This window comes from Drosophila mauritiana, chromosome 2L (genome assembly GCF_004382145.1).
Source record: "Drosophila mauritiana strain mau12 chromosome 2L, ASM438214v1, whole genome shotgun sequence".
NCBI classification, from domain to species: Eukaryota; Metazoa; Arthropoda; class Insecta; order Diptera; family Drosophilidae; genus Drosophila; species Drosophila mauritiana.
In genome coordinates, this window is record NC_046667.1 from 4,282,650 (window position 1) to 5,385,483 (window position 1,102,834).

General features: G+C 44.7%; 138 protein-coding genes, 4 long non-coding RNA genes and 2 other non-coding genes across 251 annotated transcripts; 75 read left to right on the plus strand and 69 right to left on the minus strand.

Annotated features, from left to right (window-relative positions):
- The first annotated feature begins 2,027 nt into the window (after positions 1-2,027).
- On the plus strand, positions 2,028-2,936 carry LOC117146609 (cytochrome b5 domain-containing protein 1). Its single transcript, XM_033312938.1, has 3 exons — positions 2,028-2,247; positions 2,302-2,667; positions 2,727-2,936. The coding sequence occupies exons 1-3, from the start codon at positions 2,101-2,103 to the stop codon at positions 2,859-2,861; spliced, it is 648 nt and encodes a 215-aa protein (XP_033168829.1). The 5' UTR covers positions 2,028-2,100; the 3' UTR covers positions 2,862-2,936.
- An 8,092-nt stretch (positions 2,937-11,028) lies between these two features.
- LOC117150411 (TNF receptor-associated factor 4) lies at positions 11,029-29,643 on the plus strand. 2 transcript variants are annotated; one of them, XM_033317282.1, is made up of 3 exons: positions 11,029-11,821; positions 12,249-12,315; positions 27,824-29,643. In XM_033317282.1, exons 1-3 carry the CDS (start codon positions 11,607-11,609, stop codon positions 29,015-29,017), a joined length of 1,476 nt encoding a protein of 491 aa, XP_033173173.1. In that variant the 5' UTR covers positions 11,029-11,606; the 3' UTR covers positions 29,018-29,643. The 2 variants fall into 2 exon arrangements, with proteins under 2 accessions (XP_033173173.1, XP_033173183.1); XM_033317292.1 differs by lacking the exons at positions 11,029-11,821; positions 12,249-12,315 and adding an exon at positions 20,977-21,541.
- LOC117150425 lies at positions 13,031-14,291 on the minus strand. The gene is made up of 2 exons (XR_004460763.1): positions 13,551-14,291; positions 13,031-13,453 (listed from the first exon to the last, which is right to left on the minus strand). It is a non-coding gene; the product is annotated as an uncharacterized LOC117150425 (long non-coding RNA).
- LOC117150403 (zinc finger protein 668) lies at positions 29,624-31,735 on the minus strand. The gene is made up of 2 exons (XM_033317270.1): positions 31,671-31,735; positions 29,624-31,617 (listed from the first exon to the last, which is right to left on the minus strand). Exons 1-2 carry the CDS (start codon positions 31,676-31,678, stop codon positions 29,700-29,702), a joined length of 1,926 nt encoding a protein of 641 aa, XP_033173161.1. The 5' UTR covers positions 31,679-31,735; the 3' UTR covers positions 29,624-29,699.
- A 178-nt stretch (positions 31,736-31,913) lies between these two features.
- On the minus strand, positions 31,914-35,059 carry LOC117142291 (vacuolar protein sorting-associated protein 53 homolog). The gene is made up of 4 exons (XM_033306181.1): positions 34,870-35,059; positions 34,303-34,809; positions 33,073-34,247; positions 31,914-33,012 (listed from the first exon to the last, which is right to left on the minus strand). The coding sequence occupies exons 1-4, from the start codon at positions 34,963-34,965 to the stop codon at positions 32,127-32,129; spliced, it is 2,664 nt and encodes an 887-aa protein (XP_033162072.1). The 5' UTR covers positions 34,966-35,059; the 3' UTR covers positions 31,914-32,126.
- A 152-nt stretch (positions 35,060-35,211) lies between these two features.
- Positions 35,212-35,998, minus strand: LOC117142302 (probable DNA replication complex GINS protein PSF2). Its single transcript, XM_033306192.1, has 2 exons — positions 35,749-35,998; positions 35,212-35,690 (listed from the first exon to the last, which is right to left on the minus strand). The coding sequence occupies exons 1-2, from the start codon at positions 35,991-35,993 to the stop codon at positions 35,324-35,326; spliced, it is 612 nt and encodes a 203-aa protein (XP_033162083.1). The 5' UTR covers positions 35,994-35,998; the 3' UTR covers positions 35,212-35,323.
- A 1,316-nt stretch (positions 35,999-37,314) lies between these two features.
- On the plus strand, positions 37,315-41,764 carry LOC117146854 (alpha,alpha-trehalose-phosphate synthase [UDP-forming]). The gene is made up of 5 exons (XM_033313427.1): positions 37,315-37,840; positions 39,159-39,699; positions 39,785-40,677; positions 40,743-41,364; positions 41,434-41,764. The coding sequence occupies exons 1-5, from the start codon at positions 37,707-37,709 to the stop codon at positions 41,671-41,673; spliced, it is 2,430 nt and encodes an 809-aa protein (XP_033169318.1). The 5' UTR covers positions 37,315-37,706; the 3' UTR covers positions 41,674-41,764.
- Positions 41,765-41,778: 14 nt separating this feature from the next.
- On the minus strand, positions 41,779-42,868 carry LOC117146860 (protein YIPF6). The gene is made up of 5 exons (XM_033313441.1): positions 42,766-42,868; positions 42,495-42,708; positions 42,255-42,426; positions 42,036-42,193; positions 41,779-41,982 (listed from the first exon to the last, which is right to left on the minus strand). The coding sequence occupies exons 1-5, from the start codon at positions 42,781-42,783 to the stop codon at positions 41,870-41,872; spliced, it is 675 nt and encodes a 224-aa protein (XP_033169332.1). The 5' UTR covers positions 42,784-42,868; the 3' UTR covers positions 41,779-41,869.
- Positions 42,869-43,240: 372 nt separating this feature from the next.
- On the plus strand, positions 43,241-49,109 carry LOC117138602 (transmembrane protein 94). 2 transcript variants are annotated; one of them, XM_033300806.1, is made up of 9 exons: positions 43,241-43,528; positions 43,584-44,217; positions 44,275-44,989; positions 45,049-45,211; positions 45,849-45,945; positions 46,008-48,113; positions 48,176-48,338; positions 48,393-48,639; positions 48,700-49,109. In XM_033300806.1, exons 1-9 carry the CDS (start codon positions 43,377-43,379, stop codon positions 48,770-48,772), a joined length of 4,350 nt encoding a protein of 1,449 aa, XP_033156697.1. In that variant the 5' UTR covers positions 43,241-43,376; the 3' UTR covers positions 48,773-49,109. The 2 variants fall into 2 exon arrangements, with proteins under 2 accessions (XP_033156697.1, XP_033156706.1); XM_033300815.1 differs by having other exon boundaries at positions 45,049-45,166.
- A 1,037-nt stretch (positions 49,110-50,146) lies between these two features.
- Positions 50,147-52,126, plus strand: LOC117150542 (extensin). 2 transcript variants are annotated; one of them, XM_033317472.1, is made up of 3 exons: positions 50,147-50,316; positions 50,377-50,810; positions 50,910-52,126. In XM_033317472.1, the coding sequence occupies exons 1-3, from the start codon at positions 50,147-50,149 to the stop codon at positions 52,124-52,126; spliced, it is 1,821 nt and encodes a 606-aa protein (XP_033173363.1). The 2 variants fall into 2 exon arrangements, with proteins under 2 accessions (XP_033173363.1, XP_033173364.1); XM_033317473.1 differs by having other exon boundaries at positions 50,377-50,738.
- Positions 52,127-52,277: 151 nt separating this feature from the next.
- LOC117142780 (thioredoxin-like protein 4A) lies at positions 52,278-52,992 on the plus strand. The gene is made up of 2 exons (XM_033306972.1): positions 52,278-52,439; positions 52,535-52,992. The coding sequence occupies exons 1-2, from the start codon at positions 52,362-52,364 to the stop codon at positions 52,883-52,885; spliced, it is 429 nt and encodes a 142-aa protein (XP_033162863.1). The 5' UTR covers positions 52,278-52,361; the 3' UTR covers positions 52,886-52,992.
- An 864-nt stretch (positions 52,993-53,856) lies between these two features.
- Positions 53,857-90,669, minus strand: LOC117142677. 3 transcript variants are annotated; one of them, XM_033306837.1, is made up of 5 exons: positions 90,352-90,669; positions 88,245-88,393; positions 57,646-58,434; positions 57,266-57,576; positions 53,857-57,190 (listed from the first exon to the last, which is right to left on the minus strand). In XM_033306837.1, exons 3-5 carry the CDS (start codon positions 58,415-58,417, stop codon positions 55,199-55,201), a joined length of 3,075 nt encoding a protein of 1,024 aa, XP_033162728.1. In that variant the 5' UTR covers positions 58,418-58,434; positions 88,245-88,393; positions 90,352-90,669; the 3' UTR covers positions 53,857-55,198. The 3 variants fall into 3 exon arrangements, with proteins under 3 accessions (XP_033162728.1, XP_033162710.1, XP_033162720.1); XM_033306819.1 differs by having other exon boundaries at positions 88,245-88,532; XM_033306829.1 differs by lacking the exon at positions 90,352-90,669 and adding an exon at positions 90,117-90,138 and having other exon boundaries at positions 88,245-88,532.
- On the plus strand, positions 60,217-60,907 carry LOC117142762 (C-type lectin 37Da). Its single transcript, XM_033306947.1, has 2 exons — positions 60,217-60,304; positions 60,372-60,907. Exons 1-2 carry the CDS (start codon positions 60,217-60,219, stop codon positions 60,824-60,826), a joined length of 543 nt encoding a protein of 180 aa, XP_033162838.1. The 3' UTR covers positions 60,827-60,907.
- Trnaw-cca lies at positions 68,033-68,104 on the minus strand. Its single transcript has one exon. It is a non-coding gene; the product is annotated as a tRNA-Trp (tRNA).
- On the plus strand, positions 83,101-83,654 carry LOC117142794. Its single transcript, XM_033306998.1, has 3 exons — positions 83,101-83,287; positions 83,346-83,469; positions 83,529-83,654. The coding sequence occupies exons 1-3, from the start codon at positions 83,191-83,193 to the stop codon at positions 83,629-83,631; spliced, it is 324 nt and encodes a 107-aa protein (XP_033162889.1). The 5' UTR covers positions 83,101-83,190; the 3' UTR covers positions 83,632-83,654.
- On the plus strand, positions 83,675-84,211 carry LOC117142801. The gene is given in 4 exon segments (XM_033307011.1): positions 83,675-83,801; positions 83,853-83,877; positions 83,879-83,956; positions 84,025-84,211. Coding segments are annotated over 4 exon segments (309 nt in total). The 5' UTR covers positions 83,675-83,698; the 3' UTR covers positions 84,128-84,211.
- LOC117142816 lies at positions 86,940-87,395 on the plus strand. 2 transcript variants are annotated; one of them, XM_033307037.1, is made up of 3 exons: positions 86,940-86,984; positions 87,047-87,196; positions 87,251-87,392. In XM_033307037.1, exons 1-3 carry the CDS (start codon positions 86,957-86,959, stop codon positions 87,319-87,321), a joined length of 249 nt encoding a protein of 82 aa, XP_033162928.1. In that variant the 5' UTR covers positions 86,940-86,956; the 3' UTR covers positions 87,322-87,392. The 2 variants fall into 2 exon arrangements, with proteins under 2 accessions (XP_033162928.1, XP_033162937.1); XM_033307046.1 differs by having other exon boundaries at positions 86,951-86,984; positions 87,092-87,196; positions 87,251-87,395.
- A 595-nt stretch (positions 90,670-91,264) lies between the features above and the next one.
- LOC117142789 (protein FAM32A-like) lies at positions 91,265-91,850 on the plus strand. The gene has a single exon (XM_033306985.1). It carries the CDS (start codon positions 91,356-91,358, stop codon positions 91,710-91,712), a length of 357 nt encoding a protein of 118 aa, XP_033162876.1. The 5' UTR covers positions 91,265-91,355; the 3' UTR covers positions 91,713-91,850.
- LOC117142711 lies at positions 91,727-93,542 on the minus strand. Its single transcript, XM_033306874.1, has 2 exons — positions 93,318-93,542; positions 91,727-93,259 (listed from the first exon to the last, which is right to left on the minus strand). Exons 1-2 carry the CDS (start codon positions 93,459-93,461, stop codon positions 91,928-91,930), a joined length of 1,476 nt encoding a protein of 491 aa, XP_033162765.1. The 5' UTR covers positions 93,462-93,542; the 3' UTR covers positions 91,727-91,927.
- A 41-nt stretch (positions 93,543-93,583) lies between these two features.
- On the plus strand, positions 93,584-95,618 carry LOC117142702 (elongator complex protein 3). The gene is made up of 4 exons (XM_033306862.1): positions 93,584-93,679; positions 93,742-93,983; positions 94,040-94,905; positions 94,964-95,618. The coding sequence occupies exons 1-4, from the start codon at positions 93,658-93,660 to the stop codon at positions 95,490-95,492; spliced, it is 1,659 nt and encodes a 552-aa protein (XP_033162753.1). The 5' UTR covers positions 93,584-93,657; the 3' UTR covers positions 95,493-95,618.
- A 92-nt stretch (positions 95,619-95,710) lies between these two features.
- On the minus strand, positions 95,711-97,564 carry LOC117142721 (solute carrier family 17 member 9). Of its 2 annotated transcripts, none has more exons than XM_033306896.1 (3): positions 97,206-97,564; positions 96,752-97,153; positions 95,711-96,697 (listed from the first exon to the last, which is right to left on the minus strand). In XM_033306896.1, exons 2-3 carry the CDS (start codon positions 97,091-97,093, stop codon positions 95,834-95,836), a joined length of 1,206 nt encoding a protein of 401 aa, XP_033162787.1. In that variant the 5' UTR covers positions 97,094-97,153; positions 97,206-97,564; the 3' UTR covers positions 95,711-95,833. The 2 variants fall into 2 exon arrangements, with proteins under 2 accessions (XP_033162787.1, XP_033162778.1); XM_033306887.1 differs by having other exon boundaries at positions 96,752-97,139; positions 97,206-97,560.
- A 212-nt stretch (positions 97,565-97,776) lies between these two features.
- Positions 97,777-98,402, plus strand: LOC117142829. 2 transcript variants are annotated; one of them, XR_004459578.1, is made up of 3 exons: positions 97,777-97,856; positions 97,912-98,070; positions 98,312-98,402. It is a non-coding gene; the product is annotated as an uncharacterized LOC117142829 (long non-coding RNA). The 2 variants fall into 2 exon arrangements; XR_004459579.1 differs by having other exon boundaries at positions 97,783-97,856; positions 97,903-98,070.
- LOC117142691 (PHD finger protein 14) lies at positions 98,110-101,785 on the minus strand. Its single transcript, XM_033306851.1, has 2 exons — positions 99,528-101,785; positions 98,110-99,144 (listed from the first exon to the last, which is right to left on the minus strand). The coding sequence occupies exons 1-2, from the start codon at positions 101,701-101,703 to the stop codon at positions 98,297-98,299; spliced, it is 3,024 nt and encodes a 1,007-aa protein (XP_033162742.1). The 5' UTR covers positions 101,704-101,785; the 3' UTR covers positions 98,110-98,296.
- Positions 101,786-101,964: 179 nt separating this feature from the next.
- LOC117142734 (tRNA selenocysteine 1-associated protein 1) lies at positions 101,965-103,211 on the minus strand. Its single transcript, XM_033306907.1, has 2 exons — positions 103,084-103,211; positions 101,965-103,023 (listed from the first exon to the last, which is right to left on the minus strand). The coding sequence occupies exons 1-2, from the start codon at positions 103,117-103,119 to the stop codon at positions 102,049-102,051; spliced, it is 1,011 nt and encodes a 336-aa protein (XP_033162798.1). The 5' UTR covers positions 103,120-103,211; the 3' UTR covers positions 101,965-102,048.
- A 206-nt stretch (positions 103,212-103,417) lies between these two features.
- LOC117142810 (NADH dehydrogenase [ubiquinone] 1 alpha subcomplex subunit 2) lies at positions 103,418-103,967 on the plus strand. Its single transcript, XM_033307024.1, has 3 exons — positions 103,418-103,585; positions 103,647-103,753; positions 103,815-103,967. Exons 1-3 carry the CDS (start codon positions 103,488-103,490, stop codon positions 103,895-103,897), a joined length of 288 nt encoding a protein of 95 aa, XP_033162915.1. The 5' UTR covers positions 103,418-103,487; the 3' UTR covers positions 103,898-103,967.
- LOC117142744 (probable pseudouridine-5'-phosphatase) lies at positions 103,951-105,572 on the minus strand. 3 transcript variants are annotated; one of them, XM_033306929.1, is made up of 4 exons: positions 105,478-105,572; positions 105,141-105,275; positions 104,612-104,830; positions 103,951-104,497 (listed from the first exon to the last, which is right to left on the minus strand). In XM_033306929.1, exons 2-4 carry the CDS (start codon positions 105,202-105,204, stop codon positions 104,085-104,087), a joined length of 696 nt encoding a protein of 231 aa, XP_033162820.1. In that variant the 5' UTR covers positions 105,205-105,275; positions 105,478-105,572; the 3' UTR covers positions 103,951-104,084. The 3 variants fall into 3 exon arrangements, with proteins under 3 accessions (XP_033162820.1, XP_033162810.1, XP_033162827.1); XM_033306919.1 differs by lacking the exon at positions 104,612-104,830 and adding an exon at positions 104,869-105,087; XM_033306936.1 differs by lacking the exon at positions 104,612-104,830 and adding an exon at positions 104,869-105,087 and having other exon boundaries at positions 105,474-105,572.
- A 358-nt stretch (positions 105,573-105,930) lies between these two features.
- Positions 105,931-107,104, minus strand: LOC117142770 (60S ribosomal protein L27a). Its single transcript, XM_033306960.1, has 4 exons — positions 107,045-107,104; positions 106,493-106,810; positions 106,130-106,264; positions 105,931-106,040 (listed from the first exon to the last, which is right to left on the minus strand). Exons 1-3 carry the CDS (start codon positions 107,045-107,047, stop codon positions 106,136-106,138), a joined length of 450 nt encoding a protein of 149 aa, XP_033162851.1. The 5' UTR covers positions 107,048-107,104; the 3' UTR covers positions 105,931-106,040; positions 106,130-106,135.
- A 574-nt stretch (positions 107,105-107,678) lies between these two features.
- Positions 107,679-108,331, minus strand: LOC117139349 (39S ribosomal protein L27, mitochondrial). The gene is made up of 3 exons (XM_033301601.1): positions 108,193-108,331; positions 107,975-108,138; positions 107,679-107,915 (listed from the first exon to the last, which is right to left on the minus strand). The coding sequence occupies exons 1-3, from the start codon at positions 108,254-108,256 to the stop codon at positions 107,712-107,714; spliced, it is 432 nt and encodes a 143-aa protein (XP_033157492.1). The 5' UTR covers positions 108,257-108,331; the 3' UTR covers positions 107,679-107,711.
- A 217-nt stretch (positions 108,332-108,548) lies between these two features.
- On the plus strand, positions 108,549-110,478 carry LOC117142397. Its single transcript, XM_033306347.1, has 2 exons — positions 108,549-108,792; positions 108,863-110,478. The coding sequence occupies exons 1-2, from the start codon at positions 108,637-108,639 to the stop codon at positions 110,216-110,218; spliced, it is 1,512 nt and encodes a 503-aa protein (XP_033162238.1). The 5' UTR covers positions 108,549-108,636; the 3' UTR covers positions 110,219-110,478.
- Positions 110,453-111,676, minus strand: LOC117142419 (transmembrane and coiled-coil domain-containing protein 6). The gene is made up of 2 exons (XM_033306379.1): positions 111,284-111,676; positions 110,453-111,223 (listed from the first exon to the last, which is right to left on the minus strand). Exons 1-2 carry the CDS (start codon positions 111,603-111,605, stop codon positions 110,469-110,471), a joined length of 1,077 nt encoding a protein of 358 aa, XP_033162270.1. The 5' UTR covers positions 111,606-111,676; the 3' UTR covers positions 110,453-110,468.
- Positions 111,677-111,679: 3 nt separating this feature from the next.
- Positions 111,680-113,135, plus strand: LOC117142406 (zinc finger and BTB domain-containing protein 14-like). Of its 2 annotated transcripts, none has more exons than XM_033306359.1 (3): positions 111,680-111,733; positions 111,791-111,993; positions 112,054-113,135. In XM_033306359.1, exons 2-3 carry the CDS (start codon positions 111,974-111,976, stop codon positions 112,949-112,951), a joined length of 918 nt encoding a protein of 305 aa, XP_033162250.1. In that variant the 5' UTR covers positions 111,680-111,733; positions 111,791-111,973; the 3' UTR covers positions 112,952-113,135. The 2 variants fall into 2 exon arrangements, with proteins under 2 accessions (XP_033162250.1, XP_033162258.1); XM_033306367.1 differs by having other exon boundaries at positions 111,791-111,947.
- Positions 113,136-113,230: 95 nt separating this feature from the next.
- LOC117138313 (oocyte zinc finger protein XlCOF6.1-like) lies at positions 113,231-114,647 on the plus strand. Its single transcript, XM_033300330.1, has 2 exons — positions 113,231-113,404; positions 113,459-114,647. The coding sequence occupies exon 2, from the start codon at positions 113,464-113,466 to the stop codon at positions 114,502-114,504; it is 1,041 nt and encodes a 346-aa protein (XP_033156221.1). The 5' UTR covers positions 113,231-113,404; positions 113,459-113,463; the 3' UTR covers positions 114,505-114,647.
- A 97-nt stretch (positions 114,648-114,744) lies between these two features.
- On the plus strand, positions 114,745-117,620 carry LOC117138307 (polyphosphoinositide phosphatase). The gene is made up of 3 exons (XM_033300316.1): positions 114,745-114,919; positions 114,979-116,602; positions 116,660-117,620. The coding sequence occupies exons 1-3, from the start codon at positions 114,839-114,841 to the stop codon at positions 117,529-117,531; spliced, it is 2,577 nt and encodes an 858-aa protein (XP_033156207.1). The 5' UTR covers positions 114,745-114,838; the 3' UTR covers positions 117,532-117,620.
- Positions 117,619-126,602, minus strand: LOC117138291 (sodium- and chloride-dependent GABA transporter ine). Of its 4 annotated transcripts, none has more exons than XM_033300285.1 (10): positions 126,526-126,602; positions 123,916-124,893; positions 123,260-123,551; positions 121,558-121,736; positions 120,576-120,710; positions 119,433-119,562; positions 119,272-119,364; positions 118,261-119,212; positions 118,019-118,195; positions 117,619-117,956 (listed from the first exon to the last, which is right to left on the minus strand). In XM_033300285.1, exons 2-10 carry the CDS (start codon positions 124,559-124,561, stop codon positions 117,729-117,731), a joined length of 2,832 nt encoding a protein of 943 aa, XP_033156176.1. In that variant the 5' UTR covers positions 124,562-124,893; positions 126,526-126,602; the 3' UTR covers positions 117,619-117,728. The 4 variants fall into 4 exon arrangements, with proteins under 4 accessions (XP_033156176.1, XP_033156165.1, XP_033156186.1 ...); XM_033300274.1 differs by having other exon boundaries at positions 126,433-126,599; XM_033300295.1 differs by lacking the exon at positions 126,526-126,602 and having other exon boundaries at positions 123,916-125,792.
- A 424-nt stretch (positions 126,603-127,026) lies between these two features.
- Positions 127,027-221,237, minus strand: LOC117150272. 5 transcript variants are annotated; one of them, XM_033317081.1, is made up of 77 exons: positions 221,179-221,237; positions 217,708-217,936; positions 217,533-217,634; positions 217,332-217,448; positions 210,596-211,105; positions 210,029-210,385; positions 202,099-209,376; positions 201,243-201,551; positions 199,286-201,094; positions 199,132-199,224; positions 194,907-195,704; positions 181,761-181,904; positions 181,625-181,702; positions 180,875-181,492; positions 180,356-180,577; positions 180,055-180,237; positions 179,314-179,799; positions 176,818-179,250; positions 176,128-176,751; positions 175,741-176,058; positions 175,121-175,444; positions 174,605-174,922; positions 174,209-174,541; positions 173,816-174,142; positions 173,272-173,589; positions 172,557-172,883; positions 172,167-172,490; positions 171,338-171,967; positions 170,942-171,280; positions 170,568-170,876; positions 169,904-170,230; positions 168,237-169,826; positions 164,926-168,117; positions 162,977-163,303; positions 162,598-162,918; positions 162,195-162,539; positions 161,835-162,131; positions 161,478-161,780; positions 160,776-161,423; positions 160,404-160,721; positions 160,011-160,346; positions 159,327-159,941; positions 158,627-159,271; positions 158,258-158,569; positions 157,857-158,195; positions 157,485-157,793; positions 156,480-157,424; positions 156,105-156,416; positions 155,700-156,044; positions 155,340-155,639; positions 154,323-155,273; positions 153,900-154,217; positions 153,504-153,836; positions 153,131-153,445; positions 152,769-153,074; positions 152,065-152,712; positions 151,688-151,999; positions 151,274-151,612; positions 149,952-151,214; positions 149,573-149,887; positions 147,911-149,509; positions 147,533-147,847; positions 146,825-147,472; positions 145,796-146,758; positions 143,720-145,708; positions 143,339-143,644; positions 139,919-143,260; positions 139,211-139,861; positions 137,968-138,627; positions 136,963-137,901; positions 135,028-136,713; positions 134,489-134,689; positions 134,233-134,427; positions 133,176-134,171; positions 129,887-133,114; positions 129,400-129,825; positions 127,027-129,342 (listed from the first exon to the last, which is right to left on the minus strand). In XM_033317081.1, exons 1-77 carry the CDS (start codon positions 221,230-221,232, stop codon positions 129,101-129,103), a joined length of 55,923 nt encoding a protein of 18,640 aa, XP_033172972.1. In that variant the 5' UTR covers positions 221,233-221,237; the 3' UTR covers positions 127,027-129,100. The 5 variants fall into 5 exon arrangements, with proteins under 5 accessions (XP_033172972.1, XP_033172970.1, XP_033172969.1 ...); XM_033317079.1 differs by lacking the exons at positions 139,211-139,861; positions 139,919-143,260; positions 143,339-143,644; ... (10 more) ...; positions 174,605-174,922; positions 175,121-175,444 and adding an exon at positions 183,066-193,850; XM_033317078.1 differs by lacking the exons at positions 139,211-139,861; positions 139,919-143,260; positions 143,339-143,644; ... (10 more) ...; positions 174,605-174,922; positions 175,121-175,444 and adding an exon at positions 183,066-193,853.
- A 3,376-nt stretch (positions 221,238-224,613) lies between these two features.
- LOC117150273 (chromobox protein homolog 1) lies at positions 224,614-225,873 on the minus strand. The gene has a single exon (XM_033317083.1). It carries the CDS (start codon positions 225,062-225,064, stop codon positions 224,711-224,713), a length of 354 nt encoding a protein of 117 aa, XP_033172974.1. The 5' UTR covers positions 225,065-225,873; the 3' UTR covers positions 224,614-224,710.
- A 4,827-nt stretch (positions 225,874-230,700) lies between these two features.
- Positions 230,701-233,775, minus strand: LOC117150274. 2 transcript variants are annotated; one of them, XR_004460760.1, is made up of 3 exons: positions 232,733-233,767; positions 231,715-232,663; positions 230,701-231,639 (listed from the first exon to the last, which is right to left on the minus strand). It is a non-coding gene; the product is annotated as an uncharacterized LOC117150274 (long non-coding RNA). The 2 variants fall into 2 exon arrangements; XR_004460759.1 differs by having other exon boundaries at positions 231,715-233,775.
- Positions 233,776-280,944: 47,169 nt separating this feature from the next.
- LOC117142335 (vegetative cell wall protein gp1) lies at positions 280,945-282,308 on the plus strand. Its single transcript, XM_033306253.1, has 2 exons — positions 280,945-281,040; positions 281,099-282,308. Exons 1-2 carry the CDS (start codon positions 280,963-280,965, stop codon positions 282,128-282,130), a joined length of 1,110 nt encoding a protein of 369 aa, XP_033162144.1. The 5' UTR covers positions 280,945-280,962; the 3' UTR covers positions 282,131-282,308.
- Positions 282,309-282,545: 237 nt separating this feature from the next.
- Positions 282,546-286,463, plus strand: LOC117150464 (basic proline-rich protein). The gene is made up of 2 exons (XM_033317359.1): positions 282,546-282,631; positions 282,688-286,463. Exons 1-2 carry the CDS (start codon positions 282,584-282,586, stop codon positions 286,378-286,380), a joined length of 3,741 nt encoding a protein of 1,246 aa, XP_033173250.1. The 5' UTR covers positions 282,546-282,583; the 3' UTR covers positions 286,381-286,463.
- A 409-nt stretch (positions 286,464-286,872) lies between these two features.
- On the plus strand, positions 286,873-287,726 carry LOC117150495 (ELMO domain-containing protein C). Its single transcript, XM_033317399.1, has 3 exons — positions 286,873-286,974; positions 287,031-287,140; positions 287,202-287,726. The coding sequence occupies exons 1-3, from the start codon at positions 286,897-286,899 to the stop codon at positions 287,692-287,694; spliced, it is 681 nt and encodes a 226-aa protein (XP_033173290.1). The 5' UTR covers positions 286,873-286,896; the 3' UTR covers positions 287,695-287,726.
- Positions 287,727-291,234: 3,508 nt separating this feature from the next.
- LOC117150494 (trypsin-1) lies at positions 291,235-292,628 on the plus strand. Its single transcript, XM_033317398.1, has 3 exons — positions 291,235-291,449; positions 291,521-291,912; positions 292,174-292,628. Exons 1-3 carry the CDS (start codon positions 291,251-291,253, stop codon positions 292,525-292,527), a joined length of 945 nt encoding a protein of 314 aa, XP_033173289.1. The 5' UTR covers positions 291,235-291,250; the 3' UTR covers positions 292,528-292,628.
- Positions 292,629-313,332: 20,704 nt separating this feature from the next.
- LOC117150236 lies at positions 313,333-315,442 on the minus strand. 3 transcript variants are annotated; one of them, XR_004460756.1, is made up of 4 exons: positions 314,798-315,442; positions 314,373-314,732; positions 313,741-314,314; positions 313,333-313,679 (listed from the first exon to the last, which is right to left on the minus strand). It is a non-coding gene; the product is annotated as an uncharacterized LOC117150236 (long non-coding RNA). The 3 variants fall into 3 exon arrangements; XR_004460754.1 differs by having other exon boundaries at positions 314,373-315,442; XR_004460755.1 differs by having other exon boundaries at positions 313,333-313,692; positions 314,373-315,442.
- Positions 315,443-315,752: 310 nt separating this feature from the next.
- Positions 315,753-320,006, plus strand: LOC117150234. Its single transcript, XM_033317030.1, has 3 exons — positions 315,753-315,878; positions 315,934-316,010; positions 317,496-320,006. The coding sequence occupies exons 1-3, from the start codon at positions 315,769-315,771 to the stop codon at positions 319,976-319,978; spliced, it is 2,670 nt and encodes an 889-aa protein (XP_033172921.1). The 5' UTR covers positions 315,753-315,768; the 3' UTR covers positions 319,979-320,006.
- On the minus strand, positions 316,007-317,388 carry LOC117150235 (early boundary activity protein 1). The gene is made up of 2 exons (XM_033317031.1): positions 317,355-317,388; positions 316,007-317,296 (listed from the first exon to the last, which is right to left on the minus strand). The coding sequence occupies exons 1-2, from the start codon at positions 317,355-317,357 to the stop codon at positions 316,208-316,210; spliced, it is 1,092 nt and encodes a 363-aa protein (XP_033172922.1). The 5' UTR covers positions 317,358-317,388; the 3' UTR covers positions 316,007-316,207.
- A 321-nt stretch (positions 320,007-320,327) lies between the features above and the next one.
- On the plus strand, positions 320,328-321,773 carry LOC117150814 (early boundary activity protein 3). Its single transcript, XM_033317875.1, has one exon. It carries the CDS (start codon positions 320,471-320,473, stop codon positions 321,608-321,610), a length of 1,140 nt encoding a protein of 379 aa, XP_033173766.1. The 5' UTR covers positions 320,328-320,470; the 3' UTR covers positions 321,611-321,773.
- A 100-nt stretch (positions 321,774-321,873) lies between these two features.
- Positions 321,874-323,483, minus strand: LOC117145448 (protein ovarian tumor locus). The gene is made up of 2 exons (XM_033311116.1): positions 323,399-323,483; positions 321,874-323,346 (listed from the first exon to the last, which is right to left on the minus strand). Exons 1-2 carry the CDS (start codon positions 323,439-323,441, stop codon positions 321,884-321,886), a joined length of 1,506 nt encoding a protein of 501 aa, XP_033167007.1. The 5' UTR covers positions 323,442-323,483; the 3' UTR covers positions 321,874-321,883.
- Positions 323,484-327,557: 4,074 nt separating this feature from the next.
- On the plus strand, positions 327,558-354,982 carry LOC117150547. Its single transcript, XM_033317479.1, has 6 exons — positions 327,558-327,839; positions 338,043-338,400; positions 344,835-345,001; positions 350,277-350,413; positions 352,331-352,507; positions 352,858-354,982. Exons 2-6 carry the CDS (start codon positions 338,314-338,316, stop codon positions 352,968-352,970), a joined length of 681 nt encoding a protein of 226 aa, XP_033173370.1. The 5' UTR covers positions 327,558-327,839; positions 338,043-338,313; the 3' UTR covers positions 352,971-354,982.
- Positions 333,325-333,830, minus strand: LOC117150548 (transcription initiation factor TFIID subunit 12). Its single transcript, XM_033317480.1, has 2 exons — positions 333,639-333,830; positions 333,325-333,578 (listed from the first exon to the last, which is right to left on the minus strand). Exons 1-2 carry the CDS (start codon positions 333,828-333,830, stop codon positions 333,354-333,356), a joined length of 417 nt encoding a protein of 138 aa, XP_033173371.1. The 3' UTR covers positions 333,325-333,353.
- A 10,034-nt stretch (positions 354,983-365,016) lies between the features above and the next one.
- On the minus strand, positions 365,017-367,112 carry LOC117150836. Its single transcript, XM_033317904.1, has 2 exons — positions 366,911-367,112; positions 365,017-366,859 (listed from the first exon to the last, which is right to left on the minus strand). Exons 1-2 carry the CDS (start codon positions 367,029-367,031, stop codon positions 365,085-365,087), a joined length of 1,896 nt encoding a protein of 631 aa, XP_033173795.1. The 5' UTR covers positions 367,032-367,112; the 3' UTR covers positions 365,017-365,084.
- A 126-nt stretch (positions 367,113-367,238) lies between these two features.
- LOC117148101 (neural cell adhesion molecule 1-A) lies at positions 367,239-426,081 on the minus strand. Of its 2 annotated transcripts, XM_033315321.1 has the most exons (8): positions 425,692-426,081; positions 405,748-405,759; positions 370,846-371,040; positions 370,157-370,267; positions 369,927-370,064; positions 369,621-369,773; positions 368,468-368,959; positions 367,239-368,382 (listed from the first exon to the last, which is right to left on the minus strand). In XM_033315321.1, the coding sequence occupies exons 1-8, from the start codon at positions 425,732-425,734 to the stop codon at positions 368,162-368,164; spliced, it is 1,365 nt and encodes a 454-aa protein (XP_033171212.1). In that variant the 5' UTR covers positions 425,735-426,081; the 3' UTR covers positions 367,239-368,161. The 2 variants fall into 2 exon arrangements, with proteins under 2 accessions (XP_033171212.1, XP_033171219.1); XM_033315328.1 differs by lacking the exon at positions 405,748-405,759 and having other exon boundaries at positions 368,162-368,382.
- Positions 395,159-396,880, plus strand: LOC117148117. Its single transcript, XM_033315340.1, has 3 exons — positions 395,159-395,264; positions 395,382-396,399; positions 396,460-396,880. Exons 1-2 carry the CDS (start codon positions 395,232-395,234, stop codon positions 395,769-395,771), a joined length of 423 nt encoding a protein of 140 aa, XP_033171231.1. The 5' UTR covers positions 395,159-395,231; the 3' UTR covers positions 395,772-396,399; positions 396,460-396,880.
- Positions 426,082-426,666: 585 nt separating the features above from the next.
- LOC117137553 (U2 small nuclear ribonucleoprotein auxiliary factor 35 kDa subunit-related protein 2) lies at positions 426,667-428,612 on the plus strand. Of its 2 annotated transcripts, XM_033299058.1 has the most exons (5): positions 426,667-426,733; positions 426,791-427,609; positions 427,872-427,975; positions 428,093-428,249; positions 428,313-428,612. In XM_033299058.1, the coding sequence occupies exons 1-5, from the start codon at positions 426,720-426,722 to the stop codon at positions 428,590-428,592; spliced, it is 1,374 nt and encodes a 457-aa protein (XP_033154949.1). In that variant the 5' UTR covers positions 426,667-426,719; the 3' UTR covers positions 428,593-428,612. The 2 variants fall into 2 exon arrangements, with proteins under 2 accessions (XP_033154949.1, XP_033154957.1); XM_033299066.1 differs by lacking the exon at positions 428,313-428,612 and having other exon boundaries at positions 427,872-428,004; positions 428,123-428,215.
- A 1-nt stretch (position 428,613) lies between these two features.
- Positions 428,614-433,830, minus strand: LOC117137579. Its single transcript, XM_033299088.1, has 3 exons — positions 433,730-433,830; positions 431,696-431,828; positions 428,614-429,655 (listed from the first exon to the last, which is right to left on the minus strand). Exons 2-3 carry the CDS (start codon positions 431,826-431,828, stop codon positions 429,093-429,095), a joined length of 696 nt encoding a protein of 231 aa, XP_033154979.1. The 5' UTR covers positions 433,730-433,830; the 3' UTR covers positions 428,614-429,092.
- An 11,100-nt stretch (positions 433,831-444,930) lies between these two features.
- LOC117137568 (short-chain dehydrogenase/reductase family 16C member 6) lies at positions 444,931-447,786 on the plus strand. Its single transcript, XM_033299077.1, has 4 exons — positions 444,931-445,437; positions 446,678-446,795; positions 446,931-447,531; positions 447,588-447,786. Exons 1-4 carry the CDS (start codon positions 445,282-445,284, stop codon positions 447,688-447,690), a joined length of 978 nt encoding a protein of 325 aa, XP_033154968.1. The 5' UTR covers positions 444,931-445,281; the 3' UTR covers positions 447,691-447,786.
- On the minus strand, positions 446,547-450,130 carry LOC117137544 (probable ATP-dependent RNA helicase DHX35). The gene is made up of 5 exons (XM_033299045.1): positions 449,932-450,130; positions 449,776-449,867; positions 449,615-449,708; positions 447,809-449,556; positions 446,547-447,750 (listed from the first exon to the last, which is right to left on the minus strand). The coding sequence occupies exons 1-4, from the start codon at positions 450,058-450,060 to the stop codon at positions 447,835-447,837; spliced, it is 2,037 nt and encodes a 678-aa protein (XP_033154936.1). The 5' UTR covers positions 450,061-450,130; the 3' UTR covers positions 446,547-447,750; positions 447,809-447,834.
- A 3,582-nt stretch (positions 450,131-453,712) lies between these two features.
- Positions 453,713-460,688, plus strand: LOC117150281. 2 transcript variants are annotated; one of them, XM_033317099.1, is made up of 5 exons: positions 453,713-455,170; positions 457,442-457,545; positions 458,285-458,401; positions 458,464-458,939; positions 459,011-459,407. In XM_033317099.1, exons 2-5 carry the CDS (start codon positions 457,444-457,446, stop codon positions 459,405-459,407), a joined length of 1,092 nt encoding a protein of 363 aa, XP_033172990.1. In that variant the 5' UTR covers positions 453,713-455,170; positions 457,442-457,443. The 2 variants fall into 2 exon arrangements, with proteins under 2 accessions (XP_033172990.1, XP_033172991.1); XM_033317100.1 differs by lacking the exon at positions 453,713-455,170 and having other exon boundaries at positions 457,444-457,545; positions 459,011-460,688.
- Positions 460,689-461,191: 503 nt separating this feature from the next.
- On the minus strand, positions 461,192-462,508 carry LOC117150282 (protein farnesyltransferase/geranylgeranyltransferase type-1 subunit alpha). Its single transcript, XM_033317101.1, has 3 exons — positions 462,282-462,508; positions 461,853-462,213; positions 461,192-461,792 (listed from the first exon to the last, which is right to left on the minus strand). Exons 1-3 carry the CDS (start codon positions 462,418-462,420, stop codon positions 461,297-461,299), a joined length of 996 nt encoding a protein of 331 aa, XP_033172992.1. The 5' UTR covers positions 462,421-462,508; the 3' UTR covers positions 461,192-461,296.
- A 161-nt stretch (positions 462,509-462,669) lies between these two features.
- Positions 462,670-466,925, minus strand: LOC117150277 (ionotropic receptor 25a). The gene is made up of 9 exons (XM_033317088.1): positions 466,752-466,925; positions 465,970-466,119; positions 465,632-465,907; positions 465,129-465,567; positions 464,960-465,074; positions 464,657-464,902; positions 463,831-464,423; positions 463,248-463,763; positions 462,670-463,192 (listed from the first exon to the last, which is right to left on the minus strand). The coding sequence occupies exons 1-9, from the start codon at positions 466,825-466,827 to the stop codon at positions 462,799-462,801; spliced, it is 2,805 nt and encodes a 934-aa protein (XP_033172979.1). The 5' UTR covers positions 466,828-466,925; the 3' UTR covers positions 462,670-462,798.
- Positions 466,926-467,578: 653 nt separating this feature from the next.
- LOC117150279 (etoposide-induced protein 2.4) lies at positions 467,579-469,857 on the minus strand. 2 transcript variants are annotated; one of them, XM_033317095.1, is made up of 5 exons: positions 469,709-469,857; positions 469,469-469,506; positions 469,102-469,400; positions 468,350-469,024; positions 467,579-468,097 (listed from the first exon to the last, which is right to left on the minus strand). In XM_033317095.1, exons 2-5 carry the CDS (start codon positions 469,481-469,483, stop codon positions 467,593-467,595), a joined length of 1,494 nt encoding a protein of 497 aa, XP_033172986.1. In that variant the 5' UTR covers positions 469,484-469,506; positions 469,709-469,857; the 3' UTR covers positions 467,579-467,592. The 2 variants fall into 2 exon arrangements, with proteins under 2 accessions (XP_033172986.1, XP_033172985.1); XM_033317094.1 differs by having other exon boundaries at positions 469,705-469,857.
- Positions 469,858-470,190: 333 nt separating this feature from the next.
- On the plus strand, positions 470,191-473,373 carry LOC117150280 (major facilitator superfamily domain-containing protein 1). Of its 3 annotated transcripts, none has more exons than XM_033317096.1 (7): positions 470,191-470,242; positions 470,850-471,360; positions 471,428-471,955; positions 472,015-472,492; positions 472,559-472,677; positions 472,734-472,833; positions 472,992-473,373. In XM_033317096.1, exons 2-7 carry the CDS (start codon positions 471,153-471,155, stop codon positions 473,047-473,049), a joined length of 1,491 nt encoding a protein of 496 aa, XP_033172987.1. In that variant the 5' UTR covers positions 470,191-470,242; positions 470,850-471,152; the 3' UTR covers positions 473,050-473,373. The 3 variants fall into 3 exon arrangements, with proteins under 3 accessions (XP_033172987.1, XP_033172989.1, XP_033172988.1); XM_033317097.1 differs by lacking the exon at positions 470,191-470,242 and adding an exon at positions 470,308-470,399; XM_033317098.1 differs by having other exon boundaries at positions 472,734-473,373.
- A 622-nt stretch (positions 473,374-473,995) lies between these two features.
- LOC117150278 (eukaryotic translation initiation factor 4E-binding protein Mextli) lies at positions 473,996-479,060 on the minus strand. Of its 4 annotated transcripts, XM_033317093.1 has the most exons (10): positions 478,979-479,060; positions 477,388-477,962; positions 477,000-477,321; positions 476,834-476,905; positions 476,520-476,580; positions 476,106-476,431; positions 475,966-476,039; positions 475,518-475,908; positions 475,320-475,438; positions 473,996-474,231 (listed from the first exon to the last, which is right to left on the minus strand). In XM_033317093.1, the coding sequence occupies exons 2-10, from the start codon at positions 477,787-477,789 to the stop codon at positions 474,118-474,120; spliced, it is 1,881 nt and encodes a 626-aa protein (XP_033172984.1). In that variant the 5' UTR covers positions 477,790-477,962; positions 478,979-479,060; the 3' UTR covers positions 473,996-474,117. The 4 variants fall into 4 exon arrangements, with proteins under 4 accessions (XP_033172984.1, XP_033172982.1, XP_033172981.1 ...); XM_033317091.1 differs by having other exon boundaries at positions 475,966-476,431; XM_033317090.1 differs by lacking the exon at positions 473,996-474,231 and having other exon boundaries at positions 474,466-475,438.
- Positions 479,061-479,435: 375 nt separating this feature from the next.
- Positions 479,436-481,245, plus strand: LOC117147279 (collagen alpha-1(I) chain). Of its 2 annotated transcripts, none has more exons than XM_033314118.1 (2): positions 479,436-479,465; positions 479,604-481,245. In XM_033314118.1, the coding sequence occupies exon 2, from the start codon at positions 479,615-479,617 to the stop codon at positions 481,073-481,075; it is 1,461 nt and encodes a 486-aa protein (XP_033170009.1). In that variant the 5' UTR covers positions 479,436-479,465; positions 479,604-479,614; the 3' UTR covers positions 481,076-481,245. The 2 variants fall into 2 exon arrangements, with proteins under 2 accessions (XP_033170009.1, XP_033170018.1); XM_033314127.1 differs by lacking the exon at positions 479,436-479,465 and adding an exon at positions 479,492-479,512.
- Positions 481,191-482,180, minus strand: LOC117147290 (28S ribosomal protein S2, mitochondrial). The gene is made up of 2 exons (XM_033314140.1): positions 482,087-482,180; positions 481,191-482,029 (listed from the first exon to the last, which is right to left on the minus strand). Exons 1-2 carry the CDS (start codon positions 482,109-482,111, stop codon positions 481,260-481,262), a joined length of 795 nt encoding a protein of 264 aa, XP_033170031.1. The 5' UTR covers positions 482,112-482,180; the 3' UTR covers positions 481,191-481,259.
- Positions 482,181-482,498: 318 nt separating this feature from the next.
- Positions 482,499-484,390, plus strand: LOC117150730 (vacuolar fusion protein MON1 homolog A). The gene is made up of 3 exons (XM_033317756.1): positions 482,499-483,091; positions 483,156-483,307; positions 483,362-484,390. Exons 1-3 carry the CDS (start codon positions 482,499-482,501, stop codon positions 484,201-484,203), a joined length of 1,587 nt encoding a protein of 528 aa, XP_033173647.1. The 3' UTR covers positions 484,204-484,390.
- A 76-nt stretch (positions 484,391-484,466) lies between these two features.
- LOC117150727 (probable G-protein coupled receptor 158) lies at positions 484,467-506,768 on the plus strand. Of its 6 annotated transcripts, none has more exons than XM_033317749.1 (15): positions 484,467-484,775; positions 486,150-486,481; positions 496,728-497,668; positions 501,881-502,120; positions 502,181-502,239; positions 502,524-502,643; positions 502,705-502,785; positions 502,863-503,211; positions 503,272-503,340; positions 503,401-503,802; positions 503,952-504,146; positions 505,268-505,449; positions 505,508-505,619; positions 505,989-506,009; positions 506,327-506,768. In XM_033317749.1, exons 3-15 carry the CDS (start codon positions 496,886-496,888, stop codon positions 506,522-506,524), a joined length of 2,811 nt encoding a protein of 936 aa, XP_033173640.1. In that variant the 5' UTR covers positions 484,467-484,775; positions 486,150-486,481; positions 496,728-496,885; the 3' UTR covers positions 506,525-506,768. The 6 variants fall into 6 exon arrangements, with proteins under 6 accessions (XP_033173640.1, XP_033173643.1, XP_033173641.1 ...); XM_033317752.1 differs by having other exon boundaries at positions 505,322-505,449; XM_033317750.1 differs by having other exon boundaries at positions 486,187-486,481.
- A 1,845-nt stretch (positions 506,769-508,613) lies between these two features.
- Positions 508,614-514,391, minus strand: LOC117150731 (chorion transcription factor Cf2). 6 transcript variants are annotated; one of them, XM_033317760.1, is made up of 4 exons: positions 514,180-514,391; positions 512,543-513,811; positions 511,645-511,823; positions 510,272-510,547 (listed from the first exon to the last, which is right to left on the minus strand). In XM_033317760.1, exons 2-4 carry the CDS (start codon positions 513,709-513,711, stop codon positions 510,372-510,374), a joined length of 1,524 nt encoding a protein of 507 aa, XP_033173651.1. In that variant the 5' UTR covers positions 513,712-513,811; positions 514,180-514,391; the 3' UTR covers positions 510,272-510,371. The 6 variants fall into 6 exon arrangements, with proteins under 6 accessions (XP_033173650.1, XP_033173653.1, XP_033173649.1 ...); XM_033317761.1 differs by having other exon boundaries at positions 511,729-511,823; positions 514,180-514,390; XM_033317759.1 differs by lacking the exon at positions 511,645-511,823 and having other exon boundaries at positions 508,614-510,547; positions 514,204-514,390.
- Positions 514,392-514,620: 229 nt separating this feature from the next.
- Positions 514,621-516,970, plus strand: LOC117150729 (serine/threonine-protein kinase RIO3). The gene is made up of 3 exons (XM_033317755.1): positions 514,621-514,901; positions 514,960-515,653; positions 515,705-516,970. Exons 2-3 carry the CDS (start codon positions 514,961-514,963, stop codon positions 516,821-516,823), a joined length of 1,812 nt encoding a protein of 603 aa, XP_033173646.1. The 5' UTR covers positions 514,621-514,901; position 514,960; the 3' UTR covers positions 516,824-516,970.
- Positions 516,971-519,535: 2,565 nt separating this feature from the next.
- On the plus strand, positions 519,536-522,634 carry LOC117150732. Of its 2 annotated transcripts, none has more exons than XM_033317765.1 (4): positions 519,536-519,632; positions 519,702-519,869; positions 520,119-521,598; positions 521,660-522,634. In XM_033317765.1, the coding sequence occupies exons 3-4, from the start codon at positions 521,308-521,310 to the stop codon at positions 522,416-522,418; spliced, it is 1,050 nt and encodes a 349-aa protein (XP_033173656.1). In that variant the 5' UTR covers positions 519,536-519,632; positions 519,702-519,869; positions 520,119-521,307; the 3' UTR covers positions 522,419-522,634. The 2 variants fall into 2 exon arrangements, with proteins under 2 accessions (XP_033173656.1, XP_033173655.1); XM_033317764.1 differs by having other exon boundaries at positions 519,598-519,869; positions 520,119-520,515; positions 520,768-521,598.
- A 671-nt stretch (positions 522,635-523,305) lies between these two features.
- Positions 523,306-535,076, plus strand: LOC117139693 (sialin). Its single transcript, XM_033302203.1, has 7 exons — positions 523,306-523,789; positions 525,463-525,525; positions 532,644-533,159; positions 533,224-533,594; positions 533,659-533,791; positions 533,857-534,098; positions 534,167-535,076. The coding sequence occupies exons 2-7, from the start codon at positions 525,486-525,488 to the stop codon at positions 534,344-534,346; spliced, it is 1,482 nt and encodes a 493-aa protein (XP_033158094.1). The 5' UTR covers positions 523,306-523,789; positions 525,463-525,485; the 3' UTR covers positions 534,347-535,076.
- A 115-nt stretch (positions 535,077-535,191) lies between these two features.
- LOC117139700 lies at positions 535,192-538,108 on the minus strand. Of its 2 annotated transcripts, none has more exons than XM_033302224.1 (4): positions 538,060-538,108; positions 537,068-537,178; positions 536,122-536,208; positions 535,192-536,062 (listed from the first exon to the last, which is right to left on the minus strand). In XM_033302224.1, exons 2-4 carry the CDS (start codon positions 537,135-537,137, stop codon positions 535,452-535,454), a joined length of 768 nt encoding a protein of 255 aa, XP_033158115.1. In that variant the 5' UTR covers positions 537,138-537,178; positions 538,060-538,108; the 3' UTR covers positions 535,192-535,451. The 2 variants fall into 2 exon arrangements, with proteins under 2 accessions (XP_033158115.1, XP_033158106.1); XM_033302215.1 differs by having other exon boundaries at positions 538,005-538,094.
- Positions 538,109-540,054: 1,946 nt separating this feature from the next.
- Positions 540,055-558,373, minus strand: LOC117137456 (P protein). Of its 5 annotated transcripts, none has more exons than XM_033298928.1 (11): positions 554,532-554,681; positions 552,119-552,638; positions 544,026-544,132; positions 542,995-543,139; positions 542,853-542,913; positions 541,742-542,785; positions 541,358-541,687; positions 540,954-541,301; positions 540,752-540,899; positions 540,602-540,695; positions 540,055-540,541 (listed from the first exon to the last, which is right to left on the minus strand). In XM_033298928.1, exons 2-11 carry the CDS (start codon positions 552,193-552,195, stop codon positions 540,457-540,459), a joined length of 2,439 nt encoding a protein of 812 aa, XP_033154819.1. In that variant the 5' UTR covers positions 552,196-552,638; positions 554,532-554,681; the 3' UTR covers positions 540,055-540,456. The 5 variants fall into 5 exon arrangements, with proteins under 5 accessions (XP_033154819.1, XP_033154809.1, XP_033154794.1 ...); XM_033298918.1 differs by having other exon boundaries at positions 554,516-554,681; XM_033298903.1 differs by lacking the exons at positions 552,119-552,638; positions 554,532-554,681 and adding an exon at positions 558,095-558,373.
- Positions 558,374-558,519: 146 nt separating this feature from the next.
- Positions 558,520-563,081, minus strand: LOC117137448 (P protein). Its single transcript, XM_033298892.1, has 7 exons — positions 562,210-563,081; positions 561,630-562,031; positions 561,393-561,565; positions 560,965-561,310; positions 560,521-560,909; positions 560,137-560,463; positions 558,520-560,084 (listed from the first exon to the last, which is right to left on the minus strand). The coding sequence occupies exons 1-7, from the start codon at positions 562,760-562,762 to the stop codon at positions 559,410-559,412; spliced, it is 2,865 nt and encodes a 954-aa protein (XP_033154783.1). The 5' UTR covers positions 562,763-563,081; the 3' UTR covers positions 558,520-559,409.
- A 481-nt stretch (positions 563,082-563,562) lies between these two features.
- Positions 563,563-566,235, plus strand: LOC117150545 (mucin-5AC). The gene is made up of 2 exons (XM_033317476.1): positions 563,563-563,613; positions 563,680-566,235. The coding sequence occupies exons 1-2, from the start codon at positions 563,586-563,588 to the stop codon at positions 566,175-566,177; spliced, it is 2,526 nt and encodes an 841-aa protein (XP_033173367.1). The 5' UTR covers positions 563,563-563,585; the 3' UTR covers positions 566,178-566,235.
- A 1,153-nt stretch (positions 566,236-567,388) lies between these two features.
- On the plus strand, positions 567,389-569,044 carry LOC117139070. Its single transcript, XM_033301184.1, has 5 exons — positions 567,389-567,707; positions 567,774-568,043; positions 568,111-568,511; positions 568,566-568,751; positions 568,811-569,044. Exons 1-5 carry the CDS (start codon positions 567,615-567,617, stop codon positions 568,995-568,997), a joined length of 1,137 nt encoding a protein of 378 aa, XP_033157075.1. The 5' UTR covers positions 567,389-567,614; the 3' UTR covers positions 568,998-569,044.
- LOC117139097 (probable 39S ribosomal protein L24, mitochondrial) lies at positions 569,017-570,102 on the minus strand. Its single transcript, XM_033301228.1, has 4 exons — positions 569,954-570,102; positions 569,688-569,841; positions 569,238-569,627; positions 569,017-569,179 (listed from the first exon to the last, which is right to left on the minus strand). Exons 1-4 carry the CDS (start codon positions 570,035-570,037, stop codon positions 569,064-569,066), a joined length of 744 nt encoding a protein of 247 aa, XP_033157119.1. The 5' UTR covers positions 570,038-570,102; the 3' UTR covers positions 569,017-569,063.
- A 241-nt stretch (positions 570,103-570,343) lies between these two features.
- On the plus strand, positions 570,344-573,107 carry LOC117139060 (geranylgeranyl transferase type-1 subunit beta). Its single transcript, XM_033301172.1, has 4 exons — positions 570,344-570,444; positions 570,665-570,776; positions 570,834-570,984; positions 571,721-573,107. The coding sequence occupies exons 2-4, from the start codon at positions 570,667-570,669 to the stop codon at positions 572,639-572,641; spliced, it is 1,182 nt and encodes a 393-aa protein (XP_033157063.1). The 5' UTR covers positions 570,344-570,444; positions 570,665-570,666; the 3' UTR covers positions 572,642-573,107.
- On the minus strand, positions 573,098-574,611 carry LOC117139079 (F-box/LRR-repeat protein 15). 2 transcript variants are annotated; one of them, XM_033301202.1, is made up of 2 exons: positions 573,674-574,611; positions 573,098-573,335 (listed from the first exon to the last, which is right to left on the minus strand). In XM_033301202.1, the coding sequence occupies exons 1-2, from the start codon at positions 574,447-574,449 to the stop codon at positions 573,170-573,172; spliced, it is 942 nt and encodes a 313-aa protein (XP_033157093.1). In that variant the 5' UTR covers positions 574,450-574,611; the 3' UTR covers positions 573,098-573,169. The 2 variants fall into 2 exon arrangements, with proteins under 2 accessions (XP_033157093.1, XP_033157088.1); XM_033301197.1 differs by having other exon boundaries at positions 573,244-573,547.
- Positions 574,612-574,702: 91 nt separating this feature from the next.
- On the minus strand, positions 574,703-575,529 carry LOC117139091 (serine protease 1). The gene has a single exon (XM_033301215.1). It carries the CDS (start codon positions 575,509-575,511, stop codon positions 574,735-574,737), a length of 777 nt encoding a protein of 258 aa, XP_033157106.1. The 5' UTR covers positions 575,512-575,529; the 3' UTR covers positions 574,703-574,734.
- A 1,449-nt stretch (positions 575,530-576,978) lies between these two features.
- LOC117150742 (serine protease 1) lies at positions 576,979-577,864 on the minus strand. Its single transcript, XM_033317776.1, has one exon. It carries the CDS (start codon positions 577,847-577,849, stop codon positions 577,019-577,021), a length of 831 nt encoding a protein of 276 aa, XP_033173667.1. The 5' UTR covers positions 577,850-577,864; the 3' UTR covers positions 576,979-577,018.
- Positions 577,865-578,805: 941 nt separating this feature from the next.
- LOC117139714 (serine protease 1) lies at positions 578,806-579,663 on the minus strand. The gene has a single exon (XM_033302234.1). The coding sequence runs from the start codon at positions 579,655-579,657 to the stop codon at positions 578,857-578,859; it is 801 nt and encodes a 266-aa protein (XP_033158125.1). The 5' UTR covers positions 579,658-579,663; the 3' UTR covers positions 578,806-578,856.
- Positions 579,664-580,052: 389 nt separating this feature from the next.
- LOC117135209 (SWI/SNF-related matrix-associated actin-dependent regulator of chromatin subfamily A-like protein 1) lies at positions 580,053-582,798 on the plus strand. The gene is made up of 7 exons (XM_033295297.1): positions 580,053-580,860; positions 580,919-581,409; positions 581,468-581,618; positions 581,688-581,852; positions 581,911-582,193; positions 582,255-582,449; positions 582,513-582,798. The coding sequence occupies exons 1-7, from the start codon at positions 580,097-580,099 to the stop codon at positions 582,726-582,728; spliced, it is 2,265 nt and encodes a 754-aa protein (XP_033151188.1). The 5' UTR covers positions 580,053-580,096; the 3' UTR covers positions 582,729-582,798.
- A 98-nt stretch (positions 582,799-582,896) lies between these two features.
- On the plus strand, positions 582,897-590,059 carry LOC117135208 (cilia- and flagella-associated protein 44). Its single transcript, XM_033295294.1, has 11 exons — positions 582,897-583,077; positions 583,132-583,294; positions 583,347-585,163; positions 585,221-585,865; positions 585,917-586,024; positions 586,305-586,932; positions 586,997-587,989; positions 588,042-588,464; positions 588,522-588,746; positions 588,802-589,128; positions 589,185-590,059. The coding sequence occupies exons 1-11, from the start codon at positions 582,983-582,985 to the stop codon at positions 589,770-589,772; spliced, it is 6,012 nt and encodes a 2,003-aa protein (XP_033151185.1). The 5' UTR covers positions 582,897-582,982; the 3' UTR covers positions 589,773-590,059.
- A 123-nt stretch (positions 590,060-590,182) lies between these two features.
- LOC117135214 (DAZ-associated protein 2) lies at positions 590,183-590,852 on the plus strand. Its single transcript, XM_033295303.1, has 2 exons — positions 590,183-590,292; positions 590,351-590,852. Exons 1-2 carry the CDS (start codon positions 590,206-590,208, stop codon positions 590,741-590,743), a joined length of 480 nt encoding a protein of 159 aa, XP_033151194.1. The 5' UTR covers positions 590,183-590,205; the 3' UTR covers positions 590,744-590,852.
- LOC117135211 (eukaryotic translation initiation factor 3 subunit I) lies at positions 590,833-592,266 on the minus strand. The gene is made up of 3 exons (XM_033295299.1): positions 592,163-592,266; positions 591,496-591,985; positions 590,833-591,440 (listed from the first exon to the last, which is right to left on the minus strand). The coding sequence occupies exons 1-3, from the start codon at positions 592,163-592,165 to the stop codon at positions 590,953-590,955; spliced, it is 981 nt and encodes a 326-aa protein (XP_033151190.1). The 5' UTR covers positions 592,166-592,266; the 3' UTR covers positions 590,833-590,952.
- An 87-nt stretch (positions 592,267-592,353) lies between these two features.
- Positions 592,354-593,403, minus strand: LOC117135213 (protein SCO1 homolog, mitochondrial). The gene is made up of 2 exons (XM_033295302.1): positions 592,909-593,403; positions 592,354-592,842 (listed from the first exon to the last, which is right to left on the minus strand). The coding sequence occupies exons 1-2, from the start codon at positions 593,300-593,302 to the stop codon at positions 592,481-592,483; spliced, it is 756 nt and encodes a 251-aa protein (XP_033151193.1). The 5' UTR covers positions 593,303-593,403; the 3' UTR covers positions 592,354-592,480.
- A 52-nt stretch (positions 593,404-593,455) lies between these two features.
- LOC117135210 (DNA-directed RNA polymerases I and III subunit RPAC1) lies at positions 593,456-594,671 on the plus strand. The gene is made up of 2 exons (XM_033295298.1): positions 593,456-593,680; positions 593,742-594,671. Exons 1-2 carry the CDS (start codon positions 593,541-593,543, stop codon positions 594,601-594,603), a joined length of 1,002 nt encoding a protein of 333 aa, XP_033151189.1. The 5' UTR covers positions 593,456-593,540; the 3' UTR covers positions 594,604-594,671.
- On the minus strand, positions 594,578-595,943 carry LOC117135212. Of its 2 annotated transcripts, none has more exons than XM_033295301.1 (2): positions 595,526-595,943; positions 594,578-595,250 (listed from the first exon to the last, which is right to left on the minus strand). In XM_033295301.1, the coding sequence occupies exons 1-2, from the start codon at positions 595,766-595,768 to the stop codon at positions 594,669-594,671; spliced, it is 825 nt and encodes a 274-aa protein (XP_033151192.1). In that variant the 5' UTR covers positions 595,769-595,943; the 3' UTR covers positions 594,578-594,668. The 2 variants fall into 2 exon arrangements, with proteins under 2 accessions (XP_033151192.1, XP_033151191.1); XM_033295300.1 differs by having other exon boundaries at positions 595,559-595,865.
- Positions 595,944-596,181: 238 nt separating this feature from the next.
- LOC117139002 (KIF-binding protein) lies at positions 596,182-598,190 on the plus strand. Its single transcript, XM_033301095.1, has one exon. It carries the CDS (start codon positions 596,314-596,316, stop codon positions 598,114-598,116), a length of 1,803 nt encoding a protein of 600 aa, XP_033156986.1. The 5' UTR covers positions 596,182-596,313; the 3' UTR covers positions 598,117-598,190.
- Positions 598,191-598,368: 178 nt separating this feature from the next.
- On the plus strand, positions 598,369-599,658 carry LOC117139020 (39S ribosomal protein L28, mitochondrial). The gene is made up of 3 exons (XM_033301119.1): positions 598,369-598,519; positions 598,639-599,462; positions 599,515-599,658. The coding sequence occupies exons 1-3, from the start codon at positions 598,499-598,501 to the stop codon at positions 599,576-599,578; spliced, it is 909 nt and encodes a 302-aa protein (XP_033157010.1). The 5' UTR covers positions 598,369-598,498; the 3' UTR covers positions 599,579-599,658.
- Positions 599,659-599,662: 4 nt separating this feature from the next.
- LOC117139010 (GDP-mannose 4,6 dehydratase) lies at positions 599,663-601,378 on the minus strand. The gene is made up of 3 exons (XM_033301107.1): positions 601,119-601,378; positions 600,580-601,015; positions 599,663-600,521 (listed from the first exon to the last, which is right to left on the minus strand). Exons 1-3 carry the CDS (start codon positions 601,287-601,289, stop codon positions 599,941-599,943), a joined length of 1,188 nt encoding a protein of 395 aa, XP_033156998.1. The 5' UTR covers positions 601,290-601,378; the 3' UTR covers positions 599,663-599,940.
- A 281-nt stretch (positions 601,379-601,659) lies between these two features.
- On the plus strand, positions 601,660-602,917 carry LOC117139309 (mannose-P-dolichol utilization defect 1 protein homolog). The gene is made up of 2 exons (XM_033301556.1): positions 601,660-602,047; positions 602,110-602,917. The coding sequence occupies exons 1-2, from the start codon at positions 601,960-601,962 to the stop codon at positions 602,778-602,780; spliced, it is 759 nt and encodes a 252-aa protein (XP_033157447.1). The 5' UTR covers positions 601,660-601,959; the 3' UTR covers positions 602,781-602,917.
- Positions 602,887-603,705, minus strand: LOC117139320 (inosine triphosphate pyrophosphatase). Its single transcript, XM_033301567.1, has 3 exons — positions 603,486-603,705; positions 603,116-603,425; positions 602,887-603,047 (listed from the first exon to the last, which is right to left on the minus strand). Exons 1-3 carry the CDS (start codon positions 603,607-603,609, stop codon positions 602,906-602,908), a joined length of 576 nt encoding a protein of 191 aa, XP_033157458.1. The 5' UTR covers positions 603,610-603,705; the 3' UTR covers positions 602,887-602,905.
- Positions 603,706-603,882: 177 nt separating this feature from the next.
- LOC117139302 (UBX domain-containing protein 7) lies at positions 603,883-605,817 on the minus strand. The gene is made up of 2 exons (XM_033301544.1): positions 605,745-605,817; positions 603,883-605,655 (listed from the first exon to the last, which is right to left on the minus strand). The coding sequence occupies exon 2, from the start codon at positions 605,537-605,539 to the stop codon at positions 604,049-604,051; it is 1,491 nt and encodes a 496-aa protein (XP_033157435.1). The 5' UTR covers positions 605,540-605,655; positions 605,745-605,817; the 3' UTR covers positions 603,883-604,048.
- A 127-nt stretch (positions 605,818-605,944) lies between these two features.
- On the plus strand, positions 605,945-616,768 carry LOC117139225 (UHRF1-binding protein 1). 5 transcript variants are annotated; one of them, XM_033301454.1, is made up of 18 exons: positions 605,945-606,408; positions 608,081-608,282; positions 608,348-608,974; positions 609,077-609,788; positions 610,082-610,111; positions 610,208-610,300; positions 610,360-611,432; positions 611,502-611,583; positions 612,222-612,363; positions 612,421-612,978; positions 613,040-613,154; positions 613,695-613,715; positions 614,609-614,751; positions 614,813-614,936; positions 614,996-615,143; positions 615,211-615,385; positions 615,448-615,565; positions 615,864-616,768. In XM_033301454.1, the coding sequence occupies exons 1-18, from the start codon at positions 606,365-606,367 to the stop codon at positions 615,912-615,914; spliced, it is 4,458 nt and encodes a 1,485-aa protein (XP_033157345.1). In that variant the 5' UTR covers positions 605,945-606,364; the 3' UTR covers positions 615,915-616,768. The 5 variants fall into 5 exon arrangements, with proteins under 5 accessions (XP_033157345.1, XP_033157329.1, XP_033157320.1 ...); XM_033301429.1 differs by having other exon boundaries at positions 605,946-606,408; positions 611,502-611,661; XM_033301438.1 differs by lacking the exon at positions 613,695-613,715 and having other exon boundaries at positions 611,502-611,661.
- Positions 616,769-618,441: 1,673 nt separating this feature from the next.
- On the minus strand, positions 618,442-633,935 carry LOC117139254 (reticulon-1-A). Of its 8 annotated transcripts, XM_033301491.1 has the most exons (7): positions 630,690-630,796; positions 628,912-629,072; positions 628,471-628,506; positions 619,151-619,358; positions 618,875-619,083; positions 618,706-618,811; positions 618,442-618,644 (listed from the first exon to the last, which is right to left on the minus strand). In XM_033301491.1, exons 2-7 carry the CDS (start codon positions 628,985-628,987, stop codon positions 618,575-618,577), a joined length of 705 nt encoding a protein of 234 aa, XP_033157382.1. In that variant the 5' UTR covers positions 628,988-629,072; positions 630,690-630,796; the 3' UTR covers positions 618,442-618,574. The 8 variants fall into 8 exon arrangements, with proteins under 8 accessions (XP_033157382.1, XP_033157365.1, XP_033157413.1 ...); XM_033301474.1 differs by lacking the exons at positions 628,912-629,072; positions 630,690-630,796 and adding an exon at positions 632,414-633,935; XM_033301522.1 differs by lacking the exon at positions 628,471-628,506 and having other exon boundaries at positions 630,690-630,794.
- Positions 633,936-634,157: 222 nt separating this feature from the next.
- On the minus strand, positions 634,158-634,682 carry LOC117151037 (zinc finger HIT domain-containing protein 1). The gene has a single exon (XM_033318254.1). It carries the CDS (start codon positions 634,654-634,656, stop codon positions 634,201-634,203), a length of 456 nt encoding a protein of 151 aa, XP_033174145.1. The 5' UTR covers positions 634,657-634,682; the 3' UTR covers positions 634,158-634,200.
- A 2-nt stretch (positions 634,683-634,684) lies between these two features.
- Positions 634,685-635,063, minus strand: LOC117151047 (general transcription factor IIH subunit 5). Its single transcript, XM_033318267.1, has 2 exons — positions 634,954-635,063; positions 634,685-634,896 (listed from the first exon to the last, which is right to left on the minus strand). Exons 1-2 carry the CDS (start codon positions 634,986-634,988, stop codon positions 634,710-634,712), a joined length of 222 nt encoding a protein of 73 aa, XP_033174158.1. The 5' UTR covers positions 634,989-635,063; the 3' UTR covers positions 634,685-634,709.
- A 252-nt stretch (positions 635,064-635,315) lies between these two features.
- On the plus strand, positions 635,316-636,364 carry LOC117151027 (thioredoxin reductase-like selenoprotein T homolog CG3887). Its single transcript, XM_033318243.1, has 2 exons — positions 635,316-635,560; positions 635,637-636,364. Exons 1-2 carry the CDS (start codon positions 635,415-635,417, stop codon positions 636,085-636,087), a joined length of 597 nt encoding a protein of 198 aa, XP_033174134.1. The 5' UTR covers positions 635,316-635,414; the 3' UTR covers positions 636,088-636,364.
- LOC117151013 (collagen alpha-1(IV) chain) lies at positions 636,361-651,426 on the minus strand. 2 transcript variants are annotated; one of them, XM_033318223.1, is made up of 9 exons: positions 651,337-651,426; positions 651,023-651,207; positions 642,720-642,902; positions 642,612-642,656; positions 639,828-642,438; positions 637,815-639,732; positions 637,637-637,751; positions 637,350-637,573; positions 636,710-637,283 (listed from the first exon to the last, which is right to left on the minus strand). In XM_033318223.1, exons 2-9 carry the CDS (start codon positions 651,113-651,115, stop codon positions 636,710-636,712), a joined length of 5,763 nt encoding a protein of 1,920 aa, XP_033174114.1. In that variant the 5' UTR covers positions 651,116-651,207; positions 651,337-651,426. The 2 variants fall into 2 exon arrangements, with proteins under 2 accessions (XP_033174122.1, XP_033174114.1); XM_033318231.1 differs by lacking the exon at positions 651,337-651,426 and having other exon boundaries at positions 636,361-637,283; positions 651,023-651,115.
- A 2,366-nt stretch (positions 651,427-653,792) lies between these two features.
- On the plus strand, positions 653,793-661,279 carry LOC117139219 (collagen alpha-1(IV) chain). The gene is made up of 9 exons (XM_033301417.1): positions 653,793-653,899; positions 654,229-654,329; positions 654,868-654,916; positions 654,981-655,916; positions 656,006-656,502; positions 656,634-658,084; positions 658,147-659,118; positions 659,201-660,345; positions 660,619-661,279. Exons 2-9 carry the CDS (start codon positions 654,310-654,312, stop codon positions 660,877-660,879), a joined length of 5,331 nt encoding a protein of 1,776 aa, XP_033157308.1. The 5' UTR covers positions 653,793-653,899; positions 654,229-654,309; the 3' UTR covers positions 660,880-661,279.
- Positions 661,280-661,990: 711 nt separating this feature from the next.
- LOC117150756 lies at positions 661,991-662,941 on the plus strand. Its single transcript, XM_033317792.1, has one exon. The coding sequence runs from the start codon at positions 662,289-662,291 to the stop codon at positions 662,922-662,924; it is 636 nt and encodes a 211-aa protein (XP_033173683.1). The 5' UTR covers positions 661,991-662,288; the 3' UTR covers positions 662,925-662,941.
- A 316-nt stretch (positions 662,942-663,257) lies between these two features.
- Positions 663,258-664,786, plus strand: LOC117150755 (SPRY domain-containing SOCS box protein 3). Its single transcript, XM_033317791.1, has 3 exons — positions 663,258-663,897; positions 663,959-664,177; positions 664,270-664,786. Exons 1-3 carry the CDS (start codon positions 663,268-663,270, stop codon positions 664,324-664,326), a joined length of 906 nt encoding a protein of 301 aa, XP_033173682.1. The 5' UTR covers positions 663,258-663,267; the 3' UTR covers positions 664,327-664,786.
- Positions 664,770-667,354, minus strand: LOC117150752 (reticulocalbin-2). 3 transcript variants are annotated; one of them, XM_033317789.1, is made up of 4 exons: positions 667,153-667,354; positions 666,684-667,078; positions 665,842-665,989; positions 664,770-665,692 (listed from the first exon to the last, which is right to left on the minus strand). In XM_033317789.1, exons 2-4 carry the CDS (start codon positions 666,904-666,906, stop codon positions 665,035-665,037), a joined length of 1,029 nt encoding a protein of 342 aa, XP_033173680.1. In that variant the 5' UTR covers positions 666,907-667,078; positions 667,153-667,354; the 3' UTR covers positions 664,770-665,034. The 3 variants fall into 3 exon arrangements, with proteins under 3 accessions (XP_033173680.1, XP_033173679.1, XP_033173678.1); XM_033317788.1 differs by having other exon boundaries at positions 666,684-667,075; positions 667,149-667,354; XM_033317787.1 differs by having other exon boundaries at positions 667,149-667,354.
- A 1,294-nt stretch (positions 667,355-668,648) lies between these two features.
- LOC117150759 lies at positions 668,649-670,729 on the plus strand. The gene is made up of 3 exons (XM_033317796.1): positions 668,649-668,900; positions 670,107-670,210; positions 670,460-670,729. The coding sequence occupies exons 1-3, from the start codon at positions 668,819-668,821 to the stop codon at positions 670,655-670,657; spliced, it is 384 nt and encodes a 127-aa protein (XP_033173687.1). The 5' UTR covers positions 668,649-668,818; the 3' UTR covers positions 670,658-670,729.
- A 120-nt stretch (positions 670,730-670,849) lies between these two features.
- LOC117150758 lies at positions 670,850-671,343 on the plus strand. Its single transcript, XM_033317795.1, has one exon. It carries the CDS (start codon positions 670,873-670,875, stop codon positions 671,278-671,280), a length of 408 nt encoding a protein of 135 aa, XP_033173686.1. The 5' UTR covers positions 670,850-670,872; the 3' UTR covers positions 671,281-671,343.
- Positions 671,344-671,383: 40 nt separating this feature from the next.
- On the plus strand, positions 671,384-672,664 carry LOC117150757 (ankyrin repeat domain-containing protein 39). The gene is made up of 3 exons (XM_033317794.1): positions 671,384-671,511; positions 671,578-671,784; positions 671,841-672,664. Exons 1-3 carry the CDS (start codon positions 671,409-671,411, stop codon positions 672,074-672,076), a joined length of 546 nt encoding a protein of 181 aa, XP_033173685.1. The 5' UTR covers positions 671,384-671,408; the 3' UTR covers positions 672,077-672,664.
- Positions 672,147-675,465, minus strand: LOC117150750 (serine/threonine-protein phosphatase 6 regulatory ankyrin repeat subunit A). Of its 2 annotated transcripts, none has more exons than XM_033317785.1 (3): positions 675,293-675,465; positions 673,079-674,305; positions 672,147-673,020 (listed from the first exon to the last, which is right to left on the minus strand). In XM_033317785.1, the coding sequence occupies exons 1-3, from the start codon at positions 675,375-675,377 to the stop codon at positions 672,665-672,667; spliced, it is 1,668 nt and encodes a 555-aa protein (XP_033173676.1). In that variant the 5' UTR covers positions 675,378-675,465; the 3' UTR covers positions 672,147-672,664. The 2 variants fall into 2 exon arrangements, with proteins under 2 accessions (XP_033173676.1, XP_033173675.1); XM_033317784.1 differs by having other exon boundaries at positions 674,995-675,368.
- A 61-nt stretch (positions 675,466-675,526) lies between these two features.
- On the minus strand, positions 675,527-677,111 carry LOC117150754 (eukaryotic translation initiation factor 3 subunit H). Its single transcript, XM_033317790.1, has 3 exons — positions 676,985-677,111; positions 675,973-676,650; positions 675,527-675,906 (listed from the first exon to the last, which is right to left on the minus strand). Exons 1-3 carry the CDS (start codon positions 677,063-677,065, stop codon positions 675,649-675,651), a joined length of 1,017 nt encoding a protein of 338 aa, XP_033173681.1. The 5' UTR covers positions 677,066-677,111; the 3' UTR covers positions 675,527-675,648.
- A 44-nt stretch (positions 677,112-677,155) lies between these two features.
- On the plus strand, positions 677,156-678,925 carry LOC117150751 (UDP-galactose transporter senju). The gene is made up of 3 exons (XM_033317786.1): positions 677,156-677,515; positions 677,573-677,690; positions 677,749-678,925. Exons 1-3 carry the CDS (start codon positions 677,431-677,433, stop codon positions 678,710-678,712), a joined length of 1,167 nt encoding a protein of 388 aa, XP_033173677.1. The 5' UTR covers positions 677,156-677,430; the 3' UTR covers positions 678,713-678,925.
- Positions 678,926-679,368, minus strand: LOC117150760 (gametocyte-specific factor 1). The gene has a single exon (XM_033317797.1). It carries the CDS (start codon positions 679,304-679,306, stop codon positions 679,025-679,027), a length of 282 nt encoding a protein of 93 aa, XP_033173688.1. The 5' UTR covers positions 679,307-679,368; the 3' UTR covers positions 678,926-679,024.
- A 471-nt stretch (positions 679,369-679,839) lies between these two features.
- Positions 679,840-680,697, plus strand: LOC117143378 (histone H3.3A). The gene is made up of 2 exons (XM_033308060.1): positions 679,840-680,227; positions 680,311-680,697. The coding sequence occupies exons 1-2, from the start codon at positions 679,946-679,948 to the stop codon at positions 680,437-680,439; spliced, it is 411 nt and encodes a 136-aa protein (XP_033163951.1). The 5' UTR covers positions 679,840-679,945; the 3' UTR covers positions 680,440-680,697.
- Positions 680,698-680,951: 254 nt separating this feature from the next.
- LOC117136905 lies at positions 680,952-682,049 on the minus strand. Its single transcript, XM_033298027.1, is given in 3 exon segments — positions 680,952-681,061; positions 681,064-681,636; positions 681,639-682,049. Coding segments are annotated over 3 exon segments (1,053 nt in total). The 5' UTR covers positions 682,009-682,049.
- Positions 682,050-682,142: 93 nt separating this feature from the next.
- LOC117143369 (26S proteasome non-ATPase regulatory subunit 14) lies at positions 682,143-683,562 on the minus strand. Its single transcript, XM_033308048.1, has 3 exons — positions 683,422-683,562; positions 682,578-683,351; positions 682,143-682,422 (listed from the first exon to the last, which is right to left on the minus strand). The coding sequence occupies exons 2-3, from the start codon at positions 683,340-683,342 to the stop codon at positions 682,261-682,263; spliced, it is 927 nt and encodes a 308-aa protein (XP_033163939.1). The 5' UTR covers positions 683,343-683,351; positions 683,422-683,562; the 3' UTR covers positions 682,143-682,260.
- Positions 683,563-684,583: 1,021 nt separating this feature from the next.
- LOC117145153 (protein Hook homolog 1) lies at positions 684,584-693,945 on the plus strand. 11 transcript variants are annotated; one of them, XM_033310695.1, is made up of 8 exons: positions 684,585-684,741; positions 686,384-686,838; positions 690,342-690,718; positions 690,778-691,705; positions 691,775-691,873; positions 692,565-692,657; positions 693,500-693,702; positions 693,756-693,945. In XM_033310695.1, the coding sequence occupies exons 2-8, from the start codon at positions 686,386-686,388 to the stop codon at positions 693,841-693,843; spliced, it is 2,241 nt and encodes a 746-aa protein (XP_033166586.1). In that variant the 5' UTR covers positions 684,585-684,741; positions 686,384-686,385; the 3' UTR covers positions 693,844-693,945. The 11 variants fall into 11 exon arrangements, with proteins under 11 accessions (XP_033166596.1, XP_033166609.1, XP_033166586.1 ...); XM_033310705.1 differs by having other exon boundaries at positions 684,584-684,741; positions 693,500-693,945; XM_033310709.1 differs by lacking the exon at positions 692,565-692,657 and having other exon boundaries at positions 684,586-684,741.
- A 498-nt stretch (positions 693,946-694,443) lies between these two features.
- On the plus strand, positions 694,444-695,296 carry LOC117138038 (60S ribosomal protein L37a). Its single transcript, XM_033299889.1, has 4 exons — positions 694,444-694,462; positions 694,535-694,589; positions 694,660-694,788; positions 695,021-695,296. The coding sequence occupies exons 2-4, from the start codon at positions 694,587-694,589 to the stop codon at positions 695,165-695,167; spliced, it is 279 nt and encodes a 92-aa protein (XP_033155780.1). The 5' UTR covers positions 694,444-694,462; positions 694,535-694,586; the 3' UTR covers positions 695,168-695,296.
- Positions 695,297-695,809: 513 nt separating this feature from the next.
- LOC117137768 (polypeptide N-acetylgalactosaminyltransferase 5) lies at positions 695,810-717,018 on the minus strand. Of its 5 annotated transcripts, none has more exons than XM_033299768.1 (10): positions 716,902-717,018; positions 716,339-716,360; positions 702,000-703,109; positions 701,775-701,941; positions 701,335-701,653; positions 701,096-701,273; positions 699,218-699,398; positions 697,939-698,078; positions 697,647-697,880; positions 695,810-697,585 (listed from the first exon to the last, which is right to left on the minus strand). In XM_033299768.1, the coding sequence occupies exons 3-10, from the start codon at positions 702,524-702,526 to the stop codon at positions 697,439-697,441; spliced, it is 1,893 nt and encodes a 630-aa protein (XP_033155659.1). In that variant the 5' UTR covers positions 702,527-703,109; positions 716,339-716,360; positions 716,902-717,018; the 3' UTR covers positions 695,810-697,438. The 5 variants fall into 5 exon arrangements, with proteins under 5 accessions (XP_033155659.1, XP_033155323.1, XP_033155496.1 ...); XM_033299432.1 differs by lacking the exon at positions 699,218-699,398 and adding an exon at positions 700,651-700,831 and having other exon boundaries at positions 716,902-717,014; XM_033299605.1 differs by lacking the exon at positions 699,218-699,398 and adding an exon at positions 700,651-700,831 and having other exon boundaries at positions 716,339-716,363; positions 716,902-717,014.
- A 451-nt stretch (positions 717,019-717,469) lies between these two features.
- On the plus strand, positions 717,470-718,930 carry LOC117140016 (4'-phosphopantetheine phosphatase). Its single transcript, XM_033302742.1, has one exon. It carries the CDS (start codon positions 717,595-717,597, stop codon positions 718,678-718,680), a length of 1,086 nt encoding a protein of 361 aa, XP_033158633.1. The 5' UTR covers positions 717,470-717,594; the 3' UTR covers positions 718,681-718,930.
- A 747-nt stretch (positions 718,931-719,677) lies between these two features.
- On the plus strand, positions 719,678-722,602 carry LOC117140009. The gene is made up of 5 exons (XM_033302727.1): positions 719,678-719,960; positions 720,294-720,484; positions 720,806-720,920; positions 720,979-721,303; positions 721,361-722,602. Exons 1-5 carry the CDS (start codon positions 719,911-719,913, stop codon positions 721,655-721,657), a joined length of 978 nt encoding a protein of 325 aa, XP_033158618.1. The 5' UTR covers positions 719,678-719,910; the 3' UTR covers positions 721,658-722,602.
- Positions 722,603-722,677: 75 nt separating this feature from the next.
- Positions 722,678-723,451, minus strand: LOC117140021 (NADH dehydrogenase [ubiquinone] iron-sulfur protein 6, mitochondrial). The gene is made up of 3 exons (XM_033302755.1): positions 723,276-723,451; positions 723,003-723,179; positions 722,678-722,940 (listed from the first exon to the last, which is right to left on the minus strand). Exons 1-3 carry the CDS (start codon positions 723,405-723,407, stop codon positions 722,869-722,871), a joined length of 381 nt encoding a protein of 126 aa, XP_033158646.1. The 5' UTR covers positions 723,408-723,451; the 3' UTR covers positions 722,678-722,868.
- A 2,596-nt stretch (positions 723,452-726,047) lies between these two features.
- LOC117150514 (nesprin-1) lies at positions 726,048-828,832 on the plus strand. 9 transcript variants are annotated; one of them, XM_033317430.1, is made up of 32 exons: positions 731,890-734,233; positions 740,643-740,704; positions 744,952-745,224; positions 745,704-745,870; positions 745,930-746,206; positions 746,314-748,920; positions 749,106-762,293; positions 762,636-762,950; positions 763,056-764,198; positions 764,588-764,794; positions 764,928-765,165; positions 765,278-768,060; positions 770,225-770,530; positions 771,896-772,047; positions 777,659-778,628; positions 778,729-778,941; positions 778,996-779,256; positions 781,819-788,320; positions 788,384-789,450; positions 789,754-791,899; positions 794,303-808,371; positions 809,990-810,100; positions 810,501-810,665; positions 810,729-817,799; positions 818,389-818,694; positions 820,176-820,433; positions 821,626-824,585; positions 825,057-825,095; positions 825,408-826,034; positions 826,739-826,880; positions 827,130-827,197; positions 827,402-828,832. In XM_033317430.1, exons 1-32 carry the CDS (start codon positions 732,355-732,357, stop codon positions 827,643-827,645), a joined length of 60,816 nt encoding a protein of 20,271 aa, XP_033173321.1. In that variant the 5' UTR covers positions 731,890-732,354; the 3' UTR covers positions 827,646-828,832. The 9 variants fall into 9 exon arrangements, with proteins under 9 accessions (XP_033173388.1, XP_033173351.1, XP_033173360.1 ...); XM_033317460.1 differs by lacking the exons at positions 731,890-734,233; positions 781,819-788,320; positions 788,384-789,450; positions 789,754-791,899; positions 794,303-808,371 and adding an exon at positions 726,063-726,861 and having other exon boundaries at positions 827,402-827,645; XM_033317437.1 differs by lacking the exons at positions 781,819-788,320; positions 788,384-789,450; positions 789,754-791,899; positions 794,303-808,371 and having other exon boundaries at positions 732,109-734,233.
- A 588-nt stretch (positions 828,833-829,420) lies between these two features.
- Positions 829,421-830,373, plus strand: LOC117150389 (probable cytochrome P450 28d2). 2 transcript variants are annotated; one of them, XM_033317253.1, is made up of 3 exons: positions 829,421-829,741; positions 829,808-830,068; positions 830,127-830,373. In XM_033317253.1, exons 2-3 carry the CDS (start codon positions 829,816-829,818, stop codon positions 830,288-830,290), a joined length of 417 nt encoding a protein of 138 aa, XP_033173144.1. In that variant the 5' UTR covers positions 829,421-829,741; positions 829,808-829,815; the 3' UTR covers positions 830,291-830,373. The 2 variants fall into 2 exon arrangements, with proteins under 2 accessions (XP_033173144.1, XP_033173143.1); XM_033317252.1 differs by having other exon boundaries at positions 829,421-830,068.
- Positions 830,374-831,517: 1,144 nt separating this feature from the next.
- LOC117150387 (probable cytochrome P450 28d1) lies at positions 831,518-833,497 on the plus strand. The gene is made up of 6 exons (XM_033317249.1): positions 831,518-831,756; positions 831,810-831,948; positions 832,013-832,120; positions 832,250-832,880; positions 832,940-833,209; positions 833,270-833,497. The coding sequence occupies exons 1-6, from the start codon at positions 831,563-831,565 to the stop codon at positions 833,434-833,436; spliced, it is 1,509 nt and encodes a 502-aa protein (XP_033173140.1). The 5' UTR covers positions 831,518-831,562; the 3' UTR covers positions 833,437-833,497.
- On the minus strand, positions 833,446-835,838 carry LOC117150388 (TBC1 domain family member 19). The gene is made up of 7 exons (XM_033317250.1): positions 835,369-835,838; positions 834,888-835,074; positions 834,741-834,834; positions 834,435-834,687; positions 833,910-834,379; positions 833,772-833,853; positions 833,446-833,719 (listed from the first exon to the last, which is right to left on the minus strand). Exons 1-7 carry the CDS (start codon positions 835,636-835,638, stop codon positions 833,546-833,548), a joined length of 1,530 nt encoding a protein of 509 aa, XP_033173141.1. The 5' UTR covers positions 835,639-835,838; the 3' UTR covers positions 833,446-833,545.
- A 439-nt stretch (positions 835,839-836,277) lies between these two features.
- On the minus strand, positions 836,278-837,619 carry LOC117141847 (lipase member I). Its single transcript, XM_033305525.1, has 5 exons — positions 837,547-837,619; positions 837,395-837,497; positions 836,765-837,342; positions 836,534-836,702; positions 836,278-836,480 (listed from the first exon to the last, which is right to left on the minus strand). Exons 1-5 carry the CDS (start codon positions 837,572-837,574, stop codon positions 836,342-836,344), a joined length of 1,017 nt encoding a protein of 338 aa, XP_033161416.1. The 5' UTR covers positions 837,575-837,619; the 3' UTR covers positions 836,278-836,341.
- A 1,673-nt stretch (positions 837,620-839,292) lies between these two features.
- Positions 839,293-840,131, plus strand: LOC117150197 (troponin C). Its single transcript, XM_033316986.1, has 3 exons — positions 839,293-839,400; positions 839,494-839,911; positions 839,974-840,131. The coding sequence occupies exons 1-3, from the start codon at positions 839,398-839,400 to the stop codon at positions 840,000-840,002; spliced, it is 450 nt and encodes a 149-aa protein (XP_033172877.1). The 5' UTR covers positions 839,293-839,397; the 3' UTR covers positions 840,003-840,131.
- Positions 840,132-840,171: 40 nt separating this feature from the next.
- Positions 840,172-892,356, minus strand: LOC117150194 (bone morphogenetic protein receptor type-1B). Of its 3 annotated transcripts, none has more exons than XM_033316980.1 (4): positions 865,183-865,276; positions 861,929-862,066; positions 842,491-842,678; positions 840,172-842,427 (listed from the first exon to the last, which is right to left on the minus strand). In XM_033316980.1, exons 1-4 carry the CDS (start codon positions 865,274-865,276, stop codon positions 841,120-841,122), a joined length of 1,728 nt encoding a protein of 575 aa, XP_033172871.1. In that variant the 3' UTR covers positions 840,172-841,119. The 3 variants fall into 3 exon arrangements, with proteins under 3 accessions (XP_033172871.1, XP_033172874.1, XP_033172872.1); XM_033316981.1 differs by lacking the exon at positions 865,183-865,276 and adding an exon at positions 892,263-892,356 and having other exon boundaries at positions 841,120-842,427; XM_033316983.1 differs by lacking the exons at positions 861,929-862,066; positions 865,183-865,276 and adding an exon at positions 857,091-857,753.
- On the plus strand, positions 861,512-861,583 carry Trnad-guc. The gene has a single exon. It is a non-coding gene; the product is annotated as a tRNA-Asp (tRNA).
- Positions 875,732-886,876, plus strand: LOC117150193 (probable cytochrome P450 4ac1). Of its 5 annotated transcripts, XM_033316975.1 has the most exons (9): positions 875,732-876,039; positions 877,848-878,221; positions 878,437-883,988; positions 884,237-884,349; positions 885,114-885,216; positions 885,271-885,474; positions 885,533-885,614; positions 885,671-885,771; positions 885,831-886,876. In XM_033316975.1, the coding sequence occupies exons 3-9, from the start codon at positions 883,721-883,723 to the stop codon at positions 886,769-886,771; spliced, it is 1,812 nt and encodes a 603-aa protein (XP_033172866.1). In that variant the 5' UTR covers positions 875,732-876,039; positions 877,848-878,221; positions 878,437-883,720; the 3' UTR covers positions 886,772-886,876. The 5 variants fall into 5 exon arrangements, with proteins under 5 accessions (XP_033172866.1, XP_033172870.1, XP_033172868.1 ...); XM_033316977.1 differs by lacking the exons at positions 875,732-876,039; positions 877,848-878,221 and having other exon boundaries at positions 878,334-883,988; positions 885,271-885,315; positions 885,379-885,474; XM_033316976.1 differs by lacking the exons at positions 875,732-876,039; positions 877,848-878,221 and having other exon boundaries at positions 878,335-878,477; positions 878,545-883,988.
- Positions 887,277-889,385, plus strand: LOC117150195 (probable cytochrome P450 4ac2). Its single transcript, XM_033316984.1, has 5 exons — positions 887,277-887,551; positions 887,610-887,813; positions 887,873-887,954; positions 888,010-888,110; positions 888,312-889,385. Exons 1-5 carry the CDS (start codon positions 887,347-887,349, stop codon positions 889,253-889,255), a joined length of 1,536 nt encoding a protein of 511 aa, XP_033172875.1. The 5' UTR covers positions 887,277-887,346; the 3' UTR covers positions 889,256-889,385.
- LOC117150196 (probable cytochrome P450 4ac3) lies at positions 889,444-891,277 on the plus strand. The gene is made up of 5 exons (XM_033316985.1): positions 889,444-889,692; positions 889,746-889,949; positions 890,000-890,081; positions 890,142-890,242; positions 890,304-891,277. Exons 1-5 carry the CDS (start codon positions 889,491-889,493, stop codon positions 891,242-891,244), a joined length of 1,530 nt encoding a protein of 509 aa, XP_033172876.1. The 5' UTR covers positions 889,444-889,490; the 3' UTR covers positions 891,245-891,277.
- Positions 892,357-892,726: 370 nt separating the features above from the next.
- LOC117139488 (blastoderm-specific protein 25D) lies at positions 892,727-899,508 on the minus strand. 6 transcript variants are annotated; one of them, XM_033301822.1, is made up of 8 exons: positions 898,902-899,508; positions 897,914-898,158; positions 897,461-897,680; positions 897,239-897,319; positions 894,966-896,721; positions 894,146-894,536; positions 893,971-894,082; positions 892,727-893,908 (listed from the first exon to the last, which is right to left on the minus strand). In XM_033301822.1, the coding sequence occupies exons 1-8, from the start codon at positions 899,155-899,157 to the stop codon at positions 893,658-893,660; spliced, it is 3,312 nt and encodes a 1,103-aa protein (XP_033157713.1). In that variant the 5' UTR covers positions 899,158-899,508; the 3' UTR covers positions 892,727-893,657. The 6 variants fall into 6 exon arrangements, with proteins under 6 accessions (XP_033157713.1, XP_033157703.1, XP_033157741.1 ...); XM_033301812.1 differs by having other exon boundaries at positions 892,728-893,908; positions 894,146-894,572; positions 898,902-899,507; XM_033301850.1 differs by lacking the exon at positions 898,902-899,508 and adding an exon at positions 898,225-898,310 and having other exon boundaries at positions 892,728-893,908; positions 894,146-894,572.
- Positions 899,509-900,128: 620 nt separating this feature from the next.
- Positions 900,129-903,928, plus strand: LOC117143343 (probable serine/threonine-protein kinase fhkB). Its single transcript, XM_033308012.1, has 3 exons — positions 900,129-901,312; positions 901,370-903,034; positions 903,119-903,928. The coding sequence occupies exons 1-3, from the start codon at positions 900,428-900,430 to the stop codon at positions 903,842-903,844; spliced, it is 3,276 nt and encodes a 1,091-aa protein (XP_033163903.1). The 5' UTR covers positions 900,129-900,427; the 3' UTR covers positions 903,845-903,928.
- Positions 903,929-927,034: 23,106 nt separating this feature from the next.
- On the plus strand, positions 927,035-932,289 carry LOC117137210 (uncharacterized protein DDB_G0283357). The gene is made up of 3 exons (XM_033298569.1): positions 927,035-927,499; positions 928,899-929,246; positions 929,360-932,289. The coding sequence occupies exons 1-3, from the start codon at positions 927,358-927,360 to the stop codon at positions 931,054-931,056; spliced, it is 2,187 nt and encodes a 728-aa protein (XP_033154460.1). The 5' UTR covers positions 927,035-927,357; the 3' UTR covers positions 931,057-932,289.
- Positions 932,290-932,612: 323 nt separating this feature from the next.
- Positions 932,613-936,057, minus strand: LOC117137221 (carbohydrate sulfotransferase 11). The gene is made up of 4 exons (XM_033298579.1): positions 935,863-936,057; positions 934,612-935,170; positions 934,493-934,548; positions 932,613-934,396 (listed from the first exon to the last, which is right to left on the minus strand). The coding sequence occupies exons 2-4, from the start codon at positions 935,103-935,105 to the stop codon at positions 933,615-933,617; spliced, it is 1,332 nt and encodes a 443-aa protein (XP_033154470.1). The 5' UTR covers positions 935,106-935,170; positions 935,863-936,057; the 3' UTR covers positions 932,613-933,614.
- Positions 936,058-936,993: 936 nt separating this feature from the next.
- On the minus strand, positions 936,994-947,886 carry LOC117135246 (histone-lysine N-methyltransferase 2D). Of its 2 annotated transcripts, none has more exons than XM_033295391.1 (6): positions 947,122-947,886; positions 945,893-946,073; positions 944,516-945,826; positions 939,700-944,397; positions 939,130-939,630; positions 936,994-939,072 (listed from the first exon to the last, which is right to left on the minus strand). In XM_033295391.1, exons 1-6 carry the CDS (start codon positions 947,134-947,136, stop codon positions 939,011-939,013), a joined length of 6,768 nt encoding a protein of 2,255 aa, XP_033151282.1. In that variant the 5' UTR covers positions 947,137-947,886; the 3' UTR covers positions 936,994-939,010. The 2 variants fall into 2 exon arrangements, with proteins under 2 accessions (XP_033151282.1, XP_033151281.1); XM_033295390.1 differs by having other exon boundaries at positions 945,893-946,076.
- A 503-nt stretch (positions 947,887-948,389) lies between these two features.
- On the plus strand, positions 948,390-949,072 carry LOC117150704 (cytochrome c oxidase subunit 6C-1). The gene is made up of 3 exons (XM_033317716.1): positions 948,390-948,455; positions 948,672-948,845; positions 948,911-949,072. The coding sequence occupies exons 2-3, from the start codon at positions 948,676-948,678 to the stop codon at positions 948,972-948,974; spliced, it is 234 nt and encodes a 77-aa protein (XP_033173607.1). The 5' UTR covers positions 948,390-948,455; positions 948,672-948,675; the 3' UTR covers positions 948,975-949,072.
- Positions 949,073-949,103: 31 nt separating this feature from the next.
- On the minus strand, positions 949,104-950,020 carry LOC117150703 (acylphosphatase-2). The gene is made up of 3 exons (XM_033317715.1): positions 949,718-950,020; positions 949,401-949,527; positions 949,104-949,336 (listed from the first exon to the last, which is right to left on the minus strand). The coding sequence occupies exons 1-3, from the start codon at positions 949,779-949,781 to the stop codon at positions 949,222-949,224; spliced, it is 306 nt and encodes a 101-aa protein (XP_033173606.1). The 5' UTR covers positions 949,782-950,020; the 3' UTR covers positions 949,104-949,221.
- Positions 950,021-950,928: 908 nt separating this feature from the next.
- LOC117145749 (protein Turandot M) lies at positions 950,929-951,603 on the plus strand. Its single transcript, XM_033311517.1, has 2 exons — positions 950,929-951,025; positions 951,087-951,603. The coding sequence occupies exons 1-2, from the start codon at positions 951,003-951,005 to the stop codon at positions 951,457-951,459; spliced, it is 396 nt and encodes a 131-aa protein (XP_033167408.1). The 5' UTR covers positions 950,929-951,002; the 3' UTR covers positions 951,460-951,603.
- On the minus strand, positions 951,585-959,131 carry LOC117145727. Of its 4 annotated transcripts, none has more exons than XM_033311505.1 (5): positions 959,114-959,131; positions 952,834-953,922; positions 952,620-952,772; positions 952,375-952,558; positions 951,585-952,311 (listed from the first exon to the last, which is right to left on the minus strand). In XM_033311505.1, the coding sequence occupies exons 2-5, from the start codon at positions 953,524-953,526 to the stop codon at positions 951,980-951,982; spliced, it is 1,362 nt and encodes a 453-aa protein (XP_033167396.1). In that variant the 5' UTR covers positions 953,527-953,922; positions 959,114-959,131; the 3' UTR covers positions 951,585-951,979. The 4 variants fall into 4 exon arrangements, with proteins under 4 accessions (XP_033167396.1, XP_033167388.1, XP_033167381.1 ...); XM_033311497.1 differs by lacking the exon at positions 959,114-959,131 and adding an exon at positions 958,916-958,982; XM_033311490.1 differs by lacking the exon at positions 959,114-959,131 and adding an exon at positions 956,806-957,065.
- A 1,125-nt stretch (positions 959,132-960,256) lies between these two features.
- Positions 960,257-963,365, minus strand: LOC117145718 (medium-chain acyl-CoA ligase ACSF2, mitochondrial). Its single transcript, XM_033311467.1, has 3 exons — positions 963,113-963,365; positions 960,639-962,091; positions 960,257-960,570 (listed from the first exon to the last, which is right to left on the minus strand). The coding sequence occupies exons 1-3, from the start codon at positions 963,181-963,183 to the stop codon at positions 960,313-960,315; spliced, it is 1,782 nt and encodes a 593-aa protein (XP_033167358.1). The 5' UTR covers positions 963,184-963,365; the 3' UTR covers positions 960,257-960,312.
- A 1,682-nt stretch (positions 963,366-965,047) lies between these two features.
- Positions 965,048-984,646, plus strand: LOC117150329 (serine/threonine-protein phosphatase 6 regulatory ankyrin repeat subunit A). 5 transcript variants are annotated; one of them, XM_033317168.1, is made up of 18 exons: positions 965,048-966,029; positions 967,208-967,309; positions 970,779-970,880; positions 972,241-972,357; positions 973,865-973,957; positions 974,812-975,025; positions 975,240-975,535; positions 975,590-975,892; positions 975,951-977,378; positions 977,440-977,976; positions 978,047-978,253; positions 978,328-979,021; positions 979,408-979,494; positions 980,635-980,846; positions 982,429-982,557; positions 983,086-983,194; positions 983,575-983,792; positions 983,912-984,646. In XM_033317168.1, the coding sequence occupies exons 1-18, from the start codon at positions 965,658-965,660 to the stop codon at positions 983,915-983,917; spliced, it is 5,226 nt and encodes a 1,741-aa protein (XP_033173059.1). In that variant the 5' UTR covers positions 965,048-965,657; the 3' UTR covers positions 983,918-984,646. The 5 variants fall into 5 exon arrangements, with proteins under 5 accessions (XP_033173059.1, XP_033173058.1, XP_033173064.1 ...); XM_033317167.1 differs by having other exon boundaries at positions 983,575-984,645; XM_033317173.1 differs by lacking the exon at positions 980,635-980,846 and adding an exon at positions 981,244-981,473 and having other exon boundaries at positions 983,575-984,644.
- A 13,113-nt stretch (positions 984,647-997,759) lies between these two features.
- On the minus strand, positions 997,760-999,565 carry LOC117150890. The gene has a single exon (XM_033318026.1). It carries the CDS (start codon positions 999,459-999,461, stop codon positions 998,610-998,612), a length of 852 nt encoding a protein of 283 aa, XP_033173917.1. The 5' UTR covers positions 999,462-999,565; the 3' UTR covers positions 997,760-998,609.
- Positions 999,566-1,022,457: 22,892 nt separating this feature from the next.
- On the plus strand, positions 1,022,458-1,034,576 carry LOC117147849 (T-box protein H15). 2 transcript variants are annotated; one of them, XM_033314927.1, is made up of 6 exons: positions 1,022,458-1,023,355; positions 1,024,960-1,025,423; positions 1,025,729-1,025,862; positions 1,030,947-1,031,232; positions 1,031,920-1,032,164; positions 1,033,285-1,034,576. In XM_033314927.1, the coding sequence occupies exons 1-6, from the start codon at positions 1,023,049-1,023,051 to the stop codon at positions 1,033,823-1,033,825; spliced, it is 1,977 nt and encodes a 658-aa protein (XP_033170818.1). In that variant the 5' UTR covers positions 1,022,458-1,023,048; the 3' UTR covers positions 1,033,826-1,034,576. The 2 variants fall into 2 exon arrangements, with proteins under 2 accessions (XP_033170818.1, XP_033170826.1); XM_033314935.1 differs by having other exon boundaries at positions 1,025,732-1,025,862.
- Positions 1,034,577-1,078,953: 44,377 nt separating this feature from the next.
- Positions 1,078,954-1,084,143, plus strand: LOC117148251 (T-box protein H15). Its single transcript, XM_033315558.1, has 4 exons — positions 1,078,954-1,079,406; positions 1,081,120-1,081,573; positions 1,082,520-1,082,805; positions 1,083,201-1,084,143. Exons 1-4 carry the CDS (start codon positions 1,079,220-1,079,222, stop codon positions 1,084,017-1,084,019), a joined length of 1,746 nt encoding a protein of 581 aa, XP_033171449.1. The 5' UTR covers positions 1,078,954-1,079,219; the 3' UTR covers positions 1,084,020-1,084,143.
- Positions 1,084,144-1,102,834: the final 18,691 nt, after the last annotated feature.

The following is a 1,102,834-nucleotide window of genomic DNA, read 5'->3' on the forward strand; positions in this document are numbered from 1 at the left end:
TATCCTATTTGTTTTGTTTGTTTTTTGCCGTGTCAGCGGTTGCGACTGCGCGTGACGCACGTGGTTCATCGTGGTTTGGTGGTGCGTAGGGGTTGGGACCTCGCTTGGGGTTGATTTTAACCCGCAGCACTTCCAGCTTCGATGGCTAATGGGACTCGCCTGCATTGTGCCCCTCGCTTGTGCCTGCCACACGCATTCTTGACCCAAAATCCGAGAGAGAGAAAGGGGCAGCTGCAGCTGCACCAGCAACTCCTTGGCCAAAGACCGAAGATCAAGGCTGCCAGCAGTGGCGTGTCAAATGGCCAACCAGCTGTTGCCATCCCACTAAATCAAAACCAGTCGGCGAGCAAACAATTGGGAAATGGGAAACCCATCCTAGAGCCATTGTCCTTCCTTCGTCGACATATGTGCAGCTTCACAGTTGACTTGGGTGCAATTAGCAGGACTCGCACCCTCGCTTTTCACAGTTTCTAGTTTCCACCCATGCAAATGAGCTGAGTGCATGTTGATTACAATTCAACCCACTATCGAGCCCTATTTTCTTATGGGTCACCACCAAACTGGCAGCTGGTTTTCAGGACATGGCTATTTTTAACATTTTGTAGACCCTTTTGTGGGCTACATTCGTCAACAATTTGTTGTTTCTACGGGGTGTTGCACATGGTTAAGGTGTGTTAACTTAAGGTAAAGCTTGAGGTACTTTAAACAAACTCCAAAAATGTTTTCACACATCATCCATTCAGTCGATTCTCTGTCTATCTTCCCCTATATTATACAATGTTGTGGCTTGCGTGATTAATAGCCATGTTTGCGGCTGTTATTGTGAGTCCTGCTGTTGCCATTTGTCTGGTTGGTGGGGCATTGGCAAAAAGGATGCAGCTTTCTCGGGACAAGGCCAGTTCCAATTCCGATCCCAAAATAATTGCCGACTGATGGTGTCTGCGGCCATCCACCAACAGCTGCTGCAATCACGCAGTCTGCTGACTTGCAACAGAAAGAAAGCAAATATTAAAAACCACTTAGGGCGACGCGTGGCGAGCAATTAAAGTAAACACCCAGCATCGGTAAATCCTTTTAGCACTATGCCCTATAATTGCAATATGAGATGCCACTCGACTATGCCCTCTGCTAGGCAGCCACCGCAACCCCTTGCCACCATGTTCTGTGTGTGTTTGGGCCAACTGGGAGTTGCCATGGCAAATCCCTCGAATTCTGTGTCTGCGCATGCGCGACGCAAAGCGGCAGCTGCGAGCTGTGCGCCTTGGACTAACTGAAAGACAACCAGGTCGGCGACTTTGTAATCCTGCGGAAGTTGATTTTATCACGTGTGTCCATTAGTTACCTTTTGGTTACCTGGAGTCCGGTCGACGGGTTCAAAGTTCAGACTCAAACAGAAAGGAAACTGAAACCATTCGGCGGAATGAAAAGGGTTTTATTGGTATAGTTTTGAATGTTGCTCGGACAAACCCTTTTTCAAACAGCTGCTGCTAGAAGAACTTTGTTCCTTTTTAAATGCCAAATAAATTAATTTAAGTTGAATTGAAAAGCGCTTTCAATAACTGTCAACCTAAACAGATTGAAAAATCTTCCCAAATTAATCAAGCTCTTAAGAATGTTTTCTATTCACTTGAAAAAAGCTGAATGATCTCGGAATAACCGGAGGCAAATATCTCAAAGTGCAGTGCTCCCTCAATAACTGCTGACAGAGTTTCCATCAATTGGAATGTCTTTCGAGTGTGTGTAACCTCGGAGGTTAGACCAAAAATGCCATTAGTCATTAATCTAATTTTTTCTATTTATGGCAAACGATTGATGGGCTTAGACCGTCGACTGCCGACGACTTGACAATTGGCGGCTAATTATGCAATGGCATCCCGAAAAGCCGGCCAGGAATGGGAACTTGGGCATCTCGGTGGCAGCTGGAATTAATTGGTCTGCCAACCGGCGATAAGATCCGCTCCCGGAGACCTCTGAAACTGATGATGAGCAGTCGGCACCGCCGGAAAACTCAGAATTAATGGGCCGAGTCAAGGGGCGACAGTTTTGTCGAGAAAATCAAATTACACTTCATTCGTTTTGGTTGCTATGTAAATCTGTGAAATGGAGCGGCCGATTAACAAGATGCGATACTATCTCAAGGATGAGGTGGTCCCGCACAACAAGAAGGACGACTGCTGGGTGATCATACACAGGAATATCTACGATCTAACTCCCATGCTGAAGGATCGCTTTGATGACTGGAATCGCGTGGGTTACAGGGTTGAATTAAAGAAGCATTATTAAATTTGATAATACCCCCAGACACTGGACTATTTGGTGGCCCATGCTGGCAAGGACCTCACACATTTATTCCATGAGAACGGAGAGCCTCGCACGGAGATCTCTCCCAGCACAGGGCGGCCTCGTGTCCTATTCCCTCCCATATTGGAAGTGGCCATTTCAGAGTTTTGTAAAACACCGGGGGAAATGTGGAGCCAGGATCCATTCTATCACATGGGCAGGGTCACAAAGCGTGCACGGCTTATACGAATTGTTAATACCCTAACAGCGCAGACGCAGTACATGACCGTTTGCAACGAGGACAGCATCTACGACATCCAACAGAAGTACAAAGAGCGATACAATCACCATGCAGGCAGCTACGAGTGGCGAAAGTTCTCAAATGGGGTAAGTCCTTTGAAAATGAAATATAGAATACTGCAATATAATATTTGAAATTTTACCAGGGCAAAAGCTGCGGTGTTCTGGACCTGAATGGCACCCTGGACGAGAATGGACTGACGGACGACGTGGATAGCAACGTGGAGCTACCACCGCCTTCAATTTGGCTCTACTACACGGACGACATAACAATTGCTTGATCTCGATTACTATTCTCCCTATGATTAATTGTTATTGGAAATTCGTTGTGCAAGTATAGCTCATTTCAAGCTAGAGTGGAGTTGGTTGGTTGTTCGGGTAGTTTACAGGCATTTTAGGCAAATTTCAACAAATGTCATGGTCCACAGCAGGCGGTAATAAGTCAAAAAAGTGCAGCAGACTTGTTCAGGGTCGCACTGCCTAGTATGCACACTATATAGTATGCGCCTTATTGCTCCTGATCGCGGCTCTAATTTATGCGGGCCGGTGGAGCTGTGAACTCGTGTATGACGATCAGGGTGTCTGTTTTTAGGTATTTTCAGTTTTTAGGTGCCTTTGAGTGGGGTACAGCGCCTGCAGCTGCCCAGTTGGCACGCGTTACTTTCCGGGGGGAGTGATCACTGAACTGTGAACTTTGGGTGTTTTTCACCGAGCCTTTCGCGGCCAGAGTTATGGTGCTTGGTTCTGGGTTCTTGGAAGTGCGGCCAGAAAACACAGAGACGCCCACTTTGCTTGGATCCCCACTAAACTGGGGGCTTCGCTGGCTGCCGCTGTCTTATCTTGAGCGCATAAATAATTAATTTCAGACTCATTTTGCTTAATAATTTTTTTAGTTGTTTAATTGCAAACCTGTTTGCGCTGGCTTCGCTCTGCCTGCTTGGGCTTTGTCTTGGGGCCAGGCCGGACCATAAATGGTCTGTGGCTGTGTTCTTAATTTACATTGCGCCAAAAGAGGCTAAGAATCTGGCACTTGAACAATGTTGTGAAATATTTTAGTCGCCAAGCATGTGGGATTTTTGACAAGCCAAGGGGTTTGTCAGCAGAAGGTCGCCGATATGTGTGCCTTAATCGCGATCTTGGAAAAAACAAATTGTCTAATTAACCTCCGGGAGTCGCAAACAACAAGTACCTAGGAGGAAGTAAACCAGTCACGGGCATAAAATGAAATGGTCTCAACTATGGTTACTTTTATACAACACCACAATATTGCCAATACTTATCTTAATCCAAAACCATTCCGGCCATCTAAAGACCATACCCTCTTCACTGGCAAAAGGAAGTCAAAGGCAGACCGAAATGAAATCCGCCAAATCGAATCGATACCCAAGAACGTCTGGGCCAAGACATGCAGAATCTTGTGAAATTCTCCTACCTGTTTAGTTCTAAAATCTCAGTGCCTGGTACCGCCACCATGATCGGATGACTCATCCGAGTCTGCGAACACGTTTGCGCCTGTCAAAGCCTGGGAAAAAGGAGCAATATCGAACCCATGGAGAAACTGCCGCGGTCAGGAATCTTTGTTAATGTGGTGGGTGCAAAGGGGAGGGGGTTTCCAATGAGTAGAAGACTTCAAATCCATTGCAATGCCTGGCTCCAAGGAATTGCGTTTATCGTTTGGCCAAACCTGTTTTGGCATTCCACATCATTCACCGCCCCCCGCACTAGAGCGAGTTCGTTGCCTAAGTCTTTTGTTCGAAGCGCCGCAGAGTTCATTGCCTGTATAGGTAAACAAAATGCATTTGTGTATTAAGCTATATTTGTGAACTCCGGTAGGTGATAGGCCAGTGTGCACTGGGTTGTTAATTAACGGGGGAGAAGCTGGCATTGGCAATTTGCATAATGCTGGAATGCACAATTGGCCACATGCTGATGGGCTTTTAATTTAAAGTAAATTATGTAACAGGAAGTATTTGCATGGGATTTTAAGCATTACAGGATATAAAAGTTGGCTCCTTTAAAACACTATTCTTAGAAATTAAAGGCATTCACTTGAAAATACATTGCTTGGAATTTTAGTTGATGTACCCGGTGACATCTTTCCAGATCCATTACATAAATTTCCGTGTTCACGCGACATTCCTCGAGCGGCACGGGACTCATCGTGAACCATTGACATCACCCGCAGTAGTAGAACATGTAACCCACTTCGCTGGGGACTTTGGCATCCCATTCCCACCCATTCACAAGGCTGGTTAAATCTGAATTCCATGCCGGCCGCATTCTTTCCCATCTCCCAAAGCCAGGCGGAAGTCGAGGCTCTGGTATGCGAGCATTCTTCTTCTGCTCCAGCGTCTTTTCTCCAGCGATATTCCCATGCTAAGCGAGCTAATTTAGTGCTTAGCTCGACATAAACTGTGTGCGGTTCCTGTTTGGCTTGTTAATTGCGCGGACTTATGCAGATGAGCTTCGAAATAGAAAGCCTGTCGAGCGGGACAATCAAAATTATTTGGCATGAAGGTCAAGTCGCGGTCACACCACTCCCAAAAGGAAGTAACCCACTCCAACGCCTCCGAAAATGGGCAGCTTAGATCCAACATCCGTTATGGCTCAATATCATTTACTTTTACTGTTTTTAGTTCTTAACTGGCCTGGCCGCTTGGCCTGGGACTCCTCCATCTATTGTGTTGGCTGCCACGCCCATTTCCACCAATAGTGTTTTGCATTTAGCATACAAAGCGATGACCGCTGCATTTGGCACTTGGCATTCCACACCAAACAGCCACGACAAATTAAATAATAAATTTACGAAAGGAAAAAAAGGAATGCGACAACGCAAAGCGGAACCAAATTAGGAAGTGGCCACACCACAAAGTTCCCCAACACCTTATTCGGGGGCTCACTGTACCTGACCAACTGTCGTTGGCATATTAATTGTGGGGTGATTGATATGGTGGCTTCTTCAATGGTTAAGTTAAGTTTTACTGATTTAATGATATATTTACTTTGAATTTATCAAATTGTTACTATGTCAGTCTATGATAAGGAGTTTACTGTTCTGTAAATCCTTTAAATTTTTAAATTTCTGATTGCTTAGCATATTGAACCCTAAAAATCAAGATAAAAAGTGTCAAATTCAAGTTATTTCCTTTCTTCGATGCGCGATTCTCTCCCGCCAAATTGATATGCCAGTTTTGCACCTCACTTGCCTTTGTGATTAATCATAAATTATTCAAAGCCCAACTGCTTCCGTTTTGACTGGAGTGTCTGTCAGTCTGCCAGTCAGTCCGTCACGCCGCCAATATAAATATATGTCTTCTTGGATGTCTGGCAGATTGACAAGGTTCGTTGGGGAGTGGGACTATCAGTGGCCAGTGGGTCAGCGGGGGGTGCTGCATTTTCTTGTGGTTTCGATGCCTGTGTCCAGCTGCTCGTATAAATATCCATTGGCAATAAGAACTCCAAGCTTATTTTACATTTTATTGTATAATTTTCGGATGTGGTTGCCAAAGAGTAGCTGGAAAAAAGACGAGGTCCGTTCTGACTGGCATACATTAACGCGTGCAACTAAATGAAAATAAATAAATTTCGTATTTACATTGGGGTTCTGCTCGGCTGCCCATCAGGTATGTCGCGAAGATCGGCAGACAATGGGGCGGTTTTCTCAGAGCACTATGCAAATCGAATGGCGGCTGGCGGCTACAAGGGGTTAAGGTTCGGGCAGGCCTCAATTTATGGTTATTAACACAATATTTGTTGTCGCTCCCTGGTTAATTAGCGGGCGCGGTCTTTCTGGGAAACGGAATCAAATGGTTCCCATGCAAATCGCCTGGCCAAAAATCAATTAAAAGCGCACGTGACGGACGTTCAACTACCCACATCTGCATCCTTTCCCGCCTGCTTGTCATTCAACTTTTGTGTTTTTTAGTTGACCAAGAACTTCCTGTCCCATGGGATTTCCCTGGGAGTCCGTTAGCTGGCCTTGTGTTTCCTCTATATGATTATAATATCTAAAGCGAAAGGGCGTGGGAGCCACTCTGACTTTCAAATCAATTTCACTGGCTTTAAATTCTATTGATTTATGGGTCTGCGGGTTTCAATTGATGAGTTTTTTAAGAGGGCGCAAGGATTATCAAACTGTGATCTATATTTTTTGGTGGTTAGGGTGGCTAGAGCGTTTGCCAAATTGAATTGTTTACTTGGGATGAGTACTCCTCAGCCATTAAATTGGATTTGATTTATGCGAGACAAGTGCCTAACTGATCTTGTTAAAATTTATGAAGTCCTGCGAAGGGTTGCAACTGTGTGAACTGAGGGCGGCAGGGATTATAAGGGTTCGCATTGGTTGGCTTAAATATTATTTCAAGATACACTTTTTGTCACACGCACTGACCACAGTCAAAAGTTTTGAGCTGAAATCGAAAACCACACATTGATGAGACAACAAGAAGTCTTCAATCAGGTCTACGTTATCTTTTTCCTGACCATTGGGTACTCGTGTAACTCGTTTCTAGAGAGGAATAATAAAAACAGGTAGCTTCACTTTCTAACAATGATTGGTGGGCAACCTTTTCTTTTCAGTTTCTTCCTCTGAGGAGTAATGAGCGCTTTTTTAAGTTGATAATTACGATGAAACAGCAGAAACAGGGGCAGAAACAGAAGCCGAGATTCAGGAATACAATGGCAAGCACAGCTCATTTGGTTAGCCCCAAAGGCCTGGCCAAGATGAATTGTGTTTTCTGGTCAAAAACTTCAGGGGCGAGGAGGCTTAGGTAAAACATTTGTTTACACATGAAAATACCAGTAGCCGATTGCTTCAAAAACACAAAGATCTGCTGCGAGGGATCCAAACAGAAAGGGCGGCTAGAATGAGTGATATTCTGGGAGCAGCGTGGGAAACGCCTTATGTAACTCGCTGTAAGGTGTCCCTCATATTCCCAGAGTCTTATTAAATACCATGATCTGGTTGTAATTTCTAAGCTGATTTGGGGGCACCCCTTTGCGAATCAATTAAGGGCACAGAGAATCGCCTTTGACACCTCAATTACACATGCAAATGCAGAAACATTGGCAAACAGAACTACAAAGGGGGTAAAATTGGAATTACAGATATTTTTAGAAGTGTGTGTGTGTGATCTGCAGTAATGGGAATAAAATATTGCTGACTAATAATGATCTAATAATGACGGAAAAGTTATCACCAGCTCTTTCCTTCACACCCGCATGCAATATTATTTTAAAGAAATTTTCATAAATCACTTAATAAATGAAAAACCATAAAAGTAGCAATTAAAAGCTGTTTCACATTCATAATAACATGAAATTGTCTGTTAATTAGCAATTATGAGGGCACACTTTGCCGCTTGCCAACAGATTAAGATGTGGTAAAGCCCATAAGCTCTTCAGCAGATCGCTGCAGAGCAGCCCTCTGAGGCATTTGGCGAATCTGATGGAGTAGCTGGAACCCACTGGCCAGGCCATAATCCAACCACCATGCCATGGATCGCCGGACCAAGCCCGTCGCCCGCACTTAGTCGCACCACACACTCTTGCTTTCATGTCGGGCTGCCATTATAATTATGGCGACGAGTCTGCCGTTTCTTTCTCCAGCTCTTCGGCATTTTCCAGAGCTCTTTTCATTACATTTAATGCCACAAAGGAATTTGAAAAGCATAACAACAACAAAGCAATACGTCGCTGCTGACGTCGCATTGGTCGGCCAAGTAGAACTTATATATATGCACCGGCCAAATAGTTCTTTTATATAGTTTTATGAGTTTGGCAAAGGTAGATAACTTTTCTGTTTCTTTAAAAAACAGAATTAAATGTTGTTTTTTAATTTGCTCTTAAGATATATCCCTTTTTCTCTCAGTGTAGGATGTGGACGCGCTCGGTTGACTTTCATGGATCAGTTGGGGCGGGCAGCTCGCAGCTCCACAACTCCAAAGCGATAGCATGTTCCTCTGTTTTTGTTGCTGCGCGCTGTTTGTTCTGCCATATACTATACTATACTATACCCATACTATACTATACCTATACTATACTATATAGTATTTGTTGCTGTTGTTGCAGTCATTACCGGCATGACAAGCACAAAAATGCGTCGTCGTTCGTGCGCAGACGTTGCCGCTGCCCGCAAAAAACCAAAGTTGCATTTAACTAGTCGAGGCATTGGAATAGGGCTAGGCCATTTTAGACCCTAGTCCAGCGCTAGTTACTCCAACTATGCAGTTTCCATCGATTGATGGAGTCGGAGTGAACTCGGTTGAACCGCCGGCTTGGACAACACGTGTCTAAGTCGATGGCCGGACGGGAGCTGATTTCCATATCTCTATCTGGCGGACGAACTTGGGTAGCTTGGATTGCAGATACAAGTACTTAGAAGTAATCTTCCTCCTCTAAATGCAGCCAGGCGTTTCAACAGAACAAGATCAAAGGGGCTAACGAAACGAGCCACTAATTTGATTCGTTAACAAAAAATTGGTGCTACTGGTAGTGGGATAGAACAGATATGATCCAAGGGGTTTGTCTGAATATCTGACAAAAAGGCTAACTGTTTTAATTATCCCACAGTTGCCGCAGAAATCTTTTAAATAACATTTAGATATTTCAGAAATCATCATCTTCTCTGCCCAAAGGTTATATCAATAAAAATCAACTATAATATTCTATCCGAAGATCAACTCTCAAAGCAATTACAGCCTTCTAATAACCTGAAATCTAAGCCCAACTATATTTGGCAATCATCGACAACATGGGCCGCACCCCGTCCCAGTTGAGAATGCTTCGAGTCCGACAAGTGGTCAGGTTTCCAGCACCGAAAGTTCCAGAGATTGTTGCCGGGCCAGTGAGCAGCTTTAATCTCGGATCTGCACACTCGAATGGCACACGAGTATAGAGTTTAAGATTTTGTGAATCTGGCTAGCTGTTAATCATAACCATGATACTCCAAAATACTGCAAAAAAATTTACAAAAAATGTCGAAGAAAATGTTTTTGACTTCCGTTCGGCCAAATCATCCTGGTATCCCGATCCCCATCTCGGGTTTCCATTCTCTGAGGCTGGACAACCGCAAAGTGGAAACGGAAGTGTCGCCGTCCGAACAGGTAGATGATGCCCCCATTAATTGTGACCTTTAGGACTCGTCGTCTGGCACAGAAACCCCAGTAATGCCACTGCAACCAACTAAAATCGAGTCTGCAACCAGTTGCAATGCTGCTTTTTGTCGCACTTCGGATGCAGTTTCTTCGTGGATCTGGTGCCTGGTGACCATTTAGCAGCAAAAAGGCAGCTATGAATGGTAAATGGCAGTGCGGGCCACTCTGCAATTACATGACCAGCTGCCAGCAGTTGGTTTGCACTAGGAGGAGGGGATTGGACTAAGGTAGTTGCACTCATCACGTATTGGGAGGTAGCATACATGGGCATACTTAAGGAGCAATAATGTGGTTTATCAGCAAGTAGCCACTGAGTTCGATACGGGCATGTTATGACAAGGATGAGATGTGGACAACTGGTTGACAGTACTCCTTCTTCGCTCACAGGGAAGCTCTAATTCAGTGATGTTGAGGTGGGCAGGATAAATCATTTGGAAGTGCTCTTGGAAAATAAAAAGATAAATGATGAAAATTCCAAAAATTACTAATAAATATATAAAATACCATAAAAAGTATTGCTTTTAAGCCTAGATCAAAGATATCTGATATCGAAGCTTAAGTAGCGAAGCCCTTTTTGTTACCCGAATCTCGCCACTTCCTTGAAGATTTCCATCTATTTTTTTCTGGAGTGTAGTGCCCTGCAGATCATTAAGACGCCAGACCAGAATGAGCTGGCCAAACGGAGAGGAGATGGCGAGGCAAAGTGCACATCCGTAGAAGGACATCTGATCGCTTTTTGTCGTGGCATTACACAACCGCAAAGTATCCGGGTGGAGGGGGAGGTAGGTGATAAGGGAGCAGGGGGGCATTGGGAGGAGCTGCAGCTTGGGGAGGGAGTGCAAAGAAGAGCTAAAGATGAAAGTGCAGACAAAGCACTGACTGAGTCCCCAAGCCGAAAGTTGTTGTCTCCACTATTTCTTTAGCACTGAGCGAAAGTAGTAGCAATACTAATTAGATACTTCTCAGCTTAGATTCTTAGGTAATAAATAATCGTATATAAAGACATCGATTTATTTGAAAATCCGCTTAATATGAATTAAAGTGTCATTAGCTAAACTTTCCTCTTTTTTCTCCCAATGCACTTGTGGCTTCCTGCAGCTTGCGACGTGTGACGACATGTAGAACTAATTGTCGTCCACTCCGGCAGGGGAACCTCGTCGTGCAGGAGGAGCCGGTGGGGGGTGGGGCACAGAGGAGCGAGCAGGAGGGGATCGGGACTGGAACCGACTTGGCAGCAACTCCGACTGCAATTGGCTGCACCGTTCGCCTTGTGACAGGCATAAATCAGTTTTGTTTCAGTAATCGGCGCAGCAAGAAGTCCAACTTGAAGTCGAAGTCAGTTGAAGTCGAAGTGAGCACCTGTCGGCGGCTGAAAAGCATGGTGATCTTGAGATTTTCGCGTGTGTTGCGTCATAATTGAAAACGATCGCGGTGTGACACCTTAAAAGGCATCCCCCAGTGGTGGCAGACACTCTGCTTTTTTGGCAACGCAACAACTTCGCCAACGAGTTAATTAGAGTTCGGGTCGTGTGCTCGGGCATCGAATTGTTTGGCTGATTTATGTTGGAGCGCTGGACAGTCATTCCTTGGCCAAAAAAGGCGCAGTCTAGCGCTGCGAATAAATAAACCAAAAATTAGCGACATTTAGTTAATGCACATAAATAAGATACGAGGCGCGGGTATGCGATATTGCGAGACTCCAAATTGGGCAAGTCGCTCGTGTGCCGAGATACCGTGATCCCAAGATCCCAACATCTCCAAGATCCCGTGTGGGCAGCAGTCTAACAAAGTAACAATCAAACAAACAAACAGAAAATAAATGACGAGTTTAAATAACTCTAACAATCGGCTTTGCTGAAGCTTTGTTGGTTAATGAGCGCAACCATATTTGGCCAGATCGAAAGTCGTCTCAAGATGCCCGCCCCGCCGGCCACAGTGAAGCCTGCCACTGGTCACACGACCAAGCTCAACAATGGCAAATCCAGCAACAGCAACAGCAACCACACATTGAGCAACTCCATCGCCCAACTGAGCGACTCAAGGACCAATCTCACTGTCAACACGCCCACCACTTGCCAGCGACTAAGGTATGACACTTTTTAGCAGCTCTTCGATTTTGATATTCGAACTAGTTTATCGGGTATGAGAGTTCCGAAAAGTTCCCTCCGATTGTAGTGTTCATAAATTATACCATGGCGTGGGTCTTCGAGGGGCTTGGGTAGGCACTGTGTGTTAGGTTCCATCTATAGAGTTTGGCTAATTGTGTGTCTGTTAACAAATGGAATTTGTCAGTGTAAATTATGGCAGAACGGATTGTTTAATTCGTATTAGTCACTGCCAAGTGAAAGGTATGTCTGCGTAGAATAATATTTGTATCTTTTGATCAACAATATCATCTGATCCACTCCGCAAGTAAACTTGTGGCGGAAAGGATATGATAATTTACATATCATTTGTTACACCAAATTATAAATGCGGAAAATGTTTCAATGGTTAATTGTCTTGTTTCCACAGCGAAATGTTTCGGCGTTCGATTGCCAGCAGCACTCAGTCCAGTTCCAGGGAAAATACCTACGAGGAGGTAAGACAAATATACATATGAATAAAAGATCATCCTTCGATAAGACACTACGAAAAGGAACTATTATAATTACAAATGTAGATCGGGAAATTATTAATGAAGTGCTGCGCGTGAAATATCTGGGAATTCAATGGGGAAGCGGCAAAAATTAGGGAATTCAAATCAACCCCAGAGATGGAAAACTGATCGTTTTTACCTGCCATAAAAGTGTTTTGTTGAATGCCCATCACAATTCAACTAATTAATCAAACAAAATGCCAAGACGTACGTTTTCATGAAAGGGGAAAAATTCCTGCTAAGTTTCCGTTACCCCTAGGAAAAACTCTCAAATTTCCAGGCGTTCCGACTTGATTTACTTTTCATAATAAAATCTTTTGGCAAGCCCATCAAAGGAAAAAATAATTTATAAACATTTTAGGGGAGCGCGTCGGCGACTGCCTACTGTGTATATGTATCTATAAGTACGCGGTGTGTAATCCGAGATACTTTCGGGATGGCATGGAGTTCTCGTCCAGGAGCAGTAGATCGATTTATAAACAGGCCGCGCTCAAGTGTGCCAGCTGCCGCCCGGCATCGTTGTATCTTCGAGATACCTTTCCTATTTGCTAAGAAGCTGTGAGCCAGGACCAACGCATCGAATCCTTAAAGACGGCAGGCATTGACCTGCTTCGGAATGCCAAGCGAAAACATCTGTCGTCCTCAAAAGGGATCGTCGTCGTCTTGGTAGATACTATATATTTATGGGTCTGGGTGTCCTTTTCATGTTATTACAGGCGTCGTCCTCGATTTGGCGCGCTCATCGGTCTGCGCCTCAGTTCGTTAGCCCAAGGAAGATCAGGTCGATGCTTGATGGAGCTGCATTCCATACAGGTTTTCGGCTCGATTGCCTGACGCCTCTGTCCGGAGGATTGAAAACATCTGCCTGGGTCGTAAGCGGGTCCTTGCGATAGCCAGTCCAATAATTGAAAGTAATTTCCCTGCACTCCAATGATGGCGGCAAGGTGATAAGCCAGTTTAGTCGACAGTATCCTGCAAGGATTGTTCACAGTATCCGGTTGGGGGTGTGTCCTTATAGCCAAACCAAAAATCTTTTGATCCGAACACTGTAGAAGGATCGTAGTTGAGATAAAGAGTTTTTCTGTAATCCAGACAATTTAAATGGAGTTATGAGAAGTATGTACTAATTAACCCTATAAATACAATATTCTTTGATTTTTGTAGTAAACATCTCTTACCTTTATTAATGCTATAAGAATAAATACCACCATTTTATTAGACCTTCGTTTTTAAACTCCGCATTACACAATCAAAGTGTCAGGCCAAAAGGTATTTTCTACAAGTTATTCGATACCAAATGACCACAAGCTCCAGGTTCTGCTGCTTGAAAATGTATCTGGCAGATATGCCTGCCATAGATACATATTTGAATAGAGTGAGGCAACGCGTGTAAAACGCATAAAATTGCAAATTACCCCGCTCGAATGCATTTCATATGACGATTTCAGAGCTGCAGCTTTGATTCCATTTCATCTGAAACTTGGAAACCACAAAGCCCGGCGGAGCTGGAATCTGAGACGCAGTTCAGTCGGAGATGCAGATACGAATGCAGATGCAGATGAAGATGGAGGCGATCGCAGCTCAAGTTGAGCGTGTGGCAGGCAGACGACGATCTCTAATGGGCAATGGCATCATAATCATCATCATTGACAGCCGGTCTCATGTTGCATTTAGCTGGGGGCACTGATAGATGATAGATGGCAGTTAGTGAACCCCAACCCAGACCAAGTTGCACTATGATACTTGCTCGGTTAATCTGTGTGGAAAGTGCAAGTGAGTGCACTCTAGTCAAACATTTGCCTTTTATTGCAGCGCCCTAATCACAAATCAAATATTTTTGTTCGCCTCGAAGGTTTTATGGCCTATGCTCCGTTGCGGTTCATCGTCTTTGGATCTGGATCGGAATGGGATCTGGAATGGGACTGATTCGGTCCCCTCAAATATTTGACAAGACCCAGTGCATTCGACTTCTGTATCCGACTGACTCCGGCCGGATTGATAGCCTCTAATCAGTTGCTCTGTTTGCCTTCGAATGGGTCCCATAAATTACACTACTTTGCATTCTTTCTCAAGTGCTCAGAAAGGGGGTGATGAACCGTCTTGAAATGTTTTTAATTTTAGTGCTTAATTGTTTGATTTATGGCTAAGAAATTGGAAAGCTGGAATTTAACTTAAGAATTTCATATTTGTAGTCCTTATAATATTCTGAGATTACTGATATACACCTCACCACTTTTTTTCAATCAATAACTGTTCAATGTTCTTTAAAGTTTTCCGACATGATCCCACGGATTTTTCACCCCTTTCCCTGTCTGATTTCCCACTTGGCTAAACCAAATAAGTGTCACCTTCAACAACCGAAAAAGGTTTCCAATTGAAGAGATATCACAAGCCAAACATGCGATGTCTGCCTGGACTTGGGTCATGTGCCTTTCATTACCGTCTACTTGGGGTATCTGTCTATGGGGCTTCTTGCGACAATCCGCAGCCCCCGACCTCATTGAAATGCAAACAGCTACGATATGCCCGGCCCATCAGCCCGATCCTCCGCTGATCTGACCATGTTATTATTAAAGACACCTAAGTGGGTCGCCAAGAAGTGGGGATGGATCGGGTCGTCGTGTGTCCGTGTGCTTTGTAGTGCAGCACGTACAATAAATTAGTGACATTATAAAAAAATTAAAACGTGAGCTCCTCTAGCTGAAAATATTTTGACAATAATAAGCAGCTTTGTCCGCTGCCTTCTTGTTTTTCCACATACATATACATATACCATTTCTCGAGAGCCGCAAATTCACAACGCAAACAACGTGACATGGGGATCGGGATGGGTTTGGGTTTTTCGTCTTCGTGGGGCCTGTGAATTCATTTTGTTTGCCTTTGCCTTATGCGTTTTTATGTTTTATAGGCCTGCTCATTAGCATGCCGATCACGAGAAGCTTATAATTTTGAACTCTCCGTTCTGCTTTTGGAGTGGAGCGACTAGGACAAGGCACAATTGTCAATAAAATTGCTGGTCCGAGTGACAGCACGCACTCGCAGCCATTTGAGGCATTTTACGGCGGGCCAGCAATCCGTATCTCAGCTCCAAACAATTAACGAATTGAAAAGGCCGTTCGGCTGAGATCCCACGCTTTTTCTTCCGAGCGGCGGGAAATGTGCGGCATTTAAATAATTTTTCGATGCCAACCCACACCAACCAGCCGCAAGCTGATTATTTGTACACATTTTATTGCCGAAATTTATATGCGAAAATGCACATGCGAACGGAGATTCATTCACAAAATGTTGGCGCATCTGTAAGTCACTTTTTTATCATAATCGTATACAGCGGAAACGAAGAAGACACAAAATGCGAGATACAAATACATGGAATCTACCTGAATCTCAGAGATCTTAGCCCGCTAACTGGTGAATGAACTGAGAAAATATCTCGCTATCTCTGTTTAACTGGGATTTTTCTAAGCCCCGAATCTCTGGGCCATTAGCAGCTTTTAGCCGGAATTAGATTGTCTCGGTGGATGCACTTGACTTTATCTGCGCCCAGCATGTTTGGGAATGGAAAGTCCTGGGATCCGAACATGTTTTGCACACATTTCGGGCTAATCCTGTGTGGCCTCTGAACTGCAGGTGGTCCTTGAATGAAGGCTGCAGTTGCAGAAACCCTAGAGAATGGCAAACCCAGCTCAAATGGTTTTATGATCCGCAGTTGGGTCTATTAGAACCGATTGATTTATCAGCTGAAGAAATTATGGAAAGATTATTTCGGTCACAAAGGTACATTACTTGTGTAAATAAGTTGTCATGCTTTTTCATTACTTTGAAATTTATTTCACTAAATCTGTAAAACTCAGTCATAAGCTGATTACCCACTGACTTCTAGTAGATAAAACAACTTTCTATTGTGACTTTCCTCCGTTTTTTTTCAGCCAAAAGAAACAGCAAAATTCACAGCATTTCCTCATTAGTTTTTGTTTGTGGCACAATGGAAGTTGGTCCAAGTTGCCACTGTCTCCTTCACTGATGATAATTAAATCAGCGTTGCATGACACAACTTCATCAAAACAGAGCCAAACTGAAAGTGAATTCGGCTGGCAAAAAAGATACAGATACGCAGATCACAATTGAGGTCAACGAACACAGTCCAAGTTGTCAACCGGCACTGTAGGCAGAACCCATTACTGTTTCTTTGGGGCTTTGAATAGTTTCCCCCCGAAAAAAATAGAAACGAAACAAAACAACACAAAGCCTTAGCTTTGTATCTTTTTGTCTGCTGCTTTTATCAGCCCATTTACGTGCCAAATCAGCGGGTGAAAGTGTTGCAAAATGAGCAGAGCGAAATTACCCCAAGGTGAAAATTGTTTTTCCTCGCTGCGCAAGGAAGGAAAAATTCCAATGCGAAAAATTGCACCCAGAGCAGACGCCTCCAGTTCGCCTGGAGTTTTCCCACACTTTGCAGGTGGACGTGTCTGAACTTTGATTAAGCAGCTCGCGTTTCCAACGAGTTTTTCACTGAGTTTTCTGGAGCCGGGTAATAAATGTGTAACATTCTGTAATGGCTGACTATGTCTATGGTGGCATGAAAACCGATCTCTGAGTCACGCTCGATTAGTCAGAAGAATTTTTCGGACAAGTGAACGGCCTCTTTGAGTCACTGCAACCGCCAGAGGTTTCCATTTCCATTTCCCGCGCTCCCGAGGAAAAACTAAGCGTGTTCGCATTTAATGAGTGTCGCGTTTATCGATCGCGGTGGCACCTGTTTCCGTTGCATAAGTTCGCTGTCCAAGCCCCAGAAACACACGAGTTCCTTCCTCGGGTAACCAAAATATTTACACATTTCGGTGGGTAAACGAAACCCAGGCGCTAGTTCTAATGAAGTTGCGAGGGAGTGTGGCAGGTGTCTGCTGCCAGATCTTGCGGGCCATTTGTAACCCAATAGACCCAGTTTACACTCTAATGAGGGATCAGTAGATACAACAAATAACTTAGCTGCTAATGGGTAAATGGAACTAGCAAACGGCATGGAAAATGTGCATAATAAATGCCTTAATTGGGTTAAAAACACAACTTTAGCTACCTGAGAACATACTTTTAATGAATTGAATAACTTTTATGATAGCATATTTATGGATTAGACTTATATAGATGAAAGTATTTTATCTACATTTAAGTAAATTTATTTTGATGCACTATGAAGTGCAGCAAATGACTCGATCAGCAGCACTCTTTGAAAAGAAAACATATACGTGTATCTTCAAAGAAGCCTTGACTAATAGAGCCACAATGGAAGGCCCATAAATCTCGCTACCATATCGCAAGATTTGCCTTGAGCTCTGCTTCCCAGAAGTGCATTTCGAGTACATCAGACGGCGTATCTCGTGATTTTCGTCATTTTTTGCACTGCTAACCATCCGCAACTAATGCGGCAGAAGGAGATACAAACGGAACTGCATCTGAAGGATCTCCCAGGGACGGAGGGCCCGGCGTGTGCGGTTGGCCAGGCTGCCTATTGTTGGGAAATCATAAAAGATCATAAATAAATAGCGGCAGAGCAGCACAGAGATTTGAATTTGTCGGGTCTGTCGAGGGTCGGTCACACTTTAATTGCTGCAGATAAAGCGAGTCTAAGCGGATCTCTTGGACTGGGAAACGTACACAGAGTGCGGTCTATTCGGGTCCAGTGATTCATGCTGATCCATCTCGTTCCGACCGCATCTCTACCTATGTGTCCATCTCGCTCTGGTAATTGATACCCGAGGTGTTGATTTGTAAAACAAAAAACTGTTTGCTTATAAACAAAAGGCCTTGTTATGTGCACGAGCATCAGCAGCAGTAGGAACAACAACTGAATTTTCTGGAATTTAGATAAGAAGCGAAAATGTTTTCATCCGAAACTGGGAACAGATAAAGCTGGGTCACACCCAATGGCCAACCAAGATCCCAGGCCCCCACCCAGTATGCAAATCAATGAACCATTAGTTTTGGGAAACTATGAAGAACTCGGATTCCCCTCCGAACCACCGATGTGGGTCTCCATCTCAGTGACTGACAGACTGATTGTGGGTCTTCGGTAGTAACGCACCCGACTCTTTCACTACCAATCTGTTCCTTGATAAGCTGACTTATCAGCGAGGGTCTTTAAATATTTAATCTGCCTGTTATGATTTCTTGTACAAACGCCAATGTTTATGCAAGATTAATGGTCAGGCGCACGCCTTCCTTCCTCGTAAAAAAGCCCTCATCCCGCGCCGAACAAGAGGTTCATATACATATTACCTCATCGCCGACTTTCCTCTGATCTTGAACTATTAATTAGGCAAATTTCATTTTGATTTGTGGGCTGGCTTAGCAGCGGATGTAACTAAGTGGAGATCAAAATGGGAGTATAACCTGAAAATTTTTGAAATAGATGTAGATGTTAAGAAAATGCTAAATTAAATATTAATTTCTATGACTAAGCCAGATATTCAAATGTAAACATTTGTTTGTTTATATTTATAAACAGTAAAACAAATCAAGGTCCATTTTTTATATGTTTACAAAATCCATTCAAGCTAAAAGGGAACATGATCTTATGCATCTTAAAAGATGTTTATCTATTCGAGCCCAAAAAGCGAAAAATTTCTTTATAAAAAATGTATCTAATGAATATAATAGAATCCAAATTCCGCTGGGTACATGGCACATTTGTCCGGAAATCTGCACACAGCAATGGACATATTGTCAAACATCGGGCATGAAGGATCCTTTTGCTACGAGCCTGATCCTCTTTTGTGCGACACCTTTGGGAAACTGTCAATAAGCGAGGGCATTGTTCGACCTCAGCCAAATGCAGCTGCCTTTAGCCATCGAACTGCGAATAATTTCCTTGGCCGTAGAACAAAGCCAGGCAACAGGACCCGTCAGCAAGGACATGTGGCTGCCAGAGGACAGCTTATTGGCCAGGCAGAGAAAACACAAAACGATCCAGAGCATCTGCATCTGTCATGGCCGACATGTGCCCACAAGATGAGAATGATTTTTGGCGGTAAAATGGAATTAACACAGAATTTTTGGTATGGAAATATAAGAAAAGGGGATGGGTATTACTAATTACATAGTTATTTGGCAGACCAAAATTTCCACTTAACTCGCTATTACTAGGGATTTTATCCTTTTGCTGGGATGTCAAGGATTGTTTTAAAGAATTAATTTAATTTAAATAAATACGATATTTAAATCTTCTGAAGATCTGGCTACTCTGGGGAACCTTTTCAGCTGGAACCGAATCTAAAGCTGAATGAACTCATTTGCCATTGCTCATGCTAGCTCAGCTTCTAAGCGGCTTTATGGCTTTCTGGCCATTATCAGAGCGAAGAGAGAGCCAACTCTTGGCTCTTTCTCTCGTCTTGGCCAGAAAAAGAAGCAGCAACATCAACGGCATCAACTTTTCTTGCTGCCGCTTGGTTTTATGGCTCTTTTTTTCGGCAACATGCTCAGTCAACCTTGGCAAGGCCGTTGTTGCCGGTTTTTATGCTGCCTGTGTGCGTGTGAGTTAGTATCTGTGAGTGGGCCCCTCTGGCTGTGTGTTTTCGCGTGGGCTTCCTTTGGTATGCGGCCAACGGAAGTCGGGAATGGGTCATAATCGACATCCCTATTGCTCTGGCCCCTCCGTTTGCCCCTTATTCCACATTTCCACTCCTGGCCAACAGATGTTGAGGCCCTTTGGATAATTGCACTTGGCAATGGCTTGTTGGCGTCATTAGAGCTGCGTTTGGGTAAATACAGCAATTACAGTATCCGCAGTATGTCCTTTTGCCAAATTGAGCGGAAAGCCCATAGAAAATGGAAAATGACAAAGGAAATCAAGTGACGAAATTAATAGTAAAGGATATGGTGTATACGGCAGGCACCATCAAGGAAATGTGATGGAAAATAATACTACTTTTAACGAGTTACTCGGTGTTTTCAAATGGCAGTTTTTCAAATATAAAGTTTCTGAATATCAAGAGTATTGAAAAACAGAAGTACATACATAGTTAAGAATATTATAAAAAATTAGTACCCCAGCTTGCGATCTTTTAATGATCCTTTTGTGAATAAACCGAGTGCAGTTTCAAAGAGAGTTTCAGTATTTTAACCAATCAACCACTTTTTGGCACTTTTCAACCACCACACAGTGGTGAGAAGTTAAAATAAATTAAAAACTATTATTATCACATATAAAATGAGCTCAAAATGAATACTATATAATAGAGGATATTACTTATACGACATGTGGGACTTCTTAAACAACTTGACGAGCAGCTTATTTGATAAATTAATTGGTATATATAAGCTTATAAGAAAATTATATTATGTATATGTTCAATGGTATAGGAGAATATACATATGTATATGCTAGCGTTGTGTTTTAAACAGGCAAAATCAACTATTGCCCACTGTGCACTCTCGCTCACAGACACGGACACAAAAGCAGTCTCCGTCTCTCTCTAAAGTGCATTGCCAGAGCAGATCAACGCCTGCTGTCTCCCTTACACAACCCCTACGCCACATCCGTGAGAGCGTCAGTGAGCGAGTGCGTTTGAGAGAGCGGGAGTTTCAGAGCGGCTTGGATGTTTCTGCCGTTTCTGCGTCACATCAATTGCTTTCGAGAAGTCGACGCAAGCGGTTCGTATTCGTGAAGTTCGCATCTGTATCTGAATCTGAGTCTGAACGGAAAACACAAGACAAACGATGCGCGTGCGCCGTGTGAATTTCGCCAAGTTTTGAAATAACCAAGATCTTTTCTGAGTGATGTGCCAATAAACTAAGTGCAATTGCCCAAGCAAAACAATCAAAGAACCCCAAAAAACTTGCCAATTGAAACACTTTTGGATTAGTTTCACGACAAGCAAATAAACAACAGAAAAACATTAACAATATGGTTCGAAGTTTGGCCCAGTGGACGAAGACGCTGAGCTTCCCCTCGCGTCTCTCGCCCAATCGCAATTCCAAGGACTGCTCCACTCTGGCCAGTCCCGTACCGCCACCCACTCCGCCCCGGAACAAGACGACCTCCGGCAGTGGAAACTGCGCCACATCGCGCTCCTCCTCGTCGACGGTGTCCTCATCGCACTCGTCCTCACACAGTTCACCCACTCCTGGGAACAACAACAACAACATGCCCATCACGGAACTGGAACAGATTGTAAGTTCACCAAGATAAAGTCGGGGCTCCCTAGAATGAAGGAGGGCAATGCACCAGATATGTGATCTTGCAGAGTACATAACTTGCTAATGCTGCACATTTCATATCTTTGGTGTATGGCGTATTATACATAAAATTACTAGTCATAGGACTACTAACAAAAAAGCTTAATATAAACAATAGGTAGTTTCAAGAAATTCAGTTAAATTTATTAATGATATTCAGAAGTGCGTAAATAGGGGTTACACACAGGGATCGCATCCGTACGCCTTTGGAGGGGACTTCCTGTTTTGGCGAGCCAGCTGTGCAAACATTTAACAACTAAAGCCCGCATATAATTGCCACGACCATAAAAGCGACACGAGTGCATTCCATTCTACTCCATTCCCGATAAAGCTCATTGACCCAATTGAATGGGGGGCCCTAAACCAGCGGCCAGATACTAGGGCTTAGCCGCCACTTATCATTATCAATCAATCAGTTTCGTAAAGCAAATAGGGCCATCTAGAGCGTGGGGACGTCCACTGATAGCGGATTTCCACACCCGATAAGCGGGCTGACAACTATCGAATATACATACATATGTATGGGTTTTCCGCACCAAATCGGGTGCAATTAAGCCCCCACCGTTTGACGGCCAAGTTGAGAGCAATTTGCCAAAGCTGCGCGACAGATTGCCCGCCTCACACACATGGCAGGAAAATGAAATTAAAAAAAAAATTCCGAAAGAGATTGAAATAAAAATCCGAAAGGCAAACAGGATGTAGACGCGCTTGAACTGAGGATGCGATGGGAATTTTTTGTGCAGGGATACAGACAGTCCCATCTTGGGCGACAACATATGGGCACAACGTGGACCGATTTCTAGAAATGGAAAGAAGAGCCGCATCGAATGGGGAAATAGGGTTTATTGAGAGGCATAAACAAGCTGCAGTTTGAAGGAAAAAATAAATTTTACCAAGAAACTAAAAAAGTAAACTGTTATATGAGCAATCGAATTTTAAACAATAAGGTGATAGTTCCAATTAGCTTGACTTTTTCTGCCTCCGAAGACAAATTTTCCCACCGACTAAGCCCATTTCAATGCGGATTCGAGTCTGCCAAGTAATCAGAATTCCCGTACTTCGATTTCGCTGGCATTTTTTCGCAATCCGCTTCTGACATTCTCTCCCTGGTCAGTGGATTCCGCAGACGAGTGCTGCATTCATTTGCAGACCCAGACCCACTGCGAGCCACACCCACGCGGCACGACCAAGTGGCGCTGCTTGGCTTAAAAAAGAAAAATAAAAACATAAATAATGAAAATCAAGCAAGACGACGACGCCACGAGCATGCCACAGTTTTCATCGGCGGCCGGGAAATGGATAATCGTGACCAGTGGCGACGAGGCGCCGCCGACGCATCTGCGGCAAATGCCAAAGTTGAAGAGCACTCAAGATACGGGAGTGCAACGCAACCGTTAGCCGAAGGAAAACCCAGGTGGACCTGCGCTTATGTAAGGCAGGTTCGCATTTTTGCCAACAGAAACAATTCAGCAAACGAGTTTCTTGTTTTGGTTTTGGTCTTAGACTAGCGAATCAGTCGGAAAAGTTGCCCAGCCGCTTTTCAGCTGTTGCTGCGTCGGTGCAAAGTACAAACATCCTTGGCCAAAGGTAAACCAGTTAACCAGTTCCAGTTGCCAACTGCTGACGGGGGCGTCTGCCCTGTTTTTTGCCTCCTCCTGGACTGGCATTCCTGGAATCTTGCAATTATGGTGCAACCCGTTAAGTGGCGGAATGGCGCTTCCGTCTGAGAGAATGGTTCCCACCAATCCAGAATTGCATTTCCCACACGGGAAACCCAATTAGGATATGGTCAACAGATTAGTGTAACAGGAACTCAAGGTCTACAATATCTGCTTTGGTCATTGGGAATCATTATGTTATCATGGAGTTTCTATAATGAGGAACTAGTAGATATTTGATTCAATTCATTAAGGCCAATATTTTCAATAACAAGTTGAAATTGGAGACCATATTATAGAACGTGCTGAACGTATATTTTGACAAACATTTCGCTTTCGATTAGCAATCAATTAACATATTGCTGGTAATGACACATTTCGCACCGCCTATGGCCGGCTGACTCAACGGATTTCTCCCATTCGCCGACTTTTGGGGACCTTGTCAATGCGAAGTATTTTCGCTAATGCCAGCAAGAATTTGGCCCAAAGTCTGACGACCCCAAAATGAACAAAAACAACTGCATTTCCTGTCGCTTTTCCAGACAAACAGCTGCCAACCAGGCCAACATAAAGGTCAGACCCGCACGAAAAAAGAGCCACAAAATGTGGCAGCTGCAACAAAGTTCACCTGCGTTGAGGTTTGGCAACCAAGACGGTTTCGTAATAAATAGTGGCAGAAACTAGAACATCTGATCACCGGGGATCAGCGTTTCAAGTCATAATTTAACCATTTCTTGGGGCCAACGCATGCAAATTCATCACCGTGATTAAGAGTGGCAAAAAGCAGCATTTAACATGGGCACAGTGGATATATTGCGATATGGCCATATTGCAGGTGCAGAGGGAGCAGCAACATGTTGTTTTTACCTGTTTAGAAATCAGCTGCTCTGCTCCGCTTTGTCCCCTCATTTTCTCGGGTGAAACCAGTTTCTGGCTTTGGCCATGTTTTGTTTTCATTTTTTTCCTCTCTCTCTCGCTCTCTTTGCCTTGTTTTGGGTTTTGTATTTTGCAGCTGTCTGAGCTCAGCTCGCATCCACATCCACATCCAAGCATTGTTGCCGCTGGCTTCGCTGGCTATTGCTGAAATTACACACTTGCTGGAGTATCTTTGAAACTGACAAAAGTGCACATCAGCTGTTTCAGCGGTTTCCTTTATGGCCAGCTTGTTTGGCTCACCAAATCGCCAGCGTTGCACTTTTAAATCCGGCATCGATGCACTTTACTGGGTCACCCGTGTTGGCCATAACTTTGGCAATCCCTGCGACTGTGGGAAGTTTTGGCCTTAGGCAAACACCTAGCCGAAAAAGCGATCTAATTAGTGCTCCAGCTGCGGGTAAATATCAGAAGCATTTAGCACAGTTTTCATAGAGCTTATAATGTTGATACTGTAGCCAGCCCCATATGAACGTTGAGAATTTCTTGGGCAAACACAGACCGCCGAGTCTGGAAATACATATAAAAAGCTATAATGCCAATGCTCACGTACCAAATAAAAAAGCATGCCAGGGGCGTTTTTTTTTAGGGGGATATTTGGACAGCAGACCCATGCCAAGTTCCCCCCACCAGCCATGGCTCTGCCTTTTGTGCATTACACAAATGAACGTCAACATATTTTGGTTGGGAATATTTTGTGTTAACTGAACAAACGGAAGTTCTCCCAGCGGGGAATGGTTTACCAATAATGGAAAGGTGCTAAGTCCCCTTGCCCCAGAATCTGATGATCTTTTGGTTAGCAGGTCGGGAAATCGTGCTCCAGAAGAATAATGGAACACTCTGAGATCATAATGGCTGCATTCAGATTTAGTTCGAAATGCTTTGTTTGGCATTCGCCTATCAGAAATATGAAATAATCAAGTCGATTTCCATCTAATCAAGCTGTGAAGTCCATTGTGTTTATGTGGGAACATGGGATAATATTTTTTTCTAGACTCAATTATATTATTATTTGGTGGGGGGAATACTTAAATAGACTCGACCAGATACCGCATGGCTTGAAAACTCATTTGGATAATCGGACAAACAAATCAATGTATCCCAACGGACTGCAACCCTTCAAATTAAAGTGCCTCCCAATCAAATTGTCTATTAATAAAGCCCCAAGAGAAACATATCTTCCAGAAACATGGCCGAACCCGAAGTTTTGGCCGCCCCAAACTTTCAACAGAAGCATAAACAATGGGATGTTGTCTGATTGAAGCCAGGCAGAGCCATAAAATCAAATAAAACAAACTTCTTCGCCTATGAGCGCCTTGAACTTTAAGGTTGGGGCAATTCCAAGTAGGAGGCACATGTCTTACGGGGCATCGAATCGAATTCGATGTCTAAAATTATAAATTTGTCTTCCTGCCTATTCCTAACTTCATTTTTATGATCCGCCCTTGCCCGTTGCACCGCGCAACCATGGAAGTGCAGTTCCAAGTGGAGTGGGCCGGTTGCCACTCCACTCCAGGAGGCTCTAGGTTGAGCGTCCCATAAAAATAAAACAAAATGCGCCAACAACTGCTGTTGCTCATAAATAATGCGTTGTTCGCTCACATTTCTGTTTGCTGTTTCCACTTTCATTGGCCTGAGCATTGATTTTGATTTGGTTTCCGTCTTATTCATTCGGCTTTATGTTATTTTTTAATTACCGAAGCTTGAAATTTGGCCACGCTTTCGTGTCTGAATCGGAATTTCAATTGGTTTTGACTGCGGCTTTACATCAGAACCAATCAAACTGAATGACTCGGAGCAGTTGAATAACAATATTCTCGATTTCCTTGCGTTTTACTCCTCTTTTTTTGGCATGAGGAAAAAAGCAAAAGTTGCCCTAAGATCGCCTAATTATATAATCATCCGCCGAAATGTGGCAAACGACCTCCATTGCCATTCCATCTTTGTGTGGTCCCCGATGTGGAAGTCAGAGTAAATTAACCTTAGCAGAGCGGCAAGTAATTGCCACTAAAAAGAAAAAAGTTTCTTCAGTTTTTTTCTTCTGCCGTTCGGCCCATAATTGTTTTGGTTTCCCCGTAAACATTTGGAGTCGGTTGACAAACAGTTGGACGGGGCCAGCTTTTGATCTCTGATCTCCTCGGATGCTGGTGCATGTTCTTCATTAATCCATCCACTACGTGATGCGGAATTTGTGTAAACATCGCCCGTTTGTTTACGCCATCTCCGATTGAGTGGCGGTTACTTCCTGAACGAACTCCTTGGTGGGCGGTTCGATTCCACTTGCAAGTCCAATTGCCCAATTGGTCCATGGCCCCATCGAGAGTTCAACCGCGGTTCACCACTTTTAAAGTGACATTTAACGGCGGAGCGGAGCGGAGAAGAGAAGCACCAAACTCGTTTTCACGTTAAATGAAATGAAATTACCAGCAAGAGGCGATTCCATAGAAATAATATTTTATTTTTTCCACTACGCCCATTTGCCGGGCACATGGGATCCGAATCCGAGTCCGAATCCGAACTCAACCCGCTCCCTGCTCTTGTGTTAATTGCTTATTATATCTTCGTTTTTATGCCGCCTCTACGAGTCTGTCTCTGGGACCAGAACCAGATGCAGCGACATGTTCATTTATCAAAAGTCAAGCCACGCTCTTCCAAGCCCCCTGACCTTCCCCTTTTCCCTCTGGCCCCTTTTACGCATACATGCTGCAGATAAGGTCAATTAAAAGAGTCAACCGGAAATGTCGCGACGCTCGGTTAGGAGCCACATCTCCCCTGCCACATCTATCTATCTTTATCCCGACTTCGAATTGTCTGCTCATCACTTTAATGGTTTGTCAAACATCATCATCAACGGATCGAACAATTACCATATCCAAAAGTGGGTGGCTGGTCATTCGAAATGGGGGCGTTTTAATTAGATTAGACCATCGCAGGCAGTCATAAATATTTTCGCACAACGGCGCAATTTATTATTTTAATCTACCGGATGCAAAGTCGCACTCCTCTCGCAGTCCCCAGCAATTAAAAGCATACGACTGATGTGCATGGGGAAAAACTGGGGAGCAGAACCAGAAGCGGGTGCAGTTCTTCAAAAACCCGAAGTACGAGTACAAGTATATGGGCAAAGGCAGTCAAGCGATGGCTGGAGAAGTGGGAGAGTGCCCAAAAAGAACGTTAGAAGGTAGGACAGGAAGTGCCTGTCTCTGGGTGTGCCTAGGAACATGAGCAGTCATGTGTGAAAACCCCTCGAGGGAAAATGTGCGGCGAAAAGGTGGCGGGCAGGTAGCTGGAAAATCAATATCTGCGATGCACTGGATAAACAACAGGTCAAGGGGATCGGAAGATAAGGAAAGAAGTGCCATCTCCTGTCTATCAGCTTGGGAAAGTAAATCTGGAAAACCTTTTAAAGGAAGGGATCTCAGGGATCTTATTAGTTTCAGTTCAACTTCCGCACTTGTAAAGTCAGTTCACCCTCATGGGTTTGTGAAAACGCATTTTCACACCAAATACTGCAAAACGAACTACAAGCCAAGTAGTGCATAATGTTTTACATTTCTATTTCTATTTGTTATATAGAAGTTCTCACTGATCGTTACTTACAAATTCCTTATTTCCCTTATTTGCAGATCTATCCCGGTCCCGATCCAAAACACATCATGGGCTCGCTGGTCTTCTGCATTCATCACAAACAGGGCTGCAAGTGGTCCGATGAGCTGCGAAAGCTGAAGGGACATCTCAATGCCTGTAAGCACGACGCCACCCAGTGCCCCAACAAATGTGGAGCGCAGATTCCCCGGATCATGATGACCGATCATCTCCAGTACACTTGCACGATGAGGCGTACCCGATGCGAGTTCTGCCAGAGCGAATTCTCCGGTGCTGGACTGGAGGAGCACAACGGAAGCTGCGGCCAGGAGCCGGTTTACTGCGAGGCCAAGTGCGGCCAGCGGATACTGCGCGGCAGGATGACCCTTCACAAGTCCAAGGACTGCGCCAAGCGACTCCGTCGCTGTGCCCACTGCCAGCGGGAGTTCTCGGCTGACACGCTGCCCCTGCACGCCGCCCAGTGCCCAAGAGCTCCATTGGCCTGCCCCCAGAGATGCGATGCTGGTCCGATTCCCCGGGGTGAGCTAGAGGCGCATTTGCGTGATGAATGCCAGTCGCTAGCCGTGTCCTGCAGCTTCAAGGAGGCGGGATGCCGCTTTAAGGGTCCCCGCCAAATGCTGGAGGCCCATCTGGAGAGTAACGCCGCCGCCCATCTTTCGCTGATGGTGGCCCTCAGCTCGCGCCAGGGTCAGCAGATCCAGATGCTTAAGTCGGCGGTGTCCAAGCTGTCCATCAACTACACAGGCACTCTGTTGTGGAAGATCACCGACTGGTCGGCTAAGATGGCCGAAGCGAGGGGCAAGGATGGCCTGGAGCTAGTCTCACCCCCGTTCTACACCTCCCAGTATGGATACAAACTGCAGGCGTCGATGTTCCTCAATGGCAATGGACCTGGAGAAAACACGCACGTCTCCGTCTACATAAAGGTCTTGCCGGGAGAGTACGATGCTCTCCTCAAGTGGCCATTCTCGCACTCCATCACCTTCACGCTGTTCGAACAGGGCGCCCAAAGTGGCCAGGGAGGCGTGGCGGAATCCTTTGTGCCCGATCCCACATGGGAGAACTTCCAGAGGCCGTCCAACGAACCAGATCAGCTAGGATTCGGCTTCCCGCGCTTCATCTCCCACGAACTTCTGCACAGCCGACCCTTCATCAAGGGCGATACCGTGTTTCTGCGCGTGAAAGTGGATCCCAGCAAGATAGTGGCCGTCTAAGGAGGACCATTAGTACCGTAGACATTTACTCGACTTGTGTAAATACTGTGTATTTAAATTTATGAGTAAATTCCCCCTAGCCTAGCGTAGTCTAGCCTGTTCAGTCTCAGCGGCAGCTTCGGGCGATGTTGGCCGGCAGGCGCTAACTGGCCTTGGAATGCCGACCGCTGGGCCACTGCGTCATAGTCATATTCGATTCGTTTAGGTTTTTGCAGTGCTGGAATTAAACCAAAGCATAATTACGCATAGAAATACATTGAGAGCTCATACAATTCATCCATTAAAGTACGCCTAAGTTTGTGTCTTAAGTCTTTTGTTTAGAGATTTGTATTATTGCGCGCGATGCGATCACTTTCAAAAGATCTTCAAACTAGACCATACGCTCAAAATCACTTAGACCATAAGTTGCATGTAAATAGTGTTAAATTCGGAGCAGCCGCAGCGACCGCAAACCTAGTTTAAGTTGTAGCACGTAGTTAGTTGCTTAAGCGAACGCATAAGTCATTAGTACCATGAACGCGAACATAAACATGAGAATCCAACTTTCAACATAGTCAAATAAGTTTATGTTTAAATGTTAAGAAGTCAAACATACAATAAATGAAGTAACAAAATACAAATTCAAACGGTTTTGTTTATTTGGTTGCGGGAGTTTTCTTATAGAGATATTATAATATTTATGCTATGGTTCCAAATCACTTTCGTTGGACTCGTCGCATTCGTTGTATTTCACATTAAGATTTCTGCGCCCCCTTCTCCCACTTAATTGTTTACTGTGGGTACAAGTGTGCTGCTTCAGAAGATATTTGCTCGTAAAGGACATTGGGCAGTGGACACACCGGTTGTGACTCAAAATGTGCTTGGTAAGGAGTTTTTTATTTTGGTAGGACTTTTCGCACTGTGTACAGTTGTGCTTCTCGATAACAGTCTTTACTTTCTTGTGAGTGGCGTGGTGCATTTGATAATTGGCTTCTATGCTAAATTTTTTCGGGCATTTGGGACAAGGGAATATTTGTCCAGGAGACGTACTCCGGAGGAATTGTACGCAAACCTGCGAACTGATGTGTTCTTTAAGAGCGCTTCTTTTTTCAAAAGTTTGTTGGCACTTTATGCACTTGAACGGACCTTTCGTCGTGTGATTTTTCTTGAAGTGATAATCTAGGTAATTTTGACTTTGAAAAAACTTGGAACACTTGTGGCACTTGAAACGAGTGTGAGCACAGTCGTGACTCTTTAGGTTGCTTTCTTCTTGAAAGGAAACCAGGCAGAGGGGACATTCGAACGTTCGTTGTTCCGCGTGGGATTTTACGTGGTCTTTAAGGCTGGACACGTCTGAGAATACCGCTGCACACTGCGCGCAGTTGTACGATGACTTCCGAGAGAGTCTGTTGGAGACATTCTCATGTGTCTGAATGTGAATTTTAAGAAAGCTGGAGTAAAGGAACACTTTTGGACAGTGCGGGCACCTGTACGGAGGCTCCAACTCTGATTCTCTTTCATCATAGGGCCTATGAATCCACATATGGGCTTCAAGACATCCGCGTTTCATATATATACTTGGACACTTAGGACATTTCAGCCGTGGAGGCTCTGTGGTACGCGTTTCATTATGAGTCCGAATGTGATCTTGAAGTTTGGCGGCGAGTAAGAATATCTTTGGACATTGAGGGCATCTGTGCGGTGGCTTCCCAGTAACTTCATAATCAACTGACTTGTTTTTTACTGGTATTGAATCTATGTCAATAATTTCCTCTTTAGGTTGTCGGTACATCTGGATGGTATTTTCTTTAGCCTGTAAATCATCAAATGCATTTTTCACAACATCCACACAAGTTACACAGATATATTCAGAAAATGAATCGCCTTTCTCAACTGGCATTCCTGTGTACTGAGAGAGTGTCGTGGCAATCGGAATTCCGGACTCCTTCGCGTCATCAAATATATTGGTTAAATTGTCAGACTGTTCCAAGCAAACGCGGCAGCTTCCGATTGCTGGCTCTTCCAGACATTCTGTTATTATAAAGTATTCTCCCTGCATGTCTTCCACTTCAATAGCCTCCTCCTTAATTACGGGGAGCTCCTCCTCAGCGACGGAATCCTGTATGATGATCACGTCGTTATTTGCAGGATGATCCTCAAGAATTACCTCCTCAGCGATGGAATCCTGTATGATGATCACATCGTTATTTGCGGGAGGATCAAGAATTACCTCCTCATCGAAGGAATCCTGTATGAGGATCACGTCGTTACTTGCGGGATCATTCTCATGAACCTCTACGTCCACTATGGGGCGTGCTCCTATGACCTCCTCATTATGTATGTGGTTTTCCTCGATAACCTTCTTCTTAATTAGAGCGTCCTCCTCCTTAACTACCAGCTGCACTTCTGGATATAAAGGATGCTCCGGCAGGCCGTCTTCGGAGGAGGGTTCTACGTGAACCGTCTCCTTAATTTGGGTTTCGCGGCTTGGTACCTTAGGCTTGGTGCCAAATGTGTCCAAATGCAGGCACTGCAAGCAAAGGGTTTTCGGAAGCGAGCCACCGCGTTTCACCGACAAGCCCGGACGTAGCTTGCAGCACTGACACAGGTTCTCCATCGCCCTGGAATCATTTAATCGTATAAAACGTTGGTTAAAATAATTTTTGTAGCTTACCTAGTCATTTGTTTACAATGTTCAGGGCTATCGACAATCTAATATGCAGGAGCCACCCTGTTTCCAGCCTCTTGTTATCGAGATGTTATCGATACTAAACAACAAGATACACTGCAATCGACTATCATGCTATAAAATACCCTTTACGATACAAATTTAAATGCTCATATATGTATGTATTTACTTTATTTTTGCAATAAATGCCAGGAGCCTTTCATAGCAAGCAAAAAACGTTTCCATTTTGTTTAACAGAAGCCAGACATTTAATTAAAATATTTAAAATAGTCGGATGGATTGAGAATAATACAAAATCTAATGTTCTATAGCTGTCTCAGAACATAAGAACCATATAAACCGCATAGACCTACTAAATTAAACAACTAAGCGTTAAAAGTCATATAGTCAAATTAAAGCTAACTTAATGGAATGATTTCTCAAGATGTAGTTGCATATTAACTAGGGGAAGCGCTTTTTCAGTAGGTTTTCCAGCTTTCTAATGCCCGTCTGGGAACTTCCATCAGCATTTTTATCTGCGCTTCCCGTAAAGCTACCCACGCTGAAGATAAAGGCTCGTTTGGGAGTTGACGAAGCTGCCGTTGTTGTTTCAGTTGGTACTGCTGAGGTTTCAGCGTCGTCTGTGGTCCCCGAAGTTGCGGCTACTGTTTCTGCAGCCTGGGTCTCCTCTTCTCCAGTAGTTGGCTCTATTAAGCCACTCACAGCCGCTGCAGAAGCCGTGTGCTTGAAAAGATCAATCAGTTGCAGTTGATCCACACGTTTGACCGCCTTCATATCCAGAATCTTTTGGTACTCCGCAATGGTAATGTCTGGCAGCAGCTTAAGCACTTGCTGGGTGAAGTGCGCCGGCGGCTGGACCGGCGTCATCACCACCTTGATGATCATCTCGGCCCGAGTCATGTCCTTGACCACAACTTTGGTGTAACTGGTGGGCGCCTTGCGGTTCACACTGGATCCCACAGAAGGCAGCTCTAATAAGGCCGTCTTCAGCGAATGGGTGTCCAACAAAAGTTGCTCACACCCCAGAACATTGTTGGAACCATCCGAGAGGGTCAGTTTGCAGCGATAGAGCACATTGATGAACTTCGGTATAAAGGCGGCGACGAAGCGATGGCAGAACTGGGTAAAATACTTCCGCGAACTGGCTAGCGTGTCCCTGATGGTAGGCACTGTCTGTTTAAAGTTGCCGCACAGGCTGCTGATGAAGGCGCTCTGGTCGCCCACGTTGTTAATGTGTTGCCACTGCACCTTGGCCATCGCCTGCAGTGAAGCTTCGCAGCCAGCCTCTAGATCTTGAACCAAAAGTTGGATACAGTTGGAAATGATTCTATAAAGGTTACAAAAATTAATAAATTATTTTATTAAAATGGACAAGGTTTTTACTCACCGATGAAAGACATCCTTTTCCTCGCTCATGTCAATCTTGCTGACATATGCAGAAGTCACCTTTTCCTTCAGTTTATCCTCCAGTTGTTGGACCGTCTCCAAACAGTACTCACCCGTGGTCAGAACGCAACAAATGCGCACCAGATCATCTCTTGCAAATCGCTGCGTATCGCCCTCCTTGAGGAAATTGTGGAACACTTGACCAGCGGCAGTGGATAGATTCTGCATGTCGCGCGTGAGTAACGAAACACTTTTACCGATGGAGCTGCTGGTGGTGGCTGGCACAAGCTTGGGTGTGCTGCCCTCGAGCACTTTGGAGGCGTACTCCCGTAGATATTTCTTGAACACCAAAGCCAGATCGTGCATGGGTTGTTCGTTGCTTAGCTGGTTGCACTGCACCATGCACTTCTTGTAAAAGACGAAAAGATCACCGGAGCTGGGGTACACGGTGGTCTTGGCCTCGGCAAACTTGTATGGTTCCCGAGACATCTCCACGAACTTGTCCATCAGCTCCGAAAGATTGCGGTCTATGCTGCGTATGTAGATGTCCAAGTGCGGCTTAAAGCATTGTCCGATTTGGTCGTGGAAAACGGTTAAGCCCACAGCGCCGTCCGTCGCCGTTGGTTCAGCAAGCACTCTTGCTTTATCCGTCGGCTGTGCACCCAGTGTAACGCCCGTGAAGCGCTTGGAAAGCAGCTGTTCAAATGCCTGCGTCTTGTTGATGGCGAACAAAAGTAGTCTCACGTCGATCTCGTTGGTGCGTTTGGCCATGATTTGTGCCAGCTGTTCGCGTGTCTGCCGACAAAACTCTACAGTAATTCGCTCGGAGACCTCCCAGTCCAGTGGAAACACCGGTCCATACTTGTCCTCGAAGTCTAGCAGATGCCTTTTAAGCCAGGCATAACGCTTATCAATCTTGTCCAGCCAGGCAATATCCTGGTTCTCGTGAAACAAGTGCGTGTACTCCTCAAGCTGTTGTGCAATAAACCACTTAAGCAGCTCCTTCTTCACTTTGGGATCCAGCACGGACATCACTTTACAAGCATCGGCCAGCTGATTAAGACCCAAACGGTGTTGGTTTTGTGACGATGGCTTTGCTGCAAACGCCTCCTTGAAATCCTCTGTGATTTGCTGAGCTAGAGTGACCTGGATCTTATCCACGCTTTGAGAGAGATTCTAAGCAAAAAAACCGACATTTAAGTCAACGATTTCAGATAGAATCCAAACCAACCTTGATTTCCTCGATGTCGGAGAACTGCTGGAAGTGCTGGTTAACTTCGGTAATGGCCTGGAGGGGATTAAGGATTTCACCATAGGATCGCCGCTCGATCAATTTGTTCAGACTTTCGATTCCGCCCACCAGCATGTGCAGGTGATTCAGCGTGGTGATGGCAGCTGTTAAATTGCGTTTGGCGCAGTCCAGCTGCTTGATATCCCGGGTTATCTCCTTGACCATTTCCTCGGTGCGCTCCGCTCGGGTCTTCACGTCGATGATGTGGCTGAACAGGGAGCTGATAACCTTTTGAGCCTCGCACAGTGCCAGTTGTCCATCCTGGCCGGTGTTCGTTTGGCCACGAACCACGGAGCGAATGTTGTCGTCAATCAGGGACACCTCGCACTGCATCTTTTGGATGGTATCATCAATCCCGGCCAGCGATTGTTCGTTGGGGAAGAGCTGGTTGATGTAGTCCACAGTGTTGAAGTCCGGCGCATCCATGGGATCGTCCGTTTTGAGAACCTTTTATGGAGATTCGAAGTGGGTTGGTACTTGCTACGAACATATGTTCCACTGACTCACCTTGTCGATGACCTGCTTCACCTCCTTGGAGAAATGTATCTTGTTGTTGGCAACCATCCTTTCTTCCGCCTCCACCGCTACCGCAGACTCGCTCATCTCGCTTTATCCTTAATTATTTGTATAAAAAGTTATTGTTATTCTCTTCGTGGAAAACCAGGGATGCAGTGCAATTATATGATAGCAAGTGCTGTTAAATTTAAGTCGTGCTGTAATGCGCAGTCCTGTTAGATAAGCACATATCGATAAATAAATGTATCTGAATTTGAAATGCCTTATCAAAAACTTCTAATTACTTATTTAATTTTCTGAAAGCATTTCTATTTAATTTTAAGTATAAAGGTATTTTTGAACTTTTGAAAGGTTTAATGACTACAGGCTACATAAACTCCTGATAATAGCTCCTAATAACTATATCTATCATCTTGAATGTCCTCCACAATGTTGTTTGGAAAAATCACTGAGAAAACAGAGAGTTACTGTTCGGACCCGAACTGGAGCCTGCCATGGATGCACTTAGCATAGAGGTGTCCCTTTGAGAAGCGGTGGCCGTGCGCTGGTAACGTGCTATGTGGTCCAGAGAATAGGGCAGGATGGGTCGCACGCTGTGGATCTCCAGTAGCGTGAGGTTATCCAACTTCGCATATGTGCCCTCTCCCTTGATAAAGGCGTCGATCGATGTGCGCAGCTTGGACTCACGTATGTCGAAGATGTCCTTGATCACAGTGCGCAGCTCCTCACAACGGGGAACGTCATCCGGGGCCGTGCTCATGACCAACTGGGCCACTACCATGTAATGCTCACAGGGCATTTTGGTAAAGAACCTATGGGCAGGCGGAGAATAAGATGTGTCTTCCATGGGCATTCCCATATCATACATACTTTGAGCGCTTTTCCTCTTCCTTGATTTCCTCCAATATATCCATGTCCATCCATTCTGGAGGCACAATCCGACACTTTTGTTGCTTGCGCAGATGCGTGGCCATCCACAGGGGCACGAACACGGGAAAACCGGCTCGGAAGGGGCCCACAGGTCCGTATATCAGGTGCAGAGGCTCGTTGCTGAAGTTCGGTATTATACTGATCATGCATTTTTCGCCAATAAATTCAATAATTGAAGGATCCATAATTACTATAAACAAACAATAAACAAATGCGGGAGAATATATGGTCACTCAATCGGCCAGTGATGACACCTGTCCGCTATCGATCTCAATGCTATCGGCCCAGTGATCTCTGCAGTCTGGCAGCCCAGCTGTGCTATCGACCGTTAATAACGGTGTTCTTTTCCAAACAGTCTGCTTGCATCACGAATCTTAGGCCTGCGGTCTTTGCGTCAATTTAATCACGTCAAACTATAGACTTCTGCGACATAATAGCCATAGCTCGCCACTATAAAATTGCCAACCGTAATTCGGCGACCCTTGGCCGGGTTATCTCACCTTCATTACCACTATCGCCGGCCGGATCGGATCGCATCGCATTGCTGCACCGATGCAACCAATGGAGCTGACTAATTTGTGCTCCCGGTGCGAATGTGTTATTGCAGATTCCGGCTAGAGCGACGACAACTATCAAGAATCACGTAAAACGGCAGCCGGGCGTCGTGATAAGCGCATGAATGCCAAACATGATCAAGCGTTCAAGTTCAGCCAAGTTTTCCGTTCTATAATATATAAGCTGCCTGGGCGTAATCCCTTGCACCACTTCGCCGTAAAATCCGAGACTAAAATGCACTAGATAGCCTTATCGGTCTTGTATCTTTCCGGGCAAATAAAACTATACGCCCGGTAATGAACTCCAGAAATGGCGGTCACCACAAGGTTAGATCTGCATTAGCTGGAATCACAAACTGAGCAGATTTCAACTGCAATCTGCAGACAACTTCGATAGAGAAACGAAAATAGAAATACAAATCTTCTGTGTACAATTCGGATGTTCTTTATAAGGCTGAGCCCGAAGCGTAAACAACAGCATCGATTTGTTGACTTATCGCATTGAGAGACAACATCGATGAGATGGAATGGGATGGGCGGTCAGGGGGAGGAGGCTGAGGATGATGAGGCTGTGGCCGTCGTTGCCGTGAAATGTTCCCTAGCTGATAATACCAGGCACGGCCAGTTAATTCTAGAAAACTATCTGCGGTGTGTAAACTGCGGTACCGATAGTTCAGATCACATCACCGTGACATCCAACCCCTTCAAGGATCAATTAGGTGACCACTTGGGCAATAGCCCAGGACAGAAACGGTGATACTCTCCAGCGCAGGTTTCGATTCCCCCACATCCACTGGGAAAAAAGTAATCAGCGCGAGAGGAGCAGATGCCGGACGATTTTCTGATAAGCCGGAGAGTGGACTGTGGAACCCATGATGGAATGGGTGGAGGGGGTTGGCTGGCTGACATTCATTTTTAGCAGAAAAGTGCGACTTGATCGGCTAGTTGGCTTAGTGCTTGTCTATTTTCGGCAGGGTACGGAGCTGCTGGCTCTCGCGACCATCGAAACCAACGTAACCGAATCTCCGCCAATCAGCTAGGAAAAGTGCCTGCCATTTCCACGTCGAATTGCATCTGAGAGAAGCTTCGATAAGAAGGCAGTGATTGACTTGGCTTCGGGCAGTCTTCAGTCATCGATCAGCGCACCTCAAACCAAAGTCGGCAACGGTCGCTCTCGCTTCGGAAGAACGAGTCCCATTGATAAGCCTGGATTTGAACTAGACGGTTGTCTAACCTCCACATCCGCGAATTTTCCCATTCATTGTTGTCAAAAATTATGTGCTAGGCTTGACCGCAAGAGAAGATTCGTACAACTCTTCTACAGCTAGTTTACCAAGGATCACGATGCCCGACACGGAAATCATCGTTACTAATGCCGGGGAGCCCTCCACCAAGGCGAGTCTCATCGTGGTCTCCAATCGGTTGCCGTTTGTGCTCATCCGGAATCCGGAGACCGATGAGCTGGAACGCAGGGCCAGGTGGGTACATTAGAAAAAATGACTTATATAATCCAGTTTAACAAATACGTGTTCTAAATAAAACTTTTCAAACGACAAAGTTTTAAAACAAATTAAAAGAAAGCAAAAGCAAAAAAGCAAATCCGTGTATAAATCAGGTTAAAAAACCAAAAGTGATTTCAATTAGGAACGATATTAAAAGGTTTTCGAAGCCCAGTTCTTAAAAAAACATATACATATAAGCGAAAATCTCTGGATTTAGGAAAATATTAAGAATAGGTGGCCGCATTTTTTAATCTAATAAGTCTAAGCTAATAGTCATTTAAGAACATTCCAAACAAAGGAATTTTTCGAATAGCCGTGTTCAAATAAATCGATCGAGTCGTAAGCTCGTCGCTTATCAATTCTCCGGAATCGGAAAGCCAAAGCCTGACCAGGGCGAATTTCCACGTTCTTCACACTTCCGAAAAACCCAAGTAACCCAGTTCGATCCTCGAGCCCACAATTTGCATTAAAGATAAGCCCCGCCCGACCGACCAAAGGCCCCCCAATCCCAAGTTACCCAGCTCGCGAGGCTCGATTCAACTATGTGACATACCTATGTATATGCCAGTTCATCTTGAACCACGCTCATCTCAATCTTATCAGTGCAAAACATACAAAGCGGGAGGGAGGCGAATCTAGTAGATGTTCTGGACCAAGCGAAGTCTGGACTGCGAGTTAGAAAACAAATTCAATAATAATGGCGAGCGTTATCAGCGAGGCTCGTTACGCGTTTTTGACCCATTCGACAGTCTGGTAGAAGGGTCAATACTAGAGGCGTTATGGCGAGGCTGTTGTCGCCCAGTGGAACCTGAACCTGACACTGAAATCTGGAGTCACGTGAATCCGATCGCAACGCGCTGGAGCTCTGGCTCCCCGACCTATGCCAGGAATGCGAATCATTTTGGGCCTCCGCTCTTCCAGCTTGTCTCCGGGATTGATGGCACGGCACGGGATGGACCGCAGCCGGGTCCAGCTCTTGTTTACAATCGCTTGCTTAATGGGCATCTGCTTATCAGGCCCCGGGTGTCATGCACTCTGCACAAAATGGGCTGGGTCCTCACCAACACACATCCCGCTCCGTTCAGTCCAGTAGCTTTGGGGCACCTGATTACATCTTTTATATGTAGGTTGAAATATGAGATTAAATCGTTACATCACATGGTTTTTCTTTATACCGCCAGATGGTGCGGAGTTGGAGGCGTTGCTATAGGTCATGAAATCTCATATCTAGCTAAACTATAGGAAAGCATTGTCCCACTAACTTTGATATTAATAATATATTTTTTGCCTTCAGCGCCGGTGGCCTGGTGACTGCAGTGTGCCCGGTGGTGATCAAGGGCAGTGGTCTCTGGGTGGGCTGGTCGGGTATCCACTTGAAGGATCCTAACGAGGCCATTCCCGAGTCCAATCCCAACGATCAGACGCCGACTGCTGGCCTCAAGTCCGAGCAGGTGGTATCCGTGAACATCGATTCGAAGATCTTCGATAGCTACTACAACGGATGCTGCAACAAGATGTTCTGGCCACTGTTCCACTCGATGCCGGGAAGAGCCAACTTCGGAGGCGAGCACTGGCACGACTATGTGACTGTCAACAAGCACTTTGCCGTGCGGACCATCGAGGCTTTGGAGAAGTGCCTGGCCAAAAACCAGGGCAGCGAGAAGAGTCCACCGATTGTCTGGATCCACGACTACCATCTCATGCTGGCTGCCAATTGGGTGCGCGAGCACGCCGAGGAGAAGAACCTGCCCTGCCGACTGGCTTTCTTCCTGCACATCCCATTCCCACCATGGGACATCTTCCGCCTGCTGCCCTGGTCCGATGAGATCCTACAGGTGAGCATAACATTCACATTGCACACACCAAATAGAATATGGAAAAGCAAGGACGCAGTATCATCGTTTTTTACACTTTTTCTAGGGTATGTTGGGTTGTGACCTGGTAGGCTTCCATATTCAGGACTACTGCTTGAATTTCGTGGACTGCTGCCAGCGCAATCTCGGCTGTCGTGTGGACAGAAACAATCTGCTGGTGGAACATGGCGGGCGCACTGTTCGCGTCCGTCCGCTTCCCATTGGTATTCCCTACGAACGCTTCGTTAACCTGGCCAATAGCGCAACCAGGGTGCTGAATACATCCAAGATGCAAATCATCCTGGGAGTGGACCGACTGGACTACACCAAGGGCCTCGTCCATCGCCTTATGGCCTTTGAGGCCCTGCTGCTGAAGTATCCGCAGCACAAGGAGAAGGTGAGCCTGCTGCAGATCTCGGTGCCGTCGCGAACCGATGTAAAAGAGTACCGGGAGCTGAAGGAGGAAGTGGACCAGCTGGTGGGCCGCATCAACGGCCGCTTTACCACCGCTAACTGGGCGCCCATCCGCTACATCTACGACTATGTCAGCCAAACCGAATTGGCTGCTCTGTACATGGATGCGGCTGTTTGCCTGGTAACTCCACTTCGCGATGGCATGAACCTGGTGGCCAAGGAGTTCGTGGCCTGCCAGATCAACGAGAGTCCCGGCGTGCTGGTCATCTCACCGTTCGCAGGAGCCGGCGAGATGATGCACGAGGCGCTGCTCTGCAATCCGTACGAGGTGAACGAGGCCGCCGAGGTGATCCACCGAGCACTGACCATGCCCGAGGATGAGCGCGTCCTACGTATGACTCGGCTGCGCCGTCGTGAAGCCGAGTGCGATGTGAGCCACTGGATGCGTTGCTTCCTGAAGGCGGTGGGCGCTCTGGAGATGGATGATGTGGGCACCACCATTATGCAGCCAGTGTCCGTGGACGATTTCGATGACTACTTACTGAAGTGAGTAGATAACTACATTACAATAATAAAAGAACCCTCAAATATTCTGGTTATCCATCCCACAGATACATCGGCTATAACCACAAGTTGGCTCTGCTGCTGGACTACGACGGCACCTTGGCGCCCATTGCTCCTCATCCTGATCTGGCCACGCTCTCGCCCGAGATTAAGAATGTACTATATAAGCTGTCCAATCACTCGGACGTCTACGTGGCCGTCATCTCGGGTCGCAACGTGGACAATGTGAAGAAGATGGTTGGCATCGAGGGCATCACCTATGCGGGCAATCACGGTCTCGAGATCCTTCATCCGGACGGCAGCAAGTTCGTACACCCAATGCCCATGGAGTACGAAAAGAAGGTCAGTGATCTGCTGAAGGCTCTGCAGGACTCCGTTTGCCGCGACGGCGCTTGGGTGGAGAATAAGGGGGCGTTGTTAACGTTCCACTACCGAGACACGCCCAATCACCTGAGGGGAGCTATGGTCGACAAGGCGCGCTCTTTGATCGAAAAGTACGGCTTCAAGGCCACGGAGGCGCATTGCGCTCTGGAAGCTCGTCCGCCGGTGCAGTGGAATAAGGGTCGGGCCTCGATCTACATCCTGCGCACATCCTTCGGCGTGGACTGGAACGAACGCATCAAGATTATCTATGTGGGTGACGATCTAACAGACGAAGACGCCATGGTGGTATGTTATCTTTAAAGGATTCCTTTCAGCTGCCTGGGATTTAATTATTCCCATTATTTATCCCCACAGGCACTGAAGGGTATGGCGCGAACTTTCCGTGTGACATCGTCGGATATTGTGAAGACCGCTGCGGACCATCGACTTCCCTCCACAGACTCCGTGTACACGCTGCTGAAATGGGTGGAACGACACTTCATGGGACGCAAGGCGCGCGCCAATTCGCTGACCTACAGGCCCACCAAGGGCGACGGCGTCCAGATGCAAATGTCCCTGGAGGTGGCCGCTTCGGCGAACAATCTGGAGGTGTGAGCCCAGATATCAATGCATTACCTATGTATGCCTCGTAACTCAGATAAATTTTAAGATTTTAAGAATAAAGAAAACGGATTTGTAGCTTAAAGAAATGTACAATTGTTTTCGATTTTTTTTTTTTTTTTGGTTACGCTATGGAACGTGCATTGTTTTCTTTACGAACTAATCACTAAACGAGGCGTCACAGGTTGAACTAATTGTGGGAAAGAACCAACCACGAGATGATAAAGAAGAACAGAAAGATGGGGTACACGGCAAGTGCTTTTCGATGGGGAGGCTGGCTCTGACCCAGGAAAACAAAGGAAGCTAAAGGAACGCCAATTAGTCTTTGTTCTATTAAATAAAATTGATATTCATACCGTAAGTGGCCCAGGCAAAGCCCATTGTGGTGGTCACAAAACGCAGAAAGAAGAGCAGCCGCGTTTGGGTGGCAAGCAGGATTACCCGGCACACTATTAAGGATATGGCCACCGGCGTAAGGCAGTAGCCCAGCACGCAAACAGATTGGAAGAATGAGCTGATGGGGATTAAGTACATTATGATCATATAATTGGATACCAATAATAAAAGATGCTTACATATTGCCGCCCAGCAGCTTGGAGTTGAGTGTGACTACAGCCGCACCTATCCAGACGATAACGAAGACCTGGGCGAACTCGGGTCCGTTGTCGGACATGCTGTCGGCGGAGGAGGAGCCTTGTAGTATGGTGGCCATAAAGGTGCACAGCACCAGTGGACCCCAAAGGTCCCCTGAAAGACGGGTAAACACAATAAGAAAACTGCATACGAATGCAGAAGCAAACTAGATGATGACGTACAATCGCGTAGCAGGCTGGACTTCTCCTTGGGGTACAGGACATGGTAGAACTTAATGCCTACGGCCCGAATGTCCCTCAGCACTGTCTCTCGGATGGGCTCGTCCAGAGTATTGTAATCCGGCACTCCGCTCGCGGACGTTGCAGTTGTGGTTCTTTTGCCCGGAATCGACATGTCGCCCTCCAAGGAAGGCGACGTGTTCACGTCCTCGAACATCTAGAGGGGTGGAGCACATATTAGAGATTAAATTTTTGTTAAAAGCTCCTGACTCACATCTAGTTTGGAATCCATCGGTATTATCTGCTAAGTTTAATATATAAACGTTTACATCGACAAAAAAATACGTAGTAGACAGTGTGACCGTGAACTGAGACCCACAAATTATTCACCCATCGATAACGGTCATCGATAACTAGCAAGGCAGCTGAGACTGTAATTTCTATTTAAAATACGGATAAATTAACAACAATAAAGCTTAAAACTTCTTTTCAGTTGACGCCTATTGGCTAATTAATTATTATTTCAATACATTTACGTATTTTTGTATAGAATAAATAATTTATTGAAAAGATTCCCAGAAAACTTAATTTCTTAGGATAAAAGGCCCAATCGCCATCTACCGTCATTTAGGGACGAATTACATCTTGTATATTGACGACACCTACGCCGCCTAATAATTCGAATGGATATGGAGTGGAATCCGATTTCTAGTGGGTTACCTGTTAGAATGGCCAGCCCTGTTCTAGAGTGACCGTACTCGCCGCCGACGGCTGTTGCGAACACTTGATCGCCGTACCCAAACCTAAACAGACGCAAATTTTGTAAACTATGCTGGAGGTGGAGGCGAATTCTTGAACTGCAGCCGCAGGAGCACGTCAAGGGAAATGGCAGCGAAGCGGGCGGAAAGTCCGGAGAAGCGGGCGAGTCCGGAGCCCACACAGCGTGGTCTTACCACGAAGTTGGCGCTGCGGCGTCTGCATGAGGAGATTGAAAAACGAGTGCAACTGGAGTACGAGCGGCAATACGGAGCGGAGAGGTGAGTCAACCCATAGCCGGTGGAATGTACTGATAATAGCCAATCCCTTTCCTAGCTCCTATCGAAAATTGCGGGCGGCATTTGTGAAGCGGTACGATAGCCCACTGGGATGGCTTTCCATTGGAAGCAGTTTGCTGGCCAGTGGAGCGCTGCTCGCAACAGGAATGCTATGGCCCGCCTTGTGCCTGCTGGCCATCCTATTGCTGGACCTATTTGTGGTGGTCCGGGAGAACAACCTGCGGCGCACGGAGATCTTCCGGAAGGCACGACACGCGCTTTCGGAAATAAAACTAGCGGAACAGCACTTCAGCGACGATTGGCAGCCATCGAACTATCCGCACCTGAGTAATCCCATGTCGCCCTGCGTTTCCCTGCAGTGGACCTACCGAGATGGAAAAATTGTCAACTTGCCGTGGGCGCTGTTGGTGCGCGGAGATTACATCGTTCTACGACCGGGACACATTTCACCGGGACCCTGTCACGAACTGGATACAAATAAATTCTTTGCGGCTAATGAAATATATGGAGCTGCTCCTCACGGAGATCCTCCAGTGAAACCTGTGGCAAGACCTCCGCTACCCGATCTTGTTTGCTGTTTGGAGAGCACACCTTACCTGGATAACCTTACTGTTTGCCTCAAAACTTCTCTGAAGCGACCGCCGACCATCTACAATCAGCAGCGCTATCTGGTAAGAAGATCTTTAAAAGAAATTGGAACCCGTTGCTATCTTTGTTTACGTCGACAGCTGGTCACCAAGTATATACATCAGTGGGGCTTTATTAGTGCCCTAGTTATCACACTCATCTCGGGGCTTCTGCGCCTCCATGGCTATGGCCTGCCTACCGATGAAAAGCACAACTGGCGCTTTGTGCTCGTCGAATCCTCGGCAGCGGCCATAGTTCCCCTACTACCGCTTATCTTTCCGCTCATGTGGATATCGATGAACCTCTGGGGAATCGCGAGATTGCAGTGTTTTCTAAAGACGCCTCAGGCTGCCTTGGAAAAGAGTACAAGCAAATCGTTCGAAGAGGATCTGGACACGCCCTCGTACGACTATCAGAATATGTCCATGCTTCGTTCCAGTGTGCTCCGCATCTGGATGCAGCTGTGGCGTGGTGACAGTGAACTCTTGCCGCGCTCAGCTAATCTGGTACAGGTGCTGGGCTCCATTTCGGCGCTGTGCTGCGTGGACAAGAAAGGTATCCTGTCGTGGCCCAATCCCACCGCCGAAAAGGTATTCTTTCTGCACAACACAGACGAGGAGGCTCGCGAGGATGGAGCTGGCAGTCAGTCTTCTTCGCAGAGCGAGAGCGACGACGTACCGGATGTGGATGAGGACCACAAGGAGCGCGGCATAGTGGCTGAAGTACTGGACCTCACGCACGACCAACACTGCCCGTTTCGGCTGGAGTTCGACGATCACGAATGGAAGGCGCACATCAAGTCCTTGAAGCCACTGGGTGACACCTGACTGTGAACTTAGTCTGGTAAATTCTCTAACGTATTTAAATTTTTCTAGGCCTCGCCATTCTGCTAAATACCTGTTCTCCACTCACCCACGAGCACTACGCACAATTCTGCGGTCATGTAACCGCGGTGGCTATGCTCGACAAAGATCTGGTACCTGTGACTAATCGGTATGCGTATGCACTCATTGAGTCCAGTAAAAGCTTTTTGCATGGGTACGTAGTTCATTGCCATACTCATCGTTAGTTTCTGTCTAACCAGTCATATATATGGTCGATTTCATCGACCGCAAATATATTACTTATATAGTCTAATGATTTTCTCCAAAATAATGGTATTGAATACCATTGCATCCAAAGCCAGCCCGATAAAATTAGTCTTTTCTTTGGGTATTTTTGATTTTTGAATCCAATTGGACGATTTCCCTACAAAACAAACACAAGAGATTGGTAAAGTTTAAAAATTACAAGCGTAAGAAAAAGTATTTTTGATTTCCAGTAACTTGCTATTCCCTAATCGTTTTGCTCTATAATTTCCCATATCATTGAAGCCTAAAAACTAATTGCAATTTGGACATGCAAACTTGTATTTATGTATTATTCTACTTCTATTAATTTGTTCGTACTCGTAAATCGATCTCCTCGCCTCCTCGCCCCATCCCCATTGGCATGCTATTTTAAGTAACAGACATTCAAGAACGCTTAAATATAGTCGCCCCATTCCCGCCACCGAAACCGCCCCATCCGCCGACCTCCGTCCGCCGCCACGCTTGCCTGCATGCTCACGCACCACCGACGCATCCCATCCAGCGGTAGTTGGAACCAGTTCTAATCGGTTGTTCTCTATAAACAGACGCTGCCTTTGCGAACTGGCCAAGCAGATTGGATTCACCGACCATGCCACGGATCGGTTCGCGCTGGAGGGTCAATTGGCTAGCTATCGACACTTGGTAAGACTCGGAGACGTTGTAAAATAGTTATCTAGTTAATTCTTAAAATATCTTCATTGCAGCAACCTGATGTTGTGCGAAGAGACATTCGTTTCGCCCGGCAGCTCCAGCTGTCCTCCAAGGTGAAGGTTCCATTCCCGCACTCTTTGTCCGTGGTCATGCGCGAGAATCCAGGCGGCTATTTATCACTTTTCACACAGGGAACAGCAGATATTATCCTGGACTGCTGCGATGACTTTTGGGACGGCATTGATCTGCGACCATTGTCCGCACAGGATCGCAAGCGTGCATTGGACTTTTATCAGCGCAGCGCGCTGACCTCCTATTGCACGGCGTTTGCCTATCGCCCTCTAAGGCACGGCATCCATGGAGCTCTTAGCGGTCCTCAGCGGAGTGGAGGTGACTGTTTGTATCTGGAGCTACCGCCGGAGTCGAAGCTGCGCATGCAGCACGTCGACAAGACCCATTGCGACTTCCAGGGCGGACATCACGTCAAGCTGAGCCACAGCATTAGCACGGACTCATTGTTATTTTCGGAGAGCAAGGACGAGGAGTGTAACGATGTGGAAGGCTGTTTCGAGATGCAGTGCCATCAGGTATTCATCGGCATGGTGACAATGCAGTACCAGGCTCAGAACGATATCGTACGACTCGTTGAGCACCTCGAACAGGCCTGTATACGCTTTGTCCACTTCAGCAAAGAAAACGAACTGCGCTCGCGTGTCTTCTCTGAAAAAATGGGTCTAGAGTCCGGATGGAACTGCCACATCTCGCTGCTGAGCGAACCTGAGCCGGATAGTGAAAAGGAACGTTTAAGTGCCAAGCCTAAGGAGTTCCCGGAAAATATTGGTAAACCCCAAGCCACCACCTCAACCACTGCCACCACCACTACAACAGACCATGAGATCAACCATCATCCCAGTGCCAAAGTCATGTACATATCGCCCCCCGCACCCGCACCTGCCACTGCATCTGTATCCGATTCCATATCTGCAGCTAAAACCACTGAAATTGTAGGTGACGGCCCAGAAATTAGTTATCTGTTGGGACCGCCAACCAATCTGGAGTCGTCAAAGACCCTCAGCTCTTCAGCTCCTGGTGCCATTTCCAACCCGGATGAGAATCCACTTAACGCCCTCAATAGTGGGGATTCCCATTCCCCTGATAGCGAGGGCAGTAAGGAGAGCTCTCAGGATAGCTCCACAAAGAATAACCCACCAGGCGATTCTGAGTTGGAGGCGGAAACCGAGGCGAACAAGCATAAGCAGCGCCATTCGCTGGACTCCGCCATGGACGAGAACTGCCGTTCCTTGAGCACACTCACTGAAAGCACTGATCAGAGTGCACCCATCAACTTCGATATGTCTAATAGGGCAAAGCTGCCAAGAGGCATTGAAAACATTCGGCCACATTTGGAACAGGTTGACAACGTCCCATTGCAAGTCTCGCTTTTCACGGACTGCTCAGCGGAAGCCACGCGTCAGATGCTGGACATCATGCAATCCTACGGCGAGATCGTTGTCTGCCTCGGAAGTTCGGCCAGCAATGCCAATGCGGACATTTTCCTGCAGGCCGACTGCAGTATAGCCGTGGAGCCACTGTATCCGCAAGTGTGCCAGGATGTGGACGCGTACACGGAAGCCAATATCCAGAACAACAAACTGCTGTGGCAGCGGCATTCCGGCAAGTCAAAGGGCCACGATGATGAGGAGCTTCTGGAGGGCGGCCTTCAGGGATGCGCCATGCAGTCACCAGCTCACACCATCTCGCCACTGTATTTAAGCCGGCTGCTCAACTCTCTGCCCTGTTCCATTGCCGTTTGCCGCGACGACCCGCTTTCACTGGTGGCCATAATTGAGCTGTCACGTCGCTTCTCTCTCGGCCTGTGGAACTGCATCCAGTACTGGGCTTGCTGCGCAGGCTCTATCTCCATTCTGAACGTGCTGTGCGCGTGCCTCTCGCAACCCCCGCTCGTAACGCCGCTCCTCGGCATTTATCTAATGTGTGTGCCGGTGCCGCTAATAGCCATTTCGCTAGCACACATCGATGTGGATCCCAAAATCATGAATCGGGCAACAAGCAAAAAGCAGACGGACTATGATTCACGCGCCTTTGCCTTTGTCATGTGGTGCTACGGCTGCAAGTTTATCGTACTGGTCGTGTCTCTGGTAAGTTGTGTTGGCCATAAACGTTAGGAGGAAGTTAAGGTCTCGATCATTATTTATTTTAGCTTGTTTCCTATTGGATGCTCTTACCAAACACTCAATTGAATCCCGCTGAACCAGCCACTGAGGAATCCGTATTGGAAATCGACGATGATGACGACCCGGAGTTTTATCAATTTCTTTACATTGCTAGAAGCTCAGCGCTGCTAGGCATAATCCTACACTTCGGTAAATTAACTGGCCATACCTTCAATAACACCGACCATAATTGTATCATTCCAGTTTTCATTTCTGTCACCTTTGTGCATCGTGACCACGCGCTCTGGCAGCGCAATCCATTTACCAATCGTATATGGGCTTTTACATGTTTGTTCTTAGTCCTCATCCATGGTATTATTTGCTTTGTGCAACTGCTGCTGGAGGATTTCTGGGTTCAGCTGCCCAACCAGTGGGTTGCCTTGTTGATCTTATTTGGTGGCAGCTTGCTGAGTATGCTCGTCAGCGAGCTGGCAAAGTTCCAGGAGAACAAGTAGGTGCTAGCTGACCATTGTTGTATGCCTTTATTAATTGTTTGCCTTGTTTAATTTAGGGTTAACGCGCGCTATCAGCGTCGGGCGCGCCTTGACTTCGGTACCAAATTGGGCATGAATTCGCCCTTCTAAGAATCCCGGCTAAGACTTAGCAAGCATAAAGACGCCAAGGCTGTATATAACACCACCACTCGACACCACCAACAGTCTGGGTATCCATAGACGAAGTTGTTTCTGTCAGCATTTGCTTAAACTGTTCTTAGGTGCGACATCGTTATTTTAGCCACTAGTACTTACACATGTTTATTTTAGTTTGTGACACCCCCATCGAGTAACGACCACACATTTGTTATTCTTGTTTCTAAAACGGTTTGTTTCGAGTTCCTTGTTTCAATGAGAAAAACCTTTGTGTACTAACATGTAAAAGACTTGCAATTATTGTATAAAATATATGTATGGTTAAACTGAAGTCCCATCTTTAAACAAGTAAAAGTTGCAGGCATTTTCAATAATTAAATTGGGAAAGTGGCACTGGTTCTCCGCAGATACTTTAATACCAAGATGATAACTGCGAGGGGCAACACTATATAGCATGCCCGAACAGGTGCTAATCCGGAGAGGCACGCCGCATCAAATGCCGCAGTTACTGACCCACATCCGCGTCCAGGAAGTTGACAGATATTTATGTCTTTACTTCACCAGCAGAAATCGTTTAATTTGGGTTACGCATGCTATTAGATCCTGATGTGGAATTATTTGTGTTTTTCATTCATGTGTTTAAAAAAGATACTAGAATAATAATAAAAGTTTTTGTGTTTTGTATTTTGTAGACGTTAATTAGAAGTAATATTTACATAGGTAACTAACACGCATGTGGCACCTCCGAAATCAAATATTTTTAATAAATTACGAAATTTTTCAAACTATTTGTATGGTTTTTTCTGTTTAACCTGAACATGTAGAATGTGCAAATACATCCTCATGTTTCATGACCATTTGAAATGTTACTAAGAAGATGCAAAATTGGAGCCACACGCCCAGTACCACATGAGGTATTCACCGAATAGCCACGGATTCAAACTCTAGTTACACTCCACATGCACAAATCCCAGGCGGCCGGGAGCACATAACGGAAGATGCCATCAGAAATGTGGAGTAACAATCAATTAGCACCTGCGATGTCGACGAAATGAAAGTGCTGTTCTGCCCGTTCAGATCGCTGGTATATAGATCACTTCTAGTAGCACCTTCTGCCCGGAATCTGGGTCATGAAAAAACGAAATCACGAACTTGCCCAAACGGAGTCGAATAAAACCAATGGTCAGCCCAGCGCTCCGTTGTATTCGAAAATTTCTCGCGACTCGGTGCGGTAGTGTTATTTCCGAGCTCCGGCGGACATGAGGACAGTATAGCCCCCAAGGATACTTAGTGATAGTGCGAAGCTATAATTATACATATTTACAAAGTGTTCCGAGGTGAAACGATATTTAGATAGAAATTCAAAAGATGCGGCTAGAAGGCGCCAACTGGGCGCTGGTGGTGTGTCTCAGTCTTATCCTTGGATTGGGAAGGGTACAAGCCTACTCTCAGGTTTTGGTCAGCGGCACTGGAGCTGCAAACGATCAGGGACCCCGCATCTTCAAGGCTCTTAATACGGATTTGATATTTCCGAGGACGTAAGTTGCAAGTGTTTACGAATCGGTTATCAAGTCTCCTGACACTTCCTGCTCGCGCAGCTTCAACTCCAGTGACAATGTGGTATCCACCACTGAAACTCCAGTGATCACATCGACATCCACGACAACTGCACCACCCATTCCCTACAACCATCAAACCGAGGGAACAACCAGCTCCCCACTGTTTGTCACCCCGTTAGTTGTCACGGAGGCGGAGAAAGCCGGTGATCCTGCGCCTTACTCTGATCCTGCTCCTGTATCCGAGGAGCAAACAGATCCAGTCGTACAAGGAGCCTCCACAGGACGAGCCGTGGACTACAGGACCGCGTATCCCTTTGGCCAACTGATAACTCCGTTGCTGCGGGGCGGCAAGCCACAGCAGTACAACTCCCGACCCTCGAAGACACGTATTTACCCGCAAGGTATACCATCCTACTACTCTTCATCATCACGAAATCCATCCCGCTATCAAGCGAGGCCCAGCTATAAGAAAGGTATCATCATCGCATTAATTGAGTATACATACAAATCAAAACAGATCTTAAATTCTCCAACACATATTTTTTAATTATTCATCTTTGTTTTCTCCTTAGGAATCGCCGATCGCTTTGCTCCTGGCGAGGGAACCGCTGCTGGTCTGTTCAAGGGTCACAATCATGATCACAGCCACGACCACAGTCACGATCATTCGCATGGACAGGATGGCAAGGTGGCCGCCGGCTCCAATTCGGTGAACTCCTATGTTTCCCCAGGCGATACCTACTCCTTTCCGCCGTTGAACACAAAGTATCCGTCTCCGTCCCAGGATCCCAAGGCTGCATTGCCATCGGATACCGTGACCAGTTACCTGCCACCCGCATCTGGAGGACTGAGCAACGCTGGATACATATATCCGGGGCCATCTTCGAATGGTTACAAATATCCCGGTCCAGTGCCCAATAGCAATGCCGACAAGGATACGGCGGCCAGTATGGCGAGTGCTTCCCCACCGGCTGATGATGACCCCGGTAATGATGATTCCATCGGAACCCTGCCAGCTAGTGCACAAGACAACATTCCTTCAAAGGATCAGGACAGTATGAGCGGTGCTGCTCCTGCAGATGGCATGGATATGGGATCTCCTGCTGATGGTGGAGATAGCGGTGGCGGTGGGGGAGATGGGGACATCGGCGGTCTGCCGTCGTTGCACAATGATGGTTCAGGTCCCGACGACGATCACAAATACGATCCCAACATGGAGTATGCCACACCACCGCCCGGTTGGCTGCAATCTCACCCAGAATCTGCGGCTCCCAAGCCGGATGATCACGATCACGACCATGCACCCGATCATGATCACGTGCACGATCACCACCACGATCACTATCCGACTCACTTCGACTACCAGCCCTCGTATCCGGATGATTCCTATCCGGATGTAATTTACGATGATCATCCGCACCACCATCACCATGTCCATCACCCACCGCCTCCTCCTCCACCTCCACCACCGCCGCCGCCACCGCCGACGGAACCACCACCACCTCCTCCTCCGCCACCAGAGCCACGTGTGAAGAAGTACAGCTACTTCTACATTGGCCGCAAGCTCTGGTACATTCCGCTTTACTTCACCGTGTGGTTCAGCTTCTACATCCTGTGGCTGATCATCAAGTCCATCGGTCGCCACAAGGTGAACCTGCCCAATCACTACGTCTCCCGACGCAGTGCTCCCGATCCATTCACCGAGCAGGGACGGGACGAATATATCAACGAGATGACGGTCAGGGTGCTGGAACACATAGATAGCTTTAAGCAGAAATACTTGAACTGATAAGGACGCTACTAATTACTAAATGGCTATTAAATACCGAACGATATTCTACTGGTTTTCATTCGAAATATAATTTTTTTGAAATTCGATAGCAACATGGTCCCGTTTCCGCTGGCAGCTGTCATCGATATGTAATCGATAATGTACAACTATTGTTGTTAGTACATCACTATTTTGTGAGACTTTGTTTATGTTTTAATTTTTCTGCGGTAACTTGAAATAAAAACGCGCCAGGATGTCGTATATGCTCCCCCATTTGCACAATGGCTGGCAGGTGGACCAGGCCATTCTCTCCGAGGAGGACCGCGTAGTTGTGAGTAATCGGAGTCGGGTTAAAAAGATACTGCTCCGTGGAGCACCACTTGGTCGCCTATCAGACATGAGTAACCAGCACTGATTCCCTTCCAGGTAATACGTTTCGGTCACGATTGGGACCCCGCCTGCATGAAAATGGATGAGGTCATGTACAGCATCGCCGAGAAGGTGAAGAACTTCGCCGTAATCTATTTGGTGGACATCACCGAGGTGCCGGACTTCAACAAGATGTACGAGTTGTACGATCCCTGCACGGTGATGTTCTTCTTCCGCAACAAGCACATAATGATCGATTTGGGCACGGGCAACAACAACAAAATTAACTGGCCACTGGAGGACAAGCAAGAGATGATCGACATCGTGGAAACGGTGTACCGAGGTGCCCGTAAGGGCCGTGGTCTGGTGGTTTCGCCCAAGGACTACTCCACCAAGTACAGATACTAAGGTGGGTCGCGTACCCCGCCGACTTAGTTTAATGTATCCCATTTAGGCGTAACAAATTGATGATCCCAAATAGAAGCGGCTGTCTCTTGGCAACTTGTGTATATGTATTTTCTTCTGGTTTATTTTTCACTTGTCACATTTCTCATTAATATCGCTAACATGTACATCAATTTCTTGGTTTTTCATATATAACATTTAACTAAGTTTGTTCTTTAATAGCTCATACTTTTAAAAATTTTAATCCGTTCTTTAAAGTAAACTTGCATTAATAATTCTTGTATTTGCGCGTTAGTAGTACACATATTCGTTTTAATTTCGAATTGCTTTCATTTACCAATTTGATCAATTATGCTTTGAGTTTAGCTAGAGGTACATATAGACATCGATCGAGTTCATTAACATTATGGAAATTAGGTCGGACTATGGAAAGGGGGGCGTTAGTACAAAAGTATAAAAGAAAATATCGCAACGAAACATTCGCGGAAAAAGGAAAGAAGTCTTTTCTAGTAAAAACACTAAGTACTTTCGAAGTTCACAAATTGAATGGCCTACGCATTGGCGCCGATATCCAAATGTTGTCTTCAACATTGTTATTGTTCATTTAATACAACAGCTCAGTTTTATTACAGATTTATTATGCTTAGGTTTAACAATTGGTTCCGCTACTCTTTGACTTACACAAGTTAGGTTTGCTCATTGGTTTCATTAAATATAGGTATGTATATTTATCTACGTTATTAGTTATATGTATATGTTTGCTCATTTGAAACAAATCAACGCTACAATTACAATATTTTCATTTACGAATTTTCATTTACGCTTACGTTCTTCAGCATATAACCAACAATTAAATGTTTGTGTTTCGGAGATTTTCCTTTTGATATACCATTTCCATTTCCTAGGCGCCTTTCGAGTTGATCTCGTCGTACAAAATACTTACTAGTATTAAAAAATATTCAAATAGGGCTCGATTTATACATGTGTGGTGTATATAAATATATACTTATGCATAGGATAGGTACAAATCAGGCTCAGGCTGAGGCTCAGGCGTGTGAGAAAGTCTCTGGGGGGCTGGGGCACCTCAAAATGCAGCTCTATCATATTATCTCGCCTTTCGACCACTAATTATGTATTTTGATTTGAGTAATCCGAGTTATTTGATTCATTTCCCTTCCCTTGGCTTTAGCTTTTCATAGAAAAATAGAGATGCGTAGGTGGGATGAGTTAGGAAATTGTTTACATACATGTTCGTCATTTTTCTATATTCGCTTTCTAACTTTATATTCTGACAACAACTCTATTATATATCCAACAACAATTCGTTTTCAAACAAGCAGGAGTGGGGAAATGCGAAAATGTTCCTGGAAAATCGGCACCTTTTGTCTAGCTACGCGTTAAGGACATTTAGGCATCTTCGGGCGGACCCCTCGAGGTCCTTAAGGTCTTCTGTCAGAGTACTTTTGTTGCAAGGATAACATGACATCGCTCGATTCGATGCGAAGTTGCGGTGCACTCTATAAAATTTCTAAATTACAATACTTTAAGTATTTGGCTGCTGGTTAAGACACTAGAAGAGTTTTCATTCCGTAAGAGGGAGAGCTATAGATAGAGATAGAAAGACCGATATATGGTGGCGACTGGCGATATATCTATAGAAATATATGTATAAACTTTCTCTTCAGTATGGCGCCGCATACAAATATATATATTCGTACGCCTGCACTTTTGTTTTACAGATAAAGTGTGAAAAATAAATCCGAGTATCACTACTTAACTTTTAGAGTTCTATTAACAATAATAGACAACAGTCTCTAAGTACGAATACGTTGTTGTTCATTACCCACTTCCTCCTCCCGATCGGTCTATGCATGATTAGTAGGCATCTACTACTGTACTGTGACTCCGTGTGTCAGACCGAACTATCTTATGTTTTGACTAAATGCGCTTAATCTAATCCTTCTTACCTATACCTAAATACTCATCAATACTCGCGTTTCATAGTTCCGGGTTCCGGATCTCGAGCAACCCAGGAAGTTGGTTGCCAGACCAGGCAACAACCTGAGTTACAGTGAAAACTTCCATGAAAAAGAATATTTTGAATTCTCGCTTTTCATTTAAAAAACCTTTTTTTGATCGAAACTAACATTTTTTAAACTTCTTCGAAGTACTTAAAGAAGTAATGAGTCCATGTCCTTCTTAGGGAAGTTTTCACCGTAGCTCCCATCACCATACGTACAAAGTCAGTTGCTAAGCTCTTAATTAGTGGCCCGGCCCAGGGAACTGCCTTTGTTGGAGCAGTGGAAACCAGCTGGGCTAGAAGAGTGTCTCCTTGGACCATTTTCTGGAAGTGCCGGGCAGGCTGGGATCGCGCTTTTCGCCGTCCAAGCCACCGTCGTCCCGTATCAAGTGGGCCCGATGCTCCTGCTGCTCCTCGTTGTCCTCGTTAGGCAGCCGGATCAGGGGAAGCTCTAGCATGACGGCGGGCGTTGCAGTCGTTGTGGCTGATGCAGTGACTCCAGCTTCGCCGCTCAGATTGACAGCACTGCGACTGATACCACTGGTGGGAACAGTAGCGGGACCCGGTCCCGATCCCTTGCGCAGGATCAGATCCTTGAGGGAGGCGGGCACACAGATGCTCTGCTGCCGGGTGGCTATCACCGAGTCGGACACGGACGAGGGGCAGGGATCGTGCACCAGCCGGATGGCGTTCGTTGGCAGTTGAGCTGGCTGCTGCGTGACTTGAGTGGCGGCATTATTGTCCATCCGGGTGGTTAGACCTGGAACAGAAACGGGAACGGGACTGGGCGTGGACCGACCCATGCTGATTACCGTGTTGAGGCTGCTGTACTGGGTGTGTGTGGCAGACTCCGCACCGCCGAGAGTTACTCCAGACGCCTCCACCAACCCCAGCTCTGTATTCAGGGTGGAGCAGGTGTCCTCCTCCGTGGTGGTGGTCGTTGTAGTCGTCGTCGTCGTCTGCGGATCGCTGTACTGCTGCAGCAGAGGTCCCCGTCTGGGGGGACTCTGGCTCACCACTGCTCCAAAGTGGGTTTCCAGCGGAGGCGCCTCCGACTGGATGGGCAAGCCCATGTGGAACTGTTGCAGAGGCTGATTGATGAGAGCCACTCGGCCACTGGAAGTCACGCTGATGGTGCGATGTCGCTGGAGCAGTGGTCTCCGGGGCCGTGCTCCTCCACCACCACTAGTCAAGGCAGCGCTCGTCAATCCCGCAGAGGGCACCGCACTCAGGCTCATTCGTTTTACTGGCACGGCATGCAGCACGGGATTGGGCTTGGTCTCCCCACTAGCCCGGATTGACGCGGCTTGTGCTTGGGCAGCCTGGGCTGCTGCCTCCTGCTCCTCGCTGTCGCTGCTGAGCTGCTGCATGTCATCATCCGTGTCCGCCGGACTCTCCAGCCCAAAGACAGAGTCCTCGTCCAGAGAGCGCAGCTCGGAGTCAGGACACTCCAGCGAGGAGATCTTGAAGGAACTTAGTGAGGCCAGCGGCGCTCGCTTCTCCGGATTGTTATTCCCCAGCGGCGGCAGTTTGTTGGACACGGAAATGGTGGCCAGGCTGGCGCTTCCGCAGCTCCCCGCACCATTTAAACGCTCCAGACTTACCGGAGTGCTGTCAACGCTGATACTACTGGAGCTAGCTGCGGTGACCGCCGCTCCGGCCGGAACCGCTGCATTGGCCGTGTACGGAAAGCTGTTGTTGTTGCTCTCGTTGCGCTGCAGCTCCACCAGCGTGAGCTTCCGCCGGACACCCAGACGCAGCTCCTCGGATGGCGAGTCGCAGAAGTGGAACGCCTGGTGAGCACTGGTGGGCGGGGCAGACTGCACGGGCTTGGGAAGTGGCAGAGCCAAGGCCAGGTCCACGGAACTCTCCTGGTTGTACGGATACACGTCCACAGTGTCCGCGCTGATCGAGTGGATCTGCTGTTTCCGGCCCGCCTGAGCACTGTGCGGATCATAGGACACGATGCTGTGCTTCCGTTTGACATTAGATGCACTAAGATTGGAGGTCCGCGATCCGTTCGCAGAACACGATCCCGATCCTTCGTGGACACTGCGCTCCGAGGGACAGGGCGAGGCCTTGGGCGTCGGCTGTATCACCTGAATGTCCGGGTAGTAGTAGTCCCAGTTCTCGATGCTCGATGTACGCGAGGCAGTCGACAGCTTCCGTTGCAGCGTGGGCGGCAGGTTGCCCATGCAACCGCCCATGTAGGCAGACGTGCGCCGCTCCAGGTAGGAGCTATCGGTACTGCAGCAGGTCATGGCACTGCTCCGCCGCGAGTCCTGACCCTGTTGGGTTATAAGACGGATTCATTTCAGTGTGGTTTCATTCCGGAGAGGTCGAACCGCTCCATTTTCACTCACCGCCATCGGTACGGACAGAAATCCCGGCTTGCTGCGCGTAGAATCCGTTCTCTGGTGCTGGTGATCAGGTTCATTCGCGGCACCTGGCTGCATGTACTCTTCCGCATCCAGTTCGTCCTCCGTCTCCACGAAATAGTCGTCCGTGCCAAAGCTGCCGCCCATTGGATAGTTGCTGAAGATGCGCGACGACTCCGACCCACTCTTGCGACGTCCCACATGACCTCCTGCGCCGGACATTGATGAATAGGAGAAGCGACGCGGTGGCTCCAGTAGGTAGCTATAGCCCACTGGAACGCCCACACCAACGCCACCTGAAATGAAGGCATTTCACTTCGTTGAAACCACTTACTGGAACATGTTATCCATTTTAATGGACTTACCCATCGAACCACATCGGTATCCACGATTCAGCAGCGGCGGAGCACTCACATTGCCCAGTGAGAGCATCCGCTGCCGACGGTAGACCATTGCATCGTACTCATCCGGATAAATGGACATGCCCGTGGCCACGATGGCGTCGTGGATTTCGCGCTCCTCCTCCTCCTGCATGCATACCGCCGCTACGGCAGCCATTTTGGGATCCTTGAGCACCTTCATCGTCTCGTTGCTGCTGCTGCGACTCTTCCAAACGATTAAGAACACCATCAGACCGAAGAAGCCGCCCAAAGTGGCGGCGATCCTAACGCCCGTCATCACGTCGTACGTGGCAAAGAACTCCTCCCGTATCCTGGCCCGCTCCGCTGCGTTTTCCGCCTCCGTCAGATTCCGCTCGCCCGGCGGCAGTAGCGGCATATAGGGCGTGGCCGTAACGTGGGCATGGGCGGGTGCTGTGGGCGTGGCAGTGTTGCTGTTGTAGCTGCTGTTACTGCTGCTGCTGCTGTTCGAAAGCGCCGCCGGTGTCGGTGATGGCGGTGGATTCTCATGCAGGACATCAGGACTCGTGTCAATGAGAGCCGCTGCCTGGACTCGATTGCTGTTGCTGGCAGCACGACGTGTGAGCCGTTGCTGTTCCTTATGATCCTGCTGCTCCTCTGCTTGCTGCGTGGCATGACTTGGATTGAGTGATGTGGAGCCAGTTGTTGCAGTAGTTGCTGTTCTTGCTGTGGAGGGCGTTGCTGCAGACGACGAGGCACGTCGTGAAAGTTTGGCCATCTCTATAAAGACATTTTCTGCAAGCAGAAGATATAAAACGGGCTATATATTTAAAGCATGTTTGCAAATTCTTAGTCTAAGAATAAAATCCACTGTACACTGTTCAGCTCACAACTTCACCGAACCATTCTCTGCAACTACTTGCCACATCTCCGCGCATTTGACGAGCAAACTGCGGCAGCTTTATGCTCCTCCACTGGACGTGGCTAACTGCCCATGAAAGTGTTGGTCACGAACAAATTGGCCATACAGTATCGACGTGACTGCCATTCCAGCCAGCTGTGAGCTGATGTTGCGAATGGCCAATGAAATGAACGGATCTCCACTTGTGGGAGCTAAATAATCAAGTAAAAATAGAGTCCTGAAGATTTATTGCCCTTGAAATTCTATTAAATTGGGATGATGAGATATAAAACTTCAGACGTTTACACTCAGCTACTTCTCGTTTCCTGCTCGTATAAAACCAAGAATTTCACTGATTGATGAAAGGAAATTGAAAGTGCAACAAAATAAATGGCAAAGCATTATTGATTTCCAAGGACACCCTTTGAAATATTCTCCACCACGCGCCAGCACCTCTCTCCTCATGGGAATGCCATCCTCAACCCATTAGGACGCCATAAATCCATCCACATTTCTTGGCGCATTCTTGGCAACCGCCTCAAACTTTTTAATTGTTTTCAGCGCTTTTCCGGCTACCCTTGCGCTAGGCAGGCATTCCCGTGGGCAAATAACTTGGTAAATTTTTAACATTTCGTTGAAATGAGTAAATTAAGGTGCCCCGCCCACCCACACACACACACACACCTAAGACTGAAGTTGCCTTTGCCCACAGCTTCCCCTTTCGTCGGTATCCTTGGATTTTCAACAAGTTGCACGCTCAATAATTCAGAAGGACACTGTAGCCTGTTGCCGTCGTGTGGGTGTGAGTGTGTGCCATTATACATTGTCATTGGCAGCTAGTTGGTCAGCTCCTGGCCATCCAGCTTCGCCCCTCCCCTTGGAGACACCATCCAGCAATTGTTCGTTTTGTATTGACAGTCGCGCAATTGCGGAGCTCCGCTCAGCTGAATTTTTCTATCTGAGCTGTTCTTTCCTTCCACAGGATTTTTCGTATTTTTGTTTTACACAGCGTTTTGTGTGTCCTGCCAGCGCTTTTGTGTCCTGCCAAGGACAGCGGCAGTCAGTCAGGGAGCGAAATGATTATTGCAAAAGTTTTCGTCTAACTCTCGTGTTCCACCTCAAGCTCCTGCACCTTGGCATTTTTCGGTTTGGTTTTTCATTTTCCATTTCCCATTGCCATTGCCATTGCCACTGCCATTTCCATTTCCCGCCTTTCCATCCTTCAAGTTGGTGGGCAAACAAGAAAGTTTTAATGGCTATTATACATTGGCCATAATTCGTGTCCAACTTCCGTGCAAATAATGAGGCAAAAAATGTAAAACACAATTTGCAGTCTAAGCAGTTGGGAGTGATTTTTAATGGCCCCCCAGTTGGCGGATTCTTTTCCCGGGCAATTATATTTGAATTCCGCTAATGGCAGCGAAATTTGTCTCCTATCTTGAATTTGGTTGTTCATTATATCTTATAAGCTTAACGGAAATGTTAATCTCTTTGTTTGCCCATCGATAATATTGTAAAATAAATAATAATTTCAGTTGAAAAAGTGAAATGCTTAAGCTGTTGAATCGCTTATCATTTACCTTATCTTTTTTAAGTACTTAAAGTATCTGTCGTCGAGAATCAAGAAATCTATATAAAAGGGCACTGTTCAACAATAATCAAAACAGTCTTTAACAATGGTTACTAAGCTAACTGCACTTAGTGCCTTTCTGGCCATAATTTCCCTGTCTGCGGCCTACCAAATATCCACTAGTGTTATTGAAGGTGGGTCTTCAACGTATATTTACCAATTATTTGTATTAAAGAGTAAATTTGTGTATCTTTAAACTAGGTGTTGCTTCATATCTGAATACACCCACAGCGCCATTCGTCAAGATCGGAGATAGTTTTTACTTTATTGAAAATAAGGTTCATAGAAACTGGTATGATGCCTTCGAGGCTTGTCGCCAAATGAACGCTGACTTGGTCGCATTTGAAGACCGGAAGGAACAGAAGCTGATATATCAATACCTTGTTGATAAGGAAATGGATACGACTTATTGGACTGCTGGCACCGACTTGGCCAAGCAGGACTCTTTTGTGTGGTTTTCAACTGGTCAGCCCGTGGCTTCGGATTTGTGGTGTAATGATGAGCCAAATAATGCTAAAAATGAGGAGCACTGCGTTGAATACAAGCCATTGCACCCGGAAGTGAAAATGGGACTGAATGACAGGATCTGTACCTTTAAGACAGGTTATATTTGCAGGGCACCGCAGCCAAAAACAGTTTCATTTATTGTGTGGTAATCCATTGTATGGTAATCCATCTCACGTTCCAAAATATTTTGCAAAATGTCTTTGAAATACAAATTTTAATTATCCAAATCAGACTTATCCTTAAAGGATAATTTGTTCTTCTAGGTTATTAAATACTTCTAATAAGTTGCAGCTTCCGTTTGGCACACAATGGAGCACGTACAAATGCTCCTCAGATCCTGCTTCTCCAAATGAAGACAAAGTGTTGAAGCTCCCGTGGAGTCCTGTTGATGGATTAGCACACTCGGGGATGGGTCCTGCTGCCAGGCAAGGATAATTGCCTTTGGCTTAGTTCAAATACGCGTGGGTGTGTGTGGGCCAAAAGATGGAATGAGCTGGGCAAACAATATACGTACATTAACAATGTCCGTTCGATGAACGTGTGTATCAACGCCATATCGATGTCAAAGTGGGCGTATTTCGGGGGGAGTGATGGCTATGGAAAATGAGCGGAAAATGGGGGCTCAAGCTGGCGACCGACCAAGCAACCAACAACAAGAACAATGTGTTGCTTGTTGCGCCTTGTTGTTGCTGCATGATGAATGATTGTGGCTGGGCCAGTGGACAAATGGACAGCGAACAACGGACAAACATGCTGACAAGCGGCCTCGGCTTGGTTTTGAGTACACGGTGCGTATGCGTAATGCGTGAGAGGAGTGGGCTGGCGAGAGCACGAGGGGAAAATAATAATTCATCATGCCCGGGGCGAGTCTGGCCTATATATGCATATGTGTACATACGCAAAAGTGTATCTGCCTTATTTTTGGGACTCGTATTTTTACTTTGGCAAATGAAATTGACGGCAAATCAATTGAAATTGTGTACAAATATATAAGCTTATACAACAATGCCTTTGTCGGATTTTGGGCCACCTCGATTTGACTTCACCGCCAGTCAGCCAAAAATGAAATCATTCATGTGCATTGAGGCGTATGCCGTAAATACAGAAGCCAATGTTTAAATAGAATCAGCTCAAAAGAACAGTCTGGATTGCTCAATTTGTTCACTTTTACAGTTCTTAGTCCTGTGAAGCGAAAATCGAGTTATGATTATGATTAAAGTACTGGAAATATATTAGAACATTTTTCATAGATCGATACAACCGTTCGATTTGGGATTTACTTCTTTCAAAGTAACATAATTCACTCGAAAAACAAGTGCAAGTCCCTTTTCGATTCTGTTCAAGTGGAATGACTGGTGATTTATTGATGAAATTGATTTCGTGCCATTGATTTCTTAACACCCAATAAATCCCTACTTAAATGTCCATCATTGTCATCAGAAAGTTTCGTTGAGCAACTTGAGAGTATATATGTATATTTACAAAAGAGACCACATATAACAACCTAAGCGGCTTAAAGGAGCATTAGGCAAATGAAAATACTCAATGGCAACAAATGTGTGGCCTTCTTTCGATTCGATTTGTTATCCTTAAGCTTGGCCCCCTTTCATATATTTTTTAATTAGCTAAAATGCACACACTAAGCTGTAGAATTCAATATTTTAAGAGCTTAAACTAAGAGTGAAGGCTTTAAAATAGGGAGAGCACAAATGGAAAGTGGTTTCTGTGAGTCTGGCTGCCTTATTAGTGTCTGCTTTGTCTTCTCCAAAGGGACCAAACAATGCCACACAGTCGCCCCAAATAATGAGAATTATGGCATTCCACAGCCGCGCCTACAGAAAGTCCTGCCCTCCACCTCCGCTCGCTGCCGCCATCACTCGACGAACTCCTGCCCCTGAAACGCAGCCGTGCGCCATTTAACAAACATTCCGTTAATCTGCTACACTTGGCAGCGCCATGGCCACGAGCCTGCCTCCCACATCCGCTCCTTTATCCTGATCCTGCGTCTGTACTGGTGCCACCTTCGGTTTGGTTCGGCCCGCTTGGCTTTTTAGCCGACAGAGAAGCGGATGGCGGGAATTTTGTACTAACCAAATTGCAGATCTCACTACAAATGAGAGGATTCCAAGGATACAATAAAAGTTAATACAGGTATCCTTTGTTTTTCCACTTGAATGTCAGGAGTACTTAACTGGTAATACTAAAAATTCAATTAAAATTGCACTCCCTGCTATTGTTGTAATAATTTCCATACCATTAAAAGCATACTTTTAAAGTGTATCTAATGTAAAAATGGCGAACAATGCGTTGTGCCAAAAACGTGTTTTGGTTCTACCAATTGTATGCAATTCTATTTTAGCCAAACATTCAGGTACCTCCAGGTGTTTTAAATGTTTGATGTGGCTTTTTTTCGGATGTCAGCACTGGTGCTGTGTGTTGTGGGTGTGTGTGGGTGTGTTACCTCATGCAGCAGAGCCCGGTGATGTTGTCCTCGTTGTTACTGCTTATTGTTGTGCTTTTATTGTTATGGCCATGTTTTTTTTCCCCAGTCCCGCGCCTGCTCTTTTCTGTTTGCTGTTTCATTTGGCGGCATTGTTGCTTCTACCAAAAGCCCTGGCCCTGCCACGCCCCTCGCCCACATTAATGTATATGGGTGTGTGTGTGAGCTGCCTTTGTCTTTAGTGCTAAGCGTTTTACGTTTATGATCCCAACTCAGGCGCAGACACAGAAACCGAAACCGAAACCCAGGAACAGACAGACGGAGCCCTGAATTCCGCTCCTGACCCCGCCCACGGGCTTATGTGGCGCTTACAAATGACTTTTGAATTGCATTCCGGTTATTGCCACTCATTCGAGCGCAAATTATGCACTTAAGGTCCTTTTTTTTGACACCAATACCCTCAGAGCGTGGGAATTGTCCTGGCTAAAAGGGAAAATTCGATTATTTTGCCCCCTTAAATGTGTCACGTTTTGAGTTTGTTCTACTTCTAATATTTGCTCAAATATTTACCAGGATTACGTGCCTGGCCTTGGTAAAAGATGTCCTGGCCTGGATACCAGCGATTAGATCTTTGGGTTCCCTAAGCTGCTCCCGTAGCCCCAGCTACTTCTCCATTTTCGACGTTAATAATTTACTGTCAACTTGTATATTTATTGCTTAATCACTCGGAAGACCACAGATAATGCGGCAAAATGTGTGTGCTTGCTGGTGGCCTCTCCATAAATCAAACTCATTCGCCAAATGTAGTCAATTTGTAGTCAAAAGTCAGTGGTAATAGAATCAGTGATGTCCTTTATTGAATATATTGCAAGCCTTACCATAATATTCTTGAATAGTAATATCTAAATGTCATTCTGAATTTTGACTGTGTAGAATATCTCTAAAGCACACACAAAACCCATTTTACCCATGGCAATCAATGGGGATTAGGCAGAATTAAAGTCAGAGAAACTGAATCAGAATGCAAAGGGAGAGGAATTGCTACATTTAATTACTTTTATGCCCATTTCGTGAGATAATCACTCAGTTTTAAATTCATTTAAAGTCCACTAGAAATGTAAGCCTTGAAGTAAGGATTAACACTACTTTAAAGAGTACTTTCAACGCTCTTTAGGTTTTAAGTTAAGCTAGAGCAGTTTCTAATTGCCCTATTTTTAATATGGTCTAAAGGATATAAAACAGCTTTCCTTTTAGTGTCCACCAAGCCAATGATTATCCTAGCCAAACCATAAAAAGCGCCATTAGGCGTCTTCTATGGTCAACCACTTTGGCAGCTGGCTTTTGCCAAAAGCCGGCAAAGTAGTTAAATTAACAACTAATTTAAAACAGTTTTTATGTGGCAATCACACAAATGGCCCGCTCCACAGTGCACAAATAGCCATGTCACTGGCTGTCCAAGGACTGACTTTTGTGGCACTTTGGGTGGCGCGGGTGCTGTTGGTCGCCTGTCATGCGAGTGGACAGCGATGTCTAGACAAATGTATAACGACTGTTGTTATCCTGTTGGCGGCATTCGGCGAAGGCAGCTTTACGCAGCGGACATTTAATTTTGACACCAGGATTGACAATGCTGGCGGGGTTTTGGGTCAGCTGCCAGGGCCATCAGATGCCGCATGGCGTGTCATTTGTGTCAGTGAAGTCAAGTGTCAATTAAATGCCCGGCGGGCCACACTTTATATTGCGACCACTACGACCGCCACATGGCGTATACGTAATTTACTTCACCGCATTCCGCCACAACAAATGACATTTAAGGGGAAAGCCCTCTTCAGTGCTCCTTTCCTGCAAGCTGACACTTGACTTGTGCTTCCTGTTGGTTTTTGTTCGCATATGTACCATCTGTATCCTTTACAGCTGCGTTAAAGTGCCAAGCAAAGAAGTATAATGAAAGCGCCACAAAGTATGCAACTGAAACACGCACACATGAACGGGAAATAAACGTCGCTTGAGTTAACAATTACTGACACCATTAAAGTTGCCTGCCACGCCCACCGCCCACCGCTCACACAAGAACGCCCAGCGCCCTCAAGTTTTTTGTTTCGCAACGGCTGTGTTTATACACGAAAAGAACGCAATACTGCATTAAGTTAAAGTAGTTGGGAAAAAATTCAGTTGCACTGTGGTAATAGGAATATATTTTGGACACGGATGTTGACCGGAAATGCCTATTTTTGGGTACCTTTTCTTGTGTGATTTCAATCCTTAAGGTATCCAAGTTGTCCATATATACCACTTAGCTACTATGTAGGACATCTTCGTTTTCTCGCTGTGCAGTCTTCTGGCAGCTTCATCTCCATTATCCTCAGCCTGCCTCATTGTTGCGCCTTGCCTTTGTCTTTGTGTGTCGATGCATGTGTCGGTGTGTTGGCGGGGGTGTCACTGTACAGTGCACACAGTACAACTTGCTACGTGCCCGGCTCAGTGTTTGTGTGCTTGTGACATGTGCCTGGCACAGATTGCGCATTGTCTGCAGCAGGCAGCTCACATTCTCTGTGGTCCTGCAACTTTTTGTCCTGCAGCCCAGCGACAGCGAGGATGCAACGAGCATTTTATGCAAACGACGGCAAACTTTTGCCACAATTGAGCAAATTGCTGTCCGGAAATGTGCTTTGATTCAATAGCCATGGGCCAGGACACAAGGCACAGGACGCGTCCGAAACTTTGGCCCACCAAGTAATTTAGAAGTCCATTCGCCCCCGAAGTTGCAGCGGCCGCCCCGAAAGTGTATTTATCATAATGCCAATGGCTCTCGCCACTCCAAGCTGCAACATTGCCAGGATGAATGGGGCGGGGCGGCAGCTGGCGCCATTAACCCATTAAAAGCCCACAACAAGGACCGCATCACGTAGTTGCCGGGCATCGTACACCAAACGGAAATTTCTTACAATCTGAGGTTTAACTTTTACAATTCCTACGTGCTAACTCGTTAATAAAGCCAATTGACTTATAGCAAATGTCGTGTGTTCCATAAAATTTAAATCTTAGTGACTTAATGTAGCAATAAATTTTATTTGAATATTGTTTCTATTTTTCGCACAGTGCAGCAGACTGCATCAGGTATCCGGATGGATCTCGAGCGCCGCAAACATAGCACGTAGCCACTTCTGTTGAGCACGGCCAACCCGACAGATACGAAAGGGTTGAGGTTGTGGCGGTGCAGGGGCTACAGGAGAACTCAAAGTGGGTTGAAGGGGAAGAAGAGCAGTTATGTTCGGTCGAGCACACACACACACACAGAGACACTCACGCACACACAGGCAGTGGCAGGTATTGCATTGTGGCCATTAAATCAGAGTTAACAACTGACTGTTTCCCTGCGCACAATGGGCCAAATAAAAAGGAGATAAATTCTCGTGTTTATAACAGATAATGTGTATTGTCATTATATAACAGTCTCTGAAAATAACCACTCACTATATTTTTAAGATACTTGAAGCTCATTAAAGTATGCTTTCAAGCAACATATAGTTTCAACTATTTTAAATAATGTAGAAGAAATGACTACTGAAAATACTTCCCATACATCGTAAGCAGTTTGAATGTCATGTAACAAATATTGTGTCCCTTTTAATACTGCACAAGTCAAGCTGGGGAAACCCTCCGGCTGGCAATGCTTTCAAGGATCCGCCAGCTCGGCTCCACTTCCCCACTGTATGCCATTCACCTGACCTGTTTGCATTAGCCCCGCGCTCCTGGAGCAGCTGCATCCGCCAGCCTGCAGCAGTTGAAATCACGACGACGAAAAAAGATTAAACTGCGGCAACAACTTTGGCTTTATTTGCAAAAAAGTGCAGCAGCGAGCTGGGTGGTTGGATGGCTGGTTGGCTGGCCAAAAAACAATTATTTGTTTAAACTGCGGAGGGGGGCAAGTGGGTAGTGTATATTTATTCTAAAGCCAGAGGCACCCGGCCACGCCCACGCCAACGCCCATCCACAAGGACGCATGGCGTGGACGTGGAGAGGGGCGACAGGGAGGAAAAAACAGTGACAGGCGAAATAAATTGAGGGAGGTAAATGCCAGCAGACGCCACCTAGCGGACGGTGTCAGCGAAACGGCAACATATGCGGGGGCCACCTGTTGTTGTAGTTATTTCTGCCGTCGCTACTCCCCTCGCACACCGTTTCCGTCCCTGTCTGCCACTGCCTTTCATTTTGTCCCGCAGTTTTATTTCATTTCACTTTTCCATTCGCTTTGTTGGTTCTCCCACCACCCTCCGCCTTGATTTCCCCATTTTCCCTGCATTTTTCTAGCATTTTCCCCTATTTTCCCAGCAGTTTCATCTCTTTTATTTCGAGCTGTGTTGTTTTACGTTTTGTAATTGAATACTTTAAGTGATTTCTGCTTTGACTTTTCGCTGCTTAATTGACAAAAAACAAAACTAGTCTTAGCATAGGGCGCATCAACTTATTTTCGCTTTGAAAAGCGTCACTTAGGCGAATTGAAAAGATTTATTTGCAAATCAAATGAAAAGGTTTCCTAACAGATTCAGGGACTCAGAGGACCAGGGAGATCATTTCGGCCCACTGAGTTGTAAATAGATGAGTAATTGGTGACATTGGTTTGATTTATTCGTTCGCTGGCAGAGGAAGCTGAAATGAATTCCCAGTAATGGGCCCAAAGTTAACGAAACAAATTCGTGGTAAATTAGAAATTAGAAATGTCCTTGATTTGCTTAATTTGAAAATGGTTTAGTGTTTAGTTATCATCTGATGATTTATAAAAGAAAATAATGAAAAGAATAATATAGGGATCAGTTTCCTATAAGTGATCAAATACATTTACTATCACAATGTATTTGACATTTCCTGCAGTTTACAAGGAATTAGGAATGTTGGGCAAAAAAAACTTCTGAACTGACCCCGACGTGATTTGAACACGCAACCTTCCGATCTGGAGTCGGACGCGCTACCGTTGCGCCACGGAGTCTACGTGAAAAACGCCACCCGAAACAGAAATATAATGCTCTATTGCTAATACTCGCGTGCCTAAAAATAATACCCTACTAAATAAAGTGTACCGACTTTTCCGTCGTTGTTGTAGTTGTTCGCAGCCGACGTCATTGCGTCCGTTCACTTTTACCGCCCCCCAATTGCCACCCACCCGCAAATTAGTTTATCTCGTAAAATAAGTTGCTTTCGGCTTTGTGTTTGCCTTCAGCCAATATAATACCATTCACAATTCACTAGAATTTCTTAATATATTATGTATATAGAATGCATATGATGATTATATGTTGAATTTCTTGAAGCAATTTATATGACATAATATTTTTGTTCTTTACTTCGTTATATTATGTATTGATAAATATTAAATCATAAATATAAACGCTGTTAACGTAGATTAGATTAGAGCAGCCATGACGTCGACTGCGCTGCCAGTTTTAGTGCAGCAGAATTATCAGCTTAGCCAACTTTTAGCGACTTTGGTAGGTCATAATATGAAACTGGTTTTGCATGCAGTTAGATCACTGGTAACTTGTTTGTAGCAGCAATCAAGCAATAGCCAACCAAAATCAATTTGCGAAATTCTACAATGACTTGGCCACAGTACAATAAAATCACAATATAGTTTCCTTGCTTAATATAATTGCTTAAGCTATGGATGAGCAAATTAAAATTTGATCTGTTGGCAAAATCACCATAAGTAAGCATGCTAAGAAAACCTATATTCCAAGTGTTTAGGCACATGCAAAATTATTTAATATCATCTCTTTAAAGATTCCAGATTCCGTGCCGTACATTTCAAGCTTTTGAATATTTAATTTACTCGCCACTGGCGAAAAACATAAACATAAAAAGCTGATTGAGATCTCCAGTACGCCGAGTTCATGAAATACCAGAAAACACCTGTATTCATGGGAACTGGGCTCCTATTTATAGGTTCTTGATTAGTTCGCCCCGAACTTTCCACTGCGCACTTGAATATATTCGCTATAATGGTATTCAAGCGCAAATCCCCTGGGGAGCCACACGAGTCCGCCGTACTAGACCCCACCAGACCCATCCAGACCCGAAACATACCTCCTGGCCCACGACCCCTGCCCTCCACACACACACACACATACAAAACCATTCATGCTTATGGGGCACACTAATAAATACTCAACAGTTGCACATTTGAAAATTTTTGTGGAAAATGAGCGGCAAAAAGGGCCTGGCGAAAAGTGAAACTAAATAAAAAGCGAGATATTCGTTTGGCCTTCAGTAGCTTAGTCGTAAGTTTTTGAATACCCTGGTAAGGTAATCCTAAAATATACGAAAATGTGTAAATCAAATGAAATAAATTTTCCCTAAATAGCTTAACTATATAGTAGCAAAGCTAAAGACTTTGTTGGATATTAAACTGTTATAATCAGCTGCTTATTCTATATTATTTAAAGGATATGTCTTACTTCGATTCCTTATTTCAGACCCGTCCTTTTAGGTTTTTTCTCAATTCAGACGCAAGCTTTTCCAGCTCGTCCTTTCAAAACGCCGTCTGTAATTGTGTGGTGCAGTGTGTGCGTGTGCGCGTGTGTGTGTGTATGCCATTCGTGTGCCCCTCCGCTATCCTGATTGTTTGTATGTGAGAAGCGCATGGAATTGCCAGCCAGGCGCTCAGATAGCGACGTAGGCGTCCTGGCAGCTCCACGTGGAGCAGGCCATCCTGGAGCAAAGTGGAAATGTGGTGGGTAAAACGAGGAGCGCTGGGGTTTTGGGAGCCGAGGGGGCAGAGAGAGCACTCATTAATAAGTGAGCAGCAGCACAAAGAGAGACGGAGAACAGGAGGAACAGGAGCAAGAATCAAGGATGAACACAAAAACACAAGCACACACCCACACACACATAAGCTCGCATAAAATCGGAGAGTTAATGGCAGCCCGGGTTTTTGCTCAGTTAAGTAGTGACTACTGGGAGTTCCTGCATAAGCTCTACCTAATTCGTTTAAGGACAACTCATGTAGCTTTTGCCCGGCCACCCAAAAATCTGAAAAACTAACGATCCTGTCTAGCAAATCCTGGCTGCCAGAGCGTGAAAAAAACAACAAATAAATGGGAAACACTTGCGCCAAGTCCTTCTTACCAAGCAGACTTAAATGAAGTTACGATTTAGTCAGCTTTTGGTTAGTCAACCCATATGCAAATGTATGATTTCATGTCCTTGGAAGGAAAGAAGCGAAGTGAAGAGCAAATTAAGTAAGCATACAAATAGGTAATTTATTATTTAATCGATTGCAAGGAGTATGCAATCGTGCTATATTACTTCAAATAATTAACACCACCAACTCAAGTGCATAAAAAATTGTTTGTTTGACTTAGTGTGTGAATAAAACTTCATTAATGGCTCCGATGGAAATTTATAGGCGAAAAGATAGTCACCAATAGAGATAAGATATGACTATGAAAATCTATAAATATTCGCGTGGCAATAAAAGTAGGATCGATGGGACAAGATGTGCTTTATGGATGGTTAAGTGTGCGCCCACTCGTGGATAAATAAATCATCGCTTTCTAGCCAATTTGTCTTTGATAATCCAAATCAATTTAGCAGCCAAGTCAAGCACTCATAACTTTGCCCATCGGCACGCCGAGAACTTTGGCTCAACTTGGTTAAGTGGCTGGAATATTTCCCAAGGTGCTTTTCCACTTTTCCAATTTCATCCTTCGCTTTCGCTTGTTTACACCGCACATCCTGCATGTGTGGATGTGTCAACAGTTCTTCTTTTTTAATTAACTTTACAGCATCGACGGCAGTTGCACAAACTTATTTAATTAAATTTCGCCATTGAAGCAGCTAATTAGATTTTTAAAATGCCACCATTGTGCTTGCTCTTCATCTCGTTGTTGTTGTTCCTGCCTCGGATGTTAATGATGATGTTGTTATTTTGTTGGTGGCTCGTTGCTGCCTGTTTTTACTGCCCCGTGCTTAACATAATTTTTGGCGAGCTGGCCATAAAATAGTTACAATTATGTTTGCTCAGTTGGCTGCGGGCCGTTTTCGGTTCGGGTTCCCATTCAATTTTTTTTTTTTTTGGCCCAAGGACTCGCCGGATCCTAGCCAGCATAAATTTGCATACATTTTGGGGCTCATTTTGGGGCGGCTGAGCGGCTGAAAATCGATACGAAATTTACAAGCGAATGGCAACAAATTAATATGATTAATTGGCACGTTGCTGGTGCGTGGCAGCCACCAAAAAGGGGAAAATAAAATTAGGGTCGACAACTAGGCGGCGAAGTACCGTGCAACGCATTGTGGTACCCTCCATTTACTTGATCTTAAAGAAATAACATCTTTGTATTACCAATTCCAAAATCTTTTAAAGAAAATTCCAATAAAATACTGTTTCTGATTTAAGCTATGTATATTACCGCGACAATCTAATTATTTAAGACGAAGGAGCTAATATACCCTGCACTTTCATCAATACCCTATGGTATTGTGGCCACTGGCATTGGGAGTTAACCTGGCACTGGGATCTCACCTAGCACCCGACGTTCGCAGCACACAAAATCAGAGGGAAAAGCTCGCTGACAGCTGGGTTTTCCATTCGGGGTGGAGGTCAAAGGGCAGTGGGCGGCGTTTGAGGTTACGCGCGAACGCCAACTGGACAGAGGTGGGGCTACTGATTGACAGCACGTGTAAAAATTGATGTCGGAGGTCAGTTGGGGCAGGGGTCACACGGCGGTCGTGGAAATTTGATAAAAAGTGTGTGCGCCCAAAAAGGGATTTCATTGGTTCAGTTTAACTGGGTGTTAAATTGACCAACAACTGCGGCAATAGAAAAATATCGAATATCGCACCATACACTTTGGAGCAGGTGTAAAATCAATAGAGAGTATACATCGTAAATACAAGCTAATTGTTTAATTGAGTGATTTGATCATGAATAAAATTAAAAATACAAATGCAACGAATTGTAAAATGAAATATGAATATTGTATGTAAACCATCATAAACATAATAACAAAACTTACTTAAAAAGTTCGCGCTTAACAACGCAGAACTTGAAAAAAATATCCTTCTTCATAAATTTTTTTTTGGGAATAAAGATGATCTGCTTATTTTTCTCGTGCTTCACGCCTACTCGAATTGTTTATTTTGGAAATGATTTAAAAAGAATTTCCAACTTTCCAGGTGTCTGCTCATATAAAGCTTTATGCGAGGAATATATATACAACGCTTTTTTAGTTCTCCCAGAATTTCTGCGAAAAACTCATTAAAAACAGTTGGCAAAGCCATAATTAAATTTGCTTCAGCAAATCCGAAACCAGTAAAGTTGTCTTACTTTCTGCATTCTCTGAAATGCCAACGAAACTTTGAATCTGCGGATCCCAATCGGCCATTTATCCCGAAAAGTTGCCAAGCGAGTATTTTTGCATAACATTCGGAATTAATTCAAACCAAGCTTTCGGCATAGTGAACTCAATAATTGCGCTTGTTAAATATTTAAGAGGCAAATGCACACAACGGCCCGAGAAGAGACAGGAGCAGCAACAGGCAGGCGGATACAGACAGGACTTTATATAAGCAAGGACGAGCGTGGCCAGGATGTTGGCTGGTTGGCTGGATGGCAGGCGCAACTATAAAATTCATTGAGAGCAAAGTTAAGCGCAAACTAAAGCAACAAGTTATGCAATGCCACGGGGGAGGCAAAATGCGAAAAGGGGGCCGTGATGTCGTGCCGTGTAAGCGTCACTTAAAATGAACCGAAGCCGTTGCTAAAACGTGCTCCGTGCGCACTTGAAACAAGAACAGATTTAAGTGCACGCCCCGCCACACCCACACACACCCAAACATACACCCACATTCACGTACACGTTCACATTCAGCCAAGGCTGCTCCGATATTTTTGTCACTAAGCATTGGGACCTCCTGCTCCGATCCGCCTGCTGACAAACACTCGGGCGTATACGTAATCTGGCTGCGAGGGCGGGCCAACGGGGCGTATACGTGCGCGTGCTTAAATGAATGTGCTACTCTGTGTGCGATAAGAAGCCGTTCTGGATCTCTGGGTCTGGTTCTGGTTCTGGTTCTGGGTCTGGGTACCCGATAATGATGAGTATCATTAACTGCCTGCTGTTGACATTAAGTTGCCTGGCCCCATTGTCCTTAAATTCCCCCTACATGGTACCTCACCTCCGATCCCTTGTTGTGCACTTTAAGGCGATTTTCCTCACCGCCCTCAACCTTGACGGACGCTTTTTGCAATTCTCTCAATTTTCCCTTTATGCCAGCCATTTTGTGACATTTCCCGTTTTGGATAAACGCATTTCGCGCAGCCTTCGTCGACCAAATAAAAAAAAGTCATACGCAACCTTTGACACTTTTGCAATCAAGGCAGCAAAATGCCCTGCAAATGCACCTGTATGTGTGTCATTGTGGCAGGCGAAAAATAAAAAGGACTCTCAGCGAAGCTTTGGGTTGCATAAATGCATTATGCTGAGCTCACATATTTTCCCCTCCATCTGCAGGAGAAGCTCTTCTCTTTAGTTTGCAAAAGAAAACATATTTTGTACAAGTTTATAACATCACTTTGAGTCCAGCTGGCTACTGACATAATTCTACACTTTTAAGATTATGATCTTGAGCACACTTCACACTATGAATGAGAATGGTATTTTCATCTGTCATATGAAATGTTAAGGATTATTATTGCGGGCATTTTCAAGTGAAACACAGCTACACAATAATTCCTTTCAAAATATGAACAAAATATTCAATGAAATTATAAATATTTGACAAAGCAAATAAATCAAAATATTATTATAAATCTAATACAATTTTATTTAGCAGCATGGTAATTTATTTACCACTTTTCCTATACTGCAAATTTAATTAATTTTTAATGTAGCTCTCAGTAAATATTTAATATTTAGGCCAAACTATGCCATTCAGACTGTAAAGCCCGAGGCAATTTGAGTACAACAATTGGAGAAATCAACCAGAAATGCGGTGGTGCAAATGGCGAGCAGTGGAAATAGACCAACTATCAAACCGCATTTGTTGGCTTTGGCTTAACGCAGTTCTATCGATTTGCCATGTCAGTTATGCTGCACGCACACTCACAAGCAGACACGAATACATAGAGCCTCACACACACACACACACACAGATTCGCTGATTGCTTTGCCGCTTTTGGTCTGTTTTTTCAGGCTGCCTCTATTTTTTCCAGTCATTTCCTTTCATGCTGCCATTCATTGATATATGTGAGCTATGTGTGTCCTGCGTTTGTGCCGAATATCAAGGCAAAATTTCCGACTCTGCCAGCTGCAAACTGCACTTGCTTGGCAGAGTTTACACGGTTATCTGATAGCTTAATTTGATTTGCTGCTCACAGATACTCACTGGCACACAAAAGGACTTGCACTTGCACCCAAACAATGCCACTTCCTGTCCCTGTATCTCTTTTCCCGCCTGTGGTTTTCACTCTCGATTGGCGCTGCCTTTGATTTTCATTTCATTTTTCATTCCTCCGATCAACCATTTTCGGTGCAATTTTTCATTGCATACTTTTGGGAGTATCGAGTACTTGGGCCCTTGTTTGCATGCAAGTGCTTACAATTGATAAATGACCTGCTTTCTAGCAAATCATTGGCAAATGAATGCATTTGAGTACACATTTCATGTTGCCAGGAGTGTACTTAAAGCAATTTACATGTCTATCAGACAACTAGCTTAGCCATTCGCTTGTATGTTGTCAAGGATTAGTTAGCCTGATTAAAATAGTGAAGATTTGTAGTTAGCTGCATAAATTTCGGAAATTTATTCAATTCCAAACTAGTCTGACTTTCGAGTTATATAGAGTCTGCATAAAGTTTATTACACATTTATTTCGTGCCATTTTCACGTCGCCATGCCACGCAGTTCGCAGCTTTAAATTAACATTTTTTAATTAAAAACAGAGCCGAAGAGACTGGCAGACAGACAGGAGAACAGGCAACAGAGTGCGCTGCACGTGGCGTATGAGTGATGTGAGTTTGGGCCTCAGCTTGGATGTGGGCGTCCATCACCTGGAGCATTTGTTTCGCTGCCGGAAAATTATTCTCGGCTATTAAGCGCGTATACAATATGGCAGATGGCTTTCAAGATCCCTTTAAATATATTTCCCCTTATTGCTGGGCATAAATTATTGAAATGGCATTTCCATTTGTTGTTTCCAGCTGTCCTCTGGCACGTGTCCATAGCCCATTTACAAGTCCGTCCGCTGCATGCAGGCACACATCCGGTCATCGAACGTGCCGCCCATGGTCTCCTACCCGTTTCCATTTCACGGCGATGGCTTTGGGTCCGCAGCCTTGGGCAACTGACCCAGAATTGCAATCGCCGAGGAAAGATAATTGAGAGACGGCGGAGGGTGATTAATTACATCTCCGCAATCTTCGAAAAAAAACCATGTAAATGAAGGACGCAATGGTTAAGGAGCGAAGCTTACAGCCTTCGAAAATTGAGAATGGACTTAAGAATGAAGGTACTACATAGCCGCAATAACAGCGAAGTATAATCATGGTTTAGCTTTAAAGTGTGGTAAAATATGTGTTTGTGCTTCTAACAAATTTTAAAATTCCAGCACCTTAATCGACACTTCTTGCAACTTTATACCTTGCATCTTTCATGTTTGCAAAACAGCCACTGCCCCTCCGTTTTACAGGCATGTGGCCCCCGAAAACGAGCGGAAATATGTGTATCAAAATGTATGTACATAAAAAATAAACATTACTTATGCTCGACACGTTGCCGTTGCCCGTTGACGATGGGCTTTTGTCGCTGCAATCGAAGAGCTCGCCCGTTCGCCAGTTTCACCTGGTCGTGCGCATTTCCCTGCGTTTGTGTTATCGTTTACCTGTCTGTACAGGTGAGAGCCTGCGGGCGGGAAAGTCAGAGTCGATGGCGATAAAAGCACATACATATACGCATACAAACAGGCGCACACAACACATCCACATTCAAATTGTTTGGGCCCTGGCATTGGCAATTTGCTATCACAGTGCTCTGTGGAAATCGCAAATTGAATACGAAATTGAACTTTCGCCTTTGGGAGATGGGGGTCATCGGAAATTTGCCATAATTGCATTGAATGTCGATGACATTGAGCACAGGAAGCAATTGCAGCAGGCTCGCGATGGAAAAAGTTCAATAAAATAGAACATATCACGAGGGCCAACTGTGATTTGTGACTAGCAACTTATTTGTGGCAGTGTAGCGTAAAGGAATCCATTCTTATCGCCTCGCATCAGACACAATCAATAAACATCGCGTATACGCAGCGTGGCCTGCGAACAAACACGGCGCACAATTCATAAATGCCACGCCTGGCTGGCTCACCTGGCCGGGCTGAGCAGTTTCTTTTTTTTTAACGGATCAATATTTCCCAGCAGCAGCACAGCCCTTGGCTAAGACGTTGACGTGGCAGCTGTGTGTCCTTGCAAGGACAATTGTGTCGCCACGTCCCGCCTCCTTGTCCCACATTTCTGTCCTGCGAATGTGTGAATTTGATTTTTTCTTACTGCTTTACTGCCTTCTGTTTTTTTTATTTTTTTTTTTGGGTGCCAAGGCCCGACAAAGGACTCGGCTTTGACCCAGTCCCAGTTTTGGGATTCCACTCTCAAGTGGCAATTAGTGGGCCATGCCACGTGCCGCAAAATCAGCCAAAAATGTCAATGAATACACTTAGAATATATTCATTTGCCGAATGCTTTGATTTTAATTCAATAACTATAATTATCACTTTGAATGCCAAGAGAAAATGGCATTTTTAACCTCAGTATATAGCAACTAGTATAGACGTTTACCTTGAACGTAACCAATCAGAAGACCCAAACAAATCGAAATTATTTAACGAACACCAATGTAAATATCATCATCATCATCGGCGAGCAGCTAAAACAACAGAGAAACATGTTAAAATAGGCCACATTGTTTACGAATTGCGAAAACTACTGGAGTTTAAATTACAAAAGTTCAATTTATGTCCAAAGGCTGCAAATGCCAACGAAATTCCAATTCGAAGCGGAAAGAAGATGTCAAACGCGATACAAAAATAAATGCAAGACTAAATAGGGGTATTTTAAATTTAAATAAATTTAGATACCCATTTTAAACAAAAGTATATTTATTTTTTAAATGTTTACATATATAGTTTCAAAATAGGTATATATTTGCCCCAAAATGAGCAGTGCATTCGAGGTGGGGTATCTAAAACGGCAACCGCAACGTTTCGCCAACCGCAAATGTGGAAAACGTCTGGCAAAAAATTGGCTCAGCTTTGATTAATTAACTTAAAACAGCTATTGACATACGTGTGAGACAAAAACAAACACAGCCAGAGGCCAGCAGCACACGGACATTGGCATTGGCATAAATTTAATTGAATTGTGTGGCCCGGTGGAAAGGCAGGGGAGTAGGTGCCACTGCAGTTGCACCGACTGTCCATTAATGAACTGGGCCACCACCGAGTGTCCACATGCTGGATGGCGGGGATCGGAGGAGGTGCACAGCCAGATATACATATATCTCTTTGTTCTGGACATCCCCGACTATATGAACATGCCTTAATTCGTATGGAAAACGCTTCTGCGCTGGCTTGTTCAACTAGCAAACAATTAATGAAAACGGCAAATATTTATCCGATCAATATGTGCTGGTCGGTCAGGGAAATGCTCATGGTCAGCAATAAAAAAACCATTAAACAAATATTTTCAAGTGATTTTAATTCAAATTTGGATTGTATTCAGCTGCCTGAAAGTCTAATGGAATTGAATTGCCAAATAAAATACTAGGAGGATGCTTATTCAAAAACTTGTCTCCTTAGCAAAATAAGTTATTAATATTTCTTTGTTTTCTTAGAATATCAGCCAGTGGTTGTTCTATTTCTGAGGCATTTCTATTTTAATTTTGAGCATGTGTTAAAAGCATTTGGATCGATTGGGCTTCGAGTCCATTAGGCAGCACTACTCACAGTTCCTGAGAGCCCATGGCGCGTAATTGTTTCGTTTCGCATTGTTTGAATTTGGTTTTGGCTTTGTTTTGGTTTTTTGTGTGCAGGCGCCTAAAAATAGCCAACAAATCGGCACGAGCACGTTGTCTATATGAATACATGTGTACAAGCCAAACAAACGGGCCAGATTCGTATACTATACTACATATTGGGAAGGCATTTAGCTGATGACTACACACATAAAAGTGAAATTGACCAAAGCCAGCAGAGGCGAGCCAAACGAGCCATCAAAATTGAATGTGAATCGAAATCTGGCTCCTCGGGTTTCTCAGGGGTCTCGTATGGGGACCAGGTCCTGGCCAACAGAACTGGAATCCTCTCGGTGTCCACCTTCCCAGGTTTCTTGGGCTCTGGGCGTTGATTGGCCAGCCCACATGCAAAAGTCAATGGCAGACAAAGTTCCGGCCACCTTGGGGCGTTCTGCCCTTTGCCAATCATTCGCAGGGTCAGAACAAACAAAATAAAAGGCGAAAAAAATTAAATGAAATCCCACTGAAACCGAACTCGAAGCCCATTAACTGCGCTCGAGTGGATAACCTTTTTGTTTTCATTTTTACTTTTTTTTTTGGGCACCGACTTCGAGTGGAATTTTTAATTGCGTGAAGGAAAATTGTTCCTCGAAACTCATTTCAAAGAAATCACTTCCTTCGAGAAAGGTTCGGGTTCCGAAAAATATTACTGGCGCGCATCCTTCGCGTCCTTGACCACCCACTTGTTAGCCTTGCGCCTTCATGGCCAGCAAAACAAAGCCAGGTCGACCGGCACTGTTCACAAATTGGGTGGCGAAGTAGCCTAAGGTGATATCATAATATAAATAACAATCATGATATTATTAAGTCATAAGATACGTACTCGAATCACTAATATACATTATTATTCCCAACTTTCAGTTCATTACTTCCGAGCTAATTACTTCTTGAACACCTTTTTTCTCAGTGTAGTGGAAGGGCAAGGGCGCTGCTGTGCCACCAAGTGCTGCTTTGCATTTAATTACGCTTAAAAATTAATTAATTTCTTTTTTGTGCGGAGTGACTCGGGTCTCGACTCTCGAGTCGTGAGACATAATCAAGCTGCCGCTGCCAAAGAGGACTTTAGTGGCGGCGTCGCCACCGACGCCTTAATGTATGCTACATTGCGGCCACTTTTATCTGCTTGGCATTATCCTTGTAGTTGATGCTGGGTGGTTGGGTGGTTGGGTGGTTGGGCGGTGCGCACTTGTGTGTCTTAAATAATTCAACAAGCGCAGTTTCGCGGTTTCCACCAGCAGCAGCAAAAACAACAGCAGGGCGCCAGGGCAAGTCAAGCATTGTTAAATGCCAAGGATAAATTCGCAGGTCTGGGTTAATCCGAACTGTTTGGTCACACTCACACACACACACAGACAGATAGCAGCCACAAGTCTATTATCCTGCGACTTACAACGTTTTGATATCGCTTTGATCACAGATAAAAAACTCCTTAAAACAAATGGTGGAAGTTGGAAAAGGGCATAGCTCTTGTGAAATTCATTTAAATATTTTAGGAGCCTAATTAATTAAGTGAAAATGTTATTACAGAACAGAAATTAGAACCAGTTGAGTGTAATTGAAAATTTTAATCAATCTCAACCTTCAAATGTCTTTGGGAATTAATTACTCACTAACTATAATACACCTTATTCGAATGCAACTCACCTGCAAATAAAGGAAAAAAATATTCTAAATTATTTTCTCATTTTCTGATTTCTTCAGTTTTGCAAATATATTAGAAGGGTTCTTCTGAGTTCCAAAATCACACACAAAATTATTTATGGCTGAAAAGTGCATTTCTTTTCTCCCCCTGCACAGCTCTCAAATTGTTTATAATTGGGTTTTCCTCAGTCGATGCCCCTGCATTTTTGGACACAAAGCAGAGATCTATTTTCGAGAGTATTTCGTTGCTCGAAGTGAAACAAAGGCTAAGCGGTTTATAGACTGCAATTGCAAAGCAAATTTTAATAACTCAGTGTGCTGCTGTGAGGAACAATAGCAGCAACTGCAACACGACGAACAAACAAACAAGCAAGCTGGAAAACTGGAAAACCGCATTTTCAAGGTCGTTTGCAGTGGATGCTGCAGTTGTTGCAGCCTTTGCTTGGGCCATAAAAAATGCACACGAAGAATAAAATGCTATTCTTAAATTAAAAAAAAAAAAGAAACATTTAAGAATTTTAGTTGTTATTTCTAAGTGTATTTCTAAATGCAACATTTCAACAAATTAACATAAAATTTCCTATGTAGAATTTACTTTGAGCACACAGAGTAATAAATTTGAACTTGAAAAGGCTAAATTTTAGCGAGTGTATCGGATTCTGTTGTTCTTCAGCTTAAATTTTGTTTACTGCACTTTATTCACTCAGTGTGCGTGCATTGTGTTTGAAATTTTTAGTTGTTTTTCGTTGGTTTATTTTTGGTCCATGAATTATTCAGTGAAGCATAACGCAATTGAATATTTCATATTCGCAATGCAATAATATATATAATTCGGCTAACAAAGTGTAAAGTACTGCAAATTATTGCTACAATGTGTGTTTGTTCGATTCGAATTGGGCAAACAGTGCGTATACTTATTATGAATGAAATCGCGTCCGTAATTAGAATATATATTTAATTTGATTGAGAAATACATATGATTGGAGTGCTGATTATGACGTCAGAAAAGCAAACAGATTTATTGCTCGGAAAATGTAATTTCGTCGAGAATTCTTTTCCTCTTGTTTGGCCCAACAAAATGATTTTCTTTCAGGTGAAAACTGAAAGCAAACTTTTCCGCACGAAACATCCGCCTGACCTTCAGGTTACACATGCCTACGCCTAAGTCATATCTGTTTTCTCAACTATAAAAAATACATACGTGAAAAGCTAGAATTACAAATACACACATAGCTAGGTATGCAGCCGTAAAAAATGCGTGTGTTTGGATGAATGACTTTGGCTAAAAGCATTCCTTGTATCGCATATATATATATATATTTCTCGCCCTTTTTTTCGAATCTTGCTGCCAGCAAACGTAAATAAATGCCGAATAAAACACATGGCCGTTGGCCTTTTAACGCAGACGTTTCACTGGGAGACTGGGACAGGAAGCAATTTGTATGCGAGTGTGTGCCCAAATGCCCAGTTGCCCAGGTGGGCAGGTGGGCAGGTGAGGTGGCGAACAGGTGAGCTGGTGAACTGGTGAGCACCTGGGGTCAGCGGGCGGGCGTCACAAGAATTAAAAGCGCCCAAAAAGTAGAGCAATAAAATAAAGCATTTCGCTTGTATCTCATTCACTTTGATATGGCCCTTAATGTCATTGAAATTATAATGATGTGTGTTTTTATGTGCGACCATAAAAAAGGAGCCAAAATCCAGCCAGAAGTCGCAGGCTCGATGGCCATCTCTGTTTGAAGGCCTCAGGACAACCCCAAAAGTAAAAAGGGGAATACTTGAACGCTTCAACGCCTCTTATTCCCAAAAAAAGAAAAATATATATAGAAATATAAAAAAAATAGAGGATGCCTGGCCGAAAGTTGACCCTTATTTCTGGACACCTCACCTCAATCGAGGCCCATTCCAACTCACAGCAAAATGCGTTCACCTGGCCAATTTGTTATTTATGCCACATATACGTGTTGATTCTTTATATATGCAAATACCTTAGCCAAAATGCGCGTGTACATGCTTCTATTGCTCTATCGATCGAAACAATTTTTGGCCTTTATGTATGCCAAAGCGGAAACCGGAATTCGGTGGCTCAGGTGTAGAGAATGATGTGGAAAAAACATAGAGGGCTACAGCCGAAATGGAAATCCCAATAATTGGTATAAACTATTTTTCTAGGTAGCAACATCTAAAAAAAAGTTTTAGGTCCTCCAGAAAGTATTTTGTTTGAATGATTAAAATTGATACTAATCAGGCAGAGGAGGCAGTTCTTGAAATCAGCAATTTTTGATGTACTTTTGGTATGTAATTCTTTAGCTAAACGCCTTTAAGACGATTACAATTTCAAAGGGCTACTAAAACACTCTAATACCCTCGTTTCTTCGCTTAAGCCATCCACTGCTCGGCGGTAAATTCAGCTGTGCTTCGAGTGGGTCGGTTAATTAGCCAACCACTGGGGTCGAGATGAGTTCATTGAAGTGCATATTTCAGGCCCAGCTGAGGCCACTCGATTCAATTAATTTCAACTGGCGAACAATGGAGGTCGCTTGCTAATTGGCCAGCCAGCCGGAGGAAAGGTAATCAAAACAGCACACCAGCTAGAATCGCATTTACTTGGCTCGCTGCTGGGTGACCCCAAAAGCAGACCAAAGATATGTGATTGAGTACACAGCTGCATCAATTAGGTGGCCCACAAATTTGTGGATTCGAATGGATTTGGCTTGGGTCCCCCCACCGACTGTTGGCCCACCAACAATCACAATTTACGGAAGACAAAGGACAGACGGGCCAATAAACCAACATTTACATTCTCCCGTAGAAGAGCAGAAGGGTCGAAGAGGACTTGATGCTCTGGAGACAGCGTCAGTTAATCGAATTATGCAACTACATCAACAGATGACACACAAGGCGAATGCAGCCGCAAATAAGTGCATTAACATATTCGATAACTTCATCAGCATATCCCCAGCATATCCTCGCCGCCTGTCTGTCTGTCTGGCTGCATTTTAATTAAAATGCGCATATGGAATCGACAGCGAGGCTGGGCAGGAATGGCACTTTATGGCCAGACAGCTGGGAAAATCGAATCTTTTAGTCAAATTTCCTGCAAAAGCCAACAGCGACAAACACACACAAACACAAACAGGATCAGGATGAGGATGCCGCAGTGCAGAGTTTCCACTATCCCGGCAGTAATTATAATCATTCATGGCGTTTTGGCTGCCATTGAAAAGTAATTAATAACCGACTTTCCACTATGCTTAAAATTTTGGGCTTACGTTTTGCAAAGTTCGTCAAATTTAAAGTAAATTATAAAAAATATACATTAAATACATGAAAGTATCTTTATAAACTTTGGCATAAATTTTTGAAGAAGCGATGGCCGCAAGCACTTGTGTCCTTTTGGCTATGCTCCTGTGGATCCTTTTTGCCGCGGTCCAGTCGGCGGAATGGGAGGACATCCACTACGATCCGAGTGGGTGCAGACAACCGCAACTGACAGCTCCACTTAAAGCTTCAATTTCCATCCGCAGACCATCCTGGTAAGTGCACCATCAACCCGGGACTCGTCCTCAATCCGGGGGTTAGCATCAAGGATCCCACGCACGAGTGCCGCAAAATCTTGTGCGGCCTCAACGGACGTGTCGTTTACCACAGGTGGGTTGCTTACTTTTGCGAAGGACTGAAATGCTAACAGCCCAATTGTCCATTGGCAGCTGCGGAGTGAGCATCCTGTCGCCTCCTTGCCGCTACGGTGACTACATCAATCCGGATCTTCCCTATCCTGACTGCTGCAGCAGGACCCTACTTTGCAACTAGGCAGGCCAATCGTGCGTTTTCAATTGGGATGGGATGTATTTCATATTTCTTTTGAAATCTGTGCAAAATGTCCTTTGTTCCAGAGACCTTTATTATTTATGGCTTTTTATGGAGCTTGGTGGTTTTCCCAGCTTTCGCTTATATTTCCATTAACAACTACGGGGATTCAGGTAACTTAAATACATTAATTTCTAGATTTTAATCTATAAAATTCATTTCAGCCTATCCCCATCGCTCTGTTCTCGATGGGTCAGACATTTCGCCTAAAATCCCTGCACTGCACCACAATTTTGTGCATTGGCGATGGATATGGAATGCTGTTTACGTGAGTAATAACCCTTTTTTAGACCAAAAAAAATCTTAAATTTTCTAATTGTTTGTCCATTTGTATAGGTGTGATAAAAAGGAACCACCAGAGCACTGTCACTTTACGGATTATTTGAATGCGGATGCCAATTATCCAGATTGCTGTAACCGCAAACTTAGGTGCGACTGAAATTTCTAGTTAGACACATTAGGTCAATGTGCATTTTTCGAAATATAGAAAGCTTCCAAAAAAGTTAGGAATAAATCAATTTTAGACACAAATTATGGGTAGCAGTTTTATAACCAGCTAGCTAAACAGATTTTATAGGTTTTATTCTTTCTTGTTCCTTGGCGAGTTGCTGGTCGAGATTTATGGAACGCTGGCCAAGGAACCAGATCCGGATGCAGACCGTGACCTTCAATTGCTCGATGGCTTCCCGGGGGCATGGAATTGGATTGGGATTGGGAATGGGAAGGGGTCGGAAAGAGCCGGAAAGATAAAAGAGCGGCGTGGAGAAATTGAAACCACAGCAACAACACTAATTGACATTTGAATGCGACTGTGGGGCAGATTAAGCCCCGGCTGCATTGCGGGTCAAATGTGACGACCTCGACAGTTGCTCCCAATTGCACAGCCATCTCGGTTTAAGGCCAATTGCCCCCCGATCCCCCGATCTCCATCCCGTGTCCCCGTATCCACTCCCACCATCAAAAGGCCAGCATTTTTGCCCAGCCGTGTAATTTTCCACAGCCTGCGAATGCAATCAAAGTCGCATCTCAATTATGTGATCGATTGCCGCCGAACAGTTGTTCGCTGTCCACTGTTTAATTATTGAATTCGATTTACAACCATCAAATCAACATTTAGTGACAGAGATGCGCAGTAGCAGATTATGGTTTTGGAATTAAATCGCTGAATAATTTAATTGTATAAATAGTAAACAAATGATAAACAGGTGGTTAGAGTTCTCTAAATTATTATATATATTTACTTAATTTTTTTATTTACATTAGTATATTATTTATGCCACCAATTTCTCATATCTAAAACGCAAATCAGCACGATAAGAGGTGCTTTAGCTAATCCGCAAAACAGAAATTAATTCGGTGGCCGTGTTAAGCGCATTTAACTGGAACTAATTTGCGCAGGTGTATGTATTGACAGCGGATTTAATTTAAACCTACACGCATACCATTTGCTAGTTTTGCATTCAAATTAACGCTGGCTAATCAGACGCCCTAAAATGCCTTCGATTGTGTAGGAATTTCCACGAGTGTGCGAGTGTGGCTATTAACCCAAATTCAAGTGGAGGACCGACCAGAAAAACACGCCACAAAAGTTCCAATCCTGCAAGGACTAACTGGGCAAAGAAGTCGGACATTCTTTGTTTGCCCAACCGAAACTTGACCATGGTGCCGCAAAGTTTCGAGAAATGTTGGAGAAATGTAGGAGAAATTTACACAGTACGGGGACCGCAGCTGGTTTTTAGTCGCATGCGAGAAACGCCGGACTCAGCATAAAAAGTGAATATTACACTTTTCTTCCTTTTTTTTGCCCACTTTTTGTGGCGCTTTTTGGGGTAGAGGGCCAAGTTAAAGCCTTGTGAAAACACATGTACATACAGCATTTATAAATTGGCAGGGAATGGTGACCTCTCCGTGTGTGCGAAAGGTGAAGGTTACCTTGGGTGTGGATGGGGATGTGGATCTGGATGTTGGCCAGGCTACAAATGTGTACATAAACGGAAACTGAAATAAAAGTCGGCGCAGAAGAGGCGAAAAATTCGGGGGCTCAGAAACTCAAATTCAACCGCCGCACGGCATATAAAATGTAAAAGGTGCAAAGGAGCAGCTAAAATATGCAAACGCACAAACACTCGCACCTTTTCAGAATCCATATATACCCACATCCACGTGGGCTGGAAAATCTCAAGCTCCTCGAATGGCGAACTACAGACGAACCTTATTTATTCATTACGTTTCACGCGCTGTCTTTGGTTGAATAAAAAAAAAAGAAAAGAAAGTTCCATTCACAAAAGCTAAAACGAGATTTTGAATTCCCGGCTTAATTTAAAGCTGCTCTAAAATTTTTGAAATATTTATACGCTTTACTCTAGTATTGCGCTGAAATAAATGAGCTGTAATACATGAGCTCTAATTTAATAAAATCGAAATACAGCAATTCAAATTTGTTTATTTACCAAAAGACATAACTTAATATCAATAAACATTGTTTAAATTATTTATATAAATTTCTTTTTTCAACCCTTTATAATCTACTACCACAAAATGTACAGCGTTCAATTCGAATGTCAATCAATTCTAGTATTGCAATGCCATAAATCAGATTATTCGCGGAAAATAACACGCTTTTATATGCGAAATCAATAGAGTTGTCATATTGTCACGGATCTGCGCCATAAAATACTATTATTTCCACAAATTTGTACATTTTTATCGCCTTACCATCTAATTTTCAGTGGCTGCGAGAAGTGGTAACTCTACATTTTGCTCATTTTATTTTTTGCACAGAACGAAGCTCTGGCTCCCAAAAATATCCTCTGAAATTGAATTTTTCCCCTTCAATGCTCGGTTTTTTTTTTTTGTTTTTGTTCGCCTGAGAGGAGTGTGCGAGTATCCTTGTTGTCCTTCTTGTTTTGTTACTCGAATGAGTCTGAGTGTGTGTATGCAAAATAAATTATGAGCGTAAGGCACTGCGGACTGTTGCTCCTGTTTTACGAGCTGTTGCCAAAGATGGTTGCCATAAAAATTTTTCGGAGGTCGGGCGAATTTTATTCGCCATGATTTGTAGTAGTAACCTAATGTAATGTTGGCCATGAATTATGAACGAGACACTTTCTGACCCATCTGCTTTTTTCTTACTCAATTGGAAAGCGTGCATTGTTATAAAAAGCATAGTTGAATACATTTCATGCTTGAATGCATTGTATATTCTCTATTTATAAATTAGTAATGCCAATTTCTCAGGCATAACTCAGTCGACTCGCACGGTTCAAAAATGAAGTTACTCTGGCTGCTGTTAGTGGGTAAAAAAAGAGAAACAGCACACATACTTTTTGTTACCTAAAAATATTCCTATAAATAAAAGGCGTTGTTGCCGGGCAACCTTGTGATAAGCTCTGTCCCATCACAGATAACTTCGGATGTGTCAGCAAGGACAATAAATGCTTTTATACCGTTCGCAATACATGTATTTTGAAGGCCATTAACTGCTATCGGAAATCGAAGAGCTTATCTGGTAAATATCGATCACAATTGCTAACTATAAGTGGCCTATACTTTTTGCTTTTAGCTCTTAAGCCCATTTTACGCAGCAAGTGCACCAATAAGGAAGTTCCAGTTTGCGATAATATCAATAAATAGTTACATTAATGTATAAATATATACATAAACTATAAAATTGCACTATTGATTATGGCTATTAACAAACAAAAATCGTAGCTAAATCTAATAAAGTTGTGCAGTGCATAGGATTTGGAAACCAAGTTACGTATACGCCCCGTTTTCCCCTTCGCTCGGCGCACAAAAGTAGGCAACATCGTGGCCATTAGCCAGTAACTAGTTTAGCTGTAATAGCCGGTCACTGTTGTCTAATTATAACAAACTGTTGCCATTACACGCCCATTATGCCACGCCCAGTCTGCAGAGTGTCCATATTTATGGGCGCGTTTGGGGTGTTAGCTATGTCAATCTCAGTCTAAAAAGTCGTTTATCCACGTATATGGTAGCAAGCCCGACGTGACTCAAATCGAAAAGTTTATTGACATTTTCCGCTGTTTCGATGTGTGTGGCTCACCTTCGTCATCGCTTTTGCCGGTTTTTCTTTATACCCAATAGAAATATTTTTATTGTGAGACGAGAATTATAGCCAAATTCAAAGCAAATGTCGATTATTTAAGACAAAAGCGTATACATTTAGCCTCAGAAGCTGATTTGGTTTTTGTTAACCGAATAGTTTTGATTATTATCGTTTCTCGCCTCATGGTAAATAATAAAAAATTGTTCTCATAAAAAACAATGAGCTGACTGCCAAATTGATTTAGGTGCTTTTATACGCACCGCAAGCAAATCAAACAATTTATCTTAGGGGCAAAGAAAATACACATTTTTTGAATAAATTGTCGATGTGGGCAGTTTACCAATCAAACTTTAATTATGTGTGTTTTCTGCTGGCCTCGCTGCTGTAGCTTTTTATGCGACTTAATGGCTTATTTAAGTTGGAGCTCAGTTAGGGAATAATCGATTGAGCGAGCAAAATGACGAAAAAAGCGAATGTTTGCACTCACCTTCAGAGTAGGCCACCAACTAGAATCTGCTGCGCCAAGGATTCGGAATGAGGATAAACGAGGGGCCGCGCCGCGGAGGAGAGCCAAGAACAACCACAGTGGCCAAGTAGATGGATGCCTGGGCGCTCGGATGTTTGGATGCGCGGATGCTGCAGGATGTTTGGGTGGTTTATTCTTGTCCAAGGTAACGCAGACACACGCGTGCTCCGGCAGGGCAAACACAAACAAAAACGGAATCAACTCGCTGTAAACGACCACGAAATGTTGCAGTGTTTCTTTTTTTCCGCGCTGTTGTTACGAAAATTCACGCATCAGCAGAAGGCAATCTTCTTGGGCTTTGTTTCGCTTGCCCTCTCTCTTTTAATTAGGCCAAACTAACTGGCATTATCTGCATTCGTAACGATTATGGCCAGCATTGTTCCGCCAATATTAATGTAAATCTCGGGCCAACTGGCATAATGGCCAGCACAGCACGCGAATAAATATTATCTCAATGCCAGATTGCGTATACGCCGCGTCGGCGCAATGCCAATCGCACGATTTTCGCTAATGGCATTTCAATACGAAAAGCAGGAAAAACGGCTGGCTGACCACAGTGAAGCCTTTGCATGAATAATTCACGCTTTTTTATTACACCGCCCAAACACAGACATCATGTGTGTGTTGAATAATAGAAAAGCTGGCGCTTAATAATGCACCGCACTGGAAAAGGCAGCGTGGGCGGTTGTGCCAGGACCTGTTTTGCATAAAGGTCATCCAGTATACGACAAACTTCAACTTGATGTGCAACAGTAATGAAAAAGTTGGCGACTTTTCCGCCAGCCCGTTGCCCTCTTCTTTGCCACTTAACTTCGGACATTCAAAAAGAGATTTGTGCGAACTGGACAAACTCTGGAGCAACATGTGCTGGCCAAAAGTTGTGCCATTCTAATTTAAACATGTTCTCGGAGACCTCAAACATGTAGAGTTTCTTATTCGTAGCTAAACTTTTTATGTATAAAATATGATATGATATATGATTTATGATTTTTAAAATAACTTGTATTACTTAAGTTCTTGAAATCGTTTATATACGATTCCATTATTTTTCTGTTTATTAATTGATTTCCACATTAGTTGAAATTCAGAGATCAGAAATCTACTTGAAAGTTATTTCCATCATTTACATCCTTTCATGACATTGAAATGGCTCTTTGTGGCAACTGTTGTTATTGACGGAGCGAGTATTACAGGACCTTCCACAAAGGAGGCTCGGAGAGCGAGAGAGCGACGGAAATGCAAAAGCGAGACAGGTGTCAATTGTGTTGTGTTACCTGTTACATGCCCTTGGCTACCACTGCGTGTGCGTGTGTGTGTGTGTAGTTTTGAGGAGGTTGTGCGGAAGAAGTCGCAGCCTCCTTGGCAGACTTAACCCGTAGGATTGTGCGTTTTGGAGGCTACGGTAATCGTAAATCGTATGCAAATGCCCTCGTATTGTAGCGTTTGACGGCGACGCTCGCATAAAACTAAGTGACAAAGAAGGACATTAAAGTTTGTGGGCCAAAAGAACCTGGTAGACACACATACACACAGCCACACACATAATATTATCCCTTGCCATGAAAATGTGGACGATGATGATGATATTTTCTGATATTGTTCATTACATTGTTGTGCTTTTACGACTGTTATCCTTGAGTGAAGAACTTGCTACAGGATGCTAACACGGGCACACACACACACACTCGCACGCTCAAGCAGGCACCCACACTCTCTCACGCACACGCATGTGCGGAAGGAGCGAGCTTTTACGGCAGTTTTTGCCTAAACCGTTAGTTTCCGCCAGCAAAAAGAGAGAGAAAGAGCGAGGCTCGGATTGAGCATAATTTTCACCTTCGCACTTTCAACTTTATTCTTTTATTCAACTTTCAAACTTTTATATATGAAATGCATTTGTTATGATTTTATTTAATAAATTTTCTTTTGTGTGTATGGACACATAACACGACTTTGGCTCACACCGTTCACTTTGAAACCACTCATTCGAAATCACTTCGCTGCAGGAATTTCTCGCAGTGTTTTGGCCTGGGCCGTTTATGAATATGTTTTTCAATTTTTAAATATTTACAGTCGCGCCTCCAGCGAACACAGCACACACGGTATGTTGTTCCGTCGCCCGTTGGATTAGAACTGAATCTGAATGCCAGCGAAATGCTAACAAGTTCGTTCGGGAGAACGGCCACAATTTCCGCCGAGCTTTTCCTCGGCGTGGGTGGCGCAAGAGAGGCGAAAGAGAAGGTGACGCGGCTTAAGAGAGAAAGCCCATACTGCGTGGCATTTGAATAAGAGCACCAAAAACCTTACACACAATATCGACATATAAAAGGATAGTCACTCAAATTATTCAAAATTTGCCTTTCAAGCTGACAATGAACAACTTTGTACAACAAATCTTATACACCTTTACGGACATGAATTATATTTCGGCTGAACTTCTTCACAAATATAAGAAATCTGAAAGATGCAATTCCGATCGTTAATTCCTGGCACTTTGTTCGATCTCAAATCAGATCCCAATTCAACGCAATGCCAATTCAATCGTCTAAAGTTTCAAGAGTGATTAATTCCGCTTGTAGTTGTCGACAAGTTCCGTAGGCAGCAAACCAATATTTTTTAAGTTTTCGTTCAATAAGATAGTAACTGCCTCCGATCCTAACAAATGTTTCATTAGTTGTCTCAAGCACCTCATGAGCTCCTATTAAATAATCAAAAGTCAGCCTCCATTGAATTAATTTATAACTTCATTAAAAAAAAAAATCTCACCGGCAACATTTCTAGAAACCTCAAACAGAAATAGTGTTACCAAATTTTTTTTATATTAGAGGTTTTTAAGTTATTCCTGGTTAGATTAGGAAGCTTACCACGAGTGACAACCAAAAAGTAACGTATTTGGAACATGTTCAAATGTATTCGATAAGATGTCATCGATATATTTCTTGCAAGGTAAGAATATCGAATATCAGAAATTATGTTAAGATAACAACGTGCCGTAGGTGTAAACAAAAACCAGAAAAACCTAAACAGATCGGGTTCATTACCGATCCATTTCCAGATAGAAAACCCATTGAAGAAATGTCCGACGAGTACGCCTGTGTGGCCAAGGGCAAGCTTAAGTTAAAGAACGATTCGGATCTCAAGAAGAAAAAGAAGAAGCACAAGGGCAAGGACAAGGAGAAGGAACTGCAGAAGGCGTTCGTGGAGCAGCAAATAGCGGAATCGGGGGCAACATCCACTTCCGCCACCAGTGGCTACGAGCGGAAGCTCACCAAGGCCGAGATGGCCAGTAAGAAGCAGCAGGAGAAGATGCGCAACAAGCGAATCATGGACAAGGCACAAACCACCCACAAGGAGCGCGTGGAGAAGTTCAACGAGCACCTGGACACGCTCACCGAGCACTTTGACATCCCCAAGGTGTCTTGGACGAAGTGAGGAGACGCCGCTCGTAACTTAAAGCATACATTTATTATAAGGTTAAGTAATTTCGACTACGTTTCAACCTGGGGCGCAGGAAAAGTGAGAGGGGAGGCCAAAATAAACAATCCAGATGGCACAACTAAGCTAAATACACAGACATATGTAGTTACAACGTAAAGAGGGGTAGTTTCCAACTTTCAGTCCATTGTCCTTGGAGGGCTTTTGATCTTCTAGCGCGGTGCAATTAGCTCATACATGGCGTACTTCCATGTCCACGCGCGCACCAGTTGCTCGAACCGTTCGCGCTCGTGCTCATAGATGTATCCAAGTTCCGGCTCCATGCAGACCTCGGTATACGGATCGGTCAGCAGGCTCTGCACCGAAAGCAGCACCTTAGCCACGTTCAGCGCGAGAGACCAGTTGTGCTGCTGGAAGATGTCGATGCCCACATCTCCATGCCGCGACACATTTGGATGCAGGATTTTGGTGAGGAAACGTACTGTGGGTGGTGTCATCGGATATCGCTCCGGGAAGTAGATGAACAGGAAGAACTTGCCGCCTTCGTAGGGACTGCCCGGTGGCCCCAGGATTGTCGCCTGCCAGTAGTTGTTTTGTCGATCCAGCGGTATGGCCGATATACCCTCAGATTCGTAGCTGTTCAACAAATTTGCTTCACCGCGCAGGAAGTTGTTGCGCATTACGTTGCCCGGCTCCCGGTCGCCCAGCTGTGGATCTGCTTCCTGTGCGTCCTGACCCCGACCGCCCATCTCAATCAGGCAAGTGCGACAGAAGCAGGAAGACATCAGTGCCCCGTACAGCCGATACCAGTTGGGATTGTCCGCCAAACTGTCGAACAGCGGCCAGCGCTGCTTGATATACGCCTTCCACATGCTCTGGGCCGTGTTTTTCCCGACAATGTGGTGCCACTGCTTGCAAACTTCACTAGCCATCCACAGCGACATGTCGTCCAGATAGGCGAATATCTTCAGCATCACCTCGACGGGTATTATGTTGACAATGTTTCTGCTGCTGCCACTTGCTCCGCTTCCGCTGGCGGCGTTGTATTCATGCACTCGCGCCCTTCCATCGGCCAGCTCATGCATGTAATGGGGCAGAGCCAAGGGAGCCGTGGCCCGCGGACGCTTAATGGGTAGCAGGAAGGGATTTATGGCTCTCTCGTGCTCGAAGTCGCGCTCAGGAGACTCGCGTCGTGGTGCCGCAGCCTCCGGCACCGGCTGGGGCAAATCTATAACTGGTTGGGCTGGCTGTTGATCCTGTGGCTCCATTGGTGGCTGCGGATTTGGATGTTGTGGCACGGCTGCCGGTTGGGGGTCCTCCAGATCCTCAAAGCCCATGATGTCTACGTCGTTTTCGGTCTCCTCATCCTCCTGCTTGTCCTTGAACGGCGGCTCGTCGTTCCCAGAATCCTCGTCGTCGGATAGCTCCGTGAGCATCTCCTCCGCCCGCTGTGCGTTGTAAAGGAAGGCGTGGCAGGCGCCACACAACGGTTCCCCGAAGTTGGGCCCATAGTAGCCGTTGCACACCCAGCAGGTGTTACTATTCTGATAATTGGAAAGGCTATCAATCGGCCCGCAAGAAACTAGCTTGTTGTATACACACCGAAAAAGAGAAGGTCGGCTCTACCAGCTGGTGGTGTTCCTGGTCCGGATCGTCCGGGTCGTCCATCTCGTCGCCACTGCTGGCCAGTTCCTTTAGCAACTGCTCCTGGTCCTTTTGCTGCTGCGCTGGCACGCAGCTAGTCATTTTATCCAGAACTCCCGAGAAACTGGTGCTAAAACAAATAAATAATCGACAAACGATAGACCATCTAAAAGTGTTACCAAGTGTTGTTTGCTTCAAAAACTGGCAAACAGTGTTGTGGTTATCGGACTATTGGTCGGTCGATAACCGAATCAAAACAAACGTCACACGTGCAATTTATGTGAAATTCATCAGCAAAATGAAGGCAAAAAAGAAGTTGGGTAGGTAACGTCGCTACGAAAGTAATTCTTTTAACGCCCGTTTACCCCGCCAATTATTCCAGGCGTGGGATTGAGCCGCCAGGAACGGCAGGTGCTCGTCATCGGGGAGATCATTCAGGAGTTGCTAAAGGCGCACGAAGCCAAAAAGGATGTAAACCTTAACCGGATGAAATCATTGGTGGCCTCCAAATATGGACTGGACAGTTCGCCGCGCCTGGTCGATATCATTGCAGCCGTGCCGCAGGACGCCAAAAAAATTCTGCTTCCAAAGTTGAGGGCCAAGCCCATTCGCACAGCAAGTGGCGTAAGTCGCACTTTATTACACAAGGCGAAATATTTATTTCAATTATTTTAATCCAGATCGCCGTGGTGGCCGTCATGTGCAAGCCGCATCGTTGTCCGCACATCAACATGACCGGCAATATATGCGTCTATTGTCCCGGCGGACCGGACAGCGACTTTGAGTACTCGACACAGTCGTACACAGGCTACGAGCCGACCTCAATGCGAGCCATCCGGTCGCGGTACGATCCCTTTCTTCAGACCCGACACCGCGTTGAACAACTAAAGCAGCTGGGACACAGTGTGGACAAGGTGGAGTTCATAGTAATGGGCGGTACGTTCATGTGCCTGCCGGAGGAGTACCGCGACTACTTCATCCGCAACCTGCACGACGCCTTATCCGGCCACAGCAGCGCCAATGTAGCGGAGGCCGTACGATACTCGGAGAAGTCACGCACAAAGTGCATTGGCATCACCATAGAAACAAGGCCGGATTACTGCCTCAAGCGGCACATATCGGATATGCTTAGCTATGGTTGCACCCGGTTGGAAATCGGTGTGCAATCGGTTTACGAAGACGTAGCCAGGGATACGAACCGTGGACACACGGTGCGAGCGGTGTGCGAGAGCTTTCAGCTAGGCAAAGATGCTGGCTACAAGATCGTGACGCACATGATGCCTGATCTTCCCAATGTGGACTTCGAACGCGACATCGAGCAGTTCATCGAGTACTTTGAGAACCCTGCCTTTCGCTCTGACGGCCTGAAGATCTATCCCACGCTAGTCATTCGCGGCACTGGTCTCTACGAGTTATGGAAAACCGGGCGGTATAAGTCATATCCGCCATCCATGCTTGTCGACCTAGTGGCCAAGATTTTGGCCCTTGTACCACCATGGACGCGAGTGTACCGCGTACAGCGCGACATTCCCATGCCGCTTGTTAGGTGACTTGACCGATATAGCCGATGTATTGAACATACCTGACATATTTCTTCTTTTTAGTTCCGGCGTGGAGCACGGAAATCTCCGCGAACTGGCGCTGGCCCGCATGAAGGATCTTGGCACCACTTGCCGCGACGTTAGAACCCGCGAAGTTGGCATTCAGGAAATCCACAACAAGGTGCGCCCTTACGAAATTGAGCTAATTCGTCGGGACTATGTGGCCAATGGCGGCTGGGAAACGTTTCTCTCATACGAAGATCCTGAACAGGACATTCTCGTAGGCCTTCTTAGGCTGCGAAAGTGCTCACCGGATACCTTCCGCCCGGAACTGAAGGGCGAATGCTCCATTGTGAGGGAGCTGCACGTATATGGCTCAGTCGTGCCGGTTAATGCTAGGGATCCCACCAAGTTTCAGCACCAGGGCTTCGGTATGTTGCTGATGGAGGAGGCAGAGCGAATTGCTCGAGAGGAGCACGGCAGCACAAAACTGGCGGTCATATCGGGAGTGGGCACCAGGAACTACTACCGCAAAATGGGATACGAACTTGACGGACCCTATATGTCAAAGAGCATAGAAGAAAATAACTAAATCTAGCGTTAAATGACTGTCCTAGTGGTATGTTGATGGATTAAACATTTGTATTTATCACGCTAGGAGCAGTAAGATTTCGCTACTTAAAACTACTTTCTTAAATATATACATTAATATATAGAATGAATCGATTTATTGGCTAAAACTCACAGGGTCCTTTCAAGTATCAATGATACCACATATTTTTGGCTTTAACATCTCACAAGAACAACTAAATGATCGTCAATCATAAACGTGTATACTAAATAATATAATCTGCATGAACATAAATCGATCCACTCCAATATACCCACACATAAATAAGTTAGTTTCTGCTGAGGAAAGTGTGCAAGAGAATGTTAAACGATGGCTTCCGCCGAACCAAAGACCATAAATATGATCCAGCCAACCAAATTAATGCCAGCAGCTGCGCTGAACACCATCGGCCAGCTTTGTGTGAGCTCCAGAATGTGTCCGGCCAAGTATACTCCGAGAAAGCCAGGAATCGCGCCCACTGTGTTCATCAGGCCAAAGACGCTGCCCGAATGCAGAGGTGCCAGGTCCTGGGGATTCACGGTTACCGCGTTGTTGTGGAAGCCCGTTCCGCCAATGATAATAGTCATGCAGATGAGCGCCGTATGGAAGTCCGAGGTGCGGCTCATCACAAACAGGGCCAGATTCTGAGCGGCAAAGCAGCAGCTTTGGATGAGCTTGCGCACCGTCGTCGTGTGCCATTCGCGAGCGAGTAATCTGGTGGTCAAGTACTTGGCGAATAGCGTGCACGGTGGAAGGGCAAGCCACGGGATCATGTTCACAACCCAACCCTTGGCGTGTGGAAAGCCGTCGTGGAAGTAGGTGGGCAGCCAGGAGAGCAGCACGAAGAAGCAGTTCATCTCGCAGGCGTGGGTCAGCACACAGGCCCAGAAGGACAGCCGACTAAAGTATCGCAACCAAGGCACGGCTGTCGTCTCTGCCGGACTCTTGTTCGCGCAGAGTCGGGACGGCGTGGCAATATTAATAATTCGGTTTCGCTCACCGGCCATTGCATAGTAGCGCAGCACAAGCGCCCATGCGATGCCCATCAGTCCTATCACCCGGAATACATACGACCAGCCGAAGTAGTCCAGCAAAAACGATCCCATAATCCCAGTCAGAAGAGTACCCAGAGCCGATCCCGCTGTGAGCAGCCCAAAGAAGCTGCTTCTCTCATTGGGGCACAAATTCTGCAAACGATTAAGTTATAGTTTATGCGTAAATTTATAAACTGAGGTAAGCACCTGACTGGTTAGACTAATCATGCTGGGAAAGTGGACGCCCTGAAGAGCGCCGTTCAGAATTCGAATGGCAACAATGAACGGAATAGCGTAACTCTTGATGGAGCCCGCCGTCCAGATGATAGTGGGCATTAGGAATGTGATAAGCGACCAGCCGATGGCGGCGAACAGAATGACTCGCTGGCCTCCAAAGCGGTCGCTGAAGTAGCCGCCCACAACCTGCGTAAGTGTGTAGCCCCAGAAGAAGGAGCTGAGCACAGTGCCCGAGTCGGTTTTGCTCCACTTTTGGGCGGATGCCACGGCCGGCACAAGAAGTGGCATAGTGGTGCGGGTGGAGTACAGCATGCAGGTGCCCGTTATCAGGGTGATGAACCAGACGCGCTTCTCATGCCTGCAAGGATCCGACTGAGGAGTTGTACTTGGGGAGGTTTAGTGAGCCGTATGCTGTGAGACTCACCTGGTCCAAATGCTCTGCGTGTCCACCAGTTCCCCGCGCAGCAGCGAATATTTCAGCTTCTCGTCCATGGTCACAAACTGGGTCCGGAACTATTGCCACTGCTTCACGTCACATATCAACTCCAACTGCTGCGTCGCTTGCCGCTGTGGCATATTTTACTGCCCTTTGTTTACTTTCATTCACGTTGGCGACTAGACACCCCAAGTATTTGCGCCTGTCAAAATTATGTTTTTACGTGGCCGTTTTTCCAACAGCCGCTGGACTAGAGCATAGTGCGGCTTGGTCGACTTGGCTATAGACTTCGCTCTAGAGCATATTATCTTTTCAACAATATTGTATCGAAGATAAAACATATACCGTTGGTAGTTCAAGCCAAATAAAAATGTGAAACTAAAACATAAAGGTTATATCTCCTTTAAACTGACTATAGGTTACAAATATATAGAAATAAATTAACATAAGTACTGTGTTAATATTCTCTACTAACCCCGGTGTAGGGGAAATCGAAAAGAACATCGATTTTGTTGTTTATATGAAATCGAATGCCGTGAATCGATTATCATTCGATAGCACAACATGTTATTGCTCATTTACCGGAAATACAAGTGCAATGCCGAAAAAATACAAATCCAAGCTATTTGAAAGATAATCGTATGAATAATTATATATTTGGTACTTGTCCATAACTCTGATTAAGTGTTTTCAGTAATATGATGGAAAAATGCAGAGTTTGCTTGCTAAAATACCAAAACATGGTCAACATTTTTAAGCAATCTGTGGAGCGTGAGATTTCCTTGGCTGATATGATTGTGCAGTCCACCGGCTTTTCAGTTCAAAAAGGAGACCCATTTTCCGAATTTATTTGGTAATATTTTTATGGTTTTTATTATTATATGTATTTATAAATATTTTAAATAACTGAACCGAACAATTCAGCGAGTGACATATTACAATTTGGTCAATATTTTATTTTTAATATGAATGTAAATCTTACTTTAATTTATTTTGTATATTCAATTTTAGTTTTGTAAATATCGCACATACCTAATGATATTAATGGTACAAAATCTACCTAAAAATCATGTTTGCTTCTATTTCTTGGGCAGTGCATCTTCGTCCGTGGGATCACAGTCAGCACAGTGCCAGGAGTAGCCGCGAATCTTGGGCGACTTCTTGAGCGGCGGATCGAGGCAGGCGAAGTGGTAGTGCCGGTGGCACTCGTCGCAGGTCACCACCTGGTTGGACTTGCCCGTCTGGCTGCACACGCAGCAGCTGATTTCCACAGTAGGCTTGGCGTTGGACACCCGTGGTCGACCCACACGTGGCTTCCGGGGACTTGCCTTTCGTGGACTGACCTTTCTTTTAGGTGATGGTGTGGGGTTGACGGAAGCACTGGCCGCAGTCTCCTTGGGCTCCCGAACCTTTTGCGGCGACGCTGCCGGCAGCACGATGGGTGCCAAGGCTTGCTCCGCTCCCTGGACGCTGTCCTCGACTGTTTCAACTGAGGTGGGGCGCGAGGCTTCGTCCACGGAGCGCACCGCATTGGCCGGCACGTAGAAATATTGAGACTCGGGCGCATCCTCGCCGGGTAAACGCAGAGCCTTGAATATAATCTTTATGGTGCTGCCCGAGGTGTTGCCCACGGTATCCAAGTGGGTGGAAGACTCATCGAGGTGGGCGCGCTTTTTTCGCTTCCGTTTATGCTCCTTGCCGATGGATTTCTCTGTGTCCGACGACAGGTTGTGTTTGTTTTTGTGCTTGTCCTTACGCTTACCCTTTCGCGATAATTTTCCACTGGAGTCGTCAATCGAGTCCTCGCAGCCAGATAGGTTAATGACGATAGTATTAGGCGTGGGCAGAGTTGGAGCTGCCGCAGGAGTAGCCGCCGAAGCAGCGACTGGAGCAGCATCAGTTGTGGGAGTGACATTTTCGGTAGGAACTGGCGAAAGAAGATCCGTGTCATTAGTTTGATCATTTATTATTTATTATTAAACATACCTGAATTTACGCAAGTTATATTTTTTTTTATTTTTAGTTAAAAAAAAAAAACAATCTTATATAAAATACTAATTTGTTATTATTCAATAAAAGTAAACAAAGGTCAATGGTTGAGATCGTTTTGATACCACTTTGTACAGGCCAAAATGAAACAAGTGTAGTGAAAATCAAGATAAAACAGAAAACAAATTTTTTCATAAATCATAAATTTCTCTAACCATTAAGCGAAAAATGCATATTAAAAAAATAAACCAAAAACTCAAAATCAGCAATAATAATCTAAACAGGTATTGTGCCAAATCGCATTCTTTACAACGAACTCACCATTAATTGGTGTTTTACATGGGGATTGGAGTTTAGGCCGTTTCGGCGACTTAGTTAGATCTTCTATATATTCCGGAGCAGGAGCTGGCAGGGATTTGTTGAGCGCTCGCTTGGTGTGTGACTCCTTGGGTACACTGACAGCGGCCACTGGAATATCGTCCAGCGAATATCGATCCACATAGACCAGATGGCCATCCTTATTGAAACGAGTGCGTGACTTTCTCGGGCCCGATGAGATCTCCGTGACGGCATCCGAACCCTCAGACTTGTCGCAGCATTCGGAGCACTGCCAGCCATACTGTTTGGATTTCTTTGGGGGTCGTGTGAGCGGCGGATTCAGGCAGCCCAGGTGGTAGTGCAGATTGCAAGTGTCGCATTTGACCAACAGATGTTGATCCTTGCTTCTTTTGCAGATGCCACAGGACACAGAAGGGGCTGCCTCCACGGATGCCGAGGAACTGCTGTGTTTGCCCTGTTTGGCATGAGTACTGAGCATGCGTGACGAGTCCATTTTACTGCCCGGTGGCCCCAAATGACCCAACGGAAAGCCCACGCCCATTTTCAGGGCAGCTGCCGTAGGCACCGAGATGGGTCGCTGGGGAGGAGTCGGCGTACTGGTCTTTGGCGGCGCCTCTGGCAGTGGATGCGCTATAAGATCCACGCTCGGCAGCGTCATGTTGGGTGCAATTTGGGCCAAAGCCGTGTGCAGAGACTTAATGCTCGTTAGCAGGGAATCCTTAGTGGCCTTCACCGCCTTGCGCTCCTCCAACGCGCTGTCGTATTGAGCTCTCAGCACGTCCTGATCCTTGGACAAGATAGCGTTGTGTGAAATAAGCTCTCGCTGCTGCTGACGGAAGTCATCCATGCGGACTATGCGGTCCATGTAGTAAGCAGTGAACTCAACGCTGAATGCCGGCGCAATGTGCCACTTCTTCCGAATGTCCGTCAAGGCGTTGATATGCGCCTCGCGCTGCTCCAGATGCTGCACATCCACCGACATAATCTCCGCCTTGGCCAACAGCCGACGACAGGCGGAGGCCGAGGTGGTGAGCAGGCGTGACATTTTCTGGGTTGGCACCCACGGCGTGGGCTTAAGCTCCTTGTGCCTGGCATACTTGTGTTGTATCTTGAGCAGCTTACGCTGAATACGTGCTTGGGCTGGATTCAGGTGAGGAGCAGGTGTCTCATGTTCGGTAGCTACCGCCTCTTTTTCCCTCGCACGTTGCATCATATTGAGCCGCAGTGTGTGGTAGTTCCGTCGTCGCTTCTTGATCATCTCCTTCTCCGAGTGCACCTTGCAGTGGGCGTAGAACGGATCGGCGGCATCGTCCTCGTGGTGCGCTTCGATAAGAAAGCCGGCCACCTGGGCGCAGGTAACGTGAAAATAAGTCTTGCACATGCCTGCATCACAACCAATGCAAACGCCCGTGCGAGCGAATAGAGCGTTATCGCAAAGCGAACACACCTTGGCGCCCCACTTGCTGTACTGCATCTCGAAAAGCGTCACCGAGGACAGCTGCTCCACTTCGCCAAAGGCCACGCCGGGCACATACAGAGCGCAGATGAGGTGCACCCACTTGCCCACGTCGGTCTCCTTGTAGATGCCGCCCTTGTTGGGACACAGCTCGCAGCCCGGTTCCGAAACCCCAGCACGACAAGCCTCGCAGAACCACGGTTCCGTCGAGCAGGTGGAGTTGGTACTGGATATGCTCACGTTGTCGCTGACGCCATAGCATCCTTCGTGGACAGATACGCCGCAGGAGTCGCACTCCACGATCTCGTTGACGTCGTCGCTGCGTTCGCCCAGGCAGACGCAGCACATCCGCTTGGCCGGAGCACTGGACAGCTGGAGAGGCACACGAGGCACTGGTGCGGCCGGGGAGGAAGCTGCACAGTGGTCCACTCCATTAATCCCGTTCTCCAGTGGCGACGGTTCCGTTTCCGCCAACAGCTGCCGGAGCTGCAGTGTCGAGTCCTCGCTCTCCGCATCCGAATCCGAATCAGAATCGGAGCCACCACTGGCGTCGCTGCTGCTCCCGTCGCCATCGCTCTCGTCCTTCGATCCGTCCGAGCAGTTGTCGATGTCCGGCAGGAAGTCGCTATCCGAGGAACTCTCGCCCAGGTCAAAATCGAGCAGGGCCTGCGTGGTAATCTTCGGCTGTCGCGCTCGCTTCATGATTCAGCGCTTATTTAGTTCGAAATTTTCTGCACAATACCCGAAAGTCTCGGGCCAAGAGGGAAACTATCGACAGTCGATAGGCCAACATGGCGATGACATGGACAGAATGATATTCCGTCTGTATATCGATAAAATAAAATATATCTGTTATAAGGATATTAAGGACATTTTGAACAAATTTAACCTTTATTTTTAAACTTTTATGTAGAAATGTTGATTTAGGAGCATAAAAGTAGGCCCATAAACAATAATGAAATATATACGCTACAGTCAGGCTTTTGTATTTTTTGTTAATAACTAAGCTGTAATTATAGTAAGCTATAAATATAGCAGATAAGTATCCTAAAAGACCTCCAGCTGCTCAATCGGCAGCCACTTAGAGCTCTCCAGAGCATCGTACAGACGGCGGTCGGCATCAATGGCCTCGCGGTTCAGTTTGTCGACATCCAGGACGAACTTGTGCTCCACCAGTCCGTACTCATCCTCAGCTCCATTGGCGGCGGAAGCGGTTTGCTGCTGCTGCTGTTGCTCGTACTGGGCGCTGCGTTGTGCGCTCCAGGCCTCGGCGTGCTGGGCCAGAGTCTGCGGATTAGAGTGCGACTGCGACATGGCCTGCTGGTAGTAGGCAGCCGCATCTGTGATCGAAGCACCGGCCTGCTCGTAGTAACCCTGCCAGGCCTGGTATCCCTGCCAATAGGTGCTGGTGGGGTCGTAGTACTGCGAGTAGTCGGTGCCACCTGCTGCGGTCACACCGCTTCCATAGCCATAGTTTGTGCTGCCTTCGCCCACAGCACCCCCCAACTCGGATTTGGGTTTGGGCACGGCATTGCAAATCTTTATGGGCTTAGTTCCCAATCCGATGTACCCGTTCATGTCGTACAGCGCTGACTTCTGCTCATCCTCGATACCAAATCGCACAAAGCCGTAACCCTTGGAAAAGCCCAGGCTGTCCAGGATCACCTTGGCGGTTTTGATCGATGTGAACTTGCTGGAGAACACCTTGTACAGCTGATAGTCGTCCACATCCGAGCTGAGGTCGCCCACCCAGACGCTAAATTCGCGCTCATTTCCGGGCAGTTTATACGAGTTGCTGGCCGAGTTGAGACGGAATCGCACGATGGGATTGGTGCCCGGAATGGGCTTACCATTTAGCTTGTGCATCGCGTCCAGCGCATGGTCATCGGATATGAAGTTGACGAAGCAGTAACCGGCCGGTTCGCCCGTATACTTGTTGCGCATCAGGCGCACCGTGGTGGGATCTTCGCCCATCTTCCGGAAAGCGGCGATTATAAAGTTCTCCGTCATGTAGGACTCCAGCTGAAATGGCCATGCGGGTTTAAGGGTCATGTGTCTGGGGTAATGCACGTTGCTACTTACGCTTCCCATCCACAGTTGACAATGCACGGACGCCATAATTGCTCAAATACGTGATCAATTGAATATTTTCCAGAGACAAATGATGTTTACCAAAACAAATGAGTGTCTGACTGGCCGTCAAGCATTTATCGATACTTATCGATGTGGGCAAATCAAATGCTGACCTGGTGTCATCCCAGACAACATCCCTGGTTGTTGTCTTTGGAATGGATATTCAAACGACGCATTTAATGGTTCGAGTCTCTGGTGAGTTAGACGTTATTTTAGCTTGACCCAAAAGTAATGTTTTAAAAAAAACAATAATACCAATATGTAATCCAAGACAATTTGACAACCCTGTGTAGTAACGATATTTAAATAGACTTACTTCCTGAACATTTCAAAATCGCAACAGTGGTGCCAAAATGCGTATTACTCTGTCCCGGTTGGCCAGCTTCACTCCAAAACTGAAGGAGCTGCGGATCATACTGGATCCCAAAGGAGACACTTCCAAGGGAGCCAGGTGAAATTGACATTTTCCGCTTTTAAATTATATAATTTCCTAAAGCATTGTTCCTTTACAGGGAATACGTGGAAAGGTTCTATCCGAACCTGAAGAAGAGCAATCCCGACCTGCCGATCCTCGTGCGCGAGTGCTCTGGCGTCCAGCCACGGCTATACGCCCGCTATGGTAAGTAGATGAGCATAATGTGTGCTGCTAGGTTCCCCCACATCGATTCCCATGTCCGCAGGCAACGGCAAGGAGGTGTCCCTCTCCCTGGCCAACCAGGCTGCTCCTGACATACACAAAAACCTAGAAGCGGTTGGCAAATAGAACTTACGCTGGGAAACTATGTAGATAAGACACAAAATAAAGGCAAAGCCAAATGCTATGTGCACACATACGTATACGTGTATATCGGATAACATTTACAGTTAAATTCATTTTCTTGGTAGGTACATCGATTTCCAATTACAGCAATAGCATCTCTTAGCTACAAAAAGTACGTCAGCCATTAAGTTCAATCCGTGAAGGCGGGCAGTCCGAACTGCTCCGGCTTGAAGTCCGTCAGGGAACCCAGCACCTGGGTGGCGTGCGAGGTCTTTTCCTGAGACAGTCGTGGGTCCGGCACCATCACCACCTGCATTCCGGCGCTGTTGGCAGCCGTCACGCCGTTCGGCGAGTCCTCGAACACCAGGCAGTCGGACGGTTTGGGCGGCACACCGAATCTGCCGGCGGCCACTAGGAAAATGTCGGGCGCAGGCTTGCCATTGACCACCTCCTTGTCCGACGAGCCGCAGACCTTGTGGTTAAACAGGGAGAACAGCTCCCGATGCTGGGCTGTCTTCAGCTCGACCATGTCGGCGCCGGAGCTGGTGGCCAAGCAAAAGGGTACCTTGTTGGCGTGCAGGTGACGCAGCAGGCGCTCAGCACCTTGAAGAGGGAAGGGAGCACACGATTAACAAACGGCTTTGATCACAGGATAGTAATTGAAGCAGAAATATTTATAAGGGAAATGCCGATTAGTTTTCTGGTCGTGGTGCTAACCTTCCAGCAGGGGTACGTTGTGGAATCGCTCGTGGCACATTTGCGAGTACCGTTTGAGATAGTCTCCGGTGGTGATGGGCAGCTGGCACTCGGTGATGGCTATCTCCGCCGAGCGCTGGTCCGTGGTGCCCATTACCCGGAAACGCACTTCCACCGGATACGGGCGGCCAAAGGAGGCGGCTATTTGCCTGGTGACCTCCTCGTATATCCTCTCCGTGTCTGAAACGTGACGGCAAAGCGAGAACGGGTATTAGTACCTGGCATCAATTGGGCGTTCCGCATCAGGATCTCGGTGTTGGCGCGCTGCTGGCGTGCGTACTCCTCCCACGATATCGGCAGCTCGTAGTGCTCGACAATGAACCGGGCCAGCGGTTCCGTCTGCAGGCCCATGACCTGCTCCTTGATCTCAAAGGGATATGCCTTGCCGTAGGGCTCGAGGATCATTTCGGTGGCCACCGTATAGAGGCGTTCGGTGTCTGTTCGGCAAATAGTTAACACAAAAACCAGACACAAGCACGGCAGCACTCACCCAGCAGCAGGCCGTCCATGTCGAAGACGCAGTGCGTCACCTTTCGCAGCACTTTGTTGGCCATCTCGCAGCAGTTCTCCCCACTCTGGGCTCCCGATTATGTAATGTTACGAAGTCAACAAGTTCGTTTCCTGGCTGCAACACAGAGGTCATAATCAAGTTACTTTGCTTTCACTGGAACATCCCCCGCCCACTCAGGCATGCCCCCACTTTGACTACGTTTCCTGGATTCGGTGCCTCTTGTTCGGTCGTGTCCTTGACCCAAGGTTGCCGCACCCCCTCACCCACAGCAAGGTCAAAGATGGGAGTCGCCCTCATCCCTGCGGCCTTGACCTACACGTAATCTGCTTCCGCCTTTTGCAATATCGCGCGTCTCGTACTTTTCCGCCTCTTCCAAATTTTTCCGCGAGCTTTCTGCCCGGCGCTGTGTGACCGTAGCTGCAAAGGCGCAAAAAGCCTAGTCGAGAATAGTGCTAAATATGGAGGGACTAACTGATATTGTGCACCGACTCAGTTATACTCTTTAAATACATTTTACTTCTTATCACCTATTGGTGTTCTTTTTTTGTTACAACAACAATAGGCACTCTTTTTATATTTTCGAACTCATTTAAATTTTTCCATTTCTTGGTAATTAATTTAAATTATATGTTTTCCTTTGCCACAACAAACTAACAACATAGAAATATTTCTTTATAAAAATATAAAGGAAAGTTTCAGCAGGAATAGAATTCAAAGTTCTAAACAACTTGTGCCAAACGAGCCCCAATACCTTTTAGTAAACACCACATTTTGTCGGAATAGCAGATACTTGTTTTTCTTTTAAATTTATTAAAAAACAAATACATTTTTGATGGTCGAATGTAGTCCACTTGCTTTTTTCTTCTGTAGAGGAGGAATCTGCAAGGAAAGCAATGGCAATTAGGTACTGCACTTCATAGCTTCGACGACGAATAGATAAGGCAGCTAGCCTTGGAACACAAGCTTACCTTAACTTAGGCGCTCAGCAAGCAAACACCGCCGGCCTTCTTGATCTTGTCCTCAGCCTTCTTGGAGAAGTACTTGGCCTTCACGATGACGGGGCGGGCGGGCAGGTGACCACGTCCCAGCAGCTTGTAGTAGCCCTGTGGGGAGATGAGAATAACACCAGTCAATACAATGGGTTACAGCAGACGGTGGATGGTTGCACATCCTCTGCAGGAACTGCTGGCTTTGATCTGAAAGGCTGTCCTCTACACGGTGAGAGCAATTGTACGGTCGCATTCTGTCCGCCCATCGCCTTGGGTGTATCTTCATGTTGAAAGCGGCAGCAGAGTTCGCGTAGCAGGGTGTGGAATTCGGGCGAAACTTACGAATTTAACCAAGTCGATGACGGGAGCCTTGGTGCTCTTCTCCTTCTCCAGCTCGGCGAACTTCTCGGCTCCGACCAGGGACCATAGCTTGTCCAGGTTGATCTCGGGCCTGAACTTGTGCTGGCGACGCAGATGGAAGTTCCTCATGCCCACCTTGCCGAAGTAACCAGGATGGTATTTGTCGAAGTTGATGCGGTGGTGGTGCATGCCACCAGCGTTACCGCGACCTCCGGGATGCTTGCGGTGCTTGCCGATACGGCCGTGACCGTGGCTCACATGACCACGCAGCTTCCTGGTCTTCTTCCGCTTGATATTCGACTGTAAGGGAGGAGATCAGAACAGAAACGTGTTTTCATTGACCATTCCTCAATCATTTTCACCCACGTGCTGGAGGTTATGTTTACTTGCTCCAGTCGCTGTGCTCACTTGGCCATTGCAGTCAGTGGGCAGGCATGCTGCTTCACTTTAAGTGAGCTCTTCATTTTATTCCACATCATTCGCCTGCCCACAAACCACATTTTAGGTGCACCACATTTACCGACGTCCACTCACCATCTTTAAAATTGTAGGAAAGAAAGAAGCGAAGTTGGCTGCGGTTGTAGCAGTGTGACCGCCCGGCAGCGATAACAAAAAATACGAAATACCATCCGGCCAGAAAATAAATACCCCTAACTACCATTTCAAATATCACGTACACACTATTATATTTAAAATTAATTTAAGCTTATATTCATGACGAAAATATATAATCAAACATAATTTAACGTGTTATTAACTATAAACCCATTAAATTAAATTTCACAACAAAAATATTAATAAGTTTTTACATTCAAAGATAAAAATTGAGCACCTATTTTCTGTGGAATTCTGTAGACACATATCTTTATGCCATAATGCCCATAATTTCATACATCCTTTTTACCGCATCAAATTATACCTAATGATGATTGTAGCTTAGTTATTTTACAAAAAAGAACAAGAAGAAGTGTTATTGCAGTTCGCAATGTAAAAAGTTTTATTGAAAACTGGCTATTAACTGAATTCATTTTAAATTTGAGATTTGTATTCGATAGTTGGTTCAGAGCACTGCTAAATACAGTGCTGTAAAACGGTTGGGCTGCCATGTAAATATAACAGGTGCTGTTAAGAACATCGATGTTAATCGCCAAAAATTCAAATATTCTCATTTCCATTTGGTTTAAATTTTGTATTTAGCAACCTAGATTTCCTCAACTAAACGAAATCGCTGATGCTGATTTTCGGGCACAACATTAAAGAACTTCTTGTAGATGGGCTGGCCCTGGCGGCCGGCGTAGTTCCGCTGAATCCAGGTGTGGTCCCAGTTGGGATCGATGGCCTCGCAGGTCACATAAACCTTGCCGTGCTCCATGGCGAACAGGGTTCCATTGCGGCCAAAGCCCACCTTTCAATGGGAAAAACAATAAAAATAAACAAGGGCTATCTACTTCCTGCGATACTTACATTCAGGCCTGGATGGAAGCGCGTGGTGAGCTGGGTGGCCAGTATGGTGCCCTCGGAGACGTGGTGGCCATCCTGGACGCGCCATCCGCGATGTTTGGGCCTCGCATGGCCTTTTTTGTTCCTCGTACTTCCGCCGGTTTTCTTGCTGGCATTGCGCACGGTGCCTGAATGGGATTGAATCGATTAGAATCTGTAGCCGGCTCGTGGGAAGCCCTTACTCATCAGCGGTTGGTCCGCCTTCAGGCACTGCATGGTCAGCTTTTGCATAATATTAAACGACATATTTGTGATTTTATTCCAGTAACGAGGTTTGTTTATGCAATTCCAGATGGGCACCAGTGTGACCCCCCGAGTTCAGCTAGATCTAGAGCATTAACAGACTGTTGGCCACTGTTGCCAACTGGTGTTAATAAAATCTAGCTTTTATTTTGAGCAGCATTATTTATGCTATAAACTATCGTCTTAGTCGTTAATATATCTGTCACGTATTTAGCTAATAAAAATTAATATTCAAAAAATTTGCTGTAATCCTGTTATAGCTAACTGGGCATCACTGCCGCAAGTGGGTGGACTGTGGAGTTTTGAACCTTCAGTGGTAGGGCAACACTCGCCGAGTGTTGAAAATTATCATTGTTTATTTTTTCCGGCATAAGCAAACAAACATGACGTCGTGGGGCAATATCTGCCGCATCTGCAGCAGCCCCGCAGACTACGAGATATTCGCCAAGATTCCCACGTACTTGCACGGCTCCACAAACGAGTTTCTCAACTGGCAAAAGCCCATAAACGTTCTGCTGGAGGAGACGACGGGCCTGAAAGTAAGTGATTCCATTGTCCAGTAGTCAGATAAATGTTTATATAAATGCATCCTCTTTCGACCGAGCGCAGAACTCCACGGACGATGGGCTGCCACGCAACATATGTGCTCCGTGCATTTCCTATCTCAAGCATGCCGTCACATTCCGGGAGCAGTGCATCAAGAACGCACTGAGCCTCAAGCTGGCGGAGCTCTACCAGCAAAAGAGGGTCAACGTTTCGGATGCGAACAAGATGGACAAGGAGAGCGCCCTCTTCACGGCGGAGGATCTGCATTATGTGGAGCAGAGGCCAGTGCACAATCTTCTGCTGAACAACAGCGCCAACAAACTGGAGTCCTCCAAGGACAAGGTGCACAAGCGACTGCTCAATCAGACGACTCCCCAGCTGGACGGCAATGCCGAGCAGAAGATCCAATACTTAAACGTGCTGTTCAACAAGCAGCAACCTTACAATAGCAATCCCAGGCACCCGCGGGATGGCGAACTGCCGTCGAGCAGTGTCCAAAATGACGACGAAGATGACGACTATGCGGTTGCCAGTTCCAGCGATGACAACGAGGAGGCGGCCCTGCTCCGCAAGCACAAGAACTGCTACAACTACACCGAGACCAACTTCGAGGAGGACGATCCCATGGAGCAGGATCAGCTGCAGCTGCGCGACATCAAGGTGAACATACCGGAGCCCATGTGGAAGGAGCGAAAGTGTCCGGCATGCTCCAAGCGCTTCATGTTCGAGGATTCGCATCAGTCGCATCTGGACAACTGCGTCGAGTACCAGTTCGTCACGTTTGTGACCGAGGTGACCAAGTTGCTCGAGATTAGGCGACAGAAGATGGTCTCGCCGCACGAGTTCATCCGCCGCATGATATTCGCTCTGCACAAGACCTGCGCCTGGCTGCAGGAACATTCCATAGACTCGCTTCTGGCCGAGAAGCTCAATCAGGTAAAGGTGTCCAACGGCGAGAAGATAGCTGAGCCGCCAATTCCCATAGATATACCCGATCCCCGCCCGGTGCAGGAACCATCTCTATTCGACTTTGCCAGCGGAACGACGACTCCGATCACGGAGGAGAACAACGTGCTGTACGCCATTGAGCGCTCTGCAAGTTGCCATTCCCAGGGCACGCCCACGGTGAAAAAACCCATTCCCATTCGCGGAAAGGCGGCGCTGGGAATCGGCCTGGACAAGCACAGGGAGCGGGCCACGTTCCTCGAGAAGCTGCAACGTGCCGCAGTCTCTCCTGGCACAGTTTCGCAGGGTCCAGCGCCCGTTTTCTCAGCCCGCTGCGGGCAGTGCAATTTAGAATTTGACTCAGTCTACGAACTGGAGGTGCACAACCACAATGCCCACAGGGGCTGTGCACTGAACGCCGACGACGAAGCCAAAAGGCGTCAGATAATCGCCCTCTTCGAGGATGATATTTAGGTTTTCCAAACTCCTGTTTTTAATGCAGGTGGCTCAATCAAAATAGTAATCATGTTGACCACATCTGTATGCATCTGTGTTTTTGTCCGTATTGTATTTATTTATTTATTTATTTTATTCTGTTTCCATTAGTGATTTAGTTTTGCTTAGCGGCAATCCATGTTCATTTACATTCTCGCGTACTCAAAAGCCCGTGGCTTTATATTTATATGTACTCCAAGACCAATAAAGAGATTCACAAGACTTATTCTTAACCACAAGCCTGTGCGTATATTTGCAAGCTATCCAGCAGTACCAGGTTGGAATCTGCTACCTTCAAGTGCAGACAGTTCTTGAGCAAGCGCATCGCGTCCAGGCTGAGATCTGGATCTCGCAGAGCGAAGAGCTGGTTTAGGGTTTTCACAAGATTCTGCGGGTCTGCTAGTGCTCCTATTAGACTTGGGTCACCTAGGGCCACCAGATTGGCCATTACACGCACGCCGTAGACCAGACACAGCCGGTCGGCTGGCGATGCTAAGGTGGCTTCAAAGAAACGCACCAGGCATTCGGCCTGTTGAGCACCTATCCTGTGCTCCTGTTTCACTATTTCCAGTTGGTGCACTATGTACATGAAGTACTCGCTGGCGGGCTGGCTGAGGAGCTTCTCAGGCAGGTTCTGGGCAATGTACCTTCGATCCTTGTCACTCACATGCTGCGGGCAGTGGGTGGCCACCAGGGAGAGGCAGATGGCGGCATCTTCTTGGCAGCCACTGGGCTCACTGTAGAGCCTCCACAGCTTGGGTACTAGCTGCATTTGCAGCAATACTCTGCCGGCCTTGTCGCATGTGCCCAGAATGTTGGCCAGTGTCCACAGGCAACTGCGCTTGAGGCGTTCGGCCTTGCCATCAAGGTAGGTGACCATGTAGCTGCCCGCCAAAGTGACAATCTTTTCGGAGACATGGGCCTCGCCCAAGGAAAGATTACACAAGCACTCCACGGCATCTGTCTGTCGCTGAATGTGCGGTCCTGAAAGTCGAGACCATCTTTCTGTATAAAACTAAATCTAATGAAGGTGCAGTTTGTTACCAGTGAGCTCCTTAACCAGGACCTGAATGGCGCCAGGAATAGCTGCGAATGCATTGATGTTGTCATTGCTCTGGAGGAACCCCAGCGACAAGCGGCACAGATCCTCGGAGGTGGCGTGCTTGCGCCGCTTGATCCTGCTGGCCATTCCAATGACGTCCTTAGTGCCCATCTCAAGAGCCGCCACTTCCTGCTTAACCTGTCCAAGTCCAATGCGCAACGAGTCCTTCGCCTTCATGCGGCACTCAACACGGTGATCCCTGGCATATTCCCGAATCTTGTTTCGCAGGAAACTTCCCTCACCCGTTGTCGTCGAAGAGTCCATTTGTTTTTATTTTATGGAATCCTTAGCAAGTGAGCAATATTCCGATACCTTAATAACAGATTATCGATAACTATAAAAGATTAACTGCACTTGAGTCAAGTCAGCTGTTAAAAGTGTAAACAAAAAAGGTAAGCACTTTTTTGTTTATATTTGATTTGGAGTAAGTAATGCTTATTTAATTTCAGGGCAATGGTAGCCTTGTGTCGCATTTGCAATCTAAATCGGAATCGTGGATAAACATATTCAGTGGCACCCAAGAATCCGATTTTCCGTATGTGAATGTGGTTCCTTTTTATACTGGCAACCACCACTTGGACTGACCACCACAGGGTGACCCAGCAGGTTTGTGTTTTTCTCAGCTGTTAAATATGGTAAACAGAAATATTTGGTAAGTTGTTGGTTTTTAAAGCTACTACCTTTTGCATGAGTTAACAGTATTACATTTTAGGAAAAACAGAACATGTCGCATTTGCACGAAAAGATCGAACTTTGTGATAAACATTTTCGATGGCCCATCGGAAAGCGGGCTGTCCAATGTGGATGTAGTCTCCCACTACACTGGCCTACCCGTTCGGCGGGGCGACTCCCTTCCTGAAACAGTTTGCTCGCTGTGCCTCGTGGATGCGCGGATTGCCTTCAGATCAAAGACATCCTCTCGGGAAAGTGACCAACTGGATATCCAAGCAATGGAAGAGAATCTAGAGAAGTTGGGAGCGGATATAAAGAAGGAAGTCACAGGGTTCTGCGAAGAAAGACCAATAAAGAAAGATGTTCTCGAAATACGGGAATACGAAGTAAAGAAAGAACCACTTGAGGATGCGGAGTGCATATTGCCGGACTACTCCGGTACAACTCCTTTGCTGCTCCATGTGAAAGAGGAGCCCATCGAAGATAAATTCTTTAGTGATGAACAAAAAGTTAGTAAGACAACATTCCACTGTGATGTTAGCTATTTTGCAGCACATTCTGCTCTGGACACGCACATTCAGACTCACGAATCCTTCCCGACTAAGCACACCTCGTCAACCCAAAATCCCCTGAAGGGCGTGCCACCATATAAGTGTCACAAACGCTCTCCCCCGAAAGTATTCTTTAGGTGCTCCTTCTGCATGATGTGCTTTAAGCAGCAGTCCGATTTGGACCTGCACATGCTGGGTCACTCTGGAGAACGGTTCACTTGCACTGTTTGCTCCGAGTCGTTCGCATTTGAAAACGATCTGAAACGACACATGCGTAGCCACAACACCAATTTGATCAAGTGTCCCAAGTGCCCAAGACTGTTTCAACACAAAACTGGTCTTAAAAATCACGTGCTCAAACACGGATTTAAATTTCTTACTCCCTAAGAGTACGTGCAATGAAACTAACATTATAAGGACTTATATTCTTATATTATATATTTTTATCTTTGTTTATAGCTTTATCCCTTTGTTTAAATAAAATTTGTTTAATCCATTTTTTTAATATATGTAAACATCTTCTTAAGCATCATAAAACGAATTAATAAAGTTTATAACTAAGAAGACAAAACCTTAGTTTCAAAAATGTTAATTTTGATATTTAATTTGAATTTCGAACATCGATAATAAATCGATTTAGCATATGGCCCAGAGCATAGGGTGCCCAGTGTACTGTGCACAATGTGAAGTTTTGCTTATTATTATTTTGAATTGTTAAACAAAGCAAGAGCATTACCTTTGAATTAATTGGGTTGCACGAAAAGGATTCCTAAACTATAAATGATTGTTTTTCCAGCTATAAGCTATTAAAAACATAAAGTGATTTAGTATATATATCAGGTAAGTGATATTGTCCCTCATAAAGTTCAGCTTATTAAGTATTGTTTATTACAGGGATAATGGCGAAAATCTGCAGAGTTTGCATGGATATTTCGGATAAACTCGTTAACATATTTGACGCCAGACGAAAGACTAGAGTTTCCATTGCCGAGATGATCGCGCAGTGCACCGGATTCGAGGTCAAACGTGGCGATTTGTTTTCGGAAATGATATGTCTACCCTGCTTTGAGGACGCAAAGAGCGCGTATGGGATTAGGCAAACTTGTGAGAAAAGCCACCAGTTCTACTGCAAAGTTCGCGATGAAGGCATCGAGGATGCTTTATGCGCCTTGCTCGAAGAAGAAGACTGGGAGATTTCGGAAGACGAAGATGCGCGGATCGATTCTGCATCCGATGCTGATGACGATGGGAAAAGCGACAGCAAGAAGTTTGCATTCGAATGTTGCGAATGCCACAAGAAGTACCAGCGAAAGGGAAGTTTGCTGAGGCACATGAGAACTCACACGGACGGACAATCCTTCCCATGCCCCTACTGCAAGCGGAACTTTAGACTAAGGGTCACTCTCAAGGCGCACATGAAGACCCACAATGTATCGAAACCCTACGAGTGTTCCCACTGCTCCAAGACCTTTGCGCAGCAGTCCACTCTGCAGTCGCATGAGCGAATTCACACTGGCGAACGGCCATTCAAGTGTTCAGAGTGCTCCAAAACCTTTATTAAATCATCCGATCTCCGGCGACACATCCGCACACATGGCAGCGAAAGACCGTTCAAGTGCTCCAAGTGCACGAAAACATTTACGAGGAGGTTTCACCTTAAAAACCATTTCCGTTCTCACACTGGTGAACGACCATTCAAGTGTTCCCACTGCCCCACGGCCTTTGCTCTCAAGCAGCACCTCAAGGAACACAGTCGCCTGCACTCACCAGATCGTCCATTTCGCTGCTCCCACTGTCCCAAGACTTTTCGGCTGAGCAGCACTCTCAAGGAGCACAAGCTCATACACAGCGTCGAAAGGACCTTTAAGTGTCCTCACTGTGCCAGTTCCTATAAGCAGAGAAAAACACTTGGTAGACATATCCTCGAGTTACACGAGTGACCACTACTTTAAAAACACTTGAGATACACTACTTTAAAATGGACCAAAACGATTTTGTTAGATGATAAAATACACTAACATATTTATAGTTATTGTAATAATAAGGTATACAATTGGTTTGTAATGAATATGCATATTTTGATATGTTTTATGATGGAATAAAATGTTATTTACATTTGATTGTATCAAAACAAAATTAATTAATCGACTCTCTCTCACGCTGCCAACACTGGTCATTTTGCGCATATCCAACTACAGCTGATCAGCTGTTTGTTGTTTATGTGGGAGCGGCCTGAGAAATTGTTACAAAAAAAATTCGGAAAAGCTGAGAAAAATGAACAATGATAATCCGAATATAGTTTTCAATCCCCTGATAAGCTCCATCCAAAAAGTAGTGCTCTATGAGACACGAGCGGTAAGAAATCACCTCCAGCTGAGCTTTTTCTGACTAATCACATATATCGCCATTTTCAGCGCCTCTATTTGGTGGGCAGCAACAATCGGGAGACTCGGTTCCGCCTCCTGACCATAGACCGACTTGCCCACAACCGGCTCAGTATCGAGGAGAATGCCAACGAGTTCAACAGCCTGGAGATCCGACGTTTTGTCGCCTCCCTTACCGGTTCGCCCAAGGTGACGTCCGCTTACGGGGTCCTCGGATTTGTGCGCTTCCTCGAGGGCTACTACCTCTTGCTGGTGACAAAGCGCAAATGCTGCGCCCACATCGGCCGCCACCTGGTCTACACAATTAAGGACACGGTGATGGTGCGTGTGAACGAGGTGACCTCGCAACGACCACCGCATCCGCACGAGGATCGCTACAAGCGGATGTTTCAGAATATCGACCTACGTAGCAACTTCTATTTCTCATACTCCTACGATTTGACGCGCACGCTGCAGTACAACGAGTCCGCTCCTCGCTACGTTGGTGCCAAGGTAGATCTCGACCGCGATGAACCGCTTCCCGATTGGAATACGCTAACCAGCAATGTGGACAAGGCCCATGAGCGTGTGGATTACGCGTTTCGCACCGATTCCCGCAAGCGCTTTGTCTGGAATGCCTATCTCCTGCAGCCCATGGAAGGCATAATGCTCAAGGACTGGCTTTTAGAAGTTACTCACGGGTTTGTCAGCCAATCCTGCATCAGCATTTTTGGGCGGCACGTCAATGTTTGCCTGGTGGCGCGCAGGAGCTCACGCTTCGCCGGTACCCGTTTCCTTAAGCGTGGAGCCAACTTTCAAGGGGACGTGGCCAATGAGGTGGAGACCGAACAGATCGTCAGCGATGGTCAGAGAATCTGCGCCTTCACCCAAATGCGAGGCTCCATACCGTCACACTGGTCCCAGGATATCAGCAAAATGGTGCCCAAGCCGCAGATTCAATTGGACATTTGCGATCCATATGCGCAGACTCCGTCGCTCCACTTCGAACGGCTGCTCTTCCATTATGGTGCGCCGCTCATTATGCTCAATCTGGTGAAGAAGAGGGAGCGGCGCAAGCACGAGTCGATCATCTCCAAGGAGCTGGAGTACAGTATCCGCTATCTCAACCAATTCCTGCCGCCACCGCACCGCATGAAGCACATCCACTTCGATATGGCGCGACAAAGTCGCCTGAGCGGAGGCAACGTCATGGAGCAACTAGCCATTCATGCCGAAAGTATTGTCCAAATGACGGGTATGTTTTTCAAGGCGGCTGGAAGTGAGCCCGGCTTGCAGACTGGGATTGTGCGCACAAACTGCGTAGACTGCCTGGATCGCACCAATTCGGCTCAGTTTGCGATTGGAAAGTGCGCTTTGGGTCACCAATTGGAGCGTCTGGGTTTTGTTAAATCCGCTAAGCTGGAGTTCGACTCGGATTGCGTGACGATGCTGGAAAACCTGTACGAGGAGCACGGCGATACACTGGCCTTGCAATACGGCGGGTCGCAGCTGGTGCACCGGATTAAGACATACCGGAAGACGGCACCCTGGGGATCTCAGGGTAGCGATGTGATGCAGACCCTCAGTCGGTACTACAGCAACACGTTTAGCGACACCGAGAAGCAGCACAGCATCAACTTGTTCTTGGGCATATACAAACCCAGTTTGACAAAGCGTGAGTACTAAACTCTTTGATTTTTAAGTTAAATTATTTAATATAATTTTCATGCAGAGGGTCCACCCATTTGGGAGCTACAGACGGACTACGACATGCACAACGCATTCGTGCCGAGAGCGGATAGCAAGGCCATCACCGATTGGGTGCGCCACAAGGTTCGCGAGTGCCTACCCTATTCGTGTGCGGACTCCAACAAACTGGTCAAGGAGCTATTTCGCGTTCACAGCAGCGGCCTGGAAATGATCGATGCCTACTCCAACTACCATCAGTCCTTCAAGTGGACTGATTTCAGCGAGCACATTGCGTTCGAGATCAGCCAGCTGGCACTGCGATACATGCCCACATTCCGCACTAATTTCAGTCCGTTCCAGAGGCAGATTCAGACATCGCGGAAGGCCCGTCAAAATCCCTCCATGACAGGGCAAAGTTCCACGGGTTCTATGAACAGCAATTCCTCAAGTTCCAGCGAGGGTGACGATAGCTCCAGTGACGAGGAGTTAAGTGCAAGTTTTGCCGAGAAAGAGGCAAACCAGACGGAATCGACCGAACCAGCCGCCGCCACTCTGGCCACAGGTCTGCCCTCGATGGAGGAAATCTATGGGTGCACCATCAATCCGCCCTCCAAGCAGAGCATGGCTGTTTATAAGAAGTACGTGCAGATGGGCAAGCTGTCCAGTGGAGGTGCGAGGCCGGCTCAGACAGCCGTTGCTCAACGCGATCAGGAGCTGGCCAAGATTATGCGTGGCATTACCCTGCGACCACTCAGTGACTACGGCACCGACTCCTATCTCAGCGTGCGTCCGCCGGTCGTTCCTCGCAAAAGTCTAACTATCTACGCCGAGTACTGTCGCACTCGCAGCACCTTTAATGCCGTGCCCAAGCTAGAGGAGTTCGATGTACTCTATCAATATGTGCAAAAGCTGTAGTCATTGATATGTAATGTCAACTGATATTTTAGTTTGTCCCAAATTGTATTATATATTATAATAAGTTAATTAACATCGTTAATCCAATAGTCTCGCTCTAGAATTTATTTAAATACTTTAATTTCTGCAGTTAACTTACAAAAGTGATTCGTTAAAAATACTCGGAAATGGCTATTGTTGGGAAAGGTTCCTAACAGTTACTGGCCACATGGTCCTCCTGCCTCCGCATGTGAGGGTGAGGCTTGCATGGCGTTGTAGCCGCACTTCTGGCCGAGATGGAGCAGGTGTGGGTTCGTGGGCTTGTACACGGTGGCCATTTCCTGGGCCAGCATGAACTGCTCCTGCTCCGGAAAGTCGTGTTCGCAGTGGTGTTCCCCGCAAATCTTGCACTCGTAGATGTTGGGTCTCAGCGTGTTCCGGATGCGCTGCGAAATGAGTTCAACATCGGGTTAATAATGGGGCTGGGAAAATGCTAGCAGCAACATACTTCCCAAAAGGTATCTCCAGTGGAGCGCAGGAAGTTGATAACCGCATATCCAGGTATGCAGATCAGCGAGAATGAAGCGAACATCCAGCCTATTCCATAGGCCCAGTCCGGATAGGTATAGCGTCCATTGTGGTAGGTGGGCTCGTGGTAGTTGATCAGACTCAACACCCAGATGGCCTGCATTCGCGAAAATTACATGCTTTTAGATGAATTCTACATAGTTTAGGCACGGTGTGACTTACAAAGAGGAGGCAGGGTCCCAAGACTAGCCAGCAGGATCTGAGATAGAAGGAAGGCGCCTTTCCGGTCATTTGTTTGACGTTCTTCGAGAGCCTTCCCGTGCCGTAGAACCAGGCAATGGCGATCATTTGACAGAAGGCCAGGAACATGATCGTCACGGAGGCGGCGTAGTGATCCATTAGCTGGAAGTAGTAGATGCCACCCTGTATGATGTTGGGCATTCCGAAGAGACATGAGATGACGCAGACGAACAGGACCACGATTTCGTGATAGCCCAGGTGCCGCTTGATCCACCGCGGAAAGCCATCCTGTATGGACGTGACCACCACCTCCACGATGGCGAACTGCGAGTTCAGACCGAGGCAGAGCAGCATGAAGAAGAACATGACCGCCCAGAGCTGAGCGTACGGCATCTTAGCCATCGCCTGGGGATAGACCACGAATATCATGCCCGGTCCATCACCGATGACGTCCCTCACATTGGTGTTCTGCTCCAGCGCCAGGTTGCCCAGCGTGGAGAAGGCAAAGATGCCCACCAGGAGACTGGTGATCATATTCACCGCACTCACTGCCACGGTATCCCGCAGGATATTGTTGTTGTACTTGTTGTAGCTGGCAAAGGAGATCATGGATCCGAAGGTGATGCCCAGCGAGTTGAAGTTCTGGGATGCGGCGTTGATCCACACATTGGCGTTCTTCAGCTCCGACCACTTGGGACGGAAGAAGAAGCGCAGACCCTCAGCAGCTCCATCCAGGGTCACCGCGCGCACCATCAGGATGATGATCAGCACGAACGGAAAGGTGGCCGTGAAGTAGCGCACCTTCGCCGACGACTTAATCGACTTCCACGTGGCGAAGTAGACCATTAGCCAGGCGCAGATTAGGCAGGCGAATAGCTCCCAGCGCATCATGCCCGGATACTCCAGGCCACCGCTGATTTGAAGGACCTTGTTTCTACGGAAGGGAAATTATGAATATAAGACCACAACTTATAAAAGTTTGCTATATGTTACTCGAAGAACTCCTCGGATGGAGTGCGAGATGTGTCCGGCGCACTGGCATTAATCCCCTTGCGCTGTGGCACCCAGCAATCCGGCGTGTTCCACCTGGAAATCATGTATGGAAATCCACATAAGATGGAACCATAAAGGAATAGGATATATACAAAACCCACCTGTTGTTGCAGTCGATCCAGGGCATCTCCGTTTTGAACGACGTAAAGAAGTAGTAGATGGAGTAGCCTATGATGACACTATAGTAGGTGGACATGAGGAACGAGACGACCACGCTGGCGAGTCCGGCTCCTGAGAAGGCAGAGAAGAAGCCATCGGTAAGTAACCCCGTTCGCCCAAATCAGTCGGGAATCTCCAGCTGCAGCTCAACTTTATGGCATTGCCAATTGCAATGAGCTGAGCATACGCAAAAATTAGACTTAATTAGGCCAGATGATAGTCGGACCGGTTTCGTATGGAATCACATGTCTAGACTGGCACTCATCTGCATAATTGGCCATGTGCCGGCCTCATACGGCGACAATTGGATCCGTTCGAAGTCGCTCGCCAATCTTGGTTAAATAGTTTTTACACGTTATTAATATTTATTAGCTTGCCTCTGCGTGGGCGTGGCTTGTTTGCAAAATATTGACAGTAATTAAGCGTTTGGCAATGGCAAAAACAGCTAAATGCATTGTATGCAGTAATGACGATCTTGGTGGCCTGTGGATGGGGGCATTTTCCCGGCTTGCCTTCGGGTTTTCACGCCACCTCCACAACACAATGGCCCAGCTAATTAGCTTCCGTCCGTATGGAAGTGGAGCATCGGAATGAGAGGTCTGACTACGGTTGTGATTACCAGGTGTAAATCACAACGCAAAATAGAGCTCGACAAGCTGGCTAAATATGGGATTGACCTTGGCCATGGACTTGGTCATATCCCAGAGCCCTCTTTTATGTTTGTCATGGTGGTTGGGCAAGCCTGGCTTTCAATTGTTTTGATGGGGGTTTTTCAAAGTTATGAAAAGCATGACGCATTTGCAAATTACAAATGACGCAATAGGAGTGTGCAAATTATGTATAATAATAGTAAGAACAATTTAAATCGCCTATAAGATTTATAAGAATATACCATTATCATACGGACCGAATTCACAAACGTTGGTCTTGACAACAGGCTGCATACGTAATATATATTGATAATTATTACGTATACGACCCGTTTGCAGCTTTGTAAGTAAGAGCGAGATATAATAAATTTGATAGCTTAGACCAATGATAACTAAGTGTAATGATAATAAATTGAGTTTTAAACCTTTACTCACCCTTGAACAGTGGACACAGTTGACCCAGGGCCCCAATGGGTCCTCGACCGGTGTATTGGCCAACGGACAGCTCCATGAAGAGCAGCGGAATGCTGCATATGAACAGTATTATGCAATAAGGTACTAGAAAAACACCTGTAAACAACGAATAGCAAAACATTTAAATATGTACGTGTAGCCATGGAGGAGAGCAGCTAAGCAAATAATTTAAATTAATTATAAATATTTGACTTAAGCAAATGCAAATGGCCTGAAACTACTGTCTATCGTTGTACGCGTCATTAGCAGGAGGTCGTGTGCCCGTTTCTACACTGTCACACCAGCTCATTACGCCCACATTTCCATGCCCGATCCCCTCGAGAAACGGGCAAGCTAAGCAGGGGCCCAGCTCCGGGTATCCAAGTGCAAATGAAGATGGACGCGGGCCTCCGAGCTCGCGTGATCGAGAAACACCGGCCAAATGATGACAGTGACCGCTCTATTCTCTGTTCCCGCTGCTCTGAGCTTAAACAAATTTTAATTTATGGCTTTTAAACGCTTCAGCGGAAATGCCGCTTAAAGTGCAAAATTGTCAAATGTTTTTAGAGCAACTAAAACAAACAACTAAACCCCCATATCTTCCCGGTGCCGTCGCACGAAATCAAAGTAACTATCTCAATATCTGCCTTATCGCATGTGCAGGTTTTTTTGGCGGCACTCTTAGTCACTTGCTGGACTCTCACGAGGCACTTCCGCCCAGCGTTACCCGGAAAATCTCGGAATTGCCTACGACTGACCCCTTTCTTAATTCCCAATTGAACCGCAGATCTTTTTCGGAGGCACAGATAAGCGTATAAATAGTATGGTGCAAGTATAGCTCAGCCAAATTAGTAATTAAATAAAGAATTATGTGTGATATATCTATAGAAATCACCATTATAATCTTATCGTAAATATACATTAATGCTATTCAATTTATAGCTTTGTACATATGGGAACTTACCACCGCCACTCTTGTAGCACATGTAGGGAAATCGCCAGACGTTGCCCAGACCCACCGAGTATCCTATGCAGGCCAGGACGAACTGCATCTTGTTTGCCCAGTGCTGCTGGCGAGGCTTCAGGTGTGCCGTCTCATCGGACATGTCCATGTAGCTGTCATCGTCATCCACCCCCAAGGGTCTAAGAAGAGAAGCAGAAGGAGGATTCAGAAATAACCATATAAATTAGTTGATGCGTCAAATGGCTTAATTGCAGTAATCACACGGACCCGAACCCACCAACTGGGGTCTGGCCATTCCATTGGAGGTGCCAACTGGCGTTGCATTGTGCCCGCCGACGAGAATCTGATCCGGTGATCTGATCGTGTCATGGATGGCTGCAGAATGCTGGGCAATTGGTGGTGTGGGTGGAGGTGTCGCCGATTTAAACAGCCGTTCGTGTCAGTTTTTCCCCCATTTGAGTGTTTTGATTAAATCGGGGAAATATTGAAAACATGCAGTTGTGCGTTGCATGTCGACAACACGGCGCTTTTAATAATACACATGTGTTTAGCTATAGCGAATTGTACTAATTGTGGATCACTGCATTGTAATATTTAATGATAAGTTAATTTTAATAATAGACCAATAAATCTATATCCTAGTTTCTGTTCAGCAAATTGACCGATATTACATATTATTAAAAAAAAAACTCAAAAACTCTTGATATATCAACACTTTGTAGGTAGCACAGTAGCACTATATATAGGCAGATATCGAAGAAAAACGTATATTTGCTATCCTTTGTGGAATAGTGCTAAGTCGGGTATAAACAGTCTACTTAACAATCCAGTTATCATTCATGTTTAATCAGCGCTTTATCGCTAATGTTTATGGCAAACAAATCACACGATCACCATTTAATGGCCTGATTCGAGACGTTATGCAACTGGAATTTTTCCCCTGGGCTCTTACACTTTGGCCACCCGGTTGAAGCGGAAGAAGGACTGCTCCGAGTGCTTCGAGGACTGGGCATCGTAGTCCTGGCGGTTCGGCATCTCGACTTTGGCTTACTCCTTTGGCTTATTCTAATCTTGTATTCAGGAGTTACTTCTAGTGCAGTCTTTGAACTATGAAGGTATCCATGGATGGCAAGGATACGTGGAGCAGGAGACGCGGGCACTGGAGGAAACTGGGAGTGGCAACTGATCGGCTTGTGGGCTAGCGCGCTACTGACTACAAGTCCGGCAATTTTCAGCCGGGTTTTGGCCGCAGTCCCGGTGTTTATGGAGCACACAATGGGGAGTGGTAATTGGAATGGCCAACACAAACAGATAAATCACAAAAACGATCGAACCGATCTATTGATCTCGTTAAGGAACGTTGCTTAAAAATAGCTGATGCGAGATCGGCACGTTTCGGGGGCGGTGGGCAATCATGTGGACCCCGCGCCCAAAGATGCCACAAGGGTGTTAAAATCCACTGTTTGCCAAATGCTCAACAATGTTATTCCTATGCTAAGGTGCCAAATGCTGGCCAAATTTGCCACAAATGTTAGCTCGTTTTATCGCCGCCCCTTTGTCAAGCTAATGGCCCTAACTATACACAGAGAGAAACTGCTAGCACAAATTTCAATAAAAAAGTGATTTGAAGTAAAACGCGCTTCTTTACTTCCAGGCTGTTGAGTACTGATTTTGAAGAATTCGCGATTCGAATAACACTTACGGTGGCGTCTGCGGATTGACCATGTCGAACAGCTCGTTGGCGGTGGTGGGCACTCGCCGGATAACCAGCTTGCGCCCATCCGTCGACCCAATGCCAATGGAGGCCAGCGAGCGAACGGAGGTCACATCGGAGTAGATCTGGTTGCCGGCCAGTTCGTGGAAATGATAGGAACTGCCGCTCAGCGAGGCCTGTGGTTGCATGTAGAGCGGATTGGGGGCCTGTAATCCGGAAGTGGCCATCGATACGCCTCCAACCAGATTGCCGCTACTGTCATTTAGGCCCGGAAGATAACCTGCAGGGGATTTGGATAGATAAGCGCATTATAATAGTAACAAGTAAAAGATCTTCTCGGAGACAATCATATGGTACTTCATTGCCTATCAATATCATAATTAATAATTCTACATACGGATTTTATAGTTAAAATGGTCAATTTGAAATTAAATTTGCTAGCTGTTCGATTTATATAGCTTATTATGAATAACTTAAAGGCAGACATTTAATTATTAGTAGGACAACATTATCAACAACCTGTTCAAGTATTTCGTGTAATTAAAAGATTAAGAGGCGTTTCCAAGCAAAGCAATTGAGTACATGCAATTACATACGAGCACTTGGAAACTCAATATGCGGGCGAGGGTTTGAGGGTCACCAACCTGAGACCACGGAGCGCATGCTGCTGTGATGGCTGCCTAACCGCGACTTTAGCTCCATGCTGAGCGGCGAGACGGCCACCGAATCCCCGGCCATGGTGGTGGTGGTGGTGCAGGTCAGGGTAGCCGGCGTGGGTGAGATGGCGGGCGTGGTCACGGGAACTGGAACTGAAGCTGCAGCAGGAATGGCCGCACCTTCTTCATCGCAGTCGTCAATGGTGAAGGTCACCGTGGAGGTGGATCCTGCTGCCGTTGGCTGATGGGCCAGCACCTGACCAGGTTGCAATACTTCCGAACTGGGCCTGGTTCGCACCGACGCCTGGCGCAGTGGCGACTGTTTGTGCAGCGCAGCTGCCATGGCCGCCAGCGATGTGGTGGAGCTGGCCTGGCGGAAGGGAAGTGGTCCTGCTACCGCACCGCTTCCCGGCGGTGTTCCCGGCGTGGCCGGTATTATGATGAACTTGTGGGCCCGCGACGAGGACGACCGGATCAGCCGTGCCTGCTCGTCGCCCTCGTAGCAGCTCTCCGCTCCGCTATCAGAGAGTTGGCTGTGCCTCAAGGGCGCTAGGCCGGTGAGTGGGGCGCGGCTGGTGACCACCTGGTCGGGTGTGGTGTTCAGCACCTGGCTGGCGTCTTTATTGTCCGTCATTTGGAAGGTTGAGGGAGGGCCTCTCTGTGGGAAATTCGTGTGGCTGCTGCAGCCGTGTTGCTAGTTGACACTTGATGTGTTGCAAGTTGCCAGTTGGTGTGTTGCTAGTTGCTTGTTGCTAGTTGCTATTCGCTAGTCGCTGTATCATAAAACCATTTTGAACGCCGACTGTTGTTGGATTTCGCACTGGTTCGCTGATGCTGGGGCCGCTTTCATATCTATCATTTTGAATGGTCGCAATCTGCGATTGCGGGTACTGGTTGACACAATTTTAAATCACATTTAAACCTTGAGTTGCACAATGTTGTTGCTGCTGGCCGCGTGAGTTTGAGCTTTTAAATCAAAATAAACTAAATCATGTGAAAGCCAGCACCAGTTATCTTTATTTGCTTTAATAGAGGTGATTACTTTCTTGAAAGTTGCTCTTTAACCGTTTAATAATATTTTATTTAGGTGTTTATTGTCTGCCTACTCCGCAAATTGTTATCACTTTGTGGGAAATTCACTTTCCCAACTCAGAGTGCACCCATAAAACTGACTGATTTCTTCTTTACCTTTTTACGCACACTTCATATATTTCTCTCGTATTTGTTTATATAAACAAACAATCTGAAGTTTTGTCCCATTTTTTGTTATATTTTATCGCCGTCACAGATAAACCAGCTCGAGCTCTTCAGCCGCACACAGGTGAACAGCAAGTCGCACTTGATACTACAGATACAAATTTGTATCTTATCGGCGATGTGGCCCTAAAAGGTTGCACCCGACCACGTCGCCCACCTCTCACGGTCGCCTTCTTGGAAAGCATTTCTCGGACTGCTTTCGTTTCGTTGCCTTCGATTGACGCTTTTGCCCATATCGGGCTCTTTGAATTTGAAAGTTTTAAAGTGAGCAGGAAACAGAGGCACTACGTCATTGGCACGCGATCTGCTCCAGTGACTCTCCGGTCAGCAGCGGACCACGAAAGGTCAGAGTGCTGGCTCAACTGTGCCGTAATTAATAATTACGCATCTTGCCGCACACATATCATATATCATGGCACGCTAGTGGCTTTCGTTGTAATATGAAAATCAGCCACATTCAAGTAGTAAAAATGTAAATTTTTAGCCACAGCGCGAGGCACGAATAAAAACCGATTAAACTGAGCTCGAAAACATTCTAATTGTGTTTACATAACTGTGTACGAGTAGAGTAAGCTTCTTAAAATATCAACTGTTGGCTATTTGGGGCTTTCGTTCAAGCCCTCACACCAAAAAAAAAACCTGATTGATTACCTTTGTCGGGCAATAAATCACTTATGGTGCGATGTGTGAATTCAATTCGCTTTGCTGCTGAAGCTGAGAAAGCTGAGCCCTGAGAAGTGTTTTGGTAATTGCTTACTTGGGAAACAGCGTGACATCGTATAAGACACCTGTACCTCATTGTAAGTCGTAAGCCGTCTGTAGAAAGCTGCGGCATCAACAGATGTTCTATTCCGGGCACATCCCTTGTATCGCACTGAACTATAAAACCAAATTAGCACTCCGACATGCTAATGAAAGCTGTGCCCATCCAGTGCTAAATTCCCCATTATACAACATGTTTGTTTGCCCAGTTGCTGCCCCCAACAAACAGCCATTAAATGCGGCTTTGCTGCACTAGAAGAGCAAACAAACAAAAATATTTAACACCTAGACCGAAAACATAATCACACACTTTAATGATGGCAATCGGAGCGACGGCGATCGACACTAATAATGGTAATTTCCTTCACTTTGATTCACTTGTTCCTGCAGTTCAATTTAGATTCGAGTGTGGGGCTTCTCATTCATTCATCCGCCGAACAATGCCCAATTTCAATCATAATAAACGTAATAGAACAATCAACGCACATCAAATTACCCGACAACGGCAATCGAGCGGATCAAGATAACGCCGCGTATACTTAATGCCCAGCGTAGTGCTAGGTGCTCAACTTTGCGTACCGCACTTTCGACGACCCAATGGACTAACCATGAGTCCGTGGAAGAGGCCCCGAAAACGTGCCAACACGCGCGCCGTCAAATGTCAACTGATCCAATCCCCGTGTGCGAATATCGTTTGCACTTGCGACCGCTGCTGCGGCATACCACAATCCACAAACCCGATCCGCTCTCGCTCTCCACATACAAACATACACATATGCATATAGTATCTGTGTTTGTGTGCCGCTCTACCCATATCTGGCCCGACCAGATATCTCTCTGCCGGAGAGCGGATCCAGTATTATAAGTGGGGTCTGTCTTGAGAAGCATTACGGGTTAGGCTTGTTCCCGCTCCCCAAAATGCTGGAATATTAATGCGGATTATCTGGCCACCAAGAAGAAGCTACAATTTGCGACACATATGTGAGCACTTGAAGCGCCTAAATGGCCAGATTCAAGTCGAGTGCAAGTGGAATGCTGGCGGAATACTTAATTTAATCAAGTACGCCATCAAACTGATTGTTGATTTATATTTATTTATTTATTTATTTATTAGTTTACAATAAGCGATTACAAGTATGTTCGTTTCTCGTTATTAAATACACGTTTTATAAGTACAATTTAACTATTGCTTTCTTTTTACAATAAGAGCCATTCTTATTCCTTATTATTTTCTCATTTATATTTGCTGCCAGTGCAAAAGTTTTGTCTATGTTCAATGTAACTCTATTTAGGGTACGATTTTGAAGCGGTTCTTGTGAAGAAAAATAAAAGTGTGTGGTAATTGTGAACGAGGCGGTTGCTATTTTTGTGCACTTGCTTGCATATGCATATTGGCTATGGAATTAAGAAAATAATTTTATGCCTGGCATGGGTTAGGGTTAGCCTGTGATTTAGTTCGGATTTGGGAGTCGAGGTGCTGAAACCTATACACAATAATGCGCTATTTAAAAATACCATAGAGTTTGCCTGTGTATTATTTACAAATTCTGTCTCTTTGTGTACGTGTCTGAGTGCGAGTTTATTTTGTATGGTATTTTACTATAAAGAAAATTCTCTTTCTTCTTAAAGTAGTGACTATACATTTTGTTTACGTTTAATAATATTAATTTAAAACTTCATTTTTAATAATTTATTTATCCAGGCCCGACTCCGCGAACCCGCCCTCCCACCACCTATAATCGCATCGGGAAAAGACATGCTCTGTGAAACGGGCGCCGGAAACGGAAATTCGCTGCATAGTTTCCGGCGCGTTGACAGCTGCGCGCTGTTCCCGATTGAGAATGGCAAAGGGGGTTGGGGCAGGGGCGGAGACAAGGGCGCTGGTTCGTTGCCTTTTTAAGTACGCTCTATACTTTTGTCTCTACATATTAGTAAGTTAGTGGAAGTATCTCTTTTGCATTAAAAACAATCACAACAATTTAATATTAATTGACTATAAAACTACAAAAATAATGGTTAATCATAGTAGAGTGTAGTACAAGTAAGTGGTCGAGGGACAGTGGTCAAAATCAAATCCTCCATTAGTCGGTGTTGCGATTAAAATTAAAACAAACCTAGTATTTCCTATGCAATAGATAAGTATCATTTGTGCGCTGATGACGCCTCAGTGGCAGTTATAGTTATGTTCCCTCAACGAGTTGGTGCCTAGATCCAGATGAAACTGTTCCCACGTCTATAAGCCGGTTAGAGTGGTCTGATTTCTTCGAGATTTGTGTGTGTGTGTGTGTTTTGACTCTTGAGCTTGTCTACAACCCAACTGGGACAATCGTTGGCATATTGTCCAGTGGTTATGGATGATAGACGCGGAAAAGTATCTTATTGACCGAGGCCCAACGATCTCTTACATATATTATGCTAGAGAGTATTCTGGGGTGCATTGTTCGTTTTTCTTGTTGGAAATCAAAGGCAGTTTTCAATTTTAACGGGCGAGTTGAGTTGGTATCTAAATTACAGGAAGTAGTTGCAGTTGTGTGTGCGTGTGTCTGTGCTATAATACAAAGTGTTGTTGCTACTACCCACACCCTAAATATTTATAGGAAGTCTTTAGTTATACATATATAACAGAATTAATATTGGTACTCGACTAATGAAGAAGTTGTCGTTAGAGGACGAGAATTCGTTTGTAGCTGCACTCTCTATGGGTGAATTCCCTCACATCTGTTTTGGCAGTTGGTGGTCTCTATGGGGCAGCTAAACGTACAAACACTACGCGGAATTCTCATGTTAGTAGGAAGGAGAATACTAATCGTTATTACAATTAATAAAATTATTTTCTTAAGCTACTATATTACTTTCGTGCATTCTTGATGCGATTCTCGCTTCGTCTTTTTTGCTTTTTACAATAATTCAATCTTTCATAGTTTCGTTTTACGGCCAATGGAGCCGACTATACTTTCAGCTCACAACTTTACTTTTGTTTTTCTTTTCTTCAATCTTGATAATCTTTCGCGATTTAATCTGTATTGCATAATTCATAACCTTTTGCACTTGCCTTTCAAATATTCACAATGTTTTCTTTTTCATTTTCATTCGATTCTCTTACATACTAAAGATATAGCTAGGTGTTGTGTATCAGTGTATTGTTACGTTACGTTTAGGATATGTAATCCGGCGTTGGCTCGGGCACTGCGTCGGGATTGGAGAACAGCGGATTGGGGAACTCTGGCGGATGGGGCAGGGGCGCAATGGTCTTGGGCCTCCTCCTATAGGCCATTAGCCAGCAGGAAACTGCCACGGCAACGGCCACAAGAGCCAACAGTGCCGTGATGACCAGCGCAATGATCAGTCCCACCATAGACACGCAGATATCCTCGACCCTTTGAGCCGCCGGTTTTACTGTGGGAAAAGGAGTTTGTTATTTTTAGGTTTTTGATCAATTTCAGGAATACTCACTGTTGGCATCATTGAGACCTTGACCGCTGCGCTTCTCGAATGTCAAAATGGCATTTGATGAGATTGTGATCTCTTCGCGCAGTTGACCCTCCACACCCGAATTCGTGGCAATGGCGGTCGCATCGGTGGAGTTGTCCGCAATGGAGCGGCGACGTCGCCCGAAGGCGTTGTAGCCACCACAATTGACGGGTTGACAGCGTCCAAAGCAGACTCGTATGTTGCACTGGAAGCGGATGTTATCGCTCGATGGGAACTTGAAGGCATTGAAACTGGCCAGCAGGCTGTTCGTGTCCGGATTGTACTCCCAGTTTCCAAAGATACTGGTATCCGTGGCACAGCCATTCTCATCCGTGACCAAATACTCGTTCTGTACATTGTCCTCCATGGTTTTGGCAATACAAGAGCGGGCGAAGCCTCCATAAATGGCTAGATGTGAAAGATACAGATTAGCATACATTTTAATAGGTCCTAACAATATAATTCTTACTGGCTGGCTCCACATCCACTTGCAGCTTGAGATTGTCGCCGATCTCTGCAGAGTTGATCTCTTCGCCTTCGTTGGTGATGATGCGCATCTGGCAGATCGGCGGCGGTCCTGTGTTGGCAATTGTTCCGGCAGTCGTCAGCATGGATACGTTAAATCCTAGGGTGACATTCTTCTCGCCAGTCTGGTAGACACACTTGATGTTGTAGGCCTGGGCCTTGTAAGTGACCAGCTTGGGATGCTTCTGGATGACCAGCACGAAGCTTGCCACATCCTTTACAGCCTGCATGCCACAGCTACCGAAGTGGACACGGAAGATCTCGGTACGAGGAACAGTCTCGCCAGCCAGGTTGACCACCCGACGGCACTCCTCGTCCTTGCTGTGACCCTTAACGTATAGCACTCCGTTGAATCCTGGCTCCGTAATGTGGATTTCTACTTGAACGCCATCGGCAAGACAACTAACCACCATATCGGGTCGTGGGAAATCGGTGCGGAAGTTGGTGTGGTTGCAGTGTAGCTCCGGATTGCCCGTGTAACCGGTGATGCACTGGCACTGGGCTCGGTGATTCACCGCGTTACAGAAGGCATTCACTCCACACACCTTGGTCAGGCAGGGATCTTCACAGGTTTTGGTGTCTAGGTTGCAGAATCGATTGTCGGCGCACTGATCATTGCTCGTGCACTCTGGCGGCTCCTCCGGCTGGCATTCGCCACGTGGAGTCAGACGGTAGCCCAGATCAATGGGGCAGGTGCAACGGCCGCGCTCATCAATCACCATTCCGCGCTCCAAGGCGCACACACAGTGACCACTCTCGTCGATGCGGAAGCCTTGCTCCTCTCGGCATGGGGTGCAGTATTCGTAGATATCCAAAGCGGTTCCAGGTGGGCAAACACATTGTCCATCTACATCTCGAACGAAGCCCTTCTCGATGACGCACAGCGAACGCTTGTCGCACTGCACGGCTGGGTTGCCAGTGTAGCCTTCAAGGCACTCACAGATCATCGTTCTCACGGGCAATGTATCACGGACACTGCAGAAGGCATTGACTCCGCATGGTTGGGTGGCATTGCAAGGATTCACACACTCTCCGCGCAGACAGGCTTTCTGGCTGGGACAGTCCGCATCGCTTATGCAGATGGGAATGTGTCGCTCCGATTCGCAGCCATTCTTTCCGGGCACGGTTCCTGGTGGACAGGCGCACTGTGGTCGGTGATGATACACCTTGCACAGCTCGTCCTGGGCACATAAAGCTGTTGTTGTACAAGGATCATTACATTTGCCATTGACGCACGCCTTGTCCGTTGGACATTCGTCGTCTGAGCGACATCCCAACGGAGTACAAGCAATCCTGGCATTTCCACCATGTCCTGGGATGCACTCGCATACCGCATGATGCTCGATGGCCAAGCACTGGGCATTGGATCCACACTGTTCACCCTGACAGGCAGGAATGCAGAGCTGGTTGCGGCACACGTGAGTACCCGGGCAATCTGAGTTGATACTGCACTCGGTCTTGGAGCACTCAAACTCTGGGTTACCCTCAAATCCTTGGCGACAAGTGCATACGGGTTTATGGTCCTTAATACGGCATTCGGCATTCAAGCCACAGTTGCAAGGATCTCGGCAGACGCTGTTCAGGCAGGACTTGTCTGCCGGGCAATCTGAATCCGAGATGCAACCTCCAACCTCCTTGATTCCTGGCGTAGGCTTACAGCCTCCCTTTCCTCTGCTGACATAGCCATCCGGACAGATACATAGCATCGTACGCACCGGTGAGGTAGGAGTCACCTCGCAGATAGCAGGCCGTTGGCACGGTTCCAATACAACGCATGGATCCACGCACTGTTCGTTGATGCAGGCCTGGCGACCGGGACAATCAGTGTCCAACTGGCAGATGGGTTGTGGCGGCGGTCGGCAGTCCACGTATGGATTGCCCAGGAATTCGGCAGGACAGCGGCACACGGCCAAATGGTTCTGTGCCCTGCACTCCGCACGCGGGGCACACGGGTTGTGGTAGACGCAGGGATTCACGCACTGCTCGTTCTGGCAGGTCTTGTCCGTGGGACAGTCGTTGTTGCTGCTGCAGCCAATGACACGACAACGCTCGTAGGGATTTCCTCGATAGCCACTCAGGCAGCGGCACTGGGCACGGTTCGATTGCACGTAGCATTCGGCGTTGGGTCCACAGGGATCGTTGATCAGGCATGGGTTGATGCAGTCACCATTGATGCAGGCCTTGCCCGAATCACACTCACCGTCCACGCGACATCCAATGGATCGACAGGAGGCATAGGGATTACCCTCAAATCCGTCCTGGCAACTGCATACGGCGCGATGTTGAGTGACTTGGCAGACGGCGTTAGTTCCACAGTTGCATGGATTGCGGCACTGAGCGTGTATGCAGGCCTCTTGGTCGGGACAGTCCTGGTCGCTCTCGCAGCCAGGTTGCCTGGGCGGCACCATCTTACGGCACGCTCCACTGGCATCGGGCACCTCGTACTCGGCACACTCGCAAACCATAGTTCGTACTGGAACGCTATTGAGGACACTGCACTGAGCAGTTGGATGGCATGGTGAGAGCACAGCGCACGGATCTTGACACTTGTCGTCGATGCAGGCCAGTTTACTTGGGCAATCTCCATCATCTCGGCAGACGGGCTCAACAGGTCTGGGTTCGCAATAAGCGTACGGGTTACCCAATGGCAACTGATCCGGACAACGGCAAACAGCGCGATGCTGCAGAGCCTGACAAATGGCATTCTGGGCGCACGGATTACGTTGACCACATGGGCTAACACATTCGTTTGACACGCAGGCCAGGTTCGATGCACAGTCGTAGTCCGAGTGGCATTCCAAGCGCAAACAACGCACAAACGGATCACCCTCCAATCCCACGGGACAGCGGCAATTGGCGCGATGGTTACGTCCGTAACACTCGGCATTAAGGGCACAAGGATCGCTGGCCAGGCAGGGATTGATACATTCGCGGTTCACACATTGCTTGTCTCCGCTGCACTCGTCATCCGACTGGCAGCCAATGGGTGCACATCCAAACTGGGCATTTCCGGAGAATCCAGGCTTGCAGTAGCAGATCGGATGGTGATTCTTCACCGTGCACTCGGCATTGGGTCCACAGTTGCAAGGACTGGCGCACTGGGTGTTGATGCAGGCCTCGTTCGAGGGGCAGTCGGTGCTAGACTTGCAGCCTACCAGTATCACATCGGAAGCTATGGAGATGGAATGGAAATTAGTATTGCAAAAATGTGAAGAAAGTTAAGGAATACTTACGTGGCAGGCAGCGCTCTTGTGGGTTACCGGAATAACCAGGTGGACAGCGGCAGATGGCCTTTCGCTGCTGCACATGGCAGTAAGCACCAATTCCACAGTCATCCGCGGCACACGGACTGATGCAAATCTCGTTGCGACAAATTTGGTCCCTGGGACAATCGTCGTTGCGGGAGCAGCCAGGATTGGGGATTCGTGGTACATCAACTTCTGTAGTGTAGCATTCGATGCGGGGATTGCCTTGGAAGCCCTTAGGGCAGTTGCACTGAGCATAGTGATCCCGAGCTGTACACTGGGCATTGACGCCACATCTCTCCAGTCGGCAGGCATCCAGACAGTTTCCATGCGAACAGACCTCGGTATTGGCGCACTCAGAATTGTGCTGGCAGCCGGAGATGACCTTTGGTACAGTGATGGGCACGCAGTTGCGTGAGATATCCGTCACTGTATCGCCGGGGCACTTGCATGCCATGGCTCGCTTTGGAAGGGTATCCAAGACCGTACAAGTCTGCTGCGGAGTACAAACATGAGGCGTGGCGCAAGGATCTGCGCAGCGCTCATTGATGCAAGCCAATTTCGATGGACAGTCCGCATCCTGGATACACTGGGGCTTGGGCGTCTTCACTGGTATATCGCACTGCACATGTGGATTGCCCTGGTAACCGGGTCGGCACTCGCACTGCGGCTGATGGCGACGACCCACACAGATGGCGTTTAGGGTACAGGTCTCCTGATCGCAAACCGGTCGGCAAACGCGATTCAATCGATCGCAGGCTTCGTGATCCGCACAATCCTCGTTGTACTGACAATGTCCAGTGATGCAGGAGATGAAGGGATTTCCCTGAGTTCCGGTTGGACAGATGCACACAGCTTGGTGGTTCTGAGCCAGGCACTGGGCCCCATTGCCGCAGCGCACTTGGCCATGAGTGCAGGGATCTACGCAGTTTTCGTTCAAGCAGGTCTTGTCATACGGACAGTCGGCGTTGATCTTGCATTCAGCTGTAGGATCAAGGATTACATCAGTCTATGTATTTAAGGGTGTTTCATTCGGAGTACTTACGTTTGTAGCATTGAACTTGTGGGTCACCACCCCAACCAGCTGGACAGAAGCAAATAGGTCGGGAGTGCTGGACGCGGCACTCGGCATTTCCGGCACATGGATTGGCCTCGGCACAAGGATCCTGGCAACGCTTATTGATGCAGGCCGTGGTCGGCTGGCATTCCGAATCGTGGGTGCAGCCAGTCTTGATTTCAGCTGGAAGTATAACACATTATTAGTGGATTCAGTTTTATCCTCATTATAAGTGGTAGCTTACGTGGCTCGTAGCAGTTGGTGAATGGATCTCCCTGTGTCCTCTCGGGACAGCTGCAAATGGCGCGATGTTGTTGGGCCAAACACTGGGCGCTTCGAGCGCAAGGCGATGCATCCAGGCAGGGATTGACGCAGTTTCCGCCACGACAGGCTTCCGTATCCTGGCACTGATCATGTGACGTACAGCCCTGATCACGTGGGGGTTCTGAGCAAAAAAATCATGGATTAGAGTTTGTTCCAAAGTAAATGTATGATTGCTAAATGTTTATGTGCAACAGTTAAGAGTTATAGAGTGCAGTCAAAATATATATAGGTGCAACTGTTCAGGATAATGGTTTTGCATCACTATAAATGGGATTGTAATTCAAGATAAATATTTGTAAAAGCACTTTATAAAAAACCTGCTGCTGCAATGAGAAAAGCAAACTCAAAAATAAAGCGTATTTAAATAAGCTGAAATGAGGAGTTCCAAAAGCTAGGGTGGGTTGAGCTAATCAACCCACTCTAGGGCTTCATGTGATCTTTCCACCAGCCATATCTTACCTTTGTGACATCCAATGTCGGCTTCACCCACATAGCCAGGTAGGCAGCTGCACATCATGGTGCGCAGAGGCAGTGTGTCGACCACTTCGCAGATGGCATTGGCGCCACACGGATGCGTGACATCGCACGGGTTCTTGCACTCGCCGCCGAAGCAGGCCAGTTTGCTGGGACACTCCGCATCCATGGTGCAGCCCTCCGGTTGTGTTGGCACAAGATCACATCTTACGGTCGGGTTGCCACTGAAGCCAGCTGGACAACGGCACTGAGCACGATGGTTCTCCACGCGGCACTGGGCTCCAATGCCACAATTGCACGGGTCTTCGCAACGTTCATTACGGCAGGCGAGGTGGAAAGCACATTCGTCATCGGATCGGCACTCTGGACGTTCGCAACGCACCAGAGGATTACCGCGGTATCCCTCCAGGCAATGGCACCTAGCTCGGTGATTGAAGTCAGCCCGACAAATGGCTCCCGTTCCGCACTGTGTGAAACCACAAGGATCAACGCACTGCTGGTTAACACAAGCCTCGTTGGCGGCACATTCACCGTCCGATCGGCATCCCAGAAGGTAGCAGTTCTGCAAGGCGTTTCCAGTATATCCCTCATTGCAGACGCACAATGGCCGGTGGAGCTGGACATGGCAACGCGCCTGTGGGGCGCAGATGTTCGATTGCTCGCATGGATTGCGGCAAACTTGGTTGATGCAGGCCTTGTCATTGGTGCAATCACCGTCACTGATGCATTCCGGTTTGGGCTCTGGCTCCGGTAGCTGCCTCAGACACTGAGCGTACGGAGAACCGTAGAACTCCGGTGGACAGCTGCAAACAGCCTTGTGGTTGATGGCCCGACAGATGGCATTGATGCCACAGGCATTCAGGCAAGGGTCACGGCACTTTTGGCTAACACACGCCCTGTCTCGGGAACAATCCTCGTTGATAACGCATTCCGGATAACTGCAGGTGGCAGCTCCATTGTAAACGCGACAGATTCCGTTGCTTCGGCACGGCGAAGGCTGGCAGGGATCGATAGGCTCAGCCTGGCGTGGTTCCTCGCACTGGACGAACGGATTGCCCACCATGTTGGCAGGGCAACTACACACCGGGCTGTGGTTGATCGTCTGGCAAACAGCTCCGAATCCACACTCTCCCACGCAGGCATCCACGCACTTGGAGTTGATGCAAGCCCGATCCTTGGCACAGTCCGAACTGAGGGTGCACTCAGGGCGACATCCTTGGGCCAGCGGATTTCCAAAGAATCCGGGCAGGCACTCGCACACGGCCTTCTCGTTCTGAATTCGGCAAATCGAATTGGGACCACACGGGGACGGGTAGCAAGGATCCGAGGGAGGAGGTGGTGTTACCTGACGGGTACACTGTGCAAACGCGTTGCCAGTGTAGCCCGGCGGGCAGGAGCAGATCGGTATGTGGTTGTTCATGGTGCAAATGGCCTCTAGTCCGCAAACTCCTGGACAAGGATCCTGGCACTTGCTGCGGATGCAAGCCTGATTGGCCGGACACTCGGAGTTGCCCACACATTCGGGGCGACAACCCTCGTAGGGATTGCCGATGTACTCCAGTTGGCTGCACTCGCAGACGTAGTTCTCTCCTTGAACGCGGCACACGGCATTGGTTCCGCAGGGCGAAGGGTAGCAAGGATTCTTGGGAGTTGGTGGTGGCTTTGGTTCGTCTGAAAACGTTAATATTCATATGTTAGGATGCTATATAAAAATAAGATATTCTTAACAGTGGGCCCTGCCTAATTACAATATGCAAACTTGTTTGGGGTTCTTAAATGTTAAGAGAAACATTTATAAATTGGCGCAGGGGGTTTATGATTTTTGGGTAATATTCCTGTTTAAAAGGACACTCTGGACTCTGGTTTTAAGATATGGAGTTAGATTCTGGATTTGGGTGTCGTTACTTGGTAAAATCTTACCACGTGGTTTGGGCAGGCAAATTCGGAATGGATCACCCGTCATGCCCACGGGGCACTGACAGTTCGGAATGTGAAGGCTGACCGTACACTGGGCACTCTGGCCACAGCTTCCGGGACAGGGATCGCGGCACTTCTGGTTCATGCAGGCCAGGGTATTAGCACACTCATCGTGGCTTACACACTCCGGTCGGCAATTTGGCGGGGTACCCTGGAACTCCTGCAGACAGCGACACTCCGCTTGTCCATTTACATTCGTGCACTGCGAGTTGGGACCACAGGGTGAGGGTTGGCAAGGATCGCGCACTGGTTCTGGTACTCTGGGAACTGGAATGGGGTTGCACCGCACAAACGCATTTCCTGTGTATCTCGGGACGCACTCGCAATGGGCTCTGTGCTGGATCGCCTGGCACACTGCATTTAGACCACATTTGCCTGGACACGGGTCCACACACTTGTTGTTAATGCAGCTGTGCACTTGGGAGCAATCAGAGCTGGAGTAGCACTCCAAACGGCAATTGGGCGGCTGACCAAAGTATCCGGCTAGGCAAGAACAGATGGCGTTGCCATTCCTCTCTAGACACTGGGCATTTGCTCCGCAAGGCGAGGGTTGGCATGGATTGGATATCGTTGGAGGTGGTGGATCATCGCGAATTGGCTGGCAGGACACGAACGCATTGCCCGTCATCCGCTCGGGGCAGTGGCACATGGCAATGTGGTTAACGGCATCGCAGAGAGCATTGAGACCACAGTGACCTGGGCAAGGATCAACGCACTTCTGGTTGACACACGCTCTATTCCTGGGACAATCAGAGTTCAAAACACATTCGGGACGGCATCCAGTGTAAGGATCACCATGATACTCTGGCAGGCAAGAGCACTGGCCATTGTTGCACAGAGCATTGGCTCCGCAGGGCGAAGGCTGGCAGGGATCGGAGGGAGCTGCAAGAGAAATGGGGCCTAGCTTAGCGAAATCTTCTTGGCTTTCAGTTAAAAGGTCGGGCATACTCTTCGGAGGCGGTGGTGGTGGCAGAACTCGGCAGCTGGTAAACGGATCTCCAGTGTAACCAGCGGGACACGAACAACTGGGCGTATGATTGATGACACTGCACTGGGCAGCAAAGCCACAGGCTCCAGGACAAGGATCGCGACACTTCTCGTTGATGCAGGCCAGATTACTGGGACACTCCGCATTGATGGTACATTCCGGACGGCAGTTGGGCGCCGCTCCCACATAATTGGGAAGGCAGCTGCAACTAGCTCCGCCATTAACCACCCGGCACTGGGAGTAGGGTCCACAAGGTGATGGCACGCAAGGATCGCGGATATCATTCGATTTCGGCGGTTGTGGAGGCGGTACTGGCAGACAGCGGGTCAGAGCATCTCCGGTGAATCCGGGCTGACACGAGCACAGCGGACTATGATTGCGCACATGGCACTGGGCATTCAAGCCACATGCTCCTGGACAAGGGTCCTGGCACTTCTGGTTAATGCACGCTCTATCCGCTGGACACTCGGCGCTGATCACACATTCCGGACGACACGAGGGCGGTGTGCCCACAAACTCCGGGAGGCAGGAGCAGATAGCCTGCCCTTGGGACTCGCGACACTGAGAATTGGCACCGCAAGTCGACGGCTGACAGGGGTTTACGTATTCCGGTGCAGGGGCTAAAGGAAGTCAAAGGTGGGATTTTTAAAATTTGCATTATAGCGGGCCAAAAGCGAAGCATTGTTAAAGGCAACCAAAAGCGAGATTAATTATTTCTAAAGCTAGCATATTGTCACTGAGCATAATCGATGGAAGAGACCAAGGAACACTTGATGGTTTTATATTTAAACAAATGAGGTAGCTAAAAGGTAATCGGCAGTAGTATTCCGCTATTGCTTAAACACAATATTTTTTTAAGATTTCAGCATAATATCACAGAACATTAATGGTCACGTTGAGATCAAAGCATAGAGATCAAAAATGTTTGAGGATTAGGTCGTAATGGGTAGATTAGGGCACTTAAAAGGAGAAGATAACTGAGGCAGAGAATTGAGTACAGCGTTGTTGTTTGCAGCATTAGGAAGTAGTCGGATTTAGTTCGGCATTGAAAAGTTCTCCCAAAATATGACAGAATATTATCAATGGACTTATATGTTCCATGTAAGACAGAGCAGAACTATTCGAGTAAGGCGTTGTTTTTTAGAGAAGAAGTTCGCATTAGGGTCGGTTTTAGATAGCTGAAGTAAGGAGATTTTTTCTTACGTTCACGCTGTGGTATGTGACAGCTGTGATAGGGATTGCCCACATGGCCCCTGTGACATTCGCAAACTGGGCTGTGGTTAATGACCTGACAGAGGGCATTAAGACCACAAACGCCGGGACAAGGATCGCGACACTTTTCGCTCATGCAAGCCATGTGGCTTGGACAGTCCGAGTTGACGGTGCATTCGGGTCGGCATATCTCAGAGGGATTGCCATAGTAACCCGGCAGGCATTGGCAAACGCTCAAGTCGTTGTGCGGCTGACAGAATGCGTTTACGCCACAGGGACTGGGATTGCAAGGCAGGATCACCACGGCAGGTGGACTCGGCTCTGGTCGAGAGCAAAGGCTGTAGGCATTGCCCACATAGCCCTCGGGACAATAGCACACGGGACTGTGGGCCACCGCACGACAGAGAGCTGAGAAACCACAGCTGCCGGGGCAGGGATCAATGCACTTGTAGTTACGGCACGCCTTGTCCGCCGGACAGTCAGCGCTGTTCACGCACTCCGGCCGACAGAAGGGCGGGGTGCCATGATACTGGGGTAGGCAGGAGCAGCGAGCTCCGCCGGACGTGGCTTGGCACTCGGAGTTCGGGCCACAAGGCGAGGGCTGGCAGGGATTCACTTCATCGCGCTCTACAGGGGGAATAACTAAAACAGTGTTGTTAGATAAGTGGTCTTTTTGCTTGGGCGATTTTTCTGGTATACCTATGGGTTGACAGGCCAGTAGGGGATTACCCGTCAAATGGGGTGGACACACACACAAGGGACCGTGGTTCTGGACATGACAAATGGCACGAATGCCACAAGCTCCGGGACAAGGATCGCGACACCTGAGATTCAGACAGTATTTGTCGAGGGGACAGTCCGAGTTGGAGGTACACTCCGGTCGACAGCCTGGTGGCGTGCCAATGAAATTCGGCAGGCAGTAGCAAATCGCTTGCTCATGATAAGCTCTGCACTGGGAATTGGGTCCACAGGGAGTGGGCTGGCAGGGATTAATCGGAGCACGTTGTGGCACGATTGCTGGCAAGGTTGTAGGTGCTGGCGGTTGGGATTGAGGCTTGGGTTTTGGATCACATCTCACAAAGGCATCGCCCTGCATTCCTTCCGGACAAGAGCAGCTCGCCACATGGTTGTACACATGGCACAAGGCCTGTAGTCCACAAGTGCCTGGACACGGATCCTTGCACTTTTGTTGAATGCAAGCCTTATCCCTGGCGCAGTCTGTATTGAGAACACATTCTGGCCTACAGCCAACATAGGGATCTCCTCGATATTCAGGAATGCAGCTGCACTTTCCATTATTGCACACAGCGTTTGGTCCGCAAATGGATGGATAACATGGATCCTTCGCCTCAATCGGCTCACGTTGAATAGGAACTATAGGTGTACGTTGACAGGAAATAAATGGATTTCCGGTATAGCCCGTCTGGCAGTAACAATTAGGCACATGTTCATGCACACGGCACACGGCATTGTAAGCACAAGATCCTGGACAAGGATCTCGGCACTTTTCGTTAATGCAGGCCAAAGATGATGGACAGTCCGAATTAATTACGCATTCTGGTCGGCAATTCGGTGGAGTTCCTCTGTAATTGGGCAGGCAAACACAGGCAGCTACTCCAAAACGATTGTGACAATGAGAGAAGGGACCACACGGCGATGGATAGCACGGGTTGAACTCGAAATCTGGTTTGGCCACATCGTAATGGGGGCGACCTGGTGTTGGCTGTGGAACGGATGGAACATTAACCACACCGGGAATTGCTTGTGGCTTATGAGTATCGTGATAAACCTCTTGCACAGGATTTTGGGGTGTTGATGGTATAGGCTCCGGTATCGAGGGAACGTTGATGATGCCAGGCTTTGGAATTGGTGCTTGATAAGATGGCTCTGAAGGCAAATTAATCACTCCAGGAGTCGATGATGGAACAGGCTGGGGCACCGAGGGAATATTTATAATTCCAGATACTGGAGGCTTTGGCTGTACTGTTGGGTAACTGACATCCTGGTAAGATGGCTTTTGAGTTGGATACGTAGGTTGTGGCACAGATGGAATGTTGACAACTCCAGGAGTAGGCTGGGGTCTCTGGGTTTCATATTGAACATCCTGTATAGGATGCTGAGTGGTTGGAGTTGATGGTTGTTGTACCGACGGAATGTTTATAATTCCGGGCTGCTGAACCAAAGGTGGTGGCGTTGGTTGTTGCGGAATATTGATCACACCAGGAGTTGGCGATGGCAACGATTGAGGCACTGAAGGAATGTTAATAATTCCAGGTGCAGGAGGAGTTGGGAACGGTTGAGGCACTGAAGGAACATTAATAATTCCAGGTGAAGGAGGCTGTGGCGTTGGTTGCGGGATCGATGGAATGTTTACAATTCCTGGAGTTGGTACTGAGATCGGTGGTGATTCTTGCGAGGGAATATTTATCACTCCAGAAGTGGGTGTTGATACGGGTTGAGGCAGTGATGGAATATTTACTATTCCTGGTACAGGAGGACTTGGTTGTGGAGCTGGGTAAGTAACATCCTGAATCGGTGGATTACGATGTGGATATGTTGGTGGAGGCACTGATGGAATGTTATGAATGACTGGTCTTGGAGCTGGTATATGTAGAACTGGTGCCGGAACGTAGATCGGTTGCTGTGGCACTGGGTATACGGGTCTTGGTGGCGAAGGAATATTGATCACACCCGGTCTAGATGGCGGCGGCGGGTAGTACACGTCATATATAGCAGGCCGTTCCACAACCGGAGATTGATGCGTGGGATGCACGGGCTGCGCCACTGAAGGTATATTAACAACCCCTGGTTGAGGACCGGGAGTAGAATGTGCTGGTGATGGTACAAACACGGGACGTTGCGTGACTGGAGGCGGTGGTGGTGGCACCGATGGAATGTTAACTACTCCAGGTTGGTGTGGTATTGCAGATGGAGGTGTTGGATAGTGAACGTCGTAAACAGGTGCCTGTGGCGTAGGATAAGCAGGTTGTGGAACTGAAGGCACATTTATAACTGATGGCCCGGTGGTTGGTTTCGGTTGCTCCTGGGATGGTATATATATAGGAGGTTGAGGAGTCGGTGCCACTGGCGTTGGGTACGATGGTATGTTAAGAACGCCTGGCTGTTGAGGAACTGAAGGCGGCGATGGATAATTAAATTCGTGGACTGGTGGATTGGGTGCAGGATGCACCGGCTGCGGTGCTGAAGGAATGTTTACTACTCCAGGCCTTTGTGGAATAGGAGACGGTGTTGTTGCATAATTGACGTCATAAAAGGGAACCTGCGATGTTGGGTATTCTGGTTGCGTTACGGATGGAATATTAATTACTCCAGGCTTTGGAGCTGGTGACGGGCTTTCAGGGGACGGAATAAAAACGGGAGGATGTCGTTGTGGCGTTGTTGGATGCGGCGCAGACGGTATATTGATAACTCCCGGTTGAATTGGTTTCTGAGGTGATGGTGGCGTTGGATAGTTCACCGGCGGATTTGGAGCAGGATATGCTGGACTTGGCACCGATGGAATATTAACTACGACGGGTTGTTGGGGAATAGGACTTTGAGTAGTAGGATAGTTTGCATCATAAATGGGGCTTTGCGGCGTTGGATATCCAGGTTGTGAAACTGAAGGAATATTAATAACTCCAGGTTGCGATGTGGGTGATGGGTTCCCGGGCGATGTTACAAACACAGGTCTCTGAGATGTCGGAGGCAACGGTCGAGGTGCCGAAGGAATGTTCACGATTCCGGGGTGTTGGGAAACTGGCGTTGTTGGGTAGTTGACATGGTAAACAGGTTGTTGAGGTGATGGGTAAACTGGTTGTGGCACAGACGGTATATTCACAACTCCCGGTTTTTCGGGATTCGCCGGTTGCGGAGATGGATAGTTTACATTGTATTGTGGTGACTGGGGCGTAGGATATATCGGTTGAGGGGCAGAGGGAATATTTACTATTCCCGGTTGTTGTTGTTGCACGTACACCAGATCGGGTATAGCGACCGGATATGGAGGAGAAGGCGTGTCATATATTTGGGGTCGCACAGCTGTTAAAAGTGAAATATTGGCAATATTTATATTAACTGATTTTTGAACTCCATAAGAACTTGAATTAATATTCTTACGTTTTGGGGTTTCGTAGCACCGTGTGAATGGATCACCCGTATGCGAAGAAATGCAATAACATATGGGACTATGATAGTGCACGCGACACTCCGCATTAATACCACAAACTCCAGGACAAGGATCAACGCACTTGTGATGGACGCAAGCCTTATCATAAGAACACTCCGAGTTTAGAGTACACTCGGGTCGACAATTGGGTGGGGTTCCATAGAATTCGGGTAAACAGGAGCACACGGCCTCATTAAGCGACGGATGACACTGGGCATTGGGTCCACAAGGTGAGGGATCACAGGGGGTCAAGGGAGCTAAAAGGGTTGACGCAAACATATGATTTGGATTATCTAAGTTGGTGGCGGGTTTGTCATTGCATTTATGCTTACATTCTTGGACTATTGGAACAGGCGAGCAGTACGCCAAGGGATTTCCAGTGTACCCACTGAAACACCTGCACTGTGGCAAATGATCAAGGACATGACACTCGGCATTCAGGCCACAAGTTCCGGGACATGGATCGCGACATTTCTGTTGTACACAAGCTCTACTTGAGGGACAATCGGAGTTCAAAATACACTCGGGTCGGCAGGCTTCGTAGGGGTTGCCAAAATAGTCTGGCAGACAGACGCAGGAGACCACTCCTCTTCGCTGATTGCATTGCGCGTTTGCCCCACAAGGATTTGGTTCACAACCATTGATGAATGGTTCCTCGTACTGCAGCACTTGTATGGCTGTTGTGGGAGGTGTTGATGGAATCTCAGGACGTGTGGGGGGCAGACAGGAGTTGAACGGATTACCCACCAAACCAGGAGCACAAACGCAGTTTGGCTGGTGGTTGTACGTTCTACAAATGGCATTGTACCCGCACAGGCCGGGACATGGATCCTGGCACTTCCGATTAATACATGCCCTGTCACTGGGACACTCGCTGTTGGCAATGCATTCGGGTCGACAGTATGGCGGTACTCCCAGGTATTCCGTCAGACATCGGCAAACTGCGTTGCCTCCCTCATTACTGCATTGAGCATGAGGACCACAGGGAGATGGCAAACAGGGATCAATTGGTTGACGCTGAACTGGTGCGTAATCCGCCCTAATCAAGTGGCACTCGGAGTACGGACTACCGGTGTATCCAGCAGGGCAAACACACTGTGGACTGTGGCTAATTACATGACATTGAGCTAGGTGACCACAAGCACCGGGGCAGGGATCACGGCATTTCTGATTTACACAGGCCAAACTGGGTGGACACTCTGGATCGCTGACACATTCGGGTCGACATGCTGGTGGGCTGCCATAATAACCGGGACGACAAGTGCAAATGGCCTGCGAACCAACTTCCTGACACTCTCCATGGTGTCCACAAGGTGAAGGCTGGCAGGGATGTAGCTCCACGGGTGCTTGAAGAGGTGTCTGCTGGCACAGGACGAAAGGATTGCCTTGATAGCCAACCGGACACTGACACATGGCCACATGATTGTGTACCTGACATGTGGCTCCTGATCCGCACGTTCCGGGACACGGGTCCAAGCAACGATTACGGATGCAGGCCTTATCCCACGGACACTCAGTACTTAGTACGCACTCTGGGCGACAGCCCACATAGGGATCACCCTGGTACAGGGGCAGACAACTACAGACACCGTTAGAACACTGTGCATTGGGACCGCATGGTGAGGGCTGACAAGGATCATCCGCTACGACGGTAACTGGTGTTGGAGGAGGCGCGGGAGCAGGGTAACAGCGGTAGAAGGGATCTCCTACATAACCATCGAGGCATGAACAGCTAGGCACGTGATTGAGCACATCACAGCGCGCGTTTAGACCACAAGCTCCGGGGCAGGGATCCACGCACCTTTGATTGACACATGCTCTATGGCTGGGGCAATCTGAATTCTGTGTGCACTCGGGTCGGCAGTATGGTGGAGTACCATAGTAGGAGGTAAGACAAGAGCATACCGCTTGTTCGTACTCCACGCGACACTGAGCAAACTGACCACAGGGCGAGGGCACACAGGGGTCTCTATAGATTACTGGTGAGTCCCTAATCAGTTGGGGCGGAGGCAAGGGCTGGCAGCGCATGAAGGCATCACCTGTATAACCAGGATGACACGAGCAATAAGCTCTGTGCTGATGCGCTCGACAAATGGCATTCTGACCACAAGCACCCGCGCAAGGGTCGGTGCATCTTCTGCCCACGCAGGCTTTATCATTGGGACATTCGGGATTAGTGGTGCACTCGGGTCGACAAGCAGGTGGGGAACCATAGTAATCGGGTAGACAGCGGCACACTGCTTGACCCTGAGACTCTGTGCACTGTGAATTGGGACCACATGGCGAGGGTTGGCAGGGATTAAAGTGCACAACTTGGACGGCTAAGGGGGGACATAAGAGTGCAGATTGGGGATAAATTGGTTGGTTAGTGCAAGTGTTAAACGACGGACTGGATAAAGACTGCTTACGTTCTGCCTGGACCACATGGCAATGGCGATAGGGATCGCCACTATATCCAGGATAACAACTACAGCTGGGCACGTGATTGACTACTTGACATTGGGCATTGCGGGCACAACTTCCTGGGCAGGGATCTCGACAGTGTTGATTGAGGCAAGCCAAGTGGCTTGAGCAGTCCGAGTTAAGCACGCATTCGGGTCGACATCCTTCATACGGGTTACCGTAATATTCCGGTAGACACTGGCACGAAGCAACCTCTCCACGCTCTCTGCAGACCGCATTGCTTCCGCACGGGTTCTGGTAGCATGGATTGATTTGCTCTCGCTGAATGGGCGGCCGGGCATAGCATCCCGTGTAAGGGTCTCCAATATAGTCCGCAACGCAAATGCACGAAGGCACGTGGCTGACAACTTGGCAGGTGGCAGCGGTTCCACAAAGTCCAGAACAGGGATCCTTGCATTTTTGACCAATACAAGCCAGCTGAATCGGACACTCTGATGACGTTATGCACTCCGGTCGACAGTTGGGTGGTGTTCCTATGTAGTCCTTCAGGCACTTGCAAATGGCCTGTTCATTCTGATTTGTGCATTCTGCATTGGGTCCGCATGGCGATGGGTAGCATGGGTTGATCGGTTCCAGTTGGACTGGTGGTGGAGGCGGTAACCGATGGCACAGGAAGAAAGCATTGCCTGAGAAGCCTGCAGGACAACTACAGTGCGGCACATGTCGGATAACCTGGCATTGAGCGAACTGGCCGCAAGCTCCAGGACAAGGATCCCGGCACTGTTGGTTCAAGCATGCCAGATGTGGGGCACAGTCTGAGTTAATGGTGCACTCAGGACGACACTTCGGTGGAACACCAAAGAAGCCGGGTAGACAAGAGCAAACGGCTTGATCGATAACCTCTCGGCATTGGGCATTGTTTCCGCACGGCGATGGTTGACAAGGGTTTAAGGGCACCACGGGTGAAGCTAAACAAAACAGGGAGTTGTTAAATAAGGTCTCCACAGTTGGTATATTCTTAGTTTGGAACCTACATTGCACAAGGGTACACTGAACGAAAGCATTGCCCGTTGTTCCGGGTGGGCAATTACACGTGGGAATGTGATTGCGAACCTCGCAAACGGCTCCAATACCACACGCTCCGGGACAAGGATCGGTGCACTTGCTGCGCTGGCAGGCTTTGTCTCTGGCGCAGTCCGTGTTGAGGACACACTCAGGACGGCAGCCCACGTAGGGGTTGCCATCAAAGTCGGGCAGACACGAGCACTGGCCTCCAGAGCTGCAGATTGCGTTGGAGCCACAAGGTGAGGGATTGCAGGCATCGCGAAGGGGCGGAGTCGGCGGTGGAGGGGTTCGTTGACAGCTGACGAAGGGATTGCCCTCATAACCTGATGGACAACTACAGATCGGTGTGTGGTTTATGACACTGCATTGGGCCTGCAGGCCACATGAACCGGGACATGGATCGCGACACTTTTCACTGATACACGCCAAATGGGAGGCGCAGTCCGGGTTTATTGCGCACTCCGGCCTGCAATTTGGAGGTGCTCCGTAGTAGCCAGGAAGGCATGAGCATATAGCCTGGTTGCCTTGAGCACGGCACTGTCCAAAGGCTCCGCAGGGGGAGGGGACACAGGGATCGCGGGGGGTCTCTTTGGGGACATCGTGAGTAATTGCGGGTGCTGCGAAGGGTTTGAAGTTAGGAAAACTAAAGAAGGAATTCACCAAAAATGTAGTCTTACGAATCCGTTGGCAGCCACTAAGGGCATCACCCGTGAAACCAGGCAAGCAACTACAGTGAGGACTGTGATTTATGACCCGACACTGGGCACTATTGCCGCAGACACCGGGACAGGGATCGACACAGTGTTGTTGAACACAAGCCAGGGTCAAATCACATTCACTGGAGATGGTGCACTCGGGTCTACATGCAGGTGGGGATCCAATAAAGTCGGGCAGACACTTGCAAATTGCCTGGTTGTTCGATTCCCGACACTGAGAGTTTGGACCACAAGGTGACGGCTGACAAGGGCGGGAGGGAACTGGTTCAGGCAGGGCTGTCGGTATAAATACAGAATAAGCATCTGGTCCAATAATGTTTCTTTCCAGGGTTAGCTTACGATCACGCAGAACACTACAGTAAACGTAGGGATTTCCCTGATATCCCACATGGCAGTTGCATTGGGGCAAGTGTTCGCGCACTTGACATTCGGCGTTGGTACCACATGTTCCGGGACACGGATCGCGGCAATGCTGGTTGAGACAAGCCAAGTGGCTGGGGCAGTCCGAATTGAGAACGCACTCCGGTCGGCAGCCTTCATAGGGATTGCCATAGAATTCCGGAAGGCATTGACAGGCTCCGGCCCCATTTTTCTCAGAACAGAGTGCATTGGCTCCGCATGGACTGGGCACACATGGAGTTTGTGGCTCGGGAACATCACGCACCACTTGACAGCTTACGAATGGATTGCCGGTTTGTCCAGAAAGACAATTGCACATGGGTGAATGGTTAATCACATAACATTCAGCATTGGAGCCACAGACACCTGGACAGGGATCTCGGCACTTCTGATTGAGGCAAGCCAGATTCGTGGGGCAATCCGAGTTGGATACGCATTCGGGTCGGCAGTTGGGTGGTGTTCCGATAAAGCCACTTAGACAACTGCATTGAGCATTGCTTCCCTGGACACGACATACCGCATTAGCTCCACATGGCGATGGCTGACAAGGATCAATGGGCTCATGCTTAATCGGTGGCGGCGGTGGCCGGTGACAAGCCGCAAATGGATTTCCCGTAAAGGAACCAATGCAATGACAGTTCGGGCTGTGGTTTATGACCCGGCATTCGGCATTCAGGCCACAGACTCCGGGGCAAGGATCTCGGCAATGTCGTTGGAGGCAAGCCAGATGAAGTGGACACTCGGAATTACTAACGCACTCTGGCCGACATGAAGGTGGAACTCCGATGAAGTCCCGAAGACATGAGCACACTGCTTGTCCGTTGATATTGCGACACTGGGCATTTGGTCCACATGGCGAAGGCTGACAAGGGTCTATAACATCGCGTACCGGAGCTGGTGGCAAGGGTCGGCATTGGCTGAATGCATTTCCAGTCATTCCCGGTGGACAATGACACATGGCTATATGTCTGTGCACCTCACATATGGCATTGGATCCGCAAGTTCCTGGACATGGATCGATGCACTTGTTTCTCACGCACGCCTTGTTCCAGTCGCATTCTGTGCTCAACACACATTCCGGACGACATCCAACTAGTGGGTTGCCCACAAATTCAGGCAGACAAGTACATTGTCCCTGATTGCAAACAGCATTGGAGCCACAAGTGATCAGATCGCATGGATCAATTATTTGAGGTGAGTCCCGAACAATTGGAGGTGGAACATGACAGGATGTAAAGGCATTGCCAATAAATCCAGGAGCACACTGACACGTCGGATTGTGATTAACAACTGTGCACTGCGCATTGAATCCACAGGCTCCAGGACATGGATCGCGACAACGCTGTTGTTGGCAGGACAAATGAGATGGACAATCGGGGTTTATCGTACACTCGGGGCGACAGTTGGGCGGGGTGCCGAAATAGGAGGGCAGACAACTGCACGTGGCAGTGCCCTGGTTATCCCGACACTCTGCATACTGGCCACAAGGCGAAGGTACACAAGGATTGCGGTATACATCCAACTGCGGTGGTCTCGGGGCTGGAAGTTAAAGGAAGGACGGGTAAACTAAAGGTTGCGCGCATCCTAGAGGTAATATCTTACGTGGCAGGGGTAAGCAGCGGGAGAAGGCATCGCCTGTGAATCCTGCACGACAACTACAAATAGGAGCATGCTGGATAACACGGCAATCGGCATTTGAGCCACATACACCGGGGCAGGGATCACTACACTTTTGCCTAATGCACGCCTTGTTATGAGGACACTCTGCACTGGTCACGCACTCAGGTCGACAATTGGGTGGAGCACCGACGTACTCGGGGAGACATGAGCAGATGGCCTGCTCGTTGTTTTCACGGCACTGCGAGTTGGGGCCACACGGGGAGGGCTGGCAGGGATTGACATATTCTTTAAGGACAGCTAAAGGTATGAGAGAGGAATTGGTTACCATATGAACGCTGAGCAAACGAAACACACAACTCACGTTTCTCGGGAATTTGGCAATAGCGGTATGGGTCACCAACAAAGCCATTCTGACAATGACATGTTGGTAAGTGATTGATCACGCGACACAAAGCATTGAGGGCACAGACTCCTGGACAAGGATCGCGACACTTCTGCTGTTGACAAGCCTTGTTGGATGGACAGTCGTTATTCGTTACACACTCCGGCCGACATGTCTCGTATGGGTTTCCGTAGTATTCGGGAAGACATTGGCAAGATCCAACATGGCCCTCCTGGCGACATACAGCATTGGCTCCACAAGGATTAGGAGAGCATGGTTGAACGATCTCAGCCTGCTGAATCACTGGTACTTGGACACAGGAAGTGAATGGGTCCCCTGTAAAACCTGGTAGACAGTAGCACATGGCAGTATGACTAATTACGTGGCAATTGGCGTTGGAACCACAAGTTCCCGAGCAGGGATCGCGACATCTTTGGTTTAAACAGGCCTTGTCGAAGGAACATTCCGAATTGGTTATACACTCCGGGCGACAACTGGGCGGAGTTCCAATGTAATCCGGCAGACAACTGCACTGCGCCTGATCGCCTACGGATGTGCACTTGGCATATGGACCACATGGCGAGGGCTGGCACGGATTCTTTGGAATCACCTCATCGCGTCGCACGGGTTCCGGGAAGCATCCCAAGAATGGGTTTCCATTATGCTTTGGTGGACAACTGCAAATTGGTGCATGGTTCACAACGTGGCAAAGGGCATTAAAGCCACAAGTTCCTGGGCACGGATCTATACAATGCTGCCTCTGGCACGCCAGTCTAGGCAGGCAATCTGAGTTATGCGTACACTCCGGTCGGCAATTTGGTGGGGTTCCAATGAAATCCTCAATACAGGAACACACAGCGTTGTTGTTGAACACACGACAGCGACTGTTCGGACCGCAGGGCGATGGGTAACACGGATCTGGAGGTGCCAGCGAGACTGGCGGTGTTTCACATTGGATGAAGGCATTGCCTGTCATACGCTCTGGGCAACGGCACATGGCAATGTGGTTAATCACATCGCAGATGGCATTCGGTGCACACGTTCCCGGACACGGATCCACACACTTATGGCGAACACAAGCACGATTTCGCGGACAATCCGCATTTAACACACATTCCGGTCGACAGCCGGTATAAGGATCTCCTTGGTACTCGGGTATACACGAACATTGACCATTTTGGCACACTGCATTGGGCCCACAGGGGGAAGGATTGCAGGGATCATCGAGAGCAACGGGTTTGGCTAGGGTTAAGGGTAAGTTTATACTTTGACCAGTTACATGCGCACTTTTATATTCTTACGTGGTGGCTGGGGTTCAGGGTGACAGTTGGAGAACGGATCACCCACATAGCCCACTGGGCACTGACAACTGGGCACGTGATTACGCACATGGCAAATGGCGTTGTAGGCACAGGAGCCAGGACAGGGATCCGCGCATCGTTGATTGATGCAGGCCAAACTGGACAGGCACTCTGAGCTTTGAGTGCACTCGGGTCGACAATTGGGTGGAACACCAAAGTAGTTGGGTATGCAGGAGCAGATGGCTTGACCTTGGGATTGTCTACATTGAGCATTAGCTCCGCAGGGAGATGGTTGGCATAGATCGCGTGCGTAATCATGGACAATATGCGTAGGTGGAGCTGGACACATGTGGTAGATGATTAGAAATGAAGACTCAACCATCTCTATAAGGTTTTCCACCTTTGAACACTTACGGGGAATTGGGTAGCATCGGGTAAATGGGTCTCCTGTGTAACCCGCTTGACAAGAGCAGAGTGGAGCATGGTTCACAACCTGGCAATTGGTTGAGCTGCCGCAAGCACCAGGACAAGGATCCAGGCACTTGTGACGAACGCAGGCCTTGTCAAGATTACACTCAGAGGATACCGTACACTCCGGCCGACATCCCGGCGGAGTGCCCACAAATTCTGGCAAGCAAGAGCATGTGGCCACACCATTCTGTTCGCGGCACTGAGAGTTAGGCCCACAAGGAGAGGGTTGACAGGGGTTGACATATTCCCGAATGGCTGTAAAAGAGTATATGATGTGTAGAGGCATGTGTCGGGGCTTCAATAGTGAGGTGAGTGCTTACGTTTCTGTTCGATGTTACAATACCGATATGGGTCACCGACATAGCCACTGAGGCAGTTGCAAGTGGGCAGGTGATTGCGCACAAAGCATTCGGCATTTTGGCCGCAGCTTCCGGGACAGGGATCCCGGCATTTTTGATTGACACAGGCCAGCTGAGAGGAGCAATCAGAGTCAAGTATACATTCAGGACGACATCCTTCATAAGGATTGCCGAAGTACTCTGGTAGACACTGACACGATCCGACTCCATTCTGCTGACGACACTCGGCAAACGCGCCGCAGGGATTGGGGTTGCACGGTTGCACTATCTCAATCGATTCTCTTTGGATGTGTGGTGCACAGCGGACGAAGGGGTCGCCGCTGTAACCCGGCTGGCAGTAGCACATAGCACTGTGACTTATCACGCGGCAGACGGCATCAGTTCCGCAGAGACCCGGGCACGGATCCTTGCAGCGATTATTCGTGCAGACGTGCACCTGACTGCACTCGGAATTGGAGACGCATTCAGGTCGACAGTTGGGCGGAGTGCCAAAGAAATTGGACAGGCATGAGCAGGAGGGTGTTTCTCCTACGCGGCGACATTCGCTGTTTGGACCACAAGGTGAGGGTTGGCAAGGATCTTTGGGTGTGATATCCCGCTGTGGCTCAACTATAGGTGGCGCATTATATAAAAGATGTCCTCTTAAAATGGTTATTTTAACTTACTAATCATATGACATTGGACAATGGGATTTCCCGTATAGCCGGGTCTGCAACTACAGAAAGGACTGTGGTTGACTGTTCGGCACTCGGCGTATGCGCCACAAGCTCCAGGACAAGGATCGACGCAGCGCTGATTCTGGCACGCTAAGCTTGGGGAACAATCGTAGTTGGTGCTACACTCGGGTCGACACGAAGGAGGTACCCCAAAGTAGTTGGGAAGACAACTGCATACCGCTTGACCGTTCTGCTCCCGACATTCAGCATAGGAGCCGCATGGCGAGGGATTGCAAGGGTTACGGTATACATCAACTAAACAATGGGTAAGAAATGAGCTGGTATTCATGATATAAATGGAGTTAACCTACGCTGCACTGGAGTACATTGGACAAAAGCATTTCCGGTCATTCGATCGGGACAATGGCACATGGCAATGTGGTTGATCACATCGCAGATAGCATTGGTACCACAGGTTCCTGGACAAGGATCGGTACACTTCTGTTGTATACAGGCCAGATTTCGGGGACACTCCGAACTGAGAATACACTCGGGTCTGCAGGCCACATAGGGATCTCCCTGATAGTCGGCCACACATTTACACTCGCCCTGATTAGAACAGATGGCATTGCTGCCGCATGGACTGGGGTTGCACGGATCGCGGGGCTCTTCACGGGATGGTGGGGCTGCAAAAGGGTCCTGGTCTTAGTCCCAGATATGGAATTATACACTGAAAACTCTTACGTGGTGCCGGGTGGCAGGCCAGGAATGCATCGCCCACATAGCCGCGTAGGCAAACGCAACTAGGAACGTGACTGATCACACGGCACTCGGTCTGTTGACCACAAGCCCCAGGACAGGGATCACGGCAGCGTTCGCCAATGCAGGCCAAGTGGCTTGGGCACTCTGCATTGATGGTGCACTCGGGACGACAATGGGGCGGAGTACCGAAATAGTTTGGCAAACAAGAGCAAATCGCTTGGTTCTGTTGGTTCCTGCACGACGCATACAGGCCACATGGTGAGGGGAGACAGGGATCGCGATAGGGAGCTACATCCCTCAAGGGTGGCGGTGCAACTGGCATCGAGTAAAGGCGGTTAGGTTTGATCGTATACACACAAGACATTTTCTTTTTCTTACTTGTTGGTCGGGTTACGCAGCGCACGAAGGGATCGCCTGTCATGGCGGTGGGACACCTACAAATTGGACTGTGGTTGCGTACCTCGCAGATTGCTTGCTGGCCACAAACACCGGGACAAGGATCAACGCATTTTTGATTGATGCACGCCCTGTTGGGGGCGCACTCTGAGCTCGAGGTGCATTGTGGCCGGCAGTTGGGTGGGGCTCCCTCAAATTCGGAACGGCAGGAACATACTGCCTGTTCATTAACCTCGCGACAATTTGAGTTCGGGCCACAGGGAGACGGTTGACAGGGGTTCACATACTCATGGACAATAGCTAGTTATGGTTAGGAATACAATACAAAACAATTTTTGGAATTAGTAACTACATCCACTACTACGGCCATTAGTACGACTATGTGAATAATTGGAACTCGCTTACGTTCTGGCGGTTGGCTACAATAGCGGTACGGATCGCCAATGAATCCAGCGAAGCAGTTGCACATGGGTGTGTGGTTCACCACATTACACTCGGCATTCTGTCCACAGCTTCCGGGACAAGGATCACGGCACTTCTGCTGCTGACAAGCTCGGTTCGATGGGCAGTCCGAGTTCAAAACACACTCCGGTCGACAGCCTTCGTAGGGATTTCCGAAATAGTCTGTGAGACACTGGCAGGCTCCGGCTCCATTACGTTGTATGCACTCGGCATTGGCTCCGCAAGGTGAAGGCTGGCACGGATTAATAATCTCAACATCCTGCACAATGGGTTGACATTGTGTAAATGGATCTCCGGTCAAACCAGCATCACAAATGCACATTGCTGTGTGAGAGACGACGCGGCAAGTAGCACTTGAACCGCACAATCCAGGACAGGGATCGCGACACTTTTGATTGATGCACGCCAGGTTCGAGGGACACTCTGAATTGGCCACGCATTCGGGTTTGCAATACGGCGGGGAGCCGACAAAATCAGCAAGGCATGTACATGTTGGTGTCTCACCAACGGCGCGACATTCAGAGTTCGGCCCACAGGGTGACGGTCGGCACGGATCCTGTGGCACAATATCTTGACGTGGTGGCTCAATAATCTGCTGACAACCCACGAACGGATTGCCAGTGAACCTTGGCAAGCACGTACAGAAGGGGTTGTGGTTAACCACACTGCACTGGGCATTACGGCCACATGAGCCGGGACAGGGATCACTGCACTTTTGGTTAACACATGCTAGGTGTGACAAACACTCCGAGTTCGACGTGCACTCCGGTCGACAGAGTGGCGGGGTTCCGACATATCCTGGCACACAGGAGCAAACAGCTTGCTGGTTGACTTCGCGGCACTGAGAGTTGGGTCCACACGGAGATGGTTGGCAAGGCTGGACAAGGACAGGGGCTGGAAGGAAATCGTTGAGTTGGGTATCGTTGTGCTTTGAACACGGCCTTAAGGGGAAATATTTACGTGGTGTGGGTTTACACTGCACGAATGCATTGCCATTATATCCATCCGGACAAGTGCACATGGGTACGTGGTTAAGGACAGTACAAATGGCATTGGGGGCACAGGTACCGGGGCAAGGATCGAAGCACTTGTTCCGCGAACAGGCAAGCTCACGTGAGCAATCCGCGCTGGTGATGCACTCTGGTCGGCAACCGCTGTAGGGATCGCCATGGTATTCGGGAATGCAAGTACATACTCCATTATTGCACTGAGCGTTTGGACCACAGGGTGAGGGATTGCATGGATCATCAAGCTTAACGGCTGAGGAAGGAGGAATGGTTTGAGTCCATTTTACACTTTTCGGTTCGTACTGAGTCTTACGTGTTGGAGGCGGAGGTGGCAGGGGCTGACACTGACTAAATGGATCACCCGAGAATCCTGGTGGACAGGTGCAGCTAGGCGTGTGATTGATCACATTGCAAATGGCACCATAGCCGCAAGAGCCGAGGCAAGGGTCTCTACATTTCTCATTAATACACGCTTGGCTGCTAGGACATTCCGCGTTGATGCGACATTCCGGTCGGCAATTGGGAGGGGCTCCTATGTAGCCGACCAAACAAGAACAGGCGGGGGCATCTCCCTGGGATCGGCACTGGGAGTAGGGGCCGCAAGGAGTGGGCACACAAGGATCAACCGGCGTCTTTTGTACTGGTGTTGGTGGTACCGCTTTTGAAACATAAAAACAGTTAGGACTGGGACCCACGATTTGGAAATGACAGGACTTACGGGGCTTGGGGAAACAGCGGAAAAAGGCGTCGCCGGTGTAACCGGCACGACATGAGCAAATCGGACTGTGGTTCACCACTCGACAGATCGCTTGATCTCCACAAGTGTTTGGACAAGGGTCAACACATTTCTGGTTCACACAGGCCTTGTCCGCCGGGCACTCTGAAGATATCGTACACTCAGGACGACACACAGGCGGAGCTCCCACATATTCCGGAAGACACGAGCATATGGCTTGTTCATTCACTTCACGGCACTGAGAATTTGGACCACACGGCGATGGCTGGCAGGGATTGACATATTCCTTGACCGCTATAAGAGTAGGTAATCCGTGAAAGATTACAAAATTTGACGAAATCTGAACATTAGTCTTACGTTCTGGCGCACACGAGCGGTAAGGATCACCGGAATATCCTGATATACAGCTACAACTGGGTATATGATTCAGGACATTGCAGAGAGCATTCTGACCGCAGGTTCCTGGACAGGGATCCTGACATTTTTGCTGTTGACAAGCCTTGTTCGATGGGCAGTCCGAATTAAGAACGCACTCAGGGCGACATCCCTCGTAAGGATTTCCGAAGTAATCTGGGAGGCACTGGCATGAGCCGACATCTTGGCGGGAAGTACAGCGGGCATTGATTCCACAAGGACTGGGACTGCAAGGGTCTAGCTGGTCTAGTTCCTGAATTCTCTTTTCCTTACATAAAGTGAACGGATCACCTTCCATGCCTTCGGGGCAAATGCAGCTTGGCGTGTGCGAAAGGACACGGCATTCCGCAGATTGTCCACATAGTCCTGGGCAAGGATCGCGACACTTCTGCTGAATGCACGCCTGATTCGTGGGACACTCCGAGCTAGTCACGCACTCCGGCCTACAGTTAGGTGGAGCTCCAATGTACTCTGGCAGGCAAGTGCAAGAAGGTGATTCGTTAACTTCACGACATTGGGAATACGGTCCGCAGGGTGATGGCAGGCATGTTTGCCGCGGTGGTGGAACCGGAGGTTCGATGATCTGCTGGCAACTCACAAACGGATTACCCGTGTAGCGCTCTAAGCAGCGACAGAATGGACTGTGGTTAGTCACATGGCATTGGGCACCGCGACCACAGACGCCAGGACAGGGATCACTGCACTTCTGGTTGCGACACGCCAAGTTCAAGGGGCACTCCGAGTTTGTAGTGCATTCAGGTCGGCAGAATGGCGGACTTCCAATGAAGGACGTAATGCACGAGCAGATTGCTTGTTGATTAACAACGCGACACTGTGAGTTTGGTCCGCAGGGCGAGGGTTGGCACGGATTCTGTACGACGTCGAGCTCTGTAAGGTTGCCGAGTTTATGGTAACTGGGAATAGGGACTTTGGTCAAAATCTTCTTACTTGGAACTGGGCTGCACTGGATAAAGGCATTGCCTTGCATTCCCTCTAAACAGCGGCAGTTGGGTATATGGTTCAGAACCTCGCATATCGCATTGGTGCCACAAATACCGGGACAGGGATCAACACACTTGTGACGAACACACGCTCGACTACGGTCACAATCCGTGTGCAGAACGCACTCTGGACGACATCCCGTGTATGGGTCACCATGGTATTCGGGCAGGCAAGAGCAAACTCCATTGTTGCATTGTGTATTAGAGCCACATGGTGATGGGTTGCAAGGATCCTCCAGTGGCAGTGGGTCTCGAACTGATTTATTAAAATGTAAGTTATGATTTTTGAACTTCAGCCTTGGTGGATAATGCATCTTACTTTTCTCGGGTATTGGCTGGGCGTTGCAAACGCTGAATGGGTCACCTATATAACCAGCGAGACAACTGCAGATTGGCGTGTGGTTGATGACACTGCACTGAGTGTTTAGACCACAAGAGCCAGGACAGGGGTCTCTGCATTTTTGATTAATACAGGCCTGATGACTGGGACACTCGGCATTGATGGAACATTCCGGGCGGCAATTGGGCGGAGTACCCAAATACTGCGGAAGGCAAGAGCAGGATGGTGTGCCGTGAATTTCGCGGCACTGGGAATTTGCTCCGCAGGGTGAAGGAACACAAGGGTCAAGGGGTTCACGTTCGACAACTGGAGGCGGAGCTGAAATTGATTTTATTTTATGGTATCGAACGGACCTTTTATATTCGTGACTGGTTTCTTACGCGGCTGACGATAGCAACGGGTAAATGGATCACCAGTGAATCCACTTAGGCAAGTGCAAATGGGATTGTGGTTACGAACGCGACACTCGGCCTGCTGACCACAAACATTTGGACAAGGGTCCACACATTTGCGGTTCACACAAGCCTTGTCGGCGGCGCACTCCGAGCTACTGGTGCATTCCGGACGACAGGCAGGAGGACTGCCAATGAACTCTGGCAAGCAGGAACAAACTCCTTGCTCGTTTACTTCACGGCATTGCGAGTTTGGACCGCATGGAGACGGCTGACAAGGGTTCACATAGACGCGTTCAGCTGAAATAAGACCATCGATGGTAACGGTGTTCATACGCAGAAGAAAATCTATCTTACGCGGCTCATTGACTGTGATGCGGCATATGCTGTACGGGTCACCGGTGTATCCAACCAAACAATTACAGGTGGCCAAGTGATTGACCACTTGGCACTCGGCGTTTTGGCCGCAAGTGCCGGGACATGGGTCACGACATTTCTGGTTGACACATGCCTGATTCGAAGGGCAGTCAGAGTTCAGAACACACTCGGGACGACAGCCATCATACGGATTTCCGAAGTAATCAGGCAGACACTGGCAGGATCCTGCCCCACCACGTTCCTCGCACTTGGCATTGACGCCGCAGGGACTGGGGTTGCAGGGCTGCAGAACCTCAGGAGGACTATCTCTTATTGGACTACACTGACTAAACGGATCTCCGGTGAAGCCACCGTCACACAAGCACATGGCACTATGACTGAACACCCGACAAATGGCATTTTGACCACATAATCCTGGGCAGGGGTCCACACATTTCTGGTTGATGCAAGCCTGGTTTGTGGGGCACTCCGAATTGGATATACACTCGGGTCGGCAGTTCGGCGGTGCTCCCACAAATTCGGGCAGACATGAACAAGACGGCGAATCTCCAGATACACGACATTCGGAGTTGGGACCACAAGGAGAAGGCTGGCAGGGATTTTGAGGTCTTTCATCACGTATAACTGGAAGAACTTCATACTTGAGCATGGGCCGTATATAAAAACTATGATGTCTTACTTAGCTGCTGACAGCTCACGAAAGGATTTCCGGACATGCCAGTGGGGCAGCTGCAGAAGGGGCGGTGATTGACGACGTTGCACAGAGCATTAAAGCCACATGTACCAGGACACGGGTCGCGACACTTCATATTCTGGCAGTCCTGATCGGCAGGACAGTCAGAGTTGGTTACACATTCCGGCCGACATTGCGGCGGACTGCCCACGTAGTTAGCCAGACAGGAGCAGACAGCAGTTTGTTGCACCACGCGGCACTGGCTGTTCGGGCCACATGGCGACGGCTGGCAGGGATTTTGAATCTTGGCAGGCGGCACGGGTCGACACTCGAAAAAGGCATTGCCGGACATTTGCTCTGGACAACGGCAAATGGGGATATGGTTGTTGACCTCGCACAAGGCGTTTACCCCACAAGTTCCAGGACAGGGATCGATACACTTGTTGCGTACACAGGCCCGATCCCTTGGGCAATCGGTGTTAAGCACACATTCAGGACGACATGAGACGTATGGATCCCCTTGGTATTCAGGTATACAAGAGCATTGACCATTTCGGCACTGAGCGTTAGCTCCGCAAGGCGATGGATTGCAAGGATCGTCGGCAACTGGTGGCGCTGGGGCTAGAAAAGTAAAAATGATCGAAGGGGGTAAACAATCACCGGATCTGTAAGATCTGTCGAGACACCTACGCTCTGGAGGTTTGGGGTTGCAGTTGGTAAATGGATTTCCTATGTAACCATCGATGCAGGCGCACAGTGGCGTATGATTGATGACACTGCAAACAGCGTTTTGACCGCAGGCTCCTGGGCAGGGATCGCGACACTTTTGGTTGATACACGCCAGCTGACTGGGACACTCGGAGTTGATAGTGCACTCGGGACGACAATTTGGTGCCTGGCCAATGAAATTAGCCAGACAGGAACAGGCAGGCACACCATTGATATTACGGCACTCGGAGTTGGGACCACAGGGTGTTGGTATACAGGGATCCCTTAAAGGTTCGTCCTTGGTCTCAATAATTGGCGCTGTGGTACGGAAGGGCTTACTATGTTTCACCCCTGGGTAATAGAAGTTGGGCTTACGTGGAATAAGGAAACATCTAGTAAAGGCGTCGCCTGTATAGCCGCTAATGCAACTGCAAATGGGGCTGTGGTTTCGAACCCTACATATGGCATTATTTCCGCATGTATCTGCTGCACAAGGATCCACACATTTCTGATTAACACAGGCTCTATCAGCAGGACACTCCGAGGATATGGTACACTCGGGCCGGCAGGATGGTGGAGTTCCTACGAACAGGGGCAGGCAAGAGCAAACCGCCTGCTCATTCGAAACGCGGCACTGGGAGTTGGGGCCACAAGGAGTTGGCTGACATGGGTTTACATACTCGTTTTGTGGTGCTAAAATGGGGCGCTTGAGTAGGGGGAAAGTATTTGTGGTTGATTCCGGCTTACGTTCTGGAAGTCGATTACATTGACGGTATGGGTCACCCACATATCCGGTCAGGCAAGTACAGGTTGGCAAATGGTTCACCACTTGACAGTTGGCATTAAGTCCACATGTTCCTGGGCAGGGGTCCTGGCATCTCAGCTGTTGGCAAGCGCGGTTGGACGGACAGTCCGAGTCAAGCATGCACTCCGGGCGACAGCCTTCGTAAGGATCTCCAAAGTATTGTGGCAGGCACTGGCAGGATCCTACTCCGTTGCGATCGCGGCACACAGCATTCGGGCCACAAGGACTCGGGCTGCACGGAGTGCGGATTTCATTTTCATATGCGATCTCCGGTTTGCATTGCACGAACGGATCTCCGTTGAAGCCCTGCTGGCAAATACATTGCACGGCGTGGCTAACCACAAAGCACTCGGCATTAAGGCCACAGCGTCCTGGACATGGGTCGACACACTTCTGGTTCACACAGGTCAGTTGACTGGAACAGTCCGAGCTGGTCACACACTCAGGGCGGCAGTTTGGCGGGCGTCCAATATAGGTCTCCAGACAGGAACAGGCCGGGGCCTCACCAACTGGGCGACACTGGGAATAAGGTCCACAGGGAGATGGGCGACAGGGATCAACGGGCACAACATCACGAACGGGAGGTTCAACTGGGAAAGGTAACTCTTGTAAAGAAGACTCTTTTTCCGGCATAGTGGTCTTACTCTGGGGCTGGCAACGAATAAATGGATTACCCGTAAACCTCTCAGGACATGTGCAGAAGGGGCTATGGCTGACAACAGCGCAATTAGCACCCACTCCACATGTTCCGGGGCAGGGATCTCCACACCGTTGATTCAGGCAAGCTTGAGTGGGTGCACACTCCGAATTCGAGGTGCACTCGGGTCGGCAGGATGGCGGAGCTCCAATGAAGCTTGGCAGGCACGAACACACTGCTTGCTGATTAACCTCTCGGCACTGCGAGTTTGGACCACAAGGTGATGGTCGGCAGGGATTAGATACTGTAACTATGGGGGCAAGTGTTAGAGGAGCTTTTGAGGGAGGTAACAACATCGACGTACTCTGCACAGGAGAGCAGCGGATGAATGCGCTGCCAGCGGTGCGTTCGGGACATCTGCACATGGGTATGTGATTGATGACATCGCAAATGGCATTCTCGCCACAAGTTCCTGGACAAGGGTTTACGCACTTGCTGCTACGGCAAGCCTTGTCCCTGGGACAGTCTGAATTGAGAACGCACTCGGGACGGCAACCAGAGTAGGGATCGCCATGGAATTCGGCCAGACACGTGCAGGTTCCTGCGTTGCATTGGGCATTCGGCCCACAAGGTGATGGGTTGCAAGGATCCACATATTCGCCTAATAATTCAGTTTTTTTGTTTAGCTGCAACAACATGTTCGGATATTTTTCCAATTTCTTACTTTGTGTGGGCTCTGGCGGCGGCGCTGGACGACAACTGGAGAACGGATCACCCGTAAAGCCAGCGGGACAGACGCAAATTGGCGTGTGGTTAACAACACTACACTCGGCGGCATAGCCACAAGAACCGGGACAGGGATCTATACACTTCTCCCGTATGCAAGCGAGATTTGAGGGACACTCTGCACTGATTGTGCACTCGGGCCTACAGTTGGGCGGTGCCCCCAAGAAGTCTGGGAGACAGGTACAGGAAGGCACCCCTTGTACATTGCGGCATTGACTATTCAATCCGCAGGGCGATGGCAGGCATGGATCACGCTCAACTCGTTCGATCACAGGAGGCGGAGCTAGGTTGAATATAAGCATTTACAGGATGTTCGATGCGAAAAAGAATCAATCTCTTACGTGGCAGGGGATAACAACGGGTAAAGGAATCACCGGTAAAACCTTGACGACACTGACACAGAGGACTATGATTACGAACCCGGCACTCGGCATTGATGCCACAAGTGCCTGGACACGGATCCTGACAACGTTGACTGATGCAAGCCTTATCGGTGGGACACTCTGTGCTCAGCACACACTCCGGTCGGCAGTTGGGTGGCAGACCGATGTAGAGCTCCAGGCAGGAGCACACGGCCTGACCGTTCAGTTCGCGGCACTGGGAGTTGGGACCACAAGGTGAGGGGCGGCAGGGTTGAGATGGTTCGGTCACTCGGGCAGGGACTAGAAAGGGTCGAAGGTCAGGGACGAAAACAAGGTGCTTTCAAGTGGGTTATCTTACGCTGGGGTGGTTCCACGTGGCAGTAGCGGTACGGATCACCGGTGTATCCAACGCGGCATGTACAGGTGGGCAGATGGTTTGTGACACTGCAGTCCGCATTGCTGCCGCAGGTACCTGGGCAGGGATCGCGACACTTCTGCTGTTGGCAAGCCTTATTGGAGGCGCAGTCCGAGTGGCGTACGCACTCCGGACGACACGACTGATACGGGTCACCAAAGTGATCGGGCAGGCACTGGCAGGAACCGATGCCATTTCTTTCGCGGCACACAGCATTCGAGCCACAGGGATTGGGTTCGCAGGGAGTCACTTGCTCATTGACAATGCGTTCTATGGGCGGGTAAACGGATTAAATCCGAAAAGAGAGGGATAGAAATGTGGACAGATATTTTCATTAATTTGATCTTGAGTGAAACGGGTTTAGTAGAATACAACACACCTGGCGTTGGTTTTTTGTCAGCTGATTAATCCGATTGCAGTTGTGGTATTATTGTGGCAGATTAGAGTACAAGTACAAGTTAGGTGTTGGCATTAATCGCTCCAATCGAAGGATATTGCGGTTCAGGTGCAGCGGTTCGTAAACCGCACTATTTAGTTTTGTTAAACTCGGTGTGCTAAGTGCGTTGGCAGTGTTTTGTGAGTGCAATGTGCCAAGTGAATTGGGTTGGAGTTATGTTTTTGTGTCGTAAGTAAAACAAATGTTCTTTTGCGAGGTTATATCATTTCATTTATTGATCATTGTTAAACAATACGCTACAGTTTTGTTAAATCATTTTAATTAGCTAATTAATTGCTAGCGCGCTTTTTTTCTTTGGTCTACGACTAGTATTTGATTAATTTCTTTGGGGATCCTAAGGCAGAATTTTGGTTGGGGGTCAGGGTCAACAACAACAACAACGCAGTACTCAATTTCGGGTAGTGGGGTTAGGGTTTCCATTCAATTTGGTGTAGTAAGCGATTGGAGAGACATGGTCATTTGAGGTATCAGGGCCAAATATCAAATTAGGTAAAAGCATTTCACGGGAATTATCCCCCAAATCGAATACAGCAGGGACGCGAGGTAATACGTTTTGAGGCAGCAACGATAACGTCAAGGGTTAAGGCAATAAATTTTAGGGCAACAACGATATCATCAGGGGTTAAAGGCAAAAATCAAGGCGGGTGATTTGGTGTAAAGGCATTAAAGGTTGTTTGTATATAAGGAAGCAATAAGGCGTGGCAAGTTTGCATATTGTAATTAAGGCATTAGGGGCAATAAAAGCAAGTAAATAATTGATTAAAACTAATCAAAATCTTTGACTTTCCCAGCACACAGACACTTCCAATGGCACATCCGCTCAGACAACTCGTACAGAGTGTGTGCCAAATTGAAATTTGCATTTCGCAACTCGAGTGCAGTGTGATTTTGTGTATAAAAACATTGCCGGAACACACTCATTAATTTGCAATGCATTGTGCCTGTGCGTGCGATAATCATAGATTTTAATGGATGTAAGTTGTGGTATAAAAAAGCTGCCTAATAACACATTAGAACAAATCACGCGGTTCAAGTGAAACACAGGTGCAAACAAATAGTGCAAAACAAGAAGGAAACAATTGCAACGATTGCAATTGGTTTTCAGTGATGATTGTTCTTTTATTCTAATGTGCGTTTACCGAATGTGAAACTTTCATTAGAAAGGATTTTAGATTTAGGGTAACAGGGGAATTTCACTGAGATTTAAATAATTTTTTTGATTGGCCAATACTGAGATATCTTCTATAGTTTCACATTCTTTTTACTCTTTCAAGACGCAAACAATTGTTTTGGCTGTGCGGCATTTTTGTTTGATTTTTAATAATAGCAAGTGTTTTACTGGGCGTCCAGTAAGCAACCAAAACCACAAATTAGGTTTTTATAAGCTGGTTTACGTCTTGACCTAACCACTAAGCAAATGAAAACGGGGTCCTACCTTGCTCCTTCTGGCAGCCAGTAAACGGATCTCCAGTATAGCCCACATCGCATGTGCAGATGGGTTGATGATTGGCCACATTGCAGCGGGCATTAAATCCACAGGCATTCACGCAGGGATCCGAGCACTTCTGGCGGATACAGGCCTTGGTTGGCGGACATTCCGGATTGATGGAGCACTCGGGTCGACAGCTTGGTGGCGTTCCAATGAAGGTGGCCGCACACGAGCAGGCTGCGTTTCCATTCAGCACCTTGCACTCGGAATTGGGTCCGCAAGGAGATGGCTGGCAAGGATTATCTGGCGTCGTCTGTGGTTTTCGTTCCTCCTGATAGCATCGGGTGAACGGATCGCCAGTGTAGCCTGTGTTGCATGAGCAAGACGGGTTGTGGTTGATCACCTGGCAGCGAGCAAATTGCCCACAGGCTCCGGGGCAAGGATCCACGCACTTCCTGTTCACACAGGCAGTGTGCAACGAGCACTCGGAGCTGACAATGCACTCCGGTTTGCAGGCGGGCGGTGAGCCCAGCATTCCCGGTTGACAGGCGCAGACAGGTCCTTGTCCGGATATGTGGCACAAGCTGTTGGGTCCGCATGGGTTTGGTTGGCATGGATCCTTGGCCACTGGCGTCTCGTGGCGGCAGTGAACGAACGGATCGCCCGTGTAGCCCTGCAGGCAACTGCAAATCGGTATGTGGTTTGAAACATCACACTGCGAGTTCTGCCCACATACTCCTGGGCAAGGATCAACACACTTCTTGTTTAAGCAAGCCTTGGTAGGTGCGCAATCAGTACTCAATGTACACTCTGGGCGACAGCCGGTGTAGGGATCTCCCTGGTAGTCCGCGAGGCAGCTACAGATGCCGTTTCGGCACTCCGCATTCGATCCGCATGGCTGCAGATCACAAGGATCCTGTGTGAGTGGCGGTGACTTTGTGGTCTCTTCGACGAACTCGAAGCAACGAACAAACGGATCACCAGTGAATCCTCCACGGCAAGTGCAGATGGCCAGGTGGTTCTGAACACGGCATTCGGAGTCAACTCCGCAGGATCCATCACAAGGATCACGGCACTTCTCAGCAATGCAAGCTTGGTCCGGAGAACAATCCGTGTTTACTACACATTCGGGTCGGCAGTTGGGTGGTGCTCCTATAAAGTTGGGCAGGCAAGAGCACGAGGCCTGATCGTCCCGTACTCTGCATTCCGAGTTCAATCCACATGGCGATGGTTGACATGGTCTCCTAATGGGCTCATCCTTGGGTCCTGGTGGCGGCGGTGGCGGAGCTGGGTAGCAGCGAGCAAATGGATCACCAGTCATGTCCAGAGGACAACTGCAGATGGGATTATGGTTGATCACTTCACACTTGGCATTCAGGCCACACGTCTTGGCGCAAGGATTTGCGCAACGGAACTTGTGGCACGCCCTATTCGAAGGACACTCGGCATTGACCGTGCACTCTGGTTTGCAATTTGGTGGGGCTCCAATGAATGTATCCAAGCATGAGCAAACGGCTAAGCCATTTGCAACCCTACATTTGCTATTGGCTCCACAAGGAGATGGAATGCAAGGATCCGAAACTGGTGGTGGAGTTGTTACCTCAACTCGGCGACAACTGGCGAACGGATCTCCAGTATAGCCATCGTTGCAGACACAGTTGGGCACGTGGTTCACAGCATAGCACTGGGCGTTCAATCCACAGATGCCTGGGCAAGGATCCTGGCACTTGTTGCGGATGCACGTCTTGTCCGTGGGACAATCTGAACTCAGTACGCACTCGGGACGACAACCCTCGTACGGGTTACCCTGGTATTCATCAATACATTTGCAGGCAGCGGCTCCGTTACGTTCAATGCACTCGGCATTTGGACCACATGGCGATGGCTGGCAAGGCTTCGGTGGCTCCTCTTGCTGCGGCACACACTGAACGAAAGCGTTGCCGGCGTATCCCGTTGGACAAGAGCAGGACACAGCGTGTCCAATGACACGACACTCGGCATTGGTTCCGCATGATTCTGGGCATGGGTTGCTGCATTTGTTGTTGATACACGCCTGTGTAGATTGACAGTCCGGATTGATGATGCACTCGGGTCGACAGTTGGGCGGCGAGCCAAAGAATTCTGGTTGGCATTGGCAGACGGGGCCGTTCCTATCATTCTTGCAGATCGAGTTGGGTCCGCAGGGGGATGGCACGCAAGGATCTTGAGGAGGTGACTTTACGTCTGGAACAGCAATCGGTGGCAGGACAACGCATTGCTTGAACGGATCTCCAGTTCGGCCAGGTGGGCAGCCACAAATCGGACTATGATTGATGACCTCACAGCGGGCCTCCAGACCACAAGCAGCGGCGCATGGATCTACGCACTTCTTGTTGACACAAGCTTGTAAGGCGGAGCACTCGCTGGACACCACACACTCGGGACGACACTGGGGTGGTGTTCCGATATAACCTTCCAGGCAAGAGCAAACTGCATGTCCGTTAACGTCGCGACACTGACTGTTGGCACCGCATGGCGATGGGGAGCAGGCCTCAATAATAGGATCCTCCACGACAGGTTTCACACGGCAGTTGACGAACGGGTCACCTTCGTAACCCTTGACGCACGAGCACACCGGAATGTGGTTCATCACCTCGCACACGGCATTGGTACCGCAGATTCCTGGACAGGGATCCACACAGCGGTTTCGCATACAGGCCTTGTCCCTAGGACAGTCCGCGGAGAGCGTGCATTCCGGACGACATCCCTCGTAGGCATTGCCTTGGTAGTTATTTTGGCAGCGGCACTCTCCGGCAAAGCAATCCGCATTTTGTCCGCACGGGCTCGGGTTGCACGGGTCATTCGGGAGTGGAGGAGATCTATCTTCTTCCTTCTTGGTGCAACGCACGAACGGATCTCCCTCGTAGCCCTCAATGCAGTTGCAAATGGGCAGGTGATTGAGCACATGGCACTTGGCCTCAAATCCGCACGATCCAGAGCAGGGATCTGCGCACTTTTGGTTTATGCATGCCTCTGTGGGTCCACATTCCGAGTTCAAGACGCACTCCGGGCGACAGCGAGGCGGAGCCCCGATGAAGTTCGGCAGGCAGGAGCATGCCGGACTATTGCCCACGATCTGGCACTTGGCATTGGGTCCACAAGGCGAAGGCACACAGGATGCTGGAGCCGGCGACGGTGTTGTATTGTCATTGGTGATTGCTAAAGAAATGATTATAGATGATTTAGGTAAGGATAATTACAGTTCCTCGATTTGTATAAATACAGCTTAATTTTTGCTAATTACTAGTCCTATTTTAATAATATATTTAATCACTTACCAACTCTAGTGCACTCAACGAAAGGATCTCCAGTCATTGTCCGGGGACACGTGCAGATGGGGCTGTGGTTTTTGGTGGTGCAGATGGCCCGGATGCCGCAGGTATGCTGACAGGGATCAACGCACTTTTTGTGTACGCAGGCTTTTTCCGGAGCACATTCCGCACTGACCACGCATTCCGGTTTGCAGTTGGGTGGCTGGTTGATGAATCCTGCCTGGCAGGAACACACTGCCTGGTTGTTCATGGCCCGACAATTGCTGTTGGGTCCACATGGAGATGGATTGCATGGGTTGATCGGAGGACGCGGTGTGACCGGCACGGGTTTGCAGCTGAAGAACGGATCTCCAGTGTATCCAGGCGGGCAGTCACAAGTGGGCACATGTTTGTCGACTGTGCAAATGGCATAGTCTCCGCAGATATTGTTGCATGGATCGACGCACTTGAATCGAGAGCAGGCTTGGACAGCAGTACAGTCATCGTTATTCTCGCACTCTCGTCGGCATCCTCGTTGGACATCGTACGGATTACCCTCGAATCCATCGTGACAGTAGCAAGCTCCAGCTCCATTCCTTTCCCGACACTCGGCATGAGGACCACATGGTGATGGCTCGCAGGGCGAGGATGGTGACTCTGTGGGCGTCACAGCTGGAATCAGCTGACAACCAAAGAGTGGCTCTCCCTCGTATCCATCGGCGCAGGAGCATACAGCATTGTGCTGCACCACCTGGCAGATGGCGTTGCTACCACATGAACCGGGGCATGGATCCACGCAGCGCTCCTGCTGACAGGAAAGATGGTTCTGGCACTCGTCATTGTTTGTGCATTCCGGTCGGCAAGTGGGTGGGCGTCCAATATAGCCAGTGTTACAGGAACAAGCTGCCTGGTTTCCAATCTGTCGACAAACAGAGTTGGGTCCACATGGGGACGGCACACACGGATTCTCCACGTTCTTGACTTCAGGCATGGGCTCACATCCCGAAATCGGATCACCTGTCATGCCAGGCTGGCAGGTACAGATGGGGTTGTGGTTGACCACTTGGCATTTAGCATTATTGCCGCACGATCCTCGACAAGGATCCTCGCACTTCTGGTTAATGCAAGCCCTGTTTTGTGGACACTCCGAGCTCACCACACATTCCGGTTTGCAGCTAGGCGGTGCTCCAATGTAGCCCTCCAAGCAGCTGCACACCGCATGACTGTTGGTGTCCAAGCACTGGCTGTACGGTCCGCAGGGTGATGGCTTGCATGGCTCCGGTCGAATGGTGACCACCTCGATCAACGAGCACGAGCGATGCGGATCTCCAGTGTAGCCATCGAAACAGTTGCAGTTCGGTCCGTGATTCAAAACTCTGCATTCAGCGTTAATGCCGCAGGCTCCGGGACACGGATCCTGGCACTTGTTGTTGATACAGGCACGCGAGCGGTCGCAGTCGTCGTTCTGGACACATTCCGGTCGGCAACCACTGTACGGATCACCAAAGTACTCGGGCAGGCAGGCGCAAGAGCCAGCTCCATTGCGCTCCCGGCAGATGGCATTTGCTCCGCAGGGGCTAGGATTGCAGGGATTTCTCGTCTCGTCCGGCGGGGCAACTAGAGAGAAGATGGGAGAATTGGATATGTAAATTAGTAGGGAATCGCAGATTCGTTAGCAGGTAGGGTTATATTACTTTGCTGTACGATCGCACAGTCTGAGAAAGGATCTCCGGTGTAACCTGGCACACACTCGCATGCCGGTCGGTGCTTGATGACCGTGCATACGGAGTGCAGGCCGCAAGCACCGATGCATGGGTTCGAGCAGCGCTGGTTCACACAGGCCAGGTTTGCCGGACAGTCGGCACTACTGAGGCACTCGGGCCGGCAGTTTGGCGGACGTCCCAGATAGTCGGGCAAACAGGAGCATGCAGGCGAACCACGGACATCGAGGCATTTCGAGTTGGGTCCACATGGTGATGGGATGCAGGGATTACCAGACTTTTCGGTGGGTGGGGGCTCCACTACATGCCATATAGCCGTGCCAGATAGTTGAAGTAGGTACATAGCACATTCAAAACAAACATACATAGGTTCATAGGATAGTAGAGTTGGATAGTGGTTTTACAAAGTGTACATAAAATAAACATAATAAGAAAGGGAAAATCAAACATTAAATAGTGTATATACATGCAGGAGGTAGAAATCTTGGGTAGGACGGCAGGCCAAGTGGGGGGATAGATTTATTATCGTGCTTTTGGGAATTAACTATTTTAAGGTGCTTTTCTACTCTCATAAGGTAAAGAATTTAGTTTCCCCATTTGGCTTGCAATTCTCATCCGTTGAGCTAATCATGCTTACACAATATCTTGGTGCACCGGTTGAAGGGATCTCCGGTAAAACCTGGGGCACAGGAGCATGCGGGATAGTGGTTAATGACCTGGCAGCGCGCCTCGATGCCACACGTGCCCGGACACGGGTCCACGCACTTTTGGTTCTGACAGTTAAGATTTTGGGCGCAATCCGAGCTAATGATGCACTCGGGTCGGCAGTTGGGAGCCGATCCAATGAGGCCCTGAAGGCAGGAGCACACGGCATGGCCGTCGACCTCGCGGCACTGACTATAGGGACCACAGGGAGATGGTCTACAAGGGTTCTCATCCCGTTCGGCTGGGAAAGGAGGAGGTGGGATCAGTTGGATTGTGTATCTTTTACAGGGGTACTCGTCAACCTACGTGGTGGGGGCAACTGTGGAATTTCACGGCACGCGCTCGACGGATTTCCAGTGTATCCAGCCAGGCATGAGCAACTGGGAATATGATTGGACACACGACACTGGGCGTTCAAGCCACAAACACCTGGACACGGGTCCACGCATTTCTGGTTGACGCACGACTTGTCGCGCGAGCAATCACTGTTCACCACGCATTCCGGACGGCAGCCGCTGTACGGATCACCGAAATATTCCGGCAGACAAGTACAGGAGCCGGCTCCGTTGCGCTCACGGCACTCGGCATTGGGACCACAGGGGGAGGGTTGGCAGGGAGTCAGACGTTCATCGGGTATGGCTGGAGCTGGGGGCCACAAAGCGGATTAGGACTAGTTCCAAGAGACACTGAGCTAAAGCTTACGTTGTGGGTTACAGCCGGCGAATGGGTCACCTGTGTAACCAGAGTCGCAGGTGCAGATAGGCGAGTGGTTTACAACACTACAGAAAGCATTAAAGCCACACGATCCCGGACAGGGATCCTGGCAGCGCTCATTGATGCATGCCAGGTTGGCAGCACACTCTGTGTTGATAGTGCACTCTGGGCGGCAATTTGGCGCCCTGCCCACGAAATTAGGCAGGCAGGAGCACACGCCCGTCTCGCCCACGACACGACACTGGGAATTGCGTCCACAGGGACTGGGTACACAGGGATTTTCATTGGACTTGGGTTGCTCCGGTTCCTCCTGCCACGGCGCACAGCGAACGAATGGATCGCCGCTGTAGCCGGCTGGGCAGGAGCAGATTGGGTTGTGGTTTGTCACTTTGCAGATAGCCTCATTGCCACAGGTACCAGGACATGGGTCCGCACAGCGCTGGTTCACACATGCCCTGTCCTGAGCGCATTCGGAGCTAACCGAGCACTCCGGACGACAAGCGGGCGGTGTGCCAATATAATTGGTAACGCAGGAGCAGACCGCATGTCCGTTGACCTCGCGGCACTGGCTGTAAGGGCCGCAGGGCGAAGGACGACATGGTTCAACGGGAGCGGGCACTAAAATCAGGGTGATCGTTATTAAGCCTGTTTGAGCAATGGGGGACACTAAGAGTGGGCCAATTTTTAAGGAAACTCAATATTTTCAGTGCTTACACGCACGTTATGATCAAAATATTCTGCTAAGATACTTTTTTGGAAACTACAATCAGAAAGTTTCCTTAAAATTCGACCCACCCAACGTGAAAGTAGTTCCTACATCTTGGTATCTCCCGACAAAATTGCGAGGGATTGCCAGTGAAACCGGAAGGACAACTGCAGCTGGGGGCATGGTTGATCACGTGGCACTCGGCAGAGACGCCACAGACTCCCGGACAGGGATCGCGGCACTTGTTGTTGAGGCAGGCGCGGTTCTTCGAGCAGTCACTATTCAGCACGCACTCTGGGCGGCACTCTGTGTACGGGTCTCCATTATACTCCGGTAGGCAGGAGCAGGAACCGACTCCATTGCGCTCTTTGCACACAGCATTGGCGCCGCATGGACTCGGGTTGCAGGGCTGTGCCACTTCCACTGGGACATTGACTAGGGATGGGGGAAAGGTCAACGGTTTAATATGTGTCTGGATACCGACGCTTTCGGAACCCTTACTCTTTGGACTACACTCTGAGAATGGATCGCCTGCATAACCGTCAATGCAGCGGCAAATGGGTCTATGATTATTTACAAGGCAAGTGGTCTGTATGCCGCAGGTACCGACACACGGATCCCGGCAGCGCAGATTAATGCAGGCCAAATTGCCGGGGCACTCGGAATTGGATGTACACTCCGGCCGGCAATTTGGCGCCCTACCCACGTAATGCTGCAAGCATGAGCAGACAGCCTGCTCATTGGCGGCCGACACCCGGCACTCTGAGTTGGGCCCACATGGCGAGGGTACGCACGGATCGATGCGGTCATGGGTAATGGGCGGCCGCTCTACTTTCACCATTTATAACCATAACATTACACCAAGTACGATAATCATCATGCACCAAAATAAGCCATACATAGAGTACATATAAAAGAAATAAACATAATGGAAAAGATATATATATATAGAATGTGAATAATGTCAAGCAGTGATGAAATGGATCGAGTGAACAAAGCACTCTTGGATGACGAAATGATTCGGTGAATAGTTGGCTTAAAAACCCCTGCAGTTGAGTTGTACAATCTCAATTGAGTATCTAGTTGATTGCAGAAGAATTACGGATAAAAGGGCAATCTAAGCGCTTTCATTAATTTAGAGAAATAACTCTGCAGGGGAATTTAAATCTCCGGCTGGCCGAAGCTACGTTTTCGCTGACTTCTTGCCGATGCTTACTCTCTTGTGGGAAGCAGCGCACGAAGGGATCACCGCTGAAGCCGGGACTGCAGGAGCAGATGGGGTTGTGGTTGACTACGCGACAGAGCGCGTTATTGCCGCAGGTGCCTGGGCAGGGATCCTTGCAGCGCTCGTTAAGGCACGACTTGTCCTGCGCGCACTCCGAGCTGCTCATGCACTCGGGCCGGCAGTTGGGAGGAGAGCCGATGTAGCTGGGCACACAGGAGCAGACTGCGTGGCCATTGACCGGACGACAGTTGCTGTAGAGGCCACATGGCGAGGGTTGGCAAGGGTTTTCAGGCACTATTGGGTCGGGATCTACAGGCGTGGTAAAAGCAACAATTATTGAAAAGCCTAACTGAGGGCCTACGTTGCAGTGACGGAATGGATACCATGGTAGAGTGGATGTTTTGGAAAGGCCATATCAAAAACTATGGTAACGAAAGATGGGTATTTTAAGCAGCTAAATTTTAGGTAATCGTTTGAGACCGACTATCTACCTAGGTACATCCATCACTGCTAATACGATGGATTGAGATCTTACAGCGCGGACTTTCAGGGACTATGTGACAACCAACGATGGGGTTGCCCGTGTAACCAGGAAGACACTCGCAGTTAGGTGCGTGGTTGAAGACGGCGCACAGAGCGTTGTGACCACACATTCCCGGACAGGGATCCACGCACTTTTGATTGACGCATGCTCGCGACCTGGGACAGTCCGAGTTGATGACGCACTCGGGGCGACACTCGACATAAGGATCCCCAAAGTATTCCGGAAGACACTTGCAGGCGGCGGCTTGATTCCGCTCCTCACAAAGGGCATTTAAGCCGCAAGGGCTGGGGCGGCACGGTTGGATTACCTCAATCGGGGCTGTATAGACGGGGCAAGCACGGGAATAAGTATCTATCGACTCAAAAAACCCTCACAAGAACCTACTCTCAATAATCTTGTAGCAGCCGGAGAACGGATCGCCGGAATATCCGGGCTCACACATGCACACCGGCGCATGCAGGCTGACATGGCAGAGTGCGTTATTTCCACATGATCCGATGCACGGATCGGCACAACGAGCATTGATGCAGGCCATTCTGGCCGGACACTCGGAATTGATGCTGCACTCTGGCCGACAACCAGGTGGTCGTCCTATGTAATTGGTTACGCAGGAGCACACTGCTCCACTGCTTGAAACCTGGCACTGAGAGTTGGGTCCACAAGGTGATGGCACACAAGGATTGGGCGGAACAATGGGATCAGCTATTGGTGGTGGTTCTACAATTACGATAACCTCAGTTAGAACCTATATTAGGCTTATTCTTTCTACAGGAAACCTACTTCTTTCAGGAACGCACTGGTGGAACGGATCACCAGTGTAACCATCGTAGCAACTGCATATTGGCGAATGATTCGTGCAGCGACAGCGGGCATTGTAGCCACATGTTCCGGGACAAGGATCTTTGCAGCGCTGGTTTATACACGCCCTATCCGAAGGACACTCGGCACTGGTCATACACTCGGGCTTGCAGTTGGGCGGAGCACCCATGTAGTCTGGCAAACAGGCACACACAGGACGATCCCCAACTACATGGCAAGAGCTGAACAGGCCACAAGGCGACGGTCTACAAGGGTCTTTGGGCAAGGGTAGGTACATATCTATGTGAGGAAGTAGGAGTTAGGTCAATACATCTGATCTATAGGGTGTATAACGAGTTGGGCCGAATTGTTTGGATGACAAATCTGACATCAAAGAATTAGATCGAAAAACTTTAATTTAGGCAAAATTGTAAGTAATCCGAGTTGTATATGATTGGCTTTCCAAACAGGTCGGCCCATCCCAGGACAAAGTCATACTTGAAGGCCTCTCGACGCATGCGCGCAGTGGATTGCCTGTGAAGTGGGGTTCACAACTGCAGACGGGCTGATGATGAGCCACCCGGCAAATGGCATTAAATCCACAGGCATTGGCGCAGGGATCGCGGCACTTCATGTTTATACAGGCACGGTTATTGGGACAATCGCTATTCTGGACGCACTCAGGGCGGCAGTTGATATAGGGATCACCGAAATAATTTTGGATGCAGGAACAGGAGCCGGCTCCGTTGCGCACGCGACAAATGGCATTCGCACCACATGGCGATGGGTAGCATGGATCGGTGGGTGGGTCTAGCACCACGACTGTCATGGTCATGAAAATAGCAAGCAGGCAATGCGGATGCATACAGACGATTGTACAAACATAATAGGCTTAAGACTAAGTAATAATAAATGAGGTAATAATAAAATAGGTAGATAGATACATAGATGAAGACCATAAATATGTACACAATACGAGGAACATGCATAAAATGTACACCATAATACCAATACTTCTAGAGCACCACTGAAAGAAACATTTAACATTAAGGGCGAGCCTGGAGCACATATCGGTGCTCTTGGAAAGGATAGCAAATAGTCAAAGGTTCTGTACTCACTCTCACGCATTCTGCAGGCGGTGTACGGATCACCCTCAAAGCTTTCAATGCAACTGCACTTGGGCTGGTGGTTCTGCGTGGAGCACACGGCATTGAAGCCGCAAATGCCAATGCAAGGATCCTCGCACCGCTGCCGTATACAAGCTCGATTTGATGGGCAATCCTGGTTAATCACACATTCTGGTCGACAATTAGGTGGTGCTCCAAACATTCCTGGGGCACAAGAGCACTCTGCCCTATTGTTCACATTTCGACAAATGGAATTGGAACCGCATGGGCTGGGCAGGCAAGGATCCACGTTGCGATGTGGTTCTGCAGCTGCAAAAGTTTCGAAATAAATTAAATACATAATTTTTCATTTAAACTTAAAGGAATATTGATACTTACGTTTGGGCACACATTGCTCAAATGGATTTCCCTCATAGTTGGCTGGACAGGAGCAAATAGGGTTGTGGTTGTTGACTTGACATTTAGCGTTGAATCCACATGTGCCCACACATGGATCCATACACTTTTGGTTTATGCAGGCCAAATGCTGCGCACACTCCGAGCTGACCACACATTCGGGTCTGCACTGCGGCGGAGCTCCGAAGTAACCGACTTGGCAACTGCACGTGGGATGTCCCTCTACAGAGCGACAAATGCTGTTCGGCCCACAAGGATTGGGCTCGCACACGGTTTCGGGTCGGACAACGACCACCCGCTTGCATCCGTCAAACGGATTACCCTCAAATCCTCTGGAGCAACTGCAAGAGGGCAAGTGGTTGACCACCGTACATTCGGCATTCGCTCCACAAGCAGCCGTGCAAGGATCGCGACAGTGCTGCTTGATACAGGCCAGTGATGAGGGGCACTCAGAGCTGTAGATACATTCCGGTCGACATCCGGTACTGTAAGGATCGCCATTGTAGGGCTCAATGCAGGTACAGCGCGCGGCATTATTGTAAGGCGTGCAAACAGCGTTCTCGGCACATGGGTTAGGGTAGCATGGATCAATGTGATCACCGGGCCCTAAATGGGAGTATAATAAAGAAATATATGAATAATGTGTACTTTAGTAGGGACATAAATACTTACTTTCTGTAATCTTTTTAGAGCAACCAATGAAGGCATCTCCCTCGTAGTCCTCGTCGCAACTGCAGTGGGCGGAGTGGGCGATGACCGTACAACGGGCATTGTGTCCACATACGTTGGCACACGGATTCTGGCACTTTTCGTTGATGCAGGCCTTGTCCGATGGGCACTCACTGCTCAGCGTGCACTCCGGTCGGCAATACGGCGGGCTGCCGATATAGTTGGCCACACAGGAGCAGACTGGTCGGTTTTGCTTAATCTGGCATATGGAGTTGGGTCCGCAAGGAGATGGCACGCACGGGTTCTTTGGCACAGGGATGTCGCGACCTGGATCCTGAATGGGTGAGCACGCCACAAACGGATCACCCTCGAAGTTGGCTTCACAGGAGCAGATGGGGTTATGGTTCAACACTTCGCAGCGAGCTCCACCACCGCAAATGCCTGGGCATGGATCTGCGCACCTCTGATTCAGACATGCCTGGTTGGGAGCACACTCCGAGCTAACCACACACTCTGGCTGACAGACTGGTGGAGCTCCTTTGAAGTTCGGCAGGCAGGAACAGGCTGCATAGCCATCAGGGGTGGCCTTGCATCGGGAGTTTGGTCCGCATGGCGATGGCTCACACGGATGAGGTCGCTCTGGAGGTGGCAGGTAGAATGGATTGCAGGCAATAGAGGCGTCTCCACTATATCCCTCGGCACATATGCAAACTGGCGCATGGTTAACCACACGGCAAACGGCATTAACGCCACACACTCCTGTACACGCTTCCACGCACTTTGAGTTCAAGCAAGCCTTTTCAGCGGGGCAGTCACTGTTAAGAACACATTCTGGTCGACAGCCAATATGTGGGTCTCCGAAGTAACCCTTACGACAGACGCAGGCCAGACCGCTGTGCTGACGCTTGCATTCCGCATTGGCACCGCAATGGAGCTTAGCGCAGCTGGGTTGTGGTGGCGTCTCGACCACCGACTTAGTTGTGCACTGTTCGTACGGATTACCAAATAGTCCTGTGGGACAAGCGCATACGGGGTTATGCTCGTAGACATTACATATAGCATTCCGGCCACAGGATCCGGGACAGGGATCCAGACAACGCTGGCCCAAACAGGCGCGATCAAACGGACAATCCGAATTGCCCACGCACTCGGGTCGGCAACGGGGATTCTGCTGGGCATTAGGTCCAAAGCAGGGATCACAAAGGGCCACTCCATCACCATACACTGAACAAACGTCGTGAGGTCCACAGGGCGACGGTGCGCAAGGATCCCGAGAAACGTTCTTCAGTATTCCAATAGGAACGCACTGCAAAAAGGCGTCGCCGACGAAGCCGTCTAGGCAAAGACATACTGGCGTATGCTGGCGCACATTACAGATGGCATTAATTCCACAGATCGCTCCGGCACAGGGATCCACGCACTTGTGGTTAATGCAAGACAAGGTATCACCACAATCCGAGTTAATGTCGCACTCAGGCTGGCATCCCGATTGAGGATCGCCCAAGTAACCTGGGATGCATGAACAAACAGCGCGGTTATTCAGCAACTTGCACTCGCTGTTTCGGCCACAAGGGCTTGGAACGCAAGGATTCGTCTTAGGATGGTCCAAAGCATAGCAGCGAATTCCGGGGTTGCCAGTCAAACCGGAGTTACAAGAACAAACTGGGTGATGTTCCTCCACTTGGCAGTGAGCGCCTTGGCCACATGCTCCTGGACAGGGATCGTAGCAGCGGTAGCCCATGCAGGCCTTGCTGTTCGGACAATCGGCATCCACCTGGCATTCGTAGCCATGGCAGCCAATAACGGACGTGGGATCTCCTGACAAACCGTCAGGACAAACGCATGCCGTTTGTCCGTCGCCAGCCACAACGCAGTTGGCATTGGGTCCACAAGGATTGGGGTCGCAAACGGTGCGACTCGGTTCACGGCATCCCTGGTAGGCATCTCCCACATATCCTGAGCGGCAGTAGCACTCCTCTCGATTTCCAGCCACATAGCACTCGGCGTTTCGGCCACATGGTCCTGGCTGGCAAAGTTCAATAGTAACTGCAGGTTTGTCGCATAGCCTGAAAGGATTGCCAATCTTGTTGTCCGGACAGTAACACACGGGCTGACGTGATGAATCGCAGATTGCACCAGTTCCACAAGGGTTCGGGTCACACGGGTTAATGGGTTCAACACATCCACGGATGGTGTTCGGACTCTCCACATAGTTCGGCAGACAGGTGCACTTGGAGAAACCGTTGCTGAGCACAGAGCATTGAGTATTCGGTCCGCAAGGCGATGGATCGCAGGGATTCGAAGGTAGCTCACAAGGAATCGACGGTGGTTGACCCTCATATTCCGGTAGGCAGAAGCACACCGGGTTTCCACCTACCCGACGACATCCAGAGTTGGGACCACAGGGATTCGGTGTGCACTCATCTCCCTCAGGAACTAAATCATGGTTAAAGTAAGTTTTAACTTTTAGAAATCTTTTGTAATAAAGATAATACTCACTGCAATTTTTGAACGGATTTCCGGTAAGACCCTTCGGGCAGTAGCAGATGGGGTTGCCATTGTCCAGTTCGCACAAGGCATTTAAGCCACATGGATTGGGGTCGCATGGATCTTGAGGCGGACTGCAGCCCACCTGGGGATTTCCGTTGTAGCCTGGAGGGCACTTGCAAACACCACGATGATTAACCACATCGCAGAGGGCATAGGCTCCACACTGGCAGGGCGATGAACACTTTCCGTTGATGCAGGCCTGACTCGAATCGCATTCGGAATCGGAGCGGCATCCCTGGCTAGGAAGACACTGCACGTAGGCATTGCCCAGGAATCCGGGCAGGCAGCGGCAGTCAGTGCCATGGTTCACGGGTATGCACTCGGCATTCTCGCCGCAAGAGTCCTCTTGGCAGGGACTGATGCAGCGGCGGTTCAGGCGATCGCAGAGCTTCGTCGGTGGACAGTCCTCGTTGTATTGGCAGACATGAGAACGTGCTGTGGTTTTGGTTAGGATAACGGTGCGATTCGGTTGGATCGGTGGGTGTATTTATATATTTTTTGTTGGTTGGTTTTTAGAGTTGAGTAGGTGTCGGGGCGGTACAAGTTTTATACATGTGTCGTGGTGTACGGGGATTTGTACAGTGTATGAAAGAGAGAGATTTTTAGAAACGAGACATGGTGACACATTAGCAGGAGATTTCTTGAAGGACAACAGAGGTGCGTCTTCGTGTTGATCAAGGGTATACTAACCTGGCTGACAGCCAACAAATCCATTGCCCTGGAAGCCATCCGCACAACTGCAGTCAGCTGCGTGGTTGCTGTTGATGCAAACAGCATTGGTCGCGCAAGGATCGTGGACATCGCAAGGATGCTGGCAAAGTTGGTTGATGCACGCTTCCGTGACACCGCAGTCCGAATCGTCGGTGCATTCAACTGCAAGTTGGTTAAATATTGTTAATCAGATAGGAAAAGAAGAGTCCTTATGGTCAATTATTGGTAGTGTATCCAATGCATTAAATGAAAGTTGTTGATTAATTGATTAGTGCCTTACTTGAGGTTTGAGTGGTTACACATTTGACCATCGGATTGCCCTCATGGCCCTGCGGACAGGTGCACACTGGTCGATGACTCTTGGCCGTGCACTTGGCAGTCGCGGCACAGATCTTGGCAAACTCACAAGGATCCTGGCACAGACCCATGTAACAGGCCTCGCTCTCAATGCAGTCGTTGTTAGATTGACAGGGTTCGGGTGTTTTCGGTGAACCCGGCGGTTCTACTTGTTAGAAAGGATTTAGTGAGTTTAATAGTTAATTAAATGATGGTGATTTCATTTTTAGCTAAATTTACCCCAAATATGTACAAGGGCTATCCTAAATATGTACAATTTTTACAACAAAATTAGTTTGTAATGCCAGAACATAGCCCTATACATACGAGTTTATGTACAATTAAATAGTATTAGTGCCACTTTGGGAAATGGATTTGTTCCAATTAAAATGACTTGTTATTTAGCCAATTAATAGGATGGAATCCCAAAGTGGCGTGCATTTCACATATAAACTGAATATACCTTTTTTACGGCAATGGCCCAGCTTGCAGTGCTCGTTAGGGGCACAATTAGTATCTACTGTACATGGGTTAATTAATGAGGTGTCAGTGGTGTTGACCACCGGGGCAATCATTGTGTTGTAGACTTCCGTGGTGGTGCCCTCCGTGGTGGGAAGCTCTATCGGCCACGGCGATGTGGTATCTGGTACCTCGTTGGAAGTATCCAGCCGGGTGGTCTTCATTTTGGGCGTCGTAGTGGACCGCCTCTGACTGTCACCCATGACACCTTCGCCTCGCAGCGTGGTAGTCTGGATCGTGGGCCTCGGTGTCGGAGTATCGGTGATATTGTTCTCACCATCGCGATACCGCCTCGTGGCATCGGTGTGGGAGGTGGTGCTTTCAGTGTCTGGTTTTTGGTTCTTACTGGTCTGGTTAGTAGCGCTTGTGATTGTGCTCGATTCAGTGCTAGTAGAGGAAGTGGTAGTAGTGGTTGTGGTCGTGGTGGTATTTCTTGTGGTGACCCTTGTGGTTGTCGGCGTCGTTTTGACGCCTGTGTTTGGGTTAGCTGTTGTTCTTGGTTTCGTTGGTATCTTGGTAGATGTGGAGTTCTTGGTAGTAATAGTTGTTATTGTTACATTAGCTAAGGAGAGAGATGTATTTACACGGGTGTAACGGGAGGTTAATTTTAAATTAGAATATGTACACATTGTATTTACACTTAGAGCTAAGAGTTTTAGGTTGATTAAGGAGAAGGACTGACAGTAGAACTTACCCTTTATACAAGCACCGGTTGTTGGATCGCAGTTCGCGCCTGGTGGACAATGCTCGCATCCAGGCGTGCGACCATGCTCTGCGGGATTAGAACATTAATAATTTGAGCCAGTTATTCATTTTTTATGAATACTCACCGGCTGAGCACAATGGCTGGTGGTTGAAAACTCGGCAATCTTCATTACGGCTGCAGGGATTGTTAAAGGTGCAAGGATCCACACAAAGAGCATTAATGCACGCCTGCTGGGACGGGCACTCATCACTCGATGCGCATCCAATCTCTGTTCATGCGTTCAAAGCAAAGGACATTATGGCATTAGTTGGGGTAAAAAAGATTGTGTTTTTATCTAAGCACTATCGTGCGTGGATATAAGGTCGTTATAATTAAAGTCATTCGCTTTAGGTCAAGAATCCTGTTCGGTAGGTAGTTTCTTTTTCATTAATTTTTCAATGCAGTTAGTAAAATTTATATACTCTAACTTTTTAACTCCAGAGTCAAGCTATTTAATAATATTTAGCAGGCTTTAGCTACGGTTAAATATAGTTTAGTTTCAAGCAGTTGCGTAAAACAACATATACACATGCAAAAGCGTTAAGTGAGTTAGTGCTAGGGTTTTATACTTAGTTACCCATAAACCGCATGCAACTTATTACACTTAAAACTATTACACTTACGATGCATGAACAACGAATACGAGTATGCACTAAATACAACAAAATCAACACAGATTTGAACACATTTGGAAGGTGTCGCGCTGAGATATGTAGAAAACATGCGAGTTGAGATCATTCGAAGACGCAACGAGAAACATTCAAAGTGGGGTGGAAAATGGCTGAGGATTTGGTGATGATTCTTGCAGCAGGCATTCAGGCAGACAAAAAGCAGGCAACTAACATGAACGAAAAACATTGCAACATATATATCGACATGCAAACGACAGCAGTACAGATCGAACTCCAAGGGACAAGCATTCGATCAAAAGCTTTTTTGGTGGACACACGGAGTTCAAACATCTCTTGTGCTGCTCGTGGTGTGGAGATCGGTGGGTGAAGGTGCGGGTCTTCGACGGAGTATAGCCGGAGAAGCAATAAGGAGAGGGGAAACAGAGACATATGAATTTAGAAATTCGAGAACGAAAAACACACGGGAATTGCGGGAAGTAATCCAAATGATTGCATGCAAGGTGCCCGCACTATTTGAATGGGTGGTCATACATATATATGTGCCACAAGAAGGATAATGGCTGGAAATCCGAGAGAGGAGAAAGATATCATGACATCAAACTGAAGTAGTCACTACGATTGGCCAGCTATGTGATTGGCGTTGAAAGTAGTCGGCTATGCCACGATGCCAGGAGTAACCGCAACCCTGTGGTTCCTTGCAATTCATTCATTATGATTCGATAACAAGACTTACAACTTATATACACAACTTTAGTTACCTGCTTTCATAGAGCAATCGGGTCTATTTACATCATCGTCGGTATCACAGTAGCACTTTGTGGTGTGGTTCAATGTACGACAAATGGTCAGATTCTGCACAGTGCAGAGATTACTGAAGTATTCACAGGGCGATATGCACTGTCCGCCAATACAGGTCTGATCGTCCAAGCAGTCATAGTCTGTTTTACAAGTCGGTACAGGTACTGTCGTTGGGCTATCTGTCACTGTAATGCTTATCGTAGTTGGCAAATTATCCGAAACGGGTTCCGAATTGCTGAAAACGGGTAAAACAGTCGTAGTTGACGGAATATTACTTGGCATAGTACGTTCCGTCACTTCGTCCCTTGGGCGTCCAGTCGTTAATTCGCTGACAGATTTGGTAGTCCGTTCTGTCACTTGTCCTCGTGGTGTACCACCAGAAGTAGTTTTGGTTGTTTCTGCGGTTAATGAAGGAACGGTCGTGTCCCCTGGGCTCACAGTTGGTACTGCCCTAGTAGTTTCTGTTGATTCTTCACTGGTTAATCTAGTGCTTTCATCCGGTCTCTCGGATGAAATTGTTCTGTCCGTTGATCCAAGTGGAACTGTTTGGTCAGTATACAGTCGAGTAGTTGACTCTAAAGGTACTCCTGTGGATGGAATAGTTGTATTGGGTAAAACTGCAGGAAGAGTAGATTCCACTATAGTTTCAGTTGTTCTGACTTCGCTAGGAGCTGTGGTAGTCTGTTCTGTCACTTGTCCACGTGTTGAACCGATCGGAACATTTGTAGTAGCTTCTGAAGTGATTGGTGGAACAGTAGTTTCCAGAGATGCTCGACTGGGAGTAGATGCCTCAAATGGCCGGGTGGTTGGAACGTCTCTAGTAGATTCAGTTGTTTGTTCTGAGTAAGTTCGAGTAGTGGTGTCTGAAGGTAATGTTGTGGGTGTCTCATGACTTTCGGATGGAGTAGTTCTATCCGTTGACATTGAAGGAAGTGTAGATTCTTCAACACTTGTCACTTGCCCACGTGTTGAACCGATCGGAACATTTGTGGTGGTTTCTGAAGTTACTGATGGAACAGTAGTTTCCAGAGAGGCTGGACTGGGAGTAGAAGCCTCAAATGGCCGGGTGGTTGGAACGTCTCTAGCAGATTCAGTTGTTTGTTCTGAGTAAGTTCGAGTAGTGGTGTCTGAAGGTAATGTTGTGGGTGTCTCAGGACTTTCGGATGGAGTAGTTCTATCCGTTGACATTGAAGGAAGTGTAAATTCTTCAACACTTGTCACTTGCCCACGTGTTGAACCGATCGGAACATTTGTGGTGGTCTCTGAAGTTACTGATGGAACAGTAGTTTCCAGAGATGCTGGACTGGGAGTAGAAGCCTCAAATGGCCGGGTGGTTGGAACGTCTCTAGCAGATTCAGTTGTTTGTTCTGAGTAAGTTCGAGTAGTGGTGTCTGAAGGTAATGTTGTGGGTGTCTCAGGACTTTCGGATGGAGTAGTTCTATCCGTTGACATTGAAGGAAGTGTAGATTCTTCAACACTTGTCACTTGCCCACGTGTTGAACCGATCGGAACATTTGTGGTGGTTACTGAAGTTACTGATGGAACAGTAGTTTCCAGAGATGCTGGACTGGGAGTAGAAGCCTCAAATGGCCGGGTGGTTGGAACGTCTCTAGCAGATTCAGTTGTTTGTTCTGAGTAAGTTCGAGTAGTGGTGTCTGAAGGTAATGTTGTGGGTGTCTCAGGACTTTCGGATGGAGTAGCTCTATCCGTTGACATTGAAGGAAGTGTAGATTCTTCAACACTTGTCACTTGCCCACGTGTTGAACCGATCGGAATATTTGTGGTGATTTCTGAAGTTACTGATGGAACAGTAGTTTCCAGAGATGCTGGACTGGGAGTAGAAGCATCAAATGGCCGGGTGGTTGGAACGTCTCTAGCAGATTCAGTCGTTTGTTCTGAGTAAGTTCGAGTAGTGGTGCCTGAAGGTAATCTTGTGGGTGTCTCAGGACTTTCGGATGGAGTAGTTCTATCCGTTGACATTGAAGGAAGTGTAGATTCTTCAACACTTGTCACTTGCCCACGTGTTGAACCGATCGGAACATTTGTGGTGGTTTCTGAAGTTACTGATGGAACAGTAGTTTCCAGAGATGCTGGACTGGGAGTAGAAGCCTCAAATGGCCGGGTGGTTGGAACGTCTCTAGCAGATTCAGTCGTTTGTTCTGAGTAAGTTCGAGTAGTGGTGCCTGAAGGTAATCTTGTGGGTGTCTCAGGACTTTCGGATGGAGTAGTTCTATCCGTTGACATTGAAGGAAGTGTAGATTCTTCAACACTTGTCACTTGCCCACGTGTTGAACCGATCGGAACATTTGTGGTGGTTTCTGAAGTTACTGATGGAACAGTAGTTTCCAGAGATGCTGGACTGGGAGTAGAAGCCTCAAATGGCCGGGTGGTTGGAACGTCTCTAGTAGATTCAGTTGTTTGTTCTGAGTATGTTCGAGTAGTGGTGTCTGAAGGTAATGTTGTGGGTGTCTCAGGACTTTCGGATGGAGTAGTTCTATCCGTTGACATTGAAGGAAGTGTAGATTCTTCAACTCTTGTCACTTGCCCACGTGTTGAACCGATCGGAATATTTGTGGTGATTTCTGAAGTTACTGATGGAACAGTAGTTTCCAGAGATGCTGGACTGGGAGTAGAAGCCTCAAATGGCCGGGTGGTTGGAACGTCTCTAGCAGATTCAGTCGTTTGTTCTGAGTAAGTTCGAGTAGTGGTGCCTGAAGGTAATCTTGTGGGTGTCTCAGGACTTTCGGATGGAGTAGTTCTATCCGTTGACATTGAAGGAAGTGTAGATTCTTCAACACTTGTCACTTGCCCACGTGTTGAACCGATCGGAACATTTGTGGTGGTTTCTGAAGTTACTGATGGAACAGTAGTTTCCAGAGATGCTGGACTGGGAGTAGAAGCCTCAAATGGCCGGGTGGTTGGAACGTCTCTAGTAGATTCAGTTGTTTGTTCTGAGTAAGTTCGAGTAGTGGTGTCTGAAGGTAATCTTGTGGGTGTCTCAGGACTTTCGGATGGAGTAGTTCTATCCGTTGACATTGAAGGAAGTGTAGATTCTTCAACACTTGTCACTTGCCCACGTGTTGAACCGATCGGAACATTTGTGGTGGTCTCTGAAGTTACTGATGGAACAGTAGTTTCCAGAGATGCTGGACTGGAAGTAGAAGCCTCAAATGGCCGGGTGGTTGGAACGTCTCTAGTAGATTCAGTTGTTTGTTCTGAGTAAGTTCGAGTAGTGGTGCCTGAAGGTAATGTTGTGGGTGTCTCAGGACTTTCGGATGGAGTAGTTCTATCCGTTGACATTGAAGGAAGTGTAGATTCTTCAACTCTTGTCACTTGCCCACGTGTTGAACCGATCGGAACATTTGTGGTGGTTTCTGAAGTTACTGATGGAACAGTAGTTTCCAGAGATGCTCGACTGGGAGTAGATGCCTCAAATGGCCGGGTGGTTGGAACGTCTCTAGTAGATTCAGTCGTTTGTTCTGAGTAAGTTCGAGTAGTGGTGTCTGAAGGTAATGTTGTGGGTGTCTCAGGACTTTCGGATGGAGTAGTTCTGTCCAATGACATTGAAGGAAGTGTAGATTCTTCAACTCTTGTCACTTGCCCAAGTGTTGAACCGATCGGAATATTTCTGGTAGTTTCTGAAGTGATTGGCTGAACAGTAGTTTCCAGAGATGCTCGACTGGGAGTAGATGCCTCAAATGGCCGGGTGGTTGGAACGTCTCTAGTAGATTCAGTCGTTTGTTCTGAGTAAGTTCGAGTAGTGGTGTCTGAAGGTAATGTTGTGGGTGTCTCTGGAGTTACGGATGGAGAAGTTCTATCCAATGACATTGAAGGAAGTGTAGATTCTTCAACTCTTGTCACTTGCCCACGTGTTGAACCGATTTGAATATTTCTGGTAGTTTCTGAAGTGATTGGTGGAACAGTAGTTTCCAGAGATGCTCGACTGGGTGTAGACGCCTCAAATGGCCGGGGGGTTGGAACGTCTCTAGCAGATTCAGTCGTTTGTTCTGAGTAAGTTCGAGTCGTGGTGTCTGAAGGTAATGTTGTGGGTGTCTCAGGACTTTCGGATGGAGTAGTTCTATCCAATGACATTGAAGGAAGTGTAGATTCTTCAACTCTTGTCACTTGCCCACGTGTTGAACCGATCGGAATATTCCTGGTAGTTTCTGAAGTGATTGGCTGAACAGTAGTTTCCAGAGATGCTGGACTGGGAGTAGATGCCTCAAATGGCCGGGTGGTTGTAACGTCTCTAGTAGATTCAGTCGTTTGTTCTGAGTAAGTTCGAGTAGTGGTGTCTGAAGGTAATGTTGTGGGTGTCTCAGGACTTTCGGATGGAGTAGTTCTATCCAATGACATTGAAGGAAGTGTAGATTCTTCAACTCTTGTCACTTGCCCACGTGTTGAACCGATCGGAATATTTCTGGTAGTTTCTGAAGTGATTGGCTGAACAGTAGTTCCCAGAGATGCTCGACTGGGAGTAGATGCCTCAAATGGCCGGGTGGTTGGAACGTCTCTAGTAGATTCAGTCGTTTGTTCTGAGTAAGTTCGAGTAGTGGTGTCTGAAGGTAATGTTGTGGGTGTCTCAGAACTTTCGGATGGAGTAGTTCTATCCGTTGACATTGAAGGAAGTGTAGATTCTTCAACTTTTGTCACTTGCCCACGTGTTGAGCCGATTGGAACATTTGTGGTAGTTTCTGAAGTGATTGGTGGAACAGTAGTTTCCAGAGATGCTCGACTGGGAGTAGATGCCTCAAATGGCCGGGTGGTTGGAACGTCTCTACTAGATTCAGTCGTTTGTTCTGAGTAAGTTCGAGTAGTGGTGTCTGAAGGTAATGTTGTGGGTGTCTTAGGACTTTCGGATGGAGTAGTTCTATCCAATGACATTGAAGGAAGTGTAGATTCTTCAACTCTTGTCACTTGCCCACGTGTTGAACCGATCGGAATATTTCTGGTAGTTTCTGAAGTGATTGGCTGAACAGTAGTTTCCAGAGATGCTCGACTGGGAGTAGATGCCTCAAATGGCCGGGTGGTTGGAACGTCTCTAGTAGATTCAGTCGTTTGTTCTGAGTAAGTTCGAGTAGTGGTGTCTGAAGGTAATGTTGTGGGGGTCTCTGGAGTTACGGATGGAGAAGTTCTATCCAATGACATTGAAGGAAGTGTAGATTCTTCAACTCTTGTCACTTGCCCACGTGTTGAACCGATTTGAATATTTATGGTAGTTTCTGAAGTGATTGGTGGAACAGTAGTTTCCAGAGATGCTCGACTGGGTGTAGACGCCTCAAATGGCCGGGTGGTTGGAACGTCTCTAGTAGATTCAGTTGTTTGTTCTGAGTAAGTTCGAGTAGTGGTGTCTGAAGGTAATGTTGTGGGTGTCTCAGAACTTTCGGATGGAGTAGTTCTATCCGTTGACATTGAAGGAAGTGTAGATTCTTCAACACTTGTCACTTGCCCACGTGTTGAACCGATCGGAACATTTGTGGTGGTTCCTGAAGTTACTGATGGAACAGTAGTTTCCAGAGATGCTGGACTGGGAGTGGAAGCCTCAAATGGCCGGGTGGTTGGAACGTCTCTAGCAGATTCAGTCGTTTGTTCTGAGTAAGTTCGAGTCGTGGTGCCTGAAGGTAATGTTGTGGGTGTCTCAGGACTTTCGGATGGAGTAGTTCTATCCGTTGACATTGAAGGAAGTGTAGATTCTTCAACACTTGTCACTTGCCCACGTGTTGAACCGATCGGAACATTTGTGGTGGTTCCTGAAGTTACTGATGGAACAGTAGTTTCCAGAGATGCTGGACTGGGAGTAGAAGCCTCAAATGGCCGGGTGGTTGGAACGTCTCTAGCAGATTCAGTCGTTTGTTCTGAGTAAGTTCGAGTAGTGGTGTCTGAAGGTAATGTTGTGGGTGTCTCAGGACTTTCGGATGGAGTAGTTCTATCCAATGACATTGAAGGAAGTGTAGATTCTTCAACTCTTGTCACTTGCCCACGTGTTGAACCGATCGGAATATTCCTGGTAGTTTCTGAAGTGATTGGCTGAACAGTAGTTTCCAGAGATGCTCGACTGGGTGTAGACGCCTCAAATGGCCGGGTGGTTGGAACGTCTCTAGTAGATTCAGTTGTTTGTTCTGAATAAGTTCGAGTAGTGGTGTCTGAAGGTAATGTTGTGGGTGTCTCAGGACTTTCGGATGGAGTAGTTCTATCCAATGACATTGAAGGAAGTGTAGATTCTTCAACTCTTGTCACTTGCCCACGTGTTGAACCGATCGGAACATTTGTGGTGGTTTCTGAAGTTACTGATGGAACAGTAGTTTCCAGAGATGCTCGACTGGGTGTAGACGCCTCAAATGGCCGGGTGGTTGGAACGTCTCTAGTAGATTCAGTTGTTTGTTCTGAGTAAGTTCGAGTAGTGGTGTCTGAAGGTAATGTTGTGGGTGTCTCAGGACTTTCGGATGGAGTAGTTCTATCCATTGACATTGAAGGAAGTGTAGATTCTTCAACACTTGTCACTTGCCCACGTGTTGAACCGATCGGAACATTTGTGGTGGTTTCTGAAGTTACTGATGGAACAGTAGTTTCCAGAGATGCTGGACTGGGAGTAGAAGCCTCAAATGGCCGGGTGGTTGGAACGTCTCTAGCAGATTCAGTCGTTTGTTCTGAGTAAGTTCGAGTAGTGGTGTCTGAAGGTAATGTTGTGGGTGTCTCAGGACTTTCGGATGGAGTAGTTCTATCCGTTGACATTGAAGGAAGTGTAGATTCTTCAACACTTGTCACTTGCCCACGTGTTGAACCGATCGGAACATTTGTGGTGGTTTCTGAAGTTACTGATGGAACAGTAGTTTCCAGAGATGCTGGACTGGGAGTAGAAGCCTCAAATGGCCGGGTGGTTGGAACGTCTCTAGCAGATTCAGTCGTTTGTTCTGAGTAAGTTCGAGTCGTGGTGCCTGAAGGTAATGTTGTGGGTGTCTCAGGACTTTCGGATGGAGTAGTTCTATCCGTTGACATTGAAGGAAGTGTAGATTCTTCAACACTTGTCACTTGCCCACGTGTTGAACCGATCGGAACATTTGTGGTGGTTCCTGAAGTTACTGATGGAACAGTAGTTTCCAGAGATGCTGGACTGGGAGTAGAAGCCTCAAATGGCCGGGTGGTTGGAACGTCTCTAGCAGATTCAGTCGTTTGTTCTGAGTAAGTTCGAGTAGTGGTGTCTGAAGGTAATGTTGTGGGTGTCTCAGGACTTTCGGATGGAGTAGTTCTATCCAATGACATTGAAGGAAGTGTAGATTCTTCAACTCTTGTCACTTGCCCACGTGTTGAACCGATCGGAATATTCCTGGTAGTTTCTGAAGTGATTGGCTGAACAGTAGTTTCCAGAGATGCTCGACTGGGTGTAGACGCCTCAAATGGCCGGGTGGTTGGAACGTCTCTAGTAGATTCAGTTGTTTGTTCTGAGTAAGTTCGAGTAGTGGTGTCTGAAGGTAATGTTGTGGGTGTCTCAGGACTTTCGGATGGAGTAGTTCTATCCAATGACATTGAAGGAAGTGTAGATTCTTCAACTCTTGTCACTTGCCCACGTGTTGAACCGATCGGAACATTTGTGGTGGTTTCTGAAGTTACTGATGGAACAGTAGTTTCCAGAGATGCTCGACTGGGTGTAGACGCCTCAAATGGCCGGGTGGTTGGAACGTCTCTAGTAGATTCAGTTGTTTGTTCTGAGTAAGTTCGAGTAGTGGTGTCTGAACGTAATGTTGTGGGTGTCTCAGGACTTTCGGATGGAGTAGTTCTGTCCATTGACATTGAAGGAAGTGTAGATTCTTCAACACTTGTCACTTGCCCACGTGTTGAACCGATCGGAACATTTGTGGTGGTTTCTGAAGTTACTGATGGAACAGTAGTTTCCAGAGATGCTGGACTGGGAGTAGAAGCCTCAAATGGCCGGGTGGTTGGAACGTCTCTAGCAGATTCAGTCGTTTGTTCTGAGTAAGTTCGAGTAGTGGTGTCTGAAGGTAATGTTGTGGGTGTCTCAGGACTTTCGGATGGAGTAGTTCTATCCATTGACATTGAAGGAAGTGTAGATTCTTCAACACTTGTCACTTGCCCACGTGTTGAACCGATCGGAACATTTGTGGTGGTTTCTGAAGTTACTGATGGAACAGTAGTTTTCAGAGATGCTGGACTGGGAGTAGAAGCCTCAAATGGCCGGGTGGTTGGAACGTCTCTAGCAGATTCAGTCGTTTGTTCTGAGTAAGTTCGAGTAGTGGTGTCTGAAGGTAATGTTGTGGGTGTCTCTGGAGTTACGGATGGAGTAGTTCTATCCAATGACATTGAAGGAAGTGTAGATTCTTCAACTCTTGTCACTTGCCCACGTGTTGAACCGATCGGAACATTTGTGGTAGTTTCTGAAGTGATTGGTGGAATAGTAGTTTCCAGAGATACTCGACTGGGAGTAGATGCCTCAAATGGCCGAGTGGTTGGAACGTCTCTAGCAGATTCAGTCGTTTGTTCTGAGTAAGTTCGAGTAGTGGTGTCTGAAGGTAATGTTGTGGGTGTCTCAGGACTTTCGGATGGAGTAGTTCTATCCATTGACATTGAAGGAAGTGTAGATTCTTCAACACTTGTCACTTGCCCACGTGTTGAACCGATCGGAACATTTGTGGTGGTTTCTGAAGTTACTGATGGAACAGTAGTTTTCAGAGATGCTGGACTGGGAGTAGAAGCCTCAAATGGCCGGGTGGTTGGAACGTCTCTAGCTGATTCAGTCGTTTGTTCTGAGTAAGTTCGAGTAGTGGTGTCTGAAGGTAATGTTGTGGGTGTCTCTGGAGTTACGGATGGAGTAGTTCTATCCAATGACATTGAAGGAAGTGTAGATTCTTCAACTCTTGTCACTTGCCCACGTGTTGAACCGATCGGAACATTTGTGGTAGTTTCTGAAGTGATTGGTGGAATAGTAGTTTCCAGAGATGCTCGACTGGGAGTAGATGCCTCAAATGGCCGAGTGGTTGGAACGTCTCTAGCAGATTCAGTCGTTTTTTCGGAGTAAGTTCGAGTAGTGGTGTCTGAAGGTAATGTTGTGGGTGTCTCAGGACTTTCGGATGGAGTAGTTCTATCCATTGACATTGAAGGAAGTGTAGATTCTTCAACACTTGTCACTTGCCCACGTGTTGAACCGATCGGAACATTTGTGGTGGTTTCTGAAGTTACTGATGGAACAGTAGTTTCCAGAGATGCTGGACTGGGAGTAGAAGCCTCAAATGGCCGGGTGGTTGGAACGTCTCTAGCAGATTCAGTCGTTTGTTCTGAGTAAGTTCGAGTAGTGGTGTCTGAAGGTAATGTTGTGGGTGTCTCTGGAGTTACGGATGGAGTAGTTCTATCCAATGACATTGAAGGAAGTGTAGATTCTTCAACTCTTGTCACTTGCCCACGTGTTGAACCGATCGGAACATTTGTGGTAGTTTCTGAAGTGATTGGTGGAATAGTAGTTTCCAGAGATGCTCGACTGGGAGTAGAAGCCTCAAATGGCCGGGTGGTTGGAACGTCTCTAGCAGATTCAGTCGTTTGTTCTGAGTAAGTTCGAATAGTGGTGTCTGAAGGTAATGTTGTGGGTGTCTCAGGACTTTCGGATGGAGTAGTTCTATCCATTGACATTGAAGGAAGTGTAGATTCTTCAACACTTGTCACTTGCCCACGTGTTGAACCGATCGGAACATTTGTGGTGTTTTCTGAAGTTACTGATGGAACAGTAGTTTCCAGAGATGCTGGACTGGGAGTAGAAGCCTCAAATGGCCGGGTGGTTGGAACGTCTCTAGCAGATTCAGTCGTTTGTTCTGAGTAAGTTCGAGTAGTGGTGTCTGAAGGTAATGTTGTGGGTGTCTCAGGACTTTCGGATGGAGTAGTTCTATCCAATGACATTGAAGGAAGTGTAGATTCTTCAACTCTTGTCACTTGCCCACGTGTTGAACCGATCGGAACAATTGTGGTAGTTTCTGAAGTGATTGGTGGAACAGTAGTTTCCAGAGATGCTCGACTGGGTGTAGACGCCTCAAATGGTCGGGTGGTTGGAACGTCTCTAGCAGATTCAGTCGTTTGTTCTGAGTAAGTTCGAGTAGTGGTGTCTGAAGGTAATGTTGTGGGTGCCTCAGATGTGGTAGTATTTTTTGGTTCATTTCCTGGCGTTGGACCAATCTCCACATTTGTGGAGGATTCTGGGGTAATTAATGCGACAGTGGTTTCTAGAGGTGATTGTCTGGGAGTGGATCCCTCGATTGGTCTTATAGTGGGAATTTCACTTGTAAATGCAGTCGTTTGATCAGTAAATGGTCGAGTAACTGAAGGTAAAGTTGTGGGTGCCTCTGTTTCTGGGTTAGTAGAAAGTTGCTTAGTCGTCTTGTAGGACTCAGTTGTGGTTGTGTAAGGACCTGTTGTTTCGTTTTCGGCTTCTATATCGGTAAAGCGGGTTCTCATTTCAGTTTGATTTGCCAATTGCATTACAGTGTATTTTACGTTAATAAAGTCCGTTGTCGGTTCAATTGTTTGCGTTGTAGTCTCGACTGTTATGTCTGTCGAGGTGCAGTTCGAATCTGTGTTGTTTGTTAAGGTGGCTGGACAAGTACATACAGTAACCCTATGTGCTAATACAACACACTTAACTCCGCCTGCACAGGAAGTGAGGCAGGGGTCGATACATTTTCCCGACGATCCACATTGGTGCGTTTGACTGCAATCTTCGTTTGAGGTACAGTTGCCACCTGGCTTAGCTGCTTCAAAATTTCAGGGTTTGGGGTTTTTTTTTACATAATTTTGGGATATACGAGCGGAGTATTTTGTACATATTTCAAAATAAATGTGTAAGATTTAAGAAATAAAAAAATACGTTAAAATATTTACAAATATATACCAAATATAGGATAGAAAGTGTAAAGCTACAACAATAGGGAAGGTGCACTATATATACAGAAGGGTGTACCTAGGGATATACTTTTGGAGGTGTGGATCTAACTCTCTTGCGTACGACTGCAACTGTAAACAAATATCGGAAGCTTCATAAACTATTTTACGGTTAATTAATTTCAAATTAGGAACGAACGCCTTTACTATTAGTTAGCTACATTTTGGTGTTGGATTGGTATTAATTAGTATTAAATCTCTTTACCGTTTATTTAGATTCATAGGTTAAAATTTCATAGTACAAATATTCAAGAGGCATTTGATTAATAAATTGATTATTATAACTGTGAGCATGAGCGTGTGTGAATGTTCTGAAGAGTTTTCTTGTAATTGTGTCTTCATGTTATTGGTATTTTTGGTGGCTTCAAACGATCGTTCCGATCAATGTTTGGACAACTCTTTTCATTTAAGTGCTTTAGCCCAGTCTCTGTGCTTGTAGCGTAAAGCGTAAAGCATCTGACCATAAGGTTAGGAAGTCGCAGGACTTGAACTTGGCTTGTAACTAAGCTTTTGGGAAGGAAAGTTGACCATATCAATAGGCGAAAGCTTGATACGGCTACAGGCTGTTAATTTCTCAGACCTATGTACACTTCCACAAACCTTGCGAGGAAACAGATTGACAAGGCCCAAAGGACTAATCGGGAGTACGGGGCTTTGGTCAATACATTTCGTCGGGCAAATTGGCTTGTGTGCTTTATCGCTGATATATTTTGGTGTTTTGTAAGGGGACAGACAATAAGACAGAGCTAGCAAAAGGTGAGAGCGTGTGTAAGAAAGAGCAGGAAACAGAGATATTCGAGACGGAAACATAAGACACTTTCACTCGACAGAGAGCTGAGTGACAGAGAGTACTTTTGGTGCTTTACCTTTTTGACATCCATTCTTGGCATCGGCTATAAATCCAGCTGGGCAGAATTTACATATCGGCTTGTGATCCTCGACAATGCATGGCGAGTTGGGTGCGCATGTGGCAAACTCGCACGGATCGACGCACTTGAGCTTCCGGCAAGCCTGGCTAGCCGGACAGCCGGCGTCGCGCAGGCAAATCGATATGGATGGCTGGCAGTCGCGCATGCAAATGCAGACTGGCTTGTGGTTCTGCACCTCGCAGGACTTGTTCTCGGCACAGATGGCGGCTCGGCCCAGGGGCACGATGCAGGGATTGCGGCACTTGCCATCGGAGCAGGCCATGTTCGAGGCGCAGTCATCGTCGCGATAGCACTCCCGCTTGTCCGGGGCGCACGTCAGTTCTCCGTACTCATTCACTATGAAGCCCGACTTGCAGATACAAACGGGCTGATGGCGTCGCGTCTCGCACTTCTTGTTGCTCTCGCAGATGAAGAGCGGATTGTTGCACGGATCTGTGCATTGGCCGTACTGGCCGCACTGCAACGTCTCTGGACACTCGGAGTCGGCGGAGCATGGGATCTGCTCCTTGGTCTTTGGATCCGTGTCCTCGGCCACGCACTTGGGATCAGACTTGCACTCGATCTCTGGCCGACCGATGTGGCAACTGGGGCAGGAGCAGCGCGGTCGATGCAGTACGGTTTTGCAGAGAGCATTCAAACCACACACGCCACGCATTGTACAAGGATCGCTGCAGTGTCCTTGGAGGCATGACTTTTCACTGGGACAATCCGTATCTGAGTAGCATTGTTCGGTGTCTATAACATTATATCCAGGGCAGGGAAGAACGAGAGAGAGATAGACAGGAGTTGTTTGGTTGTTTAAATGTTAATCGTTGGTGGGTGCATTCAACTATTCGGTGGCATAAACGGTACAGTACGCTACTAAATAGATATATCTTTTTGTGGGTATGGAAACACATAGAAACGAAAGTGCGACATTGAAATCGTCGAGTCAAAGTTTGGACTTGAGCTTGATGGACAAAGTCTATGGTCTATATAGTCTGGTGGAAGATTCAGATTCAGGGCTCGTTGGGATATTGCATAAGACAGTGTAAACACAAAATTTTGGAAACATGAAGTATAGGTGACTCGGATAAGACTTAAGGCTAAACGTTTCTAAAAACAAAAGGAGAAAACTTAAACGACAAAATATATAAAAAGTATTTTTCAGTTCTTTTTTTATAATGGTTGATTTGGGATTGGGCCTTTGTTGCTTAAGTGTTGTGTGTTTTATTTTCTTGGGTGTTTTTGGGTTGGGTTGTGTGTGTTGCTGTGGGTCGGCTTCTGTGTTCAATTAAGTGTAAGTGGGATTGTTGTGGACTCGATTTTGGGGTTGCGGGTTTTGTGCATGGGGTTTGTTAAAGTAAGTGAAAAATTCAGCGGGGATTTTAAACGAGTTAAAAATTAAGGGGACGGTGCGTTCAGAAATCATAAGGTAACTGAAGGAAAATAAAACTGAGGAAACTAAAAAGTTTATAAAGTTTCGCTTAAGTGGCTAACTTTAGTCAATTGGTGCAGTTAGTTTAGGCAGACAACTATAGCGAAGGCTGATTATTATTTGGTTTGTCTTAATCAAATTGTAGAACTGTGAAGGGAACATCTCACAATAACTAGGGTTGTATGTTTCTATAGGCAGGCCAAAACAATGCTTATCAATAAGATTGGCTGCTTTTAGTTTTTGTCATTGGTAGGTAGGTATAGGTATGAGTTCGATCGAGGTTATCGATCAGCGTACAAGTGAGCGAGTGGGGGTAGCAGTAAAAAATCGGGTGAGCATAGTTACAATTCTTGATGATTTACCATTTTGCGAGCGAGCATAGAGCCTGTCACTTTCCCAATTCGCCCAAATTAATTTGATGCTGTACTAAAGGCAGGCTTAGTTGAGCAATGAATTATCTCGGGATTAATGCGAATTCGAGCTAATATATATTTTGGTTTATTGTTCAGTTTGAATAATGGCGAAAATTACACGACATCCAACACATGCGCTCTGCCCTCACGAGAGACACGTTATTGGCGATTGGATTTGTGAGTGAGTGATTGATTCAGAGTTGAGATATAGAAAGATCTATTGGAAGAGCAGGAAGTGTAGGTACAAGTCTGGCAATAGCAAGTTTAGCTGTGTAGAAGGGTGCTTTAGTAGGAACTTGAAAAGTAAGTAGTAGTTGAAAATCGATGGGTAAATACAATTTTGAAAAGTTCGTTAGAAGTATACGTGTCAAACTAAATTTATTCGGGTTATTCATAATTCACAGTTTTCAAATTTGGTTTATATTTACAGATTGTATTCGGTGAGGTTAGTTTGATTGGCCACCAAGGTGCGACCTATTCGATTACGAATATATGTACAGGTATGTACAACTTGCTGTATATACAACTTAATCACTAGTCAAACGTACCAAAATATAATTGAAATGTTAGTTAAATTTAGTTACAATTTATATCAATTCGGGTTGTTGTTTATATAGATTTTAACCAATAGACGATCTATGCAGAGAGTGGTAGATAGGGAGGAGCTTTCTTAATACGTATTTTAGAAGGAGCTTTTTACACAATAAACGGTTGGTTTAATTTCGGTTATTCAGTAGACTTGCTTTAAGGATGCATTGAAAAGTAGTAGTAGCTGTTGATGTTGCTTTTGTTTTGGTAATCGTTCTGTACACAGTTGTAATGGATCTTAACTTGATAACTATGTTCCTCAATTGGTTTCAAATTGTTTCAAGCATATGTGAACTATGTGTGAGAATTGTCCCGTCCACAGTTCCCAATCTGAGACTTTGTTCATTTAAGAAATGTGACAAAAGGGCATTAGCAAAAGGATACGACAGAGCGATAGGAAAATATCATTTGAGGTTCAAAAGGGGTGGACAGAGCGGAATTGGAGTAAGGATGGGAGTTTTCGGGTCAGGATTTCGTTCATTTTCTTTTGTTTTCAGTATCAAGGATGTGTTGAGGATTGTTGTCTATATGATAAGCGTGGCATTATGTGTTGTTTTCTTTTTTTTGTTTATATATTTTTTTTAATTTTTGTTTAGTTCTAAATTGTGTGCCTTCTTTGCACATTTCCTGATTAACCAGTTGTTTCAATTTTCACTACAAATTTTATAGACTACATATCGCTATCGCGGCATTTGTCATTAGACTAAATGTTAAATAGGGATGAACTAACTTGTTTACTGTTCTGTGCGTTAACTGTTTCCAAGTTTTAATGAATGCCGCATAATTAAGTGCCAATACAGATGGTTATTGGAAGCCAATTGTATGGTAACTAGGGATAGATTTCAATGAGAACTTAGCTTTATGAAAGCCGAATGAAATGAGATGGCAAGCTTCAAGCTAAATGGGAACTAAGATCAATTCTTGATATTTTTATTTAGGGAATGCACTGATTGTGAATGTAATTTTAGTAAGGTAATTTTAACTTGCTTATGACTAAACTTAATTTTGTTGCGTATTTCTTTAAGTAATGTGTGTTTCAAAAATGAATTGTAGGCACAGATTGGGTAACCGCGATAGCGACAGCAACATTTCACGAATCTCCATATGCGTTGATGGTATTTTAAACTAAAGTGCTTAAAAACTAGTAAAACTCAATTAAAAATAAAACAAAATTGCAAATAAGAACTGTGCACTGTAATATATTCATCGGCATGTCTGTTACTTAAAAAGCAACAGAGTTGCCTCTTGGGAGTTGGTTGTGTAGGTGGTTTTTGGCTTTTTGGTTTCTTAGCGTGTTTTTTGTACGTGCGGGGAATGTCGATATTAGACTAATACCTGAAACTTCGCACATGTGTATAAGTTGTTAAGAAAAAACTCAAAATGTATTAGCATTTGTATTTTTAAACACACACTACACTGAAATCAAATTGGTTTTGGGCAAATGTTCTAGTCAGCCGCGAGGGCCGATAGATTAGTGGAATTAGCTAATTAGCTGGTTTAAGTTTTTGTGTTTAAACAACTCAAAACTATGTGATTAAACCAATAATATTATAACAATTTAAAGTCAATGTCAATCAGTTACTAACAAACTTCCAGTTATATTGGTAGGGGTAAAAACTTCAACGATATAACGCTTACTGATTACAATAACGATAACTTTTAAGAACGCTGGTTAACATGATTAGCATTAACGGTACGGTATGGTCTAAAACACTCAAAACCTGAACATAAACTGGGGACTTACCCTGCTGGCAAACGTATTCATAGCCCTGGCGTACACAGCCGCCGACTTCGCATCCTAGGGTACGACAATCCTGCTTCGGCGTAGTCAAGTAACCTGTATTCAAGGAATAATTATTAATCTAACTCATATATCCTCATTTATCAACCACACTTACATTGGACATAGGCATCACCATTGGGGAAGTCCTCCGGGCAGTAGCACTCGGCTTGATTGTTTTCCAATACGTGGCAAGCGGCATTCAGACCGCACGGTTGATCGCGACAGGCATTCACTAGAGGTCCGCCGCAAAGGCAGCCCTGGTGGGCATCTCCAATGCAGCCGTCCATGCAAGCGCATTCATAGCCTCCGGGCACCTCAGTGCACTTGGAGTTCTCACCGCAGGGTTTGCTAGAGCATCCTCCTTCCAGCGGTCGGCACTCACTAGTCGGATTGCCAAAGAAGTCCGGTGGACATGAACATTGGGCCTTGCGACCGACCACTCGGCACTGAGCATTCGTTCCACAAGCTCCATACTCCAGGCAAGGATTGCGGCACTTTCCTTGGTCGCAGCGCTTATTGCTGTCGCAATCGGTGTCCACACGGCACTCGAACTGCACGCACTCCTTGCTGGGCTCGCCTTCATATCCATCCGGGCAGTAGCAGAGCATCCGGTGCTCGGACACAGTGCAAAGAGCATTCCGTCCGCAAGCCTTCTCGTTCGCACATGGATCGGAGCACTTTCCATTGACACAACTCTGGTCGGCGGCACAATCACCGTTGGACTTGCACCCGGCTATACATGCGCCTCTCTCGCAAAGCTGACCCACCGTACACTGGCGCTTGGGTCCGCACTTATTCCGGCACTTTCCTCTGGCGCACTGTTGTCCACAGGCGCAATCCTCGGTTCTCGAGCACTTGGCGGCACAATAGGCTCCATTTTCGTCGCATTCACAGCCAGGGTGGCAGCGTTCCGGCGGTAGTTGACAGCCAGTCAAACCGTCGCCCATAAAGGCGGCGGGACACTGGCACTGGACTCCATGGTTGACCACAAGGCAGTCGGCACACTGGCCACATTGGCCAGGTGTGCGACAAGGATTTTGGCACTTCTTGTTCACGCAGGCCTCGTCGGTGGCACAACTCAAATCGGTACGACATCCAGTCTGGCACATTCGATTCTCGCAAATCTGTCCCTGAGCACATGCCTCGTCGGTGTTGCACACGGTTCTACATGTTCCTCTCATGCAACGCTCATCGGCCAAGCAGTTCTGGTCGTTTCTGCACTTTCCTTGGCAGCTGCCGGCATAGCATAGCTGATTCGACTGGCAATCCTCGTTCCTGCCACAAGCAATGCGAGGCACCTTGCAGGCCACATTGGCATTGCCATCAAGACCCTCTGGACATAGGCACTGTTTCCTGTGATCGATCGTTTGACAGTGGGCATTGGTACCGCAGGCAGTGGGATCTGCACATGGATCCACGCACTGCTGACCCACGCAGGACAAGTCCTGCGGGCAGCCCTGATCGGAACGGCATCCAGGCACGCAGTTTAGGCCCAGACAGAGCTCTCCATGACCGCACTCATTGTCGTGGCGGCAAAGGGGCTTGCAAACTCCCTGCTGGCAGCGCTCGTTGGTCAAGCAGCCGGCATCGTCGGCGCATAGAGGTCGACATACCGACTCGAAGCAAGCCAGTCCATTTCCACAGTCGCGATTCTCGCGGCATTCCAAGGGGGGAGAACGGACGCAGCCCACCTGGGGTGTGGGATTGGGCACCATACTCTCCAGACAACTGCAGCTAGCCCGGTGGTTGGACACCGAGCAGGCAGCATTCGGACCACAGGGATTTTCCAGACAGGGGTTTACGCACTTATCGTTGCGACAAGACTCTGAGGCACTGCAGTCATCGTCCACATGGCAGCCATACACGCACTTGTTGTGCAGGCAAACGTGACCCAGGAAGCAATCGTTGTCCACCCGACAGGTCACTAGAAAAAAATGATTATTATTAGATTGGTGGGACTAGCGAACAAGAAAGTTGGCACGAAATTAAATCGAAGTCTGAATCGGTTTATTGGTGGTGCCCACCCTCATAATATTCTTCGATGAATTATGATATATGACTAGACTACTTACGCATACAGCTGCCCTTCAGGCACTTTTCGTTGGAGGCGCACTCCAGATCGTTGTGGCACACAGGCAGGCACATGGAGTCGCGGCAGTTATATCCAGGACCACACTCGCCATCGCAGGCCACTGGCACACGCACGCACTCCTTCGCTGAGTCGCCAGTGAAGCCCTCCGGGCAGTGGCACTGTTTCAGATGATTCTGCATCACGCACTCGGCATTCTGGCCACATGCCTGCGGTTGAAGGCAGGGATTGAAGCATTGGCCACCTTGACACACTTCAAATGCTCCACATTCGGTGTCCAGAACACAGGCAGCTGTTTGGATGAAGATGATAAATTAATAACTTACTTTAAAGGGAATGATCATAACATTTATCCCGGTTGGCGTTGCGGTCTCGATTTGTTCGTGGCGTGTAGTCAAATGTGTAATTTGTTGTATATTCATTTTAGTTTGCGTTAGTCTTAGTTATAAAGTAGCAATAGGTTAAGTTCGTAGGCCTTAAGCCAGTCAAAGGTTGCGTTGTAGTAGTAGTGCTAATGCTATCTAATACAGTCTTTTCAGTTCCTTATAAAAAGAACTCTAGTAAATATAGATAATAGGGAGTTTTTTTTTTATATTTCATATCACAAGTTGTAGATTAGCAAGTATTGAAACTTGGTCTTGCAATGTAAGCTTCATCAGATCATGAGGATCCTTACTTTATTATTGTTTCAAGGTTAAGCTCCTGTTTAGTGCCATAACAGCATAGGTAAGTTAAGTGCTAGTTTTTGAGTACTAAAAGGTTGTTACAAGGTTGATTAGCCAATTCACGTTGTCTGGTAGTCGGTTTAGGCCCGGTGCTGGGTGGGTGTTAATACTTACGTTTGCAGACGCTATCCGAGCAGTATGTGTTGGTCGGACAGTCGCCGGTGACCTGACAGGGAGAGGGCAGCGGCTTACAGCCGGCCACCCGGTCGGCGGGTTGGCCATCGTAGCCGCTGCGGCATGCACACTGCGCCACATGGCCCTTCGGAACACATTCCGCATTGGGACCACATTGCAGCTGGGCACAGACATCGCGGCACTTGGCCACCCCATTGGTTTTGGTGCATGCGGCATGCGGGGGACAGTCCTCGTTGGTCTCGCACTCAACAGAGCTGCGACAGCCCTCGTTGTACGGATCACCAACGAGTCCCGGTGGACAGGTGCACTTGTACGACCCCCTCGCGTTTCGGCAACGTGCTCCGGGTCCGCACGGAGCATCCCGGCAAAAGTCTATAACATCGCAACGAACCCGCGGATCTCCAGAGAATCCTGGCTGGCAGTGGCAAACCTGCTGGTGGTGTTCTGTGGTGCAGAGGGCATTCTCTCCGCACGGCTGTCCAATGAGGCAGGCAATCTTGCACATGTGGTTGTCGCAGCTCTTGTCATTCGAGCAGTCATCGTCGCTGGTGCACTCGATCTTTCGGCATCCAGACTTGGCGTCCCCGAAGAATCCCTCCTTGCAGAGGCAATCGGGAGTATGGGAACGAGCCACACATTCTGCATTCCTACCACAGGCAGCGCGACCAAGACAAACGGATTCACACTTTGCACGCCCATAGGCATCACTCAGACAGGTTTCGTCTTCGCCACACTCGCTATCGGATCGGCACTCCAGCTCCTTGGTGCAAATGTTATTTGAACAGAACTGGAACTGGGGACAGCTTGAATTCGACTTGCAGGTTCCCTGACAGACGCCCTGCAAGCACAACTGTTCCGAAATACAATCGCGGTTGGTGCTGCATAGCGGACTGCAAATTCCGTGGGAGCATATGCTTCCCTGGGCACATTGTCCGTCCTGCTGGCAATATTGCAGCTGCACACAGCCCAATTTGGCATCTCCGGTACTGCCCGCTTCGCAGGAGCAGACGCCGATGTGATTCTGCACCGAGCAACGAGCCAAAGCTCCACAGGCGTTGGGCAGCGAACAGGGATCTATGCACTTCGAGTCCAAACATGCTTTCTCTCCGGAGCAATCGTCGTTGTCGGCGCACTCAATGTGCACGCACTCGATGGTTGGATCTCCACGGGAGTTCAGAGGACAAGTGCAAATGGCTTGATGGGCCTGTGCCTGGCAGTTAGCATTTAATCCACAAGCATTTTGCCGCTCGCAAGGACTACGGCATCGGGAATTCTGGCAACTAGCTGAAGCTGGACAGTCCGCATCACTCAAACACTCATTGGGATCCCGACAACCGGCCTGCAGGGGATCTCCGATCAATCCCTCCGGGCACTGGCAATTGTAGCTTCCTGGAAGATTGTTGCAAAAAGCTGTGCTGTGGCATGGCTGCGACAGACACTCGTTGATGTCCTCACATACTCCGTTGACTAATTGATATCCTTCGTAGCAAGCACATGTCGCCTTGTGATCCTTCACCTGGCAATTGCCCTTTCCGCAACTGGTCAGGTCACATGGTTTAATGCATCGATTGGTTTCCGCATCGCAGGCACGATCTCCGGCGCAATCCACATGGTCGATGCACTCCACCTTGAAGCATCCGACTCCAGTGTCGTTGGGGTCTCCCAAGAATCCAGCTGGACAGCTGCACAGCGCTTCGTGTCCTTCCGACTGGCAATTGGCATTAATGCCACAAACAGTATGTAGACAAGGATCCGTGCACTTTCCATGTATACAGGCCAGATTATTGGCACAATCGTCTGGTTTGTTGCATTGCCTGGGCTGCGAACAACCCGGCTGGGAGTACCCATCGCCGACAGTACCTTCGGGGCATACACAACGATAGGATCCCGGGAGGTTCTCACATCGAGCACTGGCATGGCAGGGCTGTTCGGTGCATTCATCAATATCCGAGCACCCGAAGGGTGTTCCTATAAATCCGGTGGCGCACTTGCACTTTCCTGTCAGACACAATTCGGTGGGTGGACAATCGGCATCTGAATCACATCCTGGTTGGCAAGTCCTGTCCGAATTGCAGATCTCTCCAGCCAAACAGTTGTTGCTGGTATAGCACACTTTGCGGCAGACTTGTTGGTAGCAACGTTCTCCAACTGCGCAGGAAGCTGTCTTGGTGCAGGGAAGATTACACTGATTTCCAATGCACATGTGTCCGCTGGGACATTGATTACTGGCTAAGCAGGGAGCCGGAACTCGCACGCATCCCTGTTCCGGGGTAGGGTTGCCCTCGAAACCTTCCGGGCAGCTGCACTGACTATGGTGCTGATCAATGCTGCACAGCGCATTTGGACCACAACTGTTGGCAGACTGGCAGGGATTCAGGCACTTGTTTTCAATGCAAGACTGATCCTGCTTGCACTCCTTGTTGCTGCGACAGCCGATGGTGCAGTGGCCCTCGACACAGGCAAGTCCACTAGCGCACTGACTGTGATCCAGACAAGCAACCACACAGACGTTCTTCAAGCAGCTCTCGCCATCGGAGCAATCTTGGCTGTTCCTGCAAGCAATCCGGCATTGTCCATTGTAGCACAGTGCTCCTCCGCAGTCGACATCTGTGAGACATTTAGATATGGTCCGGGCACATCCATCCTTGGCAGTATCAGAGATAGGCTGGAATCGCAGGGGACAACTGCAGACGGGTTTCCTATTGATAACCTTGCACTCAGCATTCGATCCGCAAGCGTTGTCGCAGGGATTCTGGCATACTCCTCCGGCGCAGATGGTATTGGCTGGGCAGTCGGCGTCTCCATTCGGGCACTGACCATCTGGGCGACAGCCACCTGACTTCGGGTCGCCCACAAAAAGCGGAGGACACTTGCAGACAGGACCTTCAGGAGTAACCTCGCATATTGCCGAGGGGTGGCAAGTTCCAGCGGCACATCCGCCCTGCTTGGTGCAGGCCACTTCGGGTAACGGATCTCCCTTAAATCCAGGTGGACACTGGCAGACGGCTCGGTGATCCTCAGCCAAACAAATGGCATTGTCACCGCAGGACTCCTCGTCGCACACATCGAAGCATGTGTGTGTCATCCGGTTGCACATCTGGCTGGGTGGACAATCATGGTTGTAAACACAAGGAACACTCTGGCAGCCATTAAATGGATCGTATGGATCTCCGGCGAAAGGTCCCGGTGGACACTGACACTGCGCCTGATGATTGTTGGTGACGCAAACGGCTCGTGGTCCACATTTCACCGTATCACAAGCTGGACGGCATCCGAGAGTCTGGGTAGATTCATCCTTAATGCAGGCTTCCGACTCCTGGCACTCGGCGTGGTTTCTGCAGTGATGTTTCTGGGCCGGCTGACAGCCGTTCCTATCGTTGGGGTTACCCACGAACCCGTTGAGACAATCACAGCGTCCTTGGTGCTGACGGGCCACGCAAACCGAGTTGGCCGGGCACGTGAAGGCATCACAGATGGCGACGCACTTAAGGACTCCCAAGACATCCGGTCGACAGGTAGAAGCATCCGGGCAATTAGCGTCACTGGTGCAGTCTGGCAGCGAAGGCTTTTCGCATGAAGAGACCACTGGGTTCCAGACATAACTCTCGGCGCAATTGCAAATCGCATGCCCAGCTGGGTTGATCTTGCACAGCTCGTTGGGTCCGCAGACGACATTGGAGCACAGATTAATGCACTCTTTGATGCCGTGAACGCTGGCCTGACAACCGTATCCTCGACTGCAGTCCTGATCCGATTTGCATTTATCCTCTTCCTCGGGAAGTGTTCTTTCCGGCTGGCATCCCACCTGTAGATTGCTTGGATTTCCGAAGAATCCGTCAGAGCATATACAGGAAGATCGATGATCCTCGGACACGCAGAGGGCATTGGGACCACACTGAATCTTGGAGCATGCGTCCACACATTTGCGCAGACCCTTGCCTAACTGGAAGCAGATCTCAGAGTGAAGGCAGTCCGCATCATTGCTACACTGACCGCGAATGCTGCAACCCTGCACTTGGTCATGAGGATCCCCAATGTAGCCCATGGGGCAGATGCAGTTTCCGGCATCACAGATGGCCCTTGGGCCACAAGAAGCCTGGGAGCAGAGGTTCTTGCACTGTCCTTTTTGGCAACTGTAGCCATCTGGACACTCCATTCGTTCGTTGCATTTGCACTTGTTCGCATCCTGACAGAACTTGCTCTCGATGGGTTGACAACTACTGTAGGGATTTCCGGCGTGTCCCGAAAGACACAAGCACTCGAATCCTCCGGCTCTATTCAAACAGGCAGCATTAAGACCACATGGTTTGTTGGCACACTCATCCACATCCTGGCATCCAATGTAGGGATTACCACTAAAGCCCTGCGGGCAAAGACAGGAGATGTGGTTGCCCACAGCACGGCATTCGGCATTGGGTCCACAGCTATTCGGCTGGCACACGTTCTTGCTCTGTGCTCCACAGCCTTCATAGGGATTTCCGAAGGTTCCCGGGTTACAGGCGCATCGGCTCTGACCCAATCCGTACTCGCAGTGAGCGTTCTCTCCACATCCTGGAGAGCACTTGGCCTGCTCGATGGGTGGCATACAGATCAAATCGGGATTACCCACAAAGTTCGGCTCGCAGATGCATTTTCCATTGTTTCTATCGCACGTGGCTCCGATGCCACAGACCACACCCTCGCAGCGCTCCTTGCATCTTCCATTGATGCAGATCTGCCGTTCGCCACAAGGTCTGGCGGCTGAGCACTGATCCGTGCTGCAGCTGCCGCCAGGGAAGGGATTGCCGAGTTGTCCTTGTGGGCACTTACAGGTGGGTCCCTCGCTGGTTGGAATGCAGAGAGCTCCATCGCCGCAGATCACGTCCTGGCACTGAGACACGCAGTCCCCATCGCCATTTTTGACGTATCCTACACGGCAGCGACACCAGCCAGCATGTTGCTCCGTCTCACAGTAAGCATTTGATCCACACAGAAGACTGCTGCATGGACTTACGCAGCTACCTTCCAAGCAGGCTAGATTACTGGCGCAATCATCGTTGCTCAGGCACTTGCTCTTGGGTGTGCCGCTTTCAAAGATGCAGCCACTCTTGTACGGATCTCCGGTATAATCCTTGGGGCACACGCACTGGTATCCGCCCTTCTTGTTTACGCAGTAGGCTCCATAGGCACATGGGAGATGGGAGCACTCGTCTTCATCGGTGCATCCCAGCAGTGGGTCTCCCTTGAATCCAGCCTCGCACATGCACTGTGGAGGATCCGAGGGCGTACACTTAGCATTGATGCCACACGGGAAGCGTTCGCAAGGGCTCTTGCACTTGTTGTTGTCCTGCGGGTCCAGGAAATAAGGAGGCGGGCAAACACACTCTCCTGGCTGGATGCATTTTTCGTTGGTAGCGCACTCCCTATCGGCAGCGCATTTCCTTTGTGCGAGTGCACATAGTCCGTTGTAGGCATCTCCCTTGTAATCCTCGGGACAGTGGCAACTATAGCTTCCTGGCTTGTTCACGCACTGAGCGCCAAAGGCACACAATTGAGCCCCCCGTTCTTCGCACTCGTCGACATCCACACAGCTTCCATCCGGTTGGGTTTGGTAACCCTTGGGGCAGGCACAGTAGCTAACACCTCCAGCTATGGAGATGCACTCAGCTCCGCTGGGACAGGCCTGTCCACTGGAGCAACCGGAGAGAACACAACTGTTTCCAACAAGCTTGTATGGTGATTGACACTGGCACTCCGGCGTATTGCAGATCTCGCACATGATGAAGGGATTTCCGTTATGACCCTGTGGGCACCGGCACTCGTAGCTGCCAGGCAGATTCTTACAGAGAGCATTAAGTCCACAAGCGGGCTTTCCTCTTTGCACCGAGCACTCATCCACATCCTGGCACTGGCCGTTCTCGGGATTTCGCTCATAACCCTGTCGACAAATGCACACGCTGTTGCCCGTGTATGAGTCTTGGACGCAAGTCTCACCAGTCGCGCAAGGATTGGCATCAGAGCAGCCCACCGTCTTTGAGGTAATGCACCCCTCGCGGTATGGATCTCCACTGGATCCACCTGGACACTGACATAGATAGCCTCCGGCTGTATTCGAACAGATTGCCTTCTCAGCGCAGGGATTGGCACGACATTCATCGATGTCATTACAGCCTCCTGCAAGGGCAGAGTTTCCTGTGTATCCGGGAGCACACAGGCACTGAGCCTGTCCGTTGGCCAGCATGCACTGGGCATGTGCTCCACAGTTGAGGGCTTCGCAGGGATGACGGCAGTCATTACCAATATTCGGTTCCGGACACAGGCAGCGCTTTGTGGCATCACAGATGGAGTTACCCGGGCAGTCTTCGTTAGCGGAGCAGCTGACAATGGGCACACACCTTACACTAGGATCCGGATCGGCAATTGTGTTCCCGGGGCAACGACAGGTGTATCCACCACCGGGTACGTTCACACACTCAGCTCCAGCTCCACACTTGCTGGCTCCGGTTCGGCACTCATCCACATCGACGCATTTGGAGTGCGGATCTCCCGAGAATCCAGGAGGGCAGGCACATGTAAAGCCTCCAGCACTGTTTGTACACGTGGCATTCTGGCCACAGCTTCCGAAAGGTCCATGCATCACATCGCACTCATCGATGTCCACACATCCCGCAGCGACATCGCTCGGGTTGTAGGTCCATCCATCCTCGCACACGCAGTAGGCTTCATTCTGATCCGGTTTGCAGTAGGCATGGGCTCCACAGCGAACATCCTCGCATGGCTGCTTGCACGCCATTCTTGGCGGACTGCCCACATATCCCGCCTCGCATTCACAGCCGTACGACCCTGGCGTATTCAGGCACTGGGCATGGGGACCACACACCTCGGCGTGGGTGCGACACTCATCGATGTCCACACAACTGGATCCAATGGGTTCGAATCCATCCAAGCAGAAGCACTGATTCTCAATGCACTCTGCATTGTTGGTACAATCGAAGTTACTGCTGCACAGTATATTGACATCCACCTGTTCGCAGGCCACCTTGGGATCGGGTTTGCCATCATATCCTTGCGGGCACTTGCAATTGTAGCCAGGAACGGTATTTTCGCATACCGCATGCTGTCCACAGGGCTTATCCAACGCGGTACACTCATCGATATCCACACATCCGCGGAACGGATCACCGGTATAGTCAGGTTTGCATGTGCACACGAAGCTGCCAACGGTGTCCGTGCAGATCGCATTCTCCCCACACGGATTATCCTGACACTCGTTGATGTCTACGCGATTTCCAGTTGGTGCAGGGACAGGGGTGATGTTTGATTGGAGTAGGGGCGCGCGTGTTCGTTTGCGGGTTTTGGGGGTGAGTTAAATATATTATAATTAATTTAATTAGTATGCAAAACAATACAAAATCGGATGATAGGCGAGGGAGCACAGCGTGAAGTGGGGGAGCGGGATCGGGCGGGGTTCACAGATATAGAGAAGAGTACAGGAAGATGGGACTACGGGAATACAAAAGGAAGCTGTCTGAAAAGCATGCATCTGCTGGAAAAGCAAATAAGCCAAGCTGGAAGCTTGCAAAACAGCTAGGTGGTGGAAAGCAGGGGGGGAAGCAAGAAACAAGGCTGGCAAAAGTAGTTTAAGAATCTGGGGGATTTGCCAACATTGTGAACTACTCAAATGCATGGGCTCTATAAACAGCATGATTTGCTTAAATTTAAGATACGTTTTCGATAGGAATTTAATAAAATCGTTCAAACAATATATGTTAATTTTATCATATCAAACTCTATGCTACTTTCTTCATATTTTAAAATAGAAATAAATTATTTAATTTTATGGGCTGTTTAACAGGATACTAATTTTCTCGAATTTCAAAGCACTGTTTATAGAACCCAGGCAAAGGCAAAAAGCAGGCAGGATACTAACTCTCGCAGTGCAAATAGCCTTGTCCTTGGAATCCACTGGGACACAGGCAGCGGTATGAGCCGGGGAAGTTAATGCACTTGGCATTGGTGCCGCACTTGGCCACTCCGTCCGGCTGATTGCACTCATCGATGTCCAGGCATGCCAGACCGGCGCCCGAGGTCCTTTGATAGGGCGCCACGTCCGTGGCCCCCGGCCCGTAGCCCAATTGTTGGGTGTTCAGCGGCTGGGGCAACTGATCCGCGTGCGGATCGTGCTCCAGCACAAAGCCGGAGGGACAGCGGCACTGGAAGCTACCGCCCAGGTTCACGCATTCAGCACCCAAACCGCATGGATTGTTAGTGGCGCATTCATCGACATCTGCCGGCGTTAGGCATTAATTGTTGTATTAATGTTGCATGTTGCGGTGCATTAATGTACGATAATAGTAATAATAATGTGTGTGTGTAGGTGTTTGTTCGTATGTTGAAGGTGCCGCCAATTCAAGTTCAAAAAACAAAAGTGCAAAAAATAACCAAAATGGAACAATGAGCTTATATAAATTCCATAATCTCTAGCTACTCTACTTACCCTCGCAGCCGTTCATGGGATCACCACTGTAGCCGTCCGGACACAAGCAGCGGAAGCTGCCGTCCGTGTTCAAACAATCCGCGTTCCGGCCGCAGGGCGTCCGTGCGCACTCATCCTGGTCCACGCAACCGGACTCCGAGCGTCCATCTCCGTCGTATCCCGGCGGGCAGTCGCAGCGATAACTGCCCTCGAGATTCGTACATATGGCACCGGGTCCGCAGACATTCGGGTACGAGCACTCGTCCACATCCTGGCATCCCTCCCGATACGGATTGTTGCCCACATAGCCCTCCGGGCAGGAGCATGTGTAATTGCCCGGCGTGTTGGTGCACAGGGCGTTAGGACCGCAGTTCTCCGGATTGCGGCACTCGTCCACATCCGTGCACAGAACCTCGCCGTCGCCCTCGTATCCATCCTTGCACTTGCAAAGGAAGTGCGCCGGCAGGTTGCAGCACTCGGCGTTCTCCACGCATCGCGCTGCTATCGCGGGATCTTGGCATTCGTCAATGTCTATGGGAGAAGGAGAGCGGAGGGCGGAGCTTTGATTAATCGAATGTGCCACGCAACAAATGACAAGTAATTAAAATCCGAACGCAGGGCATTTATCTCCACCTCCGAGCATACACTCAAGTGAAAGTTTGCTCACTTGGGGCTTTATAATGAAACGGTTAGGGTAGAAACTTCTAGTATTTAGAAACATAGTTTTAAAACTTATAAATCTAAAATATGTTTATATTAATATTTAAAATTTCTTTGTTTTTTCCTATCAAATCCTACATTTCTGGTTCTATTGCTTCTCCAAGTGTAGTTACCCCCCACCGACAGTCGGACAGACGCAATCTCAGCCTCATTCTAAAGCTCTACGCATTTTGCCGCTTCAATGCGCTTTGCTCGCTTTGCAGCCGCACTTGGAGTTGGATTCACTGCTGCAGCTAGAACTGCTGTGGAAGCATCCGAGATTTGCATGTTACGCATGACATTTCAGTGTCGTTTCAGCGGCGTGGCAGCCACTGGTTGCAATGTCACAGCACAGGATGCACCAGTTGCATACGCTTTGCATGCCAATTGGCTGTGTGGTCAATGTTAATGGAACGAACCATTTTCGTTTGGAATTTTCAAGCGAAATACATCTCTAGTTTGAGGAATTTTTAAATTCTTTCTTTTCTTTTATACTCTGAAAAAAAAAAGTTTGTAACTAATAAGAGGCAAGCCTCAGCCATAGTAATAATATTCCTATAGAATAATCTACTTACAAGACCTTTTTGAATAAGTAGCCATATCAGCATTAAGTTTAATACATTCACAAGAATTCTCGAATTGCATAAGCCGGCAGTCGACAACCCATCTAACCTTTCAGCTAAGCCCAGCTCAGCCGCATTCTCTGGGTCTGGATCCGAATCCAAAGCTCAACTCAGCCGGAAGACTGGCTTAGGATGAGCTGGCGATCAAAAGTTTCTGCTCCAATAGCGCGCAGCGCATTGAGAATTCAATATCGCAGACGGTCGTAGCCAATGGAGCGGCAATTCGGCTGGATGGGATGGTAGGACGATGGGGAGGAGGAACAGAACCAGAGGGCAGGCGGAATTATGGGCATGGGCAGCCGCTCCAGCGCAATCTGGGCCCATTAATCATTGGGCCGGCGAACAGGCAAGAGTTGTACATTTATAGCTAATATGACATAAGTACAAAAGTTGGCAAAAGCCAAAGACAAGGATCCTAGAGTGGGAAAAGGGAAGAAAAAGGGCGAGCGGGTGCGCCTTATAATTACAAGCAGAACGAGTCGGCCGTTCAGTTATAATTACTAGTTTTTAGCTTATAAATTAAGAGGATCATCACTCGGCTGCGGCGGGGACGAAACTGGTATTTGCTCTTTACAACCGACTGATATGACAGCATTCCATGTTTGCCCCGACATCGCCGCGCTGTGTGTTGCAATTGCAAACTCTGATTACTCAATGTCATCATCCTCGTCGACTCGACTTGGTCCCATGCCACTCATGGTCTCCTCCAAATGGCAGTCCAAACCAGGAGTCCTCTTCCAGAAGCAGGAAGCGTTCTGTGTTCCTCTAAGTTTCAATGTCAGTTTAATTACTTTATGCAATCCGACTGCAAGACGACAGCAGGCCAAGGATGGATCTCGCATCCAGGCCTATCGGGCCATTGACCAAAGGCTGTCTAATGAACTTAGCACGCCCATTGCATCTCCTGCCACGAATGATATTCTCACAGCCCGTTAAACCGTGAATCTCGAATCTCGACTGGGATGTGTGGATCTAATTTAACTTCCACTCAGATTATGTTTTTCCAGCTTTCGCAAAATCTGAATCACTTTTTGGCAAAGCTCTGTTTTCAGTAGGTGTTCTAGCCATCGGATTTGACCGCTTTAAAAGCAATCAAATATGCGTGACTCGATGTGATTAAGTCGAATGATTGCCTGAAATGATGCTGACATAATTCTCGTTGGCTGCCTTAAGCAGGGTCGTCTTCTTGGGTTTCCTGTTCTCGTCTAAATGCTAACCATAATCGTCAGAACGAGACTTGCTTCAAGTTCCAAGTAGCATTTTAAAAGGCAGTGATCTGGTCATTAAAACCATACACACGCACGAATGCAGAATGGGGGAAATGCTTAGAACATTATTATATCTATCTATTTCGCATTGGATTTGAAAGAAACTTCTAACTTAATTTCTGTTTCGCCTGAAATATATATATATATAACTCAGAGGTGATTTAAATAATACTCAACTGTTCGCTGGCCAATCAAAGTGCAGCGCTGCTCCAATTAAAACTAATTATCAATCAGACACAAAACTAAACCTAATCTCTATACATGGGCAGCAGTCTGGTCCGGTTGGCGTCTATCTAATAAATTGTGTAATTGTGGGACTAATTAGCATTCGCTGCATTTGTTGCATTTGTGTGCAAAACATTTTGAATTATGACATTCGTGCCATATAGATGAGATAAAATTTACGAGCGGACATGACTTTCATGCTCCACCGCCGGGCAATGTTGATTAGCAGCTCGAATAAATAACAATAAGCCAGCGTAGAGAGCCAAAAGTGTCTACAACTAAGTTGGGACAACCGTTGAACTTGAACTCGAGCAAAAACAAACACAATAATCATAACATAGATAGTTATAAAGAAAACGCAAATTAGTTAACAATTTGCTACGCAATTATGTGCCAAGTCTTTCCATGCCACTAAGTATACTCTAAGATCAAGGTCGGGCCGCAAGTGAAGTCAGCCGGATACGGATGCGGGCCACTGGTAAATCCGAAATCCAAAGCCATGGGTGGCTCTCCTCCAGGTAGCCGCCCCTCATTTGTGCGTAAATGTGGCAACACACGCGCGTATAATTAGGCGTGTCAATGCCGACGCTTAAAGCCATTTTCATGCCTTATCAGCGCCGGCTTCGACATGAGAATTAATTGCTGCCATTTTGATATGCAAAAAGTGCAAAGTACCTGGCGAAACAAAAAAAAAATTGCACTACAAAGAGACCTAAAATAAGGAGCCACAGCAAACTAAAAACAACAAAGGAACAAGCCGTTTTTAGGATTACTCTAACAACTAATTTAAATTATAGATACACTTTCCACAACATTATCATATTCAATCAGTTGATAGGTTTAAGGTATCTGACTTAATAATCTTCAAATAGAGCGTTTTTGCTCATGGTCAAACGTATTAAGCTCATTCTTGTTGAAACCCTAATACCCTCCTTGAAGGGTATTAAGAAAACGTAACCAAAAAAACTGGCAACGCTTATCAACTGACGCTGATCTCCAACTGGTGCGTCGCCCGGCCCAAGTCGGCAGTTTGAAGTTGGTGTCGGTTTTTGGCTTTGGTTTCGGCCTGGGAGCGGGATCAGGAGGCGGCAATGGAGATGGAGATGGAGCTGTTGTCGGAGCAACAGTTGGAGATGGAGGCAGTGCCGTTTGGGGCTTTTGAGGACAGGCGGCATTAAGCGCCGACAACGCTACCGCCTCGTATCCCAAACCCCGGCCTGAGACTGTGACGATGGCGTTGCTACGTGGGCACAATCTATTTTATCCGTTTTAATGATCTGCCCCAGTTAGCGAAACGAAAGGGAGCAGCCGCCGTTGGTGAACGTGCCTGGCTAGCTAAGCCGGAGCGGACCAGCGAGCACCAGTCGTCGATTCAACTCATTGCTGTATTTGCGCCTTCTTGTTGTCTTTTGGCGCTGGCCAAGTGGAAATAAATTTTAGCACTCGGCTCGAGAGGTTCACTCCATTTTTATTGCGAGACAAATGCATTAGAAGGATCGATGGCTATATGTATGTGCAACCAGACACACTCTCTCTCTTGCCGCGTGTGTATATTTCATTTTTCAATAGTCATTGCATAACTGGACTTTTGCGATGCGTTAACGAAGCCATCGCCATCGCCATCGAACGCGTTTGAGTTATGAACATGAAATAATGCGCCACGGAGTCTGAAACAGGTGTTGCCACAAACCACCGTTAGATGCATAAAAAGAAAAGAAATGGCCAAATGCGAAACAGGAAAACAGGTAGATCCACCTGTAGCCAAACACACCACTGCTGCAACACGCAAAATGTGTCTCTGAGCCGGCAAAGAGTGGGTTTGTCAGGCCAAGAGCAGTGTGATTTGTTGCTAAGTTTATTGGGTGAACTTCAGGCAGAAACTGGATTTACATAACGCCAGAGGACACCTCGTATCCCATTCAAAATCTGGGCGTTGCAGGATGACGGCCAGACTTTCCAGCTCGAGAAGATTTAAGACTGCCATTATCACTACTACTTGTAATGGGATCGTAAATAGTGTCTTCACATTTCTTTGGATTTTACGAATATGCAAGCAAATTAAAAGTACAATTATCAAAAGACATGCTGGCGCAATATCTAGTATATATGGTTTATATGTAGAATTATGCAATCAGCTACTGGTGCTGCGTACACTGCAGTGTGTATTTAAGAGCATTCGCCTTGGGAAATGGAGTGCGTGCCCCTGATGAAGTCTCAACTATTCCACGCAAATGGGCAGATGCCGAGTGAAACTTTCTCAGCGCATTTAAAACTAATTCAGTTGATTACAGACAATTGGAAGAGCTGGCTGCTTCGGGTTTGGTTTGGGTTGTTCTGGGTCTCTCGAGAAGGGCCCTGTCCCCAATGCAACATGGCGAGCGCAATCATGCCATCGTGAATAATATGCGAGAAAAAGTTCTATAGAAAAAATTAGATAATGCGACTGAAATGCGATGCCGGCGTTACACGTCGCTGCTCAGAATTTATGCATGCCTGCCGCTGGCTGGGATCTTGCCATTTTGCGACTGGGACTCTGCTCCCGGCTCGTCCCGTCTCCGCCACATCACTCGTCACATGTAATCTAGAATCTTGGCAACGTCTTCATACTTAGCGGGGTAATGTCAGAGTGTCTGTGAAATTTGCGCTCGTTATCGCATTGCATCGAATGCAGGTGGGGCGTGGCATGGCATAGCGCTCACCTTCATCCTCCTCCTGCACTGGGAGTGTTGAAAGTTCTGGCGTGTCCATGTACGGGGTCAGATTACATGACACTGATTCCCCGTCTAACAGACAGCCACGACGATGTGTGTTGCATGGCGCGAAAGCATTGCCACAAATGCTGTGGCTTTTATTGTTCGGTTTCCCCATCGGTTCCATCCGCATCATTATCACCGCCATCATCATCTCCTCCTATTGGTACTGAACTACTTGCGATGGGTTCAAAATGAGTTGGAGGAGGTCGGGTTGGAGAGATACTTCTTTGTACACTTTCCTAGTTATTATTGCTGCTCTCGCCCGTTGTTCTTGTTTTCGATTCGTTCTTCTTTGGGTTTTGTGATGCCGTAATGTGTTTTTATTACGTAACATTAGCCGAAGTCCAATTACGACAGCCGGTTTCTCACTGTCATATACTCTCCTAGTCGTAATCGCACTCGCTCACATGGAGGAACAGGTGCTCCAGCACACGTTGAGTTCTATCTTCTGGCTTTTGGGGCCCCTGCTGTTCGGCACTTAGTCTAACGAGCAAATGGAACCGACCCCAGGATTAAAACTGTAGCACAGATCGACGGAAACTGATTGAGATATTTCGGAATTCGTTTGGCCAAGAGATCCAAGGCATCCAGATAGCTTCAACCTGGGATTAGTTTGGCCGCCCGTGGCTCTCTGATCCGCTCCAGCCTTGCCACAAAGCACTCGAGTGTAATCGCTACACGGTCATTATTATTACCTCGCAGATAAGTATAACCCTATTCTGGCTGCGAAAGCTTTCATATTATTGTCTGGCGCGTCTTTTGTTACATTTTCAGCTTTGGTTGCTGGGCACTCGAGACGCCTTTTTGCTGGGAATGGCACAAACCGTTAGGCCAAACTACAAAAAGCCTTTAGTCTGGGCTAAAAAGAGACGTTGACGGAAGTACAAAACGGCAAACAACAATCATCTGTACGATGCTTCGTTGGCTGGTCAGTCATTATGCTAACTAATACAATGAAACTAAGACTGAGGCTGTGTACTAAGGTTACACGGAGAAAATCAGCAGTTGAGTCTTTCTTTTGATATAAAGCAAATGCTCAGATGAAGGGTAATACAGATGGAATACATTTGTTAGAAAATGGAATTTGATCTATCCATTTAATGGGCTAAGAGGTCATAAGAGGTCCTTGCCTAATATCACTTGTTGAATACATATGCACTCCATTCAAATATCTCAGTGTAGAACTTACCTTCACAATGGAAACCATTGCCGCGATAGCCCGGAAAGCAGGTACACGTGAAGCTGCCCAGTGTGTTTGTGCAATGGGCGAACACGTCGCACGGCCGCTGTTTGCATTCGTTCTCATCTGGGGGCAGCAGAAATTGGGGAGTTAGCAGGGGATTTTAACGGTTATGTAAGTTAAGACCAGAACAGACACAATCAGACTCACCTTTGTCCACGCAATTGCAGCCGCCGTAGCCGTCATTGCAATGGCAGACGCCGTTCAAACACGCGCCATGTGTGCACTTGGTGCCATCCTTATCACAGTCATCTGCGTAAAAATACACGAACCCGAGGTTAGGCAAACCCATTAGGCTTTTAGCGATTCGCGCTAAGATACTCACTTGTGCATTTGAGCTCTTTGCTCAACTCATCGGCACCCAGGAAGCAATCTTGGGTACCGTCGCATAGTTTCGATAGGTTGAATAGCTGCAAATATTCGGTGGACTCGTTGACTTGGCAGCCAAAGTAGCCATTCTCGAGGTTCAGGTAGAAGACCTCGCCGCGAAACCGACTATTCGCCCTCAAGTTCGTCTTGAATGGTTGCGGTTGTTGTGAATATTGTGAATGTACCTGCAAGCACACGATACAAATAAATTAGTTAATCACTGGCAATAAAACAAAAAGTTCTACGCACTCACTGCTATTAACCCAATTTAAACGGGATGTTTATTTGTATCATTTGGAAAAGTTTTAGGAAATACACGATATCATTCAGAGGCTATATATGAAAGTGAATGCTGAATAAGCTATATACAAATTTTCTAGAAGAACAGATAGTTACATCCCCATATCTCCCAACAAAGGGTTAAACCTTTTCCTAATGCCAACCTTCGCTGCAACCTAATTTCGTTGATGATAGTATTTAGGGTTCCCCAGCTGGCTCGCTAAACTAATTTAGATTCAAATTAGATACAGCGAGCTTAGCAGGCGTAGCACCGGCAGCGCTTCTTCAGATTTCACAACCCGATGTGGTCCATATGGGCACGATCCGATCGTACAGGTACGAGTATTATATGTAGATACACCGGTCCGTTCTCCATCACACTGTGTTGTTCCGCCGCCACTTAATTGTTACACTTGGCTGATTTTACTTTTAGCGAAACAAAAGTTGTTCGCCGCTTGCCATATTTTCTTGGCCGAAACTCTGGCGACTGGCTGGTTTGTTTTTGTGTTTCTGCTGGCAATATTAGATAGAGCTGGCTGGGAAACAAGTTTGTCACTTAAGACCTTTTTGTGCTCCAGCAAAAATGAATTAAAACTAGTTTCTATACATGTACCACCTATTGTCGCATTGCCGTTGTGATACATATGTGATCGTACTTCTATTTTTGTAGCCTGTTCAGTTCGACTTCCTACGCTCAAATATAGTTATTAAGTGGTTGGATCAGATTTGGAAACAGCTTAGATATTTGTACAACAAGATTGGTTGAGATTTCTTCAATAAATAACCGAATGAGTGCCCAGAGTTCATGCACGTCTCTTCTAGTGATTACTATTGAGCAACTAAAGTTTATGATATGATTTATTCTTAGAAGTTGGTATTTTAATGATTGAACCATCGAGAACGATTGCTTTATTGAGCTTGTCCATTTATATTTCAAACATTTGTATTGCTTTATAGTACCCTGTATGCAGATAACTTAGAGCTTTCTATCAATAAATTAATAAATATTTATACCATCGATATGGGCTTAGGTTTTACGTTGCCTTATAATCATTTCCTTTTTATGCCATTGAATGCAGAGTTCAGTGTCTCAATTAAGTAGAAGGTTCTTTTCTGCTGCTATTTTTCCCAGTTTCCTTACGTAAGGCCAATTTTCTGTGCCTTTGTTTGTGGGCGCCTAATGAGCCCAGTGAGGCCATAAAAAGGCAGCTTAAATTGCTCTACGACCCCGCCATGGAAGGTGTGAACATGAGGCACTGGCTGTCAAGTTCAAGTTTAGCCGCGAATTGTTTTAGGCAGATTCTTATCGGGAGGAAGACGCTGGAGGCGGGCTCTCTTGTAGAACTCCATGTGGCTGTGGCTTTTCAATTGCTTTGTACCCACTTCACTTCAATTCACTTCGCTTCACGCCATGCAACGCTAACGGCCTTGCTAAACAATAGATTCCGCCGACTCTGCGACTTTTATCAATTGACAGGCGGCACAATGAGCACCACATGCACTCAACTGAGGCAGCAATACTCGCAGTGTGCTGCAACAATTAAAGGCGTGCGAGCAAAGATGTGCGCAGCCGATGGGGATGCTGATGCTACACACTGATCCAACTGATGCCACCTCTGATGCCTACTGAAAATGACGATGATGATGATGACGATGCGGCTGCTGAACGCCAAAAGCTCCCATGACATTGAGCGGCATATGCCAGCGACTACAATGCGCAATTTTTCGTTGCCAGGCTTGTTAACAGGCGCAATGACAACGGCAGACAGATGACGACGTTGCACGTCAACGCTCAAGTGCACATCCGTTATAACTGTCAATGGGTATTAACTTGGCTGTATTTGGAAAAGAAAATTCAAACTGCTGCTATATATTTACTTTTTCATTTAAACGCGATCCTAACTGAACTGAACTTTTAAGGAGAATTTACAAACATTTCACCGAATTAAAGATTATTTAAAAAACGTGTTTACTAAGCAGCTTAACCTTTTTGTTGTTTATAAATAGGGAGTGGTTTTAAGTTCGCACAAACCATTCGCAAATATTGTCCTCACATCAACAAAGTAACCGTCAACCGGCAAGTTCGTTGCCTGAGTCTTTTGTTTGCGAAAAAAGAGCATTCTCGAAGTTCACAATTAATTATGATCCCATCTAGCTAATCAAATGAATTATGACTGCCTCGCATAAATCAAGTTCCAACGCACAAAGGAAAGCAAATATCCGTAAAAGAACCTCGCCATGGAGCCATTGACAGAGTGTCGCAAAGAAAACCACAAGCGAGAGAGAGGAGTCAATGAACTTGGCTTTCGGCTTAGGGAATTCTCTTGGCCAATTTCTCAAAGCCCCTCGGAGTTCCCTCATTCACACCGGACACCCTTTCCCCGCCTCTCGCCGGCTGCATAAATCGATGACTATCAAAGCGTTTTTACAGCTAATGCGGCTATTTTTATTCATTACGTTTTCTCGGCTTTCTTCCATCGATTGGCTCCGTTTGGCTGGGTTCCTCGGCCAGTCGTTGACCGCAGACGGTGTGATTCTGCTCTTCCGCTGGCCCTATCATTACTAGTCAGTCTTTCTAGCCTGGTTTTCTTCAGTATGGCTTGAAACTTTTCTCTGGCTGCCAAATTGTTTGCCCAGCATCATCGTTTCCTCTCACTCTCGTGCAGATTTCACAGCTAGCTGTTAGTTTTAATAAACAGATATATGTATACTCGCTATGCCCAAGTCATTTTGCAGTAACTTCTTTTAATGGCTCATTTGCATGAGACCAGTTCGAATACCGTTAGGTCATCAAAGGTTCCAGCATCGTTATAATTTGTTTCCTCTGCTTCGCGTTGGGATTCTATATTATATGGCTTCAAAATAACATTTGTTAATCATTGGAGTTCTTTCACTTCTGGGATCTCTCTTGGCTTATTTGCTCAGAAATTTGTTTCATAATGAGGTGGCAGCTCGTAAATTTAATCATTTTTCTTTTCTTTTCACCGACTTTTGTTTGGGCCTTTCGAGAACCCATAAATTAATTATGACCCCTGCGCTAACTGCCGCTGGCCTCTGCCTCTGATCTAATCCCATCGATATTCAGGTTTAAGCCCGTCAACTTAACACTAATTAGCTTAATAACGAATGATGTTTATGGGGTACTTACTGCACTCGAGAGTAGTAGCACTATCCACGTGACTAGTGGCAAAAATATTTTCATTTTTGCTGCAAAGAGATCAAAGAGAAACAATCGCACATTAATAACCATTGAAAAATCAATTATAGCATGTTGGGTAATAGAAAATAAATATAATTAAGGCCACCCGGCAATAACCACTTGAGCCATAAGACGCTTTTCGGCTCTGGCCGAAAGTAAAACAAACAAAAATAATTAACTTAAAAATGTTGGGCACGCACAAACAAAACACAATTGGCCTGGTCATCTCGAACAGGTGCCAAAAAATAACAATGAAGTAGGGACCAGAGACAAATGCCCAGTCGGGTAAATGACACTTGAAATTTATGCGCAAACACGAGTCCGGAGGCCCAGTCCCAGGCTTATCGCTTCCTTCGCCTTTCCCTGAAAAAACTTATCCAACAACGGGACCGGCATAAAAAATATAGTAATGCCCGAACACCTTTGGCGAAACAGAAAATGTTTAATGGCCGCAATATTCATTGTTCGCTACCTGTTGGCGATTTTCTCACGCATTCGTTTTCCACTTTCAGTTTTGAGTTTTCAGCCCGGCGACTGATTTTCATCAGACTTTGGTCTTGGCAACGAGAAAAACATCAAATGGGCATGGACTCCCTCTGCGTGTTAATTGGGTAGAATGACAGAAAACTGTTTTCCCCCGACGACGCCCGGGTTTTTTGGGATAACGTAATCATATTGTGTGAAGTCCGATAGCATCTTCATATGGCATTCGTGATTATGACATAAGACAGCCGGTGGCGGAAGTGTCTGGGAAGAAGGCGTTGTTGGTCTGCAGGTCACAAATGCACAGTTGAGTTTTCACAGCACAACAATTTGCATGATTATACAGAAAGGTGCTGTTATTAAACAGATTATAAGATTATAAGATTTTCCAGTTCAGCTTAAGCGGTTAGGTTTACCTTATGTTACTTCTAGAAAAATCAGCCATTCGGCTCTATCGAGGGCCCACTGTAACTGCAGAGGGGCGTGAACAAACAACTTTCTTAGCCCGGCGTGAATGCTTTAACGTGTGTAAAAGTATTTGCCATTATCTATCTGCGAGTGGGGGAAACTGGAAAACAGCGCCTTGGGTTGGCCATAAAGCCTTCAACGGGCTAAAGGTAAAAGGCAGGCCAAGGATTGTGTTTCCCTTTTGGACCACGATTTATCTATTTCGGTTTATCAGCTAATAAACGCTTAAATAAAATACACACTCTGAGCCAAATTACATGCGCTTTGCAGTTCGCCAAGTTAGCAGAAGGAAGTGGCTAACTCTGGCAGTCGCGGTTTCGCATCTTGTTTGCTGACTTGGCCATAAAGGGCATTGTGGCCCGGGATCCGGCTGCAGAGATTTGCTCCATTCTAACGACATTTGAAGCCCGGGCAGTCGGGCGTCTTCTAATCTTGTTTTGGCCGTTTCCAGATCCAAGTCCGCGGCCCCTGGCCATTTGTGTTTGCCCATGTTCATGATCACTTAATTAAAGCTGGGCCCCCAGTGGTAGTTCTCCAACTCGGCCTTATGTTTATTGTGCCCCGGCTGCGGAAAGTACTGTGTTCTCTGATGCCCGATAAATTTATGTGGCCGCGAAATGAGCGTAATTTGGTGGGTTCGGGTTCGGATTAACTGGCCGGGATTGGGGTTTCCTGGGCAGCTCCCTTTGGCTGACAAGCTGATATATGTGCGTGATAAATGTGGCAAATGCGGTTTCTTGTTTTTTCCACGGATTGCAAATCACGAAGTGCAACGCCGCGGCGCCTCCATCTGCAGCACGTATTTCAAAATTCCAAATTATCGGCAGCCACGGCAAATCGAAGGAACTCCTATCGCAGATGCTCTTAATGGCTTTCTTTCTGCTTTTTATTGTAATTGCCGTCTTTTTACGCTATATACAATTGGACAGTTGCACAGTGAGCTTAATTGAGCAGCGATGGTAATTGGTCGATAACGCACAGGAAAGTGCGATAACAGCTGGAGTGTTGCATACAACAAGTGAGGCCTTGGACCAATCGGAATGAAACAGGAAGCATATTTTGAACGCAAAATTGCGAGTATACTAAGTTATTAAGCTAAATTATTACTCAGGGAACTCTTCCCCCAAAACTCTATCCGAAGCTAACGGCACCGTTGATTTCAAATCTACGCAAGAGTGTCCGTAGATCTTATCAAAATATTTATACAATGTCAAATCATTTTTGAATGAAGGCCAAACAACCGCCGGTGACTTGAGTTTTATAAGACTTGGCCGAAAAATTCGTTAAATCTCTAGATCTGAGAAACGAGAAACTGGCTGTTCCCCTGCCGCGATCTCCGCTGTTGCCATCCCGCTCTGATGCGGTGGCTGTCAACGCTATCAACGTCACTGACGCCATCCCCGTCTCTTTTCCACGCTGGGGGATGATCTCATCTCGCTTTAACCTGTCTAGCCACTAAATCAAAGTCAAAGAAGCCAGTGACACATTTTTGCCCCATCGACCGAACAACAAAAAGAAAAAAAACAGCATTCTACACCAAAACACACAGACGTAAAATTAATGATGGCATCTTTATTAAAAATAAATGCTGATAGCTTGAAAAATGGGTTTCTCGCAAAGCAAACACTTCGTGCATCAGCTGAAAAGTGTAGAGGGCTAGTGTGAACACACCCAAAAAGATTGCGACCGGATGCAGACGCGTCATCGATGTCGATTGCATCCAGTAGTTGGGAATTTTTTGTGCACTTTGCATGTGAGTGGCAATTGGGCTTTGATTGATTTCGAAATGCCAGGCGGCGCCCCATTTTATTTCGCCTCTTCTCTTTCTTGTGCGCTTTTGTCATAAATCTTGCATAAATCGATTTAATCTGCCCGTGGCCACGCCCACCTGCTGGTGGGCCCCTCAATTAATTATACTTTTTCAATGTCAAAATGTCGCTGCAAGAAAGGTGCGCCGGCGATTTAACCCTTTTTTATGTACGTATTAGTTGACTGCGTGAATCTTGAGGCGCCTGCAACATGGAATCTGTAAGCAGCGTCTGATCCTGCGGCTTAGCCTTCTTTTCTAATTGCAGGTTTTCCAACGCCCCGATGTGAAGGTCACTGACAGCATTAAGTGCACTGGAAAAAGTTTAATAAGGTAAATGCACCATGTATAAACTGTTATTTTAGAAACTTTCAAATACCCATACCGACTTTTCGCTCGGTGTATACATACACGTATAATTTCGCGCCCGGCAGATAATGCCGCCGGCCTGTCTCCAACATCAAGCTGCGGCTAGGAGGCGGAGGGCGTGGCTGGGCCGAGCTAAACTCACTTATTCACCTGCCCGCATGCCAACAAAGTGCAGCATCAGCAACCAGTTCGCATGAAAATGCATAATCAATCACCAGCGACAACGGCGACCAGAAAATGAAGTAAACCTTGTGGCAGAAGAGTCAATACTCTTTATTGGCGGTATTTATACATAGATCCGCAATGTCTTCGGTGCTCAACAGTAAGAATCGTTTTGTGTACTTGTTTTATGGACTAGGCACTTGGTGCCCGTTTCTTCTTGGGACTCGGAGTGGTCTCATACCCACAGTCCGAGTCCAAGGAGTCTTCATCGCAGTCATCCTTGAACACAATACGCTCCTCGTAGAACGCGATGACCATTTGGGGGCACCGATTGTTGAGCACCGTGGCGGGCACCAAGCCCGCTTGGTCGCAGCCCTTCCACTGCATCAAAAAGGTCAGCTCGCCGGACCAGTCGCAGGCTCCTAAGATCCGCAATGGTTCGAGCCCAAGATCAAATCCATTTGGTTGCTTCTCCGGGGAAGGAGTAGGGGACGTCAAAGTGGAGTTGGCCTTATTCCCTTTGGTCTTAGACTTCGTCGGATCCATTTTAATGTATTTTTTCTTTCTTTTTGATACTTCAATAGTAGACAATTGTAACGTTTCGTCAAGTGTGTACACACCTAGTATTATTTTTCAGTTTCGATAACTGTATGTATCGACATGCTTTGGTGTGGCAGCCCTAAATATTTAATTTGAAAAGCGTTTGAGAGAATGGAAATAGAATTGTACACTTCCCTTGAGTGGACACATTCTTTCAGATTTAGTTAGGGTATTGTGCATTCCAACGCCCATTGAGCGTATCATTGTTGCATCTTCATCTGTCATTTCGCACGACTCGAATGTCAAGGCGCGATGGCCGGCGATACTACTTGCGATATTGGCCTTACGCGGCTCCACTTGTTAACTTGAATTCGTGTAAAGTGGCCGCTCATTAAAAACTCATAAATCAGGGCGGAAGGGAGGAGGGTTTTCGGTGGCACCGCCGCCAGTAATTGCCGTTGCTGGCCCAGTGTCAAAATAAAGGCAAAATAAAGGAACCCAACTCGTCGGCGGAAATGATCGGCCACCAGGTGATGGGTATGTTGGGAATGGGGCATATGGAGACTACAGCTAGATGCAAGTAATTTCCGCATATTGGAAGTCTCGTACTCTCGGATGGGCATGTGATTAATGATTAATCTGCTCGGTGCATCCGCCGCTATGACATTTAGCCAACGCCGCCTGAGAACCCGCTTCAGCAACAAAAAGAATCCGATTCGGAATCAGAAACAGAAGTAGAAGTCGGTGGCGGGGTGGCCAGTTAGAGCCGAGGTCTCCGGTCGCCAGTTGGAGCCATTAAACGCCGCTGGAGCTGCTTGGGCGCACAATTTAAAGCAGCAACTAACGCAGTTAGACAACAAACCACTTTCAAGAGCTGGCTGGCAAACAGGGAAAACGGCTTTCAACTCGTTTCGCTGCCCGCTCAGTTGCAGTTGCATACACTGAGGAAAATAAAACTTGAGTTCGTCAATTAGTCGAATTTTTGTCTAATAATATAATGTATCTAGTAATATTTGTCTAGCCCATAAAACGGCTAGAAAAACATTTAGTTTCAGAAGTATTCATTGATACCATATAATTGATACTATAGCACAAAACTTTTATATTTAAGAACATTTATATTATTATTTTTTCATAGGAAATAATTTTCCTTCTCAAATAATATATTTTTCAAGTGTACTGCCGTTAACGCTGCTGCTGCCGTGGGTGCAGCCGTTGAATGTTGCATGCTGCAGTACGTTCAACTTTTGCAGTTAACAGTTAGATTTTGAAATGGCCAGCAGCACTGGCATCGTCGTCGGCATTGGTATCGGTTCTCTGGGATTCCAGTTTTCTGGCCACGGCCTGAGAACCCGGCGATCAAGATGCGCAGCTACACCACGACGGAAGGAAATTGCCGTCCGAGGCGAAGTCGCAGCTCCGATCGCAGCATTGCGCACATCAAATAAATACTTGTACTTGGCAATTTTTGTGTTAAAACAAAATTAAAGCAATGCCAGCCATGCTGCTGCGGTGTAACATTAACCCAAATACATAATTCCCGCTCATTCCCGCCTCATCGGCATCGGACAAGGATCGGCGCATTAATCATTGGACAGGCAAGGGGGACAGCTCTTGGGAAGCGGCAGCATATTTGGGTTTATGGGTGAGCCCCAGTATCCTAAGCAGGAAATCATTAGAGTGCGGTCCAAGGAATCCGCAGGGGTTTGGCTCATGCATACATACTTATACGTATTTCTTGGGAATTTTTTGTAGATCTTGGCTCTGCCTGATGGTCGGTTTCTAAGCCTTCAAGCGGAGATCATCGCGTGACTGGCCAACAAAAACCCATTATAAATTCCTCACATTTATGATGTATCCTTCTGTCAGCGGTGATAAAAGATCCTACCAATCTGTTCTAGTCTAGTCTTGTTTTGGTAGAGATAAATATATATTGATCGTGAGTAAAAATAAGCTTGCCAAGAGCTGTTGGAAACTATTTGTGCAACATATCCAATTCTAAGAAGGTAGGTTTTCGCATGGGCATGTGAAAATATTAAAAAAAAGAAGAGCTTAGCCCTTTAAACAAAATCTCCATCTTATCCCCTTATTTCGCAGATCTTCACTTCAATGGTATATTGATATATATGCGACCAGGCGAGTGAGACATTACAAGCGATGTCCGAGAACAATGTATATATCTTGTCAGCAGGGAAGCGGCTCGATCGGATTGACTTTAGCTGACTGTTGACAAGTTTCTGATAAGATTAATATGCCGCACGAGCTTAAAGGTTAAGCATGCAAATCAGGCGGTGGCGATGGCAGTGGTCCAGCGGGAAGCATTGACCGCTCAGAAGGACATGCCCGGCTGGCCAGGGAAAGGATGAGGAATTCTGGAGGAGCTGGAGCAGCAGGAGGCTAGATGGCTGGATGGTCCGAGCTACTAAATCTCTTTATTGCCCAGTGGCAACACAATGGGGGAACTGAACTGGAGACGCCGACTTATTTGTAGTAGCTAAGCCACTACGCACCGTATGCCTGATGTATTGTTTTTATAAGGCTTATCCCCCCTTTTTGTATTTATTTATTTCTTTTTCAGTTTGGTCTAGTCCCCTTGTTTATGGTGTGCTGGTGTACTGTTTTGTTTATGCACATGCACCCAATGAGATCAAGTCGATACGTTTCGATTTGTTAAGAGATGGCACCTAAGAGGCGGCCAAGTTGGTCCAGCTGGTCACTGGTGTCGCATTGACATAATTGAGACATTATCGATGGCCTCATTGGAGGACTCTATTTGCTGCCAAGGGAAGAAATGTCCAGCGATGATCGGCTGGAAATGTCAAGGTTACATTGCCGACCTTTGGCCGCGCACGAAACAATTTAAATGCAATTTTTGCTTAAATAAGAAATAAAATCCCCAGCAAGGCAAACATCTGCAGAGCTACAAAAAAATAAAATAAAAAAAGAAGAGAAGAAACAAATATTTGCTAATTTATCCTGTACGTGTCCTCCAACTAAGTGCACAGGTTTTGGGCCTTAAGCCGGCACGTTACCGCTGCGCTGACCCTCATCCTCCTGCTCCTGCTCCTCGTCCTCATCCCCATGTTGGCCTTTTAGGTCTTCTGGTTGTCTTCTGGCTCTTTGGGCCGTGTTGATTGTTTGCGCTGGACGCTGGCTGTTAAAATGCCTTTGATCTTCTGATATTTCTTGGCCCTGGCCTGGACTCGCGTTGCCCAGAGAACCCAGAGAGCCCAGCGGACATGCCAAAATGACCAGTCCCCCATTCCCGACGCACGGCGGGCGTATTTAACTTGACTTTGACTGGCTCCAACTGCAGCTCTAGGCCCTTTTCTGGTCTCTGCGGGCAACTTGTTAAAAAGAATGTCGACTCCGGGCGACGCATGTTTTCTTATTTTCCTCCCATTTTGTTCTTTTATTTGGCCTGACTGGAGAACTACTACTCTTTCGGCGGACTCTAAAAATTTCGCTTTCATTGCCGGCCATGACGGTGTTCTTTTCGTTTTTTCCCCCCACATTTAACCCAGAAATTAGCCGCTAACCCAAAGATGTGGTGGCAACTCTTTAATGCAACTCAAATGTGAGGAGCTGGAGGTGGAGGAGGATTGGCATATCCGAAGATCGGTGGAGGGACAGAGGTGTTAATTAGGCTTTTTATAGTCTACGAATCTCTGTGCCACATTATTGGCAAAGCAATCTTCTGCGAAGCTCGCTAAACATAAATGTCAATATTTATTTACGCCGCTGCGGTCGCAATTTATTTCCAGTTTTTAATTGAAAAGGCTGGCCTCCGATGGGGATTCTGGATGGCGGCCACATTTTGCAGCACAATGTGTCTAAGCCGAGCCTCGTAAACGTCCAGACCGCCGTAAATTGTGGCCCACACTGTGGCGAATATCGGCTACAAAGTGCATATATATGCCAAGGACATGCCCTTTATAATGGGAGAGGAGATCTGGAAACTGGTTATTCTATTACACCCAGGCAGAGTCAATATTTTGGCTTTCGCAAATGATTACCCATCCATTCCACTTACTTGTAAGTGTTTTCGCAAAGCGGTAATAAAATAAATCTATGAAAAGGGGATTGTAATTTAATCAGGTTTTATTTTGACAGCTCAGAAATAATACCTTACCAATAAAGTCGGTTTAGTAATTCCGTTCGAATTCGCTTACACTACCAATTTGATTACCAAGAAATTTGTTCGTAATATAAAATTGCACAACGTGAGCAAAGCATTGCAGCTTCTGCTATGGCGAGCCTATTAAACAAATTGAATAAATGGCAGCCATAAAAATTCAGATAATCTGTAATATATTTTTCCCATTTCCAATTACAGTGCCTGCTGCACTGATTCCAAGCTGACACACTTTCTTGGAGTGTACAATGTGGCGACCACGGCCCACATGTGCCCGTTTTTTGTGGATTTTTGTTGGTTTTTGTGTGTGTTTTCGTGGCATGCAGACCTGACCTCCAATCGACAGAGCCCGTGGCGCCTTTGATGGCTTTCCAAAGTGCACACTTTTCGCCTACGCCGGGTGAAAGAGTCTGGCCGAGTTGGAGCAGGAGTTGGGCTGGCCAGACCATAAATGGACACACACGATCTGTGGAGTGCAGTACAGACTGCTGCAGTCGAAAAACCCCATGTGGCCATAAATGGAGCTGGCCATTAGAAAGGTAAATTGCAGTCGATTTAATTCAATGCAGGAGAGCCAGTCAGTCAACTCTAATTACCGTCGGTGGTGACCTTTCGGACGCTTCGATGATTTGGCTAAGTGCCTTGGACACCCTCGGCCCGTCGGTTCTTTAGGTTACATAATGATGACTATGAAGAACCGTGTATGGGATACGCCGGCAAGCAATCAATCATATAAGGGCAGTGGCTAACGGAAATACCCAGAAATAATGTAAATTCAAGAAACTGAATAATCGGAGAAGGTGACTGGTTCTTCATTTTGGTTTTCGGAGTCAGCACTCCAAGTTCGGTTTTACCACCATTCTAATTTATATGATTTTTACGTAGCTATCCGGCGGAAGTAAACCTCGGCCGGTGTTGCCGACTTGCCACTTCGACTGCTTCTGCCACTGCCACTTCTTGGCCATGTTTATTTGTGTTGTAAATTGCGAATGCGCCCCACAGCAACAACAAATGGGGGGAAAACATAACGCGCAGTCGCGCACTTCAATAAACAACAGGAGGAACACCACAACAGCCACAACAACTATATATACTTGGGCATTAGTTGCCTCTGGCATTGCGTACGTGCCCGGACCCGGCGTCGCCATTTTCATGCACCGCGAAAAAATATTCATTTAATGGGATAAACCCAAGAAATCTGCATAATCCCATATGAAATCGTATATGAAGTTTCTTTCTGTGTAGCCATCGCCAACGAATGTGGATGGTTTCTTTGGGCTCACCACTGACAAAGACGACAACCACGCATCGTAAAAAGAGTTTTATGCAATTGCCGCTTTGGTTTTGGCCCGAATGCGTTGTGGTTGTGTTTGCCTATTGTATAATAGCCCCATGTGTGTGCGTGTGCGGTATGTGCTCTGCATAATTTTATGATTCGTCCGACAGTTCCTGCAACGCGGGCCAACTCGAAAAGCCATGTCCATTGGCGATTTCCACTCGAGGCCTCTTTTCTTTTTCTTTTTTTTTGATTTTGGTTTCCTTCGGAGGACGCGTGGGCGATGGAGTGCATGTGCATGTGGATTTGATGCATTGATTGAATTTAACGCAGCACAATTTGGCCCCAACGCTCTTGGCCAAAAGGGCCAAAGTCGAGCCACAATGGCCCAGCGTGAGTCAGGCGGAGATGTGCGACTATGTGACTGGAATCGCAATCGTAATGCCGCGACGGATGAGCCGCGGATGGTGGATTGTGGATGGTGGATAGTCGATGGTCGTTGGTAATTGTAAATGGCCGGACAGGTCGGTAGCTGCCATTCAGTGTTGCCAATTTAGCCAAATTTGGCATGTGACTAGGTTTTTTGTTAAAGAGCGTCTCGTAACTGCTAGTTTATCCGACTCTTGTGGAAGATTCGACGGATTTTATTCAGCTTAAAATGGTCGAAAATCTTATAATAACAAAGTGGGACGAGAGCAAGATCTGTCGGTGGAAAAAAGTTAGGAAATAGTGTCATCACGCTATCATCAACTCTCTGGATTCTTATTCTTCCGTTTACATTTGAAACTTTTTTCTTCGAGAAATCCAGTCATTAGGAATGAATTTGCAGAACTCCGGTTTTTTATCCCATAATATATTTCCACCCCACAAGTTAAAGCCACTTTGTATATCCCCACTTCATCTTGATTTATTTAGTTGGCTTTAATTTATGACTCGACTTCAAAGCGATATTTCCAACTAATCCTGGTCGCAGCATTCCTGTTTAAATTATCGCCGCCTGTACTTCTGATCCAGTGGCTGGTTACAAGGAGGGAACCTTGAAGCATCCCGAGTACAAGCGATTTAAATATACGAAAATAACTAAATCTAGACATAAAAAGCGACAACAGTGCCGCAAACAAGAAGTCTTGTAAAAATGCAAATCAATAAGCAAAGGTCCAGTTTGCCTGCCTGCAATAAAATAAATGTAAAAAGCGAGCCATTAAAACCTTCAACAGGGAACGTCCAATACTACACTACCAGTACCTTTTGAGTTGGCCAGTTTTTGTCTTTTGTCGCATCTGGCAGACGCCGATGCTGCGGTTGCAATTTGGTTTAGTACCTAGGTGTTAATTATCGCTAAAAGTCAATGGCGGCCAATCGGCGAAATCTGCACAGGGGCATCGCATCGTGCTTTGCATCTGCCCCTAGAGAATACTTAGAGCTGGAGATGGAGCTGGGATTGGGGTTTCGAGCGGAGCAGCAGGTTGCACTCGGACAGCTGTACAAGTGGCCACGATAATTAATATGAAAATATGTGAGGATGGCGCAGGACAACTCCACTCTGGCGCGCAGAAATGTTTGCTGCTATTTTTAGCAGGCCATTTTTAATGAGCCCTGTCCAAAGTCGTGCCCATGCTGCAGGGGGAGTCCGAGAAGACCAAAGAATCCGTGGGGCCACCCGGGCGTCCTAATTATGCTCTCATTTCCCTTCCCTTTTATGAATTATTAAAATCAGCATTGCCGGCATTAATTGCTTTATAATAGAGATGGCGGCGATCATGGCCCAAAAGAGCGACCGCTGCTCGGTTTCCGTTGCTGTTTTGAGACTTTTTGCCATACTCATATTTCTATAATTTATTGTAATGCACTTGGGGCGTGTTTCATTTCTCGCTTTAAAATGGCATAAATTTTTAAGCCGTGCCCCGGCCCATTCTGCGTCTGCGGCTATTTAACAATTTATTGTCTGTATACATATAGCCGCATTTATACTATATATATATATATATTTCTTCCTTTTATTTTCATTTTTTCTGTAGTTGCATTTTGTCTGAAGTCGACAGCGGCCACGACCACCTTGATGTTCATGTCCCGAACCGACAACAACGACGATGACTCCAACGACTGGGGGCCAATTTACTTTAGTTTTCATTCATGTATGTCGGAGTGGTGGAGAGGAAAATAAGAGAAAAAATCGCTGGAAAAAAACTGTAAGCTGCGTTCATTACACGTTGTTATTTGTTGTCTGCGGTACATTATTGCTCTTGTTCGCTGTTTTGCTCACCAATTAGCTGCAGTCGGCCAAACGAAAGACTGCGACCACGAACTTGACTCGACTGCTGTTCGTTCTGTTCTGAGTGAGCAAGATTACAGACGACGAGGGCTTTTGTCACGTACTTTCCACGGTCCTAATCCACTTCTATTGCCTGGAACTTGGTTCTTGGCACCGGCAACTCGAAGAAGTCAAAGAACTACCTCGATTTTCTTGCTGACGCACCACCATCACCAACATCATGCTCATCCTCATGACGATTATGATCGGCGAGAGGGGCTCACATCAATCAAATGCCTCATTGTACACGGCTCCCATATTCTCTTTTTTTCTTTAACCCAGGGCCGCCACTTGAACTTGACATTTGGTGTAAGTGACCATTAAGGAAGTGCCTTGGGATGGTCCGAGTCGGAACAACTTGGAGCCAAGCCTGTGGCAATTAGCCGGGAATATCAATCAACGCACCATTTGAGTGTGAAAACAGCTCAGCTTTTAATTACAAAAGCTCTTTGTGTGTGGGACTCAGAAGTCGACGCAGTTGAAGGCCTCCCATGTCCCCGCCCACGGTCATTTCAAAACGCCTCTGCGCGATGTTTGTTGCCAACTGGCAACTGGCAACTGGCATTTGTTAGAACCGCATGCAAACCGGGTCTGTTTTGCCTGTCTTAGCTCGGATCATGGGTAATAAGCCAATTGGCGTCGGCCAGGCCACACTACATTTTAATCAAGCCAACTGAGTTGTAAAGCCCACGCACCATCAAAGCCAAATATGTTCCCCGTCGGCGTTGCGAGACTCGCACCACATCCAAAGTGTCGCCAGCTGTCGACCTTCGAGGCGTTGTTGAGTTGAGTCATGGCTTATACTTTTGGCCATAACCGACAACTCTGTGGATGGCAAATTGATTGTGAAATTGTGTAGAGGAGCTGGGAGTGTTAATATATCCGGGATGCAAATTGCATTAAATCGCACTAAAACCCAAAAAATGTTAACTGAGTACTATATGCAAATTCAGACAGTATTAAGCACTTCTACTCTTCAATATTCTGAGAACCAATGAAAGATACTCATCTTATGGAGAATACTTAAGGTCTCAACAAGGTAGTGAATAACATTACATGGGTGATTAGATCAGAGCATTTCTTCCTCAATCTGATCGTCACCTGGGTGCCATCAAAGTGTCCACACTTGGTTAAAGCTTCCTTTGCGCACCGACAATCATCCAGCCTCCTCGTTCCGGAGACGAATCAAATACCGATAGTTACGCCCCTTTTAGCTGGCGAGAACAGACTGTCAAGCCAAATTAGCAGTGGCTACTGTTGGCCATACCATATCATTTACCTGGGAGCACTGGTCACATACATATACCGACTACCAAGACCCCTCGCCAATTCGATTAGGCCGCGCAAATGTAATTTAATAATTGCGGTTGCCCATGTTGATTAGCGTGTGCGGTTTTTGCAATTTACGGCCAGTGGCGATCCGCAGGATATGAGATGGCACTATGACAATGACAGGATGCATCAATGCATCAATGTGCGGCACAGAGCCACCGCTCCTCACATGGTGGCGACATGGAAATGTTTATGGCTTTGTGCTCGCCTGCGGTGGCAACTTCAAATGCAGCGGTAATTGAATTTTAAATTGTGGTGGTTGTGGGCTGCTCTACGTGCTGCTCCTGTTGGCCAGATTAATTTAAATGAAGTTATTAGCCAGCTAGATAGCTCGCTGACAGGGCGCAGAAAGGCAGCAAAAGACAAAAGACCATGTAGCTCCCACTCCTGCTGACTCCAAGTGCCCTGATATGGGGATACACTATATGTACCAGTGGAGCTGCCAGGCTCCAACGGGTTTTCCGATTTAACTGCTCTTGCGGGCTGCATTTGAAAGTTAAATTACGGTAGCGATATCGGAGCAGACATTCCGTTAATTGGCCGCACAACTTGAGATCGAGCTGATGGCTTGGTTTTGCATACAGGCCTTTAGGATACTCTATTTGCCTGTGGGGCCTGGCCAAGAATGAAAGAATGGGCATGCTACTCCAGAACTCCGTTCGCCATATATTGGAACTTTCTAAACTTGGAACTTTTTTCTAAATGAAAAATCCTTAATGGCTTAATAAAGCTGTATCCTAAAATATTTAGTACTTGCCAAAAGCAGTGCCCTCCCTTAGATCAGCAATTGTTATGGCTGGTTTATGTGTTTCCTAGTCACTTAATTCATTTAACTTGGCTTTTCCTACTCGGCGGTTAGGCGAACCAAACCTGAACTAGATTTTGTAAACCGTGAAGCTCACAACTCAACCCATTTTCCTGCTGTTTTTGGAGAGTGTAATAAAACTTCGTTGCGCCCCAGCAACCTCGCCTTCTTGATGCCAGTTTTGCAATTTTTTTGTTTTTGGCTAAGTCTGCTTTACAGTTGCGGCAGAAATTGTTGCAAATTGCAGTTTAAAAAGTTTCCGTGTTGCTTTTTTTCCGGCGTCGGAGTCTGCAACTAATATGAGTCATAAATTTAAAGGCTTAACTCGAGGCTAAGGCGAGTGCAACTGCAACCGAACCTGGAGCTGTGCCGCTGACAGGGACTTTTAAAATGAAATAAATAAACGGCATTACGGCTAGTTATATGCAGCGATCAGGGTCTTGAGCGGCATAAACCACGACGACAAAAACAAAAAAAAAGCAACTGTGCCACGGAGTGTTGGCGTGGAAGCTGAAAGTTGAACTGAATGTGAACTTAACTGGGCTGGGCCCAAGTCGTCCGGTTACTTTTGCATTTGCAGCACGGTTTCTTTATTCTGCACGAGACGAAGCCATTTTATTGATACAGATACAGCAAATTCGGGTCTACCAAAAATAAAAAAAAAAAACACTAAAGTCTGGCCGAGTTTTTTTGGCAACCCGCAGCATGACATCATTTTGAGTTACTGCGAATCGGAGTTCGAACCGCTCTTTCAGCTGCAGCAGCCCTGCAGCCACAAAAAACCCAAAAACTGGTCGCTGTTTTACTTTCGCTTTATTCCTCGAAGTATTTCTTATTTCCTTTCGGCCTGTGTTTTCAGTTTTTTTTGGGCAAAGATGCTTCATTATTTTTTGGGTCATCTTGAAGAAGTACGTTCGTATATGGCAATGAAAATGAAACCGAGTTCTGGTGAAAGTGGGCTGCCCATCAGCGAATGGAAATCGAAAACGCATAACAAGTGCATGGCTTTCGAGATCCGTGGACCACATGGTCGGGCCTTGGCGGATCGATTGTGTCATGGAGCGTGGGTCGTTCGCCCACGAGGCCTTCTCAAAAAAGCCTCCACTGGCCGAAACTAATGATGTTAGACGACGGGCACAGGTTGGCACTGAGGTACAGACTGCTCCGCTTTGGTCTCGGTTTCGTCTTCATCTGTTCATCTGAATATCGATTTGTATGCGTTGCCCACACACTGTAGCTCTTTTGGGATTTTTTGCGGCAGTTAGAAGAGATCAATGCAAAAAGTTTCGCGAGCGCGAAATTAATTAGAATTTTGTGGCTTTGAATGGCAGCACCGCCGTTGGTGGCTGGGAAAAGACCTTGAGCGGCGGTTCAACAGACTGTGTGGGGGGCTGCAAACTAGTTGAGGCAACTGAGTCACAATCTTGAAGCTCCAAAAGAGCATCCAAATCGCGACCAGTCTTTGGAATTTGCCCATAATAAATCTGTCTGCAGGCTGATGGCACTGAAGACGCACAGCATGACTTACGAATTACCCGTCAAATCTATGGAATCAATCTACCGATTTCGCCAGTTGCTTTGGCGTTCGACGAAAGTAGCTAAATCTCTTTCCCACGAGTTTCTCTGGTCATTAGGCAATAATAAAACTCGAGTTTTATTTGCATTCAATAAAGGTTTCATTAGCTGACGTTGCGTTTGTGTCCGCAGTCTTTTGTTTTTGCCATGCAATTTATCAGTGCCAGGTTTTGAAAATATAGTAGTTTGTTTCCTAAGTCTTTTGATTCCGTTGTACAAATTTTTGCAAACTTCGGGTTTTAACTTAAAGTTTTCAAAAATTAAAAATAATATCCAGTGCGTGACTTAAGTCTTTTTATCTAGCTTATGTACCTTGGAAAACAGCAGTTTTTGCTTTAAGTCTTTAGATCTGGCTCATGAATTTTGCAATAAAAATATCTGAAATTTCTCTTGTGCAGAATGTGAAAGACATTTCGCTTTACACTTGCGCCATTTATCTCTGCAGAAGAATCGCAAAACAGAGCATTCACTTTGGGTCCCTTGACTCATTTAATTGCGTCAATTTCTTTCGCCCACGCAGAGTGGATCAAGCGCTTGGCTCATAATTTATAGGCATTATTATTGTAATTTCTCCCGACAGACAAACGCAGCAGCTCGCACGCAAAACAATAATACATAAAGTGAAAGTTTTGCACCTTTTGCCGCGCAGACAACAAACCAGCGGCAAACGCATCAGCATAAGCAGCTGAACAAAACAAAAATAGTCAGTCAGTCGGTCGGTGAGATGGGATAAGATGAGACACGAAGCAACCGTTCGGGAAAAACAACTTCAACCAAAGTACCAAAACCCACGACGAGCAGAAAAACAATGGCTTACAAATGACTGCCAGCTAGTCTAAACCGAAACTGGCTGACAAATGAGATGGCGCCGGTAGCTTCACTTGTGTCTTGCTTTTGACCAAAAATGCTGCAGCCACAGATCTCCCATCTTCATCAACGAAACCACAAATTTCGCCAAATCCGCCTGCGAAATCTCCGAAAATATCAAACAATCACCGAAAGAGATTTTTTTGACCTCATCTTTGTTTTGGAACACTTGTGATTGCTTGACAAACTCTTTCTTCGCGCCTACTAAAAAGTGTGTCAAGCGGGTATTTGAAGCAATTATTTGTCATATTTTCTATTTGCGTTTCGGTTTCGTTACATCCAAAATGAGATGCAGAGAAAATAAACAGCATTACCAAAGAGTCAGTGACAAGGCGTCTTTGGACCCGTTTCCATCTGCGTACTCATCATCTTCGCCTTCCAACTCATCAAATCTCACAATGACTTTGGCCTGAGATTTTTGCACCAACGAAAGTGAACGTTTCTTTGTGTCGGCGCTGTTTGTTATTATTATTATTTCTTTGCCACACTAACAGTTGGTATTTTTAAGCTTGTGTCTGCACTTGGGTGGAAAAAAACGGAAATTTGTCATGTAGATTTTGTGTGCCAACTGTTTTTATGCTCGCTGATTTCAGTCCATTTAAAATTAGATTTAATGGATCTTTTATTTTGTTTGCGTCGTTAATGGAAGAAAAGTTTTTATATTAAACTTATAAATCATATCTAAGAGCCATGAAAAAGCACTTCAATAGAAAGAAATTTGATGTATGTATTTAAATGTGTGTATTTTAGTTGGCTCTTTTTAAAGGTTATAAATTTTATTATGTTTTTTTCTCTTTACCATTTGCCATAAAATTTTTGCCTGTTTTAACCACCCGAAAATACATCTAATTTCTCTTAAAATAAAAATGTTTTATATACCACTTAAAATTTGCACTTACTAGAAGTGGAAAAAAATGTGCTCACCATTTTATTCATCAACTTTCGGCCAAAATCAGTTCATACTGCCAACAGCTGCCAACGAAGATCGACGCCAGCAAAAAAGCCTTGTTTCTTACTTGGCTGCTGCCAAAGCAGCTGCCAAAAGCGATTTGCCGTCAAAAGCGCAGAAAGACACACACACACACACTGCGCGACGGCTTTGGCAGACTCACAGACACTTGAATATTTGTATTAAAACGTATTGTTGTACTTAACAATATTAAACGCTTTTCTTATGAACACTTTGGATTGCTTTGCGCGCGTTTGGTTTTTCGGAATTTTCACAGGGTAAAAAAGCTGAAAAATGCCCGGCAACTTTCACTGCAATTAGGCGATGGATGTTAGATTCCCCGCCTATTCAAATAAGGCAACGATCTCCGCTCAGATGATCTATCCGGACTGCTGGAGCCGAACTTAACACTTAACACACTGTCCAGAGAGAAGCCCACTTGGCAGAGAACCGCACCGCACGCGCGCTGAAAACGAACTGAATGTGCGGAGCTTGAGCCGCCGATCGCGAGCCCCACTGGTTACCTGTATTGCCAAGAGTTACCTGGCTCCAAACCCGAGAGAGTGTGTGTATGAGCCCCGATTTTGGTGTGAGTGCGGCTGGCTGTTAGGCAACTTTGCTGCCCACACTTTGCTTGGCAAAAGTCGCCGCTCTGCTGGTCCATTTTTGGCCTGGACCGCTCAGCAATAATTTTTTCTCTCCTTTTTGTTGCTGTTGTTATTTTGTTATAACCAAGACGCCTTTGCAGAAATGTGAAAAAGAAAAAAAATGTAGAGGCTAACCTATACGATTTGTGGCTTCCAAGTTGCCAGTTGTGCTTTGACTTTTGATTGACGTAATTTCTGCGCTTGATATTCACTTGAATTTCTTGTATTTCCACATTTAACTGTTTTGGTGTCGGGCGCACATTACACGCCCACCACACCCGCACTCACACACGCACACACACCTCCCGTGTGGGCGTCTCATTTCTGGAAAACATTTAAATTTATTTCATACGTTTTGTTTCATCAGGAGTTTCGTGAACTTTCGCTCGCCACGGAAATGAATGGAATATGTGGGAGTGCTGAACCGACCCTATATAGGCTATATAGTGCTTGACTCACTCGATTTGCTTGGCTGGCTTGCTTATGCTAATTAACCAGCTTAAACTTTGGTATTCAAGCGTTTCCCCCGAAACGAAAGACTTAAGCAACGAACTCGTCCCAAATTGCTGAAAAACTTTTGTGGCTCACAGCCGACCTTGTGTTATACCTCCGAAATGAGGTCCTTATCGCCAAGGAATCTTTATTGCAATGAAGTAATTTCCGCATGTAATGGGGAGATCGATAAAAGTTCTCGCATCTTACGGTAACCGTGTTTTTTTTGTACCAACATTACCTTTTGGTAACGCCCTGCTTGCACATTAATTTCTACGCCCCGCAATTATTTCATGCTGCAAATGGAGTATGAAGAAACATAAACGAAAAACGTGTCCCACATACTAAGATAGGTTAAAGCATAAAAAGCGAGCCACTAAAAACAATAAAAATTAACAAGCATAATTAAAAATGCACACGATGGGAATGGCAACGGAAAAATCTCAAAAAGGGATGAGATCTGTGGACCGCTGAAACCGAATCTTTTCGCCTTAAGCTCCAAGTTGCGGGCGTTTAAATTTCGGAAAATACACGAACCGAAGATTGAAACGCACTAAAAGACTTTATGATGAAACGTAAATTTTTGGCAAAAACGAAAGCCGTAAAGACATCATGAACATAAATCCTGAAAATATCATGGTATCATAGGTCCCAAAAGTATTTAGTGTTATATAGGGAATAACTCAAGGTTAAAATGTTGTCGTGCGTAAATAAAAACTTTACAATCAAAATTACATATGAGAAATTGGAATTAATTAATGCAACATTTTCTTTGTAAGTACAATGTAAGTGCTTTGTAGTATGTCAACGTTAAACAACCTAAATAGCTAATAGGAAAACTGGTGGGTTTCACCTAAGTGTTTGGTATGTTAATTATACCCATTTGAAGATGAGTAAAGTTCCCTGTAAAAACAGGCACTTTATGATAGCCACTTGAGTGAAGGAAAATTCCGAGTGCAACTCTAAAGTGCATTTTGTTACCTATTTTCGCAGCCTAAACAAACCGGGCGTTCAAGTTGGGTTACCCGCTCAAGAGACGTGCATTCCTGAATTGCTAAAACAAGCAATACCGCAACAGCTGCAACAAGTGCGGCTAATTTGATGCAGCAAAGCCAGCAACGCAACGGCAGCGGCGAAAAACCCACACGCGTCGTCGTCTACACTTGGCATATTTAACACATTTAATGAAAAACCAACAAAACATCAGTATTTATGATGCAGCCGGGCGATCTAGGCCCAGCTCTCCAGGCGCCAGGAGGCCCTGTCCGCCGGCAGGTTGTGGCTTTATTAAGTTGCTGTTGTTGTCTGTTTTTATTAATAAGTCATATTTTTATATGGTTCAGCCGAGGAGCAACAGAAGCAGCAACTTGATAATTTATGTTGTTTGCGAAGCTCCGAGCGGGATGACAAAAGTTGCAGATGAAGCTGTTGGACCAAGGGCAACTGGAGCCAGGGGCTCCCACATTCATACGTGGGCTTATTCATAAGTCACTCACTCACTCGCTCGCTCGCCATTCATTCATTCATAAAGTTTAAGAAAAAAAGCTCGTGGAGCGAAGCTTATTTTGTGATTAATTAAATGCAACTTGGCTGGCTTGTTGTTTTGATTATTATTATGGTTGCTTATGAAAAAGTGTGCCACTGCAAGAGACATGCAACAGGTTGCAGTGATGCAAGTGTTTATGACCATTTTCAAGTTTTTTATTGCTCTGCCGACCACTAATCTGATTTTCGTTGAGTTTACCTATTTGGTTAGCAGTGGGCGAAAGTTTGTTGCCTAAGTCTTTCGTTGTGATGCACTTTGCACCTGACCAACAGGTGCGCCAGAAAACAATTCAGACGTGGCCGATTGGCCGCGTGATATCTCCTAAAACTGTGTCAAATCACTTAATACACTAAAATTATTCGCTCATTTGTGCGAAAATGTGCAAAAATATAATTGCAGGAAAATGGCGATGAAAAACGATGGAAAAAAAATTCGCAAACACCGTAAATAGTTCAAGCATTACGTAATCGCTTAAACATCTCATTTTTGCTTCAGTTTTCGTGATGAAAAAAATGAAAAAGTTGCATGGCGTCAACGAATTAAGCAAATAGCGATAGAAATTGCTGTTAATTTCAATGCGAGTTTTATTTATTTTTGCACTTTTTGCCGGCACAGTTTTCACCCAGCGCCCACACACAGCTGTTCAAACGCCGGAGCATTGCTCAAATATGATCTGGAGAGGCGGGGAGATCTGTATCTGGAGGGGATTACGGGAGGATCGCGCACCTTAGCCACAAACGAAACGCAACCGATCGGCGGATAAAATTATTGAGCGAAGTGCACACAACGCGGTGCGCCGGCTGACTGAATGCGAGAGGATAAACCCATGCATTTGTTGGCCAAGTTAGTTGGCAAACAGCTGACGGACTGGCTCTCTCTCTAACGACCAAAACTAGTTTCGTTTAATTGTGGCCCGGTCTGGCATTTGAAAATCAGTTTGGACGTATAACAGTTGGCCGGCGTAACTGTGCTACCCGCTGAGAAACTGAGTAAAACTGAGAGAATCTGAGAGATTTATAGAGAAGTATGGGCAAACCCAAAACGAGAGAATCACAGCGGGCTGGCATCGTCTAATTTGTTATTGTTATTGTATTTGTCAAGTCAACTGATAAATTGACTTGATATTGAAAATAAATTAATTATATCTCCGAAAAATGGAACAACTCGAAGTTGGCTTTCGTGGGATTAGGCAATCACCGAAGCTGGCAGAAAATGCAAGCGGATCTGTACTCGCAAAAAATATGTATAAAATTATAGTACTTGAATAATAAAAATGAGGTCACAGCATGCGTCATGGGAGATTTTCATAACAAAATATAGATATGAATATTTTTTATTCATATAGATAACCCGATTTAACTTGATTTTTATTATATATATATTTGCTACAATGACTCACACATCCATTCTGAATCGCAAGACAAATTGTGGCAAATTAAAATCAAGTTATCTAATTGATTTCAACAATATTTCAACTAGAACTTGCTATGCAATTTTTTATGATCTTTTTCCATTCTTCCTCAGTTCAAAAGAAGATCATTAAGTCTGAGCTGCCTTGTAAATGGAGCCAAATTCTTATCATAGGAGATATCGAAGAAGTAGGCCACTTGTGGTTATCTGACAGTGGGAGATAATTAATGATGCACTTTATGTAGAAGACCAAATTCATCAGATATATGTGCTTTCTGTTACTATTATTATAAATTATAAAAGAAAAGTCAAAGGATTTCCATAAGAAGCGGATAAGTTTAAAGGTAACTTATTTAATAAAATGAAACAATGAATCACCAACAATTTTATTTTCAAAACGAGTTTTATATGCCCTTAGCTTTTGAATTAGTTATTTGCTTTTTTCCTTCTGCTGTCTTTTACTAACAATAATTTGAAATGTTTATAGCGCATTCGCCTGCAAAATGTAAAATGTGCAGCAAATACGTTTCACTCAATTTAAGTGACTGCTCACGTTTTATATTTTGTCCAAGATCTTTTTGAAGATATACGAGTCTTATTTAGAGTTTACTTTTGGCCAGTTCCAAAGTCACGTTGCGCCCATAGACGCCACGTACGCAGTAACAGTCGCGAAGTCAGTCACAGTCACATTTTAATGTTTATGTTATTTGCTGCCTTGTTTACTTATGTTTTTGCACTGCTAAAATTATTGTTGCAGCCGCCATGTAAGCGGCTTAACTCAAATTTTGGGAGCAAAAAGTTATGTTTTTGGGACCACGGGGGGAGATTCACAAAAGTACAAGCAATTGGCTGGGCCAAGGTGCTCATACATAAGCCTCTATTTGCACCATTCAGCTGGAAATATGATTTATGCTGCCCCTGCGTTGCATAAGTTGCACACGTCAAGAGCGATGACGTTATGCGAAGCGCGTGCTGAGTCGGCTGACCCAAAAAGCAGAAAGCCACTACGGTAGTTTGACGCCAACGCGGCCGAGGCGACATTTGGCTTAAATAGAATGCAAAATACGAAACGCAAAAGCTGAAACTGCAACATAGAGCTATAGTCTGGTAGATGGTAGAATGATCTATACTCTATTTGTTAGACATGTGAAAGGAAATCATAAATACCCACATTGCTTGGTCTACATATGTGTGCACATAATATATATCTTATAAATTTAATGTAAGCGATCGTAAAAAAATATTCCATTGACTACCTTTTACTGAGTCTAGCCAACTTTTAAAATATATGCCCTAGTTGATGGCACCACCTGCAGTTAGGGTGGACCAACTGCCGAGAGCAGCGAGCGTAAACAAGTTGGCGGCTGACAGCGCAGTTAGACATTAGATGGCTAAGTGATGAGCCTGTTGAGCGCGTTGCTTGCCAGCTTTTGCAAATTGGCTGGGTTCGGTTGGGGCCGAAAAGATCGCCGCCAGGCGGAGTACCGTTGGTTGCCACACCAACCTACATAGCACATGGCACCGAGCACATAGCACATAGCACATGCCACCGCTCCAAAGACGCGGAATGCAATTGCAACTGCAACAGCGGCCGATGATGTTGCCGTCTATGAGATAATTGAAAAATGCGTAAGTCGGACCCTGATGTCAACCGGACGAAAGGGGTTGAGAGGGTCACGCCGCTGTGCCAGAACTGCATGCATTTTCCACTGATTTTCCTGCACGCACCTTCTTCTGTGTTAGGTTAGCCAAGAGAACCGAGGGAAAACTGGTTTCGCGCGTTGTCTATTTTCCTGTCGCCGCTTTTCCCCCTTCGTTGTTTGTTGTTTGCGCTCAATTTCGTTACGTACGGAAAGCAAAAGGCATGGCAAGAAGATACTAGAAGAAGTATCTACGAGCTGGATGTTGTGGTGTTTTGGCCATTAGAGGGGATACACTCGCACAGACACACACACACACACGCGCAGGGAATGCTAGCGGTTATGGAAATTCCTTTGAAGCACGCACACACCGATACACATACATAAAATCATGGCCAACGAAGGATGTGAGGAAGCATTGAGGGAAAAGAGGCCCAAACAATGAGGATCTCCCGTAGTGTTGTTGCTTTTGGCACTTGGCTATGGCCATGGAAAATTGGCCGTTTTGCTGGCATAGATACAACACTTGCTCCTCGGGGTATCATCAACCTCATCATTGGGATCGGGATCGGGATTCGGTATTCGGGATCGTGTTTGTCTGGTAGCAACTTAAGGCATGACATTGCCGGTTTTCCACAGTCCCCTGCTACAATCACTTCTTGCCAATGGAAATTCGGTTAGAATTTGTTTGTTTCCCAGTTGAAAAATGCCTAATCAGCGTTTTATTGTTACGAGTATAGTGCCTCTGCTACCGACGGGCGACTCTAACAAGCGGAGAGTGAGAAAAAGTAGCGTGACTTTCGATGGAAGTGCCTGCATAATTAGAATATAAATGCCCACTTTGTTGTGGGATCTTCGGGAATGCACGGCAGTGATTATGTGGATCATGTAATTACCAGTTAAACCCGGCGCATTTCCTTATGGCCAAAACAATGCAAAGACTTGGCCAACGAACTTGTGAAATGGGAGTTTTATGGGAAAAGTTTGTGTGGGGGCTATAAAACGGTTTGTGAATCAAAGAGTAAATACGATTTTCAACAGGAGTAGATATGCGTTTCCTTCCAACTTTGCAAACACAAAACCCATCAGCACTCAAGATATTGGCTTAGTAAAAGAATAACATCCACTTCCGATGTAATAGACTTAAATTGCTGAAATGACTTGGCGCAAAACCGCTCTTAGAACAGTTAAAGAACAAAAGACTTAGGCAACGAACTCGAATAAATTTACAGACGACTGCACAATTATCAGAAAGAGACGGAGACAGCGTGCAGCATTCTTGGCTCCTTACCAATTAATCAAACGGCTAGAGAAACGGTAAACGAATTATGTAACTAATGCAGTAACTGCGCTCTGACTCCTCAACGCCCCCGGGGCCACGCCTTCTGCTGGTAAGCATCTTCAGCGGAGCGTTTGACGCCACTAAACTGTACAACATTTCAAACACTTGCCTCGAGGGCAGCGAGCCACTTGGTTTTGGGAAAACTAAAACTGGTAACGAGAAACTGGTAACTGATATGCATGCGCAGAGCGTGTAAATAATTAGAACCAAGCACTTCCAGCCAAGCAGAGCTCCCCAAGAGACAAAAACCGCAGCATGATTAAGAAGTTTTTACACTGAGGTTCAGGCGAGGGTGTAACAGAGAATAGGAACTAGAATGTTCCTCAGAAATATGAACAATAGATAATTATACGGTAGATTTCCGAAAAACCTAAAAGCCTTAACTTCAGTTGGTTAAAAAAAAATAATTATACATATTTTATGACGTTTGATCATAAATTGTTAAATATTATATATAATTTTCTGACTGTTCTTGAAGAGATATATAAGTCAATGGCGTAGTTTTCAATTAACTTAAAGTATTCCGAGGTTCATGGAAAAATGACTTCCCATTTTTAGGTATTCAACATTTTTCCCAAGTATGCCTGGAATGAAATAACCCCACACCAAAGAAACCTTTATTTCCCTCATAATACTTTGGGTATCTTGTCTTCTATCATCAGCGTAAGTTCTTCTCGCTGGCCTTCGCTTAGAAACAAAAAGGAATTTAACTGAAGCATAACTCGAGCGTCGTGCAAAGTTAATTTTTATGGTTATAACATTCATTTGCTGGTAATTATGAGCGTTGAGTGAAGGCGCAGAAATGGCTTAAAGGCAGAAAAGGCGTAGAAAAGCGCATTTTGTAATTAGACAGCCAGCCAGCGGCAATCCTTTGCAATGGGCCAATGAACTGCGGTGTCCAACGAACTGGATTTGCTCTGCGGGCTTCGCTACGATGGTGCGTATGCAAATGGATCCGCCAAAAAGGTCAACCTGGGACAACAGACAACGGCGGCAACAATTACAAAATATGCGTTAAAAATGCAGGGCCTGAATCGAACACGACGACCACGGACAACGTAGGCAGGCTACGAGCAACAAAAAAAAATAAAAACAAAAAATCTGAAAAAAGTACTGAAATAATATGGCCACAAATCGTGATAAGCAATGCCGGGGCAAAAACTTATTGGCAAACATTGCCAACAACCGACAGCAACAAAAACAGGCTTGGCCCGGCCAAGAGCAGCAACAACAATCAAATGGCCCAGGACGGCAGGCACAACGGCGGCAGCATTTTGTGAACCACTCTATTTATCAGATTGAGGAGGGCGGGTGCTGGGGGGCCGGGTATATTGGTGGGTTCCCCGATCCCCAGATCCTCGGTTCGGGCCAACTAGTTGGCTCAATTGCTATGGCCAGTGTACATATTATTGAGCGATTTTTAGTGCTTCTCTCTCTCGTACAGCAGCACTACGCTCATATTTTTTTTGATGGCGCGCTGAAAGTCGCGGCGATATCTCCCCTACATGTGTGTTAGTAGTAAAAGTTGTTGCACATCCAGCTGAGGCCGCGGAGTGAACGACCATCAAGGTAAGACTGCAGCAAACAATGGCCAAAGCGGCACGTCGTGCCCAGCTCCAGGTGAATGTGCGGCTGAACCCAGTTCCTGCCCTCCATCCGCCAACAGCCATCCGCCGTCCCACAGCCACATTCTCCACCCTCTTCTGGGTGTAGCCGCAATACTGCCCGCAGAATTGTAACGCGTTTTGGCCAAGTATTTGCCGAACCCGGCACTCGCCACTCTTATTGTTTTTGCTTATTTGTTTCTACGTATTAATAACATGTTCGGGCCGCAATCGCGCGCTGCCTGTTTTAAAAATATGCATACAGTGTGCTGGGTTCCCTGTTCTTGGGTTGGAAATATGAAAGGATTTCGATGCGATCCCACAGGCTCGGCGTGCGTGTAACCGCCCTGACTGTCTGTCTACTAATAATAGTAATACACGGCCAATAATAAGTTTTAATCATCGTGATAATGGTGTGCTTATGGTAAGATTCCTTCCCACGACTCCGCTCCCCAGCTGATGTCTCCATAAAAAGCCCCATCCTGGATTTTAATACATTTTTGCTTTTAAGCCAACAGGTCCAAACCGCTGACTGTTGACGTGGGCGTCATATTTGGTTTAGATGACCAACACTGCATCTGGCATCTACTAGAAAAATCCATAAACTCATTGCCATATTTTTATGAGCTTTGGAAATCTTGATATTGAAAACAGGAAATTCCCATAGACATTCCAGTAACATCGATAGGTTTCCAGATAGCAATATAAGTTTATTCGATTGCAGTGTAAAATGTTAAGAGGTTTAATAAACACAACATCTCTAACAATCTCTAAAATGAGAAAATGAAGAGCCACTTATTTAAAAGGAATTTTATTGATTTTATTTCTTTTTCCATATACGAGTTTTTAATTTTTTTTTTATTTTTGCATTACAATTATTGTGAAATTGAAATCCAAAAATGTTTAAGAATTGTATCATCACCAACTTTTCAAATTTGGAAATATCAAGAAATTTAACTGTATATATTCCTTAATCCCCCGTCCAGCAAAAAACTTTACAGTTACGATTACGATATGAGGTGGGTGGATATAATAAATACCATATTCACTGTATACTTGAAAAATGATCGCTATTAAAACGGTGCCAATGAAGGCTTTGTTCCGTTCGCAAATGTCAGAACAGCCGAGCGAGAGTAACTGGCCAAATGCCAAACTGGTTTTGGCCAAAAACAAACATTTGCATATAAGAAACGAATGAAATCAATGCACACACACTGGCCAGAGACAGACCCCCAAAGTTGTTTGCCTTGAGTGGATTTTATAACCCGAGAGTGCACACGGAGCAACCAGCAATCCGTGCGCACATTAGAAGCCAGCTCAGAAACAGCTGACCAGGTTACTGACGCATCTGCCGAGATAATTAAACAAATGCGAACAGGTTAAGCTGGCCATAAGTGATTTAATCACATTTTCGGTGACCTTAATTATGCGCAGATGGTACGAAGTTCGAGGTTGATTTTGCAGACAATCGAAAGACTTAAGGCACAAACTTGTTGAAAGAACTTTCCTCGGGCACGAAGGCAGCATAAAACTTTATGACAATTTAATTAGTTTAATCGATGCGATGAGACACAAACGGCGGGTGAGGAAGCCAGTGGCTCCAGCTGGACACTGGTCACTGGACTGCCTGCTTGGATATTTATGGAAAGCATAAAACTTAATTGTTGCATAAGTTACCTAGCAACGATGGGATCGAATAGGGCTGGTCCGGTCAGGTTCGCTGGCGTTGTTTAAGCTGCTTTAATAGTTTGCTTTGGCTGGCCTATGATTAATGCTTATTGCCCATTGCCCTTTCGGCATTCTGGGCCCTCTCACACATAACTGTAAATCGCTAGTGTTATTAAACGCAATTACTGTCAATAGTATTTCAACTGTGGCTGTGATGAATTGCACGAATTTCGCCAAAATCAAGCCAAACGAAAGTTCAAAGACACGCACAAGGAAAGATTCTTTGGCAACGGGGGTGCGAGTTGTTGTTGGCCTGTCATTCATTTTCCATTAACAAAATGTGTACGTATTATTTTTCGTATTGTTCGCATAGCCAACTTATCGAAAGCTTTTAATAGGATTGTGTATTTTACATATGTCTCGTAGCAACTCGAAAACGTGAATGGGCTCAGATCGGGCAGTTAAGATCCGATTGCCATGATGCGTGCGGAATAAATTTGATGATCTCATGACGCTTTGAGCCGAAGTCGAAATACTTAAGGTGACATAAAAATTCCTGTGAGAACGCAGACTCGCAGTGATGAGCAGCCTAAGAACTTGCTCTTGAAAAAGGAAGTTTGGCTGTAAAATGTTTATAGCCTGAGACAAAGTTTTTATGTTAGGGTAGTCCACAGCAGTAAATGTTTAAGTCGGGGGAGTTTTACTGCTTGGGAATTAATTTAATTTGTTTTCGCGCTAGCCATAAGACCAGATGCATACATTTAAGATGTGATCTCCTTAATCTATTTCTTGGAGTCATAAAATAATGCATTATTCGGAGCAGACCGTAGAAAAGTGGACAACTCATATCAATTGCATTTTGGGCTGGGTACCCAACCAAATTATTGCATCACTTTTACTCCACCAAACCATTTCACAAATTCATGAAATACTTGAGATACCCATTGCGTTTGGCTGCGAAACGCATGGACTTCCTTCGAAATATTTTTACAAGCGACAAGTTACCAAAAATAGTCAATTAGCAAATGATTTCGAGTTGCGGTTCGGGTTTATTTTGATTATTTATTGACAGTTGCCTGTTATGTGCTTAAGAAAACAGAAATGCGGCGAAGAAGCAAAAAACACGGACTACAGACGGTTTCGTAAAGAGCCCAGCCCAACAGCTTTCACTTGACTTGTCTCCATGTAAGCCACACGATTTATATTTCGAATGCCGTGTATTTTTCTCCCCCTTTATTGCGCCGATGTTAAGCATTTATTTGTTTAGTTATATTTGCGGGCATGCAGGTCGATTTAAGCCAGCTGATTTGCCACACTTTGGATTTGAGCACGTCAAGTTCGTGCCTCGAGTCTTTCGTTTCGCTTGCCTGGTGGCCCGTTGCCCCGATCCCGAACCCGAACCCGAACCGATACGATATGGTATGGGATGGTTTGGATTGGAATGGTATACCCCTTTGTTGTGGCTGTGCCTCGGGTTCAGGCTGCAGTTGCTGCCGGGGCGTATGGTAATAATCATTTTGCACGGGCCATGTTGGCGGCATGCGACTTTGTAGGTAAATTGCGCTTAATGATTATGTTCAGCGAACTTTACAATATATATATATATGCGAGTGCAAGTTCCCAAGTCTGGACCCTTCGAGGTGTTGAAAGTGATGTCTCTCTTCCTTCGTGACCTAGCAGGAGGCTGTGCTAAATTCAATTAGTTGGCAGCCGCTGTAATTTATTTTAATACACTTACTTTTGAGGCCTCTCATAATAAAATTACTTAATATTGGGTCGAACCTCTACACGGCTGCTGTGGCTATTGCCGTATCGTGCCGAGCCCCGATTAGCTTTACTTATATATATTTTTTGTGATTTATATTCAAGGCTGTGGCCATTCAGGCGTCACGGCAAACATTTGTTTGCAATTTTCTGCGACGCAGAATTTCGCTAGCTCTTTGAAAAGATTTACCGAAAATTAAACGAATGCGGACATGACTTCGGGGCAAAAATGAATCTGTGTGAAATAATTTTTAAAAATAAGTGGAAAACCGAAAAACGTCAAGAGCAAAAGCCGATTGCAAATTTTAAATGCTGTCGAAGCGAGTTTGGCAAATATCAACACGCCTTGGAATATTTTATGTTAAATAAAACTAAATAGTTAACAAAGGCAGTCATGAGCAAAATAAATTAAAGTTTGCTGTAGCTGAGAAACAAATCGTAAAAAGATAAATATCTTGACCCAGACGCTTTTTCCCTTCCTATTCATATAAAATCCCCACTCAACAACGAAAATAATTGTTTTGTCGAAAATGGATAATTAATAATGGAGCTATAAAAAACATGCAACTATGTATCTCATTTGCCGCCCTCAAGTATTTCGCTGTTGCTGTTCGACCTTCGATGGGCGGTAGACATTACCGTCTCACATCAATGAACAGCAAAAGCTATAGCAAATACATATATCTATAAGTATATGGACTTAGGAAGCATGTGAATCTGACTAAAATTGTAAGACTACGGCACAGCTGATGAGCAGAGAAAAAACTTGAATATATCTTGATTGAAAATAATGGCTTCAGTAATTAAATAAATGAGTCTTGTAATCAATGAGATCAGATTCTTCATGAGATAGCTCATTTGGATTGGTTCTGTGGAGCTTAACACGTATGTTTCTAAATAAATAGTAAATTTAACTCTCCTAATTTGTAAAGTAACTGAAAACCAAGACGGGAAAAATCACTTTATTCTAAGAATCCAAATTAGCCGTAAATGGGGCGATACTAATTAATGTCTGTTATTACTTCAAAGTGTTTGCTAAGCTTATTGGCTAAAACCACAGTGCTGAAAATACCACAAAGCCAATCAAATCTGAATTAGGCAAAATGAAAAGCAATAAATATATTGGCAATCGAAGTACACGTATACCAAGGCATTTGAAACTTGTTTGTGGTTAATTTTCGGCTAAAGATTCCGTGATTTACTTACCAAGAATTTGTTGTTACTCATTTCTCCGCAAAGCAAAAGGTGTTGGCCTGGTTGAGATGGGTGTTTCGTAGCTTTTCAGTTATGTTTTGTATTATTTGTCACTACACGATATGCACTATATATATATATATCTATTTGTTGTACTTAGAGTGCACAAGGCACTTGGGCAAGAACACACACACACTAGAAACCCAAGTACTGTGCCAACTCTGATATTGGTTTCAGGCAGTTTTCTCCACTTCTCGTTCTCTGTCTCTCAGAGATCTGCAAATAGGATGAATTGTTGGTTGTGGTTATGCAACGCCAACGCAGGCAAAAATCAATTGCACTCAATTGGAGTGGCCATAAATAAGCGAGGGGCGAACATTTATCATTTGAGTTTTCTGGCCATCAGATCTGTAAAGCCCCTACAAATTGCACTGGCCCGTTGCCGCGATCATTTGTTGTGTTGGCGTTTAATTTGCCAATTGTGATGAGTTATAGCCAGTGCCAGAATTGCGCTGATCTGTTTGCATTGGCAAATTCAGCTCAGCTCCGCTCGGCAGCAGCAGCTTCATTAAGTGCTAAATTTAGACAGGTCTAGCTGAAGTAGTACTCGCGGAGCCCTCGAACCGGATATGGCTTAATGCCGAGGGAACACCGATATCCAAGATCTGGCCACTGTCCACCAGGCGAGATTTTTGTAGCCAGCATCACCAGCAGCAGCAGCAGCAGCAGAAGCAACAGCAGCGCTTAACTTTATTTAAACACAATTATTTGCTGGGCCAGGCCAAGAGCAAAGAGCCCTCTTTTGCTGCTGTTCACTTACACATAAATTTGCATGCCCAACAAATTTGCTGCAGCTTCGTTTTCGCTGCTGCTGCTGTTGCTGCCGTTGATGTTGATGTTGTAATTTAGTTAATTTTGCCTATTCCAAGGTGGCAGGAGTCCAAAGAACAACCCATGTCAGAGCTCGAGCCCCTGACTCAGCCTCAGCCCCAGACTGAGATTCAGATGCAGATTCAGACTTGGAGGAGGCTCATGCCAAAAGGCTCGTGCTCTGTCTGGTTGGCTCGCGTTTTTATTCTGTTTTCGTTTCTTTTATAGAGTTGTTGGCTTTTGATTGCGTTGGCGTTGTGTTTCGATACTGCAGGTTTTGCATGTTCCCTTGCTGTTGCACATTTGTTTTATTGCTGCCAATTTGGCTAATTGTATATAGGTAGCGACAAAATGTTGCCTTAAACGATTTCGTTGAAGTTTATTATTTAAGCAACTTTTTCTTGTTGTTTATATTTGTTTTGCACTCGCTTATTGCAAAAATGTTAAAAATTGGTAGCCAATAATAATAACATTATTTTAATTATAAGGTGGCACATTTTAAGTTTATAAAAAACTGTTATCCTTGATTCGATCACTATTGAATTAAAAATTCCGAAATAGTAGCATTATACCACTTAAATAGTCTTCATTATTTTTAAAGTCACAATTAAGTAAATATTTAATTTTATTGTATCGTGCATATTTGTAATTAAACAATTATCACTTTACTCTTAATGAAATTAATTTAAATGTTAAAAACTTTGCAGAAGTGTAAGTATATATTTTCAAGAAACAATTTGTGGCTATAACATCCAGTCGTTTAAAACCGTTTAGATTTAATTATTTTAATTAAATATCAGTTGTTGTTATTGGAAAACTTTTAGTAAAGCGCGCACACGAGAAATTATTTCCTTGCAAGACGAGATTTTCCTTTTAATTTTTTTTCCGTGCGACGATGCGCGCAGACGACTTGGCTGGTTATTAAGCGCGACTCGGAATGCGGCAAGTTGTCCAGGCACTGCCCCAACAAACCCAGCGAAACCCCCAAAGAGCCCGAAACGTAAGCGACCAAATGACGTAAACGGCGGTCAACGAACGACGGACGACGTAAGCGGGTTGGAGCGAGATGCCCTGAGTACTTCAATGGGAGCTGTCCACTCACAAAATCCACAAAAGGAACACAGATCGCTAGCGACGATCACACCTCGCACGTTGAAGTTCGCAGCCAAACTGAAGCGCGCGCGCCTTCGAGCTGAGATTATAAGTTGGGGCAAACCGGCGAAAGAAACCCACCACTCAGCCACCACACTTGAACTTGACCAAATGCACAAATTGCAGAGGCGGCCTCCGCAGCACGTGAGTCGCCGGAGAGCCAGCGCTTCGCTCTCCCAGGTAAACAAACACTTCCAGCTGGAAAGCTGCGCTCGCCAAAACAGGTTTCACTTGGCCACAATCACGTGGCCGGCATCGGTTTGTTTTGGTTTTTCGAGTGTTGTTTACAGCCGTGACGTCACTATTTTGACAATTCCAATTGGCGTTACGCTCTCGCGTTTTCTCTCACTCTCCATTGTGGTGAATTTGCCCGGCCTCAACAGAAAGACTTAAGCAACGAACTTGAACGAATAAGTGCTTGTAGAAAAATAATGGAATTTGCAAAAACGATTATAACTTAAAAAGTGTTAAAAATGTGAAAATTCGCTCAACAAAAATATTATGTAGAAACCTTTTAAATCAAATCATTGGTTCGAGAATTTCGTTTACATTTTGCCCCACCCAGACGAAAGACTTGAGCAACGAACTTGACTCTGGCGCTGACACAACAAAAATGACCAAAAAAAGCTTGAGCAAAAAAGCATATTGAATTTCGCTTTAAGTCGCTGGGCGTGCAAAACTCCGTTCTTTCGTTAAGCCGCACATTTGTCTGGCTTTGAAATCAGCTTAAAATCAACGCCTACGTGGGTGTCCGTCCACCGCCACAGAGATGCCGCCAACATAAATAACCATCTGCTTGCGGACCGTGTCTGTGGCAAAATTCGGCATTCGATTTCATTCGAGGTATTTACAATCGATGCCATGACATCACACTTGACTGGCAGATCATTAAATTGCATTAGACACTGCAAATTCGCAAGTAAAAGAAACTGCATCGCGCTAAGTTGTTGCGGTTTTGCTTCTATTTAAGCTACACAACATGACTCAGTCAGTAGTTTTTACTTATGGCAAAGTTTTAATGACTGTCAAGAACCATCAGCGGGTGGTCACCAAATAAAAATAATTTGGAAAATTTGATTTGTCATTACATGATTAATTCGAGGCGGAGAAACTTGTAAGTAAAAAATGTAATTTTGTGAAGGTTACTTCACGTGAACTTGACGCACCCAGTTAAATGTGTTGTACTTGTTTAAACTTTACTTTTATTGATTGACTCACCATTTTAATCTAAGCTAGATTAGTAAAAAAATATACGAATAACAATGATACGTTTATATTTTTTATTACTTCAAATATTAAACCCACAGAAGGTGAAATTTTTAATGAGCAGTACATGCAGAGGCTTCAAGACCACCCAAACAACCTGGCACAAGACCTGCTGGACACCAGTCAACGCACCAGGAGGCTGCACCGATCACACCCTTTGGACCTCTCTGGGATTAGACACGCAAATTAAATTAAATTATATACATACATTATTATATACATCATACATACAATATCGACAGTTATTGTATAGTTTCGCAACAATTTATGTAATCAATTAATTCTCTACCGTTAAGTTTAGTCATCAAATTTAATGATTGTCCGCGAAGGACAGTTTTAAATTAATATATCCAAAAAAAAAAAAAAAAAAAACCTAGAACAGACTATGAGGTCACCAATCGTCTCAGAAGAAGACTGAATGGTGAGACATAAGTTAGCAACGAAACCAGTTAAGCTAAAAGGAAGATATTCGCACATAAGACGAAACAGCGTAATTTTAAATATTAAATATAATTGTGCACTAATTTGAGTGCACCAATTTCAAGCTGCGGATACGTGAAATCTTTCTCGGAACTTTGAGAAACACATTTCGCAACCCACTAAGTGCTGCGCCAGAGGTAACTATTTTCGCAGCTCTTATGCGGAGTCAGTTGATGGATTGTTTGGGCGTTCGGACAAGGTGTTCATCATAGTCAGAGCTTGGCGAATCGTGCCACTGTTGACCTGGTTGCATAACCGCCGGACCACTTCCTACACCTCCACGTAGACATTAGTCAAATGCAAGCGAAGGCACCGACCAAACAGAAGCCACTAAGCAACACACAACACTTGGCTCTCATTTGCGCCTGTTGAGTGCCTTTGTCTAATTGAATTAGCGCCGTTTGCAAATATTTTGCAACCATCGAGGGGCCTCCCCCTTTTTATGTGCATTTAATTACGGATTTGGCATTGAAGTTGGGCAGGCAGGAATGGAATTAAATGGAGGGAATGCGATCTGCAGAACGCATTTTTATGACTTTGGCACTGTGTTTTATTAGCCCAGACAATGTAACTAATTTCCAGGGATTCTGTTTTTTCCCATCTTTCTTTACGACCATCCAAGTGGCCAACCAAGTGGTCATCCAAGGACCCACTGGCCGCTGATGAGCGGTGGTGCGAGGTGGTGCGTTGACAAGCGACTGGCGGTGTGAAGTGCAAGTGGAAGTGGAAGTGGTGCGTCGTGGCAGTGGAGAGCGAAGTGCCCTGGCGAAGATGTCAGTTTCAATTTGAATGCTCAACTTAATCCGCGCGTCAGGCCAACTCATCTCATCTCATCTCATGGCATCTCTAGGATTCTGGTTCTGATTCTGATTCGGACTCTCAGCCCCGTTCCCATGGCCGGGAGTTGATGCCTCGGCTAGGCAATTTGCGCGGCGGCTCGGCTTCAAAAGCGTCCGTGTCCAAGTCAAGTGCCAGCATATATTCAAAATTAATTTCAACCAGAGCTAAAATTTTTTAATTATGGGTTCGCAGTTACACTGAGATCGGTTCGTGGCAGTGCTGGGGGCTGGTTCGATTCACGCAGGATCCATTTGGGGCGGCTTAATTGAGTTCCAGGTAAGTTCCCGTCATCTAGGCTCTCCAAGCTCCTGACACCAGTGGCCCAGTGTGGTCCTTTCGATCCGGCGATGCGATGCCAAATTGATTTGTTTACAACGACCGGTGGATAACGTGTTTGTTTTTACAGTTAACATTGAAAAATGAAACTGTTGCATGTCCACTGCCAATTAAAGATGAGTCGTCCCTTAAAGCCCCCTTCCTAGGTAGCCGCAGTTTAAGTAGCTTTAATGAAGGGTCTGCACCGGCTAAGCTGCCGCAAGGCCTTCGGCCAGGATTGCACTCTGGCCTAAACAAAGAAACAGACAAATTGATGTTGGCTCTCGATCTGGATTACACTTGAAACAATATGTACTAAATGCTAAATTTTCATAGACTTCTTTGAATGATACCTTTACAGCTTGATACAAGTGAACTTTCTTGCGCTATTATAACAAAACAGCTTAAAAAAGTTATTGTGAACCGGTCAAATAACAGCCAATTACCAAAAAAAGTTTGGTTTGTGCCTACAGCTTATATTGTGTGTTATTTGGGGTACTTCTTCGAAGGAAACTTGGCTTTAAGATCGCTACAATAGAGCTCGATCGGTCCATCTGTCAGGTGAGTTGCGCCTCGCTTAACGGTAGCTCAGCGAAATGATTGATCGGACACCCACCAGAGACAGCCAATTAAGCCATTGACACACTTTCATCTCCTGCTGCCAGATCAATCCGAGTGCAGCCAAGCAATTACCAATCGCTGAAGATGTCTTCGGGCAACCGCTCGTTCACACATAACTGCAAATTCATGACCGAATATTAAATTGGAGAACTCATAGATTTGCAGCTCCATCGGGTAGACTTATGGAAACCAGTTGCGCTGTTTGCTCATCGGTCATTTGACTGCTTAAGTGTCGTCTCGGTTTTGGCCGATTGCCAAAGAGGCAAGTGAATTCCCGGCCAGAACGGAGTACAGCGATCCGAAAGCCATTAAAAATGGCAGGCACACACTCGTCCAGAGAGGAGGAGCAGCTAAGAACCGCACCCATCCTAGAACGGCTCAGTTCCCGAGATGCTGATTAGGCAGACGACTCCGAGTCGCCAGGGATGACAGCTCAGATCTCGTTCCCCTGCCCACGTACAGAGTCCTTGGCGCACGTGTGCTCTGGACTGGCATTTGAATGTTAAGTGATTGGTTAATTTGCGCTTGATGGCCCAGCTTTGAGTGGCTAAGACCATTAAATGGTTCTGCATAAAGGGCCAAGAAATGTGGTGTCTTTAAGTACTTTAGCTAGGCTGTGATTCGATAAGTGAACAGTTGACAGAGGGCTCATATATTTGCTTGGATGAGAAATTCTTTCTAAAGCGGTTCAATAAGAAATAGAGTCATCAGTCATTACTTAAAAGTAAAGAATTTTCACCAAGACACGATTAAGCGAAACTAAAATCTTCTAAAAATAATGAAATGGACATTTACCCCACAGTTTGACAGTCAGCGCATTTTAAACGCACTTCTATTACCATAAATGCCTGAGCCTTGGTACGTGCAAACAGTTGGCTGAGCCTCGGCCAATACCTTTGGGTGACAAATTAGCAACTCCACTTGGCCGACTGTCAGCACTCGAGTTCCTAATGAGCCACCAAAGCCACCGAAGGGCTCTCGAAACGGCAGCCATTTGTAAATGCTAATTAGAAAAGCAAGTTGCCACTGCAACTGGGAGTTGCATTGGCAGTTGCAGTTGCAGCTACCAGTGCCAGTCATAAATTGCGTATGCCAGCCTTTCGTTTCCCTCTGCCCCTTTTTGGAGGCGCAGACTCCGGGCAGCAAATCACATAGGCAAATGAACTGTCAACTGGACTGTGTGTGCCCCAAGTTGGCCATGACTGAAAGCCAAGTTGGTGAAGCAGCCCAAGCATGATCTACGGCTGGGGCGTGATTCTGTGTGAGCCAAATAACGCACGCAAATAATAAATCAGCAGGGGCTTTTGGCCAGGTCTGCAGCAGAATCTAGACGGTGGTTAGAAAACATTTTCCCTGCCATTTTACTTTTTCTTTTTGCTGCCGAGAGGCGCGAATTGCTTAAGCGCCTGTCTTACCTCATCTGCCACGCCCACACATTTTTTTACGCTCGCACTCCGGGTGCTAAAAACTCTTTGGCCATGCCATTTCTAATGAGCCCAGTTTGTTTGATCTGGCCTCGAGTGGCGACTGGTGTCAATGGACATTGAGGCGGGTTGAGTGCCTCACCTGGGATTACCTTAGCCCCCATCCCCCATAGAAAGAATGCCCGATCAGAGAGTTCGGTTTGTCGGCCTCTTCCAATTTAGCGCAAATTGCAGAAATATACAGAAGAAACAAAGGCAGAAAACTCATCCGCAAAACAATCATAACACTGACCTCAATTTCCTGCCAGCCGCAATCACATTTCCTAGCCAGTTCTCTTGGCTCTGTAATTCTAATCAGATGCACAGAACGAGCAGCGCCGCAATTATGATGGACGTTCTATACAGAAGGTACAGTGGTATGCTTAAATTGAAGATCAATAAATAATTGAAACCTTAAGGAAAACTTATTTCCAGATTTATTTCAAAAGATAGATGTCAGAGATTTTTCTAGGGTTAAGTAATAAACCTCTTATAAAATCATTAAAATCGTGGAAAAGTTTATTCAAATTTCATATTCTCCAACCACTGTAACTTCGGTCGGGCCAATTGTAAGACATGAAAAATCAATAAAACTATGGAGAAATTTCTTTTGGCTGGAGGTAGCGGTGTGTACGTGGAATGGCATTTCTATTTTGGCTGATGATTTGCTTTTGATGATGCGCACGAACAGGAACGGTTCGTCGAAGAGAACAGAGTCAGAGACCCAAGAAAAAATAGAACTGGGAATATTGTGGCAACCGGAGACGATGAAAGCCAAAAAGTAGCACAGCAATTGGCACAGAAATGGAAATAATTTGCATTTAATGACGACCGCCGCGTGGGCCGCATATGGCCATGGTGGAGGTGGGCCCCAGGAGGAGGTTACCCCAATCCTCAATCCCTATGCATTATGCACTAATGTCGGTCCAAGTTCAAATCATTAGGTATGGCATGGTGTGTCTTTCGGCAGCGACTGACCATCGCAGTCCGATGGCTGGATGGCTGGATGGTCGAATGGTCTGATGGTCCTGGGCAATTTGCAGAGTGCGCTGTCACGATTAATAACGCTGTCATAATAACACTTTTCTGTGATTGATTTAAGACAATTACAGAAAAGAGGAACACAGCGCTCACGTTTGATGATGAGGAATGGAGCTGGAATAGAGTGTTCGCCAAGGGTTGCGGCTTCTCGGCCCTGAGTGATTGGCGCTGGCCGCAGCGCTTAAGAAAGAGATTATCAAGTTGCCAAATGGGCACGTCCGTCGAGGGAATGGGAATGGGAATGGGATTGGAACTTGCACTTGGACTTGGACTCCCTGGTAATATGGGCATGGGCATGGCGATCGAGGGCGACTGGCTGCGAAAAGTGTTGAGCCGCGCAGACATGCTAAATTAAGCTGAAGAAGATGGCTATCAACACCACCAACACCGCCAACGAGTTGGTGGCTTCGCCTCGGCTCAGTTCACTTCTTCTGGCTGGGATGGCCTGGCAAAATCGCTTGATGTTGATGGCTTACAACAAGTAATTGGCAGCATCCACATGTTGGCCGCAACAACCACAGCCCAACTTCGTTTTGTGCCCATCCGAGCGTCGCTTGTGTCAAAAGGTTTAATTTTTTTACCCTTTTTCATTTTGTGTTGTATTTTTTAGTTGTTTTTTTTTTATTTCTGTTTTGATTTTTGCAGGTTATGGGTACGGATACCCCGCTCCCGCATGTAATAACATTTCAAGCTGTGCTCTTTGGTCTTCAACTTGAACCTCTTACACGGCTGGCTGCCCTGCTCACAGACCTCAAAGGCAGCCCACATTTCAGATCCCACATCCACGGGCCAGGGCGTCAATGTCAGAGCTTCGATTTCGTTGCCAACTCTCTCGCTCTCTCTTTGGTTATTGTTATTGCCGCCGGAGCTGCCGCTTCTGCCTTTGGGCCAGGTCAAGTTCAAGGCTTCCCATTTTGCGAATTTTATGCGTTTTTTGCCGCTTTGGCAATACAAAAGTGCCCTAGACTCGGCACACGACTATCTGCCGGCAGAAACGAGGATCTGCCTTGGGCTTTGGGCCAATTTTCTGTTGCGAAATCTAAGTTATGTGTGCTATGTCAGTAGGGATAACTAGTTATGACCAGAATCGGGGAGAATCGGCGAGGAGTATTACGAAACAATCAAATTGATAGTTGCACCTTGGAAATCATAGTATTTCTAATATATTGTAAGGCACTTTTATTATGCCTTATTTAAAATGAAATCCTTTTTTTTTTGAGTTGTTCATACCCCTTGTTCTGTACATTTCCGCTTGGCATAAGTCAAATCAACCAGAAATCTCTTGCCGGTTTTCGATCAATGGGTAAAACGCTCTGCAGCAAAATTCAGGATGGGTTTGGGGGGAAAACGACCACATAGTTTCGTTTTTATGGTATGCAATGGGTATAAATTCGTAATATTTGCTAAATGCCGCAAAGTGCCTCCTTAACTTACATTCTACCCACCGCCGAATGCCTTTTTGCGGCTTAGCTCTTTAGCTCTCCCCTTTCATGATGGACAATAATAATTCTTGGCAAGAGCCATTTTCGTTTACAAATTGCCGCATAAATCGCATATTCGATGAGAGTTCTTGGGCTGCAGAAATGCATAAAATGCAAAGAAGAGAAAAAGCCAATGTTAGCAGCATGCAATTTCTTCCACCGGCTCGGCGCTCGACTCCCAAACAGGCAACCGGCCAAAACCGTTAACTGAAAACTGCAAAAAAGAGCCAGTCAGTTGAAATAAAGCAAGTCGAGTGCATATAATTCGTTATGCTTTATTACGAAATTGGATATCCATAGAGTGGGTCGTCGACGTCCCCCGAGTTGGGCATGAAATTACAGCCGAATGCCGATTCTGGATCTGTGCAGTCTCGAGGAGTCTCTGGAGTCGCGGTAGCCGCCAAATGACATACTTCTAATTTATGGCCACGGCTGATCTCCATCTAGCGGAGATCACGCAGCTGCGAATATCCCCCGAAAAATGCCGCCAGATCAGCAGCGGATCGCCCACGGAAATGGCTGAAAACTACGCGAAAAAATTACAGCAGAACCGCTAGATTCCTTGGCAGGCACATAATTAGTGCAATGTGTGGACAGGCCACCGCTCCCAGCCCATTCCGCCAAAGAAACTGGAGTCTTAGTCAAGTGCACTGCACTGAAAACAATATATGTGCACCTTACGAAAATGCCAAAAGATCGATGGGCGCGAATTTGTAATATTTTTAGAATTTTCAAAAGCGAGCACAAAGTTCTACTTTTTAGTTAACACAACTTTCAGGTTACCTATCTTGCAGTAGTAACCATTTTTCCTGTGCATCATCCGCGAGTGCGAGTGCATTTCTGGGCGATCGTGATACGGATACGCGGCGGCTGCCAGTCGTCAATGATTTTATCTGGCTGCACTCGGTTCCTCCTCCTCCGAATCCCAACTCCCGGCATCCAGGTAAATAAACAACGGCTGCTGCTGCTATCACAATCCGCTGGCGGCTTCTTCGTTGCCCGATATCTTGAGGATACATTGGGTATAATGAACTTTGGATAAGTTGGACGCCCCGGCACTAGTGTGAAGAATTCGAAAATTGCTCTGATGTGTATGATTCTGCTGAGAATCTAATGGTGATCTTCCCGAAGGCCAAGCCGGAAGTGTTTTCCTCCTTTTTCCATTTACAGTACTGACGTTCCATATAACGCAAATTGTAATAGATTTTAAGTTCATAATTTCCTTGAAGCTTTCAGATACCGGTTTATTATTCGACTTTTGAACACACTTGTAGAGGTACCAACGAATTCGATTCACCAACCTACCGTTTTTTGTTGTGTTTTTTCGCGACCTGAACGACCTGAAATATTGTCGCTTCAAGTACAGTTAGCCGTTACATATATATTAGCCAGCTGCTGCCGACATGGCCAAAAAGTGCTCTTAGCCGCTTTTGGCGGCCAATGTCAGGGTAAGTTGTTTATTGGCGAGTGGGTGGCCAGCTGTTCTGCGCTTTTTTCCGCTGTTTTCATTAACACCAACCGCAAATTAGCCGCTCTGGTTGGACCAGTTGTGAAGATAACTCAATCGAAATGAAAATCTCACTTGGCCTGGCCGGCAACAAGATTGCTGAATCTTGTTTACCATGCCCAAGTAGGACGAGACGCATTAGAACCGGCAATCGATCGGGATTCGATCTCGCCTAATCAGATCAAGTCGCTCCATTTGGTCACAAACACTTAGGCGCCAATTGAGCATCTATGGCATTTCGTCTAATTAGATAGAAATACCTCGAAACCCGCTGAAATTCTCGGTTTGAATGCCACGCCTTATAGGCGGACAAGCCAGAAACTTCACCATCGCCTTCTTGGTGGCTCCGTCACACGCATATGTTGTCCAGATTTATGAGCTACCCACCGAATCCACGAATCGCTCAGCGGGATCATCGCGGATTGACTCCGAATTGCATTCGATTCTGGATCGCTCTTCCTGTTGAAATAAAAGCAGCAGCAGGCGAGCAATCGTTCTGAATTTATGTGGCCTCCATCGCGAATTTTTAAATTCGGGCATATGGGTTTCGTTTGGCAAGAGGGAGCATCAAGGAAATTGAAGTCTTGCGCTTGGGGCTCAGAACATCCGTTTGTGATATATGATCTCAACAGCAGGTCGATTTAGCACACCAAATTTGAATTCACATAATAATTGGAATACGATTTATGATATGTTTGCGGAAACTTAAGCAAAGGAGAAAAAACAGAATGTCTTGCTTATGAAATTTAAAATTAAATGTTTTTTCTTCACAAATAAATAAAAGGGGATTTACTAGTGCTAAAGAGCCGATTCCAGTTGCACCATCTTACTCTTATTATTTATTTTAAATTTAAATTATACGCTTGCCTTGAGAGAAAAGTGCACGGCGCTATGTTTAAAACATTTACTTTTGCTGCCCCGCCGGACAAGGGGTCTGGAAGGGGGGCGGGGCAGTGGCTATATCTGCGGCTCACAGTCCGACTTCATGCACGATTGGCAGTTGCAATTCAAAGATATTTCAAATTCTAAAGCCAAAGCCTTGGCCCGCAGGCGATTGCTCTGCAGTTGCTGCATGCGATTTGCATTCGAAATGCCCATGCGCTGGCTGCTCGAATTTAATAAAAAATGTTTTATTAAGTCATAAAAATATTTTAATATTTTGCTCATCGTCTGGGGAAATATGTGCAATTTGCATAAGTAAATGCGCATTGCAATTGTGCAATTTTGCGAGCACAGTGCAACCAGGAAGTGCCCCGTCGATTTTCAAGCACTGGTGAGTGGCGAGTGGATGGGTGGGAGTTGAAGGGCCTTTGGCCAGTTTTGTGCACCATCTTAGCCAAGAATCCGGGCATTGACTTCCATAGACTGGTCCAAAGACACAAACTCACTGGCATCACGCACCATCAATTAACGTATATCTGGCTGTCACAGTCCTTGTCACAAAGGCGGATTCCTGCAGACCCGCCTCTTCCACTCCAAGGGCAATTACACGAATTCCAGGGCATCAATGAGGAGCGACTATTGGCATTCAAGCCGCCACATCACAGCGACAACATGGCGTGCCGATCTCACACAAATCCCACAATCCTACTGCTCAATGGCAGCCCATTGACCCGCAAATTTGTCAAGAGATTGGGTAGATCTGAGCCCCGATTTTGGGTTAATATTCAATTACCATCAATGTCTTAACCACCCAGGGCTGGCACTAAGTGCAGGCTCATTAGCAGGCCTGAGAACCGTTCTTACCCTCTTGGCCACTCAGAAAGATGTTATCGTTAAATTACCGCAATTTGCATGTAAATGTTGTTTATCAATTTAAACGCTAAATGCTTTAGAACTAATGACGGGTGCTGGGGCTCCAAAAGAATGAAGAAATTTTTTCACCCTCCAGCTCTGGACCGACTGGTAACGGTTCAGGTTGAGGTCCAGGTCCACCAGGTTCAGGTTCACCCATCAGCCAAGTGGCCATCGCCAGGTCCGCGATACCCGAAGCAAGTCCATGTTCATGGCCAAACACGATGTGAGTGCGAGCGTACTTGCGGCTCACATTGTAACAACAATATTAAGGTAATGACGTGTCATTAATTTTATTACAAAATGTGTATGTGAATGGTGCGGCCAGTTGGTTCGGAGGTACAGGCGGCGCAGCGGCCAGCTCCATCATGAATACCCAATACTCCATTTAGCCCATTGGCGTTGTTTTATTGAAATCTTCGCCAGACTGCCGGTCTTCCGCGTTTGATGACCAGGCGTACCGGTGAAAGCCAGGAGTTGGAGATTCTAACTGGAATCGATCCAAGCGTCCTGTCGTACATAAAAGAGAAGATATGTGTGCTACACTCGAAAAAAAGCGACTTTATAAATATTTTTCATTAAAAAAGAGCAAGCATTCAAAAAATTTTAAACAAAGAATGTTTTACCCACTTTGAGTAGTAGATCATTAAATGTAGAATTATTTTCATATGATTAATCAAAGCCCAATCACGCGGCACTGGGGAGAATAGTTTACATTGTGATGAAATATATATAACAAGGCGCACTGGGCTTTTTCTGGCCGATCTTTGTGAACAGAGCCGAGTGGGGAGATATATTCTATGAACTGTTGACTGCATAACTCACTTGCAGCGAGGCGGAGAGGAGGCGATCCCCAGCCGATTGGGCTCTTCCGATCCTTTCCAGCAGCAGCAGACTGACACTGAAAAATGCAAACAGAAATAAAACAAAAGACTTAAGCAACAAACTGAGTGATTGCAATTGCTGCGGTATGTGTGTGCCGGTCGCTATTTTTAGCCGGCTAAATAGTTGCCATTGCCATGGGCCCAAAGGATGCGAGGATCCGAGGAGCACCTTGCCTTATCCACATCCGCACCCCGTCTGCGAATCGTCTGCGGATGGCGTTGCCATGGCAGCATATTATTTTATAGCCGCTCGCATAAATCTTGCAAACGCAGATAAAAAGAACGCTTTATAGAAAAATAAAAATAAATAATACGATCCGGGCAAGGCAACCGGATCGGCAGCCCTCGCATTGATGGAAACAATTTATGGCAAAATTAATGATAGATTATGGTGCTGCCAATTAAAAACCAACAAACAAGCGCCCAGTTTATGGACGTGGCATCAACTGGAGTGTACTCCCATCCCAGCCCGCGATAGAAATGGACATGGAGATGGATATGAAGATGAACATGAAGGCGGCAATGAAGATGGCGCGAGTCAGCCAACAGTAGAAGAGTAGGTGTTTAGACGGATTGTGGTCATTGGCATTGATTTGCTTGGTTGCTGTGATGAGTGACAAATTACCCGGCTGGATGGGGTGACATCATACCGAACATGGCCATGATTCCAGGCAATTAAAATACAATAAAGGGAAAGATGCGAGTTACCTCTTTGATTAATAACCTATACCAAGTCGGCTATAAAAATCAGTCAAGCGCAATTAGAACAAAGCGAGGCCAATCTGCGTGTTTCCTTTCGGGGGAAGTCGAAGAACTCGAGTCTTGAGCGGAATTCTGCAAGCCTGATTCTTTTGGTCAACAATGAGATCACCTGCCTAATCGGCGACACAGTTTGGCAGTCACTGGGCGGGCATTCAAATGCCACTCAGAGATCTTTGTCGGACTTTACTGGTATTAATTAACTGGAAAGCAAATCTGGCTTAGATCTAATCTAGCTCTAACCATCTTTAAAAAGACTAACATCACTTAGTTTAAATAAGCTTACCAAATTATACATTTTGTACATTATTCAATGGTCTAAAGACCGAATCAAATTCGAGTTATTAACACCTTATTCCCTCAGGCCTATTTTTTTTCTTAGCTACCATTATGCAACGACCCTTCAACTGAGAGCAGCGAAATACCTTTCCAGAACTTGAAAAGTGATTGAAAGTTAATTAAGTTGCCCTGTTGTTGGCGTGAGTTCAAGGAACTGGCACACGCTTACCATCCGAGCTGAGTCAAAATTAGAAATCCAAAAGAGTTGGCCAGAGGGGCACCAAGTAAAAGTCGCCATCAACACCAACGGTGCGGAGGCTCAGACCACGCAGGAGAATACGGGGGGCACGCAAAATTAATGAAACCACATTGAAGAAATCATAATTCTTATTGGAGCTACAGGCACGGATCGCGGGGAATCATTAAAATCGTGTGTAGCGCTCTTGTCAAACACAGGGCAAAGCAGGAACAAAATGCCAGCAGTGCGGGGTAGCAAGTGCTCGATCAGCACGCGATTTGTAAGAACAAGATAGCAACGACATGTACATTGAATTCAAGAATCGAACAGCAGACCAAAAGGGAGCGGTGCCGAGAACGGGCCACAGTTATGAATCATTATTCATATGCCAAGTTAAAAATCGAACAAAACGAAGAAAGCTGTTGAAGGCTAGATACCCGTATAAAAGTCTACAGCGAGATACCCTATATCAACATAATAAACTTTTTCATCCCAATTTAAACAGATTGCTTTAGCATTTTCTCATTCCACAAAAATCGCTTAACCTCAGTTAGGGTATGGGATTAGGAAGAAGAAATACGTTAGGAACCACAAGCCATCAATGGAGGCACTTTGAATTGGTCTCTCGATTATCGATTGGTCGGGATCTGTTTGGCCAAATCAGAGCGGTGAATAATGTTGTTTGTTTCTCTATGGCACTCTAAGCACTCCAGTTAGTTTTGATTTGTGCTCTCGGCAGCGCCCCGAGCGCCAATAAAATACATTTAAGTAGAAACTGTGCCGCTTCTGGTCCGCTCGCCAACCCGTGTTACGCGTCGGAGTTTCTGTTGGGGATCGGACGTGGTCTCAGTCCCGGTCCCAGCTCATTAAATCATCGTAAAAGTGTCCGCTACCGAGTTGCGGATTCAATATTCTGCTCACATACGATCGTTTAGCGAGTTTGCTCAGCGGCTGTTTCGACATGAGCTTTTGCCAGTGATCTCAGCTTTGCTTTACATGGATACTTGGACATGGGCGTGGATTGAACTGGACTGGACAATCGGAGATCGTGTAGCACAGATCCGTCAATCAACGGATCAGTAGGCCTTATTTATATAGTATATGCCATTTCGATTGCGCAACGCCAACTTTCAGCACGTGATCGTCGGATAGCCAAAAATTTCCTTCGGATTGGGCACAATGAACTTTAAACCGGAGGTGGAAAAGTACAATGTAATTGCTTAAGCTTTGGAATATGTTCAACATACTTCTTATGATCTAAATTACTTCAGCAATGATCATTTATTATATGGTAGTATTGAAATATGAGGTATTTATATCGAAATTAGGGATAATATTTCCTAATGCGCTTCGTTATTACTTGAATAGCTATAGTTTAACTAAAGTTAAGTGTCTACCTTGACTGGCACATTAATTTGTTTATTAGTGAGCAGCACCCCAATTTGTTAACAATTTTAAAAGTTTGCTTGTGACATTGCTGTCCAGGCACAACTGACATCTTTTTTAAGCTAACTAAGTAATTGTAGCTTAAAACCAATAAATACTAAGGACATGAGATCAACATGTATTATGTTTCCCCACCCGCTGTTTTGCTGTCGGCAAGATTAGCAGGGGCTTATATACATTGTTGCCAACAATTAAATATCTGGCCATATATATCTTGATGCATACATCATATAATGTGAAAATTGGCTGACGTTGTGTGGCTTTTGTTGGCGGCAATCAATGTTTATGTGAGCGCTATTCCATAAGGCAAATCTTGATGCTAATGAAGCAATGAATCTGCCCATCCACAGGCAACCGGCTAGCCTTCCGCCCAATGAGGGGTCTTGGGCATCCAGCCAAGTTGGAGTGCCAGATGCTATATCTATACTTATGCGAAGCTACTAATCGACAGGCGACAGATGGCAAACGTTTAGTGAGTGTCTAATTAAAAATGCCATCAGCAGTAAGTATAATGCTAACATGGCTAAATGAAAATTAAATGCCTTTTAAAGCTAAGTAAGTGCGATTCATTTTGCATAGATCCCAGCACTGGAAGATACCTACTTCAGAGTGTGTTTGACAAATAGAATCATGCAACCTCCAAAGTTGCCGAATTCGGAGAATATTAAACAAGTTAGAATGGACATGGAGATTTCATACCTTTTAGGTATTGATTTATGTTAAATGACTACTTAAAAAATATCAAATGGGGAATTATAAATTCGCCAACTCATAAATGGATAACCCCATTTTAATACCCACCATACTTAAAGTGACACGGATATCAATGACAAATTTTCATTGTTAGCCATTATTTGCATTTGCTAATTTGCCAAAAACAATATTTTGTTTGCAAAATATTTTCAAGGTCGCTGTGCCAACAAAAAGCCAACGGTCAACAGTGCATGAAATTTTCGCTTGACCATGTCTCTGTACAATTTATATAATTATTTGCACTTTTCATTATGCTCCGTGATTTGATGATCTGTCATCGCTGCAGCCATAAAAATGCTGTTAATACTTTTATTGGAAATAAATCTCCGCCCCTGCGTACAAGTCATGGTGCCTAAGACGATTTTTTCGAGATATTTCTTGGCGCTTGTCTCACAACTGCATACTGCATTCTACTTCCTGTCATAACGAAAATATTTCTCTAAACGCACTCAGGTGCATCAGAAAGCTCCGTTGTGTCGGCAAAAGGCGATGAGATGTTACGGCCAAGTGGCGAGAAAAGTGTCGGGTCTGAAACAATGGGCAACTGTAGATCTTAGAGAATAAGCCCGACAAATGAAAGCAAGAACAACGGCAGGCGGCAAAAGCAGCGATGATTTGGCGTAGATAATTTTTACATTTTTCCCCAGCCAAGTGCAGCTAAAAGCTGCAAATGCAACTAGAGTGGAAGGTGAGGCACAATTATATACTTACTAATTGTTTTGGTTTACTACTTATATAAATATTATATAGATTAATTAAATATTAAATTAAATTAAATTGTATTAAATATATTTTCTATTATTCTACTTCTCAAGAATTAACCATCTAAGCCCTATAAACTTTTAGTTACAGGGTATGGCCATTGCACGCGACAATTGAGAAATTAACATTGCATGTTGGGGATGGGTGGAAATATTTAACTGAATTGCTCAAAAAGCGAAAACATTTTCAGGGCATTTAGGTGCAAGTGTAACTAGAGCAGTTGAGTTAGCAAACTGTGACGATTAAATGAGCTTTGCCAAGTTTTGGGCGACAATTAGCTATGAACTTGGTAGCGAAATTACAAATTTTATTATTTTAATGCATCGCATTAAACTGTAAAAGTATTCTTTACATAGTTGGTATAATTATATTAAGTAACATATATGCTAGCATTTGTTCAGTAACAAAGTAAAACAATTAACTAAGATTTTTATGTATCTACGACCTTAGTTTGAGCGTTGGTCATAAATTTTCGGGTCCAACCCTAGGCGGATTTGAGTATTTGCGCTGATTTGCATGTGACATTTGTACACGAATCTTGCACAGATCGGTTGAGTTGAAAAGGTTTTCCTGTCACAGCTCATTGAATGCCTGCTGGGAAAAAGCCGCAACAAATCAATTTGACATGTGCCCCACTAGTCGATACCTTGGGCACCGAGTCGAGTGCATTTGGGTTAATTTGGGGGCGTCGCTAATCCGTTGAAAGTGCACACACAGATGGACTATCATCATCAACTCCAGCCGGTGATCCCGCACTCTGCCTGCGCAATAACACTCAATCGTAATTACCTGTTAATTGCAATTTAATATGACGATCTGATGCGTGTCATTTATTGCAATGCACCGCCCCCTCGCTCACTCCCTCCCTTCACAAGGTCGTCCGTTCGACGGGTGCGTGCCGCTGATGATGAGCTCATGGTGCCCACATGGCCTGGTCGCAGTTGCACCTGCTGCTGTCTGTTAGCCAGCTACCAGTTGGAAGCCAGCTAGTTTGCATTTCAATTGTCCCAAGGCACTGTGGAATCAGAGCTATGCATTTCAGTTCATAAGAGAATGCCTAAATATGATCCACATTTTCATTTATATTAATCAAAGAAATAGTTAAAAAGAAAATCGAATTATTTCTTTGGAACACCAAAGCTCTTAAATTGGGTAGAGAATATTATTTGTCCATTTAAAATCGTACCCATAAGTAGCTTGGCATATACCATACACTTTCAGTTAAGTAAAATTTAAACACCACAGTGCATTTGCAGCAGTTGGCTGCCCAGTCATTAATAATATTTGCTGCTATTAATAGCGAGAGGTGTTTGAAAGTTTTGCACACTTCACAATCGGCATGGGGCATTGGGTGTATGCATACATAGAACGTGGCATGGAACATGCATCATGATGCAGCGGACCCAGTGCCGCCCCTTGCCATTGCCCCGTTTCGTTCCGCACACATGAAAATGGATGGGCGGGAAAAAACGGCCGACACAAGCCATACTAACTTTTTGCAGTATTCAGTGGCTTTACCTATTTTATTTAATTGAGTACTTGGCCAGAAAATAAAACAATCAAGTCCAAAAACGAAGAGCATGTCACGTTTGCCAGCATCGTATGATGTGCATAATGACGGCATTGTCATAATCATATAAAGCCTGTAATCGCAAATCAAAGCAATAAACGCAAATCAAACAATGAATTATGCATTGTAATGCCATAAAATACCTGTCCCAGGCGCCAAATATTAACATTAACTGGTTTTACTCCTAAAGTACATGTCTAAGGTTATTTCCACCGATCGGTCGATCAGCATTTGCATTAATTAAATGGCCTCACGCTTATTAAGATGTATCAATCACAGTTTTTTATGCAACTGCATTGGTTATTCTGTAAATGGTGCACAGGATTTGACTTTGGTATTGATCTGTAAATGGTATTATAGCATGGCTTTGCTCTAAGATTTATCAGATTAGGATTGAGATAAGTCAAGTTAAGGTTTCGATAGTTAAATAAATCAAACAATTTTCCCGCTCGTAAAATCTTTATGATTGCGGTTTATTAGCTGTTCATTACTTGAAAACGTACCGAAGAAGATTAAAAAACTTAATGATTAGTTGGCATTAGAACAGCTAAGCTATCGATACGATGCTGACCATCTCTGTCCCCTCTGCGCTGCAGCAACATTTCAATCAACCATCTAGCTAAATTCAGCCCATCAAATCCTTTCAATTATCCGGACTTTCTGCCCATCTAGCGATTAAGTGGAACAGCCCGCAGGGCATATCAAAGTCTGGCATTATTCTAGAGGCCAGCCAACGTCGTGCCCACATGCTTTTGATGTTGCAATTTAATGCTATTAAGAAGATAAATTGTTATTTACAAAGCTGCAAAGATGCAGCTCGCCAGATGGCAGATGCCAGCCACTTTCCACAGAGAGAGAGAGAGTCATTGATGGCAGCAACACCTCCTTCTGCCTGGCCACTTAACACTTTGACCAGCTGACAGTCAAAGTCGTTAGCTTTGACATGTTCATAACAATTGCCCAAAAGGCCAACCAATTACCGTGGCCACGGGCACAGCAATTTTGCAGCACAGGTTGCCGTTGCCACCACCCGATGAACATCTTCCTTCGAAATGATTTCCCCTTAACCTTAAGGCCAACTGTAGAAACAGAAGAGCCCGAATAAAAAAAGCTTTAGAAAAATAAACCCGTTTAGCATATTGGCAAATGTTTAGTATTTACGAAAACCGACAACTTCCTTGACCGCCCACTTCAGTCAACCAGCTAGCCACATTCATCTGACTCCGACTTTCGAGCTTCCTCGGAAAACTGAAAGAGCTGAATAGAAGGGTTGGGACCACAACAAAGACCAAGTCCAAGATGATGATGACGATGATGGCTCAGCGACCTCTGCTTTCGTGTTGGCCCATCGGACGACCAGCGAAATGTTCAACTTTGTGCAGCTGTGGCCGCGGCTCTCCTAAGTGGAGTAATGAACTCTTGGTTCGCGATGTTGTTTCTGGCCATTACGTCAAATGCGCTGCATGCATGCAACTCTTGTTTGACCGCCTTGTCGCCTTGCCGCCCTCTGCTCCTCTGATTTTCAACAAATTTACAAATGCAACAGGCCAGCTGAGGGGCCATCGGCGGGTTGCCCGGCCTCTGATTGCAAGTTTAAGGTTAAGGTTTCGATTTTGTTTTTGTTTTGGCCAAGCAGACGAAAACAAGGAAGTAAACTAGTCGCCCACCGTTGGAAACACCCATTGACTTAAAGGAAAGCAGGGGTAGATCAGTTTGCTGAATGATTAAGGTGCCAAACGAAATTCGAATTTTAAGGGAATGGGAAATAAAGCGTAACTTTTACTTTTAATGCAATGTAGAATATATTATATTATATAAAATATCAAAAGGTACTGTTTAGTTGATCATCTTTTGTTTTGCAAATACCATTTACCAATTTAAGGCCCAAAAGTTGGCCGTCTTCTTGGCGATTGCCGCCTAAATGGTAATCATAGTGATTCGTTATTGAAATTTTCCGCTGACTGAGCCGGCAAGTGGAGTCAAATTCTGCTTCAGCTTCAGCTTAAAGTTTACTGTTAAGAATTCGGCCCAATGCGTTGGCTGGCGAGCAAGTTCGTGTCCTAAGTCTTTTGATTTCGAAGGCCTTGGGGCCCGCCCGCGCACATCTTTGCATATTTCCCGATAGAATTTTCCCATGCAATTTGCCACTAATTGCTGCACGCAAACCCTGTACTGCAAGTGGAAGCTTTTTAGGCCCGAATCTGCTTTCTTTCTTGCGCCCAGCACGAAGCAAGTGACCATATTACGTGCCAGGCCCAAGACTTTCATGTCCCAATTCTGGCCGTTTTCCTGCATCGAATCGGCTGGGAAAGCCTTGTGGGCTTCTGAATAATCTTGTTTGTTGTATGTGGAAGTCAAATTCTAACTATAGTAAACTCTGAAGATAGTAATATAAAAATTTACTTCGTAATTCACAAATAATAGTGGCTATAGTCCAAATATTTATGTTCGACTGAAGCTCAGAAGGATTGAAAAGTCGATGGCAAAGTCCGCGTCTCGATTTACCTGGTATTTCTGTTCCTGGCCTGGTGGTCAAAGTTGTCACCGGTCGTGTCCGCCTGGGTCGGCACTGCAAATCAAAGTGGCCATGGCCATGTGACAACAACCTACCGCGTTGCTGCAGGCGAGCAGCCAAAGAGTCGAGGAGCTGAATTTGCTACAGTTGGAGCTATTTTAATGGGTTCTTTCGCTTTTCGTTTCGACTCGCCAGCACCGGTGGATAGCATCAAGGAAGCCAGTTTGGCCCGGCTTCTGTTTCTCTAACGCTGTCGTTTAAATGGAAATCAACGCGCAGGATGCATAAAGTTGGCCAGTCTGCTTCTAATGAAAGGGTCAGCCTGGTGCTTCTGCTTTTGCCTCTGCTGCCGCTTGCTATGAATTATATGCGCTTTGTTCTGGCTGCTCTGGCTGCAGTGCTCTGCACTTCTGTTCTTGTGGCTACTGCACGCGAACTGGCCAAAGCAAATAATAAAGTGAGAAGAACAATGCCAATACAATGTTCAAAGTCAACGAACCTAAAAAGTCCCATATTTCCCTGGCACAGCAGCGGCAACAGAAGCTGCAGCAGAAGCCGCAACATCAGCAGCGGCTGCGAAATACAGTCCAAGTGGAGGCTTCGACTGTGTCCAGCTCAACATTTTTTCGCTCCATTTCATTTTTTCCAGGCATGACGCAAAATTTGTTGCCAGCTTTTCCACACACAGCCTCAGAGTCTCAGCATTTTCACAACCTTTGCACGTACAGCCAGCAACTGCAACATCGGTGGCGGCAGCAACTGCAACATTGGCAACAGCAACATCAACGGCAATGGCCCTCCATGGCATGCACGTAAAAAGTGCAATGGCCTTAAGTGGAAAAAGCAGTAATAGAAAATAAGCATGGACAAGGCATGGGGGCAAAAAAGCAGCAGAGAAAAGAAAAGAAAACAGAGAAGAATTGCTGGCAGTCAGGAGAGTCTGCAAAAAGCTGCAGATCTCCGTTGTTGTTGCTGCTTGCTGCTATTGCTGTTGCTTAGTTGTTGCTGTTGTTAGTTGGCTGGCTGAACGACCTCGCTGGGATCGGATCATTAGAAGTGGTGCTGCGGTGCAGACACAACAACACTGGGAAGAAGCTGCAAGTCGCAGTCTGCAGACGAAACCAAAGTGCTGCTACGTGCCCAGGAATCCCAGACCACTATGTACTATGTGTTGTGTATGTGGATTCTGCAATCGAAATAATAAACCCAACTGTTGGACAATTTCCTAGACGTGAGCCTCTGCCAGCCAAATGGCCACAGAGCCCAGCCGTTTGCTGTTTTCTGTTTGTTATGAAGGCAAAACATGGCCAAGTTGTCACCGCAGCCGCTGACAAACCAATTGACCTTTGCCCCGAAACGCCACGGTTCAATGGACTCAATCAAGCAATCAATCAATTGTACCAAGCCGAAATCATTAGTGCCACACAGAAATTCCGGCCATGGCTTGACCCACAGCCCACTTAAGGCAAAACTTGTTGAGGCCAAAGCCTGGATGTAGTTGCACTGAAATAAATTGTTTAAGAAAAGAATAATCTGGAGAACCTATAGAAGAATCTATTGAGTTTCAATAAATCTTATGTTATTATGTTATGTTATGTTTTAGATAAATATAATCCGAATGCAATTTAAACTTACTAAGCCCATCACCATGTTTGTTTCACAAATTTTTCCACACTGTAGTTGCCCAACGCTGCAGTTGATGCTTTGGCTGTTTTGGATTTGGGCAATCAAAGCACAAGTACCGCCGTCGCCAGAACATGCGCCATGCGAATCGGAATTGGAGTCGAGTCTCTGTCTTTGGCATTGGCCATGGCGATATAGGTGGCTGGGTTGGGGCCAATGAAGAAGCCTGGGTACTCGGCCAGGTCTATACACAAAATGTTCGTGAGAAATTCGCACGCTTTTTTATCGCAATTGTTTACGGCGGCATCAGCAACATACAGCATTGCTGTTGCTCTTGCAGTTGTTGCTGCTGCTGCCGCCGCTGCTACTTCGTTGTCAATAGCAACACCAAACAAAGCCCGACCCAAAACAACTCGGAATGGGCAACGTGACTTACATATTTGCCACCTTCATCTGCATCTTCTTCTGCGGCAATCGGCTTTCCTTGCATCGCCCCACCACTTCGATTGTGGGTGACTCCAAAGTTTGGATGATTGCAGTTACCCAGGCCATTGCGGCAGTTGTTGTTGTTGTTGTTGCGAAAATTAGAATTTCTAATGGTGGCCATGTCTTGGGTCTGCACTTACCCATACCTTTGCCTTTCCGGTACCTAGAAGTTGTTGCACCAGCAATTTGCGCGTGTTAAATGCAAACGCCGCTGCAACATTTAACTGTTAAACGCGCACTCCGGACCCGAGACTCCATCCAGACTGCAGTGCCACCTTCCTGTTGTTGCCCTGAGTGTGCCAAATTATAGTCAATGATTGAATTAAATTTGCAATTGAAAAAAGCCCGGCCACGGGCAACGCCAGTTCGGGTTTGGCCTGCGAGTAGGCGGCAGTTAAGCCGATTTGGTGGCTAACGGACAAAGGCAATAGATAGGAACGTATCTGGGAAGGCTCAGGCCCATAACATCGATGATGCAACAGTCGCTGGCAGGAAGATTTACTGGTGATGTCATACCCAGGCAGCCAATTGATGTTGCTTTTGTTCCCTGGCTGGCACGTGAATGGGCATTTAATTGCATGTAAATGCAAATGGCTAGAATCATTGGAAGAATAGAAAACACATCGGTTTATTAAGTTTTACCCCATGCATTTCAAAGTTTTGCTGCTGCAATCACACTGCACGAAAATAAGCAACAATTGCGAAAAAAAATAGATCGAAAGAGTAGTTTGATATTCAAAAATTTCGAAGCGGTTATGGCTGATAGTGATATCTTGAGCCACTAAATAATGTATGCATCGTAATAATAAATATTTGAAAATATTTATTTTCAGTTAGTCTTGGATAGGTGTATCATAGTTTGAAGTCTGCTCATCCTAACCACTTGTGGCAAGTGCATCGTTAGAGATTGTGTGTGCAGGTAGGTTATAAATTATTAAAGCAAATTTAGCTAGCACAGCATCAAGGGAATCTATTTTTAGTGGCATGTATCAACGCCACGAAGATGAGCACATCAACTTTGGAGTGGGATGATGATACATAGATAACCCGGCACGTAGGCGATTCCATCGATGACGTCGTTGATTGTGAAATACGGCTATAGCGGTTACTTATGCAAACGGATGTATATTCTAGGGTGATTAACATAGCGCAAGTGTAAGTGGCTAATAAACACTATAACCTTGAAAAGTACTTTTAATTGGCGCAGAGCCAAGTCTCCAGCTGCTCCTGTTATGGCCATCTTTCCCAGCCATTTTTGCATATCCTGGCTAATCAGCCCTCTGGTAACTTCCGCTCTACCTTGGCATTAGCTTTATTTTAGGGGCATTAAAATACGAAAGAAAAGGGTCGACAAGCCCTGAACAGATCGTTAAATTCGAGAATCGCCAACACGAAGGGCATAAAAACGTAGACTGGCATGTAGATCGCAGTTGATTTAGTTGTTTCATTGATTTGAGAGCCCTCATTTGAATAGGTACTCCTACACGATTTTTCCATTCAGCGAACATTAAACATAGGTTTCTTCAGGTGTCTAATGGATATCGTAAAGCTGGCCAGGGAGCCATCGTTAAAGCGTATTAAATGTGGCTTTAACAAGATTTGAAATGTCGAACATCTAAATTAGAGACTAATTATTTCAAAAATTTGCCTTCTATATCTTTTAATGCACAGTTCTAAAGAAGCTCTCCTTATTACCCCTTAATCCTGAAAGTATGCAGAATATTTTTAAGGTCTCTGAAGCTGTGACTAATAAGTGACGATAATGTAAGATTTTAGTCAGACCTCCCAGTTTATAAGCTCTTAAGCTGGAACCTTTCTGATAGATGAACGTATTCCTGCTGGCCAAAAGGCAAGATTCTCCGCACTTAAAACAATAGTAGCCCGTTTAAAAAGCCAGCTGCAGGCCAGGCATAATGACTTTCAGTCTAGACCAGACTTACGATACATAAACTGCCCTACAGCTAATTAGAGGTGCCCACTATCCAACTGTAACAGTTCCAAATGCGATCGCAGCTTGAAACTAATTAGCCAGCGGTTCTCATGGCGGAATAAGATCAGCCGGCTGGCTCGGTTGGCTAATTAAAATCGCCAAAAGGCTGTCTCCACCTTAACCATGCTGGGCGCACTCATAAAAGCGTACATTTCTGTAATAAGCATGAAATGCAGCTAGGACCATGGTGTGGAACCGGAGGAATCCCGACGAACTGGCAGCCTGGGACGGGACCCCAACCCATACCCCGATCCCATCGAAGTGCCCACTGCCCGGCGAAGGTCCCGGCCAAAACTATAAATAACGCCATGTCTCCACGAGACTATGACCAGCCACATGTATTGATGTGTGTCCTGTCCACTGCTTTTTAAATCAAATGATAATAAATCACCGCCAGATATCATAAAACATGTTGCTCATAATCATCGGAGCTGAAGGGATCGCTGGATGGGGGTCTTGGGGGCCTGGGAGGCAGGATCTTCTAGGCCATGACACAAAAAGTTCAGGCCACGAGGCAAACGGTTGGTCTTTCGGTCTGGTGGGAAATTTGCGCCGCTGCTTAGAAGTGGCCATCGATCGGCTTTTGTGGCTCCTCCTCCTCCTTTGCTGCTCCTGCAGCAGCTCCTCGAGAGCCATTGCCGTACTCCTAATTTGCATAAATGACAATGAGAGTCATAAAACATGCGTCGTTGTTGTCGTTGCTCGATTGTCTTGCCGCTCGCTTTTGGTCTCCACTTTTTTGTTTGGTTCATTTTTTATTAAAAAATATTGCTGGCTGGCTGCCGCATTTTCATCATCGTGCAACATGTTGTATGTTCTTGTACATTGCATAAATTAGATTTCGCGCTGATCTACACTTTTGCTGGCACGACGAAGAAAGTGCAACCCGAAGCGGTTTCCCTCTCCACCAGAAAGAAAGAAGAGACCAGGCCAGACCGGACCAGAACTGAACGGAGCAGAGCCAACTGCATCAGCATCAGCAGCCAAAGAGATGCTGAAGAATTTATATCGGCAAAATGACGGTCAAAAATGTTAAGGGCCAAAAGCGTGTCTGGAAGTTCAAATACGAGCAGAACAAGCAGGAAGCGGAGGCAGTCATGGCATGCCACTCAGTCGATTTGGAGGAGGATGAGGATGAGGATGGGTATCGGGATCGGGCTGGGGATGAGAGGATGAGAGTTTGAGGCCCAGAGGAGGCAGCGCTGCCTGCCTGCTGGCTACTTGTGCGGCATGGCAAGGTGAGGCTTGGCCTTCCTCCCCAGCCATTTCATTTCATTCCAAGACACTTCAACTAACACTCAACAAAAATGCATTCCATTTAAATGTGTATCTTTACAAAAAAAGATATTCTATTCTATACAGCTAACAAATTTCTTTTCGATAACGAATTCTTCAGTAAATTAGAGATAGTGCTGAATATTTTCTAGAACTCGACCAATCTTATACCCAAAGTGGTTTTCAACGTGTATCTGATCTTCGCCAGCTGGCGGGCAATCGTCGCCTGCTCCATCCTCACGGGCCAGACCATGTTGTTGCCCTTTTTGAAATTTATCTAAGCTTCACTTGACACTTGTCGTCGTCGTATTCGTTGTCGTTGCTGCACAGTTCCATGGCCACAGAGTCATCCGCTGGCAGCTGCGAAGTTTCCGCAATCTCGCGCCTTTAAAGTTCCAGCAGTTATCATTAGCGAGCGGCTGGGCTTTAATTTTCCACACACATATGTATGTGCCCCATACCCATTCCAAACTTTATTCCTTCCTGGCAGATTGTTATTGTAACCTCCGGTCCACATCTGCAGGCTATTCGCCTTGTATTTTCCACTGGACCATTTGACGCGCGCCTTTTTTTCCACTTTCGGCCATAACTGGCAATTGCACGAAGTATTTGCTGCCTTTTCCTTAGGACTTAGGATCTGTCGAGGGCTTTCATAGTTGAGCATGTGACTGTGGTGCGCTACTCTTATATGTTGAGGCATATGAATCCTTGGGAAATTGGCTAGTACACACACCCAGCTATTATGTCTCATGGTATCATAGTTTTTATATAATAATCATTCCTTTCTTTAGATGTATCAATGAAATCCTCATAACCTTTCAGTTTTCAATGATCAAAGCAAGAGTAAAGAATCAGAAGAATCCTCCGATCTTTAGCCAGAACAACAACACCCTCGTTCACCAACTTATCTCAATATCTCATGAACACCTTATTTACTTTTAATGAAGTGTTGGTCGGCAGTCGCCATTCGGTTTCTTCTGCGGATCACTGTGGGTAATTGATGTTGAAGGTGCTCTAGAGGCTCTTTGGAGCTGTCAATTTGTTGCACCACTTAATAAGCAGCCCATAAATGCGATATGCAACGCATTTCTCCCCCAACGCCAGTGCCAATTTGAGGAACTCGACTCAATTCAGCGTCTGGCAGATGCGTTGCGCCAATTTGTTGCACCCAAATGCAAGCTAGAGCGCATGCCATGCCATGCCATGCCATCCATGCCATGCCACATAGATATGCGGTGGGAGTGGAAGCTGGAGAGGATCGGACATGACCATGGGGTAAGCCCTTTTTGGGGTCCCGGCAAATCATTGCGCACGCTGCGATGCCGAGATTATCTTGTCCGATTGCGTTTACAAGGCATCGGAGGCCTCGGGTGGACTGCGTCCGGCCAGTTCTCTCGCCTGGCCATAAACGCAATTAGAAGAACAATTGTTAGACATGCAAAGCGGGGACGTTGCCCACAATCCACGGCACAGCCCTTTCTGGGCAGCCCCGATTGCCATCTCTGGACCGGGGAACTGGGAGGATCCCAGGGGTTCTGGGTTCCAGCAGCGGCTGTGTGCGTGTTTATAACTCAAATGAGCAATTACCTTACAAAGGATTTTGTGTAGGGGACGGCTGAGAACAGCCGCTGTTGTCGTGGCATTTAATAAACTCTTCACGGTGCCAACATCGCTGCACAGTGGTATAAATATCCAAGTCTATCACACAAAAAGGCATGCAAGTAAGCAACTCACCTTAAATATTTTCAAGATAGATGTCACTAAGGTGACACTGTAACTATGTAATCTAATCCGTCTTTCGTCAAATATGACAAATTAATTATATATTCCCGGTAATGCATTCGTTCTACTTTTAAATGAGCCACATGCCCCAAGTCTAGACCCAAATACATTTTCTGGAATCATTTCAGTTCTGGCAATTGAAAAGCCCACACAAAATGTGGAAGTGGATAATTAATATTATATTATTATCAGTGGTGCAAGCCAGCAAAGAAGTGGATGGAAAAATATCTCCAGTAAGAAATTTAGCAGCGAGTAATTCTTATTTCTAATGGTCTGTACCAAAATCCGCAGAGAACAACTTTTCAAAAAATACTTCAGCCATATCTGTGTAATCCCCCACATCCAATAAGCCAATATTCCCAAAAGTATCCAAGCCCAGGATACCTTTGTTATCCCCAAAATGAAATTAATAAATACCTATGGTACCCACCGTGGAGCCAATGGGTAGTACAAGGATATCCAACAGGAAATGGATTATACGCACAACTTCCGACGGGATCTCAGATTTTACCGTTCCAGCAACCCAACTATCAAATTCCTCTTGTTCAACTTCCCGCTCAACCCGCACCACCAAGCTTAAGCCCATCTTCTTCTTCGATTCCTTCCCACCAATTTCCAGGATTAATCGCACCACCATCTTTCGCTCAACCTCCAGGATTAATAGGACCAACAGTCTCTAGTCCATCGAGAATTCCAAATCTTCCCGGGACACACGCCTCTCCAGGTTGGAGTTCTCCTGGATCTTCGTTTCCTTCCGACCAACTTCCAGGATTACAACTGCAACCAGGCTCAAGTCCTGGTCCTCAAGTCCTCCAACCTCAAGGTTGGAGTCCACCTGGAACTTCGGGTTCTTCCTCCCTAACGCCGGGACTACAAGGACAACCAGGCTTAAGCCCAATAGGATCTCCTAATCTTTCCGACCAATCTTGGAGTTCACCAGGATCATCTTTTCCTCCCTCTCCCCAGCTAGGACCTGCGGAAACACCAAATTGGAATCAATTGGGGTCTGCCAATCGTCCCGTCTATCCTCCGGCATTGCCCGTACCACCAGTTTGGAGTTCACGTAGATCTTCGATTCCTTCTGCCCCACTTCCAGCATTACAAGACCCATCACTGGGATCTCTTGGACCCTCCCCCCTACCTCCAGGGTTACCAGCGCCACCTAGCTGGAGTTCAATGGAATCTTCAAATCCTTCTGTCCAACCTACAGAATTAATGGCTCCACCAAGTTTGAGTCCATCTGGATCTTCGAATTCTGCCCTTCAGCCCTTGCCCACAAAACCAAATTGGAGTTTATCGGGATCCCCGAATTCGCCCCCTTAGCCTCCAGGATTGCCCGCACCACCAAGTGGGAGTATACCTGTTATTCCCCCAAATCAGGGTGATCTCCCGGATCACTGCCATGGGTGAATAAAAATCTAAAGGTATAAAACAACAGTGCCAACAATGAAAAACAGCAATTGGGCTAAGTAACCAAATAGCAACAATCAATAAGCTGTATTTTTCTCATTAAAAAAATATAAAAAAAGAAACTTATTTTACGTTTTATAGCTGGGAATGAAACTTTATAATTTATATAATCTTTCGAAAATCGCACACTTAATTTTAAGCTTTTTGTTAAACTTATTCGTAATGGTTGTCGGACTGAAAGCGTAACTGTTACTAATTTCTTTAAGGCGTTTATAATTAATGAATTCATAAAATAGTTCAACAAAACTGAGGAAATTAATAAATTTCAGTTTATTTTAAAGTTGACCATATAAGAGACTACACTAAATGTCCAAATGGAATTATATGGTATTTGTGATTTTCCTCTCTGTGCCGGTAAGTCCGACTTTTAAGCACATATAGAAAATCAAGTTTATTTAATCCAATTTAAGGGGAATATGGAAAGCAGTTTCGATCGGCTACGTTTCGGGGAGTCATACACACCATTTCATTTTCCCTATGTTCCCGATAGCTATCCCACAACTCCGGCTCCTGTCCCTCCACCAAAACAACGTCCGCCACCACCACCTCCACCTCCACCACCTCCACCTCCACCACCTCCAACTACAACACGTCCACCACCTACAACACCCACACCAACTACAACAACTACACCAATTAGGTCACCTCCACCGCCTCCACCCTCTGTTCCACCACCTCCTGGTCCAGCGCCTGGAGTATGGTATCCGCTCCCCATATATGGGAACCCACCACAATTTGGAGATCCGCCTGGAACGAACTTGCCATCCAATTCACAGACCAATTCAGGATTCCTCCCTCTCCCAGCGATCTGCAATCCGCCTTATGAGACACAGAATCAAATTGGACATCCACCAGAATCACAGACGCCACCCAATTCAGGATTCGTTCCTCTCCCAGCGATCTGGAATCCGCCTTATGAACCACCGAATGAAGATAGACATCCTCCTGAAACACAGACGCCTCCTAATTCAGGAATCGTCCCTCCCCCATCGATCTGGAATCCGCCTTATGAACCACCGAATCAAGATGGACATCCACCTGAATCACAGACGCCCTCCAATTCAGGATTCGTCCCTCTCCCAGCGATCTGCAATGCACCGAATCAAATTGGACATCCACCTGGATCACAGAAGCCTCCTAATTCAGAAATATACCCGCCATCCACGGGCTGGATTCCGCCATCTGGGCCAATAAATCAAGGTGGACATCCACCAGGGTCACTGTCGCCTCCTAATTCTCGATTCCCACCGGGATCTATTCCGCCTCTTGGATCACCGAATCAAATTGGATATCCACCAGGATCACAGAAGCCTCCTAGTTCCGGTATATACCCACCATCAACGGACTGGACTTTGCCGTCTGGGCTACCAAATCAATGTGGAAATCCACCAGGATCAATGGTGCCTCCAATTTCTGTATTGCCACCGGGCTCTATGCCGCCTCTTGGATCACCGAATCAAATTGGACATCCACCTGGATCACAGATGCCTCCTAATTCAGAAATATACCCGCCATCCACGGGCTGGATTCCGCCATCTGGGCCAATAAATCAAGGTGGACATCCACCAGGGTCACTGTCGCCTCCTAATTCTCGATTCCCACCGGGATCTATTCCGCCTCTTGGATCACCGAATCAAATTGGATATCCACCAGGATCACAGAAGCCTCCTAGTTCCGGTATATACCCACCATCAACGGACTGGACTTTGCCATCTGGGCTACCAAATCAATGTGGAAATCCACCAGGATCAATGGTGCCTCCAACTTCTGTATTGCCACCGGGCTCTATGCCGCCTCTTGGATCACCGAATCAAATTGGATATCCACCAGAATCACAGAAGCCTCCTAATTCCGGTATATATCCCCCATCAACGGGCTGGGCTTTGCCATCTGGGCTACCAAATCAAGGTGGAAATCCACCAGGATCAATGGTGCCTCCAATTTCTGTATTGCCACCGGGCTCTATTCCGCCTCTTCGACCACCAATTCAAGGTGGACATCCAATAGGATCACAGAAGCCTCCTAATTCCGGTATATACCCCCCATCCACGGGCTGGACTTGGCCATCTGGGCTACCAAATCAAGGTGGAAATCCACCAGGATCAATGGTGCCTCCAATTTCTGTATTGCCACCGGGCTCTATTCCGCCTCTTCGACCACCAATTCAAGGTGGACATCCGCCAGGATCACAGAAGCCTCCTAATTCCGGTATATACCCCCCATCCACGGGCTGGACTTTGCCATCTGGGCTACCAAATCATGGTGGAAATCCACCAGGCTCAATGGTGCCTCCGATTTCTGTATTGCCACCGGGCTCTATTCCGCCTCTTCGACCACCAATTCAAGGTGGACATCCGCCAGGATCACAGAAGCCTCCTAATTCCGGTATATACCCCCCATCCACGGGCTGGACTTTGCCATCTGGGCTACCAAATCAAGGTGGAAATCCACCAGGCTCAATGGTGCCTCCAATTTCTGTATTGCCACCGGGCTCTATTCCGCCTCTTCGACCACCAATTCAACGTGGACATCCACCAGGATCACAGAAGCCTCCTAATTTTAATATATACCCCCCATCCGCGGGATGGACTTTGCCATCTGGGCTACCAAATCAAGGTGGAAATCCACAAGGCTCAATGGTGCCTCCAATTTCTGTATTGCCACCGGGCTCTATTCCGCCTCTTCGACCACCAATTCAAGGTGGACATCCACCAGAATCACAGAAGCCTCCTAATTCCGGTATATACCCCCCATCCACGGGCTGGACTTTGCCATCTGGGCTACCAAATCAAGGTGGAAATCCACCAGGCTCAATGGTGCCTCCAATTTCTGTATTGCCACCGGGATCTATGCCGCCTCTTGGATCACCGAATCAAATAGGATATCCACCAGGGTCACAGAAGCCTCCTAATTCCGGTATATACCCCCCATCCACGGGCTGGACTTTGCCATCTGGGCTACCAAATCAAGGTGGAAATCCACCAGGCTCAATGGTGCCTCCAATTTCTGTATTGCCACCGGGCTCTATTCCGCCTCTTCGACCACCAATTCAAGGTGGACATCCGCCAGGATCACAGAAGCCTCCTAATTCCGGTATATACCCCCCATCCACGGGCTGGACTTTGCCATCTGGGCCACCAAATCAAGGTGGAAATCCACCAGGCTCAATGGTGCCTCCAATTTCTGTATTGCCACCGGGATCTATGCCGCCTCTTGGATCACCGAATCAAATAGGATATCCACCAGGGTCACAGAAGCCTCCTAATTCCGGTATATACCCCCCATCCACGGGCTGGACTTTGCCATCTGGGCTACCAAATCAAGGTGGAAATCCACCAGGATCAATGGTGCCTCCAATTTCTGTATTGCCACCGGGATCTATTCCGCCTCTTCGACCACCAAATCAGGGTAGACATCCACCAGAATCACAGAAGCCTCCTAATTCAGGAATATACCCACCATCACCGGGCGGGATTTCGCCATCTGGGCCACCAAATCAAGGTGGAAATCCACCAGGCTCAATGGTGCCTCCAATTTCTGTATTGCCACCGGGATCTATGCCGCCTCTTGGATCACCGAATCAAATAGGATATCCACCAGGGCCACAGAAGCCTCCTAATTCCGGTATATACCCCCCATCCACGGGATGGACTTTGCCATCTGGGCTACCAAATCAAGGTGGAAGTCCACCAGGATCAATGGTGCCTCCGATTTCTGTATTGCCACCGGGATCTATTCCGCCTCTTCCACCACCAAATCAGGGTAGACATCCACCAGAATCACAGAAGCCTCCTAATTCAGGAATATACCCACCATCACCGGGCGGGATTTCGCCATCTGGGCCACCAAATCAAGGTGGAAATACAGCAGGATCACAGGTGCCTCCTGGTTCTGTATTGCCACCGGGATCTATTCCGGTCCTTGGATCACCGAATCAAATTGGCCGTCCAACAGGATCACAGATGGATGCTAGTTCCAATCTTCGTCCTCCACAACCTTCTGAGCCACAAAAGCCTATCAATGTGCCCAACCAGCCAGATAAAAATCCACCTGGGGGAGGCAACTTTAATGTAAATGACATAAGCGTCGACCGGGCCAATTAAAAATTGTGCAACAAAATTGAAAAAATTACCTTTTACTTTTTCAATTGATGAACTAATAAACAAGCGATGCTCGTAAAAATGAATATTTGACATATAGTTTTATTTAGCTCTATTTAACTAATTTTTCCAAAGTGCTAATGGGAATCACCCTATACGAAGATAATCTCCAAAACTAGATATCTCGCAGCGCCGTCGAATGTAAATCAGTAATTAAAGATATCAGGAGTTTGAAATATTTTTTGATTAAACAGTTTGTAAAAAATCGTATATCAAATGTTTTTAAAAATATTATGTTTTACTTTATAAAATAGGATAGAATGTTACGTATTGGCTATGTGTTGTTTATAATCAATAATTAAAGTAAATATATTACATATTATTTGCACGTCAAATCGCTTAATAAAAATTGTCAAGCCGATTCGTTTTAGTATTAACCATACAAACTGCATTCCTGACGATATATTGAAAATGAAATTTGGTTCATTTACGAACAAGCGTATTCAGAAACCGCACTAAATGTGCAAATGGCAGCATATCTTCGTATTGATTTCCTTACTGCCACGTAGACATGGACTTGAGAGGCGGGATTCCTTGGTAAGACCGTAAGATAAATATATACTGTATCGTTATTAACAATATTCTTGGAATAGCTCGGTAAGCATTTACCTTCAGTGCCTTTTGATAAGGTCGATAAGCTATTATCGGAAATAGAAACAACCCATAGAGCTCTCCGCATAAATCGGCAGTCATGTAACAACAGGTAAAAGGTATACAATTCATTGATCATATACATATATATTTAATTTCGTAATACTTTTAAGCTCAATTCAAGTAAATGGTCTGGCCAACGGTTCCTCTTTACTGGAAAGCACAGAAAAGCAGATACTGCTTTTGACACGACTTTTCAACACCAGCTGTCCAAATGAATATCATCGGGAAATCCCGAGAGCACGCTCGGATTATAAATCATTCCATTATCCATTTGTACCAGAATATGAATATAATCCGAATTGTCCTCAAAACACAAAACCTTGCAAGGGATTAAGCCCTACTACTACTACTCCTGCTACTACTACTACTACTACTACTACTACTACTACTACTACTACTACTACTTCTACTACTACTACTACTACCACCACAACTACTCCTACTACTACTACCACCACTACCACTCCTACTACTACTACGGTGCCTACAACTACTTCTCCTAAAACTATTCCATTTGTGGATCCTACCTCCACACCAGGCCCCACTGGCTCAGACGAGGAATATGTGATACAAAACATAAACTTTTTTAGAAATGATGTATAAATAGTAATTATAATATTATTTTTAGATATTAAAAATATATATTTTACAATGAAAATAAAAAACTCAAAGAATGATAAGAAGAATTAGTTATATGATTAAATTAGCAGAGTTTACAAATACTAATACCACAAAATTTATTTGGCTGGGACGTTAAAGGAATATTTCAAATTTGTTAACCACGTGCTATTTAGTTTTTTGAGTACTCCACGACCACTGTGCGATCCTAGAGTGTCTCGCGTTTGGCGTTGACTTGTGAGAAAGCTGGGCGAAATATTTTAGAATTTTCACAACACGTCACACGACAGCAGGCCCAGCAGCAGAGGGCATACGTGAATGGTCTCGGACCTGAGGCCCTTGGCAGGCTGAGGGATTGGGAACTGCAGATGGAGGGTCGGAATCTGAACCTGGATGACTGGATGGCTGGAAGCTGCGCCGGCACCCGCACGCTCATGGCTTGTATTTGGCTTGTTAACTGCGCTTGTTTACTTTATGTTAAATTAAGTTGAGAATCGTGCAATGCAAATCAGTGCGCAGTGCCAGCCGGAAAAGTCAGTCCAAGTCCAAGTCTGAGTCGCAGTCGAAGCTGCAGTCCGATCTGCAGCCGCATACAATTTTCCAACTCTTTTCTAATTGCCAAGACCAAGACCAAGACCGAGATCGGGACGACGAGCGGGTTCTGGAGGAGAAGAGTTCACTGATTGCTTTGCATACGAAATGAATTAATGTCATTGAGGAAGAAGATGTTGCCAGTTGGCACTGCAGGGGACGATTCTCCGGTAGCAGAAGACGAGTCTTCCACACCGCTCCTCTCTTCCTTTCTTCTGCTCGCTCTTTCTCCTTTTCTTCGTGCCGGCCTGTTACTAATTTGAATTGCAGTGCACCGGACTCGAGACGAGCTTCCTTTTCATTATCTAAGGGTCTAAGACTTCATTGCTGGCAGTTATCAAATGCAGCACATCAGGCGAAGCCACACTGCAGACTCCGAGTCAGTCTGAGAATTCAAAGACAGATGTCTGCCAGACTGCACTCGAAGAAGAATTCCTAAGTGGAATAAGCTTAATATAAACCATATCAATTTGCAATCAAATAAATATTCCACAATGTCAACCAATTTCTAATAGTGCCGACATCTAGTCTCCTAATTGTGGGGTTTAATTAAGTTTTTCTTGCAGTGTACAGTCAATTCTCGACTCTCTCTCGAGTTCTCACTCGACATCTTTCTCTGGGTTCTTCCCAGCTGGAGTCGTCGTCGCCGTCACACACAATAATTAAAATCTTTGCCTTTGCCATGATTGTTTCCACCGCCGAGATAAGTGCGGCAACAACTGCATCTGCAACTGCAACTGCAACTGCAAACTGCAAGCTGCAACTGCCGCTTAGATAATGCAATTCAGTGTTCTTATGCAAATTTATGAGTGACTGACTGAGTGACTCTGACGGGCAACTGCCACCGGGCGAAAAGCAAAGAGCAAGAAGCAAGTGAATGGCATGCCATTCAACCTTTCTAACTTGGCTTACAGTTTGGCATGCTCGCTCTCTTAGCCCGTTTGCCATTGCCAACCTGGTTCAATGATCTGCATCCTATATGCATACGTACGTGGTCATAAGTGATTCCTGCTGCGTGTTTGTCACTCAGCCACGCCCACCAAAGAGGGGGGCGGAGGTTGTGGTATTTATTCATGCTGAAAACATAATGACCATGCTGAAATCTGCGATGCGATCTTTTCATTGTTCTTTTTCTGGCAATTACAATTGCAACAATTAGAGGTGAGTGCAATTTGCATATCTCTGATGCTTTCCATGATTAAGTTGTGCCTTTAAGTAATGAGTCTGGGCCAAGTTTGTGGCACTCTGCGATCTGCTTTTACACATTATGCTAATTTTGCGAAAAGAAACAAATTTCTAAAGCTGCCCACATTTACATGCGCTTATAGTTTGCATAAGAGTAAAAGTTATTTATGTTGGGAAGCCAAGCCAAACAAGGCGAAATGTAAATATAAGTCTATTAGCTTTTGGCGATTTTTATATGCGTAGCACAGACTATATTTGATATATGAAAAATCTATCAATTTTAATGGGTTTCTGGCAGATTTATTATTGTTATAGTAGGTCAGCCAGAGCACCCTAAATTGTGACCTTAAATATTGCGAGGCAATTTGTGTTCTTGTATAATTTATTTTGTGGAGGCATGCATGTAAGTGCCACATGTTGCATAATTTCAAACTGCACGCAATTTTTCAACGCGCTGCATTTATTAATTTATATTTTTTGGGCGTTTGGATGGACGACACTGAGCCGCAGGCGAATCAATTTCGTTGCCAATCCATGTCCAGGAATAAAGTGGAGGGCGACGACGACGACATTCCATACAAAGAAATACGATCGAGGAGCCAGCAGAAGGAGCTGGGCGAATAACTTGTCCCTGGTTCTGGTTGCGTTTTGTAAATTATGCCGAAAAGCAAACCCCTTCGCAAAGCCATATAAATTATTCCCCATCTGCGGCAGCGTGAAAGCGGGCGTTTGCCTCCGGTTAATGATGATACCGGATAACCGGCACTTAAAGGATATTTATGCTGCAATGCCGATCGCTCAGATGGCATTTCGCCATTCGCCATTCGATTCCATTCGATTCGATCGAGTGGCGCGGAGAAAGAGACTCTCGAGTGGGCCAGCAGGAATCCGCCAACTCAGCGCCCGAGTTTATTTTGGCCAGGTCCGGCGGGTCAGAGGCGCTGCTGTCGATGACGATGCCTAAGCCGCTCCAGATGCGCATTAAAAGTCCATTAAAAAAGCGGCGGGAGGTGGAAGCGGTGAGCCCGCTCTTGGGTTTGCTCCACTTTCATGAATATGCAAAGTTGTTATGGCAAAATCTGACGGAGGTTTGGCGAACTTTATATACTCTGCATAACTCAAAAATAACTTTATGTATAGTAGGGATTTCTTTCAGAAATTTGTTGTTATTGATCCAAAATACAATATAAAATAGCAATAAATTTGTTTTATTACAAAAAGCTTCTTCTGTAATAAGCCTTCTTCTGTAATAATAATATAAAACCTCGGCCAGTCATTTGATGATCTTGCTATTTCCTAATTGTTAGCTTTTAAGCCTTTAATTCATCTCTGATTGACCCTTCCCAATAGCCCATATTTCTGAGCATCCCACACTTAAAAGCCTTAATTGATATTAAAAGTTTATTTGGCCATTCGGCAAGTTGTTCTGGATGATGAAAACGATGATTTGTACGGAGCCAAAAATACAAAACCCTCCGCACTCGAGAACCGCAAGGTGTGCGTGTGTGCGGCGCTATAAAGTGTTATGCAAATAAGCTGCTGCCAAACAAAGAAAGCGGAGAAAGAAAGAAAGAAAGAAGAGCACGAGGAGAAAGAAGAAAGAAAGATGCGCACGCAGCTTATACAAGCAATAAAACATTCATATTTTTAGTTTTATTAAAAAACCGATTCGAAATGATGGCCAACTCAAGCGTTTGGGCCCTATAAGTAGCCGGTGTTTGGCAAACCACTCTGTCACTTTCCTCAGAAGTCAACTCCGGACAAGATGCGCGTCTACCTGGCCCTGCCGCTCCTGCTGCTGGGCATCGGCCTCAGTTTGGCCCAGTACCAGTACCAGGCGCCCCACCAAACCCTCGCCCAGCAATTCGCCGACGTGGTGGATGTGGTCGATCCTGCAGAGCAATCTATCAAAGCAGTGCGACCACCGAAGAGCCGCAATCAGTGCACCACCAAGCAGAACTGCTGTGAGTACCACATAATGCTCTAGAGAAAGTAGTTATCTCATACCTAATCCCTTTAATGTTGCATCTTCCAGTCTGCGGCACCCCGAATGTCAACCGAATTGTGGGCGGCCAGCAGGTGCGCTCCAACAAGTATCCTTGGACCGCCCAGTTGGTCAAGGGTCGCCATTATCCACGCCTCTTCTGCGGCGGTTCCCTGATCAACGATCGCTATGTGCTGACCGCCGCCCATTGTGTGCACGGAAACAGGGATCAGATCACCATTCGCCTGCTCCAGATCGACAGATCCTCCCGGGATCCTGGCATTGTGCGCAAGGTCGTCCAGACCACTGTGCATCCCAACTACGATCCCAACCGGATTGTCAACGACGTGGCTCTGCTCAAGCTGGAGTCCCCTGTTCCGCTGACTGGAAACATGCGTCCAGTCTGTCTGCCCGAGGCCAATCATAACTTTGATGGCAAGACCGTGAGTACAAGTCTTGATTTATGTGCCAAACTGTATTTTCTTTTATGTAGGCCTGAATAGAAGTTTTCAGGGCGTACATAAAATATTTACGAGCCTATAAGAAAACATCTAAATCTGAAAGTTCTTAGCTGAGTCAATCAAGACATTCGAATTTTATGACTAAAAATCTGACCATTAGACCTAATATTACCAGTAATATTATTGGTAGTTAGTAGTTATAGATATTTAAAGCATAGTCACTGACTTCTAAATACCTTCCAGGCTGTGGTCGCTGGCTGGGGCTTGATCAAGGAGGGCGGCGTCACCTCCAACTATCTGCAGGAGGTCAATGTGCCCGTCATCACCAACGCGCAGTGTCGCCAGACGCGCTACAAGGACAAGATCGCCGAGGTGATGCTCTGCGCAGGATTGGTGCAGCAGGGTGGCAAGGACGCCTGCCAGGGCGACAGTGGTGGCCCACTGATCGTCAACGAGGGGCGCTACAAGCTGGCCGGCGTGGTGTCCTTCGGCTACGGATGTGCCCAGAAGAATGCGCCGGGTGTCTACGCCAGGGTGAGCAAGTTCCTGGACTGGATCCGGAAGAACACCGCCGACGGCTGCTACTGCCAGAGCTAGATCATTTCGCTGGAAGAACTCATTTGCTTGCCTCATTCCTAAGTTATTCTAAATTATTGAAAAAAGAAGTTCACATCAAATAAATCCATCAAATGCTTTAAGTCTGTTTCGTTTAACATATATAATATTACTTGCGAGTCAAAAACATTTGATTTATGAGTGAAGAGCCACAACTAAATGTTCGGCTACCCAGAATAATAACCTCTTCATAATCCGCTCTGCGTACGATTTAAATGCCTGTCGCATCCGGCGGAGATCGCAATCGAGCAATCGAGGAATCGAGGAGCATTCCTTCGGCGGCATTGCTCCACCTTGTGGCACTTTCGGGTAGAACTCCATGGGACCCACCCTCGTACTTGACGGCCATGATTAATGCCTCGAAATTGTTGCCGCTGATGGAAATCTTTTTGGCAGCGTTCACATCATAATCGCTCAGCAAGAACCCCCCATCCACCAATGCAACGCGGACTGCTGGTCCAGTCGAAAGTCGAACTGCAGTCGCTGTCAATCAGGCCCAAGTTGGCTAAAAACCTGCGAGCGGCATAATTTGTTTTGACTCATTTTCATGCGCAGCTCATAAATTCCGCCAGGGAATGGGGGACTAGAGATGCAGTACGGAGCATGGAGCTTGGAGCTTGTAGTATAGAGTATAGAGTCCCTAGCCAGCACCTCGATTATGATTATGATGATGATGCATGTGGACAGGACTGGGCAGCAGCCCATCTGCATAGAGTGGCCATTGATTTACTATGTGAACACTTTATGGCTGTTTAAGTTGTTAAATTGAATTAAGATGAAATAAATTCTCGGGCAATTTTTATGTTTGTTAATAAATTTTGCATGCCCTGCGATAATTTGAACGGCTCCTGACCGCCGATCATAAATCGACCGGCTTTATGGCCACTCTAAAAATAATGCAGCGCGCAGACAATCGAAATAAATAATTCATGCGACTGCGAATGCGAATGGGAGGGGAGTGGGTATGGCCCGGGTTAGCTGGACATGGACGCACATCCTCCTCGCCGCGCCGGATCGCTTTCCGTTTCAATCTTGGGCCTTCAGTGGCTTTTTGGCAGCGCCCAGGGGAGCAACTTCAAATGGACTGCGGATAGAAGCCACATTGTTGGCCATTTGGTGTTTGCATTTTAGATTTCTTCACACCTGAACGTGGCGGTGGGTCCTCGTTCAAAGCAGCCGCCGCCGGCGACCGACAGAACCAAGGAAATGGTGAACCTGTCCGCGTTCCTGGCACTTGATGCTGCAGTCTGGGGAGTCACTGGAGTCCCGGCGGCCGGAGGAGACGCAGGGATCACAGTTTATCTAATGCCCAACCGATGTCGAGGTCTTACCAAATTTGGCTCTCAAACGTCCGGTCCGACTGTGGACTAGCCTGCGAATTTGTCGTGACTTGTTAATGATACATTTGGCCAGGTTGCAAGTTCCCAGTTCTGGGTTCTAGCTTCCAGCCTCACTGGCTCTGGGCCTGGTCAAGTGTTGGCATGTCGCTTAAATGGTACATGGTGCCATCTTTGGAGCAACCCACAGCGAGAAAAGTGGGCTGGTGAGCAGGTGAGCAGGTTTTTTCAATTGATATTCAATAGCGGGCTATATAGTAAAAGTAGTTTTAAACAATCATTCTTACATGTATTAGTCTCTCAAATTGTCATGATATCATTAAGTTTCTATTTTTTTCACATGTACTATAAGACCTTCACTTCAGACCTTCTAAAATTATTAAGCAGAGATTCCAATTTGATTTTTTCCAGTGCAGCGGCAAGTACCTTAGTGGTACTTAGGATAGGGCCAGCGTGGAGCGGACTAAGCCCAAGCTCATCATGACTTGGCCGCCACGGCCCGGGGCTATCAGTTTTCATTGATTTGAATAGTTTTCCAACTCTTTTTCAATTTACACGGCGATGCAGAAATATGTTGCCCCGGCAGCAGCCGTCAGCCGCCTCTTGTTCTGGCCACAATTTACGAGCTGGAGGACAGAACAGGCCAAATCTCGGCTCGTGATAATTAAACTGCGGCAGCAGCTAGAGTGAAAACAAAATGATTTACTGGTGGAACCCTCAAGGCCTTACTTGCACTTCACTTACTACAGTCGTGTCAGAGCTCACTTTTATTTTTGGCCTCCGCCAGTTGGCCGGGCCTAATCTCATTTGTCTTAGTCGCCGGCCGACTTGGCGAACTTGGCCGTCGATGCCTTCTAAATAATGACCCTGTAATTACGGCTGTTTAGCCAGTTTAGTGGCCAAGATGCGCATAAAAAATCAACTTCATTAGCCGATCTTTATTGGTTGGCATTAATTTCGCCAACATGGCGACAATCCCAAGGCTTTCGCTAAACCCATTAGAAGATCGCTCACTTTTATAGAACCCCCTTTGCATAAATGCCAGGTGAGGGCTTTTCGCTTTACCCTCTGGCCGCGGAAGTGTGAAAAGCCTCTTAAAAGAGGTATGGCAAGTCGGAAGAGTATTCAAAACTTTAAATCATTTTTAAGCCTAATAAAGTGGTAAGTATGCATCTGAACAAAAGGTAAGTGCAACCAGGCAGTTGTAAAACAACACTTTTATTACGGACTGAAGACTTCAAATAGTTTATTTCAAATTGATTTTTTTATGTCTTCCCTCTTCTGCAAAAAGCCAATTATGATTCTTCTCAGCCCGAACCATTTGTTTTTCATTTACTTTTGTAGGTTCTTAAAAGTTATCATGTAAGATAATAAACTATTAACTTTATGAAAATCTATTTTTGCAGCCTGCATCATTTGAACACAATTATAATATGCAAAACTAATTTCCAGATGATGCCTCATCGGGATTTCCACGTACAGTCCGTCCCGTTGCCATATGCATAAATCAGTTTTTTGCCGGCCTTACTTTTCGTTTCGTTCCGTTTCGCCGTATTTTGGCGCTGAACACGTACCAGTTTTACTTTCGGTTGGGGTCTTTGGCATTTTTGCACGTTGCACATTTATTTTAATTTCTGGCCGATCTCTTAGCAAATAGGCTGGGCTTTTTAGCCATATCCGAGCACGATGCACGTCCGCGTCGGGGACTACTTTATGTAGATAATCTCGCGGATGAACTCCAGCGGGCTGGAAGGGGTGGTTGCAACTTGGTGGACTTGGCTACAAACTGCTCATTAGTTTATTAATTAAGTTGTGCTCGTCGATCAGTTTCCCAGGCTGCAGCTGCTTCTGCTTCTGCTGCTGCTGCTCTTTCAGCTTCAGCTGGAGCTTCTGCTCTGCAGATTTATTTCTGTCCATTATGAAAATTGTCTATGGCATCGCCATCGCCATCGCCATGGCCCGTTTCTGGACTGCGATGGCCGCTGCTTCTTTACATTATTATGCTAGTTGCTGTAGTTATTTTAAATTGTTTTGTCTGGCCTAATGATACCCTACACGGCAACGGGGCAGCGGCACCTTAATCGACAGTAGTTGGGCTTTAACGCCCTGCCCTCAGCCCGCAGATAGCGACTGGAAGCTCCCAACTCCCAACTGCCAGATCCCAACTCATTTTGGGCTCCAAGTTGGAGCCGCTGGGCTCCGGTTTGGTTAGCGGCCGCTAAGTGGAAGGTGTTGAGAAAATGCACAAAAATTAATCATTTTATAATTGCTAAATTGCCGGCGGCCATTCAATTGCCCACAAAGCCTGAGAAACTCCGGCTCATAAATTAGAAATTTGATGAGGCGCTAAACCAGAATAGAATATGCATTAACAAATGGCCAGCGTGGGCAACTGAGGTATCATCTTGTCGCGGGTTAGTCACTTTTTTTGGGCCTAAGCCATATAAGAATATCTTGACATATTAGCCATGAGTTTGGGTACACAGAGAAAATGGGGTTAGCTGTATTCGAAAAATATACAATTTATTAGATTGGTTTTTATAAAGGAATAATAAAGAATTATTTTCCTAAGTGTAGTTTAGGCAATTGCCTGCCGCTTTTGGTGTCTAATACAATATTTTTGGAGCTACAGCTCGTTATGCACAAAACGCTTCAGTAATTTCTTTGTGTGAAATTCTAAGAAAGCTTTGTTTGCCCCATCCAATGAATGGAATGGGGTCTTGCCCCACGATGACGTCATCGCAGTGACCTTGGAGCAGCAAAGCGTGTGCGACTGGAGCTAATCAGAGCGTCCAGACACCTTCGGATCTGCCAGTTTAGCCCTAGAATTCTCTGGGCTGGCCAGGCCTGACGCGTTGTCTACATTTTTCTCGCTTTACTTTTAGATTTGCACGCGTCCCAGCGGGTTTCCTTCGCTGGGCTTTAGCTGGTTTCTTCGTTCCGTTTTTATTTTGTGTCCATTCTGATGAGTTTGTTTAGTTTGAAATATGTTTTCTATACGTGCGTCATGTTTGGACGTCCCTGGTCGCGAGTCTTGGCGGGACGGGCACTATAATTAAAGGTATTGGTAGGCGTTACTATTGGCTCAGTCCACCGAAAGGGACAGGTATGCGGCTAGAGGAACTGGAGCTACAAGCTCCATGCGGAGCGACAGCAGACGGTCTTGTCTAGGTGGACATTGCATCAGTTGGAGTCCGAGAAAAATCTACAAAAGACTCGCCGCCGAGCGTTGCAAACAGTTATGTAAGCTTTCTGCAGAGCGATCTTCTTCTAAATTCGTAGGAAATTGCCTTAGCCACAGTTTCGGCCACAACTGGCAGTTAATTGCCGACTTGAAAGTCGACGGATGTTGGTCTACAATTTGCGCTATACTTCCAACGCCTTCATCTGCGCATTTGTGCCGCTTTGCTCAGCTTAGCTCAGCTCTGCTCTCGGAATTAATTAGCACTCTTGGCTCAAAATTAATTACTGCAAATAACAAGTTACACTCGGTGATTCTGGCCATCTTAAGAGCTTCGCCAAAGACCTGCTGGTTTCGAAAGCGAAAATCCGGGGGGAATTTCAATAATTTGTGGCCGACTCAAATTGATTTACATTTTTATTCGTTTATTATGCTCAGCAGTTGCCCAAATGGAAGTTGCAAAATGTGGCACAAGGTGAGGAATACAAATCCGTTCTAAGAACTGGGTTACGAAGGTGTACTCAGTTTTACTAGCAAAATATCAATGTTTCACTTGAAACGAATATTAAGCTTTTCACATAATTTAAGGCAGTTTTCCCCGAAAACCCATAAACCTTCATTTTGAAATGGAATAGGCTACTCAAATTAATTACTATAAATTTAAAAACCTAGTTGAATTCAAAAAGGGGAAGAAAAGAGCCATTTTTTAATTACAGACATCTAAAAGAGTGCAATTTATTAAAGGTATTTAAAATTACCCAAAGCAGTGGGCCTACGGCCATATTTCCTGGTACTCCGTAAACATGATAAATGAATAACATTTCTCATAGCTCGGCCAAATTTGTATCCCAGCCAGTCGGCAATTGTTAACCATTACTTATAGAATCCACGAACCGATCTTCTTTCGCATGCTGTCACAGCCATCCATCGCGATTCGCGATTGTATAACCGCACAATGAAATTACAAAAGTCGGGTTTTCTCAACTGGCGGATAGAGGAGCAAGTGCTTACCGCATTAACAATTGCAAATCTTTGGCCACAATTTTTATGACTTTAATTGTTTGTTTTGCCGGCATGACGGAGAACCCGAAGAAGATCAGATCGCGGCCGAGAATCTCGTACTTCAGCTGGAAGGCAAGTTGAGTTAGGGAAATCAAATCGCAGAACTCGAGCGTTGAGAAAGCCCCGTTAATGTGACCCGACGTGCGCGGCAACAGATAAAAATGCCCAGCCGAGGAAAAGATACAAAAAAAGAGACAAAAAGGCACAAAACGAGGCAAGACAAACATTTCAGAGACAGTCGGGTAGTTGGATAGTTGGATAGCTGGATAGTCAGATAGATAGATACGTTGAAGTTGAAGTTGCGGGCGGACCACCAACCGCAGAAACTTCACCTCTTACCCGTTTTTCCCGGCCAAAGGCGGAGGAAAATGATGACCTCGTGCGGAAAACTAAGTCACACGAAGTGAACGACCAGCGAATCAGTGACTGAAAAATTGCCAACAAAATGTGGCGGATGGCAAGACGATGATCTCAGCCAAAGTCACTGGGTAAAAGGGGTGCCCGTGCCCCCAAAGAAACCGGCAAAGTACGAAGAAACAAACAGAAAACATTGCCAAGGCATTGACACAGCTGGCCAGGCCCCCCCAGATAAGCTTTTGGCCATTTTGGGAGCAGTATCGAAACCAAATGCCGGGTATCGTGCATAAACGTTATCCTACGACCATGTCCAAAAAGTCCACAAGTGCTCACTGATTTGGGAAACGGGCAGCAGTGCCCACTTTCGACCACCTTCAAATGCCAAACGGCATTACCAAAAATGTTTATAACGCATCACGTTTATGTGGATGCAACGTTAATAGCAAGCACTCTATAGATGACCTTCGACGGTGCTGAAATCGGTGGGTATAAGCTTACTTAACCAATCTGATTATTCTTAAGTGGACTTTTCCACTGGAACTTACCGACCTAATCCCCGTTTCAATGCCACGGCACTGGCCATGAACCATATCGTATCGGTTGTCACATTCGGAGCGCTCCTCCACTGACACTGACCGCCAAAATGGAAATGCGTTACAAATCTGGCCGCAAGACAGGCGGCAGCCTCTTTGCCCCGCCAGTCAGTTGCAATTTCAATCAAGCAGCTACAGGCTAAGGGTTGTCCGGAGGCAGGAGGATCCCGGTTGGAGGGTCTGGAGGGCAGCACTACGAGTGTAGCGGACTGGAGCATCGGCTGGCCATGCAATTTTATTGGCAATCTTATGGTTATCAAAATAAATGAAGTGTTACAGCAACAAGTTGCGCGGCGCGGAAGCTGAGCTACGTGCCTGCCTTCGGCCGCTGATTGCTTGGCCGCACTGTCACAAAAAAGGGCTACTAGTTGGGATATAATCATCTTAAAACTCGAGCTTCGTTGTCTAGAAGCTGATTCTCCCGATATCTTCCTTCCCGGAGTAGCCTGAAAATAACATAATTTATTTATTTTCCCTAAAACAGGAGTTTACTGAAATGGAATTAGTCAGCTTGATTGTAAGTTAATCTCCCTAATTAAGCCCATAATTTATGTAATTTTTCCCACTGCAATGGCTGACGAGTGCAGGCTGAGATGCAGGACTTAGGCACCAGCAGCCGAGGGAAGTTGGGCGGATAGTAGATTTTCAATATACAAATACATGGCATCCTGGCCGGCGTGGGCATGCTCAACAAACGCTGCCACAAATTGAATATTAAGCCGGCGAATCGCGGATCGCGAAACGGAAATCTCGATTCGGACTGCTGACCACTGGGCGATTCCACAGCAGATAACAACGATCGCGATAAGCGCCCCAGAAGGCGCTTCCTGCCGCTCCAAAGTGGCCCGCTGTGGCGTTTGTTTGCCACACGCAATCAATGGTTGTGGATGTGGTTAGGGATTGAGTTGGAATGGGCATATAGATGCCCCTTGGACCCGATCCCAAGCTTCAGCACTTTGATCATCATTTCGACTAATCGGCCCGCTGTGCAGATCCCCAGCTCCAGCTCTAGATTCAGATGCAGATGCAGATCCAGATGCAGATGCAGATACATGTACGAATACGAGTTCGAGTGCATCTCATGCATCCACATCCACATGCACATGCATATGCACATGCGCATCTGCAGCTGTGGCTGTTTATCTAGCTGCGATTGTCGCTGCGCAGTCACTTGGCCATGTTGTTAGTCATTTGTTATGAAACAAGTAAAAGGGTCTCTGGTCGGAGGATCTCCCATGTTGTGCATATGCATGAGACCCCCGTCCGTCGCACGTCCCATGTCCACTGTCCATTTTGCTGCCGCTGTGTGGCATCTCAACTGCCGACCAGTTGCCATGTGCGGAATTTCTTAACACGTGTCACCCTGCCGCATTTGCCTTCCACGGCCGATTGGTCGGGGCAACAGCCTGCGATGGTATATTAGGTATATTCCTCGTTTGCTGAAAAGGCTGTAAGTCTTTAATGAGATGCTGGCAATCTATTTGCTTATCTGCCGTTAGCTCATAAGGCTTTACGATTCAGCGAAAAGAGAAAGAGTTAATTACTTTTCGAATTTGCCAATTTGTCTAAAATTACATCATATACAATATAAATACGATTATCTTTGTTAAAGCCCAGAATCATGGGAATAGAAAAGCACAATTTTAATTTAACAACAAATAAAAACGTTCTGATTTTGTATGTTATCCGGATTTATTATACAAATATTAAGCAAGACTTTAAATATACTTAGTCTCCCTAAAGTGGGCTTTATATTTTCGCTCAAGTACATGTGGCGCCATCTATGTTTTAAGACGCCTCGAAAGCTTATTCGAGTTTTGAGACTCGCTTTGCTTTTACTATTTGTAGAAAGCGAATGTAAAAAATATGTAACAAAATTTTTAGATATGTAGACTGTCGAATGTGAAAATATTTTTGAATTAAAGTGTACTGACTTGTGTCACAAACAAAGAATTTAAAGGATTATCCCATATGATCCCTAATTTATCCCAGAGTAGCTGGGATTTCTCCCCGATTTTTTCCATTAAAATAATGTCAGATAATTCGAAAAACATCTAATGGCTTTCTTTATTACTACATTTATGGAAGCCTTCAGCTTTAAGTCATTAAATCGCTCGACTGTCTAATTTGGTGACCGACAAGATACTTAATTATAGGCATAAAAATTCCACAGGGGACTGGGTCAGACTGGAACTACATAAACAAGGGCTATTAGAGAGGACAGGTGAACGCCGGACGTTTTTATTTATTTATTCTTCATTTTATGAGAAGCAGTCGCTTGCTATAGCTGAGGCATTCGTATAAATTTGCGGTGAAATACATTTGGCAATGTCACCTGTTTTCTCCTGCTTTTCCGTTTAAAAGCAAATTAAATTAGGCACACCGCTCAAAGGGAAAAAACCAGACCAAAAGGGAAAGCCATTGAGGTAAATGCAAAGTAAATAGGGGTAATACCAGGTACAAATCCGTTACCTCTTTCGATGCCCTTCCTCTAACATTTAAGTGAGCATGTAAAGTTGGTTTAAATTTCATACGTACATATATATTTTATAAAATAATAATAAAATGGTTTATATTTAGCAAAACAAAGGGAGATTGTCACCGAAACATATCGCAGGAACTACCAACAAATCAGGGCTATATAAAGAGTATCCAAATATCGCCCATGCGCTTGTCCAAAGGGCTTGTGACCTGTCGCCCTTCCATGGACGTCGGTCTGGCTTCGGTCGGGATGCAGGGTTGGCTGGGAAAGCGCATTCATGGCTGGTGGTGCCAGCAGTCAAATGGGAACGGGCATCAGCCAAATGCGACATGACAGCTGACTCGTCTCCCTGCCCTCTTTCAATTTTTCCCTTTTTTTTGGCCTGGAGTGGTGCGACTTAGGCGGTGCTTAAAAACGCGTGAATGGCAGCCAGTCACATGCTAATTTGCATGCCCAACCATCTCCAGTGCCTCGAAAAACCCATGTGCCGGGCCAGCTAATCATGCCGGTGCCAGTGGCACTAAAATGTCAGACAATCTGCCATGAGAAGTGACGCTAATGAGCTGACATAATCCTAGGACCTGCGTTGGCGTTGCAATTAAAAATACTTAATCATTATTGGCAGACGCCAGAAAGCCATCGTTTGATTTTTTTCTCCTCGTCTCATTTTGTTTTTAATATTTTGTGAAATATTCCTGGTCGGCGGTGACAAATTAAGCCGATTGAGTGGGACTTTTGATCCTCTTTTTACTTGCGGCCTGCGTTGAAAAGTTTCCCAGAATGAGTTTTAAATGCGGAGGTAAAAAAAATGAATTCTTTCGACCAGCTTATCGCCTTATCCCGCTGCCAGGGAAACTTCTGAAACTCAGAACAAAATATTAAGACCCACGCTAGACCAAAGGTCCGACGTCATTGGCATGCTAAATGCCTGTTTCGTTTATTCATACGCCCCGTTGGCCGGCCTCAACTTCGACCCCGAGATGGCCGGCCACTCGCATAAAAATGCTCATTACAATCGAGCCAAATTTTTATTGCTGCATACATTTGCCGGCGCACTTGAACTGGCTTTTGCTGGACTGGCCAAAAGCCGGAGCAGAACTTATTTATGTTGTACACATATTTGCCAGCAATTTGGCAAAATACATACTGCTATATACAAGTTAACTGCCGGCAGTCGGCCTTTGTCTGCCGAAATGATGTTCAATGCCGAAATGGCGGAAGGCCGATAACCTCATTATTCAAACTCCTTCTGGCTGATTGTTGTACTTTGAATATTTGATTAACAGCCCACAGATTTTTTATTGCCCGCCTATTTGGCTTCAGTTGAAGGAAAATGGTAGATTAAAGGATAAACACCTTACATGTTTGAGGAAATATTCAAATTAACATGCTGCGGAGGTTTTGAATAAACAGAATGTGCAGATCTAATAAAATCTGATTAAATTCCTTATGACCTTCATAAAATATTGCTTCTATTATTTCGAACAATACGATTATCAGTGACAAAGGAAGTGGACCTGACTAACCCTTTTCACAGAGCAATTGTTAACTGTGGCAAAGTAAAATATAATGACCCCTGACCCCAATTCACCTTTTCTGTGCTCAGTTAATAATTGAGTTGAATTTGTCCATTTGCTTTTCACATTTTGGACAGCTCATGTCGGGCAAATATTTCCATTGAGGATATTTCCAATTATTTTGCCACTTTTGTGTGTCAAAAGGGTTTCGCCATGTCTTATTCTGTTTGCCCAATGTATTTCCCCGCTGGCAAAGTGAATAGCAGACGAGGTATTGTTTAGTCGCAAACAATAATTTTCCGGGCAAACAAGATTTGAAGGAATTGAAGGATTGGTACAAGCGCTTAAAATAGACCCTACAAATTACTAATATTTTGGCATTGCCCAAGTACTACAAGTACCCCTACAAACATACAGCTGCTACCCATTTTGCTGAGTGCACTACCGTGAGACCTAGATTTCTTTTTGCATAGTGGCATGCACATTAATTGAGCCACTTGGGGCATAGCCTAATCAGCACACGCATAATGAGCACAATTAAAGGACAAACATAATTACAAGTGAGCACTGCCCACACACAGCAAATAAAAGGGCAAAAAAGGCAAGGACCCAGGCCAGCAAAGGGGCAAACAAAGAAAGGGCTACCCTGGCCAGGAAAAAAAACACGGAAAGAAAACGAATCCTGTGCAAACTGGGCAAATGAAATTAACAAATTTCGCTGGCGCATGCACAATAGGCGAATGAATCCTGGAGGCAGGACTTGAGCCCGAGTCCTCCTTATTTACGTATGTAAGTCACACAAAGCGATTTCGGCTCGGCGCTCGATTACACACCAGATTGGGGTTTGCTTGGGGTTTCCTGGCCCAGTTGGGGGCTCGGGCTGTTAAATGCGGTGATAAATGAGTCAAGGTAATGCGTTACATGCGATGATACTCCCGGGAAACCCCGGCACGCGCTCCCCTAATGAAATCATTTAAATACAACCCACACGAGCGAGCTGCCCCTCGCCCAGCATCACAGCCAATCCAACCAACCACCTACAGTCGTCCGACTTTCATTTTCGGAATAGGATTGGTACCTACCGCAAAAACGTGCCAAAGCTCTTAGTCCACGGAGTGTTCGTTGGGTCATTTCGAGGCGCTTGAGGTTGAAACCAGAAGCATTTCCCACTCAAACTAACTTGTTATCGCCAAAACACAACTTTGAAAACTTAGCAGGCAGTATGAAAACTCAAAAGAATGTTGAAGTTGAAGAACTACCAACTCCATTTAAATCCGCTAATTAGACGCATTCACAATCTATATGGATTCATGTAGACATAACTTCTTTTTAATGAGCTACTCTTTTTTTTTTAATTTAACAAAAACATGAATACTAAATTCTTGAATAAATCCTGTATTTTGTCACACGAAATTCTGTGCATCTGATATGCTGCAACATTCGAACTTGGCCACATCTATCATCGGGATTCGCAAGGATCCTTCCATCTCCGGCTACTGTAGATATCCATAAGCCAGCGCCTCAGTGAGGACACAATTTTGAACTATTTTAGTGCAGACGCAGCTGCGTTTAGGATACTCCCCGGCTGTTGGCTTCGATATATCCGAGGGCGAGTGTCAAGCAGCGTGTTACTTTGTTTAGCGCAGAGCATCCTCATGGATGCGCAAACACTTGTACATTCTGCGAGATATAACATTTCATTTTTTACGGCCAGCAGCACTTACGCACCAGCGAGCAAAAGGGCTGGGTGCCTGGAATAAACATTACTGCAGTTGATGGTTTTCCAAACTCTGGGTCGCTCATAAAACAAAAAAGCCAAGAAACTTGGCAATATGCTAACCAGGCGCAGATGGAAGCGTCCTTTTCATTCCCTTGCCATAAATTGCAAGGGAGAACGCTATAGTTGAGTATGGGTCTTTTATAGAGAGTGCTACGGATGCGACAGCTGCTGTTAATTTGCCGTGTCATTTGCAACACTTTTATGATTCAATACCGCCGACAGTGTCTCATCACATAAAACGCCAAAAGCCTGCATACTATATATGCACAATCCTTCCGAGCAGGCGTGCCAATTAAGCCGAAGCGACATCAACTTTAAACCCAAACTTCAGGACTTAGTCAACAAAGAATGAAGCCACAGTTGGAAAAAAATGGTTGAAAAAAGCGATAAAAAAGAGCTGAGGAAACCCCGAAAGATTCAGGCGCACGGAAAGGGGTGAAATGTTTGAGCTAAAGATAAACGCGCTACGGGCCAACAGAGCACTGGAGGCTTTGCTTGCGTTTCCGCTGCATTTTTGCATTTGCGGGCTCGACCACGCCCCCTCGTCGCGCCCCTGAGCCACAGTGGTTTGCAATGCAAATGTTATCAAGTGGCGTTTAAGCGGGATTGCATAAATTGTGACTGCCATTGAATTATGCGATCCTGTGACTGCATTATGCAGCGGGATTTAATTTTAATCAATTCCCCCAGCACTTTTATTTATTTAACATTAATCATAGTTAAACTGGTGCCACTAATTCATATATTATAGCTGTCATCGTTTTAAACTATAATTAAGGCGGCCAGCCGGCTGCCAAATTGAAAAATGAATCGGGCGAATGCAACACTTTACAATCCGCTTACATGACCATCGACATTCATTGGGAGTGGGTAATTGCAAATGCAAGTGGAGCTTGTCGTTGCATTGAACGAAAAACATACATATCTGTTGGACTCATCATTAAATTATATTCAATTTCGCTTTCAAAGTTTGCTACATGGTTCGGACATTGAAAAAGACCTTTCTATAAAATTTGTATTGTGCTTGCACAAAAAAAAATGTACTGTCACTGGGGATTTAACTTGGTATTTGTTCGATGCGGAAACCTGAATCCAACTAAAAAGCGTTTGAATATAAAGTTGCTTTTTCGTGTAAAAAAACCAAGTTCTTTAAGCTCAACCAGAGCGTGAAAAGCATTAATAATTTTGATTTTGTTGCAGTTAAAGCAAAGCTTACTACATCTGTAATCCCTTTTGAAGCGCATTCATAGGTCTATCAGGACAATTAAAGGGATCCACGTATTTTTTTAACTCATTTGTGCCATTCGAAATCCCCGAGCAACAGAACCAAAAAATGCAACATAAATTAACCCAAACGAGGGCTTCTTTTGCACAAGGCGAACACGGCGTATGCGCGATATTTTCTGAGCGAATGAGGTAAAAGTGTGCGCTCCGTTGATTGAGTTGAATAAATTATGGTTGCATGTGAATTAACTGCAGCCCGAACATTGGTAATTAAGTTGCGGACTGAAAAGTGGCCAAAATTAAGCTGAGTAGGGAGCGAAAGTTACAACTTGGGCATTTTCATGAGCTGTCAGTAGTTATTAGGGCAACATCGCCGCCATTTTAACCATTAATAGTCGTAAAGTAGCTTTGTAATGTTGAAGCCTGACCAAAAATCACCCAAGGGTGTAGTATTTAAATATAACTGCAAAGTGCTGGGCAAAATTAATGTGTCAACTTAGAATTGTTTGATGTAAAAGCGTTTGGCAGCCGCAGGGGGTTTATGTCGAATTGACGTTAATAATTAAAATCCTATGCATAAGTAAGTACTTGTAAAATATGTTTAATGTCGTTTTAAAATACCAATTAGGCCCACCCTTTCTCTCTCCTTTTTTAATGACAGTTCAAAGAGCGATTGATGCTTACTAGTTGACCCATAAGAGCTTAATTCAATTTCCTCAGACACCTTTATTGTTTTTACCCTCATGGCTGTTCCTGACATCTCCAACAAAGGAGCTCTATCTTCATCCATTTCCGAGAAGTAAAATAGTCGCTGACACCTCACTTGATTGCTATAAAATCCGTTGGATAATCGATCGATATGCACATGGATTATACAGAAGTCTCCCTTGGTCCCCAGAATTCTTGGCCCCAGCTCAACTTGCCGTCGATGACCTGGTGTTGAAAAATTCATATAAAAACATCCTGCTGCCGAGGATGGAGGAGGATACTCAACCCCTGATGCATTAAACATTGACACCTCGGAGATGGGTTCCAGGTTAATCAACTTAACGCACTCGCATAATACGACGAAAAGTTTAATTAAAAGCTTAATTAATGAGGGGGGTCGCAGACGACAGGACGCGGCGTGTGACCTGTCAACCCGCCGGCCTTGCTGCCACGCACATGCTGGCAATTAAAATTAAAATTGTATGCTAAACTAAGTAGCAACTCAAGGCAAGAAAACGAGACGTTCGCCTAAGCTTCCGTGCATGCGGCTGGCAGCTAATACCGCTCGGCTAACGGGGCGTATGTATAATAATGCGAATTTCTCGCATCCTTGTGCCACAGGTCGCTTATGTGATTAATATTAATTAGCCATTTGCATGCAAACATTGTGTTGCACTCGGCTCATATAAATCATACCCTTTGTGGCATAAGAAATGTATATAACATTGAATATAAAATTTTATAGAACATTGAAGTTTCGCTTTGTGTATGTGTAATTTGTTTTATTATCTTCATATGTCTTTAGTTTTCTTTCAACTCACAGTGTTTTTTGCGAAGTCAATCTACCAGAAATATTCCTGTACTGCTTGTATATTTTTTGCGATGTTGGTCTGTGAATTACTACATCAGAATGTTTTTATTGGCTAAATAAATGGCTGAAATTCCTTTATCTCATCTCCCGTGTATCTCAACAGAATGTCAACAGGGAAAAGAGCAAAAAAAGACCCAGAGAAACTGCATGTTTTGCCCTTCTGGGACATTTTTGTGTATATTTGCACGGATATTGAGTTCACATTGGAATCGAGTTGGGTCAGCAAACGTATCTGTGTCAGCTCAAGAGGCCGTCTGTCTGCTCCCTTCATTTTGACCAAACTTTGCGCCACACTCTCGCAGGACAAAACTAATTTTGCTCCTGGCATGTCGCGCAAATCTCGTTCTCCAGGAGCTTTCGATTCAGGCCCAACTGGAGCGTAGCGTATACGACGTGTTGTTCGAGCGAAACGAACAGTTTTTACTTAAGTTTTTTACATTTCTTGTCGGAGCGCCACAAATGCCTGTAGTGGGATGTGTTTTGCTTGTTCTCAACCGGGCTCTTTTCCATTTCGATGCTGACACGTCCTTGCTGTCGCCTCCTCATCCTGCTGAAATCCTCAAATTGCTCCTGCACCCGCTCGTTATTTGTTACTAGTGCTGCTCTTCACTTGGATCTGTGTTTTCAGCAATTTGACGTTTTTGCTGCGCTATTCTTGTCTGTTTCCCATCTCTGAATGGTTGTTATTCTAAACCTAATAGATTATTTGCCGCCTTGCTGGAGAAATAAGTTTCAAATAAGTTTCCACTTTTTGTCGCACAGACCTTGAATTATGTTGTTTCGACTGTCAGGAGTTGAGTACACTGGCAAAGTTTCCGCATACAAGAAGTATCTTAGAAGCCATTTACTTTATTTAGCTATATAGAAGCATTTTATTTAATATATATTGCACTTATTCATTCGAACTTAAAAAAAAACTTAAATATATTAATATTTTAATTTTGCAGATTTTTCTTTTAATTTTTCCCGCGGCCATCTGTTTTCGACACAAATGTCTGCGAAGTTTTTGCCTGGCAAGCGGGATTCGATGAGACTTCCTGGTGCACATCTGGGCCACGTCTCCCCGCCATTTCTGCTTATGCGATGCGATTTCGCAGTCGAAGCTTAGCCAAGCATGCTGGGAGGGCCAAGATTTAGAGCCATCGGGGCCACGCCCACCCGTTGAGCAGCCGATTCCGTGTGCAGCCGCCCAAATTAATGGCTAATGAAGCGCACGGAGCGCAGGTGATTGCAGCCGAGTGCCATAAAAGTCAAGTATCCGGGCGGAGTTTAACCGAGCAGCTTCCTGCGTTCGCCTGCACGCCTCATTTGCTGCACAAATACTCCAGGCCACGCCGATGCAGTTATCCTGCCGAGTTCAAGGCCGGAAAAAAGGGGAATGTAAACTTGAGCAAATAAAAATCACATAAATTTTTGGCTGCCATCGGCAGCAGAAATTGCAAATGCAGCGCACTGCAATGATTTGTATCGATGTGATATACTACTCAGTGTAAACACGTTTGCCCCCCAAGACCTGGTAAATTTTCTTTGATTTTTACGGTCACGACTTGGCATTTATTTCGACCCAGACAAAAAGTTCATTCAGCTCGATATTGATCAAGTTGAACTTGAAGTGCAAAGTTTGCTTTGCAGTCGACACTCGGCAAAGCTGGCAGAGAAAGGGCCCACTGAGTCGTGACCTGGAGAAATGCAAATATATTTACGAACATTTAGGAGGAAATCAATCAATTTGTGTTGCCTCGACAAGCGACAAGATCAGAAAGGAGATACGAATATAACGCTATTTATTGGAAAAAAAACTAGTTGGGATGTTGGCTGCGATAAGAAACAAACTATAATGGAATGTAAATAATGTGGGCTTTAATTGTTCATGCTTAGCTAATTTAGAAAATAGATTTTCAAAGGTCAATGGAATAGATTACATTTAAATCGAATTTTTCGAATAAAATCAATCACTTGAACAAGCATAATTTTAATACATTCATTTATCACTGTTTGCTTCCTCGTTTTCACCGCCCGTTTAATTTCATTTACAAATCAAACGTCAAATCATTTCACATATCAGTGCATTCCATCAGGCTCAAATGTTGTCGTTTTGCCTCGTTATAGCCCTCTCAGTATGTGTACGCCCCCTGGGCCTTTGGGCATTTTGTCTTCCATCGATATTCAAATATGTCAGGTCGCCTCTTATTGATTACATTGCCAAACAATCCGGAGACACATTTGGAGCCATTGTTGCGCCCATTTTGCGCTTCATTTAACATCGCCTGCTTTTGGGTACGGAAAGTGTTTAAATGCCGCTTCCGACTCGTTTTTCCCTTCGGCCAGCACTTTCAGATGATTTGAGCAAGATGTCTTGCATGTGCCAGTTTAATATTTGAAAACCTACACGAATTGTGCGTGTTTTATTGATTTTCATTTACCCAAGTATTCATAAAAATTGGTTTCTGATGTGTTTTTTATGACTGCGTATACCTCATAGGACATCTTGTTTCGGATACCTCGTAAACATTTTTATTTGAAAGTGACAGTGGGTCAATAAAAAAATGTTCATGTTCTGTCTGTCTTCTATAATATCAAATATCCTGATAAAAAACAATGACTATCTTAAAAAGTTAATCAAAACACCACAAGTTTGGCAGCTGTGCTAAAAACACTTTTTAGTAGTTTACAATTTGCAATTATTCTTAGAATCAAACTAATTTCGTCCACCGTGCTCGTTAGTCGCTCGACTTCGAAAACGATGCCTTTTCAGACAAATTAAATGCATTAATAATGCATGAAAACATGTTACAAAAATATTGATAAAGTCGCGCTTAATTTTGGCAGCATTTCCCACAGCTACCAGAGGTGGTTTTAGCACTTCAAATGTGAGCAATCGCACGTGGCACATGCGGCGTATGCGTAATTTTCGCATAATCATGCGGTGTCCCAAGCTATTGAACGCACTTGCACACACACACAGCAATAAACCTGTCAGGGCGGCATTAAAAGTAAGTCTCTAAATGTTATTTACACACACACACTCAAGGACAATCAGCGGAAAAAGGAAGAAGACAAAAGGATCTGCAATGGAAGGAGCATCCAAAATATTACACAGAAAGAAATTATCATTTTCTTTGGCTTATGACTGTTTGCAGCTAATCAAGTGTACTAAAAACAATTATTTGGAAGTTGTTTGAAAACTGTGTCTTATATTTAAAAGCATTAATATCGTAGATAACTAACTTTTACGTGATAGCTTAAATCAAAACAAAATGTCCATTGTTTGACCCATTTTAAAGAGACTGCGATTTGGTTTTATTTTTGTGCCGCCATCAGAAGATCGTAAAAATTAAAATGATTGCCCAAACTTGGTCCGCTGCACGTGTAGAAGTTTTGTCATTATGTTGAGTAGCGCTGTCGTTAATGGGTTTCCATGTGGAGGCGAAACTACAGAGCTCCCTGGAAAAACCCATCTCCAATTGCCATCGAGCTTTAGTTTACAGCAGCGAGCAAATTGTCGACATTCGCCTGTCGGTGGCTCAAAGCAATTGTATTGCCATAAATCAAAGGTCCACAAAGTATTCCCAACTATTTTTTTATTGTTCCTTGCTGTGAGTAAAAGCGTAGTTAACTTAATGAACACGTTCCATTTGCAGACAAAGCCAAGCAGCAAATGAACTTTGTTTTCAAACAATGCAGTGACGATATAAAGCGCTGGTTTGTCCCATAGACTGAAATGTTGTCTTTCATTTTAGGCATCGGCATCAGTGGAAAATCTGATGGGCCGTGAGTGATGTTAACGTGGCTCTGTTGTGCGTATGAGTGATGTTAGTTAACAGAGAGTAGCTTATCCTTTGTATAATCTTAATATATTATTATTAGTATCAATGTAGTCCGCCCGCATATTGCCTCCGATTGGGTCTAAATATGTATAGCAAAACTTTTGTTTCATACCAGCATCTTTGTGCTGTTAAACAATAATTTCGCAACAATCCCCCTTGGCTTTTGAAATTAAATGTAGCATGGCCCGAAACCAACCATTTCTCATTTCCCGTTTGGCCAACATCCACAAAATTTCTATTATAATCGAAACTTTTTATCGGCGCAATACGCACTTGGCGAAACTTTGGCATTTCGCACGAGCTCAAAATTACTTTGTCCTGGCGAGGAAATGTCCTGCGGCCACTTGACGCATTAGCGAACTACGAAAGCGTTACATTCGCATCATAAAATTCCGTAATTGAAACCAGCTTTGTTTGGCAATACAGGGCATTTGCCCCAATCCAATGAGGATTAGTCTTTTGTTGCGGCAGCTGATCAGATTTTGGAGGATAGCAGCTTACCAGCCCACTAATTACGCTAATTATCTTTACGATTACCTGGCTAACTTTGCGCTTTGTGCGCTCCTCGCATTGGCGAATTTATTATTCAGAAAATCTACTCAAAACTTTGGCACACTTTTCCATGGTTCATGCCGAGCAATTTTGTAAATTTTTAATTCATTTAATGTAGCTGGTTACTTTTCTATATTTTTATATAAATTGTTAAACTGAATGGACCATCTCTCTTGCTTTAGCCGAAACTACACAAACTTTTTAATGAGCCTTTTGGAATTAACAAATCGATTTATACTTTGTTGGCATTTTTCTTACTTACCAGAATGCAGCTTAAGCACATACTATGAGCATTTCGCCTAACATTTAACAAAACTGCCACCCAGCGATGGATTCAAATGGAAAAGTTGACTCGCTGGCATGCAAGTCGCCTGGAATGACTTTCCTCTGTGGCTACACGGCAAAAAAAGGGGAGTCCCAAAATAACACGGAGCCCAACCGACGGTCCCATAGAGTAAACACAATTCAATTAACTCGGCGCTCGTTGTCGGTCGGTTTTTGGGGGCATTGTTGTGTAAAGGAGCAGGCACCGTCGACGCTAAAATAACTGAAAGCGACAAGCCGATGATGGCACATTGCCAAGGGCGGAGGAACAGGAGCTGCACTGCAAAAAAAACGTCCACATAGTCGATGGTATGAACTGATTTTAAGAGAAGTACATTTTTGTAAGAATTAAAAATATAGGAATTCTATAACTGTTAGTGCAAATATTTCGATCTGTTTGGGAGTTTCGGATCACTTTATCCCAGTGCACATGCTGCAATTACTAGGTGCATGCAACAAGCCACAAGAGCAGCGTGGCTACAACAAAGCATTTGCATTATTAAAATTTTCATTTGGCGGCCTCTCTTGAAAATAAAGAACCGGCTAATTGAGGAAAAGGCAATCTTTAGCTGCTCTCAAATTGAATCTGGTCTGGTTAAAGTTCAAAGTAATTGTTGCCACAGTTTATAAACAGACTTGAGTACCATCAGCGAGTTTTTCCCTTAATCACTAGCTCACACTGTTTTGACAAGCCAATGGCGACAATAACTATTGTATGCTTAATGAGCTAAATGCTGAAAAACTTTGACTTAACCGAGCACAACAGGCGTCAACGTTGCGTATACTCATTCATCATCTGCAAGAAATTTAAGCAAAGCAGCAGCTGAAGTGTAAATGTCACTGTCAGCTCGGCTGGGTGAGCGAAATCGAAGGCAGTTGGTCGTCCAGGGGGAGGTTAATCGTGTGACCTTTCCCACACTCTACTCTGTTACTTCTTAACCCATTAAAAAGACCTCCGGCCAGCTTCTCTAAAAATACAATTTATGAAACGAACTTTAAATAACTGGTAATATGCACTTGGCGATATTACAACCAAAACTAACAATAACAATTTTTAAGCCAACAGGCAGGGTATTCAAGTCTGTACTTAAACTCGTCGGCCGTCGTTACTTGTGATCCTTATTGCTTCTTTTATTGTGCGACACAGTGGTTGGGTGTAGTCATCGTCAGAGGAGCAGGACATTCAAGGGATGCGATGCGTGGCTGTGGCACGGAGATGGAGTCGCACGACTGCCGTTGACACGTTGGGGAATGCGGAATGGTCGGGAAAAACTAGGGTTTACCGAAAAGGGTAAACGGCGGAGCCAAGGTTCCGGTATCTGTGGAGTGTGACTTTGATTTTTGGCTAGGGCTGAGGTGCACACTTCGACGACGACTTACCTTGGAGTAATGACTTCATTTTCCGCCGCATACATTTCCAGCAATGTCACGCATGGCCGCGGCGTCTTTGTTTTCTTTTTCCAGCCATTGTTTTGTTCCTTTGGCTTTAAAGTTGAAGCCGCAAAGGAAAATCCAGCACTTATTTTCTTCCTTTGCGGGAGATCGGGCTTCGGCTAAAAATAACTTGGCAATTCCTTTAAATTTGATACGTTTTTTTTCGTCGGCCTCGTGTTGATGGTGTTTTATTTTTAAGGCCAATTTGCCGAGTGGGTGGTTTGCGGGCTGGCCAGTTTTTATACAATGTTTCAATTTGCCATCACACAGACGCAGATACCATTGTGTGGGCGGTTGTGTCCGTATGATTGATATCAATTTTGCTTTGATGAACGCTCCAAGGAATTGGTAGAGAGTTTATTTATTATAGTTTTGGGTCGCCTATTCCAATTCCCGTCCTTCGTTGCGATGAATTGTTTGGGAAGCACATTTTTATACAATTTCCCAGCCGCTTGCCTGCTGTTTGTGGTCCAAGAGTGGTATAACTTACAAATATATATGTATTTAAATCAGCCGTCATCTGCATATGAAGATGTGGAATATCAGAGGAAAATCAAATATTTACATACTATACATACGTAAAGAAATGGTGAAAACATTGACACACTGATGGCCAGAGCGACAACCGAAAATTGATTATTCCATTTATTTTCCAACACAAATGCCTCGGGCTGTGAGAATTACTCATCCATTTCAGCGTCTTGGGTGCATGTGTGAAAAATGGTCCTTGAATATTGTGAACTTCCATGCTGTATTGACTACTCGATGGGCAAAATAAATAACACACTGTGTCTGGAGGGGGCAAACCGAACCAAGCCCAACCTGCTGATCGTGGTCTTCGCATATAAAATAGTAACTAACTTAAAATTGCTTATAAACAAAAAGTTCTTTTTTCAAATACTTTGAAGATTTCTTGCCGTTGTTAATGACCAAGTGCTCTAAAAACATGGAGTACACCAAATTATAAGAACAGGTAATAAATGAACTATTCTTGCCCTCTCACAGTTGCGAGATTTTTCGATGAGACTGCGTGAAGGACGGAGATGCCATAGAGGTATCGCAGATCCTGAAGCTCCGCCATGCTTTTGCAAATAGGGCAATCCATTCTGTGACCCAAGTAAATGCGGATACAACTGTCCCCGAAGAGATGGCCGCACTTTAGAGAAACGATACGGTGGGATCCCTCCGCCTCCCAAGGTGAAAAGCAGATGGAGCAGTTATTACTCTCCCGAATCTTGTCCATTGCTTCGTTGGCAAAATCTATTTGCCGTTTAAGCTCAGAGATGACATTATTGTTTCTGACCTCCTGCTCCTGTAGGCGGCAACCAACGACGACATCCATAGAAATATCTTGTTCCAGAACTTGTTGACGCAGGGCCTCGTTCTTGGACACCTCTTGTTGAAGCTGCTGCAGCAGTGCGTCCCTCTCCTTAATCAGTTCCTCAATCGTATGCTCGTCTTCAACCAGAAGGGAATCCATTGCGCAGTTGGTTGGCTCAATCTTCACTGAGATGGGAGTATTTTCGTGTATTTTAAGCAATATTTTTTATTTATTTTTGTAACAGAGCCGAAATAATAGAATAGGAAAGAGTTGTCACATGTTTGGTTAGTTTCCCTAGAGGAAAACAATCGATATATCTGGGGAAAACGATGTCTATTAGAAATCGATTCTTAGGTTAGGCACGACGTGCCTCAAGAAATCAATTTTGCATTATAGAGGTCGCATATTTTTATTTATTTCCTAAATATTAACTTTAAGCTATGCATGTTTGTAATTCTAATGTCTGTGCCCAAACTGAGTGAAACTAGGAAATGTCACAAGTGTGAAAGCAACGTTATCGAAATGCGATGCTGTGTGTAAGATAGCATTTCCCTAACAATGTTGCCACATGAAAAATAGAAATGTGAAACAAATTATGTAAAGTTTAGACAATCAGAAACGTTTTCTTTAGCATAGTCCAAATTATTTGTTATATGTACTGTCCAATGAGTGCCACGAACAAAGAAATCGGCGAAGCGAGCTTGACAGCAGAGCGAATTAGACACAGACACCAATATGATTTCCTCATAATGTTATTAGAAAGGTAAAAATAAAACGTTCTCCAGTAGTTTCTGCAATTCCAGAACGTGTACTTTCAGATGCGACAGTTCCCCAAGGGAGACGAAAAGCGATTACTCCATGACCCGCATCAATTTCAATTCCACGGGAGAGTTGGGTAAGAAAGTCGGTTTCTTTATTCAATTGGTGCACTGGCTGTTATCGGCTGTGCCGGGACTTAGTATACTGTAGAATCAGAATTAGAGGTTTAAAGGGTAAATGGACGCACTATCGGGGATTCCACAATGAATTATGTTCAATGATTTAAAAAATGAATGAGGAGGTCTTTCCTAGGGAATCTCCATGGAAAGTTTCCTACTTCGATTTGCGCTGCATTCGCGAGCGTAGCATCTTGTTTTCATCCGCACATTTTGTGGTGATGGCGGTGCGCACTTCCCGCGGAGTCATGTCGAGGCTGTTGGTCATCAGATAGACTAGATCGGCCACCTTGAGCGGATCCAGCTGCTGTTTGCTGGGGCGGGCACAGTCCCTAAATGCCGGCGATGGTTTTCCGGAGAGCGTATGATGGGCCAGTGTATCCCGATCGAAGATCTCGCAGAGCAGCTTCCTCGTGATCGAGGGTCCGGTCATATCCCAGTTGATGGCACTTAGGCTAATGCGGGAAACTTCGGTGCCATTGGGACCGATCATCACCATCGGCGATTCGCCGTCCAGGTCGAACTCAAAACCGGGACACCGCCGTTTGGCATTCGGAGTGGACGTCACCGGTTTCTTGATACGCTTCCTCTTGTTTCCTATTGTCTCTTCTCCGCCTGGCACATAGTCCTCATCGTCATCGTCCAAACAAAGATCTTCGTCGTTTGTTTTCGGCGTCGAGGTGTTGTGATCATCGGCTCCATCGCGAAACACATCAAAAGGCTCCGAACTCTGCTCCTGATCCTGGTCCGGCTCATGGGCCTGTTTGTGCTCTTGCTCCTGATCCATTTCCTGGACCTTTTCAATTTCGATGGTGAGGAGATCGAGAGCCTTGCGCTTACTGCGCTCCCATTGCTGGAGAAGCTTCAAACGCGCCTCATTTACCGCTTGGATGGTGTTCCTCATCAGCTGCGAGTCCTCCATATCCTGCACCATGTCATCGAAATCCTGATCCGGCGGACGCTGTGTCCTTAGCAGTCTCTCAGCAGCAAGTGTGAGAGTTTCCAGAGTGCTCAGCTTGCCACTATCGGACATTTCGATGTGGCGCATGGCGGAATCGGCAAATTCATTTGCTTCTTGAATGCGCCGCACCTTGCAGTCATCGCTCTCCTCCTCCGTAAGGGAGTCATCCGTTCGCAGGCGGGCGATGATCGCCTCCACTTTTTTCTGCGTCTCTGACAACTGAACCGTTTCGGGATCATAGGGCAATAGGGTCAGGGCGAATTCCAAACGCTGGCGGCGGTTAATCTACGAGGAAACGATTTTTTATTTTAAAATACTTGGCATTTGCTTCTATTTAACTCACCATTGTGCTGCTTGTTGTCCACTTGCAAACTGAATTACTGCTAATAAGTCAACGCCTTATATACCACCAACGCGAAAACCCTTACAGGTAGTTTCTTCCAAATACTTATTAATCCTTTTATTACCCTTTGTAATTTTGTAGATGCTTCCATGGCCGATTCGCTGCCCACCAGGTCGACTGTGACTCGCCTACCTGCGGGAGCAACTTGCAGCTGTCGTTCCATTTCGGAACGCTCGGAACCCGCTGCCATCGTCTCGGAATCAACCCAAACCATCGCTTCCACTGAGGACATGGGCACTCAAACCGGCTTCCAGACGGATCCCAATGAGGATTTCAATTTCGGCCAAGATGCATCCACGCAATCTATGCTTAATATGCAGGATGCAGAAACACAATCGATTCCAGTATCGACCGAAAACCTTAACAGCATACAAACACAAACGGAATATAAAGAACCAAAGACTTTCAGATTTCCGTCGAAAAAATATTCGAAGACTGTGCATGAAGAAGAAAAACCTAGAAAATCGTTGCGCAAATGTTTCTTTAAGCGCCCACTAATCGTAGTTAAAGGCGACACTCTTATATCTCCCGATTTTTTCCATCAAAGTAGAATGGAGAACGTATCAGGCACTACTAGAAAAGAAGATAAAGAAACCCAATATAAAAACCATTTCGGGACACAATCAAATAGTTCCGACGATAAGCCTTCAAATTCATCGACGTGTTCAAAAATCCTCGATAGAGTACAGAAATTGGAAACCATAATGAAGAGACAGGAGCTTTCTCTAAGGGATCTACAGGGCTCTGTGAAATCGTGGAAGGACCAGGAATGCAAACCCTCTGATTGTAGGATCATATTTCAAGGTCAACCGCAAGCTTGCGAATTGCCAAAAAAACTAGAAACATCTGACCAGGCATCCCAGATAAACGATATAAACGAGGAACGCAAATTGCCAATAAAACCGGAAGTTTTTAACCAGGCATCCCAGAAAATATATACAGCTCGTTCCGAGGAACGCAAATTGCCAAGAAAACCTGAAAAATTTGACCAGGCTACACAAAAAAAAGATACAGCTAGTTGCGAGTGCAAAACGCTATCCAAAGAATTTCTTCAAATATTTTTGAAGCCTGAAACTGCTGAAGACGAACAGAAATCAAATAATTCTCAACGCACCAGGGATACCCCAATAAACTCGGAAAAATCAACTGGTCTACAATGCAGTAGGGAAAGCAATGCAAATAATCGGAGGTGTTCTAAGGCGAATGAACATGAAGTATCTCTGAAAGATGCCCAACTCCCAACTGCTACACAGTACTTGAAAGATACCGAAAATTTGCTGGAACAATTTAATCGAGTTTTTGCTAAAACAAAAAGCGAAGAAACAATTTGCGACAAGTCTAGAAATATTTCAGAATCTAAACATCTCGGAAGGCCAACATCCGCAGATCCCACGAAACAAAATGATACTGAACAAAGGGTTGAAAACTTACTGGATGAATTTGTTAAATTTGTTAAAGAACCCAAAGACGATTCACTAGGTGCAAGAAAGGTTTCCTCCACATCTTGCTTGGAGTCGAAAAGTTCCAGACAATCCAATAAAACTGAGGAGAAAGAAGTATACAAATCCTTGATTGAGCAGCTTATAAGTCATTTCACAAAATCCAAGTCGTGTGAAAATAATCAGGCGCGGAAGGCCCAATCAGAGTCCTCCTCATTCGATCGCTTACTGGCGGAATTCGTAAAAATGTTTAAGAGATCCAACAGCCTGGAGGAGGACAGACCCAAAAAGGTGAGCTTCAATTGTTCGAAAGCTCCTCAAAATGTTAAATCCACTGCAATGCAATCGGAACTTAAGATGTCGGATATGGAGTTGGATGCGAACGGACGTAGCGGTTTCTGTCAACTAGAAGGAAAATCTAAGCCAAGTGCAATTTTTAGGAACACCCAGAGGATGGATAAGTCGCCGCCACGTGGATGTCAATACTGTGGCGATGACAGTCTGCCCATTCTGGATTCCTTGATGGATGAAGTATTTCGGCTGATTGGGCCGAGGCCCTTCGATGAAGTGGTCCTGACCATACGGCGTCAAGAGGAAAATGTCTACCACATCAAGGTGCGTGAGATGGCTACCGGAAAGGATCTAGGCTGCATTCTGGGAAGTCGAGGGGCCATCAACCAAGCTATCGCGATAGGATTATTCGAGGACATTCACACGTTCTGTGAGCTGGACAAAAACAGGCAGTACGATCCCAGGGACTGTCCACTGGGCTCCAGTCTGGACGAACTTTGCCGTCGACAGTGCGGCGGTGAGATTGCACCAGCTGGAAGTGCCGACAAGCAAAGAGTCATCGAATTTTGCACTCGTGTGCTGGGTCTGCCCGCTGGTCAAGCGGACCACTTCTTCTCCGTGACCAACGCCCTAAAAATGGACCCATCATTTGATTTCTCCAGTTCATTGCTCCGTCATGCCGGAAATCTAGAACTCACTGGCCAAGGAGCGGATTTGAGCGATGTGGTCAAGACATCCAGTTTATTCCTACGCATAATTTCTGGCCAGTGTAATGACGTTCAAGATGATGAAGAGGATTCATCATATGAATTCGATAGCAATAATGCACCTTAGCTTTGTTACCATTTAAATTTCCCATAAGACTTTGTAATAAAATTTTTCTAGAATTTTTTAATTAAAATATATTGTCTTATTTTATTAAAATATTTTCCTAGGTAGTGTAGAAATGTCGCAAAGTTGCAATTCGCTTTTATTGCCACTAAGCAGCTGCACATTGGGAAAATCCGCTCAATCAGCGTCCTTCGCAGGTAATACACAATTAGAACAATCCCAGTATGGGCCGGACCAAGTTTTGATCCCTTCGCACTGACAGATGTTAGACATTATGAAAGCCTAGATAAAATTACGGAGATTACGGCAGGTAGAACAATTTAACTATACCCTATTACATCTATAAAATAGCTTGCAGCGAAGAAGAGTTCATCAGTTTGCCAAGAACTCTTTACCTATCAAGACATTCAAGCAAGACGCGTAGAAAAGAACCAAAGCCAAGCCAATCATATCAATCAAATCTTTTCCGAACATATTTAAAACACATCCGCCATCATGAGCAACATCAGCAACGACAGTGGATTGGATGACTCCGCGAACAGTGGAGCCGTTGTGAGCGCCAATGGACCCTTGGCAGCGACTCGGTTATCCTGGTTCCTGGCCGAAGTCGATGACGGCTTAATGAAGGATGGGAAGCCAAATGGCCGGCGCCGACTCTGCGTTCTCCATTCGATGGAACTCCTGGAGTCAGATGTATCGGACAAGTACATGACCCGATTCGTTGAATTTCGCGTCAATGGAATGGTGCTGGAGGCGAAACTCATACTGGCAGCGGATGAGAGGCGCCTGGTGGATGCAGCATTGCTGTCCATGAGCAAGGAGGAGAGGGAAGATGCCGGAGGCCAGCAACTGTTGGTCCAGTACACTGAGAATGAAAAGGCGGGCGAGCGCCTCATCCAGAAACTTGTTTCTCCAAACGATGTGATGTTGCTGAGCACCAATCCCGAGCTGAAGGGTAATCCTCTGGTGAGCTTGGCTCCCGGCTGCATTGCCCATATCCTATATGCCTACGAAAGCCGTGATTATATGGAAAAGATACTACTGCACCTGAAAGCGCGCAGCTTTGATCTCGCCTTCGATGATAATTTGGAAGCTGAACCAGAGGCCATGAATGATGACACTTGGATGCTGGTGCAATACAGTCCCGAACCGGAGATGGTGGTATACCAGGTGGTGCAGTACAGACAAACCGTGTGGAGGAAAGAGAATCTCTTTAAGGACGTGATTGCCTACATGCAACTTCCTGGTAGCGACATCGTCCTCCAGGCGGTGGTCATCAGCTATGGCCAGGACAAAGAGGTCCTGAACGCGAAGTACGAGGAGTTGCGACGATTCCCATTTGATATTGACTTTCCACTGCCCGACGAACTGGAGAAGCACCCCGATCACATGACGTCCACCGCCCTCTTCTCGCGAACCAGCTTGTACCAGAAGGCGGAGCAGCGGGACACTACTGGAGAGCACAAGGAGTTGCGAAAAAGTCTGGAACAGATGAGTGAGAAGGCGCAGGGCGAGGCCCAAATGATCATAGATGCCTTCGACATGGTGGACAATATCAACAAGAATCTGCAGAGTCGTTTGTCCGGAGAGGTGCGATCGGTAGTGGAGGTCACATCCGGAGACGAACTTCATTAGTTGGCAAACACATCACATTTACTTTATATATAGTCAACTAAGTTTCGTTGAAAGTTAAAAACTTAAATGGTAAATATTATTAGGCTAGAATTAAATACCAATTGTAAACTATATATTAAGGAAATCTGAATAAATATATAAAGATCTGCAAATGATAAACGTATTAATATTTCTATTGGTATAAACACGTTTTATTCTGATTTTCGACATGTTAAACATGTTAAATATAAAGATTTAAATTGACATATTTGTAAAAACAGGAAAAAAAATATATTAAAATGAGTTGAACTGTGGGGCAGGCGGGTGGGGGCCATAACCAAACTCAAACGTGTTGTGTTCAACCATTAAAAACTGCATCATGATCGACAGCGGACCGACTTGTGTTTGTTGAACGAATGTTGTCTGACGAATCATCAAATAGTTAGGCATCAACGGCTGGGTGGGTTCCATCCATCCAGAAGGCCCGAAAAAAGGTGGTGGTGGCATTGGGGGAGCCATTCTAGGCATCGGGTCTGGGACGAATCCTTGTTGAAGGTGATCAACACCGACTGGTACCGACTGAACATCTACCGATCTGAAGTTTTGACGTGGATCTGACTGACGTGAATGTGGACGCGATGTGATTCCCATCTGAGAAAACTGCCTCTCCATTCGGCTCATGGAAAGCCGCTTTTGAGCAAAATCCCAGGCCTTGAATTCATCCGGTGGCAGTGGATGTAGATTATCGTAGGGCACGTCAACCAGTTTTCCCTGCTCCTCGACAAACACTTGACAAACGGAGTTCTTCTTATCGATCGATTGGATGTAACAAACGCTAAGCCGATCGCGTCTATTGGTATCCAACTCCACCTGGCACTTGGCTCCCACCTTGAAGTTGTAGTCACCCATGTAAATACCAAATTGATACGCTTCACGACAGGCTTCAATCGCGCTAGTCAGCTCAACGTTGCGATACATATAGGGATGCATTGACTTAGCTACCGAATAGGGGAAGGGCTTCTTGCCCTGCTCCAGAAGGATCCACATGCAGGACAAGTTGTCAAACTGTCCGCCCATTGGTAGCCTGCGGCTATGAAACGGGCATTTCTGGAAGTTTTCAAGCAAGCAAATGGTGTTCTCGGGGCGATCCAGCTCGAAGCTCCGTCCGTTGCGGCACAGCAAACGGATGGCACGGCCGTGCGAGTCGAACTCATAGCTAATGCCCATTCTGAAGGTATCTGGATACAGCATCCATTCCACAGCGAGATTAACATCCGGCAGGCGGAACACGTGCTTGTAAAGCATCTTGAAGGACACGGACTGGGAAACGGCGGCCACATCGACGTCCTGCATAGTCAGCACGGATTCAAAATGCCCCAGGCCGTTCATAAAGATACGTAGGATCTCCTTATAGTCCTTGCTGTATGTGATCATCCGGCCCATATCGAAGGGTTCGTAGATGATGACATTCCGGCGGTACAGGTGGCATAGGGCACCCAGTTCCAGTATGGTGCCCGCTGTCTTGGTCTTGCCCAGCTGCCACAGGTACTCGTCGAAGTCTCCACTCACAAGTCGCCGGTAAGTCTTCCATTTCGCGAACATATAGCGAACGCACTCCATCCTCACTTCGTAATGAAGCATCTGGGTGTCGTACACCTGCTCTGCGACCACTCGAAACAGACTCGAGGCATCCACTTGCATATGCTTTCGGAAGAGTTGACGTCGCTCCAGGTACCGATCCATGGGATCTGTTGCCTCTGTGGGAAGACTTGGTTATATAATTGTGTAAGATGAAAGTCAGTGACCTACTTCTACTTCCAATGGAAATTAAACGCGGCAATACATCGGACATTATTGTTGCTTAAAAAATTTTACTACTGGGTACTTAAATAAAAGTTAAGTCAAGTCGTAACCAATAGGAAAAAGATCAAGAAGATCCACGCGGTTTCTGCGTCGTTGCCATATGGTCGAATTCGGCACTTCCATTATAAGCGTTAAAAGTGGAACGCTGGAAATGAACACGAAAACTTGAAAGTGAAGTCTACAGTTGTTCTAAAAGTCAATGGGAAACATTTAAAACTCGTGCTATTCTATTATTGTGCACATCGATTTTTGTATTACCGTTACACATTTTCAGTTATAAGCATAAACCTTTTCTCTTTAAACTCCTGTGTGAAAGCGCTATTATCCTGGAAACAAAATGACCTTCATCACTTGGTCAAAATTGTAGCTAAGTGGCAAAACCGTTGAAGGCAAGCACGTGAGAAACATATTAGCCAAAAGTTCATAGCTTGGCGCCCTTTCCATTTAAATTTGAAATTTCGTTTCTGAACATATATATATTTTAAATCGCATAAACTTTAAAATGTGGCACATATCTCAGCATTGATTTATTACGCTTTCGAGTGGAGCTATAAAACATGAAGAAAATAATAGAGCACATAAATAACTACATAAACATTTGGAGGCAAACGGCTCAAAAATGCAGCAATGGCATTCAATAAATTCAAAAGCATTTGACACATCAGCAGGTTGGTAATTAATTGATAGACAGAAATAATCGAGTGATTTATGTTCGTATAATTCGATTTCAGCACGTGTCGCCATCAATTTCTAACGAAACGAACACCATGTGCGATGCCCCACAATTAACTAAGCGCTTTTCCATTACTTGGCAATCATGGATCATTCATGGGATTAATTCCGCCAACCGAGCCACTTCATCATCATCGCAAATTTCTGGAGAAGTGAGAGTAAGACTGTCTCGATAATGAAGTGTACGGAAATAGACAAAGATTTAGGGGTTTCTTCCGCTCCCCATCGGGATATTGACTTGCTGATTATTTTTATTTGGCCGGGCAGAGCGCTTCAATTGAGACATAAAACTATGCCAACACACGAGCATAAACATTTATACACACGATTAGGAGTGCTGTTTGTTTTTATGTTTGGTTTAGCGCTTCCGTTTGGGGCCAACAAGAAATGCCAGCACACACTGCGTATACGCATTAAATGGCCCAGAATGAGATACAAACAAACAGTGGGAGAGAAAAACAAAAGCGAAAATTGGGAAAGCGAAGGGAGCCCAAACATTTGGCGCGATTAAAGTGTGCACTTCTAGTTGTATAAAACATGGCCCATAAATCAATGAAAAACTAATCTGAAAATCAAAAGGAAAACACTGGGGGATTTGTTTGTGCGAAATGAATTTGGCTGAATATTGTATCCTTTTTGTTGAACTTGTTGAAATCCACTAAAAATGCAAATCAATTAAATTAAGAGAACAACTTTATTTTTTCAACTTCGTACGATTTGGGAAATACAATTTATGCAAATGCAACAGCAGTAGCTGTTGTAGAAAATAAAAAATAAAATTCATGCCAAGCCGCAAGCTTAAATGCTCATTAGTGTTCCGAAGCGAGAAAAAAAAACAAAATAAAATAAAATGAAATAAAATTGGAGCCCCAAAACTAAAATCAAGAGGGAGCGCAGTGGAGCGTATTTTTGTCGCCTGCATCGCATTTACATTTTCAAATCCAGCAGTACTGTGCTGTATACTTGTGAGTTAGTACATAAGGACAAACATCTCCGCCATATAAATGCAAAGCTCCTTGGGAATGGGATGGCCTTAAGTTACCGAATTGCAGGCAATTAATTGGGACTTATGGCCGAAATCCAAGGCTAACTTTGACTTTGGCTGAAACAGAAAGATTTCGTTGGCTGCATTGTTATGCGCTCTTGCGTGAATTGATCCCCTTTTAATGATGCACTCCAGTGGCGAAAATAATTTGCCTGTGACAGCCTTTGAGCCTTCTGCTAATGCTTTGTTTTAAATCATAGTTATTTCAGGCGACTAAGCCCTGCTAGCTTCTGTGCTCCTTTATTCTCCTCTAAATGGTAATGCGTACTGCCATTGATTTCGGCACACAAATGCAATTTAGTTGCTGTGCACGGAACATGTTAAGCATACGCAGCGTTGCCCCGGCAAAAGTTTGTGCATGCAAATTTGACGATAAACTCGAACTAATTAAAAAGTTGCGCTTAATTCCGGAGACCGCAAAGGTTGTGCATTATTTTTCCGTCAGAAGGTTTTCTCATCTCGTCGGCTGCGTGGCGGGTGTGTTGACAAATTGACATATTGTGGCTACAGAAAGTTGCAGTTGTAAGTCGTTGCCATTTCTCTTGCCACATGTGGCACAGCGGGAGGTGTGATACTTGCGGCTAATTCCGAGTTTGTTGCTCTAAGCCCGAAGCATCTAGCATCGTATCTAGCTTCCTGGCCCTATGCTCAGCTCACACAAAACTGATGGCCACACGATAAAACGGGGGCCCAAACAAAACCACACACAAGCTACCAGCGGTTTACTTGCCCCACAGCGATTGCTGTTCGAAAAAGGTGGCACTGGATAAAAAGCATGTTGAACATTCTGCTCTGGCCAAAAACTGCGGGAGCTGCAGTTCAAGAAATGCAGCCACTACTTGACTGGAGTTCAGTTAAAGCACACTTCGAGTTTACTATCGATAACTTATTTTATTTACTTTTAAAGTGCTTCTGGCTTAATCTTTATTTGTGGCTTATTTGCCTGGCTAGTGTGAGTATTACTTTGGCTTAGTTTGAACCTGCTTACTTGTTTATGTGATAAATCTTTTTGCCCAAAACCTTATCTTTAGCAGTTAAAATGGTACATATAAAGAAGAAATTTAATGTAAAATGAGTAAAATATAAAATATTTATTCATTTAAAGAATGAAATATTTCATAACTTTTATAAATTTTAATTTGTAAAACCGATATGAATTTTCAGTGATAGCTCCACATATCGGGTATCACAGAGTCGGACTCGTTGGAGCATTTATTTTTTATAATTCACTTGAGCCTTGTTAAGACCGCTGGTAGAGCATGGGTAGCATGTGTGTGTTTATGGGCCACCACCTCATCATCAACTCGTGTCCGTTCCCGTGCCCCACACTTCTCGCACCACTTGCAACCACTTGAATTTGGTGCGGTTGTTGCTGCTGTTCGTATTTGCCATGCCATTTGCTGGAGAAATTTTTCTTGATTGCCTCGCCCCCAGCAGTTTGCTTGTTTTTCGTTTATGCGTCGTCATCTTTCTTCCGCAGTTTCCACGGGTTTTCCCTTTTCCCTATTATTTTTTACTCTACTTTTTGTTCTCCTAGCAGACAGTGATTTTGACATTTCACGCGCATTTGTTTGTTATGCTTCTCTGGCCAGCAGCATTGACAGCGCGGGAAAGGTCACTTCCATTTTTTTTGCATATATTAGTGCGTAAGGCCATGTATTCATAGAAATCGTAGTGGGCCATAATAAAAATAAGGGCTGTGGTAGTGGCACGCAGGCTCATTAACATTTGCGAGGCACGTGGCGGGAATGACGCTAACTCAGTTGCTCCCCAGCGTCGCATTCGGCTTAGCCAAATTGATTTTCCGTCCTGCCAACAAAACAATCTGGCACAGCGAGAGAAAAAACATAACAATATCAGTAGCAGTCACATACCCATTGCCAGTTTTGCATAGCCTTTTCAGTTCATAAGCCAAGGGTTTTACGATCACCAGTTATCCGAAATTCGGCCAATTCGATTGCTCCTCTTGATGTGGAAAATATTTATGAATCGATACGTTTATAAAATATAAAGCACATTTATAAATATCTTTATCTGAGGAACGGAGCCTTCTCTTTTCCCTTTCTAGTTCACAAAACTTAGGGCTTACTTTTTGGAAGAAATACATATTTATTTATGCACACAATTTTTCTCTGTATTCCCGAAAGAGGAAATAAGCAGCAGACCAACACAGAATTCCACTCGAAACAATTATGAATGAATGGCCAAAAGAGCGCTCAAACCAGTTAACAGAGTAGCTGTTGCTGTCGAGTCCTATGTTAACGCTTTCAGTTGGCCAACAGCCGCAGCTTCTGGCAAGTGTTCTGGCTTTTAGTCCCACAACAGACGTCGAGGCGAGAGCACGCGGCCCAAAAGACGTGCGCATGTCAAGTTGCGAGCTGCGTTTGATTTTCGATTCGAGCCACATGGCGTATACGCGATACGGTCTGTGCCACAACCACTGCCACTGCCTGCATTGAGTACTGAGTCAATAATGGTCGGTGGTCAGTGCTGCGGCTTTAGTGCGTGCTGAGCTGAGCAGCGGATAATGTGTCAATAATTGAACTGGGCAATCGGCATTGCTCGATCAGTATGTGAATAGCCGACACTCAACTGGAAAGTAACTTCGATGTAAGCATAAATAGCTCCCAGAAAGGTTAAAACATTTAATAGAGTCATTAAGTGTTGGTGTCGTAAAAGTATGAACTTAAAGCAACATGGTTGAAATATGTGGTAGTTTTCTGTTAAAGTGAACTGAACAATATTTTCTGCTTTCGATTAAGATAGAGCACTAAAGTCAGCTTTTTTTTTTAAGAAAAAACGACATCAGTAAAGAGACTATAATTCAATTTCGGGACACAAAGGCCCCTTATTTCACTTAACCCAATCAATTAGATCATATAAAATATCAATACGAAATAAAACAAAATAGGGCACCGCACCGAAGCAATTCGAATAAATAAATGCAAATGAAATAAGTTCAAATCGGATCAGCAGAGTGACGTATTTAAATTTCACCAGGGGCAAATCGAGCCGCCACGTAGTTCGACATTCGAGCCGTCATAAGCCGGAATTCGGGGCGGATTGCATTAGGGAAGTTCTTACTTTCTGGTGCCGCTCGAATTTCCCCGAGGCACTTGGGATGCACGTGAGCTCTGTGCCGATGGATTTTCCATTCCCCATTCACCCCGTTTTCCCGCTCCGATACACATTTTTTGCGACGTTTGTCAACGCCATTTGGCCTCTATTTGATTTGCATATTGCTACCTGTCTGGTTTTCCGAGAAGCCTGCGAACGTGCGTGAAAAGTAAACAGGGGATAGGATGGGAAAAACAAAGGGACGGCAAACGTGATAAAATAGACGGAAAAATAGCGGATAAAAAATGAAAACATTTGCCGGAAAACAAAGAAAATTATCTGACCAGATGCCCGGGCTTTCCGTTCTCTCTTCCCGGGGGAGGAAAGTTGTAATAAAAAATAAAAATAAAACCCGGGGTCGCCAGTGACAAGTGACAGGTTGCTTGTTTGCCGGGCCGAATAATGTGGTCAGGTCCGTCTGATATGGCCGCCTAATTTGGGCGACGCTTTTATTGTTTGCCCACGGACATGGCGTCATTATCTGCTGGCATTTCTGTGCCCGCCCCATTTGTTTACACGCACTTTTAACGTGTTTATTCGGCCGCAACGCAAACTAATTGAAACACACCGGGCGTATACTTATTGTAATGCCCGTGGGCGTGTCACGTTCCGCGTGCAATCAGTGGCCGCCTTGAAATCCACTCGTCTGCAATTGCAGTGCACTCGGCACCCTGCCACGCCCCCCGTTTGCTCTTTGAGGCTTTCACCCGCAGGTCCCACTGTCATTTGGCCCTCAATGCCAGCAGCCGAAACAACAGCTCACTGCTTCCACTATCCACTAGCCGTAGTTCGCGTCCTCGTCCTCATCCGCCACATCGTCATCATCATCGCCAGTCGCGGGCACGGCGTATTCGCTCAGAGGTTCACGCCGAGGTTGAGGTTGAGCCGAGCCGAGTGAGTAAGTGAGTGAGTGAGTGCCATGGGCGGCAACTTGTTTACCTGCCTGTGTTTTAATGAAATGCAAATGCAAACACAGCCGTGAAGCACCATGGGCTCCATAGGCTCAAAGTGGTCCAAAAATAGGTGAAGGATTCTCTCTGTATGTTTGATATTTTATTAACACCTACACAAAATTGCATTCAAATCATTTCTTTTAGAGCTAGCTCACTAAATCTGAGTTTTTTTTTGCAGATTTTCATTTAAGTTAAAAACACAGAACACACACAGCAATTTAAGTGGCGAATGTTGTGATTGGTTTGCTGTATAAATTTGAAACAGCAGTGTTTGTTTTCATAAGCCCGCTCGATGGCTTCGCAAGATTGATTGCATCCAGAGAATAGATCGAAATAGACTATAGACTAGATCTATCGCCGAATCTGAACGTAAACACGCCACAGTGCGCACCTGTTTCCGCCAGGTAATTTTTCCTGGTCCTCTGCAATGGCACTTAGCGGTAATGGGGTTACTGCCAAGGAGCCGCACTCGCTTGAGAATGTCCCTGATTTTGTACGCAAACACTTCAATTTCCGTGACAGATGACAATTTGCCACAATTGCACATTGCAGTGCAATTAGATTTAGTAAATTTTCAAATCCCATTTGGCTGCCATTAGTTTCGTATGTAACACAATTTCGTTCATGCCAGTTGGCATTGGCCTTCTTGTCCTGCATTCCCATAAATAAATTGGCAAAAGATTCCCTTACGGCCAAGGGGGATGATCTTTAGCCAGCAGTTTGGTCCTAAGTTCACATTGCCATCGGGGTCGTAAAAGCAGATTTGAGCGCCATTTCAAAATTGCCTGGGATTGACCGCCATTGCGCTGGATTTTGACTTAAAGTGCCATTTGGGTATGCATTAAATTTATGGCAATGCATTAAACTAAATACTCCTCATCGAAGCTATCAAAGGTGCCGCAGCGGAAATTGAACGTGACAAACTTATGAAAAGCGCTAAAACATGTTGGCCTAAGACTTTTTATGACAGATACTCAATTTCCTAATGGCACCGAGGTTGGTAAAAAAAGCAAGCAGATTTGTATCTAAATATTGGCATGACATGCTCGACAAGTTTAAAGTTTTAATTAAACTGGCACGACGAGCTAATTACTCCATTATGATAAACTTAACAGAAAGAGCACTTTAAACTTTCAGCTAACTTTGAAATAATGTCCAGGATATTACGCTAAACATAAATATTATGGCGCACTTTAAGTTAAATACACATTAAAGTTACTTGCGCATTGAGTTTTAAGCCCAAGTCAAACCGTCAAGGATAACGTCAAATACTCGTGTCCTTAAGCCGAACTGGGAGAGTTTGAAACTTTTCCAATTCACTTAGTTCATTAACTTGATTCATCGGCAAGTGAGTTGCCCGAACTCCACAAATGGTAATCAACTGGCATTGATTGCTCCTTTTTAGTGGGTACTGGTCCTGTGCCAAAAACCCTGCTCGCTTAAAGCTCTGGATTGCAATCCAGCTAACCCATTGACCTTGGCCGGAAACCAGAGAGGATTACTTTTTTTCGGCCTGGCCCGGCCCGGCGTCAACTCTTTGGTAACATATCACTCAACTCAAGTTTTTGCCCCGGCCCCAAAGTTGCCATGAATAACTTGCGAATTTCTTTGAAAATGACTCGCTCAAAGGCGGAAGTTTACGCTCCCCTCGCGTTTGACATGCAGGGCGGTCGTCACTTGAATTTAATTAAAAAAGAATTTGTGTTCTAAACTTTTGAGCTGCAAAGGCTGTTGCTGCATTTACTTAGCCATTAGAGGGCTCAATCCACATTAATTCGCCAGTCAGGGCAACCGAGATTAATCATAATGTGCTTACAAATACCCAAATACCAAAATACCGCCTTTGATTTATGCTGATAACTCAATTTGGATGGCTCATATTTTATTCTGACGCCTGGCTACATTTTCACTAATCTATTACGGCCAGCGGCGACCGATTTCACTTTAATTCAATTTATATCTACCAACAACATCATCCGCAACACCATCGAGAATTCGTATTTATTTCATGCGCACGATTTCGAATACCAAAACCGAATCCGAAACCAAACCGCCAACAGCCCATGGGGCCATGGGATGTCGGGACAAAGTCACTTAGCTGCTTATCTCCTCGGAACTAAGCCAGATCGCCCTCAAATGGAGTGGGCGTGGCACATTGTGTCTGCTTTTCCTCATTTTTTTTTCTGTTTCTGTACGAGAGCGTCACGCATTGGGGAATACTCGTATGTACGAATATGCACGACAAATTCATTATAATATCGCCCAAACGAACTCGTCGACGGCTTGAATTTTCCTGCGTGCGTGCCAAGACATACGGCAAACGAATTTCCTGCAGAAGTGCGTTGGGATAGCTGGCACACACACAGATACTCACCCACACACACACACACACACGCACACAAGGGCAGGCGAGCGAAAACACTCGCTGATCCAATATGAAATCAGTTTAAATGCGCCCCAATGTGTCGTTCCTGGATTATGATTGCGAACGTTTGCGGCTGCCCCGAGGGCGGTTACAAATGTAATGAAAAGTGATTTCAATTTCTGGCCATAACCAAATGGGATACTGATGTCCTTAATTTATATATATTTATTTTTTACAAAGTAAATAGTACATTAACATTAAAATGATTTCACCATAAATTATTTCATTATTTAAAACACATTAATTAAATATTGAAATACTGATAGCAGATTGATCATTTGTTCTGGGTCAGCTGTACTTAATTATATATTTAATCTTCATGCAGCTGGTAATGATTTATTTAAGTTAATTTAAACAAACTGCATAAATTGCTTGTCCAGCAATGGGAAAAATAAAATAAAACCGCAACTGATTAAAGAGTTTTGGTCTTTTTTGGTCTCAAACAAATCAGATATTGATTAAATATTGGGAAACGCTACAATCTCTATTAAATTAGTGAAGAAACAGGCATATTTATTCATTATATCCTCGGAATACGCTTAAAAACAACGAAATGCAGCTACTGCAAATGCAAAACATTCAGCGACATAGAATGCAATCCTTTGGGTATTATTTGAATAAGTACAGATCATCTTCTGAATACAAAAACACAAGTTTGCTTAAGAGAAGCTTTAGAATTATGCCTTTTTTCCGCTGCCGCCATGGCCGGCGAAGAAGTATTCTTTATTCTTGAGGCAACACAAAATAAAAAAAAATATGAGGAAAAATCGCTCTGAAATTTCCGCCTCGGCCTTATCCTTTATTTTGAGCAAAGGACCTGAAAGGAACCCAGTGCCCGTTCATGTGTGTAAATGGGAGCATGTGAGTGTTTTTCAGCCACTGTGTGAGTGCGGTATTATGCGCCCTGGCATTTTTATGGCACTTTAACTTTATGTTGAGTAATTCCCGGCTGAAGGGCGAGAGTCGAGAGCTCGGGAAAGTGTGGCCGAGACCATGATGACCGCTTTGCAGGGGCTATTGAATGTGAGTCCGGCTCTTGACAGCGGCCATTGAATTTATTAATTGCTTAATCATGATGATCCGGCTTTCAATTTATCACCAGGCGTGCACCTTTCCTCATTGATACCTCAATGGGTATTTACAATTATATTCTTCCGTCATAAGAGTTCCTTGTACGTAACATATTCAATAAAATTCATTCGTCAGCTAGCAAATTTGAATTAAACACCAAATTAAACCATATTTTCGCAAAACACGTTTTTCCGTCCAAGAGAAGCCGTATTTTTTATCATAACATTAGAAATAATTGTCCAAATATGAAATGCCATACCTCTTTGAGCTTGTATTTTATTCCCAAAACGATTGGCATTCAAATTTGGCAATTTTAATTTTTTGCCAATTTTTGGAAAATTTGATGATGGTACCCCTTAAAAAAAATGCAAAAACTGACCCAAAAAAAAAAAATTTTTTTTGATTAAAAAGTAATAGCAATTGTTGGTATTGGTAATTAGGTGCAGAAAACAGTTATCTGTTATCCAATCTAACAGTTTTTAGCCAAGTTATGATTCATACATTTGATTGTATATTTTATTTTTTCCACAATTTTCAAATTTTACATTATTTTTCCCTTTACTCAATGGGGAACTCCATGTTGAACTCCCGCTTGAGGATGAACTTAAGGTCCATCACGCTAACGTCACTCTTTCGGTACTTGGCCAACTTGACCATGCGCATGGAGACGTCGTTAACAAAGGAATCGGCTATTCTGGCCATCAAATCGCAGCCTTGATCGTCCAGCGAGGAATTTGCATCGATTTTCTGCACAAATTGCAGCATGTTGCTCTTGGTGATAATCTGATAGGGGGAAAAATGCGGATCGATTAATGCGTCCTAATTGGGGAAGTCGTTACCTACATCGTAGCTGCCGCCAGGGACAGACTGGCTCTCAATTACGGTGGCTGGCTCCTTCTCCACGGAGCTTTCGCTGCTGGTGTCACTGGAGCGGCTCGAGGATCTGGTCGAGGAGTGGCTCTCGTTATCCGACGATTTATCGCTGTCATCGAAATTGAGGGCAAAGGACCAAGGGTCCATGTTATTCCTATCCATGATTCAATTAATTTGATGTCCTTTTCCGTCTCGGCCACATGCACTAGGTAAGGAAGTGGCTTGAACTGGTTGGAAATTATAGGGACATAGGGTGTGAGTCAATGCATACTTTTCGGGTTAGCGTCTTCAAGAAAAAAGTTGAAAGGAAAACTAACATTTTTTTTGGGTGTCGTGGGACATACACTCTCTCTCGATTTTTTCCCCGGCAATAGTTGGGATCGGGAAAACCCAGCTGGGCTTTGCAGCCTCAACTCTTCGCCCTTGGCCTGCCATAAATAACCAGTTTAAGTCGTTCGCTCTGCAGCTGAAAACGATTTCCATTGTTGCCGCAGCGTTTACCCTTTCCGCTGCAGCTTTTCCTTCACGGTTTTTCCGCCGTCTTGTGCTTTTGATTTATGTTCCGACTGGGCTGTGCGCTTTTCACTTCTCATGCGCCAGCGCCGTCTAAATAAATATCAAAAAGCAACAAATTGTGGCCGTGCCGTAAACGACCTTTGGCCCGGAATAAGAAGCGGCCAGGCGACAAGCGCGTCGTCATGGCTTAATTTTATGCCAGGTGAGTCCTGGCAAGGCCAGTCAAAACAACAGCACACACGTGCCCAGGTGTCCTGCCAGCCTATTATGCCGTTTGTTCTTTTCGCAAACCCTCAATGCACAGTGGGAATTTCGCTTCAGCGGAGCACCGCGCAAATTTAAGGCCACCTTGGGAGCTTCGGGTTCCAGGTTTCAGGCTGCAACTTAAGCCAACTCGGAAAACTGATTTATACGTGCGGTTTGCGGCTATAATTTATATGCCTAGTGAGCGGTCTAAACGTAAATAATCTTAATTTAAGCACCATTGAAAAAAGAAGTTCTCATAATATAGGATCTACTTATAAGGGAAAAATATGATTTGGTGTATTTTAAATAATAACTAACATTATACATAAACCAAACATATTTATTGCTAGTCTTAGCTCAATTTTTATATTTCTAATTTTGTTAAGAACATCATTCTTTGATATAGCCAGTGCCACAGTGCCCGTTTTTGTCATTCTAAAATGGTGTGCCATGTGCCTTTGCTGCGCTCCTGCCACTTTGGAGGTGCTCCTCGGTGTCCTCGGCTTAATAAAGTCGCCTACTTAAAGCGAGCGACAATGACATTGTGCGTATGTTGCCAGTCGTCGTCGGTGGCAAGGGATTGGGATGATGGGGTGGCCAGGTCGCCCCTTCGGCCATGTGTCACACATCCGCATCCGGTGTTTGGCATTGGCATTAGGCTTCCTCTTTCCACCTCCCTCCGCTGACTGTCGTTTGTCGTTTCCGGCATGCGACTCTTTTATATCGTCGCTTTTATTTGCTCTGTGCACTTTTCTGCCTCTGTCCGCTTATTTCTGCCTTCTCTGGCTGATTTCTGTTTCATATTTTGCTCGCTGGCCTTATGCATAGTGTAAGGCAGCAAAAAGCGGCCGACGTTTAGCTTTAAGTGTGCCGAGTGCCATAAATTTCACTTTGTCAGGGTCTTTAATCGCCCAAGCCCCAATCAGGCAGTCATTGTGGGGACTTGAACAGGACTTGGCTGGCTCGGAAAGGTTAACTGTCGTCGGGCTCACGAGAATCAAGTGCCTAAGTCTTATGGCGAATTTATGTGACTCTTATAAGTATTTTTACGCATTTAAAAAATTCATTATTTATATTTATTTAATTTAAGCTACACGTTTGTTACCTTCCTCTATTAAAATAACGACTCAAAAAGAAGTTGTTCCAGTCTTCATGTTGCGTTCTAATGGCACATATCACATCCGTAACGAGAATGCCAGTCAGCTCCTGTATATGAAGTGCTAATTTGCTGTCGTGCTCACATAAAAAATGACAGCCTTAGTTGCAAAAATGTTTGAATTAATCACACATTTGTCAAAATTATTCAAATGTCTTTGCGGCGCGAGAGAAAGTGAATGAGTGTGTGTGGGCATGAATAGTTAATACGCATGTGGGGGCGCCGCCCGGTTCCGCCCCCTCAGTTTCAGCCGCAGAATGGTGTCTGTGTAATAAGGCTAATGAGTTTCTGCCATGTCTGGCAGAGTGTCGAGACTGAGGGGCTAATTCCCAGCCAGTCAGCATGTTCTATGCACTCGCAGTTACTTGCGGCTGGCTGCCATTCGGAATGGTTTTATTTCACATGATTATGGCATTCTGTTGTTCAGGATTTCCCACACACAAATGAAACAGCCACGCATTCTTAGGCCTCGTTTTGTTATCTGTCGTACTTTTTCGCCCACGCAGTGGCGTGCCAGATATTGCGTATACGCCACAGTGGCAGATAGCAAGTTTGCGTATACGCCACTGTGGCAGATGCGAAATTAATTTAAATCGGGCCCTCAGCACACAGACTATTAAACAGAGCTCGATCTGCAACAGATTCGCGTTAATGTTTCATAAATGCAAAAAGCAACACATTTAAATTCTTTCTCCATTTAAGTTTTTAATTACACTTAGCCGACGAAGCGCACGGCAGCAACAGGAATGAAAATGGAAATGAAAATGGGTAACAGACGAGGACGACGGTGTTGACGGGGATGAGATGATATCCTTTAATAGACGGCGCGCCATTTTGTCGCCGGCATCGCTGCTTAATCCTTTCGCGGCATATTTTCCAGCGCGCCGTGACTTAATGAGGCGCTTTTCCATGCCGAGCACGCGGCTCGTCCTTCCCCCTCCACGCCCGATGCCAAACAATGCGGATCCTTCCGGGAGAAGTGCGATTCTAAGCCAACAGACATACACCTCTTATCAGTTGCATTTATGGTGGGGCAGGCGTTAATGTGGCATCGCATTTAGTTGGTCACGCAGGATGCCTAAGCCTCGCTTGTGTGCCAAAAAGTGTGCGAATTTAATTTTCCAACAGGAAATTAATTTCGCTTCCTCTCCGAAATTATCCTGGCAGACCAAGATAAAATTGTCAAAAATTAATTCGTAAATGAGACTGACAACTTTGAATTAGCTGATTGCCTCACAAATATAGATACCCCGAGGACATCATTCATATTTATCATATTACTTCATTAAATTCGAGTTAGGGAATATTAACCTAGCCATGGCATTTTCTACACATTTCAAGCTTTTTCAATTGATATTCTGCGAAATTTATTCAGATTCCTAGCTCAAGGCGCATTCAAAACTGTTTGTGTTGGTAAATCGAGCGCCTCCGAGTGGCACAAATCAAACAGAAATCTTCGCTCCATCTCATACTGGCATCGCATCGCATTGACATTGCAAACAATTTACCTCGGGTCTTAGCCTACATCACTTGTTTGCCTTGCTTTCCTGCGCTGGCTTTCAGACTTTTCAGCTGATGCAGCTGCAGCTTAGTAATTCTCAGTTGTTTTCCTTTTAATGTAATGTCATCGTTTTATGGGGAAGATGGGCTGGCAAAGGTCAGTCGCGGTGGCGAAGGTCGCTAGAGAACTAATTAAATACCTATTTTCTAGAAAAATTGAAAGTATCTGTCGAATACATATCATTAGATACCGCGCAATCAGAAATTAACATATTTATTACTTAGCCACAGCAAATAATATTTAATAAGTATAACCTGGATTGCTACTGTCCTCTTTGAGGCAATATAGTTGAAGGTTCCCGTACTTTTTAGTCAACCCACTTTGTTGATCTACTGTCTGTTGTCTTGCACATTGCCGCAGCGACAAGAGTTGAATTTAATTTAATTTCCCTACTCGAGCTCGACCTTTTGTTGCCTGCTTGTTTATTTGTGCGAGTCGAAGGGTGCGGAGGTCAGAAGCCAAGTGGATGCGAGCTTGTGGCCACGTAGTAGCCAATTCAGCCACTCAAAGCCAAATGAAGTGTTAACGCCGAAAGTGCCAGGAGCAGTTGGTTGCCAACTGTCGCATCCGGTGCGTTTGTTGTTTTTGCTGGGAGCAAAAATGCGGTGCCACAAATGGAAATCGATGGCGTGGCACCAAAAAAAAAAGGGGGAGCGGGTGAGGGAGAAAATAAAACCGAATGCAAACTAAAATCCCCGATTGAGTCGATTGTGGCGACGCTGTTGAAGTGGCGTGCCGGAAATCGGCGATGCCACATCCGATTTCCCCGCCTTCCATTTTTCCGGCGATGCCGGAAAGGCGTGCCAACGTTTTCCGGTGTCGTCGCAATTCGCATATATGCAATTCAATCTGAATCCCACTCAATCGCTCTATGTTATTTGTGCCGCATTCGCAGATGGTCAGCGCACCAGGTGATGTGATTGGAAACAAGCGAAGCTAAGTGCCATATTCCCATAGCCATTGCCAATTTGCGAGCTGAGCGGCTGTCTCGATGGCTTGCCGCAGCTCCGAGAACAAATAGCGGATATCTGTGACCCGAGAGCCATGTTCGATTGAATGCGGCAGCAGCAGCAGCATCAGCATCAACCTGCAACACTGCAGCAGCAACAGCGGCATCAGCAGCAACAGCAGCAACAACAGCAAGAAGCGCAACAGCAACGAGCAACATGTTGACCACTCACCATCTGCACCACCTGCACCACCATCGCGGCAGTACGGCCGTGGAGCTGGACAAGATCACCAACCTGAATACGGTAAGTCAAGGGGATCCTTAAAATCAAACAGAAATTTTTTATGGATTTTAAATTGCATTGCAGTGAGGTCTCAGATTAGCTGAAAGTAATTTGCGTATTTTTTTCGAACCGCTTTAAAGTCAAAAAGCCAAGCGTCTAGTCTTTGCATCAATAACTTTGCTTTCCGTACTCACAGTCCGTACGCTTGATTGCATTTGAAAAGATACGTTCTGGCGAAGAGCGAAACCAATTTAGCTTGTTCCCAAACTTTCAAACCTCAAACGATTGCCAAATTGCATTTGCTTTCCCAAAGAATTCTTTTGCACTTTGAAATTCAAAGAGCTTGGTTTCTGGCTGCGTGACCTTTCGAAAAAAAGTCCATGGTCGCCTTTCGGCAAACGAAGGCGACCACTTATGAATCCCGTTTCCAATCGACCAGTTTAATCCGCACTGAAGTTGTGCTAAAGCAAATAAACTAATTGACTCTAGCCAAGTTTCGTGCGATTTCTCGCAGTGTAGTGGCGCAGCATCCGCGGTAGAATAATAATAACAAGATTGAGTGGAAAACAAGTTTATGGCTTGCATGTGAAGAAAGTTAGTTAAAAGCGGACCAGCCACTGCATTACCAGCTGATGGAAGTTATTGAAAGGATTGCATTAAGCGAAAGTGGGCGGTGGGAGGTGGGAGGCCAAGCTATCGTGGCTCTCTTGACCATACACAAAAGTTCTCTAGCGGCTAAATGAAAAATGTTTTTGTGAAAAATTCGGTCGAAATCGGCCGGAGTGGCAGCGAAAAGGAAAATGTGAAACACGTTTATTGCCATTCATTATATTCTCGCGAGCTGTTGCGCAAAGTAATGAAGCACTTTAATACCAGGCAGCTCGCCTTTCACAGGGCACGCACAGCGCCACGCCCACCCAAACTACGCCTTCAACACTGCCAAAAATATCATACAAACTTCACAGTCTAGTGCTTGTACATTGACTAAAAGATATTTCTTATGAACGTGCGCTTTGTCAAAAGCGCGCTACCTTCCTTGCATATCTGAAAGTATTTATTTATGTGTTAATTCAAGCACTTTGATAAGCAGTTTTTCTCAGTGTGCCAGCATGTTTTCGCTTTTAAAAAACACTCGACGAAAGGGGAGAGTGACAAGCGTTGATGAGGAAAGACTTCACGGTCCCCTCCAGTTTTAGTTGAAGAAAAATGGCTCGCCGTCTTGCTCTTGAGTGGAAATAATAATTTCGGGTTTTGGCCACTGCAGTTTTTCAAGGAGCATGGGGCATCGGGAAAAGCGGGAAAGCGGAAAAAGTGCGTGCCCAAAAAGAACTACAACCAATTTTCATTAAATGAGCACTCCCACACTCAACAGCCGCCAATATGTCTTCATTAATTCTGGAATAATGTATGGCATGTTTGCTCAGACATTTAGTCGACCCTGTCATTGGGGCTGCCCTTCTCTCCGTGTGGCTCTCGCTATTTGGGGCTAGGGACCGCAGGACCTCAATAAAAACTGAAAACTTGTGCTTAACTTTAGCGACGAGCATTTGTCTCTGCTGCGTGGGTTTGTGTATGTGTATGTGGCTTGAAGGCCACATACATTTTGGGGCCGAAAGTTGCGCAATAAAAAGTCGTGGCAAACAAAGGATCGTGTTCAAGGTCCTTGGCCAGATTCTCCGCCCTGTGTCACTCTCAATACGGCCGAAAGGTATCCGTCGATTGTCAGTCGGCTTGATTGATAATGTAAACCGAGGAGCTCAGCACACACTCCGACCATTTGTTGGGTCCTTTGGTCCTCCTCCTCCTCCTCCGTGGCTGCCACCCAACTCAACATCGCCATAATCGCCGGCCATTGAGACCACTAGATGCCCACTCCTCGTCAAGGAGCAAATAAAAGTCCGTCTCGTTCGGGGCGAGCATCTTATCGATTTTGCGGATTACACGTTTTTGTTATCACTTACGCAAATGATGCGAATGGCCCTTGCAATTGCTGCCTTGATGGGAGTTTTCTTTGCAAATGGAAATGTTGTGATCCGGGAGATATAAAATGAAAGAAGATGGAAAGTATGCCTTTAAGAATTTAAGATTTTCAATGGCTCTGAAACATTTCTAAGAATTTTCTTTAATTCTTACATTTAAATCAATCGATTGCTGTAAGTTCATTTAAAGAGGTTAATACAATAATTTAAAATTTCTGTTCAGATCCTTTCCTAATGAAACCGCAACGGTGTTGCATTTGATCCAACCAGCGGCAGGCAGCCCAGTCCAAATTGCTTTCTGTGGCATCAGGAATCGAATTCGGAGGGGTCAGGGGTTGGTTGACGAGGGTCAGGGGCTCTCATCACCGTCACTTTGCCGCAGTTATGCTAGTCGCTGGTTGTTCTAGGCACTTCTTTTCCTTTATTGCTGCTGCTGGCCGAGTGGGGCTTTGTGGCTAACACCAACGCTCCTGGATGTGCCACACACGCACACACAATCGTATCCCTCCTCATATCTACATGTCCCTCACATGGGACCATTCGATATTGGCCGTGTGTGTTGCACATCTGCGGCATTGTGATGTTTTCGATGCTCCCACTGTTTTCGCCTGCTGCAAGTTGTTACCAAGCTGAAGTACACTGAAAAAAATGTTAAGTTAAAAATGTTATGTCTGCTCCAAGGAAAATGCATTTGTTCAATAAAAATTGAATTATTTTTTATGGAATTGCGCGCTTCTTTCTGTGTAAGCCGATTTGAAAACCCTGTCGGACATTCATGCACTGTAACGAACCTTTGTTTGCCCGAATGTTGGTTGAGTGGCAGTGCGGGTTGAAAGGTCGACTGTTGAAAGGACAGTTGGCTAGTTGGCTGCTTCCTTCCGATTGCCTGCACCCACAGCCAGTTCGATAGTAATTATTCTACAGTTCAACTTGTTGGTTCGCTGGCTAATGCGCTTTGGCATTGCACTCTGTTAGCTTGGCCCCAGTCCGCTCGTAATTGTTCGAGGTGGGCGTGGCAGTTGCTGGACATCAACAGATGTGGATGTGTGTGAAAAGTGTAGAAAGCGTGGAGAGCGCATTAGCAGCAGGGCGTTATCAAAGTTTTTGCAGCTCGTGTTGCAAATGGTGCGTGATATTTATTGGCTGAAAGGAGTGCATCTGCTGTTTGTGCGAAATGAAAAAGGAGAATTACTATTATCCTGCTTATAACTCTTCGCTTTCTAACTATGTAATACTATAATAAGCAAACATAGGGCCAAAATGTGTTGCTGCACTTTAACTTTTTTGCTTAAATTTCTGTAGGTTGGTGTTGAATGTGGACACTATTTGTTCATTGCCCGCGGCAAGTGCATTCTTAAGCTATTCCAAAACAAACTCTAACACATTGCAACGCCCACACACTCTCTTCATTATGAAAACGCTGTCTTTCTTTGTCTTTGTTGGTTCCCCTCCTTTGTATTGCAATTTTAATTTCCGCTTTCACTTTGTCTAGATTCAGTTTTGCTTGTCGTCGTTCGCTTTTGTGTGTTGCCTGCTTTCCTTATCCTGTCACCCAACCACCCCATTACCACCCACCACCCACAGGACCCATCTTATGCCACCCCCTGCCCGCGGGCTTTCTTTGTCTTGTTCTTGGCGCTGTGGCATTTGCGTTTTTGCTGATTTACACATTTGGGAAACGAGGAAAGGAATGGGAGTGTGTTTTTTACTGCAACCACAGCACGTATGTGCACTGGAAAAAATTGGAATAGATTTTAAAACAAGTCAGTGTAGCTGAAATGAATATAAAGCTACTTGAAGTTGCTTGGCATTAGTATTAAAACTTTCTGTTTAAAAAAAAAAATATATATATATATACATTATATGTTATTGCTTTAAACTTTTGTTTAAAAAACTTCATTTCTTCAGTATTACTTTTACTGCACATTTAACTGCGGTGCACATAGCATATGGCTTGTGGCACGTAGAGCGCGTGCAATTCTGCTTTCGTTTCCTTTTGCTGCACTAAGCTCGCAGATGTTTTTCAATTTTCCGCCTCAACTGTTGACGCAAAAGTAGTTCAAAGTGCTTGGCAGTAGGGGAATGGCAAAACAACGTGGCCAGTCCAGTTCCGCATGGATATGCATATTCATATGGGCTGTGGGATGATAACTACAACTTGTTACTATTCTACACGCTGCACCGCATGGCGGCACATCTTTTGTGGCACACTTTTTAGGTGGTGGCGCCATTATGAGGCACTGCTTTCATTACTGACCAAATGGAGCGCCAAGTGCGCCGGGGGAATTGAGTACTTACATATATCCCAGTACAATATACATCCTCATATGGTGTGTGTATGTGTGGCCAGGTAATTTCCGAAATGTGCTCCGGCTTTTTTTCGCATTTGTATTATTTGCTGGTTGTGTTGTTTCGCAATGACTTGACTCGGGCTTAGCGCCGCTCTCGGCTGTCCCTTTTTATGCCAGCCCAAGGACCTTTGCCGCGGGACGAAGACGACAGGCGTTTACGTTTGGGATTTGCATGAGCTGCATGAACTTTTGCAGTGCCCATCCGAAATAGCCCCCCACCATCACCCCCTGCCGACGGTGAAAGCCCTGCTTTGTCTCTTTATATCTGCCGAGATTTAAGCGTCATATAAAATTTATGCGTGTGGCTTTTACGAGCTTATACCTGTGCCACACTGGCCGTTGTTTTTTGGGAGCCACTGTCCTTGGCGGACGGGCGAAAAAACCCAAATAATTAGGCAGCCACGCAGACGGCACTTCGTGGGCTCCCCAGTGAGCTATGTCTTATTTAAGTATTTAATGAATTATTGTTGGGCTCTAACATATAGTCGGGCTTAACCTTTGAAGCCGAATAACAAATACTAAAATTGGAAAATTATATTTCGGGCAAATGCGTTTTATTCATCTACCTTTTCCCCAAGTCGCAGGGTATAATTTCATTTTTACCCTTTGGCCAATCCTTGCAAAGGTGCTTTTTTCCTGAGCCGGCACAATTTGATTTTCTGCTTAAAATTAACCCAGATTCCCCATCGATTCTGTCTTGTTTCTGTCAATATCACAACTGAAAGGCAAACCAAGCTGGGTTCCAAAAACAATGTATCCAATAAAATTGCCGACGAGGAGAGGGCAGCAACAGCTGATGGTGGAAAAGTTTCGGCTATGCCCGAGCCAAGAGGATGATTACAAAACCATGATCCCGCCCCCTTTCGGTCCCGCCCATTTATTGGGTAAAGTTTTTCAAGGGGAGAAAGCAGCGCACTCACAGCACTTTCAATAAGCAATTTGGCTAAGTGCCCCGCCCCGCTACGTCTACGCCCTCTTTTGGCCCTGTCTTTGCGGCATTGTCAAGCCGATGCCATCAATATGACTAATCATGCATATATTTCATAAAGCTGCAAATCTTCCAGCCTCCTTCCGGATCTCTTCATCGGCACAGCTGTCGCCCCAAATTGAGTCAAGCCACAGAATTCACTTTGCATTCGCCGGGGGCGTTTCAGACTTTCGAGGATTCGAGGATTATTAAAATTACGCATACGCCGCGTTTTAAATGAAGTGCGCGACCAAATGGGGGAGTGGATTTCTGGGGCGGGGGCTGGTTGCGAAATGAGGTTGCCGGAGTCAACCATTAATATTTAAACGTGCCACTCGCATGCGTGTGTGCGTGGGATTTGCGGCAGTGGTTCCTGTGTGTGTGGGTGTGGGATTTACTGGCGAAATTAAGCTTATGACTGACTGTGAAATTAACTTGGCGGCGGTGGAAGGATAAAAACAAAGCGAAATTTATTTAAAAATAGAGCGGTGAAACAGCAGTTTTAATTGGCTATAATCCTACGAGCTATTTTCTGTATAAAAATCTATTCCAATCGAAGAGCAGTTAAAACAATCATGCAATTAAAGCCATGGATAACCATTGGGAGCATTTCTGAAGAGCACACACACACATAAAATTAACTTAAGGGCAAGAATGAGGAATTCAGTCAATAATAATTAACTTAACATATTTTCCGGCAACAGCTTGACCCTTCTGCCTCTTCAAAAAAACGTGGCTAGCCAACCCAAAAGCCATAAAAATGAGCTCGAATAATCCTTTGCATTGCGGGCATTTTAAGTTTTATGAGCCTGATTCCGCCGCTGGCGAAAGTCGATGGCGTCGGCCAAGGAATTAGGTCTCGATTGCTCGACTCGACTCATTTGCCGCCTCCATTTCGGCAATGGGCCGTAAAACGGCAGCAGCAGCCTCCACTTTATCTGGCCAGAATTTCCCAGAAATTTTGATGGTCCAACAACCCGGCTGGGCAAACAGAAATACGTATATATTAAGTCCTTAGATGGGGTTGTGCATAAATTAAAATATCTAATGTGCGATGTGCCCGGGCTAATAGAGCTCTCGCATAAATTAAGCATCAGTTGCCGCCGATGACCCTGATATGAATCTCTCATCCAGTTCCTACACTCCATCTGATTCCAGCTCATCGTGGAGATCAACAGCCATGTGGCGCTGTTCCGGGATATGCTGATACACGTCGGCCAGGCCAAGGATTGCCCCGAGCTCCGGGAGAAGATCCGCAAGCTGCGTCGCACCTGCGTGGAGGCACTCAAGCACACCGCCCAGATCCTGATGCCCCAAGTCAAGAGGTGAGTTCGCATCACAATCCCTTCCATTGTCCATGTGCACGGGAAAAAATCGTTGTGAAGCTAGTTGTTTAAATTAACCTCTCATATATATTCATATCCAGTGAGTACACCAATTTTGTGCAGTGTACCTAAGGAGGAGCCCCAAAGGGATAGATAGCATTAACATAAACATAAACAGCAACGTGTGTGTGACATTTGGGGCATATCCTTCATGTGGCTGTCCCTTCCTTATGGAAATGTATGCAAATCTAATTGCAGCCAAATTGGAAAGAGAAAAGCGGTCGGGTTGGGTTGAGATAACATAAATAACAATTTGTTGGACTCGGATTGAAGGTCCTTGGAATGCGCTCCAAAATGAGTTAGTGGCTGAGTTTGAAATTCAATTTCAAAGTGCTGCATAATTTATCAGAGCACTTCAACTTTCCGATCCCTTCCATTCGAAACGGCAAAAGTTAATAACATTTTTTCGAGCTGCCTCCGGGGCTGCGAGCATATTGGGTAATTTTTATTCATTAAACCTGATGAAAGGACCTGTGTGCTATTGTTTTTCTCATTTGTTTCGAAATAACAACGAGTAGGGTAAGAGAAAACTGCACAAATGTGGTTTGAAAGCCCGCACTGAATGATGTGGCATGAGCTTCCATCAGTGTGATATGGATTTACTCTGGAGAGCCGAGAAAGGCACTAAACCTTAACGTCCCTGTTGACTTTTTCGGGGCCTGTCTGTTTACCGAATTCAATTTATTGATTTATGCCTCCGAAAAGTTTCAAAGGCGAAATCCCTTGTGGATGCGCCACATGTGCCATTATCGCACGCCTCTTTCTTCTTTTTTAGTGAACATCTTGAGGAGGAATTCACACACAATGGCATATTTGTAATTTCAGACATGGGGTATCTGTCAAATTTTTGTTTGCGGGCAGGAACTTTTTAAGCACACCACGCTGCCATATGACAATGTGATTTATTATCGAGCAGAAGCTTTAAATGTCACTCTGAAGTGAGAAATGTCAATATAACGAGACGAGCATTCGCATCAGGCCTCTGTCCATCCGCACTACATTTCGACTGGGGAAAAGTGCAGGAAAATGAAGGAAAAGCGGAACCAGAGACAGTTAAATTGATGACTGCCTGCAGCCGGCCAGGGACAAAAAACGGAAAAGGGGAGCAACGGGGAGATTTCAATTAATTTCTGCTTTATTGACACAAATGAACGACTCGACGAGCAGCCACCGTTTGCAAATAGGCGCACATGGCGTATGAGTGACGACAATGAATTAGCGCTGCAAGAAAGCCGCCTGCTCGAGGAGCCCAAGTTAAATTGAAAGTAAAAGTTCAATAAAGCAAAAAGTATGCTCTCGGAAAATGAACAAAGCAAGTGGAAGGCACCGTGAGGTTGGGGAAAAACTTCAGTGGCAACTTGGCAATGACAGAGCCAAACTTTCTGACAATGTTTCGATGTTTGTTGCTGTTTTATGTTTTGTAAACACATGCATGACCCATGTGAGACAGCCAAAGTCACAACAGCCCGATGGCACTGTCCCTGTTTCCCATAAAGCGGAGAAAGTAAGAAAATCAAGGACGCCAAGGGAAAATAAATACTTTAAGTTGGCTGATTTGCCGTGAGGAAAATGTCAAATCTTCGTGTTGAAGAATGAAAATAATAGTTGAAGCCTTTTAAACGAATTATACTTGCAAATAAACCAGAAATGGTACATTTAGCTTTAAACTAAGCTTGGATTAAATTAAGCAATATTTCTGAGAGCTTCGTGAAATGTGTTAGCATTTCTCTATCTAAGTTAGATCACCGCAAGCTAAACATTCATAATAGCAACTCAAATATGACCCTCGAACTTGGCTTTTAGAACAAATACATTTACCATTTAGCCCCAACTTTTGTGGTTTGGTTGGCCAAACAAGACGACAAAGTTGTGATACCTTGTGGCCACCCAAGGCAATGAAATGCCATTTCCCTTCGCAAAGCGGCGTGTTGAGAAAAATCAGCCCAGACCTATGAGACCACCTTGGAATAGACACCCTTTGTAGGCGTTTTTCTCAAGTCATGCCCATTTTCATTTCCATTCACATTCACATTTCCACCTCCATTCCCATTTCCACTAAGATTCTCAGATGGCGGCAGCACTTTGCCAACTGCCTTGAGTGACTGATAGTTGTTTGCCTGTTTGTTTGTCCAACTCGCACTTATACATGTCCTGGAGATACACTCGAAAAAATGCAACACAAACGCGGTAATCGGCTGCAAACTAAGCCACTAGTTTGCATTCAAACAAGGTGATAAAACCATAGTTATGTGTTTGGATTTTCCCACAGAGTGATTTCAGCTTACTAATCTTTTATCGCAGTGTATCTTATATAGCACATGTATATCCTTGGAGGCGACGTTCGGTCCATTTCGCCGTGTTTGCGTTTGTGTTCATGTTATCTATCCATCTGTCTATTTGCCTGCGCTTACTTCGCATTTGTTCTGCTGTTTGCCTTGTAGTTATGTGCAGTTGTTTGTTGTTGCTAAATTACTGGCGCTGCCTTTGTTTTAGCTGCTCGGCTCCTCCTGTTTTGACAGCCAAGTTAGTCAACAGAGTCCTCGGTGGCGAGGCACGAGGTCCCACTCCACGCCATCCATCGTCATCGCCATCGTGCTGCCTTAAACGCATTTCCGCTGCAAATATTACTCGGACTGCTGGCTGGCTGGCTGGCACATCCTTCGTCCTTCGCTGCTGCACGGAGAACACAATCCGACAATTGCCCAGAGAGTCCGCAGGGCGAACATAACACAAGGATTCCGACCTCCGGGGACGTCCCCATCACAGCCAAAGCCAATCTCATAGACGTCGTCGATGGCGTTGTCTGCGGCTGTGTCGGAAATTTCATGTTTCCTGCAACTGCCACTGCCACAGTGGATATGAGTTGGGAATATATTTCAAAAATGAATTTATCACTTGAAAAGGTTTCTGTTCGCCAATTTACATTTGAAATTGAAAGTATACTTATACCTTATACATGCAGCTTAAATCGTTTTATAGAAACACCTTTTAAAACTCAGTAGAAAATATAACTTTATGACTTGATGTAATATTGCCCATATCCTTTGCCATCCCATTGTCCTTGCTGTGCTGCATTGTTTTATAGTCGCTGTCGTAGTCCTTCGTTCATTATTTCGACACTTGATGCCGGCTTCCCTCGCCGGATGGCCAACTCGAAGGAAGCCTCTGTGTTCTGCGGTCATGTTTGTGAAAATGACAGCAAATTATGGTGGACAGGGAGCACTGGGTAGTGTTACACAATTAAGGAGAGCTCGTCACGTAGCGGCAGTCATTTTAAGGAATCCCCCGTCTCGTAAAGTGCGGCAATTTTAACAGCTCCATACAGCTGCAGTTAATAACTTCGATTGGGCAGCGCGTTTTATGAAGGCCAGTCCCTTCGCCATTCTGCTCAATTTTCCGCGCTGAATTTCCTCGGGTCTAGCGAGCGAATAAAAAATACTTCACTGTTATTTGCAATAAATGAATATAACGTCCGAGCTGTAATCAAGACCATCTGCTGACAATGGTCTGCCCATTTTTTCTTTCTTGCCCTTCGCTTTTACTTATATTTTTGTTTTTGCTGGGTTCTCGGATGCTTTGCAGATTTTGTTCCTCTGCTGCAAACTTATTATTGCCATTTTCTGGGTGTGGTGCTGGCGAAAATGACCCACGTTAATGTCCGTGCTCCACAATCCAGGACAGATGGAAAGATGGGATAATCGGATGGGGGCGGGGAGGTCATTAAAACATTGCCCTTTGCCATTTACAACTTGCAGTTTTTCAAGGAAATCGCTTAGCATTAATTTGATTACGATTCGAGGCATTAAAGTCGCACTCCTCTCTGCGTAATTTGTGGCATAAATGCTGATGTGTGATAGTAAAATATTAATGGGATATTATCAGAGGTTATAACTGGATGATTATGAATTTAGCATGATGGCGAATTTGTATACGTTAATTGCGGATTTCGCAAATTGTGCGATGCTAAAATGTTGATATCTATAGGAACGTAATTTGAAATATATTTATGGTAGATGCATAATCTTTAAGTGAACCAAAAAAACACCAGCTTTCAAGCCTAAATTTTCCCAACAAGCAAGTTTTCCGTGAGTAAGGAGCCCAAATCTAAATCACTTTATGCTGTATCCCCCCTCACACCCTAAATCCTCTACAGATTCACCTTGAGGAAGATTAATTCGCAATTTATTTGCTTTAATGCCAGTCGTGGGGTGAAATCAGAGGACATGGCAACACTTTCTGGCTTCGGCTCCCCTGTGAAATACATATTTTTCATTTCCAGCTCCATGGAGTTTGGGCTATGCAAAAGCAATTTACAAATTGAATTTATTCCTGTGCAGCTGCAAATATGTTTATGGCAATTTATATTTGTGCCCCACTCCGTAAATTCGCCCAGTTTCGCCTTCATAATTGCCCCGACTGTGTTCCTCGTGCTGCTAAAACTGAAATTAATGTCAACTAAGCAGCAATTTGCGTACCCACTGTAAATTCTGAGTGTTTTCTAAATGAATTATGACACAGCGAGTGCTGCAGAGCGGTTTCTGGAATTATATAAATATAAATGATTTTCATAATGGTAATTTCGTTGAATTAAAATGTCGTTGTGCTGCTGATCGTGGAATTAGACTTTAATTTGCAGCAGTTAACCTTTCGAGAACATTTTAAGCTGCTTAAATTTCACATTGCAGTAGAGTCTAAAAAATGGATTAAATGAAACTTTTAAATCGAAAACGTTTTTATCTCTACTGACTATTGTCTTACATATTTTATATCGAATGGCTGTCAGTGCCAATACTTTTTTCCGAATAAGAGAAAACTGTGAATGTCGTGGCCTGACAAAATATATTACACATGGCTTCCATAAAAAAAACCAATTGTTACTTCGACGAAGGCAGCTGAACCCAGATACAACCATCTAGGATGGCCTTTAAAAGTTGGCGGAAATGAATTAGTTTGTCACCAGTTTACGATGCCCACACTCTCGACCCAAAGAAATGTCATAAAATCATATAAATTTCATTTCACAATTTCCGCATGCAATTTGGCGTGCCACAAATGCGGCCCATGCCGATTGCTGCATGCCACTGCAGTTCCATTTGCACTCGGAAATCGGAACTCAGAACTCAGAGCTCAGAGCTCAGGACTCGGAATCCGATGTTCACGTTACCTTGCTGCATGGCTACCATTGTTTTAACCCTTCCATTTCTGCTCTTTGCAGCGCCATGGCCGAAGGCATCCTCACCGACAACCCGCATTTGGTGCTCCTGTTCTACATGGCCCAGTTGTTCCTACGTGAACTTGTGAAAAGCTATCGCCTCATACAAGTCGTGCCAATGGATATGTCCGGCTATTATGGTAAGTTTAATTCAACGCCAACGCACAATTCGTGCCCCAGTGCCAACTGAAACCATGTTTCAGCTGTCGCCATTTCGATTTCGGGTCATTGCGATTTTGCTGTCGCCAGCAAATGTCAAAGTCAGAGAAGGACTTCGCCATAATTTGTCTAAAGTGGGGGAAAGCAAATCTGTTGCATAGTGCATGGTCGTTATGCTGCTCCAAGTGTGTGATATAATTATAATTATTCTAGGTTAACTAGCTTAAACTCTAAATAAGTAGGGAACAAGTATAGGATACTGATGAGCATTTAAGCTTGGCTGCCCTTACAGAACATTAAATGACCTCACTTCCGAATTATTTGCCTGCATTCCGAGTTGGACTTAACGAGGGTGTCGTTTCTTTGACATTGCCATTCAGGGCAGCAGTCACTCGTTGCACGTTCAACAATTGTTTGGCATACTGGGGACTGCAGCTGCGATTCAGGATCTGTGTGTCCTGGCTGTGATTGCCATTCTTTAGCCATGTTTAATGTGCACGTGCGAGCGCAGAAATATGCAGAGTCGAACTTCGAACTGATTTGTCGCCAGAGTGGCCATGAGAAATGCCAGCGAATACAAATGGCCACGCAAATGCCAAATGCCAATTGCTGATCATAAATTTTTAAATTACCACCAATGGCACTGGCACTGGCAAAGGCACTGGTTTCTCACTGTCAACACGCAGGCAAATTTGGCCGGAATGGGTGGTAAATATTTACCAAAGCCACAGTGGCCGGGTTTCTGGCTGTGGGCCTCCGGATGCAGCGAATTTACAACGCACCCGCGACCAACCGTGGGAACAAACAAATATCTGCAGTGCCATGAAAATGCCATCAGCGCAGAATAAGCAATAAAAAGTGCAAAAATTGAAAACGTTTTTCTTGCCTGGTGTTTGGCTGTTATAATTACAAACCAAAATATGCGCAAAATCGACATGGCAGTGAGATAGTGTGTATGTGGGCTTGGGATGACAGCTTTATGTGGACCTTTAATTATTGCACTGCCAGCGAAAATTTATCTCTTTCCGAGCTTTAAGCGAAATAGTATGTGAGGACTGTTCAATACCATAGGAGTGGAAACCTTTGTTCAATTTAAGCCAGAATTCACGTGGCTTATAAAGTCGGCTAGCTTCAATGCAATATATATGTATATGTTCGCTTGAAAACCAATACACCCTCTAACTCAGCTAATACCCTGCATTGAAATGGCAAACGATGAACGCTGTTCATGCATCCTCGATGAAATATGAATATTGCGCATACGCCGCATTGGCTGATCGAATAGATTGCAATGCACCGAGGCATGCAGCTCAGCAAGATTCACTAAGTAATTAATTTCAATGCGGCTGATGAAGATTGATGGCTGATCGGATATTGATTGCAATCAATCAAAGGTCCAATATCAAAGCAATGAAGACACTGTTGAACAAATAGATTATAGAAATACGCAAAACTTTTCGTCTAGTTTGCGGACAGTGGGGTCGAATAATTGACAAAGTTTTCATGCACTTCGAGAAGTACATTATTAAATTTCCGTTCATTAAATTAGGAAACGTTGAAGCCTAAAAGTTTATTTCAGTTACAAACGGACAGACATCAAAGGGCGTCCCAAAATGAAAAGCGAAAAGCTAATGAAGCAGCAAAAGCACGGAAATAAATAAAAAGCGGGAAATGCAAACGTCAAAGGAAAATGTTTGCATACAAATGAATGAAACAAATAAATGCGGCTTCCGCTCTCTGCGGCCAACTCAAACAACATGGTTTGTTTTATTGCCATTCCGACCAAATGTTCTGCCCTCAGCTTGACCCCACTGCACCTTAGCCTAGTGCCGGCTCATCACTTGGCTCCGGCTTATCCCTTGGCTTCCATGCTTATTTCGTTATTTTACTACTTTCAGAGAACCGAGCCGGGCCCTCGAACCTGGGCAATGTCATCAGCCAGATATTGTTGTGCAAACAGTTCACGCCCGACTTCAACGAGGAGGAATTATGCAGCATCACCAAGGATTCGCAGGACATCGCCGTGCTCCTGGCCGAGATGCAGGAGTACATGCCGCAGCACGAGGCGTACTTGGGTGAGTGCTCCAACTGCGCAGACTCCCGGACTGCCGGGCTCCCAGTGGTCCGGTGACTTGGCTGCCTGCACTTCCATTGCCGTGCACTTTGGTATTTGGCCAAGGCCCGTCGAGCAAGCAAAATTGTGTAGCATACAAAAAAGGGCAATGCTGCGCACAAAATATGGACAGGCTATTAGGGCTGCAGAGGTTTATGGCCACTGAGTACTGTCAGCCAATAAAGTGTTTTTCTTTCCATTGCTTGTGCTGAAATATCTTAAATATTCTGTGCTACCCTGACATGGTTCTTTTCCCGCCGGACCCATTAATTAATCAAGCCAACTGTTTGCTCTACCATGTCCTGTTTGCAGAACGCAACGCGGCGCTGGACACAACTGGACCTTGGCAGGCCAAGCGGCGCCAGAACTACATCTGCAAGAACATGAGCCTGCTCTGCTGCGTCTCCAGGCCGAACTATCTCTGAGAGCAGGCGGATGGTGTGTAGTCCGATGCGGACTAGGAGGAGCCAGGATGCGAGCCAGTCGACGCACTCAACCACTACTTATATCAATTACTAGCGCCTAAGCTGAGCCTGCATACCCGTAGAGGAAATTCTAGATCTTAAGCCGAGGAGCGGAACACTCAATTAGCATTGTAAATTAATCAAAGGTCGACGGAGACATGTGTATAATCAAAGTTAATTATGCTGCATAAACAATATTAATTTAAAACGTAAAACCAATCACACAATATGAATATGGTGTGCAGACCATAAAGACACCCCCATACACAATGGAGCGCAGACAGTTAAGACTTTTTAGGCCATTAAAATGTAGTCAATGTATAGACCCGAGCAAAACTACACACACATACCTTATCCGGAAATGGAATTGGGTTGGTGTAACCCTGGAGTTAACACTAAGATTAGACAGAGGCTGGGCCGAGGATTTGAAGGGTGATGGGAGCAAATGGCATAGTAGAGCTAGTTGATAACGATAACGATAACGATGTAGCCTTCGTAATTAAGTTAAAAGCCTGGCCAGGCAAGTGCTAAACAGAAGCAATAACAAACGTGTTACTCAAACAGAAATCTATGTATGTACGTATATTTAACCAATTAGAAATGTAATTGAAATGTCTCTAGGTTTCCGTTTGTTCATTTCACGGTTTTCACAGAGAACTCTGCACAGTACCTAAAAACACAGCAACGTGTGACCAATGAAAGCACAATTGAACCAGATCAATCTGTTTAAAAAACAAGGTTCAATAACAAATCAATATTCCATTCTCCAATGATAATAATGAATTCTGTGAATGTGTTTGAGCCAACAAAGAATTTCACTCAGCCAACCAACAAATATATACGTTTCAGCATAAAGGATTAATTTCTAATAATTGTTAGAACCAAACACAATCAGAGTTTAAAGTAAAAGGTATTTTATTCTTTATCCAGAACGAAATAGATGAGACCAAAAATGTAGAAATTAAATTATTTAAGAATGCACTACTACTTCCTGCCATTTATAGCCTTTGTGTGCCAACAGCGATTGTTGGCAAATAAATTTTTATTCACGGCCAAAATGAATAATTACGAGCTCATTGTGCTTTTGTTTCCATCGAAATCGCATTAAAATTGCACAGTTCTCAATTTTACAAATTGAATATGCTTTTAAGCAGCCGCAGCCCAGCATATGGAAAATTTATAGGTCGGTTGTTTTAAAGGGCAAAAACAACTTTTCAATGGACTGCATTTTTCATTGGGAGTGCACATACCTTTGGCCATTTATTATTACTACGTGCCGCATATTTAATGGCAATTAATTGAACATTATTTGTGGAGCAATTTAAATGGCAGGGAGTGAGCAGAATTTGTTGAACAATGTAAATCAATTTGTTTTGCCAACAAGTAAGTGCTGATCAACTATGCGTGGGCACTCAAATCAATTGTTGAATCGCTGAAATGACAATGAAAATGTATAAACTCTGTTCGAACTTCGAAGGCGCGAAACACAATGGTTCAAGTAGCTGGCAAATATTTGTACATACTTGGAACCCAATAGAATTAATACGTAATTGAACGGAATATATTACAGATAAATCTCTCATTGCTAACGAATTATTTACTAATTTTATTTACTTATTCGATTCTAGGCATAAATCAAACACCAAACAAATTTACACGTCTTTGGCGATGATAGTTCTTAAATAGAATGTTTATAGTATTGATAATTATTTACCTGTATATGAATGTATATTGCTTAGAACGTTTAAATAGGTATTCCACCAAGAAGCCGTGATTGTTATATGATATTCATATAAGAATTATCTGAATGTATTTACTAAATGTTTGTTCATGTTGTTCGAAACCAAATGCCACTGAGAAGTAACTCAAAAACTCACACACACTAGCAACAAGAAACTAATACCGAAAACCGAAACTAATTACCAAACTGGGTACCAATCAAATATGAATAAAGCTATTTTTAGAGAAACTAAACTCAAGTTCTGCTTTTATTTCCCATCCTTAAAGGCTTTAAGCCCTGAAAAACGGCCAAGAGCGTTAAATTGCGGGCAAACGTGTAACTCTGAATTTATTACACTTCATAAAAGAGCGATTAATGTTTATAGATGTGATTTTATCACGAACACCCGAGCAACGATGTATATGTACACATAAAGATGGAAGATGGTTGCGGACTGAATCCACGAAAGGTTGCTACCGTGCAAAAGCAGAGTCGATTCACTAGGGTTCACCTAGAATACACTTTTAATCTAGAATTATATAATTTATTATTGATTACTTATTTTAAACCCTTTCGATTGATTACGTTTATATTTTCCGTTTATTTAATGTTTTGTTTGGTGTAGGATGTTGAGTAGTACACATATCCTTATCCTTATACCGACTAACCTGGTGTATAAAACGGTTTGGCTTAAAGCACTTTAGGAGTTGCCGCTCTACGTGCCAAGGCATTGGAGACAAGCCAACGTGTTCGACAATTGATGCGTCTTAATCAATCTTAGCCCGATGCCAAGTGGCAAAATGGCAGCATCACGAGCACCCTGTCATCGTGTGTATTTTAAACGCACTGTTTGACAGGGGAAAACCCCGGCTTATCGTTGGGTTAGCGGGTCGAACTTGGCCCAAAACTTGCAGCCACGACACGGGCCCAATGCAAATTGCATGGTCACGTAGGTTCGGCGTCGAGAACTCTATGCAAATTAGTTGAAAAGTTACGGCAGCGATTGCCTTTTGATGTGGAAGCCATGGGAAGACTGGGGGGACCAAAGCCTTCTGCGAGTACGTGCCGTTTTGGCCAAAATGCTTCATTTACCGCACTCACACGCACACACACACACTCACGCACTGCTCGCATACAGGCACACCTTGCTCGATGGCATTGGCTGTGGTTTTCGTCCTGTTTTCCCGCTCCCCCCCTCCGCTGAAGGAGGCTTATCCTTCTGCCAGACGTGAGGTGTTAATAGATTTACATGGCGCCCGTGCGAGATGGGCCTTCTGTACTCCTCGCCACATCCAAAAGGTGCGATTGCAGTTCAGATTGCAGACAGCGCGGTAAAAGTTGAAATAAAAGTTTTAAAATAAGCTTTCAGCCTTTTGCTCTTGTTTTTGTTGAGTACTTAAAAATCCTTACATTTAAGTAAGTTCCATAAAAAATTAAATTCTTTTTGAACAATGTGTAATATGTATTTTTGTACATTACATTATTTATTTGCGTGCCAAATGACAATGGGGCACGCATGGGGCACGTGGCTGTGGCACAACTGGCGGCTCATTATGCTCCGCAATGAAGCGCGAATTAAAGTAAAAGAGCCCAAACACAAAAATTTGCAATTCAAAGTAAACAGAAATCAAGTGAAACAGCAGCGAGAAGTTAAAGTTAAAACAACACAGGAGAGGATGGCGCCGCAAGTTGGCTAACCAGAACGGAAGTTGACATTATTTTTATTTTCGCTCGTTTGTTCCCTGTGTTTTTTGTTTGTTTGCGTGTTTTCTTTTGATGTGTGTGTTTTCGGGGGAACGGGTGCTTCAAAATGCGGAATGGAGTTGAGTGGCCAGCAAACAAGTTGCCACCGCCAGCGGTTCCCAACTGTGGGTCTGTATGCGTGCGGCAAAGCCAAAATAAATGCCAACAAGGATAATTCCGGGGTAATCCGATTTAGTGCGTTGCCCGGCGCTAGTTCCCCGGGTCCGTGGTGCACACACTCACACAGAAACCCTCCTGATTATGTGCCACTGCCCCGGACTAGATGCCCACTTCTGGTTGCCTCTCTATCGTCGTCCTGGCCAATGTCCTGGGCACTCACTAGCCAGCTGATGCTGGTCGCTTGGCCAGCAGATTCCGGCAGACACAGTGGGGCAGGTCCAGGCAAAACCATTTTCCATGGACCTAATAGATTTAAAGTTTCCATTAAATTTGCCTGCGAGCAAAGTAGTTTGCTGGCAATCCTTTGCTTTGCAAACTTCGGATCAGAGTGAATCATAAACATGGTTGTTCTTTGTGGATTTGAATATAATCTAATCAATTTGGCCCACTGTTCGACCCTCAGTACTTTTTGTCCCTTTTTTGTTGGGTGTTTTAGCATTTGCAGCAGGATTCGGACTTTTTAATGTTGTTTGAAACGCAGTGGTCGGTGAATTTCGTTTGGAACCCATAATGTTGTTTTAGTCACTGCCACCTTTCCATTGCCAAAGTCCTTGTGGGTTGAAAATTAAAAACATAATTTTCATGTGGCCGCACGCATTGTTGCTGCCTTTTGCATAATTGAAGAACGTAGTCGGAGCGCAGAATGCTAATGTCGAACGAGGGTAAGTCTGCGGCTTTTGTGTCTCCTGCCAACTGCGGTCTTTAAGACAAACGACGACGAGGCTATTGGACAAATAAGCACGGCCAAAATCCGTCTCAGACGGCAACAATTGCTCTAAGGCTCTTCAAATGAGAATGGGTATGGGAATGGAAATCGAGCGCTGACCTCGGTCATTTTGTCCCATCTCGACATTATTCGATTCTATTTTAGCAAGTTGTCTTTAAAGTCCGCAGGAATAAACGCCAAATTTAAGGAGCTTGTGCTTGAATACACTTTTTGGGGGTTGAATGCTTCCCTAAGCACTTAAACGGCACACGTGGCGTATGCGCAATAAAACGATAGCGATAGCTAATCACTGAAGTACATTGATTACGCAAAGTCTTAAAGCCATTAATTGAAGACCTTGTTTCGCGGAGCGAGCACAAGTATTTCGATTTTATTTCTATGTGCTCCGGGGCATCCTTTGCCCGACGCATCCTTTCGCCAGAACAGCTGGGATTCATTTCGCCAATGCGAAAACCACTTCGCAATGCTGGCACAAATGTTTTAGCTTCGTTTTGCTTTTTCGCTTAGAAATGCACAAAGGAATTCGGCACAAAGTGGGTGAAGCGATGCCTGTTAAAAATGCATTCGTGCTGCTTTTTTGAGCGAATTGCATGCGATAAACTTTATAATTCAATTGTGGTTCTGCAAGTCGTGTGTCGTGTCGAAGGCAAAGCTGGCTTGGAATATCAAAACTGAGTTAAAGCACTTGTAGCCGAACCGCAAAACCACTAACTTAAATCAGCCGCTTGGCGGTTTTATCGCAGAGCTTTCCATGTTTTACGGAAGTTAACTCAATCGCCACCGCAACATTCCTCACAACTTTAGTTCCATCCGAAGTTTTAGCTACTAGCAGTTAGTTGTTACCATTTTTAAAACTAAAAACAAAATTTATATTTAAGCCTTTATAGTTTATATTCATTGCGTTATGGAAGTACTGGTTGTATATTCCGAATTTCATAAGTAAATTCCTTTAATGCCAGGACCTCATTATGAAGCCAATTGTAATTAAAGACCAGAATGTCCTTTGAGGGTCCTGTCAATCAAGTGACCATGTCACAAACTTCAAGGGGCTTTTCCTCGCATTAAATGAATAACAAGCGACCTACTTGAACTATTATGTAGCATATAAGCAGCTAATTGGCTTGTTAAGGAAAGTAATCCGTTGGTGAAAAGTTTGACACTTTAATATTAATCAATTGCTGAAGGTTTAAAAATAAATGTAATTTATTTACTTCGACTAAATTGAAATTGAAAACAACTATAAAAATATATCAAAGAAATGGGTTTTTGACATAAATTTATGTTCCAGTTTCCCTAGAATCCACCTTCAAACCGCAATAGCAGTGAGCTTTTGAAAGGCGCGTCATACCATTCAGCTTTTGCGTGCTTACCGATTGTGTCTAAATAAAGGTTTGTGGCACTACTATTCAGTTTGGTCTAAAAAGGACGAAACTATACTTTTGTAAAAAGAAATTTGAGGCAATGTTTCAACTGGTAAAAACAGCCACTAGGTGGAGTGTCTAATTGTGCGCCACATTAAATACATTAAAATGATTTTAACAATTATAAGATTTCATGTTCCTTTGTTCACTCAATCTAAACGTTCGATTATCATATGTTCTGCTTGTGGAAATTGTATTTGAGGACCTCATAAAACATAAGCATAAATTGATTTATATAGTAGAAAGACAGTTGCTACTGTTAGAAAATAGCTTTGCTACCCATTTGTATTGCACCAAATCGAGCCCCGAAACTGAAACATTTGTCGGCCAATCGACTTTCACACTCGTGAATCATATTTCGAATGGAGTTGGCACTCACTCGTCCGCCCACGTATTTACCGGGTTCAGTTCAGGTGCACCGGGTAACCTGAATAAGCAGTACATCCTGCGGCCGTAAACGCAAATACACCTAAGTTCAAACACCTGCTAAAGTTCAGAACATCAACGGCAACGTTGACCGCAACAAGCAAACAAATGAGGGTCAAACTGTGAAAAAAGGAAAACATCCTGGCCCGCCAGGCCCGAAACACAGGCACATGCTAGCTCGCACATTTCAATGCGCCACATTAACCCACAGCCTGGGACACTCATCCTTATTTTCCAGCAGGATCCTACCTCTGATTCCCTTTCAATTAGAGCGGGCTGAGAGGGGCAGGAGCCAGATGAACTTTGACCATTCAACACGTCCATTTCCATTCGCAATGAGTGCATGGGTATGGCAAAGGGGGCAAGACTTAGTGTTCTAAAAGCAGAGTGGCTTATGCCCTACACAATTGTATTAATTTTTAAGCAATTTTCCGTAGAATATTTATAATTATTCTATTTGCAATTAATTATCCCCCTAGCGCACCCCTGCCAGTCTTTTTTTTATGAGTTGGCCAACAGGAAGACCAGGAAGTTGCTCGTAATTCTGTTTCCGCTTGATTTACAAATATTTGCATGGCAAAACATTTTTCAACAATTTTGCGGAAAAGCGGGTGGAAAAAAAAAATAGCCGAACAACAAGTGCAAAAATAGAACAAAAAGTCTTTACCGAAAATTGCAAGGAAATGCAAAACTAGCAAACTTTTGAAATGGTTTAGGCGAACTATTTTTGTGGCCAGTTGAGTCTTAAAATATTGGTCTGATTTCGGAAAAGTTGAACAGAATGGTTCAACATAATTATGGCAAATCGATCAGAGTAAATTCTCAAAGAATAGCAGTTGAACTGAAGATTAATATCTTTCTGCTATTGAAATTGTACTTTAAGTATATTATTAACAAATCCTTTTTTCCACTTTCTACTATAACAAGAGGAGTATAATTTAATGACTGACTTCATTTCGCCAACTAATTTGTTTATAAAGTATGTCTCAAGCTGTCTATCATTTCATTTCATTGTTGTCATTTGCTTAGTATACTTCGTTGTTTGTTTCCCCTCATTTTGACATTTCTGTTTGCTTATTTACTTATTTGCATGGCTCTTCTCGCTCCCACAGGACCCTCCAAAGGACCCTTCGTCCTGCCGCTCGCTTGACTTCCTGGCGGTAGTAGTTTTTATGCGCCGTCTTTATGCGTTGCCTGCTTTCAGTTGCTGGGGGCGAAAGTTCGGGTTCAGGAAGTCTCGCCATTTGCATGTCAGTCTGGCAAAGGACTTGCGAGGACCATTAATAATCGGCTGCCTGTTGCTCCACCTGCGCGAATCCTTCGCGTTGAAATGCATTCGCCGCATTAATCACACGCGAATTTGGACGCTCGTTTGATGGCAACAAATCCTTTTGCGAATTCCCGCCAACATCGGCGTCCAAATCAGGGTCCCAAATTCATCGTCCTGCGAGTGGCTGCAGCTGCTCATTATGGGCGCCAGTTGCTCCCCGGTCGCAGCACACAAATCTCCCCAAAGTAATTTACTGGCAACTGCGCAAAGTGCACTCTGCTATTTTTCAAATCGCCAAGCCAGACGCAATCCGCTGACTTCTGGCTTCAAGTTGAAACTGAAATTGAATTGCGATTGATATTGATTGGCTGCGTGCTTGAGCGACAACTCGGCCAAATCATGTGCAGCCAGCCGGGGATTTCCCCATCTTGTAACTTTCGCTTATTGTTGTTTTCTTTTTCCCGCTCTGGATAACCAGATCCTTGTCGAACTTGCTGGCTGGCTGGAAATCGAATTTGGAGTCCCTTAGCTCCCAGCCAGCATATTCGCATATAAGTTGTGTATTGTTTAGTCAAGTGCAGCTGCTCGTGCAGCTTGTTTATGTGCTGTGTAAATAGGAGTCGGATGGAGCTATGAGTGCGCAAGTTAAATGGAAACTCGGCGCACGAATTTCTGCAATTTAATACAGGCCAACTTGAGTTTGTCAAATTAACTGGGAAACTTATGGCCTTTTTGTACATTTTTCCGAAAGTCTGCAGTGGCACGGTGATCCAACATTATTAAATATTTTGTTTTAATAGTAACATTAAAGTAATATAGCTACATTAATTTGAAGTTTAAATTACCAATCTCTTATTAGCCTGTGCTTAATAATAGTAAACTTAAGGCTATCTTTCGAATCTTCAAGTCCTAGATATGTGCGTGTATTCATTTACCCACTCACTACTGACTGACTTGTAAATTTGCAGTAATTAAAGCTTGCAAATCGGAGCCAGCACACTGTGGCCAGCACCAATGCGGAAGCAATCAAACAAACGCAGTAACAAGGATTGCATTAGGATGCATACAAAAGCACTCCAGGACTCCGGACTCCCGGACTCCAGGACTCCAGGACACGGGGGAACCACAAAAGGTGGCCGGGCAAACAGGTGCCAAGAGGGCAGGAGCAGCACTTTCTGCCACAAAGAGCTGAGTGCTCCAGATTGGGATGTGCGGCAGCAGGAGGTGGGCAACAATGGCAGTTCCTGCCAGGACAACGATGGAAACAGGAAATCCTGGCGACACTAAAAATATTTTCTACCAAATTTACAATATGAAGTGGCTGGCTTCAGTTTGCTGCCAAAGGTGCTTGCTTGCTTGCTTATGTATGTAACATTGTAAAATGTATAGTTTAGTGTGTGTGCTGCCACAACATTCGCATAAACCAACTGATACACACACAGAGAAAAACACGCCGATGTGTGCAGTATACAAAATGTTGCACTTCATTGCGTTGACAGAAACAAACGTGGCACAAATGTGGAGTTTCTGCAGCTCCTTCTGCTCGTCCTGCCACGTCCTGCGAATCCTTATTCATCCAACCTACGAGACTCCATCTGTTGCTGAGTGCATTTCGAACATAATTTTCAATTTTCAAACATGTTTTGCCATTTGCTCGAGCACTGCGAAATTGTTTCTGTGTGACATTTTTTGATTTGCTTAATGGTCGCTCGGTGATTCGGCATTCGGCAAATGGACGTTTTATTTAAGTTCCTGATAGTTTGAAAACACTCTGCAGTTACCAGAATTTAACCATTTATTAAAGCGCATATATCTGGTTTAAATTTTATAGATTTTAAGCTGAAACCAATCCTATTTAGACATGGTTGCAATTTATGTTTAAAAAATGCCTCCAATATATGCATTTTTTTTTAAATTGGTTGTCATTTTTGCTCTGCTCAGTTTTTGTGCTGTTCTTTAGCCTCTTTTTGAATCAATTTAACATGTTTTTTGAACCTCATCCACTTGCCTGAAGTAGATTGCCATAAATGGCTTTAATATAATAAGCTGTTAACGTTTAATTGCTTTCTACCGAAACACATGCAACACATGCTATCATTATCGTTTGGCTAAACGATTTAAATTGCTCCTCGGCGATTCCCTGTGAATTGGGCCAATATCATTTGATATGCGCTTTGAGACAAAGGCCAAAACCGCTTAGAAACCACACAGGAAAAGGCCGAAACACGGGTTAAAGTTGCAGTCAAAAAGCGGGCCAACAATTGGGGAATTGTACTGACTTCGCTCTCTCCCCTTTTTTCCTGGTCCAAATCCTGATCCTGCTGCTGGTCCTCATTGCTGGTCCTTTTTGCTGGACGGACTTGGCTCCGCAGGCAGCATAATTAATTGCGGTAATTAGTGTGTTGGCAACAAACAGCAAACACACGAAAACATTCAGCAACAGCAAGTGAAACCAGCAGAAAATGGGCAATGGGGGGAAAAAGGGGGGCAGCCGTACCGATGCATTTACTTTGCACAAGATTTGTGGCCCCGCCAAACTCTGGCATATTAGTTGGTTTGTGGACCAACTTTTATTTACGACTCCAACCGAAGCAAAGGATATACTCGTATATATTTATATATGTATCTCCCGACTGTTGAAAGGCCGACGGCGCTAATTTAGTTGGCCGCCTTGGTTGTTCAGTGGCATCATTAGAAAGCGGGAAATTATTTTTATTGCTAAGCAAACGGCGGCGGAGGGGGCAGAGACAGCTACTCGGGCGCAAATCTCGGAGCAAAAGGATCTGTGCGAAAGAGGACATAACCCCCTGGAGGTCCAGTTGCTCCAGCTTGGCGGAGCAAAGAAACCCGGACATTTTGCTCTTTGCCGTTCGCTTTAATTGGTCACTTGGCGAGCACAGAAGAACAATTTAATTTTCGCCATTTTCCTATTATCTCCGTCTGTGGATAGACGTCTTCTTAGCTCGGCTTTATGTAATTAAGGGCTGTAACAAGGGCAGCCGGGGGGCGTGGCAGCGTCTGTTGTGTGTTATTACCACCGCAGTCATTAAATCTTTTGTGTGTAATTAAAAAATTACAATTTAATGCCTTGCGCTCATTTATTGACACGGCGTGCGGTCTTTGCAAAAGCATTCACATCCGCACCGACATCCGCATCCGCCCCGTGGCCAAGCAGCTTCAACGAGCGGAAAATCGCGGGAAAACCAAGTGGAGAAAATGTGGAACATTGTGTTGGTGGCAAAGGAAGGGGGATAATAATGAAGCACTGATGGAATTCCTAATGATGCAAGTCAGCCCGTCTACAAAACGTGTTAAGTGTGTATTTATGGCTAGGTAAATGTTGTATCGCCACCGGCTGTTTTTCCTTAGTTAATGCTGATTACTTGGTAAGAAAAGGGATTTATATTGTCAGCTTAAGACATGTGATGTGGATAAACAGATAAACAACGTTGGCCGATAACCACAACATTTTAAATCTGCTCCCGTAGAAATACAGCTTTGGTTGTTAATTGAAAGCCTGACTCTCATGCCTGCAGTGAAAAATGCCGAGTGCTGAATTTTCGATGAGCCAAATGAAAGGAAACAGATATGTGGGCAAAAAAAAGGAGAGGAAAACTCTCCGCTGACATGGAAGTTGCATTGCCCGAATGGCCTCGCCCCCCATCGAGTCGGGTGGCATGTGACCTGGAGCGGATTTCGCGTTGATTTGCTCTAAAAGCCCGTGCGAAACTGACCCACTTGCCGGTGGATTGGCGAATTGGCGGATTGGCGGTTGCAGGCCTAAAATGGCCGAGTTCTTCATTTTTTCGCAGTATTAATTTGTCCTCTTCTCTGCTGGTTCAGCTGTCGCGGCTCAAAACGTTGACTTAAAGTGTTGATATTGAGAGCTGGCGGGCAGATTTGAACTGCTAGCTCCTCTCATTTGGAAATTAAATAGCCGGGCTGATTGTTTTGAACCACACCCAAATAACGGCCACGCTCATTGCGATGCGGATGGCGGCGATGGCCAATGGGAAATGTCAATGATGAGCGGAGCATCCATGTCCGTGTGCGTAGTCAGAAAAATATTTAACGCGCGGTTGGGCAATAAAAGTCACCACGCACAATATGGCGCCCAGTCGCAACGCATATCCGCATCCGCAACAGCAACAGCATCCGCATCTGCATCCGAATCCGACGTTTGGCATTCAACTGATTTATGCGGCTGTCAACGCAGTGCTCCTATTCCTTGCCAAAACCCCCCCAAAAAGGCATTCTGGCCAAAAGCGCATATGCGGGTCCTTAGTTGAGCCCCAGTTGACGTGGCTGATTGACAAACCGCGCCCGTTGAACAAATGAAGCATTTGCCATGCGGTCCGTCGGTTGTGCAAATGGCAGTGCAACCTGTACGGTTAGCTTTATTGCAACTAATCAGAATTTCCTTTGATATGCGCTGTATTGTTTTCTATGCAATGTATAGCAATTTAAAACTGCCTTGAGTTTTAGAAAAAAAACTTGTATTTAAAATTAGAATTTTATTATATAAAATGTTACAAATACGTTGTAAGTTGGCTTTACGATCTTTTCCTACAATTTATTAAAAATCCTTCTAACTTAAGGGAATTTTTTTACGGGTACTTCTCTTTTTTCCTATTTTAATTTCCTGATTATCTGTCTGCATATCGGTCAAAGTCGTTTGAGTAGAAACCGAGTGTAACTGACTTCCACTTTCACTCTCAGATATGTGCTGACTGATTTTGGTATAGGATCGCGGAACGGAGTACAGGTATTTCAGCTGATCCAAAGGAAGTCCGAGCACCCTGCCGATGTATTCCTTGCCCGCCATACAGGAGCCACGCAGTGGGGTATCGCAACCACCTGTCTGCCGCTTTGAGTGATGGTATTCAAAGACGATGCCCAAGGCGCAGTTCTTCGACCTGATGGTATTCCGCACATCAATAACACTGAAGGTGAGTATGTTCTCGAAAACTCCCAACCCGATGGCCTCCTCAATGGCCGCATCAGTGACCAGGTAACAACCAAGGGAACAGTCAGTGCCCAGATCCCTAACATTTACGTGATATAAATTGTCTGCTCGCAGAAATATGGATATTACTATGTTTGTCAGGCAACGATCCCACAGCGAGTCCAGCAGTTGTCTGTAGAAACTATCAAGTATTTTCAAGCACTGCCCACGACAGAACTGGCACGTGCTCGAGGTCTTCTTGTTCAGCCTTTTGGCACCATCCATTTTCCGAATACACTCTTTGGCCAAACACTGAACATTGGCATTGAGGCTATTCACCTGCGAGCGGATATCGCAGAGATCCTGGCTCTGAAGGCCCTCCAAACGTCGATTCATCTGCTCCAACTGGTTGGATAAGTCGCATATAGCCGGGCAGTTGGAACATGGCGGTGGATTCTTCGAGCAATGGGGCTCCTCTGGTAAATAGTAACAGCAGAATTGGTCTGCGCCCTTGCAATCACAATATTCGTGGGCACCAAAAGTGCTCCTTGAATTTGAAATGGATTCTTCAATTTCCACTGTAGGCTGACCACGCTTTGCTAAAGAATCTTTAGAACTGTGAGACTTATCAAGGCGATGGCTCTTTGCTTGCTTCTTTGTGGACTTTTGAGAACTATTCGTGTGGTGGTGTGCAGACTTCGACTTGGAGTGATCTGTGCTAACTACTTTGGAATTCTCAGATTGATCCTTCTTAGTTCCCCCACCCGCGGGCACCACAATCAACGGTCGCATGCAAAATCGCGAGGCTGTTTGGTTCCTGGACGACTCCTTCCTCCGTTGAGGTGCTGGCTCTTTCGGCGTTTGAGCGGGACACGTTTTTGTAATATCCCCCTGTGGCTCCTGGCTATAGCAAACGTTGATGGAGGACAGGCTGGATTCATTGGACACCGTGCCTGAGCATGAGCTGTCCCGGAAGTGCAGATCAACTGTGGGAATATCCCTGGCCGGGGGCTCTTCAAAGGACACGCAGCTGTGGCGCTGGCTCTCGTGTCCATTGCTGCGTGGGGACTTATTGGGTTCCGGTTTTGAGGAACAGCGGGTGATTTTCGGGCTTTTATCGGATGCACTTTTATTGCACCGGTAGGAAGGTTCATCATTTGTGGCGCAATTCGTTTGCTTCGAGGACTTAGCGGTTTCACAAGAAGGCTTACCGGCATCATTTTGATGGTCGTGGCTTTGGTTATGCGTATTTTTTTTCTTCTTTCCGGATTTATTCAATTTACTACAGAAACCGCCAGCTAAAAGGCGGCTTTGTGAGGCCTGCAAATTCAGAGCGCTCCTGGAACGAAATCTTCTAGGCATGGAATTTTGCACCCGGATGAGGTTTGTCCTATACCGCTGATATACTCTATTATATTCTAAACAAAAGCGTAAATTTTTTGTTTTCATTACTAGCAATCTTTACTTACCCGGATCTGAGCAAAACCTGTAGATTTTTTGTGAATTCCTCATAATTTGATCTTCCAAAGAAAAGTCTGCATTTTGCGGCTGGTTCGAGTTCTGACTAAAATAACGATCTCGTTTTTCCATCTTGCAACATTTTTATGCTTTGAACTTTTTGTATAAAAATTTAGAGCCGAATTTTAGAAATTAACACTAAAAGCTAAGCCAACCTATAGGCATTTGTTTAACTAAAATATTTCCATTCTATTTACTTACCACACACACAATCTCTCATCGAAATTGAATATACTGATTTATACATCAATAAATCGAAGCACAAAAGATTCTGTTTTGATATTCATAACTTTTATTATGGCTCACACACAATTGGCAAACGAAAGTCGGAAAATATTAAATCTTTGGCTAGGTATTATGGTTTAGATTTTACACCACTTTAGCTGAAATACATTTAATTTCATTGAGTATAAATAACTTTTGTAAAATATATGTTTGCTATTCCCTCGTTTGCATAATATTTGTATTGTGGCGAAGTGTTTAAGCTTATTTTTACATCTATATTTATTCTGTATTTTTTAGCCCTGGAAATTTACACGTGGAATTGTTTTATATTTATATAAAACTTTTAAATGCTGTTGTTAAGCTCCTTGATATTTATATTAATTGTTTGATGCGTTTGATGGTATTTGATGGTATTCCAAAACTTTATATATTTTTGTAGTTAAGTTGAAAAGATTGTTAGTTATATAGAATGACGGGAGGCTTTTGTTTGTATATACTAAACTAATGTTCTTTTTTAGTTTTGGCAACTGTCTGTTTGTATCTTAAAGATTTGGCAACGAGATGCGAAGTTGCACGGAAAACTTCCAATTCATGTTAAAATATACTGGAATGTTGAGCAAAGCTTTAGTTTTGCATAATTTTGGGGAGCCAAGGCCAGCAAACCATTGATTATGTCTAACTGCTATGAGGATTTGTTTAAATACATATAAATATCCTATAAGTGATCCACTAATATCTTTCAAATCGAAGCACTGAAAGCGTAATAGAAATTCTTACTAAACTTAACATTCTTTAAGGTTATATTAACGCACTGAACTTAAGAGTAAACCAAATTACTTAGACCGAGCAAATCAGACAGAAAAGTGTCGCCGTGGACACGCCTTACAGCTATACAAAGCACATGGGGTTTAAGGTCCTGGTTTCCGGTTCCGCTAGGTGCATCACCCGTCATCCTTCATCCGCCTGCAGATTCAGATTCATCCCAGGAACGGCCGCATCAGGACCATTAGTGTCATCAGACCCAGTTCCACGCACAGATTCCTGGTCTCCTTGACCCCCGAAGAGACTCGGGGCTCCAGGGAAAGTGTCTTGTACTTCTCCACCTTGGTGAAGTCACTGAATCCGGCCAGGTTTCGTGATGCGGCCCTCACTAGGTAGACGGTATCTGGCTCTAAATTCGTCAGAAGGAATGTTGCCCCTAAAATGTATAGGATCCATGAGGTTACATATCGAATAGTCATAGCAACAGATAGGTCTTAAGTATAATTTGAAGCTTAACTCACCCTCCTCGAACGCGTAATCCTTCCGCCTGGCATTGGTCCACTTGCCAGCGTCCGTCTTGAACTCCATTTCGGTCATGTACTCAATGCGGAATCCATTGACCCCCATTGGACTGTCGGGAGGACCTCGTGGAGCACTCAGTACCACATCGAAGGTGTTTGAATTGAAGCCACGCAGCTGGAAGTTGGCCGGTGACGGGGGCTTCTCGCCCTGCTCCAGTCGCGTGGTTCTCTCGATGGTGCCCAGGTCGTTCCTGGCACGACACCTGTAGTTATCGAAGGCGCTGGTGTTCAGCACGTGGATGGTCAGACTCGACCAGTAGCTATCCGACTGGATCGTGTACAGCCTGTTGTTGCTGTGCAGCTTATTGTGTTTGCGATACCATGTGAAATTCGCTGGAGGTTCCGCCAGTGCCTCGCACATAAGGGTCGCAGTTCCGTTTATGTAGGCGTACTTCAGACTCACAAATGGAGTCTTGGACCAAATGGGCTTGTCTGCACAGGGAAAAATATCAAGGATATTATAAAAGATATTTCATGATATTTCATGGGGAAAAAGTCATGTTTCGTAATATGGGGATTTCTGTTCTATGTCCCATTTTAAGGCAATTAAAAGTGCCTAAAAACCCCGCAGGAGACATGCTGACAGTTCAAACCGCGGCAGTTCTCAAAGGTAGGCCATGGAAATGGAAAAACCATGTGCGCTAACCATAAATCAGGACCCGGCCAAGTTAAGCCATTAGCTGCATGTGCGCCACGCCCACGCGCACTGGAACTCGTACGCCCGCCCACTGGCCACACATCAGGAACACCGGTCGACATCGGAATCCATCAAAAGCATCAAAGGCATGCCGCGAGTGTAATTCAAGAAAAACTATTTACCGCTCACTGCGCTGCATACTAAGCGCAAACTCGAAATTTGGAACAAAACGGTGCTCAAGTAATTTCGACAGGTCACCCCACCACTTTGCACACTGGGACCAGCTAAGATCAAAAAAGTTATGCTAGTTTTAGATAATTTAAAATGTATTATTTAAGGAAATTTAACAGTCTACGCAAATTGAAGGGTTTTGTTTGAATAGGAAACCAAAATTTCAAGGAAGGGTCCCAGTGTGCTCCAGTTTTCAACATTTTGGAAATCGTAAATCATACTCACGTTCGATTTTCATCAAAACGGTGCGCTCCTGCATATCGGAAGCAATCGAGTTGACTTGGTATGCCCGGCACGCGTACTCGCCGGTGTCATTCTGTGTTACCTTGTTGATGAGCAAACCATCGGCCAGGATGCGGAACTTGGAGTCGTCGGCCGCTGCACACGCGGAATGGAGAAGGTGGAAAAGGGCAGATATGTAGTGGCAGTTGGGTTCGGCATTTGCCAGTTGGCTGATGATGGTGGTGGTGGTGGGGCGGATTGGAATGCAAAATGCTCATTATCGAGGGGGGCGGGGGACGGGATTCTTACCGCCGGCACTGATGGGCTGTCCATTGAAGTGCCAGGTGACATTCGGCTGGGGCTCGCCCTTCACCTCGCACAGGATGGTGGCCTTCTCGCCCTCCTTGACCGTCATCACGGTGGCGTTTTCCGTGAATGTAATTTTCTCTGTGCGTGCGTGTGTGTGTGTGTGTGCGGGGAGGGAAAACAATGCAATATTAATGACTGACCTCACGCCCGCCGGCGACTCCACCACTTACGGTACACAATCAAATCGAAGGATTTACTATGCAGACTTCCATCAGCAGCTTCGCAGCTCCAATTGCCCTTGTCGGCCAGTGCGATGTGGGCGAAAACGATTTTCAATTGTTCTGAGCTCGGAAAATAAACGGCGAAACGCGACGGAGTGGGCAGAGAAAATGGAAAATGGGAAATTGAGTAAGGAATACATAGAAAAAAGGTTAAGCGGGGCTCGCAAAACAAAGCGATATATAAAGTGGGGCCAAATGTGCGGACTATCTGATACCGCATATGTAAGTAAACTTTATGTAAATGTTGAATCCATTAAGAGCATAAAATATACTCTTTGAAAGTCACTATATGCTTCCATATGCTTCCTAAGTAAATAAAGTGCTCTTTTGAATTAGTAGTTATTGCTAAAATTTAAATGACTACAATAAGTTGGACATTAATTTACTTTTTAATTAAATCTTAGCCGGAAATATTCCATTAATGTGGCTCGTACTGAGCACTCGGCTACAAAGAATGTGCAGAGAATTGCAATTAATTGCGTTTGTTGTGCCAGTGGCCTTGTATACACTTGCCCCCTGAACCCCGAACTATGACCTCCTGCCCCTCTGCTCCATCCTTTCCCCTGCAGCTCTTCCTTTTGTTTTATCTAGACCAACCCATCCCCATCTGTTGCAGCCACATGCCATCTGATCCTTACCTGTCGATGTTTGCTCAACGTGAATGCGTCCTTTGTGCTCGCGTATAATTTCGCCTTTCGGCGATTTCCAATGGAGCTCCACTTTGGGATCGGGACTGCGGCACTGGACGATGAGGGATTCGTTTGTGTACCGCACCACGCTGTGCTCCGCCGGACTGAGGGAAAGGCTTTCATGGTGGTTGGCCCAGGCGACAGCTGCAATGGCGAGCAGATGAAAGGATATAGTATATGTATGTAGGATGTAGTAGCCACTATGTTAAATGTCAGTTGAAAAGTCAAGGATATCGGGCAAAGTCATTGTTGTTTACTTAGGAACAGAAGTAATAGTAGCATATTATTTTATTTCCTTTTAAACTATTTTCCATTTCTGGCTTCCTTCTTTATACGTTTTTCATGCAGAAACAAAGGTACACAATTGATCGCTCAAATGCACACAGCACCTACAGCCACTTAATCACTAATTGGAAAATATGGTTTGCAACATTTAGCACGAAAAACACAACTATTCAAACTCCTTTGAAAAGAAGCACAGCAATTTTTGCGAGAGTTTCTCCCATTTATTTGGCATAAATCAGTTGGCACGCAATTTATGTGGCCAATTTTTTATTTGCCAACCGCCTGCTAACATACAGCAAACTGCACTCAACGGAGCGAAATCGTTGCAGCAACCCAGACTTTCACTTCTTGTTTTGCGCCTTGGCAGAATGTTCATTGAAATTTATCACAAGAAATTGCAATTTCATTTCGCCAATTCGTGTCAATCTGCAGAGGGAGAAGCGTCGGCAGGAAAACTTCAGCCAGGATCAGGATGGCAGCCTGCCTGGCTGCCTGGCTGGCAGGTCCAAACTTCAGGCAGAACCGGATGCGGATGGGTATGCTGATGGGGATGGGGATGCCTTCGCAGCCCTTGGGGCATTCGGGCAACCTATAGATGCACAAATTTCTTGCATACTTTTTAATAAAGTTTGTTGCCAGCCCAAAGTGGCAAAGATGGTATAAAAACAAGAGCTACGAAACACGCCGGGGTGTGGGCCACATGATTGCATCGTTCATTTCGTTGGCAAAAACTTTTGCGTTGCCTTTTTCTGCTTGTGCAAATTTTATTGGCAGCAGTACAAACATATTGAAATTATACAACTACATAATGAAACACTCGCACATATACACACATTTTTGGGGTGGCCCCAAAGGGAGCCATGTACACGGCTGCAAGGAAACTCCCCCCAAGGAGCAAGCCAAGCGTCATCTTGGTGGAACATTATTAACAATGCATCTGGGCCAAAGATGTTCGCAATTAGGTTTCGGCTGCAAAAACTTTGCTAGTATTAATTAGCACAGACCAAACTTGGAATGGAAATGATTTGAAATGTGGCCACTCTAATTGGACTCGCTCACTTGATGGAAAAATAAAGCACTTTGGTTTTTACTGAATTTTACGAGTTCTATTATCAGTGAGTATCCTTGAAATATGCAAAATAAAGATATAAGGAACAAACTTTTCTGCAAATGGGAGCATACTTAACAGTGTTGTTTTTGGCTTCGACTTTAGTATATGGTAAAGTCACTTCCCACGCATCCCCATCCTTTTGTGCAAACACTTTTGTTTTCGCTTAAGAGCTGCCTGATATCTCAACGAATCAATGCCGTCGTCGGCCAGAGTTGCCAAACAATGGCCAAAATTACTTTTAATCGCGCTCCTGGCAAAACTTACACGTTCCCCAGATCCGTTGCTATATGTATGCCATATATATAGTTATGGCAGCGAACAAATATTTGCATTGTTCGCCTCACCTGCAGACGCCCACGTCACTGTCCCTGTGACGTCTGTCTGTTGGAAAGCGAGCGTTGACTGCTTTTCTGAATCGGATGATGACTATGTGACTGGGTACACTGCGAGAAAGTATCCCCATACAAGAAAGTTGATCATATTATATGATATGTAATAAATAGTAGGATTTTCTGATTCAAATGATGGTTATGTGACTTGCTGCACAGCATGAAAAATACATGCAAATATTAGAAAGCTGATTATGTATATGATTATATAAAATGTAATAAATGGTAGTTGCCTTTGAAAATTCTTCAAAAATCTATCAAAAAAGTATTTTTAAAGTATTGGCTTGGAGAACCTGAAAAGGACATCTTTTGGTGTACATCCTGTGACTCCTGTAGCTGTGTCCTGTCGGCAATGGCGATATCTGGTCTAGAAGGATGCCACGTCGTAAAGTTTCATGTGCCAAGCAAGTCGCAGCACATGCAAGCTTAATGACAGTGTCACGAAAAAATAAAGCGAAATACAATGAAATGAAATAAAATAAAGGAGAGCACACACGTCGGACGAGAGCCAGTGGCAAAGTAAATGTAAAGCAGTGCCAAGTGCGAGAAAAACAAACTGTTAGTGGCGAATCGGAAATGGCATTCCCGCAGGAGCGAAATGAAATTATCTGACTGGCTGTTGGCATTGTTCGGCGGCCTTTATAAATGCATTATGCCGCGCAAGGGGGAGGAACTGCACTTGGCAGTGGGTTACTGGGTGCTCACTGGGTGGCTACACACACGCTGGCTGAAGTTCGAATGGAGTTGCTGAGCGGTAACACGTGCGAGCTGCCAAAAAATGCAACCAAGCATGCAGCGCGTGGGCGACGTCCTGTGAACTGACGTATAATGCCAACTGCTGCTGTCAGGACCTCGCGCACGACTCGCATTGAGTTTTTATGTGGCCGAGTGGGGCATTGCAAGGTGTTAAACTGGAAATTCCGTTAAATGAAATGCATTATTCAGCACCGATATGCGGAATATAAAAGCACGAGGTATTTTTTGAATTTATGCTCGCAGTTCAACATTTCTATAATTCGGAATTAACAGAATATCATCCATTTCCATGCTGTTGTTGGATATTTGTGAATAGCTCGACCAAACTACATGAAAATAGAATGAAATATACTAAAAAAATAAAAAACAAATTTTTGTTTCGAATAAATTCGCATTTATGCATGTCCAGTAAAGTTTGGCTAACAAGACGACAGTCCATTGAACATTTATTGCTGCTTGAGGGTCTCTGTTCCAAATGAATTTGCACGCATTTATTCATTTGGTTTTGAATTATTCATCCGGAGTTTTAATGAAATTCTGCCTCCGTTTTTAAGACGCGCCTGCAATTCAATTTCCATTAGCTCGACGAAAAACTTTTTAATTATTTTCCAATGCTTAATGGGGGTACTCGGGTACTGGGTACTCGGCTTCGGAATTCTATTTGCTCGAAATGCTGCAAGTTTTCCTCTTTGTGCGACATTTTTGTTTTGCATCTGCTCTGGCGAAAAGTTTGTTAATATTTTTGGTTTTTTTCTTCTTCAGTTCGCATTTGCTTTGCCCAGTGCGCACGCATGCTCGCAACTTCAATGAAAAAGTTTTAATTCTGCACTTGTAATGGGGAAAGGGGGAACAAACAGTCTAAAAAGGCCTGGCATCCATTCAATGTGTTTTAAATGTCAGCATAAACGCACATGAAGCGCACTTAACCTGAATTATGCGCGCATTTTCCACGGCCCGAGGGAAAATCCGGGAAAACAGGGAAATAAAAGCAGGCAAATAATTGTAGCATTTGTTCGAGCTTAACCCATTTATGTCAGCAGTTTTCTCCTGATACGTTACAGTTGAAAAGTTTGCGATGGTTAACTTTTTTTTACCAAAAGCCAGACACTGAGCATGATGGAAAAGTAACTAGAAGTGCAGGGCAATAACCCGATGGCCATTATTACCTCGTGGAATATCCTGGCCAGGAATTTAATTCCAATGGCACACAAAGCACGTAATGCCAGAACATACATAAATCATCAGCGCGTCTCCGCACAAGAATATATTTCCGCTATAAAATGGACGTTTCCGCATTTTCGGCAAGCTGAAAGAGCCACGTCTTGGTCTTGGTCCTGCTTTTTGGCCAGCATGAAAACAGGAAGTCAGGTTGGCTTTTTCGGTTTTGCTTTTGCCCAGCTGCAGTTGCAATTGCAGGTGGGCAACCTGCTCCACCAGGTGCTTCAACTTCAATGGCTGCCTGGCAGAGATGCCTTTTTAATACTTTTCCAGCTGACACTTGGCCATGCTCTTGTTTCAGTTTGGCAATTAATTTTTCCTGCTTCTTCCGCAACCAGTTCATAAATTTTCCATTATGTGAGTGCGCGCCGGAAAATACATTTATGCGTTTTTAAATGCCTGGCAGCTTATAATTCTCGCAGCTCGGCAGCTCTCAACTCTTCGCTGGCCTTTGAGGAAGCTGGCGCATATAAATTTGCAACTGTCGGGCGATAAGGAGCCGGAGTGCAAGGATGCGGGTGGTATGGCCGGTCCAGCTCCAGACAGGACTCGCCTGACCATGATTCGGCTTTCGACTCATTCATCAGCGTGGAGCGCCTTTGACTTTTGAAACAAAAGTTTGACAAACTTTACTTTCTACTTGAGCGGAGGAACACGCAGACAGCAGTTTAAACTGACGTTGTCGCAGGACTCCATGAAAGTTCGAGCTACTTAAATATTTTAAACATTTTATAGATAAATCTGCGAACAGTGGCTCACTGTCAGTTGCGATTGGGATTTGTGTCAGATTGGGTATTCCCAAAGAGAAATACCGAGTGGCGGCAAATGAAAGAGTCAGTTTCAAGGAACTGAAAGTATTCAGGTAAATATCAAACAAAACTTTCATTGTCTCTTTTCATTTGTGCTCCAGCACAGACAGATAGAACTCATAACAAGTTGATAATTTATGTCATTATTCATGGCCCATATCTAAACAGGCATCGCAAAAAAAGACATTTTCCTTTCTTTGTCGTTTCACCCCACTGTCTCGCTTTCACTTTTCCATTTCCCCAGGGCAAACTTGAGTACATTTGTCTTGGACTTGGACCATTTGTTAAGCAAATTTCGCGTAAAGTTGCAACATGACAGGCGTCGCATTAATCATGGCCCATCAAATTGCATTAATCGTGGCTTCAAGTGTCGCTGCTAATTATCCCGGCCAAGGATAGCGTCATCCAAGTCGCAGCAGCGACATGTCTGCTAGATTCCCCTTCCTCCGGATTCCTTCGCTCGAGCGCACCTCATGGAGCTGTAATTGAAACTGTTTGTGCGCACATTGCGTATACGCAGCGTGCAACATGCCACTGCAGCGCACTCTGGAGTCGGGCTGTAAAAATAAAAATCAAATTTCCACGCCGCTCTGAACTTTGTTCGCATGCAATTTTTAGTTAAAACTTCGTCTCATGTCGCTGCTAAAAATTAAAATCCAACTGCTGGGCGACAACAACTTGTGTAACTATAGCTCCGCCGTGGTTGTTGCCTCTCGGTCCTTTGCTAACAACTTTGCTGCTTGCACTTTGTCGTAAAAATAAAGTTTTACACACGCGTACGCGAGTTGCTTTTTCTATTGTATTACTTACTTGATGCCATTGTGCCACGTCCCACATCGCCACGGCCCCACATACATGCCACATTACTGCACCGCCTTTAGTGTCTTCATTTTTAGTGCGCCATGAGAAAAACTTGTCAGTTTGCCGATCCACTCGAATTGTTTTTGTTAAGTCAACAAACGGCGGGACATTTGTGCGGACAACAAGGGACTTAACCCGTATGCCAACATAATAACCAAAGGGAGCGGAATGCCGATGCATTGTTATTTTTACGACTAGACCGATTCGGATACTGAACTGTGGATAAAAGGTGCGATGATGTCAGCGGATTGCTATATCTCCATAAAAAACGGGATCATAACAACTTAGAATATTCTTAGTAACAAAATATCATTCCAATCCATGCATTTTTGTTTACTTTAAGCTTGTCTAATCTTAGTACTGGCCAATATCCTTGCTAATTTAGGTAATTTCCCATTAATTAGCTGGTTGAGCCCGCGACGAGGCTGCTAATTCAATTTGATTGCAGACAAACACTCGGACACGCCCATTTCCTTTGCCCAGCAGCGAAACTTCCGGTTGGCCTTGCAATTTATGCACCCCCTTAAAGTTAAAGGCAAGTTTACCTCCTCATGGGCGATTAACCCGCTTAGGAAACTGAGCCGCGGCACTTGGCTGCATATTTCATTAGCATGCAAGAGGCGCCTCCAATCCGGAGTAACAACAATACGGCTGCTATAAATTCAGGTGCGTGCATGAGGCACGCAAATTGTTGGCGGAGTTTCAAGTTTCCCGGCATTCCAGATAGCTGAGGTAAAAGACTCCGGCTGACTGGCCCCGCTGCAATTTAGCAATTTATAACCGCGGATTCGCTGCAACTCCAGTTGCCGGCTACAATTAATGCTCTTTTAATTAAACTTAAGTGCGCGTTCGCAATTGCAAAATTGCACCTAAGTATTTTAACTTCGGAGCAGCGGCTTGGATGAGCTCCTCTTGGTGCTGGCATTTAAATAGTTTACTCAAGTTGGGCTTACTGCAAGAATGTGGACTTAAATCCACTGATGGCGGCTTCAAGTGGCTTTTATTTTAATGAAATTTGGATAGTTTCGTGAAATGGAGCCGGTGGCACAGTGTGAGTTCAGGCTATCAAAAGTGAATAATTATCATTCAGCAATGGCTGAACTGCTTTCCGGTTTATGAATAAAGTTGAAACCCTTTTACGCATTTTAGCATGCACTTTGTTGCACTGTGCGGAGGTGGCTCCATTAATTTATGCTGTAAACTATTAGAATCTCAGCCAAAACAGGATGCTCTGGTAACTCCCACACAGACACACGTGCTGTATATAGTCTAAGCTTTTAACGGTGTGTGTTTTCTGTATTATGAGCAGCTAAAGCCAACATAAAGAGTGTAACAAATTGAATTTTTCATCGCAACACTAAGCCCGCTGCTGCACACACACTCTAACACACACACACACATCGGAGTCATGGCTAACCACACACTTAACAAGTTTTTGTGCAGCGGTGAAAAAGTGAAAACTAAAAACTGAAAAGTGGAAGCCGGGCGGTAGCAGCATATTGAAAAATGCGACAATATTTTCCACCGGTGAAATGAGGTGAGCTCAGCAGGAGGTTTTTAGTTAGGCGGATAAGCCGGGCTCCGCCAGAGATGAGCAGGTGGAAATATAGTTGCGGCAGGTGCGAAAAGATTGCGTTCGCCGTGAGCCTTTAATTTGCGACCGGAAAAGCAGCGGGATGTGCAACATTTTGCTATTTACCCATATATTTTGTGCATAAGGAATGTTAAATCCTTGGCGGCGGGACAAAGGAAAGCACAAGAGAATACCATTGATGGTTTGGGGGTTCATTTGCGTAGAACGTAGAAGCTTTGCTGGCACTTAAGCCGTGGAGCTAATTACCTGGCCATAATGAGTGCATTTGTTGCCAGGTGAGTGGCGTGCCAAAGAAGCCATTAAAAATGATTTACCGACGCGCGGAGTGCTCTCAAACAAAAATAAACTTTGCGATTTAATTACAGTTTAATTTCATGTTTTCCAACGCATGGATAATGATTGACAAAAGCCGTTAATATCGATTAAGCCGACTTGTTTGTAATGGAAACTAATTGTTCATCGGTCGCTTAACTGCATGAAAAGTAGGCCGATATCGTGTGCAAATTTAAAGCTTAAACCGATGTATTTGTGTTGAAACCACAATGACTTTTGGCGCAAGCGAAAAGCAATAATATTTACTTATTAATTTTAAAGTTTATTTCAGCAGGAAGAATGTTAAAGGTTTTATTGAGTGTATAAAATCGAAAAGAGGTGTATATATTCTGATTAAATTTAAGAACATTTGTATTCCAATCAACTAGAATATTTGTACTACTTCGAAAGTTTCACTTTGCAAGTGCAGTGACTACTTAGCAGTTATTTATCAGGTATCCAACGACGATTGCCATTCAAGTTTGCCCGATTCGTTTGCCATTAGAATTTTTGCATTGAATTTTCCCTTCTCTGTAATGCAGAGTAAATGCACCGAACTCACTTTCCTCTGATTTACTGCGTGAATGGCATGACTTTGCAAATAAACTGCTACCAATTCGTCTTGATCACGGTCTCTGATTTGAAAATGCAAATGTGCAGCACTCTCTCAATCATTCCGGGTTGCAAAAATGGCAAGGATGCAGTGGCATTAAAGGCGAGATGCTTGTCGCTCATTTCAAATCGAGCAAACAAATGCACACAAATTCACATCTCATCACCGAGCGGCACGACCTCTTTCGTGTTTTCCATTTTTCTGTTTCCATTTTTCCCAATTTTTTGTTTTTGTTTTTGGGGCAAGATGGGAGGATACAACGCACAGATGGACCCGGGATTCGGAATGGGGGGCATATGTCTTGTTGGTTGCAGTGGGCGAGGGACTTAAGTAATTCATTACTTTAGTCATGCATTGTCATGCATGTTTGCCACGCTTTCCTTTCCGTGCCTTTGCCATCCTTTCCGCTTCGTCCTGGCTGGCGTTGCATTTTTATAGAATATATCCTGGCGGGCAGGTCGCTCCGCTTGGGTGCTGCATGTCAAGCTCAGTGCGCTGGCTGCTGTTGCAATTTGTATGCAAAATTGTTTTACAAATTGAGCAAGAAAGATGGCGTAAGCAGAAGACACACACACACACAAACACAATCACGTATCACCTGACAAAGGAAAAGGATGTCATACCCATGCACATACACATGCAAACAAGACAGCCATAGACAGTTGCATTTCACTTTTCCGTGCTGCCTTTCCATACATTCTTGAACGGCTGCCTTCAGCTTCAGGTGAATGCCATTAAATGGGAAAGTTGCGCACTCGCCAGACTGTTGTCACCGTATTTACATAATTAATTGAGTTTATTTTTAATTTATGCCAAACAAAAGCGAACTGATTACGCCGCCCACACCGCCATAATGACCCGCGTATTTATGAGAAGATTAATTACAATTTAACGCTGGCCTCGGGCCGCAAAATGAGTGCTTTGATGCATTGTTTTCGTTGCGCAATCTGGGCGGCCCACAAGTGTCCTTCCCGCCTCTTGACCCTGGGCTATTTTTAAAAGTTCTTCTCCTTGCGAGGCCAACTTTTGTAAGCCTCATCCTGATCCACTTCAAACTATAGCAGGTGTTGGCATTTAAGGCAAATACGAGGCAACTCAAAATCTTGCAACGCCAGACGCAAAAAGTTTGACGAAGGTAAGCGCTCGAAAGTATGCTACACAGCGTTTTATTGTTACTTTTAAATCGCTGGCAGATATTACGTATACGCCGTGAGGGCAGCACTTGGATATACGCTGGCATGTAAAATACGTGCTCTTATCTGCAGCGATTTAATTTAGTTAAAAGTGACTCAAGTAGTGTTTAAAACTACAATTTACTTGTTCACCAATATGGTTTATTGCTCGGTCAAGTGGCCGCATCATCTTCTTAAAGTTGGCTTGTAATGCTAGCTGCATAATAACTGGATGCACTGCCCATTAAAATTTGCCTTCAAAGTTCATATCAAAATTGCACACAGCTTCGGATTGCGGTCAGACTTTTGAGGTCAACAATTCATATTATAATTAAAATATAAATACAACGGACTCCGGCCGTGGCAAGTACATATTTGCGTTGCTCTTGGGCGGCAATTTAGGTATTCAAATATTGGCACCAGTTTTGTCTTCGGGGGCCGAGCAACTTTTATCAGCAGTGTCGCAGCAATTTGTGTGAGCCACTTTTCGAATTCCGATTGTTCGATGTTGGAGTGGAGTCCCGCATGTTCTCCATTCGCCATTCCCCACCCCCCCTTTCTCCATTTGTTTGTTGGCCAAAGTCCACTCGGCGAGCGAAGCGGCGGGAATCTGGTCTATTGAGCGAACTTTTCCCAAAAGTGGAATTGCATTTGCTTTGCTTGAAAAACTATTATAACTTTGGCCAGTGCCTGCGCCATGCAAGAGTTTCAGTTCATCCAACTATGAAAGTACTTTATGTGAGCTAACAAAAATATTTCTTTTATTGAGTTTCACCAAGATCCTTGTGCCTGTTCCTGTTCTTGTGCCCCAGCTGAGCAACTGAGGAGTTTTAGGCTGAGTGGATCGAGTGCGGCCCCAAAACTTTTGTTCTCAAAGCGCTGTTGCAGAAGGCCAAGTCCCCAGTTGCCACCAAGTGCCATTGTTCGCCAAGTCGAAGACAAGTTGATATCCGGTATCAACGAGCCTCGTTCGTTGGTTATTTGATATATGCAATCTGGAGCCACAAGGAAATCGTTTTATTTACTTAGATTAAGCTGTAGTGATACAGAATAAACTGCACTTTATCATTTTGGAGAGTGCAAAAGGGATTATCTTGTGTTGCTGTGGCTGAACTAATCAATTTATATTGAAGAACTTTTCCCAAACTTGCACTTAGTACCGCACATTTGCCAACTTGCTTTGTGCAACAAACTGACTTATCGTGCCACATTCGAAAGCAATTATGTCGATTGGTTTTATGCCCAGTGCTAGGCATGTTGTAAACTATTAAATTTGATTTATTAACTACACAAATTAACCGCAAGTGTTGGGCCGTAAATTGTGGAATATATTTTTGCGCATGCAAATTGCCAGATGATGCGACATAAATTGTGCAACATTTGCATTTAAAATGTCATTGTGAAATTATAACTTTAAAGCCCTCGCCCACATTAGCCGGTCAAATAAACCTGTTTCCGCCGCACAAAAAGCCATCATAGTTTTTAGTACTTTCGGCGTTTGCAACAAACACACACACACACACATTCACGCACACAAACAAGCCGCAGACTGTGGCATATGGTTTGTGTTTTTGTTGCTTTACTACATGTACATTTCTTGTTGCTCTGGTGATGTAATATTCGCCGGCGTTTTTGTTGTTTGCTGGTTATTGTTTGTGGCGCTAGTTTTGTGGTCGCCCTTTGTTTTGGTTCAGACAATGCGATGGCAAAAACCATTGCAAAAAAATGTTGCTTACGCAATGGCACATGCCTCGTTCTCGGATTTACCCCCATCCCCAATTGTTGCAGCGCCTGTACAGGAAAACAGGAGGACGTAAAAACACAAAAAAAAAAAGAAGCAACACATTCGCATGCAACGTCAGCAGCAGCCAAGTTTTAATTACGTAAAATATTTTTGCGTAGCCCTGCTTCGCCGTTTCCCTCTAATCAACTTAAAAGCCGGCTTCGCTGGCGAAGCTGCAGTTGCAGCATCAGGCGAAAATTGCTATTCGGCAACACGGTCCGAAAATGTTGCAGCAATGCAAAGTGCGCTCCACGAGTCGCCTGTTGCAAGTCCACGGGTCCTGAAAGCATCGCAAGGGCCCACCAAACTTCCGCTGCAGAGAGCTTAGGAAAGTCAGACATCAGTGCATTCTCATCCCTGCCCGAAATTGCCGAGCTGCTGCATCTGAGTCTGATAATCACAGCGTAGCTACTTTCATTCGAAAGAGTTTCCTCACTCTGAAAGGGCATGCTACAATTGTCTGTGGTCTTTGTAATCAGTCCCTATACGAATTACCTAGCTCTAGTGATAACTTTCAATGGAATTTTGAGTTAGATGCATGTGCATTAACAGAAAAGTTGTAATTCCCTAAGTGAGTTAGTACATTGCATTCCAGTGTTATCCATTTTTCGAATTTTTTCCATATATATATGTATATCCTTTACTTCAAAGTTAATACTATGCACATTCAACTCGGCATTTCCCCTCTGCTCAGCGTATTGAGCAGCGTGTGCGTGCCGCCAAATTGTTTCTCCTCTGGGTTTGTTGTTATGTAATTACTTGCTGAGTGGCGTACGCAAAATGTTTGAGCTGGCAGTTGCCAAAGCGACGGGAACTGAAACAGCAACTAGCACAACTAGCACAACTAGCAAAACTAGCAAAACCAGCACAACCGACACAAGTGCAACTCCGACTGCAGGACAGCACCCATACACGCGCACACACGGCGCTCTAAGTGCTTTTTGACATGCAACTACTACACTGACTGCGTGTGTGTGTGTGTGCATTTATGAATGCTTGTATAGGTAGGTGCGAACATTTATTAACATGCATGTGGCGGTGGCAAGAGTAAAAGCAATTTAGTTTACTGCAAATGCTGGCCGGCGGGCCTTTGTTCTGTTCTGCTGCCTTCAGCATTTTGGCTGATTCATGGCTAAACGTTTGGCAGCAAACAGTGCGTATGATTGATATCGTAGCCAGCACAGCACGAAAATTGAATTCACAACTTGCTGGCGGACAACCTGGTCCATTAAGAGGCCGGCCAACAAACTAGATACAACCAATAGATACCAGTGCGGGCATAAATCACAAGTTACCTGGCTGATATTTTGGCCAACAATTGTTAATCAACTTGCAACATGACAGCCGCAAATTATGCGAGAGACTCGAGCCCAAGTCGCCCAGTTAGGGAAGTCAAAATGCGGTCTGCGGTGGAGTGTTTGGAGTTTCTGGGCTTTGTGCAGCTGGTGGAGCCTCGAAAGTGTTTGCTAATGTCTGCGTGAATGGAATTTATTATGCCATTCGGACATCGATCAGTGCAACCCTTTGTCCGATCGAAAGAGGCCAGTCGAAACGGTGGCAATCGATTTCAATTGCCACAAATTGCGACATTCTGCACACAAAAGTCAATGCAATTATGTGCAAATTGCATTTTACTAGATTCGATTCAATTCGTGGCATTGATTGGATTATGCAAATATCTGATGTAAACGCATAAGCAGACGGCTAATTGAAATTGCTGGAACGGCAAGGAGAAAAGTTCCCCCGACAAAACTTTTTGCGCCAGGTGCTATGCAATTTTTTTCCGACCATAAATTATTTAGTTCAATAATTTCAGTTTCCTTCGAAGAATTTGTGTTGCATAAACTTTTCGCCTCGCCTTGGAAAATGTGAATCTCACACTTGGGGGAATTTTCCAGTGTAAAATTCAGGTCATCGACACCACATATTTTCCCTGCTCAAAACTCTCAAATGTGACCAATTACAGAGTCAACATTTGGAATTCTGTTTCACATCTTCAGTGTAAATAAATAAATATTTGAGGAGAGTAATAAAAGCCGTAATTATTACGTTCATTACTCTGCACTCACTAGGGAATCAATTATGAGATGTCATAGATGGCACAGTAGTTTTTGTGGCTCTGGATTTTACTTGAAAACATATCTCTACTTAGGACCTTAATTAAACAAATCCTAATTGAATACAGTTTTAATGATGCCCCAATTTGGCGGGGACATGCGAGTTCCAATATGCGGCAACTTTCGATTCACTTGTGCATTCAGGGATGACCGTATTTTCGCGTTTTCATTTTCAATTAGCAATCGTTTTTGATGGCGCATTATGCGTGGTCGCATAGTTATGCATTCCAGCCAAATTCAATTTGAAACGCAATTACAATGGCAATTGGGGCTGCATTCATAATCAATGGGCGGCTGTTTTTAGAAACCAAAATGAAAGGACGATGATGTCGGTTTTGTGTTCAGGAATCTCATTGCTAAGCAGAAATAATCAACGCGCTGACATTCTAAATAAATCATGGGACACTCGATTCGTGTGATATGACTGTGCCATTTGTTTTGGTAGACAATGTGTGTGCGGCGCACCGCGTGAGCTAATTGAAGTGTCAGGCCGGCCAACGTGGCGTATGCGTGATGCTTAGTGCGGTATGAATAATGTCGGTTAGCGAAATGCCATTGACATTTGGCGGAACATTAAATGTTTGCAACTTGTTTGACATGAGCAATTCAAATTCAAGAGGCACACAAAACAGTTCTGGCCGCTTTAAGTCACCGTTTTTGGCACAAAGTTGGTCCTTCTGTGAGCTGGCCTAAATGGAGCATACACACATGCGTTGCCGGAAAATTGCTCCAGTGATGCCTGCAATTGTCACGACAACTTGCCGTCTCTAATTGCAGTTTTCTGGCAGTTACCATTCTGCATAACATCAACTTGACACAATTCGAAAACTCGATGCCGTTTTGCCATTGTGCATGTTTGAGCTAATTCTTCTGACAGCATAAGTTAGCAAGTGACATCACAAAAGGAGAGCAGTGGAAAATAAACTCTGCCTATATGCAGGGAAAAAAGGTACACCAGACAGCTGGATAAAGGTGCACAATTTCTGGTCATAAAATGCCCATTAAAATTCGAATAGATTGGATGCATTGCCAGTAACTCAGAGTGCCAGTAATAAATATCTTCTGACAGATAGCTTACATTTTCCTATGAATTACATATGTAGGTGAATCAATTAAAATTCTATCGCTCTATATCGTTCATGGTCATATAATTGATTGCTTTCTGTAGCAGCCATACATGGCCAGAAGCAAAATGTGTGCACTCCCGAAAACTTAGACTATACTTTGCTGTTGGCCACTAATTGGTCTGTTGCCGTGTCCTGTGATTTATCTGGACCCTCCTGCTCGGCAATTTGTCCAGTTTATTTCACGCAAATACTCATAGCTGCAAGGACAAAGAAAACACCATTTTGCTTTGTGACGAAAATACATTTTTGAAAACTTTTCATACACTGCTGGTGTCGGGCGTTGAGAGCTGTCAAGAGCAGGGCCAAAAAGACACCGACATCGATAGCCCGGTGCTAGGAACTCGGCAGGACCAAGGACTCGGGGACGAGGACTTCAACCGGCAGACCAATGCGTAACACTTGGGCCAAACAAACTTGTTTACACATTTTTGGTTGCTCAATTTCTAGTGTCAACAGGCGAGCCACCAGCTAGCTGTTAGTCCTTGTCGTCCTTGGGCGTTGTCCTGCGGGTGGCTGTCCTTGTGGTCGCCTTGTTGCTGCCCTGGTTCTGCCGTTTAAGTTCAAGAATGCGCTAAAAGTAATTCACGACCAGTAGTGCGCAACTTGGCCACACAAAAAAATGGAAGGACATTTCCTTGACCGTGTGCCAGATACAGGCACTGCGATTCAGGACTCCGTTTCTGCTGGCTGTATGCAAATGAGTCGCTGACACGACTCGCCGCGACTTTATGGCCCGATGCAGATGCAGTTTTTTATGATCACGACAGCCAGCACGGTTGCAGTGCTAAATTACAGTCGCGCATTAAGGCTAATCCATGGCAATGATGACGTTTAGTGGCCTCGGCGACAGTTGTGCGAACTTTTATGTGCCATAAAAATGCCACGTAACAGTGGTCCGAGTTTTGTTGATTATAAGGGCAAAGGTCACGTATCTTCCAGGAAATACAGCTTTTATATTTAAAAAGTATTTGTGTTGACTAGGATTTTGTTTCCAAATTAATAGATTTATTTTATATATATACTCTTTTTAATTTACTAATTTACTTTCCTTGTTTTTACTTGACAGTTTATAGTTCTACTGAAAGTACTTATGATACACTCATCAACTATGAAATATTAAATGGGCACAATGTTTAAAGTGCAATAAATTTCCGGCGTGTGGCATTAATATCGTTGCCACACCACTGTTCCTGCCACTTTTTGCTGCTTGGCTGCCTGGCACTCTTGTGCTAATTTCGATTTAATTTTATTTGAGTTTAAATTTTTTATATCCCCAACTTGGCTTGGTGTCGTGCTGTCGTCGCTTGGCCAACATCCTGGCGACCTCCTTCCAGCCCACATATGCCATGCATTTAAATGAACATTTTCCTGTGTGCGTGAGTTTTTGCCATTTCATTCAATTACCGACTCAAGCTGCAGACCTGGTATGCTATGTCGAAGTCTATGGCTATGACTATGACTATGGAAATGTCCATGAGTGTTCTAGCTGAGAAGGCTTTTATGGCTGACTGGAGCCTGTCACATTTGCTTATGCCTTGGCTTAGGTCAAATTATGTTTGACTATAAACGGCATGCGAAATTTTCGGACAAAGCCCCGGGCACATCAATTTTAATCAAAGACCCGGCAACGTGCTCGGCATGGAAAAATAGGATGTTCTGGGCAAAAAGGAAAAAGGGCGCTGGAACAGGATATCAAGAGGCCTCATCATATCGTCGCATCGTGGCGTGAAACTTTTCAGCCCTTGTTGAACAACACTTTTGAGAAGTCAAAGAGTCGCAGTAAATCAAAGCTAAGCCCCACCAGCGTTGATGACCATTCAACGTCACTTAGAAAATGAAGGAAGGAAAAGGAGCGGATTCCAAGGCAAGGTCTTCAAATGCATCCGATGGCGAACTTTGAACTTGCACTGCCAGCAGCAGCAGCAGCTTAACCCCTTAATGCCGTTATCAGCCTTCGCATTTCACTTGGCCGGCTCGACTAGAACTTTGTTGGGTTATTTAGCCTGGCTTTCTGGCCTCTCGACCTGACCCTCCTCCGGCAATTGCACAATATTTTTCTCTACTCTACTTTCTCGTAGCCACAGGGAGTTGGCTTAAACCTGGACACTTGACCCGCTCAAATCCGTATTCTACGAGCAGGCACAACAAGATTTAGAGGAAAAGACCTGGGGAGAAATCAGTGCCGTTAAGCCAGAAGATTGTGCTCACAAACACCTTAGTTTCTAGGTTTCTTAAAATACAACGTTGCAAATTTATTAGGGAAAAATTTCAAAAAGGTACACGTCAAAGCAAAAGGCAGTAGAAAAAATAATTAAAGCACTTGTACTTCTTCCGTTTTTGAATAAGTATAAGTCATACAAATGAGTACATTTTGATTTCAGCTTGCTGTATTTAGAATATTCTTCTGAGAAAAGAACCCACCGCTTTCCGCTGTTCATTAGGAACTGTGAGTTGCCTAATTCCCTGCTGACTTCTGCGAATTTGTCATCATGCATCAGTCGTCGTGTCAGTTCGTCCGTCCACCAGAAACCATCCATCCACCAACAAACTGCAAGCGAGGCTAAGCCCCCTGTGCTTGGTGAACTGGCTGTTCGCTCTATTACCTTACTACGACTTCCTGGCCCTGGACAGCTCCTCCTGCTCCTCATCCACCGCCGCCTGGAACAATGTGTCCCGCCTAATCCTTTTTATGCCCCACTATTATTGCCAGCTGAACAGCAACATAGTTATGGTTCTGGTTGACGAACCAGTTCCGACCCTTGGTAAGCTGCTTACGGTTGTCCCCACTCGACATGTCGACCCAGCCCACCCCATTATTCCAGACCTAGACCCAAGGACTTTGTCTCCATTTCAGCAATTGAGATTCCTGTTGCTGGCAGCAACTTTAATATTTATTAGCTGTTGCCCGACTTCAAAGTCAAAGGCCTAGCATTGACATTTTAATCGGCTGATATCATATTTAATTCATCTCGTGAGGCAGGCTTTTATTTCAGTTTGGCTATTAGGTAAATGCTCTGGCAAACATAATCATGCTAATCACCTTCTTACAATCACAGAAACACTGCCAACAGCAGTTGGACTTACTTTAAATTATTGAGTCTGAGCGTTTTTGGGTAATTTTAAACCTAACATACGACTTAAGAGCCAAATATGAAATTCAAATATCTTTCTGTACGTAAATATGCAGAAATAGTGTGCAAAGGCATGCTTTGACATCGGTTCTAATCAGTTCTCTGGAAAAGTGCATAGCAAAGCTTTTAATAAAACGATGAGGCATGCTTTAAATAAAAAAAAAGGAAATGTGGCGAAGCCATTTAAGGCATCCAAACTGTTTGTTTATATATAACGGACAACCGCAAAAACCATCGAATTTGGCAAAATGTCAGAATGCGGTTTTTGCCACCAAACTTTACGTATTTGCGGAGCCGAGGCAAAAGTTCAAAGGGCTGCGGTGAATGGATAAGTTGGTAGCACCCCTACCCCGCTCATCTGATCCGAACATCGCAAAAAAAGGAAAACATTGACAAGCACGCAGAGGAAGGATCCTGAATGGCTGTGGCTGAAAAGTTGCCCCTGCAAACATGTGCTGCAATGAGTTATATGTAGTTTTCTTAGTAGCCACCGAAAATCAATATCCCAACTGCAACAGCTTTTCAGACTCTTCTCGTAATTTTCCAAAAGTCCAATACCAATTGCATTTCCTGGGTGTGCTAGTGTATCTGTGTGTGTGTGTGTGGGTGCTAATCGTTGCATATCAGTTACGCGCTGCACGTTCAGCCAGTGCCCCTTGCCGCCATCTTTTTTTCAGCGCAGGTTGCATCTGCTTATTGCCACATAAATCAACCAATATGCCAGACAGAGCTGCAGGCCAAAAAATGCTCCCCATTGGCCTTCTACGTGTGGCTGTGCGAGTGTGTCGTGCCTTTAGGGCGGAGTACTCGCATCCGCATCCGCATCCCCATCTCCATCCGCATCCGCATGGCTGGCTGGCAGACAGGCACGTGTTCCATCTTAAACGTAATATGAGTGGCATCCGCTTTGTCCTTGGCAGCTGCCTAGGACTCCTTCGCCATGACTTATGAAAATGACTTCAAGCATAAATCGAGCAAAATTGCGTCTATGACTTAATAATTTCCACGTGAAAAACATTTTAAAGTTCAATTTGCCAATGTCATCCAACAGAAGGATGCGACAATAAAAAGTCAATATTTCGCAACTTCAATTTTATATTTGCTTTTGTGTAGCCACGTGTTCTAAGATACTGAATAGCCAAAGTGCTATGAAAACCGGAAGCAAGTGTGTAACTAATCAATGGGGTTTTATGTTATTGATTATTATCACTTAAAATACATGGAAGCGATATAGAAGTATTCTTCATCCACTTTGATAAGTATTTGATATATAATGCTTCTTATTCATTTCTTTAGCTTTTTTCCCATTTTGACTGCGGTTGGCAAATAAACGAAACGCTTAGACAAAGTACTCCCCAAACACACACACGCAACTGAGAAACACCAATACCAATGCAGATACTCGGTCACAGTTACAGAATGTAACTCTCGTGAGGATATATTCGCATATAGATCAACTCGGCGTCGTCGACACGGAAGTTGCCGTTGTATTTCCGGTTGTCTCGCTGACATTGCCGCCATTGCTGCGTCGTCGCCTGTTTGTCGCCTGTCAGACACAGACAAATACACACACACGCAGAAGCACTCAAATACACACACTATGATCCAGAAGCACAAACAGTGCAAATGAGATGCCAAAATAGTTGCGTTTATGGTTAGCATTCGGAGGTAAATGAGTTCTGCTTATCCACTTGATGTTTCAGTTTCGGTGGCTGTTTTCATTTTAGCAACAGCTCGTTTTGCATTTTCGGTTTTAGCCGGGGCTTAATTGTATGCTTTTGTGTGACATTGCCAGGACATTCGCTGGGATCCAAGTGCCATTCGCTGGTGATTAAATTTTCAGTTTTACGGCAACATTTTTGGGGGCGCACTCACTAATTGAAATTGCTTTTGCAAAGGCACTTTCGCTCGCCTACAAAGATGTCATCATATTTTCCCACACTCGGCCCAGCGGCGTCAAATTAACTCGTTACAATTTTTGGGTCGAGGGGTCCTGTGCCCACCCACGGCAAATGCAGTTTGCAGCGCGGTAAATTGGAAATGCGGTTTTTCCACCCCCCTCCTTCCAAACTCAATTGCTGCATAAATAGTTTAGCCGGGCTGCTGCAGCTGTGCCCCATAAAGCATACGACCCGTGGACCGCCGGTCGTAGCTTATTAATTACCGCAACGATGTCGATAGCCCCCTCCGGCAACCAATGGAGCATCAATCCGGGTATCCGTCAATGCTCCAGTATCTCCCCGGGTATCTCCAACACACACACACACAGAGGGTCATGCTGCATGTGCATTAGATTTTAATTGCACGTAATTTAACATGACTGGCTGCCGATGCCATCGACAAGCGCTGTGCCAGCGGATTTGTTACAAAGGAAATGTAAAATGTGATTGACGTCGAGCACTTGGCTCGGTGCAATGTGCCACGAAATGAAAGGATGCCCCTGCAGCCACCAAGCAACATATAGCATCCAACATCCGCCATTCGCCATCAGCCATCCGCCATCCGCCACCGCATCCGCAACAAATGAATCGAGCAATGCAATAAAAGCCATCAATAACCGGGCTCCAGATGTCAATTGATGAGAAGAACTACAACCGACAGCCAGGGATGCACTTGTCTCTGGCGGTAATCGTACGGACTGAAAGGAGTTGGCCAAGTGAAAGTGCTTCCATGGAGCAAATTACCACAAAAACCCAGAATAACTAAGCGCACATGAGGCATAAATAAAATATGGCCAGGCAAATGGCTTACGTAAGCCATCCGAGTGTAAGTGTTACAAAGCAAATGGGATAATGGACTCTGCCTGGCAGAGATAAAAGTAATCTACATAGAATGTTGAGCATTGAAATCGAATACTTGGACTTCTAGGATGAGCAGCATATATGTAAAATCGTATGGATAATTGTTCTGACAAACTCTACATACATATTGTATGCAAACAAAAAGGACAATGGCAAGGAAAACAAAATGTGTAGGTATCACTATATCAATGAGATGAATAATTTGGTTAAGGTTGCATAATTATCTACAAAATCTGTGCTGCAAACAAAGAGTAACTAATACAAACTAACGATAGCTTAAGTTCAAAATAAACTACTTTACTGCTCCCGAACTCACAATAAATTCAACTCTTCAAGGAGCTCTCAAATTTAAAACTCCCTATTTCCTGTATCAATTTAAGGCTCTTACTAACTATAAAAAAAAAGTATGGATCATAATAAGAGCTCAGGCAACATGGGCGTTGCAAGAACATAAAGCCATGAATGGCCAGAGCAATTTGACAGCTGTTGATGGATTCGAGGACTGCAAACGGAACTATAACTATAACTATCCGTGTCACTGCCGCTTTCGCCGGCTGCAACTTTAATGCCTGAAAAGGAGCCGTGGCATGGGAAATCAATACGGATCCGGGTTGGTCCCCTGGTGGGGCATAACACCCGATAACGGGCCGCTGGATTTATCCCCAGCCGGGCTGCCAAAGGAATGGCTGCACTAAAAATTGGCAGTGACAAGCAGCCGGGCAACGAGGTGGATCCCGGTTCTGGGGCATCCCTGAGTGCTGGATGTGGCAGCAGTGGTGAGCAGTGGTGGTGGTGTTGCCGACAACAACAGGGGAAACAAAAAGTGGCGCCACCAAAGTGCGACGCCATTTGTCTGGGAAAATAGGAAGCAGCGATGCTCACCAAGAAAAAATGCGGAAAAATATCGCTCTGTGGACGTGACCTAGAAAACTCGAGTTTGGGCCAACTTAAATGAGGGAAAGACGGTTAACTTGGCCATGTGCGTGTTCTTCGACATTAAATTGATTTATTGGGTTTCAATTTTTGCGCAGCATAATTAAGTTTTGTTTGGGCAAATTGATTGAGTGTCCAGTTGATTGCCAGCTCGTTTATTAAAGCCGACCGACAGCGGCCACATAATGTTGTTAAATTCAATTAGTTTTCATCCAAGCCAATTTGTGTGGGAATCAGCTGGCAGGCGTACATATCTTTGATTTAAGTCGAAAAAAAGGATTTTTAATTAATTCCGACAAAAGCCATTTCACACCGGGTAATCGTTGCATCAGTCATTAAGCTATTCACAAACGGGCTTTAATTCGCATTAAGTGATATCATTAAAACATTGCCAGCAGAGTTATTGCACTTTCAATAATTTTCACAAATAAATCGAATTATCATTGGTAGTAAATTAAAAGCAGCAGTCGATTATCTTACGAGATGGTTTAAAAGCATTTTTGCATCCATTTCGATATGAATGGGATTAAAGTTACGTTTTGTGTGCACTTTTTTTGTAAGTAAAAATAAGATAATCGGATTTTCAGCACATTAACTACTAAGTATTTGGATATTTAAGCACTGCTGCGTGAATTTGAGGCCAGCACAATATTAACTCATCAATCATATTAAGGACACGTATTTCAAACAAAAATACTTAAAAGGAGCTTTGCTTTAGATTATGCCCCACTAAATGTCCGACCCTTATCATTCATGGAATTGTTCATACTTCAGAACATTTCATGAGTTCCACGCCTCAGGACTCTTATCCATTACGCAAGGACCTATTTATATTCAGAAGCCTCCTGTTGGAAGCGCTGCCCACACTCCAGTTGGCTTTAAATATGTTTTAGTTGTAGCAATATGACTTCATGGCGAAATTATCGATTTGCCAATGCTTGCCAAAAATTGCCCCGGCAAATGGCCAATGCCAAGAGGTTGATGTGGCTGCTGCTTTCGTTGCCATTGAGGGTCGTCTGGCGCCGTCTGGTCGCGGAGTGGAGCGAACAAAGTGTAACCTTAACACACGCGGCTGAAAAGTCGAAGGACTTTTCCACCACCCCCTTGCACCAACCCCCTTGCACCAACCCCCTTTTAACACCCTCTTTTTCCGCCAACAGACAAAGCAGACAGACAATGCCGTTCATTACAGGAGGCGAAGCGTAGGAAAAACAAACAAGTTTTTCCAGCTTTGGCGACGCCGCTGCTGATAAAGCATAAAACTGTCGTCAAGGCTTTGCCAGAATTTTCTTTTTTCCACTCTTTTCAAATTGAACTGGATTCTGCGGGAAGGGGGAGAGGGAACAGAGGAATTGGAACTGGAAGGACTCTTGTGTGCTGGGCGCCATAATAAGGCTAACACAATGGGCGGGATTAAGTGGGTCCAAAGTGCAATGTGCTCTTTGTCCTTTGTAGCTGCATTTGGAGCCCATCTGCCCGAGGCTTGTTGCATGTTTGTTGCGCTTTTGTGTGGGCACGAGCAACAACTATGCCAGCATAGTGCTCCAGCATGCATGGGGATGTCCTTGTTGGAGCCAGATCTAGTGGCCTCCACTTCCGATACAAACACATATATATGTAAGTACTAATGCGCTACGGCCTGATTCCCCAACCGATTCGCATTGCAATTGCAAAGTAAATGCTTTAATGCGCTTATCCTTTTAGCGTCGGTTGGGCATTCGCTCAGACTACCTAACCGAATGTCCAGTTCGCCTGGGCAAACATTGTCGCCATCGCAGTCGTTGGGTGTGGAAATAATTTGAATGCTCTGTGACTTGCTTACAGCGGAAGTGAGAGGGGAATTACGTTATAAGTAGCTAACTTCCTTTGCACAGGAGCAACTTTCAAGTTCCGTTTTGTATTTGTTTATCTAGGCATACTTAGAAGTGAAGTTTGCAAATAATAGGTAACTGCTCGTTTAGAAAGTCAGCATTGTAAGGGACACTTCCGGTGAGATAACAGTTTAGCCATCGATATGGTTTCGAATTTAAATATTTCACCGTTTCAGCTCCTATCTTTGGGTTTCTAATATTTAAACGTAAAGCTAGTCCTTATTGAGTTGATTTTCCTAATTGGCAAACTTTTAAAGCGCTTTGGCAACTTTTTTCCATGACTGTGCACCAGAAGAAATGGTGCATGCAACACTAATATTGGCTCCACCTGTAGGCGAAAAGCTGCATTTTTTCCCCGCTGCGAATCGCCGAAATGCAGCCAATTTTCGCCCCCTCACGCGCCAGTGACCGATTTGTTCTGGGATTGGTCCCATGGAGGGCAAACGGCAGACGGAGGCAGTGAACCATGCGGATGTCAAATATTTGCTCAGTTGTTAAATTCCATCAATGGCATGTCACAGCCAGGCACACGTGTCAACGGCAGAGGTATTTTTTCGAGGAAAGACAATCAGAAAAGAGCCAGATTGGAGCCCAGCGAAGGATACGTGTACACACGTTCTGAAACTATGATAATTAACAGGCAATTAAGCCTGCCGAAGAAGTTTTACAAACACAGCTGTTGCACTCATCGACCAAACAATGCCAAGAAGACGGGTTAACTTAAGCGCTCCGACCACAAAATGGCGGCCAGACGACTTCCGCTTTGCGACTTCCATACAGCACAAGCCACCAAAAAGGGAAAGAAATACAGAGTGAGAGAGAGAGAGAGGGAGCCGCCGTCGAACGCCATTGTTTATTTAAGCCAATATCCGTTATTTAAGTTGAACTTCCTTCCGGCTGACATTCGTTGTTGCCGTTGTCAGCTGTTTGTTTGGCTTTTGTTTGAAATATATTTAGCACTGCTGCAAGTGCAAATAGCAAATAACAAATAGCAAATAGAGCCGCCATTTGGACAAAAGTTCAGCAGACACAACAACAACGCCCGACTGCGCCAGTGGACAAAGTTCAGCCAACGGAAGTGTGAACTTTCTGCCATTATATTGAGTTAGCCGCACCCGTGCAGAACCGAAGAGCGAACTCAAGGACATGCGATAAATTGCCGCGTGGAATCCTTGTCAAATTTGCCGGCATTTGGCCGCAAATGAATGCGATTGGTCAGAGCAAAACATTTCATTTGACATTTTCTCTTCGAGGGGCTGATCAAAATTCAATAAAGTAAAATGCTTGAAATTAATACTGTAAATTAAATGCTATTATCAAACTACCCATGTTTATGGTGTCAAGAATTTTCACATTAATTTCTGATTTAACCTCACACACTTTCAGTTTTATATACACTTTCAACACGGACAGACATAAGTTGAAAATTTCTAAATTAATTATTGCATCAATATGAACTTTAAGGCTTGTTCCTCGAAATCCAGTGTAAGTCCACCGAAGCGAATAGGAATATCCCTCGAGGATCCTGTGTCCAGCTGCGATGAGTTTCCCAGACCCCTGGGTCCTATGTTAAAATACATAGCCCTGTCTCCGAACTTTCAGATTGCCACGAGGAAAGCTCCTGTAAACAAGGCCAATGTGCCAAGAGCAAGCCAGGCCAGAAAATCTGGGAAGAAAAACAAAATGCACTTAGCCAAGGTACCGATTTACGGTAGAAAGCGTCCTGCCGGAAAAGTCACGAACAGGCGAGATGTGACCACCAGGAAACCCAGAAAACCGAAAGGCACCAAGATCATTGGTGCGGAGGAGAAACCCGTAGAATCCAACAGTAGACCCTGGTGGAAATTCTTTTTTAGCAAAAAACAGAATGACGAAGAGACCTTACGGGAAGCGCAGCAAGATAACATAGCCTGCGATGTTTTGATGACCGACATGTCAACCCAAACCAATGTAAGGGGCAGTCCACAATGGGATAATAGTGATGACGATTAACTTGCACCATTTAACAAGCCCAATATATAATAATTTAAGCTAATTTATCATGTTTATTTACTATAAGGCCAGAAACTGTACTAGTCTGGATATATGCTTTCAAGTAGTTCTTGATCCAATTCTTATTTTTAAGCAGTTTTAATGAATGACCTGGTAAAGTATACTCTGCACTTTCGGTCCCCAATAAATTGCATAATAAACAGGCTGCCCGGCGCGGGCAGTGGGCCATTGAAAAAGGATGCTCCGGGCCAGGTCCATTATGCACCTGCAGATGGCCGAAAACTTTACCGTGCCATTATCTAGCAAGGGGTAGTGCTGCTCTGTTTCAACATGTTTGGGCTAATTAATGTCAGAAGCCATTGCAGGGATAACTTGGCGAACGGTCTGCCATTTTGTTTTCCACCTATACACGGCCAGGCAATTGAAATTTAAGGCCGGAAGTTTATTGTGGCAACAAAAGAGCGAACTCGGCAGCGGATGCTGAACCTGCCCCCACCGCAATACCCCACCATTCTCATCCTGCAAGCCGGTGGTGGCCTTTAAGAAACGCTGACCAGAACTAGAACCACAACTTTTTTGCCGTAAATAAATCCCAACGAGCATAAATGGAATGCAAACTTTTTTTCCGGTAAGCTGACGTTCTAATTGTTGCACGGCAGTCCGGAGTTTGCAACTCCTGTTGTTTCAGGTTATCTGCCGGCAGCTCTTCGCCGGCACCCTCTTGTTGTTTTAATAATATATACCCTTCCCTACCGAATGAAAAAGAAAGCAAGTAATGCAGCTTTAAATTGAAAACCTAATGAGAAAACCCCTTGGCAAGTGCTCAAAAATTAAACGGAAAGGGCGGCCGCTACGTGCTACTGCCAACATAATTGCGCTTAAAATCGCTTAAGTGTTTTATAATCCGCCAAACGATTTTTTCCAGCTGCTGTGGCCGCTTTAAACGATGTGCCATCCATCCTTGCCGATGCCAGGATTCCCCACAAAGAGTATACAAAAAAAAGGGCAGGAACTGGTAAAGCAAACCGAAATGGCTTTTTAAAGCGTCCTCCTGGACGATCCTTTGGCTCGATGGGTGTGCGAGTGTGGGTGCGTGCGTATTCGCTTTTGCTGGTCAGTTAAGGCTCTTATGAACGCACACACACACGCGCACACACAAAATCGACAATGTGAGCCATTAAAAGCGAGGCAAATTTTTGCACGCCGTTTGCGGATTTTTGGCGCTTTTCTTTGTGGCCACTGCCACACCACAGTGGCATACATTTCGCCAGCGGTGCAGTTGCCGTGCAAGTGGGTTAATTACGTGGGTAAGGATATAAGCTTGACGCAGGACATTTTTAATATCGAAATAACCTAAGAAATAACCTTGTGATAACTAATAATTACATATGCTTAATCGTGTAAACCAGAGAACTGTAGCAAGCTACGGGATCGAAATGGTTTTGCTTTAACGCGATCAGTCCAGTGTAGGAAGTATCATGCCTTTTCATTGGCACAAACTCTTGTATATAAATATTTATGAGAAAGCCGAAACAAGTTGTATATTCGCTACGAATTTGTTGTGATATCCTTCCACCTGAGTAGCTGCTTTTCGACTTTTGCATTCCCCGAGCCAAGTCGCAGCACCTTAAAGTCAAGTAGTAAATTAAATTTATTCACATTCGGAGCACATATGCAAAAGTGGTATTTCGCTCCATTTTCACCCACAAGCTGGGCACCAATTGGGGTCACTATTGTGCGTTGTGTGTGTGTGAGTGAGTGTGCAAGGAATTCGTCTGCAAAAACCCCTTTGCCAGGACATCCACTCGGGCCACCACCACTTGCTGGAATTTAGAAAAAGTTCCCTTCCCACTTACCCGGAACTTAAGACACTCAAGGGCTGCCCCATATGGCGCACACACACATATGCACCGAGCAACAGATACATCGGCCTTCGTATGCAAATGCCGGAGTGAGCCACTTAGGAGCAGAAGTATACGTGGTATAGTATAGGTGGTGTAGGTATGCTGCACCTTTGGCTTACTGTACGTACCTGCAGGAGACAAACAGCAAATAAACATGAGTAATAATGTCGGCCTGCTGTGGTTAGTCGCATGAATATGAATGTGTTTTAGTTTTATTTCCGCCCTTCTCTGTTCCAGCGGAAAGTATGCTTATTTAAATGGCAAACAAATAGACAGGCGACCAGGAGCAGTAAGTTATGTAACCGAAGCTGTCGACAGCTTTTGCCCTCGTCCTGCCATGTCCTGTGCTGTGCTGTGAGTCGCTTGTGAAGCGCTTAAATCTTTAGAAAATATCTAAATTGTTCTCTGTGGCTTTTGTGTCAGCTGTCCCACCCAGAGAATCCATGTGATTGTATATGAGAGTGTGTTTGTGACTCTGTACGAGTGTGCGACATGCATTATGCTGTTTTTGACTTTGCCACAAACTACGTAAAAATGTCTTTCTCGTTCGCCCCGTTGCCTGCGAAATGAACTTCATTGTAAGCCGCTCTGGGGATTTGCAGTGACAAATGAAATTTATAGTTCTCCGAACCCCTTTTCCCCCGGACAACCCAACTGCAGAGCTGCAAATCTCCGAATGCTGGAAATCTAATACATCTTTCAAATTAGTAACGTATTTTTTTGCATATGGGATTTGCTGTAATGGCAATCAGGTTGACAGTGATGCAAAATTGTATTTCACAAATCATCTGCTGTAAATTCTACTAAATAATATGATAATATATTTGCACAACTGCAAATTTAACGAAAAAGAAAGTTAGATAAATTTAAATAAATACTAGGTATCAGTGTAGTCTCAATCTCGTCAATCTCAATGCGACTTGCTTTTTGTGTGGCCCGCAAACGACAATGGTCCTTTGTGCACATGTGACACGCAGCCCCAAAAGTGGCATAAATAAAATTTCATAGCATGCTTTTTTGCGCTGCCTGCAAAACACTCGTACGTTTGCGGATACGGATGCCCATGGCCAGCGCCATTCGTCATCTATTGCTGGACGGGGCTAACCCCAACTAAGCGGGCTTTTTATATATGCATCCATCATTCCCGGGCCAACTATGTACTATGTACGTGCCCCTCAACCCCCTTGGCTTTTCGTTGGCAGGCATGTCATTAGCCTGAGTGCGGGTACTTATAATTTGCCAATGGATGGAGGCTCACTTTAATCATGCCATCAAAGGACACAGCACAGGACATGGCATCGGCCCGACTGACAGCTGTTTGTGGTCGGACAGCCCGTCGGTCAAACATTCAGCCTGTTGCATCCACTCGAGAAGGAAAAAGGGGTTCGGTGACAACGCCCACACCCCCTGCTAATCTAATAAGTTTCCTAACAAACCGCAGCGATGCGATCCTGTAATACGAAATTCTCATTCTCAGTTCCATTCGAGTTGTGTGTGTGCGGTTGTGTTGAAGTGTGTGTGCGCAGTGGAAGTTGTTGTGGTTAATTTTGTGAGAGACAGCTCTGTAAGTGTGGCCTGCTCCTGCGGTTTCCCCAAGATTTGATTGCAACTGCAATTTAGGCACGCCTGGATGCCCACTTGCTGTTCTCTGTGCACTTTGGCAAGGAGTGAAGTCGATTATTGTATATTCTCCGCATTAAGAAATTCAATGCTCTTAAGTCATTTTATCTTCAAACGGGTGTGAGCCATATTAGGTGGGGTGTTTCATCACTTAAATGTGAATTTATTCAATGATATGGCTTGAAGTTGGATATTTTGTAAGGATATTTTATAAGTTTCAATATATTTTGAATTTCAACTATACAACATAGATAGTTTGTATAGTTTAGGAAAGAAATGCATGGTTTCAAAGGATATTTTTGTGGTCTTCTCCCCCTCTCTCACTCTCTCTTTCCTTTATCCTGTATCTCTTTTTCCAACCCGTTGGACTAACTGTGCCGAATTTCCTGTGCAGCTCGCCAGCATTTGTTTTAAAATTAAAGTGCAGAACAGCATAAAAGCAACAGCGGGCGCACTGCCTCCTTGTCTCCAGCCAGGATAACGCCATCCTTTTTGGCACGAAGGCCAGGACCATGGGTGGCTCCATCGCCGGCTGCTCCTATCCAACATATCTGAGTTATGTGCCGCAGCCAGTGCTGATTAAGCGGAGCATCGCAGCGCCACGGGCATCTCCATCTTCTCCTGATTTTTCTGGACTGCGGGCGGTACGGAAACGTGGCGCACCCAGTTTGCCATCGAATGGAGCGCTCGAGCTCCTAAGTATGCTTTGTGCTTCTCACGGCAATATATGAACATTGTTGAGTTCAAGAGAATGCGAAGGAAAGAGCTCTTCGAGAGGACTTCAGAAGTTGAGTGGCGGTGAGTGAAACAAAGGAGATGTGGTGAATGAAATATGAAAGTTGCTCAACTGCTGAGTAGTCTTAGCTATTTTTCTCATATTAATAATTTAGAAAACTTATGACAACTTCCAAAATAGCCAACGCATTTTAGCATTCAAACTTTCGCAGAGTTGCTTTTAATAGTGATATTTAAATTATATAACAAAGTTATTAATAGCTGCCAATAAACCCTTCGACATTAATTTAGCATGAACTTTTCTGCTGGTTAACTTATTATTGGATAAACAAATTAATTAATAATCAAACTCAGTTTTAATGCTTTCAAACAAACCATTTTTTACTTAAGCGGGCTCAGTTGTTTATGACATTTGACAGTTCGCCTGCCATTGAAATGCAATTTGATATTTTTCTGTGTTGTATGTAATAAGAGCTTATTTAATTAACAATCCAAACAGATTAAATGCAAATATTTGCACAAAGCCTATCAAATTAGATTTAATGCGAAAAAGCTACAAATACCGTGTTTATTGCATTTACCACCACGCTGCGATTATGGCTGGACTTATACATAATGCGATGTGCAGAAAAAAGGGGTAAATAAATAAATAACTGATTGGGCTTACAATGTCATTAAAAATAAACGACCACGAGCAGCGGCGGCGTGCAATAAATATTTAAATAGGCTGCTAGATTCAGCTTAGTCCGTGTTTCTCTTGTTTTTGCGGCTGTTAATGTTAATTAATTTCAACTAAGCGGCTTATGCATATAAATAGCGAGCGGAATGGCATCAAATGACATTGAAGCTCTGCGAAAGCCGACAAGATAATTATTAGTTATTTAAACAGCTTTCGTTTCATGTTCTATGCAAATCCTCTGCGATTTGCCAACAAAACTGAAATGCCCAGGGGTTTAACTGAAAAGTATACGATCTAATGATCAATTATTAAAAACACATAGTTATTCAATCGTAATTATTGTCTCAATTTAAATACACAAAATTTATCTGGCATTTTTTCAATATTTCATACATGGGCGACGATTTTTCCCCGGGGCTCAGCTCCCGCAGCAGAACAATAAATTATGTGATAAATCATTTAATTGCATGACCCGATTGAATGTTCCGATAGTGCAACATTTAAAAAGCGAAACAAAGAAATTCCCAGGAATGCCGAAACAAAAGCGCAAGGCATTTAAGCCAACCCATTCCAGCCAGCTCTTCCCTCTATCAGCCGAGAATAAATCAGGGACCAAACCCAAAGCAATAAATAATAAATCAGCGCTAACGATTTGCACAGCATGCGGCTCGGAGTTTTTCCTTCTTTCATTCATTCTTGCGCTGCTCAAAAGCGGGAAAATCCCGCTGATAGCTCGTCGAGCGACTCGATTTGCCATTCATGGAAATTATGCAGCCAGATGAAAAATAATGAAATTAATTGCTCGGAAAACAGTCGGGCAAGCAAACCAATGCAAAACTCCACCTCTCAGTGGCAATGAAAATGGTTGGGATGGTCAACGAGTTGGATGAAAAAATGGCATCCAACTAGGAGAATATCTGCCATTGTTAAAAGGGCGTTGCCGAGGAATTTGATGATTTAAAAAAATCACATAAATATGAGAGAAGAAATTCTATTCATTAAGGATAAATGGGACACGCCTGACTTGATATACGAATGGCAATAAATCGTTTAACCTGCGCAGAATACAAATGATAAATTGCGCTAATAAATAAGCCAATTTCCAAGTGTCATCACGCCTTCGGCAATCGATTAAGATTGATTTTATAGGTCACAATTTGCATTAGTTACGAGGGGAATTATTCTTCTCAATTGATGGCTTAAGTAGAAAATGCTTTCAACTTGTCAAAATACTGAAACATGCTGCGCATTGCAATTTGTTAGCACCAATGATGATTGTGGATAGAGAGCGGCACCAAATGCAAACATTTCAGCTGCATCCTGGCATCCTGGCATTCTGGTATCCTGGCACCCTTCGCTGCCGGCCGTCAGTCGTTAATCAAAGTTAAAATGCGTTAAACAAGCGCAGCCAGCGCAACAAAATGCGCATTTCGAAGGCAGCCTTCATGGTGGTGGTGATGGTGGCCAAAGTGGTGTGGGTGTGTTGCTCCGATAGTGTGCAGTGCATTCGACTTCCGCTTCCTTGGCAGCCTTTCCGCTTTTCCGCCTCTCCATTGGCTCGGCGATCTCAGCTATGCATTTCCCTCGACGTTTGCATGTTTGCACAATCCAGCCGGCGACGCGTTATAAACAAAGTTTATTACAATGGCTCAGGATTCGGTTTTGGTTGTGGACTTTGGCTGCACTGGGAAAAATCATTGCTACTAAAATAACCAGCAAAAGGTTGTACATCTCCAATTGAGTGATGTAGGGTTTTCAGTACATCATTCCGCTTGCACACTTTTAACAAACTGTTTAATCATACTGATATAAATAGAGATAATATAATATCCGCAGACTTCTGCATACCGTAAGTACATTCGTTTCTAAATGGCTACTGCATTTTCCTGCCTGCAGATCTCTTGTATATGGCTGAGGCATTGTTGCACATTCTCTGGAGGCGCATAACTTGTCCAAAACTTTATGCGCGCCACGTTGCAGCTGACAAAATGGCGACGTCCCGACAATGTCCTCCGTTGATATGCACTCCGTGCCCCCAATTACAGACACGTCCCAGAGCCAAATGCAGAGGCAAGCCCAAAGCCGGAGGACGAGTCCTTTGGCGTCCTTGTCGCCTGCTCAGCCGGCTATTAAACCAATCGTCTGGCAATTTGTCAAACATAAAACTATGCAACTTCAATAGGGAAATTGCTGGGAAATTTAGCAACGCCAGCAAAACGCTTCGCATTGCATAATCGTAAATGTAAGATTGCTTGTGAGATCGAGATATGTGCAATGAATTGCAAGCGTGGCAGTTTGCAATTAGCTTATGCCACTTAAAGTGGTTTCCTTTGTAAATGTGCTTAGCTTGTAGACTGTGACCCAATCTGGGTGCATTGAAGGTTTACTTTTATTGGGTTTTTAATTGCATCATCATTGGGAAATCGGCTAAACCAAGCAACAAGAGACGATTGAGCTCCTCAGCCAGATTTCCTTTTCCCTTCCGAAGTTTCAATTTTATTGCCAGCTTCGAGTTCGCCGCTCTGCCATTTTATTAACGAAATTGCTACTCTGATCTAGGTGATGGGGCGTGGTCTCAAGGAGCTGGAGGCTTTGATTGCACCAAGGTTTTTCCTCTGCAGCTTTTAGCTGCCTCTCCAGCTCGTTTTCTTTCAAGTAGAATTTGATTAAACGCCGTCTATTGATTTTACACCCCAAAAGTCACACAAACCAGGGAAAAAAACGAGGATGGATAGAAGGCTGAGAACTCCGCAGGGAGAAAACTTTCCAACTACTATGTATTTTAATTAGACTTTGCCATCGGTGGTTGTTTTTGTTGACTGCTGACGATGCCGCTGCCGCTTCCGCCTTTCAGTCGAAGCCACAGGATATTTAAATTAGCAGCTATCTGTTTTATGCCTGGCTAATATTGCTATAGTTAATATATCGGCTCGTAAGTGGTTAGCACAACTTTCGCAATCTATCATCTTCGTGGCAGGAACTAATTGCACGGTCGACGGGGCGTATACGTGATGTGAGCGCTAGTTTAATGAGTTTAATTAAGTTGATCACAAAAGCAGAGGGAAATGGCTAAACATTTTTCACAACAAGCAACATCGGTTCGTGTGAGGCACACATCCGTATGGAGCAACTTAAGGATCCTTTTGCAGCTTGAGCCAACTCCCACGCAGTGTCCTTTTCAGGCTTCCAACTGCTCGGTTCTTCGTTAAAAGTTCTCAAAACTTAACTTTTTAGTGTCTGCTGTGACTGGGGAGCAAACTTGCAATGCACTTGGCACATTGCCTACACTAACAGCAAACGGAGTTGACAATTTTTCTGTTTTCCGTTCTTGTTTAATGAAATGTCGAAAAATGGCTCTAATTAAAAAGGCAAACATACACAAAGCATGTGTCCCAGAAAAATGCAATTATAGTTTCTGGTGGATATTGGCCAAATTACACAGTGTCCTGTATTTTTCCAAAACTTTATGATGCCTGTCATCTGGCTTTTGTAAGCTGCTGCCAAGTTTTTGGAATTAGAAGCGATTAGTCAAAGAACAATGCAACGCAGCCAGGGAAGAGAAACAAAGTAGTGATTTCTGCGCAACTTTGCCACTTTGCCACATTGCCCGTACTGGAACAGAAACGAAAACATGGAATAATTTGTTTAACCAAGCTGTGTTAATTTTCAATTCAGTTTTTCAATTATGCAACCGAAACGAATCCCACCCTGGGGATGTAACCCGATTCCCTGTCAAGTTTTCGCACAAAACTCTTGGCTCTCGAGTTACGCAATTTCCTGAAGCGCATTTGCCACTGCAATGCCACATCCTGATTCGTCCTGATCCTGCGCGCCCCGTATGCCATAAAGCTGCACAAAACTACTATTTATGCAGAAAAAGGCGAAAAATTTATGGCTACCCTGGCGCACTTCCTGCAAAAAGGACGAAGGAAACCGAGCACTGGTTCCGTCTTATCAAGAACTTGGCAACCGAAACACTCTGCCATCGCACACACATGCACCCGTTTCAGTTCGGTTCGATATTGAAAGCGCATTAAGCAAAACTCGGTCGCACTTAGTTAAGCCGCTTTTGACAGGGCTGAAAATATTTGGATGTGTGTGAGTGGAGCCGGCTCCACTGGGCACACTGTAAACCAAAATGAAAATTGCAATTGCAATTGCAATAAAATGGCTAAACGCACTTGAGCGTAATTGCAGTCATGCAACGCTCCCTTTTTTGGCTCAGCCAAGTGTGTCGGGCCGAAAGGCATTTTGCAATAAAATATGCGTCCAAATTTAAATGAAAAGCCGCTCCAGCATCCCCAGTCAGCAGGCAGCAACAATATAACTTGCGTTGCATCTCCGGAGCGGCCTTAAAGTGCGGATCCTTTGCCAATTGCCGAAACGGAATCTCCACTGGCTGCATAAATCCAGCCTGGCTGCGGTCCCTGCCTTATCTCCTTAAGCCGGCGATGTCCTGTTTCTCTGTGTTTCTCTGTGCGATTCTGAGCCCAGGGCCCCATGTTAGCAGGCGCCAGGCGCTAAATCGTACCAGCCAAGAGCAACAGTAAACATGGCCAACGGCCACTTGGCCACGTCCAAAAATCTCAGCATACGAACCACGTTAAATTAGCCCAATGGCCATTGGCCAGTTGAGCCAGAAAATGGCAGCCATTAAATGGGCTCGAACTGTTAAATACATGGCTGATACCAGTTAGACCGAAACAAAGCCAATGAATTGCAAGGGATAAACTGGGGATTAAAAGGAGTTTGCTTTGAAAAATATTATTATAAATTTAGTTTAAAGGCATCGATATTTTGTATTCACAAATTTAAATCATTTGGGTACTTTTTATACTTATCAAATATTTATCAATGTAAAAAGTAATAACATCATTTAAATCCTCTATACATTTATGGCAAATCATATTCTGTAAGTTCTTAAAGACTAGTCATATATGGTAGACTACATAATTGAAAACCAAAAAAAACGAAAAATATATGTAAAATATTATTTATGCATATTTTGTGAGCCTGAGAGCGCTGGATGTCGTTGTACCGCAGGAAGATGCTGTAAATATAAACACATTTAATTTTTTTTTAATTTTCCAAGCGAATGCACATTTTTGGAGGCTGCTGCTTGGCTGGGCACATGTCCCTGCTGGCTCGAAGGCTTTCTGGGCGGATCGCATGGTGTTGCAGGCAACCCCAAACACGGCCGACGCAGCAACTGTTGCAACAGCAGCAAACTGTAGCAACTGCAGCAACTGCAGCTGTAGCAGCAACATCAGACACAAAAGTGGAGCGACATGTGCCTGGCTGTGCGGCGTTGAAGAAAAACATATTGTTAATGGAGTCGAGCATGTGAAACAACAAACAGGACGAACCACTTTTGTCCTGGCAGGACAGCGAAAATGTGGCCAAAATCGAATCGGGCTGCGCACGTTTGTTGCTCTTAATTTGCCTGACAAAAGAGTGATCAGCGCTCTGTTTTTCCTCAGTGGAAATCCATTAAAATTGTTTCGAAACTTGTGATTTGTTTGGAAAATTACTTATGGCGCGCTAATCGCTGAAAAGTTTTGTCAGTCATATTAAAAGAAGGTGTGCCAGCGGCAGCTTTCCGCCTTTAAGGCTTAATAAGCATTTAATTGACGCCTTGAGAGAGGGCTCTGGAAAAGTTGAGCAAAAGTTCAAGGCTCACACACACGTGCGTCATCGGAAAACGCCAAGTCCGCCCACTTTTCACCTGCCACCGCCCACTGTGCGTCTGTCAGTTGCCAGAGGAACCGACTCGGTCTTTTTGGCCATTTTCCAAGGTCCCAGAGCCCTTTTAAATACTCGTACGCAATTTACACATTCGATAAGCCGCTTTCGAGAGGGTGTTTTTTGTTTAAGAACAATAAGCATCACTTGAGCCAACCCGACAGGCAACTGACAAGCCCTAAATTTAAATTTAAATTCATTTGACAGCCGGTGCGTATACGTAACGTGCTACATGACGCAGGACTCGGCGGCGTTTGCGTGTGGATTTTGCATGCTGGCGTCGCTCTATTTTTCGTGCCACGTAAACACTTGATAAAACTCGCATAAATTTTTATCAATGTTGGATTCGATTTGCTCGTACATCAAACGCGGTAAAAGCCGCTTGGCCCATTTAACTGCGCTCCGTTTCGAGCGTAAAAATCGCGTTTAGTCAGAATTCATGGCGAAAATAAATAAATAAATCCGAACATGCATATCAATGGGGGCTGCGGGTAAAACTCTGACATTTTTACTCCATCAAAATGGAAAACATTTCCTTAAAAATACCCTCACCCAAAAGTCGAGGTGCAAGAAACAACTAAAAATGATTCGAAATTTGTTGCGAGAACTTATAAATTTTATCAAATGAAAAACCTTGCTTAACAAATATGAAAATATAAGCTCCCATTTTTATACATTTTTGTAGTGTAAATATTTATTTGTTTAAACTTTGACTAGCGCAGCTTTCAACGAGGATGTGGAAAAATATTTTATTGCCACCAGCGTTTATTTTGCCTTTTAAATGTTATTTTCCATGCCTTTGCGACATTCGAAACAGGGTATAGAAAAGATTTTTAAATGCACTTCGATTCTATAGTAAAAGTACACAATAAAATACACTATATTACATTATGATATTAAAAGGAATTTGGCATTGTCTTTTAAGCTGGACCCTAAAATAGCTTAAAATAATGCGCAAAATTCCTGCGTAAAACTCTTTTTCCTTATGTATGTTACCAGATTCTAGGGATAAAATTCAGTCAGGAAGTTCTTTTGCCCAATATATATTTTTAGCCAGAACAGCCGCACCTGAGCCAGTGCTTTATGCTGCGGCTTGTTGGCCTCAGTAAAAATAAATCTACCGCATTTACGCCGCCTCGTTGGCTTTTGCATATTTTATTTTCGCTGCTCAGTTGCTTTCTGTGGGCAAATGCACAAAATATTTGCTTGTTGATTTTATTGATTTTTTGTTTGGCTGCTCTGCAGCTCAGAGATAGAGCCTAAAACGCATTTGTTTGCAAATGGCAAAAATGGACTAGTGCCGAATGCTAAGCCACTTTGTGCCGACCATGCAATGGCAATGCGACCGAAAAAATGCAATAAAAACGAAAGCAGTGCGCACAAACAAACCGTGAAAACCATGAAAACCATGAAAACCACAACCAACAGCTTTCTCGCCCCTTTTCCCGCGGCATTTTGCTCGGCAAATATTTACCCGTACAATCAAATTTAAAATAGCCAGCACACACTACGTGCGCCACGTTGAGGCATTACAAGTTTAAATATTTTAGGCAATTAGCGGGCAATACACTGGCCTTGGTTCCGGCGACAAAGTGGAGAGTTCTCCGGAAAACTCACGGCGGCAAAGCGACGAGCTGAGTGGTCACCATGGAGCGGTGCTCACAAAGTTGCTTCATTTGCATGGCGGGCGGGGCTGTGGCACTCGAGACATGGCCAAAACTTTGCCAATATATCAGATGCTTAAAAAACATAAACAGAACAATAACGCAAGGAGTCCTCGGTGCACAGTGGTTTGGAAGTGAAAAATGAGGCTTTGAAAAGATCAAAATATAAAGATAGATAAAGATAGATCATATGGAAAAGTATTTGAAGTGTAAGTTTTTACAATATAATTCTTACTCTTATGCATGGTTATAAGGGGTTAAGGTTATAAGGGTTTTATTCCTAATTTAAATCTAGTTTAGATAACTTTTCCCCCTAATTAATAGTCACTGTGCCAAGCCTGTGCAATGTATGACTTTAGTAACTTTTGCCAACATGCCTCTGCATATTTTCTCGCTCCGTTGTTGTGCGCAAATGAATGGGTAGCTCTTTCAACTTTGTCTGCGGCACACAATGTGCGAATGGAAAGTGTCTAATAATGCACGAGTTCTAGGTGTGCACTGCGTTTTTGCGTAATTAAATAAGAATGCCGGGCCAAACGGAAGCGGAAATGGAATTGAAAATGAAAATGAAGTGAGTGCTAAGGCGACGCATAAGCCATTAAGCGGGCGCGAAGCCATCATGTAAATGTCGGTCCTTGCACTAATGGCTGGCACTTTAATTGAACCCCGGACGGCTGATGGCTGATGGTTAATGGGAGCAAGAGAACCGCACCCAACTGGGTAGTGGCCGTCACTGGATGGTTTGACCCAAGTTATGGCAGTATGTGCACTATCATAACCTCTGTCAGCTCATTTGCAGCATTTGTTGCAGGCGATGGCTCGGAAATGAAGTGACATCGAGAAAAACACAGGACGAGGCAGTGGGGAAAGGGAGAAGGCAGCCAGGAGACAGGAGAAAGCAGAAAGGGACAGGCCATTAGCCATGGAACGACGACGACAACGAATTGTCAACAACAAGTTGACAAACCGTTGCGCATACGCCGCGTGTGCGGTGGGCAACTATTTCCAAGCTGTTGCACACTTTCGAGCTCACTAAGCAGCAACTGCTTATTGGCCCTTCAGTCAAGGATACCCCTTGTGGCAGAGATATCTGCATCTGTAGAGGCAGCCAGGTTGTCGGACCTTATTAGCCATTCTATCGGTTTTAGTTTATCTATAAGCCTTGCTATCCTGAGTATCTAATGTGTGTACTATTGATAGTTTGGACGGAATAATAAACTTAATTCCTTAATTACTCTGCCTGTTACACAATCTCAATAAACTCACTCACTTAGCACTCCCAATTACTTTAAACTAAGTCTCCTACACATCCTTTTCCACTAAATTCCCTGCTGCTAATCCAACTGTCTATGCAGCAACTGCTTTTTTGCAGTATGGAAAAGAGTAAGCAGCTTTTGACAATTTGCTGAGTGGGTTGTCTGCTCTTCTATGCTCTGCCGTGCAGGCAGTCAACGCCCCGCTGTTGTGGCTGCTGTTTGCATAAATACATTTAAATGGCCGGAGAGCAATATGTTACGTATACGCAGTGTTCGCCCGAAAGCTGCACCCATTGTGCTCTGTTTTTGTGCTGTGGTTGCCGCCCTGCCATGCATATTTTTAAGCTGCTCGACTTTAATAATGGTTTTCGGTCAGTTGGCCTGGCCACAGGCTTGATGGTTTTGCGAACCCATTCCGGTTGCCCGGTTCCCCGGACAAAAATATGTAGGTAGTGCATAGTTGGTACTCCTTTTGGCCCGCCACGCTTTTAATGAAGTGGCATGCGAAATGGCAGGAGTACGGCTCTTTGTCCGGAAGTTTGGCATTACCTGCAGACTGTGGCTATGCAATGCAATGCACCAGTTATTTACTGCACATCAACTTGAATTAATCCCAGAGAACCTTGGAGTTTATTTGAGTTCATTAGTGTTACTTGAGGAGTTGAATCGCTCTCCATCTGCAAATGCAAATCAAGTGCACGGCCTCTAATGCCAGCGCACAAAAATGCAACTCATTTTTAATATCCTGCGGCAGCAGATGTCGACATAGCAGCATGGCAAAAAGGTGCCGGAAATTAAAACTCAATATTCGAGTGATTGTGTGCCGGGCAAAGAAGAGGAATTGTTTGAGCCATCGCCACTGCCACTGCCATTGACTATTTGACTTGGACCGCACAAAAGTGCGCAATTGAGGCGGCAAATCAAATGAAATCCAACGGAACGAATCGAAACGTGCACCCAACTCTCAATTCACGATTCTGAATTCTCGACTGGCAACTAAAACTCGAATTTAAACCGAGTTACCAGCCCCCGAATGGCATTCAGTGCGACTTGCTGCAGACGTGCAATTTTCGCAGACGCTCAACGAAATTGTTTGATTTTGGCCAAGTGCAGCTGCGTCACTGGCATTTTGCTATCTTATGCCATTGCCGTTTGCTAAATGTTAATGCCATTTCAATTGCTCCCTCCCCTCCGATCCCAATTTCGAGTCCGGGGCTCCGTGGCCTTTCACCATCTCGGATCTGCTGCTGACATCCAACTTATTTCGCACCCAAAGATACCCTCTCTTTGCTATCAAACACTCAAGAAAATGGAAACAAAAAAAGGGTTTTAGCTTAAGCATTTTGCACTTTATAAAGTTTATTAAATATCTTAAGCTTACCACTATCTGTACTGGTCTTGAAAGTGAAGCTACAATACTTACTTTTCCTGCTTTTATTTTCCAAATTGGATAATTCAATTCCTTGGAGAAGAACAACCAATCTTCCAAGGGTATTTCATTTGCAATGTGTGGATAATCTTATAATGCTCTTTCCATTTTTTTTACTACTTAAAAGGAACAATTCAGAGGCTTGTGCAGTGTGCATATAGCATATCTCGTTTGTGGGACACTTTTATATGTTTGCCGGGCACTTTGCGGCTGGGATATTCAGCTGGAGATGCTCGAAGCCAGTGCCTGGAGTCTGTTTTGGGGCAAGGATTTGACTTTGCAGCGCTTTGGGGCCTGCCAATGGCTTCATAATTTGCACATGAAGATTTCATAATCCTAGCAGTTACCGTTTACCAGGCAAATGTGACCGATATGAACACCCAGAAGAGGTCAGCACAATTTACCTGCTGCACCAGCAATCGAAGCATGATTATGGGAACAAGGTTAATCTGAACAGACTCTTGTTTATGTTTAGTTAAACTGAGCTTTCTATTGACTGCTGTTAAATTCGCCTAGTAGACTTAGGTTTTAAAGGGGTCTGTGCAACTGAAACATTTCCAGGGGCGCATTAAAAAATGGCTTTCGATTAGAATGACGCTCACGTCCAATGCCGGCGCTCTGATTGATTGACTGACTAAATGGCTTGAATGGCTGATTGATTGACTAGCCCTTGCACACGTACGCACTCACTGAGGATTCTCCCTGCGTAAACTAAAGTTGGCAATCATTGCGATACTCTTTTTTTTTGTTGATTTTATTATCCTAATGCCTACACATTGAGTCGATGTGCTCAAAAAGTGAATCGATTTATAAGTATATATATCTTGAATAGTTTCGCTTCAAAGATTAAATTCAGTGAGTTATATATATTCAAGATTCATTTGGCACCCATAATGTTATTCTTGAACATATTTTAACGTTTTTAAGTCGCTGGTAAGCTACTCCTTGCTGTATCCTTTGAATCCCCTTGGCAAAGTGTATTTACCTCCATCGTAATTTTCCCGGAACCTCCAATTGCTTTTCCATTGAGCTTTCATGTGTGCTGCGTATGTGATTTGTTTTACGCCGAATTGCATAAAACATTCGCAATTGCGTGGCTCGTGCTCCGGATGGAAAGCGAGTTAAGGCTTATTTATATTCACTTCAGACACGCCCATTGCGCCCACCAAATGCCACGCCCACCTCCCCCCTGCAGCTCGTAATCCAATAATGCACCACATAGACAGCAGCTACAAATTAGCCGGCTTTCGGTGAGTATGTGCATATCAAGGCCCGTGGGCCATCATAACCGCAACTGATTAAGGCCGAGGAAGTGGGCGCCAAGTGGGCCACCATGCATATCGCACACTTGATTAAGGAGCCTGGTCATAACGACGGGTTACGTCAGTGTCGGACCCGTATAAATAAATCACGCATATTGCCGCCATCGGCGTCCACAATGTCATCGTGCTGTTGCAACTGTCAGTCCGAGGAGCCAGCTCCTCGTTTTATTGACACCGAGGGGACACTCTTGATAGGATCCTGTTCTCCTGCAGAGATGACAGAGTGGCCATCTGTTGTTTTAAGAGAATTCAGGGTATGTGCATATTCTCGTTGCATATTTTAATAAGAAAAATCCATCCAGCCTCTTCTTTCACACATCTTCAGTCAAATTAATAGTAGAATCATAAATATATTAAATATATATCTATCTATATATCTATATATAGATGAAGTAAAATTGAGGATAATATTCTCGCTTTCTAAGAATAAGAACTGTCTGAACAAGTTTAGTTTCCAGATGCCACAAGCTGTCAGCCATCAAATGGCTTCATTATTATTTGCATTGCACTTTCCCCTGCATGTTAACATCGTGTAAACCAAAGTTCTGCGTAGGACAGCCGTTTAGACGTTCAGCACCACCTCGTGACCCCTGACCCCCAACCCCGTGACCCGCTTGCCACCCAGAACAGCGCACTCAGTTGCTGCAGGACGTGCTGGTGCCGATTGCTGACGCGTTGATTGCTGCGAAGGCAAATGCGATGGCAGGCAACTAATTAAAAAGTTATACGAGTAACTTGCACACGCCTTTAACTTTGGCCAAAGTAATTAAAGTTCGCGCCAGGGCCAAAACCAAAACCGAATGTGTATGTATGTGTTTCTGGGTGCCTGCCACTCGCTTCAACTTAACTCAGCTCAACTCAACTTTGGCGCATTTACATTTCACACCTGCGCGTGTAAATTCGCCGCAAAAACCCGACCGCGGAAAAAAGTTAACACACAAAGTTAAGAAAAGCGCTTAACTGACAGAAAAGAATGGGGTACACAGTTTTTTTTCTTTTTAATTTCATAAGCCTAAGGGTAGAATAAAGCTTTTAGCTCGAATTATTAAACATTAACACGAACAAAAGCAATAAGTCTGTTAATGGACTAAATAAGTGGCAATGTGGAAACTGCAGAAAACGTAGTGTAGTTAGTTAGTGAAATTAAAATGTAAAATAAACTCTTTACTCACAAGTCATAATCCCAGAACTTCTTCCTTTTCCAAGTATTTCAAGACAGATTAAAATGAATTCCCAATCCTGCGTATTTATTACCAAAGCCGATTAGAAATCCCACTTGAGTGTGTAATCCAGATTCCCAAATCAGCATAGTTAAACACACATGCGTTCGATAATGCAGTGCTGTTTGTGTTATTCTTGGATAATAGAGTGTGAAATTGATATGGCTGGCATATCAAACTTATACAAGACAGCTGACAAGCATTAGTGCTAATGTATTATGTGGTAATTGACCAATAATTAGCCAACGAATATTGTGCACAATTGCACGATAATATCACATTATTTGGACACCATCAGCGATGTCTTCCTTGAAGGCAGCGAAAATTTCACAACATGACAACTGTTTTAGCATTATTAATGTGAGCACTACCCATTTTCCCACCCAGGGGGCACATTCGAGCTGTATTAATTAATTCTGAGAAGCGCATAAGAGGATTATCAGCTTTATGGAGTGGGGGGCACTATAATAAGTTTTCAATACCATCAAAATTCTATTGGGCACTCTGTTGATAATATGTTAACTGGGTTCAACGACCATCCGCCAGCGATCAATTCGCCAATCAAAAGTGTATGCAATCTCCTTTGTCCTGTCATATACTTGCCAATTAATTTGGCTTGTCATTGTCCGCGTCTAGACAACTATGAGCTAACGCAGCGCTCAATTTGCGGTGCAGTGAACTCTGGCGGCCACTTTGGCCAGTAATTACTGTAATCAGGCATGGTAATGGCATTAGGCTTTGACATCGCACCGCCACAGGGAGGCGATCAAGTTGCCCCAACTTGCCCCACAGGCAGCTCATTAGCCGCAGGACGAAAGTTGCCACGATAACTGGCTGAAACATCAAAGGGCCCCAAAAGCAGCTCACAAAATGCTTGTAATTGGACGAGATTGCAGACATCATGAGGCTCGAAGTTAGCTGCGGTTTTAGCCATTGTATATAGTTAAGGATCTTCTGCAATCTTTTAAATGCAACTGCTAGCAGTTTAAATTCACCAGATTCAATTTCATTACTTTTTGTCACATAAATATGGAAAGAATTGCACTTTTTTCCGCTGCCATAATTTCTTTGAGTGCCGACCACACAGCAGGACTCGCAAGCAGCTCTCTGCGGAATTGGTTGAGCGCGACAGGAAACTGCGACGGTCCACGCTGCGTATGATTAACAATTTAAGCGTGAGCATATTTCACGGCGAGCACACGCATCGGGCCAAAGTGAAAATTGCATGCATAGACAATGGACTGGGGGGACATGTCCCTTAAAGCGGATGAAGGGGCAATGCTTTAAGTGCTCTCGCCTCCGTTCGCTTTACGCAAGATTGCTTCTTTTTCGGAGCCAACTGCGTCACCACTGCACTACTGTTGCAGGTTTACAAAGCACCATCATGGCATTAAGCAGGCGACATCTGCATGCCCGGCGTAACAAAAAAGGACGACAGAGATGGTGTCCAGATTGCAAGGACTGCGCCAGACACTGGCCACCGGGTGAGTTTCAGTGAGTTGTCACCCTCTGGGCGGACAAACAATGCGCCTCGCCTAAGCAAAGGACCCGCACCGATTGTCCTGCGAGGAGCGAAGAATGTCCAGGACATCCAGGACATGGCAGAAGGCCGTCTAATAGCCGGTGACTGACTGCTCCGCCATGGTGCAACTTCAATCACCAGCACATGGAGCACTTCAGCCGTCGATGGGCCTTCATCAGAGCCCCCATTTCTCGGAAAACTCAAAAAGGTAGGTAGTCCTGCTCAACACATTAAACGCATTTGCTGTCCTGTGGAGAGTCGCTTATTGATTGAACAACCTTCCGAATGTCCTTTGCATCCGCTTATGGCAACATGTTCTTGTGGAAAATGGCTAGAGTTTGTCCAGGGATTTTTTGTTGCTGTGCCAACAAGGTGCAAATGATTCAATTTCCGATCTTAAATCTTACAGAATAGTACAGAATGTCAGTCTTGCAGAATGACTGAAATTTTAGTCAAATATTAATTGGGTGATTATTACTAACTGAAAGTCATTCCATCGAAGCAGCAACACTAACAAATTTAAGACTCCTTTGGTTGACATTTCATAGAATAAATCATAGTCGATGTAAGCGAAAGCTGGTTAAATCATTGAATATAAGTTACATAAGTTATATTTATTTATTTATACGGGTGCTCTCCTACTTTTCCACTGTGTACTTAGGCACCCGTATCAACTGGCATTTGCGACACCACTGGTCTCACCGGCTAACAGTTGACCTTCCGCAGGCGGGGAATCCATTAACAGATCACAAACCGCTCCTTGAGCACCTCGAGTGGATTTCTAGCCCCCGAGTGGGACGGCCATGTTGAGTAGCCAGTTCATTAGACCAATGGCAAACACGCACAGTTTGCATAATGGCCAAGATTAAGTGAGGCGTGGCGAGCTGGAAGCTGGGAGCCGTCGTGCATGGAAGATTCAAACATAATGCCACTAATTGCATATCTTGATGTTCCATGCTTGATTTACAAAGCACGGGCCTCAAGTGTGATTGATTCTGGGCACTAAACTCGATGCTCCGGGACACGCAGCATCGCAGTCTCATTACAAAGTCACGTTGCAAACGGGGCCAAGACGGACTTATGGACTTTAGACGGCGCACAACAACGAAGGCAACTATCTGAGGAGCAACGGCGGAGCAAAAGTAATTTTATTATCAAATCCAACTTTAACAACTGCAACAAACCTCCTGCCAGCTTTTCTTTCCTCCGGGCGGCCGGGCCAACTTGTTATTTGGCTTGTAAGTTACAAAGTCTTGTTCGTGTCCTCGGGGTAATAAAACAAAACTTTGTGTTGAAAATGAAAATGTACAACGCACAAGCGAACAAACGAACGAATGCAATGCCAAGGCGAAATCCCAGGTTCTTGGTCCTTGGTCCTGGCCATTCTGGCCATCCTGGCCATTCGTCGGCCATTTGGCCATGCTGTGAGTGCAAATGACAGGCGGGCCAAAAGGATTAGAGTGAAATGTAAATTTCCTTTGCCGGCGTCTCCTTTTTATACGGCTCTCCTGGCCAGTTTGCAGATGTCTAATTACGAGCATAGCCATAATGCGAAAGCCAGAAGCTCATATCAAATAGCACAATCAACCTTGACCAACACGATTTGCATGCGAAAATTATTGAGGAATTTTCTGGTGAATTTCATTGATTTTCGGTGTGACGAGTCGATATGAACCATTCAGCAATTGCCAAACATGCAGACATTTTTAGCAATTTAATGAGAGTTAAAAGCTTAATTGATGGTTATTGCCTTTAATTAAATTTTAAATGCCGAAATATCTTTGAAGTATTTATATCAATTATATAATTAACATACGCTATTAGCCGACTAAGTATTTTAAGTCATTTTCTGTATTGTATTTCCATTTGAAAACATGTAATTACTTTCTAGACTCACAAATTAATCCCATATCCACCACAGAGATGTGACAATCCCTGGTTATAATTCAAAATACGTCTTCCTGCGTGAAAAATATAACTAATGGCCAACTCACCCGGCTTTGCATCATCTCATACCCCCTAAATACCATTCCCCTACAGATGCGAATGTGTGTGAGCGTGTGGAACTGGCCAGATAAGCACATTGCCATTTGCAGAGCTACCTGCTCTTATCTGCCAAGCCATTTACCAGGACTTCTGCTGCCTACCCACCTAGCACTCTCCTGGAACTGGAAGTTACCAGACCAGACCAGACCAGGCCAGGCTGAAGCGCTACCCCATTTCACAGCTTATTGTTATTCAACAGCCAAAGTTTTTTCTGCTTCTCGCAAAAGTCATAAGAAGTTTGAAAGGTTTTTTCCCCCAGCTCGTTTTGGGCTGCTGCGTAGCGTAACTCACTTGAGCTCTTCTCCTGGGACGCCTCAATAGTTTTATGAGCCCGAAATGGGTGGGAATTTGAGGTCCTTGGATCGTTGGGTCCTTGGCTGCGCGGGCGGAGGAGTTAAATGCATTTTTAAATTGCAGCGAAATTGATCTTTAGTGGTGCGAGCTGGCGAACTGGCGACGTGTAGCCATCAAAATCCGCTTTACTTTCCGGAGCTGCTATTAAGGCAAGGACCTGCCAAGTGGCATATAAATCGAGTGCATCTCCGACTGTGAGAATATCGTTTGGGTGTGTGAGTGCTTGCACTTGCAAAAAACAAATTTTATTAGCCTAATAATGGGAATGGGCCATATCGAAATCGATTTGTGTTGCTATTAAGCAATAACCCATAACATAAAAGGCAGAAGACTAATAACTATATTCAATATGGCAACATAAAACAGTGATATCATTAAACTGGCCACCGAATACTTGTTAAAATTTATGAATTATTCTGCTTCCATAAAATGTTATTTGATAAATGAATTATTTAAATATTTATTTAATTCCCTGCACTTAGCTACAGTCTGCCTAATTGCTGCCACATTTCTTCGACTGCTGCATACGCGTTTTCTTCGCTCATTTCCGTTGCTCATACGCCATGTAAACACACTGGCTGGCAACAATGAGTCATAATGATGGCAGAACCGCAAAAAGTGCGCAGCGAGGAATCCGGTAATTGCAGCACGCACTCCGTGCCGACTTCGATGCATTTGTCATGGCATTTATTAACCGTTCACGTGCAACTAACAAATGATATTTCGCCCCACCAGCGGTGGCGTTGTTTTCAGAAAGGCAAAGGAATTAAGCGAGCATTCAGTATTTCCTCCGTGACAGCATCTTTCTGACAAATTGAATTTGGCCAGGACGTGCTGTTGTTTCATGGCATGGCCACGCTCCATTTGCGCTCCATTGACGACACGATGGCCCAAGTCAGCTGGCCAAACTGCTGAACAGCCAACAACGCCCCGAATGCCCAACTCTTTGGGTGCACTGGAAACTTTTCAATTACATTAGGTTCTCAAGTCGATGAAGGAGCTTTCCGTGAGCAAAGAGGAGCCAGGAGGAGGCAGTGCAGCAGCAATAGCAACATGTTCGGCCAGGCGCCCGCTGACAAGTCATTAAGAGTGACAAATTGCCGGAGTGGGGCGTGGCCCGACTCTCGAGTCGAGTTGCCAAAGTTGGCTACCACATTTAATTAGACTAAACTTCGGTCCACTCGCCGGCTAATGCAATTCATTAAACATTTAATGCCCGGCCCACAACTTTGTTGGCAGCAAACAAGTGCATCGCTGCCAGTTATGATGGCCAGCAGTCCCCAAGTCCCCCAAGGACTGCCATCGAGCTTATCCCTGCGGTATATGCCCCATTCGGCGTAACGAAGCCACAAGCTTGTGCGAAGGTGCAAGACATAATATTTTGGATCCGGACCTAACGAGAGTGTGCCTCGAAGTGCTCCCCTTTTGGCCATAATTCAGCCTAAGTTTTCACTGGATTTCCCATTATTATACCCCTACGCACAGTGGGTTATTCCCTCCCAATGGCTCCCTAATTGGATGGAAATCTTGTGTTTTCTTGAGCCCGGAGTTCCTAATTTATTATTAAAGTCATAAGGATGGGTCGTTTATGCAAGGGTTAAAATATGCAGGTCGATCATTAGGCACATTTTCAGTCGTTTTGTGCACCTCATTAATTTTAAATAAAGTACTTATAAAATGATATAAATGATGGTTGCTAAGAAATAACCTAATAAGTTTAGGTTAAGTAAGTAATAAGTAATATAAGTTTTTAAATTGATGAACAACTTAAGAAAGGCAATCGTATTTACCCATACATATTCTTGTTCTATAGATACCAGTCTATAAATAACTGAGATATTTATTCAAGGGCTTAAGAGTGTAATTTAACTTACTCCGCGTTGCAATTGCAATTTAAAAAGGACGAGGGCGAACTTCTTACGGCTCTGTCATTACAAGACTCCGCCGAACTGGCGCAGATGGGACTGGCGGCTCAGGCGGCTTCGCATTTACTGATTGATAGACTTCGGCCCAATAAATTCAATTGTCAGTGGTGTGTGGATGGCGTAGTGGATCCTCTGCTCCTGTGGCCAACACTCCCCGGAGGGCGGTAGATTAATGGGATGTCTCGTAGGCCCAACTGACCGCTTTGCGTTGGACGAGGAGTACTCGTTGCGCCACAAATTTGTAAGCTTCCTGACTTCGCCAGCTCGTTACGCAACAGCACACATATGACAGGCAATTTGTGTTTATTGCGTGGCCATAAAGACCTGTCATATGGCCGAGAAAAACTACTACTACAGCTGGCAGGAACAGTGGCCAAATCTCTTTGGCCTTCGTTAAAGACACCATTACAGAAGCCGCCCACACATTCGTACTCATACGCAGACTTGGTCACACTCAGCAGCCGCAAATGCGCCACACGATTCGGTGTGTCATTAAAGGTACATAACGTTTTTCTCCATTAGCACTGATACCCCTTACACGATGGGGTATATAGGACCATTTAAATTCAAATTCAAAGTAATATTGTGAGTGAAAAGGGATTACTTGATATAAAGAAGGCATGTTATCTTCGAGTTAAGATCTCTAAAACATTTACATAGCGCACAGTAATTTTTATAGAAATATAGATACATTATATAGTAAAAAATGCAACTAATTGGTCAAAATTATTCTTATCCCTTGAACTCTTTCATTATCAAGCGTTCTGTGCCTGCATTCAGTTGATTAATATGCAATTTCTTCATGTTGGAAACGCCATTAACGCACACACATGCAAAAGAAAAGCGCTCACACACACTTGCTCTGTTTTTTTTACGATTCTGGTCGGTTGGCGAGGCTCGAAGTCGAGCGTTTTGGCTTTGTTTGTGGAGCGGAAAAAAACACAGTGGCGAAAACAAAGGGATAATTTAAACTCTGTCATAAACTAGGTTAGCATCACACAGCGCCACCCACTCGACCGCCCACCCACACACTCACACACACACTTGTCTGGCAGACTTGGCTATAATAACTGTCGGTCGGTTAGGAGTTTTTCTTCATCAGCTTCTGTTGCTGTTGCTCCTCTTTTGCGCTTTATTTCCTTGGCGGGATATACAATCTTTTTTGCTCCTTGTTGTCAGACAATACGCGCATTTATTTCATTCACTTTTTTCCGAGGGCATGTACATATATATATATATATATATACGTATCTATGTGGGCGTGCCTCGGTCGGGTCATGCGGCATTATGTGGTGCATTTTTTATGAGTCGCTCTGCCTTTTATCACATGTGCATACACATAAGTACAGCCTCTGCGCTTTTTGTATTCATGGCGATTCGCAGCCGCCACATAAATTGGCCACAGAGTTTAAAATGCCTTTTTTCCTGCCGCCGGCGGAAAATGCAAAGTGGAAACTGCCGCTGCAAACAGTTTGCTGAATTATGCTTATAACGCTATTTGCACGGCGCCACCAACGGGCACTTATTTCTAAAATATTAATTGTGATTTAATTTAATTGAACACAAGTTTTAAGTCCCCAAAACAAATGGAAAACTCAGCCACAACAAATTGTGTTTGTCATTCGCTGGCCGCAATGCATTCGTTTTAGATGTATTGACAGAGTTTTCATTTAGCAATTTGTTTATGGCTTTTTCACTAGCACAGGTATTTTAATATTTCCAATGTTGCATATGAAAATCCAAGCCAAGGTAGTTGGCATGTAAAAAACAAAAAAATATGAAAAATTATTGATAAAACCCATGTCGAAGAGAGTGCCATAAAACAGCGATTAAATTCCGGATTCCCCGGCGAATGCGAATGCGTGGAATGCCCTTGCAAGCGATTTTTCTGTTTATTTATTTGCATTGATTGAAAAAACACACACACACACAAATCAATTATTATTAACGATTTTTTGCCAATACTTTTTTGCGGCACATCGAATCGAGGCGATTGTGTTTGGGCAATTCATTTCAATGGGGGCCATGCATAAACATCAATTAAATGCGCCTGTAAATCGGCGGCGTTTGCTTTATGGTAGGTATAAGCCCATATCTTTTAACCATTTAATTAAACGATATTGCAGTGGACCACACCCACAATTTTGCCCAGTGTCTGCACTAAATGGTTTTCCACTTTTTCCTGCATTTCCAACGTTTTTCCAGCTTGACTTGACTGACTGCCTTTCATGCCACATCTATTGTTTAACTTTGCCGGCGGGGGTCAGAGGTTAATTGATGATAAATTGAAACATCATCATCATCGCCATCGCCCATCTTGCGGTTCGCGGAGAAGGGAGGAAAAACAGAGGCACGACGGGCACAATGGCATTTAATTAATGAGCAATTGATTAAATCATAAACAAAAGCAGCGAGACGCATTCCAAATTGAATGCCCAGCAAATAATGTTATACATTTATCTCGCAGTCATTCTTGATTTTTTCCCGGCGACAAGTGCAATGATTTCTGGACATTTGACTCGGCAATTTGTTGGAATTTCCCGCTACGTTGATGATGCACTCGAATTTGTCAGCCCCAGTTTTCCACAATGAATGTCTGCACCAATTTCAGCGGTTACCCTGTTATTTTAAGTGCTATTTTTTATAGCTTTTATACCTTTGTCAAAAAGGTAGAAGCACAGAGTAGTGGCTTCTTACCACTCTAAAACTAAATAGATTACGAGTAATGTATGGCCTGCTGTCGACATTTGTATCTTTTGTCACATAAATACAAAGTTATTTTATTTCTGAACTGTATTTTTAACATGATATGCACTTTAGTTAAAGCACAAAAATTGCACACGTTCCCAATTAACTTCAATTTACCGCCCAGCGAAACCCTTGTGAAAAAACACCGATTTTGAATCAGATCCAACACATTTCGGGTGTTAACAAATTGAGTTCGGTTTGTGACCCCCGGGCAAACTGGCTATTGTAATTATTCACGCCGCGATTCGCGGTGAAAAAGATGTATTCACGAGTATACATGAATGTATGTGGAAAATTGGGGGAAAACGCGATGTCAGTGGCACAGTGAAATGCAGGACTCGACGCCACCTGACAGCCACTCTACGTGGAGTGCTTGTCGGATTTTAAAAATAATAACAAAACGAAAACTTATGGCTTACACAAAGAGAGAGAGAGAGTGACACAAAAAAAAAAAGACGGCCAAAATCATGCATGCAAAGTGAAGGCGAAACCAGGAAAATGGGCACGTCACGTGGCAGTGGGTGGAAAAGCTGGCCAGGATGACAGGACACTTTTGCCAGTGTCAGTTAAATGGAACACCCGATCCACGAGCCACACAACAATGGCCAGCTCCAATGGCTTCTCATCCGACTTCCCGCTGAGAGCTCTAGGCTCTGGACTCCCCAAAACTTAAATGGTGTCAAGGCTGATGAGTTTGTATCGCCACACCACCCACCTACACACACACACACACACACCCACACACTCACGGAAAACGAAATTCGGAAAACTTCAGCACAAGTCAAAGTTCGGATGCCCGGCAAAAGTTGAACAAATTCAATAGATAACAATGAAGTGAAAGCAAGTGAGTTGAGACCGTTTTGTGGCTGCGGATGATGGAGAGGGGCACTGGAAGAAATCAGGGGCACTTTAAGCCAAAAATCTGTTAATAATTGAGTTTCCATATGGTGCTGGTATACTTTTAACTGAATTAATATATGTCAAAAATATATAAGATCTTTAATAAGATTCAAAAAAGGTTGATAAGAGAAATAGTATGTTATGAATAATTATTCTGCCTTCTGATCTAAGTACTGGTTATCCTTATAAATTTAATACCTTAAAGATATCAAACAGGAGACACATTTTTTTCCTGTGCATCGCATCTGCCTCCCCGAACTCCATCACAGTCATCACCCTTTTTCACGACCCGTTGACAGCGCAAATATGCAAAGTCAAGTGGCAATTTATCATGCTATGCAGTGAAACCGCCCTCCGGGCAGCGCGAGAGTTAAAGGTGGCGGCCCAAACCGCCGCGTGGGGCACTCTGGGGTTAAGTGGCAAACTAAATTGAATCGCCAGCGACGAACGATGCGTGGGCATGTATCTGCGCCTACAACTAACAACCCGCGGCCCCAACAAACCCCTCGCCCCACTGAAACTGCACATTGGATTGGGAGTGATTTACATGCTGATTTATACCAGCTCGGTTTTTTGGTAAAAAGAAATCACTGCGAATTTAAAATAAGTTGCTTATATTCTGCATTCCAAATTGCGCAATTTCTTAAAAGGACCATGTCATTCAATGTGAACCTAGTTAATATTAAATAATTAGATAATTATTGTAAATTCACCGGCATTAACTAGGTCCAGTGTCCACGGTTCTGTTTACGGTTCGCTTTGCATTAAAATCGATGCGACGCTGACCTTTCCCTCAATTAAAAGTGCACACCCACCCGGCGATGGGGGCGCACAGTGGCGGTCGAAAGTAATGGGACACTCTTCCACTGGGGGCGTTGCTGTCGACACTTTACCTCATTAGCAGCATCAGCAGCATCGGCCGCTTGTATAATTAATGATTGCGCCCCCTGCCGCAGGCTTCGTATTGATTTTAATTTGTGGAATTTACTGGATAAATATGATAAATTCGAGATGCACAGAGGGCTTTCCAGCGCGAGATGGGACGGCAGCACTTAGCAAAGTAATTAACCAGCCCGATTTGGCAACGAGTGCCGCCTGCCAGCTGCCAGCTTGGTCATCCTCAAAGCCAGTTGGTCAGATCGAGCCAGTTGGTCACTTGACAATCCGTAACCCAAGCCCGTGCAACCCCCAAACGGCAGGCGGAAGTGCCCAAGGCAACCGCAGAACAACTCCACTCCATCCACCGACCTCGGGCGTCTCCGGAAATTCACCCTGCCGTTGACAAGCCTCAAGAGATCCGACCAAAGACACTCGTCCCAGTCAGTAAGTGACCGCAGCAACAGAAACAGCAACTGGGGGGCACTGGGAATATGGTGATGTGTCGGTTTCTGGAACGGCGAGTGCAGCGGAAGGATGCGATGGGCTGCGATGACACTGGCGGCGAAAGGCGGAGTAATATGCGTAATTAAACAAAACCGCAAGTGGGCCAGAGCAACAGCAATAAACGCAAAAAGGATTCAGTTACCAGGGATAAAAGCAACTGCAGCTGCAGTGTATCCACTAGAAAGATGGCCAAAGTAAAGGGTATATGAACAAGGCGAAGTTGGAAGCCCCTAACCAAGGAATAGCACTTGCCTATTATAAACAAACTTCGCTTGTAAAAATTCAAAGAATATTCAAATAAATAATGAAAATCACATTAATCATTGATGCTTGCCTCAAATAAATAAAACTATTGCCACTTTTTTGCGCGACAAGGGGCGACAACAAATGCTGATACCCTTCGGCGAGAGATGACAGCAGGCTTAAATTAAATATTTGCAAGGACGCAGGACGAAGTGGGCAGAGTGCGGAGTGCAAAAGGACGAAAGAAATCAAAGAGAGTCGAGCAGCGAGGAGCCCAAAAACGCAGCGCCACATAAATGTGGGGCATGCAGATTGAAGTGTCGTCCGGAGACGAGGACCAGGCAAATGGGAAAACGGGAAAACGGGAAAATGGTCCCATGGAAAATCAGAGGCATGTGGCAGGCCATGGAAATGCCATTCAAGTGCGACTTAACACGCCCTCAGACAGCTTTTAGGCAGTGGAAATTGATCGAAAGACTAAGAGCAAACATCGTTGACTGACAGCGACTTCAAAAAATCCAACGGAAAACAGCGAGAACAGTGCAAAAGGGCTGCCAGGCGGCGAGATACTTTCGCAGTATCTTCGAGATACTTCAGCGAAATGTGCAACAATGTGCCAGCATCGATTTTCTATTAGCCACGAGACACTTGAGCCACAAAACTAAATACAGAGGGCAAATATTGATAAATACGTAACGACACGACGACGAGGAAGACGGAAAACCACAACAACCACATTATGAATACTGCTGAAGCTCGTAACTGTCCATCGACCAGCCAAGAACATAATAAACAGCGTTCATGGGTCCGAAAATAAAACGCAGAACGTAACTCGGAAGAGGTCGCCACAAGAGGCCCACATCCTCATCCCCATCCACATCCCCTCCAGAACTCGATGACCACCCCAGCCAATGTCACACTGGAGCAACCAATGGGGTCAAATTGTTTATTATTCAAAATTAAATGCCTAAAAAGGGCGGTGTTCACAAAAAGTTAAGATCATATTTTTGTGATTTGCGATAGATGTTATGTATAACTTATAAGAACTTAAAGTTGATAGTTAAGATGTTTAAGTTGTTAAAATAAAAACTGCTAAAACTGCTATTACAATTATTACAATATTTCTGTAAATATCTTCTACCCCTCAATTCTTATCTATAGAATCAGACTAGTTTATGCATTTAGATAACATTTTTTTACTTTTTCTCCCAGTGTAAGAACCACTCACCTGTTAGGGCTGCCAAATTCAGAATAAATCCAATTAGCCGCATTGCGAGAATCGCAACGAATATGAATTTGAATTCCTGTGGTTACTGCACAAAATAAAACGTGAATATGCTTGCGACCTGATTACGAGTTCAAAGTGCCAGCGGCGCGAATTATTTCATTTATCTAATATCAAGTTGTGCCGCGAGAATTCACATCAATTGTTTTGACTTAGTTTCGCACAACTCAGTTGGTTTTCCGTGAGCCAAGCTCGGCGATTCGGCGCTTGAGCCGGAGTCCAAATTCCGGACTTCGGATTTCGGAGCCGAGCGCAAAAGGAGAGCTCAGAGAGAAAGCCAGGAGAAAGGCTTTCTCTGGCGACACGAAGTGTAGGTGAACCGACGCGCACGAATTTTACTTTATCACTGAATTTGATTTTTTTTCGCATCTTCGGCAATCGCCAGACACAATATTGCTGGCAACATTGTTGAAGAGGGGAATTTTCGAGTTCGAAAGTTTCTGATTCGAAGGAAGGGGGAAAAGGCAAAAAAGCTTGAATAAACGGACTAATACAAAATATACAAATCGGATAAATAAGAAAATGTTGAAACTAAGCGCTTCTTTCAATTTTTAAAAGCTGTTCGAGACAGTGCTATAAATATTCTATAACATAATTTATAGCAGCTAAAGTTCATCGGAGGCTTTTGGCATTGTGCTATACAGCAATGTTACTTAACATTTTATCTCAAGAACGAAACTTGGTGTTATATTAGACTGTTAATATTCAGAATACATTTTGTATAACAAATAAAAAACCATTTAAACCTTTATGATATGAAATCTTCATTTTGAGGAAAAACTTGCAACACTTTTTGGATTTGCACATTTATAAAAAATTGAAAAAAATGTAAATGTAAAAATGTAATTTTTTTGTGCTTCAGTATTTTATGGTATTTTTCATAGACCTGTTAATGGTATGGTATTAATCAGCTGTGTACTCAGAAATGCGTTTCAGCTGCTCACCGAAATACAATGTTTTGATTTTGCAAAATGCCGGGAAGAAAGTAAATATCTTTAATTTCTTGAAATAAAATATAAATCTTAAGTTTATTTATACAAAGGGCACGAAGAAAGTTGATCAAGAAGCAGCAGAGGAAGCGGCGTCGTCAAAAACATGCCAAAGAACGTGATAAACTGGAGGCGGAGGCGGAGAACCAAAGACTTATGCAGCCGGAGTACCAGAAATGGTTGCAGGAACAGGAGGAAATGCAGGAATTCCAACGGCTAGCCGACGAACGGGAGCGCCAGTTGGCGGAGGAGTCCTGGCTGCAACGCGAAGCCACAGCGCAGCGACAATTCCGAATGGACGAGGCAAAGAAGCGCCAAGAGCAGGAGGAAGTGGAGCGTTTGCAGCGGGAACAGGCGAAAGAGCGAGCGGAACGGGAGGAGCAACAGCGGAGGCAGCGTGAAGAGGAGGCACGAAAAGCCGCCAAGGCTGCCGCCGAATTGGATGCCATGATGGAGAGCATGGATGAGTATCTGAACAACCCGCGAATCGAGAAGCCTCCCAGTCACCTCCTGCGTGTGATGGAGACGCATCCGGAGGAACGACCCTGCGAGTTCTTCAGTCGCACCAACTGTTGCCGCTACGGTCACGCCTGCACCTTCAACCACCGCCGTCCGATGCTGGGAAGGATCCTTCTCATCCGGCACTTCTTCAACCATTCCATGCTGCAGAAGCGAATGACGCACAAGGAGTACGACTCGGCGGAGGAACACCTGGAATTGACCGAACAGGATCTGCGCCACGACTACGATGAGTTCTTCAACGATGCCGTCGAGGAACTCAGGAAGTTCGGCACCATTGTCAACTTCCGCACGGTGCGCAATACGTTGGAACACCTCAGGGGTCACGTCTTTGTGGAGTACACAAACGAACGGTTTGTCTGAGAGTATTAATTATCATTATTATTTAACTAATATCACATTGTTCATATGCAAGCAAATGCAGCCTATTTCCCAGCGTTTTCATGTAAAAGTATATTCATATAAATCACAGTTTAAATTTTTACCTCTTCTCTCTCAAATTATATATATATGTATATATTGTATTGTCTCTGAGCTCACATACTTTTATGTTAAGTAAATAATGTTTAAAGAGGTCATAAACTAATTATTACAAAGTGTACCTTATGATTTCAGGTCTGCACTTCGCGCCTTTACCAATCTCCAAGGTCGCTACTACGCCTCCAAGCGACTGAACGTGGAGTTCTCCAATCTGAGGACCTGGCGCGGCGCAGTCTGCGGTACGTGAACTGCATGCCAAGAGGAAGCCGTATCCTTTAAAAAACCAAATCTCTTACTAAACCCATTCATATATTTTATATACCATTTTCTTTAACACAATCTGTGACTTCTTAAAGGTTTGTCCTTAACACGTAAATGTCCCAAAGGTAACGGCTGCGGCTATCTGCACCTGTTTGGCAATCCGAACAACCTGTTCAACACGGAACTGGAGTACACCAGCGGTCCACGCAGTGAGCGACGCTCTAGCCAAACTCCAACGGCCAAGACACCCAGGTGGATTAAAATATATTTGAAATTATTCCGGCAAACTATTTGATATTATCCTCCTCTCTTCAGTTGGGATGAGCACAGCGAGCACGGCAGGAACTGGCGCTGGTCGGCAAGCCCCGAGGTGGAGCTGGAAAACTCCAAGGACTTGGGCAACAGAGGTCAGGATCTCAAAAACACCCGACAGCGGGATCATCATTCCAGGTCAAGAAGTGACCGGAGTTCAGTGCGCTCTAAAAGAGAGCATAGTTCCTCGGGATCTTCACATGAGGAGCGCAGATCAAAGAGGCATCATCAGCACAGGAGCAACTCCACAACACCCGATCATCAGCACAACCATCGCCAATAAAAACCCAAGTATTAATTCAAGTTTTTTTATGGGATCTTTACAAAATTTTATTCAATCTCTTTGTGGACAGAACATGAGTGTCTCAAACAAAATACTAAAGAGATTCCGAATTTCTTGCTTGAATGACAGACAGAGGGTCAGAGCGAAACACTTGCAATTTAGGATTGCCTATAAATATTTAAGGTGCGATCTGAAAACGACTCAATTGCTTACAACGGAATGGAATTCTACGCGTAAAATTGGCAGTTTCGAGGGTAGGAGGAAGGGAAAGTGAGACTAAGTGCTGGGTGCTAAGGTGTGATGACAGCAGTATTGTGGAGGTGGTAGGTGGGTGGTGGTTTTTGTAGGATCGGAAATTGTAAATTCTAAAGTCTATTTGTCTTGCTTTCTTCCGTTTTCGTCGTACACATACAAACAAAAATTATACAAAAACTCGTTTAAGGAATATTATAATAAGTAGCTTTAAAATTAGGCAAACAGCGAACGCCCAGCGAGCCGCCCTATAGACGGATTCCGGGATTCGTGGCCGCCACATAGCGCAGCAGCTCCTCGTTGTCCTCGCAGATGACGGGCTTCTCGTGGTAGCAGGCGACGTCGTGCCAGGCGATGCCGTCGTTGTACACGTTGTTCAGCACGGACAGGCACTGCTCCTTGGTCTGGTTGATGTCGTACTCGGCGTTGTCCGGCTGCGGGCGCTTCTTGTGGCCAGTCTGCGACCAAGGGTTGTAGCCCCAGCCCTGTGGGATGCGGTTGGTGGCCTGGATCTTCTCGCGGGTTGCGGACCAGAACCATCCATAGACGGTCTTGGGCTCCAGATCCGGACGGTTCTCGCAGCCAGCAAAGTCGCAGATACGTCCGGCCGTCCATATGTACGGCACATCGTTCTGCTGGATCACGCGGAAGATCAGGTTGTTCTTCTCCTGGGTCTCCAGGGCGACCAGATCCATGCAGTACTCGCGGCACAGATTGCGGCCATCCAACCAATCGACCTTCTTGTTGGCCAGCGCGGGCACGTGGGTGGTTAGGAACATGTTTTTGCCGCGGTAGGAGAACTCCTTGGGACCTGCGGGTCAGCGAGGAGAAAGTCGGTTAGCGGAAAGTGTTTTCGTGCTGGCACTGAGAAAATAGTAGGGGTATGTTATGGCTTTCCAAAAAATATACAAAATAATTGAACTATTGAATAATAGGAGCACCTTTAACTTTAAGATTCAAACTTAGATGCATTTTTCGTTTGCTTCCGAATTTCCTAATTTTTTACCGTGTGGGTGTGGCATGTGGCAACCGGTTTTCCGCGCCGCTGCAGCCTCATCTTCCACGTCCATCTGGAGTCGGAGTGCAATGTCTCGCAGCCTGCCCCATCATGGGCAAACGAAACCGAAAGCGAGTAGCGCCGAAAATCAAGAGATACTATATACCAATGGTGGATGCCAGTGGATGAAGCTGCCCCGGGCCTTACACAACTTCCCCGGTGGCGGCGTGTTACGCAATCCGCGCAATTTATGCAGCATGCTTCTTTTTGCGCCTGCCGCCGCCGCCGCTTTCCTTTTGTCTTGGGTGTCAAAAGGTTTTCAGCTTCCCCTCGTATATATTTACTTTTTAGCTTATTTTTTCGAGGAAACAATGGGATCCCCCGCCTGACAACTCCATCCTCGAACTTGTTTCGCCTGAGCGAGCTGCCAGCTACCATTTGATTAGCTGCCTCTTTGGAAGTCTTCGCAATGTGCGATATGTCCGCCCCTCGGACGCGCCCCGAAAAAACTGAAGAAAAAGATATACCCGCCGGTTGCCACAGTTGGCACGCGTCATTAGCCCCGCTTTAGGCCACTTTTGCAACTGCCCCCCTGCCACGCCCCCTCTGCTGGCGGGCAGCGCTACGCGTCAAATCAGCTTAAGTCCAACACATAATGGCCTTATTGGCCATTGTTTGCACATTATTATTTATTTTGCTGCCGCTTCGGCTGCCACTTGCCATTTCCTCACATTTCTGGCCCTTTTGTGCGCGGGTCAAGGCGATAATGTGGCTAAAACTCATCTTGACTGTATGTATATATGTGTATTTTCCCAGCCCGAAACTTGCGTAATAATCCGGGTGTCGATGCCGTTTTTTTTTTCGATTGGCATCTTTCAACAGTGAGTTAGAAAAACCGAAACGTTTTCGAATCTTAATTATCGGGCGAATGCACGCCTGAGAGAGTTGTCTACAAAAAGGTAATTAAGTGGAATTGTTAATCAGGTGATTTAACTATTGGAAGGCAGACCTAAAAACCTGCGCTTGTATAACTGGAATTTTCTAAGAGATGAAAGATCTAAGTCGCTGCCAACGGCACTGGCTTCAAAAAACTGGATATGCAACTCCGGTGACGCCCCAAAATTAAGTTGCATGTTTAACGGCTTTGGCTAAGTCTCAATGTGTGCGTGTGTGTGTTAGCCATAAGTTGGTGTGTGCGCCGGTGTGAGTTAGGGCTTGTCTAATTAGCAATAACTGCAAAGTGTTCATTAGTGTACCGGATATGCAGCGATGATGCTATTGTTCAGGCGTCTCGCCCGTTTTAGCCCGATCTCTAAGCCCTGATGCAATGGTAAGTAATCTCAGGCGATGACTGGCAGCGACAATCATTCGTAGAATAAATGAGGAAAACCCGCTTCAACTGAACCACTTGCTTGTTAAGCCCCTCGGATTTGAGCAATTATCAGCTTTGAAGTGCAGAGGAAATCAATTAATTTGTTATCATAAGTGGCGGAAAACTACATTTACCCATTTAATATTTTAAATTAAAAGAAAAATATAATATAAACTACATACATACTGCCTATCAAATGGAATTTGTTTACGAAAAAGGCGGGCAAAGAAAGTGAATCTATAGGCCGCCATAAAGCTGGCTCACACGTCGACGACCTTCAGCAAAAAAAAAAACCCTCGGCATTTGTGGTTACACCCACAGCCACACGTCGCATTGCCAAACAATTTCAAGTGCAAACTTGGCAATCAAAGCCGCTTAATATTCTCGTCGCGTTCGTCACTTTTACTTTTCGCCATTGTGGGATTGGGCATGGGTATTGGTGCATTGGTGTTTGATGATGGGCCATAGCCCGGTGTACTTACGGCTAGCGCACTTGGCGGGCACGGGCAGTGAGAGGAAGCGACCCGGCTTGGTCGCTGTGGTCGTGGTGGTTCTGGCCGCATGGCTGCAGGCCATCACCACGCAGAAAGTCGCTATTGCCAGGGTGACTTTCATCTGGAAGGCAAGGAGAGAGAAAAAGTGGGAAAACATTAGCCAAATTATTGGTAAGACAAAGTGCCAGGCCATATGCGATTTGGCAAGTAACTGGTACAGGTACACGGCGACAGATATGGATATGCAAATTGTTAACACGTTGTCATTAACATAAATTTGTACACGATTATCGAGCGATAACGATGCCGCGCCCTTTTGTTCGCCACCTCTGCCCATGTTGCGTATACGCAATTTCGTATAAATTTCCAGCCCGCTGGTCAATACGATCCGCGCCGATCCGAAGATGTAAGCTGCTGGTCGAGATCGCTTTTTATGTCAAGGATGCGCAACCGGTTGCCCCCGGCGGCCACTGACACAGTGCCACAGTGACTACCAAACGCCGCCGACCGCCGACCATCGACGACACTTGAGACTTTATTATTTTCATTTTCATTTTCATTTTTATTGTGGCGCAGCGCAGCGGCAACGTGATCAGCATCGGCATCAGCATCAATATCGGCGTCAGCACATCACATTATTCATAAATAAAAATGTATTTAGCATCTGCAACGGCGGCCAGCATGCTGATTACACAAGCAGCAGCGTGGCTGACCTTAACTGGTTTTATTGACTTTTTATTTTCTATCTTTCCGATTTTATTTCGTTTTTTTCTTTGAGACGCTGCGTGTCTTCGGCTAGAACCTTCCACGTCGGCTAGCATTTCAATTGGCTTTGGAGCCCGTTTTCGAGTCGTTTCTTCCTCCTTATGCTAATGCAATTCGCAACGGATCGGTTAGACCGGCGGCTCAATGTCCGCGCGCAGCTGGAAATTGTTGCATATTAATTGGATTTGATCTGGGCGGCGATTGCGTGTCTGTGTGGCTTAACGCCAGTGTTTATTTGATCGCCAGCTGTCCGCTGATTTGGCAACTATAAATCATTAACGACGGACCAGCGCTTATCAGCGGTCAGCGCCTAATTTGGTAACAATACATAATGAAAATTGGATTTCGTATTGATTTCATCTTCGACAGCGACATTTCCAAAGTGAAGAGTTCGTTGGGAAATATGTGTGTATGTCAGTTATTGTGGCTACTTTTTGGTGTTTATTTTTTTACTCATTTGTTTGTTCATTTGTTGCGTTTTGTAACTTGTCCATCAGCTCTTTGTCCATTTCTTGTTTCATGCATGTTAATCAATCAGCCGACGAGCTGATGAGGCATTTAATTATACTCCTACAGAGAGCTCAGTGCCCTTTAATGCCAGTGGGCAAATTACAGCCCAAGTGGGCTTTGTGCATTATCGAGTGTTTCTCTTTTCGGGTTTTTCTTCAAGGGGTTATGGGTGATGGAAATTTTATGTGCAACATTGCGCAAACTATGTGTTCGGTGGAAATAATTTAAGCTAATAATTTTGTCTTTGATTTTATAACTCAAATTGTCTGTCATGTAAATTTATGATACAAAAGACTTAGGCAGCGAACTTTTACAAAGCGGCCAACAAAAGACTTTATCAGCAGAGGTTCTTAAACGAATGACTTAGACAGCAAACCTTTCTAAGTTCTCAAACGAAAGACTTGGGAAGCGAACTTTTTCAGTCAAACGAAAGACTTGGGCAACGAACTCGTTTCCCACTTAGCCTCCACTAGCTTTAGTTCTCATTCATTCAGGTCTTGCCAGTTCTGAGCCGGGTTTTTTTTAAATATTTTTCCGTTGGATTTCGGATGTTTCAGGTTTCCATATCCTTGAACAGCGCACAGCACTCAATCTTTTGTACAATTTATGATTGTTTTTATGTTTTTTTGAACACAATATGAGTTTGCACTTTGGTTAGTCCTTCGATTGTCCGCACACACACATATCGCATATGGCATAGTAATAGAGCACACTTTATATCCTTGGACGCGGAGCGCTGCTGCTTACCTTTGCTTGCTATTTGGAATAACACTGCACAGCACGGTTTCTATACTGTAGTCGCCGAATTGTCCAAGCAGACAACCAGACGAGACCAGACGCAAACGAAAACAAAAGTCAATTGGCAGCAGCAAACTGTTTTATAGTCGAAGCCGCGCTGGCTGCCCACCAACAACATCTCGTGCAGCTTTGAAAAAGCTGCGACTGCGACGCCAGCGGCGACGGCGACGCTGACCGCAGCTGCTGCTGCAGCGAAGCTTTGGCAGCAGCGAAGGCATATAGACATATAGCCATACAGCCATATAGCCATATAGCAGCAAAACAAAATCCAAAAACAACGAGATGAGCTGCTCAGAACATCTTTAGACAACAACGACAACTTTTGTCTATAAATATTTATGTTCTTCTTTTCAGCCTTTTTCCCGCTCGCATCTTATTTATTTAGTTTTTATTTAAAGCATCTTCTCGATCTATTGTTCGGTCTAAAACTGTAGTTTGATAATTTTTATAGCCGCACAGATCCATTAAGTAGTTGTTGCTCGAGTGTCAGGCACTGGAAACTTGAGCTCGACGTAGATAGAGATTTGGTCCGTGTGGTGTGTTTGGGTTTTGTTTCGAAATGTATTTATGCAAACACTCTTGGAACCGCCGCGCTGGCATCCATCTCCCTGGCCAGCTCCATATATCACCATTTGATGGAGTGTTTGTCTTCTTTTTTAGGCCTTGATCTTGAAAAGCCTTTCGAAATGCCATTTAAGATCGCCGATGATTTAGCTTCCGCGCTCGGCCCCACGCACGCGTTTGAAAAAAAATGAGATACAAAAGCGGTTCGATGGGTTTCTTTCGGCATTTACAAACTCTGATTCGGTTTCTGTGCTTTAATTGCCATGTGAATGAACTGGCGGGGAAAGGATCGTCTGCTGGCCATCAGCACACCCCCCAAAAATGGAAAAAATATATAGCTCCGGAGTGCTTGGCGGTGCCAGCCGGATCTGAGATTGTTCTTAAAAAGCTTTATGTTTGCTTTTTATTTTCGCTCATAAATATGCAAATTGATCGCTTGATTATGTAATTTATTTAGTGTGATTTTGCGAGTGAATCCCCCGCACCGCTCCGCGCCGACCCATCATTTCTATGCCAAATCAAATCTGTTGCAATGCGTCAGTAAACATTTGAAGTTGGGGGGCAGGTTCAAGTCGCTAATCCTGTTTAATTGTCATCATCAACTTGACATTTTGACTGGATGTGAACCCGTGACTCTTGAATAGCGCCAATGTTCACCTGCCCGCTCTTTTGACTCTTTCATTTTTTTTGTATCTTAAGATATTTTTTTTTTGTTTGTCACATTTCTGTTGGCCGCTAATTGACCATGAAGATGCGTTTGTTTGGGTGGCACTTTTGTTTGTCATTTAGAGCTGCCTTTAGTAGCGAGCTAATTTTGAAAGCGGATTCGGATTCACAAAAGGCGTGGCCGAGCTCCAATTCCCGCCTCTGTTTAGCCGCATGGGTCTTCCCCCCCAATTCCCCATCTCTTGCATATTTTAATTAGCCTTATTAATAGAGCCGCAGTCACTTGCCTTGGGGCGCCATGTGCCAAAGGTTTGGACCCGAAGAGCCGTGAATTGTGTTGGCCCAACACATTAACAGCATCAAATTAATTACACATTTAGCTGGCGAGTGCTAAGTTCATATTGCAAAAAAAAATGTAAAAAGTACGCGACCGATTGGGAAACTTTAAGCCACGAAGGTTGCCAGCGGAGATCAAGGATGTGCTGGTTAAGGAAGTGCAGAGGGCATTTCCACGGAACTGCCTCTATAACAGGTAAAACGTTGAGTCACACGGACTCGGACTTGAGATGCTGTTTAATTAGTTTTATGACTGTCTAAAACAGCGATGTCTCCAGAGAAATATTTAAAGTCATTTAAGCCAGGCGGCTTGTGGCCAATTAATATAATGCATAGTGGCAGTTATGTGTTAGAGATGCTATCGCGTCTAAATCATTGCTTATATACTTAAGTGGTAAAAGAAATAAAAACTAGTTGTATTTCTATCTCAAGTTATATGTTTTTGTAATATTGCGGTATAAAAAACCTTTAACACCTTTTTGTGCGATATTTCGAAGGCAATTCTTTGATGCTCTCGACGCTTCTTGGTGCTTGCAACATCCGCAGTTGTTGATTTTGTAATTTTTTCCCATCTGCTGCATCCGCTGTGTCGATGATCTTGTTTCCTTTCCACTTGTTGCACATTTTCGCCCTTGAATCTGGTTTTGATTTCGGGTTTTTGCCCGAGCTGCCTGCACTTCCTGCGACTAACCTTGTGGGGTTCAAAAACCGCATCGGCATCCATCGGCCTTAAGAAACTGTTCTGCGTAAATGATCCTAGTCATAGCCGCTCGCAACTCAAACGATGAGCGCTAATAACGCATATTACTAATACGCAGCGTGAGCCCGTCGATCAGATGGACAGTTTTATGCGACGCACGACCTTCGGTGGGTGAGCTGAGACATAAAACCTTTTGCAACTACAATAGGCATTCGAGTGGCTATCGCTGGTGCGCAGATGTTGCCAGCTATCTGGATTTCCATAATCCATAGCAAAACATCAAAAGATGTTCGGCCAAATCAAAATAAGAAATACACAAAGCCAGATCCAAACAAGATCGGATTGCTATGAGCACGGAAGCACCCGTCGACAGTTCGAGCAAATCTCAATCTAAATCTGAAGCAGATTCAGCGCACCTTCCGCTTCAGCGTGATGCGTTCAAAGTTAAAAAAAGAAATATAGGAAAAAATAATAAAAATTAGAAAAAGGAAAAAACACACAATCAAGATGCAAATTGTTGGAACAACAATGGCGCAGCCAACTGAAATAGCGAACAAAAATAATCAATCTATTTAAACAAACGGCCACAAAGAATGGCCAGCTTGTGACCTTAGCTTGAATTTTGGGCATTGATTGGACGGCTTTGAATTGAACTTTGGCTCGCTCGAAATTTTCCTGCGGTTTTTTTTTTCTTTTTGATTGGCCATATAGAATTTCTATCATTAACATTGGGGCATCAAGCAGCTCGTCTGGGGAATGCGTGAAGGTTGCCGGGCGTAATTGCAACTTGTTTTTACGGCCAAGAAGCTTGGCCGCGGCAAATTGAACAAAAATCATAATAAAAAAAAACAGGCAAAAAAGATTGAAAAACGAATACTTTTTAAATGGTTTTGCCCGATCGGCAGATGAGAAATGTTGCCAAATTTGACCCCAAGAGGCCGACGCTTGTTCATTTACACATTAGTTGAAATTTAAATGCTGTGTTTGCGTTGGCTGCTTTGGCCAAGTGTGGGGCTTTTGTCGCACCACACGAAAAGTGATTGGCAACAAATTAATCAAGACCTTGCTGGCTCTCGATCCAACTTCAAACTTCAGCAGCAGCATCTCCGGCAGTCATGAAATGAAACCTTTTATTCAGGCGCTAAGTGTGAAGCCAAGAAGAAGAACCCATAACCAAAAGTATGGATTACGCAATGAGCGCGAATCATAAAAACAATAAAAAAAATATCAAAATGATTGATGTCTGCAATTTAGCGCATCTGTGTAAAATGTGAAGACGAAAAACGGTCTGTTCGTTGTGACACAAAAGAATTAAGTGCCCGGGCGCATTTTAAATTCGTCACGGAAAACGTGACAAAAATTTTCCATATGCGAAAAAAAAGATCGGAAAAAAATTTAGGAACACCGGGCAAACAAACGAAACGAAACGAAACACAACACAGCGAAGAGATGATTGCGAAAATGCACGGAGCACAGTACAGCAAACTTTGACACACATTTCGCGCACAGGCCGTCAAGAATCTTCGTATGAATGGGTCTTCGGCCACGGCCCCGCCCCCTTAGGCCCTGCCGCCCACATGTATCTAGTTATATTAAATACTGCTGCTGATGATGCTGCTGCTGCTGCTGCTGCGACTGCTGCTTCTGCCGCCAGAGACAATGCAACATAAACAACAACCAGCGGGCTGATTGCACAAGAGGCAGACAGACTCTTGCATTGGTTCGCTTAGAATCGCCATTTGTCTAATCAGCGCCATAAATCTGACAAATTATATAAACGCTAAAAAGAGGGTGTGTGCGGAATTGTGCAGCGCAGACAGTCAGGGGCAGATGCGGATGTCTGATGCCATAGAATTTCCATATCCATTTCCACCCCTTATCCCAGCCCATTCCATTCGATCTTCCATCGCCGTCCATCGCCTGAATATGCAATGGCAATAGCTCAGCTTTGCATAATTTGTGTGTGTGTTTTACATTCGGTTTTTCATATTTTTTCTTGCTGTAATTTTTACATCATCATCCACCTATCCGATTCAGGCACACTCGAAAAAAAAGTAGTACAAAAGAATAGCGTGTTGAAAATTTCAACAATTCTCACTTTATATATGTCATTCATGTGAAATTATAAATGAACGTTTGGAATAGAACTAAAAAATAGCATTTACCATTTAGGGCCAAGATTTTTGCGAGTGCTTCAATCGTCGTGGAGGAAGTTGCATATTTATAAGGCAAAAGTTAATTTTTGTTTGCCAGCCGGGGTGTCATGCTTATGAAATCAATTGAACATATGTTCCGAGCGGCCAGCGCATGCTGCAGTCATAAATCAGAAGCGCTTAGTCAGACAGTTTTCCGCAGGTTGGCCGCTGAAACAGATGAGAACCGCCAAAACAAAAGACTTAGGCAACGAACGCGAACTTTGCACTACAACATTTAAATTGGATTATTTTCGCTGCGCCATTGTGAACCTTCGTTTAACACACCAATTGTGTTTCACTATGATATATTCATCTGCGAACTGCCTTACTGGTTCAGCTATCAAATGTCTTTATTGTTGAATTCGATTCATCAACTTAATGTTTCCATTGTTGGGGAGCTTAAGTCACTTATTAACGCCCTAAAGCGATTAGATCCTAATTTAAGAGGTTTTTTTGGTAGTTCTTTCAATTTGAACTCCGCCAAAAACATGGCTTTCCAAAAATCTATAATGAAACTTGATGACCCTTTTCTGTTTTTAGCTGCAACATGGATTGCTGCAACGCACTTGTTGCACATAAAATCAACTTCACCCCGCCTAACCCCATCATGCTGCCAAAAAAAAAAAAAAGCAAATTGCGTTGTGTAAAGTTCATGGGTCGCCGGCTATTTTCTTGATGATCTTTCTGATGAGCTGCTGCTGTGCCTTTTGGGGGGCTGCAGTTCGCCTAACAGTTTCAGGGTTGGCTGGTTTTTTTTTTCTGCGTTTTTAGCTTTTTGATCGGCTGTTGGCTGTTTCTTTAGTCATCAGCACACAAGCCACAACTGCGTTGGGGGCGACCTCATCTGTCAGCAGAATTAGAAGCCACATCGGCGGCGGGAACACAGCCGTTTGTCAGATCTTGTCACATGTCTGCCAACGCACTGCCCTCCACTTCGGTCCCGCGACTCGCCGCTTGAGAAGATCGAGATGCGTGCCAAGTCAAGTTAAATTGTTATTACATTTTGAAAATCAAAAACAAAAAAACAAACGCCACAAAAACAACCACCTGTCCAACTTGTTGTTAGTCTGCGGTCAAACAAGTGCACTTTAGAAATTGTTCATAAATCATAAACTCCGATGTGTTGGGACCGAGAAACGAGCCAGTTTGAATGTAAAACGTTGAAGAAGTGCTAAGTGCATTCCGCGAAGTCATTAACAATATTTTTATTGTTTACAATAATGTACGCAGATAATGCTAAGCGCACACAGAATTAACCACATTAGTCTGGCTTTTGATCTGCCCGATTTTGGCATCAGTTCAAGGCCAATAGCACACTCCTACAAGTTGGCGTCCAATATCTGTTTCCAATTATGGAAAGATTTGTAATAATAATTCAACTTTTACATATTATAAATATCTAGCTTACATATCTAGAACATATCTATATTGAAAAAAGCACAGGGAAGTATTGCACACATAAGTTATTATTAACTTTCAGGGCTATAGTTTTAAAAGTGCAAAGATTTGTTTAAATTTATGTGACAAGGGAAAGGCTTCTAGTATTCTAGTTTTCGGTCGACCCCGAGGAACATCTTCGGTGGCTAAATGGACATGGCTACTAATTAATCCGCGGCGACTCGTGCCAAGCGGCGACCGCATTGGGCCACAATCTCGGATTCAGCCAACTGCTCTTAACAGTTTAGCGGCTTCGGCCAAAAAAGCGAATATAAACCAAAAAAAAAAAACCAAAAAAATAAATAACAACAATAAACAACAGCCCGGCCACAATCATGTGGATGTGGATGATGATACCAGTTTGCCTCAACCTTGAGCGGAGCGACAACAACATTTGCGTACCCAGTGCGAGGTACGAGATTCGAGTTGCCAGTACCACGACGATGAAGAGCACTTCTTGAGCGGCACGGCTACTTTGTTATTGTCGCCCGGCGATAACGCGGATGCGAAAAAGTGAATGTATATAGCCAGCCAGCCACTCGATGGATGACGTTGCGGTAGCCTCATCTTGGTACGTGACAGAACCAAAAAGGCGGCATGTGACTGGTTTCGCTGCGATCCCAAATACTTTGAGCCACAATATCCAGTAGTCGATTGGCCGCTGAAGAGGTGGATGGTAAAACACGGAAAAGGTATCAATGGTTTCAAAATACCCGAGCAGTGATCATGACTCATCTGCGGCGGTTCATTGATGGGTAAGAGCGGAGAACATTCCTCTAAAGTTGATTTATCGCACATCATTAGTCCCGAAAAACACAATTCTACATATCAATCCAAAAGTTTTAATTACCCAATCAATCATGGTGCGTTGCCAAAAGATCCATCGATAAAAATACAACACGAAATACATTTATGTTTAATATTTTTAGCCATCACGCTGGTTCATTGCTCCTTTTGCCCATATTGTGACTGACACTATTCATTATCTAAGCGAACATTTATCTTTATTGGATTTCGATCGTGTGTAAATCTTCAGAACTGGTTGGAAACACGAGTCCAAGTCCATGGGTTTATTTTTCAAACACTTGACACAAGTGAATCAAACTGCTAATATTTCATTAATATTTATAATGGCGAAGGCGAAAAATATGTGTAATCAAAGCAAAATCAAAGCTTTAATCTGATTTAAATTAATATAATTCCACACTTTGACTTTGCGTTGCATCGATAAAATATATATATATTTATTTATTTATGTACCTGACATTATAATAAATTAATATTTATTGAAAACACAAGCCATAATCTGTGGTTAGTGTTAACTTATATTATACATTTGCATGTTCGTTGAAGTTAAGTGAGATTGATTAAGTTAACTTAGCAGTTTGTTTATCTTGAATCTGCGCAGAAATAATTATAAATATAGCAGAAAAACTATTGTAAATATTATTTGAATGTCCCTGATTTCGGAAATATCTTAGCTAATGGAATCATTTATCATCTGTGCCGCTTGACCTTAGCACATTCAATTTAGGAGGTTCGGTCCACGCTTCAGTTTTACATTTTGGTCTATCAATCTCGAGATGCGTTAAATATTTGCAGTTGTTAATACGCGTGACCTCTTCGGCTGCTTGATTAAATATTAAACTAAAATGCGGAGTATAAATAGGCGCATGTCGGACCTAACTTATTTCTAAAAATGGGCAAAAGACCATAATCCGACGTCCTGAAATGTTAGATAATAAATTTCGCACGATAATTGATTAGCGAGTTCATAAATTTTCGCTATGCTCGGGGGTTTTCTTTTGGGTTTGATAACCTGTCCCAAAACCTGCGTCATAACCCATCATAAAAAGTTGCGTGAATAATTGGATATAATCTATTCTATGTATGGCAAAGATTCTGAGAATAAACGTCATTATACAATCTTATTTTGGATTAAACTAGAGAACGGTACACAAGAAAAATGTCAACATAAACGTCATACAAATTTCTGACGCACATTCTATGAAAATGAGATAGAATTCAATAAACCCAATTCACCGTAACTTTTTATTCAAAACGAGAAGTATAAAACAGTTTAATTATTTATCTCACCTTCGTTAATGTTGACGAACCACACGTTTTCCTACTAATAAATCAACTTTAAAATCAATCAACTAAATCAACTTGTTATAAAGCAACTAGATATTTAGTTGTATATTCTAGTTTCACAATACACAATATATATTTTTCAACCGTTTTTTGTATTAAACAGGGAATTTTAAAAAATTATTGAATTATGACCTTAACTGTAGTATTATTTTTTTAAGTGAAAACAAGTTTTCGCCAGCAAAAGCTTTAGCGGAGACACAAACCTACTCACATCTATGCCCGCACTTCTGCCATCCTGCTCTCGCGCATTACAAAAATGCCGGCTACAGTCTAGCCGTCCCGCTCGCACCAAGCATGAGCCGCCGCAAAATTGCAAGAAATCCGCTTTCTAATTTCTCTGCGCTCCTGTTAACGGACGCGCGATACAACAAATCGCACTACACAAAATTTAATTTGAAAAAAACTCCTTCAATGCCAACCAACGAAAAGCGAGAACGCTTTGCTGCTGGCCGCATTTTTCTAACACCAGTCACAGGGCCCGAACCGAAATGCCCCACATCCACCTGTTGATCGCCCAGCAGCAGCAAGTGGGCGGTGGAAAAGGGGCGGAAAACGGGTGGGAAAAGGTTCGGAAAATAGGGCGGGATAGGGTGTTCAAAGGGTTCGAGTCAATCGGATGAGAGGCCAATTACAATTGTGATTGCCAATAGGCCCGGGACCTATCATCATCGATTGCAGTGGCCAAACAATGGCCAATGCCACATGAAGCACGAACTCCACCCACATAATTGCAGCAGCAGCATTTAAAGGTGCTCCGCTTCTAAAACGAAAACCTGTTCTTCTGCAGACTGAGATTCTTCTTCGCCTTATCGAATGGGGCATCATCAGATCGTTTGCCGCTCCTGCCCCTGCCCCTTCCACGGCTACCGTCACCGCCCCTGCCCCTGGTTACTTCCACCTCCGGGCCACTCGGCCAGTTGGCCACTGTAATGGCCTTATCCCCGCTTTAAAGCATTTCTGGTTGGTCTGTCATTTCCATTTCTGCACCAGTCACAGTAAACAGCTGACGCCGGCCGGGCGCTATCACTTAAATAAAGGGAGGTTTCTGACCCGAGCCGCACTGCATATACCCTTTATGGCAGAAATATTTCAATAAGTTCAGTTTTGTACCATAAAATATGACCACCAACGTTTTAAAACGAATAATGCAACAACTAGTCAATAAATGTATCCAAAAGTATGATACAAAATATAGTACTAAATCATAAGATATAAAATTAGAAAGGGTGACTATAATCTAAAGCCTACTAACTACAGTAACTAAATAATTAGCTGGTTGATAATCAGAATTTTCAAACCCCGCATGTATTATATCAAAACCAATATATTTTTAAAGTTTCACCAGAATATCTCAGGAACTTAACAAGCAACTCAAATAGTAATAAGATACCTTATTACCGAGCTATGAAATAGCTCACATAACAATACAATATCTTCAGTGAGGGTATGAAAACAATACACACCGTCCATGAGGCATTTGTGGCACTGTGTGAGTGCGCAGCTGTGACGGCAGCCAATAAGAGCCACCATCCAACTATATGAGGGCAAACACCATCTGGGCGATCCTGAGTGCCTGGTGCGCGGTTTGTGTCATTCGACCAACACAAATTTTGAAGTTTTTTTCCTGAATTTTGCGCTGTTCGAATGCAGGCACTGGGCGAACGCTTGCCGACCAATAAACTGAACAGCAATCCCAATCCCAGTGCAGAAAGGCTGAAACCACCAACCAAAGTTGCGACGAATAAAAGAAGCAGAAACCGAACTGAACTCAGTATCTGTATCTGTATCTGTGCCTGTGCTTGTGTGCTCCGTATCTGTGACCGCTACTCTCTGTGTGCGTGTGTGTATCTGTATCCGCCGGATTGCTTGTATCGATTGGGCACTGCTCGTCGCTCTGCTGATTTCTGCGCGCCTGGCTAAAATATCGGTAGTTTTGTTGGCCGCGTGACGATTGCCGCGTGACTGAAATTGATTGGAATCGGTATCGATAAAGCAAAACTGCATCTTGTCCTGGCGATCAGCTAAGCAAATTAAGGATACACCTGGTACTTATCTTAACTAACACATTTAGCTAGAGATATAGGCAAAAATCACTGGAGAAATGTGGCAAATATAGTTGAATAGCAAAGATTTTATATAGAACAAAGAACGGAGTCCTTCATGTAAAATATGTTTGTATATTTAAATTCAAATCATTGTCAAGAAAAATTAGGAGTTATTTGGGAACTAGTTTTTGTTTTTTATACGACAGTAATTCTAGATGTCAAATGGTGATTAAAAAGAATAGACTTAAGTGCAACGAGTAACGAAAGTAACAGTACACCTGTAAGATATATATGATTCTATTCCGAACTGTTTTACAAGACACTGAAAGAATTTTTGTAATAATTGTGCTTTAAATTTGTATTTTTTAGTACATTGTTGCATACTTTTCGGTGGTAATCGGATTATGTTTTCGATGCCACTGTAAATTTTTCGCGGAATATTTATGTTTTATTATTCACAGAAGGAAGGTGTAAACCATGTTCTAAATTATGTTGCTGTTGTTAAATTTATATTTCGATCTGAAACAGTTTTTAAGTGAGGGCGTATAGAGTAAAGAGTATAATTTTGGTATAAAAACCCACTAAATTAGGTATATTGCTTAAAGTGTGAGTAGTTCTATAGAACAATTTTCTGAGCTTCTAACAAAATTCTTTAAAAATAAGAATTTTATGTATTTTGAAGCATTGTTATCAAGAGTATCTTCAAGACTGGTCCAGTTGGTATTGGCCCGATTTAAATAGGCACTGTAGCATGGAAATAGATGCGGAATCGACATCAAATAAAACGTAATCAAATGCTGGCCGACTAAGACAATAAAATGAACGAGGAAACAGGTCGAGTGGGCCACAAACAGCCAGCCAGCAGCTGCCGTTTGTTTGGCTAGAAAGAGCAAAAGCCACGTTAAGAAAGTGCTCAATTCGGCTTATGTTTATGCTGGCCGAGCATTTCTACTGCGATTGTGTGAACGTGAATCTCGTCGCACAATGGAAAAAGGCAACAAAATAGAAAAAGCGTTGGCTTGGGCCGGAGGTTTTCGGCTTTTCGCCAGACCAACAGCAGCGATCATCACCAGTGGGGATTGTGAGTTCAGGCCAGACGGACGTGAGTGCTTAGGATCGCGAGTTGAAATCGCGAGGCGAACGAACATATAGGAAGGCGGAGAAATTCCAGCGAATTTCATTTGCATTCGAGCGGCTCGATTAAAAGTGATCAAATTGCGCAGGCCCAGTGCCATTTGTGTGGTGTGCCACAGCCCTAATCAGCCATTCAAGCCGCGCATGCGCCGTGAATTTAAAACACAACATTTTCGAACCGAACCCCATTCGAAACTGCCGCGCACGTGTGGGTTTGATCCCACGAATTGAATTGCCAAGGGCGTGATATAAGCCAAAATAGCCATCATCATGACCGCCTCACCGGGTCTTCTGCACATGGATCATCCGCTCCGAGCCGCCTATCAATTCTTCCTCGACTTGGTGGTGTTTGCGATTAAATCGGTGTACTACGTACTCGAATCGATTTACTACAGTCTGCTGCCGCAGCGCTTTCGAAAGTTAAAGGTACAACGGAAGTGTGCATATATTAGTTATAATTTGATAGACTTTCTTTGCCCGATTGAGCGCAGCGGATTACACAACACCATGTCCAGAGACACCCACAAAAAATATAACCATATTTTTTTAAAGCAGCTTCCAGTGCGCCACTCGAAATCAATCATAGGTAGAGCTACCTTAAAGCCAGGTCTTTTGTCTTCATTTTTTTTCTTTTTTGTGCAAACCGTCAGTTTTGGCCATTTCACAAATCTTAATGAGCCACGCGCAGTTTGGCGGTAATGAAAACAAATCATGTTTGCTTTTTGCGCAGCAGCCGAATATATGATACTCTCAGCTTGAAAAACTTATATTTTAACTCAAATATTTTGTACGAAGTTAAAAAACTTTCCAATTTACTTACTCCGTTTGCAAGCCTTATAAAATTGTCGTAAAGAGCGTTTGAACAAACCCCTTTCTTTGTTTTGACACGCTTGGATGGCAAACAATTTTGTTCACACGCTTTGCTGGCTATTCATGAATGAGCCCTCCGCTACTTTAAATATTTATTGGCTTCTGCAAAGTTAAACTATTTTGTTTAAATATTTGCGTTAATGGAGCTTTGTCTTCAATTACCCAAAGTCCATGGCTGACATTGAATTTGAGCCATTTACATTTTGGCTATTTACGTTTGTCCAAGTTAAACGCATCTTCGGATTGTGGCCAAAAATATCCGTGACTTGACAGTCCGATGAGCAGTAACCAACTTAGTATGACAACAAGTTTTTCCTCATTCAAAGCATCGCCTTTTCCCTAGTCACTGCTGTTGTTGCAAAATGCACGCTCCACGCACACCAAAAAAAAAAAAGTAAATTGCATAGAGAAGTACATATAAATTACCAGTAATTTAAAAGAAAAAGTTGAGATCTGACTAGCAGACAGTTGAAAAGAGCTTCCTTTGCTGCATTTCGGCGATGGAAACCGATATGCCCTGCTGTAGGGGATTGAACCCAGCTCAAATTGATTGAACTTTGTTGTAAAAGCTGGTGACACTCTTGCAACATCTGTTTTGTATTATGATTCAAGCATATGTGGCAAGACATTCATTCGTTGGCCAAAGTAACAAACTCGAGCTTAAATTATGCAAAATGCCCAAGTCATTTTATTACAAGTCTGTCGCACCTTTTTCGTATGCTAAATGAGTTTGCTTATAGATGTAGATATATATATAACAATTATTAATTTATAATATACTTTATAACCCTAACAGGACATCTCCGGCCAGGTGGTGCTCATCACAGGAGGAGGCGGCGGCGTTGGACGTTTGATTGCTCTAAACTTTGCCCGCCTTCAGGCCCGCATTGTCATCTGGGATATAAATCAAGAAGGTAAAATCGCACCTAGGTGCTAATGACGCCGTCACAGCTTCTGCCAGGCGGGTCAAAAAACCCGACGGCTAGTGAAAGCTGTTACATTTACAAATTGATTAGCTAAACCATATTTGATCATAATTTTCCGCGCAGCCATAAAGACAGCTGTGGATTTGTTGGCCAAACATGGTTATGACAACTGCAAGGGCTACGTTGTGGACATCTCAGATCGGGAGCAGATCTACCAGCGTGCCAGCCAGGTCAACGAGGAGGTTGGTCCCGTCGATATACTGATTAACAATGCCGGAATCGTGTGCTGCAAGCCCTTCTGGGAGCTGCACGATCGCGTCATCCAGAACACGTACAACATCAACATCATATCGCACTACTGGACCGTGAAAGCGTTCCTGCCGCACATGATGCGTAATAATCGGGGTCATATCGTGACCGTGGGCTCGGTAACTGGAATGCTGGGCACCTACGGATGCAGTGATTACGCGGCCACCAAGTACGCCTGCATCGGTTTCCACGAGAGTTTGCTCACTGATCTGAAGGCCCATGGCTATGATCAAATCCAGATGAGTTTGATCTGCCCGTACTATATCAACACGGGCATGTTTTCGGGTGTTCGACCGCGGATGATGCCCATGCTGGAGCCGCAGTATGTGGCGGATCGCATCGAGAACGCCGTGCGCTGCAACGAGGTGTGGTGCGTGCTGCCCAACTCTATTCGCCTGCTCACTCCACTCAAATGGTAAGTAGTCCAAATAGCATAGTTATATACAATGTAATTAATCCTGGTTTTCTCAGTCTTTTGCCCGCCAAAATGTGCTGGGAGCTGATGTCGCGCGTCATTCGTGGACCCGAGTCTATGATGATGTTCCAGGGACGCGGGCGCGTCGCCGCTGGTTAAACTCCCAATGGGAGTCATCATGGAATCCATTACCTAAACTTAAGTTCTTGTTCGTTTCCCCTATAATTTTACAATAAACTTAGTTATTTGATTTAATGAACTATTTTAATAGACTTACATCTATCCTTAAGGCTTTAGTTCTTGCTAATCCCGCACTGTGGTCTGTTGGTAGTAATGCGGCGCCAGCTCCGTCAGCCACTCTCTCTTGATAACGGTCACGTAGTTCATGAACAATTTCGTCGTTTGGAGCAGTTCCCCATAGACCACGTACTGCGCTTGAGGAAGTGTGTAGAGAGTGGAGTTCGGATGAATGGCCAGTTCAGTGCCGCTGCTGATTTGTCGATAGACTCCGGAGTGATGCAGATAGGCCACCTGTGTGAAGAAGCCGGCGGTGATGCACTTGCACAACGTTTCCACATCGCCCTTGCACGAGAAGATTGGAATGCCGTACTTCTTTCTGGCCAATGTGATGAGCTGCTCCCTCAGCTGGTGGGCCCTCTTAAGATTCCTGTAGATGAGAAAGTATTGGCCACAGAACTCCTTGGTCATGCCCTCCTCCACGAAGCCAGTGTAAACGTTCAACATCGTAATGAAGTCCCCTTCCGCAACTTCGAAGTGCCGATGTGCCATGCGTCCACTTTGTTGGGCAACCGCTGAAGCTGGGCGCGAAAATATAGACTGCACCTGCAGCAACGCAATGATGGTTATGATCTCCTCGGAGCAGCCCATCTGACCGGAAACATAGAGCATTTTGGAGAGCATAGCGGTGAAGGGGAGTTCGGCCAGCAGGTAACCCACGGGCTTCGTCAGATTGCCCTTCTCATCGATGGCGTCCAAGGCAAATAGACCCTCCAATGCGGAAAGTAGATTCTGCGCCGGTGGTGGCGATGGGAAATCAAAGCGCAGTATGTTTCCGATGCCCAGCGCTTTTAGCTGCAAGATAGTGCCGCTCAATTCGCTGCGTCGCATTTCGGGTGGCTGTCGAGGAGCTAGTGCATCATAGTCTGATTTAGTGTACAAACGATATACCTTGCCGGGACGCATGCGACCCGCTCGTCCTGCTCTCTGGATGGCCGACGCCTTGCTGACGGGCACTATCACCAAACTGTCGCTGCAGGTTTTGGGATTGTACCACTTCACCTTTACGTAGCCGCAGTCTATCACATAAACGATGCCCGGAATGGTGATGGAGGTCTCTGCTATGTTCGTGGCCAGCACCACTTTGCGTGATCCTTTTGGTGGGGTAAAGAATACCGCCAACTGATCGGTGCTCGACATACTACCATACATGGGCAGCACCTTGAGATTCTCCTGCTCCGAACTGGCGATGTATTCGCGCAGGAGATCCAGCGCCTCCAGGACTTCCTCCTGGCCAGTTAGGAAGGCTAAAATGTCGCCAGGCGGCTCTTTTTGATGGAGTTTCCAGACGGTCTCCACAGTTTCCTTCACATAATCGGCGCAGGGTTCGTTCAGATAAAAATTACTCACAGGATGCATGCGACCTTCAATGCTTAGCTTAACGCTCACTTCGCCCGATCCTGGCCAGCTGAAGAACTCGCTGAAGAAGCTTGCATCTATGGTGGCCGATGAAATGATGAGCTTGAGCGAGCTGCGTTTGCGAAGGATCTTCTTGAGCAGTCCCAAAACCATGTCGGTGAGCATATTCCGCTCGTGCGCCTCGTCCACGATGATAACACCATATTGGGTGAGCAGCGGATCGGCTAGCACTTCCCTCAGCAAGATGCCCTCGGTCATGAACTTGATTTTGGTCACCGCGCTCATGCTTTCCATGAAGCGGACTACAAAGCCCACCGTGTCACCTACCAGTTCACCGCGTTCCTGTGCCACGCGATTAGCCAGCGTAACCTAAAAATTGAGTCTTTTGCTTTAGATTTTATAGGGGTTTTCGTTTAGGATTACTTACGGTGGAAACGCGTCGTGGTTCGGTGATGCCTATGAGTCCCTTGGTGTGCCAACCCCATTCATACAAGTACTGTGGCACCTGGGTGCTCTTGCCACTGGAAAATATAGAAAACCCGAAGAGTTAGAAAGATTACTTTGGAACACATGGAATTCTATACAAACCTGCCTGTTTCACCCACTAGGATGACCACCTGATGCTTTTCCAAGCAGTATAGTATTTGATCCCGGTACTGGCGTATGGGCAAGCGCTCCCTCTGTAATAATTTAAGTTTAATTTGTTATTCTAGCAAATGTTAAAGGTATATTTTGTAAGCCCACCTGCTCCATGAGTCCCATATTGTGATTGACATTGAATACAAAGGCAGAGGACTGCTGTTCACCACCAGCACTATCTGTGATTGCATCGTCCGTCTCGGGTTTTAAGAACTTTGGCTTAAAAGTGGTCATTTTCGATTATTTACTTTGTTTAGATTTAGTTTTGAAATTAAGTAAACAGCTGATGGACTCACTGCAGTGGTGCAAAATTTCAAAGCGCGCAAAAGAGTGTTAGGAATCTAGTCTTATATCAGCTGATGGTCACACTTTTATTTGGCGGGAAATTGCATTGTTTTGAAATTTCGATTAACGATAACCAACTACCAAATAAAGCTAATTTTCTTGCTTTCTCAACTATATAATAAGTTGAAGTACACAAAAACTTAGTTAAATACTTTATCAACCAGATACTGAGCTGAGAACTAAGCATACAGTTTAAAACTCTAAAATATTAGTATTTAAAAATTGTTTGCTAGTACTACAAGCTAATTCCTTTGGTACCCACAAATTATAATATGTTTGATTTAGTCGACCATTTCACGAGCCCCAATAGTGGCAAATGTCCATAACATTCACCTGTTTTATTCATGCACATGTTTTTGGCCATTTTGCGGGCACGTTGCAGCACCGACATGTCCCCTATTGCTAGTGAAAATAACTCTAATTGCCAGTGGCAAGGCCACTTTGCTCCTCTGCATACCCTGCAAACTCATTATGTACTATAAGGTCGCCCTGGCCACGTGTGTGTGTCAAAAGTGTCCCCCGAGTTTTGTGCAGCTGTCGGCGACAGAAGCGCCCGGCCAATTGCTTTTGAATAAATATTGTATTGTATCTCTCGAGCAACAAAACACACACATTGTTTCGCCCGTTTTTTTTTGTATATATTTTGATTTATGCACCGTCAGTGGGTATTATATGCATGCCGCCAATATTGGGACGAGTAAGATGGCCGTCGATTCCCCACACATCGGCCCCACATGCAAGACCCCCGTATTCTGCATTGACCCTGACATTAAGAACGTTCGCTTTAACTTTAACCCCACCCGATGCGACCCGAACCCAACCACCAATTTAAAGCCAAAGCACAGCAAAACACGTGCCCGACATGCACGTTTGACCAACCACATCCGCATGCCAGTGCTGAAACAATGGAGCCCAGCTCCACTCCACTCCACTCCACTCGACTTGACTCGACTCGAGCCCAGCCCCCATGGCGTATGAGTAATCCGAGAAAAGCTAATTAAAGGCCAGCGGCGAACTTCATGCCAAGGACGAGGCGCCAAGTCGCCAAAGCCAAAAACTCTGCGAGCAGTTTGTCAACACCGCCGTCCGCGGAAAGTGCTTCAACTAAAAGGCACTAAGAAAAATGTTTTCACTTTATACTCCAGCTGATATTAGCTTTTGAAGGTAAAGAGGATATAAATATAAAATAGATAATAATTTCATAATTAGTATTTAATATTTAGTACTTCATCTTAAATTGAAAATATTTTAATATAATAAAATCCCTATGCTTTTAAATCCGCTGTGCATATAGATTAGTCATTTCATTTGCGTTCTATTCCACTTAATAGTAGTTAAGTGAATATTAAGTTACATTGCTGGTTATGGGGGGCTGTCACATTTTCGCACAGTGTGTATCTTGTCTGTTTGGCGTCCAGTTCCAGTTTCGGTTGCATATAAATTTTAATAGATGCGCCCAAGGCCAGGGTTTTACTGTCAAACGGCTGTCGGCACTCCACTGCCGGTATCCAAATTCCGATTGCCCCGTCTTTGGGCACCTGACTAAATGCCACAAACCTTAAAGGGCGGCATGAATGCTAACTGTTATTCCGGCTTTTACGAGCAAAGTTTCCTTGGAAATGCCAGTGGAGGGTACGTTCCCTTTTTGTTCTATCTACGTATTATAACTATAGTTTCGCGTTGACGACCCTGATTACAAACGCCGGAGTTTTGCGTCCTCGACACCCAGCGAGTGGTGCGAAAAGGGGCTGGCGTCATTGTCTTTGCGTGCCGCGAATTTGCGTGATTCATGATGCATGTGGCAGGGCGGCAAAGTCGCAACTCGAATGCAGCACACACAAAAAGCACACGAAAAAAAAATAGTTGGAACTTAAGTGGAAATTAATACGGTAAAGTATGGTATCTCCTTCTTAAATAATAACTCATCTTTTAAACCCTAAGTAGCCAATAAAACTATACACAATTTGTTATCCTCGAAGTTAGGATTTCAGCTTGCATTTTCGCAAAGTGCATTTTGGAGTCCTAGCACTCCGGGCGTTGTTCTTTGGCGCGTCTTCATGTCTGCTTTAATTACTGGAACTACTGAAACCGAAACTAGTCCCTGCACCACTTAATGTCAATAAAAATGTCAATTGCACACGCGACCTTGGGCCGCCCGTATGGCTTTCCGGTCAAGTTGGCCGGATTTCGGATGGCATATCACTCCAAACGGCGGCGATTAAAATGGATTTTTTTCGGCAGCAAGGATTTTGAGGTCCTCACAGCTGAGCGGCGTAAACAAAAACAACAGGCCGCCTAAGTACTGAGAGCTGGAGGGAGAGAGACAGAGAGAGAGAGTGAAAGGTGGAAAGAGAGCGACCGGCTTTGGTGACACGTGCTCCAAAAACTGGCGGCGCTACGTGGCGTATACGTATTGCGCTGACGCCGTGGCCATTTTCCACTGTTTTTTACAGTTTTTTTTCCACTTCTTTGTTTCCGCTAATGTGTTTTGAAAACGCATATCCCAATCCGGCACGGTGTACAGTTACCGCTGGGCAATGGCAACGTGCAAAACAAAAGCCGAACTCCTCGTCCGTCTCACCAAGGAGTTGGAGTGAGAGAGTGGCAGGAAGAGAGCCTTTTCGATGGGGATGGCAACACCACCACGGGAGAGTACCAACACAACTGCAGCGCGACAGTGGGAGGTAAACAGTGAAAGAGGACGAGCGCGCACAAAGAGCATACGCACTGTGAGAAAGTGCAGGGATAAAAGTCGTTCGAAATTACATTTCATCACTTTGTTATATACATATCTAATATGTCAATGATTACCATTACGTAGAATGTGTAACTATTAAATTCAAACTGAGAAGTGCTAGGCCATTATTTAACTATTTGAAGAAAATATTGCATACTTACCGGGGTTCATGTAGTTGACTTTAATCCTTTGCCACGATATCAGTAAGCTATTTAAAACAAAATCATGTAATGTCTAATACTGATAATTGATAGTAAGAAACATGACTGCAATCATTTCTGTAAGTGCAGAGAGAATTGAGCGAATTTCAAGGGTGAGGAGCCTTGCGAGAGAGCGAATAAATACACGAAGGCGAAAAACACGACGTCGCTGCCACGTTGCAGTTTCCTTCGTTCTCGAATTTGCAAGCGCAGTGGTTCGGGTCAATGATAAATGTATTATTTATGAATTTTAAAATATTTAAAGTATTAAAAATTTAAATTTGCAAAATTTGTAAATCCCTTTATTTTAATTATAATACTACCCAAATTTTCAACCTTTTTAAAAACATTTTTCTTATAAGGATATCAATTCTCTAATGCCGATATATTGCAAATAATTATTAATTTACAACGACTCCTAAGCTAAAACTTAAAATTTTCTTCGAGACTTGTCTAGAACGTTTTGGGAATCTTTGAAATCGGCCCACTGTGAGGCGGGGTGGCAACAACAACAGGCTGCGGCGAAAGCAGCAACATCTGCTGCTGCTGTTGCTGTTGCGACTGCTGCTGTTGCTGCGGCGCTTTCATGGCTGCTGCTCCTTGGGCTGCGAAATCAGTTCGTTGTCGTCAGTCAGCCAGTTCAGTTCAGTTCGGTTTTCGCAGAGGACATCAAGGCAGAGAACCAACAGACCGAGGAAAATCCATCCAAGGCGAAGGCAACACCAGCAGCGAATTGGAGCAGCAACAGCAACAACGCCGCAGCAGGAGCAGCAGCAACGCAACAGCAACAGCAAGCAGTCCAGTCCAGGCACAGTTGATGCAAAAAGTTCTCAAACCAGGCGCCGCAATCAAATTATTCAAACTCAAATTCGATTCCACTGTGCGTGTACCGTTGTGGGTGCGTGTGTCGGTGTGTGTGTGTGCGTGAGTGTCCTTGGTTGTGTGTGGCCAAAATAGAAAAACGAACATAAAGCCAAACTGAAGTAAATCAACACTGAGGGCGCCGCCAGGATTCAGCAGCCCACGCAGGACTAAAAAAGGAAGCTGAAATCAGGCCAGGCCGCAGAGGAAAATCAATTTTCTGTTAAAATACATAAATTGCAACGATAGACGCGTCTCGAAAAGCGAATTGCCATTGCCATTGCCGAGAATTGTAGTCGGCTGCAAAACTCCAAAAACTCCGCACCCTCTTCCCCCGCCACCCCCTTTCAAACACCATGCACACACACTCACGCGCGTAGCACACACACCACACACACACACGCCCGCGTACAGAGCAGCAGCGCTCGGACGTTAACGGTAAAAAGAAGAAGAAGACGCCACCAGGTTAGGCCATCAGTGGAGGTGCAACGGGGGCTAAAGGAGGTGCAGAAAAGAGTGAAGAGGAGAGAAAAGAGGAAGAGCACCACGAGATCTAACTGTAAACTCTGGCGGAGACAGTCCACAACAGTCGCGTCCATCGAGCTAGGCCCACTCAATAATCAATCGACAGAAAAATCAATCACAGCCTGCCGACATCTCCATTCAAAAACGGCCTAACCAAGAAGCAGCAAAGAGAAACTCAGAAAAAAGAACTTCCAGAATTTCCAATAATATAACAACACACAAAACAAAACAAAAAATAAACAAAAAACAACTATCAACTAAAACAACCTAAAATAATAACTAAATTTTTCTAATAAAGACATCTGTGATTTGAATATAAAAACGGAACATAAATTTATAAACAACAATTATTTTCATACTGCACTTTTTCAAAACCAACAACAAAATAACTGAAAACAAAATCAATTAATTTTATAAATTTCCAAACATAAATCACATACGATTCGGTGAGCGCATAAAATAAATATAAATTTAAATTTAAATATATACCGCGCACGCAAAGCTGACACGCCTCGAGGATAAAGTCGAAAACCGCAAAAGCAAGGAAAAAGCAAAGCAAAAGCACCACCAAAACCGCCAAACAGCGGAAAAGCAAAAACAGAAGCAGGAGCAAAAGCCGCACCACCAGCCAAGGCAGCCTCAAATTCACACAAGGTCAACGGAATTAATATTTTTTGTAAGTGCATTTGTGGTGGGGAACTGTGCCCTATGCACATTCCTCGCATCGTATCTGATTTTTCTGATTTTTCCGTTTTAATTGAGAACACGTCGCTAACTTTTCTGCGCGCCATTCCCGAAAGTGCACATGTGCATGTCAATTAGCGTGGATGCGGCTAAGAAAACCGCATCTGTAATCAGCCGCCAAGGGTTCCTCGAAATTCGCTTTGCGACGCTATTCCACCGTGTCGTATCATTAATAACTATGAAAATAGCCAACAACATATATAGAGACTATGAGCTACATTTAGATTATTGTGAAGTATTCATATTTCTATTGATTAATATCTGAGCTTAGGGATATCTTGTTTCCTTCTGTGCTATCTATTCTCTATTGCGGTTATTGTGGTCCATTTCATTTACCTTCTCTATTTTTTTTAATCCCTTCTATCCCTCATCTATTGTCTTAGTGTTCTGCTAATCTTCTACCTCCCGTTGATCCTTACAAATCCTTGGGAAACCTTATCATTCAATTACATTCTATAGTCCCATCGATTTTGGTTACTTCTTTTGATAAATATCTAAATTTTACCTGAGTTCAACCTTGCCTTATTTGGTGATCCTTCGATGTTCGAAATGTCCTTGTTCCTAGAAATTTGCATGCGAATTCAGGGGAAGCTAGCTCATGACCAATTCATGATGCCCTTCCGGCCAGGGTATTAACATTTAACGCATCGCTGCCATATGGCAGCTCAATAATTAGGCCGGAAAAAAACCCAAACGTAGCCAAAATAAATTGGCTGACAAGTGCGATAGCATGCCACAGGTAAGGAAGCATGCCGCAGTCGTGGGCGGGGTAGTCTACCCACCATATAGAGAAGAAAGGGCCCGGGATTGGAATGGGAATGCGAAAACGAACTTTCTCGGGGCGACGTCGGCACCTGCGGTGTTGCGTCTGGGTTTCCGATCCCCACGGGGGTGACGCCGTGAAATGTCAACGGTATTTTTATCCATCAAATCAACAGAAAGTGTCATGCAGGCCCATCGCTATAAGAAACGCAACATGAAAAGTTTGACAGGGAAATTAGATAGCCAAGAAGCAATAATATTAATATATTTTGAGAAAGGTAGTCATTAGTTACAAATAAATGATACTTTTATCTCTAAAATGCAAAGGCATTCAATAAAACTATTATATCTAATTCTGCACTTGCGTTTACTATAATTTGTAAACTCTTAAACTAAAAAGTTGACAAATCTCATCAACAGAAATAGCAAATGCTCAAGTCTGATATTGATTTTGCCCAGGCACACAAGTGCCTAAGCACTGTCTGAGCTGAATCAGACGTGATGCGGATACGTGGCATATCTTGGCCAGTGGTCGGTGGTCCACCACCACCCGTGCTCCTCCATTTGGCCCAGGCCCACCTTGGACTATGTACAACATGGCCAATACTAATTTCAGCCAGCATGTTACATACATTCGTTGAAAGCGCACAAGTTACTGCAATAAATAGTCATAGTAACCCCTGGCGGTGGTCGAGCTGGAAAAAAGGGGGAGTGGCACATGCCTTCGTAGGGCGAAGGGTAATGATATTTGGCGCAATCGCCAATCAATCACAACAGCCATCAATCTTGCGATAAAAACAAGAAAACACACATTTAGCTGCAAATTTATGTATGTACATATTTGGAAATCGGCACAAAATAAGTTCCTTCCGTTACAGATTAATATAATAATAATATAATATTGCTTGTTATACTCTAGTAACTAAGTACAACTTTAAGTTTAAGTATGCATACTAAGGGCTTAACCTTGATTGAAATCTAGTCCAATCATGCCGTCAATTAATGACGGTAATTGAGCCAAATTTCAGTTAATCGAATCAAATTGATTCCTGGTCGAAATTCGATGGAGATTACATGTTTTGGCATGGCACTTTCCTGCTAATTTGGCTCAATTGCCGATGATGTCCTTCCGATGCACAACCAATTTGAATGGCAGAGTAGCCGGGGGCCATAGTTCGCGATGGATATGAGGAGCCAAACCATATTCCGACCAACCATTTGTGGCCGAGCATCCCGAACATCCGGACGTGAGTGCCACGGTTGCTTAGACTCCCTCCGCTGCGACTTTTGCTTGCTCCAACTTGGCTTTTGTTGAGCTTCTGGCCTTGAAAGCGACCAAACGTGAGACCTTGATGGACGTATAGGGATTCTAAATATACAAGCATTACCCGAAACAGCACACATTACACACAAATGTAACCTGGCTTTAATTTCGTTGCAGAAATGGAAATCATTCCTGAAGGTAAACACTTTCGTTTGGTGCATGAATCAGAGCTTCCAGAAATTTTGGTAACTTTAGAGCGCTATCTGCCGGAATCGTTAAAGGTGCGTATCGAAAATGTCATCACTCTTTTGCATCCTTAACTTGGCGCCCTGAAACTTTTGCATGCCCGCCCGACTTGACACCAAGATATGTATTCCCCAGGTGCCACGCCCAATTCTCAGATAATTTACCAACAATTACCTGCAGTTGGGCGGAAAAAGGGAGGGTGTTTTTCCTGTAGCCAGCAGGCGTTACCGAGACCACCAGTCATGCAATCCCAAACCCTCGAAACTGGTCTCGCATTTCTTTTTTTTTTTGTTTGTTGACCTGTTTTCACTGTTTACACTTGTATTTTTGTTCAATTTTTAATGCCATTCCGCCCCGAACATCACGTGCTTTTGTACTTTTGCTGGCTATATCTATGGTTTGGCAAAGGACTCAAGGATTTGGCCACCGCCGGAGTTGCCTCAAGTTTCGATTTTCAGCGAGCCAACCTTTTTTTTTCCGGGGCGGTTAGCAACCAGCTAAGGGAATGCGATGCCCAAGACTGGGAAATTGCTTCTGTAATTGCAAAATATGGGGAGTGCTTAAAGTAGTAAACTAGGGTAATTTCATTTCATTAATTGCGCTCTCAAATTATTAATATTAAGCACGAACCATTTCATACTATAAGTTCGTCAGCTGCTTCCTTTGGAAATATGATTAAAACATAGAAGATTTTCATCACGCATATTTGATTAATGAAATCCAGCTGATAAATAGAATGAATTTTAATAAAACTTGATTTTTGTATACTTGCAGTTTCATCAAACCATAAAAACGTACCTGAATGATCGTATTTGGGATTTTAAGTTCTATGTTGCTAAAGATTGGCCCGACAAACCGATAATTCTCCATTTCCCAGGATGCACGCTTGCGGTGAGTTTGATCCTTTGGTCATCCACAGGACTAAGTTTAACTAATAAACTAATTATTTTTAGCCGCACAACAATATATACCAAACGCTAGGCATATTTTGTCCATCCGCACACATCGAGCATGTCGATATGCTGCGCACCGAAGATGTACTTATAGATTGGCAGAAGCCTATGTACCTGAACTTTACGCACATCGCCATTATGAATCGCCTGGATGACTTCTACTCGAAGTTCGGTGTGATGGAACGACTCAGTGGTGATATCTACGTGTGCAACAAGCTGAACGCCGACCTGGAGCTGGAGCCGCTGCCGGATGACGCCGAGATGCGTCTGCTCAATCTGGATAACGTGCAGGGCATACATGATCTATATCCTGCCAATGAAATCGAGTGCGTCCAGCTGTTTGACATCCTCGTCCGCAAGCTACCGGGCCTGGGCATCTTTCGCAAGGAAACCGGAGAGCTAGCCGCCTGGATGGTCCATTCATACTACGGTGCCATGTTCTCAATGCAAACACGTCCAGACTTCAGGCGCATGGGGTGAGTGGAGCTGCAGATTCCTTCTGAAAACTGCCCATTTACTGATCAAACAATGAATTATTTTCGCACAGCTATGGAATCCGTCTGGCCAAGTCGCTGACCCAACTGGTGATCGAGCGCGGATACACGCCCTTCGTGGTGATTCGTCCTGGTAACGATGCGTCCCGCAGTCTGTACACGAAGCTGGGCTACGAGAAGGCATTCGAGACGTGCCGTGTGCGGATGACACCGGATTGCTACGAGGACAGCACCGTGGGCACCATCGGCAACACGTCCTACGGAAAGTTTCCGCCGCTGCCGCAGGGCGACTGCGTGGTGGTGACCAAGCTGCGCAAGCATGTGCCCGGCGAGAGCCAGACGGTGGACGAGGGCATCGAGGATATGTTGGCTGAAAAATGTGATATCAGCGGCGACGAGGGGAGGGAGCGCAAGACCACGACCGACGAGGGCATCGGGGAGGACAAGTAGGCCAGTTTGGGTTAGGGATACGAGATGCGAGATGAATGAGATGAGAGATCGATCGGAGCGCTACGCCCACGCAGAACTTATGCTTAAAGCTGTAAGCACCCATTAGGACTCTTTAGGACAGACAGGACATGGCACACATCAGGTGGCGTTGATTTTTTAAACAATTATATTAACGAGAAAACCAAGAAACTGTACGAGTATATTTATAGATGGTATATGAAGCTTCCTCACACAGAAAACAGCGGCGGCGTCGATCGGCAAATGCGGCGAATGTATTTCGGCCAGAATAATTAAGGGATTTATTTTATATGGGTATTGATTAGGATTCAATGACAGGAGAACTAAACCTTAACCAGGGGAATTAAAACGATCAAGTGGGGCGCTGAAGTCAGACATTTTAAATGGGGAACCGAGGACAAAGAGAGAACATTTTTAATTTTTTGCTAAAATTGCTTTTACAAAAGTGAGCTCCAAGAACGAGCAGAGAACACAAACCGAGTGGGTGGCTCAATGCAGATGCAAATCAAGGAGCGCATCAATTTATTAAAACTATTATATATATTAACTCTATATATCAAATTGTTAAACGAACTAAACAAGCAACACACACCAACTACTTCTCTCTACTGGCTCGCCACGCAAAATCTCTGAACAGGATAATCTCGAATAATCTCGAATCAACCGAAAACCGAATAACACACGGAAATCTCTCGCTTGGGCCATGGAACAGAGCTATGCACAATTTCCTCTATTTAAAGAAGCCGTTTCAGAATACTACATATATATATTTTTCAAACTATATTGAATACTTTCGATGACCCAAACGAAGTGCTTTGATTTTAAATGGTCGCGTACCAACCAAACATATTTGGATTTATAGGCTTTTTTCAAATTTATATATATATAAACCCAAAAACCCAAAGAAGGGAATACGAAACGAAGCGAAAACCAAACAAAAATACAAAATAAATATATATATTTTACTATTACGAAATTTTATTAAACTACGCAAACGAGTACTCAATGATTTTGCTCCTATTTAGCTGAACTAAAAAGAAACAAACGAAATAAAAAACACGCCAAAGATGTCTTCTGCTTCATTTTAAGTACATACCCCCCAACCCGATTCCAAATTACCAAATCCCGATTCCCACTGCCCCTTGGATGATTTTGGATGAGAATCCGGGCCATCTTTGGAGGTTTTCTCTTACGAAAATGCAAAAACCGAATCTCAATATGTATGCAAGAAAATCAAATTAAATGAAAAGTTATATATTACAACTGCTATATTGTATGTACTCGAACTAAAAAACGAATGAGAAAAAAAACAAACACAAAAACCTAAAAGAAGCAAATTTAAATAAATAACAATATTGAGACAGCACACTGAAGGTTCTTCCCGTCTCTGACGAAAAAAAGATAACGATTGCGATGGCAACTAAACGCAGATAGCTGAAGGTGAAGATACTTTCTGCTCTAGAAATATTTTCTAAAGTATTCACTATACTTCCCACATTCATTTGCACACAAAACAGAAGCTCTTGCTAAAGCCTGGCATTAAAAACATTAATTGTTTCCATAATTTACGAGCTCACTCAGCTGGCGCACACACTGCGCTAAAATTATCTGCTCATTGTTAATGAAATTTACGTGTGCAAACACAACAGCCCACTTAGATAAACAGAGTCGGACGGATGCGGCCAAGATGAAGACAGCCGCCCATCAGGGCATGTGGCAATGTGTATGTGGCTGGGGTTTTGCAACATGCTCGGCGCTCAGCTCACTTGACGGTAAATTAAATTTTATTTATGTATAAAGAAGAAGGCCTAAGTACTTCGTATGTGGCTTAAAACTAAGCAATAATGGATTTGTAACCTGGACTACTGCTGCTACTTCTGCTCGACCGTGCTTAGCTGGTTCTTCAGATGGTTGGCCACATACTGCCAGTACTTGCGACGAATCACATCGTGTTTGGTGGCCATGTCCTCGCACAGACCGTACACCTTGCGGGCGAGCTGATCGCTATCGCTGGCCTTCAGTTGGAGCGCCTGCTCCTGGTACAGATCGATGAGGAAGGCCAGCAGATAGGGCGATCGATTGCCGGCCTGGTAGAGCTCCTCCACGAAGTCCACTACCTCCGGGTAGCTATTCAGCAGGGCATTTCCACTGTCGCCCTGCCGCATCACGCCCACCAAATAGTTCCAGGCACTCTCGTTGTTCTTGATGATGCGAATGCGGTTCATCGTGTACGACAGTTCGCGCTGGATCAGTTCCGGCGTGAATCCTAAATGCTTGACCACAAAGAAGCGCTGGTTCCAGGCCGAATTGTTCCGCTGATCCTCGCAAATGAGACGATCCACAAAGCCAAGTTCGTCGTCATAGAGACTACAAGTAGTGCAAATTAGTTTATAGAAAGTGAATCTTAATAAACAAACGATTACTCACTTAAAGCTGCGAATGGCCCACTGGCGATGTTGCCAGGCGTGGTAGTTCTTGGCATCGCCTTCGTTGACCAGGGCGTTCTCAGTGAGCTCCAGCTCATTGCTGGGATCGTTCAGAATCTCGACAATGACGCGTCGGTGGTGCCAAACCTGGTAGTTTTTCGAGTTCTGGCCAATCACCTCGGTCAGATAGTCCAGTTCCTCATACAGATCAGCCTTCAGTTCGCGCAGGACGTCGCGTCTGTATTGCCAGACCGTGTAGTTAGCCGGATTCAGACGCAGTGCGTCCGTGGTGAGGTCCAAGGCACGTTGGCTCTTCTCCCCGCTCGCAATTATGGCCCTCATGTAGTCGAAGACCTCGCGAACTACGATGTACGGATATATTTGCTCAGATAAAGTGACATCCAGAGATAAAGCCGCATGCATTACTCACACTTTTGACTGTAAGCAATGGACACCACCGGATTGGGACCGTCGTCCTGGGCAAGCGGCTCCACATCCTTCCAGTCGGAGCGTTCGCTGTAAGCCAGCCAGTCCGTGCCCAGGTATTCCTCATCCGAACTGTCTCCCATCGCGGTTAATTAAGAACAAAACTGTTGAGCGCCGGTGCGGGTGGAAATTTATGTTGTTCTTTTTTACTTGTCCGAATTTATCGGGCCCTATAGCCTATCGATATCGGGGGCGTTTTTTGTCCGACCCTATCGGTATCGATTGCTCGATATCAAAAGGCGGTATTTAATACTAAACTAGAAATACCAGCTGGCATTCAAATATTATTTGAAATTATGTTAGGCAATTATTAAAGAACAAAACTAATACAATCATCTTGTTAAAACATTTATTAAGATCGCAATAAAAGTGCACAAAGTGACTGATTCCTTTAAAACTAGACGTAGACATCCGAGTGCTCATTTTACCATAATATTCAATTCAATGGTATACGAGTAATTCTAGAAGCGTGGCTTAAACGTGGCCGGATACTGATTGAAGCGCGGACGCAGTGCAGCTTTTGACTTCTCGAACTTCTCGCCCGAGTTGCCCAGGATCACACCGTCGACCAGCTTACCGGGATGGTCCGCAGCATTGGATCGCTCCGCATTGGCCTCGGCCACATCGATGATCCGCGGATTCTTGCGGTACCTGTACCACCAGTACTCAAAGACCAGCGTGATGCAGGCCATTCCAATGCCCACAAATATGACGATGAAGACGCCGCCAATGTTCTGAATCGAGATGCCATCCGATTGATCTTCCGGCTTGTCGCACTTGGCCAGAGCTTCGTCGTTCTTCCACCATTTCTCCTTAAGCTTCTCCAGCTGTCGTTTGTTGAGCAGGGTCAGGATTCTAAAGCATCACAACGATATGAAGAAGCTCTCACCTATAATTTCCCATTACTCACGCATTATTGAACTGATCCTTGAGATGCGAGCCCTGTTGAACGGCTATGGCATAGGGTTTCCGGGAGAACTCCTCGCCCACCACCTGCAGATCGCAGTTGGTCAACTGCAGGTAGCGTATATCGGTGGCATCGCCCAGGAATGCAAATCCCGTGGCCGCTGTCGAATTCCTAACCCGGGCGACCGCTTCGTCGAGGGTGGCCGGTAGCTTCGCCTCCTGCATGGCCTGCCACATCTTGGTGTACTTGTCGCTCACTGGATAATCCCAAACAGCCAGCTTGGAGCGCTCCACGGCGGTCAGGGAGTCGTTCAGCGACAGATCCTTCCAAATCTCGTAAAACATCTGCTCTATGTTGGACATACGCTCGAAATATGTCATGGCAGATGAGCCATTCAATGGAGCGTACAGGATCTTGTACTGCTTCGCCAGGTCATCCAAGCTTTCAACGGGCGTATCCAAACGTGATACGGTCAAGAAGGCAGCCAAATTGGCAGTGTACGAGGCAATTATGATAAAACTTAGGAAAAGAACAAGTAATTTTTAAAAAGAAAATACTTTAAAAGCAAATGAAGAGGACTACCCACCCGAATAGCCACCAGGTGGCGGCCACTAAACGCCCAGACAGATTCTTTGGAGCCTCGCCACCGCCTTGAGGCGTCAATGAAGTCATGCAGAACCAGAGGCACTCCTTCAGATTGAACTCTCGCTTCTCCTCGTCGTCCTTGTACTTCTCCCGATTGTTCTGATAGCTATAGGGACTCCAGCGATCGAAGATCCACATGAGAAAGCTGGTAAAGAAGTAGGCAGCCAGGATGCAAAGCCACACGTTCGTTTCCAGCACGGTGAGGAACTTGAACAGCGAGCTGGGCGAACTGGGTCGCTGCATCATGATCGTAATCCCGACCAGATCGTAGTACGGAACCGTAAAGTCAATGACTATCTCCCGTTCGGCCATCACCGACATGCTGCCAAGACCAATGTCCGCCTGTTTGTCCATCAGCTTCTTGACAATGCCATTCCATTGGCCATTCTCGTCCATGTTGCCAAACTTGCCGTCCTCCACCTCCTGGATGGTGTAATCGAAGTGGACAATCGTGGCTATCTCGTTGATCAGATCAATGCAGTATCCTTTGTATCCTTTCGGAGCCGTTTCATCGCGCATTATGAAAGGAGCTTGCTGTGAAGTTCAAATGAAATTTAGTTTATTGCGTAAAAAATATAAATTTCTCTTAATTTTAAGTGTTTGACCAAAACAACGTGACTTTACCTTTAATATTATTGTATATATTAATTTTAATGTGAAGACGACACACACAAGGACTACGAGTTGAATACTTAAAAAATAAAAACAAATGTCGTACGAAAACTACACTACTAAAACATCCTTTGCAATCCCCTGTCGTAACCCACCACAACAGTAAAGATTCGATAAACCGTATCCGCAGTGAGATTCTTCATCTGCTCCTCGTCCTTGACGATGAGCTCCGAGTTCAGACCCGATATCCATTTGCCGATGGACTTGCTGTTCACGGAACTGCCACCACGAATCTGCAGCACGTTTATATCCATTTCGAATTTCATAAAGCTATGGCCATTGAATGGCTGAGTGGGTTGCGTGACGAGATCGAAGGTTCCATACGAAGTCGGTTCGGTAATCTGGGAAACGGAAGTGGGTAATCAACCATAATTTGTTAGACAGGTGGGAGCAGCAACCTTGGTGAAGTAATCCCGAAGATCCAAGTTCCTTTGGGGTGTGTTGCCACCTTGAAAGTCGTCACAGTTCAGATACTCCATGTCCTTTGGCCAGGCGCCCGATTGTAACATTTCCCTGCAGGTAAAAATAGTAAATATATATAGTAAATATCATATACATCCAACCCACTTGATGGTCAGGAAACTCCTAAGTGCCAAATCGAAGTAAAACGCCGATGACAACTGCGGTTCCTCGTTCAGATTGTAAGTGGTTCGCAGCAATCCCAAACGATCTCGATATTGCGTATACGCCATGGGTTTCATGAACATAATGGTCGCATTGTCCCGCTGACTGCTGATCTCTCCTTCGTTCTGGGTGATGGCGTGCCAGGCGAAGTTGCGCTCGAAATAAGCTGGCTTCACCGACTCCAAAACCATGCGGATCGATTGCAGGGTGCCCAGAATGAAGAAGTTGTTGATGTCCAAGTTCCTCAGCTTTTCGATCTGCTCCTCGCGCTCCCTCTTGCCATCCTTGGCTATGGCGGTGATCACATGACGGGTTTGGATGTTCTGCAGCAGGGACTTGTACTTGTGGTCCATGACGAAGGAATCATCGTACAGAATGGCAGCTGGAGGGGATTTCGAATGGCATACATTAATACTCACTTTTATATACATATGATGTCCCATTACCATTCGTGATGTTCATGTGAATCACTATACTTCGAATGGCCTCGGGAATAATATCCGCCGGCGGCATCACCTGCAGCAAATACTTCTGCTTCGCCTCATCCAAGTCGCGCCACTGCCTCAAGTCTCCCTGCTGACCATAGGAGGCACTAATGGTGGGCAGACCCAGGGCCTGGGTGAAGCTCTTCACCGTTTCCGAGGCTATGCCCGATTTGGTGGTGTCCAGGATCAGGTGAGGCGTCTGCTTCTTCTCAATACTTGTTGCGTACTTATTGCAAACTGAGACGGAAAAGTGTGAGTGTGAGCAACTGAATCCTGGCATAAACCCGACCACAACTCACTAGCTTCCAGCAGCACCTTGGCATCCGACTTGTTCGCCTCTATCGAATCCAGCTGCACCGATAGTCCATATCGGATGTTCTTCTTCAGGTAGGTGAGCACCACATCCACAGCCTTGGCCGCCGGTTCATTGTCCACCTCGTTGATGAATACTATCCAAAGGGATGGGATCACATGGGTTAAAGTGCATTGGCCAAAGGCATTACGTGGCATTGCGTTTGTTTGCTTGCCCTAAAAACTCATTATGTCTGGCACCACCCAACTAAACTACCCAATCCATATTGGTTTCCCCACAATTTTCAGCTAATTAGTTTATCCACTCAGCCAAAAGAGTTCGATTATATTCGATATAGTTTTGAAAAAGTAACGAATCTCTAAGGATCTTTAAGTGAGTGTACTCATACTGGTAATCATTAGGTATATGATTATGTATTTTTCATCTATATATACATATCTTTAGGCATATCGATCGATGCTCAACTTACACACATTGATATTTTGAGTGGTTTGCGCTGCGATCTCCAAACTAAAGCTGCTTAATAAAACTAAAAATCCCACCAGCCACAGGATTTTCGAGGTTTTCGGATTCACCAAAATCATTATGGTTTTCACATATGACTCCGGGTTTTTAAGAGCTAAAAAATCGACCGCACAGGACGAACAACAAATGGTGACTGGGGCAGGAAACTACGCTTTCAAAAAAAGGATACAGATATGTACAACCTATATTGCCACTGACAATTCCACTTTCAAGCAGAACAATGTGTGGACACATGGGTGTAACCTTGGTGATAATCAATTTGGTCGGCAATCGCCCACAACGCCACATCAGCAACACCCCAATCCAAGCGTGAACCCATATCCTGGTTCGATTGTTCGTGTTGGAACTCAAGCGTTAATTGGTGGCGGTTAGGGAAGGAGGATTCAGTTTGGGGGGAGTTATTATGTGGTACTAAGTAGCTGTTATATTGTCAAATCATCATGAAATTATTATTCGAATCGGTGGAGTGGAAACATTGGGAATATAGGGTCAAAATGGAGCACAGCTATTATAAGAATAGAAAGTGATCCTTAATTAAAAACTGTGACAGTAATCAAACAACTTATACTATCAACTATTTTAGATTACTTCTGACTCACACGATCTATAATCTAGTCCAGACAAATCGCACTGATAAGGCGTGGCCAAGCGCTCCCCATTAGGCAAGCAACAACCATTGACGAAAGTACAAAATTAATTTTATTTTTGATTAATTATACATTTAACGAACTTTACGCCCGACGTAATTTCTAGTGTAGAGCATAGCACCCTACAAGCAAAAATTAAAGAGAAAAACGATGCCTAAAATAAACATGTAAACGATTATGCAGCAGTTGCGCGAACCGCATTTCAGATATAGCCACTCTCTATAGTCTATATATATAGTCATGCCCATTCCAAATAGGGCGTTGCGTTGGTGGTGGTGGCGGTGGCGGTGTCGACTAGCGAACATTGTCATTATGCGTAGACCTAAGTTATCTTTAACTTACACAGTTCACGATGGTTAGATAGGTAGATGATACGTACATTACACAGATCGAATTATATATAGCTAAAGCCTACGTTGCGTGTATAAGCATAAATCTCACAAGTTCCAGTCATCGGGCCCCGACTCCTGGCGTATCACGGGCGGGGTTAGCGGAGCTCTCGGTGCACCGGGCACAGGAGTGGGCACCAAAGGCGCAGCTCCGCGCAGCGAGCTCCCGTAATAAGGCGGCGGCCGATGGCTATTGATGCTCGGCGCATTGGAGCTGTGCGTGGACGAGGCGGAGGAATCGCGCACCCGACCCGCATCGAAAACGGGCGCCTGGGCGTAGCGATGCGGCTGTCCCAGCTGTGGTGTCTGTGACCGCGAATGCGAGCGATCGCGTCGCAGCAGCTGCTCCTGTTGCAGCCGTTGCTGCTGCACATATTGCTGCTTGCGCTGCTTGAGCAGCTGCTCGTCCCGCTGGAGCAAACGCTGGCGCTGCTGCAGCTCATACTGCTGCCGCTGCATGGCACTCAGTCGATTGGCCTTGCTCCACGGATTGCCGCCGAAGCAGAGGTTCGATATGAAGACCACCGGCGAGAAGAGACGCAGGGAGACCTCACTGGGCGGATGTCAAATATTTAGTTATTTATATTTATAGATAGAGTACAGAAGAGCTTCTCTAAATCGATTCGTGCTGGTCACAAACAAAGGAAAAACGTATTACATTTAATAAAGACGTACAACTAAAACACGTTGGACTGTAATTGCGTGATAGTTTGAACATGATCTATATCACTTTCCAGTTTACGTTTTTCTTTAAGAAGTTCGATTTAGTGAAGCTGGACTGTGTTACCAAACCAAAAACACTTACGTGGTGTCCACAATGGGCTTTGCCTCATTGCCGCTGAGTATGAACAGGGGAAAAAAGATGGAGAAGATGCAGCTGCTGACGATCACCGAGCTGGACAGATTGGTCAGCACGGTGAGCGGTATTCCGAAGCCAAAAAAATAGGGCCAGTTCTTCTCAATGTAGGTGAGGCGTCTATGCAGCTCCCAGCCCATGTTGAACCACTTGTACTCGAAGGAGTACAGTGAGTACAGCAGGCACAGATGCACGAAGCACAGCGAGGAGCCGACATATTTCACGGGCACTAGGTTAACCAGCATGCTCTGGACCAGGAACAGCATTTGCACCACCATGCTGAAGAGGAAGTCGGCCACCAGTTTGCTGATCCCGGGGATGAGCTGCGGGCGACCCTTTCTCACGCGATAGGCGGCATTGGCTATGTCCGCGAACCACAGTGAGCTCACAATCTTGGAGAGCATGAATATGGGCAGCACCCACATCATGCCGAAGAGCAGGGACAGTATGGGATGCAGCCAGCCCCAAACCACCGGCAGGGTCTCGGAATGGGCTCCATAGAAGATGGTAAGGCAGAATTTGAGCGTGGGCAGCAGAGCGTTCTCGAACAGGACGATGCTCAGCCAGGTGAAACCGCCATTGAGCATGCAGCACTTGAAGAGCTTCTTGGCGATCTTCTTCTCCCTGTGTCGCCGGATTATAAATCAAGTGCGCAGTTAAAAAATATATGTACGTGGAATGAGTCTTTGTTTAACACATACCCCTGCGGCTGTTGATCCTGGGCAGCTGGCTTCTTGCCCAGGATCTTCTCCAGCGTCCGCTCGTCGGCGTTCTCCTCCGCCTGCTTGGCGTACTCCTCCCGAATCATGGCAGCCGCGGAACTGGGCACTGGTGACGGTGATCTCCTCGCGCGTTCGTAACGATCCTTGTCGGTGCGGCGCAGCTGTTGGCGGTGCTCCTGCTCGGCATTCTGGCGGTTCACCTCGTCGTCGATGTGCAGGACCAGTGTCATGCCACGTATGCTGTCCCACAGGCCGTACAGAATGCCCAGGGTGATGTTCTGTGGTTGTACAACGCATTTAGTTGGTCCATTGTCTGTGTGCTCCAAAAGGGCAGTCTCAAACTCACCTTTATCGCCGCCATCTCGCGTGGACAGACCTTAGTTCCTGATCGGGGGCATTACGAAATGGACATGCAAGCATACGAAACGTGTTTAGCTGCTCGGGAGCGTATCAAAATGTGGCAGTGGGTCTTTGAATAAATTTGCGTTGTGCGAGACGAAGACAACATCGTTGGCGCCTTTACACTGCACAAAATAGCGTGCGCCCGCACATTCGGCTAGCCATTTTGAAACTTGAACTTACATACTTATCGCTGTGCCAGTGCTTGCTGTTCGAATTGTGAGTGTGCAGAGGACCTAAAAATCATTGAACTTTGTGCTGGATTTAATAATAATAATAGTTGTTTTGCTTGGTGTAGGAACACACGGTTGCCACCTGATGCGCTGCGGGCGTTTAGCAGCACTGGTCAGTGATGTACAGGCGGGCAGTGTTGTGAACTATCGATAGTTATAAAAATTACCGTTATTATAAGAACGTAAATTGATTTGGTTTTCAATGGTGACAAATAAATTGTTTTATTTTTCACCATCTTATACGATTGTATATTTTGGGTAATTCAATTGATATTTTTTATAAATCGAAGCAAACTTTTTTAGCAATTGCTTATGTTTTGCAAGTCCGTTATAACGTAATGATAGTAACGGTTTTTGGTAAGGATATTCCCAAGGTAATCGATATATCGATAGCTAGAGCTCAATGCCCACTTCCATTCCTACAGCTACAGGTAGGGAAAACAGGTAATAACGACCATTCTTCTCCCGACAGGGGACAGAAACAAACCGTAAGTCCTCGACTTGTTGAACATATAGTAGGCGTGATAGGACTTTCTCGTCACAATACATTGTTGATAATCAATCATAAATATAAAATCAAGAAATATTAAGTAAAGTTTTCCTGGATCGTAAGCCCGCCACAATCGCAATTCGAAAATATCGCATGTAAATAATGCAAAATAAGACCGTGGACTAGTGATTAATTAGTGTGTGACTTCGTTTGTTGAGTGCGATAACGGGGCATTTGCTTATTAATCCCTTTTTTTTTTGTTGATATACGGCATTTACATATGCCTATTTATTGACGTGGGTGTGTGTACATATCGAATTTATACACAGTAGAGCTGCTTTCAATACGCAAATAGCGTAGTTAAGCCTTAAATCAGGTGTCTACTGAATGTTATGCGCATGCAAGCGCTTAATTGATTACCCATTAACCGTTAGTCAGCCAACGGACAACAAGATCTTTCATGTTTACCTAGCAAGCACACACTAACGTACACCCACCCGTGACATTTACCTGCATCTGCTTGTTTATGAGCGTGTGTGTGTGTGAGAGGGCGTAAAATGTTTTGTGTGGTGGGAATGCAATTTTCAATCTTGGCTTTTTTGCAGATTAACCGAAACACCCCCATTCCAACCTTTCCAATTTCCATCATCTCTGTGCGCGGGAATAATCAATACTGCACACATACTGAGGCAACAGCAGCAACAACAACAACACGGCATTATGGTGTGGTCTAGTGATAAGCAGCAACAGTAGGGCCACAGCCCGCCCCCATCCCCCCGCCTACCGCCCACCACCGGTCGACGAACAGGAATTCCGGAAAAGAGGAGCAGCCACAAATAGCAATTACCATCGCACAACTCAAATTTCCCGTCACTCCTCCATCATTCTGACAACGAAAAGTGACAATAATGTCACGCGAGGAGCGCAAACCCATCGTTAGCTCGTCGAGCAGCAGCACCTGCAGCAGCGGCGATGACGAAGTGCATCCTGTGGTGCGGCGACGCAGCACCCGGGACACGGAGCTCGCTACCCACCAAAAGGATGCCGGGTGCTGTGATCCGACGAGCACGCCACATCGATTCCTGGCCCTGCTCTTTATGTGCCTCTTGGGTTTTGGTAAGAACGTGAATTCCTTTCTACAATCTTGAGACTATACCTTAATAATTAAATAACTTCTTTATAGGTTCCTATTTTTGCTACGATAATCCCGGCGCATTGCAGGACGTTTTCCAAAAGGAACTGCAACTCAGCTCCACCGAGTTCACGCTGATTTACTCCATCTACTCGTGGCCAAATATTGTGCTCTGCTTTGTGGGCGGCTTCCTCATCGACCGGGTGTTTGGCATCCGCCTGGGCACCATTATCTACATGCTGATCGTGCTCGTTGGCCAGCTGATCTTCGCCACCGGCGGAGTCCTGGGCCACTTCTGGTTGATGATCGTGGGACGCTTTGTGTTCGGCATCGGGGCTGAGTCGCTGGCTGTGGCCCAAAACAGCTATGCGGTGCTATGGTTCAAGGGCAAGGAGATTAACATGGTCTTTGGACTGCAGTTGTCGGTGGCCCGTTTCGGCAGCACCGTAAACTTTTGGATTATGCAACCACTATATGGCTACGTTTCGAAATCCTACTCCGGCTACAAGGGTCTGGGCGTGGCCCTGTTTCTGGCCTCCTCTACGTGCGTCATGTCCCTGGTTTGCACCTTGATTCTAGGTAGGATTACTCGTATATTTAAATATCAGATTATATTATAAGATTTTCCCTTCACTTAGGTTGGATGGACAAGCGCGCGGAGAGAATCCTTAAGCGAAATAACAATCCTGGTGGAGAACTGGCCAAACTAAGCGATATAGTCACCTTCAAGCTGGACTTCTGGATGGTGTCCGTGGTCTGTGTGGCCTACTACGTTGCCATCTTTCCCTTCGTGGCTCTCGGACAGGCCTTTTTCATCAGCAATTTCCACATGACGCCGGATGAGGCGAACACAGTGAACTCGATTGTCTACCTGATCTCTGCTATAGCATCGCCGCTGTTTGGATTTGTGATTGATAAGGTCGGAAGGAATGTGACCTGGGTGTTTTGTGCCACCATCTCTACGCTGCTAGCCCACTTCCTGCTGACCTTCACCCACTTGGATCCGTACATCGGGATGAGCATTATGGGACTGTCCTATTCCATGTTGGCTGCCAGCCTGTGGCCTCTGGTTTCCTTGATTGTGCCCGAATATCAACTGGGCACTGCATATGGCTTGTAAGATCATTAATCTGTTTAAGCTGTTTTTAGGATTGATTAACTCCTTAATCGTTTCCTTTGCAGCTGTCAGTCTGTGCAGAATCTGGGACTAGCCGTGGTGACCATTGCAGCGGGCATCATTGTGGACAGCAGCGGTGGCAGTCACTTTTGGCTGCAGGTTTTCTTCATGTCCTTCCTGCTGGGTAAGACTCCAATCTGCTCATATGCTGTATTATGTTAACCCCATCTCATTTTCCAGTCTCCCTGCTGGCCACCTGTGCGATTTGGGCCTACAACCGCAAGCACCAGGGCAACTTGAACATGTCACCTGCCCAGCGGGCCACATACCACACCTCGATGTACGTGAATATTGAGTCGAGTTGAGCATGCTATTGATGTCTTGCTGTTTTGATGTTGTGTTCTAATCCCCTAACCGATGATGACACACCTCCACATCAGCCCCTGACTAATTAACGTTCTCTTTCTAAATGTATTTGCTTTGTGTACATGCCAAAAGCGCGATGCAGAGCCCTCACGTGAACATGCGGCCTTTACTGGGCAACTATGTGCAATAGATCGATTCTGTTTGTTACTAACCAATAACCAATTGCGATGCTAATGCCCATCCCCCTACACTTGACTTGTTATGCAACTCGGAGCACATTCTGCTAGCCGCACAATCGACGTGGTCATTCGATCTGTTTTACTTCTCCTAGCCAACGTTCTAAGATACATATCAAACCTTAAACTATAGTTATATTTATGTTCCGTTGTGTGTGATAAATAAATTTATGTAAATGTACATTAACCAAATTAAATAATCAAAGAGTTGGCGTTTTGGGCGAAAGAAGGTGTGTGTGTGTGAAAGATGCTGTGTTTGATCTTGATTCCATTTTATTTCCTTGCAAATATATTTTTGAAGAATAAATGATTTGTATTTGTACAAAATAAATAAAATAAATTAACTAAAGCATAAACAGAAATTCAAAGAATTTTGTGTGGATCTCCACGTGAATTTAACAAAATAGTATAAAAATTTCTATGATGCATAGACTAGAGAAAACAAAATACAATTTCAAATCTTGAAAAGTGGCATTCCAAGAGAATTACAAAATAATAAAAATAAACACATTAATACATTTTCTTTTCCGTATTGAGAATTATTTGGTTGGGAGAAACAAAGTTTGCATAAGGATGAGAAACAAATTTCAAACTAAAAACGTGTCATTCTCTATTGCGTTACTAAAAATGCATTCCATTTCATTTGGGCCATATTATCAAGTTAGGGCCGCTTCGAGCCTTTTCATTTAGCTGCATTTTGTGAATTAGTACATATTGGGAAGTCCGGTCCGATTCCCATTTCGCTTGAACTTAACTAAGAGCTTCGTTGAATTTTCTAGTTATTTTGAAACTCTTGATTATTTTTCGTTGGTAATTTCTAGGGTTAGTTTGCATGTTTTTCAATATTCTTTTTTTTTTTTTGTTTTTGTTTTGGTCGTTTTCAGTTTGCGTTTGTTAGATGTGGCCATGGCCAAAAGCATTGAAGCGTACTGCAGCTCCGACTGGGAGCAGGCACTTCACCCCGGGACACTGATAGCGTATTATCTCTATATTGTCAGTTTTGAGCCGCTCGATGGATGGCGTTATTCGTCCAGAGCCTCGACCTCATCGGCAGCCACAATGTCTCGCTTGGCAGCCGTCTTAATGCTGGCCAGATACTTATCACCATCGAAGCGCTGGCTCTCATCCTGCAGATCCTGTTGTCGAACAAAGAAATGGTTTTAGAAATGTTTTTCAAAGTAACATGGGCACGCAAGCTATCCTGGGATGAACGAACATATATACATACGGAACAGTTTAGTAACTAAGTTAGCCAGCTGGAGTGGTAAGGTGGTGATGTTATGATGCTTCGGTGGTGAAACACAACTTACAATTTATAATTTATAATTTACAATGTGTGGGGTGTGTGGTGTAAGTTAAACCCAGCCAAGCTTTGTTACGGACTTTGAAAGCCCTGTTTATTAGTTAATATAAATCGTATTGATTACAGATTTGTAAATGTTGTTTGGAATTCGAGAATGTTTGTTTCCAGCTTATCCTTAGCGACGACTTAATCTGTTTCACAGCCAAAACACAGATTCTCCCTATAGTTACAATTTAATTTCAATGCATTAGATGTATTGTTACCTCTAAGACTAGCGATCGGTTTGGTTTCGATGGTATATCGTTAATCTAATGACTGGATGATGATGATGTATTGACTTGATTCATTATCAAGTTCTTCACGCTTCACCTTTTTTAATGATAAGTTATTTAAAATTAAAACAGCACAAATACTGACATGAAAAGAAAAGCCTATCTGGGACTGAGATTCAATAATACGTATTCCGGCTACGTAAAATTATATTAAATAAAGTTAGACGCGGTTATTATTCGATTCTGTTTCGCACAGTGCCAATGAGAACTCATCGTCCTCGCAGTAGCGTTGAAAAATTGCCTTCACTTGGGATGTTTGATAGCTAGACTGGCGATGCTTTCCCTGTGGTGCCACCGATTTGCCCACAGTATTCGTTATGATTTGCAATTGCTTGTTATACAGGTTTCGATCGGACACGGCCGATGTTTTGGGAAGGCGACGGTTCTCGCGATCCGCGAAGATCCCTTTTGATTGCTTGTTAGTGACGGTTATGGGATTGTCTGCCGACGCCTCGACAGCAGCTCGTCCAACGGCGGTGCTGATGATATTTGTGTTCGGGGTGGAGGTTATTGCATTTAAAGCCCACGGATGTGTTATTACTGATGAGTTAGGTGCACTGGCGAATAAGCCATTGAACGGCGGAATTACCTTGTTGCGCAGAATCGAGGGCGCTGTCTCCTGCATTTTTTGCCAGTCAGTGGGCAGGGTCCAGGCGTGCGGACTCATGGAGTAGTAGAGCAAGTGTTCAATATCGTAAGAAACGCGAGCTGTAATTTGGGTTTATGCATCAAGAACTTGGTTAAGTACAAGTGCTTTAAAAGCATGTTGAAAGGACTGTAATCTTACATGCATTGCTCTTCAAGGAATTGGGGCCTGCCAAATCGTCCAAGTCACCCTTTTCGCGAGCTCCCTTGGTCTCCGGCGTGGACTCCTTGCGCGAAAAGTGGCTGCGACGCGATCTGGCCAGGCCATTCTGATTGCTAGTCGATGATCCTCCATTGTTGGGCTCAGCGAACACCTCGTCGTCGCCTTCACCATTGTTGTTCGCTGCCGAGTAAACAAGGCAATTCAGTCCAACGCCACTGTCCGAACCAGGCCAAAATTGCGGCGGCCCGGCTCCGGGCAGCGGAGTCGATGGCGTGGTCACCAGCGAAGTGCCGTCGAAGGCGGCGCCAGCCTCAATGGAGGCCAGAAACTCCGAGCTGCTAAAATAGTCATCGAGCACGAGTTTGGCCACCTTGAAAGCCCAGGGGATTTAACGAATTTCAAAAATGAAAACTTCAACATTACTCACGCGCACTAGTTCGCAGCAATCGCCGGTAATCTTGATCAGGTGCTGGCCCACGTTGACCGTGAACTTGTATTCACCTACGGAAGCATCGTTTGTGGAATATGAGTGCATTAGCAGCTGTTGATTGGGACGCAAGACTTTACCGGCAGCGGCTGTCGCCTGAGCATGTGCCGCTGCTGCTGCTGCGGCGGCTACGGCGGCGGCCTGCTGCTGCTGGTGATGCGTTTGGTGGTGCATCTGCTGCGAGATCTGCTGTGCAGCAGCGGTGGCGGTCATGAAGTTTTGGGCCGAGTTGAAGCTCAGCCGGTTGGCCAAACTGCTTCCGGTTGGCGTTCTTGGTTGCACAATGGCGTCGTCCGAGTTGGACGAGTTAAGAGAGGAGCAGGATCCTCCAGCGCCAGGAGCGGGTTCCAGGCGCACCGGCGAGGCGTTCCGACGAATGGTGTCCTCCATCAGTTTTTTGGCATAGCTGTCGTAGAAGGAATACATTTTTGAAAATTAGTAAATGATATATTCAATATTGGCTATTTCAGCTTTAATTTATTTACTTTACTCACTTAATTTTATCCTCAGCTGGACCAGTAATCTGCACCAAACGCTCCTTGGCACCCGGGTTGACTAATGAAAACAAGGCATTAATAATTTGGATGCGAAAACATTTCAAGACAAAATGCATATATACAGTATGAAATTATGTGATTCAAAAATGCCTTTAACGATCAATTTTGGTTTAATGTGGTGTCGTTGAATGGACAAAATCTGGGACATGCTTCTTTCTATTTCTATTAGTAAATTTTGTAGATTTAAATAAGCGTGCCAAATGAAATGCGGGTGCGGTGAGGATTAATGAAAACCAGCTCTCTATAGTTACCTCTTTGAAACGATATAATGGTTTCGCTTAACTCCTCGATCATGTGCACGCGACGCCCCTTGATGCCCATGACTTTGTGGCCACGGGAATGGAGGAAGACATTATTGAAAACCATTTCTGTAGATCTGTGTGCTCCAGAACACTCCTCAGCTGATCAGAAACTTACCTTTGCCGGAGTCGGCATTGCGAATCACGACCTCGTCCTTGCAGTACGTCTTACCAGGGATCTTGGTTGGTTTGGGGAACTTGCCCGAATTACGGATGACCTCACCGGGCGGCAGCAGCATGTGCTGCTGGTTGGATGTGCCCACGGACGCGATGGCCGCAGCTTGGACGGCTGCAGCTGCAGATGCCGCATTGAAGACGGCGGCAGCGGCGGCTGCGGCTCCAACGTTAACGCCACCAACACCGCCGCTGACGCCGAATGTGGGGGAGGTGCTGAAGACGTCAGACTGCACGCCGGTATCGTACTGATATTCCGAGGGCAGCTGCAAGATAAGGACACATATTAGATCGTTTTCCAAAGTGAGATCGATTTTTTTTACTCTACTCACCTCCACGTTGGAGATCTGCTGCTTGGACTTGTAGTATGCGATTGTGTCGTCATTGTCCCAGCTCTTGGCGCGCAGCTCGATGAGTTCGAGCAGCTTGAGGCGCGTCGTTATGTTCAGCCGTTCGTCCTGCGAAGCGTTGCGGAAAACGACGAAGGCCCGGTCCAGTGTATCCTTGGACACCGCCTCCAGTTGCGGTCCATGCACCCGGAGGTTGTGCAGGAGCAGCGTGATCGAGTCCGGCGTGGTGTTGCACGACTGCAGACCGACGGTCACGTTGTCTATCAACTGGATTAGCTCCTCGATCACCAGGTAGCTGTTCTTCAACGACGATCGCGATTGTGTCTTCAATGGGCGTGGCGCCTCAATGTTTTTCACGGCGCGTCCCAGGTGTGTGTGAGCCATTCTCGGGATTCGTTCGATTCGATATCGTCTCGCGATGAAGTCTAAAGGTTGTCCTGCCTGGTGTCCGGATCTGCTGATTTCAGTCTATATGGTCTGCTAACTTATTCGTTCGTTTAAATGTTGTTGAAGAATTGGTTAAAAAAGAATCGTAGAAGCTGTTTCCGCACCTCCCCCTGAAAACACAATAAAGGTGTTAACGATCAAATGTATTATTTATATTTAAACTATTGTTCTAGTTGGAATACATTCTTTTAGATGCTAGGATGATCAAAGTCGGCTATATTGCATTAGAACTTGGGAGTAATGGCCGAGAGCACGGACAACCAAAAGGTTTCTTAGGATATGCAGATTGGCCTCGTTTCCGAGCGAATCTCGAGTATTGCGACGCAAAGCTCTCGTATATCTTTGGTCTTAACAATGTGCACGTTTGATAAGCGGCTTTAGCTGATAACACCGCGATTTATCTATAGTTTAGTGGCCAAATTAACCCATTGGCGCCTTCGCCGCTTCTGGCTTCTGCTGAGTTAATCGCGGTGCGAAGTTCCAAAAGCAAAATATGTAAATAATTGATGAAAATTGTTGGCATAAATGGAATGGGAACGACAAACGGACGACCATTTGTGTTATTTCAGTGCGACTTTCGCTCCATGCGAACTCATTTCATTTTTAAATATCACTTACAGCCGCTGCAGCAATAGCAGCAGCAACAACAAGAACAAACAAATGGGCAACTAAAACACAGCTAACAGAAATATTACAAAAAACTGAAATTGTCCGTGGGAGGGAGAAAGAGAGAGGCGATCGCTCTATTGAATCATATGTCGAGAATAGCAACAACAAGAACGGCCTCTGCCGACGTCGACGCTGGCAGCGCAGCTGGCGACCGTGTTGGGCGTAGAACAATAAAGAAGTTAACTTTCAGGAAACAGGGTCTATATATCCACATATTGCATCCGTTTTAGGCCAAAATTCTATGTGAAATTGAGTAATATTTTGATAGCACTGGCCGCTTTTCGTTAAATTTGGCCAACTACGCGTTTTGCTGGCGACTGACTTTGCACTCTCGTTCTAGTTTTTACACTTTTGGCGTTTAGTCTTCGTCGCGTTTATTGTTAACTTTAATGGCCGATCGAAACGCCGAATAGGGTGTATTTTTGATCGTAATTTCCAATAAATTACTAAAGCTTACCAAAACCAAAATCTCTGCGACTGCGACTAAAATCGTTTTTTAAGGTCGGTGTTGCCACCTGATCGAACACGTTAGTTATTAGAGATGCGCAACAGTTATCGACTGAAGACCCGTTGACGCAAAAGCGCATTAAAAAAGCTCGCATCAATTTCGCATCACAGATGTGTTCGTATTTAAATTTTATATTCAAATTTTATATTAAATAAATATTACGAAATCAGACACCTATCACTGATAACCGACATTTCACTATGGTATCGGAACGCTGGGCAATTACTATTCCCCGCCGGGGATTGTGTCTGAATGGGATTGAAAGTGTTCAATAGATTATTTGGGTTGGTTGGGCATTTATATATATATTACTAGTTTACAAATGCATATTTACTGTTATAGCGGAAAGTATAGAGAATAAATTTGGAAACTGTTGTTCTTTTTTAAGTACAACTGCTGGCCTAGGAAAATACTTCAGGGGAAACTCCCTAAAATTGTAAGCACGAAAATATCGATAGAAAACATCGGCTGTTTCTTCAATTGGTTGTTATTGAAATTTTTGTTTGCCATCGCTAAGTAAAACCCAAATAAAATTGAGTTGATATATTTATAAAGTATATTCCCAATCTCTAAGGTGGCAGCAAGATGTCGGAAAACGAGGACGTGGAGGCGGCACCAGAGGATTCCAAGGAAGTCGTTCTGGAGTCCGGCAAAGATGAGCCTGAAACGAAACCGCTGCAAATGTCGTTTGCAGATTGGAAAAAATGCAAGGATGCATTGAAACCGGATACCAAAAGCGGACTACAGCGGAGCAACAATAACAATAGTAACAACAATAACGGCAACGGACGTAAACATTGGTCTTCTAATAGCAACAATGCCTTCCATGGAGGCGGAGGTCCGCAAACATACCAGGACAGGAACTATCCTCCAATGAATCGACCGCCTCCACTTCCGATGCAGCTGATGAACATGGGCTTTGGGGGCAATTTTGGGCCTGGTCCCGGACAATGCGGTCCACCCATGGGGCCAATGGGACCAGGAGGACCTTGCGGCCCCATGAGCAATATGGGCCCCGGTGGTCCCATGGGCAATATGGGTCCCGGTGGTCCATTGGGCTTTGGAGGACCAGGTGGATCTGGGCCCCGCCGGAATCATAACCACCGACCTCTGCAGCCGCCTCCGTTTTGGGAGGACATGATGTCGCCACAACACAGACCACCACCGATACAACCGCCCATGCCCAAGTGCCCCAGCTTGTGGAATCTGGTACCCAAGGAGCAGGGAGCACAAAACAATCGCAGCAATCAAAACCAGAATAACAAGAAATTCAAGGTAAACCATCGCGGCAACAGTGACAAAGATACCAGGCTAATGCCTCCGCCCCCGCCGCCAAACAATGGCAACAATTCGCCGTCGAACGGAGAAGCGCAGCCCTCTAAGAAGCCCAAGCGCAGCGGCACATTTGTCCAGGTCAACGGCCAATGGATCCAGAAGCCAGAGGCACCACCGCCGCTCGAGGATGCGCCGCCGGGTACGAAGGAGGAGCGCCAGCGCCAGTGGAAGGAGTACCGTATGGCCATGAAGCCCTTTAAAAACCGTGAGTTTCACAACTGGAAGCGAACGGTGCAGCGTTTAGGGAAACTGCCGCGCGACCAGCTGGACGAGCAGCAACTGGAACGACTGCAGAAGGCCGAGGAGTACATAGTTGCGCACAAGGCGATGCTGACGGTGAAGCATGCAGAGCGCTGGGTGGAGCAGGACAACAAGAATGAAAAGGGCCAAGTGTTCGTGCGCAAGTCATCCAGCATCGGGTCGTGGAACATGTCCAAGGAGAGGCCGCCGAATGGTTTTGCGTCGATGCATGATTTCAAGAAGCAGCAAATGGATACGTTCTTCGGTCCCGGCCGTGCCATAAAAGGCGGTATAGATCTCTCCGTCATTGGAACCTCAGAGCCGCCTCCGCCGCCACCTGACACCCCTCCACAGATTACCAACTACTGGCCCTCTGGAAGTTCCAACAACACGGGGTCCAACTCCAATCCCTCGTACTTCAGCCACTACAGCAACAACTTTGTCAAGGGTGCCACTCTGCTGCCGCCCTAAAATAGCTATCCGAAATTAACCCAGGGCTTGGGTTTTCTCAAACACTATCAAATTGCCTGGCACATGCATAAAGTTCTACAATTTTGCAACCATATTTAGCAAGTTCTTCTTCATCCTGGATTGACGGCATTGGCATTTGTATTAAGATAAATGTAACAAAATCAACTTGACACTACTATGACTATTACTTGGTTTTGCGACTGCGCCGCGGCTGGGCTTCGTCCAGGGGCGGAAGGCCAAGGAGTTGGCGTCGTTCCCGCTTGCCACGCAGTATGGCTTCCTTGAAGAGGTTGCAATAGAGCTCCACTGCGGCCGGCGAGTCATCGTTGCCGGGCACCGGATAGGTGATCAAGTTGGGATTGCAATTGCTGTCCACTATGCCAATCGTTGGGATGGCCATTTTGGCGGCGTCCCGAACCGCCGTGTGCTGAGCCATAACGTTGTTCTGAGTGTTGAGGAAAATGCAAAGATCGGGCAGCCTGGTCACCGCATCGAATTGCACATTGGCATTGGTGAAGATGCCGCCGCGCCAGAAGCGAGTGTGCGAGAATTCACCGGCCTCCTGGGCCTTTCGCTCCACGAGATGGGAGTTCATGGCGTTGCGGTTGAAGAACAGGATGATGCCATCTCGGAAGGCGATGTGTGCGGCAAAGTTGAGAGCATCGCGCAGATGTGACGCCGTCTTGTCCAGATCGAAGATCAAATGACCGAGTCGACTGCCGAACAAGTACGGACGCATTCGGTCGTCCAGGGAGCCCTCCTTGTGGCCATAGTGCACTCGGGCATTGAAGAGGTCGCGCACGGTGAACAGGTTGTGCACTTGGAAGTAGTCCGGGTGCTTCAGAATCCGCTGTTCCACCAGGGCGATGTCCTCCGGTTCCGTTTCCACCGATTGCTCCGGCTGTGTGCTCTGCAGACGTCGTGGCAGACCGCACATCTGACCAAAGCGAGGTACTACCCAGGGAATTAATGTATAATATGGTTTCCTTGCTGTTTTAATTGATTACTTACGGTTGGCAAACGATTTTCTCAACATTTTGGAGCGGCTCGTGTTTTCATAACCTATGTTCTTCTTCTTCTCTATGGATTTTGGTAAACAGCTGGTGGGTAGTGTTGGATAGATGTGTTTCTACAAGAGGTTTTCAAACAACAAAAAAATAAGAGATAAAAAAATGCAATTATAATTATAAAGATAAAATTATTTAAAATCCATATTTAAAATTAACTTATTTTTCATAATGTATAAGAATTAATAAGCCGATCTTAGGCGGTGTTTTCCGGAACACCCCTTATTTCATCTTCTGCTTCGGACAGTGTTGGGAAATCCATCCCAGCTGGAATGATTGAGTTGTAAATTTGTGATATTGCTAAATATTGGCAAACTGCAATGTTCCAGCGACTGAAATAGTTAAACGAATTCGAAATGGAAGTAGAGCAGACGTCAATCAGGTCGGACACGAACTCCACCTGCGAGTATGTGGACGCAGAGGGCGATCCGGAGTCCCCAAATCTCTATCAAGAGGCGGATCCCGACCAGGAGGCGGAGCAACAGAACCATAGTATTATCTCTGAGCTAAGAGATGGTCTGGGCACCATGCGGGACAACAGTGCCCTCAGTCCGGAGCCGGGGCAGGAGAACAAGGGACTGGCTGCCTCTGTGGAGTCTCTGGCATTGAGCACCTCGACCAGCGCCAAAACAGAGGACTCCATTGGCGGGGGATTGGAGGAGGAGTACGATTACCAGCACGACAGTCTGTGGCAAGGCCAAAAGAAACACATCTTCATACTCAGCGAGGCGGGAAAGCCAATTTTCTCGCTACACGGCAATGAGGATAAGCTGGCCACGCTTTTCGGTGTCATCCAGGCACTGGTGAGCTTCGTCCAAATGGGCCAGGATGCTATTACCTCCATTCATGCGGGCGGCATCAAGTTCGCTTTCATGCAACGCAGCTCGCTCATCCTGGTGGCTGCCAGCCGGAGCAACATGAGTGTGCAGCAGCTGCAACTTCAACTGGGGTGAGTCAATTATAAAGCTCAAGATAGCAATGCTAACTAATGGGAACCTCCCATTCTTTACCAGGGATGTCTACAATCAAATACTGTCCATTCTGACGTACTCACACATGACGAAGATCTTTGAGAGGCGCAAAAACTTTGATCTGAGGAGACTGCTCTCTGGCAGCGAACGATTGTTCTACAATCTGTTGGCGAACGACAGTAGTAGTGCCAAGGGTAAGGATATCGAAGCATATCCAAATTGCTTAATTTATCAATGACTTGTTTTAGTGTCCAACAACATCTTCACGTTTTTGACTAACTCAATTCGCGTCTTTCCATTGCCCACAACGATACGATCGCAAATCACCAGCGCCATTCAGAGCAACTGCTCCAAGATCAAGAACCTGGTGTTTGCCGTGCTGATCGCCAATAACAAACTGATAGCACTGGTGCGCATGAAGAAGTACTCAATCCATCCGGCTGATCTGCGTCTGATCTTCAACCTGGTAGAGTGCTCCGAGTCCTTCAAGAGCTCCGAGAACTGGTCGCCCATTTGCCTGCCCAAGTTCGATATGAATGGGTATCTGCATGCGCATGTCTCGTATCTAGCGGATGATTGCCAGGCCTGTTTGCTCCTGCTGTCCGTGGACAGAGATGCCTTTTTCACGCTGGCAGAGGCCAAGGCAAAGATCACGGAGAAGCTGCGCAAAAGCCACTGCTTGGAAGCCATCAACGAGGAGCTGCAGCAGCCGTTCAATGCGAAACTCTACCAGCAGGTTGTGGGAATCCCCGAACTGCGGCACTTTCTGTATAAGCCCAAGAGCACAGCGCAACTGCTGTGTCCCATGCTCAGACATCCGTACAAATCTCTGACGGAGTTGGAGCGCCTGGAGGCCATCTACTGCGACTTGCTGCATCGCATCCACAACAATAGCCGGCCGCTGAAGCTCATCTACGAGATGAAGGAGCGCGAGGTGGTCCTGGCCTGGGCAACCGGAACCTATGAACTGTACGCCATATTCGAGCCGGTTGTGGACAAAGCCACTGTGATCAAGTACGTGGACAAACTGATCAAGTGGATCGAGAAGGAGTACGATGTGTACTTCATACGAAACCATGCCACATTCTAAGCTTTAGCGCGCTTCTCTAGGGCATTGTGAGATATATGACTATTTTTTTTATTGCTCCTCTGCCAACGGAACCAGGACAAAGTTGTTGTGCTGCAGTTGTGACGGCGTTTGTTTAACTGAACCTAGTATACCAGAATTACGCATGTACATTTGTAATTTAAAACTCTAAGTAAATTCTAAAACTTTATGGTTTATCTCTTAGTTGGAATGTGGATCTATAGAAAACTGAGCTAAGAGTTCTATCAAAAGGTTCGAGTCACCGCTAGCGCAGTATATCCTTTAAGTTCGGACTCACACCCAACCGGTTATCTTCGGGGTTGGACTTTCGAGAGCGAAAGGACTCACGGAGAGAGCTTTTGCGGAATCAACAACTTAACGCGCGCACTCGCATCGGCGACCCAATCGCAAGGATTACGATGTGAAGGTGCTGGCCGACCACTCGGAGAACACAATTGAGTACAGGACACAAACGCGAACGCACACGCTTCGATTGTGGGCGCTGCCACCGGAAATCCAAAGTTGAACCAGTGCCTGACCGAAAAGAATTACAAAATAATTGCTAAAACCGATGAGTATGTGAAAAATGTGGAAAATTGCTTGGCGGTATAGAAAATGCCAAGCATAAAATGGAAAATTACGGTCGAAACGCGGCGTTTTTGTTTCCCCCTATTTAAGTTGCTCGAAAACGAGCAGCTTTTCAACATGCGCCACGCATTTTTTGGGTGTTAAATGCTCGTGTATCTGTCGGTTTTTGCGCGCTTAGCTCTGCGGCGGCATTAATACACACACAAACACGGGGCCAGGACGAAATCCTGCCAGGATATATGCCAGAGTGCATGTGTGTGTGACTATGTGTGTGTCTGTGTGTGTGTGTGAGACGCCGCTCCGTTAGTTTTGCGCGCGTGTTGGTCTACCCGCTTTCATCGTGCAAATCGTTTAATTTATGAGCAAAATGAATATTTTTATACGCATTTCTCGTGCATTCCCCGTTTCGTATTTCTTTCGTTTTCGAATCCTCGTTAATTTGCCGTTCGTCTTTCGAGCCAAATTCGTAGTCCTGAATTAACAATCGGCGGCGCCAGGAGCAGCAGCAACAACAAGGAGTTCCAAAGTTTCACCTTTCCCCACACAAGCACCCATACACCCATACAGGCACACACACACACACACAGGGACACATTGGAGGCCACAGGATGTCTTTTTGTGTATCCCAGAGTTATTTTGAAAGCAGCGCGTGTGGCAGAAAGAAGGACTAAATAAAAAAAGAAGAGTGGCAGGAGTAGGTGCATGCGAGAGGAGCGAAGGATTCTATTTAAGTCGGAAAAAGTTTTAGCGCCTTGGACTTTTCATGGCTCTTCTCTCGGCCTCCAAACTCCGCGGCTTTAATCAACTTTCCTTGCAGAGCACAGCAAATGTGTCCAAATTTCATAATAAAAAGTTGATTGCGGAGCTTGGGAAAATATTTTAAAAATATTTCACGGCTTTATTGCACCGCAAAATGTTATAAACATTTTCGAAATTAATCAGATACTTAGCCAAAATAGAAACTTGGTTGGTTTTCTTTAGAAATTTCATTTTATCAAAGTACCTTATGATTATTATGCAAAACGTTTTAAATACAATAAGTATTTGCTTATTTTTCTTCTAGTTCCGTACAATCTTGATCAACTCTTGTATTTTTCTTTTGCCAATTCAAATTGTTGTTGCAAAAAGTTTTCGCAAACTCTCAGATAAATTGCAATCCTTAAACTTTTGATTGCATACTTTCAGCGGCGGCGGGGCAGTAAAAGTATCTAGATATTGATTTCATGATTTAAGCACTAGAACGTGCGGCTTTATTTATTATTAATGGCAGCATTAGGCTATCAAGTTATTTATTGTTATTCTTAAGAATGAATATTGTGTAACTAACATAATTGTCTTACTTTAAAATCTTTAAAACAAAGTTTTCCGGTTTCAATTTGCCAACCACTCGCCACTCAGATGAAACCCCGAAGCGAAATTCAATCTAAACCAAATCAATACTGAAAATCAACAAATGAAAATATCAAAAACGCCGTGCATAAAAACCGCGTAAAGCCAAACTGCAACCAACCCAACCAACAAAATCAACAACAATTTCTGGAATTAATTTCATTTGCCGCGCGCGTCCATAAAAATCTACATAGAAAGCGGCACAAAATAAATACACCAGCCAGCCAGCCAGCGAGGAAAGTGAATTGGTTAGCCATGGAGAAGGCGTAATGGCCATCTGCTGACCCAGGACCCATAACTTTAGGTTAGTATGTCGTCGCCGTCTTACTGACTTTGCACTCCTCGAAATGGGGGAAACCCCCTTTTTCCTTTGCCTTCGAGCTTCCTTTTCCTCGACGTTTTTCCATTTTACTTCCAGCCGCTTTTTTATCTACTTAGTACTAGTGTTTTTTTTGGGGCATGCTAGACTCATTAGAATCTAATAAATGTGACAAAGTTAACTTTGTTTGTATAACAACTAATGTATAGAAGTTACACAGGATGTATGCTCATATCAGCATTCTTAAATTCGTTTATTTACAAATGAAAGTAAATACAGGGTATCTTGCATTCGAAACGCTTAATTTCCCCCTTCCTTTGTTGAGATGCGTTGTTCGCTCGTTTTGTTTATCCTTTGGCCCCGATCAAATAGGCATCATTTGCCTGGCGGCAACTCGGATTGGTAGGGAAAAAGGTTCGCGACCGCATCAGCCGCTCCGCCGTGGCATCCGCATCTGAATCCGCATGCTCCGCATCCTTGGCATCCCCATCCGCGTCCATGTCCTTCGCAGTGACAGCAATTTGAGCGACAGACAGTTGATGACTCTGTTGACAGGAGCGGGGCATCTTCGATGTGGAGCCGGAAGGTGGGGCCATCGCTTCCCCATAGTATATAACCCATCGTCTTGGGCGATATTAACCCTATTTTTGTCGTAAATTAATTACGACCGGCAGATGGAGGGTACGGAAATAGGCACGCACACTTTTTATGAAATTTAATATTGAGCGGTCAAAGCGAAAGGGAAAAGTTGGTAGATCCTTTAGGATGAAGATATAATCTTAATAGTTTGGGTCTATGAAAATACGCCGGGTATCCTTAATCGCGATTTTAGTATGCATCAAAGCTTGTGCTTGTTAATATTTATATCTATAATTATAATATCTGGTGAAACTGTTATATTTCTTATTATTTTATGTTTCCAAGGATTTTTCCCTATGTCGATTATTCACTCAACTGCCATAACTTGAAAATATTTGGCTGATACAACATATTTTAATGCGCGTAATATTTCAATGGCTATCCAAAAAAGGTTGTCCATTTTTTTTATTTTGTTTGTTTTCAATTCGCCGCCTCCTCCAGCAGTTGGCTCCTTGGGCAGCCACCCTCCACTCCCATGACTCCAGACCATATATCATCGGCTCCTGCGACTTCCGGTTGTCGCTTTTGGCACCCGCCATTCCCACTGTCTATTTATAGGCGCCGCTCACGCAGACACCCTCACATGGAAGCCACCATCCTTCTGTGACTCCCCCACAATGCAAGCAAAATTGAAAAGCAAGTTATGTGTATTTTCCTGCCACTCGGACTCAAGGTGGCTATGTCTGTCAGCATGTGTGAAAATAGGAAAATACCATTGGGTTCTTCCACTGGGTTTCATGCGCAATTCCTCAACTTAACCACGCACCCACTCAAAACGATACTCCATTAGTTTTAATACTTTTTGCCCTTAAACGAGAGATACAATTGCGGGAGCAATAATAGATGCTCTCAAGAAATTGAGGTATCCACAATAAACAAGGGCAACTGCAAAGATAGTGTATCTTAAAGCGAACTATTCTGTAAGTGAATCAGATAAAGTAGTTAAAAGGAATAATAATGTATTGGTATTTTCATTTAAACTTGATATATTCACTTCACGATAGCTAGTATTTTAACCGCAGCTGTGGCTGGCATTGTGTGGAATTTATTGAATTTTTATTGGACTTCTCTGGCGAGCCACGCTGGCTGCTGTGTACCCGTTAGGCGTGGCATAATTCATTATGTTGACTCACCGACACCACGCATCCCAAACCCGACCCCCCTCCACCAGGAGCAGCCATATCCTGGCGAATGTCCTGTCCGTGGAGCCACCCAGCTTTCGTCAGCAGGCTCCACTAATGACGTGCCGCGTGCTTTGCATGCTAATGCTTGGAACATGGAACGAGCTGCATTCCACATTGGCAGCTCAATTTGCGAGTTAAAGAGCCTACCGCAGGATTTAATGTGCCCCGCTTTCTGGCTGAGACCTCTGAGCAAGAGGTCCTTTTCAAGGACACGCTCCGTGATTAGCAGAGAAGCGAGACGACTGGCAAAAAGGCCATTATTACGCTGCGAAGATCAAAACCGGATTGCCAGGTCAGCGAGCTGCCAATCTCACCTTTTCATATCAAAAGCAAAGCAATTTTGGGCAGTCAAATGTGAGCAGGGATATGAGAGGATTGTGTATATGTATCCATGATATTTGTACATATATATATGTACCTATGTATATATGTAAGGGAATGAACCACCCTGCAAAGTTGTCCTTGGCGCTGTATTTTTAGAAGAAGTTCCCAGAAAATACACGATTTGTCTGGTGAAAGCAAAAAGGCGTATGAAAGCTTTCATTTAACTTTCAATGATTTGTGTTTCAGTGAATTGAATAATAGAAGGTATTATTAAGCACATAAATAGGGTTATTTTCAATGAATTAGAGCTTGGAATATATTCTAGCAAGGATAACAATTCTTTTTGGTTGGATGTCTATTACTTCTAACAAGCCTTTCAAAGCCCTTTTATATATTTAATTACATTGTTATTTTTAAGGGTCTAATATATATTCTCCTATATCAACAAGCTCGGGTTAATCCCAATCTGTAAATGATTTCGCAGTGAACTGCTCTAATTGCGAGGCCGTGATCTTCCAGCTGGTTGCTTAACCATACCGCTGATATATCTGGCAACTTCCGGCTTGCATGCATGGGCTATTTACATATCTGCTCCCCATTTCCATTCCCATAGCCGAATTCATGGAGCCTGGCAGCAAACTTTCGCCTTTGCCCAGAACTTTGGCCCGGCGAAAAGTTTGCCCAAACACTGCGACCAGACCATGTCGCCTGGATAAAAAAAAAAACCAAAGTTTCGGGGGATGAAATTGGGCAATATCGCAGTTCCAGTTCCCAGTTCCCAGTTTACCAGTTTTCCTCGCATTTCTAAGCAAAACGTTTAATATTCACGCTTGAGTGCCTTTTTCTCCTTGGCCGTGGCTATGAAAATGTGTGAAACTGTTTGACGCTTATCTCTGCGTTTTGACCAAATTTTATTGCCTGCTTCCAGGCCAAACGCTTCGTTTCTGCTCAAGTGAACCCGGTGTTCCTTAGTGTTCCGCTATTCCGCTGTTATGCAATTAGCCACCGCCCATGTGTCCGCCGTTCCAGGATGGATGCGGATGCGGTTGCGGATGTGGATGTCCATTGCCATTTGTCTTGATGATGATCAAATGGGCGTATATTAATCATACGCCACGTTGTGCGCACCAGCACTTAGGTGCTAATGAAGCCACTGTTCAACTTCTCGGCGAATGTCGAGCGTTTAAATGCAGTTTCGAGTTACTTGTTAACTGTCGCTTGTTTACATACTCAAAAACCGGACTGTCCCGAATCCAAAGTGAATCCGTGAAGGCACGGACTGCAATTCGGACGTGGTCTGCAATTGCGATTCCTGATTTTCAGTTTGGTTCGGCTTGCAGCTATCATTCAACTTTCATGCGAACATTTGTTTTGCCCATTCTGTTTTTCCAGCACTTTTTCCTTATTTTTTCTTTTCCTTTTTCCTTGGATTGTGGCTGCAAAACAGATGGAGGCAGTGGTCCACAGGCCACTCAGTTGCTAGTCCACAGTGGTTCGGTGCCCTATTATTACTACCATTTTCAGTTCAAGTTGAGCTAAGGCTATAAAAATGTAGGGAGATAATAAATATTATTAAAATATATTATAAAAAATATAGAAGTAAGAGATCTAAAGCACACCTAACCCATTTTCCTAGTGAGATAGATCTTTCTTTAACCAGATGGATCTAAACACACCTAAGTACTCCAAGTAAGTTCCACTAAGATAATGCTTAACTGAGACACCTGGCCAGTCATCGATATGAGTTGCCTTGTTTACAGACACTTTTTATTGATGCCAAGCAGTTGGCCAGGACTTTTTCCGCCGCCCAAGCTCGACTGAATGTCGTTGTCAGTGTGCCGGAGACCAGAACAGTGCTCATCTAGAACTCCGACGAACCGAACGGCGGAAGTGCTCGTCGCCATTTTTAGTGCACTTCTCGAAAGTGCGCACATTTCCGTTTGGCATCAATGATTCGGACCGAAGCCATCACCCCACCCACTTTACTGCCCACATTCCGTGTCCATTCTCCTTCGTGTGCTATCCTGCTTTTTAGCCTCTCTCTTCTGGCCACTGCCTGTTTTTTGGCCTCTCACTTTTGCTGATTTTAATTTTGGTAAAAGTTGTCACATTTGATTTTTGGCAATTGTTCGCTTTTATGCGCTCTAGTCTCCGCCCTATTCAGCTTTTTTATGGCGCTTTTTATGTGGTGCCACGTCGCTGTTGCTTTGTTTGGACCCGCGGACAGCAGTTGGCTTTATTGTCTTGGCCACCCCGATACATTCCGGCTTTATGGCGGAGTGGCAAGGATACAGAGTGGCATGGAGTGCCTGTTGCATGGCATGAAAGTGGATTTCTTAAAAGAAAAGACGGGGAAAAAGAGATTACGAGGGCGGAGAAAAGTTTGGCAGAACTCGAAGGAATCTCTGTACGTTTGGCTAGAGAAAAAAATCGAATTAGTCCGAGAATTAATTTGGTCTTGGTAGTTAGCAATGAATGTTGGGGATTTGGGGGAAAAGAAAATGTTGAGATAGGTCACAAAAGAAAGTGCAATTAGGTTAAGCAGTGCATTGCATTTTTATGAGACTAAAATAGAGAGAATGGAGCTATACTAATATATAATATACTAAATAAATTATTGGGTAAATTTGCAATTGATTTAATTGAGTTCATAACGAGAATCTAAATTTCAAAGCCACTGAATAGAATTTAGCTAATAAATCCGATTATAAATCATTCATGTCTGCCAAATTGTTTATCAAACTATTAAAGCCATTTAGCTTTAAGCCCCTCAAACAAAAGTAAATGCTTGGCTAACACTTAAAGTATGGACAACTTGTTTACCCATTCACCTCGGTAATCTGGGTGCATTGTCATCGATATCAGATCATCTGGCCCCCATTGTCCTGCTCGTTGGAGGTCCTTTGGGCCAGATGTGGAAGCTGGGAGGATAATAACCACTAAGATATTTATGAACTGCTATTTCTTATGCAATTAAATGTGGCCTTTAAGTCGGCCCCTCCACATCCACATCCACATTCGCATCCGCATCCTCGTCCACATCCACATCCACCCACTTGACATTGTCATGGCTACGGCTGAGCCTCAAATGACATCCATCGGCTGAGAATGGGAATTTTCCCGTGCTTTTCCGGCAACCCCAGCCCCTCCCCCCTTTGCTACAAACCCCCTTGCCATCACTCGTTTTCCATGTTCTGTTGCCACTTGACTGCACTTTGGATACACATATTGGATGCATGTTGTACACAGCTCCGATCCGCACGGGAAAATGGGACAGGATGAGGTGAATTGGGGCAACTGGAGCAGGGAACAGGCGGCACGAGTGGAATGAATCGAAATAAAATCAAGTGAAATTTGAACTTTTGTGTGAAGAGCGAAAATGGCAAAGGCGTTGTTTGTAAATGGCAATCGAAACGGCAATCGGAGCGACACTTTTTCACGCTCCTCCAGGCGAAATAAACAGGCGAAAAATGTGTACGCCAACTATATATGTGTCCTGTACAGTGAAGATGGACTATGCCAAATATATACCCAATGATAATGATAAACATAACAAAATCGTGCTTTGATAAGTAACATACACAGTAGTTATACAATCCTAATCTCTTGTAATAAATTTTATGCATGATGAATTTTACGGAGGCTTCACTGTTTGAGCACCTTCCCCCCACCCCTCGGGGCAACCTTCATGCTAAGGCCAACAACAAAGCTAATAAAAAGCTATGACCTCGAAAAGTTCAATTTTGTTGCTGTACATAAACGTTGAGTGTGCTTGACAATTTTTCACTTCAAGCAACAAATTATGCCGTAGCATAACATTAGGCGCACCCACACACACACACACACATAGTTGCTCCTTCGACATTTTTGAAGTGACCCCGCCCACCGCCCAACGCCCCTTTCCTTTTCCGCTTGTGCGTGCCAAGCCGACTCGGCAGCGACTTTATCTAAAAGCGCACTTAGTCCAAGTAGGCCAAGTAGATTACGGCCCGAGAGCCGCTTGCCTTTGGAGGCATGTATAGACGGAGATACAGATACATAGATAGATTATAAATACATCCTATATCCTGGGCCATCAGCCTGCCCACGCGCAGCCACCCAGAGGATGAGTGATGAATAATCGTAATTTGAAGGATGACTATAAAGCATATGGTTATATTTATTAAATTTGTGGGCTATTTATTACTGGGCAGAAGGATCTAACTTCAAACAATTCCTTTTCCTTCTTTCTAAGCAAGTTACTGACTAAAGCGAGCAATGCAATCTAGCAATCTATTCAAAAATGAGGGGCAAAGGTCATGCTTTATAATGATATAAACACTACGTGGCAGCACTTGAGTAAATTTTGCATGCAAACACGGGCTCCCAAAAAATACAAAAAAAAAAGGGCAGCAAGTTGGCGGGGTAGGGGGGTCACAACAAAGTGCGGCGCCAGACCCTGAAAAGTGATTAAAACGATTGTTGTACAACACTGTCCGCGTCCTTGTAAGGACTTTGCAGGCGGCCACCCACTCCGCCCCCAATTTGCCAAAAAAAAAAAATGAAAAAAATAGCGCAGCCATTACAGTGCTGTCTTCTCTTTTGTAATTTTTATATTTTCACCCCTACTCTGCTATTATACAGTGTGCACTGGGTAAAGTGAATTTGCATGTCCGCAATATACATTAAAAAAAAACATATAAAACTTAAACTAAGCTACTCAGTATTATACTTTGGGATTCTTAATTTTGAATGATCATAAGTTCATGCCCTGCCAGACTCCACTGTATCTGCATATATTGTATCTATATAAATGGCTGAATTTATCTAGAAAAGCCTAATTGGAAAAGTGTTTTGGGACCGGCACTCGAAGCTTTTAGCCGAAAATGTTTCGACAAAGGCGCAAGGGAAGCGATTTCAAGCGATGTTGCCTGTGATTTGCTGGCTTTTCGGGGTTTTCTGGGTTAGGTGTGTGCCCAAGTGGGCGGTGTTGCCTGCTCCTTGGAATGCTGTGGGTGGGTGGGTTTGGTATGGGGTGATTCTTGCAGACCGGCGAACAATTTGTCCTCGAGCCTGTCAGCGGCACTCCTTATTATTATGCTGTGGCTCTCAGCTGCTGCAATTGCTTTGCTTGTTGCTCTCTCATTGTTTAATTGTTAACCATTTTGTTTGCTAGTGTGCGTGTGTGTGTGTGTGTGAGCTGGTGTATGCTCGTGTGTGTGTGTGCGGCTTTGTTGCATTGTTTGATTGTTTCACACGAACCAGCTTTGTCTCTCATTCTGTGCGTGTGTGCGAAATAACATTTGTCTAATGAAAAGCGCCCTTGTCTCTTGTCTCGCTTGCACCCGGCTCATTGTCTCGCTCGCACCACGTCTTTAGCTATTTTTAGCTCATTATGTTGCCATGGCCCAAAGGACATTGCGTCCTGGGGGACACGCCTCAAGAATTCGGGCTGCCTGCTCACTCAAACTGACAGTCGTGGTTGTTTCATATTGTTATTTCATTATTCATATTCATATATTCCTGTTCTACAACATAATCTAGCAAAATGATTGAATTCAACTTACTTGGTGTGGGTATTTTGGCCATATATTTACTTGGCAACTATTTGCACTTGCTCTCAACTCAATTGAATGAAATATAAGTTTTAAATACCAATTTGCACACCAGCATCTCCATGCTTCTTTGCCAAAACTCTGCCAACTCAATTAACTTTAAAATTTAAGCCAACTACACAGTTGATAATAAATTGCAAAGCTTTTTCATGCCTTGCCGCAAATTACAAAAGCCGGCTTGGACACAAAATATGGTTTTGATTGCTCTGCAAACAGGAATAAAATAATTGCCAGAAAAAGCATAAATATTCAACAGATGGAATGGCAAAATATCCATCTCTTGTTTGCCCATCAAATTTGCATGCCGAAGTTATCAAACAAAAGCGGCAACCTCAACAAATCCAATTGGCTACCAAAGTGCGGAGGTGGCTTGTTTGTGATTTGTGTTTCGCCATTTTTGATTCGAGTTTGCAGCTAGCAGCTTGCAGCATGGCCGAAAGCGACAAGACAAGACAGTTGGCAAACAAGGCGGCCAATTGGGTTGTAAATGCAAACGTGCAACACACCAGGTGACAGACTGTGGAACCTGAACACGACACGGCAGCAGCTACACAACCGAAATCCGGTTAATTGAAAAACCGAATGGTCCACAGAGACATTCTTCGCCGGAATACAGACGCAGATACAGATACAGATACAGTTACAGTTGCAGATACAGATACAGCTTCAGATACAAACACAGTTAGAGATACAGATACAGGCAGTGGGTTGGCTTTCTCGCATCCTTACCGCATTAGCTGCAGTTGAGCGAGTGTCAAGGTGAGGCCAGGTGAAAGCGGCCAGGCGGAAAACAGGCAGCAAAAACAGGCCAAAGTGGGAAAAGAAACTTGGCAACACACGAGCGTAGTGCCCACGCACACTGCAAGAAAAAAGGGTAATCCATTTATGCACTTATCTAAACAAAGCATTTATAGTAACTTTTGGCAAATTAATCAAATGATTAATCTTAAAGCATTAAGAACTTCAGATAGCTGAGGCATGTACAACATTTTGAGAAACTCGCAGGATTCAGGGAAATGCAAATTTTGGGAATCCCACCTTAAATGGACATGGGCGACTGTTTTTTTCCCCTTGGGCTGCTGGCATCTGGCCAAATCACGTAATCACAACTTGTTTATGGCGCATGTGCCAACTATTCCCGACTTTCACCTTCGCCGCCAAACTCACCCCACCCCCCACACCCCCTTGCAAATCCCTGGGCCCTGACCCTCCGAAAAAAAGAGACATACCACACATACCGCCGTGCAGTTGCAGCCATGAAAATTAATTTCAATTAGCGGAAATTGTTTTTACACCTGTTTGCCTTCCAGCAAAACTGCTGCTGTTGTGTAGAAGCCGTCCAAATCGTTGGGCCAATTTGCGGCCTGTCATCGCATTGACGTGCTAATGCCGCACCATAATATACCCTGCCCATTGCTCGTGCCTCCTCCACGCCCTGTGCAAATTCATAAATCAGAATTGCAAATTGCCAAGTGCAGCAACAATGGGGAATGCAACAAAAAAAAAAAACAAAAAAAAAAGTGGAAAATTATGGCATACCGCTGGGCGACACTTGAGTGCAGCAAGTGCCACGCCCACTCCCACGGGAGCTCGTAACTGGCCAAGCAAATTCTTTTTAGCACTGCTTTCAGGGTTTCATGGCTCCATGGTTCCGTGGCTGTGGGATTGGGTGTGGGTTTGGTTATGGGAGTGCCGGAATGTGGCTCCGAATTGCGCACAAGTTTGTCTGAACCGAGCAATTTGAAGCGATTTAATTGCAGCTTCATCCGGCTGAGGAAGATGCATCCACAAACTATGGTTGATATTCAGATTTATTCTTGAAAAAAAAAACTAGAACAAACTTTTGTGTTATTTTATGACAACTTAAGAAAGCTTTAACTCTGTTTATCTGTAATTGGCAGTCACACTTTAAATTTTTATAGTTAGTACAGAGTACTTCGCAGTCTATCATGCTCCATTTGATTTTCATGCACTTTGGTTTTGCACATTTAGCGAACGTCATCAGCAATTATTTGTGCTGGATTCTCAATTAAAATGCAATTGGTGCAGCTATATAAATTTTCATTGACGTGGGCGTTGTGGATTTTGAATTTGACGTTCGGATTCTGATTTCGTTTTTGGGTGCACAGTTCCTCTTGTGGGCTTTTTTAATTGATCAGCATGCATTTGTCGAAATTAATTGAAAAATATTCAACCACAAGTATTTAGTGAGTAATCGAAACGGTCTGCTAAAAAGTTTATAACCAATTTAATTGTGTTTACTTCGTAATTGCTGGTAATTGTCAAATTTGGGGAATTAATAAATAATAACATATGATTTAATAAGTAACTATAATTTGTGTTTGTGTGGAAATTACTTCCAAATAATTCGATTTTTTTGCTGCATTTTCATGCCACATGTGATAACAAAGCCATGTGGCAGCAACTTTGCATTTATTCGCCGACTAAGCCGCAACTAAACAAAAGCAAAAACTTTTCTAATTTTTGCAGATGAGCGCGCCACTGTGGCACAATTTCGGTTTACACCTGTCGAAGCTGCCACGCCCACGAGAAACTTTTTCTACCACCAACCAGGCAACAGCGGCAACAACAACAACTGGAGGCGCCACCAGCATAGGAATAAGCAAAAGAGCAACAACATCAGTGATATGGAACTGTGCATAGCAACAAAGTCAAAAATTGTAACCGCTCAGAGTTCAATGCCGCAAAGCAGCCAATGCAGCAGCAGCAGCAGCAGCAACTGCCGAAACTATCAAAAGAAATGCCACCAAAATCAAACAAACACTCAAGTACAGAGCACTCAGCGAAGCAATTGCAGCAGCCACAGCGATCGAGACCACCTGACAAACCAACAAAAGCAACAGAACCAACGAACAAATAGTGCAACAGCAGCAAGTGCAGCAAGTGCAGCAGCTGCAACATCATCAAATTCCACTAGCAGCAGCAGTAAAAACATCAGGGAGCCGAGCAGCAGCACACAATTAAACACCCTCTACGCGCTGCTGGTGCTTTTGATAGTCGGCCTTGCCACAGCCACCGCCTCGCCCAGTCCCAGCCCCAGCCACGCCCCCTTCGGCCGCGAGAGCAGGCGCGATGCTCTTTTGGCCTACTACAAAAGGGCGCACCTGCCGCAGAGCAGCAGCAGCAGCGGTGGCGTTTCCCTGGGGCACAAGTATCACCTGCTGCACGATGCCAATGGCCTTGACTTTGACGAGCTAACGCCCACCGCCAGCAGCGTGTCCGCTCTCAGTCGGGCGGAGCGTTTTCGGTTGCGTAAGCGCAGCGCCACGCCCACAACGCCCGTCACTCCACTGGATGTTGCAACTGCAGCAGCAGCGGCAACAGATGCAGCAGCAAAGGATGCGGGCAGCGGGAAGAAGCCGGAGGAGAAGTGCGAGCCAAAAGTACTCGAAACGCTGCCAGATGAGCCGGTAGGTTATTAGTTATAGTATTATTAAATAATAATATAATGATAACATATATAATGAAGATAAACTGTGGTTTAATAGACTGAAATGATGATAGCTAGATAATATCAGAATGTTTTTCATAACTTCTTTCAATAACTTAGCGCTACTTGGAAAATAACCCTGCCTCACTCAACATTATTTACTTGTAACTTTCAATAGTTATATATATCAAGTTAATAACTACTATCCAAAAGTAAATTGAGATTTGCGCAGCATTAAACAAAAGTTCTTCAATCGAGTGCTGGCAGTTCGAGAAGTGTGCACATTTTGTTTAACTTTGCAACTGCCACTGCAGAGGTGGCACCTTATAATTTGTTGCATAAGACGCTTGGGTGAAAGTTGCAGCTGTGCTGTGCACTTCTTGGTCACGATAGCTACTTAGAGCCAATGCAATTCCGAGTAGCAATAAGCCAGCGTACAACTTTTGCGGCAATCACACACAAATGCAAACGCAAGTTCAAAGGATTGCCGAAGGATACGCGGTGGGCGGAGGGCGGGGGATTCACCATCCGGTTGCCTTCATAACTTTTGACGGACATTTGTGAGAACGAGTGCAGCCTGCATGCCGCACATCGATCCAAGGCAGAGACAATTAACGACAATTTGCGAAATTGCCAACGCGGCGCACTGACGAATAATCAATAAAATTGCTGTGATAGCAGCCCATATAATGTGCTCCTTCGCTTTTCGGTGTGGCTCGTCCTTTCTACTTTTTTCTTTCCTTCCTGCTGACACAAATCTCTGCGCAAATCTGTGTACGCCCCTCCACCAACCACCTTGTTGATTGTCGTGGAAATATTACGCATACGACATGGCTGACGCAAGTGGATGTGGGAGTCGAGTTCTTTTCACTTTCGAGGGCTGCACAGAAACCGCGCGATTTTGGAAAGGCGGCGGCTCATATCTCATATGTGGCGCCTCCAGTCAGGACTCTAGTTTCCTCACTCTGTGAAGCTGCCTCTTGTGCAAGTTAATTAAGAGATGCTAATGAAGTGAGTAGACCACACACCGTCACAGCCCGAGGGCACTGGAAAAAAGGATAGAAATACAGCAGATACTTGAAATGGAAAATGTTTTTTTTTACATTCTAAAAAACAATTTGGAACACTTTTTATGTAAATATTTAAACTTTCTTGTAAAAGTTTTCCAGCCTTTTGTAATTGAAATTAGAATTGCCTAACCAGAACATTTTCGCGCCATGTGCGCATCACAATATTTTAATTGAATTTGCATGACAATTGCGGACGAGGACTATAAGCAGCCGGAGGACTTGTCAGGCGAGGATTTGCTCCACTGTTGGCTCCTTGGGGATGCTATTTTTAGTGCGCCAAGCGAATCGAGTATAAATATTCAATGAGTCGGCGGTGTAAACAGAGTCCAATACATGACGTGCACGAATCGAATCGATTGCCCTGCCAACTTTCCTCTGACGCAATCGGGACCAGGACCTTTGTGTAATTAAAAGGCGGGTAGTGAGCGGGGTGGGGCTGGATGAAAATAAGGAGCATCCTTGGAGCGATTTGAATCTCTAGTGTGGTCAGATAAAATGATAAATAAATGTGCTGCGCAGCAAAGGCAGCAACAGCAGCAGCAACACCGGCTGACAGCTGCCAACTTGGGCATTATCCTGGCCGCCGCCTGTCCCCCTCGCACACACAGCGCCCTGTCTCGCTCCTGTGGCCTGCGGTCAACTGCGAGCGCCTTGTCGAATGGCTGTCAAGGATTATTGTTGCTCCTGTTGCCGCTGAGGCTGCTCTTGTTGCTGCTGTTGTTGCCTGCGGCTGCTTTTGTTTCGCTCCCAGCTGGAGTGTGTCTGCCTGTCCTCTTCTCACCGCCCTGCCCTCTCTTTCCTTTCGTCCTTTTTTTGTGTTTTTTTCCTTTTTTGCTTCGTGTGCGTGTTGTTTTGCTAACAATGCTGAAGCTGCAAAGTTATTAATAATTGTTTTATACGCATTCCACTTCGTGATGCTGGACACGCATTTTGTTGATCTGCGGAAATGTGTTGCCTGCTTAAAGTCCTATTTACTTCTTAAAGGGAAAATATATAAATAATATAAAATATCAGATAATCAATATGTTTTTGAGCCCATTTAATTTAATAATTAAAATAGCCAGCAATTAGCGAAATCGATGCATTTAACTCTGTTTTCTCCGATTAAGTTGTCAACTAATTAGGCTTGTACTAAAGCTGGCCAACTGTGCTTTTATTATTTATAGGGACATAAATTTAAAAACCATTGCCACTCAACAGAAGCATTTATGTTAATCCGATAAATAAAACAGTCACACACACACACTCATCCTTGCTTCCGTAGCAATCAGCTTATGTCATTCGCCTTGTCGTCCTGAATAATGTAATGAATGCAGGAATACAGTGAAGACTGTCAGTAATCGACCGGGATTTGCAGAGTGTCAACAGCAGTTGAGCCAAAGAGAGAAGGAGAGAGAGAGGGAGTGAGACAACAAAACAAAGGAGAAAGAAATAAATACGAGAGCAAAAAGCAAAAGGAAAAGGAAAACACTGTATGACATATTTTATTCATTAAGCGCAGAGCATAGAAAATAAAAGGAAAAACATGCAAATGCCAATGAGGAAGCATACAGTTACGCCATGTAAATATTTTTATGGTCATAAGTAGGAATCCTGTACATATGTATGTACATACATACATGCCATGCCGGAAAATGCAGATGGAAATGCGGGGAAAGGCGCGCACGGACATTAAAAAGCCAGTAAAACGCGCTTTACTGATTTCATTTGGCAGCCAGGATTCAGTGCTCATGTGTGTGAGTGTGTGTGTGGGCCAGACTCTTGGCATAGTTGCTCAAATACACACTCACACACACACACACGCGCACATTTGTTTCGGCCATGTTTGCAGAAGTATGCATGTTTTATTGCACACACACTCGGTGTGTGTTTTGTGGCTGCTGCCGCTATTTACAAGTGTTTTACCCACACATTTATACCCTGCAAAACGAGGGGCGCGAGTGCGAGGGTATGTGTGTAATTGCGGGCATTTGGGAAAAGGATATAAAAAGGATTTGGCGGTAATGAAGACATTCTACAGCTTCTAAGAACTGTGTTGGCAAAACTTAAAGTTCAAATAACTCCTGTAGAGAAAAGAATGAATAATGCTGTAAAAGTAGAAACATTTGCTTACTAAGTTTAATATCTGAAACCACATTCTCTACCTATACTCTATACTTACCCAACTATTTCTCCAGCAATGTTTATGATTATGGCTGCACACGAGTGCTAGGAGCATAACATAATGGCTTTATCTGGGAGTAGGTCTCGTGCCATTTCTCCTGCTGCCTTATACTGATTGCTTTTGCCTCGATGTGTAAATTTTGGCAGAAAAAAAGAAGCACACACACATGGCAGAGGAGCATCCACAAACATTTGTATATCGATGTTACTTGTTGGCAATTTATTTGGGGCTTCGGTGGCGTATACGCAATGTGGTCGCTCATCACCCAAAGCCCAGCTAATGGGAAATATTTGTTTTAAAAGCCAAAAGGTGCCGCCAGCCCAACTACATGACTCACGCCCAGACAACGTGTCCTTTTCCCCGCTCCCTGCTCTATCCTGTGGTTACTTTTGTTTCCCGACGCCATAATGATGTCATCAAAGTGGCCCTCCCGTTTCCTTCACTTTGGTGCGTAGATCTCGAGAGTTTCTTGTAACGTGTAAATTATGTACAAACATTTGGTCGGTTAAGAGCTGAACAAACTTGGATTAAAAACATTCCGGCAGTCCCACAGCCCGGCGAGGGCATTAAATCCTATTATTTCACAGTCGGAACGAACTTTTCGCACTCTTGCCACAAGGTGTTGCTGTGAAACGTGTCCTGTGCGCCAGGTGAATAATTAATGGTCCCAAGTCGGGGGAAGTGGCCGTGCCGCATGGTCACTTAAATCACGTGGCGACCGATGCGTATACGTAATTTTTCGAAATTTCTGAAAATATCTTCTATATAGTATGTTATAAATAAATTGTGTTTAGCAGAGCGTAAATTTATGTTAAATTATAACTTTATTGAACATTTTGCTTGTGTATTTCAATCGAATTTGATTTAAATGATATTTAATATGCCATTTAATATACATTGAAATGATTATTTATGACACTACGCAATTAATTGGGATGTGTTTTTATGAATTCAACAGTTTTACGACTACACCGACATCGCCGAGGATGCCGCACGCCAGTTTATTGAATTTTTATCGGGCAAATTCCCAAATGCCAACACACCGATTGCCATCGATGAGCCGACACGTGCGGAGGTGAGTCGCCGGGCCAATGGAATCGCCAGCTACGCCCTCAACGAGGACGACAATCTGCTGGCCTTCGCCATTGCCGCGCCCAGCATTCACACGGTGGTCGTTAAATTCAGGGATAACGTTACGGTATGCACTCGCTAATCAGCGATAATGGGGCCACGGGCTAATCGGTTTAACTAATTGCAGATACCACCGGATCAGGTGCACAATAAGGCATATTTGGGTTCCTATTGGCGGGAGTTGGGGTAAGTTTCACAGACTGATTGTGTCCCAAAAAAGTGTGCTACATTAATTAGCAACAAATCATTTTGAGAGTATATGTGGGCTTATTTTCAACGCTTTAAGCAATTAAAATCAATTATCTTATGGCTTTGAAATGCAAATACTAATTACTCTAAAAGATAAACACAATTAAGTTCAATATGCATCGTAGCCTGCCTAAATTATGTGCATCGCTTAATTCGAATAGACCATAAGCCGTATAATCTTGGAAAGTTGCCCATAAATGTATTGTTTTCCCCGACTACAGTGCGGCCTGGAACAGCACGGACGGCACCCAGGAGTGGGGCGCTCCCTTTCGCGACTGCAACCTGTTGACGCGACGCTGGCTCTGGCCATTTCGCATATCCTTCAGCGAGCACAGGATCAAGTGAGTCGCATCGATGTGCAGCTGGTTGGCGCAACTTGTAATTTATGCTAAATGCTTTCAGAGTTGTGGCGGCTGCCTTCATTGCCGCCGATGAGGATGTGTGCAACGATGGCCTGGAGGAAGTTTTCGGTCGCCGCCACGGGTGAGTTATGGCCAAACTTTATACGCTAAATCGTGACATTAGTTCGGTATAATATATATAATACGATATCCCTATAGTTGCGATCGGAATACGACCTTCTGCCTGCTCACCGAGAACAAACCCGCCGCCACCCGGGATGTGTACACCTGTCTGTGCCGGGAATCCTACTACCTGCCCAACTCCACGCTCCAGGGATTCCGTGGCGATCGGGTGGAGCTGTCCGAGGGCTACGACAACTACTCGTGCATTCCGTGTCCCGGCGGATGCACCAACTGCGATAGCAACGGCGTCTGTCTGACCTTCCAGGAGGAGGAGGTGCTCAATGTGGACGCCTGCCTGCGCCTCCTGGTGGCCATCGTCCTGGGCGCCTGCATCCTGTGCTGCATCGTCCTCGGCGTGATTGTCTTCCGGCAGCGAAAGTGCAAGGTATCTAGTTTACATATCTTAAAGTTGGAAGCCCTTTAGTAATCCTTTCATCGTTTTCAGGCCATTGCGTCTGGCATGTGGACTGTGCTGGAGACGATATTGCTGGGCATTGTTTTACTTTATGCATCTGTGAGTGCTCCTGGCGATGGTCACCTCCACTTCTGTCTGTACTTACATACTTTTCTGCAGGTTGCCGTCCATTTCTTTCCCGCATCCACCGAGCGCTGCCTTCTGGAGCCCTGGCTCCGGGAGCTGGGCTTCATCACCTGCTACGGCGCCATCATCCTGAAGCTGTACCGCCACCTGGTGGACTTCCGCACCCGGAAGGCGCATCGCTGGGTGCTGCGCGACGTGGACCTGCTCAAGTATCTGGGCACCATGGTCTTCGCCGTCATCTGCTACATGGCCGCCTTTACGGCCTCGTCGCTGGATCTCCTCGAAAGTGCGCAGCTGGAGAGCCTCAGGGAGGCGGACACGAACACCTGCCATCCGCTCAAGTGGGAGCTGGTCACGCAGACCAGCGAGATGCTCATCCTGTGCTTCGGGCTGCACCTGTCCATCGCCAGTCGGAATGCCAACACCCAGTTCCGGGTAAGATGTACAGTCAAATCGATTGCTATATGAACGGGTTAAGAGATCTTTCTTGATCAATTAAGCGCAAGATGTTGGCTTAGATGATTAACTTAGTACAAGGCCAAGTCAAATGAATTAATTGGTCAATACCTTTCGTCCCACTGAAGGAACGACAATTTCTGGTCACCGCCCTGACGCTGGAGTTCCTGGTCTCGTCCAGCTTCTACTTTCTGCGCTTTGTCTACCTGCCGGAAATGAGTCCCAGCGCCATCTTGCTGGCCCTGTTCATCCGCTCCCAGCTGACGAATAGTTTCGCCTTGGGTCTGATATTTGTGCCAAAGTTGTGGTATCAGCACAAGCAGGTAACCGATTTGAGTTCGAAACGATATGATTTACTTACTTTGCTTTGGTTTTCGTTTTTCGGTTTGAGTACGCTTTTGTGTTCCACACATTGAGATTTAAGATGTAATTAGGAAGTGTTGTGTCCTAGTTGGGCACCAAACGAATATAATTCATATGCTTAGAGCATTCACACCCGTTCATTTTGTGCCTTTCGTCAGTTGCGGGCGTGGTCGTCATTATAGTCATCGAAATCCGTACTTGGTATTGACATTGGTTGAGGAAACGATTTTTGTTAATAACTAGCCTAAACACAAGAAGTATTAAAATGTGGAAACCCACTCGAAAGCTTGGTTGCTTTTGCTAAAAAAAAATACTGAATATTTCATTTGGTTATGGTTATATTTTGAGTTATTGTTCTGGTTTTCACCGAGAAATTAACATAATTTTAGTATTAAGCTAACATTGAATTGAAACTTTAGTCAAGCTATGAAGTTGCTGCAAGTGTGTCTCGTTTAAACAGAGAATGTTCGACTGTTTTTAGCTCTTATTATTTCTGCCTGAATGTATTGCACTTTAAGTTGAACTCAATAAGCACGCCACTTAATTTGCATGTTTAGTGTTGATTTTTGCATGAATTTAACAAGAAAACACAACATCTAACTACAAACAAATGACAAAAATCGGTTTCCTATCAAAATTTCCAATATGCATACCAGAAAAAAATTCCAAACTAGTGTATCCAAGACTGTTTCTCACTGTAACTTTCTCTGTCTTTTTGTGCCTCAACTGAATAATCTTATACTGAAGTTCTCTGTCTAAGTAGTCTTCTTATAGCTATCGTCCATCTTTTTTACCTTTTCAGTTTCGTTTTTAATTTGATTCGTTTCTTTTCATTCATTTCCAGCACCCCCAAAGATACAATCACGACCAATAAGCACCGACCATCCACATACATACTATATACATATTACATACTATACGTACATAACTCTTCAGCACAGATCTATTCCATTCGGTTTTTGCTCTCTCTTACCTTTGAGTTCCGTTTCCGTTTCCATTTCCGTTTCCGTTCCGTTCTCCATTTTCCGTTTGACTTCCTGAGTGTGGTTTGCGGTGTTTGTTGCATCTTCATAGCTTGCAGGTTCGTTCGCTAGCGTATGATCTATCAATACGTTTACCTGTGGATGCTTTCAAGGGTACGTCACACGACGCCGGCCAGCGGCTGGGCGGAGGATATGCCGGGCTCTGTCTGGGCGATCCGGACATCGGGGAGCTGACCATATCCGAAATGAGTCCCGAGGACATACGCGCCGAACTCAAAAGGTACGAAGCATTTATATATGTTCTAATATCTCTATTATATATACATCTTCGATTCCAGACTGTATACCCAACTGGAGATAATGAAGAACAAGACTCTGAGGCAGGACAATCCGCACATCAGTAAGCGACGTGGCGGACGCAAGGCGGGTCACCGTCGCTTCTCCCTGCAGGTGAGTCGGGGTCACCACAACGGCAGCGTAGTCCACCAGCCATAGTGCTCACTGTACATGACATTGACGTGGCCAGAATGGGGGACCGGGCTGTAGGCCTCAGATCGATATTGCTGTTACTCTTCAATCCGAAACCAAACCTTATGCTGCCCATCCCCACGCTCCCTAGATCTTTCTCTCTCCCCCGTCTCTCTATCCGTCTTCGAATCTGTACTTCTCTTGATCCTCCAATGTGAACTCGCAGTACTGTTTGCCACTTATATTAATACATCTATAAATATCATTGTTCTTGTCATGACTATGTACAATATATTCGAATCCCACCACAACCAAACCAAACAAAACAATAACCACCAATGTTCAATGTAGAAAAAGGGCAGCAAGGATAAGGTAAGAATTGTCGGTCGCTTTTAGCCTAAACTCTAAACCTAACCTGCTAAAATATCTGTGTTGTGAATGTAAACTAAAACCCAAAACAAAACGACTAAATCAAAAGAACTACTCGCACGTTTGTCTATAAACTTAGACCCAAAGTCCCACAATGAACCCGAAACCACCAGCTTGTGTGTCTGCGTGTGTGCATGTGTCCGTCCCATAGATAGCACCACATAAGTCTTATCGAAAACAGATTGCACACGAAACTACAACGAGAAACCACATATCCACCAGTTGCTTATGTGACCCACTAAGACATCTCAAATTCGCAGGCTCTAAGTGCCAAACATCGCAGCAACAAGCATCATCAGGACATCGAGATCACCGAGGCGGAACCTTCCAGGACGCCCGAGGACTCGGTGTGCAGTGCCGAAGGACCCACGGATACCTATGCGGAAATCTCCGGCGTGTCCCACTCAATGCTCTCCCACTCGATGGTCTCCCACTCCGTGGTCTCGCACTCGAAGTAAGGAGTCCTTGCAGGATCATGGCGGATATTTGAGAATTGTATATAGGTATTAAACGGTACGATACATGTTGGTATGTGTAGATAATATGTGAGAAATAGTTATTATATAGCGCAACAACACAAACAATAAAAGAATTACTTTAATTTCGCAAAGAAAGAAAAACCAGCAGGAAAATGATAGATGCAAATGGAGATGCAACAAACACTCACCAAACACAAACAATAACAAACATTACTTTATTTTTCAATGAAACGTAAAGTGAAGAACCTTGAAAGCAGCCAAGAAGTTTTATAAAGTTTTGATAAATTTTTAGACGATTTTACTTTACGTTGATTTCTCTCAGTCTTGCGTTCGATTGATTTCGATGTTATCGATCATCACTGATAGATCAAAGTTGTTCAAACGGTAGAGCGGTAAAACAGAGCCCACCTGTGTAGGTAACGATATAACTGTAAAAACAAGGCCACATACACTAAGAAAAACAAACCCATTCCTAAAACACGCGTTTTCGTTTACCTCTGAGTTCCTCGACAGTTAGTTACTAACCATTTGCTTTCCAGTCAACCTTTCACGTAACACTATCCACTTGAGCTAAACAAATGATATAGATCTTGAGATCATTTTCGATCAGCGAATAATCAGTTGTAAATTTGAGCTTATAGGCATTAACATAAAACTAGCAATTCCCCCCATTAACTATCTTGCTAATCTTACCAACTAAAGTGTATTTGTATTATATATTACATACTTGTAATTTCCACTCATTCCCATCCAAAATCTGAAAACGGGCTAGACTTTCTGTAAATACACACAATGTACGAGGACGAAAGCGCAGATTGTTACATTTTCAAAACACACAGTTCCCGAACGAGAGTGAAAATCATAGGAAAATGCTTAATAGAGGCTAAAGTGCATTTTTTTTTTCAACCTAGCCCAACAAATTGCAACTCAAGTATTATTCACATTAGCTGATTTCCTCCGAAATTTGTAGATCCCAATCCAGAACATCTTAATTCGTTATTCTCGAAAAAAGATCGTGTTAGAATATTGAATAAAAAAAAACACAAAGTGAAAACATTTCAAATGTACGCAATAAATTTTGGATGAGCTCGTTATAAAAAGAGAAAAAAAGAAGGGGGAAAACAAGTCCATAGAAAACATATAGTACAGTTACATGGGCATTTATAAGGGTTATGAAAAGTATATCTATATACACTACAACAAATATATAGAAAGTAAAACATGGCAAATGGTTAAATTAGGTAAACTTACAGCATGCATGCAACAAATTGAGCATTTAAAACAAAATGAAGGCAAAACCCAAAATGATAATTAATTATAAAAGAAAAAAGAAAAGTAAGACCAACTTTTGGTTGCGTTTGATCAAAAGTGTGTGTATAAAAAATATTTATGGCATATACATAAACATATAACTAACTTATATTATATATAAATATATATACATATATATATGAGTGTAATCAGCATTACAATAAAACAAAAAACGAGAGAAAAACTAAATTAGTGGCTCAGCGCAAAGGAAACTACAAAAACTAAAACGATTGGAAAAGAAACCGAATACATTTTGAAAGTGTGATAGTGTTCATAATATTCGTTCATTGTAATTAAAATGGAAAACAAAACCTAAATAAACTGAACTAAATCATCAAACGTGTCCTTTACTTTCGGGACATACCACCTATATAGGATATATATAAAAGAGCCTGTTCGGTTTGTATATATAATCTTTCTACATGGTTGGACTTTATTTTGTATATATATAATTCCTTTTCATATAGTTTTAATTGAAATATTGCTCGAATATTTGCTAGATTTTGTCACGTAAATTTAGATTGCACGTACATACATTTATAATCGTAATATCTATTTATATATATAATAATAATAAATTTTACAATTTTATGTCTAATTACTCACTTGCTCATGTTCGTGTTTCTGTTTCTCTGTTTCTGTGTGTCTGTTGTCTGGCTTCGTTTTTGGATTCGTGGCTAAGATCTAATACTAATAGTTAGTCGCTATTTAGTACGTATCGCATTCAACATGACTCATTCATTGGTAATCACTTACAGCAGAGTTAATTGGTTTTTCTCAGTGTTGCGGTTAGTTAGGCGTTTTTTTTTTGCTGCACTTAGCGTTTTGCTGTTTGCTTTTGATCGTCAACTCTTCTCGGTTTATTTAAAACTTAAAGAATTACAATAGTTTAGTGCTTAGAATTTATTTTGGTTTTACATGCGCTGCGCATCGTTTGTTGCTGTGCTATGTGCCATTAGGTAGACAATTTGTTTGAGTGTATTATGCATTAATATTAGATACAGGTTTATATATTTGCATACTTTATAATTATATAACACTATGTTATAAAAATGTACATGGTTTTGGTTTTGCTAAAGTTTTAGTTTAAGTTTTAGTCGGTTTTAGTACGTACAACTCTTGCAAGTAATCATTTGCTGGTTTAAAAAACGCGTTTAAGTAGTCGCAAAAATTATCAATCCATATTTATATATATTACAAAAACAACTTGAAGCTTTCGTTTTATCAAAAGTATCAATTGTGTAGATCGTTATGTTAAATTTGTTTAATCTTCTAGTTTGGCGCATAAAGCTGTGTTGCGTTTAGCGTAGATTTCTCATTTCGATTTGCCTTAAATACTTTTTGTCTTGCGTTAAAAAATGCAAATTTTGTAAAATTAATTTCTTAGTTATGTTTTTCGTTTTTCCTTTTTTTATAGTTTTATACAATCTCACTGTTAAGTTTAGTTTAGTTTAACAAACAAAAGCAGCGCTTTCAACTTAAATAATTTAAAAAATAAACAATGGTTAACATTCATCAATAAAAACAAGCTAAAATGATTATATCATTTAGTTAATTAAAAGTAAATAAATTTTTAAAGCCAAAACAAACGAGATCCTGCTCGCGTGCAAATAATTGAGAAATGACTAAATTGGTCCTTCGCCATTTCCGCTACGAGTCGAAATTTTGAAAAAGTTTTTACGTAAAATAAATAATTTTGTGTTGTTTTGAGTTCGAATAAAATAGATGTATAATTTATAAAAATAATTTAAGTTTTGCGCGTAGACATGAGTTTACCTTTTTTTTTGTTTTGCTGCTTTCAGTAACATTTACAAACAATTTCAGGAAGTAATAAAAATAATATTGCCACAAAGTATATGAGTAAAAATATTTTCTCTCTCTTTATAAATAATAGATGTGTGTTGTGTGTAGTTTTGAGTGTGTATGTGTGTGTGTGTCTGTATAGCGCCGCGCGTAAGTGAGTTGGCGCTATGGAGTCACCATATAAAATCTCATAGAATAACAAAATATTATATACGATATACATAGGTGTATAAAAATAAAATTGCAAAACATCTACATAACCAAATAGTAATAAGAATCAAAAATCGATTGCAATAACTTAAACATTCTACGAACTGTATGCTAATTTAGTACAACTCTGTTTCTGCATCTGCTTCTGTGTTAACCGAAATGAAGGTATGTATCTAATTTAGTAATTTAATCTAGCAGCACTGCGAAGAGATTTGCCAGTCGTTGGTTGCAGTCGTTGCATCCGCTGCAGTTGCATAACTCCCGTCTACGTGAGTGTGTCTCGTCTTTGAAATGGTCTTTCATTTTTGGGTTGCTCATCCCGTTTCCGCTGCAGTTCGTCCTAAGCCGATGCCGCAGCCGCCGCAGATGGCTTCTTGGGATCTGTATCCGTGTCGGCGGACAACGGCGGCGGCGCACCATGACCAGAAGGATTTGGAGGATGAGGAGGAGGAGGAGCGGCTGGGGCAGGAACGGGTATCTGGCGGCCACCGCCCGGCCTTCCCTAGAGCGGATGCAGCTTGGTCGTGTGCACAGTGAGGGCGCTCCGCTGCGTGAAGCGCTTGTCGCAGTACGGACAGGTGTACGGCTTCTCGCCGGTGTGCGTCCGTATGTGCTTGGTCAGATAGTCCTTCACGCTGAAGGACTTCTCGCAGTAATTGCAGTGGAACGGCTTCTCTCCTGCAAAACAGCCACGATTGGCGAAACGGAGAAAGTTGGGATACTCGGTTAGCACATGTCGCTAGCACTCAGCCAGTTTGCTTGGTGCGTGCAGTACCAAAGGTTTGATTGATTGTTTTGATTGATTGATTGACTGAGAGTGGTGGATGTGTGGGTAGAGTAGATATGTATGCATATCAAATAGGGTTTGCACGTAATCAAACTATATATATATATAGATTATATATTAAATGTGTATATATATTTGGTTGGTGTTGTTAAAATGCATTCGAGACATATTATTACGTAATGAGATGAGGCGGCGGGCGATACGGATTTGGATTATCATATTGCTTGGCTGCCCTCACAGAAAGCTTGCTCAAAAATAGTTTGTGATCATTTCATATTTTCTCGTTCTGTGAGGGTATGTAAACTGTGACTCATACGATTCGTTATTTGTCGCTAATCGAAGACGGCAAAAATTCAAGGCCCTGGAATGACACTTGCTGGAAATCGAATAGAAACTCGAACTAGGCGCTTGATTATAATCTAAAATTAAGCTTTTGCAATGCAATCAAGATGAAAGATCTTAATATAGAAGCACACATAATCGGAAGGTTATATTATTCATTTAATTGCACACTGATTTCACATTAATCATCTCAATTTCTCACTAATTACTATATTCCGATTATTTAGACTGTAACTTAAAGAGAATATAATCTAGCAAGTGACATCCTGGCCAGATCTGGATCTTGGCCATTGGGTTGGGGATTTTTGCCGCCTTTTTCGGCGTGGTTTTCTGCGCAGGCGCTGCGGCGGCTCGAGTCTGATGATCGAGCTTCGGCAGGACGACTGGCAGAGGTGAGAGATTGATATTGGTACTGATTGATAGAGATTGATTGATAGAGATTGAGCGAGTTTGTGTATGGCAAATGGAAATGGACTTGCATACAGAGGTTTCTCTTTTTTGAGTATTGCTTTTTTTTTTTTTCTCATCACGCTGAGGTGACAATTTACTGATCGATTGATTGGTTGATTGAAAAGTCGATTGATTGGTTGAGTTGATTGAGAGCTGATTGACTGACTGAATTGATTTGAAAAATATTGCTTCTCACCCGTGTGAGTCGTTAAATGTTTGTTCAGGTAATCCTTAACAGTGAACGCCCTGCCACAATAGCCACATCTAAATGGTTTCTCACCTGTATGTATGCGAGTGTGCTGTTTTAGTGTATTCGATTGAGTGAAGGACTTGCCGCAGTAGGAGCACGTGTAGGGGCGTTCTTTGGGCGTGGCGCTGTCGGAGTTGCGGTTCGGAGAGTGGAGATTCGAGAGTTAACAATTATTCATATTCATATTCACAAAATACCGCGCAGAAACGGAGAGGAGAAAGATACAGAGAGAGAGAGAGAGTGGGCGCGGGAGAAAAGAAAGAAATTTAAATTATATTATTAGTAACACTCGATTTAAAAATAAGTTGCAAAACAAACGACACACGAACGCATGGGCCTCGTCCCAGAGCTTCGAGGGCGCGCCCATGCGCCCAGCTGGCCCGAAGGAAATCAAAAATAATATATATATATATACAAGGTGGTAAGATTATTGGGGTTAGCTCGGCGATCACGCCGCCCCAGACGCAAAGGGAGTCCCTTTGAGGGAGTCCCTTTGAGCTGGTGCGGGCAAGGCCTTGGAATGAATAACGTGTACTCCGGCAATGAGCTAGGAAGCGTTCTTATCTTAAAGCATTGCAACTGAAAGCTTCCCTGGATGCAAAGACACTTAATCTTGTTGAGATTACACTGCGGTCTATACTATATCTGCCAATATTTTATAAATTCTTCTTTGCACGACAATATCCCATCACTTCTAACGTTGGTTATGCAATTTAATTGATGCTACTATCATTAAAATATCGATAAGATCATCAGTTACTCGACTAGAGCGCTTAAAGTGGCTGTCCATTAGCTAACATTGCCGGAATACCCAGTCAGTAAGATGCATATAAAATGGATTTACTCTGCTTCGCCTGTGTGTATCTTGCGGTGCATGGCCAGCGTGCCGGGCGTCTTGAAGGTCTTTGGACAATCCGGACATTTGTGCCGGATCTTGTGCGCCAGATCGGCGGGCACCGTTTGCGTGCCGACTAGCACACCCGAACTGGCCGGAGCGGGTACACAGGGATTGGCTTGTATGGCATAGACGGGCACAGAGTTGACAACATCACCACTGTCGCTCAGGCTGAGTGGCTCCTCCTTGATAATGACCTGCGGATGGGCCACAATGGCGCCACCGTTGGCGTTCTTGTTCAGCTTGACGGTGAGTGGTGGCACCTTCAGCGACACCTGGTCGCCGGCGAGATCCTGATCCTGCTGATGATGGTGCACCTGCTGCTGTTGCGCCTGCTCCTGCATTTCACGCTGCTGCTGCTCCAGCAGTTCCTGCTGCTGCTGCTGCTGTTGTTGTTGGTGCTGTTGCTGATGGTGGTGCTCCGCCTGCAGTTGCTGCTGGTGGTGCTGCTCCTCGGGCGTCAGTCTCATATCACGGGGCGCCATCGCGGGCAGCTGATCGTCGGGCGTCACCGCCGCCTCCTGCTGTTCCATAAAGCCCTGCTGACCGGCAGCCAGCATGGCGGTGGTGCAAATGGAGCCGCACTGCGTGCATTTGTACTCGTTGGGCTGCTGGGTGGCCGAGTGGATGCCATAGATACTGCATATGAGGCAGCGGGCCAGGAAGGCGGACGTCTGATGGGCCAGCCGATGGTGTTCGTCCAGATCGACGGCATTGCCAAACTTTTCATCACAATTGAAGCAGGGGTGGCTGAGCTTGGGGTGCTGCTGTGCCTGCGGATGGCCACCGTCCAGCGTGGCGATGGCTCCCTGGGCGTTCAGCGTGATCCCGTGGCACAGCTGCATGTGATCCGCGACGTGCTGCGGCCGCTCGAACTGCTGGTGACACATGGGACAATAGTGCGGCGACACGTGCACATTGGGGTCCATGCTGAGATTGGGCAGAAAGGCGGTCTTCAGGGTGTCCATGTTGGCTATCACGGTGGCCACTTGGTGCGTGGGCGTGGCTGGGGCGGCGGTGGAGGTGGTGGCTGAGGAGGGGGGCGGCGGCGGCGCTGGCGACTGATCCTCGGGGCGTGGCAGACGCTGTTCCTGTGGATTCGTGGTGGACTTTATCATTTCACTTCCGCTGGCGCTTGGAGAGTAATCGCTTCTTTTGGTTTGACTTGGTTAGTGGGCAGGAGCAGGAGCGATTGGCGGTTAAAGAAGGCGATAGGCGCTGCAGGAGTAATAAAAATCATAATTACAGGCGGCCACAAGCGAATGTATGTGCAAGCGTGTGGGTGTGTGCTGGTGTGTGTGTGTGTGTTCTTTGAGTCTGGCAGTCGCAAATTAGCAGGAACGAATTCGGAAATCACAAATTCACGAAATCTTCAGTCCCGATCTTCTGCATTTGACCCCCAATGTCCCCCCACAGCGGCTGGCGAAGAAGAGGAAGAAGGAGGAGGAGATGAAGAAGAAGAGGAGCGGGCAGCAGCAGCGGCAATGCGTTCGAATTGAAAATTTTTTTCAGTCTGTCATATTCTAAATTCGGAATTCTATTTTGATTGCTTTTTCGGTCTCTCGTTTTGTTTCCATCTTTCTTACCAGCGCACTGAATATTTACTGCACCTTGTTGTTGCTGGCGGCCGTTCGATTTTGTTGTATTTGGAGCGGGGGTCACGAAAATGCTGGGGCGGCCAATCAGTTTAATAACATTTTCTCCTTTGTACAACAAATAAACGTATATTAACAAAAAAAATTTTTCACTTTTATTATTATTTTTGGCGAAAAATGTACAACTACAACAAAAAGTATCGATTACTGGCATCGAAACTACGATGGCAACATCGCTCAAAAACCGACGATGTGGCAACGCCTTTGCTAACGATATATTTTGCTGCCTTTTCCTAAAATATGACAATTATAACGTTTTCTGAGTATGAAAATTAAAGTATAATATAAATTTAATAAACGTTACAAAAATTGTAAGCAAAGCTTTCGATATTAGGAGTTCTTCTATTTCCAAAACTATCGGGGTCTATCGTTCTGCGATAGCTCGATACTTTCATTAGCTGATAATTTCACAACAATTGGAAAAAGCATTGTTTGGTGAAATACCATAGAAATATTATTGCAACAAGGGTGCAATTGGCTCCCCATTATATTGGGCATCTATTGTGCCACAACTTTCACTTGTCCTCCACCGCAGGCACATCAAAGTCCACCTGCAACCCGTCGCTGGTCAGGATTTGGACAGAGGCTTGTTTGTAAACTGCCACAATTACCACCGATATAGAAGTCGATCTTCTCAATCCAAGTTCCAATAGGTTTGTGGAATCACAGCTCCAAATTGCGATGTATATTGACTCTTTTTCTATTGTGCAGAATGTCGTCACCATGGGTTAAGACCAGCGAGCCTGTGCAGCAGGTGAATCTGGCGGATATAATGTCGGAGCAATATGCCCACAAGTTGCACGACAAGGAGCTGCAGCGCCACACGGAGAATCTGAAAAGACCGGACGAGCAGATAGCACCCGCTTGGGGGGCGCAGGCCTCATCCCCGCCAGCGCCCAGTGCTCTGAGTAAGCAAAGTGATGCGGAGGAATGGGAGGATTACTCTGCGCTTCTCAACGACGAAGGAAACCTACCGGAGGATATTCAGCTGCCGGAAGACAGCGATGCTGTAATCGCTCAGCTGTTGCAGTCCCAGTTCGATCACGAGTACAACGAGGAATTGCGTCGCATCGAGCGGCAGCAAAACAAGCAGTCCAAGGTCACTGTTACCCTCAATAAGTTCCTACGCGATGGCGATGCCGAGTTCTTGCACGACACCGCCGAAGATGACTACGAGGAGGATGAATTGGAGCAACTGAAGCACGACTGGGATCGATTCGAGGACAATGAACGGCAGCTTGACTCCATCCCACGCTGCGGCTTTAAAGTTAACAAGGAGGGCGAGATGATAACAAAGCACGATCCGCAGCTGTGCGCCGTGCGTAATGCCCAGCGCGTGATGTCCTTTCCGCCGGAGTTTCCCACCGGCGATGCTGCCGGCTTCGACATGAAGCTCTCCAATAAGGTTTGAAGCGGTCAGATTTAAGAGATATCAAAACTTAAACGTACCTTTCAGGTGTTCAACCAACTAAGAGCCCATTCTCGACGAGGCCGCTCCGACAAACACGAGAAAGTGGCCACCGCGGAGATGGGATTGGATGCGGCCACACGTTTGCTGTTGTACAAGCTGATCAACAACCAAATACTGGAGCAGATCAACGGCATCATATCCACGGGCAAGGAGGCGGTCATCTTGCACGCCAACTCTGATGCGAACTATACGGGCAGCAACGAGCATGGTCACCAGAGTGGTGTGCTCGTTCCGCCGCAGCTTCTGCCCCGGGAGTGTGCCATCAAAATCTTTAAAACCACGCTCAACGAGTTCAAGCAGCGTGATAGATACATCAAGGATGACTACCGGTTCAAGGATCGCTTTAGCAAGCAAAACCACCGGGTGATCATCAATATGTGGGCAGAGAAGGAGATGCATAATCTGATGAGGATGCAAGCCATCGGCTTAAACGTTCCAGACGTGGTTGTGCTGAAGAAGCACGTGCTGGTAATGCGGTTCATCGGTGACAATCACAACGCTGCGCCCAAGTTAAAGGATGCCCGCCTGAGCGACGCGGAGCTGAGCTGCGCCTACGAAGAGATTGTGGCCGCGATGCACAAGTTGTACAATGAGGCGAAGCTGGTGCACGCCGATATGAGCGAATATAACATACTCTGGTTCGAGGGCAAGTGCTGGTTTATTGATGTGGCTCAGAGTGTCGAACCGAAGCATCCTAGTGCTCTGGAGTTCCTGATGCGGGATTGCGGCAACATTGTTAACTTCTTTGAACGACGCGGCCTGCCCAACATTTACACCAAGGAGCAGTTGTTCGAGTTTATTACGGGTCTGAATTCAGAGGTCCACACCGCCGCTCAGCTGGAGCAGATCCACACGCGTGGCGCTTCGATTAGCCAAGCCACAGCTCCGAATCAGGAGGAGTGCCCCGACGAACTGAAACCCTTGGAGTATCCCTTTGAGCTGGCCTGGGAAAAATCTCAGCAAGATCGCGCGGCTCAAAAGGCTCTGCAGCAAGCGCAGGATAATAACGACAACAAAACCGACACGGACAAGGATCAAGAGACCGATGACAACGAGAACGATAGTGACGACAAGGAAAAGATTAACAAAACTGCCAATCATTGAAACTTCTAAAGTGTGGACTCATTTAGTTTAGTTTTTAATTGATATTAAGAGTTTGGCCACAGAGATTCCATAGCTTGTAGTCAAGCAACTTGACTATAAAAATCCCTAAAAAAAGGAATAAATTGTTCTGTTTTCCACCCATGGAAACCTTTGCTTTGTATTTTAGAATTTATTTAAGATATTTTTTGTGTAACCTTCAACTCTTTTTTTGTAGTGCGCTCCAATTTGCATTTGTTGCACTCATGTTGCTACGGATATTTCTCCTAATGGCTTTGATCTTGAATCGTTATTAATCAATTAAGATTAATGCAAATGTCAGGCTTCAATGGCCACACGCCCATCTTCCGAATCAGCTAACCCGACAATTGAACTCATTTGGTGCGCAGTTTTCCCCATTAATTGGGAGATTTGTCGGTTCAATCGAATCTCCGATCAGATGATTACGTATAAAAATACCCATACCCCGTGCACACGATTGTGGACTGTCGATCTGACGGAACTAGTACATCTATCTGTACGAGAATAGTCTGGATGCGTTCGCGAAGTTGGACTTTGCAAAATATTGTAGTTCAAGTGTGACGTCAGAATCCAGTTGTGAGCAGTTCAGTGCGTATACAAATATGTATATTGTGAATGATTCTGTTGCGTTCAGTATAGCTAGCGATTCAAAGTCTGCTTTGGCTTACCCTTCCTTATCATTAGGGAAATTTAAAAACAATATATATTTCGCTTAATTGTGTCTGTGTTTTGATGAAATAATAGTTGCAATCAGTTTCAGATTCCTGTGACCCATTTCTTTGTATTCTCTTCTTAAGGTTAGAGGCTCCAAAAACAGGGCTGCATTTTGGCTTTCAAAGCGAAAACCGTTAGATGCGAATTTCCGTTTCCGCCACAGCATCTGCACTTTAAGTTCAATTTCAATTAATTCGCATTCGCTGTTGTTGTGCAGCCGTCAATCAAAATGGAACTTTCTTTCGATCATCAGCACACACTGCAGTGCATCCATCTATTATTTGTTGTTTATTTGCGGCGCTTGCAAGTGGAAAATATTATTTATTTTTGATTTCTGATTGAGCGCAGCCCACTTGACGTTGGCAACAGCAGATCTCTGAACAAATCGCCTTCTATTAGCATCTCTTGAAATTGTGATACGAGTGCTACAGCATCACATACATATATCTGTGGCTATATGTAAGTCGGCGCCCCACACATAGACGCCATTAGGGGGCCCGACTTCGCGTGATGGTGATGCAGAACGTCTAAAGGAGGAGGGAGGGGGGACCGAAGGGGAGCCAAGTGGCGTGGGGATGGAGGTTGAAAATAGACGCACCAAAAACACGAGTTGGAGCTGCCAACACAGTGCTGTATAAAATATACATAATATGTATGTTCAGATGTATGTATATACTTATCCCCAATAAAACGAAATCATGTGGCGAAATAAATGTGTCATTCGCATTTGAAATCGAAAAATAATAAACACTGTAAAAATGTTTTGAACTTAAAAAAGTTTTAAAACAAAACTTTAGTACTAAGGATAAATAGTTCCTACAGCATTCTTTCAACTTTATGCTATTATTATTGTAATATAATTAACTTGCAATACATCTCTATGCGTCAGCAATGATCTTTCAAGTTATCTTGTACAAAGATTTCTAAGAAATTATACGAATTTCGGGGAATTTCGAAATTGAAGGAGCACTTGAAAACCAGCTTTCATTGTGGGGCAACGAAAAAAGCACGAATAACAAGTCAAAGCAATAATCATAAAGGCAGGCAGAAAGAAGTGTGCAAAACAAAAAAAAAATGGCCAATGAAGGAAAGCGAAAAATACCAAACAAGGCTATAAACTCAGACATTGCGTTTGGATCATCAATTAAAATGTGCCGGGCATGTAATCAGGCGCTCCAGCTCGGATTCCAAACATCAGTGTCCAATCCACGCTCCTCCTTGGGTGAAAAAGTGGGTTGAACTAGGCAAGAAATTAATTAGGATCACAGAGAAAAACTTATGCAACTTATTTCTATATTAATAATATTAATAAATCTTAAAAGGCATGTGGATGTGCTCAAGAAAAACTACTTTCGTAACTAGAAAATATTCTGAAAAATGAGAATTCCTTATATTGCTGGCAGCATTTTCTTCATGTGTAGCCAGTTACTCACACACACACACACACGCGCCACTTGACAGTGCGAAGAAGAAGAGAGGAGGAGACCGAAAACTTCGAAGGAGGCTCGTCGTGATCTTGGGGCCGCTGCTCTGTTGCTGCCGCAGTCGCCATCTCCGTCGCAGTCGCTGCCTCTGCCGACGCCGACGCAATCGTGATCGAACTGACCTCAAGTGGTCCCAGACACCCCCCCTTCCCGTTTTCATCTGTCCCCACCAACTCACACACACACATACTTTCGCATACACGGGATGTGCGCAGACTGGAATTTGCGCGTTTAAAGTTAACAATTTATTTGCATTATTAATTTTCATGTTGGAGCTACACTCGAAGAAATCAATCAAAAGTATTTTAAGTAGTATTAAGTATTTTAAGCATTAAGTGAAATAACTTAAGCTCTGTAATAATGTATACAATCTCATCTATTAAATTGAAAATGGATTAAATACCTACTACACTCACTCACAGATTTTTCCCAGTGCACAACTGCAAGTTGGCCAAGTCAAGTGAATCGCCTCCTCTGCTCTTCCGCTGCTCGACTTGGACAGTTGGACAGTTGGTCACTTGGACGGCGGCGTCTTCTATTTTAGGTCTAAGTTGTTAACTAGTAAACTAGTTGCTGGCGAGGAACGCGGGCATGTAATTCAAGTTAGCTACAAAAATAGGACCTTTAATTTATTGTTGCCACCATTCCATTGTCGTCCGCAGTAACCGTCCTTACATGGTCATATCATTTTCATTTTCCATGGTGGCGCATCCACACGCCCCCCGTTTCCCCCCTCCACCGAGCCATATAATCGCCGACTTCAGCGAAAGTGAAATCTTCTGTGCTCTAAGATGCCAGTTCAGTGGCCTCCAGGTACAGTAGACAAAAAGGTACGCAATGTGTGTCAAAAAGTTTACAAATGAATTGTCATTTATTTTGCGAAAAATGCTAGTAAAACGGGAGATATTCATTTAATGACCTGCGTTTATTTGCAAATTTGCAGTCGTAAATCTTACTTTGTGTTCGTCATAGGGTTGTCAAACCTGTGTTTAATGCACTCCCGTATTTGGCAAAAGCTAAAATATTCAGTTAATTTTAATTACAGAAATAATCTGTAAAAAATCATTGCATACTTCTAGGTAGAGTCGCTTTTCTTCATAGAGTGCTCACTGTACGCATGAACATGGACCCATTAATTGGTTACCCGAGCAATTGGAGTATAATTACCATAACTTCACCCTGGAACAACACCACGACGATCCCAGTAAATTATAAGCCAGTCAGGCACACTGCCACGCCCACTCCGTCGCCAACTACGCCCTCGCCCATCGCGACGCCCAAATCCATTAAATTCTAGGAAACCGTGCTTAGTGTCGAAATGTTTGAAATAAAAAAACGAAAAAACATGCGCAAACAGACCTAATTGATGTGCTGAAAACAAGAAAAAAAATACCTTTCGAATTGTCATCACATTTTTTAAGCCGAAAAACTGTTGCAAAAATAATAATAAAAATTGACAGGCACATGCTAATGAAGGTAAGCGTTCGTCCAAATGAACCTGATGAGGTTTATTGGGCTTTTGCTTGATTGCCGAACGAGCGGGGGGCATTACAGTGCCCCGAAATGGCCAAAAACGTGTTTCCATTAAAGCCACCTCCGATATGTCCGTCACGTGAGACGATCGCAACGAATCGGCGATGATTCAGCGATCCAAGCGATTTCTATATGCATATATATATATACATACTCATATATTCATTAATAAACCGCAAACATATTCGCTGTCAGGTATCCGAACTGGAGGCGTTTACCCTTGACCATGTTTTGACAACGACCACCATCAGCACATGGCCAGCATGGAGGAACACCGAACACCGTTAGGAGTCGGAACAACCCAATCCCGAACGAGAACAATCCCAAACAATCGATCTATTACCATCTACCTGGGTCATAACTCACGTTTGCCATGTGCTCATTGAGGGACAGATGTTTGCGACGCGGGTTCGATGCCATGTGAATGGATATCTATCTACCTGGTCTGGACGCGTCCAGATTTCACCAGATTCCGACGACTTTTTTGCGGAACGAACGTCGCACACGAAACGTGCTGGCGAATTGGTAATACGAAGCCCTTCAATAGCGACATTGTCAGCTGGAAACCTCCATAATATAATATGATACTCTATAAGAAAGTCAGAATATAATCATAGTAAAGATCCCAAAGGCTTTCCAGCACCTATCATACTAGTTCACGTTTTTCGTTATATCATATTAAAAAACAAACAATCCAGTAAAAGACTCAAAGATTGTGTGCTAAATTTATGCAAGATGCCCTATCTATATGGCATAGCGGACACCAAGTTCCTCCACCAGAAGGTGAAAAAGAAGACGAAGATCCGTTCGGATATGGCAGCCACCAAGTTCCAGCGGAATGAGTTCCTAAAGGGCTGTCCCAAGTACGATAAGGACGATATACCCATACAGTTCAGGACGACACCCGATTCCCTCGTGGAGCTGAGCATCATTGTGGTGGACAAGCTGCCATTGCCTTCGATCTTCGAGTGGAATGACATGGACATCAGGCGCTGGATTAATGGCTATGGGTATCCACAGTACATGGTGCGTAATACACCATGGATTTGACTCTAGTTTCGTAAGATGATCACCTCGCTCATTTCAGAACACCTTTCGGGTGAACATGATCACGGGTCGCAAGCTGCTGCTCCTGGACGCCGCCGCTCTGTGTGCGATGAACATCAAGAACTTCGATCACATCCGCCACATATCCTATGGCATCCGGATGCTCTTCCACTTCGAGCTGACCAAGTTCTCATCCAGCATCTCGCTGCCGGACGAGAAGCCCAATGAGCTGTACCTGTTGTTCCACACGCAGACCGGAATGAACTACGACGAGGTGCGCAGGATTGATCTCTACCGACGGATGCAGATCCTGCGGGAGCGGGCCCGCAACCTGGACCACTGGGATCTGCTGTACCTGTGGCTGCGCCACGAGCAGGAGCGCAAGTACAAGGAGCTCATCGGCATGGTACCGCGCTCCACGATGTACAAGTGCGAGGAGGCGGCAAAGGCGCCGGAGGAACCCGAGGACATGGAACCCGAGGAACTCATGTGCATGACCTGCATTCCGCCGTGCGACTGCGACTGGACCGAACGGGATCTCCGGCTGCCGTGGCGACTGGAGTGCCTGCCGCCCATGCTGGAAACCACCATGAGCAAGTGGAACGCCTTGCAGGCGCAGTGCTCCACCTGCATCCCGCCGTGCGAGTGCCGCTGGCCACCGCGATTCTATCTCACGGGCACCGTCATCCGCTGCCTGCAGCATCGCTTCCCGGAGAAGTTCTGCCCCATCTTCGACGAGCGGTACAGGGCCTCGCCGCGACCCAGTCTCGTGGAGCGCTGGACGCGATTCTCCATTTGATGCGGTACTTTCACAAAGCACTTATTTCATAGATATAGTATTCTATAGTTAAGCTGTGTAAAGATCACAGTTTATATCACAAAAACATGTTCTGAATGCGAAAATCTATGGAATTTCATCATGTTTGCAGACTGCTCTGCTCTTGGCATCTTAGCTGCTCGGAAAGCAAACAAATCTCTCGCCCAAATAAGCTATTAATCAAAAAATAAAATCTGTCAAAACAAAAAGCACTGATGTTTCAAAATTGCCGCGTAAATTGAGCACTTCGTACCGTTTCGCTGCTTTGGCAGCAGTTTTTTGTGCCGAATCGTGTGCTGATGATAAGCACTTTTGGCTACGCATGGCAAATGGGTATCAACTATCCACTGCGAACTGACCCGATCCCAGCTGGAAGTGGAAGCGTGCGAATCCACGGAGTGACTATCTTTAGGACTCTTCAGGACTCCTGTGTCTTTGGGTTGGGTTTCTCCAATCCGCACTGCACGCGATTCTTCATCACCGAAATAAGATTGTTTTTCGAATTAAACTCAATTTCGAACTAACTATTCTCATCAAAGATGGTAATGCTGCTGGGCAATACAGACGTCAGCAGAATCCGCTAAAAAAATAACAACAGAAATAACAGCAGCAGCAGCGACAGCAACAACGAGCACAGCGGCAATAACAGGAGCAGCAGCAGCGACAACAACGCTAATAACAGCAACAACAGAAGTTGCAGCAACAACACTTATATCAGCATAACAGAAGCAGCAGCAGCAGCAGCAACGAGAACGACGGCAGCAGCAACAACATCACTAACAGCAGTCGCTGCGACAACAGCAACAGCAACATCGACGCCGACGGCGACTGCGACGGAGTAAAGAAAAAGCCGCGGACGAACGGCCGCATTTTCAGTTCAGTTTCAACGCTCGTCCAACGAGCACGCAGCAACAGCAGAGCAACAACAGCAGCAACTGGCCACGGCAGCAACAGCGTTTTGAATTTCGATTTCGAAACAGTTCTAGAATTGCCTGCGCTTGCGCTAGAAAACTCGTCGCTTGACGTTTTCAAAAATAATCAACAGCTGTCCTCCCATCCGGCACTGTAGAAACCGTTTCTTGTTCGGAGTGCGAGTGTGATTCACAACCGATCTTTCAATATCTCAATACTTCAATATCTGAGATATTACACAAAAACGAGAAGAACAGACAAAAATAAACACGAAACACGTGCGGTTTCTTGGCGGTTTTCGTTCGTTCGCTGTGTTTTGTTTTATGCTAATCGGCGTTAAAGTCAATCATACGAATACGGATTGCAAATCGGTTGGTGCCAAACAAATTATATAATTTGCCATAAACAACTAACATTTGTTAGTTGGTTGTCGAGTGCAAGGTGGGTTCCAGTTCGTAATGCAAATTAACAATCTGATTCTATTACAATTACTTAAAGTTTAGTTTTAAGATGTATACTTATTAAAGGTGTTATTTCCGTTTTTAGGTCAGTTAAGCAAACTATGAGTTAGTACTAATTAAAATTGATCGTTTACCTGAAAGTGGTGTCATAATTGCTTAGTTTTCTAGAGCTATTAATGTGATTAATTTGTTTTTCAAGGCGCAAAACATTTAAACTACCAATTAAACGAGGGCTAACTATAGCCATGTTGACATAAATTAAATAAGTGATTTAATGCTCGATTTGATCGTGCGTTGTTAGTTAAGATAAACGTGATATAAAAATTAATGCTGCGGCTAAAATAGTAAACTAATAACTGACTAATTACTGTAATTAAAAGTTTCATTCATGAGCGAAGCATTTTGAGCATTTTATGTTAAATCAATGCAAACTACTTAAGTATAAGTAATTACTTTATGTAATTGGGCTTTTTGATGACTAATTTCCTAAACATAATAACAAAAGTGACGAATTGAGTTATTTTTCCCGCATGTACGGACTTGTAGGAAGATGACGTATGACGACATGTGACCATATAGAAGTCGTATATAGTCAATGCCCACACGACTGGCTGGCAGATGCCGCTTTTTCATGGGGCCTAATAACAAGGCAACATGCCACACAGGCAAGGACAATAATTTCGGCTATATATATCCTTTTTTCGCACATGCGGGCATAGTTTTGTTGCCATTGTTGTTGTTGCCAGGACACGCCAGCAAATATTTGCAGCCGAAATTGACCAAACGCCAACTAAACTCGCAGTTAATTGATTGGGCCAAGTTACACATGTTGCCAGGCGCTGATATCAGTCTGTGCCGCACATGCACGTGTCTAGCGGTAATTAGCATGCAACATGTCGCATACAGACGACGAATTTCCATTTGCAGCAGTGTTTCAATAATTTATAGCGGCGCCAGCAGCAACTAAACAAAAGAAAGATAATGACAGGCCAGTGCAAAAAGAACGTCTGAAAATGATATATGCATATCGGCTTAACTACATTTTCACTGGTAAAAAGATAAACATATATCCTATCAGATCCATTCGTATATCTATTTAGCGACTGAATCACTTGACTTGTGCAAATTTGATTAGCCTACGGTTTTTACCCAATTTCTTTGACGTGAAAGTACGCTTTTGGACGCCGCCACTCAAGTGTCTCCCTCCGTATCATTATATTTAGAATTTCTGATTTCTGGGCGGCGGCATTTGAAGACGCAGACGACGTTGGCGATAAGGAAAGCGGGGGATCGCATTCCGGGGGCAGGGGGGCCACCATGCGGCGTAGTTATGAATGAGCCGCAAGCCGACTGCTGTGTGATATAATTGCCTTGAGTCATGGGACGCACATACGTATATATAGAATATTCCCGCCTCTGGTGAAAATACCTTTGGTGGGCACGTTCAGGTAGGAACACGAGACGCCGGCGATAAGATAAGATAAGCTAAAAAAAAAGAAAAGGTAAAACCATGGTTTTGGTTACTTCGTAAAAAGTTTCATTAACTTTGCAGACTATTTATATCGCATTTTCTAGATGTCTATCATATCGAATGCCATATTTCGTTTTCAATTTATAAAATTTGTCTAACCTTTGGTATATTTCCACTTGCAGAGCCGGCACATAGAGGAGGCGTCATGTCCAACACGGAGAAAGGAGGTCTGCACAGAGTGCGAAGTAAGTACATAGATTGAGTGATATGATATCATAAGTGATAGTGATAAGTGCCCACCCAATATCCTGGTTATATAACATAATGGCAACCAGCACACTGATTACTGCATACTGCATATTAGTAGTTAATACCTAGTGATTTGAGAACTTTCTGGTTGAAATTTAATATTTATACGCAATAGCTAGGGTTCATCTATGTTTACTGTATTGAGTTTCCAGTTTGCACCTGCTGTTTAGCCAGCCAGAAAATGCCAGAACAAATGCCTTTTTTTTTTAATAGCCGAGCCCCTTTTTTTTCAGCGATAAGGCGGCCAGAAACCGCATGACGCCACTGGGAAATGGGGAGCGCCGCCAGGGTCAGCGGGCTCGAAAGTCGAGCAGAATGCCCATTTTTGATGGCCAATTGAATTGTGACTCGGTTAACGTAAACAAATCGATTTGACTCCTCCTGCCTCCAATTTGATTGGTGTCAACGAGACAACTTGTATTGAGGTTACAAATCAATTGGCCACTGTGATTCAATTGAAAGCTGATTGACTTTCCGGTTCCACCAACGGTCGATTCCAAATGCTCAACGATTGAATGTCAAATTGCTATAGGATTTTTCGAGATTTGTGAAGATGTGAAAGATACTAGAAAAGTAGGAAGAATAGATCTGCAAGATTAACAAATATGGTTTTCAGATATGTTTGAATACTATTACATTCATTTGGTTCGAGTTACAGATTATTCTCTATGGCTATATACCATTTTAGTAAGAGAAATCCTAATATGTAGATATTGATAACAGATAACATAATCGAACTTATCTAATGGGTTTAATTTTTTGCCATGACAACCTGACCCAGTTGTGTCAATGGAAATGTGATAAATATTTAATTGTATCAAGCTCGACACCTTGACAACTTCTCGATCATTGACACCTGGTGGAACTCATACTCATACCCGTGTGCCTAGGACAGACAGGCACTCCTCGAATCCTCAGGATGTCATCGATACGGACAAGGACACGCCCACGCCTTGGGACAGCTGGAGTGCGCAGTTGGGCGACCTCATGACGCCATGGTTATGACATTTCCACGGAGTACCACGCATTAGACTATGCAAACAAATTAGCACAGTCACGCTAACTAAGCACCCTAGTTGGTCTAGTCACCCCCCACCTCCACCCCTGAAGTCGTTTTTGCGCATGGAAAGCTTAGTTCATGGACTAAATTTCGAGTAAATTTCGCAATTAATTGAACCACTTTTTGTGTCGAATTTTTAATAGCCCACCAACGACGGTCACTCGACTGTTTACTATTTAATTCGTACTTTTGAAGCTGTTTAGCACTTTAGAGCCAGACAATCGGGGAATCAGACAGGTGAGGTGGATGAAGTGGCGGCGGATGGGCGATCGCATGCTTGAGTGCACCTTTCGTCGATCCCGTGAGCAATCATGAATGATAGTGAAGCTCCGAGCTCTAATCACAGAGCAAATTGTTCAATTAGCAGGAAAATATTAAAAATTGCTAAGAAATACGTCTCGAGATTCCGCGATGCACTCGTTTATAGCCTCTAATTAGGGGGAGTTGGTATCAAAACTGAATATTGAGTGTGCTAATTAGATTACAAATTCAATTAACACTAAAACAAACTGGAATTCATATCGATTAGACAGCTAATAGTATGGTTATTCATTACAAGCTCGTGTAATTCACACCCACTCACTCGCTCGCTCATTCGCAAATAAAACAGGAAGGTGTGATTCATGTCTGTTTTTTAAAGGTTTTTATTGTTTTTTGACATTGTGCTTTGTATAAACAAAATTCAAGGTGCTTAAGCTATTTAAAAGCTTAACAAAAAGTGGGAATTCGCAAATTGATGAACATGTGTAGTTAAATATTTTAGGAGCAATTTAAATTGGCTACTAAATGAGTGTTACTTTCAGAGGGAAATTACACTTCAATTGCAATTTGACATAAAACCCATAATTTATTATAAACTAACAACTAAAAAAGCTTTCAATTTAAGTGGTATTTAGCTGCGTCTGTTCTGAGCTATCACATTTATTTGCGTTTGTGTAAATTCCCCAGAGCCACCGCTTTCGATTCTCATTTGAATCCACATTTGAATCCGGCGGGTATTCACCCTTGGCAACAGACTGTGGGTCGTCGTCGTCTGGAATTAATCAAACAGCCAAGTAATGAATAATGAGCATGTGCTCTGCCCATTTCGCTTACGATAAATTGTTAATAAACTTTTGTCACTTGACGTCGATCCTTTAGTTTTATTAATGACTCTCATAATTGGCACTCCATTGTTGGAGCTCCGCAACAGGTTCAATTCTTCTAGCCGTCTGCTTAAAGTGCATTAATTAAGTCAAGTCTAGTTTTTTATGTGTAATAACGAGATTACTTTCAATTGAGCTGAAAAAGTTTCTTGGAATTTTCGAAGTTGTTTACGCCGCGGCCAGCGAATCGAATTTGATTATAATCTCATGTCTTGCGCTGTACTTCCGTTGCACATGGCACACTTTATTATTATGGAATTTAGAACCAGTAATTTCAAGTATTTCGACATTTAAAAGTTCCAACGCTAATCAAATCAACAATTCGTCCAGACAGTAAAAAAAAATGCTGGCTTTGACCCGCGAGACCCTTTAATCATTCAAATGGGCTGAGGCAAGCCTCCATTGATGTTTCTGAAATCATACTGAAATCATATTTATAAAACAGCATGTATTTCCATTCCAATCTATCTATATATAAGATTGTTTTAAGTCAAGGCAACGCGTGTGTCTCGCTTTCGAGTGCCAAAGTTCATCCGTAGTTTTTGACTATTTGCAAAATAGTTGCTGATAATTTTGATGGGTCCAGAAAATAATGGACACTTGGCGACGAGCCCCCTTTTATACACATACATATTTATAATTTTTAGTGCCAGCTATAAATGTATACATAGCACGGGGTCTGAGACCCCTGACAAGTTGTTTACAACCTGTAGCTCTTCATTAGCCGGCACGTGCATCTGTGAGATACGGCCGTAGGAAATGACAACTTAAAGATACAAGTCATATCTTATGCTGGATTAATGTGATTCGCGAACTGGCAATCATGGGCCACTTTATGGCCAAATGCAGCCAAGTCAATAAAAGTTTTGAGTTTGCTGAGACATTCCGTTCCATGAACTTATCAGTCTGTGGACTGGTGCTGTAAATCTATACAAGTTGCTGCTCCTTCTTCAAAACGATTGCACTTTGAACGGCAAGCGCCACAAGTGCAGAGCCCCAATTGTAAATTTCCATGGAAGATTTCCCAGCGCGACTCAAAGGCGCGAATCTAGGACAATGGCGATGGTGGCGATGGGAAAGTCCCTCGAGGGATGGCCAGTTAATCACAATGCTCGGATTGACCAACAAAAGTGATAAGTGAGGCGGCTGTGTGTGCGCTCAACAAACAGCAAATTGGCACAATAATTCAGCAATTAATTAGCTTATTGCTTATTGTGTTGAAGTAGAACCAGTTCCACAGAAACAGAAACAGCAACTCGAAAGCAAACAATGTCGTCGTCGTCGTCGTCGTGGTCGTGGCATTACAATTCACTCGCATTCAACGAGGCCAGTTCCGTAAATCAGTTACAAACGGAAATGCAGTTGGCCAGCACAACAAAGCCAATAATTGCCGCTAGAAGGCGACGCGGCAATGTCATCCATCCGACAGATACAGATACGATATTCGATGTTTTCTGAGCAGATACATTGCCTTTTTGGCGTTTGAAAGCTATGAAACATATTACACACAGTTATGCAAATGATTTATGAAGTTATGAAGATCTGATTGATTAATAAATTATAATACAAATACATAATATCGAGGACATTAGCTTCACTGTACCAAAGATCACATGGAAATGTGCACAAATCGATGGGAAATCTAGGTGTGTGTGGGAGTTGTTGTAATAGCTGCAAATCGAATCTGAAAAGTGGGCTCGTGGCTGGCGCGCCTTCGCCATAACTCATACGCCACGTTGCGCCCGCCGCTTCGAACCCGTGACAGGAAAATGACTTGGCACCTTGACGGAAAAGTGCGCATTGGTGTGACGTCGATGCGGGCCTTTCTTTTGCACATCGAATGAATGGAAAATTTTCGGACCGACCAAAGGTGCCCACGCAAATGCTGAGGACATTCCACCAGAAAATCCGAAAGCCGATCACATGCGTTCCAACCATTCGAGGAGAAAATATATGCCAGTCGATCGAAGCTGATGACGATATCGGTGGCTAACTTTCACCAACACAATGTATATAGACTATAGACTATGGCCCATCCGATTTTGAAGGTCAGGAATGGCCAGAGAGCATCGAGAGTGTGGGCATAGAAGATAATCATCGGTGGGTGTGTACCCAGTGCCCGCATTCGAACGATAGAGATTCATTATAAATAGAACCGAAAGTGTAAAGGAAAACAGAATCTATACCAGTGGAATAGATTAAACAGAATAACAGACGGAATGTACTTAGAAACGTAGAAAGACATTTTCGAAAATGCTTTTGCGTCAACCCCAAAAAGTGCCGGATATGCGTCTTTTCGAAAATATTGAAAATGATTATTTGAAGGCAAGGCAAATATTCGATCTCGAGCGGATCTGAACTTCAAGTGTCACTTAATTGGCTCGCAGTTTTTGGCGAATATATTTCAGAATTTCCCGTAACGAACTCAGATTCACTTGTTGCTCGATCGTAAAAAGCAGTAATTTAAGTATCACGTTTTGCCCGTATTCATTTCGTTTTATTTACTTGCCGGCTATTTTTAAGTTTCAGCCTTTCTTTGATGGGATTTTTATGTTGGCGCAGACTGGCGAACTTGTTTAAACTCAAGTAGAGCATCAACGAAAGCCAATAAAGGCAAAAGATCGCTGCGAAAATGAAATAAAATTAAATAAAATAAGGAAACGCGATGAAACGGAGCCAAATCAAATAAGTTTATGCACGAGACAGGGCGAAATTCTGAGAATTCTGCGAAAAGTTTGTGCAAATCCAGTTAATACAAATAATTTCGAGCGTTTTTAGCCGGTTTTTTCTGCCTCTCGGGGTTGTAAACATCAAGTCTGGCCTTCACTTAATTTATTGGCAAAAAGATAACAACAAAAGCAGCGCGAAGCAATAGTTTGTCCGTAAACAAAGCTTAAACAAATGACAATTAATCAAGAAGTCTTCTGCTCGGAGGCAAACGAGTTTCAATCTTCAAGATTCTCGGAAGGAGTCACAGACTTCAGAATTCGGATGATGAGTAAGATCGGGTGGAGAACCCTTGATGAGTTCGTACTGACAAATTAGAGCTCTGTCTCAAATTCTATTCATTTTAATTATCATGCGAAAAATGTGCTTAATGGAAATAGAATTTTACAAGTTGAATAACTGGATTGATTCATTAGTTATAATACAAATAATAGAGGCCCTTAAAACTTGTTTGCCCATCTAAGTGCAAGTTTTCGAACCTAATTTATAGTTAGGAATTCGCACGCACATTGCTAATTATTTTTAGCTACTATTTGAGATAAGAAAATTTACCACTTTAAGTTCATAGTCCTTGCCGGTTTATGACACTAGTTTATTATTATAATTTATTTGCCCCGTGGAAGTGGAAGTCGCATAAATCAATCCTTATCGACACGCTTATTTAGCATTGATTTGAGCTAATGATGAGGTGTCAGGTGTCCAGACATGGCCCACAAATTAACAGAGCGCTACTTGTTGATGATCCAAAACTTTCCCATTGACGTAACCCACACTTCTCCTGAGTTCAGAATATATCCCAAAACTTTGGCTATAGTTCTGCTTCGATCCGATCCTATGCGATTTGAGCGGAGAAACTGGTCTAAGTCGAAACCTTGCCGATATTTTGTGGAATTACTTATATCTGCTGTGTATTTTGGGCACGTTTTTCTGGTTATCTGGTTTTATCGAGAATCGAGAATTTATAGCAAACATGACTAGAGATTTTGTATTTTTTTAAACGCTTTTTTGATGGTTCGAATTTCGGTTATTTTCGAGTGCTAATTTGAATACAAGTTGAGTGTCTCGCTTTATTGTTGCCCCGCTCGTTTGATGATGCTCACCGATGTCTAGACAAGCGGCCGAGTGGCGTTATTTTCGTATTTTTTTGCATGACATTAACATGATATTGGGGCAATAATCAGCGGAGTGGGCGTGTCCCGGCCAGACAGGCGATAGACTGGCCCCGATAGTCGCTTCGCCCAGCTGATAGCGATTCTGCCTTTTTTTTTGCATAGGTGGAAAGTCGTTTGGAGCCAGTTTGTTATTTATTATAATCGGGTTGGTGGCTTATAAATTTACACCGACACTTGCGAGCATTTCCCTGAAACTGAAGAGCGGGTTATGGCTGCGGTTCAATGCCACCTGAAATTTATGAATGTGATTTGCGAGAAATGCAACCCGGCCCGAACAATGCACTTTGCCACTTAATAAGCGCCCAAAAAACTGACAGTCTGAGCTCGAGTTGATTGTGGACACCACTTAATGATCTTCGCAAGAAGCTGATTCAGTTTCATTCGGGTCTCTGCTCCTCGGAATCCAGCTGCACCCACAAGCCGGCGATCCTCAAATCAAATTCATGGCCCATTCGATGTGCTATTGAGGTCAACTGACAACGACTGTTAAGTTTTTATTGGCTCATTAATATGGGTAATTAATGCTTTTATCTGGGCTGCATCGTGTAATGAAAACAACAGATTACATCAGATAGTACGTGTAGTGGGCGGGCTGTAGTGAGTTGATAACAAATCAGTTAAAATGGGTGTAAACAAAACGTGTGTATTAGCTTTGAATGCAACTACCAGACGCTCATAGTCCAGGTATATCTTTTTAATTTCGATTAATAGGTTATTCCGTTCAATTTAAATGTAGTAAAGTTTTGTTATCACAAATTGGGGCGCTTCTTGGGTGGGTTTTTGCTTGTCCGCCGGTCGCCTGATTTTCGGCAGCTTGGGAATATTCCAGAGCTGAATTTTAAGTGCCTAACCTTTCGACGACCCAGACGACGAAGCACCGACTTATTCGTATCAATGATCGGCCTTGCTTTGGGTTCTATTATTAATTGGACACCGCTCTTCCCTTCCAGACTTCCTGTCATGCCGCCAAGTTCTGAACCTGCTGACCATGCTCGGCTTCATGCTGAACTACGCCCTGCGAGTGAACCTCACCATTGCCATCGTGGACATGGTCCGACCCAATGTCACATCGGCGGAGAACGCCACTCTAACGGGGAACAGCACGGCGGCCAATAGCACCGCATCGCCGGACGGAGTGGATGTGTACGAGGAGCGCTTCCCCTGGGACAGCTACCAGACCAACTTCGTGCTGGGCTGCTTCTTCTGGGGCTACATCCTCACCGAACTGCCGGGAGGTCGTCTTGCCGAACTGATCGGTGGACGCCGCGTCTTCGGACATTCCATGCTGTGGGCCAGTCTGCTCACCCTGATCACGCCGCTGGCGGCGCACATCAACTACGTGGTGCTCATCGTGGTGCGAGTGGTTCTGGGCTTCATGCTGGGCGCATCCTGGCCAGCCATTCACCCGGTGGCCGCTGTCTGGATTCCGCCCATGGAGCGTTCCAAGTTTATGTCCAACATGATGGGTAAGTCAAGGAGTTCTTTGTCCGCAGAAACTCTGTTATTAAATATTTTTTCTTAATCCGATAGCTTCTTCGCTTGGTGCTGCAATCACCATGCCCATCTGCGGCTACCTGATCTCTGTCGCTGGCTGGGCCAGTGTTTTCTATCTGACGGGAGCCGTGGGTCTGCTGTGGTCCTTGGCCTGGTTCACCTTTGTCTATGAGACACCCGCCACTCATCCCAGGATTTCAGCAGAGGAGCGGCGGGAGATTGAGGAGGCCATTGGCACCACTACCTCCAAGAAGCGTCCGAGCCATGTGCCCTGGGGTCAGCTGCTCTGCTCTCCAGCTGTGTGGGCCATCATCATCTGTCACGGACTGGCCGTCTTTGGATTCTTCACAGTGGTCAATCAGTTGCCCACTTTCATGTCCAAGATTCTGCACTTCGATATCAAAAAGGTGGGTTTGTTGGACGCGGCTTATCTGGGATCTTATCTTTACTAATAGATTTGTTCTCTTGCAGAATGGTTTGTTCTCGTCGCTGCCTTATCTGGGTAAATACGTTATGGCTGTGGCTTCATCCTACCTGGCTGATTACCTGCGCAAGAAGGGTACTTTGAGCACGACGGCCACCAGGAAACTATTCACTACTTTCGGTAAGTAAATTCAAAAATATTTACATTTAACATGTAACTTATAAACAATCTTCTCTTATTTATAGCCCTTGTGATTCCGGGTCTTTTGATGATTGTGCAAGTGTTCCTGGGCTACGATGCCACCTGGTCTGTCACGATCTTCTCGCTGGCGCTGTTTGCTCATGGTGCAGTCACCGCTGGTTATCTGGGCAATGGTTTGGATATTGCACCGAACTTTGGAGGAACCATTTTCGGATTGGCCAACACGCTGTCTTCCTTTGGTGGCTTCCTTTCCACGTGGATGGTGGGAGCCCTCACCTACAAGGATGTGAGTATAACTAGCAAATAATCTTATAACAGAGAGACTATATTATTTATATTTTATTAAACCAACAGGAATCCTTCCATTCGTGGCAAATTGTGTTCTGGATCCTGGCCGCCACCTATATCTCGGGAGCTGTGGTGTTCGCCATCCTTGGCAGCGGTGAACTGCAGCCGTGGAACAATCCTCCAGAGCGTGTCAGGATCAGCGACGTCACCCAGGAGGAGGGTGTGCCCCTCAAGAACGAGAAGTGATTTCACATCGCCAGTGAGACTCATTCGGTGCCACTGCTGTTCGTGATGAGCGGAAGGGAATGAGAGCCAAGAGGAAGATATCAACCCACCGGGAATCATCATCCGCACAAGTTATAGTAGTTGTTACTCCACCATTGAGATTACGGGGCTTTCATTGGGCAATCCCTTAATCAGAGAACTGCAGACCGAAAGGCACCGGACACTCAGTACACAGAGAAAAACATGATATGAAAGACATTATTTTTATAGACACTGCATGGTTTTTTCGCACAAACACAACACACACAAACATCTCATACACATACAAAACCCCAAAAACCACTGTACACCGATGCACTCGTCTGCTAAATGGAAATTGACTATATTTATAAGTAATATTTACTTTAGTACGCCTACACATGTAACTGTAGGCGATATGTACGTAGCCTAAATGATTTATAGTATTCTGTATGTCCACAGAGCGCACAGTCGGCTGGTGGCAGGACCTCATCCTATTTTCGATCCACGATCAGCTGCTGTGCACCATATGTTTCGTTTAATTTATAATGTAGCCCATAACTGCTGTCTAGCTTAGATGAACAAAATACTTATGCAAGTAGGGAAATACATAAAGATATGCCGATAGTGTAGCTAAGTTGATACAGCATGTAACTTTGTACTATACTTGACTATTTATGTAATTAATTTAAACATTTCTAAGTTCATAATAAAGCGTAACTCAGAAAGAAAGAACAAAGTTGGTGTTTTAATCGATAATAATACAGTTCACTACCCACACAAAACGTTTATATTTGTAAAAGAAAAATACAAATGACGGCAGAAACTTGTAATGTTTAATTTATAACCAGTTTTTAATATATTTAACCAATGTAAATTTTACCTTACATTTATACAATTCTACATGATTTTTACATGACCTCGATTTGACATAAAATTTCTATTGCCTACATTTAGGCTGGCCAATAATGCGATTCACTAACTTAGATTTAGTTTTAATTTTATTTACAAAAGATAGCTAAGCCATACTACACACAGATTTGCTAAGCACCCAAAGACGCGAGCATTTGTATACAGAGGTTAATTAGTAACTAGATAAGCGCACAACCTAAGTGTCCGTCTCCAGACTGACATCCATTAGCTCCTTGGTGATCTCACTTTTGCTCTTGAGAGGATCAGGATTGCTCAGCGTGTTCGTATCCTGGCTGAGAGCAGGTGGTGGCAGTTTGAAGCCACTTGGTCCACCCAAATTAAGGGATCCTCCTGTGAAGACAGGAGGCACTGTTGTGGTGGTTGTGGTGCTGGAACTGGTGGCCATTTTGTAGAGCAACTGCAGCTGCTTCATGGCACTGGTGGGATCTGTTGCCTGTGCATTCTGATAATTGCCTGCCGAACTTTCTTTCACCAGCTTCTTGGGCTGATCCTTCGATTTGGGCTTCTGCGGCTTCATGCCATTCGACCAGGCCTGCAGCCAGCTGGCCCCATTCCTCTCCGTGGAGCTCATCAATCTCTCCGCCTCCTCCATCACCTGCTGGCGGTAAAGTTGACGGGCCAGAGCCTTCTGATCGCTCTGGCTCACCTGGCGCTTGTTGAACGATTGATCATCCTGGCTGGGCTCGCCGATGGGACGCGTCTCCTTCTGGGGACCCAGTTCCACCATCACCTGAAAGTCCGCATGCTCGCCCAGGCGAAAGCCAAAGCCCAGACGGGAATCAGTTCCTGTTTCCATAAAAAATCGCATTAAATTAATGGTTCCATTTGTATATACATCATCTTACCCTTTTTAATCGGTGGTATATTGGAGTAAACTATGGATAAGATGGAGGGCAGTTCCCGGGGCACAATGAAAGCTGATGCATTTTGTGCTGTAAAAGTATACAATATTTAATTGACACGACCAGTCCAATGATTTTATCTCTCTTCTGCTGGCCAAGCCCCAGCACTTATGTAAATTTTGGGGCCAAGTTATTTCAGGGCGGATTATGTAACCGTTTTATGGTCTTGGCTTTTCGGATTCACGGATGACTAACAGTGCGTATGCTTAATATCTTACGGCTCTAAGGTCCGTTTCACTTTGAAGGTCGCTGACAAATTCAGAGTGATATCTAGATAATAATATAATGTGTAATAAACTTTTTTAGTCTTATCATATTAATTATCCAGAAAATACATGTCGATTAAAACAATTCTCTTGTACAAACTGATGCGTTTTAATTCCAAGGAAATTAATCTGCTAATAAAATAATTAAGAGTAATCTAAGGGTGACTAAGTAATCTCTTTAAACCAAGGCTGTGTCTCCGAGTATTAATGTACTTCATTCACTTAAAATGCTTGATCTTATTATTTTATTATGATTTTTTCTCGCACCTAACTAGTTTACCATTTCAATGGAAAAATACTTAATGATTTTACTCCTTGTACATTGATCGCAAAGAACCATTAGGTAATAAAACTCCACAAAAAACACGAATCACATTGCGAGACAGACAATGAGACCCATAGACGATCCACAGGTTAAACAACATCTGCGGCTATCCGACGACCTTGACACAAAGACCGGCAACAAGTTGGAGCTCATGTGAGAGAGCTGAGGGTGCCAAAGTCTGCCGTGGAACCGAACTGAAGATCTCGATAGACTGTCGCCGGATCGGTGGAAGTAGTTGGACCGGTTACAAATGCTCCAATCTGGGCGATTCGAAAGATTTCGAACTCAATTTACTTACTGTGGAGCAGGCCGATCAGCACGGGCAGCCAGAGGCTAGCGAAGCCCCATTGTTTTGGCCAAGACATCATGGCCAGCAGCAGCAGTCAGCATTTATGTGGAGCCGCAGAAACTGCAATTACACACAGGCTATTACTTCATGCCACCAGCGATATGATATGATTACTACAATATTTGTTGCAGAATTTTGCTTTTTTTTTTTTGCTGCAAACTGACTCGATTTTGGCGCGTTTGCGCAACACTCAGAAAACCCGATTTCTGACTTGAGGTTGGTCAGGTTGTCCGCTTGAAAACGAATAAAAAAAAGCAGGTGCGTCATTTGGATAAATATTTGAAATATTTGAGTTGCCAGGTTGTCGTTGGCCGCATTTGTTTACGCGATTTCGATTCAAATGCGATATGCAAACACAAACACACACACATACCATTTCATACCATACTATACTATACTATGTTTTTTTTTTGGGTCTGGCTCGAAATAAAAGCGTAAATACAAAAATCCACAACGGCAACAACACAGCAACGCGGTTTGGAAATCACTCTCACTTTTGTTCAATGAGCTTCGCATTGTTGCTGGGTTTTTTATGTTTTTATTTTTAAGGCTGTCTTGTATTCGTTTGGTTGGGTTTTTTTTATTTATTTATATTTGTTTTTCCTTTACAGTTTGGCCTTGTCTCATTTTGGCCCTGATTGATTTCTGACTTCTTTCGGCACTTTTTTTACTGCTGTAAATTCATTTACACGCTAACTTCCCAAATTGCTGCTAATAAACTGGGCAAACATCGCGCAGAAATTTCGGATCGCATAAAAATGAAAGTTAGTGGTCTCAAAAATATTCGTTGCTTGCTATTTTCGGCAGTACTGCAATTTATCTTTTTTGCTCTTTGAGCAACAACAAAACGCAACGCACATACGAATGGCATAATTATCAAACTAACGTATTTTCGGTTCAATTCAATTCGATTCGATTTGAATTCCTTAGCGAGTGCCCACCGTATTTCCAGTGACAACTTGTCCGCTGCGCGTCTGCAAGGCAACTGAGCCGAAAATCGAGAGTGTCTGCGGTCGTGCAACACGCGCTAAAATTCCAACACACTCTCGCTCTCTGCGGTAAGCTGGACTGTGCACTGAAAGAAAATCAGTGTATGTGTCATACTTTAGACTTAAATGGTAGGTATTGCATTAAATCAGACTCTTAAAAGCTTAAGGTTACTTTATCTATGATTTTTAATACCAAATATGTTTGAAAAATTTCAAAAAAATATGCTATGCATATTCTATTCTAAAATCATTATTAAGATTATAAAGGTATTACATATTTAATTTTCTCGCATACCCTATCGTATTATTTTCTAATTCACATAAATATTACAAAATAATTTAAAGTAAAAAATATGTATTTAAATCTTTGAATATTTAAAGTGATATAATTCTTTATAACTAGACCATTTTTTTCACTGTACAGTAAATCACGTAACTTTGCGCGGTAGCTGCGTACTCTCTTTCCATTTCCATTGAGCCGCTCTTCAAACTGAAACTGAAACTGACTCCAAGTTCGAAACTGAAATTGAAACTGAATCTGAATCTGAAACTGAGACCGGCTGTTGGCATCTGCTCCATTAACGTCATCATCCGACGGAAATTGGCGCACTTTGCTTGGACCGGAGTTATTATGCCTTCTGAGGTTTTGGGTTCACTTTTTGTAATTTCTGTACCCCTTTTTTTTGGCACATTTTTGCGGCATTGTGAAAGGTTGCTTTGGGGCTTTTCATAAAACAAAATATGAAAAGGATGGGCTTTTATTGAGTTTTATTTTTGTGGAGCCTATAGCGGTGATTATGATCAAGCTGTGAAAAGAAAGTACGCAAATTAATATATTGCATTTTAAAAATATGTTATGCAGAACCATTAATTAGCACTTGTAGGCAAAAATATAAAAATACCTCTTAACCGTTTACCTTTTGACTCTTTGCAAATGTTTTTAACAACTTTGTAGGTTCATTGCGCCGCGTAATTACCATAAATGCCAATGCCTCTTTGACGAATGCCCCAACATGAAAGGGTCTAATATGCATATAGTAACCAGTGAACCCCGACGATCGTTTCGCCTAGTAACAATATGGATTATATCGCATTGTATGCATACTTTGCATAACTCAGCTCCAATTGACATATAGACTAAGTCCACATGCCCCCTTTAACGACCCTTCGTCTAATTAACGAAGACGCACGTTGTAACTTTATGACGTACATTTTGTTTAATTACCCTACGCACATGCAGATGTGCCAAAAAACACCAGTCAAAATATTTATGTAATAGGCGTTGGCAGACTCACACACACAAATGCACAGAAAGAAACTTAGATATGTAAAATATTTACCCTATAAAAATATCTAATATGAACGTTATTATTATTACTTGACCTTTGAGAACTATTTTAATAAAATAAAATTATATTTATTTTTATTTAAAAACACACCTTTTCTTTCAGTGTATTTGCCAGTCAAAAACAAACAAGCTGAGCGGTCAATGCATGAAGTGCAAATAGTTTGTGAGGCTGCATCTGCATAATTGCCATTGCAGTGGACTCCTCTTCACTTTTCAATTGTTTGCCTTGCAATTGTTGCTAAAATTCATAAAAATAAACAAAAAGAAATGCAAAATGAATACGCTACTGGAACTATACAAAAAGAAAAACCCAAAAAAACGAACGAGCTTTTTACCAATGCATCTGAGTTAAGTTTAAATTTGTAATATTTTTTATAGCATACTTTTTTGCTGTTTTCCTTACATTTTGCAAATGTAAAAACATTTATGTATATTACACTTTTGTAGAGTTATGAAAACAACTTTATTTTTTTATTACTCAATCATAAACACTGAAAAGTCTTTATTTAGCAAAAGAAATAAAACATGTGTGCCGCCATTAAATTTTTACATTCCATTAAAAAAGGTAATAACAATCTCTTTAAATTAGTTTATTTGTTTCGTTTTTATTTGATTCGTATTCATACATTTAACATTTAACAATTGTTTCACAGTTCAGCGACAGTATTAATTGTAAATAATTAATTTATATTTATTTTAATTCTCTTAATTGTTGTTGTTTGTTATGTTATTTATACTACACACTACACTAACAACGACGTGTAAAAATAAATGTATTTTCATGTAATATTCTTCGTTTCCGTTTCTCTCTGTTTACCCGGAACCAACACTTATGGCCAACGCATAAGGAGTTGATTCCCATCTAGCTTGGTGCTGCTTCCGGCATCGGAAGCCGGATGTGTGTGGGCATCCGGAACAGTTTCTGTCCGTTAGGTAACGAGGTACAGTGCGCCTTGTTGCGAATCGACACAGTCAACTCCTTCATCCACGGGGGCCCTTCATCAATGCCACGCGAACAGCGAATGCGAAACGAGCAGGTAGCCCGTGGTGACAATGATGCTGCCGATCATGATGGGAAAGCCAACTCTGTGGGTTAAAGAGATGACATTAGCATAGTGTCCTCTTCCAAGGATAACCCGTACTTACTTGAAGAACTGCAGGAAGGTGAACTTGTAGCCGTGCTGCTCCGCCACGCCGGCACAAACCACATTGGCGGAGGCTCCGATCAGAGTGCCATTGCCTGGAGGAAATGGTAACTATAGAATAATCTTTGGAACATAAGTTCAAAGGACCTACCTCCCAAACAGGCGCCCAGGGCCAGGGCCCAAACCAGAGGCTGTAGTGGCAGATTCAAGGTGCTATTCTGCGCCAGTGATATGGTGATCTTGACCATCATCGTGGTCAGCGGTATGTTGTCCACAAAGGCGGAGGCCACAGCGGAAACCTGCCGAGAATAGTGGTTAATAATATGAAATTGAGTTTATGCTGCGAAACTCACCCATAGAATGATCAAAATGGCCACCATCAGTCGCCGATCCTCGCCAACTCCCAGGATAATGCCCTCTGTCATGTTGCCGATCCACTCAATCAGTCCCAGTTCCGTCAGGGCTTCCATGAGAATGAATAGAGCTGCGAAGAAGAGCAGCGTGGACCATTCCACGCGTGCCAGTATGGCCTCCATGTCCTCGATGTCCGCCAGAATGATGAGGAATATAGCGCCCAGCAGAGCTGTCCATCCTAAAGACAGTCTCTGGAGTTCGGGAACCGAGTGCAGGAAAAACAAACTGATCACAAAGAGCAAGGCGGCCGAACACTTGATCAGCAGCGGCTTGTTGCGAATGGGGTACTGCAAATGATCAAATTATTTAATAAGTACATTAAGAAGTATACGATATATCTCACCTTTGCCTGAAGATTGGCCAGAGTTTGTTGGTAATTGGGTGCCGGTTCTATGACCGCCGTCATGCGTTTCTTGAGGCTTCTCTTCAAGCGGTTCACCTTCTTCATCAGTGTCTGCCGCACCAGCTCCTCGTCCTTGGAATAGGCCGATAGACTGGCGGCTGCCCGCTTCCACACGTGTATCTCGTGACGCAGTTCCTCCACCTCCGGCGAGTCCTTGAACTGCAGATCACTGATGTTGCGAAACTTGAAACGCAACTGGATATAGGTCTGCACCATCACCAGCAGAACTCCGGGCAGCATGTGCAAGGTGAAGACAGCAAAATTGACGCCCTGTCAAAATATATATATTAAATTATAGATATAAAGTGCCATATTCGAACTTACATTCTTGGATATGTAGCTATTCGAGGCTATGATGACATTGGGCGGATCCCCCACTGGAGTCAGTGCCCCGCCAATGTTCGAGTAGATGACCATGCACATGAGTATGGGCACCGGATTGAGGCACATGACCTCGCAGAGTCGTATCGTCACCGGAGTCATCAGCAGCACGGTGGTCACGTTGTCCAGGAAGGACGACAGGACAGCGGTGAACAGGCAGAGACAATTGATCAGGGGCCAAACGTGTCCGTTGGTTATCTTGTAGGCATATACAGCCAGATAGTCAAAGACTCCCGTCTCGGAGAGAATGGCCACCAGGATCATCATGCCGAAGAGCAGCAGCAGTGTCTCCACATCGATCCAGCCCATGATGGTGGCCATCGAGGGCCTGGAGTTCAGTGCAGCCAGTATTCCAACCGACAAGGTGGATGCGATGATGGCAGCAAAGGTTCGATTCACAATCTCCCAGATGATCATCACGTACAGACCGCAGAGCACAGCCGCAGCATAGATGACTCCATCGCGCTTGTAGATGGGCGACTCATCCACATTCAGCTGCAGCGGCAACTCCCCCTCGATGGAGCTGGTGAACTCGAAGCTCAGCTCCGTGCGATTAGCCTGGGCCAACCATAGGGGATCAGTGGGACTCAGCTCGAAGGTACGCTGCTTCTTCGTGTCCCTGGTGGCGTCTATCAGATCGGGATAGACCACGTCCAGTTGCCACACCTGGCTGGCGTTCTCGATGTAGATCTCCATGCCCTCGCCATCGAAGTAGCTGCGCATCACCTGCACCTGCAGCTGGGGCAGTGGAACACTCGCGTTGATGGCCAGCTCGTTCTCCTGCAGGCGGAAGGGTCCGCGCAGGCCCAGGCCAATCCTCTGCAGACTGGCGGTGGCAATGGGAAACACTCTGGGTGAGCTATTCCTAGGAACACTTATGAGGCTCAGCTGGTCCACATGCTCGTTGTTGGACATCAGGAAGGCGGTGAAGACGCACCAGACCACCAGGAGTACGGCTATCTTGAACCAGATGAGATACTTTCGTATCTGCAAAACAATAGATACAATATCTGATGATATGATCATGCGCAAGCCATTGGTGTACACCACCTACCAAACTCTTGGCATGCGGCTCGGCCTCGTCGTGCTGATCATCGTTGTTATTCTCCAGATCCCTGCAAATGGGCACGGGGAATCACAGAAAACTGGTTGCACTAATTACGTAACTGACAATCGAGGCGCACAGAACTACGAACCTGCCATCGAGCACCCGCACCTGACCCGCCTCGTTCGTCACATTGATGCCGATCTGTGTGAATGGCTGGTTGGCCAGCGCCGTCTCCTCGTGGTGTCCATTCTGCACCCGCAACTCCGACTCCTCCGCGTGCAGCTGCTCCACATCTGCGTTGTACAAAATAGATGCATTTAAAAATAGTTATCCATGCAGGTCCTTGCCGGCTGATTGACCTAACCCTGCCACGGAATTGGCAAATATTTGTGCGGAAATTCACTCATTTGCTGCTCGCGAAAGGACAACTGGCGGTTAACTGTGTCCATGTCACTTTGGCCAGGAATCGGTTTAGTCCAGCTGCCATCTGTGACGTGTTTTTATTATTTTATTGGCCCAGCCGAGCGCGGTAATCGACTCGAGGCTATAAATACCCAGAAATGGCCATGGGCGGGCTGACGGAGACATTGGCCAACGCACTGATGGCTGGACGACGAGGATGCGGAAAAAGGGATGCGGAAAAAGGGCACATTAGGAACTCGAAGGTTCACGACACATTTAATACGGCCCTTGGGAATAACGAACTTATAGAAGCCTTATGCTTGAATTTTCTCCTCGAGAGATTATTATTTGTATGTTTTTGCAGATATAATGATTCCTTTTGGCTGTCTTGAATCTACAATTTAATTCAAATTTTCTGGATAATTTGGCCTCTAATTTGAGGAACCCAGTCAAGATTATGTCCACTTTGCGAACTGACATCATACGTATGCCGGAAAAAGACTGCAACCCTGGCATTATTATAATTTCCAAAGCCCCAAATAGTGGGTCTATCAAAACAATTGAAGATAAGCTTGGACTTAAGTTTTTGGTATGCAAATCAGGCAAAAAAAAAAAAATAGAAAAAACCCAATGTCAATGCCAAAGGCCGACGCAAATGGCAATAAAAAATTCAGCAATAATTGCGGCCATAAAAACGGTGGCCAAACAGCCAGGCATAAAAAGCAAAGGAATTATGTGATACTGGGCAGGAGGCATGATCCAGGACGCAGGACTTACCGCCATGCAGACGTTCGTGCTCCTGGCGAAAGGAGGCTAGACTGGGATCCTGACGAATGCGCTCCGGCAGAGTTCGCCAGACCTGTAAGGCACCTTCTGTTACTTCGCTGCATGTGTGTGTGTGTGGTTGTGGATGGAGCAGGATTCCAAGGCAGGAGCAGGAGTCCGAGAAGGAGCCGCGTTTTGTTACACATCGGGGAGCAATGAAAAGAGAGAGAGAGAGAGAAAAGAAATGGGATTTAATAAGATTAACCGGCTTGTGTTTGGAATTTGTTTGCTCAGGTACTGGGTGGGCGTGGCTCATTTCGCCGCCCGCCCGCCAAAAACATTCAATAAATTTTTAAGCACATCCATATTGATTTTTTCCATTTCGTATTTATTTGATTTGACTTATATGAAGACTTTAAATCGAAGTTGTTTACCCTAAAAGGGATTTCTCGAGGGTCTTAGTCACTTGCTACATGAAGTGGAAAATCCACTTGTGGTTGCCTCACCCAAATGAAAATCTGCTTAGCTCGAAAGGATTGTGATTGACAACAAATCGGAATGGGCTCTTAGGCAGCTGGCAATAAAATCGGATTTTGATAAATATATTTAACCAATTGGTTGCCAAAAAAAAAAAAAAATATAAGCAGACTGATTCTACGTTCATGAATAGAAGTCAGTACTTAAGAATGGTTAAACTTATGATATGCTTATGAATTAAAGATGAATCACCCCAAGCAACGTTGCCCACGTCACGTAGTCCCACAGATAACTACGAACGATGGCAATTCTCATTCTAATAATCCACACAAACCAGCCGAAAGTCATGCCATCATCTGCAATACAGATTTGTAAATCACTTCCAAGAATCTGAGAAGCCGAGCTCAATTAAAGCGCAATGCCAGATGCGACAAGCTCTGAAAGTCCGGAGCGCTTAAAGGTCGTTATCAGTGGAAAAACGCATCGGACCAAACCGAGATGTCTATTTATACTGCTCGTAAAATATTGTTTTCCATTTCAAATGCGACTTTAATGACTCTTTGCCCATAATGACTGCCATCTAGCCAGCTGAGGTCCACCAACTTGATTGGAAGAAGGGAAGGTTTCTGGGTAGGAACGCACTTGGAGGGGTTTGGGAATCGCATCACGTGTGCGGGCTAAATAAATGCAATTTGTGCACTTGGCTCAAGTGGGCACACAAATCTTAATTCAGTCGTCTTCACTAAATTTACTTAGAACGATAAAAAGTGCTCGAAATAAGTCATAAATTATATTTACTTAGCTTTCAATTAGCCGTCTTGATGGACGGACGCGATGTGGTCATGTCATAAATAAAAAAACAACGGAATCAGAAACAAAGACAAGACCGCCAAAGTAATGCTGACACTGATTTTCCACCATATATATATGTACATACATGTATATATGTATACACATATGTATACTAGTATGTAACTACCTAGCGAGTCAGTCATTTTAGCTTGAACTTGCCTCAATTGCAATTATCAGCTTAGACAGCTGTGGTTTTCACAGCTCGTACATAACTCATAAGTTCTTTGATTGCCAAGCGTGATGAGGCGCAATGAAAGGATGTGTCGCTGGCAAGGATTCACAAGAGAACCTAATTGGATAACAGTCGGATCTATGGATTACTGGGAAAACCCAATATTTAATCACTTTTCTGGGCGGTAAAAAATCTCATTAGCAGTTTACTTTAATCTTTCTGGCCTTCTTAACTTAACTTGCTAATGCCAATTGAAGCTAATCAAATCGTTAGCTTCACTTTAATCCATACAAAATGAGTAGAAATTTAAGCGGAGCATGTGCGAACCTGCTCAAACTTGAAAGAATTTGTCAAGCAGTTGCCGCCTGCTCAACGCAATGATTAAATGATTTTGTTGATGGCTCTTAATACTGTGAACAGCTACTTTATGTCACGGCTTCAATCCGCTGAAGTGGGTACAAGTGTCCATGCCAAAGATGGATTCAGCCAACAGAAAGGACACCCACGAGCAGCAGGATATCCTGTGTGTCAAGCAGACAAGCTATCATTAGCCGGAGCCAAACGAGTTTTACGCTCCACCGAAGTTCCCGGCAATTTGTTGGCTACACATTAAAAAATATAATTTATACTTTTGTAAATGCATGCAAATAAATAAAAGGCTTTACTACAGTTAATAAACTAAGTGAAATATGGTCTTAACTTTTAGCACCTTATGGGCTTGAAAAAAACACACTACTATATCATTAGCTATATAGTTTTTTCTTCTTTTTTTTGCTCTGTAGAAAAGGTGAACCGCTGACAAGCTGCTGAATACTAGAACACAATTTATTTTCATGCTCCCCACATTGTGACACATACTCATCCTCGTATGCGTTATCCTCGGCGCTGCTGTTGTGATTGTAGGCCATCCTTGGCAGGGGAAATTTTAAAAGTTCAGGAGCTTCGCGAAACGTGACACTCAACAAGTATATTTTCGTATTTATTTGCGGAATATATAGCGTATTATTATTACGTAAATCTACACTCGCGAAAGCCGGGGAAATTGTGAAATTTCCCTCGTTAATCGCATATTCTTGCGCCGCTGGTATGGATAATGGATAGTGGGCGATATCGGGGAGCAGCGCCGATCTTGTTGAATTGAATAGCGGGATCGCGTTGCCTTGACCGACCACCACTTGTTGCAGCTGCTGCACTCTGCGCTCTTGATTGTCGCGTGCCCTTTGCGGTGCTTTCGCTTTGCTTTGCTCTTTGCCGCCGATCGTGTTTCGGATCGGGCGTCTATATGCGGTATATATGCGTTCGAAAGCTCAAGCGGTACTAACTGCCGTACGCCGTTTTTTACCCTATTTTGTAGGTTTTAATGCACTCGCTGTCGCTGCGCAGTCGCGCCGCTGTCGCAGCGCAGCACATTCGTTCGAATTTCAGGCGAAGCAGCGCGGCAAAGAAGAAGGTAAGCACCAGCGCTCATTATTCGCATTTATGCTTTCCCGGCGGCCACTGCAAGTGCACTCGAAAATCAACAGTCAACTCGACCGATCACCGTTCGTACACTCAGAAAAATCCAAGGCATTAAGTGTAAATATATGGCTTGCAAAAAGATATGGCAAAGAAAAAAGAAACTAAGATGCACTTAAATAAGTGAAAAATAAAAAAAAAATAAATAAAAATGAGTTCCAACATAACGAAGAAAATTATAAATATATTTACATGTCAAAATATATGCAAAGTCAAGCACAGAGAAATAAAAATGATTTATTAAAAAAAAAAAATTTTATTTAAAGTAAACATCTTAAAGTCACTACTTCTTTCAATCTATTTTTCTGAGTGCAGCTTAACCCAAGTTTTGGCTCCCTTTAATCTCCACTCCCCCTCCCCTTGCCCACCCACTGCATAGGGGTTCTGTTTTCATTTTCGGCTTCGTCGAGTGCCCTCTCTTTCGCTCAGTGTTTACTCTTCCGCTCTCTTCAGTCATTGTTGTTATTGTTACTGGCGTTGGCTTATTTGCACTTCTTTCAATTACACTTGATTTATCACATTTGACAGTTGCTCTGCGATGCTTTTGATCTTGCGCTGCGCTACGCATAGTTCTTTGGGAACTTATGATCCATAGAATACTTCGGTATTGGAACATTTTCTATAATTTCAATACATTTAACTTCTTTAATATCCCAAAAAGTAATAAGACCGATAATGCATAGAAATTAAATAGTGATTGGGTATATTTTCAAATTTATAAAAGTTTGGAACTCATTCGCTGGTCTAGAGTAATAAGACCTTTCTTTCTTATCCAAATTCATATAGTATAGTAACTGAATTATTAACAAACACTCTCGAAAATAATGTACTTGTAGCTCACTTGATATAGTTCCAATTATAAATTCTATTTTAAGCCGAAACCCGATACAATTTTCATCAATTTGTTCCGCTCATTTTAAACGATTTTATGACACGAGATGAGCTATGAACCCGGTCTTATAAACACATAGTATAGGTTGATTCTGCAATTTGGCGAGGAAACAACAGCTGCTCAAGGTTCGCTTATTCTGTTAAGGAGCCGCGCGAATTATGAAATACTCGTGGACCGCCGAAATTGCGGGCGTATTCAGTGGATGCTTCGCGGGGCCTTGGAGTTCAAGGGTGCCCCTTCAATTCGCATGCAAATTTGGGAAATTGAGCCAAATCCGAACGCGCCCACGTGATGCGAAATTCAGAGCGTATATATTCGTTTGAGACATCTCTATGTATATATATACATATGTACATATCAAAGTAATTGAAAGGCAGCCCAGGGAAATGGCGCCTGTCAAAACTTTCAAACAGACACATTTGAGAAGCGCAGATTTTCGCCGCGTAAGCGTAAAATATTTCAAGCTTTTTGGCCAACTCAACAGAAAACGCTGGCTGCTGACTCACTGACGTCACAGGTGTGTTCCGGCCAAGTTTGCATAATGCGACAGGTAATGCTATACTATGCTTTTTCCTCAATAGATTAGAAAATCTAGCCAGCACAGGGCCACAATTGCAATCTGACACCCGGAGCCACCTAATGATAGCCATTTCGTCGCAGCTTGGCTAATGAAAAAGGTCTTCAAGCATGAAGATATATATAATTATATATACATATATAGGTATGTACATATATCGCCGTGTTGACCAACTGCCACAAGTGTTTGCCGTGGCCGAGTGAAATGCAATTTAATTGAAACGACGCTGGGTTTCGCATTACGGCGGCAAGTTAAGAGCGCTGGCATTGAAACTGAATGGAAATGGATATGGAAGTAGCATAAATCGAAGGGAAACGGAGGCGCCAGTTTAGCGCAAAGTGCGACATTTCGACGGAAAATGGCTTATAGCCGATGGGGCACGCCCCGTCTGAGCCCGATTGTATATATGTTTCTTCAGCGGGCTATTCAATCATACGAAACAATACATTGCTGTCAATTTCAAGTTCAATGAGCAAATTGGTTGAATTGCAGCTAAGTAATGTGCTGATTTAGCTGTCAATTCAGTTCAACTACGATTAGTTAACACATTTTATTGTTATGTAAGAAAGCAAAACAAGGCAATTATGTTTGATGTACCGCGCTTGTTAAAAATACATGTTCCGTAAATAGCTTCTCAATTTAAAGATATTTCGGCCTGGCATTAAAGTTCACAACGCTTGAGTGGCGAAGCAATTGAAAGTGCACGCACTTTTTTCCGTTTGATAAATTGAATGAACACGCGCTCATCAAACGGCTTTCCTCTAACGCTCGGATGTATATTAAATCAACTCAAACTTGCTTAAGTAAGTCGCACTCACACAGATACGCACGCACACATGTGTGGGGAATAGTGAAAGATGAGCCTATATATATGTATATATATATATATATATATATATAGGTCATTGTGCGGCAATGTGGATAACGAAATTAGAGAGCCGAAAAAACGTTATTTCATCCAGTCGGTCATTCGGTCGGTCCTCTTTTCCATTTTAATTTCACTCTTTGTGTTTTTCTACACACAAGTAAAATGATTTCTAAATTAAAAAGTTAAACAAAAACTTGTTTATATTCTAAGAAGTTAAACTAAGTATTTAAGCATTAAAATATAAGTAGCATATCTCTTATATTGGTTCCTAAAAGTATGCTATGCAAACCTTGACTTGCTCTTAAACCTCTAAAGAGAATATTATAAGAATACCCATGTGTATATTTATTATTTTTATAGTATTAATTTGTTAATAAATCTAGCTAACTTGCACAACTTTTTTCCCAGTGCATGTCATTCGTGTGGCGCTTTCAATGCGACACGCTTCATTAATTTCGAGAAAATTGAAAGCCTGAAACGCTTTGCACTCGGCGTTTGCCATTTGGCGATGTGATGTGTGTAGCGACTTGAAGTCTTATTTGTGTTTATTTTTTTTATTTTTTTATTTTATTTTTAAATCAGGCTGCGGCGGTTGGCAGGCCTCGATTAGCAAGTTAAATCTTTCGCCGACCGTGCGAGTATTTTTCCACTGCAAAAAATGCGAGTTAATTAATTGAAAAGGCGACGTGTATTGCGGCTCCATAGAGTGGCACAGCTGCTCCGCAGAGCGGCAAGTGGGGAATAGCACACGTTCCTAATGGGCTCATAGTCACACGTTTCGACGACGCCTCCATAAATCGAACTGTGACTTCGAATGGCCATTTCGCCAAGGGCAGGGCTAAGTGGGTGGGTGGGTGGTTGGTTGGGTGGTTGGGAGTGGGTTGGCATAGATAGGTTCATAGGTTCAGCTTGCAGTCGAGTGTGGTATGCAAATTGTGGGCATAGCGGTAGTGCTAGCTTGCATTCATTTGCATTTTTAATTTCCACATACTTATTACTTACTCGCAGTGAATCAAACTGCAGTTGTAGAATATTTTGCTTAGCTAATTAGTATTCAGTTTTGTTTAGCTTATAATTTCTTTGGAAATGCTTATTTATAGATATTGTCACGTCATATCGGATTGAATTGCTTGTAGTTTGTTAGCTTAACTTGTTGATTCTTCTAAAGATTTTGGATTTCCTTTTTCAGCTTTTACTTACATAATATTTAGTTTTAAATGAGTTGTACGACCTTGCGACCTTTACATTGTCTTTCGCGTCAAGTGGCAGCTGGAGTACCTTAACCCAATTTCGGCATTAAATGCTTTAATTATTCATGTGTCATTTTTATGGCCCTCGTTGTCGTCGACGTGGCTCAGAAACACACATCCTGGCGGGCTGGTAATCACATTTTGAATGAGCTCGGAAGAATGCAGAATCGTGGACTGAGACTGGGCCAGCATTTGACCTTGGCTGGGTGGACGAGGTCGTCGTCGCAGTTCGCGTTATGCGAAGGAATTTTTACTTTTAGCTGACCCACATTTGGGTGTTAATGGCCTGCCTAAAAAACGCCGACTAGACCACGGGGCGGATGAGCGATGGGTGTGGGCCCACGTTAAGCATACGAAGTGTGGGCAGTCCAAGTGCTGCTCCCAGTAAAACAAGTCACACAAATTGAAAATTAATTGCAGAATAATTTGGCTGCATGGCGGACTCAGTTTTCGATTTGTTTCTCGGCTTTGTTGATTTTCCTGCCGGCCATTCGCTCAAATAAATTAATTAGTATTTGTCTAAGAACATCTCTTCTTTTTTTAGTCCATTTTAATAGGAATGGAAAGGAAAAACGAAAAGTTCGAGTCACGTTGCCAGGACACTTTGAGGAGCCATCTGACATCCCGATTGATGGATGGGTACCTGGAATGTATGAAATATTCCAACGAATTTCTCTTTGCCAATTCAATGAAGTGTTCTGTATTGAAACATTAATGGCAACGGAAACAGGACGCCGCACATTTGTCCACATGTTTTGGGCAAACGGAAATTAAATGTCTGACATTAATTTCTTTCTTGTTTTTCTCATCTTTTCGGTCGACACATGTTGCTGCCATTCGAGGGAATATTAGACCCGTACACGATTACATGTTTATGTTTATGTTGTGGTCGAGACGCCGCACCGGAACTGCCTTCCATCCGGCCCACTCTTCTCCGGAGTTTCAGGCACGTGCTCCTGGCCGGGCCACAAGAAACCCATATAAACATATAAATGTACGAGTATGGGAATTCTGCATTAGCAGATGTAAGGCAAAACAGGTCTCGCCCCATGAACTTTGGCATATCGCAATCTTATAATGGAAAAGGTTCAAAGGGAAACTTTAGCTGAGACAAAAGGAGCACAAAACTCATACCAACTCATGAGCAAAGAATGAATCTCTACTTCAATAGTCCTTAAAATGGGTAAAATGTAGATCTAAGCTAACAATATTTAAAGTTACTTTAAATGTTTCATAAATGGTATATAAATATGGAAAAATGTTGTGCTAATGCTCATGGTTAATTTTACTTAACTTCCATTATATTGACTAATTAATTGCTTTTATGAGCTTTAAATGTAAGCTGCTTAGCTGTTGTTTCAGTTTTCAACTGATTGCCTTTGAAAGGATTAAAACCAGTTCGAATTTTGCTGCTTTTAAGAGCTTATTAAATGGCGAACAAATGGTATAACAAATAATGATTTGTATTAAATTCATGAATTTAATTAGCTATATGAACTTACTTTGGCTGTGGAAAGCGGTCGCTCTTGGTGGACGCCTGTCGGTGGAACCTCAGGCGCTTGGCCACCTTCACCCGCATCCTGAATGGCCAGATGTTCTTGCGCTTCTTGTGGATGCCACTGCCACTCCCACTGTGCCGCCGCTGTCTGGTGCTCGATGCGGCAGTGTGGCCCACTGTGCCGGAGTCCGTCGTCTTGCCGCTTGGATGGTTGTTGTTGCTGGTGGTGATTGGGTGTTGGGTGGTGGTGGCAGTGGGCGGCGGTGGGCTGGGCGCAGCGTGAACACGAACGGGCGCAATTTTGACCGATTTCAATGGGTGTTAAATGAGTGAAGCGGGTGACGTCTAGACGCGATGTGAGATTTAACTTTGGAACCCTTTTCTCTATTATGACCAATTATTATCGCAAATCACAAGAACTTTATTTGTGGGCTTTCAGGCCTTTCTCTTGTACATCTTGATGTAGAACAGTGCTATCTTGTGCCGCCGCTTCATATAAACGAATCACGCATACGCAGTGTTGTCTGCCAGTAGTAAATCAATTGATGAATAAAAATAACAGCTGCTATTCCCGAAAAAGTTCATGGTTGCGTCACGCAGGGATTAATTATTCAGGGTCCAGAGTGACGAAAATAGTCGAACGATAGACGGGCCTAATTGGGAATCAATATTCGTTTAGTTGCTGCCCATGGCCTCGTTTCATCTGGGCACCAAATCAGATGGCACATCAAAAATCCAATCGCAAAGTACAAGGGATGATCACGTACGTCATCGTCCGCGGTCCATGGAGCACGTTCCATCGGTTGATTTCCGATGGGTTTTTTCAGACACCCGTATACTAACGTATTAAGTTCTACTTAATTATGGTGTTTGCTGCTAATTAGTCGGCGTACCCCTTCATACATTAAACAATTTAAGAGTGGCGCATAATTAAAAAACCCAGCCCGAAAACATTTCAAATTATGGCAGGCCATCTGGAGGATTAGGCCGACAGGATGTGGCCAAAATTACGGGTCAAATGCAAAGCAGACACGTGGCAAGGACTCAGTGCGGTGGCATGTTTCAACGAAAAAAAAAATATATTATGTTGCCGAAAATATCCTGTGCGTTGAGGGGAATTTGCTTACATAAATTTCGCTGCGGAATATATTTTTATATATTTGCCAACAAAAAAAAAAAAGGTTTGCTGCGACATAATGTGTCAACAAGGTGGATAAGCCATCTATTCTATTTTGTGGTTCGTGGAACCCATAAATATTCCCGGAAATTTGGGTCAAGCCTGCTTAAAGCCATTTGTTTAAAGAAAGTCCAGCCTTCCTGAGTTTACTTATGACAGCCATTAGTCTAATTAGTAACTGATTTCAGTGAAACATAAGCACTCTTCCAGAACTCGAATGCAAATCAGCTGGAGGGCTGTATTCACAGACTTTTCATTGTTGTGTCAGCAAACTTTTCGCATCCTGGCTGAAGGCTGTCTGGAATCCTTTGGCAAATTAACGCCACAAAAGTTTGGTGTTGTCGAAAACCCTCGAGCAATCACTTAAAATTTATTTGAGTTTTCCCTAAAAGCCATTTTCGTTAGCTCATAAATGCTATTCCAGTTTGGGGGCGGGGCAAAAGTGATGGATGCGATGTGTCACATCTAGACTGGCATGAATATTTCGAATGAGTGTCGTGAAAAGTTTGCAAAGCTTTAAAAAAAAAAACTAACATAAAAGCCTGACACGCATGGGTCTTCATTTCAGTGTTGCCTACTTTTTGGGGGGCGCTATTCATTTTCATTTCCATTTCCATTTCCACTTCCAGTTTCATTTTCATTTTGAGTTTACCACACGATGATGCTATGCTGATGAATCAATTTGTCCTGCGGAATATATTACTTATTCGCGTGGCCTGTCAGTGGTCAATTATTGATTGGGTTGGGCCCAAAAGGAGCGACCCCGACGAGTATCATCCATAAATTATGAAATATTTGCCAGCAACTGATAGGTTAATTTAGCCCAAAGGACCTGCTCACATGCCAACGAATGCCAGAATGTTTAGCCAGTTGCAACGATTCCCGCATAGAAAACCTACTTGAATCCTGGGGAATCCTTCAATTAATTTATATATATATAAATATATATATGTGCATTGCGGTCACCAGACGCTAGGCAATTATTCAGAAAGTCAGAAGCAGACTAATTACGAACGCTTAATGCAAAGGAATTGCTCCTTTTTGGGCCTAATGAGCAGAATTATCCTGAGGTAATAAGAAACTGGAAATATGCGTGGAACAAAGGAAAAATTTCCATAATTAATGTGGGTTTATCTCCACGAGATTGTCTAGCTGCAGCCACAACCCTGAACTCTTCGGAAAAGTCTCACTTGCTTAAGAAGTTATATTCGATGATAAGCTCACTTTGGGTTTGAATTACTTTTTTTGTTGTTGTTTTATGCCCCTATTGTGCACTCAGTTGTTTGATTACTATTTATTTGTATAGCTATTGTTTGCCACTCGAACGCGGATTGCCGGATTGACAAAGTCGCACGTCCGTTTCGAGCGAAAGTTGTAAACTGAATAAATCTGCGGACTCGCCGCCGCGTTCCTAGTTATTTCAGCCGGTTACTGCCGATTCCGATTCCGATGCCCATCCGATGCCGATCCGATGCCAGAGGCAGGCGTAGCTATAGCTACTCATTCCGATACCCATGTTGCTGCTTCGTGCGGCGCCGAAGTCGCAGCTGTTTTCGGTTGAATGGCGCATTGAAAGCGCCGCCGAGAATTGAATGGAACGTGGCTGCTTTCAATAGCTGTTGAATGCCTCAGCTGGAATCGCTGGGATTCCAATGGCCAACAACTTGAACTTGTGACTTTTGGACCGGCAGAATTTTAGTTTTTTATTTTATGAGAAGATTTCTTTGAGAGTATCTCAAGCACAACTTATTTGTATCTGTGGTTAATTATTATTATTATATTATAGAAAATTATTAGAATAGAATTATAGAATATTATTATATTACTTTATAGAACCTTAAGTCATATAAGTCTAATAATAACAAATATATTCTGTTACTATTGCTTACCCCTGTTTCTGTCTAATGACTTCAAAATATTTTGTATACAATAACTTATTATGGCTGTTTCTGCAATTAATACATGTGATTCACACAATATAATCATTTGTTTACTCCAACTTAAGCCTGCTAATTTGAGCAAACGAATTAATCGGCAGACTTAATGCTATTCAGAGCTTAGAAGCCACGAGCAACCGGTCGAGCAATTAGTGCGAATTGAAATCACTTATCATCATACAGCCCAAAAATAGTCATGGAAATGATACGATACAGCATTTGCGAGTATGTAACTTGGAGAACCTCGCCGAAAGCTCTCGAGACTTTCGCAGAAACGAAAGTGAAATCTGCAGAAGAAGGCAGCTTTATCAAATTTAAGGCCGTCCGCTTGTTTATTTATAGGCCAAAGTTGATAAATCCCACTGAGGCTTCCAATTCCGACAATATAGACGTCCACGCGCGGTTCCATTTGCATGTGTTTGTGTGCCACAATCTCGTACATTTTGTTGTATCTTCTGTATGGGCAGACAAAAGGCGAGTTTATCAAACAGCCTCTGCTCAATTTTCACGCTTTTGGCTGGCAATCCAAGTGCGAGACCCAATCTGAATCCCAAAAACCCTAATACCACTGACAATGAAACGCAAACACACTCCAAGGAGCTGAAAGTGAGCTCGTGTATATATTAGTTCTCGTTTGACATTTGAGCGACTTTAAAGCTGAATATTAATGCTCTTTTATTCCGCAATTTTCCTCACCCACATTCAATAGGACGATGGCAATAAAAGTAATAACGCTGATGATATCCACAGTGAGACGCACTAGGTGTGTTTCTTCCAATAGCAATTGTATCTTCAAGGTCTCGGCGGCTTATCCATCTGAATGATATGGGGCATGGGTGCAGTTGATCGGAATTATATGGGTTAAATGCTATCAGCAGCTACTTTCTCTTTACATATCCGTTCTTAAGCTATAGTTTGTTGTAAAACTGTAATACCACATAAGCCACGCTATTGAGTACATTCCATTTCATAATAACAACTAATACATAATTCATTTCCACTCAATTGTGCCGCAAAGGTTGACCCCCATAGTACATTCCATATTCAAGCCGGAACTTTTACAGCCCCTAAGCTCATCCCTTGGCAACAGAAAAGTGTATTTACAGTTTGTGGGAAAATTGTGAGCGGAAAGCCCTCATGTACAGGGCTAGTTATTCGCAACATGCCAAACCAACCCACCCACCAAAACTATGACAAGTTTCCACACATGTCTCTACATAGATGTATGTCATCGTGGGACCACCAAACTTGGATAGCATGTTCCAGGAGGGATCACGTGGTTCTGGTTGGACTTGAAACTACTGAATGACCTTTCATTTGCTTGTCAGAGAGTCAGCGTAAAAATGGGCAGCCACATCAAAGTGTTCAGCTGTCGGTGCGAATAACTTATAGCCCATAATCCCAACTGTATTTAACCCTTCCCCTCTTTTCTTTAGTAGCCATAAACTTTGCCAATTGGCCAACGGCAATTATCGATGTGTTAGCTGTAATTACTTGGTATCAGCGAATGCAAAAATGCAAATTAATTGCAAGCAATATGCATACAGTACTCAGTGGATTCTACACTTGGTCAAGACGTACTGCTCAGCGTGAGTAAATAAACAATAATTATGTAAATAACGAGCGCTTATATAATAAGCTAAGCGTACTTCAGGTTTGATTGTCAAGAATATGTCAAATGGTAACAGGGTGTCTCAGAAACTAGTTATAAGAAAAAGCCTTAAGTTTATATAAACATATCATTTTCTGTCTGAAATTCTGTTGCTTATTAGTACATATTTTGTTGTTTATGATTCGAAAATATATTGTTCCCAAGTATATTAGTCGACTGCACACACCCTGTATATTTATGAGCAGCCTTCTCCATTGCAACCAAGTGTAACTGCGCTATAAACCAGAGAACTCAGTGATTTACCGTCTCGAGTTTTCCCTTTAATTGTTAATTAACAAGGCGGAACTTTTAATTGAGGACCAACTGCGTATGTAATTCGCATTACCCTAGCTTTTCACTCCACCGATAATTTTGTGTGGGAGTGAGTGCACTAATTTGAATACGACACTTAAGTCGAATGTTTAACTTAGTACAACAAACAGCTGCGGAGGCTGTTGAACGGAAATCGAGAACTATAAATAAAATAATATAATGCAAGGCAAGTCAATATTTATTCGCCATTGTTTATTTATAATCTCCACAGTCTCTGTGCACTTCAGTCTATTCACACGTGTCCAAGGTATTACATTATCGATTATAAGCACCCTGTATCGAATGGTAGTTCCCAGAAGCGAATTGCTTCAACAAAAGATTGGCTACTGTTCTTGGAATTATTCACACAAATTCTAAACAACAATACCTTTGTTTCTGGCATTTTGTTACAACCACAGCGTAATGGAAAAAATCCCTAACAAAACAAAAACATGATTAATTCGGATTAGGAGTACATTTCAATCAGAGTTTCGGAGAAAAGCGCATTTATTACTCTGCTGGAATTCCAACGCATTGGAGTATGAAATATACGAATCTGCTGTGTCTGCTCCAACTAAAAAACAAATAAATTGTAATCAATCTCAATGGAAACCATCTGTTGCGGTTCACAGCGGCTTAAGTTCCACAAAATGTCCTCGAGTTGATTTCTTCTCGGAAAACAAACAAGTCGCAACCAATGGACCGTTATTAAGGAGCTTAGCAGGACATTAAAAGGAAAAGTTTTGGGTCCACCATCTCCAGCAGCACAATTAAATGCCAGGCTAATGAGAAAACGGAACCGGGCCAAACAACAAACGAATCTTCGAGTGGCGGTGGCCAACCGGGCGTATACTTAATATAGAAATAAGCTGACGGGGCGTATACTTGATGCGGCCGACTTACCATTTGCTGCGATGCTTGGCATTCAGGTGCAGCCAACTGATGATCTCCTGCAGCTTCGACTGCCGCTCCTCGTCCTCATCCCGATCGTCGTCGTCGTCCTCACCCGGCTGCAGATGATACGGATCGCGTGTGTGGTCCGTTATCATAAAGCTGGGCTTACTGTATCCATAGGGCGATGTCATTTTGGTTCACCTTAAAAAAAAGCCACTCGATTTCGGCGAAACTTCGTACGCTTGTCACATTTTCATTTGGCCTGCAGGGTCTAAGCCAATTTCCAATTTTCACTTTATTCCTTGGCGCAAATTAATTAAAATTCAGTCAGTCGTTGCTGCCGACTTTTCCACTCGCGGCTGCCATAAAACTGCTGGCAGTCTCCTCTCCACATGGCGGGCAGGTCGGCTCCTCCGTTTCACCTCCTCCATTCGCAATCCCTCGTGGCCATTTGTCTGTGAACTTAAAATACAATTTACCTATGGAACGAGCGCTGTGGAAAGCGCTGCAGTAGCAGAGCAAATATATAGCAACAACCACCCGAGGAAATCCCTCGCTGCTTTTCCACTTTGTCTTGTTCCCATTTATTGACCAGCAGTTGTCTTACCATATACTATATGCTATATACTCGGTTTTATATACATGCAAGCACTCTCATATGCGGATATTCTGGTCAACATTGAACTTGGCAATGGTCAGTCTCAGGAATTATTTACGTTTGTTTATGTTTTCCTACCAAGGTGCATATGGGATAAGCACGAGAATTATGATATTTGTAATTCAACTTATTATATGTTTATATATTGAGCAATGCTTTGAAATCTCTAAAATACAGACATTACTTAGAATTTTAAATGTATCTAACTACTCGTAGTTCTACGAGCTCTTATTGAAATTTGAATATCAAATCTATAATTTTCCTTCGTCTTGTATTTATGGCCTGTTGAATTTTCACGATTTTCCCACTTCGACCTCAGACAATATAGTCTAAATTTAAAACATTTCACACGACATTAAAAACACCGCCTTGAGAGACTACCAAAAGTGATTTCCATCAGTCCAGCCAAATTCCACGAGGGCGAACGAAAACCATATGTACTTTTATATTTATAGTATATTTTTATACATTTGCCAATCGCAAATGAACGCTTAAATATAAATACTCTTATTTTATATGCCAAAAACACATGAAAAACATCAAGAGGCGAATGTAAAAGGACAAAGACTACAGTAAAACTCACACAAAATGACCACTAGATTCGAAGTGAAAAAAATTGTTCATTAGATACAATAATATATTATTCAGGGAATTATAGAGAGAATCTCAATGCCATTCAAAGACCACATGCGCCACCAGTAGATAGACAGTCATCAGGGTAATCTGTCCCAGCATCATGGGAAAAACTGTTCTCAGATATCGGGTGAAGGACAGCTTATAGCCATGCTGCTCGGCAATTCCGGCTGCAATGACATTGGCTGAGGCGCCATAGAGCGTTCCATTCCCGCCCATCGAAGCGCCCAGGGTCAGAGCCCAAACCAGTGGCTGGAGGGGCAGTCCCAGCGATGGCTTGGCCACCAGAGAGGTCACCAGCTTCACCATTATGGCTGCCACCGGAATACTATCCAATATGGAGGATGCCAGCGCCGACATCCATAATATCATAAAGATGGCCATGGCCAGGCGATGACTCTTCCCCACCGATAGGATCACGTGCTCGGTGAGCTCACTGATGCAGGAGAAGATTCCCAACCGCTCCACGCACTCCATCATCACGAACATGGCGGCGAAGAAGAGCAGCGTGGTCCACTCGATGCGGTGCATCAAGTGCTCCATGTCATCGCGATTGAGGATGATCAGCAGCAGGATCACACCCAGCAGGGCCACCCAACCCAGCGGCAATGTCCTCCAGTGCGGCACGGATTGGATGAAGAAGCAAACAATGACGAAGATTAGGGCTCCAGCGGATTGCAATAGCAGGGTCTTGTTTTTGATGGGGTACTGCAAATGGATTGGTCAGTTATAAAGATCCCAGTTCAGTGAATCCACTTACCTTCTGCTTGAGCTCGTCCAGTGTATTCGTATAGACCTCCGTGGAGCCCACACCCTTTTGCAATCTTCTGAGTGTTCTTTTCAGCTGCTTAATCTTAGCCTGAAGCGTTCCCCTCACCAGCTGGGCATCCTTGGAACAGGAGGCCACTGCATTCAAGGCTCTCTGCCACACCTTCATCTCCCTACGCAGCTCACTCATCTCCTTGGGCTCATTGAGACGCAGTGCATCCATATTGTGATAGAAGAGGCGCAGGTACACGCAACTTTGAATAACTGCTAGAATGACACCTGGAAATGTGTGGGCCACAAATGTGGGAAAAGTTACATCCTGAAAAGGTAAGGGAAATCTTTATAACAGCTTGCATAACCTGTTTGTTGTACCCACATTATCCACAATAAAGTGATTGGTGCTGACTATAATACTGATGGGATCTCCGATGGGCGTCAGGGCTCCTCCGATATTGGCATGCACTATAATGCCCATCACCACGGGCAGGGGATCCAACTGCATGACCTCGCACAATCGGATTGCCACTGGGGTCAGGAGCAGCACGGTTGTCATGTTGTCCAGCACACTGGACACCAGGCAGGTGACCAAACAAAGGCTGTATATCATGGGCCAGATCTTGCCACCCGATATCTCGAAACAAAATACGGCCAGGTAGTCGAATACGCCAGTCTCAGTCAGTATCAAAATGAGCAGCATCATGCAGAAGAGTAGAGTCAGTAGCTCCATGTCCATCCACTGGATAATCTCATCCATATTGGGACGATCTGGGAAATTTCAAAATATTAAGGAAAGAAGAAATACCTGGGTTCTGTAACCAACCATTAAAACAGGCTAGAGCCGTCACCGAAAGAATGGAACATATCATGGCCACAAAGGTTCTTTCGAAGAGTTCCCAAACCAGCAGCGCATAGAAGATCAGCAGGATCACACCAGCCAGGATGCTCCCTGTCCTGGCATTCACTATCAAGGGATTATAGTTCAGAACGATGGCCAAATTCACCTCCACATCGCTATAGATATGCAAGCGGAATTCGCTGTTCTTCCCAGCCAAAATTTCATCCAACTCCTGGGTCATCTGGTACGTGCGATTGGTGGCCACAGCCGGAGCACGCAGCATCAGTTCCTCCTCGGAGAGCAGTGGTAAACGCCAGGCTGGAAGTATATCCTAAAATATATAAAAGAAAAGCTTACTTCTTGCCAAGTTTCTATTCGATTGTGTAGTAGTTATGTAGTTATGTAACACCCACCTGGAACACCTGGCTGTGATTCTCGCCAATGTAAGTGGACACCTGTGGCTGCACAGTCAGAAATCCAAAGCTCAGAGTCTCATTTTCGGGGGCATCCAGCGTGGAGAGCTCTCTAAAAGCGCCATGAATCTTCAAGCGGAAGTCACCAGTGGGTTTTTGGAGCAGCTTGAAAACTAATTAGAAAAACAATGTTCCAATAAATAAAAAGAAAAACAAACTAAATAGATGGAAACTCACACTTTCCCTCCTCGCCCATTGGCACCTCAATGGTCTTCTCCAGCAGATGCTTTTCACCCACCGAAATCAGCACCACTGCCGCCAGGATCCAAAAGACAAGTAGTCCACCACGTTTCCACAATTTGTCCCGCTGTCGCTGCTCCTTGGAACGCTTGGATTTGTGATGAATCCGGCGGGCCTGTGATTTGGCATTGCCCGGACCACCATTGGCCGCTTCGTGATCGGAATGGGTGGTGACCTCATCGTCGGTGGCATTCTCATCACCAGGCCTGGCCTTGATATCCAGAAAGTCGGAGCCGGCAAAGCTGGAACCGGGCTCATCCTGAATGCGACTGACTTTCTTTATATCGACCTCCTCGTATCCCTCCTCATCCTCGTCGTCAGTGGCGCCGCCGGGGGAACCTACAAGTGAGTGGCAGTCAAGTAGTTAACCAGCTATCTATGTCGTGGATTGAGCAGGGGAATGGATTGACATTTGTTTGACAGTTTATTGATTTAAAGGCTATGGCTTAGCTATACACTGAGCAAATACTATTAATATTTTGTCTATGAGCAGCCATAAATTTCAAGTGTCACTCACCATGGATTCTCTCGTTCTCCATCTGAAAACTGGCCATGCTGGGATCGTGACGAATCTCTGCGGGCAGTGCGCGCCATACCTGTAATGATTGCTCGGTGACCTGGACGGCGGCCACCTGATTGTGGTGGCATGCACCTCGCGGACTTCGGTGCTGCAGCTCCATGCCCGATGACTTGTCCCGGCCGGGACTTGCCGGCCGTAGGTTTCGAATGGTGTCCCGCAGACCCATGTTGCTGGGTATCGGCAGGAAGTGCGACGAAATCGGTTGACGGAGCGTGGGAGCTTTTCCACAGATTTCACAGATGGACGTCAGCGAGGTGTGGTCGCGGACATCTTTGCCGCACGCGAGGCACAATGCGACTGAATATAAATCCGAATCGGACGCGACGCAGTTGCGGGGTTTCGGTTTCCATTCAGCCGCCGGCGCTGCTTTCAATATTGAAAGTGAAAACCATCGCCATCGTACCACCCACCGACCTTCGGTCCCACGGAGCTTTATGTTTGCCGATTTCCAGGATGGCGCAGGCGCCGAGACATTGTTGTGGATTCCCATGTTTTGCTCGCCTCATTCGGGTGGCACAATTCCTATCAACAAGTTTGCATTTTGCACCCACACAATGGCCTATTGAAACGCATTTACTTGACCCATTAATTTTTGCCACCCCCGATCTTAGTTGCACTCAATTGCTCATACGACATGTGGTCCGTTTTCGTTGTTGAATACTCACCAATAATTTTGTAACTTTTCCTCCTCTGGAAAAAACGGATTACCCACTGTATTGGTTCGCTCATTAGAATAGAATACATTTGAATAAATCATTTTATTCATATTATTTAAGCTGCCAAAATAGGTTTCTCACATTTAATTAAGGTACAGTAAAAGCTAAATATAATGTTCGATTCAGAAAATATTCACTATATTGATTAACAATTATTTTAGCAGTCATTTTCATTTATTGAGTAACTTATTTGTATTTATTTATATGATTTCTATATCTATATCTATAATTTCTCAACCCAACCTGATTTGAGTAAAGCCACTTTGTGAATTTTTGAATGGAAAGTTTTCTGACATATCTTCGCATTTTCATCCTGCGAAGACTATATATATATATAAACTGAGGGTTAATTTAACATTTTTGTTTATACAAGAAACGTGCTGGAAAACGGCTGTTTTAGTAAGCTTGCATAAACATAAAAGTTACCTTGTTTATACAACTTTTGCCCTATTTATAATATGTTAAGTTTGCAAATGAAATATTTGCACACATGCAAGGGTTTAAGCAAACTGGATTTCGGCAAAATTCGAACCTATAAAAGCCATACGCATTGCTTACTTTAAAATAGTATAATAGATTACTGCAAGGGGTAATAAAATGAAAGTCGCCCTTATCTTTTTAACTGGTATGTAGTATCCGTATTTCCGACAAGATGGATTCGTTTTGTAAGTTTAGGCTTATTTTTATGCAGTGAGCATTTTGCTCGTACAGGTTAAAAATGTGAAAGCAAATTACGACTGGGATAGTATGACCGATGGTCCATGTGAGGAGATAACACCCGGATGTGAAGGGGACACTATATACTACCCAGATCCAGTGCAACCCTGTGAACCTGACGACAACCCGACTACTCCAAAACCCAGACACAAAACTAAAAGGCCCAAATCTACGCGTAAAACAACCAAACGAACTAAACGTCCTCCCAGAAGGAATACCAAAAGGACCACCAAAACCCCGGATTCAACAGATGCCCCTATAACGACCACGGATGCGGATTGCACATGCTCCGACACAACAACGGTGACATGCACGGACTCGACGACTCCATTGTGTACCGATACCCCTCCTTGCACCTGTTCTGAAGAACCTTCTACTGCAATACCCAGTTCTCCTTGCACATGTACTGAAGAAACCACTACACAAACACCAACGTGTTCCACCCAAGGAACCCCAACAACCCCCAGCACATGTGCTCCAACCTCTACCACAACAAAATGCACAACAACAACATCCACTTGTGCCCCAACGACAACTACACCTAGATGCACAACAACAACTTCCACTTGTGCCCCAACGACAACAACTCCTAGATGCACAGCAACAACTTCCACTTGTGCCCCAACGACAACAACTCCTAGATGCACACCAACAACTTCTACTTGTGCCCCAACGACAACTACTCCTAGATGCACACCAACAACTTCCACTTGTGCCCCAACGACAACTACTCCTAGATGCACACCAACAACTTCCACTTGTGCCCCAACGACAACTACACCTAGATGCACAACAACAACTTCCACTTGTGCCCCAACAACAACTACTCCTAGATGCACACCAACAACTTCTACTTGTGCCCCAACGACAACTACTCCTAGATGCACACCAACAACTTCTACTTGTGCCCCAACGACAACAACTCCTAGATGCACACCAACAACTTCTACTTGTGCCCCAACGACAACTACTCCTAGATGCACACCAACAACTTCCACTTGTGCCCCAACGACAACTACACCTAGATGCACACCAACAACTTCCACTTGTGCCCCAACGACAACTACTCCTAGATGCACACCAACAATTTCCACTTGTGCCCCAACGACAACTACTCCTAGATGCACACCAACAACTTCTACTTGTGCCCCAACGACAACAACTCCTAGATGCACACCAACAACTTCTACTTGTGCCCCAACGACAACTACTCCTAGATGCACACCAACAACTTCCACTTGTGCCCCAACGACAACAACTCCTAGATGCACAGCAACAACTTCCACTTGTGCCCCAACGACAACTACTCCTAGATGCACACCAACCACTTCTACTTGTGCCCCAACGACAACAACTCCTAGATGCACACCAACAACTTCTACTTGTGCCCCAACGACAACAACTCCTAGATGCACACCAACAACTTCTACTTGTGCCCCAACGACAACTACTCCTAGATGCACACCAACAACTTCCACTTGTGCCCCAACGACAACAACTCCTAGATGCACAGCAACAACTTCCACTTGTGCCCCAACGACAACAACTCCTAGATGCACACCAACAACTTCTACTTGTGCCCCAACGACAACTACTCCTAGATGCACACCAACAACTTCCACTTGTGCCCCAACGACAACAACTCCTAGATGCACACCAACAACTTCTACTTGTGCCCCAACGACAACTACTCCTAGATGCACACCAACAACTTCCACTTGTGCCCCAACGACAACTACACCTAGATGCACAACAACAACTTCCACTTGTGCCCCAACGACAACTACTCCTAGATGCACACCAACAACTTCCACTTGTGCCCCAACGACAACAACTCCTAGATGCACACCAACAACTTCCACTTGTGCCCCAACGACAACAACTCCTAGATGCACACCAACAACTTCCACTTGTGCCCCAACGACAACAACTCCTAGATGCACACCAACAACTTCTACTTGTGCCCCAACGACAACTACTCCTAGATGCACACCAACAACTTCCACTTGTGCCCCAACGACAACTACTCCTAGATGCACTACTACGACTTCCACATGTGCTCCAACCACAATCACACCTTGTCCAACTACAACACCATCAACAAGTCCTACAAGAACAACACGTCGTCCTTGTCCTTGCCATCCCCAGCCTCCTTACCAGATTCCTCCTTGGTCATGGTGGTATCCTTACCCGATCTACCCCAATCCCGTGTGGCCCTGGCAACCTAACCCAGTTGTTCCTCAATGGCCACAGATGCCCGGATATCCAAATCAGTGGCCACAATTACCAGGTAATCCCCAGCATTTACCACCGCCGTTGCCATCTCCTCAGTGGCCCTGGTCTTGGCCAAAACCACCAGTACCACCAGTTCACCCTAAACCTGGCGACTGTGAAAACATATGCGAAAACCTACTGAAGGGAGTAAAATATCAAGAAGATCTCATCAGAAGGTGCTTGTGCACACGAACGTAATCCTTTAAAAAAAATCTCTTAATTGTTTTATTAAAATGTTCACTACTTATAAAAATCACTTAAGCAATGTTTTTATGGAGTGGGTATGGTATGGATGTGGGTTTCATGATATTGAATGGCTAGTCGTATCCTTCAGAAATAAAAGGAAGACTTATGGATGTCACAATGGCGCAGGCGCCTATATGGTTTTTAGATTTCCATGTTTTGCTTAACACTTTCGTCCCTGAGAAGCTCAGAAAGCTTGGGCGCCATTCATCAACAAGTTTGCATTCGGACTTCACCACTCTAATCGACACTTGACCACATTATTACTTATTTAAACGCAATCATTTGACCCATTATTTTCCGACGCCTTCGCGTTTGGTTGCACTGCATTGCTCATGCGACATGTGGTCGCACTATATGTTTGGAGCACACATTTGGACAAGTTTAATGACCAATTGCCAAGGGATTGGAGAACTCACTGCCCTTCGAATTGGGTTAGCACATTAGCTGGTTAGGAACAAACGTAGATTGAAGTTAGGATGGGGAGGGAGGCAAGGAAATTTAACGAGTTCTAACATATGGCTCAAAACTTATGGCTAAGATTCTTTCCCAAAAAGATATGTTCTAATATTTTTCCAATAGAAACAAATTTAACCAAACGTACTTTCTCTGCAGGGCATACCACCAACCCTAATAAGCTATAAGCACTCCTCAGCAGAGTGAACCACTAATTTGCTGGTAATTTATCAAAATCTAGATTATAATCCTGCTGATGGATTATGTTTCGGGTCGATTAGTACCCAAGTTATAGGACTACTAAAATTCGTCCTTCGTTCAGGTGAGCTTGCACATTTCCTACACAATAAGCAGATGTTAATGGCTCTCTTCTTTGTTGTTTTTGTTAACTTGTTAATACAAATACACCGTGTGCCAATTCACAAATCCAACAAGGTATAATGGACATACCAACAAAAAAGCTAGCAAAGCAAATAACAATTTGTTGACACACAACGGGCAATTGGGGTGAACCTTAAAAAATCTATTGAACAAAAGTATTAATATATAGCAATTTAATTACCGAAACATGAACTTTAATCAATGTAACTTAACTTAACTTAACTTAAAGAAAGTAAAGGTTGCACCTGTCGTATGCGCAATTTTCATGAAGAGTGGTCCACTCTAAAGGATACATACGTGGTAACAAGGGGGCTACGCTTGCCCCTGTCCCCACCTCCCGAAATGGTTCGTGGGTGGATTTGGTGTGGCCCTGTCCAATGGCTAGCGCGCAAAAATAATTTTGTTATTGTGTTTTCCCTCATAAGTGGACATGACGGACCCAACGAAAGCTCATTCAGCGCTGGACAGGCGAACTGGAAAGGTCTAAGACGGAAGATGTCATCGCCGGCAGAGCGGGCGAACTTCGTGCAGCACTTCGGACAGACAACCTGAGTGATGGGCTGTGGCTCCTCCATGGATACGCAGACGAATCCTGTCGTCACGGAGGTCAGCTCGGCAATGCAACTGCGCCAGAATGGCGCCTCTGTAGTAAGAGCACTTGTACAAGTCGTCTTGCCTCTGCCATAATCAATACCCCTTCCATTTCGTCATCAGAATGTGGTCGAGCAATATGTGCGCCTGGACGAGCAGATCAGCAAGCTGGAGGGCACATGTCCTGGTCCTCGAATGGCCACCGCCGAGGCCTGGGTGGAACACATCCACGGCAAGCACGAGGCGATGCTGGGACTCGATGGCATGGGAGTGGCTCCTTTGCGCGAGAGGGAATGGGAAACCGAGGAGGCCCTGCCCATTCCAGCTTACACAATGGGGGGGCGGCAGGGCGACCCAATTGTGGCCAACACGCCCACCAAGGACCTGGCCCAGGTAAATGGCCTGCCATTAGTGAATGTGATGAACTTTCCCCAAGTATATTATTAACTTTCGGCTTTAGCTTGCCTACAACCTGGGCGTAATTGGCGATGCCCGCAAGGCTTCCATGCACGAGGATTTCTTTGCCAACCTGAGCGAGTCCGCCTTGTATTTGCTAAGCATTCGTTACTACGGCGAGCTGTTGGAGCACACTAAGGTGCGTCTAAAGACTCTGGCCGAGAGCTATGCAGAGCTGAACGAGCTGTACGTAAAACAAGATGGGATTATAGCGTATATAAGCGGGGGAACGTACATGACTCGGCTCGAGGAGAGCATTGATGAGCAGCTCGAGACGGCAAGGGATACAAGGGATAAGCTGGGCAGCGCACTGGAGCAGTGGCGCATCTGCGGATTACTACTTAGAGCAGCCGCAAATTCCTCGACCCAGGCATTAAAGCAATGGCGACAGCTTGGACGGATAATGTAGGTAACTTAATTCCCCACTTAGAACTTGTTGACATGTTATTTTTCGTTCAGAGATCCCAAGCAAAAGCTTCAGTGGGCGTTGGACTGTCGAAGTCTGTTACACGCCTCCACGATATCCCTAGAGGCGGCTCAGCTGGCTTTGCCGCACGTGGAACTCAAGTACATGAGTCATCGGCAAGTCCTAGCCGTCAAGCACTGTAACACCTACCTAATCACGGATATAGCCAACAAAGCGCGGTGAGTTAATATATAAATTTCTCTAGAATTTTCTCCAACGCGAAACGAATCCATTTTAGGTACGAGCACACCAGTCGGGTCTTCACCAGCTACGAGTCGAACATGTCCAAAACATGCACGTGGCTCTACGAAACCTTTAACAGCACGCTGCGCCCAGACTACGACAAGGCGGAAGAAACTGTATGCGGGCTGGCCAAGACGCTCCGGGATCATCGCGAGGAGGTCTTCAGCACGGTGCGCAAGTGACATTAAAATTATTGCTCAATTATATGGGTATTTTGTACATTAGTTTAATAAACAGTAGGCATTACATTAGTACCAATAGCTCTTGACTGGCGTGCGTTCCTCCTTGATGCCCATTTCCTCCATAATGTCCATCTCGAATGTGGACAACTTGGGCTGAAAGGTGATCTCGCCCACAACAGCGCCTGAAAGGGACAGACTTGTAGTACAAGAAACATATTGAAAAGCGATAATAGGCCATACCTGGCGTATCCTTCTCCCTTTCGATATAGGCGTTTGGTGTTTTGTAATCGTGCGTCTGGTTGTTTGTCTCCGGGACGGGAATGATTCGGCCAGATCGCAAGGACACCCGCACTTTCTCGCCCTCTTCCGTGAAACGCCACTCAAAGTCGGTGCCCTGAAGATCCGATGGGTCCACCAGACGAATGTCCTTGGTGACGTGCAAAGGTGCCTCGGACTTGATAATGATACCGGGAAACTCCTTCTCACCGCCAACCTTGCGGTAGTGCCAGTTGAGGCCCTCTACAATTACCCAATTGCGCTCGGGTATAACCTGGGTGACAATTCCCTGCTTTCCCTTGTCCTTACCCACCAGGACTTCGATACGATCGCCGCGGAAAAAGCTCCAGTCCTCTGAAAATGATACAAAACCATGTTTTATTAGGTTACAGATAAAGGCTTATTATTCCTTACCAATTGGCTCCACTAGCACCTTCCGACGCACGGTTCCGGGCATATTTTGCTGGCGGAACTGTCCCGTCCATGAACGATTTGTGGTGTAGCGGAACCTCTTTCGCTCCACTGTACGCGGCAGGTAATTAATCTCCTTCGGAGTTTGCCAGTACACCTGTGTTGAAATAAAAATAAATATTTTAATAAATGCTAATACATTTTCCATGCGATGTGTTACGTGAGCCGCTGTTCCCGAATTGTTCAATGAAAATTACTCTTCATGTTACCTGTTTTTTGCTGCGCTCGATGTATTCCTTGGGCAGATTGGAAAAGTTCTTCAACTTGCTGGCCAAATATTGCGTTAAACGCATTTTGAAAGATTATTTCAATTATTAATAATAAGAAAAAAAATGCGGCTTGCAATCAGCTGTTGGGAATTGAAGAATAGCCATTCACAGGAAGGCCCAACAATTTTATTTATATTCAATGTTTATGCGACGCTAAAGATTATGAAAACTTGATGTAGGCGTGTAAAATATTTAAATGAAATATATTCAAAGGTTTTATGTTTAACAAAATAGCTTAGCTTATAAATTGTTTAACATTATGATTTCAAAATTTGCGAACTAGCAATGAGTTCCCCGTGTAACCGTGGCTCGCTGTGACTGGCAAGAAGAGGTAAGAAGAAGAAGCTGCTATTTGTGGACTATTCTTGGTGTTTTATATCGTTCGCCGCAGCCCTAAATTGCAATGCAAACCGGCTTTATATAAACAAAAGGTAAGTGCTAGACCATATAAATGTGGGCACGTGCGGGTGCAACACCATTGGAAGACGCAATCGCAACCGGAGAGCGTCTGTTCTGCCCAGCTCAGTCCAACCGTTTGGGAAGGGCCTCGCAACGCTTAGTCATATCCATATCTCAGCGCACACCGAGACAATCCAGTTTCTACCCACCTAAAAGTTCCTAAAATAACAAGCAACATGTCCCACCACATAGATATGGAAGACCGCACAGACACGGAGCCCGTGCTGCTCTCCAAGCACGCCAAGAATCTGCTCCGATTCCTTAATCTCCTGCCAGCTCGCATGGCCTCCCACGATAACACCAGGTAAGTGCATCCTAGCCTCATATTTTGCGTGTGAATAACCATTTCTTTGTCCATCAGGAGCACCATTGTGTTCTTCGCCGTCTGCGGCCTGGATGTGCTGAACTCATTGCATCTGGTGCCGCCACAAATGAGGCAGGACATCATTGACTGGATCTACGGAGGATTGGTGGTGCCACGCGACAACGAGAAAAAGTGCGGCGGTTTCATGGTGAGCATAAATTCGCGTCTGTCAGGTGTACAAACAGTCGTTGACAAGCCAAACAGAACCATCTTCCGCTCCCACATCCACTCCCAATAAAGTTCCTTATCTCCATACGTGGCCAGGCAGCAGACACTGCGGCAGACCTTGTCGCATCCCTTACATATTGGTGTTTATTCAGTCAGTTGATATACGAGCATTCGCATTTCTTTCATTGAGAAGCATCCACGAAGTAAATAATTTGAGAGATTCGTTTCCAACAGAAAAAGTATGCAATTCTTTATAAGCACTTATGAAGATTGTTTTTATTAAAACTATACATGAAGCCACATCTTGCTTCCCCACCATGCATCACATATAAAGATAATTTAATTATTCATGCTATTAAAGTTTCATAGATTAACAATGTGATTAAGACATTAGTTTCAATTAAAAATCTAAATTTTGTTTTTACACTTTGATTCTAACGAATGATTTAACTAAATGAAACCAATTAAATTATTAATTCCAAGGTCAACGCATCTGCTTTACATAAAAAGCAAAACGGCATTGCTTTTTTACGATCTATACTGTTTAATTATGCATACTTGTAGGGGTGTTCTCCATTTGCACAGCAGCTCGATTTACCAATCCCCACCACACCACACCCACCGACACCTTGAATTTATCGCGCCACGCTTTATCAGCGACGCCAACAACATGCAAAACCACTTTAAAATAGATTGATTAATTGGTATCTTTGCAGGGCTGCCGCGCCATGGTGCCCAAATGCGAGGACGCCGAGATCTTGGAGTGCATGCGGAAGTATCAATGGGGCCACTTGGCCATGACATACACGAGTCTCGCAGTGCTGGTTACCCTGGGCGATGATTTGTCCCGTCTAGATCGGAAAAGCATTGTGGACGGAGTGGCTGCTGTTCAAAAGCCGGAGGGCAGTTTTAGCGCCTGCATCGATGGCAGCGAGGATGACATGCGATTTGTTTATTGTGCCGCCACTATATGCTACATGCTGGACTACTGGGGCGATGTCAACAAGGAGACCATGTTTCAGTTCATCACTCGGAGCCTGCGATACGATTACGGTTTCAGCCAAGAGCTGGAGGGGGAGGCCCATGGCGGCACCACATTCTGTGCCTTGGCGGCGTTGCATCTTAGTGGACAACTGCATCGCCTGGATGCCACGACGGTGGAGCGAATGAAGCGTTGGCTCATTTTCCGGCAGATGGATGGATTCCAGGGACGCCCCAATAAGCCGGTGGATACGTGTTATTCCTTCTGGATTGGTGCATCGCTCTGTATTCTGGACGGCTTCGAACTAACCGATTACGCGAGGAACCGAGAATTCATTCTGAGCACACAGGATAAGCTAATTGGGGGCTTTGCCAAGTGGCCGCAAGCCACGCCTGACCCGTTTCACACATACCTCGGTCTCTGCGGACTGGCTTTCACGGGTGAACCTGGTCTAAACCCTGTGAATCCCAGTCTGAACATGTCCATGGCCGCCTACGCTCACCTGCAGCATCTGCACGAGCAATGGCGGTCCGCAGATGGCCGAGGTGACGAGGAGCTTACCTCTGCATTCAAGCAAAAACTCCACCTGTCAAAGGGGGTCGAGGCGTCATCCTCTACAACTACCTCTAACTCGCCATTAATTTCAGCACAATGATGGGAAGCCGCACAAAGCACGAGCGGAAAGTTAAAGCACACTATTGTATTTATATTGGCCGCATTTTAGCCACGCTTCTTATACCCTTGCAGTTAGTGTATTTATTGCAGACAAAAGTTATAAAACTATATATCAGTATCACCAGCGGAGTCGATACGGCCATGTCCGTCCGTCAGTTTCTATGCCAAATAGTCTTTTAGTTTAGCAATCTGCATGAACGGGTCGTTGTTTTTAATCGGTATAAATGTTATATTTACTGCAAGGGTATATAAGATTCGGCTTGCCGATTCTAGCTTACTTCTTGTTCACATGTATTTTAATGCAGAAAGCTCGAGCTTTTGGAGAGAGAGATGAATAAGTTAGTATGTTTATTGTACAGCCTAAATTAATGTTAACAATGTGTAAGATTAAGCTTAAAAGTAAATTAAAGCGTCCCATGCTGAGGCATGTATTTACAGCAAAAGTATTGGATAGCCTCGAAAGCCTCCTTGGTACATTGGTAATATTGGCCCGGAATCAGAATTAATCTCAAACCTGCAGGAACAGGCGGTGATGTTGCACAGTTGGCATGTAGCCCATGCCGGGCCGATCGATGTGGACCCGTCCACGGAGTGGGGCGAGCACACGCTCGGTGACCAATGGGCAGCGCTGCACCATCAGTGACTGCAGCAGCGGGCAACTCGAGGTGAGGGCGCTGCGGAAGAGGGAGAACGGAGTGTGGGCTAGTAAACAAGGAAATCGCTGGGATAGAAGTCGTTCAAGTTGTAAGCGTTGAGCCCCACATCCGGCTGTGACCTATCGATGTAAAGACGCCTCTGGCGAAGCGGCGCCAAGGAGAGTTCCGTGACCCGCGGACAACGGCGGATGAGCAAGGTCTGTAGCCGCAAGCAGTGCACTGTCAAAGCGCTGAAAATACGCAGATGCGGATGCAGATGCAGATTGGTCTCTCCAGAAACACACAGACACAAGGCACGCACAGGTTTACTGACAATACGACAACAGCTTTTAGGGATAACTATGAGTATTACTTACTGCACGCCATAGTCGGAGATGGCCGCACATCCGATCAGGTTGATGTGCTCCAGTTCGCGGCAATAGTTCCCGATCTGGATGAGCACCTGGTCGGTGACACTGGGCGTGTTTGCGAGCGACAGGACGGTGAGCTTGTTCAGTTTCCTAAAGAAGATAATCAAGCAGCGCTCGCCAATTGCGCCGCAATAGGAGATGTCGAACTCCACCAGCTTGCTTTGATGGAGCGTCAAAGCGTCCACCGCTCCCGTGGTCAGCCACTGGCACTTGGACAGCTTGAGCACGCGCAGCTCTTTGCACTCCACTATGATCGGCTGCAGGGAAAGGGCCGTAATGTTGATGCATTCGTTCAGGTTGACGGCCCACAGGCGTTTCTTGTTGTTGGCCAGCAGTGGCAGCAACAGCTCATCCGTTAGCCATCGGCAGCAGGCTAGGTGAAGCACCTCCAATCGTTGGCAACATCGGGCCAGCACTCGAAAGGCCACGTCGATATTCTGTGTGTTGTTCCCCGAGAGATGAAGTTCCTGCCTTTTTTCCAGAGCAGCCTCCACAAAGCGTTGTGCGGTACGGGAGCAGCAGCGCAGGTTAAAAAGGTCCTTGAGCGACAGATAGACGGCAACCTGTGGGATGAGCACATCGTCCCAGCAGACATCAAACAGCGATCGTGGTGCTGCACTGGAGGCGGTGACCATTGGCCTTGGACTGCCCGTGCGCGTTGGTTGTCCTCCGCTGGCCATGGCCATCAGGTGGGCCTCCTCCTCGGGATGCAGAGTGCACATGTTGCCGCCTCCGGTTACGTGATCTACGCACCAACAAAGCACTCCCAACGCAATCCTTTGGTGCACGGCAAAAACGTAATTAATTGTTTACTTGATAGCAATCAGCTGTTGCTTTGACATTCGCACAAAACTGCTGCATAATTTATTTGTGTACAGTAATCTACACACACGAGTAAAATTTGTTTTACACTGCGTAAAACCAGTGTAGAACACATACATTTTATTGGTGACCCCGATTTATATACTCTCAAAATGCTTTTAAAATTATCTATTTATTTAGAAAAATTAGTAAGAGATGCCAGTGTGGTCGCGGATCCAGTCCAAGTGGTAGGTGACGCGCTGGAATCCAGCAGGAGCACCCGACTGGCAGCCGTTGGAGGAGACGAAGTTGCTAACTCCCACCAGCTTGGAGCCGTCGTGTGTGACCAGGGGACCGCCAGAGTCACCTCCGCAGATGGACTTGCCGTCGACGGTGCGGGTGCAGATGATGTTGTCGCCAACGCTGCCGTAGGTCCAGCCGCACTCTTCGTTGTGGACGATCTGGAGGTCGACGCACTGCAGCCAGTCGGGCAGTGGGCTGCCATCGTAGGTGCCACCCCATCCGCAAGCGACGGCCCACCATTCGTTGTAGTTGTTGTAACGGTCGTTGTAGCTGGGGAGCTCAACCTTGTTCACCATGTGCCAGAAGTCGACGTGGGGGATGCGGATCAGGGCAATATCAGCGTTGGGGTGCTTGATGAAGTTGCCGTTGCCGACGGTGTGGGTGAACTGGGCGTTGGTGCGCCAGGTGGCACCGAAGTAAACGATCACGGAAGCGGCATCTCCGATGCAGTGCTCGGCAGTCAGGACCCAGTCGTGGGCGATGATGGAGCCACCGCACCACCAGCCTCCGCTGAAGCCAAGACCCACAGTGTAGGGAGCCTTGCCCTCGGGGGCGGCGTATCCGTTGGTGACACGGCCCTCAATCTTGGTGGTCTTGGGCAGGTCCTTCACGAAGACCTTCTCGTCGAAGGCGGAGGCCGAAGCCACGGCCAGAGCCAGGATAGCTAGGAACACCTTCATGCTGATGTCTATACTGGATTCTTCTTTCGGATGGCAGCCTTTTATACACACGTTCAGCCAAAACCATATCTGCAACTCGAAAAGGGCTCGTAAATAATCCTCAAGACTCCCATAAACGATGGCATCGATAAGAACGAAGAACCACACTACCAAGCCTTTTTGGACGTAGAATCCCCGTGGTAGAAATCAAAGAAGCTCTAGGGGGGTCTAATAACTAGACTATAAATTACGATTACCATATTTTAATTGTGCAGCAATGAAACAGCCAATTATTATCAATTTAAATGGAATAATATTTTGTTTGTAGTTTTATTCATATTTATAAAATATATATTTGTCAACCTTTGCGCAGACCATTCTATCTTATCATCATTTTTTAGAGCTTGAAATTTACAATGATCTTTGGACACGTATGATTTTCAATATAAGTTGTTTGTTAACTTTTACATAAAATGTATGTCTGCTCATTGTCCTGATAAGGATAATCTGTGATAATGGCTGGGGGTTTTCCGGCCGTTCTCATTCAAAACAAATCTATTACTAACTGTTGCCAAGTTAGGCTAAAGGATTCTCGACTATAATTAAGTTAATATACAATTACAAAAATAACAAGCCAAAACTTGATTCAGAAGTGTATGATAACCCTATATTCACAGGTTTTTGATAACAAGAATTACAAGTGCTTACAAATAAAATAGTTTACAATTGTTGTTCAAGTATTAAGAAATGTGTGAAAGTGACTATAATAGTGTTGGAAAAACTTTAAAAACTTGTGTGTTAATTTCATAAAAATGTTGTTTGCACTTTTTTTCACCAAAATTCACAAAATTACTAAAAAGTTAGCTGTCATTGAAAATAAGATTAAATCTATAAACTTTTGATTTTGAAGTCAACTCTAGTACAAATCTGTAAATTATAATTTGTTTGTTATAATATATAGCTTTTGCTTAGCATTTCTAAACTATCTAATCGTTTTAAAACTTAGGTTTCATTTAATGATTCAGTTCACTGTATTTCAATTTCTAAGAAAAACTGTTAGATAAAATTTCATTACTTAAATTAAGGAAAATTTTATTCATTATAATCAACTCAAACAAAATAGAGATTTTAGCCACATGCGTAGACCCTTTAATCTTATCGAAGGTAGGTCTGAAAAATAAACAAATCCCTCCAAATCAATTGATAGAAAACTGAGATAGTAAAAGAAATAAACTAGACTGGCAGTAAGAACAAAATTAATACGCAATTCTTTATAACTTATACTATAACACTACTTATCTCTCTGATTTAATTTAAATATTAGGCTAAAAATTTAATCATATATAATAATAAATCGAAATCATATCCTATGAAAGCTAGATATCGAAAAATCAATCTAGACCTTACAAAATCAGGTATCTTGATCCTTAAGATAATCCATTTTAGTTTCCCCATTCCTTAGACTTAAATAAACGAATTGAAAAACAATTATCTGTTAAATGCAAAAGGGTTTATTATGAAAACGAAATTAGTAGGAGATGCCGGTGTGGTCGCGGATCCAGTCCAGGTAGCTGGTGACGCGGGTGAAGCCATCGGGCAGGCCCGAGGTGCAACCGTTGGAGGCCACGAAGGAGGTGACACCGACCAGCTTGGAGCCGTCGTGGAGGACCAGTGGGCCGCCAGAGTCGCCGGAGCAGGTGGACTTGCCGCCGGGGGTGGAGGTGCAGATGACGTTGTCGGTGACCACATCGGTTCCGTAGACGCTGGAGCACTCGTCGCGCGTGATAATCTGAGAGTCCACGCAGTTCAGGTAGTCGGAGACGCCACAGCTGTCGCAAGGCCTGCCCCATCCGGAGGCCAGAGCCCACCAGCCGGCGAAGTTGTTGTAGCGCTCGTTGCCATTGGGCAGCTCCACCTTGTTGACCAGGTGCCAGAAGTCCACGTGCGGGGTGTTAATCAGCGAGATGTCGTTGTTCAGGTTGTTGGTGTTGTAGTTCGAGTGCTGACGGAAGTTGCCGCTGCCCACGGTGTGGGTGTACTGAGCCTGGAGGCGCCACAGAGCACCGTAGTAGATGGTGACGGAGCTAGCTCCGTGGGTGCAGTGGGCAGCCGTGATCACCCAGGTGTTGCCGATGATCGAGCCACCGCACCACCAGCCACCGCTGCCGCTGCTGAAGCCCAGACCCACAATGTAGGGCACCTTGCCCTCGTGGGCGGGATAGCCGTTGGTGATGCGACCCTCGATCGAGCCGGGTTCGGATCCCAGGACGGCGTCCTTCAGGGGCACCGGCTTCACCTTCTCGGGCTGGGCGGCGGCGCAGGCAATGGCCACGGCCAGGACAGTTAGGAACAGCTTCATGTTGATCACTTGAGTACAACTGGATACTCCGCCGTCGTGCAGTGATTTATATACCCATCGCATTCGACGTAGTCATATCGCTGGAGATCTTCACCACTCGCCACTCGAAAGTTCAAACCACTCCGGTCGGGCTAATCTTATCAAATTAATTTCGCACGCCTCCAAAATGCGGCACTATCATTACAGGGTACTCCAATGATCTACCCATCCGAATCGCACACTTTCCGGCTCATGACTTGCCACTCATTCATTAGGAGATTGTCCGGCTCTATCAACATGGACGTGCGGCCACTCGGAGCTGATCTGGAGATAGGTGCCGATAAGCCCCCATTCATGCCCAGAACCACAACTCAATGGGGCACTCGAACAGGAGCGCACAGAGATTAGGCAACAAGTCCTGTGGTCATTTAAAAGTAGAATTACTTAACCTTTGGAAGTGTGCGATACATTGTTTAGGTTTTAATATTAACTGCATTCCCATTAACGTGGTTAAAATTCAAATTTAAAACAATATTTGTAAAATGTAAAATGTAAAGTAAAATATTTTAAGACGAAAGCTGTATTATTTTTTAGAACTATGTTCCATATATTTAATAAATGAAGTCTATGCATAACTTAGCTTTTGGGACTTTTTATTATAAGAATGCTTTGGAAAATATAATCTTTTGGTAAATATATATATTATTTGATTATCTGATGTCTAGTATAGACCACAGTTGCTAGCATTCCTACTTATGTCTATCGTGACTACATATGGTATATAGGGTTTAATCATGTTTTCCAGTTAATAAGTGTACGATTGGCATAAAAAAACCATACCATTTCTCAGCCATTCATCGCTTCTTATCTATAATCACGTTTATTATATCAGATTCTGATTCTTCATGTCTAGACTTTTGAAACTTAAAAATATCCGTGTGATATTTTAATATAATAAAACCAGAAACATAAAGGCGTCAAATTATTTGTTATGCATTTTGTTTATTTAAAAATAAGAATAATCCAGCTTAGTAGTAAGCAACGCCGGAGTTGTCGCGGATCCAGTCCAGCTGGTTGGTAACACGGGTGAATCCGGAGGGCAGGCCAGCGGTGCAACCGTTGCCGGAAACCCAGGAGGTGACACCCACCAGGCGGCCACCGTCGTGGAGAACCAGGGGGCCACCGGAGTCACCGGAGCAGGTCGACTTTCCGCCGGAGGTGGACACACAGAGGATGCCATCGGGCTGGTTGCCGTAGGTGCGAGAGCATTCCGAGTTGCTGATAATCTGCAGGTCGACGCACTCCATCCAGTCGGGCTGGGATCCGGCGGTGGTCAGTCCCCAACCGCAGGCGACGGCCCACCAGTTGTCGTACATGTTGTAGCGATCGTTGAAGCTGGGCAGCTCCACCTTGTTAACCATGTGCCAGAAGTCCACGTGGGGGGTGCGGATCAGGGCGATGTCGTTGCCGTTCTGGTTGGGCCAGTTGTGGTTCTGGATGAAGTTGCCGCTGCCGATGGTGTGGGTGAACTGGGCGTTGGTGCGCCATGTGGCTCCGTAGTAGACGGTCACCTGGGAGGCGCCGTTGGTGCAGTGAGCAGCAGTCAGGACCCAATCGTGGGCGATGATGGAACCACCGCACCACCAGCCGCCGTTGCCGCTGAAGCCCAGACCCACGGTGTAGGGAGCCTTGCCCTCGGTGGCTGGATATCCGTTCACAATGCGGCCATTGATCTTGGTGTCCTTGGGCAGGTCCTTGGGATGAACCTGCTGGACAGTCTCGGCGGAGACAGCGGCCAAAGCCAGAGCCAGAACAACGAACACTTTCATGGTGATTGGATCACTCGTGGTCTACGCCAGACTTTCATCCATTTTTATTGCGCCCCTTATCGCTGTCTGGAGTAGCCCCCACTCGGCGTTATCCTATCTCTAAGAATTTCGCCCGCTGATACCAATGGAAATTAATTGATACCACGTCTAAGAACATCTTGATAGGCAAAAAAAATGATAACTGGCTTTTGGGAAAAATTCAAGGCTGATTATCTTCACTTACAACCGACATAGGCAATATAAGGAAACAGAAATGATTTATATTTAATTTAAGGATTAAGTAACTTACATCAACGTTTACATAACGTATGTAAAATGTAAAAACAATTCAAACTAGGCGCCAAATGTAAGATGTATGGATTGAAACATGGCTCACCTGGTCACACAGAGCCATGCATTTATTTTTTAAATGCAATATTTAATCAATTGATGTCGCAGCATGTCCACTTGCAGTTCATCCGAGATAGCGGAGAAGAAGCGCATTGCGCTAGCCAAGCTGCAGGCCAAGAAGTCCCAGCTGCTGGCCAGCGCATCCGCAACCAATGGAAAGCCAACGTCTGCAACAGGTGCGACGCAACATGCGAGTGATGCCAAATCGAATCCAAATCAACCGCAGGCCAAATCCCCATTGAATTTCTACCGATCACCGACGGGGACGCAGCAGAAGATCAGCAGGAGCGGCCCCACGCCCGGTGACAACAAGAGCTCGTCCTTCCTGAACGCTCTAAAAGCAATCAAACAGACATCTGCCCGGGAATTGTCCCGAGGAGCAGCACATCCTTACCAGCGGCCAAATGGAGGGAACGAAAGAAGCAAGCCCACTCTTTCACTGGGTTCGGATAAGGAGAAACCGGTGGCTGTGCTACTGGGAAACTCCATCACGTGCAATCTCTACTTGGTCAGCACACATCGGTTTGCTGCCCAAACCTCGGGATATCACGAACAGCTCGTGACCGTGTTTAAGAACATGCCCACCAAATCCTACGACGGCCCAACTCGCATCTGGAGTTTCGATCTGTCGGACTACCAATCCCTGACAACGCATGCAGCGGATCTAAAGCCATATGTCCACATGAATGGCATTCCGAAGAAGGTGCTGGATCTGTGCCGCCAGCCGCCAGTAGTTCCGGAAAGAAGTGTTTTAGCTTCTATAGAACCCAAGCTGGCGGACCAGCTAATGCCCTTCCAACAGGATGGGGTATGGTAAGTATTATTTGTATGCTATGTACTTCCTATAGCGCTGAATTGATCATATGTTTAGCTTTTCCATAGCCCAAAAGGGACGCATTATGATCTGTGATGAAATGGGCCTGGGCAAAACCTATCAGGCCTTGGCCGTAGCTGACTATTTCAAGGATGATTGGCCCTTGCTTGTCTGTACCACCGCTTCTACGAGAGACAGTTGGGCGAAACACATCATGGATCTACTACCGAAGGTGCCCATCCACTATGTCCAGGTGCTGAACAACAATCAACTATATGTGGGCGAGGCCAAGGTGCTCATCACCAGCTACAATATGATGGAGCGACACGAAGATAAGCTGATGCAGCGCAAGTTTGGTTTCATCATCTTCGACGAGTCGCACACGCTGAAGAACAGCAAGGCCAAGTGCACGACCACGGCCAAAAGGCTCACGGATCAAGCGAAGCGTGTTGTCTTGCTATCCGGAACACCGGCTCTCTCCCGACCTTTGGAACTATTCACGCAACTGCAAATGATAGATGGCAAATTCATGAATTTCATGGAGTTCAGTATGTCAAGGATGTCTGCTTACCTTAGAACATGTTTATATTAATTAAACTTTCGCAGCTACTCGTTATTGTGATGGAAAGCAGTCAACTTTTGGTTGGGATGCCAATGGTCAATCGAATCTGGAGGAACTGAAGGTCATTCTTAACTCTAAATATATGCTAAGGCGAACGAAAGTGGAAGTGCTGCCTCAACTCGCTGAGAAGAACCGGTGGGTTGTTCACATTGTTGTAAGTTTGTAACATATTTTCTAACATTTCAAGCATTTTTCCATCCGCAGTGAGACTGTTGTCCTGGATCCCGCCCTAGTGTGGACCAATGAGGAGACCAAGGAAACCTTAGATGCGTTTAACAAAGAGCTAAAAACCGCTAAAGGCAGGGTATCGGAAGAGATCCTACTCCGTTTCTATGCACGCACTGCGGAAGTAAAAACTCGAGCGGTCTGGTAATTAAACGATGATTGCAAAACTATCTGTAGCTTAATATATTATCCTGCACTATAGCGCCTACCTAAAAACCATAGTTAAGGAGCAGAAAAAGTTCATTATCTTTGCCCACCATCGTGTCATGATGGACGCCATTAGCGACTTCCTCAGTGGATTGAAAGTGCACTACATACGTATTGATGGACAGACGCGTAGCGATCTCAGGTCGGATTCTGTGGACACGTTCCAAAAGAAGAGCAGTTGTAAGGTGGCCCTGCTCTCGCTGAAAGCCTGCAATTCAGGAATCACGCTAACTGCAGCTGAGATCATAGTGTTCGCTGAACTGGACTGGAATCCCAGCGTAAGCTTCGCTCATATCTAAGTTGGGACAACACTTTAATGCAGTTTTATTTTATTTTTAGACCCTTGCCCAGGCGGAAAGCCGTGCCCATCGCATTGGTCAGACAAAACCGGTGATTTGTCGCTATCTGATGGCTCACAATACGGCTGATGATATAATTTGGAACATGCTGAAAAATAAGCAAGAGGTGCTTAGTAAAGTGGGCATCTTTGCAGAAAATCTTCAGAAAGCAACAGCCACAGCAGCACCCACTTCAGTAAGATACACTTTGAATACTTTGAAAAATAAACTTTTAATTAACTAACTTTTCTTTTTTTAGTCCCACAAGATCGAGGAGTACTTCTCGCCCTGCAAGTCCACCTCCGTTGAACCGGAAAGGAATAGCATAAAACAATACTTTTCGACTGTTCCAGCTAAAGAGCCCCCTGAGCAAAATAATAATACAGAAAAGACCAAAGTAAACAAGGCCGAGTCGGATATCGCGGCGTTTTTTAACGATGATGATGATGAGGCTTTTTTGGATTTAGATATTTAGATTGTGTAAGGGAATTTAATCCTAGATTGTTTATTGAGTTAATTGTAATAAATTGTATTTGAGAATGTTAGACCATTGAGTGAACCTTGCTGATCACGTGTCTGCGCATGCTCCTCGTTCAAAGAACTCCTTTCAGATAGCCGGTTTCATGTGGCCTGGCAACTGGCAAACAAACACTCAAGCAAACCTTTTCACTTGTATCAAATAAATAAATACACAGCAAGTTAAGTTTTGTACAATATTAGCTAAATAATATGGATACTACGCAGGAATCTGAGCTGCTGGGCGAAGAGGAGGAGTTGGAGAATGAGAACGACATATCCTTTCCGCGTGAAATCGTCAGCGTAGAGTGAGTACGGAATTGGCAGTGGATAACTTCTTGATTGGAAAACTTCTGCTGCAGGCACTCCTTTGGTTATGATTGTAAGAAGCTGTTTAACTTGGTTCTTGTGGATTCGGACACGCTGGTTTTTGCCTCCGGAAACTTCCTCAACTACTTTAGCATTTCGCGCCAGGAGATTTCCTTTCAGGAAACGGTCTACGGCTGCGGAGTGGGCTTCATCACGGTGAGCTTTAACTTGAGTAGCTTTGTATGATCTAATGGTACTCCCTTGCCAGAAAAACGAGCATCCGGACTTCACCAACCTATTTACGGTGGGCGAGAACGGAGCTCGACCCACTGTATTTATCTACGAGTATCCATCGCTTAATGTCCGTGTGAAGCTACTGAATGCAGCCCAGAATTGTTTCACGGCGGGCTCCTACAACAAGACGGGGGAACTGTTTGCCTCGCAGGCTGGCTATCCGGATTTCATCATAACTATCTGGCGCTGGGAGAAGGCCGAGGTTGTCCTGCGTGCCAAGTCCTTCCAGAGCGACATTCTTTTCGTGCACTTTTCGGAGCACAATCCCATCCTGCTCTGCTCTTCCGGGCTTAGCCACATCAAGTTCTGGAAGATGGCCAACACCTTTACCGGCCTGAAGCTGAAAGGAGATCTGGGTCGCTTTGGCAAGACGGACTTCAGCGATATCTATGCCATGTACATGCTGCAGGATGAGAATGTGATCTCTGGCAGCGATTGGGGCAACATGCTGCTCTGGCAGGCGGGGCTGATAAAGTTCGAGATCTGCCGGAAGGGTCGAAAACCGTGCCACACCAAACCGATTACGAGGATAACCATGAAGAACGGTGAGGTGACGACGGTGGGCATGGACGGTTATGTGCGCGTTTGGTACTGGGAAACGGTGGACCTGGCCGATCCTCCAGAGGACGATTTGTTTGTGGAGATTGATCCGATCTACGAGTTCAAGATAGCCGACGTGGAGCTCCGTTGCATGCAGAAGATCCATCCCTTCGATGAGTCCGATTTCACTCACTACGCCCAGGATGGTAACGGTGGCATATGGTTCTGCGACATTAACACCTACGATGTTCCTCAAAAACCAAGAAAGCTCTACTCCTGCATTGGCGGAAGGGTACTGGCAGCCCAGATGTCTCCAGTGTCGCCCCATTTCCTCTGCATGTCGGAGAGCGGAAAGCTGTTCGTTTACCAATACGATGAGCAGCGACTGATCCTGGAGAAGGAGTTCCCGGCGGAGGGAGTCGATGTGATCTGGCTGGATACGAATATCTCGGTGAAGGGAACCGAGCTAGTGGCTGCCTTCAAGGATGGTATTCTGCGGCAAATGTATCTGGACCTGAGCAACGGGGAAAGGCCCAAGATGACTCGCGTGAGAGCCTTCAAGGCGCACACATCGCCGATTACTGCACTCACTGTAAGCCGGAACAGCTCCTTACTCCTGACCGGCAGCGCCGACAAGAGCATATTCATTTACCAATTGAGCCGGGATGAGCATCAGCTGGTGGACATGCGTCCGCTGGGATTTGTGCAGTTTGCAGCAGTTCCGAACTGCTTTTACTGGCACGAAACGGAACCCACCGTCGTCCTGGTGGGTTGCAAGAGTGGTGACCTGTACGAGTACAACATCCGCACAGAGGTCACCGATCGGGAGACCTACTTGTCCTATAACATAACTGAAAACTCGCGCATGCGCCACACGAAGTTCGCTTCCATTAAGAGCCGCATCCGGCGGGACATCCATCGGGAGAACGTGAAGAAGCGCAAGGAACGCAAGCGGGAGCGCAAGATGAACGAGGTGGAGAAACTGAAGAAGGCCAATCCCGGCCTGCAAATCGACATAGAGTCAGCGCTGGCGGACTCTGAACCGGAGGAGGAGGAGGAGCCGCTCCACATCCCGGCCGTGCCCAACGCCATCATCTGGCTGCGTTACACCCTAAGAGACACCATTTGGGTGTCCATGGCGGGCTACGATGCTGGCTACGTCTATGAGCTGGAGTTCAATGCGGCGGAGCCCGTTCGAGCCACCATCATAGCGGAGGCGGATGACATCGAGATTCACTCGTATTGCATAATGTGAGTTTAGGCGCTAGGGAAGTCATGGCATGTCCATTTACTACTACTCTTTTCCAGCGATGAGTTCATCATCTTTGGCCTTCACAATGGACGTATTCGAATCAATCGCATCAATCCGGACAATTTCACCGACCTCTCCGAGTTCCGCATCTATCCGATGCACGACGGCCTGAAAGGCACCATTCCCAAGATCGACATTAGCTACAGTGGTGAGCACTTGCTCACTATTGGCTACGATGGCAACGTGTTCCTGCACAAGTGGAACGGTCCGAAGATCGTAAGGAACAAGGAGCGGGATAAACTCCCGCCCCTGCCCGAGGGAGTTACCCAGATACCGGACATAGAGCCGGAGGCTTGCTCCCTTGAGCAGGAGAAAATCAACGCGGAGCTGCGACGCCAGCAGGAAGCAGCCGATGCACATGACCGTGATGTGCTCAGTAAGATCGGTGCGCTCCAGAACGTCTACTTTGACATCATCAGGATCAACGAGGAGCTGCCGCCGGGTCTGAGGGCCAAGGACACCGACTTGCTGCTGGACGATCGCATCACCCGGCAAATTCGAAATGAGCTGCAGGCGGAGTTGGATGACGTTCGAGAGGATCTGGCCTACGATTTGGAATTCGCCCAAGTGGGACACACGAAGCTCTACAATCACTTTCTCAAGGAGCTCGTCCAAATCCCCTTCACAGTCGCTCCTTTGCGGTGAGTAAAAGGATTCCTATCATTCCAACAGAACCAACATTGTGCTTTTAGTGCCAACGTGCCGGGTGTGTCCACATTTCGCCTGCAGGCTCTGGGTGAGGAGCACGCTCAGATTAAGCAGGATATAGAGGACCGCCTGAAGCGGGAGCATGATATGGGGTAAGTGGCGAAAATCAGGCTCCACCTCTTCACACTGCCAGCAACACGAGAAATATACATACAAATCTTACTCTTACATTCAACACAAGCAGCCTTTACACGGAGGATATAGTACAAGAGCAACCGGAAGTGTAAGCCATCCAAGCTACTTAGTTCCTAGTTTGATCACCTACCTGTCCACCATAACTATTGATTATACCACCAATGCATATTACAAACCATAGATTAAAATTTAGTTTAAACATTAGCACCAGTTGAATTCAATACCCACTGATTACAGACTGCATGACTATGTGGCGCCCGAGCGATCGGACGAATCCATTGGGGAACCCGCGCCGGAGTCGTTCTTCTTTGGCCGGGATCCGAAGAGCATCGAGCCGCGCTTCAGCAGGAAGATGATGCGACTCCTCACCCGCTATCGAAAGCGCCAGATCTTCGAGGTGCGCCGCATCTTCGACTGGGACAAGCTGGAGCGCCAGAAGCCGGACCCCAATCGTAACCATCCCGACGACGATGCCCAGATCGAGGATGCCAAGCGCAACCTGGGTGACTTCAAGCTGAAAATCGGTTCGGACTACGAGCCCAAGTCATCGGAAACCTTGACGCAGAAGTACATAGAGGTGGTGGAGTGCCGCGAACAGTACTTTGCGATGGTGGACGCCTTCAACCAGATGGTGCTGGACTTACGCGAACGCAAGGGTGAGCTGGACCAGTTTATCAGCAACAAGAGAAACCGCTTGGCGGTCATTCATAATTATCTGCCCGAGCCGGACCGCCAGCCCTTGGATCCGATTCAGGAAACGGACATGGACCTGGAGTACCCTGAACTTAATCTCATCGAGCACTACACGCCCGGCTGTGGAGTGGAGATCGACGACATTCTAACGCTGGAGCACAGTGTAGACCAGGTGGGTGAACTGAATGTTACTACTTGTAATTTAGCATGCATGCATACATCTTCTATATAACCAGGTGATAGCCAGGATGGCTCCAATAAGATCCACAGCCAACGTAAGCCTTTTCAGTTTACACGGCTTGGATGTACCCGAGCTGCACGAGCACACCGCCTTCACGATGCTCCAGATCTCAAAGCTGAACAGAAGTCTTCCCAATGCGGAGCTGGACGAGGAGCTGCTAAAGCTGCCGCCCAAGAGTGATCCGGCCTACTACGAGTTGAATGATGATGGCCAGGTGCCCTACATGATGGAGACGCGTCATCGATGGCTTCGCCAGCTGCTTGTGGAACAGGATGCCATACGGACCGAAGTGGACGAGGAGGTGCGGCAGTTTGACAAGGCACTGGAAAAGCTGCAGGTACGACGCTTCCATGTCAAACTGGACGCGGAGTTCATGACCGCATTCATGAACAGCCTAAATCAGGAGCTCTACATCCTGCGCGACAGCGAGGAGATAGAGACACAGTTGCTACTGAACGCCAAGACGGCGATGAGCACGCGGAACGATCTACAGATGGTTATCAATAGCACCAACAGGCAGTTGGATGAGCTGAGGCGGAACATCGACAAGCTGGGCGAGCAGATCGTAGCCCTCCAAGTACTATTCGCGACCACCGTTAAGGGTCACAAGTTCTTCGACTTCCTGCGACGCATCTTCAAGAAGAAGTGGCGTCCACCGAAGGTCGCCAGGGGGGATGACGAGAGTTCCTCATCCTCCTCCTCGTCGTCGTCTTCCAGCGAGGACGAGCAGGCCGACAACAAGAGTTTGGACTCACTAGACATGACCACCATCCGATTGGACGAAGCCACCTGCCCCACCGGCCTGGATCGATCGCTTTACGACTTGGCCTTCTCCATGCGCTCCGACCGCCACGACCTGGAGCGAAATGTGCGGGACCTGACGCGGGATGTGGAGAACAAACGCAAGGAAATCGCAGAAATGCAGATCAAGATGAAGTTCCACGAGGAGGTGTACCAGCGCGAGAAGAATGCCCTGTTGCAGTTCCGGGTAGGTAATTCTTTCAGAGATTGACCTCCATGCTGAAGTTCCTCCTTTGCAGCGAAACCGCCAGCAGGAAGTGAACAAGGTTAACATCAGCGCCATTCTGCGTATGGACCAACTGCAGCATTTCTACGATGGCGACGACTACCGCGATTTATCCAAAGCCATTCTCTTCGACGCAGATATGCTAGTGGACCTTAGGCGCCGGGCGGATCAACTTAGCGAGGAGACACTGGCCACCAAGCGCTGGCACCGCATTAACTTCATTCACTTGCGGCGCATGAACACGGACATAAAGTTCATGCGATTCGAGATAACGCGGCTCGAGGAGGAGATTCGCCAGGCCATGATGAAGAAGTTCGGCATTATTGTCAACCTGGATGAGTTGGAGGAGGAGGTCCTAAGACGCTATATCTTCGATCTAGAAACCAATGCCGAGGATGAGCTCAAGGCTCTCGAAAAGGAGCTTCTGGAGAAACAGGTACATTTGCATTCATAAATATTAAAATTTTTTTAATATCCAACTTTTGTGATTCAGAAAGAACTCGCTCGCTGCGAGGAGGAACTGGTCCTGGAGACCCAGAACAACACCGAGAAGGTTAACATAATGACCGTGCTCCGGGAGGAGAACAACATCCTTCGCACTTTGTTGGACATTCAGAACAAAAACTACGCCAAGTGGGCCAATCCGAATGCACTGAATCTATCCTACGACATTGAGAAGCTGAGGGGCATTGAAAAATCCTTGCTGGACCAGATTGAAGTGGGTACTTCTCCACGGCTGATTTCAGATCCTTAAAACACTATATATTTAACAGTGCCTGGAGCGGGAGATCTGCGCCCTCAGGCTAAAGTCCAAGCCGCTGCAAATCAATTACGAGTTCGAGGTGGATCCCAATGCACAGCCCCAGGTGGTGACCAGTGAAATATTGCCCAATGACGATGCAATGGTGTGCCCGGCCATCCTCAATGTCGACGCCTACATGCTGCCACCCATGCCCGATGAGTTCATCATGGATCGCGTACAGACCATTGTCCAGAAGAGTTTCAATCGCTTCTTTGGGAAGAGCACCACTCCGGAGAATGTGCGCAGGTTTGCCCAGCGCTCCTCGCTTTATTTGTGCCAGGCAGCCTATAGTTTCCAGGTGATTAGATCTAAATGCAATAAGTTTACTCCATCTTACCTAAAGTTATCTTTTAGGGTCGCTACACGGATCGCATAGCCGAGTGCATAACGGAGCATCTGCAGACGTTTGTGCCCAAGAAGTACTTCATCCACATCAGCGGCGAGGAGCTTCGCAAGCTATTCAACGAGGTGGTGGCTGTGTTCGACTACGAACGCTCTGATGTGAACACCGAGGAGCTGATATCCGGAATTTTCGATCACGCCAAGGACTCGCTGTGCGCCCATGTCCATCTAGGCGACTCCGAGGTTGTGAACCGCACCCACTTCATCGTCGCTCACATGTTCAAGGAGCTGATTGAGGTGCTGCCGCTGGAGGAGTTCCAGGCGGACGAGACCCTGCGCATGATTGTGGACGTGCTGGAGCGTGAACCGATGGTGGATCCTCGAGCCATCGCCGTGGAGCAGCTAATCGATAGCACGCTCCAGCACGCCCAGGAGAATCTGATCGATGGGATTACAGCGGTGCCCATCCGCAGCCTGGGCAGCTCCATTCAAAGAGACCTGATAAAGAGGCGGCAATATAAGCAGCCCAGTTGCGAGTCGCCCATGTCCGTCCGGATCGCCACGAAAAAGCCAGGAACCAGCAGTGGTCTTCCTTTCTAGATATCCATATCAAATACGTTGGTAGAAATTTAAAAATGAATTATTTTTTGAACTTGACAACGTCGGTTTTTGCTTCACTTTTGTTACGCGATACATATTTTTTTGTAGGTTTCGCTTTGAATTTTGAAAAAGGTGACCTAAACATGTATATTTTAACATAGCACATATTTAAATCTGATTTTGAATAATTTGTAAAAGCGTGTGTTTCAATAACTGGCCTAATAGCACAACTTAAAAAGTTGATGACAAATTTACTAATAAATAAAAAACCCAAATAAACGCAATTCGCGTTCAGAAAATAAATTTCGAATAAATCCAGATCTGACGGGAAAACTTTACGCCATCACTAATCTCGATTGGCTGACAACCCTGTTTGTGACTCAGAGAAACTGCAAGTAAACAAAGTGCGACTTCAAATTACAAACGAGATAAGATGTCGAAGCCATCAAAAGCAGGTCCACCAAACGAGGGAAGTGCTCCCGCCTACGACTATCGCCAATCCGGCGATGCCATGGCCATGGTAATAAGCTTATTTGATTCACAATTAACAGTGGCCAACTAAAGTTTACGACTTCTAGCGAGCTCCTCCGCCAACGTATGAAGAAAGCCAGCGAAACGGCGGCGCCGGTATTGGTGCCTATGGCTATCCACAAGGAGGAGCTGCTCCGCCCAGCCAGAATCAGTATTACGGCATGATCAGCCACCAGCAACAGCAGATGCCCTTCAGCGGGCAGCCCAACTACGGTATGCCACATGGCAGTGGCTTCGGACTCGCTGGTCCCAGTACGTCGGCAGGTGCAGCTGCAGCACAGGTCCTCCACTTGGACTCACGGGCCGAGGTGAGGACAAATTCCAACGGAAATGTCGTCATACCGCCTCCTCCGCCGGGCTGCCTGCCCACACCGGCCCAGTGGGCGGCCATGCAGGGTCAGCCTGTGGTTCTCAAGCAAAAAAAGCGTTCCTTTTTCTAGGTTACACACGGCACACCATTTACTCGAATATAATCATGTTGTCCCCCTTTCCACTCCTTTGATGTTATAAAAATAAACGATGCGATCCGTTTCGTTTCGTCCTCGCGTATATTTGAAAGTTCCCTAAGTTCCCGACGAACATGTCGCCGGTGAAGTGGTTATGTTGAGCCGACCGGCTCTGATCCTACTAAAGCACTACTGGATACAAACTACTCGAAGATGTTCTCAAAGTATGTACTATCGAATGTCTGGACACGCACGAAACCATCTTCTCCGCCCGAGGCGTAACTCTTGCCGTCCGGATGGAAAGCCAAACTGTTGATGGGTCCGAAATGGCCCTTGAGTCGGGCGAACTCCTCCTCGTATATCAGGTGGAAGAAGCGCGAGTCGAACTTGCCAGCCTTCGTAGACGTAGTGGTCACCTCCATGGCATCTTGACCGCCGCCCAGCACGACATGATCCATGATTGGGCTGATGGCCGCCGAGTTTACAGGACGCTCCGTCTTGTAGGTCTTCAGGCACATCAGGGACTCGGAATCGAACAATTTGGCGGTGGTGTCCTTGGAGGCGGTCACAAACATGGTGCCATCCTTGCTCAACTGCATGTCGTTGATGCCAGCGCTGTGATCCGTGCCAGAGTCAACCACCTTTTGACCCTTGCGGATGTCCCAGATGGCAATGTTGCCATTATCGTGACCTGGAAACACGGGTTTTAAACGGTTTTCATAATTGCTTATCGGGTGAACACCAACCTGTGATGATGGTCTCATCCAGAGGACCCCACAACATCGACGTAATTTTGGACTCGGTCATCGGGATGCGGAGCGTGGGCTCCTGCTCCGACAACGAGGAATCGACGTTGCGGACATCGATGAGGAACAGTTCACAGCTTTGTCCCATCGCTTTGTCCGTTGAGTAGGCTGCCTGGTTGCCTGAGAAGCTGAAGTTGCTGGTACGCACCGACGACTTGGTCGGAATGGAGGCGATAACGGTGCCGTACTCGACGTCCCAGATCTTAGCGGTCATATCACCGGCGCCGGTGATGAGCTTACGGCTCTCCCAGTCCACATCCAGGCACCAGACTGCACCCTGGTGACCATCGTAGGTGCCCAAACGTTCTCCGTTCAGGGAGTACCACACATTGGGCTTCTGATCCTTGGAGCAGGAGAAGAGCAGGTCGCCCTCGCGGTTGTACTTGATTTGCGTTATGGAACGCTCGTGGCCCTGGAGCATCAACGGACGCTATAAAAGACAGAATAATACGACTTTTTAGCAACAATTTAGGCCGCTTTTAAGGTTATGTTTGGTCCGGAATTTCACACGACTTTCACACTTTGCAAATAGTTGTAATTTCGGGTAAATTCTAGAGAGACCCATCCAGAATAATGCAAACTGTGTAGTCATTGAACAGGCACGCACCATTTTGTATTATATTGTTATTTGTTGCGAGAAAACGATAATTTTTGCAACAACATCCACGCAGCACTACACGCCAAAAGAGCAGTGTGACCGTGGTCTAGTCAAAATCTCACTTCGATATACCAGGGGGATCAAAAAAATACCGTTAAGCTAGTTTATTTTGAACAATCAGAAATTTTTACAATCACAAATTGAAGTATAGTCAATATAAACGGAAATTTGGATATAAGACTTGATATACATCAAGTAAATACCATATTTTATGCCATATATTCATTAAGTAAATACAACGAAACAACATTTGTCAGCTTAGCCAGCCTAGCTGAACCATCCCTTTTTGTTCATTGAATTCCACTTGGCTATGTTCACCAAAATGGAGGCAACACACTGGTCCTTGTCCCGATTTTGGCCATAGTAATCAACAAACTCGCCATCGGGGTTGACCAGGTACATGATGATGGTGTGATCCACAATATAATCGTTGTCCTCGTCCCGCGGTCCAGCGCTGAAATAAACCCTAAAGGCCTTGCACACTTTGCGGATCTGTTCGACGGTTCCCGTAAGTCCCAGCAGTTTGGGGGAGAACTCTTTCACGTATTTGGCCACCACCTCTTTGGAGTCACGTTCTGGGTCAACGGTGATAAAGATGGGCTGCACTGCTGGCGTTTGCGGGGACTTTTCTGTGAGGGTTTGAAATAAAATGTTTTTTTTTTTGGGTTTGGAAGAAATACTCAGACTCTACTTACCAACTTCATCGACCACGGCTGCCATCTTCTCTAGCTCATCGGGACAAATATCCGGGCAGTGGGTGAAGCCAAAATAGATGAGCAGCCACTTGCCTAAGAAGTCCTCCGATTTGCGAACAGCTCCCTGCGAATCAACTAATTCCCAACTGCCGCCGATGGCTGCTTTTCCCAATTGCCGCTGACGCTCCTTCATTCTCGCCTCATCCTTTTCGCTCTTCACGTACAGCATAAAGCCCACGCCGCCGGCTCCAAGGGCTCCAATGACGGCCAGACTTCTCCAAGAGATCGGACCCTTGCCTTTAGTGGAATCTGCGGGAGCGGCATAATGACGAATTGCGGGCTGTTGTGCCCAGCGACGACAGCTGCCCACTAAGCGTTGCAGGGAGCGGGACATCCTACGCCCGGTTTCAGAAATTTGAAGGCTTTACGTAAATCTTCTGGAGAAATAAAAATCTCGCCGGTGTCCTGCTGCTTCTTCCTATTCTGCCAGTCACGGCGAAACGCCGTTCATTTAGTACAATTAGGGTATATAAGGCAGTGTGGTATATTTTGGTATTACAAGCGCGGTCTTATTGATTCCAACACGTGCGGTTCAATTTTGTTAAATTATTTAATAAAAAACACCGGGGCAAATGGCAAGCAAAACTCGGAAAGAGCCGCTTCTGTACATGGAGGAGTATCGGGTGAAGCAGGATCCGCAGGACTATGGACTGGCGGACGATGTTTTTTCCATTCAGGCGTTCAAGGAAAAGCTCCACATCAAAATCGTCAGGTAAATCTTGGAAAGGAAATTAAAATTTTTGAGTCGATTAACAACTGCTGTTCACTTCTAGAAACGACGAGGACGGCCTGGAGTTCGATCTGATTGGAGTGTATCCCGCCATTGCAAATGCCTTCCGTCGCCTGATGCTCAGCGATGTGCCCAGCATGGCCATCGAAAAGGTGTACATATACAACAACACCTCGATCATCCAGGACGAGGTACTGGCCCATCGAATGGGTCTACTTCCGCTGCGGGCTGATCCCCGGCTATTCGCATACCGTACCGAGGAGAGTACTGAGGCGGGGACCGAGCAGGATACGCTTGAATTTGAGTTGAAGGTGAAGTGCTCGCGACGACGGGATGCTGGAAAGGATCAGTCCAACTTCGATGACATTTACAAAAACCACAAAGTGTACTCGGGGCATCTGAAGTGGCTGCCGAAAGGAAAGCAGGCGCAGATTTACAGCGAGAGTGCTGTGAACTGTATTCACGATGACATACTGATTGCCCAATTGCGACCGGGTCACGAGTTGGATCTGCGCCTGGTGGCGGTTAAGGGACTTGGACGGGATCACGCGAAGTTCTCGCCGGTGGCCACGGCCACCTACCGACTGCTACCCCTGATTAAGCTGAACCGCGAGGTGACCGGAAAGGATGCGTACCTATTACAGAACTGTTTCTCACCAGGAGTAATTGGTATCGACGAGAATGAAACTGCCTATGTAAAGGATGCGCGCTACGACACGTGCAGCCGAAATGTGTATCGCTATCCCCAGCTAAACGACGCTGTGACTTTGGCCCGTATCCGAGATCACTACATTTTCTCCGTGGAATCAGTCGGCGCACTGAAGCCCGATGTCATCTTTCTGGAGGCGGTCAAGGTATTGAAGAGAAAGTGTCGGGCGCTTATCGACGAAATCGAGGCAGAATAGTTATTTATTTAGTTGTTAAAGAAATTATATTATGTACATAAGACAGCTTAATATAAATTGTAAGCCTACGAAGATCGTGCTTGGTCTTTCTTGCGCTTAAGCACCTTTAAGCGAAATTCCGTAAGGACCATCTGCAGACGCTCTTGGCACATTAGCGCGTCCTCCAGGTCCATGTTGTTCAGCTGCAGGGCCAAACTCTTGCCGAACAAGTCAAATTCGCTAATAATGGTGTCTTCCGTCATCGCGTCGACTTGAAATTCGTTATTAATCTCCGGATCTTCCGGCTTGAGCTGCATCATCTCTTCCTCGTAGACCACCTCTTGGTCCTGGAGATCTGTTTCATGCTGTTGTACTTCGAGAAACTCGTTCTCAACCACAAATTCCTGCTCCTGATAGGGCTGATCGGTTCTGAGTAAATCATCCAGGATTGAGTCGTTCGAGGCAATTTCGTCCTCCTCCTCCTCCTCTTCCTCCTCCTCCATGCTCTCCACCTTCATCTCGTTCTTGATCTTTTGCAGCATTTTGCTTCTTGGCTTTTGCCGTGGATAGGCCTTTGATTTGGCTTTGGACTTTGCTTTGGATGAAATTATGGATGCCTCCAAGTGCGGGTCATGCTCATCTTTGTCAAGTTCACCCTTGACCATGTTCTGTAGGTATAAATGCAAAGGAGTTGTTAGTTTTATGTAAATTAGCAATGAGATGAGAATTTTTTGGAGCGATAAGTTGTGCATCGCATAGCAAATAAATCCATCGATAGACTGGTTAACCATTTTTGCACAGGAAGTAGGCAATGGAATAATTAACGAAAAATATAGCAAAAACTCACACAAAAATCGTGTGTAATTTAGTTTGGATCGCAAAATACTTGAATCAATAATGGACACGGGTCATTCCAATTGCTTATGCACAAACCCAATCCCACCTTGGCAAGAATGTTGTGGTACTTGGAACTTTCCTGGTGTTTCCGCGTTACGAGGTGCTGCTTGATGGACGCCAGTCTGGCGAGGACATTGATGTCGCAGATCTTGCAGTGCGCCGAGTAACCATCGTTACTGGATGCGAGCCAGCTGGAGAGCTCTGGATATTTCTCCCACTCTGTGCGATAGCGTTGGTGGTACAGTCGCTTCACCTTCTTGTCCTCATCAGTCTTGTAACCCTTCTGCATTGTGATCGCTTTCGGATGAAGGCGGTTGTCTGATTGGTTGAAAAGTGTTCTTTGAAAGATGAGCGCCAAAAGAGCAGTCTTTAATAGCTGATGGTGGTAAATATTTTGGTATATTCCAAAAATTTGCGACGCGAAAAAAATCTGAAAGTCGATGCGGTGTGACTGTAATCTAATACGTTATAATACCAGCAATCAAATTCAGGGCTGCGACGTAGAATTTGCTGCGCAACGGTCACACTGAGCTATTTTGTTTATATAAATAATTATTGCCTCCGAGCTTATACTTAAGACTTTTATGTTCGTGTTATGAGTACATTTTGAATATATTTTACTTGAACATGGTTTAAATTAATTTAGCTTGAGATATTAAATAAAATATTCTTTCATGGTTTGGGTCTCAGGTAAAGTTTAAACAGTCAAAATACGGCCACACTGCACACTTATCGATGGGATGACAAAATAGAGAAAAAACTTTAATAAAGTAAATAAAAAAGTTTTGCCGAATTCAGGACAACTTTTGCCTGCACCGTGTGTGCTCAGCCAACATGGTCATTCCAAAGGAGATCCTGAGCGACTACAAGGAGCTGTACGAGAAGGCCAACCGTCTGGTGGAGGAGGAGAGCCGCAATGATCCGCCCACAGATCCATTCCGCTCCCATTATAAAGCGCGCGATGTGCTGAATGACTTAAAGAAGCAGCTGGACGACCAGCTGGTCTCTGTGCAGGCCAGCGAGGAGGACGGTGGTCAGGACGATCGCTGCTACCACTCTCTGTTGGCCTTCGTTTGCCGGGATCTCGGCAGGATCTACATCTACACGGAGGAGCAGGCAGAGGGTGAAAAGATGCTCAATCGTTGCCTGGAACTAGTCACGCCGTTCAAGGAGTGCCCTGAGGGCATCATTCCTTTCATTGGGGCAATCAACGAGCTTAGCATTGTGCTAGCCTCCAAGGAAGAGTACAATAAAGGACTGGAAATTCTCCTGGAGGCAGAAAAGATCTACGAGGAGTTCAAGGCCAGTGGTCTGAAGGCCCTGGCCATTCAGGATGTGTTCAATCCTCCGGAGGATGGACAAGAATCTCCCGAAGCTGGTCCCAAGGAACTGGAATCCCTTTACACGCTCGTCTCCTTTTACATGGCGCAAATGTACGGGCATTTGGGTGAGCCGGAAAAGTCGGCCAAGTGCTGCCATCGCACCCTCCATCGGCAGCTGGAGTCGAAAACATACGATCCCATTGATTTCGCACTAAACACGGCCACCTTGTCACAGTTCTATATTGGAGAGAAACGTTTCGAGGAGGCCCGTCATCACCTAGCCGCTGCTACGCTCATCATGGCCGAATACGAGGTACACATGCTGGAACCGGAGATGAGCGAGAAGCAGCGCCAGGACGTGTCGGAGACCTTCAAGCATCGCTACGCCGATGTGGCACGCTGTTGGGCCAAATATGGATTGTATTTAATGAACACATCCAAGCTTCGGCTAATGCGGGACGAAGATGACGAGGATGCCAAGAACCTAGGGATGGTGCTGCGCAATTTGCGACTGGTCGAGGCGGAACAGTCCCGGTTTCCTGGCCTTGACCTCACCGCGTGTGAAAATCGTATTAGCTGTGAATACTGCCTGACCTTCGACGATGCCAAGTTGGTGTTCCATTTCGTGAACGAGTGGCTGGACATAGCCAAGGACTATTACAAGGCCGAGAACGAAGCTACTGAGTATTCGAAGATAATGCAGGATTACGCCGAGGCGTATGAGCACATTGCCTTCTTCGAGGAGAATCCAGAAAACCAGGCCAAGATGCAAAAGCGTCGCGCCAAGTATCTTGAAGATCTGTTGGATCTGCTTGACCCCATCTTTTACATGAAGATCTGCCGAGAATGCTGGTATGGAGCCGGCACAGCCCATGCTGCCGTGATGGATGTCCGTCTCGACATCATTCGAGCCACTAGCACTCCAGCGCCGGAGGACATCAAGAAGGTCAATCAGAGCTGTATGAAGGCCATCAAGCACTTTGAGAGCTACGTCAAATCGTATCTGGTCAAACCGCCCAGCGAGGAGTGGCGACCCAATATGGACGTGGAGGAGCAGCGGCACATGCTCTACGCCCACTTCCACATCGGTCGCATCTACTATAAGCTGATCAGTGGCCATCCCCTCCAGCAGCTGGAGCACCTAACTAGTTGCCACACCTACTACAAGAAATTCGATGCTGGTTGTCAGCTGCACAAGGAGGCGGCCGAGACGCTGCAGGGCGAGATCGGTGTTGTGCGCGAAATGCTCCAGCTGCTGCCGCTCAAGATAAACACCATTAAGGCCAGGTTGAACAAAGCTGGACTCACCGCGTGAGAATTTCCAAAAAATAAATAGCATTTGCTAAAAGCTTTATACGTAGTCGAAATAAATCGCGTATGTTCCAAAGATATTTATTTGTTAATGCATTAGTAACTTATAAAATTATTTAGTCACAATTAAAAAAAAAAATGTTAGCCCAAAATTATGGAAATTTAGTTTTCTATCTCCGACATACTTTTCAAAAGTCGGCAACCCTGTCTGATAGCCATTCACATACGAACAGCTGTTTTTCTCAAACAGGAAGAGGAAGAGCGCCGTACGAAGTTGTTGGCCTGGCCAAAATCAGGGAAAATATAGTTTGATAGCCAAGTTTAGACTGCCACTTTAGTTTTAATAGTGAATAATAACCGTAAACTGCAAGTTGGTTCCTTAGAAAATGGCACACGCCACACCACAGGTACGTGATTGCCCCAAAAATAAAGAGGAAACTGGTAGCGCGCCGCGTTTCTGTGACGCAATAGCTGCGTTAACTTTCGTAAACCCCATGGAATAACAAAGCGTTTAAACCTTCTGCAGGGCGTAAAGCTATTAAACGGATGGAAGCGTCCGGGTCGCTTTGACAAGGGTCTGGGAGCCCAGCTGCCCGAGGCGTACAGGAAGTTCTGGCGCGAGTGGAAGCTGACGACCCCGGCTGCTGTCCATTATATACCCAAGGAGCAGCAGTGGGAACGAGATGAGGTGACGCACGCCATCAAGCCGGTGCAGAACATCCCGCTGCCATTGATCGACACGCCGGAATCGCACCGTGGCATCTGGGGTGGAGAGGCCGTGATCAAGGGCTTTCAGAAACGCCAGCAGACAAAGCGTCGCGTGCCGCACTTTTGGGTGCCAAATCTTAGGCGTTCGGTGGTCCATAGTCATGTTCTGGACTCCTACATGTCCGTGGTGGTGACGGAACGCACGCTGGAGCAGATCCACGAATGTCATGGTTTTGATCACTACCTCCTCAAGAATCGTGCCTGCGATCTTCGCTCCGCTTTGGCTCTGAAGCTCAAGCGAGAGGTGCTCCAGGCCCTGCAGAACGGTGTTCCAGCCCTCGCCGATGAGCCCGAACGCCAACAGGAAGTGCTCAGGGAATATCGCCGCTATCTGGAACCCTATACGCCCGAGGAAATCGATTGGTACGGCCATACCTATTTGGAGGCCATACGCAAGCTGCAAAATCAGCTGCGCGAGGCGGAAAAGGTGGTGCCGCATAAGTTGGAGTTCCGTGGAAAGCTTATCGAGCAGCTGCGCCAGGCGGGGATCAGCGAAGCGGGAAAGCTGGAGAAGTCGGATGCACCAGCAGCGGGATCGTCAGCCGAGCACAAGGATTCGGACATCGAAGCGCTTACAAAGCTGTAAGTCACAAATACCTCTGTAATGCATTACCTAACCAATTCTTTATTCCAGGGAATCCTCGCCCTCTTCCAGTTGGCTGTCTAAGATCAATCCTTTCGGCAAGAAAGAAACCTAGAACAGCTGTCCGCGTTTGTTTTTGCTTAATGTGTTTAGCCTCGAACGAATAAACATAACTTCGGAAACATTTCGTTACAATTTGAAGGTATTAAAACGTTGTTACTCGAACGTCTTTATTCAAAATATTCGTTACATCTGGTACTGTATAAAAACAAGTAGAATCACACACAGAACACGAACGTACGCGGCAAAGTAGAAAAAGGAATGATTGCAAATCCCCACGAGAATACAGAAAAACATTGACAAATCAACTACGCTGATCACTTTACGCTTAGACTATGGTTAGTGTATAGCTCCGCAAGCGGGCAGAGAGCTTTGTGCCGTAAAAGATCCCAGTCCGAGCTGGAAGCCAGGTAGGCCCTAAGCGATTGGGTTTTTCCTCATTAATTCGATGTCAGCCTTCATCATGTCGCTAACCAATTCGACGAAGCTAACTTTAGGCGTCCAGTTTAGCTCTCGATTGGCTTTGGACGCGTCGCCTTGCAGCAGATCGACCTCCGTCGGCCGGAAATACTTTGGATTTATGCGGACGCGCACAATACCCGTGCCGCTCTCCACTCCCACCTCGTCCACACCCTTGCCCTTCCACGTTATCTCTCGATCAATATGCTTGAACGCGGCTTCCACGAATTCGCGCACACTGTGCGTTTCGCCTGTAGCTATGACGTAGTCGGACGGAGACTCCCGCTGCAGCATCATCCACATGGCCTCCACGTAGTCGCTGGCATGTCCCCAGTCGCGCTTCGAGTCCAGATTGCCCAGTTCAAAGTACTCCATTTGCTTGTGATAAATCTTGGCCACGCTACGGGTAATTTTTCTAGTCACAAAGTTTTCGCCACGTCGTGGACTCTCATGGTTGAAGAGGATTCCATTACAGGCGTACATGTTGTAGGCTTCCCGGTAGTTGATGACGATCCAAAAGCCGTACATCTTTGCGCAGGCTAAAATTAGGTGGGATTAAGTATTACTTTTAGTATTCATTATCGAAGCTGCCTTTACCATATGGCGACCTAGGGTAGAAGGGCGTCTGTTCGTTTTGGGGCGTCTCCACCACTTTACCATACAACTCCGAAGTAGAGGCTTGGTAGAACCTTACGTTCTTCTCCATGCCACAAGTGCGGATGGCGTCCAGAATACGCAACGTGCCCACGGCGTCCACCTCGGCCGTGTACTCACTGAGATCGAAGGAGACCTTGACATGAGATTGTGCTGCCAAATTGTAGATCTCCGTGGGCTTCACCACACTGATGATCTTCACCAGGCTGCTGCTGTCCGTCATGTCGCCATAGTGGAGCTTCATCCGCCCACCTTTGTGCGCCTTTGGATCGGCATATAGATGCTCAATGCGGGTGGTGTTAAAGGTGCTGGCCCGCCGAATAATGCCGTGCACTTCGTAGTCCTTCTTGAGCAGGAACTCTGCCAAGTAGGAGCCATCCTGGGCGAGAGGGAACAAGTAAGAATCGAGCACTTTGAACACGTAAGCACGGAATTGAGGAGATGCCCCTGAAACAGCCGTGACTAATCCATCAATTACACACCTGGCCAGTTATGCCTGTTATCAGCGCCACTTTATCACGGGAATCGCCTTCGGCGCCGGCTTCCGTTCCATTTTGGTCCTTGCTGCCGTTGCTGCTGCATTCAGGACGTGGCTTCTTGGTTTCCGGGGCCCCATCGGAAGTCGACATTGCAATTAGCCGGGTATTTATCATGTACTGACGCTAGTTTTATTTTTCACGCCGACGCAGCCCGGATAATAAACAAATTTTTGTCTTCAGCACACAGGTAGAGGTGAATAAATAATCGATTGGTTATCGATACATCGCAGTCGAAAAACTTGTACCGGACAGTGGGGCAATCTATTAAGCACAATCTAAATTATTTTCAATTAGCAAATATTTAATATTATTATAGAAAAAAATATTAGGTATGAAATGTTATTTTTAATAAGAATTCACCGCAAATTTAAAATTAAAACCAAATCTGTTTTAATAACTTTTCTATTTACGCTACTGCACAATGAAGAATTTTTATTTCGATTTTGTCCCACGTTGTGGCAGTGTTGAGTAGCACGAAAACCCACGTACCGATTTTTAGCGCATACCTTTCAGCGAAAGCCGGACGAAAATAACATAACGTTGGCACAACCACCTATCTTATCATTCCTCCTCCACTCCCAAGCCGATTCGCCACAGGGCATCAATATCTTCTTCGGCGGAACCCGCATTACGTGTGCGTAAACGGCGGCTTTCAATTTCATTCTTGGAGCGACCGGCCGGCCAGCTTGATAACACCGGTGCATAGTGAAACCAGCGCCACTTACTAATTAAGTACGACCACGACCTCCGAGATAAACAGAAGTCAATTGTTCGCAGCACAAAAATGACGGATCTTATCAGGCAGGGTGCTCTGTTCCTTATGAGCGAGAAGTGCTATGATAACTACTTCCTGGAGCACAACTTTCTAGACGGTGAGTGGCCGCTAATTCAAATGGGTCTGTACCTATTAACTATTAATTAACATTCCTCGCAGTTCCCTGCTTCAAGGCTTTGCTGAGCAAGGGCCTGGGATTGGCCATTATCGCCGGTTCCGTGCTGGTCAAAGTACCACAAGTGCTGAAGATCCTTAACAGCAAGTCTGGCGAGGGCATCAACATTGTGGGCGTGGTGTTGGACCTGCTGGCCATCTCCTTCCACCTGTCGTACAACTTTATGCATGGCTATCCGTTTAGTGCCTGGGGCGACAGTACCTTCCTGGCCATCCAGACAGTCACGATTGCTGTCCTGGTCTTGTTCTTCAACGGGCGCAAGGCGCAGTCAGGACTCTTTCTAGTGGGATATGTCGTGCTGATGTATGTTCTCAATTCGGGACTAACGCCCATGTCGGTGCTGTTCACCATCCAGAGCTGCAACATTCCCATTCTGCTGGTGGGCAAGCTGTCCCAGGCGTACACCAACTACCAGGCTGGATCCACTGGTCAGTTGTCAGCCGCCACTGTGATCATGATGTTTGCAGGATCAGTGGCTCGCATCTTCACCTCCATCCAGGAGACTGGTGACTTTATGATCATCCTCACCTTCATTGCCTCTACCTTTGCCAATTCGGTTATTCTGGGCCAGCTGATCTACTACTGGAACAAACCCGCTGGCGTCAAGGTGAAGGCTTCAAAGGCCAAGAAGCCGAAGACCAAGAAGGATGACTAAGCAGTGCGGAGAGGAGTAACAAAAGTAGGAACAGATATACATAGAGAGATTTGAACTCGAAAAATAAGTTGCAACAACTTCTCGACAATGTAGAACAAATATGCGATGTTTAAATAAATTGAGTCCTAGTTTATTAACTTGTCCTGTTTCTCGAAGTGCTGCCGCAGTAGAGCTAAAGCGCGGTAGCGATGGGAAATCGTGTTCTTCTCGGATTTGGGCAGTTCGGCGTAGGTCTTATCGTAGCCACTGGGCTGGAACACCGGATCCCTGCGGCAATGATAGAGACTTTAATAAGCAAGAGCCATTTTATCGGACTTCTTACGCAAGTGACTCACCATCCAAAGTCCCGGGGGCCGCGAGGTTCGACGATAACGCCCTCGGTGATGCCCTTAAAGATTAGTGGCTCGGCATCCACACCGTCGCAGTAGCCAAAGGTGCAAATGGCCTGAGCGCTTTTGTTCTCCCAACCATGGAGCAGACGGTGTAGCCCCTCCGGCTGCAGCTTCTCCAGGAACCACTTGATGTACGGACCCGGCAAGCCCTCCAGCGCATTGAAGCACAGACTGGTGTCCTCCACTAGCACGGGTCCATTCACCTGACGCGCTGCCTCCTTGCACTTTTTGATGGCGATCTCATCGATGTCCCCTGGCATAAAACATAGTTTAAGTACTACATCATTTAGATGATTATTCATTCATTATTCACCTTGCAATTCCGGAAGATCAATCTTCTGGGACACGATGGTGCGCGGGAAGCTGGGACCCAGGATGGCAACCAACTCTTCCAGCTTCTTGGCGTTGCCGGTGACAAAGGTAATTGGTTTCGACATGACAAAACAGATCCAATTGTCGCCCTCAAATTAAACAATTGGGCGCAGTATTCAACGCGATTTGCAAGACTAAAGCATGCGGCCAAATCAGCTGTTTTCTGTTTAGCTTGGGCGCGAAATAAAAGACAGGGTGGTTATCACTCAAAAATGTTCAAAAAGCTTAAATTTAAAATATGTAGTCAAAACAAATAAAATAAGTTGGTAAACTAATATTAAGTATAAGCTTGTATTATTTTATCTGCGGCTCCCTTAACACAGAGAAGAAAACACATGTGGTGTCTAAAAGCCTTGACAATAGCATTTCTAGTTGATTTATTCAACATAACTTATTTTTAGGACACAAATGTAATTCAAATGGAAAGTTTTTTTTTTTGGGACGACAATATTTTTCTTGGGATGACAAAATTTGCAAATAAATATAACATGCACATGAAAACTTTTACTGATCGTCCGCGTTTGTGAGATGCAGATTGGCCGACGGATGCAGGCCGAGTTCCTTCAGGGAGCTATCGTTGTGCTCCGCCTCCAGGAATTTTCGCGGGAAGGCGCAAATGAGCTTGTAGCCGTCTTGAGGGATGTGCTTGTGCGTCTGGCTGATGTAAAGCCGCAAAGTTTGCAGTTTGGTGTCCGAGGGCCAGCGCAGCTGGACCATCTCATCTGTTCCGGCGGCGTTGAGCAGGCGCAGCTTCAGGGCAGTCAATTCAGTCTTGGCCTCGCCCAAGTGATTCTCGAAGGAGGCGGCGGCCACACCCTTGAGCTCCTCGTCATCGAACTCCTCCAGGCTCTCATTATCGCTGGCTCCATCGGGACTATCGTTTTTGTGGTTGCCTTCGCCATCGCCACCACCGTTCTCGTTTATGGAATTCTTGATGGCCAACTCCAGCTGTTCCTCTTCGGTTAACTCCAGAACCTTGGCACGTTTCTTGGGCGTTCCCTTCGAACTGGCTGTCGAGGAGCACGAGGCCTCCGGATCGGGCACCTCGTCATCATCGATGTACGCGGCCGAACGCTTCGATGTGCCTGGTGCATCCTCCTGAATGAAGTCACGGTGCTCCTTCAAGAACTGCCTCAGATCAGGAAGGACATTCTCCAGCTTCTGCTCTGCGCTGCGCCACACTTCCTCGCCAGTACGGGGATCGATCACGCATATGTAAGGCAGGGTGGCGCAGTGGTAGAAGGCCACAAAGCGGCGTCCTTCCGAGGTGTCGTTGTCCACCTGCCAGAAGGTGAACTGGCGACGTATCAGTTTCTTAAGCTCCTTGTCTGACCAGACATCGCGGTTCAAAGTCTGCGACTGAAAGTTTTCGTCCTGTACGTTGACCAGCAACCAGCGCTGACGCTTGGTGGCAAACTCCCTGGCAGCGGTCAGTGATCCGGAGTAGAGTATGTCCGTGGGCGGGCGGAATAAGTCTCCGAGGCGGGATGTGCTGGTTGCCGTGTCCGTTGTGGACCGTCTATTAAGTGCCATGGCCTGGCCGGCCACCACCATCTGGGCGGCCCGTCCGCGACGGATTCGATTGGTATCGGAATAGACGCCAGTGGCCTGTAGCTGCTCCTCCATTAGAGCGCCCTCGCGGGCAAAGTCCCGAAGGGGATGTACCTTAACGCGCTGCGTCACACGCGACAGCCGGCTACTGCTCCCCGACGCAAAAAAGTTGTCGTCCTCGGGCAGGATCAATTGCTCACGGACCGGGGCAATTGGCGCCCTTACCTCATCCTCGTCGTCCAAGACGGGTAGCGATTCAGCTGCAGCAGCGGCTCTGGATCCCGATGCCGTGGATGTGGAGGCTCCCTGTTCGAAAAACAGAGCCACTGCGGCGGACACATCGTTCGCACAGGCAGACAAGTAATATTTGGCCTCGTCCATGGAGCAAGCGGTCACCTCGCGGACCTGCTCCACCAGCCCATCCGGCGCCTCGGTACTGGACATGGCTTTGCTCTGGAGGATGGCTGAGTTTCTTGTTTATTAAATGGCGAGTTCCGGAAAATGCGAGCAAACGACCGAACAGTGCGATTTTCCAGGGACAGATAAATGCGTCCGCACAGCTGTGGGAAAAATTGTTAGCAGCCTGTGTTGGGTAACGTCGCGCGCCAAGTATATGCACACAGATTTAAGGCAGATATATTAAACTTACAATGTAATTCAGCGAAACAGCGATATTCACACAACAACAGCCAAGAAAACAATAAATTTGGAAAACGTACAATCAAAGACTACTTATATCATCGAACTAACAACTAAAACATGTATCGAAATTTAAGTTTTATGTGAACCATCACTTGCGGCACCTTCTGACTGCAACCTGCACAGCTCCAAATGGAGTGGCTGCCAACACTGCTGGCGCCAGTCGTTGTGCAGCACTGGTCGAGTCAGCAGCAGCAAAAGAAAAGGCTTTTGCGTCTCTTACGCGAAAATCGAGATAAGATTCGGTATCAAGGGGTTCCCAAAATATGACTAATCCGCCGTCGAAAGACATCCCACCCACGCAATGACCGCGAATATGTGAGCTTCGCGAAACGAAGAAGTTCGAAGCCAATTCGCCAGCCAGCAGTCTCTTTCCAATCAGATTCGAATCAAGTGCAACAGTGAGAAAAATTGAAAGTGAATTGAAGATCCTAGTGCCATTTGCTTGCAACATGAAATATCAATGATTTGTTGCGCGGAATAAAAGTTGAACTATTCAACCCGGTTGCCCAGTTGTTTGTTTGTTTGTTTTCCGTTTTGTTTGTTGTTGCCCGCTGCTGACGTCGCAAGATGGTATCGCTGATAAAGAATCAACTACTCAAGCACTTGTCCATGTAAGTTAATCTGCGCCAGCAAATCCAATTACGAAACTCAATTAAAAACTGCAGTCGGCTAGAAACAGCTTGCAAAGTGGAGAACTTGGAGACGGAATTGATTTTTCCCACTTTTTCGCATTCCAATTGGATTGTGTGCCCGCGTATGTGTGTTGTGTGTGTCTGTCTGTATTTTTCACAGCTTCCCACCCACCCCACAGTACCGTTATTCCACCTGTACACTGGCCCGCTTTTATGCGTTCTTTATCGTTTACCGTTCGTCTGAACCCATGCTAATTCGCACCACCGCCCATCCACCCACTCCGCCTCTTTTAAAGTAACAAGTGGATTGCCAATTTCCACCCACGAACATTTACTTTTTTCCCTTTGTTTTTTTTTTTTTATTCTGGCGTCTCTGCGATATTGGATTCCAATTTCCGCAAGCCTCTTTCTCCAGCATTTGCATGCGAAATTCAATTTTCCGTCTTTTCCTCACCGCAATATGGTTTATTCAACGGTTACCAGATAACTCGACCAAGTGAAAATGAGGCTTTTATGGCCAAAAGGCGCCGCCTCGCATAAACAGGCAAATCAAATGTTTATTTGCTTACTTATAATTATGCTGAATGGTCGTCAAGGGGGTTCCCCAAATGGCTTATGAAGGGTTTACTCAGGCACTGAAAAAAATAGATTGATAAAAATTGAATTTAATGAAATTAACTTTAATTTAAAAAAGTTTCATAAATCATTTTAAAAAAGATAATTCTTGTTCGAAGGTATTTTATACTATTAGTAATGTAATAATTTTTTATATTTTTATTACAAATCTTAGAAATACAAATCTTAGAAATCGTACCGTTGAAATATTAAAATGTTGCGTGCATACTTTTTTATATATTTTAAACATATGTATATGCTTATCTATGGTAACGATTATGCTTATTAAAGTTTATTAGCCCACTTTATTAGCCCTCAAGTGTGGTGGTAACATCGAGGGGCCCACAGTTATCATTTATTTTTATATTTTTAGCCTCCCCGAATGAACCTTAATATGTCAAGTCCTGCCCACCTGCCAAGGGCATACTTGCCCGTATACACATTGCCATTGTCTTGGCCCCTTTGTTGAAGGCTTTTGTGCCTTTCCGCTCCATACCAGCGCCACCAGGCTATGGCCTCTTCCACGCAATTAGGCTGCAAACAAGCCAAGTTTATAACACAACACGGCCCAAAGTGTAAATGCAAAGCTAACTTGTTGCCCATGCTGGGCGGGGAAAACTTTGGGCAAATCTTTTTATAACCCCCATCGTGGCTGTTATCACATTTTGCCATGCATTTCGCTCGGCATTTCTAATTGCCAAGGATGGAGGCTACTTAATGCTTGGCGAAAAGTTCCTAAGTAACAAGTTGTGGAATTCCGCTCCCGTGGACTTTTCGCCACTTAGACCCAATCAATGTCTTCATTTCGATTTCAATTATGCCCCGGCCATTAGCGGGAAGTGGGTCAATTGGGTGGCAGCCATCTGGCGTCGACATTTCACCCCAGCTCACTCCCAGCTGCGAACCCCTTGCCAGCTCGAGAACACCCATTTCATTCTACCCCCTCACGGCAAATGCAATGTGACATGTGCGACGAGGCAAATGTAATTGCCCAGACAAGCAGGCGACTCATCTTGGTTCCCTGCTTTAATTATAGCTACACGAAGAACCTATCCTCGGACAAAATCAATCTGAGCACCTTCCGCGGCGAGGGCGAGCTCTCGAATCTGGAGTTGGATGAACGGGTGCTCACCGAGCTGCTGGAGCTACCTAGCTGGCTGCGCCTCACATCCGCCTGGTGCAACCATGTCTCCTTCCGGATTAGTTGGACCAAGTTGAAGAGCGTCCCCATAACGCTGGTGAGTAAGCCCGTGAACTAGGCGACTGAAAAGAGATCACAGTTAATAATTACCTGCTACCACAGACTTTGGATGAAGTGCGCATCACCATCGAGACCTGCAATCCAACGACTCGCGATGCAGGCGGAGGATCTGGAGCCGGTGGAGCAGGATCTCCCACCGCTGCAGCCGCTGCTGCACTGCCACAAGTGCCACAGGGTAAATACAGCTTCATCCACAAGGTGGTCGACGGCATAACCATTGTGGTCAACACGGTGAATGTGAATTTCGTGAGCGCCGCCTTCACCGCCTCCGTTCAGATGTCGCGCATTCGCGTGGAGTCCAAGACACCCAAGTGGGCGAATGCCGATCTGCGGCTGACGCGACTCAAGGATGCGCAGAAGGGCATCATACTGATCTTCAAGGAGCTCTCCTGGCAGACGGTGCGCATCGAGGCCAGCTCGACGCAGGACAAGTCACTGACGCCCCTGCGCCTGCTCACCAATCACGCCAGGTGCCGCATCACGATCCGGAAACGGCTGTCCGACTGTTCGCTGCTCGCTTCCCGCCTGGTCCTCATCCTGGACGATCTGTTGTGGGTGCTCACTGACTCGCAGCTAAAAGCGGCTCTGCATTTTGTGGACTCCCTGTCAGGATTAATCAAGGCCGCCACTCATGCCACCCAGAAAACGAAGGCAGCTCGCAAAATGCAGGTGATTAGTCTAGTCATGAATTAAGTTTAATTCCCTGTAACATGCTTATTACGATATTAAGTACATATCTATATACTAATTCGCTATATGAATTGCTTTCAGACACTGCCCGAGTACAAGGCCCAGGTGGAGCAGCAGCAGAATCGTCTGTCCGAATCCGCCCATACGACGAATGCGCAACGCATGTTCAACGCCTTCGATGTGCGCGAGACATCGTATCACTTCTTTAGCCAGCGCATCGATTTGCATTTGTGCGACGACGAGGGCGACGGGCGCTCCAGCTACCCGGACTTGGACAAGGGCGGGGCGCTACAGGTCTCGGTGACAGCCTTTCAGGTGGACTACTATCCCTACCACCTGGCCAAATCGGATCGCTCACATTGGGCCAAGTACAAGGAGGCTTCGGTGGCGCCAGCTCTCTGGCTGAAGGAATCACTGAATGCCTTCCGTGAGGCCGTACTTAACTTGAGCCAGCCGAACCGACCGGCCACGCATGCGCCGCTGGAACGGAGCACTCCCGCCTCACCGATTATGCTCAGTGCCAGCATGCTGGGCTCGCAGCACGGTGCCGGCAGCTTCTCCAATGGCAGCAGCACGCCGACAGCAGCAGGATTGGCGGGGGTATCGGGTGGATCGGCTGGTTCCGGAACCGCCTCCATGAACAGTCAGTTGTCGCAGGCAGCGCAGCAACGAAGCACTCTGGAGAACCTGGCCAAGCTGATGAGCTCTTGTGTGATCCTGCGCATCGAGGACTTCACCTTGTACCGGGTCACTACATCGGGAAAGAAGGCTATGCCCAAGGAATTTGTTTCGGGTATGGACTTATCTTGCTTTGAAGTATATATTACTAACTAACATGCCACGCCTACATAACAGCCCACAAAAACCACTAAAACCAATCAACAGGCTTATTTTATTAACTGAGCTTGTAGAAGAGTAGAACCTCATCTTAAAACTCAGTTGGTAAAAGTGGGTCGTCAGCATTCCCAACTAATGTAACATTTTGGCCTGTTTTTCTCTCGCTGCTTTTTACTGACTTGTTCATTCCATCCATGAATCATGTAAAACGCTTTTTGTGTTGTATTCTTGTTGTCGTTGCCCTTGTAGCGCAACATAAAAGGAAGACCAAATCCTCAGGTGAATATCACAAAAGCTAACTTTTCTGATGTCATGCTGCATTTAAAGAAATACTGATAGGGTAAATGACTTATTAACAATCTAATCCATTTGCAGGTGACAAGGATCGGTACTCGTTTCCCGCCGAGATGCCCATCATCCATGCGGAATATACTTACTTCTACTACCCCGGAGACTTTGTCTTCCCATGTAAGTTTTGCTTTGTTGACAATCTAGTTCTGGTCTGATCTGTTATTTTTTGCTCGCAGTGCCACCATCCAAGGTCTTTGTGCATGTGAATCCAATTCAGGTACATTTCGATCTCAGCTCAATACTATGGCTCAACTCCTTTGGCCTCAATCTGCACGAGAGCTTGCTGCGCACGAGCGTGGGATCCCAGAGCACTCTGCATCCGCAACAGCAGCTGCCACGCGGCTCGATTGCCTCCAATGGCTCCAATGGCACACAGATGGCCGGCGTCAATGTTGAGCAGGAGCCAAATCTGATGTACATGGATGTCAAGGTGGAAGCGATTATGCCGCGCATCGTCATGGAGGCGGCGTTGGATGCGCCCAGTCAAAAGGATCGGCCGAAGACCATGCAGATACAGGTGTCCCGGTTCGCGTTGACTAACATCCGGGAAATGGGCAGCTCAAGGGCGGATCTGGCCCAGGCACTGCACTCCCTGCAGGAGGGATCGCTGGTGTTTGGCTCCGGTTTTCCCTCCAAGGAGGGCGATATGTGCATCGTAACGGATCGCATTCTGTCGCATGTGGCTGCCTCGGATGTGAGCATGATGTCACCCGTTTCGCCGACGGGTCAGCAACTGCCCCGTTCAGCCTCCACGCAGTACCTATCCCGTTATGTCATGTGGCTGGAGCCGCGGGATGTGTGGTGCATTAAGCTGGACCCGGTGTGGGTGGATTTCCTGGGCGCCCGCTCACTGGGCCCCAACAAATCCATTCCGTTCGTGGACGCGGTCCCCATCACACTGTGGCTGCACTCCGGCTCCGCCCAGGCACAACTGGATGTGGGAAAGAGCGGGACGGCGGGCAGTATGGAGAGCATGGGCATGCCCCCGTTGCCCACGCTGCCGCCACTCCAGCCGTGCAATCCCTTCCTGAGCGACGAGGATGTGCGTCTAGCTGGCGTCGCCTCGGGAGCTTCGCCTCCGGCTCCTGCTCCAGATCGCACGGCAGATGTGCATGCCATTGCACATATATCTAACCTGGTCAGCCTGCAGATCGATCACTACCAGCTGCTCTTCCTGCTGCGCCTCGCTGAGGAATTGAACGAGATGTCTACCTTCCTGAATCTGGACGCCGAGCGCATATTGCAAAAGGTTTGGGTTCTTTGCTTTACCATATCCATAAGTTCATTCCTAATCAATATTATTTTGTATGATCGCCAGCAAAACGAACAAAAGTCGATAATATTTGGGTGCGTTGTGCCGCAGATCGAGGTGACGCTCGTGATGCCATCGCCAACACCTGGTAAGGAATCAAGTGGTGGTGATGCTGAAAGTGTCGTACCCGATTCAGCTAGTTTGGGTGATGATTTACACATGAATAGTAAGAATTTATATATCTTTTGTTGTCTCTTCTTCAACTCTCTTTAGTTTTATGGTTAAGTGACTCACAAACTAACTACCGAACGATCTCCATCCCGTGAGCACTTCGGTCTAACACAATCACACGACCCTAGTTAATGTCTAACTCACACGTAGTTGCCACCGATATCGTGTTGTTCTTTTAGCCCCAACCCAGATACTAACCCCCCCATCACTCAGCTCACCAGATTTACTAGAATCCTGCTAGGAGCCAGTTAACACTTGCCGCTGTAATTGTCGCTTACAAATTGTATCTTCACTTTAACAATTGTTATGCGTTTAGGCTGGGCACCTAGGACCATAGACCATAGCCATTTGGAAGTGGAATCATATGATTAATTTCTCATTTGACTTTCGTCCACATGGCATCGGATTAACACTCCTTATAAATATCTCGCATGTATTTTTGTACTAAGTAACTAACCAAAGCAGCAATTTTAGTGCATATCTAATATTGTAAAGTGATCGTAATCCTTGATATGTGATCAAAATTTCCAAATAACATAAATAAATCCCAACTAGGCGGCAACATAACCTGGCCAACACCACCGCCATTGGACCAGCTAAAGAGCAATACTTTCGGCAGCGTGGAAACACCGTCTCCGGTGACCAATGATCCGCCTTTCGACAATGGCATACACATATCCAATCCTAACACGCATGGGTAAGATCAATTCGATCAATTCGCAGTTCATCAAACTAATTTCTCTTTTCGTTGCAGCTATAATGTTCAGATACAGAGTACGCCGACGATGGCGTCTTCCACGGCTAGCCAAGGATCTCGTCCGGATACGGGTATATCCACGCAATCCCAGTCCCAAACGCAATCGATCTCGTCCGCCTCGAAGAGTGGCAAGAGTACAGCTGCTCGATCGGGGGCAACTGACACCGTGCCCAGTCTCACCAAGGAGATCAACTCTGGTCTGCTGTCCATGAAGAAGGGCTTCTCCAGCTTCATGACTTCCATTGACTCGGCCATCAAGTCGGGCACGCCCAATGACGATGCCAGTGATACCTTCTCCATACAGAGCGACATTAGCTCCGATTCGGATAACTTTGCCAACGTACTGGGCGATGACAAGACCATGGATTGCATGGATGTTATGTTCCGACTCAATCCCTTCACCACTGACAACATGAAGGCTTCGCCCGTGGAGATGGCCAGTGAAGTGTATGAGGAGCAGCCGAGTAGCTACAAAACAAACATGTCTTCCCCATCCGAGCCATCGGAAGGCAGCACCTGGCGGCGACGCGATCTGGTGTCCATGGCCACCTTCAGGTTGATTCAGTGCAATGAGTTACTATACACATCGGTTAATAATTTGCTTATCCACAATCAGATTGACCACCGTGGAGCTTATTCGTCAGCAGGAGGGCCCCAAATCTTCTGTTCGCTTGCAGGTGGCCGCCGTTTCCTGTGACGAATGTGGAGCCATTCCCTGGGATGAGTTGCAGGTAGACTTTACCGAGGGTCTCCCTTTTCTTTTGCCGGAATCTTTTCAGTTCTTTGTCTTTCATTTGTTTTATGTTTGATTTGTAAATACGAAAACGGACTTCAATCCTATCGGGATTCTTTAGTTCCTCTAAAGATTTTGCTCAATTCAATGTTTGCGCTTAACTTTTTGCATGTTTCGATATCTTTTATCTGAACATTTTCCAGTAAAATCACTTTTGAAGTTTATATATTTTTCAATCTGTTGGGGAATCCCCCGAAATGTTTATTTAAAGCAAAAGAATTCTTTCTGTAAGATAACTTATCATAAAATCATTTTCTCATTATATTTTCTCTCTCTCTCTTAAAACAAATGTTAAATTTACTCAAAATCAATCTCAATGTGTGCTAATCAAAACCAAAAAAAAAACTCAAAATCAATTGTTGTGCTCAACTCTTTATAATCAACATGAAACGAACACTTGTAAATTAATTTATGACAATCCTTACATGACACAACTTTCAACAATTACAACAACCAACAACACTCCAACAATAAATAGATCGCGCATCAAGCAAACAAGGTATAGAATATACAAAATTTGAAATTTTTAAATTAGTTAATTGTTAAGGATTTTATTTTGGCGCTTTGTATATACTACCCAAATTATTATTTATTAACATGATTTAATGGTTTTTGGTGCGACATTTTCCCTTTTAACGTAGTGAACTTTTGGCTTGCTCGCAAACGCATTTTGGCGTTACTGGCCTCTAGTTGAGTAGTTCAGAGCTTACCGTGGGTTCCTTCATAGCTGGTAGCCACTGTGAATACCTCTGAAAGTACGTTGATCAAACATTCTGCCCTCATAGCAACCGAGATACTCTTGCGGAACTTGTTTGGAAATGGTTTACTCATTCGAATGTTATTTTTGAGCATGATGCCGGTTAGAGAACAGCTATCTCCAACTATTTTCTAGACCTACCCACACAATAAGTACATACCTAGATCCCCACCTGAATTCCATTTGATTTTATAATTTCATTGGTATTGCTTTGTTGATGACTTATGATTTGCAACGAATTGGTTTCTTTAGAAGTATACGTTTTTTTTCGAAAGCGTACACATACTGCATAGGCAAATACGGCCAAAAGAAGTACAGTAGAACAAAAAATAGAGCACCCACTGACCTAAAACATTGGCGTCCTACACGACTAACAACTGTACTGGTAAAACTAACAAAGTAACTAAAAACACACGCTGCTTTAACAAAAAAAAAAAAACATTTTCCATCTCTCCCATAACACCCACATTAACACCATCGAAACCCACTCAACTCAAAAACCCACATTGCATGGTGTTGCCTCTAGCTTAGCATGTTGTTCCTTAGCTGTTTCCATTCCACAGTAGCTGATCACGAGCACAGATTTATGCGATTTAGATCTAACGCACGATATGCTTTCTAACCCCTCCACTTAGACGAAGTTCGGAGCACGCTGCAAGGCTTGGAATCTGGCGCCATACAATCCAGAGGCTCCACCGTGCATCCGGATGCGCTTGGAGGAGACTCTGAATATGCCAAAGGAAATTGAGGGCATCATCGATCGCAAACGCATCCAGAGGTCGGTTCTTTATGCACTATTAAATTGCAAATATCTATTTTAACTTCTCATTTGTTTTTAGCTGGATCACTCACCACGCCGAGATTCGGGTGAAAGATATCAATATGGATCTGTCGATGAGCACCGTAATTGGACTGGGTGATCTGGCCGAGGATGAGCTCATTTCCCCGCCCATGCCAGTGACCGTAAGATGTCCCCACATACGCATTTCTTTCAGATACTTATTACTTGGTAAATGTCATAGGTAAATCTGGAAAATGTGCGGATCAACTTGCTTGAGGACCGCCCACCCGTAAATATTACCTCACCGGGTCCCATCCCCATAAATCTGTGCATTGGTCGCATGCGTTTGGAGCGTGACCAGAGCGGATTGCTCAACATTCAGCCTATAGGTGAGATACGCCTATTTAAGAAAACAATAATTTATGGCCAAATATAATTATGCTGCTTATACCGTAGATACCAACATGAGTGACGCACAGCATCAGGCGTTGGGCAGTGCCTTATTTGGAGCACCTCGAGAACGCGATCGGGAGCTGTTATCCATGCAGCTGGTGATGCAGCAGATGAAACTGGACAACGATCAGCTGCGCCGGCAGCTTGTGGACTCCAAAGTGAATACGGATAACTATAGGTGAACGTTTATAGTTGTATTGATCTCATACATTTACTTATGATTGTCCGAATTCTCTATAGGCACAAGACCAAACAGGAGGCGGATGTGCTGCGATCGTATTTGAAGGCCGCCCAGGACGATATAAGCATATTGCTGGAGGAGAAGAAAGCTTTGCTGGACACCATCCGTTCCTTGCAGGTAATTAAATGGGTCGGAGTTCTTTTTGCCTAAAAAGACTTTCTCACCAGTTTCACTGTCTCTAACTTTGTTGACTGTTATGATCACCTTACCACCTCTTGCTGTTGTTGTTGTGCGTAAAGTTAAAACACGTTAAGCTTAAGAACACTACAAATAATAATGCAAGGATCAAAGGTCAGTTAATGCCCAGCACGCTAGAGCCCTGCCTGCACGCCTTTTGAACTTTTCACACGCCTTGCTTTAGTTTCCACATCCACTTCCTTGCAATGATCTAATGAGCTGCTCTATTTTCTTATAGGTACAACTGACCTCATCGAATATGAGCCGAAAGAGTGATGGAAACAGGTAGCACAACTGCATGGACTGCATACAATGCTGCGGCGAGAACAACAACGCCTAGCCCTAAGCTCCAGCCAGTGTATGCCGTATAGTCAGATGATAGATGATAGTGCCCCCAAACCATGACGTTCTCAACATCATCGCCATTTGATTTTGAGTTTAGCAGAAGACTGAGCCGTTCCGAAAGCGGACACTTTTCACGTTGCCGTTCGTCATTCTTGCTTATACAAGAACCTATACGTACTATAACAGATCTATAACTATTAATTGTTTTTATCGGTTTTAAGCTGCCACAAGCTTTTGCTATTGTTCCAAAGAATGCTTTTTTTTCTAAATTTTGGAAATATTTTATGTTGATCTATTGCGTAGCCTTTTTAGACGCAGACTTTTAGATAACCACCATTGTTAATTATTTTACAAGAGATAATCAAAGATCGAACTATGTACAGCCAGCCGTGTCATTGATATTGCGTCTACTCCACATATTGTATATTAAAACCAATTCCACTAAGATTGGATAGGACATATTGTTGTGATTCATGATCATATCAAAACTGAATTCTAGAAGCTCTATGCATTGCTGTTGTCGTGTGCTAACCAAATAATTGGCAAAATTTATTATATCGAACTTTATAGTATTCTCTCGTATGGGATTCACTCAACCGAGGGCTATTGAAATTTGTATTCACGTTCAAAAATGCATTCCATTCGACGCGATCATCTTTTTGCTCCACCTACTTACTAATCAAAACAAAATACACAATGAAATACAATAATCAAAAGTTATACAGACATCCTATACCTACGCCAACTACTAAACAAACTTAAATCAAATGTACCATGTTGAATAAATCAAAAACTCAAGTCCGTAGCGCGATGCGTATACAAATTTTAAATAACAAATTTTCATATTAAAACTGTACATGAGCAAGTGTTTGTATTTGTACTATAAAGTTTAAAATTAAACTAAAACGATTATTGATTGTTATACATTATACGAAAGTTTTCATCTGTAGCTAGGCGAATTAAAACATAAAAAATTGAAGTCATATTAAATATTACAAATATATTCAAATGTAAATGTTTGAGTCGGTTTTCAATCAGTTTTCCAGTTTTTGGGGCTGCAGTGGGAGTATTTATTTATTCCGAAATCCCATTGCTAGAAAAACAACAATGGTTTTACTTTTATAAGAGTTTATTTTTATTTGAAACTTTACGATCATAGCCAACTGCTGTTGCTGTTGTGTCTCATTCATAGAGTTAAATAATTTTTAGAGCGCATCTTTTTTCATAGCAAACACACTGCACTTTTGTGTAATTCTTGACCTGTTTTCTTGCGATTGCATGCGTAAAGTTGCACTAAATTATAGATAAACCCTCGAAAAGTTGCACTTAAAAATTTCGATCTTTCGACAGGCGATGTCTGTGTTTATCTCACTTACGGTTTGTATACATACATATATATTCAAGTGTATTAATTTGCAAAAATATCTATTGGTATATAGTCTGATTTAGAAGAACGCCTAAGATGCAGTTGTCGGATAAACTGCACACATGCACATATGTATGTAAGTACGTCTATATGGGGATTCCATCGAAATACGCAAGTCAAACGCAAAGTTCTTCAACAATCAGCAACAAAGAGTTACAGTAGTAATAATAATAATAATGAACATTTAAGCTACAATTGTGATGACACTCGCAAATGCCTTGGCCTCAAATAAATTTGCATTAAATATTTGATTTAATTTCATGTAAAATGCTTACAAATTAATTGTACAATGTGAAACAAGGCCATGTATGTAAATGAAGCGATAAAGCTGCTTTCAAAATTCTTTCTTCTTTTCTTCGTTACTTTTTATGAATTATGATTTATGATTAATGTCTGCATTCTCCTTCAGCATTAGGCGCGAGTTTAATGACTTACGGATCAGCTTACTTATAAGTATATATATATATATTTTTTTGTTCTTTATTAAAAAATGCTAGAAAACACAAAAATCATTAGTTGTGGATTTTTACTTCATTTTTTATTTGATTTTTTCTTGTTTGTTTGTTTTTAAGAGTAATCTTAGTTCTTCTTGTTGTTTTATACAAAAAATCAACAAAATAGTAAAACTAAAACTAAAGCAAAGAATTAATTTAAAAAGGGTCACATGAAAACTAAGAAAGTTGAATAAATCGAAATGAAGATAATTGATTCAAATCGGAAATTGCGTGGAACTCATAAGAAATTTATTTGCATTGCTGCGTCTATATAATCGTTTTCTCTTTAATTTCCCTCACTATACAGAGGTGGTCAAAAGTATTTACACAACGAGCTTTTTTTTCAATTGTCAACTAATTGAAAAAAAAGCTCGTTGTGTAAATACTTTTGACCACCTCTGTATATGCTTGTTTTATGTTTCGTTCGTTAAAAACTTAAAGACACTTGGACAATGTTTGAAACTGCTACGAGTTGTTGGTTGATAAATTGTTTTTGGGTCTCTTCAAATTTGATTTACAATTATCGATTGATGTTGATTGCAATTATACAATTAATATGTAAACATTGCTGCTAGACTTGTTATTTATTTAATGCCTGGATGAATATTAAAACCATTCAAATAATGCTTAATAAATAAATAAACATGTTTATTTGTGGTTGTTTCTCTTGCTAGTGCGGGTTCTTTACTTGTCCTTCTCAGACTCGGCAGCGGCCACGGGCTTCTTGTTGCCAATGGGGATGGCCACTCGGATCCTGGAACACAAAAGCGATTTAGAATATCTCTCTTACGGGGATTTTGGATGGTTAAACTCACTTGTCGGTGATTTCTGTCAATTTGCTGCGCACCAGATCCAAGTGGGTGTCGATCGATTGCTTGTTGTTCTCGTACACCTTGGGCAAGGTAAACAGCGAGACAAAGGCTGCACAAATATAGAAGATAATCAGTTGTGTATTCGATTGTGTTAAGTTAATCCTCCACTTACCCAAGATGACCAGAGTCATGCCATTGAACCAGGCACCCACGTAGGTGAAGACCCACAGAATGACGCCGAACTTGATCGAATCGATGATATCCTCAACCAGAAACAGACGCCTCAGCTCGGAGATGAAGCCATTGATATGTGCCACAGCCACGCCGGCAATGTTCTGTACCTTCTCGTGCGACAGCGTCAGATCCAGCTCCAGGTAATCCCTGATTTCATAAGGAGTTACGTTAGTAAACCATTTTTTTATGAGAGATATCAGTCTACAATACTCACTTGAAGGGGTGTCCCTCGTTTGTCTTTTGCACGGCCTGTGTCACAGATTTGTAGATTCTGAAGGCGACGGTGCCGAAGAGGGTCAGGAGCGACAAGTAGGCGAACACGCTGATCACCGAGAAGCTGGAGATGGCCGCCAGTGTGATCAGGCCAGCGCCGAAGACGATGCCGGATTTCTTCACATCGCGCCAGTAGATAAGGGATTCCACTGGAAAGAAGAGCAATTGGATCAATTAGAATCTGCTTTTGGTCCACCATACACATTTGATTTTTCATTCCCAAATTATAAGCCTCATAAACTGTGAAAAGAGACAAGATACGAGTGGACAATGTGGACTGAGAATCCCCAAATATACGGAGGCACACACACGTTCAGCGTCTCGCACGCATCTATGTACATATATCTTTTCAGCTGGCGGCAATTATGCAATCTATGAGATAAATAGCTGAGATACAGATTCGAGCACCGCGGCCCCATCTGCCGAGGTGGTAATTATCGTTAGCATTTGTTCAACGGCATGCAACTAAGCTCTGATACTATAATATCTGAACCCAAGCACCCCCTTTTCTCAGCCCGGTTGCTTCACTCACACAATCTGTTCGACATTTTTCGGGTATTCAAGTTTTCGGGTTTTCCAACGGATCGTTCGCGGTGCTCCTACGTTTGACGTTCGCTGCCAAGTTCTACACACTAGCGAAGTATTATTTGGCGTCTGCTGGTTGGGGGCAGAACGTATATGAAAATGTCTAGAAGAAGAGGGCCAAATTGTCCGGACCCAGCCGGAAAACAAAAGAGAGCCGTAAAGAGCATAGCTACCAAAGTGGGAAGAGCGATGGCGAAAGAGTGTCTGAGTGGTGAACGGATATGGAAATGGTAGTCGCAAACGCTTAGGAATCGATTGTCCAGCTCGTGACGGAATGTATCTCTTGGATTCGGATTCAATCGCTGACGTAAACACCTCTCCATCCGCTATAACATGACCATCGGATTGGGCTTCATTCGCTTTCGTCGGATTTGCCGATAAGAAGTCACTGCCCCACGGCGTCTGGGTTAACCCAATTAAGATATGTACTAAAACAAACAATTCGTCTATAAATACACATCTCAAGTGTTGGAAATAGGGGATTTGCCAACTCATTGAGAGGTCATTAGTTTGAACTGATTTGTTAGGGTGCAAAACTACTTAGGGCATTCCAGTAAGGTGCTATCCCCAAGGAAATGATATATGGGCAATAATTAACGATAAGCTTTTATTATTTTATAGTACCATTGGGTTTGGGAAACACATTAATGGTTTTATGATAGTGTATGCTTGTTGAAGATGCGTTGAAATGTATATATTAATCCTCAGTAAAAATGGTATATAAATAGTATAAATGGTATATCACTTTAGAATACACCTAAACAAATAGCATATAGATACAACCGAAAGACTGCAAGCTGGGTAAACTAGTTTCGGATTCGAATCCGTCTAAGTTGCCAGGCCAGACTCGATCTGAGGGGTATTATGTAAATATGGGTGAAATAAATTAGAAAGGAGACGCACAATAGTGATGAGATGGCAGCGTCTGAGGCCCTTAGCTCGGTGAAAAGACTGAGAAAGCTCTCTGATGGGAGAAAGTTACCCGAGTACCAATTGAATCGAAGAGTTCGTTACAATTGCAACTGGAATCCCGCCGAAGATTTCTTCGGTTGGAACTGGTTTGGTTTCGTTCCCCTTGAAACCCGTTTTGGCCGAAAGTGAAGTGCAGCCTCATCGGGACAGCAGAACACGAATGTAGTGATAGAAAATAATTACAGAAAAGAAGACAGATAAGAGCGACTGGGACTGATAACGTATAGTAAGTACCTGCTATTTCGACACTTGTTTAATAATTCAATTTAAAATTGCCAATGCAAGCTGGATTTTTGATGATGGGCGAACATTTTCTGTTGATTGCTGGTTGCCAAGCACTCAGTTCACAACGTGGCACAAAATGAATATATATGAAATTAGCACTGTGTCTAGAATCGAAGCGAAAAAGAATTGCATAGCGAAGGCTGGATTTCATGGGATAGTGCTTTTTGGTTATGACTTTCATTCAACATTTTAGCCACGTTGGCGCTGATGGTATTCTGCTGCTGACGTTGGCAGCAATCACTGCTCCGCTCCATAAATACATTTTATTCCACGACCCCCGGAAGATAAGACCCTCGTTGGGTTGCTATTGTTGTTTTCGGTGGGCTTTAAGAACCCAGAATGGTCAACGTGGACCAGCAGCCAGGTGATAGCGAAGGCGGAGATAGCTCCCTGATGGTTTCCCATTTGGTATTACCTGGTCCGCGTTCTGGAAGCGGCTGAAAGTTGCCATTGGAGTTGTTGCGTGAGTAGCGCTTGCTGCCGCCTGCCATTTTTTGTGTATTTTAAAAACAGTTACTAGAGCTTGGCGCCAAAATGTATGCAAAGCGGGCTGGACTTTCGCGTGTCTAGGCTTAATTACAGCGATGAAGTTAGTTAGTTGGCTAGTCACGCACACACACAACCACTGGCACACGAATGGGACGATTCGGCCGACCGTCTGAATCGAGCGCAGCAAAAGAACTGGAAGAAGTTTGAGCACAAATTAAACCAACAAGCCTCCAATTTGCCGTCGCATATGGGGAACTGCTTGGATGGAGCGAGCGGGACAGCGATTGTAGCGGGTGGGGGAGCGAGAGAAAGGCAGAGGGAGAGGGCGCGAGAGTGGCGGCAAACAAGTTTTCTGGATTGAAAAAGCAGTGGGAGCCCCTATCAAGCAGTGCACAGTGGGCACGCTAGCAATCCAATCGATTAATGGACTACATATGCAATTTAATGTTTCCAATAAACATAATTAAATTCTATAAAATGTGTATTCTTTCATGATGGTAGATTTGTACTTTCATAAATAAGAAGATTTTTGTATATTCACTTACAAACCAATCTAGACAACCCACTGTGCGGTTGGAGAGAGCTCCATTGGAGAGCGGGAGAGAGCAAGAGAGACGATCCGCATTGAAAGTAAAAGATAACGCGCAGTAACAACAACAAATCCGGCATGGGGGCCGCAAGGGGAGCAAGTGCTGTACGTCTGTACATATGTCAGCAAACGTGTCAACCTCAACCACGAACTTGGATTCGCGATTCGGCTGTGTGGAGCCGAAGATTGGAGATTGGACTTACATACGTAGTGTTACGTTGAGTGACGTAGTGGGTGGGGTTTTGCGGTTGAATCATGAATCCGAAGCGTGACCAACAATGGCGAAATGCGGGAAATGCTAACACATACGATGGGCCTAAATCAATAAATTAAATCTTCACTCACATCGCCTAGCATTTGTACTGCTTATCTGGGCTCGATTGGGTTCAATGGACTGCTTGCGCCGGTTTGACAGTCACTGTGCGTGGCAATATCCAAAGCTGCGCTTTAATAAAAACGCAATAGGCGGGAAAACTGCGTTTTGGCGAAATGCGAAAAAGCGTTTATAATGACATCATCATTCGCAAACACTTAAATCCAACCCCAATCACCTCTAACGCTTTTGCGTTGCTTTCCAACTTTTTTATTTGGCGCGTTTGAATGAGTAAGCTCTGTTTCAAATGATATCATAGCAATGCTCGCTGACATAATTCCTAAATGCGCGACAACAAACGTATGTACATAGATGCAATTATTGTGTGCACCTGACATTGTCAGAAAGTCTGCAGAATTGCATAAGGCAATTATAGAAATGCAGCGCATAGAAGCAAAAAAAAAAATAATAAAATAAACCAGAGAGTACAACAATAATATGAACAACATTCAAGGTTTTTCTTTTTATTAAAAATTAAATAATAAAGTTCCACGAGTGACGAGCCACTTTGGCTTATCAACCCAAGTTGCCCAGGGGGAAGTGCTGATAAGAGAAATTTCTTCTCAGATTAGGAATAGTTTTAAAACTCAATCACATTTCGCACAGTAATCATAAATGAAAAATTGTCACCATTCATATAGCTTTTCTATGCACTTATTGATAACAAGTTATCAATTATACCAAAAATAACCAATTCACGTAACTCCTATCTAATCGAATATTAAAGAAAGGGACTTATTAGCCCTCTACGCCGAAATACTCTTTCCAATTTTTCCTTAAGTCCTCAACATTTTCCCTAAGACACTAAAAAGAATATTTATAAATAAATTATAGCTGCATTCAGAGAGAGGGGCTGATTTGAAAAGAGAGGGAAAGAGAAAGAGCGCGAGGCGAGGCGAGAAATAAAAGAAATTTCCCCAAGGGAAATTCCGTTTCATTCGATTTTCAGCTGGCCATGCGGTCGGCCCTCATATCTAGCCAAACACTATATGTACATATTGATATATGTAGTACATCTATAATGGAATTCTTCCGCAACAATTTTCATTTAATTTTACTTACACGACTCGCGGTTCAGGGGCAAGTCTTTGAGTTCGCCCAGCGATTGCAGCAGACCCTGCAGCTGTTCCAGACCAGCAGCCATCGTATCTTATTGTGTTGGGATTGACTGGACTAACTGAGTATATATGGTTTTAGTACTATCACTAAAGCTTTTCGCCCGACTGCAAGTGGAAGACAAAATTGGAAATGTAGCGAAAGTTCGGTCAACTTTTTCGCGCGGTTCACGGATCGAGGAAATGCGAATAATGCAACCGCGGGCATTAACATTAGCCAACTGAACGATCGCGGGCCACAGCCGAAGCCGATCGGATCCGACCTAGACGAGAGATATAGAACCCGGCCGAGAGTTCCTCGCACCCGCTGGCGGAACTGATATGGAAAGTGCCAGCCAGTCGACGGGGCCAGATAATAGGATAGGATTAATATTATTATATTATTTCATTCACCGCTGATTTATTTGCTTTGCGACGATAACCGCATTGGCTAGGTGCACGTCTTGATATTGAATGTGATACAGTGGTCGCTGGCTAGGTGAGATTACTTGGCTTCTTTAGGTTACTATAATGGCCAATAGAGCTGAGTGCACCAAATAATAGGTGTTTGAAAGTAGGCAATGATAGTTAGTTCCTCCTTCTGGAACTTCGCACTTTCTAGTGACCACTGTATCCACATTTGCATATATCGTCAGCGTTAGGGCACCTATCCAAGTTATATAATTAGAAAAGTATCCGCACAAAAAACACGAAAAATTCCGCGAGTTTTTCTGGGCGGGGGCAAACAGATTCTGAATCGGAATAATGCCGAATGCTAAATGCTGCGACGACAATGACAAAGGCGCGGATACGTGTTTTCTGTCAGCTGCAAGTGCAGGTCATTCGAGGAGTTCAAACAGCTGACACAATCCGTGGCATTCGCAGTGGAGGAAGGGTATCCACATCCCGCACAGACACAGACACTGTCACACACTTTTAACCAAACGCACGGGCACGCAGAGTGCGGAAAGAACCATTTACCGATCTCGTTTTCGTGGTCGCGTTCTCGTGTTCGTTTTCTCGATCTCGATCTCGATTTGGACCTAGATCCCGACTCTGGGGCAATGTGACGTTGTCAAAGTCCGTACATCAACTAAACTACAATTAATTTCAGATGCGCTCAGCTCGTCGCAGGGCGAAGCGAATACACACATGCCCATACGAATACAAGCGCACACACACACACGCGCTGAAATTACACACGCAGGTACCCAACGCAAAGAACAGCTGCGAGCAGTGAAATAGGTTCACTATTGTCAAATAAATGTAATAAGAACAAGAACCAAATTGGATTTTATGTTTTCATTAAAAGACAAAGGGAGATTCTTTCGAATTCCTAAGAATTGTCTCAGCTTCATATGTTCAAACACAATTACTTTTATATTTTCCCCCACATTTTAAAAATCATTTAAAAGCTTCTGAATAAATCCACAATACGTAATAGTAATTCTTATCCGAAGATCACTAACATCTTGGACCTTACTGTGGGCAAAGAAGGGAAGAGGAAAGGGCCTATGGTGAATTGCGGAAGGCTAGGTAGCCGGACTGATATTCTCCCGAACATGTCTCTGCACGCCGCGATCACCGGGAACCGGTAAAAGGATCGAAGAGAATGTCCAGTTGAGAAGATGAGAGAGCAAAGGAAGCTGAACCGAATCGGTTAGCCCGATCTATAGGTCATACAAATGCGAATCGGTTATAATTTACAGCTACAGTGAAGGTAAACAAATTGTCAAGATGTTGGGTTAAAGTTTAGATAGTCTATACTATGCATTTATAGAGATTCCGTAAAGTACTTAAAATCTATCCAATTATTGCATCGTTCGCTATGGATTTAATATATTGAGGGCCCACTGTTCCAATATTCTGTTGCTCCCCAGTTCAACTGCTTGACCGCCCAGTGCAGCCTACATTGCAATGTTTAAATGTTAAACCGCACGGCTACCAGATCAACAACAACAGCAATACCAAACCTAAGATAATGCCAACGACAGCAACAAATGACAGCGAATGGCTGAAATACTTAGCTAAAATGCTAAAATTAGCAAGCAACTGTGAGTTTGAACATTGACGCCGGCCGGGTAGTCAGCACCCAAAGGGGGTGCGAATGGGACAGAACGAGATGGATGAGAGCAGTAATGAATGAGATTCAAGATTCAAGGTTAACGATTTCGCGCCTTGAAGAAGCTGCTCACTGCTTATTTTGAATTGTGAGCTGCTTGCGGCAAGCAGTGCGAACTGCTTAGCCAAAAGCGCTCGAAATTTAAAATTTAGAATGTACCTATTTTCACTTTTCGGGATCTGACGTCAGCATTGATAAAACTAAAAGCTCTGGGTGCCATGACTTGGCGACTCCCTTATCTTCAATTTCTAATTGCAAACCAGTTATCGCTAGCCAAAGAATTAAGTCATTTCTACTGGCTTATCATTGTTATTTGTGCGTTTTTTTCTAATTTAGCTTTTTGCACTTGAATGCAAATTTTTCGCATATATAAATATTCTTTTTTTTTGGCGCTGAATTAGCAAAGGCCAGAAAAATGCCGTCGATGATCAAATCGATTTCGGCTGGAAGTATAAAATGAAATATGTATACAAATGTTTTTAGACAACAAGAAAACTTGTCGTCCGGGGCACGTAGCATTTCTCTTTTTGGCCGTTACTCATTCGAGTTCTTAGCACAGTTCAAAAATTTAATGAACTAAAGTCCTAAAGACCGTTGGTTTAGATAGTTATATCTTTAGAATTAATAGCAATGCAGTCATGGCTAAAAACTGAAACGAGTCATTTCGATATTTAAATACGAAATATTCATATTATAACGAAATTTCACCACTCCGAATGGAAAGCACAAACTAGAACAATGGATGACTAATCATGATTCTTAACGCTAGACTGGCTGCGAAAACATCAATGTCTAATTAACAGTTTTACATTCACCGCCCGCTTGGCTTTCCTCTGCTGGAGAATGCTAATGTGGGCCGACTTCCGACTGACTGGCGCGTTTATTCAAGTATTCGAGTGCCCACAGTGGGCAGTCCACGGCGAGCGGCACTTAAGCTCCTAACCATGTCCAAATTGGGCACCGCACTCGGGCTGAAAGCCCGGAGAAATCCATCAGCGCCACAGGTTCATGTCTAGCCACTCGTGCAAATTGTATTTTGGCCAATAGAGGAGAATCATGTGGAAAAGAAGGGGAAGCAGATTTTTTTGCAAATTTGGGAGTGGCTGGCTAATGAAATATTGATATTCTAGAGCTTGTTACACTTCTTATAGTATATGCCAGTACTACTACATATGTACACTTAAACTTAAACCATGATGAATAGCTAGACTATAAATATTTACGACTTCTAGATGCAATAATGAGTTAGTGGTGATGTAAAATTAATTGGCCAATTAAACTATTTTAGTTTGACTTAAGCAGAAAATCAAACCACTGATTTTCTTTATACTGTTAGTAGTTTTATTGACAGCAATTCGAGATTCTGAGCATCACAAATGTAATAAAAAAGCGATTTAATTCAAAGCCAAAGTCCAGCCGTTAAAGTGACTAAGGAAAGCACAGTACAAGTGCATGGTTAACGAGTGATTTTTAATATTAACTAAAGTCGTCAGACGGCGAACAAATTAAATGCAAATTAGTCATAACAAAAGCAAATAATTTTACAGTCAAAATGCTGATTATAAGCGGTGCACTAAGTGAGTACATATGTACATAGGTTTGTACAGACATATTTGTACATATTAGTACCTATAGAAAGTGCATGGAGCGTTAGACTGAGCTCAGATTGCATGCGAGGCCTTTGCCCCCCAGTTTTGTGGTGGGGAGAACGGCAGACGCCCCATATCAGTTTGCGATTTTCAGTGGTAAAGTGTCTTTGTGAATATGCAACAATAGAGTAGCTTTTCAAAATCAAAAATTTTGAATGTCCTTCAACTATGAATTTAAAAGAAAATGTTTGGCATTTGCAGTATAAATTGACAAATAAATTCACAATTCAAAATATAGTTATCGTGGCTAAGTGGTTCTACTGTCCTGGACCGCACTGTGCCGCTTGGCGGTATAGTTGGGTTGGCTTAGCATGCGATCCGATTACGGTTACCGCTCACCGCTTCAGTGCAAATCGTTTGGCTGGCGGGTAACTGAACTATATGAAAACGACGGCTAATTGCAATGCGACTGGACTTGCAACCGAATATATGAAAGGGATGGCAGCGAGGGGTGGGGGATTGCAAAGTGAGGGGGCGTGGCAGCAACCCCCATGAGCATTACAGAAAATGCAAATTATTTACTATGTACCCTCCAGGTGAAAGCTGCTCCAAATATGAAACTAAATTTTAAAGTGTAGTTACAAAGTAGAAAATTTAGCTTAAATTTACATATTTTAGTAATAAGAGAAGAGATTTAAATACCTACTATACTATTTAAATCGGTTTGAATGTTATCCACATCGGGGCATCCCGCAATACATGTAATATTGCCCTAGAAAAGTACAGAGACAATGCAGAGTGGAGCACTCGAAAGGATATGCGGAATAATGTGGCATACTTTCTGGGGCACTGCTTGCAGCAAATGAATATGAAAACAACAACAACAGCAGCAACAGCGGGAGCACAAAGCCCGTCATTTGTACTTGTGCTCGTAGGCTCTTAACCAAATGGGGGAGCAAAACAAAGCCAACGGCAATAACAACAACAACGAAAAAGGACAAAAAAGGACAACGGGGGTGGCTCGATGACATCATCATCATAATCATATAAAACGCATATTGACAATCGTTTCGTAGGATTTGTACAGTTACAGTTTTACAGCGCACAGGTTGGGCGGTCAAGCAGCAGAGTCGCGGGCACAGTTTGGGCTGCACTGGACTTACCTTGCGGGTGCAAACGTTCGGGCTTAAACCAGGCATCTGCAAATAGGCGATTGATATATTGATTTTCGTTAGTTTAGCGGTTAGTCGAGGTGCGAAAAGATAATGAAAACAGGACAGGAAGGAGATGGCGTGCAAAACAAAAGCTCAGTGCAAAAGCAGTTAGGCAGAGTTAAGGACAAAGCAGTTAAAGCAGTTAAAATTAAAATTTTAAAGCAAAAACAGTTATAATACACAAAAGGGCTAAAAACCACTTGTACAACAACACAGTATATACATATATACTATATGGACAAATTATACAATCCTTAAGCATAAAACTACCACCCAGACCACCGTTGACAGAGGTTAGTTTTGTTGTTTTTCCAACTTATTTCACAAATGCGGGGTGAGTTTCGTTTTTTTTTTGGGGGAATTTCGTTCATCCTTTTTCTTTTAACTTACTGGGATCGAGTATGGAGCAAATCAATGGGCGCTGCTTGCACACGCCATTCTGACCGGTTTCACCAAATGCGGACATTATGCTGGTTTCAATTTGGATTTGCTTTTTGCTTAGCACACTTCTTCGTTAGCACTACGAGTTATCCTTTTTATTTGGACAGTAACTTTTCCGTTTTATTCGATTGTTTTCGTTGAGCAAAGCGCAGCGCAGAAAGAGAGCGGAGAGAACGAAGAAACGAACGAACGGGTATTACGACGTTAAGGTATTACGCTATAAGAATTTTCCACTTCCGTGTGGCGGCCTCACGACGCGTATAGAGACTGAAACGTATTGGGAAAAGCTTTGCGCGAAAAGCAGGCCGGGCCTAACCCCCGTCCCATCCCCTCCCCCCTGGAAAGGACAACCCTAGGCTCAGAGCGGCGGCGCGGAGAGAGAGTAAGAGAGATGTCTAAGCTGACCCCCGCTGCGCACGCTACACACTACAGTGGAGCCTCCTAACTCATTGACAAAGCGTGTCCTTTTGTCACTGGTAGTGAAAAATGTGTATGCAGAAAAATGTTTTAAAAAGCTAAAAATCGTAAGGAATTGAGTTTTTAAATTACTTTGTTTTAAGGATGTGCTTAGTCGCTAGCGTGTGTCCACTGTAATCGGCCGGCAGGGCTGGGGGCTATGCGGATTCAATGAGAGGGCAGCCGCAAGTCTCGCCAAGTTGAGCAACCGTGCTTAGCCCTGAACTCGGTGGCTCGGCAGTAGCATTTGATGTGCCGCCGAGTTTGGGGAAAGCTCACTAGCTGGGGGCCATCGATTTCACCTATTGCAGCTGACCCGCTGCCTGGTGAGCGGAGAGTTTTTCCGGGCGGAGACTTTTCTTGGCTTTCCGCGCAGAGCATGCGTTGGCTTCTGCAGGACTCTTGTTGTTTTCGCTCGGCACCCAACGAGTGGGCCGGAAATTGCCAGACGCTGCAACTTTTGGGTGCGGTGGGTGCAGATGCTGTTGCTGTTGCTATCGCCCGCACACAGCCCAACCGCCAGCTTGCCCTTTGACCCCGCCCTGCAATTGCGTGCGGCGCGAAAATTAGATGGCAAATCAATCAACTGGGAATCGCAACGCAACGCATTTCGCATTTTTCTGGCCATTGGTTGTCTAGGCAATCATTGCTACGTTCTGCTAAATTGTATACTTTTGGCCATCGACCAATATTTGACGCATTCCACATGAGATGTGCTGCCAAAATGGCAAACTTCTTTGACGCTTTAGCACAGTTCTGTCCGAATGAAATCGATATGTTAGCAGGAGAATGACTACGGAAGCATGTTTTCCGGAACAATTTCCCAGGGAAACCTATACCAAAGCTTTCTCACTAAGTTCTTTGATACTGATAAATTTGACCTACTTTATAGGTAGGAGAAACCTTTGACAATATATGAAATTCCTTTGAAAAAACTTATACTATATTCTATATCTATTCTATGTGGGTTAAGTATTGTTAAAAGGTAAATTGTAAGCAAAAAGAAGACATCGGTTTATTTTGCATCAAAAGAGAAAATCACTTATTCGCTATAATCCACATATATCGAGCAATACCCTTGTCCATATTGGTTTTTAGGTTAAATTTGACCCACGCACCAAAACTTTCTTAATATAGGCAACTGGTTTTTCCAACGAACACCATATGTTCTTCTTTATGTGGCCCCAAAAAAAAGCGATTCCCCCACTTAATAGATCTCTGGCCGCGTGGGAGATGCAATTAACCAAAAATAATTAAAAAAAAAAACCCACATTGTTTACTCGGCTCCACTCTTCGGATTTCCGCTTTTCTTTACCGATCAACACAACGCACAATTAAATTAAAATAAATTCTATATCTGCGGTCAGGATGGTATTGTTATATGTAGTTATTATACACAAATGTGTAAAGTTAAAATGTGACGATATCGGGAGCTGTCAGTGAACTACAGTTGATTGCAACTATGAGCGTTGGCGATAACGGGGGTGCGATAAGGTGGATGCTAAACGAGAGGGGAAGATGCCATGGAGGAATCCGTTTCGGATGCGAGAGTCCAAAGCGAAATCAATGGCAAATTGGAAGACAAAAGCGCAGCGAAAGAACAAAAGAACAAGGCAAATATGTATGTGCGCTCCAGCTCAGCTGGTTAGTGGAATAACAAAAATAGCCGCATAATCGCACGAAAGGAATGGATGCAACCAGAGACAGAGGCGTCGATGGAAGTCACTAATTGGAAAATGTTTTTCCGCCTGCTGCATGCCGTGAAAAACTCGCAGAATTGAATTATTCGCTGGCTAAATTAGCGCACCGCCGAAAGGTAGTAGAAATGGGAATGGAAACGTGAGATTGCCAAATAGTAGCAGACATTACTACGCAACGATAAATTACTTGGAAGCAAATTGCTTTAATGGACACGAAGCTGAAACACAGAAAACACACAAAAAGAATCGCAATGAAATAAAGCGAAATATGATGAACGGACATGAGTACGTCAATGGTGGGTACACCCTATATATGTATACATATATATTATATATAGACCAATATAGAGCTGCTGGAATGGAGCAGCTAGTGAGCTACTGAGCAGCTGAATCACGCCGGCTAAGTATCTCGGTAATGGTGAAACCAGCTTCGAGAATGTTGCCCCCTTTTCGTATCTACTATACCCGGCGTGATGAGTTGCCCAGTTGGGATTAGTTATGCAATTTACCTTCTTTTCACCTCCGTCTGCTCATCTAAGGTTGCCTATCTGCTTTACGATTCAGCTCCCTATCTATTTAATTGTTTCTGTTTGCTCTGTTAGAAACAATAAACAGTTAGGGAGCTTATTAATAAATAATATTAATTTCATTCATAATATATTTGATTAATCACTGCTTCTCCCTGCAAAACATATTGCTTTTATAAGAGTGGATTCTTGCTGTAAATTAGCGGGTTGCCTTTAGCGAACGACCCCTGTATTAAGCAGTCATATTTCTGTTCGTGGCATTCAAATGAGTGTGAATCACGCGGTGACGATCGATTGCGAAAAATCTATGGAAACTATGAGAAAGCCGGCAAACAATGCGGCTGCTGTTCAAATCGAGAATGATTAATGTCAAGGGAAATGGAAAAAAAAAAAAGAAAAGTCGGCCTCCGAAGAGAGTATCTTCTTAAATTTCACCGCATTGCGATATAAAATTCATTTAATAAGAGAGCTCCGCAAAAACCGATGACATCATGAGCAGAGTTGGAGGAAAAAAACCATACAAAAAAAAAATAAGAGAGTGGTGAATGACTAACGCACAAAACAAAATTAAATAGAGGGGGCAGCAGGAGGTGGGAAAGGACGTGGGATGCAAGGTGCGCCGCAAGGACACTGGGAACAAACATCAAAAGGGTATTCAAACGACGACGGTGCAATTTAATACTCGAATGACGACGGGAACACAACAAATTAATTAGAAACGCAATGATAACGGGTTGACTAGATGCTATTTGCAGTGGCTACACTCACCCAATCCGTATTTGCAGAAGATCTCCTCGACGGACGCAATCTTTGGCTGCGGCTGGGTCGATTCAACTGGCGCCACTGGCACAACCTTCGGCTTGGGCGGCTCCACCTTGGGCTTGGTTGGCTCTGGTTTCGGTTCGACTATGGGTGCGGCGATGGTGGGTGCCTTGGGCGCCTCCTGGACAGTGGGCTTGAACACCACCTCCTCGTCATCCAGGTCGGTTATCAAAGCGGTTGTCACGGGTACAGCCACTGGAACCGGCTGGGGTTTGGCAACTGGTACTGATACTGGTACTGCCACTGGAGCAGGAGCAACAACTGGAGCAGAATCGGGAATGGGAGCTGGTGCGGGTGCTGGTGTGGGTGCTGAACGTGGCTCCTCCTTAAAATCGCTGGCCAGATCCTCCGACGAGATGAACTTCTCGTTGTCCTGATCCTTGAGGGCATCTACAATGGGTTTCTTGGCCGGCGATGGTGTGTACGAGACGGACGGCGATTCAGTGTCGGAATCCTGGTTGGCCTTGGTCAATGGGGCGACAGGAGCAGCTGGGGCAGCAGTGGTTGCCTTGCCCAGGAAGTCATCCTCCTCGTCGTCATAGAAATTGGCCGTGGACGGTGCCGTGGGCTGGAAGGCCTGGAGTGGTGCCGAAGGCTGGTCACTAAAGCTGCCCAGAAGGTCCTCCTCGACAGGAGCCGGAGCTGGGACAGCAGGAGCTGGCGCCACTGGAGCTGGAACGGCCGGAGCATGAGCTGGAACAGCTGGAGCTTGAGCTACCGTCTCTGAGAATGCAGCGAGGGGAGCGGAGAAGCCCCGCTCGGCATTCATGAAGTCGGTGGTCAGTCCACTGATGCCCTGCTTCACCTCCTTGCCAACGTCGTGCAGAAAGTCCTCGAAATCATCAGTCTTCTGTGCAAACTTGGTGTCCAAATCGAGTTTGGCATCCTTAGCGTCGGTGGCCAGGCGTTGGACAAACTCCTGGGCATCGCCAAAGTCCAACTTCTTTTGCTCGTTGGCGAAGTAGTGCTCCGTGTGGGCATTATCGTCCTGTGCACCACTACTCACATTGCAAGTATCGCCACCAAGTCCAGAGTCCTCGTAGGCACGTTGTGCCTGCTTGAAGATGTCCTCGTTGGTGGCAGCGGCCTCCTTTTTCAGTTCGTCGAAGTTGCGATCCATATTCTCCAGTGTTTTGATTTCAAAATATAACACTTGTAATCAATAAGAATTTTCACAGATGTGTTGGAATATCCTGGCCTTCTGATTGGAACTTCGCACACACGCACACGTACGCACGCTCAGCGGAGATGCTTCACACACACGACACACCCACACACACACGCACAGGCACCGAGCTACAGCTGATTTTGCCGGTTGGAATTAATATGATTTTTTTTAGCCGACTTAACTGCCTTCTGGTGACTAAAAGGCCGCAGTTCGCAGTGTTTTGTGCTCGGGAACGTTGAATTTAATTTGAACCACAGCGACTCTTTTACAGGCGCCGTCGATGCAGACGTTTGAAAAGTTTCAATGGACCTGCGCTAGAGGTGGCACAGCATTCGATACTATCGATGGCGCTCCCTGTATAATTGCCTAAAAATAGCCGAATATCTTGAACAGCCATGTTTCGAACTAAAGTTATGATGTTATCGGAACGTTTAGCCATGACATCAACCCTATGGCTCTGGCAAATTGGCTAAAATCCCGACAGCTAAGATTTGTTGCATTTCCAGAAACTGCACAATTCAGTTATGTCTAATGTTTGATTTATTTGTAAACATAACAACCATGCTCAGGCGGTCCACTTGAGGCAGCGTGTGTCCTGGTGCGTATTCAGGCACCTAACGCAACAGTAGCGCGTACCGCAGGCGGTGCACGAGTACAACGAGAAGTTGCCGCAAACGGCGCAGAAATGCCGCAGTGGCTTTTGTGGAGCCGGCGCTGCGGCGCTCTCGTAGTTGGGTTGCTTGTCCTTGTCCTCCTCGAGCAGTTGCTGAAAGTTCTTGCGATACTTGACGAGAAAGTATTCGGCGCCCTTGCGCTTGCCTTTCTTCTCCTTGCCGGTCTTTAGGCTGTCCTGGAATTTGGGCAACTTCTTGGACATGACGAGGTCGGCGTGTGGGTCATCGTGGTAGTTGTCCTGTTCCAGGGCCTCCAAGGCTTTTCGGGCACGCCGCTGGCGGGCTGTGGAGTCCAGGACACGCTTCTTTTCAGCGTCCTTGATGCGGTTGGATTCGCGACCCGTCATGGTTGTTTTGGGTTTTTACTTTTGGCTATTGGATTTTATGGGTTGTGTAGGTTTTAAGCGTCCTTGTCGTGCAACGGAAAGCTTATCCGATCCATCAAGTCGTCCACTCGCGCCTGCAGAACTTCCACAATGTCCGTGGAGATAAACAAATGGTTCTCGTCCAGATCCTGGATAATGAATTTGCGACCCAGAGCCAGTTTTTCGTCCAAGTGCAGCAGAAATTGTTTCATAGCAGGATCACTGCGGGGAATGGGTTGAATATAGCGAAACAAACGTATAGGCGTATACAACACTTACCACTCCACCAGCACTCCTTTCATAACATTTACCATGTTGCCAGCATTTGCTTGCCGAAATGAATAAACAATTCACCAATTCTCAGAGCTGAATGACAATCACAGTGAAACGTAAGTTAGAGGTGGCAGTCAGATATTTTAAGTATCGATATTTCTTTGACTTTACTGGATAATTTAATCAATAATAGTCACATCAGCAACATAATGTTAATAATCAACGAAATATAAGACATTGCTTTTAGCCAACACTCGAAATTAACTATATTAAGTTAGTTTGACCGTCGAAAGTTTCGTACCTTAAAAAATAGCTGTTTTGTCAGCCCTATCAGAGCCACTCACTACGAAACGTAGACAGAAGTAGCGGGGTATTTGCCAGTCACACGGACAAACACCAAGGCAAAAGTGTGAGCAAATATTGAATTCCAAATTAAATTCCCAATTATATTAGGCCAAAAGCACGCAATGGATAGGCTGAACGGAAGGAATGTGGCACTACTGGTGCTCTGCCTGTGCGCCGGCTACGCCCTGGTGTTCGCCGAGGGCGAGAAGGAGATACCGGTCACCAAATTCGGCCAGAACATAGCGCCGACGATGACTTTCCTTTACTGGTGCGTTATATGCGGGGCAATTAACATAATTGATAACAATGACCGATGTGTTTCTCACCTTTGATCCGCCAAATAGCTACTCCTGCGGCTATCGCAAGGCGTTCGAGGACTACGTGGGCCTGCTAGGCGAGAAGTATCCGCAAATCCAGGTGCATGGCGACAACTACAATCCGCCGGGTCTGAACTATTACCTCTCTAAGATGATATTCGCCCTAAAGATAATAATCATTGTGTCCGTGGTCAGTGCGGTCAGTCCGTTCACCTTCCTCGGCCTGAACACGCCCAGTTGGTGGAGCCACCTGCAGGCGAACAAGATATACGCCTGCATGATGATCTTCTTCCTGGGCAACATGCTCGAGGCCCAGCTCGTCTCGTCCGGCGCTTTCGAGATAACACTAAACGATGTGCCTGTGTGGTCGAAACTACAGACGGGACGCTTTCCCTCGCCTGAGGTACTCTTTCAAATCATCGACAACCATCTGCAGTTCACCGAAAAGGTGCAGGAGAATCCGGACTTTGTTAAATAATAGCATTGGATGGACTGGACGGACGGAGGAGCGGAAACAGCAGTTGGACTACACCAAAACAGCCGCAGACAACGATTTCCGGCTCTGAACCCTAACTTAAACATAAGCTCTTGTCCCGACATTATCCACTTAGCTGTATTTCTGTTTTCACCCCAACTATAGCCTACTCTACACATCCTAAACGCATCCAATCCGAACCGAACGAAATCGCATTTGATCGGATTTAGATGGGGTATAAAGTTCGCTTTAATTTCAATCAAACGAAATTTCTTGTGCATTCGTTTTATGTGTTGTAAATTTTATTTATCAAAAAACTGGGCTTTCTTTTTGGTTGTGTTACGTTTACAATAATCCCAACAGGGGCACAGAATTTACTTTCGTTGCAGTGGAGGCAGTGGTTACTCTTCTCGACCCCTCTTCCATAATTATATTTGGTATGTGGCATATGGTTTTAGTTTTTGGTGTCCACGTAATTAGATTACATCTCCACGGAAAATGGCACTGTTCAGTGGTTAAAGTTTGCTTGGTACTCGAGTTGGGGTTTGGATCGTTATCGTTTCCTGGATAGGATAGCAAATGACTTAAGACGTATATTTAACTGCTACTTAGTTCGAACTGCAATCTAGGGGGCGGTGGTGTCCTCGCGGGGGCGTCGGTTGTACTGGCGGGTATTGCCCCCATGGCGAGCGTACTCATTGTAGGCCTGCAGGTTGCTCGGGCGAACCCTTTGCTGGTACCTTCCGTTCAGATAGTTTGATGGGGCGCGACTGCGCGGATCTGTGCTCCAAGAGGGGCGCGTGGACCAGGAGTTGGATCCGGGATTGGAACCCGGACTGGAGCCCGTGGACCAGCTAGAGTACGATCCTGGATTGGAGCCCGATCCTGCTACGGGTCTGGAAGACCAGCTAGATCCAGCATTGGTCCTCGATTGCCAGGCGGCGTTGGAGCCAGGATAAGCTCCGGCATTGGATCCAGATGACCAGGATCCGGAGTTGGAACCAGGACTGGAAGCTGCGCCCGAAGTCCAGCTTGACCTGTAATCGCCATCTGTCTCCGGAAGTGATCCAGCTGCGCCCGAAGACGATCCCGAGGAACCACCCGAGGGATACCTCGAGGCAGAGCCATCTCTGGAACCGGAAGACTCATATGCAGTGCGAGCCACAAAGGTGTTGCCTCGACGACGGCAAACCGTGCACCTGGAAGATGAAACCACCAATGAGATACATATGTATGCAGCTAATGGATTTGCTCAAGTAACCCACCTGCTAATCTTGCTGGTCAAATCCGCCTTTAGCGTCTGCTGGCGCGGCTGGACGAACTGATCCTGCTCCTCGATGACGGTTAACCAGAAGGAGGCCAGCGCATCGTAGTAGTTGCAGCGTCCATGGCCATGGCACTCGATCACTGGCTGGGCGCGGAACTCCTCCAAGCAAGAGCCCGGGGAGACAAGGTTCTGTCCAACGCCTCCGACGTTGTCCAACGTGCTCTGAAAGGGGGTGGGTAACAGTGGGTTAACCTTTAATTCCTTATGCTGAGAATAGTAACATACCATGAAGTAACTGTAGCCGGTCCACATCTCCTCCCAGCCGCCGGGGCACTCCGGAATGGACATGGATTGCGAGTGGAGGGCGATGATCCTGGTCGTCGTCTCGCACACAACGCAACTGCGGAACAAGACATGTCAATAGTGTGAGGGGTTTCCAGGGGAGGAAGGAATTTACACTTACCGCGAGATGTACTTCATGAGGTCCCTGCCTTGGATGGGCGTCATGGTCATTGGCATGGGCTCGGCGGTGGACAGCCAGAGACTGTCATCGTTATTCTGGGCAAAGTGACAAATGCCGTTGAAGTCACACAGCATGTACGGCATGGTGGTAAACCGCATCATGCAGGAGCCGGACTGACCGAGATCCTGACCCACCGCTCTGCTGGCGGCCACGTTGCCGGACAGTGAGTAGCCCTCCCATAGCAGATTCGTGTTGGCCGGACACCGAGGCACTTGGACGGACTGCGAGTGGCGGGCGAAGATGAATCCGCGGCTCTTGGGCGCCGGCGGTGCTGGCGCTGGGTCACCTTGTGGTCCGGGCAGACCACGCAGGCCGGGTGCTCCGGTCAAGCCAATATAACCCTTGTCACCACGCTGACCCTGCGGTCCATCGGCTCCGGAGTAGCCCACCTCGCCCTGGTCACCGCGATATCCCATGGCACCTCTCTGTCCCTGGAATCCAATAAGTCCTGGTGCTCCAGCATCGCCTTCCTCGCCCTGGAACCCATCAAGTCCGGGCTCACCACGATCTCCGGGTCGGGCCATGGAGTAGGAGTAAGTTACACCTGGTTGACCCTTGGGGCCAACGAGTCCGTCCATGCCATCGATTCCACCCCAGCCGGCGTCGCCAGTGGCTCCTCGTGGTCCTGGGGCACCCACCCTTCCGTTCTTACCCGGAAGTCCGGGATATCCTTGCTCGCCCTTGGCGCCATCCCAGCCAGGTTCGCCCTGGAAGCCGATATCTCCGATGTCGCCCTGTCTGCCAACAATGGCATATCCAGCTTCACCGCGCTCACCCTGGCGACCCATTTCTCCAAGCTCTCCCTTTGGTCCGATTAGTCCATGACGACCATTGTGTCCTGGTGCTCCGGGAAAGCCGACATCTCCCTGAGGTCCAGGTGGCCCCTGGATCTGGGGTCCATTGTGTCCGATCGCACCGTTGGGTCCATTCTCTCCCGGTGGTCCAGGTGCTCCCTTCTGGCCAAAGTGTCCCGGACGTCCTGCTCGTCCATCGAGTCCAGCAACGCCTTCGTCACCCTTCTCGGCTGGCAATGTTATGCCCGGTGGACCTCGTGGTCCTTGGTCACCCTGGAATCCCTTAAGGCCGTCAGCTCCATCGAATCCAAGTTGTCCAGCATAGCCAATGTCACCGCGTTCGCCCTTGGCGCCGGGAGGTCCAATAAAGCCAATTGGTCCCATATCTCCCTGCTCGCCACGTTCACCCTGTAGTCCTCGATCTCCGGTGAAGCCGCGATAGAAGCTCTGATCCTGCAGGTTTTCCAAGCGACCTGGGAAGCCGACTTCACCTTCGTCACCCTGCTCACCCTGCTCTCCCTGCGCTCCAATCAATCCGCGTGGTCCTTGATCACCAATCTGACCAGTTCGACCATCCAGGCCCACAACTCCTCTCTCGCCCTGAGGACCTTTGGGTCCCTGGGGTCCAGTAAATCCAGTGGCGCCCTTCAGGCCATGAACTCCATTGCGGCCAGGATAGCCGCCCAATCCCTTGGCTCCTGGCTCTCCTGGTCTACCCTGTTGGCCGGCGAGACCGCGATCTCCCCGCTGTCCCTTTAGTCCATGGCGACCGGGAAGTCCATTGAGTCCTGGACTGCCTACTTCTCCCTTGCGGCCAGCAACTCCATCGAGAGCTGGTTGCGAATCTCCAACCGGCCCACGCTGTCCCTTCACTCCGGGAGCTCCGGGGTATCCGATGGGTCCGGTCAAGCCGGATTCTCCGTCATCACCCTTTATGCCACTGTAGGCGGCCACGCCCTTCGCGCCTGTACGTCCTGGGAATCCGGGATTTCCTTGCTCACCCTTGCGTCCGGGAAGGCCGTTAGCTCCGGGATAGCCATCCGGTCCATCATCACCAGAGAGACCTAAAGGATAGGAAGGTATACGGTATTATAGACCATGATTAGGCAAAGTCACATCTTCTGTATATGTTAGATTTTTAGTCCAAATATTCGCTCACCTTTAGGTCCGAACTCGCCGTTGGGTCCACGAGGTCCGATGTCACCCTGCCGTCCGTTGTATCCAATCTCACCACGCTCTCCGATCTCGCCAATCATTCCTGGAAGACCGGGAATGCCAGGACTACCAGGCAGTCCCTGCAGACCCGCATTGCCGAGGAGTCCACGACGGCCAGAGAAACCGATGCTGCCCTTGGCGCCGTTCTGTCCATTCTGGCCCAGCGAGCCCACCTCTCCCTTCTGGCCCTTGGCGCCGTGCGGTGCCTTGCGACCAATGCGTCCGGGCTGACCCTTTGGTCCGGGCGGACCAACCAGGAAGTCACCGCGCTGGCCCTTGTTGCCAGGCAGTCCTGTTTGTCCAACTGCGCCATCGGGTCCTTGCTCGCCCTTCACTCCCTTGGGTCCTGGGCGTCCGGCGAGTCCATACTGGCCGGGTGCGCCGACATCACCGGGGAAGCCCTTAATGCCTGACCGACCCGGTGGTCCAATCTCACCCTGGATCACCTCCTGACCAGGTACACCGCGCTGTCCCTTGTATCCAAGGCCTCCATCCAAGCCAGGTTCACCATCGCGACCAGCCAATCCTGGAGCTCCCTGCGGTCCGTAATCGCCAGTTGGGCCGGGATAACCCTTGGCACCCACGGGTCCGGGAATAACTTCGCCAGCCGGGCCACGGTCACCAATTTCGCCACGAAGTCCAATAGCGCCTTGCTCTCCCTTGGCTCCCTTCACGCCCTTCGGTCCGGTATAACCATCCTCGCCAGGCTCACCAGTGTTGTCGTAGATCTGACCAGGATTCGGCTCACCCTTGACGCCCTTGAAACCGGTATCACCATCGTCGCCGCGCTCGCCCTTTATTCCGTCATATCCCGGCTCGCCGATCAAGTAGACCTTGGGTGTGGTGGCGTTTCTACCGGGAGCTCCATCACGACCATCGCGTCCTGGCTCACCATCGCGTCCCTGGTAACCGGCATCGCCGTAGTCGCCGCGCTGTCCGGTTTCTCCGCGCTCACCCTGGCTACCAATGGATCCATCCCGTCCATTTTCACCGTCGTCACCCTGATCTCCGCGACGTCCACTGTCGCCGATGTCACCGATTTCGCCCTTCCTTAAAGAGCCCAATTCGATCTTCCTTCCATCGGGTCCGGCAGCTCCAACTTTGCCTGGCTCGCCGGGAATACCCGCTGGACCGGGCAGACCTTTGTGACCAGCCCTTCCGGGGTTACCTTGCAGGCCCTGTACGCCACGCGGTCCAGTGAGGCCAATAGCTCCACGGTTTCCATTGCTACCCGGGTAGCCGGTGTCGCCCTCCTGGCCACGGGGTCCTCGGGGTCCGGCATTGCACACGGGGCAGTCGTCACCGCGCAATCCCTTGTCACCGGGCAGTCCACGTAATCCGTTATAACCATCGTCACCGGGAAGTCCACGGAAACCGGGCGGTCCCTGGGAACCAGGAGGACCTACGATGTTGTAGCCCTCGCCGGGCAGACCCTTGTCACCGGGCAAGCCGACCTCTCCGCGATCGCCGCGATAGCCCTCCAAACCAGGTAGTCCATTTAGGCCAGACTCGCCCTTTGGTCCGACCACATTTTGTCCAGGGTCTCCGTGCAGTCCGTATCGGCCGGGTAGACCAGCTTCGCCGGGGGGACCTTGCGGTCCCGGTGGGCCAATGAATCCATAGTCTCCGGCCTCACCGCGCTCACTACGTCCAGGCGGTCCGCGACTGCCGCTTAAGCCGGGGTCTCCTGATTGACCAGCTAGACCGATGGGTCCGCGGCGTCCAGGTTTGCCGGGCAGACCTGGTGGACCTTGTTCTCCGGGCGGTCCGATGTCTCCCTGCGATCCAATCGGGCCGGGCAGCGATTTGGTGAGACTAGGATCGTAAATTCCGGGGGGACCAGCGCCTCCTTGAACACCAGGCATGCCGGCGAATCCATCCTGTCCACGCTCTCCTGGGCTTCCGTCCAATCCATCAGCTCCAGTCCAGCCGGGCGCACCTTTCATGCCCTTGTCACCGAATCGACCGGGTTCACCATCCTTACCGGGCTTGCCCCGCTCTCCGGGTCCTCCGATCTCACCTCTTGCACCAGGCAGTCCATTGCGGCCAAAGGCGCCTTGTTCGCCGGTCGGTCCCTGTGGCCCCTCATCGCCCTGGAGTCCCACGTATCCCTTGTAGCCCTTCAAGGTGTCATCTGGCTTCAGCACTCCGGATAGGCTTTCACCTGGGTCACCCTTGGGCCCAGGTGGTCCAATCAGTGAGTAGGGCAGCTCCGAAACGTCGCCAGTGTCACCCTTGGGTCCCGGCAGTCCCGGATCTCCCTTCTCGCCGTTTACTCCAGCGTATCCAGTGTCACCCTTGCTACCGCGATCGCCATCGAATCCGGGCGGTCCCATACCGCCGGGCTGTCCAGTCTCGCCTCGATTGCCCTTGGTGCCCTTGGAGTTGATGCCGCCCTCGCCAGCCTCTCCAGGTGGACCCTGCTGACCGGGCTTTCCTGGCGGACCGCGAACGCCGTTCTGGCCAGGTGCTCCGCTGGGACCCTGCATACCAGGCCGTCCGTCGCAGCCATCGATTCCACGTGGTCCTGGTGTTCCGGGCTCACCGCTTTTACCCTAAGATGGCCAGGAACCAATGGAAATTATTACAATTTGCCTTGTGAACTAGTCTCATTTCATAGGATATAATATGGAACATGTGAGTATCGAGATTATAAATACGAAATGCACTTAATTTGGGTCCTTCAAATATGTAGAATGACTATCTATAAGATACTTTTATTACTCACCATAATGCCAGGGTAACCCATTTCACCTTTAGGTCCGACATCGCCCTGTAAGTATATTTCTTATGCATAAGTCATCATTTTGAGGTTACTTTGAAATCGATTTCTTACGCGATGTCCTTTCTCGCCTTGTTCGCCATACTCGCCGACATCTCCCTTCTCGCCGATTGGTCCTGCTCGTCCAAATGGTCCTATATCACCGGCAGGTCCTTCCAAGCCGGGAACTCCGATGGGTCCTGGGGCGCCCATGCGTCCCTTGATTCCTTTGCAGTCGCATAGCGTTGTGTTGCAGATCTGAAATCAAGAATATATATATACTATATAGTAGCCCAAGGAATGTGGAACCGTGCTTGATTGCCCCTGATTGAAACACTCGTTTGGGCAATCGAAGATGTCACAATCAATTCGATATCTATTTGCTCATGGTGCCAACTAGGAACTAGCATTCAGCTAGTATATAAATATATAAATTAATTTAAATTCATTTAGCTTGCTTTCAGCTTAAACACAACACTTAAGTATTAGTGTTGTATAGCTCACATATATTAGTTTCAAGCTAACAGATACCCCTTAGCTCATCTGTGAAGTTGATTATTTGTGAATTCCGCAACAAACTTGCTGGAATCCTACGGAAATGACCTTCTGCTCGATGCATGGATGGATTCGTGCAAATTCCTTTGCGAGAGACAAACGAAATCTGGGGCCGCCTTAGCCAGAAAATCAACAATAATAAGTAGAGCTGCAACATTTTTCGCAGCTTTAATTGCACGGCTTCCGTTTGCAATGAGATAATCTTCTATATGAGTACGTTTACTTTTGCCCAGTCAATTGAGCGAGTGCATAGAACACGCTCACTGGACCTCGGAATGAAGTTGAGGCGATTCCGAAGTGAAAATGTGGCAGATGCGGTTGGGGAAAAGGCTGGAAAATGCTGGGAAATGCTGGGAAATGCTGGGAAATGCTGGGAAATGCTATATCCACAGGCAGCGCATTTCTAACCCATTTAATGTGCATTTATTTATAAACAACGTGTGCAATTCGGTAAAAAGCGATTATCTGGAATATCTCCCATTATGAAATCACTTTGAAATACCATTTTTGAGGTAGGTTGCAAAAGTGGCCTGTGTTCCCACGTGGATTTATTGGCACACATTGGTTGCGGCTTCCTCATTCATGTCAGCGGCATAAACATCCTTAGTTTCATTTCTCGTATTTATAGAATTGACATAATTTCATGCTGGTTAAAAGTCCGAATTTATGGCCGCCTTCATTAATTTGGAATTTCAGTGGTCGTTCAAGTTTTCCACCGACAGTTCCTCCAAAAAAAACAAGAAACCATTTAAAAATTGAGAAGAAAAAAACTGCACACATGTTGCACGCATGTTTCGAGGTTCTCTGCGTAATATTTTAAACATATTTGCATACGAAATTTGTTGTTTAATTGTCGGTTGAATTAGTGTCAAATGTTTGGCAAATTCTGCTCTGTTCTGGATTTACAAACACCTCCGCTGATTTGGGACAAGCGACATCAGCGGAGTTCAAAGCCCCGGAAGAGGCTACTCCAATCGGTTCCCAGAAGTGAATCTGCTCGCAGCAGATCAAACCATCTGTTAACTAAATATTCACATCACCGAATCCCGAAACGAGAACGCCAAAGGTAAACAACACGCAGCACTGAAAAACTGGGAAAAAATTTAGAAAATAGGAAAAAAGACTTTGCGGTGAACCAAAAGATGTTGTTCTCGCCGGGCGAACAAATGAAAAATCCGAGAAAATGCAGATACCAAAATAAAATCCAATCCCCCCACCGGAAAATTCTGCTGCTGCAGGTGCACCAAAGCAATTGCACTCGCTTGCTGGAAATGCCACGTCAAATGTGAGAAACCTCACATTATGTGGGTGTAGCTAGTCTTATGATAATACGAGTTTATTTCGAACAGTTCTTGGTTTCATTCAAGTCTTTTGTTTCACAGCACACACATTCCTTCATATTCCGAAAATATCCAAGCGAACACCATCGAATTTCATTCAATCAATTGCCAAATCTGAAACCCAAGGAATTCTTCTCGTATAACACCGAAATTGACATATCATATATATTATATATCTGTGAAGATATCCATATTCGCATGCAAAATGTATGTCAAACTGTGGAAATTGTTGCGGTAACACGTTCAAAAGTGACAGCACTGCAATTTCCTTGAACTTGACACTGGGCCACATATGCCACATATAGCACACTATATATACATATATGCTACATTGTGTCTGCCATATATGGGCCATTTATTTTTTTTCATTTGATTTTTTATTTTTCGGTTGGCAGACGGAAAACGCACTGCCAAGTGGCGTCGTCGCTGGGGGATGAGAAACCACTTGGCATCGAGGGAATTGGGCTGTTGCACTGTGCGCTCCTCTTTCGCACACATACACATATACCCGTACGATACCCTCGATTCCGCCGATGTCAGCAGTGTAGGCAGTGACTGGGAATATTCGCCAAAACTAATTACCAACATTCCTCAATGGGCACGCGTGTCTGCGCGAACTGGCCAACCAGGTGTTGGGTATCCTGCTCATAAGGCGACAGTGCGCTAGAGAGGATTGGGGACATAGCTTAAACCCTTGGCTAATTTAATCTGTTACGCCACTGTGTCTGACCAGATCGGCGCACTATATATCGGACTATATATACATTTATACTGAGACAATGCTGTGCGAGTGGCGCGCACTTAAGCGCATTTACACATGTTAATGCCAATTGCGCCAGTTGCCCGTCCAGCGAAGCATCCAAGCCATGGTTTAAGGTCAGAGCGAGGCCTCCACGCGGATATATCTTGATATCTGGCATATATCTGAGGCGACAATTGGGCACACCCACCCACGCTAATCGCTTGCCGGGCGGAAAGATGCACAAGTGACGAGCGCTCCGCTCCGGCTGCAGCGAAATGCATCTGCATCTGCATCTGAGCAGCCAAGTTTATTGGCCCGACACGTTCTGGATATGCATATGCACATATAAATATGTATATATGTGCAGTCTATGGTCCTGGGTATCTGATGACAATCCTCGGGTGCTAACTTTCCGCTGAACTGTAAGCGATACTACCTTAAACTCTGGCCACCAATTCGACGGATTGCAATTATTCAGGGAATGCAAAGCGCAGCGAAATGACTTGGAAAGAGATGGATACACTGGGAGGAAAGAGAAGGAGACACTTGCAGGAAAGAGAAGGAGACACTTAAAGGAAAGAGAAGGAGACACTTAAAGGAAAGAGAAGGAGCCACTTGTAGGAGAGATGGAGCAACTTGCGGGACAGAGATGGATGGCTAAGGAAAGAAAGAGAGAGAGACAGAGGCGTCTGGTAATCTGGGTCTCAAAGTTGGTGGCCTGCTACGCCCGGATGTGGCATACAAAAAAAAAAAACATAATAATTATAATTATCAGAATGTCACATATAAATCACAGCTGATAAGACTGGACACAGTTTCAAGCCGGGAGTGGGAGCGGAATTAATTAATACATTTAAATTTAGCATTAAATTGTATTTCATGCACATGTGTATTGTATCCCGAGTTTCGAGTTTTAGGCTGCGGACAAAGGGGTTATCTGTCGCAGACAGCAAGACATCAAAGTGAGTTCTTTGTTGCCAAGGAGGATATCTAAGACATTACTTGGTCAGATATAGAAAGATCTTGTATCTTGTAGATACACTTCTCAAGCCCGAGATCAAGATTCAGCTGCATCTAACGAGGATCCTTTTGTGCGTCACAGTTGACCCAATTTCCCCCGTCAGACAACACGCGCCATCAATCAACCGCATTTTCATTTGCACATTTATATGCCCCATGAAATGGAGTGGGAACTGTTTGCACCATCAACAATAGCAACAACAAATCTGTTGTTAAATGTGCATCATAAACGTTTGGAACACTGCACACATGCAACAATGAAAGGCATTCGAATGAAGGTATTAGACGCGCAAGTACTAAGTAAAATGTAAAATATAAGTTATTCTTTTATTGGGCAAACATAAGTCACAAACTGACTTCAAATAGCTGGCTGACATCCCACAAATGCATTTTATTGACCACTCAACCCAGTTGCTCACAACACAAAGTGCCAGATTCATGCCATATTCAGTTGGCATCAAAACGACCGATTTTGGCGCACTGCTACAGGGTAGCAGTAAAAAATACGAATATGGGCCAACATATGAGCAGCGTGTGATTGACATGAAAAGGCAACCCCCGCACTTACACTCACACCGACATTCATGTGGAGCATAGTATAATGGATGCACATCTGGACGGGCGCACTTGCAGCATGACATCATTTTGCTCCGGCTTGACATTAAGTCATGTGGAGAAGATGCAAAAGAATCTGCACTGCCACTGGCACATGGAGGACACCCACGCACTCCGTAACCGTGCGTCTGGAGCCAGCCCAGTTGGAGCTACTTGAGTGACCGGTTACGGCATCGTGGCATCGCATAATTGTTTGGACACAAGCCTGACAGATGATAACTAATTGCCGTGCACTCAAGTTAACATTGAAATTGATGGACAGCGAGCTGTCACAACTGAATATTCGCAACGATCGTCAATAAGGTGGTCATGGTGATAAGGAAGCGCCAAGTGATTGAATCCACTGTGAAGTGCCACTATCTGGCTATCTAACTATCCTGTGACCTTGTAGAAAAGAATATAAACTGGGAACTATAGTAAAAAGTCGCATCATGCCATTATCGTTCGAATTTTGCGTCAAAGGAGCTGCCAGTTAAATTTCACCCGGCTATAAATCGTTTGAAATCATGAAGCCATTGGTTAACCATCTCAATGGCCTGCAAATAATTCAGACAATCAAAGCACCAGAAAGTTAACCAAGCAAATTAAGCTGAATTTATTTTTAGCCATGACAGTAGATGTCTGCCGTCTGAAATGGAATCTCAGCAATGGAATCGCATCATACATTGTACACATATGTGTATAGTCTCTAAATATATATGTATAGAATTTCAAATGCTCAGATGAATATCAATTTCATGAGCCCGTACGAACTGATAAGGCGGCGAAAAAAGGAGAACAACGAGCTGCAGTTATGAGACAGATGACTGATAACCCAATTTCACTAGCTTCGCTCATAAATAATCGTTTCAATTTACGAAATTCATTACAAAGGCGGCTACTAAGTGGCCCCTGCCCATATCACTCATACGACATGTTGTCCATATCGCACACACACACACACACACACACAGATGCAGAGAGCGAGACTTCGCATAATTTCCGCATTCAGTTGCAGATAAATAAATAATTGAGTCAAATTGAAATGCAACTCGCCAAACAATTCAGCTCAAGCACGCAAATAAACTTCCACAAGGAGTCCAACAATGAGATGATGATCATTGTTGTCCGAGCTCCGGAGCTGCTGCCCCCGCTCTCCCGTTTTCTTGGGCGGTCTCCAGCTGGACACCCTCCACCAGCTGGACACCCACACCCAGTTGGCCCCGCTCAGTCTGGCCGGCGGTGGTCAGTGATTTATGCCAGCAGCATCGGGTCACTTTGGACCAGGATCGGGCATAAACAAAACCCAAGGAGAACGAAACTGAAGACTGAAATGGTTGGTGCACGGAAAGAAATAGTTGGGTGGATATAATCACACTCACTACTGTTCATATTAAGATCATAGTTTTATAATTTGATAGAAAATACTCGTACTCTTTAATAACCAATTAAAAAAAATGCGTTATTTTCACAATCTGTTTATAAGAAAATATCGAAGTATATGGTATATTTCGAGGGTTTTAGGTTATGTATTTATGTGATAATATTTTGTAGGTAGTTAAGATTTTTCTGAGTGCACCATTGAAGTTTCTAAGACTTTGGACGGCAGCAGCAGCCGCCGCAGAAGCAACAAAACAACAAACAGCCAAGAACTTTCAATTCCAATTTGAAATGGTGCAGAACGTCAAAAGATTGCCGACTCCCCCCAACCCCTGAAGTCGCCATCCCCCGGCAACCCTTCATTCCAATTCCAGTGATTCTCGAAGAGAGCCCCTCACCGATCACTTGAGCTGCTGCTAATTGTCGGAATCGAACTGCACACACACACACACATACCAGCGCACTGGCCCAAGAGCACACTTATTCACAGGCAATAACGGCATTTCCCTATATGTACACGTATTTATAGCTGGGCAAGTGCAGGAGAAAAGAGAAAGGGTGCATGGGGGAGTGGTGAATGGTGAAGTGGGGAGAGCGACTGATAAAGACAATTTATCAAAATTCATTCATGGAAAGCCTCAGCTGCATCTGCAATCGATGAGTTCATCTCTCTCTGTCTCTTCTGCTCTTCGATTGAAGCGGCTCTTAAGCGATCGGCTCTCTTTTCGCGGAACGGAAAAGGAAATCATTTGTGCGGCTAATGAAGCGCCAAACTGGTTGCAAAACCCATTGCGAGAACAGTTTTAGAGCCATTGCCTAAGAGCTGTTAACTGTTTAATAGGTATTTACATGTATTCAAATGATGCTGGAATAAATACCCTTAAAAACATTACTCATATTAGATAATAAACTTTAAAAATTTCCTTATAGCTTGCAATTAATGCATAGATTGCGCACATACAATGTGTGTTCTAATCAAAACTAATTCTAGCGAGAAATGTAAATCCCCTTCTATTCAGATTAGCTGTTGTAAGTGAACCAACTATTCTTTAAGCCTTCGCTTATCGTGAGGGTAACCCGAGCAACGGTAGCTAAGCGAAGTCAAGTTTTTCAGCGTTTTGCGGTTAGTCCTCCATTGGCAACCCACAAGACCTGGAGACCTGGGAGCTCTCACTCGGAATCGGGGAGTTTGGGTCCCAAGCCCATGGCATTGACCACGTAACCGAGTGCGAAAAGAGCTGTGGATCGGATTACCAAAGTCGTCAGACGAGCTGCACACTTATGATGGCAAACACGTGAGCGATGGGGCCAGATTTCCACATCCCAACGAATTGAGTGCACGAATTGTGTGCTGAGTTAACTGCTCAACTAGGCTGAAAACTAAACTCTGATCTCTGGTAAAGGCAATAAGTCAAGCCAAGCCGATAGCCTCTGCGACTGCTGGCGACACTTGTTTCAATTCCAAAGTGTTTTTATTCTAAATTCGAGTCTAGAAAGCCATGTCGCAATCAGCGGAACATGCTATCAATGGCGTCAATGCCGCCAACATAGCAATAGGTCTAATTAAATGTGTAGATCAGTCGCAGCCTGATAAGAGCCGCCGAATGCCATCAAAAAGTAGGTACCGCCGGCATGTGCTCCATTTTTCATCCAGCCTTACGAAATCTCTGCGATCCCTAACCATCTAAATATTAATATTCAATTAATTTGGTATATGCACAAGGTACTTTAAAAAAGTAGTGCATAGTTTTTGGGGCAACAGCAAGTAGCGTTTGCTTCGCACGTTTGTGTCAAATCAGCTTAGTGTTTGCTTAAAAAATTATGCAAAAATAAATAAAAAACTGGAAAGCGCATTGGTGAATGTTTCCTATTTTGTAAAAATACGAAGAATCCATTAAATTGGGCTAGAAACCTGCGCATTAATTCTTTGTTTTTCATACTCATTCCCGTTCCATTTGACAAATGATTATATGCCAATTAAGGAACTAATCTCGCGGTTATTAAATATAATTCTAATTGCCAGCCGGAAACGTTCAATGGCAAACCATGTGAATGCGTATGCCAAAAAAGCAATGTCCTCCAAATGGAAAGATTAGGGGGGTTATCAATGGGCGTTATCGCCAACCTCTTCACCTACAACATTATGTTGCCAAAATTATGTAGTGACATAATCGATTCCAAGCTGGACTTGGACTCCATTGAACCCCCGGAATCGGGAGCAAGCTGAAAGGAATTATCTGTCGAAGCCAAAGAGTTGTTGCAACTACGCGATGTTTTCATGCCGGAAGTGTGAATAAATCGGAGAGTGCAGTGCTGCAGAATAACAATAACAATAGCTGCGGTGATTAAGAGTCGAGCTCCGAGCTGACCCAATTTTACATAGTTGTTTATGGTTGATACTATGTAAATGCAAAATCAATGACTACGTATACAGTTTGGGGAGCATTGGTGGACATGATCATTTTCCTCCAAAGTCAATCGGAATATTATTGTTATAAGCTTTAAGTACCTTAAAACTTTGTTATGCGTGTACAGTTTGACAAGCACTTTGGTTAGTATTTTACAATCTCATAAAATTCAGATGGTTATGGTTTGAGAAGCACTTTAAATAGTAATAGCCGTAGTTTTAAGACATAAAAAAGAAGTTGAGAAAAAGTTATTGCACTACAATTTATAAATTTCTTAATGCTAGACCTTAAAGAGCTGTCAGTTTTTAATATTATACGTAGAATTTAGCTTGCACTTACCTTTCCATCCGCCAAGGTAACGGAAACCAGGCTGCCCAACAGATAAACGGCGCCCAGAAGACCCGAGAGATGCCTTAGATCTCTGGGTAACATCCTCGCTGGGTCCTTTGGTCCTATCCGCAACGTATTTATGTCGCACTCTATATAATTGCCTCTGTCTCTCCCCGCTTAAAACACACACGAAACTGCCAACGAAATAAGCATAAAGTTAGAAATTGAGCAATTTTCGATTCTTATAAAATGCCCTCAGTAAAACCGACATTAGCAAATCAAGTATTAAAGAGTTGAGGATCGGAAAAGTGTGGGAAACTAACAGAAAACGCTGATTTGCTGCTGCTGCGATCGTCGGGCACAGCACTCTCCCCACATGTGGAGATCGTCTAGCGTTCGAAGTATTACTAAACACGAGCCCCGCCAAAGAAATTCGAATTCTTCGCCCGCTCGCTCGGCACGCTCGGCTCCGCTCGTCAAAGTTCGGGCGTTCGCGATCGGCTCTCGGCCCACCAATACCATCGCAAGTGGGAGCTGCAGCTGTGTGGGTGCCGCAGGCACAGGCCAGGGACAGGCCCGGATGGATGTTTGGATGGAGATTTGGATGGGGGTTTGGATGTAGATGTGACTCGGGCTCTGGTTATGGGATTCGGAATTTAGCACTTTGACGCCTTGAAACGAGGAAATGAGGAGCAGAGCCCTCTAACCAAATCAAAGCGGCCCGATTCTAAGCATACAAATTCTATTTCCCATTTTGGTACCGTATCCCCGAAGGGGTATGATCAATCGGATTCTCACTTCGTTCTTTTTATTAGACACGTACCTTGGCAATAGACTAATTATTTAATAATTTTGTATTTATTAATGTTACTATGATTAACAGGCACATACCATTTATATGTACATTCACTATAACTATCCACATATAACTAAAATGTAAGTACCCACTAGCGACACACGATACTTCTTGCGGGGTATAAGCTATTCTAATACCCTAGCTATCCTAGTGGTTTCAATACAATTAGATGCCAGTTTGTTTGTCGCGCTTCTCGTGATTAGGTTAAGGCTTTTTCATTTAGTACTTACATATATGGCATATGTGGGGCTGATAAGACGGATATGGCTGAGTATTTCCTGTTAGAACGAACTACTGATCAACTGAAAACCGAACATGAGTTTTAAGCTCCAATAAATCCGACGCAGAAAAGCCAAATTGGAACCTTTCGAAATTCGAGCTTGATTTCGGGTTTTGGGGCCACAGTGTTTTGAAATAAGTCTTGATAGGGGCGGCTATAATCAAGGCCTCGTTCTAGTTGGGAAAGCTCTTTTGTTCTAGGGTACGTGCAAGTCGGATATGGCCCAGTGGCCTGAATAGATGTCTTCTCAGGAAACTGCTGTGATTAGGATATAAAATGGTGTCGCATTCGCCAGCTTAAGATCTTATTAATTTATGTTCAGTGCGGCATTAGTAAGTTTTATGTTATACTTACTATCAATATGAATGGATCTCAATAAATATTATTAATCAAATAACAATAATTAGCTGGGATGTTATGTGTAAACATTATTTTACCTAGTACTAAAAATGGGAACTTAAAATGAAATTTCATCTAAGATACATTCAGTTTTAATTTAGCGTTGATAGATTCGAAAATATCGAAAAAAAACAGATTTTTTAAAACAAAAATTGCACCTATATAATTCTTAAAATAAACATATGGTCAAACTAAAATATTTTGTTTTAGAATAGAATGGAATGATTTGAATAAATCAGTTATAAAAATATATCAAGGAAAGCTGAAAAAGGATTTGATCTTAAAACCATTGTCAAAATAATTATATCAGTTTGAAAAGCTACATAATATATTTCAAATTGACAAAAATAAGTGTAGTCTGGTTAAAAATAGATTAATAGCCATGATATTTCAAAAGTTTTTGAGCACCTTAACATTTTATGAAACATAATAGCAAAAAAAATATAATTTTTAGCACCATACAACATAAATACACGTTTACACGCGTTTTTATTATCCTTTAAGTTTTAGTTGTTTGTTTTTTTTTTAAAGATTATGATACTTACTTATTGTAAGTTATAATTAGAACATGGGCCTGATAACGAAGCCTTCGGAATTTCCCATGTCCGAGTACCGAAAAAGTCCAAAAAGCAGGAGCCGCAGGGGCGGGCCAAAACGGAAGCCATGTGCCCGATCTCGGGGCGGGGGCTATCAGCTAATTTCGAGATGGAAGCTGGAAGCTGGGAGCTAGGAGCTGGTAGCCGGAGAGCTGGTTGAAGGTGCTCCCGGGGAGGTGCTCCGGCGGAACGAAGCTGATGTGCTATTGAGCAACTTAAGTCGCATGTGGCATATCAACAGCAGCGCCTTAGTTTCGGACTTATCGCCAAGTTTCATTCATTCCGCAGCGACTATGTTAACTTGTGGGTTTAGTGTTGCTACATACGACGACCCGTCGCCCATCCGTTCTATATGCCATGGTGCCACCACCCACCTCCCACCAGCCACCTCGCAGCCATCGCAACCGATCCGATGCCCATCCAATCCCCGTCGAATCACACGGATAGTGTACATGAGCCGGAGACCCGATCGTCGAGATCGTGCCAAGCCGAACGATCGACGAGTGGAGATCGGGCCATCGGCGTTTGGCTTTTGGATCGCTCGAACTTATACTATAATTAGTCGTGTTCCGTCTCCCCGAGTAAGTAGTAGTCTGGTCTCGGTCCGGAGCTGATCTGGCCAGCTGGTTTTAGTCTTTAGTCAGCGCTGTGGAGTGGTGATCGGTTCGGATCGGATCGCTCGGTTGTGAATGTGTGTTTCCAGTAGGGTCCCGTCCCGTCCCGTCCATTAGCAGCTTAAATAGGATTAGATTCCTGTAAGGAACTGAGCTTCTACAACAACAAAATAAAATAAACATAAAATATCTCAATTAAATCAGGAAAGACGCGTACTATTAACTGAAATTATCCAGCAAGTCGTTGTGCGAGCCTCGTACCAGTTCCAGTGCCTCTCAAACTGTCGCGTGTATATGCTTGGAAATGAAATGAAACGAAATACAAGAATTAAATCGTTGAAAAAAAAAAATAAGCCAGCTCGATTTTCCCACAAATATTAAATAAAATAATATTCCTCTAAGAATATTTCCAATTTATTTTGCAACTGTTGCGAAATTAAAGTGCCCAATTCTCTGGCTCATCTTTCCAGGCCCAGCGACGGCAACATATAAACTTCAAATTCGACGAGGACAGAGCAAATAATTGTGCAGGCTTAAGTGCATAGGGCATCATGTTGCCCTTCTGGAAGCGGTAAGAGAAATGGCAAAAGTTTGAAAAATAATGGAAATTGTTCCCAAAATTTAAGTTCATTAAATAAAGCAATTGTTAATTATTAAAAACGATGATGTCGCTTAGTTACAATAAAATACGCTCATTTTTAAAGTAATACTTTTCTTAACAAATTATAAGCTTATTGGTTTTTAAAAATTTTAAATGATTAAAACCAACTTATGGCCTAAATGAAGTATTTCTTAGCAGTTTGAATACTTATACTCCATCCAGAAAAAGCAAATATAAATTTTTTTTTAGATATCAGCAATAAAAAAATACATAACTTAAAACATCACATTTGTTCATTTTATTTTTTAAATCTCGAACTGCAATCTCTTTAAAACTTTGAAGCTCTCTCTTAAGCGCTCTTAGCTAACTCTCTTTCACTGACTGCTTAAGAGAGAGCTGCCAATCGAAGAGAGGAGCTATGTCCAATTAAATAGCTAGACTGATAAGACGGATCGTCTGTACGAAGCACAGTTCCTAACCCTCCTGATCTTCGTCGACTTCTTTGCAGGCTGCTATACGCCGCTGTGATCGCGGGAGCGTTAGTCGGTGCCGACGCTGTAAGATAACCGTAGCCCATGGCATCCAGCTGGACACTGAATAATATACTCCTTTTCCCCCCAGCAATTTTGGAAGACGTCTGGTACGTCCGGTTCAATTCAGGACTCCGTGAAACACTACAATCGAAATGAACCCAAGTTCCCAATCGACGACAGTTACGACATTGTGGACTCTGCCGGCAATCTGCCGCCCAAGAATTGTACGGCCGGATATGCGGGCTGTGTGCCCAAGTGCATAGCGGAGAAGGGCAACCGGGGTCTGCCGGGCCCTCTGGGACCCACGGGACTGAAGGGCGAGATGGGCTTCCCCGGCATGGAGGGACCCTCTGGAGACAAGGGTCAGAAGGGTGATCCCGGCCCATACGGACAGCGTGGTGATAAGGGTGAGCGCGGATCGCCTGGTCTTCATGGTCAGGCTGGTGTACCCGGAGTTCAGGGACCCGCCGGCAATCCTGGTGCCCCTGGTGTCAACGGCAAAGACGGTTGCGACGGAGATGATGGTATTCCCGGCTTGGAAGGTCTATCCGGAATGCCCGGACCTCGCGGATATGCCGGCCAGCTTGGCAGCAAGGGCGAGAAGGGTGAACCGGCAAAGGAGAACGGTGATTACGCGAAGGGCGAGAAGGGTGAGCCTGGTTGGAGGGGCACTGCCGGCTTGGCTGGACCACAAGGATTACCAGGCGAAAAGGGCGAGCGCGGCGACAGCGGACCTTACGGAGCCAAAGGACCCCGGGGTGAGCACGGTCTGAAGGGAGAGAAGGGTGCCTCCTGCTACGGACCCATGAAGCCCGGTGCACCAGGTATGAAGGGTGAGAAGGGTGAACCGGCGTCGTCGCTTCCAAGCAAGCCGACGCACACGGTGATGGGACCTCGCGGCGACATGGGACAGAAGGGAGAGCCTGGCCTAGTGGGCCGCAAGGGTGAGCCCGGACCTGAAGGCGACACTGGACTCGATGGACAGAAGGGCGAGAAGGGTCTGCCCGGCGGCCCTGGCGATCGTGTAAGTCGAGTTCCTATATAAGGCTCCAAATCGACGTTGAAGTTATAACCTCTATAATGAAATATATACATATATAATACCTTCCCCAGGGTCGCCAAGGTAACTTTGGACCCCCAGGCTCTACAGGACAAAAGGGAGATCGTGGCGAGCCGGGTCTTAATGGTCTGCCCGGTAATCCCGGACAGAAGGGTGAGCCAGGACGCGCTGGAGCGACAGGTCAGCCTGGTCTGCTCGGTCCTCCGGGACCGCCGGGCGGTGGCCGTGGAACCCCAGGACCCCCGGGACCCAAAGGACCCCGCGGCTATGTTGGCACACCTGGACCCCAGGGATTAAGCGGAGCTGATGGACTTCCGGGTCCACAGGGATACAATGGACAAAAGGGAGGTGCTGGTCTGCCCGGACGACCCGGCAACGAGGGACCTCCAGGCAAAAAGGGAGATAAGGGAACCGCAGGACTTGATGGACCAAAGGGATCCATCGGACCCATTGGACACCCAGGACCACCGGGACCAGAGGGACAGAAGGGTGACGCTGGTTTGCCCGGTTATGGCATTCAAGGATCTAAGGGAGATGCAGGCATACCCGGGTAAGTGCAATTATTCATTCAATAGTCCTCGCACTCAGTCGAGCTCCACTGTGGAACCGAGACCTCTTCTCACCTCTTCTCTCCTTCATTCAAGATCTTATTTAATTCGAATTAATTTTCGTTTGTCGTAGTTATCCCGGACTAAAGGGTAGCAAGGGAGAGCGCGGCTTCAAGGGCAATGCTGGTGCTCCCGGTGACTCCAAGCTGGGCCGTCCTGGAACTCCCGGTACCGCTGGTGCTCCTGGACAAAAGGGAGACGCTGGTCGTCCCGGCACTCCTGGCCAAAAGGGAGACATGGGCATCAAGGGTGACGTCGGCGGCAAATGCTCATCGTGCAGGGCCGGACCAAAGGGTGATAAGGGAACGAGCGGACTGGCTGGAGTTCCCGGAAAGGACGGCGCACGAGGACCGCCTGGAGAGCGCGGATATCCCGGAGAACGTGGACACGATGGAATCAACGGACAAACTGGACCGCCTGGTGAGAAGGGAGAGGACGGTCGCACTGGTCTTCCCGGAGCCACTGGAGAGCCTGGCAAACCTGCACTTTGCGATTTGAGTTTGATTGAGCCCTTGAAGGGTGACAAGGGTTACCCTGGTGCTCCAGGTGCAAAGGGCGTGCAGGGATTCAGGGGATCAGACGGTCTGCCTGGTAGCCCTGGACCCAAAGGAGAATTCGGATTCAAGGGTGATAAGGGTTTGAGCGGAGCACCCGGCAATGACGGAACACCCGGACGCGCTGGACGAGACGGATACCCCGGAATTCCCGGTCAATCCATCAAGGGCGAGCCAGGCTTCCATGGAAGGGACGGAGCAAAGGGCGACAAGGGATCATTTGGCCGAAGCGGCGAGAAGGGAGAGCCCGGTAGCTGTGCGCTTGACGAAATAAAGATGCCCGCTAAGGGTAACAAGGGTGAGCCCGGCCAAACCGGCATGCCGGGAACTCCAGGCGAAGACGGCAGCCCGGGAGAGAGGGGCTATACCGGATTGAAGGGCAACACTGGACCACAGGGACCTCCTGGCGTTGAGGGACCCCGCGGCTTGAATGGACCTCGCGGTGAAAAGGGCAACCAGGGCGCTGTCGGAGTCCCTGGTAATCCTGGCAAGGACGGCCTTCGCGGCATTCCCGGACGCAATGGACAGCCTGGACCGAGGGGAGAGCCTGGCATTTCGAGACCCGGCCCTATGGGCCCACCCGGTCTGAATGGTCTGCAAGGTGAGAAGGGCGACCGTGGTCCAACCGGACCCATTGGTCTTCCCGGTGCCGATGGCAGTGTGGGATATCCTGGAGATAGAGGCGATGCCGGTCTGCCCGGAGTATCTGGACGGCCCGGAATTGTTGGTGAGAAGGGAGACGTGGGCCCGATCGGCCCCGCTGGTGTTTCCGGACCTCCTGGTGTTCCTGGTATTGATGGTGTGCGTGGACTTGATGGCGCCAAGGGTGAGCCCGGCAGTCCCGGATTGGTCGGCATGCCCGGCAACAAAGGTGACCGTGGCGCTCCTGGAAATGACGGACCCAAGGGCTTTGCTGGCGTTACTGGTGCTCCCGGAAAGCGCGGACCTGCTGGTATTCCTGGAGTTTCCGGTAAGTTTTTGCAGTATCCCATTAGAAAATTTAATGTAAACCATTTGGTTTAATTTGTTCAGGTGCCAAGGGTGACAAGGGAGCTACTGGCTTGACTGGCAATGATGGACCTGTGGGAGGCCGCGGTCCTCCAGGTGCTCCTGGCCTGATGGGCATTAAGGGTGACCAAGGATTGGCAGGAGCCCCTGGACAACAAGGACTGGACGGTATGCCCGGCGAAAAGGGTAGCCAAGGATTCCCCGGTCTGGATGGAGCTCCTGGTTTGCCTGGTGATGCATCCGAGAAGGGACAAAAGGGTGAACCCGGTCCATCCGGACTCCGCGGCGATACAGGTCCGGCCGGACAGCCCGGTTGGCCAGGAGAGAAGGGTATGCCCGGTCTGGCTGTTCACGGGCGTCCTGGTCCGCAGGGCGAGAAGGGTGACCAGGGACGCAGTGGAATCGATGGACGCGATGGAATTAACGGCGATAAGGGTGAACAAGGTCTGCAGGGCGTTTGGGGCCAGCCTGGCGAGAAGGGATCTGTCGGCGCACCCGGCATTCCTGGTGCCCCCGGAATGGATGGCTTGCCCGGCGCTGCTGGTACCCCTGGTGCTGTTGGCTATCCTGGCGACCGTGGTGACAAGGGAGTGCCTGGTCTATCTGGTCTGCCCGGATTCAAGGGTGAGACTGGACCCGTTGGACTGCAGGGCTTCACCGGTGCTCCTGGCCCCAAGGGTGAGCGCGGTATTCGTGGTCAGCCCGGTCTTCCGGCCACCATCCCCGTGGACTTCCGTGGTGATAAGGGATCCCAGGGCGAGCGCGGCTACACTGGCGAGAAGGGCGATCAAGGCGAACGAGGCTTGACTGGTCCTGCTGGCGACGATGGAGCCAAGGGAGATCGCGGATTGCAGGGACCACCTGGTGCAAGCGGATTAAATGGCATTCCCGGAGTCAAGGGAGACACTGGTCCAAGAGGCGAGATCGGTTATCCAGGAGTTACCATTAAGGGCGAGAAGGGTCTGCCCGGTCGCCCAGGCAGAAACGGACGTCAAGGTGAGTTTTTGATCCCAAATTTGTATCTAGACAGTTGGGTCATATAACCATGTCACCAATCGCCACTATTTAACCCACTCAGGTCTTATTGGAGCTCCCGGTTTAATTGGAGAACGCGGTCTGCCCGGCTTGCCCGGAGAGCCCGGCCTTGTGGGCCTACCTGGACCCATTGGACCAGCTGGCAGCAAGGGAGAGCGTGGCCTCGCCGGCAGTCCCGGACAACCAGGACAGGATGGATTCCCCGGCGCACCTGGATTGAAGGGAGATACTGGACCGCAGGGCTTCAAGGGAGAACGTGGTCTAAATGGCTTCGAGGGACAAAAGGGAGACAAGGGTGACCGAGGACTCCAAGGACCGTCGGGACTGCCCGGCTTGATTGGACAGAAGGGAGACACCGGCTACCCTGGCTTAGATGGAAACGAAGGACCTGTCGGAGCTCCTGGCGAGCGCGGCTTCACCGGGCCCAAGGGACGCGATGGACGTGACGGAACACCAGGTCAGCCTGGACAGAAGGGTGAACCGGGAATGCTGCCACCACCGGGACCCAAGGGCGAACCTGGTCAGCCGGGACGCAATGGACCCAAGGGAGAGCCCGGACGTCCGGGAGAGCGTGGCTTGATTGGCATCCAGGGTGAGCGTGGCGAAAAGGGTGAGCGCGGCCTGATCGGTGAGACTGGAAACGTGGGACGCCAGGGACCCAAGGGAGATCGCGGAGAGCAGGGCGAGAGGGGCTATGAGGGCGCCATTGGTTTGATCGGCCAGAAAGGTGAACCCGGAGCTCCAGCTGCCGCCGCTCTTGACTACCTCACTGGTATCTTGATTACGCGACACAGTCAATCGGAAACGGTGCCCGCTTGCTCGGCTGGACACACGGAACTGTGGACGGGTTACTCCCTGTTGTTCGTCGATGGCAATGACTATTCCCACAATCAGGACCTCGGATCTCCCGGATCCTGTGTGCAACGCTTCTCAACGCTGCCCGTAATGTCCTGTGGTCAGAACAGCGTCTGCAACTACGCCTCCAGAAATGATAAGACCTTCTGGCTGACAACCAACGCCGCCATTCCGATGATGCCCGTTCAAAACAACGAGATCCGCCAGTACATCTCACGTTGCGTCGTTTGTGAGGCGCCGGCTAATGTGATCGCCGTGCACAGTCAAACGATAGCGGTGCCCGACTGTCCGAATGGCTGGGAGAGTCTCTGGATTGGCTACAGTTTCCTCATGGTGAGTATCGGAACTCTTATAACGTTAGATTATGGAAGAAGAATGATGAGAGTTTTCAAAAACCACAAGGGATACTTTTCCGAACTTAGTGCCATAGTTTTCCAGCAGATGGCGCACGCTCCAATGAAACTCTGGCGCCATCTGTTGGATACTGGCTCAGTGAAAGACTTGCTACAACAGTTTTTATTTTCAACCTTCATTCCTAACTACTTTTGAGATTCTAAATAATTCTTTTATAATAATGATGATTAACCCATCCATTTCCCATTATAGCACACTGCCGTGGGCAACGGTGGCGGTGGACAGGCGCTGCAATCGCCTGGCTCCTGTTTGGAGGACTTCCGCGCAACGCCCTTCATCGAGTGCAATGGCGCCAAGGGCACGTGCCACTTCTACGAGACGTTGACCAGCTTCTGGATGTACAACCTGGATTCCTCAGAGCCGTTCGACATGCCACAGCAGCAGACGATCAAGTCCGGTAAGCAACAGTCGTATGTGTCCAGGTGCCAGGTGTGCATGAAGAACTCCTCGTAGGACCTCCAACTCCCCACAGACACACCCACAGCACAGAGCATAAGTTTAATCTAAATGTAAAGCCTTAAAATTACCAACGAATCGTGTGCACACCCACACGGTCACAACACAAACAAACAAACCGACACACACACACACACACATACACACACCGACGAACCAACACTGCTACAAATTCCTTAATCTAACCAAAAAGAAAACAAAACGGATCCACAAGTCGAAGTGCTAATGACCGACCGACCTGGACCACAATGCCATTTTTTATCTGCCAACTAATGTTCTAAACAAATGTAAACTGCTTCTAAGTTACGTTACGTATGTTAAGTAAATGAAACAAATAAATAAACTAGCCTCGGTCGTATGTCCAAAAGTATAAAATAAACTATGTGCCAGCATGTTCCATTTATTTTTGAAACCGATTAAATGCGAAACAATGCACCAAATTGAGGTATCCAAACGAAAATCGAACGAATCGAAACCTCAAAACTTGTCGCATATCGTTTACATTTATTAAAAAACCCAGCCAAAAGTGGTAAAATAAACTAAAATTTATAAATACAAATTATAGGAAAGTATACTTTTTGTATGAAGATCTTTGCTTTAAGGACATGGTTCTGGGAAATTTCATATTTAACCCTATTTAGTGATAAACTTCCTTGTATATGGATCAATATGCAAGACAAAGACTGCACACTTTTTACCCCTAACTTGGAGTGATAAGATCTTCCTCGAAAGACCAGGGCTAAGGGTAGGCCATTGTGGTGGAAACCCCGCCGCGGAGAACCCTTAAAAAAGCAATGCCAAGCCAAGGATGAGAGCGAACTCACCACGTGCACTTGTGCGCATGCCATTCGTCTCTCTTCGTGCGGATTTCCTAAGTGGGGGTGGTTGATGGGCTGGCAAGGGGGTGGCACTGGCGATTGGGGTCGCCATGGACGGTTGCGGGGCCTGAAGTGGGGTGGACCGGGCCATATGATAATGATATGCAGACGGGCAGACGGGCACACACACACACGCGCACAAAGTCCAATTGGTGGTTGGAAGCAGGTCGTGGAAAATAAGGGTAGGCCTTTGTGGGGCGATTCAAGTTGGAATCGGAAAAGTGAGTTGGAAAAAAAGTGCCAGAAGCCCGTGTGACTTGGACGCAAGCGGAGGCGGTCGTCGGTGGGAGTTGTAACTTCAGCCAGATAAGAGGAGCTGCTTTTTGTAGCTGTGGAGGAGCAGCAAGAAGGAAAAAATGTGTGTACCTCGAATAAAACAGTGAAAATTGCGAGTTCTCGTTTGGAAAGTAGCAGACCACAAAGCCAACAGGAAGTGCACCACCAAAATCAGAGACTCCCAAGAAGCAGCAGTCTTCCGCCCCACCACCAAAAAAAAGGAAGAGGGCACACCACCACCCCTACATATTTATGATTATCGTCCTGCTGCTGCTGTTCCAATCGCTGTGCCTCTACTGCCAACGCCTGGTGCTCTACGTCCACGACCGATGCTTCCCGAGGAACGTGCGCCTGCTGCAGGAGGTGGCCGAAACGGTGGGCGATCGTAAGGCGCCACAGCGCCTGGCGGAGCAGCAGTTGGAGCAACAGAAGCGCAGCCAGAAGCGGCGCATCCTCGAACCAATCCTTCCGCTCGTGGGTGGCCTCAATTCCGAGGCCTGTCGCTTTTGTGCCCACAGTCCGCAGGGCTACTGTCGCCATCACTTCCATCTGCAGGAGCTGCAGCTGCACAGGCAGAGGGGTTCCGGTGGTGAGCAGGATTTCCGGCAGATTCGCCGGATCAAGCGGGAGCTAAAGCGCACTATTGGCCAGCAGCAGCAGCAACTGCAGCCGACGAGAAGCTATCGTTCAGTCCGCCTGAATTCCAGCTGGAGCAGCAGTTCCCTGAGCAGTGGTTACGCTTCACTGACCAGCATTGGATCGCAGGAGCAGGAGGAGGCGTCCTTAGAACAGGAGATTATTGAGGACGTTCCACTGGAGGAGGAAGTGGAGCTGCAGGACCTGCCGCAGGAGGATATCCAACAGCCCCTACTAACCACTTACTTGTAGATAAACGCCTCTTGGTCTCTTCCTTGCATAAAGAATCATCCGCTTGGAGTTCAACTGGGGGACTGAGGAACCCTTCATAAAAACTATGCTATGAAAATGCATTGAGAAAAATGTTAGACCATAGTTAACCACCAGAGGAACGAAAGAACAAACATCTACGAGCTAAAGACGCCACCCCTGAAGCCGCTCCTTGAACGATTTCAACAACTTTTGAGACCTGGAGAATCTCATCAACCCCAGAAAGCCAACCCTATTGACAACTTAACCCCCCAACATCTTGAAGGGTTCCCTTTGTCAAATTGATAAAAAATTGAGAAGCGAAAAAATTTTTTGTCGCAACACAATGTCTGATGTTGAAGTGGATCCACTGCAGCCTCACCCCCTTCCCATAGCGGCTATTGCCCCGAGGAGGCGTCGTCCAACCGGTCGACGAGGAGGAGGAGCAGGAGGGTTGTCGTCCGGTTCACTGGATGCAGCATCTTCCACATCGCCGCCACCCCGTTTCTGCCCGCTGCCCAATGGCGTTGAGGATAACTGGACGTGGAGCAAGCGGCACCGCTCCAAGGAAGTGGTGCTCAGAGGACCCAACTCGCGGACCGTGCACTTCCATCCCAACTGGAGCAAGGGCACTGCCGGTGTCCAGGGCAAAAGATCCCTGAACAACGGACGGCATTACTGGGAGCTCCATGTCTCGCAGCGCGTCTTTGGCACCTCGATAATGTTCGGTATCGGTACCAAGTCGGCCCGGCTACATGCCAACGCCTTCCGGAACATGCTGGGCGAGAACGAGCACGGCTGGGGACTGTCCCACAAGGGTGTGCTCTGGCACGAGGGCGTGGCCCTGCTGTACACGAAGCGGTTCCGCGAGAATCAACCCACCCAGATCGGCGTGCTCTTCGACGGCATCGAGGGCACACTGACCTTCTACAAGGACGGCAAGTGCCTGGGCGTTGCTTTCCGCGGATTGGATCAGGTGAGTCCGGTTGAATTGTTCATTCCTCCAAGGATCAGGCTCTAGAATCTCGCCCCAACAGATTGATGAGCCCCTGTACCCCATCGTATGCTCTACTGCCGCCAAAACGGAGATGACCCTAAAGTGCACCAGGAGGGAGTTCGTCAACCTACAGGATCGCTGTCGGGCGGTGATCATGCGCCGCGTGCGAAGCGCTGCGCAGCTGGAGAAGCTGAAGTTGCCGCTGCCCATCACCGACTATCTGAGCGAGGTGATCGATGAGAAGAAGCCATTGCGTCAGGTAGACAACTACGATATACTGTGTGATTTGTAGAGCTCGGATCGCGTCCGGTCAACGTAAGCTAAGTTTATAGAGTACGTCCTCGCCCCCAGGTGGATCCACTGGAGATGTGCATTATGAATTACGATTTGTATGAGGTCCGTGAATGATTTTAGTGCCATCACATATTGGAATGCCCAATGCCTCCCAGACGATGCAGTGGCTCCTCTGGGACATGTGCATTTCTCGTAGTAGCTTTAGAGCGGGCTAAGGTTAAGCATCCGGATAATAGTCGTCCGACCTTTTGATTTGTCTTCATTTGTAGCGAAAATGTGGGGAAATAGGCCAATTTGGTGCAATATTTGTGATATAAGAAATGAGAGTATATGTATGAAAACGTTTTTCGGGGCTTCAAGTGCTTGTTGCTAGAAAATCGAAAAATAAGCTAGAGCTAAGCATATTTTTCGATAAAGATGAGTGTGAAATCTAGTCAAAAAGAACACGCTGCTAAACTAATTTTGTAAATTCGCAGACAGCAATTAAGGCCTAAGTACTGTAATGTAACAAAATGGAAATGTGTCTAGTCATAAATTGCAAATAAAGCAAAGTGTAATTTAGTAAAAATTATTTAGTACGCTTTATGTAGATTTTTGTTTCTGTTTATATAAATTACTACACATATTGTAATTGGTACATGACGAAACAAACGAAATAGTATTGAAAATTAAATTCGTAAGGAGCGCTCAAAACATTTTGGCGATATCGATTTGCAATTGTCGTTTGAATTCACATAAATAAACATAAATTTACTAACTATTTAAACGAAATACAATACTAAGCACAGGTTCACTATAGCACGATGGGGCTTCGAATGGCATCTACAGCTCGTCGGAGAGATGGTTAATGTTTTGCAAATGGTCGCCGTAGTCGGTGGCCTCGCTGCCCACAAAGGTATCGTAGTTGTTGAGTATTTCCAGGTAGGACAGGCGATCGTCGTGATCCTCATCGGTGGAGACAAAAAGATGGTCCACCTCGTCGTTGGCAATTGCCGTATTGCTTGGCACAATCCAGGATAGGACCTCATCGCCCGTCAGCACGCCATCGCCATTGGAGTCGTGATCCTTGTCGAAGCGCTCCTTTTCAGTGATCAGCCACTCCTTGTCGTGGTGCGAGGCTGCGTCGCCGACAAACTCCTGGAAGTTGATCTTGCCATCGTGATCCGCATCCTTGTCCTGCATCGTGTGCTCCAGCAGTATTGGCAACATTTGTGGATGCTCCTCGGGATTTTGGAATAAAACGAACTCCTCCAGCGTCAGCACACCATCCTTGTTCGTGTCGGCCGCATTGAACATCTCCTTGTCCTGCTTGATCATCTTCTGCTCATCCTCGTAGCTGTCGTAGTCGATGGTCTCCTTCTTAAAGTCCTCATCCTCCATGGCATAGGTGTCCTGGAGATACTCCTTCCACGTAATTCTCTCGTCTGCATCCTGGTCTATTTCTTCAAATCGATCAGCGGCTTCTTCCTCCGACAGTTTTCTGCAAGTTGTATTTTTTATTTTAGTAAAAGCTTTAAATAGTCTATGGCTTTTTAGTTTAGGCAAGCATTTAGACAAAGCATTAGGTTGCTGATGTGTTTATTGGCTTGGCTAACATTGATGCAGTATTAATCAACAGACAACACTCACTTAAAAGACCTTAATATCCAGGCTTTCAACTCATGCCGGTCAATAAATTCGTCCTTATTCAGATCCATCATTTTGATCAATATCAACAGGCGTCGCTTCGATTCCTCTGGCGTAAGCGAGTCGAATTCCTGAGCCTCCTTCGTGTTGCCTTTTTTTGTCGTTAAAGAGTAATAATAGCACATACATACATTAGCATTTAAAACTGAATGGAACATAAAACAGCAGCGATGCCATTGACGTATTGCTTTTAGAAAATTTAGAAAAAACAATTTGAATGGTTTCACGATGGAAGCAAAACTATACAAACTTATATACTTCAATAATACATTTTCTTACAGCATATTCCAATTCATTAGAAAACTATAATTCGACCTTCAAGCAATATATTTGAGCATAAATGGGAATTTGTTTGACTGATCCATGTTCTCTTGATGCTTTAATGACTCTTTCCGTGTACACAACCACAAAAATAAACCTCAGGCAAGTAAACAAACATATCGCATACACCATAGCATACACAAAAAAAAAGTATGAGTCCTATACATAACATATAATATACATATAACTATACATACTATACATACATATAACAAACTTATTACTCATAATTTCATTGCGTTAAAAAGTACCCTTAAAATAAACTACAATTTAACATATGAAGCTGGAAATTCTATTGTTGCTGTGTAATATCTGTCCAAAAAACGAATTCTTTTTCATGTGCTTCTCAGGAAATGAGCACTACTTTTATGATCTTCATTGTAAGGAGTCTTTTTTGCTCTTTTCCTAGTGATTTTCTCAGACTGAATATGATCTGCTTTCTGTGCTAACTAGCGCTGACTCACCGATGATGGCCTCGTGATCGAACTCCACGTTGTGCTCCCCATCCTCGCCGTGGTGGTGGGCATCCCGTGGGGCGTAGATGCCGTCCTTGACCCGCTCCTTGCTGAGGTGCTTCTCGTGCTTGTGACTGTTGGCCACCGCCCCATGGGCGGGCATGGGACCCACGGCGGCCAGCAAGGCGACGGCACAGAGGGTCAGCGGGAGGAGCGGCAGATTCCTAGGCATTTTAATTGATTATGCCAAGCGGCGTGTTCTTTGGTCTTTGTTTTCTCTTTTTTTGGCAGCTTCCCGAGTTCTCGAGTGGATGCGGATGAGGGGCCGGCGGAGGAGGGAGACCGGATGGACGCACACGTAATGCCCAGCAGCACAATGAACTCAGTTCACCTTTCGCCCGCTTCTGAAATATGCAAATGTCAGTAAAGAACCGACAACAAAAAAAAACTACTTTTTTGAATTTAAATAATCACCGACAGCTGTTGTCTTCGCTTGCCACGCCAATATTTCGCTGACCACAACTGTTTACCTAACCACACAGCCCTTCAGTCACACGTCAATATTATGGGCATGGAAATTTATTTATTTATCTATACATATTAATACATGTTCACATAAAAATTCGTTTATTTATTTGAGCACACCAAAGAAACGAAAATGCAGACAGTGTGACCGTCAGCGAGAAATAAATGTTAGCCCATCGATTTTTGGGCTTTGCAATCTATGCAGCCCTGGGGTTTACCAACACTGCCCTACTTGCCGTTAACTTTACAGCAGTGTTTGGAACGCGCCAGCCCTGGCTTACATTACGAGGAATTAAGGAAAATAAATTGCACAAATTGGCAAAAAACGCATTATTGTTAAACTAAAGCCTCGTTAATTTAACAGGTGAGCTCTTAAATAGGAAAACACCAACACATAGCTGTGCAGGCCAAAGGCAACAAGGAAAAAAGCTGAAAACATCTCAAAAAGTGGGCGAAGTTGATTAAATTCAAATGACATCATTTTGCGACAGCTGTGTGGCATAAAAATCATTTGGAGCCGCGCGTTTATTTATTTCGAAATTTGATCATAATTCACGTTCGTTTTGTGTGCCCCAAACACGCAAAGGACACTTGAGCCCACTGGGTGTGTGCGTGTGCATTGCCAGGACCCCAATTGCCTACGTGTGCGTGTGTTTGTGTGCGCGCGCGCGTATGTATGTGTATTTGTGTAGGAGTTGTTGACCGGCTTGGTTGGACTTTTATTTTCATTTTATTAGTATTTTCGTTGGGCGCCGAGCGACAGAAATACTTACTCATTAGTCGACCGGTCGGTCAGGTCAGTAATTATAGTCACTGACTAAAGCTTCACATGCAACTGGTCGCGGGGTGCCACCCGCAGCGAGTGCGAGCGAGAGAGCGCATCGCTCAGGGGTGTCGTCAGTGGAATTCCAAGGGGGATTGCCAAAAGGTAACCTATTTCAAAATTTCCATTTGCGCTCGCACTGTTGGAATGTTTTGAAAGCATTGATCGAATGGGGTTCTGTTTTTAATTTTAATAATTTTGTAGGAAAGTTAAGTTTGCATTTCAGAGGTTAAATTTAATTAAATTTGTTATAAATAATATATATAAATAAGTTTTAAGTTAGCAAAGAATGTCCTGTAAATTGCAGTAATATCTGGTCCTAGAATTTCCCCTGAACTATATAGCCATCTATGTTCCGCCTTCGCCGCTGGGTTGGGTCATATCGTACATATATCGGCCGAGTGATTATCCTGGCCAGAGTGCGTCACTTTGTCATTTGGGTATCTGCCACATTACACCGCAGGCTAATCCAATAAAAAAAAGCTGCTAACCATTTCAGAGAGCCGCGCTGCGCGACGCCCAAAAGCGAAATAAAAATACGAAACCAAACCAAACAAAATAGCCACAACAGTAGAGCTGAGCTAGCGCTGGGAAAACCTCTTGGTCGACAACGTGGAACCCGATTTCGGTTTCAGTCGAGAGTCAGCCTTCAGCAGAGCGCCACAGCGAGCATTAGCTGCCCCCCAGTTTCGTTTCGGCGTCCGTATCTCATTTGGTTTTCACTTACGTTTCACGGCTTTCGTTGGCACGCCCGCGCTAATTAATCCGCAGATATATCCAGCAGTAATCGGGCCAAATGCCGTACATAATCATACGGGGGAATCTAGCCTCCTACAGCCACAAATATCCATGGAGGGTGCTCGTCTCCGGGTTGAAAGGTAAAGCCTGAACCGCGTAGATACAGTATCTCATTTGTTGTTGGTTTCGTTTCGCTTTTATTTGTCGTCTGTTTACCATTGCGACACACAATTCATTTCGAGAGCTTGGCAAACAGATACGAACACACAGATATACTTTATTATACCTCCACGCATACGATAGCGCACATCACGATAGATTTCTGAACGCTCATTTCGGGTTTTCCACCTTGCACTACCAAAAAAACAATTTTTGAATGGTTAGACAGTGGCTGTATGAATATTTAGCCACTAGCTGTTGATTTCTATGTATTATTTTTGAAGTATTGTTTCAATATCTAGCATGTCTTTTATTCAAGCTTGAAAACACTCTTTTTGTGATTCGAAACTTACTTGCCACCTGACCAAGTGCACGTTTATTTAATGTCATAAAAATACAATGTAATATTTTGAAACTTTATCTAGTTGTATTCAATAAACTACTGATATAAATGTAACCTTGAAGGCATCTGTAAAATCCAATCCTATAATTATTTTTTGACACTCAAATTCTACTCCAATTTTGAGTTGTAAAGTAACAGTAAAGTTCACTGAAACAATAATCAAATATAAAAAAAAAATCTACTGCAAGCTATATTTATTTGCTGGTTACCCAATAACCATTAGCGCTGTGCCGTAGTTATTTTCCTCATAAAATCAACAGCTGCCCTTTAATTGCACTCCATTTGCCCCTGGAAATCCGCCTGCCCGCACCATTCCGCTTTTTTCGACCGCCACTGTGCGAAGTTTGGTGCCCGCAAACGAGGTCTTCAGTTCGTCAGTTTGGGTTTGTTTTTCACTGCGTGCAGTTCGCCTGGCAGAGCGGCTTGTCGTGCTGATATATGTAGATATTTATATATACAACCGTACGTAGAGCACATACAATATCCACTCGATTCCGGTGCATATTTCTGGAAGTCGTATCTGTGCGGCGCAGAAGTCAATGCACTGGGATCGTCTAGGGACAAAGAACACACGAGATACTCCCATTTTTCGTTTATTATGAAACAGCAGTAAATATTTCTTTAGCCATTTCGCTTAATTAGCACACTCACATTGAAAGACAATTGCCCTGGGCTGACGTCACCTTTCGACACAGCTGAGTTTATCTTTTGTTTGCCCTGTTTAAACATTAGCGAAAAGGAAAGCGATTTTTCCAGAAGTGATAACCATTACCCATTCTTCCAGCTGACGACATCGAGCAGTTGAACAAGTTCTCCTGCGGCGGCTACAGCGACGAATCCACCATCGTCTACCTAGTGCATCCTTGTCGGATTCTATCGGCGCTAGAAGTGAGTACACCTTCGGATCCCAGTGCCCATACATACCTACTTGGAATGCTATCTTCTTATAGCCAATCATAAGCCTTAGACTAAAGTCTTCTATCTAATGAGACAGCAGTTATTTTATCGCCCAAAAGACGCTGATAAATTATTTTAGTAAAACCTTCCACACCACTTGGCAATCAGCTCAAGTTCTTCCCTTCCTATTGAACCTTCAATTATCCAGTGACTCATCGATTTCTGCATTTTTCCTTCTAGATCCTGGGATTTCGCGTAGTGGCCAGCTCATCGACTGCCGTGAAGCAGGACTACAACGAGTACATGTGGACGATGCGCAAGGAGTTCGACGAACCAGAACCCTTGGAAGCCGAGTCCGTGGTGCGAGAGAATCTATCGAATATTGGCCGCGAGGCAGCCAGTTTAGGCAACTATCACAAGGTGGATTCGCCTGAATAGAGACGCATCCCATCCAATCTAAAACAAACAAAAAAAAAGAGCAGCAATCAACCAAGAACTCTACTCTAGTTGTATAATTTAGTGTGTGTGAATTGTGTGCGTGTTTCGGTGTGAAAAAAGAAAAGAAAATAACTATAGTAACCTAGGGAATTTTGTTCCATAACATACTTAGAGCAAAGGAGGTGACCAAGCGAGTCCCCGCAGACGAACGAACTATGAGTGAGGGCGCAACCGGGCTGAAGGAACCTCAGAATCTCAATAGCGAAGTGGTTTCGACTGTCGTGTCCGCGGCATCGGCTGCATCCTTGAACGCCGCCACCGCCCCCGTACCGGCCAATGTGGTGACCATACCGGTGCCCATTCTGCAGTCGGAGGGCAACTTTGCCTACGTGACCGTCAAGGGGTCGCTGCACGACTACACCTGCACCATTTTTGGCCTGAATCAGGCGGAAGTTCAAGCCCTGTCCAAGCGCTTCGAGAGCGGTGTTAAGGCGTGCGTCAATGGTATTATGGTGGCAGTGCCGCCCATGGTTATGCTGAACACTCTGGCCCAGCTAAGCTACAAGGTTGTCTGCAGTTGCGGCGAAGCCGAGATTTGTTGGACCATGCAGCGTGAGGTCTAATTCGTTGGATGAGATCACACTGTTATAGCGTCAAAGATCAGGCAACTGGAAGCGAAAGCAAAAGAAGAGGAAAAGGAATTCGGAACTCGGAATTGTAGAGAATATCTCGAAATAATCGGCAGGCTAAGATGGATCCACATAGTGCGGACAACTGCAAGTGCCACAAGCAGACGCAGCCGGCACAGCAGACGTTAAGCGACATGGACTTCGATCGAGGCATCTGGAATGCTGGTAAGAAATGCACCCGTGAATCCTATGGTTAGCATTGTCATTAACCAACTCTTTCATTTTGCATAGCTATCTATAACGAAGTGGAGCGTGTAAGGGAGTTTATCAAGAAGGGTCAGTCAATGGATCGCGATGGCTGCGACTATACCGCTCTGCACTATGCGGCCCGCAATGGGAACGAGCCCATCTGCAAGCTGCTTCTCGACGAGGGCAAGGCAGACGTGAATGCTGTGACCAAGGCAGGAGCCACCGCGCTGCATCGTGCAGCCATGATGGGTAACAACCATTGCAATACCATCCTATCAATACTAATAGTTTTAACCTGGCGACAGGCCACTTGGAGATCGTGAAGCTACTGGTCGAGCACAAGGCTAATCTTCTGCTGCAGGACGAGTGCGGACAGACTGCTTTGCATCGAGCAGTGATGCGAGGCCACCTGGAGGTGTGTCGCATTCTGCTGGCGAAGGAGCCTACTCTTAAGCTGGTCAAAGATAAAAAGGACAAAATTGCATTTGAGTACATCATGGAGAACGCCAATGATGACTTTAAGCTGCTGCTGAAGCCCTAAAGGGCTTGTCATTCCCCGTTCAACATATTTGTATTCGTTACGGTTTAAATATCTTTGTTTATTGAGTCTGTTAACACGTTTTCTATAAAATTGCACCCGATATCGTTGTAAAATCCTACTTAGAAATTGCATACGTCCTTGTTTGCTTGCATTGTGTGCGAGATCGATTGTATATGGGAAAAGTAATCTTAACGTTTGCGTAGTCAAATTAACCTAGTGGATACATATATCGTTTAAATCATCTATATAGACTATATACATGCCTAGTAAACATAAAATGTGCAAGTAATTTAGTCAAACAATGAAAACTCTGTGCCCAACAGGATGTGCACACGAAACTCGTTTTGAAAAAGGCGAGATTAGCGTGAAAGTTCTGTTCAAAATTTGTAATACATCGTAAGAAAATTAATATCACATTAGAGTCCGTGTATCGAAGTTGTTAATCAATTTGGTGTTGAAATTGAAATTAAGGAAACTATTACACAACCTTCCTACACACTCGTCGCCAATTTACAAAAACTATACGCTACCTATCATTATAGCAAACATATAAAACCTATATAATCTGAATAAATACCTAAAGCGCAATCAATCCCAAAACTCAGTGCATCTAACAACAGGTATATCGACCGGCTCCATACCCCGCACCATCTGCAGTTCGTCAAAGTCGCTGAGGTAGCGTTTCAAAGTGGCGGGTATGGCGAACTCATCCACGATCCTGCCCAGCGATGACCGCTCCTGAGTGGGAAGATATCTTTCCTGCACCTCCGGCCGCGTTTGCAGGCATCTCAGGATACTCCGACGAATCTCCAGGCGAGCGATGGTCTGCAAGGAGCGTGGCTGGGTGCCAAACAAACACATTTCCCGCTCGAATTCCAGCCGCGCTGGTGGCCAGTCCTTGCGCAGCGGTCGGTGCTTGTGCGGAAACTGGAAGCCAGCGTTACCTATGGAAAGAACTAGCTATGCACTTCATAGGAACTAAAATCAAAGTAGGCTACTTACATAGCAACCTGGCAAAGGCCAATCTTGTTGGTGTGCAATTGGATCTGAGCTCATTCACCACATGCGACCGGCAAATCTGCGCCAGATTGCAGCCCTCGTGGATGAGGAATTCGGCCACCTCCAGGCGGTTCAGGTTGATGGCCCTGGACAACGGAGATTGACAGTAAATCAGGCCACAAACGATTGTCGGAGCACAGGAGCCATAGAAATCCTTACGAGCGCTGGGCAGTTTGGCGAGCAATACACGCAGTATGCGGCTAAACTCCTTAACCCATACTCTCTGCTGCACGGCAAACAGAACCAAGCCCTCATCGTTGCCATCCGAGTAGAGTCCGAGCTTGCGCTGTTCCTCAGCCGCGTTCAGCAGATACTCCAGCATTTCGTGACGCCCCAGATGGATGGCCAGCATGATGGGTGTGTAGTTATTGGGATTCCTTACGGACAAACTCTCGCCGTACTGCAGCAGGAGCTCCACCAGTTCCGTCACGTCGGACTCAACGGCGAGATGAAGCAGGTGTTGGGAGGCCAGGCGCCGTGCTCCGCGCTCTAAGAGCAACTTGGCCATCTGGCAGTGACGACCCCTCACCGCGTACTGCAAGGCCGTGTGGTTCTGCTTGTCCTGGATATTGATGCGAGCACCTCGCTTCACCAGCTCTTCAGCTACGTCCAACATGCTGCAGGCGATGGCCGCCATCAGAGGCGTCTCGCCATCATCATCCGTGTCATTGATGTTGATGTTCGTTTGGAGCAGTAGACGGGCAGATTCCACACACTTGCTTTCGATGGCCACATGAAGAGCGGTCTTGCCATCACTCAGGGTTTTGGCATTCACCAAGGCTCCGTGCTTGATCAGTAGCTCGGTGACACCGGCGAAACCGGCACCCATATGGAGCGGCGCGTATCCATCGTTATTGACGACATTGACGGGTGCGTTGTGTTCCAACAGGATGCGCACACACTCCTCGTGGCCCCAGCAGGCGGCGTAGTGCAGCGGAGTGGCCACCTCGGCATCGTAGAGATGCGGATCATGTTCGCGACAGGAGACACAGCACTGGGATGATATGAACTCTCCGGTGGTTTCGAAGGTTTTCGCATAATACCGATACAACTGGCTATCCTCTTCGCCGCTGACCGCTCCATTCTCCGCACTATTCTCGAACTCATCCACCCACTCCAGTTTCTCCATACCCTCGGGCGTCCGCTCGATCTCGAGGCTATCCGTGTTCGCTGCAATTCAAAACCAACGTAAAACTTTTTAAGTAAGCAGTTTTTGAAAATCTTTTTGCTAGGACTGTATGAAGTGTACTGTTTCATTGAGTTTGACAAGATTTTCGTTACGTGCCACATAGAACTACCAGAGTCTACTGTGTTTTGCTGCAGTTGGAACCCATTGTCGACCATTGTTATCGGCCGGTTAACTGGCCAACCAACCGATAACCGGTTTTCCGGCCTTCACATACTTTTCTCTGTGCTTGCATTATGTTGGATAGACCCGAAAAGAGGTTTGTTCAAGTCAATTTGGGTCACGAGAAAAGAATGCACAACAAAAGTACGTCCAAAATTAACCGACTAAAATTGGATCACTCAACTTAGTAGTGGTATTAAAATTATAATAAATTATCTATAGTATAATATATATATCATATATATTATATCATAAAGTGAACAAACGCACTTGCACTGCAATTAAAATTTTCTTGTATTTAACTAGTTCGTTTCCTGGATCCATTGACTATTATATTCCATCTTTAAACAATATAACTTCTTGAACACACATATTATCCAGCTCACCCACTGCTTTTTTTTTTAATGTTCTGTATATGTATGTTTTTAATGCAATTAAATTTTCCGGAAGTAACTCGTTGGGTTGTTCCTATCGTTTTTTTTCAGAACGAACCAGTGGAAGGAAAACTCACACTGATGAAAGACATTCAGCTCGGGCTCCTCGCAGGATTGAAGCAGCAGCTCCAACAGCTCGGCATCGCCCAGGATGGCCGCCGTGCCCACGGCAGTGCGTCCGCAAGTGGGCGATACATACGAGGCCTGGGCACCTTGCATGATGCAGCCCAGAGCCTGCTCGAAATCTCCGCTCTGGACGGCGGTTAGCAGGCGTTCGTTGAGGTCGTAGGACAGCATTTTGCCATCGGGTTAGTAGTTTAGTTAGTTAGGCTAACTGAAGCTGGTTAGCGAAAAGGCGAAGCGAAAAGAACAAACCAAATGATAAGCAGCTGCTTGTGGGATGGTGTGAAAAGTGCGTCGATGTCGTCAGTGGCAGCAACACTCCCCCGGAAAGTCTCATAGAGAAGTGAAACCAACCATCCGACGTGCGCAGAAGCAGTACCAATGCCTGCACAGCGGGTGGTGGTTTTTTTCTTGTTTTGGAGCGGTTTGAATTGGCCAGTCTATTGAGCAAATGGAGAGTACAATAAAGAAGAAATCAGCTGGCAGTTCGCTTCCAAGCGCACTCATCGCTCGTTTGGTTTATTTCGGGCATCTGTGTGTGCAGTTGCTATGTTTGTAGGTAGTGAATGTTGTTGCCTCAGCTTAAAAAACGCTTAACATTAGCTAGACTATTTGGTTTCCTTGGCTTCCTTGGCAATTTGCAGCGATTCCGTGATGAAGAGCTTGGCCAGCGATTGCGAACAGAATTGCGCGATATGCTGGGCGTGGGTATTGATCTGGCCGGAGGTTATGGTGGCCGTCAGGCGGTTGGGCGCAGTCATGGGGCGGAACTGTTTGATCACTTCCTCCTCTGGCACCGTGGGCTCTCCCTTCGATGTGCGAACGGCGTTCTCGGCGGCCAGCTTAGCCAGAGCACGGTGCTTCTCCTAAAAAATATAAATGCAAGGAAAGCGATTAGGAATGTTTAAATATTTAATTAAGTTGCTACGTACCGTATCCTGCTTGAAGACCACTTGCTGGTACTTGTTATAGCGCACTGCCTCCTGGTACAACTCGTCGACGCGCTCGATCAGGCTGCGCATTTGGTTCTCCAATACGGTGGCGGTGCCCAGGTCCAGGAAGTTGTGACCCTTGTCCTCGGGCAGCAGCTCGTTCAGCTCGCTCATCATAATGTTGGTCAGCGGCGAGTTCTTGATCACAATGGGAATCTCGGCGAAGAGGTTCTCGTAGCCGACCTTTAGGGTACGGAATGCCTCTGGAGTGAAGTCGCCATCCTTGTACATCTGAATGGCCTGCGGCGTAAGACGGTAGGCCTTCAGGCAGAGGAATCCGCGGGATGACTTCTGCGTATCGTAAACGACAACGACGGACTCCTCAATGCTGGTCTGGTAGTGGTACTGCGATTCCAACAGAGCCATTGACAGGCTGTTGCCCACGTCGGAGCTCTGGTACCAGCCCACATGGAGATGATCTACGTTGACGCGACGCAGGCGACGCATCACGGTCAGCTGGTACATCTCCTCGTCCATGCTCTCATCGCCGCTTTTGGGGAACGGGAAGCAGTTGGTGATCTCCAGGCACTTGTCCACCACCAGACCGAGCAGGGCGCCCTGGGCGAGGTCCATGTTGCTCGACTCCTCATGGCAGTGCTTCACCATTTTCATGACGGCCTGCAAGGAAATGTGATCAGTATTAATTATGTTCTAAAATCAATTAGCGACAGACAACTATTTGCATTTGTACAGGGGCGTGGCAAGTAGATCTATTTCGGAATTTCTTTTAATAGCTCCTACGAAGAAAACATTTCAAGGAAGATTTTTGTGGTATGGTAATGAAGAGACCAGCGCCCCGTAGAGCTACGCCCATGTCCTCGCGAACACCCATACAAACACACACAAAGCAGGCAAATTTGTGAGACAGCGCGTGGCATCAACTTTTCCGGCTTTCGCGCCGGTCGCCACGGGCCAATCTCGGCCAGGTCTTTTGGGCAGCAGCACTACTCACCAGTCCGTCGCATTGGACGTAGTTAATGGTATTATCCGAATCCTCGGTGCGGGCAGCATGACGATTAGCGCGATTTGCCATGTTGACGAATTGTAAGCGAAAAGACCCACGACGTGAACTCGGCTGCAGTCGTAAAAGGGCGTTTCGCAACACCACAATATTTGTGTGCGTTGAAGTGTTGAAAAGCGTGCACTGCTTTAAAATCAGATGTTCGGGCGAGCGATAAAAAAAGGCCCAAAATTTATTTTTGTTTATCAGTAGAAAGAAGAGCAACAGAAACAAACTCAAAATTGTACTTCCTAGAAAACCGAGAAACGGCCCACTTGTCACGAACAAGCGGAACCGGTACTGATAACTGCGGCTACCGCAACTTGTAGAGTGGGTGAAGCTAGTCTTGGTTCTCTTCGCATTAGAAACGCAACGCTGGCAGTACGAAGACCGCAGAAATGTCAACTAATTGGCGTGAATTGTTCCCCACCAAGCTCACATTTGTGATCTTCCTGTTGTACATGTCCCTATTCATAGGACAGGGTATGCAGCTGCCTTACTTAGGCTTTCTTTGCACCCTAATTGCTGTCTATTTTGCAGGCATCTTTGTCACAGCATCTCAGGAATCGAATAACTCCTATGGTTACAATACCGTCACGGTTGTGCTGCTAACCGAGGTCTTTAAATTGATAGTCTCCACCTGTCTGTACTGCCGAGAGTGAGTAGGAGTAGAGGCACTCCTTTGTCTCGCTATTAAACCGCGATTTCATTCACAGCAACAACCTACGCTCCCTAGTGCGCGATGTTCAGAAGGATCGCAATGTACTGGGATTGTACATGGTGCCCGCCTTTCTCTACTGCCTGTACAACAATTTGGCCTTTGTCAACTTGGCCACATTCGATCCCACCACCTACTATCTGCTACTGCAGCTACGTGTCGTTGTCACGGGCATACTATTCCAAATTATCTTCAAGAAGTACCTGTCGCAAAGGCAGTGGATCTCCCTCATACTGCTGACACTCGGCTGTATGATGAAGCAGGTCGATTTCGGCAGCTTCTACAGCGATGCGAATGATGACAGCGAGTCCGCAGCCATACAGCAGCAGCTGCAGTCACATAATAAAACAACTGCCGCAGGGACGAACGCGCACGGCAAGAACATGTCCGGTTTCGATTTTAGCCTGAGTGCCGTCTTCATTCTGGCACAGACAATTTGCTCTTGTCTGGCAGGCGTTTACAATGAGTATCTTCTTAAAGATAAGGGCGCCGATGTGAATATCTTTGTACAGAATGTCTTCATGTACCTGGACTCGATTGTCTGCAATGCAGTCATCCTCTTGCTGCGCGGCGAGCTCATTGATGCCTTTAGTCCGCAGAATCTGGCCAGTATAATGCGCTTTAGCGTCCTAATCATCATTGTTAACAATGCGGCCATTGGCATTGTAACCAGTTTCTTCCTCAAGTACATGAACTCCATTCTAAAGACTTTCGCGAGCGCTCTGGAGCTGCTCTTCACGGCTGTCCTGTGCTACTTCCTCTTCTCCATACCCATTTACATGAACACCGCGCTGGCCATCGCGGTTGTATCCTACGCCATCTATCTCTACACCCAAAGCCCGGTGGTTAATATCGGCAAGGTGCGTCCGCTGTCCACTTTAAGTGATGCCACGACCAAATCAACGGACAAACGAAAGCTACTCGACGAGGAGGCGGCGGAATCGGACCTCGATATGGTGTAATGCTGTAGCTAGTCCTAGACGTAATCTTAGACTGTAAATAGTTGTGGAAAAGTGCCTGCAAATGTTTTAAACGCCAGACGAAAGTATTTGACCCCAGGCTTTGTGCAATGCAATAGCAACAGGCTTGTTAATACCAAAACTTTTGCTCCTCTAGTTTAAGATTCTCAACGCATTTGTGTATTTTAATCAGAACATAAATGCAATGAAAACGAATATTGTGGTTGCTTCTTCAAGAAGCTTTTTATTTTATGGTTCATATACTACCACATATGTACAAGGTATGTAACATTTTGGAAATCTGCTTGTCTTAGCCTAAAGATATGTGTCCACATCATGTCCATCTTCCAGTTTGGGCGGTATGCGACTAGAAAGCGCTATCTGCACCGCATGGTTTTCGATGCTGCGGAGGTAGTAGTCACACTCCTTCAGATGCTTCTCCATGTTCAGGACGCGGTGCGTGGCATTGTACTTGCAGGTCTGCAGCGGCGGTCCACGGTAGTTCTTTTCGCACTTGATGATGTGCTTGGGCATCCGGAACAGCAAGATGCGGTGCGATTTGTCGTAAGGGCAAATTCCGTACTCGCAATCGGACATTTTGGAAAAGTCAAGAACCGTTTGTCAAAACACAAAATTCATAAAGCTGAATGTGCCGCTATGTTTTGAAGTTTTAATTATCGGTTATGTTATCAGAAGTAACGATATTTCGATTCATTTATTTAATGATTTAAAAAAATTTTTTTTTTATGGTTTCATATTTAAAAGGTGTTACACCCCCAATTTTTAGCGAAAAATTTTAAAAATTTAGCTTTTTATAGCTGGAATGCAGTTCGATAGAAAATTTTATAACGAATTCAACGAGGTATGGCATTCCATTTTCGAACAAATATTTTGACTTTTGGTAAAAAAAAACCCAATTTTTTTTTAGTGCATAAAGCGGAAATTTTTGTCTAATTTTTTAAGTTAACTACTACTATAATTTTAATTCTACACTTAAACTTAAAAATTCATTTTTTTAAATTTCACTTTACATTTTAAGCTTAAAAATAACATTTTGCAAAACAACTGTCAAGATATTGACCTTTTGGGAATACCCCCGATGCATATAGGGTCACACTGAGCAGACGCGCGTAAACCACCCCGTCCCTCCCTTTCACATTTCATTCAGCTTGAAAATTTCATAGAGTTCGGTCAATTGTCAAATCTGCTCAAAACTACTTAATTACTAGGTGAACGATGGCACGTACCAAGCAAACAGCCCGTAAATCGACCGGAGGCAAGGCGCCCCGCAAGCAGCTGGCCACCAAGGCGGCCCGTAAATCGGCGCCATCCACCGGCGGAGTGAAGAAGCCACATCGTTACCGTCCTGGAACGGTGGCCCTGCGCGAGATTCGTCGCTACCAGAAGTCCACGGAGCTGCTCATCCGCAAACTGCCGTTCCAGCGTCTGGTGCGCGAGATAGCCCAGGATTTCAAGACCGATCTGCGCTTCCAGTCGGCGGCCATTGGAGCCCTACAGGTATGGTGTACAGCGCTCCGCGACTATTTCACACGGTCATGTAATAATGCGTCTCTCTCCCATTTCAAATGCGCAATTTTCAGGAGGCCAGCGAGGCGTACCTGGTCGGTCTGTTCGAGGACACCAATCTGTGCGCCATTCACGCCAAGCGCGTCACCATTATGCCCAAGGACATCCAGCTGGCCAGACGCATCCGTGGCGAGCGGGCCTAAATGCCCATGTCCGCCATCTTGGATTGGAAAAGCAGTGGCGGCAAAACTAGCAACCCACAGCTGTCGCTTGGAGGGGGGGATTCGGAGCTGAAGGTGGAGGTGGAGAAGCGGAAAACCAAACCCCCGGCTGCAGCTGCCGCCGCTTAGTACTTAGGTCTATCTATACTTACCGATAAGTAATCAATACACAATGTTCTAATAAAATCGAATTCATTTTTTTTGTAAATGTTTAACCACAAAGAAAAGCGTTCATTCATATATTTTGTTCAGACTGTACATTAGTTGTGTCTCTTAAATTGTAATTGTTGTCTCGGCAACAATTGAACATTAATTCGAATGGTATCGTACAAAATACATATATTCTATTGTATCACTTTGTAAAATGAGGTAGACCATGTCGTTATCCCTGTACATATATGTAGCATGTACTGGAATGAAAATTATCTTATAACTATGTAGATTGCTGGGTGGTGGTGAGCTGCTCCCGCCAAGCAGTTAAGGCCTGGACAAAATCAGGCAGCCTGGTCAGGGAGTTTATGGGCGGACCGCCCTCGACGAAATCGCGAACATTCAAGATCCTTGTAGTAACGGGTAACGAAACGTCGATGGCCCGCCTTTCCCGCAGATTGCCGATGCTCAGGCTCAGGCCATTTAACTTCTTCTGCAGTAAGGAAATCTTAGCGGGCGGCAGCTCAAGGGCGTTCCTTTCGAGCCGGATGTTTAGCTGCTGGCGTATGGCATCAAATATCTTGCCGGCCTGGTTTTGATAGCTACGCAGCTTCTTGCGTCCCAGAATTCGCTCCTCGAACAGCAGATTGCTGGCGAATTCCATCGATTGGCGCATTGTAGTCACGCATGAAGCTCCATGCTTCATGAACGTGAACATTGTATAGAAGCTGAAGCGTGCCGTTAGATAATTGGCCACCACCTGGCTACGAACGGCAGTCATCAAATTCTGGAGCTCCCGAAAGTAGTACAGATTCTCCACATGCACTACAAAATCCGGCGAAAAGGGGCGTCCGAAGACGATCTCCAGATACTTGGTTAGGGACACCCCATAATTTTCCAACCGCCGTAGACTAATCCGTTTCACTGGCGCTGCATCGCTTACATAGTGTTCAAACCTCATATCTTTTTTGTACATTTCTTGTAGGGCATTATCCAGAGGCGCTATCTCCTTTGCCAATTTGGGTGGTTTTGCAGCGACTCCATGAAACGGAATAGAAAATTGTACTTTTTTTCAAAAACCACTATTGGTTGGCCACTGTTCGGATCCTGTCTTATACTCATTCCAAACATGATGTCATTGTAGCCGTACCGACGGAGGCGAGCCAGTGCCTCCATCCACTGAAACTTCTCCTTGGGCCACTCGCCTCCTCGGGGTGTCAGAAAGGGCCAGTTGAGATCTTCTCCTGGCTTCACCAGCTCAAAATACCTCAGAAGACTGGGTCCCTACATGGTCGAACAGATTTTGTATAGACGCTGCAATTTTTCCTCGAAGCTGTGCTTCTCGAACACCTCGTTCTCAATTCCGTTGAAGAGGAGTTGGAACTGATCGTTTTGTACCATATGCTTAATTATGCTTTTTCGTTTCACGACGCACTTTTTTTCCAAACTCACCACCAATCATTTAATCAAAATACTTGAATTATAAAAATGGTTTATACAGAACTCCCAGTTGTTGAACGAAATAAAAAACCGAATTTACTTTGTGTAAAACTCTGCTCTGAACAAAAGCCTTTTTTTTATCAGTTAATACGATTAGCTTAGCGATTTGTGGGTATGAAGGGAAATTGGTTTGAGGAGAGCAAATGCATAAATTCACTTAAAGACTATGGTGTCCAGCATGGCGCCCAGGCACTGCACAATATTGTTCTGCATAACCTTGTCTACCTTCTCCTCTAAATGCCGCTTGGGGTCCTGCTTGCCCACGTTCTTGATCGCCAGCTGCTCGGGCGTCATTTTCTCCTCGTCCTCCAGTGACTGCAAGAAAATGAGGGAAATCAATGAAAATCCAAAAAAAAATTCAAAAAAATTCTACAGCTTTTCATAACTATAGAAAACTAATTGTCTTGTTTTTTCGACAATGAATAATGCTATTCACTACAATGGCTAACTAATGATGATGAATCACCCACCTTGTTGTAGTTCTTGGCGAGATCCAGCATCTCGGCCACGGTGTCCTCGTTGATGGAACAGTGCTCATTGTAGTCGGACAACGTGAGGCCGTCCTTCCACGACTTTTTGTGCAGATTGAGAAGCATCTTCTGCTCCAGTTCGTTCTTGCGGTAGTTTATGCTAATCGAGTAGTAGTGGCGATTGAGACCGTGGATCAGGGCCTGCACGGAAGGCTTTTGCAGATGACCCAGATTGGAGGTTGTCTGCCGGGGCTCCTGTCCCAGCACAAGCATGTTGGGATTGATCAGGCGGAAGGCGTCGATGACCACCTTGCCCTTGACAGACTGAATGGGATCGACGACGACGGCTACGGCTCGCTCCGACAGTGCCTCGAAGGATTGCTGCGTATTGATGTCCACGCCGGACAGCCAGCAGCCGAAACCGGGATGCGAGTGATACCAGCCGACGACCATTTCGGGCCGACCCGTCTGCTTCAGCATGTCCAACATCTTGGCCTGGAAGACGGGATCCACGGCCTCCACGGAGACTCCAGTGCCCGTTTGCGGCATGGCGAACACATCGATGACCTGCACCGTGTAGTCGTCCACGAATTCGCCCAGCATCAGACCCATCACCTCCATGGGCACGCCGGCCCGTCCGTGCTTAAGCATCTTGAGCAGGGCCAAGGACGAGATGTACACCTGCTCGGCGGTGTCAACGACGGGCGCATCTGTGGGCGGGGCAGCCTGTGGCATAGCACCTCCAAGACGTAGCAGACGATCCATTTTAAGCGGCTATCCGGGCACAAGGATTCGTATCGGGGTTAGAAACAACCGAAAAGCGCTGACAAAGCCAAGTGCTCACCTCTGGGTTTTGTAGACACTCTGTGTGCAAGTATCAACTATTTCCTACTGTTTTACGTGTAATTTACGTTCCTCGTCGAAAGCAGCAACAAAAAACACAAAGCCGTCTCGTTTGATTTTGCAGAATTGCAAGTAATACTCGCAACAGGGTTGTATCGCTCATCGCCTATCGAAAAGCTATCGGAGGGAGGAGATGACGATTTGGCCAAATTCTAGCTTGATTTTAGCAAAGCTATACAAAATATGTAATTTACGTTTAATGTATGACCAAATCAAAGTTTTAGGTTTTTCTATGTAAATAATTTAAGAGTACGTAAATATAGTTGGGTATAACCAAATTAAGTAATTGTTGTCAAGGATGTACTGGAAAGGCTACTTTTACCAAAGTTATTGAATTAAGATAATAGTTTAAAAAAAATTAACTTAATAATAAAGAGTCAGCTGAATTACTTCATTCTATATTATTTGTAGTAGTTAATTTGTTGGTGTTGTTAGCCAGCACTGGTCAACACTGTCTTTATATCGATACATACAACTATCGATAATGGGAAATGGCGCCAAGCTTGAAACTTGTAAACTTAAAAAGCAAACTCAAAGGACTTGAAAGTACTGGAAAAAGTGTTTTCCATTATTTTATTTGGTACAATAGAATGAGTGTGTAGTGTGGTGGAAAGTGAGGTGAGCTGAGGAAAACTACGACTTTCCGCAAGACCGAACACCGCAAAATTTATAATGAACCATCCATCCGCCCGTCAAATGCCATGGGAAATGAGGTCTTCGCCGGCAAAACCGAAACGATTTGGGCAAGTACAATGCAGAGCCGCCTTTTGTTTTTATTGTGCCAATTAATTGCACAAAAAACCTTTTGCCTTTTGGATGCGGCGCCTTCTTTATGCCTTTCACCTCGCTCTTGGGGCGATGGGGACTCCGATTAAGAGATTCCCAGACCGCCAGACGCTCGAAAATTCGCTTAAAATGCCATCAAAAGGTGGGACGTCGCCACACACCGGCTACAAAATCCAAAGCCCAAAATCCATCCGATTGCAACACACGGACTACTCCATTTTCCGTCTCGCTTTGGTAATTGAACAATAGGTTTTCCATCTGCCAGCAGACTTTTCCATTCGCCGCTCGGCTTTTCAGCTTCAGTTGCATTTTGTCGCTCGCCTCCAGCACGCGCACTCCACACAATTGTTGTTAAAGTTTAATAGTTTTATACTTTTCGCTTGGTTAAGCGTTGTGCTCAAGATATTTGCAATTATTCGCATACAAATTGCCAGCAAATAGTGCACTCATTTGCCGCAAGCGTAGCCAAACTAAGGTAATTAAATACAAATTGTTGATACTTCTAGCTGAAAGGTGGCGAATTTCAGCTGAGGCCGACATATTTGTGTCGATTTTGTATTTCGCTCTTGACTTGCCCTCTTATCACCCAACGAAACACAGCAACAAAATTGTTAATGTTGATAAGTGAGAGACTCGAACTTAGAGAGCTTTTTTTTACAGGGGGTATATGTGTGTTCTATTGGTACACAAAAAATAAAATTCGGTAATAATGTGTGTGCTTAAATCGAGTAAATCAAACGTGTAGTAATTCCAAGTGATTAGTTTGAACTAATGTATCTCTAAGATTTGTATCTATGATCTTGTATCTAAGATTTTACTTTCATATTTAAACTAAGTAATATTATTCTTATAGCCTCAAGGCTAGTGAACTCAGCAAGTTTTTGGCTCTGTGTACCTTTAATTACTTAAACAGCTGCTTGGTATTTGCTTAGGCCGAAAACAAAAGAAACGTGCTCCATTTCGCCATTGATTAAATAGTTTCACATCTGACTCGGGCATCTTAAACGCTATCCATTGACCTTGTCAACGTTTAAATCAATCCCGTTCGAAGAAATGACGTGAATGCACTCCATCTGGTTACAAAAACGTGGCAAATAAGCACATAGCCGATATTAAAGGGGGGAAAAAGTGGAGAAAAACACGTTTGTTCAGCTGTGAAATTGACCTTTTATGGCCTAACTCAACCCAAAACCGCCCAAAACTTTGTTGGAGCCGTCGGAGTTCGAAACAAATGAGCGGAAATACTTTACAATGATAGTCGCTCTAATTGCCACCAAAAGTGGCAGTGGAATCCCAAAGAAACAGAGAAGATAATAAGGGTCAGATGGGTAAAACAATTATTTTGGATGGGGAAAATGTTTTGTTTGGGGGTCTTGCAAAGAGGCTCGAAAGTTGTAGAAATTAAATAGAAGAAATTAAGGGTAAATGTTTATAAATGATATTTAATTGAAGTAGCTTATAATAACTAGAATGCCAGAAAGCTTAAAAAGATAACACTTCATTTCGCATTGATTTGCCAACTGACCCAGAAAATCTTATCACCTTTGATGTCTCACTTAATTGCTGATAGTGCCAGAAAATATTCAACTGAATTTCTCGCACCTTTTCAGGTGCCAAATAAAATGAAAATTACTTAACCCAAAGACCTTTGAGATCGTATTAACTTGTGTAACTAGAACAGGCAGATACATTGAGACCATAGAATCCACAGAAACCGCAAACGAAAAAGATCTCAACAAACAAATTTCGTAATTACTCGCAGTGGAAAAAAACTTAAACAAAAAAACAGAAAACACGAAAACAAAAAACTGAGAGTTGCATGTCTGGGAAAATGCTTAATTTCACTTTTCATTTGGGATTTGCCCAGCAAATCAGTGCAACAATAACAATTGGCGAGCGGAAAGGAGTGAAGATCGTAATTATTAATTGCGGGCTGAAGAAAGTTTTTTAATTACCCCACGAGCGTTTAAGATAATGAAGTCGTTTATCCGAGGCATTCAATTATTAAATTGCTTACATTTTGAAAGTGCAACCAGTGATTAGAAATTGATTTTAGCTCAATTTGTATGCAGCTCATTTTGCCAATCATAATTTTGCAATTATTTCTCTCTCTGCAGAAATGATGACGTCGCTGCAGCTGGAGACGTCACTGCCGGCGGTGGAGGAGCAAGTGCAGCGGGAGCCTGCCAACGAGCCCGCCGAGGACTCGCACACGGCATCCACAACGCCCACACGCATTCCACATCCCGCCGTGGCGCGTTTCCGGCGTTCCGCTTCCCTGCGCCTGCGCGGGAATCCCGCAGAGCTCGGTTTACGGGCTGAGCACTGTCCAGCCGGCGGAGGCGGATTCAGTTCGCGCGCCAAGCTCACGGCGATCCCATCCAGTCTCGAAACGCGTTCGCACCCGGTTCATTTGAGGCGTAATCGCAGCTGGTGCAATTTAGGCCACAAAACGGAGCAGGAACCGGAAGTGGGGGCTTGCACGGAGGCACTATGCTTGTCTTTGGATAAGGAGGCACTGGCTCCGAAGGTGGGCAACAGCAGCATGGCCAACGGCAAGCCGCGAAATCTGGTGAGTTGTCGTAGCTGGTGGGTGGTGGGACTACACAATATTCTGTATTGATTTTCACTAGCTGGTAATTGAAGAACCGCCCTCGCACGGCGGGTTAAAGGTTACGAGGGGGTGGCTACCACAATACGCACTCGTTGTGGTAAGTAATGAGTGTATTACGAAACTATCTACGGAACTCTAGAGGCGTTTTCCGCGAAGTCAGGAGCACTCCCAGTGAAACACTCCCACTGGGTAAAATATGTTTGGCTTACCTCATACCTTCAAGTGATAAGGCAACTAAGTTTGTGCTAGACTTATTAAATACCCTAGAAAGTCTGGGTTCTATAGTTTGGATATAGAACTGGATAGTTTACACTTTCTGAGAACTGACTAGAGGATTGATTGTTAGCTAGATGGTTTGTTTTCTTAAAGATGTTAGTGCATTTACATTCCGTTTATAAAGATATTAAATATTAAGTGAAAAGGTTTATAACCTGCCTTAGTCTGCAGCTTTAGCCAAGTTAGTAATGACTTAGCATGCGGCTCATGACTTTAAGTTTCCTGGAAAGTTACATATAATTGATTTAGCTGGCTAATGCCATTTTGTCACTTGCACTTTTGTTCATGTCGTGATGACACGCAGCTTACAATTTTGTGCTCTTTCCGCTGACAGCGATCATTAAACCAGATGCAGTACACAAATATATATATATATGTACATATACATATATGTATTTGTACCGTGCGAAGGGAACAAAAAACAAAACCAAAGCCGAGTTTGCATAATACTGGGGAAATGGGAGAAAGGGAGAAGGAAAGAAGGTAAAGACAAACACAGCTTACACACGCTTTACCTCCAACTCAACCTCTCACCCTCCCTCCCCCCAGCCAACCCTGTTTTGTACCAGCTGTTTCGTTTCCACTTCCGCTTGTTCCGCTTGCCAAATTGTACCTAGGAAACAGCTGATTTTCGGCTTGTTTGTGTTTTCTTCTGATTCGCGGGGGGTTGAGAGAACAGGAACTGCAAGTGCGCAGCTTTTGGGCCACAATACCACCCCCAGACCAAGCCCCCCTCCCTTTCTGCTCTCTCCGCCTCTGGCTTGAACCACCTTTTTGGTATCTTCTTCGCCTGCTTCGCTCTCTTCTTCGCTTCTTGGCCAAGTGATTTGCGTTTCAGTTGATTTTTTCCACTCACCGCGTTCACAAGATTCGCGGCTCGGCTCACAGATATTGTTTAAACAATTCAAGCGTGCATTTTTACCTTTAGTGCATTGTTGTTCGCTTAGTTCGCGTTCTTAAAGTACCCAAGTGTACCTACTAAGTACAGTGTGCGAGCGATTTTAATTGAAACCAACAACTGGGGGCCATGGCTCATAAATGGTAATTACGCGCTTTGGTCGAAGTATTTTAAGCCATCAATAAAAGTGGCAGTTCGTTGGCCCCTCGACGTTATTTATTCATAATTGTTATTGATTTTTAACGCTCCACGTTCTAATTACATCGAAAATGGTACAGTGAATGTATTTTTGGGGTAGAACGGAAGTGGCACGTGTGAATACATAATTATGTACATCATACATGGAAAATCATGGGAAAAAGTTCAAAAAATTCTTTTTTAAACCAGTTTTTTCGACTTTTTTAAGCAAGGTGGTTGAGCTTTTTGAAAGTCGTTGCTTGTCTTGGAATTACAGCAATTAGGGATGATTTATACAGTTTATAAAGAAACACTCTTTAACCACCATAAGTCGCAAAAAGTGTCAGATGAGTTTTTAAGTCTTTTTGGTAAGTTCTTGAAATAATATTGATCAAAGTAGCGTGTAAAAACCATTAGTATCCCATACAATTTTCCACCCCTTGCGACCCTGAAAAGTATGCAAAGTTGTCCTTTTGTTTTTTAGCCAAAAAAAAAAAAACTTGGCCAAAACAAGCAACGAAAATTGATTGCCAACACGTGACCAAAATAGTGCAAACTGGCACTTGGCCAAGTCGGCTGAATGGGCCATTACGTGAGTTTTCTTCAGATATTTTTCACCTGCATTGTGTCCGCCCATCTCCTCCATTCGGAATCAAAGTCATTGATTTTTCTTGGTCAGCAGCTCGATTGATGACACCTGAGCGCCGTCTTCGCCAAGTTAGATGCCTGGAAACGTGACTCCCTGCTGGCTCAAAGAAGGCCTCAAGTGCGTAATGTAACTAGGGGTCGGTTATTACGTGGCCAAGTGTGTGCTGGCCATTATTCCCCCTTTTAACCAGTCAGGTTTTGGCCATTGTTTAGCCGTGCGTAAACAGTTTCTCCAGTGCTGGCCATACCAGTAGTAGGGCCATAAAAATATTCCCCAGAACTTGGGCAATTAAATGGAGCAAGAAACCCATTACTGATTATGAAATAAACATACCATGAATGAGTAGAATGCAGTGGCAGTTGAAGAGACTTGCTTTCCATTCGAACAAATCGCTGTCAACGGATCGTTTTCAGTTGGCCAACTGACGAGTTGGTCTAAATCACTTCACAACAGAATCGATGCACTGCCAGGTCAATGAACTTTTCACTTACTTATGCACTTTTACGCTAAATGGATTGACTAGTTAGTTAAAGTAGATGACTAGTTGACAGATTGGGGGGCACTTGTTGGGCTTACAAGCTCATATTGAAATGTTAATATCTAAGTACACTAGTAATCAGTGCTTATTTGCATTTTCCATCAGATTCAGAACACATTAATTCAGTTTATATGGACGTACAGAGTATTTTAGTGGCGCAATGGCAAGTGTTTATTTAGGGATTCTTAGGTTTTTAGTCAAGTGCTCGAAACGTGTTTTTAAGGAGGCGAATAAAAAGGATGCGTTGGCTTCCCAAACAGCTGAGTACATTTTTCTATTCTTGAGACAAAAAACAATGAACACTAATAGGTTTTGTAGAATAGTTATTGAAATGATTTTGCTCCAGTTATAAACTGTTTTGTTAAATCGGAGAAATTCGTGCATAATTTGCAGAACCTAATGATTTAATCGACGCACCAACGATTTAAGTCAGTCGGTTAGTCCGATTAGCGAAATGCTAAAAACTAAATACTAAATACTTAATATCCCCCCTGGAAAACGCAGACTAATGGTCAGTTAATTGACCACAAAAATGCTGCAAGAAAAAAAATAAAAAAAAGGGAGGGGATTTTCGAGAGCAGCACAAACAATGAAAGCCAGCAAAGCCGCCAATGTTTTGTTAAATCTATGGCAACAAATTGCTTTTAGGGGCGTTGCAAATGCGAATCGACTTGCCCTGCATTTCACGCGGCTACTTTTTGCCATTTTCTTGCCAAATCCATACAAAATCCCATGCACGACTGGCCAGCGACCACGCAACAAAATTAGAAAATAGCTAACAAGAGTGTAAAATTGAAAAGTAAAAAAAAAAAGAAAGATAGAAAGATTAAGCTATCGCGGGGCAGCCACCACATCGGCGAAAGATAGTTACTAATCCCAGTCTACGATCTTCCACACTCCGTCTTCCATCTCCCATCTTGCAGTCTCTCCAGTTGAACGGCGGCAGTGACATCAGCAGCAGTGGCACCTCCAGCAACAGCAGCAACAAGGAGTCGTGCCCCAGGACCAGCAGGACCCCCCGGACACCACAGACGCCTCAGACGCCACAAACACCGGCCAGCGGAGTAGCTGCAACTGCGACAGAGACGCCACACAGCTGCATTCGGCAGGGCAACTGCGTCAAGGCCAACCAGGGTAAACTGTCCACGCTGCACGAGTCCAAGATTTCGCCGAAGACTCCGCCCGTCACACCGGACTCACCCAGTACCTATCTGGACGATGATCTAGACTCGATGTACTCGTTCGCCACCACCACTTCGGGTCGCTCCACGATGTCCTGCGAGCATCCCTATGTGGCCAGGTAGGTGGTGCTTTAATTAAATTCAAATGAAATGCTATAAAGCCCTGATTAACTTTTAGGAACGGCACCACCTTCAGTGGTCGCAAGATGAAGTACGTGGTGCACTGCTCCAACTATGCGGGTCAGGTGGGACCCGACTATCTGACGCCCACGCAGCGGGCACAGCGCCAGATCCGGCGGCTCAAGGAGCTGCTGTGCATCGCGCGACAGGATCTGGAGCAGAAGGATACGGAGCTGCTGCGTCTGACGCGCGAGGTGGTGGAGCTGCGCCTGTTCAAGGCATCGCTCAGTTCGCCGGAGGAGCGTTCGGCCTCCTCCGATGCGGTCACCGTGCGGGAGGCGGAGCTGAAGACCTCGCAGGATGTCTCGCCCATCGTGGACATGGTGGACGAGGGCAACGCAAAGGGCAGTCCACGCCATCTAAGCCGCCAGCAGCAGCAACAGCAGCAGCAGGCGAACCACTCGCTGCAGGCCATGCAGATGTCGGCGGAGATGCAGAGCTCGTACGCGGACTCCGGCCACTTCGAGGACCTAACCATGTCGTCGGTGCACTCGAAGGACTCGCAGACGCAGAGCGAGGCATGCGGCACAGCCACGCCCGATGGAGAAGCGGATGTAGTCTGCGGGGCCGGCGGTGATTCCGCCAGCAATCTGGAGAACTACGAGCTGCAACGACAGGAACTGATAAGCATGTACGAGCATCGGATCGAGGAGCTCATTCGGAGCCAGGACAGCGCCACCAGCGATCTGAAGCGATCCCACAACGACAAGGTGGAGGCGCTGCTCCAGAAGCTGGCCGAGTGCAACACCAGGTACTCGGACATGGTGCCCGACTACGAGCAGGCCAAGCAGCGCATCCGGGAGCTGGAGAAGCAGCTGGAGGACCTGCAGCGCAAGCTGGTCGAGCACGAGGAGAAGCAGAACAAGATGTACCTGCACATGTACCAGCAGGGACAGGAGGCGGAGCGCATTTCTCGAGCGGATCAGGTAGGCACTTACTCGGATTACAAATGATGCGTAAAGGTTATAGCGGATGATCCTATCCTTCCTTTGCAGGCCCTGGATTTGGCACAGCGCCAGCCGGAGAGCAAGGTGTCGATCAATGAGCTACTGCATCAGCTGCAGAGCACGCAGGACGAGTTGGAGAACATACGCGTAAGATTCTTCAATATATTCCTCATCCTATTTTCGGTTTTGTTTTGTGTGTTGCATTTTGTTGCATCGTGAGGCATCTCAGCTCGACACCGCCACAAGAACAACAAGAACACAACGCGACAAGAACACCACGCATTCGATTCACCTATGCATACATACATACGTACATACATGTATGATCCATTGGCTTGTGGGCGTGGCACTTCAATTGGGCTGACTTTGCCTGGCTGGAAAAGCGGCACCTAATTGAAATGCCCGCCAATCGACATTTTCGTTTAATTTCGTTTCTAGCTGTTAAGATCGTTTTGCATATACCTAATTGTCCAGCAAGATTTTATTACACACTTAAACTTACATTAAATGCAACATCGTTTACGTTCAATTCATTTGATTTGTTTCATTTCCATTCCGTTGCGAGTTCGAGTAGCCCAAGTACAGTCACGTAGTGGAGTGCGGCGAGCAAGCAAGTGCATGCATGCATAACCGAGTACAGTTGACACACTTCCGTTCATGTTTCAATTCCAAACGTTCCAATCGCATGCTGGACTTTGACCTTAGCTATCTTTCTTCGTACTTCTCTTTGGTTCAGTTGTGTATCTTTTTAGTTCATCTAACCGATAAAAGCAACAACTCTTTCTAAATTTCAAATATTTCTGTCGTAAAACAAACAAAAAACAAACTATTTTTGTAGGCATCAGAGTGCAGAATGAGAGAGTGCGGCAGTAATCATGCTCTCCTTACTGCAAAAGAGGCGATTTCTTTGTGGGTACTTGGCGCGCGTAAGGTTTGTAATATCCCTAACAAAACTACCCCCCACACCCCAACCCAAAAATAATCAACCCTACTAACTAAACTAACTTTTGAGTTATTATGGCAAAATTACCCCACAAAAAAAATGAAGATATATTTTGAGTTGCAATCTATGATTTGATCACCCACATTGGCTATATCGAACATTGGGTCCTACCATCCAAAACTCCCATACCTCACCACACCCTCGAGACTAACCAGCATTTTCATCCGCATTCGCGCTCATGGGCCAGGGTAAGGTTATTGGGTTACCATCGAAACTACAATTCTGAGATCTTGTGAACACCCTAATGATTTCCATTTTTACACATCTATTTCGTTGTTTTGTAAGTACTTGTTGTTTCCGAACAACATCGTTTCGTAGAGGTAACAACTAGAGGTATGTTCAACATCATTCACACATGACACTATGGCTAGATGATACAGACATATATCTCGTTTCGAGAATACCAGAGAAAACACCCAAAGCTAATCTCTATCTAAAATCCATTTAGCATGTGGTTCACCTCAAGTTAACTTCCAATTAAAGACCGAAAAAGTAAGAATAAACAACCATAACCGCTCCCGAAAATTATTCAGTGTTACATACATAACATTATAACCTAAATGTTCATATGGCATAGCACTACCAAGATTAAAGCGAATCCTTTGTAAATACATTTGATTTCAACGACTAACCACACTTTCGATTTTTGCGTTTGAATACTGAAGATTCTGACTAATTCTCTTCACTTCTTCTTGCACTTTTTCTCTCTCTCCACTCGACTAACCCTGACTATTGTAAAAATGTACACGAAACTAATCCAACACCATTAGACCATTTATCGCCGCCTGCTGGAGGCCCAGAAGAATCGCACCCATGTGGATCCGGAGGTGACGCTGCAGTTCCTCAAGAGCGCTATCTTCTACTTCCTCACGGACAAGGAGAACTCCCAGGGCCATCTGCAGGCCATCGAGAGCATACTCGAGTTCACCGACGCCGAGAAGCAGAAGATCAGCGCCGCCAACCGAACGCCAAAGTGAGGTCCTTGTTCGTCGTTACCCATGGCGTATACTTATTATTAACACTTAGATTGCACGCCAAAGTGAGCAAAACGATGTCTACGATTTTGGTTAGCGCTAAATTGCATTGTTTTCAGCTAATTGGCTGGCGGCTTTAATTTCAATTTTATTTTGTTAACGGAATAATTTTGTTAAATTTTGCAGGCGCCCGTGTTAAGTTCTTTCTTTGGCAACGAAGTGTATAAAATTTTCCTATAAGTTAATTTTTACGAACATATATATTTTCTGGTCTAAGGCTTAAGGCATACTAGTACGTCCTTTTTAAGAAATACGAACATCTTGAGAGAAATACAATTTTACAAAATCTACGTAGTTTTTGTAGATCTAGCTAATCAAGTGAGAATAACACCATCATGTTTTGTGGAGTTTCAGTGGAGTTTTAATGGCAAATAAATGAAAAATCTGAGTAAATTATTAAGTGGCGTTATTTATTTGGGTGCATACAGAATTAAACAATATTTTAAAATCATGCATAAGCATAATAGAAAATTTATTTCAGAATTAGAGAAAATTAAAATTCATTTCGGTCTTTTATGAATATTTTCGGAATTTTTTAAAAATTATAGGAGATTTGAAAATCTCGATAAATTTGGGTTCAATTCTTAGCTAGTTACGCATCCAAGTCTTCCACCTTGTCGCGTCCACATTTTGTTGTAAATTGGTTGTATCGAGCGGCGGTCACACTTTTCGCTCTTTTCGATTTTTCGTTTCCGGCGTGTAAGTGTACAATTTTGTTGCTCCACGTTTTTTTCTTTTTAATTTATATTTATCTCATTTCCACGTGCACAGAATACTGCTGGCGAATCTTTCCCGTGTCTAACACACCGACAACAACAGCAAAATGGTATGGATACCTTGAAATCCATACGGAAATGCACACTAACCGCATTGTTAACCTTCGTTTTTATTGACAGGCCAAGCGCACCAAGAAGGTTGGAATCGTTGGTAAATATGGTACCCGTTATGGTGCCTCTCTGCGTAAGATGGTCAAGAAGATGGAAATCACCCAGCACAGCAAGTATACTTGCTCCTTCTGCGGCAAGGTGAGTTGGCGCCCCAACATGGAGCAACCCATTAAGGTGGCCCAAAAAAGGATCGCCAAATGGTGACGAATCGTTGGAGGAACGTTATCAGTGGACATTTCAAAAGCAACTCCATTCACCCATTCAACAAGTGGAATCTTGATTTATTGGCCTAGAAATGTCCATTTATAGAATTTCCTACCATTACTTAAAGTTTCCATGGATAGTAACATATCTTATTTCTAATCCGCAGGACTCCATGAAGCGCGCCGTTGTGGGCATCTGGTCCTGCAAGCGCTGCAAGCGGACCGTCGCCGGTGGCGCCTGGGTGTACTCCACCACCGCCGCCGCCTCCGTGCGATCCGCCGTCCGTCGTCTGCGCGAAACCAAGGAACAGTAAACATATACGGATCATTAATGATGGAACCATCTAATTGAATGCTCCGCTATGCTAGCTCCCGTAGTTTTAATCTGACAACGCGATTTTCCTGTGGTTTGCGCCGTGCCGGTCATGTGAAAATAAAAAAAATGTTTTTTACTTTTAACAGTATGCGAAAGTAGTGATGCTCATTTAAGTGGAAAACTATGTCGGAAATAGGTCTCTGTGAAATCGAATCCAAAAATTCCCACTTTGGCTAGTTATATGGAAATGATACTTCTGTGCACTTGTGATTTCTGTTCTGTGTGCAAAGCTGAGAAGTTCGATTAGGCATCCTCTATAGTTTGGGATGCACTGCATCCCATGTGCCAGTTTCCATGATTTGCCAACTATGAGAAGCGCAATAAATGTGTATCCCCTCTTTGCCCTTCCAGTGGTCAGCTCATTTGATGGACACCAACTCATAATCTCCTAGCAATCCGCCGTACTTCCTCAAACTGCACCATTTAATGGGTCCTCCATATGGCAGTTTCTTAAGTCATCACTAAGAATAAAATACTGGCAGTGGTTCTCTTAAATTTGTCATCTTTTTTTATTTATAAAATTTAAAAAGTCTCTAAACAAACACAAAAAATATAATGAAATGAAAAATGCATAAAAATGTTGGCTTACAATTCAGTTTTGCGTTATCATTCTATTATCCGTTCGATTTGTATTCTGAGAGGTTTTACAATTGAGTAATGGGAAACCTATATTTAGCTAAATATACAAATCAACAATATAAAACATAGAGGCAGCTATGATATAGTCGTAGTGTAGGCCATATCTAACTGTCTCGCACGACATTTGTAAGGACAAGTTATAGGATTTTTTTCGGTTGTTGTGGATCGTTTTCCTGTTTCACTTTAAATGTTAATTAAAAATTGCACCGTCACCAGTTAAAATAGTTGCTATTTTGCCGTATGTGTATATATCGTCGTTTCTCTATAACTATGGGTTCTCGCCACACATAATCGATTTTAAAAATAAATTTAGCTAAAAAGTTTTACTTGGCCTGCGTCTGTCTGTCTTATCGGTTTGCTGCTTTCAAGGATCGTATGTGGAATTTCGCTCGTAGTCAGGTTATCGTACTTTTGATTAAATACTTTTCGAAATATTTACACAATAGCTGAGAGAGTGAGTTCTTCAATTTTGAGCAATACTTAGTCGAGAGCTATTGTTGATGTTCGGCAAAACGTTGACTAAATCTAAATTTAATTTAGAACTTAACGTTAAGCCTAGAACTAAATGCAATTTATAGTACAGTTTTGCTTGCTTTGCATATGTGTATATCATATAGGTACTACATAGATATTTTATTTAAATGTATATTTTTAATAGCTACATTAATCATATTTACATTGTTTTTGTTTAGTTCTCGTTTGAATGTAGCTTATAAATATTTTTACACTGTATTTATGATATGCGTGCAATTTTGAGAGATTTTTTTTCTTTTTATCATATTTTCATTGTATAATGATTATGGTTTTTAGAAGCATTTTCGTGTAATTTCCATTTGTGATATGAAGAGCGCGTTATTTTGGTACAAAGCAACAGATTCTCTGATATTTTTTATAGGTGCGCGCAAAGAACAACCCATAAAGTGACTTAAAGTAAAATCAAATCAAGTAAAATTCTAGCTAGGAATGTCGTGTGCTTGGGTTCTGGCGAAGAAGGGGGGATTAGAACCTTTTCGTTTTAGTATTTGGATTACATTATGCTCTGCTATGACACACTTGTGGCAATTGCTTGGCCTGCAATTGCGGGGGCTCAATTTATGTACTTTAAAATTATATTCTGTGAAGCACAAAACGTCAGTTAAATGCCAATTTATTGGTACTTGGTCGAAGCTAATGTAAATATACATTACAATTATATAGTATACCTAGGTAAATCGTAGAACTGCCTGCCTATATAAACACATATACATGCACATCATGTAAACAGATATATATATACATATGTATATCTGAATTGTAGCACTGACTCTCACGCATTCACACACGCGCATCAAGATTTTGGGAAGACATCCTGCTGCCGAAGGACTCCTCCGGCCGCCTACACACATTCACGCACACAAAGATAGAAATAGAGAGAGGGGGATATTAGATCCGCTTGAACTTAGGCTACATAAACGTCGAAAACAGGAGCCGGCTAGGATTAAACATAAATTGGAAGTTCTCAGTATAGTTAGTAGGATCTGTTGAGTTGAGTTTAGTTGAAGTCGGGCGTTCCGGCGGCGTTGCCATCCAGCTAGTGAGCCTGCCACTTGAACTTGGACTCCATCAGCCACTGCTGACCCTTTCCGTAGCTGCAGGGACGCAGCAGCGGCGTATTGGCATCGTCCCGCGTGGCACGCTGTAAGCACTGACCCGTGTTCGTGTGCCGAATCCATTTCTCCTGCAGGGTAAATGATGCATAAGTAAGCAAAATCCAAGGTATATATTTAAGGAGAACGCACCTCCGCATCGTAGACCCACTCCTGATTGCCGCCCATGTTGTGGCATCGCACCATGTTGACCGGGCCATTGGAGCTGGATGCGTCCAGGCACAGATCGTCGGACATGATCTGCTGGCGCTTGGTGTAGGCGAACACCTGATTGCCGCCCAGGCCGTGGCAATAGCTAATGCCCACCTTCTCGTTGTACTTCCTGCCCATCGTGTCCAGGCAGGTTTCCGTTTCCGCATTTCGGATCTATTAAAGAATTCAAGTTATACCAAATAGCCAGTTTTAACTAGAGTTTCCAAGTTACCTCTCCTAGATAGTAGTAATCCAAGGGCATTAAGCTCTCGGGATAAACGTTCTCCAGATACCAGCGGAAACTCTTGCATTTGAGGCGATCTCGCAGAGCTTTACGATCGCTCACATCGCCAGCCGATGCCTTTCGTGCTCCTAAAGTAAATTCATAAATCGCGAAAGAAGCAAATAAAAAATACAAAAGTTAATTAAGATTATTTCCACATTGATATATAAAACATATATGCTGGCGAGTGTTTTGTGTTTTACGAACTAAGTGTATGTGTTTGTTAGAAAGCGGGTTAAAAATGCCTTTTTTTTTTACAAAAGAATTTGTGCGTGTGATGAAAGATGGAATATAGTTAGTATGCCAAAAACATGCAGATTCTTTAAACATTTAAGCAGCCCAACAATTACAAGCATATCAAATTGCGTATTATATAAGCAGCGCCAATTATAGTATTTACAAGATTCTCAAACATTCAAACATAAACTAGTTTTCCTAATTAAGTTCTAAAACAAATAACCATTACCAAAACAAAATGTATACTTAAAGTTAGTGGTAGTTGGCAGCAGAAAAAAATATTTTTAAAGTGGGTTTTAAGCAAAAGGACTTCATAATTAAGTTTCTAATAACCGCTCCCACTAAATTTGAGTTTCTATGAACCTGTGTGGTTATTCCTTGCAAAAAAAGGTTTTTTTTTGGGTGTTGAATTTTTGGGGACACAATGGGGACAAAGACAAAAGGCGGCAGGTGTGTGTTTGTTGGGCGTAAGTGGAACAAAACTCGTACCAGAACGTAACTAAAAAATGGCACAAGAACACAGAGAGAAATAAATGGGAATCGGGAACCAATTGGACAAAAAATATACGAAAATCAAAGGTGGCGAGGTGAGGAAAGAAAGATATTATTGCGTGATTGGATTCAGTTGAGCGATCGATCGATCGGTGGTGGGTTGCTATATATTTTTTGTTATACTTATTGCTGATCGGATTTTGGACACGGCCATGCCATAAATCATAAATATCGATATAAGTTTTTATTGTGTATTGTGTATATAGACATTGCATAATGCAGGGCGTGCTGCTGGCTCGAGATATTCATATATTGTAGTTATGTATGCGGAGATATATATATATTTACGGAACAAAACACTATTTAAGAGACAGACAATAGAAATTAGACAGTGGAGAAAGAACGTGAGCATGAGATAGAAAGTGGAGGAGCATTCTGTTGGTTTTGTAATTTTAAGATTTTTGGTTTTTTTGTTTTGTTTTTTTGGTAGTTTGTTAACCTGGATAAAAACTGTAGTAGAACTCTTTCCAGTCGTCCAGCCAAACCTCGACCAGACGGGCATTATTGTGATTGACTATCTCCGTGGTGCCGCCGGGGAAGGTGTACGGCGTAGACTTGCGGAACACGTGACCCACACGGGAGCAGGGCGCGATCTCGAGCACGCCGCCGCACATCCACACCTGGATTGGCGGCATCGGGTTGGTTTTTTGTTTTTGGGGATTATGTATGTGTGTTTGTGGTTCATATATTTTGACAATCGGGCAGTACAATCGAGCATTTGGTGTTGGTCAAAGAGTGGACGAGAAAGATATACACAAAGATATACAATAAATAGAAGCTTTTGGTTAAAGAGCAGTTTTAGCCAAGCCTAGCTCAATGAACTTCCATTCCTAGGATCCTCAAGCGATTGGAAAGTGAGCACCGGGAAAGATGGCTTCAAAACTGGGCCATATTCGAGATTAAACTAGAAACAGCGGCGCCTAGATCTCTGTTAGTTAGTTTGAGTGATTTTAAGCACTTTGCAGGGTAATAGATCATGCAAAGTGCTTATCAAACCACACCCAACCCTCAAGGAAACCAGAACACAAAAAAAACGATGGTTCAACTAAAAACTAAAGATTAGTTACAACTTAGAGGGTAATAAACGCATCATCAAATCGAATTGCCAATTGTTCAGATACTTAAAGCATAATTAATAAGCAACAAGTTACGTGTACGTTATGCTTAGCCTAAGGTTTCAACTGGATTATAACTGGTTACGTTAATACCTATGCAAACGAAGTAATCAACATTAGTGTTTAGTATTGGGAACAAGATGATATTATAGCTCGGTTAGCTTGGGAGCTTCGTCCTTTGATGGACGGTCATGAGAGAGCGAGAGGTAGCATGAGCATGAGCAAAAGGAGAACTGAGAAACTGAGAAACAGGGTAAAACTGAGAAGAATTGTGAGAACATCGAGAAGAATTTCAGTTGAGAAAATCATAAGGGGAAACATACTAATTAGGTGATGCCAGTGCGTTAGTTATAAGAAAGTAAGTTTGATGTGTTCTGCCATCGATTCGGGAGCTCTCTGAGTTACATGACATGAGTTATAGAATGTCGATCGGGGGGGTATCTTATATATAGAAGTCGGTTACACAAAATCATTAGCTATACATTAGTTTTATGCTCAAAAACATATCAGCTTGATTTGAATGTGGTGTGTGTGTGTTAGTGTTTTAGTTGGAGGCACCTTTTTCGAAAAAAGTGTACGTTTTTTTTCTCTGTCTGTTAGCGATTTAAAGCCAATTACAAATAGATAACGAGTAATTCTTAAAGTTAGGAGTTAGATGCACGCAATTAAAAATCGACTTATGGTTGGAATGTTATTTGACTGTTTAATTTGTTGATTGTTTTTGTTGTTGTTGGTTGTTGTTGTTGGTTATGCGAACCTGTGCTCATCGAATAATAGAAATCACGCCACTCGTCCAGCCAAACTTCGGCCACCCGGGCCGCATTGTGCAGCACAATTTTGGCCACGCCGCCGGGGAAGGTGTACGGCGACTTGTCACGGAACACGTGGCCCACGTGGGAGCAGGGTATTATTTCTAAAATGCCGCCGCACTGCCAAATCTGCGGGTTATCATCGTCACGATTGCGTTTGTTGTATGGGTGTGTGTTTGTGTGAGTAGAAATAAATTTGTTTCGTTGTTTTAGGTCAAATTGAAATACTTAAAATAAATGCTTCGAAATCAAATTAGAAGGTAATCCTAAAGTAAATGCAAGAACTGAATTTGCTTTGCGGCTTGGCTTGGCACAGCTAAGGAAAAACGTTTGAACCGAACAAAAAGAGAGAACGGGCAGAGCTAACTGCGAAATGCTTTGATATTGCCTTACACGGAACGACATCTCCAGATTCTCGCCGCCCCAAATGTCCATGCCCTCGTCGTAGGAGCCAATCTCATAGAAGTAATCCTTATCGATGGAGAACAGCCCACCGGCCATGGTCGGAGTTCGCAGCGGAGCGGTCCTATCGTTATTCCGGCGCGCCATTTCCCGCGATGGCACTCGGTACCTAAAGCGGATTAAGGAGGTATTTTAAAGGGATTACGCTGACCAGGAAACTTTTCGCTCACCAGCGGAAGTTGAGCTTCCAGTTGAAGCCGCCCCACGTGGAATCCGAGGCCGTTATGTACTCGAATGTCTCATCGGAAATCACATCAATAATCGGGCACACAACCGTTCGACGATTCTGCACAATCCGCGCCAGCAGAGGCTCCAGCCAGCCCTCCGTGCACTCACAATGGGCGTCCAGGAAGGTGATGACCTCACCGCTCACATGCTCGGCACCCAGGAGACGGGCGCGGATCAGTCCGGAACGCTTCTCTGTACGCAGCACAAATGTCTTAACCGGCAATTTGGCCACATACTCCTCCAACTGCTTGCCCAGGAAGTCTGTAAGATGAGATGTGTTGATGATATCTTATCACATAATAAGCCTCTTAATGAAAGCTGCAGCTTCAGTTCAGTTTCAAGGATCCCCTTGAGCAGCACCTTTTGTGTATTCCCAACTCACCCCGTTCGCTGGCATCGTCCACCAGGATAATCTCCTTGAGGAGGGCGCGCGGCGAGCGATTAATAACACTCCAGACTGTTCGCAGCAGGGTTGTCCAGGCTTCGTTATGGAAAACTATCACAATGGAAGTGGTGGGCAGCTTGGAGGCATAGTGCTTGCGGCGGCAACTGAAAAGGGGATAATGCTAAAAACCAGTTTAAGCATATTTAGGAAACCAGCTCCTACCCTTCGTGTCGCACATCAGTCAGCGAGCGATTCAACGAAATCATGTCACTGGCCAGCAGATTGAACTGGTTCTCCTTGAACTTCTCCTTCATGAGATCCTTCATGTCGGCGGGTATCTTAACCGGCTTGCCCATCTCGCCCGGCTTTCCCTTGGCTTCCTGCACGCTTGGCGCCAGGAACCACTTCTTAAGCACCACGCTGGGATAGGTCATCGAGATGCCGCCCGAGGCAAAGCCTTGGCCCATGATCAGAGCACCACCCGATTCGCCATCGAGGGACTTCTCCGTATTTATCTCATTATCGTCCACCAGCTGATTGTCGTCCACCAGACGCTCGGCATTGGGCAGCTCCACGTCGTACTCGCCGGAACGCTTGCAGCGCCAGCCATCCTTGCCAATGCAGTCCGAGTAGCGGGCGATGAGCACGAAGTCGAAGATCACCCAGACGAGCGAGGTGAGCAGGACGATGCGGCAGGTGTTGGAGCGCATGCGCCCGCGCATTTTGCGTGTGAATGTCGAGAAGGTCATGATTGCTTCGATCTGTGTTAACTATCGTTTGTGGCCGTGTCCTTGGTTAACTGCGAATTTTGGCGGTTTTGGAGGAGTGGAGGGTATGTTGATTATCCTCTGTTGTGTGGGAAACTAGTGTTATGTGCTAGTGCGGAGCGATCATATTAGTACCCTTTTTATTTGTTGATTTAGTAAAGATATGTTGATGTGACTCGTCGTCTTGTGTGTAAAACGTTGATGTTGCTGTGCTGTTGCTAGTTTACTTTGTTATCAACCGTATCAGACTTTTATCGCTCCCTCAAGCGTGAAATGTTAATAGTTTTGTAGCAATTGTTGTTGGCACATATGGGAGCTCCACTCGTCTCGTCTCCCTCTCTCTGGCTGTCTGTCTGTGTGTCTCGCTTGCACTCTCGCTCATGCTAGCCCGCGGTTTGACCTTTGACTCCGACGCAGACTCCACCTAGGAAAGATCGCTAGTCCGCGGCGACGGTTTCCAGGTCCAGTTTCGCCTCGGAAAACTCATTCCCGGACCACTTTCTTGATATCTTGCTCTATCAGTTCCCTCTGGCTATGAAAAATTACGACCTTCGCTATTATTAAACTGCAAAGACAGAGAGAGAAGAAAAAACATGATAAATCACTTCGCTATAATGAATAACAGCGAAAAAAAAATGAAAGTTATGATTACATATTGCTGCCGTGATATATTTTTATACGTTAATAATCAAACAAGCGCCTTTTTTTGTATTAAAATATACAAATGTACGGATAATTGCGCTCGATTTATTGTCGAGCTATGACTTCACTTCGCCTCTTATTTGCCCAGCAATTTATTACCAATTTTGTTTGCATTTGGGACAGATATAAATCAATTGTGTTATATGAGATCATATTAATTAAAGCTATCCCTTATCAAAGTGGCTACGTTTATATTTCGTTAGGAAATTTCATTTTGATTGCCATAAAGAAAGAGTTAATATTTCTTTATCTTTCACATATGTTTGCTTATTTTACACGAAAATCGAGAGCTGAATAAATACGATTTTTATTGATTCCACGTGAGAAAAGCAAGGCAAATATATGCCATGGAAATTGCGAAAACTCCGCATCGATAAATCGCATCAAAGCTGAGCTTTCAATACCCCTTTTCCGGCTCGAATCTCTGTTTTACGTGTGGATCCCACCGCGGAATCTCCAGCGCTTTGCACACGAATTGCCAAAGGCAAGTATGAGTCCAAAAAAAAAAAAAAAAGTGGGAGAGAAAACAGTTTTTTTCTCCAAATGCCGTTTTTGGCCAAAATTCCATTGACAAAGGTCATAGTCACAGACAAAAACAACGGCAAGACGAGCAGCATCAGTTCCAACAACTCACGCCAAATGCCAAACAAGCTGTCAGAGGGAGAGGCAGCTACATAGGTGCGACAGGGACGGCGAAGCAGTAGTAGCCAAAAGCGCAACAACTCTTAACGGTATTTCGACGGAGCTTAACCCATACCCTACGATAAGGTATTACTGAAATTAAGAACCATTTTGTGACTTAAGAAAAATGTTAAATTTTCAATGTTTTATGATCAGATCTGAAAGTTTTTCATATTTATATTTTATTTGAACATAACTTCGCACATTTTTTAAACATTTTAATTATCTTTCATTTCTTTCACATTCAAATTAATTTAAATGTTATTCAAATAGGATTATCTATGGAATATTATATTATTTATAATATTTATATTTATTAATATTTAGTTCAAGTATTTTATTTTACTTATTTACCTCTTTTAACACCTATATTGTACCCATTATATTTAGACATTTTGGGACCGGAGTATAGAACCACACGTAGAGTACTTGTATCTTCGCTGTCCGATTGTCTTTAGTTTTTAGTTTTTGCATCCTGCACTTTTTTGCGCACATAACGTGCCTTTGAATCATTCATAAGGCATGCGACGTCAACCTCGTTGAGCGGCAAACTAGACAAGACTCCGGGTCTGTGAGATGGCAGGCAGTCGGAAAAACCAGTTTCCCACGCACACACCACCACTGCCACTTGGCAAGGCTGCCTGGAGGGGCACACGGAGATGCAGATAGAGATGGGTAGGCAGGGCGCAGAAGTGGGTGGCTGGGGCAGGGGCAGCACTCTGCTTAAATATGCAGTTGCATGTGCGGCAAGACCCCAGAAGAGGCAAACTTCAGTGGCGCTCACTGGAGTGCCCTTTCAGCCATGTCAGGCCATCAATAATACATTCGCTAACAAGGAAACGTAAAAAATATATTTCAGTTTTTTACAATTATCCAGCGTTTCTTCACAGGCTTCATTTTTTTGAGTAATTAATAATTCAGCGCCGTTTTCAAAACAAAAAATTAAAAAAATTGAAAGGTCATCTCGTGAAGCTTTCAATGCCCCGAAAACTTTATGACAAGCCAATGTGATTTCACATTTGATGAATGGTTGACAAAAACTTGTTCAATTAGGCTTTTCAAGAGCTGACCCAAAAAAAGGTTTAGAATAACACAATAAAATCATGACAGCGTATTAAGAAACCATATTTAAGCGGCTGTCAAATGGACTCGCTCCGTATTTGTCGCACTTAAATTAATCAAATTGTAACAGCTCTGTTTGTAACGGTTGTTTATGCTGCTACCATTCATTTGCATGCATATTCCACTGCGGACAATTCAATTTCAATTATGTCAAATGAATACATTTTACAATTTCAGAGTTCTGCGCTTGAAAAGAGCATAATTGGTCTGGCAAAATGTTGAAATTCAATTAGGCCCACATATCCACTGAAATCCCAATGGTTGGATTAAAAAAAAATAAACGTGGGTTGAGTTGCGACTGTCGAAGTCACGCTTTGTGAACTGCTAATTGACAGGTAATCAGTTTAAGTGATGAAAACAGCAGCGTAGGCCCACAAATATTTTTCACATAAATTGTGGTAGCGGCTAAAAAAAAAAGAGTTAAATTCCAATGCGAATTAATTATTAACTATTAACACTTTGCCATCATCACTGCTCAAGAATTAATTGAACAATCTGATAACCATTTTTATTCAATTCGCAATTATAAACTAATTTTAATCCAATTCAAAGCAATTGAAATTATGAGCGATTGGCAAGCTGCTGGGAGAACAGCAAGTGTGAACATATAGTGTGAACAGTTTAAAATACTTTCTCAAACTTAAGTAAACATTTAAGGATTCCTAGAGACGACTGCTTCCTAAAACAATAATTAAACTTTTCCAATCTGATAATGGCTGGCAGTTGATTGAAGTTTCGCAGTTCTCAGCAGTAATTTGCTGGAAAACTCTTGACTCACTGCTGCTGAGTAGTGTTGCTGTGCCGACAGCAATTGATGATTTATGTACGACAATCAACTTCAATTGTTGCCGACTTCTGTGAACTTGAGTGCTGATTTCTGTCCCTCTTTCTGATTTCCGATACGACGTGGGTGGGTGATAAGGATTGAATGTTTGTCAGTTGGCTACGTGAAGTTTTGCCTTTGCTGCACTGCAGCAGCAGCAGCTCGAGTTCTTCTTTTGTAATTTAATTTTGCTGGATTTTAATTAAAATAGAGCGCGAGCTCAGCGGTGCGCAAAAATTCACAGCACGTAACATTGAAAAACTGTCAAACTGCCATAAATTGAAATATTCCCGTGCTTCACCCCGCCCCCTTTTTTTGTATACTTTTCTCTGGAAGTTGGCCCGTTTGGACTTTATCTTGGACGGGGCCACAAAGCGGAAGCTAACATTTTTTACAAGAGCTAAAAAATAAAAAAGTTTAAAGTGGGAGTGGAAGTGGAAGTGGGCGGGTGGCGATGGCGCCTGCTGAAAGCTTTTCAAGCTGCGCTGTGTTTATTGCCACTGATAAGGCGGCTGGCTGGGGGCGGCGAGGGGCGTGGCAGGCCATGCCGTGTACAGTAGTGGCTCAGAAATGTGCCAAACTTTTCGGCTTCGAGGCGTTTTTAATTTGGCAAAAACTTTTCGCTTTATGAGTGCGAATTTTCGTAAACGAGTTACGAGTTTGGCAAAACATATTTCAAATTAGCCGAAAATTGCATTAGCAGATAAAACAATATTCAAAATAGTTTTAGATCTAAAAAACTTGATATTTATGAAACAAATGGATTGTAATCAGTAGTTCTGACATACAATGAGACCACTTTGGCTACCGTGCGTACAACTTAGATGAGCTACCACTGTAGATGAGCTTGTAAGCCCGTTTCAACTGCACTTGGGCCCGAAAACACTTAGCACGCTTGTTGAGTGTGTGGCGCGCACTTAAAAAAGCGCACAGCAATTAATTTGATGAAAATCTGTGTCAGCTCTTGCAAGAATTTCTCAAACGCGAGGCGGAAGCGATGTGAAGTGGAGATAGTGCATAATGTTAACAGATCGAAACTGTTCGAAGCTGACGTGTGTGTGCTTGTCGCCATAACTCATTTATTACTACCCACTTTGGGCGAAAATCTGTACACGCGGCCAGGCAATCAATTCATATTTATTTTTTAATGGATTGCCTGGCTGTTGGCGAAGGTCATGTCCCGTTGATGACAAACACGAAAGACCGACAAACAATCAAAAAGAGCAACCAAGCCAATAAACGGGGGCAACAACTATTGTGACAACGCTTACAAAATGAAATTGTAACACAAAATGCAATTAAGAGTGCAAAAAAAAAAAACAAACAAGGAAAAAAAACGGCAAGCAATCCAGTAACAGGGAAATAAAAACAAAGGCGCACAGTGAAAACAATTTGGAAAACGTAGGCAATTAAATGCAATTAATGAAATTGTACAATTAAGCGAGTAGTTTGCCGACCCGCTGCTGATGACCATTTGCCGTCCAACTGGTTGGTTTTCCACGGGTTACCCATCTGTGGTCACCATTTGCATACAATCCAAACGGAAAATTAAACCAATTTGTTACTTGTTCGCACATAAATCTGACTAGAGGTTAGGAAAACTTAATGAAATAGGAACAATCGATATGATTTCTCTATAAATACAGTATGTCAAGAAACTGTTTACACACGGTGTAATAAGTTGAATACTTCACATTTCTTGACATACTGTATATATTTCTATATCTAAGATCTAATATTCTTGATGCTTTTAAACTGTTTCCTATAGGTTCCTAACTCTTGAAAACTCAATTTCATAGAACACCATCCCAAATTAGATAGCCTCATGTGAAAACATAGGTAAGTTGACTAATAGACGGTCATTATGTAGGCTACCACTTGACTTCCAGAGGCTCGACTCCCATAAATTCATCATCTGAATGCTTCAGCATGCTCCCCATATATAAATCAAGCGATTTTAAGTTTGGTATAATTAAGTACACTCGTTTGGCGCACACTTCAACAACAAGTCGCGTCGAGCTGAAATAAAAAATACAACATTTCACATCAATTTTGAGAGTGTTGGTTTTTTTTTTCGACGAGGATTATACTTGTTGTAGGTGTCTGGGGGGCTCTGCACTCTCGGCACTTTAATGATCTGTGGCCGAGTGCCAGAAATGCTGGGGAATTTGGGGGAGCTCTGGACTCGTAGGGTTCTGGAGCTCTGGAACTCCGGCTGCCTGATGTGAAAGGCGCGTAATTTATATTGCACACAAATAAAATTTATTTCGGTTTCATGCTGGCATGCGGGGAGAAATCCAGTAAATTCAGGGAAATGATACAAATTAGCGCTATAAATACGCCCCACACACAAAAACTCACGTTCCACACAGCACAGAGTCCACAATCCACAGGCCGCTTGCCGTTTTTGGAGTCATAAAAACAAATGCGATGCCAAGTCCGACCGGCAGGTTAATGAACTAAGACGCCGGCGACTTTGGCGATGACGATGACAACGTCTCGCAATTTCAGCTAATAAAATGCTAATTAAACCCCCCCCCCCCCCCCACAGTTGATACTTTGATACTTTTCAAACTTCCATAGCTCGAAAAGCAGGTAAACAGAAGCAGTGTGAACAGGGTATAATAGTTATTTGTGGTTAGTTACAGGGTAAGTGATTAAGGAACTATGATTATAGCCACTTTGAACACACATTCACATTTGGTTCATGTTTGTGAGGCTCCACTGTATGTCACAAGTGACTGATAAAATCCGGTCGTGCTCAGAGAAATGGGAATAGCAATTAAAAGAGTCCCCAAAGAGGTGTGACAAAGGCGTTTCGACTGGGGAACGTTGCTAACTAAGTGGGAAACAACAGGTTTGGAAATATTTGGCATACATATTTACATATAACTTTTCAGCTGCTTAAATACTCTGTTTGCTTGCAGTTGTCGCCAAAAATTAAATTTAACCCAGTTAACAAAGCAAACAATGCAATGCAAACTGAAGTAGGCAAATTCATTTTGATAACACACAAGTAATTCTTTTGATTGCTCTTTGGTAGGAATCAATCTACACAAATGGACAAAGCCATAAAAATTGCTTTGAAGATGGGATTTTTCCGCCGGCTAAAGAGAAAATAAATGACAACAAATTAAGTAGGCATTTTCGAGAAGGAAAGCCGAGAAAATTCGAGGGAATAGAAAACCGGTAGCCAAACGAAGAGAAATGTGTCGAAATGCGAAAATTGACAACTGAATAATGTATCTGTATCTGTATGTATAATGTATCTGTGTGCATGGCGACATTATACATTATACATTATCATCATCATCATTATCATTGGCAGCCATCAACTGTTCTGCAGGCTCATAAAGCGGATTTTGCGCTAATTTCTCGGTCTTTTCTTCTCGTCGAATCTTTTGGCACACGAAACAGAAATGAATTCATGACTCGCATTTTAATTAAAAGTAAATAGAAAGAGAGAAGAGCTCGGCTATGGAGCAGGACAAAAAATCTCAGCTTGACGCTTGGCAGGGGTACACAGTGAAAAAAGCAAGTTTAATCGTTGCATTTAATTGCAGTGACAATTTAAAGTTTAAAATTTAAAGAAAAACGTATGTAAAATATATAAAAAATAATGTTCTGTGTATCGAAAAGAATGGAGAGTAGAGTGAAGCAAAAAGATTCCTCCGTGTTAAATGTAGCAGAAGAGGATAAGAAAGAGGCGGGGGCGTTTAGAAAGCAGAAATATGCTAAGCGACCCCGCGTTTGCATAGCAATTGCTCATTTACAGTACTCGAGTTCTTCTGCTGCGGCGTTTTTTATTTAAAACAAACTTTGTGTTTTTTTCCCCTTACTTTTCTTTTTGTTAAACCACTTTCCTGCAATTTGTAAAACTTTGCACGAAAACGCGGAACAGGCTAGAAAAAAATAAAAATAAAGGGCGAGACAAAAAAGTGGAACAAACGAAAAGTTTTTCGAGGTTTGACATTTGGCACAATGGTAATTCTATTTGGACCATCATTGGTGTGGACCCCCGCCCTTTTGCGCTGGACCCGCATCATTAATTTGCTTTTGTTTCGCTTTGTTCTGCCTCTAATTATGCCCAGCAGCATCGTTTATGCGATTAAGCCAATTATGCAACGAGAAAGGTTGACTTAATTAAATGGGAATATAATTACAGTGTCCAGAATTTGGAAATTCGGCTGCTTCGTTTGTACGTATTCGCTTTAAGCTGCATTGGGAACTAGGAATTGCTCAAATTAAAGCAGCAAAACTATATTTTTCTAACTTTCTTCCACGATTGCTATAAAATCCCATACGGACATGAACCAAATTAATGCGCAGACTAGCGCAAATCCAATGCATTTCAATTTAAAATCCACAAATCCAATTCAATCAGTCAAACTAGTTTTACCAAATTAAATCAAAGCAGGTCAGTGAGTTTTCAAATAAAAGCGCCCAATGGCGCACTCTTATCACGAAAACCAATCACGCATGAACGCACTCGGATGTAGGAGATGTGCCGGGGGCGGCGGCAAAAAGGGGGCGTGGACGTGATTGGACTCTTTTGCGGTTTTCTTTTTTTCAATCCCCTATGGCTTTTTCTTTCGGCATTTCTGGCGGACTACTTCCTTCCCAAACACATGCTCACAGCATCACACAGGCCAATCTCTCTTTGTCCCATTAAAATGTTATTTCCTTATTATTGCCCCGGCTTAATCGTCTTCCTTGCCAGCAGCCTGTTTTCCTTACTTTTCCCTTCGATTCCCCCATCCTTCCCCACTGTCCCACTTTTATCGCACTCTCTTCTCGACTTACCGACTCGTATAGGGGACAATTGTGTCCCCATAGCCGCACATATGCACACTTCTGTTCAATAAAATAGCAATTAATATTTTTATGTCATTACATTGAATTGCTGTTTTACAATATTTCCTTAAGTGAATTATTATACAGCTCCTATATTGTAAAAATATTTAAATATTTGATTTAGAAGCCGTTAAAGTGTTCACCTGAAGTTACAAGCACACCTTGGGTTAACAAACAAGAAGATAAGATTGCATACATGTTTGCCAACTCAAAGAAATCATAAGGCTTTCAGTGTCATTGCATTGTTGTTTATGGTAAGTATCTTTTTTTTTTAGTGTTTGCAGGGCTGTATTTTCATTGCTATTTGCTTGGCCAGCGCTGTGGCGAAATATGAGTGACTGACGGACTTTATTCCCCATTTCCATTTCGCTCCTCGTTTTCATGTGATGCGTGTCCATGACAATGGAATACAAATTTCTATGGCACACATTTGCTTATTTCTGCTCCCTCGGATTTTTATTTATTTTTTGTTATGTGGAAGGGGAGCTTACACAACCTCATAATCCTCAAGCGGGCGCCACCACAACCAACTAATGCAAAGTGCCAGCGCCGCACGATGCCAAAGAATTTCTGAGTCATCGTCGGGCATTGTCATTGTAATCTGCAGATTTCAACTTTAATTTAGACAAGCGACTTTAAATGCTAGTTCTATGGAATATATTTAAACAATATATGAGAACAACTATGGAACGTTTCAAAAGCCATTACTATCCATTGAGACAACTTTATTTGGAATTCATCTGGCTCAAAGCTGTTGGTTATAACTTATTTCTGATGGTGTGTCGAACAAGAGCGAGATGGAAACGCAAAAGTTTCTAAACAAATGTGCGCAAATAATAAAGTTATTTGGCAACTATTTAGCCAATAATATAATTGGGTGGGGCGGCGAAAAACAGACAAATTGATTGCCCCAAAAAAGGCTTAAAAGCGCTGCTCTTTGTTTAAAATAATTTTAAAGTATTAATTACTTAAAACTGGCAGATGCTTCCAATTGTTCTTTTTGAGCTTATCAATACGAATTAATTGAAAAACCAGCAAGTGATTCATTTTCGTGAAATTATATTCATAAATCAAATTGAATGAGTTATTATGGACCAGAAGCCTTCATTTTCTGCCTTTGTTCCTCATTTGGTCATGTTCATCAGCTTATCGGTTATGGTTATGCAAATGATGGTATTGGGTTACCATTTCCCAGTTTCCAAGCTCGCAGTCCAAATTGATTGGAAATGAGAGACACAGACGACGAGCATGTGGCAAGTGCCATTGAGCTAATTAAAACACCTTGCGTAACTGGCGTTCAATGCTGCTTAACTGGGTGACATGGCAATTAACTAGATGGTTACCATTGTTCCGGGGGACACGTGAATCGCGGGCATCCCAATGCCTCCTCCTCCTCCTTCACCCATCGTAAAAATGGAGTGGAGTGCTAAATTATGTTAGGTAAATGTTGTCCCAATGCTGTTGTTTGTTGCTCCGCTAGCAGATAGCAGATAGCAGAGCATTCTTTCCGGTTACTTTTCATGCACTAATAGTTGATCAGAATTTATGGTGCCACCCACCGCCCACCATCCACAACCACCCACTATTTTGCATTGCGCCCAACCTTGGTGAAAATGTGCTGTGCTGGCTGCAGCATTGGACCTTTGTTGTTAATGCAGCCATTGTTGCTGACGCGTTTCGTTGCTCAGCGTTGTCAACTTGGCTAATTTCTAGACCCATCTGGTTATTGCCAAGCGGCGGAAATGGCAAGAACAATGCTCACTTTGTGGGCAACCACAAGTTAGTTTGAATTGTAAAACTAATCAAGGTAATAAAGCTGTTGTAATTAAAGATATAATATTTTTTATGAAACTTTATATCAGCAGAAACTTCAAATTTAATCAACACTCAGTTACAATTAAGCGCTTTTTCGACTAACGCATACCTCGCATTTCGTTTAAAGTCACCACCAGCGTGGGCACCACTTACATATGCAGAGAAAATAGAAACTGGACAGTTTTTTATTAGCCAGCGTTGTTTTAATTTGGCATTACTAGCGGTGCTGCTTGGTTGCCTGGCGCGCTCCAGTACGATTTGGTTGGGTTTTTAGTATGGGTTTTGGTTGGAGATTGGGTCGGGCTCCGCTTTTCGCTGGGGCTTTGTCGAGTTCGACCCTGGGGGGCATGGCTCATAAATTTCCAGCTGCTATTGCAATATGAAATATATGCAGCATAATTGAATTGCGTCTGTGTGGGTGCAGCGTACTGTTAATTTTAATTTTTAATTTATGCTCATAAATAATAACCAAGGCATTTTCATTAGACAACATTCGGAAGGGAATGAACGGGCAAAAAATGCAAACTCATGGCCCAAAGAAATGAATTCAATGGCTGCATTTCATAAAGATACAAGCCAAGTTGTTGCTGCTCAACGCAATTTAAAGAAGGTATGAGATAGTTCACCCCACTTCCTTCTTTGAGAGATAGAAAAAGTAAAATACCGAGAATACCTCTGCTTATAGCACTAAAAAAAAATGTAATTCATTGCATGTTTCGAAGCACAGAAAAGTGCGATAACAAAGGAATTTTTCTTGTCGACCTCCGGCTTATAAACAATTTTACTCAGCTTAAGTGCCAAAAATAGAAATAAAAGTGCTACACTTGCGGAATAGATGCCGTTTCTGGTGTTAAATGCCGCGTAATCACTTTCGGAAGCCCATAAAAGGCCAACTAAAATAAAAATAAAACCGAAGTAAACTGAAAAAAAAAACGTGAGGGAGTCAGATGGAGTGCGAAAGCTGTGCAAATATACGCAGTCAGCTACGTCAGCTGGGCTTTAATGTGTATCTTGTGACATTCGAAACAGCAGCAGCAGCAGCTCGAAAAACGGCCAAGACAGAAATAATATTGGCGGAATGAAAAAAAAAAAAATGAAAACCGAAAAAAACAAAAGAAATAAGGCCAATGATGCTTGTAATTGTAGCTCCAGTTGGCCCCAAACTCTTGTTGGTTTTGCAACTGCTGTGCTCTGTGTGTTTTCCACACGATTTTAGCCCCTTTCGCAGCTCTTGGCCAATTGCAATTTCAAGGCTGCAGCTCCAACTCGAGCGAGCACTCCATCTTCTTGGCCACCGCATCCATCGCATCGCCCACATGCGCAAACAAGTCTTAAAAACTCATTAACGTTTAATAATGTGAAAAGCGAGTTGCCGCCGGCTACACAGTTGGCCACTGACTGTCACCACGTTTGTGGCACACGGAAAACTGCAGCCACTTCTTGGGACAAACTTCAGTTTGAATGGGAATTAAGGCCAGATTTTAAACTTCTGGTTTTAGGCTCAGCCAAACACCATGCCACATTGTAGCACCACCCTACATATGATTGTTTAAATGAAGATTCCCTTTTCGAAAACCAGTCCTGTTTTCTCGCGGTGCAGTTACCCAACATGCGCTGCTTACTGCCCCCGATGGACACTTGCTGCACTCAATCAAGCTCGACGCCCCGAAGAGGGTTGATATAGGATGTACTGCGAATGCGAATGTCAGGGGGCTAAACCCCGGGATGAGTTGTCTTCATTTGGCCATGAATGGCAGCTGGCAACTGCAGCAGACCAGCCATAAAAGTTGACAGCATCTTCTTTTTTGGTCGAGAAAGTGATTATAGAAAAAGGAAAACTGAATGCCAGCATTAGCTAATGGACTTTATCATAATCTAGAGCATATAATAAATGATAAATATCTTTGTATTTATCGATCGATGATGATCGAACATCAAGTTGCCGCTAATTTCCTTTCCCCCGTAAAAAAAAGGTGATCCAATTAACAGCTTCCAAACGCAGGTTCTTCGTTCTATAACCCAGATATCTAGCCTATATAGCCCCATTCCATCGAAAACTTGATCATGAGCAGGAAGCTGAGTTTGAGACCACGGCATTTTGTCATTTCATCGGCGGCGGGCAGCTTTATCACTTCTTGGTAAAAAAAGAAGACAAAACAAAAACCGCATGACAGTGCTATTAAAATACAGCTTCATCCTAGACAATTACGATAGAGTAAAACCCGCTTTACTACGGGGAAATCTTTTTCTTCTTGTACAGCATCTGCAGCTTCTTCTTTGTACGCTGCCAGCCATAACTGTAGTTGCAGGTGTGTGGGTAAATGTACTCGATGTTGTTGTAGTTTCGGTGTTCGCTCGGGGGAATTTACGGAGCGTTGATGGCTTTCTCCTCTAAGACTCGATTTTATGGCGAATGGTGGAGAGGAGGAGTGCGGTGTGGGGCAGGGGAATGGATAACATAGTGCTCCAACTAAGCTTGGAATGGAAATGCGGATGGGTATGGGGATGGAGGAGGTGTCCAACAAGAGCACGGCCAGATGATCTCTAGGCCATTAGGTGGGGCTAGCAAAAAAGTTTTCGTTTATTGGTGGCATGGGCCAGTTTTATAGCTTCATTTGCACACAACCACTGCTGCAGAGGCCGAGGTCAGGTTGCTATAACTTAGGGGGCAGGTGGGCGAACAGTGGGCGTGGCTCCCCAGGTGCAAGGTGGATCGCCATTCTTTCAGCGGAACGGCAGCCAAAAAACCTTCAACCGGAGGTAGCTGCATTAATGCTATTCAAAAATTTGGTTTATTATATGCTTTTTCGAGGAATTTTTTATATCATTTAGTAGATAAGGCTAGTTAGATTCAAGCGAAATCAACAAGAAAGCTATCTGTATTTAGCCCAGAAAAATGTTCCAATGAGATTTAATACTATCAATCACGTTTTAGTTTTGGCGACAACTATGAAGTAATCGTATAGATAAGGCGCAGTGAGTAATATCGCCAAGCATTCAGCCATAACAAGCACCGGTTTTGGCAATCAGTGAAATTTGTAGGAACTGCTTCCGCGAAATCTTTCCCACAATCAGTGTTTTCTTTTTTGTGTCTTCTGGGCATTGGATTTACCCAACGAGAAGTCACGACCCAAGTGAGCATTATTTTCCGCCGATCCGGTGGTCACTATCATCATTACAGTGCGGCCGATAACTACGTGGCCCATTGTCATTTAGTCATTAGCTGTGGGCTTTAATTGCAGGTGGAAAACGGCGACCTTAATGCATTCGGTTCCACAATGCGGTTGATAAAAAGAAATGCATTTGCAATGCTTAAATGGGAGCAGAAAATAAAAAAAAAACAAGGAAGGCATTCTAAGTAGACATAGTTATATGACTCCATCAGAAGATTTCCGGTAATTAGTATTATGAGTTTCTAGCTATTTAAAATCAAAATTTAATGATTTAATTTAAAAAATCTGGAAAAACCCCAAGATCTTATAAGAATAACTGTTGCTTCTGATAAGAAGAAATGTATTTATTTACGCTTACTATAAGATTGGAAATCCCTTACAAATACTACATACCCTATTGAAAACTGGGTAATTTAACGAGTATTGACCAGGAAAACTGCATTTAACCAGAAAAACAAGAAGACGAATCTTCAGCGGATTTTATTTACACGAACCGGTTTAATTGGCTCGACCTCCAATCAGAATCAAGTTCACGAACGCACTGGCATTAAGAGTCCAATAAGTAAGTGCATTGGGGGAAATACAGATGGAAACAGATGAAAAGTCTCGCTGGAAATCGCTTACCCAAAGGGAAAATCTCTGGAAGCTGCTGGATGAAAGGATGTGGGAAGAAAACAACAGAAACGTTGCAGGATTAACGCGATTTTTTTCCTCTTTCTGTTTGATAGTGTGTGTATGTGGCGAATTAAAGTGACCAACAAAAACAGACACACACACACGGCAGGCCGCTCACTAACTAACACACACTCGCACAGAATCGTACGCACCGAGAGAGAGCGAAAGAGATGGATGGAGCGAGGGGAGATTCGGAAATTGAACACGTTTGCCGCGATTCCGATTTCGATTCCGGCGGAGGGCGTACTAACGCCCCTAAATTGTGGGCGACCCGGTTTATTTACACGTCCGTATGCCCGAATTACTTACGTACATATGTGTGTATTATGGACCGCGCCTGCTGCACTTTCCACTACTACCACTCCAACTCTCTGTTGCGTACGCGCGGCTGTGTGTGCGCGTGTGAGTGTGTTTATGTGTGCGGATCAAGTGCACACGTATGCAACTGCTTGGCCGTGTGGGTGTTTCAAATTTGATTTTTTATCCGGAAAAAATTGCATCAAACTACTCACACTTGCACTGCACAAGCACTGTTAACTCTCTTTTGATTAATAATTAATTCATGCGCGACGCGACATATCCTCGTATCGGAGCAAAAAATTACGAAGAAGAGAGTGTTGCGGGTTGCTTAAATAGATTTTTCAGGTTTTTAGAGTGCCCAGCTGAGGTGTGCTAGAAAATAAAAATGCAGGGGGACCAAGGTGAATGCGCTACTGTTATCGATAGTTGCAATAAGACTGTTCAAAAACAATGGTTTAAAATTATTTTTGATGATGTTTTTCAGTGGCTTAATCGAATTCTATAACTATTTTTAATCTTATTTTAATATTATTACATATTTGTAAAAACAAATTGTTAATGTAAAAAGGCTTTTTCTTTGATATATTTTAAAACTATTATACATTTACCTAAATTTCTATAGAATTCCGAAAAAGTTTGTATCAAATATAAAGTTTTCGGAAGGGTACACAGTATTTTCGAAATGCCCGCCCATTTAATATATTTATGAAAATAAAGGTATTATTTAGCACAATATTCGCCGAGTAATCGGCTTACACAAAACGAAAAACATTGAGTTATCGATTGCACATCAACTTCGCGTGCAATGCCCCCTGGTCACACCTGCCATAATAAAAGAAAAACTTAGAAAAACGGCGATTAATTCAGCGCTGAAAATCATACGCTTCGCGTCTATCCGCGTCGCAATGCACAGTAGCAGCTTGCTGCCAGATCCGGCTGTCTATCAGCCGGACACCCTGGACCTTAACACGGATGAAAAGGCGGCGGATTACTGGTTCAATTGCTTCCGCGACATGGTGGCCAAGTTCGCGAAGGTGGCGGTCAAGTCGCAGGAGGAGGATCACACGGCCACGCAGCGGGCGGAGCAGTTCCAGGCGGCGTATCTGCAGCAGCTGGAGGAGCACCAGCGTAATGTGCCAGTCAACAAGGGCAAGATGATTCTGGGCACCAGTGAGCTTCTCAAGCTAAACGAAACCCTGTTGCGCCGCTACGGATTTGCAGATCCCTGGCTGAGACAAAAGAGACTGGAAAATGCCTCGGCTGTGGCCCGCCTGAAGCAGCGTCTCCAGGAATTGGATGCCCTGGCGGATGAGGACACCAGGTGGACGGAGCTGGTACGCGGTGTCCTAGCCGGCAACATGTTTGACTGGGGCGCACAGGCCATATCTAACATACTGGAGCAGGACAGCAATTTCGGACTACATTCAGCACTGGATCGCATTGAGAAGCGACCGTGGCTGCTGGACAACCTGGACAGCTGGTTGAATCGCCTCAAGGGCGAGCCCCACAAGTGCGCCGTGGTCTTTGTGGACAACAGCGGCGTGGATGTGGTCCTGGGTGTGCTTCCCTTTGTCCGAGGACTGCTGAAACGAGGCACCAAGGTGCTGCTCTGCGCCAACAGTGAACCTGCTCTCAACGATGTGACCAGCGAGGAGCTGAGATCCTTGCTGGACGACTGCTCGCGGGAGTGTGAGGTCCTGGAGCAGGCCTGGTCACAGGGACAGCTACTGGTCTATGCAAATGGACAGACTAGTCCCTGCCTGGATATGCGCACTCTGCCCAAGGAGCTGTGCGACGCCATCGCCGCCAATGAGACTGACCTGCTTGTGATCGAGGGCATGGGGCGCGCCCTGCACACAAATCTGAATGCCCGCTTCGGCTGCGAGACCCTCAAGCTGGCCGTGATCAAAAACAAATGGTTGGCCAAGTACCTGGGCGGCGAGGACATGTTCGCCGTCGTCTGCAAGTTCGAACCGGCTGCGCCCAGCTAGTCCAGGAGCCACTACGTTCATTGTTATTCCTTGTTGACAAACAAACGATATCCCCGGTCCTTGTTCGGTTCGAAATCATTGTTACCGCCACCCCTAACCCACAGCCCACAAACTAATCCCATCCCTCGATCTACCGATGAGATTCATATGTGTATAAATGTAATCCTAATGCAAGTGCTTTCGTGGTCACCTCACCCATTAACCGCAAAAAAACTTTTAATAATTAAAAACAAGAATATATAATAACAAAGCCTTTTGTTTATCATGACGGCGGTTTATTATCGGTCATGGTTATATGGACTGCAATTTTGATAAGCGCCGAATGGTGTGGATTACGCCCCGATAACGTCCACCGTTCGCTTCCAACGGGCATTTCATCAGCACGGAGGGCTCAGCCAGCAATTTCCTACCCATAAAACTTGGATACTGTCTGCTTGATTTACATAGAGTCTGCCTTTTTTGTTTGCGGCCTGCGGTGCGAGTGACTATCTCATTTATCTCTCGATTCGTGATCGAAATAAAACAACAAAGTCACCGTAATAACTGGTTGATGGTTGATAAGCAGCAGCGAACGAAGCCGAGACCAGGAAATGCATGATCTTAAGCTAAATTCGAAATTAATTCGATCAACAGATTTAGGCATGAGAAACTTGCGAACCTATTAATATAAAAAAAATAATGAAATCCAAAAATAAACACAAGAGGGAAAATGCGTGCAAATATTTGCATTCCATAATGCGCATATAGAGTAGTGATAAAAACATCAAATAAAAAGAAATTAAGCATTTAGTAGACATTTAAGGTTCCTTGAAAAATAACTCATGAATGAAATAGCATCCAAAATTCCAAAAATAATAAATCCATATAAATGTAACGGTCTTTTTAACAGCGTGGCGTTAACAGCGAGGTTTCCAGAGCGGGCACTGTTAGGCGGTGGCGCAGCTAACATCAGCTGTTGGGCGCGCGTGACACGAGCTCATCACTTCAAATCGTCAGTTGTCAGCTGTGCTGTTGTCAGTTTTTCGACGGTCGTGTGAAAATTAATGCAAAAAAATCCCCAATAGATAAACAATAAATAGACGTGCGGAAAAAGGATAGCCGGGACAAGTTGAAACTCGCGTCGTTTTGGTTCTTTTAGTTTTCCTTAAACCACTTTGCTTTGCGCACAGTCAGAGATTTTCCGTTTTCCTTTCGGCCCCAAGCAATTATCGGCGTATCAAGCAGCAGATTATGGATATTCTGAAGAAAATGTTCAAGTCGGAGGCGGAGAAGGAGCCGAAGTGAGTAGTGGATGGTGGGCGCTACGGATTTGTGGGGATTATGCAAGTTTTGAGGGCGCCCAATGGCCAGGGAACGTAGTCTAAAAATATTGAGGGGGGGCCAGCAGCTATGCGGCGGCGTTTTTCAGGCGACAATGGATCGATAACCAGGCACCTGCCATTATAGATACATTTTCGCCAGGATACACACACGCACGCGGATAAGGGAAAGCGCCCGCTGCTCTCCGTGGACACGGAGGCTGCGTATTGATGCACCCGAGGGTTGGAAGTCCAATTCCCCTTCTCATCCCTGTTCTTTTTCCCATCTCTCGCTCTCCGACTCTCTTCAAGCAGCTCTTCGGTTTCCGCTTCCAACAAGGACGAGTTCCGCAAGCCGCAGTGGTTCGAGGAGGCCGAGACCGATGACGAACTCTTCGACGACGATCGCAAGTTCGCCTTCCAGGTCTTCACCAGTCCGCTGGAGATGCAGAAGCACTTCGAGAGCCAGTTGCAACGACTCCTGGAATCTCTGAACGACAAGGATGGTAAGTGGGGCTATCCAAAGGATTTTTATTCCCTTTTTGGGTTGTAAATTACAGTCTAAACTTCCTAAAACTGGCAAATCCAAATGCCCTTTTTCAAGCAATTTGTCGAAGAAAATCGATCTATATAAACAAATTGTAATTGGTCGACTCACTTGTTATTTGCTAAATGACATAAAACCAATAAGTAATTGCAAACCTTCATATTCGAGTCTGAAAATATATGTACAGTGTATGCTTTAATTTGTTAGATGACTAGGTTTCTTAATTATAAGTATTATATATTATTTATATATAATTATTTACTATATTTGACTTATACAGATGGATTTGAGCGCGACTTGAAGGAGGACTTCTTGAAGCCGGGCTTTGAGAGCAAGATTCTGAAGAAGTTTGAGCAGCAGAAGGATTTCTCTTTGGATACCGATTTGGATGGCGAGTAAGTAAACATACTTAACCAGCCAGCGAGATCACATTAAACCATTAATTTCTTTTAGGATCTATGCCGACCAGCTGCACTCGCTCATCCAGCGTCTGAATCCGGAGGAGAATGTGGTGTCGGGCGACCAGGTGATTGGCAACATCTTGCCATCGAATCAGCATGGCTATCGCAATGGCGTCCAGCGCGCCAAGCTTACGGATGAGGAGATTATCATGGGCCGGATTCATGGTACCATCTCCGCCGACGGGGAGAGCCAGTCGTACGCTCGTCCACCGCGTCCGCCTATGAACAACAAGCCGGACATCATGACGCCCATGACTCCGATGTTGCCGCGTAGTGGTATGTCTCCATTCGGAGGCGTATTCGACGGCAACTATCAGGTGGGACAGATCTCATTCCCCCTACAATAAACAATCATTTATAAACATTTCCGATAGGGTCCCAAGCTATTCAGCCAGAGTGTGATGACCAAGACTGTGCGCAAGCCGGATGGCAGCTATGAGACCACCAAGGTTACTCAGGATTCGTCTGGTCACAAGACCACCACCGTAACCCGGATGATAGACGGGCGTAAAGAGACCATTGTCACCCACGATGGCGGAGCTCCAGCAGCTGGCATGGGTGGAAAGCAGCTGCAGCAGCAGCAGCAGAAGGAGGAGTTGTCCGTAGCCCGTGGCGAACGCAACATATACGTGACAAAAGAAGGCTACGCCATGCCACGGAACCTCTGGTGACCAGTGGTGAACAACTATTGCCCCAATCAGGACAAGCGATCTCTGCTGCAGCAACAGAAACAACAGCAACAGTACGAAGATAGGCTAAAGCGATTCGTCGGCAACATAGTCCCGCATCCACACAACATCCAAATTAGAACCTACTACATTTTAGTTTACATTCTCCTTAGTGTTTGGTGTTTTAGATGAAACGCACTTGAGACAACAGATGACGACGACGATTATTGACCATGATTTAATTGACCAGCGATCAGCGATCCGCTGGGCATATATATTATGTGAGACTGGCGCACCACCCGGCGGCGCCGCACTTTCAGTTCCCAGATCCAGGGCTCTCTGCAGGCCAAGCTCGAACTCCCGACGGTTGGAGATGGAATTGGTATCGGAGATGGCTCGTGTTGAGCGGTGCGAACGTATGATTCATTTCGGTTTTGTGAGCAGCAGGAGCAGGCCACACGGATGGAATGGGCGGGCTTTCGAGTCGTCCACTCCAATTCCCGCAGAGCGCTGGCTGGCATCCAAAGCAAAAGGCAACCAACAAACAATCGCCCCAACGGCGGCAGTTATTGTATTATTGTATTGTTTCTTCGTGGTACTATCTGTGTCTCAATGCTGCGATCGTCAGCATCTAAAGTGCCCGTAGTGATTTAACAGCGAAAAATGATAAATTGAAACCACTATACAATACATTACCGCTTACCAGGCAAACAAATCAAGTTTATATACTATGTACTATCTACGATTGCGTTAACTTTCTTAGTTTTACTCAACATATTATACACTTAAAACACAAAACACCCGCGTGGTGAATTGATCTGGCTTCTGCCCAAGCAGTCGAGTTCAACTCACAGTATTTTGAATTACAATTCGGTTTTTGTTTATTAGTTTTACTAAACTTTAATGCTTAAGTTGATTTTGATCAGATTTAACTTTCAAAGAGGACACAATGCATGCACGCATTAGTAATCATTCAAGACACATGCAAATAAAGTGTAGTGCAATAAAAAAAAGTGACTTTCATTTCGGGAAAATATTGCTTTTAGCTGATTTATCCATCAAAATCATTTTCCAAAGGAATAGTAATAATTATGGTACTTCTCCACATGATTAGCTTTTTGGTGTTCTAAATTTATTTAGTTTAGTTTAGTTCAAGCTAGCGCAACAGGATAGAAAGGTGTTTCAGCTAAAGACTATTGGCCATTATGGTTTCCTCAATGATGATGGTCATCTTTCTTGACGAAGCGCAGGCCGCAGTAGCCGCAGATGTGATTTCCGGGTTTGTCCTGCAAACAAAACATGATCCAATGAGTCAAATGGATGCGTTGGTTGGCTATACAAATCTCACCAGGTTGATGTACACCTTGGGATGACCCAAAGGACCATCACCGCCGTCGCAGAAGACAACTCGTTCGGTGCACTCCTTGGGTGGCACCTCCTCGATGAGCTTGATGCCCCAGTTCTCGTTCACATACCGCTTGGCGTTCACGAACCGGGCATTGCGGTAGTCTTCCTTATCGAACACCTGAAATATGTATAAATTTAGATATTTTCGTACATATTCCACAAAATGTTTGCGTAATCGCAGGATGGTCGGATCAATAGTTCCGATTTCTCTTACTTGTCCGGTGTGTGTGACCTTTTCGATGTCGCCGCGGCAGCTGGAGTGGCGAACGCTGGCCAGGGGTGACACCCAATTCTGTCGCGGAAGGCCGAGTTTGGCCAAACTGTTTACCAATTGCTTGCTGGCCATTTTTTACCACAAAAATTTGTACGCAAAATGTATTGTGACACGAAACACCCTGTAGCTGTCAGGCTGACAGCGTCAGCTGGCCTAACAGCGAGCTAACAGCGCAGATGTTAGTTTACATTTACCGATCAGCGGTCACACTGGTTATTTAAAAATAGCTCACTTGACAGTTTCTTAAAATGAATTCGTTTAAAATAAATTAAGTACAAATAGATTAATTTAAAGGAATACTATTTTTTAATTCATTGAAATAATATTTAATATTTAACTCAACGGATCTGAGTTTTAATACTCTCTTAATCGGTTTTTAGTAGTTCAAAAGATGTTATAAGTTGTACAAATATTCTGTCAAATTAGTTGGTCAATTTAAGCAATGAACTTGATTTAAAAAAAAACTCTCATACAGACACATAGTGCACTTACTTTTTCTAGATTTTTTATATTAGGAGGCATATCATTCTTTTTTTATATTCCTTTAGAATGCCAAAGTTTTTGCGCTACTTTATCGTTGTTGTTTAGAATAAAGGGATGTAAACAAAAGACGAAGAAAGAGAAATGTTTTTCCTTGCGGCACGATCCACAAAAAGAAAAGCCGGCAAGAAATGCCGAGAGCCAAATCTTCGTGCGCATTTCCCGAAGCAGCCAGCATTTCGAAAATTTTCGAAATTTTCCCAAAGATCGGGGATGTGCCTCCTGGCGCTTGGGGAGGCAATTCAGTTAGTGTTTCGTGCTCGTCGAGTGTTGTTCTCGGTTCTTCCTCTACAACATCTAAAGTTCTTCATTGAAAAGTCTTCTTTCCGGCCATTCATGCATATATACACGCCTCTATATATACGCATATATAGAAATTGAAATTGGAATTGTTCGCGCAAAGAATACTGGCGTAAAATCAAAGCGAATTTACGGTGTGTAATGTTACAAATTAATTGCTGTGCCTGTGTACATTAGTACATCCCATTGGAAAAGCTTCGAAAAATACACAAATTTCCACGGATTACATAATCGGCAGTGAAGTGCTCGTTGGAGAAAAAAAAACGTGTTTTTCCACGTTTTCCGGTGCGAGAGAAATGGAACGCAAAGAATATTGAATGTGTGCTCCGGAATAATAGTGAACCATAATCGCCATAGCATGGATATCAAAGTGGGATACATCCCACCAAGCGGATGGCAATTAAAAGTGGTCCCAGAATAAAGTGAAGCATGCGAGGCTGCATCTTCTTTGCTCTCGCCATGGTTTCCTTCGATCCGAGCGAGCCGAAAGTTTAACGAACTGAGTTCATTTCTATTTTTGAATAATTCGAAAGCAACCGACAACCGCCGCCGCAAACGCAAAGTGAAAAGTCTGCATGAGTTTTCCCTCGTCGCGGTGGTGCGATCGGGATTCTTGAATTGGGGGACGTGTGCTTTTTAAGTGCTGCCGATGGTGGAGACGACTGATCCACACCGCACACCACCCAAACCGCCTACACTGTGCAGTTTTTGGTTTTCGTTTTGGAGAATCCATAAAGGCACTGAAATATTGAAAGCAGATGACGAACAAAGTGTGCAAAAATGTTGGAAAATTTTCCGAAAAAAATTGACAGTAGTGATGACAGCAGATGAGCATTGAATTGCATTTTAGTTGCAAATTTGTATCTAGTTGTGCATTAAAATGATTTTTTTCAATATTTCATATGATTGCAGAATAGAACAAAAGTTAAATCTATTAATTTGACACAAGTGACTTGTCAGACAATCATTTCAATTTTCCGCTTTGTACAGAATGTTTTTGAAACTCAGCTAATTTCACTTTCCAATACGAAATCAATGTTTTGAGACATTTTTCCAAGGTTTCCACACACTCTGCGTGGCATATATCATAGACTTATGGGGCCTTCAAACAATTTTGACAGCAGCTAATCCCCAAAATGCCCACTTTTCTCCTCGCTTTTCTCACTTTCGATCTTTAGCATAATGTAAATATGTATTGCTCAGTTGTGAACTATATATGTTTTTGCTAATATATGTGACAACTAAATGAAATAAATGATTGTGCGCGGAAAACACTTCTTGGCGACTTGAAAGCCGCATATACTCACGTCAGTTCCATTTTTAAAGATTGTATAAATGTTTGGACCACTTCCGTTAGGATCCATATCTATATCTATATATCTATATTCCATATCTGCGTAGTCTGGCGAAATTAGCTGACTACCCGTTTTCGTGAATAGGTCATGATTTATTTGTGATTCTTAGCTTATTTCAGTGACATAATTGGGTTGGATGTTCAGGTGATTGTTTTGGCTAATGAACAAATGATGATTTATGACTTCGGACAGCTACGTTGGGTAGTAAAAAATAGGTCAGCAGATTCTTCGTTAACTGTTTCGTCGTCTTCAGTTCTTTATTACAATATGCTTCTCAAAGAAAACCAAACTCTGTGTAGGTGTAGGCCATTTAAAACTTAAAACAAACTTAATAAGCAAAAGACGAATTTCCCATAATTTGATAAATTTATTTTGATATTCAATTTAATAGTAATATGTGTTAAATTCTTCCTTTGCCAGTGTAATATGTTAAATTAAACCCATAGCCCCGTCCAAAAGTCTTTGTGAAACCATAGCCACCCCGCTCGTAAAATCGAAATAAGCCCAAACCCAAAGATCTCGATCCGCGAAGATGTCTGGGCAGCAACCGCCGCCGTACGGGAATGGACCACGTGGCTGGAATCCGCGTGCCCACAATCCCGCCTCGCCGTCGCCCTCGTCCTTTCTGTACCGTCCACCGTCGCCGTGGACAACGGCGCCCAGTCCGCCGCCGATAATCTCGGGACCCCGTCCCTACGGACACGCCATGTCGCCGGCGCCCATCAACCAGGTGAGGGGTCAGCGCGGCAGCACCAATATACCCCATCCGCGGCCCCAGTGGCCAGGTGGTAACCAATCACCGGCGCCCTACCAGCAGCCAGCACCAGGCGGTGGTGGTGTCTACTACGGCGGAGTGGCGTCCAGTGGTGGCGCTTCGCCGGCACCGCGTCCCTATCGGCCGGCTCCCCTGCAGCACCAGAACTCGTATGGCGCCCAGCCGACCAGCTCCTTCCAGCTGTCGCCCACGCCATCGCCCATCGTGTGCCAAACTCCGAGTTCGGACTTCAACTATAGCAATCGACAGACGCCACTGTCGCACCACCAGTACCAACAGGCACCACCGCAATTCTACCAGCAGCAGGGAGCGCCAGTGATCCCGCCACAACCGAGACAACACGGAGGACAAGGAGCACATGGCGGGCACGGACTGGCCCAGGATCAGATCGATTTCGTGGGCGTGCCGCTGGAGCCTCCGCAACCTAAATCCTATGTGATTTACGATGACGAAGAGGAGTTCGGTCCTTCGACAGCCGAGATCATAGCGAATCAATCGCAGGACTACATCGACGAGAAGCTTGCCGAATATCAGATGACGATATTGCAGTTGCAAGGTGAGTTGCGATATGATATGATACTATATATAAGAAATTAACTGAAGAACAAGTTTAGTTTAAAATACTTTATGCTTATTATACTTAAAAGCTTCATATATTATTTGAAAGGGTTTTCTAAGAAAGAGGAACAGATTTTTTTAAGTAATTTCTTTCATTCATTTTTTAATAAACTTTTGCTCAGCATTATTTCTCTCAGTGCAGCTGAGTCATTCTAGCATTTTAGTGTGCTAATGTGACAACCCCTTCGGCACACGAATAACGTGTAAAATATTTGATTTTCTCTTGGCTAGCATTGAACTTTGTTGAATCAGAGCGCTTTTCTTTATTGTGCCGCGCGGGAAAAGCGAATGTAAATGTCATTCGAACTTGACCCAGACACCCCCTCCTCCTCCGCAGCACCCGCATCCTCCGAATCTTTCGATTCATCGGAATCCGCCGTATCCGCATCGCACTCCTGACATCATCGCTCGAAAGTAGACTATGGCCCAGATACTTGAACTCGGGTTCACCTTTCGCCTGCAGTTCCGAATGCTATTTTGGGCCATTTTGGTGTCTTAGGTGCGATTGGCCAAAAGGTAATGACATAATGCTGTCGCAGAAATGGAAACGGAATATATGTTTTTGGCAATAGCGCAAATTGCAATCGCCAATACGAGCCAAACACATCGAATGCCAAATGAATCGATGAATTGTTATGCGCACATATAGATTGTACATATATATGTGTTTTTAGGTGCTTTTTGACAATTTGCAAGTGCCGAGAATGAGATAATTTGTTATTTAATATTTGGCTATTCTACGTAGGTGGGTCTAGAAAATATTTGCAAAGTCCATTTGCATTGGCAATTTGAATACTTTAGCACTTTTGGTATCACTTGCAGATCATCAAATATAGGGAGTTGGTTACTAAGCAAGATCTTAAATATTTACAATTATTTAAAATTATATTTAAAGCAGTAAAATATATGAATATATCACTGATTTCTAACCACAAACTTATGTTGAATATTTTTTTTATTTTGCTGTGAAAAACAAGCTCCCTTCCTTATGAGATCTATTTACATGATTTCATTTCGTTTTTCCTTGATATATATTTTATATGTCTACATTTATAGCCCGAACATATCCTGGACAATATGTAAAACGGATTTCCTTTTGGCCATAATCACCGGCACATGCCATTTGTGATTAATTGAATGAAAGTGGCTGATAGGCGAGTGATTTGAATGCGATTGTGAGCCTTTTGTGCGGCGTACTTAGCCTGTTGAGTGGAACGGCAATGAGATCACTATTTTTTATTGAAACGCAGTCTGTGTCTGTGGCCTATAGACCCCACTATGGGATTATTCGGAAAAGTTGTTTATAGACTGAAGCACAACGCAGTGTTGCGAATGCCTTTATTTTTTTTTTTTGCCATTTTCCAATGGTGATGATGCCAGGTCCGGTGCTGATGTCACTGTGGAAATGGCTTCATTATTTATTTATACACTGCATTTGTCTGAAACTGTGTGATTTCATGCCCATTGTCTCGTTAGCCAACACGTTATACCAAAAACAAAAGGAAGGGAACATACTTGGCTGCATCTTGATTCAATTTTGGGCTAACTTATTTTTAGGCGCTTGTTTGGCATGAAATGGGAATCTCAAGGGACGGTCTGCGCTATTTTCGTCTAATTTTCTCGCCCTGCTTTCTGGTTTATTTTCAAATTTAGCCGCATATTTTCTTTTTAATCATATTATCCCTTTTGGCTTACACTACACTACTCGAACTTGCCTTGTCACGGCGAGAAATGCGATTAAAAATAGAGTTTGTTGAGTTTTCTGGGATTTTCAGCTGTTTGGTTTGGGTTCTTCTGGGGATTTGGTTGTGCAACATATGGATTCATTTGTGCACTCTGAAATACAAAAAATATAAGGTATCATTATTTAGTAGAAGGGCTTATATTTACTTAACTTTAACTGAGTTAGTGTTGAAAAATACAGACAGCTTTGTTTTTTTCTCCCACAATCAAAATGATTAATTGCCCACAATAAATCTTTGCAATTGCATCATAAAGTCAATCTCGTAAATATTTTAAGGTTTTTCTGACTTGATTTCATTGACCAGCAATGCATATTATTTTGTAAAATATAACTTGTAATCCCCTGTCATGTTTTAGTTGCTATCAGCTTAATCCAAATGACACATTTAATTTAGCGCTATTATATAAGACAACAGATATCTCTTGCCAATAAATTTTGAGGGGAAGCAATCTTGAAATTCCGTATTTTAAATTTTGATCCAACTGTTTGTTAATTTATTCGATTCTGCTGCAAATATATATATTTTACAATAAACGTTTTGGCGAAAACCCACGCGTCTCCACAAAATGTGAAACATATGAGCAGTTCGCATATACTTTGTTCTATTGGTGGATGTATAATTCCTATAAATAGGAAATTCTCAAATTAATTTTATCATTTTTCGCACGTAGAAATCGGGCATGGATGATGATATCTAGACATATGCAAATGCCTCAATTCAAACAAATCAAAATCGTTGACAGTAGCCGAGTTTGAGTTTTTTTTTTTGTCAAATTGCTTTTCAACTTTTGCGAAATCTGGTCATTTCTAAAATGTATGTGCACTCAAATATTAATGGCTAATAGTTTATACCGTTTACATAGCTTAATTTTTGTGCAAATAAACATTCTTGGCCGATCTCGAGAGGATTTCATATTTCTTTAATTGCCATTTGGGCTGACTAATGCCTCTGGCCAAAAAATGTGTATTTGGCTCTTTCCACTAGATGAATTTCTGTTTAGAGAATCGATTGTGATGCCTTGAAGTCAATATTTGAAGACCAAGAAGCTCTGTGTTCGTTTGCCTTGCCATTAAACTGGGCAACTTTATGGATAGGTGTGAAATAAATGAGGAAACATCAAATACATATATCTTGGATCAGAAAAGATATGGCACTGAAAGTGCCGAAAACTCAACTTTTCGAGAGCGGAAAGCAATGTTTATGCGAAATAATGTTTGCCAAAAGTGCTGGAGATGTTTTAAATATAGATGGTTTATTTTAGGAAATGGTTGTATATAATTGAGCTACTCGATCATGGGTTTATATTCAAGGCAACAGTGAAAAGTGCTCAAGGATACATATATTACAGATATTAACTTTTGGTTTTTAAGTGGATTTATGTGATATAATTATATCTTTTAATGGGAAACCATGTTACAACCAAATTAGCCATGGCCTTTCAAGTGGCTGCCACTTACATTTTACAACCCGCACAGTGGCTCACACCCTCGTAAACAAAATAATGCTATTAAATCAAATTGAACATGTGAATTCTCTCAAGAAGACGCCACTTTTTTTTGGGGGCCAGCTGCAACTGCCACCAATGTTTACTTTTATCTTTGATGAGCACACATGCCTTACATATTCGAATTTTACACGATTTTTCAAGTGGCGGTCGAAAGTGGGGAAATTAAAGTTGTCTTTAGATAAAGTATTATAGGGTTTTAAAAATTCATAACCTAAGCATGGAATGGGTGCATTCCATTCTATGTAGATTTCCTTTCGATATTATTTAAATCCGTTGACCTTTGTCCAGTTCGCAATTAGAATTCGTCTATGAATAACAAATTAAATTGCGTTGCTAGCAAATTGCTTTAGGCCATTTGAAGTGCAACTTTATATCTCAGGGCCAACTTCTCGGCGCGACAACAATAAAAAACATATACATAGATACACATATCAGATGCAATCACCACAGCGTGACGTCATTAGTCTAGGCTTGAAAATACACGGCAAACTTGTTTAAAACTGATTACATAAGCCGCAAACACGACGAAAAAACATTTGTTTTGGTTTCGAATCCATGAATGACTTTCATTAAGTGCAGCTGTAAGCTGAGCTTTGCCATGCGCTGTCCCATATTTTCAGCCGCTCTCTCAGTTTCGCAGATACTGTAAATATTAGTAAAACAAAACGATCCATCGGGGCTGTAGTGAATAATCATAATCAAATAGGCATAAACAACCACCAGCCAAGGGCTGTGTAACTGATATTTTCTCACGCTCCATGATGTCACGCAGCAAAGGTGTAAGTAAGGTAAGGTAAGAGGTTTAGGATTTCAGGCCAAAGGGCGCTACTTAACCAAATCACTTGAATGCCACCCATTCATGCAGAAGAGCAGAGAGAGAGAGAAAGGTAAACGTAGCGAGAGAGAGCGGGGAGAGAGCTTAGGTGAAATGCGAGACCACGCGTAACTCTTATCATTCAAAACTTTACCACCCTATAAAGGCGAACTTTTTGCGTCGTATATGATTTTTATTGCAAGTGGTCTTTAAAGTGAAAAAAAGTACATAAAATATCACATATTCCTTTTAATGGTTTTTTTTGTTAAAATTAATGTTTTTCTTGAAGTACTGCTAATATTTGATTGTACGTTGAAAGATCAATGGAGCACTAAAACTACAAAAAAAGATGCAGGGATTGTGTGAGCTAAGAACGTTGACCTTGTTAAATTGTGTTTCATTTAGCTGGAACCCCCAAATATTCCTCACCCCCTTGAAAAAAGCCGGCTACTGCGCCACTGACCCCAAACAACAACAAAAGCTGTTGTTCAAAAGCGGAGAGTACGTGTGGTAAACAACATCCATCAAAAGTGGTACGAAATATTGCGTATACTCCCGTTTTGAGTCTCTGATTCTCTCTCGGATTTTCGACCACATCGTTCCAAGACTCTCTCTCTCTTGTCTTTCGAACGAAATACCAACACACATTGGGCAGCACAGACTCTGAGCTTTACTACGATTACTATGCAGCTCCTCTCTCGCGACTTTTTGGACTGGACAAGGCGTAGCACATTGAACGCCAGTGGGTTTGGGTTCAGTATCGAACCGGCTTTCTACGACAGCGGATTGGAAACGCGGAGCGACGAAGTCGCCGGGTGATAATGTGATATAGCCGGCTATGTTCAGCAGTCAAAACTGAAATAAAAGAAATAAACACACCGAAAGCCCCCGTATTCTCGCATCTTCTTGTGGTGGGGCAGCGAGAAGAATTGCGAGCGAAATACTAATTTCCTTACCTAACTGCGTGAGATAATCTCCGGTTGGCATTGTGTGTCGCGCAATAAAATCCCCAAAAGCCCAAAGCTTCAAGTGTTAAATATAATAAAATAGCGAAGAAGCGTGTGTATTTGCATTTGGGAAAATTAAAGTTGAATTACGTGGGCCGAAAAATTAAAGACTGAAGGCCATTCAAGGGTTGTTCAAAGAGAAAATTCGGTGAAAAGTCACCGTGTGTGTGTGAGTGTGTGTGTGCGTTGCGTGAGAAAAATCAATTCTGCATTTGGTGGAAAGCCGAAAAAGGAGAGAAAATTGGTGGAGCGAGGAGAAAAGGACACGAATTAAAGGCTGGTTTTTTGGGGCTGCGAAAAACTCGTGACCGATGACAATTTGGCTTGACGAGGGTCTATTAGCGAAATCAATGCCATTATGGCTGATAGTGGAGGAGCAGGATCCAAGCACATGGATCCAACAACCATAGATGCCGGCGGGGGCGGAGCAGGAGCAGTCGGAGGCGATGACGTGCCTCCAGTCCCAGCTGTTCGCCGGCGTCGTGCGCATGAGCAGAAATCCTCGAGAGAGCAGGTGCTGGAGGAGGAGGCGGAGAGCCAACAGCTGGAGACATCGACGGTGACGAGGACCTACATGAAGACCATCACCACCTCCCTCACCACCTCGAGTAGCTCCAACGTGGAAGAGTTTATCCTGGGGGAGCACGCAGCAGGAGCAGCAGCTGCTCCATCGCCCAACCAGCAGCGATTGCGTCAAAAGGTGGCCCAGTATGAGAAGGTCTGGTCGGATGGCTCCAGTCCCGTGAAGCGTCCAGCCGAGCAGAGCTCTGATGAGCTGCGTCTGACCGACGACCAGGATGAGTATGATGCCGAGAATCCATTCGAGATCGATGTCCATGAGATTGAGCGCCGCCTGCGCCAGGAGAGGCAACGTGGCTTGGCCGAGGCGGAGGCAGCCAAGCTGGCCTTTCAGCAGGTCCAGCTGCGGCACACAACTCCGCCGCGTCGCGTGGAGGTGACCAGTGACCAGGTGGCGAGTCCCTTCAACGTGACCCTGCGGACCACCAGTCGCATGAGTCCCGGTGCCGAGCACGGCAATGTCGAGGAGCACCTGGCGCCGTTCAATGTGACCCTAAGAACCACTCGAAGGACCAAGAAGAAGGAGTTCAAGGAACTGGAAAACTTTTTGGAGGGCGAACGAACCGTAAGGGAGGTGCCATCTGCGGACGGTGTGAGGACCATCATCACCTCCTCGATGACCAGCGATGGCGGCTATGCCGAGGAGAAGATCTATCGCCACGGCGAGGGCTATGTATCGCCCAGAGATTCGCCGTCCTGGTCGCGTTCCAGTTACTCCAGCGAGCGATCCAGTGTTACGCCACCGCGGAGCGTGGATCTCACCGCCGGCGGACGAAGGATTCTGATCAAACTGGAGCAGGAAAGCGAACTAACCGAGGAGAACCAGACGAGGGACGAGACCGACCTGTCGTTCGGTCGGCAGGAAGTGGCCATGGCAACCGGCAACATTGACATTACCGTCGGCGGTAGCAACCCCCGCCGGCGTTTGTACCAGCAAACAACTGTCCAGGTGGGTGGCGGCAACCGCACCAGCCCTCAGGACTCAACACCCCAAAGACCAAGGGACTTAGACCTGGCCGGCGCCACGAAGACAATGCTAACATCCACGCCAATTGGCACGAAGGAGCAACCGCAAACGGGTCCGAAAACTCTAGTTAGTCCAGCTGCAACGTGCCAATTGCGCGGTTCTTCGACGGAAGAGCCCCGGAAAATTGTAAGCCACAAAACGATAACCAGCACAACGACCAAGTCCACCTCATCCTCGACCTCGACCTCCGCCACCTCCTCATCGTCCACGTCGCGTAAACTAATCGAAACGTCGCCGGTGGTCGTCGGAAATATCGCGCAAATACGCACCGGGAAATCCAACGCCAGTGACAACGATATCGACATCGATAACGATTCGGACACGGAGGGCAGACCCGCCAGCAGTATAGTGATTGTGTCCACGCCCACGCGTCCCACCACACCGGCATCCATATCCGCATCCGCAGTAACCCCAACCGCATCCATATCCGCAACAGCTGCCCACGCCCTCAGTGGCATCGGCACTTTCAGCAAGAGTCTGCGCCAGGATTATCAGACTCTGGCAACGCAAAGTGGCCGCAGCAACGAATCACCCAGCGACCAGGAATACCAGGAGTTCCAGTCCACCATGGCGTCCATCAATTACGCCCGCAGCAATTCCCAGTACGATAGCCATATCAAGGAGAAACGAGGTAAAAATCGGGAGGAACATGGATGGGATATAGCCATAATGCGTGGGAAAAGTCGTGTCCAGTGTCAGGCTACTAGCACTATATAATTCGTAGCCATCTTTTAAGTGTATCTAATGTATCTTTATGAAAGTTAGTATGTGCAAAATCAGTTACATTCCGTGTACTCCTATCTTACACCATACATCCCAGTTAATCCCCAATTTGGCCTATTTTAAGCCAGATCTTATCTCAAAGATACCCACCACCTGTGGTCTTCAGATAACGGAAATTGCAATACCCGTTCGGAAAACCATATATCTTTATATAATGGGGCAGAAGCTACAGTATATAGAAGATCCCATAGAATGTCAAGGTCAGGCGGCGCTACTTTGTGGTTACACCTGCTTCGAGAGACATTTGTATGCTTAATTAATTATTACACAAAAAAGTAAAAAAATCGATAAAAAAAACTGCCGAAATGACATCATCCGTCGCTTTGAGACGCAGCAATTCGAACTTTAACTTGTTTAGCGGACTTGTGTGTTCATTGGGGCTGTCGTTATAAGTCAGTCGGTCGGTTGGTCGCGCCCAGAACTTCTATACTATCTGGCGATTTATATTATTTATATACTGGCGCACAGTGCGTTTGTTATGTATTCGCCCCACGCCATCGACTGTTGGCAAGCAGTTTGTTACCTCTTTCCTTGCATCGGTGGAAAAAAGGGAAAATTATTGGCAGCGAAAAGCACTCGAGGCAGAACTACCCCCAAGATCATTTCGATGGGGTTGGGGATGTTCGATAGTTGGATTGTTGGATTGCTGTCTATTATGTGACCTCCTCGGCTGTTATTATGTTAAGCACAACAACCAATTAAGTGTCTGGCAGGCTGTCTGTCTGTCTTGCCCTCCTTGAAATAGCTGATCTAAGTGGTTCGAAGCGTCTGACCCCCGAATGACTGGCGCAATTTTTGGGCTGCACTTGTGGTATATGCAAATATTTTCAGACACACATTTGTATCTATAGATATGTATGAACTGACTGCCGGTTGTGTGTTTTGTTAATATACGAGCATTATCTTTTATATATGATGATTATCGGAGGGGAAAGTCCTGTATTTTATGGGAATTGATTTTCCATGTTTGCCATTTCAACTTTTATTAGCCGATTAAAACACTGGGATAAGCTTGAAAGTAAAATATCTGTAACCCATTTAAGCAGCTCTTATTCCTAGGGTATGCGCTAGACCTTAGTTATTCGCTGATAGACGTCTTCATGTGACAATTAGTGAGCATAAATCAAGTTTGCGTGAGCTAAAGTATTATATTTTCTCCTCTCGGATCATCGTCAGTGTCAGCATAACGGCTGGCTGTCCAATATTTTGACGTTGCGTGTTTTACCAAACTCTTCGAATGCTTCGATAAGTTTGCTTGACAAGCCGGCTAAATTTGGCCCAAATGTAAGCCATATTGGCACACAATATCTAGCATATCATATACATATAGCGACATGGAGACAGAGCTCTATATGAATTTATAAGGCAGCAAAAGTACGTCAAGCGTTCACTAATTGATGACATTCACATGGATATATAGTATAGTAAACTATTGATTGCTGGCTCTTGACTTGCTTTCAATACATGTCCTCACTTTCCCAGCAATTAACATTAATGCCATTTTAATGGCTGTGCAAAAAGCCCATTGAAAACAAAAAACTCTATCCATATTCATGGCTTGCGGTACATCAGCTATTGAGCTTCATTAGGCCGCGATTCAAAGCCGAATTTGACTATGGCGATGATTTATGACAGATATTGATAGCTAAACTCAATGAAAATGTTTTCAAAACAAAGTGACAGCCTAGCGTTATCTCAGTGGATTCGACATTGTAAGTAATCCACACAAACGGAACGAAACAATCCGTGCAGCAGCCGTACAACTGAGATAGATCTATCTATCTATCTATCTATCTGTCAGCTCACGAATATTTATAGTGCATGTAGTTTAGCGGCTTTTAATTGATGCCTTAAATGCGGTCCAGAGAAGTTGGCTGAAATTTGACCTGAGCTCTGTAAGTTAAGAAGCGAATCAAGTTTACACACAAAGCCGAACTTGAAGCATCCACAAGTTTGCTCTTAACCCACAAAGTATATATGGCTTGGATGTGGGGGTGTCCATTCTTTTCCCCTCCAGATGTTGCTCATGTGGTCGAGGAAATTAAAAATTTCCAATTTCGTGGCTTCCACCTCCCCGGTTTTCAGTTCTGCTCGTGGGCAGATCTTTTGAAGATCTCTTCTGGAGAAGCAAACAAAAAATATCTCTTGGTTTTTGAAAAGTTTGCTTGTTGGCTTATTTATTTGTCTAATGTTTTAGCTGCTCAATCATTGAGTCTTATCTGCTGGTTTAATGTGCTTTATAAATGACAAAAATAAATAAACAGAGTACATATAGTTAGTTATGACGCAATGCCTCCCCACTTGACTCTACTTCAATATGAATCGCGCGTATCGTATTTGCATCTAATATTTTCGAGTATCTGTGAAATACCAGCAAATGGTTGGGGGTGGCGTTGTAAACCTGTCGAAGGCAGTGGAGCGTAAAGTTAAGTAATGGCATCTATAAGACTCTTCAACATGTTGACTGCGGGCAATTTATGCGACATTTTTGCTGCTCACTTGTCGCCGCAGGTGACAACCACAAGTGCAATTCGACACACCTCGCTGGGTTTCACTGTACTGCGTTGAAATGTGAGTTTAAATTTAAACGAAATTTAAACAGTTGCTATTATGACCATGCAGCCTATGCTGTGGTGTTCATCACATGGTTGATTGCCAATTGGGAAGGTCAACATTATGGGCACTTCGTTTTGGTAGAATATCAAAATATCTTATCGAGTGGCACGAACTTTGGAGTGTAATCAACTAAGTTGGTGTCAGTTTAGGTTTAGATAATTTTAAGGGGTTTTTGCGATAGGAATGGCATTTCCGATAGATAAAGTGTGTAAATTATAAATTTTTGGATGGTTAAAGGGTTAAGAAATGCAAAAGATTCCAGTGATTATGTAACCCAGTTGGTCATACCCCTAATAATTAGGCAAATAAACATTAGTGTTTGTATCATGGAAATTCCCTGCTCCAAACATTTAATTCGACGCACTTCCGTTGAAAAAACCCAACATGTGCTCCAAATCGGCCTGCATTCTAGAACCCATTCCCCAACCAACGATTCGATTGCCTTTTGTTTATGCAAATGTACAGGAACATATATCGTATTTGGTGTGTTTTCCCCTTTTTTTTGGGAGGGCAGGCCAAACAATTAGCTATGCGTGAAAGCAAATAGACTAGTTTAACCGAACACTTCTTGTTTTTTGTTTCTATTTATGTTCTGTAACTAGGCCAACTCAGACAAATGGGCGACGCTGTAGCTGAATATAAAGCCAACTGACTGGCCTTTCAGTACTTGACTTCTTTCTGTTAAGATTTTTTTTTGGTAATTGGTAATCATTATTAACGGTAAGAAAAGCCCATAGGTTTCCATTATGGCATTTTCTAGGAATTTCTATATACACTTTTTACTATTTTCCCGTACGTTTTCGACGCGCTCATTAAACAACAAGAATGGCGAAATAAACATAAATAACAATCTACCGACTTATCAATATAATCACCATCATTAACTCACTGACTGACTGAACCATTCATAAAAGATGAAGCGAAACAGAACAGAAGAACCGACAGCCGAAACAGAAGAAGTGAAGAAAACGATTTACCGCTTCTGAAATTTCTGGAGAATCTATAATGGGCATTTCCCTCGGGTATCTTGTAATCATTTCAAACATCATTATTGAAATGGAAATTGATTTCAACAAACCTGAAAAGTCATTCAACTTGAACGTTACTCACTGGCCCGATTTTGCCCCCCTTGTTAATTGTTTAACGCATAACGCGGTGTGTAAATTAAACATTTACATATGCTTTTACTTTTTGATATTGCTTTTATTTTGCTAGACTTTTCGAAAGTCGATAAATTGTATATTTGAATAATGCTTTAAGCACTTAAAATTGTGTAATTATAATAGCTGTTGCCTTAATTGGAAACTATACGTTTGTTTACCAAAATTACTTATAAGTAGTGTTGGAAAGGTTTTAAAGTCAGGATTTTTTATAGCAGCAAAAGTAAGAAGGAAAATATTGATTGTGTAATCGGCCTGGTTCAGAAAGTTAAGCACTAAGTTTGATTAGCTTGACCTGCATCATGAGCACCATATTGTTATACTTTAAGTTCTTATCAGATTCCACAACTTCAAGTGCATTAATTCTTATCTCTGCAGTAATTGGCATTTTTTTGCTATCAGCACATTGTGGTGCTAAAAAAATACAATTACCAAAAATTCACATGATTTATGGCTTACTAAAAATGTTAACTAATCGACATGTGTCGCGCATATACATTTATTTTTGGACAGGCCAAGACCGAAATACAACAAACTTAGCCACCTTGTTTTCTAGGGGAAATTAATTCAGTTAGCCAAATGCGGTAGTTATGTTAATATATTCGCAACGCATTCACGATTTGTTACCAAAAATATCAGGTTAATTTTAAACGAGTTTTTGAAGCGGAGTCCGATGTTTTTGGCCAAAACAACTTAATTGTTTGGAAAGACAACAATCGATAAGGAAAACAAATAAAAGTGCACTTAATCGGTAAATTTTAATTCTAAGAAATTTTTTTGAACACTGCTAGAATGTCAATTAAATTAGTTTAAACGAGTTATTCCCAAATTAAGAACACATGGATTTTAATTAGGTATATATGAACAAGCAAAACTGGTTTATATAGGTAAATTAAATAACTTGAGATAAGAAAGTATATATTGAAATGTTTCTAACCAAACAAATACCAAATTTAAAATGCCACATTTGTGGTAATTTATTATTGGACCTGCTACATCGAATCTTTACAAGCCATTTGAGCATTTTAACGTGTCTGAAAGGAACATAAAAATGGCCATTAGGTTAGGATTTGATGCTTTTACCTTGCCTCAAGTTCATCTAATTGCATAAATTTGTCGGTTTTGCGTTGCCGAATGTTGGCTAAATTATTTCTTTCATTTTAGAAAGATTAATGCATATATATATTATACGTACACGACTTTCAGTTGGTTTGCAAATTGCGCAACCTTGAACTAATTTCTATTTAAATAATCTTTTGTCAACATTTCAGAAATTGCGTCACTCAGCTAGCATTAAATGAATGAAAATTCAATTCGAGAAATGGAAAACTTAAGAGATCCCAAGTTGTGGGGATCATTTAAAATTAATTATTACAATTTGTTTTCGTGCTTTACTTTGTAAAATTGTTTTGTTAATTGGCTGAGCGTTTGACGCTTTCATAGGCTGCCTCGATTTATTTTATGTAATAATTCTTATTCCAAGCATTCCTCTTGTCTAACTGTAGAAATTTTCCATTTTCGAAAAATTGAGTATTTCTTATTTATTACGGGAAATCTATTTTCGTTCCATATTGTTGGCATGCGTTTGGCCAAATGCCAGGCACTGTATAGACCACGCACTGGGCCAAGTATTCTTGGAGCTGAATTCCCAATGGGCTGGATTTGGCCTGCCGTGGATAGGATTTTCACCAGACAGCTGCTGGCCACCATTTCCATTTTCATTTTCCATTTTGCATATTCATTTCCATTTCGACTGCACTTTTCCATAATGACTACGCTTAATGCGTTTCTTTTTCGCGCTCACTTGTGTATATTTTGATAATTGTTTACAAATTGATGTTTTAACGCCTTGTTTATTATTTCAATTTGTCGGCTAAAGAATGAAATTGAGGTAATTAAGCAACGCAAAAAAAAAACTAAATATTTGCTTTAGCAAATCTGAGAACTCGTGTTTACAATTTGCGGTCTACCTCTTTGACGCAAGTTAAAGGGTCAACGAAATTTTAAATATTACTTGCTTAATTGTTTACGACTTAAACATTGCGTTTAATTATCAAGAAAATTTAAGGAATGCAGGTTGATTTTAAAAGTAATTGTTAAGAAACTGTGGGCAAATCAAAGCTTTCCACTTCATTTTAAGTTTGTTAAGTTTATTGAGGATATAAACCTTTTGCGATAATATAGCGAACTCAAACATGATGTCATTGTGTTAACTTAGTTTTATACACCGACTTAACTGATAATTAAGTTAAAGTCAACATCAGGCAAAACGAAAAGCTGGTGTAGGTGGCATACAAAGAAATGTATCTTATCGGTTGCTTTCGGTATCTTTGGTAGTATCGTCATGTCTCTTTTTTCGCCTTTTAAGTATCTTTTTCCTCTTTTCTGCCGCCACTTGTTTAACAATTAATTGCAAATGAACGAATTGTATACCCCATTTACTGACATTTACCTTTTCTTCGTCTTTTCTAACATTTTCAGAGGAGCAAGAACGTGTGCAGAAGAAGACATTCACTAATTGGATTAATTCATACCTATTGAAGGTGAGTCTATCTTGTCTTTGTCTATCCCCCTGAAAAGTCTCAATCGATTTGCTATTCTGCAAATAAGTTTTGTCTACAACACAGTGGCATTGGAATTTGCATATAGATTTGCATTTGATAAACCAATCGTGAGAGGTTTTTTCCGAGTGTGCCAAAAAAACTGAAAACAAAAATGGGTTAGGGGGCGTGACATGTCCATCACTTTGAATACAAAATCGGAATTTAAGCGTGATAAGCTTATTTATTTGTACAGTAATTATGATGGAATAATAAGCGAAAAGTATTTGTTCACAGATCTGTGATATAACAGATACTAAATGCGTGAAATTTGAAGGTTGCTTGTTTTTGGGGCTTGTCATTGTCAAGTAAATTAGTGAAAAGATTTTGAAAGCTGAATAATTCGACTGCATTTTTTAAGATTATTATTATTTTTGGTGAATTTTGTGTTATTTTTTCGGAGCACAACCTGGTGTTTGATCTTTTATGGCCGCAATAAATCCTCGCAAAAATCTTTAAAGCCTTCTGGTTTTATCATTAGCATTATGAGTAAATATGTACCTACAGGTTCTGGATAAACATTTGTCATGTCTGAACATATTGGAGTCACTCTTTCTCGCTGGTTAGCTTCCAAGAATATCTTATGAGCTAGAAATTCCTCAACACATTTGTCTAGGTGCTCTCCATACTTCAACACTTCAGACTTTGAACAATGCAAAAAAAAAAAAGAAAGAAAATTGTTAAGAAAATATTGAAAGAAAAATGGTTGGAAGAAATCCAACCAAAGTTGCCCGAAAGCCAACAACCAGCGAGTTGCATTAATGCCAGACAGTTCCGTTTCTGGCGGGGATCGGCGGTTGGTGGCTTCAATAGCATTGCCATTAACCCGGCCAGAAACCCACGCGACGCCTACTGACTTACTTTCATGCCTCCAGATCGGAGGTGATTTAATGCACTTTTCAGTCTTTTCAGTCTCCTCAGGCTTTCCAGGCAATCTCCGGCCAAAGTCGCAGATTGAGTGAGCCATGTTTCGTTTGGTGTCTCAAATGCGTTATCTTTTAATACCAACGGCAATCTGCAGACATGAGCCGGCGATTTTTTGTCGCCCACATTACTGTGGTTTTAATGCTGGAAGATATGGGAAAATTTTCAAAAATAAATATAATCTATAAAAAGAATGTTTGCATATTCAAAGAAAACTATATTCAGGAACCTTATAGCCTTACTTCCTTATTATAAAAGAAAAAGATAATGAAACTGGAGTTCAATTGTTATTTAATAATATAATATTATTTTATTTTATTATGTAATAATTTATATTTTGAAGCCTATAAAATTCGGCTTTAAACTTAATACATATATTTTTTTGTGAAATAAATTTTGTTACAACCTTTTTCAATGACATTTTCTCAACCAAATTAATTTTATGAGCCATTATTATTAATTGCAGACGCTATTACAATTTTTTCCACTTAAAAAAAGTATCTAAGTGCATGTAGGAAAAACTGTTGCCGGCCGGCAAATCTTCCAATACAATCCAAATTCAATTCGAAAACCAGTTTCTCGACTGGCAGAGTGTGCAGCTCGATAAGGCTGCCAGTCAGCTATATAAGTATGTATTCCACATAAAAGGAGCAGCTGAAATGCAGGGGTATCCGTCTTCGAGTCGAAATGCAGAGTGCGTGGGCTGGGCTCTCCAGATTGAAGTCAGACATTTCAGGCGTCCAAGGAGTCGCAGATGCAACATCTACATCAAGGAGTTATGCAATATGCAAATGAGTCATTTAATGTGCATAATGACAGGGCAAATTGCTGTAGCTGCCTTTGCAATTGCACAACGCGATTGGCCTGACTCGTTTTACTGAGGCAATAAATAATGCTATTGCCGTTGCAAATAAAAAGTGATTTATTTAATTTGCGTTTACCTATTGAAGATTCGTTAGACCCGTCAATTAGCAAGCGTCTTCCATTTTCCGCATACTGTATCCACGTATCCGACAGATACACACTCGCATGTAAAATCATTTGATGGGGCAGCCGAAATTAAAAAAATGTTTGTTTAGCTCAGTTCAGTTCAAGGTGAACGAGGTTTTTAGTTGACTGCGCTGACGACCCAAAAACCCGCTCCCAACGTTCGCTTTCCATAGAATTTGATTAAAATTTATGAATTAATTTATACGCTCGCGGTGGGTCCGAGTGACAAAAAGCTCGTTGGATGTTCAATTTTTGAGTGGCGGTCCACATACCCAGTTGCCCAGCTCGCTTTCATTGCTCTATGACATAATTGATGGCAACGCCCGGGCACGAGTCGTGCCCTCCAGTTGGAGCACCCGCATGGGGAATCCATATCGACGCGTCCAGACCGCCATGAAACCAAAGTGAAAGGATTCAGCTATTAGAGGCGATTAAATTAGAAAGGATTTGGTGAAGGGGAAAGTGGGTCACGAATGCTGCAAACATTTGTTCGGTGCTCGTCTAATTGCGTGGACAGGTGACGAGTGGAAAGATTACAGAAGATTTACAATCCTCTAAGCAACTATTCACCCATGGTGTGGAATTATGGTTATGACTGAGAAGTAGGTAGCATAAATAATTAAACCCCTTGCACGTAGAGTAAAAGGGTATACTAGATTCGTTGGAAAGTATGTAACAGGCAGAAGGAAGCGTTTCCGACTATATAAAATATATACATTATTGATCAGGATCAATAGGCGAGTCGATTTGGTCATGTCCGTTTGTCCTTAGGTTTGAGATTCAGCATACAGTTCCCCAATATCTACGGAGTAAAGAGTATCTGATAGTCGGGAAACTCGACTATAGCACTCTCTCTTGTTTTAATTGGAAAATGCTATTCAAGAAGATAAGTAACATGCTTATTTTAAGCTCCGTTCTTACCTAGAACTTTGTTAAGCTTATCAAATTAACCCAACACAATTATAATACTTTGGCGGCTTCATCAAGGAAAGGTATCCATTAGGCGATTAGCTAGTAAGACCCATTTTTCACCGATGTCATGACCGTGGAGTATTATGTTCCTAGGAGACAACCAGGCAACGGCTTCAATGACATATGTCTGCCCGAAATAAACAGCGGAATGGGGTAAAAGTTTTTTATATGAAGCACTATGACACCATAAATTCCGGAACTAAGGGTAAAAAAGATGGGCGTATCTGGTGGAACCGGAAACGGAAGCATTGAAATTGATTTCGCTATGTCTGTTCTGAAGCAGAATTCACACAAAAATGAAAAGTTTTTGCCGTACAAAGTTTTTTGCGATTGTCATTGTCTTTTGCATGTTGCTGCTGGCAGCAGTTGAATAAAGTTTTGCAGAAACTATTTACCCACAAGAAAGCTCAATTAAATGCTACACTCAATTACAATGAATTTTCGCCGCTTTGTTGTTTGTTTAGTTAGTTGGTGGTTGTTTGTTTTTGGTGCCACTTCCGTTGCTGCGGCCTTAATGGCATTACCTTAAAAACTGTAATCTTTTGCGGTGGATTGAAGTTAAATGCCTGCTCGTGCCATTTGCCAATTTGTCTTGGCCCACACTGGCAGTATCACGGCAAATTATCGCATCGCAATTTAAACTATTTTAATTGATTTAATGCGCCTCGAACGATTGCGTGAGCTGCATTTGATTGATTAACCGAAAATAAACTTATGGAAATCTGTTAAGGCAGTCGAAATTGTCCGAATTAAATCTATTCAATGCACCCCATTAAGTTTGTATATATTTATGGCATAGTGCACTTAATAGCATCATAAAGAGCTCCGAAAATTACACTAAAAGCACTCAAGATCCATTGTGGGCTACTTAACTCTACTTGAGTAAGAGTTGTAATTTAAACGAAATTAAATTTATCAAGCAGAAACACTTTAAATAGAAGTTCACCCCATTACTTTGGATGGATTTCCCTTTAGGTTGCATCCGCATCTAGTCGAAGATTAACCGTTTAGAACACCTTTTTTATGACTTTAGGGTGAAAGTTTAAATAGTAGCATATGCATGTAGGATATTTAATAAAGAGATGACCGCACACGACAACTTTCGGCTTTAAGATCTTTTACCCACACAACTTTCAACTCTCTTTGTTCTCTTCGACTCTCTCTATGCTTGTCCTATTTTCTTATATCTACTTGCGCTCACGACGCTACCCTTTGCGATGATTATCGATCATCGCATATCGATAACTATCGTTACATATATTCAGTTAGCTGTAAACTATATTGTTAATATTGTTATTTTTCAGCGTGTTCCACCGCTTCGCATCGATGACTTAATCAATGACTTACGCGATGGTACGAAACTAATCGCATTGCTGGAAGTTCTGTCCGGCGAACGTTTGCCCGTGGAGAAGGGTCGCGTTCTACGGCGTCCACATTTCCTCAGCAATGCCAACACGGCCCTGCAATTTCTGGCCAGCAAACGGATCAAGTTGGTCAATATCAATCCCGCAGATCTGGTGGATGGGAGACCACCAGTTGTGTTGGGCTTGATATGGACGATCATCTTGTACTTCCAGGTAAGCATGCCTTATATACCATATATATTATATACACCGAGTGCACCAGTTCACGAATTGAGAGCACCACCAACAATTGGTTGCTAGTTGTACACCTTCTCACGAGGCTACCACCAGTAGAGATGTACACTCCAAGTCCAAATGGCCAGCAAATTTTGAAACTTTAAACGTAATTAACCCTATGAACCTTCTTTTCTATATACTTTTTTATTGATATCATAATCCTAACACGTAAACAAGCTTCGTAAAAAGAGGCGGAAAAACTTAGTAGTAGTTATAAATTATGCGCCACAGGTGGGTCCAAGTTCGACGTGTAATTGTTGTTTTGTCGTGTGTACCTCATTTATTTTTGGGTAGAATATCGTCTTTAGTTGGTAGCCAAACCTTTTTGAGGCACTTCCATATTTTAAGTTTAACCATTACATTGCCACGCATGCGGGAAGTATCGAAAATGTACTAACTCAATTTTATATTCATAGATCGAGGAGAACAGCCGCAACCTAGAGTATTTGGGTCATGGTATTGGCGGTTCGGTTAGTTCCCTCGACAGTGTTGGCAACCAGAAGCACGGCGATCTAAAGGCTGAGAAGTGGAAGCAGGGTGCCAGGAAGACCCTGCTCAACTGGGTGACTAATGCCTTGCCAAAGTGAGTGGACGAAACCTATACTAAGTTGTTCATATTCATAATCAATACCCATTAAATAGGGACAGTGGTGTGGAGGTGAAGGATTTCGGCGCCAGCTGGAGAGATGGCGTCGCTTTCCTGGCCCTCATCGATGCCATCAAGGCGAACCTGGTCAACTTGGCTGAGCTCAAGAAGACCAGCAACCGTCAGCGTTTGGAGACCGCTTTCGATGTGGCCGAAAGCAAATTGGGCATTGCCAAGCTCCTGGACGCTGAGGATGTGGACGTACCCAAGCCGGACGAGAAGAGTATCATGACATATGTGGCGCAATTTTTGCACAAGTATCCCGAACCAAAGGTGAGTTTCGCTGGGAAATTCATTTGATGTTTGTAAACTATCTTTGAAGCTTTCGAATGCGACTGGAGGTGTGGACGTTTTTACTTATCCAATCAAATTTGTTGCAGGGTGCTTCCCGCGACCAGTCGCATGTGCAGCAGGAGGCGGACGAACTGCGTCGCTTCCTGGTGGAAAAGACCACTGAGTACGAGCCCATGGTCATGATGAGCTCGTTCCCACGCGATTTTGGTGAATATTTACTGGCACGTTCTGAGGTCGATGCACATTTGGCGGCCTACAATCGCTTGAAACAGCTCATTGAGAGCCAGAGCGGATTCCTGCAGGTCTCCCGCCAATCCTGGGAGGAGATCAACGAGCTGTGGCAGCGCCTCCAGTACCAGATGATGTACTGGCTCTGGCTGCTGGATTCGGAGCTGCCCGGCGACTTCGGCACCGTTGGCAAATGGTTAGCCGAAGCTGAGAAGCTATTAATGGACAACGATATACCCAATGCTATGAATGAGGAAACGGCCGCAGTGATCAGCAGGAAGCTGGAGGAGCACAAGCTCTTCTTTGCCGACCTGCCGCGCATTTTGGCCATGTTTGACAATGCCAAGCGGTCACCAGTGGCCCAGCAGATTCCCCTGGAGCAGTTGCGCAACATGGAGCGTAGACTTCAAGAGGTCGGACCGAAGGCAGCGGAGCGAAGGATTCGTTTGAAGTTCCTGGAGCACAAGTGCTGTTTGATTGCCTTCCTCAATCTGGTGGAGAACAAGATGCGCGGATGGACTGGAAAGTATGGTCACGAGGAGAAGGTGGCCCAACAACTGGAGCAGTACAAGAACTTTGTGTCGCGCAACAAGATCTTCCAGGAGTTCCAGAAGGCCTTTGTCGATATGCAACAGGTGGTGGAGGAGTACAAGCGCGATGGCAATGTGCCGCGCAAGGAGATCAACGACATCGATCGATTCATGTATGAAACCGAGGAGCGCTGGAAGCGCGTCTCCATGGAACTGAAGTGCTGTCAGAACTCCCTGGAGGAAGTGGTCAACTGCTGGCGCAGCTGGAACCAATTGGCCCCCACCTGCGAGGAGTGGCTGCAGCTGGCTGAGCAAAAGGTCAACCAAAGCGAGGATGAGCGTTTGGACTTCTTTCAGGATATACCCGTTTGGAAGGACAAGTTTGATGCCCTCGCTAGCTCGGCTAACTATCTGATTGCCTCCTGCGAGGAGCCCATTGCCCAGCAACTGCGTCAGCGCCATGGAGCTCTCTCTGAGCGATTCGAGCGGCTGTTCGCCAACACCAAGCAGTACATGCATGCTGGTGACATTATCCGATCCCGACAGGAGTACAAGTCGGGCATAGAGCAGCTGTCCAGATGGCTGCGAGGAGCCGAAAGCGTTCTGGACCATCGACAAGTTCTGGGCAACAGTGAACAAGTCAAGCAGTACGGCCAGCAGTTGCAGCAATTGGCCAGCGAAATCGATGACAACGAGGAGCTGTTCAAAACCATCAGCAGGAACTTCCAATCTCTGATCCAAGACCTTTCCCGCGATGAGGTGGACAAGATGATGAAGCTACTCAAGCAAGAGAAGGAATCTCTGGTGCGCATACGTGCCCAGTTGCCTGCCAAGCTCCATCTGTTCCACCAGCTTCAAATCCAACAGGAATCCCTGGAGGCTGGACAAAAGGAGATCCACCAGTGGCTGAGTGAGGCTGAGCAGCTTCTGGGAACCCATAATCTTTCCGGAGGCCGTGATGCCATCAATGAGCAACTGCACAAACACAAGACCTACTTCTCGCGCACTGTCTACTACCGATCCATGCTGGAGAGCAAGAACAAGGTGTTCCAGAATCTCTTGAAGGCTGTATCCTCCGATGATAAGATCGATACTGCTCCTGCTTCCCAGCAAATGCAGCAGCTGAACGAGCGTTTCAACTATGTGATACAGAATGCCCAGCAATGGGAACAGCGCTTGGATTCGGCAGCCGGTGGATGGAGTAACTTCAAGGACAACGAACGTGTGGTCAGCGAATGGCTAACCCAAGCTGAATCCATGTTGGTGGAGAAGCACATCGAATCGAAGACCACAATCGAGACACAGAAGTATTTCTTCGAGCAGGTCAACGATCGCTGGATGAATGATCTGGTGCAGTCGGCTCAACAACTTCTGACCACATTGCCCGCCCAGGAGCAACCTGCTGTGGTGCAAAGTGTGGAGCAGTTGCAGTCCCGCTGGAAGAATGTGTTGTCCCAGGCTCCTTTGCATCTACTGAAACTGGAATTTAGACTGGATGAGAACGCATTCTATCAATCTCTGAAGGATGTAGAGAAGGAGTTGCAGCTGGAGCAGCAGGCCCTCAATCGCAATGAGGATGTGGACTCTATACTCCAGCGCAACCAACAGTTCCTTCTGCAACAGGATGTCGTTCCTCGTCTGGAGCGATGCCTCCAAAACATGCAACGTTTGGCCCAGGCCCACAGGCAACAACAGCCCGGTGACATTAGTCTGGATCAGGCCTACGACAATGCCAAGTCGCAGTGGCAACTGTTGTCCAACAAACTGGGCGATATGCGTCAGACTCTCCAGCAAATCCCGGCCCAATGGCAGGGCTATCATCTGAAGTTCAACGACATGGTCGATTGGATGAACGGCGTGGATCAGAGCCTTAAGAATATTGTGAACGAAGTTAATACCATGGAGGAATTCGAAAAGGAGAAGGTGGTCTTCCAGGTAAGCTAATAATAATGATCTATAAACATTGCATTTCGATCACCTATAAATAATCCTCTCATTACCCATCACGCATGCCCTGAAGCTGAGGGAGCTAGTGGTAACTAATATGCTTTTATATATCACCTATGTGTACTTCAATTTGAAAAACCCATATCTAACTTATTATTCTTATCTTATGACAGAAAATCTGCCAGGATGCTGACAACAAACGCGAGGACATGAAATGGTTGGTCAAGACCTTGGACTCTCTGCTTAGCTACGCCACCGAAGATGAGGCTAATCTGGAGCAGAAGAAGCTGGAGGATCTGATCGCCCGCTACAAGAACCTTATCCCCACGATTGAAATCACCATGGTCAAGACGGAGGTCTTCTCGAAGTGCTACACTTACCGCAGAGAAGTGCACGAGGTTGTGTGTCTGCTGAGCAAGGTCAAGGATCAGACTGCCAATATACCAGCTCCCGATAGCCTGGAACGTGTGAATCGCCTGATTGAGGAACAGCAGTATGCCATCAACCAACTGGATCACCAGCGTCCGCATATCATGTCCATGCTGCAAAGAGGACGTGATCTCATCAAGGATGTCCATGCCCCGGCCTTTGTAAATGCCGAGGTCAAGAATCTGGAGACTGGATGGAATCAGGCGTACACAGAAACCTCCGACAAACTGCAGGCCCTCAAGGGCACCCAGGCCGTTTGGAGCGAGTTTGTGGACCAGAAGAACGATATTTTCTCCATGCTGCAAACTGCGGAGACGGAGCTGCGTTCCCTGACACCATTGCAAACCGATCCCAAGAACGTCAGTCAGGATCTGAAGTCCAAGAGAGATCTTAACGTACAACTGCAGCAGGCTTCCCATCAACTGTTGCCTAAGCTGCATGCTCTCAAATCGGAACTGGCTCCTCTGGCCGCAGCCGATAAGCGTCCCATCCTAGAGAAGGAAGTGACCGAGGTGGAGAAGATGTTCTTCAACACCATGGAGCACGTGAAGGACCGTGTCGGCTATCTGGAAGACTACAGTGCCAAGTGGAATAACTACAAAACCCGTCTCGCTGAGCTGCAGGAATGGGCTAACAAGGTCGCGCCCAAAAATATCGAGGCCCTTCAATCGGAGGACCTCACACCGGAGGAACGTGTGGTCAAGGTGCAGGCCTTCAAGCGTATCCTTGGGGATCGCATGAAGCAACTGGATCTTCTGGCCGCCGATGCCTCCGAGTTGGCGCCCAAGGAGGGCAACATTGCCGAGGCCAAGCGACTGAAGGGAGAGATTACCAAGCTGCAGGAGGTCCTCAGTGCCATCAATCGCAACGTGGACCATCAGGCGCAGGCTGTGCAGGAGGATCTTGTCAACTGGCAGCAGTTCCAGGCCGGTCTGCAGCAAATCAAGCCAGCCGTGGAGCAGAGCGAAGTCAAGGTAAATAATGTAGTTTCTAAGCCCATCTCCCTCGAAGAAGCCGTTGCCATGCAACAGAATGCCCAACAATTCGAGACACAGTGCCAGGAGCAATTGGACAAGCTCCATGGCATATCAAACATCAGTCATAAAATGTTATGTAAGACCAATGCCCCCGACGAATTGGACGCCATGCATTCGCGTTGGACTGCCGTCCATGAGAACGCGAAGCAGGCGAGCGCCAAGCTCGAGAAGTTGGTGGCCAATTGGAAGTCATTCGACGCCGATGCCGCCAAGCTCGAGGATTGGGTTGGACAGGGTGAGCAACTAATGTCCCGCCGTCCAGCTGTCCTCAACACCCCGCACATTGACAAGCTCGAAAAGGAGCTGGTCAAGCTGAAGTCGTTCAACAACGAGATCTCGCAGCAACAGGCCAAACTGGTGACTCTGGGTCAAAATGCCGATCAAATCAGTTTGCACTTGGCTCCTGAAGGAGCAGCCGCTTTGAAGGATCGTGTTAACCAAATGAAGGGCAAGCTGCAGAAGCTTTCGGAAGCCACTCGAGGTCACATCAACGAGGTGTCCGACGCAATTATCTCCAGGCAGGACTTCAATGCCAAGTTGGTGAACTTCTCCAACTGGATGGAGCAGCTTCGTAATCAGGTCACTCAGGTGGAGGAGATCAACCCGGAGCGGGTGGAAACCAGTCTCCATGTCATCCACGCGCTACTGCAGGAGCATGCCGATAAGAAGCCAAGTTTCAATGCCATATATGATGAAGTTAAGCAATTGGCCTTGGGCGCCACTCCCGAGGAGTCGAATGCGCTGAACGATGCCTACACCGCTTTGGTGGTGAACTATCAGAACCTCGAGACCAACATGCTGCAAAAGAAGACGGCTCTGGAGAAGTGGACGGAGCTGCTGGGCTGGAAGAATGACACCGAATCGCATTTGAACTACCTCAAGCATCAGCTGGACAAACCGGAAGGACCTGCTGCCGAGGAGCTGTCCAAGGTCATTGATGAGATCGATAATTTGGGTCAGGGTATTGGATACTGGAAGGGTCAGGCGAAGGAGATTGACGAAAACCCGGCCATCCAGTTGAGGGATGCTCTGTCTCGTCGTCCACTGATTGCCACCCAAATTGTGAACGATGTTGAGAATAAACTAGAGAATCTGAAACTTCGCTCGCAGAACCAGCAACAGCAAATCCAACAGATGACCGTGCGCAAAGATAAGTTCCATGCCCTGGAGCACAACTTTGGACAGGCACTTCAAGAAAATCGCGCTAAGCTGGACGAGATTCTCAGACAGCATCCGACTTTAAATAACATCGATCAAATCATTGCCGATTTGGTAGCTCTGAATGATGCCCTGAAATACCAAGCCGATCTGAAGAATCGCATTCATGACGAAGGTTCTTTGCTGATGCGTGAGGATATTGCTAGCATGCCCGCCATTCAGGAGAGCCTACTTATCATGGACAAGAACTACGATTCTCTGCAGAATGAAATAGCTGATCGCATTCAGAAGTACAACCTGATCAGCCAGGCCCTGAGAGAATATGCCGATTCCAAGGACAAGTTCTCCAAGGAACTGAAGAAGGCGGAAGATCTTTTCAATGCTATACCTCAACAGCCACGTGATGAAACCGAGCTCCATCAAGCTTCCGAGAAGACCAGAAAGACCATGGAGCAGTTGCGTAAGTCGAAGCTCAGTTTGGATGAACTGGAGCGTCGGGGCAACAATGTGGGCAAGCTCTTCAGTGCCATTGGAGAACCCATTCCGCAGGAAGTGCCACAGGAGGTCACAGCCGCCAAGCAACACTGGCAGGATCTGCACGACAAGACCGCCAAGAATGCGCATGTGTACGAGACGGAAGCTGTTATTTGGTCACAGATCGAAGATGCCAAGAAGGATCTGCTTCCCTGGCTGTCCGAAACGAATCAGGGACTCTGCGATGCTGCGGATAACTCAATTGAAATTGAGTTTGGACCCATGCGTCTGAGCAAGTACCGCACGGAGTTACCTTCGTATCAGGCTCTTAAGGATTCGATAGTGGAGAAAACCAATGATTTGGTTAAGATCAACAAAGGTGCGGAAATTCCCGCTCTATCTGCACTCAACAAACTTCTGTCTGAGCAGTTTGCTGAGGTTAACAACAATGCAGATCGCCTAAGTGCCATAACCACCTCATTCAATGACCAGGAACAAGAGTTGCGCAGACGTTCGAAGGAAGCTGGCGAGCGGGTGAGCAAACTTCGTGAGCAGCTGATCAAATGTGATGACATGTCCGGTGATAATAACAAGATCATGGAGCGTCTTCAGCAATGCCGTGCCCTGCGGGGTGAGCTCGACAACAGTGGAAACGAAATCGACAACATCAAACAAAAGGTTGACGAGCTGCGTAATCTGTACCCAACTTTCAGTGAGTCCATCATACCCAAAGAACTGAACAATGTGCAGAAACGCTATGAGAACGTTGATCTTTACGCCAAGAAGATTGAAAGTTCTCTGCTGCAGTTCCTCAAGAAGTTCCACGCCGATAAGGTGGGCATGCTGAAGCGTATCATTGCCACTCAACGCGAAAAGGTGGCCTGGTGTCAGCCGGAGTCCTCCAGTGACAAATACAACCTGGATGTCAAGAAGTCCTCTCTGCAGGAAGTCAGCAAGAGCATTGATGACTGCAAGGCGCGCCATGCCGAGACCCTGAAGTCCTTGGAGATGTTGAAGGCGGTAGAGTCGCCACAGAACCTGGCTGAACTCACCAGCGATGCCGAGTTACTGCGCAAGGATATGCAGGCTCTGCAGGACAGCTTTGACAAAATCAAGGGAATCCTTGACGAGAACGTCGATTTGTGGTCGCAATATGAGCAATCGAATGAGCAGATTTCCAACTGGCTGCGTGACGTTGAAGGACGCGTTAAGGCAGAAACTAGCAGCCAAGTTAATCTGTCCGAGGTTCCTCAGAAGCTTCAGGAATTGTCTATCCTCCAGCAGGATGTGTTGGCCCATGAGCCCATTATTAATAACCTTGAGCAGACATCCCAACAGCTAATTGAAAAGAATCCTGAGGCAAGAATTGGTCAGTTTGTCACCCACTTGGTGCAGCGTTATCAAGCTGTGTCCAAGGCTTTAACCAGCTACATCGATAAGATCCGTGGTGCTCAGTTGTCGAACGCTAACTTTGCCAAGGCCGCCAAGGATTTCAACGAGTGGTTTGGAGATGCCAAGATCGAGTTCCAGGAACTTGCTCGCATGGGCTCCCCCGGATCATCCTCTGCCACAGCTCAGCAACTGCAGACCGTCAAGAATTACATCAAGACCTTCGACAATGGTCAAATACTCCTGAACAATGCCGTCGATATTGGTGAGGCTCTGTATCCAGTGGTTTCGCCCGACAATCGCGAACGTATCCGTGCTGATCTTCGCCAGATGCGTGAGAAGTTCGACTACTTGCGAGATGAGGCCAATGCTTTTATGCAGCAAGTGGAGGGTGTTTTGATTCAGAAGACTTCAATCGAAGAAAGCTACACTCAGGTTTCTCACTACCTGAACGAATCGAAAGCCAAGGTGCCCACCAGTGACGAATTGTATCCCACTTTGGCCACCAAAAAGGCTGCTCTCCAGAACTACAAGACCCAGCTGCAGGAGATCACCCTGCACAAGAATGCTCTGAAGCAGTTGCACGACAAGGCTGTGACCCTTTGTGATGATGAGTCCGAGAGGAAGACCGACGAGTCCATCCAGGAGTATAACACGCTCTCCAAGAAGATTTCCGATAGGATTACAACAGTGGGAAATCATGTGGTCAAGCATGAAGCCTACGATCAGGTCCTGGAAAAGGCACAGGACTGGCTGAATACCATCAAGTCCGAAGCCATTGATATCCTCAACGAGACGACATTTGAAAAGGAAGGCGCCGAGGAGAAACTGCTGGTTGTCGAAAATCTTCTGCAACACAAGCCCGAGGGTGATTCCATTTTCGATACCTGCCACAAGTTATTGGAAACGGTGCTCACACAAACCCATCCCAGTGGCCATCCAGCTCTGCTGAAGGGTTTCGAGGAACCGAAGCAGTCCTGGGAGGACTTTATGACTCTTTGTCAGGATTCGTTGGTAAAACTGAAGCAGCTTTGCTCTAAATGGGATGAGTTTGACACGATCATTGAGGAGCTAGACAACTGGATGAAGAATGTCGAGGCGGTGGTTAAGAACCAGAACCTCAAGAGTACGGCGGAAGCCAAGAACTCCCATTTGAAGCAGCTTCAGGATATTTCAAAGGACATCGAACGTCGCGGTGCGGCCATCAATGAGCTAATGGATCAAGGCCGTGAGATTGAGGGTGAAACCGATTTGAACCTTAAGTTGTCTCGCCTGAATACTCGCTATCAGACCCTGAAGAATCTGTGCAAGGAATCGATAGCCAAGTATGTGAACTATGTCAAGGATCACGAAAGCTTCGACAAGGACTTTGATTCATTCAAGAACAATCTTCAGTCCTCGGTCGACGAGCTGGCCAAGACCAATGAAATTGTGGGCGATCAAAGCGTGCTGCAGGATCAGCAAAATAAACTCCGTGAGATGTCCGACAAGCGCATTTCGGATTCCACTCTGTTCGAAGGACTCATCGATCGTGGCGAGAAACTCTATGGTCACACCAGTCCGGAAGGCCGTGAAATCATTCGTCAGCAATTGCGTGCCCTGCGAACCCTTTGGGACAACTATACCGATGATTTGAACTCGGCGACGCAAAAGATCGATCAGTGTTTGCTGCAGTTTAACGAGTTCAGCATTGCCCAGGATCAACTTACCAAGTGGCTGAAGGATGTGGACAAGGCCATGCAGAGTCACACCGAACCCAAGACGACGCTGCAGGAGAAGCGCGCCCAACTGCAGAACCACAAGCTGCTCCATCAGGAGATCACCACACACAATGTTCTGGTTGATAATGTCTGCGACAAGGCACAAATACTGGTCGACCAGATCAAGGATAACTCATTGAATGTGTACTTGACCTCGATCAAACAGCTTTTCCAGAGCATAGTACAGAAGTCGGATGAAATCTTGCACAATCTGGAGGATTGTGTTCAGAAGCACAATGAATTAAACAACGCTCTGTCCTCAGCCAAAACTTGGATTTCGAATGAGAAGGCCAAATTGCTGGAGTGCGATGATGCTTATGGTGAGAAGGCGGACATTAAGCGCAAGATCGAAACTTTGGGACAATTGGCTCAGAACAAGCCACAGGCAATGAAAATAATCAGCGATATCCGTGATCTCTTTGAGAAGGTGAAGGCTACGACCTCCGAAAAGGGTAATGAAGTGCTGGACAAGGAGATCGAGGAGTTGGAGACCACCATGAAGAGTCACTTTGATGACATCGAGGGCATTGAAGGCAAACAGAAGGATGTGCTTGCCCAGTGGGACAAGTTTGAAAAGGCGCTGGAGGAACTTACCAAGTGGTGCCGCAGTGCAGAGGCAGTGTTCCGTGAACAGCAACTGCAGTCCACGCTCCATGAGAAAGTGGAGCAGCTGGAGAAGTACAAGATTCAAAGGGAGTTGATACTCCAGAAGGAGAAGGAGATCGATGCCTTCGGAGATGCTGCCCACGCTCTGCTTAACAATTGTGGAGCCGATCGTCTAAAGACTCTAACCACTCAGATCACCAATCGGTATCAGCTGCTTCAAGTCCTCAGCAAGGAGGTTGTTAACCGCTGGTCAAATCTGGTCGATGATCACCAGTTCTATCAGGATAAGTACAACGAGGTGGACTTGTGGCTACAACCCATCGAATCGCAGATGGCGAAGGTCCTTTTGGATGAGCCAACCCAGAGTTCTAACATTTTGCAAGTGCTGCTGTCTGAAAAGGAGCAAGCGGAGAGCTTATTTGCTGCTCTAAATGCAGCTGGAGAAAAGGCTCTTCCAGAGACATCCACTCAGGGTAGGGAGAAGATCCGCAAGGACCTGCGCGATATCCGCGATCGCTGGGACAAACTGGACGAGGGCATTCGCAACCTTGAAAAACGCCAGGAAGCGCAGGGAGTTCAGCTCTCCAGCTACCAGGATATTCTTAATCAAACCGTCAACTGGTTGGATCAAGTGGAGAAACTGATCCACAATGAGAACCCTGCTAGCTGGACCAGTGCCCAAGAGATCCGCTCCAAGTTGTACAAGTACAAGGCCACCAACCAAGACATCAATTCGCATAAGCGCATAGTCGAGGCTGTGAATGAAAAGGCAGCAGCTCTACTGGGCAGCGCCGCTCCAGCCAATGCGGATGAGATCTCCAAGGCGGTGGCTGAGGTGAACAAGCGATATGATCAAGTGGGTCAGGACTGTGCCAAGTTGGTTGCCGATCTGGACGGAGCTTTCGATGTGTACCAGCAGTTCAGTGAGCTGCAGAAGGCTCAACAGGACTACCAGAAGAATCTTTGGGATCGTCTTACCGGCTACTCGGACTACTCAGGCAATAAGGCAGCTCTGCAAGCACGTCTCCAAAAGATCAACGAGATCCAAGATGCTTTGCCGGAGGGTGTGGCCAAACTCAAGTCCCTGGAGGATCACATTGAGCAACAGGCCAGTAATATACCCGCCCGATCCAAGGAGGCAATGGCCCGTGATCTGGCCAACTTGCATGCTGATTTTGAGAAGTTTGGCGCTTCGTTGAGTGACGTAAAGAGTGGACTAGAGAATCGTCTACAACAATGGAATGATTACGAAATCAACTTGGATCGACTGATCACTTGGTTGGGCGAGGCTGAGAATTCCCTCAAGAACTACAATCTGAAATCCTCGTTTGAGGAGAAGGAAGAACAGCTGAATGGTTTCCAATCTTTGGCTCAGAATTTGCGTCAAAACGAAGCTGACTTCGACAAGGTGAAGGACGACACCTCAGAGTTGGTCCAGAGTTCTGGTGAAACAAGGATTGCTGTCAATGTGCAACAGGTTTCGTCGCGGTTCCAATCGATACAGGCTACAGCTAAGGAGATTCTCAAGAAGTGCGAGCAGGCTGTCCAGGATCATGGTCACTTCAATGACAAGTATAAGCAGTGCGCCGACTGGTTGGCTAATGCTCAGGCCCGTTACGATGATTGCTGTGACTTGTCCACAGTGGCATCTCGAGACGATCTTCTCAAGAAACAACTGGTCATCCAGGAGCTTCTGGCGCAGCAGCCAACAGCTACCCAGCTTCTGAATAGCACCGTTGAGCTGGGCGAGAAGTGCTATGGGTCCACAGCAACCGAAGGACGCGAGGCCATTCGTAGTCAACTGGATGATCTGACATTCGATCAGTTGTTTGACAACATTGCCATCACGGCAAGAAAGATTCAGGATAAGATCGCCAAGTGGTCTGGCTTCGATGAGATCGCTGACAGCCTGAAGAGCTGGTTGGATGAAACGGAGAATGCCCTTCCAGCTGATATTGAGCTGAAAACCACTCTGGATGAGAAACGCAATAAACTGCAAACCTATCGTGACATCTTGAACGACATCAACAATCACCAGGTGGAGTTGGGCAATCTTCAGGAGATTGCCGCCAATCTGCCAGAGAAAACAGACCTTGTGGACCAAATCCTTAAGGATATTGCTGACCGCTTTGGAAAGCTGCAAAAACGTGCCCAGAACTACGTGGAGCGTTACGAGGGTATTGTGAGTGCACATCAGCAGTACTCCAAGGCTGTTATGGATGCTCAAGAGTTTATCGATGCTACCCTGAATACTGTTCACTATTGGGGCGATCTGGATCTGGAACAGATCTCACTGCACACGAACCTCGATCGCCTAAAGAATCTGAAGGCCAGCTTGGCCGATGAGTTCCCGCGAGTTGATCAAGTTAGGGCTTTGGGCGAGAAGGTTATTCCGGGTACAGTGGATGTGGGACAGGTGAACATTAAGTCCCAGATCGACACCACCCAGCAAGAGTGGGAAAGCTTGCTGACCACCATTAGCTCCACAATTGAAGCGATTGAAGCTCGTCTACAGCATTGGTCGGAGTACGAGCAATTACGTGACCAGTGTTTGGCCTGGATTCGTGATACGGATAACAACCTTCATGCTATTGATCTGAAGGAGGATCTGCCGAAAAAGCGTGCTCAGTTGGATGCACTGAAGGCCCTCCAAGGAGATGTACGCGCCAAGGAATTAGAGGTTGATAATGTCACGGAGAAGGCCCAAACCCTTCTGAAGGGTCCCAGCAGCAATCGTGCCTCGGGTCCTGAGTTGGTAACCAAGTACCAGCAGATCTTCCACAAGGTCAAGGAGCTCAACAACCGCTGGCAGCAGTATGTTACCTCACACGAAGATTTTGATAACGCCATCTCTGATTGCTCCTCTTGGATCAATGACATCAAAGAAAAATTGGACTATTGCTCCGACATGTCATCTATGAGTCCCAAAGAATTGGATAAGAAACTGGCCACTATTCAGGATGTTATCTTGCTGAAGGACGAAGGTTCTGCGCGTGTTTTGAAGATCTTAGAGCAGGCCCAGCATGTTTTGGCTAACACCGCGCCCGGAGGTCACGAAGCCATCAATAAGGAACTTACAGATCTTCAGGATCTCTGGTCCGGCATCGCTCTGCGCATCATGGATGTTAAGTCAAATCTGGATGACTCCATTACTCAATGGTCTGGTTTCCTGGACCAAGTGCAAAATGTTCGCAAGTTTAATGAGTGGTTGGATGGTCAGGTAAAGGAGTTAAGTGAGCATCAAACAACCATGACAGAGAAGCGAGCTCAATTGGATCGGGTTAAATCTACGGAGGAGAAGGTGCGCGTAGAGAAGATTGATGTGGATGCACTCAAGATCCAAGCCAAGGAAATGATTGCCAGTGGTCAACAGAGTCAGGCAGCCTTCCAGGCCCAAAAAGTTCTGGATACGTTCGACGAGCTCTTTGCCAAGACCCAGAAATTGCTGTCGGATCGTCAAGATCAGTACAGGGATCATCGATTGTTCAAGGAGGCCTACGATGATCTGGTTAGCTGGATTGGACGAGCCCGGGAGAAGTTCCCGTCGTTGAAACAGAGCAGCTTAAGCGATAAATTGGCCATTGAAAACGCTGTCCAAGCTACGGAAGCTCTTCTCAACAAGCAGGCACAGGGTGAACTCCTAGTGGAGCACTTGGTCCACACTGGAGAGGTGGTGCTGGCCAGCACATCTGCTCAAGGTCAGGAAATCATTAGGAATGATATCCGTGCTCTGCGCGACAGCTTCGAGGGCTTGTTCCGTGAAATCAACCAGCAGAAGGAGAACCTTGAAGTGACCATGGTTCAGTGGCGAGCCTATAAGGAGGAATATGAACGTCTGATGGAATGGCTCCAACAGATCGACATCCTTGTGAAGAACCACAAACTGAACCTGTGCCCCAACCTACCCGAGAAGGAGAAGCAGGTGGCTGATATGAAGGATGTAATGTCCCGTCTCGAGAAAGGCAAGGATGACATCGATAAGTTTAATGCTTCGGCTGCCAGTCTGCTAAAGTCCCATTTGGATACTTATGTAAACAATCAGCTAAGGCACTTGAGCTCCGTGTATCAAGTACAGGTGAATCTGGCCAAGGATGTTCTCAAGAAGGTGGAAACCAACCGGGATCAGCATCGTGAATACGATGCCAATATGAAATCTGCCAAGGATTGGATAGCAAATGCTAAGGCTACAATTCAGTCGGCGGGTGAAGGAGCAGGTTCCAAGGAGGCCCTGCAGCGTCGCCTGGAGCAAATTCAGGATCTGATTCGCAACCGTGAGCTTGGCCAGAATTTGGTGCACACCGCTATCAATAATGGCGAAAAGATAATAAGGAACACTCGCTCCGACGGACGTGACGCCATAAATACCGAGATGAAGGAACTGCAAACCGAATGGGATCGCCTGGTGAAGAAAATGTCCACAGCCAAGGTGCAGTTGGAGACCAATCTGTTGCAATGGGCTGACTACAGTTCCAGCTACTCCCAGCTGCAGCAATGGATTACTGACAGGGAGGCCAAGTTGCAGCAGGCTTGTGAGCAGAAGATCGTTAAGTCCAAGAGGGGTCAACCTGGTCTCAGCAGTGGATTGAGCGAGCGCAAGGCCAATCTCCGCCAGACGAACAACATTGTCCAGGATATTGTGTCATTTGAGCCCATGATTCAGTCGGTTACCTCCAAGGCTTCGGTTCTTCAGCAGGGTGCTCCGGGCACTGAAATCTCCGATAAGTACGAGAATCTTACCAAGCAAGCTAAGGATTTGTACGAGAAACAGAAGAACACCATCGAGAGCTATCAGTCCTTGATTGACGCGGGCAATGAATTTGCCACATGGTTGAGAAATGCCAAGGAACGATTGAGCAAGTGCTCTGAACCCACCGGTGATAAACAAGCTCTGGCCGAAAAGACCCACCAGCTGAAGATTCTGCAGGGTGAGCTGCCGGAAGGCGCCCAGAAACTTAAGAATGCTCTGGAACAGGGCGAGATCGCTTGTCGCAGTGCCGAGCCCGAGGATTGTGAGATCATCGAGCAGGAAGTGGCTCTACTTCAAGAGGAATTCGATGCCTACAGGGAAGCTCTTAATAAGGCCAAGGATTACCTGGAAGTGGGTATTGTCAAGTGGTCCGACTACCAGGATCAGTACACCGAAGCTTTGGAGTGGTTAAGTAAGACCGAAGCTTTGGTGCAATCCTACAACAAACTGCAGGATAGTTTGATCCAGAAGAAGGTTGTCCTCGAGCAATTCCAGGGTCATCTGCAGACCCTATTCGACTGGCAGAAGACTTTGGATGATCTGAACATGAAGGCGCAGGTTCTACTGGAGACTTGCTCCGATACAAGAATCAGCAATGCTATCATGCAACTGACCACCAAATACAATGCTCTACTCACTCTGGCCAAGGAGGTGATGCGCCGACTGGAGATGCACTATCAGGAGCATCAGCAGCATCACAGTCTGTACGAGGAGTGCCAATCATGGATTGAGAAGACCCGTGAGAAGCTTTCCGAGTGCGAACAAATTCCCGGAACTCTCAACGAGGTTCAAATCAAATTGAACACCGTGAAGAACCTTCGCCAAGGTTTTGAAACCGGTCAGAATAAGCTGCGTTATCTCTTGGAGCTCAAGGAGAAGGTGATAATGAACACCGAACAAAATGGTGCAGCCAAGATCCAGGAAGATACCGAAGCCCTAAAGCAGGACTTTGACAAACTGTTGGTGGATCTGAACGATGTTCGCCAGAAATTGGCCAATCGTCTTGCCCAGCTGGAGGAGATCTTCAAGCTGTACAAGATCCTGGTTGAATGGCTGGAGGATGTGGAACCGAGTGTCAAGACCAGTGATGAGTTCCTCAATGACTTGAGTGAGAAACGAGCTGCGCTGGAGAAGTTCCGCGTCATTCAGCGAGATATCAATGGACACAATGATATTGTAGAAAAGATCAATCAGCGGCTTAAGGAGGACAACAGTTTGGACCTTAAGGATTTCCAGCCCGGCTTGTCCAAATTCGATGACCTGCAGACCCAGGTGAACAAAATCATCGAGTCGCTGGAGAACCAGGTAAACAGCCACGAGAAATACAAGCAGGCCTACAATGAGCTGCAAGATTGGCTGCGTCGCACTCGCATTGAGGTGGAGCAGTGTGCCGACTGCCATGGCGAGAAGGATCAAGTGGAGAGTCGTCTGAATCGATTGGGAGATATACAATCATCATCTCTGGAGGGCAAAGCCCTTCTTGAAGCTTGTGAGGAGCTGAGTCAGTCGGTGATTGCCACCAGCGGAAGCGAAGGCCAGGACAATGTGGCCCAGGAGATCAAGCATCTCACCTCGGAGTGGGAGACCCTCCAATCTTTATCCCGCGATGCTCGCGGCAGCTTGGAATCCTGCTTGGCCGCCTGGCAGACCTTCCTGCAGAAGTTCAACAAGATCAACCTTTGGATCGAAACGATGAACAAGCGCGTTACCAAATCCCAGGAAGGCGAGAACAAGACCCCCGAAGATTTGGTTAATGCCAAGGTAAGAACTCTTCGTCAAGTCGAGATCTCGCAACTGTCGCACGCACCTCTAACCAAAATAAAGTACTAAAAATGTAATCGAATATAAATATAGCCAAAGCGTGCACTTTAAGTAGAACTCACCGACAACAAAATTTGTATCTAAATATCTCGTACCGTGAGAAATTAAATCATGTACTAAACCCTCACTAATCACTACTGCTAACTTTTCAGCTAATCACCTATTTGTATAATCAATTGCAGCTAATCATTTACACAGACACCTGTCTAATGCCTAATTGCTTTATGTGCTCTAAATAGCCAATGTTAGATCCTGTGACTAAATATTATTTCCTTCCATTAGAAACTGCTTGAGGAAGTGCTGGCCGAGAAGGACAATGTGGAGGACCTGAACGACAACTGTGAGCTCCTCATGGAGCAGAGTGCCTGCACTCGCATTCGTGACCAGACCATCGAAACCCAGGCCAACTACACCAAGCTCTTGACTTCTGCTCAGGGATTGGTTGCCAAGATCGAGAAGAATCTGTCCGATCACACCGAGTTCCTCAACTATAAGAAGGAAATGGACGCCTGGATCGAAAAGGCTCAACAGGTCCTCGACGATTGCTCCACTGATGGCGATGCTGCCATCATTGCCCAAAAACTAGATACGGTCAATGTAAGTTTTTTGCATTTATCATAAAAATATTTATAATTATTTCAGATTTTTATAATATCTTATTATATTTAAAAAATAATTATAAAAATCTATTTCATTTTACAGTCCTTGGCTTCTCGTCTTCCCGAGGGTCAGCATCTGTTGGCCTTGGTGCAGGATGCCTACTCGAAGGCTTCGAACATCACTCCTGAGGATAAGCAAGAGAAGCTGCGGGAGCTGATGACCAAGGTTCGCGAGGATTGGGATGCCCTGGGACTGGCCGTTAAGCAAAAGTTGAGTGACCTGAAGCAGGCGCAGACTCGTTGGAACGATTTTGCTGCCAACAAGGATAAGCTTGAGAAGTGGCTCAATGAAACCGAGACGACTCTCAAGGTGGCACCGGAAACTAAGGGTGAACTGAGCGAAATGAAGACCCTGCTGGAGCGTTACAAAACCCTTTCCAATGAACTGAAACAGAAGGGTAACGAGCTGGAGCAGCTGCAGTCGGAGGCTCGCGACCTGGGCACCGAAGTGGATGCAGTGAATCGCTTGCAATCGCGATGCGACAAGCTCAAGAACGATTGCTCCGCACACATTACGGCGCTGGAACAGGAGATGTTCGATTATAATGCCTACCACCAGAGTCTGCAGGATGTGGAGAAGTGGCTGCTGCAGATTTCCTTCCAGTTGATGGCTCACAATTCGCTGTTCATCTCGAATCGTGAACAGACGCAGGAGCAGATCAAACAGCACGAAGCACTATTGGTTGAAATTCAAAAGTACCAGACCAATTTGGATGACTTGAATGCCAAGGGTCAGGCGCAGATCAAGCGTTATGAATCCTCAACACCAGCCATTCGTCCCACTGTGGAGTCACAGCTGAAGAATATCCAGGATAGCTATAACTCCCTGCTGCAAACCTCAGTGCAGATCAAGAACCGCTTGTTGGAATCGCTGGCCAAGTTCCAGGAATACGAGGACACTTTGGACAGCATAATGCGTAATCTGGAGACATATGAACCCATTATCCAGACCGAACTGGATGCTCCGGCCACCAGCCTGGAGTTGGCTCAAAACCAATTGAGGTGTGCCCAGGAAATGCAGAACAAGCTGAACAACGAGAAGTCCCGACTGGCAGCTGCCGTTCAGGCCTGTGAGGCAGCCACTGCCTCCATCAGTCGACCCAGTTCTCCACTGGAAACAGCCATGCAGGCTATTCCCGAAAGGGAGCTCATTGTGCGCGCCAAGCTCGAGGATCTGCTGGATCAGGTAGGATAATGTTCAATATCTTGGCGATGCATTTGTAGAGTTGCGACCACTTTCAATAGTTTAAAGTCAAGCAATTATATTGTTTAAAATGAATGGAAGGATCCTTTTGTAGATCTATGTTGTGCTATCATATTTTCACAAAACCTTTCAGTAGAGATTTGTTTGGTTCAAATCGAAATGTATTGAATTCCACCATAGTTATTCTTCCATTCTATTTTTCTTTTATCACTATTATTTTCTAACCAATGACTTGTTCTTTTTATTAATCCCTTAACCCCACCAACCCAACACTGCCCTAACCTTTGTTGATTTGCCACTCTGCCCGTAAATGTTGTAAATTGCACTACCCACCAAAAAATTGCTATGCCTTGCGCTTTGTTGCCACAAAGAAACCGCCTCCAAAGACTCGGAGCTCAACCAGAGGTGTCAACAGAGATGATGATGAGGACGAGGATGATGTTGAGATTCAGGTTGAGCTCAGCGATGTGAATGAGGCGCTTTTGGATCCCATTGCCCACGAGCGTGTCATAAACTATCGTCGCATAGTTCGCTTGAATAGCGCCCATGTGGGCAAGCTGAATGACTTAGTTGCTAAGGTAAGAGTAAGGTCTAATCCTACACAGGATCAACCAGGTGGCGGTCTGCATGGCTATGATGTTTTAAATTGCTTGTTATGCTTACAATTTAACGTGTTAATTAATTAATTAATTGCTTGTTTGTTTTTGCTAGGTGCAATCCCACTTGGGTGGTTTGACTGCATCCGTTAGCGAACTGGAGCAACAGCAGAAGCAGCGCGCCGAGCTGCAGGATTGGGTGAAGAAGCAGCAGAGCTCCGTCTCGGATTGGATGATGCGTCCTTGCAAACTGCGTCCGGAGGCAGCTCAACAGGAGCTGGTGTCCATGAACGATTTGCTAAACTCCATCGGTGACAAGCGGTCCCAGTTGATGCTGGAAATGACAGGATCATGTAAGTGTTAGGTTTAAAATAGACTGTAACTAATAGGTTTCTTGTAAAGTTTTGATCCTTGCATCAATCCTGTGACTCCCCTCATTTTATTATATAATTTCCCTTACATTAGTGGGTGACGAGGATACCGATTTGGATGATAACATTGACAAGCTGGAATCGGAACTCATGGATGCCATTGCCAAGAAGCAGGCTGGTCAGAATGTAATCGATGGCTATCGCCAGGGAATGGCTGATGTCCAAAACTGGTTCGATACCCTGATCAAGCGCATGGACGTTTTGGATCGCGGCTCGGGCTTGAATTGTGCCCAGAAAATGGCGGCCATTAATGAGATCAAGAACGAATATGAGCTGCAGGGACACCCCAAGATTCAGGAGCTCAAGGGCAAGGCAGCGCAGGTGGCGGAGGTCATCAGCAATCTCGACGGTCAGCAAGTGGAAGAGCAAATGAAGTCACTGGATCGTCGCTTTGCTGATCTCGGCAAGCGCATCGATCGCAAGGCTCAACTCCTGGATGTGACCAACAAGGGTGTGGAAGGAGCCAAGGGCGAGATCGATCAACTCCAGAACTGGGTGAAACAACAGATTGAGGAGCTGCAGGCACCCACACCATTGGGTTACACTCCCAAGGATGCCGAGGCACGCCAGCAGAAGATTAAGAGTCTGATGAAGGATGCCGAGGCCAAGCAATCCCTGGCCGATGTCCTTGAGAAGCGTGTGGCCAACATGCAGCAGGAATTGGAACCCGTTGAGTACTCCCAACTGGAGTCCGCATTGCGTAATCTCAACACTGAGAACCGCAATCTATCGGGAGTCCTAAAGGCTGAACTGGATCGTGCTCTGGAGGCCAGCAAGGCTCGAAAATCCCTGGAAAACGATCTGGACAAGGCACGCCAGTGGCTAAAGACCAAGATCTCCGAGGTGCGCAAGCTGCCCGTGTATCACCCACTTACCTCTGCTGAGATCGAGAAGAAGATCCAGGAGAACCGGAAATACGATGACGATGCCAAGCAGTTCAATGACAGCGTTTTGACTGATGTTCAACGCCAAGCGGCCAACATAATGAAGGATTGCGATGATGCCGACAAGGCTGCACTTCAGCAGATCCTGGACGAAATCGCTGCCGACTATCAGACCCTCAAGGATGAGAGCAGCAAGAGAGGAAAGTCTCTGGATGATCTTCTGCAAGGTCGCAAAGCCTTTGAGGATTCCATGAAGAACATGGGCGATTGGTTGAACGAAATGGAAACCGCCACCGAGGGTGAGCTGCGCACCACCAGTCTTCCCGTTTTGGAGGAGCAGCTGGCCCATTACAAGAAGCTCCTCAGTGATGCCGAGAACAAGGGTGGTCTTATCAACGATGTTTCGGAGCAAGGAAAGAGCATCCTGCCCACACTCAGCAATGCCGATAAATTGAAACTCAACGACGATATCAAGAACATGAAGGATCGTTATGGCAGAATCAAGAATACCATCGATGATCGCGTGAATGCCTTGGGTGATCACATCAAGAAGTACAAGGATGCCAAGAGCAGGTTGGCCGAGTGCAGTCAGTTCTTGGGCAATATACAGCAGAAACTCAGGGAACTCAACCGCCCGATTGGGTCCAGGATCGAAGATGTCCAGGACTTGTTGGGTGCCTATGAGGGAATACTCAAGGAACTCAAGGACAGCAAGAGCAAAATGGGCGATATGCAGATGGATGATTTGCCCGAGTTGCAGAGCATTTTGGCCCAGCAGGATGATATGATTAAACTGATTGAAGATCAGTTGGCCCATCTTCGCCAGCTTCTGCTGCTCCGCGAGCAGTTTATTGCTTTGATTAATGAGATTATTGCCTTTATCATGAAGTACACCGATGTTATCATTGACATTGAAAACTCACCTGATAGTCTGGAGGATAAGATCAACAAGTACGATGATGTGATTGTGAAGATTCAGGAGTGCGAAGGCGTCTTGGCTTCGGCCAATGACAAGGGCCAGAAGATTGCCTCCGAGGGTAATGCTGCCGATAAGAACAGCATTACTGAGCAGTTGCAGTCCCTGAAGAATCAGCTGCAGAATCTCCGCAAGGCGGTGGAATCGCAGCGCCAGAAGCATCAACTCCAGCTGGAATCCCACAAGAAGATGGCCGCCGAACTGAGCGAAATCCTCGACTGGCTGCACAGCCACGAGGGAGCGGCCAAGTCACGTCCTCTACTGGATCGGGATCCCGAGTCTGTGGAGCGGGAGCTGCAAAAGCACCAAGCTCTCAGCCAGGACATCGAATCCTATCTGAATAAATTCAACAAAATCAATGATGGTGTCAAAACCGAAATTGGCATGCCAAGTTCCCTGTTGGAAATGCTCTCTGAGGGCAGATCCCTGGTGGCTTCACTGCCCCACGAACTGGAGGAGCGTGAAAAGTATCTGAAGAACAACCGCGACTCTCGCTTGGAGTACATGCAACTGGTGGCCAAGTTCAATGACTGGGTCCATGAGGCCGAGTTGCGCCTGCAGAACAGCCAGCATGGCATCGACTACGAGCACTTGGTCCAGGATCTCGACGAACACAAGATCTTCTTTGGCAATGAGGCACCCATCCGTAACCTGGTGCACAAGCAGATCCAGGAGGCCGCCGACAAGATCTGGTCCTCGCTGAACAACTACGAGCAGTCGGAACTCTCGGCGGAGTTGGCTCAGTTCCAAACCAAGTTGACCAACACACTGGCCAATGCCAAGACCCAACAGAGTGAGCTGGAGAAGGAGGCGGAACGCTGGCGGGAATACCAGCAGTCCATCGATCGCGTCAAGGCCACCATTGAACGTACCAAGTTCGTTGATGAGCCCGTCCAGAATTTGGCTGGACTCCACTTCAATATCCAGAAGCTGTCGCACGCCATTGGCAATGTTCAGGTGAGTTTGTTGATGAATTATTGGGTGTATTTGTATAGTATATAAGTTTAATCTAACCCTTTTCAACGAAAGAAAATTCACTACTTATTTCACTTCAACTTTTGTCGTTACTTAACATAAAAACCCAACATATGGAAAGCTCTTTTGTGTGTATTTAGGAAGTCTTTTGAATAGCCATGAATATTCAGCTGTTCGACTGCATGCTGTGTGCATATAAGTGCGCAGTCGAAGAACCAGTTTTCCAAAAAATGACACATTGCACAAGGATGTGCCACTAACTTACTTACGTACATATGCGAATGTATCGCCTTAAGAGCAACTTTATGGAGTGGCACCATAAAAAACCAAAGGGCAATCGTTTTGTATCTTTTGCGTTTCGTAGCAACGATTTTGCCGGCCGGCAAAAGCAAACAAAAAATGCACTCTTGACTCACATTCAGTTGCATTTAAGTGCTCTTCTCTTCGTTGGAAGGCCTCCTCTCTTATGCACACTAAATATAAAGAGAGATTGCTTTATTTCTGAACTGATAGTTGTTTATTGAACACGTTGAGTGCCCATTTGTTTACTTTCGTAAGCTTTTACCTTGGGCACTCATTAAACTTTTAACCTACTAGTTCACTATTTGTCGAGCTTATCGTTCAGTCGTCTGTCGTCGGACTTCCAGTTCGATTATTATTATTCAAGGCACTGGCTCGATTTTTATGCTCGGCAACTGGAAAAAACAGCTGTTGTTGTTGCTGCTGCCGCGGAATGAATTAAGCTCATGACATCATCAGCAGCGGCAACACTGTATCAAGCAACCAGTTTTGAGCCAGGGATGGATGAATCCTCAAACTACAATTTGATAGTTAAAATTTTAGGATTTTAAATGATTACAATTTATAATTCAAAATACATTTTCCAATTACATTTCTGTAATATTTTGCATATTCAATTTTGTTGTGACTTTTCAAAAAGGGTTTTAAATCTTTTTAAATAAATATACATATATTTTATATAATTTATTCAGAGCCTCAATATTTTAGTTTTGGTTTTAGCCCTGGTTTTTCAATGAGATATTGAGATACAAATGCTAAGTGCACGTTTGTTGCTTTTTGCTGAGTGAGCTGTAAGAGCACCGGCCCTTTGTCCTCTCTTTGGGCTCTTTTCTACACAGCTGTTTGGTTGTTGTACTTGTTGTTCCTTGTTGTTTTTGCCTAGCAGGGCATGCCGGCAATTGTTGTTGTTGCCAATTGTGAAAGAGAGAATGGCCGCAATACAGAAAGAGAGTGACGTGTACACGGTGGCGTATGCGTAATATACATATTATATGTGCGAAGCCCAACTTTGACCGCCCACGCCCACCCAAAAACGATGTTCAATACACATGCATTATGCGAAATGGTTGAGAAAAAAACGTGTTTGCCCGGCTTTTCTGCTCTCTTTCGACCCGTTCTCTGGCAAACTAAGAGAGATTCTAACTCGTGCTTATTTGCTTTTGCCTTTGGGGCTGTTGGATTTTTTTTGAGTTCCGACGAATTCACTTCAAGTTGAGACGTTTATCTGTGCGGTTGGCAGCGTGTTTTAGACTCGTATTCGCGATTCGTACCATACATATATGTGTATAGAAAGAGAGCAGAAGAAAGAAAGAGGAGAATCGCTACATTTGTTAAATTTGAATTACCCGTTTCGTTATAAAAAATTCGCCATGTGCTTTCGGCAAGGCGCAAATTGAAATTGAACAAAAGTAAAAATACAACAAAATCGCCAACCAGATAGACATCGATATCGAAAAGCCAACGGCTAACGTCATCAGCCATTTGAAATCTATAAAAGACCAATAGGAAACCAAACAAAATAAAATAAAGGCCACAAAAAGAGGCTACACTCGAGGTGTGTGTGTGTGCGTGCATGTGCGTTTGTGTTTGTAAAGAAAAATCTATAAAATTTATATATGAATTAAGCAACGTTTGCCTTTCAACTCTGTGGGCCAGGCATATGTCAGAGTTGAAATAGGGCACACTTAGCAAACTCTAGAACAAGACGTTAAACCGGAATTTCAGATATACCACTTACATATATGTATATATATTTTGTACAAATCGCGATTCCGGAATCGTCGTTACGTCAGAACCAATTTCATGCCGTTTGTTTTTTTTTTACCTTCGCACATTCACATTTCAGAGCCAAAACAGCGACTTATCGCTAGTCAACCAGCAGGCCCAATCGTTGATCCGCCAGGCGGACGCCCGCAATCGCCAGCTGATCGAGCAGGATAACGCCGGACTGAATAGATCTTGGCAGGATTTGGTGCGCAGCCTGGAACAGCGACGCGACAACCTGCAACAGTTGGCCGAACATTGGGACGGCTTCGAGAACAGCCTGCACGCCTGGGAAAAGGCACTTGGTCGACTGGAGGACAAGTTCCGCAATGTCGATCCGACTGTAAGATCCCGACGTCACTTGGAAGATACGAAGAATGCCATTCAGGTGAGTTGCGACACTGGGAAAAGTCAAGCAGACTGTATTATTTTAAAGGGGCTTGGTTAGGATTCAACACATGAAAGAGTAGATTTCTTTAATTTATTTAAAATGTTTAAAAATATCCCACTCTTTCACACATTTGATAAAAATTCATGGGTTCATATCACAGTGTGTTTACACATGGAAGCAACCATTCATTCACTCAGTTTCGTTGTGGCAAAACCGCCCTCCCTTGGGGGCTTTTATGTTTGTCAAATATTTTTACCAATATCCATGCATAAACACATTCCGACAGATATGTAAGTGTTAGATATATATATGTACGTATACTGTATAGCCGTGAACAGCGACATCAAGTTCATGGTCACGTTGTGGACCGGAGCTTGCGCTCTCGCAGTTTGTCACGCTCTTTGCACTCTCTTAAAACGACTTAAGCCTCTCATGGAGCAGCTGAGTTTTCGAGGCAGGTCCAAAATATACATAGCCAACGATGTGTTGTGAATGATTAACACGGAAAGCCACTAAATCACAGTAATCAAGAGTGCGAATAGCGAATAGCAACAAAACAACACATTCTAACTTTCGGTTTCGGTGGACTCTTGATTTTAGCTAACCTACAGAACCAGAGATACTCCGATGATTAATGAGCCATAAATAACTTGTTTGCATACAACCGATTTTATTTATATTTACATATTAATTGCATTATTATATTGTAACTTCACTACACCAGCAATTATCATTTGTAGTACTTATCAGCAATGTGATTTGAGTGATTTGTAGGCGAGTGAAATCACTTTTTGGAGCGATAACAGCTTTGCGCGCTCGTTTTCAATCGGTCAACTAAAAATAGTACGAATACACAAATTAAGCAACTAAAAATGGAAATACCACCTCGCTTTCAAATCACATTTCAATTGAAGCAATTTTCAGCCATAAAAGCTAGGCACGTCCAAATCAAACTAACGATGTTGTCATACATGTGCCATATAAAGCAGCATTCAGCGATAACGAAACAAAAAAAAAATAAAACCATCGAACTTGCCAATGATAAACAAAGGCAAACACTTAGTTAAGGTTTATAGTTTGTCTTTTCGAAAGGTATAAATTGTATATCTTTTTTGTTTCATGCTTAAACCACATATTTCATCTTCTCGATCAAATAACCTCAAGCTCCAAAAGCTGCCAAGTCAAGTCAACAAATTTATTTACTTTTATGCGGCGGGGTGACCTTCCCAAAAAACTGGAAATGAAGCCGAAATTGAGGGAGATACACAAGAAAGAGATCAAGAATATATAGCATTACATAACCACACCAAAAGAATCATAATTGAAGGAACATTGTAATTAGTAATAATTTCTATTTTGTAGGAACTACGTGAAGAATCAAATCAACTTAAATCATCACATAAAGAAATCGAGGCGCTCTCTAAATCCATCCTCACATTCCTTGGGGAAGTACACAAACCCTCGGCGGAGGCCATACAGGCCAAAGTGGATAAGTTAGTTGGACAGCAGGCCAAGTGAGTACCCAGTGAAATAACCAATTACCAGAGCCATATACTACCATATACCATATAATGTGCCTAACTACGCGTGACTGGGGACCCAAAAAGTGAAAAAAAAAAACGAAACCCCAAACAAAACACAAACAAAGCTTCCAATCGAAGCGTTTAATTCCGGAAATTGTATTGGCTTGCATACATTATATCCAGCTGCCAAACTTGTTGCCTAATGAAAATGAATGGCAATCTAGAGAACTTAACTGGTTACAGATGAATATCATATCATGTTTATATCACACGCTCATATTTAAAGCGCTATGTAGTAACTTTCTAACAGAACTTTTTACAGCTAAACTACATAAGGTTTATAAGGTTTAGTTGAAGCTCTTAAGAAGAAATGCTTCTCGGCTTTTTGAAATCTTTTTCCATCTTATTGTTATAGTTGAGTCGAAATCTGACGTCAGACCAAGTGTTACGCTTCGTTGTCGGCGTTGTTTTGTGTGCATTACGTAAGCCGAGGCTTATTGTTTTTTTTTTTACCCCTCGCAGTCTGCTATTTCCCGAAATAATTGTTATTTTCATTGTTCTGGGAAAGAGCCGGTTATGCCGGAAAACTCTTTATTTTTAAGCACTTGTTTTTTTCTTTTTGTGGCTATCCCGGTCTTCAAAGAACTGTGCCAAAGCTTCCGTCTTATCAAACGTGATAGGGGTCTTAGGAGCTATATGATATATATGTCGCAGATCATTTAAATGAGACGTAATTTCGTGTTTCTGCTTGGCACGCGCCATGCAGGCGCCTCTTTTTATTTTTCTGATGCGCGGCAGACAACCGTTAGAGTTTCTGCCGAACGTAGCCTGGTCGCGGGTAGGAGCGGGGGGAAGTAGATGTCTGTACGAAAACGAGAAGCATACAGAAGAATGCGGTGTGCATAAGTATTGGTGTATGCGGACTAGAACAACTGTTATAATTGTGTTGGTATTGCATGTAAAGTCAAGGACTACGCATAATTCTGATTTTGTGAAGAAGAGATCAGTCAGTCAGTTTTCGATCGTTGCGCATAACAGACATGCTTCGCTCAAGCGCCAGGAAACGTCGCGCGAACCATAACGAGTGTAGTGAAGAGGGAGAAGGGCATCCTGATGACTCTTCGACATATATGTATATATATTCGCTTTTGTGATAAGCTACACAGCAAAAGAAGAATTATTTTGCCTTTTTGTCGGAAATGCCTGTTATTTATTTATATTTGTTGTTGCCTGGCGCTAGAAAAACACAGAAACTGTGCCAATATGCCAATTCATTTTATTGCTCTTGTTGTTCATTGTTTCTTTGAAATTCTTGTGGATTTTCTTTCGCTAATTAATCACGTGCCAAATGCTTGGCAACATGTTGCCAGCAACATTTGTATTTGTTGATAGGCCACGATGATACTCGGATCACGTAAACACTTTTCCGTTGACAGCGCCCCACTTTTCTCCCATTTGGCCTTTCACACTGACACAATTTCCCCCCAAAACTGTTTTGTTTTATTTTTACACACAATTTGTTGTTTTCTTGACAGCAGTCTGCTTGAAAAACGAGAGCGCAGCAGCTGTGTCTATAATTTTCCTCAAATTTTCACCGCATTTTCCCTGAAAATCAACCGAAATGTGCGTAAGTTTTCAGTAGGCTTAAAGCGGGTGAAATGACAAATGTTTTGACTGCTGCCAGGCGATGACGGGTTCTATACAGCAAGTAAAAAATCATTGGATAATCACCTTTTACTGTTGATTGATAAAATAACAATCAAATATCATTTCGATGTTAATAACTGAATGATATAATAATGAAATAATGCCATTACTTTGATTCACTAAAGTATTTCTTCCTTTAATTGTATTCACATTCAAATGTGGCTGTCCCAAACTGAACAAATAAACTATGCCATCATCGCGCCGAAAAGAGTGATCTAATATAGCTCCAAGCGGCATGTCATCGATAATTATATAGACACAACTGAGATACATTGTATATCCTAAAATGCGTCGCAAAATTTCAATGCATTTACACACTTGAGATATTAAACACATTGTTTCGGCATGCAAAAATCTAATCAGCAGAAATACATTAAGTCACTTGCGTTTTGTGGGGATTTAATAATTTATTTTTAACAATTCGCGGCGTTTGTGAGCGTGTTTATCTTGAAGGCGACAATTAACTCCATTAGCGAGTAAATTTGATTTTTGCACAAATACTATATAGAGATTCTAAGGCAGAATATATATAGGTATATGCCATTGATGAAATGCCTGAGAGGAAACAAGCGAGGCAATGTGAGCAGAATGTAAACAAAATGCCGAAAAAATCATAAAGAATAAGTAAATAAAAAGCACAAGTGAAAATTAAATTTTTTGCTTGAGTTTTGGGTGACTTCATCAGTAAGAAATGGCAAAAGTATGAAGAAAAGGTGAACTAAAAACCATATGTGCAACTTATTAAGGTGAATGACAAACGAACTATGGCCGATTCGAACGAGTAGCTTGCAGATTTACCAACCTTATCAGGTGTATAAGACATCATTAGGCAGCCAAAGAAATCGCAGTTTAATCTCTGATTTGCATATGCTATTGCATGAACAATTTGTCATTTGGGTAAGGCCGAAATAAAAAGAGAAAATCACAAATAACAGACAACAACAGAAGCGAATAATAATAAAAAACTTTGCCCAAATGAGGTAATCGGGTAATAATAAGTTTATTTTCGCCACTGTTAGCCGTTAACAGAGTGCTGTTAGCTTTCTCGTTCCATTCAACTGCTTTGCTCTCTTTTTCTTTTTCCGGTTCTCTCGTGTGGTAAGTTTATTGCCGGCTTTTCTTATCTAAACCGGCGAATTGGCATTATGGTCTTATCAATAATCAGCCCTGCATTTTGTGTACTATGTTGCCCTGCAAGGGTGAGAAGCATTTCCTGCTAAGTTCGTTGATTTTCAGCAGGTTTATTCAATGTCAAGCGATTTGGCCATAAAAATAATAACTTTCAGTTGGGGCTCTTAGCAGTATTCGTTCTTTTATTTCCGCAGCGCCTTCGTGCGCCATTAACGATCGACAGCCGACGACAGCCGAAGCAAAGTTTTTGGCAGTTTTTAGCATTGAGATTCTATTCGAATCAGTTTTTATTTAGAGTTAGTTGCAAGCGGACGTGTTTCTCAAACTGGATGGCTGGAAACTAAATGAAAGAGCAAACGAACGAAGCGACCGCAATACATATACGCATATTTTTAAATCAAATTAATTAACTAAGAAGTAGTAAATACCAGAGAAGCAGCAAAGCAAAAAAAAAAAAAACACAATCAACCGGCGCCCAAGAATACAAGAGAGAGATGTATGACAATGGATATATACTTTTGGGCCAACGGCTGCTAATCGGAATTTACATTTCTTCTCCCCTTCGATTCTTTCTATTTTCATGTTGAAGTTTCGAACGCCGCTTTGTGGATTACCAGGCGTATACGTAACGAGCGAACAGCAACGAGTCCGGGAGTTAATTTTCCATTTGCAGCGTCTGCTTGGGTTTCACCGCAATTCCGCTTACGGAATTGAGGCACTGGAAGTCAAGCAGAGTGCTCGCAAGTTCCAAAAGTTGAGCACACTTCTGCCTCCAAAGTTACAGGAGGTCCGAAAGTTGTCGCCAACGAGCCAAAATCGCAGACAGAAGACTGAGCAGCAATTAAAAAATTGTAGCTAACTGCCGGCCACTTACGCACACGTAGTTAAAGTCGTGAAAAGCATAAGGTGATTAATTTTCCACACAAGAAAGAAAAAAGAACGAAGAAGATTTGAATAGCGTACTTAAACGAGAGCTGGTAGAAATTTTCAAGACTTGATTAAGTCATCGTAGATATGCAAAACATCACCGGTCTCTGGTACTCGTACTCGTTTACCTGCCAGGGTCGTCAGGTGTGATTGTTTTTGTTATTCTCGCTTCATTCGATTCGCTAGAGAATCGGAGAGAAAGAGCATATGAGTCGCACGCGTTTCTACTTTAAACGATGACGTAGCCAAGGCGACAGAAATAGCCAGACCCAAATGCTTATCGTCGTCGCTGAGGGAATGATTACATTCCTACTGCCGCCACAATTGATCAAACTATTTTTCGCAAATGTTTTCGTGAATTTTGCGATTTGTTTTATACACACTCTCGTTTCGTTTTGGAGCAACACGCGCCACTTTATACCAATACCATTCGCCTTTCACTTTCACTTGCGCTCGCCACGGCATTTCTAGCATATTTTGCCATTTAAATTAGAGCCGCGTACTAAATTTAAATCGTTAATTTGTACAAAATGGCAGCCGACTGAAAATAGCGTAGAGGAAAAATAATTTTCTAATTTTTTTTTTTTTTGCTCTTAGATTTATTTTGCTCGCCTGTCGGCGGCGGCGGCAATTCAAACCCAAACAAAATTGAGAACTCACTAGTTCGATATTTGTTGGCTGCGAAAAATGACGCCGAAATAATTCTGGCTAGTTTATAGACGAGTATCGTTTATTTCCGCTGCCCGATTTTCTCAGTTTCGGCGCAGCGCATTTAACAATTAAATTTGAAAATGTGTGTTCAGCCGACTTTTCGGCCAATTGGCCAAGAGCCAAATGTGAGTTGACTTGGCCTCATCTTCGCCAGCATTTCGCTACGCCACTCGGTGGCTGTAAAGGGCAACAAACGTTCCATTAACGAATCCGTCATTCCATGCCAAGTGCAATGGTTGGACATGAAAACAACGAACAAGTATGAACAACGAGATGCTTGAAGTATACCTCAAGCGCTTTTGCTTTGGGCCACCAGGGCGTATGAGTGATATGCGTCATATGCTGGAAATACGGAAAGGAAATACATACGATCCATGTTACTCATTGATTCATTGCGTTCACTGCAACGCCCCAATGACGTCAGCTTGTCTGCGGCCAAAATGCAAATTGAAAAAGCAAAAAAAAAAAAAACATAAATAAATGAGGGGAATATAGATTTAAACATGCGCCGCTTTTAAAAATACACCCAAGCTAAAACTATAACAAAAACAAGACATTTTGAAAGTGGTGCGTGTCCAAGAAGCGCTAGGGAATACATGTATTTAATTTTTTCTTTCTTTGGCGGCTTTTAAATGAAGAAAAGTTTCGCTCTTTGGCTCTCAATGGGATCAAGGCGATTTCGAATTATGAGAAATGTACGAAAATCTTTTTCGAATTTCGAAAAATTGCCGAGGCCCAAGCAAATGTGCTCGAGGCATTTCATTTAGAAAACTCTCTTGTAGTGAAACGGCAGCATTCATTTTTCACGGAAATCTTCGCAGCCTCGAGGCCAAAGCCCAGTGGATTTTACACACACAAATATATATATATAGCGATTTATATATATATGCGCAGCAAAAGAACATTGAAAACTTCAGAATATTTCAGCCTTTTGTGCCAGCAGAATAACTTTTAGCACCCCAAATATCTCTATAGATAGAGGTCTTTCAGATCTCTACGCGTGTACGGAATAGAACTTGGTCTACGCCATCAGGAACCGCGTGGTCTTCACACTGTCTCCCCAGCCACTGCATGCCATTGAATAACGTGCCCCTGAAACTTAAAAAACCGCTCTCTTCTTTTTCAGATTGAACGACACTCTGCGCGATAAGGAGCAACAGGTTAGCAAGGATCTCGAGGAGATCGAGCAAGTCTTCCGTCGCATCTCGCAGCTGCAGGACAAGCTAAACGCGCTTCACGAGCAACTGCAATCGGTTCACGTCTACGACGAGCACATAGCCCAAACGGAACAGCTCCTCATCACACTGAACAGCCAGGTGCAGCAGGCAGCCGAGGAGAGCAAATCACTGGTGGCCCAGACAACGGCCCACTACCAGGCCAAACAGAATCAGCTGCCCAGCGACATTGCCCAGGAGTTTACGGCTCTTGAGCTACTTGCCGAACGCGTCCAGGTGACCATGGAGACCAAAGAGAAGGATTTCAAGCGGGCCAAGACCGTGCGCACCGAATATATGGACGGTGTGGACGAGGTGCAGCGTTGGCTGCTCCAGGCAGAGGTGCAGGTGCAGGAGCGAAGCCTCACACCCACACAGATGAAGGAGCTGCTGCAGCGCATTAACCACGAGATAACCGCCATCTACGAACGCTTCACCCTGGTCAAGACCAACGGCCAGCTGATCATCGAGAACTGTCGCAACAGCGAGGAGAAGACGCTGGTGCAGACGACCATCGATCAGTTGGCCGCATCGCTGGCCCAGGTACGCGGCTGGCTGGACGAGAAGAAGCAGGCGGTGGGCGATAGTCTGGACGCGTGGACGAGGTTCATGAACCTCTACCAGATCGTGATGTCGTGGGCATCCGAGAAGCGCACCTTCATCGACCAGACCATCGAGCTGCGCACCCTGCCTGAGGCACGCAACAAACTGAACGACTATGTGACGGCTGTGAAGAGTATTAAACCGATTGTGAAGCATCTGAGCGAAATGGACAAGGAACTGGAGCACATTGGCCAAGTGACGACTGTGGGCGATCTCAAGGACAAACTGCAGGAGGCCGAGGATGCGAAGATATCCGTGGAAGCGGTGCTGCTAGAGAGGGTAAAGTGGCAATCCACCACCACCACCAGAGTGGAGCAATCTTTCGAGAATCCAACAATTATTTAACTATACTCTCCATATTCTATATTTTATCTTGTAGAACTCCCTGCTGCAAGAGGCCTGCGAGGAATGGGACCAATGTGAACGCAAGATTAAGGATATACGCTCCTGGCACGAAAAGACGAAGCAGGGACTGGACTCCTCGCAGCAGCAGAAGAAACCGCTGCGCGATCAGCTCGGCTTCTGTGAGAAGACCCTGGCCGATATCAATGTGCAGAAAACGAAACTGAGACTGTCCATCGAGAAACTGGAGGTGAGTATTGGGGGCGACGGCATGGCTAATCCCTGCTTACCATTTCGTTCACAGGTTCATTTCCGCAATGGCATGGGCGGTGATCCGCGCCTGAGCGAGAACGTCGATGATCTGGTGCGCGTGCTCGACGGCCTCGGCGAATTGGTCAAGGCCAAGTCGCAGAGCCTCGAGCAGACGCTGGCCCAGATCGACGTTTACCAGCAGCAGATGCAGTCCCTGCGCCAGCGCATCATCCAGGAGGAGCAGCAGCTCCGCCTGGTGATGGCGCCCACGTACTTGCCGCACGATCGCGAGCGCGCATTAGCCGAGCAACAGGTACGTACCGTCCAGACTTTGATAGATCTAGTTAGACCCCGTTAGCAAACAGCTAGCAGCTAGGAGTTCAATTCAGTTGTAGCAGATACATATGGCTCGGATCTCGTTAGTAAAGTCGGTTATGCAATATTGAAGTCCCACCCCTTGTGATATCTATCTCATTTCTTCATTGCTGTGAACGATCCTTCATCGCTATGAACAAACAGTTGACAGAACAACCAAACAAAGTTATTAACCCCATACCCGAATCTATAATATAAACTTGATTAATCTTTGGAAGCGTTTTGACCCCTACGCTTTACTGTGTGCGGGTAGGTCTGAAGAAAAACAGTTGCACGGTGGCTGCGTATTTAAGTTATTTTATTTAGTTTGTTTAAAAACAAATGAAACCAAGGCGCCTTATTATTTTCTTATTTTCATTTCATTCTATTTTGTTCGGCTAAATTCTATTACGTTTTTTTATTTTCGAATTCGTTTTGCGCCATTATACCTCACACAAATGCTCACACCAATCATCATTCATCATTTACATTTCATCCTTGTGTTTCCTTATGTTCAAACATCATACATCTCTCATTTACCAACCGTGCAGCTCACAATCTCAAAACTCATTGCTTTCACACCGCTCTCATTGGGCAAACTACCCACAAAATTATACCTCATCAATATCGGATCTTCAAGATCTTCAAGATCTTTAAGATTTCTCATCATTACCATTTGTCACGTGCCGAAAGCATTTTGAATGCCAGGGAAACAAATAAGTTCTTGCTGTCAAGTTTAGGTCACCCAGATGAGAAAGGCGAATTCCTCCTCCAGATAATCACACGTACTATTTTTAGAGCCACGCTGCTTGCCATTGTTTTTGTTGTTCATAAACAAAGTGATTATATTTAGAACCAGGTGGCCTAGCAGCAATAGGTTAAAATCAAGATTTCCCTAGTTTTTTAAATAGCTCGTAAATTTATTACTAAAATTTAACTTTACATTGCGAACTGCAATGTCGGCGGTAAGTGGCAATCTTAGAATTCAATTCAATTTGGGGCAGTAGCTAATTTTGATGATATTTGTTGGGGCAGCTCTTGCTACGAGAACTTTTTGATTTCCCCTCACCTGACCTCTCACACACATACACACACACCCAAGAGAAAGTACAGTCATCACATCGCATTTAAGTCGTCACATCTTATGGCACATTATGACACATTAAGCTTTGGCCTAGACATTTAAACAATACTTTTGATTTGATTTTATTCACTTTTTATTTTAGTTTTATTTGATTTATTCATTTAGTCAGCTTAGCCAAGCAATCATAATATTCTTCACCAAGCAGCTCTCTTTTTCTCTATAAATCTTTCTATATCTTTCTGGTATTGTAATAGCGAAAGTCGGTTAATATTTAATTATGGTTACGGTTATAATTTGATTTGGTATTTTATTTTTGACAATTGTATTTCTTTTTATCTTTTCTCTACGTAACTTTTGTTGAATATAAACAAAAAACCTGGTGTCGTTGCGCTGAAAACAATCGAAAAACAAACATGCAAAAATTATTAAACACACTTCATAAACATTGTTCTTACTAATCGTATATTAAACCAATTACAACTTATCTTGGGCTTTGCTCGCTTGCTTGTTACGCTACTTACAAAACGGTGACTAATATTCAAATCTGCCCCATTCCGATTTAACCTTTAACCCCATCGAATAACAACCCCTTATCACACACACACACATATATATAAACACACATGGGTACTGCTTACTTCTTCTAATAAATCGAAATATCGAACATGGTGAATGGTCGCTTTTCCTGTATCTATCCCACATGGCGTATGATGTGCTCGCTGTCTTTGAAATACCATAAACGAATCTCAATATATATGCTGACATCTCTTGTATTTCTTCTCTATATATATACAAATATATATCTCTGCTCTCACGCCAACCATTCGAACTCTTTCAAAAACATGCACCATCTATACCCTATATATGAACAATAGGCATGCCGGGAACGTGTCAAAAATCTGCATTCGAAAATAACTGCACGTAATGAGCGCATCAAGTTGTTAATACATCGCGGCACGCCGGACGATGCCAAGCTAGAGATTTAGGACGCCACAACCTTAACCATAAGATAAAGCCAATCTAGGACTAGATCAAAGCCAAAGCAGCCACCCCGGCGTCTTCCGTTTGTCCCTGCCACCGATCTCCTTCTCCCAGGAACGGTGGCTACGGCACAACTGTCAACTGCCGTCACTACTCTAATCAATGAAACATGACCCGTGTTTAAGAATTTACTATTATCTATATATACATACATATATACTATTTTAAAGAATAAATTAAATGACCGAATTATATTTTTAAAACGCAAGCCCCATTCGAGTATAATTTATGAGGGAGTTAGGATTGTAACTTTTTTACTCTTAGGTAGCTTAGCCTTGTGTCCCCATTTTTCAAACCCCTGCAATCATATCAAAGCTAACGTTTTTGGCAAATCTTCCCCCCATCTCTCCCACTTTCTCTCACTCTGATACGTGAACCGTGATGATGAACAATTAGGCAATGCGGGAATCAATCGATGGCATGCAGCAAGTCTACGATGCGACCGCTCGAAAGTCCTATGCGCTGGATCCCCATTCAGTGGTGACCACTTCATCGACTGTCTCGTTGCTTATGAAGCCAACGGCGGCAGTAGGTCTAACCTATGCTGAAGTGCTGTCGGGACATGCGAGTCCGGTAAGCAGCGGTAATGAATCGGTAACCAATTCCCGACCAGAACGAGACCCCTCCACGACGACAACCACAACGACAACACGGCAGCAACAATCGAACGATACTCAGAATCGGACCACTATTACAACCATTAAGACTACCACAACTACGACTACGACTTCGAGAAGTACGCACGGGGATGACGATCAAAGCCAGGAGAGACAAGAGCTCAATGGCGGTGGCAGCACCATACCCACAGCAAACTATAAGCGCACCCAACAGGTCACACCACCCAGCGAGAATACCTCAAACACGGTTCCTAACACAGCTACGACAACGACAACCAATCCCAACACCCAGTTCATCGAAAGCGAACAGAGACACCAGCATCACCACGCGAAAACGGGTAAGAAGCTTCAGGCACCGCGGCCAGAACGCCGTGGACGATCTCCCAGACGCCGACCTCAACAGCAGAAACCAGTGGAATCATCTCAACAACCCTCGATCGAAATTCAATTGGAGCCACAGCAACCACAAGAACAGGAGCAACTCTTCTTGCCAGCTGATGACCGAACTAGATCCCGCAGCCCCATGTGGGTACCAGGATCGACTTCCTACGCTGAGGTTCTTCGCGGACTGGAGCTGGAGCGGATCAGGGCCGAACAGCAGGCCGCCCAGGCAGTTCAGGGACGTTCCGATCTGACCATTCAGGATGTTGTGGACGCTAGCGCAGAGGTTGTAGGCATTACTTACATACCCCAACCAGATCCAGAGCCCATCAAAGAAGCGCAGCAACAGCCACCACAACTGGAACAGTATATCACCGAAACGAGCACATTACTTGACTACTCTACTCCCCAGCAACAGGAACAGAAGCCCCCACTTAATTACGAAGTCCCAATGACTGCCGAAGAGATTGCAGCCACCTACTTGCAGCCCGATCCGCAGTTGTATCAGACGATGTACGAAAACGTGGCCGATAGCGGTCAGTGGGGTTATGTCACGGGTTCGGCGACGGATCCACAGCAGCAGCAGGCTCCACAGAACTACTACGAGCAGATAATGCAGATGCAGCAGTATCCCATACAGTATCAACAGGTGGCTGTCCCACCTGCCACTACGCAATATCAGCTTTTACAAGGTTACTATCAGCCGGTGGCTCAGACGGAGGCCTATTCCACGGTGTATCCGGCGGAACAAAATCAAATCTATTACGCACCGCAAACGACGGAGTACTCACAGGAATATTCACAGCAGCAGCAGGAGCAGCAAGTCGAGCCTATGCTTGAATACCAGCAGGAAACAGTGGATCAGACATATCTGCTTGATCCATATCGCGTGGAGAGCACTCTGCCCTCGACGACCGGCAACAGCGTGCTGGATCGCGTTGTTACCACACTGGCATCGATCGTTCAACAGAGTGCTGAGCCCCTGACCACCAGCACCCAGCAAATCGAACCTCTTGCTACTGTGGTCCAGAGCGAGCCGTACTATATTGAAGAGCATGTTCAAATGCTGCGACCCGTGGAGCCGCAGGAACTTGAGCTGGACGAACCGCGACCTGATATCACATTTGGTCAGTTTGACGTTGATGCTATTGAAACCATACCATTGGATGAACCACAAGCTCCACAGACCCAAGTCGAAACACAGTCGCAAGTCCGTACTCAACAAACTATTACGACAACCACCTATGTAACAGAGACTTCAACTGTCTCCGAACAGACACAGCAGACTCAGGAAGTCATCGCGATACCAGATATCCCACAAATCCCCACGGAAGAGCCCACAAATATTGTGGTGCACCCCCAGCCTCAGAGGCGAAGCAACCAACAGGTCCGGCCCCAGGACATTAGCACAGGCAGCACTTACGCCGAAGTCCTCTTCGGTCTCCACCACAAAGAACATCCAGTTTTCCAGCCATCCAGTCAGCAACCGACCCCAGTGCGCCTCACGTCCTCGCCGCCTTTGCAACGCAGAGCAGAACAGGCTGGTACTATCAGTACCACTGCTTTTACCAGTAAGACTACCCAACCAGGCCGACATGTCGAGAAATCGTCGACATGGGAACACAAGAATGACAATGTGGACTCACGAAACTCGCGAAGTAAGAGAGTGAGGCACGAAGCTCAACCGGAACCACTACCGATTAAACAGAGTACCAGGAAAGACGGTAGGACGGTTAGGAAACCCCAGTCCCCGGATACAAATGGTGTTGCCTCGGTCGAAACCAAAGTTGTTGTGGATGCTCCAGCTCCCAATCCTGTAGTTGAAGAGACTTCAAAGCCTGAGCCAAAGCCCAGAAAATCGAAAAAGTCTAAGAAGACTACTGATAATGTGGTTGAATCAGCCGTCGCTATTTCAGTGCCATCTAAGAAAGATACGCAATCGGTTCTTCCCTCTGTAGAGAAAAAGGAAACTGTGGTCGAAAAATCTGTGATAAAGAAAACCGTTGAGCCATCCGTTGAGCCAGTAGAACCAGTTCCAGCTCCCTCGAAGAGAGAGAAGAAGCAAAAGCTGGTCAAGGAAAAGGAAACTCCTCAGTCAGATGTACCGGTTGTTGAAGTGGCACCAGTCGCTCCAACCAGAAAAGAGAAGAAACAAGTCAAGACAGTTGTTAAGGATGTTGAAACCACCATTAGGAATGAACCATCGATTGAAAAGGAGACTGCTAAGCCAGCTGAAGTTCCAAAGACACAAATAAAGCAAACGAAAACTATGGTCGAGACGGTAGTTGAAAAGAAAGTTCTCCAACCAGTCCTTACTGAGGACGTAGAGTTAGAAAAGCCTCCAACACCGACAGCGCCTTCGAAGAAGGACAAGAAAAAGAACAAGACAGTTGTTGAGCAAGAAGTGATTAGGAAGCCAATTGAGACTGTTATTGAAAAGGAGGTAGTAACGCCAACTGTGATTGAAACAACCGATGTTTCTCAAGTAAAGGAACAACCAGCTTCTCCTACTTCTTCGAAAAAGGAAAAGAAACAGTCCAAAAAAGTTGTTGAGACCTCTGTCATTGTCACAGAAAATGTGGAACCGGCTGTTCAGCTAGAGGCTGCTCCCGCAGTGTCCACAAAGAAGGACAAAAAACGGGCTAAGAAGGAACCTAAGGAAGATATTGAAGTTTCTTTGACATCGGAACCGTTAGTTTCTGTTCAGGAAACCGTTGAAAGAGTTGAAACCTTATCCGAAACAATTCCTGAATCAAAATTAGAAGAAGAAAAGGTGACAATTCAATATGAAAATGGTTTTTCAGATTTAGCACCTACAACAACCAACACTGTAACCGAGGATTTGGCATCTTCGATAGAAGTTGCACCCACCAATATAACTGAGACCATTATCGAAGGCGAGCCCACGGTTACCACATCGACCAATACCATCTCAACGGAAAGTGGAACTACAACTATCACAACGCGAACAATAACCAAGCATATTACCAAGCGCATAGTGAAGCGTATTGTGGATGGTAAGGAGGAGATAGTTGAGGAAGACGTCATTGATGATTTGCCGGAAGAGAACATATGCGTGGAGCAGTACAATCTACCAACAATCGAAACTACCACCAATGAGGTGCCCATCGATGTGACAGGATTCGCTACAAGCCAGGATACCATCGTGCAGCAGGGATCGATAACTAAGACCGTTATTACCAAGACAAAGCGCATCCTGAAGCGCATCACCGAAGACGGAGAGGAAATAGTTGAGGAGGTCTTTGAGGATGAACCCGAGGTGGAGCGCGACATTACACTACTGCCAACTACAGTGGTGACTTCGTTGGATGTCATTAAGGATGTCGCCCATAATGTGGTCGAGGAAGTTATTAAACAAGCTGAGGAAATATCGCAACCTGAATTGCAAGAATTGATCGTGGAAAAGCCTGCTAAGGTAGAAAGTCCCGCTGAACCAGAAGTTTCCAGCGAAGTTGTTGTTGAGCAAGAACAAAATAAGCCACAGAAGCCTTCGAGAAAGGACAAGAAGAAGCAAAAGGAGACCAAACCTGAAACTGTAATCGAAACGAAGATTGTTGAAACTGTCAAGCCGCAACAAGAAATCGCAGAACCCCAACAAGAAATCACAGAGCCCCTGAACACAACAAGTGCAATTACAACGGATAATAATCAAACCCTTTCGTCGGAGCAAACAACTGTCAGCGATGATAGCGGCCTCATTAAGACTACAGTTATTCGTACAACCAAAATCGTAAAGAAAATCTCAAACAATCAGCAGGAAAGTCAGGAGATGACCTCTTCCACCTATTCAGATGCACCCTCGTCTTTGGAATCTTACGATTTGGCGGAGGAAGCAAAAGAACCAGCCAAGATTGAAAAATCAGAGTCGAACAGCCGCGAAATTAGCGATGAGGGCGTGGTTAAAACCACTAAAACCACAACTACCAAAACAATCATAACTCCCAAGGTAGAAGAAGTCAAAGAGGAACCAGCATTGGAAGTGACATCCACTGTGTCGCCTCCAATTGATACTGAGTCTGAGGAGGGTGGCGTAATAAAAACCACTATTGTGCGTACCACCAAAATTGTCAAGAAGATTTCCAATGAGACCGAAAATGTCAGCGAGACAAGCAGTGAACCCGAGGTATCTCTACCAATTGTGGAAACAGTCATTCAAGATGCACCTGTAGTAGCTGAATCGGTTACAACCGAGTCGAATAGCGAGGGTATAACCAAGACCACAACGACGCGGACTACAAAGGCTGTGGCCAAGACTGTCAACGAAAATGAACGAGAAATCCTTAATCTACCGGATGTTCCTGTTGGCCCTATTGACCCAGAGAGTACAACCGTTTTGGGTGTAATTGAAACCGTCGAACTGCCAGAAGTTCCGGAGGTCCCTATTGGAGTCGAGGACAAGCTTCTAGTCACGGCAACATCTACTAAACGTTCCCAGGCTAGTCAAGAAAAGTCAAAAATTTTGGACTTTATTAGCGCTGAACAGAATGCGACTGATAAATATACAGCGCCTGTGAAAACCGTCAAGGAGGTTCCAGTTATCGAGGAGCTTGAGAACAGTTATCCGATTGAAGAAAGTACGGCCTCTGAGCCAGAATCTTCAGGTGTTGGGGATGTTGTCAAGACCACAATTGTTCGAACAACGAAAATTGTTAAAAAGGTAACCCAAAACACGGAACAGAGCGTCAATGTGATCATCGATGCTCCTGAGCCGGAGACTGAAAACACGGAACCAGAAGAGCCTGTTGAGGAGGCTAGTGGTGGTGTGACTAAGACAACAACTGTGCGTACTACGAAGATCGTGAAGAAGCTGAATGAAGATGGAGAAACAACCACGGAGGAGACCAGCACTGCCAGTGACCCAGTGACAGTGCGCGAAGCTTCGCCAGCTTTTTCGGAAGTTCCGAGCGATACTTCAACCACATCTAGCCAAATCGATGGTGCAATTATCAAAACTACGACGATTCGCACGATGCGCATTACAAAGAGGGTTTCCAATGACGGACGTATTCACCTTACGGAAAGCGAGAACCCAAGTGATGTAATCGTGACTTCTAGCATCGAAATGCCCGACCAACGACCAATTAGTCCACTTATATCGTCGAGGTCATCCTCCCCTGCTGTGACGCCTAGTTCCGAACTCAAGCTAGATAATTTGGGTGCAAATATTCAGTTAGGATTGAAAGACAGTCCGACCGGGGTCAAGGTTATTGGCATCGAAACCAGCACAGAGAACTTGCCAAAGCTTTCTGAACAGCAGTTCGCTACAAGCAAGACTAATGGGGACATTAACGAGACGGATAGCATTACCACTACTACGACGACTACCAAGAATACGATACTTACGACTACGCAACGACGAAGCTTCGAAACCGAAGATGGCACAAATGTTCTTTTCGTGGGAGAAGGCATTGACGGTGCATATCCACCGGGCACAGTTCAAAAGATTTCCCTTATTACCCATGAAGAGAAGCTGAAGACACCTATTGTGAAAATGCATCTTGATTTTCCGGAGGTTAGTCTTCGGGTGACCGAGACTGTGACTGAAAATGTGGAATCCCTGCAAAGAACAGCCGAAAGTAGTGAAAATTCCGTGATTGAAGTAGTTGAATTGTCCAAATCTGAAGTTCCAGAAGCAATAGAATTAAAGCCAGCTCCCGTTGATGATCATTCTACCAATTTAGACGAACTAGTCAAGATCCCAGAAGCGACCCCAACAGTTTTACCCGAAAGTAATCCTGCAGAACTAAGCCCTGAAGAACAGAAGCTTTTCGAGGATATTCAGAAGAAATTGTCTAAGAAAGATAAGAAGAAGCGCCCCGCCATTCCAGAAGAATTTATTAAGCAAGAAACGGTTCAGGTTATTCTAGAAGAAAGCAAAGGTAATGATGCTCCTAATGTTGTCCCTGTAGTTGAAGAACTAACTGATGTCGCTGAACCCTTAGTTAAGCAGGACCCTGTTGCCCCGACTGTAAAAGTAGAAATAGTTTCCGAAGCTCCACTTGTTTCCACCACTGATGACGGCGAGGTAGATACTAAGCCGATCCCTGTTCCAGAGTCAGAGAAACTGCTCAACATTTCTGAAGACTCGTCCCTAATCTCAACCTCTAAGTTAATCGAGCAAATCAATTCAGAAATTCTTTACCACGAGTCTATAGTAGAAGTTGTCCCTGTTTCTACCCAAGAAGAAGTGCAAGTAGAAAATCCATGTGAAACTCAATCAAGTCCTGCTCCTACTAATATCGCTAATGAAATTGTTCCTGATAAACCAAGCGCATTAATTACTGAAGCATTTGTGGCTAACACGGTAAGCACTTTAAGTATAATCACTAATATTGAGAAACTTTCACCTTTAAACAAAATATTTGAAATTCCCAAATTTGACATATCCAAATTTACTATTGCTGAGGGTAATTATCACATTATAAATTCTAAAGCTAAAGCAATTGAGAAGTTAAGTCCTACCGAACCTGATCCTGTATCGCCACCAAAGTCGGTAAGCTTCGACATTGACACCGAAACAAAAGTGGAATCTACCGTCACCGACGTGGGTTCAACAACAACACAGGTTTCCAATGTAGACCAACAAAAAGATAATATTCCAGCTATATACCACTTCGAGATTCCCAAATTTGACATACTGTCCCTTAGTAAGGCGGAAAGCAGACAGAGAACTCTACAAGCTTACGAGCTTCAGGAAGCTCCAGTTCAAGACAAATCCGAAACCATTACATCTGCCACTAAAACAGAAAATGCGAAGTACTCCAGCGAAACTTATATTCCTGAGGATCCCCAGAAACCCGAACCAGTTCCTGAGCCTCAAAATGAGGAATCTGTAACAGAAGAATTCGTCAAGCCAATAATTAAAGCTCCACTTGAAGATGAAAGCTTTATAACTGAGACCACAACAACAATAACGACCGAGTCTGTGAGCAATACTTCTATTCCTCAGACACTAAATGAAGTAACTGTTGTCGAAGAAGTAGTCGAGGTTAAGCCAATTGTTGGACAGGAACCAGTTCCTGAGCCACTGAAGGAAGAAACTCCTTTGAAAGAAGAAGTCGAGGATAAGCCAATTGTTGAAGTTTCTGTTAACGACGAATCCAAGACCATTACAACAGTTACGACCACGACAACAACTACCGAAACCATAAGCGAAGTACCTATTTCCGAGGAACCCAAGAAGGTAGTAGAACCGGAGAAGAAACCTGAAGAACCGAAAAAACCAGCATATGCCGGTCTTCCCGTCGATGACTCTTCTAGCTCGTGGATGGATGTCTTGGATGAGCCCATGAACTTCTCTGACGACGAAGAGGAACCAGTTCCTGAGCCACTGAAGGAAGAAACTCCTGTGGAAGAAGTAGTCGAGGATAAGCCAATTGTTGATGTTTCTGTTAACGACGAATCCAAGACCATTACAACAGTTACGACCACGACAACAACTACCGAAACCATAAGCGAAGTACCTATTTCCGAGGAACCCAAGAAGGTAGTAGAACCGGAGAAGAAACCTGAAGAACCGAAAAAACCAGCATATGCCGGTCTTCCCGTCGATGACTCTTCTAGCTCGTGGATGGATGTCTTGGATGAACCCATGAACTTCTCTGACGATGAAGAGGAACCAGTTTCTGAGCCACAAAAGGAAGAAACTATCGTCGAAAAAGTAGTAGAAGTGAAGCCAATTGTTAACAATTCGGTTGTGGACGAATCCAAGACCATTACATCAGTAACAACCACAACAGTAACTACCGAAAACATTGAAGTTCCTATTTCCGAGGAACCCAAGAAGGTAGTAGAACCGGAGAAGAAACCTGAAGAACCGAAAAAACCAGCATATGCCGGTCTTCCCGTCGATGACTCTTCTAGCTCGTGGATGGATGTCTTGGATGAACCCATGAACTTCTCTGACGATGAAGAGGAACCAGTTTCTGAGCCACAAAAGGAAGAAACTATCGTCGAAAAAGTAGTAGAAGTGAAGCCAATTGTTAACAATTCGGTTGTGGACGAATCCAAGACCATTACATCAGTAACAACCACAACAGTAACTACCGAAAACATTGAAGTTCCTATTTCCGAGGAACCCAAGAAGGTAGTAGAACCGGAGAAGAAACCTGAAGAACCGAAAAAACCAGCATATGCCGGTCTTCCCGTCGATGACTCTTCTAGCTCGTGGATGGATGTCTTGGATGAACCCATGAACTTCTCTGACGATGAAGAGGAACCAGTTTCTGAGCCACAAAAGGAAGAAACTATCGTCGAAAAAGTAGTAGAAGTGAAGCCCATTGTTGAAGCTTCTGTTGTGGACGAATCCAAGACCATTACAACAGTTACGACCACGACAACAACTACCGAAAACATTATTGAAGTTCCTATTTCCGAGGAACCCAAGAAGGTAGTAGAACCGGAGAAGAAACCTGAAGAACCGAAAAAACCAGCATATGCCGGTCTTCCCGTCGATGACTCTTCTAGCTCGTGGATGGATGTCTTGGATGAGCCCATGAACTTCTCTGACGACGAAGAGGAACCAGTTTCTGAGCCACTGAAGGAAGAAACTCTTGTGAAAGAAGTAGTCGAGGATAAGCCCATTGTTGAAGCTTCTTTTGTGGACGAATCCAAGAGCATTACAACAGTAACCACCACAACAGTATCTACCGAAAACATTATTGAAGTTCCTATTTCCGAGGAACCCAAGAAGGTAGTAGAACCGGAGAAGAAACCTGAAGAACCGAAAAAACCAGCATATGCCGGTCTTCCAGTCGATGACTCTTCTAGCTCGTGGATGGATGTCTTGGATGAGCCCATGAACTTCTCTGACGACGAAGAGGAACCAGTTCCTGAGCCACTGAAGGAAGAAACTCCTGTGAAAGAAGTAGTCGAGGATAAGCCCATTGTTGAAGCTTCTGTTGTGGACGAATCCAAGACCATTACAACAGTTACGACCACGACAACAACTACCGAAAACATTATTGAAGTTCCTATTTCCGAGGAACCCAAGAAGGTAGTAGAACCGGAGAAGAAACCTGAAGAACCGAAAAAACCAGCATATGCCGGTCTTCCAGTCGATGACTCTTCTAGCTCGTGGATGGATGTCTTGGATGAGCCCATGAACTTCTCTGACGACGAAGAGGAACCAGTTCCTGAGCCACTGAAGGAAGAAACTCCTGTGAAAGAAGTAGTCGAGGATAAGCCCATTGTTGAAGCTTCTGTTGTGGACGAATCCAAGACCATTACAACAGTTACGACCACGACAACAACTACCGAAAACATTATTGAAGTTCCTATTTCCGAGGAACCCAAGAAGGTAGTAGAACCGGAGAAGAAACCTGAAGAACCGAAAAAACCAGCATATGCCGGTCTTCCCGTCGATGACTCTTCTAGCTCGTGGATGGATGTCTTGGATGAGCCCATGAACTTCTCTGACGACGAAGAGGAACCAGTTTCTGAGCCACTGAAGGAAGAAACTCCAGTGGAAGAAGTTGTCGAAGATAAGCCAATTGTTGAAGTTTCTGTTGTGGACAAATCCAAGACCATTACAACAGTCACCACCACATCAACAACTACCGAAACCACTAATATTTTGGAAGAGAAGAATTCCCATCCCGCGCCCGCTGAACAGCAAATAATAAGTAATGTTGCAGATGAAGTCAGTCAATTGGAGAAGCCTCTAGAGGGGCCCATTGATACATGGTCCAGCGTTTTGGAGGACACCATTTCTAATACTGGAAACATTGGTTTTACCTCAACCTTATCGGCGGACGCACCTGAGTTTACTCCATCTTATTTGAGACATACCTTCTCCGACCAAACGCATACATTCCTTGCGAATGAAAGGATATACAACGAATTCATTCCCAGGAATAGGTCAGAACAAACAATTGTTCCACACCAAAAGCCTAAGAAGGCAAAGCCTTCAAAGCGACAGAACAAGAAGGTGGAAGTCCAAGAAAAAATTATTGATGTCCAGCCTGCTCAAGAAGTATGTATTGTTGAACCGGTACAAATTGTCGAAGAAGTGGAGAATGTTTGGAACAAGAACCGGGATGGTAAATCGTATGCTGACGTGCTACTCAACTCTGGAGTTACAGGTGACGTCCCATCAACTGAGTTACAAAAGGAAGACCCGCACAAAACAGCCATAGTCAATACTAAAGTCCAAGAGCGAAAGAAGAAATCGAAGCCAGAGAAGCGTCAGGCAGAAAAGGTTATTGAACTGTCCTCAGCAAGCACCGAAAGCGAAAAATCTAAGCCGAACAGCGACAGTGAGCAGTCTAAGCCTACGACAGAAAGTGAATTATCCAAACCAACGACAGAAAGTTCCAAAGAGCCGTCTTCCGATGAAAGGGATGTTTCCAGCACATCCGAGTTGACTTGGTCAGCCCTTGTGCGAAGACCCGGCGAATGGTCAGATGCAACCGTAATTAAAAAGCAGACTTCCCATACGGCTGTCACAACTAAAGAAACTCATTGCCAGAAAGAAAAGGAGGAGCCCAAGAAGACTCCAAAGGCGAAGAAGACAAAGAAGTCTAAGAAGCCCGTTGTAGATCCCGTCTCGACAACATCTGAGGACGAGCAGCCCGATACTGTACCCGAGGCTGTGCCCAAGGCTGTGCCCGAGACTATGCCCGAACCAGTAGAGGCAATGCCTGCACCAGTAGAGGCAAAACCGGAGCCTGAAGTTGTTCAGAAGCAAGAGAGTAGCAACGCCTTCTCCTGGGCCTCACTTGTAAAGAGACCAGGCGAATGGATTGACAACACTGTTACTCACATTAAAACCGCTGTCACCCCATTGTCTGATGTAAAAGAACCAACCAAAAAGGACAATAAAAAGCCACAAAAGCCTAAGAAACAGAAGGCAACCAAAAAACCAACTCCCGTTGCAGTGCCCGAAGATGAAGTAAGCAGTGAACCGTCTGAGGAAATAGTTGTGGAGTGTGAGGTAGAAGAGAAAGAAACTAAATCTATCAAAAACACAGAAAACTCCTTCTCTTGGGCGTCCCTGGTAAAGAAGCCTGGCGAATGGGTCGATGATATTGCATCGCGTAAAAAGCCAGTTGAAATCATACAAGAGGAGCCCAAGGAGGTCCATCCACGGAAGGAACGTAAAATTTCAAAACCTAAGCCAAAACCTCAGTCTGAAAACACCACCAAGCGTAATGACAAAAAGGAAACTCGTGAGCCCATAATTGTTCCTTCGACTTCAGAGGATAGTGATGTGGTTGAGGCAGTAGAGCCTACAGATGAAAATACAATTACTTGGGCTAAAATCGCCAGTCAAATTGATCATATGGCTGACTTGAAACCAAAGGCTAAACAGGAAACAAAGCCGAAACAAGGAGAAAGGATAAAAGAGCAAATAAGATCCGATCGAATTGAGAAACATCCAAAAGATCATGCTATATCTACAGATCTAAGTCAACAAAAGAACGAAGCTGGTCATTCCTGGTCATCTGTGGTTAGTCATCAAGTCACTGATTTTATTGAAGCTGAAAGTATCAAACCAGTTCCTAAAAAGTCTGTGAAGAAGTCGAGTGGCAATACCCAACCAAAAATTGCTCCAAAACTGGAGGAACCTTTGCAAGAACCTGTTCAAAAGGACGTAGAAAGTACGCCCCTAATGTCATGGTCTGAAATGATTGACGATGGGGCGGACGACGTGGTCGTTGAACGAAAATCGTGGAAAGAACTTATAGAAGACGAAATAGAAATTCCTCTTCCTCATGAGAATGGAGACGAAGCCAACATCAACAAGATTATTGAAACCATACAGGAAGTACAATCAACCAGCGAAGAAAAACCAAATAACGAATCCAAAACAATTACAACAGTAACCACCACAACAGTTTCTGAGCCACTGAAGGAAGAAACTCTTGTGAAAGAAGTAGTCGAGGATAAGCCCATTGTTGAAGCTTCTGTTGTGGACGAATCCAAGACCATTACAACAGTTACGACCACGACAACAACTACCGAGAACATTATAGAAGTTCCTATTTCCGAGGAACCTAAGAAGGTAGTAGAACCGGAGAAGAAACCTGAAGAACCCAAAAAACCAGCATATGCCGGTCTTCCCGTCGATGACTCTTCTAGCTCGTGGATGGATGTCCTGGATGAACCCATGAACTTCTCTGACGACGAAGAGGAACCAGTTCCTGAGCAACTTAAGGAAGAAACTCCTGTGGAAGAAGTTGTTGAAGATAAGCCAGTTGTTGAAGTTTCTGTTAACGACGAATCCACGACCATTACAACAGTTACCACCACAACAGTAACTACCGAAAACATTATTGAAGTTCCTATTTCCGAGGAACCAAAGAAGGTAGTAGAACCGGAGAAGAAACCTGAAGAACCCAAAAAACCAGCATATGCCGGTCTTCCCGTCGATGACTCTTCTAGCTCGTGGATGGATGTCTTGGATGAACCCATGAACTTCTCTGACGACGAAGAGGAACCAGTTCCTGAGCAACTTAAGGAAGAAACTCCTGTGGAAGATGTTGTCGAGGATAAGCCCATTGTTGAAGCTTCTGTTGTGGACGAATCCAAGACCATTACAACAGTTACGACCACGACAACAACTACCGAGAACATTATAGAAGTTCCTATTTCCGAGGAACCTAAGAAGGTAGTAGAACCGGAGAAGAAACCTGAAGAACCCAAAAAACCAGCATATGCCGGTCTTCCCGTCGATGACTCTTCTAGCTCGTGGATGGATGTCCTGGATGAACCCATGAACTTCTCTGACGATGAAGAGGAACCAGTTTCTGAGCCACTGAACGAAGAAACTCTTGTGAAAGAAGTAGCAGAGGATAAGCCCATTGTTGAAGCTTCTGTTGTGGACGAATCCAAGACCATTACAACAGTTACGACCACGACAACAACTACCGCGAACATTATTGAAGTTCCTATTTCCGAGGAACCTAAGAAGGTAGTAGAACCGGAGGAGAAACCTGAAGAACCCAAAAAACCAGCATATGCCGGTCTTCCCGTCGATGACTCTTCTAGCTCGTGGATGGATGTCCTGGATGAACCCATGAACTTCTCTGACGACGAAGAGGAACCAGTTCCTGAGCAACTTAAGGAAGAAACTCCTGTGGAAGAAGTTGTTGAAGATAAGCCAGTTGTTGAAGTTTCTGTTAACGACGAATCCACGACCATTACAACAGTTACCACCACAACAGTAACTACCGAAAACATTATTGAAGTTCCTATTTCCGAGGAACCAAAGAAGGTAGTAGAACCGGAGAAGAAACCTGAAGAACCCAAAAAACCAGCATATGCCGGTCTTCCCGTCGATGACTCTTCTAGCTCGTGGATGGATGTCTTGGATGAGCCCATGAACTTCTCTGACGACGAAGAGGAACCAGTTTCTGAGCCACTGAAGGAAGAAACTCTTGTGAAAGAAGTAGTCGAGGATAAGCCCATTGTTGAAGCTTCTGTTGTGGACGAATCCAAGACCATTACAACAGTTACGACCACGACAATAACTACCGAAACCATTAGCGAACTTCCTATTTCCGAGGAACCCAAGAAGGTAGTAGAACCGGAGAAGAAACCTGAAGAACCGAAAAAACCAGCATATGCCGGTCTTCCCGTCGATGACTCTTCTAGCTCGTGGATGGATGTCTTGGATGAGCCCATGAACTTCTCTGACGACGAAGAGGAACCAGTTTCTGAGCCACTGAACGAAGAAACTCTTGTGAAAGAAGTAGTCGAGGATAAGCCCATTGTTGAAGCTTCTGTTGTGGACGAATCCAAGACCATTACAACAGTTACGACCACGACAACAACTACCGAAACCATTAGCGAACTTCCTATTTCCGAGGAACCCAAGAAGGTAGTAGAACCGGAGAAGAAACCTGAAGAACCGAAAAAACCAGCATATGCCGGTCTTCCCGTCGATGACTCTTCTAGCTCGTGGATGGATGTCTTGGATGAGCCCATGAACTTCTCTGACGACGAAGAGGAACCAGTTTCTGAGCCACTGAACGAAGAAACTCTTGTGAAAGAAGTAGTCGAGGATAAGCCCATTGTTGAAGCTTCTGTTGTGGACGAATCCAAGACCATTACAACAGTTACGACCACGACAACAACTACCGAAACCATTAGCGAACTTCCTATTTCCGAGGAACCCAAGAAGGTAGTAGAACCGGAGAAGAAACCTGAAGAACCCAAAAAACCAGCATATGCCGGTCTTCCCGTCGATGACTCTTCTAGCTCGTGGATGGATGTCTTGGATGAGCCCATGAACTTCTCTGACGACGAAGAGGAACCAGTTCCTGAGCAACTTAAGGAAGAAACTCCTGTGGAAGATGTTGTCGAGGATAAGCCAATTGTTGAAGTTTCTGTTGTGGACGAATCCAAGACCATTACAACAGTTACGACCACGACAACAACTACCGAAACCATTAGCGAACTTCCTATTTCCGAGGAACCCAAGAAGGTAGTAGAACCGGAGAAGAAACCTGAAGAACCGAAAAAACCAGCATATGCCGGTCTTCCCGTCGATGACTCTTCTAGCTCGTGGATGGATGTCTTGGATGAGCCCATGAACTTCTCTGACGACGAAGAGGAACCAGTTTCTGAGCCACTGAACGAAGAAACTCTTGTGAAAAAAGTAGTCGAGGATAAGCCCATTGTTGAAGCTTCTGTTGTGGACGAATCCAAGACCATTACAACAGTTACGACCACGACAATAACTACCGAAACCATTAGCGAACTTCCTATTTCCGAGGAACCCAAGAAGGTAGTAGAACCGGAGAAGAAACCTGAAGAACCCAAAAAACCAGCATATGCCGGTCTTCCCGTCGATGACTCTTCTAGCTCGTGGATGGATGTCTTGGATGAGCCCATGAACTTCTCTGACGACGAAGAGGAACCAGTTCCTGAGCAACTTAAGGAAGAAACTCCTGTGGAAGATGTTGTCGAGGATAAGCCAATTGTTGAAGTTTCTGTTAACGACGAATCCAAGACCATTACAACAGTAACCACCACAACAGTAACTACCGAAAACATTATTGAAGTTCCTATTCCCGGGGAACCCAAGAAGGTAGTAGAACCAGTGAAATCACCTGAAGAAGAAGTCAAACCAAAGCCATTGTCTTCTAATATATGGGAACAGCATTCGTCATATGCTGATGTCTTGCGTCACACTGTGGACTTCATAAGTTTAGAAAAGAATAATGTAGAAGTCCCAACTGAATCCAATTTAGGTAAAGTGCAAACAGTAAAACAGCCTGCTAAACTTCCAGAACCTTTGATTAAATCAAAGGCAAAGAAAGAAAAACCGTTAAAAAAGGAAAAGGAAGCTAAAATTTTGACGCCTAAAGAAGAAATTATACCAATCGAAAGTGAATCAGCTAAGGATGAAACAAAAACTTCGTGGTCAACAATGGTCGATAAAGATTTTGATGAAAACGTTCAAACAAACATACTCAGTTCCGATAGCACTTTGTGGTCTTCAATTGTCCGACAAGGTGTCCAGGAACCTATTACAAAAATGACACAATCTGCCGACCATGATGTTAAAGTGGTAGAACCTGCATTCCAGAACTCGCAAGAAATAAACAAATTCATTTCACACGAAAGGAGCTCCGAAGTGGTTGAAAAGACAAAGAAACAAAAATCAAAGAAGGAAAAGAAACACAATAAGATGGAATCAGTGGTTGAAGTGGGTTTAGAACCATACGTTGATGGTACTATCATGCGCGATGATCCTAAAACACAGCAAGATGCACAAATTCCGTCCGTTGTGGAAACTTTACCAATTCAACCCATGTCTTGGTCATCTATCGTCTCACAGAATATGGATGTCACCACAAATGTAACAGAGACTCGAAACACTGCTCAGCCTGAAGATAAGAAATCCTTAGAAGAAAAACCAACCAAACCAAAAGCAAAGAAGGAAAAGAAATCTAAGGTTGTGCCAGCTTCGAAGCCCATTGTTGAATCTGCAGTTCCTGAGGCCGTTGTTGAACCCACTGTTGAACCCACTGTTGAAGTGATTTTTGTTGAGGAACCAGTTGTTGAGGTGACCACAGTTGTTGAAGAAGTAACGCCCGAGCCACAACCAGAACCCACTCCAGTTAGTGAGGTGGCCCCATCGCAACCACTATCATGGTCGTCTATCGTTTCTCAATCCACGGAAGTTACGACAAATGTAACAGAGACTCGCTTCACGGAAGAACCTAAAGAGCAGAAACCTTTAGAAGAAAAACCAACCAAACCAAAAGCAAAGAAGGAAAAGAAATCTAAGGCAGTGCCAGTTTCAGAGCCCATCGTAGAGTCTCCAGTTCCTGAGGCAGTTGTTGAACCCACTGTCGAAGTGACTTTTGTTGAGGAACCAGTTGTTGAGGTGACCACAGTTGTTGAAGAAGTAACGCCGGAGCCACAACCAGAACCCACTCCAGTTAGTAAGGTGGCCCCATCGCAACCACTATCATGGTCGTCTATCGTTTCTCAAACCACGGAAGTTACGACAAATGTAACAGAGACTCGCTTCACGGAAGAACCTGAAGATAAGAAACCTTTAGAAGAAAAACCGAAAAAACAAAAAGCGAAGAAGGAAAAGAAATCTAAGGTGATTTTGGATCCAGAGCCCATCGTAGAGTCTGCAGTTCCTGAGGCAGTTGTTGAACCCACTGTTGAAGTGACTTTTGTTGAGGAACCAGTTGTTGAGGTGACCACAGTTGTTGAAGAAGTATCGCCCGAGCCACAACCAGAACCCACTCCAGTTACTGAGGTGGCCCCATCGCAACCACTATCATGGTCGTCTATCGTTTCTCAATCCACGGAAGTTACGACAAATGTAACAGAGACTCGCTTCACGGAAGAACCTAAAGAGCAGAAACCTTTAGAAGAAAAACCGAAAAAACAAAAAGCGAAGAAGGAAAAGAAATCTAAGGTGATTTTGGATCCAGAGCCCATTGTAGAGTCTGCAGTTCCTGAGGCAGTTGTTGATCCCACTGTTGAAGTGACTTTTGTTGAGGAACCAGTTGTTGAGGTGACCACAGTTGTTGAAGAAGTAACGCCCGAGCCACAACCAGAACCCACTCCAGTTACTGAGGTGGCCCCATCGCAACCACTATCATGGTCGTCTATCGTTTCTCAATCCACGGAAGTTACGACAAATGTAACAGAGACTCGCTTCACGGAAGAACCTAAAGAGCAGAAACCTTTAGAAGAAAAACCGAAAAAACAAAAAGCGAAGAAGGAAAAGAAATCTAAGGTGATTTTGGATCCAGAGCCCATTGTAGAGTCTGCAGTTCCTGAGGCAGTTGTTGATCCCACTGTTGAAGTGACTTTTGTTGAGGAACCAGTTGTTGAGGTGACCACAGTTGTTGAAGAAGTAACGCCCGAGCCACAACCAGAACCCACTCCAGTTAGTGAGGTGTCCCCAGCCACCTCGCAGCCAATATCATGGTCGTCTATCGTTTCTCAATCCACGGAAATTACGACAAATGTAACAGAGACTCGCTTCACGGAAGAACCTGAAGAAACGAAACCCTTAGAAGAAAAACCGAAAAAACAAAAAGCGAAGAAGGAAAAGAAATCTAAGGTGGTTTTGGATCCAGAGCCCATTGTAGAGTCTGCAGTTCCCGAGGCCGTTGTTGAACCCACTGTTGAAGTGACTTTTGTTGAGGAACCAGTTGTTGAGGTGACCACAGTTGTTCAAGAAGTAACGCCCGAGCCAGAACCAGAACCCACTCCAGTTAGTGAGGTGGCCCCATCGCAACCACTATCATGGTCATCTATCGTTTCTCAATCCACGGAAGTTACGACAAATGTAACAGAGACTCGCTTCACGGAAGAACCTGAAGAAACGAAACCCTTAGAAGAAAAACCGAAAAAACAAAAAGCGAAGAAGGAAAAGAAATCTAAGGTGGTTTTGGATCCAGAGCCCATTGTAGAGTCTGCAGTTCCCGAGGCCGTTGTTGAACCCACTGTTGAAGTGACTTTTGTTGAGGAACCAGTTGTTGAGGTGACCACAGTTGTTGAAGAAGTAACGCCCGAGCCACAACCAGAACCCACTCCAGTTAGTGAGGTGGCCCCATCGCAACCACTATCATGGTCATCTATCGTTTCTCAATCCACGGAAGTTACGACAAATGTAACAGAGACTCGCTTCACGGAAGAACCTGAAGAAACGAAACCCTTAGAAGAAAAACCGAAAAAACAAAAAGCGAAGAAGGAAAAGAAATCTAAGGTGGTTTTGGATCCAGAGCCCATTGTAGAGTCTGCAGTTCCCGAGGCCGTTGTTGAACCCACTGTTGAAGTGACTTTTGTTGAGGAACCAGTTGTTGAGGTGACCACAGTTGTTCAAGAAGTAACGCCCGAGCCAGAACCAGAACCCACTCCAGTTAGTGAGGTGGCCCCATCGCAACCACTATCATGGTCATCTATCGTTTCTCAATCCACGGAAGTTACGACAAATGTAACAGAGACTCGCTTCACGGAAGAACCTGAAGAAACGAAACCCTTAGAAGAAAAACCGAAAAAACAAAAAGCGAAGAAGGAAAAGAAATCTAAGGTGGTTTTGGATCCAGAGCCCATTGTAGAGTCTGCAGTTCCCGAGGCAGTTGTTGAACCCACTGTTGAAGTGACTTTTATTGAGGAACCAGTTGTTGAGGTGACCACAGTTGTTGAAGAAGTAACGCCCGAGCCACAACCAGAACCCACTCCAGTTAGTGAGGTGTCCCCAGCCACCTCGCAGCCAATATCATGGTCGTCTATCGTTTCTCAATCCACGGAAATTACGACAAATGTAACAGAGACTCGCTTCACGGAAGAACCTGAAGAAACGAAACCCTTAGAAGAAAAACCGAAAAAACAAAAAGCGAAGAAGGAAAAGAAATCTAAGGTGGTTTTGGATCCAGAGCCCATTGTAGAGTCTGCAGTTCCCGAGGCCGTTGTTGAACCCACTGTTGAAGTGACTTTTGTTGAGGAACCAGTTGTTGAGGTGACCACAGTTGTTGAAGAAGTAACGCCCGAGCCACAACCAGAACCCACTCCAGTTAGTGAGGTGGCCCCATCGCAACCACTATCATGGTCATCTATCGTTTCTCAATCCACGGAAGTTACGACAAATGTAACAGAGACTCGCTTCACGGAAGAACCTGAAGAAACGAAACCCTTAGAAGAAAAACCGAAAAAACAAAAAGCGAAGAAGGAAAAGAAATCTAAGGTGGTTTTGGATCCAGAGCCCATTGTAGAGTCTGCAGTTCCCGAGGCCGTTGTTGAACCCACTGTTGAAGTGACTTTTGTTGAGGAACCAGTTGTTGAGGTGACCACAGTTGTTCAAGAAGTAACGCCCGAGCCAGAACCAGAACCCACTCCAGTTAGTGAGGTGGCCCCATCGCAACCACTATCATGGTCATCTATCGTTTCTCAATCCACGGAAGTTACGACAAATGTAACAGAGACTCGCTTCACGGAAGAACCTGAAGAAACGAAACCCTTAGAAGAAAAACCGAAAAAACAAAAAGCGAAGAAGGAAAAGAAATCTAAGGTGGTTTTGGATCCAGAGCCCATTGTAGAGTCTGCAGTTCCCGAGGCCGTTGTTGAACCCACTGTTGAAGTGACTTTTGTTGAGGAACCAGTTGTTGAGGTGACCACAGTTGTTCAAGAAGTAACGCCCGAGCCAGAACCAGAACCCACTCCAGTTAGTGAGGTGGCCCCATCGCAACCACTATCATGGTCATCTATCGTTTCTCAATCCACGGAAGTTACGACAAATGTAACAGAGACTCGCTTCACGGAAGAACCTGAAGAAACGAAACCCTTAGAAGAAAAACCGAAAAAACAAAAAGCGAAGAAGGAAAAGAAATCTAAGGTGGTTTTGGATCCAGAGCCCATTGTAGAGTCTGCAGTTCCCGAGGCCGTTGTTGAACCCACTGTTGAAGTGACTTTTGTTGAGGAACCAGTTGTTGAGGTGACCACAGTTGTTCAAGAAGTAACGCCCGAGCCAGAACCAGAACCCACTCCAGTTAGTGAGGTGGCCCCATCGCAACCACTATCATGGTCGTCTATCGTTTCTCAAACCACGGAAGTTACGACAAATGTGACAGAGACTCGCTTCACGGAAGAACCTGAAGATAAGAAACCCTTAGAAGAAAAACCGAAAAAACAAAAAGCGAAGAAGGAAAAGAAATCTAAGGTGGTTTTGGATCCAGAGCCCATTGTAGAGTCTGCAGTTCCCGAGGCCGTTGTTAAACCCACTGTTGAAGTGACTTTTGTTGAGGAACCAGTTGTTGAGGTGACCACAGTTGTTGAAGAAGTAACGCCCGAGCCACAACCAGAACCCACTCCAGTTAGTGAGGTGGCCCCATCGCAACCACTATCATGGTCGTCTATTGTCTCTCAAACTACTGAAGATGTAGCAGAGGCTCCTATCACTGATGTAGCTGAAGATCAGAAACCTTTAATTGGAAAACCGAAAAAACTTAAGGCAAGGAAGGAAAAGAAATCCAAGGTTCAAAGTGTTGAAGAGTCAATTGTGGTGTCTGATGTTCCAGTGTCCGTTGTTGAACCGATTATTGGATTTACCACTGTTCAAAAGGATGTAGCACCAATATCTGAATCGCATACGTTTTCCTGGTCGTCTATTGTTGCTCAGTCTGTTGAGGTTCCACCAACACTTCCGCAGCATGTGGAATCAAAATCGGTCGAAATTCAAAACTTTATCGACCATGAGCAGAATCACTCTACGGTTGTCAATGATTCAGTCAAAAAGCTGAAACCTAAAAAGGAAAAGAAAATAGTGCAGCCTATTCAACAGCCAACCGGTGAAAGCGTTCCTGTCCGAAAGGATCACTTGCGAGAAGGAGTAACTAAAGCAGTTCCTGAGCCACAAACTTTGTCTTGGTCGTCAATCGTTTCGCATAACATCGATTTGACGCCAACGTTTACTGAAAATCGTGTCATTGAAACCGTCGATGAGATCAATCCCGATGACAGCAGTAATCAGGAACGTGAACATCCCACTCATGTTGATGAAAAGAAACAAAAGCCCAAAAACGACAAAAAACGAGATGATGATATTGAAAGTTCTGTTGTCAACGAAGAGATTCCCGAAACTGAACGCGTAGCTGTGTCTTTAGCTCCTGAATTCAACATTCAGTTGCCGGCACCAACAAAACCATCAGTATGGTCATCATCAGACACCTATGCCGAAGTTGTTAAGAAGTCTGGTTACAACAACAATACAAACATTAAATATCAGAAAATTGAGGCAAGGGAACCCATCAAGAGTGAACCAAAACACACTTTTGTCGAAGTACAGGCACATGAAGATCTTCTGGAGTTCCCGGACCCTATCATTCCTGCCATTGAAGGAGATGAAGCACTTGAGAAACCCTCTCAGCTATCGTGGAAAGACCTTGTAGATGAGGATGATGTGGAGCCGCTGGAGTCTTGGCATAAGGAAGAAACAGATGCTGTAGAAATAAAGACACAAAAACCAATACAGGAAAGACATTCCCGAGTGAGCGTAAAGCCGAAAATTCAAATAACCGAGGTAGTCACTGAAACTCAACCGCAATCCGAGACTGACCAAGAATTCTTGGAAATTACTTCAAAGAAACGAAATCGCTCACGCTCACGTTCGCAACAGTCACAGGCTTCGAACTTTGATGAAAAGCCTCGAAACAAAAAATCAAAGAAGCCGAAAAATAATGTACCTAAAGCACCAGCTCAACAGCCTACGGAAGCTCCTGAGTATGTCCAGCCACCTAAGGAAACTGTAGCATTTGTAGAAGAACCGTCTCCACCACCAGCTCCTTCTCCTTATACCTCTGGTATGTCATGGGCTGCTATAGCCGCCCATAATGTGCCAGAACCAGTTCAACATATTCGACCCCTTCAAGTTGAGTCCAAACCAACTGTCGTTGAAGATGTAAGGAAATCAACAAATGAGCACACAGTAAACATTCCAATCACTTTTGAAACTACTGAGCCAAAGACTAAAAAGCCAAAGCCAAAGTCTAAACGAAAGTTGCCAAGCGATGTGGTTGATTTCATTAATGCAGAAAAATCAGTTCATCAAGTGATTGCTTCTAAACCTGAATCAGTTTTAGAACCTGGATCTGTAATCGGTGAAGACGTCAACAATACTTTAACGTCAATGGAAATAAAAACTCCACTTGCTCCCTTTGAATTTGTGGTCGAGTCTGAAGTTGAACCAGTATCTGAGTCACATACGGAAGAACTCCTTGTCGAAAAGGTTTTAAAGACGGAACCAATTGCTGAATCTACGGCGGTGGACGAATCCAAGACTATTACAACAGTAACCACCACAACAACAACTACCGAAACCACTAGCGATGTTTCTATTCCCGAGGAACCCAAGAAGGTAGTAGAACCGGAGAAGAAACCTGAAGAACCCAAAAAACCAGCATATGCCGGTCTTCCCGTCGATGACTCTTCTAGCTCGTGGATGGATGTCTTGGACGAACCTATGAACTTCTCTGACGACGAAGAGGAACCAGTTCCTCAGCCACAAAAGGAAGAAACGATCGTCGAAAAAGTAGTAGAAGTTAAGCCAATTGTTGATAATTCGGTTGTGGACGAATCCAAGACCATTACAACAGTTACCACCACGACAACAACTACCGAAACCATTAGCGAACTTCCTATTTCCGAGGAACCCAAGAAGGTAGTAGAACCGGAGAAGAAACCTGAAGAACCCAAAAAACCAGCATACGCCGGTCTTCCCGTCGATGACTCTTCTAGCTCGTGGATGGATGTCTTGGATGAGCCCATGAACTTCTCTGACGACGAAGAGGAACCAGTTCCTGAGCAACTTAAGGAAGAAACTCCTGTGGAAGATGTTGTCGAGGATAAGCCAATTGTTGAAGTTTCTGTTAACGACGAATCCAAGACCATTACAACAGTAACCACCACAACAGTAACTACCGAAAACATTATTGAAGTTCCTATTTCCGAGGAACCACAGAAGGTAGTAGAACCGGAGAAGAAACCTGAAGAACCCAAAAAACCAGCATACGCCGGTCTTCCCGTCGATGACTCTTCGAACTCGTGGATGGATGTCTTGGATGAGCCCATGAACTTCTCTGACGACGAAGAGGAACCAGTTTCTGAGCCACTGAAGGAAGAAACTCTTGTGAATGAAGTAGTCGAGGATGAGCCCATTGTTGAAGCTTCTGTTGTGGACGAATCCAAGACTATTACAACAGTTACGACTACGACAACAACTACCGAAACCATTAGCAAACTTCCTATTTCCGAAGAACCCAAGGTCGAACAGACAGTCATCAAAGTTGACGAACCAAAGAAACCAGCATATGCCGGTCTGCCGGTTGATGCCTCTTCAAGCTCTTGGATGGATGTCTTGGATGAGCCCATGAACTTCTCCGACAGTGAAGAAGAACCCGTACCAGAGTCACAACCTGAAGTAACACCCTTGGCACCATTTAAGGATGTAGCGAAAAATATCACGCAGATTGTAGATGCTGTTGATGAGGTTCAAAAACCAGTCGAAACAGTTAATATATCTATTGACTCTGGAAATGATGAAGCCGAAAACACTCCCCTGGCGCCCTTCAAAGAAATTCCTGACTCTCCTTCAGACGATGCCTTTATATGTGAGACATCCTACTGGTCAGCAACCCTCAAGCCGGGTCAAAAACCTACGGCCACAGTTGAAACAACCGAGACAAAACCAGAAGAAAGCCAACCCATTAAAGTAAATATTCCAGACGATGAAGCCATTGACGAAGTAGCGGTAAAGTCACCCACTGATCAGCCAACAACATGGTCAGCAATTGTCCAAACCGAGACAACTGTGTTCCCAACACCAGATGTACAAAAGGACAATGAAAGGACTCCTGATTGGTCTACTCATGTTGTGAGCAAAACAACCGACTTCCAGGAGCCAAAGCCTCTGAAGAATTCGGAAAACATAACAACAACGACAACAACATATGTGACCACAACGGTGACCACACATAAGGATACACCTATCGTGGAGAATGAATCCCCACCAACATCTTATGTGTCCACTGTGGTAACCAGCCATAAAAATGAACTGGATTTGGAACCAGAAACTTTTGAACTAACTAAGCCGGATAACCTTATTGAGAATCTTCATCGCGAGTCGTTCAAAGTGCATCCCCAATACGAATTCTTGCAGGGACAATACCAGCAACTGAAGCTGGTAAATATAACGAAAGAACCGTGTTTGGAGGAACCCAAAGAAGATGTTCCTTTGGTAGAAGATTACGTGATAATTGAACCCGAAACGATACCTGAAATCAATTCCGAAATCCTTGCACTTAATCTTTATCTTGACCAAACCTATATATTGCCCAAGTCTCGTATAGATGTCGACAACATTAGCCAGTTGCTCACCCTTGAAAAGTCATCTGATCCTATTGTAGAAAAAGAACCCGTCCCGGTGGAAACTAAGAGTGTAGAAATTCTTGTCGAGAAATCCATTGTAGAATCGCCTATTGAACCCATAGCTGATGAACCCCTGGTCATTGAAACACCTCAATCCCAGGCAGAACCCAGTGAACTGCTCTGGAACCTCAGTCAAGATGATTTCCTCAAACTTATCAATCACTATAGGCAAACGGCAAGCGATGCATTCGCATTGTTGCCAAGGACAACCATAGACACGACGAAAGCTCAGGAAACTCAAGACGATAAGCAAAAGACTGACGGCATTACAGAAACTGTAGTGACAACCACGACGACCACGATAACCGATCGCGTTGTAGAAAAGACTGAACCAGATGCATCGTCATCACCAATCATTCCTACCGCCCAGCCATTGACGGCACCATCGCTTGGCAACCTCGATCAGTTGCGTCTGAATCTATATCTGGACGATTGGCAGCCAGCTAGTGTCGATGCACATTTGGCCGACGACTTGTTCGACGGACTGAAACGTGCTGATGTCGTCAGTAGCGAAGCGGAACTCGACAAAGACAAGAACCAGGAGCAACAACCTGACGGCGATTCTAAAAAGCCAGACGGTGTTACTGGAATACCAGACAAGGACGAACATGACAGTGACGATGATGACGACGACGACGACGATGACGAAGAGGGAGGTAAGCCGACTGTGCCAGAAATTCGCAAGCCGAACGACGACGATGATAAACCGAACGACAAGGATCCTGGTAGCGGTAGTAGTGGTAATGTGACCCCCACGCCCGAGCACGATGCCCAGTACGGTCAGAACCGTAGCTGTTCATCGGAGTATAGGTCCACCGATCTACCGGGCGGTGTGGGTCATTGGCGTGACGACAGTACTTATCTGGCTCTAGAAGCCGAACAGCCTCAGGTTAAACTAGAAAGTGTACCACTGGCACCCACTATATCGGGTGTTGAATCTGTACTAACCGAAACTAATACCACATGTCCCGCCCCCGCCCACGACCCCGTCTCAGCCCCTGAAACCAGTCCCAGTACAACTACTAGTTCCCTAAACGTTGCAAACGCACTAATCCAATTGGCAAGCGCCACAACTCACACGCTGTCCGCCAAGGCGAACGCAGCAGCAACAGCAACACATGCAGCAGCGCTGGCAGCAACCGGTGCTCTACTTCCGGTTGCAACGGCCGTAGTCGATAAGCTAACAACGACAACAACAGCAGCAGCGGAGACACCAGCAGCAACATCGGATGTTGCTGCCGTAGAGCCCGATGTTGCACGTGCAACACCGGCAGCAGCAACAGTAGCAGAAGCAGCAGCAGCAGATATACCTTCGGCAGCAACTCACACCGAAACGACAACAACTAGCAGCAGCGGTGGAGAGGAGGTGGCATTGCCCACCGAAAATACCGGTGTGGTGCGACGCACCACAACAACAACCACAACCGTAACGACAACAACCACAGTTGACACGCCATCGACAACTAGCAACACAACGACAACGACAACAACCACAAGCAGCAACGAACTGCCAGAACAACGCCAGAAGGTGAACATCACATTGAGCCTTCGTTTATTCATAATTCTAATATTTGCAGCTTTTCTGTGTGGTTTCGGTATTTGTTCATGGCTTTTATACGGCAATCGTTCGTGTTGCTGTTGTGGCCAGGTTCCGACCAACGGATGCTGCTGCGGCAACACATTGCAACAGGCAGCAGCAGCAGCAGCAGCAGATCCGGGAAATTGCCCGCCGTGAAGTTGGTCCGGGCCTGGCCATAATGGCAATGGATAATGCAAATGCCTAACTACTAACGTAATTCGATAATCGAGAACATGTTTGATTTTTATGTTTTACTTAAGTTTTTTCATTTCTATTATATTTGTATTGTATGTGTTGTTTTTTGCTAAACGCATCCAATAGGCTTATATTTTGAGTTTGTATACCTGAACGAAAAAGTTACTATACCTTTATAAAAGCACCTAACTTAGACGTAACCAAATATGTAGATTTGTTGTAACTTAGTTCCTTCTACTAATTGATATTAACCTTTGTAAAAGCCCAGTAATCAGAGACTACTAATGGTAGTGATAATAATAAAATCTATATTAACCAACTTGCACGTTTTAATACCGAGCTGATCTATATACCCAGCGTATACGTAGTTTTCTTCGCAGATTTTTCACACACCAGAGCACAAAACACAAGCACACAGAATCTCACGCATATCGAGCACTTTTCCTGCCACCACCCCCCACACGACACAGTGCCGCACAAAAGTGTGTGTGCACGCAATTACCGGGTTGCCAAATGCAGAAAATGTCCATTATGTGTACCGCACGTATATACGCGTATATGAGTTCATTGCCTCGCCTACCGCCCTGCTATCAGGAATTTGCGCGCAGAGTACTCCCTGCCACAGCTATAAATACCCTATCCAACCGTTCAGATGCGATCCTATCCCATGCGATCCGAACCATGCGGTGCAGGCCGTCTTATTTGCTCGAAAATAGTCTCCCGTTCATTTTAGAATTTTTAGTCTGCAACGTGCAATGAACGCGTTGGGTTTGACTGCGAATCCCCAAGAAGTATTTCAAGAATCTAAATGCTTTGTTAGTGCCAATGTGTGTGTGTAGTGCAATAAAAGAGTAGGTAAACAAGTTTTGAAAAGAGTTATTTCGAGGATTATTCAGAATTTGTAAATACAAGTATAACGAAAGAAAGTAAGTCTCTTTACCATTGCATTTAATTTTCCAACATTACCTAAAGACAGGCAGTAAGAACCGCATATTCTGGTACTTTTGTCTATCCGCCTACCGCCATTTAAAATAAGATAATTACTTATGCCAAATGCATGTGTTACGCTACTTTAAACGAAGTTAAGTCTTAGAGCTAGTGTTATTTTTAAAAGCATTTATTCGCATTCCCTTAAAAAAAACATCTTGTTGTATGGCTGTGCATTGCATCCATTTGAATTTTATAAATACCTACATATAACTTTTCTACTTCATGTACATATGTTGTATATGTGTATAGAAGCCGGCCACAAATATTTACATCAATTTCGTTCTCTAGCAATAATCCTCCAAAAATTGCAATCTTTATTAATATTAACACACTTTCTACAACGTCTCCCCCCCAAAAACCAAATCACTCACAAAAACTATAGGATCTAATTACGCAAGAGCTCGACGAACTGCTCCAATCGCTTTCGAGCGTCGAGGATGGCATCGCCAACATGAACCAGAGCAGCCTGGATGGCATGCTACATGGATTGAAGGTAATAATATTATTAATCTAAGGCCGAAATAACACCACCTTTTTTGGTTGCTTGATTCGGCATGTAAAGTAGCTAGATTAATTTCAATTAAAATATCTACTCACACCTTGTACATAACTTTTGTAAACGATTATTGGATGCTGGCGTGTGTCAGAGAACTTTAATAACTCAATCGCATCACTCCATAAAGAATCGTACATATTTTTTGTCAGGCTGTTATTTTTGTACCCACAGAATATCGTTTAGTTGTTAGTTTTGTCCAGTTGTAGTGGTCGAACCTTTGTCTGTCTAAGTAATACACATTTTTGTAGGCCCGAAATCCAATCGTATTGTTATGTAGATTTCTATATTTCGAAAGAACATATTTCTGAAACACATATTTTACACGCCCGATGTGCAGCTAATCCAGAGCAATCTCGAAGTACACGAAAGGGACGTCATCGAGTTAAAGAAGCAGGCGAAGACATTACCCACGGATCCGGCTACCGAACGGTTGCTCAACGACACCGTGGACCGCATCGATTTACTACTACGCCGCACTCAGCAAGGCATCACCATGATAGCGGTGAGTGGTTAAGATCTACGTCTATAACTATCCGTACTAATAATAATCCCACATTCTGTTCAGAATGCTATGCATGGCCAGAAGAAGCGCCAGCAGGAGATCGACGAGTACCAGCAACATCTGCTGGAGCTGGAGCAATGGATCATCGAGGTTTCCGCCGAGCTGGCTTCATTTGAGCCCACCTCGGACAGCAGCACGGATGAGCAGGTGCTCAAATCGCAAGTGGAGAGGAGCCAGCAATTGCTGCGCACCCTCAAGGATCGCCAGCAGTCCATGGAGGATTTGGTGGAGCAGACGCGCCAACTGCAATCCCATCCCGATGTTTCTCCCTTGGCTGACACGCTGATGGAGCAGCTGCAGAGCATCATTACCATTCTGCGGGAACAGGTCACAGTGGCCACCAAGCGCATCTTTACCATTGAAAAGCGCATCGTGGATTTGCGAAAGGCCAAGAGCGATGAGGCGCAACGCCAGCGTGTGCTTGCTGATTCACTCATCAAGCCACCAACCGAAGCGCCAGCGAGTCCAGAGGCGCATGAATCCATCGAGTCCAACGAGAACACCATCGACTCGAGCTCCATGCCCGAAGAGGAGATCAAACCGACTGGAGTGTATGTGGAGACGCAGACATCGCTCAGCCTGCAGCAGCCGCCAGTTCAGTTGGTGACCACCACGACTGTGGAGGCGCAGACCAGCTTCAAGGAACCAGCTGTAGAAACGGCTGAGGTGGCTCTGCAAACCCAAAAGGAACGTTCGCCCACCGAAAACATTATGGTAACACAAACGGTGCAAGATGGCCAGGAAACGATCCAGATCGACACGAGTCGCAACAAGGAAGTACCGGATGTACCCGAAGATGTCCAGATTGAGGCTCGCTACCATCAACGACCTAAGGGCGATGTAGACCGCGCCACCGAGCTAATCCTTAAAAATGTACCTCAAGCATTCGAAACCACTTTCGTGGAGCCAGATGAGACGACCACCGAAGTGGTTGTGGGACCTGATGGCACCAAGCACATAGTGCTCAAGAAAGTAACCCGTACCCGCCAGCAAGTTGTACAGCAGCAGCAGATCAGCTCAATTGAGACTATTAGCGATTCGGATGGTAACATCGAGGTGCATTCCACGGGTCAGATTAATCTGGAGAATGTGCACACCACGGACACCAAAGCTGATCCGGAGGAGGGCAGTGTCCACACAGTTATCACACAGCAAACGCGTGGTGCTCTTGTGGATTCAACGCAGCCCGAGGGTGTGATCCTGCAGGAGTTTGAAACCGAGCCAACTATTGAGACGTACGAAGAAGTGATAGCCCCAGGCTCCCAGGCGCAACTGATTCCCATGCAGCCGGGAGATGTGCAAACCCAAGGCACCATCCGAGCAGTAGTTCAGCAGGTGACCCGTAAGGTGATCCGCAAGACGCGCAAGATAATCAAGCGAGTGGTGATCATCGACGGGAAGGAGCACATCACTGAGGAAGTGGTCGAGGAGCCAGAGGAAGTGGAGATCACCGAGGAGGAGACAGCACCGCACATCAACGTAAATATTGTGCGAACCGTTGACGGAAAGGTGGTGAGCGAGGAGGAGTTCCAGCGAATGATGCAGGAGCCCGGAGTTCTAATCGAAGAAGTTGCCACGGATCTGCACAAGCCGAGAGCAGAGCCGCAGCAAGAGGTATTTGATATTGAGTCTACCCAAGTCACCACCACCACAAGAACTACAACCGCAACCACACAAGAACAAGAACAACCAGAACAACAGACACAACCAACAACAGAAACGACTAAAGAAGCACCAGTAGAGTTGCCAGCACCTCAAGTAGATGTTGAACAACCCGTAGTAGTTGCCACTACCAGTCCCGTTCATGTTCCAACAGCGGATGTAGTCGAGCCCAAGGACTCCTCACCGACATCCACTACCGCAGCTGTAGTAGATGTCGAAGCAGTGGTTGAAGATATCAACGAGATTTGGCCACTGGAACATCACCTGAAACCCACCAACATTGACTTCTCCCAGCACGTCGAAGAATTGGCAGCACCAGCAGCGGCCACAGCGGAGACTGAAGCATCCATGCCAGTAGAGGAAATTTGGCCGACAAGTCCAGAAACCGGAAACTCATTGACCCTGGAGCAGTACGAGTTTGAGCCACAATCACCTCATGAAGAGAGCACAAAATCTGATCTAGTTAAGCCCCAAGAGACTGAACCGCAAGCTGTTGCTGAAACTAAGCCAGAAGCCATTACCACTGGAAGTATTACCATTACCAAGACTACAACCACCATCACAAGCTCCACAGAAGAACCGGAGGAACAACAGCCTCCTGCAAACAAAATCAAGACTGACATTCAAAGTTTCCTTGAAGCCGAACAGACTTTGGCTGCAGCTCTAAAGGAGCAGTCCTCAACTCCGACGGGAGCTTCAGTTGCCGAAGATGTGCAGGCTCAGCCTGAGGAAATTGTTCTTGAGGAGAGGACTGTTGAAATTTCAACCATCAAGACTGAAGAGCCAGTTACTGTGGAAGAAGTGAAATCACTCCCTGTAGAGCCTGAACCACTTGAACCAGAGCTGGAGGAAGTGGCCATTGCAATTGTTGAGCAGACTGAGCAAAAGCCAGAAGAGCCCGTTCTTGAGAAACAACCAGCTCCTGGCCAAATCGACCTGCGTGCCGCCACTCAACTCTTCATCTCTGGAGAGGCCGCAGCTTCAACGGCTCCACAGAAAACCTTCCAGATCACAGCACCCTCTCTGGAGGACAATGGCGCTGGTGTGCTGAAGGTTGTCCTGGGCAAGGAAAGCACCAACGAAGAGGATACCGCAGCTCCGACTACCGGCAAGGTTAGCATGACCATCATTGAGACCGCTGCTGCTCCCGTCGCCGACGCCAAGCGGCGTCGAAAGAAAAAGAAGAGAAGAGATACAAAGCACGAGGAGGAGCTTGAGCAAGAACAAGAAACTGAGCCGGAGCCAGTTGCCGTTAAGGAGCCTGAGGTGAGCTCTGATGTGCCCGTTTCTCCGGAGGATTCACCACGCGATACCGTTCGTCATGAGTCCATTGTTGAGATTAGCCCCGATAGCGATTTGTCCAGCATTGAGATTGACACGAAAGTGAAGATTGTGGAGGATGCCATTGTTTCTTCACCATCGGAGTCGCCACGAACGCCAATGGTTGAGCTGGTTATTCCCACTGAGGTTGTTGAGTTGGCTTTGGTCGAGGATGAGGAACAACAGACCACACCGCGTATTCCATCGCCCACGGAAAAATCGGAAGTCGAGCAGGATATTAAATCCGTGCAGACTTCGCCACAACATCAACCCAAACTGGATGAGACTGCAGTGCAGACGAGTCTTGAGGTGCAGCCGGATAACCAGGAGAATGAATCGCAAACACTGATTGTTGAGATAACGGAGACTGAAGCACAAACCACTCCGCGAAGCGAGGAGCAGCCGGTGGCTGTTGAGATTTCCACCACTGAGATTCAAACCGATGTGAGTGGCCAGCCAGCTGAAACTGTAGAGATTTCCAGCCAAACTACCGTGACCACCACCATCGAAAAGGAACTGCAGACCACACCGAAGGATTCTCCTCGAGCACCAGAGGCAGGCAGCAGTGACGTGGTGGAATCTCTGGTGCAGGATTTAGTTAAGGATATGACTACCGATCTGCCCGTGCGTACAAGCGAACAATCTACCGTGACAGAAACTACCACAACCACTGAGACCCATGTGCAGACAACCACTCCGGAGCCAAGGGAACAAACTGAAGTCATTAAACCGGAAACTGTCCATGAAGAGACCTCAACCGTTGAACTTGTACAGTTCGCGGATGGCGAGATGCAAACCACGCCTGCTGGAGATCAGCAACCCGCATCTTTGGATGATAGTTCTCTGACTGCCACTTCGATATCCGTTTCGGAACCTTATGAACTGGAGGTCAAGACTACGGTGGCCATTCCCGCTGATTCGGATACATCTGTGGCTGAGCCAACGGTCTATGAATACACACAGACCATGCAGCTGCCGAAGCAGGAGAAGAAATCCAAGAAGGACAAGAAAAAGAAGCAGAAGAATGTGCCTGAAGTTGAGCAGCAGCTGCCAGAGGATCAGCAGATCAGTGTGACCGTTGAAATCGCACCAGAGTTACTATCTGAGTCCGGCATTGTCGTATCTACCAACCAGCAGATTGAAGATGTGCCACATGTTACACCCGTGGTGGAAACTCCCATCGAATCCGAAGAAGTGGAAACGCCCAAAGCTCAAAGAGTGCAACTTCAAATCACCAAGACCACTGTCTACGATGAGTATCCCGATCTGCCAGTGCACATAACTGAGCAGAACAAGGTGCTGATTGCGTCCCAGCAGAGCAAGCGATCCGGAGCAGGACCCACATCCTCAGCGGTGACCATCGAAGAGGTGGGCTCACCCACGGAGGAGCTGGTAGTGCCCATCACCCCGGGACCGGACAATCTGAGTGGCGAGCCCCACAACATCTGGTTCAGTGACACCACCAGTGTGGATAAGACACCCATTGAGCTCTCCCAGTCCTTAATTATGAGCGAGAGTTTGCAGCACTATCCAGGACAACAGCAACTGACCCAGCAGCCAATCCTGATTTCCACCAAGGAGGCCATTGGCGACCGCATCAAGCAGCTCAAGCAGGCGTCGCCCCAACAAGCCACTCCACTGAGCAATGTGCTCCACTTGGCCACCTTATCTGAACAGATTAAGGAACTGCCCACCGAGCAACGCATCTTGGAGGTCAACGAAGGTCTCAAGGATCTTGATGTTGCCATTAAGAATGGTGACAAGACTGTGATTCAAACCACTGTGATCACGGTTATCGAGAAGGTGTCAACTTGGTTGGAAACCATCGAGTATCGCGTGTACCTCATCAGGCAGAACTCCAATGAGGGACCCTCCGTAGAGAAGCTGGATAACTATAACCAACTCAATGACGAGCTTAGCACCATCAAGCAAAATGTCGTCCAACTTGAGCGACAGTTATCCAAGACTGAGCCGGAACCAGAGTTGCTGCAATGCGTGGATAGCCTGAAGGAGCATGTCGATGCAGTGGAGCAGGTTACACAACAGAACCAGGTGCAGGACAGCAATGATCTGGACAAGTGGCACAGCTTCGAGGTACTTCTGTACAACGTCTCCTCCGTCTTGGCCGACCTACAGCAGAGCTACGATCTTTTGATCAATCAAGAGTATCCCTTGTCCGCTAAACTGGCCCAGTTGGATGAGTTGGAGCAGCAGCATGAGGCGGCGCAGCAGCAACTTGCGCAGCTCTGTCAAAACGCTCGAGCTTTCCAACGCGATTTCCCAGGCAAGAAGATGCCGCAGGATGTGCACAATGCCTTCGAGACCAGCAAGAATATTGCCAACAACATTCAGGCAGAGCGGGAGCGTGTGCTTCAACTTCAATCCCTAGCGGAGGAGTACGAGCAGACCCTCAAAGAGTTCACCAAAATCACGGTTCTTGCCGACAAGCTGGTGGAGAGTCCAATTGTATCCAGTTCCCTCGAGCAGCTAAACAACGAGGTGCAGAAACAGAGGAAGTTCTTCGTAAATCTCAGCCACTGTCGCGCCATGCTGGAATCCCTGGAGGAGAACATCGATAGTGAGACCCGCGAGAAGCACTCGGAGTTGCACAAGGAGCTCTACAACAGGGCTACCAGTCTGCTGGACAAGGCATCGGAAAGGTCCTCCAAATTGGTGCAAGCTGCATCCCGTTGGACCGTGCTGGAGAAGGGCATGCGGGATGAACTTCAATGGCTCCAGGTGGCTCAGCAACGAGTTCCCGACCTATCAGCCGTAACTTCCGCAGACTACGATCAATACACCACCCTGTACCAATCCCTGAGCAATGATATCTCACATCACTATGTGAAAATGACGCAGCTTTCGGGAATTGCCAACAAGTTGCAGCTTTTGGTGCAAGCCCCCAATCTCGTAGAGGAAACCAATGAGGCGTTGATAGTGCTACTCAAACTCCGCGAGGAGGTTGCTCTCTACCTTCACCGCCTTCTGGTCTTCAAGGAAATCTGGGTGCAGTACGAGCAGCAAACGGATAAGCTGGAGGCCTTTGTACGCGAAGCAGAGCAGGAATTGAGGAACATCCAAATACCCTCGCAGCCCACTCACCAGCCCATCGAGCACATGCGTCAATTCTGGGAGATTAAGGCCCGTTTCGAGCTCCACAATAATGTGAGAACCGATACGGGTCTAAGCTTTGAGAAATCCCTGCAGGTCATCCCCTTGGCCGACGAGATGCTACAGCGGCAGTTCCATGCCCAACTGGAGGATCGCTGGCAGGCGGTGGCCCAGGCCATCGAACTCATTCAGCACAACATTGTGGAGTGCCTGTCGTCGGAGGATGTGCCCGCAGACGAGAAGCTCAAAATGGTGGAGCGAGAGCTGCAGGAGATCTACCTGACCATGACCAGCATGAAGGGAGTCATCAAGAACGAGGAGGAGCTCTGTCTGTACATCGAACGAGTCCAAGTACTCCGCACTCGCGTCGGCTTCATTGGCAACGAGCTGGGCAGGATTGGACTGCAAGAGCCTGCCATTGAACCGGAAAAGGTGGGTGAGCTATTCTCGCTCTCACACAAGATAAGCACCCAGATCGCCGAGGAGCTGGAGGGGGCATCTGTGCTGCGTGACCAACTGCAGGCCATCCAGGAGGGCATTAGCAATCAACGCAAACACCAGGCCAAGATTTCGGTCATTTTGGATGAATGTGAAGCCGCCGAGCGCCAGGGAGCAGATGTCCTCGAAAAGGCCGTTGCCGATTGCCAGGCCGCCGGCGAGGAGCTGGTGATCAGCTGGCAGGAGATTATGCGAATCCGCCAGATGCTACACACCCTGCCCATGCGCCTCAAGATGTCCGTTTCACCGGTTAAGTTGGAGAGGGATATCTCCCAACTGCAGGACGACCACGCCTTCCTCGAGAGCAAGTGCACCAACATTATGGCCATCCTGAGGAGCCGCCTAGCCGTCTGGCTGCGCTATGAGCGTCAGCTGGAGCTGGTCCACGGATCTGTCCAGGAAACCGACTTCATGATGGAACTCATCCGGGTGCACGGTCAAGTGGACTACGAGCGCCTGCGCAAAGCCACTGAACGTTTGGAGGTAAGTTTCAGCCCACAATTTTATGACTTTGTTTACGGGCGCGTTTAGGGATCGATTTGTATCTCAGATACATTCGTATCTTTCTGCCTGATCCAAAACGCGCTACCTGCTGAGCGGAATTTTCGCGAACTGCTTATCAGCTTAGTTTTCCCAGAGGAAAATTAGCTACAAAATCCGCAACATTTTCGTAACGCGCCTCATTCATTTTTCGATGCTCGAAACAGAAACATCTATACGTTTTGTTCTAAAAAATCTAGTAAATATTTAATTCGTTGTAAAATTCATTTGTGAAATATATAATTTAATCATTTAAATTTGAAAATTGATTCAATACTATTTGCCGAGCAAAGATTCTCATGTAATTTAACTTATTTCGGGTTGCATGTAAATTTAAAAAAGCTATCGGTCGTCAAACTTTCCCCAAGCTTTTTCGTAAGCTCCCGCCGCATGTGGGGCTCTTAACGTAGCAAGTTTATTGCGGCCCCAGTTGACGTTAACTTCGAACCGAGCGCGTATCTCCCGTCGCGGTCGGAATCCCATATACAACTCGACTAATCCATCTTTATACGGGCAAATTAACCCATCGCAGGGACTGGCTGGCGATCTGCATAACCGCGAGCAACTGATCGATGAGCTGAAGGGCGCCGCCAAGCCGCTGATCGAGAGCTGCGATGTCCAGATTGTCGAGCAGATCGAGTCCGCTGTCCAGGAGGCGGTAGTCGCCTGGAATGACACCAGCGAGAATCTGCAGCAGCTGCGAACCCGCTACCAAAGAGCCGTCGAACTGTGGGACAAGTATCGCAACGCCTCAGCGGCCGTCAAGAACTCCATTGACCAGCAGATGGATGCGGTCAAGTCGCTGGAGCAGCCCCTGGATGCCCTGCAGCACGCCAAGGTGAGTGCCCACAAATGCCGTGACCCGTCCGGCAAACGGGTCGTATGAGTGATTTATATCGCGTGTGGGCGACAGTGATGCCAACGACCTGTTTGTCACATAGGTAAAATCGAACCGGAAAAATATAATAATTGAACAAACACGAGGGACAGAAAATCGGTTAATATTTGTACATTCTAAGTACAAATATATCGATTGGTTGCTATTTAAAGTCAATTAATCTAATTTATATTTCAAGTGTAATGTAACATCATTATTAGTCATACATTTCCGGTTTAGTTTTTATCGAGATCTTTTGAGAACATAAGTTATCTAGTTATCTAAAACTGATAAATCCGCCTTAGGTGTACATATCTTTTGTTTTTTTTTTGGCGGCAAACTAGGACAGAAGTGGTGCTCTTTAATTGGCCACTGGGGACGCGGGTGTTCCAACTAGTAATTACATTGATTTTCTCCGTAGTGCTCGCCCTATCAATTTTTTGGGCGCGTCAATGTAATCGGTTCGTAATAGTTCCGCCGTGAATGCCGCCGTACATATATGAGCTAACTTGGTCCGGCTGTGTTTGTGTCATAAATTATGCTTTGGGTAAATAAAAGCGACTTCGACGTACGATTTCCTTTTCGGCATTTACTTAAAAAATTAACGCATACTCGGGTCGCCGTTTTGTGTTTATTGATCATTAGGGTCATTATATTCGATGGTGTAATTATATTTTCGGACAGGCGACCAACTGTCATTTCACACAGGAGAGTTTATCAACCCGCTGCTGTTGGGCGGCTACATTTTCGTATTATTATAGTATTTTTGTATACATAGCAGCTTTATCAACAGCAGCAGCTGAAAAACAGCGGGAACAGGTCCGCAAATGCCTTGAGCTCCGCAAGAAGATAAATGTGGAAGAAGATAGACAAATCTATTTCTTAATACCTAATCTATGTTGGCATTTTCAATGCCACTTCTCTAAGCGTTTGTTTGCTTATGTAGCTTCGTGATAAAGCATCGCCAAAATACTTGCCAGATGATATCATAGGGCGGACATTACAAAGGGCATTAGAGAAGAACTTATGCGACGACAAGTGGTGACCCGTTTTCCCCTCGAATTGAAATCGAAAGTGCGCCGGGCACTCACAGCCCTAATTACCATTGGCGAGCAGGGAAATGCACTCGCCATCACAATTGATAAGGGTCTGCGGCACGAAATGGAACACCAGCCCGGCCGGCTTGGGCTAAATACATTCCGTCGTCGTCGTCGTCGAGTTAAATATAAACCAGTGACATTTTGCCAGGCATCCAATATAATTGGGGTATGTTTCATTTAGAAAGAGCTTTTCGGTGGCGAGAAAGAACAGAAAGTATTAGAAATAGTTAGGCAAAAGGCAAAAGGAAATGTTAAATGAACACAATTGATAGATGACTGCTAATGAGATGGTTTCAAGTTGACTATTTAAGCTAATAACTCCATCTCTCTACATTCGCACAGGTATGCCAAGACAACCTGACCACCCAGAATGACAGAATCTTGGAGCTGCGCGACATTGTGGCCAAGATCGCCGCCGATGTGGGCCTGGATGCCTCGGCGCTCATGCAAGGTGAATTGGATGCACTGGGTCAGCGATTGGCCGAGTGCAAGGATGCCATCACCACGCTGGCCAATGTGGCCGAGACGCAGGACAAGGAGCGCAAGGAGCTCGACAAGGAGGTGACTCTGGCCAAGGCCTACTTCAACAATGTGCAGCAGGTGAGTGAGGCGAATGAATGAAATTAGGATAGCACACGGAAGTAGGACGTGTATCATCCCACTGGGATTAGACCCAACCATCCTGACCAGCTATCGATTGTGGCGTCGAATTGATGGATATTTTGCATATGCCAGCTTGGCTTTGGCGTGTGGAAATTCCCACACTAACGAATACCGATTAGCCGGCAAGTGTTTTTGCTGTTGTGCTTGTAGCTGGTAGTTGTTAATCCAATACGAAGGACATGCTATTTTAAGTGGGTTAAAAGTTGAAAAAGTTTTTGTGTACCCTGGCTGGCAGCCAGACCGCTCACCGTGGTCCCAGTGCTCCCTGCCCATCATTATTGATTGATAAGAGGCGTGAATATAATTTTTGAGAGTACGTTTCCCCAGTGAAAAACTTATGAAATCGTAATTGACACTTGCTGCCCCGTGGGAAGGTTGGTAAATATTTAATGACCATATGTGCATATATGTCCTATGTTTTGGTCTTTGGGGCTAGAAAACTTACTGCGGACTATCTCGGTTTTGGTCTTGTGGTCATCATTTATCAAACAACTAATTCACTTCCCCGGGGAAACGGAAGTTGAGCATTTTATGAAATTACAAATAAATTAATTCTTTGATAAGCGCACTCTTTAAAAGCTCTAAAGTGCTTTCCCCTTTAAATCAAAGCCACCATAAATATAAACGGAAGCTTGGCTGATTAACGATCGTACAGTTTTACGATTCATTCAAAAAGGGGCATAAACAAGTGATTTCATTGATAGGTTGCATACAAGTGCCTTTACAAATTAACGTACCAAATTGGGCATTTTTCGGTGGAACTTTCCAAGCACCTTGCACCACGGTGGGCTCATTTGCATGGCACATGCCAACCAGTTTGGACTCCACTCCCAATCCAACTCCTCCGCCCACATTTGCCCCCCCTCATCGACGCCTCAGACAATTGAAGTTGGCCACTGGGTGCGCGTGTCGTTGGCATGAGGTCATTGCCAGTTGGCGGAAAGAGTTGCAATGTGCCACACCGATTCCCATTGTCTTGGAAGCCATGCAGTGGACAGACGGACGAATGGTAACCGGAGACATCCGAGCAGCCATATTAGGGTCAGGCCAATTAGCGATGCACGAAGCATATTGAAAGCTGACCACTGCGAATGAATAAGTAATAATATTTTTGTTTGCCTCCTTGCAGGACATTTCCCGAGAGGCACCGCAAAATCCCAAGGAAAGCGAGGAGCAGCTGGCCGCTTTGCGAGCCCATCTCCAGACTTTGGCCCGAACGGAAGAGCAGCTGCGTCAGCTGAAAGAGCGCCATCAGAACAGCGAAGTAGCACCATCGGTGGCCGGCAGCGATGATGATGGCATCCTGGAGGTTCTAGCCCTGTGGCAGAAGATTTTCCAGGACACCTTCCAGGAGTACCATCGCCTGTCCACGCGACTCGCCCGCAGCCAAAACAGCTCGGAGGCTCTGCGATTGTGGAGGCAGTATCTGCAGCACGTCCAGTCCTTCCTGTCCTGCGCCATTCCCGAGGATTACAGCAGTCTGCGAGAGCAGCAGCAGCTGTGTGCCATCCACCAGAACTTGCTCATCTCGCAGCAGAGTGTGCTTTCCGAGACACCACTGGAATCGGAGCTATCGGAGCAGTACAAGGCTCTGACCAACCTGCACAATGAAACCCTCTCGAGGATCATGCAGCGCAATGGTGAGCTGGAACGGCGGGTTAGTGGCTGGAATGCCTACCGCCAGCAGCTGGCAGCCCTTTTGGACTGGCTGCGTCAACGGGAAGCGGAACGCAATGCCCTTCAACTGCGCTACATTCACCTGAAGCGAGTGCCCCACCTGAAGCACCGCCTGGATGCCATGATCCAGCAGCTGGATCAGGGAGAACAACAGAGCAAGGCTTTGCAGGAGCAGCAGCAGGAGCTGGCCAGGCATTGTGACGACGCGCTGGCCACCGCCATGCGAATGGAGCAGGCCAGCATTGGTCAGCGGATAAGCAATCTCCGCGCAGCCCTCAAGACCTGGCAAGGATTCCTGCAGCGCGTTACCCAGCTATCGGAAAGCTACGAGCAGCGAGTGAACCAGTTGCAACAGGAATTCGGAGCCGCTCAGAAGCTTCTGGATGCCAACAGCGAATCCCTGCCCACTCAGCCAGCGGCAATTGAGCAACTTCTGGGATCCCTGCGTGCGCAAAGGGTCCAACTTGGTGCCCAAGTCTCCGCTCTGGAGAGTCTCACTGTGACCCAGGAGGAGCTCAAGGAGTGCATCAGTCCCCACGACATGAAGACCATTCGCCAAAGGAACTGGTTGCTCTGGCAGCAGCACGCCGATCTGGACTACCAGCTGGCCAACCTGATCAACTCGATCGAGGAGCGGCTGTCCCTACTGTCCAACTATCAAATCAGATACGATCGCATCTCCCAGTGGCTGCACCGTTTGGAGCAGCGTGTGGAAAAGGATGCTGATGTCACTGCCATGACAAATCCCGAACAGGCAGCCAAGCAGCTGGAGCAGCAAGTGAATTCCGAGCTGCAACTGAGGGACAAGGAACGGGAGTGGCTTCTATCCACCAGCCGGGAACTGCTCACCCTCTACTCCGAGCCAGAAGTGCGATCCCAGGTGCAACAACAGAGTGACTCCCTCATCGATCGCTGGCAGCGTCTCAAGTATTTAGCCAAACAGAAGGCCACCAAGATAGGAGAGCTCAAGATGACACTTCTCCGTTTGGAGGAGCGAATCGCCCTGATCCGCGCCTGGCTTTTCGAAGTCGAATCCCAACTGGACAAGCCCTTGAATTTCGAGAGCTACACACCGAATGTGATCGAGGCCAAGCTGAAGGAGCATGAGCAAATCCAACGCTCCATTGAGCACCACAGCAGCAATGTGGGTGAAGTCCTAAATCTCGTAGAGATGCTACTCAACGATGCGGACAGCTGGCGCACGCAGGTGAACACTTCCGGATTAGCTGCCTCAGCTCAGAATCTGGAGCAGCGCTGGAAGAACGTGTGCAGCCAGTCGGCGGAACGAAAGGCCCGCATCCTGAGCATTTGGAATCTTCTACAGCAGCTCATCAAGCTCACTGCAGAGCACAAAAACTGGCTGGGAAAACAAGAAAGCCAAATTGCCGGCTTCGAAAGAGATCAGAAGTCGCACAGCAAGCATAAGCTGGAGGAGCGACAGAAGGAGCTGAGAGCCAAGCTGGAGGAGCTGGATAGTCAGTCGGTGAATCTTCGCCAGCTGGAGCAGATCTATGCTAAGCTGACCATGAGCGCAGGCGTCGAGCCGGAGAACATCCAGAAACTGACACTGCCCACCAAGGTGATGGTGAGCATGTGGCGCCAGTTGACTCCACGTTGTCACGCCCTATTGGATGCCATCGACAAGGATGCCAAGCTTATGCGAGAGTTCAACAACGCCCAATTGGAAGCCACCAACTCCCTGAATGCCATACAAAAGGCTTTGGAACAATTGCCCAGCGCGGAGGACCAACAGACCTCCAAGGCGGAGCCGAAAGCGGTGCTCCAACGTCTGGAGAGCCTAGAGAAGAAGTTGCAGGACGCCCAACAGCATGTCCAGCAGGCGGATAACCTGGCCCAGGAGGCCAAGACCAGGACCAAGCAGCAACCCCAACTGAAGCAATTGCTGGAACTTGTGTCTGCCTATACCACCCTTTGGCAGACGGTCCAGACCCGCATTGTCACCCTCAAGACCACTTGGCTGACCAGAGCAGCGCAGGCAGCCGCCTCTCTGCCGGTCAGTGAGGCAGCCAACGCTGCCGTCCAGGTAAACACCCTATCCCAGCGGAAACTCCGCCAGGCCCAACAGATGCAGCGGGAAACCTCCATCACGGCCAAGGATGCCTACATCATGGAACTGCAGACGGCCATCACGGAGTGCCAGAACAATCTGGACGAGCTGCAGCGCACGGTGGTGGACAAGACCCGCAAGCCGGGACCCCAGAAGATCGCCAAGCTGATGGGCAACGCCCAGTCCTCCACCGAGTTGGTGAAGCATCTCAGCCATCTACTGATCACCGAGTGCAAGGCGGATGGCCAGGCTGCCGAGGTGGACACCGTGGCAGAGCTCACGTTGCGCTTCGATACACTGCAATCGCAGTGGAAGGCGCGACAGCAGCACGATCAAAATGCAAGGTAAGATTTTATACTAATTATCTATATATTTGTTGGGATATTTTTAAAGATACTTGCCAAATCAGAAAATCATTCGGATACAATTCTCTCTTGGAGTCAAAGTGGCATATTTGGGAATATACCTTCCCAATTGTGTCTCAAATACTCCAAAAACAACTATGTAATAGGGACGAACGGCATCCTGAATAGTGCATCATACTATAGCAGATGACTTGTGTTCGTGCACATTTAAAAGTTTTCTAAATTTTAAATATATCAATAGAAAAAGTATCCCTTTTCGGCTTGGCAAGTTCTGCAACATTTTCCGCTGGTGATTTGGGCCTGTTCTTGACTAACCAATTGTTTTATTGCTTTCCATTTCGCTGTTGCCTACTTTCTCCTTATGTCAAAACACACGCACACGCATAATCACACTCGATATATAAACTTACCCATGCTTAACTCGAACCTGCGCATTCATGATGATACCAGGTGCCACCTACCTGCATCCTACAAGTACAACTGCATCCAGTAAGTGTAACTACCTGTCGGTGGGCAGTTCCGACCTCCGACCTCCTGCTGTTCGATCCTTTGTTACATGTTCCATGTGGATTTCCACTCGACAAAAGCTGGCAGCGGACTACAAATGGCCGCCAGTCTCCAAGGTGGCGAACAGCAAGAGGTCGCGGAGTAAACGCCCTAACTACCTAAGTTAACCTTAAAGCCAAATCAATGGACTTTGAAAAGGCGAGCTTAAGCTAACATTTAATCAATTACCATCTTAATCACTGTCTAGTATGATTATTCAATTACTAATTTCTCCACTTTTATGACCAATTCTAGCGAGGTCGGCCGGCTAACGTGTCCGCTCTGCACACAGCGAAACTGGCAGCAGATCGACAACGATCTGTGGCGCCTGGAGCAGTGGCTGCAGTTCGCCGAGAGCACCCAGAAGGCCCAGTCAGCTCCGCCCTCGAACATCGAGCTGCTGGAGGACGTCACGCAGGACCATCGCGAGTTCCTCCTGGATCTGGAGAGTCACAAGTCCATCATATCGTCGTTGAATGTGGTCGGTGACCACTTGGCCACGCACACTTTGGATACCGAGAAGGCGCGACAGCTGCGATCTCGTCTAGAGGCGGACAATGAGCGCTGGAACAATGTGTGCATCAATGCCACCAAATGGCAAGGTCTTCTCCAGACCGCCCTGATGGGCAACAGCGAGTTCCATCAGACCATCGATGAGCTGGTGGAGTGGCTGCAGCGCACCGAGCAGAACATCAAGGCCTCCGAGCCCGTCGATCTCACCGAGGAGCGCTCCGTTCTGGAGACCAAGTTCAAGAAGTTCAAGGATCTGCGTGCCGAACTGGAGAGATGCGAACCTCGGGTGGTCAGCCTGCAGGATGCCGCCGATCAGCTGCTCCGCTCCGTCGAGGGCTCCGAGCAGCAATCGCAACACACCTACGAGAGGTAAGGTGTCCAGTGGGCCAGTTCCGAGGGCGGAACGAAACGATTCGTGGGTGCCGCTTGAGCTTAGGGCCTGGAAGGGTTCCAGAGTTAGTTGGGCGGAAAACAATTAAATTCTATATATTTTATATGGTTTTAGTTGGTATTCTTAGTTCATTTGACTAGTTTTAGCAATGATCATTTGGAAACTGTAGATTATCTGTGCTTTTTTGATAAGCGCCCTTTCTTCCCCGTAGAATCCAGATATTATTAGTTTCTTATTCCTTACCCAAGAGCTTTTCCCTATTTCTATTATTATCTACTATTATCAAGTAATGTTTTTTACTATGCAAATATCCCAAAACTCCCACTGTGCACTATCCACCAAAATCCTTTTCGGTAGTTCCCGCTTTAAAAATTTAAATCACCTTCTTTCAAAATTATACTAAAAAATATCCGCAAGGATAATTAAGCCTTTTGGAACCTTCCACAACTAAACCTTATATAGCCATTTAAACTAGTAGAACGTATTTCAGCTATATACAAAATCAATCGTATCGATCGATCATTTATTTTTTGCCTCTACACATATTTTGTGTTGCCGTTTTTGTTGCGTATATTATTTTGTGTTGTATTTTTGGTACTCAAAATTCTTTCGTCCGCCCATTCTAACCCTCCATCAAAACATACACCGCCAAGAGCCCATGCAAATGTTTTAAATGCTCCAGAACCCTTTCCAGATTGACCGATCTCCGGCTGCGTCTCCAGTCCCTGCGTCGTCTATCCGGCATCTATATCGTCAAACTAGGTGCCGTCCTCGGCTACGAGGGCGACAATCTCGGCGTGCCACTGCACATGTTGTCTAGTGAGGTGAGTCCAAGTGTCCCGTCCATTGCCCAACACCTTGGTTTCCTGTTCAAAAAACATGATTTGTCCCAAAAAAAAAAAAAAAATGGAAAATAATTAAATTTTTGATTTGTTGATTTGTGACCGCACCAGAAGTAAGTGAAACCAATTGGCAGTCGAACGAGAAAATATGAAAAGAATTGAAACTTATGATTTTATTATTTATAATTTATTTGTTTTTCCTTCTTTCTTTTTTCTGTATGGCAAATATAGCTTTTGGATAATACTACATTATCAACCTCTTCCATGCAGGCCGCCGCACCCAACACAGAAAATGCAAAGTAAATATCTATAGAAATTGATTTTAAGTTTTGATTCTCACCATGCATCGTAGTTGAAAACTATTTATTGTTTAAACAACTTGTGCACTTTATAGTTGAAACTGAAAAGAGCACGTAGCTTGTACCCAATTAGTTGCATGATTTGCATAGTGTTTTCAAACATTTTGAACATAAACTAATGGAAATATTATTATTATTTATTAGCAACACCGATGGCGGCGATGCTGTCGATGGCGATGTCATCAATACCACGGTTCTGGCGCGCGGTGCACGATTCCTAGGCCGCGTTGCACGTGCCTCGCTGCCCATTCAGGCGCTCATGTTGCTGCTTTTAGGTGTGGCCACCCTGGTGCCCCACGGTGAGGACTACACCTGTATGTTCTCCAACACCTTCGCGCGCAGCCTGGAGCCCATGTTGTCGTATCCCCACGGACCGCCACCCACGTAAGGTTGTCGAGTTGCAATTGGATTAGTGCAATGAAAAACGATCAAGAACAAAGTCAAGAAACCCTAAACCCTAAGAAAGAACCCCTAAGAAAACACCCAGTTTAAAGATGCCTTTTGAAAGCAAAATTTGAAGTAAGAAAAATTTAAACAAAAAAATGTTGAATATCGAAAATGGAAGAGTTGTACATTTGTGTAGTTTATCACATTTTGTAATTGTATGTAATTTTTATAGTCATTCGATAGCTAGAGGCATTAATAAAACAACCAATTTGTATATAACCTACAGAACCGAACAGACTCGACAAGCCGAACATGAAACACGTAAAAGAATTGAATAAAATTAAAAATAAACAGTATGAACTAACTATTCAAACTAACGACACGTAACGAAAACCTTTTGTAAAACGATATATACATTATACATATATATTTGCACAGCAAACAATTTATATATTCATATATATCCCACGTATATGATCCCAAGAAAACTATAGAGAACCCAAACATTTTGTATATAAAAATATCTAAGCTAAAACGAAATCAAAATACGCACACGAACATTTTACTCATCGACGCACGTTTTCGCATTTAGAGAGATCCTGGGCATCAGGAAATTGCGATCAGCATCCTACCAATTTCGTGGAACATTTTTGCAGGATATGATCTCAAGTTCCTGCTGCCAGTGATGGGCTAGAAAGGCAAACGAATCCCAAGACAAAATCATGACCCACATAGACCAATCGCTTGGAGATCCTCATGGCAAGCAATGTCCCTAGTTTGCAGCGCGTCCTTCTCCCAAACTCAGGACGATGCTGTCAACAGTGGGCAATGACCTCCATTTGGACTCCAGCTCATAAAGAGCCTCCGTGTCAAAAAGGATCACTCTACCCAAGGCCAAGATCTCTCCCACGGCCGAGGGTTAGATGGTAAAGCAGCCAGTGCGCCAGCCACAGGACACTGGGCTCGAATCCAATCCTTGAACTCCATCCCAACACTGGGGGCTAGACATTTCAAGCATTCCTGATACTCATTTCCAAATTACCAATAGACATTGACCATCGAAGCCAGCTCTCAAAGAAAAGAAAATGGAAAACGTGCGTGCCACGAGCATTGAACAAAACGAAGCAAGTGTCCTATGCCGGTGCTAAACCAACCTACAAATTTTCTGTATAAAGAAAAAATGTAAAATGCGTATACAAAAACAAAAATATTATGAATTCATAAATGAAGAGATTAATTCTTTGAAAAAAAAAATCGTAAAAATGCAATTTGCATATTGACAAGTGACGTAAGTCCATCCAGTAAAAGATACCTATTTTGTTGTTAATATTTTTTGATAAACCTAATTATATTTGCCTTATACTTATCCAACTTGTTTATTACAACTATTTTCTATTATTTAACGCTTGAGCAATTATTATTGAGAAAATACATACATTTATTTATTAGACCTATGAACGATTTACTATGTATAAAATTAAGTTTGATTTAAATGTTAAATTTGTGTACTTTGCTGCTTCTATCTGGTTATGAAATAATTAGCCGTTATCGAGTTAATATAATTTATGTAGCATTTTAAGATTTCCTTTCTTGTGAACAACTGTACCTTTATATGCATTATGATTATTAAAAAAAAAACAATAAAACATATATTGTTTATTTTATGGGATGTATGTCTGCAGCTCTATTGACATGACTGTATACGATTTGATTTTCCAAATTTGCGGTTTTTTTTTACCCATTATTTTTTAATTGACTTGTCAGGCGAAACAAGATTATTGCAATCTGACTAAAAAAAATTAAACTACTTTTTAACTACGATTAGATTGCTTCATGCCAATTTTTCGGCATAAATATAATCGCTGCGTTAATATGTAGCTCATAAGTATCCTAGTGAGTACAGCTCTTGTCCTCGTGCTAACCCTATTGATGCTGGTCTACGTGTTTCTAACATGGAACTTCAACTATTGGAGAAGTCGTGGCATCAAGACGGCTCCCACTTGGCCATTTGTTGGAAGTTTTCCCAGCATTTTTACAAGGAAGCGTAATATTGCCTACGATATTGATGATATCTATGAGTATGCATTATTAAATTCGGTATATTTAACAAGATTATTGCAATCTGACTAAAAAAAAATTAAACTACTTTTTAACTACGATTAGATTGTTTCATGCCAATTTTTCGGAATAAATATAATCGCTGCGTTAATATGTTTGCGAACAAGAACGGACGCACTGTGCACTTGAAACCCGGAGATGTGGTTACCATACCCGTAAAAGCTCTGCACCACGATCCGCAGTATTATGAGGATCCTTTGACATTCAAGCTGGAACGGATCCTTGAGAGCAATGGAGGTGGTATGAAAAGTTACAGAGACAGGGGTGTATACCTAGCCTTTGGCGATGGACCTCGTCACTGTCCAGGTTGGTGACTGAAAAATTGTATCTGAAAATCACATACTAACTCGATCTCTTCATTTAGGAATGCGATTTGCGCTGACTCAACTCAAAGCAGCTCTGGTGGAAATCTTGAGGAACTTTGAAATCAAGGTTAATCCCAAAACCCGCTCGGACAATCAGATAGATGATACTTTCTTCATGGCCACCTTGAAGGGTGGAATTTACCTGGACTTCAAGGACCTTTAAATAATAGCAATAATCGTAGTAAGCTTTGAGCTGAAAAAACTGAATAAAGAGGAGTTATTTACTCGAATTAATAAAAATCAAAATTAAGCCCAATTAATACTGACTGAGAAAAATAAAATGCAGTACATTTTTCACTCGATAAACGAAAATGTTGCGGATGATCTACAACACGGTTCGATCGAGCACGGTTCGACAGTGATGTTGCATGCGCAACAAGTTCGATTGCTAGTGCGCAACATGTTGGCTGTAGGTTGGCCATCCGATTGCAAGATACAAGATTTAATTGAGATTTTCTAATATGAAGTAATACAAATTCTAAAATTGTTTAAATTGTCTAAAAAAAATTTATTTATTTATTATTTAAAAGAAGACATCCATGTAGAATAATAGGCATCCCATTTGCTTTCACTCAGTGGAGATCGTAAGAATTTATGACATCAATGTAAACCCCAAGACGCGATCGGGTAATCGACTGGATGACACCTTTTTTATAGCCACTCACAAGAAAGGCTAGAATTTAAGGAGCGATAGTAAAATGGCTGAAGTGTTGTTATAATTGTTGATAAGATAATATACCAATTAAAAATCATAAATAAATTTGATTAACCACTTAGCCAGTTGCTATACATATTGTTTGTCAGACTATCTATACCCATTACTCGTAAAATGAAAATGGGTATGTTGTATTCCTAGAAAAGTATGCAACTGATAGATGGACCTTCTGGATACGCCACATTGTTTTTTGTTTTCAGCAAGCATTGCATTTGGCAATTCTACTTTTTTATTCAAATTTAAGAGTACTTGAGAGTCGAGGCATTGCTATTTTTCTTTTAATTGTTTATTAAATTTCTCTATGCTACTAAAACCGCTCCCTTAAACCACATATTTATCTGCGTGCTATAGATACAGATGCCATATACTATGATAATAAGTGTAACCACTTTGCGAAATGAGTGGCTGAAAAGTTCTGTTTCATCGTGATATCACAAAATGGCTTTTATTAACAATTTTTGTACTACTACTTTGTGGCTCACGACCTAGGGGACTAGGTATATAGTAGCCCCTTGATCTTGATAACGAAATCAGGCATTATCACCAAACGGTGCAATTTTATTTACGACAACCATTAACAGCGGTGGTGAAGGCAATTTGATCAATTTGTTTACTGGGTGAATCCATCCACTTGACTACCGCGCAAGTTCAATTTAAATGACTGCGGCAGCTCAATTGAGTTCCAGTTGGTTTTCATCCGCGTTGGCGAGAAGTTGTGCCATGTGTCCGATTTCCACGGCTCTTTTTGTGATTGCGGCCATTCTGGCCTTGATCTATGTCTTTCTGACTTGGAACTTTAGCTACTGGAAGAAGATGGGCATTCCTACGGCCAAGTCATGGCCCTTTGTGGGCAGTTTTCCCAGCGTTTTCACCCAGAAACGGAACGTGGTCTACGACATCGATGAGATCTATGAGTATGTGTATGGAGTTAGCTACGCTATCTGCTTACTGATTGCATTCTCATTAGGCAGTACAAGAACACCGATAGCATCGTGGGAGTGTTCCAAACCAGAATTCCACAACTAATGGTCACAACGCCGGAATATGCGCACAAGATATTTGTTAGTGACTTCCGCAGCTTCCACGACAACGAGATGGCTAAGTTTGTGAGTAGATGGTAGATACATACTGACCTTAAGAGCCCATCTCATAGGATAATTCACACAATAGACCGACAGCAAGAAGGATCCCATTCTGGCGAACAATCCATTTATATTGACCGGTGAGGCCTGGAAGGAAAGACGCGCCGAAGTTACACCCGGACTTTCGGCAAATCGGGTAAGCTTAGGTTGCCCTCGAATTGTTTATTCAAAACTTATCTCGTGCTAATGTTTGTTTTCATTGGGTGCCCTGATACCCTTATCAATTGAAGTGCTCCAATCAATTAACGCTCTGCCTCCCCAAAAGGTCAAAGCTGCCTATCCCGTCTCGCTGCGCGTTTGTAAAAAGTTCGTGGAATATATAAGGCGACAGAGCCTGATGGCCCCCGCCCAAGGACTAAATGCGAAGGATCTCTGCTTGTGCTACACCACCGAAGTGATTTCCGATTGTGTCCTGGGCATTTCCGCCCAGAGTTTCACGGATAATCCCACACCCATGGTGGGAATGACCAAGCGCGTCTTCGAACAATCTTTCGGCTTCATCTTCTACTCGGTGGTCGCCAATCTATGGCCACCAATCACGAAATTCTACACCGTTTCGCTGTTCGCCAAGGACGTGGCTGCGTTCTTCCATGACATCATGCAGAAGTGCATCCAAGTGCGGCGGGAAAGTCCGGCGGCACAGCAGCGAGATGACTTCCTCAACTACATGTTGCAGTTGCAGGAGAAAAAAGGACTGAATGCGGCGGAGTTGACCTCGCACACAATGACATTTTTGACGGACGGATTCGAGACCACCGCGCAAGTGCTTACCCACACACTCCTTTTCCTGGCCCGCAATCCCGAGGAGCAGCAAAAGTTGAGGGAGGAGGTCGGTACCGCCGAGCTGACCTTTGAACAGATAAGTGAGCTGCCCTTCACCGAAGCCTGCATCCATGGTGAGTTTTTGGCGAAACCTAAAATTACGTGCATACTGAAATTGTATCTATATCTGTAGAAACCTTGCGAATTTTCTCACCTGTCCTGGCTGCCCGCAAGGTGGTAACTGAACCCTACGAACTGACGAACAAAAACGGAGTGAGCGTGAAACTGAGACCCGGGGATGTCGTCATCATTCCTGTGAACGCCTTGCACAACGATCCCCAATACTACGAGGAGCCGCAATCCTTCAAGCCCGAGCGATTCCTGAACATCAATGGCGGAGCCAAGAAGTACAGAGATCAGGGCCTATACTTCGGGTTTGGCGATGGACCCCGTATTTGTCCCGGTGGGTAACATTATTTTTTGGAGCAATTTAAGTTATTTCAAATTTGATGCATTATTACAGGTATGCGGTTTTCACTCACCCAAATCAAAGCTGCCCTGGTGGAAATCGTGCGAAACTTTGACGTCAAGGTTAATCCCAAAACGCGCAAGGATAATGAAATTGATGATACCTACTTTATGCCTGCCTTAAAAGGCGGTGTTTGGCTGGACTTTGTTGAACGCCATTAGTCATACAACAATGTTTCGATTTTATATTAAATATAGTTTGATCAGTTGCATACATGTTATATTTCGAAACACTCGTAATACTTTAATTTTGTAACTTAAAACCACACTTTTAGTCCCGACTTAGGGCTAGTTGCACTAGGGGCAGCACCTTGATAGAGGACAAGTCTGCCAGAATCGCTTCGATGCTATCCAACGAGGCCACCTGCATGATGCTCTCCTTTCTAAAGCTAAGAATGATGATGGCGAATAGAGGAAGGATCTCCAAGCTATCAAAGCCAAGGATCTGAAAAGGAAGGGATAAGCAGTGCCAATAAGGTCGAAGGTGTATTTCTTACCAGATCCCAGAGGACCAGCAATTGATCGGGGGGCAAATGTCCGGAAAACGCCCGCATAAGCCATTTGAAGACCACACGCAGGCTAGGGAAATAGATGGGTGAAATAGCTGTCTAACGGAAAACCCAATCTCAACTCACGGTTGTATCTGAAGCTCCCGGAAATGGGACCATAACTGCGGTTCATAGGTCTGCAGCAGCTTCTCGAAGAGCAGGCACAGACTGACAATCCCTTGAGGGTGCGTGTTGATGGTGGTCAAGCGATGGCAGTAGCGGATATAGAAGGCCCGGAATGTATAGTACAGGCTCACCGGCGAGTCATACAGATAACAAAAGGGGGCGGCAAACATGCAGATGCCGTGGAAGGGCACCACACCCGATGGAGGACCTTCGTAGGTCTTGCCCTTCACCGGAAACGACTCGTACTCCACACAGCCACCGATATCGGTGTCCCGCGAGAAGCAGAGCAGCACCTGGTAGAGCACGTCCTCGAACACAAAGTACTGGTCGTCGTTGGAGGCCGTCAACTGAATGTCCTTGAAGACCAGCTTGTCCACGATGTGATCCGTGGTCCAGACCGCATTGCGCAGCTTTTGCCAGTATTCAATATCCTTTGGGGGTATATAGATGTATTATGAGGTTATTGATCCAAAAATCAGTAGTTACATAGTCATGAAGCTTGCTGTCCAGGACCGAAGCCCAGAGGGCTCCCCTATAGGGTGCGGGTGTGCAGCCCTTCTTCAGGAACTGCTGGCACATGGGCGCATGCCGGGCCTCCAGAATCCTCTGGCACTGAACCGTAAGATCCGGCACTCCCAAATAGCTATCACTTCGCAGCAGATCCGCATAGTGGGCACGCAGCTCGAATAGATTTTTCACAGGAAGTGCAATGTGGGAGAACTCCCATTGGGGGATTTGACTAATGGTGTAAATGATTATTTACCCAAGTGACTGATATAACCCAAAACTTACTCTGTATTTTCCGTGGTTTTGGCGGGTCCTTTCAGCGAGAGCAGCACCTCTAGTAAATCCTTTGGAGCGTAAACAGGCCTATAGTTGGCCAGATCTAGGAGATTAGCCAAGGTTAATTGTTAACTCCACTGTTTACGAGATGCCTACCCATATTGTAGTTGCTCAGTTCGTTCCACTTGGCCATAAAGTCCTCGCGATCCGCACTGATCCTTGGTTGTCCATGCAGTGGAACCTTCAGTTCTGTGCACATGGCATTCAAACTCTTCCGAACCCTTCGATCCCAAAGCACACCAGCTCTTTTTAAATATCCAAGTGGATCACTAACGGTGGGTTTCTATTGGAAATATATATATAAGTGAAGAGATTTTGGATTCATTTCCCCTAGCACTACATACTAATGTCCCTAGGGCTAACGAGTTATTTGACAACTCTATAGTTGTGGCACTTCGAGATCTCTCGGTATTGTGTAGCATTATAATTTGTATTATAAACGTTAAGCTATAAAATAAAATTTTGCACAAAGTAGGAAATGATAGGAGCAGCATGGAATACTATTAAATACCAATCCAATTATTCTAAATTCCATTACAGGAATTTTAATAAACTGAATCTCAGAAGTTGTACCCACCGCTCCCTGTTTGTTGGCCAGGTTTTTGTCATCTGTTCTGGACAGCCGCGTGCGGACCAGGTTGTAGACAATATTCCGGATCTCCGTCTCCAGTCCGGCGCTCTTGATGGCATCCTCGAGGGTGTTGCGCATATCGTGGGTGTCCACGCTGGGATTGCAGACCAGCTTCTGCAGCTCCTTGTAGATGGGCTCGTAGCTCTTAGTGTTCTTGATGGCCGCGATTACCTTTGCGGTCATGTGGTGGATGCTGGCATCCTGCAGCTCCTCCATGCCGATAGCTCCTCGACCGTTCTTTCTGCGTAGCACTCTGCCGCTGACTACCAACTAACTATTTACACCGTTCTGATACTGATTAGCCCCCAACTTTGGGCGCTCCTAACTCCGTCGTTTGACTTTTATCGATCAAACTCCGTCGCCTGCTTTGATTTGGAGTCGATTCGATTCCGAGTCACATCCTCGGCTGTCGTCGCTTCTTGGCGACGGAATGCAAGCACTTGTTTGGCTGCTAGTTTCGCGTTAGTTGCGATTTGATTCGTTCGTTTTGGCCGCCCCTCGCAACCAAGAAATTCCATTATGTTTCGTTTCGAATGAAAAGCCAGAGGCGCGTGAAATTGCTTTCCATATACATTTATTTTCACGCACACCGAAACACACTGAAACTGAAACTGAGTGGCGGCAACTTTTCCTTTTTCTTGGCATCTGTCACCTGGCCCAACGAGTTGTTGACGTGGTCGTCGGCGCGGCTCCTCCTGTTGATTGCGAAGGTGGGCCAAACTCACCCGAACATGTCAGAGTGTCGAAAGTATTTCACCTGAATATTTAGACCAGGCCGAAATATGATTTTGAAAGGGTAAACATTTTTACACGAGAATAGAGCTATAGTATGTTATAGTTATAGTATATGTATGTACATTATTCCATGTTTATTTATGAAATAATAATATTCTCTTAAATAACTGGATAGCATCCCTTACTATGATTCAATCATTTTATCTATAATATCATCGTTCACGAAAGTGCGACCTTTTAGCTGGCGGCTTATTGAGGAAAAGTTCTCGCCCTTGGCATAAGGAGGACCATTATTGGTATCCAGAAAATACCTGCCTCTGGCTCTGCAATTAAATAGATATAAAAAAGATATGGCAAAATGGCTGCTGGCACTTACTTCGGATCGACGTGGAAGCCCATCAGCTCTACATTTTTATCAGGAACGCAAATTCCCTTGGCGAAGCTTTTAAAATTGGGACAGTAGAAGCCATAGAATCCATAAGGTGAAGAAATAGACTCGGCATAATAGTCTGCGGCTCGGTTATGGTAGCAGAAATGGGTCTCCACTAATGTTAGAACAATGAAAATAGCAAATATGGGTAAAGCAAATGGCCTAAATATTACTAACTCTTATTAACGGGTCCGCAGTTGGGCTGTGAGACACCCATGTTCAAGTAGAAGTCCACGTGGCCCACTGCATCCAGTAAGCCAAGCATCGTCACATCCGTGTGCACGACGTCCACGAACTTGGCATCAGTGGGATCGAGCTTTAGAGCCGGATCCTTGACCATGTAAAATGGCTTTGCCGGATCGAGGGCTGTGATGTGCTCCAGCTTGTGTTCCGGAAGAAACTGCCCAATGAACCCGGCCACATGGGCACCTAAGCCCAAGCCAATTAGGTGCAGATCCTCAATTTTGACCAATCCGCTCTCGAGGAGTACTCGTAGCAACTGAGCAGTACAGCGAGCTACGTATTTGGCATTGTGAACCGCTTCCGTATAGCAGGGTTCATAGGCTAGTTTTGGATAGTCCAAGGATATCAAGTTATAATCCTGTGTCAGGAACAGCGGACGTAGCTGGATATTGGGACTGAAATCGCGGTGCCCGTTGAATCCATGGATCAGAACCTTGAGCGGTTTGTGGTGATTAAATTCAAGCCGATTAAGTTCAAATACTGAAAGCTTAGTTCCATCCTGATTTTCTTTTCTGCAAATACGGATAGATAATGTAAAGCATAGTATAAAACGATTCATCTTACGTGTATAGCCAAAAGGAAATGTTGGCATTGGGACAAAATTCGCTTTGCAGGGAGAAACAGTTCATATCATCTAAGCCAGCAACGAGCATAACACTCGAAAAGCCTAAAACACGATTACTTTATGACATTATTATTAAGACAGCCTGAATTACCTATTAAGACCAAGATGTTATTCATCATTCTCCGATTTCTTTGAGGCCTTTACTGATTTTTTTATTTTCCGACTTTATATGCTCTAGGTTCCATAAAATCTTTTTAATTAAGTTCGTCTCGTTCAACCGACTAAGAAACCGGAAAGCTTAACTAATTGCAAAATATGTGCATCTATAAAATAATATATTATAAATAAAGTAAATAAAATATTATAGTACAACTACGAATTGGAATTCTGCATAAAAGTTAAATAAGATTAATTTATAAAAAGAGCAGAAATGGAATTTTAAAAACGGTTACATCAATTTAAATATAAATAGGAAGTCACTAATTAATTAACGTGTTGACTTCGCTCCTGGGCAGAGCAATTTTCAGTGGTAATTGCATCGTAAATCTAGCCTTAAATTTCATGCCACCAAATTGTCAGCGTTCGAATTAGAACTTATGCCACGAGTGTGGCCAACACTCAACTCAAGCTATTTATACAGAGATACACATTTTGGGCATTGGAAATTATGCAAAAACAATCGAAGTGACACTGTGTGAGTGCACTGTGGTCGCCAGAGCAACCCAACCCAACCCAACCCCTCTTCCCATTGTGCCACTCCGTCACCTCCCTGGGACATTCCAAATGTGCTTCACGTTTTGTCATAAATAATAAAACTCAAATGACCATCAAAGCCACTACTGTGCGCCTTTGCCAAAAAATGCCGTTGCCGGAAGGTTACCCACTCGTACAGAACTATCCAAATCCGAACCCATGCCCAAAGAACCACATCCACATACATAGCATCGCCCACAATTGGCCTGTCCATCTAGCGTGATGTCCATTTGCCAGCCTGAATGCCTGTTTGTTTGTTTTAAAGCAAAAATCTAAAACCAAATCAACATTTTCGAGACCAAAGTGGAGAGGATGGAGGTTGAGGATCGGATGGGTGTGTGGTTAACCGCAGCACTAGTGGCTATGGGTAGTGGGTAGCCAGCAAGTAGTCAGCAAACGGCAAAGAGCCTGTGGAATTGGCTGTGGACCAGCCATCGGCATCTGGCCCACCACACTCATGATCATATGGACAAAAATTGCTATAAAGTACTAAAAATACAATTACCGTGAGAAAATCGCACTGATTTTGTGACTGATTGTGAAGACGTTTATAGTCGATTTTTAGTGACTGACTGAGTGACCGACGGACCAGGCCACGCATACAGAAATATGGATGCGAGGGTGTACCTATATCTGTATCTGTATCTGTATCTGTATGTGCTGTATCTGGTGTATCCGTTGTATCTGCTGCTCTTTTGCATAATTGTGGCGTGCGCTGTGCGCTCGTTTTTCCGGCTGCCAGCGCCAAAGATGATGGAGATGACGTCGCCATTCTGCCGCCGACCTTAAGGCATCAGTACCCTCCCACCTTACCCAACCGCAGCCAATACCCAACCAATAACCCAACCAACAGGAGGCAGGCAGTGCACCTGTAACACTTTGATCTGATTTAGATCAGCGTCTGGCCAGAATCAGTCTGCGCATCCGCCTCCACCTTCACCTCCACCTCTGTACCCACCGCCACCTCCACTAGTTCACATTCCAATGGCTGTTAATAAAGTGCTTTGCCGAAAAGCCAAACCAACAATAACCCATGGATGGGATGCTCTGCTCCGCTGCTCCTCTGCCGACGAGGTGTACAACGCTGCGTATGAGTGACGCTTCCACTAAGCGAAATTTGTTGTTTATAAATAATGATCTTGGCCAGGCGATCGGTTTAGTGCGCGCCCGCAGGCCAACGCAGTTGGAACGCATTGGAGATTGGAATACTCGCTCGCTCGCAAATTGTCGCTTGGCCAACAGATACAAAATGGTATCTATCGGGTGTTGTTTTTGCATTTCTCTGGGCGGGTGGATATTGTGCAATCGTTCATGATGTGATCGGGCTAATTTTTGGTAACCGCAGGAGGACGACGAGAAAATGGACATCATGCGCAAGGCATTCCAAATGTTCGACACACAAAAGACGGGCTTCATTGAGACGCTGCGTCTGAAGACGATCCTCAACAGCATGGGTCAGATGTTCGACGACAGCGAACTGCAGGCTCTAATCGACGACAACGATCCGGAGGACACCGGCAAGGTTAACTTCGACGGCTTCTGCAGCATCGCTGCCCATTTCCTGGAGGAGGAGGATGCCGAGGCCATCCAGAAGGAGCTGAAAGAGGCCTTCCGTCTGTACGATCGCGAGGGAAATGGTTACATCACCACCTCAACGCTCAAGGAAATTCTCGCCGCCCTCGACGACAAGCTCTCCTCCAGCGATCTGGACGGCATCATCGCTGAGATTGACACTGATGGATCCGGTACCGTGGACTTTGATGGTAAGTTTCTCCCACAAATTTACAAATATGTGATGCTGACTAATTGCAATTTTCGATCACAGAATTCATGGAGATGATGGCGGGCGAGTAGAGGAATCACGAACGCTGATAAAACCAACAGAAAATCAAGCTTTTGGGTTTAATTATAATTTTTTATTATTTTTAAATAAATTAACTAACCGCTTTAATACAAACTTTAGTTCTTGTGGTCTGCGAGCAGTAATAATGAAACAGAAAAAAAACTGAAAGATACATATCCATCTAGTTCATATAGTTTACTTTTTGCTCTTACAGGCTAGTCATCTAACTCTAGCTTAAACAAGGTTACACGATAAGAACGATAAGATATAAGTTAAACGGTTACAGATAAAGATACATATATAGTATTTACAGAATCGCTTATAACGATATAATATATATACTATATATCTGTATGGTTAGCGGCCTATAAACATCTTTGCTATTTACACAAAACAAAAGAGCCGACACAAGTGCACTTCTCGAGATACTTCTCGATCTCTGGTTATACATACAAAAATATGTGCTACTTAAGGGGGAGGAAGGGAGTCGGGCTCCTGTCTGTTGGCTCCTGTCTTTACACTTTGTCTTAAGGCAACTAATTCCGTGGATTTTACAAAAGGCAGCATTTACTTGCACAAAGTCTGCAAAGTTCTCACTTAAACACTAGATACAAACAAAACACATGAAGACATGTTCCATGTTGAGGCTAAAGCCTCGGGGGTCAAAGAATGGGCGTCTTAACTCGTTTAGTTAAAGCGTACAAAAGCTGGCACAAAAATTAAAGTATGTTACATATAAATTTCGATTCTTTCAATTGATTTCTATTTTGATCTCATACTTATGTACATCAACATGAATAGGTGTCATCCAAAATACTCCCTATATTTCTCAAATAGTTAAAGCATTTTTCTAACCAAAGATTTTGCAAGGGGCCTTAGTAACTAGCTCCTGTCAACTTAAATCTAACCTCTAGCTTACAATCAGTGCGACGGTTAAAGTAACCGTAGTATAGGCACCTCTGAAGGATCCTCTGCTTTGCTCCGCTCAAGTACCGGCAACTTATGATTAGTACCTAACTATGAAATTCCGTACAAAAGGTCGGAACTGCGCATTCAACAGATGTTGAACAAAAACAGAAAACTAAATGCAACTTAGGTCAAACCTAAAACGAGACTACAAACAGCTGCTTAGACAATCTTAATAGGCACATCGATTAGGCAGTCTGTTTCCAGTCGCCCCAGCGTCTTCTTTACGCGCAGGGCAGTCAGCCGGACGGTGGGATTCGGGTGCCAGCACTCCTGCATGATCTTGGATACGGTGGCGAGTACATCATCCTCCTGCCAGCGCGATGGTATCGGCGGCCGGAAACCCTTTACGCACACAACAGCGTGCATGTCCTCGAACGTGGGATCCGAGGGCACCACATCGTGGTAGGGCAGGGCGTAGTCCTCGCAGGTGGTCGTCTTGGTGCCCGATATGGGTGTGTAGCAGCGACGGGTCATCTCCCACAGAACGAGACCCACCGAATACATATCCGCTCGCTTGAACTCTTCAAACTGCTTGGGATCCAGCTGCTGACTCAATACTTCTGGAGCCATGTAGCGGCGTGTGCCGACACGTGGATTCTGTGCAATGTGGATGACATCCAGTTCCGAGTTGTACTTCACCGCCAGTCCAAAGTCAGCAATAGCGCACTGTCCATTCCGCTTGACCAATATGTTCTTGCTCTTGATATCGCGATGAGCGATAGCTGGTTTGCCAGGGGTTCCGAAGATCTCGTCGTGCAGGTGGGCTAACCCGGAGGCCAGCGAGAACGCTAGCAATTGCAGCTTCTGCGGATTGATCACCGACATTGAGAGGTAATCGTGTAGGCTGCCCATCTCGTGGTAGTCGGTGATCAGCAACATCTGTGTCCAGCTACCATTACCCTTGATGTCGGCGGCAATGAAGCCCAAGATATTGTCGTGTCGCATCAGCACTGTCTGATAGATTTCAGTCTCGCGGAACCAAGAAGCCTCTTCGGTCGTAAAGAAGGTCTTGACGGCCACCCGCTCATCGCGCCACTTGGCCAGCCAGACCTCGCCATATCGTCCCTTGCCCACCAGTCGCACCATCTGAATCTGCTTGGCAATGGTTCTTTGCACCAGCAGTGGTAATCCCGATCCGGAGCCCGAACTCTGTTCCACCAGTTGTGACAAGGGTGACAGCTGCGAGTTGCACATGGAGTTGATGAGACGTGGTTGCTTGCGCAGCTTCTCGCGTCGCTTGTAGGTGAAACATAAGCTGGCCACGATCAGCATAAACACGGACAGGGAGATGATGATGGAGCCGAAGACGGCTAGCGTGTGCAGGGATTCGCTGCTCACGGGCAAGTCCGGCGCTGGTGTGGTCAGCTTGGGTGTGTAGGTGGGGTACAAGTCACGGTTGCAGAAGTCCTCCTTGTCGCAGCAGACAATGTTCTTGCCATGCAGGTGGGGTACAGCGGCTACTTTGCACTGTAACAAAAAGACATTTTCATTAGCTATGGATTTATTGTTTCGTTTTAGCTGGGGACTCACCATGAGAAAGCCACCGTTGTCTTCGGGCGGCATGCATCCATAGGTTCGCTCCTCCTCGTACATTCCGGTCGTCTCATCGTAAAGCTGTTGGACTGCGCTGAAGCAACTGCCGCCGGGTCTGGTCTCGCAGGTTCCATTGCTTACATTGTCCGGACAACTGCCATCGCAGTAGCAGGTTAGGGAGCGGGCTAAAATAACAACAGAAAATCATTAATATGCCATTCATTGATAATCCATATGAAATGAAGAGTCTGGTAAGAATAAAATTATCTTATTAAGATCCCCAATTTTACGACTCCTGCCTGAAAATTGGCCATGACTTTTAATCTAATTAACGTCTATTTCTGATTTTAGGCTTCCCAAAGACCCCTATAATGTGTCCTTATGATATCCGGTTATAATAACTAGTCGTCTGTTGCAGTAATGCACTTAAAATTGACGAGTGAGTTGGTCTAATCCCCGCCTTTAAACCAATCATCCGCAATCTTTCATTGGGATTAAGTACAGTAGTAAACTGCTAACATTGTTTCCTAAAAACACTAGTTACTGCTCCTCTTCCAAACTTAATTATAATCTTCTTAATCCTGATCATAAATCATATGAAAACAAGAAGTCTTCAGGTTTATTAACGTTTTATTGCTGTAGCTTCCGAAGTTTTTAAGTACGTCCCACTTCCGTACCCGGACCTGTACCACAAAATTAGTGGTCAAGTAGTACCGCCAAAATCAATCCGATGAGTTGGCTATTTTGAGTCTGCGATTATAAACGGCGGCAGAAACCAAACCGCAACTGTAGCATAAAAATGCGTTTGAGCATGAAGAGTGGGCCGTGGCTGCAAGTTGCAAGTAGCTGGTAACGGTAACTCGAGCAATTGATTCAGGTCGCTGGCAAATCTGCAACTAATTACAAGCTCGTTGCTGTTTCTGCTCGGTAGCTAGCTGCCTTTTCCACAGCCACTTGACCAAGCCATCGGCACACGAGGAGGAGCGCAGAGCTGGAGCTGCAGCTCAACCGTTATGGAGTGGGCGTTGTGGCCATTGGGCGCTAGTTTTACGGCCATTTGCCGCCTGCGACAGCCATCGAGGAAAACATTAAGTGCGTTTTCCTCGACGGAGATGAGGGGCAGACAGCCGTTAGATGAATGAGTTACGGTCGAGTGGGTGGCTTTCCCATGGATCGTCGGATTGCTGGAGTGCCACGACCTGCTCAATACGGTTTCGCATTTAATTGCATTCAGCCGCTTGCAGTTGAGTTCATTCATAAAAACGCCTTTAATGCCAAAGCGAATGTGCCATATTTTTTACGGTTCGTGGCTGGCACAAGGTGATTTGTTTACCCACAGACTGTGCGAAAGGTATTTAGCATATTTTTAGACATTTTTATTGACCATTTATAAGTCGTAAAGCCCGAAACGGATGTGTGTCATGCTGGATCTGCTGGATCTGGATACATTGGAGCGCACATAGATCGCTCCGCACTTTTGCGGACTAGCTTTCGGTGGGTATTGTTTTCCGATTCTCATTATTGTTTATTGGCGTTCGCAATTCTGGGAAAACAAAACTCTCGGATTCCATTCCATTCGCTTATTTACGCTCAAACGAGCTCGTTACAAGACCCCGGCCATCCATCAAAGCCGCAACATTCACACGAAAAACGAGATCGCAGATCGCAGTTAAGAGCTATTAATGGTAATGCTTAAAAATGCTCTGAAAGATACAATTCCGTTGATTAACGATGCGAATTCCTAGCGTTTTTTTTTTCGGGGGAGCCATATCCGAACAGGTCGCGTGTTGCCAAGGCTGCAGCACAAAAAATGCAAGTGACACATGCATACCACTCACAGTGCGCAGTTTCAGTTGCAGATACAAATACAAATACTAAAGAGCGAGACGCAGGCAAATCCACAAATTGGCGGATGTTGCCTGCATTTGGGCACGCCCATTGCCACGGCGAGATAATAATTTAATTACAATTTAATAGCCAGCGACAGCTGCTGTTTGGCCGCTGTCGCCACGCGTTTCGCTCGCGGTTTTTATCGCGCCAATTGTATCTGGTGTCGGTTGGCATGCAAAACGTGCAAAACGATGCAGATACACTGCCAGCCAGCCAATTGTTTTGGGTTTCATTGAAAACTAGCTGTGTTTCACAGCTAGCCAAGTTTTATTCGCTGCCAACTTTTATCCGCAAATACCTGTTGCTTCTCATCTCTCTCGGCAAAAGCAACGAAAACAAATCACTGAGAACCGAGAACGATGACCACGTAGCACGGTAGCCTGTTGCGGTGCAGACAAATTATGAATTTCTTACCAGACCAGACCGACCAATAAAAAAAAAAAGACGGCCAACCAAATTATGAAACGAACCGCGGACAACCAAGTGGCATCCGCCGGGTAGGAAGGGGAATATAAGGGGCTTGGAGGAGGAAGACGTCGCGCTTCGAAACCAAATTGTTGCCTCTTTCGGTTAGCTGTTCAGCTTCAGTTTTGGCTCGGGGGGCAAGGCAATGTGGCGGCTCCAAGTTGGCGCCAAGTGCACGCGCTTGCCACTCAGCAAAACCCGAAAAGTGAGGAAAAAACGGATCGGAGGAAACCAAACTGAACCTGGCCGGCAGGGCCAGAACAAAGCAATCTCCAGGTTGGCCGGCCTTGTGTGCGAGTTTGTTTGCTAGCCGGTTGCAATAAACAAGCATTTTTATGTGAAACTCTTCAAACACGAAAGGGAAGTCACAGGAACAGAGGCCCTATATGGCCGGCATTCAAACGCACAAAGATGCAGCCTCGTAAAATAATATTTCCAATCATAAACGGTTGGCGTACAAAAACAAAACTGATTCCAATCATAATTGACATTATTCCAAACATGTTTCCGAAAATATTTCTTTGCTGAGTGGAAAGATGCCAAACACAGCCAATAATTTTAGTTTTAAAATATGAACAGCAAATTAAATGAGATAAAAGTATAGTTACAAAGAACTTGTGTGTTAGTTGGTGTTCTTGGCTTGCATAAAACTCTAAACGAATGAGGAAGGGATGGGAGCTCAAGCTGAAGGCTATAGCTTTTCCACTTGGCCCTTGTGGGTGGAGCAAGCCCATCGAATACATATTTTTAGCCCGGCCAGTCGGTTGATGCGATGTTTGCGGCACGATCTCGACAGGGAGGCGGCAGGCGGCCCACGCCCATAGCCTACAGCTCACGGCTCTCGGAGATTGGAGATCGGATCATCATGGTGACTCTGGTACTGTGATGATGTTAGACGCCTGGGTGGTGGGGAATCAGCAGCGGGAAAAACTGCACCCATGTCAGAGGAGCGTTGGCAGCGGAAATCGTTAGCTGAATCATGCCATAAAATATTCCCCACATGCCGCCGACAGTGCGTTGCAAAACTATAAACCCATCTCAATTGACAGACCTTTGAACAAAACACATCAGCCACCGCTGATTGTTCTCTATTTGATCGTGCCATTACTTTTGCTACCCACTGTTTATGGCTCGAAAGCAGCTGCTCAAAGTCGAGGGTCTAATTAAAATTGCGAGCCATATAAAGTAATTACGGGTCAATGTTAATCTGCTGGGAGATTTACTTGCCAAATTGGGCATTGCGTTCCGAAAAGGAGTCACAATCGAATTTAAGCGACTTTGATTACCACAATTTACAACACTTTTAAAATAGCAATACATAACTAACTTATCAAATAAGGTCAGTAAAGGTAAATTATAGCCGTTATCGAAATGGGCTAGTTGTAGATAAGGCTAAGCTAATTCAATTAGTGATAGAATACGCTCAGCATTGAAGCAAGTTTTTATATAGCGCAATTAGCAAGATGAGAATGCAAAACATAGGATTAGATAATGCAAGTATGCAGTTTTGGAATAATTCTGAATGTGATAAACACTGATAAACTGATTCTTCGTCCTAGTGTTACTCAAGTGTTTTCTAAAGATGCTCAAGTGTGCGAATAAGAACAAGAAGTACCCGCACAGTCATGTGATCGAGATATATACACAAGTCTATCTAAGTATCTACTACTCGTAGTACTCACGGTACAAGAACGCACACCTGACACGGCCGGCTGGAGTGAGCTCATCAATGGAATGGAATGGAATGGCTCATGCATCATCAGCTCCCCAATTCTAGTCCAAACAAAAGCAGCAGTAACTGCAATACCAACAAACACAAAGAGCCTGTGACGTCTGAAGAGGCACTTAGCCGAGACACGAACCCTGCTTGGATTCAAAAACGAATTCAAAATACTCTTTCTAAACTTTCATTTACATCCTATGCTCTATATTTAGAATATTTCGAGTAGCGGGGAACCAAATACTATATTCTATTTTTTCTAATTGAAAGGGCATTTCCCAGTCACCTGTTAAATACCAAATTCCACTTGTGGCATTTGTGCTTTTCCGCACGTTTTCCTCCATTCAATTTTTATTTTTTTTTTTGGTTTGGGTGGCCTGCGAACTGTGGGCGTCTGTTTTCATATCCATGGCTTGTTGTTTCTGTGCTATACATTTTTATATAATAATGTTAAGTTTTATTGTTCGACGTAGGCAGCGCGGCATGTTGTATTCCCCGGTATTTATTGTACAAATTTCGAGAAAAGTGGGCGGGCATTTTCCATAATTTCTGTCGTTGCTAATGAATTGGCTGGCTGGCATTTGATTTTCCTGGTCGTATCTGATCCGCAGTCTCCTGCCAAACGGCGGATTTATTTATATTGGCAGATTTATTCGCCCGGTCCCCTGAGACTTCTACTTTTCTACTTGTGACTTGCTGACGTCGTTGTTTCGGCTTTTTATCCAACCAACTGATGCTTGTTTGTTTCGTTCTGCTTTGCTTCGGTTTACTTGGCTATAATTCTTTTGGGGGCAATTTAAATTTAGTTACCGCAATTGTTTGTGAGCTTGCCAAATTTTATCATAGCATTTGCGTACTCAAGTCTGTTTGCGCTCGAGTAAATGGCGCACGGAACTTTCCTTTGCCAGCGAACTGAATGAATTCGCATTAGATTAGACATTAGACGACATTCCCCGCTAGATATCCAGCAAGATAAAAGTGATCTGTGTAATTAAGTTTTGAGAACTGGTTCTTGGGGTCGCTGCTACAGTGAACTCTCGGTAGCATCCGACGCCCACTGTCAACGCACTGTTGCGTCACTGTAGCGCCTGTAAAATCGCCATTGTTTTGCGACCAGAGTGCGTTTCACTTTGCATAAATGCATTTTACAAGCGTTTAATTGACTTTCAAAACGTGTCACAGGCAATACAAACATGTTTTTGCTGTTAGCCAGCAGCTGTAAGCGGCATGAATGGCCAACTGGCTATGGCTTCGGTTTTTGCCTTCCGATAAATCAGCTAAGCAACCAGTTATTTCCCATGCCCAGATTTTGCCCAGATCCCAAAAAGATCGTGGGCGTTTGAGCGAACCTGCCAAGTGCCTCGGGCGGCTGGGGCTCTTAATCAAAAAGGCTGTCAAAATTCTTAATAAAACGCGCTGCAGTCTCTCGAAATATTTGCAAGTGTCTCAACGTCGCATGCGTTTTAATTAAGTGTCGCATATTTTTAATTAAATCACAAACGCCCAGGCGACGCGACTTCTAGGCGATAAAAGCCGCGTGGGCTCTGGAGGGAATCCAAAAGGGAGGAGTGCGATTTGGAATCGAGCAAATGGGACAGTTGGCACAACAAAATGCTAAACAAAATGTCTGTCTAGTTTTGAGGCTTTTTCTTTCACAGATTTAGTGCGTGGGCAGCCGGATGCTGTGGATGCTGCCCAAGCTTCTGTGGAGAGCCAAGTCCCACCGACTTCAGAAGACACCTACACTCCATTCCGAGCAGCTGAATAGATCGGGCCTCGACCGCCCTTTGCATAATCTGCATAAATCGTATCTCAATCTACATTAGCCTCAAATTGAATTGGCATTAGACTGAAACAGAGAGGCAGAGACAGAGACAGAGGGCACACAGATCAAGACATCCGGGTCTATATAGTATATAGTATATATACCACATGTATATATGTACATATATACCAGTTTGGTGGACATGTGACCGAGCGAGGAAACTGCTTGAAATGCAAAGCATACAGTGCTGCATAAATTAGCCGTGTTTCGAGGGAAGATAACAACGACAGCGAAAAAAGTTGAGAAAACCAAACAAGCCACTTGGCTAAAGTACTATACACTTACAAGGCTTGTTGTAACACTGGAATTAGCTCAAATAGTATCTCGAATTTATCAGATTGCCCTAACTAGCTGCTCGACCATTAGTAATTACTTGTATCGCCACAGCATCAGCATTATTACCGGCTATTTACCAATCGCGAAATCAATAACCAACAGTAGCCCACATGGATTTTATAATTTTTCGCCTGCGGGCTGGCTAGCTTCTTTCAATGGCTACTGTGATTATGGCTGATGATGTTGCAACATTGGCAATGAAGTCATCATTATCTATTGGCTTCTATTGTGGCGCGCATGTGGGCAATAAATAAAATATTCGAGTACACAAAGAGTGAAAAAAATTAAGCAAAATGATTGCCCGCCTGCTTTTTGGTCAAGCGATTGCTAAATAAATCAAGCATACGCCCCGTAAATCAACAGCAATTAATTGTTTTCTTCCCATTTCGTTTTGCATACGCCCTCCAATGAACAATGACTTATAGATTGCCAAAGACCCGGGGCCCACATAGTCGTTTTGCATAGATATTAAGATACAATCGTTTGGAATACATTGTAAGCGAAGAAAGTTTATGAACTTAATTAGGATTTTATTGTTTGGCGAGAGAAATGCCATTTTAAATAAAGCCGGGGCGTTGTTTTTGAGCGTTAATTGAAAGTCAAAAGCCATCGCAAAGTTTTATGACCGCAAAAAAATGTAGGTATTCATCAAGTTAATAAGTTTAGCCAACAAAACTCCAACTAGTTTCGGCGGATTTGTCATGCGAGGAATGTGATTCAAGCTTTAAGCTTAGGTTAATTCCAAGAAATCAAATAACTATCATTCAAATCAGTTTCGTTAGAAATAGGAATTTATGCCCCAGGTGTGAGCATCATGTCCGGAAATTTATGTTCCCCAAATCCTTGTGGGAATTATAGCCAGGGTTCTGAACAAACCCCAGAAATGGGTTTACAAATACAAAGCTAACGAAATAAATTAATCGTCGGCCGGAGGGAAAGGAGGCTGTGTGTGGAGGAGCGAAAAGACTTTAACCCAAAGTTGAAGTCAAAACAAAATCGTTTGTTTTCCTAACAAAAAACGAACAAACTAAATAAAAAGAATGATGGCGAAGGTAAACGGGTTTATGGCGCTGGTTGCCAAGCCTCTGTGGTTGTTGCCGTTGTTGTTTGCACACTCCACGCTTGGGCATGACAACTTTTAAAACGATTTTTCCTTATAAACGGCCATAATTAATGCCTGTGTTGCCTATTTATATTTGGTTTTTGGTGTGTTTCTATTTGGTGTATTTGTCTTTTCGTAGTCGCGTGGAAATTGTGAATGAAACGCTAACTGGAAAGTAAAACAATCGCCGAACAAATCTCACTTCCAATGAGCAGATGGTCGATGCTAATGGTCAGATTTCTGCGTCTGACACAATTTGGCATATGGACAATTAAAAACAATTGCAGCATTCATACATCTGCGATAGTGCATAATTTTCCTATATTTTTATCCGACATTTTCCCTCTGCATACGGCAGCCAAATCAACACAATCAGCTTTAATTAGAGAGCCCGGCGGGCAGACCGCGCTGATTTGGCTTAATGATTTTTAATTGCAGGCGCAAATTATTAAAAAACATTCGAAAAAAAAGCACATGTGCATATACAAATATGAAAAATTGCAGCAGCTGTGGACCACCCAGGCGAAGGCGTTTAAAAACGCGCCGAAAACGCCAGCGACTCGCACCAAACCATCATAGGTGAGTATTTGTTTTCAGGTTTCTCGGAAATGTAAATATAAATATATTGCCTTTTATAATTTATTACTTATCTACATTGGATTCTCTATTTTCCAGACTTTTCACTTTTCGGCAGATTTTACACTTACCTGAAATGAAAAGAAGTGAAAAAATGGTTAGCAATTTATTAAAATCACATATAAAATCATCATAAAAATCTTATCGGCCAGCGACTTTAATGTCGGACATTGAATTACAGTTCGAGAGCAAAAAAAAGAGATATATATAAGAAACAATTTGCATAATTAAATGGCAGCAGCAGCTGATATAATTTTTATTGCGATTTTATCAAGAAATCCAAAATGAGCAAACCGAATCGGGGGATCAACGACATTAATATTGATATTGGGGCGATGATTGCCAATCATCAACGCCAGCAAGATCGAAATTGGAATTGGATTCGAATGCAAATCAGGAGGAGGCGTTAGCCAAAAGTCACTCAAGCCGAGATCAAGATGACCAGATGATTTGCTCCACAGTAGCGAAATGGAGGAGCATTCTGTTTTTCGCGTTGCCTTGGCTGGGTCAAAATTAAAATAAAAACAACAGAGCGGCTAATTAGTCGTCGTCGTCTTGAATGTTTCGCTTCTTTTTGTTTCTAAATCGAAATTTATGCGCCTGCCAGACGAAATACCAAATGCTATTTGGCTAGAAATAAACTTGTACGCAGACATTGTATATATAGTATATATGGCTATAGCTTGGCGGCACGAAAATAAAGTCAAGCTGTCTGCGCATTTGTCGTCTGCGATTTGTTGGCAACATTTAACGTGCGACGACGACGACTCCTTCTGAGAAAACGATTATAAATGGCCAAGGAAGCAAGGAAACTGACGCCCGGACAGGGACTCAGAATTCAGAAGTAAAGCTTAAGTGCAGTCGAAATTGTTCTGCGAAAAAGCCAGATTTACAACTGTCAAAGATACCAGGAGGCCACAGCGGATGTCCAGCAGGGATCGTTGATGAATCACCCAGTGGCGTCCGAACAGGGACTTTTTGCATACGAGATTTAAGAGCATGTGGGTGGGCCAACAGCCAACAATCAATGCAAGTCGCGTCAAAATGTCAATTCGATTTATGGCCACAGCCCACTTCGCATACAAAAAAGTTCGAAAAGCAATTCCAAACCGAAGCGTCAGCAACATGTTGTTGCAATTGCTACTGCAGCAGCAACATGTTGCTGCTCGCCGTTTGCTTTTGGCCAGACTGTTTGACTGCTGACCATTATTGTTACGCTTTTTTGGTCACCTGATGATGAATCAAACATTGGCGAACGGCCACCACCATCACTTGCTGCCTTTTAAGGCTGCCCCGGCGACAGCATGACGTGTGCAGGCTTTTAATAGACAGGAAAGCATATAAATATATATAAATCGCAGCCAGCAGACTAACAGACACCGAAAATATGCAAATTTCGGATTTCAGATTTCGGTTTTCGCATTTCAGATAGAAAAATAAAACTCGAACGTATATATAGCAATATTATTTGATATGATATGCACATACGGCCAAATGAGCAATACGTGCCAATGTGCGTTGTCATTCGCGCGATTCTCACTGTGCGGCTAACAAAAGTTGTTGCCGTTGTGTTTGCAGTCTAATAAACATGCCGCCGTGCTGTCTGTGCGACACATTTACCAACCAACAACAAAAGTTGGTGAGTGGGTACCATAAAAGTTAGAATAGAAGCGAGTGTGTATCAAAAATCATATTGCTGGCCAGTAGTAGCAGCTCTAAATAACTGACAAACTTAGCGGGGAACTGCTAATTCCTACAGGATTATCAAGATTTAAACTCCAAAGAATGTGGAACAATGACCATGCAAAGCAGCTAAGATCATAAATTTGGAAAGAGCGGGGTTGGGAAGAACAGATATGATGTTAATACAGCTACAGCAAACTGAAGGTGCTGCTTACAGCACAGTTCAAGAAAATAGTGCTCTTTGCAAGCAAAAAGTATAATTTAATTTGACAGAAATTAACTATTTTGTCCTCTTATTTATCATTAATTTTTTCTCAGCTCACAAATTTTCTTTAATTACCACAAAACCCAACTCTGGTGATTATTTTGAGCACAACTGTGAATAACACACAAAAATAAAAACCATCATAAAGTTGAGTCCCTCTTACAGAACCGAGATAATCGTTTCGAGCATTTAACGCATTTGTATGGGGTAAAAAAAACAAAAACGAAAATCAACCCGAGAACGGCATACAATCCACTCAAATTTCACTTCATTTATCACGAAATCCATCATCAGCCAAACGGCCAGCAGCAGTTAGCAAAGGAGCTGGAAAGCCAGCGAGATGAAGGAGAGCCAAGTTACTTGCATTTATTTGATTTTGATTAATCGTCAACGAAATTAAGCGGAATTTGTGGCCGAGGCGGTAGTTCTTCCCCGATGGAGTTTCGTTTTGGGCCGGCAGGAAGCTGCATTTACATATGTGCGAGTACGTGTATCTGGCAGATACATATCATTTCACTTGCCCAGCCCCACAGCGAATTCCATGCCAATGTTTTGACAAACAGCAGCAGCTGCCGCCTACTCAGCATTCAGCATATCCGCATCTTCCCGCTGCACAGCGCAAATGCAGTGTATAGCTCGGATGGATGGATGGATGGATGGTCGGATGGGCTGGAGGACCGGACGACCGGAGGACGGACGGACGGATTCGCCTCGCCTCGATCGTCATTTTCACGCGCCCTGTGAGCGGCACACACATGTGTGCTCCACACGCTGGCGACAGATCGCATCGGCTGTTCCAGAAAACAGGATATGCGCACGCTGCACTCGAAGAACTGCAGCAGAACAGCAAAAAGAGGCAGCATATCTCAATTGAATGGTGCCACATTTGATTTAGAATTAATGGAATAATCTGTAGTTAATCACGAGGCGACAGCTCGAGAGGAAGTGCTGCCTGTGAATAACAATCCAAAACATTTAAGTAAATTGCTTATTTGTATTTATAATGCATATAACCAAGATACAAGGTGCTATTAACTTATGCAATTTTCTCGGAACGAATCTCAGAGTTCGCGCCGCGCTCTTCTCATGTAATTCCCTCAATAAAGAGAGTACAGCCGCATATCGTATGGCATTGTACTCTAACGTTTAGCTGGGCTAAGTAAATCAGGTTTTATTTGAATTCCCTGCCATTGGCGATTCCGAGAATAATTCGTTAATCTTTCATCTGATAAGCGCATCGCAATGGGCAACCTTTCATTGTGTGAATATTGTATTCAAATTGAAGATCATGAGTCGCCGTTCAAGTCAATGCCAGAGTAATCGCTGATTTAAAACGAATCCACGTAGCCGAGAGATATGGCCATATTAGTATGACGCCTTACTTTTTTCCGTCCGAAGACGCGACGGATGTCTAGTCGGTGTTTTTCTGCTGATCGCTCAGAACGCATCGCTCGGAAGGCCCGACAAATCAATGACCCCCTTCTTTGCGTGCGCTTTACGGCCAGGTTGGCATTTAAACTTAATTTAAATAAATACAATTTCGCTGAGGAAGTGTGCGAAAAGTGCTGGTCGCAGCATAAAAATATAAAAAAAAAGATATATGTTCGACGATGTAGTTTATGGTTGCTACGCTTTTGTTTCTATGAAACCTTTTCAGTTATGCGCTGAGGCGACTAAAAACGCTAGGAAAACGCACTCGAAATGCAGCCCCACACGCTCGTCGTAAAAAGAAACGTGCGCTTACGTACTTGAAGTCTATACTATTTATTTTGTTTTTGTGTTGCTTTGCGCTTATTATTATTATTATTATTACTATTTTTGTTTGTTTACGCGAACGAAAAGGCGGCGGACGACAAAATTGATAAGATTAGCCCGGGAACTCGGGAACGACCAAACCTATTCCATAAACACAGCGGCCTGTCGGTCATATACCTGGGAATTAGTATTTACTGCCCCCCAAAAACGCACACTTCTACGCTCTTATCAGCATACGTCGCTCCACATCAGCTATCGCCACAATTTGTTGGCTAGGTGATTCCACGAAAAAGCATTTAGAGTACTTCCCATCGCAATAGTAGCGCCGTGGCATATAGTTTCATGACAGGTCTGCACTTGGCATGATCGAAGTGGTAGTGCAACCGAAACTGGGTCTCTGACCATCGGAGCTTACTATTTCAATCAAACGCCGACTCTTTCCTTCTTCGATTTTTCGGGGAAAACAACTCGATTGCGAGATTTTCCCATTTCGGTCGTGGGTGTGCCCTGGTCTCTTTGTCTTTCCAACTGCTACAATGCCCACATCAAAAGGTGTTTTTCGTATTTGCTGCGCTTTCGAGGGATTTTATCTGTTGTCTGTTGTTTGGCATTTGCTGCGATTTGTCATGGGCACAAGCGACTGACCAGGAGGAACAGGAACGACCAAGGGGACGGGAGCCACCCGTGGCGAATTTATTATTAAGAGACCCAGGCACAGGAATGCCCAGGCTGCACAAAGCAAATCAAATACATAATCGCAGAGATCTGCACCTGGACGGATGCACAGACGATTGGCAGGCGTTCACAGGGCCAACAAAAACCTAAATAAACTATTGTTTATACTCACAAATAACTAAATACTACTAGAGTCATATATGATTACATTCCAGTACTGTAATCAAGAGCGGTTCTAGTTGTAAAAATTGAATTATTATTGATTATAGGTTTAACTATATTGATTTCAAGGCTATTCTCCATATCTCCATTTGCCAGAAAGAGTAAAGCTTATAGCATATAATAGTTAAATAAAAATTCATGGTCATTTATAAAGTAATAATACTAAAATCTCCAACTGCAGCTTGATTGCAATGCAAAGTAATTACTTATTGCTTAATAGCAATCTGGATATTCATGTTTTGTGCACAGAGTCATATAAAATATATGGTGAGCTAATTTATAAATATTTTAATAAATACTTAAGTGCAGCTGAGTGCTTTAAATTGCTTCCATTTATGGCTTAGAAGTCTGACAAAATCCCAAGCTATTAACTAACTAAGCTATCCAAGATTTGAATATTATCAGCATGATTAAAAGATCAAGCTATATACGTTGCTCTAAGAGGATGAAAAGGGATTATATCAATGTGTATCCACCACGCGCGGTCGTTAAATTCATTTGCCTGTCTAAGCCCAAATCAAATGCTCAGATGCATATCAAAATAATCTAAGCAAATGAAATGACAACAAAGTTGGGCACACACACAAAAAGGCATAAAATATGTGCGTACAACACCCCAGAAAAAAGGAGTTGGAGAAAGGGGCACCCATAAAATTGACAGCTGATCTTTTTCTCTCTCCCTTTTTTTCGATTTTTTTGGTTTTTGGGTATCCACTCTTTCAGCAAGGGGTGCCCGGATTGTTGCTCTTCGTATTATTTGTTCGTTTTTCCATCTTTCAGATCGACTCCGTTCTACCTGCTCAGGGTCATAAAAAATTAAGAAAAACATGCACAACTCGCAAGAAAGAAGCGGAGGAGAAACGTCGCATATTTTAGCCGATGGAATCGGAATCTCCTTGGGCTGGTCAGGAGTCCCCAGATCCCAGACACACTTGGCATAGAACCGCAGTCGTCGAACAACAAAACGCAATTAGAAAACGAATTTCAATTGAATTCGTTGAGGGGTGAGGAGGTTAGGGGAAGGGAAGAGCATAGGGAAACCAACAGGATATGCTCACAGATTTGTAATATGAGCGCTGAATACTTATGAGACCATGATCATGCCGATGATAATGGCACTACTATTTAGATGGCCATGTCCGCCGATCCACTGGCCGATAAGCGACAACTATGAGCCGCGGTGAAAGCTTGGGGAAATCTCGCAAAATATCGCATAAATGCTCAAATAGCCAATTCCCAGGCTAAATGGCACTAAAGGAAACCAATCGAATTGTAAATACTCATCTTTTACGAGTAAATAATTAAATAAATACTACTTCGCTGGGTAAAAACTGGTAAGATCACTCGTTTTATTTTCCATTTCAACTAAGCTGGTATTTTTACAGCTCAAAAAATCATGATAAGGCACATTTCTGGTTTGCTATTTATTTAATAGTATCTTAAGCCCTGTTCGTATGGTTTTTTTATAGCTACTTAATTTGGCATTACACCTTTACAAAAATATAGCATAAAAAAGTATGCACTACAAAAAACTGTTGCCATTTAAAGTTTATTGTGATTATTATGATTATACAATTATCATGTCTAAAAATACTTTCATTAACACAAAGAAAATAGCGCGCAAACTTTTTATCAGCCTGCTGCTTTTATCTATCAGAAATACTTATCATTATCATACTAACAAGATGTGACAATAAATATTAAAATAAATGTTATATATCTTATCAAAATTATAATGTTTTTAACTTTTCCGGTGCATGTAGGAAGATTAAAGTATAGAGAAGCAAGATTGTCATTGCGATATTTGTAGTATAACTTCGAAATATTTCCAAAGAAACAAAGTTCAACTAACTAAGAATAGTTTATCCTTAATCTTTCCACCATGAAAAAGCCATTCAAATAGCAATTGAAGTTTTTCAAACTAATATGCCCCAATAGAATGCCGGACAATTGTTTTTCCCCCCGGTTTCAAGGTGCACGAGAGAGTAAAAAAAAAGCAAAGAAATGTTATATTAATATTTACCATGAGCCTTCTTCTTTCTGGATTTCGGCGCCATGTCTGATGGCTACAACAACAAGAGCAACAACAACGACGTGGGCCAAAGGCTGATGATTTTTATACGGCGGCGGCAACTGCAATGCAACTTAGTTGTTGTTGCCCCAACCGATCGTTCTTGGTTGTTTTTGTTGGCCTTCCTCTATATGGAGAGGGTATCGGGATACCGGGTGTTTCGGGGCCAGTTTCCCCTTCGTTATCCCCTCGTTGCCACGTTTATTTTTTCCGGACTATGCAGCAAAACAATAAACGCGAGGCAGCAGCAGCAGCGGCAACAAAAGCAAAACAAAAGCACCAGGAGAACTGGATTCGTTGTATCTCGTCGAGTCTTCGTCGCGTTGTTATGGAGTCGCCGTCGCAGTCGAAGTTGGAGCTGGAGCTGGAGTTGGGGTTGGGACTCCACTTGGGTTTGTTTATAGGCAGGCGGCGGCGGTCAAGCCGGCGACACCATGGAGCCCGCGAAGAAGAAGAAGAGGAGCAGGAAGATGAGCGAAATTATGGGTTTCGCCAAAAACTTGATCCTGCTGCTGCTGCTGGTGGTGGTGGTGGTGGTGGTGGTGGTGGTGGTGGTGCTCTGGTGCTGCTTTGCCTGCTCTTTGCCGATGTGCTTTTGCTTTTGCTTGGTGTGAGCGCGTGATCACGTTGATTATAATTATATACGAAAGGTGGCAATACAAATCAGGTGAAACTCGATCCGCAGTTGAGGCATATCCTGTGTGTTTCTGCTTGTTTTCCCCTGTGTTTACACTATTTTGTTTATTCGCACTGGCACTTGTTTAAGCATAGAAATATATGTGCAATTTTCTATTTAAATCATTAACTATATAAATAGCCGTGGATGCACTTTTATTATTCGTTTTTCATTAGCTAACAATATTTCAGCTTAGGCACACAGGTTTTTGGTTGAAACTCGAAAATATTTCACGCGTAAACAAAATCGACGATTCTTTGGATTGTATCTGAAAATGTGGTTTATTTTTCCAATCCGGTGGATACGTCACGACTCGCGAAGAACGTATCGACGAATGTGCAACAGTTGGAAACGCCGCTGCTGGTAGACCCGAAAAAGAGAGCAAAGAGAGTGCGCTGCTCTCGCAAAGAGAGAGAGAGAGAGTAGTAAGGAAAAACATGAGAGCGTGGCGGAAAACGCGAGAAAACGCTAGCAGGCGTTTAAAATCGCGCAACTCACACACTTGCTGGCGTTTAAAAACGCGAGTGAGTTAGAGATACTCTCTCTTCTTGGCTCTCTCCCTTTGCATTAGTTCTTGTTTTGCCAGAGCTCTCACTTGAAATTCAAGTTTTTTTCTCACAAAGGTGTGTGCGTGTGTATCTTGATCTTTGAGTTAGCATCGCAGTGCTGTAGTTGTTGTTGTTGTTCGTGCTCGTATTTCTTTAGCTGCTTATTATAACTGACATATCTAGATGGGGCATACGTACGTATGTACGTACATATGGTGGGGAGGTATCGGGAGAATCGGAATGGCCTGCATAATTGCAGGGCCCTTTTGCATGCACACTATGTGCAGGAATAATAACAGTTTTGGTCGATTTTGTAAGCGAGCAAACGTGTGATTAGCAGCAACACCATTGCCAACTAATAGAACTCCGCCTCCTGTTCTCCCGAGCGAATCCACAAGATAGTATCCCACCGCCACCGCCAATCGCATCCCCAAGATATCGGTTTTACAGGCTCTGCGCGGACGGTCTCATTAGGCGCACAGTAGTCGTTGCTAATTATGGCCTAGACCCTGAGGTTTCCCATTCTTCTACCTGTGGAAATCAGAAGCGCTTAGCACTTCGGGTTTGTTCAGGTAACTCCTGGCATTAAAAACGCATTTGAACCAGCGGACGACCTCTGTAATCCGCGCATAACTTGCTCATTTTGTCTATTGCTCGCGATAGCACCCGAACTTTAACCTCCGCCTTGGCCATATCTTTCTGATTTCACACAATAAAAAAATTAACCAGATTCTCAAATAATAACTAAAAATAAAATATACATAAATACCATCTTATTGCTATGCTATGAATTTTAGATATAGAAAAAGTATAAAAGCATATTTAGTTTAGTTTCTTTTCAATATAAATCGCATCTTTTTTTATACAATTCCAAATTTTTCTTCGTGCATTTCCACTTGAGTTCCAGTGGTGATCTTTCGTTTATTATCACGCCCGCGGCCATAATTCATTTCGATCTGGTTCGGTGTCTGCTCTGCTTTTGTCTAGTCAAAATCTCTGGATTATGCCCCCAGCTCCAGTTCCAGCTGCAGCTCCCTAAATGCCCGGATTGTGGATGCTGCTGCTGCTGGTGCCTCCGAGGTGTGATTTCTCAAGTGTAGGAGTCATGCGGTGCACAGCCAGACGCTGAGAGGTTGCACCAGAGGCAGAGAATCGAAAAGAAGGCGCAGCGAACCAGGAGGGACAGAGAAGGGACTTGGATGCAATCGGCCGGAGGGCAACTGCTCGTGTACCCCTTTCGAGGAGAGGAGCCAAGAAATAAAGTTGGATCTGGGGATGCCGTCAATTGAGTGTAATGGAATGCAACATACCATTTATATTTAACTCGTCAGGGGAATTAAAAGAACTTAATATACCATTCGTAATCTTATCATTTCTTTTTAAATGGGGGTACGTTCTTTAAGCAAATTTAAAATTGTTTTGTTTTTGCCATTTCTTTTAAGTTGTATGTGTCTCTCATCTTTATTCTTAACATTTTTGAAATATTAATAATATAACGTATTGTTTCATGAAGCTGATTGAACCGAAGGAATGGCATTGATCGTTTTCCCAAATTTATGATCATATAGGCCATATATTAATGTGCCGGCTATAAATCGAATTATTTTTTTAGACTGAGTTTTAAAACTATGTTAAAAAGCAAGTTATTATCTTTTCGCTACGCTTGAGAAATTGACAGTTTTGCAGTTAAGTGGAATGTGCAGAAGGCATGACTTGTGGATCGCAATTGATTAGAGGCAGAATTCTGAAAGTATCTCTAGCGCGAAATTTCCGAACGATCCGTGCTAATTCTCGCAATAGGAGAACGCGAGTATTTGCTGCATTGTCCAATTAGCACCTGTGCTAAAAAAAAACCTTTCGATTTGTTCGTTCCATTAACACTGCACTGTGCTCTTGGAGTTGTTTGCTCTTTCGCTCGAGTGGAAATGCGGGGGCTAAAGGTTGATTCTAGCCATACATACATATTTACTTTGAAATCCAGACAATAGAAAATCCATGTTGGATTTTCGAGTATTTCGTGTGAAAAACGCTGGAGGGCGGTTGAACACTATTCCATCCATACAATAAACACAAAACGGGGCCGACACTCCCAGGGAAAAGGCCAGACAGGCTGGCGGGCCGAATGTATCTGTATCTGTAACGAATCCGACTGTATCTCTGGAAATATTGTTAGAACCGAGCATTAGATACACAAAGCTGCAGAGAGGTGAACCCCGGGTCACTGCAACATGGCCAACAGATGTGCGCAACAGGCTCTCAATCAACGAAATCACCAGAAATCAGACAAAAGACGAAGGTCTCGGGAAAGGTCCAAGATGTCACTTGGAGTGTGGCTGGGCCCTAAATCAAAGTCAGGCAATGCTACCCGATTGTTCTTCGCCTTTCTTTCCTTTTCCTCCGCCAGTCTTTTGGTCGGTAGCACTGTCCAGCATCTCATGGATACTAGTCTGTGTATCTGTATCTCTGCAGCATGGAAATTTTCGTATTGAACCAGAAATTTGTGTCAACGTGGGCGACACTTTATTGTGCGCCCGTGTGTTGTTGGGTGTGTATAAAAATAAACCAAAGACATTTCATGTTGTCAGCAACATGTGGAAAAATGCTCGGAATTCGTTCCGTTCTTGCACACTTTTGCAATGAATTAAAATCTGATAGATACACACACGAAAGCCCGAAAAGCAGATCACCCTGGCAGCTCTTCATTAACACCACTAAATCTACTCTTCGTCAAAAACTGAAGTGCAATTAACCAGGCACCAACTCATATTCGATTCTATCGCAGGCTCCCTTTCGTTCTGCTGCACTTCACGGTCACAAGGTAAGGTGTTAAAGTTTTACGGAATTTCAACAACGATAAATTATAATTACACGCGGTGCTGGGCATAAATCTACCCACACAATCACGGGGTTATGACGCACACAGATACTCCTCTCTGCCACATTGCGAGTTCAGGCGCGTCAAATATAATTTGTAAGAACATTAAGTATTCCCCCCATTAACACCTTTCGAGGATGACTGCATCCGATCGCCTCTTTTAATACATTTCCAAACAGAACTTAATGCCATAGGAGGGAAGGTCTTCCACAGATGGAACCCAACCGAAGTCTAACGAGAATCGTATGCCACATTTGGCGAGCGTATTTCACCGTCCTCGATAGTATAGTGGTTAGTATCCCCGCCTGTCACGCGGGAGACCGGGGTTCAATTCCCCGTCGGGGAGATGCGAGAGCATTTTTTTTCACAATATTTTTTCCATTTTAAGTCAAACCAGAAAAAAAAATTTTACACATCTCCCCGACGGGGAATTGAACCCCGGTCCCCCGCATCAGAAGCGGGATTTGAATCCCTGCCACCCGCTTAACATGCGGGGATACTAACCACTATACTATCGAGGATGTTGAACTAAGTTCTCCAAATTGAAAATATGAACTTGTTGTTGATCTATACATCCGGGTGTTATGATCATGTTATAATTTAAAACATTTATAAGATATGATATGCAATCTATTCTATGCTGATTTATGACACTCTTTTCTTAACGCTTTTATAAAGATGGTGGACTCACCATTTTCCATGGCCTTGCTTTTCTCGTTGTCGGCATCCTCATAGCCCTCTGATCCTGGTCCAGATCCCATTTCCATGCCACTCAAAGCGGCGGCGGCCATAGCTTCAACGTCTGGCTGAACATTCGCACTGAATTCACCTACGGGGCAAACAGAAAAACGGGCAATACGAAATATAAGTAAATTGAAAAACTGTGTAACTAATTTGTAAACAAAAAAAGGGAGAGCGGGTGGGAGTCTTGGCACTTGAGTTGCTCTTCTGTGGCGCCAGGCAAATGTCAATTAATAATTTAACAACAACAATTGCGCGTTTGTCGGGCGCCTGAAATACGAGATCTTAATTGAAAATAGAAACACCGAGGGGCGATGAAGAGGAAAAGGGGAGTCGCACCAACGGAGAATGGGCAACTTCAACTCTCTTCCTGCTGAAAGCGGATGAGCGTGGGCCAAGTAGACAGCTAAACGTGTGTCATAAACTTGGTCAAAAGGCCGCAGAATTTAGTGCCTCTCCGCAGACGGCTGCGTTCAGAACCAGTTGCCAGCCAAGTTTGCAGAGAGGCATCTTTAAGATACTGTTTGACAGCTCGCCGAGATTACGTCTAGTTCTGTCGTCTGCACGCCACAGACTTGGAGGATGACGTTCCTCGACGGCTCAAAGCCCACGCAATGAGTGCGACTTGAAGACTAAGAAATCCCCCCTTATGAGCTACATAGGTGCAAAAACCCCACTGTGCAACTTTCAGTGCAAATCAGCGGAAGCGACTCAGACGCAATCTCAGCGGCAGGGTTTTCTGTGTGCTACACTACACATGTTTCCCCACACTCACTTTGCCAAAATTAATGAGCAAACTTCATACGTAATTTGATAAACAGAAAAAGTGGTTGGCGCTCTCTGGGGGCTTATCAAAACATTAGTTATTATTTATGATGCGTTTCATTTCGAGAGCTGGTATAATATATGTGTGCCACTCGACGGGCAATTGAAATCTCGTACGCGTGTTGGGTGGGCGAGGAAAGTCGCGATTCCATTCCGAATCTGTCAAAACGCGATACGATGAATTATGCGAGTGCAGGACGATAAAAAGCTGCCATTCATGGAAAATCGGCGGAAAATGCGGAGAGCGAGTAGAGGATTAATTACGACCATAGAAAGTCGTAAATTAATGGAACTCAATAAAACTTTAGCGTAACATGAGTGGTGTAAATTCTGTATTAATAAAAAAGGTAAGTGATATCGATAGGGGGTTTACGATATTTGTTAGTTTCGCAACACTTAAGAAGCAATATGACATTTGCTACCTCATAGTCCCTTGCTGAAAATGGGACTTTATAACTCTTTTTAGTTTCGAATATTTCCCAGTGCAACCCCACACACCAAACCGAAGCATTGATAAAGCCCATGTCTGTGGCTATCGACTATCGCTAATTGATTGAGTGCCTTGCACTTGTCGACTCGAAACCAGCAGACCAAACGACGTAATTCCCCCGACGCGTCTAATATTTTCGCCACTTTGGTGTTGGCTTGTGTTGTGCCTTACAATCTTTGCCAGTTACATAAGCCATCTATCAAAGATTGCAAATTGCTGGGTGGAAAACTCGCGGCTCTTGTGTTTGACACATTTCCAAGAATTCAAAAGCAAAACAAAACACAAACGTGACAATCCATGTGGGTGCAGCCAAAGAACATCGAGCAGGGGAACTGATTTCGTATGGGCCGAACATGGCGACAATAAGCAAACCCCAGGCACAAATTGGAGCACGTGCAAATTGGCTATCAATCAATATGCATACGGGTAGGACAATGTACTGCGATGATATAGTTCGCATCGCTTCAAAAGATTCGCAATTACGTAGAAATAAAAGCAAATGCCGACTGCATGGCAAACAAATTGAATGGCTGCCAGCCAAATGGCAAAAAAGTTAGGCCTCTATGACACTACGTCTAAAACAGAGGAGGCTGTTCTAAAGTAAATTCAAACACTCCCATATAGTAACATATTTAATAACATAACATGAAGAAAATTAATAGACAGGATCAGCAGTTGAAGGACGAGTTAAAGATGCCAGCTAGCAGGAACACCATGAGCAGTCAGGAGCGCACGCAGAACATCAAGCGCGTGGTAATGGAGGATGAATTCACCTTGTGCGAGGTCAATATTCTCTAATTTCATGAAGAGCAGGAGGAGGAAGAGGCGGCAGCAAATGACAGTTTAACGGCCGCAACAGAACTAGCTGGCCAATCCATCATTGAGGATGTTTTGGAGAGGACATCCTGATGAAAGATAGGCAGCTTGAGAACGCCGTGCAGCCCACTTGCTCAATCTTCGCCAAGAATATGAACACCGACATCGTATCCTGTCCCATTTGCTTTGAGAAGATGAAGCGCATTCAGTTGGCCAATCATTTCGAGGGCGGTTAAAGATGCCAGCTAGCAGGAACACCATGAGCAGTCAGGAGCGCACGCAGAACATCAAGCGCGTGGTAATGGAGGATGAATTGACCTTGTGCGAGGTCAATATCCTCTATATTCATGAAGAGCAGGAGGAGGAAGAGGCGGCAGCAAATGACAGTTTAACGGCCGCAACAGAACTAGCTGACCAATCCATCATTGAGGATGTTTTGGAGAGGACATCCTGATGAAAGATAGGCAGCTTGAGAACGCCGTGCAGCCCACTTGCTCAATCTTCGCCAAGAATATGAACACCGACATCGTATCCTGTCCCATTTGCTTTGAGAAGATGAAGCGCATTCAGTTGGCCAATCATTTCGAGGGCGTTTAAAGATGCCAGCTTGCAGGAACACCATGAGCAGTCAGGAGCGCACGCAGAACATCAAGCGCGTGGTAATGGAGGATGAATTGACCTTGTGCGAGGTCAATATCCTCTATATTCATGAAGAGCAGGAGGAAGAAGAGGCGGCCGCAAATGACAGTTTAACGGCCGCAACGGAACTAGCTGACCAATCCATCATTGAGGATGTTTTTGGAGAGGACATCCTGATGAAAGAGTGGCAGCTTGAGAACGCCGTGCAGCCCACTTGCTCAAACTACGCCAAAACTATGGTGTGCTTGGAACCGCCATCGTTTACTTCAAAGGACATGGACTCCAGTTCCTCCTCTTTGGGACCTTCCACATCACGCTGCGCCAAATCGAAAGCCATCAAAGCAAATTCTTCGCAACTCCGGTAACACAGAGCTCCTCCACCCGAGCTCCTCCAGCAACTCGACTACTCTGCTGTCCAGCGAGGACGACCTTACTCCTCGTCAGCGCCGCCAGCGCAATCTCTTCAAACAGACCGTCGGCTGTCGCAGATGTGGCCTGAAGTTCAAGGGCCACCAGCTGAAGGCGCATCGATTTCTCTGCCAGGTTCGCAAGAAGCACTAGGACGGCACCTTATACAAACCATACATTAATAAATAAGTTTTTCACAATTTTTCACAATATACAAACTAAATTTTCTTCATGTTATAAAAAGTGTGTTGCAAGCAAAATATATAATAAAACAACTGATTGTAAAGTCAAGGCATGCTTATGTATCTAAAATCTTGTTTACTTTACTGACTGCAAAGGCAAGGCATGCTTATGTATCTAAAATATTGTTTGTTTATACCGACTTTGCAAGTCGGTTGGTGTCATAAGCGCATCATTCAAATGGTCAGTGAGTGGAAATCAATTGGGTGTGGTCTGGGTAACTGGGCCTTTCAGCGGTTTGCCTGCTCACTGAACTTTGTCCAGCTTCTGCTGCCTTACTACAAAATGCCTCAAGTACTGCTGCATTTACTGCAAAAATACTGCCTGAAAATCGCCTTTCAAGTTGCACTTACAGTGGCCCAAAGAAAAACGCGGCCAACATTGTTGCCTGAGATAAGAAAACTTGGCTAGCGAGAGGAAAAACACACAATGAATAATGAATGGCGAATGTGCGCCAGATAAACCCACATTGCATTTGTTGTGGGTTCGGGTTCATATTTTCATATTCATATTAAGTGACTGATTGATTGATGGCCCAGGCAGCTTGGAGGTTTACTTTCAGTTTGTCGTTTCGGTAAGTCACACGTTTCTTTCCAAATCGCTCATGGTTGGGATGTCAACGTGGAGATTGATGGCAGAACTGGGAAGAAAACCCCAAGGCAATCTTAGTTACGATAGCCAACTTGGGCAATTAGCCAAGTGGGGGTGCGTTTAAAGTTAAGTATAGCGAAAGTGAATCACATTTCCTACATGTAATCCAATGTTTTATAAGATGTTTTTGCATGAAGATGACTAAAAATAGTATGTGTCACACACATTAATTAGAGTAAAACTGTATATTTCGAAACATAAAAATGCTATCTAGAGATTAGTGCTCCCTCCTCTAACACCCCCATTAGAAATCCCCTAGCCCAGTCGAGATTTTGGCCAGCAAAGATGTTTTGAAACTGGGCCGTCGCTGCAGAGTGAGCGCACTCTAGTAGCAATTAAAAATTTTAAATATTCCTTCTGCTGAACAGAATTTAGCAAACTTGCATTGGCCACTCAAAAATAGATCAAAGTGAAATTTATGTTACAGATTTTGGGTTTTTTCTGGGTGGGGAAAACCAGGCGAACGGCGGATGCGAGAGTGGGACGACAGGGCCAAAAATAAATTCCCCGATGCAGCCATTTGGAGTTGGATTCTGTCCATCAACGCGCCGAGTCCATGCTAAATGAGCTGCACCCCCCGCCAGTCCGATGCAGCGGCGTGTGAACATTAGTCAAAAATGCGTAAATGAAATCAATTAAAATTACGCATAGCACACGAGACGCATTCGGAATGGAAATCGCTGTGTGTTTACACATTCTGCCTACGCGCTCTGCATGGCCTAATGAAGGCACGTCCCCATACCATCCATACTATACCACTCCGACCATACAATCCCATACAATCCGATCCCCAAAGAATTGGGAATGGGAAATGGGGAATGGTCGGTCGATCGAGGGTAAGGGTTGAACCCGAGTGCAATTGGTAATGGCCAACGCAAGAAGAAGAGCGGCGGAGCAGGGGATCACTGAGTGCCACTTCAATTTGTTTACAACAAGTTGGCCCGCTGATTGCAGCTGGGCCTCATTTCATGCACACTTGGAAAAATCAATTTTGACCATTCGGTATTTGGATTTAACGTTCGCAGCCATTTGCACCTGTTCTATATGATTGAACTTCCCTACCACTTATACAATTCCATAATTATTTCTCGCAGTGCATCATTTTCTGCTTAATCATATCGCTTCGTTTTGCTTTGCTCCTCAAACGCGCATCACACAATGCAGCTTTAATTTTCTTTGGGCCCATATCAGATCAGGCAAGACCAGAACCGATCCGATCCGATCCCAGATGAGAAATGAAAACTCATGGTATAATAGCACTGTCAATGGACCCGGTTCTTGTGGCCCCCAGGTGTTGGCTGAAAGTGGAGATCTTCACTTCAATTTGGGCATAAATGCAGCATAATGATCTCGCCGGCAAAGAATGGCCACAAATTGCTGGAATCCCATCAATTTGTCTGCAACAACACCGTCTCCTTCTCCACGAAAAACATTTCGAAAAGTTTACTTTTCCTAAATAACTTAATTCATTTAAAGTTTCTAGGATCTGCGCTAATGAAGCTGCCGAGTGATTGGTTGATGGATTCAAGTATATTGAAATAAATCAAATTACCAAAATTAATGAAATGATAAAATTATATAAACCAACATTGCATATATTACAGAATATTTTAATTAATTTTATAATAAGGAAGCCCCTTGATTGATCAAAATTGATCATTTATCATAGCTTTTGAGTATCGACGCTGCAGTTAACTGGCCTCTTTTGTTATTATTTATGGCTTCATGCCGCAATGTTTGTTTGCTATTTCAGCCAAATGTGCAACTCGACGGCCACACAGGGCAACAGAAATCCCGCCCAGAGTTCCTAGATGCAGTCATGCATCTATGATGATTATTTATATAATCAAATGTGCACGCATGATTTTTCCAAATATTTTTCCTACTGGCCCAGACCGAAAACGCAGCACGGTCTTCAACTTTTGACTGACGTTTGATTTGTAATTGAAAAAGGCGGCCGCATAATTTCTAGCTCTTTATGTGTTCAGCTTTTCCGAATGACAGCTTTTTGGGTGGTCCCACATAAATATGTATATATATATATATATTTTTTTTTTTTGCAGCCAATGACGATGGCAGAGTTTTGCGCAGTTCTCGATTTCAAAGACCTAGAGACGGCGAACGATCCGTAGACTAGCGAAAAAAAGAATTCTCCACTCGCAATTGAAGATTTCCTGTTTGGCGGTGGCACAACCTCATGATCATGATGCTCATTATGAGATGATTCTATAGAAAGCACTTAAATTGAATAATGTCACCCGAAAGCGCTGAAATTGATGCAGCCGCACTGAGACGGCAATTTCATTGGATGACTTTAAAACGGAATGGGGATGGTTATGGGGATTCTCATGTGGATGAGGATGGGACGGATTGGATGCTCACTTGATGATGATATGTCAGCAGCCACGTTGGCATGTAATCCAATACGGGCCGACGGGATGGACTTATAAATGCCAAAGTGTGAAGAGGCGCATTTCGGATAAATGTATTGTCTACAATTTCAGCAGCGAGCAAGAAAACCGCAGAACCAGGAGCCCAAAAAACCGAAGGTATGTGCGCTTAGGAATTCAGCCAGTGATGGGAAAGATTCGTGATTAAGGAACCGAAATAGGGGATTTCTAAAAATATTTCAAAAATTATTTTTATATAGAAAGAACAAACCATGTTTACCATATTATATAGAGCGAACTTTCTTGATCAGAAAAATGTTCACCTCAACTGAAATGTTTGTCACGCTGGCATCCCCATCGAAACCAGGAACACAAAGCACATTGCAGATACAGATACAGATACAAATACAGATAGAGATGCGGATGCCCAGTGATAAGGAAAGACAGCGACGATCTCAATCTCGCTGCGACCACGGGGATCTCTGAAAAGGGTCGTCATATATGAAGTGAGCACTTCGGGCAGCCCAACAAGCAGCGAAATAAAAGCAGAGAACTCTGTAAGGGGTCGGGCAGTTTATGCTTTTTTAGTATTCTTCAGTTTCGTCGAGTATCTACATATACATATTTATGCTGTTCGTATTTGGGGAACCTTCGAAATGAATGTCCAAAATGAGTGGTAGAGAGGTTGGCGGTTGAGGACGAGACGACAGCCGCATTTGGAAACAGACAACGCAAATCAAATTGTAAAAGTGTTAAAGGCTGACACATTCAAGTGTTTGACGCGTCCCCACCAAAAAGTAAGTTGGTGTGCGTTTGTATCTGTGTGTACCTGCCGGTGGTGTGTATGTGGTATCACTTTCAAAGAACGTCTGCCAGTCAAGGGCCAAAAAAAAAGAAAGAGTGAAAAGCTGAAATGAACATTCGCCGACAGCTGCACGAGAGCTTTTTTAAGATCTTCACACATTCCTAGTTTAAAGATAATCGACACGTGAAAAATCCCAAGTCTTACGAAATCATTAGCGGGGAATTACATGTAGCAAAATTCTAAGTTTAATATAACTCAATCGATTTAATTTTCAATTAAAATTACATTTAAATTTCCTCCTTTATTTATGGCCTAAATATTGCATACATCACATAAATAAAATAGAACTACTACTTGGAAATTAAAAAACAAGAATTTAAAGTAGCAAACACTGGTTAAATTCGTTTTTGTCAACTTCCAAACACATATACATAAATAACCCAGAAGCACGAGAGGTTCAAGAATAATTATCGCTTAAAGGCCGGACAATAAATAATTTGTGAACAAATGTTGTGTGAATGCTATTCCACACTAGACTCCTACGCCAATGCTTAAAATTCGCATCGAATGCTAATCCAATGGAATGACATCTGCTTAATTAGCCCACAAATTTGTTAATAGCAAAGCTAAATCAATAATAAATACATCCACTCAACTCGCCTCCCACTCGATCTGCGATCTGGAAATGTTAATTGTTGGCCAGAATCGGAACAATGGGCATGACTTTTACCATCGCAGCCAATGGCCTCGAGGAATGCGCTGGAATCACCGAAAAAAACCCATAGAAATCGAGGGAAATAAAAAAGCACAAAAGGTTGGAGCCAAAAAGTAGAACAAGATCGATCGCTGACTCTCGATTCGATTCGATTTCGTTTGATTAGACAACAGAGTGCCTGTTTTTTTTTCTTGGTTAGCTTACTATTGTTCGGAACCACAAGCACAACGAATTTTGAAGTTTGAACTCGCCTCGTTGTGGTCAAAATGTTTTATGACTGCCACACGTTGCTATTGAAGTAAGCGTAGAAATGTATCTGGCTCTGACTAATTTGCATTCGATGCGGAAACCGGAAAACTGCTGGTCATTGCCATTGTTTAGATACAAGTAATAATGGGTGCCTGCAACATGTTGCCACTTATATAGATTAATCATATTCAAGTTATAAATTTGAACTTAGAAGTTTCGTGCCTGACTTTGCCACCATATTATGCAGATCTTCATTACATTTCATTTTGATAAACACGAATGTAGTTGAGCTGCCAAGAACAGCCAAAAGATATTTTGCCATTTCGACTGACTTTGGGTTGGGAATAAGGATTGGGTTCGGTTTTGCGGTCTGATCTCTTTTGCCCGATGCCTGCCGCCTGATAAACGAGCAGGGTTTTCCGAGGAAAACATGGTTATGGCAGCGGGGCCACGGAGGCCAGCTATGAGGTGGAAAGGTGCCACAAAGTGGTGGGAGTGCGACTGGTTGTGGGAGTCGTTGCCACAATGTGGGCGTGCCGCAAACGCTTAGATGTGGCCAACAAAAACGGGCAGCAAAAGCGCGTGGAGCGTGCCTCATAATTGGCAACGTGAAACGGTCAAAGACGAGCCCGCAACACGACAATTATTTGGGCAATGTGGTAAACGGTGTTTCGTTCTTTTTGGCCTTCTCCCAACTGCTTGGCATCGCCTCACCCTTTCTCTCCTTTGTTGCCAAGAGTTGCGGTCTCCGCATAACTTGGCTAACAAGCAAAAAACTGTTGACCAAAAATTAAGGCTCGCAATGCGCGTGCAAAGAGTCACAGAAGCAGCAAGAGCACACAGTGAAATGACACATCAGATAAGGCAATATCACCTACCCAGGCCGTTGGAAAACCAAGGAGACACAACCTGGTCAGGATGCACTGGCACAAATTGTAGCCACTGTAGTCAACAAATGTTTACAATTTCAAAAAGAGCATAAACTTAGTTGCACAACATTCTATTGAAGATGGATCAAAACACCTTACATATTCTCTGAACTATCTATCTATATTCCAAGTTTAAATACTTTTTAGCAGTGTGGCAAACGAGGCGACGACGCCGTTTGTCTGCTTCGTTGCCACATCCACAGTCGCAGAGCGAGAGCAAGATGCAACAATTGATTGCCAGAGAAGGAACCCAGGTCCAGTCAGGAGTTGAACAATGTGAGGCTGCTGCTGCTGCTGCGATTCCAACTCCATTTGGATTCGGAGGCGGCTCCTCAGGGTCGTTGCACAGCAGCAGCAGCAGCAGCCGCAGTCTGCAACGTCGTTTCCCATTTGTACTTTGCAATGCAAAAGACGCGATGTCCTCCGCCCAGATGCTCCACCTTCGTCTCACCAAATCCGTACCCACTCCACTCGCCCATGTCGAGTACACGAAGTACAACACAAATTGTGGTGTTGAACATCATGTTCTCGGTGCCCCGAAAATACAAAACAACAACATAAAAAACTACTACAAAAGAATGGAAATCACAATGGTCTTGAGACTTGAGGACAGGCCAAGAGCAAGTTGGGCCAACTAGTCGGGTGTTTTTCGGGCGGATTTTTTGAGGAAAAGTCTAATTGATGAGTGGCATGTCGCATGGCTAGACACATGCAACATGCAGCAGCCGGCAGACGCAGACGCAGCCGCAGCTCATTACCCCGATGGCTGGTCCGGTCTTCGCTGGGTTCCTCTGATCTTGGCCAGACCAGGCACACAATGGCCGCATAAAGCAAGGAATCTCAGACCCCAGAGACGCAACTTTGACGCATGAATAAGTAAGCAATGCCAATTTTCAATTTCCAATGCCAAAACTTCAACTGCGAGTGACATTGAGTTGGGAGTGAGGAAAATGCATACCAACACATAAGATTTAAGTTAAAAAAATTTATATATCTAAAGCTTTATTTTATTTTACTTCCTAACTCGCTTTAATCTTTGTTGATTTTAATTAAAAGCCAAATGTCAAAGTGGTGTTGAAACTAATCTGCATGGATATGACTAAAAATTATCATAATCCGCATAACAGATGGCGAAAAATACACTAATTTTATTGTTAAAATATATATGGGTAATTCCAACTCATTAATTTCTTCAACGAAAGCTTGTGAATAATATTTAAATTTTTATGGTGATTTACCCTCATAGTAATTAATAATTATTTTTAAGTAACCATTTTTGTTACTTCTGCTAATAATAATTTACAAGCCAGCACACTAATTAACCCTCTAGCACTTCCTCTGGCTATTAACCCACTAAGCACGTTGGTGTAAATATACTGCCAAAACAGCAATCATTATAAAAACAGCAAAAAAAGCCTACGTGACGTTGCACAAAAATGGGGAATATTTTTCGTTTGTTGTTTAATATTTCACGTGCTTTCTGAGTTCAGGTACAGGAAGAAATAAATTGTTATTCTTTAGAGTGAGGGTTTTTTTTATTTAGTTTTCTTGCAGTGCCCATTGTTGTTGCTCTTTAACACTTTACGTGCGAAATAAGACAGCGTGAATAAGTAAAAAAAAAAAATAAGGGAAAACGAGTCGAAGGAAGCACTAACTTTAAATTAGCTTTGACAAGATAAATGATCGAGCATCGGGCTAAGAAAGAAATGAGAAATGAATACCACAGGCGACCTCTTCCCTTTTCGTAAGTTGCCTTGACTTAACCGATGCACTCGGCAGTTGTACAGTGCGATTCGAAAAAGTAAGGAAGCAGTTTATAAATATAATTCCAAAGGTATCAATTATATTACTAGGAAGATATAAAAACACGAATTACGCTTTTAGTTTCAATTTCGTGTTTTAAAAGCTTATTATTATATTACTTCTTGGTTATAAAGGGCTCCCAAACTAATGCTTTTTACCAGCATAATAATTTTAATTTGAACCATAATCATCTGAAATACACTGTAGCCAGATCTATTAGGCGCATGGGAAGGGCAGCCCTCATCTGCACCTCCAGTGACCCCGACAGTTGGGCTGCATTCGCGCCTGGTGCATCCTTATCCTCATTATGCCCGTCTCCGTTTGCGTCATTGGGTCTGCTATTTCAATCGGACCGGAAAGGACGCGGCACTAAGTATATATAATTTGTGCCCCTCCGCTTCCATTGGCTTCCTTCCTTCTGCTTGCCGCGGGCAGGTTCCGTGCAATTTACAATTGGCATTGGCAGCGAGGCGTCAAAAGGCTTATTAAAAGAAATTTGCAATTGCAACGGACAACGGACAGTGGACGGCGGACAGTGGACGGCGGACACTGGACACTGGTCGTGGAGACCAGCGAACGAATCGAGGGAAACGAAAAAGTGGGGCCCAAACGAAGCCCATTTGAAATTGCATCCCAAGATGCACAGCTCGAGATTTACCATTTCAGTGTGCCGTCGAGCCATTTATGTTATTTTTGCAGCGGGCCACCGTCTCCGTCCCAGTCTGCATCCACCACCACTGCCAACCCATCCGTTCCTGCTCTCTCGCACTCTCTATAAGGCCCGTTCTCCACACAATCCCCCAATCACAATGGGGCAGGCACGAAACTCCACTTTTAGAAGGCACCTTATCTGCGCAACGGCATCATTATTTCACACCAGCCCAGCTGAAGGCACAAAGCAGCTCCATGGACGGGCTGCAGATGGAAATGGGGATCCGCAGGCAGGAGGATCGAAAGGATCGCAGGGGGAACGCGCCGTCTGTGGGCAGCGGCAAAAGGGCACACAAAAACGGCATAAATATTATGGCCAAGCTGCGAACGAGCTGCAGGAGCCAAACATAAACAGGGTCTAGAGATGGTAAACAGGGCATAAAAAAGGTGGTAAGAGCTTCTAGAAAATAATAAAATAAATGAATAAAGCTGCATATGAACTATTCTGTTACAAGTTACAAGAATAATGAAGTCTTTTAAATGGTTTTCAATTAGCAAAGCAAAAAGGATAACGACCTGCATATTATCAGGGATTGAAGTTCCTTGAAATTCGTGTCACGCAACCATCGACGAATCCCTTGAAAAGAGATCTCATATCAAGAACCGTACGTGGCCGGCAATGCCAAGAAATGCTTAAACATAAATTCAACGAGACGAGGAAGTGCAGGACGGGAATGGATCGGATGGGAAGGAAGGAAGGTGGAGGCCAAAGCCGGTCCTGGCACATCGCGATGTGCCACAGCAGATTAGTCTGAGCCATAGAGCAGCTTCGTGTTTTCGTTTCTCTTTCTGTGGCAGATGTGGATCTTGGCCAGAAGAACCGAGGAGCCAAAAGTTCGCATTTTGCAGCGGTCTTAGGTTTTGGTCTAGCTTTCTCTTGGCTTTCTGCTGGAGCTGGAGCTGGTCAAGCTCGACCGATGCCATTGCCGATGCCCGGATCGCATTGTTCCCCGTCCAGCAATAAATTATCGATTAGAGTGGGCTGCCGTCTGGATATGGGCAATGCAGCTGGGGGTTCGATGACCCATCATCAGGGCAGGCAAGTAACCGACATATTACGGACCAAATTACATAAAAAGCAAAGGGTATGCGTTACGTTTTACGAACTGCTGGAGGGAAGCCCATTCGAGTTCCTAAAAGGTTCACGCCTACACTAACGTCTTTTTGTGATCCTGCAACTGTACGCGGAGGTGTGAAATTTCCAGCCTGGTCATATTCCCCAAAGGCTGCCAAAAGCTGATGGTCCTGCCGCTCCAGCTACTCGCTTGAACCCGTCCCGAGAGCAGCCCTAAAGCCTTTAATTTAATGCCAAGGCAATTCGCCTGGCCGGCAGACGTGGCTGGAATTTTAAATGTATTTTTCAGCCGCAAGAATCCGAAAACGGCGAGCGCAAAGTGTGATTAACGCGTACCTGCAACTCAGACGGGAATATCGAGGACGGGCCCAGCCTTTTTGACACAAAGCTGTGCTCCGTTCGGTCTCTGGTCTTTGGCATGGCCATTCTTCCTTTTTGGGTCCCTGGACGGCCCTGCGACGTTGACAAAAAACCCGCGGGACCCGTGGATCCTCATAAATGCGCGCAGAAGCTGCACAAAAACCCGACGAGAATCCCGGTCTGCCGGTCACCTCCTCATCCTCCATCTCGATTGGCCGCCGTCTACCTGAATGGCAGTTTGTAACTTTTGTGTGGCTCGGGGCTTAAATGCCCCAACTCGTTATGCTTACCACAGCAGCAGCAGCAGCAGTTGCAGATAAGCAACGAGCAGTTGCAACAGCCTATTCACTACCAAAAAAAAGCGTTATTTATTTAAAAGTTTAATTACTGATATTATTGCATGTTAATAAACTATCAGTATGTTTATTAGTTGAAATGAAAATGTTAGATAAATATAATTTAGCAGAATTTACTACTCTCATGGTGCCTTTCTGCTCCACTACCTTGTTGTATAACCAAATTTCTCGCAGTGTATTGAAGCTGCTGCAACCCGCTTTGCATGCCAGCCCCTGCCGAAATCCCTTCTGCCCGCCGCAGGCTCACCCATTTAATGAGTGTTGTCTGGGTCGGATTCGGGTTTTGGGTTTGTGCTTGGGTTCGGGGTCGGACTACGTCCACTGCCGTGTCGCTGACTGCATCATTTTAATAATATTGTTTACGTGACATTTGATTTATTATGAACTTTTTCTTTTGACAGATTATGTGGCGGCTTGACTCCATGCCAGTTGGCTACTGTTTCGCCTTGGCACGCACACACACACACACAGGGAATGGGGGCCCTGGGATCGTTTTGGATGCGGGGACGACTTAATGGATCCGCGAACCTGAATCTCTGGAGGGAAATCGGCAACAACAGCTGCGGATGCTGGCGAATCAATTAGCCTGCCATATAACAGTAAGTAAGGCCACACAATTACCCCAAATTACACGAAACAGTCCCACATTAAGGTTATTCAATTAGCATTATGAACAAGGTTTGCGAACTTCACTGGGGGAACTTATTAAGCCTGATAATATGTATGAGTAATTTGCGATATCTGCCGTGTGTTTTTATTATAGCAATGAAATCATGGTTATATTTTCTGCGAACGTGTTTAATGCAATTTTTAAAATAACGTTTGATAAAAGATACGGGCAGCAATTATTTCGAGATTTTTTAGAGTATATAAGACAATTAGATTACGAAGCTTTAGAGTACAAAGAAGACCGACATCACGTTAGAGGAATAAAAACGGCTTTAAAATACTTAACAGCCCGCACTTTAAAAACTACTACCTCATCGAAAACTTTAAAGTTTCAGTCCGCTATCGCCTCCTTATCTAAGCACTACCATATCGTTTACAATCTGTTTGAACTCCCACCGAAATGGTAGAATCTCCTTTAATTTCCAGCAATCAGCGTCACAATTGATTCCCATTAAATCCTTCCCTTTTATGGCACCACAATCCATCTTCCTGCCTCGAACTTCGCCTTTTAACGCCTTTTTTACGACCCGCACAACGAAAGAAGAAACAAATTAATAGTTCTTGTCATTTGAAGCGACCAGAAATATAATTAAAAACCGTCTCAAGTGCCAGGGTTCTCGATAAATCAGTTCGAGGCGACAACACCAAAAAAAAAACGAACTCAGAGCCAGGAGAACCAAAACATGGCCTAAAACAGAAGAAATGTTGGCCCAAAGCCGGGCGGTTGGAATCCCTCTCACCTTCCTCTCCAAAACTCAACTCGTTTGAATGCCAGAAAAATGTTTTTAAATTATAAGAAACCTTTGCGCGCTGCATTTTCTGTTTAGGGTTTTATTTTTTTGTGGATCCATTTGGGTTCCCTGGTTCTGTACCGATCTGTATTTTTTCCTTGTTTTTACTTTTCGTTTTTATGTTGTCGTCTGATTCGTTACGATTATTTACAGAGATCTCGACCAATGTCGTTTTAATTAAGAACCAGTTTATTTTTAGGTTTTATTTTGGTTGGCTTATTTTTTTCGCCTTTGCCCAGCGACGTTTACAAATTAAATGGTGATAAGCTAAGGTTTTTTTCTTTTTTTTGGTGCTTGCCCCTTTCATACTATCAAATGTTTAATTATGCGACATGCAAGGAGTGCAATAACAATAAGTGTGCTGCACTGCGAAAAATGCAACATATTGGAGTAAAATTAAGATTATACTTAAGATAACTGATCCATAATACAACCAAAAAGGAAACCATTAATTTTTGTAGCTATTCAATTCGATGTTTTTTTTGTGAAGCAGCGAGTCAAAGAACTCATTTTCGTCAGTGTGGCTGCGTTTATCGTTGAGACTTTAATCTTTATGGGTTATGAATGCACTCGAGTGGTTAGGCTCAATTTAAACAGCCATCGAGAACGACCGGAGATCGCAGCCTTATTTACGATAGCTGTCAATAATAATAGTCATAATAAACACAATCGCCGCGATCCCGTGTGGCTGAAGGTGTTGCACCCATGCGGCGAGGGTGCGAGTTCGTTTTAATATTGACCGATTCCGATAATGTCATAAATGTGACAGCGATAAAAATCAACTCAATTTAGCCGAGCTGTGAGTGTGTGGCAAGGGGGTCGGTCGTTCGTTCGGTCGGTCCTCTTCCTCGCCGGATAGATAGATGTATCTGCAACCCTGCAGGTTGTTTTTTGAACCTCGAGACAGTGGGAGACAATTCAACTTCAAACTTGTTTACACTTTACAGCGCTGGCAAATGTTTGATCGAATGTCTCACCGCACATATTGACATTGTGATTAGGGTTCGACGGAAACATTCCTCCAAGCAGGAAGCTTGCACAACCCAGCTCCGCTCAAAATGCCCACAAATGACGGACAGAGAACGGCACACATTGCCGATGTCGATGGCTCAGCCATTGCCGTTGCCATTTCCATTTGCACTTCCATTTCCCATTTCAGTTGGAGACGGCGAACATTTTATGCAAAATCGGACACGACTTTGCACTAAAAATGAAGCGATCCCGCAGAGAAACTTTGACCAGGCTGGCCAAAAAGGGAGGAGCACTATAAACAGCACTACTGATCTTGAAAGTTCGCCATTTACATAAGAAATTTAAGGAGGTAAGAGTTGGACAAACAATATACTTAATGGCAGAATGAAATATATAATATACTTAAGCTAACATTAACTATTCATAATAAAAACTAATCCTCCGTAAGCTAGAGACTCTTTAGCAATGTCGAATGATACTTCCTGAGGCAGTTCTTCTTTGAAGAGACTCACGTAGACTGTCAATGCATATGCAGATATATGAACACTGTCAGTCATCTTGCAGTTTGGCGCAGACATTGCAGACATTCAGTCCAGCGGAGCTGGGTAAGATTTCTGCGCATAGATTGGAAACCAGAGGAAGGAAATAAATTGCTTTTGGCTTATGCAAAAGCCAGCTCCGCTTTCCGCCGCAGGAAGATGCTGGCTAGCCTGGAGTCAGCCATCCCAAGTTGCCAGCCAGCAAAGCGCGAAATTTCTCGTACGTGTGCGATGGTCCCGGCATCGGCGGAATGGAGTCAAGGAAGTCCAGAGGAACTGTGGAGAATTGCGAAATATTCTGCGGCGTTGTTATCGCCGCCTTTGGATCGCTGAGGTTGAGGCTCCGCAAGCGGAATGCGACGCACAATTAATCATATCTGAATATATTGCGCCCTTTGGTGGTATAAATCTCGCTGGGCTTTAAGTCCAGCTCACTCTCTCTCTCGGAGGAAACTTAACAAAATAATAAAAAATGAAACGAGAAGAAAATAAAAAATAAGAACTGCGCATTTAAGCGCTTCACGCGCATGCGCAACCAATCGCTTGATTAGTTCCCAAACTCGAGGCTCAGGGATTAGCTCATAAAAAATAAAGTGAACAGGAAATAAGCTTAGGAGGTAATGGCATCCGAATGGTGCGGATCAACATTCCATACGTCTGGGCCAGCTTATTATAGTTCGTAATGAGCGTTCCCAGCTGCATTTCTGCAGCCCATTTGCCAATTAAGTGAAATTAAAGTCATATCTGGCAATTGCTCTCGCTCGACGCGTCTTGCCTTCTGGGACCGATGAGGTGTCGCCAGTGGGACGCGTAATTAACCCCATGGATACTGGTCTCTATGCCACATCCAAAGACCAGAGCGGCAGCAGACTCTTCTAATTAAATTGTGCTGGCTACTTTTTAATTAAGCACACACTGGCAGGCATCCAACATTTATAGAACTGCCACATGGGATCGGTGGTAATATAAGGGCCTGACGAATGCTAGAATCAAATCAAGGAAAGTCTACGTAGATAATTAAAGCAGAAAAATATTTCTGATAAGCAAATATTCTTCATAAGTTGCGAGATTATTTTCGCAATGAAAATTTAAACCGCCATTTAAACCATCTTTAAACTGCTCGACTGGAGATTTAAGCTTAATAAATAATAGTTTTCCGCACAAGTTGCCCCATTGTGTCCGCTCTGCTTGGGGGCAATTCCGAGTTGATTCAGTGCATCATAAGCAGGGACAATGTTATTGACGTTGTGGAACCGATGTGGCCTCTCCTGGGCAGCCGCAGCCCAGAAAGAAGACCGCAATTAAGTGCATATAAATTTCGCAATTTTACGATCTTCGCTCTTATAAAAATGCTCACTCTATGGCCACAGTTACAGTCACAGCTGCCAAAGGAGCACCCAAAAGACCAGGTCTCAAAGGCATTAAATGCGGCGATTTATGTCCACGTGTTCGAACTGGCGGAAAATATGAGCAAAATGCATTCGTGACCGAAACGAGGATGCCCGCTGTTTTTCTATTGCTAATTAGCCGTGACATTGTTTAGCTACGGGCCATGAACTTTTTCACAAAAACTTTAAGCAACAGAACATACTTTAGATTGTAGTAGCTTATTCTACCATTTGCTCCTCTTTTTTGTGTGCAAAACCGGATTAAAAACCCTTGGCAAATATGCCCTTCCACGGGGCTTATCTTAATTTTTGCATTTAATAACTGCATTGCGGCTGAAACGAGCCGGCAAACTGCCACCGGTCAGTCAGTTGGGCAGCGATCGCAACGGGCGGCCATTAAGCTTAATATGGCCAAGTAAATTCTTGGCCAACTATCCGGAGGTGTGAAGAAAAGTGTCGACTTGTTAAGCTGCGGCCACAGCGGGCCCAGACAGATAGCCACCACCACCACCACCACCAGAGCTCTGGACAGGATCGCCTGAGTTGCGAGCGCATTTCTCGGAAACAACGCGCTCGATTCGTGGAAGCAATAAATAAGAAGGTGGTGGCGGTGGCGGCATTGTCCTTCATGTGTTTCGTGGCGTAATAAATTTTATTTATTTTGTTCCCCCCAGCTTTATTCCCTTTTTTTCCGGCACAAGGACGACATGGCGAAAAAAGGGCCGACGGACCAACACCACCGCCCTGTCGCACTCAATTAGCGAACGCGAACGCGAACGCGAGTCGCGCGCGTTTTTGGCGCGGCGAAATCCGTTTGATTTTCATCTTGGCCAACTTAACGATCGGCGTGCGGTTTTCTTGTTGAAGCAAATTAACTAGACTGGTCTAGAGATTATCAACACCCAGCTACTCCTTCCCGCTGCCTGTCAACACTCGGCATTGTCTTTGCGAATCAAATCCAGACGAACAATGGCTGGAAAATAATATACAAGTTGCCTATAAAGTGCCTGCTTAAGCTTTGATGAGCTTAGAGCCATAAACCACATAATGGTAGCTGCTCTATAAAACAAAATACGTGGCCAAGAGGAATAGAGCTGAAATTAAACTCCCCCCATTCGAGCCAATTCAATTTGGCGATTCCAACGAACTCTGTGTACACTTTATGGGCAAAAGTCATTCAAAGCGGTTGTTAAAAACGAAATTTTGTGTTTTTTTTTATTAGTTCGGGCAGCTAAAATTTAATTAAATTTAAAGTGGAAGCGAATAATGCAGCCGGATTCATTTCAGAGGAATATTTTCCACTTCTTCCACATGGTCAACATATACTCCAAAATAACTAAATACAACTTTTGTTCTTCTACTTTCATTAGTGCACAAGTCAAGAGAAGTTAAGATTAATATAACTATAAATAATATGTTTATAGGAAATGGTTATCAGCTATAAAATATTATAACTAGAGGAAAGAAGAGTACCGCCCAATCATAAAGATTTCCTATCAGATATAGTAGCTTTTATAGATTTTGCTCTTTGAAATGTGTGCAAAAAGTAGATTAGTTGACCATGTAGCCTTTCCTATTAAAAAGTGCACAGTATCTGCGCACCATGAAGTGTATAAATTGATCACTGGAAATATTTTTGATATTCATATTTAAATCGCTTTAAAGTCGCATCAAAGCCGAATGACCAATTGAAGTGCCTCGATTCCATTCCGCTTTCAATTCGGATCGTCGCAGATGGTCGCCACATAAACTCGGTTGTTTATGGGCCTAAGCCGCTTTGGCTTTCCTGGCTGAGTAACTCCGATCGTGGTTTCAGTGCCTCCGCATCTCGGCCTGGTCTGCGTGACCACTTCTTTTCAGCCATCGGCCATCGGCCATTGGCGGTGTCTAATCCATGGCAATTAATTACATCGTTACACGCGCTGCCGCCAAACAACTTAATACAACATAAATAATTGTCAAAATGCTCGGCCACAGACGCGCGAATTAGTCTTCATTATGTCAATAAATCTTGGCCAATTGCCACACCGGATCATGCAACATCCAAACGGGAGTCAATATATCTTTATGCACCTGTCCCACGCCGAAATGGAAACCGAAGCGGGAACATGTCCAAATTTCATTTCAATTAACGACGCTACTTTCATGTAGTTTAAAATGCTTATATCTATAAGAAAAGATATTCTTTCTGAGAAGCAAGTAAATGCAATCATGTGGCAGGCAATTTTCAAGAGAATATCCATTTTAAATTATCATTTCATTTAATCATAGGGGAAATGCCAATTGCCTTATTGATCGACTGTTCAGTTTTTACAGAGACAGACTATATAAGAAGTGGACGCCAAAGTTGGTCTATGGCCGTCTCAAAAGATGATTATGGTCATGACAACTTAATGACGAACGCAGCTCGGCCTGGGAACCCGATCCGATCCGTTGCGATCCCAAAAGCGAGCCCTCGCCGTCTGGAAACCCCTCAAGTTGCCCGGTGACCGAAAAACGAGACTGGCAAATTTGCATAAAAATCAGTGGAGTATATTGCCCGGATTCCCCGCCTCCTTCAGGTGACATTAACAAGCCACAAAAAAGGAAGCAGCAGCCACTGTGATACGACCAAATTTTAATTAAAAGTTTAGTGGAGCGAGAGACACACGCCAACGACAACGCGAAAACACACAGCAGCAACATCAACACCAAAAGCAAACCAAGAACAACCCAGCACAGTGGGTTCAAACTACATTTTTGTGTCATATTTCAACAAAATATTTCTATTACTCTGGCGAAAAACATAGTTTTGTGTACAGGGATCATTGAATAAAGTGGATATTTCAAAGACCTCGATTTTACTTGGATAAGCACTCGTTTTGTGCCCATTGTACAGCGGCCGCAAGAGCAACATCGGGAAGCTGAGATCTTTGGGGCACAGCGACCGCAAAAGGTTGCTGGGGCAGAATGCCGTGCAACAAGTGTCAGGCCGTGCAACATGGCTAACAAGCGTCGCCTGTTCGTCGCCGGCAACGTTCGCTGTCAGCTCATACACGCCAAAAAAGAAAAAAAAAAGAAAAGGAAATAGCACGGGAAAAAGATACACACAGAGGACTAGGTGTTAAAGTAAATATGCAAGCGGTTACAACAAATTTTACATGCCGCTGCAATAATTGAAAAATCATGTTGCCGCACAGCAAATGTTGCCGCGACTGCGCAACATGTTGCTACATGACTTTGTGCTTAGCCAGAAAATGCAGCGAACTAAGGTCAGCACTAAAAACATGAATATTTTGGCTAAAAAGATGCCGGAAAATGATGGAAAATTTGTGTACTAAAGCGCGAAGAATGCGGCTAAAAGGCGTAGTTTTTATTTTTTTAAAAACAAGACAAATAGGGTCAATAACCTCCAAGATATAAAAAGTGGAATACGATTTCAGTTGAAGTTTTAATAATATCAGCAGTACCTTATAAGCAACTTTGGTGCAGGTGCCTGTGGGTTCTCAGCTCCCAAGTAACTCAGAATTTGTTATCTTAGCAATTCCCCCAAGCGGCTTGCGGATGTGCAACGCCATTGAAGGGATAGCTGCTCTGCTTTGGCTCAGATTTTTGCGCTAAGAGAATCGCAAAACCACGCCGCGAATCACGTACATAAATAAATAAATACGCAGGCAACGGAAGCTGCAACAGTAGCGGCAGCAACATTCAGCGCAGCAGCGGTTGAAACAACAAACCAAGAAACAAACAAACAAACATTCAAGCCGCCACCGCAATGGTTGTTGTTCACTGTTGGTTTTTGGTTTTTGTGGCCAATGCCGCCGCTGCAATTGCCACTGATCGCGTCGATTCAATTAGTAATTCTAAAAAGGCGGCAAGCGACGTCTTTTGCATCTTAATGAGCAGTAACAGCAGCAGCAGCTCCTGTGGCAGCAGCAACACATGCAGCATGTTGCCGCCGCAATAACATTTGTTCATAACAACAAGAAACGGAGAGACAGGGCCAGTTTTTCCATCCAATTGTGCCGGCACAGCACTTTTCATGCCCAAATGCAGTTTGTGATTGCTGCTGTGACCGTTGCTGCTGCAACTGCTGCAGTTTCTGCTGCAACTCCTGCTGCATTGACTATTTTTGTCATCCAGGTCCACGCACTGGTCGTGCAGCATGTTTGCGCGTTCATCTCCGTCTCCTGCCATTTCCACAGAAAATGTAATTACTGTGATTTAATTTTTTTCCACATTTACTTCTATTGCAGCAACGGCTGCACTTGGCCAGCTTGCAACGGCAGCAACTGCAGCAACTGCAACTGCGGCATTGCCATTTCTGCGCGCGCATTACAAACTTGGCTCAAATTAATTCCTCAAGCCCAAATGCGATCTGGCCAAGCTGCAGCTAATCAAACTTTAATCAATGCGGCATTTTGATGCGACATTGCTAGTTTTTCTTTTTTTCTGCAGCCAGTTCCATAGTTGGAACGATGGGAAAATATGCCGCTTGGCCTGGGAGGAAATTTGCCAAGAAATTGTTATTAATCTGGAATGGTCATATAGGCAAAAAAAAAAAAACGATCGTAAGCCAGTTTCAACTATTTCAAATGCTTCTCTAACAATTTCCATATCTGTCAAGTGCTTCAATTAATTATTATGACTTTTGATAGGAGGAGGAGTCATTACTTAAACTTTTGCTATGTATACTTATAGGCACTAATAATTAGCTCTACTGCCAAACAAAAATAAAACCATATCGCTTTGAATTCGATAGCATGACATTATAGCTTATATGCATTAACAAGAAATTAGTTTAATTTCTGACAGTCTAAAAGGTTTGCGTGCTGGAATGATTTTTACTTTTAAGTGAGTTAAGCAATTGCATCAAGCTTAATGAAAATATAACTGACTTATTAATGCCGGCCATCCCATTCGTGATATAATACTTAAAATGTTGGAATGATTTAAAATGCAGTCACAAATATACATAATCCAAAATTATAAATAGCCAAGTTGAGTATAAATAAGAATAGAACCCAACAGCTACCAACCACAATAATTGAAATAATCCAACCATATAATTGGCTTCCTGATAACAGAAAGCTGTTTTGAGTTTGTTATTGTTTTAAACAGTATACCATAGTACATACAATTGATTATGATTATTGCGGCTTGATATTATATGCCAAAGCTCAGTGGGTAGTGAAATTGCCTGTAGAACAGACCGACCGGAGAATTTCGCGACGAAATGTGGATTGCTCTGCTGGGGACTCCGATTTTGTTGGCGGTCCTGACGCTTCTTGTAAAACAAATTAACAAAACCTACTTCATACTCTCATTAACAAAGCGGGTGCGAACCGAGGATGGCAGTCCATTGGAGAGCAAAGTGGCCATAATGCCGGGAAAAACGCGATTTGGCAACAACTTGGATATCCTGAACTTTACGCCAGGTTCGTTATGTTATTCAATGGGTTTATAACTACTTATAAATTATTTAATTACAGCTAGTGTTTTTAATTTTGTGCGCGAATCCACGGCCAAGGCCAAGGGTAAGAATTATCTGTGGTATTTTCTATATGCACCCATGTATAATGTGGTTCGACCCGAGGAAGCTGAGGAGGTATTCCAGAGCACCAAGCTGATAACCAAGAACGTGGTTTACGAACTGATTAGACCATTTCTGGGAGACGGACTCCTGATAAGCACGGGTGAGTCAACCAATTTGTAGTGCATTATTCTAGTTACTAATTAATCTATGATTTCAAGATCACAAATGGCATTCCAGACGAAAGGCTTTAACGCCCGCCTTTCACTTCAATGTCCTGCAGTCGTTCCTGGGCATATTCAAGTAAGTTTGAACTAATAATTAACTATTGAATTTACTAAATTATTAGTTTATTTTAGGGAAGAGTGCAAAAAGTTCCTTAACGTTTTAGAGAAAAATTTAGATGCTGAGCTGGAGCTTAACCAGGTTATTCCGCCATTCACTTTGAATAATATATGCGGTGAGCTGAGTGAAGTGTTCATACTAAATCATATTTAAACTAAACCATACCCTTTGTAGAAACTGCTCTGGGTGTGAAGCTGGATGACATGTCGGAGGGCAACGAATATAGAAAGGCCATCCATGCCATCGAGGAAATTCTAATTCAACGCGTGTGCAATCCGCTGATGTACTACAACTGGTATTTCTTCCTTTACGGAGACTACCGAAAGCATTCGCAGAATCTTCGGATAGTTCACGACCTCTCCAGTCGCATTATCGAACGAAAAAGGCAGCAATTCCAGCAGAAACAACTCGGAGAAGTCGATGAATTTGGCAGGAAGCAGCGATACGCCATGTTGGATACCCTGTTAGCGGCCGAAGCAGATGGTCAGATCGATCATCAGGGTATCTGCGATGAGGTGAATACCTTCATGTTCGAGGGATACGATACTACGTCCACTTGTCTTATATTCACCCTACTGATGCTGGCTCTCCATGAGGATGTCCAGAATAAGTGCTATGAGGAGGTGGAAAGTCTTCCCGAGGACAGCGATGACATCAGTATGTTTCAGTTCAACAAACTAGTCTACTTGGAGTGTGTGATAAAGGAATCGCTGAGAATGTTTCCATCAGTGCCATTCATTGGTCGCCAATGCGTGGAGGAGACTGTGGTGAATGGAATGGTGATGCCAAAGGACACCCAGATCAGCATCCACATATACGACATCATGAGGGATCCGCGACATTTCCCGAAACCAGATCTGTTCCAACCTGATCGATTTCTACCGGAGAACACAGTGAATCGTCATCCCTTTGCATATGTGCCTTTTAGTGCAGGACAGAGGAATTGCATTGGTCAGAAGTTTGCCATTCTGGAGATGAAGGTGCTCTTGGCAGCGGTTATTAGAAACTTCAAACTCCTGCCCGCCACCCAGTTGGAGGATCTCACTTTTGAGAACGGAATTGTGCTGCGCACACAAGAGAATATCAAAGTGAAGCTATCGAAAAGGGTCACATGAGCAATATTTCTTAGTATAATTTTAGGGAAAACGGTTTGCCAAAGAGCTTCTATTTGTAATATGTTTAAAGAAACAAATTAAACATTAAAACGAATGACACTCTAAGGAATGAACGCTTGTCTTATTATCTGTAATTTAAAATAAAACAATTTATGATTAAATGATTAAACTAAAGATATCCTAACATGTTATTCATTTAATTGAAACATTCAACACAATCGGTAACGTTTAAATAAATTGCTGGTACATATTGTACATTGTAATACATTGTAAAACTACCGACTACTTTATACAGCTTTATATACAAATTAAAGCTTACATAACATCAAAATCCAATATACATATATATCGTAAATTTGTATAAATTTGAACTAGTTGGCAGTGCAGTATTAGTAATTTAATATACCCATCAATTGCATGCGCCAAGGGAACATGTTTTATACTAAGTAACTATTGATTTTACAGAACTCAATTTTTCCGATCACTGAGTTCTAATCAGCTTCGATCATTTATAGATCGGAGCTTAATCAGTGAGGTATTGGAACATCTTACCGGAATATTATATAAGCGTAGAAATGTATTTGGAAGTCCTGTTCGCTGTTCCACTTGTGATTTTCATTTTTCGCAAGTTATGGGCTCATTTGAATAGAACCTACTTCATCCTGAGTCTTTGCAAACGAATTCGAACTGAAGACGGTAGTTTGCTGGAAAGCAAAATTTACGTAGCGCCGAGCAAAACGCGATTCGGAAACAACTTTGACCTCGTGAACTTTACATCTGGTAAGTGAAACCAAATCAACACTAAAACTATATTTAAATCGTTTGGAATACTTGACAGAAAGCATCTTTAACTTCATGAGAGATTCATCTGCAAAAGCGAAAGGTCGAAACTATCTCTGGTATTTTTTCCATGCACCCATGTATAATATTGTTCGCGCCGAGGAAGCCGAGGAGGTATTGCAAAGTACCAAGCTTATCACCAAAAATATGATCTACGATCTTTTGAAACCGTTTTTGGGCGAAGGTCTGCTGATTAGCACAGGTATTTTTAAATTTTGTATCCTAATTTCTACTATTTTAAAGAATTCTAAAATAATTTAGATCAGAAATGGCACTCTAGAAGAAAAGCCCTGACTCCTGCTTTTCATTTTAAAGTATTGCAGTCTTTTCTGATCATATTCAAGTAAGTTTAAAAAATAACAAATGGTTGTTAAGTTGTAAGCACTTCCTATTTTTAGAGAAGAGTGCAGTAAACTTGTGAAAGTCCTGCATCAAAGTGTGGATACGGAGTTGGAGCTCAATCAGGTTATTCCTCAGTTCACGCTTAATAATGTTTGCGGTAAGTTTAAGTACATTAATAAAACAATAACGCAATACATACGTATAACTCAAGATCAGAATGACCAGCAAATATAGAAATTACTCTCTATATCATTATCAATGAAATTAATTTGCAATGCTTATTGGTAAATCACAGCAATTTTCACTGACCGTTTTTTCAACTATGCAGAGAATTTCAGTGTGATTAATGTAATTGCAGAAACCGCACTGGGAGTAAAACTTGATGACTTGTCGGAGGGTATTCGATATCGCCAGTCGATTCACGCCATTGAAGAAGTTATGCAACAGCGCTTATGCAATCCGTTCTTCTATAACATAGTGTATTTCTTTCTATTCGGCGACTATCGAAAGCAGGTGAATAATTTGAAGATAGCCCACGAGTTCTCCAGTAACATCATAGAGAAAAGGAGAAGCCTCTTCAAGAACAACCAGCTCGGCCAAGAGGATGAATTTGGCAAGAAGCAGCGATACGCCATGTTGGATACCCTGTTAGCAGCCGAAGCAGAAGGTCAAATTGATCATCAGGGTATCTGCGATGAGGTCAATACCTTCATGTTCGAGGGATACGATACTACGTCCACTTGTCTTATATTTACCCTACTGATGCTGGCTCTCCACGAGGATGTCCAGAAAAAGTGCTATGAGGAGATCAAATACCTTCCCGAGGATAGCGACGATATCAGTGTGTTCCAGTTTAATGAACTGGTCTATATGGAATGTGTGATCAAGGAATCTCTCCGCTTGTTTCCCTCGGTGCCTTTCATTGGACGTCGGTGCGTGGAGGAGGGTGTGGTCAACGGTTTGATCATGCCCAAGAACACCCAAATCAACATTCACCTCTACGAAATCATGCGGGATGCCCGGCACTTTTCAAACCCAAAACAGTTTCAACCGGATCGATTCTTTCCAGAGAACACAGTGAATCGTCATCCCTTCGCTTTTGTGCCTTTTAGTGCGGGACAAAGGAATTGCATTGGTCAAAAGTTTGCCATCCTAGAGATTAAAGTTCTTCTGGCAGCGGTCATCAGGAATTTTAAAATATTGCCTGTTACTCATCTCGATGATCTTACGTTTGAAAATGGAATTGTGCTGCGTACGAAGCAAAATATTAAGGTTAAACTGGTGCACAGGGCAAATAAATAAGCCAATAAACTTGTATATAGAGCATATCTGCTTTTATAAATTCAATGGCGTCGTAGTATCCAAACCAAATACATTTTATTATAACAGAACGTCAAAACACAATTACTAGAAATAAACAACCATTAAAGATTTCGATAACAAAGAGCTTTTTCATTGGCCTTTTCTTTTCGTTTCGTATGCCTGAACTCAGTGGGTTTTCAAGATTGCAGTAGATCGGTTCCCCAAAGCCCACAAAATGTGGATCGCTCTGCTCGGGTCTTCACTTTTGATTGGGGCCATTTGGTTCCTGCTGAGACAACTTAATAAAACTTACTTTATTCTTTCATTATGCAAACGAGTGCGAACAGCGGATGGCAGTCCATTGGAAAGCAAAGTGTTTGTTATTCCCGGAAAAACGCGATTTGGCAACAATTTGGACCTACTTAATTTAACGCCTGGTAAAAGGAAAGATTGGATTATCTTTACAACTAATTATTAATATTTATTACAGCTACTATTTTTAACTACATACGAGAGTCCACTGCCCAAGCCAATGGACAAAATTATATATGGAATTTCCTATTTGCACCCGAATATAATATTGTTCGCGCCGAAGACGCTGAAGAAATATTTCAGAGCACAAAAATCATTACAAAGAATATGGCTTATGAATTGATAAGACCATTTCTGGGAGACGGGCTGCTGATAAGCATAGGTGAATAATCGTATATAATCGTAAATATATAATAATCCCAGTCGTTTTAGATCAAAAATGGCACTCAAGAAGAAAAACATTGACCCCGGCTTTTCATTTTAATATTCTGCAGACTTTTCTCTCTATTTTTAAGTAAGAGTGAGCTTTCATAAGTTATTAACTATTGAAATGATCAATAATTTTAATTTCTAGAGAAGAGAGCAAAAAGTTTATCAAAATACTGGACAAGAACGTTGGCTGCGAGCTTGAACTTAACCAGATAATTCCACAGTTTACTCTAAATAATATTTGCGGCAAGCATAATCATCGAGTTATGATATGAAATTGTATTATTAACTATATTTTCTTCTATAGAAACTGCCCTGGGCGTAAAACTAGATGACATGTCGGAAGGAAACGAGTACAGAAAGGCCATCCACGACTTTGAAATAGTTTTCAATCAGCGCATGTGCAATCCGCTGATGTACTACAACTGGTACTTCTTCCTTTTCGGAGATTATAAAAAGTATTCCAGAATACTGCGTACAATTCACGGATTCTCGAGCGGTATCATTCAACGCAAAAGGCAGCATTTCAAGCGGAAACAACTTGGCCAAGTTGATGAATTTGGCAAGAAGCAGCGTTACGCCATGCTGGACACCCTTTTGGCAGCTGAAGCCGAGGGCAAGATCGATCATCAGGGAATCTGCGATGAGGTCAATACCTTTATGTTTGGTGGATACGATACCACATCAACCAGTCTAATCTTTACACTGTTATTGTTGGCTCTGCATGATGATGTCCAGGAGCGGTGCTACGAAGAGCTACAAAACCTTCCCGAGGACATTGATGACATCAGTATGTTCCAGTTCAACGAACTGATCCACTTGGAGTGTGTCATCAAGGAATCGCTGAGGTTGTTTCCCTCAGCTCCGATCATTGGCCGCACGTGCATGGAGGAAAGTGTAGTGAATGGTTTAGTCCTACCCAAGAATGCCCAGATTAGCATCCACATATACGACATTATGAGAGACCCACGTCATTTCCCGAAACCAAATCAGTTCCTGCCCGAACGTTTTCTGCCCGAGAACGCTGTGAATCGTCATCCCTTTGCATTTGTGCCCTTCAGTGCAGGCCCAAGGAATTGCATAGGTCAGAAGTTCGGCATCCTGGAGATGAAGGTGCTCCTGGCCGCTGTGATTAGGAACTACAAGCTCCTGCCCGCCACCCAGTTGGAGGATCTCACTTTTGAGAACGGAATCGTACTGCGCACACAGCAAAACATTAAAGTTAAATTTGAAGCAAGAGTGAAGTAGTGCATAATAAATACAAAACTTTTCCTGTAAAAAGGCCTATATTGAATTCGCTTGATCATAACAGCCGAAAAGTAGACTATGAAATTTGAAATATTCAAAATACTGGTTGAAGTAAGAAATATGTAAAAAGGGTGCCAATATGTAAAATCGGTGTAGAAAATACGTGCTATATTTCAGAATTTGTTTATATGAAAATTACATTTACTTGTATCCCCAAAGTACCAACTTAAACAAAACCTGTTTTTCGCGCTGAGAAAAAACGAAAAAATTAAATGAAATGAAATAAAAATGAAACATAAGTATGAAATATGAAGAAATATAAACATAATAATATAAACAACTATTTTCATAGAACCCGTATGTTAACAGAGTGCACTTCAATGTTCGAACGCTGTTATCAAACATGTTTCTACCGTAAACAATGTAATTGTCTATAATTATTTATAGAACCAATACGAAATCAAATGCACTTGCAGAAATTCCTTTCGTCTTATCTATTCTCTTTTCCAATTGGCAATGATATGAATATCCAATTAGAATTACACAGCAATGCCTGTTGCTGAGAGAGTGTAGCACTTGACATAAACAAAAGTACATACATATATAAACAAAGCTACCACACATGGAATCCAATTTTTTACGCAAACAATTTACTCGATAATATATGGTTTAAACAATTCAGCGGAAGAAGGTGTCCTTAACATTTTGCACCACATACTCAATGGCCTTGAACACCAAATTAATGATTTTTCCTGCTTCGATTTGAGGGTGGACTTCGGAGGCATTGATTACAATATGGTTTCGCCAAGAAAATGCCTAATTTAATTATATATTTCTATTCTGCGCATCGAATAACAAAACAAACCGCACGCACACACACACACAAAGTCACATGCACTGGCAGTGCACCAAACACACACACAACAGCGCGCATCATGGAAAACCCTTGTATTCTGCAGCTTCCCTGAGATTCAGTTAAATTGCATTTAAGTTCATTCACTATCACTAAAACACTCACCAGTTGTTAAATGCACTAAAACCACATTTACACCGAAAACTAACAAAAAACAAAACATTTTAATCCAATTCGCGTTAACAGTACAAATAAACTTTAACAGCGCGTGCCCGATAGAGCTGGAAGAAACATCGACGCGGTATCGATATTCCGATGGAGTCAACTATTTCATCGATATTATATTTAAAACAATTTAAAATGAAAAGACTAAAAACGGATATTTCGAAATTTAAATTTGAATCAATAAAATAAATTGCTTATCGTATTAATGTATAATTTTAAATGAAATGGTTTCAATCTTCATAGATCTTTTAATTTTAATGGGGTTAAGAAAAAAAATTTTAACATTTCTAAAAAACTAATAAACAAATTGTATTTATGAACAATATGTTGATACTGCCGCAACATTTTTAATAACTATTGAGAAAAAATACGATTTATCACAATTTGGTTTTATAAATAATTGTATATTTGGTTTTTTTGTTGTATTATTTTTTATACTTTTAAAAAGTAAACTTCTATTTTGATCGAAAGTATTGATTTAAGCACTGATTACACGAAATTGTGTGATTGAGGTTGAGGTTTTTTCTTTACATATAAATCGAGTGAGTTATTGGGACGAATATAGATATAACAAAAAGTCGCGTTCGCAAAAGCAATATTGAAGAGTATTGGCTAACTTAAATCGCAATTTAAATACATAGATTCGTGTGTATGGTTACAGCTTTACAGGTCTTTTGTCGTTAAATATTACATCAATATCATCAATATCATAGATCATTTTTTACGCTCATTTCCATTTTCTCTATCAATAAAATTAACAACAATTCCGATGCATTTGATTGGGCACGTGATAAACATTGATAAACGTGCTCGCCTACTCAGACGCATAACAAATTTAAAATACTGTTTCTTCTAATATAATTAATATACGATAACTGTTTCAGTAGTCAATTAGTAAGGTCAACATTGCACGAACATATACTACGTGGATACTTCGTCGTATATGTCCAATCGAATATATATGCCTGTAGCTCGTGTAAATAGTTTAGTCGATTCGATTACTAGATGTGTTACAAATTGGTACACTAGTGTGGATTGTTCCTCATTTGCGCGTGGGTGAGTTTAAGTTTAGTTTAAAGTCACTGTAGTTATTGCTGCTGTGCTCTCGTGTCGAACAACATGGATTCACATTCATTCACAAAAAACGCAACGTACGAATACGAATACGACGGGTATGCAAACTTAATCTACCGAGTGTTGTATATGTCTAAACATTCATAACGATCTATGGATAGGTGCATGTTCGATGTCTGCCGATGCTGAGCACCCCTCCCTCCTCTGGTTTGTCTTTTGCATAATTATCTATAAACTATATACGTTTGCCGGTGGGGCAAACTAAGGCATGCCGGGCAGTCCGCCGCCCACAAGGCGCTGCTGTTGCTGCTGCTGGTGAATTAGGTTCACCCTAGCTCGCTGCTGCTCCAACCGCTGCACCGTGGCCGTCAGATGGGAGTTCTCCACGTAGAGATCCTTCACCAGGATGTCGGCACTCTGCAGCCGCTGGGTCTGATCGGCCAGCAAAACACCCTGGGTCTCGATTCGGCTATGCAGATCGTTGAGCTCCACTTGATGCTGCCGCCAGGATTCTAATGAATAAACATATAGTTTACTAATTATCCATGGTAAGTAGGTAGTTTCTTCAACTTACGCTGCATCAGGGACTCGGTGTACTGCTGCTGCTGCTTGATGACATTCTGCAGATGGCGATTTCGCAGCTCCAATTGGTTCAGTCGCTGCTGAAGCGTTGGATGCGTGGTTCGCTAAAGAAGGTTCACCAGATACGATTGAAATATGTTCTCTGATTTACAAAATCTATGGCTCACCGCATAGGCCTTCTCGAGCACGGGTCGCGCCTCCTGTAACTGCTGCAGTTCCATGACCAGACCGTCCCGCTGCAGGCTCAGATCCTTGATCTGCTCCTTGAGAGACAGCTCGAAGAACTTAAGGCGCTTCAGTTCCTCCTTCAGTGCCGACGGACTGCTGCACTTCTCGTGGCTAAGGCAAGACGTTTTGCTGTTGGATTCGAAGCTCTTGCCGGACGCCGTCGACGACGTCTCGCAATCGGCTATCTCTCCCTCCGATGCAGCCAGTTGGGGACTCTGGGACCGCTTGGGCTTGCTGATCGGAGCTGGGCCGGCATTGGCGCCGTAGGCGTTGCTGGTGCCACTGTTCGTAGGCGAAGGACCGGACTGAGAGCTTTCGAAGGGTGTAGTGCTAAAGATGGATGTTTCCGAGGTGGTGAGGTTATTGCTGTTTAAAGGACCATTAAATTGGCATGATTTAAAAAATAAAAACGCCTTTGAACGAATTGTTGAACATAAAGATGCAAAATGAAAACGTGGAATGTTACAAATGTGAAAAATAAGCAAACAAAACCATTTCCAGCAGCATTGAATATAAGCGGCTTCATTGAAATCGTAAATCAATAAATTTCGAAAATGTGATGAATATTTTTATGAATATAAATTATATTTATTAAACAAGCACAAACATACACTTAAAAGGATTAAATTAGCTTATACTAGACATGGTTAGATGTGCGGGACAAAACTATAACATATATACAGGACATACAGTGCAAATTATGAGAATGACACAGGGATGCTCACACCAAGGACACACAGAGAGGCTTCTCATACTCACCGGCTGGCTGTCTTGTGCGATGGTGAGCCTCCGAGCAGTTCGATGGCACTGGCGGTGGCTTCATCCTTGGAGTCAGCGAGGGATTTCGCCGGCTCTTGAATGGTGCTCTGCAGCCAGAGGTAGCTGATGGGTGAGCTGGCTGGACTTTTTCCCGCCTCGGCACTCAGTTGGGCTACCGACTCCGAGGTGAGTTCAGAGGCGCCCGTGAGGATCTCGACGCTCTCACCCAATCTCTGTCGCAAGTCCTCGATCTCCGATTGCAGCGAGCTGATTTCCTGAGCCTTCTCCTCGAGCATTTGAATGGAACTCGAGCGCAGCTGGGCTGCCTCTGCTTCCAATTCGGAGTACTGCTGCTCCAGCATATCGCGCTCATCAATGGGCGAGAGGCGGCCATCCTTGCTGAACTGCTCCTCGTACTCGCGCACCTTCTCCATCAGCTCGGTGAACTTCTTGTCGCTCTCGTGCTGCTCATCCTCGTAGATCTGTCGCTCCTTCTCAAACAGCTGCCGTTCCTCGCTGAGTTTCGTTTGCCAGTAGTCCTCGCAATCCTCATAGGCACGCTGCATTTGCTCGAGACTGGTCTCCAGTTCCTTGGAACGGCTTTCCGGCGTGAGAGATCTGCCCTCCTTTGCAGCCTTGAGTTCCTTCTCCAACTCGGCCACCCGCTGTCGAAGACTTGCCTCATCCTGGCTTTGACTTCTTTGCAGCTCGGAGTTTAGAGCCAACCAATCTCCGCTGTTGCTGGCATCACTCTGCTCTCCTTCGGTGCACTTGCGCTGCTTACCGAGACGCGGACTCTCCTCTGTGAGATGTGTTTTGCTCGGCGAATCCCCACGCCTTTTGGTGGCCGTGGCCGCCGACTCCTGCTCCTCTTGTTTCTCTTGTTTTTCTTGCTTTTTAGCCTTGGTTTTCGATCGAATTAGTTCCACATTTAAGCTCTCGATTTCGATGGTCAGTTCGTCAGTCTTGTCGCGCAGCTGGGCGTTCTCCATTTGAAGAGCAGCCAGCTTCTCCATTAGCTGGAGCATCTCCTCCTCCTTGTCCTCGCTATGCCTTCTCGGTCGCAATGGACTGTGCTCCGGAGTGCCACCAATGCTGCTCGACCTTTGGGCCAGTTCCTGGTTGAGCTTAATGTTCTGTTCGAGAAGCTCTGTGATTTGGATGTGAGCCTTTTGCTGCTCCGACTCAAGCTCCGAGTTCTCGGTGCGCACCAATTCGAGTTCCGTTCTCAGGCGGATCTCCTCTTGCTCAAGCGACTTAAGCTGCGCCTCCAGCTTTCCCGTCATGCTGGTCCAGTGATCGCGGTCATTAGTCATCCGCAGCGTTATTTCACGCACCATGCTGGCATGCCGTTGCTCCAGCTGCTGCACCTGCTTCTTGGAGTTATCCTCCAGCGACGCATGCCGCTCATCCACTTCCACGGCCAGCAAAGCCACCCTTTGGTTGGCCGCCTTATTATCAGCCCTCAGCTTGAGGTTTTCCTCGTGCTGCTGCCTATAGGCAAGTCGGTAGTTGCCCAGCTCGGTGGCCTGCAAAGCAGTCAGAGCGCGCAGCATATTCGATTGCTCGTGATCCCCATCGAGGCCACGCAGCTCCTCCTCCAATGCCTTGGTTAGCTGCTGCAGGTTCACCTCCTCCTCCTCATCGAATCCCAGGACGTGAAGTAGGTTGCGAGTGTTGGGAATGCTGGCCAGCTCCCAGGCTTCGATAATGCTATGCACTGAGATCGTCTCCAGTTGCTGCGGCGTCACGGTGTCTGTAAATCATGGCAATTAACAATTAGCGTGGGACGAATGAGATTGGCTTCGCTGTTGTATATACACATTTATTATACATATAGCCCAAGATACCAGGTGGGTGTGGGATTGGGATTGGGAGTGGGGAAGGGTGTGTGTGTGTGTATCGATAGTGTAAGCGAAAGCGCCGAAAGTTTGCTGTTTCTCTATATCAAATGGCTTTTCGAAATGAGAACAAGTCATAGTTTCTGTTTTGGTGTGTTATTTAAAGAGGTAGAAACTTATACATCAAGAAAATAGAACAAATATAAGTAAATATCCTTCCTAACTGAAATTGATTTATATGAAATCCTTAATTAAATAGATTGTCAATGCATTTCAGCTTTACTAGGGGTTGATAATGTGGGATATGTGATTATACGAGTATATAGAACGAATCAACGGTGCGGCTACATAGGGTGCGATTAGATACCGAATGACTGGGTTGGGGATTCGGTGGGTGTGGGGGTGTTGACAATTGCTTCAGAGCGCACAAACCTTTGCAGCATGACCAACGGCCGCCGTTGTAGCATCTCCAGTGCTCGGACGACGGTGCGGGATTGGCGGCCAGGCGCTGGCCTACGGTGTGTACCGACAACAAGTGTTTTGCTTTTAACATTGCTTCAAACGTAATTTTGGCATTTTGGGCTAACAACAACAGAGGGTGGCAGGGACAAGGGGTTCGGCTAGTCTGGGATAGTTGGGTCGGAGGTAACTTACCCAGTGATTCCACGCTGCTGCTGTGCTGCGCCTGGCTCTGGATGGAAAGCTGTTTCAACTTGGCCGCTGCCGTCGGTGATGTAGTGGCTCCCGTGGTGTTGCTGTTCACCTTCCGGCGTGCTGGCAGTGAAGCACATCGCTTCAGTTTGCTCCCGCTGGTGTGGACGGACCGCAGACGCCGGCTGCCAGGAAGATCGCTCTGGGACGAGGAACGTTGCACCTGTGTGGTTTGGGAAAATAAGATGCTTATTGGTGCTCAACTATAACAAACTTATTCAATTTCATATTGTATATTTTAAATGCTTCATTTGTTTGCCTTGGAGTGGTTCTTAGCCATGTTCTACTGTATCAGCAATAATAACGATTAAACAAAATCTGTTTACTATGCAATTTTGCATATATAACCAGAAGTTGTATCGCCACTTCGTACGTGACTTGACAATCGACACTCACCTGAACTCCCAGCTCATCGCATCCGTTGAGGCTTCGCTGATTGTGCTGCTGCTGCAACTGGTCCTCGTCCGTATTGTCCGAGTCCGTGACGGATAACTCGTAGATTCCATGCTGTGGCCTGGACCGGCGACCGTATTTCTTGGTGCCCACGACGAGTTTAGGTGAAACCTCGCGATCGGAAGACTCCGGCGGACTCTCGATGTATGTGCTGGTTAGAGGCTCATCCGTAATCACCAGTGAACGCTCTGCAAGAGTCAATAGATATAGGTTAGCAGAGAACTGGAAGAGTTGTATGGATCTTAGGTGGCTACCAAAACAAGCGGCTAGCTTCTCAATTATCGGATCTGTTAACTGGCGGTAATACAATCGTGTTCCCATTTCGATTTAGACTAAACTGCCCAGGTGAATGAGTCGCGTATTTATACAGGACATCGTAACCAGGTACCTGATAAGGATCATGCAGGATCAGGTAGTCGGAGACAGTAGGGAGTCGTAAAAAAGTGTCAATTGCATCTATGATTTTATGAGTGTCAGCTGCCGCCGTGCTAATCCGCGTGCTGATTATGATATTCGTACCCTAAGAGGTGTCCTAAATTTGCCCATAAGTTTCCAAAGCAGATAAGCGAAGGTTTGAAGTAAATGTGCATAATCCTTGCAAATTAGCACGTAGACTGAAGCACTTCTTTGAGCATTAAGTAAGTCGTATGTCCATCTATAGACTGCTAGCAATATGCACATTACATCAGTGATTTATTAATAGGGAAACCCACCCGGTTCCAAATCCGTGTCAAAATTGAATTACTATCTCTAATAAGTGGCTGGCAAACACTCCGTAATTATCTGATGTTGCTTGATGGGTAGTTAAAGCGCAATTACAGATAAAACGTATGTTGTTTTATGAGAACCTGCCGCGATAGCTTTTAGCAAATATGATCTTTATACTATGTATGTTAATCTATAGCGTGATCGATTCTTTGTGCTATCTCACCAATGAAACCCGATGACGTCGTGCCATCGAACTCGGAGCCCAGGAAGTTGAGTAGCGCCTCCTTGAACTGGCCAAAGGACACGCCCAGCTGGTGACTGCCGCCCAGGCTGGCGATCAGTGCGGATCCCTGATCCCGGAGCTCCAGCAGTGAGCAGAGCTTCAGCAGGGACTTCTCGTCCAGAAGTCCACACTGCGTCTCGCAGCTGCGGAACATTTGGTAGAGCTTCTGCTCGTACGGATCGGCGGATACCTCCATTATCCGTAACCCGGGGAATTCAGTTTGCTGCCGTTCCAATCGATCGGCTGCTCAATTGCGTTTTCTCTTCGCTTTTTTTTCTTGGGGGGAAAATCCACAAACGCAGTCAGGGGTCGAAAACAAGAAAAGTGAAATATCGGGGTCTATGTGCGTGGGTGGCGGGGGAATCACGCGTGTTTTTTTGGACAGCAGGCCGTTTGCGGGGTTACTAATACTACTAATCTATGATATGCACTTCGGAACGCAACATAAACACTCGCGAGTTTGCGGTTTTTTTGGGAATAGCGTAATTTCTAGCGAGTTGATAAAAAACAATAATGCAGTAATAGCGAGCACGGTGGCGCGCTCTGGAGGCCAGTAAGCGAACTTGCGACGAAGGTGGCACTATCGCAGACAATTGTTTCTATCGCTACACAACTATCGTCGGGATTTGAAAATGTATATTAATATATAAAATAACTATTTATTTACAAGGGAGAACGAATTGCTATCTAATACATCGCTATCGTTGCTTGGAAAGCTTCAGCTTCGACCAGACCCTCTACTAAAGTAGAAAACTTTACATAAATTAATATCATCCCATATAAACATTATTTTTTCCAATATAAGATTAAAATTACACAAGAAGTATATGAAATTGGAAGTGCTTCATAACATAGTAAAATCTTGTGGTTATTTTTAAAATGCATTGTTTTGAGTACTGCTAAGCACTGCAATGAACTGCTTACGTCGTACAGCAAGCAGTGCACTAGGCACACACACATATATTGCTCGTCACACAAACTTAAATATTTTAAAACAAAAAAACATATTTTTATTTTTAATTTTAAATGTGGCAATAAATAAATAAAAAAGTAAAGTTATACAAAAATTTTTTGTTTAAAAATTCCCAACAACACGTTTCTATCGCACTATCGATAACCTTGTGCCTAGCCATCGTCAACAGTGACATCCAATGATTCTATCGATTGTTTTGCAGCACTAATAAATTCCATTTGCAAGCTAAAAAGCAAGAAAAAAATACAAAATATCGCTGAGCATTGCAAACTGTTAAAAAATCCAACCGAAAATCATGTGTATGTGCAACCAGTGACAGCCGACGACGCCGAGGGATTAACTGAGTTGGTGGAGCCTAACCAGTCCAATCGGCAAGGGGCACTACACTCCGAAATCCGAGACTTCTTGGTGGTGACCCGTAGAAACCACAGTCTCGCATTCATTTGTTTGCATTACGACGCAGCGGGATCAGGGGATTCCCCATCCGGCCGAGATGGCCATGCACTCGTACATGCGCCAGGGATCGGGTTCTGGAGGAGGAGCAGGAGCAGTCGCAGCTGGAGCACCGCCGCTGGCCAGTCCGGACGAGATGCACGGCTTCCTGAACGACAAGCAGGCTTGGGAGCACGCCATATCCCTGTACCAGGGTCCCGATCCACTCGATCATTGGTATAACTACATCTGCTGGTACGAGAATCACGCGCAAAGCGATCCGGAGTTAAAGTACCGCGAAACTCTGGAGAGATGTCTGACGGTTTATGAGCACAATGAATACTATCGCCAGGATGTCCGTTTGGTGCGGCTGTGGCTGAAGTACATAGCCATGCAGACGGATCCACTCCACTTCTACCAGGTGCTGTTTCAGCGAGGAACTGGTCGGCAGGTGGCCGCCTTTTACATTGGATGGGCTGCCTATTACGAGTCTCGCGAGGAGTATAAGGATGCCGAGGCGGTGTTCAACTTGGCCTTCCAGGAGAAGGCGCAGAGCAGCTCGGAGCTGCAGCACGCCCACACCAAGTTCGCCTATGCCAGGTCTCTTTTTTACCAGCGGCAACAGCAGCATCAGCAACAGCAGCAGCAACATCCCCCGCAGGATGCACTGCAGCAACTTACGAACTATGCACAGCAGCAGATGCCACAGAGCTATACACAACACCGTCCCCAGCCATATCAGCAGAATGTCTATCAGCAATATCATCCGCAAACACAGCCTCATCAGCCGGCGCCACAGCAGCATCTGCCGCCAGAACAACAGGTCCCCTATCAGACACACTACCAGGAGCGGCCGCGCTATGAACCACACCCAGCAAATCAGTCCCCAGCAGCAATACCACCAGCCCAAGTCCAGCAACAATCGCAATATGCTCCTGTGGCAGAGGTGAGCATTAAAATGTAATATCAAAACTACTTGATAAATACTCCTTTTTTGTTTTAGTCCCATTATGCACCAGCCCAACAGTCACAGTTGCCGACGCAACAAACTGCAGTACCGCAGCTGCACGCACAGCAGCCGCAGCAGCAACAAAACGGCAACGGCAATCCACCTCCTCAACAAAGTCCTCCGGTGTCAAACGAAGTGGCTGGCCTACGCTTGCCGCGCAATTTCCACGCCTACGGGCGCAACAACCATGAGACCTGGAAGCCGGCTCTAACGCTCGAAGAGCCTGATGATCCCTCGCGTGTGTGTCACTATGCCAAGCAGTTGGTATATCCACCAGGAGCAGGCATCGAGTACAGTCCGGAAGAGATACTAGCCCGCAAGTTTAAACAGTTAATGGAGCAAAAAGCCAAGATATCGGAGCCGCCAGAACAAGAACAGCAAACTCTTTATGATTCCTACGAAACAGAGAAATCTTACTATATGACTGCTGTGGATGGAGCTCTTTACGGGCAGAACACCAGCAGTGGTCAGGAGAACACAGGTGAGGAAGATGAGGACAACGACGCCGAGGAGGGAGAAGAGGAGGAGGAAGCTGGCGAAGATAACGAGGAAGATGACTCTGATGAAGAGGAGGAAGACGATGAAGAGGAGCCTAGCGGACCGTACACAAATGGCGTGCAGTTCAGTGCGCAAACCACTTTCGAGCAAGAAAACCGATCGATTAAGATCAAGTTCAGGAAGGAGCCCAGCAGCACCTACAGTGCCTATACCATAGAGAATGTTTACCAGCAACAACAGCAGCAGCAGCAGGAACAGCATCAAATAATCCATCAGCCCCCGCAGGCAGTCCATCATCCTTCGCCGGACCCGGCACCCGCTTCTCCGATTCCCATCCAGCGTCAACGCAACGGAAGCCACCACCACTTCCATCCCTACATGCTGGGCCAGACCTCGACGCCGAAGAGCGAGGCGAATGGCTATCGCAGGGCACGCACCAAAGTCAAGCGCAGCAAGTTCCTGCCGGATCTCTGCAGCAACAGTAACTCGGCATCCTCGGCGGCTGATGTGGCCATTGCGGCGTCTAGTAGTGTGCTCGCCGGAGCACCTGGCACATTTAACGACAATGCAAACTTTTCGTTCTCCAGTGCCACAGCCTTGGATAACTCAAATAGCTCGCTTGCCTTGGCTGTGGATAGACTTAACTTCCGGGACACATCGCAACAGCAGATCCTCCATCCGGTCAATAAGACCTTACAAATGCACAACAACAACAATAACACCAGCAACAATAATAATGGCACTACCACCATGGCCGATTTCTCCACATTTCAAGAGAACTCTTACTTCGCCACTCAACACGACACGGAGGCCCAGGAGCGTCGGCTATCGAAGGCCGTTGAAACGATAGCCCGCCACATGGACAAGGAGGCCATCGATCCTTTCAACAGCGAACTGTGCCGGGCTTTCCTCGCTAAGTTAGACTTTCCGGGCAATCACGATGCCCATGCCAGTTACAAGATTGTCCAAACGCCACTGCCAAAAATATCCAACACTCGCACGCTGAATGTCCTGGAAGGCGTGACCTTCAGCATCGACAAAGAGGTGGGTCGCGGATCCTACGGTTCGGTTTATAAAGCCACTGATTCTCGGACCGGCAATGTAGTGGCGCTCAAGTATCAGAAGCCCCCAAACACCTGGGAGATATATATATGTGATCAGGTAAGAAAAATTCTACTTACCACCTATATTAAAGTTTTTTTTTGCCAAAAAGATTTGGGTATTAATACAAATTGCGTGTTTTAGGTGCTGAAACGCATCAAGGAGCCAGAGGTGTTGCCTGGCGTGATGGACATTTCCACGGCGATCATCGCCCCAAATGCTAGCCTAATAGCCACCGAGTTCTCACCGTTCGGTTCGCTGCTGGACATCAACAACAAGATCCGCCAGACGACCAACAAAGTAATGCACGAATCGCTGGTGATGCACTTCTCCGCGCAGATCTGCAATATCGTGGACCACCTGCATCGCCAGCACATCATTCATGCGGACATCAAACCGGACAACTTCCTGCTAATGCGTGTGCCCAATGTGGACAGTCCGCTGCCATCGCTGCGTTTGATTGACTTCGGCTGTGCTATCGATATGTCCCTCTTCCCGGACGGGGAGAAGACCAAGTTCCGCAAGGTGGTGCAAACGGATGGCTTCACCTGCATCGAGATGCAGGAGGGACGCAGCTGGTCCTACGAAACGGATCTCTTCTGCATTGCGGCGACCGTTCATGTGATGCTCTTCGGTGACTACATGCAGCCGCAAAAGAAGGGCTCCAGGTGGGACATACGACAGAAGCTGCCGCGTTACCTCAAAAAGCATGTGTGGACCAAGTTCTTTGGGGATCTGCTCAACATGCAGGCGGACAAGCTGCCAGCGCTGCAGGAGATGCGTCTCATCTTCGAGGAGGAAGCGTACCGCATGGACTCCGAGCTGCAGACGCAGATACGCACCCTATCCAACATCCTGCATCGACGATAACCAATCTATTCCTATTCCTTTCTATTAAATTGTTTTGCACATAGCTCTGTTGACCAAGTCACCCATTTAGATTGTTTTAGTTTTTTATTTTAAAACAATTTCCCCTCTTCAAAGATGATAAAACCAAACCGGGAAAATCTCCGCGTTCTAATTTAAACTAGTTTTCTGCGAACAAACTTCCTTTCGCCTATCTTTAATGTTTTAACTACCTTATTTATTGTTTTGATGCCAAAAAAAATAACGAAAGCAAAAAGTACGCTACAAAATTCAAAAAGATTGTAAATATTAGGCACAGACTCGATCTAAAGCAAGATTTACGAAATGAGTTTGCGCCCCGGATTTAAATGTAATTTTTTTATGTAAAGCACAATAAAACAATATATTGAAGGCAATGTAAAAAAAAATAATCGTACATAAATATGTTTAAGATTAGTGCTTGCTGTACTATTGAGTAATATGTAAAGATCTTTAAATGATAGCGAATAAATTGACGAAATGTTAAAGCAAAAACCATATGAATCGCAGCGCGAAAAAGGAAAGCAGCGGTAACCCAGTTTCATAAATCAAATGCCAAAGTGGCGAACCCATAATGTGTGTGTTGCAGGCAATTGTCAATTTAGTGGGGGCATGCAACAAGTAACAGCAGCAACGGCAGCATCAACAACAATGCTGCGCTTGACCCACTTTTCCTTTTTGCCAGTCAACCAAACGGCGCACAATTTCCACCAAGCGACTGGAAAAAGTTGCAACTTTTCATGCAACACACACACACATCGGAACACACACATGGAAAAGCTGCAACAGGCACACAAAGTCAAAGTCGACGCCTGCGCTGCGGCTTTTTGTTGCTAGTTGCTTGGAGCTCGAAGCTTGCAGCTTGTTGCTTGCTGCCTGCTGCTTGTTGCTTGTTGCTCGTTCGCCAAGTGAAAGTAAAGTGGGACAAATGCAATTATTATTGCATCTAGTAACCGACTTAGAAGTCGTGGCGCGAAACTGCAGCCTGCAGTATGCAGTTTGCAGTTGGAAAGTTGCTCTGCCGGCGTCGCTTTTACACAATATTTTATTTAATCAAATTGCAAAGAGAAAATTGCAGCAGGCAGTCCCGCCGGCGATTGGCGAAAAACTTTCTATTTTTTTGTGTGTCGACTGCAACGCCAGCGCTGCAGCATTAGATACTTCAGCGGATTGTTTTGCATGCGATAAATTAATGAATGTGCCCCAGTTTCGGGGCCACGGGCATTGAGTGACAAACGGAGTGGCCAAGCGGAGCGAATGACAATGCGGCATTTATTAGATCACTGGGGCACACCGATCACCATCTGGATACCCATACCCATTCCCGATCACCCGACCCGCCAGCCAAAAGCACAAGGCAAGATGACAACAAAAGTCAATAGAAATGGCTAGAAAGAAATTCGTTAATAGATCAGTTAAGTGCTGAGCTGCGACACTTAACTCGTTTCTAATTAAGCTGGTGGCCAACGGTATTCGGGTCTCCAACGAAGGAAAGTCTTAATCCCAGAAAAGTGGGTAGACTTTTCGTTAAGTACCCGCCAGCAATTAAGTTGGCTAAGATCAAGTTACCAAGCTAGGCGTTTTCACCATCTGGACAGGTGGCTAAGCGGATTAGCCAGGATTTAAAATTAAGGTGATATGATGATAGTCTATTTATGATACGATTTTTAAAAAAAACTAGCTAGGTAATTCAATAAATTTACGAGCTTGAAATCATAGTTTCATATAATATTTATTAGTAGAATACTTTTATAACAATATCTATATCTTTTCGTTGGCTTGAAAACATCTATGTATTCATTTAATGTCCTATTATGCTATATTTTTGGAATATTCTATTTTATTTTCTTTATACAGTAACATATATCTAAATATCTTGATAACATATATCTAAATATTAGCCATTTCTTTAAGTAAGTAGCTCATATTTGGTATCTTATGAAGCACGTCTTGTTTCTCCCCCACTGAATATCACTCAATGATGACCGATGGCCTCGTCCAAAGGAGCGTTAACAACTTGCGTTTGTGGCAAGGACCGATCTGAGTCACCCTGGGAATTTAGGGTAGAACAACGACTACCAGTCGGTTGGTTGGTTAGTCATTCCTGTGACTAAGTGCAACTCCTCGCCAGCAAGTCGTGCAAAATGGTGGCCTGCAAAGGTTAGTAAGGGACCCTACTAGACTCGCCTAAGTGGCAGTTGCAACAGGCGGAATGCATCAGTGGCCACACACAACGACATGTATGTGTGTGCAGAAAAACCAGCTAAGACCCCCAACCCCGGCAGATAGCGATACTGCTCTCCCCTCGAATGCCACGCAGTGTTGGCCATTTGATTGTCATGACCAACTTTTCACTGCCGCACCGTGTTGCTGCTGCTGCTGTTGTTGCAGCCGCTAATATGCAACAACATGCAACAACTGTTCGCCAGTTGCACGACAAAGCGAAAACTGGGAAAATAGTTAAGTAATTTGCAGTGGAAAGCAGTGTCGGAGAAATTCGATTCGATTTTCTTGCTTTCTGGCTGCAGTGCGGTGCATGTGCATCATGGCACACATAATGCTGATGCCACGTTGCAAGCTGCAGTCGCCGCGATCCACATCCGTTTGCAGTGCTGTTGCCGCATTAGAAAGTTGCAACTGCAACAACTGTCATGGGCCGCTTGCTGCAGCTTTTCTTTTTCCCACTCGCCGAATTGGGGCTAACGTGTATGTACTGTACAGTGTGCACTATGCAACAGCGTACCCCCCGCCGCTGCCACCGCTGGTAATGAGTTTTGACCTCATAAAATCTGTTCGCGAATTTTCCCTACATATTTTCTCTTCTCGCCAAATATTTTGCATCTCGCCGAGGGAAACTTGAGTGGGATGGAGAAACTTTTTTTTTTTTGGCGGAAAACTTTAATAAGCGTGCGATGCACCGATTGCAGCTGGCAAACGTGAAAAAGGAAAATTCTCGAACGAAAAGCGATATCTAGCATCCGGTAATTGACCCACTAAAATATGATCAATCGATTGATAGCTATCTTTATGGGCCAATCCAACTGGTTTGGTGAGTCATTTTTTGCAGCATATCAATCAATCAGGATTGAATATGTGATTTTTAATAATATTTCCTTATATTAAAAGGATTTAAAAGCCGCCAAGTGGTAGTAACCTTCAGCAAATCAATAACTGATTTGATAAGTAATACTTTGCAGTTGTGATAACAGCTCATGTGTGGTAACTACTTATCTTTATGTCGTTTATAAAAACCAAAAACCTATGCCAATAATCATGACATCACTGAAGTGAGTCATTCTTTTATTGAAACAAATACTTGTTCACAAAAATGAAGAATATCGAAATATTTGGTTTTCCCCTAATTTAATTTATACTTCTAGTATTTGATTACTTATTCATGTGTTTTATAAAATGCATAAATCTGTTTCCTTGTTCGTTTTGTATAATAATCACACCCGTGAACTTATTTCATCAGCCGACATTCAGTTGACCCCAAAAAAAGTCCTTTCTTTCGGTTCACTACCCCCTGTGTATATGCAAATGTCCTGAAAAGCCTACTTCAAATTCTATTTTCATCACTCACATCCCTACTTACGTACGTTTATATCTCCTAGTCATTGTAGTTGCGTTTATCTGGGCTCTGGTGTCAAGTGGCCATGTGACTTTGACCGAGAACGCGGTGGGCCGATGTCCTGTGACCTCGTCGGGTGCATTCAACTGAGGCCGCCATGCGGCAATGTCCGCAGGTCGAGTCAATAGCCGAAATATCCCGAAAAGGCGAGAAATCCTGCCACAAACTGAGCCTGTGACTGGGCCGCGAGTTCGTCGCCTAGAAATCCAAAAACAGAGAGAGAGCAAGTGGCAGTCTTTCGTAATGCCCATCGCCGAATGGTGGACCAAGGACCAAGGACCGACGTCGACCGCTGTCATTGCACTGCCCCGCCCACCGGCACCTGCTGCCGCCTGTCGCCGCCCACTTCCGTCGACAGTGAAAACAGAAAACCGAAAGGTTATTATAACAATAAGGAGCAGCCAGTGTCTGGACCCCCACCACTTCGAATTCTGCACGCGGGGCGAGTCTAATAACCTTTCCCTTTCACCGAACAAGTCCACCAGACGACGCCCACACTCATACATATGTACATATATAACTAACTATATATAGATATATACCGAAATGTATGTATGCACCTCAAACGACAGTAAAAGTCATCGCCATCGAGGTTCAGACATCTTCTTCCTGCCGCTCCTGTTTCGACCTTATGTAAGTTCGGGCCTGGCTAATGAAATCGCCAGACTCCTGCTGCCAACTCCTTTATATACTTGGCTATATAGAACGTTATTGCTGTGAATCTTGTTGAATCTGTTGATCGGCAGTAATTTAGTTAATTAATTTCTAATAAACTGGGTCTATTAATGGTTTAAGCTGAGTATTTCCGAGTTTTAAAGTTTATTAATGACTTTAATTGGAAAAAATGTGCAAATAGCTGGCATTTATAGTAAGTGGTTTTCCTAATATAGAAATTAAGCAATTCGATAAATACGTCAATTATATGCTTGTAAAACATATGAACTTCATACATTTAAGTGGTTTTATAGTTTATATATTTGTCCTGTCTGAGAGTGTAGAGTGCACAGAAGGGCAGAATGGCCGCACCACTGGAGCGTAGCGTGCACCTGAGAGAATGAGAACGTGAGCAATAACATCCAGACGGGCAGACAATTATCGGGGGGGAAGAGCTGGGTTAACAGATATTTAAAGGGTGTCATAGGCACAGTGGTCATCGATCGAGCTTTTATTTAAATATATATTCCAATCGTGGTGAATTCGTTCAATTTAAGAAGAGGCAATCATGTAGAATGAAGAATAAAAAAGATATCAAGTATACGACTGGTTAGCCAGTTATTGTTAATCAATTAACAATATTAATTTAATATTACTTTGTTTGTGATTTTGATCCTTAAGCAGTAGACTTCGACCCACAGTGCCACGGTTGGTCGCGCAGGAATTGCGGCAGACGGCAGACGGTACGAGGTATATGGTAGCTGCTAGACGGATCCAGGAGGATGGAGGGTAGATTCCGATGGAGGACGAAGCGCACAACGAGGAGGCAGGGTTCCCGGCAAGTGAACGAACTGCGAACCGCTGCGCGTGTGTGTGTGTGTGCGAGTGCGTGAGTGTGCGAGAGGGTGTTCGATGGCGATGATGTGGACGTGGAATTGGATGTTGCTTCTGGTCCCTATCCGCGTCCCTTCCCCCGCGGTCTCGTTCAGCCCATGCCCAAGTGTCATTGCTCGCCGGCGACGCCAGCCAAAGACTTAACCTTGAAAAGTTTAACTTCGCCATAAAGGACGTGCGTTAAGCGAAGGGGGATGCGGATGCGGAGGGGAAATAGATATGTACGCGGAGCATGTGGGCCTGTACAGTGAACCCTAGGATCAGAGTCCTGAGGTCCTTCCAATCGAAGCTTTTGGATTCCCTAGGTAAATTTAATTAATAATAATATGCCTAAGAAGACATCAATTTTTTTTAACATTTTTAATTGCTATCCTTCTTCCCAAGGAATACTGTACGCAGATTAGTTAGCACAATAAGCTGGCTTGTTTTCAGAAATGTATCGTTGACTCATGTCGCATCTCATCCAGAAAGCCGCTCATGCATTGGATTGGCATTCGATTTCGGGCCAAAAGAAACGGCCATCCAAATGGCGGAAAGATCACGAAGCGAGAACTTGACAGGCGATCATTGCTGGGTGAAATGGGAGTGATGATATTGGTTGCGGGGGGGACGGGGCTAGACTTCAAAACATAGCGCAGCATATCAATTGACTTGGCCAAAATAAAAAGAGAAAGCGGGCCCCGTTAAAGAACACGAACACGAAACAACGGTAAGATGGGGAACATAAGCAGCATAAAGCCAACTCCAACGGGCCCAAAAGAAAAAGAACGAAACTGGGTCGAGCGGCCAAACGAGCGCAGGCAACTGCAACATGTTCGATGGCCAACAGTGCAGCATGCAACATGTTCGACGGCCACTTAGCATTGAACTTGTTCGTTCGCCGTTGACTGAGACTTTGAAAACACGAATGCAATTTGCGTCGACTGAGCCGGCGACGGTCAATTGCAGGCCAACAACAAATTCAGTTTCGATTCGTTTGGCTATGTGGCAACAACAACAACAACAACAACTTCAGCAACAACAATATAACACACCCACGTCAACAACAAAAGTGCTCGAAGATTCTTTTATCGGCGAAAAGTGAAATTTCTGTGCGGTGGCCAAAAAAAGCGAATTGGCTAAAACCAAAACAAAACAGGCCAAAAGATCGAGAATTTCATAACGACCAACGGCCGCGCCTTTCGTACTTTGGCCATTTCTTTTGTAATTTGTGGCGCAATTAGCGAAATTGAAATATGCAATTGCTCACATAAGTATGTATGTTTGGGTGCACAATTCAAGAGACGCAAATAACCAGCACACTACACATTATACATATGTATACGAAATAATCCAATAAACAACAACAAGCCGCCGGAACAAATACGAAAACACATTAAAACGACGCGATCAAAACAAAAAGCCAAAAAATTTGGCCAACAGCGTTTGGTAAGTGTTGGGGGTACACTATGTGATACCCCTCTTTAGGTGAATGAAAAGTACTGGGGATTATTCGAAATTATTATTTTATTTTCAAAGTTATCAAAGATATCGAATTCTTAGTTTTTATAATAATAATAATTATAATAAATAATTTATATTAGTTATGTTACTTATTTATATACTTCCTTTTCTATGAATCCCTGATCGTATATTTTATATTTATAGTTAGTTTAATATACCCAAGAAGTAGGGGTAGTTGGTAAATTTGGGCCTGCTCTCTTTTCCTTTCTTTGCGATTTTCACGATCAGGAGCGTGATCACGACATGTGATTCAGTCGAGGCCTTTTGATAGAGGCACTCGATTGTTTTGTAGTTATTTTGTTTTTTTGCCTTATTTCCCCGTTCGCGCTTCATTCATAAACCCTAAAGTTTACGCGGTGCTGCAGATAAAAACGAATCCACAGGCAAACAAAAAGCGCAAACTAAATACAGGTGCGTCGGCAGATAGAGATACAGATACGACTTGATTAGAACGCATTGGTTGGCGGGAATTCGCGCGAATTGCGCGCGATTTCAAACGCGGAAGTCATCGCACTGCGAAATGACAACAAAAACTAATATTACTAACAACTGCAAAAAAAAAAAAACAACGAAAAAAAGTAGTAAAAGCAACAACAAGGGGAACAAGAAAAGTAATTGCCATTACAACTGCGAAGTTGCGTTGGCGGTCACATCGCATTTCGCAGTGCAACAGAAAAGTTGTTTCCTTTGTTTTACCGTAAACATGCATATGTGTCTATAGTATATCTATATATAGTATCTTTGTATATAAATGTATCTATATACACATAATTAACATTGTACAATCATTATGTATGTACACCTTGCGTTAACAATCGTAGTTTCTATACCATGTATTGATAATATCAAAATAAAATCTTAACCTTAAAATACTTTATCTCTTTTAAAAGAGGTTAGGACTTAGATTGTCGACTTATTTCAATACATCCCTGAATTAAACAAGTTGTTCTTCTGTAAAGTATTTTTCCCAGTGTAAAATTAAGACGAACAACAAAACTTTTAACGGATATTAACACGCACACACCCACACACACACACAGCAGACAGGAACAAAGAGTGAGTGAGAGGAGGGATATGGTGGTAGAGGGAGAGGGGCCTACACTGACTGGCAGACAACAAGTGCAAGTGTTCCAACTACAAGTGCATACATATGCACATAACATGTCGGTGTGGGGGTATCAACATCCTATTCACGTTTTTTATGGAGTCCCCTCTGTTCTTAAACCAGAATAATATCTGTCTCAAGACTGCATAAGTGGATATACAATATCTTACTACCACCTCAAAAAGTACACATCTTACTATTAGCTAACCAAGTAATTATTAAAATAAATTATTCAAATTTCTTTATAATAATCATATTGCTGTTTAGGCTTAGCGAACTTATTACACCTAAGCATTTCCGGTGCTAAAATTCCTAGACTGCTGAGTCACAAACATCGTCTACTGACAGAATGTTACACTTGAAAAAAAGGTGTTTGAATTTGTGCAGGCAAATAAATTAACTGCTAATTTAAGGCTTTTTCCTCGAATTCGCAAAATGCATAAATTGTAATAAAGAGCCTAAATTGAAGCCAATGAAATAACATGTTGCTTCGTTTACTTTATCCTTCCTGTATATAAACAGTATTGTAATATGTATATTGTTCTTTATATACTCGCATGAGTCATTTTAATTGGAATTAAGTTCTTGTTAAGGGAAAGACATTCTGCAAGCATTTTCAGTTATTTTTTTTAAGGAAATCAAAAATCCAATTAATCACTTGACAAATCCGTGATTACGAGTTGAAATGCATCACATACATATGTTCATATAATATTACAGCTTAGAATTTCAAGCCAGAATTATTTCAAGATTAAAGGGGAATTATGGGAAATTGAACACGCTGCTTTTTGAACGACAAATTGAAGGTGAATCATTTGCGATTATTCATAGATTACTCAATTAACGTCAATTGGGGGAGAAGTCTACAAATAATACAATATTTGCAATATCGAACCGAAACAACATGATGCAATGCATATTTGCTCAGCTCACTTGACCATCCTTGAACCCGAAAAGTTTTTGTTGTGAAACGAAATCTTTTTCCCCGCTTATCGGTCACTTCTCTCCGAAAAAACCATCTAAAAGTAAATTTCCACCAGCCCCGCATACGCATTTGTATATATTTATGTATTTGTATATTCGACCAGAATGACTCGATAAATATTGAAACAAAGGCCACAGCTGACGGCTGCAATGCGCACCCCCATAAAAAGTGGGTTTACATACATACTTACATACTTATGTACAAATTGGTGGCACTTATCGGCAGTGATAAGCGAAATGCATTCGTAATCGGCGTACCCATGGAGTCCGGGGAGGCGGGAACCACGACCAAATGGTGGCCATGGCTGATAAGGGTGCACAAAACCGCTCTCCGAAAGCCAAATATCCAAAACAATACCCAAGTTGTATCATATATAATAATATTGAAACGCAATTATATGGTATATCAATTTTAACAGTCGTTGACTTTATGAAGTCATATTAATTATTTTGTAGATATTATTGAATGTTTAGAAAGATTTTCATTTGATTTTGCAACTTATATATATTAGTTTCCTATAAAGATGATTCTTCCTTTGGCCGTTATAATCCGTTAAATAACGGCTGTTATGAGCATTTAACTCCCTAATTTGGAACAAGGGGCTTGGCAACCTGAATTCGAAAACTTCAGTTACTTAAGAACGAAATACCTGAAAAACCTCCAATGAAAAACAGTTGTTGTGTAGCTCGATGGAGCGGGGAAAGGGGTGGGGCGATTGGGGAGGCTAGTGCTGTAACAGGGGGGCGCGAAAGGGACGGCACTAGTGCGCCAACGGCAAGAAACGATCTCAAGGACAAAACGCAATGTGTGCGTGTGTGAGTGCAATGTTGTGTGGGGTCAGGCAAATACGCACACCAACGCAAGAGTCCAATGCCAATGTTTATAAATGTGAATGGCAGAACCAACAATTTGCAAGAACAAAAACAAAGAACGCTGAGCGATACAAAAAAAAAGAACCACACCGAATTGAAGTTGTTTTTATAACTCCCCACACTCGCGTGTGTGCTAGTGTGCGTGTGTCTGGGTGTCCGTGTGTCGGTGAGTCTGTTTTGCAAACAAACTGCGATCGGTAGGTTCAAGGCCAGTGCCTCGAAGGTTCAAAACACTCACTCGCCAGACAAAAGGAGTGTTCACCGCCTGTTTGTGCGAGTATTTGTATTCATAATCGGGTGCTCGCTTGTGTGTGTGTGTATGTGTGCCTGTATGCAGATACGCCTTTGTGTGTGTGTGTATATACCACGCCCACATGTGCATATGCGAAAGCGAAACTTATCGCCCGCCGCTTGTCGCTTATGTAATACAATCCTTCATGGGGGTGCCAGTTCCAAGCAAAGGAAGCCAGTCTCAGAAGAAACTCATAAATACAGTTCACTATCTTTATGATGAATATTAGTGGTATCAACTAATACGTTTCCCACTTTAAGGTTTCTTTCAAGAGATTTTATAAAGAATTTGTTTCATTTGAATATGTGTATATTCCTTGGAATATATATGTTCTAAACCGTAAAGATCACTGCAAATCCAACTTACGAGTGTTCCACTGTACGCGTATGACAAGACAGTATTCTAGATTACATAAAGCGCAAGATCGCAGATCCGAGGCGCGGAATGTGCAGCACAGAACCCCTCCTCCCCGCTCCATTCCCCTTCGCTCCATCGTATCCCTCGGTCACTGGCCACACACATACGCCACTCTCTCACACACACATACACACTCGCATTTGGGCACACATTGCGTATGCCATTTAGCCGGTGGGGCTGCGAGTGCGAGCGAGACAAGAGCCAGCATTCTGCCACGCCGGCAGCGCTGCCCGCAGAGTTAATGCACTCGCAGAGAAGTTCAAGGCTGAACGAATCAGTCGTTGGCTTCGCTCTTCTCTCGCTCGCTCACACGGCTGCAGCCCCTATACATACAGCAGGGGTAAAAATCGTAGATACCAGGATATCAACAAAGGAAAGTAGGATTATTTACTATTCTATATTCTATAATTTGACATAATATAGTTGTAAGATAATATAATTGAGCACAATAGTTGAGTTTATTTAAAACCTTGCTTGGCTCTATTAACTGTACCGAGACTGTATTGCGCCGGGTGTGTGGGTATTCCAATAAGATCATTTTGGCGGCGGGGCAGAAAAGTAAAAACAAAAATTATACTCGCATTATTGTTGTATAAATTAGCACAGCACCCAGTCTGTGTGCATTATAAAAAAATGCGCAGCTGGCATCGTGGGGTAGTCGCGTTTTTAGCCCCCTGCTCCCCCCTCTCCCTGCTCCACCTCTTCATTTTCCTCTTGGTCTATGTAAAATATTCAGGGTAATGTAATATATGAGCCCTCAAAGTACTGCGATAGTAATACTGTTGATATATTTATGCATACTTACAATTAAATTGATATGTATGCAAGGCAGTGACTGCCCCTCAATTGCCCTCATTTCTCCCATCTCTTTCTTTCCTATTTCCCCTCTCTTTCTTTTGGAAATTGTGGTAAACTGGTTTTCATAGTTATTCCTTAAGGAATACGATCTATTGAATAATATCTTTAGAAAAATATAGAGCTGCAAAACTATGTAATTTACTTTCATTAAATCATTTCATAACAATTTTCGCTTCTATATTAATATTTACTTTTCTTTATTATTAAATACTTTTTAATTAGCAGCTTAGTTCTACGTCACCCAATAATTGGTGGTGGCATTAACGAAAAACATTTTTTATTAATACTATATATCATTTAACCTTGATAATTAGCAATCGTGATTTACGTCATATGGAATTACGCAAGCGGAGCTCGGGTTTTTGAGGAAACATTCGAAACAAGCATGGTGTAATTAAAATTACACAATTTATTTATTATTAACATATAAGCTTGTTAAGGAGAGACATTGCAGTTGACTTAAAATTTAAACGAAATATGGTTCTTAGTATATTACTAAATATTTACACATATTAAATGCATATGTGCTAACTAGAATCATGTTAATTAACCTAACGATTTGCATTCGATTTCCGTTTTGCTCATTCTCGATTTCCCCCATTTCCTCGAGATCTTTTTAGCTAAATGACATCACATGCATTTCCCATTAGTCAGCGAAAAATGGCCAATTAAGCGAGTGAATAAATATTCCCCGAACAACTTTTGCATAATCATTGAGTTTTGAGCACTCGATGATGAAATGTGAACTGCTGAAGAGACAAAGAAAGCGCGATAAGCGACTGAGGGGGGAGTTAGGATTGCGATAAAAGTTCAACCGCTGTTGCACACAAAGTTCAAGACTCTTTCGTCAGAGTTTTATGTTCCTGTCTGCAACTGCGCAGATTGCTTAACTTAACTGTGAGAGGGAGAATGGAATAATATAATATACCGGGTCTACAAAAAAAAATAAAAAAAAAACACAGCAGATACAACAAATGAAAAGAACTGGGAGATATGACCAATCAACCTACTTTGAGGGGCTTGGGGGCTGCTGTTGGCGCTCTAAATTTAGCATTTCTTAAGAATTTCTTGCGCCGAGCTGCGCCGTTGGCATTTTCTGATTTTCTGCTATAAAAGGGATAATACGAATATACTGCCTACTGGATGTGGATGTATCTGTTTCTGCGACGATCCTCTCTGCGTTTGTATGTGTGCGTGCATGTCTGTACGTGTTTCCCTCTCGTTCGCTGTCATTTCGATTTCATTCTTATTCATTCTGGTTCTTCGTTTATTTCGTAATAATCGCAACATCCGCTGGCATCGGATCGGGATTGGGACTTGCGACGCCTTATATTGGCTTGGGTCTTCGACATTGCCGCCCCCCCCCTCCCCCTCCCTGCATTCCCATTATTCCTTGTACACCCCTCGCTGCTTCCTTTATCTCTTTGTTGGCAGAACGATCGCTCTCTTCTTTGTCCGCCGCTTGGTGTTCTGGTTTCGTCTTTGTGTGGGTTTTATCGCTGTTGCATTATATAATTGTAATTTACAGTGGCACTTTTATATAACCCATGGGGCGTATGCTTTATTTACTTAGCTGTAGCACAGATTACGTATACGCAGGGCATGATTGCTGTACTTAATTGGTGAGTTTGTGACACGAATAAGGTCTCTTCCGCAATTTTCATTCATATATCTTTTTAAGCAGATAATTCGTTGTATAGGCACTGTAATCTAGCTTTATCAACCAAAAAACGACCATATCTTACTTAGAATATATTCCAATTACTGACATCATAGTTTCAGAATATCTATTAAGTAATTTATATTCTTCAAAGAGTTATTACTAATAAATATATAGTTCTCAAATTGGATTTCGGGGCATTCGCAATTATCCCACGTTTTTCGACGCCGATTTGCAACCAGGGCAAGCAAAGCAGTTATCTTAATTGAAGATCGCGCGAAAGTCTAAGTGCAAATAAGCGGTTAGAGTTTTCTATTTGGCAACAACAACAACTGGAAGAAGAAAAAAAAAAACAGCAGCAACTGTGGCGGTACTAGCGACAACAACTACATGGCCAGAGGAAAGCAATTTGGAAAGTTGTAACTTGCCCGAATGCATAATTCATTGGGTTCGACAGCGCCGCCTCAGCGGTACAGTTGACACATTAGCTAGCCAAACTAGACAAAGCCAAAGTCACAATTGCAAATGCCTGGCCAAAGAATAAAAAAAGAAGGCTATATGAAAGCAGCAGCAGCAGCAGCGGCAGCGGCAGAAGAAGTCGTCAAATGGCCAACAAATGAAGCGCATTGTGCAAAACTTTTACTCCGTCGATGGCCCCGCTCATATTTGTTGCGAATTTAAGCCATACTCTGAAAGAAGTTAGCAATAGTCTTTCATAGACTTAGTTTGAGTGATTATTAGTTAAAGAAATTAGTAAGACTTTGCAGATTATAATGAAATAATCATTCTACATTTTATAACACTCAACTTTCATATGGCTTAAAAGGTTTTGTTTGCTCTTAGCCAAGTGTATTAGCTTATTCGTTTTAGGTGAGTCTGGTTTTCCCTTGTCGATAACGATACTTTTCGCTTTGGGCCATGGTCATTGACATTGCTCTGGACAGGGACTTGAACGTGAACAGGGGCTTCTGGCAGAAGAAGAAGCTAGCCAGCTGGCAAGAAGAGGCGGCAGAAAGAAAATTAATTAAACAATCAATTGGCGTAACACTTTCTCTTCTTGGACAATAAAAATAAAAATAGTAAAAGATTTTCATGTGGCTCGTTCGTCCATTCGCCCGACTTTAATGAGCCGCCGCGGCGATTCGTGAGTGAACGTTCTAAACCGGTGTTCAAGCCGGGCCAATAAGAAGCTAGCTACACTGGCTACACTGTTCAAAATGCAAGTAATATTTAAATAAAAAACATAACTAAACGAGTGATGTATATTCATATGTATGTATTTAAAAGAATGTATGCTATTAAGAAACATAGATCAGCTTAGATTGTACTTGATGCGCAGAAGACTGGTCTTCTGTTAAATTAAGAACAACCTTGCAGTATCCTCTTCAAGGTGATACTGTAGAACGTTAAGCTTAGATGCAGATCTGCATCCATGCTCATTTTGCAGTGCAATTTTTCTGCCTGCACCGCTGAAGTTTTCACCCATCTGCCGCTGCAGAAATGTAGAACAGTGCGGTGTTGGTGAGGGGTAAGGTGGCAAGGAGAGGTGGAGGGTGGTGCAGCATGTTCGAGACGAACCTGCATGAAAGCCGGCCACTAGGTGAGCGGAGCAGCTGAGTAAGCCTGAGTAAAACCGATCCGCTGCGCAGAGAGGCGCATGTTGTAACCGGTTTGCGGTGCTCTCAATTTTAAAATTCGGTTTGTGTGCTGCGACTGAAGTTCCAAGGGGGGAGGGGCAGGTGGTGATAGCGGCAGGGGGTGCGGCGGTGGCGGTGGAGTGGAGTAAGCGATGACGCAGCTTGTTACGTTCTTTTGGCCGATCTTGCCCCAGCCCCAAAACAAAGAGAGTAACAGCGCGAGAGCGACTAACAAATCCGTTATTTGACCCAATTCTAAACTGGAAACGAACGAAAAAACACACAGTGAAAAATATTCATATTTTTTACAAGTAAACAGGATGTTAGGAGCAAACTAGTAGTGCTAATAATTAGAAAACAGTTAATAAGCTAAACTAAATAATGCTTTATATACAACTGTTCTTAGAATACAATTTTTAAGGTTTTCAATTAAACTTTTTGCAGTGCTCTGCGAGTCCCAAAAAAGCAGTTGCAGTGAGAACAGTACATTTGTCTTGGTTCCGATGCGATTGAAGCAGTGTGAGTGGGTCTTGCGTGAAAGTTTCATAATTACACGACAGTCTTGGTTCCCTTCTTTTCCATTCGGTTGGTTAATCGCGCTGCTCCTGCCGCTGCCGGCGTCGCTGCCCGCTGTTGGCCCACTTCTGCGGAGAAAGTAAGAACTCCGCTTCGTGCTTTCTTCGTTATCGTTCCTCTTGTAATTGATTACATAAGACAATGGGGGCCAGAAAGAGAACGAATCTTTCGAATGCCGTTCGCTCGAGGCTCTCAACTTTTTGTTTTTGTTTTTTTTTGGTAGTTCTCAATCTGCTGGCTGCGCGCTTCTAACGGTACTGTGGCCTAATATTGTAACACACTCGTTTGTGCCTCTAATAATGTCGTTTACCCAATTCCGAAAACTTGTTTAGTTAGCGTTCTTTGGAGAATTCTTCTGGCCCCCACAACCGCTTCTTTCCCTTGTTGCGTTTATCTCTGTCCGCGTTTTATGCACCATTTTCACTGTCTTTTATTCGGTTTCTTCGTAGCCTGGAAATTTTGGGTAGGTGGGCATTACATAATTGCTCGTCGCCAGCTTTTTTTTTTCGTAGCCCGCTGTTTTTGGGTTAACTTTTACGGTTCGTAATTTGGGATGAATGTCGTGTTATGTATTAAGACGGCATTGTTAAGCACAGTTCAGAATACTGTTAAGATAGGCAATAAGGGACTAATTATCACTTGAAATACACGGACTGCAATATTTAACATAACCATATCATTTCATACAACTTATTTCCACGATATATGTACGTAAGCTTAACCAGTGATCAGCAAAGGTCTTTGAACCCCAAGTCTTTCGCCTCCGTTGAAGCTTGACTTTCTCGCCCACGATTAACTTTCTTGGCAGACTTATACATGTATAAAGCGTATACCAGAAGATTCTCCGCATTTCTCCGCAATGCACTAATTGCTCAGAAAAAAAGGTTAAGTTTCTATAACTCGCATCGACAGGTTGACAAAAGCTAAGCTTTTTCCCCAATTAGAAAGACTTTGACGGCGGCAACAACAAATGGCGTTATGTGAAATTCTAATAATTTCATTACGAAAAAAAGAAAGCTACACAATTGTTGCTGCCGCAGCTGCAGCGCTGCCAGCTTCGTGCATTGACTTTCCATTCTTGGGCTCGGAAATTTCGTATGTGTGTGCGCGTATTTGCTTTCATTATTCTAATTTCGTTAACCGAAAAAAAAGAAGAAAATCACAATAATAATAATAATACCTACAGCCAGAAATTGTTTATCAGCGACACTCTAAGTAAATGATGAAAACAAACTCATAAATGAAATCAAGTTGAATGCACGCACACAAACATATGCACATACATATGTACATACATAAGCACATACGCAGGCGTATAACAAAAATTATAAAATTTTATTTTATGACGAATTTCTTTCGGAAACTTAACAACATCGCAAAAGTTGCACGATGAAAAGAAAGCAGAAAGCGCCCGCAGACATTTCTACATGTGACGCGTGAGTTCTGCAAAATACAGCGCGAAAAAAGAGTGTCTCACCGTCTCTTTCTGTCGATCTACAGCCCTCCCTTTCTAACGCGCTGTTTCTTTCTTTCGGGGGCTCACTCTCTCGCACACACAAGCAGCTTTTTTTTTGGCTTTGCAATCGATCATTGAACTTTGGTTGTGAAAACTAGAGCAAGACCCAAATTTCTTCACAACTTTGTTGCCTCTGTGCAGCGCACGAATACAGCAAAAGCGAATACAGTTGGGGTCAAAATAATAGTGCCTCAAAATTGCTTACAGATCTGGGTTTAAGACCCACCACAGAAAATTCATCATTCATAGTTTTTTACAAGGGTACTTGTTTACTATCCAAACGTTTCAATATTAATATATACATACATATTATTTTTTTTTAATATTTTAGAACTCTTGCAACACTGATATTATTATGACCCCAATTGTGCCGCACTTTTGTGCCTTATCAGCTTCTCTTGGCTCCCACTCTGCGTTGGCTTTCTTTCTTTCTGGCTTGTTTGCTGGCTATTACCGCTTATGTTAAGTGATTTCTCAAGTGCGCTGTCTTGTGGCCAGCGATGAAAACACAAAGCCCCATGGATTTCTCAGCCGTTCTGATAAGAGTCATAAATACGGCTAAGAAGGTGTGCGTGTGTGTGTGCTAATGTGTCATAAGGTGAAACGCAATAGACCCCAAAATCAAATAAATTCGTTATAACAAATCATCAAGTGAATCATTGAAAATGGGGTAAGCTAACCAACTGGACTTCATAGTGTTGTATTTGTTAATTGTTTGTGCTAGCACACATTACCAATGTATTTAATCAATTCGAACAGAGTTGCAGGCCATTTCTCAAAGAAAGTTCATTGTTCTGAACTTTGGCCTTCAAATTTCGCAGCCCCATGGCAATGCAAAAGAAAATTTGTTATATTATAGAATAAATCAAAGGGTTTTCTTAAGAATTTGTTGAAATATATTTTAATGTGTTTCTGTGTTTTTAGAATCACTTTTACCGAATGGCAGATCGATAACATAATCGGGTTGGATTAACGGTTATTTGGGGGGTCAAAAGAAAGCTTCGAATTGGGGTTCTGCATAATAAATGGGCTACCGTTATCGGTATGCATTTCATGTGTACAAAATTTCGGTTTCGTTTGCCGTTTAGAACGGAGTGATATCAAAAGTTGGGGCTAAGCGGTGGATTGCCCGGATGGCGGGGAAGGGGGTCTTCCAAAACCGGGGGACTCGGTCTCCGGGGCCTTTCTTTCTCATGTGTGTATGTGTGTGTGTGCTAGACGTTTCGATGTGGTGCGGTGTGAAAGTTGTAAGCTCCAGAGGAGCCAGCGCATATTGTTTGTGGCCACTGTTTCGGTTTCTTCTGCCCCAATGCTTGTTGTTTGTGCTGTTGTTGTGGCTGTTTCCGAGATTTTTCGGCCAAAGAGGAAGAGCGCGCGTGTGCGAGCGAGTGGGCAATAGGGCTGCGTGTGCGTCTGCGGGAAGTTCATTCACATTTGCACTCATTACGCGGCCAACGTCGCCGTCGACTTCGATTTGGCCATTGCTGCCCCCGCATTGAATCTAGAAATTTACGCAGCCCCAAAATGCAGGCGCCATCTGGCGGGCGGTTTGGGAAAAATATATATTCATACTATTATAAAATAAGCTATAATTAATCTAATTATTATTATTTATTAGACTTATTATTTACTTAAAACTAGAGCCATAATATTTCATAATATAATTGAAAATAGATATAAGCAACATATTTTTTAAGTAAAAAACACCAAAAACAGTTACATTCTAATCGCTTTTAAAATAAGCTGCTTTTTTTCTGCTTAAAAAATCTTTTCAGCTATTAAACTAAGGGAAATGGCAATAGAGCTGTTGATTATTTCCCGCTCAATTAGGTGCGCCCCGGCGTGAACCCTTGACCCCTGACACCGCCGTGCACCGCCCCTCTAAATGACATTTGGCGGGCACGCTTTTCATCACGTTGCCGCTTACAGGTGTCCGATTGATTGCCACGGCTAAGTCCACACAAAAGCTGCACCCCGTCGTCTGGCGTTCGTTTTTTTTTTCCGCCCCATCGTTTGTGTGTCATGTAATAGGCACAGCGGTAATGTGACTTTCGAGTGCTCGGAGAGCCCCGTTTTTCCACCTATTCCACCTTTTCCACCCGAGGCAACGTGCCTGCTGCCGTACAATGTTTATCGTTCGAATGGTGTAAGCTAGCCAGCTCACCTACCTCCCTCCCTCCCACAACAACAACCCCAACATCCCGATCCCAACGGCCCACTCAGCCAATCCCCCTGCCTCCCCCTCAGGTGGGCCCTCAAACGCCTTAGTAGGCCAGCCAGAAATCGCTTCGAACCCGCTGTCACGTTTGCCGCTCACGTTTTCCCAGCAGCGCTGCTTCAAACAGGTTGCATGTTGCATCGGGGTCTGTGTGCCAGCGTAACACTTGGAAAATGGGGTTTACCTGGGTGGGTGACTGTGCCAGAGGGGGCAACCGGGCATCGGGGCATCGGCATACGACCTGATTGACGGGCTACGGCTACGGCTACGGCTCGGGCTCTTGGCTCTTGGCTCTGGTGACGTCCACCACCGGTTGCTGTGGTAATCATCATGTGGCCTGTTTACTCACGTTGCACAGCCATCGCTGAGGAAAAGCAGCAAAGGCAGCGGCGGCAGCAGTAACATAAATCCCATCCATTGCAGCCGGGAAAAAGGGGGAAATCCGTTGACGCGCTTTTCGAGGTCAAGTTGGCCAGGACGTCATGGAAAATTTAGCCAAAAGCTGGCAGAGATTCTTATCAGAGCCGCTTAAGAATATATAAATTATATAAATTATTATTAAATTTTGGCTTACTAATAAATCTATATTTGATCGTAATCCGCAGCTATCTCAAAGTTATATCCCTATAACTTAGAAAGCAAATCTATTTGTCTGTAATTTTTAAGTACTATTATTTAAATTTCTCAAATTTATAGGAATTACTTAAACAAAATTAGCTTTTGCACTTGACGAGTATTCATTTACACGCTGTAATCAAGCAAAAAGCATCGAGTGAGCAAGCGAAATCACATTGCAATAATTGCATAACCAACGCGACTTGATTACCGAGCAGAACAAAGAACGAATCCGAATGTAAGTCAACATTCAATAATAAATTAATAAAAAATGTAATATTTAAATGCAGATTTCATCAGACATACACATACGCGTACGTATTGATTATATAAGAATGTGAGTGCTTACCTTTAATTAGGCGGGTATAACGAAATAGTGAGCGATGTTAATTTGAGTTTTAAAATAAAAAGTTATAATTGATAATACGAACATTGGAAATTGTTAGTAACTTAAAGCCACAGACAATTATTTCTTTTAAGTAGATTAAATAACGCGGACTTTCATCGTCTGTAATAACCGTTTTATCACTTCACTCAAGTGCATTTCCTAGAAATTTATTTTCCTAAATGACCTATACCAAGATTAGAAGTAGTAGTCAACTTAAATGGCTGTAAACTATATTTTGCAGGGCATTTGAGTACCCAGAACTTTTGTTTATTCAAGTTTGTTGTTAATATATTGCTATCCTGAGTCATCGCGTTATAGGGTATATAGTTGTTCGCTACTATTTCCTAACTAAAACAGTAAGAATTACATGTTGTGACAATTACAACTACAATTACCGCAGCGGCACAATTCCAGCGAGCACGTTGCCAAGTAACAACAAAAACCTTTGGCGTATAGCAATCAATGCAATGTGCAAACAAAATTCTTGCGAAGATTTGCATTTTTTTCTATTGGGATTGGGCCCCCCTGCAAGCCGCACATATGGAGGGTGTTATGGAAAAGAAAATAATATTAGTATTGGAATCAATCTTGATACAGTGCGAATTGACAAAAGTGAACTCTTATAATATGCAAAAGTAAGATGCATACAAATATTGCATATAAGATGTACAGCATACTCTGCGTATACGTAATATTTACATATATCACATACAGCACACTTTGCGTATACGTAATATTACGCATACGTAAGCATCTTTTTAAAGGAAAAATTCAAAAATATTATTGTGACTATATACTACTTAGTAGGAAGATAGCAGTTCCTTCTCTCGAAGGACCACTGTATCGGCGAGGGAACAAACGCAATAAGTGGAGAACACGTTAATTTCCATTTGGCTTGCGTAGCCGACTCAAGTCGCCAACATGTGAGCCGTCGCAGGCCGGCTGTTTGGGGAGCGTTGCACTAGCCGCTGGTGCCTCACATTCCGCGACACGTGACCGCTCCGCCGATTGCCGGATAGCCGGGTGGTCGGATTGCCGGGTGGCGGGATGGCGGGATGGCGGGATTGCCGATTGTCGAACGTGGAGCGTCCAGCGGCGAACGTCGATTCAGCGCGCACGCCTCTTGCTGCGGAAAATATAAATAGCGCTGCTATAACTTGACTGCTGATGCAGGGGGATGGAGGTGAAGCAGAGGGTTTTCCACACCGCCTTTTCATGGGGTGCTAGCAGAATCCGAGAATACAAAGTCGACGTCGACGACGAAAGTGTTTCGTAACCGTTTTGGGATAACTACAGCAATTCCTCCCTATACCCTATACCCTCTATTCGAGTATCAGGGTGTCAAAACAAACCAAAAGATGAGTGTTGGCATCCCGGTGCAAAATGTTAGTATGGAAAACACTAGCAAACCCGAACAGCACAGCAAACAGAGCGGAGTGTGATAAGGGCCCCATTACACACACATACATTTGCATACTGATAATGGATGTGCCGCAGATTACGGGGTATCCCAGAGCGGTTGGTCGGGGGTCTGGCCCGCCAATCCGACGGATCCGACTACGATTGGTCCGGACACGTGAATCGGGCGACTCACGTGGATATCGCGCAATGATCGCGTAATTGGGATTTGCTCATGATCATGGAACTGGAAGCTGGGCATTGGCTAGCAATTGAAACAACTGCCAAGTGGTTAGCCATATTACATAAGCTAACGATAGTTGGTAGGAAATTGCTATGCCCCAGGAGGATAGGTCAGTTATAGGCTCGTACTTAAAAACACCAATATTATTCAGGGGGCTACTGATTTAATGCAATATAGTTTTCTTAGTTCTATTATTAGCACAGATAAAGTGCACTTTATGTGTTGCACTTTATCAGTAATTATGTACATACATACATATGTACATAAGTATGTAGTGCATTTCATTTATTCTCCACTTTTCCAGTTTGCTGGCATTTGGTAATCACCAACGAGAACCCTTCTTATGCGAATTCTATGGAATTCCTTCTTTCGATTCGATTCGATTCTATCACTGTTTGTTCCGCGTTAGTGTTTTACTGCCTGGTGAATAGGAAATTACGTAATATCTCCCGACCTTACTTTTTTTTACAACAACTCGTTGTTTGCCTAGCGTAGTGCTTAAATAGCCGTCTTTGTCTTCCACTGCAACTAAGTTGATAGTCGCTGTGGATCTACCCCATCCATTCTGATAACCGTATCGCAGTGTTGAGCACTTAATTATGATTTATATAAGCTGTGAAGTGGTTTTGTAATAGCCCAGCAGACAGTTTGGTGGCTGGGAAGCTATCGGCACGACCCCTTGTTAATCTATCCAAAGTTTCAAAGCCACGTGATCTGTCGATTTGTTCGTCGCTCATTAAATAAATTGTTAATTGTTAATTGTATGCAGATTCAGACGAGTTCAATAGTTAGCTAGTACTTAGCAAAGGCACTGTTTATGGTTCAATCTATAAGTGTTTAGTCTACTCGAATAGGATTTTCTGGGAATTTATTATGAACGCAAATACGTTTGGAGAGTGGGTAAACCCAAAAATTGAATGATTGGAAGTTCAAATATAATACTTTAATGCTATACATTACACTTAAATCAATAAGTAATATCTTAAGTTAAATACTTTTGTTCCCTTATCAATGTTCTTACATTTTTAATGACCTTTCATAATTGAGGTTAATGTTAATTATTCCTCTAGTTATCCACTCTTACATGCAAAGTGTCTTGCCTAAGCTTTTCATTTAAATCAGTTTTCCCAACTCCAACAGCCATTTGCATGTGTGCATTTGAATGCATTCTCGATTATTAATAATGTGCTGCTGGTTCTCTGAATATTTTGTGTAAGACGCTTGCGTCACCAACCCAACTGGCACACACTCACACATCGAACCCAAAAAGGCAAACAAAAAAAATGAATACAACCAGTACGGAGAATTGGAATCAGAATGGGAATAAGAATCGCAATCGGAATCGGACTCACGCGGCCAAAGCACCTCAGTCACCTTACGTGTGTGTGTGTTTGAGCGTCAAGAGCGAACCCGCTGGCAACAGCTACCCCACCACCCCCCGCAGCCAGCAATCACGTTCTAGTTTCGAATATGCAGCTCGAAACGATTTTGTTCTCGCCGAGATTGCCGCGCTGATTACTCAACAACAACGGCAATGTGATCGCTTGCAACGCGCATGTTCGTGCATGTTCGAAGCGGCGATTGAGAAATTTCACTTTTACTGCATCGAACCGTTGGCAACATGTTGCGAGCGAACACGCTGGGTCGCGTGTATCGGATGCGTGTTGCCACAACGTGACCGCCGAGCAGCTCGTCGGAGAAATGCTTTTACAAATTCAATTGCGATTCAGCCTTCTTTCGAAGCGGTTCAGGCGCTCGCGATAAGTCTCTAGCCTATACTACCAAACCATATAATATACAGCCGATCGGGTTCACAACCGCGATAAGCAAGTGAGAGCCGTCGGTCGAGCCGTTAAAAGCATTTCGGCCAAGTGCATCAAGCGCAGAAACGTCGCGTTAGCCAACTAAATCGGTCAAATCGGCTAAGCCCCGAACTGCACAAGTGTTTGAAAAACGATTTTCAAAAAGATTTGGATAATATCTGCAAGCGCACACAAAAACAATGCCAATTTGGTCGTTCTAACAACAAAACATTATGTCGATTGTCTGCACGCTGGAACAGAAAGTGAACTTTTTCAAAGCGGCTGCAACGACCAAAAATCTGTTGATACTCAAAAACAATACGGATACGAATTACAGCAATAACTACAAGCAGGATAATCCCAGCAACAATAAATGTAGGTGTTCAAGTGCCACGAAAAGTAATAACAAATAAATCTGTGTTACGAAATGTTTAAAACTATGTGCTTCTTTGAGCAGCATTTTCGAACTCTCCACGTTTGATCTTGAAATCTGTTGAGAATTTGTGTGAAAACTGATGACAATCATAATATTTAAATATTTCTGCTCTTTTTGCGTAGTACAGTGGCAACTGTTAATCAGTTCTAGAATATTTACTAAACTTAGTCGGCTGAAAACAATAACACACGAAAGATTGAGACGCAAAACAAAATAGCCCGAAAAAGTGTGGGTGAATGGGGGGCTGAGTGGGGTGCTGTGGAATGACTGGCGAAGCTTAGTCATTTTGTTTTTGTGAATTTTGTCAAGATGCCGACTGCAGCGCTGCTCTCTGTGTTGCCCTCTCTGTTGCTCTCCCGTTTAGGGGTTGTCGGCAGAGTCTGGCCGCCAGAGCGCTTAAGTGTACGTGCATGTGTGTGTGTGTGTGTTTGTGTCTGCGAGCACATTGAACTGTAAATGCCAATTCGATGGTCATGGTGAGGGTGAGTGAGAAAGAAAGAGAGTGGGAGAAAGATGTACAAGGGAACGGGAGCGGGGGCGCACTCACACACAGATGTGCAATGTGCGATTTCTTGTTTACATTCTAACACTTTGTCTGTGTGTGTGTGTGATTGTGTTGGTTCTTTGTCGTCTAATTCTCGCGCCCTCTCTTTCTCGCTCCCACTCGCCGATTCTTGCATCATTCGCCGTAATCATTGTGTAAATGCCTGTGCTAAAAACAAAAGCAAACGGTAAAGCTATAGACGAGGGCAAGCAGCAAGGGCAAGGACCATCGAACAAAGAAAGTTCTGCACGTTTGTGTGTGTTGGCCAGACAAGATCGCATTAGACATTTTGGGGACCCAACGAGTTTTGCGTTGAGTGGCGGACGCCTTGTCAATTTGTTAGCTTATCAAATGCTCAGTCTGATTAGTATTACTAAATATGTATATTCTAAATGTCACATAGCTAGATAAGAACATTTGAAAGAAATGCCATAAATAGGTGATAAGTGATATTGTTTTGGTAGCAGGAAAGAGATATTCTGCGCAATCTTGGCTTTCAATTGGGGGCAAGGTCTTGTTTGTTTATTATTTTCGGGGCTGCAAAAAGTGTTGTCTGCTTCCAGGCGCAGGAAATGAGTGTTGTAAAAATTGGTAGAACGCAATAGTTCCAATTCCTAACAGAAAATATTTGAAATAGCTTTAAAAATCTTAAAAGTTCTATATAATTTTTTTCAAAGTTATAATAAGTTGACATAAAGAGCCAACTGATCTAGCAATATAATAAAATATACCACGTCTCTTCTTAAGGAATTGTGAATGTTAAAGAGACTAACCTCTCTATTTTTGCATTGCAGTTCCCCGCATCCAAGCTCAAAGCAACACCAGCCACCTGCAACACCAGCAGCAACTGCAGCAGAAGCTAGCGCAACTGCATCACTACAGCCAGCAGAAGCTGAGCGGCAGCGACTTTCCCTACGGGCCACGCCCCCCCACCGGAGGCAAAGAGGAGAAGCTGCTCCTACTAGCGCCGCCGGGCAAACTCTATCCGGAGGCGTCTGTGTCCACAGCAATGCCCGAGGTCCTCAGCGGCACGCCCACCAACAGCCACAACAAAGCCAACATCGCCATGATGAACAACGTCCGGCTGTCCAATATATCGCCGACTCTCTCGATGAACGGCAGCTCCAACGAGGCTTCTAATTGTAAGTGTCCAAGAATATAGTGATGCAGTGGCTCTGATCATATCATATCAATTATCCATCTATCTATAGTTCCAAAGCTTGAGAACTAAATCTATGTCCTTCTCTCCTTGCAGTGCATCCGTTGTCCATGTACGGCGGATCCATAAGTCCGCAGTCAAATGACAGCGGCATGTCCGACAGCCTGGGCAAATATGTTCCGGGAAGCGGCTATGGAGATGGAATGATGGCCCAGTCGCCCTCACAGGGTGGCAATGGACCCCAGTCGGCGTTGACCGCCGCCCAGAAAGAGCTCTTCTCGCAGCGAAAGCAACGCGAATTCACGCCGGACAACAAGAAGGACGAGAGCTACTGGGATCGCCGGAGAAGGAACAACGAGGCGGCCAAGCGGAGTCGGGAGAAAAGGCGCTACAATGACATGGTTCTGGAGCAGCGCGTCATCGAGCTGACCAAAGAGAACCATGTGCTGAAGGCCCAGCTGGACGCCATACGCGACAAGTTCAACATCTCCGGCGAGAATCTGGTGAGCGTGGAGAAGATCCTGGCCTCGCTGCCCACCAGCGAGCAGGTGTTGAGCAACACGAAGCGCGCCAAGATGAGCGGCAGTGGTGGCTCCTCCTCGGGCTCCTCGCCCTCGGGCAGTGGATCGGGCGAGGGATCGCCCCAAGGTGGCCACAATGGCTATCCAGTGGGTCCACCACTATCTCCACTGATCTACGGACCCAATGGCAATGCCAGACCAGAGGCCACGGTGAAGAGTGTCCACCACATACATCATGCGGGTGTTGCGCCGCCACCAACGCACTTACAACAGTTGGTTGTGCCCCAGTCCCAGACACAGCATCTCTACCAGCCACAGCCGCAGCAGCATCAGCCGCATCAGCAGCAACAGATTTCCCAGCCACCGCAGCAACAGCAGCAGCAGGAGCCCAGTCCCAGTGCCGGCTCCAGTTCGCCAGCCATCTCCGATCCGCACAACCGCCCGCCAAGCACCACTATTGCCAATCTCCAGGTGCAACTGCAGCAGGCACTCAACCGCAATGTCAGGCCCGAGGATCTGGACAGCCTGCGCAAGGTGGTGGCCGCCGGCGCTCTATACAACGCGGCAGCCGTGGTGGGAGCACCACCACCGCCACCGTCCGCTGCTCTCTACGTGCCCGCTCCCAGCGCCTATAAGGATCATCTGGAAGCGGCTGCCGCCTGGAGCCACAGTGTCGAGGCGGCTGTGAGCAGCAGTGCCGTGGATGCGGTCAGTAGCTCATCGGTGTCCGGCAGTGCGGCCAGTGTGCTAAATCTATCGCGACGCGCCTGCTCACCCAGCTACGAGCACATGCTCTCCTCCACCACCTCCTCCACTCTGTCCTCGGCCTCTTCATCGGGAGCTGTTTCCGGCGATGATGAGCAGGAGCACGAACCGGCGCACATGGCTCCTCTGCAGCTGCAGCGTAGCAGTCCGCAGCAGGGCAGCGATGCCAACAACTGTCTGCCCCTCAAGCTGCGCCACAAGTCCCATCTCGGCGACAAGGATGCGGCAGCCACGGCGCTGCTCTCGCTGCAGCACATCAAGCAGGAGCCCAACTGCAATCGGGCATCGCCGCCGGCCTGGAACGATGGCGGCGACAACTCCAGCGACGAAAGGGACTCCGGCATCTCCATCGCCAGTGCGGAGTGGACGGCACAGCTGCAGAGGAAGCTACTGGCGCCCAAGGAGGCCAATGTGGTAACCAGTGCCGAGCGCGATCAGATGCTCAAGTCGAAGCTGGAGCTCCTGGAGTCCGAGGTGGCCAACATCAAGATGATATTGGCGGAGTAAGCAAGCCCCGGGAGCTGGACAGGATCACGACTAGGTGGATCAGGAGAGAGAGCGAAGAGACAGAGGCTCTGAAGGGATCAGAGTCGGGGGAGCAGAGCAGTTGATGGCAGAGCAGAGAGTTCCATGGCGCCAGTAGTTCTCCTGGACAAAGAAGTTGGTTTAAGCATATGTAGTAGAGATGTCCAAAACCAAGTGTTTACTATTAGATACCGATGCATGCATGTCTCCATCTCTATGTAGAACTCTAGGGCCAGGTCTGAACCACAGGGTCTGGACTCAAGGCCCTGTGGCCCAAAACTGGCCAACACGTATCCGTGTGTATGTTTATCTATCCACTGTATTGAGTCTTGTAATCGTGAATGTTTAACTATATAGATCTCGTCAACTCGGAGCTAAACAAATCCTTAGGGTCAGCCCAAAAGAATTTCTAATTTAACCTGTTTGCATACACACACGCTATTTGTTTGCATAGCTAGCTGGTGACCTGCGATGCGCATCGGGGTCACCAGCCACGTTATTGTTCTCTTATGCATCCCAAGTTTCCTTATGCACAGCGCAAGTGGAGAAGATAAAGAATTATTATGTTTGTAGGCAAACGTTACTAAGTATTTGCTGTTGTACATATTACACAATTAATTATACATACTATATAACTATACAGATATCAATATTCCTATCGTGTACATAATTTTAGTTGCAAGCTAAGCTTATTTTATTTTATTTTATTTTACTTTGTATCGAGTACTATTATTATTATGTAGTGAAACAAACATATACATTACACTTAAGAAACGCGTGAAGCACATTCAAAACGTGAGAGACGAAAGAAATCTGAAAAGAATTGATGAATAAATTCTGCAATAAATAATTTTAAATATCCTACCCTAATGTTTGTCGTTCTCCATTTATTTATGTTTTGCCGCTTCGGTCACCCATGTGGCTCAACTAAATGTTATCGAAGTTTATGAAACTTTAGAAACAAAACTGAAAAACACACATTATATATTTGTAGACCATCTAGCTGGTAAATCGATCCATTGGTGTCGTAATTCGTAGTCCACGTGAGGGCGAGCATTCACTTTTGAAGTTGTATTACACTTTACATTTAATCGCAGTGGAGCACACAAGAAAATACATATGACTACTACTATATACAGCCCTATCTATATGCATATTAAAATAACTCGTTTGTGTTGATCAATGAAAATAAACTATTTATAATGATGAAACAAACCGACAAAGGTCTTTTACTGCCAATTGTTTACTGCAATTCAATATTCGCCAGTTGGTTGGGTGTGAATCATCATACACTATTATATCAGCAAAGTGCAGTTAATCTATTATTACACAGCTTTTTAAAAATATTACATCACCATCGCACGAGCTTATCGAGTACATTGCAGAATGTATAGTTAGCAACCTGAAAACTTTCCAAATCATTTAAAACTTCAGGTTCGAGTGGTAAAGAGATTATTTATTCTTAATGACTTTGTTGCCTTGTATTCATACAACGAAAAAAGTTTTGAAAATTTAAATTTATTTAGAATAATATCGTGTTACTTTTCGATTCTTTGTTATCATTATCGTTCGAAATACAGTATAAGTATAATAATTAAATATTCTCTGTCTTTATAATAAATCCTTAAACATCACATGAAAAGTTTTTCTGTTGGGTTTTTGCTTTTTACTTTTTTTTTATAAGTTCTAAACACTTTCCTTTCGTTCTTTGGTATCATTTTCATATCGGCAAATCGAATATTTTCCGCTTGTTTCGTTAGCCTAGGAAAAAACGTATCTAGAGTCCACAAAAGTTATAGACTTAGATCAAGACCTGTTTATAAATTTCGTTAATATATAGGTATATATAATAACTTAACAATAGTAAGTACCATATGTTGTGGTTGTTGAGGGTTTTGGTATCTGGGGATTCGGTTGTAAATACGTGTAAATACAGAATTTCATTTGGTGTAAGACGATTTCTCACTTCCTGGTTGTATAAACTCTCCAGCCTTGCCTTCAAGATTAGCATTCGCGATATAGGTAAAGAGGTCTGTATATATCGTTTAACTATAATATCTATATATATAATATATCGCTTTTCTTGTGGGTGTGTGTGTGTGTTTCTGTGTTTCCGTTTGGTTTGAGAGTGCATCTGTAAATTGTAGGTACTTATTAACTAGCTACAACACAACACATGCCACGCCATGTAAAATTGTAGGGTATCGTGTGTTCGAATTTTGGTGGCTGAAAAAATCCATCAAAATGCTAAATCTTCTAACTAAGTTTCCTTTCGAATCGTTACATCATTTGCTCCTTTTTCTTTGGCATTATCTAAGAGAGGTCAAGTGTTTTTTGTTTTTTTTTTTTGGTTTTTCGTTTTTGGAAAACGTTGATTTGGCCATAAACTTTTTGGTAGATTTGTTAGCTTCGGTTGGGTTCTGTTTTCATCGTGTGGAGAGTGTTTCCTTTGTCTGTGGTCTGAGTTTTCGTGTAAAAAGGTACATGATAAGATTGTTTCACGACTGATCGATTCCAAACTCCTTGACCCAACTCTGCACCTACGTCGCCTGACCCTGGGTGGAATGGCCAGCCAGGCCAGAGGCTATCGATGGTGTGGTACTGGTGGATGCGACTGCCGGCCCACCGGATGTGGCAGTGCTCTGCTCCAGACTCCACGGATGCACCATGTCGTAGTACCTGCGATAGTCGTAGTCAAAGAGCTCGAAATCGATGCGATATATCTTGAGCAATTGGTCCAACGTTGAGCGGTCGAGATCGGCGAAGTAACGCTCGACCAGGGCCTCGGATTTAACGCCACTTCGCGCCTGGTTGCCAATCTTGCGCTGCTTCCGCTGCGGCAGCTTGCCCAGTCCCAGGAGCAGCGATTCCAGGCCCGCCTGCCGTATGATGAACTCCGAGTCCCTCTGGAACGTCTCCGTCTTGCCGATGATGGTGAAGTTAACGCTGCAGGGCGTGCAGAAGCTGTAGACTGGTGCCCAGTGCTCGTCGAATCTCTTGCCCGCCGCATGCTCGGCGATCAGGAAGCGGACGAACTCCTCGAAGGTGGGTCCGCATCGCGGCCAGGGTCCGCCCAGATTCCGCATCCTGTAGCGATGCACGATCTTGTTGCCCAGCGCCTTGTAGAAGGTGTTTTTGTTGCCCTCCAGCTTGTTGCGATAGGCACTCAGGATCCGCTCGAAGGGATCGCGCACAAAGAGGAAGGACAGCGCACTGGGCAGCAGCTCCATCAGTTCGCCCAGTTCCGGGCGTGGGAAGCGCTTCCTGGCCAACTCCAGTGGCTGCGTCTCTGTCCTCTGCAGATACTTCACATCGTAGCCAGCTGGAAATCCATAGTGAAATATTAAAAAATATTCAATTATATAATAATCTCTATATTTTATATAGAGATTATTATATTTTTTAATTCAAAACTTACCTAATATATTAAAGTAATACATCCACGTACTGCTGGCCGCCTTGAAGACGTTGCACCTGAAAGTCAACCAAAAATGTTAATAAAATCTAAAAAAAATAGAGATAGGATGTCCCACTAACCAGACGAGATTGTTGTGGCCAGGTGAGACGAAGAACTCCCAGGGATTCGGTGGGTACTTCTCCTGCAGCTTATACCGATCGCAGACGGCGGCCAGATGCTCGCTCCTCCGCTGCAGCTCCCGCTCCGTCCTACTGTGCAGCTCCTCGGAGTACTCATACACGGGATTCAAGGTGGTGGCCGGCGGCGGCGGAGGAGCAGCTGCTTGCGAGGATGAGCTGCCTGCACTGGCATTTCCCCCAGCGATGCCCTTACCCTGCTCCTGCTGCTTGGCCAATATCCGCTGGCGCTGCAACTGCTGCCGCTTCAGCTTGAGCTGCTGCTTCGATGGCTCCGAATCCGCTTCCAATTCCGCGGCCGTAGCCCGCTCCCGGTGCTCGTAGGCATTGAGGGATTCGCGAAAGAGGAAGGCGAAGTAGCACAGGCCGACCAGGACACAGGCACCTATCTTCAGATAGGTCTGCAGGCGTCTTCCATAGCGCAGGCGGATGAGCATCTTGCGAATCTACCAGGGATTCCTGCAGCGAGCTCGCTGCATGATCCACGGATGGCCGGTGGTTTCTATGGTGGGTGTGAACAAATTTCATCACTTATTATTATAAAGTTACAGCATAACTTTAAGCTTGAAAGGATTATGTGGCTGTGAATCATGTATAATATCTTATAGATAGATATGTATCTTGCAGTAAGAACAATCCCAAAGATTCCCTTTCGGATTCTGTTTTGGCCAGAAAGTGTGCATTAATCTTCAATGAAAGGGGGACTTGCTCTTTGGCTCTTTTGGCCAGGCGACACTTGTTGGTGTGTACACACCAAACGACACCCTCACATACACAAGCACATGCACACATTTGGGCCAACACACACACACACATATAGCGACTTGGCAAACTACGTCATCGTGGCCCCAACACAGACGCACTTGAGCGAGTGAAAGACTCGGAAAGTAGGACGTCATCCTTAAGCGTCAACATGACCAGTGGTGCAATTGCTGTTGCTGCAAGTTGTGCTCGCTGTTGCAACGCCAGTTGCTGGTTAATGTTGCCATGGGTTCACTTGTGGCCAGGACTGGGAATTGGCCGCCAATAGCTGCTGCTGGCACGAAAGCCCAAAGTATTCACGGCACCTCGGAGACCACTTGAGCCAAGTTGAAGCTGAACTAGCTGGTAGTTAGCACAGCTGTGCGTTTATTTCTAGATGTCCGGGCAGTTAACCCCTCGTGTAATCCTTGGCCAGAATATGGCTTAACTTACTGTGAAGCGCGGCGGGCGTTGAAATATTTATCCTTTGCTTTTCGGGCGAGCTCCCTGTGTATACTGAAAGCCTACGGCTGCCCGCCTCTCCGCCAGCCCCCTCCTGCACCTGGGACCGCTCTGTTACGTGTTGCTTGTGGCTCCCGGGGATTCCTGCTGCCTGCTCCGCTTCTGCCGTCCTGCTCGCGGCGGCCACTCGCTCTCAACTGCCAGTCGGCGGCGGATGGCCGCAGCTGCGGGTCCCTGGTGTTCCGAGCCAGCTTTGCTCTCCTCGGAAGCCGACAATCCTCGCCAGGCGCCGGCGCAGGGAGAGCACACCCACTGGTTGGCACTCTCTGGAGTTGGGAACGCTGCTCACTGGCCACCGGGAAAAATCACAGGACCTGCTGGAATCATTAGCTAAGTTCAATGTGTAAAATAATAGTAAATAGTTACTAAAAATTTAATCATTTCCAATTTAAATTTAGATATTTATTAGTTTTTCTCCTATAACTCAACTAAATATATTTTTCTGATCCCGAGTTACAAAGGGTTTTTTAAGAACTCAACTTCCAAATCCCGAAAATTTCAAAACACGGCATTAATTTATTTTTTGTGTATATTAAATCTTTGTATTTTTTTCTTTTTCTATAAATATTTTACTTTAAAGTACAAACAAATTAATAATAAACTTCTAATACTACGTTTTAAGACACTTTCGTTTTTTGTTGTTGTTCATCTTGTGTGGTTTTGTTTTTAAATATTTAAATATATCATTTATTTGTTTATGTGTGTTGTTTGTTTTGTTGCCTGTTTGTTTACGAAGCGGTATATAAATTATTCATACGTTCTATACAACATTTCCTTCCATTAACGTGTTTTTTTCTGTGCTATCGGGCTTATTGCAGATTGCAGTTGGTTGTGGTTCTGGCTGTCCGTCGTCCGGTCGGTCCAAAGTGTTTAAACAAGGTCCATTAAATATGCTTCAATTTTCGACGGGTTGGTATGGTGTGGTATGCAATTATGGATTCGGGTTCTATATACGTTAGTTTAGCGGATCTATATGAATATATGCAGAGTTATGCTAGAGGGTTGGGTTTTACATACGCTTATGCTTGGTTTTGCCTTGCTTTAAAGTAAACATGTACAAAGTATCAAAAGAATTATTTTATGTAGCAATCATACAATATATATATAAGGTAATAATAATATTGAACAATATATAATGTTGTTTTGTGTGTTTGTCTAGCGCTTTGCCGTTGCCTTGCCTTTGCCTTTGCTTCAATTACTTTACTCATTGTTTTTTCCCCTATTTGTTCAAGTTCAAATAACATTTAGCAAAAATAGAGCCTGCCTTATATACAATACAACTTTTGTTTGTGTGGTTTCTTTTTTCACGATATCCCACATTTTCTTATGTGTGTTTTGCATATGCAAAATATATAACGTTATATAGTTCTTTTCACTTTGCAAAACGACAGATACTAGACGACTGATTCTCAATATTCTCCACTCATTTCTCGTTATATTTTTTCGATCTGTTTTTTGTATTTTTTTTTGTGGTTTTTGTAGGTGTTTTGTGTTTTCATTTTTCCTGGTGCTTGGCCTTTTTACATTTTTGACTAACTTATTGCATAGGTTTCCATGTGCATATATTGTTGGTAAAGAATTCGCGTTAAGATTACTGTCCTTAGCCTAAAGCATTTAAAACTAAAAAACAAATTTTCGAAACAACGCAAGCTTACGGAAACTAATACGCTATATATATTTATGTATATATATCTGTATGTACTGTACTGTATTGTATTCGTATGTTAAGGGTTACAAAAATATAAAACCTAATGTAAACGTGTGTGGTCTGCTCTGATCTGCTCGATCCAACGGATCAGCTTCTTATAGACTTTCGACTGGGCGCAGCGCTTAAAAGTAGGACAACCTAAAGCTAGAAATGTGTTCATGTTGCATCGTGAAGTATCCAAATATTTACAGACCGGTCCATGGAAATAGGATTTTTCATTTTCATTTTCAAATTTCAAATTAAACTATGCATGCGTGAGAGTTTGGAGATGTTTGTTTTTCAGTTTCGGCCAACTAGATTCTATGTTAGTGTTTATGGGAGCTTCTCGAATACGTTACTCAACTAATTTGTTCAAATTTCATCTTCTGAGCTATACATTAAATTGCCTGTTTCACATGACTAGCAAATCATTTCCAATGGGTGGATTTTTGGGGAGTAATAGCAGTGCCAGATGAGGAGGGGTGATCGGCGGATAAGCTCGGACTGCGGGGGGCAGAAAACAAAGTGTTAACAAAGGCGTAAATCGGCGCTTGCAACCGTCCGTCTGCAGTATGTGTGTATGGGTGGGTGTAGGTTGTGTAAGAGTGAGAGTGTGTGTCTGGGTGTGATGTTGCTCGCTATGAGACGCAACATTATTGCAACTTGTGGCTACCACTAACTATACAAAATAATCCTCAACGGAAACTAGGGCTAAGAACTACAAACGAAAGCGTTCGGTATCAGTGCGTGTGATATATACAAGTAGCCGTCCGTAATCCGACTCCACTACGCCAGCTGCGGTGAGCTGCTGCTGGCGGAGCGCTGCTCGTCCGCCGTTGTCGCCTCGCTGGCGAACTCCTGAAAACTCAATCCCAAATCGTTGCTGAGCTGTACGATGTTGAGTACGTCGCCGGCGTCGCGCCATGCCTGTTGGTGCTTGGTCGCCATGCCGCTGACGCCTCCTCCTCCTCCACCGCGTGCGCTACCACTGTCGTCCTCCTCGCTGAGGATGTTGTTCAGGCACAGATTGAACTCATCGTAGTCGACAAAGCTGGCGCAGTCCAAGGCCGTGGCATTGTCCAGCTCCGGCATCAGCACCTCATCCACCTCAACGTCCGCGGCACTGCTGCTACTGTGGTAGGACAGCAAATGATCGGCCTCCTCCATGTAACCACCGGCTGCTCGCGCCAGATTCTCATATTCGGCCATCTCATCACCGTCCTCGTCCTGCGCCTGGGCTAAAGGAAAGCTGCTGCTGCTGATCTCCAGCTGTTGCTGCTGCTGCTGATGCGGCTGCTGTTGCTGCTCAAAGTCTTCGAATAGCTCCAGCAGATCGTCTTCGTGTGCATCGCTCGGATGGTTCAAGCCTTTAGCCAAGGCGCAAAACTCTGGTCACTTGTAATCACGCGACGTTCTTCTCCGGCGTCCCTCGGTCAACATGGACTCGCCAATGACTACGAAAACGAATACGATTAGCTAAGTTCAACCAAGTTTATACAATATATTCTCACCTGCACTGCGCGTCTTTCGCCTGGCTTCCGCGACGCTCTCCACACTGCCGGCGCTGTTGGCACCCACAGCTGCTCCCGCCTTGCCAGTTGTTCCTTTCGGCTCTGCCGCGGCGGCTGCTGCTGCAGCAGCTGCGGCTGCATTGCTGCGACTATAGATGATCTTGTTGGCCGCCGCACTGGCCCGCACGCTCCTCCGGGTGCCGATCTTCTCGTCCGTGGGCGAGCTGGCCGAGTTGTTATTGGTGGTGCTGGCAGCCGCTGCGGTGGCCCCACGTGTTGCATGAACCACACTGGTGCCGCTGTTAACTTGGCTGGTGGTCACCACAGCTCCGCCTGGCATTGTCGTCGTCACTGAGGAGGGCACAACACTGGGATTGTTTGTCGTGCTGCTGTTGTGATTGTTGTTCGCAGCGGAGGTAGCACCAACTGGCGCCTGAGCCTTTCCCGATCGCGGTGTTCCAAGGGCAGGTGTGGTAGAGGGAGCATGGTTGCCGGCCGTTTCTGTTGGAAGTAAAAACATTGATTATTCATATAACAATTTGCAAAATAAACGGTTCAAAGTTCACTTACTGTTCTGCGGTGGTTGTAGCTGCTGTGCATTTCGTCGCGTCACGTGCTTCTCCACTCCAGCTGCTGCGGCATCGGCAGCTTCCACCTGGGCCTGCTTGGAGTTGCGCACCTTGCCTGCCACTTCGATCAGCGGCTCATCCGAATCGGAGGACTCGATTTCCACCTTTTTTGGCAATCCCGCGCCGGCATTGTGATCAGCAGCTGTTTCTGCTGCGTTGTTATTGGAGGTGGTGCCGCTGCTTATCCTCGGCCGCTTTATGCTGTTTTCACCCAGGTCGGCACCATCATTACTGCTGCCACACTCGGATTCCTGGCGTCTTCGCTTGTTGTTATTGTTGTTGTGGTTGGGAGTCGGTGTGACCACTCGAGGACTGGCTGTGGAGGAGGCGCGGGATAGACTTTTGACGGTGGTAGATGTGTTGGCTGCAGTTGCCGCTGTGGCTGAAACTCCGGTGACAGTTGTGGGATCAGGACTTGCTTTCGGCGCATCCAGCGGACTCTCCAGACGACTGCTGGCTCGCGTCCTTATTCTCGGCGTCTCACCATCCACCTGAGCAGGTATTTCAATCGAAATGGGCTGCAGGGAGGCTGAAGAAGACTCGCTCGGAGGCTTTTCTTGCAACTTCTCCTCCGATTTGGGCTCGACTTTCGGCTCAAGCTTTACCTCCACTTTGGCTTCCACTTTAAGGCCGCTGGCTATCGGTTTAATCGCTGGCTCCTTCTTAATGGTGAGCAGCGGTGGCATCTCCTCCAGCTTCACCTTGATCGCCGGTGGCTTGCTCTCTGTGAGTTTCTTGATGAGATCATCGTGTTCGAGTATATGGTGTTCGCCATTCAACTTGATGCTACCTATGCTACTTGTGTTCGTGGATGCTGTGGACACAACTGTTGCAACTGTCGCTGCTGGCAGTGAGCTCTCCAGGCTATTCAGGAAGCCACCACCCGCCGCACTGGCACATTCGCTTGTCTCCTTAATCATCGAGGAAACAATATCCTCGAGATCATCGGGAAAATCCCCCTCCATCTTCGCCAGCGCCTTCTCTATCTCATCGTCAGCCTGCTGTTTTTGCTGCTGTTGCAAGGAACTGGACACGGTTAGTGATGGCGCTGCAGTGGGTGTTGTTCCTGCCTGCGTTGAGCTGGGTGCAATCACTGGTGCTATTACCGCGGATGTGGTGATTGTGGCGATTGCGCTCGTCTGCTGCTGCTGCTGCACCATCGTCACCGCCGCCTTGCTCACTTGGATTGGACTGCTGGACGAGAGCTGATGAGGACTCTTCTCGGAGAGGGCATCCATGGACTCAATGCCGCTGTCCTCGCCACCGCCATTGTTTCCGTGACCGGGTGTCCCACTTCCATTGCTAGCGGGCGAGTTGCGCAGCGTGCTGGGCAACGCAGCTGGCGATGAGGTTGAGGTAGAGGTGGTGATTATGGACGCGGAGGAGGCTGTGGATACGGAGGATAAGGTCGACAGGGCGGCGGAAGAGGAGTTCACTGTGGCCACCACCACATTATTGACCGTGGTCATGGGCGGCATGGCCACTGGCAACTTTCTATCACAGATCAGCTGAGTTGTTTGCGTACTGGGCGTCGACGATGTCGCTAGTGTTGCTGTGGCTGCTGCTGCTACGGCTACTGGGGATGGGTTTATGCTAGGGGCCTGCTCTGCCGTGACCTGCGGTGTGACCTTTGTTATCTCCACACGCTTCAGGGTCGTCGCACTTGGCAACATGGTTACGGCCGCCGCCAGTTGTCGCTGCTGTTGCTGCTGCTGTTGTTGCTGCTGCTGTTGCTGCTGTTGTTGCTGCTGCTGTTGTTGCTTCTGCAGCTGCAGCTGTTGCACGGCTGTGATGTATGGCGGCGGCTTATGGTTTTTTGTCATCGGCTTGCCACCCACGATAGGTGTTATGGTGGCCGCAGTCTTGATCGGATTCTTCATCGTCAACAGCCGATTGTTGTTATTCCCGCTGTTCACATTATTGTTGTTATTGTTGCTGTTGATGGCACTTAGGGTAATGCTGCTGGGCAACGAGGTGGCTATCTTGCTCAGCTGCTGCTGCTGCAGGGTGGTGGACGTGGGCGTTGTTCCAGTGTTGGTGGAACCCACAATCAGCTGAGGATCACTGAGGGATTGGGCCTGCGCTTGAGCCTGCGCCTTGTGCGCCTCCACAATGGCACTGATCGTTAGACCATTCTTGCCCGCCACAATGGTGGTGGTCTTCGTGGTTGTGGCTACGCCGGCTTGCAGTTGTTGTGGCAATTGTGGCGACGCCACTGCCGCCGTCGTCTTCTGGATCAGTATGGGCAACCCGTTGACATGTGGCGGTGGCGTTAGCTTGGCTTGCTTGCTTTCTGCTGGGTCCATGAGCAGTTGCTGTGGTGGCTGATCGCTGTAGCTGCGCTTCAGTTGCCGTTCATCAACGGTGGCATCCTGGTTCTGGCCCTTCTTTCGATCCTTTCGCGTGTTCTTCACCACCACATGGTTCTTTCCACGCAAACGGATCTGCAGTGGAGGAACACGTGGTTCGTTAGGACCCGGGACATTTTGCTGCTGCTGTTGTTGTTGTTGTTGAAAGTTGCTATAGACTGGATGATGTTGCTGTTGCTGTTGGATCGGCTGCTGCTGCTGCTGTTGTGGTTGTTGTTGCTGGAGCTGAGCAGGTTGTTGCTGAAGCTGAGAAGTTTGTTGCTGCTGCTGATGTAGCTGTTGGGTCATCTGCATTTGAGGTTGCTGCATCTGTTGCTGTTGCTGCTGTTGTTGTTGCTGCGTCGGCAGAGCCAATAGTTGCGTCTGCATGGGCAACTGTTGCATGTGATTATTCACAACAATGGTCTGCTGCTGCTGCTGCTGTTGCTGCTGGTTGATAATAATCTGTCCCTCGTAGCCGGCTCCCGCTGCCGGCGTAGTCTCTACCTTCTCCAATTTCAGTCGCAACTTTATCTTCTCCTCGGCCGCCTTCGTCTTGACATTGCCCTTCGCACGCTCCCGCTTCTGTTTTGGCGCGGCCGTAGGATCCTTGGCCTTGCGCTCCTTGACTCCCTGTTGCAGCTTGCCGCGCAGCAGATTTGGCTTGGCCTTCTTGCTGGGCGCTCCACCTGCATTGGCTGTCACCGATTGGGGCGAGTTCAATCCAATTAAAGGCGAACTATTGCTCGAACGGGGCGAATTATCACCCGGACTGAAATTGCTATGGTTCGCCTTCGAGACCGGCGTTTTCCTAGCCCTGCTGGAAGCTGATTTGTTCGATGCCAGGGAGTCACGTGATCTTTCCTGATCACTACTTATACCCATGGGATGCTGCTGCGCGGAATTGGAGTCCTCCTCGGAAAACAGATTGTTGGGCAGAAGCATATCGTTGGCGGGATTGAAATTGAAACTGCCTAATCCACTGTGGCTGTTGCGGAATTGTGGCTGGCCGGTTTCCTCTTCCGCCTCAGTTTCGCTATCATCGCTGGCCATTGGTTCCATGTCGCCGGTATGTGGATTAATGATAAATTGCTTCTGGGGTGGTCTCTGTGGCTGCTGCGGATGCTGGACTGACAGTTGTGACTGCTGTTGCTGCTGCTGGCGCTGGACCATATGCAACTGTTGTTGTTGCTGCTGCTGCTGTTGCTGCAGTTGCAGTTGTCGTTGCACCTGTTGCTGCTGGCGCTGTTGCATCTGCGGCAATTGTTGCTGTCTCTGCTGCTGTTGCATCATCATTTGTTGCTGCATCTGTTGTTGCTGTTGTGGTTGCTGCTGGTACGGCATTTGCATCATTTGCGGCGCCTGCTGTTGAGGCTGCATTGGTGCTTGTTGCTGCTGCTGTTCCAGTGGCGCTTCTTCCAACGTGTTGAGCGCATCCCTCATATCAACCGCCGATAGATTGTCCTCGATCAGATCCAAGTCCAGATCCTTGGCATCTTGCAGCAGAGATTCGAGCTCGTTCTTATCTTCCAAACTAAGCGTAGAGTCCAGATCACAGTTTAGTGTGGGCAGCAGGGCGTCCAAATCGTTTGTGGTGAGGGTATCCAGAACGGAAAGCGAGATCAGAGAATCGACCTGACCTTGAGTCTGACCTGCAACCTGTGGCTGCTGAACATGACTTTGTTGTTGCTGATGCTGCTGCGTCGGTAGCGCAGGCGGCGGCAGCTGTTGCTGTTGTGCCTGCTGCTGCTGCTGTTGCGGCTGTCCCGGCAGACTGACTTGCTGCTGCTGTTGCTGAAGATTGTACTGCATCTGGTAACGCGTGAATTCCTGAAAACTGCTCTTGGTGGCCGAGTCCATCGGCTTATTGATCCCGGCCAGCGGCCAGCGAGAGTTGACTGCCGCCTGATTGTAATCTGGTGGTGGAGCTGCAGGTACGTGTTGATTGGCTGGCGGCATGAGCTGTCCAGCCATTTCGCTGGGAGCAGTGGGTCCAGGTGTTGCCGCAGGCGACACCATCTGCGGCTGCTGCTGCGCCTGATGATTGGACATCAGCGGACTGTGCATCGAATGGTGGCTGGAGGCGGGCGAGAGGGCAGGTCCAAGGGGCGAAGCGCCGCTCATGAATTGCTGTTGGGGTGACGCTTGCGGCATGGACAGGCCCATGAGGCGCTGCTGCTGCTGCTGTTGCGGATGAGGCGGCGGAGGAGCCAGCGGCAGTCCGCCGGGTCTCAGTTGATGTCTTATCTGTTGTTGTTGCATGGGACTCATGCCCATGTTGTTGAAGCAATCTATTAAAGAGAAAATATACAGATTAGAATAGAAAAGTCTATGCGTGCCTTGATAACTTTTATGGGCATCAAAATGGTATGTGACATCAGGTCGTAAAGGCAATAAAGAGACGCTTACCAGGCGCAGGCTGAAACTGTTGCTGTGGTTGCTGCTGGCCTTGTAATTGCTGCTGCGGTTGCATGAATCGCATCTGCTGTTGGCGCTGAAGTTGCTGCTGTCGCAGGGCCACAGCCTGCGGCGACATTTGCTGATGTTGCTGTTGAAAGCGATGTGGTGGTCCTTGCGGCTGCTGTTGTGGCTGCTGCTGCTGCGAATTCTGCTGCTGTTGCTGAGTATACAAATGATTGGCATTGCCGCTGGGACTGAGCATAGCCTGCTGATGTTGTTGTTGCTGCTGCTGCAGATTCCGCATCACCACGGGCGGCGGGCAAGGAGGGGCCGCCGCCTGGGGCGTTGTGGGTGAGGAAGGCACCACCGGACTCAGTACGTCGCCCATGAGGAAATCGCTGGGCGTCGCCGGGCCGGAGGATCGCATAGGGGAGTTCATCATCTGCGCTCCACTGGGGCTCATAGCAATCAGCGGCGACTGCTGCTGCTGCTGTTGGGGCGACTTGAGCTGGTTCTGGTTCGACATGCCATTGCCGTCGTTCTGCAGCAGATTCACAAGCAGCGGCGACGATATGGCAATGTTGTTGCTGCCCGTCGACGTCGCCGTAGGCAGCGGCGGATGCCCAAGCGGATGGTTAAGCTGGCTGGGTGCCGTCACAATGGCTGGCTTGGCACTAGCGCCCGCTATGGCAATGGGTGAACTGACGCTGCTGGCCGTGGCAGCTCCCAAACCCGGATATGGCGGCGGTGGTGGCTGGATGAACTGAGATTTGCTGCCCGGCGGCGTTGGAGCAGCTGACGTTGGCGTTGTGGGTGTCAGTTCGCCATTCTGAGGTGCCTGCTGTTGCGTCTTCAGCACCTTTAGTGTTACATTTGGCGGAGGAGGTGGCGGAAGGGGCGGACCCAGACCGCCCGCCTCTCGACCTTGCAGCACTCTCGCCTGCCGCATGCTCTCGAAGGGAAAGTCTCGCGTAGCGGACGGCGATGGCAGCAGCAACGGCACCTTGCCCTCCATGGGGCACACGGTATTGGGGGATTTGAAGACGGCGGGTGTCACGGCCACCTGCTGCTGCTGCTGTTGTTGCTGCTGCGTGGTGTGGAGGGGCATCTTCTGAAGTCCCAGGCCCGCCGCCGCCGCTCTTCTTTGCTGGAGTGAGATTGCATCGTTTTGGGGCTGTTGCAGGATTCGCTGCTGCTGCTGTTGTTGCATAAAGGCGGAAGCCGCCTTGCTCGTACTGGGACCATCGAATCCCGTGGCCAGCAGACCACTTTTGTTGCCGGAAAGCGAGCCAGCCGCCTCAAGTGTCTCGTTTACATTATCTGCGGGTAGGGATTACTCAGTTTAATTGTGGAAATTTGTAGTGGAAATTTGTTGCCATTACTCACCCTTGGTTATCTTAATATCTTGTCCACCAACTTTCAAATTTATCACAGAATCGCCCTCGAATTGCACGGACTGAATGTTGAGGGCGCGCAGCTCCGGATTTCCATCGTTGGCCAGCTGGCGCAGCCGTTGTGCTGCGTCCCAGGGTAGCGAGACCAATATCCGCACCAGTGACGGTTCAAGCTGCTGCAAAGTGGCACACATGTGAGACATTTTGCAAATTTACAACATTTAATTAACATTTAAGGAGCCGTATAGGAAGAGAAAGAAGAAGAGGGACAGTGAAATAGCTGGCGATGGCCACTATTTTGTTATCGATATCTATGCAGCGAGAGTTTGCAGCCCTGGTTCACGACACGCAAACATAGAAACACCTAATTTATGGCAAAACACAATTCTAAACCTTAGTTATTTAACTTATAATTTACCTTCACTAGCTCTGGCATACTTGAATTTAATTATTTTTTATATATTGCATATATTATTTGCATTTCTCGTTTTGTTTTTGACCCTGCGGTTTCTGGCGCTAGAGCGGGATGGCCATAGTGCACTCATTGGAAATTCCAACAACAATTTGTTTCGACAACAGTCCCCAAAGATAATGCGCTTGAATTGAGTAACCCAAAAGACAATTCAGCTGACTGCATTTTCCACGCGCGGCGTGCCAAAAGGGGGCGGGGCGGGTCGGGGCAGCTGGTGCCCACAGGTTGCATTTTCTCATGCGTGCGTGCGTTTTCCTTTTCTCTCTGCGGGACGTGTTATCGATACCCCGAAGTCGTCGCCATTTTTCTTCTTGGCCTCTTGGAAGGCGGTGCGCCGGTGTGCGTGCCTGCGCGTGTACGTGTGCTGGATGGGCAAGTGTGTGTGTGTGTGGCAGAGGGAAAAGGTAACCAAAATACTTGCTTGGCACTAAGGCGGGGGGTAAAAAGGGGGCGGGCTGATTAATAATATAAAAAAGGGGAAACCGAAAAAGAGAGATAAAAAAATAAACACGGGAAATGCGAGATTCTACACACTCGAAGCCAACCAATTAGTTCGCCCTTTTCGCCGCCTATTGTTTTTGTTTTTATCCCCGTCTCTGAGTGCGTGGGTGACGCAAGTGTAAAATGAGCAAAGGCGAAGGCAAAAACAGACAAGAAAAGGGGGAAAAAAGAAGCCCACTTGAAGTGCAATAATCGCACATCAGCTGTTTCGTTGCGCTCCACCAAAAAGCGAAACACGATAAACTCACCTGTTTAAGTGGCATATCATCACACGACAATCGCACGCGTCGTAGGTTTAATTGGTAGAACGCTGCTCAATTCTCGCATTTAGCTTTCGATTGACCGCCGCGGCGTCCTTTGGATTGGAATTGTTGGACCAATTGCATTATAGGCTTCACACTCGATGGCTTCGGTTTATTGTCTTTCGATGTAATCCGCACTCAGTTTTTAACCTCTGCGACTTGTGTTTTTGGGCATTTTCCACTATTATTTTTTTCTCTTCTCCCCTTTTGCTTTTTACTTTTTTTTTAGTAGTAGCCTCACCAACACACACACTCACATGCACTGAAACACACACACTCACACACACACACGTGCGGGGCGCGGATACGGATTTTCCTGCGTCACTTTTCAAGCGCTTTTCCTGCTGCAAATCTTGCGTGCCCGCTTTTAAATTATTGTTTAGGGCAAACTGATTACGTTTGGGCCACCACTGTTCTCCATTTCACAATCGCTGGCCAAATAATAATGCCTGTTTAGCGGAACTCGAAAATTTTCACGCATTCGGGCAGCCGATTTTCGGGGGCTTAATTTCACACGGTTCGATTGCGTGCGGGCACTCGATAAACGCACTGATTGCTGTCGAAAGATTCGCGCTTGCTTTTCAGCCGTCAATTGGCGTTGCAACGATGCGTTTATCCTGTTTATTTTGTACAAAAAACTTCGTAATTATTAAATTTCCACGAACAATAACAAGCACACAGTGGTAGCCATTTTTATTTTCCAGCCGGTGTTGCCAGACGTTCGCGGCCCGAAATTTCCTAAATTTGCCGACATATTTGTGGTTACCAGGGCTGCGAAGTAGCCTATATTGGAAATTTGGCTCGGGCAGAGTTGTCAATTGTTTGGAAATTATAATTTTATTTAATTGGTGCTAATAAATTTATATATAATCTGTATTAATAAACAGTTTATCATATCTTAACATGTTAAGCAAACATAGATTTTATGTAAACATAATTTTAAAATGTTTAATATCCATATTCCATTTAGAAATATTTTTCCTGCTTTAAACTGCAGATCCCAGCGAATCTCATAGCTCCAGATTCAAAAATTTACGCAGTTTTTACTTAACATATTTTTCTCTTAATTCTGCGTATTAAGCCTTGAAATCCTGCAATTATTAAATGAAATGATGCTGTCAAATTGTCTAAGAGACCTTTTAAATATTTATTTTAATTATTTAATTTTCAAGTACCTATCGATAATTTCGCGAATGCTGCCACCCTCTCCTAATGAACGATAGTATTGAATAGAAGTTGATTTAGGTTCCATCTCTATCTCAGATTCTGAATTTGCAAATGTGAGTACATAACAAGGTTTTTCTTTAAAAAAAACGATTCCAGGGGTTTTGAAACTTAAAAAAAGTAAATAAATATCATACTAGTTGGCCATATCAACTCAATAAGTTGCTTGGGAGAATTCATTAGTTGCTACGCGTTTTATGCCAGCTGCCTTTGAGCACCTTACGTAACTACCGAGCAATATAATTGATTTTCGTGATTTTCATTCTTTTCAGCGACATGGCCAACACTCCAGCCACCTCCTCCGCCGGACCCGTGCTCCGTGGCCTCCACAACGCCACCATCAAGCGCAACCTGGCCGTTTCCCTGGGCCTGACCGCCCTGGTGACCATCGCCTACAAAATTCTGGTCAACGATCCCAAGAAGGCCGCCTACGCCGACTTCTACTCGTAAATATAGCTTAACTATGCCACATGGATCATCATCTGATCTGATTTATCCCTTATCCCTGCAGGAAGTACGATGCCAACAAGTCCTTCGAGCGCATGAAGGCCGCCGGTCGTTTCCAGTCCTGCTAGGCTATGTTAACCCACAAAACACAAGTAGTCTAAGTCAAATGATGTTGTTGAGCAAGAGTTGCGCTTCTGTATTGAAAACTAAATAGATTTCAGTCTACGTACGTGCACGAAGGCGTTTTAATTTGGAGCTATGTTGCATGGCAAATTATGATTAAATTCTTTATTATTTACTCGTATTTACAAACTTAGCCAAGTAATGCACAAAACAAACACACAAAACTATAAGGCCGCACACACCGGACCACATCTAAAACCTAATGGCAAAGTCCTTGTAGTCCAGTCGGCTGAGATTGCCCTGGTTCCGGACCTCGCAGCGATCGATTTGGCAGCCGGGTGAGCCCTCAGTGGACAGCCAGGTGATCCTAAGAAGTAGATTTAATCAGGGAGTATTAGCGTGGAGTGTGTAAATTATTCGGGATTACCCACATCTTGTCCACCTCCTCCTTGGGCCCCTGCATCTTGCCCACAATGGTGCCCTGTTTGCTGTTCTTCACCCAGCCAGTGATTCCCGCCTTGGTGCAGCGATCGCGGGTGTCTTTCGTGAGATTCAGGCCTGCCGGTCGAAAAAAGCAATGGTATATGTTTTATATAGTCTCTAGTGCATGTGGAATGGGGCGTGAAACAAAGCCAAGGACAGTTTGGGGCCCCAAAGTAACTAGCTACTGAGGGTTTATTTTTAGGCATCCATCCGAGAGAGCTATGTTATGCTTGATTCCGGATTCCTATTCCCCTCGCAATCCCACCTTGTACATGTCCATAGACCTCGAAGTCCAGCGTCACCAGCAGTCGGATATCCGGAATGCCCATTTCGATCGATTTCGATTTGGTTATGTAAATTTGGCAGCAAACTGCTCGTTATTTTAGAATTTCCTGATTTTATCACTTTACTCGCACTTGATAAAGCACTGCAACCTGGTTTATATCCTATGCAGACTGGAATCCCCAATTTAGTATATATTTTTTGAAAAATATTTGACTCGAAGCGATTTTTTCCGCCGCGATCGCTAGCTTGATTTTCAGCAAACCGTCGCAAATTTAAAACTAAAATGCCAAGTAGCATATCAATTGGTTTCTATTTTGCATTTTCGATTTTGTATTTGCGTATTTATTTTAGCCGCACATTGCAATCTGCCTCTTGCTATATGTTCTTGTTGTTATTTTAGAAAAGAAAATGCAAATACGATGTGGGAATCTTTCGGGACGGTCACAGATAGTTGATTCTGGTGGTCAGTAGCTGATTTTTGGGTGCGCTACAGGGGTTTTTTCGAGAAAGATCTTAACTAATTTGTATTTGTAGATCAATATTTGTTATTAAAATGATTCAATTTTTCACTATTTATATATTATTTTAAAAAATCCTCCAAAGGTAGGAGGACTTAGTTCTAGAAATGCCCGACAGGTGGCTATCCGGTACTTTATTAGATATATGTATGACTGCATTTTGCTCAATTTGGCAATATATTTGTGAATTTTCTTCGCCTAAAGAAAACTTATTGACCCAAAGCAATGCATAGACTTTGTTTCTGTGACCCCTCCGATTTCGCTTTCTATATAATGCACCTATGAGAAATGTAAGGAATGACAAGTTCATAGCAGGCGCATAAGATGGGCCCTGAGACTTTTATAAGACCAGACGACAAGTGCACTTCATTGTATTCTTCTTCGAAGAAAGGGAAATTTATTTATGCAATGAGAATTGCACTATAATGTCCTTCTATAGGAATTCGTCCTTGTAGATAAGGAAAGCGGAAAACAGAAAATTAGGTGCTATAAATAAGTTAGAAAAAGTACTATGGGTAATTTCTTAGAAATCTACGTAAAAGTAAACTCAAGATTAAAAGGGCTTGCACAGCCTAACTGCAATCAATTCAAAATCATTGCAAAAAACAGTTCTTGGAATGCAATCAATATACTTATTTGTTGATTCTACATAATTTAAGCCTTTTTGATTAGTTGAAAAACTAGTATAAATACGAATCGAATGCTGAGCCAATTATCAGTTTTGAGATTGAAAGCCAAGCCTGCATTATGAATCCTACAATTTATTTGAGGTAAGTAAAAGAATTTCAACTTAAAAAATTAAATTTTTTGAAATAATTCCCTTTTTCTTAGCTGCCTTGTGGTCTTCTCAGTGTTTCTGCTGGGAAAAGTACATGCTGAAAACGAAGACGAGTTCGTCACAGAGAAACAGCGCTTACTTAGTGTGTATGGTGATTCTTCGGTTGATGAGGCCACCAAATACAGGAACGTCGACAACCTGGTCACTTTCTACGACAAGTACTCCACTCTCCTGCCGTTGACACCGGAAATGAGCAAACGCGCGGAGGATCTGTTGAGGCGTTACAAGGAGGAAAACGCTCGTGCGGTCTTGGTGGATGGTACTCCGGCTCAAGGCGGATTCTGGATGCCCCTGGTTAAGTTACTCATTGTCCAGCTGGGCGTTGAAATTGCCTCTGAGGGAGTCAAGCGTGCTATTGGATCCTAATCCCTTCCATTAGGAATCAAATCAAATTGGATGTTTATTCAATATCATGTGTAAAACTTTAAATAAATCTTATTGAGCAAACAAATTATACTTTCCAACCCATTCCAACAAATATATACTTTCAATTTTTGGTTTGGTTATATATTTTATATGTAGTATTTACAAATTAATTTATTTGCTGCTTGCGATATATGAAAATACCAATGTACAATGTTTATACTCGTAGTTGAATCGTTATCACTTAGCTAAAATGTGAGTGGGTGAGGTTGCCTTCGTCACCAGGTTAAAATTCGCAACGTAAGCCTGCTGTGTAAAATGCATATATACTTAAACTCTAGATACGTCGATCCTTAAATTTCTGTACAGTTTTGGGATTTGCGATCGGGATAGAGACCACATCTATAGGTAATGCTAAACAACTGACTCTTAAGTAAGCTCAATACGATTAAGCTTAGGCGATTACAACTAGTTTATCAACTAGGCAATAGAAACGCTAGACATGCGCCAGGAATCCGGTTCCCTAAACGATCTGCACGGCGGCGTGTGGTTTCTCGATGAGGCTACTCTGTGCCTCCTTGTCCTTCTCCGCATTCCGGCCGATTGAGACGTGCTCCGGTTTCAGATAGTAATGCGGCGGCGGTGGCTGCGATGTGGCTTGATGGCCCGCCTTCTTCCGGCGCTCGCGGAGGAAGTGCAGCCGCACATAGTTGATGGGTATATCGACGCTATCGGCGCCCACGCCCTCGGCGTCGATGAACACGCCGCGCACCAGGATGGAATTGGAGCACTTGAGGGCAGCGAGAAGCAAGAAAGGAACGATGTGTGTTAGCCAGAAGCTCAGCAGTTTGTTATCTGGTGGATGAGGAAGCATATTAATAGGGCTCGATTACTACAACTACGAACAAGCCATCTTACCTGGATACAGATACACATCCAGCAGATTCCAGATGCCGCGCCAGGCGTTCACAGCCCCAAAGAAAGTCATCAGATAGTAGATGTCGCATATGATCAGCTTGAGGATTCCGCTGATCCGACGACAGACGTACCGCATCAGTGGGTGAATGAGGAACGTCACAAACACCGTCAGATATCCAATGAGCTATTAAAATTTAAATGACTTCAAGTACTGGTTAAGACGAAGGACTAACAGAGATCCCTACCAGCGATCCCCAGGCCGACTTGGCCTTGTCCGCCGGGAACAACAGCAGGTCAAAGATTCCCCAGACGCCGCGCCAGGCGATGACCACCAGGCTGCCGATCACAAAGACCGAGAAGAGGGTGTCCAAAATATACAGACCAGGTTGATGAAAACCCTAAAGAGTTGCGCAATTAGAAAATCCAATCTACTATACTACAGTTCGGCAAACAACTTACGGGTATTTTGAACATGGTGTCCACCTCAAAGTAGTCACTCTTGTGGTCCATGGTCACGGTGTAGGGAGCTGCTCCGAGGTTCCGCAGAGTGCGTGTGGCTACCAGGAAGATGAGCGCGATGGCCGTGACCACGGACACAATGATCAGCGAGTCCACACTGGTCAGCCAGTCGCAGAGCAGCCAGGCACCTCGCCACATATTCACGCAAACGATGCCGAATACGGCCGTATAGAGACGCGATACGGCGTAGTACGTGAGTCGCCTCCGGTCTGGATGGATGTGCTCCTTGAAGAAGTTCTGTGTGACTGTGAAGAAGAAGTGCCCCAGTCCGCCGATCAGAAAGCTGGCCATCGCAGACAGCGGCAAGCTGCCGGGAAACAGGTAGACGAACATCAGTTCCCAGGTGCCACGCCAGTAGGCGATCACACAGGGAGCCACCACCAGGCAGGAGAGCATCATGTCCAGCAGCTCCAGCAGCAGCTCATGGAGATCCCGGCGTGGCGTCTCCGCCTCCAAGCGCTTCTCGCAGGCGGGTGAGTGTGTGGCGTGTGCGGGTGGCAGGTGCACTGGACGCGGATGCGTGTGTGGATGGAGGTGCTGCAGGAGCTGCTGATCCGACACGGATACCGATCCATGGCAATGAGATTTCTGCGCCCTGCCTGCCGTCAAACTGCCCTTGTCCGTGGGCAACATCTCGGGTTTGGTGGGGTTTAGCAGGCTTTTAAGGTCTCCTCCTCCTCCTGCTCCTGCTCCTCTGTTAATTCCCTTCAATTATGGGCAATTATCACTCCGGATATTTCGGCTGGGAGCGCTCCTGCTCGCTGCTCGTCGGCGGCTCGGATGTTTTTGAAATGGTCAGGTAACTAAATGCATTCCGCAACCGGTATGCTCTGCAACCGTCACCGTCGCTGCATCGTCGCTGCGGTGATAATAATCTGGCACTGATAATTAAGTCGTCTATCTGCGAACCCCTCTCGATCTCTCCAGCGTCTGGCCGCAGTTGCATAATCCGCACTAGCATTCGCATCCACTGTCACATCCACATCCACATCCACGTTCACGTCGAGGTTGGCGTTCGCCGTCTGGAATCTGGGTGAGTTATATGTATTAAAGAACAATCATCAAGCCCGGCTCCTTATCACTATTTCCACCGACTCAAATGCCGGTTATCAAGCTCTGCTCCGGGCAGAACACACAACTTGGGTCCTAATAAGTACTTTATAGTCTCTTTTTTCTTTCCTAGTTTATAGACCTAGCAGCTGCCGTGATTGTTGGCTTATCAAAATCCAACGCTTTCCAGTATTCACCGACATATGCAAGTGGACCTTAGGCACTAGTATAGTTCTAAGTTTTGGCATTAAGGCAGGCTTACTATAAAATCCAACAGATAACCCCATTATTTTGGGCAGCTGCGCACATTAATTGAATCTTTTATTATTAGTGAGTTTGCAGATTATAGCACAATTTTTAGTTTGATTTACAGAACATTGGCATTGACACTTAGAAACACAATGCTAGTTTTTAGATAGTAACTGATTGAAACTTTCCCATGTGACTCATCAACTTCTCCATCACATGTCTTCAGATAGTCATCATGGGAATCCTTTATGATGGGTGCTAAAATAAAACCCATCGCAACAACAAGATATGAAAAGCCCAGCACACTTGTTTGTTTGCCCATGTCAGATGTCCCAGATTTTTTGGAGATCACCTGAGAGAGCCGGGCTCTTTTACTGATATCTCAACGTCAACGTGACAATTGTGCGTTGAGTGGCCTCTCCACGCGGCACTTAAGTCGCCCCCTCGGACATATCTCAAGTGACTTAATAGATCCAATTTAGTGGCTTTGATTAAACGCGAAATGCCAGCGAAACAAAAAGCGAAAGTGATGTCCACCACACGACAAAGCATCGAAAGTGTCGCGACGAGTCTTGAACTTGTGCCACTTGAACTTGCCACTTGAGATGGGCAGGTCAGGGGCTTCAGATAATCGTCACTCACAAATAGATTATAAATACATGCAACTTCCCTTAAAAAGCAATCAAATTGAAATTTTAAATGTCAAGGTCCAATATTTTCTAACTTTCAGAATATTTTAAGTAATATAAATAAATAATAAACAAAAGCAGTGTAGTTATTCTAAATATATATGCTCTCTAATGAATTCTACGCTGATTCCATTTATAGTCTTTTGAGCTTCCAACAATTATGCACTGACAGCGACTAATTAGCCAAAGTCCGGCTCGCCGGCCCCTTGAAATTAGTGCAGGATGTTTGTGATTTTCGTGTTTTGCTTGCCGTTCGTCTGCGGCGGCAACGCGGCGTATGCGCGATAATTAAACACACGACTTGCATGGGGCCGCCATCGAAGGTCCAAAAGCGGAATTTTCATCGGGTCCACTGAGGCTACTGCTGCCATCGCTGGCTGTTTGGGTCAAGCTCATTCGCATTTAAATCGGCTGGCTAAATAGACGACCCACTGGGCGGCTCATTGCGCCCAGCAAGACTTCCTCGTTTTGGGGGATTCAGAGATTGATGGAGGGATGCTTGTAAATTGAGATCAGGGATCTGTCGGAATCGGGGGGCTTGGGGATTTTCAAGTTCAAACTCCCCAAGTGGGCCAAGTGACGTGCCGATGCGATGCGATGCAAATGCACATTGTACTCCAATTATGCGAGATAATTGACAAAGAACGGGTGACAATTCAAATGCAAAATTGGACGCTGCGACTGATTCTTAATTTGCGCAAGGCTCTTGACAAGTTCCAGCCTCCGACTTACGACTTGGCTGCCAGCTAATTAGTTTTGCCAACGCAAACAAGCTGTAAATATTACCCGAACTATATCTGTTTCTGTGCAAAGATATATAAGATATATAGATAACTGGAGGGGCTCTGCCAAACAGTCAAATCCCACGAAATGCCGCGTTTTATTTGTATATTGTTAAGTGTTTATGATCTTCAATGATAATTTGCATTTGACTTATTCAAAGCGTTTTCAGGTGCGATAATGGTTAGAGTAGATCTCCTTACAGCTCGCCTTTTGTTCAGTATTTGCTCTACCCATTATCAGCTCCTAAGTGCTCTTTTTATTTTTGCCTGCTTTTCTCAAGTTGAATAATCGCAGCTGATCGAGCTAATTTATAAGTTTGACGGCCGCACAATTACTAGGAGATTGAACAAACATTTATGTATGTTCTAGTGGCTTTTATTTGTAACACTTCAAGTTTACACTTAGCTAAGTAAAAGTGTTATTCTAGATAATAAAAAATATAACTATTCCTTTTCATTTAAATTGTAATAAATATTTGCCTTAAAATCGTTTATTTCAAGTAACAATTCGTATGGCAACACTGCGTATGAGTGATTAAAGCAAATGCTTTTGGTTTTAGCTTAAGGATGAGAATGAATAATTATCTGCATATAATAACACTCATATTTAGCACAAAAAGTGCAGTATTTCCCAATTATAACGATTAGATATGCTAATCAAAATAGCTAATCTTCGTTTATCGGTTATTTCCTATCAGTTATCGTTTTACAAAGCCTGCAAACAAGATAAAATATATAGCGTTTTTAAATCTTAAATCTTAAATCTGTTTGTTTTCAGGTTCCCTTATTTCAAACTGAAATCGATTTAACGTGAAATTTTACAATGTTTTCGGTGTCAAGCGCAAATATTACGAAATTTGGCTATTAGATTCGAACTGACTTACTTCGGAATCGTTGTCCCTTATCAGTTAACGATTTACAAATATTACAAAATTATATATTTCGAACGAGCGGAAAATGCGTGGACAGCGATAAACAAATAACAAACGCGACCATACACAGACACACACACTGGCAAGAGCACACAGTCACACTCACAGCTACGTTGGACTACAATAAATTTGTGCAAGAACAAAAACATGGGATTACCGTTTAAAATTAGCAGAGCTTGCTGTTGCTGATTTTATTATTATTATTATTACTTTTTGCTGCTGGGTGCGTAAGTCGCCAGTGCGAAAGAGGGAGATGCAGCAGTTATTCAGTTGCCATCACTTTTACAACACACACACACCGGAAGTGATCGGGTTTTATCGAATTGCTTCGATTACTATTTGCGTTCGGCTTCGATTCTTCGTTTTCGATTTCGTTCAATTGCGACCGTTCGACCGTTAGACGTTGGCCGTTGATGTTGATGCTCGAATGCGCGTACGCGACTTCTGGCGCTACTATATATATGCCTATACCCGTAGAAATTGGCTAAGCTCGCCCGCTCACACACACACACAAAGCCACTCACAGGCACCCACAAATACTGAAGCAGTTGCAATCTAGTTTACTTGTACGGTGGTTTGAACTCGGCGGACTGATCGCTCTGATCGTTCTGATCGCTCGTCAGTCGCCGGTGGCCGCCGCTACTAAACTGGACAACTGTGGTTCCGGGGGACTTGAAACTGCGTCTGATTTGGGTCTCCGTCGCGAACTGAGTGCCCCAAAAGCCCCCAGCTCAAAAATCGCCACAGCTTTGCATCCATTCCCCCTTTTATCGAGTCGGAATCCGAGCTTGAGCATTTTTAACTTTGGCGAAAATAGGATTTTCTTCTTTTGGCCGAGAAAAGCAAAGTACTTTGCGAGTTTCCAGATGCTGTGAAACCATTACGAAAATTTCTTCTTCTAATACTTGTGTTTTGAAATATTTTGAATATGTCCATTAGGAGCTTTCTTTTTAGCGGTGAGCTTTCTTCAAAGAATGTGGCATCACTTTAATTTTGCATTAGGATCACCTCCAAACAACAACAGTATACTTAAATTACAAAATATTGAATATAAGACGTACAATATCAGTTAATTTTTGAATTCATAAATATAAATTTCACCCATGAAATTCGATTTTTTAGACAGCTGTGTATACGCTTTATGGTAGTGACAGGTTTTTTTTCGCTTAATTATGAATCAATTATTTAATGATACGTGTATTAAAAAACTATTACGTAGCGATATACAATGTTTCAAGTGCCATTTATTGTAACTGGTGGCACTAATACGACACAAATTAGCATGGAATTGATTTAGTTAATAAAGTGTGAGAAATAGTTTATAGAGTTGGAGAACTTGGTGAAATGATTTTGCGCATCAATATTAGCGGAATCCCATGAGAATGCCCTAAAGCTTCATTAGTAGGTACATTTTTGATTTGAATTATAATTTTACCAGAATTTCAGTAATATTTCGCACCCAATAAACTCATAAAAACGTTGCAGGTGCAACGAGTGCAAATCTATAAATATTTAATTACGCCTGAGAACTGGAAAACTGGCTAACACAGTTATAGCCACTTTCCCTTCGAATCGGATTGTTGTAATTAATGGGTGAATAATTTTAGATAACGAAATTAAGTACATTATGCAAACAAACAAATTCAATTAGCCACTGTTTGACAGGTTAAGATTTATAGTGCGCTTGAGAACAAAATTCCCCTCCCTTCACCACATAAAATATGCCACTGCAACCCATGACTGGGATTTGTGATTAGATAGCCGTTCTTAAGTCGCAATCTTAATGTTCACTCAAATCATAAAAATCTACCGTGATTTCCTTTGTCTAATTGTTAGCACCCGCCAAACAAATTAAAAGATAATGGCTAATTTAATGGCACTCGTGTACTTCATTAGACCATTGGTGAAAACCATAATGCTTATTTATTGTTTAACCTTGAAATCGGCTGATTTGGATTGTTTTGCCAAAATAAAGTCGAGTGCTTGTCTGGATCTATATCTCTCAAACCATCTTTTTGCCCTTATCAAGCACAAACTTAAAGGAAACCCATAAAACTTAACTTTTCGAAAAGTTTGGGAATTTTCGAAACACTTAGGGTCAAAAGAAAAAAGCTTTTTTTTGACATATTTTAGACTTTTTCTTGGCACTTCACTGCTTATGCTTTTTTATATAAAAACAATTGAACTAAACATATGATTGCTTAATTTCAGCTTTATCTTACCAGTTTTCAGATAGCCACTATCAAAGTTAAAAAAATAAAGTCGAGACACTAGTAGAGCCCACTGATACGTATTTAAAGCCGGTCACAACATTACTAACCTACGACAAAACGAAACTAGATTCAACTAAAGCTCCGATTCGCAGATCACAAAGATATTCCAATGCCATTCCAAGTGACCCGCGCTTTTTTTTCGGTCAGACCTATGCAAATCAGACCAAAAATCACCGAGTCACCGATTTGCTGGATTATTTATTTAATTCATTAATTAGTCCAAGCTGTGTCAAATATTTACATACGTCTCCTCCGATTCGAGCGCTCGATGATCACAAACTGTGAACCGTTGCCAAATATTTGGACCTCTCAAGCGCCCAACATCGCTGGCGATTCGTTATCGCCAGCCCAAGTGATAAGACCAAATCGAGAGGAAGGTATAAATACGAGTCCATTCCACACCCTTAAGTTGTTTGGTTGGCCTATTCCCGTTCGACGGCGATTAGAATTTAATGTAAATATCGTTTCAACTGGATTCGATGGTGTATTTTTCCGTCATAAGAGTTGCTGGTAAGTATGTTGCGATTCCTGTTCTCGGCCATTATGGTCAGATGACTAAAGCTGCTGCTATCGGAGTGTTGCCAAAACACAGACATAAAGGCCCAATCGCGGTTGCCGGGTCATAAAGATCGAGCACAGCTATCGCCCGCGATTTCGATGCTGAAAAAGTCGAAGGGGTTCGCCGTTTCGCGCGGTTTTAATCGCGCGCAACACGAGTGCGTTTGTGCTTAGTATCAGGCGACACGTTTTTGGATTTGTATGGTATTAAGAACATACAGAGAACACAGATGTGTACTACTTGTTCTGCTTGTCTTTAATTAGTTTAGCTGGTTTAACTAGTAAAGAATATTTTGAGTATTCGTTGAACTGGCGTTAAAATTGACTGTCTATATAAATGATAAGGTTCCATTAAATTCGAAAAGACTGATTAAAGGTTATTGTGCTGGATGAATCTGTTGTTGCTCAAAATTTCTACAAATATGCACTGAGCACACAATTCTTCGAGTCAAACTGGGGAAAAATGTAATCATCTGATAATACAAAATGTAAATATGATTACCCTCGAAATATGACGCACAAATTTAATAACTTTTCCATCTCAATCGGAATTTAATTCTAAATGGAATTGGGTGCACTTTTTATGCATGCTGACTGGACTTTTAAATAGCAAATGTTTACAGCAACAATTAATGAAAAGTGCAATAATACACTATAGTTTAGTTCTACCGCCTTTTATATTTGCTATATATTTCTTTATCTTCCGGTAGCCATTTTGTTTGCGAACCTAAAGGTATGCAACATAAATTGAAATGGTATGTTGAAACATAATTTGGACTCAAGTTTATTAAACCTAAATATTTTAAATGCCTAGTGACATTAAATCTTAATTTATATTTATTATTTATTATTTATTTGTTTATATTTATAAAATTACATTGTACGACTAAGCTCTGGCAGCTTTTAGCTCTGTTTCCTTGGCCTTGAAATCCTCCACCAGCTTGAACTTTTGGATCTTGCCGGAGGTGGTTTTTGGGAATGCATCTATGGGGATCACATATCTGGGCACCTTGAAGTGGGCCAGTTTGCCCTTGGCATAGGCCTTCAAGGTCTCCGCGGTGAAGGAGGCGGGGTCCACGCCCTCCTCCAGGCGAACATAGGCGCAGACTTCCTCACCCAATCGCTCATCAGCCACACCAATCACCTGGAATATAGGATAATATTATAACAAAATAATTACATAAATTAATAAATTTACAAAACACAACTCACATGCGCCTCAATGACCTGTGGATGAGCATTTAGAAAGTCTTCGATCTCTTTGGGGAATATATTTTCGCCGCCACGGATGAGCATCTCCTTCAGGCGACCCACAATCCGTCCATATCCATTGGCCTCCAGGACAAACTGATCGCCCGTGCGCAACCACCTATCATTACCGATGGTTTCCTTTGTTTTCTCCTCATCACCGTGGTAGCCCAGCATTGTGGTATATCCGCGGACGCACAGCTCTCCGGGCTGTCCGAATGGCACACACCTGCCCTCGGCATCCACCACCTTGGCCTCGATGTGATCCGTCAGATGGCCAACTGAGTTGAGGACAACATCGCTGCTATCGCCGGGCAAGGATTGGAAGATAACAGCTGTGGTTTCCGTCAGGCCATAGACACTGTGCACCGCCTCCACGTTGAGAACCTGCCTCACATCCTTGATCAGCTGCGGCGACACAATGGCACCTCCGGTGACGGCCTTCTTGATCCTGCCCAGCGGCACCTGCAGCTTCTTCTGCGTGTTTACCAAATCCACATACATGGTGGGTGTGCCATGGATCACCGAGCACTTTTCATTGACGATGGCCTGCAGCGAGTCCTTGGGACTGAATCCGGCAGCGGGCAGGACCATGGTGGCACCTTTGGTCAGAGCAGCCATGATGGTGATGATCACACCGAAGGCATGGAACATGGGCACCTGCACACAGATCCTTTCACCCTGCAGTTCATTGCGATTACCCACATGGATGCCATTGTTAACGAAATTGTGATGGGTAAGGCAGGCAGCCTTGGGATTGCCAGTGGTTCCCGATGTGAACTGGATATTGCACGCAGACTCGGGCAGAATGCTCTTCTGGATTTTGGTCACCTCTTCGCGCTCCGATTTGCTGGCCAGGTCCAGGAAGTCATCGAAGCGCAGGGCACCCTTCAGGTCATCATTGCTGTTGATGATTACGGATCGCAGGTGCGGGAACTTCTTACTACGGATCTTGCCAGGCTCTGCATCCGCGATTTCCGGGCAGATATCCCTCAAGATCTCATAGTAGTTCTGCGTCTTGAAGGTCTCCGGCGCAATGATGGCCTTCACATTGACCTTATTCAGACAGTAGGCTATTTCGGGTCCCTGGTAAGCGGGATTCAGACCCACCGATGTGAGACCCGCCCGAGCTGCTCCCATCATGCCCAAGTACCAGTGCATGTAGTTTGGTGCCCACAGACCAACGGCATCACCTGGCTGCAGGCCCAACTTCCGGAAACCCGCCGCCAGTGCATCCGCTTCCTGCAGCAAACTCTTGAAGCTGTACCGCTTGCCCTCGTGGCAGGAGACAATCGCCTCCACATCGCCAAAATCCGCAGCTGATAGCTCTAACTGCTGGCCAATGGTGCGATACACCAAGGGATCCTTACCGATATGATGCTTATGGCTGATCAGAGTGGGCATCGAGGTGGAGAAGCTGCAAAAGAAGATGTCAGTTAATATGTATCATAAGTTTGTAAAGTTAATGGAACGAGGAACTAATAGGATGTTTCTTTAGTTTCTAAATTCTTAAAAAGGCATGCTATTGTTATATAAATCGCTCCATGCTCTTGAGATTATTTTCGAAAGATTCTACGTGTCAAAAAGCTCAATTTTACCATCGACGGTTTGCGTTTTCGCTCAAGATTTAGTTAATGTCGAAGCTTTTTCAGATGAAAAGCTTGACACTAATATAGATTGCAATTATTTGTGCAAACATATATGTTTTATCACTCGATAGTTCTGCTGACAGATTCCGAATTGTAAGCGTAACTTTAGCCACTGCCAAGTGGTAAAGAGAGGTGCTTCAGAAGTCGCACAATAATATTTATTTAGTGGCCATATCAGCCGGTAGTGGCCAATTGTATACTATGTAATTCATATGCTTATATTTGTAAATGTAAACACTTGTAATGTGAAAACAGTGGCTATCTGTTGTGGCGCTGCGATTATAGATCTTACACTTGGGCTTTTGGCTTCGCTGCTGGTCAAATACATATTATCAAGCGAGTGGAAAGTTCTGCTCACGATTTGCTTACCTTTTGAAATTTCAAGAGATAAGCAAATCGTGAGCAGAAGATGAATTATCTAAATTGATACCTGATAATTAAAACGACCTGTTGCTGGTCTAAATTTGAACACCACTCCTCCAGCCACGCCCCCTTTAAGTCTGTGTTTTAGTTTGATGACCTTTACTTAGGCCTAATGACTACCAACTACTGTGGGCAACTGTACCTTCTATCTGGAATCAGAAATATTACGCAACGTGGCGAAGGGGGAGTGGTATGTGTGGGGGTAGGGGGTTTGATATATATGTATGTATATAGTACTGGGCACCCCAACCAAAGCTGCGCAATTAGATGGTGGAAACTTCCCAAACCTCCTTCACGAGCAGACACTATGACCTTGGCCCCCTATCTATGAGGATGAGCACCCTTAAAGGTCCTGATCCTGCCTACCTGCGCATCGAGTTGAAGACACATTTCTGCCTCAGCATGTATCTGGAGATGGCCTGCAGCTTGCTGTTCATCTTGGCACTTATCACAGTTAATTGTTTTAAACGGCTGTTTTGATTGATTATAGTTTCATAATATGCACAGGTACACTTTTGGCTAAAACGACTATTAGTTTTCAATTCAGTTCTGCTCGGCTTGTTTGGCAACCTAGGAACGTCCGCAGCCCGTCAAGTTCTGAAACAAACTGAGTGGGGAGGTCTCCTAATCGCCGTATGTTCTGCCAGCTTTGCTGCCTCTGTCGACGCCTCAAGTTTTTTTTTATATTTCATTAATTTTTTTTCTTTATAGCCAGACAAGATCGTTGCCGTCGTTTGTTTTGCTTTCTGTTTTAACGCTTTTATTTTGGTTGCGTTTTTGTTGGCTTTTGGCAGCACGTGTGACTGAGAGTTGCACTGTGTGTGTGTGGTGCTTTTAGTTCTATTATGTTTGCTTAATCTGTAGCTTTTGATGGGCTGAGGCGTGGAAAATGGGGGTTGTCCACCAGTGAATACCTTAAACTAATTATGTAGGAAACAATTGGAGAGCTTTACAATCTGAGATTTGTAATAAATTTTTAAACTCTTTTTTGAAACTCTAATAAAATATTTTTAAACTTAGCTTTACTAGCAATATTTTTCGATTAAAACAAATTGAAAGTTAATAAACTCCCCCCACAATATTGTTTGACTACGCCCCCAGTTGTTTGGAGCTCGCATGTTTGAAGCTTTTTCCTTGTGGCGTGATACGCAGCTTTTTGATCTCCCAGAAATGTTCGCTCTCTCTCTGAAACACAAGATCATATGTTTTGTCTGAGCTTAATGTGATAATATTAATCTCAGAATAATCAAAATGTTATTAATGTGGAAAATTGTCAAGGAACGTAGAGAGTAACATGGTAATTCTACATTTTAAATGGTTCTGATGGTAAAAAAGTTTTAACTTTATAGTTATAATATCATTACCTTGAGTTAGTAAGATTTAAAAAATAAAATAAGCTGCATTTTAAAAGCTACCTTTATTGTCCAGACGACAACAACTTTACGATAAGATAAGTTACATTTTTGCTACTTGAATCACTTTTTGCGGCATCACTGATAAGCAAGCAGACATAATTCGCGTGGCTGAAGGCTTTCCTGATTCCTATCGCTATATTTCTGCTCTTATCATGCCCCCAAAAAAGTTTTCCACACTCGAAGAATTGCTTTTTATTTAGTTGACCTTGTTGTCAAATCAGCAGGGCATATTTATATCTGCAATTGGAACTACAATTGATGAATAAGAATTGCTTGCGAATATCTTGATGAGTTATTCGTGAATATCTTTGAATCTGAAACGAACGTTACTAAGCTAGTAACTAGCTTATATATAAATATAAATATAAATATATAAATGCAAATAAAGGAAGGATCACTTTTTCTAGTATTTATAGAACCATTTATTATAAAGAGAGGTTTAGAAGTGGTTACCTGGACTAACCAAAAAACTATTAGCCATTCATTTTCCTGTCCACTTGGGATTTTTGCGACCAGTCAGCAAGGATGTCATATTCCCAACTGCGACTCTTGCCCATTTGGATTTCCCAGCGCCGCTTAACGACGTTGGAAATCCCAACGAAACTTAAGAGTAGCGGCCAGATTTTGGCGCCAAAAAAGGCGGTATTACCCGAGATTCAACAATTGTAAACAAACGCTTGCGCGGATGCGACTTGGCTCTTCCCACTGATTTTTCGCAGGAGCGTCTTGGGTCCTTCGAGTTTGGAGCTTCGTCGTGTTGCCAGAGCTACCAAACCGAGTGGAGGGCCGAGTTTTTCCGCTCGAGCGCCTTGGAAATAGTCGACTGTGTGAAAATGGGACTGGCAAATCAGAAACTCGCAGACGCTCGTGGCAAACGGTTGATTTTCTCTCGTGGCTCTGAAAAGGCAAAATAGTAGGCAACCTGAAATCCAGAGTTGTAGTTGGGGACTCTTTTTGGCCAAAATACAAGGAGGAGAAAAATAGAAAATAATAAAGGGGGCACCGCCGTTAACGCACACGCAACCGAAGCCATAAAGGGGCTAAACATATAAATTTGTGTAGTAAAAGTGAAGAAAGCGAAAGAATCAAAGTGGAATAATAGCGAGTGTTTTTCGGTTTGCTAGTGTGTTTCTCAGTGTGCGAGTGTGTGTGTGATTCCTAGTGTGTCTGTTGCTGTTGCCAATGAAAATGCAAATTGTTGGTAACAAATATTGGTAAAATGCGGAGGCCGTAGGAATTTGTGCAATGCGAGTGCGAAGTGAAGGAGCCCGAAACTATGCAGCTAAAAACCCGCCATCCTGCCCCGCATCGAATCAATAATAATACAATAACCCAAACGTATTACACGGATAATGGCAGCATAAACCAGTTAACATCCGACAGTGTTTCCGCCTAACCATCGAGCACCTAGCTCCTCTCCCCCTGCCACCAACCCTTCGAAAAATCCCCATGATCAGCGCCGGATTGCGGAGCAGTAACTAGCGAGGGATACCACGATGTCGCAGCCGCGCGGAGGGCGTGGCGGTGGGCGTGGCGGCGGAGTGGGCCGCAAAACCCCATCCTCGCTGACCGGCCCGCCGGATGAGTCGGCCACGCCCAGCGAACGGGCTACGCCCGCCAGCAAAGCAGACTCCGATCCCAAGGACGACAGCTCGAGTAATGGCGACAAGAAGGACATGGATCTCTTTCCAGCGCCAAAGCCGCCGAGTGCCGGCGCCTCCATTCGGGACACGGCGAACAAGGTGCTCGGATTGGCCATGAAAAGCGAGTGGACGCCCATCGAGGCGGAGCTCAAGAAGCTGGAGAAGTATGTGGCCAATGTGGGCGAGGATGGCAATCACATACCGCTGGCCGGCGTTCACGACATGGTGAGTACTGTACAGTGAAGTGCCGCGAGGCGGGCTTTCCGGCTCATTTGACTCGTTTTGTAAAATCAATTGCGAGCCAAAGCGGGAATAGGAAGCGAAATAAATACAGGAACAGGTCCTACACTGAGCGAAAAATGTGGAAAATGAAATTAATAACTAAAGTAGATATACCAATAGTTTTAATAATGTTATTGTAATTTTTAAAACTATAGTTCCTATGAATCTTTTAAATTAGTGTTATTTATTTTATAACTACCTTTTTGTTTTTGTGTAATATTTCGCTGAGTGTATGCGATGTATAAACGTCGCCCTTATCAACGTCGGCGGCATTTTCCCATTTCTGGTTGTTTACCAGCCAAAATAACGACACAGGAACTGGAGGAACACCATGTATTGGCCAGAAAACAGAGGCTAGCAAGGAAAAGCGCCCGAAAAACAGAGAACAGCGAATGTTATTTGATAGCGCGGCCCAAATGTTTTGGCTGCCAAGGCGATGGCTTTGGTGGCATTCGGTTTTGGTGCTCCAAGTTCCTGGAGCGTCCTGCCACAAGTTGCGCCGACTACCCTTTGGGTGAAGCCCCCCCGACCGATAGACTCATAAAACATCGAAGAATTGAAGCGCTTCGATTTCAATTTACCATAAACGCTATGAAACGGAGAAGTCGTTGACATAAAATTAACGTTGCACCGCTAATGAAATGCGGGGAGGTGCGGTGTGCGGGGAAAGGGTTGAAACTTGCTTTCTTTTACTTTTTTCCTTTCTTTTGGGTGGTACTATATATCCCAACTAGATGGGCAGGTTGTCTGGCAGACTAGACTTACGACGAGACGATATTTGCATAAATATAGCTTGGAGTTGTGCTATTTTTGCCTTGATTATTTCCGCTCCTCCAGAACGGAGGTCCTTATTCGGTTCTTGACTTGATGGGCTTGCTCTTGATTTCGTTTTAATTACGAGCGAACGAGCTTATAATATCGCAATCAGCTTATTAGCCAAAAGATTCTAATGCAATGAATTAAAGTGGCTTGTCAATGCGGTCAGGTCAACTACTTCGATTGGTACATTTATTTAAAATAAAATATATTTGTACCATGTTATTGTGTTTAAAATGTACATATATTAATATTGTTTTATTCCCTCCTTAAGCTTGACTAATCCCCATCCATTTCCATTGCAGAATACCGGCATGACGCCGCTGATGTACGCAACCAAGGACAATAAGACGGCCATAATGGATCGCATGATTGAGCTGGGCGCCGATGTGGGAGCCCGCAATAATGTGAGTCTTGAGCGGGAATAGGGCAGGAATAATTTAAAGCACCTTAGCCAACTCCCCACGGTGTTGGTGCCAAATATAGAAGCGGCCCAGCTGTTTAAGCCAACGGCGGCGGCAAAAGCCGCTAAAAATGTGTCAAATCAATAAAAACCGCATTAATTAAATCTCGAGCGGGGGCGTCGGTGGGTAAACCCGTGCACCCACTTCTACGCACGATTCTCACACGCCGCCCACCACCGTCAATTCGGCAATACCTCCCTGCCTCAATGGGTCAACTTGGCAGGACTTGGCCAATGGGTAGTTCACTTCATTTGACTCCAGTTGAGTCAAGTTTTCCAGCACGAATGGGAATTTCCTCAAGAAAAAGAAATACCAACACATTGCTTTTATTTTCATTTTATAACTGCGGTTTGCGTTGGCAAAGTTTAAAGTGGGCTAACAAAAAATTGTAAACTCTTAATTATAGAATATTAATTATAATTGTTTTTAAGTGGCTTAAAGTTTGAATTTAACTTTTGATTTGACTCAAGAAAGGAGTTTTCCCATAGAGTAGAGATGTAAGGTCATCGCTGATGACTTTACTGATTTCCCCAGCAATTTACCATCGTGATTATGGCCAATTCTTGTTTTTGATGTCAGCAAGTGAAGTGAGCCAAGTTGGCATCGCCCATTAGGCCAAGTTGCTAACAATTGGTCGAATTCGCCGACCAGCTTGCTTTGCATGCCGCAATTACTTAGCACATTTCATTTGAAGCCGCTTTCTTGGCTGCCCATTCACATGTCCTTACGTATACGCAACGTACTTTATTTCGGGGCTAGCGGCGATAAAAATCCTTGACCTAATTACAAAATAATTGTTGCCAAAGCAGTGCAGACATGGCGAATTGAATTACCAAAACAAACACAGAAAGTTTAATTTTCCCTCCCCCCTTGAAATTTTCCCCCAAAAAATTAAAGAGTGTGTAGGGAAAATGTTAAAGGTAAATTTGCACATGAAAGTAATAAAACATTAACTACAAACTAAGCATGAAAATTAAACACTCGATAAGACTTTATATGAGTTTAATAATTTATTTTTGTTTTAACAGGACATTCATTACACAGATTTTGCCATTAAAATGATACTACAACTAAAAACCACATATATATTAGTTAATTATATTTAATATAAGCGTCCATCTTTTTGCTAACCAATTAATTATAATAATTATTCATTTTAAAACTGTTCCATTTGGATGATTGTTCCCAGTTGTTCTTCAACTAATTAAATATTATGATATCATTTTCGTGAGTTTATATAAAGCGCACCTTTTTGAAAACCATTACCTCATCTGTATAATTACTCTTTTGTTTTTATAAAACAAATGTTACTTCGTGACCAAATCGGATAATTTCCCATACACTGACCAAATGAATTAAAAACTGGGCTCGTGGCCGAGAGAAATGTTTATTGCATTCGCAATTCGCAACTTATCTAACTGTCAGGTTCGGTCCAAAGTAATAACCAAGCAACACGACAGGCCCAGGACCTTTATGACCATTATAAAGGATACTCGTATGATGTAACGCCGTGGTAATTAACATTTTTAACTTTTCAACTCCAAGGTGGCAGACTGCTTTTTTTCGGCACTCGACTTGGAGGCGTGCTCGCAACACCTCTTTGCAACTTAAAAGCCAATTAATCAAGCACATGACTCCGATGTACGCCCAGTTGGCCAAAAACTCCACTTGACCTTTTGAGTGTGGCCCAAACCGGAGACCTCGACGTCGGCCCCGGCTTCCGCTACATTTTTATGGCCAGCGGCGTCATTAATATGCAATTTTAATTAAATTCAAGTGGAATTCTTCACGCAGTGCCCTCTGCATATGTGTGTGGCGATGACAGCGTGAACTAAAATGTGGAGTAAAAACGCCAATTCATTTGTCAAGTTGCCTCAGTGCGTGAGTGAAGTAATCTGCCCCAACTTCGCAAAAAAAAAGCAAATTAATTCACTTCATTAGAAAGTGGTGCACATGCAAGAAGGGGTAGGGATTAAGCCAAATGAGCAGCGTAATGAGGACTTGCAATTATGCCAAAGAAGGTGTGTGACATCGCCAGAAAATGACTTCATGGTACACTTCCATGAGGCACACTCCTCGAAAATCCTATCCCCCAGTATCTCTGGGCCGTAAAAAACACCCACGAAACTGGGTCGACTTCGTACACCCTTATCCAACAACCTTATCCCTTTTCCATTTGGCAGGGCAAAAATGTGCTGGAAAATTTGCGCTTCCGTTTTGGTTTTGTTTCCGGTTTTTCCTTTCGCCCAGCCAAGCAAACACAAGCACAAACACACGAGACTCGAAAACGAACTCGAACCGGGCTCAAAAGTATGCAAAACAGCGCGTGAAATATTATCTGTCTACCTTGGACCCCAATGCAACCCCAAACCGCCAAGTGGGCTGAAAGTTTACTTTGCTTTTTCTTGCGGACCAACGTCTTGGATGGGCTTTCTGGACATGTGTCAAAGCCGTCGACTCCGAGCGCCAACTTGCGTTGTATGCAAATTAGCAGCAGCTGCGGCCAGAAATAGTCGCAAATAAACCGCAGGGAACTCGAATTTCACACGGCACGAAGCCCACACACACTAACTGAAGTGGGAAAGTTTGAAATACCCATTTGGATTCTAGGAATTCTAAAAAATCAAGCTTAAATTTCTAGTAAAGTTTTTGTTTATTATTCAGAAGGTATAAATATAAAGGTATATAAATGGTATAACTGGTATTCTTCTAATTTTTTAACATATACTCTACACTATGTATTATTTTGCTAACTAGAAATTCGTATCCTTTTATGCTGAATTTTATAGACCCTTTCTGCACTTACCAACCTGATGACAGGGCCAAAAGCACCCATACATACATATATGTATGCGAAACCAGTTCACTTCCGTTTGGGGGCTAAGAACAGTGGGGAGGCTTAGTTATAAATTAGAGCCATGGCCCGAGGTCCGAGCATACGGGGCGTATGTGTAACACGTTGCGTTATGGCTTGTTATATAAGCCAATAAATATGGCCAAATGCCCCCGATTCCTATGTGACTCACTTCACTATAAGCACTCCATGTCAGACGTTATCTTAAAGCACTTTTCGTTACGTTTCGGTGATTTGCTCAGGGTCATATTTTCCGAGCCGCATTGTTTTATATTTCTTTTCGGGTTTTCCTGGTTTTCGCCATTGATGCAGTTTTTGCATGTGAGTTTGCGGCTGGGCTGTGGCCATTAAGAAAACCCCGTCCGTAAGTGAAAGTCCGCATGCAAGATTGTGGCTTAAGTAATCAACCAACCACTCCCTTTTGCCCCTTTTAGTCGCATGCAAAACCGACTGACTTTGACCCATTGAACTGACCCAGCTCTTTTGGTGTGGGCGTCAGTTTCCTGCCAATGAATTGCAATTGATTTCCTCTGCTCTTCGCTTCTCTTCTCTTTTCAGGATAATTATAATGTGCTACACATTGCCGCAATGTATTCGCGTGAGGATGTCGTCAAATTGTTGCTAACAAAACGCGGCGTGGATCCCTTCTCCACCGGTGGCGTGAGTATTCCAATTGCTTTATATACTACATATATACGTATGCGCCCCAAGAAAGTGTTTCCCCAATAGTTGAGGTAGCGACACGTCAGGCGACACACTCAATACTCGAGTTCCTACTTTCGCGTCTATGAAATCGCTGCATACCTTGGGGCTGCTGTCAGCCCGATTTGCAGGCAATTTGCGGCCATTAGACGCATACTTCACCTGGCTTCGAAAGAGCAGAAAAAAACCTATCCAAAGGTCAGAGCCATGCGAAGATGCAACTTCGAGGCTCGCATGTTGCATGTTACTTTGGCGGGACCAGCAATTAACTGGCTACAAGGTTAAGATGGTAATGTCTAAGGCCCGCTTAAGAACACTTTAAGAACCAGCCCTCTGGTCTGAAAACTAATTTAAAGTAACCCTAGGTTTCAGCAAGAACGTTACTCATCAAACTTGAAAGAAATTAAAGCTTAGATACCATCATTAAAATTTAAATTTAACATTTTGTATGATTCCCAATGTATGAATATTAAAGTCTGAGCAAGATTAGTGACACCATCTATCCATTGTCCAAAATCATAAAGCGTTAACCATCACTGCTACAATCTACAATGCATTTTGGCTCTCATATAAAACATTTTTAACAAAATATATGATAATCACATCGTTAAGCATTTTGGCAATTATTTCTCCAAGTTTATTTCTCGTGTCGGCATTAATTTGCTTTTCTTTATTTTTTCTCGGCCGCATTGGGTTTTCGAGACTTGGTGATTTAGGGGGCGTGAGCCTTGCCGAAATTACTGATGGTTATCAGAAGAGAGCTCTAAGCACGGGTGGGAGCGAGAGGGGTGGAGCTGCGGAAGCGAGACATACAGATGCAAACTTTTGTTTTAGCAACAGCCAAGTTTGAAGTGTTCCGTTAGCGTGTGTGCGTGGCAAAAGGACTCCACATCCACAACCGACACCTGCCCCATGTTGCCTACACCTGCTGCTCGACCACCCGTCCCCCACCATCCCATTCATGCACCTCTCTCGCTCACTCCCACTGCGACTGTCGGTGGGAGTTCTTTATTATGCTTTTTTTCGGGCTGTCAATCTGTGATATGAGCGGGAGAGGCCAAAAAAGAAAAATGACACGAAATGTGCTTATAAACGCAAAAACGAGCCACTTGCCTATTCAGTAGCAAATGGAATTTTGAAGCGAATAGGAACCAGTTTGCCAGTTTTTTAGGTGCCAACATTAACCACACAGTAGTGCACATAGCTGCATATTAATTTCGGCTAGAAAAAAAGTGTAACCCCAATAATACATACATAAGTGCGTTTGCAGTGTGTGCCTAGTTTAATCGAAGACTTAATTGAATTTTTCCCATTTCAGTCGCGTTCGCAAACTGCGGTGCATTTGGTGTCCAGTCGACAAACCGGAACTGCAACTAATATCCTGCGCGCTCTGCTCGCGGCAGCGGGCAAGGATATTCGCTTGAAAGCGGACGGCGTAAGTGTTACCATGTGTGCTTGTGAGTGAGTGTGCCCGTGTGGCTGTGTGTGTGCGACGGAGAGCCACAAGTGTTGGTCGCCCCATTGATGCCGCTTTATCTCCACTAGTTATGATAGCTTAGCCCCCCAAATGCAAGCCGATGTGAAGTCAAGTACTCTCGACAGCGGTGCCAGGCGGTGCCGACGTAAACAAAGACTTAATAAAAATCACCAAAAAATATATATACATTACAATAATGGCAACAACAAAATCAAGAGGAGTTAGTAACATAAAGCAAACAAAATTTGTGGAAAAATCGATATGCAAAACGGCTCGCGGTAAATGCATTTCGACTGGCTGTAAATCAGAAAAGGCCCAAAAAAGTTAATGCGGCTATTACACTGCAAGAAATAATATAGGTCATGCTTGAGTCAATTTTAGCTTATAATTTGTGATAAATTAATGAATTTTTTTTTTTTGTTACAATTTATATTTGGATTATGCTTATGGAATCAAAAACACACAAAATTTAGAGACAGCAATATAGTATGGGATCTTTTTTTTAGTCTGTATCAATAAGTAGCTCTCACCACAGTGGGTAGGCTCCAGGGAGCTTTGAATTACCATCAAATCAGTTGTCTTCGTCTGATGAACTTTCAGGGGCTAACCGAGCTCCAGATCCCCTTTTCGAGCCCCCCTAGGAAATCTGAACAGAAATGCGGAACTATTTGTCGCATCACGTGCCCCGGGTGAAAATGCACAGGCGATATTTCCATTACGCACGCGAAGGAAGCGCATAAATTTCCGACGAATTGCTATCAAGCGATTGTAAGGTTTTGTGGTATATGGGGGCTGATTGAGGGAATCCCGGTGCCACCGATTGATTGTCTAGACAAAATGGGTAACCCAACTCGATTTGTGCCTCGAGGGCTGCGGCAAATGGCAAACAGCAACTTGATTTAAATCAATTAGAGAGAGGTGGAATAGCACTGTCAGGCGAAATTAGTCGGATGAAGTATTTAGCTTTCGATGGCATTCAGTTCGATTCGTTTCGATTCGCTTTTTTTTTTTCTGCACGCATTTCCGGTGTGCATGTACATACAAATATATACATATATATATATATATATATGTGTGTGGATAGTACTGTAGGTTTCCCCCGCGAGGGCGCTCAACTCGTTGCCAACAACAAACAAATATAACAAAGCGAGGAAAACTCTACCGAAAAAAGGGGGTCAAGTCGCTGTACAACTTGATTTACTCGCCTTTCCTGGCAGATAGGGATAATGGCTCCCCGTCACGCCCCCTCTTACGAGCTGCCCCGAAAGCTAGTTGGTTGCAAGTTGGAGCGCCAAAGTTGCGAACTTGGCTAAAAATAGCGAAACATGTTGCCGTTAACACTTGAGGCTCGAATTGGCTAATTGGATATTTATGTTTATATGTTCGCGAGTGTGAATGGATGTGTGTTCGCTGTCCTTATCTTAATTATATTTTATACTATATATATAACCTATCTCCAACCTAGCGTGGCAAAATACCATTGCTCCTGGCCGTGGAGTCGGGCAACCAGTCCATGTGCAGGGAGCTCCTGGCTGCACAAACAGCAGAGCAGCTCAAGGTAAGTAATCTGTGAACTAACATCTAAAACCTTAAAGTCTAGTTAATAAAGATATAAAAAGAAATACTTAATAACCGAAATGCCTTGGCTATCAGAAAATGTCAACAGTATTAGCCATAAAAAGCATAATATGTAAATTTCTATACCATCTACGCACTTAACTGATTTCCTAACTAGGACCAAGAAATTGTTGATTTTATAATCGCCACGATAGTGTCAATCAAACTGTCCATCTGAGCTGTCGGAAAATGTCCACAAGGTTCTTTAAGCCTTGAACTGTCCAATAAGCCAGCGTGTAAATAAATCAAAAATGCAAATTTACCCTGCTCACCTGTGCGTACAGGTGCATTGCAAGTGCAACAGTGCGCGACATTGGCAAAGTTTGCGCAATTTTCAATCAGAAGTTGAAGTGCAACACACCAAGAGCAGTGCGTGTTGATTAAATTAACCAAAGGGCTACGGCTCGCTTTAGGCCAAGGGTTCAAGCCCAAGTTAAAGTTAAAGTTGCGCCTGACTTTGGCCGCTGGCTGAGCACGCAATCAGCCGGCAAAACAGCCGTAAACTGGGTCAAAACTGAGGCGAAAACGCAGCTGAGATGGGAGGGGAATCTGATTTGCATAGCTTAAAATAAAATGTCGAAAGTGAAATGCAGCATGAAACACTAAGGAAAAACTTAAGTAAATTATTAAAAAGATATTTAAAAAAGTAGCAGCTATGAAGCTCTAGCATAGATAGTAAATTCAAATAGTAAATTCATTTCATGCATAAGATCTATTAATGACTTTCCAATCATTTAAAAACTATTCTGTGAAGTGCACCTTTTCGTGTTAAATTTTTGATTTATTTTTTCGCAGGCAACGACGGCCAATGGAGACACGGCCTTGCATTTGGCCGCCAGACGGCGGGACGTGGACATGGTCCGCATCCTGGTCGATTACGGAACGAATGTGGACACGCAGAATGGGGAGGGCCAGACGCCACTTCATATCGCGGCGGCCGAAGGCGATGAGGCTCTACTCAAGTACTTCTATGGCGTGCGCGCCTCAGCGTCCATTGCGGACAATCAAGGTGAGTCTGTGGGAATGTGGAGCAAGGAGAAGCATGTTGCAAATCGTGTTTGACCTTGATGCTGCAAAATAAAATTCATGAAAATTTCACTACTCAATAGAAGCTAGTTATTTTAAAGAGGAGGTATAAAGCTTACGTGGCGCCCCCGGGTGGAGCGAGCTCCAAACATACGAAATATTTATTTAAATTTATATATATTTATAATCCCCTCTAGATCGCACTCCGATGCACTTGGCCGCCGAGAATGGGCACGCGCACGTCATCGAGATACTGGCCGACAAGTTCAAGGCGAGCATCTTCGAGCGCACCAAGGATGGCAGCACGCTGATGCACATTGCGTCACTCAACGGTCATGCTGAGTGCGCCACGATGCTCTTCAAGAAGGGCGTCTATCTCCATATGCCCAACAAGGATGGAGCCCGGAGTATTCACACCGCCGCCGCCTATGGTCACACGGGGATCATAAACACCCTTCTACAGAAGGGCGAGAAAGTGGATGTGACCACCAATGTAAGTGGAATTCTCTATTTCGAGTGAATCTTATTAATTGCCCAATCTTCGCAGGATAACTACACCGCACTGCACATAGCCGTGGAGTCGGCCAAACCCGCCGTTGTGGAAACCCTGCTGGGATTTGGAGCAGATGTCCATGTCCGCGGAGGAAAACTACGTGAGACCCCGCTGCACATTGCGGCGCGAGTGAAGGATGGCGATAGGTGTGCCCTCATGTTGCTGAAGTCGGGAGCCAGTCCAAATTTGACCACGGATGACTGCCTGACCCCCGTGCATGTGGCGGCTCGTCATGGCAATTTGGCCACGTTGATGCAACTCCTCGAGGACGAAGGGGATCCGCTGTACAAATCGAATGTGAGTAGATTATCACAATAGAATGATAATCGCTTGAATTAAAACTTAAATTTTATAGACTGGTGAGACACCCCTGCACATGGCATGTCGAGCTTGCCATCCGGATATTGTGCGCCATCTCATCGAGACGGTGAAGGAGAAGCACGGTCCGGATAAGGCCACCACCTATATAAACTCGGTAAACGAGGACGGCGCCACGGCGTTGCACTACACCTGCCAAATCACCAAGGAGGAGGTTAAGATTCCCGAATCCGACAAGCAGATCGTTCGCATGCTCCTCGAAAATGGTGCGGATGTCACGTTGCAAACGAAAACTGCCTTGGAGACCGCTTTCCACTACTGCGCCGTGGCCGGCAACAATGATGTGCTGATGGAGATGATCTCACACATGAATCCCACAGACATTCAAAAGGCCATGAACCGGCAATCATCGGTGGGCTGGACTCCACTGCTGATTGCATGCCATCGGGGGCACATGGAGCTGGTCAATAATCTACTGGCGAATCACGCTCGAGTGGATGTCTTCGATACGGAAGGAAGGTCTGCCTTGCATTTGGCTGCTGAGCGAGGATACCTGCATGTGTGTGATGCCCTTCTGACCAATAAGGCTTTCATTAACTCCAAGTCCCGCGTGGGACGCACTGCACTCCATTTGGCAGCCATGAATGGATTTACGCATCTGGTGAAATTCCTGATCAAGGATCACAATGCGGTTATCGATATTCTAACGTTGAGAAAGCAAACGCCGCTCCATTTGGCGGCAGCCAGCGGGCAGATGGAAGTCTGCCAGTTGCTCCTCGAGCTGGGCGCCAATATCGATGCGACGGACGATCTGGGCCAGAAACCCATCCACGTCGCCGCCCAGAACAACTACTCTGAAGTGGCCAAACTCTTCCTGCAGCAGCATCCGTCCCTGGTGAATGCCACCAGCAAGGATGGCAACACCTGTGCCCACATTGCCGCCATGCAGGGATCCGTCAAGGTGATCGAGGAGCTGATGAAGTTCGATAGATCGGGTGTGATTTCGGCGCGGAATAAACTCACGGATGCCACGCCCCTTCAGCTGGCCGCCGAGGGCGGACATGCGGATGTGGTGAAGGCTCTAGTGAGAGCTGGTGCCTCCTGCACCGAGGAGAACAAGGCGGGATTCACCGCCGTCCATTTGGCGGCACAAAATGGACATGGCCAGGTCTTGGATGTGCTGAAAAGCACAAACTCCCTAAGGATCAATAGCAAGAAGTTGGGTCTGACGCCGCTTCATGTGGCTGCCTATTACGGACAGGCGGATACCGTGCGGGAATTGCTGACCAGTGTTCCCGCCACCGTCAAGTCGGAAACTCCAACGGGACAAAGCTTATTTGGGGATCTGGGCACGGAGTCCGGAATGACACCACTGCACTTGGCGGCCTTTTCCGGCAACGAGAACGTGGTGCGACTACTCCTCAACTCCGCGGGTGTTCAAGTGGATGCGGCGACCATCGAGAACGTAAGATTGCCTGCATATCTCACCTGTTCAGAAACCATTAACACAACAATTGATTCTACAGGGCTATAATCCACTCCATTTGGCTTGCTTCGGTGGTCACATGTCAGTGGTCGGTTTGCTCCTAAGTCGGTCGGCGGAACTCCTCCAATCGCAGGATCGTAACGGCAGGACGGGCCTGCATATCGCCGCCATGCATGGCCACATCCAGATGGTGGAGATTCTGCTCGGCCAGGGCGCGGAGATCAACGCAACCGATCGGAACGGTTGGACGCCACTGCATTGTGCTGCCAAAGCTGGCCACTTGGAGGTGGTGAAGTTGCTGTGCGAGGCGGGTGCCTCGCCAAAATCGGAGACCAACTACGGTTGCGCCGCCATTTGGTTCGCCGCCTCCGAGGGACACAACGAGGTCCTGCGGTATCTGATGAACAAGGAGCACGACACCTACGGCCTGATGGAGGACAAGCGATTCGTGTACAACCTGATGGTGGTGTCCAAGAACCACAACAACAAGCCCATCCAGGAGTTCGTCCTGGTATCACCAGCACCCGTGGATACGGCTGCCAAGCTGTCCAACATCTACATTGTACTCTCAACGAAGGTGATTTAGCTAAAGGATCTCTGTGCACTTATTTTCTAATGCAAAAACTAAAACATTTTAATCTCTTTAGGAAAAAGAGCGCGCCAAGGATCTGGTAGCAGCTGGCAAACAGTGCGAGGCAATGGCCACGGAGCTCTTGGCTCTGGCAGCTGGCTCAGATTCCGCCGGAAAGATCCTTCAAGCCACCGATAAGCGAAACGTGGAGTTTCTCGACGTCCTCATTGAAAATGAGCAGAAAGAAGTGATTGCCCACACAGTGGTTCAGCGATACTTGCAAGTGTGTGATATTATTAACTAGCTTAAATCTTAACTTATTGAGATTCTGATATGGATACTTCTTCCTACTTTTAGGAACTCTGGCATGGCTCACTGACGTGGGCATCCTGGAAGATCCTTCTGCTGCTCGTGGCCTTTATAGTCTGCCCACCAGTGTGGATTGGATTCACTTTCCCGATGGGTCACAAGTTCAACAAGGTGCCCATCATCAAATTCATGTCGTACCTAACCTCTCACATTTACCTCATGATCCACCTGAGCATCGTGGGCATAACGCCCATTTACCCAGTGCTCCGATTGAGTTTGGTGCCCTACTGGTACGAGGTGGGTCTTCTCATCTGGCTGAGTGGACTGCTCCTCTTCGAGCTGACGAATCCGTCGGACAAGTCGGGACTGGGGTCGATAAAGGTGCTCGTGCTGCTGCTCGGCATGGCCGGAGTGGGTGTCCATGTGTCGGCATTCCTATTCGTCTCCAAGGAGTACTGGCCAACTTTGGTGTATTGCCGAAATCAGTGCTTCGCGTTGGCCTTCCTGCTGGCCTGTGTGCAGATCCTCGACTTTTTGTCCTTCCACCACCTCTTCGGTCCCTGGGCCATCATCATTGGGGATCTGCTGAAGGATCTGGCCCGGTTTTTGGCCGTCCTGGCCATCTTTGTGTTTGGCTTTTCCATGCACATTGTGGCCCTGAATCAGAGCTTTGCCAACTTTTCACCGGAGGATCTGCGCAGTTTTGAGAAGAAGAATCGAAATAGAGGCTACTTCAGTGACGGTAAGTCGAAACGTTTGCTTTGCTTTCTCCAGTCTACTTTTCGAGTTTTTGTTTCGAACTTTTTGTTTTCATTTGGAATGTTTTTGCAAACTTCCTCTTTTGAACGTTCAATGTGTCTTGATAAGTATCTGTGTCTGCCTTGAATGAAAAGCCATCTAATCAATGTGTGCTCGATGTTTCACATAAGTAAAATAAAGCAAAAAAGAACCAACTACAACCACATAATACAACAATTGCATGCTCAACAAGTACAAACAACCCGAACCTCCAACCTTGATGTCGTAATCCCCGTCCACCCCTCCACCAAATGACCTCCACTAATAATGTTCTCCCTCTGATCTTAACCCCCAACTGAATATCTTAACTGAATTATCCGAATGGAACAGATGACATGCCCACCCCTCGTCCTCCGCCGGTGGAGAATTATGTCGATAGTCGCTTCAGCGAATTCCGACGAAAGCACAAGGACGACCGTAAGTCTCCTACCATCCACAACTACCACCCCTTACTACCCCGCATTTGCATGGCCCCCCTTTCCGGGGGCTACCCCGCCCCTTAACCCAACAATGCCGGAATCCAACCCGTTGCGTTGCCGCCTTCGATGTTGTGCGTAAAGTGTTAATGTCGTTTGTTTTCCAGTTCCCTGGAGGAACATCCACAAGTCCGCACTCGCTGCTCGAAATCCCCTCGCCTTGCTCGTTTCAGTTACTTTCGTTTTGAGGCATGTTCGCGGGAAAAGCCCTTTTCCGCATCCTCGATGTTGTGGATCTGTGTTTATATAGGTATCCATGCGCCAAGCTTTATTACTTAGTTTGGAGTATCGTTTTATACCTTTGTTTGGATCAATTTTAATTTATATGCATTTCTTTTTGTATTTTTAAGTTTTTAAGACAAATAAATTATTTAGAATCAGAATTTAAAACCTTAATTTATTCTCATTTAATTCAATTACATCTATGATCATAATTTCAAAAAATCCTAGATCTGTTTCCTATTTTATTTTCTTTACCATATTTCTTATTAGTTTTTTATATTCGGTTTTTTATCGATGTGTAACCAGAGCGATATCCATTAGAACTCTGTACAAACTCAAAATTCCAGTACTGCATGTTGATGTTTTAACCCAGTCAATCCAAACCAAAATCAAACAATCAATCAGCAATATCGATATAACCAATGCCCGCCTGCCTGGGGCTTTCAGCTTGCGCCGCTTGCCCACCACCAAATTCTGCACAATCGAAACAATCGAGACCGATCGAATCGAATCGATAACGAAAAACGATAACGCTACTGATACCGATACCGATACCGATTACCGATTACCGATGCTCGTATTCGTGAGTCATTCGAACCGCTGAGCTGCGAACTGCGAGATGCTGCTTTTGACGTGTTTAACCACTCACCCGCACTCTCCAAAATCCAAATAAACCCACCATAAATATACTCGTTTATGTCAACTTCAAAATAACCAACAAATACCAAGTATTTAACTCGCACACACGCCTGTGCCAAGCCGACAATATATATCCGTATATATACGCTAGCTGCAGCAATCGCAATGCTATAGTTCAGATATCTGATTGTGAGTAACGTTCCGTTCGGACCCATGTTAGGACCCATGACGCCCTTTCTGGCTTTCGAGCGCCTCTTCTTCGCGGTCTTCGGACAGACGACCACCCTGGACATCAATCCCATGCGACACTTGCGTCCCGAGTGGACCGAGGTGCTCTTCAAATTTGTCTTTGGCATCTACTTGTTGGTGTCTGTGGTTGTACTCATTAACCTGCTAATTGCCATGATGTCGGATACTTATCAGCGCATTCAGGTTTGTATTGCCAAGGCCACTAATCAGTATTTTCTCTCTGCTTTCCCTCTTCCCCCGTTTATTTGTTTATATTTTCATTTTCCGGAATGCTATTTGTTTGTGCTTTGATTGTAACAACCCCAAAACTGACCGCTCCAAATTGAACCACAATTGGGCATGAACCGAAACTGGGGGTTGGTCGATCGGACAAATCAACGAAACCAAAAACAAAAAAAAAAAAAAAACGAAAACCACAATACCATAATCGAATCAACCAACCCAACCTGGGCGTCCGTTATCTTTTTATTTTTCAAAATAATTTCCACGCCGGCCAATATATGCGTGCTGTCCGGGGGTGTCTATTTGTATCTGTATCCGTATCTGTATCTGGAAATGTATCTATGGGGCTCCGACACAGTGCGCATGCATCCGATTAACTCGTTCGAGTTGTTGTTCTTCGCCGTGTTCGGACAAACGACGACCGAGCAAACGCAAGTTGACAAAATCAAAAATGTAGCCACGCCCACTCAACCGTATTGGGTTGAGTACCTGTTCAAAATTGTCTTTGGCATTTACATGTTGGTGTCGGTGGTTGTGCTCATTAACCTGCTGATTGCTATGATGTCAGACACCTATCAACGCATCCAGGTAGTATTGCTAAATGCGCTTTTATCTAACTCGACTCTATTTATTAACTCGTACTTTAACCATAAGTTAAGTATATCATTCTTATATTGCATTGTGTATTAATCCTTCTCTCTTTCAGCATGAAAAGTAAATTTATATATGAAAATTATTTATATTCTATCATGATATTTCTTTGATATATAATAGCGGTAGTTAGGAAGTGAGCTGTTTCGGGAACATATTGAGCAAATAGTTAATACTCTGAAGAACTTGGCATGCTCTGTAAATCCATCAACTGCCCAGACTTGCATCTTCCAGGTTTTTTCAGGAAAATATTGTTAGCAATCTGAGGGATACAATTTTGTGAAAGTGTATCTCAAAGATGGAAGCCTGCCGCCTTCTAGTGTAGTACAGTGCAGACTAGCTTTAGTGGATTAGCCGCCTTAAAGTGTGCCCTGCTTTTGTGACCAGTGTTGAGCGAGGCCGAGCCAGAAAGTGTTGGTTAACGCATGCTTACAAAAACCTTATACAGAGGTGGTCAAAAGTATTTACACAACGAGCTTTTTTTTCAATTAGTTGACAATTGAAAAAAAAGCTCGTTGTGTAAATACTTTTGACCACCTCTGTATATAGAAATCGTTGCTGCATGTCTATGTGCCTGTGTTTGTCATTGTCTAGGACTTAAGTCTGAAGAGATACACCAATATGGTGGTTAGGTTTTGTATGGTAATTTGTGATTGCCATCCAAAACAGGCCTCTGAATTTGTGTATTTCTATTATTAACAACCTGATTTCTGCAGCTCTTAAGTTACGTATTAACAAAGTGAAAACCTGTAAAATCCGAGGCTTCTGTTCACGAAACTCATCCCGTTTATTCCTTTGTTCTTGTTCTCTCCTATATCATGTCTCATCCATCCAACATCGCGCACCTCGCTAACCAATAATAAACTGAACCAAAAAACCTATGAAATACTAGGCCCAATCCGACATCGAGTGGAAATTTGGCTTGTCCAAGCTTATACGCAATATGCATCGCACCACAACAGCGCCATCGCCGCTTAATTTAGTTACCACCTGGTTTATGTGGATCGTCGAGAAGGTCAAGGTAAAATCTCAGGTGACGAAGGTCGCCTTCCAGCCGCTGTCGCTGTGTGTCTCTCTCTCTCTCTCTATCCGTATACTATATCCTGTATCTTATACCTGTTTCCATATCTGTTGACTATATAAAGTGCAACTACCAGAACCGATCCTGAACGGGTGTAGCTTGCTGACCTTTTCCCCAACCCATTTAAAGCAATTTGGCAACAACCGCAATGAGTTTAAACACCGTGAATGCTTTAAGTGTGTTGCCCACATAAGAAAGTCACCTTGGCACCTTGCACCTTCTCTGTATCTTCAAAATAGGAGATCGAAATATAAATATGTAAATGTTTCGATCCCCTACTGTATGGCACTTTATGTCCAGCACCTGGCACCCAATTGCTTTCGATGTATTGAACATTTGCTGACTGCGTTTATGTTGTGTCTCTTGTCTTGTATGTGATCTATGTCCCGTGTCTAATGCGCCTTGATCTAACCCACAAAACCTGCAAACAAATCCTGCAAACCGCAATTCAAAAAACACGCGCCTCAGGCACGCATGAAGAAAAAGAAGCGTCCAAGTCTGGTTCAGATGATGGGAATACGTCAGGCCAGTCCGCGAACCAAAGCCGGCGCCAAGTGGCTGTCGAAGATCAAGAAAGGTGAGACATGTATGTATCGCTGCTGGGCTACTCCGACCAGGATTCCCGTCCATATCCTGGGAACACAACCCATCCATCCGAGGGGTTTTGTAGCTAACAGCGTGTCAGCCCAAGTGTAACTCCTACCACTATCAGCTCTTCTGACTGTCTTGCTTTCCTTCAACTCAACTCTTTTCTCTGAAACAATTGGCTCGCTCTAGCTCGAAATTCTTTCCTCAACTTTCGCCTTTCCAATGCACAAAGCTAGAAACGCCATAGATCTCTAAAAATTCCCAATCCATATATTGAATTAGATATATTATTGATCTTTGGCGTTTGTACCTCAGTGCATCTTGCTGGAATGGAACCCAAAAGCTAATGATATTACCTCGAATTCCCAGACTCGGTGGCCCTGTCGCAGGTCCATCTATCGCCTCTGGGATCACAGGCCAGCTTCTCGCAGGCCAATCAGAATCGCATCGAGAACGTGGCCGACTGGGAGGCGATTGCCAAAAAGTACCGGGCACTGGTGGGCGACGAGGAGGGTGGATCGCTCAAGGACTCGGATGCGGAGAGTGGCTCGCAGGAGGGCAGCGGAGCACCACAGCCACCGGCACAGGTGGGCAGACGAGCCATCAAGGCCACCCTGGCAAACACTACAAAATAGACACACAGAAACGACACAGAAAAACCAGAAAAACAACTTCGGATGCCTAATTAACCACGTTTTGATTGCAGGTCTAAGCTTCACCTATCTCTTCAAACTATCCTTCCTGACTATCTCTATCTCTTCTCGACTATCCAAGCGTCTGTCCTTCTGTAATTCTAAGATCTAACCCTAAGAAACTCTATCCCTAAGCTGCACCTTGTGTATGGTTTTCTCAGAATCTGGAACCCACTCCTTTTGGGAAAACCAGACCAAAATCCTTAAGCTAAGCCTTCACTTTCTAAACTAATTTTAGCTAGAATATTGAAATTGTTTTGAGTAACCTTTGAAGCGACAGCTGGTTGTTTATTTTGATATGATTTTCCGTCGGAGTTTTCTACGATTAGCGAAACAACAAAAAAAGTTTTCCATGTTCGAGATTTTTAAAGTAAGTTAATTCGTCCTTTTTGGACCCACTTTGCCTTACATTTTTTGAAACCAACTCCAAGCATTTTGTATTAAGCTAATGATTGCGACCATATCGTTAATAATGATTGTCTTAGATGTTAAGTAAATCTAACTTTAGCTTCAATCGGAGCTTAAGGCAACCGATTTTATATGAATCTCGCATAATCTCATTGTTTTCCGGTAATTGTCTAGTAACTACGTTCACTCTACTTACTAAGCTTTGGTTCATTCTTTAAAACAAATGAGCGCCTAAAATTGTTAACTGTACTTGAATGTAAATAAATAAGTCATATTTTAAAGTATTGTACTATTGCTTCTGCTTTTACTCATTGCATACTTTTTGGCGGCATATGCATATAGCGCCATCTATCGGATGAATTTTGAGACATTGTTTATAATTATTGTTCAGTTAAACTATTTATGCGAGTTTATGCAACGCAATGATTTTGAAAATTACAAGTCAGTATTTTTGAAAACATGTTATGTTTTTGTGTTTGTTATTTATATTGTACGTTACTCGCGTGCTGCCAGATCACCAAAATAAGCTCTGGCATATTTCCCATACACTTGTGCGACATCTGTGTGGGAAATATAGAACGTGCGGAATGGGATATTTTTGTGTATTTTTAGTTCTTACTTAATTCCGCTAGGTGGCGAAAGCAAGCGTTTGTAAAATGTATGTAAGTGGATGTCATTGAAACTAATAAATGAATTAATGAATTTATAATTAAGATATTGGAATGTTTACATTTTGAATAATATTTCCTGAACCTTTCATTTAAATAAAAAATTGCTAAGATTTTATCATAAAATGTTGTTTTTAATCCTGAATTTGTAACTTCTAGCTGGTTTGATTGTACCAAGAAATTTCCTAAATGGGCTAGAATTCTCTCCTTTAAACCATGTAATCATGGCCATAAAGCTAAGAACGGGCAATAAAGTTCGCTTAATTTGCCTGCTGAATTGACAGATTGCCAAGAGACAGAGAGGCGTCATTAGCTGGGGCAGCAGAAAAGCGGCAGAAACCGCATCGGAAATTGACCAAGGTGTTGAACTTCGGAATTGCATTTTAATTTGGCTTCAAGCTGCAGTTTGCTGTTGTTTTCGCCTCGATTGCAGGTGTCACAGTCGGTTTAAATGTGTTGAAAACCTCAAGTGGTCAATGTTTGCTGCTTGCTGCACTCGCACTCGTATTATTACACATAATTGCCCCTTGCCGTTGACATTGTTGCTGTGTGGCAGTTGCACTTGCATTTGCAGTTGCTGCTGCTGTGCTTGATATTTGCCACCGATAAAATGCATGCATATATGCGAAAATATATGAAAACGAAAAGCAAACGGGTTTCTGCAGTCGTAGTCGCAGCCAAGGTTTATGGCCACAAGCGTGTCAATTTAAGCTGCAATTAGGCAGTTAATAAATTTAACCGATCTTACCAGTCAGATACAGGTCCAGATGCCAGCTGATTAATGCCACTTTCCCAGCGATTCGGTAGCTGCAACGTACAAACTCCAAATCGATTCCAATCGGATTCGATGCTGGCGATGCTGTGGCTGTCCGTCATCCATCAAAGGTTTCTTCCACGGACCAGGAAGCAGAGATTCGATTCGATTCGATCCGGGCTTCCATGGCTTCAGCCTCCGACTCGGCTTCGTGCAACATGTGTGTGGTGTGTTGGCACAGCAGGTGACATTTCCAGGCCAGATCAGGAAAATGTAAATAAATGATCGGACATCGGACGACACCCATGCCCATGCCCATACCCATAGCCATAGCCATAGCCATACCCATATGATCACCCTGGCTGAACACGACATGAAGCAAGTTGTACCTGGTCATACGACTATATGTTGCTGTTCATGTTGCTGTTGCTTTGATATACAAAACACTTTTTCATATCGAAATTTGTGATAGGCCGTGATTAATGGCGAGCGACACAAACACTTAATTTGACGCCAGGCCCGTAGCTGGCGCCTTGGGGAAATGGCAGAGATCCGAACGCAAACTCTTCGGGTGCACTGAAAGAAAAGATGCTAATTTTTCAAGTTGAACGATAGGAATTTCTATATAACATACATCCCTAAGTGGCATTAAAAAACTAACAACATATTAAATACCATTTTATGAGTAATGGGATCCTAAATAGTAATTTGCTTATATCTAAAATGTTACCTCTTTTTTTCATCCTGTAGCTTTGAATTTGCTGCTGGTTTGCTGGCTGGGAGAAACAATAATCTCGGGCAAGATTAATTATTGTAATCACATCAACAGCAGAACCATGCGAACGGATTCTCGTATTCGTATTCGTTTTCGGAATGGGAATCACAGAAAAAACCAACACGAAAATGATCAATGATCATCGCTGGGTTCCTCTGTTGATTTTTATAGCGAACGCCCGATCGCCGGCCTGGGTTACACATTTCATTGGCTAATCAAGATGCTAATTTGAAGAAGATTAATTCGTGTGCGAGTTTCTGACTGCCTGCCAGGCAAGCCCGAAGATCCAAAGATTATAATCTGCTAAGCAAGAGGAAACTGAAGGCTTATTATTAATACAGGCCAACACAGCCCCCAGAAATGTGTCTTGTATTTAATTAAATACGCGCACACTGGGAAAAGCAATTTGAATTAATTCTTAAACTAGCTACTATGATAATTTGATTTTATAACAATAATAGGACATTATAGAAGACATCTAACAAAAAACTCTTGTATTAAAATCTTCTAAATATTATACTTACTTGCACAGACTTATCACCGTTTTCTTCGAGTGTATCTGCCATTTAGCCACATCCCAGCAATGCGGAGAGATTCGGCTGAGTGTTGGCTTGGCAGTGCAGTGACACGCAGATTAATTGAAATTTTATGAGTAGCGCAGACGTAAACAATCAGCGAGACCACCTTTTGCCAGCCCCTTAGGTCATAGGAGCTCGCCAAGATCCCCCTGCCCGGATGGCGTATCCATGTCCAGATTCCAAGCTCCAGCGTTGAGTCCACTAACTGGCCAAGTCGGCAACGGACAGCTGTGGCTCAGCCCGTGGCCAAAAGAAACTTGCAACATTATGAAAAATGGACCACAACCATGCACAGTGGTTGACAGCAGACCCTTGGGATGTGTGGAAATTATTAGGCAGCAACAGCACATTTTCAAATTTAATATAATGCAATTGATTCAATACTTGTATATTCTATATATTTATTATATATTTAAAGAACTTCTGTTGATACCACTGTGCTGTGTGATCCTGCTGACGCGATCGCCACGCTAATTGATAGACTGTGAAATTATTTAACAACGGCTGGAAAGTGAGCTCGGCGTGGCTGCGGCTCGAAAGGAGCTTCCAAGCGTGGCCAGATGGGTCAGGAGGCTTTCGACCCGGCCATCAAGACCAGGGTCGGCACATCTTTTGGTGGCTCTGGCCCCTGGCCGCTGGCCACTCATCCATCCAGCGGAGGATCGCGGACTTACGGCTAAGTGAAAAGTGTTAAAAAGCGCGACTCACGGCGGGCAGTTGTGTCGGATTTGAAGACAAATGAGCAGCGTCTTTTGACATTTGCGAAATTTAAAATGTCAGCCAAAATCTGGTGGGTCGTCCACCCTTGACGAAGGTCCCGGATGGGAGGTCCCTCTACCATAGCGGATCGCCACGCTTTGCCGGATAAGTCGCGGAGAATTTAAATTAAAACTCAGGTGAAAGGTTATTAATTCGCAAGTGGAACTGGGGCGTAGCTCGGCTCACTGTTAATACTCGAAATCTCCACTCATTTGGGTTAATGCTGATGGCACTTTGACAGGGATGATGATGATGGGGATATGACGAATGCCAGCGGCGATGATGCCGAATAAAATGGCAGTGACAGAGTTGAGTGCGTTGGTTTTAATTAATAAGCATATTTCCAGAGAGATTTCTTTTCAGCACAGAAATAAGCAACAGTGTTGCAAAATTATATATTACTGTAATAAACTCACGATCTGTAAAGGATATCTCCATATTCTTTAATAAAAAATCACTCCTAAATAGTAAAATTGGCCAAAAGAAGCGAAATTATGCACCGAAATTGGAATGTTATACCTCGTTGGACTCGTCTCGATATTCCCAAACGATTGGCATTCAAAAAAAGCATTTTTAAATTTTACCAATTTTTTGCAAATTTTAATGATGTTACCCCTTTCAAAAAATGCAAAAACTTGCAAAAAAATTAAAATTTAAAAATCGTTCTAAAGGTGATATGGTTCGATAGTTTTGGTTTTCAGCTGCTTAAAAAAGTCTAACATTTGTCCCTACGTCTTATTTTTACTAAATTATTGCGAAAATCACACATAAATAGTGAAAAATTGCGAAACACGATTTTTCGAATTTCTGTCGAAAAATTATAATTTTTTTGGTAAAAAAAAAAGGAAATTATGCACCGAAAGTGGAATGTTATATCTCGTTGAACTCGTTTCGAAATTCCCAATCGATTGGCATTCAAAAAAAGCATTTTTAAATTTGACCAATTTTTTGCAAATTTTAATGATGTTACCCCTTTCAAAAAATGCAAAAACTTGCAAAAAAATTAAAATTTCAAAATTGTTCTAAAAGTGATATGGTTCGATAGTTTTGGTTGTCAGCTGCTTAAAAAAGTCTAACATTTGTCCCTGCGTCTTATTTTTACTAAATTATTGCGAAAATCACACATAAATAGTGAAAAATTGCGAAACACGATTTTTCGATTTTTTGTCGAAAAATTATCATTTTTTGGTCAAAAAAAAGGAAATTATGCACCGAAAGTGGAATGTTATACCTCGTTGAACTCGTCTCGAAATTCCCAATCGATTGGCATTCAAAAAAGCCTTTTTAAATTTTACCAATTTTTTGCAAATTTTAATGATGTTACCCCTTTCAAAAAATGCAAAAATTTGACAAAAAAATACAATTTTAAAATCGTTCCAAAGGTGAAATGGTTCGATTGTTTTGGTTGTCAGATGCACAAAAAAGTTGCTCATTTGTATGTGCGTCTTCTTCTGACCGATTTTCTGATTTATATTAACATAAAAGTATTGTCATACTTAAAAATATCTATTTAAATCTGCGCGTTTAGTTGTAATACAGCTGTAGTGTGAAATTGGCTTAGCTAGCCAGGGATCAGGGTTCCAGCTCGAAGTTACGGGAAAGATAGGCCCCTGGGCTTGGGCATGGATTGAAGTTAATTCGTGGCCCAAAAGATAGGTAGCCGGGCGAAATGCCAACGAGCCGTGGCCATTTCCACTTGGTAACGGTAAGCGAGGGAAATTCAGCACGCACGACACACAAAATGCGCCGGAGTGGGACCAGGGGCACAAAAATAGGCAACTGTGTGACCATAACTTATGCGCAAATGATTCGATTTGGAGGCGTAAAAAATGCAGATACCCCGTGCACGGCTACCCAATAATGGTCGGCCTCTCTACCGAAGAAGCTGTGAAAGTTGCACTGCGACTCGCGGGAGAAAGAGTGGCAAATTTGTAGAAAATTGAATGCCACCTACCCGTCGTCAGTAGCCAAAGATGGTTGGATCAAAAGAAAAAAAGAAATAACTGACCACGTAGGCGGCACACGGATGCCGATGTGTAATTTTTGTGAATTTATTTTATTTGGCAACCGCAAGTTTACTCCGTGCACTGCGAAAAATTATAATGCATTCGAATATAAGCAAAGGAATGCAACATATTAATTAAGGGATTTTATTGTATCTAGCTTAAAAGTTTAGAGGAAAATGATAAGAAAGATAACTTTAAGTTCATTTTAAGAGTTTGCTTACTGTCACAGAATTTCATTAATACATTTTTTAAAGTGACTTTAAAGATCAGCAAAAAGGCAGAAGCAGCCCCGCGGCAGAAAATCACAGAAAATAATTGGCAAGTTGTGGGAAAGATTTCTCCCTGGGCACTTCGTCTAATTGAAATTCCCATGCTCATCGCTCAGCGCCTCTAATGGCGACCCCAGCTGCCACACACACAATCTGAATCTGGCCGGGCCAATTTGAGCCAAATCGCCCAACAGCACGCACTTTTGGCCAAATGCACGCACTCGTCGTGGGCTAGAAAAACCGAAAGGAGTGCGGGGGGAGTGGCGTTGGCAAATGGGAAAATGGGGCTGTGGCAGGACGAAAGGCCCAAACTCGAACTCACTGATTGTCTCTGGTTGCATTCAACGGCCATTTTCGGTGCTTTTAATTGTCCAGTGACAACCCTGCTCCTTCTTTATCTGGTCTGCGATTGCGAAATGGTTCTCATGTGACCCGGGATTTTAATGCTGCTAACGAAATTTAATTGGCCTCTAAATGATTTTAATTGTGCCACTGATGTTGGCCATAAGTTACATCGCAAATGGCCAGCAATTCTAGATGTTGCAGCGCAGATAGGTGCATCGATGTTGGTGGAGAGAAATGAATGCAACTAAGGGAAGCTAGGCTTTTTTCATATGTTACGTATTTTAAAGTATTGTATTCAATTAAATGTGATTCCAATTCCGTTTTTATTGGAACCCTTTAGCTCGCCTCTATTACCAATAAATATGATAATGCTGAAATACTTTGCCATCTTGGGCATAACAAACTGCAAAAAATAAACGATCAGCGATCGTCAGTTCACTTCGCATCCGCAATAAATCCGCAACACATCCGCACCGGCATCCGCGTCGGCGTTCTCGTCGCCGTCTTTCATTTCCTTTGATCTCGTAGCGCCGATCAAATCGATCAAATGTAATTTTCGCAGCACGAACGTGCGGCATGGCCAAAAGAGACCAACCGGGCCAACTACGAGCGCCAAGTGCTAGGCCCTCTGATTTTGGCCCCCTTTTCCTGTTGCCTTTCTTGGCTGCGGCCAAGTACATTTACACCAATTGCACTGATCGATCTGGGTGTAAGTTATATGCCACAGCAGCAGCAGCACCGTGCCAAATTCTTAATAGTTGCGGGCCTACCACGAGAGCAAACTGAATCCACTGGCCGGGCCAGAATGCAGCGTCAGGAATCACAAGCCAGGAGAACCAGAAGATGCAAGGAGTGAGAACCGAGAGATCCGAGAGTAAACAGCCAGCGACAGGGCCAAGACCATCACGATGGCGTTTTGTGGTTAAACTTTGGCTGGGTGTTGAGACTAAGCCGAGAATCAAGGTACACACAGAAAAATGTGATGTTAAAGCACATACATTTTATAAACTAATATATGGCAGACAATTACTAAAGTTTATTTATAGTAATCAATAATCAAACTAAGCTTTTGAGCTTGTTTTGATCACTTGGCAAGTTAAAGTGAGTAGGAAGTTTTTTCCAGTGTAAGAATGAAGCTGGGATGCTGGCGGTTTCGCTATAATTAAGGACTTTGGTGTAATTTGTACACCTATTTAGGATCGCGTTGATTACAGGCCGGCGTTTTATTGCTTTTGACACCTAAAGGTAAACCGGCTTTGGCCCCGCTGCTCCTCATCCTTGATGACCACCCCCTAACCCTTTGCCTTTGGTAGCTGTGCGAAAAGCATGGAAAGCAGAACACCCGAGAGCGAGATCCCTCGATTGGCGCACTGAAGTGGATTTATTGGCTGACGTGAGTGTTTAGCGTTGACGGCATAGAACAAAAGGAATCGCCAGTTGACTCAGGCCCTGGGCATCCATACCAGATGCGATCCGCCTCCCTCGGGCGAACTCCCACATCAAGGTCTTGGATGGAGTGGTGCTCCTTCACCGGACATCCGCCATTAACGCGCCGCTTGACTTCCTTAGTAATTAAGGCAAAACTTATTATATTTGCTATAATTCAGCATATCTATTAAACGATTGAGGCAACCAGCTCAATCCTTTTCAATCGAAGGTCACCGCTTGTGAAGGCCATCAAAGTCAGTCAATCGTGGCACGAAATAATTAAGCGCCAGACACTATAAACATAATTCATTATCGCGCTCGCAGTGCCAGACTAAATATGGTAATTTGTCTAGACCAAAAAAAGAAGCGGGCTACCAAAATGTGTATCATAAATAATTTGTCAGCAGTTTGCCAATAGCCGAGCGAATCTGGCGGCATTATCGCCGGCAATTAGTTGCCAATGGCCAATGCCAATTCGAGTGTGTGTGTGTGGGCTAGTAATGAAAATCAGATGGCGTCGATGGTTATCGGCGTGAAAAACAATCCGCTCGTCGACCGAGCCACTATTGAAAGCATTTGTCGTCGCCGGTTTTTTCGGGGGCGTTCTTCTGGCAGCGGATTCTGCGAAATACCGCCCACACGAATTCGCGGCTCCTTGAACAAATTGCTTTGACACTTTTCCAGCGAACGGCAACTGGCGGCTGCTGGGATGCTGGATGCACTTTGGATACGTAGCACTGGCGATTCCGCTGGTGACTCGGGCAACTTGGAGCTGTGCAGCTCGCAGCGGGTGAGCTACTTCGACACTTGGACGCAGGCGCGGGCAGCTTGAAAAATTGCGGATATGTCACACGATTTTATGGCTATATAGTTAGTAGTGGGGAGATCCATGTGGCAGCAGCCACATGTGCAGGAGCAACTGCAGCAGTTGCAGTCGCAGCGCTGTCTCCGCGGGCGAATGCTAAATCATCATAAAAATGTTGCAAATCGCAACAGGACTTGCCCCACCATCGCAGCACTACCCTTGCCCCAAACTTACCTGTTCCTCAAATGTTCTGGACCAAACATTCCTGATTACTTCGTGGTGCACCGTGGTATGATACCGTTTATGGCCAAGAAGTTACTTAACTTTAGAGTACTGCAATATGATTGAATATGCAATTTATTTATTACTTAATTAAGCCAATATATTAATTTGCATTTAAATTGGATTGCATGTCGCTTTAAGACGATTAAGCAAATCCACACCATGGGGTTTATAAACTTTAAGGCATATTATTTAAAACTATATTAATATGATTGTAAATTTTCTCAGCTATAATCTCGAACTACTGTGCAAGTGAGGCCTTCCACTTAGCAGGCATTCCTGCTGCTCACTTACGGCAAATGACAAGAAGGCTTCACACCTCGGGGAGTCCTCGCCTCAGGGATGAGCAGCTAGCCCCACTAGAAGAGCACTCTTCGTGTGCAGCAAATGTGACAGCCTCCGAAGGGAGGGCCCACTGTAGATTATGAGTGCACGGCACGGCTTGGTTGGCTTGATTCGCCTCTGGGCCGCATTGCATTGCACAAAAGTTATGTATTAGCGCTTTTATTGGTGAAATGCGCATGTTGCATGCCAACTGCTCGTTCGCATTTGGCCACATTCCACTATTGATGTGGGTAATTAAAAGCGGTCGATCTCGAGGCGTTTGGGTTCTCAACGCATGCCATCTACTGAAATCATGGCTATATCGCATAGAAACGAAAATAAAAGCTGGCTAAATAGGTCTTAATGCATAGTTCTTAACTCGTTCAACCGACAGTTCCTAATTTCCAACCCGCTGATGTGCAAAACAGAGTTATCAAAGTTGTTGTGCGAATGCAAATTACTCGGGGCGTGATTTAAATTCGAAAATGAAGATTTGTTTCGCACACTGAAAAAAATGTATTCTTTATATAAAGTTTGGTATACAAATTTGGTGATTAAATATGAGGAATTTTAAATTATTTTGTATGTTCCTATTGAGTCTGGAGTTGCAGGTATGTAGATACATTTTCCAATCCAAACAATTGTTTGCTGTGCACACTTGAGACCTTGGAGCCACAGTTTCTCAGCTCCTCACTTCAATCAGTAATCACAAAATTTGCTGGCTGAAAGAGGAACAAAACCTGTACACGTTTGGCGGCAACTTGGCAAAGGCAACAGCCAGCTCCCCGGCCTTCGATTCCATGGCCGGCATCCTTTGAGCCTTTTGCCAAATTACCGCGCATTTAATTTCCACTTTGATGTTGCATGCGGCAAGCACTTTTGCCAGTCCGATGTGTTGCGCATTTTTTCTTTCAGCGGCGCAGCAGCAACTGAAAAGCCCTCGAAATCCGATTTGCATGTAAATTTTCCAGCTCGTCTTGATTTCTTGGCCGCTGCTGTTCGCTCATAATTACGGCAACAAATTGGAGTTTGATTTTTGGGCAGAAAGAGGGGAATGGGAATGGAGCTGGGATCCTCTACCAAAAGTTCAATTGTGTGTGGGCCAGAATTTATGGACACTTTTGATGGCAGCGAGACGGCTCACAACGCCAGCGGCCAAATGGCCAAATTCGATGGTGGATTTTGTATTTTTTTGTACTTTTCGGCTCTTCGAAGCTCCAAGCCGTTGACAACATGTTGTTGGCGCATTTCGAGCGGTATTATGATAATTTTATGGCAAATCATTTTGTTTACAATTTTACAGCCCCACGACCGCGGCACGCCCAAATTAAGACTGCCATGTGGGCGGTGCACAAAATGCTGCGAATGATTATCGATTTTACATGGCAAATTACAGGTTGTGAATGTCAATTTGGGTAAACTTTTGATCCCATGGAAGCGCAGTGAATTTGAATGCTCACTATAGATACGACTAAACCTGTTTAGCCATGGTTTAGTGGTTTTTCATATACATTATCATGCTTAAGGTGAATTTATGAAGTTGAAGATGCTCTACTTAAACGGTAAGCGCACAATATTATTTGTTAAGAAATTAACATATTTATTGAGTTTATTTCAATCTAAAGCCAGATTATAAATGCTACCTTTTGTGTGGCACAGTGAATCTCAGCCAATTGGCTGGCTCACTCTGCGTGGTAGAAACCCGTCGGTGGATCATCGCCAATTTCTGGCCAATTTCTTCGTGGTTCGACCCACTCAAACCACCTCCACATCGACAGCCACTCGGCTCCAAACCGGCCTCAAAAGTGGGCAGAGCCACAAAGAGATCCACTCAACTACATGGCAAGTACACAACAGCGATCTGGTTTTTTGTTCAGGGGTGGTGGTCTGGTGGTCTGGTCCAACACTTTGGTTTTGGGAACGAGCGCTAAAGAGCTGCTGATGCTGATTCCAAACGAGGCAGAAGAAGCCACCCGAACACTGCAAACCAGTTTCTTACCGGCCCAAAACGAGTTGCCAGCGAAGATTACAATTTGTGGGCATTTAGCTTTTGGCGAGCCGAACGAATCAGTGCCAATGAGGTTGGAATACAAGCAGAGATGGAGCTGAAGCTACGCCCACTTGGAGGCCTAAAGAGCTGGCCAGGAAAATGGCTGCTTATTTTTCCGAGTGATTTAATAGAGGTTTTTGACGCAATTGCGGGCTAAACTGAATTGACATAATAAGATATATTGAATAACAAATAAAAAACAATTTTAAAGATTATTTTTAATGCATATCTCTTAAAGAGATAACACAACAATAATTGGTATCAGCTTACTTGTTCTTGCAGCCAGTGAAGCGTAAAGTCTGAGAACGTATCCCTTGCCAAAGGATATGCAATTAATTTTACTTAAATTACCTAGCTCCATTTGTGATATCCCTGAAATGGGATTACCATTTCGGGCTAACCGAAACACAAAAAACCCCTGATGGATGGCTGGTTTGATCGAGTGTGTGTGGTTTTTCACACTTTTTTACTTCACGCCTTCCTGCACTTGCGCTCATCTTCGGAGGGGGCGTGGTCTGTGTCATTTCCCCGGCAATTTGGTCCGCTTCTCCGGGGCCTGAGATCATCTAATTTCCCGGTGGAACTTTCCTCGCAATTAAGCACGCTTTCTGCCCAATTTTTACGTTTCACAAGCAGTGCACGCATCTCATGTAAAACGATGCCACATGTGTGCCAGAGTATTTCTCGGATTGTGTGAATGTATCTTAAAGTATAAGTATCTGTGACTGCTGCACACGTTAAGCGGAAGATCGGTTTTGGCTCGCTTTTCACTCGGATTCTTCTTGTGCATTTCGAATATCTGGGTTTCAGCTCTCCGCCCTTTGTTTTTTAACAAATATGAAATTATCCGAGCTGTCGAAAGTACATGGAAAAATATTCGTTTTGGTTTGCATGAAATTATTTTGGATTCTCTACGGTTCTTAGGGTTACGAATGTGAGAGGTGAAATGGCCGCTTTTCGTTTTCTTTGATTATTTTGAGTTGAGTATTTAACAAGAAATTCGAATCTATTTATTTTGAGAACCAATAACCAAATTATATTAAAATAGCCAAAAAAAACTCAATTTAAAGACTATATAATGGCAACAAATCTGTAGAGTTTAATCCTGCACCCTTTGGCTGATCATAATCTCAGCTTTTCCCTTTCGTAGAAGAAGTTGCCTGTCACAAATATATCGCCCGTTCCAGCGGCTGTGCCAATTTGCATACCAATTGCACCCGGCCGTATGTCAAAAAATGTGAAAGTTTAATATAGAAAATGCTCAAAGCCCCGGGTCCTGGCCCCAAAGTTCCCTGCCACGAGGATGCCAATCCATTGACTGACAAGGACAAGTCGTGTGCGACAGTTGACAGCTGCTGCCTGCTGGCTGCCACCGTTTGAATCTCTCCTCCTTCACTCCACTCCCGATTCCAATCCTGGGTGGTCGCCGCCACGGGATGCCCACCGTACAGTAGTCACTAATGGGTGGCTGCTGATGGTTTTGGAAGTGGTGGTGGTGGGGCAGCTCCAATGGCGCCAGGCGGAGCTTGGACAAATGACACTGGACGACTGCAGCTGATGAATTTATGCGGAAGCCGCGATGAGAAATGCATTTTTCATAATAAATTGAAGGAGAGTGGGCACGTTGGCAGCCAGTGGAGTATCAGATTTTTCAATTAATTCTTAAATATTACAGTAGATAAGCGATACATGTACACTTATCTATAAATTTAAATTTGCTTCAAAATGTGCTTAAATAAAAAATTTAAAAAATATATTTCTGCTTACAATATGATCAAATACAAGATATCCTAGCAGCATGGAAATCTATTAATTACCTTTATTTACTGGGCAATTTTAAAGTTGCCTACGTATTTCCAGTAGTGGGCAATAAATTTCCATCGGGAGAAAACAAACTGTCAGACATTTTTATCAGCAATTAATCGTGTTAATCAAATGCCTTGTCAGCATCATTTACCAAGAAACGAATTTACGTAATGCCTCGCGATCCATTACGGCCAACAAGAGTTGAGTGAAAAGCTCTTTCGAAACGCCATAGCCGATGGCCAATCAATCAATGACAGCGACCTCAGCTCAATACGGGGTTTCATATTCGATTTGAAGCCAAGTTAGAAACTCATTGCACTTCATACCCGAATGCCAAACAAATTGTTGAAATTAAGCGCACGAGTCACCAACATGATCACAATGGCGTGAAAACAAGTCAAAGTTGAGTTCGGTGCTGACTGCGTGACCGAAGATTGGATGTGGGGATGCACTGAGAGAAATGAGACCCTATTTACAGGAAATATATGAAAATATATGGATATACACATATATTTTAAATTTAACCCATCCAATGATCGTTGGGATCAGTTCAATCGGTTAAAAGCAAGACCTAACATTTCTTAAATATTTCTTAAAGCGAGAAATGCATATACAAATTTATATTTTATTATTGGTATATATTATCGGGTTTTTCCTATGGTAACATCTTGTAGTGTAAAGTTCAAGCTGGAAAAATTGTTAAGCAATGCTTGGGTCTAAAAAGGTTTTCCATGCTCGTGCCATAGAAAGTGGTTGTCCTTATCGCGATCCCCGCATCTCGAGTTGTCATGTCAACGCTTCTGATTCCGATTTCTGGCTGCATTCCACACGTGTCACGTTGCCCGAAAGTTGAGACTCGACCGCAGATTGATGCCCCCGGCACAGTGGGATACTTGGATGCTCGGCACTGTATCCACTGGGTTGGGGATGGGGATTGGGCTTGGGGATGGGGATACTTGGCTAACTGATGGCTGGTGCGGCTGGCAGCTCCTCAATGTCAGCATCAGTCGACCAATATCATCAACCACGTCGCAGTCGTCAGCGTGATTAATTTGCCGGTCTTGTAAGTTGGAACTTGTAACTGCCAACTTGGCGGATCCCTATCCCAATCCCTCGGCAGTCTTAACCCTTTTGTTACCTTCTCGCTGCCGCTGGCTGGCATTTATTAAATGCGGATTTAGTTAATGGGTTATTTTTGGTTGGATGTCGCTGTCTGGGCCATAAATCAGTGGTACGAAGTGCGGGTATCGGTCAGGGCTTAGTCCGTTAATATGCAATGATTAAAAGTGTCATTTGTTATGGCTTCGAAAATGGATTGAACAATGCCACGGATTGCCAAATGAGAGGTGATTCAACATTATAATTTTTAGCGCAGAATAATATTTCCTTTTATTTTTTTGCCACAAATAGATATTATAAATTTGGATTATTTGTTCAACAATGTACTCATATATATTATAGTTTGGGACGGAAACGATCATTGAAGACATTGCCCATTGCCTTTTTGATCCTGACAATTGGTTCTTCGAAATCACAGGCCCAAATCAGAAAGAGCATACTGAACATACCCAGAGTCACTAAACTTGACATGGAAATACGACTAACGAAAAATACCAAACGGCTTTCCCTTATTGTTGATTCGAAGGCCCTGATATATACACTAACTGCGGATAAGAAGTTATATCTAGCTTTTTCTTCCGTGCCTTCGGATTTCCCACTCGGAAGTGGAGCTAGGACGTTTTCGGATATAGATTTCCCGTTCGGAAGTGGATCTATGAACATACCGGCAGTCACGTTACACTTACTTGCATTTTTCAATTCGAAGTTCCTGAAATATACGCTTTCTGCGGATATGGAGCGATATCTAGCATTTATAGGCTTGCTATGAGGTTTTCCTTCTTGACTATTTTCCGAACTGTCGGGTATGGGTTTCCCATTGGGAAGTGGAGCTAAAACGCTTTCGGATAAGGATTTCCTATACGGAAGTGGAGCTAGGACGTTTTCGGATATAGAATTCTCATTCGGAAGTGGTGCTATGGAGTACTCGTTGAAAGAATCTTGCTTTCCGGATATATATTTCCTTGGACGTGAATGCAATTGATTGTAGGGAATCCGTGACTTGGATTTGTGTGCTTTTCTCGATGGAGATGCTGATTCATTCGATCCAGTGGACATGGTGGTTCTCGATCTACTGATATGAGGACTTTTCTTCTGTACAAAATCCAACTGATCGCCTTGGACCCTGTTTTCCTTTTCACCCACATCGATCAATGGTACGCTGTTGTTGTCAATTATAAAATGCTCCATTTTGTTCCTCCTTATCCGAGTAAAATAAATAAAAATGGTAGAAAGTCTAGCCTCTTGAAAAGTTGCAGTTACTCAAAAATAATGTTTCCTTCGGAACGGTTGAGTTTGTTTTGAATTCTGAAAGTACAAAAAGTAACTACGTCTTTTTCGACGCTCACTTAGTTAGGATCAAAGTCTCAAATCTTACATGAAGTCATAACTACTTAAATATTTAAGTATTATAATATATTCAGTTATTGCAAATACAATTCGTTGTAATTTTTTCAATAATTAATAATGCGAAAATGACACAGCGAAAACGGAAACGATTTGTCGAAATGTTCGCAAACAATGCGATGCAAAATTCATTTATAAGGGGCAGATCTGCCAAAATAATATTTAAAATTAATGCGGGGACAGTTGTTGCTCCGGCTGCACCCACATGCCGATCTCTTCACACCTGTTCCACGAGGATGCTTGGCAGTGAAGGCGTTATTGTCAACATGTGGTCCCTGGTCAGGAATCCCGCTGGGCACCGATTCTGGCCGGAATCTGCGTTTTCGGGCACAGTGTGTGCAAAACAAAACGACGCCGCATTGTCTCCCGGTTTTGTTCAAGTTGACAGGACACAAGGCAAAACACAAACAGACGCAGGACAATGCGAAACCGAAAATCAAGAACGCAGAGTGGAGCATCGGGTACCAAAGTGGCTGTTTTTATGCCAAGATTTGTGTGCATAAACATGGACAGCCACATGCACATAAGTACGTCATGTTTATGGTGCCCCATGGTGTGTCGCTTAAACAGTTGCGGTCAAGAAAGTAGAGATCTTGTGGTCTTACTTTCCAACGAGACGCTATAAGTTGCTATACTGCATCTGTTTATGAAAATTTGAATGATAAAAACAAATTTTTAGCTCTTATTAAAAGTTTATTCTATTTGAACTTAATAATTTTGTATATCTAATAAAGTAGGCTTAAGTCTAAGAACTTAGCCCCTGCTGTAAACACAGCACTCCACTCCCACACACACATGGCACATCCTTAAAGGATATTTACTTATGGCTCGTTGCTTATTAATGACTTCGCTTAGGGTCTCATTGTCTGGAGATTGCGGATGCATTGTGTGCGCTCTTTACCGCCCCCCAGATGGCCGTTTGAGTCCTGTTTGAATTTAGCCGCTAAATAATCGGAAATAACGGTCCGCTCGAGCCGTCCACTAACGGTACCCAATGGCTACTGTGCGCGCGCCGCTTTAACATGGAATCTTTATTATCCCGTGCGGTCTGGGAAACTCGGCCCAAGGAATCCCAAGTCCCCAGGGTGAAATCTTGGTGAATGGAAACAAATAGCAAGTGCGCGAAGGAGCAGGAAATTCTGAGAGCTGTGGGAAAATAATACGGTAAGGACGAAGGAAAAAAATCATTAAAGCAATGTTATATTAAAAATGTTTTTATTATTTCTTTCTTTAAAAAAAAAAGACATAAAATTACTTTGTGTGGCCAAATTGGTAGTTCTTTCATCGCCTATGGCCACTGATAATTTAATATCGATAAGACGATCTCCATAATTATTTGGAAACCCTTTCCCCCTAAAACTTTAAACTTAATTCGTAAATATCACTTGCCACTAATTTAGGTAATCTGCATTTATTAAGAAACACTTCATCACCCCTTGGCTTATTTACGTTGGTATTTCGAGCAAACAAAATATACACTTTTTGGCCTCATAGTTGCCCCTTTATCGGACTTATCATTCACAATTTATCGGACCGCGGAGACGTTTGGTGTCAAATTTGGGTGTTGACCACAGCCGCGTACATGGCAATCAACGCCAAATTATTTCTTTTGTGTGCCACCGCAGAACGCCCCACATGGAAGAGGAGTGGATGTGGATGTGGCATGGAGTGGTGGCATCCTTCCTTCCTTTTTCCGTGGGCTGCCGCAGCTGCCCCGGCAATTATTTCAGGTAGCCATGAGGAATGCGGTGTGCTCTATCTATGGTGTAATTTTCGATTTGGAAGGAAATCGAACGGGAAAGGTGCAGGGAAAGAAATATAGAAACTTAAGGAATATGTAAAATATTTAAAAAATTATGCATATAAGAAGTATCATAAGTATTGAAGTGTGTTTACCAATATATAATATTTCAATATTTTACTTGAAAATCTTTGAGCTATTGTTCTTAAGGTATTTTGAGATGTTCTTGGAATGGATCCATCAATGTAGTCACACTTTTCTCTCAGTGCCTGTCCAGGTCGCATATCGGAGGCGACACCTTGCGCCATCATCGCTCGGGTAGATTACCACTGTAAATATTATTAAGCACGATTACAATCGCTCCGGCAGACGGAACCGTTCATTAAAATTATTATGCATATACACATACATACTATAGTTTATTTTGAATATGCGTCCCCGTTTCAGATTCCGTGTTTGGGCCAAGTTATCCAACCAGGTTGCGCATGCGCAGCTATCCGGGGATCTGAGTATCTGGGGATCGGCCGGTGTATCCGATCTGCGGTTGACAATGGTCGACTGGGGATGGGACATTTTACGCGTAATTGACAAGCTTTGTGGGCCCTGCTTTTATGCGGCATTTAAACCAACTAATTGCCTTGCCGGCCGAAATTTTCCTCGATGTGAAAAGTTCGTCGTCTTTTTTGTGTCATGTTTAATTATATCCACATTTATGTAAATAGCTATAGTGTTTTTTTTAGGTACACAGTTATGCGCACAATTAGATACCCGAAATTGTTGCGTGTGTTTAGGTGCGCGTGAAAACAACCAAAATGCCTTTTAGGAGCCATTCAAAGTATTCAGTGCTTGGGAGGGGGATTCAGGGGCCAGTGGATTCGTAAATTATTCAACAAACTGTCACGCAATATTTGGGCAGGAGCAGAAAAAAATAAGGTTTGGAAATCAAAGCGAAATCGGACCACACATTTAGCCAATTGATTTGGCCGCCCCAAAAAAGAACGCCAGATAAGTCCACACACGCACCCGCAAAAAGTCCAACTCTTACCAACAATTTCTGACAATTAGCGGCGCTTTTCATGTTCATTTCGATTTACGTATCGAATTGCCCCGCCGCGTCATATTGACAATTTGAGCGCAAATTTGTTTCAACATTCAGCGACTCGTCTGCGATTGAAAGCTGATTTCTGAATGTGCCTCCACGCAAATGTATTTCCATTGTTAGCAAATCGAATCGAGGCGGGCATTTTTGACATTTAAATGACATTTGAATTGGGTTAGAAAGCCAATTGGCCGGGTCAAAAATTTTGAGTTCGTAGGCAACGATCATGTTGAAAGCCAAAAAGGTGAAGTAAATTGCGTTATTCGGTAAAATGGAAGCGGTTTTAAAGTGGTTCTAGTATATACATTACTATATATTTATATAATATAAAATCGCACGTAAATCCCAATCCATTGACGCATTCGCAATGACTCAAAACTGGCCAAACGATCCGTTTTCCCTTGGCAATGCCAGGAAATAAACAGCCAGCCACAAACAAGTTGAGAGGAATCCATCGTAAAATCTTAAGCCATAAAAATTGTGCGCAAATTGTTGCCATCGAAAATGAGGGGAAAAACCAGAGAGAAAAGCAGGGAATCACATATGGTATAATGAGCATTATCAATTTCTTTTGAAATTTACTGCCAAAATGCTTAAGCATGGCGTCGATTTGCTTAAAGAAATTCCATTGGCCCGCAATGCGAATCGAACCGAAACCAGAAGGAAAAAACCGAGAGATCAAAGCCAAGGGGGAGCGGGTGGCGGAAAACTGGGAGGTAATTTTCGATTTTCCACAATTACGGCGATCGGACGGGGAAGTGATCCGTTTTGAGGGCGGTGGATGCTGCGTGTTTGGCACAAAGTGCAGATAAAATTAATTAAAATTTAATTCAATTCAATTCACTTGCGCCGGCGCAAGAAACACAAAGAGATTTATCGCTGATAAACGCGCCCAGAATGGGAAACCTTCGGGTGGAGTGGGAGGGGGTGGCGCACAAGATCAATGGTTGGATTGTGGATGTGGACCCACCAGCCAACAGCCGCCATCCGCCAGCAGCCTCCAGCGGATCAGGGTGGGTGAGGTGGTGGCCCCCAGAGCGGTTCGACTGGCGCAATGGATCACGCCGTTGATTAATTCCCCGTTGTTGCCCGGGCCCGGCCATTAAAATGCCATAAAATTATTAATTAAGCAAGTGCACTAGGAAAAGCCACTTGCCAGATTTCAGATTTATGAGCCAGCTGTACCAGTGGCGATAAAGTGGATATACTCGCGGTACGTTCGCATCGAATTGAATCGCCGCCAATCGAAGTTCGATTTGGAATGCCTTCTTGGAAATGTGGCATTGCCAAATGAAAATCACTCGCTCTTCCCGCCCGACCCGTGTTGCAGTCGCATTTTCCGAGTGCCGCCTCAAGCATTATGGATTTTTAACGAGTTTTCAATTTATTTGCGCGCCAGTCGCGGAAAAATCTTTCGAGTGCTTTTCATACAGACACTCGACCATCATCAAGTGGCTTTTCCTGGCTCGAGCTTTGGGGCATGGTCGTCATGTGGATGTGCATGTTGTTTATTTCATTTCAGCGAATGTTCGAAAAGCTGTGGACTAGTCGAGGAAAATGAAAACAGCAATCAAGAATATTTTAAAAAAATTCCAGCCAAAGAATAAAGGATTTGGAAAATATTAAATATGCAAAGAGCTCAATATTCAGACAATCCCGTTGCTCTTCATCGATTATCTTTGCTAATTAGTGGCCAAACAAGCGAGTGAAGCCCTTATTCATGTAACCGCTCCTCCTCAATGAAGTAAAGAACCGAAGAAGCCAGTCAAATTCGGATGGCCAAAAGCCCGTGGGCCACAATCGTGCTGGCAAATAAAAGCCGCCAAGGAAAATGCAGCTCAACGAGAAGAAGCGAAGACAATAACAAAAGACTGGAAAAGGGGGAGTGGAAAAGCCAGCAACAATAGTCAATAAAACATGCGGCAAATCATGTTTATCGCATTGATTTATGCATTTTTAATGTGTTCGCCGTTGCTTATCGCCAATGCGCCTAAATCAACGGGGCCCCCAAAAACCGAACACACTTTCACTGCAATGCCAAAGTCTCGGGCCTTCACAGCCACGAATCCCCAGAGCTCCACTATAGCCATACCTATAGCCAAACCAAGACACGCTGCTCCTCGCGTTTGGGCCAGGTTAATTTTTAAATCTCACCGCCTGATTAGTTTGCTTCGCGCCAAAGAGCCAATGCCGCTGCAATTGTGCGCCATCTTGATTAGACTGCCGGCTTCGAAGCTCGGATGCAGCTGAGTTTGCCAGCCAACTGGAGCTGCACTCAGAGAAAATAGTGCACAAAACACAATTAAATTAAAAAATTTATTAAAATAAAGTTAATGTTAAAATGAAGTGGGATAAGCCTTAGATGCCCTGTTCCAAACAGTAGTCATGGTATTGCAAACTTTGGATTGGAATATCATTTCTTTAAGTGCCCATCTCTGGTCGAGTTCATCTTTTTTGGCCAACGGAGCAGCCGACTGGGAGACGGGGCATCATCAAAGGCCGCCGCCTTTTGCCGCTGCCTTTTGTCTTATTAATAATTCACATTAACGCTTGCGAGTGCGGCCAGGTTGCCGCCCGTTTTGGCCAGGTTCGCCGTGGAGCAGAGATGAGCCAAGTCTGGCCTGGCCGAATCCCTGGGCCAGTGTGGCCAGCCCCCTGAAGAACTTATCGGGAATGGCTCATCTGGAGTTGCGGTTGAAGCCTTTTTGGGGGCCGCTTGACATAAATGCCGAAAGCGCACGAAATGCGAGCCGAGTTCGAATAAATGGTCAATAAATAAGGTGTGAAATAGCTAAGTGGGCTGAACCGGTACCGGCCGAATCGGTATCTGAATCGGTTTTGCAGGGCGGGCAAGCATACGATGAGGTGCTTTAGATATTTAACACCGCCTAATGTTATTTATTTTAATTGGGCGGCTAAATGCAGGGAAATCAAAGGAGGTATATGATTGTTGTTTGTATATAAACATATATAAGTTTATACTTATATTTGTACATACTATAAAGTCTGGTTTATGGATGAGCATTATAAATCATATTCTATTTCGTTAAAGGTTGACATTCTCCAACGAATCAAAGAGCATTCACATTTCAAGGTGATCGTTATTCAAATCTGAAATGCTGATCATTTATTTGCCTTCTAACATTTACCATAAATAACACCCGTTCACACCCCTTTGCCGTTGATATTTCCATTTTGGTTTTCGATTCCGGCGAACGTCTGTCACATTTGCACGCCGTTTGGTTCGTTTGCCTTTGGATTCATAATTGCGGCAGCTAGCAAGGATTAACCATGTCAGGGCTCCTAATTTGCATATTCGAAAAGGGACAAAAGCGGAAGTCAAAGGAGGCTAAATTATGACAGGAGGCGCATGTGTCAGAAAGTAAACAACTCGGCATTTGCATAGGCAAATTAAAATGGCTTAGTGGGTTCTTTATTGGCCGCAGTCGAAAGGTAAACAATTTTGCCAAAGTATTAGCTGGATTTTCGAAGGGTGTCCTTAGGATTTTGGAATGGAGCAAGATGGTCTGCATTTCTTTTCATTTTGCCGAACGTGACCCAGCCTGTTCGAGAGGCTTTTGATTGGCGTTCAGGTTTATGGCCACAAAAACAAGGATACGGATACGCTTAATTGCCACAGCCGAGAGTGTAATCAAGGCGAAAGCCATTCGGCCACGTGTGTCCTTTTGATTAACAAAGGGTTTTCCTCGGTTTTCCTCGATTTTCCCCGCCACCTGCAGTTTCCACGAGGCTCCGCTCGTAAATCTCAACAGGCAGCCACATCAGGACAAATTAATACAGGCGCAGCGGTCCAAGGAGGTCCATTCATTGCGGTCATGTAGCATCTTAGCCGCATATCCCTTAAATGATGTACCAAGGACTGCTTAAGGATGAGGGCTCGAATATCAGATACCTTATATACCTTAGAGCAAGCTTTTATTTCAAAGAAATCAATACATGCTTACTTACTTTTTGAAAATCGGCAATATTGCTTAAGTTTTCTCCATATTTCAGCTGTCTAAAACTCAGATGAGTTGAATGGATGATGCAGATCCCATCATACCACTTCCGCCCACTTTTCGATGGGTATTAAAAGAAGCTGGATGAAGAAATAGCAGCTGAGCAAAAAAAAAAAGAAATGAAAATGCCAGCAAAATCGTAGAAAAAAGGCCAAACGATGGCCATAAATGGATCAACTCGCCAACTCGCGCACCTGAGGCCACGCAGGATGCCAGAATGGCAGGATAACGGTGCAGGAGGAGCAGGACCTCTGGCAACTGGAAGGGCAATAATAGCCAGAGAGAGTGCCGTGAGTTTTATGGCCCAAACATGCGTCCGCATCCCTGTCAGGACACCACCTCCATCTCCCTTCGGTTTCAGCTGCAACAAATCAGTGCAAGGATTTTTTTACGATTAACTGCGTAATTGAGTCGTTTGGCTAAGGAAGACGCAGCCACAGGACGAATTGCGGCCAGGGTAAATTTAATTAAACTGTAATAAAGCAAATCCCGTTCCCGCCCTTTGTAATGAGGGCTAAATCGGGCTTAAGCAAGCCGCCCACTAAGTAAGCAGAAAAAATTGACATAAAACTTGTCTTTCATGAAGTGAGCGAGGGTGGGCGGGTGTGCGGGGTGGATTTTCCTCGTTGAGTGGTAAGGGGATGGGGGTTAAGGTAAATAAAGCCATAGGCCAGCCACCGCTGCCACGCCCCCTCGATATGGCAAATTGAGGCAGATTTATCAAAGACAACAGTGGGTGCCATAAAAAAGTTTACGTCTTGCCAGGAAGGTGAGTACGAAGCGGAAAGAAATTGCGGATAAGCAGCGAAAGATGTGCCGCCCTGAGAAAAAAAAAAATTATTGAGGAAAAAGGGAGAAAAAGAGAGGTAGGGAAATGCAAAGCATTCGTCGAACTTCTGGTGGGCGGAAAATGGCAGGAAAATTGTTGGAAAACCTCTGTGGGCGGGGCAGGTGAAGAACTTGCCGTGGAACCGCAAAATGGCTGCTAAACTGACAAGCGAACTTTATTATTTGTATTCTTCCGCTGTTTCCTCCTCATTTGTGCAGAGAAAAAAATAAAACTTTATATTTACATATAGTAAATGTGAAATTCCCATTAGAGAAATATTTATTTTAGATCCTATAAACAAATAGAAAAACTAAAAAATTGAAACAACTGCTTTTGACCAACTAGCTTTTAATATACAAATGTCTTTACTTGCAGTTCGATCTGAGATTTCTAGTAGTGTTACATTTTTTTAGCATTCAGATTGTTTTATAAAGTTCCCGGAGTTTCCGCTTTCCGCATGCGGAGGGATTTGTTTCGATATCAATGTGGAACGTGGCGCAGGAAGGACGCAGCTGCTCCGGCTAAATTGCTTTGCATGCACCGCTTAAGTGGCAAGTGGGCGTTGGACTTTTCCCGGGTAGGTGTTTTACATAAGATTTTCCACAGTTCAATTTGCTGCGAAAGAAATGGCAATGTGTTTATGCGTAAAGATGTGTGAGAAGAGGCTAAAAGAGGAATAATCGAAGAAACTTAGCTAAAACTTTGGCTAAAAAGAAAATTCTTAGTAGTGATTGTTCTAAAACTAATTGTAACTTTTCAAGAAATAATATATTAAATATTAAGAACTCCTTGCAGTCCCGCAGCTGACTGGTGGCATTCATTATCGAATCGTTACTGTACTTCCCCATGCGTAAACACTTAAAGAAAAGCCCTAGTAATTAGGTCACCTTTGAATGTAGATCTGCGAACGTTTTGCATACGTTTTATGGCACCATGCAATTAAGGCGGCTGCAATGCAATTTGAGTCTTAATTGCTAGGGCTTTCGACACGGCCGACATGTGGCAACTTCCTTGAGCTATAAAGTTTGGCATACTGTACAGGTAAATTAGCTTTATGGATCTCTGGCGAGATCGTCATATTTTGTACGCTAAGTTGGCAACACTTTGCAGTTGGAAATGCGTGTGTGTGCCGGCCTCTGTGTGTTTATGTTTTAATTGCCGCAGTTTTTCAATGGAAATGCAACTAATTACGTACACGCAGCTGGCTGGCAAAATTGTTAATAATTAACAGGTTTTCTCTCGCTCGGCAAAAGGAAGTTTTCTTTTTCATCCCAACACTTGGCACCGCTCGAGTGTTGAAAAATGCATTTCACATTCGCAAACGCAATGCCAATTGCAATTGCAATTCACAATTGCATTCACACACGACTGGCGTTGCACTGGAATGGATATTCATGAATAATTGTCGGTCCGTAATGAAGAGTCTAAGTGCTGAGATTAAGCGGAAAGAGGAGGTTCTGTTATAAACTGAATTATGTCATTATTTTGCCGCGAATTTTGTGAGTGGTTTGCGAAAGGAAGTTTCGTAGTAATATATATAGAAGTATTATCTTTTGCTGGCCTCGATCCAAAATCCAAACACATGATTGAGCGTCCATTTCGGTGCAATAAATAATTTCGGATCCCCTTCGACTTGGAGGTCTACTCCACATATTTCCGCTGGCACATTTACACACCTATCAAAAACGGCTTTGTCTCCGTTGAGATCCGTGACCGAAATAAGCTGTCAAAATAGGAGAAACCATCAGATGTACATATAGCATATAGCATATGCTGCTGGTGGTCAGTGAGCACCAAACAGACATAAATTAAAAACTAAAAAAAAAACGAACTTAAAAAACAGAGAAACGTTTAGTGGCGCAAATTAATTGAGGCACATTAATTTTGAACCGACCGAAAATAACTCACACGAATACCCAAGCAAAGTCAAATTAATAACCGAAAATCGTTGAGACCAAGTGGTGGTGCACTGGGAACTCAGAACTGAGAACTGAGCCACCGAGTCATGCAACCACATTTTTGACGCCTGCTGCAAGCGAATCGACGCCAAAAACTTCATTTACAACTTAATTTGGCGCCATCAACGGCTGCCGGCCGCCAGCCCCCTCCCCCTCCCCCCTTGACTGGCATAATTATGGCAAATTAAATGCAAAATGTGTTTAATCTTAAACACGACGAAACGAACCACGAACGTCGATCGCTGCACAGGTTTTTCTTTACTACTCCTTTTTTTCTTTATTTTTTCTTTATTTTTTTTTGTTGCACTTTGATTGCGCTGTAAATTTGTCTGCCGCTCACCGCTAGGCAATTTTCGCAAGTTAATAGGATTTTGGGGGGTACATTAGTTTGGCCATTAAGTTGGCCAGCTAGTGATATTGCAAAGGGGGGAAGGGAACTGTAAGCCATAATGAAAGTTCTAAGTAACAGCTGAGTTTAGATAAAAAACCAAAAAATAAAACTAAATTATAAGCAGTTTGCAACGTAAAAAATCGATCAATAAATGAACAAAACTAGCAGTTATTTTTCGAGAGTATTTCTAGATCCTGCATTGGCACAAAGTACTCCATGAAGTGGTCGAGAATCCCATGGTCGTTCCCTGGTCGCAGTGGCTGTCGTCGGTAATTATAGCGGACTGCACACTAATCAGCGTAATGTGCGAGCCATAACTATAGGTGGAAGTCAACGCACAAACAGGCCAGAGGGGGCGGACGTGAAAAGCACTCGACTTTGATTACACGCGAATGGCCAAGTCGACGCTGGCTTTTTGACTTATTGAAAAGCGGCAAAAGGCTGAGGAAAAACAAGGATGCGAAAACTGAAAACCGAAATCGATGCTGTGTCAAAACAATAAAATACCCAACTAATTAAGGCCGAGATGAGGCCACAGCTGCCATGACAGCAGAGGATCGGCTATGCACTATAGATGGGTATTCACATTCACATTCCCATTCACCCTGCCTGCTCCCATTCTCTGGGGATAATTTATGGACAACTTCACAGGCCAAGCGAGAACATAAACAGCCATTCCGGAGATCTCAAAAATATGTGTCACTCCCCTCCCGAAACCGAAATGAGGATCGTCCTTGTGCGGTTGGGCAACAATTGCAGTTGGCAGGACGACAACAATTGCAGGGTTTGTTTTGGGCCATTTTATTGCGTTTGCTCATTAGTGCAAATAGAAGATCGTCCTAAAATTCACATGAAACTTGTTTGCTCCTCTTTGTTTGCCTATTTACACAGCTTGCCAGATGAGATGGTCTCGTAAAATTGCCTAAAGGTGTTAAACTGGCAAAAAGTCACTCGATCCATCGGAGGCTGTGCTGCTTTTTGGGTTCGTTGAAAAGCTGAAAATCTCCCATTGTGGCACATTGTGGTTTTTAGGGCTCGGTACTTGAGCAAACAAAGTGTCCCGAGTCCCGATGAACAGCGTGCCACATTCATTTATCAAATTGGACAATGGTCTGTGTATCCTCATTTTTTTTTGGCACGATCTAGAGGATAATCGTAGCATTGTAGCAGCAATGAAGTAGCAAAGTGGGTGTTTTAAAGGTGCCATCCTAACTCAAAACATTAATTTTGATTCTCTAGATATACTGAAATATTATCTAGACGACCCCACAGAAACAGTCCGCATATTTAAACCCTTAAATTTGACAGTAGCAGCACCTTTTAAAGTTCACCTTTGCCTTTGTTTTATTCCCCCTTTAGTTCGCCCAAAACTTCTTGGCTAAATGATCTTTATCGCATTGTCCTGGCCGTTTGTTTTGACCGCGACTTGCCAACAAATGAGCCTAATTTGTCAAAATGCCCGGTGGGCATTTCTCCGGCTTTCATTCAGCTCGAATTCCAGCCTTTTAAATTCAATTCAATTCCCGAACCGAATTCTTTGGCTGCGCGCATGAGAATTCCATTTGACAGGCCTTGTGCGCCTCGTTATTAATAAGTCCTGATCCTGTCAACTTACGGCACATGTCGAAGCGGACCAGGCCAAGAACAGCAGGAAGCAGCCGGGAATACCGTTGGCCGGACAGTGATTAAGCGAGAATTAAATGTCAGGCGGCTCGGATCGGTAGCACCAGATGAGGGATCTGGATCCAGATCTCGAGATCGCCGAACCGAGCGTGAAAAGTGGAGAGGAGATCTTGACTAATACGCTACGCCCCGAGCATCCGATCTCTGATCTCCACCAACTGTTACAGCAGAAATCCAATGCCGAATAAAATATGCAAATAAGGTGGAAAAATAAAAATAAGAAGGCATTTTAAATGCGAGACGTCAATCAACACAGCGTCAGCTTCCAACTGCCAAACTGCCAACTGCTAACAAAGGCCAAAATTGAAATGATTAAAAAAAGATTATAAAGTTCGCCAGCAACGCAGGTAAACTGAGAAAAACTAGTGAAATATTGTTGAACTAATAAGATTCAATATTGCAATTCTAGAATCTTATAATAAATAGTATATAGTTCTACATATATTACCTGATATCTTTGTTTCTCATTTAAGTTCTTAATTTTTTTAGAGTTCTTGAGATGTACTACCATGTTTTGCTCAGTGTATGCATATGCTATACCTAAAAGTGTATATCGGTTTTACGGCTTCGTCGTTCACTCAACTCAGCTCATTAAGCAGCCATGACGAATGGAATTGAAACTGATATATGAATGTTCGACTCCAGACTGAAGACACTTACGATCGCTTTATATGGCTGCTTGCAGGCCAGCATTCACTGTACAGTGAACACTAATCACTGTGTCAATGACTGGGTGGTCTCTTGCTGATTTTCAGGTGACTTGGCGTGAATTTGTTAACTTTTGCTCGAACATGGGAGCTGGTTTTGTGGTTAAAGCTCAAAAACAAGATCGAAACGAGTGTGAATTGCATGGCAAGGTATCTTGTAAAATACATATATGTAAACATAAATTTAAGCTTACCAGAAAAGCCTAAATATATGGCTATCTATTTATTTCCTTTGTTTCCAAAAGCCTATATCACTTAAGCCTTCCACTAACTCAAGCTGTTGCCCGGCATAAATATTTCTGCGCCATTTTCCAAACCAAAAAACTGTACTCTAATGCGCCTAAGCTGGCATCCAAATAAAGAAACCAAATGTAATCAAATCAGGTAAATTTGTCATAAAATACCACACAACAACAGGGTATCAACGAAAGAAAAGACGAAGGAAAAACTAATTTTGAAATGGATTTCGTACGCAGTTTTGAGCACAAATGGTCCAGGACTTTGGCCTCTCGGACTTGGTCTTTTGCTTGGGTGTCTTGCAAATTATGCGAAACCATTTCGAAATTGAACGCATGACAGGCGGCTACCGCCCCCTCAGCCCCCCTGCCCCATTTTCACCCATATACGTATGGCAGCCCCACCATTACGACATTGGTCAGCAGAAAACTTGCAAGTCAGGCGAATGGGCAGTGTCCTTACTGCTCTAATAATAAAACAGCTCGGGACAAAAGAAAAACTAATAAAACAAAAGTTTCCCCCATTGCCCTCGACCATTTGTTGTTTACCTTTTTATGTTAAATCACCGCAGCAATAACAAGAACAAGGATGCCCCGCCACATATAACTATCATATAACATATGCGACCCGTGTCTGGACCAATAAGCGCTCGCAAAAAGAAGATTCGTCCATATACAGTGAAGAGTCTCTAAGATGAACAATCTCTAACTGGCAATACAGACCATTTACCATTTAGTACGAATTTTCCAAGTTAAGACCTTTTCTTGAATATTTTTTTATTCCCTCTTTATTATATTATATTATTAATATTATCGCAAAGATTCATTATCTCTGCTATCGAGCATTCACTGTAACCCATGCCTTGCACCTTCGGATGTCCCAACTTCAGTTGTTTGTGGCTTGGGTTCGTGATTTGCTAAACTTATGAAATTACTTTATGAATTTACGTGTATCCTGGCCATGTTCCCCCAACTCATGGCCTAAAACCCTCATGTTTTTTTTGGCCATTTGGTCAATTCCTGCGGCTGTCATTGTGCTATTCCGACGCCTTATCTCTTCAGGATTTACATAACAGCAAGGAGGATGAGGGGCAGGAGGTGCAAGGATTCCTTTTTCTTTTGCTGCTGCAAAAGTTTTACGCAAGTCCATATGTTGGATTAGACGACGTGTGTGGGTGGTTTGGTACGAAAAAATCCCATAAATAGGAAATCACATTAAGTTTTGAAAACTCTGCTGTCCGTTGTTTGCATATCCACAATTTCTCCGCAGATAAGCAATGCCAAAGTTTAGGTTTATTGCCGCCACGTTCCATTCAAAACTTTATTCCTTTCTTATTTTATAAATTTTTTATTTCGTTTTCTTATTTGGCATACGGATATCGATGGTCAACGGAAGATTAGCAGTGGAAATATGCTTTGGGAAAGGATAAGTACATAAATATCTATAAATCCGGATCTTTTTAGCAAAGAGGTAAATACAAATTTGACTTTAAATTTTTAGCATCAAAGAATATTGAATCAAGAAACCCACTTTTTGTTTCGCTTAAACTACTAATAGTTATTTTTTCCCCTGAAAATTCTCGTTTTCATTTGCCTGTCAAATGGATACGCTTTTTCTTATGCCTGGCACTCGGCAATTTACGAATTGACATTCTAATATATGTACGCAATTTACGCAGAGAAAAACTGCATGAAAACCCAACCAACTAGGTTAATAAAAGACCAACGGAGCGTTAAGAAAAAGCAGTTAGTGGGTCCTAAACTTTGATTGAACCAAAAAAAAAATGCAAAAAGAAACGGATAAAGGAAAACAAAGAGTTCAATAACAAACAATCGGGAAGGAGGCTCTTAATTTAGGAAAATATTTCTGCCAGCGTGTAATATTGACTACAAATGCATGTGCAAATGTTGCCACGGTTTGAAAGGATTACAAAGGCGCAGGATTTCGAATAACAGCGGCTGTGACACGCCCCCTTCTCCGCCCGATTTTTGTGGAGCTACGAAAAAAAAATCATGCAAAGCAATTTAAGCCAGAAAAGGGTGTCACATGTGCCAAATGACTTTTGCGTGTGGAAATGACAATGATTTCTGCTATGTAGACAATAACGAAATGCAAACAAAGGACAAACAACCGAATGATGGAGGATCCAAAGGGAGTGCGGGCGCAGGGGACCAGGGGGCAGGACATCACGGCAGGACGAGTTCATAGAGCGACATTTGCATTTGCCTGCCATATTCGCAAATGAAATTGCGAGCCGGGACAGCCAGGAACTTCAAATTAGTTTTTGCCCAAAATAGTTGGCGCTGCCAAGGAAATGATTAAGCCACCAAAGTGGAGCTCCCTCACTTCGTGGGTACACTGCGAGAAATACCTGGTCTTTGCAACAAATAACTTGACTTTAAGTGACAGTTTATCGAATAATGAGAGCTGAGTAGTAAGATTTTAGATTTTTCGCTCTGTGCATCCATTCCCATCCTAGTTCCTGGCAGGACGCGTCACATGTTGGCTCATAAAGCTGTCACAAAATGACTTTACAACTTAATACACGGACAGGGCCAAAAGCGGAGCTTGAGGGCCGAGCTGGAGACATAGACATCAATCACATTGACTGCCGCAAATATAAACGTCAAGTCAAGTCGGGGGATTCTCCCCGTAAAGCTACAGCCGTGGCGTGATCCTCCACATGGACGAAAGGACATCTGGCGCTCCCCGGTCGAGTGAAGTGCCATTAGGTGGCAGGAAGGGCATTATTTTGACCGCTGAGCGGCAAGTTATTGTTTTGGTCTAAACCGCGAAATCGCATCTGGCAGCTGTCTAAATGTCTCGCGCACTTTTTGCGACACTTGTCGCGACCCAGTAGCAACAAATCCCGATTCGATTAGCGGAGAAAATCGGACAGGACATCAAGGACCCAATGTCTATGGTAATGTGGCGTCATTGCAGCACGCAAATTGAGGGCATCTACAACAGCATGGCCCAGTCTAAAAAAGTTAACAACTCAAGGATTATCAAGCATTTAAGTATTTTACCATTTTAAATGTAACTAAACTGCTTATTTGAGTGATTATTTTTCATGCTTAATACGAATGTTTTCCAGCTTAATTTCTAAAACAATTTTCCAATTTTCATTATCCAATTGATTTTACAAAAGGCACCTTGCCATTTTGCCCACAAATGGACACACTTTTCAAAAAGCTTGTCTCATTGCTAATACACGTGCGTTTTTGTTTAGAATTTAGATGGCAATTAGATGGAGCAACAAAGCGGCACCAGACGATGATAAAACGAAAAAGCCCCCCGATGATTAGTTAGCCTCGGAAATGATTATTATTGTATATTTCTAGCCGTAATGGCCGCCCCATATCGCACATTTACACTCCTCCAATGGCACTCATTGCATGTCAACTACAGATATGTAACCCTCTAAATAATCAAAGTCAGGGGCGTCACCGAAAGGGGTTACTAAATACTCAAGGATGTGTTTAATTGCTTTCTTATTACATAGTAATTCCAATAAATTGGCGTTTAAAACAAACATTTTTATGCAATCAAGTTGGGGATCTTAGGTTTTGGTAGCAAAAAACTGAGTTCATCCCCACAAGAAATTACAGCCTCGCCGTCTCTGCTCAAAACTCAAACAATAAACCCAAAATTATCGAAATGGCAACCGTTTTCGCTCTAATTACACGGCCAAATCCGACAGAAAAAACAAAGGCAGCCAAATAAAATTGTCACCTGATGGTGTAGTTATTATTTCTGTCTGAGTGTGTGGGCGGTACGTTGGCATGGCCATTGTTTTTCCCCTGCACGTAATGCCAGCAAATATAATTGCCATAGAGCAGCGAATACAGTCGAGTAAAACAAGCCGCAATGAAAAATGGCTTGCGTGAATTTGTTAAAGTTTAGAGCTTCATTTTGCATTTTGGCCGCAACCCACACAGTAAAAACTAACTGAAATCCAGGGAGGCAGGCCAAATAAAATAACAAAAAAAGCAAATGTCGCGCACGAATTGTTGGCCATAGTTAATTGCAGGCTGCACCTGCTCAGCGGTGGGCGTGGCCAACGCCCCTTTCCCTCGAGTCGAGCTATTCGAAATTTTCCAGATCCCAGTTGCAAGATTGCATCTTTTGTCGCATGGGCCCAGCCCCAATGCGATCGTCGGACCAACCCAGTCCATGTAAATTACCATCGAGAGGTTGAGGTTGATTCTGGGGGTTCGGGGCACCGAGATTGAGGATTCGGGGATTGGGGTATCCAGGGATATGCTGTAGTATATGCAGACTTGAGCATACATGGCATGGCTTTCATATCCGCATCGCGTGCTGCATGTCAACGCGTGTGTTCCACGTAATTGTCGCTGACTTGGTGGCCATTCGCAAGATGGCCGCGTCCTCCGCATCCACCTGGATACCTGGATACCATGGGTGGGGTTCATAAAGTCATAATAAGAATCATGTACTATTGATTTTTATGTTTTCAAGCATTATTACATCTTACCGTTCAGATTTTTGCTTGAACAAAGTTCTCTCTGTTATTGTTTAGTTATTTATTTGGGAATAACCAAAAATTTTGCTTGCAATTCTTGCCATCCCGCCCACTGTGCAGTGACAGCAATTTGCGACGCCTGCATCCGAGAGCGTGTTTGGCGGCCATCAGGCGGAGCTTTTGCACCGCCCTGTGATTAATTGCAATAGGCGCTCGGCAATGATTGGTTCCTGGTAAACTTCGCACTGTCATGACATCGACATGGACACGAAAGTGCAGATGGAGCGGAGATGGCGCTGGATTCTAGGAAGCCCAAGGCACCGGATTGCCAGACAAATCAGCGTCACCTTGTTGTGGGCCTCTTGGTTTCTCGATTGCTGGATTCCTGGGAGACAGAACGACTCGTCCGGCGATAAGATCACCCTGAACATCATCCCACGCCCGGATATCTGAGATATGGGGGGAAAACGCGCCTGGGCTCGTTGATCTTTCACACCTTGCACTGGAGTCAGCTTCCTACAAGTCAGGTTACCAGCGCGGAAAGAATCCCAACCATTGTTGTACCGATTTTCATTGTTTTCCGCTTGGCGTTTTCCAGGGATCGGGATGCGATGTCCTTGCGATATAAATCGCATTAATCACACGATGGCCAACAATGGGCGAGCAAGGTGTGATCACAGTTTTGACAGCGACAATGACAAGAGATTTTTATTTTTATTGACCAAGAACCGAGAACAACCTGTGTCTCCGCGCCCCTTTCTTTCCATAGAATACCTGACTAGTCGAGCTGACATTGTGTCTGCCCGATCCATTGTTTGGTTTTTTTGTCAAGATCTCTCTTTTACGATGGGACTCCCCCTCTCGCATGAAATCCAACCCCGAGTCATCCGATGGCAATTTATTAATATTTAATAAGCCTCCAGTTCTGAGCTCTTCATCGTGTGGGTGGTTCTCGATGTGGGCACATTCTTCGCATCCCATTGAAGACTGTCGCGGTGTGTGGTTCTTCCCACCTCGGAGTCTTCCCCTACCCACAGAATACAGCAGCCAGTCGGGCTCTTCAGCTGTGTTCTTCGCTTTGATCTAACCGTTTTGTTTATGTTGCATAAGCAATTTGCAGGCTAGACACTGAAAAAATCCAGGGAAACTATATGAAAATTGGGAAATTGTTGGTAAATTGAGATATAAATGTGTGTTAAAATTTGTATACATAGGATATAGTGATGTAAACTATACTATACTATACTACTATATACTATCCTTTAAATTTTTGTAGTAAAGCATCCTAAGATTTCCCGGTGTACCAATTAACTGTCGCAACTTTATCATCGACAGCAGCCACAGCAACTGCAAGTTGGGCTCATAAATTTAGACAGCAAACGGAACGCGTGTTAATAATAATTTCAATTGCTCCGCTAGCATTTGAAGTTCTCCGCCGTTCGGGGGGATGCCGCAGATTCCTAGTCCGTCAGCCAGGATGTGGTTTACACCGAAGATCGTTAATCTCCGGGGATCTTGCGTCCGTGGATTGGATGGCATTGGGGTGCTCCTCTAGCGCATTTGATGTGGCAATTACCATGTGGCAGGAAACAGTCGTGCGGCCAAAACAAATGTATCTGCACACATTTATCTCAGCCATTTGTATCTGTATCTCAATCTAAGCCCATCTGCATCTGGAACTCGGACTCCGTGGCAACAGTGGGTGTGCATCATTGGCAATTTTACCATATTATCAACGCATCTGTGAGCCGACAAAGTGTTTTCAACGCTTTCGGTAGTTGCTGCTTGGGAATGTTGCCGTTGCAAGTTGCAAGTTGCTGCTGGCTGGCTGGCTGCTGCAGCTGGTAGGCGTTGCCGGAGTTGCGAGCCCGCTTCGATCCCGATTCGATTAATTTTCGCATTAAGCTCGGCAGAACTCCGCCCTAGACATGGCCAAAAGGATTCGCTTTGCCTACACTGGAGAAAATAAGGCTGATGAAATGAAGTACAAATACATAAACGTGTCAGAAAGAGCCATATCAAATATATCATTTTTTTGGCAATTTAATATAAGTTTTTTTTCAGACTTCAGAGTTGATGATCTAGTTTTGTTTAGAGTGCACGATTTTTCGCAGTTGTGGGCGCGGTAATGAAATCAAATTAGGCAGAGATCTCGTTGCTGGCGGCATAATTGATTTGCTCCGCTCGTCTGCGACTCCTTCGCTCTCTGGCTCTCTGGCTGATCCCAAGGATAATTGCCGGTGTCCTTGGCGTTTGGACGTGGTCGCACCTGCCTTCGGGTGACACGCTCCGCTCGCACTTCGCCCACTCAGCTGGGCAGATCGGCTCTCAAGGATGCCGTAATGGCCATAAAACACAATTGTTCGCAATTATTAATTCTCTGTTTGCCTTGGCGCAAAGGATTACGTTTTGGGCAGGAGGGCGACTTCAAAAATGGAAAACAAAACCATTCGCTACGCAATTCGTATGCAACAATAGCGGGAGGTTGGAAAACAAAAAGGCAGGGAGAAAAAAATAGATTCGAACACACATGTTGTTTCGATTTCGGGCGGCAATAAAATTGATATATCCTTTGGCACAATATGGCCGCCATGTGCATTTAGATGGCCATGTCCTGGCGGCTTAGTTTCCGCCTTTTTCCCAATTTCCCACCGCCGCCCGCTTATTGGCCATTTAGTGCACGTAGGCAAAAGGAGCAAACGCAAGGAAAATAGTGAAATTTCCCAAATAAAAACTAATAGCCATTGGGAAAACCGTGCTCCATTCTGCGGCTTTTCCGCATGCGACTTTACCGTAATCCCGTCAAAGCGTAAACAAAATAGGAATACATGGGCTATTCGAAATCTGTTCCATTCAATGAGAATCGCAATGGCTTCTAGAGTACATATCTCCTGATTGGATTTTCCGCGCTGTTTCAACATTTTTTCTACGGTCTCAGATTTCTTTGCCCAGGATTAGTCATTGTTTTTCGCAATTTTGTTCATAAATAACTTTGAAGTGCTTTGTTTTGATTTTTCCGGTGCAGCAACATTATGCAAATACCTCAAGGCACAAATTTGTGGGCTTTACGTGATTTGAAAGAAAGGCGGTTCAGTTCATATACATATATTACAAAATCTAAATATCAATATTTAAGTCTCCAATAAAATAACAAAAAACACCCCCTTCACCATTAATAAATGTCGAAATTTCTCAATTAACTCCAAACGCATTTCCGCACTCTACGAACTTCATTAGCTCGTTGATTTCCACGAAAATCGTTGAAAACTATTTAAAGAAATGACTATTAGGAAAACACGCCCTCTTAATTTCATTAAATCAAATTCAAATTGCCCGAGACCAGCCCACAATGAAAACAAAAACTAAGCGATTGCAATTTTTCACTCCCCCTGAAAAGAATATACAAAAAAGCAGCAAGGACAGGAGAAGGAATAGAAACGGGGAAAACCCCAAAAAAAACCTGGAAAGTTGAAAAAATATGGTGGCATATGCAAATGAGATTTCAGGGCAGGAAACAAATCATTGAAAAATTGTCACCGAGCCGCGACAAAGCAAACAAAGCGAGCTGCGGCCCACCCTGTCTGAATCCCTATACTCCAGATACCACATATAGCCGCACGTACTCCCTCCACCGATCCGACCACCATCAACATCACCATTAGTGGCTCAATTGTGCGCCACATCGGCTGGCAACCACGAATCGCATGCAAATGAAACCGCAGACACAAAAACAACGTTACACCTGGGAAAACTAACATAAGACGCATTTTGAATTTTAATTTATTTTGTATTGGAGACTAAACATTGTTATAAAATATTAAGATTACCCTTTAACAATCATAATATTCAAAAAACATTAATATGATGTAAAATTTAATAGTTACCAAAACTAAATTTTAGAGTATATCTATTGAAATCTGGAAATACATACAAGAATTAATTTTTTTTGATAATGTCTTGAAATTATTCAACTTTTCTCGCAGTGCTGGGAAAAGAGGACATCATCCTGGGAGGACGAAGGGCGCAGCTGACGAATTGTGAAAAAAGTCTGACGGAGGGAAACAAGATGGTGGCACCACCCGAGCCCCTTCCCCGCCCCCCACCAGTTTCCTCCCTTTTTCCTGGGTCTATAATTTTCTGCTGCGTTCACACGCCATCGTCGCATTTTTTTTCCGACCATCTTTTGTTGTTTCCTTTGAGCAAACATTTAAATTAAAAACATTTACATACGCCGGTGGGCGGGCAAAAGGGAGGAGTGCCAGGAACCCAGATATTCAATTATGATTTTTCAATTGGAGGACACAACACACGAGACACTTTCTCAGATAAGTCCTGTCGCAGGACTTTTTGTTTTTTCTGTTGGTGGTCTGGAAAATTATAGGGTGACGGTTAGGATGTTTCAAGGAAATTTAAAGGGAATGAGTAATAACAAAAATACAAAAATAAAATAAATAAAAATTGTAACAAAAAATGATGGAAACAAAAAAACTTTTCAAACATTTTACATAAAATGCTGGCAAATGCGGGATAACCCCTTTGTTCATTTTTTACGTTATTTTTCATCTCCTGAATTTTATACAGTGCCCCACCATGTTTCAATATGCTTTATGTGGGTATGTTTGTAAAATATTAATTTCAATAAGTTGGTTCTTAATACAAAAATTTTTTTAATTTTTTAAATTATTAAAAATTGTTTAATTAAATTATTTAAGAGTCATAAAATATGTAATGTGTAAGAACAATAATATAAATAACAGACATACCATTAAATTAAAAGATATTAAAGGAATTTATAAATAATCTTATTTTTTATAGTAAATGTAACTAGAACAAAACTCACTCGCATTTCCACTCAACTCAGTGCCCTGTGGTGAATAGCCAATGAGAAACGGAATGGAATCGGACCGAGTTGAGAATAATCGTAAATAGTCGACGAAAAGCGGTGAAACACACCCCCAACCCCAACCAACAAAATCCACTCACACTCACCATAGCAACAACAACAATGAAGCAAAGAACTGTCAACAACCAAAAACAAAATGACGAATTTATGAACTCCGCAGCGCGCTCTCTTTCGCGCTCCCTTGCTTCTAGCGGCACGAGTGAGATGGCAGCAACAAAAGGCTCTCACTCAAATACAGCTATATCGAGTTGTCTCGCTCTAACACGCGGCTAGCTTATGAATTGGTATTGTTTTGAGTGCATGGGAATGTGTGTTCGAATTGGAAAATGGAAATGAGTTATGCCTCGACGCCGACGTCGCTGCAAGCAGCATGGGAATGCGCTGCATGTGTGGCCATCTCGCTCACACCAGTCTAATTGAAAACCGTATTTTTTTCCCATATTTCTTTTGCGGTTTAAGCTGGCGGTTTGCCTACGTCACGTAAGGAAAGTTTCGGGCCATGTTCTCTGGAAATGTTTCCTTACGTCGCGTTACGTGGTGTTGAAAACCTTTCGCCGTAAGACACATCAGCTGTTGTTGTTTCTGTTTTGGGGGGTCAGTCGACGTCGCAGTTGGCTTCGCTGCCGGCATACTCGTATTTGTTGTTGATTTTTGCGTTGCGTTTTTTTTGTTGGTTTTGTTGGCTTTGGCTTTGGCGCTTTTGGCGTTTACATGGCGAAAAGCGAATTGGGATTCATTCAATGGTCAGCTGCGTGACTGTGAAGCAGCGACGGCGCTCCGGAATTTCCCGTTTCCTCCTCGAAAATACGCAAATTACGATAAATAGCACGAAAGACCGGAGACCGCAAATACGGGCGTAAAGTCGTCAAGTCGCAAAGTGTGTCGTAAAACGTTGGCAAACAAATGCACATTATTTGCAAAAAAATTAGACAAATTTTATAATATTTTATTATTTAATAAAAAAATCAAACGTTACAAAAATAATAACATACATGCATATATGAAAAGGAAACAAAGAGCAAGTCTGTGTGATAAAGCTGTTTAAATTATTAAAAGAAAAAACCGGCAAGCAAAAATTCACAAATATATGAAAAAAATTGTAAAGAATTCAGTTTAAATCTAAATAGAATTTCTTAAAGAGCAATGAACAAACAAGTCCCAAAGTAGTTAAAATAATGCAAATACAAACATATCAAATGATGGGCAGCAAATAGAAAATCCCAACAAAAGCGAGAACGAAAACCCTTTGAGAGCATATATTTGGCAAGAATTGGCTAAAATCCGTGCAGGAGCATTACCAATAGGTCTCGGCCCGAAAATGCTTTTGAGCAATCAGCCGGCGAATACGAAACCGCAGCAAACGCCTTCGCCGTCGCAGACGCAGAACTTCAAATCGAAGCTGCAGCAGCAGATTGTTTCGGCAGCGGCGGCGGCAGCGGCGAACATAGCCAACGGCAGCAGCCATCATCATCATCATCAGAACCAGCATCATCACCATCCGCTGAACAACCATCATAATCACAATCAGCACAACATTTCCTTCGCCACGGATTTCTCAATTGCGGCGATTATGGCGCGCGGCGGAAACGCCCCAAGCAGCCGCGAACCTTCGGAACGCAGTCTGAGTGAGTAAAGTAATTCCCGCACTAAAATATCAGGTCTAAATCCCAAACTAGACTCAAAAGTAGTTCAAAAATAGCCAATCCATTTAAGGGCTTAATTTTCGGGTGGGTTTCACAACACTAAGTACCTTAATATCGAGCTATAGCTTAAAAACTAATCTTCATTTAACTCCCATCGCTTTATTCATGAACGTATGTATCTTCTGATTCTTAAATTCAGATTCATCTCCTTGCTACAAACAGGTTTCACTCTATTAACATATTCAATATTCCATTCTTTCGATTGAGACTAATAAATTGGACAGTCAAAGTTTGAAAAGATTTCAGTTCTGGCATATCTAACATGTTGATGTTTATCCCAAGTTACGGGCTTGTCTGCTGATTTAACTATAAATATTTACGATCCAGAGTCGTGAATTCCAACAGGATTAAAATATGAAAGGCTTGATAAATGATTGAAAATAATGAAGCTGTGACGAAGAGCCAATTATCACATTTATGTATTATTTATGGGAATTTTTTTAATTCAGATTTCAAAAAAGATTAAGAAAGTACACGATAAAATCACACAAAAGAGCAGAAACAAAATGCGTTGCCAGAAAAATATATGTGTAGCAAAATGGCTTTGAATACTTGAGACTTGAAGAAAAACAAAGCAAATTAGTAGGTTAGTGTGTTAGCAAGATATATCGAAATGTTGTTTATATTTCTATATATTTCTAGAAACACGTAAAGCAGTTAGGAAAATATATCAAAGATAACCTTTTTCATTGGCTTTGGCAAAAAGTCATGTAATCGATTGCTTAGTAATATTCAGTTGCTGCTTTTTTTTATCCACCCCTTGAAAAAGTGCAGCTGCATTACATTTCTATATTTTCCGCATTTTTTGCTGCCCTTTTTGTGCAATATAAATTATATATTGATGACAATGCAACGTTGATGACTTGATAATTGCAGCAAATGCGCGGCAATAAAATAATCAAAGCCTATTTGAATGCGCCAAAAGGGGTTGGGAAATGCACATGACAGGCGGAGAGCAGATATATATGTATAATCGTATATACACTCTGAATGCAAAACTATTTAGATGCCATAATTGAGCAGAGACAGAAGCGCAAACAGATGCATTCATTACTCCACTCCCCTCTTTCAATTGGCAATTTTCATTGGCAATGCCAGCACACAAATACACGCGAAATTAACATATGAAATTGCATTTTGAGCAAATAATTGAATTTCTGGCGTAATCTGTAAAATGCATCTGGTCGCGAACTGGATTCTCGTTGGCATTGCTGTTGCGACTCGTCATCGACAACATGCAACATGTTGCAGCCCAGCAGCAACTCCCACATTAACGAGCCACGCTGATGTCTCTCTTTTCTAAATGCACTGAAAGAATATGAGTGCTCTTCTAATATGATAGCAAACGATTAGCACTCATGTCTGTTTATAAATAATTTAATCAATTACACATTCTTTACTGTTGGAAAATAGTAGGATCAAATGGGGAATCTTTGTTATATCATAGCTATATTTATAGTTGTTTTTCCATAATTGGAGCTGAGTTACTGATGCATTCTGCCCCCCATTCATTTCTGGTCGTGTAGGTCCCGCATCCGTGGAGCGCTATTCAGGCCAGGATGCGGACGATGATGTTGACGTTGATGTGGTCGACTGCAGTGACTCGGAAATGCCGTCGGCAACTGCGGCAGCAGCAGCGGCGGCAACAACAGCAGCGGCTGCAGCGGCAGCATTGCAGGCGCAGCAACAAGCACGTCAGGCATTGCGTGTTGCACAGCAACAACAGCAGCAGCAGCAACAACAAAGGCAGCAGACACATCACCACGCAACAACTGGCAAGCAACAACGCCAACATCACAATCATCACAGCAGCAACACCAACAACAGCAGCAACTCGGGCAACAGCAACACCAACAGCAAATCAAGCAGCCAGCGAGGGCGTTCTGCTGCCGCAGTTGGAGCCGCTGCCACGCCCTCGCCACCGCCGCCCCCGCCCTCGCAAAGTCCCGAGGAACTCGAACGCCTGTCGCCAGAGGAATCACCAGCCCAGGTAAAGCTACACAGAGAGATAAATCCTTTTTGTTTTCTAGAAAAAGAAGCTAGCAAAAACTATTATTAAAAAAAAATTAATAAAATAAGATATAGGATTTTTTCCTGTATATAGGATTATTTCCTATCTTATCTTATATCATAGTTTCAACCACTTCTAAGTAGGTATGATTTTCTTTGCGTGTATGCATCAGCAACTAAGTGTGGCGAAAGAAATATGCATCTCCTCGAGCGTCCTACTAAAATCGCCTCCTAATTCTCTACTCCTTCTTTTTTGCATCTCTCCTGGCACTGCCACGCCCACAGCAGCCCACGCCCAAGATAGTGGGCTCGTGCAACTGCGACGATCTCACGCCCGTCCAGTGCCACCTGGAGACCAAGGAGCTGTGGGATAAGTTCCATGAATTGGGCACTGAAATGATCATTACCAAATCGGGCAGGTGAGTGCAGTGCCATTGCCATGGCGGCAACAAATGCATAAATTAAGGGGTTTACGCCTAAGTGAGTGGGCTGGAAAACCAAGGGGTTTCCATTGATGCAGTCATGAATGATTTCTTAAGCAGAGATGAAAGCGCAGATATATGCCTACTTTATTCTAGTTAAGAGGGATATTCTATATACAGAGTGAGCTTAAAGAACTAAAGCAAACCGTATATAATATGAAATTTAAGTTGAATTATCTTACAAAATGTTCTCACTTTCCTATTTGTTGATCTTTCAAAACTCACTTCAATCAATCCAGCAACCAATCAAGTTAGACATTTGAAAACTCCACTTATCGACGTAGCCAGTTATTGAAAGAAATTTCCCGATAATCGATCACATTTCGTTTATAGCCCCGGCAACTTGCATTTTATTTCATTAAGCGCATTCGTTGGAATTCAATTTGCCGGCGGTCATGGAGAGGCGGTGTGCTGGGAGGGGCGGTGTGGCATGGGGCAGTCCGGGTCATAACCATAATGCCGCCCCCGGCAATTGGCCACCAATCGAGCACACGAAAAGTCCTCGAACGAAACACAATCAATAAAAACTTTAATGCGCCTTTCACCCATGGAAAGCCAAAATCCCCAACAATTCCAGCTCATGTTGGCTGGCCACGCCCCGTTTACGCCCCATGCCGTCTTAACTGGAAATATCAACAGCTTTTCGGTTAGTTCCTCATTTGCATCAAGACATTTATTTGTTGTTGTTGTATTTTTGATTGACAAGGCTTTGAAGTAATTTGCGTCGATTTTCGATTAGCAGCAAAACAAAAGACAACCATTTCGTCAGCTGTTTTAGCTCAAAAATGATATATACATACGTACCAGCCAAAATACCAAACACACAAACACGCATACTCACATAAAAAACGGAGTTAAACGACTTTTCATTCGCAACTCAGGCAAAGTTGAAGGAATTATTGCTCGACGATATGTTCGATTCTCGTGCGAATGTTGTGGCGATGTTTTTAGGGGTTGGGGGTTCTTCAAAAGGAAACATGAACGTGAAACATAACCGTTTTGGGGCAAGGAACTTTTGTTTTTTTGCTTTTGGAAAACATGCGAAATGCGCATTAGTCGCTAGGTGGTAGTTAGGATCGCCCTTTCTTTGTTTGTGGATTTTTTTGGGGCCTTTTTCTGGTTGCTTTACATCGGGTATTATGGAATTTTGCAATGAAATGGTACACACTTTTATGAATGAAGTATGCATTGTGAAGAATTTATAATCAAATTTTTACTTCTGTTTTAATTTTTTGTAGGGTACTTCACAGTCTACCCAGTGCTAGTTCTTTTTTATATTTCTGCTACTGTTTCCTTGCTTTTTGCCTGGCAACTTTTGTTTATTATTTGGCTTTGTTGATGCTTAACCCTTTGTCGGCCGTCAACAGGCGGCTCTGCACCCCCCGCTCCCTGCATTTGCGACACATTAACAAATTTACTCCCTTTGGTTGCCCCGCATTTCGGTACCCCCATCCGGAGATCCACACCAAGTATAAATTGCATTGTAATAGCTGCCGATTGTCGCGCTAACAACGCATTTGCATGTCCTTTGGCTTTCGGGACATTCGCTCCTTTCGCCTCGTGTTTTTGCGTTTGTGTATTTACTCCTGTTTTTTTCGGCCCTGTAATTAGTCAAAGGATACCGATGAACGGCCAACACTTATTTACATTTGTGCGGGTTTGACGAACGCGTGCAACACAATTGCAAAGCGGAGGCAAAAAAGCCACGAATTCGATGGAAAAGCAGTAGCCGAAGCAGTGGCAGAATAATTCCCATTCCCAGCGATATCCATCTATGTCAGCACATCGTTTGCTAGCTAAACATGTCCACGAAAGGGGCGGGCCAGGTGGCTAAGTGGGTGTGGCAATGCGGGACTTTTTTATGTGAATGATACATTTTAAATTGCAAAATATACGACTGGGGGGCTGTGGCTCGATGGCATGACTCGCTGCAGTCTGTCATGGCGGATATAATTTGACAACGGTAAACATATGGAAACAGATCATTGTCATTGTACATATCAATATTTGAAAGGAAAGCACAAAAACATAGAAATATGGAAAGATTACTTATATATATTTAACGTATATTTAAGCAATTCAAAACTAACAATTATAAAACAAGTAACTAAGTATTAGCTTATTTGTGATAACATTCCATTTCACTAGCCATCAGTTGCATCTGGATAATCAGAAAGTGTTCTTACCACAATAACCCGCAATTTTTCAGGCAATTCGCTGTGGCAGCTGTGAAAATGTTGCTGCCACATGCAAATGCGCATGCGTGGCACTCATCAGAAGGAAACCGTGAAAAGCGGCCAAGAAGTGCCGCAAATTGCCAGCACATACGAAATCGAAAAAAAGCGGAGACTTTTCAGATGATTTACAAGCAGAGGCAACGATGAAAAGGCGTCAAAGTCAGAGCGTTTGAATTTTTTACCTGTTACGCGGTCAGGTTGGGATGGTTTTCTTTGTTTGTGCGGTTGCCGAGATAAAATATCACGTGGTTTGCGATTTTGTCACGCTGTCAGCGGTTTTGAGGTTGGCATTTTTCCGAAGACAAAGGCGGCAAAGTCAGCAGACGGGATAATTGTTTGTTGACCCATCGCAAAATACCCAGAGTTTGTCAATATTTTGCGACAAACTCTTCACGCCTATTAGCCGAGCTCTTTTCCGCCGCAGGACATTCGAGGACAGTAGCCTGAGCTGCAAGGATGCGTTCAAATTGCAATTTCCATGGTGCAACCCCTTGCAGGCCAAGATATTTTCGCCGCACTGGCATTTTTTGGGTAAACAATGTGCACAACTTCATTAATATTTCTGGGCAGCAGCTGAAATGGTCAGCAGATAGCAGATAGATCGGGAACAAGTTAATCCCCAGTTGAAGGAAAGGTGCAGGGTATGAGTTATGAATTAATCAACTAATAAAAGATAGCGAACGGAGGGAGTGTTGTCAGCTGGCGATAAGATCAAAGTTATAGTCTATAACTTGTCTTTTTCGGGGGTTGCTTTTTAGTTTCGCTTTGTTCACCTACTCGCTGCCTAATTTGCATTTTATTAATTTAGACCTCGAGGCTTAATTTGCTGTAACAAAGGTGTTGATAATGAATTGCCATTCCTACATGTTCCTGCTTATATACCACTACTAATTGAAAGCCGAGCGACCCCATGGCAAATGGTGTGTAAACTTCATAATTGTAACCTTTGGCACCTAAGCTCTCTGGCTGCGGTCCGAAAAACCGAGTGAGAGCCATTTCCCTAATTTTCCCATAAACAAATACATAAAATCCACACTTAGAAGCTCGGCCAGCGGGCGAACCAAACTAAACCGGCGAAACCCCCCACGAAAGCGAAATAGCCAACTTGGCATTGACTGGGGGAGTGGCTATTGCTCTGGCTGCCCTCGGGCGGCTCTTCAACTCGTAAAATGTATGTAAATGCTGGAATATGATTTACGACATTTCCGCCTAGCAGCAGAAACACCACAAACACACCAAACAAAAATAATGGAAACGTGGGGGCGCGCCATTAGATATGGCCCATCAAAACGGGGCGTGGCAGTTGCTCGGCTTTCACACATTTATGGATTACATTAGCAGGTCGGTCAAGCCATCAGAAAAGTGTTAACATTTTACTCGAAACTGAGAAAAATATTTGCCAAAACTCCTGAAAACAGGGCTTATAGCAAAATATTAAATACTAAATACTAATATATATTAATTTATGAAGTTAGCAAACCTTTGGTAGAAAACGTTAATTAATAAAAATCGACTATTGTTTCTTTTGCTTAAGAATACCTAAGGAAGTATAATGCACAGTGCATTATGTGTAGCATGAGCTTCTTATGGAAATTCTTTCCATTCGTTTCGGGGTTAGAAACAAAATGGGAGCTTCCGGTTTGGCGGCTTCCGTTCTAGAGTTTTGGCGGTCAGGCTCGACTGCAGTTAGTCAGTTGAAGTCGGTCCGTGCAGATTCGAGATAAGCGAAACACGTTAAGTGCCCGCTACAATGGTGCTAATTGTGGCATGCAACTGCGGCGAGTGCAACAGAAAGAGCTTACAGCACAAATCACAATTACAACTTGTGATTTTGGATTCGTTTTGGCCTGGTAACTGCGATAAATACGCGGCCACTGAAACAATCATGGTGACACTGGGCCCGCCCATTACAATAATGGGCTGTAAACACAGCTCGAACAAACAAGAGTTGTATATTATGTGACATATGTGGGTTGAAATTCAGGAGAAATGGGAAAATTGGACTGGAAAGAAATCTTCAATGGGACCCACAGACCTCAACAGGTACAAATTGTATTTGCGTGTCTGACATTTAAAGTCCTTTTGCATTTGGAATACTCGTATTAACACGTTTGTTATTAAATAAATGCAACTTAAGATAATATAGCGAGATTTGGAAGGACGCCTTATGAAAATATGTCTTTTAGTTTCGAGTTTCTTAATCGCCAGTAAACCACTGGGTTATACCAGTGTTGCACAATTAGCGTTCCCAAATCAATTATAATTGTACAACCCAGACTATCGGCTTTACTATTTGATTCATGATAGGCGTTCTTTCTGCAAGACAAATGACAAAAAACTGGGCTGGGTCATTAGCGTCATTTACACTTACCTGCGACCACAAACACGATTTTCCGCGGGTGGTGGGTGGGTTTGGTGGTACACACCCCGTTCCGGCCACCCGCTGGGCGAACGTCCTGCGTTCAGGACGACGACATCGCTTGCGGAAATGTGTCAAAAACGTGCTAAAAGTCATAAAATTAAATATGCGTCTTATTTACATACCTTGCTAGCTCACCACCTACTTGTTTTTGTGTTTCTGCCGCCGCAACACAATGGCGGGCAATAAAAAAATAGTTCATGATTTTCGTGTTTTTCTTGTGTGTGTTTTCGTGACTTCACCAGCATTTTCCGACGATTTTGGTGCAACAGAAAATTTATTTCACTCAAAATAATACTATTAAATTAGTATCAGTAAGGTTTCTTTTAATTAGTTTAGTATAAACAAATTTTTATAAATTTCAGACGCATGTTCCCCACCGTTCGAGTGAGTTTCTCGGGTCCTTTGCGTCAAATTCAGCCAGCGGACCGATATGCCGTACTTTTGGATGTGGTACCGCTTGATTCGCGGCGATACCGTTACGCCTACCATCGCAGCTCGTGGCTGGTGGCCGGAAAGGCGGATCCGCCGCCACCCTCCCGCATTTACGCCCATCCGGATTGTCCTCTGAGTCCGGAGGCACTGCGAAAACAGGTCGTCTCCTTCGAAAAGGTGAAATTGACAAACAACGAGATGGACAAGAGTGGACAGGTGAGTCGAAGCGTCTCAATTTGTAGGGTTGAGATTTTGAGAAGTCAAAAGAAAGTCAGAATAGTTAGTTAGTCTTTAAAATTTGTATACATAACTTTTAAGCTTTACTACGTTAGGCGATCTAATGGTTCTGATAACTTTCAAGGATTAAAAGTAATTCTCCAAAAAATGGTGCAAAGTTAGCTTCCACTCTTTTATAGTCCGATCCTGACTCATCTCAGTCTTGAATTATTTAAACTGCAAGACAAACACATAAACTGGCGGACCGTCTTGCCATTGTCTTGCGATTCGGCGCGGGGTCAAAAGGGGTCAGCCAGGGTTGCCAACGAACGCGAGTGCACATATGCAAATGGCATTGCGCGCGCACAAAAATGAATGAAAATTGTTGGCAATTTGGTGGCAAATACAAGCCGGCTCAGGACCCCGTTGGCATATATATACATATATATTTCTGGGGATTTTCGAGCCTGCTACCGTTTTTATCACGGCCATAAAGGCGGTGGATGTGACTGAAGGAGTGAAGTAAAAAGACGCTGCGAGGACAGTCAAAACAAACGTCGACTACTTTTTATGGACGTACATTTATTATTGGGCCGTGTGTGCGCTCCAAGCAAACAACAACAACGAACAACAACAAACAATCCGCATTCAGGGAATTTTTCTTCTCCAAAAACCCACTTTTTGCAGGTCGTGCTGAACTCAATGCACCGCTACCAGCCCAGGATCCACTTGGTGCGTTTGAGCCATGGCCAGAGCATACCCGCCAGTCCCAAGGAGCTGCAGGATATGGACCATAAAACCTTCGTTTTCCCGGAGACCGTATTCACGGCCGTGACGGCCTATCAGAATCAATTGATTACGAAACTGAAAATCGATTCGAATCCGTTTGCGAAGGGATTTCGCGATTCGTCGCGTCTCAGTGACTTTGATAGGTAAGTCTGCCCCGATTTCCATTCCTCTAGTCCGTAGTTGCCCCCGTTTCGGTTTTTTATGGGGTCATGTCTGATTTATGGCCTGATTTACGATGGCCTGTTGAGCCGTAAAGCCGATACAGTAGCACAACTTGCCGCTGATTAGCGAAAATGTGTGAAAGTGCCAGTCTACGAAGCGATTCCTGCAGGTTCTTCATCTTCAATTAGCGTGCAACGTGCAGCAGCGGCAATCAATCGGATCGAACTTATATGATTATATGACCGATGTCGGTGTGTGATTTCGATACACATATCATTTTAGAGCCTTTAAGGAAAGTAGGGCAATTTGAAGAGGTACTACCTTGGGAATTTATTAAGAATAATCTGTGATAAGAAAAACCTAAAATATATTCTTCACTTAGTCGAAATTGCTTGCAACATTTCTGCGCATCAGCAACATTTGAGTCTCTTGTAGCAACATGTTGCCCTACTCCCGACAGGATATCGCCAAAGGCAATTCTTCTGCAGCATTTTGGAGGACTGCTGCCCTTTTTTCGACAGCGACTTCAAAGTGTTGCAAGGCGGCGACTATTAAGACGGCAAATGCCCTGCCGCCAGCAGCAACACGGGCGCAGCAGCAGCAGCAACAGCAACAACAGCAGCAGCGGCAGCAACACCAAAAGCAATGTTGCTGTTGTAGCCGGCACGGCGGCGGCTTAAGTGGCGTAAATTACAGATCGGCGCTTTTAACTTTGATGCCGATTCGTACATGAAATGAAAACACGAAAATAATGAGTGAATGTGGCTCTTGTTGCTGTTGTTGCTGGCTTTGTTGTTCCTGTTGTTTAGTGTCGGCAATTGGCAGTTACTTTCGACGTAATTATGTTATTGCTCCGGCTGAAGTGGCAGCAGCAACAAGTTGCTCATCGGGTTCTGACACTCCAGGTTTCCACAAGCCAAGCTCGAACTTCCCCAACCGAAACTTAATAGAGTGGCAATGGCTTTTAAAGAGCAAACTCTCTCATTGTTTCGGCTGATTAGAGGCATGCATTTTAAAGAATCGAAATATCCCTTTAAGACATTTTAATCATTGAGATCCTTGAACTACCGCATTGTAACACATTCTCTGCCACATTTCCAGGGATCCCATGGACGCGTTCTTCTTCGACCAGCACATGCGTACCGCTCCCCTGCGATTCTTCCCCGATCCGCTGATGTCGCAATTGACTCCTCAGGAGGCAGATGCCGCATCCATGGCGCTGTTGGAGAAAGCCCGCCAGCACTTGCAGATGTTTGGACGATCGCCGTACACGGAGATGTTGCTGCCGCATCTGTATCAGCGATCGGCGGCACCGCCGCCGCCCCCACCGGCCCCCCACCTCAGCGCCTTTCAGCTGGGAATGTGGCAGCAGCAGTGGCCCCAACTCACAGCCGGATTCCTGGCCAGCGCCAATCAGCAGGCGGCCTTGGCTTTGGCAGCGGCGGGCGCTAATCGCACGCCACCACCTCCGATGGCGGTGGCGCCACCAGCTCCTGCCACGCCCACCTCCTCGTGCGGCTCCGCCTCTCCGGATCTGAGGGCCAGACCCCAGCTGAGTCACTATCCCCAGCGGTTCAGTCCGTATCAGGTGCCCCAGCATCAGGCATCGCCACCAGCCTCCAATCGGGCAGAAAGTCCTTAGGATACAGCTACCAACGATAAACAACTAAACCACCCAAAAAACACCACCCTTTTTTCCAATTTTCCGCAACCGAAGAAAAAAAATCTCTTATGTGGTTTTTAAATTTGGAAATCCTAGTTTTCATGTGCAATAAATCAGTTTAAATTTCCATTAAAAATTAAAAATTAAAGTATTAAAAAAATTAACAGATTGGGCTCTTTGAAAGTTTAACTTGTTAAAAAGGTGCAATCAAATTACTTCTTTTGGAAAAACTTATCATTTTTGGACAAAATATCATAAATTTCTCAAGTTTATAGACCACATTGGAATACCAACGAAATGTATGTGCAATGTTGTTGAACAAAAAAAATAAAAGTAAATATATCCCTTTGTAAATAACCCCGAAAATGTTGCTGCGACATCCATCGATGTTGCATGTGATGCTAAGCTAGAGAACCGTCTTCACCGGTTTCACTGTATTGTAATTTTTGTAGCATTATAACAGTATTAGTTAATTTAATTAGGCCTAGGCAATACGCATACCCTTTACACTTTCTGCTGTGTTTTTTGTTGTCGTCCCATGTGTTCCTAATACTGCAAATTATTGTGAGAATTCCACGCTGAATTAAACCCTCTAGACACTCCCCGCAAAAAGCAATTGCAAAATCCAATTACTATAAACACTTATTTAAATGATTTGCAAAAAGATAGGAGGAATCAAAACTGAATAAACAATTTATAACACAAAGAGAAAGGCATTTGTGCATATTTATTTGTGCTCGTATTTTTCTGTATATTAATATTATGGTTTAATGGCTGGCAAATATATATAAATGTTTGTGAAAATATGGCCAGCTATTAATAAGGTTAATAGTTGCAGGTTGCAAGTGCCGAGTTGCATGTGGTTCGCGGGGGGAGCAGCGTGCAACTTGCAACCTGCAACACGTGATGCGCAGTCGCGCATGGCCACTGACATTTGGGAACGGCAATGAAATATAATTTATAGAATTTTGTGCTCTTTATGAAAGTCTAATTAATTACCACTCCGTGTTTTAGTCCATGTTGCTATTCGTAGTCGGAGTATCTGCCCCTAAAAGGGTTGCATGCCATCCATCGACAATGAATGCAGTTGCACGCGACATGCGTCATCAATTTCTAATGATGTATGTCTGCTCCACGGACATTTGTTATTAATTTCTGTTGGGCTGCTCTTACACGGCCATTAACATTTTAATGTGTTGTTTGTTCGAAAGGGTTGCACATCGCGACATAATCTACGTATAAATGAGGTAGTCAACGTTGTGCGACTTGTTTGCAAAGCCAAATTGAGTGGCTTTTAATTTGTGAATAATTATATTGCAAAAAAAAAACAGTAATCTTAGAAAGTAGCTACCATCTGAAACTTATTCATTTTATATTCTATATATTTGATCTGTGTTTCTTATTTTACAAACCTCTAATTTTTCTCACATTTGACAATATACTTCCAAATCATTCTGTCAAGCGCCACTAATCACCACTACCACACTCAATCACGTAGCAGCAATATTTAATAACTTAATTTTCTTGCCCATAGGCCAAGCGGCGAAAATTCAAATGGGCCTCTAAAATATGAGGGTCAGTAGAAGTATAGACAGTGGCTGACTGAGGAGGGGCTGGGCCAACATTTAAATATGGCTTATATAAATGCCGAGCTGAGGCTTTTTTACCTAACCGATAACTAACCAATAATTATACACTTTCAAGCTAACAATTAAAAAATCGTTTCTTGACCAACAAGCCAAACTTTCCAAATGTCTTAATTTACGGTGTTGAGGTCGGTGTTTCAGTTTGGGTAAAACTGTGAGAAAGTGTCATTCTGTTATGAAAAATATATCAAGTTTTTCCTAACATTAATTACAAGGCTAACAACTTTTTGTATTGGCCTGAAGTTCGAATTATTGGAAAAGACTGGGGGAAATTGGGTGAAAAAGAAGGAAACACTTCTCCACTCATTTGATTTCTATGCTTCATTTCAGTACACACTATATCACTGTTGGCCAGTAGAATTTATGGCCTGTATCTCCACTTTTATCCATTAAAATTGGGTTATCTTGTTGTACAAAGCGTTACAGCATTTTTATTTTATTATTTCCATTTCAACCACAGGAAAACCTAAAAATTTTGGGATGCGCCACAGATACCTGACATTTTCTCACTCACTGCGACAAAGTCGTATACAAATTATCTCGCCACTAAAAATTTGCCTAATTTCCAACATAAATATGAAGCAACTTATCTCGAACGACCGATCTCGCAGGCGGCACAACCTTAACATTATATCTTCCGACTAATTTTTCCGTGTTTTTTTGTGGGCACGGGACAGGAACAGGAGCCAAAAAATAAATGTACAAGTCAAAAACACCCTCGAAAGGATGGGTTTTTGGGATCTTGACCAGGCTGGCAGGCGCTAACAAATTTATGTCTTCTTCGGGCTTAGAAAACATGAAAGGTGCTGCTAACGGCGAGGGTGAAGAAAAAAACAGAAAAAAATACAGGTAAGGGTGGGGTCAAAGGTTAGGGGAAAGGTGGATTTGGTCTCCGCTTAGCTCATTACACACAATTTGCAGTTAGGTGCGAGCATATAAATTTCTGTGGCCGCCTTATCAGAATTATGCTAACCTTTATCTAAATTATGTTTCTGTATTTCGGTGTCAGTTGAGGGTGCTTACTTTTCCACATAAATTGTATCTTTGGGTTGCGGATTTATTTCTCCTGTACTTTCTGCATATGCATACACTTAAAGCCCATTGAACTTTAAAGAATTCAGTTCATAAATATCGTGATCCACTTAACCGTTTTGATGCAATAACCAGATATTTAATTGCGCGGGCGGATCGCATTCACATTAGCCATGAACACGAGTTAATTATACCATAAAATTTATTCAATTTATCAAAGAACCAACATGGAAACAAAAACAACAACAGCAACTGAAAAAAAACAACGCTATAAACGTCAGCATGTCAAATGAAGATACGAGTACATTTAGCCAGCGGACGAATGATTTGGCAACTTTTTTTGTGGCTTTTCATTTCTGAGTGGAATTCGGAGTGTGTGGTGGCGTGTTTTATGAGATGATAAATGATAGTTATGGACAAGTATGTATCTTGGGTAGGGATGGTAGCCACGGTGGCTCAGAAGAATAAGATGTCAGGGGAATTGAAAAGATATAAGGGTTTGCCTGCATAGCATTTTTAATGTGCGGTTTTCAAGTTATTGAATCAAATTTGAATTAAAAGTTTAGAGAAACTAAAACCATCAAATCAAATATAAACTAATAACCTACAAAATGTTTTGTTGCTTTTGCACTATATTTTACTATAATAACTTTTAAGTTATATTTATAACCATAATCCTGTGTGAGTATGTATTTGCTAAATATTTACAAAAGTCCCGAAATGAGCTTTAGAAAGCCACGAAGTGCTGTACAAACTAAACGGCATTATAGGTCCGCTGGTCAGCTTCGTTTAATTATGGTAATTTGAGAGCACATACACACATCATATACAAAATAAAGAGCACTTTTTAACGAGAGCGGAGAAATTAATTTCACGACACAGAAATGTGCCAAAGGCCTCTTGGCCCGGCCAACAAGCGAAGCCTACATCACACTTCAACACAATCGGGCAATTTCATCGAAGGGGGGCGCCGATGAAAGGGGCTGCGATGGCCCCAATTGCATTTCACGTTCCGCCAGTGAAAATATCCACCCATCCCAGTCTATAAGTCCTCCAGTCCACCAGTCCACATCCACATCGGCGATTCTGGGCAGGCATGCATGTTGTGCCTGTGTCTGTTTTGTCTGCATATTGAAAATTTGCATGTTTAAGCATATCCTTGCCAACACTTTCCGAGCTGGACGCAAAATACATGTTCTATATACTTTGTCTGCGATATATGTTTATATATATACATATAGCCAAGTGGTCGGTCCGGGCTCAACGTGCCGGAAGTGCTCGCAGTTTAAAGCTTATCGCTGCAATTTAAGTTGGTCCTGCAGGCCAAGAAAATTTCGATACCCAGGGAAATTGCAGTTATCAGGTATTTCATTGAAGGAAATGTTTCATATTAAAGTCACGAATATGTAACATTCTTTGACATCAATTACCTCAGTGGTGTATTAGAACTGAATAAATTTCAAAATATATCAAAATGTTAAAAAGTCGAGTACAGCTTGCAAAAGGGTAGCACCCAGTCATGAGTATTGAGTGGCCTGCCCACTTAAATGAAAGTAATACCATTGTAAATTAGTTTCGCAATTTCGTGCACGATGGCCGAATGAATGAATCGTTCAATGAACTTGCCGCAAAAGGAGGTTGTGCTTTGAAAGGTTCATTAGCAGCTGTCAACTGGCTAATGAAGTGGCCGAGAAGAGATCCTTCAGATAATCGGGAAAGTAAGAAAGTGCGTACTATGCATATATATGTGGGCCAACTGTTGGCAGCAAATGAACTGCCTGCTGATTGATCTGCTGAAGTCTTCATCAATATCTGCAGCAGCATCTCGGCAGCTCAGGGTGACTATTAATAAATGACAAGTCTGCATTAACAAATGCAACAAGGCCATGAAAAATGTTCATTTCATTTGGGGCCAGATGCAAAAACAGCAGCAGAAGCAGCATCTCAGTTTTCGGTGTTGACATTTGAGAAATTTGTAGCTCATCTTTTGCCGGCATATCTGGATGGCTGAGGCAAAAACTTGCCACTAATTACGGGACGACATGTTCGCACACAGACGCATCACACTTGAGTGGCACATTTGCACATGCGGAGCCGCCCGGAATGAAATGTATCTTACGGATACGGATGCCAGGCATCTGCTCCCAAGTTTATTTCTTACGGGGGCGTCAGCTGCAGCCGACTTAATTGCCTTGCTTATTTCGTTATTGGCCGTAATAAGATGTCAACGCTGGGCAAAACGATTTTCCGCAAGTACACAAAGTCGCAAAGACATGGGAAAATACTTACACAATCTCATGTGATGGATAGTAATAGATAAATGTTTGTGAATATACTTTAAATTAACTTATACACCCATATATTTGAGTGTGAGTAAGAATGCATTATTCGAATAATAATTATAAACTATATATTGATAAAATCATTGTCATCTTTCACTGATTATTCGAATATTTCTTAACACTTTATCTGTACAATTTTTAAGTCCAAGAACTATAGCTGCATTTTCACATTTAATTAAATGACAAATCGTATCGTATCATCTCATAAATCTTTTCTTTATATCCTCACGCTTCGATGGTCCTCGAACTGATTTAAATGGCTACATTTTCCATCATAAATTTCCTAGTTTTTTTTTAGTGGCCTTCGCGTTTTTCGTCGCCTTTACATATTTTTTATGGCCTGTGAATTATGTGCGACGAAGCATGGAAAATAATAATCGAAATAATCAGCGAGCGAGGAGCGCAAATAAAATTTAATATTAATCAGGTGCGAAATATACGCCAGATCAAAGGAAATATGGGGCGTATACTGAATATATCACATGAAAATATAAATAGAAACCGGACGACGAATTTTCGTGCGAACGGCAGCTGCGACGAATGCGAAATGAAAGCGAAGGAGCAAGAAAAGAGAGCAGGTTTCCGAGTGAGCGAAAACTTGCAGGCGGCCATTTTGGCGGGGGGGCTAAGCCCGGATGCGTGAGCGAGCAGGACGGGGCGAGGTCGGTCAGAAAGAGAGCGAGCACTTCCAGTGAGAGGGGAAACTGAGTGCGAATTTTGAGTGCCAAACGGGCGGATGATTGAGGGCGTTCCTCGGCAAAAATGGCAGCAGAATGTTGAAAGCTCTAACTACGGCGCACGCACTCAAGGGGGAGCGAAAGAGAGAGGGCAGTAGTCGTTTCGCGCGAGCAAGAGAGAGAGAGAGAGCGAGCGGTTGATGGGCGGTGAAGGAGAGGGCGACAAAACAAGATGGTAGTGCAGCAGACAAGTTGCAACTTGTCCGTAGCTTGTTAACAATTGCAGCACTCAAATAAATGAGCCACAAGGAGTCCGGATTGAGTGCCACGGTGTGTGGCTACACTTGAAAAAATATATAAACAGTGCCTTGTTTTTACAACTTTATAATTACATTGTAAAAGTTAAGTTCGGAAACATTATATTATTTCTTTCAGTGCCCGAAGAAATTAGTTTCGGCCCAAGAAGAAGAAGCAGCAGATGTTGCTGCTGCTGGGTTTTTGGTGTTGCTGTTGCCAGGCTGCAGGCAATATACTTAATTAAAAGTCGCACGAGGCAGAAGCCAAGCAAAAAACGATTAAAAAGAGCAAGATTTTAGCACAACTGCTGCACTGCATCCCCACCCCGCCCCATCCCTTTCGTAACCTCTTCAACACCCCGGGGAATTCCCTTTCCCGCCCCGCCCCTGCCGCCTTTCACTTGCAATTGTTTGTCACTCAACAACGTTGTTTCGCTTTTATTTCTCCTCTCAGTGCTTTTTGCAATTTCCTTGCTTTTTTACACGGTGAGCACATCAAAGTGGCTTTTGTGCTGCTGCTTCTGCTGCTGTTGTTGTCGCCGCCAATTCTGATTATTCACATCGATTGGAATTTGTGAAATTTTCACGAATTGACACTTTTAGCCACTTGGGTGGCTCCTGTTCTAAATTTACGCAACTTGCTGTTGCTGCAGCAGTTGTCTCTGTTGCTGCTGCTGCTGTTGTTGCTGCTGCTGTTGTTGATGCTGCTGCGAATGTTGCTGTTGCCATCGACACATTGCTGCTGCAGTGACAAACCAATTGATTCGTTTGAAATGCCAGCAATTTATTCACGAGTGCAGCTAATGTGTGGTCTAAACTGTGGGAATGAACGGTGTATCTAAACAAATATAAATTGCAGAAAATAAGATCAGTAAAGAAAAGAATCTTTATGTCACAGTTTAAGGTTCTATTACTAATAGCTATTAATATACCTTTATTCTATTCAAAACAATTAATTAATTAACCTCTTGGATAACTTTTCAACCTAGCTGCTGCACTTCTCTTTCCGCTCGTGTTAGCCAAAGGCACCTGTCCACCGGCTTTTCTTTTTCGGCGGACGTCATGCGGCTTTTCCAGCTAAAACGGCTACAGATCGATTGAGAATTTTATGGAGCGCGTGTTGTTTTGGGGCTGGCCAACGGTAGGCATTAAATTATTATAGTTCACATTCGGCTTTAATTAATTACAAATATTTGTTCAGAGAGCGCGCTGCACTCAACCAAAAAAAAAGTAAAGAATGAGACAAATTGATAAATGATCGCTGATGGGAATTTATGTGCATTCTCGTGGAGCGGAATTCACCTGTTCGACTGGAAGTGGAAAAGTTGGAAAACACATGTCACTCGCTGATTATGATGAACTCCCCTTGATGGCTATAAATAGCCATAACGAGTCACACAAATCGCTCTTGATTAATGCCGACCAGTTAGTGCAAAATTAGATGAGAAATTGTCAAATGAAACATTTATGGCCACTAACCAAATAAATTATTATTTATGTCGCAGCCAATGTGAAAAGTGACAGGCAACACACATTCAACACACACATGTGGCAATATCGGATTTCAAACAAAGCCATTAAATTATTATGGAAATGTTCTCATTTCTTTTTGCTGTAGTTTGTTGCTAGGCGTCACTTTTGCGCACGAGTTTTTGGAAAATGAATGGACAGAATTTTCCGATCTTTGGGCCACACAAGTGAGTAGCTAAGCTACGGGATAAATCATTATTCATTTCAATATAGTTTTTCAAGATGGATGATTGGGTCCATATAAAGTGTCTCTTTATAGATTCACCTGAAAAGCTTTAAGATTCGAATTCCAGCCACTTTATATGGCTACTATACTATATCCTTCGATGAGCGTATAAATAACATGATGCTAATGAGCGCGTCGAAATTTGTGACACTCGACATGGAAAACCAGCCACACATTTGTGTGTATTCCTGTATGCAATGAATAATTCTCACACTTCGACAGGCAACCGAAAAAAAAGAAATAATACGAAGCTGAAAAGCAATGCCCAACAAATTCAAATTGAATGCCATGTCGCCCCAAAAGACCCCAAACCACCACCACCACCACCACCCCGCCTGATTGCCAACACATTGGAAATGTCAAATTTAGCTGACAATTAATAAATTATGCGAACGGAGCGCATAAATGGCGCCAGTTTGGGGACCAGGACGTCACATTTTCATATTGCCATTAATTTTAAATAATTACGAGAGGGACGGACGGCGAGTGAAATCAAAACATTCCCTATGGGTGGGCCATATGTGTGTGCGGCTGGCGATGGAGAAATTCCACGGCCCTCTTAATTAACTGAGTGCCAGCGAGATGAGATCCTGCCCACAAATTGTTCACACTTCAACGTTTTCCCAGCATTTTATTTTTTTCAGGTTTTTCGGGGAACGCTCCTCTAGGTAGCCACGTGTTTGAAAAAACTTCGCCCCAAAAAAAGTTGGCGGTTTTGGGGCATCTAATTGACATGTTAGTGACACATGTTGCCGCAACATTTTCGGCTCGAAAACGCGACTCCTGGGCGAGGACCTCACACGAAAGTGTCAGCGTAATACGAGTCGATGATATATGCTTAGGGAGCCTCGGTTCGTTAGTTGGGAATTATTTATACGGAAATCTTCTGACATTGACAGAGAGCCAGGAGCTTCGGGTTTCGCGTATCAAAAGTTCAGGCAAGTGGCAATGAACTTGAAAGAAATACTATAAAAAAATCTTAAAAACTATATAAGAAATACTGAAAGAGCAAACTAGCTAGAGCTCCATCATCTTGAATATTCGATCAGTGATAAAACAATTACAATTATGTTAATTCTGCTCAAATCTCATCGCTGGCTAATCCAATAATTTGTTTAAATACGGCTTCACTGGCAGCACCGGATATCATTTCAATTAGCCACTGGCGTTGCACACTTCCTGGAATTTGACACTCGACTCGCACTTCCCCTCTGTCATTCAACCTGACCAACGTTCGCTCATCTGCGGTAATCCCAAAACAATCCCCGCTTTTCATAGGCCATTAAAATTAACAATTGTGTTGTTTCCGACGTAGCCAACCATTCGGGGAGTTGCCGAGCTAAGCCGCATTATGCGCAATGCCAAATCCGTTTCTAATTTTTAAAATGTGGCAAGGGAGGGAGGGGGGTTTGGTAGGTTGGCAAGTCGAGTTTCGGGCGATAATCGCCAATGGACCAACGCTCATCCAATGCTGGCTAACTAAGCCACTGACACCCGCCCACTCACTTACACACGTGTCACGTCTATGTGTCCGCCTTGCTGGCCCACTGACAGCTACAAATTGTACCACAAGTCGCAGTTTGCACTGAGAAAAATTTCCAAAAAATATTTAAAAATATATATATCATAGGCTAAATTGAATATAAGTGGAATTTAATATTTCGCATATACACAAAAACATAACTTGAATAGTAAAGCTACCAGATTTTTTTCCAGTGCTGATTGGCTTGGCATGGCCTTTGTTTCTTTGATGGGTGGGGTTGGGTTGGACATATCTCGCCGTTAGTTGCGTAGGGCCCCGAAAAAACAGGGTAAAAGTGTACTGTATGGGTAACCGTCAACGCCGACGCCACGTTCGTATAACTTTCAGCATAATGACCCAGACACGTGGCTGTCTAATGTGGCCAGGAGAGTGAGAATGTGGCCAAGAGATAGTTGGTGGCGGGGGAAGTTGGAACCTGCCACCAGCCGCCATTGTTTTTCAACATTTTTATGGTAAAATGTTAAATGAGCTGGGTGGTGTGTGGGGATTTTATTGTCTGGCCCAAGCCTCGTTTTTAATACATTTTATTGCAATTTGGGATTTCGCTGGTGCTGTCAAGGATTTGTGCGCTCGGGTTTCGGTGCAATTAAATGCGTGCCAAATCGTTGGACTAATTGAAATTGCCACTGATATCCAATTAAGCTAAGTGCAGCTTCTTGATTTTGCTCGAGTTGGTGTGAAGTGTTCAATTCAATGAAGGAGTAGTAGTTTCCAATGAGAAAAGCACACCATTATAGATGGTGGTAAGTATAGGTGGTGGTAACATATTGTTTAAACTGAGAGTTTATGGCATATTCGAAATAAATTCAATAAGAACAAATAGTCGGCAGTGTCTTTGAATACAATCCTATGACTTCATTAGCTCGCCATTCAGATGAGTTGTCATTGATATGGCCAATCCATCAATCATACATCGAGTTCGGGTGGTACCCTAGATTCTAATCCTCATACTTGGGCCAAAAGTTAATTTACTTATAATTGCCGAGTCCGAAACCGAGTTCTCCGGTCAGTTCGGTCGGGTAATGACTTGTAATTCCGCTAATGAGACCCGGCACCAGGGAACCAACCAAGGTATCCGTCGTGGTAACATGTGTATAGTAATGGCAAGTGTGACGCTGGCGATAAGATAGATAGATAGATAGATAGACTAGAGAGCGAAGCACGGAGTCGAGCATTTCAATTAGAGTGAATTCACTCGGATCGAGGGATCCGGGGCAGCGGAGAGCCAGAGGACCGGGGGCCAAATGGTTCACCCGGGATCTCTTCCTGTCGATATTAACGCGCAATAAATTAGCACAACCATCGCGGCGGCGAGGTGAGAGAATGTCTCATCTCGGGCATTTGCCCCTTTTCCCATCAGCGAATCTGCAAGCCATCGAAATCGCAAACGCGTCTAGCATGCAGAGGCAGCGTTAGCGAGCGATTCGCTTCCCAGTCCTGCCCCTCAAATGCACTGCGAGAAATATCTTAAATTTCTTAAAATTCGAATTTTGCATTGCAAATTAAGAACTGCTAATGGAATTTGAAGCTGAAATTTGAAATTGAAGTTTATCATATGCTTAATAATTATATAGTTGTAACCCTTTTTTTTAAATAATATTGTATTTGTTCACTTCCAGTGCATTTGGCCACTTGCTCAGTTCTCAATCTCGATGCGCAGCGCATAATCTTCCCGACTCTTTCGACGGTTAATTTCAGTTTGAGATAATTATAGAGCGGCTGCCACCAAAGGCAGGTCTACCCTCCGCATCCTCCTGCCCCTGTCCCCGATTTTGGCCAAGAGTGGTGGCAACTTCGGCGGTTGCAAGGTGCCGTGTGGTTGGTGGCAGGCTGGTAGATGCGGCTGCGGCCACAAGGGGCCAAGGTGGCATGCGCTTGCACGCGCTCGAATTTATTATTAGCCCTCTCCGACAATCGCAGCGATTCTGGGCCTGATGCTGCCTCCGATTCCGATGCCACAGTTTCCCTCCTTGCCGCCGATGCCACCGATCGGTTCGGGGCGTTGAGTGTAGTAAGTGATAGTGGGCAGCAGTTGCGATTGCAGAAGGGAGCGAGGAGCCAGTTGCTCCGACCATAATTATCCACGGCCATCGGGATTCGGATCGGGATCGGGATCGGTCGCGGGCATATTGAGTATATGCAAATGGCTGTAACAACTAGAATCTGGCGTGATTACAGAACGTTTAGCAGGGGTTGGGATCAGCATAAGAAAAGAACTGTAAATAAGGGGTTCAAATGGAAGACTTGTGCATGGGAAGTAGCCCCACTTGAATCAGATAACAATTGCACTTATTTCCGGTATAGTTCATGGGTATTAATGGCGTCCCATTACCTTACCAGGGTATCCCTTCTTCTATACACTTTCAAGGGCACAAATTCCCATAGTTATGTATATATTTCTGGAACCTACATGTATTATTTTTCAGCATCTCGTTCGTGGCCAGTCCAAAGCGAAAATGCCGACAGAAATCAAAGTCATATGCGACCACGCCCACCGCTGGCATGTTGATCTTCATCAAGATCGCCCGAAAACGGGACTGAATGAGTGTCCAAGGGGATCTTCTGCCTCCATAGAAGCTAATCAACAATTTTCTCACCTCTTTCCCGGCCGATGGGATAAAACGCAAAGAGGCAGAGGAGATCGGGGGGTAAAAAATACACCAGAAAATAAACTCTGCGGTAGGCGTTTGCCGCGCTGAATGTTCTGTCTTCAGTGGACCCAAGAGATCCGAGCGATCTCCAAACTCCGATTCCCGATTCCCGACGATATGCCAGGCAATTTGCCGCCTTTGTTTTAAGCCGCGCTTTTTTCGATAATAAGGCCCAAATTGAGGGCCGAACCTGTTGCATGTCGGCAAATCGGGTTAATCGATTTTAAATCGCTTTTATGTTTTCATTTTGATTCATCTGCGGCAAGATTAATCTGCAGCCAACATTAGAAGATCGTTAGAACTTGTACATCGTACATCGCTTCAAAACAAACAATAAATTCTAGAAGAATTGTTTGGAAAATTGTCGCGTGAAAAATGGAGCTCGCTTTCGTTGCGGTTTCCCTGCAATTTAAATCAATTGGCTAATGTATGGGCTCGTTAATGGAAATTTATTCCTGCAGTCACAGGACCACACATCACTGTATCCGTATATGCCACCAAATAAAACTTGCTGAATTCTCGCACAGCAAGTTGCAAATTGATGGACTCCTGGACTCTGGTCTCCCCTTTCTGACTTCCAAATAACAGCAGGTAGGCTTTATACGCTCGAATATTTATAGCTGCCAGCACTGTGCTGATTTTTCAAATGCCCCAGCAATCGTACATACACTGAGAAAAAATCACAGTAATGGGAAACATATGTAATCTTAATATTTAAATAAATTTTAGCACAATAATTTATGAGTTTTAAGTATACCAGCTTTTAATATACCATATGAAACAAAGATTTAATTAACCTTAAGTTAATCATATTTTTTTTTGTGTGCACACATTTTGCAACTGACAAAAAGGCAGCCACTAAGCCACTGGTCTCAAGTCTGGGCCACAGATTCAGACCCGATCTCGGCTGCCTTCACACATGTAAAGCTTTAAAAATTACGTTTTCTCAATAAGTTTTGATAAAAATCAACATCATTTGTGGCGGCTCAGTTGGGGGGAATTCCGATATGTGGTAGCTGCTGTTGCTGCCCCCAAAAAACAGCAGTCTGGCTACGCAAAAAGGGTTCGATCGCTATGGTACCACAAATGACCTATAGGAATATTATAACTTACCAATTACACTCTTGGAAAAGCCCTTAGTTTTTATGCATATACAAAGAATAATATATCTTTAGAATTTAGAATTTATTTTTTTAATGTTTTTAAGTAGGCCCAAAGGAGACCTGAAGGGCGAGCCCCTGTAGGGCCGGCAACTTTACGAACCTCATTAGCTGGTACGCCTGTGATGCGAGATGAAACCAGTTAAAACGGCCAACAATCCGCAGATGCTTTCTCCCGCTCCTCGGGATGTGTTGTTGTCAGCTTAAGTCGGTTTCTGCTGAGCCAGCACGGCCACAGTAAAGCAACGTGAGCCACAGTGAGCCACCGTCAGACGGACGGACCTGAGACCACATCTCGTGTCTTACGCTCGTCATTTGCGCGATTTTTAAGCTGATGATCAGCGACAAACGATCTTTCACTGGCAACATGATGGATTCGTACCACCAACAAATTTGCCACTGATGAATGGATTTCTGTCCGTCCCCATCCAAAGCCCCCACCCCAAATGATCCACTGCGATCCGATTCGATCCCATGCCATATTCCATATACCCTCCCAGCCAGTATGAACTGATCCGATCCGATCCGATCCGCAGGGGCCTACCCACCAACATGTGCAGCTCCTGGAATGCGTAGCAAGTCGGAGCCAAACAAAATCAGACATCAGTCGGATGAGTGTAATGCATTGTAACAAATTGGACTGGCGTTTGTAGCGACAGCCAGACAGGATATTTCAGTCGGTGGAGAACGAGGAGAACGGGACTAACTCGGTCTGGACTGGAAGTCGTTGGCTAAGAGAGCTAATCACCCGGAGAAAAGCGCTATGAAATATTAATTCACAAGTGTTGGCCAACGATATGGTAGTGTATTAAGTTTTGTACATAACGTAAATTAATTAATTGTTGCTAAATGATTATGCAAGCTAATGCTAGATCTGGATTTTAATTCGTAACGCGTAGTACATTTTCTCCAAGTGCACAAACAAGTGAGTGCCGTAACCAGTTGGAGAGGTGATTGATTTCCCTGGGCTTAGCCTTACTCTAATTGGTGACCTCGTTCGAAGTGGCGGAGACCACCCATCCAGCGCCTTTAATGACACATTTCCCAAGTCCGTTCGCTTTGATATGGTAATAGAGAAAATCCCCTCAAAGACACCGGCAATTGTCAATTGAAATGCGAAGATATAGGAAAAGCGCTGTGCGCTCGCTGTCACAATGAATGATATGGAAATGGAAATTACCGAAGATTCGAGGCACACAGACACATAATAATCGCCACTTTTGTCAAACGCGTCAATCAGTTGGCAGTAAGGGGGAAATTTGAACGGAAAGTGGGATGTGCCCAAAAATGCCCCAAACTAGTGGTTCTAGTAGTGCAGTACCAAAAACCACCGAGCGTTGACGTGTCAGAATTTTCATATGCATGTCAAGTGTGTCGGAAAATCACGCCCCTACAAAAAGCGCTGATTATTGCGGCTGCTCGTTGATTTCCCTTTGATTCGTTCGCCTTGTCATGTCAGTTTTGACATTTTTCGTGGCCAGAACAAAGGGAAATGCTGGTTCTGCTTAGCTTCAATTAGATGAATTGAGGTTTCGTTCACACCAGCCAGCAGCCAGCAGCCTGCAGCATCTGAATCCGAGTCAGGATCGACCGTTACGGCATTATAATTGCCATTGGATTAGCTGTCAGTTTTCTCTTCTCTTTTTTTTGTATTTTGTTGTCGTACAGAACCCGAGGCTCTTTTTGGTTGGTTACCACAATATGATGTGACATTGATGTGTCAGCCCGTTAAATGAGCAAATATGACAGGACAGCAGACTTGTTTGCGGTTGCCTTTTTCCGAATCAAAATCAGTATCTCGAGGGTTGCTCCTCTGGGGATGATCGCATCGAATCACCCCGATGACGATGATGAGTGCATTGTTTGCAGGGCCGACTTTCTCAGGATTTGTCACTGGTTTGATTTGGTTATGGAAAGCCTTGACATTGACTTTCTGAAGGCGAAAAGTTAATTGCAGTTCAGGCAGTATGAATAAGAAATTAGCGCATTTCATTGAACCATAAGCATCTTTTGGCCAGCTAACAAAGTCATGTAATTTTTGCTCCCGTTAACTGCATTTCTTAATTTCTTGTCAATGGTAATCCACATTATAAAGAAGGTCTCCAAGATCACGAACCTTCGTTTAAATGCAACAAAAACCAATAACTATTAAGGAAATCTCTGGGGTTCAACATCAAAATCGAAATTGTAAGTATTTAGTTCTCTAGTATATTTCCTACCCAAATCCTTTATTAAATTAAAGCTAAACTCCAAGGTAAATCAATAATTCAGCTATCCGTTTAAGCCCAGACACTCGCTGCCCCGTTTTGTGCGCCCTTTTCTCTATCCGTTTAAAAGCATATTAGATAACTTGTTCCGAGGCATAGAAAATAAAGCAGAAAATTTCGATTTCATGGCGATAATCATGAATCGTGATTTATTTAGCGGAACAATTTGTCAGTGCGGTGGCGTGGCCCGAGGGCCGAAAGTCCATTTCGGTTATTTCGCTGGATGGCAGAAAAGGGGTGGAAGTGCCGGTTGCTGTTGACTTGTGAGTGCTTTGCACCCGGAATTGGGAAAACCGGGTCGGGTATCCAGAGCACAAGCACCGATTTACGGACACGAGGGGGGAAAATTCGCGCAACTATTTGTGAAATTCGGGTGGAACATAAAATTGCGTTATCTATGGTCTCATTATCATCAACAGACGTCGGGCGAAATCCGGCACCCTTATCCACAGCCTCAGTCCAATGTCAATCCCAATCCGAGTCCCGTCCGGATGCAGTCAAGTTGAAAATTAATTTTGTCACAGTTGCGCATCGGCGGAGTGTCATTATGATATCGCGATATTCCCACCGACACTCCGCCCACTCTGCGATGATTCCGTTGATGATGAGAGCCTGTCGCTTGAAACTTCCGCACATTTGGTATAAATATATTTGGGCGAGGGTCGCTCTTGGCGTTGCCAATTGCTAGGCACACGTCTCTAGTTCACCCCTCGCGCTTTTTCCGGCCGGCAAATTGAAATAGTCGCGTGATCCCGTCGATATTTTAAGCGATTCGATTTGCTGGCAATTTGTTTGCCATTAGGCAGTTAAAAAGTTTTCACTTCTTTCAGGGTGGTAGTACCTACGAAATATATTTTGACGTGGGAAATTGTAAATTAATTTAAATGTAAATCTAATTTTATTGGCTGTGATAATTGCTGCACGTTTTGCAGTTCAGGTTTTTAAGCTAATGTAAAATGCGTGGGAAAGACTAAAAATTAAGAAGTGCTGTTACAATAAGGAATTTATATACCATTTAATCCGTGTACCACATATTATTTACTCACTCCAGTCCAACCTGGCCAAAAATCAAAGAGTTTCCAACTATTTTGACGGCCATCAACAAGTCGTCCAAGATCGAAAATCCGTTGATGTCGGCTCGTGTGAGAGGGCTCAAAGAGCTGGCAGCTACTTTTCACTTTGCACTAATCGCATCTAATTTGACAGATTTACATAAGGATTAGACGACGGAGACAAAGACGAATGCCTAGACCTTGAGGGGAGGCAATGGGTTCTCGGGTGATAAGACTGATGGAATGGCCGGGCGTAAGTACATATTGATGACTTGACACTGACTGACACTGTCAAACGTCACTCAGCCGAAAAGAGAAGGATTAGACGGTGAAATGGAGGTCGATGGAGGTCTGAAATTTCGGTGAGGTATGTACATATGCACACATATCGACGACAGAAACAAGAAGAATCAAACTTAGTCAAGTGGGCGTTTCGGACTGGCGTAATTCACACTTTTGTCACGGGCAGTTGACCCTGTAAACCTGCCGAGAACAGAACCCCCACCCCATCGATGCGATCCCAGCCGATTCGAGCGGATATTGATGACACAATGCTGCACATTAAGTCATTCAATTCGAAATGTTGCACAGCTGCGACGATTTTTAGCACCAGACTACCGGACTGGAAGCGGCAAATCAACGACACATCAAGCGCGAAAAAAAGGGGTTGGGTTGGGCTAAGTCCGGTGCAGAATGGTTTGGTCTAGTACGGTACGGAGCACTGGAAGAAAAAGTATACAAGAAACAAACAAATTATAAATGAACAACACACTGAATAGGATTCAGCCAATTAACATGAATTACAAATCAAAGTCCCTTAATTATATCACTCTTGGTTATATAGGACATTTTTTTTATCAATTTTCTCACTTATTTCTTGCAGTGCACATCTGGTGTCCGGGTTTTCAGAGACTGAGCCTGCCTTTGGAGGCGCGGCGGCGACTTCATTACTCTGCGTCATTAGGCACTCGAATTGTTGCCATTCAGTTTAACCCTTCTACTGAGTACAGGGTATACCAGGAGTATATTAAAGGAATATAAAATGAGACAAAAGAAAAAGTATAATGTTGAGCATATATATTTGCGTACTTACCGGTTACCATACATACATATATCTGGCATAGTAACCAGTAAATTTTAAAATCAGTCCCACAAATAATTTCAATTTATGTGGAGCTCAAAAAAGAGGGTACTCCTCAGTCTTATCCTTAAACGAGCTGGGTTCTACTTGTTTAACTCTTACGATGAAATGGAAACGGTTGCGCTTCAATGCCAAACGGAAGTCGGCGTCAGCGTCTAAGGTGCGTCCGTCACCTCATCCTTCCCCGCCCCCAGCCGGACCACGCCCCTGACCCCTTGATGCCGCCGACTATGAAGTGACAAAAGGTCGCGCTTGGTCAGCGCCAGCGGTTCGGTGTCATTCAGCCAATCGATCGATCGGCATTATCGACCCGCTGCGAACTGTGCTAATATCGTCGAGTTAACTGCTGTGCAGTTGTTCGTAATTTGCTTTTAATTTTTATGACCGTTGCACCCTTTCCGCCTGTTGTGGAAATTAAACTGGAATTGCCACACAGAACAAAATACAAATGTATGCAAAATAAATAGAAACATATATTAATCGGAAATGTAAACTTAGATATAGTTTAATGGTTTAATTTTTTGTGTTGTAAAACAAATTTAATAAATTATTTTAATGCAGTAAATCCTAAAGCAAAATTGTATTCAATGCTTAATATATACATTTTAGATCCAGTTTTTTTCAGTGCATTTGAACTGGAACTGTTGAAGCGTTGCCATCAACGCGCCACACTCTTTGCTGCTGCAAATTAACAGCGCTAATGATCGATTTTATGGCGGGCAATCGATAGAAGCTATATCAATAAAAGTGCCAAGTACACATGCACTTGGTTGTCAAAGGGTTAAAACTAAATTACGTTGGCTTTGGCGTTAATGAGCTGTCCATATGACATGTTGAGGGCTTGTTTCGATCGACTTTTTTAAAATGCAGTTACATTTTCGACTAGTAAAATTTTGAGGGGAAAGGATATAGATAGATATGCTGCTATTTTTTTATAAACTTTATACTAACAGTTTCCATTTAGAGCATGACCCAGTTAGTGCAGAATAAAGTTGTTCACTGCATGTCAAGAACAAATCACATTAATATCGATTTCCAAGTGACCCACTTCGATCACCCCGAGAGTTTTTGAATAGTTTAACCAAGCAGGACACCTCCTCTTGTCCGGATCAAACCCGTTTCATTAACATTAACTGCTTCCGCAGAGCCACCGAGTGTGTGGCAACCGGTTGGCGGAGATTCGTGGATGCCACCACATCGATTAAACGGCATTGAAATTCTAGAAACTTTTCAGCAGGCCACGATAGTCCAATTTGCAAGACACGTACCAAAAATTAACAGCAGACTGTGGCCAAAACGGGCTATGGCCATCATTTGCATTTTGCGGCAAAAGAGCAGCTGACAACTTTATTTCGTTGCCATGGTCATGCTCCGCAATGGCCTCAAATTACGGTGGCACTGGCATTCAAGATGTGGCTATGGAGCCGGAGCAGGACTTTGGTCATAGAATGGCCAGTAGATTTTGTCAGAGAAGGAGCTGCCTTCAGTTGTGGAGTTAGCGCCCAATTTATCATATTTTCCCTGGCTTCCAACTATGGTTGAATGACTATGTCGTGAGGTTGGCCTATAGCTGGCCATCTATCTATAACATTATAGTATTTACTAACTCTGGGGTTAAATAGAATATTAAGTACGAATATTTAGGAATATAATGTTCCAAATGCTATGATTGGGGCTACATCACATTTTAAGCTCATTGTGTTTAGATCTATGTATATACCACAAATATCCCAAATTTCAGTGTATTATAAACTTCGTTTCCTCCGTGTTAGAGACATTCTACCCATTGTGGCTAACTGGCGCCCAAATCCAGTTTGCGACGACGTCTCCTCGTTGAAGTCATGTGCATTCGCTTGTCTGGGCCTTCACAAAGAATTTGCTTGTGGGGCCATCTGTGGGGCACGAAAAGAACGTCAAGAAGATGGTGCTGGTGAAGGGAGGATCCTGGTTCTGTCTGGAATCCAGCACACAATGGGTGGTGGAGCGCATTGTGAACGCCACTTAATTACACGGAAGTCTGCCCGAACTGAACCGAGATGAGCTGCAGTTGCTGCCAAGTCGCGTCATGTGGCTCACTGGAGAGCTGAAAAGCTGAAGAGCTGAAAAGAGCCAGATTTAGGGCCTCTGTCTTGGCCAGTTCAAGGTTGGCCCAAAAGGTAAGACGATACGCCACGGTTACTCGCTACTCGCTGGGTGGTGATGCAAAAACTAATTGCAAAAAGGTTGCATGGGCACTGAAAAAGCTATAATGGTGTAGTAAGTGAAATAATTGTTAGTAACAATAATGATGTTATGAAGCATGTTTTAACAAAAAATTTAAATGTTAATTATTTTGAATACGTATACTTAATATTTAACTGATCACACAGTACTTAATACTATTTCTGCTCGTTTTTTTTCCTTTTCAATATATTTATCTAATTTGAAGGACTGAGTACGCGTATTTTTTCCCAGTGATCTTGAGCTTCCCCCTCTCTTTGGGTCTCGCTAAAAAAACACGCACATGGCGTGCCAAGTGCAACAAGCGAGTTGGTGCCAATAAATCAGCAAATATTTCAGCAATAATTCAGAGCGAGAGGTGCTAGCTTGTTGACGATGGTATTCACGCCTTGAGCACGCGTCTCCCCGAGACATCCACATCCATGTCCATGTCCACATCCACATCCATATACGCACTCGATCTGGAGCTGGATCGTAATTAATAAGAGGCAGCTAGGATCTGGCTCATGGCGATTAATCAGCATATCCAGCTGCGCCTTTGACACTGGCTTAAAATGTAATGATTTAGTTGCATACTCATAATTAACGTGCCGCATGACTCACTCGCATTCGAAGTCACGATCGCACCTCCGGCCAAACTCAGTCGTCGTCTCATTAGCTCGCTTTTGTTTTTGGTTTGCTGCCAAGTTTTTGCCTAATTGAAAGTCGGCTTCATTTGAAATGGGCCAAAACGCATCTTCCTTTTTCGTTACTTATTTTGTTATATCTTTTTTTGTTTTTGGTTTGGGGTGGAGTCGAAAATCGTTGGAAGTTCGCCGAACTTGGCCTGCAGTGCACGAGGAGTAATTCCGGTGTTAATTTGTACGCAAGATGCCCATCAATCATGGGAGGGTCCACATATTTGTGGGCGTTGGCGGCTAAACTTTGAAGGAGCTGCCCCTGGAAAAAGACGGCGGCGGTGAACCAATCGATCTGCGAACGTGAGAAAAATAATTGCCTCCAAATATGTGCAAAACAAAATTTTGGTACTGAAATTTAATAATAATTGCAAATATGGTTACCTCCTCATACTCAAACTCATTAAAATATTTATAGAAAGCTTCTGGGATTTCTTGGAACATTTCCATTTCCCAAAATTGTCAGAGAAACATAAAACAAAGCTCGAGGGATACAATATTTTAATTTTGGCAGAGCTCGTATGAGTTCACCTTTACACATACAGATGTTGCAACATCCACTTACAGCAGCTGGGATCGTGTCAATGATGCGACACTGCCACCCAACTTACAACATCGCACGACATGAATGAATCGGCGGCTATATAAGGAGTCGGAGTAGGCAATCAAGCCAAAATAATTAAACGCTTGTCAGACAAAGCAGAACAAGCTGGAGGAGCTATGTGTGTATATACACTCAGATCCACATATATGCCTGAATCTGAAGGGTGGGGGACGATCGTCAGATCGTCTGATCGCCTGATGGTGTCGGGCCCACACACATGGCCAACCGAGAGCCGAAAACCAAAAACAGTTTGACACAATGCCGCGATAAATTTGCTCATCATTCACTCATTCAGACGGTAAGTCATTCACGATCGCACCTAAAAATAAAAGCGGGCCTCATCGGTCTTGCGTGAATCGAGTTTGGCCGGAGGAAAACTTGCGGCTGGCGGAGGTGTCAATGAAAACTCCCCGAGGAAAACGGGCCGGGCCGTGAAAGCTGCTGCTGGCTGGGCGACAATGCTCCGGCTTCCTCATGCCAATTTGTGGTGATCATTCATGTAAGTGTAACAAGATCATTCCACGATGCCTGTGTGTGGTAAAGTGTCAACATTTACAATGTACAAATGTCAAAGATGACAGCCAACAGCATGCAAGTCGAAGGGGCATTGGATGGGGGCAGTTTCTGTGGCAACTCCAAATAGCATGTACATGAAATTTCCTTGCAGTGCATTTGCCAACGTAATAGTTACATCAAGTTAACCTTTTAATTACGGGCCATATGCTGCACCCACTTGCCTCGAGGTGTTTTGATCTTTCTCCTTACTTTGCCGTTTTGCATTTCCATAAAAAATTACAACTTGTTTGCTGGCTGGCGTCACTTAATTGTTTCCCCCCTCGATTCGAATGCAACTGACTGGGGCATGTCAAACAACTGTCAGTTAGTTCGTCATCATTACCATCATCGTCATTATTATGCGAGGGGAAAAGTGGCAGAGGAAATGGGAAACAGCAGCAGACTTCACCGATCGAATCGACGACGATCGGGATCTGGGCATATGATTAATTTGCATTCGCTTTATTCTGCCCTTTGTCTGGCTGTGTTTAAACAGTGTATTGACTCATAAGTTTGTTGATTAATTCAATTCAATCAATAAATCAGAAATCTGTTCGACGCACAAAAAAGAGAAATTCCCAGTTAACACAGTCAGGAAAAAACACAAAAAATCGGAGACAGAGAGCTTCAACACCGCTGGCAGTGTTGAAATATTGACCACAGGTGTTTTTACTTGGAAGTCCAGAGGTTGATTTGCCTTAGACTTAGGAACCTTTTTTTCTTTAGCCCGAATAGTCTGATGGCAAATCGGAAATTTAATTTTGGGATGAACAACCATGAATGATTTGGGATGCGGGCTCGAAGGGTCGGGAATGGAGAAAGGAAGATACCTAATGAGATTCGATAAGTATAGCATTAGCTGAAATTAATATTATTTCTAATTTGGTGTTTGACATTCCCGAAAGCACCATTTAGTTCAAGGTTCGATTGCTTTAGAGAACCATTTGGGCCGAACATAATTTCCTTCCCTGAACAGAGAACTGAGAACTGAGCGGAGAAAAGCCAGCTGCTTGGCCAATTTAAATCTCAGCCCTTTCAACTGTCGCCAATTTACCCGGAATTGGCAATGAATTTTTAAACCATTTCCCGATCCAGGGCTAATTTTCTCGCCATTTTCCACTGAAATTTTGAATAATTCAAGTGGCGCAAATTGTCCATTGTCCACCTGGTGGTGGCCCGTTTTTCCCCCAAACTTTGCTTATATAACGCACATGACAGTGTGACAAATTTCACATAAAACAATTGCCGCGAAGGCAACAACTGTCGCTAAATAACAAACGACAGGCAGTCAACGAAAAAATATTTAATTGAATTAAATTGTTTGGCATGTCGGCCGCGGCTGTTACCAATCGCAATTGGCCAATTTAGCAGGCGGATGGAAAAAACGCAAAGTAGAAATTGTTAGCCAAATGAAAGGCCGTGAGTCAAGTGGCCCCCGAAAAAAAGCGAAAGAAATTCGCCGATGGTTAGATTGCTTCGCCTGGAAGTCGAGAGTGGAGGTGGATTTCCAAGTGGAAAGTGACAGGCGAGTGTCGCTTTTATTGTTTACTTTCAATCACTTTTCGTCACGAATTCGTCGGATGCACAAAAAGTAGCCGTATAAATAAACAATGCCCAAATGGGGGGGGCTTAGCCAATCGAAATGGGGAGGTGTTCCATTTGACTTCAGCCTGGAAGAGCTGGTCATTTGCATATTTCCAGTGGGGAAGGTGGGGAACTAATTGAAGGGGATCTGATAGAGAAAACACCTAACTATGCAAACAATTTATAACAAATATTATAAGAAATAAGTTTATTTAGGGATTAGTCGATGCTCTAATTGAAAATCGGAAGGGTATATACATTTTCTTAATATTATGTAAAGTAATGCAAATACACCCCCTTGACTACGCCCTTGGCTTTTAGGCAAATCACAGACACACGGCTGACTGACTGCTTTGTGGACATTGTTGACAAATTGCACATAATGACATTAAATTGAAAATGATTGTGTGCAATTGTTTTTTTCCCTCCCCCTCCCCCAGTCATCTTCTATACCCATCTCTTTCGTGTTTTATTTCCATCTCACTTTCGCCCACTGTCCAGCGGAAAAGTCAACGAGAGACGAAGGCGTTTTGCGTTTGAGTTTGACGCACAAATTAAAATTAATGGCAGTCAGTGGTGCGTAAAACACGGCACAAACATACAAAAAATCCCAAGCCCAGCACGATACATCAAAAAGTCCACAACAACGACAACACACCCACTGTTCAAATAGAAAAAAAAAAAAAAATTATACAAATGATAAAAAACAAAACACGTGCGCCCCATAAACAGAAGCTGCACTTGAGATCTTTTGCCAAGGGATTGGGGTTTTCTAGCTGAGTTTCCACTTACGTGGAAAATCGTTTCACTTTGCCTAATGTGCAATTAGAAAACGCATTTTCATTAGCTTTATCGCAGGCCTTTAGTTTCAGCTGCTCTTTCGATAAGCTTTCAATGGATCCAAAGTACGAGTATCTCAAAAATGCGCTTAATTTCGCTTATCGGCTTGAGAGGGAAATGTAGGAAATGGTGGAAAAACAGATGACTAAAAGCATTTGGCCTCCGTAATGATGATGATTATTGGTTGATGGCCAACGAGCCTGAGTGGGCGGATGCAAAGGTGGTCGAGGGAGTGAAGTAATGGCCATATGCTGTAGGCCAGAAAATTAAATGGCAATAGAGATAAAACGGTGGAGTGGATAAACCTATAAATCTAGCAATATTTCCGATTAAAATTTAGTCATATAAATGTTGAAATAGCTGTGATATGAATATATTAATGATATAATTCTTAACTACTATACTCAATTCATTGAATCGGTGATCGTACAATTTCTATTCACTCACCGCAGCGAAATCAAGTCATAGATCAATCGCTCAACCAGCCGTGTTTATTCGCGTTTTAGCATATAATTTCCACATTTACTTAATTACACACATCTGGCAGTATGCCATTTTCATTTCAATTTCCAGCCGAGTTCATTGTCTCCTCCAAGAGCTACTCTCACTTTGCTGTACATATATATAAATGTATTCATATGGCCAAGTCTGAGTCGAACGAGCAGCTTTCGCCATTGAATTGAATGGATCCAAAGTAGTTGGCAAATTAGCAACAGCTACAATCACAATCAGCAGAGAGTTTTATTTGTAAGCTCAATCATATGATCGTGTGAAATGATTTCGATCATTGGCCATCTATCAATGTTTCGCTGTATCCATTCGATTCGATTCGTTTCGTTTGGCTTATAATGAAACCCAACGGCTGCCAACGTTTAATTAACTTGATAAATCGTTTGTAAATTTCTTAATTATTACGTAGCCGTCGTGTGGTCAGCCAGCCCCTAAGTACGGCAATAATTTAAACAGCATTACCTTGCCATTCACCTTAGCAGCTCATGTGTGCTTATTCACATTTATTTATTAATTTTTGTGATTAATTTAATGCGCGACGACAAACGAAATCGTTGAGTGTCGCTAATTGTTTATGAGGTGCACAACAACGAAGGCAATTATATGCAAACATACACGTTTAGTATAGTAAACTTTTTGCTTTGGCTATTGAGAAACTGTTAACAAGTTAATTAGATAATTGAGGGAAAAATAAAAACCACACATATCTAATATGTGATGCTATGCGAGAAGCAGCTCACGTAATGCCCCATTCGCTTAATTAGTGTGATTAGCCTAGCAGCCGGCTAGTTCTAACTGCTGACCGCTGCTAAGTGCCCAGTTTAAGATGCTTTGAATAATGGCAGCCGGTTTACTGTTACAGAAAATGATAAAATAATATTAAATTAAGGGGCCCTCCCAACAATATGGTAACATTTCATACCCAACCCTTTTTGTAAACTTGCCAACTTTAAGTTTTTCATAAGTTGAGCTGCCAGAAAGTTGGCCAAATATGTTCCCCTGATTTATGTAGATTTAATATATACTTATTTATTTAAATTTATCATAGTGTTACATTGAAAGCAATGCATAACTTTTTATTGCTCGAAATGCCACGAACTCTTTGCTGGAGGGGTGTAATTTTCTCTTCTCTAATGGAAACTGTAATTAATTAAAAGCCAACTTCTGCAAAGAAGGAGCTCGGCAGAGCCAAAGCCAAACTGCCTTACTAAGCGCCTTGTGATCCTTTCTTAATTGAAAAATGTCGTCACACAAAACAAGGAGAAATGGCAATGGAAAGCAGAGCAAGTATTCAGCACGGAAAATCCCTGTTAATCCGGCACTGAAATTGGAAAAACCTTGGCCAAGGAAGTAGATAGGGATAGGAGTATATATATATAAGTATGGAAAAGGAGGGCCAAGTAGCAGGGCCACAAAACGTGGCTCGTAAAACTCTTGAGCCTCGACATAAAATTGGACAAATTATGTAATAAATGCAACATAAATTGTGACTTTTCTCCGCTAATTGGAAAGCAATGCAACAATATCTCGAATAGAACCATTTACGGATGCTAAGCAGAGCTCAGTGCTGTATTACCATTTCCATTTCCATTCTGCTTCTAATGACGAAACTCGCAGGGGTGCCACAATCAAAAGTGTCACAATATTACACTTTCACAGACAAACGCGCAGCGGGCAAACAAATCGTTAGACGCTTGTGAGTCACCAAACAAAAAGCCAAACATCCAAACATTCAAACATCCGAATGCCGTCGAGACTTTATGTCTATAAACTATTCGTATCTGAGTCTCTGGATTTCATTCATAAATCGCCCCCAGCGTTATCGCCTCGAAATCCAATCGAATGCGCACAAAAGAGGTCGTCACACCTTTGGAAATCAATATCCGGACAATGGCACGCTGTTGATATTTTCCCGCTCACATAAAATTTCTTTTCAGCAGTTGGTCGCTTTGTCCGCCGCTTGACACATTTTATGGCCCAAAAGTTTTCATGAAAAGTTCGAACCTGGCCGCGACAAATGAGCCCGCCCGAGTTGGACCGCCGTCGTCGCATTGTCTAGGCCAGATGCTGGTCATCTGTTTTGGGTCTACTAAAAAAGCTTCAAAAGGGAGGGAGGGGAGTGCCAGCAACTAATCAGCATAAAAAGTAGCTACGAAAATCATGTACCTAGTGTAGAAAAATATCTTAAATTAAGCTGAGCTACTTTGATTTTGTTAGTGCTCGTAGTTTTTCATGGTAACAATTGTAAATTATTATCCATTTTGTAAGTTACTTAAAACTAGCTTGAAGTTGTTAAGTACATCAATATTGCTTGTATCTTACATCGTTTCAATTAACATAATATCTAGCTAGAAAATCGCTGACTAGCCACCACTGCCGTTAACAAAAGACAGATTTACCATTTACATCCATTCTCATTTGCATGAAAATTTGTTGAAAAGATATTTAAACGAATCGAATATCGGGCTGCCTGCCCAGGCAATGTGAAAACGGTAATTTGTTGGCCAGTTTAAATGTGTTATTAGCACCGTTTATATGCAAGTTACGCCCCAAAAATAGGGCCAAGCACTGATGGATATCTCGGCTGGATTTCATAGCTGGATATCGGTTCTGGCCATAGTTGGAGTGCCCCAATTTATGTATCTGGATGTGGGCATTCAACGGCAGTGTTATGTCTATATCGTTGTCTGTTTAAACTGCAATAAGCATGGCTAAGACTGATCTATGGACGGGTATAGATCGAGGATTTTGTGCATTATTGATTGGATTTGGGTTTCGGAGTTTTTGTGATCTGAGCTGCGCTAAGCTTTAGATAAGCGGGGGCTTCATAATGGCTAAGAAATCGTAGACGAGATTGAAGAAAATTGAGCAGTCTTTGGGCCATATACTCAGTGCTATAGTAGATATCTTCAGAAGAAAGTGGAACTAGCTATGTTGAACAGGTTGAAGATCTTGCTTGCGTTCTGAAATGTGTAATTCTTTTATGAAAATTAATCCTTAAAATGTAGATTACTGTATGCTCACTTTGCCCCACAGAGTGCTAGTAAAAATGGACATGAATGCTTCCTTTAAACTTGTCTAACCTCGTGCCACTGCAATTCTAACCCCTCTTTAAACGATCCCATAAAACTCAATGATAAACAAGGCAACCCAACGAGCTTGTCACGCATTTCAAATGCATTTGCCACCAGCGAAGAATAACCGACAGGCGGGATCTTCCCTGCTTGTTGGCCAAGAAGAAGAGCAGCCTGGATGCACTGGAGGCATCGTTTTCATGCAAATGGAGGCGACCTCGGGCTAGAAGAGCAGCTAATCCCATCCAGAGTCGGAAACCACAAGGTGGAAACGAACAGAAAGCCAAACCCACAAAGAGACCAAGCCAAGCCTCGTAAATTTGCAGCTTATTGGCAATAACTGCAAGTGGCTTGTTAACAATTTAACACGTCTTAATCGTTAAATTTGTGGATGCGCAAAAAAAAAAGAAAAAGAAAAACCCTATACAACTGCAAAGGCTGAGAGGTGAGCATTTCGTATTTCCAAGTTAAATGCCAAACGCATGACACTTTTGTAGGTGTGAATGCCAAACGGGCTGTGGGGACACTTCTGATTTCTGATCTCTGAGTTCTGAAACTCGGATGCTGATTTTAATGGCAAACCGGTTGGGTGCCAGTTCGATCTGTTTAATAATGATATTTTCTGGCCCAGGCTCAGACGCGAACGCGGACTCCAACTCAGGTTCCGTCCCAGTCAGAGGCAAACAAAAGACTTAAGTCATAAACTTTATGACATTTTGCAAAAATCTCGCCAAGAATGTCATCAATGAAACAAATCGATTTGTTTACATGCCAACGTCGACGGCGTAGCTCTTACACTGAGTGAAAAGGTTTTATAAATTTAATAAACAAAAAATTATATTATAATATAGGTTTAATTGAGTAAATGAGACCTTAAGTTTTGTTTTTAAGTTTTAAGGCTTAATTTGTTACCAAATTAGAAACAACTTTTATAAATATCCATGTTTTACATATGATTTTTTTCAGTGCCATGTTTTAGCTGGTGTCGTTGGCAGTCTGGCCTCCGTCTCTCATTGCCAATATCGATTTGACTCCTTTGGCTTGGCCCTGTCTGCCACCAGGTTGCAGTAGACCCTCCCCCTCTCTCATTTATGTGGCTTTGCCTCTTGGCTTTGTCCACACAATTCTGGGAAGATTTTAATCTTACTCACTGTAGCCTCCTTCAGCTTGTTTCCTTCACTTTTGTTGCCGTGGAAGGAGGCATTCGGTGTGCGGTTTATGGCTTTTCGTGTCTGATAATTTTCTGATTTTAATGTGCGAAATTAAACATCACATTTTTCAACACGAACGTTTTGGTTGTGTATTGGTATAACTCAAAAGAAAACAGGTCTTAAGCTAAGATTAGTAAATAATATATGCTATATATATGTAATTTGAAAGTATGAACAATTGAAAATGTTGAATGGAAATATCTCCCCCAAGTTTTCTATATTTTTCTACCCACTCCCATTTTTTATTAGCAATGTTAACATATGTAAAAAGTAACTTCATCGCTGCGTAGCTGTCACAATTTGTAGGAAATTAATTCCAAGTGGCCAAAATAAATAAACAGTCACAAATTATGCCCAAATTAGCAAGCAACCAACCACTCGCAGGGTGGTGCATTTATAGATACCACCCCCTGGGTGGTATCACATCAATCAGATACACGTTACATGTGTAGCATAATGCCAGCACAAACACAGCCACAATTTCCCGAGTACAAGTGGCGGCAAAGCGGGCCATAAATACTAACCGCATAAAGCGGTGGCCTAATCCTCTGAATGGGGGGTGGGTGCTTTGTGTGGGAGGAGGGGGGTGGGTCTGCAAAGTCACCCCCTGGGTTATTTATACACCCCTGAAAATTCAGCAACAGCAGCAGCACCAATTACTCAACATGATTTCATTGAAATTACCGCACACAAAACAAAGCCAAGCTGGTTTTGAAGGAAGCTAACTCTCAGCCTTGTCGAGATGGAATACACTGGAAAAAATTAAATAAAAAGAAAGAATAAAGTGTTTTGTTTTCTAAAGTTTAGCAAAACGATTGTGTAACCCTCCTTAAAGCGTTCTTATTATAAAAAGGAATAAATTAAGCATGATATAAAATAATTGAAATGTATTTGTTGCAAATCATTTATGTATTTTAAAAGTATTTTTTTATAGAAACAAATTTCCATTAGGAAGTATATACATTTATTTTTAGTGCATCAGCAGCAACAACAACATCAATCTCAATAACAATTCATAATTCATGTTTAACATGCGCCCCCGTTATTGAGCAATTTAGCAGGGTACCATCCTGCCACCCCCACCATCGATCCTCCCCGCACCACCCCGCTCCACCCACTCCTGCAGCACCACCCCGCGCCACACCCTCTCAAGTGGCCCACTCATCCACTCGCAAGTCGCATAAATTGTTGATTGTTTGTCTATGCTGTGGGATGTATTTATGGCACCCGGGGAGTGAAGTGAACTTTTTTCTGGCTCAATAACAAATGACACCCCAATTGGGGTGGACCGACGACAACTCCGTCAGCCATCCACCTGCCACCCTCCGTTTTACCGCCCGTTTTCCTCCGCTTTTCCGATGATCATCCCTAATTGGTGTTGAATGGAGTTTGCCTTGTGGCTGGTGAAATTTTCCGCTCTTGGGGTGAAAGGTGGTAACCCTGAAAGGATGCTGACTGTTTGTCTGCGTCTGCATTTTTATGGGAGTTATGGATAAAATTTAAGGGTTGTACGGGGCTTGCCAAATCTCGTGGAAGGGCGTGAAACTTATTAACATAATTGAGACTTTTGTTTACTTTTGTTTCGGATAAAAAATACAATTATGGTTTGACAGGCTAGGATTGGAAGGAATATTAGCTTATTCTTATTTATGGAAAATATATTAAGCTAAACAGTACAAAAAAATTGCAAAACGAGGAAGTTTAATGTTAAGCCCAACCCAAGACACATCTGACACTTTATTCACATTAAAAAACTTGCAATGCTCATTAAAAAGTGTCCTTACATTTTATTTCACCAATTTTATTTTGCAATTTTATGTGTCAGTTTTACGGGCGCGAGTTTAATTTTCTGATATTTTTATGAAATTCACAAAAGGCATTGCGAGAATGCGACGACAAACGCCGCAGGGGAGCTTTCAAGTATTTTGGTATCCACAAGCCGGTGAAATTAGCATGCGCTTAAGTTATAATTTAATTATAATTTATTGATTTTAAACGGACATTTTATTTATACACTCAATCGAACGGCTTGCGGCAGCGTTGAAGTTCGATTTCTGGACTGCTTTTTTATGAGCTGTAAAAATGTGGACTTTATGGGGCACTTAATTTGGCCAACAAATTTGGGAACAAAAATTAAACAAAAAAACGTCATGACGAGTGGGCAGTTCCACTCGTCGAATTTAGATGTGAAACTGATGAATAAAAATCATAATTTGCCAAGCGCTGGTCAGTGTGACCATGTGTGACCAAGATGCAAACAGCGAGTGCTGCCAACTGGCGGCGAAATATATAAAGTGCCAACCGCTGCCACCCAATTACCAAATGACATGACAAAACCGCTTTAAGGCGTCGTCGTCCATGTCTCCATACAAAATTGCAAATTAGGAGACCCGGCGTCAAGTGGAAAAAATTCAGGGAAATAACAAAGCAAACAGCCATAAAACTTAAATGCCAAAGACAGACGGAGGATTACTGGGGGATGGCTAGGGGCCGGAAACAGGAACCAAAGTCGAGATAACAGCCAACATGGCGGTCACAGGATGGAATAGAGAAGGGAAGCCAAAAAATAGAAACAAATAACATAAAATGCAGGCAATAAAAAGCAGCCAAGCAGCGAGAAACGCGGAAAAGCATGAAAATCTAACAAGGAAAATGGCCAGAAACGATAGAAGGCAGTCGAAATGCTTAGTCGACTTGGTGAGGAGATACCCTAAGTTTTCTATATCTCGGTAGCTAATGCTTAATATTAGAATAATTTAACAAGCTATTAAAAAATAAGGAACATAGTAAGAAAAGTCTTTCATCATTAAGTAATAAGTGAAGAAAAATAAATTTATATTCAAAATACAACTTTTATATATGAAAAATTCTATTTTACATTCACAAAACTTAAGCTCACTTTATATTGGTCACAACCAGTACAACCCTCCAAAAACAAAGGGCAAGAAACATAAAAAAAGACCGCGTCCTTCTTGGGTTTATTTTATTTTTTTTGTGTTCGCTTTCGCTTATCTTTAACTGCCATCAACAAGATGGCAACTTCCGTTCGCGCGCCATAATGTTTTCCCTACACAGCAAGGATCCTTGGCACACACACACACAAACACACTCGCACACAAGTCACGCACACTGCGAGAATTTGGGGGTAGGGGTTGGGGAAATGGTCACCAGGGCGTGTAATTGAGTGCTACAGGACCCTTTTAACATTTTTATTTGCACATTAGCGAGGGTGGAAATGGCGAAATTTGCGCCCAAAGTGACAGAGCGTTGAGTGTGGGCGGCACGGATATCGATGGGCGGGGTAGTGGCAGGATGTTCGCTTGGCATTTCGCTAACCATTTCCGTATTGAGTTCCCGTTAGGACTGTCAATATGCCTTTGGACTGCGACCGTTGGTGCGTTCATCTCGAAAGTCGTAGACAAATTTGTTTGTGGTTCCAAATGCGACAGTTGCGAAAAATTGACAAGGGCATCGATGGGAAATAAAAGGGGAAAAGGGGAAGTAGCAGATTCTCCAAACATATGCCAAGATGTCACTGGAACAGACAACGACCGATTGTTATGGGCAAGGACATAAAATCTGAGGGGTTGATGGTCCAAAAAGTTTATTTAATGTTTAATGTGCATTTTACAATGCAGGGGTGTAATTAGATGTGGAATCGATAGCTAATCAGGATGGTAATGTAATAAAATATTATTGGCCAATTTTGCAAAATACTTAAAGAGCCGTAGATGACTTCATTCCTTTATGGGGCATGAAACTAAACGTATAAATTTTCATACATTTTCCATAACCCAATGGTTAATCCGAAAGAGCTTTCCATTTCGCACCACATTTCGAACTACATTCAAGCCTCCATTCGCCAAAAAGCAAGGCCAACATTTCCCAGATAAAGCCGCAGTACACAAAAACGAAGTTGGCCCGACAGAACGCACCCTTTTGTCCCATAATTCAAACGCAATAGGCCAAATGGCAGCCATTTTGAAACCCTTTTCATACGCGGCGTATGAGTAACATGGCAAATGGCATGAATAATTCCACCACCGCCGTCGCTGTCGCAGTAGCAGCTGATGATAAAACATGAAAATGGGCAAACATAAATCTAGCACACACGCACACACAAGATACGCCATAAACAGTCGGACCTCCTCGGCTCTTAAATATTCGGCTCTTTATTAAAGTGCCACTGCTCTTCCCCTTTTCCGACTACCACTCTCCTGATTTTCCCCCATACCCCAAACACTTTCACTACCATTTCGGCCAGGAGACAACATTTACATCAACATCACCATCAGCTTCAGCATCAGCTTCCACTCAGCTCGTTTCGCTTCTCGTGGTCGTTTGGGCAAAGTCAACTTTCGTTTAGCTTGTAAATAGCTCGTTTTCGCAGACTTCGTAACTCGACGCCATGTTAATATATAACAATTAATCTTAACTAAAAGTATCAGACGCCCACCAGCGTTCCTTGGAGCCTCGGCGTTTATGCGGCAGGAAACAGGATCAAAATTATCCTGAACTACTACAAATGTGTCTAGGCTCAAAGTACACATAGAAAACAATTATAAAACATAGATATACAACTTTTTATACCAAACGCTGTCCATTTAGCATTTCAATCTCGAAATGGTTTAAAAATTTGTTGAAATTGTGTTATTGCACTTAATTTTAGTAAGAACTTGCCGTATAAACCTCTTCTCCCAGCAACCTTTTATGCATGGCAATGAGCTCCACTCGGACCACAACTACAACTACAGAGACACTGAGGCAGCAAGGACGCCATGCTGTTTAAACGCCCCCCACCCACACGCCCACTTGCACACAAACACTCAAAGGCAGAGGAACACTTTTTGCACATTACAGTGTTAATGTGCCTCACTGCCGCATGTAAAAAGCCAAGTAATTTAGGCAAGTCTCGCAGAGGCAGCGCACGAAAAAGGACACTCAGCCCCTCTAGCACACACACACACATACATATACAAATATGTATCCTGAATGGGAGGCACCACATCTGTGTATGTGTGGGTGTGTGCGTGTTAATGATTTTTTGCACACAGCTTCACAACTTGACGCTTTGTGCTTGTCTGCGTTGTGGATCCTTTCTTCTCGTTCTCCTCTCTTTGCGCTCCCGAGTCCTTAGTCCTTTACATATGTGTGTATATATGGGGTATACTATGCGTGCGGGTATAAATTTATATGGGTAGCCTGGTCCGCCATGTACACTCAACGCTATGGGTTTCAGTGAGAGAACGCAGGATTTTTATTGAGTTCTTAGGCTTTACATTTAAGTTGTAACTAAACAAAATCTTGTATATTAAATTCAAAATTTTCCAATTAAATTATTTTGCTTAGTTTGTGCTGCAATTATGATCATAATTCCACCAACTGTACTTTTAACTGTGTAGCACAGTTAGCCAGCAAAGCCTGACAAATGTTTCTACACAGCACTATCAACACATTTTCATCTCGCTTTGGCTGAGTAAAAATAATAATAAAAAGAAAAACCCCAACAAGTCACGATGTCAAGAAAATGTTCCGCTAACGGTGCTGGCCAAAAAGAAATGTCAAGTGTCAATCAAAAGCTCAGCGGGTGCTGTGCATTAACCCTAACCGCCGCTTAACCCACTGACATCCTTGGCATTACCAACCAAAATTTGGTCAAGAAAAACTGTTTATCATATTTTGCCTAATAGAGGCGTTACCTGCCCTCCAAATTTCCAACCATTATTAATTACTCTATTTACCATCCCCAACTGCTCGGGGAAAAATAAAAAAAGGAAAACCGCCCAGTGACTTTGAGAGCTGACCCCTCGGCTTATTACATTTTAATTGTTTTACAATTTTTTTTTGGGTGGCGCCTATTAGCATTTTCGGTGGTACCACGTGGTGCAATTCCCAACAAAACGGTGGAAATGGTTGCGTCCGATTTAAACCATAAATTATGCAGATAAGCATAAGTGTCGGTTACTATGCATGTCTGTTTATACAATGTCTATCTCATTTTTTGTGGCTTAATTGTTTTCGTTGGTCATGCTGGTTGGGTGGCACCTGTAGGGGGCGGGGGGTAGTTATACCGAGTACCCACCATCTTGCAAAGTGTAATGAACAGTTGGGTTTTTGGCTTGGGAAATAGTAATTGTTATGTCTCTTGGTGCAAGGTAAGGTTTTAATTTGGTATATGAGGCAAGCTACGGGTTAATTACAGTATTAAAAGGTCATTTGTCTGAGTAGTATTTCTCTTAAATGATTTTATAACAATTCGTTAATATTAAATGTAAAATGCACTTACAATTTCAAGTTCGTTGGCATAACTCAAAAATCTTTAGTGCCGCTTAAAAATCCATTGTTTGCACACAGACATTTCGGTGTGGATTTCGCAGTTAGATAACACATAAGAATCTCCAGGAGCAGACAAAACTTCTCGCTGATTATGTAAGCAACTCAGCGCGGCCAAGAAAAACCAATTTAAAATTCACAGCACATTTTCCGCTGCTCGGTAACAATATTGACAAAAAAGGCAGGAGAGAAAACCCCGCACTGCAGCGAAGAAATGAGAGCAGAAGGAAAAGCTGGGAAAGCGGCTGCTTAAAATTCCGTGAGCATCGTTTCACAACTTTCCAACTTGCCAAAAAATCGAAGCGGAAAAGTGGAGAGGCGGATAGAGGAAGGGAAAAATGCAGAAGCATAAATTCTCCGGGGGCGGCAGAAAGTCCAGGAGAGACACCGACACTGAGCGAGAGAGTGAGAAAAACTGGGGAAAATGTGAGGAAAATAAATGAAAATGCTCCAGAGCTCGTTCACAAGAGTGCTTACGGCATCCGCAAGGAGCTGTTGAAGTGGCAAATTTGCGCAGAGCGACGCAGGACAACCAACCGCCCACAGGCCCCATTTTCCCAACCCAGCCCCTTGGATTTTCCCCTGATTTTCCTCGTTACTTACAACAACTACATGCCAGTGTCAACACATACTTGGCCATTCAAGTGGGCAACCCCAAGGAAGCTGGCGACGCCATGTTGGTTTTCTTCTCTCTCTCTCTCTATCTCTCTCTCTCTTGGCCAAAAACATTTTTATGGCTCCGACACATAAAAGCCAAAAAGTACCGAATGTCATTTGTTTGCCTTCCTTTCCTTTTCGCCTTTTTTCACGCTGTCTATTTTTGCCTGGGCGCAATTAACCCGTTTTTGTTATTATTTCGACTGTGAGACAATAAACTTTTGTGACAAAAGGCCTTTAATGGCTTGGCGACAAAGTTTCGCAATTTTTTCGCAATTTGCCGCCACCACAACAATTTGCGTTTAATTAACCAAAAGTTTTCCCTTCCCCAAAAGCGTTTAGAAATGAACCTAATGAACGTAGTTCGCTGGCGGGAAAGCCAAATTGTTGTCGAAAGTTTTTGGCTGGCCATAAAATTAATTTTGATGAGCTCGGCCAGAGTTTGTCAATTTCTGGGAAATACGCTTCGTTGCGGCTCAAGGAACTAAGCCCAAAATCAAATTAAACCATAAAAGTTTCTAAAACAAAAATATAGACGCATAAAACTAACAACCCTCTGAGCAGATCAAGGATCAACTGAAATCGGAAAAGCGGCGTGTAAATGATGCCATCACAATATTTTGAAACAACAGACGTGGCCACATCATCAGTTAAGGGGTTAATAAAGCCAAAAAAAGGGGGCGGGGCCCGTTAGGGATTTTCCCCTAATCACATTCGACTTGGCGGCGGCATAAGGTGCACATTACTCATAAAGCGAGCGCGTGAGATTCGGAGCATTTGTTTGGTTTTATGCGTATAGCATACACCTCCGAAAGTGGGTAGCGCCAACTGGCGCATCAAACCCACCACCAGACTCATCCTTACCCATTCGAAAGCATCCGAAGTCGTAGCCCCCTTACTCAGGATGATAAAAATGCACTTAAACAAATATTTTCGTAATTCAAGTAGCTTAAGTTTCTTCTTATCAAGAAGAATTCACTTTGAATGCTACCTTTTGACTAATTTCTTTCTAAGAAGAAATATATTTGCTAACAAACATTGTTTTTCTCCCAGTGCACCCACACTGACTCCAATCAGCCTAATCGCTTTGGTTGCGCCACAGAGCTTAACTTTTGCTGAAGTTGCTGCTGCTGTTGGCGTGACTTGTTGTCGCCAAAGTTGAAATTGGCCTGGCCAACTCGCTCATCCACTATACTGTCACCGTGGAATCGAGCGTGTTTCCGGGCCCGGAGAAATGATAAGCAGGCCCCCATCATCGTCTCCATCATCATCATCATCATCTTGGGTGCCCTGCAACACGTGTGTCGCCATATTTGCTTTTATTGCTCTGGTTCCGTTTGTTTATTATGTGATTTTCCATATGGCCAAAAACGCCTCTATGTGCGTGCGCCTTCGAGTTAATCGCACAGAAATTTTTATGTTAATTTTCATAAATTTTATTGTCGCCCCAGAAAGGTCTTTTTAATTAGTTTTCCTGTGTGGGATTTATATATATTAATGTGGGGGAGCTGCTGCGGTTTTTTAAGAGTTGTAAGTCATAAACTTGGGCACACAAAAATACTTCAAGTCGTGCAGTCAAGTGTCAAATTATCCCAAGGCGCTCAGGGAGTTGTAAACGTTTTGTCAGCGACTGGGCCAGTCGACAATAAAAAAAGAAAAGAAACGTGAAAAGGGGGAAAATTCTTGAGGGGAGTGCCGCCAAGAAAGGCGGGAAAGGAGAAAGAGCTAAGTTATTACACTTAGCGGGCACTAAAATGTCGTACAATCGCTATAAGGTGGCCTAACAAATTAGAAATGCAGTAAAAAACGCAGAGAGCTGTGGAGATCAGAATCGTAAAGATAAAGATAAAGATTATTATGCTAGCTTGTTTAAACAACAATAGCTAATTAAACCCTTGAAACGATAGACGCAGAACTTTAAATTTGATCGCCATAATCTTCATCATATAAAAATCACTTAAATTAATTTTCTGTGTGTTAGAAATACATATTATTATTCAAAGCCTTGGTAAATGAAATCTTTTTATATTACTAGCGATCGTCCATCATATTCCAGCAATCATGTATGAAATGTCTGGGCAAAATCACTGCGGAAAATGGAAAAGTGTCTGGGCAATGCGAGTGTGTGATCCATCATCGTGGTTTCTGGGTGGCGTGTGTGTGGCAAACCCAGGGCAAACCGAACTCGAACCCCTGTACAGATCCCTTCAGTGGACCAGATCGATCAGCGTGATTGACAAAGCGACAAACAAACAAACAAGCTAACAAGGACTCACAATATTTGAATAAGGTCCAATTGAAAAACAGTTCCGCATTGTGCGGAAAGTGTCACAATTGAAGCACCGCAGCTGTGTGCCGATCGAATTTTCGGTGCTCCCCCCATTAGATAAAAGTATCCCTATGATAGATGGTCGGGCCAATTTGAGTGAGTGTTTGGCTGATTCATCGAAGGGCAGCGACTAATGTAATTACCAAGGAGAGTTGGCCGGGAGTAGTCGTCGCATCAGCTTAATCATTCCAACTAATTGCCTGGGGCCGCAAGACTTTCCCGATGAAATAAAAAAGCGCTTAAAAAAAGCGGCTCAAGTGGTCCCCGGGGGAAACAGGACAGGCCAATTATGTTGATGGTAAACAAATTGCGCACGTACCATGGCATCAAAATTAGTGGCACAAGAGCAGGAGACACACACAGAACTAAAATTAAAAAGAAAGTAAGGAGCTGGCATTGCAGAAGGACACGCCAGGCATGATACTGTAACTGAGCTGAGCTGAACTGAAAGATCTAATTACGCTAATGACGAGTCCTGCTTGATGCAATTAAACGCTTCAATCGAGCTGCGTGCAATGACGACATAAGGTCAAAGTCGTCCTTTTAAGCCGGGAGGAGTCAGCTGGCAAAGGAATCGAACGCAATATGAATTCATTACAATTCGATAACGAAGCTAAATGCAACGAAGCCATTTAAACTCTGGCTTCTGGCGGCAGTTAAATGCACGCACGTCCAAACAAAAAAAACCAAGCACTGAAAGAAAATTGGGGTACACAATTCAAAGAGTTCACAAGTCTAACTAAAACACAAGCAAGTCAAGCAAGTTCCAGTGCTCTTAGCTTATGTGGCATGTGCAGAAACAGTATTCAATTTGTTAGTATATGTTATGAAAGCAATATATCCTTTCTTGAAACAGATGCAATCATATTTCAGTGTCAGAAGAGGGCAGAGAAAAGAGCCTGCTTCCGCCACAATTTAAGCGGATTTAGCGCCTGTTGACGCCTCTCAAATTTCCAGGGACCGCACACAGCGCTTCATTAGCAACACCTACCGAAAAGTGGAAAGGAGGGCGATGCATGTATCCTTTTGGCCATTGCCTCATCAAAGGGTGTTGCAGCAGCAAGGAGCAGACGGAGCCGAAACCCTAGACGTGCACCAAAAAACCAACATTTCTGGGCGTTGCAAAAGACCTCACATGAGGCAAGCAGATTAAGGCATTGACTCATTTGAATGGACGTGTGAGTGTGGAGTGTGAATAATAGGTGTTCGAAGTGCTAGGGGTAACACACTCTACATGTAGCAAATGTTTTGGCAGCAAGTTTATTATAATATAAAAAATATTTTTAAAATATTTACATTTCCCATAACTTGTTAAGTATTCAAAAATATCATTAAAATATTTAAACATATCCATAATTTCAAGCGTTTATCGAACAATTTACCCTGTCTTTCTGCCACTTATTGCCAACCCTTTATAAACAGACATATCTCATAGATATGCCATCATATCCCAACTATAACCCTCCAAATCAATCCCAAATCTGTCACAATTGTAAGAATGGAAACCGCCTTGGGCACAACCCAAAAGTCCAGCATCCTGAAAACCACACACAAGCAACCTAATTATGATTGATGTGACCGAGCATGGAGTGCTCATTAAAACCGCATCAAAAGTCGAACAATGCAGGGATATAACTCAAAAGGACTCTGCCTCGAATGCAAATCAAATATGACATTTTTTTAATATTTTGTTGGCACAACACAACAAATTTCAATATAATGCCAGGGAACGAACGCGCCGAGCGTGGAAAATGATCTATTGCCGAGAAAAAAGGACGAAGGACCGAGCCTGATCTTTTTCTGGGCAGATGCAGCAGCATCTTCGAGGAGTCTTCCCCTTTTCGTATTCGTCTACTATTTGAATTCAATTTAGAGCAAACGGTTCAGCTTGACTTGACTTGTGCCTTGTGGCAGCAGTGAAAAAATAGTATAAAGGACATTTGGTTTGTTTGTTTTCAGCCTTCCCTCCGTTAAATTTATGACAAAAGGACATGTGCAACATTTGCAGGCTGCCCCGTTTCGTGTTTTTATTTTTTTGTTTTGCCTTACCATCTTTGGGAACCACCATTTTGAGGCTTTGAAATAGAACCTCCCCAACATTGGGCCACCATTAATCAACTGCTGCACGTGTTCCAGGCGCTAAGAAGTCAATCTATATAAATGCCAGGATACCCGCCCATTATTCGGGTATATTTTCTTTCGCTCACCTGCAATTAGACGCCCTCAATTATGTTGTGCAATGAATGAAAGTGAGATTGCGGCAAGTGCAAAGGGCTCGATGGACTGACTTCCTACTTTCGCACTTTTACCTCCAGGCTTAAGCTGGGTATTTGTTTTTTCGAACACCCAGTGCCGGAGCACCTGGGACGCAGTTGGTGGGCGCTGGCCAAAAAGGATAATTGCAGAAGTGGGTGTTGCGCCTTTAGCGGCTTAGGACTCCTTCGGCAAACAACGGAGAACGCTCCTCCCGGCGGCGGTCAGGTTCAAATGGCAAAGGTTGTTCCCGAGACCTGTTGTAATTGACACCTTAAAACCGAGCGAGTCCTTCGATCAACCGCTCTGGCGGAGATCTGTCAAACGGACGGTCCGTTTGATCCTGCCCCAGGAAGTGGCAGAAATTCGCAGAAATTGCCACTACAAATGTGCCGCCCGAGGCAAAATCTTTTGGGGATTAGCATACGCAAATTATGGATAAGTAAAATATATGCTCAAGCTACAAAACCATATAAATGATGAGTAAAAAATATATAAATAAATATATAAAATATAACTCTTTTAATAAAATGCATACAAAAGAAATTTGATAAAAAAGGCGGTAAGTACATATATCTCTATATTGCATTTCACATTTCACCGCCTTGTAATATTCTCGCCAATTTATGAATTTTCATTATTGTTTTGCAGCCTGGTCTTCCCAACGGATTGGGTAATAATTACCGGCAAATTGCCGACTCAAAGTGAACTCATTTCGCCCGTTTGCAATTATGGGCACTTGGGTAATCTGCGGCATCTTGAGGATCCAATCCAATCCCCAAGCCGCCGATTTTGCAGCTGCCGGGCAGAGCGAACTCCGGATTTGCAATGTGAAATCGCCGTCTGTAATTGGGCCATAAAAAAATAAGAAGAGCAGGATCCACCAGCTGCCTCGGTGGATATGTAAATTTAGTGTTAAGGTGCACAAAATGGGCGTTTTGGTGAAGATTAAGCAAGAGCAAGCTTGGACTCCAATTGCAGGGGTAAACATTTAACAAAAAAAATGAAGGGAAAACAAGAAAAGGCGTTGCCCGACAATGACATAAATTTTAGAGCAGCAAAAAACAAATAAATAAAGCCAAGATCTGGGGCCACAGCATTACGCATCGTTTAAGTTGTGATTTATGTGGCATAGACAGACCGAAAACCCTTCAGACATCAGAGATTGAGGCTCGGATTCGGTTTGTTAATGAGTCAAATTACACACACAGCACCACAGAGGGGTTAAGAGGACGAAAGGGGGATTCTGCTGAGTGGCCGCCGAAAGGTGTGACAATTGTTACTGCACACGAATATACACCTATGTATGTATATACCTATATAAAACCAGCCAGGTCGGAGATACACAAAGATTTATGGTGACTGCTAAAAGCGAATTCCCAGAAAATTTGCTACCTTATTCACTTCTGTGGTTTTTTGCATAAACAAATAGCTGGGGAATAAAGGCAGTGTCCAACTTTTAGCGGAATTGCTACCGGGCTAAAAGGAAAAAAAGAGTGGAAAACCCGGAGCCGGTAGCCAAGAGTGCCGGGCATTTATCAAAGCGTCGGCTCCGGTTTGAAGATGCACCCAAACGGCGAAAAAACAAAAAAAAAAAACTATATACAACTGGGTCCCCAGGGCAAAGCCCAAAAAGCAAAACCCAACCCAATGAGTTTCATTAATAAATTCCAGAACAAAACAGCCAGACAAACCGGTTGGCCAGCCTTCCTCCTTTTCCCCCACAGAAATATTCATTATTTGTATTTTCATTTTTTTGTGGGCGTTCTCAGTGCAAACAACTGAAAATAATGGAAAATATTTGGTAAATATTTGCGGGCAGGCCACAGGACACGAGGGAAATATGCGTGAAGGATGAAAGATGATTTGGCAAATATCCTTGCCAGACAATGCGGCACCAAAAACTGGAAATGCCTAATGTGATTTGAGGATCTTGAGGGATGGCATCAAGATTCTGTTATGGATTATGAATTATTAAGTTTGTAATTCGATTTGGAATAGGTAGATTAAACAAATATATACACATTTACAAATAAAATGTAAAGATACAAAATGCTATCAGGTAACAGCAAGCTTTTTTTTATCGTTACAAAGTAAGCCACAGAGTGATATCAAATTAAATAAAATGTATTACATGTAATCATACAATGCAGAGTGCACAGTTCCCCATATCATGTTCATTTCCAGCACACATGTTGCTGCAATTCCGCTTTATAAATAGAAACTCAATAGTGCTTGGGTTGCTTCCGCTTTTAGTGCTTATCGGGCAGATTTTGGAGTCGAGGCAAGTGCCAAGCGGAAATTCTCCGCTGCCTCGTCTTCAGACCCCCAGAAGAAATGGAAATGGTAATAAAAATAATACGAACACGTGCCTCCCACTTCAGGGCGGCTCAAGTGCTCGAAAAACGAACGAATTGAAAACCCCCTGGATGAAGAAGAACCCTTTTGCAATCGAAGCCCCGGAAAGTGTTATTCGAACTTAAGAAGCGGAAATGCCGCAGACAAAGCAGGGGAATCTCAAGTGAGCAGAGTGAAAAATGAAATTAAGGCCAGCTCAAAACATTAGTTATCTATTGCCGCAAATCATCAATCAAAGTGACCGCCCAGGAAAATTGGAGCAGGAAAATGTATGTCCTTCTTGCTGACCAGAGGAAATTTCCACAGTCCTGCGTCGGCCAAATTCAAAGTGAAAGTGTTCGATTACCCAAAGCGATCGTTAAGTGAGAAAGGGAAAAGTATCGAAGAAATTATAAATTGCCGACAAAGCCGAGGGCCAAATACTTGAGATTTCGAGAGGGAAAGGACATAACAAGGAGAAAGTCAAACGAGGACAGTTAGCCGCACTAATTAACAAGCAGAATTGTTTATTTTTACAAGTGCCAAGTGGCCACTTTTTTTCGGAGCGGCCGCCCTTTGTTTTCACAACTTGTGTTTTCCTTGGCTTTTGACATTTTGGTGACATACGGGACTGCCACCTAAAAAGACACACATGTAGATGCACAGACTAGGGCAAAATAATAGAAACATTTGCTGGGTTTTCAATTTAAATATAAGAAGTATTAAAGGTAGTGTAAATCTGTTTCTAGATTCAAAAAATGTACTCTACTTCTTAGAACAAGCAAGTTATCCCAATCCCTTATGTGATAAAACATTTTATAGCTATCAACTTAACTGCAACTGTAACCAGAACACACACGACGCATCCCTCCCCGTCCACTTTCACCATTTCTCCCAGGGCGAAAGTGTCAAAGTGACATGCCCACTTTGTCGCTACCCGACTTAAAAAATGTCTCAAATTACAAAAATCACACAACAAGACGGTTTGTTCCTCGCACAGGATAAGCGGGATTAGTCAGCTTGTTAGTTAGTTTGGATCTCCGCGTTCCGTTTTTCAGGATCGCAGGATTTCCGTCATGGCAATTGGCAATCCAAGCGATACGTAATGAATGTGACGAACTGTCAGTTGTTTCGAGTTTCCTTGTCGCAGGAGCATTTTCTTTGCATTTTTTAGCGGGTTAATTGGCACTGACAAAGGTCTTGACTTTTGCCTGGGAAACATAACAATTTGTTGACATCTGTAAATATTATGGGGAAATTTTCCAGAGGAATAGCTTCTAGCATACAGCGTATACAAGAAAACACAAAACAAAGTAAACTAAATTATAAGAAAGGTAGTTGAATTCCGTCATATCCTCTTAAATATAAAAAAAAAAAAACTTTGAAAATAAGTATGTCTTGACTTATTCCTACATCGATATTAATATTTTATATTTTCAAACAGAGTATTACAAAATGTATTAAACAAACAGGCTTAAAAATGTTTTTTTCTTTGCCGAAATAACATGTTCCTATAAGCTCGTAGATCATACAAATTCCTTTTGTAGCTACATTTTAAATAAACTTCTAGTTTTTGCACTGTTTATCCATGTTTTTAGAACACAGCAAAATATCTCGAGCTCAAACTAATAAATTCCTAACGTCCCATTGCAATAACCTTGACTCAAGGTCCATGTCCTTGCAGATAAATAAGAAAGGAAAAACAGCAGGATGCAACTGCAGAAAAAAACAGAGTCGAATAACTCACTCAAAACAGCATTGAGTGAGATACGGAACGTGTTGGAAACGAAATGGAACAGACGGAAGATGGAAGAAAACGTCAGAAGAGGAGATAACAGGAAATGGAATGCGACGACAACGGCGAAAAGTTGTTTAAAAAAAAGAACCAAGAAAAAACCGCAAGCAAAACGTTGGCACTTCATAAATGGGCGAGAAAGAGAGGCAACAAGAAACAGAAAGAGATCTCGCTATAGAGGAATAGAGAGGTGCGAGGGAGAAGGCCAAAAGCGCCGACATTTTTAATTGTAAATGAGTTATGACGCGTTCGTCAGAGAGAGAGGTGAGGCGAAGAAAAGAGAGGGGCGCAAGTTGCTGACAGCGCCGCCTTTCTCTCTGTCGCACGTTCACTCCCCCGCCGCTTTTCCAATTGGAAAACGAGAGAGCGAGTGGCGTTTTCACTCAGAGTGTGCGGCCATAGGGCTGTCCCGCTTGTACTCGTGCTTGCAAGGCTCGCTGTAGGGTGGTCTCGCTTGCACCCAAAGCAACCATAGGAGGAAAAACTGGTTTCCCGAGTTTTGCGCCTGCCGTCGTTTTTGGCTTCTCAGCGGCAACAATTTCCTGACACAATTCAGTTCGTCGTCGCCTGCCTTCCGTTGCGCACACACTCAGTCCGCGAGATTCTCAGTTCGCGTGCGCCAAAGATAAGCAAAAGAAAGCAAGAAAGATATAAAGAAACAAGATACTTACACCTTGAAACACACACATATTGCTCGAGTTACCAAAGCTAAAGATGCATCTAGCTTTATAAGTGCCAAGTGTTGAAAAGTGACCAGATACAATACCCCAATACCTTTCCAAGGTATTCCCTAGTTAAAGCCCCATTAAGAACAACATCATACCCTTCAAAATGCTGGTTGGATCTCATCCGTATTTGTGCAACGGGGTGCCCGCCGCCCCCGCAGCACCAAATGCCAGTGGACAGACAACAACAACGGCTAGCAAAAGTGCCGCCGGCTCAGCGACGGACTTCTCCATCGCCGCCATCATGGCTCGCGAAGATGCCTCCAGTCGGGAGTCCTCAATTCGCAGTGCAAGTAAGTCGAGATACATATTGAAATTATCCTAAATAAGAAAGGAATTCTGTGGGAAGCGGTAGAATCATCAATAGGTTGATAGAAACAAATTGTACTTGAAAAAATATATTGTTATGCATCAAAAATTGAATGCCTTGAAGATTAAGTATTTCGATTATATAGTGTTTTTAAAACAAGCTGAGCTTAAGTTACAGATTTACAGCAAAGATACCTTCGAAGTGCATTGAAGAGATGCAGAATATCTTAAAGTTACTTTCTTTTGTGAAGTCCCAAATAGGGTAAAAGGGTATAATTGTCTCGTTTATAACTTCATTTGATAAGCTGCTAAGGCACTTATAACATTTTCATATTATAAGTTCACTAATTAAACAATCTTTAATCATAGTTATATATTTAGATATTCAAGTATATCCTAGCAGTGCTTTCTGTACAAAAACTTACTTAACATACCAGCACATAAAAATCTAGAAATTGCTAAAACAAAAATGGAATTTTTATACGATTAATTCAAATTAAACGTGATTAACAACTCAGCGCCCAAGAAGAGAACCGCAAACTTGACCGGCGAATGCAAACATTATTAGCCACAAGACAATCGCTAATTGATTGCACAACAAATCTATTAAATTACTGTTGTCGCTTTGGGTGCGCAGAGTTCCATTTAATTGCCAATGACAATTAGCAGGCGTTCCGGCCACGTTAAAAGAGAAAAAAACTAGTTCTCTCTGGCCGACGGCATTCGCAATTAAGTCCGAGCCAAAGATCGCGAATCAGATATTTATTAGCGAGCACTTGCAGCGCTCTTTTGTGGCCGATATTATGATAATATGCAAATTGTGCACAGCATCTAAGCGCACGGAATTCATATTTAACAAAGGCCGCTAATTATGTTAATTAATTTTCAACAATGTGCTTCATTTTATTAATTTTACGAGGCGCAGAAAATTAGCGACGGCCGAAATCAAAACAAAATCGCTACGAGGTGTTCGTATTTTACGATCTCTTTATCAAATATGCAGCTTTTTTTAGTTTCATATTTTGTTTTGTTTATTTCTGTGGTCGTTTTCCGTTTGCTTACTTTGCATTTTAACACCTACCGTCTGGGCTCACCTGCAAAAAAACGGGCTGCTTAGTTCTTCCCATCACTTTGTTACCATTTTCGGCTTGTGGAAAGTGGAAAGCGTATGCGAGAGTTCGCCCATGGATGGGCCCAAAAATATTATTCATCAACTTTTCGCACACACCTTGAACGAAAGCCCTCCGCTTTTGTTTATGCAATGGAAAAGAGCAATCGCAGCTAGAGTTTCGGGCTGTTTAATTGCCGATTTGTGTTCAGTTTGCCAATTAAGCCAGCGGTCGTCGTCGCACTGTCTCATTGCAATTGAAACGCGAAGCGAAGCGGAAACTCCAAGAATATGAGACGACTCCACGCTGTCTGCCGCGAAATCAGCTCCACCACTCAATGTTGTCAACGGAAACACGGCCTCGCTTTTTGGCCAAATGCACAGTGGAAAAATCGTTAAAAATACGCACAAGTTATGCCGGAAAAAGTGTTGAAAAATATAGGATACAGTGTGATCTTTAAAGTGTTTATAGATTTTACTTAGCGCTTTTTCCCATGTGCATTGCATTTTAAGTTGCATTAACTCCCAACGAACGGTGTAATTCAGATTTAATTTTCAATTTTCGCTTTTCCCTCTCGTGTCATTTAAGGTCCCATTTCGGTGGAGGATGAGGTTGACGTTGATGTGGTCGACTGCAGCGATGCCGAGGAGCCACCAACTAAGGCGCGTCGTTTGAACCACCATCAGCACCACCAGCATCACCAGCACCACAACAATAACAACAATAACAACAACAACAACAACAATGTGGCACACAAGAGTCGCCACAGCGGTGGCGCCGTGGCACAAACAGCTTCCGCCGAATCCCAATTGAACACCAGCTCGACGAGCAGCCAAGGACGCTGCTCCACACCGCCCCAATCCCCGGGAACGGAGGACAGCGAGGAGCGTTTAACACCGGAACCGGTGCAGAAGGCACCCAAAATTGTTGGCTCCTGCAATTGCGACGATCTGAAGCCGGTGCAGTGCCACCTGGAGACCAAAGAGCTGTGGGATCGCTTTCACGATCTTGGCACCGAGATGATCATCACCAAAACGGGCAGGTAAGCATCCAAACCAGCAACCAGCCATCCATCCATCCATCCATCCAAACCATCAGTCAGTCAGTCGAGTTTAGTGCAAACAGGCATTAGTTTTAAATGGGGGAGCAACGTGGGAGATTTTGGGAGGTAAAAGTTGCTACACAGCCAAACCGATTCTCTTTTCACAAAATATTTTGCATTCATCACTTTTCCGCAAAACTTCTTTATTGAAAAATCAAGTGTCTGCGTGTTCAATCATCAAAGATGTTCAACCTAAGTCAGTTTTTATTTTCAATGCCCATAAATTGGCTCGCCAAATGGTTTTTGCAGTGTCAACAAAAATTTCATGCCATTTGAGGGACTGTGTGGGGTCTGTTTCCTCCAAAAGGGAAACTGTGCAAAAAAAGGAAACATTTGTGTACCTGCGCAGGAAGAAAATGAGAAAATCAGAGCTATGGGCGTTGCTGTTGTCAGCGGGAGAATGGGAACAAGTTCAATCCGAGTGACCACGGGTTGTCCACACCTTTGCTCCCACACACCTGACCACACGCACACAGGTCACACAGATAGACATATATATACACCTTAATGATATTGTAAAAATCACACCTCGCAGTCGCAGACATCAGGGCGGTCCCCGATGTCCGCCTTTGGCCTTTTTGGCCGGAGGTTATGTCACCGTGTTTTGGAGGGACATTAAACCACAGGATGTAGAAGAGAGAGAGGGATACACAGGTTTGTGACTCAAAGAATGAAGGAAGAGTTTCGCTTTTGTCTTCATTGTCTGCACTTGTCAAAGCAGGGAAAATCGAAAAGGAAAATATGGGAAAATCTGGTTGAAGCCCCAGTGTCTGGGCCATAAATAGTCGACTTAACTAGCTGTGTGGCAATAGCAATCCCCAAAAAAGGGAGCATTCAATGAAAGCAAAAATCTAATCGAATTAATTTCATTTGTTACCTCTTCCAGACGCATGTTCCCCACTGTGCGCGTCAGTTTCTCGGGTCCGCTGAGGCAAATCCAGCCCGCCGATCGCTACGCCGTCCTCATGGACATCATCCCCATGGACTCGAAGCGGTATCGGTACGCCTACCATCGCTCCGCCTGGCTGGTGGCCGGCAAGGCCGACCCCGCCCCCCCAGCACGCCTCTACGCCCATCCCGACAGTCCCTTCAGCTGCGAGGCGCTCCGCAAACAAGTTATCTCCTTCGAGAAGGTGAAGCTGACTAATAACGAAATGGATAAGAACGGACAGGTGAGTTGACTTGAGATACCGAGATACTGTGATACTGAGATACTCAGATGCGCAGATACTCAACTGCTGAGACATTCAGATGCTGAGGTAGCGATTAGCCGCGAGTGCTAAATGATTGATAATTTTGCAACACGAAGAAATATTCGCCAAGTTGCGAGTCTGGAGACCTTCGTTGATTAATGTTGCATTGCTGTGAAAATGGAAAATCTTTGAGTTTCGAAGAGAATTTTAGGAAAATATACTTCTTTCTAATTTACAAAAAGTTTTAAAGTATTTTAAAGATAACTTTCATCAGATGTATCAATCATATTTAGCACTTTCCTAATCCCCAGCTATCTAAATTTCAATCGACTTACTACAATGAAACCTTTTCCCTCTTCTCGAATCCTTTCCAGATCGTTTTGAACTCGATGCATCGGTACCAGCCCAGAATCCACTTGGTTCGCTTGAGCCATGGCCAGAGCATTCCGTCTAATCCCAAGGAACTGCAGGACTTGGATCACAAGACCTATGTGTTCCCGGAAACGGTATTCACCGCGGTGACGGCCTATCAGAATCAGCTGATCACCAAGCTGAAGATCGATTCGAATCCGTTCGCCAAGGGCTTCCGCGACTCCTCCCGCCTCACCGACTTCGATCGCGATCCGATGGAGGCGCTGCTCCTGGAGCAGCAGCTCCGCTCGCCACTGCGCCTCTTTCCCGATCCGCTGATGCAACAGTTTGCCGCCCAGGGAGATCCCTCCTCGATGGCGCTGTTCGAGAAGGCACGCCAGCATCTGCAAATGTTTGGCGGCAACTCCCCCTACGCGCAGCTGATGATGCCGCAAATGTATCAAGCGGCAGCAGCGGCAGCTGGACCACCTCCGCCACCCCCTGGCCTGGGCGCCTTCCACATGTTCCAGCAGCAGTGGCCCCAACTTACCGCCGGCTTTTTGGCCAGCGCCAATCAGCAAGCTGCCGCCGCTCAAGCCGCCGCTCAGGCTCAAGCGCAGGCGCAGGCGGCCGCCGCAGCAATGGCCGCCAACCGGACGCCCCCACCCCCGCCCACTGCATCCACGCCATCGTCGACGTCGTCGGGATCGCCGTCGCCCGATATGCGACCGCGCCAGTATCAGCGGTTCAGTCCGTACCAACTGCCAGGTGGTCAGGGGCCGCCCTCCTCCGCCGCCGGCTCGCCGCCCGCGGTAAACGTCTCCCGCAGCCCCACCCACTAAGTTCACAGCCCATGCCACCAAGTTCTTGCCACGAGCAGTATTAAAAAGTGAAAGCACTGGGGTTAAAGGTCGTCTTAAATGCAAAAAAGTTCCTGGAATACGCAGCAAATACTTAAAAAAAAAAGTTAAAAAGATACAATATTTTGGTTCAGGATATAAGAAATCAGGTCTGGCAAATATAAATGCTAAGTTTGTTTTCAGTTCTTGAAATTTCTTAAACTTTAGCTTTATTTTTCAATTTAGACGACTTTTAAACCCAGTGAAAACTAAACAAAAAAAGATAGCCATCTTTTTGAATGTTGTAAATTATTTGTTGTTTATATGAAGGCAAAGCAAAACTTTTCTCTATTTGTTGTAAAAATCTTAAATTATGTATAAGCTGTACAGTTCTTCTCACTTTCCCCTAGAGAATTCTTGTAATCTAGTTTAATTTATTGTACAAATGTTTTAATGTTGTTCGAAAACTCATCTCAGTGTAAAGTTAGAACGAAATTCACTCAAAAACTATGCAAAACAAAAAAATATATATACATAAATAAAACGCTGCACGATTGTAAACTATATATAGCTATGTAGTGTAAGCATAAATCGTTAGTAATGCTATTATATATAATGATATATTCATAGTATTAACAGTAAATTCATAGACGCTTCAGTTAGTTATATTTATCCGGCGAAAACGTAAAGATTTATTTAGCATAAATTAAAGGAGAGTAAAACCATAATCTGTATTCAATGTGAACGCTAAAAAAAAAGTGAAAACACGAAAAATATTTAAACAAAAATTATTAAACAAAAAATATAAAAAAAACACAAACATACAAAAACGAATCAAAAATAAATAAAAATATGTGAACCAAAACTATCAACGATTTTTTAATTGGGATTTTTATAGGATATTTGAACAGAACATTATAGATTTTAATGGTTTCAATTTTCATTTTAAAACGCATTATGAATGCCTATAGCTTTTGGTAATTAATAATAATACGTTCGCAACAATTTTCCCCACATATCGAGTATCGCGAGACTCAAATTACTTTCCCTCTATAAGAAATACTCCACATAAATTACGCATTATAAAGCCCATGAAAAACACTTCAGTTCGCAGGCATGCAAAGTAGCCAGAAATCCTGTTTGAGTTTCTCACACATTATCGCAGATATATCCTGTTCCACATAGGCGTAATTCCTTGGGTGCAAGTGTCGTCCTGCCGGCAGAACAAATTGAAAAACAGACTGAAGGGGTCTGGGAATATGCGCAGCTCAGATACAAAGATACAGATAACCAGATACACACTCTCGTGTTCGACGAATGCATTTTCATGGTCACTCAAAGTGAAATTTTTCACTGGGTCTTTCGGGTGTTCGGAAAATTCGATTGACACGCCAGAGTTTTGGGTCTTAAGTGGAGTCTTGATGGATGATTGGGCACTGGGTCTGGATTTGGGTCTGAGTTTCTGGTGTGGATAAGCGTACCAAAATCGTATTGAAGGAAGGCCTTTGGAAATTTCCACTTTTCCCATTTTGATTGAGGGCCCAAACTAATCGGATATAATAGCATTTTTGATAACTAAATATATACTCGGGCCCTCGAGGGGCCCATCTCTCTGCCTAATTATAATGAAATTAACTTGGAGGATAAACATCTTGGCGTTGAGGGGTACGAGTATACAAAAATAATAACACTTCCTCTAATTATATGGTGAACTCATTGAAAAAGGTGGTATCGGCATTTGTCTATCTGGCACCTTACTTGCCAAATTTTAATTTCCATACCTGCTCATTCACTTTCCCTCGGACATTCTGTGGATATCTCTGGACGGCGATCTTCGATGTGGGACCCGAAGTTAATTACAAACTAATCACGAGAACAAACAAAACATTAGGCTATCGCCGGTCGGCGATCTTTACAGGAGCAACCACTACCATGGGCCTGCACCCATAACCATATACATATGTCAAATGTCGGGGTAATTTATAGGCCAACACCGCCGCAGATCCATGTAGTCCAAGTGTCAAAACAAACAGAGCGCCGCCCCACACGAAAATGGTAACAAACTCATCATTTGCCAGACAAGAACAAGATGGGGCAACTCTGGGCTCAACTCTCGGCTCCCTTGGCATAAATTTCCTTTTGGCGTTTTCGTTTTAATTTGAATGTAAATGATGCTGACGCAGCTGTGGATCTCGGCGGCTTCTGCTGCCCCCACACCACACCATACCACACCATCCAATAGCATACCATCCCATACCACACCATAAATATAAATATATGTACTGTACGACGAGGAAGTCGGGAGTCTGATGAGCGGCGGACTTGGGGGCTAAGGTTAAATGTCGGGTGTCCAACAAACAGTGACAAAATATTTAAATTCTCCCAGGGGGCGTTTGTAAATATTTGAGCCACTTAATTGGGGGGCGTGGATGGGCTGGGACGGAATTGATTTATGCCGGCGAAGGGAAATCGATTTGAAAATGAACCCATTAAAAATAAACATATTTTTCAAGTGAATTATGGCGTGAAAAAGTTGTAGTTCGGCCAATTGAACATAATTGAAATCAAATAGAAAGAAAGGCTCGGAATTTATTATAAATAATTAAGAATGCAGTCTGAAAGAGTTGGAAGTTCTTGCTCATTTTATCTCCGTTTCAAAATCATTTGATTCCAAAAGGTATTGGCATGACTTTCAGAATCTGCGGCATTTGCAGTCCGAGAATGAGTGGCCACGCGTTCGAGACAAGTTGCAAGTTGAACCGGCAATCAACAATCAGCGCTGCCCCTGCCACGCCCCACTCATTAACCCAAACATGATCGGGCAAAATGTCTAACGGTAGATGGGCGGCCAAAAGGGGCGTGGCACGTGCACCCAAGTGCCGCGGCACGTGTGCCACAAAGTGCGAGTGCCACGCCGGCTGCGAGTTAACGGACAGCGGTGACATGGAGGTGCCACCAAATCCCTTGTCACCTTGGCGCCACGGTGAAAATTTGTAGATATTAACGTTTTTTGTTCGCCACCGTTTGTCATTAAGTGAAATTGCATAAAAATCAATAGGAGGTAGATACTACAGCTGACTATCCATAACTTCAATGCCAATTTGTTGGGTAAGGATATTAAGTAAATATACATAGAATATATAACTATAGAATTGCTGATGTGGCCGATGATGTGCAGGTTGGGATCCGACTGGAACTCCGAACTCCTACCACTGATACCCACTAATTCCAGGCTGGCCGGTGGGTAATGACTTTATAAACACTGCCTGTGACCGCGGGGTGAGTGAGTTTGGACAAAACTGTCCAACTGTCAGGCTGCTGACTAAGTAACATGCTAGGCTGGACACACAGCGAAATCAATTAGATGGATAGAAGCCGAGATGGGAAATATCGGAGAGCCGAACTCATATATCATTAACAATTTCCATGTCATATGCCGTTTACCCGATATCTTCGAAGGGCACCTTTGTCTATCGGCTTGTCACTCTGCCAACGAATCAAACTTGTCAAAGTCATCAAATATTCAAATACATTTTACACATGCAATCGCAGAGCAGAAAAACAAAATCTTTTTCCTATTTTTTTGGGACTCGGGTCAAATTGTTTGTAACGCCCCCCAGATAACTGTAATTACCGAGGAAAATTGATTTTTATATTATAGTAAAGGGTATGCGTGTGGGGCTAAGCAGGCTCAGTTTTGGCCAGAAAAAGGAAGGGAGCCATTAAAATCCGTAAAGGAAAACCAAAACTAAACCTCGCCTGTCCCCTCAATGAGAACTTAATGCCTTTCGAAATGAACAAAATCCCCATTTGGGCATATGTATGTATATGCTCCTCTGCAGTCGGGGTCTTTTTGTATTTTTGGCAATTGATTAAAAGGCTTAACGTTTCAGACAATTGGCCATTTCAGACCGGCCTTTGGACCTTGCGGTCAGTGTTTTGCTGCAGACTCTGGGTATTAGTTGCAAATTAGTGCGAAATGAGCAAATTCTGTTAAATCTTGTGTGCTTAATGTGTGACTTTATGGTCAGATGGAAAAAGCCAACATGTGTGAGACTTTGCATTCCCTTGACGAAAACCAAATATTTGCCGGAGCTCGTAAGATAAATATGTATTCCTGAAAAGTTATATTTATTAAACAAATCTTAAATTGGATATATGAAATATTGCATCAAACGCTAATATAAAAAATCATTGAAAGCGATATATATATATTACCTTAAATACATAAATTCGCATTCATTTCAAATTCTTTTGTTTTCGAGCTCGGGACTGCTTTTAAAATATGACTTGAAATCAAGCCAGCTTTATGCAAAATGCTTCCACAATAAATTGATAAATATTTTTTGTTATTTTTCGCCTGTGCATTGGCAAGTTGAAATTTATTGATTTCTATGATATACGCTGACATTTTGATGAAACGTTGCCATTGAGTGCAGATAAGCATAAGATATGTGTGTGGTGTACGTTATGCGATACCTTCGAATCAAAAAAAATAACGACGAAACGGATTTGTAAAATCAGAAAACTTGTTCCGGCCATGTAGCACGATGCAAATGAAACCAAATATAAAAAATCAAATTGACTTCTGGCTGGATCTTGCCCCTTTGAATCGACATAAAACTAACCAAACTGATAAACTCACTTTATTAGCAGCTTTGATCATGATTCCTGGGGAAAGGTAGAAAATCTAAAAAGTTAAAAACATAAACCGAAATACTTAAATCCCAACGTTGTAAGAAATGGCTGTAAATATAAAAATCTGCGGGCTCGACACGAATCTTTTTAATTGTTTTCTCTTTCCTTTTGATAAGTATAAATTATGCAGAAATCGTAAAATATACAGTCAACGACTTAAATGATTTATGTTTATGCAAAAAAATAAAGAGAAGATTGTGTCCAAGCCGGTCTCATAAATATTTTGTGCTAATAATGTCTCAATAAAAAAATAAGATAGCGAATGCAGAAGGGCAGGGCCAAGTTTTAAACTGCACTCTTGAACTTTGGAAACGTTGTCAGCTCTTTAACTCTTTTTCATACAAGGTTTTTCGAAGACTACGCCCCCAAAAATGACAAGTGCAAGGCAGACAAAATGTTGCAATACTTTCAGCTAGTTAAATAAACAAAGACGAGACACGAAAAGGTTAAAAAATATATATGTACAACCCCTGGAAAATTACCCACATATAGATGTATCCGCATCGTTAAGCGAATTTTCTGTCATTTGCCAATTTCCAGGGGGAAAACTTCGTGTTCAACCACCAAACGAGCAAAAGAAGACAATTTTTGATGGGAATAAACATATATATATTTTTTTCGGTTGGTGCCGGTGACACCAAATGACATTTTGCAAGTATGTTGCACTTGCCTCATTATTACTGCCACATGTGTGTACGTGCCACACGCCTCACGAGGCTTTGATGTTCCACTGAGTTCGGCACTTGTCATTTTTATGGCCAAACATATTTCCCAATATATATAGTATATATTGCATATCCAACACTCGTGTTTGCGTGGGAACTGTTCGACCTTCTTATTTTGTGGGTGACGAGATGTAATTGCTAATTTTTGTTATGCGATATCTTTGGGAAAGGTACGGGAGAAAAATGTATGTTCAATAATGATCGATTGATTGGCTATGTTTTATTAGGAAATAAAAAGTAAAAACTGGCTTAGGAATTGTGCAACAATACTTCTTTATCCATCCAGTTGAAATCGATATCTCACTTGGCTGGAAGGCGGAATTAAAGTAGTTTCAAGTGCAGGATGTGGAATGGAGTTGGGTTAGACGAGGGCCATAACATTTTCCCTGGATGTTGCCAAGCAGTCTGCACGTTCCGAGACTTTGAAGTTCACAATTGCAACCGCACAAAATTTGTGCCACATGTGGTGCCACAAGTAGTGTTTACTCTACTAAAATAATGGAAACATGTTGTAAAAAAGTATAAATTTACTATGTAAACAACAATGAAATTGCCTCCCACCGAATCATGAATGGAAGACAGAGCGGCACCAGAATTTCCAGTACATATGATATTTTCTGGGTGTAGGAAATCATTAAGTATATGTTTATGTTGCTGCCCGCTTTCATGTGGTCGTCGTCACATTTTTGCTGCGTTCCGTGCTCCTTTGAAAATGTCGCCTCTGATGTGGCAGCAAATTGCACACATATAGTATAATATGGCAAAGAAAACGCAATTATGGTCAAGTTATGGTAGCCGAAGTCCGTAAAAATATGAAATTGGGGTGGTCCGTTTATATACTTCCACTCGATGGATTTCCGCTCTTGCAATTTCGCCATTAGAAGCATAATCAAGTTGTTAACAATTTGTTAGAGCCGCGGCTCCACCTCGAATTCACGGATCCATGGATTGCGTGCCCACGCATAACGAGAAAGTCCAATAAAATATGTACAAATAATTTGCCATGCGTAATTTGTGCAAATAATATGCGTAATTGTCAGGGAGGGCGGGAGGTATGTAGTTTCCCTTCGGCACAACGCCGAACATCAAAGCTAATGGCCACATGATGTACACTTTTTAAATGAGTCGAGACTGGAAAAGAAACAGCCGAAACGGGAAATTGTTGCTGCCTGTTTTTTATGGGCACAAACAATAGTAAAATAAAATTTAAGGCGGCAGGCGACAAAGTAAACACCATAATAAATACGCGTATTTTTCGATTTTTTAGGTTGCAGTCAACGACTACTGATTACTCTACTCAGCATTAAAACTTTATGGCTTACAACCAAATTTAAGTCTTTACTTTACACTTATATATTTCAAGCAAAATTGTGAAAAGTCATTTAACTTGTAGCTACTTGTCATATGCCCTGTATCAAAAACATCACAAAAAAACACATCAAAAGGCAGCAATCTGATTAATGAGTGATGAAATGAGGTGGTACTAGGTTTTGGGAAAGGGTGATATTCCGGTGGATGGTCTTCAAACTAGAACGGAAGTACTTAGGGCAAATGAATACATTAGCATGGCTCGGCTCAATTGCGAATAAGTAAGTAATTTAAATAATTAGAAGACCCTTGATTTTTTTTTGGCAGTATATAGGTTTACTTGATATGACCTTGTCAGGTTGTCAAGGCTACCTATCGATATATGCAGGCCCATTAACTGCGTGTGGCACTTCATTATGGGCATTTAGGGCACTACAATAAAAGGCATTGATTGGGCCTAAATCTCTTTATGGCCTAGAGTGTCCTTGAGGTGCGAACAGCTAATGGCACTGGCTCACCTTGATTTTTAGTGTTTGACATTTGACACGCGCATTTACGAAATTAATAATGGCATCTCTTTCGCTGCGTACGCGTGTTTAAAGAAATCCTTCGAATCCGCGGGTGTCGTCAGCGATTGTAAAATTTTTATTGATCCCACATTGTCTGCCGATTCGCTTACGGATTTCTGTTTTGTTATAAACAAACTCGGAAGAATGTTTAAGTAGTCGTCGTGCTGCTTCAGTTGAGGGACACGCGACAGGAGCTGGTGACAAGTTTTTGTTGCCGCTGGGAAAGTTTCAGGATATCACTGCATCCTGGTTTAAGGATCTCAAGGACGCACTGCCGGACGCGCGACGTTTTATGGGAGTTCTTGAGCCTGGAGCTAAACGAAAGTCCTTGGAAAACGCTCATCTATCTGTGGGAGATGTCAGGGACATCTAGTCAGGGGGGGAAATTCGAGATCGAAAAATTCAAGGTGACTTGGTTACAGTTTTCCAAGCCATATATGTTCGGCTTTGTATGCATAGATTACAAAAAATTAATTAACTTAATACATGAGTGGAATCACATTCTGAGAAAGCACCCACTCCTTTTATCGAGAAATCAACTTACACGTGTTTCGACCGAGCATCATTCATACATCATTCAATCAAAAGGATCACGGAAAAGGTTAAGCCCAATCAAGTGCTACCTGATATCAGTCTCGCAACGCCCCAAACCAAAACCCTCGACACTCGAAGGGATCAGTCGGGAGTCTAGATAGCACTTGTAAGATGCTGTGATTAATGGTCGCTGGGAAAAGGTGAACAAAAATCAAGCGAGGCCCAGTTCTGTGGACACCATCGCAACAATGGAAGGCACACCCATTAACACCAGGGCGATGCATCCAGCCCACAAACAAAATTGGTAAGAGCCAGAAAATTGGAAAAACTAGAAGAAACCTGGTGGCTGAAACTGGCTTCTACGAACCAGACACAATTGCCGAGCCACGTTATTAATTACATGCATTAATTTCTGGCACAGTTCAAAGAGACAAGTGATGCAACTGTGCACTGCAAAAGAAAATGTTTTGAAGTTTCAGTTTTAATGATAATCCATAAAAATGCACTTTCTATGAACAAATAAAATGGCTTTTGGATGAATGAAGTTCAGCTATTTACATTAGTCGCATAGAAAAATGGTTTTAAAAAATATTATGATTTAGCTCAGTGTAAATTCATGTCTAAAACCAAAAACCAGACTCAAACTCAGGCGCCACTGTTGATGGATTCGTGGCTGGCTACATGGTTCGCTGATGAACAGCCGTCTAAATTATGGAACGCCTGTCACCCGCTGCGAATGCAATGGGTGTGAGTGTGAATGCGAGTGTGAGTGTTGATCTGAGTGTGTGTAAGTGCGGCGGATCGACCCCACAAGCCGCTCAGCAATTCCAAGAGAACCGATGGCGAAAAAGGGACATCCTTGATTTGATTAATAATGCCAAAAGTAAAATGCATTACCACCAACCTACGAGATTAAACGAAACAAAATATCTTTAGCCAAACTATTTCTCTACGTTGACAATATCGTGTGGGTTGCTACCAACCCGTTAATAAAAATATGGAAAAGAAGCGCATGATTTCGCTGCACACACATATATCAAAAAGCCGCCATGTCGTTAATTTAATTTGTACAATTTTCAGGCAAATATTTTCCACACCACCGAAACTGCCAATAAAGCCCACGCAAGTTTGCAGCCAACCAGTCTTGGTTGGTCGCCTAGAAAAGCGTCTACTACTACCACAAAATCGCAATTGTACTGGCCATCTCTTTCTGGCCAAGATTCGCAACAAGTTTTTCCAGTTTTTTGATGTTTTCTTTTTTTTTCGGGCAAATAATTTTCTTGTGCGCGCGCAATTTTTCAGCATAATTTGTAGCGAGTTTTTTGCCCGCTCCGTTTTTTTTTATGCATACTACATATATATAGTATGTATTTTTATTTTAACATTTTTGTTGTGAGACTCTCTTCCGCTGCGAAGAATTGCAGTCGCTGCAGTTTTGTCGACAGCAACGGGCGCTGCACGCTCCATTCGTCAAACGATCGGCGGGATATATACACATGTGTATATATTTGTAGCATATCATATGCACCTCGATTCACGGCCATCCATAATTGTTGATACGGCAAGTGTGAGAGAGAGTGTGTGAAAAACTTTGACTCAATTCCTGGAATTGCCCCCATGCGAAACGGAAGCGCTGCTATTGTTTTTAGTACTTTTTACTGTCGATTTTCGGTCGAGTCAGTAAGTCTTGGTCGAGTTTTGAATTCCGAGACCTTCGCCGAGGCTTGCAACTGACCCAGAAGAAATCTGTCGATCAGCGGCACTGCATTGGGATTGGGCGGCGATCGCAGGCACAGATCCCCGATCAACTATCAACTTTGACGCGTGCCTGGCCCCGGGGCATGACTCCTCAGTAATGTGTCCATCAACGATTTCTATAGCATGCATTTGTGTCGCGTCATTGTTGCAACATCAGCGCAAACAAGCAAGAACACACTTCAAAAAGCCCAACAATGTCGAGTGCTAATAAAACCCACTGAGCGCGCCTGACTGACTGACAATCACAATCTCAACAACGGTCGTGAGTTATTTGAGGCGGCTAATCCCGCGGCTGCACTGCGAGAAATCGGTGTGTACGAGCAACATTTACCAGCTCAGGTGAAAAAATCGAGTGGGTCAAGTACTCAAGCTAACCAAATCGCTTTCGGTTTTGAAATGAGTTGCACTTTCGTCGGCGATTCTTGTTTGAAATCCCCTTTTTTCCTGAGTGTAGAATCCAGCGTTAGACAGCTAGGAGTATCCGTGTTTATCTGCTGTGTGTGGGGAGCTGAACAAACAAGCTATTTAACACCGCCAGAAATGCTGAGCCAGCGGCAGTGACTGGGCGAATACTGGATGCTGTGGATACGGATACCGAGTGGCGGGCTTACCGGGCAATATGGTGGTCACAAAAGTGTCGAAGATCGAAATCAGCAGCAGCAGCATTGGAGAGTCGCGGAATTGATCGCGTCGATTAATTTGTCTTGCGGCTCTCGCCCTTTGCTTCGGCTGCATGCAGCATGAGTGTGCAACATGTTGCAGTCCAAATGGAATGCACTTAATCACGATTAGTTGTAATCGATAAGCAAGCCGGGCTAATAACGCACTCTCCGCGAGACTTAGAAGATTTCCCACTAGCCACATACCCATGTGGTATATATGGTGGCTATACTTAGGGTGGTCTCCCGACCCATTTACATATGAAAAAGTTTGGCCAACCAATGGTTTCAACATAATATTGTTCCGCTTTGTACGTGCCTGCTGCTTGGCCATGATAAATGGCACTATTTATTTAAATCAAGCGACCCGCGGAGACCTCCAAAACAAACACCGAATTCGGTTAATAATTTGTTCATTTATCAACATTTGTTAGCGGCGATTATGAATGACGTGTGTGGCTCTCTGACCCAGGTAGCCAAAAAAATCTCGTCGAATGGAATCGAATCGGATATCGGATCGTCTCCAAAACGAATTTGAGTTCATTCATAAAATCTTGCCTTTTTGTTTGTAGAATTTTCGTCACAGCAGGTTATCATGTTCGTTAAGAAAACATATGCAAAAACAAGCAACAATAAGGATTACAAGCTTGTAGTCAACTTTTTTTTAAGGATTTAACTTGTTTTTTTTAAGCCTACACTTTTCGAGTAAGAAAATATTTAATGACTACCTGAGAAGCGAGCCTACAACAATTAAATGTACTTGCACACACCCCATTCTTGCACCAACAAATTTTAGAAATTACATCAAAGAGTAGCCATGCAAATGTTGACCAACCCAGTTGACATTTTTCATAATTCCATATCACCAGCACCCACAATCAAACCCGGCCAACACGCTCATAAAGGCCACGCCAAAGGTTTTTTTTCAGGATGGGAATGGGTTTATGGTGCAGAAGTACAAAGCCATTCGAAAACTATTTTTATAACGTACTAATAACTGCAAAACTTTCACTGCTCGTTTTTTGCCACCCAGTTTTTATATCGTGTTTCAGTGTTGTTGGGCTTTTTTTGTTATTAATTAAATTACACGCCAGGCATTTTACAACATTTACAGCAAATTACAAATGCCAGGCATGGGCACGCAGTCGTTGGCAAGAAGAGAGAGGGGAGGAGGGGCTATAAAGAATATTATATCACCAGACTGAAAATATTTTAGGCGAAGGTGGAAGAGAAATGGCATGCGACTATTGGATGCCCATTGAATTAGTACATTTTATAAATAGATTTTTCCTAGAACAAGTGATTGTATTACCTTCTATCAGAATTGGTATAATTATTCATTATAAACTAATAATTTTATCAAATAACATAATTTAAGTTAGGAACTATCTTTTCTATTCTTCTTGTATTAAACGAGTAGTTACAATCCTCGAATTCCTTCAAACCAATACACCCCATATCCTTGGAACCCACAGCATTCGTCATATCGCAGAGAACAGGAGAACCCTGGTCTTGGGACCTGGACTTGGTTCTCGTTTTGGTTTCGTTTTCCGTTTCGGTTTCGGTGGCGGTGGTGTCTGAAATATACGAGAGTCCCCGGTTGGCAGTTACCGGTTACCGGTTGTGGGTCCAAGGCATATCCATGAGTGTTAACACTCATAACAACTGCTAAAGCCCATTTTCGCATGTTGGCAGCTTATAAAAGTGCAGCACTCGGCCGCATGGCCATATACCACATATAGAGCACCCACTCCTCACTCCCGATCCCCATTCCCAACCCAATCCCGAGCCCTTTCCTTTGCCCCACTCCGCCCATCGTAGGTGTGTGCAAGTTTCCAAAAGAGATTTTGTGTGAGCGATAAACACGCGCCCAGGCACAAAAGTGTAAATTAAGCCGCAGACGCTGAGGAGAACTCGTGTGTGGGCCGCCCAGTTCACAGCTCTCGACTGGCCAAAAGTGCGGGAAAGGGGTAAGGCGGCGGGAAAAGCGGGCGGAAAATGAAAAATTATGAGTTATGCTAGGCAAGGACATGGCCTGCTCAAGCTTCATTTGCTAAGCCATGGAGCGGCAGTCGCCGTCATAGTCATTTCCACACGCGCAGCCGGGAGATGCACTCGGAAAAATTAAGTGGTGCTATTCAAAGAAGTAAAAGAACTCCTTTGATTTGAAAGGACTTTTAAAGGGCTCCTAAAAGAGTGCTATGATAAACATATTTCATAGTTCTATAATATATGATATTTGTTACTCAAATATTATCCACAGTGCATCTTTGGATAGAGCACTCGACTATGCATATCCTGGCCAGGTCGGCAGTGCTCTTGGCCAACCCAGCTCGACTCGGCTAGCCGGCAATTGTTGAGCTGGCCCAGCTAGCGTGTCGCTCATTAGCATCAACATTTGCAGGGGAATTTATGGTGTCCATGCCACATGCGAAATGTGGGTTAGCAATGTGCAGTATGCTGGCATTGTGGCATTCTGGCGTGGCAATTTTATGCTCATCAGCGCGGCATTTCTCAGCATTCGTTGTGCGCCGGATGACGGCGACTCATAAATTAATTAATTTTTGGTGTGGCTTTCAGCGCGTTATCACCGCTCCAAGATCGCAAGAGCTCCGAGCCGCCGCTCGAGGGCAGCTGCGATCGATGTGGCAAGTGGTTAGGACTCATTATCAGAGAACCGTACGGATCCCGAGGGGATAAGGATAATCGTGCGATTCGAAACGAGTTCAGCTGGCAACGAACATGTTGCACTCCACTTGATTCTTATGCAAACAAGGCGCGGAGGTTGTCCGACATCGTGTTAAAAAACTTGTTCGCAATTAAACGATGTCCTGCCGGCAGGCTGACTGAATGTCTGCCTGGGTTTGCCCTGCGCGCTGCCGCGGATCATCAAGTGGGGCACTGAGAAAAAAAAGGCAACTATAGAGCTAAGAAAATTTAAAACAAATAAATAAATCCTTATTTAAATAAATTTCCCTAGATAAGATAGAATATTTGCGGGTAAGCAGGAGCTTTTAAGTTTTAAAATTCAATTGTTAGTTGTTCCTCTTTTTTTTCTCAGTGCTCGTGCCACGCATGCGCCTTTGACTTCTTCCACCTGGCATCGTCTTCTCCGTTCGCGTCGCAATCGCATTTCTGGGTCTGCTCAACCAGACAAAGGTTGCACGTAAATGACCCAAGTTATCATAAATATGTCAAAAGTTGAAAATTAAATGTACAGCATGCTGAGTCCGGATCCGCGTGCCCCAAACCTCGAGCTCCCCCGCTCGCATTCTTTATTGATATTTTTGCACTTGTTTACATTTTCTGATTTAGAGCCATTCGCCGATGCTCGTAAGAAGGACCACACGTGGCGCCATCTTGTTTATGATAAGTGGAATCCTGTTTGCGGTCCGAGATTCCGATTGGTGTGGGTCTCCGTCTCCAATGATTGAATGCGTGTCGTGGTTTATGAGTCACATGGCACTAAAGCAACTCTTACCGCTTTAAAATCCAAAAAAAAGACTATTAAATTGATGTCTTTAATGCAGGGCATGTTTATGAGCTATATGAAAAGAAATGTCCAATAGGATTATTTTCTAAACTATCTTAGACAAATCTATCTAGCTTTTTAACTGACTATCAAGTGTATTTAGTTTAATTGCTTAAAAATACCCAATCCTTCATTTAGTTAGTTTTGATGAATTAGGTTTTGAGAATTTACATTTTCAAGATGGGAAATCCCAGCTACCAAGCATATATGTATATCGACTACCCCAATCCCAAGCCCCAGCACGCACTGCTGTCCAATTCCTTTCAATCCTTGCATGTTCATTTGGAATATGCTACTTGAGGTCCGTGCAGAAAATAACTTTGCGATAATATTAAATTGCTGTCAACAAGAAAATATGTTGGATGAATTTTCCAACTACGAGCTGCAATTGATTTTCTGTCAGCGCGGCCCAATGGAAATGGTGGGGGTGGTGGGGGGCAAAACACTTTTCCAAGTGTTGATTTGTGTTATATGGTAGTTTCTTATCAACAATGCAGTCTATTAGGCATTACCCTGGATTGACTGACATGCAATTCGCCGCCAGTTCGCCAGTTCGCCAGGCAGGCAAACAAATAAACATCAAAGGTGGAAAAAGAACTCCAAGCCCTTTGTGTCGTAAAAAAATGTGAGGAAAACATGAAAATATTCTGGGTGCCAGGGCGCCAAACTATTAACGGAATAGGAGTAAATTTGTTAATGCCTTTGTCTAAGCCATGTGCGTTGGCAGGTGGGAATGGTATGCTATTGTATGGTATATGGTCTATGGCATAGTTTGTCCTGCAGGACCAGCTGAACCCCAAAAGGGGTTAAATGTGTTTATTTGTTTATGGCCCCCCCGTCGAAAGGGTTGGCTCTATGGTCACACGTATATATATGTACATATATAGACCGATATTCAGCGGACCAGGCTGATGGGCCACTGCGTTTGACTAATGTCTCATTTGCATGCCAAAAGCAGTTAACAAGTTTTGCCTCGCCGCCAGTTCGCAGTAAGAAAGAAATTATGGCTTGTCTTGCTTTTAAAAACAACTTAGTGGATAATACACCCCTAGTGTTAAGCCAGTCAGTCAGGCAGGCATCGTACACACCGCACATACCGTGTAAAGGGTAGGATGCACAGCCATCGCGGCAACAACGACACATTCATTTCCTTCTTGGCGCGCCTCAAGTGTTGTCACCTGTCATAATAAGTGCGGAAGCAGCAAATGGCAAACAAAGAGACAGCCAGAAGGAAGGAAAAAGTGCACAAAATGTAATAAGAAATTTATGAGAAAAAGGAACACGATTGAAATACTCTGCAAAGTAATTATACTAGTTATTTACGTAAAATTACACGTACTTATTTAAACTACAAATCATCTATCAGCAACTCGATCAATCAAATCCATCACTTCATTTAGAATCATAAATTTTATTCACACGCAAAATTTATTTTGTCATTTCAAGGTTTGTAAATTATAGTCTATTACAAAATCATTTTATTTTAATAGTTTATTGCATTCAACTAATCTTAGATTAATATTTGCATAATCTAGTTGCACATCAAAATCTAATCAGCATTTTATTACAACATTTAATATTCTAGCTTTATAAAATGCATATTACCTAACAAAAACAGATAAAATATTTTAATAACACTGTCTAAGTAAATTTTGTCCTAACTCCGATCTGAAAGTGTATCAAAACTTAATGTTGCTGCATTTGCTTTCAATTCAATATAAAGTGACCAGCCGACATTGAAGTCGCTGGTGCATTGGTGCAACTTCTGCTGCCGCTGCCACTGCTGCTGCTGCCTCAAGTTTCCAATTCATTTTCATAATTGCAGCAAATGTAAATTGCAATATTTTTTCCCATTTTTCTCTCTCGGCCTTTTCTTCGGCTGCATATGCGTGCTGCACTTGAATTTGTTGGACTGTCGCACTTGAGTCCAAGTCGATCTGAAGTCTGAACCTGTTCCACGCGCAAGAGATGGATTGTTGTGTTTTTCCGTTGTTTTTTGCCGCATTTTTTTTTTTATTTTCTTGGGGCAGCGGCCGCGCTGAAACGGAACCGCAAATTATTTTAATTTGCGTTAAATAATGCAACGAGGTGAGAAAAAATTAAGAGCATTTCTCAAAGCCAACGTCAGAGAGATGCCAAAGGTATCATAAGACAGGTTTACACGACTGGTATTCGTAAGATAAATCAATTAGAAAATATTCCAGATATTTTACAAGCTAATCCCGGCATGTGTAAGACATTAAATCAAATCTTTAGTCTTCTGAAATGTGAGTAACTAGTGAGGAGGATCGTGTGTAAACCTAGTGGTATAGCATTTCTTTGGGCCAGCTCATTAGCAGTCCCCTTGGTGTTGCAGTTGCAGTGTATCCTGCCACAAAGTTAAAAGCGCCGACCTGTAATTTGCCAGCAATAAGGCGGCGGCGCAATAAACTCAATTTGTGCTGCTCGATAAAAGCCGAGTGCCATGTCAGGAGATGGATGTACACTTTAAAAAAATGGTAGAGAATAATGTTTAAATAAAACATTAAAATAAAAACAAAAACAATTAATGCTAGTGCTGAAATCTTTGATAGATTGGATTATTAGAGGGCACATACAACTTAGAAACAACGACTCCTATTTCCTCAATCAATGAAACCTACTATTTTGAACCGCACTGTAGCAACTTACACTTTTGCATGCGAAGTGAGTGCGGCTGTAACGTGTTCATTTTGCCTCTGGGGTGCTAAAAGCCGAACAATTCAAGTAAACTCCCAGCAAAAAGTCGGCCTGGAAGTCAGTTTGGCTTTTGACAAGTGGGAGCCACTTGGCGGCCAAGGCGTTGCCAAAGTCCGGGCATTGTTATCTGCATATATACGTATATGTATATATCTACCGATATTCATGGCAGCTTAGCCCCATGATCAGTAGCCCAACGTGGAGCGCAATTTATGCGCGTTTCTTCGATCATAACTCTTAATTAACCGATCGAAAACCTTGTCAACTGTGTTGATTGACAAGTCTTTTAAGATATCGGCAATCAACAAACAAAATCGACACACCAAATATTTTGTGCGTAGGCCAGGCACAAGTGAAAGGTGTGTCCCACAAACAAAAATAGAAATACAGCTGAAAGAATCGAGCTGAAACTAAAAATGTTGGCTCAAATCTAAGATACGCTTTAAGCTAGAATTAATATAAAATTAAATTATTAAACTAACTGAAACTTACTAAACGCACTGATATCTCGTTATTGTTATACTTCACATATATACAACAAATTGTTACCTACTATTTACAAGTGACACTTGTTTTTACCAACTTCCAGACTATCCCCCTTTGAAGCCATAGATTTGATGGCTATAAAAACCAGATACTTTTGGCCCGAGGCTAACCCACACGCAGACACAATGGCTACAGTGGGTCCAAAAAGCAAACCACCCACATGGGCAGCTGACAAACGCTGATCGATTGGACGACGAAAAAAAATCATAAATATGTGCGAGCCATAAACTTGACTCAATTATTTTATGATAACTTTAGAAAAGTGGTATAGTCATAAAACTGGTGTACGTGGAAAAAATATAAAAGAAAATCCATTTGAAAGGACGACAAGTTGTTTCGGTCGAATCAATTGTTGCGCATTCAATCGCGCGGTCATCAATCATAATTTTCAACGATCAACAGTTTTGTAGGCAAACGTTTTCATGTAAAGTCTTAAATATTTTCACACCTTATAAACAATGTGCAGTCACGATCCGGTGGGAGTCTAATGCGGCTATTGTCTGCCACAATTCAGAGCCAGCGACAGTTGAACATGATTCGAGTTGGATTTTTTTATTATTATGCCCCTACTTTTCTAGCGAATTATGACGTGCCCGCTCCGAATGATCGATGAATGCCGCGATTATGAAATTCTGTATAGAAATTGTGGGTGATAGTCTCGTAGATGAGTCAGATGTGGTTCCTTTTGGGCCCTAGCTAATCGAAACGCTTCTTGAAAGTTGCCTTTCACTACGAACGATCGGATTATTGGCTGACTGACAGCTTCATTAATACCCCTCAAAAGGTAAGTTATGCATGGCTATGGCAATAGAAGTCGATGTCGAAGGTGACAAGTGTGTTTGCTTATGGTTTTTGACAGCACACGACTTTCAATACATACAGTGTTGTCATACACTGCAATTCGATTCTACAATAATGCACCATTCCCACTTGCTTTAAAACTTTGAATCGCTTATATAGCTGTATAAAATCACTAGCCTTTCAATTTGAAATTTTCCATATTTTACTACATTTTAAGTTTGATAATATTTTAGCTGTGTACTCTCAGAAATTCCTGTATAATTTCGTCTTTAGACCACTTTCAAATGCCGCTTACATTGTATGTGACAATTTAAATTGCACTTTGTGGTATGCTAATTATGGCCGACGATCAAACAGTCTTAGCACCGCACTTTATAAATATAAATAACTGATCCGACAGTAGCCAGCGAACAACCACTTGCCACGCGGTGGTTCAACGACACTTAAGACCCCCAAAGATGCAACAGACTGAAGCGGCAGACACCTACACCGCGCTCAAAAGTTAAGCAGCTTCCCCAGTTGTCAGCGCAAAATAAGACAAATGTTTCAACTGGCGACGCATCTGAGTGCCCAAAAAAATTTAAAGATTTGCACAAAAACAAAACAAGGGGTGGTGTGTAGTATTTTAATCCTAAAAAATGATATCAATACTCCAGGATCGAAGATGAATATTGACAGGAATTGGTATCGTATCTATATTTTTCAGTCAATGCCTAAAATGATTTTTAAATTCAAATTTCTATGGGACATATTTAAGACTTCTTTTGATTTTTTATGAAAGTACTTATATTTAACTTCATCTTGCCTTCAGCCCTGGTAGCTCCACAAAAAACACTGTGGAACTGCTTGCCGCTCTGGGCCAACTCTGTGTGGTCCAATTAAACACTTTTGCGGCTCTGCAAGTTGCAACGTTGCTGCAACTCCTCGGTGTGTCTGCCACCAAATGTGCGAATGATGCGTGAATTTCGCG

What these genes read in the sequence shown, in the direction of transcription:
- LOC117146609 (XM_033312938.1), top strand. Translation starts at nt 2,101, where the DNA reads ATGGAGCGGCCGATTAACAAGATGCGATACTATCTCAAGGATGAGGTG. An exon ending in GCTTTGATGACTGGAATCGC is followed by an intron (nt 2,248 to 2,301) that starts GTGGGTTACAGG and finishes TAATACCCCCAG; the next exon opens with ACACTGGACTATTTGGTGGC. An exon ending in GGCGAAAGTTCTCAAATGGG is followed by an intron (nt 2,668 to 2,726) that starts GTAAGTCCTTTG and finishes AAATTTTACCAG; the next exon opens with GGCAAAAGCTGCGGTGTTCT.
- LOC117150411 (XM_033317282.1), top strand. Translation starts at nt 11,607, where the DNA reads ATGAGCGCAACCATATTTGGCCAGATCGAAAGTCGTCTCAAGATGCCC. An exon ending in ACCACTTGCCAGCGACTAAG is followed by an intron (nt 11,822 to 12,248) that starts GTATGACACTTT and finishes TTGTTTCCACAG; the next exon opens with CGAAATGTTTCGGCGTTCGA. An exon ending in GGGAAAATACCTACGAGGAG is followed by an intron (nt 12,316 to 27,823) that starts GTAAGACAAATA and finishes CCTTATTTGCAG; the next exon opens with ATCTATCCCGGTCCCGATCC.
- LOC117142291 (XM_033306181.1), bottom strand. Translation starts at nt 34,965, where the DNA reads ATGAGCGAGTCTGCGGTAGCGGTGGAGGCGGAAGAAAGGATGGTTGCC. An exon ending in CCGACATCGAGGAAATCAAG is followed by an intron (nt 34,248 to 34,302) that starts GTTGGTTTGGAT and finishes TTTTTTGCTTAG; the next exon opens with AATCTCTCTCAAAGCGTGGA. An exon ending in GAAAAGGATGTCTTTCATCG is followed by an intron (nt 33,013 to 33,072) that starts GTGAGTAAAAAC and finishes TAACCTTTATAG; the next exon opens with AATCATTTCCAACTGTATCC.
- LOC117142302 (XM_033306192.1), bottom strand. Translation starts at nt 35,993, where the DNA reads ATGGATCCTTCAATTATTGAATTTATTGGCGAAAAATGCATGATCAGT. An exon ending in GAAGAGGAAAAGCGCTCAAA is followed by an intron (nt 35,691 to 35,748) that starts GTATGTATGATA and finishes GCCTGCCCATAG; the next exon opens with GTTCTTTACCAAAATGCCCT.
- LOC117146854 (XM_033313427.1), top strand. Translation starts at nt 37,707, where the DNA reads ATGCCCGACACGGAAATCATCGTTACTAATGCCGGGGAGCCCTCCACC. An exon ending in GGTCCGATGAGATCCTACAG is followed by an intron (nt 39,700 to 39,784) that starts GTGAGCATAACA and finishes CACTTTTTCTAG; the next exon opens with GGTATGTTGGGTTGTGACCT. An exon ending in TTCGATGACTACTTACTGAA is followed by an intron (nt 40,678 to 40,742) that starts GTGAGTAGATAA and finishes TCCATCCCACAG; the next exon opens with ATACATCGGCTATAACCACA.
- LOC117146860 (XM_033313441.1), bottom strand. An exon ending in GTCCAGCCTGCTACGCGATT is followed by an intron (nt 42,427 to 42,494) that starts GTACGTCATCAT and finishes CCCGTCTTTCAG; the next exon opens with GGGACCTTTGGGGTCCACTG. An exon ending in AAGCTGCTGGGCGGCAATAT is followed by an intron (nt 42,194 to 42,254) that starts GTAAGCATCTTT and finishes AATCCCCATCAG; the next exon opens with CTCATTCTTCCAATCTGTTT.
- LOC117138602 (XM_033300806.1), top strand. Translation starts at nt 43,377, where the DNA reads ATGGCAGCGAAGCGGGCGGAAAGTCCGGAGAAGCGGGCGAGTCCGGAG. An exon ending in CAAGTCCTTGAAGCCACTGG is followed by an intron (nt 44,990 to 45,048) that starts GTGACACCTGAC and finishes AAATTTTTCTAG; the next exon opens with GCCTCGCCATTCTGCTAAAT. An exon ending in AGTAAAAGCTTTTTGCATGG is followed by an intron (nt 45,212 to 45,848) that starts GTACGTAGTTCA and finishes CTCTATAAACAG; the next exon opens with ACGCTGCCTTTGCGAACTGG.
- LOC117150542 (XM_033317472.1), top strand. Translation starts at nt 50,147, where the DNA reads ATGCGGCTAGAAGGCGCCAACTGGGCGCTGGTGGTGTGTCTCAGTCTT. An exon ending in GATTTGATATTTCCGAGGAC is followed by an intron (nt 50,317 to 50,376) that starts GTAAGTTGCAAG and finishes CTGCTCGCGCAG; the next exon opens with CTTCAACTCCAGTGACAATG. An exon ending in GAGGCCCAGCTATAAGAAAG is followed by an intron (nt 50,811 to 50,909) that starts GTATCATCATCG and finishes TTTTCTCCTTAG; the next exon opens with GAATCGCCGATCGCTTTGCT.
- LOC117142780 (XM_033306972.1), top strand. Translation starts at nt 52,362, where the DNA reads ATGTCGTATATGCTCCCCCATTTGCACAATGGCTGGCAGGTGGACCAG. An exon ending in CCGAGGAGGACCGCGTAGTT is followed by an intron (nt 52,440 to 52,534) that starts GTGAGTAATCGG and finishes ATTCCCTTCCAG; the next exon opens with GTAATACGTTTCGGTCACGA.
- LOC117142677 (XM_033306837.1), bottom strand. Translation starts at nt 58,417, where the DNA reads ATGGCCAAACTTTCACGACGTGCCTCGTCGTCTGCAGCAACGCCCTCC. An exon ending in ATACCGATGTGGTTCGATGG is followed by an intron (nt 57,577 to 57,645) that starts GTAAGTCCATTA and finishes CCTTCATTTCAG; the next exon opens with GTGGCGTTGGTGTGGGCGTT. An exon ending in TTCTGTCCGTACCGATGGCG is followed by an intron (nt 57,191 to 57,265) that starts GTGAGTGAAAAT and finishes ATAACCCAACAG; the next exon opens with GGTCAGGACTCGCGGCGGAG.
- LOC117142762 (XM_033306947.1), top strand. Translation starts at nt 60,217, where the DNA reads ATGGTTACTAAGCTAACTGCACTTAGTGCCTTTCTGGCCATAATTTCC. An exon ending in ATCCACTAGTGTTATTGAAG is followed by an intron (nt 60,305 to 60,371) that starts GTGGGTCTTCAA and finishes TCTTTAAACTAG; the next exon opens with GTGTTGCTTCATATCTGAAT.
- LOC117142794 (XM_033306998.1), top strand. Translation starts at nt 83,191, where the DNA reads ATGGCCGCAAGCACTTGTGTCCTTTTGGCTATGCTCCTGTGGATCCTT. An exon ending in GGACATCCACTACGATCCGA is followed by an intron (nt 83,288 to 83,345) that starts GTGGGTGCAGAC and finishes TTCCATCCGCAG; the next exon opens with ACCATCCTGGTAAGTGCACC. An exon ending in GGACGTGTCGTTTACCACAG is followed by an intron (nt 83,470 to 83,528) that starts GTGGGTTGCTTA and finishes GTCCATTGGCAG; the next exon opens with CTGCGGAGTGAGCATCCTGT.
- LOC117142816 (XM_033307037.1), top strand. Translation starts at nt 86,957, where the DNA reads ATGAAGTTACTCTGGCTGCTGTTAGTGG. An exon ending in ACTCTGGCTGCTGTTAGTGG is followed by an intron (nt 86,985 to 87,046) that starts GTAAAAAAAGAG and finishes TATAAATAAAAG; the next exon opens with GCGTTGTTGCCGGGCAACCT. An exon ending in GAAATCGAAGAGCTTATCTG is followed by an intron (nt 87,197 to 87,250) that starts GTAAATATCGAT and finishes TTTTGCTTTTAG; the next exon opens with CTCTTAAGCCCATTTTACGC.
- LOC117142789 (XM_033306985.1), top strand. Translation starts at nt 91,356, where the DNA reads ATGTCCGACGAGTACGCCTGTGTGGCCAAGGGCAAGCTTAAGTTAAAG.
- LOC117142711 (XM_033306874.1), bottom strand. Translation starts at nt 93,461, where the DNA reads ATGACTAGCTGCGTGCCAGCGCAGCAGCAAAAGGACCAGGAGCAGTTG. An exon ending in AGCCGACCTTCTCTTTTTCG is followed by an intron (nt 93,260 to 93,317) that starts GTGTGTATACAA and finishes TCCAATTATCAG; the next exon opens with AATAGTAACACCTGCTGGGT.
- LOC117142702 (XM_033306862.1), top strand. Translation starts at nt 93,658, where the DNA reads ATGAAGGCAAAAAAGAAGTTGG. An exon ending in GAAGGCAAAAAAGAAGTTGG is followed by an intron (nt 93,680 to 93,741) that starts GTAGGTAACGTC and finishes CAATTATTCCAG; the next exon opens with GCGTGGGATTGAGCCGCCAG. An exon ending in CCATTCGCACAGCAAGTGGC is followed by an intron (nt 93,984 to 94,039) that starts GTAAGTCGCACT and finishes ATTTTAATCCAG; the next exon opens with ATCGCCGTGGTGGCCGTCAT.
- LOC117142721 (XM_033306887.1), bottom strand. Translation starts at nt 97,273, where the DNA reads ATGGACGAGAAGCTGAAATATTCGCTGCTGCGCGGGGAACTGGTGGAC. An exon ending in ACGCAGAGCATTTGGACCAG is followed by an intron (nt 97,140 to 97,205) that starts GTGAGTCTCACA and finishes GGATCCTTGCAG; the next exon opens with GCATGAGAAGCGCGTCTGGT. An exon ending in TGATTAGTCTAACCAGTCAG is followed by an intron (nt 96,698 to 96,751) that starts GTGCTTACCTCA and finishes AATCGTTTGCAG; the next exon opens with AATTTGTGCCCCAATGAGAG.
- LOC117142691 (XM_033306851.1), bottom strand. Translation starts at nt 101,703, where the DNA reads ATGAAGCGAGCGCGACAGCCGAAGATTACCACGCAGGCCCTGCTCGAT. An exon ending in ATGTAAAACACCAATTAATG is followed by an intron (nt 99,145 to 99,527) that starts GTGAGTTCGTTG and finishes TTCTTTCGCCAG; the next exon opens with TTCCTACCGAAAATGTCACT.
- LOC117142734 (XM_033306907.1), bottom strand. Translation starts at nt 103,119, where the DNA reads ATGGCGTCCGTGCATTGTCAACTGTGGATGGGAAGC. An exon ending in GTCAACTGTGGATGGGAAGC is followed by an intron (nt 103,024 to 103,083) that starts GTAAGTAGCAAC and finishes TGGCCATTTCAG; the next exon opens with CTGGAGTCCTACATGACGGA.
- LOC117142810 (XM_033307024.1), top strand. Translation starts at nt 103,488, where the DNA reads ATGCGTATTACTCTGTCCCGGTTGGCCAGCTTCACTCCAAAACTGAAG. An exon ending in GACACTTCCAAGGGAGCCAG is followed by an intron (nt 103,586 to 103,646) that starts GTGAAATTGACA and finishes GTTCCTTTACAG; the next exon opens with GGAATACGTGGAAAGGTTCT. An exon ending in ACGGCTATACGCCCGCTATG is followed by an intron (nt 103,754 to 103,814) that starts GTAAGTAGATGA and finishes CCATGTCCGCAG; the next exon opens with GCAACGGCAAGGAGGTGTCC.
- LOC117142744 (XM_033306929.1), bottom strand. Translation starts at nt 105,204, where the DNA reads ATGGCCAACAAAGTGCTGCGAAAGGTGACGCACTGCGTCTTCGACATG. An exon ending in CATGGACGGCCTGCTGCTGG is followed by an intron (nt 104,831 to 105,140) that starts GTGAGTGCTGCC and finishes GTCACGTTTCAG; the next exon opens with ACACGGAGAGGATATACGAG. An exon ending in CAACGTACCCCTGCTGGAAG is followed by an intron (nt 104,498 to 104,611) that starts GTTAGCACCACG and finishes TCCCTCTTCAAG; the next exon opens with GTGCTGAGCGCCTGCTGCGT.
- LOC117142770 (XM_033306960.1), bottom strand. An exon ending in TCATCGACTTGGTTAAATTC is followed by an intron (nt 106,265 to 106,492) that starts GTAAGTTTCGCC and finishes ATCTCCCCACAG; the next exon opens with GGCTACTACAAGCTGCTGGG.
- LOC117139349 (XM_033301601.1), bottom strand. Translation starts at nt 108,256, where the DNA reads ATGTCGTTTAATATTATGCAAAAGCTGACCATGCAGTGCCTGAAGGCG. An exon ending in GGCGGACCAACCGCTGATGA is followed by an intron (nt 108,139 to 108,192) that starts GTAAGGGCTTCC and finishes AATCCCATTCAG; the next exon opens with GCACCGTGCGCAATGCCAGC. An exon ending in GCTTCCATCCAGGCCTGAAT is followed by an intron (nt 107,916 to 107,974) that starts GTAAGTATCGCA and finishes TCCCATTGAAAG; the next exon opens with GTGGGCTTTGGCCGCAATGG.
- LOC117142397 (XM_033306347.1), top strand. Translation starts at nt 108,637, where the DNA reads ATGACGTCGTGGGGCAATATCTGCCGCATCTGCAGCAGCCCCGCAGAC. An exon ending in AGGAGACGACGGGCCTGAAA is followed by an intron (nt 108,793 to 108,862) that starts GTAAGTGATTCC and finishes GACCGAGCGCAG; the next exon opens with AACTCCACGGACGATGGGCT.
- LOC117142419 (XM_033306379.1), bottom strand. Translation starts at nt 111,605, where the DNA reads ATGGACTCTTCGACGACAACGGGTGAGGGAAGTTTCCTGCGAAACAAG. An exon ending in CCTGGTTAAGGAGCTCACTG is followed by an intron (nt 111,224 to 111,283) that starts GTAACAAACTGC and finishes CTCGACTTTCAG; the next exon opens with GACCGCACATTCAGCGACAG.
- LOC117142406 (XM_033306359.1), top strand. Translation starts at nt 111,974, where the DNA reads ATGGTAAACAGAAATATTTG. An exon ending in ATGGTAAACAGAAATATTTG is followed by an intron (nt 111,994 to 112,053) that starts GTAAGTTGTTGG and finishes ATTACATTTTAG; the next exon opens with GAAAAACAGAACATGTCGCA.
- LOC117138313 (XM_033300330.1), top strand. Translation starts at nt 113,464, where the DNA reads ATGGCGAAAATCTGCAGAGTTTGCATGGATATTTCGGATAAACTCGTT.
- LOC117138307 (XM_033300316.1), top strand. Translation starts at nt 114,839, where the DNA reads ATGAACAATGATAATCCGAATATAGTTTTCAATCCCCTGATAAGCTCC. An exon ending in TGCTCTATGAGACACGAGCG is followed by an intron (nt 114,920 to 114,978) that starts GTAAGAAATCAC and finishes CGCCATTTTCAG; the next exon opens with CGCCTCTATTTGGTGGGCAG. An exon ending in CAAACCCAGTTTGACAAAGC is followed by an intron (nt 116,603 to 116,659) that starts GTGAGTACTAAA and finishes ATTTTCATGCAG; the next exon opens with AGGGTCCACCCATTTGGGAG.
- LOC117138291 (XM_033300285.1), bottom strand. Translation starts at nt 124,561, where the DNA reads ATGACGGACAATAAAGACGCCAGCCAGGTGCTGAACACCACACCCGAC. An exon ending in ACTGTGTCCACTGTTCAAGG is followed by an intron (nt 119,563 to 120,575) that starts GTGAGTAAAGGT and finishes CTGCCTTCTCAG; the next exon opens with GAGCCGGACTCGCCAGCGTG. An exon ending in TGGGACCCTGCCTCCTCTTT is followed by an intron (nt 118,196 to 118,260) that starts GTAAGTCACACC and finishes TCGCGAATGCAG; the next exon opens with GCCATCTGGGTGTTGAGTCT.
- LOC117150272 (XM_033317077.1), bottom strand. Translation starts at nt 221,232, where the DNA reads ATGAAAATATTTTTGCCACTAGTCACGTGGATAGTGCTACTACTCTCG. An exon ending in TGGTGATGCCTATGTCCAAT is followed by an intron (nt 199,225 to 199,285) that starts GTAAGTGTGGTT and finishes CCTTGAATACAG; the next exon opens with GTTACTTGACTACGCCGAAG. An exon ending in AGGTCTCAATGATGCCAACA is followed by an intron (nt 129,343 to 129,399) that starts GTGAGTATTCCT and finishes CTTTTCCCACAG; the next exon opens with TAAAACCGGCGGCTCAAAGG.
- LOC117150273 (XM_033317083.1), bottom strand. Translation starts at nt 225,064, where the DNA reads ATGGATCCGACGAAGTCTAAGACCAAAGGGAATAAGGCCAACTCCACT.
- LOC117142335 (XM_033306253.1), top strand. Translation starts at nt 280,963, where the DNA reads ATGTGGAAGTGGATAATTAATATTATATTATTATCAGTGGTGCAAGCC. An exon ending in TGGATGGAAAAATATCTCCA is followed by an intron (nt 281,041 to 281,098) that starts GTAAGAAATTTA and finishes CAAAATCCGCAG; the next exon opens with AGAACAACTTTTCAAAAAAT.
- LOC117150464 (XM_033317359.1), top strand. Translation starts at nt 282,584, where the DNA reads ATGTCCAAATGGAATTATATGGTATTTGTGATTTTCCTCTCTGTGCCG. An exon ending in TGATTTTCCTCTCTGTGCCG is followed by an intron (nt 282,632 to 282,687) that starts GTAAGTCCGACT and finishes ATCCAATTTAAG; the next exon opens with GGGAATATGGAAAGCAGTTT.
- LOC117150495 (XM_033317399.1), top strand. Translation starts at nt 286,897, where the DNA reads ATGTGCAAATGGCAGCATATCTTCGTATTGATTTCCTTACTGCCACGT. An exon ending in TTGAGAGGCGGGATTCCTTG is followed by an intron (nt 286,975 to 287,030) that starts GTAAGACCGTAA and finishes TTCTTGGAATAG; the next exon opens with CTCGGTAAGCATTTACCTTC. An exon ending in CGGCAGTCATGTAACAACAG is followed by an intron (nt 287,141 to 287,201) that starts GTAAAAGGTATA and finishes AATACTTTTAAG; the next exon opens with CTCAATTCAAGTAAATGGTC.
- LOC117150494 (XM_033317398.1), top strand. Translation starts at nt 291,251, where the DNA reads ATGCGCGTCTACCTGGCCCTGCCGCTCCTGCTGCTGGGCATCGGCCTC. An exon ending in CACCACCAAGCAGAACTGCT is followed by an intron (nt 291,450 to 291,520) that starts GTGAGTACCACA and finishes TGCATCTTCCAG; the next exon opens with TCTGCGGCACCCCGAATGTC. An exon ending in ATAACTTTGATGGCAAGACC is followed by an intron (nt 291,913 to 292,173) that starts GTGAGTACAAGT and finishes AATACCTTCCAG; the next exon opens with GCTGTGGTCGCTGGCTGGGG.
- LOC117150234 (XM_033317030.1), top strand. Translation starts at nt 315,769, where the DNA reads ATGTACTGTCCAATGAGTGCCACGAACAAAGAAATCGGCGAAGCGAGC. An exon ending in CTCATAATGTTATTAGAAAG is followed by an intron (nt 315,879 to 315,933) that starts GTAAAAATAAAA and finishes GTGTACTTTCAG; the next exon opens with ATGCGACAGTTCCCCAAGGG. An exon ending in CAATTCCACGGGAGAGTTGG is followed by an intron (nt 316,011 to 317,495) that starts GTAAGAAAGTCG and finishes GTAATTTTGTAG; the next exon opens with ATGCTTCCATGGCCGATTCG.
- LOC117150814 (XM_033317875.1), top strand. Translation starts at nt 320,471, where the DNA reads ATGAGCAACATCAGCAACGACAGTGGATTGGATGACTCCGCGAACAGT.
- LOC117145448 (XM_033311116.1), bottom strand. Translation starts at nt 323,441, where the DNA reads ATGTCCGATGTATTGCCGCGTTTAATTTCCATTGGAAGTAGAA. An exon ending in AATTTCCATTGGAAGTAGAA is followed by an intron (nt 323,347 to 323,398) that starts GTAGGTCACTGA and finishes GTCTTCCCACAG; the next exon opens with AGGCAACAGATCCCATGGAT.
- LOC117150548 (XM_033317480.1), bottom strand. Translation starts at nt 333,830, where the DNA reads ATGGATAGGAATAACATGGACCCTTGGTCCTTTGCCCTCAATTTCGAT. An exon ending in TCCCTGGCGGCAGCTACGAT is followed by an intron (nt 333,579 to 333,638) that starts GTAGGTAACGAC and finishes TCCCCCTATCAG; the next exon opens with ATTATCACCAAGAGCAACAT.
- LOC117150547 (XM_033317479.1), top strand. Translation starts at nt 338,314, where the DNA reads ATGTTGACCACTCACCATCTGCACCACCTGCACCACCATCGCGGCAGT. An exon ending in GGATATGTCCGGCTATTATG is followed by an intron (nt 350,414 to 352,330) that starts GTAAGTTTAATT and finishes TACTACTTTCAG; the next exon opens with AGAACCGAGCCGGGCCCTCG. An exon ending in GCAGCACGAGGCGTACTTGG is followed by an intron (nt 352,508 to 352,857) that starts GTGAGTGCTCCA and finishes TCCTGTTTGCAG; the next exon opens with AACGCAACGCGGCGCTGGAC.
- LOC117150836 (XM_033317904.1), bottom strand. Translation starts at nt 367,031, where the DNA reads ATGGAAAAACGAGATCGTTATTTTAGTCAGAACTCGAACCAGCCGCAA. An exon ending in CAGGTTTTGCTCAGATCCGG is followed by an intron (nt 366,860 to 366,910) that starts GTAAGTAAAGAT and finishes GCTTTTGTTTAG; the next exon opens with AATATAATAGAGTATATCAG.
- LOC117148117 (XM_033315340.1), top strand. Translation starts at nt 395,232, where the DNA reads ATGAACTTTAAGGCTTGTTCCTCGAAATCCAGT. An exon ending in CTTGTTCCTCGAAATCCAGT is followed by an intron (nt 395,265 to 395,381) that starts GTAAGTCCACCG and finishes CCGAACTTTCAG; the next exon opens with ATTGCCACGAGGAAAGCTCC.
- LOC117148101 (XM_033315321.1), bottom strand. Translation starts at nt 425,734, where the DNA reads ATGCGGCTAATTGGATTTATTCTGAATTTGGCAGCCCTAACAG. An exon ending in CGTTGAGCAAACATCGACAG is followed by an intron (nt 370,268 to 370,845) that starts GTAAGGATCAGA and finishes TTCCGAGCTCAG; the next exon opens with AACAATTGAAAATCGTTTTC. An exon ending in ACAGCCCATCAGTGCCGGCG is followed by an intron (nt 369,774 to 369,926) that starts GTAAGAATCCCG and finishes CCGCGTGTGCAG; the next exon opens with CGGCCGACGACTCCAAGTTC.
- LOC117137553 (XM_033299058.1), top strand. An exon ending in GTGGAGTACACAAACGAACG is followed by an intron (nt 427,610 to 427,871) that starts GTTTGTCTGAGA and finishes TTATGATTTCAG; the next exon opens with GTCTGCACTTCGCGCCTTTA. An exon ending in CCAACGGCCAAGACACCCAG is followed by an intron (nt 428,250 to 428,312) that starts GTGGATTAAAAT and finishes TCCTCTCTTCAG; the next exon opens with TTGGGATGAGCACAGCGAGC.
- LOC117137579 (XM_033299088.1), bottom strand. Translation starts at nt 431,828, where the DNA reads ATGAAAGTCACCCTGGCAATAGCGACTTTCTGCGTGGTGATGGCCTGC. An exon ending in GCCCGCCAAGTGCGCTAGCC is followed by an intron (nt 429,656 to 431,695) that starts GTAAGTACACCG and finishes GCTGACCCGCAG; the next exon opens with GTCCCAAGGAGTTCTCCTAC.
- LOC117137568 (XM_033299077.1), top strand. Translation starts at nt 445,282, where the DNA reads ATGACCGCCTCACCGGGTCTTCTGCACATGGATCATCCGCTCCGAGCC. An exon ending in AGCGCTTTCGAAAGTTAAAG is followed by an intron (nt 445,438 to 446,677) that starts GTACAACGGAAG and finishes TAACCCTAACAG; the next exon opens with GACATCTCCGGCCAGGTGGT. An exon ending in CTGCTCACTCCACTCAAATG is followed by an intron (nt 447,532 to 447,587) that starts GTAAGTAGTCCA and finishes TGGTTTTCTCAG; the next exon opens with TCTTTTGCCCGCCAAAATGT.
- LOC117137544 (XM_033299045.1), bottom strand. Translation starts at nt 450,060, where the DNA reads ATGACCACTTTTAAGCCAAAGTTCTTAAAACCCGAGACGGACGATGCA. An exon ending in ATATGGGACTCATGGAGCAG is followed by an intron (nt 449,868 to 449,931) that starts GTGGGCTTACAA and finishes AAATTATTACAG; the next exon opens with AGGGAGCGCTTGCCCATACG. An exon ending in AACCACGACGCGTTTCCACC is followed by an intron (nt 449,557 to 449,614) that starts GTAAGTAATCCT and finishes CTCAATTTTTAG; the next exon opens with GTTACGCTGGCTAATCGCGT.
- LOC117150281 (XM_033317099.1), top strand. Translation starts at nt 457,444, where the DNA reads ATGGAAATCATTCCTGAAGGTAAACACTTTCGTTTGGTGCATGAATCA. An exon ending in ATCTGCCGGAATCGTTAAAG is followed by an intron (nt 457,546 to 458,284) that starts GTGCGTATCGAA and finishes GTATACTTGCAG; the next exon opens with TTTCATCAAACCATAAAAAC. An exon ending in TCCCAGGATGCACGCTTGCG is followed by an intron (nt 458,402 to 458,463) that starts GTGAGTTTGATC and finishes AATTATTTTTAG; the next exon opens with CCGCACAACAATATATACCA.
- LOC117150282 (XM_033317101.1), bottom strand. Translation starts at nt 462,420, where the DNA reads ATGGGAGACAGTTCGGATGAGGAATACCTGGGCACGGACTGGCTGGCT. An exon ending in CATTGCTTACAGTCAAAAGT is followed by an intron (nt 462,214 to 462,281) that starts GTGAGTAATGCA and finishes CGTACATCGTAG; the next exon opens with TTCGCGAGGTCTTCGACTAC. An exon ending in TGGGCCATTCGCAGCTTTAA is followed by an intron (nt 461,793 to 461,852) that starts GTGAGTAATCGT and finishes CACTACTTGTAG; the next exon opens with TCTCTATGACGACGAACTTG.
- LOC117150277 (XM_033317088.1), bottom strand. Translation starts at nt 466,827, where the DNA reads ATGGGTTCACGCTTGGATTGGGGTGTTGCTGATGTGGCGTTGTGGGCG. An exon ending in TCACATGAACATCACGAATG is followed by an intron (nt 465,568 to 465,631) that starts GTAATGGGACAT and finishes AATCCCCTCCAG; the next exon opens with CTGCCATTCTGTACGATGAT. An exon ending in AGGAGTTTCCTGACCATCAA is followed by an intron (nt 465,075 to 465,128) that starts GTGGGTTGGATG and finishes TTTTACCTGCAG; the next exon opens with GGAAATGTTACAATCGGGCG.
- LOC117150279 (XM_033317095.1), bottom strand. An exon ending in CAGGATCAACAGCCGCAGGG is followed by an intron (nt 469,025 to 469,101) that starts GTATGTGTTAAA and finishes CCGGCGACACAG; the next exon opens with GGAGAAGAAGATCGCCAAGA. An exon ending in AAGCCCATTGTGGACACCAC is followed by an intron (nt 468,098 to 468,349) that starts GTAAGTGTTTTT and finishes ACATCCGCCCAG; the next exon opens with TGAGGTCTCCCTGCGTCTCT.
- LOC117150280 (XM_033317096.1), top strand. Translation starts at nt 471,153, where the DNA reads ATGTCACGCGAGGAGCGCAAACCCATCGTTAGCTCGTCGAGCAGCAGC. An exon ending in TATGTGCCTCTTGGGTTTTG is followed by an intron (nt 471,361 to 471,427) that starts GTAAGAACGTGA and finishes ACTTCTTTATAG; the next exon opens with GTTCCTATTTTTGCTACGAT. An exon ending in GGTTTGCACCTTGATTCTAG is followed by an intron (nt 471,956 to 472,014) that starts GTAGGATTACTC and finishes CCCTTCACTTAG; the next exon opens with GTTGGATGGACAAGCGCGCG.
- LOC117150278 (XM_033317089.1), bottom strand. Translation starts at nt 477,789, where the DNA reads ATGGCTCACACACACCTGGGACGCGCCGTGAAAAACATTGAGGCGCCA. An exon ending in AGCAGATCTCCAACGTGGAG is followed by an intron (nt 477,322 to 477,387) that starts GTGAGTAGAGTA and finishes CTTATCTTGCAG; the next exon opens with CTGCCCTCGGAATATCAGTA. An exon ending in ATTGCTGCGAACTAGTGCGC is followed by an intron (nt 475,909 to 475,965) that starts GTGAGTAATGTT and finishes TGGGCTTTCAAG; the next exon opens with GTGGCCAAACTCGTGCTCGA.
- LOC117147279 (XM_033314118.1), top strand. Translation starts at nt 479,615, where the DNA reads ATGTCGGAAAACGAGGACGTGGAGGCGGCACCAGAGGATTCCAAGGAA.
- LOC117147290 (XM_033314140.1), bottom strand. Translation starts at nt 482,111, where the DNA reads ATGTTGAGAAAATCGTTTGCCAACC. An exon ending in GAGAAAATCGTTTGCCAACC is followed by an intron (nt 482,030 to 482,086) that starts GTAAGTAATCAA and finishes TTCCCTGGGTAG; the next exon opens with TACCTCGCTTTGGTCAGATG.
- LOC117150730 (XM_033317756.1), top strand. Translation starts at nt 482,499, where the DNA reads ATGGAAGTAGAGCAGACGTCAATCAGGTCGGACACGAACTCCACCTGC. An exon ending in CAGCTGCAACTTCAACTGGG is followed by an intron (nt 483,092 to 483,155) that starts GTGAGTCAATTA and finishes ATTCTTTACCAG; the next exon opens with GGATGTCTACAATCAAATAC. An exon ending in CGACAGTAGTAGTGCCAAGG is followed by an intron (nt 483,308 to 483,361) that starts GTAAGGATATCG and finishes GACTTGTTTTAG; the next exon opens with TGTCCAACAACATCTTCACG.
- LOC117150727 (XM_033317749.1), top strand. Translation starts at nt 496,886, where the DNA reads ATGGAACTGTGCATAGCAACAAAGTCAAAAATTGTAACCGCTCAGAGT. An exon ending in GTTTTCGGTCGCCGCCACGG is followed by an intron (nt 502,786 to 502,862) that starts GTGAGTTATGGC and finishes ATATCCCTATAG; the next exon opens with TTGCGATCGGAATACGACCT. An exon ending in TCCGGCAGCGAAAGTGCAAG is followed by an intron (nt 503,212 to 503,271) that starts GTATCTAGTTTA and finishes CATCGTTTTCAG; the next exon opens with GCCATTGCGTCTGGCATGTG.
- LOC117150731 (XM_033317759.1), bottom strand. Translation starts at nt 513,711, where the DNA reads ATGATAAAGTCCACCACGAATCCACAGGAACAGCGTCTGCCACGCCCC. An exon ending in ATACACACAGGCGAAGCAGA is followed by an intron (nt 510,548 to 512,542) that starts GTAAATCCATTT and finishes GCTGTTTTGCAG; the next exon opens with GAGAGAAGCCGTTCCACTGC.
- LOC117150729 (XM_033317755.1), top strand. Translation starts at nt 514,961, where the DNA reads ATGTCGTCACCATGGGTTAAGACCAGCGAGCCTGTGCAGCAGGTGAAT. An exon ending in ACATGAAGCTCTCCAATAAG is followed by an intron (nt 515,654 to 515,704) that starts GTTTGAAGCGGT and finishes CGTACCTTTCAG; the next exon opens with GTGTTCAACCAACTAAGAGC.
- LOC117150732 (XM_033317765.1), top strand. Translation starts at nt 521,308, where the DNA reads ATGCCCTATCTATATGGCATAGCGGACACCAAGTTCCTCCACCAGAAG. An exon ending in ATGGGTATCCACAGTACATG is followed by an intron (nt 521,599 to 521,659) that starts GTGCGTAATACA and finishes CGCTCATTTCAG; the next exon opens with AACACCTTTCGGGTGAACAT.
- LOC117139693 (XM_033302203.1), top strand. Translation starts at nt 525,486, where the DNA reads ATGTCCAACACGGAGAAAGGAGGTCTGCACAGAGTGCGAA. An exon ending in AGGTCTGCACAGAGTGCGAA is followed by an intron (nt 525,526 to 532,643) that starts GTAAGTACATAG and finishes CTTCCCTTCCAG; the next exon opens with ACTTCCTGTCATGCCGCCAA. An exon ending in GAGCCCTCACCTACAAGGAT is followed by an intron (nt 534,099 to 534,166) that starts GTGAGTATAACT and finishes TTAAACCAACAG; the next exon opens with GAATCCTTCCATTCGTGGCA.
- LOC117139700 (XM_033302224.1), bottom strand. Translation starts at nt 537,137, where the DNA reads ATGATGTCTTGGCCAAAACAATGGGGCTTCGCTAGCCTCTGGCTGCCC. An exon ending in GCTGATCGGCCTGCTCCACA is followed by an intron (nt 536,209 to 537,067) that starts GTAAGTAAATTG and finishes ATACTTTTACAG; the next exon opens with CACAAAATGCATCAGCTTTC. An exon ending in TATACCACCGATTAAAAAGG is followed by an intron (nt 536,063 to 536,121) that starts GTAAGATGATGT and finishes TTATGGAAACAG; the next exon opens with GAACTGATTCCCGTCTGGGC.
- LOC117137456 (XM_033298903.1), bottom strand. Translation starts at nt 558,276, where the DNA reads ATGACATCGCCCTATGGATACAGTAAGCCCAGCTTTATGATAACGGAC. An exon ending in GCCAAGCATCGCAGCAAATG is followed by an intron (nt 544,133 to 558,094) that starts GTAAGTCGGCCG and finishes ACACACATGCAG; the next exon opens with CGAAGTAACAGAAGGTGCCT. An exon ending in GCACGAACGTCTGCATGGCG is followed by an intron (nt 543,140 to 544,025) that starts GTAAGTCCTGCG and finishes TGTACAACGCAG; the next exon opens with ATGTGGAGCAGCTGCACGCG.
- LOC117137448 (XM_033298892.1), bottom strand. Translation starts at nt 562,762, where the DNA reads ATGGGAATCCACAACAATGTCTCGGCGCCTGCGCCATCCTGGAAATCG. An exon ending in AATGGGCGAGGAGGGAAAGT is followed by an intron (nt 561,566 to 561,629) that starts GTGAGTTTCCAT and finishes TTTTCTAATTAG; the next exon opens with TTTTCAAGCTGCTCCAAAAA. An exon ending in TGGACGAGCTCAAGCAGAAG is followed by an intron (nt 560,085 to 560,136) that starts GTAAGTGGATTC and finishes ATCCATTTGCAG; the next exon opens with TACCCCATCAAAAACAAGAC.
- LOC117150545 (XM_033317476.1), top strand. Translation starts at nt 563,586, where the DNA reads ATGAAAGTCGCCCTTATCTTTTTAACTG. An exon ending in CGCCCTTATCTTTTTAACTG is followed by an intron (nt 563,614 to 563,679) that starts GTATGTAGTATC and finishes ATTTTTATGCAG; the next exon opens with TGAGCATTTTGCTCGTACAG.
- LOC117139070 (XM_033301184.1), top strand. Translation starts at nt 567,615, where the DNA reads ATGGGCTGTGGCTCCTCCATGGATACGCAGACGAATCCTGTCGTCACG. An exon ending in CGACAGCTTGGACGGATAAT is followed by an intron (nt 568,512 to 568,565) that starts GTAGGTAACTTA and finishes TTTTTCGTTCAG; the next exon opens with AGATCCCAAGCAAAAGCTTC. An exon ending in GATATAGCCAACAAAGCGCG is followed by an intron (nt 568,752 to 568,810) that starts GTGAGTTAATAT and finishes AATCCATTTTAG; the next exon opens with GTACGAGCACACCAGTCGGG.
- LOC117139097 (XM_033301228.1), bottom strand. Translation starts at nt 570,037, where the DNA reads ATGCGTTTAACGCAATATTTGGCCAGCAAGTTGAAGAACTTTTCCAAT. An exon ending in TCGAGCGCAGCAAAAAACAG is followed by an intron (nt 569,842 to 569,953) that starts GTAACATGAAGA and finishes ATTTCAACACAG; the next exon opens with GTGTACTGGCAAACTCCGAA. An exon ending in AAGGGAGAAGGATACGCCAG is followed by an intron (nt 569,180 to 569,237) that starts GTATGGCCTATT and finishes TGTCCCTTTCAG; the next exon opens with GCGCTGTTGTGGGCGAGATC.
- LOC117139060 (XM_033301172.1), top strand. Translation starts at nt 570,667, where the DNA reads ATGGAAGACCGCACAGACACGGAGCCCGTGCTGCTCTCCAAGCACGCC. An exon ending in GCCTCCCACGATAACACCAG is followed by an intron (nt 570,777 to 570,833) that starts GTAAGTGCATCC and finishes TTTGTCCATCAG; the next exon opens with GAGCACCATTGTGTTCTTCG. An exon ending in AAAAGTGCGGCGGTTTCATG is followed by an intron (nt 570,985 to 571,720) that starts GTGAGCATAAAT and finishes GTATCTTTGCAG; the next exon opens with GGCTGCCGCGCCATGGTGCC.
- LOC117139079 (XM_033301197.1), bottom strand. Translation starts at nt 574,449, where the DNA reads ATGTGCACTCTGCATCCCGAGGAGGAGGCCCACCTGATGGCCATGGCC. An exon ending in ATCTCCGACTATGGCGTGCA is followed by an intron (nt 573,548 to 573,673) that starts GTAAGTAATACT and finishes GCGTATTTTCAG; the next exon opens with CGCTTTGACAGTGCACTGCT.
- LOC117139091 (XM_033301215.1), bottom strand. Translation starts at nt 575,511, where the DNA reads ATGAAGGTGTTCCTAGCTATCCTGGCTCTGGCCGTGGCTTCGGCCTCC.
- LOC117150742 (XM_033317776.1), bottom strand. Translation starts at nt 577,849, where the DNA reads ATGAAGCTGTTCCTAACTGTCCTGGCCGTGGCCATTGCCTGCGCCGCC.
- LOC117139714 (XM_033302234.1), bottom strand. Translation starts at nt 579,657, where the DNA reads ATGAAAGTGTTCGTTGTTCTGGCTCTGGCTTTGGCCGCTGTCTCCGCC.
- LOC117135209 (XM_033295297.1), top strand. Translation starts at nt 580,097, where the DNA reads ATGTCCACTTGCAGTTCATCCGAGATAGCGGAGAAGAAGCGCATTGCG. An exon ending in CATGAATTTCATGGAGTTCA is followed by an intron (nt 581,410 to 581,467) that starts GTATGTCAAGGA and finishes AAACTTTCGCAG; the next exon opens with CTACTCGTTATTGTGATGGA. An exon ending in CAACTCGCTGAGAAGAACCG is followed by an intron (nt 581,619 to 581,687) that starts GTGGGTTGTTCA and finishes TTCCATCCGCAG; the next exon opens with TGAGACTGTTGTCCTGGATC.
- LOC117135208 (XM_033295294.1), top strand. Translation starts at nt 582,983, where the DNA reads ATGGATACTACGCAGGAATCTGAGCTGCTGGGCGAAGAGGAGGAGTTG. An exon ending in ATGCCCTGTTGCAGTTCCGG is followed by an intron (nt 587,990 to 588,041) that starts GTAGGTAATTCT and finishes CCTCCTTTGCAG; the next exon opens with CGAAACCGCCAGCAGGAAGT. An exon ending in CCTTGCTGGACCAGATTGAA is followed by an intron (nt 588,747 to 588,801) that starts GTGGGTACTTCT and finishes TATATTTAACAG; the next exon opens with TGCCTGGAGCGGGAGATCTG.
- LOC117135214 (XM_033295303.1), top strand. Translation starts at nt 590,206, where the DNA reads ATGTCGAAGCCATCAAAAGCAGGTCCACCAAACGAGGGAAGTGCTCCC. An exon ending in CCGGCGATGCCATGGCCATG is followed by an intron (nt 590,293 to 590,350) that starts GTAATAAGCTTA and finishes TACGACTTCTAG; the next exon opens with CGAGCTCCTCCGCCAACGTA.
- LOC117135211 (XM_033295299.1), bottom strand. An exon ending in GGATGAGACCATCATCACAG is followed by an intron (nt 591,441 to 591,495) that starts GTTGGTGTTCAC and finishes CCGTGTTTCCAG; the next exon opens with GTCACGATAATGGCAACATT.
- LOC117135213 (XM_033295302.1), bottom strand. Translation starts at nt 593,302, where the DNA reads ATGTCCCGCTCCCTGCAACGCTTAGTGGGCAGCTGTCGTCGCTGGGCA. An exon ending in AGCCGTGGTCGATGAAGTTG is followed by an intron (nt 592,843 to 592,908) that starts GTAAGTAGAGTC and finishes AAACCCTCACAG; the next exon opens with AAAAGTCCCCGCAAACGCCA.
- LOC117135210 (XM_033295298.1), top strand. Translation starts at nt 593,541, where the DNA reads ATGGCAAGCAAAACTCGGAAAGAGCCGCTTCTGTACATGGAGGAGTAT. An exon ending in CTCCACATCAAAATCGTCAG is followed by an intron (nt 593,681 to 593,741) that starts GTAAATCTTGGA and finishes GTTCACTTCTAG; the next exon opens with AAACGACGAGGACGGCCTGG.
- LOC117135212 (XM_033295301.1), bottom strand. Translation starts at nt 595,768, where the DNA reads ATGCAGAAGGGTTACAAGACTGATGAGGACAAGAAGGTGAAGCGACTG. An exon ending in ACCACAACATTCTTGCCAAG is followed by an intron (nt 595,251 to 595,525) that starts GTGGGATTGGGT and finishes TTATACCTACAG; the next exon opens with AACATGGTCAAGGGTGAACT.
- LOC117139002 (XM_033301095.1), top strand. Translation starts at nt 596,314, where the DNA reads ATGGTCATTCCAAAGGAGATCCTGAGCGACTACAAGGAGCTGTACGAG.
- LOC117139020 (XM_033301119.1), top strand. Translation starts at nt 598,499, where the DNA reads ATGGCACACGCCACACCACAG. An exon ending in TGGCACACGCCACACCACAG is followed by an intron (nt 598,520 to 598,638) that starts GTACGTGATTGC and finishes AACCTTCTGCAG; the next exon opens with GGCGTAAAGCTATTAAACGG. An exon ending in ATCGAAGCGCTTACAAAGCT is followed by an intron (nt 599,463 to 599,514) that starts GTAAGTCACAAA and finishes TCTTTATTCCAG; the next exon opens with GGAATCCTCGCCCTCTTCCA.
- LOC117139010 (XM_033301107.1), bottom strand. Translation starts at nt 601,289, where the DNA reads ATGATAAATACCCGGCTAATTGCAATGTCGACTTCCGATGGGGCCCCG. An exon ending in TAACAGGCATAACTGGCCAG is followed by an intron (nt 601,016 to 601,118) that starts GTGTGTAATTGA and finishes CCTCTCGCCCAG; the next exon opens with GATGGCTCCTACTTGGCAGA. An exon ending in CTACCCTAGGTCGCCATATG is followed by an intron (nt 600,522 to 600,579) that starts GTAAAGGCAGCT and finishes ACCTAATTTTAG; the next exon opens with CCTGCGCAAAGATGTACGGC.
- LOC117139309 (XM_033301556.1), top strand. Translation starts at nt 601,960, where the DNA reads ATGACGGATCTTATCAGGCAGGGTGCTCTGTTCCTTATGAGCGAGAAG. An exon ending in GGAGCACAACTTTCTAGACG is followed by an intron (nt 602,048 to 602,109) that starts GTGAGTGGCCGC and finishes CATTCCTCGCAG; the next exon opens with TTCCCTGCTTCAAGGCTTTG.
- LOC117139320 (XM_033301567.1), bottom strand. Translation starts at nt 603,609, where the DNA reads ATGTCGAAACCAATTACCTTTGTCACCGGCAACGCCAAGAAGCTGGAA. An exon ending in TGATCTTCCGGAATTGCAAG is followed by an intron (nt 603,426 to 603,485) that starts GTGAATAATGAA and finishes GTTTTATGCCAG; the next exon opens with GGGACATCGATGAGATCGCC. An exon ending in GGCCCCCGGGACTTTGGATG is followed by an intron (nt 603,048 to 603,115) that starts GTGAGTCACTTG and finishes TCATTGCCGCAG; the next exon opens with GGATCCGGTGTTCCAGCCCA.
- LOC117139302 (XM_033301544.1), bottom strand. Translation starts at nt 605,539, where the DNA reads ATGTCCAGTACCGAGGCGCCGGATGGGCTGGTGGAGCAGGTCCGCGAG.
- LOC117139225 (XM_033301429.1), top strand. Translation starts at nt 606,365, where the DNA reads ATGGTATCGCTGATAAAGAATCAACTACTCAAGCACTTGTCCAT. An exon ending in AAGGAAGACCAAATCCTCAG is followed by an intron (nt 610,112 to 610,207) that starts GTGAATATCACA and finishes ATCCATTTGCAG; the next exon opens with GTGACAAGGATCGGTACTCG. An exon ending in CCGAGCGCATATTGCAAAAG is followed by an intron (nt 611,433 to 611,501) that starts GTTTGGGTTCTT and finishes TATGATCGCCAG; the next exon opens with CAAAACGAACAAAAGTCGAT.
- LOC117139254 (XM_033301474.1), bottom strand. Translation starts at nt 633,587, where the DNA reads ATGGATCGCAACTTCGACGAACTGAAAAAGGAGGCCGCTGCCACCAAC. An exon ending in CGAACGTTTGCACCCGCAAG is followed by an intron (nt 619,359 to 628,470) that starts GTAAGTCCAGTG and finishes TCTTCTTTCCAG; the next exon opens with TGGAATCCCTTATCTACTGG. An exon ending in CATGACTCTGGTCATCTTGG is followed by an intron (nt 618,812 to 618,874) that starts GTAAGTGGAGGA and finishes ATATTTGTGCAG; the next exon opens with CCTTTGTCTCGCTGTTTACC.
- LOC117151037 (XM_033318254.1), bottom strand. Translation starts at nt 634,656, where the DNA reads ATGACGGGTCGCGAATCCAACCGCATCAAGGACGCTGAAAAGAAGCGT.
- LOC117151047 (XM_033318267.1), bottom strand. Translation starts at nt 634,988, where the DNA reads ATGGTAAATGTTATGAAAGGAGTGCTGGTGGAGTG. An exon ending in AAAGGAGTGCTGGTGGAGTG is followed by an intron (nt 634,897 to 634,953) that starts GTAAGTGTTGTA and finishes CATTCCCCGCAG; the next exon opens with TGATCCTGCTATGAAACAAT.
- LOC117151027 (XM_033318243.1), top strand. Translation starts at nt 635,415, where the DNA reads ATGGATAGGCTGAACGGAAGGAATGTGGCACTACTGGTGCTCTGCCTG. An exon ending in ACGATGACTTTCCTTTACTG is followed by an intron (nt 635,561 to 635,636) that starts GTGCGTTATATG and finishes TCCGCCAAATAG; the next exon opens with CTACTCCTGCGGCTATCGCA.
- LOC117151013 (XM_033318231.1), bottom strand. Translation starts at nt 651,115, where the DNA reads ATGTTACCCAGAGATCTAAGGCATCTCTCGGGTCTTCTGGGCGCCGTT. An exon ending in TGGGTTACCCTGGCATTATG is followed by an intron (nt 642,439 to 642,611) that starts GTGAGTAATAAA and finishes TGGCCATCTTAG; the next exon opens with GGTAAAAGCGGTGAGCCCGG. An exon ending in CTCATGAAGTACATCTCGCG is followed by an intron (nt 637,752 to 637,814) that starts GTAAGTGTAAAT and finishes CTTGTTCCGCAG; the next exon opens with TTGCGTTGTGTGCGAGACGA.
- LOC117139219 (XM_033301417.1), top strand. Translation starts at nt 654,310, where the DNA reads ATGTTGCCCTTCTGGAAGCG. An exon ending in AGGCAGAAACGGACGTCAAG is followed by an intron (nt 659,119 to 659,200) that starts GTGAGTTTTTGA and finishes TAACCCACTCAG; the next exon opens with GTCTTATTGGAGCTCCCGGT. An exon ending in TTGGCTACAGTTTCCTCATG is followed by an intron (nt 660,346 to 660,618) that starts GTGAGTATCGGA and finishes TTCCCATTATAG; the next exon opens with CACACTGCCGTGGGCAACGG.
- LOC117150756 (XM_033317792.1), top strand. Translation starts at nt 662,289, where the DNA reads ATGATTATCGTCCTGCTGCTGCTGTTCCAATCGCTGTGCCTCTACTGC.
- LOC117150755 (XM_033317791.1), top strand. Translation starts at nt 663,268, where the DNA reads ATGTCTGATGTTGAAGTGGATCCACTGCAGCCTCACCCCCTTCCCATA. An exon ending in CTTTCCGCGGATTGGATCAG is followed by an intron (nt 663,898 to 663,958) that starts GTGAGTCCGGTT and finishes TCGCCCCAACAG; the next exon opens with ATTGATGAGCCCCTGTACCC. An exon ending in AGAAGAAGCCATTGCGTCAG is followed by an intron (nt 664,178 to 664,269) that starts GTAGACAACTAC and finishes CCTCGCCCCCAG; the next exon opens with GTGGATCCACTGGAGATGTG.
- LOC117150752 (XM_033317789.1), bottom strand. Translation starts at nt 666,906, where the DNA reads ATGCCTAGGAATCTGCCGCTCCTCCCGCTGACCCTCTGTGCCGTCGCC. An exon ending in CGATCACGAGGCCATCATCG is followed by an intron (nt 665,990 to 666,683) that starts GTGAGTCAGCGC and finishes CGACAAAAAAAG; the next exon opens with GCAACACGAAGGAGGCTCAG. An exon ending in TGGATATTAAGGTCTTTTAA is followed by an intron (nt 665,693 to 665,841) that starts GTGAGTGTTGTC and finishes TACAACTTGCAG; the next exon opens with AAAACTGTCGGAGGAAGAAG.
- LOC117150759 (XM_033317796.1), top strand. Translation starts at nt 668,819, where the DNA reads ATGCCGTACATAATCATACGGGGGAATCTAGCCTCCTACAGCCACAAA. An exon ending in GCTCGTCTCCGGGTTGAAAG is followed by an intron (nt 668,901 to 670,106) that starts GTAAAGCCTGAA and finishes CCATTCTTCCAG; the next exon opens with CTGACGACATCGAGCAGTTG. An exon ending in GGATTCTATCGGCGCTAGAA is followed by an intron (nt 670,211 to 670,459) that starts GTGAGTACACCT and finishes TTTTCCTTCTAG; the next exon opens with ATCCTGGGATTTCGCGTAGT.
- LOC117150758 (XM_033317795.1), top strand. Translation starts at nt 670,873, where the DNA reads ATGAGTGAGGGCGCAACCGGGCTGAAGGAACCTCAGAATCTCAATAGC.
- LOC117150757 (XM_033317794.1), top strand. Translation starts at nt 671,409, where the DNA reads ATGGATCCACATAGTGCGGACAACTGCAAGTGCCACAAGCAGACGCAG. An exon ending in TCGAGGCATCTGGAATGCTG is followed by an intron (nt 671,512 to 671,577) that starts GTAAGAAATGCA and finishes CATTTTGCATAG; the next exon opens with CTATCTATAACGAAGTGGAG. An exon ending in GCATCGTGCAGCCATGATGG is followed by an intron (nt 671,785 to 671,840) that starts GTAACAACCATT and finishes ACCTGGCGACAG; the next exon opens with GCCACTTGGAGATCGTGAAG.
- LOC117150750 (XM_033317784.1), bottom strand. Translation starts at nt 675,214, where the DNA reads ATGCTGTCCTACGACCTCAACGAACGCCTGCTAACCGCCGTCCAGAGC. An exon ending in GCTGAATGTCTTTCATCAGT is followed by an intron (nt 674,306 to 674,994) that starts GTGAGTTTTCCT and finishes TTTGAATTGCAG; the next exon opens with CGAACACGGATAGCCTCGAG. An exon ending in GGCCTTTGCCAGGTTGCTAT is followed by an intron (nt 673,021 to 673,078) that starts GTAAGTAGCCTA and finishes TTCTTTCCATAG; the next exon opens with GTAACGCTGGCTTCCAGTTT.
- LOC117150754 (XM_033317790.1), bottom strand. Translation starts at nt 677,065, where the DNA reads ATGGCAAATCGCGCTAATCGTCATGCTGCCCGCACCGAGGATTCGGAT. An exon ending in ACGTCCAATGCGACGGACTG is followed by an intron (nt 676,651 to 676,984) that starts GTGAGTAGTGCT and finishes ATTTCCTTGCAG; the next exon opens with GCCGTCATGAAAATGGTGAA. An exon ending in TGGTCTTCAAGCAGGATACG is followed by an intron (nt 675,907 to 675,972) that starts GTACGTAGCAAC and finishes TATATTTTTTAG; the next exon opens with GAGAAGCACCGTGCTCTGGC.
- LOC117150751 (XM_033317786.1), top strand. Translation starts at nt 677,431, where the DNA reads ATGTCAACTAATTGGCGTGAATTGTTCCCCACCAAGCTCACATTTGTG. An exon ending in GTCCCTATTCATAGGACAGG is followed by an intron (nt 677,516 to 677,572) that starts GTATGCAGCTGC and finishes TCTATTTTGCAG; the next exon opens with GCATCTTTGTCACAGCATCT. An exon ending in ACCTGTCTGTACTGCCGAGA is followed by an intron (nt 677,691 to 677,748) that starts GTGAGTAGGAGT and finishes TTTCATTCACAG; the next exon opens with CAACAACCTACGCTCCCTAG.
- LOC117150760 (XM_033317797.1), bottom strand. Translation starts at nt 679,306, where the DNA reads ATGTCCGATTGCGAGTACGGAATTTGCCCTTACGACAAATCGCACCGC.
- LOC117143378 (XM_033308060.1), top strand. Translation starts at nt 679,946, where the DNA reads ATGGCACGTACCAAGCAAACAGCCCGTAAATCGACCGGAGGCAAGGCG. An exon ending in CGGCCATTGGAGCCCTACAG is followed by an intron (nt 680,228 to 680,310) that starts GTATGGTGTACA and finishes CGCAATTTTCAG; the next exon opens with GAGGCCAGCGAGGCGTACCT.
- LOC117143369 (XM_033308048.1), bottom strand. Translation starts at nt 683,342, where the DNA reads ATGGATCGTCTGCTACGTCTTGGAGGTGCTATGCCACAGGCTGCCCCG. An exon ending in TCGCCAAGAACTACAACAAG is followed by an intron (nt 682,423 to 682,577) that starts GTGGGTGATTCA and finishes ATTTTCTTGCAG; the next exon opens with TCACTGGAGGACGAGGAGAA.
- LOC117145153 (XM_033310695.1), top strand. Translation starts at nt 686,386, where the DNA reads ATGATGACGTCGCTGCAGCTGGAGACGTCACTGCCGGCGGTGGAGGAG. An exon ending in ACGGCAAGCCGCGAAATCTG is followed by an intron (nt 686,839 to 690,341) that starts GTGAGTTGTCGT and finishes CCCATCTTGCAG; the next exon opens with TCTCTCCAGTTGAACGGCGG. An exon ending in GGGTACTTGGCGCGCGTAAG is followed by an intron (nt 692,658 to 693,499) that starts GTTTGTAATATC and finishes CAACACCATTAG; the next exon opens with ACCATTTATCGCCGCCTGCT.
- LOC117138038 (XM_033299889.1), top strand. An exon ending in CTTGCTCCTTCTGCGGCAAG is followed by an intron (nt 694,789 to 695,020) that starts GTGAGTTGGCGC and finishes TCTAATCCGCAG; the next exon opens with GACTCCATGAAGCGCGCCGT.
- LOC117137768 (XM_033299768.1), bottom strand. Translation starts at nt 702,526, where the DNA reads ATGACCTTCTCGACATTCACACGCAAAATGCGCGGGCGCATGCGCTCC. An exon ending in ATCTGGAGATGTCGTTCCGT is followed by an intron (nt 699,399 to 701,095) that starts GTAAGGCAATAT and finishes CCGCCAATCCAG; the next exon opens with GTGTGGATGTGCGGCGGCGT. An exon ending in CTACTACAGTTTTTATCCAG is followed by an intron (nt 698,079 to 699,217) that starts GTTAACAAACTA and finishes AATTTACTTTAG; the next exon opens with GAGCACGAAAGGCATCGGCT.
- LOC117140016 (XM_033302742.1), top strand. Translation starts at nt 717,595, where the DNA reads ATGCACAGTAGCAGCTTGCTGCCAGATCCGGCTGTCTATCAGCCGGAC.
- LOC117140009 (XM_033302727.1), top strand. Translation starts at nt 719,911, where the DNA reads ATGGATATTCTGAAGAAAATGTTCAAGTCGGAGGCGGAGAAGGAGCCG. An exon ending in GATACCGATTTGGATGGCGA is followed by an intron (nt 720,921 to 720,978) that starts GTAAGTAAACAT and finishes AATTTCTTTTAG; the next exon opens with GATCTATGCCGACCAGCTGC. An exon ending in TATTCGACGGCAACTATCAG is followed by an intron (nt 721,304 to 721,360) that starts GTGGGACAGATC and finishes CATTTCCGATAG; the next exon opens with GGTCCCAAGCTATTCAGCCA.
- LOC117140021 (XM_033302755.1), bottom strand. Translation starts at nt 723,407, where the DNA reads ATGGCCAGCAAGCAATTGGTAAACAGTTTGGCCAAACTCGGCCTTCCG. An exon ending in AGGTCACACACACCGGACAA is followed by an intron (nt 723,180 to 723,275) that starts GTAAGAGAAATC and finishes TACATATTTCAG; the next exon opens with GTGTTCGATAAGGAAGACTA. An exon ending in CCAAGGTGTACATCAACCTG is followed by an intron (nt 722,941 to 723,002) that starts GTGAGATTTGTA and finishes TTTTGTTTGCAG; the next exon opens with GACAAACCCGGAAATCACAT.
- LOC117150514 (XM_033317430.1), top strand. Translation starts at nt 732,355, where the DNA reads ATGGCTGATAGTGGAGGAGCAGGATCCAAGCACATGGATCCAACAACC. An exon ending in TTAATTCATACCTATTGAAG is followed by an intron (nt 740,705 to 744,951) that starts GTGAGTCTATCT and finishes GTTATTTTTCAG; the next exon opens with CGTGTTCCACCGCTTCGCAT. An exon ending in GCGCATTAGCCGAGCAACAG is followed by an intron (nt 779,257 to 781,818) that starts GTACGTACCGTC and finishes ATGAACAATTAG; the next exon opens with GCAATGCGGGAATCAATCGA.
- LOC117150389 (XM_033317252.1), top strand. Translation starts at nt 829,816, where the DNA reads ATGCCAATTTTTCGGAATAAATATAATCGCTGCGTTAATATGTTTGCG. An exon ending in TGGACCTCGTCACTGTCCAG is followed by an intron (nt 830,069 to 830,126) that starts GTTGGTGACTGA and finishes CTCTTCATTTAG; the next exon opens with GAATGCGATTTGCGCTGACT.
- LOC117150387 (XM_033317249.1), top strand. Translation starts at nt 831,563, where the DNA reads ATGTGTCCGATTTCCACGGCTCTTTTTGTGATTGCGGCCATTCTGGCC. An exon ending in GACATCGATGAGATCTATGA is followed by an intron (nt 831,757 to 831,809) that starts GTATGTGTATGG and finishes CATTCTCATTAG; the next exon opens with GCAGTACAAGAACACCGATA. An exon ending in CCGGACTTTCGGCAAATCGG is followed by an intron (nt 832,121 to 832,249) that starts GTAAGCTTAGGT and finishes CCTCCCCAAAAG; the next exon opens with GTCAAAGCTGCCTATCCCGT.
- LOC117150388 (XM_033317250.1), bottom strand. Translation starts at nt 835,638, where the DNA reads ATGGAGGAGCTGCAGGATGCCAGCATCCACCACATGACCGCAAAGGTA. An exon ending in ACTGAGCAACTACAATATGG is followed by an intron (nt 834,835 to 834,887) that starts GTAGGCATCTCG and finishes CTAATCTCCTAG; the next exon opens with ATCTGGCCAACTATAGGCCT. An exon ending in TGCTGGTCCTCTGGGATCTG is followed by an intron (nt 833,720 to 833,771) that starts GTAAGAAATACA and finishes CTTCCTTTTCAG; the next exon opens with ATCCTTGGCTTTGATAGCTT.
- LOC117141847 (XM_033305525.1), bottom strand. Translation starts at nt 837,574, where the DNA reads ATGATGAATAACATCTTGGTCTTAATAG. An exon ending in CTGCGGACCCGTTAATAAGA is followed by an intron (nt 836,703 to 836,764) that starts GTTAGTAATATT and finishes TTCTAACATTAG; the next exon opens with TGGAGACCCATTTCTGCTAC. An exon ending in GGCTTCCACGTCGATCCGAA is followed by an intron (nt 836,481 to 836,533) that starts GTAAGTGCCAGC and finishes ATTTAATTGCAG; the next exon opens with AGCCAGAGGCAGGTATTTTC.
- LOC117150197 (XM_033316986.1), top strand. An exon ending in CGGTACCGTGGACTTTGATG is followed by an intron (nt 839,912 to 839,973) that starts GTAAGTTTCTCC and finishes TTTCGATCACAG; the next exon opens with AATTCATGGAGATGATGGCG.
- LOC117150194 (XM_033316980.1), bottom strand. Translation starts at nt 865,276, where the DNA reads ATGCGCCTTCAGCTGGTGGCCCTTGAACTTCAGGCCACATCTGCGACA. An exon ending in AAGCAAGGCCATGGAAAATG is followed by an intron (nt 842,679 to 861,928) that starts GTGAGTCCACCA and finishes TTGTTATTTTAG; the next exon opens with CCCGCTCCCTAACCTGCTAC. An exon ending in ACAACGGTGGCTTTCTCATG is followed by an intron (nt 842,428 to 842,490) that starts GTGAGTCCCCAG and finishes TTTTTGTTACAG; the next exon opens with TGCAAAGTAGCCGCTGTACC.
- LOC117150193 (XM_033316975.1), top strand. Translation starts at nt 883,721, where the DNA reads ATGCAGCATGTTGCCGCCGCAATAACATTTGTTCATAACAACAAGAAA. An exon ending in CTGCCATTTCCACAGAAAAT is followed by an intron (nt 883,989 to 884,236) that starts GTAATTACTGTG and finishes TTTTTTCTGCAG; the next exon opens with CCAGTTCCATAGTTGGAACG. An exon ending in GCAAAAAAAAAAAAACGATC is followed by an intron (nt 884,350 to 885,113) that starts GTAAGCCAGTTT and finishes TCATTAACAAAG; the next exon opens with CGGGTGCGAACCGAGGATGG.
- LOC117150195 (XM_033316984.1), top strand. Translation starts at nt 887,347, where the DNA reads ATGTATTTGGAAGTCCTGTTCGCTGTTCCACTTGTGATTTTCATTTTT. An exon ending in CCTCGTGAACTTTACATCTG is followed by an intron (nt 887,552 to 887,609) that starts GTAAGTGAAACC and finishes AATACTTGACAG; the next exon opens with AAAGCATCTTTAACTTCATG. An exon ending in TCTTTTCTGATCATATTCAA is followed by an intron (nt 887,955 to 888,009) that starts GTAAGTTTAAAA and finishes TCCTATTTTTAG; the next exon opens with AGAAGAGTGCAGTAAACTTG.
- LOC117150196 (XM_033316985.1), top strand. Translation starts at nt 889,491, where the DNA reads ATGTGGATCGCTCTGCTCGGGTCTTCACTTTTGATTGGGGCCATTTGG. An exon ending in CCTACTTAATTTAACGCCTG is followed by an intron (nt 889,693 to 889,745) that starts GTAAAAGGAAAG and finishes TATTTATTACAG; the next exon opens with CTACTATTTTTAACTACATA. An exon ending in ACTTTTCTCTCTATTTTTAA is followed by an intron (nt 890,082 to 890,141) that starts GTAAGAGTGAGC and finishes TTTAATTTCTAG; the next exon opens with AGAAGAGAGCAAAAAGTTTA.
- LOC117139488 (XM_033301812.1), bottom strand. Translation starts at nt 899,157, where the DNA reads ATGGAGGTATCCGCCGATCCGTACGAGCAGAAGCTCTACCAAATGTTC. An exon ending in GCGATGAGCTGGGAGTTCAG is followed by an intron (nt 897,681 to 897,913) that starts GTGAGTGTCGAT and finishes CAAACCACACAG; the next exon opens with GTGCAACGTTCCTCGTCCCA. An exon ending in TGCTCGAGAAGGCCTATGCG is followed by an intron (nt 894,083 to 894,145) that starts GTGAGCCATAGA and finishes AACCTTCTTTAG; the next exon opens with CGAACCACGCATCCAACGCT.
- LOC117143343 (XM_033308012.1), top strand. Translation starts at nt 900,428, where the DNA reads ATGGCCATGCACTCGTACATGCGCCAGGGATCGGGTTCTGGAGGAGGA. An exon ending in AATATGCTCCTGTGGCAGAG is followed by an intron (nt 901,313 to 901,369) that starts GTGAGCATTAAA and finishes TTTTTGTTTTAG; the next exon opens with TCCCATTATGCACCAGCCCA. An exon ending in AGATATATATATGTGATCAG is followed by an intron (nt 903,035 to 903,118) that starts GTAAGAAAAATT and finishes TGCGTGTTTTAG; the next exon opens with GTGCTGAAACGCATCAAGGA.
- LOC117137210 (XM_033298569.1), top strand. Translation starts at nt 927,358, where the DNA reads ATGTCGATTGTCTGCACGCTGGAACAGAAAGTGAACTTTTTCAAAGCG. An exon ending in TAATCCCAGCAACAATAAAT is followed by an intron (nt 927,500 to 928,898) that starts GTAGGTGTTCAA and finishes TTTGCATTGCAG; the next exon opens with TTCCCCGCATCCAAGCTCAA. An exon ending in CTCCAACGAGGCTTCTAATT is followed by an intron (nt 929,247 to 929,359) that starts GTAAGTGTCCAA and finishes CTCTCCTTGCAG; the next exon opens with TGCATCCGTTGTCCATGTAC.
- LOC117137221 (XM_033298579.1), bottom strand. Translation starts at nt 935,105, where the DNA reads ATGCTCATCCGCCTGCGCTATGGAAGACGCCTGCAGACCTATCTGAAG. An exon ending in GGCCACAACAATCTCGTCTG is followed by an intron (nt 934,549 to 934,611) that starts GTTAGTGGGACA and finishes GTTGACTTTCAG; the next exon opens with GTGCAACGTCTTCAAGGCGG. An exon ending in GTATTACTTTAATATATTAG is followed by an intron (nt 934,397 to 934,492) that starts GTAAGTTTTGAA and finishes ATGGATTTCCAG; the next exon opens with CTGGCTACGATGTGAAGTAT.
- LOC117135246 (XM_033295390.1), bottom strand. An exon ending in AGATATTAAGATAACCAAGG is followed by an intron (nt 945,827 to 945,892) that starts GTGAGTAATGGC and finishes CCCTACCCGCAG; the next exon opens with ATAATGTAAACGAGACACTT. An exon ending in GCTACAACCACCGCAGAACA is followed by an intron (nt 939,631 to 939,699) that starts GTAAGTGAACTT and finishes TACTTCCAACAG; the next exon opens with AAACGGCCGGCAACCATGCT.
- LOC117150704 (XM_033317716.1), top strand. Translation starts at nt 948,676, where the DNA reads ATGGCCAACACTCCAGCCACCTCCTCCGCCGGACCCGTGCTCCGTGGC. An exon ending in GCCTACGCCGACTTCTACTC is followed by an intron (nt 948,846 to 948,910) that starts GTAAATATAGCT and finishes TTATCCCTGCAG; the next exon opens with GAAGTACGATGCCAACAAGT.
- LOC117150703 (XM_033317715.1), bottom strand. Translation starts at nt 949,781, where the DNA reads ATGGGCATTCCGGATATCCGACTGCTGGTGACGCTGGACTTCGAGGTC. An exon ending in GGTCTATGGACATGTACAAG is followed by an intron (nt 949,528 to 949,717) that starts GTGGGATTGCGA and finishes TTCGACCGGCAG; the next exon opens with GCCTGAATCTCACGAAAGAC. An exon ending in AAGGAGGAGGTGGACAAGAT is followed by an intron (nt 949,337 to 949,400) that starts GTGGGTAATCCC and finishes TCTACTTCTTAG; the next exon opens with GATCACCTGGCTGTCCACTG.
- LOC117145749 (XM_033311517.1), top strand. Translation starts at nt 951,003, where the DNA reads ATGAATCCTACAATTTATTTGAG. An exon ending in AATCCTACAATTTATTTGAG is followed by an intron (nt 951,026 to 951,086) that starts GTAAGTAAAAGA and finishes CCTTTTTCTTAG; the next exon opens with CTGCCTTGTGGTCTTCTCAG.
- LOC117145727 (XM_033311505.1), bottom strand. Translation starts at nt 953,526, where the DNA reads ATGTTGCCCACGGACAAGGGCAGTTTGACGGCAGGCAGGGCGCAGAAA. An exon ending in ACACCATGTTCAAAATACCC is followed by an intron (nt 952,773 to 952,833) that starts GTAAGTTGTTTG and finishes GCAACTCTTTAG; the next exon opens with GGTTTTCATCAACCTGGTCT. An exon ending in GGATGTGTATCTGTATCCAG is followed by an intron (nt 952,312 to 952,374) that starts GTAAGATGGCTT and finishes CTCATCCACCAG; the next exon opens with ATAACAAACTGCTGAGCTTC.
- LOC117145718 (XM_033311467.1), bottom strand. Translation starts at nt 963,183, where the DNA reads ATGAACAGCAAGCTGCAGGCCATCTCCAGATACATGCTGAGGCAGAAA. An exon ending in GTCTTCAACTCGATGCGCAG is followed by an intron (nt 962,092 to 963,112) that starts GTAGGCAGGATC and finishes CTTCTTTTGCAG; the next exon opens with CTTCTCCACCTCGATGCCCA. An exon ending in CACAGGTCATTGAGGCGCAT is followed by an intron (nt 960,571 to 960,638) that starts GTGAGTTGTGTT and finishes CCTATATTCCAG; the next exon opens with GTGATTGGTGTGGCTGATGA.
- LOC117150329 (XM_033317173.1), top strand. Translation starts at nt 965,658, where the DNA reads ATGTCGCAGCCGCGCGGAGGGCGTGGCGGTGGGCGTGGCGGCGGAGTG. An exon ending in ATCCCTTCTCCACCGGTGGC is followed by an intron (nt 970,881 to 972,240) that starts GTGAGTATTCCA and finishes TTCCCATTTCAG; the next exon opens with TCGCGTTCGCAAACTGCGGT. An exon ending in GGATCGTCGAGAAGGTCAAG is followed by an intron (nt 982,558 to 983,085) that starts GTAAAATCTCAG and finishes CACGCGCCTCAG; the next exon opens with GCACGCATGAAGAAAAAGAA.
- LOC117150890 (XM_033318026.1), bottom strand. Translation starts at nt 999,461, where the DNA reads ATGGAGCATTTTATAATTGACAACAACAGCGTACCATTGATCGATGTG.
- LOC117147849 (XM_033314927.1), top strand. Translation starts at nt 1,023,049, where the DNA reads ATGCTTTTGAGCAATCAGCCGGCGAATACGAAACCGCAGCAAACGCCT. An exon ending in AGATGGACAAGAGTGGACAG is followed by an intron (nt 1,031,233 to 1,031,919) that starts GTGAGTCGAAGC and finishes CACTTTTTGCAG; the next exon opens with GTCGTGCTGAACTCAATGCA. An exon ending in CGTCTCAGTGACTTTGATAG is followed by an intron (nt 1,032,165 to 1,033,284) that starts GTAAGTCTGCCC and finishes CCACATTTCCAG; the next exon opens with GGATCCCATGGACGCGTTCT.
- LOC117148251 (XM_033315558.1), top strand. Translation starts at nt 1,079,220, where the DNA reads ATGCTGGTTGGATCTCATCCGTATTTGTGCAACGGGGTGCCCGCCGCC. An exon ending in ATCATCACCAAAACGGGCAG is followed by an intron (nt 1,081,574 to 1,082,519) that starts GTAAGCATCCAA and finishes TACCTCTTCCAG; the next exon opens with ACGCATGTTCCCCACTGTGC. An exon ending in AAATGGATAAGAACGGACAG is followed by an intron (nt 1,082,806 to 1,083,200) that starts GTGAGTTGACTT and finishes AATCCTTTCCAG; the next exon opens with ATCGTTTTGAACTCGATGCA.